Genomic DNA, 1128477 nt, shown 5'->3' with positions numbered 1-1128477 from the left:
AGATAGATAGATAGATAGATACTTTATTCATGTTGTTACACAAAAGTGTTTATACATACGTTACATAAAACAGTTACAAAAGAAAGTAAAAATGTGAAAATTACAGCGAATAACTAAGTTATTTAAAATCCATTACAATCAACACCATTTGTCAGACAATAAAAACATATTCAAACACAAATATGTATAGCTTTGTATACTTCATAAATACATAAATTCAGTTACTTGATTACAAATAGGGTATCGGATATGAAAAGTAATTGAAATACTCTTCAAAGGAGTAAAAACATTCCTCGATCAGAATACTCTTTACTTCCTTTTTGAAGTTGCTCAAACTCAACGTTTCGTTTTTCAGATTCTTAGGAAGAGCGTTAAAAAATTTTATCGATAGATACAGAGATGATTGTTTGATCTTAGTTGTTCTAGGCTTTGGCAGTCTTCTTCTTGTGAAATATTCATGTACCTGCTCATATTTGACGGTATCACCACGAATATTTTTATTTTTTATATAAATCAAACATTCATATATGAAACAAGAGGGAAGTGTAATTATCTTAATTTTTTTAAATAGTGGTTTGCAATGATCATTATAATCAACCCCTGCCATAATTCTTAGAACTCTTTTCTGCATGACAAAAATTTTGGCTGTATGACTTGATGCACCCCAAACAACTATAGCATACGTCATTGCTGCGTGAAATATTGAAAAGTAAGATACCCTGATGAATTCTTCAGTTAGCTTGCCCTTCAATTGTCTAATAATAAAAGTTGCCGTCGATAACCGTTTGGATAAATGGCTAATGTGTGACAAAAAATTTAAACTGACGTCTAGATGCACTCCTAATAACTTAATATCATTATTAGCTATCGTATTGTTCAGTGTGAAAGAGATTCTTTGTGTTTTGTCCAGGTTTAATGTCAGATAGTTGCTTTTGTTCCACATTTTCAGTAATTCTTCAGATTCCATTATATTTTGTTCGACAATACATTTGTCCCTGTTACAATGTATGATGGAGACATCGTCAGCATAACTAGTTACATGTATATTAGTTGGTTTGGACAAATTGAACATCATATCATTAACATAGATTATAAAAAGTAGAGGACCTAAAACAGAGCCCTGCGGAACTCCATGTTTCATTACAACAAAATCCGAGATATTGTCTTGCCACTTGACTCTTGATTTCCTATCCATAAGATAGGATTTGAATAATTCCAGTTCGTTTCCCCGCACTCCATAGTACTCCATTTTATTTATCAAAATTTTATGATTTACAGTATCAAATGCGCGGAAAGGTCATAGAGATTTGCCATACAACATTGTTGATTCTCGAATGAGTCTAATATTTTTTCATAGGCTTCGCACAAAGCAGTAATTGTCGATCTGTTTGACATATAACCGTGTTGGAATTTTGTTAGCAAGCTATTCGTTTCAAAATAATTTGTAAGTCTGTTTTTTAAAATTATTTCAAAAATTTTTGCTAATATTGAAATGATTGAGACTGATCTATAGCTGCTTGTGTCCTCAAAGTTTCCCTTTTTATGTATAGGTGTTATTCGAGAAAGTTTGAAAATTTCTGGAAATAAACCCTGTTCTATACTGGAATTCATCAGGTTTGTCAGTGGCTCGATCAGAAAATCCCTTATCAGATTTAATAATATGCTGTTCAAATTAAACATTGCTTTTGACTTTTTGAGGTTACTAATAATATCTCTAGTTTCACTGACAGTAACAGGAAATAGGAAAAAAGATCTTTGTGTGGATGGGGCAAACTTCAAGAAATTTTGAAAATCTTCATCATTTACACCAACGAAATCTGTTATACATGTATGTTATACATAGTGTGGAAATCATGATCGTTCTCCAAAAGGTGGCACGCATAGGTGGAATTGGTCTTCTTCAGTGCGAAACTTCTCTCATGTTCAAAAATTCTCGTTTCAAAATTTTTTGAAGTCCTTTCTACATACATGAGAAAGTAATTCATATGCTTAGGAATTGCAATTCAGTCGAAATTAAAGTTGAATGATCAAAATTTGCACATTTGTTCGATACAATTAATTCGAATTACTCGAAATAAAATTATTAGTTACTATATTCGTGAAAGAATATAGCTATGTCAATGAAAACTAGATGGAGCTGAATCCCACATGTGGATGGAAATAGTAGATTCTAATACGTTCAGATAATGTTATTTTTCCGGATAAAGAGTTGCGTCTGGTTTCTTTGTCGAGATTGTTTGTATTTTCGAAACTGCGGAGGGGTTTTCATGTCCGTGCAATAAGAAATTAATAAGTTCTGGGGATGTGTCAATATTTAAGGAATTCTACGTTCTAAATGGGAGAATAGAGACTTTTTGGCAGCAGAATTTTTGCCATTGACAGGAGAAATATGTGAAAGAACTCTTCGTCGGAAACGGATAGAGATAGTAATAATATATTCATTTCAAAAAACTGAAAAGTTATTCAAAATAGTAATCAATAAATCCCTCTGAGGAATAAACCTGATTTGTGCGTGGGATTTAGTTACCGAATTCATGTATATTGAAGGATCACGATCAAATTTCAGACAAAAATCATGGTTTAATGTGGGAGAGAATTTATTTATCCATCTTCATACAATGAAATGTGAAAATATTTCAAAGAAAAGAAGAAAGCAATCAGTTTCAAATAATTATCTCTATACGAAGATGTGTAGATCATGGAAAGAAGTAACGTTGACACTTGAATTGGAAGAAAAAGTCAAAACAATACTTTCATATATACATTTAGTTACACGGAATAAACTTTTTTACTACTGCTTCCTCATGAACACTAAATTATACAAAAATACTTCTCTCTATTCAGTTTGTATTACAAACATTCGTTTTGGAATTGAATCAGATATCATTCACAGGATTGCTACACAATACAGAAAATGAGAGAGGTGAAATTTCACTCACATGGAACACTGTCGCCTTAAGACACTTGCCTCATCAGTTCTTCCGTATCAAATCTGGATAACATTATTAGAAAAACCACTCAATTCATTCAATAAATTACGACTTCATCTCACGAATTACTTGAATCTACACATGTTTTCGATAACAGTACGTAATGACTGTCTTAATTTCGTAACTTTAACATATTTTGGTAGAAGAACAGAGGCAATTGCGGAATTTTTCAGAAAAAAAAAACAATGTGGAAGGTTATCTCATATCCTTTCCAATGCCAAAGACAAATTGGCCAAGATGAAGAAATTTGGACTTTATAAGCTTAAGAGTCCGAAGTGTGATAGTTTTTATGTAGACAATGTGGCTCAAAATGGTATGCTGAACATGAAAGATCCTTCAGACTAGTTGAAAATGATTCGACATTTTCTAACCATTCTTTGGGATGCAACCACAAGTTCCCGAATCTAAACGATACTGAAAGTTTGCACTATGCAGGCAAGGGTTGAAAACTCAATCATTTGGAATCTTTGGAAATTCATAAACATAAGCATGGCGGATGTAACCTACTGAATGACCAAATTGACCTGGTCTACTCGCCGGTTTTCATATTCGTGTTTGTCAGAGGTGAACAAAATTCAGTTAAAAATGCATTAAGAACAGTTTGTTATTACTAACAGTGGTTGCATATGTATATAAGGGTGTACATTAATTATTTCAGTTAATTGTATTCGTTTGAAAACGTTCTTGTAGGACGAAACTGCAATAATGTTAGTTACAAGTTACAAGTGTCGCACCTCTACGAACAAAAATCCTCAGAAGTCGAAATTTGTGCGAGCTAAGGACTAACGAGGTCTTATCTTTTAACGTGTGATTCCTAACATGGGTGTGAGTCGGTGGTTCATTTTCATTTTTGGTTTTATGTTGTTATGTTGTCTTATTGAACATTTTTTATTTGATCAGTTTGTTTGTTGTTCCTTAAAAAATTACAATTTTGAGTACCTGGCCCCACTGTGACTTTCATCCTGGCGACGCCCATACCGTAATCCTATGAAGTTCAGTGAAAAAAAAACATCTTAATATATCACAAAATATTTATTTCTAAGTATAAAAATTTAGGTTGATCAGTACCAGTGTCCATGACCATATCCTCCTTTGGACCCACCAGACGATATGGCTGCTCCAGCATGAGCAGCGTTCGACTGAGCAATTTGTGCAGATTCAGCTGCTCTCTGAGCAGATACCTCGGTCTCCTTCAAATCTTCCGATGCGCTTTGTAACTGGGACAGGATTTGGTTAACGCGTTGCTTAGCTTCGGTGATCATGGCGTGCTGAGCGGCGGCCGAGTTGGCCGCTTCAGCTGCAGCTTGAGAAGCGTGCTGGCTTCCACCTTGCGCAGCAGCGAGGGCAGCAGAAAGAGTGTTGACTTGAGCTTGTGCTTGGGCAGCAGCTTCCTCTGCAGCTTGAGCCGCGTTTTGGGTCTGTTGGTACTGAGCGATTTCGATTTGGACTTGGTTTTGGGCTTCGGTAAGTTGTGATTTGAGGTTTCCTACAAGAGCTTGTTTTCCAACTAGGGCTGCCTGGGCTGCTTGAGCGGCCTGTGGAGTAATTGGTGAAGTTTAACCATAGATGATTTTTTGACATATATTTTCATACACAAGTTTAACTCATCTTGACAATGACGATGAAATTGTGAAAAAACAGCATATAGAGCAAATTTTAGTTCAAATATGAAGCCATCATTCCTAAAATTCAAGTTCATCATTTTATTCCTGAGTAGATTTCAAGTGAGCGTGAAAACAGAAAACTCAAACCTCGATTATCCAAGTTCAACAAAGATTCCTACGATGATTTGTTGCAAAAACTTTAACATTAGCCATTAAATGAAAAAACGCTTTCAGACTTCACCTACAGCTTTTACTACATGGCAACTAAATTAAACCAGAAACTAAAATCAAAACATTCATGATGTGACACCAGATGTCTCTGTATTGACATGCCATACTTCTCATCAAGGGTGATAGGCTTAGCGCCGAATGCAATATTTGTTGAAAATTATGTTTATCATTGGGCTCGAGTTCAAAAACCGATAGCGACCCTATAAACTTATACCATGTGAACTGGATTTAACAAATTGCATGAATTGTTTGAACCTCTGGTAGGAAGTGAAGGAAAATATGCCACATTAGTTTCAATGTATCTGTTTCTGTAGAGTAAGGAGGGAGAGTGTAAGCCCACAGCACACATATGTCCCATTGTACATCGTCCCGAGGAGTTGTCCTCCTAGGTCATCGTCCATCCTGTCCTTACCAGGAAGGTGGACAGGTCACTGGGAGACATCATCTCCTTTATATCGGCAGGTGTAGGCCAATACTCACCGAACACAAACTCTCTTATTGACGATAACTTCAAGCACTCACATAGGACATGCCTGACAGTCTCATCTTCCTGTTCACACATCCTGCATAAAGGTGTGTCCATTAGCCCCATATTATGGTAGTGTTTCCTTAGTTGACAGTGGCCAGTCCCTACTGTTAAGCGTAGATTTTTCCTGGTCATCGCGAGATATTTCTTCGGCGCCAGCTTCTCAGGGTCGCCCAGAGTGATCCTGGCAAGATTGCATCTTTTCATTCCATCCCATTCCTTTAGGGATTGAATATGGGTGTGATATTTGGCTAGTTCCAGCAGCTTCCTTGGCTAAAGAGTCGGCAATGCGATTACCTTTACTCCTGTCTTGCTCTTTAACCTCAGGATAATGTTTTTATCTACCGAGGCTTTGGCTGAATCTTGGTGGCACTCTAGTACTAGCCTTGAGGTAACACGTTGTCTGTTCAAGGCTAATAGGGCTTGTCTACTATACGTGTAGATTGTTATGTTTTTGCCAGAAATTCCTTTCCTGGTTATTTCTTATGTGGCGATTGAGATACCAGCCAGTTCTGTTTGGACCACGCTGGTATTTTTTCCCATTCCCCACTTGATCCTTAGGCTTAGTGATCTGGAGTACACTCCACATCCTGAGCCTTCTTTGGTTTTTGAGCGGTCTGTATATAGTTTCAATGTAATTGCCAATGTAATTTTTTTTGGAAAATGAAAGTGTGTTTACTTCAAGTTTGCTTTGCTATCAAACTCAAAATTTAACGATAAAGATATATCTGTAGTAGAGAAATATATAACCAAAATTCCAAAGGTGATTCAACAAGCTACAGCATTTTTTGGTTTCCATATTACCTTCGGAATTCTTCATTTTTCGGTCTTAATTCTATATCTTTATCGGTCTTGATATGTCGATCTCGATAAATTTTTGTCTAACGATGAAGATATATCTAGAATAAGAAAATATAAGACGAAAATGTCAGAGGCGATCCAACAAGGTCACACCATTTTTGGTATTCTTTTTTTACTTTCTCCTACTAGTAGGATTGCAATCTGGTAAAATTTTTATATAGAGAACCTTTACTTTTCTTCAATAGTGTAGTTCATAATATATGCAGATGAACCCTAAATTGATTTTTCATGTCATGTGGATGTTTTCCAAAGTTGAAATATTCGTTAATGATCTTTCAAGAATAGATGTTACTTTGAAATCCACCCAATAATTTATCGTTCATTTTTGAAATCATATTCAGTTCACTACTGATTTCAATCGTTATTTTTTCTGTCGATTGTTTTGAAATTTCAATATATTTTTGAAGCGAAGTAGTACCAACACTAATTTTAGAAACTACTCACCCCGAAAGCAACACTGGCTAAATTACTCTTGACTCCGAATGCTGCTTGACTTCCAGCGGTGTGTTGGTTTTGGACGGCATTGTTGGCTTGGATTGCTGAGCTGTGGGCCAAACTAGAAAGTTCCGCTCCAGAGCTCCCTTTTCCACTTCCATGACCGCCAAAATCTGCCTTGAAGGAACTAAAGCTGTAGCTGCCTGAAGATTGTGGTTCATGAACTACGTTTTCTTGCTCATGCCTTGCGAAACCAGCAGAAGATAGGGCAACTGAAATTTAGGAAAAGGAGTTTGTTACCGAAATATATTTGTATAGATAACCTCACTTTCAGGTTTTTCTTGTGTTTAAATCTGTTTAAAAATATGTTTTTCCGTTAACCAGCTGTGGCACCCCTACGAACGACATCCCTCAGAAGTCGAAACTTGTGCGAGCTAAGGATTAACGAGGTCTCACCTTTTAACGTGTGATTCCTAACACGGAATGATACTCGATATAGAAACTTTTGTCAAATTACTAAGGCTTTTTCTGTTTGTTGTAATGAAATAGATAGATAACGACAGTGGAATTATTTGTTGTGGTACCTAATCAAACTGACTTCGAAGGAAAAATAGGTGTAATGATTTTGAAATAGTTATGCTTGTAGTAACAAATGTTTCGTTTGCGGCAGCCATTTTCAGTGATGAATGCATCGAAGTCGTTGCTGAGCCTTCAATATACTAGTTCGTTCTCACAGTCAATGGATATACCACTGAAGATATCTTCCACAGTAGCAAATCAGACATTTGGTAAAAGTTTCATTCTTGAAAGCCCGAGTTGATGTATACTCAAGTGAGAAATATGTCACTTGATTGGTGTAGTTGGCCATGTTATTGTTTTGAATATTTTTTATCAATAAGAGCATTTGCTTGTGAGTGGATTCTGATTTGTCTTCCATTAGAAAATATAGACTGTGGTTCGTACCTATTCCAATTCGAGGAAATAAATGCAGCTCCTAAACGAAGCCGATTCGTTTATTTGGTATGTATCTTCCAGCTTAGTTGGCGAGAGTGATATTCTAACAAATAATGAAAATCTGATTCGGTCTGGTAAGGGGCAGAGTATTTCCTTTGCTATGTCATCAGCTCTCCAACAGAAGTCAGGTCAAGTCTCTCTATATGATGACTCAGATGATAGTGAGCTATAAGTACCTCAGACAACTTTGGTTAATTCTGTTGAAATCTGACAATTGTTTGTATTCATACTTCGAAGAATGTTTAAACGTCTTTGGATTATTTTACCAGAAGTCTTACACTCCTTCCACAGTTCAGCTATTCAGTTTTTGTTTGGCAGAACCTGAAGTCATGCCATAACAAATAATGGTTCTATGAAACCGCTTGCTGTGGCATTTCTTGCAGAAAAGTCGGCAATTGTTTTTAGTGCTGAAATGTTTGGATGCTCTAGTGTAAAAATGAAATGAATAATTTGAAACTTTTTAGGACTATATACATGTTTTCGAACTGTTACTATAAGGAAACTATAGTTTTTGAAAAGTATGCAAAAGTTTGAATGAATCGTTTTTCAAACTGCCAACAATACTGGTGATAGAGTCAAATCATATTTTCATTGACTAGATCAGAATTTCAATTTTCTTTATTCTGCTGTTCAATTAAAATGGGACGGTAGCTGTTTGGGTCAATATAAATAGTTCGTTTTACTGATTCAATCGACCACTATGTGGACGGTGGTTGGAGCCCTACGGCCCGGCGATTGTTTTTCACGGGATATCACCAACCTGTGCTAGGAATCGCACCTCGTTAATCCTCAGCTTGTGCGCGTTTCGATTCCCGTGGGTTGTTTTTCGTGAGGGGGCTGGTAAACATGAGATATACTTCGAACAGATTTGGACAGCTTCTTCTTCTTCTCTTTTTTTGATGGTCTGAGAGGAGACATTATAAAAATTGATAGGTTTTCTAAAACTGGTTTGATAATAAGTAGAATAGAAAATAATTGACGAGTTCAAAACGAAGAAGCTCAAAAAGAAGTTGAAATTCATCTTGAGTAGATGTTTATAAAACACCACCTGCAAATACTGATGATTTTCGATGACGAAAATTCTCAGAAGTCAGAGTTAATGAGTAAGTGATAAGTAGACCCCATTTGTTTCGTTCTTAATTTTTTTTCACAAATCAGAATTTATTTTTGTAAAAGTATAAAAACTGAAGAAGCTAAAATCAAACGCCTTTTATATGAGTACTGAATGATCGACTAAATGATTGAAGTGGTGCTGCCCAATATTCTAACTATCTTTATTAGAATAACAATACAATGATATTTGTTCAATCAATAAAATCAGTAACTCAATACCAAGGTCTGATTTTTTTTTATTTTCGAATGGAATTTTTCAGGAACTACTAGTGATAAATTACTATTCGAAAGAGAATTAAAAGCCCTTTAGAATTTTGTGAAAGGTGACCCTGGTTTTCCTTCGACATTATTGGCTCAGAGCTACTTTTACCACGAAGGCTAACATATTACTTTGTTTTGCCAGTTTTTCATCTTATTTTCCAGAAAAAATATATTTATGGTGAGAAATGTTCAAATTAGCATACTCTATTGTGTCACACAGATTAGAACCACAATGAATCTACTGATGAATCTATCGAATAATTCACTTTCATATTGGTGGAAGATTAATTTATATTGAAAACTATTATTTTTTTCAAACTCATTCAAAGAAACTAGATTAAAATTAAATATATCCAAATATATACGTACCAGCAGAAGCAACTATAACGAAAAACTTGAACATTTTCACTGAAAAATAAAATTGAATCAGTAAATCGCAAAATAAATGTATTTCTTCACTTACGGCTAATCTCAGAGATCTTAACAAGTTCGAAGACTCAGTGGAAGTGTCTTAGTCTTGGACCGCCTTTCTTTTATACAGAAAAATTTGAATGAAAACTGAGAGGGGCCAGATTTAACTGTAACGAAATTCACGACGAACGATTATTATTTTGCGAATGTGAATGGTTCATTCAGGAAACATACAGAGGCGTGGTTGGTATTTTTTTTTCGACATTACTGACTTGTAATGTGTCTTGTGGCGTAATATTTTTATCTCAATAACGGATCGAAGATGAAAACAAAGAAAACATTCAGTTTTTGAATCAGTTGAAAAGATTAATATCATTACGACCAATACTTTTTTTCTCAGTAGATTAGGAGAAGATTGAAACAATTTCTCTACGAATCACTGTCACCTATAAATAATAATAATAATAATAATGTGTTCATTTTCTCATACACTGATATACATTACATGGGGTGCTATTGAAAATAAACAAGATAATCACAGAAGCCATAGAAATCTATAGCTTGTTCGTGATGAGACTATGTTGTGAATTAAGTGTATGAATACTTTTACATTTCATTAAAAAATAATGAGTGATCAATCAATCAATAAATACACCTAATAACAAAAGCAGTACTTTCAGACAGAATACATAGTTATTTTCATCTTCTCAATAATTGCTTATGTCAAATTGCTGTTTGGAATATTCTGATTGATGAAGTTCTTTCGGTATTCAGAATAAATTTCTTTACTGATAATATTTGATATAGGCGTGGTCCGAGATATGTTGCGTTTCTTTGTCCTATAGTTTTGACACATCGTGGTGCATTTAAAGAGTTTCCTTTTTTTCTACTATTGTAGAAGTGAGTGATTGGTTCTATTTGGATGTTTCCTTTTTTAACATTACCCAGTATGCTCATTCAAAAAAGTTGTCGAATATCACATACACTTGCTTCTTTAAATAAGGCCTCAGTTGGATGACTTTATTTTCTATTAAATACAATTTTCAGTATTCATTTCTGTATGACATTTAGATTCCTAAGATAATAATTATTCTCTCCTCCCCAACTTATTATACCACAGAATAGTTGTGATTGTGATGAAGCCCGAAAAAGATGAAAATATTTTATGAATTTATATTTTTGGAGTATTCACCGATAACTGGTATTTGGGAAATTTAGTATAAGATTGATTGACCAATGATCTGAATGAAAATGCGGACGTTATACTATGGCCTTGTTGTATCTCATAATGATAATTGATGATAACGTCGTATTTCATTGAGAATAATTCGAATGCCCTTCTGAAAATTGGTCAGACTAATTCAAAGATCTATAAGTACAACAAGATTCTTTCTTCTGATAAATTTTCTCGAGTTGACAATCAGTTTTAAAACACCTATATATTTGAAATTTTATATGTTTTTGTAACTAACGTTTCTACAGTTTCGTCCTCTAAAGACATTTTTCAATCTTATAAAGTAATGAATAATGTACAAATAAAAGTGGTAAAAAACATAGAAAGTTTCAATTCTATTTTTCATTATGATTTCCTACCACGTAGTAACGGCTACATCCAAAAAAAAATGTTGACAAAGTCTGTTACTGAAAAATATTTGATGTTGGTAAAATATTATATGAAAAATAGCAAATGGATTTTTTTTTGAAATATTGTGAATTATGTAATGATGGAAAGTAATAGAAATGAGAATTGGACGTGATTTATCTCTGAATTAGTAATTTGGTATGATTTGATTGATGGGTGACATCATATTGAGGCAGTTTCTTTTAGTTATTCGAATAAATGTCGGTATCTTAGGAAAAAAAAACATTTCATTGCTATCAGTACGTATTCGCACATCTCATACTGATCTCTAATGACATTATTACAAAAAAAATCAGAAATTGAAGTAGGTATATGAATCATTAAACGAAGGGGACATCAGATATTATCATGATATAATATCAAAAACCAATATTATTAAAATTGTTCCACAAAAATGTTCAAATCTAGGGATCCTTTGAAATTGAAATCAGAAAGAAATTGTAGGAAAAGTAATCATAGTGAAATACTATCAAATAGGTGGATTGGTCAGCATCTCTTGGGCATGCTTGCAATAAGATTAACAATATCTCTTCGGTCGGTGGCAAAGCTCTGAGAGACACCAAAGAAGTTGTATGAAATGCCCTTCGTTGACTCAGAAACCTTATTTTCATTGAATCCTATATATGTTCAACGAAAATTAGATCTGGAGACTACACTGGCCACGACAAAACAGCAATATGGTTGGTCGGTCCAGAACCGGCTCCGTGGTTTTTGTAGGGCCTGTATGTTGCTCTCCTTAATCTTTAGTCTCTCGCTATCTTTCCCACAATCGATCGACTACACTTGCTTCTATCATGAAAGCCTGCACAACAGACAAAACTCTGAATTTGGCCAGCTTTGAACATCACAACTGCTCTCCACATGTCAAATGTCGTAGCTGTATCGTTTCGATCAGTGACTGAATAAAACACTAAAACTATAAAAATTTCTTGTTTCTCATATCGAATTTTTTTCTCGAACTACTACCGTATATTGAGATAATAGTCGTAAACAATATCTATATCAATTCAAGAAATATACCAGGTATACAGAATATGAATTCTGTGATTTAAATGCTTCGTAATTTCAGACGTTTTATCACTCATGACCAGTTGACTATGATGTACTTTGCTCAGTCAAAATCTCGGTTGAGATATGGCAAGTCAATGATGTTTTCATCTCCCAAAAAAAAATAATTTGTTGTATTGCTGGTGTACAACCAGTTATAAGAATCACTTTAAAGAATTTAAAATCCTAACTCTGCTATGTCTGTTTATTTTTGAAGTATGTGTATTGTGGAATTGTGTTTCGTGGAATTGGCCGCGGTGGTAGTGCGCCCGACACGCGATCGGAAGATCGTGGATTCGATTCCCGCCTCGACCAGATAAGTGGGGATGATTCTGCAACCTTGTTAGGAATCACACGTTGAAAGGTAAGACCTCGTTAGTCCTTAGCTCGCACAAGTTTCTCAACTTCTAAGAGTTGTCGTTCGTATGGGGGCGACAGCTGATTAACGGAAAAACAGATTTTAAACAGATTTTTATATACTGCAATTTGAAACATTTCATATACCTATACCTACCTTTAAAAAAATGTACTTTTCGATTATCCATCTATAATTTAATAAATCACTATTAACTATGGAATTTATCCCTGAACTGAAATTATTCAAATTAGCATTGAAATAATTTTTTTTAATCAAGTTATTTATTCTGTAGATGAATATTTTTTGCACTTATTAAAGACATTACAGATATATGTATGTTCTTCTTTTGTGGCATGAATGTAGACTTAAATTTAGACTAGGTATCATTTTCACTTTTAGGACTGATCCTATACAAATTATTTTCTCATAAAGGAAATAAATTCTCACTTACTTACTTACTTATACCTAGCTTCATGAATTTCAATTGTTGTTCCCTAGACTTTTTTGATGTGTGTAGGTACATATTTGTGATTTTAAATTGATATTTGTTCGGTGAGTATCCAAATGAAAGAAGTAATGATTTACACTTTCTAACGGTGCCTTTAGGAAGTTTGTTTGACACAGAAGGAGTCTGTTACCGGTATTGTTATGTAATGAACTAAACAGGAATTTTGAAGTAAGATTACATATCTTTCATCTAAAGAACTCCAAGTCTGTGTAGTAAAGTCCGTGATAAATCTTTCTATTAGGATGAATATCATCCGTACCGGGATTCCAGATTAAACTACCGTACTCCAAACTGGAGCGTTCATATAAGCTAAAAAAAAGTTACACAGTCGTCTGGAGTTTGCTGCTAGATCGATTTGTCATTGGTCGTTAAAATCAAAAATTTACTGCCATACATAATCCTCAAATCTCTTATTTAATTAATTAATTATTAGTATTTAAGTAGTATTTAGTAGTATTAAGTAGTATTTAGTAATTAAGTAATTATAGAAGAAGATGGTATTTTTCACTTTGAAATACAATGTTGCATTCTGGAATGTTCAAATACAATTTGTGTCGCATGCATCAATATAAACCAAATCAATACCAGATTGCAAAAATAGTCAGTCTGAAATATAGTCAATTTTGCATACTACTCTGTTCGTGAATTTTAATTTTTTCGGAAAATATCTATTTCATGATCAATTTGTATATTATCTCTTTCAAAGTATTCCGCCTCAGATATATTACACTTGCGTTAGCGTTTTCTCCAATTCTTGAAGCAGCTCTGATATACAATTTTTTGTATGCTCTTGAACTTCTTCAGCGATTTTTTCTCCTCAATTATCGTAAAACGCCGTTCTTCCATGGGTTTTTCCAATTTTGGAAACAGGAAAAAGTCGCAAGAAGCCGAATCTGGTGAATACGGTGGCTGTGGAATGATTACGTGTTGTTTTATCAACTTCAAGATAATACTCCTAATTGGCCGTACGACCATGTGACAAGGATTTCTGATGCACTACGCCACGGTTATCGAAAAAAACATTGAGCAGAACGTCAACATTTTATCAATTTGGCGTGCTTTTGTTAGTCTTGGCTCTCCTGGCTCTTCTATTGGGACAATTGGACTTTAGCTCCGATGTCATAACCATATACAAATGATTTGCCAACCTTTGAAGCAACTCTGGATCACCATTGATGTCATTTCACGATTCTTGAGCAATACTCATGCGATGGTTGACCATTTTCATCGGTTGTTGATGCGACCGTCGTCATTTACACCTATTCGACCTTCTGTGAAGAGCGTGTACCACTTGTAAACATTTTTGTGACCCAGAGTACAATCACCGTATGCCACTGTCAATATTTCAAGTATTTTGAACACTTGAGCACATTGACCAAAATAATGTTAAGAATATTAAGAGTTATTGGCAACTATATAATGTATTATTTTTTTCTCTTCTCTATCATTGTTATGATAGTAAATAAGTATGTTGATAATTATTTTCTTTTACTCACTGTATAATTTTTGGGAGAGGTGGAAGACGGCCTTTGGCTAACCCTTTTCCTTTTATGTATAAACGTATTTTTATACATAATAAACGATATTATTATTATTATTGTAAAACACTTCTAACTGTTATGCCTCTCAACAACAAACTGAACATGCTATGAACATATCTCCCAGACGTGTGTATCAACATAAAAAAATCGGTAATCGAATATACGTAGCCCGCGAAATTTGAACAATTATCTTATGTTTTTACACATAAATGCATGTTTCTCCATATATATTTCAATCGGAATCGGGAATCGAACCCAGAGAAGGACTTGTTATAGTTGGCTTCTTCATAGACTTCTTAATAGCTGGCATTCTTTTTACCTGTCTTACAAATCTTCTTGTTGATTTTACTTTCGTTCAAATTGCTTATAGGAGTACTATTAAAATTATCTGCAAGGTATATGAAGTATAATTGTGGTGATGGCTGAATGACGTTCAAATTGAAATGAAACTTTGAATTTGTTGATTGCCAAAAATGCAAGAGTCATTGAACTTTATGCAATTCTGAAGACGAATGCAGACTTTAGCCCCTGAAATGTTGAGATGAGGGTCTGTATAACTTCTTCGCTATTTTTCATGCGCAAAATTATTAAATACAAAAAGTTAATGAGAAATTTAATATTTTTTCATAATAAATACTTTGAAGTTGCGCTGTGAACTATAATAATAATAGTAATAATAACGGCTTTATTATTTCCTCTTTCAGTACATTTAGATAAATATATTTCTCTGAAATATATACAGTTTTTAGTGAAAGCGGCAGTTTTCAACGTTAGTATGAGAAAATAATGAATAAAAACCTATTGATAAGTCATGAACAGAAGGTTATTGAATTGGGTTTCAAAAGTTTGGATACTTCCTATTCTGAAGATTAGTGGAATGAAATTATATATTTTGCAAATCTGGTAACTAAATGAACTCCTGAATAGTTCAGTTCTGAATGGAGGTGGAAACAATATTTTTCGATGTCTAATGTTGACATTATGAACGTCAGTGCAGAATGTTATTTTCTGATGGAGATGGGAGGTTCATCCGGCAAGGATTATTTTATAAAAGAGGTTTCCAGAATGTAGAAATCTTCTGTTTTCCATATTCGGGGTGTACTGAAAACTTCTCTATTACAATTTTTCAGATTGTAGAAGGCATAAAGAACCAAGAAAATCAATAAAAAATTGTTATTCCATTCCATTGGTTCAATATAAAGATATAGATATAAAATAATAAGATTAGTAGATCATTACATCAAAAAACTGCGTCCACGCCCATGAATTTATACCATGGGATCTTTAATTTCAATATTTTCAGATACCTACACTTCTTCATTACATTCACTTGAGATGTTAACGTTGATAAGGAAATTTGAAACTAATTAATTAGTTATCTAACTTCTGTTCAAAAGAAAGGATACGGTGTAAAGTAATAATTATACTTCGAAGAATAGCACGGTAAATCGAAAAATTCTCACTACATGAAGTGGACTGAATATAGGTGCATAATCTCATTTAGACTGTCGCCTTGAGAGTAAAGATATACTAATTAAAGTGACTAAATAGTACTCTGGATCTTGCAGATGAGATAGTCACGGATATTTTGTTATTGAGGAGCTGCGAATTTGATTCCCGTTTATGATCTAATACGTTATGAAACTCCGCAAACAAGTCAATTTATTATGAATGTGAATCGAAGAACTATGATTGAATATTTTATCAGATGATTTGAATAGATGGAGGAATAAGGTTCAGCTATACTTCTTATTGTTTTTTTGGATATACAACCTTCCACAACCAGAAAAAAAGCTGAATCAATAGAAAATCTGCTGAAGTGTAGTAAAGGGCAAACTGATAAGTTCACCCCTAAAAGTTACTACGTAATATAAACCACTGAAAAGTCGTAACTTGTCGTATTCATAAATTTTGCCTACAAGTTGAAATCATTAGAAAAAAATATATTCATACTAAGCTTTCATTTCCGTTTTCAAAACCAGAAATTCACTTCAAATTTTCTCCCCAAATAGTGAGTAGCTCATTAGAGAGTTATCTTCTGACATACGTCGAAAAAAATAAATACTCCATACGAGTAAAGTAAAATTATTATTATTATTATTATTATTATTATAAAATAAATATAGTTTGGAAAACTGAAAAACACGCTTTTATAGCATACGAAACTGAGAAAATGTAAAATAAATATAGTTTAAAAAACGCTTTTGAAGAACAACCAAAAAGTTAAAAATATTTTTTTTAAATAAGCTCAAAACAATAACGAATGAAAACTACTAGTATTTTTCGTTCGTTATTGTTTCAAGCTTATTTAAAAAAATATTTTTAACATTTTAGTTCGATGTTCTTTAAAAGTGTGTTTTTTAGTTTTTTAAACTATATTTATTAAACATATATGTTTCTATATCGTTTTTAATAAATTATTAGGAGAAAAATTTCAGTCGCAGTTGAACCTATCGATTGTACTCTATTATAGATTTGATTTTTCTCTTTAACCCTTTGTATTTCCTTGTCAGAAACAACCAAAGAAAACAAAATCAAAGTGAGCTGAATTGCATTTTGAATTGAGGATCTAAAAAAAGAATGAGTTCGTTGTAAATAAGAGCGTTTTCACAAACGATTAACTTTGCACATGTAATAGAGAAATAGAATATTTCTCTTTCTTATTTTCTCCAATCATGCATCAAAACTGATTATTTATTTGCCAAAAAGTAGACATCGTGTCTTTTGAATTTCTCGGTGAACATTTTATCACCTTTCCGCAAATAAATCAATGGCGACAATATAAAGTTTTAATTGTCATCTGTCTCGAGATATTTTCTAATGGCACGATTGATCGTGATGATTGAAAAACTTCATTCACTTCTACGGAACGAATTGTATTCAGTCGTTGTGCGTGACAACTGAGAGTTATCTGACCACATTCATCTTGTGTGATTCATTTCACTTGGGAGAGGAAAATAAAGACATCCCGTAGCAGTGTATAAAAATATTCCTATAAAACAGTTGTCATTGTAGTGTCAGCATGACGATTCGCAATCACGTACTTTGTTTTTCCGTCGATTGATTTCAGTCTTCCGCTTCTTCGAAAAGATTTCTCGAAATTCAATGCTTATACACCATTTCACTATATTTACAGAAAAAGTAATCCAAGAACGTTTGAGTTTTTCATGGATTCAACCTATTGAGCAGAATATATTTATTCGTTTGGAAATGCCCTGGTAGGACGAAACTGCAGTAACGATAGTTACAAGTGGTATAATAGTTATTCATTATACAAGGGAAAAAATATTAGATTTTAGCTCGAGGTTGTGTTGTCTCCCGACGCGAAGCGGAGGGAGACAAAAAACCGAGTATAAACACGAAATTTAATTCTGAGATTTGATTTAAAAATTGCGAACTTAGTGGTCAGTAGTTATTTTGAAAAATGTCTAATTCTGAGTTTTCTCTGACTCCACCGGTGTTAGTAGAAGCAGCGAAAGTAGAGTGACAAAAATTATTGCCAGCTAAATCGCGGAAAATTTATGAAACCGCGTATTCAAGATTCATGGAATGGAAGATGAAAAAGACATGCAGTTCTTTCTTGGAGACGGTGTTATTGGCTTAATTTTCGGAACTGGCACAACAACAAAAGCCATCAACAGTGTGGTCGAATTATTCAATGATTAAAAGTATGTTACAATTCGATAATAATGTAGACATTTCTACGCCCAAAAAAGCTGCGATATTTACGAGTACACTGTTTTATGCATATCGCAATGGAAAATGTATCAATCAGGTTGTGAGTACCTGAAGTAGTGACTAATTTTCTTCAACTTGAAAATGCCAATTCATATACAGGTCATCCATTTCGAAGATCGTCTGCTACACTTTTAGTTGAATCTGGAGGAGACTTGATGACACTAGCACACAGGACAGAAATAGCTAATAAAGTGTTTAGAACGTTTGGCAGTGCTGAAATAACACCCACACTCGATTTGTGACCAGATATACCATACCAGATGACCATACCAGAGGTATGGAGCTACAAAAATACATAACATCAAAATGGAGAAAACTTTCAAAGAAGCATAATACAAAGAAAAGACGTTCTACAATCATGTGGCAATGATACATCCTTGATGCGCTACAAATGTATTATGTGGACTCGTTAAAGGAATAGTGTCCAGATGACAGCTCCATAATCAATATCGTCGTTCAGTATTTTCTCATATTTTTTTATTATGAGGGTTTTCTAATGTGTGTTACCAAGTGTATTTTTCCATTAATCTTTGTGTTTTCCAACTAGTCCCGTACCAAATATCTTGACGCTCCTACAGTTGATTCAGAATCCATATATGGAGTTATTGATCCATGTTCATCCCTATACACCTATTCGTTTTTTCATAGACTGTGATCCCGAGTAAATTGAAATAACTATAAAGGCAATTCATTCCTGGAGTTGACCAAGGGAGTAGCTGTAATGTAAATTCCTCTTCGCATAGTAACATTTACTACATGGGCTGAGAGTCTCGGTCCCAACACGTAGATGGCACTAGTCTTATTGCATTCACCACTTTTTCAGTTAGTACTAACCTTCAAAAAAAAGCTGTAGAAATATCATGATATTCTACTCATAAGTTTGTGAGTAATTGTGCTAAGAGTGACACTACTTTTGTTATTTTCAAAACAATGGATCAAAACAGTTCCATGTTTTAATTTTACACTGCTTCTTGATGGGAAAAAATACTGTTCAAGCGAAGCAATGGCTTGAAAAGTGTTATAAGAATTCCGCTTCAACAGAAACAACAATTGAACGTTGGTTTGCTGACTTTAAACGTGGTCGTAGAGACACCGATGATGCGGAACGCAGTGGATGTTCAAATGAGGCAGTAACACCAGAAAAAAAAATCTACAAAATCGTTTAGAATGATCGAGAAGTGGAGTTACTTGAGAAAGCTGCCATTGTAAGAATATTAAAAGAACGTGTTGGCTTTATATTGCATGAGCATTTGACTATGAGAAAGCTTTGTTCAAAGCGAGCTTACTGGTGATTCTGATGATGATTCTGAACAGTGTTTGGACATGTTCAAACATAACAAACCGGAATTTTTACATAGATATGTGACAATAAATGAAACATGGATCCATCTCTTCACTCCAGAATCAAAACGATCATTTGAGTAGAGAAAAACTGAAGAACCTCGTCTAAAGCACCTGAAAGAACTACAATCGGCTGAAAAGGTTATGGCCTCGATATTTTGGGATGTGTGTGGTGTAATATTCATCGACTATGTCAAGAAAGGAAATACCATCAACAGTAAATATTATATAACGTTATTGGAGCGTTTGAATGCCTACATTGCAAAGAAGCATTCGCACATGACAAAGAAAAACGTTTTGTTTCATTAAGACAACGCAACGTGTAACAAGTCAATCAAAACATTGGCAAAACTACCAGAGTTGAACTTCGAATTGCTCCTACATCCACCTCATTCGACAGATTTGCTCCCAGTGACTGCTGGCTGTTCGCAGACCTAAAAAAATGCTCACGCTGCTCACCGGTGAGAATTTTCGTTCGTATGAAGAGGTTATTGCTGAAAGTGAGGCATTTTTCGAGGCAAAAGATACATCGTTTTACAAAAGTGCTTTTGAAATGTTAGAGCGGCGCTGATATGATTAGGTGGCTCTTGGTGGAGATTACGTTGATGAATAAAGCCAATAATCAATAGAAAACACGTTCTCTTTTTTAGGCCTGGGACTTCCCAGCCCATGTGTTAGCTCATGTCCCATATTCGCTTATCGAGCCGTCACTATAGACGATAATTGAAATAGAGAACTCAAACACAATTCATTTATATTCCAACACCGGTCAACGCTTTTTCGACTCGTCCTAGTTTTCATCAGTGGTGCTAGAATGAACCACAAATGCTTTGTTGGACTCCACTGTACTTGAAAACAAGCCTGAAAAAACACAGGCGACAACATCTCGCCTTACTATCTGTGAGATCGACAGACATTTCAAATGAGGCTCCCCAAAGGGGTCAGTTGCAAAGCCAAGCTTCGACATTGACCGTCGACGAGAGTTTGTCTTTTACTGCAGCTCAGTGTGGTTGCTAATGATGATACTGACTTTGTGAAAGCACTTCTGACAAATATTTTTGTCAAACCTTGTAGAGAACCTTTTGACTAGCCCACAAAGTGTACGAATATACACGGATAGGGACCTGCACGCACTATCTAACCACCATCCTAATCAAAACAGAGGAGTCATCTCCACTCTAACGGAACGAGCTCGAAGAATATGTGGACCAGAGCATCTAGAGGAATAACCGGAACAGCTTCAAGTGACCTTGAGAGCGAATGGATACAGTGTACCCAAGATCAACAAAGCCATGGAACTGAAGAGTCCTACGGCTCAAAACGGGGAGAAGGCTCAGATGGGTGCACGCGCGTATCTACTTTATATCCCTTAGGTCACTGACAGAATTGAAAAACTCTTGGAGAAACAAAACATTGAAACGGTTTTCAAACCTACCAAGGAGTTACAATAAAGCCTCAGGGGGGCTAAAAACAAAAGGGACCCACTATCAGCAGCAGGGGTTTATCGCGTACTGTGCATTTGTGGGAACCACCAAAAGATCCATGGGAACAAGTCTGGAGGAGCATGAAAGAAACTGATGACTAGGCCAAACGGACAAGTCGGCTGTGGCAGAACACGCACTCAGTGAAGAAAACCACAGGATTCTGGCTGAAAACACGGAATGCATTGTCATCGACCAGGGATACCATAGCCAACTGGTACGGAAGGCAATAGAAATTCATAAACACACGGATAATTTCAACAGAAAAAAAACTGTGAACCTCAACCAAATGTGGAATCCCATTCTGATAAGTTCAAAAAGAGCAAACAGCATGTCAGTAGATACATAAGGGTCAACGAATGTTATTGACAATTTACCAAATCCAGGTACAGGTACAGGGTTTTCTAATAGGTAGTTGACAACTTTGAATTTGATTTGTGAACGCACTATTTCACTGATCATCTAACTGTTACTTTCCTTTGTTTCAGTAAACACAACACTTTCATCATGGTAAAGTACATAAACGAACAACGTAAGCGAATTATAAAAATGTACTACTGAAATTCGGAGTCGTTGACCACAACTTTAAGAGCGTTGACTCCAATTTTCGGTCGTTATGCTCGCCCTAGTAGACAAGCAATAACAAGTTTAGTGTAAAAATTTGAGTCTACATATTCATTGTGTGATGCTGCCGTGCTAGTGAGACAACGGGTTGGTCGAAGTGACCAAAATATCGCTGCCGTTCAGGCATCCGTAGTAAACGATCCGAATCAGTCGATTCCGCGGCGTTCTCAAGAACTGGGCATCGCCAAAACCACTTTATGGCGAATTTTGCGTAAAGGTCTTGGTTTACACTCATACAAAATCAAACTGACTCAAGAATTGAAGCCGATGGACCATTTGACCCGACGTATGTTCTCTCATTGAGCTCTGGAGAAGGTGCGCCAAGATGACGGATTTGGTGAGCGTGTTCTCAAGAAATGGACCAGTCAATTGGCCACCTCGTTCGTGCGATTTAACGCCGGTAGACTTTTTTCTTTGGGGCTACGTCAAATCATTGGTCTATGCCAACAAGCCGACGACGTTGGAAGAACTCAGAGCCCACATTGAACGCGAAATAGCGGCCGTTGCGGCCGAAATGTGTGACCGAGTCATCGAAAATTGGGTCCAACGAATCGACCGCTGCCGACGTGCCCGTGGTGGCCATATGGACGAAGTCGAGTTCCATTCATAAATGTTTCAATTGTGTTTCAAGTCGATCATAAAGTTTTGGAAATATTTCAAATGGTTTAAGTTTTATTTAAAAAAAAAGTTGTCAAGTCCTTATTGGAAAACCCCTAATTATCACACAAGACTACCTGATTCAACACAAACACGCTTTACGTAATTTACATAAGCCAGGTAGAGGTATTAGCACACCAAACTATCTGAGGAGTCAATATAAATATGAGTTACGCAACCGTAATATCAAGTCATCGAAGATATTAACTCAGAATGTATAAACTTCTGCAGGAGCTAGCCACGGCCTTCAAACCCGAAAAATAGCGATACTGAAATACTGTATAACTGAGGTTATAGCAATGCCATCTCATTATATTCGAGATCATCTTCTGATTATGGTTGGAATTATTGATATAGGTACTGGAGAAATTGTTATCTTGAAATTCCACCTCAACAATTATGTTTCCACTTTCCATTTCTTTTTTCACTTGATGCTGAATTGTGGATTGTTCTAAAAAACACATCAATTGTATCTTTACTGATGTCATACATACCCTCATATTTTGTTGTATTTCATTAAACATTGGATCAAAACTGCCCTAAAGAAAATGATCAGATTTTTTTCGTCAACCACAAAAGTTTTTTATACTGTCTTCGCTATCCAGTTTATTGTATAGGTACTATACTGGTTTATAATATGATACATCTTTCGTCAGACTATATTTGTTTATTAAATATTTTTCAGATATCTATAAAGAAGGCGAATATTTTATGTATGATGACAATGAACAAGTAAACCTCAGGGAATCCCAGTTGTTAATTAATAAAATAATAATAACAAATTATAACATCCTACTATTGAACAAATCAAACCACCCGAAGTACATAAATTAAACCACACTACGAAAATGAACAAATTAAGCTCTCCGAAACTTATATTTCTTGCTTCATCATGTTTTTCTGATGCGGTTCGCTAGGCATATTATTAAAAGTGTATTATTCATATCCTAATTTCGGCACACTCTTCCGTTACCATCACTTACGATGTTCTAGTTGCATTTCTAATGTAATTATTTGTAATCTAATTTGAACGCGCCGTAATCTTCCTTGATCTTGAGATAGTTGCTGAACTGCATTTCACTTCTGTTTTATTCGTATTTTACGCGAACTCGCAGAAAGGATTATCGTTCGTATTGATCAGGAATAGATATACAGGGTGTAACAAAAAGGTAGGTCATAAATTTAACCACATATTCTGGCCTACAATTCAATGTTGCACAGAGCATTCTCACTGCCTTTGTCTGCAGACAATCTAGCTAGGGAAATTGAAATAATTACACAGATAGGTCATAATGATGGTTTCAACGTAGAAACTATCCGAAAGTTAGTAAAAAAACAAATCCGTAAATTTACAGATTAATATACTCTCAGGTCAAACAACCAGAAATCAAGAAATGGGTAACTCAGAAAAAACAATGTGGAAGTGGCATTCAGACCACATGCCAAGACAAGTTGGAGAAATCTGGAGTTTATAAGCTCAAGTGTCCGGAGTGTAATAGTGTTTAAGTGGGACAATGTGACCGAAATTTCTAAAAACAGTATGCTGAACATGAAAGGTCCTTCAGACTAGGAAAAAATAATTCGACGTTTTGAAACCATTCCTTGGTATGCAACCACAAGTTTCCGAATCTAAACGATACGGAAATTTTGTACTATGCAAGGAAGTGTTACAAACTCAATTATTTAGAATCCTTGGAAATTCACAAGCATAAACCCTTGGAAAGTATTAAATGAAATTCAATTTTCCCCAATATTTCATGAACTGTTCAACATTTTGTAATGGAAATGGATCCATGGTTTTCTTATCGTAAGAACATCTTTTTCATATAAAATCCACGAAATCTGTTCCGCCCATAAAAATTTTGGGGGAGTATTGAACTCCTAAACGGATACAAACGATGAGAATATTTTAGGATTTGACAAAGAAAACCCTGGACGCATTACGAGGGTAATATCTGCTCAATTAAAATGTTGGTCACATGATGGTTTAGAGAAGATTAGAGGAACAGCAGCTTCATACCTATCACTTGGCAACCGTTGAAGAATTACTAGATGAAGATTTTCCCAAAAGAAAGGGATATTGCATCTGGTTCTTTACGGAAAACAATCAAAATGCCAATTTCATTACACATACTACCTTCAACAGAAATGGCGTTACAAATCACCATAAAGTACACATATAGTCCGGAAATAAAATTACTCATCACCAAAATACTTACAAAATCAATGCTTGAGCAGGTATTGTAAATAATAATTCAATAGGATCAGTATTTCTTCCAAATAATTTGAATGGTGCCAATCACCTACAGTTCTTACAAAATGATTTACCAGAATACTTGGAAGAGGTTAGTTTAGGAATTAAATGGAGTACCAGCACATTTCGATACCAAAGGTTGGGAATATCTTCTTGGTCTGTATCCTGGACGTTGGATGCACCTATTTCGTGACCGGTCAAAAGTCCAGATTTTAACCCTATTGACTTTTTTGAGGTTTTATGAGAAAGAACGTGTATTCTGTTGAAATAATCGGCGAACAATAACTGAGACATTGAATCATTTGGAGTGAGAATCGATTTCATCAGAAACCTGTGATCTTTCAAAAAAATTAGTTTTCCTTTTCGACATGGTGTTGAATGTGTATTCAGGAAAATAGAGACCATTTTGAACATTCATTTTAGAAAATACCACACATTTCAATGTTTATTTTGTACCTGCAATTTAACATGGACACTCAGTTATTATAACTCTGTTTATGTTACTTAAAATTTCTGCCGCATCTTGGCAAAAAAAAAATTAAATTATGTAATAAACAATGGTGTCACGGATGACAGCAAAATGAACAATTTTTAAAGAATAATGGAAAAGAGCCCGCATCCCGATAAAAACTGCCTTTTCGAAAAAGTGCTACGGGACACAAAAATTTCAGAAATGATGTATTAAACCAATGTTGTCACAACACTGATTTAATTGTAACGCATATACACATTTGGGGGGTTTTAGGGTTTTCACTGAACATATTTTGTGGTTTGATATAAATTATGCTCTCACGATGAGAAAGTCGTGTATCCATTTTCATACAAACAGTTTTTGGAATATTGAAAAAAAATCATTTTGTACTTTCTAGCTTTTGTGTGAAAATTTGCATTGAGGTAAGTTATATCCATTCGAGCTGTTTTGGGCTCCACGATATGTGGGTCAATTTATGTACTACCTTTTCATTACCGCCAGTAAAGAAATAAAGTTATGAAAAGTTAGGATGATAGGCTAAATCTGAAAGAGAAAATTCAAAACTTAAATAAAAGATAAATGTGTATTAGTGTTGTGTATTCACTTTGATTAAGATTACCTGTCTGGAAGCATACATACAGACGGCTCAAAAACCAAAGGAGGCTCAGGATGTGGAGTGTACTCCAGATCACTAAGCCCATAGAATAAATGGGGAAGGGGAAAAAATACCAGTGTGGTTCATACAGAACTGGCTGGTATCTCAATCGCCACAAAAGAAATAACCAGGAAAGCAATTTCTGGCAAAAACATAACAATCTGAACTGACAGCAGACAAGCCCTATTAGCCTTGAACAGACAACGTGATACCTCAAGGCCACCAAGTGCCACCAAGATTTAGCCAAAGCTTCGGAAGATAATAATATTATCCTGAGGTGGGTTAAGGAGTAAAGGTAATCGCATTGCCGACTCATTAGCGGCTGGACTGAGAATTTTAGGACCCAGTGGCACCGACGACCATGACTTCGACACTTGCGAAACTAGTCACACCCATGCTCAATCCCTAAAGAGATGGGATGAAATCAAAGGAAGGATTCTTGCCAGGATCACCCTGGGCTAACCTGGGAAGCTGGCGCGGAAGAAATATCTGGCGATGACCAGGAAAAATCTAGGCTTAACAGTAGGATTTCTGACTGGCCACTGTCAACTTAGGAAACACCTCCACAATATGGGGCTAGTGGACACACCTCTATGCAGGATGTGTGAACAGGAAGATGAAACTATCAGGAATCTATGCGAATGTCCGGAGTTATCGTCAATAAGAGAGTGTGTGTTCGGCGAGTCTTCGCTTACACCTGCCGATATAAAAGAGAAGTCTCCCAGAAACCTGTCCACTTTCCTGGAAAGAACAGGATGGATGATGATCTAGAAGGACAACTCCTCGGGATGATGTACAATTGGTCATATGTGGCCTGCTGTGGGCTTACACTCACCCTCCCCACTCTGCAGATACAGATTGAGTGCATTATAATCAATTTTGTTGATTTGTATGAAATCTTTCTAGAAATATTCCAGAACAAAACAAGCAAATATCTAAAATATATTTTTCTGGACTATTTATGAAACTTTTCAAGTAAATTAATAATGAATTTTCGAGTCAATGGCATATATGAAGATTATTAGGTTACAACAGTTGAATGAAAGCGACTCGACTATGTTTCAGAAGTTAGTGGAAAATACTGTCGATTCAAGTAGAGAAGCGAAAAATATGTTTTCAATTGAATATGAGAAGTATTGAATAATTTTTAAATTGAAAGGGTATATTGTTAGGAGAGATCAATTTATGGGAAAGAAAGTTTTTGACCTCCTACTTCTCCATCTTGATACAAAAATGTGGTAATCTTCAAAAAAAGCAAGCAATCAATTTCAAGAATTAAATCTACACAAAGATGTGTAAATCATGCAAATAAGTAACTTTCAGACACAAACTGAAAGAAAAAGAATCGAATCAGATATCATTCACAGGATTCCTATACAATATAATTATTGGAAGAAGTGAAATTTCACTTACGTGGAACACTGTCATCCTCACTGCTAGATATCCGATGTTCCGGCGTAAAACACTTGCATTATCAGCTCTTCAGTAGCGAATACGGATATGGAAAAACACTCAATTCGTTCATAATTACGACTTCATGTCACGGAATGAGTTAAATCCACCCATAACATCGATGACAGTACGTAAATCCCAGCTATAGGAATCTTGTTAAAATTGATAGGGTATCTTTTTCAGGAGAGATTAATTTTTGGGAAAGAAAGTTTTTGGCCTACTTTTCCATCTTGATACAAAATGTAGAAATCTTCCAAAGAAAAGAAGGATATCTGATATCTGATTCGATTCCATACGAATGTATTTTCCTTTCGTATAATTCAATGTTTATCTGAAAATAGCTGTTTAGGAAGGTTTTTGTCTTCCAGTTTGTGTCTGAAAGTTACTTCTTAACATATCTACACATCTTTGTATAGAGTTAAATTTTGATATTGAATATCATTTCATAAACATAATGTCTTCATCAACATAAATATCTTAGTACATGGTATATCAGGAGATTTGTAAGGAAATGCCCCAACTCAAAACTTATATAATTCTGTTTGATAACAACAAAACCCGATTTAGTTACGAAAAATGAACAGTTGACCTCTATAATTGAGAATATGAAACACGCATTAAATTATTTTAATGTTAGTGGACATTCATAGCGGCTTGCTTATCCCATAAAAAAGTGTTGCGTTGTTCTCTAACAATAATTCTTTCCATGGAATTACTCAATCGAAATATTCAAGTATATGTTCCAAGTAGATAACAGTGTTACGAAAAAAATATGTGGTGTTCATGAACTGTTTCTGGACCAAGTGAAGTAATCATTTTTTAAAATGTTATAGTAAAAATTTTATGAAACAAGTGCGAATATATTGAAGTATAATCGTTGTTACTGTGTACAACAATATTTGTCAGCTTTTTTCATGAATTTTTTTAATGAACTTTCAGACGTTCAAAAACAGTCTTTTTTCATGAGCATATTGGAGGTATCTGTATGGAAAAATCAACTCACAAAAATGATAATAATAATAACCAAAGTCTTTATTATTCCTACTTATTTGATACTTTCATAATGTTTCAATCTAAATAGAATACAATATAAATGAAAATAAAAGGCGGAGTTCACTTTTTGTAGAAACTGCTTTTCAAAAAAAAACTGTTCTTGCACTCATCTTCAGTGAATTTTGAACAATTTTAATGGAAAAGTGAACTATGTTTTTAGTTAATACACAATATGATCTATAATATTAACTATAATCTTTCTTCAACTGTATCTTGAAGAATTCTGAAAGATTCTCGATAAAACTAGATCATATAGGACGATATTTCATCATTTTATTGAAAAGCAGATCTGTATCAGGATATCGATAATGAATTGAGAATAGGTATTGTTAAAATAACATATGAGTATTCCCAATATTTCTCAATACTGAAACCATAAGAATAGTTCAGTTACAAACCATAGTAGCTTTGAGACACTAGTCAATAGTTCATCAATTCAATTCTTCAAATTATATTTCAAAGCAAAATACATGCAAAAGGGTTTCTTTCGCTTCATCTTAAAACACCTTTAGATATTAATTTTTCACTCTACATTATCATATCATTCGTTCCATTATCAACAAATTTGCGAGTATTTACTATGTAAGTATTTAAAAAACACACTTTAATGTAAGATTTCCACTTGAAAGTTTATAAAACAGCGATGCTGTTTTTTGAAGATGCTAGCTTTTTCTTATTATAAAAATCAGTTCAGCTTAACTTTTCTATCTTTTTATTTTTTCCGTCATTATATTGTCTTACATCTCACATGTATAACAGAATGACAACTGACTTGCAACTAGAACTAAAGGTAAGTCCACAGATACACCATGACATCTGTGATAATGTGTGATTTGACACGTGTTTCGCTATACAATAGCATCTTCAGGCGTCACAATACTGTTTGTACAAATTCTGTGTTGTGCTTTCATAGGAATTTGAATCATGATGACTTATACTACCCGACAAATGTATACATGATAAATTCATTACCTAAACTATTCACCTATCGAAGACTGGACTCATAAGACTATTTATATTTTTCACCTGAGCCAGCATTTTACGTACTTTTAAGATTTGCCCTAATTACCAATTCACCGTCAGCGGCCATGGAGATCCTTCTAGATCTACCTCCACTCCATATTTTTCTGAAGAGAAAGGCCAGATGCACTGCATATAGACTTGTGCACATTGCCAATTGAACAAATCAATTTAATGCAGAGTGCAACAGACTGTTGGTTGAGACTGAAAGTCACAGCATTCAGGAAATGACCTCTGACTTTATGTCTCCAACTGTCAACTCCTGCCTTATAAAATACTGTTCCCAAGTAGTGAGGACTGTATCCTCCGGGAGAAGGGAAATATAAAGAGCAGATAGTTGTTAGTTCACAGATGGATCAAAAATATATTCCGGTTCTGGTGCAGGTGTTTTCAGTCGCAGACCCAGGACAGAGATATCACCCTGCCTAGGAACCTATGCGATTTTATTTCAAGCGGAAATTTACGCTATTGAATTGTGTGCGGAGAGATGAAGAATCCAACGTCATACACAAGTCAATAAAAATATTCTCGCACAGTCAAGCGGTCTGGATTCCTGGCCATACTGGCCTGGAAGGCAATGAGGCTGCTGACTCCCTTGCAAAGGAGGGTGCTGCAAACAGCTTCATCGGACTAGAACCTGTCACTGGAATCGCTTTAGGCTTGATGGATTGAACACCTAGATGACAAAAAGATTTATGGACTTCTGGCGGAATCTTCCAGGATTGGCTCACTTTAAGGCATTTATTCACCCTTCGAAGCTTGATGCCAAACAGTTGTTGGACTACAGTAGGGGTAAACTACGATGTCTAACAGGACTTCTTACAGGTTACTGTCATTAGAATGATCATATGCAGAGACTCAGACTGTCGGAAGACAGTGTGTATTGCCTCTGTTTGGAAAATGTTGAAACATCAGAGCACATACTTTGTGCCAGCCCCGCTGGGGACCGAATCAGTTTTTTGGAGTTTGGCAGAGGCGTACTCTTACCATCTAACCTGAAAGATCACTCACCATATAAACTAATCGGCTTCGTTAAAAAGCTGGGTTTATTTGATTGAGTGTTAATGAGTACCTATGAGCCACAATAACCTAACCTAACCTAACCTAACGTAACCTATTTACCAATTTCCTCGTTGCAAACTGAATTCAATGAGGGGAACAATTCAAATCTAAGGGATTACTGAGCAATGATCCCGAATTTTCACGTCTATTGATATCTAAACATTCCAAAAGGTTGAGTTTGAACCTTTCTCTTCCAAATGCAATACGTCAAAAAATAGTTCGCAAATGATGAATTCTTGTTTCCATTCATCTTATTGTTTTTAATGAATTCACTCGAATTATTATTTGTTCTGTAGGCTACGCTAAATCCTTTTTTATTTCAAAAATAAGCGATATTTTTAGTAGGATCACCAAAGTAAGTTAGAGCTACATAATGTATTGTATCACTCTTTGCAACTGGATAGACCTGGTTCAGAGCTTGTTTCTGCATTTCTTTAGAAATAATTGAGTCGATAATATCCACTTCGTGACCGTTGTTTCTAGCAATATATCCTATGAAAATCAGTCCTCTTTGAAAATTGCTTTCTGACTGTGTCCATTGAGTCCACAAAAAGTAGAGTTCAAATGAGGAGTTTATATGTAAACCAGATTGATAACAATATTTATCACATTTTGGAGGATACATTTTGAGTTATGACTTCTCCATTGTTCATTCTGAATAAATGGTGAAACTAGAACCTCTGACTTGGAATTAACCCAAAAGAAGCACTTCTCCAAAACACCAGAATTGTAATTCTCATGATTACTTGGGAAATATGAAAACAAAAATATGAGATGTAAAAAAATGTATTATTCTGAAAAGTATCACTGGGTTCTTAATGCAATTAAATAATGGTTCTACCACCCATGACCATAACCGCTGAAACCACCTTTCGATGCACTAGCTGCTACTGCAGCTCCAGCAGCTGCGGCATTCGACTGTGCGGAGTGAGCGGCTGCGGCTGCTTTTTGAGCCGATGCTTCGGTATCTTGCAATTCTCTCAAAGCGGACTGTAGTTGGGAAAGAACTTGATTCAAACGTTGCTTGGCTTCTGCAATCATAGCGTGCTGAGATGCAGCAGCATTGGCAGCCTCAGCTGCAGCCTGGGATGCATGTTGACTTCCTCCTTGAGCAGCAGCGAGGGCAGCTGAAAGAGTATTGACTTGGTTTTGCGCCTGAGCAGCGGCTTCTTCCGCAGCACGTACTGCGGCTTCAGTTTGTTGGTATTGAGCAATTTCGACTTGGAGTTGGCTCTGAGCTTCTGCAAGTTGGGCTTTCAGGTTTCCTACAAGGGCTTGTTTTCCCACTAAAGCTGCTTGAGCGGCTTGAGCTGCCTGAAATTTTTTTGAGGTGTTTTGTCAAGAAGATACACGATATAAAATAGGTACATATAACATATATGAGTTCATTACAAATGTTAAAATTCAGTCAAAAATTATTCGATTCAAATGTTTTTCTGCATTAAATTTACAATTCAAAGTTGCCAGTGAAATTATAAATAGTTTGATCTGAATAATTATTTAAAATATGCAATTATTTTATAGTTATTCGATTCTATTCACATCTAGCAAGTGTTTTTTTTCATTTTGTGAATGGTTTCTGGAGAATAATAAAAAAATAAAAAGAGAAAACGAAGAAGATATCATATCAGCAATCAAAATAAGTCGATTTTCAGTGACAAATGCGAGTAGAGGCACTGGAAAAGAAGTAGAACCACTTGGGATAGTTCTGACGTTAAGCTACAAAAGAACAACATTCTATTATTGTGAATACCGATTCCGATCTGCTGGATTCATATGTAACATCATCTGATCTTTTGGCGCTAGGACTCGAACGATATATACCCATCCGTTCTCGAAAATGAATATTTCAAGACTCAAAGTAAAATTTTCATCTCAGGTGTTCTTTAGAACTCCTACAAGTTTAACTGAAAAAATATTTCTGTTGGACTATCTGTTGGGAACAGAAAATGCTAGAAAACATAAGTAACTCAGTTGTAGAAGGAATTTCTCAAATTCGAAGTAATTAATGTAGTACATGTTAATCTTTAAAAAAATCGAAAGCTGAATATTGAGACCACCGAATTTCATTTTATTGAGGTGAAAATATATAGATAATTTTCTTTTGATAACTTAAAGAGGTATTCTGAGTTCTTTATCTTCAATTATCGTTTGATAGGATAGACATATTTGCCGCTCCGATACAATATAAAATACTCTTTGAAAACAATATACAAGCCTACCGCCATAATTCGTGATTAAATATTTCACTTGTATCAACCAAACGCTTTTGTGAATCTCATCTCCATTCATTCATCCAATATATCCCATCCATATCATTACATGTATTACTATCATACTCACACCAATTGCAACGCTTGCTAAATTGTTTTTGACTTCATGAGCAGCTTGACTTCCAGCAGTGTGCTGATTTTGAACGGCATTTTTTGCCTGTACTGCTGAACTGTGTGCCAAACTGGAAAGAACTGCTCCATTGCTACCTTTACCAATATCATATCCACCAAAATCTCCTTTTCCAAAGGAACTGCTGTAGCTGAAGCTTGCTGAAGGATGTGGATCAAGAACTACGTTTTCTTGCTCGAATCCTACCTTACCCGCAGAAGATATGGCAGCTGGAATGATGATAAGTCATTTGAGAGTGCACTTTTGAATATATACTTTCTTTGTATATTCTTCGATGAAAATTTGGTTTCCTCATCTCATAATTTTCTCGAATTAGCATGAGTAAATCATTTTATGTGTGGTAAATAACTCAACGTTCATGAGTTTTCCAAATATAGGTCAAACACCAAGGATATTTTTATAAAATCTTGATTTTGATTACACAACAATGTCCCCTGAAGAGATATCATCTTATATTCGTATTGGAACCACCAAACCATCAACAATTGGGGATGAAACCACACTGGAGGCTCTCATCCAAAAATTGGACAGAACTCGTTGACACATTCATCCTTTATTATGGAAATTTTTCTCTGATATGATTATGCTATAGAATCATTTCTGGCCTAAGTCCTAGCACAAAATATTTTTACTGGAGTTTTTTTCCAACACCAAACCATTATTTTAACACCTAGACGCGTGTTTCGATCACCAAGTGGTCATCTTTAAGAGGAAGATCGAACAAGAGGAAGATCAGTTTGATCTTCCTCTTGTTCGATCTCTTGAAGATGATCACTTGGTGATCGAAACACGTGTCGAGGTGTTAAAATAACGGTTTGGTGTTGGGAAAAAATATTCATTACTACACCAAGGGTTTTAAACAGTGCGTTACAAGTATAAAATGTTTTGAAACGAATTTTCCTGAGTTACCCAGGACTGATTCCAACCTATTCATGCTATGAACGTTTTTGAAGAGATGTTATGGAGCTGTTGATGATGAAAAGAGTAACAATGAAATGGTTTCCATAGCCTATGTATGAATTCATACAAATAGTTCATAAAAACGTATCATTGGCTTGAACATTACAGGGCGATCTTTAAGTCTTCGCCTACTTTTATATTTAACTCCCAGATGGTCAGTGAAATGATATTATATTCTGTAACATTATAGGAAAACAGTTTTTCTGAAGATAACAATTGAATGACCTTGGCATTGTATTCTACCAATATTATTGTACCGATAGTGAGAAATCTTCTTTTATAAACATTTTATATCAAACTCAAGTATCTGCTCTGAACAAAAATAGTGATTCAAGAGGAAGTTTATATGTATATAAGATGTATAATATAGTAGAGAAAAACTAATAATTTTTAGAGTTTTCTAATGTGATGTCGCAAAGAAGCTAACGCTGGCCAAACCCTAAGAGATAGATACAGTACTACAATACCGTACAGTACTGTACAGTAAAAAGGTCTACCAAAAAGTCTACAACAACTATTTTTTATCCTTTACTTTTCTACGAAGCGATTTCAAACAATGCAGCATTAATCCTTATTCAGTTGGGTACCTTACATACATTGTGCATTTAATATACATCAATATGACCCTTTACAGCATGTAATTTGAATGAATTTTTTTGAAGATATTGCACCCGTGCGGAGTCAGGGCGGATCGCTAGTTGCATTATAAGTGAAAATTTGTAGCTATCGAAAGGCACGGCATTGTGATTGGGTCCTTTTCAATTATTTTTGAAGAATGTTAACATCTTACGATTCACATTCTATTAATTTTCCAGAGAAAATTGTTGAATATTCTGTTGCTGTTAGGAGTTTTTAGTGACATGAATGAACTTTTCGCATATTGAACCCCCTTGTATCTACCATTGATAGCAGTTGGCGGATTTGTATGTAAAAAATGATATTGTTAGTTTTCAGGCAATCTAGAATTTTTAACTTCACCAAATTCAGTTTTAGAGGTAATTGGTGATTCATTGGGTCAACAACATTTAGCAATTTAATTTCCCATTGAAACATCTAAATTTTAGTTACACTGGCAGTTACAGTTCATGAGAAATTTGTATGAATTCATAAATATGATGTGTTGAACAAAGAGAGAAAAATTAGTTGTAAAGTTTTTCATTAGGAATTGAAACTATAATGATATTCATTTTCCATTCGACGCATAACATGTATGTACTGAAGTACCAAATGAAGTTATTTGATATTTCAATTCATTCACATTCACAAAACAAACATTTTTGAATATCCGGAATAATATTATCGCTTTCCATTGAAATTTTGTATTTTACGATGATGTTATTTTAGACTTGTTACAAAAAAACATAAAAGACATTGAATATTTTATTGTGTAATTTATGACGATTTCCACGGCAATATTAGGAAAATTAAAGGAAATTAATTTCCTTTCTTGGCGATATATTCAAAATATTTCCATTCATATTGAATTTTCGAACGTTTGACCTTATTTTGAAAATTATCAACCCATTTCGAAAATAGGGTAGAACAGAATAATTTTTCATATTATTTCTATTCACATGTGAAATGTAACTATGATATTGATTAAAATTAACACTCACCGACAGAAGCAACTATCACGAAAAACTTGAACATCTTCACTGAAACAGTAACATAATGTTTGAGATCACTGAAATGTATACAGCTTAAGTACTTACGATTGGCGCAAATCTACAGCTACTCAACTTCGGAAACTTGGTGGTAGTGATTCCTTCTTCGTTGTTCTAATATTTATATGATAAAGTTTGAAAGGGAGTCTCACTGATGGAGGGGTTTTGTGGAATTTGATTGTAACAGAATTTACGATCAATGACCAATGTATACTTTCGTCAGGCGTGACCGTTTGTAACAACCAGAGCCGTAGTTAAAAAAAAAGCCAAAATAAGCTTGACTCACAATGAAGGCAAACTTTCGCTTTGTTTTCATATTTTCTTCAGGAATAATTGGAATATATTTTAGATAAGGGGATAATACATGATATGGAAGAAATAAAAGCAAATATGTGAAATGAATTATGAATATCAATTTGATCTATTCGATTATATTTGCAATTTTTCGAAATAGCCTTTTCGACATTTCAATTCTCCAGTAAAAATGAGAATCTGAACAGTTATTCATGACAAAAGTTGAAAATATAAGTATGTATGGCACAAGACGTGATATTGAAAACATATCAAATGCAATAAACTCCATTACCACGAGTTGCCTAATATATTTTTCTATGTTCGTGATATAACAAAAAAACGTTCCATTTGGGTAGTAATGTATGTTCGAAAACAAAAATACTTCTGACTACAAACGTACTTCGGACGTGATTCAAAACGTACAAGAAATACTTGATACAAATACTTGAATGTGAATGAAAAAATAAAATACCCCAGGTATTTGTGATACACTGTTTGGAAACTTTGCTGTAGTAATGAATACTTTTCAACACCAAACCGTTATTTCAACACCTCGACACGTGTTTCGATCACCAAGTGATCATCTTCAAGGTATCACCATATAATTAGTTTTGCCTCTCTCCTCTTCCTAGATTTAGAATTGATATTTTCGAAATTTCTGCATGTTATTTCTATTATTTCATTAATAGAGATCGAGGTCGATAACCCGTTTCTTCGATGTCGATATTTCTCCATTTGAAAATGCGCTGAACTACTTTATGATTGTCAGACCTTTGAGCATCGTTGTGGTCATGTAGAAGTTGAGCTAGATTAAACAAATGAATATATTACATCCTGCCGATGATCATACGCTTGGGAAGGTTAAAAACGTTGAGATGAGGTTTTTGTAGCTAGCGTTGCTGACGCGAGGGCTTGGGAGTTTTTTGAGAGAGACAGAAAAAGTCGGTCACCGGAGCCCGTCGAGACGAGATCGGGGGTCTCATCCCTCAGCCTTCGAGGCTGAGAAAGGTGGTCTTAATAGGGGAGTTGTTTTGTCTAAGCGCGTGGTGCGAAATTTAAGGAAAATCGCTAGTGAAATCGTAAGCCGGTATTGGCTACAGGGAAGTTTGAAATAAAAGTGTTGGTGTTGGAGACACACCGGGTCAACGGAACCTACGGTTGACTATGAACTACCCAAAGAGGCGTCATGTGATTGTTTGTTTTTTTTTACTAACCAGTTGATATTGAGAGAGTATTCACAAATTATTTTGTCTGACTCCACTTTCTATTTGAAAAGAGGTTATACATTGTTGGGTTTCTAGTGCTGATTGTTTAGCCAAAGTTCAAAGTACAACTACAAAAAAGGGCAAAAATTTTAAGTTATACACTACTCTCCCTAAAGTAAACGTAAAACTAAAAGTATTTTGTACCAAGTTGTTGTATTTGTAGTTGTTCAACAGGTTGAATTGATAGTTAACAGCATGGTAAAATTGGCGGAATTTTCTTTGTTCTATTTTCTTTCATTTTATAGAATTTAACATTTTACACGTTGTTTTTTTATTATTTTGTCCATGGAGTCGTTTTTCTACTTATTATACTTTATATTTGAAACCTTGGAGTTTCATTTTGTCTTGGACTCAGAAAAAAAACAATCCTCGTAGAGTAAGATGAAGTTAAGAGAACAAAACCAAATAAAAGACTTTTCGTCAATCTATCGAGAATAGAATAGTGGATGGAAAACATTTTAATTGAGATTGAAATTCAGTTATGGAACCGCATAATGAGAGAGAATATAAGTAGGTATACCAAATGATCAGATTTCAAAAAGACCGGCATTCGTGCTATCGGCAAATTTTATTTAAATAAAACAAAAACGACAATAGCGAGAGGGTTACCAAGGATTGATAGACAGTTAAGTATTGTTTTTTATCAGTTCAGACTTCCATTGTCTAATATAATATAAATTGATTTGAAATCCCTGAAAAAAATTTAAAAGAATAACCGAAAATAACAATTTCATTAAACAAAAAACTGAAATTACAAAAAAATAACATGCAAGCAACAAAAAAAAGATAAAAAATTGAAATATTAATATAAGCTGAAAAATTAAAAAATCAAAAATATTATTATTGAAACAAAATGAAAATTAAAAATTGAAAGATTCCAAACCAAGTTACGTCACGACGTTTCGATTGTTAGTACCCACAATCGTCTTCGGGTGGTAACGTTATCACCCGAACTTGGTTTGGAATCATTTAATTTTTAATTTTCATTTTGTGTTAATAATAATATTTTTAATTCTTTAATTTTTCAGCTTGTATTAATATTTCTATTTTTTATTTTTTTGGTTGTTGCTTGTTATTCCTTTGTAATTTAAGTTTTTTGTTTAATGAAATTGTTATTTTTTTCGGTCCGAACTGATGAAATACACCACGAAACATTGTAAGCCTTCAAACAAACAGTTAAGTATTATTTAACCAGTGACAAATATATATATATATATATATATATATATATATATATATATATATATATATATATATATATATATATATATATTTGACTTTTCACCATTCTGACTTTTTAATTTTTATACGTTATTACACTGTCGACAGAAGAGGATTATACAGTATTTATTACAGTTCTAATATGTGGAGCTCCGTCCCTAACCATACCCTGAAGCTGCTGGATCCCATCCAGAGAAAAGCCATCCGCCTGATTGGAGACGCGAACATCACTTGCAATCTCAATGGTCTGGAACATCGAATTGTCTCTCTTCTATATCAACTATCACGGGAAGTTTCAAGTGACTTGACACATTTGATTCCATCAAGAGCGATACATATCCGAAATACGCGACGGACTGTGGCTGCTGATTCTTCTGAAGGTTCAACTCAGTGTACCTCGAACTCCACTGTTTAAGAACTCTTCCATTTGGAGAATTGCGTTTATGTGGAATAAACTTCCTGAGAAAGTTTTTCCAAATGAATTTAATCTCCAGCGATTCAAATGCAATGTGAATCACAACTTTCGCACAGGCACCGCTCTGAGAGCGCCTTAAGGATTTTTCTGTAGTGCTTGAGTTTTGTTCTTGAAGTTTTTCTTTTAAATTTAAAAAAACATATTTCGAAGATTCAACTGTGGGTTTACATCGAATTATTTCTGAGTTTTCCAATTCCGTAACACTGTCCTTCTTATTGATTCGAAAAAAAGAGTATTATCTTTATTAATTGACCGATTAACGATTCCTCATTCATTCTCATGGCATTTATCTTATGAAATATCCTATAAAATTTTATCTGATTCCGTAGATGGGTGAGAATTATTTTTGACGATATAACGGGAATATTCAGTGCATTGGTAACACTGCAAAACTGAACAAGATTATGTTCACATTTTTGTTATGGAACGAAAATCGATTCAAATTGAAAGGGTATATTTTTAGGAAAGATTAATTTTTGGGAAAGAACGGATTTTGTATCAAGATGGAGGAGTGCAGTGTTTCTTTTCGGAAAATCAATTTGTTAAGTTGAAATGAATATTTCTACGAATTGATGATGTTTGGGATTCGAATACAAAAATGCGACACTTTGTAGGTTTCATCATCTTTCGTTCATATCACTTATAAAACTAATTTTTTATCAGAGAAGTATTGTCACCAATATCAGCACTAATCGCTTTCGTTAAAAACCTGGATTCATTTGGGTAAGTTTAAAAAGGTGTGAGCCACAATAAAACTCCGCTAATTGCAGAGGAGGATCGAATGGACCTACCTATCTAACACTACCTATATACAATGCATTTCTTTAATGTCACCCCGCTTTCATTTTTTGAACAGGCCAACTCAAGAAAATTGAAATTTGAGATAATGAAATTAATTTATGAATACTTTATTTTGAAGTGAAATTGACAGATGAAAGTTTCAAGATGGCGACTGGGGGCAAACTGGGAAAAAAATTAAATGGAGAGGGGGGTCTTGTGACCAATCATTTTGAAAGTCCTGAAAAATGCTTCACAACCCTACAATATGAAGTCAATCTCTTCAACTACTACAAAATGGCGGAACTTTCAATAATTGCCTCAATATATTGACATTAACCTACTTAATATGAGGTAATGAGCTTGAGATCAGTCCAGAAGATGCTAGAAATAGTTGATTTGAACTTCTTGACATATGAACAGCCTATCCGGTATCTCACGACGAACATTTTTGAACACAGTATCGTTAATATCTCTACAAATATTTATTATTCTCTGCCGTATATCCAATATTGAAGCAGGATTAGTTTCGTACATCTTTTGCTTCAAATAGCCCCATGAAAAAGTCCAAAGGTGTCAAATCTGGCGAGCGGGCTGACCATGCTGTAGGACCTCGACGGCCAATCCAACGATCGGGAAAAGTAATACCTAAATAGTTTCTTAACTTGTCTGGGGTAATGTGGTGGTGTTCAATCTTGTTGGAATATAATATCCATATCGAATTCATTAGGATTCGCTTCAACGATTTCAGTGATGAGAGGGTCAACAGTAGTTTCCAGCATATTCAAATACAGTTCCCCTGTTGAATTTTGATCAATAAATAGAGGTCCTACAATATGGTTTCCCAATATTCCTGCCTACACGTTATTTTTTTCTGGATATTAGGTATGTGTTTTCCGGAAAACGTGAAGGTTGGTGTTACTGCAATAACGGCAGTTTTGTCTGTGAACATTGCCGTTTAAAAAATGTACATTCGCCACTTAAACAAATATTATGGAGATAGGAAGGATGCCTTGCAATGGTTTCCATCATGATTTCGCAGAATTCTGTTCTTTGGTCAGGGTCATCTTCAGTTAATTGGTGTACCATTTTAATTTTGTACATCTTCAGTTAACTGGTGTACCATTTAAATTTTGTATGGATGATACCTATTCCTCTTTAAGAGTCTCCACACAGCAGAAGGAGACACCTCACAAACATTCGCGACGGAATAAGTAGACTGTTCAGGATTTACTACCATCTCACCAATTATTTGCACTTGCTGTTCTTCCGGAATGGACGGATGACCTGGGGGCTTTTTGTTATATACACTACCGGTAGGTATGAATTTGGATACAAGTTCCTTCAAATACTTTCTACAGATAGAACGATTCGAAAAACGTTCATTGAAAATCCTTTCGGTCTCATAAAAGTTGCGCGTCGCACCGTTAATAGAAATTGCTTCAATTTTCTTTTCCAATGGACGAGAATTGACCATTTTAGAGATTTTTTGACGTGGTACCATTCTACTAGTAAAACCGAAAACTAAATGAGAATATTCTAACTGCACAATTATGTTCATTGTCGTACTGACATTTTTTGTTGTTTTTATAAACAAAAAATAACTTAACAAACCTTATCGGGTTGTTGGAATTGCCATATGGCAGATAAAAAGGAATACTTCTAGGAATATCGATATTGATGTGTTTGTCTTCAGTAAATTATTGAATGTTTCGCCATTTTAATTTAGGTGAAGATATTGACTTCATATTCTAGGGTTTTGAAGTATTTGTCAGGAGCTTCAAAATGAGACCCCCCTTTCCATTTAATTTTTTTCCCAGATGGCGCCCAGTCACCATCTGTCCGTTTCACTTCAAATTAACGTATTCAAGCATTAATTTCATTACCCCAATTTTTAATTTTTTGTGTTGACCTGTTCAAAAAATAAAAGGGGGGGACATTAAAGTAATCTCTCTCACTCAGAGGCAAATTTTTTGCCTTCGAGGTTTTTCCCAGAGTGGCCAAGAACCCACACCAGAGGCAATTTGTTGAATCTTCCTATTAAGGAGAGTTTCTTGAAAATGAACCATCAATTTTAACCTCACTCGATGAGAGTCAAAAACCTTTAGAGTTGCTAGTTATTCAATAATTTTTATTGACTCATGTTTGAAGTTGATTTTGGCAAAATATTCACACATATATCAATGGTCTAGATTTTCTCCTGAAATATGATCTCATAGGTTCTCAGGTGGGCTGAAATCTGTCCTTGTCTGCAACTACATACACCTTCCAAAACCTGGAGGTATTTTTGATCCATCTTTGAACCAACAGCTAACTGCTGTTAGGATACCATTTCTCTCTACTCTAGATCATGTATGTATAAGACAGGTCTCAGTTGACTGTTAAAGGTATTGAGTCGAAGGTCGTTCTCAGATAGCCATGACTTCGAGTATGACGACCAATGGTCTCTCTTCAGAAAGATGTGAAGAGAAGGTGGAAAGAGGAGGTGGATCTAGAAGGATCAAACTAGACAGTTCTGTACGTGGTCTGTCGAAATTGGTATGATAATACGTCTGTGTGGAACAGTCGTCCAATGAATTTGTTTGGGTACTGGGCCTCAAAATTTTCCACAGGTCCTTCGACAAGTCCATATGGATATATTGGCTTTGCGTGAAACGTTTTCCAAATCGAGTTGCCCGAAGCATTGTCATGAAGGATAAAAAACGTTATATTTCACTTATACTGGAAATGAATCAACCTCCTCACTATTTAATGAAACTGGAGTTGAACCATTCAGATTTCTCTTTTTGGTGAAGGAGACTATTACCGTTTTGCTTGTTATATTGAAATATTTTTCCCACACTGGAATGAAAATACTGTGTCTTGCATGATTTCAGCTAATGAAGTAAGCAGGACATCGAGCAAATTATCCAAAAGGAGTAGCCATAGAAGGAAAGATAGACCCTGAGGCAAAACCGAGTGACCTAGAACTCATAGCCTCATTTTAATGAAATCTATTTCATTACGTATCACATGCTATAAACCTAGTTTGAAAGAGTCAAACACTCGTATATGTATGTGTCTACTTGTCTATCAATATTCGTTCTCTGGTTGAAATTAAACCAAAATTTGTCATAAAATATTTTATTTTTGATGCAAAAATATTCATTCAGATTTGATGAATGAAATCACAGTAAAAAATATAAAACCTGCGAAACTACCACCCATGACCATAACTATCCACACCTCCATAGGCACTTTTTGAAGCACCAGCAACTACAGCCGCCCCCGCCGCCGCTGCATTGGACTGTGCAGAATGAGCAGCTGCGGCTGCTTTTTTGGCAGATGCCTTGGTTTCCTGTAAACCACTCAATGCGTTCTGGAGTTGGGAAAGGACTTGGTTCAAACGTTGCTTAGCTTCCAGAATCATGGCATGCTGAGATGCAGCTGCATTGGCAGCTTCAGCTGCAGCTTGAGATGCATGCTGGCTCCCACCTTGGGCAGCAGCAAGGGCGGCCGAAAGAGTGTTGACCTGATTTTGCGCCTGAGCAGCGGCTTCTTCTGCAGCACGAGCAGCGGACTCAGTTTGTTGGTATTGGGCAACTTCGACTTGGAGTTGGCTTTGGGCTTCTGCAAGTTGGGCTTTCAGGTTTCCTACAAGAGCTTGTTTCCCCACTAAAGCTGCTTGAGCGGCTTGAGCTGCCTGAAAATATTAAATGAGTTGATCAATTCTGCTCACAAGGTCACTTTACCAGATATTCTACGTCACATGTAAGAGAAATTTGGGAGATAAGACTAATATTTGGAAGTCCTCATATTCAATTTGCCGTACTTGAACATGCAGAATGAATTGTGAAACAAACATACAACATAATATTTTCAAGTTAAGTTCCTGGCAACGTAGTCAGGTCAAGTTATGTCCTTGGTCAAATGGTAAGAATGAGGTGGCTTTGATGTCATTAATTAAGAATACCGACGCTTTTTAGATTATGTCTGAGAGGCAATAAGAACGAATAAGATATTTCTTCTTCTTAAAAGAGAAAACACATAATCCATTCAAAGAATAACGACTTCATGTCACGGAATGAGTTTGACTTTCTTATGTCATCGATGACATCGTAATGACATCCATTCGCTCATTTGATCAAATCCTAGCCAAAGGAATCTTGTTCAAATTGAAAGGAAATTGCTAGAAATCAAAAAGATCCAAACCTTTAATTTTTTCTGCTGTTTTATATTCGAAAAGATGTACTTACGCCCAAAGCAACGCTAGCCAAGTTATTTTTGACTCCATAGGCAGCCTGGCTCCCAGCAGTGTGCTGATTTTGGGCCGCATTTTTAGCTTGAATGGCTGAACTGTGTGCCAGGCTGGATAATTCTGCTCCGCTGCTGCCTTTGCTACTAGTGTGCCCCCCAAAATCTGCCCCACCAAAGGAGCTAAAACTAAAGCTGGCTGAAGGAAAAGGTTCAAGAACTACATTTTCTTGCTCATGCCTTGTTTTACCAGCAGAGGATAAGACAGCTGAAACAGAGATACATATATTGGACAAATGATTTTTCGAAAAAACTATGTTATATTACTGTGAAGTGTAGAAAACACATTCGATCGAAGGACAATTCCAATGAAAATCAATTATGTTTTTGTCTGGGAAAGCAAGCACAATCTTTAAGTGATCAAGTTCATTTATTTTGCAAGGCACCTAGCCAGGAATCAACCCTGCAAAATGGCGTACTTTTGAATACCAAGGTTGAAGCTGAAAATCTATCAAAACTTTTTTTCCGTTGGCCAGCTGTACCAGCTATAACAAATTGTGTTTTGTTTGATAGCTGTATATGAAAGTGATTTATAATAATGAAGTCAACTCATTAATTTAGTAACCTCTAAATTTTCCTAATAAAATTCATTTTGAGATTTTCACGCAAGATTTGAAAATGTTCTTTTACAAAAATTCTTTCACAAAAATGAGTGGAAACACGTTTTGTTGATAATAGATCAGGAAATTCGCAAGAATTTGAAGGAGAAATGGATATTTCGATAGCCAGAAATCTCTTTTTCAACCTTGATGGGATATTCTACTGTTTTGAAATGAGAAATAAGAACAACTGATCTACTTTCCTATTTGTGTTCTTTTTTTATCCTTCACCTCCATAATTTGTTTTTCAGATATGGCAGTGAATGGGATTCTAATATTATGTAAATCTTAAATTTTGTGATCATTTTGAGAATTAAAACAGTATGTATCCCAAATATTGTTTTTTCTGGAAATTACCATATGTTTCTCAAGTTTCAAATCATTTATTTTCAACTTGGAAGAAAGAAACAATTGGTATATACTATATACTCAACTCAACTGAATTTATCAATAGTTTCTTGTAGTATCAGGAATGATATCGCTTGATGACATCGCTACAACGAACTTGATAGTTTGGAAAACATTGCCAGAATACGTTTTATATAGAAACTTGTATTTATTTGAAATACTACTTTTTGAAGATATACAGTAATGTACATACATTTTCTTGTTTGGAAGCGTTCATAGTGTCATCAAATCGAAAAAAAACTGTTTAATTTTTGCCAAATATCTGCTTTATTAAACTTATTTCAGTGTCCATTCATTTTTTTCTCCGAAATGCTTAATTATCTGTTTTCTTTATTACTGTGCAAAGTAGTTGAGTGAACAATACCTTCAAATGGTTAGATATGTGAAGTCTACAAAAGTAACGATCACGAGAAGTTGAGATATTTTGAAATTATTGATTTACATCTACATTGACATCTGGCAATTAGAACACTTATTCTATCAAAAATAATTAGATTGAGGAACTGAATTTTGTTCAATAGTGATTAATGAATTTAGTGATACTCACCAACAGAAGCAACTATCACGAAAAACTTGAACATATTTACTGAAACAATAATAACCAATTATTAGAGACTTGCAGAATTCACATTAATCTACTTACGTTTAGAACAAATTATTAGCTGCTCAACTTCGAAAGCTTGGTGGTAGTGATTAATTCTTCAATGCTCTATTATTTATATGATTAAGATTGAAAGGGTTTTGGAGGGGTTTTGTGGATTCGATAGTATCAGAATTCACAACAAACGAATACTTTCATCGGGCGTGACCTGTTGAATGGATGTCCCAGAGTCGTAGATTAAATCGATATGGTTGTAGAGCCACTTCATTAACTTTGGAAGATCAAGCTTCAATACCTCATTGAGGCTGAACTGAATGAAGATTAGGAAAAAATCCATGATAACTGTAAATAAAAAATTATGAATAGAAGGCGTAATCAACAGTTTCTTAATATAAAAAGTATTAAGTGTTCCAAAAATTTGAACGAAAATGTGTAATATATTGGGATATCAGGGATTTCAAATCAATTAAAATTATATACCAGTTATCACCTGAATGTTTCAATTTCTAGTTTTATTTCTTGTTAATAATATTTTTTAATTTTTAGCTTGTATTAACTTTTCAATTTTTTTATTTTTTTGGTTGTTGCTTGTATGGTATTTCTTTGTAATTTTCAGTTTTTTTGTTAAACAAAATTGTTATTTTTCGGTTTATCTTTTTAATTTCCTTCAGGGATTTCAAATCAATTTATATGTATTATATTAGACAATGGAAGTCCGAACCGATGAAATACACCACGAAACATTGTCAACCACTTTCAAACAAAAGTTTCTATGTTCTTCGGACCCCTCTCCTCTTCTTAATGGCGAAATATATATAATATTTAGACACTAATTTATTCACCTTTTTCCCATTCAGTGCTTTCTTTTTTGCGTAGTTCAGATGCAAATATTCCTGGACAATTTGGAACAAATTTTCTTTCTTCAAGTCACAATCCTTTATTAATGCGAGTAAATAAGTCATGGTACGATGATTGATCATTACATCAGATAATTTCACGCATATTTTGCATATAGTATGATTTCCAAATCGATTCATTTTTCAAACAAAGAATTTTGTTGGTTTTACTGGCCGTGCAATATTGTCTATTGCAGCAACACATGAGTTTTTTTAATGTTCTGATCTGTCAAAATACAATGATCACAGCCTCCTATGCTTGATGCTTGCTGACGCTGGTTATGAATTCCATACCATTAAAGCGCTCATAATCCATATTAATAAAAACTCAAAAAAACAATTTTCTACCACTTGTAGTTACTCAAAACATATGTGAAATTGAAGAATATACTATTTTCTGTCTTGAAATGATATTCCCATGCAACTACGATGAGTAGAAATTACCAATTTGGAGGCCTAAATAATTGCTGCCAAAATTTTAAAAACATGTGATTTTGCACCTCAATTCGGTGTGAAATTTTCTTACCGAATACACACAATGTCAAATTAATATCCGGAAATTTTTTTCGCTCATGAATATTTTTAGAAAGTTTTCCTCGTCTGGGACTCCGAAAATTTTCAAAATAATCATGAGCCCGAAAAAGTTTCCGGAAATAATTTGATCTCTAGTGGTATTACTAGTGAAAACACAATATTATCCAAAGATGTGCTGTACCTGAACTACTAATAACGATGAATAATCTAAAAAATAAATCATTTAGTGGATTGGTTAAAGCTCTGTAATATATCACCCCAACATTATCTTGCATTCTTGTGAAGGTTATAAATGAATTAATTTTACAGGGAGTTTTTGCTGAAGTCTGGAAAATTACAAAGCTTATGCCAATACATAATAAAAAAGGTTCCCAAGTAGATATTGACAACTATCGCTACATTTCATTATTATGTGCATAGTTGCAAATAAAACTGGTAGTAAATTTGAGTTCATTTTCAATACCAATGATGAAGAAAAGCATCTAGAATCAATTTTATTTGATCTAGCGGAAGTTTTTGACTCAGTTACTATGAAATTTGGATCAGTTAATTGTACAATATGGCTATCAGAGGATTCGTACTTGAATGGATCAAATCATTTATATCTGACAGAAAAATGGTTGTGACTCTGAGTGACACTGCATCATACACTCAAGATATTATGCTTGGGGTACCACAAGGGTAAATATTAGGGCCGCTTCTGTTTTCTATTATATAAATTATCTATCTGAATATATCAAACATGGTTACACCATTTTTGATAGTACCATACCAGTGTCTGGTAACACAATAGAAGACTTAGAATTCAATCAATCAGCTTGAGAAATGGTTCTGATACAGATTCTGGGAAACATGTTCTTCTTTACGAATCAGTAGACAGTTTTCCTGAAATTCTTGCGAAGGAAATTGGATGAGGAAAAACTTGCTACACGAATAGCATTTTGTAAGTGCTGTTCACGAAGAAGAATTTCAAGTACGTGGTTTTAACGATGAACGAGAACGAGAATGTTTCCTACTTATTCACCAAACTCGAACAATTGTTCATGCAGATGCATTTTCGTGAGAATGTGTCATCTTTTTCACCAAACGATTTCCTGAAGTCTTTGAAGTCCACTGGATACTCGTTAGGACAACAAGAGGATCGCTCCGAGTTCTTGGGGTTCTTGTTGAATACTCTTCGTGAGCAGAAAAATACCAGAATTAATACTCCTGTTGACCGCTCTGGATTGAATGATCCCGTACAGTGTCTTTCGTATTGTGTTTGAAGATCTTTTGCTCGAAAGATCCTCACTTGTTTACTTTGTAGTTAATGTTCAAGAGGTAGCAATAACGTACATGATATGACTGATAACCAGTCCGTGCAAAGCTTATTGTTAAATCATCTGAAAATGGAACTTTCAACGGGTGATGATCAACTGTATTGCCAAATATGAGCGAAATTAACTGACTATTATAAGAAAATAAGTATACTGATGCACCAGTCCACCTAATAATAACACTCTTCAAAGATGACTCAATCTCCGACGGAAGCACCAAACTCTTACGAAGGTTTGAAATAGATGAACATATCAATCTAGCAGACCACTATTATAATCTTCATGCAGTCATTGTTCACTGTGGTTCTGGTGTTGAATTTGGTCTTTATTGTGCATTGGTTAAAGACGAAACGGACTGGTTTAAGTTTGACGATAGTCGTGTCACTAAGTGTTCTGTCGATGTCTTGAATTTATTGGAGCCTCTGGAGGCACAGATGATGTGGTGCTGCAGGTTTTTTTGCGGATTTTACTTGAGGCTCGAAGCGCCAATTAATTTTTGTTGTTGTTTCATAATTTCATTATTTGTATCACTTTCTTCTCTGATATATTATATACTTTTGCAATTACAAGGAAAAACAACAATAAATAATTAGACACTGAGTTATTTTTTTTCAAGGAAAAAACACAAGCATTACAGGAAAATCATTAAGGTGCTCTCAGAGCGGTGTCTATGTGAAAGTAGCGATTTACGTTGGATTTGAATTATGGATGCTATGGTTTCTTGGTGTGACAGAAACCAACTGATACTGAATGCAAATATATACTCTCCTTGAGGAAGACATTGAATCTGAATAACGTCCAACTATCTGATACAGCCAAACTCCTAGGTATGTACTTAGATAACATTTTGTCTTAGAAGTCCCACATTGATCATGTGTGCAAAAAATTTAATGAAGCTATACTTGCAGTACGTCAGATCAAAGAGGTATTAGACTTAGATGGTATCAAGACAGTCTATTATTATTTGGCCTATTCTCACATGGCTCGAAATATACTACTGTGGGGTACTTCTGTTGGTGCAAGACGTGTATTTATTTTATAAAAAAGAATAATCAGGATCATATTTGACGAAGCACCGAGATAAATTTGTTGGGCTTTATTCTCGAAACATAAAATATAACTCTTTCCTGCATATATATTTATGAAGCTCTGTTTCATGTGGGATACAACATAGTGAGTCATAATCACGGGTCAGTCCCTCATAATTATGGAACACAAACTGAACATTCAACTATCCCAAAACACAAAACGTCGACTTTTAAGGAATCTCTTAGATATAACGGCACTATACTTTTTAATTCATTGACAGAGGATGTCAAGGACCTATACATGGTATCCTTCCAAAAATCAAAGAATTATTGACGAACGGGGAATATTACAGCTTAGATGAGTTTCTGCAAAAGCATGTCTTGATGTAACTTATTCTCACTGCATATTCTTTCCTGTTTATATGTTATACATTGAATTATATTATGTTGTTTATAATGATTTATCTATACTATCCTAAAATGTGCATCTGCATTCGTAGGCTTTGTATTACTTGGTAGGTATATATGTATTTTCATCTATATATCTATTTTTTTGACATGTCTAATATCATTATGATCTGAAAGATAAATAAATACTACAATTTCACTACAACGACAAGAACAACTACTACTACTACTACTACTACTACTACTACTACTACTACTACTACTACTGCTACTGCTACTGCTACTACTACTACTACTACTACTACTACTACTACTACTACTACTACTACTACTACTACTACTCCTACTACTACTACTACTACTACTCCTACTACTACTACTACTACTACTACTACTACTACTACTACTACTACACTTTTCTGAAAATGATTTTTTCACTATCCCATTTTTATAAGGCGTTTGATTGGACAATATCTTACTCATAGGTGTTATCTGAAATTATAAAAACAGTACAAACATTTTTAGCACATAGTTACCCCCTTTGGGTTATTTTTTTCAGTTTCTCAAGATTTTCACTTGCACTGAGCATTTTTTCCTTCAGAACTATGAGACTTATAGATTGTTGAGAGGTGCCGTACTAGAATTCACACGTTAAAAGGGAAGACCTCGTTAATCTGTAGCTCGCACAAGTTCATACTTCTGAAAGTTATCGTTTGTAGGGGGCGACAGCTAGTTAAAATTAATTAACGCAAAAAACAGATCAAATGATACTCTTAAAATTCAGCATGGGCTTTCGACATCAAGGCTATCTGAATTGATCTGATCTTTTTTTCAACCTAAATATTTTCTAACTGAACGAATTGAATGTGATTTAAATTTTGAATAATGAAAAACAAAAAAAATAATGTAACTCAACCCCTCAAGACACTCTTTCATAATATCGTATCTTTCAATGGCCTGGAAAAAACATTATTAATATGTTATATGACAATAATTCAGGAAAACCGGGCCTTCTTGGACATGACAAGAAAAGAGAATTATGTATAACAACTTTTATTCTATCCACTCAATTGTTTCGAAGGAAACTACTTTTGAATTGTAACAATCAATCATAATCAATGAATGAATGTTGATGATGGTGTTTTGGATATGGAAACGCGGGATCCAAAGTTATCGTGAATGTTCAATATTCCTCATAGTCATTAACTTATTTTCAATGAACAGTATCATCGTTTTCGAATACACTTCTTCATTACATTCGCCTAAGATATACGCGCTGATAAAAACTTTAAAAATAATTAATTGTCATCCAACTAGAGAGCAGCGAAGGGAAACGATTGATAATCTGGTAATCTATGGCGATCTCGAGACATCTGTTAGACTGTTACTTCTCTCAAATCCTCACTCTGCTTATTTGGTATTCACATTATTCATCCTAGCGTAACTATTTGATTTACTAACTCTTGATATCTTTGATATCTAAGGTACTTATAAAACATTTTCTGTCACGTATAGGTGAATGGTATAGAATAAAATTGGTGAATGTATGTTGTACTGAGAACTTTACAACTAGTCCTGAGAAATACTTGGAAATATTGATTTATGAGCTTCCACTCATTTTTCAATAATATATTGTTTCGAAAGCTGAAAAAATCAATGTACAAAACAAATAGTAAATCTTCAAAAGAAGTATGTAATTCATCCACAGAAAATTCATTTAATTTTTTCTAGAAATTTCATTTTTGCCATTGTGATAACTCATTCTATAATCGGATACAGAGATTTCCATTATGGCCAAAATCAATCAACTGAACTTTATTTCAATACATCGGGTATAGGGCGCTGACCGTCTGTTTTCCGTATTTTGGGAAATAATATAAGAATCATATCCTAAAAATCGGCAAGTATAGGTTTTTTAATATGCTTTATCGAATGAAAATAACGGCGATTTTCCAGCACTCTCGGTTATACCAGAAGTTGGTACCAACGTATTCAATTCGAATGTGACACCCTGTATATTTTCACATTTTTGAATACCTGGTATATTTATATTTATATTTATATATTCGGGATACAAACAGAAAAAAATCCACTACAGTATCCCCATAATTAAATTAATATTAAATTAGAGTAATATCTATACTACACATGTACACAGTGTCTAAAGTAAGAGATGAATTAAAATCAAATACAATAACAATAAAAACTTATTATTAGTTATTGACGAAATGTGTTAATTATAATTTATGAAAATAATCTTTCAATATTTTTTTGGCAGTAAGCAAAGAAGTAATAAAAATATCGAAGTAGTTTGCGAGAGAATTACCCCATTTAACGCATCGACATAGAGGAGAGTTCTGCGAACAGTTTGTTCTCTTGAAAGGTAAATTAAATAATTCATGTGCTCTCATTGTTCTATTTGGAACATTTAAGTAAATGATTGATAATAACGATGGACAATTTGTTATTATTTTTTGTAAAAATAAAATATCTGATATGTTACGCCTATGTTCCAACGATACTAACTGGAGGTCTCGTCTAATTCGCAAAGTATCACTGTTTTCAGTAATTCGAATACCTTGTTTGTAAGCAACGAGTTTTAAAAATCGATTTTGAATACGTTCTAATCGATCGATGTATATATTATACTGTGGACTCCAGATGGTTGATGCAAACATTAACTTACTTAATAGGTACAAAAGCATTATATAGATTTTGTATTGATTTTGTTTGATTGAAGAATTTACATTTTCTCTTGACATATCCCAGAGCTCTACTGCTCTTATTTATTACATAATCTATATGTTTATCGAAAATAAGTTTGGAGTCAAAAATAACTCCTAAATCTTTAAATGTATTAACTCGTGACAGCAAGATATTATTTATGTGATATGAATATGTAAGAATATTTTTGTTGCGGGTGAATGATATACAACTACATTTGGAAAAATTGAGATATAATTCGTTTTGTTTACAAAATTCAATGATTTTATTTGAAGATAAATTTTCAGATCATCAGCATACATTAGGAATTTGGCATTTTAAAAACATTGTTTAATGTTATTAATATAGATAATAAAGAATAAGGGCCCTAGATGGGACCCTTGTGGCACTTCAGAAGGTGTTGGATAAGGTTCAGATGAATAATCGTCTATAAAGATATATTGAGTTCTGTTTTTTAAATATGATTCGATCCATTTTAGCATCGCACCACTTACACCGACTTCAGCAAGTCTCCGAAGTAGTGTATTATGACTAATTTTGTCAAAGGCCTTGCTGAAATCTGTGTAAATAGTGTCAACTTGAATTTTATTATCCAAATTATCATGTAAAAATTCAGAGTAACAAAATAGGTTCGATTCAAGAGATCGATTTTTAAAAAAGCCATGTTGCTCAGGTATAATAATGTTTTTAATTGAATGAAATGATGAGTTTCAATGTGAGTTCATGCACTATACCCTAGACCAGGGGTTCCCAACCTTTTTGCACCTGCGTACCACTTGCATTTTTGAGAAATATTGGCGTACCACCAGATCTAAATATTTTAATAAACGTATAATATTTACTCTTCTAAAAGTGTTCAAAGGTTTTTTAACAGAATCCCTGAGAAAACTTAATATTTAATGGTTAGATATTTGTTTAGTTATAACATGCTTATAATAAAGGAGGAATGAAAAGATTAAAATGGTATTAATTTACAGTTTTATTTATTACCCATAGGTATAAAAGCATACAAATAAAAAATTATTGAAAAGTCAGCAAAAAATTAATCATCATACAAAATATACTTTTATAGTCTTTAGTGCGAAACTTGTTTGCCTGTGATTAAAATATCAACATTAGGAGAAATGGAACTTATCTTCACTCTTAAGTTCTTTTCAACACTTATTCTGCTTCTATATGTATTTTTCATGTACAAGAGTTCAGAAAATCCACTCTCACACAAGTAACTCGTAACAAATGGCATCAAAAATAGCAGAGCTTACCGGAAAAGCAAAGGGTACTCGGTTTTACATCCGATCCAGAAATTAGTTAAAGATTTCTATTTAAAATAATCTTTCATGGAACTATCTTCTATAAGATCGATAACACTTTCTTTCAGTTCCAATTCATTCGGTGAGGTTCCCGAAAGAAGATTTCTGATACAGTCCACTTTCGAATAATCATCAGAGAAATACTTCTTAGAGCTTTTTCGAAGGCCTCCCAAGTGAACAATGATATCTGTAACCACATCTGGCATTGGAGATATTTCATTTTCTTCAAAAAATGATGATTCTGCATTTGTGAACAAAACAGGACCAATTTTCTCTTGAAGGAGTTTATTTTGTCACTGACTGTGAAGGCTGTTGTGTTTGGTCCCTGAAGTCCCAAGTTCTGTGAGTTTATCAAAAATCTCGGCTCGCGAGATAACCACCTCACTTCTGTATGCAGGAGTGAAGATTTGAACTTGCCATCCATTTCTTCACACATCAAGGAGAATAGTCTTGTATTTAGAGCCCTTGCTTTTATGAAGTTGATAACTTTCACAGCATCTAATAGAACGGAGTTAAGATTTTCCGGCATATCTTTAGCAGCTAATGCTTCTCGACACAATGCGTATTTTTTCATTCAGGAGCAATTCCCCTCATTTTTGCTGCTAGCCCTGTCAATTTTCCTGATATAGTTTTTGCCTCATCTGTACACAGACCAATACACTTTGACCAGGGAATGTCTACTTTGAGTACATATTCATCAATTACCTTAAAAATGAGTCCTCTGTGGTATTTGATTCAAGTGGTTTGCAGAAAAAAACTCTTCTATCACCTCTTCATTATAATCAAATCGCACGAAAACAAATAGCTGCGCCATGTTTGTAACATCAGTGCTTTTGTTAACTTGAAGTGCAAAATAAGTGCATTCTTGAAGTTTTAAAGCCAGTTGTTCTTCAATATTATTTGACATATCATCAATTCGTCTGTGTTATTTGACAGCGGCCGGCAGTAAAAGCGTCTCACCTATTGTGTGAGACTTTCCATCTTTCGAAATTCTTAAACTAGCAAGGTATGACGCCTTTATCAAGTTAGTATCAGTATTGACAAACTTCGTCAAACATTGGGTTTCTTTCTTTAAAAAATTATATTTTTCAATGGGCTTACCAATCAAATTAGGGTGCTTAGTATTTTGGTGTCGGATTAGTAAAGATGGATTGGTTTGAAAGTGTTTCAAGACATACAACACATTGAGGAATAGGAATGTCACTGGTTTCAGTCCGTACCGTACTGTAAGAAGCTTTCATCGTATTTACGATTGACCGGTAATTTAGGTTTTTTAGAACAATCTTTTGAAGTAGAAGAGGACGTCAGAATTCGTTTCATACTTTTCTCATACGAAATCAGAATCATTAATTACAATACCCACAACGTCTAGGTCTAGGGCCTAGACTGAAAATGAACCGTTTTCAAAAAAAAAAATAAAGTATTCGGCTCTCGGGTGATTTCCCAATAAAAGTCGAAAGTTTGATAGAATACATATACTCGTATAATCTATTATTGATTCATCAAAATACTCCACCCTATTGTTTTGTAGGAGTAACAAATATGTTATACAAGGTGTTCGGAATCGATGACCAATTTTGAAGATAAAAAATGGATCGAAACTCAGTTCTTTCAAATGGAAAACCCTAAATTGTAGAATAGATTCAAAATTTCAAGATGATTTTGACTCATTCTCATGAAACATTCAAAAATCAACCGTTTACAAGATATTTCAGTTTTTCTTGAAAAAATAAATCATGCGCAGGCCACCACAAAACTACGGACAACAAAATCTCCATTTGGAAAAGTTGCAGAAAGTTTATTAGAGATATTAATTTGCCGTCATGATTTTTATTGAATACAGGATATCAGATGAATGAATAATAAATGAAAAATGTTTGTTCTAAATGTTTCACAAAAAAACTAAAATTCAAAAATATTGCATTGTTTATTCACACAAAATGTAAAAACAATTGAATAATATGTTCGAGAAATTTCCGTCAAATTCCAGGCATTTGATAACTTTCTTTATAAAATTTTTATCTACAACACGACAGATTTCATCGCCATCCAGAGTATTTGATGAAAATTTCTATTTATCGTTCATGAGAACTTCGAAGTTTATTACAAGAGGAATGCTATGGGAGCAAATAAAAATGAAGTTGTTGATTTAAGCTGCAGGATATTTGCCGAAAGGTATCAGAAAAAACTCAAACCGAAAAGGCTGTTGAAAAATTGTTTGCATCATGGATCATTTCTTCCAAAAGTAACCAAACGAAAGTTTGAGATGGATAATGAAGATCTGATAAAAGGAAAATTTGCTGCTCATCCGAATGCGTCTTTGAAAGATTGTGAGAAAAGCCTACAAATTTAAAAAAACACCGTTCAAATATCATTTTGTACACGTATCTGCATCGTCGAATTGAATTTAGTGAATAGTTGCTGATGAAAAGTCAGGAAGAGCCACACTTTCTTGAATAATAAAAATAATATTTGCATTTTATTGTTATTTGAGAATAGTGCATAAATGGTTCAAATAAAAAATACATTATAAATTGTAAATTATGGATGCATACATCGCTTACAATACAAATCATGATAAATTGATTGGAGGTGATTGATGATGTTTCGTGATGCATTTCATTAGTTTGTATTCAACAATGTGAAATATGTTCATATTTTCTGATATCATAAATCAGTCTTGCGCAGCTATTTTGCACTTTTTGTATTCTATCCTCATCGACTTCTGTCAGGCATGATCCATAAAGGAAATCACAATAGTTGAAGTGACTCAGAACAAGTGATTCACACAACGTTCGCTTCATTTTGAACCTGAGAATATGACGATTACTGTTAATAAGCTTCAGAGATGTGAAAGATTTACCAAAAAGACTTTTTATGTGCTGAGAAGAACGCATGTCTGTATCTAATAATCAACCAAGATTTCTGGCTGAATCACAGATTTCCAACAGAGTATTATCAATTTGAAGGTAAAAACTAATCTTCAAGAAGATTATATTTTTCTAACTAACTCAGAATCGAGTTTAAGTTGTGTTTTTCTGATGATGTCTGAATTTTATTCAATTCATTGTTCGTGATTTCTTCTGAAGTCACGAAATTTTCAGTACGAAAACTGAGATAAAGCTGTGTATCATCTGCAAAAGTTTGAATTTTACAGTGTTCTATTCCATTTAAAATATCTGCAGTATATATAATAAAAATTAATGGGCCCGGTATAGACCCTTGCGGGACACCTGAAAGAATTATCAAGTTTGGATGAGTACAAATTTTTAACCAATATTCTCTGAAAACGTCTGAGGAAATAATCCCATATTAAAAACGCTGATTTATCATCCAAGCTATAATATTTCAATTTGGCACAAAGCATTTCATAACTAATGGTATCGAAAGCTTTGGAAAAACCAAGTAACATTAAAACACTACTTGTACCTTGATCATTAGCTGTTAAAACATCAGTCGTTACAGTTGCTAAAAATGTTTCAGTATTTCTTCCAGGTCTAAAACCACATTGACAATCAGGAAGTGAATTGTTTTGAATGAAACAATCATAAACTTGAGAACAAAGAATTTTTTCCGAAATTTCAGATAGAGCCGGAAGTAAGCTTATAATTCTCAAATCTGCAAAATATTTGGGATTTTTTGTAAATAGGTATGCCATCACAGCTCTTTCATACAACAGAAAAATACGATTTTTCAATACAGCAATTTATTATATGGGCAATATATTTGTATATGAAAGGACTCCAATATTGCAGCATTTCCGCGTTTATAGTATTTGTTTCAAAAGCTTTAGTAAATATGGAGTGTTCTATTTGAGAAAACTGAGATTTGGCCCAGAATCAGTCATCGATTCCGAATACCATGTATAACATTTTAAAAATGTTATACCTGTAGGACGATGAAATGAAGTATTTTGATGAATTAATAATCAATAATAGCTAATAATAATAATAATTCATCTATTCTATCAAACTTTTTAATTTCATGGGAATCACTCGAGAGCTGAATTCCTAGTTTTTGTTAGTCAACAAATGAATATTTCGAGAACGGTTCATTTTTAGTATAGGATATATCACATAAAGTCACATTATGTCAGGTTTTCAAAAACGTGAAAATATTGAAAGAACGCCATTATTATCATTTGATGAAGAATATTCAAAAAAACCTTTATTTGCCGATTTTCAGGATATGAATTCTATCATTTCTCAAAATACAGCTAACCGACGGTCATCACGCTATACCCTGTATAAATAACAATATGATAAAAAAGAACATGCTGTTTCATTCACTAATTTGTTAACCGTGCATCGCACCGTGAGTCCTAAGTGGATTTCATAAAAACTTTCGTGAAATATTATCCGGTTTGCACCATTTTTGACCGTAATAGTACATTGACCACCATGCCATAGATGTAAGTAGACGTCACGTTTATATTCTTTATTAGTACAATGAAATTAAACTGAAAATACACACTGTAGCACTGGTCCTGATGTCCAAATTCTCTTTGAAGATTTTGTGTGGTTTCATTCAAATAGCTCACCATCAATTAAATTTGTAGATGTCAAGCTCTAGTTGAAGGTTAAATTTTTGTAAGCAGAAACACCAATTTTTTGCTGAGCGAAAACAGTGAATGCAATTTTCGTGAATTATTGATGGTAATGCCAGATACCCCCAATTACAACGAGAGAGCAAAGTTATCAGACAAGTTGGAGTTATTGAAAACAATGTAATGAGTATGTCATGAAAGAGAACATGAGCAATTGAAGGGCTCGGTGCAAGAACCTGCTAAAGGCCAAATTGTTCAAAAATCAGATTATGAAATGTTTTGGTCAATAAAATGCTACTGCATCGTTTGGTGCGATAGCTGGCTTCAAAAATTCATAGTAAATAGATTTTGTAAAAACAAAGTCGCCTTTTACCCCAAAAGAAATAGTTATTCGAAGCCATGTTTGAGTATGTTGGAGGCAAGAATGTGTCATGTACTTCACATAGCTGGTTTTTGCTTCAAACAAAACCTTAACCTAACCTTACAAATTTGCAAGTGATTGGAGCAGTTGTGCGTTCGTGTGTATCAATTATTTCATTTCAAAATATGAGAAAGTGAGGAAGATCCTTTTCATTGTTCAGATGATAGTGAAAATGGAAAATCAAAATATAGGCCAATATTACATATTGCCGCTGATGATATTATACCAAGTACTGATGAACAATTTGTGTTTTGATAGTTGTATTTTAAGCAATATCTACTTATTTTATTATAATATTATAGGCAATAATTTGACAGAAGAAACGCCGCTAGAACAAAGATGTAAAAAAGCAAAAATGCTCCATCAAATTGGAAGAGAATCCAAAGAAAACTGAATGAGAATCCGGGAAAAGAATACGTTAAAAGTGCAGAAAGAGTAGTTACAGCAAAAAGGCAGGGAGCCAGGTGCGAGTGCCATAAAAGATGTTATGATAAATTCACAGAGTTGGAAAGATATACAATTTTCGATCAGTATTATTAAATGGCTGACAAACATGTCCAAGATAGGTAATTAGGGTATTTGAATGTTGCAAAACAGGTGAAACGAAGGCGTTAAGAATCGGATGGTCTTAGAAAACAATATTCATACTACTATTACATCAAAGTTGGAACAAAAAGAGAAGACGTTTGTCGTACCGCTTTCTGTAATTTACACGCCATAGGTAGATCACACGTCATGAGAATAGCACAAGTTTTTGCTTCTGGGTGTTTTTTGAAAAAAGACAGCCGTGGCACCCACCGCAATCGACCAAATGAAATATCAGAAGCAACTGTCGAAACTGTCGCGGAACATATCAGAAGCTTCCCAACAAGAGATTCACATTATTCAAGAGGTGATAATAAGAAGAAATCTTTCCGCCGAACTGATTGTAAAAAAAAGCATGAACTTCACCTTCAGAAATATGAACCAGAAAGCTATAGACTTCTCAAAGACATCAGAAAATAAAACATAAAGTGCCATACGACTTCTACTATAGATATTTAATAGAAAACTTAATATTTCTTTCGGATATCCACGTAGTGATACGTGTTCCACATGTGACTTTCAAAATACAAATAGATTATACCGTCATCCCAGAAGAGAAGCAGTCCTTGATTCAACATAAGGGACTACATTTACGGAAAGTACAAGCGTTCTACGATGACCTGATAACTAAAACTGAGTTATCAAAGACGGGTGAAACAGTGAATGTTATTTGCTTTGATTATGAGCAAAATTTACCGTTTCCTATACTGACTACTGGACAAATTTTTTACCCTCGACAAATTTGGTTGTTCAACCAGTGCTTTCATTCCTGCTCTGACAATAAGTCTGTCAACTCTACGTTCGATGAAACAGTGGCCAAAAAAGGTTGCACTGAGACAGTCTCATTCTTTCATCATTTCACTGAGAAATATGTTAATAAAAATGTCACCACTTTAAATATTTTCATCGATAACTGCACTGGCCAAAATATAAATGCTGTTATGGGGTGCATCTTCTGATGACCTTAGTTTACAGCGGTCGATTTCTCAAGATGATTCATCACTTACCAGAACCCGGCCATAGTTTCTCACCGTGCGGTATTTTGGTAAATTAGAACAAAGAAAACGTAAAAAAGAGCTCTTGTATGTTCCTGAAGAATGGTATGATTTAGTACAGAACCGCGGTAAACATATTATTGTCGAGAGAGTTTCTCAAAGTATGATATTCAGCAGTTGTTAACAAGACGCCATTTACAATTTCCAAATACAGGGTATTGTTGTGCGATGTCTGTTGGATGCAACCATTCCACTGAATATCTGATGCCATATGTTTTATTGAAAGGTAAAGGTACTATTTCCGATTTAGAGAAAATATCCCCAGCATATCATGAGAAGTTACTTCTGAAGAAAAAAATTCGATTCCGAGTAGGCAGTAACTTCACACTCAAGTTTTGTTTCACTTCATACGTATAGGAGATTATGTTAATATCTTTAATGAAGTTTCATTTGGAAATTAATGTGAGTACTTCTGACGAATTTATAAAAAAAACTAGAATGAATTTTGAGTTGAAAACAAACAGTATAGATCACACGTTCATTCATAGTCTCATAACAGTCTGCAGTTTCCATTAAAAATCAAACTAACACCTCCTCCACGTTTTTGTCACTTTTCTCAAAATTATCTAATGTGAACATAGCAGGATCTTACACCGAGCCCTTCAATTGCTTCATCAACTGAAAATTCCAAAAGATTCCATCCAGTATAACTGAAAATTTAATTCGACACAATTACAACTAGACGTTCCAAAGTCGATTAAGCATATTTCTTATACTCTATGGACACTGGCCGTGTGGAAATTTGTTTACTCGTTCCTACACTCGTAAACTCGTTCGGTGGTCGAATATTGTCAGGTACTTGAACATAATCATGCACCCCTATTCAACTAGAAATGGAGAGGACGCTATATGGTGGGAAATAAATCAAGATGCACTGATCTCGACATTGAATTATTTTTTTTCAAATGTTCATAGTTTTTTTATTAACTGGATCAATTTTTGCTACATGGCGTTAACTTCATAGATCATTACAAACCAACGCGAGAAAAAATTGTTGGCGTTGAATAACAATAAGTATAGTTTTACTGTCGAAGTGTTGGATGACGAAAAGAAATAAGGACGCAATACCCCAAAGTGTATATATGATGGGAGAAAAATATGCTGTATCAAAGCATAATGATCCCTGCGAACAACGTGTTATTAGATTAGATTGTCGGTGAGCTAACCCATGGCCTGATTCACTGGGACTTTTTCAGATTTAGTGATGATCCTTTGTTGTTAGAGCTCATTATCTAGCTTGATCTCATAGCCTTGACATCTTATCTAGCTTGACTTCATAGCCTTGACACTGACCTCTTCGTATAGCTGGCCGCCTCTGGTTTCTCGTCCCTGCATCTCGTGTGTCTCGCTTCACATTCACAGAGCACATGCAGTGCGGTTTCTTCCTCTCCTTGACAGAACTTGCATTGAGTTCCTTCTGTCAGACCCATATTGCTCATTTGTTTCCTGAGTTGGCTATGCCCCGTTAGTAGACCCACCACTACCCTCACAACCTTACGGTTGTGGTTTAGGAATCTGGGCGATGGTTTCTTTATGAACTCTTTCGCCTGCCTCAATCCTGGGAGCTGATTCCACCAATCCATCGATTCGGCTTCATCCATAAATCTATGGATGTCTTTATTGATGCTTTCGCTACCCCGCAGAAGGGTTTTGGGCCGATCATAGCCTTGGATGCGCCTCCACGGGCTAGGACATTGGCCTTCTCATTACCCTTGTAACCCTCATGTCCGAGTACCCAAGCTAAAGTGACCCTATTTTGGGTAATTAGCTTCTAGAGAGCGCTCAGACAGCTTCCCACTAGTCTTGAGAGGACTTAAAATAAGCTTAGAGCCTCAATTGCCGCTTGGCTGTCTGAGAAAATGGCAATGGTTTTATTTTTGACCTTCTGCCTGTTTATTTTCCCTATGCAGTGTTCGATGGCAGCTACTTCTACCAGGAACATAGTTGCATTATGTCCGAGGCTGAGTGCGATTCTCGTCTTTGCTCCGCCTCCATATATATCGGCTCCCATTCCTTCTTGGGTTTTTGAACCATGTGTATACCAAGTTTCTTCCGCTGTTACCGATGGGCCGTTTTGCCAGTCCTCTCTACTTCGTATGATGATTTTGAAATCTTTTTGAAAGTTGTACTGCGGAACTGTGTTATCCACGGGCATTCCTAGTAGTTCATTGCACAGTTTCAAGTATTCTGCACGTAACGTAACTGGCTGATTGGGGTTTGCCCCTGCATTAGCCTGTGTGTCACCAGTCGAGCTTCTCTTTGTATGTATATGTGACCTCAAGTGCTGCATGCATATGTATCTGTATCTGTAGAGTAGGGTGAGTGTAGACTCACAGCACTTGGCCACATGTGACACTTTGTACATCCTGCCGAGGAGTTGTCCTCCTAAGTCATCGTCCATCCTGTCCTTTCCAGGAAGGTAGACAGGTCACTAGGAGACATCTAATTTATATATTGACAGGTGTAGGCCAAGACTCGCCGAACACACCTTTGGCAATTTTCAGGTGTATCACGGTGACCTCCGCGAAGGTTTTGGAAGGTGCAGCGATATAACTGTCGTTGCGCGGCTTCTTCAACCTTCTTGGAATTTCCTCCGTGGAGGTGCACAAGTGAGGGAGCTTTCCTGCAGGGGTGGCTGGTCCCTTGCCTTTCTTCAAGGCGGAGCTCTTGGCGCCCGTCGCAGGAAGTGCCCTTGCTGTTGGAGGTGATCTGCTATGTCCAGCCTCAGTCCAAGCGGTAGATTAGGGTGGACATTTCTGTTCATCCCCAGCCAGGTGAGCACTTATGTCCAGCTTCGGGATTGGTTTTTGTTGTTTCTATTTTTGTGTTGTTTCATTCATGTGTGTTTCCACGATTAGCAAGGAAAGAGTTGGTCACCTCTGGCAGAGCCCCGTATTACCAGAGGTAGGTTGATTATAATGTGGTTTCGCCCAGTTCCACAAGGGGATCGTTTGTGATCGCATATCACCCTGCGGCCATTCAGCTGTCGGCATGATTCCTCACACTTTAGCTTGAATTGGCTGGTCCACGGTGGGATGTTTTGCAAAGGCTTTTGGGGGGTTTTAGTTCACCTCACCCTACTTATTTCTGCCAATGACCAGGAGTCCGGCGACCCCGTCCGTAAGGCCACATTGGCTTCCCGGATAGGGCCTCCAGTCCCTTGACCGTTCCCCTATTCGCCACCAGGGGACGCGACCCATAGGTAGCCCAACCTACGGGATTTTCATATGTTAACGCGTCACTTTTACCTCCAGTGGAGGCTCCGTAATTCAAATATTTGGAAATCCTATTTTATTGAACATCTTCAAGATAAAACGAACCTGCATACCAAATTTCAGCCTCCGAAAATATACCGGTACGGAAAAACAGTTATGAAAAGGTAAATTCATTCTATGAACGCACCTTTCCCACGCGGCTGGCGCCCCAGTTGTGATATTTAAAAATCCTCTCTTATTGCACATCTACAATATAAAACAAACCTACATACGAAATTTCAGCCTCCAAAAATATAGAGGTATGGATAAACAGTGAGGAATAGGTAATTTTCATATGTAAACGCAAGTATTTTCTTTTCAAATTATAAGTACTGTATAACTAAAACAGATATCACGGTAGTTGAATGGAAAGTTTTGAATTTGAACTCAATTTTCAGCATTGTACGGGAATTTACGAATCATAAAGTTCTCTTGAAAAAATGGAAACTCATATATCCGGTGTATATCACCATTTTCGCAAGTTTGAGATTCAACAAAATAAATGAATTGAGTAACATTCTGGTTCACTGAAATTTCGATATTATCTTGTTTGTTATTCTCCCGCAATTGATCTCCCTCTGTAATTGCATTGATTGGTTACCATACAATTAAATTTGTGAATGGTGTCTTTATCCTCCATCTTGAGTAAGCAGTTATGCACTTACTCTGAATCGTGACCACCATTGATTGAAAAGAAATTAACCAAGATTTGTAAAAGGCGAAGATTCATTAAACTGGCCTGATACGGATACATTTTTATCTTTGTTGCTCTTGATTTTATTATTGAATGTTACTATCATTACTGCGATTTAATAGCTGTAGTTGGAATTGTTCCGAACAATTTCTTTGTCGTCTATTTTTTTTATTAACAAAAGCAAAAACCCTGTAAAATATATTTCCCCGTTGAGCTATAACTATCATTATCAAATGAATCAATCATTTCATTATCTTCACAAGGATACTCATCCGTGAAATGATAATAGAATTGAACAGAATTTAGTCTGAGATGAAAGGTGTGCATTAAAAACGGAATTAAAGATCAAACTGTTTTTGGAAAATGCTGATGAAAACTGGTACTTGGTTCATTTAAAAACACACACACATGAAGTAATCAATATATCTAACTTCTCCAAACTCACTGAGATTTCAGTTATTATTTTAACATATCAAACCAGTCAAAAATCAACGATAGGACGCTTATGAAGGCATTGCAAACATTCAACGGTAGATCAATTTCCACAGAGTTGCGATGCTGATCTTAAGATAAAAATTGAATTGGTTTCATGTTTCTACCACCGTCATTGGAGGGTTATTAAGATTCTGTAGTGTGCAGATTCGAAAAGGATAGACTTTTTTGTCACTGTTGACATCATATCACAATTGAATACTAACGAACAAGTGGATTTGAACTAAAACAATAATAACAATATTTTCTACATCTCTTTTCCTTACATTATAGAGATCACGCCTAGATTGGCCAGAATTTTCAAACCTTTTGAAAATATCAAAGTTGCAAATAAAACTGTTTCAACTATTGGATCTATCTTTACCAAAACAAAAAATAAAACTCCAATACTTCACCGTTTGGACCTTATTTATTGTATACCATGTTCCAACTGCAATGGATAATATATTGGACAAACAACAAGATTATTGAAAGATAGAATAACATCTCATACAAGTGATTGTAGATTAAGGCTAGAAAGATGTGCTTTGAGTAATCACGTAAATAATGAAGGTCATTGTTTAAACTTCAATTCAATTCAATTCAATCTCAACAGGCTGGAAAACAGAGTCAAAAGGATCCCTTCTAAGCACGAAACATAACTAGAAATTTTTTTATTGAGATTCAAATCTCTCCATTTCAGAAATGGCATTCAACTAACCCCTTTTGTGTATGTCTGAAGATGAATAATGCAGGCACTCATATTTTTTCGTGGACAAAAATAATTTGTTTTTTCATGCTTCAATCATATGCAGTTGATAAACGTTCGTAAGTACGTTATTCTTATTTGAATCATTATCTTCACTAGACGTTCAAAACAATGAAAGACAATAATTCAAATTTACTGCTTTGTTGCGGAACTGTAAAAAAACCTTCATTAAGTAATTCAACTTTTGAAAGGAATAATTTCGTCAAATGAGAATACAAAGCAATAAAAAATATATACCCTTTATGAATTTTGCGAATATTCGAAGTTTTGTTCATTTCAATGTATTTTTTGTTCATTACTAGTTGTTATGTTTTATTCGACAATTTTGAAGCCGGTTTAATTCTATGGATTTTAATTTTCAGGTATCTACACAAAATAATCAAGAGGCGGCAAATCTGGTGACAGTGAAGTCTATTCAAGACTACCTCTTCTTTCAATTCCGTGCCGTGAAACCAAACTAGACTGATATTGATTTCAATAATGAACTGAAAGTAACAAAATAAATTGAAATCTTGATTGGTTATGACACCAACCTAATTAATTGTTTACTTTCCAAGCCATAAAGGGCCGATTGTAAGAGACAAAGATGAAAATTACACAACAGTTACTTATTTGGGCTAAAATACTATAAAGATTTCGCACTCCCTACAAAATTAAGGCCTATAAAAGTAATAATAACGCAAGCATGCATATTTACAAGGACAAAATAGATCTGGAGGTTGTAAATTGTCGTGTGGATTATGTCCGATCTTTCACACAGATTAAACTGAAACAACAAATGGAGCACACATGAAGATTCCACAAAACTGTTTTCATAATGGTAGAATGAAGACAAACTATGTATATTATTCACCCTTTTTTACAGAAAGACAGAAATCTCTTCATTTTAAGAAGAAAACTTTCAAATTTAACTTCTGAAAAGTATGAACAAAAATGAATTCAAAAACTCCCAATATCTCATAAATTATAAAAATCGATTCAAATAACACTCCCCTTATAACTTTATTCTCATCAGTTGATCATATTCAGTACGTTTTTAGAATAATAGCTATGAAATGACCAATAACTTATTCAGTTGTTTTTACTGAGACGTAGGTAATGAATTGATGATTATATTTGATCTGTTCAGGTAAATGTTTTTATTTATAATGATTATATATAACGTATTCCAAAAACACTTTATTGTGAGATTTTCACTAAATTGTTTTACAAAAACGCAACACGTGTTTCGCCATACAATGGCTTCATCTGGCGTGTCTTTCAATCAATTCTACACATTTAATACTAAATATATATATAGTTTATGGAGTACCTGAAATCAAAGTACGTGTAAACGAAGTACCTGAATTTTAAGTAGCTGATATTTTACCTGAGTTTCTAACGAATTAAATTACCTGCACTTATGTTCCATTTTCCACATTTGAAAAAATATTCAGTAACGGAGAGTTATTGAGTTCTAATTGATCATTCAGTAAATTACCCGAATTCCTGAATCTATTGATTCTAGAAGATTAAGTTTCAAACTCTTCTCTTCTAAATGTAACACCTCTTACTCATGATTGAACTCATGTCCTTCTGCTAAAAGATGGTTTGCAAATGTGGAATTGGTCTTTCTATTTACAAAACTACTCCTATGTTCTTTAATTCGTTGGAAAAATGTTCTTCCTGTTTGGCCAATATATGATTTCAATGTAATATCTGTATACAATTTTTCTAGTGCCCTTTTTGTTCATACTGAAATAAACTTTATTTTTATATTTCATTCTTTATAATCTATTCAATATTAAAATGATTTAGCCTAGGCACAGGTTTATCCTTCTGTGGGAACTATATTTATTTGTCGTTAACTAAGATTGTTTTGTATTTCAAATTGAATGGCAAATAAATATTATTATATTATATATAATTGAATCTAGCATAGAGCTGATTATCTGAGTGACTGTGTAGTGGGTTATGTAGGTGAAATCATGCAGAAAAATATTTCAGTAGGTCATAGTCAACACACACTGAAAACCTTCGTAAAGGAACCGTCCGAGAAGAGAGCCGAAGAACTGTTTCAACAAAACATGGATTGGCTCAGAACTACAGAACTACACACTGGACACTTATTCAGTCTGTTTTGCCAAATCACCATGAACAGATATAATGTTCAACAACGCGTGCAAATAATAGAATTGTTTTATCAAAATGGGTGGTCTGTTTGGGCAACGTACCACGCGCTCTGCCCATTTTACGGTCGCCATAATCCTCCTACCGAGAGGATATTTGCAAGGTGGTGGATGAATTTGAGTCCACTGGTTCAGTAAATCGACCAACACCCGTACGTGTGACATTCATTGACACAAGATCTGCCGAAAACATAAACGCTGTCTGTGAGAGTGTGCAGGAGAATCCGAGATAATCGATTTCGCGTCGCTCACAAGAACTCACAACTTGGCAAAATTTGCGTCGTGACTTGAACCTGCACCCTTCCAAATTTTAACTGACCTAGGAACTGAAGGTAAACGACCATAGACAACGACGGGTGTTCGATGAATGGACTCTGGAGCAGTTGGCAAAGCAAGTCACTCTTTGGTGTGGATTTTGGGCTGGCGGCGTCATCGGACCATACTTCTTTGAGAACGACGTTGACCAGGCCATCACTACGAGCACTATAGATTGATGATTTCTTACTTCTTCTGACCTGAAATGTATGATCTGGATACCAAATACATGTGGTTTCAACAAGACGGCACTACGTGCTACACGACTCATAACACATTGGATATTCTGCACGAGCAATTTGAGGGCATGGTCGTCTCACGTGGAGGTGATGTGAACTGGCCACCAAGATCGCACGATTTGACCCCGTTAGACTTTTGTGGGTTTTTTTAAAGCCGCAGGTGTATTGTTATTTTGATACAGTTTCTAGAAGAGTTTGTAGCTAACGCTTCAATTGAGTAAACAAATTTAGGTATGAGCTCCTTTCAACTATAGATAATCTTTATTTTCTCTATTTTCATCAACATTTTCAATGCAACTATTCGTTATTTTCCGTGTAGTATACCTGAAAATTCGGCGAGAGTTTGTTCGCTGTCCTAATAATATATTCTGAATATCTGAATGTCAAAAAAGTATTATATTTCCATAACTGCTCTTTCTTGATAATTGTCGTATTTGTTCCACTGAAATCTCTGATTACTGATAATATGCTTTGTTGATATACCTACATTATAAATTTTAATATCTTGCAGTCATTATTCATGCTTTCAGAAATCATTTCGTACTTTCCACAGCGTGAAGCTATGTTTTCTTTCATGTTCTTTATTGTCCTGTGTATATGTTTGGTTTCAATTTTCATTTTATATCGTGGACATACCTATTTGAGGAAAATTCCCAAACCACAATGTAATTTCATATTAGGACACATACCGGACTTCATAGATCGAACAAGTGAGTTTATTTCAGAATTTTTCCATTTGTTTTACAAACCTATTTATATATAACTGAAGACAATTATTTTATTGATTTCAGTTTTGCTCTTCATTAGGACTGAATATCTCAACTGAATTGTTGATAATGGTTTTTCAATAAAAATAGTTGTAGACTAATATCCAAAGGAAAAAAAGTGTATCGGTTTTCGAATTTTCCGTTGATATATGAATATGAATATTAGTGAACTTCCAAATGGAGAAAAAAAATTGAATTTATCAATGAAAACATGTGTATCTCATGCACCCCAAAAATTACGTCAGCTACAAACTGGCAAATCTTCTATGAATAGTATATATAATTTTTCCACTTTCCATAAATTGATGAAAAGTATGAAGTCGAAATGTTTTTCGCAAGAATGAAATGAATAACTTGTAGATATCGAAAATATAATTTAAAATTTCCGTGAAATTATGAGAATTCATATATTTAATCAGAAGTTGCTTTGCATTTCCAATGTACACTGAAACATTCAATGCAATTTATATAATATTTCATACGAAACACCAATGTTTTCCAAAAAAGTGTGCAAACCGCGAACACGTGTTTCTGGCTGTGGCCTCGTCAGCGCGGTGGCGAGTTCAGTTTTGGCAGATTAATGAAAAATAAACCACTAACATTAGTATGCCATTTCAAAATACACATAATCAAAATGAACTGTACATGCGATACATCGCATCATCTACAAGAACAATTCGTTCAAGACGGTCTCAACTCCCTACATTGTAGGTTAATGGACTGACACCACTCAGAAAACAACTACTCCTCTGGTTGGTAACACGAAGGGCCTTGGATTATATCCAGCAGGTGTCACTGCAGGATTATACACAGGAAGTTATTCCTGCATATGCTGTTGGTGATCCAACGATACATATGCAGGAATAACTTCACTGATGAATCTTGGCTGACACCTGTCTGATATAATACAACGCACTTCGTGGTATTTGGACCTCGTTCACAGGCAGATGGGGCGATAACAAACATGTTGTTTGTCGTTAGCTTCAGCGTAGTTTAAGGAATGATACTCTAAGGGAATTCAATTTTCAATTATGGAAAATAATCGACTTTATTTTGATCACATACACTACCTTGCACTGACGAGTGGCCAAACACCCCGGTCTGCAAGTGTGTCCCAATAATTGAAAATCGATTCCGACAGTTGTATCGCCAACAGCAGGAATAACTTCAGTAAAGAATCCTGCATTGACACCTGTCGGATATAATACAACGCCCTTCGTGGTGTTAGCCAGGGGAGTAGTTGTTTACTGATTGGTGTCAGGCAATTAACCTACACTATAGATGAGTTGAGACTGGCCTGAATGAATTGTTATTGTAGATAATTCAATAAAAATGAGTATTGGCATAATATTGAGATTAAAAAACAGGATCAACAAAGTTTTTTATAGAAACGAAGTTTTTTTGTAATATTGTTAATATTCAAAAACAATTTGTTTTTCAGTTTTCAAAAATTTTATTCATAAAATTTTACAATTTTAGAAATTTTAATGTAATTAAAATTATTATTACCAAGGATATTAAAACAGAACAAAAAACAGATTTTTTGCGATTTCCTCTTGAAATTTGCATGAAAGTCATTCATTTTTATATTACCTAAAACTTTTCTTCAAAAACTTCTTCACCCAAGAGATCAAAACTTTGCCTAAATCCGTAAAAATCCATTCTCTACCCCTAAATACCACGCCATTTCATTTTTTCAATTCCCATCGAGTTTATTTGATGTTTTTTTTTTATTATTCATAACCAAAATCGAATCCTGGTCAGTTGAAAATTTTATTTTTCTGTGACGGGAAAAAAGTTTGACCTTTTATCTTTGATGACAGGTAACAAACAAACTGTCACTTTTCATGAAATTACTTGTGAGTACTTTTTTCACGGATATATACAGCTGTTTCAGCCTATTGGGCATCGTCAGTACTGGGCAGGCGGTTCTCGATTGAAGACAAAATGAGGAAAAACCAAGAAAGTACTTGATGAAAATAGCTGCGTAAACGCAAGCGAAACATAAGAGGAACCACCTATTGGTGTGACACCCAAGTCATCCAAGTTTTTATGTCAGTGTTGGTGGTTTGACCAATCAACCGACAACTGTGGTAGCAGAAATTTGGGAAACTAACCTGAAATGCCATCGGAAAACGAATCCACATGTTTCTAGAAATGATACGAAATCTAGAAAGGTTAATGCAGTTAAGCTGCTGGAAAATGATTCCATGAAAATCATAAAATAAATAGATAAGTAGTCTTTGATCATTGCCATATTGTATACCGGTGGCTCTTAAATTGAAATCAATATTTAACTAAAATTAAATTTGTACAAATTTAATTTTAGTTTTATATATTTTTTTTCTGCCATGGACACAACTGCCGTTGGGTGTGCAAATAGGGTGTGTGTGTTATTTCAGCACTGCCAAAATGCTTTATTAGCTATTTCTGTCCTGTGTGCTATCGATTCATCAACATACCCTTCAGCGACCGTTGATGACTTCCAACCGCCATGTTTCTTTGGTGTCATCAAGTTTTTCCCAGATTCAACTAAAAGTGTAGCAGACGATCTTCGAAATGAATGACCTGTATATGAATTGGCATTTTCAACTTGGAAAAAATCAGCCACTGCTTCAGATACCTTATGAAACTGATTGCTACCTACAACCTGATTGATACATTTTCCATTGCGATATGCATAAAACAGGCGGCGATCCTTTGCTACTGCTGGACGAAGGGATATGTACATTCGTTAAAATTTAATATATTCTTCTGTAACTACAAATCTCCTGTTTACATCATTCTTTGTTTGCTTGATTTTCACAATTAATAACGTTCCCGATTCTTCAATATCATCTAATGCTACCTGGCTGATTTCACAAATTCGACAAGCTCCTGCAGTCCCAAATACAACAACAACCTTGGCCATTAAATAAACTTCATCGTGAGCATTATTCAAAAAGTCACTAATATGTGTACTCGTAAATATCGCAGCTTTCTTGGGCGTGTAACCTTTTCCATTTATTTTCAGAAATGTAATTAGTTTGAAATATTTTGAAATATCTACATTATTATTGGATTGTAATATACTTTTAATCAATGAATAATTCGACCACACTGTTGATGGCTTCTGTTGTTGTGCCAGTTTCGAAAAATAAGCCATAACACCGTCTCCGAGAAAGAACTGTATGTCTTTTTCATCTTCCCTTCCATGAATCTTGAATACGCGGTTTCATAAATTTTCGCTGCTTCCACTAACTTTTGTGGAGTCACGAGAAAACTCGGAAGTAGACATTCGTCAAAATAAGTACTGACCACTAAGTTCGCAATTTTTAAATCATATCACAGAATTAAATTGACAAGATATTTGATTTTCTATCGATTGGTTTCCTAGTAACGCTATTAGTACAACAGTCTACCTGTTTAAAAATTCAAATTTCACATCGATAATTTTCTGACTTCAACATATTGTAATAATATGTTTTTTTTCAATATTAAATCGTCGTTTTTCCCGTCACAGAAAAAAATTGTGTATTATACACGGGAAAAATATTAGATTTTAGCCTCGAGCTAAAAACTAACACTTTTTTCCCTTGTTTAATAAATAACTATTTTTCTACCATAAAAATTTGGCTTCTGCACCATAGTAACCAATTTCTAATTACAGAAATTCTAGAAAAATTGACAAAATATTCCATCGAATGTGATGGACTAATGAGGATTTATTTTCCTCCAACAAAACCTGCCATTCTGATTGCAAACCCCAGAGACGTGCGAACCCTTTTATCTTCAGGGGCAGCTACAAAAAAATCCAAATTCTACGATTATATGAAAGTATGGTTAGGAGACGGACTCGTAACAAGAGACGGTAAGAAATTGAATATTATTTTACTATTCTGCTCGAGGCAGGTATGGATTTTCCACTAAACAGTTCAACAATTTTTATTTACAAACTATCTGCATTTGTTTATCATAAAAGCTTTTTCGAAAACTTCAAGAGCTTTCCTTAAAGCAAAGCTGGCATTTTGATAATTAGTAGGAAAGTTGTATGTAGTAAAGGATTTGTATACATACTTGTTAGCTTTAAAGCGAAATACTTTTATAGCTAGCAGAAAGATTCTTTCTTGGCTAGCCGCATTAAGAATTAACACATGGGCTGAAGAGTCCTGAACCTATGAAAAAAAACAAATTTATTTGTACGAAATTGAGCCACAGCGCTGCTCTAACATTTCAATACCACTTTTGCAAAAAGATTCATCTTTTGCCTCAAAATAAGCCTCAGTTTTAGCAATAACCTCTTTATTCAAGCGAAATTTTCCACCGATGATCATTTTTTGAGGTCTGCGAACAGCCAGTAGTCACTGGGAGCCATATCTGGCGAATACGATGGATGTGGAAGTTCCATTCATGTAGAAGAAGCCGACCTTCACGAATTAGGGATGAAAGGCAAATTAGTAATGTTTATAATGTGAATTTGCTTCCAGACGAATAACGCAGTACCAGCAGAAGATTTGAGTGGACGCGTGTGCTGAGGGATAGTCTTGCATCGTTACAGGAGTAGTTAGCTCGGACATACCGATAATTCATGATCTGTGGTGTTCGACACATTCGGAGCATGCCACATTCTCACCCAATACCTAAGGGATTATGTATCATGTCTTCGACAGCAGTATTATAAATTTTCTCTCCAGCCTGCTGAGAAAGTGGTGGAAGTAGCAGCTCTACTGTCGTGGTGGAAGTAGCAGCTCTACTGTCGTGGCTGTGAGGAGGCGCTTCCTCAAATCAGATCCTTGAAGCTACAACTGTTTCATTTAGATGCGTTGGTCAACGATATTCTTACAGAAGATTATGACATCCGCGAAGACGACACAGTCTTGTACAATTTCGTTCAGTCGTTTTGCGAATCGGTAGGAAGGAATGTTAGTCTTGCGGTTTGGTACACGAGATTGAATCTGAGTTAGCGAGAAAATACGCGTCTCGTAACCATTGTGTGATAGACTACAGAACTGCCAACAGGCCTTTAACTTTCGGTGTGTGTGACTAATACCACTGAACCATGACGTATCCCTCACACTTTGTAGCAAGGCATGCTGCTGTCACTAATTAGGCGAGCGAGAAGTATCGCGGAAAACTGCAGGTTCTGCGAGAAAGTTTCTCGCTAATTTTAAGAGACTTTGTGTGTTGTTGATAATCCGCCTAAAGGCCGAGAACACTTCTTCATACACCTCTCCGATCCGACTCCGGTTTGTTTTTGTCCCAAAAGCGGATCGGTGCAGGATCGCCAGTGGGTAATCACCCTTGTCATACATACTTCCGACTTTTTTCCGATTTACCGCTCCGGCTTCATACACTTGCCAATCTCGCCAGTGTCGATTCAAACAATATTTCGGAATGCCATCTAAGCAAAATGTTCAAGAATTTTAGCAGATGACAGTGACCTGTAAGAAGGCCAGTTAGACATCGTAATTCATCCCTACTGTAGTCCAACAACTGTTTGGTATCAAGCTTCTAAGGGTGAATAAACGCTTTGGAGTGAGCTTATCCTAGAAGTCCATACATTTTCTTGCCATCCAGGTGTTCAATATTTGTTTGGCAAAGCCTAAAGCGATACCAATGACAAGTTCTGGTCCGATGAAGCTGCTTATAGCTGTAACATGAATGTTTGATTTAATTTCAGAAGGGGAAACCTGGAGAACACGTAGAAAATTACTGAATCCATGTTTTGGTCGTCCCTCTCTCCTCAGACATTACACTGTACAATTCGAAGCACTAGGAGATATTCTTGTAGAAAAACTCTCCGAAAAACTGAACGACACAAGTTTTGACCTACTTCCATTCTTGAAGCATTTTTCCATGGATGTACTTTCCAGTAAGTTACACTTTGTACTATTGAAATTAAAACTCATGTAAGTCAGATACTATATCAAAGAAGTAAAAAAATCTTTCGCATATACTTACAGTGAAATACACTTACTTGGTCTGTGTGTTAAATTTGATATAGCATTCGGCTTGATCCTGAGATCTATAGGATGTTCCTTAATGATACTCGAATATTCAAGGGTGAAAATTTTCATGAAAAAATAAATTTTATAAGTAGTAATAGTTGATCAAAATTAATATTTTCAATTAAAAAATCATTTTCAACCTCAACAGTGGCATCGGTACGTAAATTGACTTCGATATAGAAAAAAATGTTCACATACAAAAACGCATTTGATTAGTTCGGACTTCCATTGTCTGATATGGAATGAATTGATTTGAAATCCCTGAAAAAATCTAAAAAAAAAATAAAAAGATTAGCTGAAAAATAACAATTATATTGTAAATGCGATTCTTGGAATCGCACTCCATCTGCTGTACAGTTCGTTAAGTCTATTGAATTGATTAGTGCTTACACTCATCATTTATAGATCTTTCTTGAAAAATTATTAGGAAAATAATTTTTTTGACGACTAAATCTTGTAGATGTATTTTTTAAAACAAGAACTGATAATTATTTTGTTGTTGTGTTGACTACCACAATTATGAAAAAAATACAGATCTCTATACAGTTGAAGATACTTTTGGAGACGACCCCGCAAGTTTGTGTATGTATGCATGCATAGAGACCTCGTATGAGTGAAAATGTTCTGTTGAAGAATTTACAACAATGAAAATGTATTCAAATAATGTTTGTGCAATCTGAAATATGGTTAGGAACTGGTCATTATTGTTTCAAGAAAGTATACCGCAACATTCGGATTTAAATGTATACGCAAGGAAATTTCAATAGCCTAATAATATTTTTAACATTTTTGCAGTTAAATACTTAATGATATCCTGTTTCTTTCAGAAACATCGTTAGGGGTAGATTTGAACTGCCAAAAAGAACCTCACAATGGTTATTTCGAAAGTGTCGACAACATGGGCAAAATCGTATTCGAACGTTCAATATCTCCTCTTCTGAAAAAGTATGATTTCACTTTTCGTTTCACTAAACAGTACCAAACACAAACAGCAGCTGTCGATACCATAAACAACTTCAACAGAAATATTATGAGGAATAAGATTCGTAGTTATAATTCTGGATCAGAAAAGGAGCCTTTGCCTACTTTTGTGGATACTTTAATTCATAAAATGGGTACGGAAGGAAAAGTCTCGGAAAAAGACGTATTGGATGAAGTCAACACCTTCGTATTTGGGGTGGGTATGAACGAATATATGTTGTTTCTGACTGAAATAGTAATTTTTTTAGGGACATGGCTCTACGGCTACTGGTTTAGCCTTCACCCTGTATGCATTGGCGCACCATCCAGAGTGTCAGGTAGGAAATTTCCCAAATGAGTTTCTGCTTTTCATTGTTCAATAAGATAGATAAATATTTTTCAGATACAATTTTTGAGAAGTTTAAAAGGTAGTATGTTCGTTTTTCAATGAAACGACCTTCTAACCTAACCTTGGTTCAACAAAAATTGCGAGCAAGCTGTTGCCTCCAGAATCTTGCCTACCGGCAGTAGCGCAAAAATCCCAGTGCCAAAAACCGAACTAGGTTTGTTAATGCTCACAACAGCTGCGAACTTTTTTGGTCCCTTGGGAGCTGTCTGATTTGTCCATCTAGTCCAAGTCTCCAGAAAACACTGCAGCCTCTTGGGCTTATTGCGTTTATTCTCCCATCTTCTCATGACACCTATTCCATCAATCTCGTTCCCTGTACTAGTTTGTACAGGTTCTGTATTGGATGTTCGTCATATTCTTCTGGACGTAATTTTGTACGTCCATATATTGCCTGCCTCCTGTGATTCAGTGCCTCACATTCGCATAAGATGTGTAGAGCTGTTTCTATCCCTTCGTTGCATAATCTGCAGCTGAGGTCTTCGTTGTACAGCCCCATTTCATTTAGATGTCCTCTAAGCCAACAATGACCGGTTAGTAACTCTGTAATTATTCTGATCCGATCCCTACTATATTGAAGTAGTTCTCCGATTCTTTTCTCGGACGGTTACCTAATGAAGGTTCTATTGTGATTGTTGCCAGGTACTTTTGTCCAGTACTCTGTGTGCTTCTTATTGGTCCATGTACTATTCTGGTTTCGTACCAATGATTTTGGTACTCCCAGAGCTGGTTCAGGACCTATATATGAAGTTGATGATCCGTGTCTAGCGCATTCCTGAGCTTTATCATTACCTGTGATTCCTGAATGCCCTGGCACCCAGTACAAAGTTAATTTATTTCTGTTTGCAAGTTCATTCAGTTCTTCATGGCATTCCCAGACTAAAAAACCTTCGAGTTTTTTAGAGCCCCTAGTGCGCTCTTGCTGTCTGTTTAAATATTGATCCGCTCATTTCTTTGAGGTCTCAATTTAATAAGCCTTGCACACTTCCGCTTGAAAGACGGATGTGTATAGTCCTAAGCTGCAAACTTAGGATAAATGAAAGCAAAAAACTTCACAATCAGAGAATTAGGGATAAACTGCTTGCCAATCCCAACAGGTCTAGATCCTTCTGGTCGGTAGCTGAGAATGTTAATCAGAATTTTACAAAATCCACAATTCCACCATTGACCCAAGCGGATGGTTCAATTGCAACAACAGCCATAGAAAAAGAAAATCTACTGGCTGAACAAGATGCGTCCCACTCCACAGTCGATTTTCTGGGAACGGCACCACCCACTATTCCCACGCTTGAATCTACAATGCCGGAAATTACTTTTCGACGAATTGTGAAACAGCTCAATATCAACAAGGCTTATGGCCCTGAAGAAATCAAATGAAATCACACCAGTATTTTGTAGAGTTTTCAACCTGTCTTACGAAAGGGGTTTTTCCTTCTTGTTGAAAGATTGCTCGCATTCAGCCTATTCCCAAAAAGGGCATGAGAAATCTTCCAAATAACTATAGACCAGTCGCTCTGTTATCAGTGTTTTGAGAAATCATGCAGAAAGTTAACCACCATATGTTCAAATATTTGGAAGGCTTCAACATTTTGAGCGATCATCAATATGGCTTCCGGAAACAAAGATCAACAGACGAACTTCTAGCGTATGTTACCTATATTTGGAATAACGCAATCGAGAAGTATGGAGAATCAAGATCTGTTGCGCTGGATATTTCTAAGGCTTTTGACCCTGTGTGGTATAAGGGTTTGCTGGCTCATGAAAACGGACAAAACTTTCGAAAGAACCTAATAAATAACACCAGCAGCATTCAATCTGAGATAATTTCAAATTTGGAGCATTTTCGGTATCAGAAGCAGGTTCAAGGTTCTTTTGCTTTTGAAGATTATTATCCTGCATCATATTCTATAGTCTATTTCAAAAGAGTGTAGAGTAATAAATCATGAAGTGTCATAAAATTTGCCTGAATTTCGTTGTCGTCCATGGGCGTAGGCAAATCTTAGGATTATTAAACTTAATAATTAAAGTAAATTAAAAATTACAGACATAGATAATAATAAAAGGCCATTTTTGGGAAGTAATTTGGTCTAAAACTAAGTACCTACATGTATTTAGGTAAGTAAAATTTCTTAAAAAAAGATTAAGATTGATTTTAGTGGTTCTTGTAAACTTATTTAATATGCAATTTGGGTTCATATACTTGAGCATGATTTCTCAAAAAAGGGTTAACACTTAGTTCCGAGGTGCCATGTCATTATAATAATCCCTTTTTGACCCTGCCCACCAATCATGCAATACCTATTAAACCCAGGCAATTAAGAAAAAGGGTTTAAATATATTGTAATGGTGTCTTAAACATTCGAGTTATAATAGTAATTGTTACTACACCAATTAAACGTACAGTGATATTGTGATATAGAAATAGTGAAAAAGTTATAAAATGGGGACATTTACTCCAAAGAAAAGAAGTGTAAAAAATTCTCCGCTATCTGTTTGCGAAAAAGTTATAATTTTAAATGTATATGATTGCATAAAACACGATCACCCTAGTTTGTCTGTGCAAGAAAGTGTTGAGCGATGTGCCCGAATGACTGGAATTGGACAGTCCACGATTTTTAAATTATTGCGAGAAAGACAGATATCAGGCCAGGTAAGTCCATGCAAGAGAAAATCAGGAAGACCAATAAAAATCTTAGATGAAGACACCAAATGTGACATTCGAAGAAAAGTTCATTCGTTTTATTTTAAAAAGGAAATACCCACTCTTGAAAAAATATTTATCAAGATAAGCCAAGATAACGATATTCCTTTGATATCCAGAAAACTTTTATGGAAAACTTTAAAAAGTATGAATTTTGCCTGGGAAAAGCACAATCGAAAGGCACTATTACTGGAAAGTGATGAAATTGTTTGCTGGAGACGAAAATATTTGACAACTATAAAGCAGTACCGCAGAGAGCAAAAGAAAATTTTTTATCTTGATGAGACGTGGATAAACGAAGGTTATATAGTCAAAAAAATGTAGCAAGATAAAAATATAACAAGTTCTCGCCAAGCTTTCATAGAAGGCCTTTCGACGGGTATTAAAGTGCCTTCGGGAAAAGGGAAGAGGCTTATAATTGCTCACATTGGAAGCGAAGACGGATTTTTAAAAGAAGGTTTGTTAAGCTTTGAGTCGTGCCGGACGGGAGATTATCATGAGGACATGAATTCGGATGTCTTCGAAGACTACTTCGGGGAAATGTTAAAATTTCTTTCAGCTGATTCGGTCGTGGTTATGGATAATGCAAGCTACCATTCAAGGCGCTTAGAGAAGGTACCAACTTCAGCTTGGAGAAAGCAAGAAATTATTAACTGGCTGTCAAATAAAGGTATTCAGTTTGAGACGAATTCAGTAAAGAAGGAACTACTAGCCATAGTAAAACAACATAAATCTCGCTTCATGAAATATGCCGTAGAAGATGTAGCAGAAAAGTATAAAGTAACTGTGCTGCGCCTACCGCCATATCATTGCGAATTAAATCCTATAGAACTTATATGGGCACAAGTTAAAGGATATGTTGCAAGGCACAATACCACATTTAAAATGAAAGATGTCAAGGTATTGTTTGATCAAGCCATTATGGAAATCACATCAGAAAACTGGCAAAAAGCAATCCAGCATGTTTTAAAAGAGGAAGATAAAATGTGGGAACTGGACAACTTGGTCGATCAGGTGGTTGACCCTATAATTATAACACCAGGGGATGATGACAGTTCTTCGGATGAAGACTATACTGATGTAGAATAATTTAATTGAATTGTAAATATACTGTAGCGGGATAAGCAATCTGGACAGAGACCAGTGTATCAGTGACAGTGACACTTTTGCTTAGGTTAGGGTTTAGAATTAAGGGTAGTCTCGGAAGGTTCTCGAAAATTGTACCTAGTAATCTCTAGAACATTCAATTAGGGTATAAATAGAGTGTTGTTAAACGTTAAGGGAAGTTCACAGTTTTAGTATTGTTCAAGTGTCAAATTGTAATAACGTATCCAGTAAAGTTCTTGTCGTTTTTGTGAATAAATTGATTTAAAGTCCCCACAAGTGTTTCAATACGTAAAGTTCGTTCGTGTGTGTTTGTGAGTATTTCCCGATTTCGGTTCGTATATATTTTATTGTTACATTTTATATTTTTTTAATAACACTGTTCTGCTGTATTAAATTTTTATTTCCTTTAATATAATTTTTATGAATGCATATTCTTTTGGCAATTATCCCACTAGCGCGCCTCTGGCTCAGTATTTATCCGTCGATAACAATGGACAAATCCCTTAAAACAGGGTGATACCTACCTGCTCTTTATGAAACGACATAATTTTGCAATGCGGACTAGGGAAGTGACAGAATTTATTGACGGATCACCCTGTAGCGCTTTTGAATACTTAATGAGATTTTATTACTCTACACTCTTTTGAAATAGACTATAGCTCCATTTCATTTAGTAATTAGTATCTATCTCACATATTTTTCAAAATGTTTGACATTTGTATAAAAAAAAACACATGACGAAAATTTTTACTTCTCACGAAGTAGTTCTCCACCAATTTGTGTTTTTTTTTTGTTTTTCTTATGTAACACCAGGAAAGGTATGAGCTGGATAAGTAACAGCCCAAAATATCAATTTTTTGAACAGGATGCTCATAAGAATTATTGCAAATTTATATTTTAAATTTCTGAAAATTCTCAACAAACACAGTTGAGACAGAAAAATGACTGTCATAGAGTACATTATGTGAATTATGAACTTCTACAGATGAAATAAAAAATAGATACTTAATCAACAAAGCTCTGTCCAGGAGAAAAATGGACAGCTTCAGGTTCTGAAGTTTTCGAAAAAAATCGTGGTGGCACACAATGATCATATAAAAAAACTATTCCCAAAAAATTACTGTATTTCTGGATAGATTTATCATTTATACTTATTCGAATTTAAACATTTTCATTTCAGGAAAAAATTCTTGAAGAGCAAAGACAAATATTTGGTCACCTCCATAATGAATTGACAGTGACCTACGATCATCTTCAAGAAATGAAATATTTAGAAAAGGTCATTAACGAAGCTCTCAGAATGTACCCGCCATTTCCTTTCATAGGCAGGAAATTAGTGAAAGACGTTGAACTAGGTGAGGCATTTTATTTCTGATACTAGTTGTTGCCTGCGGCTTCGCCCACGTAGAATTTGGTTTGCCACATTAAGTTTCATGACAGACCATTTCAAACAGATAGTTACAATATTTTTTTATCAACTCAAAACTTCAGCTTTCCAACTTCAAAACTGACGAAATGCAATACAATTTTCGAACCCTATTTTCCCCTTGAGAGTGAAAATCCCTGATTTCCTTTCTTGGTGCTTATTTACACTATACAAAGAACCTACCTGCATATTTGGAAATTCTAGGTTCAGTAGCTTCGGCTGTACGTTGATATAAGAGCGGGCTACTAATTTATATTTTTACTTCAAAAATACGGTAACTAATAAAATATGCCAACTCCACTAAGTAATGAATAGTTTCAAGAGTCGGATTATAAAGAAAATCGCAAAACTAACACAACCATCGAAGACGTCTGCCCTCACGGCCTGCCCGCGCGCGGGCAAACACGTGAGGGCAGACGAATTTTACGAATATCGTTATACCACATTTTAGTGACACCATCTAATACTCGTTTAAAAAAATTAAAAAGCAACCCTTGAAATGTCAACAAAATTCAAATGAGATTCATAGACGGCTGAGACATATAATTTTTCAAAACATAGGGGCAATTTCCAGTTGAACCCTCCTGCTCTTAACCCTCTTGCTCTTCAAATGATGGAGAAAATAGATTTTATTTTCTTGAACATTTCACTGTGACTATAAATATCGGAAAATTTTTGTACCAAAAAGCTGACGAATACTAAAGAGTCTTCCAACAGGAATTTCAGATTGTTGAAGCTACATCTGTCAAATTAGTTCAGTTTATTTTGTCAAATCACTATGGACGGATGTAGCATTCAACAGTATGTGCAAATAGTAAAATTGTTTTATCAAAATGGCTTTTCTGTTCGAGCGTCCAATGCGTCCCGTTAAAGTCACTGTTTGGTGTGGATTTTGGGCTGGCGGCGACATTGGTCCATATTTCTTTGAGAACGACGTTGACCAAGCCATCACTATCAACGGCAATCACTGAAGGTCGATGACTACCAACTTCTTTTGGCCTGAATAGAATGACCTGGAGACCAACGACATGTGGTTTCAGCAGGACAGCGCTACGTGCCACACAGCTCATGTCACGTTGGATATTCTGCACGAATGATTTGAGGGCATGGTAATCTCACTTGGAGGTGATGTGAACTGGCCACCAAGATCGTGCGATTTAACTCCGTTAGACTATTTTGTGGGGTTTTTTAAGCCCCAGATGTATACGAATGAGCACCAAATCACAGCGAACCTCAAAGCCAACATTACCAATCCCATGCCATCGGTCAAATTTAGCAAGATTTATGCGCCAGAGTCATGGAAACTTGAACGTTTCGAATGTGCTCCACCCAGAGAAGTTGTGGCGGACATTCGAACAAAATTTTGATCTCACACACTTTGTTTTATTCAAATTTCAAAATAGAAAGCGCTTGATGAACGACTCCAGTATAAAAACTGATAAGGTTTTCTCAAGTACATTAACTGTTAAAAAAAATCTGTTTAAAATCTGTTTTTCCGTTAACCAGCTGTCGCACCCCTACGAACGACAACCCTCAGAAGTCGAAACTTGTGCGAGCTAAGGACTAACGAGGTCTTACCCTTTAACGTGTGATTCCTAACACTGTTCATTGTTCTTGAACTAATGCTAACAATTTATTCACAAATCAATGAAAGTTCAGAAAGTTCAGAAAAGACAGATTCAAAACTTTGCCCCTCGATTCATGGGATCTTCCCATCAAGAAGCCCAGGAATTCCTTCGATTTATTTCAGAAGGTGTACATGAGGACCTCAATGGAATTACTAAGAAACCTAAACCGATCCTAACGGAGATTGACGAAAAATTGAGCGAAAGCGGAAAAGCGCAAGAGTCCTGGCTGAGATACTTGAACATGAACAACTCTAAGATTGTACACAATTTCGTTGGTCAATTAAAATCTACTATGAAGTGCACACACTGTGGATTCGCATCAAAAACTTTCGATCCTTTCTGGGATTTGTCTCTCCCTATAACACAAAGAAGTGGCCAATTGAGTTTTCACAATACTTAGATTTCTTCACAAGAGAGGAAACCCTGGATGGAAATGAAAAACCAATCTGTTCGAGGTGCAAGGAAAGAAGAAAATGCACAAAGTCCCTATCAATCCATAAGTTTCCCCGTATTTCAGTAATTCAATTAAAAAGATTCTCTCCAACGGAAAGATTCAGAGGAAAATTGAATGTTGCCATTGAATTCTCTTCTTTAGAAGGATTAGATATGAGCAATTATGCAGCAGACAATGTGGCTCCTTATCGTTACAGTCTATATGCACTTTCGAATCACAGTGGGACTACTTACAACGGCCATTACACAGCATATTGCATACACCCACGTGGTATAAATACAACAATTCACACGTGTCCCCAATTTCACCAAAATCGCTTGTAAATGAGGGGACATATGTCTTCTTTTATGAACAGGAGGGAACAAAGCAGCACTTTTGAGGTGTTTTTTTCCTCCTCTTTTTCAATAAGCTAAACTCTGTTAATTGATTTGTATTTCATGATTCTTCTGATGATGAACGTTAATTCTCATTCATCAAAAAAAAAGACTTGTAGATCCAATATAATTTAAAATTTTCTCTTGTAAGACTAAAATTCACTGTTTACTGAACAAAAAATCAGTTATATGAAAGACTTTGTTCTATTACAGAGGGAGGAATCGTGTTACCAAAGAACTTGAGTGTGGGAATTTTTGTTTATGGCTTACATCACAATCCGAAGTACTTTCCAGAACCGAAAAAATTTATTCCAGGAAGGTTTGACGGCAATATAGTTCCTTTTACTTTCCTACCGTTCGCCGCTGGACCAAGAACTTGTTTGGGTAAGAATTTTCTCCATTTATCACCTGAAATATAAAGTACGCAGTGATATACTGAAAGGAAAAAGTTTGATATGGTTGATACCTGAAATATGAATGGAACCGGTCGATATTTGATGAATATCTATATCGAAACTAACTAATATAGTTTGTGAATCACAATAAAGTATGTCAAGCTGAACTCGACAATAGGTTTCAATACTACTGCTTGAGATATGTTCCAAAAGTAACTAGAAATGTGATTTGGTGGTTCTGAAAACGGATGAACCAAACGTAAAAACTTGTTATGGTGGTAGTGGTAGATGATGAGTTTGTAACTTCCTGATCCAAATAGTTTTTTGATTTGAATAGTATAGTATATTTTACATATCTAGATGAGCTTAGATCATCATTTTCTAAAAAAAAATTGAAATTATCAAGAAAGACATAAAAAATCACTTCAGACTATAGCGTTTTCCAAGCTTTTCTTCACCTTATCATTTTCTTTGTAAGTACCAGATTTGTTACATTTTTTTTCCTTGCTAGTACCAGAATTGTTTCATGTTTTTGTAATGTAGTCACTCGACATAAGGATTTATTAATGTTTTGTATTGCACACTTCCCAAAATGTTTTGTAAAATTGTAAATTGTAATGTAGATATCAGACCTGAGCATTCAAAAATACTTTGTAGTTCCCCACACTTTGTTGAATATGTTTTTGTAAATTGGCTTTGCCGTTAAATAAATGAATAAATAGATAGATAAATAAATAAATACTTGAATAAATGAATAATTAAATGAACAAATCAATCAATAAATGAATAAATAAAAAAATCCAGTAAGCCTAGCACAAACCAATATTAAACGAAATTTCCGACTAGCTATATTAGGAGGAGACTCGTTTCCGTTTACTCAAACTGATTTTTTCATCCTCTTTAGCTAAGGTTTCATTCATCGCCCAAAATGGAACCAGGCATTTGACAATGAACGCACTGTTCAACGTTGGTTTGCAGAATTTAGTTCCGGAGATTTCAGCTTCGAAAATTAGCCCCAAAGTGGTCGACCCACAGTACTCGTGGACTTTGGTAAAGTATTTGAGGGTCCGTCTCAAACAGTGTGTGAGAAGGAGGAAGAAGTGGTCATTAGCTCCCATGCGATTTTTGATAGTTTAAAACGTATTGGAAAGGTCATAAAGCTCGACAGAGTTTCTCACGTGTCCAAATCTGTTCTGTTTGCTCTTGCACAACCAAAACAATCCACTACGTGTGATGAAACGTGGATCCTCTACAACCGATGAGCCACCCAGTCACTCCCTAAAGGAGAAAACCGACCAAAAAGAGACCATGGTTACTTAATGGTAGTCAGCGATTGGTCTGATTCACTCTAAGTTTCCGCAATAGGGTCAAATCATCACAGCAGAGTCCTATTATGAAGATATCGACAAAATGTACCAAAAATTGCGTAAGCAGCAGCCAGAACTGATCAACAAAAAGGCCGATGCTGCTTCACGACAACGCCCGTCCACACGTTTCACAAATCACCATTCGAAAATCAAATGAATTAAGCTGCAAAGTTGTGCCTCACACACCACAGACATCTCGCAAATCGAACACCATTTTCTCAAGCACTTCGATCATTTTTTCAACGGTAGAACCTTAGCCAATCAGAACCTGTCAAACCGGCCTTCGTTTAATTTTAGAACGGTGATTTGTGAAACGTGCGTTGTCGAGTTCCTCACAATAAAGCTCTGTTGTAATGGTTTGGCCCGGTTGTAGAAAGTTATAGTGAATCACACAGCCGGTGACCACCATAGAGTAACCCTGGTCTATTTTTGGTGGGTTTTTGCTTTTGAGAAGTGCCCGGGTGGCTCATTGGCGTCCAGCCATTATCCCGAACATCACCTGTTGTCGAAGAGTATTTTCTTCTCATCATACTCGACAATCTTATCAAAAAAAAATCGTTTCGTTGCACGAAAAGAAAATAGAACAGACCTCGAACATGACAGTTTCAGTCGATCGTTCAAATCGAGGGCCATCTACTTTTCGAGCTGTTTGACCATTCCAATACGTTTTGAACCATCCAAAACCACATGGAAACTGACGCCACCACGGTTTCCAAATCTTGGTTGTGGTCGACTACTTTGGGGCTTATTTTCGATACTAAAATCTTTGGAACGAAATTTTGCAAACCAACGTCGAACAATGTGTTCATTAACACTAACATTGCCAAATGCCTGGTCAGTTTTTCGAGCTCTTTCAGCTGCGTTTTGGATCAATTTGAATTCGGCATCAAAACTGACAAAACTTATGAAAAAACAATTAAAAAAAAATTTCATTGATTCACCCGTGTTTTTTTTCCAGGAAGGAAATTTTCGATGATTGAAATGAAGAGTACGATTTCGAAACTCATAAGGAATTTCCATCTTTTACCTCCAGGACCTACATTTCAGTTGGAACTAGTACCTGAAATGACTCTCACATCACGAAATGGAATAAAAATATCACTGGAGAAACGAAATTGACTCAACATAGACTAGCAACTAAATGAAATTGTATAACTTCTTCAATTGTATGTGCAAATATAAATTATGACTGTCTCAGTATATAAAATCATCATGGAATCGAAAAGAAATTCACAGGAATCGATACACAATCAATCGGTTTATTTCAATCATCATTAATCATTGTCTGCCATAACCACCATATCCCTAAATATTTGGAAGGCTTCAAAATCTTCAGCGATCATCAATATGGATTTCGGAAACAAATATTAACAGGCGACCTTCTATGGTATGTCACCCATATTTGGGTGATCTGTTGCTAAGGCCTTTGACCCTCTGTGGCATGATGGTTTGCTGGCCAAACTTCGATGCTATGACTTGTCGGATCATTTCTGAGGATGGCTCTTCAGCTTCCTGGAAGAACGTTTTCTATAATTGTGCCAAGACATATTGGACACCAATATGTCTTGGCACAATTATGTCGCTAGAATTGCAAAAGCTGCTTCTCAAAAGCTTGGAACACTATTCCAAACCAAAACTGTACACATCTCAGCAACTTTATAATGCTTTATATTGCTCAGATCAAACCTTCTTTGAAGTATTGTTCTCATGTATGGAGCTCTGCCCCTAAGCATACCCTGAAGCTGCTGGATTCCATCCAGATAAGTGGCATCTACCTGATTGGAGGCGCAAACATAACTTGCAACCTTGATAGTCTGGAACATCGAAGAAATATTGGAGATTTGTCTCTCTTCTATAAATACTTTCACGGGAAGTGTTCAAGTGACTTGGCACATTTGATACCACCATATCAGTAGCGACGGACTGTAACTGCTCATCGTTTTGAGGTTCAACTTCACTGTTCAAGAACTCTTTCGTCTAGAGAACTGCGTTCATGTGGAAAAAAACATCGTGAGAACGTTTTTCCAAATTAATTCAATCTCCAGCGATTCAAATTCAATATGAATCGCCACTTCCGCACAGGCACCGCTCTGAGAGCGCTTCAAGAATGTTCCTGTAGTGCTTGTGTTTGGTCTTTAAAAAAACGTGATCAAAATTTTTACTACTATTCGACATTCTCTTTCACATGTATAGAAATCAAGAAAAAGTATTTGCTTTTATTAATGAAATCAACCCAATATTGAGATATGACAAGAACATATGACAAGAACAACATAGTATCTAGGGTGAAACGTCTGAAACAACCTCTGGTATCTTGAGCGACATAATTTGTCTGTTAGGTCATTATTTTGTTTATTTTTCAAACATACATACTGCTTGCGGGAAACCAATTGGAAAGTATTATTTTACGATGAAAATTATAAATAAAACAACATCTAGTAATGAATCATATTCATTATTGCAATCTATGATGGGTTAAAATACAGATATATTATAAAAACAAAAACAAATATCATAAATTATTACATTTTAAACGAACACTACTTTCTACTTTTCCAGTTGTCAATAAACTTCTTATGCTTTCAACACCCTCTTCCTTGGTTCCAGTTTGATTCTGAATCCATCAGCCCTCTTCAAAATAATATCACCCTGCAGTTGGAAGTCCTTTTCTTCAACAGTGGAATAAATGCGGTAGTTTCTCAAAATCGTGGAGAGAAGGATTTTGAGTTTCAACATGGCGTATTTACGTCCTATAAACGAACAAAAATTTCAGTAAAAAAATCGTCAGTCAAGATTTTTAATTTCATTAATTTCTCCGGTTATCATCATTAGTATCTTGATAAAGATAAATACACTAATTGATTTCTTCAATTGTCAGCAACGAGAATTCTGTCAAGATAGTAGTATATTATTCAATGAACTTCCATTCAATTTCAAATTGAATGGAAATTTAGTGGAAAAAATGAAATTAATTGAAGGAGATGTAATTTGACACAAGATACAGTTCAAGACCAATGAAAAGAGGAGGTCTGACCCCTTTGTACTGATACTAATGACAGTCTCTTTGCATCTAGATATCTGGCATCAGCTTCTGATAAAGGAGAATTTTGAATTTGTACGGAAACATGGAGAAAATGGGGTGACTGTAACCTAATAGAATTTGAAGCAGAGGTAACCTAGTCATGGCACAATCACGTCACAGGTGTAGCTACCAGAGTCAGCTTTTCAGAAATTTGTAACATTATTCCGAACCAGAAATGTGTACAAACTGACAAATTATAATGCTTAATAAAACTCAAATTATATCCTCTAGTCACATATATAGAGTTATGCTCCTAAGTAAACCCTGAAAGTAGTTAGTTGAATACTCTTGATTGAAGACCGAAATATCATAACCTTCAGATGATAACAGAAAAGATTTGAAAAATAGCCACCCTTCTATGGATACATCCACAAGAAGCGTTTGACTGACTCAACCTGCTTTGTTCCACAGAGAGTGGTGAAATGTCAAAAATACAAAGAACATTTTCTTAAACATTCCAAGCCATATCTCAAGCCTCAATCAATGTCACATGTATATACGTTTAGGAATACATCAAAAGAGGTACTCGCGTCGCAAGAATCTATAACTTATCATCTCACAAGACTGAAGGGTCGGTCCAAACTGACTCTTACTTGCAAAAATTCTTTGAAATAATTTCACTATGACTGCCAGATCGAGAAAAAATCCGGAGTATTGAGATTTAGTTATTATACTTCCGAAGAAGAGAGACAATATGCTTTTCCTTGGATAGGAACATTGAAAATAATGCTAAGACAAGGGAAAAACTGAATATGTTTTGTCAAATATATATGAAGAGTTTCTAGGGTTTGAAGGTTTCAATCTGGGATTGATAATGAAACTTCATCTGAGAAATTATCGTTAGGGTTCTAGTCAGAACTGCTGGTAATGAGATTATGTCACCTAACCTCCAAAACATTGTCTTCGGAAATGTCAAACCCAATATGGATATATTTCTGTACAAATATATTGAATTGTTCACAACAAATATTTCTGGGTCATCAAAAAATTACATTCTGAAAGGAAACTTCTCAAGAATTCATTCTACTCACCCACACAACTTCTTGGTCCAGCTGAGAACGGAATGAAGGAATAGTAATGTCTGTTGGCACTACGTTCCGGTAAGAAGTTGTCGGGATCGAATTTATCAGGATTGGGGTAAACGTCCTCTTGGCGGTGAATCTTGAAGGTACCAATAACAATTGTTGCTCCAGCTGGAAGAGTGTAATCTCCGGACGCTGAAACGGAAAAACATTATTTCTCAATGTCTTTGAAACACAATATATTTCGTTTCAAATACTATTGGAATTTCCCCTTATTATCGAAACTTACCTAATTTAACATCTTGCCGAAGCTGCCTAGCAATAATCGGCACTGGTGGATACATGCGAAGCGTTTCCATCAAGCATCTCTCCAAGTATTTCATTTCCAAAGTATCTGCGAATGTAGCAGGTCTATCTGAGTCACCAAAGATTTCGTCAATCTCCTGTACAACTTTATCTTGAATATCTTGGTGAACACCTGAAAAGAGGGAATAATTTAATATGGTACTTCACATGTTGTGGCTATTAAGTGGTGTAGTGTTGAAATTGCTGATTTCTAGCAGAAATGATCGACTAAATAAAATAATTCGTCTCTAACAAGAGAAAGCTAGTATGAGACAGAAATGAATCTCTCCTAAGATAATTCAGGAAGTAATAGTGAATCTTCAAAAGTGTCACTTGTATAGAAATAATAAAATGCACTCACCCATCATGGAGAGGAAGAAGCTACTGCCAGCTGCTGTCGTATCGTGTCCTTCAAACATAATGGTATCTACTTGCTCCTTGATCTCTTCGTCATTGATGACTACTCCGTTTTGCGAAGCTTCGATCATCAAATCCAAGAAAGCCATCCTCTTCTTTTCTCCTACGTCATCGTCCACATCCAAGTCATCCTTCAGACCAGCTGCTTGACCGTAAGATAAACCTTCGACTACAGTCTTCGATGAAACATTTTTGTCAAAGTTCTTGGTTTTCAATTCTTCTGGTACTTCCGCTGTTGATCCTCTGATTCCTAAATAGAAGGAAAAAATACGGAAATTCCAACTCGATTCAAAATAATATTTATTTCTTTTATTACTTTGCAATTGATTGTTTATCTGTTTATCGTTTCTTTCTGAGCACGGCGAAAGATCTTACAATCTTGGATAATCTGTTTTTTAAAATATATGTATCGTTCTTCTATATTGAATATAAACAATCGGTTTCAATGTTCATTGAAATTAATGGAATTATTGTAAAAAATCTTTCGGTCTTATAATCAGATAATATTCTAATAGATGAGATTCTGATGCATTTGAAAATAACAGATAAAAAAATAAATGAAGTGAAGAAAAGTAGATTCCCTACAGCATTGGAAATCGTATGAAGATACGTGATACGTGTGATAAAAATGAAGAATTTTCAATGCACAAAGCAACGAATTGATTTTGAGTCAACAGTGAAAGACATCTTTTAAATCATTCAAATACACACTATAAATGACGTTTCAATTGTTTACAAATAGTAAGAAGTACAAAGTCGAATACTAGTAGGAAGACAAACGAGAATAAGTCATTAACAGAAGACAAAATTCAATTTTCAAAATGATTAATCGTTATTTGGGAACTCTCATCGATTCCAGTATATTCTAAACTCTCCGACTTCATTCTCAAAGCCAGAAGTTCCAAATATTTTGAGTTTAGAATTGAATGCAGTCATACCCAAGCTGTCATGATGATAGTGTGTGGCATTGCTGAAGCTTTCGAGAGAGGCATCCTTTCACCACCTTTCGAAAGCCTTCGTATGTATCTCACTCAGACTTTCAGTTAGAAAATTGGAAAATTGCACTATAGCAAGAGAGGTTAACCACTTGAACTGATAAAATTTCATTTGAAAAATAGAAAACAGGCCGGTCGAGTCAGATTTCTCTTCCATCTGGCGTGGATCCCACAGGGGTCTATAAGAGGTCCCTCGTATTTATCATTTATGCGAATTATCTTTTCCGTTATTTATAATTGTGTTATGTTATGTTCTTGAGTATCATTTTGATGATCTTCCATATTTTTCCTCTGAAGTATTTACACTGTTTTAGAATATTTATCTGACTTGTGAAAAGCACACCTAACTTGCTGAAACATGAATGAATAAAATACATTGAAATTGGCTTTGTTATACAATAGTTTCCAATCATCTAAAAAAACAATTCGTCCAGGCCAGTCTCAACTGCCTACACTGTAGGCTTATGGACTGACACCCATCAGAAAACAACTACTTCACTAACTTATACCACGAAGGGGGTTGGATTATATCCGAAAGGGGTCAGTGCAGGATTCTTCACTGAAATTATTCCTGCATATGCTGTTGGCGATACAACTGCCGCAATAGATTTTCAATTATTGGAACACACTTGCAGACCGCTTTCGGTCTGTTTGGCCACTCGTCAGTGCAATCATCATCAACATGAAGTCGATGATTTCTGATAATTGAAAATCGAGTTCCTTCAGAGTATCATTCCTCAAACTAAGCTGAAGCAGACAACAACAACAAGTTTGTCATCGCTCCATCTGGCTGTGAACGAGGTAACCAACTGCATATCCGAAATTTGCCCAATTTCTCGTATGAGAGAAGAAAACTTCTCGCATATAGTCAGTGGGCATACTTGAAGACTGGCTATAAATCAAGCAATAGTTTCTTTTACTACAGTTAACCTCAGTAACAGAGGGTGTGTCAATCAGATTCAGGAATTTTGCATACCTTTCTCGAAATCTGCTCTCTTCCTCTTGATTACCTTCCTGGTCAAACTGTGAATAATGCCTATAAGTCCCTCTTGCTTCTTAGCATAGTTGGTCAAATTGAAGATGAAATCGGGTCTCAGCCAGACCTTAGTATGACGCAGATGCAAAATGTCGCACATCTTCATGACAGCCATGGCGTAATCATACCCACTCTGATCTTGGGTCTTCTTACTGACTCCCATTGCAGTTTCCAATAGAATTTCCACAGTAGCTTCTGACATGTAATCGTGACAGTCAAACTCTTTGCCAACTTCTTTCTTCAGTTTTTGAACCACTTCTCTGGAATTAGCGTTGAACAGGTCGATGAAGGATTTGAGGACGTTCAAATGGAAAGTGGGTGCGATCAGTTTTCTGTGAGCCCTCCATTTCTGACCAGTGGAGATGAGAAGACCGTCTCCGAGCCAGGGCTGGAAGAATCGGTATTCGGAGGCTTTGTCGATATGGACGTGACTGCTCAGGATGATTTCTACGTCTCTTGGATCAACCAAGAATATGAGAAGTTTTGGTCCTATCCACACTTTGACAGTGTTTCCGTATTCGAATGATTTCGCGTACATTCTTTTGAAAATATCTGAAAAATTCAAATTATGTTTGTAATATTATTTATTTATTCAATTTGAATCAATTTATTGAAAACACTCAATCATCTGATGATGTTAACTTGATTAGCGAAACATTTTTTTTCTGACAGGAAAAAGTGTTTTCAATAGATTAATTTCAAAATTGTACTCATCAAGAATGTTCAAATCAACTTTATTTCTTTCAAAAAATTACATAGTTCATGACAAAGCCATTGCGTACAAATATACATATGAAAAATGTGACCTAATATAGTACAAAAATCAACAAAAAAATTAACCATCAGATTTAAATTGGATATCAACTATAAAAATGCTAGAATTCTGCTTTTACCATGAAATAATAATTGCAAATTCAATTAACCAATCAAAAATGTTTTTTAAATCAAGCCGTAAACGAAATTTAGTAAGAACGGTGACAGTTTTTTTGAAATATAGAGGGAAAATTACATGCAATGGGCTAAAAGAAACTGGAATTTCATTTTGAGATTGCGTGATTGAAGTCTGCTTGGTGAGAAATGAATTTTAAGAAAATTTCAAGTTTTTGAAAACGAATCGTCCGTGATGGTGAATCGGGAATTATTTTCTCTCCGGACAATGTACCCTTCTTGTTATGTCAAAATAATACTGTGATACATCAAAATAATACTGAAAAAAGTTATTTAGGAAGAAATTATGGCTCCATACAAAATTTCCGGAAGATTTGGCTACTTTTATTGAACAGACATGTTTTCAAGTTGAACATAATAAATTTCACTCACTTACAAATTCATCGCATAAAACACTGGAAGGTATTTTGAATGAATATATCATGAAAAAAAGCAAAGTGGTTGATTATTTCTCAAATCTTGTTTATAACCATAATTTCTCATTCTAAACAAATCTAATTTTGACATATCATGAACGAGACAATCATCAATTTCGAAAACAGAAAATATTCTTGAAATTCATTCATTACCATACCGAGTTCGATTCGACAATCACAAAATAAAATTCAAAAATCCCCTGTGTCACACTTTATGTATCAGCTTGAATACAGATAACTCAACGACGAAATAACAAATAATTGAAATACATTCTCAAACATGATGATAATTATTTCTGTTTTTCCCCATGAGCAAGCCTCAGAAGTCGTCAGCAGAAACTTACTTCTTATTATCGAAAGTTCTTTCATAAACTTGAATTCAACGATATAATAGTAGTAGGACGTATGTTTATTTGACGTGAACTCATCTAATGAAAACGCAACAGCACTGGAACATTGCTTCTTCACCTGCATTTCGCTAACCAAATAGCATCATTAGGAGAAGATTATTCATGTTTCAGTCATTTTCTGATGATACCAACTTGATTTGCGTAAAGCATGCCAAAAGACAAATATCCTAATTTTACATATTACGAAATGACTGCTGAAGAGGCATTAAGGCAATTGTCTTATTCCGAAACCTCGGATGTCCGCCATTGAGGATGACACTGTTCCATGTAAGTGAAATTTAACCTCTGTCATATATTAAATTGTGTAGCAATCCTGTATATGATGTCTGATTCAAATCCATAACGAATATTGGAGTGCAAACTGAATAGGAAAAAGTGATTTTTGTATAATGTAATGTTCATATTGAAGTAGAACGCCAAGACGTTTTCCAAAAATCGATGTCTCCTAAAAAAATTCAATTCAAACTTTGTTTTCATTTTTATCCTGTTTTACAGTTGAAACTTATTTCTATTGACCCAACTTTTTCTCGTAAAATAAATAGTATATATTACTAAACCACGCTACGTGCACTTTTGGGTTTACCTTCATTTCACACGATTGTAAAATGATTAGGTATAAAAGGTGAAAACACAAAAAATTTGCAATATTCAATTCATGACAGATATCAGTCACTTTATTTTGTTGTTATTCAAGAAGATAGTTGTGTTTCATAGATTATAATAAACTGCGAACTTCAACTTGGTTGATGGTGCGACACCTTTTTACCATTAAAGGAGAATGATGCCGCATAACCCCATTTCAGGTTTTTTATCTTTGTCGCAATACAGAATGACAGTACATGAGATAAACATTACATTTTATTGCGTATACTCTTATATAGTAGTCGACCTTAGACTATATTAGAAAAATAGTGATTGATCATTTGTGATGAAGTAACTTTTTTGTAAATTTTAAAATAACTCATAGCCTAGTTGGGCAAACAATTAATTATAAAACGTTACACACGATTCAGTTGAACAAAGAGTGGTTTTCGTTTTTCGCGAGAAAATTTTGCAGACATTCAAAATTTAAATCAGGTGTTTGAACTAAAATATTACTTTAACCCATTCAACTTGAATATTGAGAAAGAAAAAATTAGTTTTCGCTGAACATTAGAATGGAAAATATTTCAACAGCAAGTTTTTTGATGAAAGTTCGGATTTTTTCAAAACTTTTGAACCTATTTCTTGAAGGCTCTAGAATATTCGTGCTGTGAACATTTGAATTTGAATCATTTGAAAACTGATAAAAAATGATGAGAAATGAACAAAGTAAATGAAGCATTAATTTTTTTTTAAATATCATGATTGTCTTGTTTTTACTTGATAAAAACTACATGAATTGTTGAAAACAGTTGTGTTGTTCATGATATTTTTTCTAATTCTGACTATTAATGCAGAAAACGATTGAAAAAATTTATATTGCAACAGTTGTGTTGTTCATGATAATTTTTCTAATTCTGACTAATAATGCAGAAAACGATTGAAAAAAGTTATATTGCATAGAGAAAATATCGACATTCTTGAACCAGTTTCAAATAAAATAGTCATATCTACAGATCTATAGTTTACCGCAAAAACTTTTTTCAATTTTTTGTTACTTCATATATCATTTGGAAAAATCAAAAGAAAGATCGAGATTAAAAAAATCGCAAATCAATGTTTAATTGATATCTTCAAATCTCATGATAAGTGACGATAACGTTTCCCCTAATAGAAACACCATCTGTCAGATCGAACAAAAACCTCAACCCCAGTTATCAAAGATAAATGCAAGTATTCCCTTGTTTCTCTCAAAAACTAAGCCCTTCTTGAATTTCAAATTTGGTCCAAGTTTGATGTCCACTTTTTGCTTCAAAAAATTATTATACTGTAAGGATATTTATGAATGAAAAGTTGCAGACAAAATAGATAAAATTCTATCTTTTGATTCTATTATTTGATAAACACAAATGAACTTCTAACGAAATTTCATCATTTCATTACTTCTTGTTGTGATATATTTTAGGTAAGTTGTCACTTGGTTGTTCTTTTCCATTTTAGATTCTGCGGGTAGAATTTACCCCCCGTAGGGTGTTGAATTTCGAAATCTGAAAATTTTCTTCGAAACTTCGATATCAAAGACAATTTTCAAATTTATATCATGCAAAGTTGGGACAACGAAAATATATACATGCGTCATCACCAAAATATACGATGAAACACATGATTATATAGCACTCTTTTTTCTTTGAAAAAAAGAGAACAGTTGATGTTTACGTTGAATGAGAGAAAGAGAGCTCTTGTTTAGATGGTAGCTTGAACTCGGTACATCGAAGAGGGATCGCTATACAAACATGAGTCGTCGGCAATTTCTTATTTGAATTTGAATGCACTAATCACTTTCAAAAATGCATAATGATATAGGCTGGATGAAAATATTTTTTCAATTATAGGATTTTGTGTGAAACTAAGGGTGAATACGAGTAAGTCTAAGATAAACGTAGTCTAAGATATAGTCTAAGATGTTCGTAGGCCAACACACGGATGGCGCTATCAGAATTAAATCCTTGTGTTTTTTTATCAACTCTAACCTTCAAAAGACACATACAAATTTCACAGCAGTGGGACTATAAGTTTGTGGGATAGAACATTTTGAGTGAAGCAAACTTTGTTAGTTTAAAGAAAATGGATAAAGAGGAATTTCTTGTGCTCATAGAGCATTGCTTTTTGGCAAAAAAATACTATTGAAGCCAAGGTTTGGCTTGATAAACATTATTCAGAGCTTGCACCAGGAGGCTCAACCGTTGAGAAGTGTTAAAGAAGTTTAAATGAGAGGAAATGAGCACCGTGGACGATGCACGAGGTGGATGCCCCAAAGGACCTGTTACCGACGAACACATGGATGATCGTTAAGTGAAGTTGATAGAGATAGCTGAGGCTCTGAAGATATCGAAGAAACACATAGGACATGTCGTGCATGGATATTTAGGTATGTGAAAGCTCTGTCTTTCTATGTTAACTTATAAGCTTTTTTACCCAACTATATTGTCCTAATATTTCTGTTTTCGAATAAAATTGAAAACATGAGACCACGTATTTAAGTGAACTACATTGTGAGATTTTCTCTGACTAATTAACAAAACCCCAACACGTGTTTCGCTGAAAAAGCTGTGGTCTTCTCCGGAAGTGAGCCATACAGAGTATAGAAAACTGCAACACACGTTTTACTATAAAGTTTGAACACGACTGATTTGTTGGATATGTCATGGTTTTTCATCAAGTTCATATACCTGCTGAGGTTCCGACAAATTCGAGGGCACTTCCTAGAAGCGGGAGTCCTTCTGGGCCGGGAATTTTCGAGGCAAGTTCAACCATATGCCGCCTAGATATTTTCCAGTAAGCGTACCATAATACCAAAGCTGGTATAAGTAGGAAGTAGAATATGTTTTTTGGAGTTAATAAAGTAGTTGGATTCTCCAAATCCACACTCGCGGTAGCCGCGGACATGTTGATTTCTAGAAAAATAAAAAAATATGTCGTTGTTGGTTTGGCGAAATATATAAACATCAGGTGTACAGTAACGAAAAAAGTCGATGGACGATAAATACATTTGGGAGTGAACAAGAAAAATGAACACTCATAAGATACAATTGGTAATACATAAAAATACAGATAATTTTCCTGTGCTGTAATAGTGAAAAAAAATCATTCACTTAAAAATATAACGAACTTAGTCTGCAGCAAGAATCAGATGAAAGTTCAAATTGAGTTTTGAATTCAATAAAATTTTCGAAAAAAAATTCCAAAATATTTTGAAAATTCTACACTTCCTGCATAAACTACCTATTAACAATCGAATAAACAAAGTGACGATGATAATCTGATGTTCAAAAATTCTATTATATTAACTCTTTTATGATTTATCACTATATTTATGGATATATTGACAGTATTTATCGCATTTTTGATTATTATCAGTTTTTAAAAACAAAAAATGATGAGGACTGGAAATGAAAAGAAATACCAGTGTAAACGTTTAGAATTCAACCAAACATATAAGCAATTATAATGGAATACAACTTCAATTGAAAGTCATCCAGACACTCAACTCTTTTCACTTGTAATTCTTGTGAATCTATTCTCAATTCATCTTTCAATTTCATAGAATTATAAGGACATAGTTCATCAGATCAAGAAGAAATATGATATATAAATAACATGCACTCGCTTCTGTGAAGAATCTTTCGTAATGTATTGATTTCTGCTAAAAAATTTAAAATAAGAAATTTCGAATCGACTGAACAATTTCAAAAATTTTTATTCTTTAGAAAAATCACCAATTCATAAACATTCATCTAGTTTTTCAAAATTATTGTTCTATTAAAAAAAGTTTTGAAATATGTTTCTCCGTTAACCAGCTGTCGCACCCCTATGAAGGACAACTCTCAGAAGTCGAAACTTGTGCGAGCTATGGACTAACGAGGTATTACTTTTTAACGTGTGAGTCCAAACACGGGTTGGACAAAACCACGTGAAAATCTATCGTTCAGCCTGCGGCTTGAACCACCGACCAACACGGCGGTCGATTGAATGAGAGAACAAAGCAACCACGTCGAATCGACCGGCTACCGACTGGTTGGTGTCAATAACAAACCAACTTCTCAATATGAAAATATACGATATAAACCGATTTTTGAACATTCAACTCCCCTTTAAATTATTAATTTTGATTACAAAAAATATCTCAATCAATAACGAATATTTCACCTTGAATGTCCATTCCGTAAATACTCACTTGTGAGTTTTACATTTTTGTGTAACTTTTCGTAAAAAGCAAACAATATTATTTTGAAGTTGAAATTAATTCAGTTGAACCATTATCTGCCACACTATATTCCAACAGATTTATGAAAATATTGAATTATTACGAAGCCAAATTGGGAATATGAGTATATTTTGTGAAGCTGCATCAATTTGAACCGCCCTGGTAATATGTTATGATTTCAAGTGAACTATGAAAAATATTATGGAACCACACACTCATACAAAACACAATGAAGGAAGTAACTGTGGACTTTCAAAAAATGTATTGTAGAAAATTATGAACTATGTTACCACTTCTTGTACACAAAATCCCTTTTCGATACTTTAGAAAGTATATTGAACGAAAAACATGGAATTTTATACCAAAACAAAAACTTTTCTAAAAACAATCACTCAATCATATTTTTTACAAAATATTGCACTCACGATCACGATATTTCTATAGTTAGATCACCCACACTCCCTTGTGTAAATCACAAAAAAAAAATTATTGAGTACACTTGCTTGATCGTACCTAATTGTTAAAACACTGTCCGCTGAATCGACTCTGATTGAAAACAATCTACCTTTTATATGTCGATCTATAACTTGACGTTAAAACGGAGCAGGCTTTCTGGTTTATTCGATATTTACATAAATTGAATAAAAAACAATGGAAAGGGTCAGCGGGTATGTCCATTTTTAATTTCGGATATTGATCAGTACACAGTATTATCGAGTGATCGTTGGTTTTGACGTCCGTAATGAATTCATTCAAAAGATTTTTTTCGCAGTATTTTTCTAACCGAAATAATCCTATTCAAGAAACACTTCATTGTGATATTTTCACTAAACAGTTTTACAAAAACGCAACACGTGTTACGTTTTTGTAGTAAAACTGTACAATAACTTCTTTAGGCGTGTCCTCCATTGTCAAATCCTTATCGTAATTTTTGTTTTCAGAAAAAAGAAATAATTTTACTATCATTTCTCTGTGAAATATAATAAAATGATTGGATTCGTGACGTAGATGAATATGACACTCATGCGAAGTTGAATTCCGCAGTTATTCAAGTAACAATTCATTGTGAGATGTTCACTGAACAGTTTACAAAACCGCAACACGTGTTTCACTGATACAATAGCTTCATCAGGCATGTTCTCACAATGAACTGTTACTTGAATACGTCATCGATTTTTATCAAGTATCGGATAATTTTATTACATGACTCATTCAACAAATTCTATCATACGTACAGGAATATTTCGAAAAATTTTTAAAGTTGGAATAATGAAATCTATTTTTGAAGGGGGGTACAAAAGTAATGCAAACAATTATCGATCAATTACACTCATGTCAACATCAGCGAAAATAGTTGAGAAACTTTCAAAATCCACAATAGATAATTATCAAATGAAACATATTTTTTTATCCACCAAACAATTCGGGTTCAAGAAAATCATTCCTGAAGAAGATGCCATTGTCTATTTGACAAATAATATTTATGATTCGTTGAATAATGAAATTCCTTCGATCGGATATTTCTAGATCTAAAGTATTTGTTACTGTCAACTATGAGTTACTTTTGAGAATGATAGAATGAATTGCTTGAATATGGGGTTCCACAAAGTACCATTTTAGGACATTTACTATTCAACACTATTCATAAATGACATGGTTTCAGTGAAAACCAAAGTCAAAATTCACACTTTTTCTCATGATACGGTTATTTCATATACATCTGGAACATGGATTGAATTGAAAAGCATTATTCTAGATTAATATATGATCTTCTTTTTTGGAAGGGTTATATTTTAAGGAATAACTGATTTTTTTGGAAAAGAAAGTTTTTGGCTTTCTACTACTCCATCTTGATACAGAAAATTGTGGGAATCTTCCGAAGGAAAGAAGGGAGTAATCAATTTTGAAAGTAGCAATTTTATACATAGATGTGAAGATCATGCAAAGAAGTAGGTTAGGTTAGGTTATGTCTGAAGTGAGTAGCTTTATTCAACTCCCCACCGCAAGCCGCAAGGTTCATTGTGGCTCATACCTATTCACACTCGACGAAATAAGCCCAGCTTCTCAACGAAGCCGATTAGTTTGTATGGTGAGTGGTCTTTCAGGTCAGATGCACCTGCACCAGAACCAGAAGGTGTTTTTGATCCATCTTTGAACCAACAATTATCTGCTCTTAATATTTCCTTTTCCCGAAGGATCCAGCCCTCTCAACTCGGTAACAATACTTTATGAGGCAGTTCGTAGTTCACAGCTGCACCTGTACAAAGTTCAACTGACTCAAGAACTGAAGGTAAACGACCATAGTCAACGACGCCTGTTGGCTGAATGGGTTCTGGAGCAGTTGACAACGGATCCCTATTTTCTTCAAAAAAATCATCTTTAGCCTGATTTATGCGCCAGAGTCATGGAAAATTGGACGTTTCGAATGTGCTCCATCCAGAGAAGCCGTGGCGGATATTTGAACGATGTTATATTCCACACATACTAGCATCAATAGGTCTTTTAAAAGAATTAAAAAATGTCGATGGTATCTCACACACAGTTTGTTTTATTTAGGAAGCGTTCAATGGAAGATCCTGTACTATATTGTGTAGCAATCCTGTGAATGATATCTGATTCAATTCCATAACGTACGAGTATCTTTACACGAAAGTAGTTGTTTTGGGAGGGCTTTTTCTTTCAGTTTGTGTCTGTGTCTTCTTTGCATGATATACACATTTTCGTAAAGATTAATTGCTTTATCCTTTTCTCTAGAAGTTTTCAATATTTTTGTACAAAGAAGGAGAAGTAGAAAGCCCAAACCTTCATTTCCCAAAAATTACTCTCTCCTGAAAATGTTGTCAAAAAGATATTGCAATAAAAAGTTATACGGGGGAAGTAAGTAGAGATTCAACCAGAAAGTCTAGGGAACCAAATTCAAATCCCAACATTTTATTGATATAAAAAAATGATATCGTCCTACGCGCTATAGTTGATCCCTTCTAATTTCTGTTACCTGAACTGGTATCTATGATGGAACTGGACGATACTTGATGAAAATCCCTCATACCCCAAAGAAGTCGATGAAAAACACCGATTTCCTCCACAAAACTGTCTTTCGTTCAATATTTAAATAACATTTCATTCAAATAACAACACGCGTGAAGAAGCTATTTTATATAGTCAAACACGTGTCGCGTTTTGTAAACTGTCACGTTAAAATCTCGTAACGAAGTGAAATAATATCAAAACTGTTATCTGATTAAAAACGAATTGTATTCATATCAGATGACATACTTTTCATTTCCATGATTTGAAATCTATAAAGATGTTGCATTCATATTCACGCAGGAAAGTATATACACAAATTCTGAAACAGTTATTGATTCCGAAATTTTTTATGAAGTTGAGATCAACTACAGTTCGACGTATAATGTCAAAGGAAGCGTAACCTGTTTGAGGTTATTGAATAAAATTTAAAAAAAATTTTGAAACATCGGTAAGTGGCCAATATTTTTAATGCACATGCAGGTAGATATAAATGGAGTTTTGGTCAAGATGAAATCGGAAGGATCGTTTGGAAATACCCAAGTTCAAAAATCCCACAAACTATTGAAGAATGGTGAAGTGAATCCGTTATGCGTATACGTCATTGGATATGAAAACTAGGTATAAAAAGTTACCAACTGAACTGGTAAGTGAAGATCGGAAACAGTGTCAATTGCACACTTTTTACGTAGGAGCTAAAAACCCACACACAGAGTGTATTTTTGAAAATCGACAGTTCGAAAAGACTATTAGCCGCAGTTGACAGTCAACAGTACAGGCTGTCGATATAATCTGTGATCAATAGTACAAACTGTGGATTAGGGTGATCACAAGGTATAAGATGAAAATATATTTTTGTTGTAATGCCGACGGGACCCACCTAATATTTGCTATTTGTCCAGAAAATGAGATTTGGAAAGCTTCACCTCAGTACGATAATGATAACCCGTGCCTCGCCGAGATTAAATTTGAAAAAAAGATTTTTTCGCTAAAAATTGCCTCGTCATAAAATGAAAACTCTGTCCTGGAAATTTTATTACTATTTCATTTCATAGGAAATGTTGCTATCTTCAAGTTTAACGCCTACCACTTTTTTGATAAAACGTTTATATTTGAAGATAGCCTGTTATTTTAAAGACCGGACATGATTTTTAGAAAATAAGTGGAAAACGTCAAGAAAAATGCTTAGTTTAACCACTTTTGATCAATGTTTCGTTTCCTTTGAACATAAATGAACATAAAATGAACATTTTTGTCAACTTCATAAATGTTTTACGGATTGCAAGTTAGTGGTTACCTATCTGGTAAATAGTCATATCCCTCAAAAGGTTGGATTTGTTAGAAAAGAGGTATTGCTCAGGTGAAAGCTGTTTTTCCAGCAGTTGAACAGTGGGAGGCAATTGAGGAAATCCCACGATGAATACTGGTCGCCTCAACGGAACCTTTGTTTTGTTGAAGCAATTAGTAGAGAGAAATCTTCTTTATTTGACATGTCGCCACCATATTTCAGAAATCATTATCAAATCAGTTTTTGATTTGAAAATGGGCACAACTACTAGCCCCCACTTGAATATTTTCAAAAATTTTCAGACTGAATGATCGAAGCTAGACAAGACAAAATACATGACTGCTTGAAAAATGAGGAATGAAACTTTCTGTGTTTTTAACCACTTCCATTTGTTATAATATTGTATTTTATTGTATCAGTTTGAAAATAAATATCCATGTAGGACGAAACCGCTGTAACGATAGTTACAAATGGAAATGGTAAATAACATAGAAGTTTCATTATTCATGATGATATACCACGTAGTAACGGCTACATAATTCAATTTATTACAAAACTGATATTGAATATAAAAATATTAGACATAGGAAATTCAGATGAAATATTTTCTTGCAGAACAATTGAAAATTCAACAACCGAGGAATGATTAGAAAGAATGTATATAACTTTCGTTGATTGTTTCAGGACGCACAAAAGACACTTTTCTCAAAGAACCTAGTGCCATTCATCACGCTACATGGATGACAAAGGCTATTTATTGTATCAAAATATATCTTTTCAGAGATCCATTTATATACACTTTGAAAAAAAAGCTATCACTGACATTTGTTTATTTTTAATGAACATTCATGTAAAGGCGTGGTTCAACGCCCCCAAACCCACCAACTGAGACGATAAATTAAAAAAAAAGCATGGCTGTAAAAAGTCTACAATTATTTCCAATTGAAGAAAAACATGCGATGATAGGGATGTGAAAGCAAAAGGCAGTCTTCATCAAGTGCATAATTCATTGGACAAAGATATTGATTTTTTGTTTCTCATCAAATTACAAATTTTTTCAAAATATTTAAAATTGATAAAGAATTTTTAAATACGGTTTCAAGGTTGTCAATGACACAGCTGAAATAGGGGTGAAATGAATCCAAGACTTTAATTCCTGTTTGATGAAAAACGAAGAGCAACGACAGTTTCTGTTACAAGTTGTATCGGAATGTCGAAAAATTTGTCCTGACCCTTCATAAGTCACGTTATCTGAACCATTACCACCTCAATCTGATAATTATTTGCAAATGTTGATTATGATAATTGAATAGAACTGGCCGATACTTGATGAAAATCCATATTGAAACTCATTAATACCGTTTATTATATGATTTTCACTATAAAGGGTTTTACAAAAACTGCGACACGTGTTTCACTATACAATAGCATTCTCAAACGTAAAATTATTTTACGCTTCAGCGTAATATTTTATGTTATTTTTTTATTCTATTTTATAGCGAAATTCGTGTCGCGGTTTTTCTAAAACCCTTTGTAGTGAAAATCATACAATGAACGTTATCAATGAGTTTTAAATAATGATACTAACTCCTTTCTTTCATAATACTTTCTTTTTTATATATTAAATAATTAAATTTTTAACATTATTTCACGTTTTTTATACATTTTTGCTTTCATTTTCTCCTGAATTCATCATTTTCAATATGAATTGTGCTGTAGTTATTTACTTTGAAAACAGTTCCAACTACACCCTTTTTATGTGCCAATTGAGAAAATAAATAAAGCGAAATCTGGACAACAGATGTAATTGAATCTTGGAATATTATCGGGTATTTCATAAAAGAAAAACATTTTTCAAGAGTTGAAACTTCATCCTTGATGAGGCACCGGTTAATACAGTTGAGCTGAAACTTCACCAATTTGATTTCTTAGCCAATTGGCAACATTGATTTTTTGTGACCACCCTGTAATGTGGATTCTGGAAAAATAATCGACACCATGTGAAACAACTGAATTAACAAAAGTTTCAATGTAGAACAACTGGAAAATATACATACAGTGCATTTCTAATGTCCCCCCCTTTTATTTTTTGAATGGGTCGACTCAAAAAATTGAAATTTGGGATAATGAAATTAACGCATGAATACCTACTTTATTTTGTAGTGGAATTGACAGATGAAACTCTCAAAATGGCGACTGGGTGCCATCTTGACTGGCAATAATTGCCTGAATGCCTGGAGGCATTCTATTCCAAAGACAAGAAGAGAACAAACTGCGATTACACGTTTGAGAATAGGTCATACCAACTTAAAACTAACATATTCAACAACCAATATGCCAACAATGTAGGCAGAGGCTAACAGTGAAACATATCTTGCTAAATTGTGTCCAATATGATGAAACTAGACAATGATTTGAAACACCAAATTCTATGAAGGAATGTTTGAAAGATCATAATGAAAGTCTGGATAGAATTATAAAATTTATGAAAGCTATTGGGCTATACTCAAAAATTTGAACAAGAAAGCAAATGATAAACAAACTAATAGTAGAAGGCCAATGACCTCGTAGTCGACGCCTTCAAACTACAAAAAAAAGTACATTGACATTTAATTACATAATATGAGATAATATGCTTGAGGACAGTTCAGAAGATGCTCGAAATGATTGCCCTGCACTTTTCGACACATGAACAGTTTCGTACACCTTTTGCTTCAAATAGCCTCATAAAAAAAGTCCGAAGGTGTCAAATCTGACGAGCGGGCTGGCTATTCTGTAGGACCTCGACGGCCAATCCAACGACCGGAAAAAGTAGTATCAAAATAGTTTCTCACTTGTTTGCAGTAATGTGGTGGTGCTCCATCTTGTTGGAATACAATATCCATATCGAATTAGGATTCGCTTCGACGATTTCGGTGATGAGAGGGTCAACAGTGGTTTCCAGCATATTCAAATACAGTTCCCCTGTTGAATTTTGATCAATAAATAAAGGTCATACAATATGGTTTCCCAATAATCCAGCCCAAACGTTAACTTTTTCTGGATATTGGGTATGTGTTTCCCGGAAAAAGAGGGGGTTGGTGTCACTACAATAACGGCAAGTTTGTCTGTGAACATTGGCGTTTGAAAAAATGTTCATTTGTCACTAAAACGAATATTGTGGAGATAGGTAAGATGCCTTGCAAGGGTTCTGTCATGATTTCGCGGAATTCTGTTCTTCGATCAGGGTAATCTTCACTTAATTGGTGTACCATCTTAATTTTTTATGAATGATACCTATCCTCTTCAAAAGTCTCCACACAGAAGAAGGAGCCACCTCACAAACATTCGCGACGGAATAAGTAGACTGTTCAGGATTTACTACCACCTCACCAATTATTTGCACTTGCTGTTATTCCGGAATGGAAGGATGACCTGGGGGTTTTTTGTTATGTACACTACCGGTAGTTGTGAATTTGGATACAAGTTCCCTCAAATATAGGACGATTCGGATAACGTTCATTGAAAATCCTTTCGGTCTCGTGAAAGTTACGCGTCGCATCGTAAATAAAAATCGCTTCAATTTTTTCTTCCAATGGACGAGAATTGACCATTTTAGATTTTGTTGACGTGGTACCTTTCTACTAGTAAAACCGAAAACTAAATGAGAATATTCTAATTGAACAATGATATTCATTGTTGTACTGACATTTTTTGTCATTTTTATAAACAAAAAATACCTTAAACAAACCTTATCGGGTTGTCGGACATGCCATATGGCAGATAAAAAAGAATATTTCTAGAAATATCGATATTAATGTGTTTGTTTTCAGGAAATTAGTATATGTTTCGCCATTTTGTAGTAGGTGGAAATATTGACTTCATATCCTAGGGTTGTGAAGTATTCGTCAGTAGCTTCAAAATAATGTGTCACAAGACCCCCCTTTCCATTTAATTTTTTTCCAAGATTGCGCCCAGTCGCCATCTTGAAATCTTCATCTGTCAATTTCACTTCAAAATTAAGTATTCATGCATTAATTTCATTCTCCTAAATTTCAATTTTTTGAGTTGACATGTTCAGAAAATGAAAGGGGGACATTAAAGAACTGCACTGTATCAAAGAAAGAGATTTTTTTCATTCCGCGAAGTACTTACATAATCTGGTGATGAACCCATCAAGTCATAATAAGAAAAAAAAATTTGGTATATCATAACAGTGCCCAAATAATCCGAATTTCCTCCTTAGAAACGCATGGAATTGAGGTATATATTTTGTTTGTGTACTCTATTCGAGTACATAAAAAAATGGAAAAATGAATGTAAGGTTCACAAATTCCAAAATGTTTTAGACAATTTATGATATACGCAGTCTGTTCAAAAAATAAGATGAATTTTTATTTTTCTCAAAAAGTATTTATTTATTCATCAATTTTTATTTTGTCCCCTCCAATGTACTTCCCCTCAGATATCATACACTTGTACCAGCATTGTTTTCAATCCTCGAAGTAGTTCTGAAACGCACTTTTTGATATGTTCTTTAGCTTTCTCGGCGATTCTGTTTTTTAATCTCCTCAATTGTCGCAAAATGCCGTCCTTTCAATTTCTTTTCAATCTCAGGAACGAAGAACCAGTAAACAGGTTATTATTGATGACATTCGGGAAACCATAATAAGCGTAGAGTATTAAATGAACTTTGGTTAAATCGACTAATATCCATTCACACAAAAGATGACTTCTATCGATAGTTGAACGCAGTTCAAAATTTACATACAATCATCAGAATAGCATTACTGTGCAAATTTTGAAACGCCATCTTTTATTCAATACTTTCCAGTCATATATCCTGAATGTTGGAGAATATGAGTGTGGTATGATATCTCGGAAACGTAAAACGCATACGATTCATAATATAAAACCAGCAAAATAGGTAATGAAGGTGCAACGTTGTGGAGCTGCCCCACAGTATTGTGCCATATGCTATATGGGAGTAAAAGAGTGCGTAATAGGTATTCAATAGAACATTTCCACTCATCACCTTCCTCAGTTGTCTCATAATGAAGATCACACTAGACAATTTGGAGTAAATTGATTCAATATGTTTCGACCAATTTAGGATATCATCGAGCGTAACACCCAGAAGTTTGGCATATTCTCCCATGTGATTATAAAGTGCATTTCTTTAATTTCCCCCCCTTTATTTCTTGAACGGGTCAACTCAAAAAGTTGAAATTTGGGATAATAAAATGAATGCATGAATCTGGAAAAAAAATAAATTGAAAGGGGGACTTGTGGCACATCATTTTGAAGCTCCTGATGAATAATTCACAACCCTAGAATTTTAGGTGGATATCTTCACCTACTGTAAAATGGCGAAACATTTAATAATTTCCTGAAGACAAACACATTAATATCGATATTTCTATAAATATTTCTTTTTTATCTACCATATGGCAATTGCAACAACCCGATAAGGTTTTTTAAGTTAATTTTTGCTTATAAAAATGACAAAACATGTCAGAAAGACAATGAACATCATTGTTCAGTTCGAATACCCTCATTTAGTTTTCGGTTTTACTAGTAGAAAGGTACCACGTCAACAATAATAATAATAATAATAATAATAATCGTCTTTATTGTTACCCAGCTGTAGTTACATATAAATATTTAAATAATTTAGAGAGCTAGTTGCTGACATAACGAAAGGCGAAGTTCAACTTAGTTAGCACAAGTGCTACTGAGTTGTTCTTCCACTCAACCTCAAAAAGATTCTACCTAAGCTGAAACAAAAAAAGTAATGCATGAAATAAAATAAAAAAAAAAGATGGGATTGTTCCAATATCTATTTGGATGCTGGAGAGGACGTCCATTACTAAGACTTATTCTGGTCTCATAATGATGAAAAGTATATAGGGTTGGGCAGTTTATATTTAAAGTTGGCTTTCGAACAGAAGTAGTTTGAATCTTTTTCGTAAAACAGAAAGTTCTGAATTTCTTATTTCTTTTGGTAACAGGTTGATCACTTGGCAAATATTATAGCTAAAAGATCGCTTGAAAAATTCAGTTTTAAAACTAGGTGGGGTAAGAGTACCCTTGAATCTGATGTTCAGATTGTGAACATCAGTACGAAAAGTGATTTTTCTGAACAGATAAGGCGGCGTTTTTGGTTAAACATGGCCCATATAAAGTATCCGAGTAGTTGAAGCGCGATAAAACCAGTGCATCACAGAGAGTTGTTTTCGTCTGCTTCGTGAGTATGTGTCTGTGTCCATAAACAAGTTTCAACGAAGAATATGCCAGTTGTATTTGTTTGTTTATATGTTTCTCAAACCGAAAGTCAGAGTCGATTATAACTCCAAGATTTTTACATTCATTTGTGGGTTGTAAAGGAACATTATCAATCGTGATTGTTAGAGATTCACTTGTTTTCTGGCGATTCTTTTTTGATCCGAAAAGTATGATATTCGATTTAGTGGCATTTAGTAGTAGACAGTGCTCTCTTGCCAACTCAACAAATGACTCGAGATCATTGTTGATAAGCGTACATGCGTTTTCTACATCTTGAGGGAGAAAGCTGTAATAGAGTTGAGTGTCATCAGCATAAAGGTGAAATTTACAGTGTTCTAGACTACGCAACATGTTTGATGAATAAATTGTAAACAATAGTGGACCCAATATTGAACCCTGTGGCACACCTGACTTAAGTTTTAGATAGTTTGAATAGATTCCACCCTGGCACACTTTTTGTTCCCTGTTTTTGATGTAACATTCAAGAAGTCTGATAGCACTAGCCGATAATCCCATATAGTTTAAAATGGCGAGAAGTAGATCATAGTTTAAAGTGTCAAAAGCTCGACTAAAATCAAGAAGCACAAGTACAGAACAAAGACCCTCATCTGTAGCCCTAATAATGTCGTCCACGATGTGCAGCAGAGCAGTGGCGCAGCTATGACCTTTGCGAAACCCAGATTGTACTTCCAGAAGTAGAGAAAACCGAGAGAGATGATTTCTCAGCTGCTCTTCAACTGCTCGTTCAAAAATTTTTGATAAAGTGGGTAAGACACTAATTGCACGCAGATCCTTATATTCGGTTGGATTAGTTTTTTTTGGGCAATACTCTCACCACTGCTCTCCCCCACATCGCTGGAAATACACTATGGGTTAAACAAAAATTCACTATATGGGTGATATATTACACAATATGGGGACAACACATTTTAATTAATTTAATGTTTATATCATCACAACCTTTAGCATTCGATTTTATGTTACATATAATTTTATTTACGGATAATTCATTTATTTCCTGAAAAGCAAAATTCGGTTCAACTCGATGGTTTTCCTTGTAAAAATCTCTAAAATGGTCAATTATCGTCCACTGAAAGAAAAAATTGAAGCGATTTTTATTTACGGTGCGACGCGTAACTTTCACGAGACCGAAAGTATTTTCAATGAACGTTTTTCGAATCGTCCTATCTGTAGAAAATATTTGAGGGAACTTGTATCCAAATCTACAACTACCGGTAGTGTACATAAAAAAAGGCCCGCAGATCATCCGTCCATTCTGGAAGAACAGCAAATGCAAATAATTGGTGGGATGGTAGTAAATCCTGAACAGTCTACTTATTCCGTCGCGAATGTTTGTGAGGTGTCTGTTTCTACTGTGTGAAGACTTTTGAAGAGGAATAGGTATCATCCATACAAAATTAAAATGGTACACCAATTGACTGAAGATGACCCTGAACGAAGAATAGAAGTCTGTGAAATCATGACGGAAACCATTGCAAGGAATCCTACCTTTTTCCACAATATTTGTTTTAGTGACGAATGTTGATTTTTTAAACGGCAATGTTCACAGACAAAATTGCCGTTATTGGAGTGCCACCAACCTTCACGTTTTCCTGAAAACACATACCTAATATCCAGAAAAAATTAATGTTTGGGCAGGAATACTGGGAAACCGTATTGTAGGACATCTATTTATTCATCAAAATTCAACAGGGGAACTGTATTTGAATATGATGGAAACTACTGAATCACTGAAATCGTCGAAGCTAATCCTAATGAATTCGATATGGATATTGTATTCCAACAAGATGGATCACCACAAATTACTACAGACAAGCAAGAAACTATTTTGATACTACTTTTCCCGGATTTGCCGTCGATGTCTTACAGAATGGCCAGCCCGCTCGCTGAACTTTTTTTATGGGGCTATTTGAAGCAAAAGGTGTACGAAACTGAACCTGCTTCAATATTGGATATACGGCAGAGAATAATACATATTTGTAGAGATATTGACGTTACTGTGTTCGAAAATGTTCAGCATGAAATATCGGATAGACTGTTCATATGTCAAGAAGTTCAAGGCAACTATCTTCTGAACTGACCTCAAGCTTATTACCTCATATTATGTAGTTAAATGTCAATGTATCGAGGCAATTATTGAAAGTTCCGCCATTTTGTAGTAGTTGAAGATATTGACATTATATTCTAGGTTTGTGAAGCATTTGTCAGGAGCTTCAATAAAAAAATGTCATAAGACCCTCTTTTTCATTCAATTTTTTTCCCAGATGGCGCCCTGTCGTCATCTTGAAAGTATCATCTGTCAGTTTCACTTCAAAATAAAGTAATCATGCATTAATTTCATTATCACAAATTTAAATTTTTTGGGTTGACTCGTTCAAAAAATAAAAGGGGGGACATTAAAGAAATGCACTGTATATGGAGAAGTTCAGACAACTTGTTTTAGCCTCATTCAGCTTTGATTAATTTGTAGAGAACCAGTTTTTCCCTTTCCACCCTACTGTTGCGATGGAAACATTCAGGCACACATCTGAAGCACCTGCTCCACACAATATTCTGCAAGAGTGGTTCGCGATGTGGATGCCGGAAATCGGGGTTGCAGTACTAGCTTGTGGCTAGTGTAATGAGCAAGTTCGTCTCAATGCTTCACCATATCAGGGTTATGTCAATGAAAACTAAACTTTTGACCCGAAATCATGGAAGATGATAAAGAAGAGATCTTTGAAATACTACAGCGGTCGGAAGACGACGATGTAGAAAATAATGAGTTATAGTTCTTGTAACTTTGATACAATTTATCGATAATTAATAAACTTCATATGGCGTATTTTGGACCTGGAGTACCGGTTGACCATATATGATGCTCTAACCGCGCGCTCTCCGCCCTATATCTCGAAAACGATTCAACGTGAACCATATCAAAAGTTCTAGGGAATTGAATCCTCTACAATATTGATAATGAATACAAATAAAGAAAAACCCATAGAAAACGGGATATTCACAGAAAATGTGTGAACGAATTTTGCGACCTTTGACTTTAGAATAGTCGCGTACTCCATATGTAGGTTTTGATACAACTTTATACGAGTTTATAGCTGGATATTTCAAATTCCGAACTTACTAAGATGAATGGATAATATATCCGTTGAAATACTCTGATTTGGGTAAACTATAATCCGACAAGTTTTAAAATAGGAGGAAATGATTGAAAAAAAAAATTCCATGCGTGGGAGGTTGATACTGCCCGCCCCACCTACGGAGTCGCAGCTGACGGTCGCAAGGAAATAATTGACCTTGATACCGGAGAAAAATCGCCTGAGAAGGCTCTATCAACGAATTCTTTTCCCAGGAGACAAAATTGCGGCAAGCAGGATGGCCAATCAAGTCAAACAAGCCTTCATTGATCACCGAAATGAAAGATGGAAGTAGCTTTCGGAATCCCTGGAGCCTGGGAAGGACGAGCTTTGGCGAGTCACCCGCAAACCCAAAGGGAAGAAGACTGTTCCCTCATTCTTCATGGAGAGCGCGGAGTGTGCTACTCCTCCGCCGACAAAGCATTATCTTTTGCAGAGACGATGGAACGTCAGTTTCAACTTAACGTTGACGACAATGATGACATCAACCGCGATATTCTGCTGGAAGATCGGGATTACCATAGAAGACGACGACGATAACATCCGCCAGCTTCTGTGGAGGAACTGAAGGGTTACATCAACGCCGCAATGGCCAAAAAAGCTCCGGGGGTCGACTCAATAACCAATAAGTTATTGAAGAGGCTTCCGGACAACTGCGTCGAAAGTTCACTTCAGATCATAAACAGCTCGTTAGCCCTCATATACTTCCCCAGAAGGTGGAAACATGCGATCGTTGTCATGCTCCCAAAACAGGGTCAGAACCTGCTCTTCCCACAGAACTATCGCCCGATCAGTCTACTCTCGTCGGCGGCTAAGCTGGCTGAAAGAGTCGTTCTGCAAAGTCTCAGCGAAGAAGTTGACGACCCAAATGTTTTGCCTGACGAACAGTTCGGCTTCAGGAGAGAACACTCCACTGAGATACGGGCACTGAGACTGGTCGGAAACACCATCGCAGAGTTAAATCACAATCGAAAAGTTCATGTCGTCCTTTTAGACATCTCGAAGGCCTTCGACCGTGTATGGCACGAAGGTCTTCTGCATTAGCTAGTTGCGTTCGACCTGTCTTTCCTGAAAGACAGAACATTTCAGGTTAGAGTATAGGACTCTCTGACAACAGAGAGATACCCGCTAGAGTGCCACAGGGGGCTGTGCTCTCTCCCACGCTGTACTCACTTTACACCAGTGACTTCCTGAGGTCCGAGCGTGTGAAGATATCCCTCTACGTCGATAGCACGGCTCTCCTCTCATCTTCCACATGCAACGTGCATAGGACGAATTCGAGCGCTGGTACCTCGAATGGAAGATTCGAGTGAACCCGGAAAAGACTCAGGCGATAACCATTGGTGGAAAGAATGTTATCTTCTCCGGCCAGAAAAGTGAGGATCTCTGGAAGGGATATCGACTGGCAAGCGCGGGTAAAGTACCTCGGTCTTCTAATAGACCGTAGGCTCACGTGGAAACCTCACATCACAATCGTGAAAGCAAAGATCGAGGGTTAGCAAAGTCTGTACCCTCTGATCAATAGACGATTCTAACTAAGCCTAAAAAACAAAATTACGATCTATAAAATGATGTTCAAGCCTGTCATCATTTATGCTTCAGGGGTCTGGGGAAAAGCGGCTCCGTCTAATATCTCCATTCTGGAGAGATTACAAAATAAGCTAATAAGGATGATTATGAATGCTCCATGGTTCCTACGGAATGAGACCATCCGCAGAGATTTGCAGCTGCCTTCCTTCAAGCAGTACATTCAGACGAGGAATCGGCGAGTTTTTTATTGTGCTGAAACTTACGAAAACCCGTTAGTTAGGAAAGTTATTGATTATAGGATGTTCAAATGATACTGACTTGGACTTCCATAGGATATCCTTCATGGGCGTCCAATGGATATTTGATATGGATTTCCATAGGATGTTCGGGTGATACTGACTGGAACTTCCATAGGATATCCATCATGGATATCCATAGAACGTTCATTAAGGACGTCTGTTTGATATTTTCATAAAATAAAACGAAATTCCTATTAATTAAAACATGTATTTGTTAAAATAAATTTAAAACAACATAATACTGGTCACTCTCAAAACAAATTAAAATTAACTCAACATATTTGGTAACTTATGACAAAAACAAAATGAAATCAACCTCTAATGCAAGAATATAAAAAAATATATTTATTTTTCATTTGCTTCTGAAGTATGGCGTTTTTTGGCTCTTCTTAGCCATTTTTTCATTGCTTCCTCAACTTCTTTGTTACTAGTTGCGAGATTATTTCTTTATGATGCTTGAATTTCATTTTGATGTTTCATTAAGTAAAGTCACAATTGTAATTAATTTAGCTCTCTTGATGACAATTATAATTGGATTGCATATTTAATAGCAATCAATCGAAGAGCAATTCATATTTAATAAGATTTCCCGAGGTTGATAAATTGACAGTACGTTCATACTAAGCGTAGAATTGTTGTGGCACTACCCTAAATTGCATCCTTGATATCGGTTTGTAATTAACGATAATCGAACAGTGTGACAATGTTTATGAGAGAATTTAAGAGAATCCTGTGTAGCATTTCCTATTATATATTTACATGGTCTGTAGCAGCAGTATACAAACCAGAGATCACTAACACTGCATCGTATTTCGTTTTAACCAAACGAAAATATTTCTTCCCAATATTGACATCAACTTATTTTATTCTCTTTTCCATGTTTTCTTTCAACAGAATACGAATTTTCATCTATGCACTCAGCAATATCCGATTTGTGTTTTTGATGTGTACCACTTCTGAGCTGTTTACGCTTTTCCTAAATTTTTATGGACAAGTGAAGAATGGAAAGAAGTTTGTACGAATATTGAATGGAATGATAAAAATATGGAAAAGTGCTAGACATGGCTATCATCATGGAAATATTGCAGGTATGGTGATTAGAATCAATATTTCAAAATTCGATAGTAAAAAAGTATTAATTTTTGAAGAAACTGGATAGGTCAATTTCAAAGTCAGTGTTTGTATTCAAGTTATCACTGCAACACGCGTGGGTTTATTATGGCTCACACCAATACACACTCCACCAAATAAGTCCAGCATCTCCATCATTTTCCGAACAGAGACGACAGACACTGTCTTCCAACAGTCCAAATATCAGCTTATAATGATTCAGACGAAAGTTTTCCATAAGTAGGCCGATTTAGACAACTTAGTATATCTCCACTGTAGTCTAACAATTGTGTAGTGATAATTTTTTCGAAGAATGTATGAATGTATTGAAATGTGCCAAACGAAGTCATTACTTTATTGAAATGACGAATAAACACTGACACTTGTTTATGGTGCAACATATATATATATATATATATATATATATATATATATATATATATATATATATATATATATATATATATATATATATATATATATATATATATATATATAAAATCTAGCAAGGTTAATACTCTTTGATCATTCCCATATTGATTTCAATTTAAGAGCCACCGGTAGACAGCTGTTTCAGCCTATTGGGCATCGTCAGTACCGGGCAGGCGGTCTTTGATTGTAGACAAAATGAGAAAAACCAAGAAAGTACTTGATAAAAATAGCTGCGTAAACGCAAGCGAAACATAAGTGGAACCACCTATTGGTGTGACACCCAAGTCAACTTGCCCAATAGGCTGAAACAGCTGTCTACAGAGAGAGATAAAAGAGTTATCAATCAGACATAGCACTCAAGAAAGTGGCAAACCATAGATGGGCTTTTGGCCCATCATCAGTATGGTGCAGCCAAGTAAAAGGATGGGCAACACTTGGTTACCAGAAGAAAGAAATACAAATGCCACCAGCAGGAGCCAGCTGGTGGCTCACTTGGGCTTTTCCTTTGGAACGATTGGACTTTTGTTTCAATTTCATAACCATATACCTATGTTCCGTCACCAATTATGAACATTTCAAGCAGATCTGGATCGCCGTTGACGCCACTCAACAATTTTTTGTTCAAAATTCAGCAATTTTGGAACTAGCTTCGATGCCACACGTTTCATACCCAAAATTTCTGAAACAATTGTATGTTGATCTAATGAATAATTTATTTAGAGAAGGAATCTTTCATATTTTTTTTGAAGTCGATTGTGTTAACACTGCCAAAGGATGAAGTCATCAATGGTCCATCAAGTCTTCGTCCAATTTCTCTGATATCTGCAATGGCTAAATTGATAGAAAAATTAGTGAAAACAAGACTCCTTTGCCAGTTTCGTTTCATTTCTTCAAAATGTTTATTCCAATGTAAATGACGAAGAAACAGTGGCTACGGTCTTCTGTGATATAGCCAAAGCATTTGATTGCGTGAATCATGAAATTTTTCACGCAAACTCAGTAGATACGGTATAACTGGAATATGTCTTGAGTGGTTCAGGTGGTTTTACTTGCGGCGTCCCACAAGGTTCGGTTCTGGGCCCCACTTTTATTCTCAATGTACATTAATAACCTATCGTATATTAACATCCAAGGAAAATTAACTTTATTTACTGATGATACCACAGTTTTATGGCATGCCCCTAACAACCATACGTTGTATAGAGTTATTGAGAATGGCATCCCGAAAGTGAAAGACTGATTTGACTCAACTATCTTGAGTTTGAATTCATCAAAAACAAAAGTAGTGACCTATCGTTGCCAGGTTCCAGCTGTATATCTGAATATTCACATTGACAACGTACCAACTTCTAAATTCCTTGGCTTGTTCATTGACAATAATTTAAAGTTCAACAAACATGTAGATAGTTTGAGATCCAAGCTCTCCTCTGGATGTTATGCAATACTAGTAACTGCATAGGAGCTGCATTAGAGCATTACAGTAATTTTTCGAAAACGAACACTTTTTCGAAAACTCAAATGTTTTCGATATATTTGATAACTGCATTTGATTTGAATTTGCACCCTTTTATTCACTTATTCATATTCATACATAAAATTTACCCAAATTTCAATAAAACAAAACTTTGAAATATATTTCACTTCATTATTCAAAATTGAATTGAAAAAATTTCTCATTACAGATATATTTGTTCGAAGAAGATTCCACTTTTTTCACTTCTTGTTCATGGTGATAATTTCTGGGGTGTTGATTACTCAGGATATAATCAGAAGACAGTTCAAGGATATTCCGACCTACACTTTAGCCGAACTTCTGCTGTCGATGTCAATTTTAGAAAGAGTTAACGTACTACTCCTCTTCGAGGATATTCTGGGTGACTTACTTTCGGAACTGAAGAGAAATAATATAATATCAATTCAAAGGTTGTTCAGAAACTACGAACGGCTATCTAACTACGTCGTTGAGTTCACTAGGCTGCATTCTTGGTATTTACTAAGTTTGGTTACCAACACATTCTTATGGATTATGTACAACGTGTACAAGTTCATCATATTGCACTTCTTCGAATTCCGTAAATTTCCCACTACCAATTTCACCATGTCTTTCATTTTGTCTTGGACTTTCACCTCGTTGCAGATATTCCATCTAGCGATTCTCATTTGGGCTTTCGGGAGAGTAAAAAAGAAACAGAGAGACTTTAAATTCCATTTGAGCGGTTTTTTCTGCATGTTGAATCCTACAGATAAACTAATCTACTCAGATATGGTAAGTTAAAATTTCAAACATTAATAACTGAATCACCGGTTAGATTTTCATTGACTAGGGAAGCCTGATCTTTAGAGATCACTTTCAATTTTTTTCTACGTATTGTTACCTATTCAATTAACATACGCTGTCTGTTCCAAAAATATTTATTTATTCATCAATTTCTATTTTGTATCCTCCAAGGTAGTCTTTCTCGAATATCTCACACTCGTACCAGCGATTTTTTAAATCCTCCAAGCAGTTCTGACATGCACTTTTTGGTATGTCCTTGAGCTCTCTCGGTTTTTATCTCCTCAATCGCCGAAAAACGCCATCCTTTCATGGGTCTCTTCAATCCTGAGATCAGGAAAAAGTCGCAGGACACCAAATCTGGCGAATACGATGGCTGAGGCATGATGACTGTGTTGTTATTGGCCAAAAAATTACAAACACGCAATGACGAGTAAGTGATGCAAAATCTTTACATTTGATAGAACTTGGTGTGCTATTTTGGTCTTGGCTTCCCTAGGCTCTTCTCCATGATTTTTCATCAGTTATGACCCTTTAAAGCAAATCTGGATCGGCGTTGACGTCATTCAACAATTCCCGAGCAATGCTCATGCGGCGATTTTTTTGAACAAAATTCAATTTTGCTGCTACACGCCATAACAATTCTCTTCACTTTCTCAACATATTCATCGGTTGTTGATGTGCTGGGGCGTCCACGTCGAGCGTTATCATTTACATCTTATCTACTTCTTGTAAACATTTTTTGGACTCAGAGTACCACTCCGTTTGCCACTGTCAACATTTTCAGTGTTTTTGGGCACTCATTTCCATTTTCACACAAAATTTTAATCTACGTAGTCCGCGAAATTGGAACATATATTCAGTAAAGTGGTCTAGTGGAATATTCATCAGGTAATAATCTCATCGGATGCCTAAATTAGTCAGTTTTCACTACCTTTTCTGGGTTTAGAGCTTTTGACAATGCACTACCTAAATATATAGGATCGTCTCTGGCTAGGAAAGGTATAGAATCGACCATAACTGACTGGATATAGCCATGCTGGTAAACACAACTATGACTCTTCAAGTCGAGGCCATCAGGTCCAGAGTCACCAGAGGCTGTCCTCAAGAAAAATAGATCTGCAAGCTTATGCAGATGACCATGTCATCTTGGCAAGGTCCACGTCGGAAAGGATAGCTTGTGATATCCTCCAAAGCACGATGGACGTTGTTCACAGGCTGAAGGAGCAGATGTCTGTCAACCCCAGCAAAACTGTGATAATTCCCTTCACCAGGAGAAGAAAATTGGATGATCTAACGCCACTTCCCCTCAATGGTGAGATCATTCCATTTGGAACGGAGGTGAAATATCTTGGCATTGGAACGCTCACTTAGAAAAAGGTTTACACATTGACTTGTGCAATTGGCATATTGCCAATTGCACAAGTCAATTCAATGCAGAGTGCAACAGACTGTTGGGTAACACTGGAAGTCACAGCATTCTGGAAATGACCTCTGACTGTATGCCTCCAACTGCTAACTACGAACTGCCTTATAAAGTACTGTTCCCGAGTAGAGAGGACTGGATCATCTGGGAGAAGGAAAAATTGAGAGCAGATAGTTGTTGGTTCACAGATGGATCAAAAACACCTTCCGGTTCAGGTGCAGGTGTTTTCAGTCGCAGACCCAGGACAGAGATATCAACCTGCCTAGGAACCTATGCGAGTTTATTTCAAGCGGAAATTTACACTACTGAATTGTGTGAACACCTGGATGGCAAGAAGCTTCATTGACTTCTGGCAGAATCTTCTAGGATTGGCTCAGTCTAAGTCGCTTATTCACCCTTGGAAGCTTGATACCAAACAGTTGTTGGACTACAGTAGGGATGAACTACGATGTCTAACAGGCCTTCTCACATGTCACTGTCATTTGAATCATCATATGCAGAGACTCAAACTGTCGGAAGACAGTGTCTGTCGCATCTGTTTGGAAAATGATGAAACAGCAGAGCACATACTTACGGCAGAGCCGTACTCTTACCATCTGACCTGAAAGACCACTCACCATACAAATTAATCGGCTTCGTTAAGAAGCTGGGTTTATTTGGTTGAGTGTGAATAGGTGTGAGCCACAATAAACCCTTGCGGGTTGCAGTGGAGGGTCGAATAGACCCACTCACATTGGACCTAACCTAACCTCTTCTGGAAATTCTTGGTAGATGTGATAGAAACTTGAAAGGGAATCTTGATTGCTGACCAATGTAAGGAAAAGTTTAGTGAACCAGCTGAATCATTGTAGGAAAATTATTGGAGCTTGATAATTCAATTCCATTCCATTGTTCTTGTTTTTTACCATTTTCCCCAAAGTGTGACATGATTGAAAATTTTGAGATTTTTTCATAATTCTCTCAACATCGAATTCATTGATAACCAATGAAACAATTTCGACAAAATAAGCCCCATCCATTTTCTTATTCGTAATTTTTTGCCAAAAACAAAACCGTAATCATGCCTCAGCCACCATATTCACCAGATTTGCTCCCCTGCCACTTTTTCCAAGATTGGAAGACCCACGAAAGGAAGGCGTTTTGCGACGATTGAGAAGGACAAAATGGAAATTAATGAATAAATAAATATTTTTTGAGAAAACAGAATAGTATTTCAAGAGCTTTGGATTTTTGTCAGTCTCTTAGGAAGTAAATATCTATTCAACTTTTTTCCAGATTAAAACAATATACTCGAAACTTCTGGATGATAATCAAGATCGTAATGCAATTGTTTTCAACATAGACTCGCCTTTGCTGCTACACGTAAGTTGGTTCAGATTTCTCTGTAGTTCTGGTTATTTCTGACTTTTCGTTTCAGATGGTTGGAAATTGTGTAACTAATATTATGGTTCTAATAAGCTTTGAAGTGATGTATTGATTCAAATGGTGGAAGAGGGTCTATTCCAAAATGTTCCAAATTGTATTAAATTTAGAATGTTCATGAACAATCTATCTCAAATAAAACAACAAAATCGTAATAAAAATTTGTTAATAATTCATCACTTTCTTACAAAATATATAAAATTGTTACTTTTTTACCTTAATAGCTAAAACAATGAAAACAGTCTTACATATAACGGGAATTAAGGACCAAAACCATACGAATAATAGCACTGTATCGATAAAATCATTAGTACAAAATTATTAATTTTGCTCATGGTTTTCTTCTTTTTGTAGCTTCGACTGGCTTTCCTCCATCTGTTTCCTGATTTCTCTGCATTCGTCGCATTCCAAATCATCCAAACCTGAAAATTTTTATTTTCGATTAGATACAATATTTTCCCCTAAAAAATATATGAAAATGCAGTTTATTTGACCTATATATTTCGTAGAAATTCATACTAAATATAGGATTGAGAAAATACTTTTGTCTAATTTCTACTGAATTTATTATCAGTAGAAATCAGACAAAAGTATTTTCTTTATCCTATATTCAAATGCAATTCAGATGTGGTGCAGAGTAACTGGATTACTGATTCTTCTTTTAATTAGAATTAATTAGAATCTTCTTTAATTAGAAATACAATACATTATTCCAGTTATGATCACACTGTTGATCAAGTTTGAATTTCTGAAACATTTTGGAATATACTATCCATTAATGGTTTTTACAGGACTGGGAACAGAAAATAAAAATTTTTGTAATCATAGTGATAAAGTGAATCATTTGTTTTCACTTGCAGTAATTGAATAAATTGCTTCTCGTTTTATTCATAACATAAAATAAAACTTTGAGCATTGAACAACAAATCAAAAGGATTTGTTTTGAAGCCACAGATTTCACTTTTTTGATATTCATCAATTTGTCAGGACAGTTATCTTGTATACACTAGCTTTCTTTTTGAGGTTATGGAATATTCTAGAATACCGTGTGAATGAAATAAAAAATAAGACAAAGAGTGAAAAGAAAAAAGGGTAGTGGAATTTTAGAACACAAATGATGCACATTTGCTCAAAAGTCATTTTCCTCATGATTTTCTTTCTACTTGACCTTCTGAGTGCTTCCTTTTGTTTCTACTCTACATTTTACTTCATAATAAATACTACTTACTCAAACGATTACATGAGGTATCATTTTTGTGAATAAAATATAATTTTTCATGAAAAATACTCACCTTCATGACTATGACCACGATGAAGGTATTCATCAACCATGTGCATTACGTTTTCTTTAATAACGTTTGCCCTTTCCAATGCAGGTTGAACAAAGGGGTCCACTAAATTCCTTGCCTTCTCTACGGTTGGTTCCACGATGTTTTTGGCAGTTTGCAGGGCCGGATCGGTGTAGGAGCGTGCCGAGTCTACCACAGGACTAACATAGTTCTTGGTTGTGTTGTAGATCTGTTGAAGAATCTGCTTGAGGCGTCGTTAGATTTATTGATGATAGATGGTACAAGAGATGCGGGGACAGACGATGATGAAAAAAAAATGAGTTTCTTGTCAACAAATAATTTTGAAAAGGAACAGAAATCAAAAGATTAGATTTCACATTGCGGAGAGAGTGGTGAATATTTTTATAATAAAATAAAGAATGGAAAAATAGGAACACATAGTAACAATAATGATCAATATATTTTGAATACCCATTTTTTTGTGTTCCTTCAAAAAATTGTTCAATTTTTTTTTCAGTTGTACCTATTGTTTATATATTTTGTATCTTCAAATGTAACTTTCACTGTACAAAAAATCACGAGTGAAATACAGATACATCTAGGAAGTTATAGAATCAAAATATTATCAAGAAATGGTAAAATACTGAAGTAAAAATAATATATTGTGAATATAGAAATAAATACAAATCTAGAGGTGAAATCTAAGATACTTAGTAGAAAAAAAAAAAGAAAAATGAAGTGATGTAGCCGGCATGACTCGTATTTGTTGCCTGTTGCTTTTATCCAAATTTTTTATTTCACATGGAGAACATCGCTCAGTGTTGTCAACAAGTGGTGTCGCTAGTGAGCCTTCTCATCACAATCCACATCTAGCAGGTACGTTATTTGTGAATATTTTCATTATTTAAAAGTCTTTGAAATATTGTTATTCTATTTGGCAGTGAACATGGTACGGATCAAAGGGCTGGTGATAGAGTTTTGAGCTGTCCCGCATTGTGAGACATTGAAATTGCGGAACAAAAATACCATAGTACAAAAGTAAATCTAACATCAAGTTGTTGATCTAGCTTGTCCCATTTGCTATTTCTTCCACCATCTTCTTCGTTATTGAGCATAGGCTGCTATAATGATGAAAGCAGAGCTAGCAGCAGCAGCAGCGTTTGGTTAAATTTTTACTTCAAAACTAAGTTTGGTTTGAACTGGCAAGTGGTTTTGGTTTAGGCACACAACTCTGTTGAAACCATGTATCCGGATACAAATTGTTGTTTCCAATAAATATGTTGGTAACATCCATCAACATGATGCCACCATTTTGTTGGCCGGTCTGTACTTATCTTGATACTGACTATTCCAGTTCCTGTGATGTTGGTTCGTCCCAGAATTCCAGCTGGAATATTCCAGTTTTGTTCAACATTTGGAAACCAAATTAACTCCAGTCATGCTTAGTACTGCCGAGGCATCGGACTGATAAAATTTTAGGTACCAGTCTGCACCTGATTATTATTAGCAATAATTAAAATTGAAAACAATGAAAACTATTAGCCTGAATTATTCACGTTATATTTATTTCTATTCAGTTTTTCAAATCGATTCACTTTTTTGTACCAACCCAAAACAAATATTTCGGCCTTATGTTACTTTTACATGTTTTTGGAATATATGATACCTACTATTGAAAGAAACATTTGTTCCATCACAATAACAATTAATGAATTTCTGATGATTAAAAAAAATATTCTTGCTACTTCAGAAAATATGGAGCAGAATAAATTATGTTTTATTATTATTAAAACAGAAAAAAAAACTTAAAAAGTTCAATAATCAAAACTCAATTTGAAATGTTTCCATGTTATCATTACTGTATAATTGTTTTTTTTTATTTATTTCTCAACGTTACATTTATTTTGGAGTTTTTTAAAATATTTGTGGTATTCCTAATTTAAATCATTCAAATATTCTCCAAGCAGATTGTCAATAATCTTCCATTTTGATGTGACTCTTTCATTTTTGAAGTTTCTATAATATTTCAACAAATAGTTGTCCAAACTCCTACCATTCAAATAGGTACTTCCAAAAAATAAATTCTCACAATCGTCCTGTTAATTTACTCGAAATGATTCATTTAAATATGATGAAGCTAGGGGTGCAGAAACATTGATGATGAACTAAATTGATACTGACCTCTGAAGCAGGCAATTTCATAGCAGGAACCTTGCTTTCAACGTAGTCCAACCCTGTGCACAGGACATCATCTACCTTTTTAATGGGTCCTTCTAAGTTTTTGATCACGGGCGTGGCGATTGGTTTTCCTGCTTCTACCGCCATACACACTGTATTTTCTGCCGTGGAAAGAGTCCAGTTTGTAAGACTGTTGAAATCCTGCAAAAGCCAAGGTATTGACCTCAAATAACCTGACTTCAAACAACCGAAGCAATATAAAATCAGGGAAGATTCAAAACATGTGTATGTGTACCTACTGTTCAAAAAATAAGGTGAATGTTCAAATTTCACGAACATTCAGGAAATCATAATTGAAGAGGTACCTCAGGTATATACGAATTGTAGAGGTTTAGGTAATTTGATGGAGATAGTCCCAATTGAAGTTACCTGTGGTATATAAATATTAACATAAGAAGCAACTGTAGTATTCAAATCCCTGTTGAAGAAGCTACTGTGTTAGCGAAACATGTCGTGATATACTTTTTAAATAAACTTTGTGGAAATCGAGGTACCACGTATCACGTATCAATATTGGGGTTGCCAATCATTGAGGGGGCTAATTAAAGTTTACAAATATAAATATACAATTCGGGAAGGCCTGTATATATGAAAATACCAGTGAATGAAGTTTCAAGTTGGTTTATGTTACTGGAGAAGGTCTAAAAAATGTTTTTCCCAAAAATACTTTTTCAGCGAAATACTTTTTCAACGAAATACTTTTTTAAAATATTTCCATTACTCACTTTTACTTTCCCATAAATGTTCGTTGCGGTTTGGATTGTGGACTCAACAACTGGCAACTTGGCTATTCTGTTGACAGATTCCATACAAGTGGGGTGGGAAATTGCGAGGGGTCCTTGAACTTGATCTGCTGCCATTTCTGAATTCTGAAATCAACATGAATTGTGAGAATACTGAGAATTGAAAGAATATTTTGATATTTGTTACAAATTAATAAAATCCTTTGTTTTCCTGAAATCGAAGAAGTATTTTATACATTATTCCCTAACAATGATCAATGTTGATTTTAATGGTACTGAAGCTAACAAAAATAACCCTTTCAAATTAAACGAATTTGGCTGGGATTTAATCAAATAGGTGAATGAATGTCATTACGATGCCATCGATGCCATAAGAAGATCAAACTTATTACGTGACATATAAAATAGTAATTAAGGAATCTATATACACAGTTACTTCTTTCAAAATTGATTACTTCCTTCCTTTCTTTGGAAGATTCCCATATTTTTCAATATCAAGATAGAGAAGTAGAAAGCCAAAAACTTTCTCAAAAACTAACAAATATAGTTTAATAATAATGCTTTATTGATTACATTTGATTTGCTACAAAAATGTTATGAAATCGTGCCTGTCTTCATTCCCTATTTGTTTTAAGAATAATAAATGAGATATACTTGTATTCAATTCCTTATAGAGATATTGCTTGATTTTTCATGAATCCTAAAAATTATGAACTGAAACTAAAGAGATGTTCCAATAATAACCACATCCTAAACGCTAGTAAGGATTGCCGGAAAAATAATACTACCATAGGTAACTTTTAGCACCGTTTGCAAATTGTTAAGTGGAAAGATCAGCGTCGACTAGTTTTTTTGGAAAAAAGCTTTCGGTTTCATTTCTCAAAAGCCAGAAAATATACCTTTTCAATTTGACATCTAGTAGATATCTTGATACTGCAAACTTCAATCTCACTAAAGGCGGATTTCCACGGGCTCGCTTGTGACTAGTTTCGTTTTCAAAAACAGTAACAAAAAACTTGTTTCAGTTTCGAAAAAAAAAATTGTTTGTTTCGAAAACAAACCCGAATTCCACCAGACAAAACTAGTGCGAGTCGCGTGTTTTGCTGTGAAATATTTACTATCTTTTTCAATAAACGAATTATTTTTATCATGCCTTCTCTAGACGATGTTTTTATAATGGCAGCGATTTTTTCATGATCGAATCATTTTAGCGAAAGGAGCGATAGCAAAAAAAAACAAGATATTGGATGGGACCAATGTTAAGAAAACGAATACATTATGGCACGGATAAAATTCTGTCAGTTTTGATAAATGATGAATGAAACTGAGATCATGTTTCGGAATTTTTTAAGAATGCCTAAACACAAATAAAAATAAATTAAAAAAAACAATTTCAGAACATACTGTACCTATTCAAAAAAACACGTAAGGCTTACAAAATGATGACTGTAAATAAAAGAAGTAAAACATCATTTTTTTTTATAATATAAACCTTCATATCAGAAAAAAAAAATTATGGATGATAAGAAACTCACCTCGATATCAACAGGACAATAACCACAATTTCGAAAATAAGTGTGTCTAATCTATCTCACAGTTGAGGAGCAAGTGATATATTCCAATCGAAGGCTATACTAAATGAGTTTATAAAAACCTCTGATAAGAACAACCAATTTTTTCCTCTAGCATTGGAATGGCATTGACACTGAACATGTCTACAAATATTTGCTAGGCCGATAAAACAGATGGAGTTTTGTCAAAACTGAATATATATGGTTGAATTTATTACTGCGATTATTTTTGCAGGGAAAAACGTATAAACTACGATGTGATCATTAAAATATTTTTCTCTCTATTTAAAAGTTCCATTTCAACCATGAACAATGGAAAGACATTTCAAAGTCGTTTTATCCATCTACTTAATGAACAGACAGTTAAAAACAATATAAAAACCGCCATATGAAGGCGGGCCCAGCAGTCGATAGGGTCATTATTTACACATTATTTTCAAAATGGTACCATTTTCGGTTATAAAGTAGGTGTCATCTTGGTAATAGAACACTCAGTACGTTATTGCATTTTTAGTTCGTGGATCCTGCATCCAAGTATTCAGTTTTCAAAATGACGATGATTTGAAATATTGCCGTTGAATTGCCAAACATAGGTTAAGTTAGGTTAGGTCCAAAGTGAGTGGGTCTATTCGACCCTCTACCGCAACCCGCAAGGGTTCATTGTGGCTCACACCTATTCACACTCGACCAAATAAACCCAGCTTCTTAACGAAGCCGATTAGTTTGTACGGTGAGTGGTCTTTCAGGTCAGATGGTAAGAGTACGGCTCTGCCAAACTCTAAAAACCTGATTCGCTCCCCAGCGGCGCAGGCACACAGTATGTTCTCTGCTATTTCATTTTCCAAACAGAGGCTACAAACACTGTCTTCCGACAGTCCCGAGTCTCTGCATATGATGATTCAAATGACAGTGACCTGTAAGAAGGCCTGTTAGACATCGTAGTTCATCCCTACGATAGTTCAACAACTGTTTGGTACTAAGCTTCGAAGGCTGAATGAACGCCTTGGAATGAGCCAATCCTGGAAGATTCTGCCAGAAGTCCATAAATCTTCTTGCCATCTAGGTGTTCTATGTTTGTTTGGCAAAGCCTAAAGCGATGCCTATAACAGGTTCTGATCCGATGAACCTGCTTGCAGCACACTCCTCTGCAAGGGAATCAGCAGCATCATTGCCTTCCAGGCCAGTATGGCCAGGAATCCAGACCAGAGACAATCTGTTGAGTCTTCCTATCGAGGATAGTCATTTTTTGGCAATTTGCTACCAATTTAGACGTTGGTCGGTAGGAGCCAAGAGCTTCCAACGCCGCTTGACTGTCCGATAATATTTTTATTGACTTGTGTATTCGGTTGGATTTCCGCACACAATTCAATAGCGTAAATTTCCGCTTGAAATATAGTCGCATAGGTTCCTAGGCAGGTTAATATCTCTGTCCTGGGTCTGCGACTGAAAACAGCGGGGCAGGTGTTTTTTATCCATCTGTGAACCAACAACTATCTGCTTTTAATATTTCCTTCTCCCGGAGGATCCAGTCCTCTCTACTCGGAAACAGTACTTTATAGGTAGTTCGCAGTTGACAGTTGGAGGCATAATGTCAGAGGTCAGTCCCAGAATGCTGTGACTTCCAGTGTCAACCAACAGTCTGTTGCACTCTGCATTGAATTGATTTGTGCAATTGGCAATATGCACAAGTCTATATGCAGTCCATCTAGCCTCTCTCTCCCGAAAAATGTGGAGAGGAGGTAGCTCTAGAAGGATCTCCATGTCCGCTGACGGTGTGGTACTAATGGCACCACTGATAGCCAGGCAAGCCTGTCTCTGTAAGCCAGAGAGCTTCGCCTGGGCCGTTTTCTGTAAAGCATTCGGCCACCAGGCAATTGCACCAATTGCCAAACATACTCGTGAGTTTTAACGAGTATACTAAAACCACCTAAACGAGAAAATAATCAAAACGTAATGTACCTATCAAAAGTGATTCCAGACACTGAGAAGCATCCAGGAACTCAAAGACATACACAGGTTTCAGTATAATTTTAAATAATGTTCCTTTCAGTTATGTGCCCTAAGTTCCAAGAATAAGAAGCATTTCTGGGAAAGAAGGTTTTTGGCTTTCTACTACTCCATCTCGATACAAAAAAAGATGAGGGCATCTTCCAAAGAAAGGAAGGAAGTAATCAATTTGAAAATAAGTAACTCTATACATGGATGTGTAGATCATGCAAAGAAGTAACTTTCAGACACAAACTGAAAGAAAGTCCTCCTGAAACAGCTTTTTCCATATGAACATTGAATTACACGAAAGAAAAAAAATCTTTCGAAACAAATACTTCTATATGAACACTGAACTATACAGAAGATACTTTTCTTTAATCAGTTTGTATTTCAAACATTCGTTGTGGAATAAAATCAGATATCATTCACATGAGTTCTACTTTAAATGAATGGTAACAAATTGCACTTACATGGAACACTGTCATCCTCACTGGTATACATCGATGTTTCGCCGTAAGATACTTGCCCTAAGGCTCTTCAGTACCAAATTGGATAACATTATAGAAAAAACACACAATTCATTCTTGAATTACGATTTTTAATGTCACGGAATAAGCTTGATCTGCTTATGTCATCGATGACAGTGTTCCATGTGAGTACAATTTGTTACCATTCATTTAAAGTAGAACTCATGTGAATGATATCTGATTTTATTCCACAACGAAAGTTTGAAATACAAACTGAATAGAGAAAAGTATCTTCTGTATAATTCAGTGTTCATATAGAAGTATTTGTTTCGAAAGAATTTTATTCTTTCGTGTAATTCAATGTTTACATGAAAGTAGCTGTTTCAGGAGGACGTTCTTCCACTTTGTGTCTGAAAGTTACTTCTTTGCATGATCTACACATCCATGTATAGAATTACTTATTTTCAAATTGATTACTTCCTTCCTTTCTTTGAAAGACTCCCTCATATTTTTTTGTATCGAGATGGAGTAGTAGAAAGCCAAAAACTTTCTTTCCCAAAAATTAATCACTCCCAAAAATATAACCCCTTCAATTCAAAGAAGCATTTCATTTTCGAAATCAGCCTAATGAATTTCTTCCTCTTTTTGGAATTCACAATGAAAAAAATCATCATAAATAATTCAATGTTGTTCTAACTTTAACAGTGTTCAAAGTATCTATTTTTAAAGAAGTTACGTTTCAAAAATAAAAAAATGGTCGAGTATCTATGTTTTCAATTATGTAGTGAGGATACCCGCTAGGAACATGTTATTTAAACATGAAACTCCAATATATTTCATTTTAATTTCTTTGTAAAACTATCAGCTTTTATATAATTAACTCATTTTCATCATTTGTTGTGACATAACTTATAATGACATTTATTTTTAACGGGTCAATAGTTCAGACCACTTCACGATAAGGCGACAATAAATGTAATTTCAAACTATCAAGACTACAAAACTACGATTTCGTTTCGAGTAATTTATTTGAGGTCGTTCAATGTGACTGATAATCGATAAAGTATTGACAAACACAATAACAAAAATACGAATGTTATCACACATTTAACCAAGAAGTAATTGAGGTAATTAATGAAATATGATAATTTCATTTTTATGCTTACTCATTTGAATTTTAATGAACCGAAACCATAACAATTGTTACTCAAATATTTCAAATATAGTTGCCATAAAGTATCAAAAACTTCCACAACCATTATTTGTTTGTCAGTAATCAGAATTCCAAAAATTTCCGGCAATGGAATAATTTCAATTGTTCAATTCCAATGTACTTTCCAATATCATGAGTGGCACAACGAATGAAAATTCATAATTTCCTCAATAAGATATTACATATTATCCATATTCAGTAAACAGTAATTTGTTTTTCCACTAACCAGCTGCTGGCCCCTACGAACGATAAATCTCAGAAGCCTTTGAGCGTGTGAATCCTAGCATTAGTTTGTGTCTATTCCTACTAACAGACTTCCGAATATAAGGGATATATAGATATAGTAGATATATCCTTGACAGCTCTCACCATTGTCCTCAACAAAAAAAGTCGAAACTAAATTTTTTGTTCAGAAACTGGTTACTTTCCATCACGTTCTCCTTGGACAAACAAAGATTCTACATCGAGAAAATCTATCTAGGAAATATCTAAAAGTAACGGGTTCAATTTCAGAAGGTGTGCATTGTGTGCATTGGCTTCATTCCGACTTCTTCTCTATTGAGAATGACTATCTATGTCGCGAAGCTGCAAGGTCATCATTTACAAATTGTTTATACTTATGTTCATGTATGTCGGCTATTTCAAAGAGTTCTCTTTTTACTAAGTTATCTGGAGTGTTAGTTAGGTTAGGTCCAAAGTGAGTGGGTCTATTCGACCCTCCACCGGAACCCGCAAGGGTTTATCGTAGCTCACACCTATTCACACTCTGCCAAATAAACCCAGCTTCTGAACGAACCCGATTAGTTTGTATGGTGAGTGGTCTTTCAGGTCAGATAGTAAGAGTACGGCTCTGCCGAACTCTAAAGACCTGATTCGGTCCCCAGCGGGGCAAGCACAAAGTATATACTGTGAATAAGGTAGTCGGGTAGTCAAGTTGCAAGATTCCCACCTTCCCATATGAGGGTTTTTACACGTCAGCTACACCTAACGATGCCTTAGATTCAGCCGTGCACCACAGTGCACCAAAACCACAGGCTTTTTCGCCTGTGGTTTTGGTGAATCATCACCTGAGCGCAAATGTTTGCTAACCTGCTTATGGGGGGTTTGTTCCCCCACCTGAGACAGATTCTGCGTACGACACTCAAGAATTTGGTGCAAGGCGGTTTTATAAGGTCCTGCACTACCAAACCTTTTTTTCAAGGTCAGTTGGAGTCGTAAATTGATAGGTGTGAACATACCTTTTTGAGTGAACTTTATCAAAGGTCATTATTATCAGTTACCAGCTAATATGACAATAACAGAAAAAAATTAAGGTATTAATTAGTTTAGCGCTCTGTAAGCCCGGCCGTACACGGACCACATATCTGCAGTTGAGGCAACCACAACATTGTGGTCCTGTTGACTGCACTTCGCGATTGACCCAACCACATTTTTGTGGTCGACTTGCGGTCATACAAACCGCACTTGCAGTTGAGGCAACTGACATCTATATTTTGTGGTGTCAGAGTTTAGTGCCAGTTTAAATATGGATTTCGAAGAAGCACTACTACTTCCTATTTCGAGGAGAAGGAGAAGACGTAGGTAGGTAGGATCGTTTTGGGTACATCCACTTCTGGTTGCGCGACTGCAGGAAGAAAATTTTTATATTTTGTAATAATTGTAATGGAGAAACAATTTTATTATGCAAAAAACTGAAATTAGTTTACTACCGGTAAACTCTGGCAAGATGAAAAAAAATTTTTAATTACTTCAGAATGTTCATTAGTTTTTTTGATGGATTGATAAGAATTTTGAAATTAAAATTGAACGCTGCGTGAGACCAATATGAGAAAAAGTACACGTGTACCGTGTACACGTGTTAGGAACAGATTTTTAAACAGACAGACAGTGTACACGGTTGGGTACGTTACAGAGTTGCGGAATTCCGCTACTGTGGCGGAATTTACTCGACGGTAGCGGCATAGCGGATTTGAACATTAAGTAGCGGAATTTTCTACAAATAACCAATATTGAAAAAAATGGAAGAAGAGGCAGTGGACAGCACTTCCTCTCTTCTTGTATTGGCCTCAGCTACCAAGACTATCCGGCCAGTGGGTCGAAGCTGACAGTTGACACTTGAATAATTGAATGCACAGTCAATACGTTATAGTCTTAGTAGCTGAGATCATTACATGATGATCGAGAAAAAGAATATTTTTGGATATTTTCATTCATATCATGAACCATATAACCTCCAATATCTTGAAACCATAAGTCTCGACTGTCTCGAGTATTATAAATTATCTTTGCCTGGTTTGGTGATACAAAATATTTTCAAATGCGGTTTTTTCGATTGGTTGGGAAAGAGATCAAAAATATTCGTAGATAAAAAATTTAGTTTTATGCCAACGTTTCGATTTGGATTTAATAAAGCCCGAAACGTTGGCATAAAACTAAATTGTTTATCTAAGAATATTTTTGATCCCTTTCCCAACCAATCTAAAAAACCGCATTTGATTATAAATCATATGGAACAAATTACAGTGGAAATGAAAAATAGTTCATCTGATTGTAGCTTGAACGAAAGAGCTACCGCAGTTGAAATTAACGAAAACGAGACCTGTTCGAAAAATACTAAAAGTCTCACAAACAAACTTTGGTTGTCTGATTCCAATTCGAAAGGATGGATTAGATCTGTCGCTAATGATCGTTCAAGAGTGTGACTATACGTACGTGAACAAATTGATTTTTATTTTTACTTTTCAAAATCATCATTTCAAGCTAAGAAATATTCAGTCGAGACGACAACTTTCAAAAATTAACTACTGTAAATTTTGAAAATTAGGTACCATTTACTGAGTTGCGCGGTTGAAAATTAGCATAATCCTGATTCCTGATACTGATGACAGTTCAGTTTCGTGATATCTGACCGGTACACAAACTACAAACTGTAAGTTCTGTGGTGTTTGATTTTGGATAGGTCGCATGCACGAACTGATCCCGTCAGATACATAAGCGTAGCGGAATATGAAGCAGTGTAGCGGAATTTTGGTTCATTTATAGATCATCCAGTTGGCAACACACGACTGCAAGTTTGTGGTTAGTGTACGGCGGATGCCGCGATGACATCTCGGCGGAGATCAGCAGCAAGTTGACTGCAGACGCCCGTTTTGACTTTTGTGAACGCCCGTGTACGTGTAGTACAGTATTTCTTATGGGCGGCTTGAGTTCGCTGGAACGCGACTGCAATTGTGTGGTCGATCCGACCGCAAAATCTGGCTCGTGTACTGGCTTTCTAAGCTTTCAAATGACTGTCCTGTCGCAATTCAAATGATTTATAGATACGTGTCAGGAAGTAAGACTTTTCTGGTAGAGTTCAAAATGGTGTGAGCTACAACGAACCTGCGCGGTTTGCAATAGACTGTAGAATAGACCCATTTACATCAAACCTAACCTAACCTGCTAGAAACTAGAGCATAAAAACCACCACAATCCAACAAGATCTCATCAGGGATAATAGGGATGCGACGATCCCTAATGGAAAAGCCTGACAAGGTAAAGGCGACATCTCCCGGCTGTCTAATGAATCGATAGACCTCGAAACCGGTCTGTAGGTGATCTAATCGAATAATTTCAGGATGGTCCTGCTGCTGGATGAACGAGAAAAATCTGCGAGACTGCATAAATGTCTTGCATACATGCATAAATGTCTGTTGGATATAATTCAGCGTGGTATTAGCCGGGGAAGCAGTACCAGTTGGGAGAGATGAATATTTCGAGATTTCATTTCGAAATATTCATTTTCTAATGGATCCTCGAATATAAGAGTTATACGACAATCGCCAAGGCCACGAAAGTCAATCATATTCATGGATTGAGTCTCCTGTAGATACTATAAATCATCCACCGTCCTCACTCTAACCTAACCTATACCTATAACAAACCCACTATTCTGAAAGAATGGCCTGGTATTTTGTAAATTCAGTGCTTCAACGGCCTCGATTATTTCTTCTGAAAATGGCATAAATATGAGCGTAAATATACGTACCCGTGGTAAGAATTCTGTACTCTCAATTATTTTCAACTACAGTCAAACAAGGCTCATAAATTGTACCACAATAATGGTTTGTGTAGCATTCAAATTTTTGAGAAATTTTCGATATTATAAGTACTACATGGGCCGAAAAGTCTCGGACCTAACGCATAGATGGCATTAGTCTTATTACATTCACCACTTTTTCAGTTAGTACTAGCTTTCAACAGAAAACTGTTGAAATTTTATGATATTCTACTTATGATTTTGTGAGTTATTGTGCTAAGAGTTATTGTGCTAACTACTTTTGTTATGTTCAAAACAATAGATCAAATATCGTGTTTTACGCTGCTTCTAGATGGGAACAAATACCGATCAAGCGAAGCAATGCCTTGAAAAGTGTTATAAGGACTCCGCTTCATCAGAAGCAACAATTAAACGCTGAGTTGCTGACTTCAAACGTGGTGGTAGAGACACCGATGATGCAGAACGCAGTGGACGTCCAAATGATGACAGTAACACTAGAAAACATGACAAAATTTCACAAAATCTTTTTGAATGATCGAAAAGTGAAGTTGCGTGAGTTGGCTGACATTGTAAAGATTTCAAAAGAACGTATTGGCTTTATATTGCTTGAACATTTGACTACGAAAAAGCTCTGCTCAAAGTGAGTGCCACGCGAGCTCACTGATCAAAAACAAGAACGTCTTGATGATTCTGAGCAGAGTTTGGCCATGTTTAAACATAACAAGCCGGAATTTTTACATCGATATGTGACAATGAATAAAACATGGATCCATCTCTTCACTCCAGAATCAAAACGATCATTTGAGTAGAGAACAACTGGTGAACCTCGTCTAAAGCGTCCGATAGCACAACAATCGGCTGGAAAGGTTATGGCCTCGGTATTTTGAGATGTGCGTGGTGTAATATTCATCGACTATCTTGAGAAGAAGGGAAATTCCATCAACAGTGAATTTTATATAGCGTTACTGGAACATTTGAAGGCTGAAATTGCGGAAAAACATCCCTATTTGAAGAAAAGGAAAGTGCTGCTCCATCAAGACAATGCACAGTGTCACAAGTCAATGAAAACGTTGGCAAAATTGCGTGAATTTGGCTTCGAATCCTTCCGGTATCGGTATCGCACGTTAACAGGTACATGAGACTTCCTAAATCCTTAATGATTTACGACTTCTGAAGGTTGTCGTTGATATAAAGAAACGAAAGAAAGCATAGTAGAAACCTTCACTGAAAAAATTGCTTTCTAATCGTTTTGAAAGGTTCCGGAAAATTTTATTGAAGTCGGAAACTTGACTGTATTCTGAACCGATTCCCTAGCTTTCATGTGCCTCAGGGCAAAAATTCGTTACTATCAAATCAACCTTTTTACGTAGATACCTAATTACCCACTAAAACCACTTCTTTCGCCAGCCCTGAATTCAACCGGCTAGAAATATATCACCAACACGAACAATGCATACATGTATCACCTGACAAATTATAGTAACATTTATGGTTTTCAAAAAATTATATAGCTACAAGTCTAACCGTATTCGTTAGGTACTCCGATACAAGCAAACATTTATTTACACGTAAGTAAAATAAATATATTGTTTTCTCACCTGCCTATTTCACAATATTTAACCAAATTTCAGAGCGCACGTCAGTTGTAATCAACACTCCAATAAGTACTTGTGTTGTTCACGAATACTTTAGAATGCTGAAATTTACGTACACACGTTGTATTTATAGAAATAAACTTTTCCAGGCTCTGATAAGCGTTGTCTACTACATTAACTGGTCTTCAAAACCAAAACCTATGACACACACTCATCACGATACTTTGAATCATGATTCAACTGTACCGTGCGATCGGGTCCAAAGTTCTCCCCATTGAGTTGTTTCCCTTTGAGACAATGAAAGCCATAGCCGTGCGTTTGGGACTGTGGAAGGGCGCTATAGGGGCACGTTTAAGAACCCGCATACGTTCAAATGAAATAATAATAATGTTTATTGGTAAACAAACATTCAAAATACAATGGATAATACATTACAATAAACAACAGCAGGATGAAATCCAACCGTTTTGGTTGGGAATGGGCATGGGAGGGTTTCCGGATCTTGTATTCCTAACAGGTGTGATAGTAACAAGGGTATGAACATTAAAATCTAATTTACATTTATTATCAATTATTGAGTGAAAGCAATAGCTACATTTAAACATTATGGCTACGTAAAAAACCTAAAACATTATAACTACGTTGAAACATTCTAGATTGAAATATTTGAAATGGTAGGTAACTCTGCTATGATTCTAAATGGTAAGTAAGTTTGTTATTGTTATTGGCTGATGGCTACAATGAGTTTTTGAATATTCTTTCAATCATATTCAAGAAATAGTTCCAAGTAAGATGTGTTTCGAGTATTTCGGGTAAGTAATTGAATATTTTGGATGATAGATAAGTGTAGTTTCGTGTTATCGCATTTCTTTCAGTTTGTTTTGTTTGGACATGTTCATTTTCTTCATGCCTTGTTTCATATTTTCTAAATGCTCGATTATCAGGACTATCCATGAAATCAATCTATATTGGATTTGGATTTAAAATGTTTGGGAATGCTTTATGAAATTCAAATATTATTATACTAACGACACATAATATTATTTTTTCTTTATTCAATTCGAAAGCTTACATTACATTAATATATTTCGTTTCATTTATATGCAGTATTATTCCTTCCTATATTTTGTTGTCCGGTTTCTACTAAATATATGTTTGCAAATTATTGTTCGTTACATTGAAGACAACCAAGGCTATGATCGTCCCTTCTGCGTGGTAGCGAAAACATGTATAAAGACATCCGTATATTCATGGATGCAAGCCGAATCGAAAGATTGGTGGAATAAGCTCCCAGAAATGAGGCAGGCGAAAGAATTCGTGAAGAAATCATCGTCCAGATTCACTGGAACGAAAGACCTGCTAAACCACAACCGTAAGGTTGTAAGGGTAGTGGTGGGTCTAGTTCCGGGCATAGCCGACTCATGAAACATATGAGCAACATGGGTCTGACAGAAGAAACTCAATACAGGTTCTGTCAAGAAGAAGAAGAAACCGCGCTGCATGTGATCTGTGAATGCGAAGCGATAGCAAGGCTGAGACACACAAGATGCGGGAAGAGAAACCAGAGGCTGCCAGCTATATGAAGGGGTCAGTGTCATCAAGGCTATGGAGTCTCATCAAAGAGATCAAGCTAGACAATGAGCTCTAAGAACCAAAGAGCATCACAATAGATGTGAAAAGGTGGCAGTGAATTAGGCCATGGGATAGCTCCCCGACAATCTAATCTACATTGAAGATAATGCGGAAAATAAAAGACTTGAGCTCGAAAAATCGAAAAAAAAATATTTTTACACTAGAAACAATGGTAGCCTTAGTTTCCAAAACCCTCATTTGGAGACCCAAACAGGTGTGGGTCCACAAAATATTTTGTTTCTTCTAGTCAAGAGATAAAAGAAATCAGGGGTATTTTTGGAACTCGTACGAATGGTATTATTTGATCAAATGTGTGAAGAACACACGATTACTTTTGAAAATCGCTTCACTCGTTTAAAATATCTGGATTTTCAAAATTACGCAACTCTGATACTTCCAGGAAAGTGGAAAGCAACATTCAATTTTTTTCTGTTGGTAAACATTTCTTCAAATGTATCACTATTGTTCAGAAACCTTATGGATCGATAGTGATTTTGTACACTCTCTACTTTCTCTATATCTCAAACACATCTGTTCTTCGTCTCCATTTAGAATTTCTCCTTTAGTAAATGACTCCAAGCATTGGGATAAATTCACTCGGTCATTGCTTTGTGGAATAGTGAGAGATAAATTCCAGAATAGAACCGATGAGTGTATGTACTATATGTACATTTCGAAATGGATTTTCAGAAGAGCGACAAAATCGTCCACAATCTTGGAGTTGTTCGTCTTCAAATATCCCAATCAACTCTTGCAATGTTTTGCTGTCCGCTAATTTTTCCGCAAAAAACATGCATTAGCAATATTGTTTTAACCCAACAAGTCCAGGAGTTTTAAAAGAAGGATGTATTTATCTTTGTTGCCAGTTCCCAGATGAAGCTGTAGGTATACCGCTTTTTTTATTTTTTGTTCAAATATATGAAGGTTTTTTTCAGTTTCGATGAAAATAAATGAGTAATTTTAAAAATTGTCGTATTTTTTTAAGTTCAGCTTTAAGTTCAGTTTATATAGTTTCAGTCTTCATTTGGAACTTTTTTTTTTTTAAGTTGTCAAAGAATGAAAATCAATACAATTCAGGTCTTCTTTTAAAATGAAACTCAACGAATCCAACCCAGCCAATGAAATGTTCACAAAATATATAAAACAGTGAATGAAAATGTCATTTATTTTAACATCTGTCAATGACGAAATACAGAACACCAAGAACAGTCCATATCAGAAATACGCGACGGACTGTGGCTGCTCGTCGTATTGAGGTTTAAGAACTCTCTCATTTGGAGAACTGTGTTCCAATGTGAATTGCTACTTTCGCACAGGCACCGCTTTGAGAGCGCCTCAAGGATTTTCCTGTAGTACTTGTATTTTGTCCCTAAAAAAATACAATGATATCCATGATAAAAATTAATGATTATAAAATTTTACCAATTGGTTTTGTTAAGGACGCGTTTTCCTACACGGTAGTTTCATCAGTCAATTTATTCTATAATATACCAGTAGGTATTGATAAAACGTATAAGATAAACGTTTGAATCTGGTAAACCTGCTAGATTTTGAAAAAACAATTACAATACAATATTAGTTTTGGGAAAACAGGTAAAATTTGTGGCATTTTACGTCAAAACTTTATTAGAAAAATGATTTATTCCTTCAGAACTAAAAAGGTTCAGAAAGAACAATTGTTTTTCTACAAATCTACCTGATGCGTTTTGTCGTTACCTACTGTTATATAAAATACATTTTATAAGGTCTTTTATTCAGTGCTTCCTATCTTTAAATTTATATAAAACAAAGTATATGAGAGATTTCAACATTTTTCATTCGTTTTAAAGACATATTGATGTCATTATGTGTGGAGTATAACATCGTTCAAATGTCCACCACGGCCTCTCTCTACGCAGCGCATCCAAATCCTCCAGTTTTCCATGACTTTGGCGCATAAATTAAGCAGAATTTGACAGGTGGTTTGTGGCTCATTTGAAAACACCTGCGACTTAATAAAACCTCACAAAAAAAATTTAACGGTGTTAAATCACACGATCTTGGTGGTCAGATTACATCACCTCAACGTGATATGACCATGTCGCTTAAATCGCTCGTACAATTCAATGTGGCAAGAGCTGTGTGGCACGAAGCGCCGTTCTGTTTGAACAACATGTCCTTGGTGTCCAGATCATCCAATTCAAGCCAAAAGAAGAAGTGTTCGACCTATAATAATAGTGCACGCCGTTGACAGTGATGGCCTGGCCAACATCGTTCTCAAAGAAATATGGAGCGATGACGCCGCCAGCCCAAAATCCACACCAAACAGTGACTTTTTCGGGATGCATTGGACACTCTTGGATCTCATGTGCATTGGTGTCGTTCCAAATTTGAAAATTTTGTTTGTTCACGTACCCATTCATCCAGAAATGGGCCTCATCGCTGAAGATGATTTTTCAATGAAAACTGAAGTCAGTTGCCAACTGCTCCAGAGCCCATTCAGTTCACACACGTCATTGTCTATGGTCGTTCATCTTCAGTTCCTGGATCAGTTGGATTTTATACGGGTCAGGTCGAAGTCACGACACAAAATTCGCCAAGTTCTGGTCTGCTGAAGACTGAATTTTTGTGAGCGACGCCAAATCAACTGCCTCGGATTCTACTGCACACTCTCACAGACAGCTGCCATGTTTTCGGCAGTTATGGCATTTCGTCGACGTATGGGTGTTGATTGATCGTTTAATGAACCAGTGGGCTCAAATTTATCTGCAACATTGCAAATAGTCCTCTCAGCAGAACGATAATGGTGACCGTAAAATGGATGAAGCGTGTGGTATGTTGTTGACTAAATGACAACTGATTTGACAGATGTAGCTTCAAAACAAAATGACTGTTAATAATTGTCAAGATTCGAAAGTACATGTTGGAAGAACCTGTCCTTTAGAAGCTATTTCGAATGTACTTTGGAGTTGAAAATGTTTCAAAATATGAAGATGTTAAAAATAACTAATAATTTTCTACTAACAAAATATATTTTTCATCGTTTTCCACCCTGTGCTATTACTGAAAGTTTATTATGAAAGTTTATTATTTGTACATTATGCCCCAGAAATAGTGAATGTGTGATAGGGATCAATTAACGGGTTGTAGTATCCATGACATATAATAAAAGTTATAATAATGAAAGATGATTTTATTGCTACACCAGAACATACAATAGATATGGAAAAAATGAGATGATTGTATACATAAGTATAAAGTTGAGGTGTATGTGACGATCCTGGCTCGAAAAAGACAGCATTCGCTCTTCTTCAATACAATAAAAGTGAGACTGATTGTACAAAGCTAGTTCCTAACTGAAAAATCAACAAATCAATCTGATGAGTAACGTATTTTCATATTGTATTTTCACATTGCAGCTAGATGCAGATGTCAATTCGAATGAAGGATGATTGATCTGAGAATTGGTACACGTAGTGAATTAATTACGTTTGACAATTGGCAGAGATAGGCAGACAATAAATTGAAGTACGTTTAATCGAATTCAGAAGTTAATTTATGAGCTTATGGCCGTTCTTCGATTATGTTAAATAATTGTGAATTTTTTTGCTGTTTGGTATTTAATGGGTACACAACGGTGTAATATTTCTTGATTTCTCCTATTAAGCCAATCTATTTCGCCTATATAGTGAGAAGTGGGGTTTCGTCTTCTTATGTCGCAAATCAGTCGTGTAGGAATTCTGGAGATGTTTCTTGTCGAACAGTAACAGAGCTGTAGCATCCTTGACCTTTCCACAATGATCTGGGATACTCCAGGATATTACCGATCCTTCCAGACTTCTTTCCTGCATTCTGGTATCTTCCGAAATGTTCTGGAATATTTTCAAATACTCTCGAATGTTATACAGGGCAGAAATTCTATCCCTCATATCTTAAAAAATACGCCTTTCAGATAAAAATGAGACCCGTTTTTTAAAGCCCTTGTAACATAATCCATCAAACACTACTTGTATTTCAGTTGGTACTTTTCTTGAAAGCTAGCTTTCTTCCCTCTGCAGAGCAAGAATTAGATCTATTCTCAAAGTGAAATAAAATGTTTCTATATATTTGTCTCGATAACAATGGATTGTGAACATGTTTCTTTATAGTTTTCGAAAGTTGTTTCTGCTCTCACTTGTTGAACCTCTCCTAATTTTTTTTGCGAAATTTTTCCTATTGGAGTCAGTCACTTGCAAATATTATTGATCGCGATTTAAAAATTCAATCATGAAACTCATCCCAAACTAAAAAATTGTTTTTGCAGGTAAATGCGTTCTAACTGGATAATCTGATATTTATGAGAATTTGAATTGTTTTCTTATCGTAGAATTACTTGAACTTAGAATACTTACGTGACTTTGATGTCATTTAAGATAAATGAATACTCAATCGAAGAGTTTTGATTATTTGAGACCCAGTAACAGGTGGAAAAAATAGACTATTATATTATCGTTAATCAAGTTCGCTAGGTTTGTACTCTCAAATTGCAAGAATAAACCAAATTAGAAGTCGAACTGGACCTCATTTTCGAAGAAAAGTTCCAATGAAATAGTTCAACAAAAATATTGGTTAGCATCTCGTCCACTAGATGGAGTGACATTTTCTTGTTCGCTACAACTTAGGAAGAGGAATGAAATACTCTGAAAGAATTCCGATTTCCAATTATGGAATATCATTGACTATAGTCGATGATGGCCACTTTATTGCACTGATGAGTGGCTGATGAGCCCGAAACAGGTCTCCAAGTGTGCCCGTTCCAAAATTGAAGGTCGACTCTTTCAGTTGTATTGCCAATTGCATACACAGAAAATTTTCTGTGAAGATTCCTACACAGACGTCTGTCTGATATAATCCAACGCCCTCAGTGGTATTAGCCAGGGGATCAGTTGTTTTCTGATAGGCGTCAGTCCATTCAACCTACTGTGTAGGTATATTCGAGACTGGCTTGAACGTTTAAAGTTAATTTTTTTAGAGAAAAATTTGCATTTATCCAAAGCACTTTTACTTTCGAGTCATTCTTGTGAAGCTGATGATTGCCTTTGAACTAGACACTTCAACTAATTCTGATATGTATGCTTTGAATTCGTAATTTCGAATTTAAATAAAACGATAATTGAAAAGTATTTTTTTATCTACTAGGAAGCCGAGTATTGCAACAAAAATAGCTCACCCGAAAACAGCGAGACTCGTCTATATTTATATCAAGGGTGCTAAGTTATGGCATATACTGTGTTTTCTCGAATTCGTCTTTCTCTAGAACCGTACCATATTTTTTGAATAGGAACAGTGGTCAATACTTTGATTGAAAGGTGACCTCGAAAGGTAACGTCAAACAAAGGTGGCCTGGAACAATTAACACGTCTGTTTTCATTCGGAATAGTTCCATTCAATGTTGCAACTAATACCCTCAAACACAAATGAATTGATCTTGAAAAAGTCCGTGTTATTGAACGACACTCTGATAACTATATTTTTATCTTCAACGAATTCAGGCTTCAATTTTCAAGTGTCTAAACAAAGTCTGACAGCGCAGGACAAGGTAGTCTAATAAGTCCACTGACATAACCTATAAGGTTATGTCGATGAATAAGTTTTTCCACGGTGCCTCCTCTGCCGATTGATCGTCCAGAAAGCTCTTTGTTTAGGAATTGACGAATGGAAGCAGCATTGTGTTTAGGTGCCCCTATAAGGTTGTCATCTTGTCTAGTAGTTCAGTTATCCTGGAACCGATTCTACCACGCAAAAGTTATAAATACTCTTCACCATTCAGATTAGGATGAATAAAATAGTCCGATAATATGACCCCTGGAAGTACCAACCCACACATTGTTTTTTTGTGTGGTGCTAAGTAAGGAAATGATCTTTGACATATAGATTCCGTCATTTGGGGAACCAAGTGATTATTTCTTTGACGAGTTGAATGATTACAAGATTGAAGTTGGATCAAGTGGCATATAGAATAAAAATTTACGTCAATTTTCAAGTAATATAATAGGCTTATCTCTAATATTCCGCTGTTTGGATAAAGTTCATCAAATGTGTGATTATTTTCAAAAATCTATATTGTAATATTTCAAGAGGTTGGATATATATTCTGAGGGCACTACATTCTGAGGGCACTACGCCAAGCCAGTATATAGTACTGTAAATGCTTTTTAACTAATGAATGATAAACAATTTTCAGGCTATGGAAATTTTTTTCAGATATTCAATTTATATGGAAAATTTTGAAGTTTTTCATCAGTATATATGTTATATGTTCGTCCCATTCCATGTTAGAGTCTAGATAAAAAAATCGAAGATCAACACGACATATTTTCGTTCCACGGAAGCTCTTAAATACAAGGAAGCACTATGAATCACTTCATACTGAACTTTCGTAAATAACAATTTGTAGAACTTGGGGTTTATGTTCAGTGGCATTTGCAGTGAGATCCCGAATTGCAGCTTCAATAGCATCTTCCCACTCTTTTCGCTTCATTTTCTTCTCCTTCTTGTGTGATCTTCTTGGCATAGTAACCTGCAATAACGAAACAATTAGTAAAACAATACGAGTCTGTGATTATGAGGAGGCATACTGGACACTTCAAGAAGAACTTGACTCTCCCCTGTAACTTAAAAACGGACGTTGTACAAAAAATTTAAAAAAATCTCTCGGGGGTCCAATAGACTACTTGCATGTGTGTTCAGCTTCGCTGCTCGCAGAAATGTCCTTATGTTCATAATTTAGGAAAGATTAAGATTAATTTTTGAAAAGGGAAGGTTTTGGCTTTCTTCTCCATCTTGACACAAAAATGTGAGAATCTTCCAAAGAAAGGAAGAAAGCAATCAATTTCAAAAATTGACTCTATGCAAAAAAGTGTCTTTTAGGCACAAATTGGAAACGGCTATTATCATATAAATATTGAATTACACAAAAGAAAAATACTTTTGAAACAAATACTTTTATATGAACTCTGAATTATACAAGAAACAATCTTGCTATTCCGTTTGTATTCCAAACATTCGCAATGGAATTGAATCAGATATCTTTCACAGGATTCCTACACAATATAATTAATGCAATGTTTATATGGAAATAGCTGTTTCGAGAGGGTTTTTTTTAGTTTGGGCCTGAAAGTTACGTCTTTGCACACAAGAGAATAAAAATATTCTCGAGCAACGTCTAAATTGGTAGCAAATTGCCAAAAACGACTCTCCTCGATAGAAGACTTAACATATTTTCTCTGGTCTGGATTCCTGGCCATACTGGCCTGGAAGGCAATGAGGCTGCTGATTCCCTTGCAAAGGACGGTACTGGCTTAAGGCTTTGACAAACAAAGATTGAACACCTGGATGGCAAGAAGATTTATGGACTTCTGGCAGAATCTTCCAGGATTGGCTCACTCTAAGGCGTTTGTTCACCCTACGAAGCTTAATATCAAACAGTTGTTGGACTACAGTAGGATTGAACTACGATGTCTAACAGGCCTTCTTACAGGTCACTGTCATTTGAATCATCATATGTTTGGAAAATGATGAAACAGCAGAGCACATACTTTGTGCCTGCCCCGCTGGGGTTCGAATCAGGTTTTTAGAATTTGACAGAGCCATACTCTTGCCATCTGAACTAAAAGACCACTCACCATACAAACTAATTGGATTCGTTGAGAGGCTGGGTTTATTTGGTCGAGTGTGAATAGGTGTAAGCCACAATAAACCCTTGCGGGTTGCGGTGGAGGGTCGAGTAGACCCACTCACTTTGTACCTAACCTAACATAACCTACTTCTTTGCATGATCTAGACATATAGTTAATTTTTTTGAAATTAATTGCGTCCTTCTTTCCTTTGGAAGATTTCCACATTTTTTGTATCAAGATGGAGAATTAGAAAGCCACAACCTTTCTTTCCCAAAAAAGTTCAACAAATTTACCAAAATGCGTGTACAGAAGTATTTGGCGCCATAACTCGCTTGTGTGGTTATTCGTCTGTTGAGAACCCGGAAATACGGTTTTTCCCAGCTGTCGCCTCCCTACGAACGGCAACCCTCAAAAGTCAAAACTTGTGAGCTAACGATCAACGAGGTCTTACGTTTTAACGTGCGATCCTGAGCACGAGTTGTACGATATGCCGTAGAGTATACCACTCACGCCAACCCAACCAGCTACCGTCCCGCTCTTTTGAACTTTTTGTTGATGTATCAGCTATGAAGCAAAATGTCTTCATTCACCTGGCAACCATGTGCCGCAACCATTTGCATTCGTCTGTCAAACTGTCTACTAACGTAATGTCAGTTCTGAAGGAATCGCAAATGTTGATATCGATCGTTCTAATAGTGATTTTTTGAATGGGTTGTTTTATTATAAACTATAATGATGGTTGGAAAAAGATTCGTCAAAGCTCAGTCGGATAATCGGAGGTGAGTGCAATGGTGATGGCAGTTTGTTTCGTATATTTCATTATTTGCATCTGCGAAAATGTGGGGAGTCGAGTCAAAGCCAATATGTAATAAATGATAACACATGAATATATATAATTTTCCTGAGGATGAAATGTGTTAATGCAGAATGTATAGTCCTGATCGCGTATTGTTGCTTCCATATTCCTCATACCAATGAAATTTATGGACACAGTTAATGGATGAATAATGCTTCAGCTTCACGTCATTATTTTCAGTAAGAAAGCAATAAACTAATAACTCTTGGACCCATTTAATTTCTACTCCCCTGTCAGATTCAAGGAGCAATAGAAAAGGCTAACTGCAACATCAAAAAAACCCTAAGAAGTAATTTTCATTCAAGCAGCCACAATCCATAATAATGAATGATAAAATTAAAATTATGATTATCGATGTGAAATTAATTCTGAACATTCTTTTGCATTTCCATGTAACCCAGATTTATGCCAGCCAAGCAATTAACTTATTTCGCAGAACATTTTAGAGAAGAATGGGGGGTTACTATTTTTCCTAAAGTCTATTAAAATTTCAAGAAGCAATAAAAATATAATTGAGAAGGAAAGATTTATGGAAGAGGTTAGTTTTTCAGAAAAAAAACGGTTTTTGCCCAAAGAGTCTTGAATGTACAGGGAAAATACTTACAACACGTTTTATGAGTCTGTCAAAATATTATGTTTCTCCTCAGTTGCTTGCAGAAAAATCACAGCAGGCATGTATTCATTTTTTTTTATTTAGTGATGCAAAAATACTGGCGAAGAAATCACACCTTACGAAAGTTTATACCCAATTTACGAGTCTAAGTATTTGCTTGATATAATATGTGTTTATAGAAAAATCAATAATGGGCGTCATTTCTTTTCGAGTTTGAAAGCCGTGGATTTTTGGAATTTATTCCTGACGTTTCGCTGGCGCGAGTGGCTAGCTTCTTCAGAGGTTTAACCATCATGGATTGCTGTTCGATGACTACCTTTTCGGCTTCGTGAAGCCTCGTCAGGTAATCAGTTGTATTTGTACCTGTATTTGTACCTGAATTTGTACCTGTACTCGTTCCTGCACTTGAACTCGGAACATCAACAATCTCGCTGCCTGTTGTCCTGTTCGTTATTCTTGAATTCCTTAAAATGGGGTTCCATATTTGATTGAGGTGCACCACTTCTTCTTTTCGGTTGAAATTCTCCGTGTGTTTGTGGATCTCTATTGCCTCCCGTACCAGTTGGCTATGGTATCCCTGGTTGAAGGCAATTACTTCTGTGTTTTCAAACAAAATTCTGTGGTCTCCTTCACTAAGTGCGTGTTCTGCCACAGCTGACTTGTCCGTTTGGCCTAGTCTGCAGCTCCTTTCATGCTCTTTTAGTCTTGTTCCCATGGATCGTTTGGTGGTTCCGATATATACCTTTCCACAAGTACACGGTATGCGATAGACCCCTGCTGCTGATAATGGGTCTCTTTTATCTTTAGCGGACCTGAGGCTTTGTTGTATCTTCCTCGTGGGTTTGAAGACTGTTTCGATGTCGTGTTTGCCCAATAGTTTTCCAATTCTGTCCGTGACCCTAGGGATAAACGGTAGATATGCGCGTGCAACCATCTGATCCTTTTTCGCTTTCTGAACCGTGGTGCCCTTCGGTTTCATGGCTTTTCTGGTCTCGGAGGCACTGTATTCATTCGATCTCAAGGTCACTTCGAGGTGTTTCAGTTCCCTCTCCAGATGTTCTGGTTCACATATTCTCCGAGCCCGTTCCGTTAGAGTGGAGATGACTTCTCTCTTTTGGCTAGTATGGTGGTTCGATAGTGCGTGCAAGTATCTATCTGTGAGTGTGGGTTCTCGATACACTGTGGGTTAGTCTGGTACCACATCGTTCTACTATTACATCTAGTAGTAGGAGTACAGTGGGAGTACAGGTACAAATGTAAGTACAAATGCAGGTACAAATACAACTGATTACCTGACGAAGCATAAATACGCTTTACGAAGCCGAAAAGGTAGTCATCGGACAGCAATCCATGATGGTTAAACCTCTGAAGAAGCTAGCCACTCGCGCCAGCGAAACGTCAGGAAGAAATTCCAAAAATCCACGGCTTTCAAACTCGAAAAGAAATGACACTGAAAACCTCAGCCGTGAAAGTCTCAACCATTTTGTCAGAATCAATAATAATTTGATATGATACATAAAATGTAGTGGAGGTGGGAGCAAAAATTACCTGCCTCCTCATACATTCTTTCGAAACGCCAGAAAAATATCTCAAATACTGTTCTTACCACTGTTAGGACTTTCATTAGATCCTGCTGGAAAGCTAGTACATCCAAGTTAGGTGCATTTTCAGCGAATTTCCTGAAGTTGTCTGCTAGAGGTCCTCTGAGAGCTTGTAATTGTCTCCAAGAGTGAGCATATTGTCGACGCACCAATTCTATAATCGTCGAAGTTAAGGCCAAACCCACGAGGATGTACAGAGTGCAGAGAAGCATATACTTCGGTTGCTCTGGAAAAAGGGTAAAGAATGAGTCAATGGAGTACATGAGGGATAATTAAATTTGGGTTCACTACATGGGCTTGAAAGTCTCTGACCTGACACATAGATGGCACTAGTCTTACTGCTATAATCACTTTTTCAAGTTAGTACTAATCTTCATAATATTCTACTCATAACTATAAAATAGTTATTCTTTGAAGAGTTTTAAGAATGAATACTGATATACCGTGTAAATAATATTTCATCTAGAAATCTTCTTCAGGAGAGAAATGGGCTGTTTGTATGTTTCGTTATCTCCTTCTATTTGTCATTACGAAGATACAAGTTCACTTTCTTCTTCAAACAAAAATGTATATACTGCGAAATTCTTATTTGCAGTTGAACTACGGAAGCGTAGAAGGGCCAAAGATTATTTGTTGATTTGATTCACCATAATTTCGACTTAAAAGTCGAAATTTTGACTTCTATCTCGAAATTTCGACTTATATCTCGTAATTTCGACTCTTATCTCGTAATTTCGACTTTTATCTCGTAATTTCGACTTTTATCTCGTAATTTCGACTTTTATCTCATAATTTCGACTATATTCTCGAAATTTCGACTTTTTTTTCGTAATTTCAACTTTTGCCTCGTCATTTCGACTTTCATCTCGTAATTTCGATTTTCATCTGGAAATTTTAACTCAAAAGTAGAAATATGGTTCCTTGAGTGCATTATAATTTACTACGAGGTGATGTTAACAGGAGGTTCGTGAAATTGTTGTGTGATTGAAATTTCAATGGAAATATGTGGTTGAAAGTGGGATCAACCTCAAGCGACCCTAAGGTTAGAAATAATCATCACCTCTGAATCAATCAATAATTTCATCAATAATCATTTCGAACTGATGTTGAAACAAGAACAAATATTTCAGTTTAATGTACATTTTTGAAGATGCTCATGTCAATGATATTTCATTAAATTTCACCACACTATTTATTATTTCTCATCTTCACACTCGAAAAAATTTGTAATTTTGAAGATCATATCATCGTCACATTCGTCATGATCAAAACAATACAACTAAATAATACAAATTGATTTCTCTCTGATGTTCGTTTAGCTGCCGATTCAAATTTTTTCACATGAATTCAAAATTTCCCAGGTAATTGGAGGATATTTCTTAAGAAGAGAATGTCCCAGAACTTTACGAACCGATATGGGCACTGGAAATGAAGTAATGTAGAGGATACAAAAAGCCTTTCATGAAGTATTTACTGAATCAACAAATCGACCATGTTTTCTTGTATGGAAAATGCATGCACAATTGAAGGATAGAATCTTGGTGGTCTATATTACATAAACATAATGCACAATACTGGATGAATTTATTTCAAACCCTAATAGAAGACAATTTATTCGATGCATCATTTTCGGACAAGTCTCTAGTTCAATTCTGTTTCATACCATCAGTACAAGTAAGAGATAAGTTATTGTTAATGAAATTTTAATAATAATTTTTATTTTCGAGTGATCTTGATTAAGTATGTTTTGAATGGAGTATTCATAGAATACGAAAAACAAGAAATGCTATTGCTCCAGCAGGGAGACCAAGAATATTGTATGCGATGCCTTCCTTTTATGGAGTTACAGATCACCTCATCAAGATTCCATCATTCACTTTCAAACATTTTTCATCGAAGTGTACATATTCCCGGGCAGCCTGTGATGAAGATTTTTGGAAATTATGTTCAATTTTTATGAAAAAAATAATTACACAAGGTCCCTAGATCCTCATGCCACAATTGATTTATACATTAACTTGAGAAGTGAATTAATTATGTTATTTCAATAAATTTCAGATTTATAATTATGCATTAATATTATTCAGTACCTTTTTGAAAAAGTGAATGCTTTTCGCACGAGTAGGAGAAAGTCGACTTTGGCCAAAATATTAGTTTCTCATCATAGTAAATCAATCTGATCAGTAATATCCTTACTTCATTATCAAAACTTATCTAAAATTCAGTTTTTCACTACAACTGAAGAAATTTCTAGTAGAAATTTTTTGACATTTTGAAAGAATACTCATATCTTAAACGTCATGTAGAAACACATTTTGCAATGGCAACCAACAAATACTGTCGGTATGTTCTTCGAAGAGATACAATGTTCATTTCTTAGGTATTATGAATTTTCTCTCCTCGTTTCGAAAAATCATAGAGACCTGATGACTGAATATTCAATAAAATCGGTTTTTGTCATATTTATTCGTAAAAAAAACATACCACTATGAGGAAAAGTCACTTCGACAGTGCTCCAAAAGTCGAAATTTCGAGATAAAAGTCTAAGTTACGAAATAAAAGTCGAAATTACGAGATAAAAGTCGAAATTTCGACTTTTAAGTCGAAATTATGGGGGATCAAATAAATAAATAATCTTTGGCCCTTCTAAGCTTCCGTATTGAACAGAGTGTGTAACATCAAAATGCTTTCTCAGAGGTTGTTGACGTCACAAGTCGGCTACGTCGTTTTCAGTAAAATATGTAGCTGTTTTCATAAAATAGGTAAATGTTGCGGCAAACCTTCAAATCATATAAATTTTGTAATGTAACGAATTGATGGATATGAATTCTTTCAGGGAATGTTAAAAAAAATTCGTTTTGAAAATGTTGAACTTTTTTAGAATGATGGCTGGTTCAAATCTATCGTTTCCTTACCAACCTTCTAAAAATGTTTTCTTTAAATTTCAGCACCCTGTAGCACATGATAAAACATGGTAACGGAATTCTTATTGATATTCAGATTATTTTCATTACGGTTAACTAGTTAACAGGGGTGAAAATATTACAAAATTCAATTTGTAGAGAATGTATCTGATGAACTTGGAATGCTACTCAGTAACGACCAAATTGAAGTGGCCTTTCAAATGCAGATCAATATACTGAAGATCAAAAATATTCTATCCATTTTCTTTTTTTATCGAATATTCCAAGTCCTCCAATTTTTTTTAGACAATGAAAGACCAAATCTCAATATACACCGTATTTCCAGATCAAAAACATTTACACGTACAGTAGTGGATGAATTGTGATTCAATATCACTTCGCGTGGGTTTAAGAACTCTGTCTGGGTGAAGAAACTGACAATTACCGGGGAAGCCCTTTGCTCAGTTTTCCAAACAATTGAAACTCATGGCGCGTGAAATTCAACTGTTTTCATTCAATGATCTGCGAAATTCTTTTAACGCTCCCGTACATCCCGTACATAACGCCTGCAGAAAGCATTCTCTTTTTTACTTATTTTTTTTTATATATTATTTTATTATACCTCCTGGAGAGCTTGGAAAAAATAAGAGGAATTGAGTGTTTCCTTTCTGTAACTTTCAATCCCATTCGATTCGATGAATCTATCTGCAACTAAACTTGGATAGAGCAGAAGGGATCTTGAATGAGTCAGAAAAATATGAAATTGCATGTCACTCTACCTGCTTGCGTGACAAGTGCAACAGCTTCACATTTCATTTTCTTTTTGAGACATTCCAAATGGATTCACCTTCATTCAGATATTAGCGACATGATTTTGTGAAAAAACTTTTTCAGTAGCCAATATTGATTATTCAATTTGATAGATCAAAGTTGCAACTTGAATTAACTAACCAATACAATTTTATTTAATTTAGCAAATCTCTCTTCCAGTCTTCACCAGTAAATGTAGCCAGAAACATCGAAGTATTTCAAATAAACTTGGATGGAGCGGTAAAGACTATTTTGGAGTTAATGAACGGAATGAAGAAAAGGGCGCTCCAAAAGAAAACAAATGGTAAATCCGTCTATTTGTTCATCAATGAAGCGATTCATTGGGTTAGATCCAATGGATTATGAAACCAGGCTCGCATCAACTCATTCTATGAATGTTTTCGTATTAATTAATATTTTTTGCAAGGTACTTCTTGGAAGCAAAATTACTTCTGGGTAGCCTTGATAGATGCTTTAGGCATGAGATTAGGGTTTTTCCGGAACTCTAAGTCTATTGGAAATTATTGTTACTTCAATTTTTTTATTCCACTGCACATTCACCAGCTAAGACTCACGGCTAAGATGGCGAATCTATTTTATGGGGTGCGAAACTTGCAAAATCGCGAATGAAGCATCATATTTTCAAATACAATAGTTAGAGTTCAAAAAAGCGTTTAATGAACTGAAATTTAAGTACAGAAATCGCACACCCATGCTTTTATGTTGGCTTCTTTAGCCGTAGCTCCCGCGCATTGCGCATATGCCCATTTTCTGCAGAAACTACAGCAATACCAAGTTTCTGCCATGCCAACCTCGTCACAAATTATACAAATTTCTTCGGCTCCATCCAAATCAATTCCACCATCTTCGCTATCTAGTCGAACCTCGATGGACGAGTTCGAGGAGTCGTCCGCTAAAAATAGCTTGTTTTTAACTACTGAAGACTTCTCTTGCTTTCAATTTTCTTTTGACAATTTCGCAGCTTTCTGTTTTTTTATTTTCTCTGAACACTTCATTGCCCTCTCTACCTTTTTTCCTCTTTTTCCTCCTTTTCTTTTTACCTCTCCAGCAATGCGTCTTTTACCGGAGTGCTACTAAGATGTAGGCTAAGTAATTGTTTCTCTCCTTTCGTTTTTTTTCTTTCACTGGAGCCTTAGGTAACATAGAAACACCAGTCTTGGAGGAACTCGCTACTGGATGGCTCCTCAGCTCACCTAGAGAATCGGCTGAATGAGGCTGTTCAATAGGAGCTTGAGGTGGTATTGGTGAACAATACCAATAGCAATACCAGTAGCTGCACGTGGAGGATCACTATCAATTACAATAGAAGCTGCTGGTGCATCAATTTCAACAGGAACGGCTGGCTGATCCGTGACATCAGCTGCCTCACTATCACTATCTGGAAAGCTTTGTGAATCAAAGGGCACAATCCCTGTAACTAAGAAGCCTTATTGAGCTTTACTCACATTTGCAACTTTACCATAAGCGATTCCAAATAAATTTCCCATATTTTGCAAACCTATTGATTTGCCAGGATTTGCAGTTAAATAATCTTGACACGCTCTGCTGTAAGCTGTTTTAAACGGGCCATAAAATGCCACGTCAAGCGGTTGCATCCTATGACTAGTGTGTGGCTACGACAACTATGCCGTTATTTCGCCGAAACTCCACCACCACATAAGTGACGTGAGATGCGTGTTTGTCCATAAGTAGGAGGACTGGGTGGTCTTTTGAAGGCCTTACGTTAGCAGCCAAGTGTTGCGACCATTTTAACCACGTTTGAGTATTCATCCAGTCAGATTCTGGGTTAGCGACGCCAACAGTAGTTGTTTACAGCTGATTCTCGGCCTCCCCCCACCACTATGACGTATTAATTGCTTTTTTTATTGGTTGTTGTTTGGTGAAGTTTTTTTGTTGTGCAGTGAAGTCAAGGCATTGTGACCTTGAAGTGTCTGGTGCATGGATCGTTCAGATTTTTTTTTCATATGAGATTTTGTGTGTTTATGTGTGTGTGTAGGAGAATGCACGGTACAGGGTTTCATCATGTGCTTGTTTGTCTATGTACAAACATACGTCTGCATACTTCGAAGATCCTCCAAGTAATAAATGCTCCATCGGTGTTAGGGCACCAAGTTAGTAGTGGAGTGACGTCACAGCAATAACCGTTCAACGGCTAGAGAGCGACATGTTCACTCCACGACGTGTGGCAGAGTAATGCGTATTCATCGGTCTGCCCTCACCTCTCCTGAAGCGATGAAGGTTCGCTCTAGCCCCGCTATCGATGGTGACACAACGGCAGCCGAGGACTGTTTGCCTAGCGTCTACCCTCTCCGAGACCGCAACGACCACTGCTTGCTCGTACCGGCAACTGTTATCGCATCAAGTTGGGAGATGGGCTTGGCTGTGACGTCAGGCATCTCTAGTGGATAGCAACTAGCAATGTGAATCTTTCACGGTTTCATGGTGGGGGTGACTCACACTGTTTAATATAAAAGAAATGCCTGGCACACTATGAAATCAGTAGACGAATATATCTGCAGCAGTTAGCAATTGGTAGAGTGTTATTCAGTTCGTAATAGAAGGAAGACGGTGAGTGTATTTGTCTGTTGGAAATTGTTTATATTTTCATATATATTTTCATCATGTCCGTTTCAAAAGTAGACTTGAATAAAATTAATAATTTGATTGTACAGGAGGTTGAAATACTAGAGCAAAAGGCCTTATCATCATTGCCAATTGATGAAGTGTACATAATTAAAAATATGTCAACTTATTCTACACGATTTGGTAAATCAATTTTATTAACTTTGCAAGATGTGAGCAATGATAAATTATTTAAAACATGGCTACCAAAACGTATTTCGTTGCAATTCAGTGATGACGATATATCTTGTATCAACTCATCAGGTGGTAAATATACGATGATGTATTTAGGACAGAGCCAACAAAGTTTTGCTGGCATGAAAACGCGATCTCTAGTCAAATTCAATATGATTGAATAATAGTAATAATTTATAGTGAATTTCTTTAGGTCATAGCTTACAAAGTTTTTTTTGGTGTGAAAACGATAACTCTAGTCAAATTCAATATGATTGAATAATAATAGTAATTATAATGAATTTCTTATTGTTTTATTAATATTCATATATTAGATGATAATTATATGGAAATATAAACATTACTAACTTAGTTGAATACACTCACTTTGTAACTACAAGTAAAATGGGAATGTGAGTATTATATCACTGAAAAATTGGAGGTTGCTTATTGTTTTTTTTTTTGTTCGATTTCAGTTCCACCATTTAAAGATGTGGATGCAGTACGCAAGTCAAGATTGGGTCGATATTGTAGATCTCAAATCATCGGTTCAACATTTGTCGTCTAAATTGAAGGTGTTGGGTGATGGAGCCGAACATGCAAGCGTTTATGATATGAGTGTATGCTATGATGAAAAACAAATCGAATTATGCCTTCGTGATGCTGAGAACTATTGGAGTGGTGCAGAAGTTTGCAACAAATTTTTGGATAATGAATTGGAATTGTGGCAACTTTGTGAGGTTATGATTGAACTGAACCTAAGAAGATTCCTGTATAGCCTCCAACCATACTTGCCAGAATGGATTATTCATCACTTTGAATTGAATGATGAAAATCGAGAGGAAATTGAAGATGGTCGCGAAAATGATGATTATGAGGAAGAAGTTATTTTAGATAGTCTGTATGTTCCTGTGAATCATAAATAATGTCAAATAAAAAACTTTGTATTATTTTCATGTTTTATTTATTTAAATCTGATGAAATACAATAGAAAATGATTACAAAACAATAAATATGATATAAAATACAATACATGATATAAGTCAGTTACAAATAAAAAAAAAAAAGATCATAAAACAGTACATGATAGAGTGAAAAAAAAGTGTCAATATCTGCTATGAACTGAACCATCCAATGCATTGTATGTTAAAACTGTATCATGCAAAATTAATGCATATACTTTAGTGTTGTCTGGAAACTTGGTCTTCCTCGTCTCAAACTCAATCTTTATATCAATAGTTGATGATTTTGTTGCATTCGGTTGATGGGAACAATCGATGACGAATAGTGGATTCTCTCTAAATTGTCCAATGTCCATCAGAGGTTCACTCATATCTTTATCATAATAACTTCGCTGGAAACTCTCAAAAGCATAATAAGCAGGAGCATCAAGTTTTTTATCGAAATTCAAATTCCAACGCTCATATGGATAAACTTCAGAATTCAAGTATACTCGAATACTATTGATATCAGCAGTTGTGAATTTTGTAATATCTTGTGTTCTATCTTCAGATGTGGTAGTACTTTGGAATGCGATGATGACAAAACGAGGAGTTTCCAATGCGTTAGTTGTTTTGATGGCCCATATGTCTGAAGAAGTCCCACGTAATGATGGTAGTTCATAGAGGTCCCACATACGATACGCCAACTTGATTTTGGCATTCAGACCGCTTTTGTTTATTCTACTCAAAAGTTTGAGCTTGTGTTTATCATCTGGTACAATATGCCTTATTTTCCATTCGATTTTATTTATTTCCAAATCAGCATCAACCTCACCTATATATGAGTTTTTGAATGATCGAGCGATAATCAAAATCAATTCCTGTTTGGCATTCAAGATACTTTTGTTGTAATCTTCAGCAAAACCCATCAAATATTTCAGTGGTAGTTTTCCACTAAAAACATGACTGTTTGTATCCAAGATATCTTGCTTCAATTGTGAAAGTCCCCAACCAGATGTCAATAATGTGTTAGCATGAGATTGTCCAAATGATATCATGGTTTTCATTGTAGATGTTATCCCAGGTTTTCTAACAACAGCCACTTGTTCACCTCCCATTTCATAACGAATTTCGTCAAAGAGAAATGCAATTGCATTATTCGAGAGATAGCATGTTTTCGCTACATCTTTGGGGGTGAATTTACCTTCTATGTAAATGAAGCTCTCGGCAATATCTAGTATAACATCTTGATTATTGATTGCAATTCTGATTTCATCCGAATTCCTGAATAGCGGTGATCCATAGGGCTTATATGTGTGCTCATGTAAACTTATGAGAGAATGATCGAGCACTGGTTCATTGAATATATTCAACTTTTCATTGTTTGTTTCGAGCACCATTGTTATTTTCTCACTTTCAATCCAATCGATTTCAAAAATTTAAGATCACTCACAGACAGAGCGTTATGTGCTAACTGTTTAGCATACACTTGTGGAATGAGCTTCTTTTTATGCACACCTTTCTTTTTGATAGTGCAACTCGTTTGGGATTGTTCAATGCGATTTTGTCTATTATAAATGAAACCCATAACAACAGTTATTCGATTTTCTTCAATTCCAAAATAATGAAAATCTCTTCTTCACTTCCAAAATCGATAAGGTTATTTTTTTCATCCAAAATACGCACTGTAATGTTGTGAATCAATTGACGACCTTCTGGACTGACAGGCATATATATAATACTGTGTGGTTCTTTAGTAAGATTGTAGCCAGGTTCAACATCAATATCGAATGAGAAAAGAATGTGGGATTCTTCACCATTTATATATGAACCAGATATTATATTGCAATCTAAGCGGATAAGTCTCACAGTTGTAATGTTTATTGGTAATGATGATTCATGTATCTGATTTGGTGGAAATATTTCATGAGCGAACCCCATCATTTCTGCTATTGAATTTGGATGTGTCAGATCAATTTCATATTTGGATCGCATTTCACATTTGAATGTATTATTATTGGCGTGTAGATAGAAAATATCATCTGCAACGACATCATTTGGTTTTTTATCATGAAACAATCTGAACATGATATGTTTCTGTATGACGGCATTGATCTCTTCTATTTCATAAGCACCACATGGAATTTCAATTGTCAACTTTTGGGGTATCGATGAGTTGTCATTACTGATTCTAAAACTAACTAAGTTATTAGCTTCAGTTATATTATTGATTGTATTGCATCCATAGAATCCCAAAAGTCCTAATCCATAACGACTGTTCCTATCCAATTCAATTGGTGGAAAAAAATCCGCACTCAAGACACTTGTCCCGACAGCTTGTAGCTCGAACTTTCGTGACATGACTGATGAATATTTTGAAACACATTTCAATTTATTATTGTACACAGCAACAGCACATTTGAGACAATTTACACTTTTTGGAAGGTGTTGTATTGTAATAAGTATCATTTTTATTGATACCAATATTCACATCCTCTATATTACAAATACAACACATAGATTTCCGAGGTATAGGACCGTCATTAACATCCGATTCTGAATTTTGATCGTGGTGGTGGTGCTCATAACAATATCTATGTTTCATTATATCGATGTCATCTTGCAGATGCTTAGGCAACTTTTCCCAAACATATGCAATCTCATGTGCAACACATGCAAGTATCACTTCCTTAGGCATATTTGCAAGCATCACTTTATCCATTTTTTTCAAGGTACCATATTTTGAAAACATTCTAAGTGAAAACCCCATTCCCTTGATAGCCTCCCGATCCAGTTTTGGTGTTGAATCCATTTTTATTTGGAAAATTATTTAGAGAGAAACTGCAAGCACAAGTGACCACAGAGAACTGTATTAAATTTCTGTTGTCGATCATAGTTATATTTGATTTTTACATTCGAACATTTTCGAAAGAATCGAGTCAATTCCAATGGTGGGGGTAGATCTCCAAAACTATCGAAATATGTGACTTCTTTCCCACATTTTTTATATGCCACCCAATGTGTTCCTGGTCCACTTATTCCATCTAAATTAACAATAGCTGTCTCGTTTTGTTTTGGACCTGAAGATGGTAATCTATCACGCATAAAAACACCACGAAAATGTGGAATTTTCATTTTTTGTGCATAATAACTGAGATCGAGATCAGTAAGAGGCCTCTGAGGTAGGGGTTCAATTAGTTTTTTGTTTTGTTTGTGGCTTTGTATGGTTTTAAATATAGTCCTAAACCTTTACGGTATGGTTTGAGATATATTCCACTTCCGCGTTTGCCTAATGCTACAGCCTCCATGGTTTTATTGTGACGATTGGCTTCCATTAAAGCCGCTCTGCTGGCTTTTGCCGAATTCACGGCCTTGGTAATACCAGCAGCAGCTCCCGCCAAACTTCCTAGTGCGGATAGTCCAGCAAAAATTGGTATCAATGGTAAAAGTCCACCGATCTTGGGAACAGGAATTATGCGTGGTGTGCGGATTTTCTTCTTTCCACCGGCAGCTTTAAGGTATTTACGTGCCGCCTGCAATGCCACAGTGATAGCTTTTTTGCTATTATTCGTCACAAATTGATTCCCACCAGCTTTCTTCAATACATTTCGCACTTTATGGACTATCCCAGCACCAAATGCAACTTTTTTAATTTTATTTTTCTTCGTTTGTTTCCTCTTACATTTTTTCTTATTGGTACTACAACCCATGCCCATATGTCTTTTCGCTTTCATAATGTTGGTGACAAGTAATGCAGCTGCTCTTTCCCCAATACTCGCGTCCTTCGATTTAACCCTATCCCAAGCGCTGTATTCAAGTTCTTTGTCGGCTAAATGTCTTGCTGCAAGATCGGATGGATGCTTAGAATATTGAATATCGTGTTTTTTGCATTCAATATCTAATTTATTGATTCCAGGGTCGTTACGAGCTAAACGTTGTTTCAATTTTGTACCCGGTCCACAGTATTGATAACCTCCGGTAGATGTAATTCGAAAGGAAGTTTGTTTATTAAATCATTAACAAAACCACAACCTCTTTTAATTTTACGATCACTTTCAATACGTCCGTATCGTTTGATGGTACACATTGAAATGAATAAGCTAATAACATTTATATAGTCTCCAACCACGGCACGATGCGCATTGTAAAACAGAAAGAAAAGTTTGCTGTAGATAATCTAGATGAGAAATTTGGTTGTGGATTGAATGGACAAAGGGTATTCAGACATGGTCCACTACTTCCATCATCAGTTCGAGGACTCATTATAGGACCTTCAAATTGTGGAAAGACGAATGCAATGATATCACTATTAACACATCCACAAGGACTGAGATTTAGAAATGTGTATCTCTATTCGAAATCACTCAATCAACCTAAATATCAGTACTTGCGAAGTGTTTTGGAACCTATAAAAGGATTAGGTTTTTATACATTCAGCAATAATGCAGAAATAGTGGAACCCTCCGACGCTAAGCCTAATTCTGTTTTCATTTTCGATGATGTAATATGTGAAAAGCAAGATATTATTAGATCATATTTCTGTATGGGACGTCATAAGGATGTTGATTGTTTTTATCTAGCACAGACATATTCACGGGTACCCAAACAGTTAGTGCGTGACAATACCAATTTCATTATAATGTTCAAACAAGATGAGACGAATTTACATCACATTTATTCAGATCATGTTTCACCCGATGTAACATTCAAACAATTCCAATTGATGTGTGTTAAATGCTGGGAGGACCAATATGGATTTCTAGTCATTGATAAGGATAGAAAAATAGATGAAGGTAGATATCGCAAAGGATTCGATAGTTTTATATACCCATGATCTTGTTTTTGGAACTTATTCGATCACTGAATATTGTAGTGGTCACTTCACCAACGAATTAAGCTTTAATTCAAAAAAAAGGGCATTATGAATACAAAAAAAGATCCTGAAAATAAAAACAATGAAATAAATTTGAAACGTCAACTAGTAGAGACAACAGAAGCTGTCAGGCAGAAATTCAACTCTATCAAGAATGATAATATTGAAAATCGTACGACACTTGAAAGATTGTATGAGCCCATAATGAAACCATTGAATGTTTTATCATCAAACGCTACTTCTAAATCACCAGTGTTATCACCAAATCATGGAACTGTTCAATCTACTTCAAATTATCCCATGAGTACTCCAATAGGAAGAAAACAATCTTTTGGTAGTGTATCATCTGTGAATAGTGACACGAGCACACTTCAAGACGATATGAGAACAACTCTATTCGAAACACCATCATCGTCCCACATCGATTCCTCGGATCCTGACATCTCACCTGTTATGAATGAAAGTGGTGAAGATGTTTTGATGAAACATTTGAATAATATAAAATCTAGAAATCCAGCATATGATGGAACATTTGGCGTACGTATGGATCCAATTACACAAAAGCTGAAAATGGGAAGTCTAGTGGTAAATTTCAAAGATGGAAACATTTCATTTTGGGATGCTAATAAAGTGAAAAAATATGAATGCGCAGGTAGTCCAGAATTGTATGATATGATTTTTTTGAAGAATCCACAAGATGTTGATAATGAAGAAACTCGTCAAGTATATTCCAAAATATTGAAAATAACGAATGCTCCATATAAACAATATCATCTGAAGAATGGTTTTAAAAATACAAATTCTAAAAAATTTCGTGAAGTTATCAAACCTCTATTAGACTCACGACAATATCCAATAAGAAGTAGAAGTAAAATTGGTGGAGCACTCAAACGAGTGAAAATGGAGAAAATATATAATTCTAAACCTGTGAATTATGTGTACTGGAATTCACCGAAAGAGTTAGTTGCTCGCCTACGACTATTGGTAGCTTCAAAGTCAGCCGGACATACCGGACATGATAATGAAATAATTTCAATAATTGAAGAATTACGTGAAGAAGGTATAATATATTAACATATTCACATGTAATGATCACTGTCACATCATCATTCAATGCAGTAACATTATCACCTTTTCTCTTTAATCATATTGAAATAGAATGACTAATGAAATAAGTGATGTCAAACGACAAGTTGTTAATGAATTACATAAACCTGCAAGACGTAATTTTCGTAGAAGAATAACCACCATCAAAGGTTTTGCAGATCTATGGCAAATAGATTTAGCTGAACTGCAACCTTATGCAAAAAGTAATGAAGGATACCGATATATACTTGTAGTGATAGACTGTTACTCCAAATATCTGTGGACTGTAGCAGTTAAAGATAAAACAGGTAGTACAGTAACTAATGCAATGAAACATGTACTGAAAGAAGCCAAATACTCCCCCAAACACATACAAAGCGATCAAGGGAAAGAATTTTTCAATAAAAGCTTCTCATCTCTCATGCGAGAATATAATATCAATCATTATTCAACATTTAGCACAAAGAAGGCAGCTATAGCAGAAAGAGTGATTCGTACAATAAAGGCATGGCTCTACAAGGAATTTTCGATGAGAGGTCACCACAAATGGCTTGATATTCTTCCAATTATAACTAGTAGATATAATAATAAAGTTCATCGTACAATAGGTATGGCACCCATCAATGTTGATTCAACAACAAAATTAAAATTCAAGGGTATCAATGGAATTGGAGGAAGACAAAGTAAACCCAAATTCCAATTAAATGATATTGTACGTATAAGTAAATACAAACATATTTTTGAAAAGTCTTACACTGCGAATTTTACCACGGAGCTATTCAAGATTGTTAAAATTAATAAAACCATCCCAACGACTTATAATCTTGAAGATATGAATGAACAGCCGATTAGAGGATGTTTTTACGAAGAAGAGTTATTACGAACCGAGAATCCTGACGTATATCTGATTGAGAAGGTGTTGAAGAGAAGAAAAAATAAAGTATATGTAAAGTGGTTAGGCCTTCCTAGCGAACAAAATTCTTGGATTGATGAATCAAATATGGTTTAAATGTATATAATAGTGACTTTTATGAATAAAGTAATATTAAAGTTCATTATTGTTTTCATTTCAATTATAAGTATGTGAACTGAAAAATATTGCAGCGGTAAACATTGCCCCAGCCATTCGCAATGTTCTGTGTATACCAAACCAAATTAATTGTATACTCCATTCCCGCTTATATTTTTCAACTCACGATATTGAAAACACATTATCATTCCCAAAACTAATCGCCGTCACTTTGAAATGCAGTATCCAACTCTTTTTGCCAATTATCTCTCACTGATAATGCTGTCTCATAAAGCTTAGTCGACTCCTCAAGCTCAGCCTGAGCTTGCATTCTCGAACGTTGATGGAATTGCTTATCTTTACCAATTTTTGAACGGAGTTCATCAGCATCTTTAGACATTCTAGCCAATTCAACCTTCGCTAATGCAATCTTGGCATCTAATGCTTCAAGAGTTTCATTATTAGCATTAATAGCTCGCTCACTCTTTTCAAGTTCAGCAATAGTCATCTGTGCCTTTACAAGACGGCATTTTGCTTTCCTTTTCATTTCCCCAAACCGATGGAGGGGGCTGAAAGAAGATAGCGGTTCAGCTTTCAAATCACTCTTCATTTCTTTAGGAGTACCTTTTGGCTTCCTCTTCGATCTGTCACTTTTCGTTGCGGGTTTTTTCTGTCGCACAACACTTTTGGATTCTTTCTTTTCTTTAAAGTCAGTGACAATCGATGAAGATGCCTTAGTAACCTTCCTCTTGATTGTTCTAGATTTCTTATCAACACCAAGAGGAAGGGTAGATGAAGAGTGTTTGAGTGATGATAATTGCGAAACGATCGGATTTTCAATAATAATTTGCTCATTTGGTTCTGGCACATCTGCAAAGTTAACGAAGTCGTTAATATCAAAATCATTTATCGAATCTTGACTCGATAAATGTAATACTGGAATATTTTCAAAATCAGTCTGATCGATATCAACAAGTGGTGAACCATCTTCAGCAATCAATAGCGGCATAGAGCTCATGATTATTAAGGTCTGAGGAATGATATGTGATAGCAATAGAATGTGGATAGGAAAGGTGATGATGTTACTGAGACCTCACCATTTATAGAAGAAAATAAACTAGCGCATGCGCTCTTTCATCAACTGGCACATGCGCTCTCTCACTAAACTATTCACGCATGTAACAATCTTTGTCATTTAAGAGGAAAACTTTGTGTTGCATGCATGTATTTTTAAATGTTAGAAAATAATACAAATAAATTCAAAATATATATATATTTATTAATAATAGAGGACAATAACGATAATAAAAAATGAAAAATGTTAATATGTCTCTGTGGATGTGGAACGTTCTTTGACTCTATTCCTCAATAGTTGTTGCTCGTGCGTCAAACACCAACATTGAAAAAAATGGATTCTCCTATTGGGGTAGAGTTGACCAACCTTCTCACACAGATCCCAAGTACTTCTACATGCATTGCATACATGATTCCAACAATTCATGGAATATGTATCACAACGCAAACAACGTTGCAGTGGAGTTGGAACGGCAGCACAGATACCACAAATATTTCTACAGATACCTATATTGTTAAATATTATAGGTTCGGAACACTTCAGACACTGTAACTGTTGTTGACGATAATCCGATTTTGTTCGCTTCGGTGGATGAGAAGGAGGCGATAGTTGAATCCGCAACACGCAATCACTACACATACCAGTACATGGATTGATTGAATCCTTAGGTCTACTTATTTGACAAAAGTAGCACACAATAGCCCCTGCAATCATCATTGGGTAGACACACACTTTTGGTTTTTCATTCCACTCTTTTGGAAACGGCATTTTACTAATTCGATTAGAAATATAAAGAGATGACTTACAGAAACTCTGAATGCTCTCTCCTATACCTACGATCTCTATTTATACAAATCAACATCATGTGGAAGTATAGTGGGATAACTTCTCCTACTATTCCACTCTAAACGAGTCAAGTGGGAGTCGCATCACCTCCTATATAAGTTGACTTGCAAACCTAGAGTTCATTCATTCACTCTCTACAACTGTGAGCAAACAACAACAAGATGAATTCTGCAAAAATAAATGCTGCATTAAATAGAATAGCTGCTGTTGATGAAAACAATTGGATAGACGAATCAGATGATGAGGATGTCAATGTTCCGCTAGAGGAAGTAATAGTTGAAGCAGAAGATGTTGGAGTCGATGAAGATGAGATAGACGAAGTTGAAAACGAGGCCAACCAAAGCGACGAAGATGATGACGTGATGGAGTTTGAGAGGGTCATGGATGAAGAAGGAGATGATGAAGGGATAGAAGCTGACACAACTGAAGGTGATGGTGCTATGAGGATCGGTATGCGAACACTCAATGTCAGTGAGACACTGGAAGATCCCTTGGATTTGTATTGTGCATTGGATGCATACGTATTGATCAGCACAATAGATGGAGAGAACAAAAAACTATGTTGGTGCTGCTTTCGGTTTTATTCGCATAGAAACAATAATGGAGGGTGGTATGCCCATGTCAACACCCACAACACTGTCTCAATTATGGACAGAATTGGTGTGAAGCTTGCGAGAGGCCACTAACAAACTTCACCCGAGTATCTACATGTATTATATGTAATAATGTCCAACCTGTGGCACAATAACCGTGGACCTACTGGTCAAAAAAAAAACAACAGCCCTTTTCAGGGCTACATTATTCACACAAACAGTAGTTAGTTGTATTAGTATTCATAGATTATGTGACAAATGAATACTTTGATTAATAAAAGTCTAAGTTGGAAATTTGTTAGTCTTTGAATATCTATACATTATATGACAAATAAATTACTACTTTGACTGAAAAGTCGAAATTTGGAATTTGATAGTCATTGAATATCTATGCATATGATGAGTACTACTTTAAATGAAAGTTGAAGTTGGCATTTGTCAATCATTCATATGCATATAATGATGAATACTTTCACATACATATATTTCGTTTGAGATTATAATGTTAACATAATGTTAACAATGGTATGAATCTGTTTCTGTTTGAAAGTATAATGGTAGCTCTGAAAAGAGCTATTTTTTTTATTGTTTCAGTCTTTAATTGTAGCCCTGAAAAGGGCTGTTATTTTTTTATTAATCCATGCAATGATATGGACTAACGCTCCTCATCATCAGAAACAATAATTATGGTATCGTCATCTGAATCAGATGATATACTAATGATATCATCCTCATAGTAGTCATCTGAATCAGATGATATACTCATGATGTCGTCGTCGTCATAATCAGCTGAATCAGATGATATACTAATCACATCATCCGCATTATTATCGTCAACAGCATCTATGTCGTCCTGAATACCTTGTTCCACTCGTTCTGCGAAATCATCAGGAAGATCATAGATTCGCTGCAGAAATTGAGCGAAGGTTGTACTCAAATGATCAGACGTTGAATCTATTTCATGTACTTGGATGGGTCCTGTACTCGACATTGTGGAAGAATGATATAGAACTGGGATTGTTGCTATATTTATATTGGAAGAAATGAAATGGAGGGGGTGAAATGTAGAACAGTGTTTGAGATTCGAAAACATCAAGAATGAAACTCTGAGCGATTATTAGGAGAAATTCTAGTGATTATTATGGAAAAAAAACTAATAAGAGGGAGAGGAAGGGAGGAAGACACTGCCCCAGCCTCGCAGTGCCTCGTGTACACCAACCAAAAAGTGTGTACTCCGTGGAAGGAAAGGAAAGGAAATGATGGACGAGTAGATGATTATATGTCATCATCGGAATTGAGGACATCATCATCGATTAGGATTGGGGATGGCGGAGGACTATCCTCGATGAGGATAGGGGATGGTGGAGGACGTCTAACGTCAAGCTCGTCATCAGCATCATCACCAGAGTCGTCGTCGTCATCATCGTCGTCGTCGCTACTCATTGGGACAATGTCATCATAAGCAGGGTCCCACCATCCGTCAGGATCTGGATATTCCGAGTCATCCAAGTGTCCTTCGTCACTGCCAGTGACATGCTGAACTTGCATCCTGATGTCGTGATCCCGGTATTCGTATGGCGGACTGTGGGGTTCCGTGGTGGAAGAGACAACCTGTACCTGGCTGTTATCCCAGTAATTGAAGTTGTACCCCTGATCCGGGCAGCTATAGGGTTCGGAGGTTGAATCGGGTTCCATCTCGATGCTAGCTGATCAACTGAATGTTTCATCAGATGATTTCTACTTTTATACTTTCGAGAGGGAGTGGGAGAGGAGTGGAACATTGAGTAGGGGTAAATTGTAGTGTGACATAAGACATATTCAATGAGTAGGGGTAAATTGCAAAGTGACATAAGACATATTCAATGAAAGAGATACTTGAATGGATAAAATACAAATGAAATATACTTGTCGATTTCACTATGAAACATGTCTATTTTTTATTTTTTAAATTTTCTTCACATGAAATTATTTACAAGTGATTAGAGAACACAAAAATTGATGTGAGGTATTTGTCTAGAAGAACTTGGAATTGAAATAAAAAAAATAATAATAATAATAAGAGGAAGTGAAGAAAAATGCTCCAACCATCGCATTGTTCAATGTGTACCAAACCAAAAAACAGTGTACACCCTTTATTTCACTTCCTTTTCCTTTATTCAATATAAACTTAACAAATATAAACTTAAAACTACCATAATTAAATACTCCTAACTAACCTAAAACTAATCTTACATTTACACTTCATCTACAAAAAGAGTGTCCATAACTGTCACTATTTTTTTGTACAGCTTTATCGAAGAGGTCTCTGCTTTACACCTTTCCTGCAGAGATGCATAATTCCGATCTATTTCGGCCATTTCCTTTTGGATTTCCCTCCGTCGGTTATCCATTTCAGCCATTTGTCGCTTCATGGTAACCAACGCGGCCTCGCTAGATCGGGCAGCTCGTTCTGCTTTCTTGCATCTCTGCAGAAAAACACTCATCTTTTCACTAACCTCTCCGATAGGCTGTGGCACCAACACCTCAGGATCCGCCGGTGTCGCTGGCAGCGGTGGTAGTCGCGTCACCAACGGCGACAATATCACCAACTCCGGAGAAGGACTCCTCGGAATTTCCACTGCTGCTGGTGCTGCTGCTGGTGTGGAGGCCCTCTTACGAGAGGTCGAAAAACTACCTGCATAAGGATTAGTCCTATTGCAAGTAGCTCGGTACTTTGAAATAGGACCAACCTTTGCTGCAGGTCGTTGGCAAACCTTCTTCACAGCCCTGACTTCCTCCTCCTCCTCGAATAAGTCAGGGCTAGAAGATCTGCACCTAACTCGCGAACGCGAAGTGGTTGGCTGGTCAACCGTCACCGCTCTCGAAGATGCTGCCTCCTCCTGGTCAGCGGACACCGGCAGAATAGACGCCACAGTATTATTCACCTCCTGTGTATTGGTTGCCATTCTGAAAAAGAAGAAATAATACAAAGTTAGTTGATATAAAAAATAACATTCCTAATTTACTTACTCAAATATCAAGTTGGTCGTTGGAACGTACTGCCTTGTTGTGGAGTGGACTGCTCTCGATGAGATGACTTCTCGAACTGAATGTTGTGGAGTGCTCTCCGGAGGGTATCGACTTCGATGCGTGAGCGGTGGGAAAATGGTGGGAGCGCACATGCGCGATGAGGGTAGGGGTGTACATGCGCAAATGTTGGGAGTCGGGGGGCGGGGCTTCGGGGAGGGGAGGGGCGGGGCTTCGGAAAGGGGGCGGGGCTTCGGAAAGGGGCGGGGTATCCGAAAAGTTGGTGGCGACGGGGGGGGGGGGCGTGGCCCTAACGGGCCCCGCCCACTGCCTGGGCTCCGCCCAGGTGGGTGGGGCCTCCGGCCCCAGGTAGGCGGGACATCTGGAGAGACATCTACGCCCTCTTCGCGCGCGCGTTCGTAACATAATATGCAACCGAACACCTAACCTAACGTATTAACGTATTAACGTAACCTAACCTAGTACGCTAACCTACCGCTATGCAACCGAACACCTAACCTATCGTATGTATTAACGTAACCTAACCTAGTACGCTAACCTACCGCTATGCAACCGAACACCTAACCTAACCTAACCTAACCTAACCTAACCTAACCTAACCTAACCTAACCTAACCTACAGTAACTATTAACCTAACCTAACGAGGGAATACTAACCTAACACCTAACCTAACGTAAGTATGCAGCTAACCTAACGTAGCTATTAACCTAACCTAACGAGGGAATACATTCACCATGTTGGTTCCATTAATACATCATCAGTTGGTTTTGGTTTTGGTTGTATTATTCTATGATTTGGATTAATGTTCAGTCCTGGATATCCCAGTCCACCTGATGATGATGGCCTGACTTTATAGTTTCTCTCCAAAACTTCTTTATGGTTTTTCTCCAATACTTCAACTCTCTGTTCCAGTACATCATACTTTTTCATTGTAGTCCCTGTTATGTTTGACATAGCATCAAATTTTTTATTTGTAGACGCTGTTATGTCAGACATTTTTATGTCTACATCACTTGTAAGTTTGTCAAATTTACGAGTGAAAGTTATCCGAGCCTCTGCAATTTTATCGTTAAATGCTTGCCGGGCGTCCCGAGCAATATTGCCTATTGTGGATTGTATTGCAGCTTGTAGGGCTAGAAGTATAACTTCCTTTGCTCCATTAATTTCCCCCTCAAGATATGATACAGTTACACAATCACTCTTGTCAATTGGTTCACTTGTATTTTTCAATATTTTCCTTTGCATGTCATAATGACCATCTTTTGTTAATTTAAAACCATTCCCAGGAGGACCTCGAATGACATTACCACCCCATTTTCTTTTTCTACCAAACTTATCGATTGTTTTAGACATTGTGCACTCTACGATGATTCTCTTCAAACTGATATTTCTGTCATTTACATTATACTATATATTGCAGTAATTGATTAGGGAAATAGAAATAATACAAATAAAATTTTAATCATTTTATATTCATTACAGTAATACATATACATACATACATAATACATTAATATCACATTACTTCTATCATATATTATTAATTATAAATGGCTACATAAATATCAATATTGAATTTTCCGGTTTTGAAGATATTGAATGATATTTCAATCATTGATCTCGGCAGATAATAAATTAATCAATTGATCCAATGGAGTCTCCTGAGATTGTGATTGTTGAATAATATTACTTATCCAACGAATGTTCTCATTTGGATCGTTTTCATAAAATTCAATATCATTATGACCCCAAGGAAGAGTGTGGGTAGTATTCGGAATGATAAATCGTTTATCATCGTGATATGATAATGCAACTTTATTTTTTAATTCAGTATACATATCATGTAACACGCTTCTAAATGAATTCATCTTTCTGAATATCATACCACCTTGTTCGACGATTTTTTGATAATCTTCGCATGTCAATTCATTCTTTATTACAGATCGTTTAACCCCTTTGGCTTTCTTAAATTCACCATCAACAGATTTCACATAATATGCTTTAGCACCTGTACCATAAAAACTCATGATTGGATCATTTGGAAATTCATCTTTGAAGTTACCCAAGACTGAACTTGTTACTGGAATATTGAATTGGTTAACTATACTGTAATTGGATGTATCAAATCTACTTATGTTAGTTTTTATGAATTCATAAAAATTTTCTGTGTTTACTTTAAGAATGAGCGAGTCGGTATCTGTGTAAAGTAAAGAGACATTTTCATCAAAGTGTTGTTTGATGCATCCATAGAAAAAGTCATACATGACTGTTTTAGATAATTCTAATATGGAAAATCCCAAATATAATGGTTTATCGTAATGAACCTTCACTCTACCCAATTGAATGGCAACGAAATTATCAGTGAAAATTGAACAATTTTTGAAATTTGGTTTGGCTATGAGAGTGCTGGCACCTATATTTTTCTTTATATTTTCCCAATGTGTAACGAGTCTAACATCAATTCGATTATCTACATTCTCCATTGTCTTTCCATACACCGCATTATTCATTAGTTTATAGAAATCTTTAACAGATTTGTTGTTAGACCTATTACGCATTTCAGTATTAAGATCTATATAGGGTTTCATCCAGCATGATTGTTTGAATTTCAATACTCTATGTGTATTCATTACAATCAATCCATTTTTGACAGCTTGCTGTAGATTCCTATAATGAACAATATATTTTCTTTTATCATTCAAATTTGGAATTAATTTGGGAATTTTCGATTGTGTACGAGGTGGTATTATTTTTTCGACTAAAAATGGAAGGTCAGAATGTTTATCATGCAACTCTTGTGGATAATGAATGTCCACTTCAAATACATACCCATACGGACTATCAGTACTCACATCCATCACATCGAGATTAAGAATTTCATTTGGTGTCAACCATGTAAATTCACTTGTTGGTAGAGGTTGTGACATACTGTGACCGTATAGATTTGTTGCATCTAAATATGTAATGAATGTGGAAGGTTCGTTGGGATTATAATTGGGTAAAAATCTATTATTTGCTATATGTTTCCTCTCGCTACATTGACTAATTCCACCTCGTATACCTTTTTGAAAAAAGTGAATCATATCAATGTCAGTTAGTAATTCCAATTCAACATTAGTGAACTTCAACATGGCATCCCATGATAATCCAGGTGCAGTGTAATATTGTGCCGGATCTAAGTTATATATCTCTAAACTTGTGGTGCGGAAGTTTTCAAAAATATCACATAGTAGCAATACATCCGACTTCAAATACAAATCAGAGTATTCCCCCAAATTCTGACACTCGAATAAATTCCAAACTTTTCTAGCCCTATCATAATCAGTTTCCGATATATGTTCACAATTGAGTGTGTCATAAAACTGATTTTTTGTCGGAAGTAATGGATAATTCAATTTGTCAATGTCATCAACAAAACTATATGGAAATACACCTTTCTGTCTCATCAAATTGAATTTCTCAATTTGTGGGAAATGTTTGTGCATCTCCAAACATTGATCGGAGGTCAAGTTTGCACCCAACTTCTCCAACGAATTAGTCATAAATTTATAACTATCGATAAATCTCATTTTGAGATAATTCTTCCTAACCACACCATCTTTATCGGTATAGCTGTGTGTAAAGAGATGCTTCGTGAAAGATATATATTTCTCTTTAGTTTGCGGGATAACATCAACTTTCTCTTTATTCCTATACAATTCTTTTATGAATAAATGACAATCATAACCACTTAAATTATGAAAAATGATAGGTATGAAGTTTGGTATTTTGAAATTTAAATTACATTTCGAGTGAGCGGCATGTGATCTTTTCTTTCCTGTGACATGACAATGATCTCTTACTTTGACGTCACCATCAGTAAATGCTTTATTACATATACCACAAGTTCTGGCTGCAACAAACTGTTCTTCTTCTTCGACAGTTTGTGTATCCATTGGTTTAGGGTTTCTGAGATGATTTTCATGTATCTCTTTCAAATCATCTTCAATGCTACTCACAAATTTCTGAGCTGCATCTACACCCCTATATGTAACAAATTTTGTCAAATCATCATTATATGAACACTTTATCAAATAAGCAAATGAATATGGGGCATGTTTGAATGTTTTAATCGTGTATGAACTTCCAGGATTTGGCTCATTCACATGAATCGGTTTAAGCACTGATTCAAAATCAGCATACACTACAAATGGCACCCTCATTTGCCTCTCAAAGTTTTCAAACATTAGTTTATTTTCCGCAACCATTCTACCATATTTATTGATCTTTAAATTAGTAGTTGGTGTTGTGGTACTAATGTGATTACAATCATACATATTATGACGTAAAAGCAATCTCTCATCAGAAAAATATATCAAACATCCGTCACAAAAATATTTTTTCTGTCTATGAGCTGATAGTTGATTAGAAACTAATCTTGAAAGATCTTTGATCCAACAATAGTGACCATTACCGGAGTCATCAGTTATAAACAACAAATTGACATGTCTCCGGAGTCTTCTCTGTGAGTATCGCAATGGACCAATCACTTCATACTTCATTTTACCCTTCTCAAATGTACTCTCTAAACCGTAAACATTAATTGAAATATCATTCCTATCTTCGAATATTTCGATACTCTTATTATTAACTTTAACCGGAAAATCCATACCTGTGACATCTAAAACAGTGGAAAAATGTGGATATGACGTAAGTTCGGACACTCGACTATCTGCAGGATATAATGCTGATGTTATAGCCCAAGCAAAACAATATTGATCTTCATTACGAACATTCACAACAGCTTTCTTCCATTGAATACATTGAGGCAGCTTCACATATGAACGTCCTTCCAGTGGACTGTATTTATTAATGTTGACCTCGAGAAACAATATTTTTTCACAAGTCCAACCTGAATTATAAAAAAAAAAAATATTACTATTCAATCTTATTGAAATTTTTAAAAAATAAATACCTGAGTCACGATCCTGGAACTCAGTCGTTTGTGCCACAATTACATCACGGAATCCATCAAAAACAGCATTCAAATCTGAAGATTGGTCCACTATTTTATTTTGGGAATTAAATGACTTCGTGTCCCTCGAATCATCAGTCTGAAGAATATAATTCCCAAAAACTTCCATATTCACCTTGATGCTTTTATGGATCCTGATGGCTGATTCCAGTAATTCAATGACCTTCTGCCTAATCTTATTGAAAAATGACATGTAGTCACTGGTTACAATCGAACTCTCCACCCTGTATGTAGCAATGCGGCAATTGAATGCATTCGTTATAATTTGAACACCGTCAGACAATTGAACACATGCATTATTTTTATGACTCATGGTTCTTCGGTGAGAATTCACTTGGCTCATAGGAATTGTCACATTACAACAATTGCACGTATACATAGGTGTTGCATTATCCACTCTCACCCGTTTCACTGCAGGCCCTCCTTGGCAACTCTGGAGCTGATGCCGACGAAGATTATCACTACGAGTGAAAGATTTACCACAGTCACAGGAATACATTTTATATAATAGTTCTCACTAACTCACTTGATGTAAACTGACATAGCCAACACTCGTACGCTTCTTAAATACACTCTGATAGGACCCGTCAAGACGTCATAGCCAACCCCACTTCTCAACTACATGCGCCAAGATTACCTCCCAACTGAATGCGATAACAGATGTCGATATACGAGCAAGCAGTGGTCGTTGCGGTCTCGGAGAGGGTAGACGCTAGGCAAACAGTCCTCGGCTGCCGTTGTGTCACCATCGATAGCGGGGCTAGAGCGAACCTTCATCGCTTCAGGAGAGGTGAGGGCAGACCGATGAATACGCATTACTCTGCCACACGTCGTGGAGTGAACATGTCGCTCTCTAGCCGTTGAACGGTTATTGCTGTGACGTCACTCCACTACTAACTTGGTGCCCTAACACCGATGGAGCATTTATTACTTGGAGGATCTTCGAAGTATGCAGACGTATGTTTGTACATAGACAAACAAGCACATGATGAAACCCTGTACCGTGCATTCTCCTACACACACACATAAACACACAAAATCTCATATGAAAAAAAAATCTGAACGATCCATGCACCAGACACTTCAAGGTCACAATGCCTTGACTTCACTGCACAACAAAAAAACTTCACCAAACAACAACCAATAAAAAAAGCAATTAATACGTCATAGTGGTGGGGGGAGGCCGAGAATCAGCTGTAAACAACTACTGCCAACTGAGCCCGTTGGCGCTCCAAACAGAAAATGCCCAGCATCCTCGCTCTTGGGAATATAAATAGAGGTGGGACATAATGCCCGGTGGCACTAAAACAACAGGCGACGCTAACGTTGGTGCCCCTTTCTACTGACGAAACCCTACGCTTTCCAGTAGGAGAAATAACTCTTGAGGTTTTGGTGGGCACTGTGGAGCACCCCGTTTCGTCAACATTATAAATTTGTGACGGTTCGAAATTGTACTGTTTTAAAATTGCCTCTAAAAGCTCAAAAAAGGACGTGGTGCTGACTTTATTGAAGGCAGCCAGCCTGGCTGCAGATGTCAATTCTGGTTTACGTAGACTCAACTTAAATTAATGAAAAAAAAGGCGATGAAATCCTTCCCTGCTGTTTGTTTTTCCTGATTAAAGCGATGTGGCAACTTCATTGACTCAGCGTAGTTAAATACTATCCTTCCGAACTGTTCTTTTGTGTGGCCAAAAGCTCGCCTGTCAAGAGCTTCGACGTAGTCTTTCATTGAGAGGAGTTGGTCAGCCGTAAAAGTAGGTTTGAATCTTTGTGCATTTAAGGGTTGTCCTGCGGGATTTTTCAGGTACCTCCTTAATGTCGTCTCGGGTATACCGTACTGTTCAGCTGCAGAATTAACGCTGGTCCCTTTTTTAACAAATAGCTAATTTCACTTTTTCCGCGCCAAACGATTGATGCGTCGTTTTTCTTTTGTATTTTCCCATCTAAAATAAAAAAGAAGCTTTGCTATTGACATTTATAAAACAGGACTGTATAACATACCGGTGAAGATAGGAGGGTGAGATGGAGACGGTTAAGGATAAGAAGAAAAAAACCAATGATGCATAGAGGCCAAGTTGGCGAACTCGCCAACTTGGCCTTCGTCTCATCCGCCATCTTGACCTCCAACAATATTCAGTAAGAAACATTTTTCACAATTAGAATCAAAAAAAATATTATATTGCTAATAGCAAATACGTAAGAGCATAGCTATAGCTCAATGCAGAAAAAAAAATAAAAAAGATAACTCTTACTCGCCGTAATTAATAAAAAGTTTTTTGTTGGCGAAATATTGGAAGAGAATTGGCGTGCGCACGATCAGGCAACTTTTGAAACACTAAACAAAGGAGGAACGCATTTGGTGTTTACACATTGTGAAAATAGCATGTCATGTGATCATATGTCGCCCTCTCTGACTGCAGGTGCTGCCACCTGCAGTCAGAGAGGTGTTAATCGTGATTCGCCAGCTTAGCCTATTCGCCATCTTACCCTCCCTTCCCCTATCTGTCGTTTTTTTCAAGCGTTCAAAGGTATGGATTTAGCGAAGCACATTAAACCTCTAATCAGTTAGTTAAACTGGCCCGTGTGGAAACAGAATCCAAAATGTGTTAGATTTTCATTTAGATGTCATTTATGGAAAGCCAATGGAGCCATTACCATTATTAGAAACTGCCACGACAGCTCTTAAGTCAAACAGCTATAACACGTCCATGATCGTCTACAATAATTTACACCATCTATCAGAAGATCATGGATAAGAAGACTGAAAAACAAGTCTTGCCTGATTTCAGTTAACTTGCAATACAATTTTGCATGTACGAAAGAAAATTATCCGCGGCTACAGATACAAATGATAAAGCACAAAAGGTACTTATTGTTAAAGACGGAAATCCAAGCACTTTACCAGGAGAACTCAGATATATAGAAAAAAGGGCAAAATAAATTACGATATCTGTAATTATTGCAGAGGTAAAGGCCACTGCGTGAAATACTGTAGGAAATGGATGGCAAATATCCGACCAGCCAAGAGCAAAGAAGAAGATTTAAAAAGTGTTATAACAGCAGTAGCACTCATGTCGTTACGGAATGGAATGAATTCTAAGACAATTACGCCAGATACATGAATCGATAGTGCTGCCACAAAGCATGTTACGAATTGTTCAAATATAATATGTTTGTTCGTTTTGTATGGAAAGTCGCTGGGAAAGAAAGTTTCGAAGCAATTGGGAAATGTATCAGCATAGTTATACCAGACATTAATTTTCCATTTGGCAGCACATGATAGAGATCATATGAGTGTGTTCCGATTAACGCCTAGAAAAAGTGTGTTTGAGATTGATGCAGATACTGCAAGGTACACGAGACGTTAGTCGCACCTTGTAACAGATGACAATCAAGTCATACCAGAGTAAATGGCTTAAGTTTATATAACAAAGACAGATCATTATCTCCTTCAGCAGTATCGCGAGAGGGAGAACAAACGCAAAATGGTTTGGGTATAAATATAAAAGGAGATAGTCTTGCATTCACGGCAAAGATCAACGTTTTCCATTTGATTAAAGAAAGTCCAACACTAGGTGAACTGATTCCTTTCGTGTTCAAAGATAGTTGAAGGAAATTTAGTTTTGGTTAAATCATCAAGGTGAAATCAGAAGTTGAAAATGCTATGAAAGACATGATGATAAGTGCGAAGACAATAAGTTATATATTAAGGAATCATCAAATGCTAATGGTACCGAGATATATACTGAAGGAGTCATAAAGTTTACATGCAGCAATGGCATTACACTAAGAATCACAGCTTCTTATACACCAGAGCACAATTGACTAGTAGTAGCTATAGCTGTCAAGTATTCAAATTCAGGTCGAATTAGTGAATACTGCTATAGTAATATATTCATCATGAATAACCATATGTGAAAGGTTATCTAGTAGAATATTTGTGTCAAATGTTATTGGCTTATATTGCATGAGTCTGCTATGAGTTTATAAGAAGTATAAGAGTTACCAAGATGGCCGTGAAGATGTTGAAGGTAACGAAAGTCCCAGAAGACCCAGCGCAACATCAATCGATGGAAACGTGTTCAGAGTGAAAGAACTGGTTACAAAAGATCGCCAAATCACAATCTGAGAAGACGCTGATGATTTGCGTGGAGCGATCCACCCCCGTATTTGTGAGAAAACACTACTATAATGCACCTGCTCAGAACTCATTGCTTGTTTGTGAATTTTTAACGTTAGCTTCTTCAGAATTTGAAATTTTGGGACAAAAATAATGACTGTATTGTGCGTCACGAGTATAAATACTACCCAGTGTTTTTGAAATGCTATTTCTAACAAATCGTTCTTCGAAACGTTATTACCATTAAGATTATTGATGCTTCTGGTTTATTACGAACATAATACGTTGAGAGAATTGTAATAAATCAGGCACGGTGACGACCCAATTGGTTTTACAACCTAACATTCATTTGTAATCGAAATAGTATCGTTCAAAACTTTATTTACTACGTAATAATAGCATTATTGAACTATCGAGGAAAAAATATACGTTATGAATTCATTGACATCGTACGTGACCGTGTCGTGTTGTGATTCTATTAAATCTGGGGACTTTCCAGTAAATATGGTTAGGTACATGAAAACGTACCAAAAAGGATAACGGCTAATGGACGCAGTAAATCTTGATCTGAAAGAAAACTTGTGCGAACAACAGGAAAAGCTGAGTTACGAAAAGTAATCCAGGTTGTAACCAGAAAAATAGAGGGTAGTAATGTACCGAAAGGCAATAAGTAGAAATCTTTATGCGGTCAAGGAACATGTAAGTTCCATTATCTAGAGTGTACTGAAGAATAATTCAGAAACCACAATATGCTACATATCACATCGAACTGAATGGCAGAATATTGTTATTGGTACCTAGAATGAAACCAATAAGTGTAATTAAATATCTTAGAAAGGGTGATTGGGTAACAGGATTAATTTTTTTTATAAAAAAAATTGTTTTATTGTCGATGTTTCTAAATTTAATTAAATTCTTCTTCAGGGCTCTGTAATAATGAATTTCCATAAACATACCCCCCACAAAACTTAAACGATTATTATCGTTTCAATTTTACAAGAAATAATGAATTCCTGATTAAATTATTAAATTACTCACCGAAAAGACATACAGGGGAGAGTTGTATAAAAAAACCAGGCTTTGAAAGAGCCGATGTGATTTTCTACCACTTACCAAAATTTTTCCATAATTTGATTTTAATGTTTGTATGACAACACTGAATAGCTGTTATTCACAAACATTTAACAGTTCTGCGAAAACGAATGGCGTCGGTAGACCACGTCAAAGATTTCAGGACCAAAAAGTAATTGTTTTTGTGTTCACTCAATTTGTTTTACAAAGAACAGTACAACATGAGTTAATAAAATTGATATGTTGTATTGTTAGGCATATATTTAGCATTATTTCACAATAATAATGATGTTATAATGTTTACGCGAAATAGCTATATTTTGAGGTTACAACTTAAATGACAAATTGTTTTGAAAAAGCCACTTGTGGAGGCTTTGAAAAAGCCGGCTCCAAGATGCAGCACTGTTTCAGCTCCTCCTAAAATCATCGCTGAAAAAGGGTAAAAACGAATTGGACAAGTTCCTTCTACTAATATTTCCACCTCATCGTAGTCATAGACTCCAACCTCTGGATTTTGAGGTTTACGGGTCTTTCGAAACAAGATATTCAATAGTTATGAACGAATGGATTGTGCATTACAACTCATAAATAACTGATTTTCACAGAAATGAGCAATTTTACAGTTTGATAAGATTTATTCAACAGATAAAGTTTATTAAGTGATTTTTATTTGCTGAAAGAGTGTTTTTTTGTAAAGAGGAACCCGGCTCTTTCATAGCACATGCTCATCTCTTTCATACACATGTTGTTTTGAAAAAGCCGATAATTATTTACAAAAAGCAATTTTTGCTAATAACCATCACCTGACGTGAACTTTTTTTGATGTTTTTCAAAACTGGCTCTTTCTTACACAGTCTTCCATTATAGATACATAATGAAAAATAAAAAACATTGCAATAACCAAATTTTCGAGACAACACCAACACAAAACGATAAGAAACAAACGAACGGCTTCATCTGTGATTCTGATAAGGCAGTGTCTGTTTTTAAATCAATGACAGAAAAAAATTCAAAATAGGGAAATTATTTAGGTATTTTACTTATCAAATTGAAATATGCAGTATTGAGGCCATCCACATCCCTTCTAGTGTTATCACTATCGCATTTCAGGATATATATCATTTAGCTTAAAATTCTTTTGGGTAGATATGATTGAACATCTAGAATAGTTGGATGATCAAAATAAAAAATCTGTCCATATTCTTTTTCATGTTCAACGAGGGCTGTGAAGTTTTTTATATTTAGTATCTTATAGTCTCTCATGCGTTCAGAAACTCGTGTACCAAGATACCGTCTGGTTTGACCAACATGGCATTTGTGACAGCTTCCTTAGTCCAATTTGTACACTATATTGAAGTATGTCTTGTGTTGTTACATTTTGTTTTGAGAAAACATGCTTTTCAATTGTATTTTCATTTTTCACCGCTTTGTCAGTTAGTACTAACATTCAAAAGAAAGTTATTGAAATTTCATCATCTTTTACTCATAAGTTTGTGAGTTATTGTGCTAAGAGTGACACTATTTTTGTTTTTTTCAAAGCAATGGATCAAAAAAAAAATTTCGTGTTTTAATTTTACACTGCTTCTAGAAGAAAAAAAATACCGTTCAAACCAAGCAATGACTTGGAAATTGTGTCAAAAACTCGGCTCCATCAGAAATAACTATCAAACTCTGGTTTGCTGACTTCAAACGCGGTCTTCGATGCGCTATTTACAGGCACGCGTCACCGGCCCCCGCCGGTACCGCCGCAACCGCTATGTCCTTGCATTTTGAATCTGTAATATCTTCGAAAATATTAATTCGAATTACATGCTGTAATTTATGATTTATATCAAATGCATAATATATTTAAGATACTTAATTGGATAAGGATTAGGGCTGTATTGCTCGAAATCACTTCGTAAATAAGCCATTATTTCTCGAGGATGAAAAATCGTTATTGTGGGTTATGACTAAGACATAGACATATACCATCGCGGACTTTTTTGTAGACCTTTAAAAAGTGTGCAATACTGTAGTACATTATTTGCCAGTGTTTGCAATATGAGCGCAACAAAATATGTTTCTTTACGACGTCACATTAGAAACCTCTAAAATTTTCATTGTTTCTCTGATATATTATGCATGTTATATGCATAATATATTATCATTATATCTTGATTTATATCTTATTTAAAAAACCCGCATCAACATCCGTTGTGTAGTTTCAAAGATCTAAGCAAACATAGAGACAGATAGCGGGAAACGACTTTGTTATATACTGGTGATATTCGAAAATTGAGTTCTCTGTCGATCCTCTAGATGGCGTTATCGGAATTTCGACTTCAATTTCGAAATTTCAACTTTAACCTAGAGATTACGAATTTGATCAAGACATTTTAACTTTGAACCCGAAATTTCCAAGAAAAACATGTGGCTGTTCTGTAATTTTGGTAAAATTAAAACCCATTATTGTCAAGAATAATGAAATTTTCCTCCTCCAACTCTGTATACAGTAGCGTTTATCTAGAAGTATTTTAAATATGCATCCAAAGATGTAAACTACGAACAGGCATATATCATCAATATTCAAGTGCCAATCGTTTTCAGAAATTGAATTTTCTCAATTTGTTATGGAGCTCTTGCTGTATATAGATCTAATAAATGTGAGTTAATACTCCTGAGTGGGACAAGTGAATATTTTGTCTTCTGTCTCCTAGCTCTCATAAACCAACCCAATTCCAAATTTTATGTAGGAAATGTTCGGTGTCTGCGGACTTCCACAATATAAAAGTTTATTTTTTATCACGCACTCGGATTCCTTGGAATTTCTAATTCATATAATGGATCGTAACAAACACCCTAGAGATACAATTGGGTGGGATAGAGTGAGACATCAACAGGAATTGATGTCTCACTCTATGATGCCACATAATAAATGAAGAATTTTTTCATTTAGCCCACAGGATTGTGAAATGAAAACAATTGGTGAACGGTGGAAAAGGGCGAACAGAGGACGTAGGTTGATAAACAATATGGGATCTTCAAGAAAATTCGATTATGTAGTACAGTTCGAAGAGAAGAAAATGTAATTTCTTGCAATCGTGGCATTTTTATAAAATGGAACCACATGTCACCCCATGAGTTGAAGGTATCTTGGAAATTTAAGTTTTCATTTGAATCATTTTGGATGTACAGTACTGTACTGATCAATTGCTTAAAAAACATGGCGTTTGACAAAAAACGAGGCCTTGCCTTAATTTCTATAGTTTTAACTGTCAATTGCCGTTTTTCGTGTACTGTTGTCTCGTTACCAACTGGCCGGATAGCCTGAGTTGCTGATGCCATTGAATCGAAAGGAAGAAGAAGAAGAAGTGTACTGTTGTTAATGTTGGTGTATCACAATGAACATAAATTCTGCTGTTGTGTCGGCTTTGGAAAATTGTCGCAGTCAGCGCCAAACTGCAAGAAACATTGGTATGGTCTGCTAACTCAAAGACCTGGTTCAGGGCGAGGCAGGACTACAACAGCTACGGAGGACTACTTTTTCGTATCAAGTGCTTTGATAAACTAAACAGTTACCGCAGTTTCCCTTCAAAGACGACTCCGTACTGTTGGATTATCTTCTCGAACTAGAGCTACTCACCGCAGCTTTCACTGAAAGCCAGATTACAAGACTTAATTTTTCACGAGAACACTTGGCTTGGACAGTAGCGAATTGGAGGCGTGTATTTTATTTTCCATCACTTGAGAGCAAACTTTTGCTAACCTGCTCACGGGAGGTTTGATCCTCCACTTGAGACAGGTTCTGCGTACGCCGCTCAAGAATTTGGTGCAAGGCGGTTTCATAAGGTACCCCGCTCTTGAGGAGACGACTCAGTCGTTTCCTGGCTGCACCACCAAACCTTCTTTTTAGGTTCAGTTATTGGATCACGAATTGGAGAGTTTAGAACCTCTCGCTCCTGATCTAAATTTACAGAGTGGTCATTTGGAGTCATGAGCTCGACATCCATCTCCTCTGTAGACTTGGCGTCAGAAATAATTTTTGAGTTCACTCTGTACATGATAGTTCCACGAGTAGCTAGGGAAAGAAGGTCAATCACCGCAGAGCCCCGCATTACCGTGACAAGGGGTCGAGGAGTCAGGCACTAGGTCACTGACTCCAGGGGAATAGCCGAGGAGGTCAGACCAGCCTGTCGAGGACGCTTATCCCAAGACCGTTGTGCGCTATGAGGAATAGCACCCTGCACGAGGTGGCTCTGCATAGCAATGTACTCTCAATGCTCTGGCAGAGAGAGGGGATGTGAACCGAACACAACGGATCTAAACAAGGCACGTTGACAAAATCCCCCAAGTAAAGGTGTAAGTTACCGTGCTGAGGACTGAATGGCAGTAGGGTGAGCTGTCGAAAAACAGTACCTCTGAGACACCAGGTCGCATCTCAGAGTATCAAGACCTTACCGCGGCATGCGGAGCTCTGTCGCGGCGGACCAAGTTTCCCTAGCTACTCATGGGATTCATATGGATTAAAAAAAAGTAAAAAGTACACCAGTGCAGTACTGGTGGCTGAAGCCACTGGTGGCTGAAGCCACCAGTACTGCACTGGTGGCTTCAGTACAGTACAGTACAGTTCAGTTCAGTACAGTACAGTACAGTGCAGTACTGGTGGCTGAAGGTAGAAATTCCAATTGCACAAGAGGCAAAATACTTGGGAGTCATTTTTGACCACAAGTTAACAAGGAATCAACACCTTCAACTCTAGCATACATGAGGGCACACACAATTGACCTGCAAAGGTCGCAGTGTAGTGGCTGTCTAGCACAAAAGCCCTATATTAATCTAATCTAATCTACCGTGACAAGGAGATGCTACGATGAGAGGGCGCCCGGTATCTCGAAGGTTCCGTAGAGACAGCTGAAAGGCTCAGTGGCATTTATCCTCTCGGCACGGATACACACACCTCAAGATTAAGCCATCGTTGGGATGCCATTCAGTTAGAGAATAACAGAACCACAAGTGATTCTGTCATTCCCGTATCCATTGGAAGCAGGCATCCGATGGCCGGTTTGCTTAACCCCCACATCCCAAGCCAATGCACTCGCTAAAAACAGCATTCATAGTGGTTCAGGCAGTGAAACATATTGGTACCAGAATGAGAAAATCTTCCGCAGAATCTGATTCAAAGCATGCCTTCGTTTGCAAGCTATTGTCACCCCAAGAGAAGGAAACACTCGTTACATTTTTTTTTTCAACTAAATGCAGCCTACTGAAGTAAAATTGTTTTTTTTTCCAGGACTTGGTAAAATATGTGACGTCAGGATTCGAAAAAATCGAGAAAATTCAAAAAAAACTTCAATTTACGGAGTGCCCCTTATCTCATGCCCGGCAGTGTATTTGCTATAAAAAAGTCACTCAACTTCAACCCCTCAAATTGGCAGTCCCTCTTCCCCAAAGTCTTCAAATAGTCAATTGAATTCTCAGCGGTGTTTATTAACTTTGGTAAAGCTTTTGACAACATATCACAAGATATACTTTCACAAGAACTTCAATATAATGGTGTCCAATTATTCATCATGCAGAACTTATGAAGTAAAATTGGGTGAAACGTTGAGTTGAACTTTAAAAATCCAAATGGGTGTACACCTAAGAACAGTGCCGAGACCAGTACTCCTCTTTGTGTACATCAACAATCTATCTCTTACAAGAGAGACACCTATTTGTTATACCGATGATGCGGCAATTGAATTCATAAAAAAAGTGAAGAGTTATATCTCGTAGACTGAAATTTACATGAAGGAAATGTCGATATGGCTTTAAAACGGTCTACTCACTTTCAATATAGCCGAAACGCGCGTGGAAAGCAGGGTTTCACTTCTGATGTGACAAAAGTGTTTTCATCGGATTAATTTTACGCCAGATTTTTCCGTTCCACCTATCATACATCAAAAAAGGATGAGAAACTTGCAAAGAAGGAAAGAAAGACCTAACTGGTTTAACAGTCATTGAATTCATTTTATTGTTCCGATAAATCTGAGAGCAAACTTTTATCATAATTACCTCTTACCTCTGTTAGTGGAATTGAGTATAATGTGCTTTTTTCGTTTTATTGTCGGGAAGAAATAATAGTTATTGACTTGGGTCTTTCTGAGCATATATGATGGAAAATTTTCAATTTGAACATCTTTATTGATGTCACAAACCATTACTATGATGATGGATCCAGATTGACAGCGTATGTGCTGTCACTCTGTAACGTATGTGTAGAATTTTCAAATGCTTACAACGGATTCAAGTGTTGAAAACAGTAATTTTATGATGATTCGACAATTTAATATGAAGGTAAAACAATATGCAATTATTATATACTATCCTTACTTGGAACAATATCGCCAAATCCTATCGTGGTCATGGTGATGAAGCAGAAATAGAATCCTTCAAAGAAAGTCCAGTCTTCTTCCCAGATAACAAAAAGTCCAGCTCCAGCAGCTAGATAGATAAATAGGAAGCACACAGCTGAAAACGCATAGGAAGACGTTCTTCTTGCTGTCATAGCACTCCTGTTGACAATAATATTTCATCACAAAAAATTAAAGGTTCGTGGTGTGTGAGGATGGAATAAGGTGTCATAAGGTCATCAATTCATAATCTTATTGGTTAACATATATATGTATAAGAAATATGAAAATCTACATGAAAATATAAAATATATCAAATTTCACGATTCCACAGCTATTGACATTACAACCAACTGCTCAACTTCCTAATGGTAATTTTTTTTTCGACTCAGCTCACCAATATATCTACATCATCTGCATGCTTAGAGGAAATTTGTTATATACAACCATTATGGATGAAACAATGGGCTTGTTTCATGATTTTTGGTTTACAGTTCATTTGGTGGTAATTTCAAATGGAAAAATAGTGTACTTTGCTTCAACTCTCTAAATAGCTTTGTTTTACCGTAATTAATTATTAAAAATGGGATTTTTTAAGCTTGTGACGTCACGGGCCTAGTCCCGCTTCTCGTTCAATTGACCAATAGGAACAATACAAGCAATGAACGTTGCCAAATTGTAAAATTCACGGAGCGTATAAACAGTTTCTGATTCATTCGTGATTCAAAGTGAAATCACACTCACTTTCGACAACTAAATCTAAGATGAAAGTATAAGAAATGCATTGGAAGGGAGAATTAATTATACATGGGATCCAAATAACAAAAAAAGCAATAAAAAAGTTATTTTTGAAATATCTCCGCATTTTTGTTAAAATAATTGACACTTGGCAACACCTATGTAGACACGATCAATTTCATTGGTCAACAGACACGCGGACAATTTAAACTCTTGCTTCTTGAATTTTTCTTTTTTCTGCAAATATAAAGAGGCATTGGGACCGATTAAGCTCAATAAGTATAATATACCCCTAACTCGATCAGTCTACCTCTCTTATGGATATAATGCTTGGACCGTATTGGACATAAAGTACAGGGCTATGCAGATGACTCAGTCCTTCAGTCAAGAGAACTGAATAGATACATGGCGTTGATCATGAGAGTTTTTCGCAGGAAAAGACCCAAAAATAAGTAATATAATCAATGAAAAATTCTTATCTTTGACCAAATGTAATTATAGGATTACATGCATTTGTGTTGTGTTACATGAAAAATATTTTTCGGGATAATTTCTCCATCATCAAAAAAAAATATAGAAAACTTCCAAATATAGAAAATGATTACAATAAAATTTCTTTATGAATATATGTGAATGTATAAATACACATATAGAAACTGTCAACAGTGGCATACTACAACAGTGCCACTGCGAATTATTATAACCACCAGTAAACTAAACTTGTGAACTGTGAACATATGTTTGAGACGAGTGTATCAATATAAAAAATGAAAAACTCGCTAATCGAATGTACTGTAACGAATCTGAAGCCGTCCCTGACCGATATGTCGGCCAGCGAACAAACACATGACATCGCCGCAAAAGGAATGCAGTCGGCAACCGCCGATTAAACTCTAGTTGAGTACCAAAACGACTATAGAATTCTAGAACCGTCGTTTCCGATATATAAGGCTGGCTTCTTTTCACAAGAGGGCAGTTGAGTTCAGAAAGTGAATCGAGCGGTTAAACAAGGAATTCAAATAGTGGAAATAAATTAAGCGTTAGTTGCTAAGTGTTGTGAATAAATTAGTTTGTGATAGTGAAATATTACTAAAAATAAATTTTTTCGAGACAGTTAATTCTTTAATTTGTTACAGTACGTAGCCCTTATTTTTTGAACTGTCCACGTATGAAAGAATATTGATATAAAATGTCACCTACATGGAACACATCATCCTTAATGGTGTAGTTCAAAATTTCGAGGTAATCGACTTGTCTCGTCTCATCACCTCATTAGCAACTATTTCATAACATTGCGAATTTATGTCACGTTATGCGGTAGATATACACACATTCATACGGTTAGGTAATTCCAGTCACGGTAACTTCATTCAAATTGAAAAGGCAATATTTTCATGAGAAGAAAGAATAGTTTTTCGGCAAGTTTTCTCAGATACAAACTGATCTCTCCTAAAAATATTTTCTCTCCAAAAAAGCACTCGGAATTCATTTCTCTCTCTCTCTCTCTCTCTATATATATATATATATATATATATATATATATATATATATATATATATATATATATATATATAGAGAGAGAGAGAGAGAGAGTAGTAGATATATAGAGAGTAGTAGTAAACCTCTAAAACTTGAAATATAGGCTTCTCACTCATTTCCTCCGGTCACACTGGAAAATTGGAATCTGGTTCCAGTTTGTTACATTCGGCGATGTAGATTGCCAACTTCAATTTTGATATCGTTCCATTACTGATTTTTGAAAACAAGCAAACAATCCCCAACGATTCATCATTCGACACGTCTACAATTTAACAACATAGAGACCGGAAAATTTTGCAAGAAGATGGATGGATATTATGTTCGAAGATAAATCGGTTTGAACGAAGTATCCTAGAAGTAACCATATTCATACAAGTGCCCATTGGATGAATAAAATATATTCATCAATATAAAAAGAATACTGAATGTGCCAAAACTGTTCCGAAAATACTATGACCTGAATTTAATTTATTCCTATATATATTAGAGATCATTTCACATTCCTACTGAGTTAGACAGTCAGTCAACTTTGAAGAGAACAATAAGGAACTGTTTATAGTTTATACTCAACTCATAAATTATCAGGAGATGATCGCTGGCGATTACCTTTTCCCAGGATTAGCTCATTATTCTGTTTGATTCAATAAATATTTTGAAAAGTAACATATGTGAGTCGAACATTTCCTGTCAGCTAATCTTCAATAATTTCTTGCAGAAATAAACACTTTTCAATTGTCTTCTTTTGTTATTAGTTTATGTGCAGCATCGTTAGTAATATCCAACGATAAGTAATAAACATGCAATTATGAATTGTGTATTTTCCGTGGGCCATCAATTATTTAACATTACTGAAATTCTCTGTTGAAAAGAAAATTTATTTGATTTCAAGTATTTCATTATTTACCATACGAGCTGAAGAAATATCCTATGAAAATCAAATGATACAGATTCAAGAATTCATTTAAAAGCACTGTATCGTGAGATTTTTCATGTTATTAAAACACATCTAAGAAGTGGGGGCCCCCCTAATTTTTTCGCTATAAAAAAGAGTAGTTATTCTCTAATTACTCTTATGGATATATAAGAAAAAGGGAACACGGTGGGCCCTTCAATTTTTTTTAAAGTTGAATTATTCAACTTTTTGCTAAGAGAATTGCAAATTTTTAAAAAAGGGGGAATCGGTCGATAATCGATTCGTTCAATAGTTGTTCAACTCATGACTACAAATTGCAAATTATACATTAAGAAAGTATTGCCACTAAAATGCTCGATCAAATCAAGAATTTATAGTAAATAGAAACTTGCAATCATGAAGCCTTGTCCGAAGAATCCATTGTATGGCGACACACACGTTAGTTATGGATTTTCATCAGGTATCGGCCAATTCCATCATATATAAAAACGTAAAAGTTGCTGACCCGTAAAAATTTTATTTTTTTTATCTTTTTTGTGGGTCCCTTCTCCTGTAGAGGCCCCCAAGCAGTAGCCCCGCCTCCCCTCCCCTAAATCTGGCCCTGTGCGAGAGTTCAATTTTTCCTTCCAGCAGACATTGAAGCTGTTTTGAATGTTGTTTTCGTTCGATGTACTAGACACTAGACGGTTATTGTTCACAAAATTAGTTTGTTTTTGTTCACAATCACAATGAATATAACACATGGGGTATTCTCAACTCCGTTCTGGTAACTATGATATGGAAATTGTTGTATTGTATCAATGGTTTCATCATATTTTCTTGAAACGAATCAATCCGATGATAACCATCGCATTTCAAGGAATTTGCTTTCATAAATTTCAATTGAAGCAAACAAGAACCTCTGCAATTTATGGAAATATGATAAATCAGTTTTGAAAAATCGGTTGATATCTGTTTTTCTGTTAATCAGTTATCGCCCCCTAAGAACGACAAACCTCAGTGAATCATATTCGAAATAACTCACTGTGAGCATATTTAAAAAACAAATAATTACTTCTATGAATTTTAATTTCAGAATCTTTGAAAACAAGTAGTACCACTATACTGATTCGTGTTATTTTGCAAGCTCATGGTTTTGCAAACTTCATGAAATATTTTTCAATGATTTTCAATTCAAAGTTGGAGATTTGACCTTTGACCTTGTTGAAATGTGGATTCCTCCATATCAATAAAAATTTTTCATCTTTCTGTTATTTCAAAGAGTAGATCATTTTATGCAAAAATAATAGAATATTCAAGCTAATCTGGCAGAGAATTGTCATATAGCCATCGAAAAATTCATAGCTCAAAAACTACAAATCATTGCATAACATACAGTGTCACCATTAAAGTGCGCACCATATGGGAAACTTTTTTTTCGAAAAGTTTCAATGAAGTTTAACTTCGGCACTTGTTTGTGCTTTAAATTTAACTTAAAATGATGCGGCCAACTGCGACCCACTGACGTTCAGTGTTTGTCAAATTCAAGTTTTTTTTTGAAAAAAATTGAAAAAGTGCATTTCTAGATTGAATTTAACAAAAAGTTACTTGAAAAAGTAATTTTATATCCATATGCCAAATTTTATGCAACTAGGATAAAGTTAACGTTTTGCTTATTTTTGACAGATATTCCCCTTTATTTTAAAAAACAAGTATTTTAAAAAACAAGTTCGGTTAATTTTCATCAATTCATGTATACATACATAACAAACTCATCATGGAGTTTAACTTTTCTGATACAGTTTTACTTATACGGACATTTTTAGAGAGAAATTAAAAATGTGCTATAAAAATTTTAACATGACTTGTGCAAAGTTTCAATCACCTGGCTATTTTCTTAAACAAACCTTTGATTTCGAAGAAGCAACTTAAAAAAAATGCAAATAATTTTGATAGAACTATTATTATTATTATAAATTTCAAACAAAAATAATATTATAGAAAATACAAATGGGTACAAAAAATTACTTATTTATCTGAATGAGGTTGTCAAACACTTATAGCCTACATTTCAGTATGTCGTCCTCCACGTTCAATACAAATTATGGTTCTTCTACTGACATCTGTAACTGTATTTTTAATAAATCGGGGATTTATATTTCCACAGCACTCGCGAATGATATTTTCCAGATGTTTGTCAGTAAATGGTCTACTTCAGTACACTTTTTGTTTCAGGTAACCCCACAAGAAAAAGTTTAAAGGCGTCAAGTCGGGTGATCTAGGTGGCCAATAATGTTCCCAGTTACGGCAAATAACTTTGCCTCTGAACATTTGTTGGAGGGACTGTTTTACAGCAACCGTGTGATGTATTGCGCCATCAAGCTGATACGATAGGTCGTATTTAATATTTAAAGGCATATTATCTAAAACTTCACTAACCTCATTATTTAAAAGGTTGAGATACCCGACGGATGATGAATTTTCCCTAAAGAAAAATGGCCCAATTATTTGGTCGTTGAGTATCCCACACCATACATTAGTTTTAAAGGAATACTGATCACCACATTCAACTGTGAAATTGGGATTTTCTTGGGCCCATCATCGGCAATTTTGAGAACTTACCGTTCCATTTGAAGAGAACGTTGCCTCATCTGTCCATAAAATTTAAGTTGGGCTTCCTCATCATATTTACTTGGAGTGTGCTTTTTATTAAATTGAGTTGCTACGGATCCTGTTTCTGTGAATTTCGACATTATCCTTGACACAGTAGTATGTCGAACATTTTTTCCTGGATGCCGTTCATTAAAAATGTTATCTACTTGCCGGTATGGTGTATTCCCATCACATATTAAAACTATTTCTATTCTTTCCTGAAGAGACAACATTATTGCAACAATAACTGTTGAAAATTTTACAAGTAAATCGACAACTTGACACTACCATAGCATGCATTTTGTTTGTCAAGACCTACTCAAAAATTTAATTCAACGTGATTAAGCATCTTTACCGCCCTAGTTAGTGTTTATAAATAATCTGTAAATTCTGAATATTGAAATTTTAATATAATTTCAACTCTAATAATTTTAATAATAACTATTGCAGTTTTTGAGTTGTGTCTGCTTTTTCAAAATTGAAGGTACTGACGTTTATTTAAGAAAATAGCCAAGTGATTCAAACTTTGCACCAGTCATGTTAAAATTTTTATAGCACATTTTTAATTTCTCTCTAAAAATGTCCGTGTAAGTAAAAATTTATCAGAAAAGTTAAACTCCATGATGAGTTTGTTATGTATACATAACTTGATGACAATTAACCGAACTTGTTTTTTAAAATAAAAAGGAATATCTGTCAAAAATAAGCAAAACGTTAACTTTATCCTAGTTGCATGAAATTTGGCATATGGATATAAAATTGCCGTAGACACAACTTTTTCAAGTAACTTTTTGTTAAATTCGATCTAGAAACGCACTTTTTCAATTTTTTTCAAAAAAAAAGTTGAATTTGACAAACACTGAACGTCAGTGGGTCGCAGTTGGCCGCATCATTTTAAGTTAAATTTGAAGCACAAACAAGTGCCGAGGTCAAATTTCATTGAAACTTTTTGAAAAAAAAAAATCCCATATGGTGCGCACTTTAAATGGTGACAATGTATATATAGGAGTGATGTTGAGAGATTTTGACGTATCATATCCTGAATTTCGTCAATCAAAAGCAAATTCATCGATTCGATCGTAAACTACTCGTGACGTTATTGGACAGCTTTTTATGATCACTCCATAAACTCATCTCATGAATGAAGGAACAGCCCTATTTTTGATAATTGAGACCTTTTGAAATATACTGATGAAATGAGAAATATAAAATGAATCAGAATGTCTCATATATCATTTCAGTTCACCGAAACGACCACTGTCCAGAACATTATGACGTGACTTACCTGAATCTGACAGGAAGTGGAGGAATATGACGAAACACCGTGGAAACCGTAGTTGCAAACAATCGTCCCCAATCGGCGATAACAGTGAGGGTTAGGGGAATCCCCACGAGGGCAAAGACGATGCAGAAAGCGCGACCTTCGGTTGTCATTGGTACGATGTGGCCATAACCTAAGAAAAAGCGTTTCGATCAATAAATATAAGGCGATATTCGGAATCATATTTTAGTATTATCTTTTTCGGAAATACAAAAAACACGAACTGGGTTTTTATTGCTTTTACACGACGGTGGTCCCAAAATCACCCGGCCTGACCTACAGATAGCGGTAGTTGTTTGTAAAATGACTGTATAAGGAAGTACCTACACAATCTATAAAGCATATGTGTTAAGTTTGAAGACGCTGCATTGTTCAGTATTTGTTTGGAAGCCATTAAAAGCGAACGTTCTCGTTGAATTTGTGAAAATGGAGAAAATTGGACATAATAATAATAATAACGACTTCTAGTGATGGTTCCATACAATTACAACCAATCAAATGACAGGATTCAAAATCTGCGTATCATCGCAGAGACTGCTCTTCCATCTAACCGTAAGAACAAATAAAAACAGTATGCAATCAAGAACAGTGCAACAGCCCATACAACATCAGATATTCATGGAATATTCCGTCTATGTCATAAAATAAAGGTATATATTCCATATATTCGTAGAATATTCTTGGAATATATACATGCCTTTAAAATATTCATAGAATATGCTTGAATGAATATGGCAGGATTATTCTCGAAAGAATGTGCATAAAATGTCAATAAATGGATTATTCCCCCGTGAATATTCTAAGAATATTGTCGATCGAATATACCATATGGTATATTCTTAGAATATATCCCCACGGTATATTTTGGAATATTTTGTTGATGTATTACTGGAATTTTCAATTATCTTATGATAACGTATTAAAATAATTCAATATTCAGAAACAAAAATATTTTTAGATTTTAATCGAATGCCCAACCTAATGTATATAACCCTAATAGTGTTAACCAGTTTTTGAACTCAACGCGAAGATTCTGATGAATTGCTCCAACTGCAACTGTTGGAAACGACAAAAAAATTTGAATGGGCCAATAAATGAACCAATTGCATCAATAAATCGGTTTATTCTCATCTTATTTGTCTTTTTGTTTTTGAAATTATTCAATTTACAAAGCGACAAATTCTGACAACAGAGAAATGGGAAAGTGAAAAATTGGACTGAACGTTTCTCATTGGTCAATTGAAGTGTAGTGCGCGACAGACAACGCTTATCAGCTTTACGTTGAAATCCACATTTGATATAACTTGACGGTTGACATGGCAGGTTCCCGTATGTAATGCATGGTGTATTGGTGTTATTATCAAAGTATAATTCTCTCATGTTTAGTGTACCGTTTATAGTTTGGGGTTGTCCAATTTGTAGTACAGCGAATAGTTTGCTTTTGCATCTTCAAACAGTAGAGTTGCATATTCAGTCTTTGAGAAAAGTAAGTGAAATACAATAGTATCGATAGTAAAGTCATGGTGATTAACCTACTATACATCATTTTAGGCCCGAGGAGAGTTGGTGAGTGGGATTTGTTGGTTTGACTAAGTACATGTTTAAACGTTTCAGTTTTGTATCTTCAGTAGAGAAAAGTACGTGAATGACACATTCTTTTGTATCATTTGTTTTCATAACTTTTATCATTCTTTTTCAAGATAGTATCAATATGCCCAAAAGGAAGAAGAATGGAACCTGGCCAAGAAACTGAAACATTTCCAACAAGGAAATGCAAGTTGCTATCCAGGTCATAAGAAGTTGTAAATGTTCATGAGGCACCTATGAGAAAAATATCTATTTGATTTTTATTCCAATTTTGTTTTGTCACTTTCAAATAGTGATTATGAACGTTAATGTACATTTTGTTCCAGGTATCAATATTGAAACACTGGCTGATGCATTGTTGGACAAATATCAGGAAAACTCTTCTGGTGAGCAAAGTTTGGATAACTTTAAGTAAGTGAAATTCATTGAAGGGACCGTATCCTACCACTTATTTGAAATACTTCATTTTTGGGTTAATTTTTGAAGTGAGAAATCTATATTGATGTAATACATTTTCTTTTTTTCAATGAAATGATATATTTATTATTTCTTAATTAGTGCTGATGAATTCACAGAGTTGTTATTTTAATATATTTTTCGGTATACATTTTTTGAGAGTAGAAACATCCTAATTTGAATACATTTCTAAATTTTGTAACAAGACAATATTCAGGAATATTTTATTCAGTAAATAAATATTTTGAATTAGATTTATTAATTTTAATATTGGTAGAAACATCAAATATTTCATTGTATATTGTATTGTATATTCCAAGAATATGAATATTCTTGGAATATTCATATTCAAGAAATATTCTTAGAATATATCAATGGTTCGCCAGGACCACTTTCAGGGAATATTCTCCAGAAGATATAAATATCCATGGCATATCCATAGCATAATACAATATCCTCAAATGTTTATTCATGAAATATTCCTGGAATTGGAATTGTATTGGAATTGGAATTGCGATATTGAAATACAAAAAATATATATTTTTTGAGTTTGGAGAAAGGTTGATTAATTTCGACATGATTTGATTAGTTGGATCTATTTATTGTAGGAAGATATTTTTTATCTTTCGTTTGAAGCTTCCTAATGGCAGAGGTTTATATTCAATGGATATCCGATTATATGAAAGGTGAAAGATCCGCGATACGCGATCCTCGTACCCGTAATGAGCCTAATGCATGCATTCTGGAGCTTTTGGATTCTAAAACTGTCACTCTTCAAAATCCCCGGACCATTCACCACGTCTGCGCACTTGGCATGTGAAAGAACTAAAGCATTGCAGAGTATAATTTCACTTTTTCTATTCAGAAATGATCTGTTAGAATATATCAATTTCAAATTTGCATAACCCCGTTTCAGAATTTGCAAAATGAGTGTTTTCAAACGAAGTCTGTTGTCAAGATATAGGCCAAGTTTTTTGTAACTCCTTTTGAGGGATTTATGAGACCATAACAACGATTTCTTGCCGCTGTTCTACTGAAGATCATGCCATTAGATGCATTAACAGATAGGCAATATTTAGTTGACAAAGATTGAGATCGGTATTAACTTGCCATAGGCTTCGTCAATTGAATTCTCGTCGAATTCCATGTACAGCTGAGTATCGACGGCATAACAATGCATGGTTATAAATTGCAGTGACCTATGAAATTGAGATGTGTATCTACTAAACGAGCAAGAGAGGGTAAAATATTGAACCTTGAGGAACACCGTTTTCAATTTGTATTAAATCAGATTCTTCGTTATTATACACAACTCTTTGAAAACGATTTCAAAAGTTACTTTCTAGTAGTGCTACAGCATGTATTGAAAACCCTAGGTAGCCCAAAATAGCAAAGGGGAGCTCATGTTGTATGCAATCGAACGCCTTAGAATAGTCCCAATAATATCAGAAGACAGAGTTTGTTATTATCAATAGATCTGTGCACATCATCCATTATGTGGTACAATATTTTTATTCGATGTGCCTCAGCCCAACCAAAACAAAAGCTGTACTGGATTCTACTCTGGGTGAGTATGATCCTTCCTTTACAACAGTGAAATATTGGGTAGCAGAGTTTAAACGAGGCCGTACGAGAGGCGGACAGGGGAAAGCTGTGTGTAAGACGGGTGCCGCGTTTGCTCACATTCAATACAGCAAATACAGTGTCGTGAAGACACTGCATTTGCTGTAAAGCAGAATTCTTGCGTCGTTTCATAACCAAGGATGAAACACACTCAAAAGGAAAAACCGATTTCAAAGAAGGCGAAAACCGTTTCATTTGTAGGCAAGATCAGGGCATCGAATTTTTTGAATGCGCGTGTGATAATTTTCATTGACTATCTTAAAAAAGATAAAACTATCAACGGCGAGTATTACGCAAACTTATCGCATCGTTTGAGTGAAAAAACCAAGCAAAAATGGCCGCATTTGGCTAAGAAAAAGTGTTGTTTCATCAATACAATGCACCAGCTCACAAATCTGATATCGCAATGACCAAAATTATCAGAAAAAAGGTGGAATTGCCACCGGATTATGTTCTGTTCTCGAACTTGAAAAAATGGCTATGTGGTCAAAGATTTTCCAACAATAAAAAAGTGATGTAGTCAGTTAATGGCTATTTTGAGGAACAAAACAGTTCTCACTAAAAAAAGTGGTATCGAACTTATTGAATGTCGTTGGGAAAAGTGTACAGAACTGCAAGGAGATTATGTTGAAAAATAAATACATTTTTTTCCGAAATTCTAAATTCAAAAACACATATTGTGCATTTGATAAGGCCACAATTGTTACATCCATGATGCAATCATGTGCTGTTTCGATCTGCCATATATATCATCAGAAGTAATAAACGCGGTCACAGATGCAAAGTTTGAGATCTGCCGGAAACAAGTAGAGTGAAAATAATGTAACGACGCGCCTTACAACGACCCCAGATAGAATTCAACTGCATCTCAGGTACAAAGCAAAGCTTTGACGTCAAACTCGAAATGAATAATTGCTATTACAAATTACAAAAAAAACATAACCAGAATACAATAAAATAGGTATTCTTCGAACCAAAATTGAACAAACATAATTTTGACAGTGTCAATATAGCCAATACGAGTATATTTTTTTAATAGATATGGAAATCTTCATCAAATTGACTGCCATTAACAATCTCTTATGAAATTTCCCTGCGGTTACAACTATCTCACTGTAATTAATCTATTATTACCATGATAAGGCAAATTTATCGACCCAGACTCGTTTGACGAATTCAAATGTGAACTATATCATCTAAGATCGGTCACTCAAGACAGTTAAACGACAGTTAAAACTGTACTTGTGTGGCTATTTTGGTCACAGTTCAACTCCAACTTTTCAACTGTACAGTTCAACTCAGAGAAATGAAATTATTAATATTTTTTACTGAAATGACAAACTGAACTGAGTATGTGTGGCGGTTTGAACTGGTATTGTCCATACTTTTCAATTTAGTTTGTGTCGACAGCTCGGGTCAAACTTCCCCTGAACCCCACAACGCAAGACTAGGTGCCGTTTGTTTCTCAAAAATTCAAGTTGAATTTCTAATTTCAAGTAAATTCTTTGATTCAATTTGATTCCTTTGTAACAAAAGCAGTTTTCTCGTAAAAATGTTTTAATTTCTTTCATTAATTATAAATGCAACACTTTGCACAGGACTGCACATGTTTCTGGGATAATTTGTCTGAGTGCTTGAGAAGAGATTCTTGTACAAAATGTAAGACAAACATACGATCGTACTGTTGCTAAAAATCTCAAGATAGCAGTCGTGTGGACATATTGCTTTTCTCATGACGGTATCTTGCTTCTTAATCAAAACCGAAACCAACGAAAGTAATTTTTGGTACACTGCGTCATGCGCAAATAATTAAGAAAATCTAATGGCTCTTCCCTTAATTCTTTCAATGAATTTATGTGGGAAGATGCATTTCATTTTTGTAGCCACTTCTTGTACCATTGTTTACACTTTTTCTTTTTTCTTTTTAGTACTAATATTGCAAAAAGTAAAACGAGCGCGGCCATATCGTCGTCCCCGCTTGAATCCACGAAAAAACTGAAGGAATGAACAATTGAACTGTACTTCTATGTACATCTCAGTTACCCGTTAAAATTGTCGGTTTTAACTGTACAATTATTCAAGAGACGATAATGGCATATTATCTGAAATTATCTGGAATAACATGAATAATGAAAATATTTTTCAAAGTATTGATAATTTCTGAACTTCGTTCATCTTTCAATAATACATTGTCGGATCCACTTAGAGATTATCACCACCAAAATGTTTCCACCAAAATGTCTCGCATGTAATGATCCTAACATTTTTCCTCTGAGCTCATTTGCACAGTAAGCCTGTGTCCATAGAATAAGAGTTTATCAACTATATAAACGTCTTGTGTAGTTTATACGAAGTTAATCCGAACAGCTAAATAAAAGACTAATGTACCGGGGCTGATAAATTTACTAGTTGATACCATATAAAACCTCCCATATAAAAATAATGATTAGACCTCGTATAACGTTCACGCCGCACATACCATACAAAGAAACTATTTAGTTTTTATGCCATTCGAATTGACTTCGTATATACTATACCACCTGATGATATTTTTTCAATTCACCCCCGTATTTTTTATATTTTCAACCCGTTTCACAAAACTGTAACGAATTTTTAAAATCGGATCTTCCATAACATGTTTTCCGAATTAACGTTTTTCCCTCTCACACCTTGAATTTGAACATCATTCATTTTGAAAGCATCAGCAGGTTTCTAATTTGACAAATAATAATATTATATCAGAACGTCGCTACGTGGTCGATACACAGAAGAATGGAATGAGTATCGGAGAGATTCAGTTGAAAGATAGCAACGCAGTTGAATTATAAAAACAATGGTATTACTATAATAATGAATGAAAAATCTGAGTTGGATAAGAAAAAATTGCTGCCAACGTGAAAGAAAAAAACACAGCTGTCATCAGGATTCACAGGGTGTCTCAAAATACGTCATTTAAAAACATGACAGTTTAACGGGGCTCTATCGTTTCACCATGTGATTTTTCAATGTGTATAGGGTATCTCAGAATACGTTATTTAAGAAAAAACATGGCAGTTCAACGGGGCTATATTGTTTCAACGTGCGATTCTTCTATGTGTACAGGGTGTCTCAAAATACGTTATTTATAGTATATACCAAAAAAATGAAGTACCAACCTTGGAAATGATTTGGTATAAATTACTGGACTATCCCGATTACAATTACAAATCTTTAGAAACTTTACGAGGTGTCTTATTATCTTGTGGTTTCAAATATAAAAAATTTAACAATCGGATGGTCATAATGTAATCGACACGCATTGTTCAACTCCGACAAGAATATTTGAGGCGAATAAAAACTACCGAGAATCCAGCAGAGTTATAATCTACCTCGATGAAACTTGGTTTGACACCCATGATGTTGTCAAATATGGCTGGGTAGACGAAACCAAGTATTGTGCTTTGAACACACCTTCTTCAAGGGAAAAATGTGTTATAATTTTGCATGCCGGGAATGAAAGTGGTTTCGTACCTAACGCTTTGCTTCTGTCAGCCAAAAATATAAAAGATTCGTCTGCTGATTACCACGAAGATATGACTGCGACTTTATTCGAAACCTGGTTCAGTGAGCAGCTTTCCCAAATATTCCTACAAACTCGGTTATTGTTGTGGATAACGCTTTGTATCATTCTTGGTTATTGACTACAATGTCAAACAATAACACAAAAAAGCAGATATTGTTGATTTCATGTGAAATAATGACATGGAAATACCCGAAAAGATTTCAACGGAAAAGGTATTATTGGCGACCATAAAACAATGTAATTTCAAAAAAGAGTATATTATTGATTCGATGTGTGAAACACGTGGTCATATTCTTTTACGTTTGCCTCCATACTATTGTGTGTTCAATCCAATTGAAATGGTTTGGGCCACAATGAAAGAAAGCTTGCGGAAATGTAATCAGTCACCGACTTTGAATGCTGTAGTGCTTGACAATATAAGGCGAGTGGTGAATGAAGTAGGTGATAGTGATGTGTGAAAGAACTGTGTGGCCCAAGTTATAAAAGGAAAGAACAAATATTATGTGCAAAGTTCCATAAATCCGATCGTTATTCAATCCGATGATGATTCTACCTCATCCGAATATAGCGAAGAAGAATTTTGATTTTTCTAGCAATTTTGTTGGCTTCTATTATTTTGTAAATATATGTTTGACGAGAATTCGGTGTGATTATTTGTGTTTTCATTGTATTTTAGAGTTTTCGACTCGGAAATCAACTACCTTAAATTTCGAAGTTTTTCATAATTAGCCATGATGGAAAAATTCAGTTGAGATAACTATTTCATGGGGTGATCAATTGCTATGATTATAAGAATAAGTAACTGAAAAACTACCACTGAAAAATAATATGCCGACGCCTATGTCGAGGCGGGAATTCCTTCTCTGTGCTGTTCCAATTGGTATTGGAAATAATATACTTGGCTACTTATCGTTTTTTTTACTGTCTCATTCATTTAAGAAATGTTTATTGCATTGTGTATTATTTCTGATACTTGACTTATTTATTTATATACACACGCATTCTTAAATTGTTACAATTTTTACATTTCAATAATTTTTATAATATTTTGTATTTTGTCAATTTTTCTAAATGTTACATGCATATGTTTTTTGTGCATAATACCATTCATACATAATGTCAATTTTTATGGGAAACAAGTACTTTGCACTTATCCTAAAATCACTTTATTCATTCATTCTATACTGTAACTTTGTATCTGTATTTGTGTTTATTTTTTGTGAATAAAGTTATATTATTATTATTATTTTAATTCAAATCCAATTAAATCGCTACTTTCGCATAGGCACCGCTCTGAGAGTGCCTTGAGGATTTTCCTGTAGTGCTTGTGTTTTGTCCTTGAAAAAAAATTACCACGATACCATAATAGTTCAGACGTAAACCTTTGATTAGACAATCAACCAAGCTGAAATTTTCATTATTGATATATTTTTGGAAAATTATCATTAATAAATAACGTGGCAATCAACCCATTGTAATTAAATTCCATGTGTATGCATAGGAGCTAATTTACACGACAAATTGAACCATATAATTCCCTCAGCTCTCCGGAGATGTCACATTTTGATTAATTATTATAGAAGTGGATTTGGTGAGCTGAGGATTGTGTGAACAGGTATTTCATCAGAATAATTTAATTGAATAACCAAAGTTGTCTACAAATTCTCAGTATGGTATTGAATGTTTGTCCATTAATGCAATCTACAGACGTGAAATGGATGAATGAAGACTGATTTATATGATAACTCAAAGTTGTCTAAACTATGAGATTAAATTACTCGGACCCTATTGAATGTGCCAAGCCTCAATTTGGAATGACCTGAGAGTCAAATATGTTTCACAAAATAAGTTGCTTGAATTCAAAATGATGAAATGCTGATTGTGTGGATATGTTTTCTACCAAAGAGGAAATTTTATTCATCAACAGAGAATAAATATACTGAACAGTAATTATCGAATGAAAATATAATATTCATGCCACTTCTATTTGGCAGTCTTTGAAAATTGAAGGATTACTTCAAGATTTGGATCATTATGGCTGCCAACGAAACAGTCAATGGCTTTTTCCCGGGAATTTCGCCACATAGCACCGATGTTTTTAAAAAATTCAAAGAAAATCCTGTCACTTTGTACTTCATAGTCGACTAGTCCTGAAATTTGCTTTTACCCTGGTACAGAATGTCACTCTTCGGCAAAATGTTTTAATAAAAATGAGTACTGAAGTGAATAAACTGGCTAAACTGGTTGGTGAATAAACTGGCTTTCAACAGCTCCCCTTTATTAATATAGTTAGGGTGCTAACTAATTTCGTTATTCAATAATTATTTTTGAATATATAAGAATCACGATAGCTATATAATATAGCTATATAGATAGCTATATATATATATATATATATATATATATATATATATATATATATATATATATATACATATATATGGCTATTCAAATTCGTTTCTGTACATGGGAATCTCGTAAACGATAAGAGATAGAGTGTCAGTTGAATTGTGGAAAAGTTGTGTATTTTAGAGACCTATTCAATGATGTAAAGAAATCGAATATAGTTCATTCGATTCTGGAGATATACAGAAAAAACCAAAAAATCTCAAATAATTTTTTTCCTATATCTTCTTTATTCGCAGATTATAATTCATTATAATCATTCAAAATCCTCAATTTCGAGGCTTCCACATTCTCTATCTCTCTGCCAGCGTAAATCCTATTTTTCAATGTCCCCCATAGAAAATAGTCCAAAATAGTAAGGTCTGGTGATCTTGCAGACCATCTTATTATCCCATTATTTGTCTCGAAATGGAAGGACTCCAATTCGAACACTTATTGCACAATCAATTTTTTTGTGTATATAAATTACTTACTCCATTTCAATTTTCATTATAATTATAGTGTTCGTTTCGGATGTTATTATTGCTACCAATAATAGAGACCAATAAGTCTCTAAAATACGCAACTTTGCCATGATTTAACCGACACTCTATATCTTATCGTTTACGAGATCCCCATGTACAGAAACCAATTTGAATAGCCCTGTATATATAATTTAATATATATATATATATATATATATATATATATATATATATATATATATATATATATATATATATATATATATATATGGAAGTGTCCAATCTCCATATAGTCTTTGATAAAATTACTTTTTTAAATCCTTTCCTGCCAGTCATCTTCGGTAATATTAGATTCTTCTTCTTTAATCAGCTCTATTACCTTCTTATCAAATTTTGTTACAATTTTCCCCAAATCAACTCGATGGGATTGAAAATACAAAAATAGAGGGGAAGTCTCAGTATAGTGTGTCCATACTTTTCAGCAATACTCTCAAGGGCATACACTTTTTCACATGTTTTTGACTGTAAAACTTCAAGTAGTTGGTTTGTGGTATAGTAATCTTCAAAATACAAATTGTTATCCATCAAAAAACTTTTTATTTCATCTTTCCTCGAATTTTTATTCGGTACTTTGATGAGCTGTCGCGAATAATAAGAAGCGTTGTCACGAACTATTACACTATTTTACAAATTTGGGATCAATGTGTTTTTGGAACATTCTTCGAAAATATTAGCTTCCATGTTCTTATGATAGTCAACAAGTTTCTTTCCACATAATTTTAAAGAATTCGGAACCCATCCTTTACTTCCTCCGCAATGCACAATGCTTAGTCGCGATCCTTTGTTTGCAGGCATGTTAGGCGTACACATTCTCAAACCATGAGTCCACCCTTTCGTAACTGTGTGGTGAGTGTCATACCAAGTTTGGTCCAAATAGAAAATTTGCCGTTGTTCTTGTCTATTTTTAGTTATTTGTTATGAGTGTTTGTTACGCAATTCCATTATTCTTCTGCTTTCCATGACTGCTTGACGTTTGTGTATTATTCTAAATCTAAATCCCAGTTTCTTCATTCAATTCTGAATAGTTTTGTCACAGCAGCTCACGTTATGGTCAGTCCACGTGGACTTGTTCGCAGCCGGTTCATTTCTATGCATTGGTTTTTTTGCCCTTTGACAGTGCCGCCAACTTTAAATTTGCACAATATCGTTAACTTCGACTTTACTCCCGAGTGAGAGTGTCAATTTTTCACGATTCCGAATGGTTTTTGATGGCTTAATAATAGTAATTTATTCTCCATTTGACAACTAAACAGGCAAACTGAAAGCAGAATAAAAATAACTGAACACTAGGACCCAACAAACAAACATATAAACCGAGCAAGAGGACCGATATAGTTAAAAAATCAGTTTCGGAACAATTCATCTATAGGATAGAAACATTTGGTCACCAGAAATTCTTTTGAATAGTTTTCGAAGCTACAAATTGTTTTTAAACTTTTAATCTCTTCCGGTAGTAAATTAAACAGGTCGGAGTCAAATGGTGAGGACAACGGAAGTGTCGGAGCCATTGAATCTGGTGTACCACAGGATTCTGTGTTAGGACCTATTCTGTTTCTGTTATATATGAATGACATATCTATGATTAACATATCTGATAGTTTCCCTCTATTCGTGGATGATACTACAATATTGTGGAAAGAAAAAAACTCAATGGAGCTAAATAAAATAATATCATCCGATTTGAAGAAGGTGAAGAGCTGGTGCGATGCAAATTTACTCTCTCTCTCTCTCTCTCTCTCTCCCTGTCAATGCATCTAAAACGAATATATCACTCAAATGTTCGCTTGATGAAATTTCAATAGACGCTGCCATATTACAAAATAAATTAATCACAAAGTTTCTCGGTGTATTCATTGATAATAGGCTGAAATTTGATGAACACCTTAAACAACTGAAGAGTAAGATCTCCTCCGGATGTTATGCAGTTAGAGTGGTTTCAAATGAGTGGGGTTTCCATGTCGCAAAGACTGTTCAGCATGTCAGGAATTTGTTCACTGTCAATAAAATGTCATCGCACTTTTTATCTTAGAGACGGTTTGCCTTATATATAAACATAAATCGAAGTTCAACTTTGCTTCTACTCCTTATGCTACTTATAATAGCAATTATACCTTTAGACTTCCCATCCCAACTTCGAATTTAATCAAGGATTCCATATACTATAATAGTGAATTGTTCAATCATTCACCATTAGACATGAGATCTGAAAATTTAAGCAACATTCATTTCAAAAAGGCGGTGAAGAACCTACTTGTTGATAGACCCTATTATAGTTTGGAAGAGTATTTTAGCGAATCCTTTTAACAATATACTGGCAATTTTTTCTTTGTACTATCACTTTATACATGGTGGTATTTTATGTATACATTTTCAGAACTTTTTTATATCTGCATTTATACTTTTTCAGTATTTTTTCTATATTAACATTATATTTCTTGGACTTTGACAATAAGATGCAAATCTTCGGACAATAAAGTATATTTTGATTTGATTTGATTTGAGCCATAATTTCACATGAATCATAATGTAATCATTTATTACTGTGTGTCGAATCTATGGAAAGAACTAATTTTAGCGAAATCACTATTATTTTTATGTAAAAATAAACAGTGAAATGTCCACACAATGTTGAGATTCTGGTTACCCCTTGTTGATTGGATAATGCTTTCATAACTGTCACTTTTTGTTACCGTGCTAGTGAGAAATCATGTCATAATCATTCAAATAATCACAATTCTTTCCAAAAATCTTATTTTTGTTAACAAAACGTTCTTTCCAGGTCTATAATATCATGATAATCGGTATTCGATGAACTAATGAATAAAATGAAAATAAAGACAGACAAAACACACATTTGAAAAAGTAGTTTCAGATGATCCCATTTCCTATTGAGCTAGTCGATTCGTAACTTAGCTTAAATAACGTTTCCCTACAATAAAAGGTTTTTTTTGAGAGTAGATACATATGAAATACAAATAAATAACATAATTGAAAGGAATCAGAACTCGGAAATGTTAAATAATGAGCGGTTCTGATACAGATCAATGAGAACTTGTTATTCCGAACAAGAATGTGGAACAAAAGCAATTTCGTCTCAAGGATCACAGTAAAATAGGATTTCGAATTGAGAGCCGCACGTCTGTTGTTTTATTTAACTGTGTCTGGACATTGAAGGTTATATTATAGAAACGTACATTAAATTATTGTGAAGTTATCTATACTTTCCTAAATCCCTGCTTATATACAAAGTGTAACCTAAGTAGCATTGAATTCAGAGGGTAATTTCTTTTAATATTTCATGAAAATATTTCACATACATATTTTTACTATCCCAACTTGCTTGGAAACTGGAAATTAAGAAATAACTGGAATGGAGTCAATCAATTGGGATGAATAACTGAAAAATTTTTGAAGCTAATTGAACAGATTCATTGATGCATCTCCGCAAATGGGCAGATTTGACAGTAATGCCGACGAATTAGTAGACCACTCACTTTGAGACTGACAAGCTCTGGTCTGCAAAAGGATCAGTGTTGAATATGAAGAGAAATTTTTTATCGACCTTTTTTTTGGGTAATGGTTACCTTCCACAATCTGAAAAAATATAAAAATTATAATGGAGAACTTTATACAAGTGTAGAAGGGCAAACTTTTTAGTTTACCCCGATAAGTTACTGCGTGAAAATCAAAGTATTTTTCACAAAGAAAAATCTTCTATTTATCAGTAACTTGTCGTATTTCACAATTTTGCCTATCAAAAAAAAAAAATATTAAGAAATTATACTTATCTTTTACGTTTCGGAGGCCAAAATCTGCCTCCGTCTTCAGAAATGGATAAAAATTCGAATAAATATGCAGTTATTCCTTTTTTGAGAGCTTATTTCTTTACTTCTTCGACAGATGATAAACTGCATCATATATTGCATATATTGCAGAAACTTTCTAATATAAATGAAATTATTATTAAACAAACGTTTGCAATATTTTGTTCCTCTCTGTTACGATTCCGAATATGAAACGGTCGAAAACTATCCAATTACTTCTACTAAGTTCCTAAATGGAGGTACTTCTTCATTTTTAATAAGTTCAAAACTACGCTAAGTAATAATTCTTCGACCCAGATGTCTCTAATTTCGCGATAATGTAAGTGGAGTTTCGAGTTTTTGCGGTGGAATGGACGAAACAACTTAGCTCGACTAAGTTTGGTTTAAATTAATAAACTTCATTTTTGTAAGTTGCCAAGCTCAGAATATGTTTCTACGAATAGTTGCCGTAAATGGTTGGGACGTTTCGATTGCACGCGATGCCTTGCGGCATCAGTAATTTATTGAATCGGCGGTATTCATTGGAATGTCAGAAATAAATTGCATTACACTGGTGTTCGAGAAAATGCAAACTTTGTGAGTATGTTAATGAAGAGAATTGTGTATTTTGCACTGGTACCAAACTTGTCATTTCTTCCTGATTCTTTCTGGAAACTGTAAGTACTATTCATGAAATGTTTGAATGTTTATTACATAATTCTCAGGATCATTGTCAGGTTCATTTGAAAGCTGAAAGTTGAACAGAAAGTATAATTTTTTTATAGCCCAATACGTAGGCTGTTCAAAAAATAAGGTAATTGGGGGCTACGTACATTCGATTGGCGATTTAGAAGTTTTTGCGTCTTCGGCGATTTTTTACTATAGAAAAACACCAAATTTTGTGTTGAAAACCTAGACGAGACAGAATGAAGAAATCTGGAATATATAGAATATAATGTACTGAATGCTCTGCAGTATATACAGGCCAGACCGGTAGAAATTTCGAAATAAGACTCCGTGACCACGTCGGTGTAGACAAAAAATCTTCTTTGTATGAACATCTACAAGAAACAAACCACAAAATAAGTAAGGAAAACCTCGAAATCTTACATACATGTAGTAAAGGAATGAAAATGAATTTGTTGGAAGCCATGGAAATCAATAAATCAATTAAAAACTCAAAATATAGAACCCTCAACGAGCGAGCAGATTTGTGTAGGTCTCCACTTTTGAATTTATAAAGATGACAACGCAATTATTTGAAGGTGATTGACAATGTTTCATGATGAATTCTCTAGTTCGGACTTCCATTGTCTACTATATAAAATGATTTGAAATCCCTGAAACAACTAAAAAAGAAGAATTGAAAATGAATAGCTGACTGCGATTCCAAGAATTGTATTTATCGGATATCCTGTGAGTGCGGAAAATCCTATATTGGTGAAACTAAGAGGCCAGTGAATGTTCGCATTGCCGAGCACAAGAAACTCACACAGCGAGGGGAAACCAGCAAATCAGGAATAGCAGACCATGTTTGGACCCATCAACACAACATCGAGTGGTCCCAAGCTGAGATCTTGCACAGAGAGGCCAAAACGGTCATCTCCCACGGAACCAGTGAAGCGGAAAATGGAAAGCGGGGTTAAGTGAAAGTACTCGAACGACCTATAAATAGTCATCTCTCGAAAGTATTTTATTTCTATATCTATATCATTCAATTGAAGATGAATTTCCACAAAATAAATAAGTCATCAATATCACAAAAAATAAACTTAAAATGAAATTAACCGCTCAAAAACACTTGCTGACGGAGGCATACGGTGATTGTACTCTAAATCTGAAACGGGTGCCTACACTTCTTTTCGTGGACCGTATTGGGAGAATTTCAGAGGAACATGACGTGAAACCAATATTTAGGCCACCAAAAACGATCACACAAAATCTAAGTTCAGGTAAGAACCCCAGAAAACCACCCGAGGTCTACATTGGAAGTGTACGTACCCGTCTTTCTGAACACAACTATCCAAAATAGATAGAGGCAATAGAAATTCAAAAACCAATGGTCATTAGAGGAACAAAATTAAGTTCAGGTAATCCAATTGAGAGAAACCAAGCCAAGCCCACTAATAATAATATAAAACTACCAGCATCTTAGTTACAGCGTTCGGAATAACTGGAACAACTCGATCATCATTTCGGGCACTGCAAACATTACCATATCGCCTTTGATAATGACTACCGCAGTAATAGACGGAACGGCATAAAAATCTGACCCAAAAACCCCCCAAAAAATAGCTTTCATACAGTTTTAGTAAATATTTAGAAAGGATTCTAATTAATATATTATTTCGTTAGAATTTAGTAAGTATAAACCCTGGTGAAGTTATTGCATAGCGAAACAGGTGTTGCGGTTTTGTGAACTGTTCAGTGATAATCCCACAATAAATTAATGTTACTGAAATATAAATGTGTTTTGAGAATAAATAGTTCTCACATAATAATTTCGATGTGAAAGGTTAACTATGGATATGATTACAATAGAAACGATTGTATTTCAAACACGAGTATAAGCGAAATACTCGTAAGCACCCATTTACAGTGCACTTGAATTACTCGAAAGAAAAAACTGGGTGAAATGACCGATTGTCTTGGCTGGAAAAATATCCTTTCAATAAATGAGTGAATATATTCCGTAAAACAAAACCCATTGTTGATCCGCTTAAACATTATGTTAGCCGATTCATAGAAAACAAATTTATTGATTTGCCGATTTTCAAGGAAAGTCACTTACAAAGATTTGTTTTTTTTGGCCCTAAACTATACAATTCATTACCTTTATGTGTGAAAGAATTGAGAAGGGAAAAATTCTTCAAAACTAAAATAAAGGAGCTCATAGTGTCAGATGATATTAATGTTGATCTTTATTTATAATTTCAGAAAACAATCGAATACTTCAAATTGAATTCTGAAAATCATCTACTTTACTTTAAAACAAATAATAATAATAATAATAACTATTATGATGTCATTCTGAAAACAATGTTGAGCTGTTGATACTTGAAATTTTAACTATCAAATACTTGACTCGTATTCATTTCTGTACCTCTTCGCTTTACTCTAAAATCAGTGTTTACCGATCAATTGTCTGATTCATAAACTCTACCTATAAACTCTATGCATATTTTCTGGATGATCATTAAAAAGTGCAAAACACAAGCATTCTATGCTTACCTTGTATTCTTAATAATTTGCTACGCTGAATAATTAAACTTAACTTCATTCCACTTTAAATACAACAAACAGTTATACTGTAACGTCCACTTGACTGTCTCGATACGCTCGCAGCTAGCGTTTAAACATCGTAATCGAATACCGTAGAAATTTCGCCGAAGTTCCGTCAAAATCGGTAGCTTTATTCTCGCTGCTTCTCGAGCGGCAGGGAACATTGTTCCTTCCCGCGCTCTTAGCTACGTCACGTTTGGTTTATGGTTACCAGTGGCGTACGGCGTTACTTTCTTTCGGGCATGACATACAACAATACAATGATAGTTAGGTACATGGATTCGCGAATGAATGATATACACACGTAATGTAATAATGCCTAACGAACGTGTATTGTGTGATACCTTAATTAAATAAAGGATTTTTTCCGCATTTGAACTCAGCGACAGTACTTGTCATAAGTTAAAACACCTTAAGTAAAACATTTCTTAACGACTGAAGTTTGAGTTAACTTTTACGAATATTTCTCATTAGTTGCAAAATTACTAATTTCAGGAAAAAATTCAGGAAAGGTTGAACGTCCGTCATTGAAAACGTCATAAATCAGATGGTATCATGTTCAGTGTGAAAGCTTCAAATTTGAAAAATAAAGTTATTCACAGAATAAAATCAACACCAGTAGTTCAATTGTATCCACACTCATCATAGAATGTATATTCCTTAGGCGATTGACTCTTGCGGATCCTTGCCTCTAGTAGTATTTGCTAAACATCGTGAGAACCGAAATGGGGCTTATACGTAAAGTTTTTCTTAAATTCTCAAAGATTGTAGAACGTGAAAAAATATCACTTGTTTAAAGGTGGTTGACAATGTTTCGTGGTGTATTACATCAGTTCGGACTTCCATTGTATAATATAATATAAATTGATTTGAAATTCCTGAAGAAATATTAAAAAGATTAACCGAAAATAACAATTTTATTCGAACAATAAACTGAAATTACAAAAAAATAACATAAAACCACACAACAACCAAAAAAAAAAATTAGATATCATTATCACCCGAAGACGTTTGTGGATACCAACAATCGAAACGTCGTGGCATAACTTGATTTGAAATCTTTCAATTTTTATTAAAAACATTTTTGTTGAAAATAGTTTTTAATTTTCATCTTTTATTAATATTTCAATTTTTATTTTTTTGGTTGTTGTGTGGTTTTATGTTATATCTTTATAATTTCAGTTTTTTATTCAAATTAAATTGTTATTTTCTGTTAATCTTTTTAATATTTTCCAGGAATTTCAAATCAATTTATATTATATTAGACAATGGAAATCCGAACTGATGAAATATATCAAATTTCAGATTCGAACACGGAAGTAACGAATATTTTTTTGAAAATTGGCTGTTGTAAATGAATAAACGTTAACATTACTTTTATTCTAGTAATTATCAGGGCCATAATTTCAAAATTCATCTCATCTCTCAAACTTTTATCACTGTCAGAAGTATCGAGGAGAATGGAATTTCGAAATATTACATGAACGTTGGCATCAAAAACTTACAACAAAAATACTTATCTGGAATTTCACAGTTGGAGATGGCCCAAGTTGGATACTGAGCTCTATAAAAATTCAAGAAAAGAATGTTGGTAGCCCAATGATAGTCCCCGTCCCCTTGATGCAAAATTCTTTGCAAAATACTTTCGCTATTGTCATATACTCTGGTTGGGGAAAATAAAACGGTGACCGCTTTCTTTAAACATTTATTTCTGAATGGCCAGCAATATAACCTTGAATTGTATTCGGGTTTTTTATACTCTGGTATGCGTGTTTTTATTGTCATTAGAAAAACTCATGAATATATCACATTCTCCGACACCAATTGAAACCATTACAAAAAAAATAATATTCTCATTTACAATATAAGGATACAGTATCTAACGTACTCTATTATATTACAATAACTATATACATACAAAAAAACTGCTTCAAATCAAAAAATCTTTATTTCCGTAGACCTAGGGAAGGCATGGAAAAAGTCACATAACTCAATACAATTACAATGAGGTCACAATCATAAAACAACATAATTATAAGACATATTATATAACATTTAAACCATAAAAGGGATACAAAAATTAAAATTTGAAATTCCAAATCAGACTGAAAAAATTCATCAAGCGAATAAGGTCAAGGTCTAAGTACACGTGTTGAATTATTTGACTCAACATCATTAGAAATATCAGGAATAACAGATGGGCTACATGGTTGATATCTTAGTAATGGTGGAAACTCCTATGTTGGGCAAATGACTTTATATTTTAGTTTTTCTGATTTGATTCGTATGTCGTTTCCAAGTTTTATGAAGTTTAGGAATTTTAACGATGTATGTACATTTTCCTATAATTTTTTGTAGCACCCCTGATTTTCAAGTAAATTTATTCGCTTTGCGATAATCTTTCACAATAACCTTCTCTCCTATTTCAAACATGCCGCTCGCCCTGCCACCAAAATTTTTAATTTAATTTTCTTGCTTTTTTGTTACATTTTCTCGAACTCTATCCAAAATATCGGGTTTCAAAGTACTGAATGACAAGCAACATGACCTCAAATCACATTCGGGTTTTCTATACTCCGGTATGCGAGTTTTTATTGTCATTAGAAAAACTCGTGAATATATCACAATTATCTACCTGACATCATTATGGGTAAAGATTTTCCTCGAGAAAAAACTAGACATTTCACGAGAAAAGTAAATGGTAGTGAAGTATGACATACATTGAGTATAACAAAAATCTACTGCTTCCTAGAAATCAATTTTTCTTTCAGTTATCAAATATTTCACGCAAGCCATGAAAATCAAGTCAAGTTTGCCCTTGACTGCTCCATAAACGCGACAGGAGGGCAATAAATGCACGCGGATTGGATAGAATGCGGTTTTGGAAAATAAATATTTCATTAGATTCGCAGGATAAGGCCACTATTGCTTCCTCAGGAGTTTTCCGCATACTATTAATAATTTTCTTCGCGGCATGCAATAAGAGTTTTCACAATATTTCGTTTTAGTGGTTGACCTAGAAATTTCATAAACGATTGAATTGAAAAACAGAAATAACAAATTTGTGCTATTGAATGGATGGGTGGAAACTTCTGGTTAGTGGATGGATATTCATCACTGAATACGACGGTTTTTCAACATTAACTGATAATTTCTACAAAATCTTTAACAACTTATCTCACTCTTTAATTTTTGGGGTTTGTCAACTCCAACTGTGTAATTGATAAATAACGTAAACATTTACGGAAATATATTCATATAAGAAATTGGGAAACTGATGCGTGTAATATAAAAAAATACTAATGCTGGAAAATTGCTGAACTATATATTCACTTGCTGTCCATTACCGGCCTGACAATGACATAATTTTTCAAGTTATTCAAGAAACTAGGAAAAATATTCTACTTATTCAGGTGCCCTCACATTTCGGTTTTGACTTTCTACTTCCCCATCTGTATGAAAAAAAATGAAGGAATCCTCCAAAAAAAGAAATAAATCAATTAATGTCGCAATTTTATGAATGCATTTTGTGCTTCATCTTGTAATGGTTCCAGATTGGTGCTGAAGAGGCAATAAGATGAATGTCTCATTCCGAAACATCGGATGTCCACCATTGAGAATGACAATGTTCCATGTGAGTGAAATTGTACCTCTTTCATGTACTATATTGTGTAACAGTCCTGTGAATGATATCTGATTCAATTCAATCCATCAATTCAATTCAATTCAGATACATATTCTTGTCTGTAATGAATGTTACATATTTTTAATAATTATTACAATAAATAAAAAAAAATAATTAATGAATAACAATAAATGAGTGGTGATGTTAATTTATTGGGAAACGTCTAAGCAAAGCTTGTCTTTGTTGCGTATTTTCCTAGATCTGGACACAACGACGAATGTAAGTAATAAAAAAACAACTATTCGTTTCTTTCAGTAAAAAATGAAAATGTATAAGAATCAATAGAAATTAATTGAAATCAATGATCAACCCCCGAAGCATTGAACCAGACCATCAAGCAAAGGGAAGGCAGGTCTAAGTGAGATAAAACATCATTTGGGCATGATTCAGTAAATTGATTCAAATGTTTCTTTCAAGAAATCAAAGTTGTGATCAACCTAAAATTTAATTGTTTTCTTGCGTTTTATAATACTTTTATATTTCGAAGTTCCATGGGAATTTGTTTGGAAAATTTCGGTCAAAAGTTTTGGGTATATACATTTTTACAAAAAGGTACACTAATTGTTCTTTCTGATCTGGCTCGGGTATTGTGTATGTTTCTCAGGTATGTAAGAGGCGAGATCAATATCCATAATACACAACGATATGTGTATATTTTCCTGATATTGAATAAACTAGCCTCCTAATATAAGCTTTCAGTTGGATGTCTTCTATATTTTTTCAGTACTAGTTTAAGCAAGGTATTTTGTTTTACTTGAAGATTATGTAAGTGTGTTTTATTCAACCCACCCCAAACCATAATACAGTAGCTTATTACTGATTCTGTTGCCGCCAACCTCCAGGAGAGTGCTGAGATTCTTATGGAAACTCATTTCCCAGGTTCTGTCTTTCCTGGAATGATGAACTGGACGGATGTACCAACAACACCCTCACAATACGACTAGCTATCTGCTAGTGCAGTAATTGATGAGAACAAAATAAGATGGGCTATATCGGGCTTTTCTCCCTTCAAGTCACCAGGACCTGACGGTATAAGACCAGCCCTACTTCAGTGGGGACTGGACACTCTTATGCCGCACCTGGTTGGAATATTCAGAGCCTCTCTAGCTCTGAGGTATATTCCCAGTAAGTGGAGAGAAGTAAGAGTAGTATTTATACCCAAACCAGGTAGGATGGACTACACCCTACCAAAAGCATTCCGACCAATTAGTCTCACATCGTTTTTCTTAAAAACCATAGAGAGGCTATGTGAGCGGTACATAAGAGATGAAGTACTATTTCACAACCCACTTCATCCAAATCAGCATGCATATACTCCGGGAAGGTCTACTGATTCTGCCCTTCACCATGTGGTTGGCAGAATCGAGAGATCATTGGACAATAAAGAATCCACCCTGGGTATATTCATAGATATCGAGGGAGCGTTTGATAAAACAACCTTTCCAATAATTACCCAGCAACTACTCTCCAGGAATGTACCCCTGGTAGTAGGAGAATGGATACTCAAGATGCTCTCTAGTAGAGCAATAAGTATTAATGTAGAAGACATCACAGTGAAAGGACTGGTCATGAGGGGATGTCCACAGGGAGGAGTCTTATCACCCCTTCTCTGCAACATAGTTCTGGATACCCTGAATAATCACCTTAACAAAAATGGATTCAACACAATTGCATACGCAGATGACATACTTAGTTATCTTGCAGACCGGCAAATTTGTAAACACACTGTGCAATAGAGCGCAGGATGGGCTCAAATTAATAGAAACATGGTGTAAGGAACACTCACTGTCGATCAATCCCAAGAAGACGAGATGGTCCTTTTCACTAGGAAAAGAAGTTTAACGGGCTTAAAACCTCCCGAAATCTTTAAAAGCAAACTAAACTTCTCTGAAGAGGTAAAATACCTTGGTACTATCCTCGACAGAAAGCTAACATGGAACACTCATCTACAGAGTAGAGCAAAAAGAGCATACGTTGCTTATGAGCAATGTCGGAGGATAGTGGGACGCACATGGGGTCTTTCACCCCGTGTGGTCACCTGGATCTACACTGCAATAATAAGACCTATGTTAACGTATGGAGCCATTGCATGAGGACCGAAAGTTCTACAAGCAACGGCCATCCAAAAATTATACCAAATACAGCGAATGGCTTGTTTAAACATCACAGGAGCCATGAGAACTATACCAACCGCGGCAATGGAATTAATCATGGGCCTGACCCCTCTTGATCTGTACGTTACTGCGCAACCTCTGCTGCAGGCAACAAGCGATGCAACTTGAACCCAGGTTTGTGTTTAATAAACCCTACAAAATACAAATAAAGCAGAACATAGAGTCAGATGATATAAATGCAAAACGGATTTACACAGACGGCTCAAAAACCAAAGAAGGCTCAGGGTGTGGAGTGTATTCCAGATCACTAAGCCTAAGAATTAAGTGGAGAATGGGAAGAAATACCAGCGTGGTCCAAACAGAACTGGCTGGTATCTCAATCGCCACAAAATAATTAACCAAGAAAGGAATTTCTGGCAAAAACATAACAATCTGCAGTGATAGCAGACAAGCCCTATTAGCCTTGAACAGACAACGTATAACCTCAGGGCTAGTACTAGAGTGTCACCAAGATTTAGCCAAAGCCTCGGTAGATAATAACATTATCCTGAGGTAGGTTAAAGGGCACGATAGGAGTAAAGGTAATCGCATTGCCGACTTTTTAGCCAAGGAAGCGGCTGGACTAAGAATTTTAGGACCCAGTGGCACCTACGGCCTGATGACTTCGACAATTGCGGAACTAGTCAAATGTTACACCCATGCTCAATCCTTAAAGAGATGGGACGAAACCAAAGGATGTAATCTTGCCAGGATCACCTGGGGTAACCCTGGGAAGCTGGCGCCGAAGAAATATTTGACAATGACCAGGAAAAATCTACGCCTAACAGTAGGATTTCTGACTGGTCACTGTCAACTAAGGAAAAACCTCCATAATATGGGGCTAGTGGACACACCTCTATGCAGGATGTGTGAACAGGAAGATGAGACTGTCAGGCATGTCCTATGCGAATGTCCGGAGTTATCGTCAATAAGAGAGTGTGTGTTCGGCTAGTCTTGGCCTACACCTTCCGATATAAAGGAGATGTCTTCCAGTGATCTGTCCACCTTCCTGAAAAGGACAAGATGGACGATGACCTAGGAGGACAACTCCTCGGGAGGATGTACAATGGGTCACATGTGGCCTAAGTACTGTGGGCTTACACTCACCCTCCCTACTCTACAGATACAGATATTGATTCAGCTGATGCGTCCTATGTCACTAGTAATAAATGTTTGTTTCTGAGTTGGTGGAATTTAAAAATAAGTTTCCTCAGCCTTTTCACAAGAAAATCTACATGTTTGTCCCAGAGTAACTATTTGTCAAGCATCACACCCAGATATTTTATTGAATCAGTGTTTTATACGTAAACAGTAACAAATTATAGGAGTTTCGCAATTGGGGGTATGTATGAAAATTTTTTCTTCCAGTGGTTGGTCTCTTATTTTTTATGAGAACGTTAGAAATTTTGTTTTGTCGGTGTTTAGACTCAGGAGGCTAAAATTGTGCTTGTACTTTTGCATAGGCAATGTCCCATGTGTTACCATAGAAAAGCAATGCTGTATCATCAGTAAATGAAATATAATTGCCATCAATATTCTTCATATATCAGGAACAGAATTGGACCCATGACAGTGCCCTGGGGAATACCCATCGCGGCTGGTTGTGTCTGGCTATAAGTGTCGTTTATTTTGACCCTTTGGGTTCGGTCTTGTAAATAATCAGCTGATAGTTCTGAAGATTTTCCACTCACTACCACATTTCCTAACCTCTGTAGCAAAATATAATGATTGACAGTGTCGAAGGCTTTGGCCATATCTAAAAACACCGCTTGACATTTTTTCTCTTCATTAGCATTGTTCAGTATTTTATTAATTAGATCAAAATCGGTGTTTTTGGTTGACATATTTTCTCTAAATCCATTTTGGTAAGGTGATAGAATCTGATATTTTTTCAGAAAATTTACAAGTCTATACACTTTTCAAAAAATCTATAGTTTGTAGTAAGTTCTTTATTTCCGGATTTGAAAATAAGCGTTATGATGGTTTCTTTGAAATTATTTGAAATCGTGCCATCGGGGATCAATAAAGTATTGGAGACAGTTTTTTATTAAATAAACAGGCTGTGCTGTGCGGTCAATATTACTAAAAAATTTATTGAAATAATCAGTTTTTTTAATAATTGTATTGTGATTTCAAATATTGTATTTGAAACAGAACAAAATTTCCTAATGTATTCAATAAACTTTTTTGTCAACTATCTATATTTGAAACATATTAAACTACAAAGTTAAAAAAAACTGTGAAGTGACTATCGTTCTACCTGAACCATGTAATGAATTAGAGCACATTTCCTTGCCGCTACCCTTACAAACATTTTATCCGTAAAACTTTATTCAAGATTTCATTTACATAATCTCTGGGTGATCGCTATAGGATTGGGAACATTGTCGTCAACGATGGAGAATTTAATTTATTGGCCTCGCCAATGAAACAAGAAAATTGGGTTGCTAACGAAGTTATAAAACCCTACTCAACGGTGATGAGATTTCTGCAAAAAATATATTATCAGAAAACTTATTGCTGAGGATTGCGTCAAATGCAAATCAAAGCAATAAGAAGATAATAGGGTTAGATATAAAAAAAGCGATTTATTTCCAACATTAGTACCCAGTTACAGGAAATGCTATTATTACAAAGTATATATGAAGTAAATATTAAAAATAATGGAATATATATGAATATAATATGAAAAGTAAAATTTTTAAAAAAGCTTGGACACGTCGATTTCTAATTGAAGAGGGACACTTTTTAGACTAATCAGATTTTTTGTAGTACGCACCCCCTCGGAGGGGTGCGTCCGACGACCCTTATTTAGATAGGGAAAGTGGGTTGAGTGGCAACTTGTTTCGAAGGTCTTTCGAATACCTTCACATCTCTGTTAAAAGAAAATTTTTGTAACGATTAGTTTTCGAGATAATTTGAAGATTTAAAGGTATTTTTATTGAGTTCAACTATTTTTAAAATAAATCAAATTGTTTTTAAGGTACAATTCACGTTCAGAACTTTCAGAAAAAAAATACATTTTTGCTTTTTATGACAACCTGCTAATACGAGTCCATTTGATTTCGTAAAAAAGTAAGAATTTTTTGTGCATTACGAGGAGATTTTTTCGGGGGATGGGGTTGGTTACCACCCTTACATTTTAGGTAAATTGAGTGGCACCTCCTTATGAAGGTTGCCTTTTGACGTGGATATATTACGCTTCTGATAAAAAAGTGAATCATACTAAAAAACTTACCCACACAACGAATACAACCTGATTTCCTTGAATGCTGATGACACAGAAAAGTTTAAGAAACTGTTTTAGGGTTAATAAATCCCAATAATTGTTTTTAAAGCACACACAAAAAAAGTAACCCCTAATAAGGGTAACTCACATAGGAAATTTAGAGTAAATGTTCAAAATGTGCGCCATTTTGCTCCATGCAACAATAAAGATTTTGTTCGAATTTCACTCTTACATTATTCAACATCTCAGGAGCTATAGCTCGGCATTCATCAATAATTATACGACGTAATTCATCCAAATTGGCTGGCTGTGTAGCATAAACTTTAGACTTCAAATATTCCCACAAAAAGTAGTCCAGTGGTGTTAAATCTGGTGATCGTGCTGGCCATTCAATTGGACCTCTCCTGCCAATCCATTGTCCTTCAAAATGATTATTCAAAAAATTTCGAACCTGCTGGGCATAATGGGGTGGTGCACCGTCTTCTTGAAAATGGATAAATTCATCTTGACATCTTGGATCCTGTTCAATTATTTCAACTATACGAGGTTGTATTGCCTCTTCAAGAAGTTGTAAATGAGAATCACCGGTTAAATTTCCAAAAATGAAAAATGGACCTAAATATGATTGCCTAATATTCCGGCCCAGACATTCAACTTTTGGGGATGTTGGGTATGTATTTCTGCGTATTGTCTTGGGTTTTCATCCGACCAATAACGGCAATTGTGACGGTTCACCAACCATTTAAATAAAATGAGCTTTCGTCCGAAAAACAGATGTTATAAAGCAGCTCGGGATTTTGCATTAATCTCTCACTCATGCCCTCTCAAAACTCCTGTCTTCGGTCAAAATTATCCTCATTGAGTTCATGAACCAGTTTAATTTTGTAAGGATGGAATTTGTAGTTTTTAAGGATTCTCCATGCGCTCATATGGCTTATTCCGGCCATTGCTGATAAACCTCTGGTACATAACCTGGGATTGGCGATGACTTGACCAATCACTCCAATCGCATTATCGTCATTCACTACCCTTCTCTAAACATTTCTTTTCTTATTCAAAATCGAACCTGTCTCCCTGAATTTTGTGACCAAATCCAGAACGTGATTTCTGCTTAGGTGCTTACCAGGGTTTGGCTCGTTGAATAAAATTGATGTTCTATTAGCATTTTGGTCGTTGCCAAAAAATAAAGCAATAACTGAAACCCTTTCAGCTGTAGTGTAAGGCATTTTTGAACAAATAACAATATACGACCCGTTTAAACAAAACAATCGAACGATGTACTAATGAAAATTGGAAGAAGAGGAGTGGGTATTGATTTTGAAAATGGGATTTTATTTAACAAAAAACTGATAAGAAGAACTGCTCGAAATTTTTTTTATTTAGGCATACAAGTTACCGAGTGGTCTGTCTAATGTATTATTAACATGGCAATTTTTACTTCAAATTATCTCAAAAACTAATCGTTACAAAAATTTTCTTTTAACACAGTTGTGAAGGTATTCGGAAGACCTTTAAAACAAGGTGCCACTTGACCTACTTTCCCTATCTAAATAAGGGTCGTCGGACGCACCCCTACGAGGGGGTGCGTACTACAAAAATTCTGATTAGTCTGAAAGGTGTCCCCCTTCAATTAGAAATCCACGTGTGCAAGCTTTTTTAAAAAATCTTACTTTTTATATTCAAAAACGGCTCTGTTGAGTTTTCGTTGTAAAATATTCGTATACGTAGAATTTCGAAAGAGAAATGAAAAATTGATTATATAACACAAAAAGTTACAAATCATGCAATGTAGCAGTACTGACACAAATGTTATTTATCGTATTATTAAAAGTGATTGTGAATACATGATAGCTAGGTGTTCAGAGAGTCGAAATGAATATCGCAGTGTTCACAGATTTTATTGAAGCTACTGCACATAAAATTCAAATGTGATCGTAGCATGACATTTGTTCGTGATGCTTCGCAATAGAATTTCAGATGGTGTCGACCTTCACTTCTGGGTACTAAGAAATTGATCTCGGGTAAAAGAACCGTACTGTCAATATTGTTGTTTAGTAATTTATACAGGAATTTTATACCAGGGATAACTCTCCTATTTTCCAAAGATGTTATGTCAAATCGTGTCAAGAAAATGTTATGATCGATGCCTCTCGTGGGGTATTGACCATCAACTTTTAGACATAAGTATTTTGAGAACGTCCTTTGTACGCTCTCAATTGATGTTTTTTGGTAGTCGTAAACCGGATTCCATAACAAAGAGCCATACTCTAACTTAGATCTGGCATACGCAAAATATAGTAATTTTAAGGTGGCAATACTTTCGAAGTTTTTGCCATTTCTGTAAATGAATCCAAGCATCCTATTTGCATCAGCAGTCATATTCCTGATATCTGTTGTGAATGTTAATTTACTGTCGTATGTTATACCAACATTTTTTATCTCATGTACGCGGTTGATTGTAGTATTGTTGATTGAATAATCATACATTAAAGTTCGCTTTTTTGTTGTAAATAATATTATTTTACATTTGGATACGTTCAGTTGTAGACGATTATTATCACACCAAAGTTTGATTACATCTTATTCATTTTGTACACCTTGGCAGTCAGTAATATCGTCGATTTTATAATATAGTTTCAGGTCCTCTGCAAATAGTAGGCTAGGAATATTCAAAGAGGTTGCCAAGTCATTAATAAAAATTGAAAATAGAAGAGGTCCAAGATTAGAACCTTGTGGTACCCCAGATGTAACTACATACTGAGCCGATTTGAAAGATTCGTATTCAAAGAATTGTTTTCTGTTAACTAGATATAATTCAATTAGAGTAGGCAGTAAGTTAGAGAGTACCAATTTTGTCAATTTGCTGAGAAGAACGTAATGGTCTATTTGATCGAAGGCTTATTGAAAGTATAAATAAACAACATCGACTTGTTTTTGCTTGTACAGGTACGTACAGAAATATTGATTCAAACATGCAAAATTTGTCATACATGATTTTTGTTGTATGAAAGCATGCAGAGTAGGAGAAATAACTTTTTGAATATGGGAGTACATAACATTCTGCACACATATCTCGAAGAGTTTAGAAAAGTTTCATAAAATTGAAATTGCCCTGTAGTTTCTGATATCGCTAGAGTCGCCTTTTTTTAATATCGGACAAAGATAGATATGCAGATTACGTGTGATGCACTTTCTTCTATTATTTTTATGAAATCTGTACTTATCTTTGAAATAACAAGCTTGTTAGAGCTGACACAAAAAACCGATTCAATGATGTGTTGATTGAATTAGCATAAAAATTGAAATATTAAAAAAATACTATTTTGGACTTTCCACTGTCTAAAACACATTCGTTCTGTTAACATAATTGACAATTGAGAGTATTTGACGATTATACAATAATAGAAATCATTAATATTATTTCAAAACTAAAAATGTTTCGATCCCAGCAAAAACAAAATTTATGAAAAATGTATTTTCTATAAGAGTTTGTGTTTATGTTAACTAAATGTTGACGAACAATTAAAGTATTATGCAAAAGAGCACCACCCTAGTGGGACATAAAATAACTCACATTCATCATGCCGTTAATTTGGACATTTTCCATGACACTGAATTGGAAGAACCGACAACTCCGAATGGCCTCCACCGTTACCAAATTTGTGGCCTTTTGATTACTTACTATGAGAATACCGATATACCGATAGCAGTTTTTTTGCGGCATCAACTGCTAGGTTATTAGCCGCTTACTTGCTATTTGTTCTTCAGATTTCATCTATTATATTTGCGGCTTTCAAAAATGCCATGAGGTTGCTCAACGTTCGTCTTTCATCACATAGAATTTCTTTCATTGCCCCAGTTATGTTATGTTGTCTCCTGGTTTCCTCATATTCTGGACCTTCTACAAGTATATGTTGGTTAGTACTGTTTGGCATGTCATGCATAGAGGTTGTGATTCTCCTAGGAACAAGTAGAGGTGTCTCATTTTTGTATGACCGATTCGTAGACGTGCGTGAGAAGAAGTTGTTCTCTTCTGGTCAATTTTAATGGTGAGATTCGCTTATTCACACTTGGTTTTGAACATTTCAGCATCATTTTCATTACAAAGAGTCTGCCAGTCAGATTCTTCTTTGGTTTCATCATAATTCTCCAGATCTTCTAGGTAGAGCGGTACATCTTCATGTTCATTGGAGTTAGCAACCATTCTAGCTGCCTTATCCACGTCCTTGTTGTTCTTTATGCCACAATGACTAGGCACCCACATGAATCTGACAGTTCTACCGTTTTCCTTCATAATATGAATTCTGGCAAGAATAATCCTTACAAGAGGTCAAGAGTAAATTTATTTTGAAACGATCTTATGGAACTCAACGAGTCGGCACAAATTAGGAAATTACTTTCATTTTGTACAAATTCAAAGGATAGTAAAGATTGGTATATAGCGTATAATTATGCTGATCATTGAGTGCATCGACTAGCTATGGAGATGTCCATCTACAAGGAATACACCCAATACTCGGTCTTTGATCCATCAGTATATATTTTGCAGTAGTTAGGAAATTTGCTGATGTTATTGTAGTAGTTTAGTTTGTGTTGTTGTGAGTTCAATTCTGACTTTTTCATTTCATTTCCCGAAACATTGCAATGCATATCAGCTAGTTTCCATGGAGGGAACTCCGGGAAAGCGAGCGTGAAAACTTTCGACTATCGTGTATCTGTTGGTCTGGTTTCCGTTGGATTTTGTAGGAATAAATCATGGATTTTGTCATTGAAAAAGATATCATAATTCGGGTGGTTAGGTTGACAGTTTATTTTCACAGCATAGTTTGCAAAGAGTCTTGTTCCTCGAAGTTGAAGAGGAACGATAGTAGTTATTCTAGAACATAACCAGTGTCATTAGAATTAGATTAATTAGATTCACGCTATAAATTATACACTCTTCGAAAATGTTTGGGATTGAACGGGGGGGGAGGAACAAAATCTTTACTACTCCACGAACGCTTGTGTTCAACAGTTTAAACATCTAATCAACTGAGTTATAAGAAATAATTTGGAAAATATAGCAGAATTTCAAAATTAAAAGATTACGAAATATGCATATAACTTAATGGGTTTTCGAATACATTCAAATACTTTAGAGTGAATTACCCTCACATGTTGAGTAAATGATGGAGTACTGGAAGAGAATGTGTCCGTCCCTCTGTGATTTTATAAAACATTGACACGTTTCCTGATACCGACTGTTTTATTTTCGTTTGCTACCCTGTAGGTAATATTCGTCTTACGTCATCTCGCGTAAATTTCTTGCTTGGTTTATTCTAGTATTGAAACGATGTAAAATCGCTCCTATAACTTTTTAATGTTGCGCAATGGCTCTGATTCAAATATTTTGTAGTTTGAAATTGTTTTTAAAATACTCTTTGATGTGCCATATTCACTTTCACTGGTGTAATGAATTATTTACTCAAGTTTTGAGTGAGATTCCCCAGATATGAATAAATAAATTAATCACATTAGTAAGCCAAATTGGCTTTTGGTTAGACTACCATCTTGCTTAAGTGTTTATTTCATCATCACTAATAATTTATGTTGATTTTTGGTAAAAAACTTCATCATTACTTCGATAATAATAATCATTGTAATACCAATATGACTTTGAGATTTTCTGTCTAATGTTCTGGACTGGCTTCTGTAAGGCTGATGTCTTTCAAAGTACTTATTTGATGCCCAATTTCAACTCGATTTGTAGTGCGCCATGATCATATTATATGTATTCCTCAAAGTAGATATATCAACACCATTTTCAGAAGAGAACAAGTATTATTCAAATTATGACAGTTGTGCAATAAACAGTATTCGTCTAGTGGAAAAATCCATCAAGGCGATAAAGTGATTCTAATATCGCTATGAATTTTCAGAAAAACTAAGAAATATACAAGGCGATATTTGCTCATTCAAGATTTTGTAAATGATGCCATCATAGAGAAAAATGAAGAAAGACCGATATTTTCATTTTCTCATGATTTTTAGTGATAAAACAAATTCGGAAAAAAGTGTTACAAATGTTACTGTTACAAATGTAGCAGTAAATATTTTCATAGGTAGGTAGGTCTGAAATGCGTAGGTCTTCTCAACCCTTCACTGAAACCCACAAGAATTTACTGTTGCTCATATCTATTCGACCAAATGAATCGAGCTTCCCAACGAAGCCGATTCATTTATTTGATGAGTGATATTTCAGGTCAGCTGAACCAAACTTTGAAAACCTGATCCAGTGGTAGGCACAAACTACGTGCTCTGCTACCAGGGCATGAATTTTCTAGTGAAAAACTATCCCCCACAAGATTTCAGATCATGGTCCATTTTCCTAGGTGTTTTCAAGAGTTGGAGAACTGAGAAGCTTCCGCTCTTGAGCCGATTCTTACCGAGAAGATAGTTGGAGTCGTTTGATCAACCCCTATCTTCTCTCAACTCAGCTCAAAAGCTGAAGAATGGAGAAGCTTTTGATACAATAATACAGAGAGGATAGTAGGGTTGTTCAATCGACATCCATCTCCTATGTAAACTCAGGGCATTTACAGGACCTGTTCAAGTAGAAACTATTTCTCCTCCCCATGCATATACTGCTTCCATTACTTGAGAATTTGGTCCAGGGCAGATTTATAAATTATCCTATCCCTGAGGAAGCGATAAATCTTTTTCTGACTGCACCACCCAGCCATCTGTGTTTGATTAAGAATTGGAGAACGGAGAAGCTCCTATTCTGGATTGAAAGTTACAGAGAAGAAAATTGAGGTAGTTTGATCAACCTTCATTTCATCTGTAACCTCAGCTCAGCTGGGAAACTGAGAAGCTTTTTCTCTTGATGCTTCGTTACAGAAAGGACAGTTGGAGTCGTTGGTTGACATCCATCTCCTCTGTAAACTCAGGTCATTGAAAGGACCTGTTCAGGTGGAAACTGTTTCTTCTCACGAAGCAGATTCTGCTGATGTTGCTCAAAAATTTGGTGCAAGGCGGATTCATAAAATATCCTACTTCTGAGGAGGCGATAAATTGTTTCCTGACTGCACCACCCAGCCATCTATGTTTGTTCAAGAATTGAAGAACGGTCCGATGTCACAGGGAAAACAATTGGGGTCATTTGATCAACCTTCAATTCTTCTGCAAACTCAGCTCAAAAGCTTGAAAACTGAAAAGCTCATTTGGGTGAGATATTTTCTCGCTTGATGCAGATTCTGCTATTCAAGAATGGGGTGCAAGTCGGTCGTTTTCTGGCTGCATCATCTAGCCTTTTAAGTACCTTGGAGATTTGGAGAAGTGAGGTGCTCCTGCTCTTGAACAAATGTTTCAAAAAGGACGGTTGGGGTTTTTTGACTAACCTTCATCTCCTCTACAAACTGAAGTCAAAGTATCTATTGAAAATACTTTTCAGGTCACACCAGAACAAAATTACGGTTTCTCTGGTGTTGGGAAAGTGATTCAATAGGATTCAATAGATTCATTTTACTCCATAGGTTCCAGAACGAACTATCAAGCTGAATTCATAGGCCGGAGAATTGAGTAATTTTTCTTATTCCTCTGTTACAGGAGAAACAGTTAGGGTTGTTCGTCGACTTTCATCTCCTCTGTAGATTCAGGGTCGGTATTTTGGTTACTTCATGGTCCGTAAGGAGTCCCATGAGTAGCTAGAAAAAAAAGGTCAGAACCTTGCATTACTGTGATAAAGTGTTGTACGACAAGAGGACGCCCGGTGTCTCGAAAGTCCCGTTTGTGTTACTGAGTAGAGTCAGAGTTGTACATTCTCTCGACACGGATACACACAACTTAGGATGAATGCCATTTTGGAGGACTCTTCACGGGTAACACCTCACCCAGCAGATGCATTCTAGAACCCCCGCTGCAGGGGGCCAACATCTACATATTTACTAACGGAAACATGCACTGAACCTTATGACTTTATACTATCACAACAAAACCGTTTACGAAAGCAGTCCCTAGCATCTTCACTGATGATGATTCAATATTATCGATACAATTGAAAATTTGATGTCATCAAGAAACGGGGCTTTGGGGGATAACGCTTTGGGGGATAGGGCTTTTGGGGATAGGGCCTGACCAGCGCAACCTTAGGTTAAAAAAAATATAATGACAATAGAAAGTGCAAATACAGAAGTAACAATATAAATAAGATGAACTTCATGAAAAAAACCTGTTTGAGAATATTCTTTCACACATTTTCACTCACCTATCGTTGTCAAAACTGTGGAAGAGAAGAAAACAGCCTTCAGTGTTGTCCATTTTTCCAGATCATCTTCAGGAAATCTCAGAATGCCCGCTTCGAAGGAATCTTGCAGCAACTTTTCATATTCGAGTAGTTCATTGGAAATTAGATAATCTAAATTTGACGTCTTGGTATTATTTGTTATGAAATTTATTAAATACTGTCTTTTGTGGAGTACTGTCGAGTTGAAGTGCCTGATTCTAGATATTTCTGCGGGGTACTCCAGACGGCGAAATATCTGGAAAAAAAGAAAGTTGAGTGTAACTGAAACTGCAGTGTAATCTGTCACTGGGTTATCTTCTTTATGTACCTCGGTTGCAGTCAAGCAAAATTGGTAAAATATAAATTTACAAACCTAAATCAATGTGATGTGATGACTTTGAAAAACGTTATCTTCTCATGTGATCTCCAAATGGAAAAAAGTTTAGAAACCCTTTGAAAGGATCATTGAGCTCTTCTCAGAAAGACGAATAGATGAAAATTAGACTTATAGATAACTCATTGAAGAATAAATGGGTGTGAAAGTGTCATTTCTGTGCAAGGATATGACTTCTTGAATCATAATTTCTCCGATTCAATGTCGTGAAGGAAATTGAATTGGTTTCAACATACAGAGTTGTTGGTAGATGTATACTGAGGCTACAGATAAAATATCCAACTCATAAAAGTAGTTTTACGACTAGTTCTTATGTTAATACAGACTATACATCGAATACTGATTGAAATTAGAAAGTGACATTGATAAAAAATTAATTGATGAATTTAGAAGTCAGGTTATACAACTCTTGTAAACTACTACGAAAAGAGGCACGTTTCACCAACCAAGTTGGCGTCATCAGGTGATATATTATATTCAGTATACTTCATTTCCTAACAACGTAAGCTTGCCTGGTGAAACGTGCGTCGAAAAAAGTGTTATAGTTCTAGTGTGTGGGAGAATTATTTGTATCACAATAATTCAATCAGTTGTTTCATTACGTCAATCAGTTGTTTCATTGCGCTGTACCCAACATGAATTCAATGCTGTAACATGAAAAGCAGATATTTTTTCTACCCGCTTGTTTTCGAAAAACAAAAAACATGCCAATGAAAAAGTTATACGACTGCGTTGAGGAATAATAACTTTTATATAGTTCAGATAAAAGTGAAAAAGCGTATTAGTGATGAAAGGAAACACTTCTTCGGATGTTCGAAAATAAATTTTCATAAACTAAACAGTTTATAAAACCTTCACTACTGCCAAACCATTACAAAGAACATCCTAACACACTTAAATCTAATGGAAATGTTTATTTTATTTTCGGTGTTTTTGTGTATTATGTTGAGTTCGATTGATGAAACAGTGATTTGTAGAAGTGATTGTCAGGGAACATTTTTATAGAATACATCAAATAGAATACCGATCAAAGTTCAGCTGGAATAACACATGTAATATAATAAAAAAAAAATTTCAACTACTCTAGTGAAAGTATCAATTGTATCTTTCTATGAATAGGGGTTATAATAATTTTTTTTTCTCATGAGTTTATGAGATATTTGTAAGAAGTGAACTCACTATAGCTACGATTTCGGATTTCAACAGATCAACAACAGGTACATAAATGTCTTTTTTGAAAATAACACCAATGAATATACTTTAAGTATCAGAAATGTAGATTATCATGTTAGTTTTGCATAAAGTTACTATGATTATTATGCGTATTATTAGAAGAATATGAACCAGCATTAACCAAAATTTTGCTGCTGATGAAGTAGCTCTCATTGTATTCATGTTCTATAATTTGTTCTACAAGATAAGGGGATTTCCTTCACATTGAAATAATGCTTGAGTTCAACCTATACCCAAAAACGAGAAAATAAATCTGCAAAAACATCATAGACCAATTGCCTAGCTATCAGTAATTTTGGAAATTTAGGGGAAAGCTGTTCATCAGAAACTTTGGCTAAAGATGACAAAAATTTGATACTAATAAGTTTTTGCACAATCACGTTACACAAATAGTAAAGTTCAGCCTATCACTTACTTGGAAAACTAATTCGAACTGGAAACGCCTCAGTAACTTCTATTTATTAATTCGTGGCATTGCCCATTTTTTCAAAATAATCAACAAATTCACACAAACTATAACTATCAGCTAGATGCAAAAAAAATAAAAAGGCAAAAACAAGCCAATCAATTAAAATCTTTTCATGGTATTTTCAAATGATTAAAAAGAAAAATTAAAAACGTTTCAAATCCACATTCCAAGTGTTTGCAAGGCTCAAAAGTCTACCTGTACACTCATTCTGGCCATAATAATAATAATAATTAATTAATAATTGTTTTTTATTATTTCCTTGTTAAAAAGTACATTGTTATACGTACAGTGACAAGGAAAACGTCTGAGGGTAGGGCACGTTACAGAGTATAATGTTTGTAGTAATCAATAATCTAAAAATATGATACATATAGGTATATACATATAATTATTTGTTTGGCTTAGATTATGTAAAAAAATAACTATAAATAAATTTTATCACATAGTTGTGATATTTTGTCATTAAAATATAAAAAACAGTTTAAAATTCGTCAAGTGTGTAGCAATTTTTTTCAATAAGTGCCTTTTTCAGTCTTGATTTGAAAATGTTAAGATTTGGTGATATTTTAATTGATTCTTCTAATTTATTAAACATTTTTGGTCCAAGATAAAGAAAACTTTTCTGATAAAGAGTTGTTCTATGAATATTGGGCATCAGATTGCCTCTAGAACGAGTTGGATAATTATGTTGCTGGAAAGGTGTATTATGCTTGTTTCTATAAACATATATACACAATTCATAAATATAGAGACCAGCAACAGTTAGTATCTTGAAATTTTTAAAAGCATTTCTACATGATTCTCTCCAACCAATACCGGCAATGATTCTTACTGCATATTTTTGCAAAATAAATATTCTTTCAGCAGCAGATCCGGTACCCCAATTCAAAATTCCATATCTCAAGTGGCAGTTTATGGTCGCATAGTATAAGCTCAGTAAAATCTCTTTACTACAAAAATTAGCCATGAATCTCAGAGCATAGCAGTTTTTTCTCAATTTAATACAGAGGGTCTCAATATGAGGAGTCCATGTGAGTTTGTAGTCCAAGGTGACGCCTAACATTTTTGTAGAAGTACAAGATTCAATTGGCAGATCCCCATTTTCATGGATAACAAAATGTTCGGGCCACTTACTAATTGTGAACTTCATCATCACAGTTTTAGATGTATTGAGTGTTAAGTGATTTTTTTCTGCCCATATGTTTACTTGTTTATGTACATCCTGGGTTCTTTCCTGTAGGGTCGTTACATCAATTTCCTTCACTATGAAATTTGTGTCATCTGCATACGCTACTGTGTGAATAGTTGACAATCCTTGAAAATATTTCATCAGGTCATTTGCATATATCAAAAATAGTATAGGTCCAAGGATTGATCCCTGTGGGACACCCTGCCTAATGGTTGCCAACTGACTGAGAGTGTTTCCAACACTGACACGTTGCCCTCTATTTTCCAGGTAGGATTTCATTAAATCTAGGGCAACTCCTCTTACACCATATCTTTCCAATTTCCCTAATAGCAGGTCATGATTAACGCAATCGAAAGCTCTGGAGAAGTCTATGAACAATCCGCAAATATGGAATTTACCATCAAGTGCATTAACCACATGCTCATTGAATTCATAAAGTGCTGTTTCTGTACTTTTGTTCTTTGTGAAACCATGTTGGTTTTCTGAAAAAAGGTTATTTGTTGTGAAGAAAGACATTAATTGATTTTTTAAATTTAGTTCAAAAATCTTGGAAATACTTGAGAGTAAGCTAATTCCCCTGTAGTTTTCATAGAGGTTTCTATCCCCTTTTTTATAAATTGGTGTTACTTTTGCTAGTTTTAGACTATACGGAAAAATTCCATTTTCAGTAGACAAGTTTATGATATACGTCAATGGGCTGCAAAGTTCATAAGAACATTTTTTCAATAAATTGTTTGATATCTCATCGTAACCACTTGCGTTTGAATGCTTTAAGCTCTTTATCAATTCTATAATTTCGGGTTCCGTTAGTGGACGCAAAAACATTGATTTTTCGCATATTGAGATATTGCTATTCATGTAATCGAAGTCTACATTTCGCCGCTGTATGAAATTTGAGAACTCATTATTGAAGTTGTTGGCCATGTCTATGTTTGATACTTCAATACCATCTTGTTGAATTTTTATTTCATTTACCACGTATTCTTTTTTTTGAATAGTATGTACCATATGCCACATTGATTTGACTTTGTTGCTGGAAATAGACATTTTGTCATTTACGCACTGCTTATAACTGGCTTTTAGTTTTTCCCTATACGTTTGGGTCACTCTCTTATATATCTCCGTATAATTATTATCAACTTTAGCACATTCTGTATAGAGGTTTACTTGGTGTTTCAGTTCGTGAAGTTCCGGAGTGAAAATGTCAAAATTATGCTTTTTTGTCTGCTTTCGGAAGCGTTTCACCGGAAAAATCAATTCAATATAATATTGCACATTATTATTTGTGCACATTGCACATTATTATTTGCTTTTTTTATATCTTCTACTTGGATTTCAATGATTTGAGCATAATGATCAGACAGCCTGAAGTCTTCAACTTTTATTTGGTAATCAGAATCATCTCTGATAATGAAATTATCTAAACACGTACTTGATTTAGCCGTTACTCTGGTTGGTTCTTTGACAGTATATATCATGTTGAAACATGTCAGCTGATCACTGAAGAGATTGAGTTCTCTGCTTTCAACTCCAAAATTTATGTTATAATCCCCGCCTAGTATTATGTTTTCATATTTGTCACCTAATAATGTCAGTAACCCGTATAAACAATTTAGTTGGTATGATGAAAGGGCACACTGAAGTTCAACAAGTCCCGCAGCATTAATGCTACCGTTAATTATTTTGTGAATTAGTGTAAGATCTGATTCTTATCTTCTATGAGCCAGAGTATTCAAGTTGAAAATGCCCAATATGATTTCATGGGGTGAATACTACAACTAGACAACTACAAATCAGCTCTTTCGGGGTAAGGTTGGGTTAGGTTAGGTCCAAAATGAGTGGGTCTATTCGAACCTCCTCCGCAACTCGCAAGGGTTTATTGTGGCCCACACCTATTCACACTCTACCAAATAAGCCCAGCTTCTTAACGAAGCCGATTCATTTGTATGGTGAGTGGTCTTTCAGGTCAGATAGTAAGAGTACGGCTCTGCAGAACTCTAAAAACCTGACTCGGTTCTTAGCAAGGCAGGCACAAAGTATATGCTCTGCTGTTTCATAATTTTCCAAACAGAGGCGACACACACTGTCTTCCGGCAGTCCGAGTCTCTGCATAATATGATGATTCTAATGAAAGTGACCTGTAAGAAGGCCTGTTAGATATCGTACTTCATCCCTACTGTAGTCCAACAACTGTTTGGTATCATGCTTCGAAGGGTGAGTTAACGCTTTGGAGTGAGTCAATCCTGGAAGATTCTGCCAGAAATCAATAAATCTTCTTGCTATCCAGGTGTTTAATCTTTGTTTGGCAAAGCCTAAGTGATGCAAATAACAGGTTCTGGTCCTATGAAGCTGATAGCAGCACCCTCCTCTGCAAAAGAATCAGCAGGCTCATTGACTTCCAGACTAGTATGGCCAGTATTCCAAACCAGAGATAATCTGTTAAGTCTTCCATGTTTCGGGGTAAACTCAATTTGATGTTTTTTCCCGATTTTGCTACAATATGAAGGCTTCATTAAATATCATTTCACTGCCATTTCTAAATTTCATTTATTTAGCACTAAAAATATCTTTGATATCGATTTAGTGCTAAATTCTTTTATAAAATACTAGTTGTTGTCCGCGACTTCGCCTGCGTAGAATTTGGTAGTTGTAATACTAATTAGTACTATGTTGCTGTATCGCTGCTGTTCCAATGTTTTGACGGAATCAGAATCAACGAACTTAGGCGTGCGCAGCGTTAAAGAACAGTGCTTTCAAAAAATTGTTCTACAGCGGCATCTACTGGCGAGTTACAGAAAAATTGATAGTCTAAAAACCTTCTCTATTAAAAATTACTTATACATGTCAAGTTTCATTACGATCGGTTGAGCGATGTAGAAGTTTATCACTTAGCAACCAACCAACCAACCAACAAACATCCATTTTTATATATTAGATGATATTTTATAAAAGAACGATGTTTTTGTTAGTTTCATATTAAGTTTAGGAAATCAGGCTTGTAAATAAATTGTTTATTTGCAATCAATTATTGTATTGACAATAATACACTGCAAAAATTGTTTCATTTACCAAAAAAAATAAAATAACAAAATTGATTAAAAACAACGAATTCATATGTTGAACAACTAGATATGTGAATTTGCCTAGTTATAAAATTGATTTCTTCTCTGATGATTATACCTTATCTAGTTTTGAAAATTCTAAGTATCACCTGTAAACTGTCAGCAACAGTTACCTAGTTGTACACTTAACCAAATGGAATAATTTTTCTTTACAGTTATCCATATTTTGCAAAATTTGTAGTTAATTCCTAGTTGTAGTACTCACGGCGGGTTGGCTGTCCTTATTCATCTTTCTGAACCACTGTACATGCTGTTTTTGACGAGTGCATTGGCTTGGGATGTGGAGGTTGAGCAAACTGGCCATCGGATGCCTGCTTCCACGTGGCCCCGCTGGATACGGAAATGACAGAATCACTTGTGGTTCTGTTATTCCTTAACTGAATGGCATCCCAATGGCTTAATCCTAAGGTGTGTGTATCCGTGCCGAGAGGATGAATGACACTGAACCTAGCAGCTGTCTCTATGGAACCTTCGAGATACCCGGCGCCCTCTCGCCTTTTGTGGGCAGAGAAAACTCAACAATTCTTTCTGAAGCTGAGTCTACAGAGGAGATGGATGTCGAGTTTACGACTTCAACTGACCTCCCTGTAAATTTAATTCAGGAGCGAGTCTACAGAGGAGATGGATGTCAAGCTTACTCTACGGAACCTTCGAGATACCCGGCGCCCTCTCGCCTTTTGTGGGCAGAGAAAACTCAACAATTCTTTCTGAAGCTGAGTCTACAGAGGAGATGGATGTCGAGTTACGACTCCAACTGACCTCCCGGTAAATTTAGATCAGGAGCGAGAGCTTCTCAACACTCCAACTTCTGATCCAATAACTGAACCTAAAAAATAAGGTTTGATGGTGCAGCCAGGAAACGACTGAGTCGTCTCCTCGAGAGCGGGGTACCTTATGAAACCGCCTAGCACCAAATTCTTGAGCAGCAAACGCAGAATCTGTCTCAGGTGGAGAAACAAACCCCCCATGAGCGGGTTAGCAAACGTTTGCGCTCAAGTGATGATTCACCAAAACCAGAGGCGAAAAAGCCCTGCACGGTTGAATTTAAGACATCGTCAGTTGTAGCTGACGTGCAAAAACCCATATATGGGAAGGTTGTCGCGGGTATCATGGTGGCAATCTTGCACCTTGACTATCCGACTACCTCATTAACGATGCAACAGCAGAGCTGCCTAACCCGCTGGGGACCGAATCAGGTTTTTAGAGTTCGGCAGAGCCGTACTCTTACCATCTGACCTGAAAGACCACTCACCATACAAAATGATTGGCTTCGTTAAGAAGCTGGGTTTATTTGGTCGAGTGCGAACCCTTGCGGGTTGTGGTGGACCTAACCTAACCTAACCTAATAACTTACCCCACGATTTGATAGTTATATTCATCAATATCATCGTTTTTTGCCCTATATTCACTGAAATCAACCTTGAACAGATCATCCCTGCTAAACGTCATGGGGACAAGCTACAGAACGGAACCGGGTATTCATGATCCAGAAACGCATTATTCGATTAATATATAGCCTGGAATACCGTGAATCGTGTAGACCAACTTTTAAATCTCAAAAAATTCTTACCGTAACAGGTATATATTTATTCAAATTATTGATAGACACACATAGGAATATCATCAACCTACAAAAAAATTCAGATCTTCATCAATACTCTACGAGAAAACAGGAGAATATACATATCAGAAGCTTCAAGTACCTCTCGTATAAAAAATCACCAGAGTGGGCAGGAAGTTACTTTTATAACCTGCTGCCGAAGGAAATAAAAAATACCACCGTTAACAGATTCAAAAAGCTTGTAAAAACTCTACTGGCTGACAATCCGCTTTATAATATTCAAGAATTCGTAGATCTTCTAAATGTTAATAAATAGTAATTTTGCATTCAAATCTGGGTGAGAATACTTGTTTATTGTACTGTTTCTTTAACATTTTTATATGATTAATTCTACCTTTTTTTTATATTTTTTTTTCAATATAATGTTAGATTTTAAAGATTGTATCCGGTTGTATCCGATGATTGTAACTAACGAACCTACACTTATGTGGCTAATGAGGTAATAAAGTTATCTATCTATCTATATATCATATCCCAGTTTGTATGCAGAGTACATATTTCGAACACTTTCAAGCATATCAATATCCAAATATCCACATTATATAAAGGACACCAGATTATGGAGTTGTATTCGATCATTGAGCAATATATGAATTTGAAACTGCAGTAACGTTAGTTACAAATACGAGTGGTATGAACATCCATCAATTCATTCCATACATTGGTTTTCGAAATTGGCATGAAATACCCTACACCGACGAATAAAATCAGATCCCAATCTTCAGTAGAGCACAAAAGTATTGATGTTTTTAAATCAATTTTCTAAGCTTTGTAACGAAACGCCAGCACCATTAACAAAATTTGTGGCGCCACGTAATGTGGAACTCTGAAATTAATTGAACTTCGCGATTGTTCTCGTTTATCCAGGTCAGTGAAAAATAAAAAATACGAGATCTGAATTTTTATTTTTCATGAAAATAAGTAATATTTTACCACCGATGAAGCTACGGTGTTAGCAAAACTAGTCTAGATTTGAAAAATGTTTGTGAAAATTATTTAATATCATCATGGATAGTGTTATTAATTTTCATCAAGTAACGGGCCAGTCCATTCATAATTTGAATTTTTTCATCAATGTTCAGATTTACGCAGTTGGTAAAAAATTTTGGTTCAAAATATCCATTTTACGTAGTTTATGGGTCAGAGATTTTTTAGAGTTATAACACTTATTTGTCCAACCAAATATTTCAAATATGTAATTACTTTTCGACGGTTTCTTATTTTTAATTACTTTTTTTAAAAATTAGGAACAAAATTCAGTTTCGTTTATGACTATAGAAAAAATATATTTATAATTTAGTAACTCGAGATGAATTTTTGATGTTTTCAGCTAAGTTTTCCAAAAAAAGTTGTCAATAATAAAAACACTTCGAGAGAAATAATGACGAAATTATTTTTTCATTGAAATTTTTTTTCTGTCGCAAAAATAATTCAACTCACATAAAAATTCATGATAGTGTGACTTTCATTATGTTAAATAGCGATGAATTTCTTCAAAACTCAAAAACAAGTATTTGTCGAGATATTTTAGCTTGGAAAACGAGTCCCGAAGTGGTCGACCTACAGTGAACCAGAAAGGTTGAGAAACTGTCCTGTCCTGTTCAGGACAGTAGTTGGAGAATCTGCCAAAGTGTAATAACAGACAAACTAAAAATTTCACCCCAAAAATTTAATACGTAGATAGTACAAGTCATGAATAAATTTTGCCTACAAATTGAATATGCTTCACTTAGCTTCCTTTGGGTAGAAGTTTCGAAAAATAATCCATATTTCTTCTTTTCATTGATCCACTTTTAGGTTACAGTTTTTTGAACCTTTCTTTTTTAAGTATATAGTTCATTGCTGATCAACAATCCACTCTAAGGTTTTAAAAACTGTGTTATTGTAGTAAGGTGTCCGACTATTTATTTCTAATTTTTGTTGAAAAGTAACTCTCGACATTGCGGATAGTGGAAATAGTGGACAGTTTTTCATTTTGAAAATCAACGGTTGGGCCAATGACATAAAAGACTGAACAAATAAATTACACCCAACTTCAAATTTATCATTTGATACTAGTAATGCACTGTTTGGAACCTTTGGTATAGTAATTAATATTACTGGAGATGAAAATCTTCCTCTTGAAGATGATCACTTGGTGATCGAAACATGTGTCGAGATGTTGAAAATAACTGTTTGGTGTTGGGAAAAAACTACAGTGATATTCATATCATTTGATCCGCAGATGAAAAATGATACCAAGTATGTACCAACATGAAATATTCGCACTTCAAAAAATGCCTAATCATCTGCTAATCGAACGTAATATATTTTGTGAACTCTAACTTCAATGTGAGTTATAACGTTATAGCCTGCTATAAAAGCCTCCCCGTGTTCCTGCTACATGAGTAACTATAGTATTTGCCTACCTAATAACATGGTGACATGATTTATTTCGTGACCGAGATCACAGGGGCGTTCAGTTTAATTGAAAAATTGTTCGTTCGCATGTGAAATCAGCGAAAGTTATTCGATATCTTTTGAAAGCAAATCATTCGCATACAGGACGGATATTTTCCATATGCATACAACCACGGACAAGGTTACTTCCTGAAGAATCGGAAGTTGGAGAATAATTTTAATTTCGCCGTTAACCGCTAATTATTGATCACTACATGGCTCTGCTTACGTCAGAAAACATATAAGAAGTCTGAAGAATTTCTTATCAATTAATCTGAGAAATTTGTTTTTCCCGTGAATGAAAATGGGATCATAATGGAGAGACAAATACAGGGCAGGCCTTGAGAGTTCAGAGAAATGATGAAAGAAAGTAACTACAAAAATATAAAAAGCATGTATAGAATAGAATAGAATAGAATATTTATTTACCAATATTTGATACAATAGTGTATATTTGGCACGTCACTTAAATATCACACACAAATAAATATCACAAATGTCACAAATAAATGTAGAGTCATGTAACAAGATGAATAAAAACTGAATCATCACATTTTCACACATGAACATATTTACAAATATGATTGTATAATATAACTTATACTTGTCAATTTCACAAAAAAACAGGTGTATATGAGACAAAACAAAATATTTGTCAGGTGTATATGGGATAAAACAAAATACTTACACTACACAAAAAGTTTACACAATGAGGAAATAATTTAGATTCCTCATTCCTCCTATTTTCCCTTTGACAGGTCATTTATTTCTATTTAATAAACTCATCTATACTATAAAAAGCATTCAGCATCAAATATTTTTTTATTTCATTTTTAAATGAAGATAACGTCATTTCTTTCATAGGCTGAGGAACACAGTTATACAAAATAATACAGTTATAGTATAGAGAGTTTTTGAATGCAGCTGTTTTATGCCCAGGTATCGACAATAATTTTTTATGTCGTGTATCGTACATGTGCCTTTCCGCAGAGGTATTGAAAGAAAGTATATTAGTTTTCGCGTACACCAGACATTTATAGATGTAAATGCTAGGTACCGTAATAATATTATTATTTATAAAAGTTTCTTTACAGCTATCTAAGCGATTTATATTGAAAATCAGTCTCAGTAATCTTTTCTGAGCAACAAAGACGCGCTGTAAATGACTCGATCGTCCCCAGGTTAATATATTCAATGAAATATGTGAATAAGCTAATGCATAGTACACACTTACAAGACCCTGTTTGGCAATTGTGTCTTTAAGCTGTAAAATGGCAAAATAAGCTTCATTAAGCAGCTTGCAGACGTGGTCAATGTGTGGTTCCCATGTTAACTTGCTGTCTATAAAGGTGCCAAGGAACTTAGTTGTTTCAGATAGAGCAAAATTACAGCCAGGTGTTAATGGCCTCCTAAGGTTAAAGTTCATGAAAACCGTTTTCCCATGGTTTAAAATAAGTTTATTTCTTTGTCACCACGCATACACTTCGTCAAGCGTTACCTGAGTTTTGTGGTAAAGTTCCTCCTCAGTAACACCCGACACAGTAACAGTGGTATCGTCAGCATACAAAGTGGTGGCACCATATTGAATATGATTTGGTAAATCATCAACATAAATTAAAAAGAGTAGTGGGCCTAAAATAGAGCCTTGTGGAACACCGAGAGTTACGTCTTGCATGTCTGATTGGCATTCATTACATTTTACAATTAGTTTTCTATTTTCCATGTAGGAATTGATATAGCTTAGGAGACATCCTCTTATTCCGATATTATATAATACAGTATGTTCCTGTCCACTGAATCAAAAGCTTTCGATAGGTCAAAAAATAGAGTTAAAACATATTTGCCATCATCTAGCTCTTTATATACATTTTTGAAAAAATGTGCGGATGCTGTCTCTATTGATTTTGATGGCCTAAATCCATGTTGACAATCTGTAAAAATTTTGTTTCCTTCAATATATGCTAAAATGCGGCAGTAGAGAATTTTTTCTATAATTTTTGAAAATGCACTTAGCAAGGATATTTGTCTATAATTTTCTACTTCACCCATGCAGCCTTTTTTGAAAATAGGGATTATACAAGCTATTTTGAGAAGATCAGGAAACTCTCCGCTAAGAAATGACTGATTTATGAGGTGCAGCAGTGGGTCTATGATGTTATTGCAAATATTTTTTATGATGTGAGTAGTGAAACCGTCTAAACCAGCCGACTTTTTATTTTAAAGATTGCTTATAACAGTTGCTAATTCATTTTTACTCAATGGATAAAAAAATATGGAATTTATCCTATGTTCAGACAAAGTACAGGGCAAAGATAAGTTATATCCGAAATTTTCGGCGATATGATCAGGTACAACGCTAGAAAAATAGGAAGCAAAGCAATTTGACACTTCTTTCCCATCAGCAGTTAAATTGTTTTGAATATTCAGAGTAATATTTTTAAAACCAGTTTTTGACCTTTCAAGCTTCTTATTAACTAGAGCCCATGTCTCTTTGGATTTATTTTCAGCATTTATTATTTTATTATTGTAATAATTCAATTTGGCAGATTTTATGTTCTTTCTATATATTTTTTTCCTTTCCATGTAAAGAAATTTATTTTCAGGACAGTTTTTTATTTCATTGTATATTTTACGAATCTCTTTACCTTCTACGATTAATGCGTTTGACAGCCAACCTTTGTCATTTTTGTAAGACTGTGGTTTTTTTTAGTTAATATTAACGGACATGCAACATAAAGGTTCCATTCATATATACAGTGGAAGAAACAAACCCTTTCGGAGTAAATAAGTACCGTCACATTGACATTAAATGAAATAAACAGGGACAACCACTGAAGTGAAAATAAAAGTGAAATGTCTAATTCTCATGTACAAACTACTGAAAATTGAATAGTCATGATAAATAATGAATAATCCAAAAAATAAAAATATGATTTCAATCCACATACATTCCACTCCCATTTTGAAGGTAACTGAATCCTTTGCGCATACTCTCAACCTAGTCACTTACATTCTTCCTAATGGGTGAGATTCCATCATTAGGTTTCAAATGGTGAAGCTGTACCTCATTTTAAGTTCTCCACTTGCAGTCCCCGCTATATTGTTAAATCAGATATTTTTACGAAGTCAAAAGGTACTACTACTATGAATACAATAAATAAAATCAGTATAGAATAGTTTTTTATATTCAAAAGTTATCAAAACGTACTTATAGCTACTGTGAAATATTAGCATATAATTTTTCGTTCAATAATGTCAAACCTAGAACTATAAACTGCTCTTAATCTTACTATGTTGATGTTTTTTACAGTCTTTCTGCTCACTATCTTAGTATTTTCTATCTACTTCATCATCAGTGTGACTTCGTTTTCATTCTCTCGTGACCTCATCAAATTGCTGAGGAAGAAGAGTTTTCAACATTTTCACATTGGTCTTTATGTAAGAGCTTCAAAAACAGATTTAGCACATCGCATGTTAAGTTTTCTTATTTTGCATTAACTGTGATATTCCCACATTTAGTTCTATATCTCTTTGTTTTATATTGCCATTATTTTTTGAAATTGATAATATCAGTAAAAAGAGTATTCATAATGATAATAATGAAAATAAATAGATTGTTTACATATAGTCTGTGGGCATACTTGAAAACTGGCTATAAATCAAATAATCTGAAAACAACTACTCCACTGGCTAATACCACGAAAGGCATTGGATTATATTCGACAGGTCGACGGTTTCGGGCTGTTTGTCCCCTGGTCATTGCAAGGTATAAGGAAGGAGCGAATTGTTCCTTGAGATGATTTGATTTATAACCAGTCTTCAAGTATGCCCACTGACTATATGTGAAAAGTTTCCTTTCCTTATACGAGGAATGGGGCAAATTTCGGATATGCGGTTGGTTGCCTAGTTCACAGGCAGATGGGGTGATGACAAACCTGTTGTTTGTTGTCTGTTTCAGCCTAGTTCGAGGAATGATACTCTGAAAGAATTCGATTTACAATTTTCGGAAATCATCGACATTATTTTGATGATAGACACTACCTTGCACTGAAGAGTGGCAAGTGTGTTCCAATGATTGAAAATATATTGCGGCAGTTGTATCGCCAACAGCATATGCAAGAATAACTTCAGTGAAGAATCCTGCACTGACACCGGTCGTATATAATCCAACGCCCTTCGTGGTATTAGCCAGGGGAGTAGTTGTTTTCTGATAGGTGTCAGTCCAATAATTCACCGTATAGGAAAATAGAAACTGGCCTGAACGAATTGTTCCTTCAGATGATTTAATAAATAGATTTTATTGACAAAGAAAATTATGAACAAAAAATACAATGAAAATGTAGAGCACAAAAAGCTTCATAGTTATGTGTAAAATCGAAACACTGCATGCACACTTACTGCTTCAGGTGAAATGTCAAAATGGCGGAATTTGCAAGCCTTCATAAGGAATATAGCAGTGTTTGCAAGATAAAAGTAACAAAGTGACTTTGGCAACTTGAAATCAATCAGTTTTGAGTGCTTGATAGGTTCCCGCCATTTCTTGAATAGTTTCAAAATTTGAACCTCATGAGTTTTGCAGATGGACTTCTCATTTGAGAGTTTATAATGAATAGAGAAATGAAAATTTCTTGTTTTTTACCACTTTTAATTGTAACTAACGTTACTGCAGTTTCGTCCTATATGGACATTCTCAAACTAATACAATAAACTAAAACAGTAACGTTAGTTACAATTAAAAGTGGTAAAAAACATAGAACTTTTCATTTCCCTTTTCATTATGATCTCCTACCACGTAGTAACTAACGGCTACATTCATCAATTTATTGAAAGTTTATGAGTTTATCGATTTCCATTTTTAACACTTGAGATGGTAAATATTGAGGAAGAAAAATATAAAGAAAAATCTGCGTTTTCACTTTCAGGAATAATTTTTCACCGTGTGCATTTTTATCATATCATTTATATCATTTTATATTTCTACTAGTACTTGAAACTCGATATTTGTAGCAGAAAGTAATGAATAATTTTCGTTTATCCACATTTACTACCTCACAGCTTTTTGACTGTATTTCAATTGTTATTTTGAAAACGGTAGGTCTGCTAATATTACAGCAACATTATTTCAATGGCCAAAATTTGGATGTTGCATGTGATGGACATTGGTCGATACTTTGTGGAAATATATGATATCATATTGTAACATTTTATTGTGTGAGACTTGTGAACTGTGTTTATTTTTCCCTCGCAGAAAAAATATCGCATTGAGCCTAGTGCTTTGACTAAAATGAAGTTAGGGTTTGATGTAAAATCCAATGATATATGATACATAGTTTTATTATTTGATGATTTGGTTTTTTTTAAGTTGATTTCGAATTCATGTGTTTTCCGAACGATTCGCCTACTCAAAATATTTGACACTCATTTGAAGAAAATTTGTTACACTTCAACTCATAAATTTCGATATATGTACCTTATTTTCTACTCAATTAATAAATTGATTAAATAATGTACATGGAAATTTGGGTGCTATTAAAAATATATTTTCGTCTTCCTGACATTTAAATGACTAGGGTTTGGATAGTTGAATGGCAGAGGTCATTGATTTTTAACAAGATCGAAGAACATTTCAGAATGTTCAAAGTAATAATGGTATTTCTCAACGAAACTGATTTTGAATGAATAACAGTAGATGTTCATTAGTTCGGACTTCCATTGTCTAATATGATATAATATGATTTGAAATCTCTGAAATAACAAATAAAAATCAAAATTAAAAAGGGTAGCTGAAAATAACAATTATACTACGCAAAAAAACATGAAATGGAATTACACTAAAATAAAAATTGAGCAAAAAATTTAAAATTGAAAAGTTCATATATATATATATATATATATATATATATAGACGCGTGTTTCGGGCTTTTGGTCCATCATCAATATGGTGCAGTCAAGTGTAAGGATGGGCAACACTTGGTTACCAAAAGAAAGAAATACAAATGTAGGGAACCACCAGCTCCTGCGGTGGCTGAAAAGGCAATGAAGCAAGTATTCCGAAACTTGTAAGTGAAATTTTACCTATTCCATTAACTATATTCTGTAGCAATCCTTTCAATGATTTCTGATTCAATTCCACAAGGAATGTTTGGAGTACAAACTGAATAGTGAAAAGTGTTTTTGTATAATTTAATGTTCCTTTAAAAGAAGATTTTTCCAGAGTATTGTTTCTTTCGTATAATTAAATGTTTATATTAATGTAGTTGATTAGAGAATGCTTCTTCTTTCAGTTTGTTTCTGAAAGTTAATTCTCTGCACGTTCTACACATCTTTCTGAAAAGTTTATTGTGAAATGATTTGCTATCTTTGGGAAATTCCCACATTTTTTCGTATAAAGATGGAAAAGTAGAATGCCAAAACATTTGGTTCCCAAAAATCAACCTCTCCCAAAAAGACACCCCTTTCAATTCATATAATTTCCATACCGTTTTTTAATTTTTTTTTGTATCGTAATCCAAAATTTAAGGGTTAGAGAAGTAGATTTTTTAAGTCACCAACATCACACCACCTAATTGGACAAAGATTTTCTGTAACTCAAAACCCAATATTGAAATTGGCAATCGTTCTAGAAAATAAAAAACCTTTTCGAATATTTTGAAAATCCCACTCACCAGGCCTCCTATCAGTGTATAACACATGAGCGCCACCAGAAGTCCAATGTGTTGAAAAACAGTTTTCACTCTGAGTTTCTTCCACCAGTTCTTAACTCGCGATTTAAAGTCCATCGTGGAACTGATGTACACTCTAGTACGCGTTTGCACCAAATTCTCCATAATTTACCGGAGTGTGTTAAATATAGAAACACTTAAAATTAAACAAAACTTTGGAAACAAATTCCGCTGGGAATTCTTACGGATTCAGTTCCTTTTCCACATTGTTCAATAACAATTATCATTTATAGTCTCTATTTTTTTTAAATTAAAAATCCACCCTCACCAAGGAAAACATGAACAATTTAAGGGTTTCTCTTCACCAACATTGGAGAAGTGATGAAATCAATTTTTGGAAACTCGTCTGGAATATCATTAATAAGATTAATGTGATATATTTTTCACATTAGAAAAAACCTAAAATGTTGAAATCAAACTAGACATTCTATAACAATGACTACTCGACTGTGAGGATTTTAATATTAGTTGAAATGACACCCTGCACATGGGGTGAGACAAACATACTTTTTTAGTGTATAGGTCTTTATATGTTCAAACTCACACACCAATCGATATTTTCTTCAAATCGATATAACAGCAGGACCAATAACTCATGTCATGTTCCTCACAGGAAAAAAACAATAGGACAAAGAAGTCTAACTTATCTGGGACCAGTTAATGAGAATTCATTACCACAAAATATTTCAACTGCGGTATCTTTCAAAAAGTTCAAACTTTCGTTGGCAAACAGAACTACTGTGAAAAATGTGATCAATACAAAAATAATTGTGAAGTGCATATAATAACAGTGTAAATAAATATAATAAAAGTTATTTTTTATACATTTGACTTACTTTTTATAATTTTTACTTGCCACTATACTATTCATTTTCACCTTTTAAATAAAATGTGTCCTATTTTAACAAAAGAATTATTATAACTGTATTAATCAATGACTGTATATAGGGTGTAACTGAATAAATGTAAAACATTTAAGGAGGTGATTCATCATCGAAAAAAAGATTGGATCTTTCATATAAAGAAACTTCATTGGAGCATCTCTTAAAGGGGGTACATGAAATTTTAATAACAATTTTTTTACAAGCACTGAAAAAGTTACAATATTAAAATTAACCTGAGGTTTTGTACTACCAAAAAGACACTAAGCCAGTAATTTATTTAGTTTACCCCATGGTTGTAAGAGGTGGAAAACACAACCGCTAAAATGTATTTCCAATGTAACGTTTTGTCTTATTATTTGTTTACCATTTAAAAATTTATTTTCGATAGCCTCTTTCATTCTAAAGAAAAAATGTCTCTTGGGTTTTTTGCCCAAAATAAACCAGTTCGCAGCAAAAAATTATTTTACGAACAACTGCAGAGATGCGAACTGGATTTATTGTTATTTTGTAGTTAGTACCTGCATTAAACGATTAAAAGGTAATAAACAAAACTAATTTTTTAATAACAAAACACACAACATGTAGAAATCATAGTAAATGTTCAATATGTCCACCTTCATTACATTACGCTGCGTCTAATTGTCGGCGCATTGAGCCACGTATTCGCTCAAATATTCCTGGAGTCTCTCTGATTACTCTGCACGCATCGATGATGCGGTTTCTTAAGTCATCTACATCGCGAACAGGAGTACGATAAACCAAATGCTGTGAATGGCCCCAAATAGAGAAATCGAGAGGATTGATATCCGAGGATCGAGCGGGCCAGTTCTGTGGTCCTCCTCGACCTATCCACTGATTTGCATTTGTTTCAGTTGAATGCTGACGTGCTACTTGACTAAAATGGCCGGAAGCCCCATCATGCATAAAAACTGCTTTCCCTTCCAGTTTGTGTCTGAAAGTTACTTCTTTGCATGATCTACACATCCATGTATAGATTTACTTATTTTAAAATTGATTACTTCCTTCCTTTCTTTGGAAGATTCCCACATTTTTTGTAACGAGATGGAGTAGTAGAAAGCCAAAAACTTTCTTTCACAGATATAGCATAGTGCCGTGAATAAAATATTACTGAGTCATTATACATTTGTAGATTAGCAAATCATCAGACATAACTAGAAGATTATAATATATTTTTGAAGAAAGCTGGGGAGTAATTTTCAGAGAAGTTAACCAACCTTGTATGACTCGGAATGAATGGAGACATCAAAATGTCTTCTGAGAAGAAAGTAGCTATATCACACTTTTTTTCAAAAGCACTAGATATTCACGAAACTTTGAAAATTACCAACTAGCGACCCGCTCCGGTTCCGTACGGGTGCAATGCTGATACTTAATATAAATTCAGCTACCGGAAATTCAAGGGCATGGAAAAACAGTGATGAAAAAATACTTTTCTTTTCTGGGCGACCCTTTTCCCCCTCTGCTGACGCCTTAGTTGAAATATTTGAAAAATCCTTTCTTATTGCATATCTACGACATAAAACGAACCTACATACAAACTTTCAGCCTTCGAAAATATTTCCCGATGGAGGGGGCGGCAGTTGGAATATTTGAAAATCCTTCCTTAATGTGCATCCAAGACCTAAGAAGCATCTATATACCAAATTTTAGCTTCCTGGGACTTACCAGTAAAGAGTGACTTTCGCATTTATATTCTATATAACCAATGAAATGGAAGACTATCAAAAAAAAATTTGATAGCACTGATTTGGAGCACGAAAATATATTCACACATAACTTTCAAATAATTGCATAAGCAGACGATATGGTTATAGTGAAAACGAGAAACAATGTAATTAAAGTAATCAACAAACTAGAAAATGAAGCAAACGCTTGAACATGTGGACTGTATAAAAATGAAAAGAAGACAAAAATATAAAGGGGCATCTAAAAACCGACAACTTTGAATTATGAGAATTTTTATACTATCTTGGCGTGATAATGGAAAAAACTGAAAAAGAAATAGTGAGATGCTGAAAACAAAAAAGGCAAGATAAGGAACATAAAGATATATAAAGGTTATGCAACCTTTTGGTGCCATTCCGACTATAGTGTCAGTAGGCAAACTTGTTGTTGAAGTTCGGTCTTTTACCTCCAAACAAGCTTCATAGACGGAACTAAATCACCTGAAGCTTTGACACACATGGCAATAATTCTCATTATATGTTGTTTGCTGTATCTAATCAAAACATGTTTCCCACACTAGACCAGTGTTTTTGTTCTGTTGTACAGAAATTATTTTCATTAGATACAGCCAGACACATGATGAGAAACATTTTCATGAATATCAAAGATTCACGTAATTCAGTTTCACGTATGAAGCTAATATTTGAAGGTAAAACACCAAGACCAGAATGGCACCAAAAGGTTGCATAATTGCTGAATTATTTAGTGATTCCATCCATCATCTTGGCAACAATAAGTCACCCGGGAAATGTATGCCAGTTTCTGATGGAGCTGTTTTGCATTTGAATGCTTGGATTGTAGATGCCTCAGATAGAAACATCACGCATAAGTGACAACTTTCAGACAAGTCGATGCCTTCCGGAGATCGAGCTTACGAAAGCAAAGTATAACGAAATTAAAAACGGGTTTAGAGCCACTGGGTTTCAACAATAAGAACAATATGCGATTCTCGAGGTGAATGAGGTGAATGGTGAATTTGATTGTTGCCCTGAACCAAGAACTTTACAACTTCTGTCTCAGTCACAAAAAACATTTGCCAACGTATCCATGTAAGAGATTGGTTGACTACATTTCCTTCTTTTGAACTGCTACTGAAGATATTGTGGAAGAGCCAACAGCAACTGACATAAATATATATACGAATAAGGGTCACACTTTCATTCTACGATTCTCAACACGTTTGTATTTTGACAGATGCAAAAAAACTAGATCTTTCTGATGAAGAAGCTGCTCGCATAGACCAAGAGGCCCGATGCATACATATACTTATAGGTGCAAATGCCTTACTTTGCAACAATCAAAAGTACCAAGGCGGAGAGTATTTGATTATATTGGGCAAAAATAACCAAGTATTTTGTTGATGATACGAAAAGAGATCTAAACGCCAAAACACAGGCCAAAAACACTGAAAGACGAATGAATGACCAAAGAAACGAATATTATGGAGGAACAGAGAAAAAAAGGTTAAAATGAAAGAGGGTTAATGTAAAAAAGAAGCATAAAACCAGAATAAAATGGAGCTGAAAGTTGATATTGTCAAAAATTGTAAAGCCTAACGAGAAGCAGATATATATGTTACTCGTTGTTGTTGTTTTCTATGGTAACAAAAAACGACGTAGAGGAATTCTTATATCCAGAATGTGATCACGAGCTCATTAAGCTTCGGATTTTTCGAAGATCCTATTGATACCCATTGTGACCAAATATTTCTTCATTAGTTGAAGAACTACTTGATTTTACCAAAATTATTCACCTTGAGATTTTTGTTTTTTAGATAGGTTGATTTTGCTGAGCCTAGGATAGCCCACCGTGAAATTTAATACCAAAAAACTATTTCAACAGACTGATTACCTGAAAATCCCATATATTAGGTGAAGTTTCACATACTTTTTTTTTGTTCAGGTTGCATTTATAATTTACGTAATTAATTTCGGGCCATGATAAAAATCTGTGTTTTTAAAAAGGCCCACTTCAGAACTTTTAAAAAATAATTGTTTTCTTAAAGAAATGTTATCAAACATGTTGATGTGTATTTTGACTTTGTTCACAAATAAATGAGTAATATTGTGATGAAGTATATTTCCATAAATTATTTCAATAGTTTTTTATGTGGCAAAAACCCACGTACCTTATTTATATGTACAAATGCGGGTTTGCTAAATTTTCTTCCACAGGAGGTTCAAAAAAATTCACGAAATTTTGTTTTAGTCGCTTAGTACTAACAAGTGTTTCAGTCGAAAACATTTCATTTTGTGTTTGTTATCTCCAGTCAAAAAGAGAAAGAAATTGTATTACTCACATGTTAGAATTCGATTTGTTTCTTGTGAGTACCACAAGGTGTATGAATGTTATTTTCTGGTGAACAAAAATAAAGCATACAGAGTGTTTCAGATCCTCTACTTTACCATATAGACTCACACATGAATATTCGTAGAAGTGAAAATTTTTCTGATTCTGACAAGTGTTACATTCATGGCAATTTAGCAATTTTCCCAAATTACATTTTTTTCAAACGAATTATTTTAAGTTAATCTTGATAAAATAACTAATTTCTGAACACCGTTACACGTAATTTTCAGCGTCACCTCTCATACTGTTACATGAAACTTTCTTCGGCATTGCAAACTTTTCGTTCATAGTTATCATTCGCGCTTCCCGACACTAACTAGACGCATGGCGCCGCGATGCTCCTCTTGGAGTCGCCGAAGACAAGTGAATGGCGGAATGCGCGCCAAAGCCGTCTGCGACAGTATTCGTCCTCGATATGGTTTTGTTTTTATTTGGCCCTTTGCCTGCGGTGAGCAAGCAATTGTTTCCATTGATAAGTTTTTATTGAGCGTATTACACTTGGATGAAAGGCAAACATTTTCAGGTTGCTAAAGATTTTCGTGTGGTTCCGACTTCAAACAATGATAATTTTAGAGTTGAAATGAAAGTATACAGTTTGATTAAACTAGGAATCGCTCTTTAAAAGGTAAAACCTTGTTAATCCGCAGCTCGTACAAATTTCTACTTTTGAGGGTTGTCGTTCGACATCTGGTTAACGAAAAATATGATTTCAAAGAATTCGGTTAATTAAAACTAAATACACACAAATAGTAAGATGTTTATTATTGAAAATTTGAAAATATCCAACTTGTCAAACTATTAACAAGAAACAGAAACAATTGACTTACTAGTGCCTATTTGTCTATTTGACTGGATCGCCCTTTTGCAAATAATAAAACCTGTATTCTACTCTGTTCATAAAACAAGGTGAATTTTAGTTTTTTTTTTCTCTTCCAAAGTAGTCCCCCTCAGAAATAATACACTTGTGTCAGCGTTTTTCCAACCCTCTAAGCAGTTCTGATATGCACTTTTTTGTATGTCCTTGACTTCCCTCAGCGATTCGGTTTTTATCTCCTTAATCGTCGCCAAACAAGTTACAGGGGGTCAAATTTGGTGAATACGGTGGCTGAGGCATGATTACGGTGTTGTTTACGAACAAGCAATGACGAGTAACCAGGTGCATTATCGCGATACAGAAGCAGAATTGTTTCTCCACAATACCAGACTTTTTCTTCGTATTGTTTCTCGCAAGCGGCGTATAACTTCAAGATAATACTCTTTATTGACCGTACAATCATGTGACAAGAACTTCTGATGCCATACGCCACGGTAATCGAAGAAAACAGTGAGCAAAACCTTGACAGTTGATCGAACTTAGTGTGCTTTTGTTGTTTTTTTTTGGTATTGGATCTCCTTGGCTCTTTTATTTGGACGATTGGACTTTGGTTTCTATGTAACCCTTTTAAGAAAATCTGGATCGTCGTTGACGTCATTTCACAGTTTCTGAGCGATGCTCATGCGACAGTTTTTTTGGTCAAAACTCAGAAATTTTGGAACGACCTTCGCTGCCACACGCTTCATGCCCAAAAATATTGCGTGGCATAAGCCAACCGATATGCCGACATCCTCAGCAACTTACCTATAATAGTGATTAAACGATTCTCTATGAGAATTCTCTCAACATTTTCATCGTCCAGAGCGAGAGTCGTCATTCACATCTCACCGACCTTCTGTGAAAAGCTTCTACATTTTTCTGACTCAGAGTACAATCAACGTATGTCACTGTCAACATTTCGAGTGTTTTTGAAAACACAATTCAATTTTTGAAACAAAATTTGATGCAATTTCTTCAATCCATTTTTTTCGAAAGCAGAAAATCGCCGAACAAGCAAAATTCTTTTGACTTTTATGCCTCTCACCAACAAACCAAACATGGTAAACAGTTGAAAGTGTGGACATGTGTTCTAAGCGAATGTTCCAACATAAAAAATTACAAAATCGCTAAGAACAGCCCACGTATTTTTTTTCTGGTAAAACTTGATATTACAATTATAATATTATATAACAAATTATTCGGTGAAGTGTAAAATAATGACGTTATCTGAGTTGAACAGAACATCAACTCTATTGCTCGAAGTTGGAATGTATAACAAAATCGTTGATGTCGTCAAATTCAGCTATTATTCACCTGACCAAAGTTACAGCTTTTAATTCACATTTTTATCTCATTATTCACACGAACACACGGGAGCGGTACATGTTCCCAAACACTAGATTTGTAAAATTTTTCTTTTCTTCTTCATCAATCAACTTTGATCCTTACTTTATCGAAACTAATAAACATTTTTAGAAAAAAATAGCTATAAAATCATTGGCATAATTCGCAAATTGATCGTTAAAAGATAAGACCTCGTTAAACCTTAGCTCGCACAAGTTTCGACTTCTGAGGGTTGTCGTTCGTAGGGGTGTGACAGCTGGTTAACAGAAAAATAGATTTAAAGATTTAAACAGATTCAAAGCGCCTTGTAAGTAAATGCAAGCACAGTCCTCTTCATTGTCATGAGAAATATTTAAAAAATCTTCCTCCTCATCATTTTCTTCAAATAGTTTTTTTGTAGCTTTGCGTTTCTTCTTTGTTGGGGGAGGTTTGGGTGCATTTTTAGATTTTATTTCCAACATATTAGGAGTACAAGTCAATACCAACGAGCTCTGTCGAGTTTTTGGCTCGCGTTTCCCTTGGCACCTTTTTGGCACCGGAGAAAGCACTTCAATAGAAACAGCAAGAGCAGAACACGATGGAAGTTCATTGGTAGCACCAGTAGTTAAAACAACTTCTAGACCGGAGCTTGTTGTTGGAACCTGAGGAAATATATCAGAGTTCAACGGCCAGATGCCAGTGCTTTTAAATAAGTGACAAGCATTTTGCACCGTAGCTGCCTAGCCATATGTTTCGTTGAACCCTACGTAACAACACGTCCAAGATATGCCTTCAGCCATTCAGCAATTTCTCGGTTATAGGAGGTCTTCAAAGGTCCAAAAAAGGATACATCAAGAGGTTGCATACGATGAGTTTAATGCGGAGGCGGACAAATAACATGAATAGCGTTTTCTTTTGCATACTCCCAAGTTTCAATGCCTTCATGACTTGCATATCCATCGAGAATTAGAATCACTTTATCTTCAATTTTTGCTTTTACAAATCTTTGAAAATGTTTTATCCATTTCATAAATGTTTCGATTACCATATAGCCTGATTGTTGAGCTACACCTAAAGTTCCAGAAGTACGTTTCTCATATTTTTTCTAGGAAATATCATCATCGGCGGTATGAAAGTTCCAACATCATTAACACAACAAACAACAGTGGTGTTAGCACCACGCTCCACACAAGTTATAACTCCGACTTGTTTCCTTCCCGTGGTAGCAAAATCATTTCAGGTTTTTGCGCTGTAGATAGCCCAGATTCTTCAGCATTATAAATACGCTGCGGTATATAGCCGACAGATTCTAGTAAGCTTCCGTGCAACTGATAAAACATTTGGACAAGCGACTGATTAAAAGCGAGCTGTTGAAGTGGCATCTGGTTTGCGCAAAGATATATCTTTATTACGTCTTGAAAATCCATACAACCAGACTTGGCCTGCCTTTTGCTTTTGAATGTTAAATTCATGAGCGAAACCGTTTTTCTCAATCCATCTGAAAAGCTAATTATTGTACTGATACACTTGTCAATCCGAACAAACGACTTTCAAGGAATTTTATATGCTCAACTAATTGTCTTTCCACATCAGGTGGAAAGGTGGCTTTTCAACAACTAAGGCCTGTTGAATTTGACTTTAAAGTTTTATTAGGGCCTAAAAAATGCCTGCGAAGAGTTGCATGAGGAACTTTCAACAACTAAGGCCTTTTGAATTTGACTTTAAAGTTTTATTAGTGCCTAAAATGCCTGCGAAGAGTTGCATGAGGAACCAACACCAAATGTTTTTGAAACCACTAACCAACCCATTTTCTTATCTCCATCGCAACTGCCTCGATGGCTTTCTTCATTGACTCCGTACTTCAAGATTGCCGATCAGACGTTCGTTTATAATCGCGTAGCATTTTAGTATATGAAAAAAATACATACTTAGCTGCATATAACACAAAAGCTATGGACAAAATAACGTACCTATGCCATTTTCTTCGTTACTTATGCATGTCGTTTTGTCCGTCGAGCATTTTAAAACGATAAAATTTGTAAATAAATATACAAAGAGCTCTTTTTCTAAAAATAAGATTTTTAGAAAAAGATAAGTGTTAGGGAAATGAAACAAATGTTACATAAACAGATAAAATAGCAAAACAAAAACTTTGTCAGTATAAAAAAAGTCGTAACGTGTGAATACCTGTCCTCAGTCATAACATAAAGACGAATGAAAGGGGTGAGTTCAAAAATTTGACAAATTATAGAGTGCCGTTACGGCGACATGGTGTCACTGTCCGCCAAATTCAAAATAACCCGCCTATGTAATTTGTACTTATATGTCATTTTGTACGTATTTCCCCTACTACAGCGTTTCAACTTACCTTATAGGCGAATAATATTGTTCTTGCATTATGTAGTAATTCAGTTCATTTCAAAATAAAAACCAGATTATTCTGAATTACATATTTTCAACTGATGAAAACCCTCAGATTAAGTTCACCCGATCCCATTATTCAAACAATTTTGTCTACATTTCTTGACAAAAAAGGTGCACAACAGAAATGTAATAAAATAACCCACTCTCATTTCCATAATTAATCTTATCAAAAGTTTTAGCGCAGTTCTACTACAGAGGCCACTCACATTTCCATGACTGCGTGACTTGATACAGTTTTAGAAATGATTTTATCCTCCTCATCCATCAGTCCTGTGAGATCTTGATAGAAGTTAATTAGGAACCAATATTTTATTGTAAAAGACAAAAATGGGAATGGAACTGACTCATTGGGCAGGGCAGAATTGGGTTCCTTATCAAACAGGCATGTATCCCGTAGCAAACAGGCCCCATTCCTAATGCGCGAACTCATATGTTGCGTAAAGTTATCGCCAAAAATAGATCGCCCCGTAGTAGTTCAGACATTATCGTGATTGGCGCATACTTAACAATGCATATAAAATAAGTTTTTTAAGGACAAAACATAAGCACTACAGGACAATCCTTAAGGCGCCCTAAGAGCGGTGCCTGTGCGAAAGTAACGATTCACGGTGGATTTGAATCGCTGAAGATTAAATTCATTTGGAGAAACGTTCTCAGGAAGTTTATTCCACATAAACACAGTTCTCCGAATGAAAGAGTTCTTAAACAATGAAGTTCGAGGTATACTGAGTTGAACCTCAAAACGATGAGCAACTACAATCCGTCGCGTATTTCTGATATGTACTGCTCTTGGTGGAAGCAAATGTGCCAAGTCACTCGAACACTTCCCGTCAAAGTATATATCTATAGAAGAGAGATAAATCTCCAACCTTTCTTCGATGTTCCAGACCAGGGGTATCCAAACTTTGAAGCCTTCGGGCCATAATGATTTTTTCAGTTTGTTCCAAGGGCCAATTTCTGCCCTTAACTATATTTCTAGACTAGGATAGTCGCAAACTGCGTGACCTAAGCAAACTTACGCTTTTTTTGCATTTCAATTATTATTGTGTATTGTGACACTTAACGACATCTAGTGGCGAGTAGTAGTACTATGTATTATCTTTTTCAGTTACCCGCAAGGTGGCATTAGGCTTAATTAAATATTTGGAATTACCGCGTTGGTTCGAGAAAGTTCTGGTTCTAGCTAGTGAATTCCGATCACCTCGAGATGGCAGTAATAATTGCAAATGGAGGTAAAAATATGTATGGTAAAAATGAAGGAGTGGTTGCCCTTGTGTCAAAGGCTGTAGAAAATGATGGTGGTTCAAAACCATTAGTCTTACATTGTATCATTCATGGATATGTCTGAAGTTCTAAAACCAGTCATATCAGTTGTTAACTTCATCAGATCCAATGGGCTGAATCACCGACAATTCCGCAAGTTTATTCAACAGATTAGAGAAAATGATTTACCATATCATACTGCCGTACGCTAGCTTAGTTGCGGAAAAGTCCTTAAGCGCTTTTTTGAACTTCGAGCAGAGATCGAAATTTGTTTAAATGAGAAGCAGTGCCCTTTTGCCAATTTAGAAAATAGTGAATGGATGTGGAAGTTAGCCTTCTATGTCGATTTGACAAATCATATGAACGAACTGAATTTGAGATTGCAAAGAGAAAATCAGCTTCTCCCTGATTTATACACCAATATCAAATCCTTCAAGCAGAAAATAATACTATTTCAATCGCAATTACGTAAAAAATGTTTCACACATTTTGAAACATGTGAAATATTCAGCCACACTACAGAGACTGAATTTCCCGTCAATTTTGCAATCGAAACTTTGAGTGCTTTGAAGATAAATTTTGATACCTACTCGTTTTTCAGATTTTGATGTCATTGCGAATGAAATTAAGCTTTTTCGAAATCCTTTTGATGTTGACATTGAAACCCTGGCTCCGGAAGTCCAAATGGAAATTATTGATTTACGGTGCAGTGTATATGCTTAAGAACAAATATCAAAATTCATCTTTGTTGGAATTTTATATAAGAGTCTTCCACTGGAACAATTTGATAATTTGCATAAATTTGCTCGTGGATTGTTTTCTGTTTTTGGTACTACTTAGGTACTTGTGTGAGAAAACGTTTTCCAAGATGAAGTACACAAAGAATGTTTACAGATCTCAATTAACCGATGAGCATCTTAAATCTCTTTTGATAATTGGTACAAGTAAAATTGATCCACAACTACAAAGTATTTTCGGTGTAAAATCACAATTACATAAATCTCATTAGTGTTTTTGTTTCACTGTGATTCATTTCAATTATTTGTTAGTTATTAATATGCTTAAACTTAGATACTTAAGTTAAGTTTTCTTTGTCATCATTTCTGTCGTTAAGTTTTACCTTGCAAGTAAATAAAACCAAGTAATTATCATTCTGTTTTCTTCTTCAACTTATCACAGCAATAGTAACAACAATTAAGTAATCATTGGCTGTCGCGGGCCAGATTAATGACAGTAAATTATTGGCATTGACCCCTGTTACAGACTATCAAAGTTGCAAGTGATTTTCGTGTTTCCAATCAGACGAATGGCTCTTTTCTGGATGGAATCCAGCAGCTTCAATGTATCCTTAGGTGCGGAGATCCGTACATGAGAACAATACTCCAAAGAAGGTTTGATGTGAGCTTTATAAAGCATCAAAAGTTGCCGAAGTGTGTACAGTTTTATGTTTCGGGACAGTGTAACTAGCTTTTGAAAAGCAGCATTTGCAATTCCGCGACATGATTATGCCAAGACATATTGGTGTCCATTTTAACCCAAAACAAACTTATCGAAGCAGAAAGAGGAATTGTCTGTCCTGAAATTATTATATCTGGTTCGGAGTCATTCATCTTTTTGGAAAAAACCTATGCCTGGGTTTTTGTTGCAATGAATTGAACCTAGTTACTTTTACCCCAATACACCATCACCTTTATATCCCCATACATATGCAACCTCTTGCTGTTTTGCTGTGCTGTTGTCGGCAAAGCAATATAGGAATTGGATGCTTGCTTTTTTCTAATAAGTCATTGATACTCATATACAATGAAAAGAGGGTTGGAGATTGATAAACATGAAAGATTTTGACCTAATAAAGTTTGTTATCGAAAAAGACTTGATACCTATATATGAGTATTCAGATAGAACACATATGTCATTTATCAAAATGTCGTCTACGAAACGTGTGTGAGCTGAAGATGAATGGGGTCTAATTTTCAACCTGCGATTCTAAAAACAATACATAAAACTGGGTAGTAATTCAAATCTTAATTTTAGTAGGTAAGGACAAATTTATTGTAGTCGATTGATTAAGTATTCACAGAGATATTACAGTTCAAAGTAGACTCATAAAAACGGACGAAACTTTTGAAACAACCTAATATCTAAAAAGAGTATGTGCTTTGCGCAACGGCAGTGAAAAATGAAAAATTATTAGATTATCTTTCTGAAATGCTAATTAGGAAAATCTCTGAATGAGTTGTTTTCCAATATTTGGAATGACTTTTCAGATGAAAAGTTTGTTCAAACCGTTTTTTACAAAAATCTGTCAACATCAACAATCTTCATAAAATGGGGGTAATATATAGGGACAGTAAATGATAAGAGTTTAGACATAACTAAACAATATCCACTACACAAATACAAGCTCAGGGAAAGACAAAACAGTATATAAAACTGAAACAGTAATACTGAAGATAACAATCACGAAGTTGCCAAAATGCTGAGAAATACGGAGCGGAACTGTCGCTAAAACTGAAGTGTTAGGAATGGGATGAAAGCTTCAAAAATACCTCATATTGTTCACTGTTTATTTCAAATTTTTATTTGTAAAAATTCATCATACAACTTAATGAGACTTGGGGGTGTTCTTGGGGTTATCAGCTTCAGAGCCTTTTCGAAATGTCGGCTTTCCACGTGCTGGCACTCCAAACTCTCTTCTAATGCCGCCATAGCTGCTTCGTGGCATACTGCATTGACTTCAGCCCCTGAGTATTGCATGGTTTTCTCAACTAGTTCATCGATGCTCACATTCAATACCTGAAATTAGAAGAAAATTAATATTAACTTCATTCTAGTAACAGATTATTATTCCCTTTATCATTCAAGTTCATGATAAAGGGTTATCCATTTAGTGGTTTTAATACCGGCGGTCTGGCAAGGCCGTGAAGTGTTGAAAATCTATCATCTGAAGTGTCATATATTTAGAAACGTTTGCCATTTACTAACATGGATTGTTTAACAACCTAGGAATGGGTAAAAATAGTTAAAACTATTGGTTCAAAAATGGCCACTTTTCAAGCATAACGGGATCATTATGGTCGTCATATTTGACCTACTGTGAAAGGATTTGGCAAGATTATGAATATATTTGAATAGACTGAAAGCATGCATTATCATGTGTGTACTGCTCGCTGGAAGAGCCTTTACCGTCAATTCAAAGCATTACGACCATATGATAACAGACTCTTTTGGCCTGCAATTGAATATTTTGAACTGGACGAAATATGGTTTCAACAAGATGCAGATTGAGAAATATACTTTATTTATATCACAATGAAACCACAACAACGCAATCTTTTCTAATGACCAAAAGACTACTACTCAATCAGGAATGAGCTCCCAATCATTACATCTCGTGCTACCATCTATATGGAACAGAATGAAGTATTACAATACAAATGATAAATATATACAACTAATAAAACATGTGAAAGTGAGGGTGTTTTTATAAGTACATAATTGCTAACATCAACACATTCTTCATACCTACCGGCATTTTGGCAAACTTTATCCTGAAAATCTCCCTCCTGGTATTGGAATCAGGTAATGGAACATATACTATTCGGTCCAACCTTCCTGGTCTCATCAGAGCCTTATCAATTCTGTCAGGTCTGTTGGTAGCTGCCACAATTGTAACATCCCCCAATGAGGTAACCCCATCAAGTTCTGTCAATAGTTGCGCCAAGACCCTTCAATTGAAATGAAATTTAGCTTATGACAAAAATAGCTTAAGAAATTTACCTTTCTTGTACACTTGTACTCGAACCAGAGCTTCGCTCACCACCTAGAGCATCGATTTCGTCAAAGAATATTATAGAGGGGGCTACTTGACGAGCTTTTCGAAACACCTCCCTCACAGCTCGTTCTGATTCACCTACCCATTTGCTGAAAAGTTCTGGTCCTGAAATAAATATGGAATATTTGTGAAAAAAGTTGAAAGTTAATTTAGGACCATATAAAGGTGATAGTATATAGTTTGTTTGTATATATCGTAGTTTGTTTGTATATATGGTGAAAAAGCAGTATAAACTGTATTTATGCTGTATATATGTATATCTGTATATATGTGTATATATGTATATCTTTGGAACCAATGCTTTTCTCTATCTCCAGAACCTATGAATGAAGAATAAACCAGTTCTTAAGATGTTTTCAAACAAGCATATGATTCAGTTTACGTTTCCAAGTCAGTAACTATGTTTTGACATGAAACAGCAGCGCTGACACAACAAAAGAATACATATACATATCAATAAAATATGCGATAATTGATAACATACTATCGTTTTGACATATGACAGTTATTATAGAACTTTTACGATTTGAAGACTTTCATATTAAAAAACAGGCGTAGAGGCAAAAACCCACCAAAAAAACCATGGTTACTGTATGGTGGCCAGCGACTGGTGTGCTTCACTATGACTTTCTGCCTCCGGGCGCCGACCGAAGGGGCGTTCAAATCATGAATGCAAATACATAATTATAAATATTTATCACCTCTAGATGGTAGGAACAAATATCTGAGCAGTTATGCTCTCTTGATAAATGAAACAGCAGAGCACCAATTCCATTACATAGCTGAAATCATTATTAGGAGTACTCACCTTTAATTGATAAAAAATTCAAGCCACTCTCCGTTGCCAGAGCTTTCGCTATCATAGTTTTTGAGCAACCGGGTGGTCCAAACATCAACACACCTTTAGGAGGTGTGACTCCTAAACGAATGAAACTTTCAGAGTACTTGAGAGGCCATTCGACAGCTTGTCTCAAAATTAGTTTTAGGTTATCTTGGCCACCAATGTCTGACCATTTTACATTCGGGACCTGAAATTTCAAAATATCAGAATATCACAGTTGCAGATTATTATTATCATTAGTTTAACAAATCCCTTTGGAAACATCAAAAACTGATTTGCATAGGTACTTATTTCAGAAGGTAAATTTGTTTTGAACCAGCAAAGAAAACTCTCAACAAAAAATATGGAAATAGAAAGAGAATGGTAGCATAAAACTTGACCATAACACAATATTTTCCGTGTATGTTTTTTAAGAGGCACACTGTCTCTAAAATAAAAAGAAAGGCTAGTGGATATATCTGATGTAGATACTGAAAAAAGAAGTCTACAGGAATCTCATAATCTGCATTTGCACAAATATCTCACGGCCCTTTTTTAAAAGATGAAAATGGAATTTATTAATGTTTGGGAACTTACCCCAGAAACAAATTCCATAATGCAGTTGTGATTCACAAAGGGCAAATTAGGCATTCCTTGCTGAATGATATCCAACTGAGTTGCATATAGATCTAATGGCAAAGCAGCTCAACGATAGTTCAATACACAAATGGACGATATGCTATCAAAACTTTAATTTATGGTCAATATAAAGTCCTAAGAACTTATTCCCTTGTTTATAGTCAATGATTTGCTCACGAAGAAATATTTGATCTGAATGGTATTTGAAAAAAATTAAATTTGTTGTAGCAATAGTAGTTTTCCCATTGCTTCACTTTTCCTAAGTAATTTTCCATATTCGTTTGTAATGAATCAACATAACTGTTATGCCATATTTAACAAGAAAAAGGGATAGGGCATATAGAAATTTTAAAAATAGCTTAAACGTTCATGATAAAGAGTATAATTGGTTAGTATATAAAAGCTATAGAAATGAAGTAGTTAACTTATTGAAATCTAAAAAATCTGAATATTATAAACGAAATATTGATTAGTGTTCATCTGACTCTAAAAAAATGTGGCAAACTCTCAAATCCTTGATCAAACCCAACAATAGTCCCATTCCAGACGAAATAATATTTGATGCGCAAAAAGCAGTCACAAATCGAGATAAGGCCGAATTGTTCAATATTTTTTTCATTGGAAGTATACAAGACATCAGCTTAACTATTCCTAATTCCCAACCCTGGTCATGTATAGATCTCAAAGTAATCGAATGCAAACTATCTAAATTCAAAATGCTTACTATGAAAGAATTAAGAACAATCATATCTAGTTTAGATAACAAATGCAATGCTGATATTATCAACAATAAAGTTCTTAAGAGTATTTTTGAAGTTGTAGGTCATGTTATATTGAATTTTGTAAATACATCTTTGAAAAATGGTCAATTTCCTGAAAAGCTCAAATTAAGTACTAAAATTCCAGTACCTAAGGTTACAAATACTAATGAAGTCTGCAATTTCCGCCCAATAAACACTTTACCACCACTTGAAAAAGTATTAGAACTAGCTGTATATAACCAATTCAGTACATATATTGAAAATAACAATTTATTAATGGAATATCAATCAGGATTCAGATCAAAGCATTCATGTGAATCTGCCCTCCAACTTACTCTGTCCAAGTGGAAACTATTAATTGACGAAAATAAATTTATAGTGGCAGTATTTTTAGACTTCAAAAGAGCTTTTGAAACAATCGACATTTCAATCCTTCTCTCTAAATTAGAATACTATGGTATTTCTGGCAATGTATTACAATGGTTTAAAAGTTACTTAGTCAATAGATCCCAATGTACGAAAGTCAACAATGTATTTTCGAGTGAAAGAAATATTAATACTGGAGTACCGCAAGGTAGTGTATTAGGTCCCCTACTCTTCATACTATACCTAAATGATATTAACTATATTCCAGACTGTGAATTCATAAATTTGTTTGCAGACGATACACTACTCGCAGCAAGTGATGTTAATTTAGATAATGCTATTCGCAAACTAAATATGAGCTTACTTAATATTACAGTCTTTCTGAACAGAAATAAACTTAAATTAAATGTTAACAAAACGAAAGCCATGATATTAACAACTCCATTTAAATATAATTCAATTGATAAGAATACAATCAATATTAATATATATGGTGAATCTATTGATATTGTTGAAGAATATAAATATCTGGGTTTCATAGTTGATAACAATTTGAATCTGAAAAAACACTTTCAATACATCTACAACAAAATTTCTAAAAAAATGTTTTTCTTTACAAGGATAAGTCGTCAACTAACATTTCAATCCAACTTAACAGTTTACCGATCAATAATTCAACCGCATTTTGATTACTGTGCCAGTTTACTTTTTCTGCTTGACGGAAACTGCATATCAATGCTACAAAAACTACAAAACAGAGGTATGCGAATACTGTTAAAGTGCAACAAATATACTCCTATTGCAACAATGATTGACGCGTTGAACTGGTTGACAATAAAAGACAGATTATACTATTTTTCAATGATTTTCATCTTTAAAATACTTACTGGTCAAATAGCACCTTATTTCAATGAATTTATCAGTTTCAACCATCAAATTCATAACTATCCTACAAGAGGTAGCAGTGACCTGTGGGTTTCAAGAACTAGTCTCTCAAGAACAATGAACTCGTTATTTCATAAGGGATTATTGAATTATAATAAACTTCCTATCAACATTAAAAAAAGCAATTCACTCCAACAATTTAAACACTCCCTTATGGAATATATACGATCACAGAATTATTAGATTAAGATCTGCATCTATTGTTTTCTTTTCATTGTCCATTTTTCCACTAGTACATTTTCTTATTTTCGCATGTTATATCTAATACTATATCTAACATCTAATAATATTATATATTTCGTCTAAAATTTTATTTAATATTCACAATCATATTACCATTTGTATATTAGGATGTCTATTTTGAATAAAGATTATTATTATTGTATATAGACATATAGACGTGCCTTCAGCAAAGATTGTGAATTTACCTTTTAAAGAAATATCAGCAAGGTCCTCAATATACAACAAAAGAGCAGACGAGGACACATCTCTTAGGTACCCCACTTTCAATTTTCAACTTGTCCGATTTCATACTTTTGTATGGCGTAATAAGAAAATAATTATTTTAAAATTTAGTATTACCTCTATTTGAACTTCTCTCATAGCACTGGGTCGAACTATTTTCATTGCATATTCGAAATCCTTTTTATTCACTGAAGGTGACCCTCTCTTTGATGCATTCATATCAGCCCTTGAGCACAGTGATACCAGGTCAGCCCCCACATATCCATGTGTATTCATTGATATTGCCTGCATATCTTCCTCATTTAAATTATGAGGAATGGACTCCAGAAGTTTTTCCAAAATGGTTTTCCTGCTTTTTGGACTAGGAGTAGGAATTTCTATTTCCCTGTCTAGTCTTCCACATCTCCGAAAAGCTGAGTCTATACTGTCTGGTTTGTTAGATGTAGCTATGACAAAGACCTTAAGACTTTTCTTAGAGTTCAAATCTTCAAACAATGAAAGTAGAGTGGATGCAATTCGCTTTTCAGTGTCTGTTAATCTACTGCTTCTAGAGGGGCATAATGCGTCAATTTCATCAATGAGAATAATGCTGGGAGTACACTCAAAAGCATTTTTTATCAGATCCCTCAGGGAGTCTTCTGGTGTAATTGTGGAGTTGCAAAACAGATGGGTTGAACTGATATTTACCACATGAACTTCTGATTCTTTTGCTAAAGTTGTTGCAATAGTTGTTTTCCCTGTTCCAGAATTTCCAAACAACAGAACGGCATTGGTTCGTGCTGCACGGGCGGTATCTGATCTTTCTAGACATGATTTCATGAGAATACGAATTTCATCCATTTCTTCATCTACGCCTGCTAGCGAGGTTGAGGATTCATTCTCACTAACTTTTGTCATATATTCGTCATTGTCCCTATAATATTGATGACAATTCAACAAAAAATCAGTTTTCTGTATTTAAAATTAATTTGATTGAATTTTATAAGTGAAGAAGAAACTTTAAATAGCAAATAACATTTAACTCAACCATACTAATAACTCAAAAAATATTTGAATGCCCCAGTAAACCATCAATTGAAAGTGAATCAGACCAACACATTTTCAACTACTTATTTAGACTTGTGATCAGCTGATGAAAATACAAAAGTTACAATAAATTACAGATAACGAAAACTAAACAATTTGAAAGGGTTATGTTCTTTAAGAGAGATTAGTTTGTATCTGAAGGTAACTTCTATTCATTATTTACATGTCTTTCTAAAGAGTTCATTTTGAACTTGATTGTTTTTTTTTTTCTTCCTTCAGAAGTTTTCCACAATTTTTTGTATAAAGATGGAGAAGTGAAAGCCAAAAAGGTTTTTTTCTGAAAACAGAAAACTATCCAATTGTTCAACTGAAAAACAGAATACTATTAATAATCACCTGTATAGTACCCATTTGGTATCACTCCTCACTTCAGCAAATTCATAAATCTCCTCAATAGTCATCCTACTAAAATTATTGTACAAGTCATTACAATTTGTATTTTTTGCTTTAATAGATTCAACTTTGAATTTCAACTGTTTTCCATAAAACATCACATTTATTACATTACCAATTGTTATAAACCTGCCTTCATAAGATTTACTGATTCTGTTGTACAGTTCTGATGTTATTTCCATAGATTTTGGTCCATTCAAGGCAACAATTGTTATGGTATTTGCACTATTCAGGTGATTTGGCAATTTCGATACAGCTACTATTTGATTGATGCCAAAAGAGCTTACTTCAAGGCCTAAAAAAAAACAATTTTAATCTGCTCAATTGAAAATATCACTCAGCATCACACCATTTTTTGTAAACAACACAGAGGTGAGCGTCTTCTCAACTGTTGGCCAAACAATCCTGGCAACTGGAGGAAGATCCTTATTAACAGATCGAACGAGAACATATTCCCCTATAGCTAATGAGCACAGACGAATTACAGACTCACTGAGAAATACTAAATTATCTCTCTCCCTAGAACTCAAGTTTTTAATTTCCTCATTTGTTTTTAGGTCTACTGTTCCAAATAACACTCCTTCTTTGATAAAATTATATGTAATGTTCTCTAAATCAGGTGGACAATCAGTAGTATGAAAATTAGTATCTTTGTGTTGCAAAGATGTTAGACAACTTTCACACTGTGCCCAAGGCGACACAGTTTTCCTTGGTTTTTGTGGTGTCATTTTACATCTCGTTACACTTCGTAAACAATTACGGAATGGAGAATTAATAAAACTTAACCTCATTAACTTAACTTAACCAAGCTTTTTCTTCTTCTTTTCTTCATTTATTAGCCTCAGCAACTAAAGTTATCCGGCTAGTGGGTAACGGAAGTCATTCATCAAACCACATTCGAGTAAAAAATTAGTACTTCAATACTTATTCGATCTTAATTTCATTTTCGAATAAACTTCTCTTTTAGACTCCACTCCAAAAATCCGATATTCACGTGCCATCTTTGAAAATGGTCGTTATCGGCAAGACTGCCTCTGTCGCGATGGGAGAGGAAATCTTCATTTACGCTTTTTCTAATAGGACAAGTGACTAGGTAATAGTCAATTTGTTCCAGATCAGTTATTTCCGTCAAAAATTATTCACTTTCTCTTCTAGATCAATAAGGATGTGTTCTGATGACAACCAAATTGTATCATTCCTGCCAAAAGATATTATTTACATTACGTGCTTCGCATTAAATTCACACTTCACATTATAAAATTTATAATTTAATTTAATAATTAAAATAAACAATGTGTTTGTATCTAGTTCACACCATCGACACTAGGTAATGTATATTACTGGACTTCTATGCCTACACCAAACCGTTATTTTTAACACTTCGACAAGTGTTTCAATCACCAAGAGCTCATCTTCAAGAAGAAGAACCAATCATCCTCTTGAAGATGATCACTTGGTGATCCCCAGTTTTATTAATTAGAGAGAGAGAGAGAGTATGTGTTTATTACCCAAGGTACCCAAGACCTTATAGACAAACACTAGTAAAAAGAGAACATGTAAATAACTACATGCAAAGGTTCCAAACATTGCATCACAAGTACCAGGTAATGTATAGCTTATTTTGAATTCCCTATAACTTTTTTCTGTTCAATCAAAATTGAGATGTCATAAATACTGGTGAATGCTGGTACGCGCGTTTTTTTAAGGAATTCTTATAGACCAAGTAGAGTAGTTTTGACGTCGCCACAAGATGAAGTCGACAATGCGTATTTCCATCAATTCAGCCTTGAATGATGTTGGGAATTCTGATATATTTTTCTCAGAACTGGAGAAGTGAGTTATTGCCCGAAATATAGCCAATTGTGTTTCTTGTACCAATACTCTAAAATGCAAATAAAACCAGTAAAAACAGTCACTAATGAAGAAATTAGACGAACAAAAGGCGAGTTCATAAATTCATCGATGAGTCCACCAATGGATTCACCTATTGATGTTCGAAACATTAGCGCATTTCTAATTTCTATTAGTTGAAGCTATATATCAGAAGTTTCGTGTTGGTTCTGAACTTCGCTCAAACAAATACATGACGTCATTGGTAGAAGTCGGTTCTATTTCGTAACTCCACCAAAAAAACTCCAATTTTCCCGCGCATAGTAGTGACAATTCTGATTATTTGTTTTTCTGTTGCTTGTTTTCTGATCTGTCGTTGTCTGTGTTCTGTTCGGTTAATGGGAATTTTGGAGGTTTTACTTTTTTTATGAATAATCATAAATAAATTATTTGTATAAAATGGGAGACCAGGGCCAGTCGGAAAAACATATTTCAAGTGATGGTGAACCACAAGTTAATCAAGATGAACTCATATTAGCTCAACAACGCCAAATTGAAAAAGAAGTGAGTTGATAAAGAGTTTCAGGTTATATTTATGTCAAAAACCTTTCTAAGATTTCAGAGACCACAGCTATAGTAGGGGACTTGGAGCCGATTACATCCCTCAACAATGAATATTCTGCGGATGACGTATATCTAGATAAAGTTAAGGATTTGGCTTCAAAATACAAGCATATTCGCAGAACTAGGCCTGATGGAAATTGCTTCTTTAGAGCCTTCAGTTATGCAAATATTGAAAGACTGCTAGGGAAAAAAGAAGATTATAATGAGTTTTTTAAATTATCTGAAAATAGCAAAGATGCTCTAGTTTCCCTTGGATTTCAACAATTTACTGTTGAAGATTTTTTCGATACTGTAGGTAACAATAATATTGATACCATAATGTTGTGATAATTTTTTTTTCAAGTATATGGAGGTATTGAAACGTTTGAAAGCCATCGATGATGTAGAAGAAGCCCGAAAAGAACTACACACCTTGTTTAATGATCAAGGTTTTTCGGATTATATGGTGGTCTATCTGAGACTTCTTACTAGCGGTCAGCTCCAAAAAGATCAAGATTTTTATAGCTGTTTCATTGAAGGGGATCGGACTGTGAGTATTCTCAGTAGTTTATAATCGATGAGAAAATGGAAAGGTTTACAATTTTCAGGAGAGATTAGTTTTCGGAAAATAAAAGTTTTTTTGTTTTTTACTTCCTCATCTTTATATGTAAAAATGTGTAGCATTCCTATGAATCCTATCTGTTTCAATTCCATCACAAATGTTTTGAGTACAAACTGAATAGGAAAAAGTTATTTTCGTATTTTGTATAAAAACTGACTGGCGTTTTTGGTTCTGAAAAAAACCTAGAAAATTCTGATTTCTGTTTCAGGCTGTATTTTAATTCATAGAGATATTGAAAATATGCTGTATCTTTGTTGTGGGAGCTTTCAATTAGCTATCAGAATATGCTCATACAAATTTGAACAAGGTTTCAACTTGAGTCTTCCTTAACTTTGAAATTTTAAATATCATTCTGTACTTATTTTATATAGTAATTTTTTTATCAGATATGTGAGAGTCATTAATATTTTTACTTACAGCCATGATTATCATACAAATACAATTAATATGTCCTTTTATATACAACTGATTAAAAAAAAAGTAACACCTGAAAAATATTACTATCACAACAATCTTTTTTCAGTTTTGTTTTTTCAGGTCAAGAAGTTTGAAAAAACTTGAAATTTTTCATCCTTACCTTATTTTCGGTACCCCGGTATTGTATGATTACAGTAGGCTATGATCTTTAGCAGTAGTAAAATCAGTCCAAAGATACACTTTAAGATCGTTGAATAATGTGAAAAATATGAAACAGTGAAGTATAATTTCACTTCTCCAGTATCTCTTGAACTTTTATTGTTGTTTTTTGAGGAGTTATTCCGTTATTTTACAACATAGATTCTATACGTAGGTCATTATAATGTTATAATACTTTTTTAGGTATTCGAGTTCTCTCACGAACTTCAAGAGTTTTGAATTAGGAAGGTAACTCCATTTACAGGTTAAAGTCAACATCAGTAATTTTTTCTTAAACAATTTATATTTTTAATTACTGATTGGCTCCTGCAAAAGGTCATTGAATATTGCGAAATTAGAAATACAAGCGGGACATAAAACTGTTTTTTAAATTTCTCAAGGTTGTACGAATATTTTTGCACTCAACGCGCGTTTTGCCAACAAACTTAGCATCCTCAGGAGAAGAAAATTGATACCTAGTCTAGTCTGGTTAATCCTTATATACTAAAATTTCTTACCTGAGGTTGTATACCTGAAGTCCAATATGGAATTTCTCGGTAATTAACTACCTGCAAGTTCTTAGTAATTATTCTTTTCCTAACAGAAGATTAAAAAGCGGGCTAAACGGGATGTGTCCCTTATCGCCATTCATGCTGTTCTTACATTTTGCTATTTCTAGACTCACATGCATCGAGTAGCCTGGTGTCATGCACATGCTTAATCAGTTTCAGATTGTTTTCACCAATTCTGGGGTCATTGTCTAGAGCATGTTGGGCGACACTGGATTTTTCTAACCTTCCGTATTTCATGTGTGCACAACGCTCCTTGAAGCGGGTTTTAATCGCTCGTCGGCTCTGGCCGATGTATTTGCTGTTGCAATCGATGTATTTGCAATGGAAGGATAGAAAAATCCAGTGTCGCCCAACATGCTCTAGACATGGACCACAGAATTGGTGAAAACAATCTGAAACTGATTAAGCATGTGCATGACACCAGGCTACTCGATGCATCTGAGAGTCTAGAAATAGCAAAATGTAAGAACAGCATGAGCGATAAGGGACCCATCCCGTTTAGCCCGCTTTATAATCTTCTGTTAGGAAAAGAATAATTACTAAGAACTTGCAGGTAGTCAATTACCGAGAAATTCCATATTGGACTTCAGGTATACAACCTTAGGTAACAAATTTTAGTATGTTAGGATTAACCAGACTAGACTAGGTATCAATTTTCTTCTCCTGAGGATGCTAACTTTGTTGGCGAAACGCGCGTCGAGTGCAAAAATATCAGTTTGGTGTTAGGGCAATTGATCTCGAAAAAAGTTATTCAACTTTCATACCAAAGGTTCCAATCTCATCGTTATTCAGGTACTTGGTTATTCATACGACATTAAAGTCTAAATCATAATAATAATAGAAATATATGTTATAATACTGTTTAACTTCTCATTTTTTTTTCTAAATGTGGTATTATTTTGAAATTGTTTTCAAAAATTGATTTTTTTACTATTCGCTAATGTTGTCAGTGGTCAAAGCTTTTATCATAGTAAATTTATAAACATTTCTTTTTGCTCCAACATTCGAGAACAGATGTTCTCTTGTGACATGTATTTGAAATGGAAATTTTGAATCCTGTTTAATTGCAAACATGATTATCTTTGATCAGTTTTATTTTCAAAAACTATTGAATGCTGACACAAAACATATGACACAAATTCTCGTCTGTATTTTTGGAATTATCTGTGAGTCTACAAACATGAATCTGAACGGTAACATAAGTGTTATAGATATGCCAGAAACTGTCAATATTGCAAAAAAATACCGAAAGTATGAAAGAACTTGTTTAACTTGCAAGTGGATAAATGCGAGTATAGAGTACATAAATATATTCACTTATCAAGTGATAAAAAGAAAAGAAACGAGGGTCACAATATAATGGCAAATGTAAATAATATGATTATACCATGTTTATATTGACAACTACAATCTCCTTGATAAAGCATTGGAAATATTTGTATCATGGTTTAGTTAGGATGATAAATGCATATCTCACTGCATAACCTTCAAAAATTTTTGATGGAGTATTTTGAGTCAGCTGTTTCAAATGATTTTGTGAAAAGAAGTCTCAAGGTTTGAAGTTGCCAGTCCTCACATGACCACTTTCTCACGATTTCGAAAACAATTAATTAACTTATCGATTGGCTTGTTGTTGGTGTGTGTGGTTGATCAAAAGAATGATTTTATGAAAAAAAAAGTTTTGGTTTCCTACTTCTCCAACGTTAAACAAAAGATTGGGAAACTTTCAGTTCAAATCTGAAATGATCTTCTGTGTTTGCTCTACCTACATACCTGAATAAAGAGTTTTACTAATTTTCTTCCTTTGGAAGATTTCCACCACATTTTTTGTTTAATGATGGAGAAGTATTAAGTGAAACATCTTTTTTCCTGTAAACTAATCTCCCTTTCAAATATTCCATTTTCAATTTGAATAATTTTATCGTTTGAAAGTTCTGGTTAGAAATTTTCATTGGTATCTGTCGGAGAATGCTGGCTCTCAATTTTATTGTGGAATTGTAACTGACACGTACAGTTTCTTAGAGAATTTGACCCTGTACAGTTTTTTAGAGAATTTAACCCTAATGGTCGTCTCTTCCACAATTCACCTCTTCCACGATTCAGAGACATCACTGATCAATGTGACATTTTGAAAGGAAATGAAAATATCACAATTCAGTCCAAAAATATAAAATCTTGTATAAATATTTGTAGAATGTGGCAAAAATTTTATATTAGTAGCGTCACTGCATACTCGCAAATACATCTAAAATAGCTTTGAATCTAATATATAAAAATGGATGTTTGTTCGTTGGTTGGTTGGTTGGTAAGCGATAAACTTCTACATTGCTCAACCGATCGTGATGAAACTTGACATGTATAAGTAAATTTCCATAGAGAAGGTTTTTAGGCTATCAATTTTTCTGTAACTTGCCACTAGATGGTGCTGTAGAACAATTTTTTGAAAGTACTGTTCTATAACGCTGCGCACGCCTAAATTCGTTGATTCTGATTCTGTCAAAACATTAGAACAACAGAGATTCCCTCAACATAGTACTATTATAATATGAAACAGGTTGAAAAAACCAAAGAATACAGTTACTCCTGAATACTCTAGTTTGCCTTTGTACTAGAAATGGAAAACTCTTGGAGAAACACAACATAAACGATCAATTGACGTAGCCGTTACTACGTGGTAGGAAATCATAATGAAGAAAAGAAGAGAATTGAAACTTTCTGTTTTTAACAATTTATTTGTAACTAACGTCAATGCAGTTTTGTCCTATAAGGACATTTTCAAACTTATACATTAAAGTAATCAATCGTTGTTAGTTTAATGTATAAGTTTGAAAATGTCCTTATAAGATGAAACTACAGTTACTTTAGTTACAAATAAAAGTGGTAAAAATCATAGAAAGTTTCAATGCTCTCTTCTTCACAACATAAACGGTTTTTAAATCAAACAAGAAGATACAACAAAGCCTCAGTTCGGCTACAGACAAAAGAGACCCACTATCAGCAACAGGGGTATATCATCACACACTTGTGGGAAGGTATACATCAGAACCACCAAAAGATCCATGGAAACAAGGCTGCAAGTACATGAAAGAAACTGCAGACTAGGCCAAACGGACAGGTTGGCTGTGGCGGAACACACACTCAGTGAAGGAAATCACAGTATTCTGTTTGAAAACACGAAACTCATTGCTCCCAAACAGGTATACCATAGCCGACTGGTACCGGGGGCAAAGAAGTTCAAGAATAGCAAACAGCATGACGACAGGTAGAAAAGGGTCAACGACTGTTATTGACAATTTACCTAATCCAGAAACAGGTATTATCACATCAGACTACCTGTGTCAACATGTCAAGCATTAGGCAATTCACCAAATCCAGGTACAGGTATTAGCACACCAGACTACCTGAGTCAACATAAATACCCTTTACACAGAAAAATAGTGACACTGAAAACCTCGGCCGAGAAAACCTCAACCATTATATCATTATTAATTGAGTTATAGTTTTTTAAATTTATTATCTTTTTATAATACTTTCTATTTCTACTTTCTTTAGTAGCTAACCATGAATGTTTCAAAATCAAACTGACTTTTATGGAGGAATATCTGATTTTTTTCTCCATTTCTTCAAGGTTGTTGATTTCTGCCATCAAGAAGTGGAACCTATGTATAAAGAAAGTGACCACATTCATATAATTGCTGCCTGTGCAGCATTGCAAACAGGAGTTCGAGTTATCTATATGGATAGGGGTACAGGTAAATCTTGTACCCAACATGATTTGCCTGAGGGTTGTACTCCCACTGTTCATCTCCTTTACCGTCCAGGACATTATGATATTTTGTATCCTTAGAATGTAGATTTAAGATTTTTGTATTTTGTTTAACATTTCTTCAATAAAAATTTGGATTTTTGAAAATGTGATCTGTTTTTTATTTTGGGAGGCTTTACCGTGATACATTTTTGCAGAAAGATCTATCCAAAGGTAACCATAATATCAATATGTAATTTTTTAAAATAATTTTGCATTCTTCATAGCTGTTTACAGTCTTCAGAGAATACAAATAAGCTATCACTAACTTGCGATGGCCTTTTATCTAATTGGCATTGTGGTCGGGAGGAATATTTTTTCAGGCAGAACATTTCCTTCATAGTCTAACTTTAAATTGCAGTTGCTATTTCACATAAAATATTTTGCTATCTCTTTGGTAGTTATTTGTATTATTCCATATCATTAGAAACTGGGTGGGAAATAGAACTTGAAATTTTTGGATTCCTTCTTTAGATCCTAACAAATTCTTCAAAGGCATTCAAATTTTCTCCGCTATGCAGAATTTTGACAGATTCATTGAGCTCCCTGCACGGTATCCAACAAAACTACTCAAACATTCTCTGATGAAGACCCCCAGAAGTAATGTCTCCTAATTGAAATTGAGAGTTACCAGATAGTTATAGCTTGTTCATCTGGGTAAAAGTCATACTCGTACCAATGAACATTTGTTGAAGGAAGAAAAGATACGTTCTTTATACTTATACTGTACCAATGTCTGCCAAACATATCCTGAAAATACATTTCAATTCTCCTCCTTACCACTTGTGACAGTATCATAAGTTTTTCCAATCTTTTGCGACAAGAACATTACCCGTCTTGGGACAAAGAGAAAATCCGGAACTATCTCCATTGAAAACTCTCCTGGGATCTTCCATAATGCCTGATAAATGATTGCTTGCAGGTAGAATTGAAGATAATAGCCTCTTTCGTGACTAATGATTGTGAGCTCTGTTAATGCTCTCTGCTTTTCTGAGTGATATTCCTGCATGAAGTTTAGGGAAATATAATTTCTAACCAGACTGATGGTTTTTGGACATATGGAGTATTCCCGTATCCCTAGCAATTATGGTGACTATTCGAACTTGCCAGATGTGTTTTTTGTCCTTGAAAACACATTTGGCAAGATGTAACAGCCAGTTAGCAATTTTTTGCTTCCCTTATCATGTCATAATAGGGGGCGGTCAAGTTTTTTTTAAAAACGTTATCTGCAATTTTTTCTTTCAGTCTATCTTGGATGTGATTTGAGGCACCTATTCCAAACTAGCGACTCGCTTCCTCAACACTCTTATTATTTTCCCTTATTTCAATCAGTGCCTGTTTTATGCCTCATCAGAGTAACAAAATAATGTTTTCACATTCACCCTCTTTCGAGGTAGCTTACCTACTTTTTGATATTATTATCTTCCACCATTCAACTGAAAATAAAAATCAAGATAGGGACCAGTTTCAGATTTGTTGTAAAATAACCTTTTTTGGTCATCTAAATCATATGCTATCTTTATAAAAGGACGAAAAAACGGTATAACCTTTCCTATTTTCGGCCACCCGATTACTGTCTATTGTAATATCCCGCGTACATCCAAAAAAGTGGCCAAAAACGGGCAATTACTTCGTCAATGTGCTGAGAAACAATGTAAGAAAATGTCAATGTTATATTTGTCGTGACAGTGACATTATTTTTCAGTGTTTTTCCGGTTTTCAGCCACCCTGACCGAAAAAATGGTTTGTATATTATTTCTGTCTAGTTCACCCACCACTCAATGAAAATAATAGTCTGATAGATATAACATTTTTTCCGTTTTCAATAGAAGCTGAACCTGCATATATTCAACTTATATACAAAATTAGTTGTTAGTTCTAATAGCAAAAAGTTCACCCTCTATTTTCCTGCGAGGTCTTCACTACACATAGAACTTAATAACTTAATAACTGATATTTTTGACACTGTATTTTACTTATAATGTTTACCACTATATTAGTAAGTAAGACAACACAGTTGGCCACAACAGTTAATTAACAAAAAAACCCGTTTTGAAACTCATCCCATCTATTAGTGAATTAGGTACTCAGTAGAACTGAATCAACAGAGTATATTCTAAACAAATTTTCAAAATGAATTATCTACATCCACATTCCGTCGCAATAATGTTATCATAATTTTTAATGGCGATGTTATCGAACTTGTCAAAATACATTATTGGTTGAGAACGGTACTTTACTGGTACGCAACACAGCGACCTTTTTTGAAAAATATGGAGAAGTTTCACATGATTTTTATCCTCGAGTTTTGGCTTCAAACACTTCCCAGAGCAGTCGTTGGCCAGGAAGCTATCTGGAGTAATTATAAATTGGTCCCATCCTAGATTTCGAAAATTAACAACCCACTCTTTTCTCTGGCATTCAGCAGAGATCTCTGATGCATTAGTGGGAAATTGTTCTGTGACATCTGAAAGTGTACCTGTAAAAATATGTATTTAAATAGCGATAAATACCTATTCTGTATTGAAAAGGTAAGATATGGTTGAAACCAAGAATCTGCTAATGGGTTTTTAAGTACAAAAACTTGACTATTTCATTGAAAATTTGGTTAATTGACTAACAGTTTTAAAACGAAAAAAAAGAAGGCTGTATGATTAGGTTGGAATTTGGTGCCTTCGATATTAATATTTGACTATCAACAATAAGAAATTTCGAATTATAGACATCAAGATTTTTCAATAAATAACTTAAAATTCACTATTATGGTTTGGCTCTGGGATACGCATACTTCAAACATGTGATATGAAAAACTTACTGTTATTTTGAACTTTAATTGCAATAAAAGTTCTAAACATTCCCTCGTTCGAGTCCTTGAATATTTCTACCAATTTATTGTCATCGTAACTTGAAATGGTTAGGATAAGACCCAAATTTTCTTCTCCTGTAAGCCAATTGTCGATGGGTTTTTTCACTTTGAAAATCTAAAAATAATATACAGTTTTTAACTACCATATTTTTTAGAATTTTGTAGTTTTTAATATTTAACTATTTTAGATGATTTTGGATCCCAAAAGCGTTGCATTCATGCATGTTCCTAAAATATACAGCACTGTTTTTTTTCGGGCCAGGTTATGAATGCAACGTTTGAACCCAAAAGCATTCATGGCTCGGCCTAGTACCACTAATATGAGACTTATGGCAGCTCGTGACAGGCATATTTGTTTTCGAATCGTGGATGTTTTTGGGCTAAGTATTTTTGTATTTTCAAAGCACTCACTTTCGAAGCTTGGTTTAGCAACGGACCGCCGTTTTGGTCTTTGTTTATCTTTTTAAGGGGGTCGCTAGCACCACTTCATCTTTTACTAAGGACACCCCCTAAAAGTCATTTTCGAAAATTCACACTGTACATTTTTGGTACTTGGTATTTGAAAAAGTGTACCTACTTTTAGTACTGAACTTGGTACTGAATACGTGAGTTATGCTTGGTACTTGGTACTGTCACTCAAGTATCAACATTCGCATTCAAACAGCTCATCCGGGTTATTTTTATCAAAGACAAATCAGTTTAAACGTCGCCTGACCCTTACTAGTACCTCTGATGAAATTTGGCACATCGGAAATTTGTGTGTATATATTTCTTCTCTCATTATATTGTTGATGTTTTTTTTTTCATATTTAATGCATAAACTGTATTGGGAACAGAATAGTTGTTCTAAATTGGAAAGTAAGTAGTTTTGAAAAAATAATTCCAAAACTTACAGAAACCAAAATTCTCTACAAAAATGATCATGATTTATTAAAAATCATTCATGATGATGGATCAGGCTTTAGCCAGAAGACAGCAAGAGCTCCACAAGGAAGAGAAGCCACCACAACCAGTACGTATACTTCCCTACATCAGAGGATTGTCGGAAAGGATAAGAAGGATTGGGTCCAAGTATAACATCAGAATCTGTTTCAGATCTGGGAACACCATCCATAGCAGCCTCACGAAAACCAGGCCACCAAACGCGGACTGCAATTCCAAGATTTGCATTTACCGGAAACCCTGCGAGTGCGGAAAATCATACAGCGGTGAAACTAAGAGGCCAGTGAGAGTTCGCATTGCCGAGCACAAGAAACACAACACAGCGAGGAGAAACCAGTAAATCAGGAATAGCAGAGCATGTTTGGACACATCAAAATAACATCAAGTGGGCTCAAGCTGAAATCATCCACAAGGAGGACCACTGGTTTAGGAGAAAATTCAAAGAAGCCGCATATATGTTGTCCAACCACGCATTTAGCCAAGCTAGCGTAGAGATACGCGACATATGAAAACCTCTAATCAAGCAGAACACGACCAACTCCCGCCAAACGGTCAGCTTCCGCCAAAACCGATGAAGCGGTGAGAGGGAATAGATGAAAGCACTCGAATGGCCTATAAATAGTCAGATCTCGGAGGAATAAGTCCAGTTATCACCCGAAGACGATTGTAGATACTAACAATCGAAACGTCGTGAAGTAACTTGGTTTGGAATCCTTCAATTCAGTCATTCAGGGATTTCAAATCAATTTATATCGTATTAGACAATGGAAGTCCCAACTAATGAAAAAATAATTCAGTCATGATTTATGTTACAAATTTGGAGCTTGGTTCATGAGATGGAAGTGTTACTTATCGAAACAGATCCTGTCTCAGACGAAGGCTTCATATATTTAGTAGAGCATAGATGATGTCTGGATTATATTTATCTTTTACAGATGTGGACTAATACTCTGAAACCGGTCTCTGACCACTCGACTGATTTCAGTAAGATCCTGCTGCTGGACGAATGTCTGTCAAATATAATCCAATGTCCGTTGTGGTATTAGCAAAGAAATGAATTGTTTTCCAGCAGGCATTTGCCAGAGGAACATTGTGTGCACTTTGGAAGAGTTTGAATAAATGTAGAAATTCGAATCCCAGTTTATGTATCATAGTTTTTTTTAAATTCTTACCTGCCATCCTTTCTGCGCTTTGGAAACATATATGACATTGAAAAGTTTATGAACATCGGGATTCTGTATCGAATTAGTTTCGTTCAAGTCTTCATCGAACTGGCTTTCCAACTGATACAAGCGTAGCACCACGGATTCTCTGTGAATACTCGAAGTATTTTTTAATGGCCAGTAAAAATACAAATCCGCATCTAGAATGTTTTCGTTTGCATCCACGCTATCCAGATTGAAGAACAGAATACCGCTTGAACTATTTCTGTTTGTATTGAAAAGTATTCTCGTGTTGACGTTGGAAGACGTTTGTTCTTCACTTGCCCTTTCATAGAACTTTTGTATAAATTTTGGTAAATTATTTTTAGACTGGTTTTTGTGCTGGTAATTCCATTCTTCATCCAAATATTGTGGAAGGATCTGAAAAGACGTGTAACTGAATAACGGGAATACACGACAATTCATAAAAAATTTGGATATTCGAAGTTATGCAACAATGTACTGATATTTTAAACTGACTAAATGATTTTAACCGAAGGTGTGGCATACAAGGTATAAGGTTGTTTCAAAAGTTCTGTCCGTTTTAATGTTGTGTTTTTTTTGCACCTCCATATCTTAATAAATACGTATTCTACTGTGTCGTGGTATAGAGTGCATTCCATTTGAAAAGAGCCACCCTGAATAACTTTTGCTACAATGATTTTCAGGTATAATAAAAAACACGTCAACAATAGTATACAGGGGGACATATTTTGACATTCACATTTGATGTTACTTCCCTATCGCACCCCCATTGCATGTCTCCAATTTTTTTAAATGGATCACCCTATATTGTTTCGCATTATCAGATAATCCATGATAAGCAGATTTCAATAAAGTATAAAACATATGGTCTGAAGCTTATGGTTCGGGAGCTACAAACTATTTGAGTTGAAAACGAGCCAACCTGAATAACTTTTGAAACAATGATTTGCAGGAAAAATAAAAAAACAGGCCAACAATTATACAGGAGGCCACATTTTGAAATATTCGTTCTGGAGACAAATATAGAAGCTATAAATCAGAAAAAGATATTCATTATTAATTTTTGAATCAAAATCTGATGACTGGGCAATGAGAAGAAAACAATTTTCTATAATAAATATTCAAAAACGTTTCCATCAACTTCCATACAATGGTAAAAACGAGCTCCATTGCCGCCCTCACATGGTTGAGAATCTCGGAAGTTATTTCTCATGATATTATCTCTCAAATCTTCTAATGTTGTTGATTCTATCTCATACATATTAGACTTCAGATGACCCCATAGAAAGAAGTCTACAGGATTGAGATCCGGAGACCTTGGTGGCCATTCTTTAGGACCTCTTCTGCCAATCCAGCGACCAGCAAAATGATCATCCAAAAATTGTCGCAATTGCCCTATTGATGCACGGTGTTATTCGATTCTCCAACATTTATCACTAGTCAAATTATCATCGATAAAAAAAGGTCCAATGATGTGATCTCCTAAAATTCCTGCCCAAACATTCACTTTTTGAGGTCTTTGGGTATGAACTTGATGGTATAAATGAGGATCCGTATCACTCCAATATCAAAAATTTTGCCGATTCACCTCTCCATTCAAACCTAAAGTACATCCATCCGAAAAACAAATTTTATACAAGAATTTCTGATGCAAGTTGATCCGTTCAGCGAGACTTTCACAAAACTCGATACGTCTATCGAAATCATCTTCGTTCAATTCATGAACTAGTCTAATCTTATATGGATGAAATAATTTATACTTATGAAGGATCCTGAAAACAATTGTACGACTGATTCCGGATTCTCGAGATAACTTAGTATAACAATACTTTGTTGAAATCTTCTCATCATGGAGAATCTGATAATGCGAAACAATATAGGGTGATCTATTTAAAAAAATTGTTGACATGCGCTGGGGGTGCGATAGAGGAAGTAACATCAAACGTGAATATGTCAAAATGTGTCCCCCTGTTTACTATGATTGAAATCGTATTCACCGAGATATTATAGTTGAAAGTAGAATCATGAAAACGGAAAAAACTTTCGAAACAAGCCAATATACAAAGCACCCCCAGAAAGTTATCATGAAATCCAGACGAAATCTGCGAACAATGTTATTAGGGAGTAGTTTTTTTAATGTATCCGAGTTTTATGATGAATGATCGAAATTGATTGCTTTATTTCTTTCTTTGGAAGATTCCCATATTTTTTTTATATAAAGATGGAGAAGTAGAAAGCCGAAACCTTTGTTTCCCTTTCAATTCAAAGATATTTTTATTTAAAATAAATTTGTTATCGAATCACCGAAGTTGTTGAAGGGTACTCAAGAAAGTAAACAAAAAAGTACCACTTACCGTCGTTTTCTTTTCCTCAAAATTAAGAAAGTTCGTTGCGCCCCCGCGCCGATTAGGATATTCATAATCGGTTATATTATGGTTGAGATAATGAATTCTGTTATGCACTCTCACTTCACTATTGTTTTTACCCATTTTGAAGTAATATTTTCTTCCGGAGTTATTAGTAACATTCTGAAGCAGACTCAATTCGAAAATTGCGAATAAAATAAATGCTGCCTTCATGACTTCTGGGACAAATTCAATTCACTACGGCAAATCTTGTGAAACTGTTGAAATTATGTGCCTACTCGAGTAATTCTGGAGATTGGAGGATGTGTATGAAATGTTCTTGAATTGAGTGAATAATTTCCGTTTTAGTTATAAAAATTAGAAGTTGAGTAAGTCTCATACTTGCTTGAAAGGAGCGAGACGAGATTGAATATACAGAATGTATTCGTAGTGATGCCATTAATTTCAGATGGTGATTATTTATTATATTTTATGAAAAAAAGTTTATATGAATGTGTGTCCCAACTTGCTTCGTTTCCGAGTAACGGGGTGTCACAGTTTTACTAAAAATATTGTTCTTTTATTCACTCACAATTATTTTCATCGATGTTGATTAAACTATACGTGTGTTTATGAGTAACAAGGAGCTTCTTCTCATCAAATAAGATTTGGAATGTTAATTAATAATAATAAAAATAATAGTAATAATAATCGTCTTTATTATTTCCACATTCAAAAGAATACAATAAATATTAGAAATCAAGGTTCATATATAGAAATAAAGGGCGAAGTTTATTTTCTGTTGTGTAAATGCGACAGAAAATATTCTTCCACTGGCTTCTCAGAGGGTTATCAGAGGGTTACTTGATTCATGTATGGAAAGATATTGTCGAGCGATTACACTGACATCTGACACTAGCATAAACCTACATAATTCATCTTACTAGCAAAGGTACATCCTCTAACAGTTCTGGCAATGTGTCTTCTAGAAATTCTCCATACGTCACACCATCGAGTCAAGGAGAAAAAAAATGCGGCCCTATGAGATGATCACCAAAAATTCACGCTCAGACGTTTTAACGACATTTTCTGCTAAAACCCACTTTCTACAGTAGCATGTGGATTCTCGTAGGCCCAAGAGTGATTTTTATGAAAGTTTATGATTGCATTCCTTGAAAAACTTGCCCCATTAGTGAAATTCTGAGTTTGTACAATTCTTTGAAGGAACCGCTGAGAAAAATCCAATCATCTAGGAAAATCTAGCGGTAACACTGCCTTCGACCGTTACTTGTAGTATGGATACAGTAAAGTATGCAAAACCTTCTAAACACTTCGATGTAGATTCTGAAATTTAGAATTGAATAGGGTGTTGCATTCAACCGGTGTTGACGTAATTACCCGAAAGGTGTCTACCCTGTATATTGAAGTATTATTTTGAAAAGTCGTGAGTTATTATCAAGAATTTTCAATATTTTTCGTTTATCTCATAATGCATTTTTGCATTATTTCATGTACAAACTGTACAGAGAAAAATAATGACTATCTCTTTCGTATTAAATATTTTTATAAACGATAAGTTTATTCATTATTCACATTCGAATCTCGAACACTCAAGTAATTGAACACATAATTTGTATTACTAGTCTAATTCAGTTCTCACCCGAAGAAACAGAAACTGGTGATGTTACTCTTGCTTTATCACCTACAATGGAATGTCACTGTGAATCGTTGAAACAGGATATGTTATTTAATAAAAAATATCAACAAGAATATCGTTTTAGATTTTAAAAATATTCTAACTGTTCGACGACTCTGCAACAGTTTTTCGATAAGCCTTAAACGCTTCCTCTCTCAAATGTGTGGCCATCTGCGTTCCTGTCTGCTCCACCATTTTTGAGAAGTATCCCTCAGAATTCTGCAATAACTCATGTGGAGGTGCATATTCTACTGCCACTCCGGCGTCCATCACAAGAACTTTGTCAGAGTCCATTATGGTGTTTAATCTGTGAGCGATGGTTAGTACTGTGCAATTTTTGAATTTTTCCCGAATGGTCTTTTGGATGAGCGAATCCGTACTGTAAAAAAATACAGTTGGAGATGAACATGCATGGAAATGAATGGATATACTTACTAAATTATTACAAAAGGGTGTTTCTTTGAAGGTCAAACATACAATATACTCACTTAGGGTCAACGTTGGCTGTAGCTTCATCCATTACCAAAACCTTGTTATTTCTCAAAATGGCGCGAGCCAAGCAAATCAATTGCCTTTGACCTGCACTGAAATTTGAACCGCCTTCACTAACCTGTTGATTGAGACTTTCGATTGAGTTCTTCAGCTCAACCTTGAAGAGAAAAATTATCGATTATCAGAGTTTTTTTTTTTTAGAATTACTTACATCAGCTAGAGCTTGCCAGACATCTCCATCGCTTGCTTTATCGAATGGATCCAAATTATATCGTACAGTGGAGGAAAATAAAATGGGTTCTTGGGGGATAATCGAAATATTGGACCTGAGTTGTTCTAAACTGATATCAGCTGTATCAACATCGTCTATGGCGATTGTTCCTTCAATTGGTGCTAATCTAAATAACGAGGCAATTAGTGTTGATTTTCCTGCCCCAGTTCTGCCTACTATGCCAACTTTCTCTCCAGGCTCTATTGAGATATTCAAATCCTTCAATACTGGTAGCTCTTCTAAGGCATATCTTAAGTAAGTATTTGCAAAAACAATTTTACCCCTTGATGGCCAATCAGCTGGTTTTTTGGTTGGAGGTTTTTTCAAGTCATCTTCAGTTTTCAACTTGACATATTGAACCAGTCTTTCTACGCTTGTCATATTGGAAGCAACCTCAGCTGATTGTCTTACACCCACTTGGAGCATACCCGTTAAAATCAGACTACTTGAAATCACCAAACCTACTTCTGCGCTATTCACATTGCCTGGAAAAAGTTGTAATTCAGTTTTTGATCACAATATCATTCACTAAACAATCCTTAATATTTTCATTTCTCAGTTGAAATATATGAATAACAACGATTATGGTGAAACTATGGAGATTTGAAAAAACACTGTTTGTTCATTGATGTTTTCATAGCAGTTGTAGAAAGAAGTTCTTTTTCTGATACTGTTATACTTTTTGCTCATCATAAATGAACTCACCATTTCCTATGAGAAACTGAAAAGTAACGAGAGCCAAAAACGCAGTACTGATACAATCCAGATAAAACCCGAAAGCTTCACTACAAGCTTGGAACAGGTATGAACTACCAGTGTGCTGATCCTGTAGACTGTCAAATTCTTGAGTGACCATATCTTGAGCATTAGAAGATCTGATAGTGGGCATTCCATATAAAGTAGCAGAAATATGTGAGAACACAGGGGCTCGCGCTGTGGAAAATAATTTAATATGAATATTAGGCTGTATCATATTGTGTTTTTGTTGAGTGAAAACTGAGAGTCTTAACTTTTGATAACGCTTGAATTTTTTTTATTTTTCAAAAGTAATGAATGAAATAATGAAATTTTGTCGTTTCTATTTTGATCTGATGGTTTTTCCAATCTTCTATTTTATAATCACGCAAGTATATCCGCGTATATTATTTTTCACCAAATAAATTTCACCGATTAATCGTAAACCGGTCAAATGAAGTTTATTTAACAGCTTACGATGAACCCGATGAATATAATGATGAAAAAAAAGGAACAGTGAGCAGAGTTGACAAGTGACAGTATTCTATTATTGTCGAAACGAAACATTTTTTGCCATAAATGCTAATAAATTATTCATATTTTGAACCAAAACGCATCCATATCGCATTACTACATACAAAAATGAGTAATAAAACGTATGTTGCCGAAATAATTTTGAAAATTTCCAATTCAAAATTTGTTTTGATGTCTTAATAATTCAGCTAACAGGAATTTTTCAGATTCATCGGCCTTGGTTTCGATGTATTGATGGAATTAATCGATATACACCGATGACAAAAGAAGTTTGATGAAATCCATTGGTTTAAAGCCGATGAAAAAGAGAAAATACTGATTGAGTTTCTTTTACATCGATGAGTTAACCGGTGAAAAAAAGAGCACGAGTTATTGAAGAATAATTATTTATATTAGTCGAAATGTATTTTCCTAAGGAATGTTAATATTATACTTACTAGCGGCTTCAAGTCTCTTAACGTTTTGAGCAGTGGATAAGTAAACTACTCTCAAATAATAAAAGAGAGATCCAAGAACAACAGCAGGTATAATCATCCATGGGGTCACAATGAAGTTCAATGCTAGAATACCTCCCATAACCAGAAATACTTGCACAACATCATACATTGCGTTAGGCAAAATTTCATCTACTGCCCCGATGTCTTTTGAGAATCGATTCAATATTCTTCCTGAAAGAAGTTCCTTCATAATTAGTCAATAGAATCCAGAACAATAGTCAAATGAATGGTTCAAGAAAGTCACCCTTGCGATACTGCCAAACTAAAATCCATCAAATATTAATACTGTTAGCAGGTGTGATGTGAAGACTATCAAAAATTCTTCAGCAGTTTTTGAAATCCCCTCAGCTATAATCAAAGTATTATTTGAGAGATTTTAGACTTCGTCCGTAAAACTGAGTGGGCGAATGTATTTGGTAAATTATTCCATGTTACTGGAGTTGTTTCCCAACACCAAACCATTATTTTAACACCTCGACACGTGTATCGATCACCAAATGATCATCTTTAATAGTTAAACTCCAGTAATATTCATTACTATACCAAAGGTTAAAAACAGTGCATCACAAGTAAATTATTCCACTTGAGGAAAAGGCTTTGAAAATTTCCGTTTCGATGGAATAAAGAAAAATAGGTTGAAATTGCTTCGAGAGAAAACTGAGGAAAAACTTAAAAAGCGGTAGGATGAAGAGACTGCTAGAATCCAAATGAAAACTTTGGTTATATAGTTAAGCTCCAAGAAAGAACTCTGGCTTCAAAATACCACTCTGAATAATGTCATTTGTACAGTTTGGCTAAAATGTATTGCTGTAAAAGTAATGAGTACGTCTCCGTCCACTTTTGAAGGGATAGGTGTTTACCTATCTATTATCTTGGAAGAAATGGCGGATGAAACCAGAAGATTTGATAAATACCAATAGTTCGAAAAGCTTCCACCACTATATAAATTATGGCGAATTAAACTACAGAAGCGATAACAAACACGAGAGAACGGAGTAAGCCAGTGCAAAAATTGTATTACTGATAGAAATATAAGTAGGTATAATTATTTAAAATTTCTTATTTGCGGTTAATGAAGTATGCCATCTGTAAAAACCTTTTTTTTGTCTGTTTCTTCCAAGTCTGCAGAAGACTGCAGCATCTTGGGCTTCTTGGTTTTTCTTCCATATATTTATGACACCCTTTCTAAAAAACGTGTATCCTGAACTAATTTTTACAGCTTCTCATCATTTCAAATATTCGTCTGAACTTTCTCTCTGTCTATTTTTTACATTGTCTGCAATTAAAGGGTCACTTACACAATTTCATTCTGGAATAGCAGATCATGTTTTGGACCCATCAACATAACATCGAGTTGTCCCAAGCTGGGATCATACACAGAGAGGAACATTGGTTTAGGAGGAAATTCAAAGAAGCCGCATACATGTTGTCCAACAACGTATTCAGCCAAGCTAGTGTAGAGATAAGCAACTTATGGAAACCCATCATCAAGTGAAAAATTGCCAACTCCCGCCAAGTGGTCATCTCCCACTAACAAGTGAAGCGGAAAAAGGAAAGCGGGGATAAGTAAAAATACTCGAATGACCCATAAATAGTCATCTCTCGGAGGAATCAGTCCAGTCATCACCGTGTTAGGAATCACACGTTAAAAGGTAAGATCTCGTTAGTCCTTAGCTCGCACAAGTTTCTCAACTTCTGAGAGTTGTCATTCGCATGGGGTCGACAGCTGATTAACGGAAAAAACAGAAACAGAACAGATCATCCGAAGACGATTGTGGATACTAACAATCGAAACGTCGTGAAGTAACTTGGCTTGGAATTTCTTCCTTTTATTTTTTGTTCAATTGTTCTATTTTTACTTGTATTTTATTTGACTGTTATTTCATTTCAAGTTTTTTGCTTAATATAATTGTTTGATTCAGCTATTCATTTTTAATTCTTCTTTTTTATTTCTTTCATGGATTTCGAATCATTTTATATAATATCAGACAATGGAAGTCCGAAGTAATGCAATTCATCATGAAACGTTGTCAATCACCTTCAAACAAACGTTGAAAAAATGGTATTTTTCTCAGACGGCCTTTTTGTATAGTTTCATCTTGTGTATTCCCAATTCCCAGGAATACCAATACTCTTTAATATATCTTATTGATCCATTTCCTAATCTCGTTCCCAACCATGTATGAAGTTTATCTTTACTTAGCACACAGTTTTGTAATTCTGTCCTGGCACGTAGTATCAATCTGTATTTTTAACAGTTCTTCTTTTTCTGAATAAGAAGCAGGTTTTTTCAAAATGTAATAAACTGTGGCATCAAATTGAGGCAACTTAAATTCAACCAATATTTTAGTTAGATGAATTTATTTGTAATGTTTTGACAATTCCGATTCGTCACACTCTGCCTGAATGAAAAACATTCAACAGTTACTGACTGATCCAGCGTGGATTCTTGATAACTTCAACTACACTTTATCATTTTCACAATTATTTCAATTATTCACTGTTTGCTTTTCTTGCTTCCGAACTATAGTGATTTCGGAATTAATGTTCAAACTAGTTCAATTTCTTCGAACTTTCTAGTATTCGACTCTCACATGGAATTGAATAAATGAAAAACTATCAAATATGAAAGGAAAAGAAATGAAGAATGAAAACGTTCACCAACCTGAAGGATTAGTATCAAAGAATCTCATAGGGGCCTTCAAAACATTAGCAAACATCCTGTTGTGGAGTCCTTTGGAAGAGTTCATGCATACTTTGTAGAATACGATGGCTCTTGCTGTTGACAATACAATGGATCCGACTATGAAAATTGTATAAATAACTGCATAGCTCTCTGGTTTTGGTAAATCGTTTTGGGCATCAAATGTATTACTTTCATTTGTAATACTGAAAGAAAGTCCTTCGGTTGGAGTTGAAATCCCAGATGTCTCATTGTCATTAATCAAAAATTGGGCGATGTTAGTGAAATTATCAATGTTCGAAAATCTTATTTTCTCCATATTAGTCCTGAAATACAAATTTATTATTCCCAGGTTCAGTGTACTCAGTATAGAAGCTAAACATTTTTTTGGTTATACAAAGTTATTCACGAAAAGCTTCAATCAGAAATGTCTGAGATGCTCTTTAAAAATCCATCCTGAACTTTAAATCAAGTCCTCTCTGGAATCTTTATACAATAATAATAGCAGAGATGGATTCACACAAACAATGAGAAAGTAATAATCTTGACATTATTTAATGACATATTCAGACATACTGAAAATGACTATCAACTACGTTTTGTGGCAATAAACTCGTTTTTATAATTTTTAAGGCTATTCAGTCCTTTTGCCTGAATTTTTTACATCTACAAAAGGCATGCCGACGCCGGAATCATCATGAACTATTCCACATTACTTGAGGTGTGTGATTATTGAGTTCAAATTTGAATTGATTTCCATAATTAATTTTTATTCAAATTTGAATTAATTTTTATAAGAAGTTTTTGAATAGGTGATATATACGGGACATCTGCTGCCCATGATTAGCTTTGTAAATGTTGAAATCTTACCAGTGAGTGACCCACAAATCACAAAAATTGCAAAATGCTTGAGAAACAAATGAAAGAATAACCAAAAACAATAGAAAAGGTATGCCAGATCCACTTTTGAAGTATTCCAAGTACAAAGCACCAGATAAGCTTCCTTTCTCTAACAGTTCGTGGGTTTCTTCTGGTTCTTCTTCTTCAATTTCTTTTCCCGAGCTCTGTAAACCAAAGCAAATTTTTGATGAAACATATTTTTGAGGCACGGGAAAATAAAAGTTCAACGTATGTTCATTATTCAAATCATCTCAAGAAATTCATTTTACTCAGGGTTATTGAATGTAAATTCAGTGGAACAAAAAAAAACTGGAAACATTTGAAAGAAATGCTTGTGAACTTTCGAAAAATTATTTTCTACTTGAAAGAAAATGTTTTCAGTAAGATTCAAATGGTTTTTTATGACATTTAGATCAATGTGGGTATACATAACATAGAAGTTGAACGGGTCCAATAACTGATCCGTGTGGTACACGACTATTAACGTTTTTACTCATATTGGAAAAACTTACCGCGATGGAAACTATCGACTTGATTCTTTCTCTTTGATATTTTTCTTGTTCGTCTTTTTCATTATCATTCTTCGATTCTTGCCTCTCGAAATCTCTAAGTACACTTTCTGATATTTCAGAAAAAGTTCCTACTTTTTCGATCTTGCCCTGCAACCAAAAAATCATCAAACTTTTTTCCTTAAGAAAAATAATTTCATTTCCAGATGTCGAATCTCAGACCTTTTTTTTTTACATCAATTCAACTTACATTATTCATAAAGATAATCATATCTGCTTCCTTCAAGTATTGCAACTGGTGAGTAACTAGTATTCGAGTTTTTTTGCATAAGTAGTTTTTGATACATTTTTCGAAAAGATGTTTACTAACATGCGTATCAACGGCTGAAAGTGGGTCGTCAAAAAGGTAAATATCCGCTTCAGTGTATACCGCTCTGGCTAAATTGATCCTAGCCCTTTGTCCACCACTTAGAGAAACTCCTCTTTCACCCACCATTGTTTTATCGGCAAAGGGAAATTGTTTGAAATCTTTTTCAAGAGCGCACACATCTACCACTTCGTCATATCTGAAAAATATTGGTAATTCATTAAGATAACATGCCTATATTGAAATATACCAAGTGAGTTATACAAGGGTGAAGTTGTGTGACCCACAACTTCCACAATACTTTTAATGCACTGTTTGGAACCTTAATGCATATTTCTTGAGTTTTATCCCAACACCAAACCGTTATTTCAACACCTCGACCCGTGTTTCAATTGTAAAATTTGATTTTTTTTTTGGACTCTGTGAAGTACTAACTTCACATCAAATTTTTTTCTTGGATTAGTAGGCTATGTCCGAAAGAAAACATGAATTCGACCTTTTTCACGAAGAAAAGGTCTTAAGTAGATTTTTCTTAGAATTTTGAGAGTTCGCAGCTTTTGTTTTTCTTTTCTAGGAGGTTACGAAGTTGGAGTTTTGAAAGAAAACAACTCGACTTTGTAAATAAAATATTATATTGAATAATAAAAAATAAAACTGAGGAACAACAAAACAACAGAAAAATGTAATAATAAGAATCGGTGGATGATAAACAAACCGAAGGAAAACAAACTAAATTTCTGATATGCAAGACAATAAACAATAAAAAAAAAACTAAACCGTGTACTGAAGGTACTACTAGTTTTTCCTAACGTCAACATCTATTTTTGCGTGCCTTCGCCGACTATGCTATCGTATATGGAGAGTGATTGTAATACTCAGCTCGACCAGCTTATGACATTTTATTACTGGCTTGAGACTGTCAAAACACACGCCATTCCGTTGAAGATCATTTTTGATGATGTCTAGTTCCTTCTCGAGACCTTCCTTCGTATAACAGAGTTTCAGGTTTATTTTGGTTAATATAATTGTTATTTTCAGCTATTCATTTTCAATTCTTCTTTTTTAGTTGTTTCAGGGATTTCAAATAATTTTATATAGTAGACAATGGAAGTCCGAACTAGTGAAATTCATCATGAAACATTGTCAATCACCTTCAAACATAACTGAGATAATTATTATATATCATTAGTAGTATATAAGGGATCGCCAATTCAGACCCAACGGTCATTTATTACATTCAAAAGAAAGATCATACTAGTTTGATCTTCCTCTTGAAGTTGATCACTTGGTGATCGAAACACGTGTCGAGGTGTTAAAATAACGGTTTGGTGTTGGGAAAAAACTCCAGTAATAAATAAAATTAACTAGTGGTAATAAGACAAAAGTGTTTCCATTCATTTCATTAAAACACCTTTATAACTTGCCTGTTCTTCAGGTAGGGCTGTCCAAAAAGGATGTTGTTTCGCACATTGGAGACGAACAGCCACGGTTCTTGAGAAGCATATGACACGTGTCCTTTCACTTCTATGGACCCCTTCTTCAAAGGCATTTCTTTGAGAAGCAAGTGAAGCAAGGAACTCTTTCCGGATCCAACGTTCCCCACTACACAACACAGTGTCCCAGGAGGTATTTTCAAGTTTATATCTACCAAAGTATCGACGATTGGTTCGGACATCCAACTGGCATTGGCGTTTTTGATTTCTACCAGTCCTGGTTCCTTCACATCTTCGGTACTATCTGTCAATACGAGATTCCTCTCTTCGAGAAGCAAAAAGTTTTCTAGCCGCTTCACCGATACTTTAGCTTCGGAGTAGGCTGCTAGAGCGGCGGGAAAAAATATACACATATACAACTGGATGGTATTGATCAATTGAGCCATGGAGAAAACTACGTCGCTTGTAGGTAGCTTGCCTAAGAAGAGATTTACCACAACGATGAGGTAAAGAATGAACCGTTCTGTGAAAACTGCGAGTGCCGATGTGAATCCTTTTATGTAGGAAGTTTTCGTGATGTAATTTACTTCGTATCTGAAAAATAAATGTAAGTTGATACAAATTATGCATTCAATGATCAAGAACAACTCAGAATTGACAGAAAATTTTTCCACCACGTTTCAATTGGTAAGGTAATCTTTTGGGGTATTCAGTGACAACAAACTAGTACTCATTTTCATAAGAGACTTTCTACATGAATTTTGACTTCGGTATATCATTCGTTATCTGGCAAAAATGGCTTTTTTCGAACTGTATAATGAATATGGGCATTATTTTAGTCAATTTCGAAATAAAAGTCATTTGAAATGATTATACAACAAATTTTATCAATTTTGAACAGATTTTTTTTGTTATTTTTGACATGTACCTACTTTATACTGCTGTATGTACTGTACTTCAAAAAAATACACAACTCACAAAAGTTTTAGAATCAGTTAGTTCAAATTTATTCCTTCCTAGCTCAATATGGTTATCAAATGACAGACAAATGTAAATACTACTACTACCTAAGACCTTCCGAATTATTTTTTTAATTAACACGCTTTTATTAACTTCACCTGTATGTATGTATGTATGTATGTATGTGTGTTTGTTTGTAACTCCCAAAATCGGGATCTGTATTTGACATAATTATCGACATTATTGCTTGATCTATTCGCGGGCAGATAGATAGATAAAATAAATATAGTTTAAAAAAACTTTAAAAAAAACGCTTTTGTAGCATACAAAACTAAAAAATGAAAAATTAATATAGTTTAAAAACACGCTTTTAAAGATAATCGAACTAAAAAGTTGAAAATATTTTTTTTAATAAAAAAAATCTGTTTAAAATCGTGTTTTTCCTTTAACCAGCTGTCGCACCCCTACGAACGACAACCCTCAGAAGTCGAAACTTGTGCTAGCTAAGGATTAACGAGGTCTCACCTTTTAACGTGCGATTCCTAACACGGAATAAGCTTAAAACAATAACCAACAAAAAATACTAGTAGCATGGGCGCTTAGTGCCATATTTTTTTGTATATCCGGCGGCCGTCGGTTTTTTCACAATAATACTACTATTTTTCGTTCGTTAATGTTTTAGTCTTATTAAAAAAAATGTTTTCAATTTTTCAGTTCGATGTTCTTTAAAAGCGTGTTTTTTAGTTTTTCAAATTAAATTCATTTAGTATATTATATACATCATTATTGTCTTTTTTTAATAAAACCGTTCAACATAATTTTTTTGCTTTTTTTCTTTCATTATTTGGAATGTTATTTGAAACAAAATTAACGATTTTTTATTATATTTATTGAAACCCAACCTACTTTCTATGTTTTCATTTATTATTTCGGTCGGTAGTCAGGCGGTTCGACGTGGGTGCTTTGTTCACTCACTCGAATTGACTGCCGTGTTGGTCGGTAGTTCAAGCCTGAGTCTGAACGATCGATTTTCACTTGCTATCGTCCAACTCGTGTTAGGAATCACACGCTAAAAGGTAAAACCTCGTTAATCCTTAGCTCGCACAAGTTTTGACTTCTGAGGGTTGTCGTTCGTAGGGGTGCGACAGCTGGTTAACGGAAAACAGATTTGGAATATGATATGAAACTAAATTTACATCGAAGTCTGAAAACTTGCCTTGTTTCAAACAGTTTTATGGTTCATTATTATATTTATTGAGAAAAATCTAGTTTCTAATAAATATATTTTCCACTCCTACACTAATGAGGAAAGAATAACAAAAATAACAAGTGTTTTCCCAAGAAACATACATGTTTATAGTAGGGAAGAAAACAATAGATAATTCAAAACTTTAACATAACCTACAGAGCAACAAAAAAAATCAGAATTGAAAAAAAAATAGATGATCGAATATACTTTGAGTATCAAGTACATCAATATTGGGGATGAAATTCATAAGACTAGCAAGAATATAATTTCAGGAACCCCAATGAAAAAAAAAATGTGTCACTCTAGAAAAATGAATTGATTGCGGGGTTATATCACGTGCTGGGGACTTTAGAAATAGATGGAGTTCCATTGAAATTACTTTCAATTCAGAATGCAAATATTCTTTGAAGACTTCCACCTATTTTTTTGTATCAAGATGGAGAAGTAGAAAGCCAAAACCTTCCTTTCCCAAAAAATTAATCTCTCCTAAAAATATAAATATAAATTAAACAGTATTCCTTTGGCTGGAAAAGAATCAAATGAGCGAATGAATATCATTACGTACTGACATTGATGACATGAGAGATTCAACTCATTCCTGACATAAAGATGCAATTTTATAAATGAATTCAGTGCTTCATTTTGTAATGTTATCCAGATTAGTGCTGAAGAGGAAATGGGGCAAGTGTCTTATTCCGAAACATCGGATGGCCGCCATTGAGAATGACAGTATTCCCTGTAATCGAAATTTCACCTTTTTCATATATTACCTTGTGTAGCAATCCTGTGAATGATATCTGATTCAATTCCATAACGATTGTTTGTAGAACAAACCGAACAGGAATTTTTAAGAGGTGATGATCGACTGTATCGCCAAACATGCGCCAAACTAAGTAAATGTTATAAGAAAACAAGTATAGCTGAGGCACCAGTCAATCTAATAATAACAAGACAACCTCTGACGGAAGCACCAAACTTTTTCGAAGGTTCGAAATAGATGAACACTTTAATCTAGCAGACCACTATTATAATATTCATGCAGTCATTGTTCACTGTGGTTCTGGCGTTAAATTTGGTCATTATTACGCCTTGATTAAATATGAAACGGACTGGTTTAAGTTTGACGATAGTCGTGTCGTATTGGCGATGTATTGAATTTATTGAAGCCTCTGAAGACACCCTACATTTTGTTTTGTGAGAGAGAAGATATTGGCAGATCAAGATCTTCAGATGATGTGGTGCTGCAGGTTTTTCTGGATTTTCCTGCAGCTGAAAAAGCAAATGGGCCACTGGAATCAATGAAGTCACCCAATGGCGCCAATTAATTTTTATTGTTGTTTTATAAGTTTTCAAAAAATTAAAATTGTTTTTTGTATAATTCAATGTTTATATAAAATTAGTTGTTTCGAAAGTATTTTTTCTCTCATGTAATTCAATCTTTATATCAAAGTAGTTCTTCTCCAGTTTGTGTCTGAAAGTCACTTCTTTGCATTGCCTCCATATATTTGAAAAGAGTTTCATCCTTCCATTGGAAGATTGCCACATTTTTGTCAAAACCTTTATTTACCAAAAATTAATCTCTCCTTGAAATATTCCTCTTTCAATATTGAAAAATTAGCTTTTGTTACTTGAAAAAATAGTTAACGAATATTCGTCGAAGAAGAAACTTTTCCAAATGAGTTTTTTCCGAATTCGATAAAGGTGTCATTCTTGTTTTTTCTTTTTCGAGAAAACGTCATTTTTGACAGATAACGATTGTCAATGACAAGTGTCACGTTTTGTTGGATCTAATTCAAAACAAAAACGAATTTCATGTAACTCTGCCAATAAAAGACTCCCATACATCGGTGTTACTGTATACAATTTAATTCAAACGATCATTGCACTATTTGATTTCTTGAATCATATTCCTATTTTTGTATTCAACTCACCTCCTAGATAGTTCCACCAATTTTTCGAATGGCTTCTCCCATGCATACATTTTGATGACCTGAATGCCGGATACTATTTCACTCATCAATTTCACTCTGTAGTCGGTTTTTTGAGCTATTTTTAATCTCAATCTCCCTTGTAGCTTTGACAGATATCCTGCAATAATATGAACACTGATTTTACAGATTTTAATAAAGCTGATGAAGAATAAAACTGAATGCTTGATCCATGGACGTAGAAAAATTTTTCTACGTCCATAGCTTGATCATCAGACATTTTTTTTTTGTTCTCACATGTTTATTTACGTTCACCAATATCAAGATTCACTTTTCCGACTCACACGACTGTTTGAATGTTTAACGTTTCATTCCTACTTAAAAATATTCTTTTCCTCTTCCATACTCTGCATATGATACAGAATAATCACTGCCACTTGAATTACTAGCTATTATTTTCTTCTTGATGCCCTCGGCATTGATTTTACTTCCGTCTTCTTTTCCCAAATCAGGAGTAGCAGCATCATTTCATCTTGTAACTGCATAGAGCTGGATACATTTTTGTCCCACTCCTGAAGTCGCGAAGCAGAGTCTCGTTTATGTTTAAATTTCTTCGATTGAGCTTTCTTTCCATCCCATAGACAGTGTCTTTGTGAAAAAAGATTTCGTCGTCTTCACTTTCTCAGATTTGTCCTCCAAAAATAGTTGAGCCCAACAATGCATTTGTAGTTTATCCATGTGGTACACGAGTGCAGTAAACAATCGACCAACACAAAGCGAAAAGATCTGTCAAAAACATCGCGGCTGTCTGTGAGAGTATGCAGGAGAATCCGAGGGAGTCAATTTAGCGTCGCTCCTCACAAGAAATCGGCCTTCCGCAGACTACAACTTGGCAAATTTTGCGTGGTGACTTGAGTACACAATTCAACTGACTCAGGAACTGAAGCTGATCGACCATAAACAATGACGTGTATTCACTGAATTGGCTCTCGAGCAGGTGACAACTGATGAGGCGACGAGGCCCATTCCTGGATGAATGAGTACGTGAACAAACAAAATTGTCGAATTTGAGACGATACTGATCCACATGAGATCCAAGAAACCATATGGTACGTACCTTATTGGTGGGCGATTAATGTCGAACGTCGATTAAAGGGCACGACAGGAGTAAAGGTAATCGCATTGCCGACTCTTTAGCCAATAAAACGGCTGGACTAAGAATTTTAGGACCCAGTGGCACCTACGGCCTGATGACTTCGACAATTGCGGAACCAGCCAAACGTCACACCCATGCTCAGTCTCTAAAGAGATGGGATGAAATCAAAGGATGCAATTTTGCTAGGATCACCCTTGGCGACCCTGGGAAGCTGGCGCCGAAGAAATATCTGGCGATGATTAGGAAAAATCTACGCTTAATAGTAGGATTTCAGACTGGCCACTGTCAACTAAGGAAACACCTCCACAATATGGGGCTAATGGACACACCTCTATGCAGGATGTGTGAACAGGAAAATGAAACTGTCAGGCATGTTCTATGTAAGTGTCCGGAGTTATCGTCAATAAGAGAGTGTGTGTTCGGCGAGTCTTGGCCTACACCTGCCAATATAAAGGAGATGTCTCCCAGAGACCTGTCCATCATGTCCTTTCCAGGAAGGTGGAAAGGACATGACACCTTCCTGGAAAGGACATGATGGACAATGACCTAAGAGGACAACTCCTTGGGAGAATGTACAATGGGTCACATGTGGTCTAAGTGCTGAAGGTCTACATTCACCCTCTCTACTCTACAGATACAGACAGATGTCGAAGCATGGTTTTGTTAGAGATCGCCTTGGCAGTCTTGTTTATCTTTAATATTCGTTGATTGAGTTTTCTGTGAATCTCAAAGATGGCGTCTCTGTAAGTAGATATGTCATCGCCCTCACTAATTTCGTTGGTACTAGATATTTCTATAATAAATCTCAGATACTGAGAATACCAACACTGCTTGGCGCAGCAACCAATTTTTTTTTTCATCACTTACCTTGAAATGGAATAGCCTGTACTGCAATCACCACCATCGCAGCTATCGAAGCTAACCCCACGCTGTCTGTCATGATGTAAAAAGACACCACAAATGAAATCGGCATGATCCACAAGTAGTGCAACCATCTGGCAACTGTTTCAAATCGCTCCACGTCGTTTGACAGAAGATTCACTAATTGACCAGCAGCAGTTTTACCCAGTGAGGCGTGGTTCAGTTTGAGCATCTACAAATCAGTTATGTTTCTGATAGAGTATATCAACTGCAAGGTTAGATTTTAATTTTTCGATCTTCGAACAATGCAACCTTAGGGATGATGGTGTGACTAGTTTTATTAGGTTATGTCGAAAGTTTTGTACATTATAATATCACATGTCTTTGTAACTCTTTGTTGTCTATGTATTGACCCTGTTCAATTGTTCAGTTTATTACTTTATGAGTGATTTTCGGTCAATATTTCTCTATGACTTCAAACTGAACCAAAGCGCTGCAGAAACAGGCCAACATGTATTGCTATATTTTCTGAACATTTCCAATGAAAAAATCGCTACAAATAAGTTGAGTTTGGCCTAAATCTAAAGATACTCATATGAAAAGTGTATTCTTTCTATTAACAATTTAAGTTTACATATTATTTCAAACTTTTGGATGTTCCTGTGACATAGTATGAAATATTGTGTCTTGTACAAACAATCATATATTAGTTGATCAAAACCAGTACTCACTTTCCTGTAGATAACTGAGCAGCAAGCGACCCGAATCCTTATACCTATCCTTCTGCAGGAAAGATAAGCATAATGGATTATAACCACATACAAAAAAGATAAGAATATCACAAGTGTACCAAGAATCCACCCAGCTTCTTGATGATTCAGTTGCCATAGCCCCATGTCATAGATTTTATTTTTCTCTTCAAAATATGCTATATATTGGGCAAGTACTAAAGGCAGAAGAGACCTGTGACATAAAAAAGTTTCGTATTATCACTTTCAATGGGTCTCTTAGGCCATTCAATAGATTTTGCATATCGGCAGTATTATCTTACTTCAAAACAATTGCTTCAATGAACATAAACGCTCCATATATTGCATATGATCTCCAGAAAGCACAGTATATAGCTCGTTTTAGGCTTGGCGGTCTGTGATCGTTTTTAGCTTTCCTATGTTCATTTTCCCAAGCTCTGCAAATATAAAAAAATGCACACACTTAGCAGGTTTAACAGAAAATACTTACTTTTCCAAAAGATTACCCAGTGGCCCAGCCTTATCATCGTTCACAACATTGTAAATATCCTTTACCTCTAGATCTCTGTTGTAACCATATTTGAAAAAAGGCAAGATCCAGCTGAAAACAAAATAACTCCAATTTTGAAATAATTACTACCACCATTAAGGTATAATACGTGATCTGTAAACGTCTGATACAATCATGTATCACATTTCCAGATGAGTTGTTTCGTTTATTGGCGTGAAGTTATCCACAGATTTCTGGCCACACATGCCGACGTAGAGGAAAATAAAAATCTGTGGTTGGGATACAAAATTATTAGCACCCGTACTAATATCTGTAGCTGGAAATACCTATTCACTATAGGTTGAACGTGAAATTATTAAGACTATTTGGTGTTCAACATTTTTATAGAGTCTTGAGTAGATTAAGGCGTCGATAATCCTTTTCTCATCAACAATACAGATTCAGGGAAAAATAAAATTGAAAATATTAGACTTACTTTCCAATACCCTATATAGAAATGATATCCCATGATGTGCGTCAATCAAAATTACACAACTTCCATAGTTTCTTGAGAAGATCAACTTGGTGACAACAGTTTTCTTGTCATCTAAACAGATTTCGAAAAAGAAATTGTTGAAACAATCAGACTCATTTTTTGAGATTCCTTGTATTCATGAAAACCACACAACTCTTATAGAATCTTGAATAGATCAACACAGTGAAAACCGTTATCTTGTTACCCATACAGATTTCGGAAATAAAATTGTTGAAACGATCAGACCAACTTTTTAAACCCCTTGTAGAATTGAAACCAGATAATGTGCGTGCATAAAAATTGCATGAATCTTATGGAATCTTGGGTAGATTGACGTAGTGATAACAATTTTCTTGTCACCCGAACAGATTTCGAAAACAAAAATGTTGAAACAATCAGACTCATTTTTTGAGATTCCTTGTAGAACTGGAACCAGAAGATGTGCGTTCATGAAAATTACACAACTGTTGTAGAATTTTAGGTAGATCGATATAGTTAAAACCGTTTTCTTGTCACCCATACAGACTTCGAGAAAAAAATTGTTGCAATAATCAGACTCACTTTTTAAAACACCTTGTAGAATTGGAAATAGAAGATGTGCGTTCATGAAAATCACAGAACTGTTATAGAATCTTGGGTAGATCGAAAAAGTGAAAACTGTTTTCTTGTCACCCATACAGATTTCGGGAAAAAAATTGCTGCAATAATCAGACTCACTTTTTAAAACACCTTGTAGAATTGTAAATAGAAGATGTGCGTTCATGAAAATCACACAAATGTTATAGAATTTTGGGTAGATCGATGAAGTGAAAACTCTTTTCTTGTCACCCATACAGATTTCGAGAAAAAAATTGTTGCAACAATTAGAATCACTTTTTAAAGCACCTTGTAGAATTGGAAGCAAATGATGTGTGTTCATGAAAATCACACAACTGTTATAGAATTTCCGGTAGATCGATATAGTTTAAACCGTTTTCTTGTCACCCACACAGATTTCCAGGAAAAAATATTGAAACAATCAGACTCACTTTTTAATACACCTTGTAGAATTGAAGCTAGAAGATGTGCGTTCATGAAAATTACACAACTGTTATAGAATCTTTGGTAGATCGATATAGTGTAAACCGTTTTCTTGTCACCCATACAGATTTCCAGGAAAAAATAATGAAACAATCAGACTCACTTTTTAAAACACCTTGTAGAATTGGAACTAGATGATGTGCGTTCATGAAAATTACACAACTGTTATAAAATCTTAGGTAGATCGATATAATGAGAACTGTTTTCTTGTCACCCATACAGATTTCGATAAAATAATTGTTGCAACAAACAGACTCATTTTTTGAGATTCCTTGTAGAATTAGAACCAGAAGATGTGCGTTCATGGAAATCACATAACTGTTATAGAATCTTGGGTAGATCGATATAGTGTAAACCGTTTTCTTGTCACCCATACAGATTTCCAGGAAAAAATAATGAAACAATCAGACTCACTTTTTAAAACACCATGTAGAATTGGAACTAGATGATGTGCGTTCATGAAAATTACACAACTGTTATAGAATCTTAGGTAGATCGATATAGTGTAAACCGTTTTCTTGTCACCCATACAGATTTCCAGGAAAAAATAATGAAACAATCAGACTCACTTTTTAAAACACCTTGTAGAATTAGAACCAGAAGATGTGCGTTCATGGAAATCACATATCTGTTATAGAATCTTGGGTAGATCGATATACTGAAAACCGTTTTTTTGTCACCCATACAGATTTCCAGGAAAAAATATTGAAACAATCAGACTCACTTTTTTAAACACTTTGTAGAATTGGAACTAAAAGATATGCGTTAATGAAAATTACATAACTGTTATAGAATCTTAGGTAGATCGATATGGTGGGAACTGTTTTCTTGTCACCCATACAGATTTCGATAAAAAAATTGTTGCAATAGACTCATTTTTTGAGATTCCTTGTAGAATTGAAACCAGAAGATGTGCGTTCATGAAAATAACATAACTGTTATAGAATCTTGAGTAGATCGATAAAGTGAAAACTGTTTTCTTGTCACCCATACAGATTTCGATAAAAAAATTGTTGCAACAATCAGACTCACTTTTTAAAACACCTTGTAGAATTGAAGCTAGAAGATGTGCGTTCATGAAAATTACACAACTGTTATAGAATCTTGGGTAGATTGATATAGTGGAAACCGTTTTCTTGTCACCCATACAGATTTCGAGAGAAAAATTGTTGCAACAATCAGACTCACTTTTTAAAACACCTTGTAGAATTGGAACCAGAAGTTGTGCGTTCATGAAAATAACACAACTGTTATAGAATCTCAGGTAGATTGATAGAGTGAAAAATGTTTTTTTGTCACCCATACAGATTTTGAGAGAAAAATTGTTGCAACAATCAGACTCACTTTTTAAAACACCTTGTAGAATTGTAACCAGAAGATGTGCGTTCATGAAAATCACACAACTGTTATAGAATCTTGGGTAGATTGATAGTGTGAAAACTGTTTTCTTGTCACCCATACAGATTTCGAGAAATAAATTGTTGCAACAATCAGACTCACTTTTTGAAACACCTTGTAGAATTGGAACCATATGTTATGTGTTCATGAAAATAACACAGCTCTTATAGAATCTTGGGTGAATCGATATAGTGAAAATCGTTTTCTTGTTACCCACACAGATTTACAGACTCAAAATATGAGTCTGAGGCAACAATTTTTTTATCGAAATCTGTATGGGTGACAAGAAAACGGTTTCCACTATATTGATCTATTCAAAATTCTATAACAGTTGTGTAATTTTCATGAACGCACATCTTCTGGTTCCAATTCTACAAGGTGTTTTAAAAAGTGAGTCTGATTGTTGCAACAATTTTTCTCTCGAAATCTGTATGGGTGACAAGAGAACGGTTTTCACTATATTGATCTATTCAAAATTCTATAACAGTTGTGTAATTTTCATGAACGCACATCTTCTGGTTCCAATTCTACAAGGTGTTTTAAAAAGTGAGTCTGATTTTTGCAACAATCTTTATCTCGAAATCTGTATGGGTGACAAGAAAACAGTTTTCACTTTATCAATCAACTCTGAATTCTATAACAGTTGTGTAATTTTCATGAACGCACATCTCCTGGTTCCAATTCTACAAGATGTTTAAAAAGTGAGTCTGATTGTTGCAACAATTTTTCTCTCGAAATCTGTATGGGTGACAAGAGAACGGTTTTCACTATATTGATCTATTCAAAATTCTATAACAGTTGTGTAATTTTCATGAACGCACATCTTCTAGTTCCAATTTTACAAGGTGTTTTGAAAAGTGAGCCTGATCGTGTAAATATTTTTTCCTGGAAATCTGTATGGGTGACAAGAAAACGGTTTACACCATATCGATCTACCCAAGATTCTATAACAGTTGTGTAATTTTCATGAACGCACATCTTCTATTTACAATTCTACAAGGTGTTTTAAAAAGTGAGTCGATTGTTGCAACAATTTTTTTCTCGAAATCTGTATGGGTGACAAGAAAACGGTTTACACCATATCGATCTACCCAAGATTCTATAACAGTTGTGTAATTTTCATGAACGCACATCTTCTAGTTCCAATATTACAAGGTGTTTTGAAAAGTGAGTCTGACCGTGTCAATATTTTTTCCTGGAAATCTGTATGGGTGACAAGGAAACGGTTTACACTATATCGATCTACCCAAAATTCTATAACATTTGTGTAATTTTCATGAACGCACATCTTCTAGTTCCAATTTTACAAAATGTTTTAAAAAGTGAGCCTGATTGTTTCAAAATTTTTTCCTGGAAATCTGTATGGGTGACAAGAAAACGGTTCACACCATATTGATCTACCCGAGATTCTATAACAGTTGTGTAATTTTCATGAACGCACATCTTCTAGTTCCAATATTACAAGGTGTTTTGAAAAGTGAGTCTGATCGTGTCAATATTTTTTCCTGGAAATCTGTATGGGTGACAAGGAAACGGTTTACACTATATGGATCTACCCGAAATTCTATAACATTTGTGTAATTTTCATGAACGCACATCTTCTAGTTCCAATTTTACAAGGTGTTTTAAAAAGTGAGCCTAATTGTTTCAAAATTTTTTCCTGGAAATCTGTATGGGTGACAAGAAAACGGTTTATACCATATCGATCTACCCAAGATTCTATAACAGTTGCGTAATTTTCATGAACGCACATCTTCTATTTACAATTCTACAAGGTGTTTTAAAAAGTGAGTCGATTGTTGCAACAATTTTTTTCTCGAAATCTGTATGGGTGACAAGAAAACGGTTTACACCATATCGATCTTCCCAAGATTCTATAACAGTTGTGTAATTTTCATGAACGCACATCTCCTAGTTCCAATATTACAAGGTGTTTTGAAAAGTGAGTCTGACCGTGTCAATATTTTTTCCTGGAAATCTGTATGGGTGACAAGGAAACGGTTTACACTATATCGATCTACCCAAAATTCTATAACATTTGTGTAATTTTCATGAACGCACATCTTCTAGTTCCAATTTTACAAGGTGTTTTAAAAGTGAGCCTGATTGTTTCAAAATTTTTTCCTGGAAATCTGTATGGGTGACAAGAAAACGGTTTACACCATATCGATCTACCCAAGATTCTATAACAGTTGTGTAATTTTCATGAACGCACATCTTCTAGTTCCAATATTACAAGGTGTTTTGAAAAGTGAGTCTGATCGTGTCAATATTTTTTCCTGGAAATTTGTATGGGTGACAAGGAAACGGTTTACACTATATCGATGTACCCAAAATTCTATAACATTTGTGTAATTTTCATGAACGCACATCTTCTAGTTCCAATTTTACAAGGTGTTTTAAAAAGTGAGCCTGATTGTTTCAAAATTTTTTCCTGGAAATCTGTATGGGTGACAAGGAAACGGTTTACGCTATATCGATCGACCCAAGATTCTCTAACATTTATGTAATTTTCATGAACGCACATTTTCTAGTTCCAATTCTACAAGGTGCTTTAAAAAGTGAGCCTGATTGTTGCAACAATTTTTTTCTCGAAATCTGTATGGGTGACAAGAAAACGATTTTCACTATATCGATCTACCTAAGATTCTATAACAGTTGTGTAATTTTCATGAACGCACATCTTCTGGTTGTTTCAACATTTTTGTTTTCGAAATCTGTTCGGGTGACAAGAAAATTGTTATCACTACGTCAATCTACCCAAGATTCCATAAGACTCATGCGATTTTTATGCACGCACATTATCTGGTTTCAATTCTATAAGGGGTTTAAAAAGTTGGTCTGATCGTTTCAACAATTTTATTTTCGAAATCTGTATGGGTAACAAGATAACGGTTTTCACTGTGTTGATCTATTCAAGATTCTATAAGAGTTGTGTAGTTTTCATGAATACAAGGAATCTCAAAAAATGAGTCTGATTGTTTCAACAATTTCTTTTTCGAAATCTGTTTAGATGACAAGAAAACTGTTATCACCAAGTTGATCTTCCCAAGAAACTATGGAAGTTGTGTGATTTTGATTGACGCACATCATCGGATATCATTTCTATATAGGGTATTGGAAAGTAAGTCTAATATTTTCAATTTTATTTTTCTCTGAATCTGTATTGTTGATGAGAAAAGGATTATCAACGCCTTAATCTACTCAAGACTCTATAAAAATGTTGAACACCAAATAGTCTTAATAATTTCACGTTCAACCTATAGTGAATAGGTATTTCCAGCCACAGATATTAGTACGGGCGCTAATAATTTTGTATCCCAACCACAGATTTTTATTTTCCTCTACGTCGGCATGTGTGGCCAGAAATCTGTGGATAACTTCACGCCAATGTTTCGTTTTAGGATTTTAACCAACTCAAATTTTCTCTTAACAAATTATTAGCCGATTTCGGAATTAGCCGTGGTCTGGAACATTTTAGACCTGGTATTTTGTCTTCAAATATGGCAGACATTCTTAATAAAGGAGACGAGGCGATTGCGAAAGTGATATCTTTTGCTACGGTGCGCAAACTACTCAGCATTGCAGCTTAGATACTTGAAATTGAATCGGAGATAATGGAAAAAATCATTGAAAATCCTAGCATGAAAAATATGCTAATGAATCATGTACGAAAGGTGGAAATAATATCTAAAAATACGAAAGAAATAAACAACGAGTGGAAAATTCAAAAGTATATGGACTGCTCTGGCTTCTCTACGAAATTTCAAAATAGCGGCTCCTCTGTGAGCTTTTTTTCTACTGCTTGGGAGATATCATACTTGTTCATTTTCAACAAGCCTCCGGAAAACGCTCATGGGCTTCCTTCTTTTTCATGAAACACATTCCAACAGTCTTGTGCCTTGTACAAAGTCCTCTGCTGGATGTATATCATATTTTTCTACACATAATTTGGGTTGTCCATAAACTGTTTGCCTCCTATGATCCACTGCCACACATTTGCATAAAATATTTCAAGCCTGCAGCCGATCCTTGCTTTGTTAAAGCAGTTCATCATTTCTCTTCATGGACGGGCCCTTTATAGAGGTTACGCATGTGTGTTCCCTGGTATGTTTCTCCAATAATCTTTATGTTTCTTATAGATCCACTTTCCGATCTGGTTACGCACCAAAGACTTTGCTTCCCCCACAGTTGGTTCGGGGCCTATAAGTGGCGTTCATGATTCGTATCTGGCACTAATATGAGTTTTTTCATCACCTGTGATTCCCAATGGTCCTAGCATCCATTATATAGTCAATCTATTCGTGTCCGAGAGTTTTCTCGGTTCGCCACGGCATTCCTAGGTCATGATGTCACTTTCGAGTTCGTCAGTGTCTCAAGTGCAACGTCCATTTCGTTGAGGCATCAAATCAATGTTCCTTGCGAATTGGAAAATTGCATACACTTCAGTCTAGGCCTAGAATACTGTTGTGTACTGACCGAATAGGCACAAAATAAATTTCAGATCCCGTTCCATATTCGGTTTTCTACCCATCTGTATACCAGGTGTTCCTGCCAAGCATGTTTTCAGGATCACTTTTCATTCTCCACTCTTCGTGGTTCTTGATACTTGAGGACTGTTTTTCCATTTCAAATTTACTACTTTCTCCTCGCTTGTTAATACGGATTTGTTGCACTCACATGGTATCCGATATTCGCAATGCTTCAAATCATTGTTTGCGTTTGGTGGCTAGATATTCGTGAGACTATTACCAGGATCTGAAGGAGGTTTGCTAAGATCGTATCCTCTCTATCATTTATCTGGCGTGAGGAAAAATAGCACCAATTATAGGAGCTTCTCGTGTTTGTAGGTCTCTTCTATCAGCTATTAGATATATATCCAGTCCAGTTCTGGACTTGACAATAACAAAAGTTAACAACAAACATAATTTTTCAATTTATCGTAAACCGGCACATACCAGATATTATCATTCATAATTCGTCCACCCACCCGTATCAGCACTAGATAGCAGCTTTCAACAGTATGCTCCACAGACTGATAAATGTACCCTTGTCAGAGCCGAATTTCAATAAAGAACAGAATATAATAAAACAAATAGGCGTCAACAATGATTACGATAACAGTCTAATTCATTCTTTATTATCAAAAAAGTTATACAGTCAAGCCTTAAAAGAAGTTTACACAATTAGAAGAGAAGAGGATAAAAGTTATAGAACCTTAACCTACTTAGCCCAACCCACTATAAATATTTCAGATTTTCTTCGAAACAAAGGTGTAGGTAAATATTGCTTTCAAAACCAACAACAACTTTGGCATGCACATTAAGAATAACAAAGATAAAAGTTCAGTTTCAGAACAATCAAGAGTGTATAAATTATCATGTGGGTTATAACCGATGTTTTATATACGTCAAACTGGAAGAACGTTCAAAGCCCGCACAAAGGAACACAAGTATATAGTTTCCAGACTGGAAAAATAAATTCCACATATGCCACTCATTTAATCACAGAGAGACACGAGTTCAACCATGAATACTAGCACCACCATTTCCAGAATAAAGGTTTCAAAGTTAACCTGTTGAAGAGTATGGAAACTAACAAATTCAAAAACTCTCAATATGTTATGAACGATCAAACTGAATTGAATAATTCTCCATTATTGAATCTGTTAATTAGTTAAATAGCTAGGTATATTCATGGTACTTTCGAAAAATTTATTGATATACCCGCCCTTTTCAGGTAAATGCATTCATTCGAAATTAGAAATACGGGTAGGTAAAAGGTTAGAGTATAAAATGGTTGTAATTTAGAAGTACCTTTTAGTTTATGCTTGAAAAAGCTACTGTATAGCGAAACCAATTATTCATTCCGACCAATTAGTCTCACATCGTTTTTCTTAAAAACCATGGAGAGGCTATGTGAGCGGTACATAAGAGATAAAGTACTTGTTCACAACCCACTTCATCCAAATCAGTATGCATATACTCCGAGAAGGTCTACTGATTCGGCCCTTCACCATGTGTTTGGCAGAATCGAGAGATCAATGGACAACAAAGAATCCACCATGGGTATATTCATAGATATCGAGGGAGCGTTTGATAAAACAAACTTTCCAACAATTACCCAGCAACTACACTCCAGAAATGTACCCCTGGTAGTGGGAGAATGGATACTCCAGATGCCCTCTAGCAGAGCAATAAGTATTAATGTAGGAGACATCACAGTGAGAGGACTGGTCATGAGGGGATGTCCACAGGGAGGGGTCTTATTACCCCTTCTCTGGAACATAGTTCTGGATACCCTAATTAATCACCTTAACAAAAATGGATTCTACACAATTGCATACGCATATGACATACTTATCTTGGAGACCGGCAAATTTGTAAACACACTGTGCGATAGAGCGCAGGATGGGCTCAAATTAATAGAAACGTGGGGTAGAAACACGGGCTTAAAACCTCCCGAAATCTTCAAAAGCAAACTAAACTTCTCTGAAGAGGTGAAATACCTTGGTACTATCCTCGACAAGAAGCTAACATGGAACTCTCATCCACAGAGTAGAGCAAAAATAGCATACGTGGCTTATGAGCAATGTCGGAGGACAGTGGGACGCGCATGAGGTCTTTCACCCCGTGTGGTCGCCTGGATCTACACTGCAATAATAAGACCTATGTTAACGTATGGAGTCATTGCATGGGGACCGAAAGTTCTACAAGCAACGGCCATCCAAAAATTATATCAAATACAGCGAATGGCCTGTTTAAACATCACAGGAGCCATGAGAACAACACCAACCGCGGCAATGGAATTAATCACGAGTCTGGCCCCTCTGGATCTGTACGTTAAGGAGGTTGCGTTAATGGCCATGGTACGATTGCGCACGGCTGGTGTAAACCTCGAAGTAGGAATGGGTCAATTGAGGCTGAGCCTATGGCGGGAAGTGCTCACTGCGCAACCTCTGCTGCAGGCAACAAGTGATGCAATTGAACCCAAGTTTGTGTTTAATAAACCCTACAAAATACAACTTAATCAGAACACAGAGTCAGATGCTACAAATGCAATACGGATTTATACAGACGGCTCAAAAACCAAAGAAGGCTCAGGATGTGGAGTGTACTCCAGGTCACTAAGCCTAAGCATTAAGTGGGGAATGGGAAGAAATACCAGCGTGGTCCGAACAGAACTGGCTGGCATCTCAATCGCCACAAAAGAAATAACCAAGAAAGGAATTTCTGGCAAAAATATAACAATCTGCACTGATAGCAGACAAGCACTATTAGCCTTGAACAGACAGCGTGTTACCTCAGGGCTAGTACTAGAGTGCCACCAAGATTTAGCCAAAGCCTCGATAGATAATAACGTTATCCTGAGGTGGGTTAAAGGGCACGACAAGAGTAAAGGTAATCGCATTGCCGACTCTTTAGCCAAGGAAGCGGCTGGACTAAGAATTTTGGGACCCAGTGGCACCCACGGCCTGATGACTTCGACAATAGCGGAACTAGTCAAATGTTACACCCATGCTCAATCCTTAAAGAGATGGGATGAAATCAAAGGATGTAATCTTGCCAGGATCAACTTGGGCGACCCTGGGAAGCTGGCGCCGAAGAAATATCTGGCGATGACCAGGAAAAATCTACGCCTTGCAGTAGGATTTCTGACTGGCCACTGTCAACTAAGGAAACACCTCCATAATATGGGGCTAGTAGACACACCTCTATACAGGATGTGTGAACAGGAAGATGAGACTGTCAGGCATGTCCTGTGCGAGTGCTCGGAGTTATCGTTAATAAGAGAGTGTGTGTTCGGCGAGTCTTGGCCTACACCTGCCGAAATAAAGGAGATGTCTCCCAGCGACCTGTCCACCTTCCTGAAAAGGATAGGATGAACAATGACCTAGGAGGACAACTCCTCGGGAGGATGTACAATGGGTCACATGTGGCCTAAGTGCGTGGGCTTACACTCACCCTCCCTACTCTACAGATACAGAGAGATACTCCGGGAAAGTCTACTGATTCGGCCCTTCACCATGTGGTTGGCAGAATCGAGAGATCAATGGACAACAAAGAATCCACCCTGAGTATATTCCTAGATATCGAGAGAGCGTTTGATAAAACAACCTTTCCAACAATTACCCAGCAACTACACTCCAGAAATGTACCCCTGGTAGTGGGAGAATGGATACTCCAGATGCTCCAGTAGAGCAATAAGTATTAATGTAGAAGACATCACAGTGAAAGGACTGGTCATGAGGAGATGTCCACAGGGAGGGGTCTTGTCACCCCTTCTTTGGAACATAGTTCTGGATACCCTAATTAATCACCTTAACAAAAATAGATTCTAAACAATTGCATACGCAGATGACATAGTTATCTTGCAGACCGGCAAATTTGTAAATACACTGTGAATGAATGTAGATTGTAAATCTTACTCACCAAAAAAATATTTTCGATAAAACATTTGCTTTAATTTCTGGCGAGGGATTGACAAACTTTTTACTAGAATCCATTTTTAGGAAAGTAGTAGGTATTATATGATATATCACAAATTTACAAATATGTCATCTTCGCTAATGGACACAAATAACCCATTCACACTCATTCGAGAGCTTCACTGATTATACACATACATGTTGATTTTTGTTTCTGAAATAAATCTGAAATAAATAAACTCGTTATCTTCGATTCTGTTGAGAGCAAAAGATGACCGTGTACTATTTCGAGATCAAAGCCAATATTTGTTATCAATCACGATAAACTTGTGACAAAAAGGTGAACAAAAAGCTAAACACTTGAGATAGATGAAAATTTGCTTGGGGATCGTATTTTCATGGAAAGCAAAGAAATTACTTATCTCTAAAAGATGTTTGCAAAAATCAAGGTTATAACTTAGCTATTTTCAGTTTGTATTCCAAACATTCGTTATAGAACTAACATCACAGGATTACTACGAAATATAGTATAATATGAAAGAGATGAAATTTCACTGACAGCTTGCCAAATCTAGGAAGAGACTTGAGAATTCTCTCTCTTTCTCGCTCTCAGCCTTCTTTTAACGAGTGCACATCTAGTGGGCGGGGTCATAACGGAATTAAGAAAGTTCTTCCTACATTTGAAAAGTTGTACATTGAACAGTGCCGTCGTCAGTGGCGGTCATCCGATATTTTGGAATAAGACACTTGCTTCATTATTTTTTCAGCACCAATCTGGGTAACACTACAAGATGAAGCACACAAATCATTTACAAAATTATTACTTTATGTTACGAATGGGTTAAATCTACTCATGTCGTTTGATATCGCATATCCAACGTAATACACCGAACTCAAATTCTGGCATTTTTCATATAAGGTATGGTGGTTTGAGTTTCAGAAAAAAAATAGATACTAATAAGTTGTACTCTCTGGGAAAGAAAGTTTTTGGCTTTTTACTACTCCATCTTGATACAAAAAAAAAATGAGGGAATCTTCCAAAGAAAGGAAGGAAGTAATCAATTTGAAAATAAGTAACTCTATACATGGATGTGTAGATCATGCAAAGAAGTAACTTTCAGACACAAACTGAAAGAAAGTTCTCCTGAAACAGCTACTTTCATATAAACATTGAATTACACGAAAAAAAAATTATTTCGAAACAAATACTTCGAAAATCCCATCCCATCAGGCTGCAAAGCTTGCAATCAGGCTGCAAGCTTTGCAGCCTGATGGGATTCACAATCGAGCTTTGCAAGTTATGCATTATTCATTCCATATAGCTAATTTTTTTACTGCACTCAGTGGTAAAGTACTCCTGTCAGTTTCAGCTTGTCCGTCACTTTGACTATATGTCACCTCATTTTTGATCTGATTATTGAAATCTAAGTTCTGCAACGAATATCATAAAATGTTGAAGAAAACACATTCAGCTGAATCCTGGGAAATGCCTTGGAATGTCAAATGGAAGAAAAATAATACCTTAGTGGTTCCCCAGAGCGAGAGCGGAAGAAACGTTAATGAGACTTGTTTTTTACTCTGTTTCATATCAGTTCTCTGTTTGGTAAGATTTGCTAGGTTAATTCAAGTTCATATAATGAATGCAGTAATAGTTCTCGAACTAGGATTGAAGTAGTAACAATCAACTACCTCACCAATGAAATTTCTTGGTCATATACCCGGCCTTTTAAGACTTTCAATTCCTTTTTTTGAATGACGTCTCAGTAGAATCAAATTTGTTCCCATTCTCAAATCCTTTCACAAAACACTTAATGGTATGTACACAATCGTATTAGTATAAAATTCGTTTTAATGTCATGTGTTTTTGTAGCTTCATATCTCAATAAATATTTATTTCACTGTGTCGTGGTAGACACTAATCAATAGATAATTTTGTACTCTATACACCGATGAATATTACTGGAGTTTTTCCTAACACCAAACTGTTATTTTAACACCTCAACACGCATTTCCATCACCAAGTGATCTTCTTCAAGAGGAAGATTAAACTCAATCTTCCTCTTGGAGCTGATCACTCGGTGATCAAAACACGTGTAGAGGTGTTAAAATAACGGTTTGGTGTTCAAAACATGTGTCGAGATGTTAAAATAACGGTTTGGTATTGGGAAAAAAACTCCAGTAATATTCATTACTACATCTTTTACATTGGTGAGATTATATAATGATTCTATATGGATTATCAAAATGAACAATTCGTTCAGGCCAGTCACAACTCACCTACACTATAGGTTAATTGACTGATACTCATCAGAAAACTACTCCCCTGGCTTATACCACAAGAGTGTTGTATTATATTCGACAGGTGCCAGTGCAATATTCTTTACATAAGATATTCCTGCATATGTTGTTGGCGATACAACTGTCGGAATCGATTTTCAATTATTGAAATAGATTTTCAATCATCGGAACAGACACAATTGCAGACCGGTTTCGGGATATTTGACTTCTCCTCAGGGTATCATCAACATGAAGTCGAGGATTTTCCATAGTTGAATATCGAATTCCTTTCAGAGAATCATTTCTCGAAGTAGGCTGAAACGAACGACAAACAACATATTTGTTATCGCCCCATCTGTCCGTGAACGAGGTAACCAACTGCTCATCCGAATCGCCCAAATTCCTCGTATAAAGGACAAAAAATACTATACATATGTGAAAATGTTTATCCTTATACGAGGAATTTTGGCAGATGGGCGATGACAAATATGTTGTTTGTCGTTAGCTTCAGCTTAGTTCGAAGAATGATACTCTGAAAGGAATTTGAATTTAATTTATGGGAAATCATGTTGATGAGGGACACTACCTTGCATTGACGAGTGGCTAAATAGCCTGAAACCGGTCTGCAATTGTGTCTGCAATGTCAGTCCATTAACCTTTAGTCTTCGAGTATGCCCCCTTACTATATGTTTTTTTCAAGGAAGAACACAAGCACTACAGGAAAGTCCCTAAGGCGCTCTAAGGAAAGTCCTTGAGGCTTGTGCGAAAGTAGCGATTCACGTTGGATTTGAATCGCTGGATATTAAATTTTATATGGACTGAAACAATAATGTTTTTATTTTCACAAATGGCTCTCAGCAGTGTCCATATGCTTTTTTTAATTATCTGGGGATAGACCTCAGCAGCCTCTCATTTCGAAGAATTTTTAATAGTCCGTGTATGTCTGTTTGAATTGTATTGAAACTGTCAAAAAACCAATCCATGAAAGAACCCATGAATATTTTGTGAAATTTCCATTATTGGTTCTACATTCTTTTCCGGGATTGCTGATTGACCAGAGCTAGCAATCAGTCGATTTTTTGGGAAAGGCACCAACCACTATTCCCACACTAGAATCCACAATGCCAGCTGGAGCTGGAGTTCTACAATAACCCCATTTTGATATTCGAAGTAGACATTTGCAATATATTCCACAACATCTTTAGTCTTATTAAGTTATATCTTGATAAGTTCAAATGCTTTTGTTTTCATCAGTGACATTCAAAATCCTACTGACTGCGCCATGTAGTTATTCAATGATTTTTTTGGGTTATACAATACACAGTGATAAATATTTAAGAAAATAGTACTTCAAATATTCAATTTCACACCTTTCGAAACGATGTTTTTTATTTCTTTGGCGTGTTGAAACTTGAAAATTGTAATTGTCAATTTTCACAAGGTGAAAGTACATAAAAGACATCTGTTTAAGTACCTATTTTATAGAGTTCCAGTATGATTTTGATATGCCTATCGATCTGGTCCTTAGTGAGGAAATTCCCATATTTCTATTTGGTGGATATCAAGACGGACGTCCCATATTTCACTCTGCCGGCAGGCATTCTGGGTATCCCGACGAGCTACATAGCTGCTTCGATTCATAACAAAAAGAATATTTTTCGATTATTACTTCTGGTAAGTTGCACTTTTTTTCCAATAACAGACTTTTGCTTTAGTTAGTATGTGTTGCAGTAGTATTACGTAAACAGTCTAAAAGATCTCACTATTTTTGAAAGTTTTTGGAAGCACTATTTATCCCGTTAAAAACTGATATGAATATTCAGACCGAAAATAATCTAGGTTAAAATAAAAGTGACCGAGGTTCTGAATTCGGGAAATCATTACTTACCAAATTAATACTGTTCTCGGGGGCTACTATCATACTGCGTGGCCGCTCATTTTCTATTCGCTTCTGGTATGACGCAACGGGGCAAAATAAAAAAATAGAATAGCCACTAGTTCATATACTAGAGCGTTCTGTCACAGGAAAATAACTAAATAATGACAAAAATGAAGTTTGGCAGAATTAGTCCCTATGCACGAAAATAAATACAGCCCAATTCATTGCCAAAAAAACTTTCTACTAAGTACAGTGAAAACGACCATCTCATATATAGTGTTTTTTTCAAGCCTCAAAATGTTTCAAGGGTCAAAATTTATCATCCTATGATATTTGATACGACGTGTTACTTGATAATATTACATCACTAAAGGTTACTGTTGACTATGTGCTGTCCTTCAATGTTGACCGTAGTTCATATAAATATGAGGTTGCAAATGGGGTAGATTTTAAAATGAGGGAGGCGACATATCACGCTTCTCATAACCAAAGAAGGCTCAGGATGTGGAGTGTAATCTAGATCACTAAGCCTAAGGATTAAGTGGGGAATGGGAAAAAATACCAGCGTGGTCCAAACAGAACTGGCTGGTATCTCAATCGCCACAAAAGAAATAACCAGGAAAGGAATTTCTGGCAAAAACATAACAATATGCACTGACATCAGACAAGCCCTAAAAGCCTCGAACAGACAACGTGTAGCCTCAGGGCTAGTACTTAGAGTGTCACCAAGATATAGCCATAGACTCGGTAGATAATAACATTATCCTAAGGTGGATTAAAGAATTTTAGGACCCAGTGGCACCTACGGCCTGATGACTTCGACAATTGCGGAACTACCCACATCCATGCTCAATCCCTAAAGAGATGGTATGGAATCAAAGGATGCAATTTTGCCAGGATCACCTTGGGCGACCCTGGGAAGCTGGCGCCGAAGAAATATCTGGCGATGACCAGGAAAAATCTACGCTTAACAGTAGGATTTTTGACTGGCCACTGTCAACTAAGGAACCACCTCCATAATATGGGGCTAGTGGACACACCTCTATGCAGGATGTGTGAACAGGAAGATGAGACTGTCAGGCATGTCCTATGCGAGTGCCCGGAGTTATCATCAATACGAGAGTGTGTGTTCGGATAGTCTTGGCCTACACCTTCCGATATAAAGGAGATGTCTCCCACTGACCTGTCCACTTTCCTGGAAAGGACAGGATGGACGATGATCTTGGAGGACAACTCCTTGGGAGGATGTACAATGGGTTATGTGTGGCCTAAGTTCTGTGGGCTCACACTCACCCTCTCTACTCTATAGATACAGATTTTCATAATTCGTATTCCATATTCATATGACTACAGTGCAAACCATAAGCTCTTTTGCTGTGTGATGCAAAACCGCGAAATGCATACTCTGAGTCAATGGGTACAATAACGATCAGCGAAAAGTACTGAATTGATTGACGACGAATGCTAAAAGCTGGAAAAATAACCGGCAATGTAGGTCATGGGGATGAGTGAAAATACTTACTTCCGCAATCGTGAAAGTAAGTATTTATTATTATATTTGTGTATGTATCTCTGCTCGTGGTATATTCTTGACAAATAGTTTAATCTTTGTCATAAAGTTATTGAGATTTGATTCGCTTCTTAAATTTTCAGGAAGAAAACTGTAGAGTTCTGGTCCTAAATACCGGTAGGATTTCTGCCCAACTGATTTGAGCATGAGTATGACGATACTATGTAGCATATTTATGGTGATAAATAGTTAATTCTTTTTTGTTTTTATGCTCTACAGCAGTAATATTTATGAAAACAGCTGTGTGGGTGGGTAGGGTAGTCGTATCCTTTCCGTAGGATACATCTGATAAATCTCTCATGCATAACCTCAAGGGAATGTAGATGAGTTTTCGACACTCCACCCCAACCAATTATACCATATTTCAGATGGTGCTCTACTAAACTCTTATATAACATAATTTTCTGTTTTTCATTGAGTATGTTTTTCACTGTTTAGTGAAAACCACACAATCAAGTGTTTTTAGAATACGTTAGTTATGGATTTTCATCAAGTATCGGCCGATTCCATCATATATCCTCCCGAGGAGTTGTCCTCCTAGGTCATTGTCCATCCTGTCCTTTCCAGGAAGGTGAACAGGTCACTAGGAGATATCTCCTCCTCCTTTATATTGGCAGGTGTAGGCCAAGACTCGCCAAACATACACTCTCTTTGGCAACCTTGAGGTGTCTCACGGTGGCCTCCGCGAAGGTTTTGGAAGGTGCAGCGATATTACTGTCATCGCGCGGCTTCTTCAACCTTCTTGGGGTTCCCTCCGTGGAGGTGCACATGTGAGGGAGCTTTCCTGCAGGGGCAGCCGGTTACTTGCCTTTATTCAAGGCGGAGCTCTTGGTGGCCGCCGCAAAAAGTGCCCTTGCTGTTGGCGGTGATCTGCTATGTCCAGCCTCATTCCAAGAGGTAGATTGGGGTGGACATTTCTGTTCACCCCCAGCCACCGCCTTAGATTGAGTTGAGAACTTCTGTCCATCCTCGGGATTGGTTTTTGTTTTTTCTGTTTTTGTGTTGTTTCATTCATGTGTGTTTCCACGAGTAGCAAGGGAAGAGTTGGTCACCTCTGGCAGAGCCCCGCATTACCAGAGATAGGCTGATTACAATGAGGTTTCGCTCATTTCCCCAAGGGGATCGTTCGTGACCGCATATAATCCTGCGACCATTCAGCTATCGGCACGATTCCTTACACCTTAGCTTGGGAAGGCTGGTCCACGGTGGCATGTTTTGCAGAGGCTTTTGGGGGGTTTTAGTACTCCTCACCCTACTTATTTCTGCCACTGACCAGGAGTCCAGCGACCCCGTCCGTATGACCACATTGGCTTCCCAGACAAGGCCTCCAGTCCCCTGACCGTTCCCCTATCCGCCACCTGGGGACGCGCCCGATAGGTAGCCCGACCCACGGTTTTTTTTCGACTGTTAAAGAGATTTTTAATATATTTTTATTGCATTTCAGTTGATATTTTTGATCACACTTTCGACAATACTGCTCGTAACTGGTGCAATCCTAGGATTCATGTACAGTTTGAAAATTGATCTCAGCCCTTCAATATTGGTGAACAGTATAGAAAATGAACACCTGAACCAATCAGTCCATTCTTCTTTTTTGAAAATAAATGCCAGCATTTCCCACAAAAACGCTTGGGATAAGACCCAGCGGCAATTAGAATGTTGTGGAGTCAACAGCTACCTTGATTGGTCAAAACATGGTATGCAGTTACCCAATTCCTGTTGCAGTAATGTGAGTTATGTACATGTACAATATTTCAAACAAAATTTTTTCATTTGAACTATGGAAATTGTGAATGACCAATCCGTTGTGGTATCCGAAAGATTTCGAAAACATATTTAGCAGGTCGAAATCGGATTTTGCTCTCTGAAATGATAAGAAATCTTACATGTCATTGGTTTCAATAGCTTCTCTTGATATTGAAGTTTGAGAATTGCCGTTTCGTTTTATTTGTGATACCCCTTCATCGATTTTACATTATGTTTCAGGCCGTATGTACCTCAAACAACACTTTTTTCAAAGGATGTTTGGATGCCTTGAGTAGGGATCTTGTGTGGCACAGAAATATTTTAAAATCCCATGCTTATATCACGATATTATTACAGGTATGTGTGAAAAATCAGATAACTTAATAATTCTAAATCGCTTCTTCATTTTCAGCTGATATTGGTCGTACTCACAACACTGGCCTATATTTTGAAGATTAAAAAATAAGTTTTTTGATTATTTGAAACTTTGTTTGAATTTGAACTGTTTTGACTGTAATGAAAAGTGACCGATTATAAAACACATTACTTTTTACATAAATACCCTTTCATTTATGATGTTCCAACACGCACCAGACTCTTCTTGACCTGAGTTTTACCACTAGTTGGCGTCATCAGGACATGATGTGAAAAGTGTTATTCCTCTCATGTGATGCCTGCTTGCTTAGTAGAAGGCCTATCAAGATTTATAGGGTGGGCAAAAATGTTGTGGTTAGAACGCCAGATGTTAAAATTGTGTTTCATTATTTATATTGCCTAAAATTTTCCATTAATGAATGGGATTCAGTTCAATTTATTAATGGGGAATTTGCAGTATTCCAATTAGTTGTTTGAAATTTGTGTTTCTATCAACTCAATCATACCTCAATTTAATGTTATAATTTAGAAAACGTGTCTATGAAAGGTAATTCAATACTTGTGAGAGAAAGTGGTTGTTTAAAGTTGAGCTTCCTTCTGATTTGTATTAAAGGAAACTTTTGGCGATGATTCACACATTTCTGCAGGGATTTTATTTATAATTGGTGATTTTCTCCTTTATTTGGAAAATTAATAATTTTTTAAATTCTGATGCAAAAGTTGACAGGATAAAAAAGTAATGAAATTGTATTCGGTAATCAACATCAACATTTATTCAATAACGAAATAAAAATAACAAAAAATCACATGATTAATTGATTTCACTTATAACTAGCATACTTCCGATAAATCTCCATATCACTTGGCTTGGGTTGGAAACCACCGTTTTTTCCTACGCTTATATACTTTTTGTATATTTCAATCGAGTCCTGTGATACCGTTGGGGGAGTAACTTCAAAGCAACTATCTTTAGGGAATTCTCCCATAGCTTTCATTGGTCTAGATATGGGATTGAAAGCATTCATTGCAGAACCGCTAGCTTTTTTGCCAATCAGAACATACCTATAAAAAAATAGTTTTCAGAAATTATTCCTACCATAATTATTAAAAAAAACCCAAAAGTGAAGTAGATATTTAATAAATGAGTAAGTTTCTCAAGCATGGAGTGGGCAGGTCAATGCATGTTTTGGTGCTGAGAAATTCATACCGGTTTCTTCTTGATTTTAATGTGCTGAACCCAGAAATTATGTCATTTTTGCTCTATAAGCTATTTTTCGGAGATACTAATGCTACATAAGTCTTATTGAATTGAATGGTTAGGTGTTAACATGAATATAACAGAAATCGATTTCACTGAAGCTCCGTATGTAAAATTCCCGAACAAAAAACCTTTCCTGGCTGTCTCATTGCAAGTTCCAACAGTACCTTTCAGATTGTCAGGATAACGGTTCAAGTGACTATTCGAGTAATATATTTTCATACTCATATTGAAATCAAAATTTTTCAAGTTGATCAATGCTTTGTCACGAGAGAAAAACTGAAGTAATTCCTTTTCTCGTTTAGGACAAAATGTTTATTTTGTTCCAGAGGTAGGAAAACTTTTTTCTGCTAGCCGAGAAGCAGGTAACTCAAAAAATTCTCTAAAAAAATTCACGTGCCTCAAATAATAATGCATTTTCTATTGGTCAGATTGTTGAGGGATCATAGAAGAAGCAACATGAACATGAACACAGTCTTCGTCTGCTGTAATATCACCAATAAAAAATACATGTTCATCTTCAGAGAACTGCAGGAGTTCATGAAATGTTTGAATTGGTAGGTATTCTGATAGGGAAAGTGGGCGTATTACAGAAGGCAGATTTGTATGATTCAACTTATGCCGATATTTCCGGTTAAAACCAACAACAGAGACATGATATTAGTATGGACTGGCCGTGACGTCACCTTTAAATATATTCCACCTGCGGATCACACGTCTTGGCCACTGCGACACAGCATCATGTGACAAATCAAATTACAAAATTTTAACAATGGAAATATGTAACGTATAAAACATTGTGACTTCGCATCTGACGTTAACGTGACGTGTATGAGTGGCGTACATGCCTAGACGTTAATCTCTTCATCTTTTTTTATTTGGTGGAGTCAATGTTTTCTCTTTGATGCCCAGTCCATATTATGACTGAGAGCAGATAGTTGTTGGTTCACAGATGGATAAAAAACACCTTCTGGTTCTGGTGCAGGTGTTTTCAGTCGCAGGACAGAGATATCAACCTGCCTAGGAACCTATGAGACTGTATTTCAAGCGGAAATTTACGTTATTGAATTGTGTGCGGGGAGATTAGAAGAATCCAACCTCATACACAAGTCAATTAAAATATTATCTGACAGTCAAGCGGCGTTGGAAGCTCTTAGCTCCTACCGAGCAACGTCTAAATTGGTAGCAAATTACCAAAAACGACTCTCCTCGATAGGAAGACTTAAAGCGTATCGCTCACTTGTCCGGTACAGCACAGCACGGTCCGTCCAGTCAAAATACGGATAGGATTAGAAAAATGGCAATGAATGGACAACCGTCCACTAGCCCGGCACGGCACAGCCAAGAGCGTCCGTCGCCGGCCAGCGCTTGCCAGCATCAACTTGTCCAAAAGTGCCTGGGAAGTTTCAGTCTTTATGTTTTGCTATTCCATCAGTTGACAGCACAGTGTCAGACGCTACCTATGAAAATCGGCGAGGAAAAATTGAGTTGCTTGTTAAGGCTCTAGAATATCCAGAAGTTCTGAAAATTCACTTGGAGTCATTCGGAAATACTGGAAAAATTTCTCCTCGTCTTCTTTCAGATCGTTGAAAAGATGATGAAACTCTCCTAGATTTGTCCTCTTTTGATTAATGGAATAGACCCACAACATTCTTTTTTGTAACTATTGTAACTTCTACATTCAATAATGCGGCCACTATAATGACGACTTCTTCGTCAGAACTGCTAGTGATAGACATGTTCCTGTCACAGCTCGATTTCAAGTGAAATTTCTTTGTAGCTAGACAAGTGGGCGATGCTACTACCCGTTGCCATCAGGCGACGGACAGCGCCGTGCCGGACAAGTGAGCGACAAGCTTAACAGATTATCTCTGGTCTGGATTCCAGGCCAGTATGGCCTGGAAGGCAATGAGGCTGCTGACTCCCTTGCAAAGGAGGGTGCTGCAAGCAGCTTCATAGGACCAAAACCTGTCATTGGCATCGCTTTAGGCTTTGCCAAACAAAGATTGAACACCTGGATGGCAAGAAGATTTATGGACTTCTGGCAGAATCTCCAAAGCTCCACTTCGAAGCTTGATACCAAACAGTTGTTGGACTACAGTAGGGATGAACTACGATGTCTAACAGGCCTAACATCATATGCAGACTCGGACTGTCGTAAGACAGTGTTTGTCGCCTCTGTTTGGAAGATGATGAAACAGCAGAGCACATACTTTGTGCCTGCTCCGCTGGGGACCGAATCAGGTTTTTAGAGTTCGGCAGAGCCGTACTCTTACCATCTGACCTGAAAGACCACTCACCATACAAACTTTTTTTATTTGGTCGAGTGTGAATAGGTGTTAACCACAATAAACTCTTTCGGGTTGCGGTGGAGGGTCTATTCGACCCTCCACTGGGACGTCACTGGGACTGATTGTCATTGTCTTTTTTCACAGTTTTGGGTGATTTTTAAGGGGAACAACATATAAGTTGGTGACACTGTAGCCAACTGAAAACACCAGCTGTTATAAACATCCGTGGATTTGGAATCAGCACACCAAAATCCCTCTAAAACAGCTGTTACTTTGCCGCACAAGAATAATATTTTGTTGCTCTCTATTGTTAATCCAGCTTTATATATATTTGCACAGAATAGTTTTCATATCAAATAAGTAAACAGGGTGTGCTAGTGAATATGAAACAAGGACGATATCTTAAAGTTGGCATTAGGTAATTTTGAACTGGGTCTGTCAATTACACCCGGGGTGAGGGTCATTTATCAGTTATTTCAGTACCCTAGAATTAGGATTCAAGGTCTTTTCTTTAAATACAGTTGATTTTACGTTAACCCTCCCATAAACCAACTAATTTGCATGGCTAGAACAGATAAATAACCGCTTTTGATATAAAAAAAAAATAATAATTTCACCAAAACTACATATGAATTTATCACCTTTTAATATGGAGGTAATTTTTTTATGATTGTATGATGTTCGGTTAGGAAAGATCTCAGTTGTAATTAGTATCCGAATTAATGAAATCCATACAAGAACTGTTGTCAAATTACCACCCTATTTAGCTATCCGCTGGGACTATGCACATCCGTCTTTCAGGCAGAAGTGTATGCTATCTTTCAGTGTGCAAAGCTTATTAAATTGAGACCTCAAAGAAATGAGCGGATCAATATTTTTACAGACAGCAAAAGCGCACTAGGGGCTCTGAAAAACCCGAAGGTGACATCAAAACTGGTCTGGGAATGTCATGAAGAACTGAATGAACTTGCAAACAGGAACAAATTAATTTTGTACTGGGTGCCAGGGCATTCAGGAATCACAGGTAATGATAAAGCTGATGAATGCGCTAGACGCGGATCATCAACTTCATATATAGGTCCTGAACCAGCTCTGGGGGTACCAAAATCATTGGTACGAAACCAGATTAGTTCATGGACCAATAAGAAGCATACAGAGTATTGGACAAAAGTACCTGGCAACAAACACAGTACAACTTTCATTAGGGAACCGTCCGAGAAAAGAACCGAAGAAGTACTTCAATATAGTAGGGATCGGCTCAGAATAATTACAGAGTTACTAACTGGTCAGAGGACTCAGGCTGCAGATTATGCAACGAAGGGATAGAAACAGCTCTACACATCTTATGCGAATGTGAGAGACTGAATCACAGGAGGCAGGCAATATATGGACGTACAAAATTATGCCCAGAAGAATATGACGAACATCCAACACGGAACCTGTACAAACTAGTGCAGGGAACGAGACTGATGGAATGGGTGTCATGAGAAGATGGGAGAATATACGCAATAAGCCCAACAGGCTGCAGTGTTTTCTGGAGACTTGGACTAAATGGACAAGTCAGACAGCTCCCAAGGTACAAAAAAAAACCCCCCTACTTGGGTTATTGTTCACTTTTACAATATTTTTAAGTGTACCTCTCACCACTGAACCCTTTATTTTTTGAGAAGTATCATCCCCGTGAATGTCTCCCTGTGGTCTAAACTGCGGTCACTTTTAAGAATAATTGTTCATTGTGTAATTAACATGATGTTTATTAAGAATCGCTTTACTTATTTCTTTACCAATATGCTTGCAATAAGAACATCATCGATTATTGAAACTTTGCATTAAAAACAGTTGTGATGGATTCTTGACACTGACATACATTCCTGAACATAGAGGCCGTTATAATGAGAATGGCATGAAATTAGCTCAGAAAGCTCAGCTTAGGAGTCTTAGGGCTAAAAGTTGATGAGATTTCTCGATAATCCTGCATCAAATTTTGAAAATTAGGTAGTGTTAAAAATAAAAATTACCGGCCTTTCAAATGACTTATCCCTTAACCCCTGATCCCATTCAAAATTCAAGAGCTGTATCACACCCCGTCGAAGAGGAGTTAGAGACAAGGTTAAAAATATACTTGCAAGATTTTCTTCTCAACTATAAGTACTTGGCCTTGTTTCATATTCATTGGTACAACCTGTTTTTGCAAACAATAAAGTTTTCATTTTTGCAAAAAAAACATTTAATTTCAAAAATCACAATGAAAATAATTAATAATGAACAAAAATATTACATTGAACAATAGGCACATAAAGCAAATTTTTCAAATAATCGGTACTGAAACTTTTTGATTTGCAAAAAATTTCATATTTGAATTGTATTTTATCTATTTCAATTTGCCTATAATACCTTCTCTACACTCGCATCATCGTACACCTTTTTTTACATCACTTCTTGCATAAAAATGTGTACACAGAAACTTGAAAAAAAAATTGTATAAAACTTACTTTTTGTAAGTTAGAATATCTTCGGCACTCGGTTTCTTCAATTCTGTACCGTAAACCTCTTTCATGGTAGGAAAGAGGGACCTGAATGTGAACGGTTCTGGAGTACTCTCTTTAGAAGAAGTCATCTGAGATTCATTTGTATAAGAACTATCTTCGTCTTCGATGGAAGTTTCATTGTCGGAACTAGAACTGATTACAAAACGTATATGTTCTTAGAATACTCACTTTTTTACTAATATAAAATGACGAAAACTGACTATGAAATCATTTCCCAATAAATACATAAAATTAGTAATTTGTTGATACATCGAGTATATATGATGTCAATGTGGACATAAAAAAATAATAATTAATAAAATAATATATATGTGACATAGTTAGCTAAAACATATGGTCAGATGTTACCAGTAATAGACAGAAAGTCATTTTTGAAGGCATTGAGACGGCATTAGCCTCTCTCTAAGAGCAGGATTTTGAATTTATTTCAGAAGATTTCATTGGTTCTTGCTAGTTTCACTTCACTCGGCCGTTACAGTTACAGTTTATTACTATACAATGTCGTTTAGCAATTTTTGACCAATTTTTCTATACGAATTCTAATTGAATCAAAGCGCTGCCGAGACATCGCGAAAAATTACCCAAGCATTTGGCAATGATAGTGTTAAAGAACCTCTGTTCGACATTGGTTTGCAGAATGTCGTCCAGGAGGTTTCAGCTTCGAAGCTGAGCCCCGAAGTGGTCGACCTACAGTAATCCAGGACGAGGACTGAATCTCCCCTATTTACTCTTTTTAGTTCACATGTATGAATATAACTGAAAATTAATAAAAGGCATTTATTATCATTATTATTATTCACTCTAACTTCCTGCAACTGGGCCAAACCATTACAGCAGAATCCTATTGTGAGGACGTCCGATTCTGCTCAACGGCAACAGCGTCAGAAAATTAAACGAATTGAACATCAAAGTTCTGCTGCCTCACCTACAATATTCTCCAACCGACTACCATCTTTTCAAGCACTTTGATAACTTTCTCACCGGTAGAACCTTCGCCAATCAGGACCAGGCAAAAACGGCCTTTGTCGACTTCATCGGATCCCGAGCACTAAATTTTATGCTGACGGAATTAGTCGACTTGCCTTACGTTGGCAAAAGTTCATTGATTGAAATAGCGCTTATTTCGATTCAATTAAATAAGTATTTACCCAGATATTACAGTGTAAAAAGTAGACTCATAAAAGCGAAAAATACTTTTGAAACAATCTAATATCTGGAAAGCCTAATGGTACAATTTGTCAGTTGAGAATTAAATGCACTCTGTATCAAACAACTTTGATAAGTCGCCTTTGCTATCAATCTGCACCACATTAGTGTGTGTGCGCGCGCGTGTGCTCGTTTTGATGTCCACGTATGCGCGAGTGTGTGCGCGTATGAGCGTGCGTGTGGGTGCGTGCACTGACGCGTGTATGGATATCAGAAGCACTAACTAGCACTAGCAGTAACTAAATGAGAGATTCAGAAAAATAGTCATAATTGAAAAACATTTGCGTGAAGTTCGGAAAACGTTCAATTTACATCATTGCATGTATCCATTCTTATTTCAATGGAATAAACTACAAGACTTACCTGGTACTAGAAGCAGTTGAACAAGTGGAACTCTGGCCCGTAACAGAAGGATTTTTCATTGCATTTGTACCGGTTTTATTAGAATTTTCTTCACGCCTCCTCACTGGCCTGACTCTAAGTGTAAAAGGACTATAGTTAGTTGTGAAATTCGGCATGAAATCCCTGATAGAATTAGATATTTTTAGAGCAAAAACGTCTCCCAAAACACTCAGTTCGTAAGGTCTGTAGTAGTCAAGGTAGGAATCAATCATTTCTACATCACGGGAATGGACCTAGATATTGGAAAAATCTTGTTAGAATTTTTTAATAACCCGACAATGGAAATGAACTTATTAGAAAATTATATTACATCTATGTGAAGATTGTATGAAGGCTATTTTCCGGGATTTTTGGCTGTGGTTTGCAGATGTTTATGCCTGACTCGTAATATTTAAAGTCATTGTCCCATTAAATAGCCACTCCATCTACAGCTTAAGAAACGCATAGAAAAATTTCACGACCGGCGCCGCTCGTAATTTTAGCTTTAACATCGCCTTCTATTGGTATCCGTTAAGACTGAGATGCAATTGAAAACGGTGTTTGGCTATCTTCTAGCCAAAATCTATTCCACTATCACTTTGGAGTAGCTATTCCATTGAAGATATTTTTTGATGATGTCTAGTTCTTTCTCGAGACCCTTCTTCGTATTACAGAGACCAAAAGCACGATCCACTTAGTGTCAGTCTTCTTCACCAATACGTCTAAGAATGGCAATTTGTTGTGAACTTCCTTCTCCGTTGTGGAGGATGGAAGGTTTTACGCTGTTTATGTGCTTCAGAGAAGAGTCTAGTTCTGTATTCCCATGATTCCATACTATAAAGGTGTCGTCAACGTGTCTCAACCAGACTTAAGGCTTCTTGTGGGCTTCTTCAATGGCCAGAGTTTCAAACCACTCCATATATATGTTGGCTAAAACTGGCGAAAGTGGCGATCCCATTGGCAGTCCCCCATCTTGCGTAAATAATCCGTCTTTCAGTTAGAAATAGCAGTAAGTCCGTAAGTCCGTTTTATCTTCCATGTCCTCGTCTTCAGATAGCTTCCTCTTTATGTTGGTGTAAAGAAGACTTTCCACGTCGAAACTGATTAATTGATCTTGCTCCGCGACTTCCATCGCTACTAGTAATTCGACAAAATGCCTTGAATTCTTCACAAAAATTGAAGTTTCTCCTTGTAGTGGTTGTATAATTGGAGGTAAAAATCAGGACAAGTTTAGAGTAGCTGAATATCTGAAACTACTGATAGGACTGAGTAGTGCATACAGTCCATATATACTTGGTGTCTGGTAAGACTTCCTTTCAACTAATGCAGTAGGGTCCCGTACAATCTTCGGGTATTGCTCTTCTGAAGAACATCTTCGATCTTCTGTTTGTAGAGATCCGTTTCTATCACAATAGTGGCGTTTCCCGTATCTGCCAATTCCAACATTTAACATCGTTGATGTTAGATGTTGGAACTGGTTTTCGATCCAACTGTTCTCTGATTTTTATATATTTACCTCTTTGACAAATCTACAATATCCAGATAGACCCCTAGAAAATTATATCAATTGCAAGTACATCAGTTATATTTCTACCAACATTATTGCCAACCAATCCGAAAATCTACCAGGTTAAAAGTCTAACGCGTTTCAACTCTACTTAAAACCTACCTAAAACAACTCAACTGCATAATGACTATATCGGAATCAAATTATACCAATGATAAACATCACCTGAAGATATTGATATAATTTGATTCTGGTATAAAATAAATATAACTGATTTATATATGATTTATATATAAACCAATGGTGACGTAATAATAATCTTTATTTCAAAAATAAAGCTGTGTACAGCTTTTACACAGACAACATAGAATGAAATAATGTCAACAACAAAAAAAAAAAGAAAAAGACTGCATATACTCATAAATATATACATTTCTATAATTCGGTTTAGTCTAAATAGTCACTAACACTATATGGTTCTAAATCTATTAATATTTTTTTATTTCTTTCTTAGATTTCTTTTTGCTCCTCACATATTTGATTCGATTAGGCAATTTATTGTACAGCTTCATTGACATGTAATGAGGAGTTTTTTCTGTTATGGTTAATCTATGAATAGGGAGCACGAAATCATTTCTTCTTGTTCCATAGGAATGTTGATTAATATTGTTAAAGAACAGGTGCCTATTTTTTAATACAAACATTAAGTAAGCATTCATAAATATAAAGAGCTTATATCGTCATTATCCCGTTATTCTTGAAGACATTTCTACACGATTGATTACTTACTTACTTCATCACTTGATTACTTACGATACTTCAAATTACTCATCATTCTGATTGCTCTTTTCTGAATTACAAATATTTTATTTATATTACTATTGCTTCCCCAAAATATGATTCCATATCTAGCTACAGACTCAAAATTGGAAAAATATAAAATTTTCAGATATTGAGATATTTGTGAACCACCCTTAGTCCATACGAAATGTTGCTCAATTTGTTAGCTGTATAATCAATCTGTTTTTTCTGAATATTTTATAGTAATGTTTTCAATATTCAAATTTTGAGGTCGTTCTATCTGTGATTGATTAGCTCTAAAAAGTATAAGATTAGTTTTAGATTCATTCAAAATTAACCTATTCCTAGTGAACCATTTTTTTGTGTCATTAAACATTTCCATACCTGAATATTACTGGAGTTTTTTCCCAACACCAAATCGTCATTTTCAACACTTCGACACGTGTTTCGATCACCAAGTGATCATCTTCAAAGAGGAAGATTAAAACAGTTTTACTACTTCAGGGTATGTTTCACGGCCTATTAATAAATTAGTGTCATCAGCAAAGACTGTAATTGAATTATGTGTGTTTGAATGATAACATAAATCGTTTATGTAGATAATAAATAACAAGGGACCCGCAATGCTTCCTTGGGGTATTCCTACTTTCACTGCCGCATTCTCAGACTTGTATGTTCGACCATGTTTGTTAATAGTTACTATTTGTTGGCGATCTGTTAGGTAAGATTCAATCCATTTCAGTGAGTTTCCTCTTATACCATATAGTTCTAGTTTTTTTATAAGTATCTCATGATTCAAGCAGTCAAATGCCTTTGACAGATCTAAGAACATACCAAGTGCTAACTAAATATTTTCTTTCCATTAAATTTGTTATATTTTGAGTAAATTGAAATATTGCACTGTTTGTTGATCTCTCTCGTAAGTATTCGTATTGGTTATTGCTAATTATATTACATTTATATAGAAAATTTGTAATGCTATTACACATAGCTAGCTCAAATAATTTTACAAAACTTGGTAGAATATCTGTAGGTCAATGGTTTTCGCGCGCTAAGAGGGGCGAATGTACTATGATTCCCCGCCACTCTAGAAGCAGCGAGAAAAATGCTACCGATTTCGACGGAATTTCGACGAAATTTTCTAGCGCATTCGATTACGATATATAAAAACGACAGCCTCGAGCATATCGACACAGTCAGGTTACAGTGCGGTACGCGAAGTGATCCAGTAAGGCGATAGACATTCAAATAATAGTTGAAGTTTTGTTGAAACGTGAAATGAAGTGATTATTCAGTGTAGTCAATTATTAACCAACCCACGGGGAAAAACGTAATAATATTACTAAACAATTTGATATAAATAAATATGACACCTTGGGAACTCTTTAGACATACAGTCGTATTTTTAAATGAATTTGTAATTCATTGATTGGAATGACTAGAAACATTTTGAAAAAAATTAATGGTTGATGACCACATGTATTGAGCCCTTCCCAATAACTTCCTCATATAAAAGATAATTATGGATAACAATGTGCAAAATCGTGATAATTTCATGAAAGAACTCCAAATAATATCACGTATCACTGATGGAATACTAAGAAATAACAAAAGCATACCTGAATCAGTTCAGTACATGATTTGGTCAAATCGTTAAAAGCATAAGGTAGGCTCTTCACAACTCCAGAATCCCACCACTGTGTCAACGACTTCAAACTGGAAATAATGGGTTTATGATGAAAATAATAGTCGGTTGTATACTCCCAGATCTGAGGTTTGTACTCTTCAGGTTTGAACAGTCCCAAAAATAAGTTTATGGCGTTCTGTTTTTCAGCATCAGAAAAAGTGTTACTATAATATCTACTGAGAGTTTGCATAATGTCATTTCCCTGCGAAGTCCAGGGTGCCGTTTTACGATAGGTTTTTATACGATGAACAAGCTGAGAGCCACCATACTGAAGTGCAAGTGTGTCTCCATGGTCCTCGTACAGGGATTCGAGCATACGAACACAGTCTGTGTCAAATTCCAGATTAGGTGTGTCTAAAATCCCCAAAGCACAAAGCTGATAACCTGAAATGATTATTATAAATACAGAAACCATATGTTTTTGCTGTCAAGATAGTTTAATGAAATGTTGAAATCATTTATGAACTGAGAAACATAAAACTGGTCTCTCATTGGATAAGTGGTAGAGAAAATTTAGAATATGTACAATTTGTTTGGTAAGAACCTAGCAATCAAAAAAGAGGTGGTTGGTAGGAACCCTTCGAAAGTATGCAAGAAAAAGCCACTCAGGAATTTTTATTTCTTGTTCTTGTATGGGGCTGGAATAAATAACACAAACTTTCAGAAGTTCTGGATATAGGAAATAGACATGGGACTAGTTTATCAGAACCTTGAACCACAAAATTATATCCAAGTTAGATAAAATGACGGGAGCATTGGTCAGTTGAATGCAAAATGTCATTCTTGGTTCACTAGATTTACTCAGAGTGTTATATCCTCTGATTTCCTCATCATCACCCCTACCGTCATCTAAAAGTATAAATATAAATGAGCACGTAGCTAGTCTAGTGTACGTTACTGAGATTTCGAGATATATCCCTTCGTCCTCGAAGTAAACGTCCATACCACTGATGATTTCTGTAGTAGACGAAAAGTTTAGTATTTTAGGTTCCATTCGTCGACGGTCTACTAGCACGGATTTTGTTCTCTTCAATCGAGAATTCTGTCGTGAAATTCTATGTTTTTTATACGTAATATGTCTCAGCAAATGGATGTTTTAGAACTTCGGTCTGATCAATATATTTTAAGGAGAAACGATAGTATACATTTTGAACATTTTAATGAGACGTCGACAGTCACTTCAAGTCACTTCTGCCATCAAATAACAATTTTGCTTATATTTAAGTCAAAATGATGAAAGTCGTCTACCCTGTAACATACAAGTATATTCCGATACGTCAATTTTATTAACAAATTTTTTCTCTTATACTGTCATTACCAAACTCTCGGCTTCTCATGTGAGATCTACAATTTTGTATGATGGAATCGGCCGATGAAAATCCATAACTAACGTATTCTAAAAACACTTTATTGTGAGATTTTCACTAGACAGTTTTACAAAAACGCAACACGTGTTTCGCCACACAATGGCTTCCTCGGGCGTGTCAGTTAGTGAAGACGTGTGGCAGATACCCGAAGGAAAAACAACAGCTAACCCAGATAATGCCGCGCATAAAGCTGAAGTGAAACCATCACGCACCTGTGCAATATCTTCCGTTTGAAAGATTTGTCGCAAGTAACTTCCTGTATAAGAAAAGCTGAAATTAATTTCACTTTATCGGGATGACCACCGATAGACCAGTTTTGGAGTACCGGCTCCTCTTCAGTGCCGGGAGGGTCATTTTAAAGCGAGGGAACCGTCTGAATATCCCGAATAAACAAAATTAATTCCAACTAGTCATAAGCTCTGGCTGCAGTTGATTCAGTAGTATGTACCACTGCACTACAGGTAAACAAAGTCTGGAAGCAAGTCAGCAAACACATGCTCCGAGCGTAGATATGCCCAAGTTCCAATGAAAATACCAAACTCTTGGCCTACACGTGCGACCTTCAGTTTGATAGGTACGAGTGGCAGATACTAAACAGAAGAACAAAATATAGCAGACTATGCTATCATCTTCAAGGCTCTACTTAAACTAAACATTTTATCTCCTTGTTTATTCTTTTATACAGTTAGAACGCCTCAGTTCAGGTATTTGTCCTCTCCTATCATCCAGATATCTCGTTAAATTTGCCTGTATTTGCGTTACACCAGGTAATACCCTTGTGTTGAAGTTTCTCTAGTTTCATTGTTTTTAAGAATGTGTATTGTGTAGTATATTGAATGTTAGGTCTTGTTGTGTTATTCGATAAGTAAATTATGACTTTTGAATTTATGGATGTTTAGGGTGGACATCTGGGAAAACTAACTACTAACCTAAAACACATTTTCCAATAGCAAACTGGGCTGTATTCGTCCTGTCTAAGCAATCCACGCAGTTCGTCCTTACTATTCCTGTCTGTAAGCTGCCCAAAGTGTTATTATTTTGACCAACTACTGTTCCAGATTTTTGAGACTGATACTGTGGCTTGTTGTGAAATATTCCGACTTTCATAACAGCATTTCGTGCAATTTCAGCCAAGTGACCCATGACATTTGCTTTTCCTTTATTTTTCCTGGCCATATCAAATGTTTTATAAATGATCTGAAGAGGAAGGGAAAAATGAGAAATTAACCAACTTCATATACAGACTGAAACTTTTTCCACTGTTAGTATCAAGGAATTGTTTGTTGAACATTCATTGTTCATTACCGAACTTCAAGTTGTGCTTGTAAATGAAATTTAAGGAGGAGTCAAGAATTTATAAACTTTTCCTTATGTCATGAGTAGCAATCCAATCACTTTCCGATATGGAAAAAATACCAAAGATGCAATTTTCTCTTATTCATGAAATTTATTCAGATATGAATGGTGATGAAGTAAAATATAAATATTTTGATTTCTTCTCAAAACCTCTCATTGCATTATCCATGAAATATTGCTTAAGAAAGTCTGCTGATATGTTTTGTATCAAACCCTTCAGGATATATTCAAGTACTACAAAGAACAGATTTGAAAGAGCCATTGGAGATGGTACAGGGTTCAATGTTCTGTTTATGCTGTAAATATACTATAGTGTGTATAATAATTCACGGGCATCACTTGTGAAGAACTGTAATACTAATCACAAGAACTAGTAAATTATTGCAGTGATGGTCTTTCACTGAATACTTCAAAGACAAATCATATAGAATTTCTCCTGAAAAATGTAGACCCAGATAACAATTTATATCTAACAATCAAATCTAAAGAGAACAAAGAAAGTATGAAGTTTCTAGGAGTTGTACATGACATAAATCTCACGTGAAAATACCATATCCATTCAGTCTACTCTAAACTCGGGGATGAATGAATGTTTATCTATCTATCAAATATCTAATTGGGATTGATATATTTGGTATTCACTACAAACTATTAGAATGTAAAAAACTCAGTTAAGGTATATAAAATAGTATTATCCGACTTGAATGAAAAATGAAAACTTGTGTCTTGCTGGTTTATTGGCAATAAATGTTAAAACAAATCATTCAGTTGCTTGATTGATAATCTTTCCATAAATAATGACAGTTTAGAAAGTAAATCAAATCTTACTTGTAAATGTTATAGTATATACGAAGTCAATTCGAATGGCATAAAAACTAAATAGTTACCAAACGTTCGGCAGTTTCTTTGTTGGCATGGGCGGAGTGATATAATTTTTTTTTCAAAATTAATTTTATTCTTCATAAACCTACAGGGATTTTTTTTATTAGTAGTGAAGAGTACTGCCATCAGTCTTTCATTTAGCTGTTCGGATTGACTTCGTACAGACTATACCTACCTGATGCTCTACGGGTAAAAACTGATTCAAATACTTGACGGCCGAACTGAGCTCGTCACTCAGCAGTCGCTCTTGTTTCTTCCTCTCACGCTGTTTCACTAGGTTCAAGATTATGATGGGAGCACCATATCGTTTGAGAAGTTCATTGAAGTGTGCCCCTGCAGTCTCAGCAAATGGATCGTAGAAGTCAATAGTAATGGCCGGTTTTGCCACCATCTTACCCATTTCTTGTTTCCAGTGTCCTGAGAGTAAAGGAGAGAGTCATCAATTAGACGTGATAATTTTCTTATTGGAAAAATCTCTTCAATAACCTGGGATAATACGTGAGCAAAAAATTAAAATAAATTGTGAAGATTGAGAGACTCATTACTCGACGATTTTTTTTCAGAATTTTCCACCAGAGAGAGTTGTCAATGGCTATGTCTGGAATACCTACATCATCAATGCTGGTGCTCTTCTAGGATCCATATCATTAACAACCCTTTTCTCTTTCTCTATGTTACCTCAAAGGCCTGTTGAAAAATATCATTATTCAATATATGTAAGGACTGATGACATCACCCTTAGATTATGATTTCACTACATAGCATGAAACAAAGTTGCTTCCCGCTGTCTGTTCCTATGTATGCTTAGATCTTCAAAACTTCGCAACTGATTTTGATGCAGGTTTTTTATTAGAAGGAGTGATTCAAGAGGAAGGTTTTTAGGTACATAACATGCATAATATAGTAGAGAAACTCTGATAATTCTAGAGGTTTCTAATGTGAACAGACACATTTTTTGAGCTTACATTGTAAATGCAGGCTGAACCCTACAAGATAGATCAAAAAATGTACTACAGTACTGTGCACCTCAAAAAAGTCTACAAAAAAGTACGTGGTGGTATATGTCTATCTCTTAGGGATAACCCACAATATCCATTTTTTATCCTCAAGAAATAATTACTTATTTACGAAGCTATTTTAAGCAATACAGCATCAATCCTCATCCAACTGTATTTGATATAGATCAATATCGCCCTTTGCAGAATGTGATTTAAAAGAATATTTTCGAAGATATTACAGATTTAAAATGCATGGACACAACGGTTGCGGCGGTACCGGCCGGAGGGCCGGTGTGTCTCGGATATTTCTCTACCCTGTTTTTGTGTCTCTCTATTTTGCCATCTCTGCAAACGGATTAAATGAAACCTAGAGCAATTCAGCCATGTCATATAATTATCAACCTCCAATTATACGTATCAAGTGAAACTTCGAGCATTCCAGCCATATTTTGTATAGTTCTGCCTCTTTTTCCCCGTCTATCACTACGAATTGAGTGAAGCTTCAAGGCATTCCTGTCGTTGATCACATACCTCTTGACCCTGTCCTGGTCACTTAGTGCCCCTACCCTCAAATTTGATCACACCCCCTTTTACCCCCTTCTCATCACTCCTTGAGCGCTCAATGAAAGTACTGTAAGTACCGAGTCTTTCAACAATCCTGCATGCATTACCCAAGTGATTTTCTTATAGAACAATTTTGAACTTCCGTTGTTAATATACCGTGGTGTGGCGATTAATAGTTAGAAGACCGTCTTTTATTTCACTAGCCAGTAAGCAGGGTAAATCCGAAAGTGCCACATTAACCCTTCCATTCCGTGTTTTCACTGTTAGTGCACCGGAGCAAAAGTAGTAACAAAGTAACAAAAATCACAAAACAATGAGATTGACATTTTTCTTACCAGGTATAGATCCTCTCATTTGAACAAATGAAGTAACGTGGCTTTGAGTGAATGAAGATACTCCCGAATCATGAACCAGTTGTTCGGTTTCCACTTCATTTGCAACATCCCCTTGGAAATTAGCCCCACGCTTTAGGAATCTTGTACCAGCATACCTGATCATCAAATAATAATGATTAAGAGATGATATGTGATGATTTCCCTTTCAGAGTTTTATATTTTCTATAATTTTATATTACATGTAACCAAGTATGTAAGATACACATAATTTTACCTGCTAGATCTTCTCGCAATTAAAGTAACATAGATGGATCTTCCAAAAACATTTATGTTTGTTTGGCCCACAAAACCATGTGTTATGTAGATGATCCAGTCTGGATGAAGTTCCGCTCTAACAGAATCACTATAGACAGATAGAGATTATCATATAATAAAGACATAGATGTGTAACTTCGAGAGAATAACATAAGATGTACAACATAAAGAACAAAACAGTATGAACTGTGTTCCGACAAGCCGTTTCTCTCTCAAATACTCAATATTTGAGGTCATTTTCCTGCTTCAACCAGAGACAAAAATTTACATGACGAAGCCCTTGTTTTAATGCATAGCTGTCAACTCCCCAAGATTTTCTCCAATAACAAACGTAGATATTGAGTTTGCAAAGATAATTTTCATGATATCAATAAAAAAAATTAAGATTTTTAACAAAATCTATCCAGAAATACGAAAGTCAAATGGGAATTTGGAAAAATTAATGTTTCAAGGAATACTAATATCCTACCTTATTAAATGAGTATTCCACACAAATTTTCTATGAGGTTGAGTACGTATACCGAAATGCTGGGGCTCGCTTGTTTCAGAATTCGAATATTGGGAAACAACAGATGAAGAAAGGCTATCAGTATTGTCAACTTTGATATGACAATCAACTTCTTCAGGATCATTATTGGGAGCAAATCTTTTCGGATGTGTCAAGTTGTGTTGGAGGGTATGAGTAAGATCATAGCTGTAGCTACAAAATACAACCGAAATTTTATTGGGAGAATCAAATCCAGTTGAAAGTATTACTTCTTACCTGTAGTAAAAATTACTTGCCAAATCAATGTTTTGGAACATTTTCACATAACGAGGTTCATCTGGATGTAGCAGTCTGACACTTTCATGTGGAATGTACACCATTGTGGTATCTTCTATTTTATAGATTGTATGATGTCCGATAACACCTACTTTTCGACGCTTGGTAATGAGATTAATGTAATAACCCTCTAAAAACTTTATGAAACCTAAAGTGAAAAGGAAATGAGTTTTTTTCACCAATTTTTCATTTACGGTTCACTATATTTTTTCGTATTTCTGACGACAAAACATCAATACATCAAAATTCAACTGTAAATGGAAAAATTTCGGAATATGATATTCTGAATATGAAATCCAGCACTTGTAATTCAGAAACCATAAAACTAAATTCACCGAATTATTGAATCATGAATACATATTGAAGCTTGTCACTTCAAGATAGAAACTGTGAAGATTATTCTTTTTGTTCTGTAGAAAAGACTGGTTGTCATGGTATAGTCATGTCGTTTGAATCCAAAGGAAAAACAGCAGTTTCACCAGATCTGTTACCGAAATGTGCCTACTGATTATAGACTGGAATTCTTCACAGGGTGGAAGATATTGGAAATAGTGTATATATTTCAACAGGTTAGTCAGTTTTATATAATATGAATTAATTAACCTGTTGAGTTGAAATGAACAAATTTCAGAAAAGCAAGTTTATTGCACTAAAAAGTCTCAAAAACAAATATCAGTAACCTCATGTTTTTGGTAGGATATAGTAACTTTACAGACTACCTAGGAAGCATCATGACTAATCGTAGTCCCGTTAGTCTTGCGACCTAGTAAAATCAATTCACCTTCAACAAGTTGAATTATTTCAAGAGGAATATCTGCTCAAATTAGAATTCAAACTAAAGATCTGTTCATAAATTTATACAAACCTACTATTCCAAAAGCAGATATAACTTTTGAGAACCCCCCAGCCCCACCTCCTGCTCTTCTGTTTCCTGAGTCTATCATATTAATGAGATTATGTATTTCTTCTGCTGTATATTCGACTTTGTCATCATAAATTTCCAGTTCTTTGGCTTCCATTCGGTCAATTTTTAAAACACGAAACCGTGTCTGAGTATTGTTTGAGCCAACTAAATAATATTTCTGAGGGAAGGAAGGAACTATACCAATAATATAATGAAACTACAAACTGATATACTTACAGATTTGGTCTCATATAAAGCCATTTTCTGAATGGAACTTATAATGGGGTGAAAAATCACCCCTTTCTTACTATTATCCATGTCTCAAATTAAATAAAGTTATTATTTAAACGACATTGATTCAAATAACAAAATGAAAATTCACAATTTTGGGACTGAAACTCTTGAAGCAATTAGAAATGTTTTTATCAAATCTATGGTTTTCAGTTGCAAAATCAATGTTTACGTTTTACATTGTTTATTTATTAGATAAATGTCACAATTTGACATGACAATAGGTGACAGCTCGGATCGACATGAGCCATATTTTCTCGTTACGATAATTTTGATATTATCTCAATTATACTTTTGTATCAACGTCATTGAACATGGAATCGCAAAAATGTTTGCTTTTGAAAATATGTCATTATTATCTTGGATAGTTCTGTAACAGTTCTCACAAATGAAAAATCAATATAGAAAAATTCATAACTTAGTTGGGGCGTCATCTATTTTCTCTTAGTTGTACCATTTCTAACTGTAACAAAAAATATTGAAATTGAAGATGGAGTAAGAAATATGAATGAGATTATGTAAACAAAAGAAATTGCACATTTATACACAAATCAAATAAAAAATTTCATCAACCCCAATGTCAGCACTATTGATTACCATTCTGCAATAGTTCCGAATTGGAAACAAAATACAAAATAATCTAGGAAGAGAAATAGAAATGAACCAAAATAAAATTTTAGTATTTGCGCAAGACATAGTTGTACCAAATTCTGAACAAGAATAAACCTATCATAAAGGAATGTAGGCTTTCACGGCTGACGTCATTGTTTTTATTGGTTTCCGGGTTTTACCGTGGTCTTCTTTGATCAACTGTTTCAGTTGACTCGTCAAGAAGAGTACTTCGACAACGCCACTGAAGATGACTGCCGCAGTTGCAGTTGATACGTTTTATGATCATAAATAAAGATGACCACGGCAATGAATGCGTTTTCTGGCGCTCATGTATTTAAAACATATTCGTCTGTAATTCAAATACATTCGTTCGGGCTGTGGTTCGGGCGTTGTCATAATGACGTCACATCAACTATGATTTGAAAAGTATTCATGATTCAAAACTAGTCTTGCGCATTATAGTTCACAAGCGGGAGTGTTCATTTTAGTTCGCAGCTCTTAAACGAACTAGTTCGATCTTTCAGTTCGCTAGTTCACTACTTCAAGTCACGAAAGACCTACTTGTTGTCTTATTCGCTTGCGTTGATCAACAATTTATTTAGGTAAAAATAAACGACAATACCTGTTTGTAAATAATCATTTTTTAATCTTTGGAATTAGTACCTATCTAGTACACATTAATTTGTATTTATCTATCTGCTAATGATGACACAGAAAAACTGGTATGTTCTTACCCACTTAAAAATAAATTCAGACATTTTCTCATAAAAAACATTACAGTCTTGGTTTTATTTCAACAATAACGTCATATGCGTTGTGTTAAGAATTAAGAAACATTAGGGAATTATTGAACACCGGCTTTTAAGGTAATGCCTTAATAAAGTTAAGCCTTATTTGAATAAAGCAAAACCTTAAATGTCAGGGTAGAAATTGAGTTATTGGAAGTCATTCTTTAAATTGACAGTTCTTAGGACAGCGACATTTTTATATCTAACCTAAAAAAAACTACTTGTGTCTTTGCTGTTCAAATTTCAGTGATATTTTATTGTAATTTTGATAGCGGTTTAGAACAGTATGGAAAATATTTTGGAAGACGTAATTTTGGGCGGTGGGGCCGATGAAGATATTGAATTTGTTATAATGAATAATATTTTAATTAACAGAGATGAGGAAGGCCAAGGTCCCCCTTTCGAGGGGATTATTAAAGCATTCCACAATAATTTTAGAACTTTAATAATAATCGGATTCAAATTGTTTGATACAAATCAAATCTATTTTTTACTTTATTACAATATTTGCCTTTTTTAGCTTTATTCAGAAGTATAGTAGAACTGTAGTAGTACTATAGTAGCACTGTAGTAGGTAATTTAGGTATCTTTATTATTTTAGGCAATTCTTGCAAAGGGGGCAGCTATAAACAACTGCTGGGGATTCATTGATGGAACTGCCTGTGCAATGTGTCGTCCTTCCATTAACCAAGAAGAATACTATTCTGGACACAAAAAGTTTCATTGCCTCAAATATCAAAGTGTGCTTTGTCCAGATGGCATAATCACAAGTTTAATGGGAGCATTTCCTGGACGTAGGCGTGATGCAGGCATATTTAGGTATTGTTGGTACTATAAGTAATTTATTAGTCTGAACACTATATTTTTTTAGGGAGAGCAATTCGTACCAGCAACTGGAAGAGAAAGTAGTGTTTGGTGAAAACGATAAATTTGTTTTGTTTGGTGACCAGGGATATGGCCTTATGGAATTACTTATCACCCCTTTTCCAGGACAGCCAAATCTGTTGCCACCTCAACAATTACAATTTAATAATTCGATGAAAACTCTTCGAGTTGCAGTTGAATGGGGTTTTTCGAAAATTATACAACAATTTGCATTTATAGATTTTTAAAAAAATCAAAAACTATTAATGCAGGACTTGCAGTCCCTATATAAGGTCTCTGTATTATTAACAAATGCACACACATGTTTATACGGTGGTCAAACAGCAGACTACTTTAATCTGCAACCCCCAAATTTAGAGGAATATTTTGGATAGTTTTTTGTAATAATTGTTGAAATTAAAAAAAATATTATTTATTATATCAGTCTTTTATTGAAGTCAACAATTATATATTGGACAAAATTTTACAAAAGTAACATTCCTAAACCTACAAAAAACATAACATTGTTACAAAAGTCAGTCTTAGACAGTCAACAAAAATATATTAGACTCTAATTTATAATTATTAAATCGACAAAAGTAACATTCCTATTCTTACAAAAACCTAATATTTTTACAAAACTTTTTTTAAATCACATTTTTTTCAAATCACAACTTTATACTCTAAAAATATTAATCATTTTTGGTTTCAATCGAAGGAAGGTCAAAAAATATACAAAACCAACAGATATTATCTATCAAAATTATACCTTATTGCACTTTTGTGCAAGAGTATCTATCAGTTTTTGCAATATGTTAAAAGTAACTTTTTTTCTTTTTTTTCTCCATCCATTCGCTGTTTCCGTTCTTCATTTTCAAGTTCTAATTTTTGTTTTTCTAATTTTAGCTTTTCTTCATTAAGATTAATTTGTCTTTCTTGTAAAGCAATTTTTCGCTCTTCTAGTTCTAATTCTTTTTTTCTTACGGCATAGTCTCTCTCCTGTTTTTGAGATAAATATGTCAAGGCATTTCTTCTAATAGGCTGTCTTTTAATTCGCGTCCTCGAAGGGCCTAACATGTTGAGTTTACAATTTTTTTAGACTAAAATTGCGATTTTACAAACAATAAGGATGAGTTTAACAAACAAAATTATTATTTTGAAAACAAAAAATACAAATATACAATCTGTATTTTTGTATTTTATTGTGACCCCATGTGCACATTATAAAAGAATGAAACAATAGTCAAACTAGGTACTGCTTACCTAGTACACTACTTTTTTGGTCTGTAGACTGTGTTTTACGTATTGGAGTGGCAGTTGATTCCAGACACCCTCGAGTTTTTTTAGGACTTATGACCTCCAAGGTCCTTTTATCACAACTATTGTAACTCAAAGAATTTATCTCCAATGTATTTGTATTGTTAATTTGGTGACTTGGCGGCTCCAGCTCAATGTCAACACAGCTAGCTGAAATAAATAGAACAATAATAATCTAAGGTATTTGTCTTCTGGAGATTTTAGAAACGAAAATGAATTAATTTTCTTCTATTTGCCAAGAGGTATACAAACATGACTATTTTTGAATTTGAGTAACACTTACCACAATCATGATCATAAAAAAAGATTTCATTTTCTTCGTCACATGTTATAATTTCTTGTAAAACAAATTTGCCATTGTCTTGATTTTGGTTACATACTTGTTTGGTGGATGTGGAGGCATTTTCATTTCTATGTTCCACTTGATCCAGGTAACTGTTTCTCACTTTTTTGCCTAACTGCGATAATTGTAAGTCTCTTGGAGTTTTTTTCTTTTGCCTGTCTAGGCCTACAAAGTTAAATTCTTTGCATAATACACTAGCTTTTTGAAGTAGTAAGTCCCTTTCTGAACAATCCTCAATTCCTGATCTACAAAATATTAACGGATTTACTAACGTTAAATCTTGGTATAAATATTTAAATCCCTTGAGGGTTTAGGCGTAAGCAGAAAGATCACTGAAATCTGCCATTTTTTCCTTACCTAACTTTATCAACCTCATCTTTCTTGATCCATATTTCAATTATTAGTATCAGATGTTGTTTGATTGTTCTAATTGTGAAGGCCTTGCCAGTCGATATTTGCATGTTCTGCTTTATCACCTCCCATCCTTCGGGATTTGATAGGGGATTTTGTCCTACAAATTCTCTTAATAGAGCCAAACCATCATTATAAGTAAACCTTAATCTGTTTTTTTTTCGTGCTGTATTCTTGGCCAAGGCTTCGTATTGGCCCACTCATATTTTATAATTTAAACTTAAAGATTAAAAAAAAGTTGATATTGACAACCGTTTTTTGTGAGGTTAGGTTTGGCGAATAAGGAAAATAAGGAAACGTTAAATACTTACCGTATCTAGTCGTAAATAGGGGAAAGCAGTATTTTATTATGGTTTCCTTATTAAATTTTTTCTAGTGCGCATGCGTACCTCCCATTTTCGGAACGACCATAATAAGGCATTTACCTTATAGCGTTTCCAATAATTCCCTATTAAATAAAATAAATAAAACATGGATTTCTCTCGATGCTCTCGATTTCTCGCCTCAGTGCCGTCGAACTGACGAACTAAGGAGTGACGGGTCTGCGAACTAGTTCGTATAGTTCATTCATAAGATCGCTCTTCCGACCTAGTTCGTTTACAAACTACACAAAACTAGCGTGAAGTGGTTTTGAAACGGAATTTGAAGTTATATTATGTCAGTTTCTGCTTTATTTTGATCGTTATAATTTATAAAATGCTGAAAAAATTTTATCAAATACGTTGTAACATTGTACAAAATAAAGCTGGGAAATTATTACTTGCATGAATCCGATTCTAAATGAGATTAGAGAAAATTGAAATGTTTGTCTTTATTTATTTTGACATCTGACGTCACTACGAATCGTTTTTAAATAACATGCTTGAATGCTATAAACGCCAGAAAACATCTCTAAAGACAAGACATGACATGACACATGACACTATGGACAGTATCTACTACAGTAGTAGTAGATATTTTTTGTATTCATGTTTTCTAATATTTCTGTTACTTTTCCCTTAAAAAATGTTTGTCTTTGAAACATTTATTTCCGGTAAAGAAATATATTCGAAACATTTTTTCTCAAATTGGTGGTATGTATAGTTTTCAATTTTGCCCTTGGAGGTGGAAGAATATATATTGAAGTTCCATCTTTGAGCATGTTTGATTATGGCAATTTGTATGTACATTTTATTGAGAAAAATTGGGTACAATTACTGATTGATTTAATTTTTTCTAATCTAAATTTCAATAAGTAAAAAAATTTACAATTTTACGAAATATAAACTTTTAATATATATAAATAGATCTGCATACTGCGAACGAATATTTATTACAATCAACATTTTCCTTTGAAATCCTTGAGCTCTTTTTTGGGTCGCAAGTCATTACTGTGGCCACACTTTTTCTTTCTGCAATTCGTTGCTTTAGGGTGCAACCTAGCATAACACTTGCGACAGATTAATTTTTCACAATTATATTTCTCAGCTAACTTTCTCAGGGTAGGTTCTATAATTCCTGGCATTCCTCCTCCTCTTAATGGTAAAACAAGGTGTAGAGTTGACTCCTTCCGAATATTATAATCTGATAACCTGCGTCCATCTTCAAGTTGTTTGCCAGCAAATATCAACTCTTGCTGGCCTCGTAAAATATACTCCCTCTCCTCTATTTTAGCTTTACATGTTTCTATTTTATCTGTGGATTCAACTTCAAGAGTAATGGTTTCACCCGAAAGGGTTTTCACAAAAACTTGCATTGTGGCGGGGTCCTGAAAAAGATATGAAAAAAATGTTATTTTCGATAAAGTCGGAATTGTCTAAAATGTAACATGAATTTGCAGTTAGTAATATTGCACAATGTTGAAATTCCGTTAAGGATGAAAAGTATTCGTGATACATTCCTTATCTATTCTAGAATCATCTAGTGGCTATCAACACTCAATTGTTCTAACTACTAATCAGCATTGCTTTTCTAACAGCCAAGAAAATAAAAAAAATCTCCAAAAATATGTGGGTGATGAGTTCCTTTTGAAACTGAATTTTGGCCGTGACATTGTCGGAATCCTGTTGAAGTTTGTTTTCATTAAAAAATTATAATGAACTTTGAATTTAATCGCACGAAATTTTTCATTTTTCAGCAATTCCATGAAAACTTCTAAGACATATCTAGGAACACAATTGTAATCCAATTGGTAATTATATGGTATTTCTATCTCATCCTTCATCAAATTTCACTTTACAACGTGAATCCCTGTAGTTTTTTGTTATTAAATATTTCAATGAGGTGTTCTCTAATGGTAAAATACATATCTTATCTTTTTTTGCCAGTTGACAAAATAGTAAAGATGAAAACAGAATATTTTTAAAGGCGGCGATAATTTACCAAAATATTTTTTTCTTATAATGAAATAGGTAATAGGACCAAAATTATATCTACAATTTCATCGTCAGTAGATATTGTTTCACAATTCAACATAGCATTACAAAAATTTTCTTTCGGGAATGCCCAAAATACTTTCCAAATTCTAAGTCTTCGAAAGAAGTTGTACTTCAATGGAGAGGTTATAAATACCCAGTATTCCGTGCTAGTGATCGCAGTTCAAAGAGCTAGACCTCGTTATTGCTTAGCTCGCACAAGTTTCGACTCAAGATTATGAACTGTCATTGTTGTTGGTTACTTGTCAATAAAGAGTTGTATGGTTGGCTTCTCCATGCCAAAAAACACAGTTACTGACATGAAAAACCAGTTATGTGCACATTTATATACCAATGTTTGGAGGCATCTGCGGAGCCAGTCTTTCTATTCATCTTTCATTGGTTCCGGAGATACATCATACTCTAAAACACAGTATCTACTCCTTTTATGTATACTGTGATTTTGCATGGAGCTGCTGAACCGTTACCATTATTTTCTATGTGCCATATGAAATTGAAAAGGAAATCAAAAATATAACAAAATGATTTAGCGTTGAGTGCTTTAAAGTTTCGGAATGAACTTTTAATACAAGAGAAGGAGAACACAAAGAGTTCAAAGACTAATATCTAAGAGCAGAATCATGGAAATAAGTTATTGTGTACCTAGCATATCTACCTCATCCTTCAAAATAGATTTATTGAAACAGACTTTTCGTCTGATTCCCTACAGATTTTTGTTATTAAATATTAAAGTGATGTGCTGTCTAGAGGTTCGAACTAGATATCCAGTTTCGTTAACAAAATATTTAAAGCTGGACGTTGGATGTTTTAAAAGACAGCATTTGTTCATCAGTTTTTTTTCATAATGAAATAAATAATACATAGTGAATAAATAACATACAGGTTTGATCTTTGATGGATATTGTTGCACAATTTGAAATAACATATCTTTTTGTATTACAAAAATGCCCTTTCCGGTTGATGGACAGCATGTTTTTTTTACATCATTATATCTACAAAATTTGAAGGGAGTCATCAATTTCAAATAAAATTTCAATGGCAGTCTCTAACCCCCTTGCAAACATTACAATAACTTTAGAAACAACAAAAAACTGCAGGATGATGAACAGTTAAAAATGAAGAAGTAAAGCACCAGCTCTAGTCCTTTTAAACAACTGTTTTCATACTGTAGACAAATATTTGATTGATGAAATTGTACGGCATTTTTCTTTCAACTCATTACTTTTGTTGGTATAATGTACATTCGTAAAAAACTTGATAATAAAATATAAAAAAATGTCTTACCTTTGGAGCTTGTAGGTGAACTGTTTTCCTTGAAAATGATTTAAAAACTAACTTCTTACGGGGCGTTTTTGAATTTTATAGGCGGTAACCCCCTAATCCGCCGGGATATCCAAAAGTTCGTAAGCGCATGCTTAGAACGCGTTGAATATAATATTTCACAAGTTGCACATATTGTGCAAGATTTGTAAATATGCATTTTCAGAGTAAATATGGAAAATAATGAGATGATTGGATGAGAGCATGCAGTTCATTTTGTTCTCTCAGAATTTGTAAGCCGAAATTTGTTTTTTAACAAGCAAAGTTCAAATTTTATAAAAAAAAAATATAGATTTTTTTTATTTTCAAGAATTCGTGTTCATCGAACAATGTAATTATGTTAGAAAATGATGAAGAATCTGTTGTAGACAATCAGCTGAAGATATGGGTAAAGTGAAAATAATAAATACAAAAAGCATTCAACTTTATACAGCTAACTTCAGTGATTTATAGAAATTCCATTATGAGAAACGAAAAAATGTTCAAATAACACACAGTTTTCAATTTCCTCAAAATTACTCATTTAGCTTATTGAAAAATCATAAACCTTTCATCGATACAAATTGGAATATTTTGGAAACTAATAAACTGTATCAAAACCAGGATGAATTATATTTTGTTAGATGAAGATACCTCGTTTTGATCGTCATGAAATTTACCTCATGTTTTTTCGCCAAACTAACAAATTTTCCTAAAGAATCAGACCAGAAATATGAGAAATTCGGGAACTCATTATAGTGCGATATTCCGAAATCTCGTAATACCTTTAAAATCACGATTTTTTTCAGAAATAACGTTTCTAGAAAATGAAAAATGGGATACGGTACTTCTTTAGAGGGTTTTTCTAGTAATTTTTTAAAGAAATTACTTTTTTGTTCATTTCTCTAAGGAAGTAGCCATTTACCATTTTATTTATACCTATTTCATGCATATATTTTGAATCTGAAAAAGACTCAAATCAGAAGAAAGTATTTAGAAATAGCACCTATTCTCCTTTAACATACAAAGGAAATAAAGAAGTCTATATAAAATAACTATTTTCCTCGATAGATTTTTAATTAAAAAAATTGAAATGGACTTGAGTACGTATTTTCTCAGAATTCTCAATATTTTTTTAATTTCAATCTTTCCATTTCTTTCACAAAAGCCAAAAATCACTTTTTTTTCCCTAAATCAGTGTATAATTACTAAAATTATTCAGGTTTGCATATTATTGTACGGTGTTTCTAAGATTTTAAATATATCGATTCGGCAGCGCCATCTTGAAGTGAGTAGTAGAAAATTACGCAATTTGGTGTATGAACATTGTATGAGTTAGAGATTTCTATTCTGTTTTAAAGCATTATGCAACCGACTTATCCTGTCTCTTATATAGGGAGTTGCCGAATACTTTTTAGTAAAATATAGGCAAATAGTCCAAACAATCTTTGTGCAAAATTACCGTTTTTCCAAACAAAGGAAACTGGTTTCATAATGAAAAAAGGCGCAACACCTCACAATGCTTGGTACTTTTCCTCACTGATTAGCTTGGGCCTTTCTTTCACAGACTCTTACATCTTGACTGGATCTTCTATTGGCTAAGACTCTTCAGCTGGACCTTTAAGTGTCTGAAAATATTTCCTTGTTCACCAACAATCGAAAGAAGACGAATAAAATAATTGCATAAAATAATTTCTTACATAGGGCGGAAGTAAAAAGTTTCCCTTCTTTTGAATTGGGTAAGGACGGACAAAGTTAACAAAAAAAAATTGATTAATTTTTCACTATTTCTCAACAAAAGTAATAGTATGACATCACTCGTCGCTAAGAAGATGCTATCAACTGTCAACTCTTTTTCAATTGAGAGGGGAGTCTTGTGATGTGATATCTAGTTCAACACTTCTTTCAATTTTCTATCCAACAATGTTTTATGTTTGGAAATATACTAAGCCGTTCCTGAATAATTAGATGTTTTATATTCGTTTCAATAATCCGCAAAGTAACAAACAAAGCTCACCCCAGTTTATCCCAAGAAATGTTCAAATTAATCTGCTTCCTGGCAATAATGAAGTTTGTTTACAAATTCATTTCATACACTATCGAATGTTTTCCGGGGATAATTTTGGAGTTTCGGGAATGGACTGCGGCTGTGTAACGTATATTTAAGATTACATGAATCTTCGTAAAAAATGTAATGGGCGTCCTATCAGGTGATTCAGTAGGCCATACTAAGGAAACACATCTACCTATCCACCAGTTTAGATAATCGCCATCTAGCCGCATTCTCGATGTGTAACATTCGTTTTAATCCCATTTGGGTTCGTCAGTAATCCAAAGTAATAGACAGGTAGACTGGACCCCTTAGAATGTTATTCGAAGGCTCAGCAACGACTAACTATCGTTGAAGATATAAAGGCGCGTATACATCTGAATGCGAACGAGGCATATGAAAACGAAGGGAATGTGCAACCGCAGCATTCAGCCATGCGACGAATGTTCGGTGACTAGACTTACTTTATTCATAGACTTCAAAGAGATATCGCATATGATATACGTCGTGATGTAGACGTATATCCGACTCAAAAGAAGGTCTGATCTGAGCTTTATAAAGCATCAAAAGTTGCTGAGATGTGTACAGTTTTCTGGTTCGGAACAGTGTTCCAAGCTTTTGAGAAGCAGCCTTTGCAACTTGAGCGATAAGATTGTGCCAAGATATATTGGCTTCAGAAAGCTGAAGAGCTATACACAGAAATGATCCGACAAGCGAAAGCATCGAAGTTTGGCCAGCAAACCCTAATTGATACATCCTTCGAATTTACATATCTTTTCATGGGAGGAAGATAATAAACGTGAAAAGTTTTTAAAAAGACACCTCGTATAGCATTTTTCTTTGGTTTACATTCTGCCTCGTAAACTTGAAATTGAGTTAAGGCGTACTTATACGTTTCCCTCAAGAGACGATTATTTGTCATACTGAAGCTACTGAATTCAAATAAAGATTACGGAAAAATCCGGTTATTTGCAAACACTGTTCGACACTCAACATTAAGGTAGTTAGCAGGAGGCCATTCACCTTATATTGAGTAATATTAAATACCATATGCCACTAAGCTTCTTCTTGTTGGATTCCAATTTATTTATGCTGGGATGGCTGTAACATTTGGTAAGCGCGAGTGAATATATCTCGTTCCTTCATTAAGTGCTTAATGGATTCACAAAGAACTAGTGTTGTGACAAAAAATCAACATTGCCAAGTTTGCAAAATTCACAACATTGAGAAGAAAGAAAATTAAATTAACTGAATTTTATCGGACGAAGAAAAAGGATTCAGAAAAATGTTTGACACTTCTATGCGTTTCTGGCAGATGGAGTATATAAGTATTATGTTGCTAATTAACGCTATCAATCAATTAATCACATACAAAAAACCCAGAGGTAAAACAACGTCTTGGATTTCTCAACTTTATTTTCTACGAAGTCACCCCGAGAAAGTTTAAGTGCGCCCCTGACTGTCAAAAATGGATAAGAATGGCAATTAGTGTGAGAAATTGACTTGGCTGAAAAAAGTTGAGAAAGAAGTAAAATTCTGTTCGAATACAAAAATGTCTGTAGACTCGTTGACAAATTTGTCTTACTTGATTTCATTTACTTATGATGCACTGTTTGGAACCTTTGGTGTAGTAATGAATATTACTGGAGTTTTTTCCCAACACCAAATCGTTATTTTTAACACCTCGACACGTGTTTCGATCACCAAGTGAAGATTAAACCAGTTTAATCTTCCTCTTTGAAGATGATCACTTGGTGATCGAAACACGTGTTGAGGTGTTAAAAATAAGGATTTGGTGTTGGGAAAAAAACTCCAGTAATATTGATTTCATTTGTACTCGAAGATTTTCCAAAATTCAGTTAGATACCGATGATATTGCTTTTTATGCTACAATACAGTGTTGCGTATTTTACAACAAACGTTATATGACGGTCAGAGTATCAAGAGACTTCCTACTACCTGGAATAGCCTAATTTCCTGATGTCCGCCCCCCACCAAGACGTCCGGTGATGTTAATCACCCGAGGCCCCGCCCCCACCTTTCCACGTCAGTAGCACCCGCCGATATAAATACCAGCGAACACCCTTCGATACCTCAGTTCAATCGAAGGAGTAGGCAGATTGAGACCTGAGAGAGATCTCTTGAAGAGACCTGGGAAGTAGCCAGATTGAGGCCCCGGCGTCAAGTCACATCAATTCGGAGTCGAACACAAAACTCCAGACGCGGTTCAACCCGAACTCAACGACGACACAGATGGAAGCAGTGACGGCTCGTGCATTGGATAACAGGGGAGGCTAAAGTCATAAAGACTATCACACAGAAAAGCCCGCCGGAGGCGTGAAAATTTTTTGGGGTACCGACCGCACCTATTTAAAGCAAAATACGTAATATTTGCAAATTGCAAACAAAAATTGTATATTTTCGAAAGTTATACGTATAAAACTGACCATTAACAAAAACGAAAACAAGGAAAAAGGGTTGTCTTTGAGTTATTTAATATAAATGAACTCTTCTCAGTCAATAAATAATAATACTTTCTCTTCTAATATAACAGTTTTGTTAAAAATTGCTACAAATATTTTATGAGCACAAGTACTTACTTATTAGTCAGTGGGCTATGCTTGAAGACTGGCCGTAAACAAATGTAAAGTAAATGGAACTTCAAACGTTCAAGCCAGTCTCTATATACCTACACAGTAGGTTTAATGGACTGACACCTATCAGAAAACAACTACTCCCCTGGCTAATACCACGAAGGGCGTTGGATTATATCCGACAGGCGTCAGTGCAGGAATTTTCACAGAAAATGTCCTGCATATGCAATTGGCAATACAACTGTAAGAGTCGACCCTCAATTATGGAACGGGCACACTTGCAGACCGGTTTCCGGCTTATTAGCCACTCATCAGTGCAAGATAGTGACCATCATCGACATAAAGTCAATGATATTCCACAATTGAAAATCGAATTAAAAATATTACCAAAAAGCACTGCTATAATACAATACTGCCTGTTTTATACACAAATAACAAATATTATCAAGAAACACTAAAACGATTTACCAAAATATTTTTCTGTCCCGGTCCGTCATGGCATCCCGTCCGAATAATTAAATGAAATACAAACGCAGCCGTACGCTAACGGAGACCAAATTGGAGGCTAGCCTCCTCTAACGCTATAATTTCTGCAACTAAAAGTACAATTCGGGACGTATGTCGTTGGTTGGATCGGCCTCGCGAAGCTTGTGTTTTTTAAAACGGTCGGAGGCTTGGCTCCCTTGCAACGTATGGCATTTATTATTTCGGGTTGATGGTTTATTCGTTATTCGTTCATGGGCGGTGCGTTTGAGGTTTGTTGATGCAGGATACAGTGTGGTACGTACCATGTAGTGAGCGATAGTGTTTTTTCGGGCATATTATGTATTTATATTAAAAATTAAGCGTAAAGTAATGATACCCAAGCATTTTTAGAAAAAATAATCATAATTATTTGTCAATATCTTTTGATTTATTGCGATGAATAGCCTTAAATTCTATGGGGAGGCTAAGCCTCCCTTGCCTCCTCTGACGAGCCGCCGCTGCATGGAAGCATGCACGTAGAAAATGTATTTTTGAATGCTAGTTGGCCGAATTTTCGACCAAAGTTTGATTAATTTTTTTCCAAGAGAATCTAAGTCGCAGAAACGAATCTCCACCGGTTCAAACAAATTCCGTTTTGAACACCAAACTCCTAGAATTTTCATATTGTAAAATTAAAAAGTTTTTGTTTTGTGAAATAACATTTTTTGCTGCGCCTTGGAACATATACCTACTTAGCTCAGATTTTTTGCTTCAGACTCATAATTTCACTCGATAAAATGGATATAAATCCAATTCAATGTATTATTTTTTACTATCCGCTAATTTTGCTCTTCTCAGAGGAAAATCGAATCGATTCCACTTATTAAGTTACAATACTTTCGTGTATAGCCTGATGAATCCATACAAAATTTGTGGTCAGACTGAATATCAGACCGCATACTTGACTCGTCAACTTCCTTTCTTAACTTTCCATTGAGAGGAGAATCCTTTCAATGCCACATCCTGATTTAATTTTTCAGGGAAGTTTCAAAGAAGTCAATTGCGTTTATGGGGTATGTTTTAGTTTTCGAAACCTCAATATGTTCATCATGTTTTGATTGAAATAATTTGTTACAACCGTCAGGAGTGATGGAAATGTTTTTTCTAGAATCAAAATATATGATGGTCCATATAAGACAATACAGGTTCAATTCCATATTTAGGATCCTTGCTCCATTTTCATGCTGTAACAAATGAAATTTTGTTATCCAAAAAATAAAAAAATCAAAGTGCAACAAATAGAAAAAGTAGAAGAAAGAGTAATAGTAAAACATGGGCTGAAAAGACCGGCCCAAAGAAAGAAAACGCGTTTTTTTCTGTTGAAAATTGGCTTTAAATATCAACGTAATTATCATCAAGAGCCAAACAATCATTCCAGCACCGCTCTATCATTTCAATACCACTCTTGTAGAACGATTTATCTTTTGCCTCAAAATAGGCCTTAGTTTCACTAATAACCTCTTCATTCGAGCGGAATTTCTCACCAGTGAGCATTTTTTTTGACGTCTGCGAACAATCAGTAGTCGCTGGGAGTCAAATCTGGAGAATAAGGTGGATTTGGGAACAATTGATGTAGTTTTGCCATTGTTTTGATTTCGTTCGGACGGTAGCCGGTTGCTTCGACGTGGGTGCTTTGTTAACTCACTCAAATTGACAGCCGTGTTGGTCGCTGGTTCAAGCTAGGCTGAACGATCGATTTTCACTTGCTATCGTCCAACCCGTGTTAGGAATCACACGTTAAAAGGTAAGACCTCGTTAATCCCAAGCTTGCACAAGTTTCGACTTCGGAGGGTTGTCGTTCGTAGGAGTGCGACAGCTGGTTAACAGATTTCAAACAGTTTCTTCGCAACTTCGGCCTTGAAATTCTCCAAAAATGCTATATAATATTCACTGTTGATGGTATTTCCTTTCTCAAGATAGTCACATCCCAAAATACCGACGCCATAACCTTTCCTGTCGATTGTTGTGCTTTCAGGTCCTTTGGACGAGGTTCACCAGTTGCTCTCCACTAAGATGATGGTCGTTTTGATTCCGGAGTGAAGTGATGGATTCATCCATAAGTGATTGATCACATATCGACGAAAAATTCCGGTTTGTTATGTCTAAACATTGCCAGACACTGCTCAAAATCATTAAGACGTTCTTGTTCTTTACAATGTCAGCTAACCCATGCAACTTCACTTTTCGATCATTCAAAATGATTTGGGTCCACTGCGTTCTGCATCATCGGCCTCTCTACGACCACGTTTGAAGTCAGCAATCTAACGTTCAATTGTTGCTTCTGATGGAGCAGAGTCCTTATAACTATTTTCAAACCATTGCTTAGCTTTAACGGTATTTTTTCCATCAAGAAACAGTGTAAAATAAAAACACGAAATTGTTTTTGATCCATTGTTTCAAAAATAATCAAAGTAGTGTCACTCTTAGCACAACAACTAACAAACTCATGAGTAAAATATCATGCAATTTCAACAGCTTTCTTTTGGAAGTTAGTACCTACTAATTGAAAAGCGATGAATGCAATAAGACTACTACCATCTATGTGTTAGGCCCGATACTTTCCAGTCCAGGTAGTTTTGGAAAAATATTGTACGAACAGGTAATCTAAACATTTGGGCTGAAAAGTTCGTACGCTTACATAGGAAAAACATTTTTTTTTGATAACATTTGGTTTTATTATTCAATTGCCTTCAAGGGCGATACAACGACTGTAAATCTAAGTTTCATTCCAGCGCACTGTCTCTTGGGGTCTGAGAACAGAAAAAGTCGCTGAGAGTCAGATCTGGAGAATACGGTGGACGCGGAAGCAATGCGAAGCCCAATTCATTCAATTTTCATCATTTTCATTCATTTATGACACGGAGTGTTGTCTTGACTAAACAGCACTTTTTTTTTCAAATGGTGGCTGTTTGACTGTGATTTCGTCCTTCAAATGTTTGAATAGTCGCTGTTTTCTAGAGAAAAATTGAAACATACATTATAATGTTTGTTTGAAGGTTTGTTCGTTGTTTGTTTGAAGAATCATCACCCGAAGACGATTGTAGATACTAACAATCGAAACGTCGTGAACTAACTTGGCGTGGAATCTCTTAACTTTTTATTTTTATTTTAATTGTTATTCCTTTATTTTTTGTTCAATTGTTCTATTTTTACTTGTATTTTATTTCACTATTATTTCATTTCAGGTTTTTTTGCTTAATATAATTGTTATTTTCAGCTATTCATTTTTAATTCTTCCTTTTTTTAGTTGTTTTAGGGATTTCAAATCATTTTATATATTAAACAATGGAAGTCCGAACTAGTGAAATCCATTATAATACCAGACAGCTACATAAGTTTACATATCCTGTCATGAATGAATCAATTGCAAAAAAGATATGAATATTTATGATCCAAGTTATTCAATTTACTCTCAGATGATTTGAAAAATGAAAATAACAAGACGATTTAGAAAAAAACTGATATCTCACAAACATGACAAACCCTGAGAATCCATATAAGGTTTTTTCAAAAGTTTTGCCCGTTTTAATGTCATGTGTTTTTGAAGTTCCATATATCAATGAATATTAATTCTAGGTAATCATCTTCAGAAGGAAGATTGATCTTTGTTTAATCTTCCTCTTGAAGATGATCACTTGGTGGATGAAACATGTGTCGAGGTGTTGAAAATAACGGTTTGGTGTTGGGAGATAAAACTCCAGTAATAATTTTCATTACTTCAAAGGTTTCAAACTGTGCATTAGAAGTAAATGATGATGTTAATGAAAGAACTGTTCGACACGTTGGTTTGCTAAGTTTCGTTCCGGAGATTTTACCGTCGAAGATGAGCCCCGAAGTGGTCGTATCAATCCATTAGTTATCCATGGATTTAGTTTTTTAGTGATTTTGATATAATTATGATGGGTACATTTCTCCAGATGATGTAATCTTATATTGGGTGCAATGACGGAGGACAATGGAACGCGCATGGGGTCTTTCACCCCGTGTGGTCACCTGGACTCTGTAATAATAAGACCTATGTTAACGTACGGAGCCATTGCATGGGGACCGAAAGTTCTACAAGCAACGGACATCCAAAAATTGTATCAAATCAGCGATTGGCTTGTTTAAACATCACATGAACCATGAGAACAACACCAACCGCGGCAATGGAATTAATTACTGGTTTGATCCCTCTGGACCTGTGCGTTAAGGAGGTTGCGTTAATAGCCATGTTACGATTGCGCACGGCTGGTGTAAACCAAAACAAGCTCAGGATGTGGAGGGTACTCCAGATCACTAAGCCTAAGGTTTAAGTGGGGAATGAGAAAAATACCAGCGTGGTTCAAACAGAACTGGCTGGTATCTCAATCGCCACAAAAGAAATAACCAGGAAAGGAATTTTTGGTAAAAACATAACAATCTGCGCTGATAGCAGACAAGCCTTATTGGCCTTGAACAGACAACGTGTTACCTCAGGGCTAGTACTAGAGTGCCACCAAGATTTAGCCAAAGCCTCGGTAGATAAAAACATTATCCTGAGGTGGATCAAAGGGCACGACAGGAGTAAAGGTAATCGCATTGCCGATTCTTTAGTCAAGAAAGCGGTTGGACTAAGAGTCTTAGAGTGTGTGTTCGGCGAGTCCTGGCCTACACCTGCCGATATGAAGGAGTTATCTCCCAGAGACCTGTCCACCTTCCTGGAAAGGGCAGAATGGACGATGACCTAGGAGGACAACTTCTTGGGAGGATGTACAGTGGGTCACATGTGGTGTAAGTGCTGTGGGTCTACACTCACTCTCTCTACTCTACAGACAAAGACTGAGTGCATTATAATCAATTTTGGTGATTTGTATGAAATCATCAGATTCCTCCATTTTTTTTTTCTATTATATTTTTTGCGATGTTCACAAATATGCTTTAGTGCTCAGTAATTGAAAATAAATGATGTGTAATCTTTTGCATCTACAGAACGAATATTTGAGGTCCCTAGTGGAGACTGACCCATCACAAACGGCGTGTGGGATGGCGAAAAAACTGGGCGTCGGCTCTCGTGTGGTTTTCGATGGTTTAAAACGTATTGGAAAGTTCAAAATACTCGAAAAGTGGATGCCCCATGATTGGAACGATCGGCTGAAATTGTCATATTTCGAGGTTTGTTCTGCTTTGTTTTTGTGCAACCAAAAAGATCCTATTTTGGATCAGATCATGACGTGTGATGAAAAGAAGATCCTCTACGACAACAGGAACCGTTCAGGATAGTGGTTGGATACCGATGAGCCACCCAGGCACTTCCCAAAAGCGATAACCCACAAAAAAATACCATGGGTACTGGCTGGTGGTCAGCGACTGGTGTGAATCACTATAACTTTCTGCAACTGGGTCAAACCATTACAAATACCTCGATAACCGATTAAATTGAATAAGTATTCACTAAGATATAGTTTGAAAAAGAATCGTAAAAGCTGGCAGCTGTTTTTTTTAAATTGCTATATAATACCATTTCTATTTCACTTCTTTCAATTATATGTACCTAGTTTCAACTAGTTTTTAATTTTGAACAATACCATTATATTATTTACCTCATAAACATGCTTTATTGGGGGTCTCCTTTTGTTAATTTGTATAAATCTTCAAATTCATTTCATTGTTGAAATGTGAATTACCAAATCGTTACCTAAGAAGCTACTAAAGAAAACTAGATCCTGAAGCAATGGTTGTTAGCTTTTTTATGAGAACATTGGCGATGGTACATCGTCTCTATTGAGAACCAAATCTCAAAAATTCAAAACCTGGCACTAGATTAATTAAAAGTTGATGACGCCTGTGAAGAGATCCACTGACCTTACTGTAGTGCAGTTATCTTTCAAGCACCCCGTATACAACTTGTCGTTCCGCTAGCGCCAGAAATTTCTTCGGGCCATCACCATCACCAAAGTCCACCGTGTACATTCTAGTACGCAAGACTGAGGCATTTAAACCGTCTGTAGTATAGATTGAACCGGGTATATACGCTCTGACTGGGTTTTCAAAACATTCAAAGCTGTCTAGGCAAAGTGAAGCGTACAGCCATCGCTATTCAATCTAGTTGCATACGAAACGATTATCTAATAAAAAAACGATCGAAGATTACCGGAAGAGTGTTCGGCTCGTGTGAAGTGCAAGTGGTGAATTTTGTTTTGTTTCGTGTTTTGAGATCGATTTTTGTTTGGTTTTGGATTATATCTACTGTCATCAGCTGCATCAAAGGTGAGTAGGTGTGTGCTAATTAAGGTTCAGTTTCGTTTTGAGTGCAGTGAATGTTTTGAAAGGAGGGAAAAATATGCATTTCTTTTAGACGTCAAGGATGGCCTAAGTGCATTAGCATTACGGCAGCTATATATGCGACTTGAACTGAAATTAACATTGTCCTTAACTTAATGAATATCCGTGATTGATACTTAGATACATTTTCTAGTAAGTACATTTGTATCAAAAAATCACTAGGACATTTTTTTGCTTAAAAAGTGTACTCAATTTGTTATAGGCTGCGAATGAAAGTTTTTATTTATGAAAAATAGGGTGAGAAAATTCTTTATCTGAACATAACGAATTATTGAATTTTTGAGTTTATGGTTTTTGATTGGAAAGAGGCCATTTCTGGATAGAAAGTGACATTTGAAAGTTTCTGATAATCATAAAGGATGCTAAGAATGGTAATTTGCAATTATTCTTAAATGCCTATTTTTCTACCTAATATATACATTTGAAGTAGGTAGCATATATATTTTGATTAAGCACCTGAAATGAAATAGATCGAATATCTTCAAGATACATTTGTGGAAAAAATGTAGAAACACGCCGATTTTTTATTTGAGATGGACATATTTCTAGTATAACCTCAACTGTCATACCTCCTCACCCACCCTTTGGTGACCGTCACCCTCATAATTTGAATACTAAATGAAAGTCCCAAATGTAACACATCATTATACAGGTTATTTTATAAGGAATTCATCCATATGACTGTTCCATACATAACTTTTCATTTTGGCGTCCACTTGCGGGAAAAGCAATTGTTCCTCATTTCAAATTATGATACTTCATTTGAAAGATTATGAGAACAAGTCATACAAAGATAACGAAATTGCACCCAAGAAAAGAAAAACAGTGTATAATTTCAATAATTTCAAACTACATTACTGATGACATTGTTTTTCCCGCAAGATGGCGCCAAAAAGGAAAGTTACCTAGTGAACAGTCACTGGACGATTTAAGATGGTTTGTGAAAATTGATCAGTTATTATCATGGACAGTTTTAATGAATAAGTTTTAGGTTACTAGACACGACTTGACTACTTGATCAACTTTTTGTAAAAATCATCTTGTGAATCATCTTCTGCCCCCCTCCCCCCCTTTTCATCGAATGAAGAATTAATAATGTCGAATTTCTAAAAGTATAATTTATTTTCAAAATTATTCGAAAACACAATATCCATTTACTTATTTTGAAGAAACTTTATTCGTTTCAAAATGAAATTTTATAAACGTTAATATTTTCTCATTCTATTTCTGATTCCGTAAATATTTTTTGCAAACAGCAGAACTTGACCTTGTAAATAACGACCTGATGAAACCTTTAACTGAACATATCATTCCAACACATATCACCCAGGAAAGCAACAAAAAAACTTGAAAGATCATTGAAAACTGGAAATTCTCCAAATACAGGGGTGCGCAAAAGTCCGGAATTAAATTAAATATCTTTTTAACCAGTATTTTAGGAAAAAAAGCTAAAACACGTCAGTTGATTTCACGTTGTACGCATTTTTGGCGATAAAATGATTTTTTTTTTCAACCCCTTAGTTGCAACCCTCCCCAACTTTTTTTTTCAAATGCAAACCTATGTCGTGTATGGGCTCATTGGAAAGCTCGTAAAAAATGGATTCTGACCATACTTTTATTTTTTTTGTGGTTACAAGGAAATGAGAAAAAACTTTTGAAAAGTTACAAATACCTAACTTAGTGCTATCTACGGGTGAATTAACGTAACAGATGCTGAAATTGGCCTCAACCCTCTACTTGGCAGGCTCCTAGGCGTTGGTAAAACCCATCTACGGAATTCCGAATGGCCTCAGCCGGTATGTTATGTGATTCCACTCTAATTCTGCTTTTTAGATTTTCAATATTAGCCGGCCTATTTTGATAAACCTTGTCTTTCATATATCCCTAATAAAAATAATCTAACGGCGTTAAGTCTGGGGATCTTGGCGGCCATTCAATTGTACCACGTCGTCCAATCCAGCGTCCTGCAAATATGTCATCGAGATATTCTCTGACATCAATACCAAAAAGTGGGGGAGCGCCGTCCTGTTGGAACCAAAGTGTTTCAGTGGGGATATCTGGATCTGCTTCATTGGGAAACATAACAGCTAAAGCAGGGACTAATTCAAAACGTAAAAAGTCCAAGTAGCGTGCAGCTGTAAGGTTTCCCTCAAAAGAGTATGGCCCTAATATTCTGTTGTTGATGATGCCTGCCCATACATTTACTTTCTGAGGACGCTGCGTACGAGCTTCGCATATCCAGTGTGGGTTTTCCTGACTCCAGAATCGATAGTTGTGCCTGTTAACTACTCCATGTAAATAAAAAGTAGCTTCGTCCGAAAAGAGTATGTTGAGTGGAAACCCATTATTCTCGTCACATCGCCTCATCGCAATTTCCAATTTTTGATCTTCGTCTAAAACATGTGGCCGGCCACTTCTGGGCAAGTCCTTCACTGTACCACGTTCTTCAAATTTGTGTAAGATCTTACTCACAGTAGCCTGGGAAATGTGATTTTCCGGATATTTTGCATTAAAGTACACACCTCACTTTGACTCCGCATTCTATCCCCACATCCCAACAATATCAAGACTTCGATACGCTGCCTCTCTGACAATGCCATTTTTATTCAACAAATTAAAAAGGAACACTTTGAAGGTAAATAATTAATAAACTAAACATACATATTTTCAATTTCACCCAGAAATGCCACGATTTTAAAACTGAGTCAAGACAATAGTTCTTATCAGGGCATTCATTTTGGTACAAAAAATGCAACAACCTTTTTCTCTTTTTGAGGTACACTGGTCAACAATTGCTTGGGATGGAACTAATTTTATGTGTAAGTTTTTGATGAAAAAATAAAATCCACAGAATGTTGATGCTACATTACGTTATCAGTTTTACACAAAATCAATAAAATTTGTTGTGGTGCCTGGCCCGGTTGGTCTGTTCTCAAAATTTGTAAACTTTAAGAAAGTAGGTACTGGTGATCCTTAGCAATTGTTGAGCAATTTACATCATTACTACTTATTTGTTTTTTGCAATGTTCATTCAGCCGTAGATAGCACTAAGTAGGTATTTCTAACTTTTTTGGTTTTAAAAGAGTTTTTCTCATTTCGTGGTAACCGCATGAGTAAAAAAAAATAAAGGGTATGGTCAGATTCAATTTTTTACGAGCTTTTCAATGAGCCCATACACGACATAGGTTTGCATTTGAAAAAAAAAGTTGGGGAGGGTTGCAGCTAAGGGGTTGAAAAAAAATTTTCATTTTATTGCCAAAAAATGCGTACAACGTGAAATCAACTGACGTGTTTCAGCGTTTTTTTCCTAAAATACAGGTTAAAAAGATATTAATTTTATTCCAGACTTTTGCGCACCCCTGTATTGATAAATCTGTGTACCTACTCAGTTACATTAGTTACGAATCAAATTCATAAGACAATTCCCTACACGTTAAAGCGTAGTTTAGGGTATGTTTATCATCCGGCATTGAAAACTACCATGTATAGAAAACGAAATTGTTAGTTTTTAACAGGATATTCATTTTCCTTGAAATTGAAATGCTTTATTCAAATAGGATACATCCTAATATACAACAATGATAGTAATATTAATATTAATATACATATAAATACAATAATACAAAAAATATCTACTTATATTTGTTAATAAGTAGTCTTACCTACGATAATTGAAAATACAAAAAAAAATAAAAGATAAAAAATATCACATAATACCTTAATGGTCTCTTGAATGGTCTAATAATTTTTTTTAACAGAATAAGACTGTTAGAAGACTTTACATTTTCAGGTAGACTGTTATACTTAATAAATCCTTTGAACATTAATGTTTTAGTGTTGAATGTTTTTGTTTGATTATTTACATACAAATTATTTTTTATTCTAGTATTATACTGGTGGATTTGATTATTAAAAATTACAAATTTGTCAAAATATGAGGGTAGAAGGTTATGTAACATCTTGTAAATATAAATCATCGTTAAATATGTAAGCCTACTTTCTATAGACAACCATTCTAGAGTATTTAACATAAAAAATATATTGGTACTCTTGTCACATCTCAAAATAATTCTCATTGCGCGATTCTGTAGTTTTTGTAGTGTTCTCATTTTATTCAAATCACTTGTATATAGAAGAGTGGGACAATATTCCTTCATTAAGGTTATGCTTATGGCTTATTTATGCAATAAACCGGCACTAATAGTATAAGCACACTTTTATTATTGAGTGTTTTTATACAATTTTTGATGACTAAAAGTTTCATGTTGAAATAATAGGGTCTTCCTACAGGGACTTCCAAACTTTAATAATTGATCTGTCAAATTAGTTGTCATTTATTCAAGTATATTCGGCCAAATCACCATAGACGAATATACCATTCCACAACACACATGCAGATAATAAAATTGTTATATCAGAATGGGTATTCTGTTCGGGCAACATACCGCGCGCTTCGCCCATTTTACAGTGGCCATAATGGTCCCACCAAGAGGACTAATCGCAAGGTGGGACGAGACGCAAGATCTGCCGACAACATAACCACTGTTTGTGAGAGTGTGCAGGGAGAATCCGAGGCAGTCGATGTCGCGTCGGACACAAGACCGCAGAAGACAACCTGGCGAATTTTGGGTCGTGATTTGGGCTTGCACCCTTACAACATTCAGCTGACCCAGAAACTGAAGGTAAACCACCATAAACAACGACGTGTGTTAGCTGAATGGGCTCTGGAGCAGTTGGTAACTGACCCTAATTTTCATCGAAAAATCATCTTCAGCGATGCGGTCCATTTCTGGATGAATGGGTACGTGAACAAACGAAATTGTCGGATTTGGGACGATACCAAAGCGTCCACTGGTTGGTGTGGATTTTGGGCTGGCGACGTCATTGGTCTATATTTCTTTGAGAACGACATTGGCCAGGCTATTACTGTGAACGACGAGCACTATATATAGGTCAATAATTATCTACTTTTGGCCTGAATTGGATGATCTGGACATCAACGACATGTGGTTTCAACAGGACAGCGTTATGTGCCACACAGCTCATGCCACATTGGATATTCTGTACGATTCGACCCCGTTAGACTTTTTTTCGTGGGGTTTTCTCAAGTCGCAGGTGTATGCGAAAAAGCCACAAATCACAGCGGTCCTCGAAGCCAACATAACCTATACCATTGGTCAAATTCAACTTGATTTATGCGCCAGAGTCATGGAAAATTGGATGTTTCGGATGCATTCCATCCAGAGAAGCCGTGGCAGATATTTGAATACCGATATATAAGGCCGGCTTCTCGTCCCAAGAGGACAGTTGAGTTCAGACAGTGAATCGAGCGGTTAAACAAGGAATTCAAATAATGGAAATAAATTGTGCGTTAGTTGCTAAGTGTTGTAAATAAAATAGTTTGTGATAGTGAAATATTGTTGGAAATGAATTTATTTAAGACAGTAAACTCGTTAATTTGTCACACTGCATAAATTTTTTGTGTCCCAGAAAAAGGTTATGCTCAAATTAGATTACCGAGAGCCTTGAAAAAACATTTTATTGAAAATGGATTTACGTGTGTACTATGTATATATATTTACAAGTGCATACTATCCACAGGATCACTACTGAAACTCAAAAAAAAACACTCCGCCTTGCTTTATGAAAATTGTCCGTCTTTTGCAGATGCAAATTTTTTTAATAATCTTCCTCTAATGATACAAAGTGATTTTCAGTCAAACTGAAAGAGTTTTTAATTGACAGTTGTTTTTACAGTTCACATGCCAATAAAATTATATATGTGTTGTAAAAAAATTGGTCTGTGATAGTGAAACATTGTTAGAATGAAGACAGTTAATTCTTTAATTTGTTACAATATCCTACACACACCTTTCTTTGTTTTTTTGAAATTAAAGATAGGAAATGCTCAATGAAAGACATTCATGAAGGATGAGATGGATCTTTAGGGCAGAAAGTCAATGGGAGTCCAAAAAATTAATTAATAAATTGAATATAGGGAGGTTAAAGTGCAAGATAAAATAGATAGGTGACTTCATAAAAAAAAATGAAAATAAATTCATTTAACTCTCTCAAGTACATTCTACCCTAAAACCAACTTCTAGCAATCGGTTCCTGCAAACAATATCTATTAATAACTTCTTAAGGAAATTTTGCACCTATGCTCTTAAGCATAAAATAAATAAATAATTTTAGAAAATGTCCAATCGTTAAAACCAGATATATTTAATGTACTGCATCGAATACTATAATGATCGTCATTCATCTTACATTTTCCCAGAATTTTGACTGAATGGGATTGTGCGAAAGATCTAGTGAGTGTTCACATTCTTAGAAGTGCTCGCATATTTTGTAAGGTCACATTTTCATTCGGACGAAGAACCGCGTGAATTATGTTCTTTAATCGATTGCGAGTGAATGAATCATGTTATAGGAAATGATGTAAACGGTTCAGGTAATTATTCAGAAGAGCAGGTACGTGGAACTGGACTTCCTAAGTCAAATTAGAAACTTTTTTTATAAACTATACCGGACGATTTGATCTTCACAAACTTTGTTTTCTAAAATATATCATTCGCTATCACAGTAGCTCTGATCATGCAACAAAGAAAATTGTGCGGTTTTTGAAATCGAAAGGGGTGTCTTGAAATACTTTTTTATGAATCTCGAAAAATTGTGTGTTTTCTTTGCGAGTGAAATAAACAATTTCAGAAACTATGCAACTACTCTTACTGAATTCGGGTGAGTTGTTAAAAAAATTGTCTAATTTGAAAATATAATAATAATATCAAAGATCGACTATTCGGGTGGATAATTATCAACAAACAACCGGTGGGAGAATGTAATTTACAGCTGGCTAGATCGCAACAGAATGAAAGAAGGTTTGCAGATGTAATAGGAGCACACATGTTTCCTTTTTCTTGAGTGAATGAATTAAAAACAAATCGTAACGATAGTTTTACTTAGTAAGTAGTTGAATATGTTTTACAGTACATTTAGTATTGTCTGAGAGTGAAATAATTTCAAGAATGCAAACAAGCCGGTACATCAAAGAAAGCAACAGTCGTTTCAAGCAAGTGGTACTGCAAATCATCCACAAAGTCACTGAGATATTTCTACCCGCAATGCCCCTTGAGGACGCCGCTAACGAGCCATTAAAATAGTGACTTGCGACAAAGAACTTCAAAAGAGGCGGCCGACGCTGTTTATCATATTGCGTTAAAAGTAGTACTAATAAGCGTCGGACTGGGGGTATTAATATAAGTTTTCCAATGATATATTCTGTATGATGCGAAGATAATTGAAATATCGTGAAAACTAATTTTGTTTAAATATTTTATTTTGAAAAGGACAATTTATATTTGAAATAATTTTTCTATTTAGGATTGTTATCTTCTACAGATCTATAAAATAATCAGAATGTCAAATTTGAAAATAAATACAAATGTTTGGTGACATTTTGAAGAATATCTATTTTCTTTATACAACATATTTAAAATGAAAACATAATTTGAAGTTATAATTCGTCTGTCGATGTAAATCAATTTTATATTATTATTATCGACACTGATAATATCAGATTGATCGTAGGTTTGATAATGAAGATGTAAAACTTTGATATTAGTTTTACATACAGAAAAAAATATTTCCAAACGCCTTTTTCTTGAAATGGTTGAAATTAATAAGTCTTCTGATTGTATGAATAAGAAAACTGACATTGATAATCTCAGCAGTATATACAGCAACTTACTGGAACTACACCAAAAAACATAAAGGTAATAATGAAAATTGTATCAATCAACTCTCTCTTTATAGTCAAAGATTATCAAATCATCATGCCCATTGAAAAATTACATTTATGTGAAGATATGACATTTGTAAAACCAAAAAAATCCATGCATATTTAAATTTCTTTCGACAATTTACATGTTTAATTCATTGTTTTTCACTTATTTTCATTGTATGATTTGTAATGTTATTCAATGGCAAAAAATCCACCACTCAATAGGCCCTGAAGAAGCTTCCCATTAGAAGCGAAATCTTGGCAAAGTAGAGTAGCATTTGAAGATATGTAATTAAAGAGCTTCTGCAAAATACAGATAGTTATAAAGTAAAATGAAGTTATTTTAATCTTGTTTTCTAATGGAAAAATTGATGAAAGTAATAGACTCATAGATACATTCATCCTAATAACTAGAAAAAAAACACAAACTTTTGATACTTTGAGTAAAATTATTGTACTTTATTTTCGCAAGGATCTCTGATTTTTGCCAGTAAAAAACAGCCCATATTACTCGCTGATAATGTAGCTTTATCGAGAGCTTTATTAAGTTGAAATAATTTCTAATAATTAGAATAATTACCAAAAAATTCAAACCGATCAATATTTTGATTAGATGGATTTATCTAGCAATTTTAGTGCCACTTGAAAAATCAGATTTTTCTTGTAATATGTTGATTTCTTACCGGCTCCACATCGGAAGAGCGTAAATTCATTCCGTTGGTATATCAACGAATTTCTTGTTATAAATTCCATTGGAACGGTTGATTTGAACTCTCTATAGTACCCTCCACAGTGCGACCGTTGAAGATTCAAGGACGACTTCTTGAAATCTGTACGTTTAAGAGTCAAAAGACGGTTGGGAATTGTGAGGATGTAACCATTGACTGGAAGAATGATCGTTGAGATATAATTTTTAAATGGGCGATTGAAGATACAGAGTGTTTTGAAAATGACATATGAAAATAAATTTTATTGGCACTACTCATTATGAAAAAAACATGACTGAATCATAAGTCTGCTAGCACTTCTCTGAATTAAAAAAAAAGTATCAACTTTGGGAAAATAAAAAAATTAATGAAATACAATGCAAATTTGGTAATGTCAAATCAAACAAAACTACTACAGTACTGTATTAAATACTAACTATGAAAATTTATGAAACTTTATTTTTTTTAATTTCTTCATAGATCAACAGAAATCACCAGTTTTTGCCCATATTTTTGTAACCCGGCTGTTCACATCATTCATAAAGTATATGCATAATCTTAACCTCATTATTTTGATAATACACACAAATTTGTGACGGTGGATATTTTTTGATGAGCATTATATGGTGTTTGATGTGTTATTGTTGAATTTTAATTGTTTATTTCATAGTTATGCCCAATTCAACTGGACTCTGTAACTCAAGTGAATTTAAGTTCAGTCATTTTTTCCATAAAGTTGACTAAATCAAAACCATCAAAAAATATTGAAAAGTGTCATAATTTTTTCATTCTTTTCGTAACTCCACAATGATGTCCTTTGTTTAGTCAAATATTTAGTAAATTTAATTTTTTCTCTAATTGACTCGGCCGTTTCTTGATGATTTTTCTATATTTATTTAATTTATTTGAAATTGTAGAAATATCTAGGGTTGAATTTCTATATGTGAACCACTCGAAAGTGAGGTAGTTTTCATATATGAATGTTGTTGGTTAATATATTATTTAAGGTTGAACGTCCTTGCTCACCCCCTAGAACAGACGAAGGGTAGAAGTAAGTGAAGAATGCAATTTTACCTGCTTCATAGTGTGGTCAGTTCCACAACACCTGTTCTTTAGAGCATTTAATTATTCGGCATCCAATTTGTTGAGTATTGGCTTCTTGTTACATTCTTATGTAGGTAGTGAACGTGAAATCTGACTCTTATAAATTTTGTAAAAATATGTGAGGTGAAAATCCAAAAAAAGGGTTTCATTATGCCTTTTCATTGATACTGCTAAAAACAAGTCAAAAATTGATCCAGATTGAACCATTATCATTATTGGCTTCTGTGCTCGATCAAGCAACATATTTTGAGTTTTCTTGTTCCTCAAGGTTCCGTTCTTGGACCGATATTATCAGTCATGTACACATATCAATTTTCTACATACCTTAGGTCGTAAGAATCCATAAAGTTGACGGGACATACCTATACAAGTAGTTTCATGATACTTATCAACAAAATACTGATTGTTTGTGACTCCTTTAAAATTTTCACGACGCTTTCTTATCGGCTGTCTTCAAAGAAACGTAACTTGAATGGAATTGAAATGGCATTTTAGGCAGCAAACTAATAACCTGAGCCATGTGGACTGGTTAAATATGACTGCCTCAATTTTTTCCATGGATTTATTTTTCCAAAACACCTTCACCTTCAACGAAAATAAAATCTTGTGCCAATGTCCGTTAATACTTTTCAAAGCTTATAGAAAACAGGTGTCAAATCCTGCTATTCAAGAGGCTACCTACTGGTTCTTACGCAGATATACGCAGATACATAATAATAGAACTCTCATTATAATTGATTTCAAAAGCTTATCTCTGGATCTATTTGTAACTCATCAACATGCATTTTTTTTTTGGAATTTCACTTAACTAGGTGAAATCACCTAGTGAAATAAACACAACAAATGTGGTTTTCCTTAATTTCTTCCTATTTGGGTTCTATTGAAAGATGCATTTGTATGCGTATGTATGATAACCATCGTTCGCTTGCATGGACGTGCTTCTATATTTGGTTGAAAGAGTAAGCCACTTGTGACCTAGTCGGAAAAACAATTCTGCCTTTTAATAGGGTATTATACAATACTTTTCTTTAGGGTCCCCTCCCTTTTATTTTTTGAAAGGGTCAACTCAAAAAATTGAAATTTGGGATAATGAAATTAATGCATGACTACTTTATTTTGAAGTAAAATTGACAGATGAAACTTTCAAGATGGCGACAGGGCGCCATCTGGGGAAAAAATGAATGGAAAGGGGGGTCTTGTGACACATATTTTTGAAGCTCCTGACAAATGCTTCACAACCCCAGAATATAATGTCAATATCTTCAACTACTACAAAATGGCGGAACTTTCAATAATTGCCTGACTACATTGACATTTAACTACATAATATGAGGTAATGAGCTTGAGGTCAGTTCAGAAGATGCTCAAAATGATTGACTTGAACTTCTTGATATATGAACAGCCCATCCGATATTTCACGCCGAACATTTTCAAACACTGTAACGTCAATATCTCTACAAATATTTATTATTATCTGCCGTATATCTAATATTGAAGCAGGTTCCGTTTCGTACACTTTTTGCTTCAAACAGGCCCATAAAAAAAGTCCAAAGGTGTCAAGTCTGGCGAGCGGACTGGCCATTCTGTAGGCCCAACAAATCCCCTGATTTTGATCGATAAATAGAGGTCCTACAATATGGTTTCCCAATATTTCTGCTCAAAAGTTAATTTTTTCTGGATATTGGGTATGTTCATTGTCGTACTGACATTTTTTGTCATTTTTATAAACAAAAAATAGCTTAACAAACCTTATCTTGTTGTTGGAATTGCCATATGGCAGATAAAAAGGAATATTTCTAGAAATATCGATAATAATGTGTTTGTTTACAGGAAATTATTCAATGTTCCGCCATTTTGTAGTAGGTAAAGATATTCATATTCTAGGGTTGTGAAGTATTCGTCAGTATTCGTCACAAGACCCCCTTTCCATTCAATTTTTTTTCCAGATGGCGCCGAGTCGCCATCTTAAAAGTTTCATCTGTCAATTTCATTACAAAATAAAGTATTCACGCATAAATATCACTATCCCAAATTTCAATTTTTTGAGTTGACCCTTTCAAAAAATTAAAGGGGGAATATTGAAGAAATGCACTGTATGTACATGTATAAATATTAGTGTTTTCAATTTGTAAAAGTTGTCTCATTATTTGTTCATTAAAATCGTTACCGATATTTCATCAAACTAATACCAGAGCCAGTATGTGAGTTGGTAAGAGCATCGACAATAGCTCAGGTGGTTCTTAGTGAAAGTACCTAATTCTGTTTGTGAAATTGTGCGAAACGACTGTACCATGTAATATGTTAATTGGTGTTCATTTAATATGCGTCTGTTTTGGCTCGCTGCACTTCATCTGGTGTACATATAAAACAAGTGAAAGGCAAGTCTATGTATTGTGTAAATGCCTCAGATTTCCAGGAGACAATTTAAGAAACATTTGTCTCGTTTGCTAGACATAGAAGATGATATCTGCCGCAGTAGCAGACGAAACGTTTTATACTTCAGATTTCATTTCCCACGCCCTACTAATTTTGTTCTCTTTAATCGTGATTCGTACCGTGAAAGCCTATGTTCTTATGCCGATAATGTAGGTCCTGGACAAATCCAGTATGGATGGTAAAGGTATCTGAGACAGAGCAGTTGATGACTACTTAGAGAAACGATCTTTGAGAAAACTGGAAAGTCAAGAACAAAAAATTGCATCATTACAAAGATGGGTGGTGTACACAAAAAGGTTACCTGTGATTGTTTTTTGCATAAACAACATCGATGATTACTGAAGATTTTGAAGCATTCCTCCTGTTTGGGAATATGCTTATTCACAGCTTTCTCTATGATTTTTTTCATATAACGATAGTTGAGCTTCTGATCTATAGGATAAATAAAGAAGGTCGCTTTCATTGCTACGAATCGCACGTTCGAAGGCAAGACCTCGTTAATCCTTAGCTCACACACGTTTCGACTTCTGAGAGTTGTCGTTTGTAGGGGACGACAGCTGGTTGATGAAGAAACAGATTTTAACAGAGATTTAACAGATTGCTGAGAAATATCGCCAAACAGTTGAATGCCACAAATTAAACAGAGCGTTCACATTGAATGAAAATACTAAATGTTCTGAAATCTCTGAATATGTAACTCTATATTTAGTTTTCTTAACACAATTACGTTCTATCCCCACTAACTTGAAAAATATTTAGTTATTCTATTTGATAAAATATATAAGTATATAATTTTTTAGTTGAAAAAAGTGATTTGTGATGGACCGTTTGGAACCTTTGGTGTATTAAGAATGAACGAAATCTCGACTTTTGAAACGACAAAAACCAAGATAAATATATCTCAGTTCCATACCACCAATACACGAAGAATTTTGGAAAGATTTTCAAGGAACTGGGTACGAAGGTGGTTTTTAAAACAAGTCATACACTACAGATCCTTTTAGGAAGTCCAAAAGTCGAGAATTCGGAAAAGTCTGGAATTCACGAAATTAAATGTAAGGACTGCGATGCAAAATTTCATGGACAGATAAAAAGATCTATCAAAATATGATATAGGAACACTTGGCACGCTTAAAATATGGAAGACCTGAAAAATCAGCAGTTGCCCATCATAGTTTGCAACAAAACCATTCCATAGACTTTGGTTCATTAAGATTAGTTAGACAAGTTAATAACAACAGACATCTAGATGCCTATGAGAGTGTAGAAATAAGTAGACATAATAATATTATGAATAACGATGGTGGACCAATACCTAATAGTATACTATATACCTTGTTAAAATAATATTGAATATTGACAAAAGTAAAATTAGTTTTTTTATGTCCTCCTCATCGATAACTATGCTGATTTAGCCTTGTGTTCTCAGTAAGCTTTTCCTTATCTATCGTCCTGCCAGTCTTTCAACGTAATTCTCGTTACACTAGATGCATTTTCTCGAGTAAATATCTGCTGCAAGGTGGATTCGAACCCGGACCCGGCCTTCCGTTCGAGAGCCGGAAATACAAACACTGCAGCAGTTACTATTCAATAAATATTGAGCTTCCAGTTGAGGATATCTGATTTTACTAATACTCTCAAGTTTTACAAAAGAGAAAATGTGAATGTCTTAAAAAACATTAGGCTTCAAATATCAATTTTGTAGTAAAGGACCTTTTCTCTCTTACATCAATCAAGACCCAATTTTCATTCTCGAATTCGATATACATATCATTCATTACTATCATTTATTAGCTATCTCCTATATGGTTGATCTGCTACTTAAAAGTATTTATGGGTAGCGGTTTCTTTTTCGATTAGGAGAACATGGAATTGCAATTGTAATAAAAATCAATTGACGAGATACGTGGTCATAATGAAATACAGACCAGGAGATCTATGACGCCGTGAAGTCGGCTACCACTTTTATTATGTTGAGAGCTTTCATACTGTTTGAAAGGTTGTTGTAGACATTGAATGAGGATAATATTTTTCCTATTGAGGTGTCACTTCACAATAACACATGTTTTGTTTCTTTGTTCTTTGACATGTGGTAGTGTAGCTCAGTATATCGGATCCACTATTTGATGTCCATCATTTAAGATTTTTCGAATACCTTTCAGAAGGTTAAACAGGATGTGGTATTTTAGTATGGGTCAAACTTTGAATTTTCCCTCATAATCTAATAATTTCGAATTAGGAAATCCAGTTTTTATTGACAAACATGTAATATCACGTACTGTCATCAATTTCAAACAATCATCACCAGTTGAAAAAACACATCTCGCTGGAGATTAAATCCATTTGGAGAAACGTTCTCATGAAGTTTATTCCACATAAACGCAGTTCTCCAAATGAAAGAGTTTTTGAACAGTGAAGTTCGAGGTGTACTTACTTGAACCTCAAAACGATGAGTATCCACAGTCCGTCGCGTATTTCTGATGTGTACCTCTCTTGGTAGAATCAAATGTGCCACTTGAACACTTTCCATGCAAGTATCTATAGAAGAGAGACAAATCTCCAACCTTTCTTCGATGTTCCATGCTTGGGGACGGAGCTCCATACATGAGAACAATACTCCAAAGAAGGTCTGATCTGAATTTCATACATCATCAAAAGTTGTTTAGATGTGTAAAGTGTCTGGTTCGGAACAGTGTTCCAAGTTTTTGCATTTCCAGCCAAGACATATTGGTGTCCATTGTAACCCCCAACAAACTTATCACAGCAGAAAGTGGAATTGTCTGACCTTACATTGTTATATCCTGTTCGGAGACATTTATCTTTTTAAAGAAAACCGATGCCTGGGTTTTTGTGGCATTGAATTGAAACTGGTTATTTTCACCCCAATTCGAAATTACTTCTAGATCCTCATTAAATAAGTTACCTTCTGCTGCCGGTGAAGATATGCATTCGCCGCCGATGTCCTGGAATCTAAATAGAATGACGAAACAAGTGTGCTGTCATCAGCAAAGCAATATATTGGATTCCTGGTTTTTTCAATAAGCTGTTGATATGCAAAAGGAAGAGGGTTGGAGGCAATATAGATCCCTGAGGAACATCAGAGTTGATGGTAAAAGTATTCGGGAGATATCCGTCCACAGCAACTTGCGGGTAACGTTCTTTCAGGAAGCTGAAGAGCCATACACCAAAATGATTCGACATACCATAGCTTCGAAGTTTGGCTATCAAACCCTCATGCCACTCAAAGGCCTTAGAAATATCAAGCCCTATAGCCCTTGACTCTCCATGTTTCTCGATTGCATTATTCCAAATATGGGTGACATACGATAGAAGGTCGCCTGTTGATCTTTGTTTCCGGAAGCCACATTGATGATCGCTCAAGATGTTGAAGCTTTCCCGGCTGCAAGAAGTTATGATGAATAACACCAGTCGCTGACCACCATACAGTAACCATTGGTGGGTTTTCGCCTTTGAGAAGTGCCTGGGTGACTCATCGGTATCCTGAACCTCTCCTGTTGACGTAGACGGTCCATTTTTCATCACACCTGACGATTCGATCCAAAAAAGGATCTGTTTGGTTCCGCAAAACGAAGGAGAACAGACCTCGAAACGTGACCATTTCTGTTGACCGTTCAAATCGTGGGACATCCACTTCTCGACCTATTTGACCTTTCCAATATGTTTTGAACCATCAAAAACCACATAGGATTCACTGCCCAGTTCTTCCGCCATCCCACGCACCGTTTGTACTGGGTCAGTCTCCACCAGGCCCTCAAATCCTCATCCTGGATTCTTTTGATTGTTCAAATCGTGGAGCATCCACTTTTCGAGCAATTCGACCTGTCCAATATGTTTTGAACGATCAAAACCACATAGGAAATGCTACCCAGTTCTTTCACCATCTCACTCACCATTTGTACTGGGTCACTTTCCACCAGGCCCTCAATTCCTCATCCTGGATTCTGTTGATTGTTCAAATCGTAGGGCATCCACTTTTCGAGCTATTCGACCTCTACCATATGTATTGAACCACCAAAAACTACATGGGAAGTGCTGCTCAGTTCTTCCGCCATCTCACGCACCATTTGTACTGGGTCAGTCTCCACCGGGCCCTCAAATCCTCATCCTGGATTCTGTCGATCGTTCAAATCGTGAGGCATCCACTTTTCGAGCTATTCGACCTCTTCCATATGTATTGAACCACCAAAAACTACATGGCAAGTGCTGCCCTGTTCTTCCGCCATCTCACGCACCGTTTGTACTGGGTCAGTCTCCACCAGGCCCTCAAATCCTCATCCTGGATTCTTTTGCTTGTTCAAATCGTGAGGCATCCACTTTTCGAGCTATTCGATCTCTACCATATGTATTGAACCACCAAAAACCACATGGGAAGTGCTGTCCAGTTCTTCCGCCATCTCACGCACCATTTGTACTGGGTCAGTCTCCACCAGGCCCTCAAATCCTCATCCTGGATTCTGTTGATCGTTCAAATCGTGAGACATCCACTTTTTGAGCTCTGCGACCTCTCCCATATGTATTGAACCACCAAAAACCACATGGGAAACGCTGCCCTGTTCTTCCGCCATCTCACGCACCGTTTGTACTGGGTCAGTCTCCACCAGGCCCTCAAATCCTCGTCCTGGATTCTGTTGATTGTTCAAATCGTGAGATATCCACTTTTCGAGCTATTCGACCTCTCCAATATATTTTGAACCATAAAAACCACATGGGAAACGCTGCCCAGTTCTTTCGCCATAATACGCACCATGTAATGGGTCAGTCTCCACCAGGCACTCAAATTCTCATCCTGGATTGCTGTAGGTCGACCACTTCGAGGCTCATCTTGGAAGCTAAAATCGCTGGAACGAAAGTTCGCAAACCAATTTCGAATAGTGCGTTCGTAAAGACTACCATTACCAAATGCCTGGTTAATTTTTTGTGATCAAGTTGTCGAGAAAATTTTCGAAAACACTCAAGGTTTACAATGATAATGTCATTGCAATGGCCTCAGCATTTTTGCAATTATTCCAAAAATAACTGTTGACAATGTCGCTATGTAAATAACTATAGATCAGTCGCTTTGCTGTCAGTGATATCAAAAATCATGAAATCATGGAGAAAGTCGTAAACTACCATATTCAGGGCCAAACCATCGCAGCAGAGTTCTATTGTGAGAAAATCGACGAAATGTACCGAAAACTGCGTCAGCAGCAGCCGTCACTGGTCAACTTCATCGAATCCCGAGCACAAAATTTATGCTGGCGAAATTAATCGACTTGTGTTACGGTTACAAATGTGTACTGATTCAAACGGACAAAACTTTCGAACCGACCTAATAGTATACAGCTTATCACGATCATACGATCATCAAGAAATCTCGAACAACGCATCGTCTTTGATTATTCTCACCCAACCTACGTGTTGCTGCACTTCGCATTTTTGTCTCACAACAAACAATAAACAATGGAGTGAAAACGTTGCGTTTTTATCCACATGATTATTCTGAAACCATTATCTAATAAAGCATTAATGAAATTCATTGCATATGACATTTAAATTGATTGTGGGTTTGACTTTCGAATGGCGTGGGCGTCAATAGCAAATATTGTCATATATTATGCCATTGAGTGGATATCTAGGGTTATTGTAGTGGCGCCAAAGCAAATTAATTTTTTATAAATCCTTCTATCCCCATATCTTTGTTGTCTTTCTTTGTTCATTTTGCAGACTACATGAATTGGTATCAATTTTCTCTTCTTCAAAGGAATATGACACACGACTCCACAAACAGTATCGAACCTTCCCCTTCCATATAACTCCTATCATTTATATAACTAATTGAAAACAGAAACAAACCTGAATGATGCATCGCTGAAGTCCATCTGCCAAATAATTGTTCAACGTTTTTCATTTGGAAGATTCTTCGCAAGTAACTTGGAGAGTTATTCGTAATGATCTCCTGTCCTCTTATTTTTCCCGCATTCATGAAGAGCTAATTAGTGTTGCCAATAGAAATTGTACAAAATGCTCCAAAACTCGCAAATTAAAGAAAATCCTCACAAAATCTTTGCGCAGCTTACTCTGATCCAGTGACCTTAGAAAACTGCAATGGTAAATGATACAATTGATGATGAATGTATTCTCTATATTTTATCGAATAACGAAAGACATCCATATCTATCAAAATCAAAATTTCAGTGAGTGAAAATTCTGATAAAAACATCATAATTCATGTTGACATCACACTGAAATGAAATATATACTCTATATGAAATTTAAAAATATAGAAAAATAACTCATGTACAATTTTCACTAATTACAACAAAAATATAAAAAATAAAATGAATTGTTTGAACTGATAGAAATATTACTCGTGTTCTTCGTTTTGGTATGTGATGATGCTACATGAATCACATGATCTACATGAACAACATATTCTAAGCTCCAAACTTGAGAATAAATGAAAGCATAGAACTTCACAATCAGAGAATTAGGGATAAACTGCTTGCCAATCCTAATAGGTCTAGATCCTTCTGATGGGTAGCTAAAGCTGTCAATCAAAACTTTACAAACTCCACGACTCCACCACTAACACAAGCAGATAGGTCAATTGCAACAGCCATAGAAAAAGCAAATCTACTAGCTGAACAATTTGCATCCCACTCCACAGTCGATTTTCTGGGAAAGGCACCACCCACTATTCCCACACTAAAATCCACTATGCTGGAAATGACAACGTCTAGACAGACGAATTTTGATACAGCATCAACAAGGCGTCTGGTTCTGATAAAGTGCCCGTCATCGTACTTAAAAAGTGCGCAAATGAACTCGCGTCAGACTTTTCAACCTGTCTTGCAAGAAAGGGATTTTTCCTTCTTGTTGGAAGATTGCTCACATTCAGCCGATTCCCAAAAACTATGGACCAGTCGCTTTTCTATCAGTGTTATCAAAAATCATGAAGAAAGCCGTAAACCAACATATAAATATTTGGCTTCAACATCTTGAGCGATCACCAAAATGACTTTAGAAAACAAAGATCAACAGGAGACCTTCTATCGTATATCACCCATATTTGGAATAACGCTATCGAGGAAAGTCGAGACTAAAGAGCTGTTGCGTTTGATATTTCCAAGGCCTTTGACCGTGTGCGACATGGGGGTTTGCAGGCCAAACTTCGATGTCACGGCTTGTCAGATCATTTCTGTGTATGGCTCTCCGACTTCCTGATAGAACACAGGTGTTTCCCAAGGATCCATATTGTCTACAACCCTCTTTTCATTGTATATCAATGCCTTATTGGTAAAAAAAGAATCCAATATATTGCTTTGCTGACAACAGCACATTTGTCTCGTCATTCCATTTGGATTTCAGGACATCAGCTGGGGATGCACATCTTCACCGGCAGCAGGAGGTTGCATATCTTAATGAGGATCTAGGTTGAGTTAGATTTAAGATGTCTAAAAACCCTGGTGCATCTACTCATACCTGCAAAAGTTTGGGGTAAAATGAGGGATTTATGGCTAACTTGATTAGCAGAGAACAACGCCGTTTGCGCCGTTTCAGATGGCGCAAGCAGTCATTACAGTAAACTGTAATCATAAGACCACACAGGGTGTATTTGTTTTCATATTAAATTCCACATTCATTTTTCATTTTCATACCTACTGTGCTTAAAAAGTGAGTTAATGAATTTTTTGTGTTTTAAGTGTTATTGACGAATTGTCAGTATTAAATTGAAAGATAAGTGTCCAAGTTCTGGTGAATTATTAGTTGAAGTTTCAACCCAAGCAAAGTTTTGAAGAAATTTCGTGTAATTTCTTGATATTTCAACTCAAGAAATGTTGGCAGATGTTATTATGTAGTTGACATTGGTTGTTTATCGGAACGAATTCCGCAAAACAGGTGGTAAGTATTAAGATTATATACTTGAATACATGTTTTTAGTATGGTATTGGAATGGAAAAACAACTGAATAATTCACTAGATTACAAAGAAATATTCGCAGTGAATTCTTTGTCGAACTTTTCGATTACCTGTTAAGAGATCATTTTGATAAGCACCAACTTTCAACCGTTTTTTTTAATTAATAATAAAAAAGTTTCCTCATTGATGCATAAAATTTGGAATAAGAGGTTTATATACGAAGAACAATGTAATGAGTAGAAACACAGCTGTTTTCTAATAGATATTCAACCAAAATACATCTACTCATAGTGACTATGGATGTATGTTTATCACACCTAGCAGTTCTACTCATGAATCAGGACATTGATTTTCTTATACATACACATCTCGTTAAGTACACAAAATCACTCAAGAGAAATAGCACATGAACTCGTCATGCAAGCCTTTGGGTTCTGCAAATAACTTGAGAGAAATTACAAGGCAAAATTTATTAATTTACAATAGATGTAAGATGGTCAGTTACCTTCCGTTGATCATCAGATGTATTGAATAACTTCTTTGGTTCAGAAAGAATGTGAACTATTTATTGTTTGTATAAGTATATTGAAGTTTATAAGATTTCTGTATTTATAATTATTGAAATTTACAGTTCCAGCATAAATTGAACAAAGTTTAATTCAAATATCTTCCATTATTATTATTTTAATTTGATTTCATTGAGTCATATTTTTTGCTATGATTGCATGTGCAGGTCATCACTGATAGACCAATTTGACACTTGACCCCCATGCCAATTAAAATTTTGAAAAAAGTTGAAGTGCCTCCCCCAGCCATCTATCAAGCAATCACAGTGTTTTTTTTTTCAAAAAATAGTATCGGTAATAGCCCCCAAACGTTTTTTTCATGTTTCTACGTCAAACCGTTTAAAAGTTAAGTTAGTTTTTTATCAGTCTAAGGTGAAATTATATTTAATATCCTTACCAGTGGTAAATTACCTTCCAGTTTCCTTGTGATGGGATTTCTTTTATATTCAGGTTCCCACGAAAAGTAAAATACCGTTTGATTTGAAAGGGATATATTTTTAGGAGTGATTAATTTTTGGGAAAGAAAGTTTTTGGCTTTCTACTACTCCATCTGATACAAAAAAAATGGATGAGAGAATCTTCCAAAGAAAGGAAGGAAGTAATCAATTTGAAAATAAGTAACTCTATACATGGATGTGTAGATCATGCAAAGAAGTAACTTTCAGACACAAACTGAAAGAAAGTCCTCCTGAAACAGCTACTTTCATATAAACATTGAATTACACGAAAAAAAAAAATTCTTTCGAAACAAATACTTCTATATGAACACTGAATTATACAGAAGATACTTTTCTCTATTCAGTTTGTATATCGAACATTTGTTGAGGAATAAGAATCAGATATCATTCACATGAGTTCTACTTTGAATGAATGGTAATAAATTGTACTCACATGGAACACTGTCATTCTAACTGGTATACACGTGTTTCGCCTTAAGACACTTGCCTTAAGGCTCTTCAGTACCAAATTGGATAACATTAAAGAAAATACACACACTTCATTCATGAATTACGATTTTGAATGTCACGGAATAAGCTTGATCTGCTTATGTCATCGATGACATCGTAATGACATTCATTCACCTATTTGATTTAATCCCAGCCATGAGGAATCTTATTTGATTTGAAAGGGATATATTTTTAGGAGTGATTAATTTTTGGGAAAGAAAGTTTTTGGCTTTCTACTACTCCATCTGATTTGGAAGATTCTCTCATCCATTTTTTTTGTATCAGATGGAGTAGTAGAAAGCCAAAAACTTTCTTTCCCAAAAATTAATCACTCCTAAAAATATATCCCTTTCAAATCAAATAAGATTCCTCATGGCTGGGATTAAATCAAATAGGTGAATGAATGTCATTACGATGTCATCGATGACATAAGCAGATCAAGCTTATTCCGTGACATTCAAAATCGTAATTCATGAATGAAGTGTGTGTATTTTCTTTAATGTTATCCAATTTGGTACTGAAGAGCCTTAAGGCAAGTGTCTTAAGGCGAAACACGTGTATACCAGTTAGAATGACAGTGTTCCATGTGAGTACAATTTATTACCATTCATTCAAAGTAGAACTCATGTGAATGATATCTGATTCTTATTCCTCAACAAATGTTCGATATACAAACTGAATAGAGAAAAGTATCTTCTGTATAATTCAGTGTTCATATAGAAGTATTTGTTTCGAAAGAATTTTTTTTCGTGTAATTCAATGTTTATATGAAAGTAGCTGTTTCAGGAGGACTTTCTTTCAGTTTGTGTCTGAAAGTTACTTCTTTGCATGATCTACACATCCATGTATAGAGTTACTTATTTTCAAATTGATTACTTCCTTCCTTTCTTTGGAAGATTCTCTCATCCATTTTTTTTGTATCAGATGGAGTAGTAGAAAGCCAAAAACTTTCTTTCCTAAAATACCGTAATGTTCAGAGAACACCATGGTTGAATTTCTGCAGACTGCATGAAAGTAGTTTAGTGTCTTTTAGAATACAAATACAAAATGTCTTCTGATATACTTTAATTGCTTACTACAACCTTTTACATTGAGTGTGTAAAAGAGTTCTTTTTTCAAACAATGTGATCATCAATTATGATACTGGTAGTTTTTTGAAAATATTCAATCAAATTTTAAAAAAAAACATACAGCTGATGAGAGTATCACATCTCAACAGATATTTTCAGATTTTTCGAAATTTGACTCATAGAAAATTGTATTTTTTAAATTTTTATTTTCGAGGGCTCTTTCATTATGCTCTTTAGCACAGCAGATATTCAATCTAGAGATCAAATATGCCCTCAGTGCCTCTCTTGACAATTCTTCCTTGTGGTGTTCACAACCTACAATATTTTTGGGAGAAAAATTTGACAATTTGATTAAAATTACTGGAAAGCAATTTCTTTTAAGTTCCCTCTCAAAAACACCTGATATTGTGACTTCAACATCGTGAAGAAAGCTATTAATTTTTTGTGATGGTAATGTTAAAAATCCTCTGCTCTTGTTTCTTATGAGGGATTTGAATATTTCATTTCCCTTCCCCAATATCGAATCCACACATTCTCCACATTTGGTGTTGCCTTTAATTTTTTTTGCAACATATTCACAGAAATAAGCAAAAGCTTCATCAATACCTGAGAAGTCCTCTTCAATTTCGGAGATAGTTTCTTCTATTTCGATATAGAATATAAATTTTTGCTGTTTTTCTTTCAGATCTCCAATATGAAGAAGGGATTTCATCATTTCTCCTCCACTAACATTACTTTCCCTGGGCGTTTTTATCAGAGAATAGAGGGACATTAGGCGGAATATTTGTCCAACTTGAATTGACTCGGGATGAGTATTGCATCCACCTGCAGCTCTCATCATCCCAAAAATGCTGAAAATGATATCAACAAAGTTGATTGGAATTGTTATGGATATGTGTACATTATCACCTCCAAATGATCTTGGTTCAATCTGGATGTCATCAAGTATTTGAAACCAAAATGGGGTTAGGAATATTCTCTAGTTGAATACTGCTAGAATTTGCCAATGGATGTTTTGTGACAGAGTGTGAATCGGGTAGAATACTACAGGATGGACTAGGAAAAACGTTTAGTGGAAGTTCAGGAGCGGTTTCACTGAGAAATAAAAAATATCAAAATACCTATTTTTATTATAAAAATGACTATCACGTCACGTTCACAATAGAACTTGTCTAAAATCTAAATTTTTCATGATGATCTTCTACCACATAGTGCTATATATCCATCAATTTACTTGTCTAAAACATGTTTTACCCTTTAGATCAATAAATGTTATTTAATTAAATTAATAAAACTATATAAAGAATCACACAATCCTTATCAGATATTTGGCAGAAGCTTTATCAAATATTCTTTGAAAAAACTGATCACAGAACTAAATATAGGAATTCAAGTATTTCAGTTGTTCATGTTTCAAACGGAGTTTTTTCCACTGGATAATCCAACTGCAAACTGAAAAATAAAACCAGTTATAAAAAAATGAAAATCAATCTTTGAATCTGGGAAAATTTCAGCATCCTTCATCAACAATTTTCAATAGCTCATGTAGTATGATTTCATGACTGACTTCAATGTTTTGGTTGGTTTTCAGGTTTTGCTGTTGTCTTCTTTGGTAAACTCCAAACGTTTCAACTGCAACTACGACAGTCAGCGGCGTTGACGAAGTACTCCTCATAAGATATTCATTGAAACTAATTTCAGTATCAACTTTATTCTCTAAGATTACTTCATCAACGCAACTGAATATGATTGTCTCAGTTGCAGTCGAATATTTTTACTGAAAATGAACAGGACAAAGCCAGGAAAGTAACTATTACGAAATTATACAGGATGGGTTTATACATTCAGTTCGATTTTAGAAATATTTCATGCTGATTTCAGAATCGAAGTTACACTAAATCATTATTTTATCAATTCAAAATTATATCTGGTTTCATTGATTGTCCAGAAATTCTCTCCCTTATAACTTCCAACGTTCCACGGAGGTCCATGAGACAAATAAAGCTATTTATTACACCATATCACTTAACTAACTATTGGTATCATTCTCCTTTATCTGAAATGTTGAGACTTGAAAATAACTACTCTGATAAAATCAATTTCTTCTGTGATGATGAAAATATTTTTAAGAATCTCACTCTTTGCTCATGTAAATGTTTTTCATTACTTTGATTGTCCTTCATTCAACACACCTAAATGTGTCTATAATAATTATAGTAGTAGAAGTATAAGTGGTTACAGTACAATCTTTCTTTGTTATATAATTTATTGTAAACAAAAATTGGGGTTCACCTATATACAAATGAATAAATTGAGACTGAAATGGTATTTGTTAAAATTGGTTTTTCTGTTAACCAGCTGTCATTCTCCTACAAACGGCAGCCCTCAGAAGTCGAAACTTATGCGAACAGGGATTAACGAAATCTTACCTTTTAACGTTCGATTCTTAGCATGTATACCTTATAACCCTTTGTTCAATAACAACTTTTCCATTAATTTTTTTAATTCCTACTGGCATTTCATTATAACCGTCTCACAAGAAAGATTCTAAAAGATACACCTCTTTTTGATTATGTTCTCAGAAGAGGCTGTTTATAATAATGATATCGTATTTATTATTTCCATGTGTAAGCAGGACGCTTACACAGATATTGACAAATATGAAATATCAGGAAATACAGGGTGAAGTTAATGAAGTTAATTTTCTGTGAATCAGGCATTTGTAGAAAATGTTGTTCAACTTTACCCCTTTCTTCCACTATCACCTTTTATTATATTAGAACCTATTAGCCCGTATTGAATAATGATGTACTTTTATGAAAGGTATGAAGGGAAAATATGATGTAAAATATTGAACAAAACAGCAGCTGCGATCATTGAAATTAAAAATAATGTGAAATGTTATAACTAAACTCCACACATTCAGACAATTTGTGACATATCCCTTTTTCAACATGATTCAATTAAATAATTGTTACATAAATATCTCTTCTCATATTATGTTATCAATAACTTTCTTTAAAGTCCGTTATGAGCCTTATATGAAATTTGTAAAAGGACATTGATATGCTTGAGTTGAACCGAAAACAACAATCTTTTATCTTCAAGAGAAATGAATAGCATTGAGTGTTTGTTTCCAACTGCGAACTTCGGAGGGTCACCGTTAGAGAACAGCCGGTTGAAAATAACTTTTTTTTTTTCTAGATAGGTAAAGCTAGAAGGGGAAGAGCATACTGTTTGGTTGTTTGGAATTCTATATGCTAACAATTACTGCAAGTATATATTTAAGAGAACATTAGGTTTCTCATCAAACATGAGTAGTCTTTTAACCACCCAATAAATTTTTTTTATACAAGTCCACAGTACAACACCCTCGTGTTCTACAATAATTTTCCACAAGATTTCAAAAATATACAACATTCTGTTAGGCTTGGGAACTATTTGTTTGACATGGAGCCCTACTCAGTCAGTGATTTTCAAACTTAATCTATGATTTATTAATTGTTGATATAGATTTAATTTTTTATTTGTTTTAAATTTTATGCTGATATTAATATCATGATATTTTAAATGGATGTTAAATTTCATGTAACTGTAAACTTACTTACTTCTCATAATAATTCTGTAGAAATGCAATAAATCTATCTGCATACTGTAATATTCATCTGTAGGTATCTATGATTCTATGAGTAGACTTTTCTTGCAACTAGGTATTAAGTTGTATTTAAAAAAAGCATAAGTGAATGTTTATTTTCAATTTGATATTATGATTAAAAAAGTAATGATACTCTAGTAACAGAAGGTGTATTTGAAAGGGTGAAGGATTATTCAAAATATGAAGTTGGTTTTTGGTGTAGGCTGATACAAACTTAGTTTATCCGTGGTGGATTGACAGTAATTATAAAATGTTTCATTTACCTTTGGCACTGAATACAAATGATTACTCGAATTTTTACACTGTCCACACAAAATACAGAATTGTCCCATTTTACAAAAAGTATCCTTATACACTATATAAAACTATTCCTTATTACTACTGAAAAATGTAACCAAACTAAAATAACTGAGAACTAACGAACGAAAACTATAATAAAAAATGCGAAAAATGTAAAGATTGGGATGACAAAAAATATCAATTTCAAAATACCAAAAGTTGAAAATTCTTTTCGACAATGACAGATAATAATTAATTTGACTGACTCAGCGGGGACTCGAACAATTCAGAATAGCGCCATCTTGGGAAAACTCTCGTAAGTGTTGTTAAAAGCAACAGGTGGTTCCTTCAAAAAGTTCAAAACAAAATCTAAGCGTTACCAACACCAGGGTTTCTAGGAATCTTAGTTAGATTATTGTATCGAACTTTATTGGTCAGTAATACACGACATAGTGTTTTGACAAGTCATTGACTACACCTAATCCTAAAACTAAATAAAATTTGTTTGTGAATAAAATATACATATTGGATTTCACAATAATAATTATACATTTTCACGTCACTGTTTCTTTTTTGGATTCCAAATTTCAAAATTTATAATTTTTTTTTACATGTTTGTTAAAATGGGTTCAATAATGTTACACACAGTTTATCGACTAACATTGAGGAAATATACATTCAGAGATGTCATAATAGGCAGAGCATTGTGAGTGAGTTTTCAGTTTTGCTTTAAAAATGGCTACTGGAGCTTCTTTGATAAAGTCTGGTAGAGAGTTGAATAATCTGATACCAATAAATTTTTTATTCGTAGAAGTATATCTGTTATTTGTAATAGCGATATGGGATCTCATTCTAGTCAGATAATTGTGTGAATCTCCATTAAGTGTGTACAAATGCACGTACGTTTTTACGTGGATTAATTCATTGTTAATAATTGCTGACGGAAGTGTCAATATTTTAAACTTAATGAACCATGGTTTACAGCTTTCAGTTTGAGATATACCCGCCAGAGCTCTAATGGCTCTGGATAATAAATATCGACTGAGTGTAGCAAGATTGGTCCCAGTTAATTAGACCGTAAGTCATAATACAGTGAAATATTCCCTGGTAAGTTGAGATGGCTGCCTCCAAGTTCACTAGAGATTTCATCCGTCTAATTGCAAATATTGCTTTAGGTTAGTTTGGTCCAAACTGAGTGGGTCTATTTGACCCTCGACCGCAACCCGCAAGGGTTTATTGCGACTCACACCTATTCACACTCTACAAAATAAACCCAGCTTCTTAACGAAGCCGATTAGTTTGTATGGTGAGTGGTTTTTCAGGTCAGATGGTAAAAGTACGGCTCTGCCGAACTCTAAAAACCTGATTAGGTTCCTGGTGAGCCAGGCAAAAAGTATTTACTCTACTGTTTCATCATTTTCCGAAAAGAGGCGACACACACTGTCTTCCGATAGTCCAATTCTCTGCATTTGATGATTCAAATGACAGTGACCTGTAAGAAGGCCTGTTAGACATCGTAGTTCATTCCTACTGTACTCCAACAACTGTTTGGTATCAAGCTTCGAAAGGTGAAGTAACGCTTTGGAGTGAGCCAATCCTGGAAAATTCTGCCAGAAGTCCATAAATCTTCTTGCCATCCAGGTTTTCAATCTTTGTTTGGCAAAGCCTAAAGCGATGCTAATGACAGGTTCAGGTCCGATGAAGCTGCTTGTAGCACCCTCCTTTGCAGATGAGGATCTAGAAGTGATTTCGAATTAGGTTGAAAGTAACCAGGTTCAATTCAATGTCACAAAAACCCAAGCTCGGTTTTCTCCAAAAAGCTTAATGTTTCCGAACCAGATATAATAATGTCTGGACAGACAATTTCGCTTTCTGCTTCGATAAGATTGTTGGGGGTTAAAATGGAGACCAATAATTCTTGGCACAATCATGTCGCTGGAATTGCAAAAGCTGCTTCTCAAAATATTGAAACAGAAAGCATTACTGAGGCTAATTTTCAATCTAGATTACAGAACGTCATGTAAAGAGATTTTTCGTCAAAATAAAATACTAACTGTTGCAGATCGGAAGTCCATAATTATTGTACTAGGAATAACCATATGCTCATCACCCAAAAACACCATTACGCAAAGTATAAAAAGTCTCCTATGTTTGCTGGTATCCGTCTCTTTAATATACTGCCATGCGATATGAAGACACTGCCACCTCAAGTTTTTAAAATACAGTTTCTATCAGAAAAAGGTTTCTACACAGTAGATGAATTTGTACTTGAAGTTGGTAATGTCAGATAACTGTCATTGTGACGTATATATCGTAACACTTTGTTTATTTTTCTATTTTTTACATATATTTTGAAATGTATGTGTTTGTTTTACAATGTGTGTCACATTATTTTTATTCAAATGACATCTTATAATATCACACATTTATATTATACCTGAGAAAGATGACCTGTCCCATCTACATAATGTAACACAAAGGACTAATGAATCTATCTATCTATCTGTCACTGTTCCGAACAAGAAAACTGTAAACATCTCAGCAGTTTTGATGCTTCATAAAGCTCAGATCAGACTTTCTTTGGAGTATTGTTCTCCCGTGATAGGAATCACACGTTAAAAGGTAAGACTTCGTTAGTCCTTAGCTCGCACAATTTTCTCAACTTCTGAGAGTTATCGTTCGTATGGGGGCGACAGCTGATTGGAAAAACAGATTTCAAACAGTTTTTTTAAACAGACAGATGTATGGAGCCCTCCCTTTCATAGATATTTTCTACCAAGAGCGGTACATATCAGAAATACGCGACGGACTGTTTAAGAACTCTTTCGTTTGGAGAAAACACTTCCTGAGAACGTTTCTCCAAATGGATTTAATCACCAGCGATTCAAATCCAATGTGAATCGCCACTTCCGCACAGACACCGCTCTTAAAGCATCCCAAGGATTTTCCTGTAGTGCTTGTATTTCGTCCTTATGAAAATGCAAATTGTTCATTTAAAAAATTTCAGCTCGAATAACTCGATTTTAATTATATCGACTTCAGTTTGCCCTTAGCAGCAAGGTAGATAACTTCGACCATTGTCCGCATCGCCTATGATGATGTCTGCCGCAGTGGCAGACGAAACGTCAGGTATGAAAACTTGCACACTACGGCTAATACACCCGGAAACATCGAGGAACTTAGACATCGATCGTGAAAGCGAACTCACCATGATAACGGGGATATCTGTTGAAAGACCTCATCTTAGGTGAACAAGTATTGTACTACTTAATTTGCACTGTGTTGGGTATATTTACAGTTACCGATTTTTTTTTGAGATTTTTCCACCAGCTTCGGAATTGTAGTTCAAAGTAGTTAAATAAGGTAATCGAGATCGTATTTCTCTGCCACGAGCGGTGTGCATATTTTTCAGTTAAACAACTGTATAACGGTATGATTTCATGCGGGCAAATTATTTATTGTTGTATACTTACCCACGTTTAACAAAGGATAGCTTGTGAAACAATAAGAAAAGGAACAGTTTCTCACTACCGAGATCTGAGGAAAAATTAATGAATTTGATAGTACTGATAGTAAAATGTGTTATTTGTAGAGTACCCTAATTCACTGTTACATAAGAACCCACCATTTTTGTAGCCTAAATGTGAATGAAACTTTGACCTGCGGCATCAGCCAAATATTAACATTCTCATTTGCCATTTAAAAATTTCTCATTTCATACACTTAATACAAAAGTAACTATTTAATTTGTTTTTCTTGGTCGTCAACGACATTAGTCTCGCGTTTTCCGTAGGCAATATTAATAACTTCCCGAGCCACTCAGAGAGAATCATGGCTATTCTTAGTCCAACAACCATGTCAAGTTGCAGAATTATCGCAACTACAACCAGATGAATTCTCCCGAGAAAAATATTGTTGTAGATCATGTCCGAAAGAAAGTAACGCCGGCCGCCACTGGTAACCATAATCCAAACGTGACGTAGCTAAGAGCGCGGGAATGTACGATGATTCCCCGCCACTCGAGAAGCAGCGAGAATAATACTACCGACTTCGACAGAACTTTGGCGAAATTTCTAGTCTAGGTTGGGATCGAATTCACGACCTTCCGATCGTGAGTGTGACGCATTACCACCGCCCTAATTCCCGCTAATATTCTCTCTTATCACTATTACTGTTAAGTTGTCACATGACTCAGAAAAGGTAATGAGCATTTCAGCGCTATGATTAAAAACAAAAAACTGATTAAGTTTCGCCAGTGACCAAAGAGTAACAGTATTTTCCAAGGAAGATGAGGTGTTTCCTTTGAGAGACAATATTGATCGTAACTAGAACTTTCTTTGATTAAGTTTCGCCAGCTCCGGAATTGCAGAAACCATTAAAAGTTGTAGCGGAATATCGCAAAACTTGAAATGACTTATTCACAAAGAAAAAAGAATGCCGCTGCCTCAACAAAAGACAGTTAATATTGCATAGGGATGCATTATTGTAGATAGAAATAAATGTGGATAGATAGTTAATGAGAGATAATAATGAGTGTGGTAGGATGGGTTATCTTTAGAACATGAATTTCTCCATTGTTGTTTGGCTGAATTATGGAGATTATTATTAAAAGGTGGAAAGATCACCACAATATCCAATAAGGATTATGACACAAAATATCACATACTGCTTACTACTCAAATAACGGACTAACGGTAGTCTACGATCTCTTCGGAAGTTACCTTTCCAACAGAAAACAAAGAGTAAGAACGAAAGGTAACGTGAGTGAGGTAAAACCGATATCATTAATCACCTAGGATGTATCTCCACCAAATTATAACTCACAATTTTCACTGAGACCGTGGTGAAGTCTGGAAGAGAAATGAAATGTCTTGGTATCATATTTGATTGATGAAGCAGGTGATATCTACCTCATGTCATAATGGACTGATTTATAAAACTCAACTCGATGAACTCGAAGTTGTCTTAGAGTGGTCTATTGGGTGTATTTTTTCACAAAGAAGTTATGTCTATTTTCGTGGTTTCTTATGTAAAAAGACGCCGTGGAGATGTTATATTTCACACATAATGGTATCAATAGGTTTTTCAGAAGAATAAAAAGTTTCGATGATATTTCACACACACACACACACACACTCACACTTCGTTTAGTAATACAAAATAACACAATGCTGGTGTTCCTCAAGTATCAATACTGGCTTCAACTTTTTCTTATCGTAATTCAACGATTCATTGGAAAAAACACAAATACATTATTTTCTTTTAGTGACGACAGCATACTTGTTTCTTCTTTCCATTGGAAGCTCGACCATTAGCTGCTAATACACATCTTCTGCGAAAAGTTTTATATCTCAATGAGGATCTGGAACAGAATTCAAGTTGGGATGACAGAAATCATGTAGACATCAATGCATTAGTTATCTTTGAGAACCTGCTTATAGTGATGGAACTGGACATCATAATATCTGGGCACACAATTTCGTTAGCTCACAATTGCGTTACCCAGATAATGGGGAATGTTCCTCCTGACCAAAATCAAGTAGTTTTCATAAAAAAAAGCTCTAAAACATCGCATTTTAAACTTTTCATTTCAACCTTTTTCTTTAAAAAATTATTTAAATACTAAAAAAGAGGAATGAAATAATGCATTCAACATTTAAAGGGATTCGTTTCTATTTCACCATTTGGCAACATCGGTTATAGCTAATAAAGGACAATGAATCTGTTACCTGTATGAGACAAACAAATATGACATATTTCAGAGGCATGCTGTTCTGTTTACTTATGTTCCAAGTTCCGAGACATTCTGTGACATAAGACATTTTGTGCACCTAACTTATCGTCCTCTATATAAATAAATAATAAAACAACTGTTGTTTATGTGGCTTGTGGAAGTGGTATTGAACTATAATTTATATTTTGCCTTAATTGTTGATTTATAAAGATAATTTACCTTTTTTAAAGTAGAATATCTAGGTACGTATAAATTATTTCAACTTGATATAGGCGCTGTTGCCAATATGTGAATTAGAAACAAATCCCTTTAAAAATTAAAACCCAACATTTGAAACATCAATTTGAATACTTTTCGAAGTGAATTTGAAAAACTCATGAATTAAACTCAACTTTATTCTGTTCAAACTTCATTTGCTGTAATAACCCAAATTGGGGAACATTCCCCATTGAAACACTATTTCTATTTATGAAGTTGAACACAATTCATCAATAGAATCAGATTGTTTATGGAATAATTCTCACATATAGTATATGAACTTCTTGAACTCCTAACTCTGACAGAGTCAGAGGCTGGGGAAACTAATTCTATTCCAAAAATAATTATCATAAGCAACCCTGGGACTGGGATTTGTCTCTTTTCTATAGGTACTTCCACGTGAAGTGTCAATTTACTAAGCCTACTTTATGTCACCAGAATTACGCGCTTAAAGGCGTCCTTGCGTGGAACTACAGTGATTTATATCCAACGTGAATCGCTATTTTTGTACGGGCACCGCTCTGCGAGCCGTGCAGATTCTTTCGTAGTGCTTATGCTTATCTCGATAGAAAATCGAATGAGAACATACATATTTTTTGTATTGGAATGATCTTCAACATTACCAGTTTTCTTTTGGGCCATGGTCGAAGCAAGGAGGGGCAGCTCCCCCCTTAGAAGAGCGGCCATTCGCTGGCAAACTGTAATTCTGACGAGCTTCATAGCTTGCGACGCTTCTTATGAGACCTAAGAAATTAACAGGCTTCTGTGCTGGCTTGTGAAATCCAACAATACCGGATGTGATCTCAAATGTATCTTTTTTAACATCATTTCTTACTGTAAAAAATGTCACATATAACGACAAGGATAGTGTAGTTTCTTTGTTATAGAAAAATTAATCGCAAAACGTTTAGTGCAAACCCAAAATAATTAAAAATAAATTGTAAAAAACCCAAAGGAGTGGAGCTGGTGGGCGGGATGTGGTGCAGTACCGTAACCAGAAATATCCTTCGGGGGGTCCGGGGGTACCCCTCCGGTAAAATTTTTGAAAAACAGGGTACTTAATATAGGGTTTTGAACTAATTTCATCACTTTTTGTAATGGAAAAAACTAAATATTGCATAGAATTTTTTTTATTTCATGATTTTTCAATATTTTTATTTATTTTATGAGGAAGCAAAGTGTTTTATCCAAATAAACATTAATATAGAGTTGTAGTTTGTCCAGAGCTTCAAACTCTTTCAAATAGATGAGTAAGGCTAGAGAAACAACAGTGTAGAGCAATAGTAGAATATATTCATAACGTAACATTACATGAATGAATTCAACAAAATATTGCTTTAAGTTACAGTACTAATCTCCTATATCCACTAGCGGCTGGTGTACGAACTAAACTTACTGTGACAGGCTATATAGTCGAAATTCGGCCAGCTATACAAACACTGCCTTACACTAACCGAGTGACCGAGCTCAAACGTATCGTTTGATAATTTATGATTTAAACAAAAGGACAAACTAACAATGGTACGATGATTCAATGTTTGTAGACAAGAGTAATGATAACTTTTCTTTCTTTCACCTACTCCATGCTTAATTTATTTTTTAATATATCTTAACATTTCGGAGGGAGGGGGGTCCAGAACCGCCATTGCTATGCCACTGATGTGGGGTGACAGGGGAGGATCAGCCAATGGTGTCCGTCTTCATCGGTTACATTCATTCTCAGCGCTCCGCTAGGTCTGTCTGTCTTGTGCATCAAATTGTGAGTCTAGCATTGTTGTGCGTGTTTTTTTTTTGAAAATGGCTGTAAGAAAGTTTTTTAAAGGTAAGTACCTAATGAAATAATCAAGTAACAGGTATATTATATAAACTAGGTATATTTCAATTCTCATAATTTGATGTACCCGATTTATTTCAGATTAATTAAGATTTTTAACAGCGTAGGTATTTTTGTTTTAGGGACTTTGAAAAAGAAAAGAAGAAAGTAGTAGTGAAAGTGATGAAGAAAAGAAGATCGAAAGAAGTTTATCATAGATTTCATTGGCTGAAGCTGGTTTCTTAGGTCGAAAATATACCCGAAGATAAAGATGTTTGTGATATCGGCGACTTTCTTTAATTGATTGTCAAGTAGTAAAGCTATTTCTGATTTTTATATATTTTTTTCAATTACTACCTTCATAATATCATCGATGATTTTCTTTGTCTCCCACCCCCTATACAGGGTGTAACTAAATAAGTGTAAAACATTTACGAAGGTGATTCCTCATCAAAAAAAAGATAGGATCTTTAATATAAAGAAACTTCATTGGAGCATCCCTTGTTAAGATACAGTCCCTTAAAGGGAGTACATAAAATTTGTATATTTTTTTCATAAGCACTAAAAAAGTTACAATATTGAAATTAACCTGACGTTTTGTACTACCAAAAAGACACTCAGCCAGAAATTTATTTGATTCACCCCAAGGTTGTAAGGGGTGGAAAACGCAACCCCTAAAATTTATTTCCAATGTAACTTTTTGTCTTATCATTTGTGTACCTATTAAAATTTTATTTCCGATAGCCTGTTTCATTCTAAACACAAAATGTATCTTGGGTTTTTTGCCCAAAATAAACTAGTTCGCAGCAAAAAATTATTTTAGGAACAACTACAGAGATACATTGTCATAAATGCGAAAATACGAAACTAATTTCCTCATTTATGTATGCTATTTTAATAACAAGTGAATTATTAAAGTAACAAATTAAGAACAGAACAACAACACACAATTAGTATTAATTCAATTTCGAAAATTCACAAACTGACAGCGTCATACCAATTTAATTGTCACTATCGCTAATAGCGACCTACTAGATAGATTAGTTTCGTATTTTTGCATTTATGACAATGTATCTCTGTAGTTGTTCCTAAAATAATTTTTTGCTGCGAACTGGTTTATTTTGGGCAAAAAACCCAAGAGACATTTTTTGTTAAGAATGAAACAGGCTATCGGAAATAAATTTTTAAATGGAAATAAATTTTAGGGGTTGCGTTTTCCACCCCTTACAACCATGGAGTGAACCAAATAAATTACTGGCTAAGTGTCTTTTTGGTAGTACAAAACGTCAGGTTAATTTCAATATTGTAACTTTTTCAGTGCTTGTGAAAAAAATTGTTATACAAATTTTATGTACCCCCTTTAAGGGGCTGTATCTTAACAAGGGATGCTCCAATAAAGTTTCTTTATATGAAAGATCCTATCTTTTTTTCGATGAGGAATCACCTTCTTAAATGTTTTATACTTATTCAATTACACCCTGTATACAATCCAGGCTACGCCCTTGGTGTGGGCCATGACTTCTAGGCACCCTGTGTGTTTATTTCCGACTATTTATCACTTCAAACGAGGCGTTCCAACTTATTCTACAATTTATAAATACATATCATGAGTACAGTCGGTGATTTCTGCAAAATAACGGAAGCAACAACTACTGAACGTGAACCAGATCGAGTTGATTTGAGACACATTCATTAAACAGAATTTATGGACTGATTGGTATTTATTTTTAAACCTCAATACCAGCGTTGACCTACTCCGAGCGTTCTATTTTTAAAATATCAAAATGTGTTTTGATTAGTGCCATTCATACGTATCAAAATCCTTGTGGTAAACAAAGTTATGGAAAAATTCCTAAACACATTCCACTGCGAAATTCTCGAGAACTATTTTCCAATTAATTATGTTGTTGATCTCACGGACATTCGGTTCTATTCTCGAAATTCAGCAAGATTGCCTCTCTGTAAGTTCGAATCTGATAATGAAAATATCATTAAAAATTTTAGAAGTACTCATCAGCAAAAGATAATCCACCAGATTGTGCTGTAGTGAACAGCGGGAAAATTTTCAAGGCTCTCTGAGAGCGATGCCTACGAGTATATTGAATTTTATATTGTATGTTTTTGAAAAACATTTTTTTCAAATAAAAAAGTATGGGATTTGATGTATTGGGGTGAATTGCGAAAATATGAACTGCTCTAGTTCTTGGATGAATCAAATATATCAGTTGAATCCTTGTTGTTAAGGATTCTAGAAAAGCAACACATTCACAATCTTCTCGTGATGTTTAAGGCTGTTAACACTATATTGTGAAGTTGGGGTCTCCAGCAACTTCTTATTTGAATAAAATCTAGCGTCTTCAGGTTATGTTTTCAGAATTCTGATACCTAGGTTTCATTATAATCTATATCTACTTGGTTTCTGTCACCCGATAATAAAACCCAACACCTGGGCTTAAAAGTCCCAGCCCCAAGAAAAAAAATCTAAATTAGCCTCATCCATTAAGAGCCACACAATCATAGGCCTCAGTTTCAGCAGTAACCTCTCAATTTTTTACCGGTGAGCCTTTTTTTTGAGGTATGCCAGAAGACTCAGATGACGATCATTTTGATTCCGTAGTGAAGTGATAGATCCATGTTTCATCCATTGGCACATATCGACGCAAAAATTGCGGTTTGTTATGTTAGAACATGGCGAAACACTGCTCAGAATCATCAAGACGTTCTTGTTTTTGGTCCACAGTGAGCTCGCGCGACACCCACTTTGCTATCTCATAGTCAAATGCTCATGCAGTATAAAGCCAACACGTTATTTTGATACCTTCACAATGTCAGCTAACTCACAGTTCGATGATTCAAAACGATTTTGTGGATATTTTGAATGTTTTCTGGTGTTACTGCCTCATTTGGACATCCAATGCGTTCTGCATTATCGGTGTCTCTACGACCACGTTTGAAGTCAGCAAACCAACGTTCAATGGGGAATGTTCCTCTTGACGAAAATCAAGTAGTTTTCATAAAAGAGTTCTAAAACAACGCATGTTAAACTTATCATTTCGACCTTTTTCTTTAAAAAATTATTTAAATACTTGAAAAGACGAATGAAATAATGCATTCAACATTCAAAGGGAATCGTTTCTATTCCACCATTTGGCAACATTGGTTATTGCTAATGAAGGACAATGAATCTGTTACCTGTATGATTCAAACAAAGATGACATATTTCAGAGGCGTGCTGTTCTGTTTATTTATGTTCCGAGTTTAGCGACATTCTGTGACATATGACATTTTGTGCACCTAACCTATCTTCCTCTATATAAATAAATAATAAAACAACTGTTGTTTATGTGGCTTGTGGAGGTGGTATTAAACTATAACTTATATTTTGCCTTAATTGTTGATTTATAAGGATAATTTTCCTTTTTTAAAGTAGAATATCTAGGTACGTATAAATTATTTCAACTTGATATAGGCGCTGTTGCCAATATGTGAATTAGAAACAAATCCCTTCGAAAATTAAAACCCAACATTTGAAATATCATTATGAATACTTTTTGAAGTGAATTTGAAAAACTCATGAATTAAACTCAACTTTATTTTGTTCAAACTTGCATTTGCTGTAATAACCCAAATTGAGGAACATTCTCTGTTTGTTTCTGATGGATCAGAGTACTTATAACACCTTTCAAGCCATTGCTTCGTTTCAATGGTATTTTTTCCAATCAAGAAGCAGTGTAAAATTAAAACACCATTGTTTTGAAAATAACAAAAGCACAATTACTCACCAACTTATGAGTAGAATATCATGAAATTCCAACAGCTTTCTTTTGAAGGTTAGTACTAACTGAAAAAGCTGTGAATCCAATAAAACTAGCACCATCTATGTGTTAAGCGAGACTTTTCAGCCCATGTAGTATTCTCGATATCTGTTGAAATATGAATCTTGGTGTTGTTGACTAAATTTATAGATAAGATAAAAGTCAGTAAGATTATTAAAATTTACAGAGCTATGAAAAATATTTGCCATTTTATGATTAGGGTTTCATTCCAATTTTTTGGAACATTTCATTTAGCTGTTAAGATGTGCTGGAAAATTCAATTTCTTAGAATGAAATATTTGTGATAACTGTGTCCCTCTATTACTTCTGTGATTTTTTTAGAAATTGGTTCATTCGTTATAGAGAAATTAAATATTGAAAGTTTTATTCAAGAATAAATCGAGGATTCGGAGTCGTCCAATTTAATGAGGAAATCAACAACAAATAATATCAGTGGAAACAAAATCAACGGATAAATCGTTCAAAATATTCTTCACCTACTTGCATACAATAATACAGTCTACTCTCCAAAACGTTCAGTACATTATTCAAGATGTCCGGGGCCAGCACTCGGCATTAACGAACAATTATCTGTCGCAGGTCTTCTACATTTGTAGGCCTAGTAGAGTACACTTTCCACCTGCAGGTGTCCCCACAGAAAGAAATCTATCGGTGTGAGATCAGATGATCGAGCGGGTCACTCCACTGGACTCCTTCTGCCGATCCAACGCATTGAAAAACGTTCGTCCAAAAACTGTCTCACCCGAACATGTGTCGCCATTGAAATTACCTTCAATGAAGAATGGTCCATTAATATGATTACCAAGAATGTCGGCCTAAACATCCAATTTTCGTGGAGTTTGTGAATGTGTTTCCATCACCAAATGAAGATTCACATCGCTCCAGTAACGACAATTATGTCTATTCACTTCACCATCCAACATGAAAGAACTTCCTTCTGGAAAACATGTACTGTATAATAGATTTTGATTATTGGTCAGTTTCTCGCTGAACACCACACAAAACTGAAGTCGACGATCAGGATCATCTTCTTTAATTCCTGATCTAGCCTCATTTTAAAAGGATGGAATTTGTAGGATTTTAAAATCCGAACAACACTAGATTGTCGATTATCCATTTGTACATGTCCTAGAACTGCAACTTCAACTCCGTCATTTCTGACAGGACGGAATACTTCATGTTTCCTGTTGTGAACAGAACCTGAAGTTCGAAACTTATACATCAATTGTGTAACGTATTGATGGCTCACGTTGTGGTCTGGATGATTCGTATTATAAATTCTTGCAGCAGCTTTAGCACATTCATTATTTCGGTAATAGATTGCAACAATTTCTATTCTTTCTTCAGTAGAATGAATCATGTTGGAACACAGTGGACAAGGATGACTGAATAATAATTCGTGAAGAAGTGAGAGTGGCCAACTATCTACTTTTTGTCGGCGACAACTAGATTCGACAAAAGCTACGAGTGCCGGGAAAAACTAACAGTGTCGTCCATTTCGAAACGTTTACTACTAATCAAATAAATTCTACAAATCTAGTAGATCTGCGACAGAGAATTGTTCGGGAATGCCGATTTTTGAGTCCGGACATCTTCAATAATGTAAAGAACACTTTCGAAAGCAGACTGTATTATTGTATGGAACTAGATGGAGGTCATTTTGAACACTTTATTCGTTGAATGTGGTGCCATTGATATCACTTCTGTTGATTTCCTCATTGAAATGAGCGACAGCGAATTTTCTGTTTTTTCTTAAATGAAACGTTCAACATTTAATTTCCCAATAACAAATGAACCAATTTAGAAAAAAATCACAGAAGTAATAGAGGGACGAAAGACCTTTCATTTAAAAAAATAGGGGGGTAGTTGCTGACCGCAGGGGGATGAAGTTTCAGATATGATCTCCATATCAGAATTAGCCCCCTAGAAATCAAAATTGACGTGTTCTTTGCAATTTTCGATTACACGTCTGTTTCTGACTTACAGGGGGGTCAAGTTTTCGTTGGAACGCCCTGTATGTACATGTACATCTACAAGTACATACTATTCACACGATCACCACCGAAACTCTGAAATTCTTTCGTACTCAACGAAACATTTTGATTTTTTAAGGCTTCAAAAACACTCATCCTTGCTTTATGAAAATTGTCCGTCTGTTGCAGGTGCAAATTTTTTGAATAATATTTCTCTAATGATTAGAAGTGAAAAAATAGAATATTTTCAGTCAAACTAAAAAGAGTTTTTGATTAACGGTTACTTTTACAGTACAGCAGAATATTTGAGTTAACATCAGGACTCATAGTAGATGCCAATAAAATTTGTGATTTGTTATATTTATACAGGGTGTAACATAAGTACGTTAAAATATTCAAGTGACGTATTCCTGAGAAAATTTTCAGAAAAAAGTACATATGAACTTGTGTCCGAAAATGCTTTGTTTCGGAAATACGAGGTGTTGAAATTGAATTTTTTTGTTCGCTTTCTGAAAATAACTCTTGCAAAAAATAAGTTATTTGCACGAAATTTAGTACCCGGTTTTTTTTTGACGTGGTAAATCATAATTTTGTATTGATTTTCATGTAACATCTAGAGGGCGCTGCGTACGCTGTTATTATTTATTTCAAATTGATACTTTTTATGATAAAACCTGATTCCCACACCTTTTCCAAGTAAAAAAGGTACACCTCCTCATCAACAACGCTGGAAGTGACCGTTATCGAGATATTTACAATTTTCTACATCGATGCATATTACTTAGCTCCTAGGACGCTAAGTGGAGTTGCTGAGAACATTACAAAAACTAAGTATGTGCTGGATCTCGTCAAAATAAACAACTTTTTTATATAAAATGTTTAACGAAGAATGATTCATTTTCGAAATACAGATGTGGTTGTTATGGAAGTTCATGATACCATTTCTTGAAAAATTAGCCTCATCTGTGAAGAGTATTTTCGATAAAATTTGCGGATGTTGTTCAACCTTTCTTTGAAGTCATTGAGCAAATTCGATACATGGTTGGAAATCACGTAGCGTAAGTGCCTGGACACGCTAAATATGATAAGGATATAATTGCTGTTCCTTTAAAATTCTGTAAACTGTCATGCGACTCACATTTAAAGTTTGCCTAATTTTTCTTGTACTTGTCTCTAGATGTTCACTAATTTTTTCGAGAACCGCCTCCTCCATTTCTACAGTTCTTGTAGTCCATGGCCGTCTTACTGCAGAATTTGTTTCAAAGCTTCCAGATTCGGAAAGTCGCTGGAAAAGATTCGTAAATGTCGCTGCACAAGGAGTCACGCGTTGGGGATACCTTTCCTGATAGATGCGTCTGGCCTCGCTTGAATTTCCGTCAGCCAAGCCGTATGCAAAAACCATATCAGCCATTTCAGCACTCGTAAAGTCGGTCATGGTAGCAAAAAATCACTTTATAAACTCCGAACTGTCAATTTGTCAATTAATAGTTAAACATGTGACAGCGAACTTCTATTTTTATGAACAAACTTTCATAGCCTATTCGATTTAATTAACTTAATTTTCAAGCGGAGAGTGACAAAAATTTGGCTATAAAGTAATATGCATCGATATAGAAAATTGTAAATAAGTATATCGAAAACGATCACCTCCAGCGTTGTTGAGGAGGTGTACCTTTTTTTCTTGGAAAAGGTGTGGGAATTAGGTTTTTTAATGAAAAGTGCCAAAAATTTACTGTCAAAAAAGTTAGGGCAATTTGAAATAAATAATGACAGCGAACGCAACGCCCTCTAGGTGTTACATGAAAATAAATACGAAGTTATGATTTCCCACGTCAAGAAAAACCCTGGGTACCGAATGTCGTGCAAATAACTTATTTTTTGCAAGAGTTATTTTCAAAATGCGAACAAAAAAATTCAATTTCAACACCCCGTATCTCCGAAACGAAGCATTTTCGGACACAAGTTCATAAAGACTTTTTTTCTTGAAATTGTCTCAGGAATACGTCACTTGAATATTTTAACGTACTTATGTTACACTCTGTATATATGTATATTATATGCACCTATTTTATTTTATATGTGACGTATTCTACATCATTTTTTGTGATCCTGAAGGATTTAATAAAGAGTGTTTATTAATTCAATTCGCTGATATTTTGGTGTTCAATTCAATCAGAGAGAATTGTTGAAATTACACTCAAATATTCTTTACCGTTTAGATTTGTTCTTCAGAAAAATATTCATCTTTAACACCTAATCAAGTTAAATTTTAATCAAAAGGTTGGTTGCCAATATAAAAACAATGTTAATTCTGAATTTCTGTAAAAGATAACTCTATCCACTTCTTGAATGAATCTATGCAGGATACAAAAGTCACCAACAGAAAAGACTTCCTGTCGCAGAGTCCGAATCAATTTACAACTTGCCTGTAAGGCCCTTCACGACATAAAAGAACGGGGACCATAAATAACGGCTCGTATAATAGAGGGAATATCTCTTATATTTGTCTAAGCACTTTTGAAGTTGACATAAGAATTCACTACTCGGCCTGCTGAGAACAAACACTCTGGTTTGGAGAAATGCTTTGTTTTTCGAGCTGAAATGGGTTCGTATCCTCCAGTCAAACATTATTTGACATTGACAATGAAATAAAGGATTGGGCTCAGGATGTCCTTAATGATTTGGGAATGCAATCCACTATAGCAAAAGAAAGTCACTAACATTATGAAAACAGATGAGGTGAAATCGATTAGTGTGGCTAGATTCCGTCGTTATTTGTGTAAAATAATGCTTCTGATGTTAACTTCCTCAAATCGCTATTCAGTTCCTGAAAATTAATTTCAGGATAAATATCAATGACTACTTTTCAATATGAATGTAAGAGAGGTCGTTTGAATAGAAAAAAGTCAGTTTCAGTTAGTACCAGTTCCATAAATATAAGGTTGACTGTATTTTGGGATACTGTTAAAAAATATACAGGGTATAACATAAGTACGTTAAAATATCCAAGTGACGTATTTCTGAGACAACATTAAGAAAAAAAGTCCATATAAACTTGTGTCCGCAAATGTTTCGTTTCGGAGATACAGAGTGTTGAAATTGATGCAAAAAAGAAGTTATTTGAATGAAATTCGGTACCCGAGGTTTTTTCGTCGTTGGGAAGTATAATTTCGTATTAATCTACGTTTAATATCAAGGGGGCGCTGCGTTCGCTGACTTTATTTATTTCAAATTGCCCTAACTCATTTGTTTTTAAATTTTTGCTACTATTCATGAAACAACCTAATTCCCACATTTTTTCCAAGTAAAAAGGGTACACTGTTTTCGAGTAATTTTTGAAAAACGAACAAATAAAATTCAATTTCAACCAATAGACTTTTTTAAATTATCTCAGTATAATAAAAAGTAGCAATTTTTCCACAAAAATACACTGCCGGGTATAAAATTACGGTCACTCCATGAGTTGAAGTTGAAGTTGGAAATTTATGTTTTTATTTGAATTATTTTAGATGTACGTACTAATGAATTGCTTCAAATTCTTTGTTGTTGTTTCTGTGATAAGGGTTTGACAAAAAAAACGAGCCCTCGCCCTATTTCTTAAAAACCACTACCTATTAGTATACTTTTTTTATCTGTCAATTGCCTTTGTTTATATACTGTTGTCAATGTCGGTGTATCAGAATGAACATAAATTCTGTTATGGCCGCGGTCAGCGCCAAACTGTAAGAAACGTTGGTGTAACGTTGGAGCATTTGAAAGACGAAATCGCGGAAAATCGCCTCATTTGAAGAAAAAAGTGCTGGTTCATCAAGGCAATACATCATGTCACAAATCAATGAAATCGATGACAAAACTGCATGAGTTGGGCTTCGAAATGCTACTGCATCCACCGTATTCTCCAGATCTAGCCCCCAGCGACTTTTTCCTGTTCTCATACCTCAAGAGGATGCTCACTGGAAATAAATTTAGCGCATATGAAGAGGTAATCGTCGAAACTAAAGACAAATCGTAACATGAAAATTGTTTTGAAAATTGTTTGACCGCTATAATCGTTGTATTGGCCTTTGAATATAAAAATCAAATTCTATTGAAAACATTTCATTTCCAATGATAGCCTACGCACTTTTCAGTCCAACTTGTGTTTAGACTGTATATTTCAAATCGGAAATCAGTAATGAAGTGTTTGACAGAAGAAAACTTTTCGACGGCTTGTTCAAAATCATAATTTTCTACAGTAGTTTCTCAGTAATTTTCATCAAATCTATCATAGTACAATTCCACAATAGCAGGCACTAAATTCTCTGAAATATCATTGCATTGAAAGGAAAATATTGCTATCAAGATTATGTTTCTATATTGCTACGTTTTTTACCCGTAGGTTCACCAATAATTGACTACACTGTATAATAATCAAACTTAAATTTTTTTCATAACAAAACACTAACTAAAACTTCAACTTTTATTCAAATGTGTATCGCCTTATAAGAAGATCGCTTTGCACCACACTGTCCGCGAAACTTGACTATATCGATATGCTCGTAGGTAGCGTTTATGTGCAGCAAACGAACTATTCCGAAATCGGTAGAGAATTCCTCAGGAATCCATCGAAGTCGGTAGAATATTCGTCGGAATTCCATCGAAGTCGATACTAAGATCATAATAATCGCGGCTGCGCGCGGTCTTAACCACGTCACAGTTGATTTATGGCTACCAGCGGCGGCCAGCGATATTTTCTCAAGGGCATGATTTTCAACCATATATTTTATCATCATTTTTCATATTTTCAGTGTAATTTCCTTACGTCACTGCAAGAGACAGATTAAGGCAAAAACGTCATTTCTGAGAATTCAGTGAGTTATAGTATAGACTATTCCTGTCCACTTCTAGCAAGATGAAATTGGACCAGACAATCAATTTTTCATAGTTGCTGAAGAGTCAACAGTGTGATGGAACTTTCTAGATAAATATTCATAGCTTTGCTTTTTGCAGATCTAATTTTCAAAACACTTCTTTAGCACATGTTTTGAATAGGAGATTTTTCTAGGTTTCACTATCTACCAAACTTCCTTTATACAAAAACATGCATTTCCCTGTGGGGCGACTTAGAGTTGTGTGAAATATTTATTGGATTATATCTTAATAACTGACTCCTCAATTGCTTGTAAAAAGTGTTCTTGTCGCAATAATGTGCTAAATAAAAATTAGTGTCGACTGTAAATGACAAATGGCGATGAAATGCCAAATGGTTAATTCGTATTCTCATTCAAGAAACTGCTCATGTGGTGTCTTATGCTTTTGGAGGAAGATTGACCAATGTAAAATTTGAGATAGGAACCACAAGACAACTTATATACTCTCGATCTTTCCGACACTGGAGTTTAATTTCTACTGTTCAACAGTTACTGCTTCTAGCTGAATAAAATTTAATGTGTTGCTAGTTAGAACGATCCACCAGTCAAAATGCTGCTTTACTTTTTCAGGTAGTATACATGCTATTGAAATATTAGTACTCGTAATACCACTGAAAGCGGGGTCATGAAAAAATACATATTCAGTATATGCGTTCATAAATGTCACGTCAAAAAATTAAAACTTAGATGATTCATATTTCATTGTATCCAATCTTCGAGTACATTCATTTTCAGAATTTAAGAGAACTATAAATTTGATAAATTAACGATTTACCTATAAATTAGGGCATGTCGGACTAAATAGATTTACTTCAATCTCCTTTGAATGTTATGTTCATTCCCAAGATGGATATCGGACACTATTTTACAGTTATCCTCCTAATATCTACTTTACGTATTCTGCTGGAAAGATTTAACAACTCTTTCTATCGAGTTATATTTCCAAATTATTTCCTTTCAAGACAGGGCGTAGTGAAAGAGAAGAGTTATGGAAATAATGCAGTTATTAACGAACATAAAGCCGCATATCTTGGCATTCCTTCCAGTAAACGGTTCACAGAAGCACAGAGTATCTTGCCCGGCCACTTTCCTCTTTCAGGTTCCATGCTGAGAACAGTCAAGATTCGTGGTAATGGCTAGTAATACGACATCACGGAACATTTTATAAATCATCATTTCCACCATTAATCCGGTCAATCTAGACATTGGAAGGTACATAAATTCACAAAAAGCTGTAAACGCGTGTAATTGTTCAAAATATAGTTAAAAATAAGATTTTAAAATTCCGAATGATCGCGATGCCGGGAAAAAAATGTATTCGAGGTCAAAGGTCAAAAATCTCGTCGTATCTCAGAAACGGTGGCTCTAAGAGAATTTTATGATGTACAATTTTATTGTGAGGTTATTTTATGATAAAACTTACCGTTTTTCTGAAAATCGCGAGAAACCAATTTTTTTCGAGATTTTTGACCTTTGACCACGAATAAATTTGTTTCCAGGCATCGCAATCATTCGGAATTTTAAAATCTCATTGAATGAATCCCTGAAATTGCTCAGTTACTTTAGGTAATTCTTCATTATGATACAAACCGCAACATGTGTTTTTTTATTATACAGTAGGTTCTTCTGCAAATAGTATTGAACACGTCTGAAGTATAGTTGAGTTCTGTGAACTGTTTAGTTCTTTCTCACGAAGTGTTACTTAAAATAGTATTGTCATGGATTTTGACAAAGTATCAGCCAACACAGTTATATCAAAATCCAACTGGTTGATACTAACCTTATTGCGAATGAAATACTTGAAGCAAGTCCAACAGTATACGGTCAAAAAACATTATATGGAAAATAAGAGTGTGTTTTATGAATAAAAACTTAATAATGTTTTTGAAAGTGAAAATGAAGCAAACAAGGGCAAAAGAACATGAAATAGTTATTTGTTTACTAATTTAAACTGTGCATGCGTTTACCGAATATTACCTACTCAAAAAAAAAACGTTCATAGTTTTAATATCAGCTAAAGCAGTTCACGAATTGAATTCAAAAGAATAATTGTGATGTCTTTTCATATTGTATTGAAGTTTAATTATGGAAATCTTTTAACAAAAGTGGATCCAATACTAACCTCTACCGAATACCAACATGTTTGGAATCAATAATACATATATTGCTATAATATAAAACTATAATACATTTGTTACAAGTTGAAGTTCTGTCAAAAAGGTATATAGCATAGTCAGAAAATATTGAATCTTTTATATTATTTTCCAATTGAGACACGTAAACCAATGTCTAGGCATTGTTTTTTTCATTGCTTGAGAACCGTTCAACTCGTCTATTCCTAATTGAATAGAACTGGCCGATACATATTGAAAAACTAATCAGTACAGTTTATTGTATGATTTTCATAAGTTGCGTTTTTCCTACCAACTTCTCATGACTAGTATTCCAATAATTTTGATTTGTGTACTGGTTTATTGAACAGCTGGATGGCAAGAAAATTTATGGACTTCTGGCTGAATTTTCCAAAATTGGCTCACTCCAAGGCGTTTATTCACCCTTCGAAGCTTGATACCAAACAGTTCTTGGACTACAGTAGGGAGGAACTACGATGTCTAACAGACCTTCTCACAGGTCACTGCCATTTGAATCATAATATGCAGAGACTCGCACTGTTGGAACATAGTGTGTGTCGCCTCTGTTTGGAAAATGATGAAACAAGATAGTACATACTTTGTGCCTGCCCCGCTGCGGACCGAATCAGGATTTTAGAGTTCGGCAGAACACTGACCTGCAAGACCACTCACCATACAAAGTACTCGGCTCCGTTAAGAAGCCGGGTTTATTTGGTCGAGTGTGAATAGATGTGAGCTACAATAAACCCTCGCGGATTGCGATGTAGGGTCGAATAGACCCACTCACTTTGGACCTAACCTAACTGGTTTATTCAGATCCATTGTTGGATGTTTTTCATCAATGTCTTGAGTGTAGGTTGAATTGCACTGATCCGCTCATTCATCAACATTCCTTGAGCATTGCAAGATTGTACACACTTTCGCCTAGAAAGGACACCAAATACAATACTGCCGTTTTATATCAGGTTTACAACTCGTCTGTATGCCAAGCTTGTGTTTTCTTGTTCCAAAATTTCTTTTTTGTCCGATCCTTCGTAGTTGGGCCCACTCTCCACTTTCCCGTCATTTCAAAATGTAAAGCGGATTGATTCGAGAGTGTCTCCAATGCTGATATCTGTGCGGTTCTCTTTTATTTCTAAACAAGCAAGTTTTTTCGCCCTGTCTAGTTTATTGATGACCTTTGACCACTCACCATAGACGGTTTGGAGCACCTTTTTATCATATCTAAATGTTGCCTTCCGAAAGGAATATTTTGCAGGTTGAACATTTCACAACAATTCTATAACCTATTTTTTATGTGGATTAAAAACAAACAAATAAATTTTCTGCTCCGGCGTAGTAGTAGCCATACCCGTGGCCCTTCTGACAGTGAACTCTCGTTTGTTTTGTGTACTGGCTTATTGCATCACAGCTCACTACGAATTTTTGGATCTACTTTCGATTTTGTTTAATTTACTATAACTGTACCTTGAATATTTTTGAAGAAAGAAAGCGCAGATGATTTGGTTCTGCTCTTTGATTCATAATGAACTTGGTTACAAGTGATTTGCGCTGATCATTAGATGTGGGCGCTGTTATAGAAAATATCCTAAATTGTTTCGAATCCATTTTCTTCTAATTCCACCAAGACTACTTGATAATTGAATATACAGGGTGTTAATTAAGTATGTAACATAAATTCAACTGACGATTCTTTAGGTAATTTTAAGACGAAATGTTCATATAAACATGGATCCGCAAATCCTTCGTTCTCAAGATACAGGTTGTTGAAATAAAAATAAAAAAAAGTTATTCGTAAATATCTTAAATATCCTTTACCTAATTTTGTTGTAATTTGGCAATGGTATTTATAACATTAAGGAACTAATTTAGCCCGAACGTGATTCAATTTATTAAATCCAGTGGCGTCTCGAGCGGGATATGAACGAATATTTTTGACTTAAAAATGTACGCCACCAAAATTTGTGTAATTTTTATTATTTCTTTTGATTGAGTATTTAGAAATACAACTTTTTTGTCTCTTGAATTTTTTTCGTATCTTACTTAGTTTTTAAGAAAAAAAGGTCCACCTAATTGCATATCCCTGGACCCCACAAGGAATAATATGGAGAATTAAATGTTTCTTTTGGAAATTATTATTTTTACAATTTTTAATTACTAATTATGTAACAATAACAACAAATATTAAATAACCTTAACATCTGGACTGACGAATTGCACTAAATTAAGTGTTGGAAATGGCCTCCTTCGGCTTCAATACAACCGTCCAGCCGTCGCATCATTGAATTTCGCACTCTTCTGAAAATATGATAAATAATAATCAAGGGTTGCATTGGAAAACGATTGCAGCATTTAATAAACATTTTGACAGTTGTTATCAACTTTATAAGCTTTTAATTTATAATTGTTATAAAAAGTGTGTTTAGTGGTTATTTTTCGAACCATTTTTGTAAAACATGGTTCAATTTACTAACAATGAAATGGCAGAAATGCATTTCTGTTATGGAATGGCTCACGGAAACTCGAATGCTGCAAGACACATTTACCATGAAAGATTTCCTCAGCGTGTAGTGCCTAATAGAAGAACTTTTGTACGTCTCCATGCACGACTTTCTGAAACAGGCAGCTTCAAAAGATCGACGGTTGTCATTGAGAAACCTGTAACGGTACGAACAGTTCAAATTGAAGAAGCTGTTTGAATGAGATTGAAGTAAATTCTCATACCAGTACTCGGAAAATAGCTGAAGAACTGAATATTATCCATGTCACAGTGTGGCAGATTTTAAGAAGCCCAGCAGGCATAAATCCTGCAGACCACGGCCAAAAAAGCCGAAAACTAGCCTTCACACAAAGAGTTTTCCTTCAAATCTATTATTTTCAACATATTCTCTTTGTGATGCTCTCATCTCTTCTGCAAATTGATTGCTCATGAAGGTGATGGCTGTTTTATTTGAAAAAAATATCTGTCTTCTGTGAGCCATTTTTCTGCAATTTATGCATTGAGCCTCATCTAGCATACTTTCACGTTTATGTGATGGAATTTTGAGCCACAATGAAATATTTTAATTCTGAAATTCGTTAGAGAATCCCAACTTTAGAATAGATATATTGTTTTTCAGTAAACACTGTGAATAATTCATCCTAATATCTCATCTTTAACGGAAGGAATCAAATGACAATTCAATCGAAAGTAACGAAGAAAGAATGAATAATTCCTGATGGTTATGACTGAGTTTACCCTGTTCTGAATTGGGCGGATACATTATTTAGATGTTAGATTTGATAATCCAACTGTATTTTATTCAATTAATTATTCATTGATAAATCGATACGAAATTTGCGAATCAAAACAATTTGAGTTTTTGGGAAAAAAACCTTATTGATTTTTGCTTCTCATTGATAAATAACGAGCGATTAACTTTCAATGAAAGAAGTATTAATGAAAACTTTTATCTGCAGAAAGTCCAGTATTGCTCAACATGTCATGAAGAACGACCACAGAAAGAGTGAGGAATACCTGAAATTGTCGAGAATGGCACATGACAAGTTTTCAGTTGCCTTCGAAAGTTTGGAAATCGTGAAATGTAGAATGAGATCTGAGAAAGGTGATTGAGGTCCCATTACTAATAACCCATTGCTCTCAATCATACGTAGGAAAAGAGCAAAGATTAGGTGTAAATCAGGTAGTAAATAACAAGTAATTAATTTAATGGTCCTCTTTACACAGGATAAAGATTCGTCTTTATGCATAAAAAACATTGGCATAGTTTCTAAGAAGTAGTTTTAGCCATCTCCTGATGATGTTAACTTGGTTAGCGAAACGCGTGTCGAGAAACAGCTTTTTTGTTCTGGTTAAGGAAAAGTGTCTCCAATAGGAAGTTACGTCAACTTCATAATGACCATTCCTTCACAACACAACAAAGTTTTTGTTTCGGGGTTGAAATTAGATGATTTTAATGTATTTCCACGTGTTAAAACCGAAAGTGACCATAAAAATCATATATTAGCTCTTGTTTTCAAGATATAGTATCATTATATTATATATATGTATATTGAGTTTTCAACAAATGAAATATTTCATCACCAACAGTTGGTACACATGTTTGTTTACATAACACCTCTCTCATCAGCTGTTCTTAAGTAGTAAACATAACCTATGTGAGTTTGTCAATTGTACGCACGTGGTTGCTATTGAAATTATCGTGTGAAGTTGATTTTTGAATTAATTTAAGTGCTGATCTGAAATGCCTCGAAAGTGTGTGAATTCTGTCGATAGCTTTTGCTATATATGCGGTGAAATAATATTTAAGGCTCAGAAACGTAAAATGACACCTATCGTTAAGACAGCCTATGAACATTATTTTGGTGTGAAAGTTGGGGACCAAGATAAATCATGGGCTCCTCATATATGTTGTAATTCTTGTTCCGTCATATTACGAGAGTGGCTGAAAAATAAAAACCGGGCAATGGCTTTTGCAGTACCTATGGTTTGGCGTGAGCCTACCAATCATACAGACGACTGTTATTTCTGCTTAACTCCTCCCATTAAGCAAGGTTTATCTATGAAGAAAAGAGGAACGGTTAAATACCCTAATCTCCCATCTGCTCTTCAGCCTGTACCACACTCAGACAATTTGCCAGTCCCTTCTCCACCCCAAAACTATGAAATTTTAGAGGAAGGTGATGAAGACTGTTTAGAAGGAGCAACCCATCCTTCTTCATCCTATGACCCTGATTTTGAGGTATGCGATAGGTCTAGTGATCCGCACAGAATAAGTCAAGCAGAGTTGAGTGACCTTATAAGAGATCTTCGCTTGTCTAAGGAAAAGGCTGAGCTGTTAGGGTCAACACTACAACAGTGGAATCTTCTAAAACATGATGTGAAAATATCTCAGTACAGACAGCGTCAAAAAGATTTGCTTCCTTTTTTTGAGAAAAAAGAAAACCTCGTAGTTTGTTCTGATGTTAATGGTTTGATGGACTGCTTGAATTTGGATCACACTCCATCTGAATGGAGACTGTTTATAGACTCTTCAAAACTAAGCTTAAAAGCTGTACTTCTGCATAATGGAAATCAGCTACTCTCTATTCCTATAGGTCATGCAGTTCACATGAAGGAAACGTATATAAATATGAAAACACTTCTCCAATCAATCAAATATGAACAACACAAGTGGCACATCTGTGGTGATCTGAAAGTCATTGCTATACTCCTAGGAATGCAATTAGGGTTCACCAAGTACTGTTGTTTTTTGTGTCTGTGGGACAGTCGGGATAGAAAATCTCACTATAAAAAAATGAACTGGCCTACACGAGACCTAAACCCTAATGAGAAAAATGTAGTTTACGAGCCTCTTGTAGATCCTAAGGATGTTCTCCTTCCCCCATTACATATTAAGTTGGGACTAATGAAAAACTTTGTGAAGGCCATGGACCAGGAAGGACAAGCTTTTAAGTACTTGAGAGCAAAGTTTCCCAGGTTGAGTGATGCTAAAGTCAAGGAAGGCATCTTTATTGGGCCTCAAATCCGTGAAATCGTAAATGATCCTGCTTTTGACATGATTTTGACAGGAAATGAAAAAAGAGCCTGGGAAGCCTTTAAGGGGGTTGTACATGGGTTTTTAGGTAACAAAAGAGATGATAACTTCACAGCATTGGTTAAAGAGCTTCTTCAAGCTTACCACCAACTTGGATGCAACATGTCCTTAAAAATTCATTTTCTTCACTCTCATCTTAATTTCTTCCCACAAAACTGTGGAGCTGTGAGTGACGAACATGGAGAAAGATTCCATCAAGACATTGCCTTAATGGAACAGAGATATCAGGGCCTTTGGAATGAAGCAATGCTTGCAGACTACTGCTGGTCTGTGTGTAGGGATGCTCCAGAAGTGTTTTATAAAATACAAGCTAAACGACAGCGATCTTACAATGAATCGGATGGACTTAATTGAAATTTGGTGGTACAAACTTCTTTTATTTGTCAAAACACTAAGAATAATGTTTTTTTTTATTAATTTTGTACTTAAAATATTCTAAAAGAAACATAACAATATTGTTTTATGTACTTTCACTTTTCACGTATAGTATAACTACTCTTTAAGATTAAGTACTGTGTATCTCAAAAACCAGAGCTAATAAAAATTTTTCATTGTTATTTTCATTTTTATCACCCCAAAATTAGTAGAAATTGACTAATTTAGTGTAGGAAACATTCAAAAAATATTTTTTTGTTGTGTTGACTATAGTCATTGACCTAATATAACCTAATATAATCATCATAATAATTAGTTTCCCGTCATTTCCGTCTCCTATCTATAGTGAAATCTGCCACCTCAATCGAATAAACATTTCAATATCGCAAGCTTTGAGCAGATAATATCTAAGCAGACATTCCCACATCGAAATGAGAATGCAAATATACCTATTAAAGGTGTCATTCGGTACCACAAAAAATTGCATTGTTTGGGACCTGTTTTAACACCTACCTGTGTTGGGTTTTGGTATTTCATAATAAAGAAATTAAATCTGTAGCACTTAAGCGGAGAAATTGGGGTCAAGGACAAACAAACCAATCAAAATATTGTTGCATCAGGTAGGCGATAATAACATCTGAAAACTGACAGCGATAAATAATGATTATGAATAGTGTGTCGTGAACCGTGTAAATATGGACATTCGATATTACCTACTTCATGTGATGTGACGAAGAAAAATGGTGTGTCATTAAAATATTTATTGAATTTCATTAGTTCGGACTTCCATTGTCTACTGTGATATAAAATGATTTGAAATCTGGATTTAAAGAGATATCCGAATGAAGGGATATACCGTATACAAGAACAAACAAGAAGATAAAACGTTCAGTTTGAGTAGAGCCATCAAGATGATAGCACAACCTGCTATCGAAAGCGCTCGCTGTTGTCCGTGTTGAACTGCGTTTATAATTTTCATCTTTTCGACGTTTCGGCTCCTGCTTTAGAGCCATTTTCAAGAATCGCACTGGTCACTCTGTTGTTCGGGGCCCACATTTATATTGTTGTAGCAGGTATCCGGTCTGCCTGACTGGGTATCTGAGTTATTTTCAGGTATCTAGGAGTTAATTCTCCATAACTGATTGGAATATGAACCTATCAGTTGTGCACAAATAGTGTTTAAACATTTTTTTCATTGAACTAAATGAATTGATTTGGTAAATATATAGTTTGTATATATCTGGCAAAAAAAATTACAGGCTAGACATTCATAAGATCTTTGGTCTATTATTTTTTTAACCAGATTTGTTTGTACTGTATTTTGAGTTTTACTGCGGGTATCATAGCTGTGTTCTGTTTGTTGCAGAATATATTTATTTATTTCTGACCGGGATATTATAAGCTTATATCGTCATAGTTACGCTATCAATAAAGAGGGTCATAACTCCCTTGGGACATTATAGATTTTATAATTCCCTCTACCTTTCACAAGTAAAAATAAATAGAAATGAAAACTGAACCATATTTTATTTATTCACGTCACTACAAATAATAAATGTACAATTTTGAAATGTTCCCTGAAAATTACTTCCGCCACTGGAAACAATTTCTTCTTTTGTATGGCTGGAGCTTCTGTTCACTACAGTTGAGGTACCTGCCTCTTCTGATGACAAAGTAGACAACATACGCGCCGTTTTATTTCTCAATTCGATGCTATCCTTCAAATACCCCTCCGCCACCGTGGAACTTTTCCAACCTCCGTGTCTTTTTAAGTTAGTCATAGTTGCTCCTGCATTGGCTAGAGCAGTAGCAGAAGTGCGACGAAGGCAATGTCCCGTATAGGAAGATGAGTTTGGCAATCCTAAATACATTGCGATTTTGCTGGGGATTTTCCCAAACATGTTTTTTCCAGTTGGCTGAGATGTACATTTATTTTGTCGGAAGCTCAAAAAAAATCGTTCAATACCTTTAGGACGCAAAGACATATAAAGTCTTAATAAAGGCAAAGCGGAGAACTCTTTTTCATCCACAACTGTAAATTTCCTCGATACACCAGTTTTACTTTCCGGTACGTTCACTACCATAACGGAATCCCGGTCCTCTATATCCGATATCTTCATATTCAAAAGTTCCTGACTTCTGCATCCTCCAAAATAACCCATAATCAAAACAACCTATAACAAAAAAAAAGGAAATAAATACACACAAAAAGGAAAATAAGAAAAAAATTACCTTATGCAATAAATGAATATCATTAGGAGCGTCCTTTAGGAATCTGATAACATCTTTAGGAGATAAAACAGCAGACTTTTTCGGCTTATAACTCTTACTCTTCCGTTTCAAAAAAGCCTGTAGTTCATTGAACTTGGTGATATCTCGTTTCTCATGTATAGTCACCATCGATTTTAGCATTGACCATTTAGTCCATAAAGAATTCGGACTATACGTTTCTGACTGAAACGAATAAACACAATTACTACCAAATTCCTTACCAGTTCTTGAAAATATGCCAGAAATACAGTTTCAGTGACATCTTTTGGCATAACATTTTTCCGTGTCAGCCAGTCCAGATATATCTTGTATTCTTTTTGGTATACGGCTTCACTTTTCGATGGAATTAATGATTCTCTTGCTTGTTCAGCTTTTTTCAAAATATCCTCCATTATATTTGGGGTAGAAAACACGTTTTCACCGCAAACACAGCTTGATAACAAAGTTCTGTTTATAAACAAGTAACATAGCAACAACCTAGCAACAAGAAAACTCTACTATAATCAACGGTACCTGATTCAAATATACCGGGAAGGTAATGAATTGGTACATTTTTCCGTTTCAAAAATGAACAAAATTTTATTGAAATCGGTCAGAAATAAAATTATCTATGTACCACGGGAATTAATGAGCCTTAATAACCTGAGGCAATTGCTGTCCCTCGGGCCAGAGGTCCTCGGGACGCAAACTTTGCCATCGGTAATTAAGGCCCTCCTAATTCCCTTGATACATAAATAACTATTTTGTAAGTATATATGATTATATTATGCACATATTTTTTTCGAAGATCTGAAATTTTTGTTTCATTCAATAAATCATTTGTTGGATATGTATTTTTTTGTTATAAATTATTTTTAATATCTCCCTTCGAAGAACTTCTAGTTTTTTCAGATGTACAGATGCTACTGCGCACCAGGAAAGGATCCCATACTGTAAACGTGACTCAACCAGTGCATGATAAAGTATCTTCTGGTGAGTTATATCTAGAATTTTCTTCAGGTATTTGAATTCGTAATCATGTGTGAAACAACTTTTCTGATACAAAAAGAATTTTCAATGAAGTACCATTCCTCTCTTCTCGATAGGTAATACAACAAAGTCACCTACATTTATTTTATTTGGTAACTACGTTGAAAATAAAATATATATATACAAGGCTGATTTTCCGAAACGAAAATCCATAATGTACTTGACTAACCCTTGATGGGATAGAAATAACCAGTTTACAAATCCACTACAAAGTCAAGGCTTTCGCGGCCGAAGTTTTCGGGGTCACTATTTTATTCGGATTTGAATTAGAAACTTCTTCATAAAACGAGAAGACAATCGATGTCTCCAAGTTAACACCGATCTACATTACGTGGATGATACCTTCGTCATCTGGAAACATGGAAGGGACGCTCTAAACCTTGTCCTAGACCACTTGCACGCTCAAAACCCCAGCATCAAGTTCACCATGCAGACTGAATAGGACCAGCGGATAGCACTTCTAGATGTACTCATCGAACGCACTATCAAACCACCATTCTAGTCAAAAGAAAGGTGTCATCTCTACGCTAACTGAAGAATATGTGAACCAGAGCATCTAGAGGAAGAATTGGAACATCTTCTAGTAACCTCGAGATCGAATGGATACAGTGTACCCGAGGTCACGGTTCAAAACGGGTAAGAGCCTCAGATAGTTGCACGTGCGTATCTAACATATATTTCTAGGGTCACAGACAGAATTGGAAAACTCTTGGGGAAACACAACATTAAAACGGTTTTCAAACCCACCAAGAAGATACAACAAAGTCTCAGATCGGCTAAAGACAAAAAAGACCCACTATCAGCAGCGGGGGTGTATGGCATCTAGTGCACTTGTGGAAAGGCATACATCGGAACTACCAAAAGATTCATGGAAACAAGGCTGAAGTAGCAGGAAAGGAATTACTGACTAGGTCAAACGGACAAGTCGGATGTGACGGAATACGCACTCAGTGAAGGAAACCTCAGTATTCTGTTTGAAAACACGGAAAACTTTGCCCCCAACCAGGAACACCATAGCCGATTGGTAGGGGAGGCAATAGAGATCCACAAACACATGCATAATTTCAACAGAAAAAAAAAGCTGTGTACCTCAACCGAATTTGGAATCCCGCTGTAAGTAGTTCAAGAATAGCAAACAGCATGACGAAAGGTAGAAAAAGGTCGACAAATGTTATTGACAATTTACCTAATCCTGGTACAGGTATTAGCACACCAAACTACCTAAATCAATATAAATATGCTCCACGCACTGAAAATACATAATCTTGATGTAAAAGAGACACCGCTATTTTGTTAAAGGTTTTTTTATATTGGATTGGATATTCTCTTTTCCAGTCTGCATTCTTTCGAATGCCTGCAATTCTTCGAAAGTTACAGTAACGTCATCTACAATAATAGAAAAACCTTTGATTTTGGCTTCCAGTTCATAATATTTTTTTGTAATTTCTTCTTCTGGAAATCCTCGGAAATATAATCCAACCATATGAAGATGTCAGTTCCTAAGAACGTCGGCCTTATGTTTGTCGGCTATTATGAACTCAGTGGCAATATGATTTTGTTTGTAGTTTGGATTAGCAGTGTGTCTATGGACGTCTCGCAGATCTTTTCTTCGCAATTTATTTATAATTCTTGTGCAAATGAGTTGACGACTGCAGAAAATGGGTCTTCCCTTGGTATATTGTCAATAATCAAAGTATAACCTTTAATTTTTCTTTTCTACTGCCGATACTCTATCCCTGAGCGTTTCAAGTTCTTTTTTATGCGTTATTTCAACATCTACTGCTTTCTAATGAGCCTCAAAATATTCGGTAGAATACAACTTTGACAGATTCATTCTGGAGATCAATTCTCTAAAAAAATTCAGTTCGCTTCATTTTTGATTATGCCTCCCATCTACAAAATGAGTTGGACCAACAACGAGATATCAGGTTTCTGACCGAGTTGTGGCCACTATCATGATGCTTCATTTTCCCTTTCGAATGGTATTTGATTCTAAAAAGTACGACCCGTACTGAAATGTACATTCTTTGAGTACGAGCTGCAATACCTTTTTGTCGTAGAGACTTCGCCATTCATTTCATCTCAAAAACGCTGACTTTTTCATTAATTCCATCCTCGCTCCGTTTTATTAGAACAATATTTCGAAAAACTTTGTCGTGAAACATTCGAATAATGGATGTGTTTTATAAAGTCAGCCTTTGAGCCGTAGAAAGTTCCTGAATTAAAAGCGAAAAACGAAGAAGCAGGAATGAAAAACAGAAAACAGAAGGTGGTGTAGTCCAGTGAAAGTCGACATATACCTTTTCTAGGAAATTTACCATTCATTGAAGAGAGTATTCAGAACGTAGATGTATCAGGCAAATACGTATGAAATGTCCATTTGCCAACGATTTGGTGAATACATTCAACTCCTAAGCATCAACAATTTACCAACATAACATCTCTTCCTGCTCCGCAACATATAACAAATAGGGTTTAACCGTTCACTCTCTGTCAACCCTCAAATGTCTAGAGATAAAGATTGTTGAGGACCTACTTTTCAATTTACGTTTACTACCAAGGGTAAACACGTCCCAGAGCAGGGATCAAGCACTCATTCGCAAGGAGAGGACTGGATCCTCCGGGAGAGGGAAATATTGAGAACAAATAATTGTTGGTTCACAGATGGATCAAAAACACCTTCCGGTTCTGGTGCAGGTGTCTTCAGTCGCAGACCCTGGACAGCGATAACAACCTGCCTAGAAACCTATGCGACAGTATTTCAAGCGAACATTTACGCTATTGAATTGTGTGCGGAGAGATGGGAAGAATCCGTAACAATATTCTCAGACAGTCAAACGGCGTTGAAAGCCCTCAACCCCTACCGAGCAACGTCTAAATTGGTAGTAAATTACCAAAAACGATTCTCTTCGATAGAAAGACTAAACAGATTGTCATCTCCTTTATATCGGCAGGTGTAGGACAAGACTCACCGAACACACACTCTCTTATTGATGATAATTCCGGACATTTGCATATGACATGCCTGACAGTTTCATCTTCCTGTTCACACATCCTGCATAGAGGTGTGTCCACTAGCCCCATATTATGGAGGTGTTTCCTCAGTTGACAGTAGCCAGTCATCGCCAGATATTTTTTCGGCGCCAGCTTTCCAGGGTCGCCCAGGGTGATCTTGGCATCCATCCCATCCCATCTCTTTAGGGATTGACCATGGGTGTGACGTTTGGCTAGTTTCGCAATTGTCGAAGTCTTCAGGCCGTAGGTGCCACTGGGTCTTAAAATTCTTTTTCCAGCCGCTTCCTTGGCTTAAGAGTCGGCAATGCGATTACCTTTACTCCTGGCGTGCCCTTTAATCCACCTCAGAATGATGTTATCATCTACCAAGGCTTTGGCTAAATTTTGGTGGCACTCTAGTACTAGCCTGAGGAAACACGCTGATAGGGCTTGTCTGCTATCAGATTGTTATGTTTATGCAAAAAATTCCTTTCCTGGCGATTCAGATACCAGCCAGTTCTGTTTGAACCACGCTGGTATTTTTTCCATTCCCCACTAGATCCTTAGGCTTAGTGATCTGGAGTACACTCCACATTCTGAGCCTTCTTTGGTTTTTGAGCCGTCTGTATATATGCGTATTACATTTGTAGCATCTGACTCTGTGTTCTGTTTTATTTGTATTTTGTAGGGTTTAATAAACGCAAACCTGGGTTCAATTGCATCACTGGTGGCCTGCAGCAGAGGTTGCGCCTCAATTGACCCATTCCTAGTTCGAGGTTCACACCAGCCGTGCGCAATCGTAACATGACCATTAACGCAACCTCCTTAACGTACAGGTCCAAAGGCGTCAGACCAGTAAGTAATTCCATTGCCGCGGTTGGTGTTGTTCTCATGGCTCCTGTGATGTTTAAACAAGCCAGTCGCTGTATTTGATATAATTTTTGAATGGCCGTTGCTTGTAGAACTTTCGGTCCCCATGCAATGGGTCCGTACGTTAACATAGGTCTTATAATTGCAGTGTAGATCCAGGTGACAACACCGGTTGTGTGCGTCCCACTGTCCTCCAACATTGCTCATAAGCCCCATATGCTCTCTTTGCTCTTCTCTGTAGGTGATAGTTCCATGTTAACTTCCTGTCGAGGAAAGTACCAAAGTATATCACCTCTTCAGAGAAGATAAGTTTGCTTTTGAACATTTCGGGAGGTTTTAAGCCCGATAAACTTATTTTCCTGGTGAAAAGGACCATCTCAGTCTTCTTGGGACTGATCGGCAGTGAGTGTTCCTTACACCATGTTTCTAATAATTTGAGCCCATCCTGCGCTCTATTGCACAGTGTGTTCACAAATTTGCCTGTCTGTATGATAACTATGTCATCTGCATATGCAATTGTGTAGAATTATTGTTGAGGTGATTAAATTAGGGTATTCAAAACTATGTTCCAAAGTAGGCGTGATAAGATCCCTTTCTGTGGACATCCCCTCATGACCATTCCAAATGTCAAGTGTCAAGTGTCAAAATGACACTTCAATGTTTTGAAGTAGGCAATTGTCAAGGCTTACTTGCATTCAAAATGATTGAAACACAACTGTAGAATGATGAAGTTGCCCATCTTTGCCCCGAAGGGAGTGACTTATGAATCTGATCAACTGTGATTTGCCCAAAGATATGACGCATTTTTATAGTCATGAAAAAAGATTTCATGAACTGTGAACCTCTCACGTCAATAAGAAGAACTGAAATATCATTTATAGAAATATTCAAGGTTTCTCAGGTTTCTGGTTGAAATATAATACTTGTTTGAGTAACGATTGATTTTGACTATATTGACTGGGTTATTACCATTAAAACCCTGAAACTGATGAAGTGGAACGAGAAAGGCCGATTAATCAAGAAAAGAGCATTTTTCAAATTACATATTAGATTTTGTCCTTTATATTATTACAGAACTTCGAGTTTCTTTTTCCTGCGCTGCAGCTCGTTAAATTGGGAATTGAGGGAATTAAGAACGACAGTCCGGAGAACAGTTATTGAATTGTAACTTCATTGAGTAGGTTTAGATCTTTGTTATCTGAAGTCGCTGAGGAAAGCGAAGATAAAAAAGTTTATGATTTTGACATATTTCTCGAATTACTTGGCGATAAGTATATCCCATCAGTCAAAAACACCGACTTTTAAAATACCTATCGAAATTGAATTTTACGAAAGGTTTCCCAAAAATCGATCGTCCCCATACTAATGATGACTCTAAATTACTTTGATGATTCTGGTCAAAATCTGTTTTTGTGTCAACCATATAAAATACAGAAATGCAATGCGATAGTGAATGCGATAACACCTGCCTTTACTAAAATGTCATCCATGTTATGAACAGAAAACTCAATCCAAAAATATCAAAGATAAACGAGGCTCCCCACGGCGATCCGTTCCAAAACCAGGCTTTGAAATCAACCGCCGAAACAGATTTGTCCTATGTATATCACTGTCTATCATTTCAAGGCAACTCAATGAAATTCGAGGCAAACAACAAGGAATTCGTGATCCATCTGTTTCGACCTGTCAACGTTTCGTCAGTGGTACTAGGCTGAACGACGAATGTATTTTTGGACTATTTTTTAAAGACATTACTACATGAACATAAAGTTGAAAAGAACACGCCGATACTTGAAGCAAATCTGAACCAAAACTTAGGTAGTGATACAGTTTGTTTTGAGATTTTCACAATAAAAGGCTTAATGGACACCTCGACACTATATGCGAGTCCTATTTGTATATCAAAACACGTGTCGCGGTTTTAGTAAAATATTTTGTGAAGAAAAGATTAAGCAGGCTGTCTCAATTTCGAATCAGTCATTCCTCTCATTCCAAAATTATGCGTTTAATGGAAAGAGACATTCTCCACTCTTTTGTTGGTAACATTGGAAACGCGGTGAGCGCTTTTGCACCTTTGTTGCTGACAGATGTCAATTATTATTTCGCCGTAGTTTTTCATGTTCTTGATTTTTACCGTTTGGCTTCTGGACACACACTATTGGCGAAGCCTATTGGCTATGCACTACCTTACTGATAATACCTTTACTTTCAAGAGATGCTGGTTCCTGAGCCACTGCTGCTCGTTGCACATAAGGCACATTATAGGGTCTATGGAAGATGGATACTGCAATACAACATACAATACAACAGACGCTTCCAAATTTTCAACAGGCTCGGTATTTGATTCATCGAAAACTTTGGGAACTTTATAATCTCTCATCCAATTGCACGCTGTCTCCGGCTGGTGTTACCAAGGGATAAGTTAAGTGAAATTCAGACTAGAAGTTTGACAGTTAGAAATTTTGAAATCAGTGACAAGGTTTTTGTCAAAAGTCGTAAGAAAGGTATATTGAAATGGATTAGAGTTCGGGTGGTGAAGCAAATCAGTTCGGTCGTATACCTTGTGAATGAATCCATCAGAAAGGTGCACCTGAACCAGTTACGTAAAAGCGAACTTCCTGGTGCTAGCTATCCTCCAGCAAGGCAATGGTACCCTGAGTCAGTTCAAGGCTCTCAGGATCAAATTCTCCACAACAGTCAATTGTACAAAGAACTAGAGAACGGAGACTTCCAGTTCGGTAATCACGTTCAAGGTACCAATGATTTTACTATTTAAATGGAGTTCAGTCATACGTGAAAAATCTGTTTAGCCTTAATAAATTTCTCACCATGAGTATATATGCTAAACAAAATTGTAATCATTCATTTCACGTATTTTTTTTAAATAATATACCAATCTTTCAATATCAGTATAACTGAGGTTGTTATTATATTATTGTAAAGCCTACTACTGCTAGTGTCTTTGTATGTAGTTACTATGAGTATATGTATTACTGTTTGAGAATTGTTATGTTGGCAACATTGGAATCGCAATGAGCGCTTTTGCACCTTTGTTGCTGACAGATGTCAATTATTATTTGGTCCGTAGTTTTTCATGTTCTTGGTTTTTACCGATTTTTGTACATGTGATCATTGTGTGATTAATAAAACATGGTTCAATATGTTTTTAGGTTTATATTAAAACCATGTTGCAACCCGATACCGACATAACATTCACATGCAATTAAGAGAATCGTTTTGAAAAAAATCTACATTGGCGTACCACACACTAGAATTGAAAATAGTGTTAAAGTACTTTCTAGATATGGAATAAAAGGTGATTCAACCACTTCATGCAAAAATGTGTGTCTTGGGATACAAGCTTTTTTCCATAAAATAATTTGAATAACTGAAATACTAGGTTAATACAAAACACTCAGTATAATTAGAAATTTTTCTCACGACAACGTTCAATTACTTCATCAGTTAAAGTCACGGTTGAGAACCGCTGCAGTACTTACTAAATCAATTTACATAGTTAATTGGCATATCCAATAATTGTGTACTAATATATGGGCTTGTAATTCAATACTATCTATTGTTCAATAATTTCAATCTGAAATTAATATACCCAGGAGTTAATTGGGTCGCTGGCTCTTTGCTCTTGGTTTACTGATCTAACGTAAATCATTAGATAAATAAACATTCTTTGAAATGATGAATTATAAGCTAGATAAAAGAACATTGTGATACGTATAACGTTCTACACATGTAAGACAGGGTCTAAGAAAACAGGGAACTCGTTGTCCATACTCATAATTTTTTCCATGTCGTCAAGAACATATTATCATTCATGTTCTATAGGGTCTTTCATTAAGCGCTCCCATCTTTAAATTTTCCGAGTGGAGCGCAACCAAAACGCCTAATTTTCCATGACTATGGCGCAAAAATCAGGCTGAATTTGACCGATGCAACTTGAGAAAGTCCCACAAGAAAAAGTCTAACAGGGTCAAATCGTACGATCTTGGTGGCCGGTTCACATCACCTTCACGTGAGATGGCCATGCCTTCAAATCGCTCCTGCAGAATATCCAATGTATTATGAGATGTGTGGCACGTAGCGTCCTGTTGAAACTACATGTCGTTGGTGCCCAGATCATCCAATTCAGGCCAGAAGAAGTTGGTAATCATCAACCTATAGTGCTAGCCATTGACAGTGATGGCCTGGCCAACGTCGTTCTCAAAGAAATACGGACCGATGATGCCGGCAGTCAAAATCCACACTAAACCTTGACTTTTTCGGGATGCATTGAACGCTCTTGGATCTCATGAGAATTGGTGTCCCAAATTCGACAATTTTGTTTGTTCACATACCGATTCATCCAGAAAATTCGCCAAGTTGTGGTCTGCGAAAGGCCGAGATCTTGTGACGAGACGAGAAATCGACTGTCTCGACGTACGGTTGTTGGTCGATCGTTCACTGAACTATTGGACTCAAATTCATCCATCACATTGCAGAAAGTCCTCAAGGTAGGACCAATATGACGACTTTTTCATCTCTGATTTTGAAGATTACACCCAGATTCAAAATATAAAGAAACTTCCACGTCTACGACATAATTAAAATGAATATTACTACCAGGTATCATCAACCAGAACACTTTTTCCATTGCCTCATTGCCTTTTATATTGTCTGCCGCAGACGTAGGCAAAACGTCATACATAAAAACTTGCAACCAACCATCCCATTGCATTTTGTGTTTTGAACTCATTCACTACACTATGATATATAGTTTTATATGATAATGGTGAAACACATATCCTCAATATCTGTTACTTTAAATAATGCAAACCAACGTACAAATTGACAACTACTACTTCATCTCCATTAAATCCTATTTTTGTCCCACATTTTTCAAAACAAGACATTCAAAACATTATGAACAAATTAAGGAATGAAACTTTTCTGGGACATAGAAATTTCACTGAGGCTTCTGAAAATAATGAGTCCCTTTATTCAGGACCGCTAATGAATATCATTAACTTATCTGCAGAACAACGCTCTCTTCTAAAGTGGGTGGAAGTTTCTCTTGTTTTTCCTTCACATGAGAAATGCGACTTGGATATATATATATATATACCGTGTGACCCATTTTTAATAGAAACACCCCCCTAAAATTTGAAGTTGTAAACCGATTTTAATAATTTTTTTTTTGAAATGTCAAATACTAAAAGGTCTACCTTGGGACAAAATTTGAAATGTTTATTAAAGTTTCAGGGCATACTACGATATTTTTTCTTAGTCGAAAATCGGGATTTTTCATTTGAAAAAATCACTACGCCACTGGATTCAGAGTGCCTCTAAACAGGTGTGACCAAAATTTCATGAAAAAATATTCATTATTAACAAAGTTATGACAACTCAAAAATTCGAAAACTCACACAGCTAACAGTCACAAAAACATTCTATATCAACAGATATAGGCATGAGAATATTTTTTTTATGATTTCAACAATAAAGTGCCGCCAGATGAAAAAAAAAACAAATAGCGTAAATATTTTCAATGAAAATAACGGAATTACATTCAAGTTTTCACGCAAATTAACTAAAACTAAGACCTAATATTTCAACATCCAGATCGTCCTCATATTAGCTGCGGTACGGTAAATAAAATAAATGAAATATTCAATGAAACTGGTGCAGTATCAAAAATGATGTTAAAAGTAATCCTGTACAAAGACGAAACAGGAATGATCAAATCATTTTATATTATTTCGGAAATAATCCTAATGCCAGTATAAGGAATGCCACTTTAGATTTGAATATTCCACGAGAAACTATTCGGAGATGTCTCAAGGCGAAGAATATTAAACCTTTCAAGCCAAAATTTTTACACACACTTCAAGAAGGCGACGAAGCAAGACGCCTGGAATATCGTTTATGGGCCCAAGGGGAATATTTAAACAATAGAAATTTTCTAAAAAATATTTTATATACCGACGAAGCAACTTTCACTACAAATGGAGTAGTGTCATCACAGAATTGTCGCTATTAGGCAGCGGATAATCCTAACTGGGTAATAAACTGTAAAAGTCAGTATTCCCAAAAAATCAACGTCTGGTGTGGGATATTGAACGAACGAATTATTGGTCCTTTCTTTTTTGAGGAAAACATTAATGCGCAGAGGTTTCTAGAATTTTTAAACACAGAGTTTTGGGATGCTATTCACGAGCTGCCAATCAATGAACGATCAAATGTAATTGCCCAGTTAGATGGGTGTTCAGTTCATTATGCCAGAGCTGTGAGGCAATGGCTTAACGAACATTTTCCAAACCGATGGATAGGCCGTGGTAGTCCGTTTATAGAGTGGCCACCCAGATCTCCAGACCTCACAGTTTTGGACTTTTTTCTCTGGGGACTTCTCACACAAAAGGTTTACAAAAACCGCTCAAGAAATAGAAATGAACTTTGTGCAAGAATTCGACAGGTATGTGCAGATATTAGCCCTCAAGAACTAAGGAACGTAATCAGAAACATTCGTAAGCGCTACGACACATGTATCGAAATACGTGGTGGATTAGTAGAGGCTACTAGAATATGAGTTAGAATTAATTGTTGCACTGAATCGAAACATTTCAATAATTAGTTATTAGTTACGTTTATTAAAATCTTTTGCTTCATTGTTAGTTGAATTGTGTGAATGTAATTCCGTTATTTTCATTAAAAATATTTACGCTATTTGTTTTTTTTTTTCATCTGGCGGCACTTTATTGTTGAAATCATAAAAAAATTATATATTGTGACTGTTAGCTGTGTGAGTTTTCGAATTTTTGAATTGTCATAACTTTGTTGATAATGAATATTTTTTCATGAAATTTTGGTCACACCTATTTAGAGGCACTCTGAATCCAGTGGCGTAGTGATTTTTTTCAATAAAAAAATCGCTAATAAAAAATCCCGATTTTCGACTAAGAAAAAATATCGTAGTATGCCCTGAAACTTTAATAATAAACATTTCAAATTCTGTCCCAAGGTAAATCCTTTAGTACTTGACATTAAAAAAAAATTATTAAAATCGATCGATTTACAACTTCAAACATATATATATATATATATATATATATATATATATATATATATATATATATATATATATATATATATATATATAATTAGTTTTAGTTACTTTACATCTATATCTTTATATAATTTTCATTTATATCCCTTATAGTTTCATTAGATGTATATTTTATAATGTTTATTCAAGTATGTTTTGATATTTATATATTCACAACTGTTTTCCATACCACTTCTCAGCATAAATTAGTTTTTAAAGTAATGAAATAAGATGACCCATGCGCAACCGTATGTTTTTAAATGGGAGTTCTCTTTGTTTATTTACTAATTCACTAGATTAAGAAAAAAAAAAGAACAAATGTGAATAAACGTTAATATTATTATTATTATGATAGAAATACATTTTTGCTATTACCAAATTTCGCTTCATTTTAATATTCATGATTTTTACATCCACCTTTACGCTAATGCCAACTTTCTAGTCAATATCTTGATTCTTTCAGAAATCAGTATGTACTGAATCATCGCAATTCTCAAGTCTTTCGCTTTAAAAAACGAAAATAATTTCAATACAAGTTGATCAATCTTTTATTTGAAATCGAACACAAGTCAGTTCAGTTCTCCACCGACAGGTGTTGGAGCCCCCTCATCAATAAACTACCTTCGATTTCAATTTCCTTTTTAATCGAATGAAATCTCCATTTACCTGCAATGTTTCAAGGGGAACTTTCTCATCAAAAAGTATATTTTCCCTTTCGAAATTCACGTCTGATCGGGTTCATTAGTTGCATTACCTCAATTTTCCTTGGGTTCTGTCGATTCTCCTGATACTTGACGTGAAGAGGAAATTAACAGCAACCATCTGCACTGAAAACCGATGCAAAACAGGCACAGGGTAGGGTTTGTTCTACACGCAGATCGAAGTCCATGAAATTTGTTATTTAGTGCAGTGAAATACACACAATATCTGCCGTTATAGTGAGAAATTTAATGAGGTAAGAGCTCTCGTCACGCTAGAATGCTGAACAGAAATGGTCCGTACAACTGAATGTGAAACATATCTTTGTTCATTGTTTAGCGATGTGCTTTATTTTGGATTGTTTAACTAATTACGAATTTATGAGGGTAGCATTTTTGGTGCCACTATTACAGACGTGAAAAGTTCTGCTGCTGAACCTTGATCTGGAGGCATGGAAGAGTCAACCTGAATTGTTTCTCAGAGCATCTGATTCACAACATCTGAGAAAATGTGGTAGCCGTTTGATTTCTCCAGTGTTATGAAAACTCACTCACAAGGATCGATGTATCATGCCTGAACCTTGGCAAAAAAGGTGCCTGCAACTTCTCGAGACTAGAGTAATAGATCGAATAAAAATAATCTGGGTAGATACAACAAACAAATCATCCTTGTACTAACAATGTCGCGAAACTTCACATCTAACGGAGTATGTCGCATACCATGTTTGTGTGGAAAGGCATATACAGAGTGGTCCAACGAAAAGTATGCACCTTGTGTTTCTCCTCTTTTTGTAACTGAACGCAAAAATGCTCAGACAGGTCCATTTTGCTTTTGAGGGGGACACATTTTAGATGTATTTTTCTACCTGTGCCTTCAACCCCCTAGCGAGGGTGAGTAACAACCCTAAAATTTTAAATGGAAAGTGGGGTCGAGTGATATATTATTTGAAAGGGCACAAAATTCTCTTTCCAATGATACCAAATTTGTTTTATTTCATTCAAACACGTAGGTATTATGAAGAAAAACAACTACAACCCAGTACTTTGAAATGTGTTATTGACTTAGTAGAATCCTACTTCAGCAAGTGCTGAAAATGTGACCCATTTGCTTCCGTACAATAATATAGATTTTGTTCAAATCTATTCCTAACATTCTGTAGCATATCAGGTGTTATACTTCTGCGCTCTGCTGTAATTCGTTGGCGAAGATCTTCTATGGACTCGGGCTGCGCAGCAAAACATTTATTTTTTAAGTGCCCGAAGGAAAAACTCTAAAGGCGATAAATCAGGTGACCTGGCAGGCCATTCGTTGGGGCCTCTCCTTCCAATCCACCGTCCAGGAAACCGGTCATCTAAAAACTCTCTTACCGGAGCAACATATTGAGGAGGTGCTCCATCTTGCTGGAAATGAAGCCGATCATCATTTTCAATTATTTCTGTTATGAGAGAATCAATTGTATCTTCAAGCATGTTCAGGTAGACCTCACCAGTTAAATTCCCAGGAATAAAAAGTGGTCCTACGATATGACTACCTAATATGCCACACCAGACATTGATTTTTTGAGGGTACTGGGTATGGACCTCTCGGAATAAGTGTGGGTTACTGTCATCCCAGTAACGGCAATTATGCCTATTCACAGCTCCATTAAAAAAATGCACTCTCATCGGAAAAGCACGTATTGAATGGTAGGTGCGGATCATCAATTAGTAGCTGGCTCAGTTGTTCACAAAATTGCATCCTTCTATCAGGATCATCTTCATTGAGTTTCTGTACTAATTTAATTTTGTATGGATGAAATTTGTAGGCTTTTAATATCCGTATTATGGACGAACGGGAGACACCTGAGGCTGCAGCAAGCTGACGGGTACTTTGAGTATGATCCAATTCAACATGTCCCAAAACAGCGACTTCCACTGCTTCATTTCTGATCGGTTTCCGTGACTGGTGTTTCGCATTACAGACAGATCCGGTATCGACACCCGGGATGACTGTTATTAAAGAGGCGAGCAGTGAGTCTAGCACAACTATTATGTTGATAATAAAGTTTAACAATTTCAACTCGTTCAGGAATGGAATAAACCATTTTTACAGTAAAGTTGAAATAATTTCAAAAGCAACCGAACTGAATCAATGAACGTTTGCCTAAATTATTTTTGTACACTCATCTGCTGTTGTTATTTGAACCAAAAAATGCACGAGAGAAATTGAGGAATATAGTAGTGATAAAAATGCCGTTTTTTCCGCATTTTCATTAACACCAAAAATATCGAGTGAATGTTCTTGCTTTTTTTATAACTATTTAAGTAAATACAACAAATTAGGTATCATTGGAAAGATAATTTTGTTCCCTTTCAAAATATCACTTGACCCCACTTTCCATTCAAAATTTTAGGGTTGTTACTCACCCTCGCTAGGGGGTTGAAGGCACAAGTAGAAAAATACATCTAAAATGTGCCCCCCTCAAAAGAAAAATTGACCTGTCCGAGCATTTTTGCGTTAAGTTACAAAAATAGAAGAAAAGCAAGGTGCATACTTTTCGTTGGACCACTCGATATAGGAACCTCAAAGAGATCACCAAATATTTCAGCACTAGCAGAACTGGCGTTCATAGAGGACTATTCCTGAATCCTCTTTGGAGAAATTGAGCTACCAGTTTGTGTGGGAAGGCATACATGGGAACCTCTAAGAGATCAATGGTTATTAGGTTGAAGGGGCACCAAATATCTCAGCACTAGCAGAACTTGCGCTTATAGAGGTAGATTACTGAATCCTCTGTGGATAAATCGGGCTAACAGTTTATGTGGGAAGGCATATATAGAAACTTCAAAGAGATCCATGGTTATTAGGTTGAAGGAGCACCAAATATTTCAGCACTAGCAGAACTTGTTATTTTTTGATATATTAAAAGATGACTATATGTATGTATTGAATCATTTTTTTCAGTTTGAACGAATATTTGTTCAATTATATCACCTAAGATACACAGTCAATAAAAGTAGTCAAATGAAGAACTAAGTTATGGTCAATGCTTATCATAACTTTTCATTCTTAAACAGTTTTTGGGTTGATTCAGCACTGATTATTATAAAAAATATTGTGATTAAGGTCTTCATTATACAATTTCCGCGCCTATAACTGATGTATATTTTTCACAGAACTTGATACACTTGGAGGAGTGCTATTCAAAATTTGATCCCTCAAATTTGAGAAACCTCCATCAGATATACGCCTATCTTGTAAAAATTGTACAGTCGTCTCTATCTCCAGCATTGATCAGTATTGCATTTTCATAGATTTCCCAGAAGTAAAACCGCAGCATCGTCGTGCGATATTTGGAAAAACAAATTAGGAGCGGAATCATGCATGTATTCAAAGAATTCTTACAAAAAAATGTTCATCGCAATATCTCGAGTCTCGGAGGTACTTGGGAAATGAAAAGGTAGAGCTTTAGTAAATAAAATATGCAGCTCGACTGTAAAGCACTTTCTGAATGAAGACTTGATATATTTCATTTCCCTTTTCTGAAGAACATCATTTGAGAAGTTTCATTAACGCAATACTGTGTGATTTCTAACGAAATCGTTCTTTTAGTGCAGTTATTATGCATGAATATTATAATAGTGGTCTGCTAGATTGAATTGTTCATCTATTTCGAACCTTCGAAAGAGTTTCTTGCTTTCGTCAGAGGTTGAGTCTTGTTTGAAGATTATGAGTGTTATTATCCGATTGACTGGTGCCTCAGGTATACTTATTTTCTTATAACAGTCAGTTAGTTTGGCGCATGTTTGGTAATACAGTCGATCATCACCTGGTAAAAATTCCATTTTCAGTTGATTTAACAATATGCTTTACACAGACTGGTTATTAGTCATATTAGGAAACGCTAGATGAAGTTCCAGAAATTCACAAAAGTTTTCGCAACCTCTTGAACATTTACTACAAAGTAAACAAGTGAGGATTTTTCCAGCAAAAGATTTACAAACATAAGACGAGATTGACTGTACGGAATCATTCAATCCAGAGCGGTCAGGAGTATTGATTTTGCTATTTAGAAATAAAATCTTGTCCGCCCGGGGCTTTGTTCACGAGATGGAACTATTACTAGTTATAGTCTGTCCAGAAATGAGAGAAACTATAATTTTGAACTATATCTACATTTTATATATGTTGTATGTTGTTTTTTTCTATTTATCATTGTATTGGAGCTGCACTTATATGGCAATGTATTTTTAATAGCATATGTCGTTTATTTTTTTAACTAGAAATTTTTAATATTTTATTTTCAATTTTGAACGATACCTACATTTTGAGTTTTTTCATAATAATTTTCAATTTCTATACTGTCAGTAATATGTTTTATACAGTGCGGTCCATATGTATGGAATAATATCATTTTTAGCGTTATTATGTACTATGTGAAACAAACCTGAAACAGGTCGATTTTTATTTTTAAATTGACAATTTACAGGATGGAAATATTATCCCCCTCCAGCACCCCTTCTGAATTATAAGCACCCCTTCGAAAATTTTAAATAGCCAAGGGGATCGTGTGGCACCTTGTTGGAAAGGGATTTTACTCCTCTGTTCAGCAATATAAAGTTTTTTGAGTTTGGTGCAATCATAACTGAGAAAATTAATTTTTACAATTAAATTAAATGTTCAAAATGACCACCATTATTTACTTCTTGACAATAAACTGATCTATTAAACAGACCATCCCTGTAACACGCTCCTTACTAACCTTGAATCCTAGAAAATATCTTTGAAGGTACTAAAATATTAGACAAAAAGCCAAATAAACAATTGATATGAATCCAGTAGGCTGCTGTCATTTAGGCTAAAAGACCTCAGTATAATATTTGTGGTCGTATTAAATTTAATTATGGCTCATTTGTCCGAGACTCGAAGAATAGACATTTTAATTATGATTGGTAGTGGTAATAAAAAAAGAACTCAAAAGGAGGTTTGTGAAATTTGTAATAATAAATACCCTGGTTAACACGTGTCGCAGTGTACAGTTAGCAAAATTGAAAAAAAGTTTCGTGAAACTGGACATGTAAAAAATATTGGAAAACCAGGTAGAAATGTTCAATTTACTGATTAAAAAAAGTTAGATGTACTTCTCGAGAATGAGAAAAATCCGCATAAGACAACTCGAGAACTTGCCGCCGACAATGATGTAAGTAAATCATCTAATTTGAGAGTTTTGCATAAAGAAAAATACCACCTTTACAAAGTTCAGTTGGTTCAGGAGTTACATGAAGATGATCCTGATAGGAGAATTCTGTGAATTGATGATGGACAGAATGAACGCAGATTTGCAGTTCATAAACAAAATAGTGTTTTCTGATTAAGCGACGTTTCATTTAAACGGAACATTTAACAGATATAACTGTAGATATTGGAGCAGAGAAAATCTTCACTGGATGTGTGCGACTCACACTCAATGTCCTGAAAAAGTTAACGTTTGGGCTGGTTTCATTAACAATAAAATTATTGCCCCTTATTTTTTTGAGGGCACTGTTAATGGTGAGGTTTAGCTAGATTTTTTGATTAACTTTTTAGTGCCTACATTACAAATACATTTTCCTGATGTTAATCATCCAAATGAGATAGATCGAACTATTTACTACCAACAAGACGGAGCTCCACCGTATTTTGCACGAACAGTTAGAAATTATTTAAACGAGGTTTTTCCTAATAGGTGGATTGGAAGACGTGGAACGATCGAATGGCCGGCTAGATTTGACTCCTCTCGATTACTTCTCATGGGGTTATTTAAAATCTAAAGTATATTTTAATAGACAAAACAATATTGCTGATTTAAAAGTTAGGAAAACGAAAGAAATTAACAAAATAACCCCCGAGGTCATACAAAATGTTGTACGAGAATTCCAAAATCGCCTCGGTTATTGTCAAGAAGTTAATGGTGGTCATTTTGAACATTTAATTTAATTGTAAAGTACATTGAGAAATACATTCTAAATATTATGTGGCATTATTATCTTCATTCTACGTAAAGTTGATACATTATCAAAATTTTACATCCTAAAAATCAGTTTTCTCAGTTATGATTGCACCAAACTTAAAAAAACTTTATATTGCTGAACAGAGGACTAAAATCTCTTTCCAACAATGTGCCACACGACCCCCTTTGCTATTTAAAATTTTCGAGGGGGTGCTTATAATTCAGAAGGGGTGGTGGAGGGGGATAATATTTTCATACTGTAAATTGTCAATTCAAGAATAAAAATCGATCTGTTTCATGTTTTTTTCACATAGTACATAATAACGCTAAAAATGAATTTATTCCATACATATGGACCGCACTGTATAATAGTGTATATTAGGGTTACCTATTTCAATAAATATATTCTTCTTCTTCCTATAATCCTACTGCATTTTAGTTGAAGGGTTGAAGGGAATTGAAAAACATTGTTTTTTGAAGGTGTATAAATAGATATTTCTTCAACCGTCAACAGACACACTGCACCCATCAATAGGACCCACTTGGCTTTTTCCACAGAAAAGAAAATATTTCATTATTTCCTGTTGGGAGTTAAAGGCCATGGTAGAGGGCTTAGTCTTAATCTTAGTGATATTCTTCAGTTTTCTTCAAGAGCGCGTTGAAAAAAGCTGTACAACATGGAAGCTAGTTGTTCGGGAAGCGTCCGAAACTGCCAGCATTAAATACAAATGAAAAAACAATTGTTATGGATGTTTATAATTCTTTAAGAATACAATATCCGCCCGAAATAAAAATGCGCGAGTCAAACCGGTGTCAATAAATCTACAATTTTTAGAATTCTTGAGGAACTCAAAGAAAACAACAGCTTTTTGGAGCCGAAAGTATCCACTGACAGAACATATTTGGTTATCGACGAAGAAGTCAAAAATTCTATTAGGAGAACAGTACACTCTTTTTACATAAAAAACAATATACCTCCTTTAAACGAAGTTTTTTGTCAGTTGTTCGTGAATGCAGTTTTTTCCTCATATAAGAAGAAATAGATTATGGAAGACATTACAAATCAAAGATTATAGAATGGAGGAGATACTATTTGAGAGAAATGAAGAAATCCAGAACACTGTGAAAATCTATTTTTTATTTAGATGAAACATAGGTCATTGAGGGTCATACCGTTTCGAAAGTTAGGCAAGACCAGAACATCAAAAGTGGAAGACAAGCCTTCATGGAAGGTTGGTCCACTGGTTTTAAAATTACAGTTGGAAAAGGTCGTCGTCTGATCATCACTCACATAGGCACCGGTGAGGAATTCGTGAAAAATGGATTGATGCTGTTTGAATTGAAGAAAAATGGAGATGCCACAGTGTTAAAAGAATGGTTTTGAAGCATACTTGTAAAACTTTTGCTGATATCCGTAGTAGTAATGAATAACGCAAGTTACCACAGTGAACTACTCGAAAAGCTGCCGACATCGTATTGGAGGAAGGCTGATATTACTGAGTGGTTACAAATGAAAGGTATTCCTTTCGAATCAACCATGTTGAAAGAGGAGCTCCTCAACTTGGCTGGACGTCATAAGTCATCGAATGCAGTAATTTTTTGCCATTTCTACCTTTGTATATATTTTCATATGTGATATTCTGATTATTTTATAGATCTGTAGAAGATAACATGCATGTTAATCATAAACGTGACCTGATGCTGCTGCCAGGATCGGCTCCGTACGAGAGATCTTCTCAGCGGTAAATAGCAGGGACACGAAATTTTGTATACGCATTCGTTTATGATAGGCAGTTGATAGGCACAACATGAAATAGATGCCACATCCAGGGTTGGCTTCAATAAAAAAATATATTTCTAGAAAAAAAATTAAATCAAGCTTTTACCCTTAAATACCTACTTTCCGACCCTAAAAAGAAGACAATAAATGGTGTAGTAGGCTGTAAGAACCCATATTTATTTACATTGTGAAAAAATATTATTATCTACCACCCTCTAAGTCCCAGAGTAAGAGGGTCCATCACGCAATGTGAGCAACAGGCATAAGAGGCATACCATGAGTTGTGTAATCTGGTGAGATGAACGTCATTAGCATTGGTTCCTTAAGTTATTCTGCTGAAGAACTCTCCGTTTTATAGATGAACTTTCGTATTGATCGATAACTATCGATTGAAACTAAAAATTATAAAATAGTATAATGGTAAAAAACTTTTAAAACAAGCTTTTATTTAAGTGCCCTGAAAAGAACAAAATAAAATTTTAAATCACATTAACCACATTCATTTATGACTTTACAGAATTGAAATTATAATAAAAGCTTGTCGCGATGCCTAGAAGAAATCTCTACATATTCAGTCAGATGAAATTTAAATTAGGAAACATTCTGACAGGTCAACTAGGTACTGCAATAAATTTTAAACCCGAAAAATTCTATGTTTGCAAAAAAGTTATTCAGGGTTAAAGTTCCACATTTTGAGCATTCACAGCACTTTTATTTAATTACAAACATTATGAAATGCTTATAAGTTTAGTAGGTGCCTACCTAATTACAAAATTTAAATTACAAATTGAAATTATCGCGACAGGCTTTTATTATAATTTCAGTTCTGTAAAGTCATAAATGAATTTGGTTAATGTGATTCAAAATTTTATTTTGTCCTTTTTAGGCACTTAAATAAAAACTTGTTTTAAAAGTTTTTAATCATTATTTCATTTATAAGTATGTATATCTTCTCGATACAGCCTTCAGGTTTGTTTTGATTGCTGTCAAGAGTATTGGTACGTGGGATGTTTCTTCATCGCTTGGGGCTTTGTTCGCGAGATGGAGCTATTACTAGTTAACAATCTTCCTCTCAGACGACGGTTCCATACATGCAGTCGAGACGTGTTGAAATCAATCGATTTCCAGGCCGGATCATTCCTGCACTGACGAGAGGTGATATTTTGAAAACGATCTGTAGGTGAGGTACTCTAATAATTTCAGCATGGTCCTGCTGCTGGACGAATGAGAAACATCAGCATGACTAACCTCTATGAGGTTTCTTGCTTGAGTGTCTGTCGGATGTAATTCAATGTCCAGCGTAGTATTACCCAGGGAAGTAGTTGTTTTCTGCCAGGCATTTATTAGAACCTACTGTGTAGGTAACTTTTGTTTGGAAATATTATTTTTCTTATTAATATCAGAGGATGAAAAGTTCTCGTTGTAGTGAACTAGATTACAGTATTGGATTCACATGCACCTGCTGCTCGTGACAGAAACTGAGAGACTGAAATCAGGAATGATGGTGTTAAGTAAAAGTAAAGAATAGCGTGTAGGGCGAGGTCTAACCGCACCCTCCACCGGGCCAGTATCGATTTTGCAGGCCGAAACACAGCAGGAACGAAAATGACGGAATTCATACAATCATTTCGCGAAGCGGGCTCTGTACGATTGAGACTTCTGCACATAGGACGTTTTGAATTATTTAGATTGCAAAAGAGTCAATGTTCAGTTGACCTACTGAAATATTTCGAATATTATGAATGGACTGAATCGTTACTTGATGAAAATTAATAAAACTACTCATAATGATAATTAAATAGTTTTCACAAACAAATTTGTTTATAAATAAAATGTTTGTGGAAATTGTTCAATCATTACCATGGATAGTTTCGATCATTATCGACAAGAAGTTTCAATTGAAATTAGTATCATTAAAAATATATACTGCTTCCCAAAACTTACGAATGAATCATATTTTTTATTATTTTCAATAGCTGTGCCGTTCCTGATGAAAAATGTTTTTTTTTTTTGAAGACAGAACACAAGCACTACAGGAAAATCCTTAGGGTGTCTGTGCGAAAGTAGCGATTCACGTTGGATTTGAATTCCCATATAAATGCAGTTCGCCAAACGAAAGAGTTCTTGAACAGTGAAGTTTGAGGTGTACTGAGTTTAACTTCAAAATGATGAGCAGCCACAGTCCATCGCTTATTTCCGATATGTACCGCTCTTGGTGGGATCAAATATGCCAAGTCACTTGAACACCTCCTGTGAAAGTGTATATATAGTCTAATCAACAAGTTCGAAAACATGAAAAATAGAGATAAAGGTCCTAAAAATATGTGCGATACCTCATTGGATTCTAGAAAAAATTTTTTAAAGGATTTTAGTGCAGGTAAAAAATTGCAATTGTTATTAAGAAAATAAGATTAAAAAAAATGGTATTCAGTTTTTCGTTAATAACTCAAAAAATATTAATATTTAAGCAATTTTGAAAAAATTTCGTTGAAGAGGAGGAAATTTTCGATAAAAAAGTCTTGACTCCCGAAACTCTATCTCTATTATTTATAATTTTAATTTGACGTTGAAAATAGGGTTCCGTGCGGCTGTTATGGCATGCGTGCGCTGCCGCTAAAGAGAGTTTATCAAAAGAAATAATTTTTTTATACCTAAATATAAAATAATTGGCCTATAAATTTTAAACTTCGTGGAGCCTTTTTGATATATATACCTCATACGATGCTGCAATAAAAGTTCATAAAAATTCATTAATTTGTTAATTATGATTTTTTATAACTCTTGCAAAATGAAATATCTGAAAATTAATGATTTTTTTTTTCAATTGATATTTAGCTATGTCTGTTTTCACATTAAACAATGGCAGTTATTAACACAGGATATGCATTTTTTACGTAATTTGTTTATTAAATTGTTTTAAACAAATAGAGAAATTCAATATTTTTCAAAATTTTTTTTCCATTTTGTCGTCTAGAGATAATTATGATTAAAAAAAATTATAATTTTTTTTTCGAAAAATCATAATTATCTCTAGACAACAAAATAGCAAAAAAATGTTTCCAAAAATATTGAATTTCTCTATTTATTTGAAACAATTCAATAAACAAATTACGTAAAAAATTCATATCCTATGTTGATAACTGCCATTGTTTATTGTGAAAACAGACATAGCTAAATATCAATTGGAAAAAAAATTTATCATTAATTTTCAGATATTTCATTTTGCAATAGTTATAAAAAATCATAATTAACAAATTAATACATTTTTATGAACTTTTATCGCAGCATCGTATGAAGTATATGTATAAAAAAGGCTCCAAGAAGTTTAAAATTTATAGACCAATTATTTATACCTTTCATTCCATTATTTATGCCAACGGAGATTGGGAAAAATTTTGATAAATAACAAATGATAAACATTTTGAAAAATGGTGATAAAACTTTTTTTTCTACGGGACTTGATTCATTCAAGTGTTAAGAAGATATTAGATTCTTCTCAAATTTTTAAAATGACATTTTATATTACGAAAAAATTATTTCTTATGATAAACTCTCTTTAGCGACAGCGCACGCATGCCATAACAACCGCGCGGAACTCTATTTTCAACGTCAAATTAAAATTATAAATAATGGAGATAGAGTTTCGGGAGTCGGGACTTTTTTATCGGAAATTTCCTCTTCTTTAATGAAATTTTTTCAAAATTGCTTAATTATTAACGAAAAACTAAATACCAAAATAAATCTCATTTTGTTAATATCAATTGCAATTTTTTACCTGCACCAAAATCCTTCAAAAACATTTTTCTAGATGTGATTCCGAATCGAATGAGCTGTCGCTCATATTTTTAGGACCCTTATCTCTATTTTTCATGTTTTTGAACTTGTTGATTAGACTAATAAGAGAGAGACAAATCTCCAAACTTTCTTCGATGTTCCAGACTATCAAGGTTGCAGTGTTTCAAGCTTTTGAGAAGCAACCTTTGCGATTAAAGCGACATGATTGTGCCAAGTCATATTGTTGTCCATTTTAACCCTCAACAAACTTATCGAAGCAAAAAGCGGAATTGTCCTGACCTTTTTATATCCGGTTCGGAGACATTTATCATTTTGGATAAAACCGATGCCTGGGTTTCCCTGGCACTGAATTGAACCGGGTTTAACCTCTACATTAAGATATGCAATCTCTTGCTGCCGGTGAAGATGTGCATCTGCAGTCAATGTCCTGAATCCAAATGGAATAAATAACAAGACAAGTCTGTTGGATTCTTGGTTTTTTCCAATATGTCGTAAATCCCTTTCCCTATCCCTAGGGAATATTATAAATGCGAATGTAAGTTTGTTTTTTACAGTTTCACGCGAACACTACTCAATCGATTATAATGAAATTTTGTACACATGCTCTTGGAGGTATTAGAAGTAACATATGATACTTTTCATTGCATTGTATTTATGTAAGATAAAAAAATTTTGTCAAAAAAATCTCAGAATCTACCTACTTCAACGTCATCTAGCATTTGTGAGAGCCGCTTCAGATTAGGTTAGGTTAGGAAAAATCTATAACATAGGTAGTCTACAAAAACATCCTACATTAATAATCTTCATTGTATCTTTTTAAATTGTAAAAATTGAAAATTATTCATTTTTGTTACAGAGAAATATATTTTAACATTTGTTGTTGCAATTCAATAAAGCATAATACAAATGTTCGAAACTTCATCGTATGTAATGATTTTTAAAAATTGATAATTCGAGCCAAGCATTGAAATAGGTATAGTTCTCATATTGATATTGATATTGATATCGATATTTTATGGCATAAATGCGAGCGAAGCCGCGGGTAAAAGCTAATATACTATAAATAGAGAATATTACTGGAGTTTTTTCCCAACATCAAATCGTTATTTTTAACACCTCGACACGTGTTTCGATCACCAAGTGATCATTTTCAAAAAGGAAGATTAAAGTTTTAATCTTCCTTTTTGAAAATGATCACTTGGTGATCGAAACACGTGTCGAGGTGTTAAAAATAACGATTTGGTCTTGGGATAAAACTCCAGTAATATTCATTACTACACCAAAGGTTCCAAACGTGCATCATAAGTATAAATAGAGAGTTGGCTCTTTTCTGGATGGAATCCAGCACCTTCAGGGTATGCTTAGGGGCGGAGCTCCATACATGAGAACAATACTCTGATTTGAGCTTTATAAAGCATCAAAAGTTACTGAGGTGTGTACAGTTTTCTGGTTCGGACCAGTGTTCCAAATTTTTGAGAAGCGGCTTTTGCAATTCCAGCGAAATGGATGTGCCAAGACATATTGGTGCTCATTTTAACCCCCAACAAACTTATCGAAGCAGAAACTGGAATCGTCTGACCTGACTGTATTATATTCGGTTAAGAGACATTTATCTTTTCGGAGAAAACCGATGCTTGGGTTTTTGTGTTAGAATTGAACCTGGTTTCTTTCACCCCAATTCGAAATTACCTCTGGATCCTCATTAAGATATGCAACCTCCTGCTGCCAGTGAAGACGGTGCATCCGCAGCCGATGTCCTGGAATCCAAACGGAATGACGAAACAAGTGTGCTGTCGTCAGCGAAGCAATATATTGGTCGTTGATATACAACAGAAAGAGGGTTAGAGACAATATGGATCCCTGGGGAACACCAGCGTTGGTGGTAAAAGTATTCGAGAGATATCAATCGACAGCCACCTACGAAGAAAGTTCTTTCAGAAAGCTGGAGATCCATACACAAAAATGATCCGACAAGCCATAGCAGTGAGGTTTCGCCAACAAACCCTCACGCTACACACAGTCAAAGGCCTTAGAAATATCAAGCGTAACAGCTCTTGAATGGCAATGTGCCTCTTGTAATACTTTCGCTAATATATTTTCAATACTGAATACAACAGAATCAATTGAGTTTGCTAGTATCAGTTTATGTTTGAAGAACATGTTTTGAAAACTAACTCAAAGTAAGAAGCAAAGCTAGATGCTATCTTCGTTTCATTGAAAACAAGCATTTAATACATTAAAATATTTTATTCATTCTTTGTAAACAATTGAAAATGTTGACAGTGGCATATGGTGATTGTACTCTGTGGTACAAGGTTTTCACAAAAGGTTGAGATGTGAATGACACGGTCGCCCTGGACGCCCAAACACATCAACAACCGATGGAAATGTTATGAAAGTGAAGAAAATTGTTATGGAGAATCGTCGAATCACTATTAGAAAAGTTGCTGAGGATGTCAGCGTATCGGTTAGCTCATCCTATGCAGTTGCTTCGAAAATTTTGGGCATGAAGCGTGTGGCAGCAAAGTTCGTTCCATAATTGCTGATATTCGACCAAAAAACATGAGCCTCCGGTATTGTGAAATAACAATGTATAACTTTGGCATCACTATAATGCACCTGCTCACTAGCCATTGCTTGTTCATGATTTTCTGGCCAAAAACAACACCAAAGTGTTGAATCAGCCACGGTATTCACCAGATTTGCCTCCCTGCGACTTTTTATTGTTTCCAAATTTGAAGAGACTCATTAAAACCGAAACGCTGAGAGAGCTCAGAGACATACCAAAAAGTGCATATCAAAACTGCTTCGAAGGATTGGAAAAAACGCTGGTACCGGTGTATTATATCTGAGGGGGACTACTTTGGGAGGGCGTGGACAAAATAGAAATTGATGAATGAATGATTTTTTTTGAGAAAAATAAGGATTCACCTCAATTTTTTAAACATGCTTTGTATATATTATGATACAAACACATTGAGTTTACATAATACAGAGAGCTTATTACTAGAGAAAAATTAGCTTCTTGTTCAAATTTCCTGCGATATGTAGAGTAATATTTCTGCATGCAAGTAAATTTTCAGTTACTGAATTTTTGCATGTATTTTTCCATATTCACATTCGTCACTTTGATTTTGGAAATTGAGGATGTATCATAATGACTAAACTGTTATCAGATCATCTAAAAGAACAATTCGTTCAGGCCAGTCTCAACACCCTACACAGTAGGTTAATGGACTGACACCTATCAGAAAACAACTACTCCCCTGGCTAATACCACGAAGGGCGTTGGATTATATCCGACAGGTGTCAGTGCAGGATTCTTCACTGAAGTTATTCCTGCATATGCTGTTGGCGATACAACTGCCGCAATAGATTTTCAATTATTGGAACACACTTGCAGACCGGTTTCGGGCTGTTTGGCCACTCGTCAGTGCAAGGTAGTGTATATCATCAACATAAAGTCGATGATTTCCTATAATTGAAAATCGAATTCCGTCAGAGTATCATTCCTCGAACTAAGCTGAAGACTACAACAAACAACAGGTTTGTCGTCGCCCCATCTGCCTGTGAACGAGGTAACCAACTGCATATTCAAAATTTGCCCAATTCCTCGTATAAGGAAAGAAATCTTTCACGTATAGTCAGTGGGCATACTTGAAGACTGGCTATAAATCAGATCATCTAAAAGAACAATTCGTTCAAACTGTTTGTTTGATTTTTTCATAGATACTTTTAACTATGAGTTCATTCATATTACATAACTAGCGGTTTTACACTTCTAATACTATTTCAATAACACTCTGGACTCAACTGATACAATTATTCTAATTACATCCACTTTTTCAGTGTCTGGTAATCTTAGTACGTCTCTAAATTAATTTTCCTGGCACCTCCGGCATAAATTTCATAACCAGTTCATCGTGGATAGAAAAGTCTTCCGAATACATAATTTCTTTCAGTGGCGTCTAGAAAGACGATATGTTATCATAATGATTAGTGAGTATACAGGACCGTACTTGTATTACAAGATAGCCTTTCGACTTTTTGTTTGAAGTGGTATCAGCTAGGAAAGTAGTGGTTTATCGACATGCATTTGCCTAATGTTGTGTGTAGGAGAAGAGAGGGGCTGTATGTTTCTCCTCAATACAGTTGAAAATTTGATTCGCCACTGCTTCTTTATATACTGATCAGAATAATAATAATAATAATAATTATGATATTAGTCATTTATTTCCTTAAAACAGTTACAAACCACATGGAAGAAGTCAGTCGCTTACATTTAAAATACAATAATACTTACATTAAAAAATTGATTTTACCGCAAATTGCCACGACAAATATTCATCCAGTTGATAAAAACACTGTTCTGTCAAAAAGGATTTTAAATTATGTTTGAATGATTGTTTTGTCGAGCAGTTTTTCACATTTGAAGGAAGAGCATGTATATTCTAGGAGCCATATGACTGGGACATTGGTGAGTTATTTTGAATTTTCCAAATGGAATTGAAAAATTATTCTTTCGTCTTGTATTGAAACTATGATTTCGTTCATTCCTCACATAAATTTCATCATTATTGTCGAATATTAACATACTCAACTCTGATAGGACTAGACATGGTAATGTTAATATTTTCAGTTTCTTGAATATATCTTTGCATGAATCAGTCTGTGAATGATCGTAAAATTCGGTTTTCTGCCACGAAGATATCTTTTGCTAGGGTAGATAAACCCCAATATATCACACCGTATCGTAGCCTACTTTCAACTTATGCATAGTAGAGCTGTATCAATATATCAATATTGAGTAGATACATGCCGCAATTTTCCAAATTGAAAGGCAATCGAATTCAACTTTGATATTAGGTAATGGGAGTGAGCCTTCCTATTGAAATTTTCATCTATTCGTAATCCTAAGAAAATTGTTTGATCTGAACTAGTTGAGATCGATGGACCCGATTCGTTTGATTGGAATGACACCTCATTATATTTTTTTTTGGATATGGTGAAACCTCAATGCTTGCGTTTTCGAAGTATCTATTTAAAAACAAGTAATTTGCTGAAAACCGTGATAAATGCAACGAAGTCAACACTTCATTGCATTTATCACGCAAGGAAGGGTACATTTTTTCAGATATGATTAACGACGTATCATTAGCATACATTGCGAAGGATGCAGGTATAGAAAGTTTATCCAAAACATTAATATAGAACAGGAATTGAATTGGCCCCAATATGGACCCCTGAGGTACACCAATGTCTATATACACAAAAGATTCCAGCAGGGCAATTCTTCTGCCTCAATATATTCTATTATTTTTTGATAATAAGAATATATCGCAGTCTTCATAGATTTTTTGTTCAAATATCCATGTTGGTTTCTCGAAATTATATAATATTCGTGACAAAATGACATTAATCTACCTAGTACTCGAATACTCTGGTTTAATCCCACACCAATCAAGAGCCCCAGTATAAGGTAATTAACGCTTGTGACTTTATCTCCGAATGATTTTGAACAATCCGATTACATCTACGTACATTGATTAATCATTAGATAGCCGTCTAATTTGCCGGACCTCGTCAGGCAAATTGAACTGAGAACATTAATGAATGGCGCAGCTAGTAGAGATTCCATGTTGAATGGAGAAACTAGACTGTAGAATTACATAATATACAGGATACAAGGCGTTCGAGATAAAGGTAAAAGCTAATCCAACCGAGCTCTAACTATTATTAGTCCATTATCTTCTGGAATGAATGGATGATATCTAATTGCAATGGATGTAGTTTTGCAATTTCGGGTAATGTGTATCACATAAATATTTATTACAAATGATAGCGTGCTTGAAGTCACACCATAGGCGAAGACAGCCAGGTTTGAAAGGGGCTGACCAAAGGATAACTTTATCATAAAATATCATAAAAATATTGTTTTAATTTTCCCTACTTTCACACGTGAATTAACCCATACTTCCAAATATTTTCGTTAATCTATGTAACTGATAAGGCTTTTACCTTTATAATTGTTCACACATACTTGCCCTTAAAATTATTATCATGCACACGAATACACCTTTTTTTGTATGACCATAACATGGAACAACAAATAAAACAATAAAGTGAATAATAATGAGACTGTATTTTATAATAGTTTCAAGAAGTTTATAGTTTTCACGCAATATTTTCTTCAGATAACGAAGTGTAACTTTTTTTTCAATTTGTCGAATTCATAAACAATCTTGTTTGCGTCGATTCTGTCTGCTATTTCTTGATGAACATTCACGACTGCTAATGACACCATACGATCTTTTTTTTATAGTTGTTCTAGTCCAATTCTACTATCCAATAATATATAGAGAGACAATGGAAATTATGAAACACAGGGATAATTTCAATAGAAAAAGGAGGCAATGAACATTAATAAAATCTGGCTACCTGTCTTTAATTATACATAAATAAGTTCAGAGGATCCAATTAATGGAAACGAAGCCACGGTACATTTCGTTAATTTCCTCACGATAAGATTCTGTTGTGATGATTTAGCCCGGTTTAAAATATGTTTTTTCCGTTAACCAGCTATCGGACCCCTACGAACGAGAACCCTCAGAAGTCGAAACTTGTGCGATCTTACCTTTTAACGTGTGATTCGTAACACAGGTTGGACGATAGTAAGTGAAAATTGAGCGTTCAGCCTGGGGCTTGAACCATCGAACCATCGGCGTTTTGGTTGAATTTGAATTTGAAGAGGAAAATTGGCCGAAAATCCCTTGAAGACATAATATAGCTGAAAGAGACATAAAAAGTGAAAATTGGAAAAAAATACTATTAATGTATAGAGTATAGTCAAAGTAAACGATAGTGTGCACATTTAAAGCTGGAGACACTCTCAAAGGCCAAAAAAACCAATACATAGAAATGAACCGGCTGCGAACTAGTCCACGTGAACTGTAGAATTGGCGGTTTGTACTGGATAATTTTTACTAACCGTGTTTTATGATTGGCTGAAGAGTCATAAAATTAAATTTGAAATCATGTAACGATGACGAATAGAAATCGGGGAATGCGGGGATAGTTATCACCGTTGTGTTTAGTTCAGGAACTGATCGCGATTTGAGTGTTGAAATTCGATATTGGTGCAGTTATAATTACTTGAAACTTTTGGTATCTGTTTAAAATGTGGCGTCCTTTGACAAGTACTAATAGTAATAACGAGTGTGATAACAACGCATACTTTTTCCAGTGTACTGATTCCAGTAGCGATGGTGAACAATGGGAAAAAGAGATTCCAGTAAATAAGATTCGGATGTATTTGAGTATTGCAGAATGCAGAATAATAATGGAATTGCGTAACAAAAACTTAGAACAAATAACTAAATATAAACAAGAACAACGGCAAATTTTCTATTTGGACGAAACTTGGTATAACACTCACGACACAGTTACGAAAGGGTGGACTGATGATTCGAGAATGTGTACGCCTAACATGCTTGCAAACGAAGGTTCGCGACTAATCATTGTGCATTGGGGACTGAGTGAAGGATGAGTTTCGAATTCTTTGAAATTATGTGGAAAAAAAACTTGTATGCGAATAGTGTAATAGTTCTTGACAAAGCTTCCTATCATTCACGACAGCTCATCAAAGTACCGAATAAAAATTCGAGTAAAGATGAAATACAAAGTTTTTTAATGGATATCGATTTGTATTTTGAAGATTACTATACCAAAAACGAATTACTTGAAGTTTTACAGACAGAAACATTGGAAAAAGTGTATCCCCTTGAGAGTATCGATAAAAAGTATGGAGACACCATATAGTGAGACTTTCCCCTATTTTTGTGTTTTCAATTCCATCGAGTTGATTTGGGGAAAATTGGGAAAATTGAAACAAAGCATCAGGCGTAAAAATAATTTTCCAAAATTTGATAAGAAGAAGTATCTAATATTACCGAAGAAGAGTGACAGAAAAAGATTAAAAAAGTAATTCTAATAATATATATATATATATATATATATATATATATATATATATATATATATATATATATATATATATATATATATATATATATATAAATATATAGATATTATATATATATATATATATATATATATATATATATATATAGATATTATTATATATATTTTCATTATACGAATAGTGATTCTTATATAATCAGAAAGGATTATTGAATAACGAAATTAATTATCTCCCTAACTATATTATTAAACGGGAGCTATTGGAAGGTAGGTGGCACTATTTCGTGTACTTGAACTATACAAAATTCTCTATGAGATATGGAGCTACAAAAACACGTGATAATAAAACGGACAAAACTTTTGAAAATATCTAATAAAACTGGAGACGAAATGCAGCATTGTAGTTTCTAAGTTGAGAACAACTCTAGCACTTCGACCGTATTTGATGTCTACCACAGTGGTAGACGAATCGTCAAACATGAAAACCTGCAGACCATAGCCATAAAACTCGGAAAATAGCTTCGACACTTCAAAGCCTTCAAGACCTACTACGTAGGTCTGTCTACAGGTTGACCCACTACATTCAAACACTAACTGCGAAGGACCTACAGATAGTTATGAGATTATGATGTAACTTAGTTTCTTATTTGATATGTATCATAAGGATTGGAATTATCAAAAAAAAAACCTAATGTATTACAATGTAAATAAAGACTTGTTTTTAAAAATGGTTCCACAATTTATTCATAATCTACGTTATCCCATTGTTGTAGCCGACTGCAACTATAACCACTTTTATAGCATTTTAGTACAATAGCTCCACTGGTGTAGGAGACGCGACTATATTTTCAGTGTAGCATTCGAAAGTGCGAGCTTATTCCTGGAGCTTATTCCTGGGAAAACCAAAGCTGACAAACAGCGTCCTCTTGCAAAAGAGCTAGCGAATAACGATGGGAAATTTGTTGCCAGGTCAATTGCCGTCAAATTCGAACTGCGGTCTCGGCCAGAGATTGATTACTATTCGAGATACATTAGTTCGGACCTGGAAACGATCTGGGCAGTCCACCCGTCGGACTGTCCCAGGAATTTGAATTTTCATTATTCAGCACGGGGAGTTCAATCGGGGATTCTGAAGTTTATTGTCGTATAGAGAAATTTACGGGATTTGTTCACTTCAGAAGCTATGGAAAAGAAGACCATTCGAAGAAGTGAGGCATAAAGAAATCATTGAGCTGAATATACTTGAGGATTTTTAACCTTCGACAGTGTGAAAAATAAGCGAAGCTAAATTAATGGAGGAGCTACTGAAGTATAACAATGAAGGGCAGTATGAAAAGTCCAACTTGAAAAGTTACTGCATAATATAAAAAATAAAGACAATAATAATAATAATTACGGATATATGAGCAGAGAGGGTCGAAAAGAGTTGTCGCTGGATGTAAACAGAACCTGCTCATCGATAGATGTGTAACGCAGGACTCGGTACAATACAAGCGTAACCTCTCTATGGCCTGGATCGATTGCCGTAAGGCATTTGATACAATATCGCATGAGCTCATCTTGCATTTGCTCAGATGCCTTGCGGTACCCGACAAAATAGTGAGATGAATTGAATAACTGATACCACTTTGGCGAACTCGCTTCACCATAATATCTGGTCAAACCAGAGTCCAAACAGGGTGGGTCATTTTCAGAAGGGGTGTATTTCAGGACGATTCCCTCAGTCCCCTTCTCTTCTGCATCTCACTATTGCCATTATCCGTTGCGCTCAGAAATACTCGAAGGCATAACTGTGGCACCCCCGGAAACCGGAGGCACAAGGTCACCCATTTGTTTTATATGGATGATCTTAACTTTATGCCTCTGGAGAGAAGGATCTCCATCAGTCCTTGAGGGTGATGAAAGAGTACACGCATGCTATCGGTATGATATTCGGGATAGACTAATGTGCAATGGTCCATCTCAAAAGAGGACGATGCGGGGACTACGGAAAGGATGTGCAGTTTGTAGATGGAAGCATCCTACCGAATAGACGTATACATACCTCATGCTGGAACAATGCCACTCACAAAAGGTAACAGCAGTGAAGAACTCCCTCCGCGGCAAGTATCAGCACAAACTTCGACAGATCTGGTCATCGGAACTGTCGGGGAAGAACAAAGTTGCTGCAACAAATATGCTGACAACAGGGAGGCCGTGGACTTTTGAGTTTGGAGTGTCTATATGACAGAATGGTACTGGATATAGCCTATAAAGTTGTCAGGTGTTTGGATCCTCTTCTCTATATGGTCCGTGACCATGAGAGAGCTGGAATTGAAGCATGTCTCTTTAGGGCAGCTGCCCGAGCAGCTGATAAACTCGATTGAGGTTTCGACACTGAACGAGGTGACCACAACTCTGACACCGAATTGGACCCGTTCAGCAAAAATCTCATATAAAAGCCTCGGAGATCACCTCACTTCTGAGGAAACACAAGGATAAGCCAATGTATGGGGTTTTCTTCAATAACATTGAAGACCTTAGCTTATCAAAGCGTCTGACATTCGCTTTCCTCAGGGCTGAAGTCGGAAACTGAGGGGTTCATCATGGCTTGCCAGGATGGTGTGTTCAATACCTTAGTCTACCGCATTCGCATGTTGGGTATAGAGGTTCCTGACACAAGGTGCAGGACGCGAGACGTCCGAGACCCTAATGCCCTTGCGATCAGCATGTCCGAAAAGAGAAGGAAAAACGGATAAAATATCGAGATTTTCTCTTCGAACTCCGCAGAATCTATCCAGACCACTCTGTCGAAATGGTTGTTCTGATTATTGGAGTCCTTGGTGTTCAAAAACATAATCGCGGTCCATTTTCTTCTAGTGTTTTTAAGTTGAATATGTTTGATAAAATATTCTGGTCTGTGCCCCTAGCTGGATAGAATCCACTGCACTAGAAAAACATAAATTTCAAGCACTTACGCTAAACAGATTTTAATCGCTGGACGGAATTTTGATAAAATGAAGACTAAATTAAAGATGCATAGTCTACTCTACAACGGCGACGATAAAATGTGAGTTATATGAGTGTCACATGTAAGCCTAACACGACCCCTAAATCTTTAAAATTATAAGATGAAGTTTTTTGTAGAAAGACAGTACTTTGCATTTACCTACATTGAGTTGAAATCTGTTTTCACTATACCAGATTTGAACTTCATTAAGAGAGTCCTGTAAGTGATAGTAGCCATCTATAAATTTGATCACTCAATAAATCTTCATGAGTTTATGCTTGACGAAGCTATTGTATAGCGAAACACGTGTCGCGGTTTTCGTAAAACCCTTTTATAGTGAAAATCATACAATAAACTGTATTGATTAGTTTTTTTTTTAAATATATTCTGTTACACTCGCTAGGTTTGTTCCGATAGATCTTTTAGTCATGATTCCATGCTGATTTGGTGTTATAATCATTCCAATATCGTTTTATATTTGATCATAAATAATGCTTTCAAAGAGTTTTCCAAAATTGCATAATATAGCTACTGATGTGTTGTTCGATACGAATGATCGGTCGCCAGATAGCTTTCAGAAGTGACAACTAAGTTGAAAATATGTGAAAGTGGCTCTATCAACGCAAAAATATATTCCTCCAAGAGCTGCATTTGGCTAAGAAAAAAGTGAAGTTTGAATTGCTACCTCAAGCACTATAAGCACTATATTCGCCAGATTCAGCTCCGCCAGATTATTTTCTCAGCGTTTAAAGATTTTCCATCGAACTTATTGAACGTTGCTGGGAAAAGTGTATAGAGCTGCAAGGAGATTATGTTGAAAAATTAATGATGTTTGTCGAAAAAACATGTTTTCCTACTTAAGAACTCAAAAGATATCCCTCGTACACCGCTGCTCACCAGCTAGGCTGAATTCCTCCTGAGCGCGGGCGTATCTATCGACAAAGCAATCAACTAGGACATTCCGCACGGCAAAAGCGGGCAGACAATCCGTGGTGGCATTATGGATGCGATTTTTTTCTAAGTTTGTAAGCCGTCGATTTTCTAGACCGTATTTTGGTGCGGTAGCTCATTTTAATATCAACCCCAGGAGCTTTGAGAATATGTTTTCTTATGTTTGAGGCGAACTCCAATTTGCAAGGACAAAAACTGCTCAATGTGGATACGATAAATCAGAGGAACGGAACTTGAACAAAGGAGTAAACTTCCTGTGGCGGAAGACATTTTTTGAATGTTCAGCATATAAAAAGTATTTTACGTCAGTTTTCTTGAAGATACTCTGAACAAAATTCGAATTTCAAGTATGAAAAAATTACTGTAAACTTCACACTTGAGAGATTATATATTTATCGAAGAAAATATTATAATCAACCTCGAAAAGGATTTGTGAAAAATATTGGAATTTATCCATGGTTTGGGTAACATATGGATGCACAAGTCCAAGGTTGGGTCGATTTCTAACGATTGTTTTCTTCAATCCGATAAAACAATGAAAAAGTTGAAGGCTGGGTCACCAAAACTGAGTAACTTCCTTTCATTTCTTGTTCTTCTTCATCTAAATCCAATTCTTCTCAACACTTTTTTCGTAAAGTTCTTCACAGCCATTTTCATTTACAATTTTTTTATATATTCGCCGCAGCGTAGGGGTTTTTTTGGACATATGAAAGTTCTTATGATGCACTGTTTTGGAACATTTGGTATAGTAATGAATATTACTGGAGTTCTTTCCCAACACCAAATCGTTATGTTTAACACCTCGACACGTGTTTCGATCACCAAATGATCATTTTCAAGAGGAAGATTGAACTGGAAACTTTCCTAAGCTAACGCTATGTATGCTATACAGGTATACCTGAAACACGTCAGTTGATTTCACGTTGTACACATTTTATTTCAACCCCTTAGCTGCAACCCTTCCCAACTGTTTTTTTCAAATGCAATCCTATGTCGTGTATGGGCTCGTTGAAAAGCTCGTAAAAAATGGAATCTGACCATATCCTTCATTTTTTTCACTCATGTGGTTACTACGAAATGAAAAAAAAAATAAAACCAAAAAGTTAGAAATACCTACTTAGCTATCTACGGGTGAATTAACGCAAAAACCAAATAAATGGTGATGATGTACATTGCTCAACAATAGCTAAGGATCACCAGTACCTACTTTCTAAAAGTTTACAAATTTTAAGAACAGACCAACCGGGCCAGGCACCAATACAAATTTTATTGATTTATGTGTAAAACTGATAACGTAATGTAGCATCAATGTGGATTTTGTTTTTTCACCAAAAACTAACACATAAAATTGTTGTTGATTTTTTGTGCCAAAATGAATGTCTTCATGAGAATATTGTCCTGACTCAGTTTTGAAATTGTGGAATTTATGGGTGAAATTGAAATTGTATGTATGTTTAGTTTATTAATTGGGTACCTTCAAAGTGTTTTTTTTTCAATTTGCTAAACAAAAATGATATTGTCAAAGAGGCAGCATATTCAAGTATTGATATTGTTGGGATGTGGGGATAGTCAAAGTGAGGTGTGTACTTTATTTAATGCAAAATATCTGGAAAATCACATTTCCCAGGCTACTGTGAGTAAGATCTTACACACATTTGAAGAACATGGTACAGTGAAGGTCTTGCCCAGAAGTGGGCGGCCACATGTTTTAGACGAAGATAAAAAATTGGACATTGCCGTGTCTCTGCAGAAAGATCCACATTTGTCAACGGTTTCATTGGCCCAAAACAATTCTGCGTCTTGACGTACGATTGGGAGGTTTACCACACTAAATTAATTTTACAATTTGCCTTATCTATTATTTTACAATATGTCCTTATATAGTGTTTAAATATTATAGTTATATATAAAACAATTTTCAGCTATATGAAAATTAATTAATTAAAAATTAAATTAATTAACAAATAATTTTTAAATATAAAAATTAAATTATTTAACAATTAATTATTAATTAATTAATCAATTAATTAATTTTCATATAGCTGAAAATTGTTTTATATATAACTATAACATTTAAACACTACATAAGGACATATTGTAAATTAATTAACAATTAATTTTTAATTAAATTATCAATTAATTAATTTTTATATAGCTGAAAATTGTTTTATATATAACTATAACATTTAAACACTACATAAGGACATATTGTAAAATAATAGATAAGGCAAATTAATTAATCAATTAATTAAATAATTTTTATATAGCTGAAAATTGTTTTATATATAACTATAACATTTTAACACTACATAAGGACATATTGTAAAATAATAGATGAGGCAAATTGTAAACTTAATTTAGGGTGGTATACCTGTATGGTTTACCTGTATGGTTTACCTGTATGGTTTACCTGTATAGTATACCTGTACAGTATACCTGCATAAATAGCGTTAGCTTAGGAAAATTTCCAGTTTAATCTACCTCTTGAAGATGATCACTTGGTCATCGAAACACGTGTTGAGGTGTTGAAAATGACGATTTGGTGTTGGGAAAGAACTCCAGTAATATTCATATGAAAGTTGATGACATATCGACGAAAAAACTCCTAGTCAAAATCATCAAGAACGATTCTTGGAGATTCTGTTTCTTTTTTGTTTGGAGTAGAAAATGACTACTCACCATCTTCAATTCCTTCCATTTCACTATGTAATTTTTGAATGGTATTTAAACTTACACCCGTTGCTTTTGCACTAGATGCTTTTGAACTTTTAGTAATCTTAAGAAAGACCATTATTGGTTTCTCATTTCCTAACGTTTGCAACCTTTGAAATTCCTCCCTTGTTTGCCCCGATAGAAGTTTGTGTTTCAGTTTAAAAGTAATTTCAATACACAGATTTTTGTCCCAATCTGCACTGCCGACGTATACACTGATAGACTATTGCCCCTAAGCGGTCTCAGCGTCTTCTAACGCACATTCCTTCTTATATTTCACAAGCTTCCGCTGTGAATATGATTATGTATTGGCAGAGTTAATCACAAGTTGGACAGATGAATCCCAGAGATTGCTTTGATGATATTTGTGAATCACGTCGTGTTTGTGAATAAATGTATGAAGTGATCAACCCCAAAGAAATGCACTGATAATTTTCTGGATTGAGAGATGCTCATGTTTGAACTCAATTCACTTTGCCTGAGGATGTTTTGATAGGGAAAGATTTCGAAATTTTTAAAGGAAAAATCAAAGTTTTTACTTTTTCACGTGTAACAGCAGAAAAAAAGTGTTCTCCACAACTATTCTGTTGAATATATTCCAAATTGGTGATGAAGTTGCGATTGACAACCAAATCAAGTTGAAAAATAAACGGTTCGTTCTGCACTCTCTGACAGAATTAATTTTATTTTTCACTATTCTGAAATTTCTCATAGTTATAAACCATACAGATAAAGGGTTTCGGAGAACTGATGATACTGAAAGATTCATTGGGGAAATAATCCTATTGTACAGGTTTCCTGAACCCAAAATTCATTGACCATCCTATAGTCTGGGAAAGTATAACTTCGGAATGCAAGATTTATGATACACACCCCGCTTTGGTCAAAGTAACTCAATACTTTTTTGACAATTCTCATGATGATCTGTCGGAGTTTATGGTGTTCTGGTCTAATGTTAAGTCCTTCAGAACGATATCGCTTACCTTCTGATCGTATACTCTTACAGATGCAAATAATGAACGAACTGACACAAAATGAATTGTTTTCTCCATCCAAGTCGCGAGGCCGATCTTACACTGCGCTGAATCCATAGTCTATCTTATGATGAGTAGGTTCTTCTTTGTGGAAAGTATTATGAATTACAAATGCAATTGAAATAACAATTTTTCAATAAGAACGGTTATTACCTCGGCAAAAACCCTTTAAACTTCTCCGGGTGATGCAGTGAATTTTGCTCAGATTTTTTATTTAAACTTTTAAAATGTTCCTAGCTAATTGTAACAATTTCAGTTCAAGTCTAGAAATGAAATCCATTATCACTACACAGATGTTTGTCCAACGCTTTACTACCAATGTATGAACTTCGAAATTATTATTACAACTTAGTGCCCCACCGTCTTCTAACGCGCATCTAGTGGCCAGGATTATATAAAAATTTTGAAAGCTATTCCTATATTTGAAAAGCTGAAATATTTTTTTTTATTATACAGTTACAATCTTGAGTCTTGATTTATATTTATAATAATTTTGAAATAATACCTGTCCAAACCGGATATTGCAAAAATTACGATTTCATATTCTGGTATCCTAAGGTTTGTGTTCACCTCATTTTCCTCTGTTGATTTTTTTTTGACAAATAAAAAATACTATCATCTCTGAGTTTGAGGATTACCGACCTAACATCTACCGTTCCCATCCATTCAGCGATGACACTGAAGTTTGCGACTTGTACCCGAGCAAAACTTCTACACAGTGATGTTTCCCTGAGGTTATACAATTGTTGGATATAATGGTGAAACGTAATCGGAAACTTGGGAAATGCCAGTTGGCACTGTTAAAAAAATATCAATATCATGCCTACGGAACATATGTATGGTTATAATCGCTAGTTTTGTATAGGACGCATCTGAAAGGACTCATTTTCTTTGGTCAAATATCTATTCAAATTCAGGTTAAGTCCAAAAAGAATCATTCATCATAATTGTTGTGTTTCAATGTGAATGATTCTTTCAAACTATGTAATAACATAAATTTTGTTGTTCTAGGTACTATTCAGTTGAGCCGATAACAAAAACAAAATACGAGTTGAGTAAGTAAAAATATCAAACTTGTAATTTTAAAAAACTGTTTAAACAAATTCGTCAGAAAACACTAAAGACTAGGGAACTTGTATAAAAATATAATCACAAAAATTACATTGAGAATCAAAATATATCATCCTAATGAAGCCTTTATTACCAAAAAAAAAACTATTTTTAAATACAATTCCTTCTATTGAAACAATTAAAGTATAATAAAGATTTAAATTTGTCACGTGACCAAAAACGCTCAGCCATTGTATGTGACGTCATACTGTATTTCGCCAGTCACCATGCCATTCATGTTGAACTGTTTGTGTTTACTGGTTCGAAGTTTCTGTTGTTTATTGTGATACTTTTGTCCAAATATGTGGTTTTTACTGTATCTAGTTAATTTTCACAGTATTATTAACCATTAAGTCTGTAAATTCAAACAAACATGGCCGACTACGGAGCTACAAAACGTCAATCCGATAATCTGCCAGTTGTTGATATGTTTATGGTAGCTAAATTCATTAAAGAAGCTAAACGTGTTTCTCTTGGTGAAGTAAGCGGAGTTAAAATAGACAAGTAAGTACAATTATTATTTGTTGTAAGTTTAATTACTAAGTACAAGTTCTATATTTTAATTAACTGACTAAGTAGGTATCAACCACTACATGGTAATATCATCATAAAAGAAGATAATTATTTGATGACAAAACCTTACTTAATGAAATTTATATGAATAATTTGGGTTAAATTGTATCAGTTTGGTTAGTCTTGATTAGATTTACAATTGATATTAATTATATTATTTAATCAACTTCCAAATTTTCCAATATCCCTAGCCTGAACGCAATTATCTCACAAATCAGATAGATAATAAGTAAATACTTTCACTAAAATGGTTTTCACATACATAAAGAGCTTTGCTGTTATATGTATTATCATTTTTATTCTTTCTGCGTGTATTTAACAATTTTGTTCGACGATAACGATCATTTTAAGGTACTCTTATAAATATTTAATTGGGTGATTTAATGGAAGTATTTATATTTTTTGTGTTCCATTGACTTTGAAATTGAAAGTCCTTGTTAGATTTATGAATTTAATAACATACAAATGAAGCTGAATCAAGGTTAAACACAAATCTCGAAATTTTACAACTTAATAATACCAATCTGTTGAAAAAACAGTACCTCATCACATTGAACACAAAAGCTTTCCGCTGCAGCTGATTAAATAAGTATATTTAAACGGCAGTCACAGCCTGCGCCATATGCGTGCGCCTGGATTGATACAGTATGACGTCATGACAGTTCTTCACGCCTTTAAAAGCTTGTTTGAAGTGGTTTTTCAACGCAAGAAACTTTTATACTTTTTATGAACTGACTATTGATATTTCATTACCCATATTTTGCAGTAGTTAATAGTTATTATAACAGAACACATTTACGATATAATGAAAAATATGCAACTGAGGATACTCTACAAAAACAAACTTTTGTCTATTTTTCACTATATTTCTTTATTGTTGACCGGTTTCGGCTATTACACCATTTTCAAAACTAACTGATTACATTTGAATGAATGAAAGAAATTGAAATGATTCAAGTGAAAGTTTTGGCTAAAACTGCCTGTGTGTGATATTGATACCGACTTTCAGTTGTAAATAGAAAATTCAATTAGAAGTCTCCAAAATTATTCTCAACATCAATTGATTCCACTGAAACAAAAGTTAATTTTGAATTTTCACACATACACATTATTTTACCGCATTGAGCGTAATTTAAATGTTTTTCAACTATACACTCATCTCCAAATAATTTATATGCTCTTGCAATCCTCTCTGAATTTCGCCTAATAAAAATACAATACTCCCACTTGCTGCAGCCCCTGTTTGAAAAGAAATGTAAATCAAAGCCATTCAGTGAGTTTACTCTTGATAAAAACCAGCTTGTTTGCCAATTCCAATTGGACTTTTTTCCCAAATCCTTGTCTTACATTTAAGAGCAACTGATGCCGGTGAATATGCCGATTTGCATATTTCAATATTCAATTAGATGCAAATAAATCCCGTGAAATAAATATTTAGTGGCGAAGAACCCGTGCAGTGACGTTTTCATTTGGTAAAACTAACTGCTACACGTGAGCAGAAGAAGATTCCTTAATAAAGTAAGAAAAAAGACACTTCAATCATAGTGAAAATTTCTTTTGTTGAGCACATCGAAGAAATATCTATACTATTTATACTATATTATAAATGTGAAAGTTTGTCAGGATGGATGTATGTTTGTATGTATATTTATGATTCTATCACGCCTAAACGACTGAACGGATTCAGATGAAACTTTACATAAATACAGCTTATACATCAGAATAACATATAGGCTACAATTAACAAAGGTTTTGTGTAATTTCGGTCATAATATAACAATGAGTATTAAGTAAGTCGTAAAAATGCATGCTCCCTGAGAGCTATCTTGGCGTACGCTGCCTATAATGCATGTAATGATGTTACATCAAATTTCGAACCTGTTGAGCACGGTGTTCCACAAGTTTCAATACTTGGGCCCCTGCTCTTTATTATTTATGTTAATGACATATGTAATTTCATGTCACCCTATAAGTTCATTCTCTATGCAGATGACACAACTTTGATATATAGCGATCAATCATCATCAAACATTCTACAAGTGATAGAAGAAGCTGAAAATCAAGTCATCACTTGGTTTCAACCAAATAAATTGGAGTTTAATAGTGACAAAACTCAAAATCTTGAGTTCACCGCTGTAGGTTCAGTTAACAAAAGTGTAAAATTACTTCGCATTAGTCTCGACAGTACTTTATCTTGACATCAACATACAGATCTTCTCGCAAATAAACTATCTAGTGCAATATATTATCCTTCAACTGCAAAACATCACAAGCGGTGAGATTCTAAAAATAACGCATTTTCCATTATTCCACTCACACATCAGCTACGTTGTTGTTCTTTGGGGTAACTCTTCTGGTTCGATGTGAATTTTCAAACTACAGAAAAAAAACTGTGAGTGTCCGGGAGCACTGTAGACCATTATTCAAAAAATTACGTATCATGCCGTTGCCATCATTATATATTTATCAGACGCTACTGGAAATCAGAAAAAATGCTCAGTTGCTAGAGAAACACCAACACTTCACGAGAAATGCGGTAAGAAAAGGTAAGAACATGCCGTTATCGTTTGACGAGATCAAAAATGAATTTTGTTGATTGCAATATTTTCAACTCTCTGCCAAATGAGTTTGAAGAGCTTAGTATCACCAAATTCAAAAGAGCCATCAAGAAAATGCTACTCAACCAATGTTTTTACTCAGTTTCGGAATACTACGATCATTTTAGGACAGTTCACGTCAGCTATGTCTACTCGAGATGAAACATACTCACCGGTATCGATTTTATTGTGGTAGTTTGTAAATTTATTTATTTATTTATTTACGGCAGTACCTACTTTTTACAAAAAAATATATAAAATACAATAAAAAAAATCGTAAAAATAAGTTAATGAATTACAATCTTTTAAGATATTCTAAATCTACATTGTATGTATTTGCAAGTCTCAAAATTCAACCTACAGATTCATTCCGGCCATAGTTGATGCGACAAAAGAGTACTTTGAAGATTTCCGAATTTATTGTTCTCCTTGGATTCACATTTGAAGTTGATTGATTATTTTATGTATTAGTGTAAGGTCTGATTCTAATCTTCTATGAGCCAGAGTATTCAAGTTAAGAATGTCCAATATAATTTTATAGTCATATTCACCAATATGATATCCCAGTTTATATGCGGAGTACCTTAATAACTTATTTTGAACACTTTCAAGCATATCAATATCCACATGATATGAAGAGCACCAAATTGTGGAATTGTATTCGATTATTGATCTAACCATTGAATAATATATGATTTTTTATTGAAGTAAGAGATAATTCATTTGCAGATCTAAGAATGTAATCTAACATTTTAGTGCTTTAGAAGTAATATTTGCAATATGGGGTTTAAATGACATATTTGGGTCGAGAGTGATTCCTAAATCTCTGATTGTGTTTTTTGTTTTCAGTTCTGATTGATCGATTTTATATGGCCGGTTAATGGGATTTTTGTTTCGGAAAAAGTAAAATTTTGACATTTGTCTATATTCAATTACAGTAGATTCATATCACACCAGCGAACAAATCGTACTATAATAATTCTGTATCAGTTGAGTCATGAATAACTTTAAACATCTCCAGGTCATCAGCAAACATTATTATCATAGGTGAATATTTATTTGTTTATACAGGGCTATTCAAATTCGTTTCTGTATATGGGGATCTCGTAAACGATAAGAGATAGAGTATCGGTTAAATTATGGCAGAGTTGCGTATTTCAGAGACCTATTCAATGAGCAATCGAATATAGCTCTTTTGGTTCTGGAGATATACAAGAAAAACAAAAAAATCCCAAATTATTTTTTCGCCTATATCTTCTTTATTCGCAGACATATTGAAAATCTGTCCACATTTTGCTATTGGAACTTGATGTGGGCTCTCAGAATATATCCATGAATCTTTGATACAGGGCGTCGTCTGACTTGGGCTACCCCCATCTTTGAATTTTTAAATACGGACCTGTATTTTTTGTTGTAGTTTTTGGATCGTAGACGTTCACTTCATACTGAGAAATTAAATTCAATTTCATATTTCGAGATTTTTCGGTAATATTCGATTACAATTGTGTGAATTATTCCCTTTTAAATTACGACCCTGGAAATTGGTTGACTGAGTTGAAACCTTTTATGATTATCTGAAATATATCTACAACAAAAATATATTATATGTGTTTTGATGAGCAGAAAAAAAATGGTAGCAATAATAATATCCGAAACGAACACTATAAATATAATGAAAATTGAAATGAAGTAAGTAATGTATATACACAAAAAACACTAATTGTGCAATAAATGTTCGAATTGGAGTCCTTCCATTTCGAGACAAATAATGGGACAATAAGATGGTCTGCAAGATCACCAGATCTTACTATTTTGGACTATTTTCTATGGGGGCATAGGGAAATGGGGAAAAATAGGATTTACGCTGGCAGAGAGATAGAAAATGTGGAAGACTCGAGATTGAGGATTTTGAATGATTTCGCAACAATGTAGCAAATAAGTGTATTAAGGGCAATAAATTATATGAAAAACCGAGTTTAAAAATGTCCCGAAATGGAAGGACTCCAATTCGAACATTTATTGTGCCAATAATTTTTTTGGGTACCTATATAAATTACTTCATTTCAATTTTCATTACAATTATAGTATTCGTTTCGGATGTTATTGATATCATTTATTTTTCTGCTTATTAAAATATATATAATATATTTTTGATGTAAATATGTTTCAAATAATCATAAAAGGTTTTCTTATTCAAAGTTCATTGTAGAAAACGCTCAGAGCAATGGAAAAAATATGAATAGATACCTAAAAATGAAAAAAAAACTCTCGAAAAACTCTACGATACATAGAGAGACGTGAAAGTTGCTATTATGTTTTTATTCAACTCAGTCAACCAATTTCCAGGGCCGTAATTTAAAAGGGAATAATTCACACCATTATAATCGAATGTTACCGAAACATCCCGAAATATAAAATTGAATATAATTTCGCAGTATGAAGTGAACGTCTACGATCCAAAAACTACAACAAAAATACAGGTCCGTATTTAAAAATTCAAAGATGGGGGTGGCCCAAGTCAGATGACGCCCTGTATAAAAGATTCATGGATATATTCTGAGAGCACACATCAAGTTCCAAGAGCAAAATCTGTTTAAAAATCTGTTTAAAATCTGTTTTTCCGTTAATCAGCTGTCGCCCCCATACGAACGACAACACTCAAAAGTTGAGAACTTGTGCGAGCTAAGGACTAACGAGGTCTTACCTTTTAACGTGTGATTCCTAACACGGTTGCAGAATCATTCCAGCTTCAACCAGATAAATTCTCTCGAGAAAAATATCTGGTCGAGGCGGCAATCGAACCGACGATCTTCCGATCGTGAGTCGGGCGCACCACCACCATGGCCAATTCCACAACAAATGTGGACAGATTTTCAATATGTCTGCGAATAAAAAAGATATAGGCAAAAAAATAATTTGGGATTTTTTGGTTTTTCCTGTAGATCTCCAGAACCAAAAGAGCTATATTCGATTTCTTCACATCATTAAATAGGTCTCTAAAATACTCAACTTTGCCACAATCTAACCGGCACTCTATCTCTTATCGTTTACGAGATCCCATGTACAGAAACGAATTTGAATAGCCCTGTTTATGTACGTAGGCAAACCCTGCGTTGCTTAATATTTATACATTTTTACAATTTACTTCTTCGTTTTATATGTTTATTTAAGAATGCATATACACCTGACTTACTACAAACGTGAAAATGTAACGTAGTTAATAAACTATTCTATTATATTCTATTCTATTCAATTAGAGTTATTCTATTGAATGGAGTTACATGCAGATAATGTACCATTTAATTGTTCATCCTGAATAGTTCTAAAGAAAGTCCGTGATAGCCTATATCTACCTCTTATGTGTTAGCCACAATATGCAAAGTACTGAGCCATAAATACAGTTAAATTGCATACTTTAATTACAATGCACATTTTAGAATATCTGTCAAACTCTCATAAAAATTATTAAAATTGTCGTTTAAAGTATTCAATATAGATAAACTTTATCTTTTACACCAAGTAATTTAGACAAATCGTTCAAAAGTTATCATGATGAGATGAACTTGACGCAACGCAGAAAGCCAATACGCTGCGCGTCTATTGGGAGACGATGGCGGCCGATGCGCAGGGGTAGAGGGGCGGTCTAAGCAAAGAAACGCCATTGCCGATAACGCAGGCAGACGTGTGAGGGCAGACGTCGTTAAAAGTTTTGTTAGTTTTCGAAATGAATTCATAGGTAACATAATTCGATTATCGATAGCCGAAGCTGCTGAACCTAGAATCTTGAAATATGCAGGTAGGTTTTTTGCATAGCGTAAATAAGCATCAAGAAAGGGAATCATGAATTTCAACCCCCACGGGGAAAAATGGGTTCAAAGATTGTGGGAAATTTCAACCAGCAAATCGGTGTTAGGATATTTATGATATTTTATAAATATCGTTCTTTTAAACTTCAACGCCCTGTACCTGTAAGCAACTCCCGACATATGTTTATGAAAACTTTTTTTCTTGAAATGACCTAACGAATCACCCTCTAACGTTTTCCACCATAGTTAAAAAACACCCTGTATACATCTCTGGTCTGGCGGCTAAAGACAAAACAAGGTATCGCTAACAAAAAAATTAGGCTAGCATTGAAAATCACATCAACATTAACATTGCAGATGCTCTCGAATATGTCTCATGTAAATCTTTTTCACTAACAGAAGAAGTAAGAATGACCCAGCTCGGACTAGCTAGCCATAAGGAAAATTTTCGAATTCGTGGAAAAATTGAGATCAAACATAATTACAGATACGGTGACTGAAGTATATTCTCAACACAAACTTAACGGTTTAAGCCACAAATCCTGAAAAGTGGATGATGAACAGTATTCCACAAAACATGTTTGGCAGAAAGACCTGATGTCTAAAACTGAATGTCGGACAGAAGCTGGAGTATACTGACAGGATCTGCTTTCTAGCTTTCCGTTTAGTCAATACACAATCCAAGTGGAAAAATATACGAATCAGCAAGGGATAAAAATTTAACAAAAATTGTTCTGATGAGCAATGCAACACAGGCTGCAGTGTTAAAGACACTTGAAAGGAATGGACGGCTCTCAAGTAGTAGGAAAAATAAACCTCTTACGACAGATGGATTGCACCATTCAGATTTTGTGATGACGCTGTTAGAACAAAACTAGGACTATTTACTTGGCCCCTCATCTAAAAAAGTTCAGACAGGTTAACATTCACCAAGAAACAATTTCAACCATGTCCAAACTAACGTACATGTGTAGATATCTTGTAGTTGAGTTGTTTTAAAGTGCTTTCTTCTTCAACTTTTTTATAACGTGTTCAAATATGTTTTCTTTTAGGTGATTCTACCAAATGTTTTCTTCATGATATCATCTTTACAGTTTTCCCTCTGCTTCGAAACTTTTCAGCTTACCAAAGAATATTCAGTGGTGTTTCATTCCTACCTGGACTATTACTGTAACATTTACACAAAGTTGCAGCGACATTAAAATGCTATTGCACGCCATCCAAACATATATTCAAACCCAACCCAATAATTCAAATTGCGCTTCCAACAATAGGAGAATTTTTCGCCCAATTTCCCATATCCATATCGCGCTACTCATGATAGGTCCGCAATAAAAAATTCTCTCAGAACTTTTTCGATATTCCCGGAGTTTCAAACATGATTTTTGTGAAAAGTTAGTGGGTTTAAGGCGTATTACCGAAAGTTTATCTTGGAGAGGACGTGAGTCGGTTCCATAAACGGCACGGAGCCACAGACTCCAGCGGAAAGACGATGGTAATCCTTTTATTTTGGATTAAAACTTGGCCGTCGGACCAGTAAATAAAGTCCCGGAGACGTTATAGTTGGAGTGTCGTGATTTCGCGAAGGATTTGCTTGATGCAAGGAAATGTGCTTTAAAAAACCTTTCGAGTTTATTTACTGCTTCAAATGTGGGCGTATATATTCACTTTTTGGTCGGAACGAGCTAAAAAAGCTGTCAACAACCGATAATAAAAAAATGCTTAATGATGAAACTCGATCACTACGTTAACATGTTGGACAGTAAAGTTGGCTAAAGTAAGACCTTTACAAGTAGGGAAAGGCTTGGATGACACCAGGCAGGTATCTGATCTGCTGTCTTACAAAATTAGTCATTCAATGTTCAAAATCTGAAGGCTATTCAAATTGGCTATATCAGTGGACCAAGAAGACCAAAGTGGGAGACCTCTGCAACTCTATAGTGAAGGTTAAATGTACTAGATACCAGGCTGACTTGGAACCAACATCTAGAAAGACCAAGATGAACCAAGCTTCATAGAGCGCAAAATCTTTCATAGTTGGAAATAACGGGTGCAATGAAAACCACAGCAATATCAGTATTGGAGACGTTTTTGAACGAACATCAAACGTATTCATAGACCATGTATCAACGAAATACTCTTTCAATACGCACTTCAAGGTTGAAGTTACAACCCATGAGAAGTGGATGACGATCAGAACATGCTTTGCAGAAATAGCTGGTTGATACACGAGTCGATACCCGAACATGGATCGGTAGCTGGAATATAATGCACGAGAAGGAATCTATATTACATAGTTACCTCCTCTGCCAAATCACATACGTGTTCCAAGCGAAAGTGTATGCACTTTTACAATTCACAAGAGATGTTACGAGGGTGGTCCAAGAAGTACCCGGCCTGACCTGGAGATGGCGGTAGTTGTTTGAAAAATATCACTACATTAGAAAATACACAATCTATAAAGCATATGATTCAAGTTTGAAGACGCTGCGTTATTTAACATTTGTTTGACAGTCATCAATAGCGAACGTTTCCGGCGAGTTTTTGAAAATAGAGAAAATTAGTCAGTGTAATGTGGTACAGTACTTTTATTTGAAAGATATCAGCCCAACCAATTCAAAAGATGACCTGAGTGATTCTGCTCCTCTATTCACAGCAGTAAAATATTGGGTGGCAGAGTTTGCACGAGGCCGCCAAGGCGAGCATCGCAGTGGTCGACCAAATGAGTTGACCACTCCAGAAATGGTGAGGAAAATCCGCAAAGCAGTAATGAATGATTGTCGACTGAAAGTGCGCGAGCTGGCAGACTCAATAGGCATTTCGAGAGTGCGGTTCATCATATATTATCTGAAAATTTGGACATGAGACAGACAGTGTCGTGAAGATGTTTCAATTGAGTGTTTAGCGAAGTTTGACAGCAACAGAGCAGAATCCTTGCGTCATTTCATATCTCTCTCAAAAGAGAGAACCGGCTCCAAAGAAGGCGAAGACCATTTCACCTGCAGGCAAGGTCATGACATCGGTTTTTTGGGATACGCAGGGGATAATTTTCAATGACTATCTTAAAAAAGGTGAAATTATCAACGGCGAGTGTAATGCGAAATTATCGCAAAGTTTAAGTGAAGAAATCAAGCAAAAACCACCGCATTTGGCTAAGAAAAAAATGTTTTTCATCAAGACAATGCACAAGCTCATAAATCGATTATTGCAACGACCAAAATTAATGAATTTGAATTTGAATTGCTCCCTCATGCACCCTTTTTTCCAGATTCAGTCCCCTCGGATTCTGAGGAATAACCCTACAACTATATACCAGAAAAAAGTTAAGGAAATCCTTAAATCAATAGAATTGGTTATGAATGGAAAGGATAAATGTAGATCATTGATCATGAATCTACAACCACCGAAACTGTATTCTCTTAATAAATTACACAAAACCAATTTTCCGATTAGACCTGTGTTGTCGTTTGTAACGGCACCTACCGTAAAACGATCAGAAATCCTTATAAAATTGATTCAAACCTCATTTTGATTGTCAAGTTGGAGGGAATTCGGTCAAAATGTTGAAGAAAACCAATTTATAAATTGTCGACGTTTCAAAACTTTATTGTTTCATCTTCAGGACTCCGAAGTATAAGAATAAGACATACATATTAAAATGGAAAATTAACAAAGCAGTTCTGTTAGAAACAAAATTATGTAATATAACAATTAAAAACTTGATTTTTTCTGATAACACAAAACTAATATCGTTCGATGTCCGAAATTTATTTCCGAGTATTCCTGATTAACGGATTTTTTTATACAGATTCCGCCAATTGGACTGGTTGGGTGTCTTTTAGACAGAATCCACTGATGAAACAGGAAATTTTAGATTAACTTACTTATTGTCTATATCAAAATTATTTCCAGTTCAACGAAAAATTCTATTCATGCAGTGAAGGAGTAATAATGGGGAGCTCTTTGAGTCCCTTGCTGGCTGAAATTTTCATGGATAGCATTGAGTATGAAATCCATAATAATCAGTTAACTAACAGTTTCTAGTCAGATACGTAGATGATATCTTAGTCTATTTTACTGGTACAGATAGGCAATGAGGCAAGTTCATTGAATATGACAATTCCTTTCACCCGTCAATAAAATTCACCACTTAGAGGGAGGTGAATAATTCAATAAATTACCTTGACTTAACCATTACGACAAATAACAATAAACATAAATTTGCAACTTTCCACAAACCATCGTACACGGACATTATCATACATAATTCCTCCACAAGCCCTTACCAGCAAAAAGTTGCTGCATTCAATAGTATGCTTCACTGTCTAAGAGTAATTCCAGAGAGAGCTGAGTTTGATCAAACAAATCGCGGTCAACAACGGTTATAAGGTTGATGTTATAGACTCCATTCTTTCCAAAAAACTACAAAAGCAAGTCATGGACCTGGTCATCCCAAATTTGAAATGCAATAACGTCAGTTATTGGACATTGTCATATTTGGGTGAACCAACCAATAATATTGCCCGTTTTTTGAAGAAAGAATGCGTTAACGTAGCTTACAGAACGAATAATAGTCTGAGTAAATTTATTAAAAACAATAAAGGCAAAACTTCGGTGTCGGATAGATCAGGAGTATATAAGCTGACTTGTGGCTCTTGCCCAAAACTATATATATTGGCCAAACAGGGAGAATATTTTTCCAAAGAATTAAAGACCATAGAAGTCGTTTTGTAAATAGAAAGACCAATTCCACATTTGCAAACCACCTTTTAGCAGAATGATATGAGTTCAATCATGAATACGATGTGTTACATTTAGAAGAGAAGAGTTTGAGCTCAATCTTCCAGAATGTTTAGAAATCAGTAGATTGAGGAATTCGGGTAATTTACTGAATGATCAATTAGAATTGAATAACTGCCCGTTGCTAAATATTTTTTCAAATGTGGAAACTGGGACAAAAGCTCAGGTAATTTAATTAATTACAAACATAGGTAAAAATCAGATACTTGAAATGTAGGTACTTCAAATCGTAGAATAAGGTATATTTAGGATTGAATATGTAGAATAAGTTAGTAAAAATACGCCAGAAGAAGCCATTGTATGGCGGAACACGTGTTGCGTTTTTGTGAAATCGTTTAGTGAAAATCTTACAATAAAGTGTTTTTTGAATACGTTAGTTATGGATTTTCATCAAGGATCGGCCAATTCCATCATATACCCTCGGATCATTTTCTGTTTCGAAACTTGAAAAAAAATGATGCAGTGGTCAAAGATTTTCCAACGATGAAGAAGTGATGTCGGCAATTAATGGCTAATTTGAGAAGCAAGACAGTTCTTATTATAAAAATGGCATCGAACTCATTTGAACGTCGCTGGGAAAAGTGTATAGAGCTGCAAGGAGATTATGTTGAAAATTAATACTTTTTTCCAAAATGTGTGTGTTTTCTTTATTAAGCACGGTACTTCTGGTACTACCCTCGTAATTTGATACCTCAACGAAATGAACGGATCAGTACTCTTATAGAGAGCCAGGCTGCTCTCTTTTACATCGTATCATAGGTGGAGTTTGAATTTACTCCTTGTTCCTAACATAGCAGCATTACCAACTGACCAGAAAGTTCTCTAAATAGTTCACAATTTTTTGAAAAACAATTTAATGAGTTGGAATACTTTTGTCGCGCACCGTATAGTTCCAGACAAACATTCCATAACGAGGAAAATAAAGGTAAGTCCGTGGATAACAAGATGCTTTCTGGCAATGGTCCGCTATAAGTCGTCTTCCTGACTAGAAATCTGGACACTCTGGAGATAACCCGTCAGGATTGTTCGATAAGTTATGGTCTCTTGGGAAATCATAGCGACAACTTCTTTAGCGTCCATACCTGCACGCTGTCGTTGTGAGGGATTTAATTTTAACTCGCTAGTTTTAAACTTCTCTATAGTATCTTTGTTTTGTTGGGAGTTTGATGTTAGGAAACTCGGCACAAACTGCATTTACTACACAGAGACGTTGATGTTAACCTTGTAGAAGATGCCGTATCAAAGGATAATTCATTTTGTGTTTCCAGTTAATGGTATGAAAGCTTTCTCGAGTTTCGTGAAGATTTTATATAGGTTGGGAAACTTGAAATCAATAAAGAGATTGCACAAAGGGAACCATCTCCAAGATGGTTTGAAGGAAACGTCGTGAGCCGAAAAATGATCGGTTCTGATTTTCGTGTTGTTTGTGCCATCGATAAAAACTCGAATATAATAATAATTATACTTTATTTCCGTGAAGACAATATACAGTTGTACAGGAAATTGTCAACATAATAAAATGAAGATAATGAAAATTAATTATTAAATGAGGCGATAGTGAAGGAAGAACGGATCTAATGAGTATTAAAATCTCTGCTAATGTATAAAAACAATTTTTTAACCGATATGCTCTGTGTTTTTTTTAATTATACAATTACTTTGAAGCCTTCAGATATCTAGAAAGATTAGTGTGAATTTTTAGACCAATGTATTCTGACTCATGTGTCTAGCTGCAAAATTGTCGGGATTCTGTGAATATGCAATATCGTGTTTTTTGCATGCTGGTTGACACCCGGATCACATCTCGCCAATCTTTTCCGCAATTTGGTGCCAGGACCACAATACTGATAGCCAGGTAAATGTAATTCGAATGGTAAATTATTGATGTGGGAATTGATCAATCCTCTACCAGTTTTATTTGAATGCAATTTAATAGATCTGCATCGACTCATAACCCCCATTTGAATAAAGGAATCGATATGAAACCAGTCTCCAACTGTCATACAATGCGCATACTAAAGCAGAAACAGCAATTTTCCATCGATAATTTCGACCAAAAAGTGGGTGGTGGATCAAGAAGCGGTGTCAAACAGCGTCATGGATCTTTACTTCCACTATCCATTCGCAATCTGATTATTGGACCTTCTAACTGCGGCAAGACGAATGTTATGATTTCTCTGCTAACTCATCCTCTAGGATTACGATTTGCAAATGTTGCTGTTCGAAAGAAATTCAATTATATCAAAAGTAGTCGTCTAGGTGATCAATCAGCACTCGAGAGAATCTATGAGCCCATAATAACACCTTTGAAAGTAATATCAACCAATACTGGAGTAGCATCTCAAATAAATCAAGTGATGCAGAAAACACCTTTCACCGCCAAAACTACAATTAAAAGTGAGATGAAACCGAAATTTGAAGGGGCTTTTTCAAAGGATTTTCAAACATCCCAATTGACAACTTCAGATTCAGAATCACCTAATGCATATGATAATGGTGATCAGGTACAAAAACAGAATAGGTTAGTTCAGTTTAGGTCCAAAGTGAGTGGGTTTATCTGACGTTCCACCGCAACCCGTAAAGGTTTATTGTGACTCACACCTATTCACACTCGACCAAATAAATCCAGCTTCTCAACGAAGTCGATTAGATTGTATGGTGAGTGGTCTTTCAGATCAGATAGTGAGAGTACGGCTCTGCCGCATATTTGGCAATATGCTACCAATTTAGACGTTACTAGGTAGGAGCCAAGAACTTCCAACGCCACTTGACTGCCCGATGATATTTATTGACTTGTGTATGAGGTTGGATTCATCCATTTGTGAACCAACTACTATCTGCTCTTAATATTTCCTTCTCTCGGAGGATCCAGCCCTCTCTACTTGGGAACAGTACTTTATAAGGCACTTCGTAGTTGACAGTTGGAGTCAGAGGTGATTTCCAGAATGCTGTGACTTCCAGTGTCAACCAACAGAATAAGTCACTTTTAATTTCGCAATTGGCACATGGAACTGGTTTTTGATTTTCGTATCGTTGTGGTGAATACTCTTATTTGATGTAGAATTTGACTTATTTTCAAACACATATACACACATTTCTGATGCAAGAGTTGAAGTATTATACTTTTTAAAATACACTCTACACTTGGGAAATATTTGCCATGGATCGTATAATGCGCTTTTGTGTAACGAATACATTTTGTGCTGAAGTTGACCCTCCCCAGGGAGGGTCAATACCATGTAGCTGTGTAGCTACCGTGTAGCTGTGATTCGTTCTACATCGAAACCATGGAAAGAAGCGTTAAATCGCGTTTGAATGAGTATAAAAGAGGGCAGACATGACATTGCCTTGAAGCGCAAGATTTTCAACCAGAGGTTACTACCCAAGGCTATTCAGAGAGGCCAAAAATCACATAAACGAGAGCTTGTGAGAGAAATTATTTTCGTGTCAAAATCATCTATCAACATCGTTTCGTGATTGTGGAAAAGTGTGAAATTTTGTTGAAATGTCAACTAGTTCCAATGTACAATGAACTAGAACTAGAAGTTTATGTCACTCATAAAGTGAAATAACAGGGGTCACAATATTGATCCTTGAGGTACTTTTTGAAAATATAGAGTTATTTTCTGGTATGTTCTAAAAATAGGTAATCCACTTTTGAAAAATGACATTTGTTTTCATAGAAATATATTTTGAGGGGAAGTTTTTTGTAGAATAATAGATCGAGGTTCAGTAAAAAAGTTCAACACAGTGATACTGTCGCAGATATGGAGACTAATGTCTCGAAATGTCGACGGCATACGATGTTCAGTGAATTTATCTGATACAATGAATTAATTTCAGATCAGACTACACGGCCTCGAGCGTTCCACAGCTCCCGCGCACGGATCGATTGCTTTGTGACATCATTGAACAAGCTCTGACGTCAACGTCAATACGAATCAAATTCATTACATATCTAGGCTAGACACAGGCCTTTGGTTGACCCTAACCATATGTGGGTGCTTGGATTGTCGATATAAAACTTTCAGTATAATATCAGCAAACCATTGATCAATCTCTTCAGGTTCAGAAGGGCATTTAGACTTGGATAGGTTTATTGGAAATCCCTCATCGATAATGAAGTTATGTATGGCTTCAACGACCATAATTTATCATAATTGTTATGAGCTCCCTCGTCACTAATTCATTTCGGTTACAGTCCATTGGGCTTTCTGTTGGTAGGTCATCGTCAGTCAGTCATTTTTTCTTCTTTCGTTCAGAAGGAAGTTGAAATTAAAAAACAAATCCATATAATAGCGGAGAAATGAGAAATAAATTGAAATTCCAATGAACACTTCACAATTCGATATACGTGTAATTTGATTCCTTCATTCTCTGTATGAGATGAGACACGTGATGAGACAGAGAATATATTTTATTGCATTCGAAATTTGTTTATCAATCTTTATCAACCTTGCAGTGGATTACTCGTCAAAAGGAAATTCACTAGAACATTTTTTTCTACTCTCTCAATTTCAAAGTTATCATTACGCGTTTGACAACAGGTGGGTAATGACTCATTGAGAATACACGTGTATTCTAAATTAATGGCGGCCACTTCCGTAAGAAATTAAAAAAGAAATATGAGATGTAACATTTACTCTGTTAAATATGATCTCATGTATACATTCAATTGTCCAAAAGCTTCTCTTCAAATTCTCTGTAAAAAAATAACTTTATTTTCGAAGTTAAAATGAAAACAACAATAAAAATTAATTGTCGCTCCGGGGCGACTTCATTGATTCCAGTGGCGCATTTGCTTTTTCAGCTGCAGGAAAACCCGGAAAAACCTGCAGCACCACATCATCTGAAGATCTTGATCTGCCAATGTCCTCTCTCTCATAAAACCAAATGTAGGATGTCTCCAAAAGTTCCAATAGATTTAATACATCGCCAGAACACTTCGTGACACGACTTTCGTAAAATCTAAATAAATATCATACTTTCAGTAAATTCATTGTTCAACAGTTTGTAGCTTGGTAATGAATCTAGTTATATTCGTGAATCGACAACCACTTGTTTTAATTATAAGCTGTCATTAAGTATCTCGTAAAAACTCAAAATGAGTGATAACGATCAAAAAATGTGTGCTACCCTACCAGGTATAACCGAACAAGCAAATATTGTGATGAATAATTCGCTGCCAGCAAAATCAAGAGAAAAATACGAATATAATTTCAAAAATTGTGTTTCTCGTTTATTTCAAAGATTCAGCAAAAACTCCGAAACCATCGACATTATGGGCAATTTATTTCACGCGGAGTACCCTGAATATCAAAAAAAATTGTACATTAGCAAATATTCCAAATTACGTGCTTCTCTAAAACGCACATCTGATGGTTATAAACCGAAGAAATCGTTGACGCTCCCCAGTAAACACATAAATCAATTCATTAAGGAAGCTCCAGAGGAAAATATTTGTTTTCGAAGGTAACACCACTCCGTTTTTTCCTTCTATTAATTTCATAAAGGTTAAAACTGAATTATTCAACCTCACCAGCCAACAGCCAATCATTTACCAGACCCCTCTGAAGTAAAGCATACTTCCGTTAATTCTATGAACTATAACAGCCAAGCAACAGGAATTTGAAAATATTTTACAGACCAAAATATACCTGTTCGTACATTATCTGACATTATCATATTTTTCAAAAATCTTCAAATTCATTCATTCACTCACAAAGTAAATATCAATTGTGTTTACTATTCATATCACAATCAAATATCACATTGGTAATCGCCAAAGTAGCTCAGCAGTAACGCGTGTCAGTTCTGACTGAATGAGTTCATTATGGAAAGCCAAAATCTCAAACAAAAAAAATTGTTCATTCCTTTCTAAGGCCAGTCGTAAAAAAAGTATAGTACGCACCTCGAGGATACGGCCAATTACGTCCACTTGCGAGTTATCGCTGCCAACCGGATCAGGTATTTAGTGATTGGTAGAGTACCACTCTTGCCAGCACCCTCAAAAGATCACTCACCAAATGAAGTAGTCGGTTTAGTTGAGGAGCTGGATTCATTTTCCAGAGTTTGGATAGGTCTGAGCTACAATAAACGCAGGTTGTAATGGAACCCGCGAGGGTTTATTGTAGTTGTATGTCGAATTGACACACACAATTGAAAGTTACACTCCACCATATAACTTGTTGTCACTTTCTAGAGGAATTGTGTTCAAGGTTTGCTAGAAAAATTATTGAATCATCAGTTTGTTGTTTCTGAGTGAAACTTTACTAATTAGAAGTTATTAATATACAAATAACTTGTGACAAACTGAAATGGGAAAGTTTCACCCCAGCCCCTATAGTATTTAAACGGTATACACGAAGGAGAGATGAAAATAATGTATTCATATCTCAATTTTGGCAGGCCCGTGGTAAGTTTTTTGACGAAAGTTCAATTCTCCCTTCAACTTCTCGACAAAATAACTCATATATGTTTGAGTTGAGTGGAGTTGAAAGGACATTTCAAACGAAAATTTTCAGGTAACGAAAGAACTACGTTTTCAGTGTAACTTTCGATGCTTGCGGAACTACAAGCGATAGTAAGGTAAAAGGAAGATATCTTCTGTTTTCTTTTCGAAAGATTTACATTTTCACTTTTGAAGAAAGAGTAGTATGTTTATTTCGAAGAAAAAAGTCTTGAGTACCTCATTTAGTTGACTGAAGAGCGTTTTTTGCTAGTTGGGGGTCAACTAAACTGTCTCCGGAAAACAGTGATGACGCATTTTTCTTAACATTTTTTGATAGTAGCCATTCCAACGACCACGTGCCCCATTCTAGTTCGTACAATTGGTCCAGCATTGGATGTGTATCATATTCTTCTGGATATAATTTCAGATGCCCCCTGGTTTTCAGTGGCTTACATTCACATGAAATGACAAACTTGTTTTTCCCTTTGTTAAAAAAAATCTGATCTGTATCTGTTTTTCCGTTAATCAGCTGTCGGTCCCATACGAACGACAACTCTCAGAAGTTGAGAAACTTTTGCGAGCTAAGGACTAACGTGTGATTCCTAACACGGTTGCAGAACTATCCCAGCTTCAACCAGATAAAGTCTCTCGAGATAAATATCTGGTCGAAGCAGGAATCGAACCCACGATCTTCCGATCGTGAGTCGGGCGCACTACCACCGTCGCCAATTCCGCGGCCAATGCATTGCTTGTTTTTGTTACACAACTCTATTTTCTCTTTGAATCATTACAGTACTCTTTACGTTCTTCATTAACCCATTTCCTAATCTGCTCCCGTACCATATTATCGTATTTCGGAATTCTTGGATGTGTGGTTCATGTCCAATGTATGGAGTACTATAGTACAATTACATAATAGTAGGTAGGCATCAAATTTTCAGAAATATTATTGCATTAAAACGGCAAACCTTGGTTCAACAAAAATTGCGAGCAAGCTGTCGCTTTCAAAAATATCGCCTATCGGCAGTGGCGCAAAAATCCCAGTGCCGAAAACCGAACTAGGTTTGTTAATGCTCGCAACAGCCGCAAACTTAGGATAAATAAAAGCAAAAAACTTCACTTCTTGTTGAAAGATTGCTCGCGTTTAGCCTACTCCTAAAAAGGGCAACAAAAATCTTCCAAATTACTATACACGAGTCGCTTTGCTATCAGTGATATCAAAAATCATGGAGAAAGTCTTAAACCATTATATTTTCAAATATTTGTAAGGCTTCAACATCTTGAGAGATCATCAATATGACTTTCGGAAACAAAGATTAACATATTTGGAATAACGCAATCGAGAAACAAGGAGAATCAAGGGCTGTTGCGCTTAATATTTGTCATGTCAGCAACATTATTAGCCCCAATCAACATGGTTTCATGAAAGGACGTTCAACCACCACGAATCTTGTAACAATCACTCAATGTATCGCAGAGGGTATTGATTGTCAGTCTCAGACTGATGTCATCTACACTGATTTTTCTAAAGCGTTCGACAGACTTGACCATAGTCTCCTGCTCAACAAGCTTTCGACTTTTGGGTTATCCAATGAATTAATTACCCTCTTCAAATCGTATTTTCACAACCGTAGGCAGTACGTCCAACTCAATGGCCTCAAGTCTAGCGAATATATAGCCACATCTGGTGCACCACAAGGATCAAATCTAGGACCCCTACTATTTGATATGTTCATTAATGCTGAGCTGAGATTGATGTCAATTTCCTTTTATACGCAGATGACTTGAAACTCTATCACAGTATAACATGTTCTAATGATTGCGAACGTCTCGCCCTGAATTTAAATCGTGTTGCTACATGGTGTCGAAAGAATAATCTATCTCTCAACATATCCAAATGTAATGTAATGTCTTACTCACTGAAAACCTGAATTTACACAACTACGTCATAAACAATTAAGTTCTGGAGCGTCCTGACACACTCACTGATGTAGGTGTTACTTTTGATTCATCCCTCTCTTTCAATAAACATATTAACACTACTCTAACAGCAGCTTATCGCATGTATGGATTCTTAGTTAGAAATATAAAACACTTCGAAAAAGCTTCAACATTGAAATTACTTTATTTCACTTTTGTTCGCTCTAGGCTGGAATATGAATCTGTTGTGTGGAGTCCCTACTATCAAGTTCATATAAATCAACTAGAAGACCTATAGAGGCGCTTCCTAAAATATATGTCTTTTGAACTTAAAGGCACGTATCCTACTGTTTAGGAATAACCTATTATGAATTGCTTGTAACTCACAATTTTTGTAGTCTCGAGGTAAGGCGTAAATATTATTCATTTCTTTTTTTATTCAAGGTCATAAACAATAGCATCACTTGCTCTCAACTGTTACATATGTTGAATTTTTGGGTTCCTAGACTGTCATCTAGGAATAGTGTCACATTTAATCTCAACACTCCGCGTACGAATATAATGAAAAAGTCTCCAATTTATACAATGTGCGATACCTCTAATTCTGTTAGTCATGTCCAAGATATATTCAACTGCCAGATTATACAAATCAGAAGACATTTCTTAGCTAACTGATAGTTCTGTTTATATATAGATTCACAAATTATATCATGTAAATGCCACTGTTACTCCCTATTTTGTAATTGGGTTCATCCTATAGAATAGTGTATGAAATAAATGAATAAATAAATATTTCTAAGGCATTTAACCGTGTGTAGCATGAGGGTTTGCTGGCCAAACTTCGATGCTATGACTGAATGTCGGATCATTTCTGTGTATGGCTCTTCAGCTTCCTGAAAGAAGGTTCCCTGCAAGTGACCGTCGATGAATATCTCCACGGATCCATATTGTCTCCAACCTTTTTTTTTATTGTATATCAACGAGTTATTGGAAAAACCAATAATCCAATATATTGCTTTGCTGACGACAGCAGCATTCTCGTCATTCCATTTGGATTTCAGGACATCTTCACCGTCAGCAGGAGATTGCATATCTTAATGAGGTTCAGTTCAATGCCACAAGAACCCAAGCATCGATTTTCTCCAAGAAGTAAATATCTCCGAACCGGATATAATAATGTCAGATCCGCTTTCGGCTTCGATAAGTTTGTTGGGGGTTAAAATGGACACCAATATGTTTTGGCACAATCATGTCGCTGGAATTGCAAAGGCTGCTTCTCAAAGGCTTGGAACACTGTTCCGAATCAGAAAACTGTACATACCCCAGCAACTTTTAATGCTTTATAAAGCTCAGATCAGACCTTCTTTGGAGTATTGTTCTCATGTATGGAGCTTTGCCCCCAAACATACCATGAAGCTGCTGGATTCCATCCAGAAAAGAACCATCCGCCTGATTAGAGACGCGAACATCACGTGCAACCTTGATAGCAGGTCTTCTGTTCAACGTATTCATGGCTCACGTTGTGATCTGGATGATTCTATTACTAATTCTTGCAGCAGCTTTAGCACATTATTTCGACAATAAGTTGCAAACATTTCTATTCTTTCTTCAGTCGAATAAACCTTGTTGTAACATAGTGAACAAGGATGACTGAATAATAATTCGTGAAGAAGTGACAGTGGCTAACTATCTACTTTTTGTTCGGCGACAACTAGATTCAACAAAAACTACTAGCGCAGGAAAAAATAACAGTGTCGTCCATTTTGAAATGGACGAAATGGACGAAATTTAGAAGACCTGCAACGGAGAATTGTTCAGGCATGCCGATTTCTGACTCCGGACATCTTCAATAATGTAAGGAACGCTTTCGAAAGTAGACTGTATCATTGTATGGAACTAGATCGAGGTTATTTTGAACATTTTATCTTTCACGTATAGTCAGTGGGCATACTTGAAGAGCAGGCTATAAATCAAATCATCTAAGAGAACAATTCGTTCAGGCCAGTCTCAACACCCTACACAGTAGGTTAATGGACTGACACCTATCAGAAAACAACTACTCCTCTGGCTAATACCACGAAGGGCGTTGGATTATATCCGACAGGTGTCTGCAAGTGTTTTCCAATAATTGAAAATCTATTGCGGCAGTTGTATCGCCAACAGCATATGCAGGAATAACTTCTGTGAAGAATCCTGCACTGACACCTGTCGGATATAATCCAACGCCCTTCGTGGTATTAGCCAGGGGAGTAGTTGTTTTCTGATAGGTGTTAGTCCATTAACCTACTGTGTAGGGTGTTGAGACTGGCCTGAACGAATTGTTCTCTTAGATGATTTAACATTTCATCTGTTGATTGTGTTGCCATTGATATTACTTTTGTTGATTTCCGTAAAAAAATGAGCGATAGCGAATTTTCTGTTTTTTCTTAAATAAAACGTTCAACATTTAATTTCTCAGTAATAAATGAAAAAATTACGAAAAAAAAAGTTATAGAGGGACAAAATAGCTTTTAAATGACGTATTACTCGACCCCCATGCCATTAAAAAAATAGGGGTGTTAGTGGCTGACCGCAGGGGTGTTAAGTTTTGGGTATGATTTCCATATCAGAATGAGCCCCCTAGAAAGAAAAATTGACGTGTTCTTTGAAATGTTCGATTACACTGGGTGGGCCGTTTTCTTTGAAACGCCCTTTATATGCACACAAGCAATTTGATTTCATAACAGTTATTTTATCGTTTTGGAATTGTAGTAAATATACCATACTATAAATTAAAGTGACAAAATGGAAATGAAAACAAAATTGTGTTTGAATTCATTCAAATAATTTCATTAAAGCTACAGAAAACAGTTATAATATGAGCTTGAAATATTTTTATAAAGATTATACAAACCTTGCAGAAAAGTGTTATAAAACTGCTACAAAACAATTTACATTTATAGGAAAATATGTTTTTTCTACACCCGTACTCTAACAATACACTTATATATATGACCATAATCCGTTTCATAATGATATCCATTATGATACAGATTTTTCATAACGATACAGATTATCAACCAATAGAAACCCATAATTTTTCAATCAAGAATCCTGTTCTTTTGTTTGTCCTAGATTCTAACCTAAGTAACTAATTGCTTTATTTGTCAAAATCAGTTTTCATATTACCTACCTATATTATCAAAATATCTGAAAACAGCGATATAGAAGGAATACCATCGACTCCAATATTTTTAAAAGATCAGATTAATTACAGTTGTTATATTCAATGTAAATATAATTAGAATCTTTATAGTTTTCATATATCCATGATAATAATACCATTAAAAACGTTGCTCTTTTTTTAAAATATGAGTTAATTACTGTAAATGTGTTCAATACAAATATAACATTTATAGTTTTTCATTATTTATCGGGTTTAGAAAAAATAGCGTATGCAACTCTCATGTAATGGTTATTAATACACTCGCATATACCATACAAAACTCGCCTTCGGCTCGTTTCGTATCCCGGTTAATGCTCGTGTCTTAATAACCATCATTACATGATCGTTGCATAATATACTATTATAATCTAGTTCTTAAAACGTTTCTGTGATAATTTCGTGACCATTTCATAACGGTTTTTTAATTTGATTTTATAAACGTTTCTATGATGAATTTATAAAACTCTTTCACTGCCTACACCTATATTGTATTCACGGCTCGTCTAATATAATCAATTAGCATTTTGAAAGTAATTATAAAATACCAACAAAATAAAAATGTTGCAGCACCATGAAATTATAAAACAATTTCGCTGCTGGGGAGCTGAATGATTTGCAATGGTTTTAGGTCAAAAAATGCCCCTTTTACAAACATTCTGAATATGCTCTTTTCCTGATAGTTGGCTCACATTGTATATATAATAATTCAAAAATCCAGAATGAGATGCAGCTTGAAAATTGTAATTGATCAATCATTTGGTGATCAGGGGTTTAAATTCTGCAGATCCCATTCTTGACTTGTTTCAGAAAACCAAATTTTCAGGTTAATGTCATAACCATATCTTGAAACCTCTTCCGATATATCAAGCGAGGACATATTGTGAAACTTATAATTCTACTCGCACACACACTACATCCCATCTTTAATCCACCTCTGTCCGACGGCACCAAGGAAAACAACCCTTGTTCGGTCGGTGGCGAAAGAAAACGACGAAAACATGCCTTCCCCCTCATATGGGAGACAGACACTAACGGGTATCCACCTAGAATATTTTCAGTTGAATGTTTGAAATTCAGGAGCCGTTGTTAGAGCTCCGACCCTTTGGCCTTTAGGCATTTGCGTTCGGCTGAAAATAATTGGCTAGCCATTAGTATGCGTTTATATTTCAAATGCATTTCTGGAATAATCCCTCACATCCGGGCAATTGTGTTGTTATTGGCTGGAAGCATTTGTGTCTATAATTAACGAAACACTGGGATGGGAGACGTGCGTTTTCCGGATTTGGAAGAGAGGGCATTTCAGGGTTGCCATACTATGTTTCATTTTCGTACTGAAATTCAGGAAATTCGGTAAATGAGCTCAATGATTCTGTGATTCTCGTATGAGAACATGCTGAATATAACAATTTCAAATTTGCAAATGTTTGTATAGACTCTAAAACCACGTAACATAAAAACTAGCAAAAAATTTTGATTCATTAAAAATTTTATGGGACATTTGATTGTATTCGTTAAGGATTACATTGTGGTCGATCATATTTGTTAATCATGATTCCCGTCATAACTGTCAAACTCATTATCCAAAATGATACATATATTTGACATATTTGAATTATTTTCTCGATTTGAACTTCTAGTCAAAATAAAAACTAGGCCACCACTCAATCCTATTCGAAAATGGTCAACAGACATAGTTGAAACGATATGTTTCTGCATGAAGAAATATTCAAGTGACGTATTCCTGAGACAATTTTAAAAAAAATAGTCTATATGAACTTGTGTCCGAAAATTTTTCGTTTCGGAGATACGGGGTGTTGAAATTGAATTTTTTTGTTCGCTTTTTGAAAATAACTCTGGCAAAAAATAAGTTATCTGCATGAAATTCGGCACCCGGGGTTTTTTTGACGTGGGAAATCATAATTTCGTATTAATTTTCATGTAACATCTAGAGGGCGCTGTGTACGCTGTCATTATTTATTTCAAATTGCCCTAACTGTTTTGACAGCAAACTTTTGGTACTTTTCATGAAAAATCCCAATTCCCACACCTTTTCCAAGTAAAAAAGGTACATCTCCTCAACAACGCTAGAGGTGATCGTTTTAGAGATATTTCAAATTTTCTATATCGATGCATATTGCAGTTGCTGAGAACATTACAAAAACTAAGTATGTGGTGGATATCGTCAAAATAAACAACTTTTTCCTATAAAATGTTCAACGAAGAATGATTCGTTTTCGAAATACAGATTGTTGAATTTTTTCAAAACATGGTAGGTTTTTGTCACAACTTTTTTGGAATCTTAGTTATTTTCATCAAACTTTATACGCAGTATACCCGTACAGACTTCTTCTAAACTAAGCATTATCAAACTGTTTATTCAATGCAAATTAAAAAAAAATTGTCAGGTTTAATTATTCAATTAGAAAGTGTTACATTTCGGAGTTTGTAAAAAAAAAACAATTCGGAGAAGTACTATGTTATTTATTAAGAAAATAGAAATTGAACGAAACAACTATTACAACAACTGTTCAAAGTGACGACTCCCAACAGTGATACACGCTTCTGCTCTCCTCATCAAAGAATTCCGCACTCGTTGAAAAATGCCCGGAGTGTTTCTTATCGTTTCGCAGCAAGCTATGATGCGATCCCTCAACATTTCCTCGTTTTCAATGGGGCTAGCATAAACTAGTAATTTTAGGTGCCTCCTCTTCCTATCCATCGTTGGGGATATGCTACGTCTAAAAAATTTCTTGTCATCACACTAAAATGAGCAGGAGCTCCATCGTGCATAAACCAAGAGTGATTTCGGAGACCAATAGGAACATCTTCCATAAGTTGGGGAAGCTCGTGTTCCAAAAAATGTAGGTAAGCATCTCTATTCAAACGTAAGGGGAGAAAATAGGGCCCAATTAAATAATCCCCAATTATGCCTACCCATACATTAAAAGAGAATCTGTCTTGGAAATGAGTTTGCGTTATCGCATGTAGGTTATCTTCCGCCCAGATGTAGTTGTTATGGAAGTTCATGATAGCATTTGTTGAAAAATTAGCCTCGTCTGTGAAGAGGATTTTCGATAAAATTTGCGGATATTGTTCGACTTTTCTTTGAAGCCTTTGAGCAAATTCGATACGTGCGTAAGTGCCTGGACACGCTGAATATGTTAAGGATATAATTGCTGTTTCTTTAAAATTCTGTAAACTGTCATGTGACTCACATTTGAAGTTGACTAATTTCTTCGAGAACCGCCTCCTCCAATTCTACACTTCTTGTAGTCCGTGGCCGTCCTACTGCAGAATTTCAAAGTTTCCAGATTCGGAAAGTCGCCGGAAAAGATTCGCAAATGTCGCTGCACAAAGAGTCACGCGTTGGGGATACCTTTCCTGATAGATGCGTCTGGCCTCGCTTGAATTTCCGTCAGCCAAGCCGTATGCAAAAACCATATCAGCCATTTCAGCATTCGTAAAGTCGGGCATGGTACCAAAAAATCACTTTATAAACTCCGAACTGTGAATATGTCAATTAATAGTTAAAAATGTGACAGCGAACTTCTATTTTTATAAACAAACTTTCATAGCCTACTCGATTTAATGAACTCAATTTGCAAGCGGAGAGTGACGAACATTATTGAAATCAAATTTGGCTGTAAAGTAATATGCATCGATATAGAAAATTGTAAATATCTGGAAAACGATCACCTCCAGCGTTGTTGAGGAGGTGTACCTTTTTTTACTTAGAAAAGGCGTGGAAATTAGGTTTTTTCATGAAAAGTACCAAAAATTTACTGTCAAAAAATTTAAGGCAATTTGAAATAAATAATGACAGCGTACGCAGCGCCCTCTAGATGTTACATGAAAATTAATAAGAAATTATGATTTTCCACGTCAAAAAAATCCCGGGTACCGAATTTCGTGCAAATAACTTATTTTTTGCAAGAGTTATTTTCAAAAAGCGAACAAAAACATTCAATTTCAACACCCCGTATCTCCGAAACGCAGTATTTTCGGACACAATTTCATATAGACTTTTTTTCTTAAAATTGTCTAAGGAATACGTCACTTGAATATTTCAACGTACTTAAGTTACACCCTGTATATGATCGTCAGATAACTCAACTCACGAATAGTCAAAAATTCAATTCTAGCATAGTTTGAGTACATTATAATTAATGGACCGTCATAATATGAATATGGATAGACATTTGTTTGAATTGACATTACATTCGACAGGAAGGCCGGTTGCTAGTTTGTGTTTTGGTTGCTTTCCGGGTTTTTCCGGCATCAACGTGCCAACTCTTTCATATGACTGAAGATGACTGCCGCAGTTGCAGTTGAAACGTTTGTAGATTATAACCAAAGAAGGCTACGGCAAAACCCGGAAATCAATCAAAACATTGACGCCAGCCAGTTGAAAAGTTTAAGTAGTTCGTTCTGCTTATTCAATCGAAAGCTATATGGAACGTTGCTACGAGTTCAGTGTACGAACGAACGATTTTCAGTGTATATCGCCTAACTGGTGCTTAAAGTTACCAGATAACACGAAATCGCAGAATTCAATATTTATTCTTATCTCACAATCAAACAATACTACAATTCTCTCATTCAACTGATCCAGGGTTATTCGTCATCTGAATATTACGCATCTACATTCGACCATCCTGCAAAAGGCCTGTCCTCAGACCTCATCCTGATTTGAGAAAAAAAATTAGAATCAAACAATTCAACAGAGCAAAGTTTGTTCGATGGTAATTTTTACCAGAGGTAACCTTTACCGTTTCTTCTTTTGGAGCAACGCTTGTTCAATTATGACGTTCACCTTTCCTACTTACAGAGCAACATTTTCTCAATGTGACTTTCACCAAAGGTAACGTTTACTCTTTCTACTTAGAGAGCAACGTTTGCTCAACGGTGACGTTCACCAATTACATCATCTACCTTTTCTACGCACACAGCAACGTTTGCTCAATGATGACATTCACCAAAGGTAACGTTTACCTTTCCCACTCCTGACCAACGTTTTCTCAATGGTGACGTTCACCAATGACAACATTTACCTTTTCTACTCACAGAGCAACATTTGCTCAATGATGACGTTCACCAAAGGTAACGTTTACCTTACCCACTTACCGAGCAACGTTTTCTCAATGGTGACTTTCACCAAAGGTAACGTTCACCTTCTCTACTCACAGAGCAACGTTTGCTCAACAGTGACGTTCACCAATGACAACATTTACCTTTTCTACTCACAGAGCAACATTTGCTCAATGATGACGTTCACCAAAGGTAACGTTTACCTTTCCCACTTACCGAGCAACGTTTTCTCAATGGTGATTTTCACCAAAGGTAACGTTCACCTTCTCTACTTACAGAGCAACGTTTACTCAACGGCGACGTTCACCAAAGACATTTACCATTTCTACTCACAGAGAAACGTTTGCCCAATTGTAAAGTTCAACAAAGGTAACGTTTACCTGTTTCACTCAAAGAGCAACGTTTGCTCAAAGGTGACGTTCACCAAAGGTAATGTTTACCTTTCCTAATCAACGTTTTATCATCGGTGACTTTCACCAAAGGTAACGTTTACCTTTTCTACTCACATATCAACGTTTGTTCAATTGAATCGTTAAACAAAGGAAACGTTTACCTTTTTCACTCACAGGGCAACGTTTGCTCAAATGGGACGTTCACCAAAAGTAAAGTTTAGCTTGTTTTACTCGCGGAGCATCGTTTCGCAAAAAATTCGAAAACTGGCAGAAGTATAAGCTGTGTTATCTACGGGTAAATTAACGTAACAGATGCTGAAATTGGCATCCGCCCTCTACTTGGCAGGCTCCTACTCGTCAGTGAAAGGTAAAGTATCTCATCAACATAAAGTCGATGATTTCCGATAATTGAAAATCGAATTCCTTCAGAGTATCATTCCTAGAACTAGGCTGAAGTGAACGACAAACAACCAGTTTGGCATAACCCCATCTGTCTGTGAAAGAGGTAATCAACTGCATATCCAAAATTTGCCCAATTCCTTGTATGAGGAAGAAAACTTCACAAATTTAGTTGGCATACTTGGGCCCACTCAATTTGAAGTTTGTCGCTTCATAATTTTCAAAAAATCATTCTGTTTCTCTAGTACCAATAACGTAATAAAGATATCCAATAGTAATAGACTTATGACGAAAGTGATGAATGGGAACAACCCTGCCATTATTTCACTCCGCTTTTTTTTCAATGATCAGAAATTTTCCATAAAATTCAGCGGAGGGCGTTGATTATAACCTGGGATGAATTGAATAAGGGGATAAAGGGAACTAATTAAATACGAATTTCATGAAATATAATTACGAAAGCGCCTTCATCCATTAGATCGGGGTGAGATGAATATACAAGGTTTATTAATTTCCAAACTGCCCAGTCCAGATTTATTTATATTGAAGCTAAAATCCCCCACTGCGATTATTTTATGGCAGCAGAATCATGAATTGTTTATGCCTTTCATTTCAAATGTTAATGAATGAATCGTGATAATTTTTGATGAGTTTTTGAAGGGTGTGAGTGGTTTGAAGGGGTTGATAGGGACTGAAAACGTGATAACACGTGTAATATTTGTATGAAGATGCACACTTTCTAAAGAAAAAATCATTATGATCAACATTTGATGGTTATTCGAGTTGTAAATTCCTTTTTTTTATTTCACATTTTGGGCCTGCCAAACGTATGTCAAATATTTGACACCCGTTTGACAGTGCCATATATTCATTTATTTCTGACCGGGATATTATAAGCTTATATCGTCATAGTTACGCTATCAATAAAGAGGGTCATAACTCCCTTGGGACATTATAGATTTTATAATTCCCTCTACCTTTCACAAGTAAAAATAAATAGAAATGAAAACTGAACCATATTTTATTTATTCACGTCATTACAAATAATAAATGTACAATTTTGAAATGTTCCCTGAAAATTACTTCCGCCACTGGAAACAATTTCTTCTTTTGTATGGCTGGAGCTTCTGTTCACTACAGTCGAGGTACCTGCCTCTTCTGATGACAAAGTAGACAACATACGCGCCGTTTTATTTCTCAATTCGATGCTATCCTCCAAATACCCCTCCGCCACCGTGGAACTTTTCCAACCTCCGTGTCTTTTTAAGTTAGTCATAGTTGCTCCTGCATTGGCTAGAGCAGTAGCAGAAGTGCGACGAAGGCAATGTCCCGTATAGAAAGATGAGTTTGGCAATCCTAAATACATTGCGATTTTGCTGGGGATTTTCCCAAACATGTTTTTTCCAATTGGCTGAGATGTACATTTATTTTGTCGGAAGCTCAAAAAAAATCGTTCAATACCTTTAGGACGCAAAGACATATAAAGTCTTAATAAAGGCAAAGCGGAGAACTCTTTTTCATCCACAACTGTAAATTTCTACGATACACCAGTTTTACTTTCCGGTACGTTCACTACCATAACGGAATCCCGGTCCTCTATATCCGATATCTTCATATTCAAAAGTTCCTGACTTCTGCATCCTCCAAAATAACCCATAATCAAAACAACCTATAACAAAAAAAAGGAAATAAATACACACAAAAAGGAAAATAAGAAAAAAATTACCTTATGCAATAAATGAATATCATTAGGAGCGTCCTTTAGGAATCTGATAACATCTTTAGGAGATAAAACAGCAGACTTTTTCGGCTTATAACTCTTAGTCTTCCGTTTCAAAAAAGCCTGTAGTTCATTGAACTTGGTGATATCTCGTTTCTCATGTATAGTCACCATCGATTTTAGCATTGACCATTTAGTCCATAAAGAATTCGGACTATACGTTTCTGACTGAAACGAATAAACACAATTACTACCAAATCTACCGAAAAACATAGAAAATTCCTTACCAGTTCTTGAAAATATGCCAGAAATACAGTTTCAGTGACATCTTTTGGCATAACATTTTTCCGTCAGCCAGTCCAGATATATCTTGTATTCTTTTTGGTATACGGCTTCACTTTTCGATGGAATTAATGATTATCTTGCTTGTTCAGCTTTTTTCAAAATATCCTCCATTATATTTGGGGTAGAAAACACGTTTTCACCGCAAACACAGCTTGATAACAAAGTTCTGTTTATAAACAAGTAACATAGCAACAACCTAGCAACAAGAAAACTCTACTATAATCAACGGTACCTGATTCAAATATACCGGGAAGGTAATGAATTGGTACATTTTTCCGTTTCAAAAATGAACAAAATTTTATTGAAATCGGTCAGAAATAAAATTATCTATGTACCACGGGAATTAATGAGCCTTAATAACCTCAGGCAATTGCTGTCCCTCGGGCCAGAGGCCCTCGGGACGCAAACTTTGCCATCGGTAATTAAGGCCCTCCTAATTCCCTTGATACATAAATAACTATTCTTATACGGTTTGCCATTTACGTGACAGATTCCTGATGGCAAAATGACATCAGAGTGTTTGGAAAATGATGAAACAGCAGAGCACATACTTTGTGCCTGTCCCGCTGGGAACCGAATCAGGTTTTCATTAGAGTTCGACAGAGCCGTACTCTAACCATCTGACCTGAAAGACCACTCACCATACAAACTGATCGGCTTCGTTAAGAAGCTGATTTTACTTGGTCGAGTGTGAATTGGTGTGAGTCACAATAAATCCTTGCGGGTTGTGGGTCGAATAGACCTACTCACTTTGGACCTAACCTAACCTAACCTAACCAAACAACTTTAGCCATATCTTTAGAAACGATATACGTAAGCATTATTTAAATAAAACACGAAAATGTGTATGAAAAACTTAAGGGAGTGTTTAGATCGTATTCAAGCCACCAAAGTTATATTGTAAAAATTTAGCTTTTCGTGAACACTGTTAGTGGTCTAGGGACTAGGCCATCGTTTGTTGAAATTTCTTCCTGACGTTTCGCAGCCGCGAATGGCTGGCACCGGCGTCTAGCCTTGAGAAGAAAACACATCTGTAAAGAATCCAGCCACTAGCACAGGCCAAATGCCAGGAAGAAATTCCGACAGTTACGAGAGTTATATCGATGGAACATCAACAGCCCTGAGGGATCGGCGAAATGATCATGGTGGATAGATGAAGAATGAAAGACAGAAGGACAGCGAATAACGTTTTAAAATGAACTAGTGATCATGCAATTGAATGAAATGGGCAACATTTTTATATGGCTCAATAAATTTGAATTGTTTATTTTTTTTTTATTTTTGAAAAATGTGTTTCTAGATCACGCAAGCGCAGAAGGGTTACATATTTTCATTATTTCCGGAAATCCCGACTCTGAAACTCGAACATTCGATTTTTATTCCGAAATTTCGATTTTATTTCAAAATAACGACTTTGCAACTTGGATTTTCGGCTTTAATCTCAAAATTTCAACTTCAAACTTGAAATTTCAATTTGGAAATTTCGTCTTTCAATTGAAAATTTCAATTTCAAAATTTCGCCTTTCAATTGAAAATTTTGACTTTGAGATTAAAGTAAAAATTTCGAGTTAAAAATATTTTTTCGAAATTACGAGATTAAAGTCGTAATTTTGAAATTTCGAGATTAAAGTCGAAATTTTGAGTTTAAAGTCATAAATTCGATAGTAAAGTAGAAATTACGAGTTAAAAGTCGTAATTTTGGTATAAAAGTCGATATTTCAAAAATTAGGTCAAAATATTATGTTTTAAAGTTGTAATTTCCAAGAAATAAGTAATAAAAAAGAAATTTGTTGATATTTCAAGAAATAAGTTGAAATTTCGCGAAAGTTGTAACTTCCAACAAACAAATAATGAAAAATGAAATTTTCAGTTTGAAGTCGTAAATCCGGAATTATAGAGAAAATTTAGAGTTTAAAGTCGTAATTTTGAGATAAAAGTTGATATTTCGAGAATTAAGTCGAAATTTTGAGTTTCAAAATCATAATTTTCAAGAAACAGATGATAAAAAAATTAATTTTGAGTTTACAGTTGTTATTTCGATATTACAATAAAAATTTCAAGTTCGAACTCGTAATTTTGAGATAAAAGTCGATATTTCGAAAATGAAGTCGAAATTTACAATTTTGAAGTCGTAATTTCCAAGGAACAAATAATAAAATGTGTGGACTGCCTGTGCTTCCGTTTTAACGTCGTTGTCTACCCTACTTTAATAATCTACTTTTTGCTTCATTTCCTCAAATTCCCTGTTGAATAGTTATGAGAACGGAATATTTTATAATTTTACTTCTCCATTGGAAATGGCGAAAATCCATTTCAGTTAGTTCCGTCGATTGAAATTGGTTCAATTCCCACGTGCAAACCCGACTACAAATTAGTACGTACGTCCCGAACTACGCTAATGAATAAAAATGCGAAGGTCCAATTAACGTCCATATGAATCGGGTAAAATTATCACTGATTCTTTTTTCTTTCTGTCACACTGAATAGCTCTGCGGAACACAATGGTGCTGATAGTGAAAAGTTTTGTTTGAAATATGCATCCATCGAATTGAAACTGATAACATTTCGGGAAACCGGCATCCGCGAATACACGAGGGAAAAACGAACAAAGCTGTTATAAATGGAAATGAAATGCATCATTCTTTCGAATTAGCTCGCTTTGATTAATGATGCAACTATACAGGATGTCCCTGGACTTCCTCTTTTCCTCTCGGGAATGTATAGATGGGGTCAAAATATCACCAGTACTTCATATAACTTTTTTTCCTAAAATCCTTCGTTACCAAGTAACGGGCCCTCGAAGTTACAAAATGAAAAATGTTTTTCTTTGATAACTTTTCATGTGAATATTCAAAATCATCCAAATTTTGGTAATTGACTAAACAAATGAATTCCTTCGATGAACTTTCATGCAGGAGTCAGTTGTTTTGCTACAAAGTCAGGAATGGACTACCCCCGATGGTCCACACCCCAAAACTTTGAAATGACAAATATTTTTCAATATTTTTCAACAAAATAAGGTTACTTGGACAATTTTATGAATAAAAGTACTCGTGTGGAAAGTCGATCGGAGCAACGAGTCTTGATAAAAATGTAGTTCTACTCGACGACATCAAACCCGCTCGTCCACCATTATTTGAAATTAATAATTATCAAAGCAGAAATAATAATGATAACGTTAATTCAACAACATTTATAACAGGAATAATACAAAGTATGCTAAAATGAAGTCGTAAACAAAAAGTACAGTACCTATATGGAAGTTTAAGTCACAATTGTGATAGCAGATATTTTTTCAAAAGAAATATCAAGTTCTGTAGATTCGTGGTGTTTTTAAACTAACAAGCTACTCTACTATGAAATATCGAATTCATTCCATATTTTGTATGTACATAATACGTGTGGAATAATCACGTTTCGTGTTGATCAGTTATATGAATCTCATGAAACTCAACATTCGAATAGTTCAAATTCTTCTTCACAGCTAAACTGTTGAGGAGTTTCACTGATAATTATAATTTTATGGGAGAAATTCTTTAACACGAATCTAAATTCAGCTGAAAAAACACACATCGGAAAAAATATTTACTATACTAATAAAAAGCAAACGAATGAACTACAAAAACGGCTGCACATGATCAGGTGAAAAATATCCAGGGAATAATTATGTTCCATTTCTTTCACAGATGTTGACAAAAAATCTTTTAGAAAGTTTTGATAAAAAATGAGAAACTGGAATGCGATTTTGTTTTGTTGAGTGGTGCGTTGTCATATGACTATCATTGTATTGTCAATATTCTATAGGATATTTTGAATTTTTTTGATATGGCCGAACAGTTTACATTCAATGAATATGCAGATATGCATGTATTTTATGGACGAGCATTTTGTAATGCTGCAGAAGCTCGTCGTCTGTATTCCGAGCATTTTTCCAATCGAACGGTACCGTCAAGAGAAAAATTCGAGCGTGTCGATCGCAGCTTGAGGGAGACAGGTATGTAATAATTGATAATTAATTTGAGCACGTTGTTTTATTTCGATATTATTGTAGGTACAGTTTTGCCAAAACGAGGTGGTGAGGGCGCTCCTAGGACTGTACGTACCGTTGTATTGGAGGAAAATATTTTGGAAGCCGTCGCTGATGATCCTTCAATGAGCATCAGAAATCTATCAGAACAGTTCCATACATCCAAGTCCACTATTCATAGAATAATTAGGGAACAACTGCTCCACCCATTTCACAACCAGAAGGTACATGCCATGACACCTCAAGATTTTCCAGCACGACTGGAATATGCCAATTGGTTCATGGATAGGCAAAGAGAGGATATGACTTTTATTAATCGAGTTTTATTCACTGATGAAGCAGGTTTCAGTAGAGATGGAGTTATCAACTCTCATAATCTCCATATATGGGCCGAAGAAAATCCCCATGGGATATTGCAAACCAAACACCAACGGAAATTCAACGTGAATGTTTGGGCTGGTATCATAGGAAACCATCTTATAGGACCATTCGTTCTACAGGACCGATTGAATGGAGAACGTTATTTGGAGTTCATTCAGAACGATTTGAATGGACTTTTGGAACATGTTCCATTGCAAACCCGAAGAGATATGTGGTTCATGCATGATGGCACTCCTCCTCATTTTAGTTTGATTGTGCGTGACCATCTGAACCATATTTTCCACAATAGATGGATTGGTAGAGGTGGGCCATATTCATGGCCATCACGGTCTCCGGATTTAAATCCATTGGATTTCTTTCTGTGGGGGCATCTAAAAAGCCTTGTTTACGCTACACCTATTCACACAAGAGATGCATTGTTGAATAGAATAACATTACATTGTGAAGCCATACGAAACGACCCTGGAATGCTATTTCAGGTACAGAGAGGGTGTCTTCGCAGACTAAGAAAATGTATAGAGAGAGAAGGTGGTCATATCGAGCAGTTTCTGTAGCGGATTTTTCATTTCTGTTTGCTCTTGAGGCTCTTGAGTTTCGTTAGTTAAACGTGTTTGCATTATAAAAATTCGTTATGAACATTTTACCTATCATTTCCATTTTCCTTAAAAACTAATATTTTCGAATAATGGTAGACATCTCAGGATAAATGTTGTTGAATTAACGTTATCATTATTATTTCTGCTTTGATAATTATTCATTTCAAATAATGGTGGACGAGCGGGTTTGATGTCGTCGAGTGAAACTACATTTTTATCAAGACTCGTTGCTCCGATCGACTTTCCACACGAGTACTTTTATTCATAAAATTGTCCAAGTAACCTTAATTTGTTGAAAAATATTGAAAAATATCTGTCATTTCAAAGTTTTGGGGTGTGGACCATCGGGGGTAGTCCGTTCCTGACTTTGTAGCAAAACAACTGACTCCTGCATGAAAGCTCATCGAAGGAATTCATTTGTTTAGTCAATTACCAAAATTTGGATGATTTTGAATATTCACTTGAAAAGTTATCAAAGAAAAACATTTTTCATTTTGTAACTTCGAGGGCCCGTTACTTGGTAACGAAGGATTTTAGGAAAAAAAGTTATATGAAGTACTGGTGATATTTTGACCCCATCTATACATTCCCGAGAGGAAAAGAGGAAGTCCAGGGACACCCTATATATGCCTCTGTGATTTGTATAAAAATATTGGCGAAATGATAGCATTGAAATGATACCAGAGTTTTTTTTTTCATTGTGATTTATTGATCTCTTCGATATATAATATTCCTTCTGGGAAATATCATGAAACAAACCCTGTAGTACTAGTCATCCGCATGGGTGCAATTCTGATACTAAATATGAATTCACCCAGCGGAAATTCAAGGTCATGGAGAGACAGTGATGAAAAAGTAATTTTCATCCCTTTATCCCAAGGAGGGGTAGCCAGTTGCCGTATTTGAAAATCTTTTCTCATTGCACATTTACAACATAAAAAAAGCGCCCTTTTTATACTCGCGGGGGAGGCGCCAGTTGGAATATTTGAAAATCCTTTCTTAGTGATGCTCATCTAAGACCTAAGAAACACCTATATACCAAATTTTAGCTTTCTAGGACTTACCAGTATGGTATATAGGATGGTATATAGGATATTCGATTTTGTTAGTACAGTAAAACTGGTTAATTTTGTCAGTACGGTCAAATTAGACATTACTTTTATATTGTTGTGAATATTGATACAAATACCTGTTTGACGAGAAAACAGTAAAGAAGTCACTTGTAAAAAATGGAACTTTAAAGAGTTTTTTGTTCTGATGATAGTTTTTGTGAATTCTGTGCCATTATCATTATTTTCGGAGTATAAAATAATTATTTATGGAAGGAACGATTGTATTTACCAAAATGATAATATTTCACTTCAAATTTTTTTCAAAGCTAACTTGAATGACTGTTTGATATTTGAATATTTTTCAAAATTTCAATTCTAGAGACAAATGCCTGAACTTTCTTTTCGCAGCAATAGGTATCCACTCTTAATAACTAAAGTATAAGGGAAAAATCATATTGATGAATTTGAATGAATTTCATATTGATTTATTATTTGGTTCAAAATCTAGAGTTTTAGGTGATTTTCTGAAGGTAATTCAGACAGAGGGATGACTAGACAGATACGACGAAAAAATGTTTTCGATGTAAACATTTCGTTCGAAGTAATTGTACGTATACGACTCGGATTTATTGCACCTAAACAGCGCCAACAGAGCATTGTAAATATTCATTCGGACAGGTTTTTGGTCCGCAAACGCGGCACCCAACGCGCGGACAGCCTTTTCATGCCTAAATGTTGATTTAATATGTAACAAACACATTCTTTTGACATGTTCATAACCTCTTTCCTTGCTATCTCTTTAATTCGGAGCGGCGGTCATCGTCGGTGGTCGTCGTAAATTTGAACCACGTTCAAATTTAACTGCCAAAAACTTATATTACTGGAGTTTTTTCTTTTTTTCCCAACACCAAATCGTTATTTTTAACACCTCGACACGTGTTTCAATCACCAAGTGATCATCTTCAAAGATGAAGATTAAACTAGAAACTAACGCGAAGCTAACGCTATTTATGCTATATAGATATCCCATACAGGTAAACCATCCAGGTGTACCACCCATACAGGTATACTAACCTAAATTAATTTTACAATTTGGCCTTATCTATTATTTTACAATATATGTTTAACTGTTATAGCTGTATATAAAACAATTTTCAGCTAAGTATATAAAAATTAATTTCACAATATTGCCTATCTAAATTTATTTTTGCAATGTGTCCTTATGTAGTAATCAGTAGACCCAACAATATCATTCCAACAAGCTATATAGTATGCTCTTTGGTATAGGTCCGTCAGCGTTATTCATAATATTATTGTGTTCACTTATTTCTACACTCTCATAGGCATCTAGTTGCCTGTTGTTGTTAACTTGTTTAACTAATCTTAATGAACTGAAGTCTATGGAATGGTTTTGTTGCAAAATATGATGGGAGACTGCTGATTTTTCAGGTCTTCCATATTTTAAGTGTGCTATGTGTTCCTTATATCTTACTTTAATAGATCTTTTTGTCTGACCATAATATTTTGCATCGCAGTCCTTACATTCTATTTCGTAAATTCCAGACTTTTCCGAATTCTCGACTTTGTCTTTTGGACTTCCCAAAAGGCTCTGTACTGTATGACTTGTTATAAAAACCACCTTCATACCTAGTTCTTTGAAAATCTTTCCAAAGTTCTTCGTATATTGGTGGTATGGAAATGAGATGTATTTATCTTGGTTTTTGTCCTTTCTGAAAGTCGAGATTTGGTTCATTCTTAACCTAAACTTCTTCTTCCTTATTATGTCATCTACAATACCCCTCGAGAAACCGTTAGTGGCTGTTATTTCCTGTATTGTACGTCTTTCTTTTGTGAACCTATCATGTGTTATAGAGGAAAAGTCAAAAGACGATGCACTAAAAAATTCAACCCAGCACGTTTGTGCTGTCCACAGTGATGTGAACTGTCAGGAATATACCTGTACGTGCTTGTTTCTTTTCTAAATATATCGTATTCTAACCCTCCGTATTGGCTCCTCATTACCAAAACGTCAAGAATACTTGGACTTTTCTTTGGTTTCCATTTCATATCTGCTTATGAACAGGTCTGCCAGGTAGGGGTGAAGTAATTTCTTAGGATTTGGCTAAGGTATGTGAATGATATTTTCGCGATATTCGATACCAAAAAAACAAAAAATCGAATATTGAGGACTTTGTTTCCATTTTAAATAATAGATGTCCATCAATAAAATTCACGTATGAGTTAGAAAATAAGGGACAACTACCATTTCTTGACGTTTTGGTAATGAGGAGCAATATTGTGAAATTGATTTTATATACTTAGATGAAAATTGTTTCATATACAGCTATAACAGTTAAACATGTATTGTAAAATAATAGATAAGGCAAAATTGTAAAATTAATTTAGGTTGGTATAGCTGTATGGGTGGTACACCTGGATGGTTTATCTATATGGGATATCTATATGGCATAAATAGCGTTAGTTTCTAGTTTGATCTTCCTCTTTGAAGATGATCACTTGGTGATCGAAACATGTGTCGAGGTGTTAAAAATAACGATTTGGTGTTGGGAAAAAACTCCAGTAATATTCATTACTACACCAAAGGTTCCAAACAGTGCATCATAATGTCAAAAACTTCACACAGAATCCCTATATATAGAATCCAAGTCATTTTTTTTTGTGTCAGGGTATTGCCTTTCAAAAACAAATATTTCATGGAAGCTCGATACTCGATTTTGTCCATTTTCATATAAACAGTCACATCAACTCACTCGAACGACTGTTGCATAACAACATCGCGTCCAAAATGGCTGAAACTTCGGTGAGTAACTGTCAACAGATGAACAAGGAAATTCACTAGCTTTTATTTACAAATGCTGCTGTCTTCATGTTGAGGTCATGTTCAGATCACCCTCGTATTTCGTCGAATAAACAGTCTGCTTCAAGGACCGTATGGTACACCTCAAATTAGGACATTTTTCGTAGCATACTTATATTTAGTACTGGGATTGCGAATAACAGTCACTTGTCCGAAACTCATCTCCTCTGAACTGGGCCACCTCCCCCGGAGTATCCCTTGTTTCTGATCCAGTAACCCAGTGAAATCTTACGTCCACAGCAGAGGGCAACAATCAGAACGCCACTGTCAGCCCTACTCGCAAATTTTCGCAATTTCCCGCTCCCGTTCGGACCATTTGAGTATTCCGCGCCAATCCCGGTAGCCCCGATCAATATGACAGTATCTCAGAGGGCGTACAGCAAACTGGATAATGCTGGCGGTGCTCCGATGCCAAGAAGATTTTCCTTGTAAAAATTCTTGTTGCATCCAACGGGTCTGGGAGGATTGCAATAATTTATTTTAATAGTCGATTCGTGCCTTTATTTAGTCGGACCTAATCCAGTGACCCATGAGAGGGGTTGTTCGGACTCTAGTGCACGGTGCAGTCAAGTGCAGCTGATGTCAGTGTGAGAAATGCAAGAGGGTTCAAGAGTGGAGACGCGCATGGTAATTTTTTTTTACTGACTGACACATTTTTTTCAGGGGGACTTTTCAGGGTGTCGATATGTTAGTTGGAAGGTGTAGGGTGGTGGATTGTTCCTTTCTATTTTTTGGGCTGAACTAGGTTTGTTTGACACCATATTTTCTTTTGCCGATTCGTGAATTTTTGCAGTGTGGAACAGTAAAATTGAAAAAGTCAATCTTAAAACTACTCCTTATTAAATAAAATAATCAACCAATAATTTGATTTCCTCAGAGTGAGTGAAGAAACCTGATACATCATTCAAAAGATCACTGTCATTAAAGAAATTACTATTTTCAAACTTGATGATGAAACTAACAATTCAAAGAATATTCTGCATTCTGATTGAAATAACTCATTCATCCCATTCGACTGTTTCACAATCGATATTTGATGCTTCTATCAATAATTATTTTATTGCGATTCACATACATTTATCAAGTGAGACTATTGAATTGGGATCGTACATTGAATTTGTAATGGTAATAATGGTGGGAGCTAAACGACTTTGTCAAATTTCTGTATGCGCTCATATCGTATCCTCTTCTCATTACTGAGAGATGAATAATTTGCTCACCAGGTATGCAGTCACCATCTATATTACCACCTTCAACTCGTTCCCAAATGATACAGGTAATATTCTGAAGGATTGTCAAAGTAAGTGTCAAGATCACAGGAGATAATTCAGCTTTTCAGTACCTATTTTCCAGAACAATGGGGTATCACCTTCTCAAATAATATGAAAGGCAATGTACACCTTGATAATAACCATGGATAGGTCACCTAGCAATCACAGAACTTTACTTTGTGACTATTTTTCAATATAATATGTTATGCTGTACCTAGATGCTTTAGTAGGAGGTTTGAACAAATCAGATATCTCCGATATTGCTCTTCATACTACCATCAGTTTTTGTGAAATTATATCAGAAAGGACTCTTCATTGTCTGTAAGTTTTTGCTTCATTTTAAACCAGTCGAACAATGATATAAACAGAACGGACTCATAACAAATTCAGTGTTTCTGCCTGAAGCAGTATTGATTAATAACATGTCGGCGATGTTAATATAACATAACATCAAATGCTGAGATCATTTGCATGAAGGTAGGTCGCGACGAACCCTACATATGACGTTAGGAAACTCAAAATGAGGTTATGGTAGACCAAGGTATTGATAACAAAAACAATCAGAGTTATGGAGTTTCAAAATATGAAAATATCAACTACTTAGAAAAGTTCTTACTCAGAGAACAATTTTTTCAATTCAACTTAACTAAAAATAGAGCAGACCGATGTATTCGAAGAATATACATTAGCTGTTCCCATATCGTAAGCTTTGGCCTATTCCACATCATGGCTAAGTTTTCTGAGACCTGACAACCTTCTGCACTTGCCCAGCCAGCATATCTGCTGTATTACGGAAAGCTGAAGTATGAACTATTCGATCAGGGATTTCATTCAACAGAATGGTCTGAGTAGAGGCAGTGGAATGCAAAAAGTGAATCTCGTCTCATGCGGATAAAAAATTTGATAACTGCATCGAAGAGAAATGACACAGATCCAACCCTATCATGATCACGGATGCTACAAAGAAAGGGTTTCCAGCTCCTGATAACTTAGCAGACTAGAAACAGTACCATTTTGTTATGTAGACACCCCGGACACAAAAGTCCGCGATTTTACAATTGCCGTTGAATTATATTTATTGATCTGGCACTACGGCTGTACAAATATTAATTCAACTAGCGCAATATTTACTCAAAGATGATGAAGGTTTCATCGTTGATAAATTGCTCGATTCTTGAGAATACATTAAAGCTTTCTTCAAATTATGATAAAGAAACTTTGAGATTCGAACATGAAAATTCAATCACGGTTTCTGTAAACACTGTTAAATACCCACAGTTTCAGTTGCTAGGGAACTGGAATCTTGGTTAGCGAATCCCTAGTAACTGATCTGGGTTTAATTAAACTTCTGGTGAACTGCCACCAGTCCTCAAATATTATGTTACCAAAATAACTTTCAGAGCTTCTGTTTATGTTTTCTATTTTCAAGTGATAATCAGATAATATAATGAAGTTGGAATTTCTGTAGTAATTGGGATATGTAATATTTGAGCTGACTCATAAATGTGAGAGTGGAATTACCTGAGAATTTCAAGTTTCTACATGAAAGGTTCGCCTTTCCACAATAAATAACAAATGGAAATCTTAAAAAATCGACCAAACATTGTTCTGCTTAAGCAATGTTAGTACTTTTTTTAAGGAATGAAACTGGTCCGAATGAAGCTACCGACTTCTTTATCATTATAAGACGAAAGTGACATTCTTGTTTAAAACCATATAATATGACTGCAATTGATTCGCTTTCGTTCCTTAGCAAAATACATGACCTATTGAAAAGAAACATATCATCCAACTCTTTATATGACAGAGACCAAGGAAAAATGTTGCTGATTTTTTATATATGTTTGGAAAGGTTTCCGCGGTCAGCAATATGATAATCGGACGTCCCAGGTTTTTGTCGCTGGTCTCTATAAGGGTCTCAATCTGCCAAATCGACGCTTGGGAGTAGTCTTCCCTGCCGAAGAAGACTAATGATGATACAGAAAAGAAAGAAAGATTATCAGAATATTGAAGTAGAAATATCTTTTCTATTTGAAACCAGACAAAGGTAATGAGGTTGTTATATTGAAATTTGAAGTTTTTTTATCTCCTGAAGACGCCAACTTGGTTGGTGAAACGCGCGTTGATAAGAGGATAACCATTTAGCTATATCAATAGAAAAATTATCGAAATTTCATTCTCAGTTTCGCCAATCGTAAAACCGAAATAATGGCTGGTAAAACAAAACAAATGTTGTGTAGAGTGATCTGTTACAATCTTAAGTATTGCCAAATTTCATGAACAAAAAACAAGTGTGAGCAATAATAACGTTGAAGATATTGCGCTGGTTTGAAAAAAATGGTATTTGTATTGAACCAGTGAACCACAAGTATTTATACTGCTATATCGATGAGTTCTTAAAACCTTATCAAATTAAAAAAAACCTTGCTTCTCCACCGTTTTCCACCTCCAACTATTTCGCATGTTTGATAAACTCATCCAATAATAAAATTAAAACAATATGATCAATAGTAAACTCAAGACTAAACAGGAAAAAACAACAAACCGATTTTTCATTGAAACATCAGGATCAATTAATAACTGACGGCATTGAAGTTGCAAACATTTTTGGCAGATTTTTTGTTGGTATTGAATATCAGTTACAATCTCATTTTGGAAACAACCTATCTGAAATGTGTACAACTTCCAAACGCCTAGTAAGCAACTCATCTGATTTCAACCATTCTCCTCCACCGAAATAGAAGAGATTATAGCTGCAATGAAAAATAAAAAATCAACAGGCAAAGATGAGGTGCCGGTATGCCTTCTGAAAAAGTGCTCAGCTGATATTGTTCCCTTGTTGGCTGAGATACTAAGTATCTCATTTGAATTAGGTCATTTTCCTTCTGTAGTCTCACCTATACATAAGAAAGACGACCTGTTCTCAATGCTCAACTACAGACCCATCGTCTTACTCAGTTATTCTCAAAAGTATCAGAGAAGGGTATTTGAAAAAGAATCAATAGTCTTCTTATGAAATACAATATACTGAATCAAAACCAACACGGATTCAGGGAAAACTACTCAACCGAAACGGCAACAACTTCTTTTGTACAATTGGATGGATTAAAATGAATTTATTCTCGGACTGTTTTTTGATCTCTAGCGTGCCTTTGATAGCCTCAATTTTGATTTTACATTGTCAAAATTATCAGCAATAGGATTACGAGGTAATATACTTGTTTGGATTCAGTTATTCCTACATGGGCGAATACTCATTGTGAGGGTGAATAATGAAATTTCAAACGAGTACCTGGTTAATTCGGGAATACCTCAAGGAAGTGTGCTCGGTCCCCTACATAAGTTACGGCGAAATCTTCATGTATGCAGACGACACATCTATAATCGAATCTAGTATAAACGAAGGTGAAGTGATGTTTAAAACAAAATAGGTCCTCTACGAGTTCGATGAATGGGGTCACAAAAATCGCCTAATGATGAACCACTCAAAGACAACACTACTAAGATTCCACTGTCCCTGTGTAGATCCCATAATCGCCCAAAATATCACATTTAGACAATATAGTTACCTATTCAATTCCAAATGCAATTTTTTAGGCACAGTTCTAGATGAAAATCTCAGCTGGGACGAATACATTAACAGCATTTGTTCTAAACTAAATAAACAATACTTTACCATAAATAACCTGAAAAGCTGCCTGAACGAAGAAGGGCTAATCGCAGTCTACTATGCCCTCGTCTACTCGACCATTAGTTACAACATCTTAGCCTATGGGCTAGCAACTTCCAGTGACAGAATTTTTCTGGCACCAAAAAGAATAATCCGTGCTATGTTCAGACTAGACTATCGTGAGTCCTGCCGAGGAGTATTCAGAACAAAGCAATTATTAACTTTCACAGGTATTTATTTATATAAACTATTAACATATGTTTACAAGAATAAAAATAACTTTGAGCTTAATAGCGACATTCATGGCTACCAAACACGACAGACAAAAAAATCAATTCAGATCGCAAAAGGTGAAATACTCTAGTTATAAAAAATCACCAGACTACGCTGGTATGCAGTACTTCAACATTTCACCAAATGATTTGAAAACTATAACAAGCCTGGCCAGATTCAAACATAGTCTCGAGTCGTTTTTGATCACGAATACATTTTATAACATTCAGGAATTTTCCTCTCTCTGCAACATTATTATATTGTCAAAATTCATGCACTTTAAACATTTACTATTTATTATAATGCTAACCTGCATTTCTATGTTGTCCTATATGAAATATTATTACTGTTGCAATGTTATTTTTCAATTGTATTAAGTTTTATGACCTGTCAACCCGATGTAAATTGGTAATTTTATGATCAATTAAAATGTCTGTCTGTCTGTCCATCATATCATCACTATTGCTGAACATATGGATTCAGTTTGAGAAAGGTCAGACCCAAACAGCAGTATGCCCAAGACTCTTATCGCATTCACAGCTTTTTCAGTTAGTACTTATCTACAAAAGACAACTGTTGAGATTTCATGATATTCCACTCATGAGTTTGTGAGTTATTATGCAAAAAGCAACACTAGTTTTCAAAACAACGGATCAAAAACTATTTCGTGCTTTGATTTCACACTGCTTCTTGATGGAAAAAAATACGGTTCAAGCAAAGCAATGGCTTGAAAACTGTTATAGGGACTCCACTCCATCAGAAACAACAATTAAACGTTGGTTTGTTGACTTCAAACTTGGTCGTAGAGACACCGATGATGCAGAACGCAGTGGACGTCCTAATAATAATGAAAATAATAGCTTTATTGTCCAACAGTTACCCATTTACAGGACAATATAAAATGTTAATCACAATACTTAACTATAAACTAAAAATAAAATGAAGAAAAAAGAAAAACTGATTCTAATTACCTACTTCAAGTACATGTTAGCAATTCTAATAATGTTATGAAGGTTAGTGAAGAATAAATCACCATGGGCACAAATGATATTGAAATTTGTGAACATAACATATATTGGGGAATTAGTTTTAGTAATAATGTAATGTTTTAGTAATTAGAATTAGTAATGTTAGTTCTTGCTCTGAGAGGTCTAAAAATGTATTGAGATCGTGAAGCTGGCCGTGGTACATTAAAGTTAATTTTTTCAAGAATTTTAGGACAGTCGACTCTCTCATTCACTAACTTGAATAAAAATATGAGCAACGCACATTTTCTGTGATGCTCTAAAGTCTAAACTATAACAGTTCCAAACGTTCATATATGACATCATTACTGATAGCTCTCTCAGGGTAAGAACCATCTATTCTGAAAATTAGAAATTTACATAACTTTCTCTGAACTCTTTCAATGGCTATGTTATGAATCTCATAGAATGGACTCCAGACGATACTTACGTATTCTATTTTCGAACGCACGTAGGTGAAATACAACAGCTTCATGACTTTAATATTATGAAAGTTTCTGCAATTTCTAACAATGAAAGATTCTCTGAAAGATTCTGAAACTTTTTGTGAAATATATCTACCAAATGTTAATTTATGATCGAATATTACCTCTAGGTCTTTGATCTCATTACATCTCAGCAGATCTGAATCCTGTATTACATAAGGGAATGTATAAACCACCTTTTTTCGACTATAACTCACTACTTTACATTTCTCCACACTGAGTTTCAATTTATTATTGCTACACCAAGCAACAAGAAATTCTAATTGAGATTGAAGATTTACACAATCACCTACTTCCTTAAATTATAGAAAATAATTTCAAGTCATCGGCGAAGATTAACCGCTCACAAGCTAAACTTTCACATAAGTCATTAATAAACAATAAAAACAAAAGAGGACCTAGGTTGGAGCCCTGAGGCACACCAGAAGAAGCTATATATGTTTTAGATTTATAACCGTTATAGGACACAAATTGTTTTCTACATGTCAGATAGGATTGCATCAGCTGACAGGCAGTATTTGAAAAACCAAAACTCATCAGTTTATTGAGCAAGACACCATGATCAATTTTATCAAATGCTTTAGAGAAATCTAATGCCTCGGAAATAAATGGAGTAATAATGACTAGATTTGTAACAGTAGAACGCTTAGTAACAAATCCATGTTGATGTTGAGATAGTTGCCGTTGAACAGAAGCATATATGCGATTATATAAAATAATCTCAAAAATTTTAGAAATCATACATAAAATAGATATTGGTCTGTAATTCTCTATATATGATTTTTCACCACTTTTGTATACAGGACATACTTTAGCTAATTTCCAAATATCTGGGAATGTTCCAGATATCAGACATGAGTTAAAAATTGTCGTTAAAGGTTTTGCCAATGCTCCTGCACAATCCTTCAACAAAAATGATGGGATCATATCTGGGCCTGATGTCAGTTTGTCCTTTAGTTTTTTAGTTGCAGATACAACCACATTTTCTTGAATAGGGTAAAAATTAATATCAACATTATTATGTACCAACTTTGTTCAAAAGTGAGCCAGATTTTGAAGGAATTACATAGGTCTGATAGAAGAAACCCAATGTAGGTTCTGTCAAGAAGAGGAAGAAACCGCACTGCATGTGATCTGTAAATGCGAAGTGATAGCAAAGCTGAGACACGCAAGATGCGGGGAAGAGAAACCAAAGGCTGCCAGATATATGAAGGGGTCAGTATCAAGGCTATGGAGTCTCATCAAAGAGATCAAGCTAACAACCAAGGATCATCACAATGGATCTGAAAAGGAAGCAGTGAATTAGGCCATGAGCTAGCTCCCCAACAATCCAATCTAATCTATTGAGAAAGTTTTGTTCAAAATGGGTACACAGTAAAAATAAAAATCTCAAAGTGAAGAACATTATCTCGATTTAAAGAAATCTTGCTCTCCTATATTCATGAAGAAATATTTTTTTAAACTGAGATACATATTCTCTCAAGTTGAATTTGAATCATTATTTCAAATGGACTGCATAAACGCTTCTTTTAAGTAAAAAAAATATTCCACCAAGATTGTGCATACATTTCAATAGAAAGCTTAAGAGAAGTAAGTATGCATTCTTTAGTTTAAGCAAGATTAATCTCGAAGCAAAACAGTTTTGGGTTTTGAAAGAATGATATGTTTACTTGGAATATGAGAAATTAATTGTTTTCCTTTGAAGAGAAGCATTTTTCATTGAAACGCTTCTATTTGTATAAATCAAATAAACTCATTTACTTCATCAAAGATGAACTTATGCTTCTGTTTATAAACTGTCCCTCTCATTTAGATCTATTCAGTTACTTAAATCCAAAGTATCTCTATAATATGAACAGCTATAAGTGGTAAGGAAAGAAACTAAGTAATACATTACATATTATGATTGGTTTATTTGAAGCAATTGCAAATCATAAATATTATCCTGAAAAAGCATGTGTTAAAAAACAAAACGTAATATAGAACTAAATTTTCTTTGCTAATCTTTGCGTAAATATCATATTCCAACCGTATACTTTTGAGAGATCATACAGTTATATAAATAACAGAAATACACATTCAATAAGACAACATGTATAAAAAGGGGCATATTCTTGACAAATTGCAAATTAACAAATAAAATAAAATCGAAGCCTATAAACAACATTACAACTCAGACAGGAAAATAAATTAATTTATTAGTAATTTTACAAAAATGAAGGTTTTAAAACTAGATGCCATTCTGGTAAATAACATTGAAAAAATCACTATCGTCGATCAAGTTCTGCATTCTGCTTTTGTTTATCCATAATTGCCGGAATATCAGCACATCATTCTTAGCCACTATTTCAAATATATAGATAGCTAAAAATATGAAAACAGCTGCCATTTAATAAACAAAAAAATTTTTTTTTCATTAAAACACTGTCTAAGTGGGTTTATTCCGTTAACCAACCCAATTGTTGTTCGTATGCGAATGACAACCCTCAAAATTTCAAACTTGTCTGAGGTTTTATTATTTATATTTAACATACGATTCCTAGCATGTTAAAAGGTGCTTAAACATTATTTGATCAGAAATGAATAATCAATTCAAAAGACGTACCTCAAATCCCTTTGAAGTGGACAGAAGTCTATACAGAATAATTGCCTTTCAAAATAATAATTTTGGAACTGTTATAGGAATTCAAAGTGACGTGTGAATATTATTAGAGAATCAATGTAACTCATGATCGTACAAACATACTTACAGGAATATGATTCGCTATTTAAATAACAGCATTCACTGTTTTCACGTTTTTGAAAATTCATATTTCATCTCTATAGTGAGTTTGGTGATATTTCTACCTATTTCTTAAATTCCTAAAGGAAATCTATCAAATAATTTGAAGCTGAGTAGGGTATATTCAATTTGTTTCTAATGAATAACATAAAAATATTTCTGAAGTAATTACAGAAAGCAAATACGTATCGGAATTCAACAAATATTCACATGTTGAAATCGGGAAGTGGCTGTCACATATAGAAGCTTTTTATACATACTGGTTCCTGTTTTGGTATTTTTTGTTTTATAATTTATTGTCGAAACTATAAGTTCCTCTATCTTTCAATAAAAAATGAATTCGGTCTAAGAGAAAATCAAATTTTATTAAGAGAAAATGCTCTTATTTGAAACAAGATAAAATGTATGTTCAAAACAAGAGATTGGCAAATTTGAATCAACGTGGAGGATTTTTTTCAGTTAAAATTATTATACACTTGCAGAGCTCGGCAAATGTAATAATGCATGTGTGAAAAATTACGGAGCATTGGTATAATTTTCGCAAAATGAGGGCAAAATTAAGAGTTGCCGTCAAAGTCTTCGGTACTACGTATACAACGCGGTACTTACTGATATACCGGAGTTTTATCCAATTATAATACTTACCCATGAACATATCTTTCAACTGTGCAAGACCCCAAGGTATGGTAGATACCAAATAATCGGAAAGAAATTGCACTATCTACAGACACATACAACACTTCCTCCTCAAAATCGTAACACACCAACATCACTTTCCAACACATACTGGCGCGTTCGCGATGCTTACAACGGAATTCCCCGCTCCCCTCTCACTTAACAGGGTCATAGAAAGACCACAGCACCACAGTTTTTTTCAAACTGAAATGAATGAAATACTTCTTTTAAAGAAACCCTGTTCATTCTATACAAAATTCCTGTTATTTTCAGCCGATCATAATATAGTTTTGTATGTAGATTCATAAAACTCTTGTTATGAACGAATTGAGTTATTTGAAGGAATACAGTATTAAATACAAACAAACATTATGTGTTCAGATCAAGTTGATATTGCTCTCCATTTGAAACAGTTTATTTTTTCCTTCAAATAGGTGATAGATTTAGAGATGATATTATATTTTCTTGATTCAAAATAGTTCATCTTCGCAATGATATAATCAACGAATGATGTCGTTGAAAGGCCAAGAAATTTGATTTCTTTGTTGAAAAAAGTGTGAGTAATAGTTTTTTTCCACAAGAGATAAAAATTTCAAAGCAACCTATGATCTTCTTTTGAAGAAATACTTTCTACTGTGTACCGCGCGAGATCACTGTTGACTAAAAACAAGAGAGTCTTGATGATTCTGACCAGTGTTTGGCCATTTTTAAACATAACAATCTAAAATTTTTGTGACAATGGATGAAACATGGATCCATCACTTCACTCCAGATTTAGAACGATCGTCGTCTGAGTAGAGAGCAACTGGTGAACCTCGTCCAAAGGCCCAGAAAGCATAACAATCGGCTGGACAGGTTAAGACTTTGCTATTTTGGGATGTGCGTGGTGTAATATTCATCGACAATCTTGAGAAGGGAAATACCATCAACAGAGAATATTATATAGGATTACTGGAGCGTGCGAAGGCTTAAATTGCAAAGAAACGACCGCATGTGGCAAAGAAAAAAAATTGTTTCAGCAAGGCAACACACCGTGTCATAAGTCAATCAGAACCATGGCAAAACTACACGAATTTAATTTCAAATTGCTCCCACATCCACCGTATTCGCCAGATTTGACTCTCAGCAACTACTGGCTGTTCGCAGATCTCAAAAAAATGCTCACTGATAAGAAATTTCGCTTGAATGAAACTGAGGCCTAGTTAAAGGCAAAAAATAAATACTTCTACAAAAGTGGTACTAAAATATTGGGGCAGCGCTGGAGTGATGATGGAGATTACGTTGATGAATAATTCTTCTTTTGAACAAAAAACGCGTTTTCTTTCTCAGACCCAGAACTTTTCAGCCCATGTGTTAGAAATTTGATCCGATGCTTGAGTAGCAGAAATACAGACATTTGATTACACAGTTAACATTATAAAACAATTTTGTTCAAATAGTAGACTTTTGTTCATCCAAAATGAATTTTATTGCATTACTGTAGCATCAGAGTATTCAGAGATCTCTGAATGATTAAACTATCTAGAACAATTCTCAGACACTGTACTGAATATTCACATAATTCTCAACAAACGAGAATGGTGGCTATTTCCTCTGAAGCTGATGAGAGTAATGATTTACGCGTTGTGAAGTTTCCGCAGCGTTTCCTCTAAAGCTGTCACAGGAACTGACACTAATAAATAATGCCAAGATTGCACTAAATATTGTACATTTAGCGACTCGAAACGAGTGATGAAGAAGTTGAGTATTAACCTCATTTTGATTATAGGAGGCCTTGGTTTCCGTCAAGAACGATACGTATCATGTGACATCATTAACATCGGTTGTTTAATATTTCGATACTATATTCTTGGACCTTTGGGTCTGTTCTGTTCTGAAGTGTGTATTTTGATAAATTATTGAGAATTTCGTTCAGGTATTTAGATATTTTCCAATTTTCTTTTGCTTAATATGTCTGTTTGTGTGTCTGGTTGTCCTTTATTTTCCTTCTAGAGTTTGCGTTGAATGGTTTTGTTGATCTCCTTTCTATTTCTGCACTTCTGCTCAATCTTATTTCAGTACCAATTCCTGTTTGATAAAACTTGAAAGTTTCTCAGTCATTATTTTACACTCATTTTTCATTGTTTCACTCCACAGTGTTCTTCATTCTGAATCATGGATTTGTAGATACATTCTGAAAGTGAGGTCCAAACCTGAAAGGATGACTCTTTTCCCAGAAAAATGGCATTGCTATAATTCCAATTGAAAAGTGATAAAATTAACTGTCTTCTTTTTGAAAATCTGTAGATTTCTGTTCATATATTCACAAAGAATAATTGTTTGATTCAATTATATAACTTGCTCTTGCCACTTTGATTCTTCTACCGCTTCTTCATTTTCCGATTTTATGTAGACCAGATATTTGTTTATTTTTCTCCGCTCATTTATATTTCGTGCTTTCGTTCATCTCCCACCATTATCAGTGTTTTTGTCATCTCCCTAGTAATATTCATGTCATTGGTATACCACAATTTTGAAATTTGTATTCCATCTCAGATTTTTTTATCTTTCTCCTACTATTCTTCATCTTGGAATGCACACTTGTCTAACTTCCAGAAATGGTATACATTATGTGGAGCAAAAATGTACTTTTTGAATTTCCTTGAAGATTTTTCTTTTACTTTTCAGTTATCCATAATTCACAGTATTTCATTTTTCCTGAACTGTATTATATCATTCTATTCGTAAATCTCAATAGGATTTATCTGTACTGGAATCACTTTTGTTGCTGGTCATCTTTTTCTTAAACTTCATTAAATAGACCCTTCGAAAAGCAGCCCTTAATCTCTCCTTCATATTTTTCAGTGTGGTTGGAGAAATGTCGTAAACCTCATTTTTCAAATATCCCCATTGGAAAAAATCGAGGTCAGTCAAATCTGGTGATCTCGCTGGTCAATTTTGTGGTCAGTATCAATCCATTTATTCGGAAACCACATATTCAAAAACTGTCTGACACTGAATTTGAAATGTGCCGGAACTACATCCAATTGTAACCACATCCGTATGGTCCTATAACTTGTGTACATATAATATAATTTGGACGGTAGCCGGTCGGGTTGACGTGGGTGGTTTGCGTGGTTCGAGCCGCAAGACCCGGATGATCGATTTTCACTTCCTATCGTCCAGTCTGTGTTAGGAATCACACGTTAAAATGTAAGACCTCGTTGGTCCTTACCTCGCACAAGTTTCGACTCTTGAGAGTTGTCGCTCATAGGGAGGCGAAAGCTAGTTAACGGAAAAACATATTTTTGTTTATTCCTCTCCACACGTTAATATACCATCTATTCTGGTGATCCAGAGTGCGGAAAAAATGAGGATTCACTTCACTATAATAATGAAAGTTGTTTCTGTGCACTACGCCATTGTTATGAAAAGTAGGATCATCAGAAAATAAAATGGAATCCAAAAAATGTTCATCCTCACTCTCATTTTCAGTGATAGGTTTTGGTATGTTTGCCTTTTCGCAAGCTACACTTCCAGTCCTACGAAATTCGTTTGAAAACCAACTTGTTTGGATGATTCTGGTCTGGATATTTTTGGGCATACAAACTCGAACCTGCTCTTGAATGGAATAATTTCATTTTCAATGGTAATAATTCAGGGAATGTTTTGAATAACGTGTAACACGATAGCAGTTGATAATTTTTTTTTAACAAGTTGAATAAATGTCGTTTCAAAGCTGTCATGATTCAAAGAATGCATTGAAATAAGAACTACTATTTGGAAAAGCCAATTTCTAAAAAACTATTTAGATTAGGTATAGGAAACCCCCAAGTGAAAAAGTGATTTTTGAACATTCTGTATAGTATTGAGAAACGGGTTTCACCTAAACCAAAAGCCCGAACCCTCTTTCATGCTTGTTCAGAATTCGAAGGGATTATTTCTATACATTTCAATGTTATTAAGTTTTCAATTGTACCTAGCATTTTTATAAAAAAATCAATAATTCGAGAACGGTTATAGTTAGGTACGAAGAACTTTTCATGAAATCATATTATTTTTTCCCGACCTATACAAAATTGTAACGAAATACAGGTTGTTCCATTCAAAAAACACAACTTCGATATGTCACACTGTTTTGAGCCTTCCTGTAGACTACAAATTAATGCCCTTCTGCCTTAATCAATATACATATAATTAAATGGAGAAATTCTCGAAAAAATTATTGGTTTGGTTTACAGGGACCGTGTTGTATGGTATGCCCCACCCTGTATATCGGTACTATCTGTTTCGTTTAATCCCGATTGTTTTTCTAATATTTGTAATTTTCAGCTCGTTAACTATACGCTCTAATAGCGTTCATAGCTATGTTTCATGGTTATGTAATGTACTAATAAAACAAAGAATCCCTCGAAAGGCATCTTTATAATTTAATTTAGTGAACATGTGCACAATTTTTCATTCGGGTTCGTTCCGTAAGATGACTTTTCAACCAACAATGGCTTCATTTTACATTTAAAGCGAAATTATTCATAACCACTCATCATATGAAAGCATCACAACATCAAAACGCATTATGCAAATCATATTATCTCCTTCACAGGGAATCCAGTGCAACCCATTTGTTTGAAATAGGCTCACACAAAGCCGTTGGAATTGAAAAGCCACAAAACAAACCAATGTAAATCCCATTATCAAAGCTCAGTCACAATCTGCACTGATAGCACTAGTTAATTTAAAATAATGTTGAAAATGTGTCTGATTCATTCATAAAGAACAATATTTTGTTGTGTGTTCCGAACAGAAACTGAAACTGCTTTTTAGTATTGTTCATAGAGTAATCCATGTGCCTTAATGTATAAATTTTAACCTTCTACATAAAATGTCACCCCAAATTTGTTAACTAATTACTCAGTAGAGAAACCCGGATTCGATTCAGTTCATCAGAAGCGAATTAAGTATTTGTATTTTAGCTTGTATATCAAAAAGGTCATCTTTATAATGATTTCTCTAAAATTAGTAATACACAATTACATTATAATTCATGTAGAGCTGTGGCTCCTCGACTGTTTAATTCAGTACCGAGAGAGATGAAAGGTTCTGAAACAATTTACATTTTCAAAAAACATTTGAAAGAATTTTTGATGACCAAATGTTTCTTTTCCATAGTTGAATTTTTCCGATTCCGATTTTTTATCTACGTCGGTTCTCTTGCTAAATTCATTTGTTAATTCCTAGTGTTTGGCTAATTCAATTCTGCTTTTAGTTTGCCTCTATTCTATTCTTATATTCCTGTTTGTTTCCATATCACTTGAAGCAATAGTTAATTGAGGCGTATGTCGTCTTTCAAGCTCTATCTGGAAAAACATTGCTATATCTAAATAGATACCTACATTATCGAAACAATTTCTTCATTTCAGAATATCTGTCACATTTCACATTTTATCAAATTATTACTGATGCAAAAGTTGCCTATACAATTGTCAGTTGTCAAATAGTAAATAAATTATTGAAGTTTGTACACCTACACTGATTTGTATTTTTTTTTTCAGATTGTGAAGGTCGTTTCACATTGATTGTTTTTATCTGATTACATATTTTTAAATTGTCCTGATAATTTCAATTTTTTTGTAAGTGAATTGTCTGTATATCCATCAGCGACATTGGTAGACTTCCAGCCACCATATCTCTTCAAATTAGTGATGGTTTTCATTATCAGCAAATAAGGTCTCCGAAGTTTGACGAATACTATATGGCTTGTGTAATTTTTAGGACTGGGTAAATTGAAAAACTCTGCGATTCCTAACCCGAGATTCCAAAAAATGTGGATACCAATTTTTCTCAATTTGTGTTTTGTAATCTAGTATTTTCACAAGCAACATATCCTCCTTATCGTTTATTAGATCAATAGACATTTTTGTTGCTACTTTTATATTCTACAATCGTAATGTTTTGTTAAAATCACCTTTAGCGTGAGATATGTTGCATTATTTGCTCCCTAATGAATAAACAACATTCTTTCTTTTGAGAAATGCGATAACCTTTAAGAGAGTAGCTATGTTTACATTTTTCTCCGCTAAAATGGTACTTTTCTTCAAAGAGTAAATGCTCCACAAGGTACAGGATTTGACAGTTAAAAATTTTTGCGTCAATTAACTCATCCTCTGTAATAGTTTTGCATTTCTTCATTTCCATCCATTTCTCTAACGAATCATAAACTTTTTTGTACCTGGACATGTACTTTTCAGGCAATAATTGTACTGTAACAGCAGCTGCCACATTGGAAATGTCGTTAGGCACATTTTCGAACTTTCTTTCGTTGCTGCTTTCCATAGTTTATTGCGATAATTGCAAACAAAAACCATGCAGTTTTAAAAATCAAAATGTCAACTAATTTCATATCAAATAGCTGTTAGTCGTTATTTCACTGCTATGGTGATGATCAACTGCATTTATTAAAACCGTAGCTATTAATATTTTCATATTAACAATGACGAAAACGATGTCATTCTTTCCGGACTAGTTCGAGAAGTTCGTACTTCCCGAACTATGCCGGAAAAACGCTACTTTCTCGAAGAGAAAGCATCCGAGGAGTGGATACTTCTTGATCGGATGGCAAAAAAAGTATTTATGCGAATCTGACCAAAAAGTCTCATAGAATAATTGAAAAATTCATAACTCAAAAACTATGACACATGTGAAGGTGATTCGGATAGGTCTTATAGTTTCCTATCTGGAAAAAATGTTTAGATGTCTTCGTTTGGACCATCCTATATATTTGGTCAACCACTATTCTGTTTTTAGATTTCTGTTTGTCTTCATACCAGTTGAAGCAATAGATAATTTAGATGTGTTTTCTTTCAAGCTCTATCTGGAAAAACATTGCTCAAAAATCAATACATTTTCAAAACAATTCCTTCATTTCAGAATTTTTGTCATATCTCACATTACATCAAATTATTGCTGATGCGAAAGCTACCAATTCTATTCGATTACCAACTTCTCCCCAAGTTAAATATAATTATCAACTGAGATTCTTCTGGAAAACTTCAGTTGATCGCTACGAAAATGTCAAATGATCTATTTGATGGTTGGGGTTCAATCATCAAAAAACATGTCAAGGGTTGAATAAGTAATATCAACTAATTCAGCAGTCAAACAATCAATTTTTATATTGAAGAAGCCCACAGAAAACTCCGTGTCTGGTTGAGATACGTTGACGACACCTTCATGATATAGAACCATGGGAATACAGAACTAGACACCTTCCTGAAACACATCAACAACCTAAGACCTTCCATCACTTTCACAATGGAGAAGGAAGTCCACAACGAATTGCCATTTTTAGACGTATTAGTGAAGAGGACCGACATTAAGTGGGAAACATCTGTATACCGAAAACCCACTCACACGGGACAGTCTCTGAATCACGAATCCAACCATTATCAATCGACTAAAAGAGAAGAATCATCAAGACTCTATTAGACCGTGCTTTTGGGCTCTGTAATACGAAGGAAGGTCTCGAGAAGGAACTAGACATCATCAAAAATGATCTTCAACGGAATAGCTACTCCAAAGCGATGGTAGAAAATATTTTGGCTAAGCAAGGAGCCTAGCAAGGAAAAGAAGCCGTCACAACCAGTGCTTGCACTTCCCTACATCAGAGGATTATCGGAGAGGATAAGAAGAATTGGTTCCAAGTACAACATCAGAACCTGCTTCAGATCCGGTAACACTATCCGTAGTAGCCTCACGAAAACCAGGCCACCAAACGCGAACTGCGTTTCCAAGAATTGCATTTACCGGATACCCTGTGAGTGCGGAAAATCCTATATTGGTGAAACTAAGAGGCCATTGAATGTTCGCATTACCGAGCACAAGAAACACACACGGCGAGAAGAAACCAGCAAATCAGGAAAAGCAGAGCATGTTTGGGTCCATCAACATAACATCGAGTGGTCCCAAGCTGACGTCATACACAAGGAAGAACATTGGTTTAAGAGGAAATTCATGGAAGCCGCAACAATATATTCAGCCAAGCTAGCGTAGAGGTACGCAACATATGGAAACCTATAATCAAACGAAAAATGGCCAACTACCATCAAAACGTCATCTCCCACTAAGCTGGTGAAGCGGAAAAAGAAAAGCGGAGAGTATTCGAATGACCCATAAATAGTCATCTCTCGGAGGAATTAGTCCAGTCATCACCCGAAGACGATTGTAGATACTAACAATCGAAACGTCGTGAAGTAACTTGGCTTGGAGTCTCTTAATTTTTGTTTCTATTTTCTGTTCAGTTGTTCTATTTCAACTTGTATTTTATTTAACTTTTATTTTATTTCAGGTTCTTTTGCTCAATATAATTGTTACTTTCAGCTATTCTTTTTTAATTCTTCTTTTTAGTTTCTTCAAGGATTTCAAATCATTTTATATGATATTAGACAATGGGAGTTAGAACTAACGAAATTCATCATGAAACATTGTCAATCACCTTCAAACAAATCAATTTTTACTAATTTTATTGAGATTGACAGAACTCTTCAAACTGTAAAATGGAAGGTCAAGTAATCTCACAGTAATTATAGATAAAAATCGACAAAGATAAAGATCGTGCACATAGCTCGATCTCGGACAATTTTTATGAATCCATACCTCACAAATATTAGATTAACACTTCCATGTCTGACAGCAAATAGGTAATGTAAGACATAATCTTGCTGCAACCATTTTAGGACAAGTAAGTTATTCAGTCAAGTAGTCAAATAACATATTAGTCGATTTTGGGACCCCCTTCAATGCTTAATTCCACTCGATTAATCAGAGACAATCCAGGTGAACTCCAGTCAGCTGCTTTTCATTAAACTATCCAAGATTACTTGCTCCAGAACTCAATTAACATTTATGAGTTGGTAGAATATGAAATTTATTGCGAACAATGCCAAGAAAACTTTACCGCTGAAATAGTTTACAACCGATTGTTTTAGGGTAAACTCGAGTGAATTGGAAGATTACAGAATCGTAATTCGAATTTCAGAAGAACAGCATATCAGATAGAATCGAGGATAAAAGCAGAATTAACTAAACCGTCTCCCAACCGGGACCTCTCAACATTGACAATTGATAACGGCCATCTTGTTGAAGCTTCATATGTCATATTAATTGTCATACATTCAGTCCGTATTGCCAAATCACCATGGACGGATACAGCATTCAACATCACTGCAAATAATAAAAGTGTTTTATCAAAATGGGTGTTCTGTTCGAGCAGCATACCGCGCGCTTCACTCAGTTTTTTGTCTCCAGGATCTCCTACCGAGAGGGCTATTCGTAATGTGGTGGATAAATTTGAGCCCAATAGTTCAGTAAACGATCGAACAACTTCCGTATGTCGACGAAACGCAAGATCTGCCAAAAATAGAGACACTCAGTAGGTTGCGGCTGAGTCATACATCCTCTATTCTGGCACAGAAAACGTAATATCTTGAGCACGCAGAAACTATAGCATTGTAGTTGTTGTATTGCTGTTGTACAGCATTGTAGTTTCCGCTTTGAGAACAACCTAAGGACTCAGAAACTACATCAATGTAGCTTTGCACAGCATTGTAGTTGCTGTTGTTGTATTTGTAGTTGCTGTTGTACAGCATTGCAGTTTCTGAGTTGAGAACAACTCAATCACGCAGTAACGACAGCATTGTAGTTGTTGTTGTACATAATTGTAGTTCCTGAGTTGGGAACTACTCGAGCATGCAGAAACTACAGCATTGTAGAAGTTGTAGTTGCTGTTGTACAGCATCATAGTTTCTGCGTTCAGAACAACCTGTGGACGCAGAAACTCCATCATTGTATCTTTGTACAGCATTGTAGTTGCTGTTGTTGTATTTGTAGTTGATGTTGTACAGCATTGCAGTCTCTGAGTTGAGAACAACTCGAGCACGCAGAAACGACAGCATTGTAGTAGTTGTTGTAGTTGTAGTTCTTGTTGTACAGAATTGTAGTTCCTGAGTTGGGAACTACTCGAGCATGCAGAAACTACAGCATTGTAGAAGTTGTAGTTGCTGTTGTACAGCATCATAGTTTCTGCGTTCAGAACAACCTGTGGACGCAGAAACTCCATCATTGTATCTTTGTACAGCATTGTAGTTGCTGTTGTTGTATTTGTAGTTGATGTTGTACAGCATTGCAGTCTCTGAGTTGAGAACAACTCGAGCACGCAGAAACGACAGCATTGTAGTAGTTGTTGTAGTTGTAGTTCTTGTTGTACAGAATTGTAGTTCCTGATTTGGGAACTACTCGAGCATGCAGAAACTACAGCATTGTAGAAGTTGTAGTTGCTGTTGTACAGCATCATAGTTTCTGCGTTCAGAACAACCTGTGGACGCAGAAACTCCATCATTGTATCTTTGTACAGCATTGTAGTTGCTGTTGTTGTATTTGTAGTTGATGTTGTACAGCATTGCAGTCTCTGAGTTGAGAACAACTCGAGCACGCAGAAACGACAGCATTGTAGTAGTTGTTGTAGTTGTAGTTCTTGTTGTACAGAATTGTAGTTCCTGAGTTGGGAACTACTCGAGCATGCAGAAACTACAGCATTGTAGAAGTTGTAGTTGCTGTTGTACAGCATCATAGTTTCTGCGTTCAGAACAACCTGTGGACGCAGAAACTCCATCATTGTATCTTTGTACAGCATTGTAGTTGCTGTTGTTGTATTTGTAGTTGATGTTGTACAGCATTGCAGTCTCTGAGTTGAGAACAACTCGAGCACGCAGAAACGACAGCATTGTAGTAGTTGTTGTAGTTGTAGTTCTTGTTGTACAGAATTGTAGTTCCTGATTTGGGAACTACTCGAGCATGCAGAAACTACAGCATTGTAGAAGTTGTAGTTGCTGTTGTACAGCATCATAGTTTCTGCGTTCAGAACAACCTGTGGACGCAGAAACTCCATCATTGTATCTTTGTACAGCATTGTAGTTGCTATTGTTGTATTTGTAGTTGATGTTGTACAGCATTGCAGTCTCTGAGTTGAGAACAACTCGAGCACGCAGAAACGACAGCATTGTAGTAGTTGTTGTAGTTGTAGTTCTTGTTGTACAGAATTGTAGTTCCTGAGTTGGGAACTACTCGAGCATGCAGAAACTACAGCATTGTAGAAGTTGTAGTTGCTGTTGTACAGCATCATAGTTTCTGCGTTCAGAACAACCTGTGGACGCAGAAACTCCATCATTGTATCTTTGTACAGCATTGTAGTTGCTGTTGTTGTATTTGTAGTTGATGTTGTACAGCATTGCAGTCTCTGAGTTGAGAACAACTCGAGCACGCAGAAACGACAGCATTGTAGTAGTTGTTGTAGTTGTAGTTCTTGTTGTACAGAATTGTAGTTCCTGATTTGGGAACTACTCGAGCATGCAGAAACTACAGCATTGTAGAAGTTGTAGTTGCTGTTGTACAGCATCATAGTTTCTGCGTTGAGAACAACCTGTGGACGCAGAAACTCCATCGTTGTAGCTTTGTACAGCATTGTAGTTGCTGTTGTTGTTGTACTTGTAGTTGCTGTTGTAGATCATTGCAGTTTCTCAGTTGAGAACAACTCAAGCTCGCAGAAACTACAGCATTGTAGTTGTTGTAATTATAGTTGTAGTTGCTGTTGATCAGCTTTATAATTTCTGCGTCGAGAACAACCTGAGGAAGCAGAAACTATATCATTGTAGCATTGTACAGCATTGTAGTTTCTTATTGTTGTAATTGTTATAATGTCTACCGCAGTAGTAGACTAAACGTTAGGCATAAAAACCAGCAGAGCACGGCTGAAAAATGCAGATTATAGCTTTGACACAGTTGACATTTGTTAAAAACAAAAAATAATAGCAAAAGGAAGTGAACACTACCCACTACCCACCCTGTCGTATGAGTGTTTATCTCAAACACAAATCAGAATATATTACCAGCCTTTCTGCTTCCGTGATAAATCTGATAGTGATTTTCATCTGTCGTAGAATTTGAACTTCTTCAGAAATTCTGAATAAAAATTCGAAGATCGCAAAATATTCATATCCTTCCCAGAATTCCTCATGAATAGATACGGTAGTATTTGCCGCAAGAGTAAATTTGAATAGCGCAGTCGAGGCAACATTCGACATCGAGAGGTGCAAAGTGGAAGGAAGAATGAGAATGCAGCAGGAAACCGGACATGTCTTTCCGTCACAATCTAAGGATACCTTTCCTGAAAGTTCCTTTTGCGTCGATCCGAGTGAGGATAGAGGAAGTGGGAATTTAGTCGCAGTTCGAGTCGCTATCACGTAAACAAGTATTGTTTTCATTTTTGCTCGTTAATGGGTTTGTTATTCTTGCTATTCACCAACAGGTTATAGGGCACATGTTCAATGATAAATCGTTGATTATTTTTGTGTATTACATGTTATCATTGATCTACAGTCGTTGCTATGAGAAAGTGTGTTTGAAGAGTTTCAGAATAATACCAATTTTCATAGTTTAAAATCATCACGAAACTACTTGAACATTTTTTTGTGTCCAGAAAATACTACCTTACCAAATCGTATCACATAACCTATTGGAGCTACTAATGGGATAATTATTTCGAATTGAAATTCGAAATATTCACGTTTTTTCGCAGTAAAATTTAGCAAACGTCTATCTTAACATCACTTGCGGACACAAAGAAAACGCTAAAATATTGTGGCTTGTTTTCAGGCTCTGAGTATACGAGAATATATTGAAATACCGGACGAATTTCGTAAATAATTTGCTTTCCTCGAATGTAAGTAAGTAAGTAAGTAGCTTTATTCATCATTAAAACATATACACAATTCAGCCTGCTGGTGAACATATATATACTTATCAGACTAGTCAAAATCTTAAAACTAAGGCTAAAAATTCAAACGAATCCCAAATATAAATATAAAACATTATAAAAGAAGAAAACTCTACGATATATATATACACTTATACATACATATAATATATAGGTTACAATAATCATGCCGCCAGGTATTCAGAGAATAGAATACGCCGTTACAGAGAAATGAATGTAGCTCAGTCTTAAATTTACCCGTCTTGTTTGGTTCCGAGCATAACTCCAAGTTTTTCTTGTAGCATTTTATTTGTTGGTATTTATGAGATTTCTGTCCAATAGTCAATCTAGAAAGCGGTTGATAGATTTTGTTCATATTTCTTGTATAATAGTCGTGGATGTCTCGATTCTTGGGTATAGTGTGTTTGTTGTGTGAAATCTATAATTAGTTTGAATATGTAAAGACTGGGTAGGGTTAAGATTCTTGTTTTCCTGAACAATTCTTTACAGGATGCAGTAGGTGACGTTCCCATCATGCATCTCATTATTTTTTTCTGTATAATAAATGCATCATTCAGATTACTAGATGACCCCCAAAAAATGAGGCCATATGACAGTATGCTTTCTGCATGTGCAAAATATACCATTTTCAAGACATCAAAACTGACTGTGTTACGTAATTGCCTCATTAAGAAGCAGATACTGCTTAGTTTGGCTACTACATTATTAATATGTTCTTTCCAGGTCATCTTATGGTCCACTGTGACTCCTAGGAATTTTATCGATTCAGCTTTTTAAATTGTTTGGTGGTTCATTGTTATTGTTAGAGTATTATCAAAGCTGCCATTCTTGGGTAAGAATATCATAAAGTGAGTTTTTTCTGCATTAACAGATAATCCGTTATTGTGACAGTAATTATAAAATGCCTGTGCACTTACATCAGCTCTGGCAGAACACTCTTGAGCTGTTGAGTTCCTCAAGCAGAAGTTTGTGTCGTCTGCATATACAATTTCTAAATCTGCTTGTCTGACTGAGTGAGTCAGGTCATTCATAAACACTATGAACAACAGTGGGCCAAGTACTGAACCCTGTGGTACCCCCTGTGCGACAAATTGTTTATCAGATACATTATTATTCAGTACTACAGCTTGCCTTCTTCCGTCAAGATAGGAGCGCAGCCAGTCGTTGCCTATTCCTCTAATTCCCAGATACTCCAGTTTATCAAGGAGTAGTTTATGATCTACCATGTCGAACGCCCTACTTAAATCAAAATAGAGTCCAATAGGAGTTTCTTTTTCATTCCATGTGTCATAGATAAAAGAAGTGAGTTGAGCTATAACAGTAGTTGTAGATTTTTTCCTCCTGAACCCGTGTTGGAAGTTCTGTATCAGATCATTTGACTCAAGAAACTCTACTAGTCTGGAATAGTAGCATATATCAAATACTTTGGCTAGTTGACTTTGCAGACAGATGTTTCTATAGTTCTTTGTGTCATTTGTTGTTCCTTTATTTTTATAGATTGGTATTGATTTCGACAACTTCAGTATGCTGGGGTATTGTCCACATAAGAAAGATTCATTGACGAGATAAGTCAGTGGTTCACTGAGAGCATGAGCAGATGCACTCAGCACTTTTCCACAAATTTCATCAATTCCAGTGACTGGGAGAAAAAAGAAAGTTTTGTATTTACGAGGTGGAAGTTTGATGTTAGTATAATTTGGTTTGTTATCTGGAAAATTAGTGAAAGACTTGTTGATTGCATTTACAATGTTTGATATACCTGATATCTCCTGTCCATTGTAGATGATGGTATCAGGAACATTTATTTTCCCTGTCTTCTTTCCATGTTTCATTTCGCCAACTATCTTCCAACTTTCCTTCACAATGTTTGTGCTAGTGGCTAATCTGATATTATTGTATGTGTATTTCGTTTTATTTTTTAATTGATTATATATAATTTTTAGACTCTTATATCTTTTTTTGATTATAACATTATCAGTGGATTTTGCCAGCCGAGACATTTCACATAAGGTGTGTACCAAGACTTTTTCAGTTTTTGTTTTCATTTTTTTATGGGGAAATGCTCTATTGAAGTGAAACATGAGTATGTCATAGAATTCCTGAAACTTATTATCGAGACCTGAGGCTGTTTTAATATCCACCCATGTTTCTTTCCATAGCGCGTTAATGAATGATTGAATGTTATTATCATTGATGATTCGTTTGGATATTGGACTGTCTGTTGTATTTTGCTTAACATTACCAACTAGGATGCTACATACCTGAAATGTATGATCAGACATATAAGAATCTTTCACCCATACTTTCTCTGTATTTGCATCTGTGAACATAACATCTATTAGTGTTTGTGATGTGCTCTGTATTCTTGTTGGTTCTTTGATTACATTAACCATATTAAATTCTTTAAATAAGTTGTTTACCGGCTTGGAAATATTACTGTCAGATAACATATTTACATTTATGTCTCCACAGAAAAAATAGAAAGCATCATTTACATAGATTCTGTAAAGCAATTGTTGCAATTTTTCTATGAACACTATTTCATCACTTCCCGGTGATCTATATAAAACAATTATAAATAGTTTTACATTAGTTTCATTAATTTTAAGACAAGTAATATTAACCTCAAATATTTTTTCAATGGTTTCTTTATACTCTATAACTTTTGTATCAAACTTAGATTTGGCAAATATACAAACGCCTCCATGAGTGGCCGTTTTCCTACAGTAGCGGGATAAAAGTGAGTATCCTGTTAGATTAATGTAATTGAATTTATCTTCTGTTAACCAGTGTTAACAGCTTGTCGATTACTACAAGAGAAGTCGATAGAAGTCGAAATGAGAGAAATTTTCTCTTGAGTATTCTTGTCAAGACAAGACGAAACAAGTCTAAAGAAGGCTACGCTCACCGAGTCCTTCAAGAGAAGTCGATATAAGTTAAAATAAAAATGAAAATTTCTCTTGGGTATTCTTGCCAAGATAAGACGATACAAGACTAGAAAAGGCTACGCTTACCGATTGCTGCAAAGGAAGTCGATATAAGTCGAAATCAGAGAGACATTATACCTTGGGTATTCTTGTCAAGACGAAACAAGACTAGACAAGGCTACGCTTGTCGATTACTACAAGAGAAGTCGATAGAAGTCGAAATGAGAGAAATTTTCCCTTGGGTATTCTTGTCAAGACAAGACGAAACAAGACTAAAGAAGGCTACGCTCACCGAGTCCTTCAAGAGAAGTCGATAAAAGTGAAAATGAAAGAGAGGATTTCTCTTGGGTATTCTTGCCGATCGCTGCAAAGGAAGTCGATATAAGTCGAAATGAGAGAGACGTTTTACCTTGGGTATTCTTGTTAAGACGAGACAAGACTAGAGAAGTCTACGCTTACTGATTACTACTAGAGAAATCGATAGAAGTCGAAAAGAGAGAAATTTTCTCTTGGGTATTCTTGTCAAGACAAGAAGAAACAAGACTAAAGAAGTCTACGCTCACCGAGTACTCCAAAAGAAGTCGATAGAAGTCAAAATGAAAGAGAAGATTTCTCTTGGGTATTCGATACAAGACTAGAGAAGGCTACGCTTACCGATTGCTGCAAGGGAAGTCGATATAAGTCGAAATGAGAGAGACATTTCACCATGGTTATTCTTGTTAAGACGAGACAAGACTAGAGAAGTCTGTGCTTGCTGATTACTACAAGAGAAATCGATAGAAGTCGAAACAAGTCAACACAAAGCATTTTCTCGTCGAGAGAAATGATATTCTTGTCGAAACGGGAAGGAAAATTTTTTTTGGGTATTTTCGTCAAGACAAGAGGCAACACTATGAAAGGCATTGATGGTGAAAGGTATCAGGCATATCTACAAATTCACTTATGTAACTATGGTATGATTACTTGACGTGGGACTTCATACTGACAGTTCGAATAAGGTATTCTTCGTTACTAAAGTAACACACCGGCTTACGAAGCCGGTCTAGGCCAACAAGACATCACTACATTCTACATTCTCGTAATGTCTTGTGAACCGTCAAATCTAATTATCATCTTCGATACATATTCTATAAACTACTGAAATTTACTTTTGAGTATCATGTATTTGAATTCACATGCTGATATAGAGTTCACTATCTTCAACAGTTACCAGTGATATATTTGAGTCCACTATGTCACCTTCGTTTTTCAATTTAATGCTCACTTTACATTCACATATTTGTCATCTCATTAAACCCTTCTTCTCACCGCAACCATACCAACCTCATAATTGCGACTTATAATTGAAGCTCCGCCTGTAATTTATGTTCTAGGCAAACTGACAAAGTGTTGAACCACGTAACGCAAATAAAACGTCTAGCAAAAGTGATTTAGAGTTAGTTTTCGTTAAAAGGAGTGTTCTCGGTCGTATTTGCACCACCTTCTTGTCATTTCTTTGAGTCCGTAATTAGGATTTAGCGTTGACAGGTGACTAGGCGAAACCTAATGGAAAAAAGTTGCTCTCATCGTGTTATATGGTGCTGAACACTTTTTATTTCCGTGAAACCTCATTAAGGCACATAAATCATATGAGGCACGGTTTTCACGGAATTAACACACCGAACACGAGCCCAAAAATAACCTATATCTATCATAGAGACAAGGGGATATATAAAACAGTAACTTCAGACCAAAATGAAACATTGTGGTTACCAAGACACTTGACATGAGGGACAAAGACTGATGATTAGGATAACATTTTTTGTATTGGAAGGAACAAAAATATTCAAAATTATTTTTCACAACAAATACCTACTATTATAAAAAATGTTAACTCATTATGTTTCTGGATAAACAGGACCCTAACATCATCGATCAATTTATCCTAATAACTCTTGGTATACGTGTGATTGAAAAACCCAATTGGTTTCTTCTTGGTGCCCCATTATCTGATGATGCCTTAAAATTTTGTTTGGAAGAAAAATTACAATCAATTCATGTCATGTCAGGACGTTTATCTATTTTACCAACACATGTCGCATTCCATTTATTGAACAATTCATTAGTCATTCCAAATTTATCGTATATTTTGAGGTGCAGCCCTACTTGGCATGATGAACAGGGATTACAAAACATCGATGACGAATTAAGAAGGATACTGGAACTCATCACTAATAGCCGTATCGAAGACGAAACTTGGTTACAGGCGTCACTTCCTGTTTCTAGAGGAGGATTAGGAATTCGTTCAGCCACTTCACTCGCTGTGTCGTCATTTCATTCATCATTTTGCAGTGTTTCCAATCTGATAGAAATCATCTTACAATACCCAAAGCCAATATCTGATTGTGTTTTTGATCGGGGCAAATCTCTTTAGGAATCCAGAACTAGCCAAACAATGAAAATTGAAGACATGAAAAACCAGAGGGCATGAAATAAACTATTACTAGATCAAGCAACTAGTATTTTACTAAAGACAGCTTCTGACGCTTCAGAAAATAACGCTCGTCTTCTCGCAGTAACTGTGAAAGAATCTGGTGCTTGGTTAAATGCTGTTCCTGTAGCATCACTTGGGACTCTATTGGATGACGACTCTTTCAGACTTGCCATCGGATTTCGACTTGGTATACCACTGTGTGTTCAACACTTTTGTAAATGTGGTGCAATTGTGGATGAATCAGGTACTCATGGGTTGAGCTGCCGTTTTAGCGTTGTTTGTTTATCTCTTCATTGTGCAGTTAATGATCTAATCAAAAGGGGTTTACCTTCAGCAAAAAGTCCTGCCATTTTAGAACCCATAGGCACACATCGAGACGAAGGAAAACGGCCGGATGGTGTGACACTTGTTCCATGGAAAAATGGTAAATCGGTTGTTTGGGATTTTACTTGTGTAGATGCATAGAATAAACTGCTACGTCGCTCAGTCTGTGAAACAACTATATTAGTACTGTAATAAGTCATCTACTGGACTTATGAATCTAAATATTATTTCATTTCAGTGAAAGGCAACCTACTGATAGATGTTTTTTGTTTCAGAAAAACCGGCAATGAGGTCGAGTTAGCTAGGAGTATGGGACCGCCGGGATGGGCATGCGTACAAACCCAGGGGGCAAGTCTCGTCCATTGACTAACGCTACGGTACCGGTGCCTCAACAGTCTTTTGCCATATACACTATTCCCATTGCCTTATTGACATTTGTGTTTTTACAAACAGGTAAATACTGATGAATTTTCTTTCATATTTTCGTAACATGAATAGTTTGTATGTTTGGAATTAATCCTCGCAAAATATTACTTGATAGATAGATTTGAAACCTCTGGCTTGAAATGAATCTAATGAATACACTTTTTCCACACCAGAAATAGAGCATTATCTCCCGACGCGAGTTTTGTTAACCAGTTCAGCATCATCACGAGATGATTAAAACTAAATCTTTGAACTAATCACATGTCAGTGGGCATATTTGAAGACTGTCTATAAATCAAATCATCTAAAGGAACAATTCGTTCAAGCCAGTCTCAACTACCTACGCTGTAGGTTAATGGACTGACAAAAACCAGAAAACAACTACTTCCTGGCTAATACCACGATGGGTGTTGGATTATATCGGGCTGTTTGGTCACTCGTCTGTGCAAGATAGTGACTATGCTTAGCATGAGGTCGATGATTTCCGATAATTGAAAATTGAATTACTTCAGAATATCATTCCTCGAACTAAGCTGAAGCGGAACACAAATGACAGGTGTATCATCTGCCTGTGAAGGAGGTAACCAACCGCATATTCGAAATTTGCCCAATTCTTCGTAGAAGGAAAGAAAAGTTTTCACATATATAGTCATATGTAGTTGTTTTGAGATAGGTATCAGCCCATTAACCTGAATGAATTGTTCCTTTAGATGCTGTGAACTGAGTTTAGCCTTTTGTTATACATATATCATCACCTTTGGTAATGAGAGTCATTGAACGGGTTCCTATTATCATTCCTTGTTTTAGTTTATTATTGTACCTCAATTCTTGATTTATATGTCAATGACTTCTATGATTTGAAAATCTACAGAAGAAACAAAATGTATAAAAAGAAAGAAAGAGTATAAAAAATGTTTTGTATCTGAAAGCAGACAAGGGCAATGAGGTTGAGATATGAGACAGATCAGATCAGCGCAGGCTTTGAATAGAAGTCTACAGTTACTAAAATGTGCGGTCTACCAAAAATTCACAAGCCTGGCAAGTTGGTACGACTAATTGTTTCCGTCATAAGTTCCTTCACTTGCTGCATGACTAACCAGATAGTTTGAAACAATCTGAACCTTATAATTGGTGCGAGTATCATTTGATATATTCTCGTTGTTTCCAACTGTCTATAACATAAACTATCGAATATTTGAGTGATCGAAGACTAAATATAACTAACAAAAATCTGCATGGAACAGAATTTCTTTCAGTTCATCAACTATTTCTATAGACAACACGACAGTGAAAAACGCAATCTTGCTCTCCATACCTAATCTTGTAGATTTGAATTGGTAGCAAATGAGGAGTCGAATGATGTATTTGCGATTTTTGATAAAAAGAAATCTGAAGTAGAGGACTGCTAGATATGAATGGAGACAAGTTTTATAATTACGAATCAGTCTACTTCATTTCCTGGAACCGCGAATCTGGAAGAGTGTTGCAGCTCTGTTATTTTGGAACAGATTCATTCTACGATAGAGATTCCGGTTCTGCCTTTCATTACGTAAGAAAATGACAGCGTCTGTATGGAATGGGACTTTTATCATGTTTCGATTTCCAAACTATCGAAAGCCTCTAAATGCCTTATAGCAGTTTTGTAAGGTATATTGAGCAACACTACGTATGAGTATATTCGGTTTCATAGACCACAAAAGTGATGTCGCCGCAATTTCTACATTTTATGCAATATCCATCATTGGCCGGAGAGCTCTGAGTGGTTCAGTAAAATGGCACAATACCGCATCATTTTATACAAGTGCTTAATTACTTCGATGAAACATGGTAGACGCGAAACAATGGAACGGCTGGTAATTTCTCCCAGCAATCCAACAGAGTAACCGTATTAAAGAAATGAAAGCCAGAACAACTGATGAAATTCAGGAAATTACATCTGAAATAATATGAAATGCTCCACGAGATTTTCAGTATCGTCTTGAGTATTGTCAGGTGGAGAATGCCAGATATTTGAATATGAACATTTACAACCGTCATCAGATAATAACTGGCAATTGTTTTGTTTTTGAAAATGTTTACCACCCTGTATGAATTTAATACTCAGTAGTGGTGCAGCTCAAATATTTGAATATAAATTCAATTATAAAAGTTTAGAAACGAAATGAAGTTTGAGTACAAAATTCAGAAATATAAGAACGCTGAAATGAAAATTAATAAATAAATGACATGATAATTAATAATAATATTTATTAATTTCTTCAGGACATCCTAATATACATACATTATTTTAAAATGATATAAATAAATAACAAAATAACAAAAATCATGAATGATAGAAGAAAAAAAGAAACGCATTTTTCAATAATTCAATAATGGTTTCAACATGAGGATATCCATAACAAATATATTACAAAACAGAAAAAAGACAATCAGGGATGAGATTTTATATAGTCCATGAGTTTTTTTTCAATTGGAAAACATTTATTGAATCTTTCAATGAAAGTGGGAGTTTGTTGTACTCATTCAAACCTTTATGCAATAAAGACTTCATCGTACTAGTCAAATTAGTTCGAGAAAAGTGGAATTTTTGGGAGCTACTCGCTCTTGTTAAGTGGTTATGGATTTGAGATTTATATATAAAGAATTTTTCAAAATAAGTTGGAAGCAAGTTACGTGTTAGTTTGAAAATGCATATCATTGCTAACTCGTACAATCCCTGGGAAACAGACAGTCACTGCAATATACTTAACATGTTTGATATACTAGTAGGTATATCTATTCACTTGCAAAATAATCCTCATTCCACGATTCTGTAACTTTGTAAAGCCGATACCTTATTTTGGTCAAATGAGTATAAAAGACAAGCACAATAATCGAAATGCGGTTGGATTATACAATTATATAATGTAACTTTTGAGTACATTTGAAGCTGAGATGGAATTCTTGAGAAATAATATATTTTTTCAGTATTTTTTTTGTATATATAATCAAAATGAGCATGAAGGGATAAACGATTATCCACCATGCAACCTAAGTATTTGAATTCACTTACGAACTCTATTACATCACCTGCAATTTGTAATCTTATGTTGTGTTTGTTGATGAGTGATAGCTTATAACCAGTTGATAACCAGTTGATATAACCAGTTGATATTTGGTTTTGGAGGTGTTGAGTTTTAGTTTATTGTGATTCATGTACTTGAAAACATTTCTTAGTTACTTGGATATGATGAGAGGTTGCCTATCTTCACACTAGCCTGCTTAAATGCTTATTGTACAATAAGTAAGCAGCTTCTTCAAACTTTTTCCTGAACCAGTGTTTCTGAATGATTTCAGCTTCGGACTACTTGATGTAAGTGATAACAAGTGCAATGATGCTGTGTTATTTTCGATTTGCTGGTTTTTCATCACTGGATGTCTTTTTTTTTGGTGCCAATACGGAGTTCCAGCGACCTCTTGGTTTCGCGATTCTAGGAGGAGCTGTCCGCATTGTGTGGCTGGTGGTCCTGAATCTGAAGCAAATTTTAATGTTATTCAAACTCGTTTCTTACCCTCTTCGACATTTCTCCGCCGCAAGAAAAGGATAGCACTAGCTGTGACGTCTTATTTTTCTTGCGAGACTTTTGCTAGTCACCGTTTTCGAGTAACCATTCTGTTCAAGATCTTTCCTGATATATCCTAGTTCCTTGTCGACACTTCTCTTCGTATTATAGCGCCGAAATGCAGAATCAATTAGGGTTTCGACGATTCCTTATTGGATTGATGTTGGTTGGATTCGTAATTCAGATACTGTCTCATATGGGTTGATTTTCGGTATAGAGATATTTTCCACTTGTTGGTCCTCTTCACAATTACGTCTAAAAACGGCAATTCATTGTGTACTTCCCTCTCCATTGTAAGTGTTATAGAAAGTATCACTCACTTGAGGTGTTGCAAAAAAGTGTACAGTTCCATGGCTAATGTTATGTTTTTTTGGGTATCTTCAATAGCCAGCGTTTCAAATGTACATCTTGACTAAGGCAGGTGAAAGCAGAGATTCCATTGACAGTCTGTCGTCCTGTGCGAAGAACTTGTTCCTCAGAACTTATCATGTCCGGAACTGCTACTTTCACTTGATTCAAAACCATTATTGTTTCTCTTGTTATTGTTATTTTACATTCTTTTATCATTTATAATCATTATGTGTTCTGCCACAGCCGACTTGTTCGTTTGGCCTATTCTGCAGTTTTTTTCGTGCTCCTTCAGCCTTGTTTCCATGGATCTTTTGGTGGTTCCAATGTATACCTTCCCACAACTGCACAGTATGCTGCTGCTTCAGCCGATCTGAGGCTTTGTTGTATCTTCTTGGTTGGTTTGAAAATCATTCAATTTGAATATCTCTTTTTTAATTAACTCATCACGTTGAAATACCCTATATGGAAGTAGATTTGATGCTGATTATGGGCGATATCAATATAAATCTTATGTTTCCTAACCTAACAGAATGTGAAAAAGTTCATATTCTGTTAAATTATTTCAAACTAAACTAGATAGTGGTAGCACCAACACGAGTGACTGAAACTTCTCAATCGTTCATTGATGTGATAGGTGTAAGTGAAAATTTGAATGCGATAGTGCATGAAAATGAAGACTTCCCTGGATTTGCGAACCATGTGGTTGTTTTTTGTAATGTGTGTGTTGTAACTACTAATAAGAAGAAAAATATGTGAGTATCGAGTTTTCAGTGAAATTGGTAATCAATTTGCAAACATGCCCACATGACACAATATCGTTTTCACTGAAATTAGAACTGAAAACTCCGACTTCTCTATTTCAATTCTTCTTGACACACACGCGCCAATGAGGTTGATAACTAAGGTAGAAAAATTATTCTCATATCACCTATGATAAGGTCGTTTCATTAAAAAAGGAATATATGCATCCATGGATGATAGAATAACTTCCGTGTCTTCAGAAGTACAAGTTGATGAATCTTCAGAGCTAAAACGTACGTACATAAGATACACACATACTCTTTTATTTTTTTTTTTGACGTTGTATGTGCTGGCTAGTCCTTATCCCCCGAAGCCCCGATACATTCGGGAGGGCGCTATCAACCACCACTTCCCCGTGGGGTAAGTGATCATTGGGTCCGAGAATCATGTGCCCTGAGCAAGCGCAGTGAGCCATGAATGACAGCCTTCTGCATCTTCTATTATTATTGTTATTATCCAAATATTTCGGTCTGATTATTTTTAGAATTCTTCTATAGATATCAAACCTGTTAACACATTTTTAGATAGTGGAAGTCCAAACCTATACTAGCAAAATTCGTACTTTTCAATTTTCGTTTCATTGATCTTATCGATGCTTTAATAGGATAAGTCAACTCTTTGATCACTTCAATTTTCAAATGTTAACCATTAGAATGTAACCATTAGAATCAATTCGCTTTCCCATCTTTCTGTTTCTTTATTGTATTCCCGCGGTAAGCCAAACAATCCCTTAATGACCTACGAGATTAAGGAACAAGAAAGGGCACAGGATTCGCTTGACGGTAAATTGAAAAATGATGGTCTTTAAATTGCCCTCACGTCGATTTTACGAATAGGCTGCCGAAGGAGATTATTAAATTTTGGAAACCATACATTTAACTTTTCGAGACTTCCTCAGTTCTTTTTTTGTTGTTGAAACGCTTACGAAGCGTTTATGTGGAATAAACTTCCTGAGAACGTTTTTCCAAATGAATTTAATCATCAGCGATTCAAATCCAATGTGAATCGCTACTTTCGCATAGGTACCGCTTTCAGAACGCCCTAAATATTCTCCTGTAGTGCTTGTGTTTTGTTCTCAAATTAAATCGTACTTGATATTACCCCAAATTCAGATGGTAAAGCTTCGAATGACGAAACCATCGTTATTGTGAATTTTGGTTTGATCCCAACTCAGGAATCGTACGTTTATTTGTAAAACCTCGCTATTCTTGTGCTAGCACAAGTTGAAAACAGGTTTATGAACTTGAGAATCAGCTCAAAATCGTTATGAAATAATTATTCACTAGAATATCCACTACTTAAAAAATTATTCTTCTCAAGGAACACTGACAGTCGATAAATCAAATAAAAGCCATAAAGCAGGTTTGAAAACTATAGTCTTATTGCTGTTGCTTTCCGTAGAGCTGTCTTTGGACATTTGAGGTGTCGCTGTTGTCTAGAAAAACAATAATTACACGCGCTACAAGATCAATAAATCCAGTGCTGTTTATCTACCAACATAACTATTTAACAAATTATTTCTGGTACGTTGGCTTTCGCGACCGAGATTTTCAGTGTTACTATCTTCATTCAGGTTTGAAGGCCGTCCTATTTTGGAACTGCATCCCAACGTTTCGCCATTACGAATGGCTGGCTTCTTCAGAGGTTTATTCATCTTGATGATTCGCCGATGACAAGTAATTTCTAGTCCGTAGGTTGTATGGTTGTATTTATGTTGATTTAGGTAGTGCGGATCTCCTGTTGATGTGTTCCTATTGGTCGAAGTGTTACTATCTGTCCTGTATCTGTAGGGTAGGGAGGGTGAGTGTAGACTCACAGCACTTAGGCCACATGTGACCCATTGTACATCCTCTGGAGGAATTGTCCTCCTAGGTCATCGTCCATCCTGTCCTTTTCAGGAAGGTGGACAGGTCACTAGGAGACATCTTCTTTATATTGGTAGGTGTAGGTCAAGACTTGTTTTGAGGTGTCTCACGGTGGCCTCCGCGAAGGTTTTGGAAGGTGCAGCGACATTACTGTCGTACATTTATGTTCATCCCCAGCCACCGCCTTAGATTGAGGCGAGCACTTCTGTCCAGCCTCGGGATTGGTTTTTGTTTCTGTTGTTTTTGTTTTTGTGTTTGTTTCATTCATGTGTGTCCCCACGAGTAGCAAGGAAAGAGTTGGTCACCTCTGGCAGAGCCCCGTATTACCAGAGATAGGCTAATAACAATGAGGTTTCGCCCATTTCTCCAAGGGGATCGTTCGTGACTGCATATCACCCTGCGGCCACGCAGCTGTCGACACGATTCCTTATACCTTAGCTTGGGTAGGCTGGTCCACGGTGGCATGTTTTACAAAAGCTTTTGGGGAGTTTCAGTTCCCTTCACCCTACTCATTTCTGCCACTGGCCAGGAGTCCGGCGACCCTGTCTGTAAAGCCACATTGGCTTCCCGGACAGAGCCTCCAGTCCCCTGGCTGTTCCCCTATCCGCTACCTGGGGACGCGCCCGATAGGTAGCCCAACTCACGGGGTTACTACCTGTTAATGACGTATCTATTCCCGTCGTATCTGTTAACGGGTTGTTATTGGTTACGGTATTAATACTTGACTTATTATTGAGTGACCTGTCGTCTCTAAGAGCCGTAACATTGCATTGCGCTGTTGCCAGTTTAGCATTTTTGATTATGGGATTCCAAATCCGCTTAAGCGTTACCACCGCCTCATATTTTCTGTTATAGTTTTCCGTATGTTTATGGATTACTGTGGCTTCCCGTACAACCCGACTGTGGTTTCCATCTTCAAACAGTATCGTGTTATCTCCTTCGCTAAGTACGTGTTCCGCTACTGCCGATTTGTCTATTTGAGCTATTCTACAGTTTATCCGATGTTTATTCAGCCTTGTACCCACGGATCTTTTGGTGGTACCGATATGATCTTTTCCGCAGGTGTATAGTATACAATATACCCTCACAGCTGATAGTGGATCTCTTTTGTCTTTCGCAGATCTAAGGCTTTGTTGTATTCTCCTGGTGGGCCTGAACACTGTCTGTTTTATGCTTTCCTAAGATTTTTCCGATTATCTCTGTAACCCTAGGGATGTACGGTAGAAATGCACGTGCAACCGTTTGAGATTCCTTCCTATTTCTGATGCATGCTCATGCCTTTAATTTTTCTGAATAATATTATCCATCTTCAGTATTGATACGTTGAGTAACTCTTTGAAATATGTCATGGATGTAATGTTCTCTGAAACCATACCTATTATAAAAAAACTCACAAAAGCTATTCCCTTCTTTTCCACTTTAATTGATAATGACAATGAAAGAGTTCTGGATTTCTTGATTAACAACATTAGATTATCGCATTGCCAGCACTCACTTTTGTATATATTCCACCAAACATTCGTCAAACATAAATGTTCACACGTATTAGAAAGATACCATTTCAGATGTTTGACTTATACCTAAGTAATAGATGTAAACAGAGGAAATATATGAACTTTATTTCATGATTGAGACCTATTAATATTGAGAGTTCCCAATATGTATCAATCTTACCTACTGCGCCATTAAAATACTATCGGCTTTCACATTGTGAAGAAGTCGAGAAGGTTACTCCCTATAAGGTCTTCCAACTTGTTGAATGAATACTCTCGACCTCTGTAATTGAAATAATCAAAAACTATCGATATTCAAGGAGGGAATATGACCAAATATGAAACAACCAGAGCTATCAACTAGTCATGTCCGTATGGCTATTCGACATTATTATTCTGCGTTATAAACTTTATGACAAGCTCAAGCATCAAAAGCTAACGTGAATCATATAAAATGCAGCCCGCATTTCAGTTGATTAACACTGAATGTTTCGAGTTTGAAACTCTGACCCATGTCTTGTCACATCAGATGCATGTGTGTATACTAAAATCTGCTCTATCTGCTTTGGACATTTTATGTCGAATAACTCGCTTATGATGCATTAGGATCGGGCTAAATGCAATTTCCGACGTTGCAAGAGCTGACAGTCTGTTAATGTAGTTGTATCACGGAGGTGGATGTCGCAATGAGCGATGATCTATTGCAGGTCTAGTTATCTTCAGATGAGTGATGCGAAACGCGTTCCACTGTATTTATATTGTCTTCTACTTCTTCAATAACTCACCGAACTCATACGCTACATTTTAACTATTGTAAGAGCGCTGACGTTTTGGTGAAATATGACGTGGCCGTGACTTGAAGTGTTTACCTCGCAATGTGATATCCATAACTATCTCACACGATCAGATGATTTATTGAGAAAAATTCTGAGAAAACTCCTTGAATTGTAATTCATTTAACATTCACCAGTTGTTACAAGACGGCTGACTCATTGTATCTAAAGCCAAGCAAAAATTTCAAGTATTTCTATCGAGAAATTGCTTTTATTCAAAAAATGAATTCTTGAGCAAGAAATCCACAGATGAGGATTTGAAAAAAAAAAACACCTTCTCTTGTTCCTAGTGTACTTGTCATGGACTGTACTGGTCTTTAATTATTTCAATAAATAGTTTTCAAACTGGTTACCGAAATTCGATAAATTACACCCATAATTTATTGGCAATATACTCAAAACTTATTTCATATTGAGGTATTGGTAATAAGAAATTAATCAAAAACCAATGCAATGTTCTTTTTAGATGCTATCCTTTAGAAAACTCTAAATAATTTCCGTGGCAACGTTAGTTGAGAACGCCTTGTCAACTTGTTTTGTATGTTACAACATTAGTTGTCTGTATATTGGCTCAAGTTTAAAGTTCGTTAACTTCGAGTCTGACAAATGGTTAGATTAACGGAAATGCACAAAATAACAGTTTTACATATGATCGGTTACGGAGATAAAACCCGAACAAAACAGGAAGTACCTCGCCCATTTTATGAGAAATTTCCTAATTTACCACCCATATCTCAAGGAACATTAAGTAAAATAGAGAAACAGTTTCGCCAGCTTGGTCATCTGGGGCAGATAAAAAAGCAGTAGCTGCTAATGCAATGAGTGATGAACTCAAATTAGATGTGATGCTTAAGTTTGAGAAAAACCCATATACATCGAGTAGACAGGCATCCATTACATTCAATGTTAGCCATACATCGATAGTAAACATACTGAAAGATAATAAAATTCATCTCTATAAAGTGGAAGACGATTTTGATAGAAGAACTTATTTTTATGAGCAAATGATGGACAAGTTGGATAACAATATCATCCATTTCGAAGACGTTATGGTTTCTGATGAATACCCTCCAAAGGTTCATGTTTGGGTTTGTAGGAAACCATACCACTGATCCCTTTTTCATTGAGAGCAACTTGAATGGCGATAATTATTTGGCACTACTTCGAAATGATGACATTTCAAATTTAGTAAATTTATATCCTGATCCAGGGAACCCTCAAGTTCCAGTGATTACGATATGGTTTCAGCACCACGGCATTACCAAGTTAATGTCCGGCAATACTTCTATACAACATTTCCCAATCGGTGGATGGGGAGGCGAAGATCGATTGAATGGCCAGTGTGATCACCTGATCTTTCATCATTAGATTTCTTTTTTTTTGTATATGTAAAGAGCAATGTGTACAAAACGAAACCTTCAGATTTGAATGACTTAAAATAACGAATGACGCTTGCGATTAGGTCAGCCACGCCTGACATGTTGAATAATGTTGGAAGACAGTTTTATTTGAGATTGGGATATTGCCAAGTCGTTCTCGGTGAACATTTTGAACATCTACTTCGTTAACATCCATAGTTCTGTTTCGTATTCTACATTTCATTACGTTTTGCATTACATTTTAGTTTTTAAGTGTATTTTATCGAATTTCGGTAACCACATGATTTTAATTAATTTTATCTCAATTGTTGCAATAAACTTGAAAGCCATAACATTTTTGAATAGAGAATAAAGAGACCTTTCACGCGATATATCACAAACCTATAATTCCTATTCAAAAAATTGGGGGTTGTACCAGTCATTCGAAGGGGGTTGAAGGGGAGTGGTATTTTTACGTTGAAGAATGTCAAATTATAATTTACATTTGACGTGTTTCGAATTTTTTTAAATATGTACAGTAACCGAAATAATGAATTTATTCCATTTGGCTTTTACAAAACTGCACTGTATATGGCTACATATGTAGCCAAAATGATCTATACAATTTATACAGATAATCAACTAATTGCTTCATTCACTCCGGTTACAAAATTAAATATTGCTGTAAATTATCTCCTGAAAAAATAACGGAAGCCGGCGCTGGTCTTCTTCGATCAACTACGACTTAGTCAGTCCAACTTGCGTCTCTCTCAAAATTTCTAGAACGCCGCGTCTGTTCGAGGATCGTTTCTTCAGCTTCCAAAGAGTTCCTTAAGGTTGTAATATTGTTGAATTCATTCGTGAAGTGTGGTTAATTATTGTCAAACCTATGGGTAAAAACGTAACAATATGGTGGCAAGTACAGAGATGATAGTGGAAAGAAATAGATGTCCGGTATCGACATGTAAAATAGAAAAACTTGATAATTGACTCAGAGAATCTGAAACACCGATATTGAACCATTGTAACCTTTTTATTAAAAGTACCTGGCAAGAAACCTTCATTAGGAAACCGTCCGAGAAAAGAACCGAAGAACTACTTCAATATAGTAGAGATCGGCTCAGAATAATTACAGGGTTACTAACCGGTCATTGTCCGCTTAGAGGACACTTGAATAAAATGGGGCTGTACAACGGAGACCTCAGCTGCAGATAATGCAACGAATGTGAGGCACTGAATTATAGTAGGCAGGCAATATATGGACGTACGAAATAACGTCCAGCCTGATGGAATGGGTGTCATCAGAAGATGGGAGAATAAACGCAATGAGCCCAAGAGGCTGCAGTGTTTTCTGGAGACTTGGACTAAATGGATAAGACAACGGACAATTATTGCAAAATGACTGGGTACGTGAAATAAACGAAAACAGTGACGGGGGCTTATTAGGGAAGACTGGCAAATGTCAGTAGTTGGTGAGCGATACGCTCTGGATCTTTTTGGCAGTACCGAGGTAGGGAAATTTCTAGAGACGGATAGTCAACCTCAATAGGCTTCGAAGTAGTTGGGCTTATGGGCTGACCAAAATAGTTAACAAAATTGTATGTTCAGTAGTATCGAATGCGTTTGAATAGTCCAAGAGAACTTAGATTGTTACTTTATTCGCATCTTCAGTTTCAGTTACATTATGCACTGTTTCTAGTGGCGATGTATCATGGCTTCAACCACTCCTGGAACTGAGTAATATATTGTGTGGGTTGGAATAACTTCTAAGTTGATTATTTATTATCCTTCCTATATTCTGCGAAAAAGTCAGAAGAACGCTTATTGACCTCGAATATATTTTGTAGGTTAACATACATTCTCAGTTGATTATTTATTATTCTGCCAATATTCTATATTCTAAAGACCCATACACTGTGGACCAAACCTAACCTATATTCTGCAATGGAGTCAGAAGAAGATTGAAACTTTACAACTTTAAGAGTGAATTTCGATAAAAAAACTTTTTGACCTCTTTTCATCATTGAACAAAAAATATGGAAATTTAACTTCTAACATCAGTCAAGTCTTGTTGACCTTAGTCTCACCCATTCTTTATATTTCAGTTCACTGTATTCAAGAAGATGCAGTCCACATCACTGCAATACTCGGTGAGTCGGTGGTGTTCAATTGCCACGTGGAGTTCCCTGAGGGACACCCCGTGCCGTTCGTGTTGCAATGGGAGAAGAAGGTAGGCGACACGGTAGGATTTCACACCCTCTGCTCTCTTACTGTGACGGTGGTGGCCCCGGATATTAAGACAGGCTGGGCCCATACTGGCCCTAGGTTTGATCCTTGCGGAACCACTTTTACTTTTATGCTTGCACAAAGAACTGGTTACGAGGGTTTTTAAATACGGACAAAGTAGTCTGAATATGTCTTCAAGCGTTGATGTTTCATGAAAACTATTTCGTAACTAGTTTGTGGTTTCGCAAGGCTTAGAGGAGATGCATTGCATGGTACTACTATCGATAGATTTAAGTAAATATCGAAGCCCGTATGACAATCGTTAAAAGAATGGTAGCGACTTGATTACTTTTATCGAGTGGTAAGATGATTTTTCTGAAATATTTTCTGAATTTCACAACCTCATAAAATATTTATAAAAACTTTTTTATTACAAAGGGGGAGTAATTCAGTTATTTAGGTATATGAAAGATATTATGAGTGCATTCATGCTATTTTATGAAGATGGAAATAAGGTGAACTGAAATCTGAGAAACTTTCCTGGCGATTTTATTAAAAGATACAAAAATACATCATTTCGTTCAAAGCTACAATAGATAGGTATAGTTCAAGTAAACGATATAGTGCAACTTACCTTACAACAGCTCTCCTTTAATAATATAGTTAGGGAGCTAACTAAGATCATTATTCAATAATCATTTCTGCTTTCTTCGAAAGCACATTCTTCCACATTCTCTGTTTCATTATCACTGTCGTCATTTAAATCATGGAAGTATCCAATCTCCATATAGTCTTTTTCAACTAAAATTACTTTTTTTGATCCTTTTCTGCCAGTCTTCTTCGGTAATATTAGATACTTCTTCTTTAACTAGCTATATTACCTTCTCATCAAATTTTGGAAAATTATTTTTACGACTCATGATTTGTTTCAATTTTTTCCAAATCAACTCAAGGGGATTGAGAACCCAAAAAATAGGGAGGAAGTCTCAGTATGGTATGTCCATACTTTTCAGCAATACTCTCAAGGGCATACACTTTTTCAACTGTTTTTGTCTGTAAAATTTAAAGTATGTGCTTTTTGGTATAGTAATCTTCAAAATACAAATTTTCATTTATTAAAAAACTTTGTATTTCATCTTTCCTCGACCTTTTAATCGGTATTTTCATGAGCTGTCGCGAATGATAGGAAGCGTTGTCAAGAACTATTACACTATTCGCATCCAAATTTGGGATCAATGTGTTTTCAAACCATTCCTCGAAAATATTAGCTTCCATGTTCTTATGATAGCCAACATACTCGTAGTAGTCCTCAAGTTTTTTCACACATAATCTCAAAGAATTCGGAACCCATCCTTCACTTACTCCGCAATGCACAATGATTAGTCGCGATTTTTTGTTTGCAAGCATGTTAGGCGTACACATTCTCGAACCATCAGTCCACCCTTTCGAAACTGTGTCGTGAGTGACATACCAAGTTTCGTCCAAATAGAAAATTTGCCGTGGTACTTGTCTATATTTAGTTATTTCTTCTGAGTATTTCTTACACAATTCCACTTTTCTTCTGCTTTCCATAACTGCTTGACGTTTGTTTATTATTTTAAATGTAAATCCTAGTTTCTTTATCTAATTCTAAAGAGTTTTGTCACAGCAGCTCACGCTATGGCCGGAAGTATTCAATTTCTTACATATGATTTCAGTTGTAGAAATCTCATTGTATATTGTTTTTTCAATGTTTTTATTAGATGAACATCTGAAGGTTTTGGTTATCCTATATCACATCGCGTCTTGCGTTCATAAGGTTTATTTTTGACTATTTTCCATAGTTGAGAAAGGAATTTCGGTCAAATCTGAAGTTGCTTGTAATAGTTTGTTTCCCTCGAAACCAAACAATTTATCTATATTTCATCTAAATGTTCAAAGTCTCTCCAATAAAATAAATCAGTTAAATTGTTTTTTAGAAAATGTAAACTTTGAAGTGATCTGTTTATCTGAACATTGGTTACAAACAAACACTCTTACACTCGTTAATATTAATGATTATTCTTTGGCGTCTTATTTTTGTAGAAGTTCTAGGAACCACGGAGAAGTATCTATTTTCATTAAATCAAATTTGGGATATAGGGTTATTGATTGTGATGATTTCAATAGCGAAATGAATTCCGAATTTTGTGGTATTGAGATTATTTCTCTTAAATTATTAATAATCACTTGTTATAGATCAGGTAATGGGGATTATGAACAGTTTCTGTATAACTTGGAGAACCTATTGATGAAATATATATCCTCGTGTCAGAAAATTCTCTTCTGTGGAGATTTCAATGTGAATTTCAATTCGAAGTCAAGTGAACTACAGGAATTGATTTGTCTTCTAAATTCTTTCAATATTGAGGTCACCATAAGTAAATATACCAGAGTTTCTACACATTCTTCAACTTGTATAGATACTATTTTGACAGATCTTGAAAATGATTCCTTCAAAACAGGTATAATTGAATAATGCCTGTCAGATCACTATGGTCAATATATAAGTTTACTAGCCGATAGTGATGCATCTGAAAAAATATGGAGAAAACAAATTAATGATAAAAATATTACCAAATTCAAATCTAAATCTGTTTAAATCTGTTTAAAATCTCTTTTTCCGTTAATCAGCTGCCGCCTCCATACGAACGACAACTCTCAGACGTTGAGAAACTTGTGCGAACTAAAGACTAACGAGGTCTTACCTTTTAACGTGTATTCCAAAAACACTTTATTGTGAGATTTTCACTAAATTGTTTTTACAAAAAATGGAACATAAGTGCAGGTAATTTAATTCGTTAGAAACTCAGGTAAAATATCAGCTACTTAAAATTCAGGTACTTCGTTTACAGGTACTTTGATTTCAGGTACTCCATAAACTATATATATATTTAGTATTGAATGTGTAGAATTACTTGAAAGACACGCCAGATGAAGCCATTGTATGGCGAAACACGTGTTGCGTTTTTGTAAAACAATTTAGTGAAAATCTCACAATAAAGTGTTTTTGGAATACGTTAGTTATGGATTTTCATCAAGTATCGGCCGATTCCATCATATATCTTTTAACGTGTGATTCCTAACACGGAATGAATATAAATGGGAACAGTAGTATACAAAATTTAAAAGAGTTTGTAAACAATTTTTAGAAACTCTCTCACATTATGCCGACCAATGTTTTCCAATGAAACAAGTTTTTGGACAAGGGAAAACAAGAATAAAATGATTTAATGATGACTTGCGGCAAATGAGAGAAAATCTCAGTTACATTAAAACTATCTGTGATACCACCAAAAGCAAGGAATATCTTCTTGCATTCAAACTATTTCGTGAGCAATATAGAAAAAAACTTGAAAATGTAAAAAGAGAGTCATATAGTGATTTTGTTAGAAACTCTGATAATAAACAAAAAGGTACTTGGCAAGTTATAAATCATGAGTTGAATAGAAATCCTAGACAAAACCAAACTTGTGATATAAACGGGAATATTTTTATGAATTCTTCATTAATATAGCAGAAAATGTTATTTCAGAACTACCCGAAGTCTAATTCACTTCAAATGATTTACCTAATGGTGCTAAATCATCATGTTCTTCATTCTTTCTTGAACCTGTAACGCCATCAGAAATACCTAATTGATCCAGTGATATCCTTGAAAAATTCTTCTTGCTTAGTTGTTTACGGTATGAACAGTGCAATTATCAAGGGTATAATTGAAGCAATTGACATTTTTATTCAACTCGTGTATACAAAAAGGGTGTTTTCCAGACATGTTTGAATGTACAAAGGTATTGCCTCTTTTTAAAAAAGGAGACAGGTCTCTGGTTGTTAACTATAGACCAATATCAATCATTCTCGTTTTGGGAAGAATCTTTGAAATTATTTTGAAGAACAGACTCATGAACTTTTTTATTAATAACAAATTATTTAGTGAAGATCATTACGGATTCAGAGCGGGTAGATCAACAACAGATTCAATTCAAAAAACTGTGAGTCTGGTTATCGAGGGTCTTGAGAAAGGTGAACATGTGATATTAATCATGTGTGATCTCTCTAAAGCATTCGACTGCGTTTCGCACGATGTTCTGTTCAAAAAGTCAGAGTTTTATGGAGTGAGGGGGCTACCACTCAGTTTATTTCAGTCGTACTCATGTAACAGAACCCAATCTGTGTGTAGGAATGGAAACATGCCTGACAATAAAACTATCAAGAATGGTGTACCGCAGGGATCCGTTCTGGGACCATTACTATTCTTGATATATTTCAATGACTTCAGTTATTTTATGTCATCAGGTAAATGTGTTCTTTTCGCAGATGACACAACTCTAATAACGTCTCAGAAAAACATAATCAAATTACCATTAATTACTGATAATACTCTGAGACAGGCGTCTCTGTGGTTCACAACAAATCAGTTGAAATTAAATGAAAGCAAGACCCAGAAGGTCTTGTTTACGACATCAAATTCTGAAACCACTGAAAATGGCGATGATACTGCCAAACTACTGGGACTCACTTTCGACCGGAATTTATCATGGTATGCACACATTGCTGAACTGAGTAAGAAACTGTGTAAGAGTATATTTGCTTTTCAACAGCTAAATAGAGTTTTGTCTTTTGACGCCCTGAGAAGTTCATATTTGGCTTTGTTTCACTCACATATGAATTATGGCATTGTTTTGTGGGGTAATTCCTCTTACTCCACAAAACTGTAAGCCACTTTTCAAAAAAATTGGTGTACTACCACTACCATCGGTATTCATATATAGTCAATTACTTGAAATTCATTGAATATCACTCTCTACAATCATCTTCCTAATTCGTTCAAAGTGCTCAAACAAAGCTCCTTCAAAAACAGAGTCAGAACTATTTTCCTGGAAAACTGTTTTTATAGTACTCAGGATTATTTAAGTACTTCAATTATGCCGATTTAGATTTGATTTTATTTCATCTGATATGTGAAGCTCATGTTTATACATAATATTTGTTTGTTGACACTTTCAAAAATTTTAGACTGATTATTGTAATGTGTAATTATCTTTCATTTTATTCACAATTTATGATTCAATATTTTTAACTTGTGAATAGTTTTTTCTTCTTTTTCTATGTATATTTTACTGACTTGCAACAAACATTCAAGTGTAAAGTTGTCAAATAAATATATCTATCTATAAATAGATTGAGTTGCCGTCGAGGTTGTCACTCCACAATTTTTCTTTTTAAACTGATTAATAATTTAATTATTGACCCACATATTCTGCAAAAACTAAAACAACCTCTAGGGTGGTTAATTTTTTTCATCTGCCAACACAACAAATATTCTGAAACGTTCATCTCTACAAAACATGTGTCAAATGCAATTCTACAAGTTGTCAGCTAGACATTTTTTACTGTTCCATCTCTGAGATTAGGTCTTTTTATATTTGTTTACAAGCTCTGTCTGATAATGATATTTATATAAAAATAGACAGTTTGTCAATATTGTCAAGTATATACTTCAATTCATTGTATAAATATAGAGAGCATAGCGTTCAAATTCTGCGTTCTTTGTTTTCTTCGAGAACCATTTGGATTTGACGAACAGAAACTTCAGAAATAAAAGAAATGGCGCTTCTTTCCACTTTATTTGCAAAACTCTGAAGATACGATATAGAAGCATAAATTCCACTTCTATAAAAGAATATTGGATTCCTCTGAACATAAGAGTGATGATAATTTCGCATTCTCATAACGTTTTCGGATTTCTATTCCAAGCTTCATCTCCCTTTTATCCATTGCCAACTGCTCTTCACACACTACACGTCAGAAGCTAACTTCATTACGCCTATATTTTATTTTTCTGCTTTGGCCCCGGTATATCGACTCGCTTTTGTTCGATAGCTCACTTGATCGAGTTAAAAATTAATATCAGCCTTTATTATCAAGAGCTTTCAATGAAAACCCTTCGCGTTTTATCGATATTTTTCCATTATTCTCCTATCCGGAGTGCTCGTGTTTGGCTTTTATCTGTGGAAATTCATTCAAAATGATTATCAGACTGAAATGAGGATGAGAATGGAAGAGCTAGCATTATTAACGCCAGGAATGTCAGTTTGGTTTTAGCGAAACTATATTAAGTGAGGTGAAACGGAAATTGAACCGAAATGGGTGAATAATGTGTTCTTTCCATAATTATTCGAGGATTCTTCCAGAAATTTGTCTGCGTGTTACTGTCAAGATTCTCGATTGAAGAACTTTCAATCAACTCAATCACTGGTTAAAAATGTTTATAATTTGAAAAACTATTCGCCAATAACACCTAATGTAAACAGTATATATTGTGAGCGATGAATGTCTTTCAATTCTCTTCGAAAATATGAATTTTCTTTTTTTTTACTTCGATTTCTTTCATGTACTCTCTTGATGCTTGGAAAATGGCACGATTGATGTTATTTTGCTTCAAATTTCTGCCGGTGCTCCAATTTTCTCTTTGAATATTAGGTATCGTGGAAACATAACAATCTGCACTGATAGTAGAGTGCCACCAAGATTTAGCTGAAGCCTCGGTAGATAATAACATTATCCTGAGGTGGATTGAAGGGAACGACAGGACTAAAGGTAATCGCCTTGCCTAATCTTTACCCAAGGAAGCGACTGGACTAAGAATTTCAGGACCCAGTGGCACCTACGGCCTGATGACTTCGAAAATTGCGGAAGTAGCCAAACATCACACCCTTGCTCAATCCCTAAAAAGATGGGATGGAATCAAAGGATGCAGTCTTGCCAGGATCACCCTGGGCGACCCTGGGAAGCTTGGGCCGAAGAAATATCTGGCGATGACCAGGAAAAATCTACGCGTAACAAAATGATTTTGGACTAGCCACTGTCAACTAAGGAAACACCTCCACAATATGGGACTAGTGGACATACCTCTATGCAGGATGTGTGAACAGGAAGATGAAACAGTCAGGCATGTCTTATGCGAATGTGTGCGAGTGTGTGTTCGGCGGGTCTTGGTCTACACCGGCCGATATAAAGGACCTGTCCACAGGTCCACAGACCTGTCCACCTTCCTGGAAAGGACAGGATGGACGATGACCTAGGAGAACAACTCCTTGGGAGGATGTACAATGGGTAACACTTGGCCTAAGTGCTTTGGATCTACACTCACCCTTCCTAATCTACAGATACAGACTAGATATCGTGGAAGTGATCATCTTGGTAACAACTGTTGTTGACTGACCTTCTACCTGGCGAAGCATCTAGCCACGCAACTCCAGCCTCATGTAGGAAAGACAAACTCCTACGTCAAGGATTCGACGGACTTCGTTGGTAAAATTAAGGACTCAACGCTGGAGCCGACGGATATTCTGGTCAGCTTCGATGTTGTACCCTTGTTTACCAATCTCCCACTGGAAGACTCTTTGTCCACGTGTTTCCGAGTAATATCGTCGAACTCTTCAGAGCAGTCTCACGAGGAAGACTTCTATGAGCAACTAGATGGCGTGGCGATGGGAAGTCCACTCAGCTTACTTCATGGAACGTTTTAAGAGAAATCAATCGACACCTTTGAATAAAAACCGACCTTGTGGCTACGTTACGTGGATGACACCTTCGTCATCTGTAAACATGAAAGAGACGCTCTGAACCTTTTCCGAGACCAATAGAATGCTCAACACCCAAGCATCAAGTTCACCATTGAGACTGAACAAGATCAGCGGATTTCATGTGGTGCTACGCTAATCCACAAAGTGTACCGAAAACCCACGAACACGCACTATCGAACCACCATCCTAGCTAGAAGAGTGGAGTCACCTCCACTCTAACGGAACGGGCTCAAAGAATATGTGAACCAGAGCATCTAGAGGAAGAACTAGAACACTTTCGAGAGACCTTGGAATCGAATGAAGTACGAAACCATAATTTTCAGTCATCGGATAGTAATCCAGGATTTATAAACCTGTAAAAAAGCTAGCCACTCTTGTAAGGGAAATGTCAGGCAGAAATTCCAAAAATCCAAATCAGTGACAATGAAAACCATTTTGTCATTTGTAGATGTATTCATAATACAATCTCAATTCGATGCATCATTATTTCAAATAATATGATGAAATGATATAATTCATCCATAGTGCTATTAAGTATTGGAACTGAAACATTAAAACTCATCTATTCTTGAGAACGTTTGTCATACGTGCTGCTGAATGATCTAACCAAGGTAACTAATACCATGCAATAATCTGTTAACGTCGTTACGGTATTTACTTTTAAAATTAGAAATTACTGTTTTGATTTGGAGGTGTCAAAAGTTCCACAACCACTCAGACACCTCCCGTAATTGAATTGGTTTTTTTATTTGATTGTGATTGGCCACAGTGAATGCGAATTCACAGCTAACTGGGATACAGAGAGCAGATCGATAGAGTTGTGTTATCATTGTCAATCGATTGTTTTTCATCATCCCTTGTTACATTTGTGTGTTTTGTCGAGGGAATATCCAGTTTCGTTTTTGTTTGTCGAATATTGATATTGATGAACATTGATATTGATGCTTTTTGTTCTCTGTAATATCAGAACGTTGCTGGAAATACGTTTGAATTATACGAGGTCGAAAGAAATTTTTCATTGTATACAGTGGAATAAAAATTAGTTATAGACCATTGAAATAATTTTCATTTACACTCTCTACAAATTTTAGTAATAAGCAAGTTCTATTTCATACATTTACTACTTATTTATTAGATTCCGTTACGAATTTAAAATTATGTTCAGATTCCAAAATTTTAGGATCTATACGATTTAATGAGGTTTGGTATTCACAAATAAATTAATTTGCTTAGTGTTTGTATAGCTTTGAATTCATTGTTTTTTCAAATGCCACTCGTAATACTATTCCAGAATCAAATTGAAAATTTCAACTTCACCTATCACTGACAGGGGAAGATTGAGATGTCATAATTCTCGTTCATAAAGGAAATGTTTTTCTGAGCTGAACCCTTGTGAATTTGAAAGAGGTTCATTAGTTCAGACTTAAATTGTCTAATATGGTATGAATTGTTTTGAAATCCCTAAAAGAATCTGTAAAAAATTAAAAAAGGTCAGCTGCAAAAATAACAATTATATTAAACCAAAAAACTGAAATTACAATGAACTTAAATACAAGCAACAACCAAAAAATCAAAAAAATTGAACTATCAACACGAGATGAAAATTGAAAAATTACTAACAAGAAATGAAAATTAAAAAGATTTCAAACCAAGTTACTTCACGACGTTTCGAGTGTTAGTATCCACAATCGTCTTCGGGTGATAACTGGACTTATTCCTCAGAGATCTGACTCTCTATAGGTCATTCGAGTGCTTTCACCTATCCCCCCTTTCCGCTTCATCGGTTTTAGCGGAAGATGACCGTTTGGCGGAAGTTGGTCGTGTTCCGCTTGATTAGAGGTTTCCATATGTTGCGTATATCTACGCTAGATTGGCTGAATGCGTTGTTGGACAATATATATGCTGCTTCTTTGAATTTTCTCCTGAACCAGTGTTCCTCCATGTGGTAATTTCAGATTGAGTCCACTTGATGTTATGTTGATGAGTCCAAACATGTTCTGATATTCCTTATTTGCTGGTTTCTCCTCGAACTTTCAATGGCCTCTTAGTTTCACCGATGTATGATTCTCCGTACTCGCAGGGTATCCGGTAAATGCAATTCTTGGAGTCGCAGTCCACTTTTGGTGGCCTGGTTTTCGTGAGGCTGCTACGGATAGTCTTCCCAGGTCTGAAACAGGTTCTGATGTTATACTTGGACCCAATCCTTCTTATCCTTTCCGACAATCCTCTGATGTAGGGAAGTACAAGTACTGGTTGTGGCAGCTTCTCTTCCTTGTGGAACTCTTGCTGTCTTCCAGCTAAAGCCTGTTCCACCATAACTTTGGAGTAACCATTCCGTTGAAGGTCATTTTTGATGATGCCTAGTTCATTTTTGAGACATTCTTTTGTATTACACAGCTCGAAAGCACGGTCTAGTAGAGTCTTCACGATTCCTCTCTTAGTCGACTGATGGTTTTTGGTTGTTGCTTGTATTGTATTCCATTGTAATTTCAGTTTTTTGGCTTAATATAGTTGTTATTTCTTCAGCTGACCTTTTTTATTTTTCACAGATTCTTTCAGCGATTTCAATTCAATTCATATCATATTAGACAATGGAAGTCCGAACCAGTAAAATTCACCATGAAACATTGTCAACCACCTCCAAACAAAAATTGAAAGAGGCCATTTGAAAAATCAACGATAATCTTGCTGTACCTAGCCTACCCATAGTTTCATTATTCTACTGCTGTTGGAGGAGATGCATGCCTTTCATTCCATACTCGAAACACACAAGTGTACTCGTGATCATGATCTTTCTTGATTTTTCATTGGTCAATGTTGTACAGCAAGTCTAATACAGTGACATTTATCCGCACAATAAATTCAGATGTGTCTTAAACCAGCATCACGTGCTATACTTCACTGTACTATCGATCACAAAATTGAATCACTGGCGTAACAAAATAATTTTCTTGAGTGGGCTATAATATATGAGGTACTACAAACACTATAAGGAGTATGAATGATTAGAATGATGTAACAACAAATATTGTTCTATTCCCTATTTAAGTAAAGTTTCACAAGATATTTTAAATATTCTCAGACAGTACTGTAAAGATATTAATTTTTCTTTTCATACTATGGATCTTATTTGCAAATTGGTAGTCAATACTAAAGATAAAGTACCCATCTCCCATAAATCGCGTTTATATACTTTTCTGTTCACAACCAGTATATTGGACAAAGTGGTAGGAAAATAAAAACAAGAGTTTTTGAACTAATTGATAATTTCAGAAATTTACACTCAGATATTTATAACACAAAAAGTTCGTTCTCTAATCACATTCTAAATTACAACCATAGTTTTGATATTGATTCTGATTTAGATATTTGCCAAAAAGGCACTTTACTCAATTCACTTGAAATTTTTAAATCAACTCTGCTATTAATAACCCCAATGTTATCTCTCTTAATGAACAAGTACCTATAATTTTATTGCAAAAAGTTTTTTGATTCCCTTAATTTTAATAAAATTTCCCCTGCCTTGATCTTTCATAAACCCTTATTCTCTTCATTTTATTGGTATGGTTGTACAGTTGTTAAACAGCTCCAGCTGTTCAACACCTTTTCTTCATTCCATGTATGGGCAATAGATGTCTCGCATGGTGGTGCTGATCGGGACAATTGTTTTTCCAACCTTACTGATCTCACACTTACACTCATAGGATTACTTTTACGAATTATTGTAACAAGCTCTGAGCAAGCTCTGTAACAAGCTCTGAGCAAGCTCTGAGCAAACAGATCCCAAAAGGGATCTGTTTGCTCAGAACACGAGTTGACATGTATGTTGTGTTCTGTGTTTGCAGGTCTCATGTCACTGTTCCATGTCATCTCGATTTTATTTCTTTATATGTTTGACAGCTGATTCTCCTTTCTTACCCAGTTCAGTTAAGATATATTTAATTAGAATTCGTTTTAATGTGTTTTTTTTATTTTAATTAGTAGGTATATAATCTCTAAGCCTCCCATACTTCAGTCATTTATTGTTAGGATGTTATAAACCTCGTTCATATTCCTTAATATAAAAAGTTCATTACTATTAATGTCATTGTGACCAATTATTCATTGGTAACATGTGATACTTTTCTTTTCTCCATTATAAAATGTTCTTCTCCATTTAAGTTATTCTTCTTCACTATACTTTATTAAATTATGTGGTTTCTTGAAACGATGGTCCACAGAGCCAGATTTTTCAATGTTTTCAATGTCCTTCCCGCGGTATTAAAGTGAATATTTCTTCCTGGGTGCCGGTGATTGAAAATACAAGCATCATCTCGATTCATTAAATGCAAAAATTTACCCAAAACTAAAAATTTGTTTCAAAAGCCTACTAAAGGAAAATTTTATTTAGATTTGATCAGTACCTACCCACTATACTCTTCCCGACATGTCGCATTAGTCTTGTAATATTTAAAATCACGAAATTTTGTACCATGTTTGGTACAAATCCGAAAAAGACCGTTTTTTACTAATTTTTCAAGCACAAACTAATGCGAAGTCAAATATTCATTATATCTATTATTAAAATGAAATTCCATATGTCGCGAACTTTATGTGTGAAACTGTATAAATTTACATTTTTTTCACTGTTTTATATTATTATCTCTCACATCTTCTCGTTAAGTTGTAATACGAATATATTCTTAGGATGTGTGAGTTATTAATAATTCACTCCTCCATAGGTTCTGTCTCAGTGAGTATTTATTTATTCTAGAGTGCTATAATTTCCAACCCTATAATTTCAAAATTCATGTATGAATACACTTATTATTGGTACTGTTATTATATGTATTGTTGATTAGTTTGAACATCCAATGTTGTATTCTTACATAAAATATTGATTCTTGATCATTCTCTTCGATGACGTTTTCAATATAACCATAAAAAAGTTTGAGGTAATCTTATCAAAGTTACAAAGTACGGATTTTTGTTGATCATGGTTCCTTTAAGAACGAATGATTTAACGACCCTTACTTACTAAGCAACAGAGATGCAAAATACCTCGAAGTAGAATGAAACTTATTAATTTACGCCAGTGATTCGTTCCGTTCTGTGTATTACTTTCTCTGTTTCGGTAGTGGTTTTTAGCGTAGATTTCTATCTGTCTCTCTCTATCTCTCTGCGGTGGCAGCAGCTAATTGCTCTTCAGTACTTTCATGCACTCTCATTGACGTTAACACGTTAGTTAAGCTTTCGTTTCAGTATCGATCATAAACCGATTTCGAACCTCGTCGAAATCTTCTTCACTCTAACGACGCCATAACTGTCGTAAATTGTTGTACCTAAATCTTTCAAATCCCAGAAGTCCCATCTCCTCCAAGACCTCTGTCCTTAGTTCGACCTACTTATTGACCGGGCAGACCGAGCGATTAAAACTAATTCCGTTTGATTAAGATCCCAAGTTTGTTCGAAGTCGACAGCGATTTAAGGTCGTGGAAAAGAAAATCTAGTGCAGCGACGGAAGAAAATTTTCAATGAATGAGATTCGGGTTATCATTTCCGCAGAGTCTAAATTTCAGGAATTCTGAGTGTTTTTAAGCATCAATTTATCGATGACTAGTTTGAAAAACGTCAATTATGTTAATTTTTTTTGTTAGGTGAGTAGGTAATAATCTCATAACTCACACCTTTGAACCAATCACAATTGTCCAGATTCATAACTCACCATCTTCGAGGCCAATCACAGAGGAGCAAATTCAATTATTATGAATCGCAATCTGAACGTTAGAATTTACCTACTCCAAAATATGTTGGTGAATGTAAAACTCAATAATTGAACTTACAGTTTGTTTTAAAATTTATAGTTTCCAACGTCAAACAAGAATAAAAACACTGACTCGGAAAGTAAAACGTGAACCTCAACAGATATTAGTAATGCTGTGATCAACTTAAATAGTTTACGAGATATTTCGGGATTAGAGAACAAAAACAAATATTAATCATCGAAAATCACTTTATTGTTTTTCAAAATATTTCCCATAAAGATCTATACACTTATGCGTGCGGGAATTAAAAGAAGTCATTCGGTGCCAAGTCAGGACTATACGGCGGATGACTCATCAAATCGATGTTTTGGGTGCTCAAAAATGCAGTTTTTTAAGCCGATGTGTGAGAGCTCGCATTGTCGTGGTGAAGAGTGATCCGTCTTCTGCGGTTGGTTTTCCTGATCTCTTGGAAGACAACTGGCAAACAAATGTTTGTGTACCACTCAGAATTGACTGTTCTGCATTGTTCTAGTGGCTCGGTTGCGACATGTCCAGTTTTTCCGAAAAAACAGGCGACCATTTGCTTGGAAGTGCTTCGTGCGCGAACAACTTTTGTTGGATTTGGCTCTTTTTGAAACACCCATACAGTCGACTGCTGTTTAGTTTCGGGCTCATACGCGTAAATCCACGATTCATCACCTGTCACGATGTCATAGACGTGTTTCGAAGCACCGCGATCGTATTTTTTGAGCATTTTCTTCGACCAATCGACACGAGACTTGAGTGATTGACAAATTGTATGGGATCCAACGCGAACAACTTTTTTGACAGTCAAATGTTTAAGCAATATTGAATGTATGCTGGTTCCACTAATGCCTAAGGTTGTCTCAATTTCACGATAGATCACATGACGATCTTGCAATATCAGTACGCGCACAGCATCAATGGTTTTCGGAACAACAACTGATTTTGGACGACCTTCACGATATTCGTCTTGGAGTAAACTACGACCATGATTGAAATCACCATACCATCTGGTATGATCCTTGATGGAGCTTCATTGAATTAAGTGCATCCATGCACTGTTGCTGATTTAATTTACGTCAAAGTTGTTAAAAATAATCGCATGAAAATGTTCACGTTTTAATTCCATTTTTGGGCCAAGTAAATCTTTCAAGTTACTGTAAACAACACAAGTAGCGCGCGTATATAAAACGTTCTGAGTACGTATAAGCTCAAAAATGTCCAACTTTACGATAGAGCTGTCAGTTGCCAGATTGCAACACTAGTATTGCCAAATCCCGAAACATAAAAGGCAACTTATCGTAGTAATAATGTAGCAATTGTTGTGTGAATAAACCCCACACCCCACAACAATTTTTACACCAATTTCATTTAATTTTTGGAATAACTGTTCTGGTGAATCTCGGTGTAATCTCTCACCCATTTCATTCAATATTTCTAACCTACCTCGGCATCCAAATTTGTATGTTCGGTAGTATCACTAATAATGTGGCAATTTTTATGTGGATGAACTCCACAACTGACACCAACCTCAACACCTATTTCATTTCATATCTGGAATGAATGTTTTGGTGAAACTCGTTATAATCTCTCAAAGTCATTTATATTACCCATTTTACTCAATATTTCCAACCCACCTCGGCAACAATTCTTTAGTACAATTGAAACACCTAGTATTTCAATTGATTTTTCTTTTTTTTATTATTATGTTGTGTTCTTTTGAACTTGATGAATAGTATATTTACTTTTTCTGTGGGGATATTGATATAATTCATTTCAAGTTTGTTTTTTTTGACTTTCAAATATCATCAAGCTGAATGATAGTTCAGTAGTACAGAACATAAAATACGGTTATGAAATTGTCATTTTATAAGCGAATTTTTCATTCCATATTTCTCCTGGATAGTTTACAACCTATGTCGAAAGCAAATAAAATTATTTAATGATCAATCATTTCAGATAAATAGTAATTGTATAGTAATGTTTTATTTAAAAAGCATTGTATTAAAACAAATTGTATTTGGCTTTTATTATATTGGATGATGTTATATTCATGCGGTATCAAATCCCATCCTTCTTCCTCAATATTTCCCCAAGAGTCTGTTGTTATATATATGAGATACTGGGACGAAATTCGACTCTTTGCATTGATATGGTTGTGTATTCTGAACAAATTTTGCCTTGTCAACAAATTTACATCGCTTTTCATTGTGTTGTTCGAAAAGCTAATGCATTGTTTGTGCACAATACAGAGCCTGGAAAATTCCTCTGCTTGCTTGATATTGTTCTGTGTTAATTGGGGCCCTTTGTTATGCGCCTCGAAAATGACTTTAATCTCTTCTTCATAATAGATTGGCAAACTGAATGGGTAATTTTGGCTACGGTTACGTCACTCACTCTTCATTGGGTATTGGTGAGTAAAAACTAAAGCACTGAATCTCAAGTAGCATTGAAGCAATCGCAAGTACAGTACAGTTAGTTTTTTACTATATTCATGAGGCAGAGTCTTAAGTTTGAAATGATTACATTCGGGTTGAAGAAACTGAGAAAAGTGTTATTTCAGTTGGTGATGCAGGCCAACTACTATGGACATACCGGATTGCTTACTTTTGCGATTTTGTAAGGCACGTCACGTGATCTCATGACGTAACAGTGGTGACTCTGGATTGATTCGGTACTGCACTTTTAAATTAAAATAAACAAATTTCATGTAAATCCCTTATTGAAATATTATTTTTATATAGGATTAATTACTTAATATAAATGGATTAATACTAAGTAAAAAATTTTTCTTTTGTGAATGATAGGGCGAGCTATTTTGCCCTTTTTAAAAGTAAGAGGTTTCATCAGTTTTTTATTATTTTCGTGAAAACTGTAACTCCCACAAAAATTTTGTAATGAACTTTGTTTTAGATAATAATATTATCTAAAAAAATTGTTTTTATAACTTTTTGTGTCATCTTTTATAATAAACGCTTAATAATCAAAAATATAATAATAATAATGATAATAATAATAATAGGTATTTATTCCCATAATGATACAATAAATAAATGTGAACATTTACTGAAACGGGAAAGGCTGAAGATCAGTTGGTTGCATCAAAAGATGCAACCTCTGTTTTTCATCTTAGGCCATATATATAAGTAATAAATTGTTTATAGGTGTAACAACTTTTTTTATTTATCTGACAGAAAATACATGATACGGTTTTTATTTTTTATTGAGAAAATGAGAAATTAAGATAGAATGATTCAACTTAAACTTTGTTCCATAAATAATGAAATTGATAAATCTACAATTTAATATATTATAATACTACATTAGAGCAAAAAGGAACTACTTTATCTACTAAATTTATTTGAATTATTTTTTTTTGCATGAATGTAGAAAAATAAATTTAGAGGACTAATGTATTACTTTATTTAATTTTCGATTTTTTTTCTATTGTCAGAATTGTTTCTTCTTTTGAGTGACCTATTTTTGTCGGCCTGTAAGTTATTATATTTCATTCTAATAATTGTTTTCAGTTTGCGAAATTCAAAAATAATATTTAAAGGAAAATCTTCTCTTTTTCAGTTTTTTTTTAATTTACCAAGCAAAGACAAGCCTATAAAAAAACCATATTTATTTTAAGCAATAAATTACTAGAGTAAATTTTTACCTAACAATTAATTTCCAAAGTCTCGTTCATAATCATTTTCTGTAAAATGTTTGGAACATTCCAATCCATTTTTGAGAGTGAATTTATCCGCTCTTTTGCAGCGCCGAATCCATTCTTTTTGCAAAGTTGTGGAAACCATATCCTTAGCAATAGGAAAAGAGTGAAACATCGGTAACACCACTTTAAAGTCAACTTGCTTTTGCAAGTTGACACTGCACAAAAGCGACCAGGCATTTTAACTAAAAATTACAAGGTTATTTAATGGTTAGACAATTATTACTATTACTTACAAAAATATGGATATTTCCAATTTTTACCTTAATTTAATTTGAAAATTTCCAAAAAACAAAAAAATAAGTTCTACAATGGCAAAAAACAAACCTCAAAACGGAAGAAAATAACAGAGTCTTATATGGCGTCTACTCGTTACATCAGTTTAAAAAATGTCCAGAAGCACAAAAAAATACGAATTTCACAATAATAAACTCAATGTTTCCGAAACCTAATTGGTATATTTGAATAAAAATTTAATCAAAATAAACAAAAACAATGTAATACTGTCCGGAAATAATCCTCAAAAAATGTTAAAATAACACACATTCTTATGGCGGCTACTAAAAGTGTCACCAGTGTTACGTCACATCAGCTCGTCGCTTGTTTAACGTGGCGATATATGTAAGTAAGCAATCCTGTATGTCCATAATCGTTGGATACAGGCAGCTTTTCCGCAATCAAAAATTTTATATAGATTTGATGTGAATGTAGTCAGTTGAATGGTTATATGTTTTTTTAACAAGTTTGATATAATTTGGTTGGTATGATGTAAGATCATTTTAGAAAAAAAATCACACGGTTATTATATCCGAGAGTCTGAGACAACTTGTGTGTAGGAGTATCTATTCTGAAATGTTCCATAATGCAATTCGAAAACTATAGAAATATAACAGTGAACAGTGAGCTGATGAATATACGAGTATATTTCCTGAAATACCAAAAATGTTTCACCTTTTTTTTATAAAAAAAATACCACTTGTTATTTCAGCACTATTTTCAATTAGGTCCTTTCTGCAGCAGTAGTCCTTCATTTGTCAAGATAGCTTTGAGTGTGAAAGATTTCACCATGCAGATGGCACAGTGATATTTTGTAGATTTGCATTCGAAAAATGTTTCAGAAATTTGAACGGTCTTCAATATGGCTAATAAATGAGCTTCAAACCTGCTCAGACCTGCTCAAGAAGTAACAAATAACTGATGGTATCAAAGATGAAGAAGTCTCGAATGTGAAGAGTTTTTTCAAAGACAAAACACGAGCACTACGGAAAAATCCTTGCGGTACCTATACAAAAGTAGCGATTCACGTTGGATTTGAATCGCTGGAGATTAAAACCATTTGGAAAAACGTTCTCAGGAAGTTTATTCCACATAAAGGCAGTTCTCCAGATGAAAGAGTTTTCAAACAATGAAGTTCGAGGTGTACTGAGTTGAACCTCAAAACATTGAGCAGCCACAGACCTTCGCGTATTTCTGATATGTACCTCTATTGGTGGAATCAAATGTGCCAAGTCACTTGAACATTTTCCGGGAAATTATCTGTTGAAGAGAGAAAAATCACCAACCTTCCTTTGATGTTCCAGACTATCAAGGTTGCACGTGATATTCACGTCTCAAATCAGGCGGATGGCTCTTTTTTGGATAGAATCCAGCAACTTCAGGGTATTTTTGGGGGCAGATCTCCATACATGAAAACAATACTCCAAAGAGTGATTTTCAATATAGAAAACTCAAGTCAGATCCGCAGAATTCTGTTGTTTCAATATGAAATACATTGTCATCCAGATGTTATCGTTATCAACAGTGGTCCGGCACGCTTGAAACAAAACAGAATGAACAGAAATCCAATTGAGTGGAAAACTTTTATCGAATTCAATCAATAAGATCAAGCACAAGCTTGATTTTGCCATATTGCATTTTATCTAAACGTATTGTTTCAATTTTCGATAAACGGTACAGAAGGAGGAAGAGAAAAAATCAATAACGGCACAAAAATCGTTAGAAAATATTAAATAAGATAAAATTATTAATCAAAGTCGATCAAAGATACGGAAGATGAAATTGGATACATTTTTATGGTTTCATTAAAACTAGACAGGGTGTCTAGTTGGATACGAAAATTGTACAAAATATAGAGATCTACAACTTCAATGTGAAACCCTTTTCAACATAACCTGAAGTTTCACAAGAATAATAGAAAAAACTGGTTATGTTTTGAAAACTAGCCTTTTTGTGTTATCAATATCATTATTATCGTAACGTTTTATATCAATTCTAATTCTTTCAGTCTAAAATGTACTTCCATGTACTGAAAACAATTATTTTAAATGTGATTTTTTTCAGTTGAGTTATCTACTTTCATGGTGTGAAAAAAATTAACATTACTATGAAAATATTTGCCACAAAATGCGAATTACTGAAAAAAACATGATCAAAAAAACATTTGTTTTGTTTTACACATTTTATGGCAAGTTCTTTCTGATAATATTACTTCTTGAGCACCATCTGGAAGATGTTTCAATAAAAAAGACCACTCACTACATATTTTGAAAAAAAATATATTTATAGAAAATTGGTATCTATCTTAATGAAACAAAATAAAATCTCAAATATCCAGAATGATGAAATAAATTTTTGTCATACAAAAACATGGAATTGGTTGAAATTTCTTAAGAAATTAATAATATAGATGGCATTTAATTAAAACGAAAAAATATTTTCTCGAAAAATTTTCATCTTCAGGCTTCTAAACTGACTTGTAACCCCATATCGTAACAGAAATCTTCACACTTATTTCGATGGTATTCTATTAGTATGTATATTGAAGATTGGGGTTCTCTAAAATAAAGAATTAACAAAGACCAGAGGGTTTCAGTTATGTGTGCTCTACAAAAGATACACTTAGTCTGCCTTGCAAAACTTTTCGATGAACTGATTGGCATTCATTTTCACAATTAGTATCTATGTTGTTGTTTGGTTTCACTCCTTCTCTGAGTAATCATATCCACTCGTTTTTATTGTCCTCCCATACAAACGAAGTAGCGATGAAAGTGGAGGGGGCTATAAGAAATAATAAGAAACCTCCATGGGTACAATGTTAACCTAAACAAATCTGGTATATATTTTTTATTTTTGAAGGCTAACCGTGAAAGTAATTATAAACAAAATAAGATCCTGTAATTCTCTGGAATAGTCAGTAAGAGATATCGGTCTTATGAAACAAAAATAGGGTTGTGCAGGGTAGATAAGAACACATCATAAACAATAATTTTTAATGAAAATTCATTGTTGCAAAAAGCCAGGCAACGATAATTTTATCTTCACCTTGTTTTGACAGAAAATCTTGTTAAATTGAAACTAAATTTTATGTGTAAGATTGAAACAGCAAATGAACAAGTTGAAATTATAATTCGAAAAACCATGATTTTTCAAAATGCCTTACATCATATATCGACCTGATTTATTCGAATCAATTTCTGGAGTAATTATTTTGAAATGTTTTTGACTCGTGGCCAATGGATAAGTTATATCGCTAGATTTTCCGTATTTAGAGAACTTTACAAGTATTTACTAACAGTTTTAACTTTCCAGTTGTTACCAACTATTAGATTTTTGAAAAATAATTAATTGTTCTCAAATCTATACCGAATGAGAGTTTTTGAAGTTTGTAATGAACAATATTATCGTAATAATTCATAACCTCAGTATGACTCCCATTCGACTTGATCAATAGCGAATTATTGTTCAATATGAACTTTTGAATTGTGGTATGGCGTATATACATGCTTTCTCCCGGTTGGAAATTCCATACTCGATAAAAGTCTCTTGAATCAAATTCCTTTCGGGAACCTGAAACTTCTACTTTACGAAAAGTTTCATCTATGAAGAATTAAAGTCATTTTTTTGTTTTGTTCACTGATAGAAAGGCAGCGCCTTGATTGAGTACTTTTTAAAGGGACAGGACATACCCATTTATATCTGGTATGAAAGTTATCCGACCCACAGCGGGGAGGGGTACGAGGGAAGAGTGTCGAGGGTATCGCCGGACTCCCCTTACGGCGCAGCCTCGCTCAACCTTACCAACATCAAAGAATCGGACCAAGGATGGTAAGTCGATAATTTATTCAGATTTGAAGAGTTTTGAGTTGAAGTGGTTGTTTTTGTGCTATATTTACGAGGATGGTTTAAAAAGTTTCCGACCTCAACATGAAGATGGCAGCACTCGCAAACAAAAGCTAATGAATTTAGTTGCTAATCTGTTGACAGTTACTCACTAAAGTTTCAGCCATTTTGGACGCGCAGTTGTTATGTAACAGTCGTTTGAGTGACTTGCTCTGAGCGTTTTTATGAAAATGGGCAGAATCGAGTATCGAGCTGTCATTCAATATTTGTTTTTGAAAGACAATATGCCTACGCAAATCAGAGATGAGTTGGATACCGTGTATGGAGACTCTGCACCATTATTCATCACAGTGAAATTTTGAGCAGCTGAATTTGAACGTTATCTCGAGAGCTTGAGAGACGATGGACGTTTGCGACGTTCGAAAACTGCAACTATCGACGAAAACATCGCCAAAGTTCATCAAATGGTGCTGGACGACCGCCGAATTAAAGTGAGCGAGATAGCAGAGGTTATGCACATGTCAAAAGAACGTTTTTGTCACATATTAAATCAACATTTAATCAAAAGATAGCTGTCCACGCATTGGGTGCCGCGTTTGCTCACGTTAGGCCAAAAATAAGATCGAATGAACATTTCCAACTCTGTGTTGGCGCAGTTTAGACGCAATGAATCCGAGTTTTCGCACCGAATAATCACCGTAGATGAAATTTGGATACACCATTATGCGCCTGAAACAAAAATTCAGTCCAAGCAATGGATTGCAGAGGGGGAACCGGCTTCAAAAAAAATCAAAAACCATTTTTTCGGCTGGGAAAAGGGATGGCGACTTTTTTTTGGATAGTCGTGGAGTTGTTTTAATGGATTATCTTCAATACTTTGCATTATTTTTTGACAAGTTATAGGCAGAAACTCCGTCTCACACCTCAGCGGTTGCCATGGAAAAAATCCACGAATTACAGTTTGAACTGTTCGACTATCCCCCTTATTCACCAGATCCAGCCCCAAGCGACTTTTTTTCGTTTCCTCATCTGAATATTGCGATCGGAGGACAGAGATTTTCGTGAGACTGTGTTGAAAAATAAAAATAAAACATCTGGAATAATGTCTTGTACCTTTGTTAGGTCGGAAACTTCTGAAACACCCCTGGTTTTTTTTATTATGATAGACGAACGATCCTTATAATTTCACAGCGGCAAATCACACGGAATTGGCGACATCTATATTTGGTAGTATGAACCACTATGGTAGTGAACAACAAAGTGTTTTAATTCTCCTATATAAGGAGATGAAAGATCGGTCGAAATTCGTGAAAATGTCATTCTTGGTTTTTCGGCCCGAAGAGTTCAATATGTTTTTATTTAATTCTGACCGATATCTTTCAAGCTTTTGTTTGTCCTAGTTCTTAGTATTGATATTTGAAGAACAACTCAGTAGCACTTGTGCTGAGTTGAACTTCGCCTTTTGTTGTGTCAGCAAGTAGCTCTGTAATTTATTTAAATATTTGTATGTAACTATACAGCTGGGAAACAATAAAGACGATTGTTATTATTATTATACCTATTTCATTATGATTGTATTGAGGTTGAAATGAAATGAAATGCTTTATTCAAGTAGGGTACATTCTAATAATATACAGCAATGATAATGATGTTAACATTAATGTACATATAAACACAATAATAAAACAAATCTACTAATACAAGTACAACCTACAATAATTGAAAATACAAAAATATACATAATAATATTATCTTGATGGTCTCTCAAATAGTTCAGTAAATTCCTTTTAAACATAATAAGACTGGTAGAAGACTTTACATTTTTAGGTTACACTCAATAAATGTTTTGAAAATGAATGTTTTAGTGTTAAACGCTTTTGTTTGATTATTCACATAGAAATTATTGCTAATTGTAGTATTATCCTGGTGGATTTGATTATCAAAATATGAAGGTAGAAAGTTATGTTTCATTTTGTTAATATATATCATCGTAAAATATGTAAGCCTACTTTATATAGATAACCATTCTAGAATATTTAACATCAAAGATATAGGGATACTCGTATCACATATCAAAATAATCCTCATTGCGCGATTCTGTATTTTCTGTAGTGTTCTCATTTTATTTGAATTGATTGTGTATAGAAGAGTAGGACAATATTCGAATGGTGGTTGTATACTGGTCTTATATACTGTTATTCGTGATTGCATAGTTAAGTGTTGGCTTATTTTACCTGTTTGGGCTATCATAAATGTGTATTTTAAGTATCAGATAACTACAGAAATAACAATTGTAGCAAAAACGCGTCAAAACGAAATAAAGAGTCCAAAATCAAATGCAATACGAAGTAAAGATTTCAAAATTCAACCAATTGAATGAATAATTTCAGCTCCCATTTAAACAAAGTGTCCCTCATAATCCAATTGGTCACACTAACTAACGTAATTCGAAATATTGACCCAACCTTCAAGTCCAAATACCGTATGGACAGTTAGTTCTAAAAAGGAACCTCCTATACCCATATCACATACAGCGAGTCCAAGCTGTACTGCCTCGGGATTTTCATCCAAGATTGATGTTTTGCAGGTGGTTGATTCATACGATGGCACACGATAATCATTTTCTACCAAATATTTTATTTACGAACGAAGCAAATTTTTCATGAGATGCTATTATGAACTTTCACAATGACCATTTTTGGGTCGACGAAAATCCCTACGTTATTAGAGAAGGTTATTTTCACCAACAATTTTCGCTGAACGTTTGGGTAGGAATAATAAGTGACTACCTAATTGGTCCATTTTTTGCCAGCAAGATCAACAAGTGGATCCTAATCGGACTTTTTTGCGAGATCATTTACCCATTTTGTTAAAAGAAGTGCCGGTACTTGTAAGAGGCAACATGTAGTTTATGCACGACGGGGTTCCAGCTCATTCTTGCTCGTCAGCATCTCGATATCACACACCCTAATCGCTGGAATGGATGTGTAGAACCTCAAAATTGGTCAGCTCGCAGTCCTGATGTGATTCCTATAGATTTTCATTTAAGGGGTCATCTGAAGGCTCTTGTTTATACAACTCCTGTGCTAGATGTGAATTACTTGAGGAATCGAGTAATTGACAATTGCAATGTCATAGGGAATACTTCAGGTATTTTTGATAATCAGACAGTCAATGACAAATCGATTGCAGTCGTGTATTTTATCAGAAGAAGGTGGGCATTTCATTATTTACTCTTAATTTTTATTTTATGTTGTCCATGATAGTTTTCAGAAGTGATTTTAGTTGCTTGACCAAAAAAAAAATTAAAATCAACAAAAAATTCAGTGGCGTTCTTTTTTTCGCAATATTTTTGGCTGTGTTGTTTACTGAGACGCCACTGGACGCCAAACGAAGCAACTCCTGGTCATAAGAACTTTTTTCTTAAAACGACCCAACGAATCAACCTCTGAAGTTTCGTACCATAGTAACGAAACACCCTGTATATATAAAGTAACCTTTAGAATAGTATGTGTTCAAAATAATATAATTTGAACTATTTCTTCTTGTTGAATGGAAGAGCAAACTCTGGTTGATTTAAATTTTCATACTGCCATTGTTTAGGTTGTTGGGTCAGTAACCTCATCTGTCTGTAATATTTTTCGTGTATTAAATCACTCTTGATAAAATTATAAAAACAATGTGAAATGGCGAAGGTGTCGATATTTCACTATCTTACTATTTCAACTCAAAACAACTTTCTCTTCACTAAGCTATAATAATACCAACACATAACTCTCGATTTTTTCTATAGGTATGAGTGCAAAGTGGTGTTTCTCAATCGTCCCCCAAATCAACCCAAGAATGGTACCTGGTTCCACCTGGACGTGCACGCTCCCCCCAGGTTCGTAGTAACACCCGAAGACGTTATCTACGTCAACCTGGGGGACGCCATCATCCTCAATTGTCAAGCGGAGGGGACGCCCACCCCTGAAATACTCTGGTACAAGGATGCGAATCCCGTTGAGGCTTCATCGACGATTGGTATGTTATGACAATATAGAAAAATTTTGAACGAAGGAAATCAATTACTATTCCTCTTTCAAGTCCATATAGTGAGTGTTTCCGGCCTGTTCAAGTATGATATTGGAGAAGTTTCCTCTTCTCCCGAAGTATTATATTTTCTCAAAAATGAGAGCGTAATAAAAAAATTGTGTTCATATAACGATTCAATTGTATATCTTGATAACTCAAATACGCATGTTCTATCTCACTCCTGAAATATGAATTATTGAAAAATTACTCATTTAAAAAAAGAGAAACACTACAGTACAAACGTAACAAACTTGTTACTAACTGATTTCGCCAGCGGGACTGTATTTATAGGAAAATAAATGATTATATATTCTAAAAATGAAACAAAGAGAATAATGGTCCTTTGTGTCTTCGTTCAAGTTCTGCGTATCGCCGGATGTCGATTCAGCACAAGTCAGTATTAAACTTGATCTTGTTTATTCACATCATCTTCGGTATGAATAGAGAAGGTCGATGAAAAACATATAACAAGCATGATGATAGTAAGTAAAAATCACTATAATGATGGGCCTCATCGCTGAAGATGATTTTTCGATAAAAATTAAGGTCAGTTGCCAACTGCTCCATAGTTCATTTAGCGAACACACGTCGTTGTCTATAGTTGTTTACCTTCAGTTCCTGGGTCAATTGAATTTTGTATGGGTACAGACCCAAGTCACGGCGAAAGACGAAAGTTTGGAAGACCCTGTATAATACAACAGTATTAAGTACTTGATGATAGCTTTTTTTCTGATTTTCTACAAATCCAGATGAATATTTACGTCAGAGTTGTCTTCATAAAACTTGATAAAAGGCAGAACATTCTTGCTATTCCTTCATGGCTTCTACATTTCTATGTTAGTTGAAAGAGTTAAAATGGGGCTTCGTGAAATGAAATGTCATGAATAAACTTTACGGAAACATTTGACAGTTTAGACTTTTCAGGTTTTATTATTTCCTTTTCTACTCCCAATTTCAATATATCTCAGTCAGGATCGGTAGAATCAGTGAGATAATTCGTTTCTCTCAATTTGTTATATGAATCATTCGGTATTTCTGTCATATTCTTTAACCAATTCTACCCGCCAAACCTCAACAATAGCTGTTCTGTTCTGATTATTATAGTACAGATATCCGATTATTACTCATAAACGAGTGTGTTTGAGGCTGACATTTGGATCTCTAAAATTTATATCTACCAACAATCGTAGCATGGACGTTTACATGTGATATCAAATATGAATAAACTTAAAAAAAAAAATCTTGGAAAATTAATTATGTGAATATAAACATTTTTTAAATGAAGTCTACCTACATACTGCATGAGTTGAAAATATTATTTGCATCACCTTTCACTTTTTTCCTTTGATTTATAGGTGTCTTCAACGATGGAACGGAATTACGAATATCGAATATCAGGCACGAAGATATTGGTGATTATACCTGCATTGCTCGAAATGGTGAAGGTCAGATCTCTCATACCGCGAGAGTCATCATTGCTGGAGGAGCTGTGATAATGGTGAGTACACTGATTCATTCCATCATACAAAAGAGGTTCAGTCAGAGTGATCACTAACAGCCGTCCGGGTCCTTTTTTCAACCAAAGGGTCAATAAGCTGATTCTGGTCGATACATGATGAAAATCCATATCACAACTCACTAATACACTCCACTATAGGATTGTTGCTTTAAAGTTTATAACTGGAACCTCTAGCGTAGAATAAATCCAGAACAAGCTCTTTTCTTTCCAAGCACCTTAAATGCAACACTCTATTTGACGTACTGAAAACTTCAACTTAGTTGGTGAAACGCGCGATGAGAAAAGTATTACATTCCTGATGATTGTGAAATTAGCTTGTTTTGGATTTACAATAGCTTTCTCAAGTAGGACGAATATTGAAATAGCTCTACATCAACAAAGTTCTTGGTTCTTATGTCATTGTTCTGAAGAATGTACTAGTGTTCTGTAGGATCTTCAACTTATAAAAAATGGGGTGTATCATTCTGGTTGAAAAACTACTCGAGTGCGACCTTTACCCAAAAAGGCAAGAAAAAGTTATGGAACGGTTGCTTTATTATGACTTGTATCAAAAAGCATGTAGAAAGTTATAAATTGGCACATTGTTCAGTATTTAGAATTATTTATCATCTTGAGCGGTCATCAGTATGATATCCAGAAGCGAAAGCTAACACACAACCTTTCTACATAAGTTACCGACATTTGGAACAATCCCATCGAGACATGGGGAGTCACGATATCTCCAAAACCTTTGACAGTGTTTGGTATGCGGGTTTACCAATTGAACTTTTATCGTTCCTTACAAGTAGCCATCGATCCACAAGGATCCATATTATCTCCAACCGTTTTTATATTATACATCAACGATCTATCAGAAACAACAAAACAAATCCAATGTTTTGCTTTGCTGACCACAGCACATTCCTTTTTCAAAATTCGATGCCTGAACATCAACTACCACTGCAAATCTTTGGCGAAAGCAAGATATTTTATATTTCTTATACGTAAAATTTGGCAACTCCTCCGTAAACGAAGTGATGGACTTCTTTTGCGCACGTGAATTAAACAATCGGCAACTCAGTTGGACATTATTTTTGATGATGAATATCTGTAGAGATGACCATCTGGTAGAGATGGCGCCACTTCACGGTTAGGTATTTCACTATGTTCCACGAAGATCTGATAGATGGTTCTCAGGATTACTTGAAATACTTTTTACATTATGTCTGACTGACTGTTATTATTTAGACAATGCCTCGACCCAACGATCGGCTTACTCTATTCCCTAACGCTACCTATCAAATCGATTGATAATTCTGCAGTCCTGAAATGGTAGTTTTTGCTAACTTTGTGAATGGACTACGCAGGAAGCAAATAGGTAGCACCAGTATCTTAAATAAAAAGCGAAGATAAGGAGAACTAACCTAAAAACTGAGAAAATTAAAGAAATGTTTTCTACCGTCAAGCTCACCATGCTTAAGACCTCTAGACTGGTTGGCCACTGTCGTGTGATATGAAACCTTTCTATAGGTCTAGATCAAGCCCACTTGTGATATACCTGGATGGTCCCAGAAGAACCCGGCCTGACCTAGAGATTGCGGTAGTTGTGTTAGCAACGTTAAGTCTGCTCCTTCGTCTTCCAATGTTAAGTCTGCAATATTTTACTGCTCCAACAGTAAAATATTGGGTAGCAGAGTTTAAACGAGGCCTTACCAGCTGCCAAGACGAGCATCGCAGTGGTCGACCAAATGAGGTGACTTCTCCAGAAACGATAATAATAATAATTATGATAATGTTTATTTCATAAGACTGAATACATATACATATAAACAAGAAGAAATGCAGAAATAAACATGACAAGCCACTGAAGCTCATAGAGCTTGTGTATGACAAAAAAAAACTGAAAGAATAAACTAAGTTAAGACGTTTTGTGTGTGATGTCAGTTGAAAAGGAAAAATAAATGAAGATATCATGAACATGAATCAGTGAACAGACAATATTACAAACAAAACTATCGGTCATAACATTCATCATTCATACACCATATACGTAGAGTAATTCAAACTCATATGTCTTATATTTCAGTCAATGTTTTGTTCTTAATATGGTCCTTGATGACTGCACTTTTGTAGACTTGCTCCCTGTTCTTGCTATCTTGAAACCGGTATTTTCTGGAATATGGAGTATTATGAATTTGTTGCTCACCAGGAGGATACTCAAATACACCTTGAGTATCAGCAACAAAATAGTTGAAACCGATCGGCCGATTTTTATTTATTTTTTTTTCATTTTCCTCATTCTTGCTATCTTGAAACTGGTTTTCTTTGGAATGAAAAGTGTTTTAAAAGTGTTGCTTATCAGGAGGGTACTCAAATACATTCTGAAAAACAGCAACAAAATAGTTGGCCTTGATCGGCCGATTTTTAATATTTTCTTAAATTCTCTCTGTTCTTGCTATCTTGAAACCGGTTTTTTCTGGAATACAAAGTATTCTTGACTTGTTTCTCATTAGAAGAATATTCAAATACCCCTGGAGGATGAGCAACAAAATAGTTGAAACCGATCGGCCGATTTTTATTTTATTTTTTTTTTTTTCATTTTCCTCTTAATTGCTATCATGAAACTGGTTTTCCCTAGAATTAAAGATGTTCTAAATTTGTCGCCTACCAGGAGAATACTTGAATACACCTGAATAATCAGTAACAAAATAACTGAAACCGATCGGCTGATTTTTAAAATATTCAAAGTTAAACTTCTTTAGGCGTGACCAGGGATTAACTCTGATTTTTTTCTGATGGAAGTTACGCTAGTCAGCTCGTCGTCTTTTAAGGTAGTTTCGGCTATTCAAAAATAGTTGACTGTATTAGTCGTGAGTATTTGTAATGTACTCCGTGTCTCTTGATTTATAGGCGAATCAGGGGTAGAGATTATAATCAATCAAGGGATTATTTACTTTCTAAATACTTTAATTCAAGAGGAAGTCAGTTCCAAGATGACGAAAGCAGGAAATATTAAGAAACAAAATTGCAAAAATCAGCTCATCGGTTCCACTTCTTTTGTTGTTGGTTTGTCATGTATATCTTTAAGTACTATCAATTTGGCAAAAAATTTACAGCTCTTTTCATTCGAAAAAAAAAATCAGTTCGAAGATAGCAAAATTAGGAAAATTAAAGAAAAAATATTCGGACTATTTTGTTTATGATTCTCCAAGTGTATTTGAGAACTCTTCTGTTGAGCAACAAATTTAGAATACTCTGTATTCAAGGAAAAACCAGTTTCAAGTTCTTGCTGAACGAGGAAAATGAAAAAAAAACTTGAGAATCGGCCGATCGGTTTCAACTATTTTGTTGCTGATACTCAAAGTGTATTTGAGTATACTCCTGGAAAGCAACAAATTCAGAAAACACTGTATTCCAGAAAAAACAGTTTCAAGATAGCAAGAACAAGGAGAATATAAAAAAATATTAAAAATCAGCCGATCAAGACCAACTATTTTGTTGCTGATTCTCGGAGCGTATTTGAGTATCCTCCTGATGAACAACAAATTTACAACACTTTTCCTTCCCAGGAAAACCAGTTTCAAGATAGCAAGAACGAGGAAAATGAAAAAAAAAATAAAAATCGTCCAGTCGGTTTCAACTATTTTGTTGCTTATACTCAAGGTGTATTTGAGTATACTCCTAGTGAGCAACAAATTTAAAACACTTTTTATTCTAAGGAAAAACCAGTTTCAAGATAGCAAGATCAGAAAAAAAATTATAAAAAAAAATTTCGCTGTATCCAAGGTTTAGCAACTAAATCTTCTGTAAAGATCAAAAGAAAAGTATATAATTTATTGAGTTACCTTGCTACCTTTATATCACAATAGCATTATTTGCGATTTCTAGGGATCGACACGAGCAACAAAATCGTTGTTGAATTTCACTAGTTCGGACTTCCATTGTCTACTATATAAAATGATTTGAAATCCCTGAATCAACTAAAAAAGAAGAATTAAAAATGAATAACTGAAAATAAGAATTATATCAACCAAAATAAACCTGAAATGAAATAATAGTGAAATAAAATACAAGTAAAAATAGAAAGAAAATAAAAATAAAAAGTGGAGCGATTCCAAGTCACGTTATTTCACGACGTTTCGATTTTTAGTATCTACAATCGTCTTCGGGTGATGACTGGACTGATTCCTCCGAGAGATGACTATTTATAGGTCGTTCGAGTACTTTCACTTATCCCCGCTTTCCATTTTCCGCTTCACTGGTTCCGTGGGAGATGACCGTTTTGGCGGGAGTTGGCCATTTTTCGCTTGATGATGGGTTTCCATATGTTGCGTATTTCTACAATGGCTTGGCTGAATACGTTGTTGGACAACATGTATGCGGCTTCCTTGAATTTTCTCCTAAACCAATGTTCCTCTCTGTGCAAGATCTCAGCTTGGGACCACTCGATGTTGTGTTGATGGGTCCAAACATGGTCTGCTATTCCTGATTTGCTGGTTTCCCCTCGCTGTGTGTGTTTCTTGTGCTCGGCAATGCGAACATTCAACGGCCTCTTAGTTTCACCAATATAGGATTTTCCGCTCTCACAGGGTATCCGGTTAATGCAATTCTTGGAATCGCAGTCTGCGTTTGGTTTTTTATATAGTAGACAATGGAAGTCCGAACTAGTGAAATTCATCATGAAACATTGTCAATCACCTTCAAACAAACGTTAAAATCGTTGTTTTGGCAACTACTTAGCTAAAAATTGATGTATTTTTTGCAATTTTGCTGGATTCGCCATGCTAGCCTTATAGGGCTATATTTCATGTCGGTCGGTTACACCGGTCAAATAGTCAAATGAATATTATATTCTAAGTCTTCTTGTTTCAGGTACCTCCCACCAACCAAACCAAGCTGGAAGGTGAAAAAGTCCAGTTCAACTGCGAGGCTAAAGCGCAGCCCGGCAACGTAACGGTGAAATGGTTCCGAGAGGGCGCGCCAGTCAAGGAGCTGGCGTCTCTCGAAACGAGGGTCACCATCAGGCGGGACGGATCATTAGTCATAAATCCGGTCAGCTCCGACGATTCCGGACAATATCTGTGCGAAGTGAGCAACGGCATCGGCGAGCCGCAATCCGCTTGGGCTTATCTCAACGTAGAATGTGAGTGGAAATTCATTTTCGAATTGAATCTTTCGTTTCCTCATTTTTTAAGCAGATATGAAGCGGAAGTTTGAAAGAACAATTTATTAACGGCAGAGTAGTAGCTCAGGGACTGGAAAGAAGTTATAATAATGTATCACAAACTTTAACTAAAATATTATACAGGGTGTTTCTCAATAACATGCCAATATTTGAAGACGTTGGACCGCTTTGAGAAAAAAAATTATGTCCTAAAGATTTGTTTGGAAGTGTTTAATATTGTTTCATAGTGAATTTTACAAGTTTGGCTTCTATTAACTGATATGATTCGTAAACTATGAAAGGACATATAAAATTACAATGAATAGCTAAAATATTAATTATATATACTACACTACACTGCTGAGCAAGAACAAGAACGTCTTGATGATTCTGAGCAGTATTTGGCCACGTTTGAACATGACAAACCAAAATTTTTGCATCGATATGTGACAATGGATGAAACATGGATCCATCCCGTCATTCAGAAATCAAAACAATTATCATTTGAGGGGAGAGCAACTGGTGAACCTCGTCCAAAGCGCCTGAAAGCACAACATCGGCTAGAAACGTTATGGCCTCCTTATTTTGGGTTATGCGTGGTGTGATATTCATCGACTATCTTGAGAAGGAAAATAACCCCAACAGTGAATATTATATAGCGTTATTGGAGCGCTTGAAGGCCAAAATTGCAAAGAAACGACCGCATAGAGCAAAAAAATGTCAAGACAACGCATCGTGTCACAAGTCAATCAAAACAATGGCAACTACATGAACTGCGAACTGCTCCCACATCCACCGTATTCACCAGATTTGGATCACATCGAATGAAGAGAGTATTGCTGAAACTGTGAGGCCTATTTTGAGTCAAAAGATAACTCGTTCTACAAAAGTGATATTGACATGATTGTGTGGTTCTTCATGAAATTACGTTGATGAATAAAGCCAATTTTGAACAAAAAAAAACGCGTTTTTTCTCTTAGACCCGGGACTTTTCACCCGTGTGTTTACTATAAGTAATAAAAGATGAAATGATTACAATAAAATAAATGAAATGAAATAATCAAGAGAAAAGATGAAAATTACCACGGAGTGAAAATAATTAAAAAATCAAAATGAGCAAATAGCGAATGAAGCGAATATAAATATATAATAAGATAAAGTAAAAAAATTAACAGATTCACCTCCCGACGTTTCGATTCTTATTATCCACAATCGTCTTCGGGTGATGACTGGACTAAGGGCAAGCGCACATTACAGACTTTTTATCAAGCGATAGTTTAGTCTGGTTGGGCTGGGTGAGAGCACACTACTCAAACAAAACTGTTCGGTTCGGTGCGGGTGCGCAGACCACCAACTGAAAAGTCTGAAGAGTTGTTGATGTATATAATATATTAACGCGTTGTATCGAAAGTATTGAAGAATGTTATCGAGGAAAGCCATTATATTAACATCGAAATATTCTTTTAATGCTTCATTTTATAATGCAGGTCGCAACTTCCGCAATTGAATTTTCAACTGAACATTCGGCAATATTCGACATAATTATGAAAAAATAATATGTAATGAAAACGGAAATATATTCAAAGATAAAGTAGGTACTAGATAGTATTTTATATCAGATATCAATAATGGAATGTAGAGTGGGGAGTCTGCAGGCACCGACTGTTTAGTTGGTGAGTCTGCGCACTCTCATAAACAAACAGTCTGATTAGAATTCGGCCGATAGTTGTCCAAATTTGTAATTGAATCAGAATTGGGTAGCCTATCCAACTTGTTTCTGATTATTCAGTCGGCCGACTGGAATCGCTTAGATGTGCGGACTCACATTACGATTCTATACTAATAAGTATCCAACTAAACTATCGGCCGATTAATAATAATAATAATAATTCTTTATTTCCAGTAGGACAATAAAATTGTGTAGGAAGTGTCAATACAATACAAATTGAAAAAAAAAGGAAAGAGGAAGAGAGACTATGCATTATTCAAAGAATTCCCGCAAGGCATAAAAACCTTTTTCTGATAAATATTTTTTGAACAGAGAAAAACTATTCAAGGCTTTTTAATAATCTGGAAGGTGAATATATATCTTTGGATCTATGTATTCTGGTCTACATGATGTTACTTTGAATCTAGCTAATGGCAAATGAAAATGGTTTATGGTTCTAGTATCATGTTGTTAAAGTTAAAACGTTAAAACGCCGTACTCATTAAAAAGTGTCTTGCATGATTCTCTATTAGAAAAATTTGCTATGCACCTCAGAATTCGCTTTTCTGATATAAAAACATTTCCTGCTGTGGTGAAACTACCCCAGAAACAGATACCATACCTAGGTCTTGATTCTACTTGAGCATAATATATATTCAGCAGCTGACTCTTTGTTAAAATTGTTCGTAAATTGATGAAAAGACACTACAATGAATTAAGTTTTGATATTAATTGTTGACAGTGGCCTTTCCAATTGAGGAACTCATCTAAAATGATTCCCAAGAATCTTACATTGTGATCAGTATTTGTTAGGGTCACATTGTTTACCATGAAATGTACGTTTTCCACTCTGTTTTGCCAGTTGTGAATACGAATAACATCTGTTTTGTCTGCATTGAAAAATAAATCGTTGTTATTGAAATAATTTGATATCCGCCTTACTATTCTCGCACAATTGTTTTGAAATTCTTTTGTATCTGGTGCAGATATAACTAGCGAAAAGTCATCTGCATTAGCGGTATAATGACCTTCGGTAACTACTGATTCAATGTTATTTACATAGAGTACAAACAGTAAAGGACCCTTTATTGAACCCTGTGGCACTCCCATACTTAGATTCAAATATTCAGAATTGACTCTATAGATTTCATTTTCCCTCTCAACTTGAACTGACACATATTGTTTTCTATTTTCCAGAAATGATGTCAGCCAACTGGGAGAACCCCTCTTATTTTTTTTTATAATGAAAACATTGCTGTATTAATTGATTTTTCGGAACGAAATCCATGTTGCATTTGACTTAATATGAAATGTTTATTTAAAAATGAACAGAGGCGTGCAAGAAAAGCGTATTCAAAAACTTTAGACAATACAAAGGGAACTGTAGTAGGGCGATAATTTTCCATTAATGTTGGATCCTTTTTTTTGAAAATGGGTATAATTTTTCCAGTTTTTAAATGTTTTGGAAGAACACCTACTGTAAATGACATATTAATCAAATGTGTCAAAGACGCAATAATTACAGGAAGAACTCTTTTTAATATGAACATAGGTATTTCATCTGGACCTGATAATTTTTTATTTTTTAGTTTGTTATTTAATAGTATAAACAATTCGTCACCTGTTTATGGAATCAAATACATCGTGTGAGGATTGAAATCTACTAATTTTTCAAATTCACTGTTTGTAGAGCGTATTTGATTCACTTAGTAAGAGTGTTGATAAAAAAAGTATTAAACAAGGAAGAGATAGTTTCTGGGTCTTCTATCAGCTGGTCATCCAACCTAATATTTATGTCATTGTATGTTCTGTGTTTATTTGTTAATTCAGATACCACATTCCATGAGGCACGGCTCTTATTAGGGGCTTTATATATCTTATCTTCGTAATATTTTTTTCTTTTTTTCTTCAATTTAGGCATGGTGTTTTCTCTTTGCCTCTTTATAGACTGGTAAAAAAGTTGAATATGTATTTTTTAAAGTAAACAAGTCTCTCAATGATGTACCAGATTGTATGATTGAATCAACTACCCATCTCTTATTATTGTCGTTGAAATAAAATCTTTTTTCAGGAAAATTTGAATTAAAATGGTTGAGTAAAATTTCATAAAAATAGTTGAAAGCTTCATTAAAATCTGCAATTCTGTAAACATTTTCCCACTGTTCATAACTCAAGGAGTTTTCAAAATTTATGCTGTTACTTTCATTGAAGTTTCTCTTTATTTCACTTTTGACGTGACTGACTTTATCCTTATTCAAAGTATCCAGCTCTAAAAGTGCTATTCTATGATCAGAAATATTGTTGTCTAAAACACAGCAAGTAGCATCATTAGAAAAATTTATAAAAATCTGATCGATTATTGTTGATGTCGTATCCGTTACTTGGGTAGGCCATCCTATTAACGGAATTAAATTAAAACGAGATAAAACCGTACACAATGAATTAAAGTTTTCGTTTGTATTCATGTCAAAGTTAAAATCACCGCGGAGTATAAAATGGATTCTGGGTTTGTACATATAGTCTTACATCTCAGAAATCTTATCTAAAAATAAATTAGCATCTCCACTAGGAGCTTTATAACAGTTTAAAATAATATTTATGCCACGCTTTGTTTTAAAGGAAGCGGCACAAATTTCAAAATGTTGTTCGACACAAAATTTCGATACATCTATGGATTTCATTTCAAAACGTGGTGGGCCCACATGCTAACTCCTCCACAGCGCATAGTTGGTCTGCAGTAGATACTAATTGGTTTATAATTTTCAATATGTGTGCAATTTAATTGAATTAAAAGTCGGTAGTGTGCGCTTGTCCTAAGTGTGCTTCACCGGTTTAGCAGTGATGAGTGAGAAATAATATGGAAGAAGAAACATGTTCTACAAAATCAGATACTTGAAACTCCTGGAATGAATTATTATGTACATCTAATCGAAATAGTTTTTCGATTTCATCCAAAGTGAATATCTAGTAACTCAATATATTAGTTCGTAGTTGCAGTTTGTTAGTTGTAATCATCAATAATTTTTTCTAGATCCCGCCAAGGTAACTTTCACTCCCACTATACAGTACCTTCCCTTCCGATTGGCTGGAGTTGTACAGTGCTACATCAAAGCCAATCCCCCTCTACAGTATGTCACGTGGACTAAAGATAAGCGATTGTTGGAGCCTTACCAGACCAAAGATATAGTGATTATGAATAATGGCTCACTTTTGTTCACCAGAGTGAACGAAAATCACCAGGTCAGTTTAACTTTCACTACTTATAATTTTTGTATTATTATATAGTGTAGAAACATTCGAATCAATATTTAGAAATTATATTTTATTCTGTTATTCCTTCATTTCTATTTTAATATTCATGAAACAATTGATGTGCTTCAACTGTTTGATGGAATCGGCCGATAAGCAGAATATATAAATAATTTAACATTTTTTTCTTCAGGGTCGATATACCTGCACACCTTATAACGCACAAGGTACTCAAGGTAGTTCTGGACAGATGGAAGTGTTGGTGAGGAAGCCCCCAGTATTTACCATCGAACCTGAAGCAATGTACCAACGGAAAGTAGGGGAAACTGTCGAAATGCATTGCGACGCTCAGGAAGCTGAAGGCACCCAAAAACCTTCAATTCAGTGGCAAAGAAGGGATGGTGAGAAGACATTTTCTATTTCGTTTATTCTATTTGAAGTAGTTCTTCCTCACCAAGAGATACACTTGCCATTGGACGAACTGCTTCAGTTCACTACACAACTCTCAATATTACTTTTAACTCACTATTATTTTTGAAATCAGCCTTTGAGTTTTTTGTTCTTACGGTATGGTACTTTTTTCAGGAACACCCCTGCCAAAAAATCGTGTGAAAATACTGGGTGGGAACATAACAATAGAGTCTCTTAGGCGATCCGACTTCGGCTTCTACCAGTGCATTGCCACCAACGAAGTAGCAACGATTATCACGGCAACACAGCTAGTAGTCGAAGGTGAGAATCAACTTTTCTATTGTATGTGTCAGCTCGGGAAATTCTTCAGGTAAAATATTCCAAACTGACAGTTAATCTATGTTAATATGTAACAGTTGATGTCTAACCCCAATTTCAATTTTCATAACTGGCTAACAAAGTCATGAGAAACTTCAAAGTACATTTAGGTAGATTGATATCAGAGAAAAACTCAAATTTCTCAATGTGACATGTCATCACATCAAATTAAAATTATAATAAATACAAATTTTATTCACACAGACATAATGTTGTTGGTGTCTGTAATTTCTAACCTAGTTGTGATCAAACCATCAACTCAAGAACATTATTTTTCATTCTGCTGAGCAGAATAATGATAGCATAATAATACACTAGCAAACAGCATGACGGCAGGTAGAAAAGGGTCGATTTATGTTATCGAAATTTACCTAATCCAGGTACAGGTGGGTCGGTAGCCTAGTGGGTTGACGTTTGTGGTTTGTTTGACTCACTTAAACAACCGCTGTGCGAACCGGTGGTTCGAACTGCAGGGTCGGACGATCGATTTTCACTTCCTTCCGTCCAACCCGTGTTAGGAATCCCACGTTAAAAGGTTTGATCTCGTTAATCCTTAGCTCGCATAAGTTTCGACTTTTGAGAGGGAGGCCACCGCTGGTTAATGAAAAAACAGCTTCTAACAGGTATTAGCACACCTAACAACCCGAGACACCATAAATACGCTTTACACAGCCGTAATATCCCGTCATCGGATATTTTGGGATACCTCGCACTAGCGAAATGTCAGGAAGAAATTTATGTTATGGGGGAAATTCTGAACTCGTGATAATGGATCAAGTTGGAACCATGAGACCAGGAAATATAATTACTACTAGAAATGTCAAGCTTATTTTTCAAAGCGTGTTCAGCCACTGCAAGCTGTAGTCTAGCTAACCGGGTAACTCATTCCCGTGTCACAGTAGGTTCTTTTACCACGCGATCCGCCCGAGTTGCCGTTGACCTTCAACCGCTCTTAGGATGAGATTCTCATCCAACGCGTTCAGTGCTGTAGTATCAAAGGATTCGACGGTACACGAGCATTGGATTAGTTATAATGAACGGTCGGAAATTGATATTGTGTTTAGTTTATTCGCTGTTGTTATTGTTGTTTTTAGTTTTTGTAGTTGGTTATAAGTAACTTACCACAAAATCTTTTATAATATCTTTAATTTCGTTTTTATATGAGCGCACGTCTATGGTAAAAGAACAAAATTGGCTCCACACTTCGTTTCGAGGTCACCGAAAACTTTGTAAATGTATGAATGAAAGTAGTGGGAGTGGACTTCTTGGTTGATTTTTACTATTCCTGTGTCCTAGTAGTCGTTGGTGTATTGATTGTGACACTATGTTGGTACTATGAAGCAAAATATATCAATTCACTGGCAACAGTGTGCTGGATGAAGAGACGCCCTTGCCATTTAAATACCGTCAATTGGATCGAACTTACTTAATGGACGACTTCGTGAATGAGTCCTTTATATACTATAACAATGACCGAAAAAGGATTCGTCGAAGTTCAGTCAGAGATGGCGGATTTTTTTTTTTCGAATAATTCATTGTTTGCATCTGCGAAAATGCGAAGCGTTAAAGCCAAGAGGTAGAATTTTCCTGGGAATGAAATACGCAAGTGTATGTAATCTCGATAGCATCACAAAATTCTTCGACTCATAAAGGGTTATTTTCAGCCTTTCTCCAACTCCACATGGTAAAACGCAGACCTCATCTGTAATAGGATTGGTTCGAAAATAGGTGTAGAATGACAGAAAACCAATTTTATTCGATGTCTATTGAATTTTCTGCTGTCAGCTATCAGCGTTTTGTTGAATTAAACAACTAAATCCGTGAAAAACTGATTCAAAATACATTTAAACAATGAATAAGAGAACCAACAATAATTTTTTATGGTATCTGAAACTCCCCTAAAACCAGGCACACTTGTTCTGTCCGATCATTTAGTAAAAACTATTAAAATGATGAACGGTCAGGTAGAGGCATCTAGTCGTATACTTATCAACATTTCGAAGTAGAAACCACATGACCACATACAGGATGATTCTGCTCCACATCTTCCATGCAAATATGCCAAAAAATATGTACCTTTTATCTCCTGAGCCTCCAAAAGCTGCTATATTATAGGTAATTATATCAATATTGAATGGGGTGGTATCAAGTGTTTTCCTTTTTTTTTACTTTACGAAATTAGCTATCTCTGGTTGGGTTTTCTATTGAAATTTCATGCTCATAGAACCTTTCATATAATTCTGAAATGTTTCGAATCGTTAACATATTTGAATGTGTTCGCCGCAAAATGCTCTTTGAGGAGCAGAACCTTGTTGGTACATCTATGTGACTCAGTAGTTAGTACACGCTTGGTATGAGTTTGACCTTTCTGGAGTTCCTCGTAGAAAGGTCTGACAAATCTTCAATCAATTGTTGCCCTATGATGAGGAAAATTATTGTTCTATTTTGTAGCTTTGCTAGAAGCTATTATTTTCGAGCCACTTCTGTAGATTTGTAGCAAAATAGCTCAGCAGATCTGCCAAATTCGAGTAGGAGATGCTGTGTTTTCATCACTTGTTTGAAGAAAAAATTATTGTTCAATTCAAATGTATTCATTAATAAAAAAAACACTTGTACTTCGAATAATTCGTGTCTTTCATTCTTTTTTTTATCCAGGCACTCAACCCCATGCCCCATATAACCTCACTGGGACTTCTACTGAATTCGCGGTGACTCTCAGCTGGTTACCTGGCTACAGCGGAGGTCCTGACTACAAGCAAGATTACACCATATGGTACCGCGAAGCCGGTGTCTCCGATTGGTCGACAATCCCAGTCACGCCTTCCGGAAGTACCCAGGTTACCATCAATAGACTGGCTCCTGGTACGACCTACGAATTCCAGGTGGTCGGCAAAAACGCCTTAGGAGACGGTATGATGAGTAAGATCGTTACCGTTAGGACTCTAGGTGAGTTTTTATGACTGATTCAGATTCAGATTATGACTAGCTTCAATAGATTATCAAGGCTTCGTCACTTCTCAGAAGCAACACCCTTGTATTATTTGAGATTGAGTTGATATCTTTTATATGTACATTACTGAAAATTCCTAATCTCCACAATGAGTTTGTGAAGTAGGTTAGGTTACCTTAGATCGGAAGTGAAATTAGTTTGTATGGTGAGTGGTCTTTCAGGTCAGATGGTAAGAGTACGGCTCTGCCGAACTCTGAAAACCTGACGCGGTCCTCAGCGGGGCAGGAACAAAGTATGTTCTCTGCTGTTTCATCATTTTCCAAACGGAGGCGACACACACTGTCTTCCGACAGACCGAGTCTGCATATGATGATTCAAATGATAGAAGGCCTGTTAGACATCGTAGTTTATCCCTAGTATAGTCCAACAACTCTGGTATTAAGCTTCGAAGGTGAATAAACCCCTTGGAGTGAGCCAATCCTGGAAGATTCTACCAGAAGTCCATAAATCTTTTTGCCGTCCAGGCCTAAAGTGATGCCAATGACAGGTTCCGGTCCGATGAAGCAGTATTCCGAAATTACATAGAAACAATTCAAAATACAATGTTGCCAGATGCAAATTCAATTAATTTTCATTTCGGAAATTTTCAAGCTACTATAATATTTATTTTTTCCCTGGAGGTAAATGTTAACTATTTTTCAAGAAAGGGTTCGATATAAGTCAAGATATCACTCTGATAAGTTTTGAATTTTGTTAATTTTTTATACCAAACGCCATTATTTTAAAAGTTTATAAGTTTTCGAAGAAGAAAATGGGGATTATGAGGATATAAACAGAGTGAACTTGGTTTGTACGTATTTTACTGTATCGTTGGGTCGGCGAAAGAATACACGAAATTTACCACACAAATAGTTATTTCAACAACTAATGAACCAACTGTAGTTATGTCATATTCCACAGTAAGTACATTTTTCGTCATGATTTGGGAATCTTATGTTCCACATACTGGAATTTTTAAAAATATCAGATGCCGGAGTTGAAAAAAGAAATATAAAATGTTGTTAAAGAATAATTAATAAATTGCTGACGAATTCAATGAAATTGACTCCAAATCATCAAATGTCAAAAATAGAAATAATTCTTCTTTGACATTTGATGCACACATTATTGAAGCATATGTATATTTTCGTCAAAAATTCACCTTATTTTTTTACCAGACCTTGTACACCCTTTACTGTAACTGATACTCAAATCCATCTCGAATAGTACGGGTAGTGATCGAATTAAATCCTCTCCTCCTCTTGAATCAATTTGGTATTCCGAACGGATTACAACAAATGTAGTCCATCAAATCAACATACACTGATTGCCTTGAAAACTTGTGTGCCTAGGCTTGGTTGCCGGCTAAATCGGATCCAGCACAATGCAAATTTCACTAATATCATCTGATTAATCCAATTTTCGTCCATATACTAACGATGTTTGTTTGTTTGTTTGCTTTCTCAATGGAACAGAAGTTGGCTTACCGCACCAGATCAAAGTTACTCCTACTCCTTTTCTCACTCCGAATTCGGGTAAGAAATTTTCACAAAATTACACTTGTTGACTGTAGCTTACGATTATAGCAGATTGATAATACTTTTCAAGAATTTTTGTTTTCATTTGTGAAATTACAGTGACATTCATCGATGCACTTTCTTTTCTTCGTTCTTAAAGCTATCAATACTTTTGAGAGATTAATCTTTTACCTTAGAAACTTTAACTACACGCGTTGGTGTATAAGTATGCACCACTATTCGAAAATGGACCATAAGTTTTCACAAACTCTTTAGGCTGGAAACCTTACACTGGAGTGTCGTCCTCAATTATCTAAGAATTGCCGTTTGAGTAGTGTCGAGTAATTTGAATATTTGAGCCGCAAATCACTAAGAAGTATAGTGAACAGAATATACCACGCGTGTATGTCGTAACCATGTTTCGTTTCGTGACTTAGTGTTTGACATTATACTCATATTGATTGAATGAATATTATCATGATATTATCGAACATTTATTTTCAAAAAACGGTATTTATAAAGTGTGTAAAAGCCAAATGGAATAAATTAATTATTTCGGTTACGGTACATATTTCAACAAAATTCCGAAACACGTCAAATTCAAATTATAATTTGACATACTTCAACGGAAAAATGCTACCCCTCCTTTCAATCCCCGTCGAATGACAGGTACAACCCCCAATTTTTCAAATGGGGGGCTTGTGATATATCGTTTGAAAGGTCTCTTCATTCTTTATTTAAAAATATTATCGCTTTTAAGTGCATTGCAACAATTGAGATGGAATAAATTAAAATCATGTGGTTACCGAAATTAGATAAAATACACTCAAAACTTATTACATGTTGAGGTATTGATAATAAGAAAATAAGCAATAACCATAGCAATTTTCTTTTTAGATGTTACCTTTTAAAAAACTGTAAATAATTTTCGTGGCAACGTTACTTTAAAACGCCTTGTCAACTTGTTTTGTATGTTACAACGTTAGTTGTCAGTATTTTAATTTAAGTTTAAAGTTCGTCAACTTCAAGTCTGACAAATGGTTAGATTAACGGAAATGCATAAAATAACAGTTTTAACAAATGATTGGTTACGGAGATAAAACACGAACACAACAGGAAGTAGCTCGCGTATTTTATGAGAAATTTCCTAATTTACCGCCCATATCTCAAGGAAAAATAAGCAAAATAGAGAAGCAATTTCGCGAGCTTGGTCATGTGTGGCAGAATTGAAAATCAGCTGCCAATGCTGATGAACTCAAATTAGATGTGATGCTTGAGTTTGAGGAAAACCCACATACATCGAGTAGACAGACATCCACTACATTCAATGTCAGCCATACATCGATAGTAAACATATTAAAAGAAAATAAAATGCATCCCTATAAAATGATACCTACTCAGGAGCTCATGGAAGAAGATTTTGATAGAAGAACTTATTTTTGTGAGCAAATGATGGACATGTTGGATAACATTATCATCCAATTAGAAGACGTTATGTTTTCTGATAAGTGTACTTTGTCTCTTAACGAGCATGCTAATCAACAAAATCGCTGCTACTGGTCAACGGCAAAACCTCACTGGATGAGAGAAGATCACACGCAATACCCTTGAAAGGTTAATGTTTGGGCATGGATTGTAGAAAACCATGTCATTGGTCCCTTTTTCATTGAGAGCAACTTGAATGGCGATAATTATTTGGCACTTTTTAGCAAATTTATATCTTGATCCAGGAAACCCTTAAGTTCCAGTGAATATGATATGGTTTCAGCACGATGTAGCAACACCACATTACCAAGTTTATGTCCGGCAATACCTCAATACAATATTTCCCAATTGGTAGATATAAACGAAAAGCCAGTGACCAAATTTCAGTTGTTATTTCAAAAGTCATGAAAATTTACTGACTCAATGTTTAATATCTGCTCGATAATAGAAATTACTTCTGGCAGCCCCCAATGGCCGGGGTAAATTACCCTAAAATTTTAAAGAGGGTAGAAAATAATAATTATTTTAGTTGAAGTATCAGTCATGAAATTTATGCAGATTATTTTTAAAAGTATACTGAACGTATAAAAAATTCGCCAGAACATTTTCGTCCCTCCTAATTGTTGACAGAACGCTATAAATATTTATAAAAAATAGGTTGAGTTTTGTTATTTCATTAGTCTTCAAATTTTAACACAATGCAGAAAATATGTATAGAATATATATATATATATATATATATATATATATATATATATATATATATATATATTATCTGCCAGAGGGAAAAACGTTCCCGTGCGAGTGCGAGCGGGACAGCTCGCACTCGCACGGGAACGTTTATATATAAAAATATATTTTTCCTCGTACAGAAATATGCACAACAAGCATTTATGCTTAGGTAATTTCTTTACAGGATTATATTATATATTATATTATCTGTAACAACAATATCAATTGTAAAAATAACAATTATGGAATAGATGAATAAAGTTTTGATTGATTTGATTTTTGATTCCATTTGGCTTTTACACTCTATAAAACGCTATCCATTCTGAAAATCCACCGAAATACATACGTACCTATAACCCTTAGTCATGTCCTTGATAACATCATATCTCTCAGAAAGTGCAGAAATAGAAACTTCACCTTCCGATATCCAAATGTTCCTTTCAAAGTACAGAAAATCTGAGCCAGGCCCTGATGGAGAACCACCCGCGAAAATAAAAAGAAGGTGGTATTTTTTCGCATTATGTCACATTCATTCGCATTATGTCACATTATTTTGAGGGCAATACTCAATTTCGAATATATTTTCATTTGCAAAGTTTCAAGAAATTACTCCTTCAAGTTTAACATCATTTTTGAATTTTTTCTCATCGTTCTATATTTTTTAATTTTGTATTTGAAATAAATTGTTGAGACTGTATTGTAAAAATGAATCAGTATTCCCTTTCCCAATTGAGAAAAAAGTTGCTAACGTGCTCTCTCGGAGATTGACGTGTTTTTTCATCAAAAAGTATCTGAACTGATGCCTTCTCGTGTGATTTTTGTCCCACCTCAATATTTAGTCACGTCCAAAAGTTACGAGACGGGTGACTTTTTACGTCAAAATGTATACAACGTGTGTCAGAACTGTATATTTTGCATGTTGAAAATATTATGTTTTCTAACTCTGCGAGAATGGCTTTTGATATACTAATTCTCGTGATACCTTGACAATTCTGTTAAACATTGAGATTTCGTATTTCAGGTTTCGTACTTGATGACTTTGAAAAATCCAAGGGTACAGGTAATTAGAATACCTTTTTATAGATTCATAAATATAGGAAAAACCGCGTGTACCTACGCCCCCAGTATCAGGAAGAAAATGACAGCTTATTTCTCAAAATTTTGCTTTTTTATTTTTCGAAGTATCGTCTTTCATTTCTGTTGCATACCTCATTCATATGGATCGAATTTCAAGCCACATTTCAACCACCAATTTGTAACGTAAGGACGTCCATTGCTCGTCCTTGAACAATCCAATTCCATTATAAGTTTTAGGTGAAAGAATGACGTTATCAAAAAATTGTTTATAAAAATGTTTCAGATATCATTGAATTCAATTTTGAATTACAGTATAGGCTACCCAAAGTTGAGTTTCTTAATGAAAGTAAATAACTTCTTTTTCATTTTTGCGTTTCTTCAAAAGAGTACTTCAAATATGATAACATGGGTACATACCAAAAATAATATCCAAAAGTTGATCTATTCAACCGTCCGTTACAATGAAAAGTCGTTTTTTTTGGTATGAAGATATTTTGAAAAGTTTGACCACTAAATAATATAATATAATATTTCTTCGAAAGGCTTTAAAAATATCGGAAAATACAATATTTTCCAATTTGAACTTCTCCTGCAAAAACTTTGGCTATGAAATTCCAGAGTGCCATAAACTTGAGACAAACTAATAGATTTTCAGAGAATCAACCCTTTCGAAAATTTGAGAGGAAGATATTTGTGTGATGATAATTTGTTCAGGAGATTCGACATCTTGATAACGCACACAAAAACTCATGAAAATCATTGAAAACCCTCATAGAGAAATCATCTGCAAAAAGTTTACATCGCCAGGTTTATTCGGATCAATAATACCAAAAAATGTTCGACTCATTTCAGCCAGATTTCTATAAAATTACAATGTGGAATATATGAGGCCGCTTCCAAAGTTTTTTTCAAAAGTTTTGCCTGTTTAAATGAGTCTACTTTATATAGAATAAAGAAAATAACTTTTGTCTAATTTCTACTAAGTTTATTATTTGTTACGACCGGTTTCGGATTATTACTAGTTACTTGAAAATGGTCTAATACAGTAACTATTCACTTGAAAATGGTCTAATAAAGTAACTAGTTACTTGAAATGGTCTAATAAAGTAACTAGTCACTTGAAAATGGTCTAATGAAGTAACTAGTTACTTGAAAATGGTCTAATAAAGTAACTAGTCACTTGAAAATGGTCTAATAAAGTAAGTAGTTACTTGAAAATGGTCTAATAAACTGAAACCGGTCGTAACAAATAATAAACTCAGTAGAAATTAGACAAAAGTTATTTTCTTTATTTTAATTCAATATGAATTTCTACAAAATGAATAGGTCATCAATCGGACAAGTTTATTATATACTGTAATATATCAATGAATGCTCATTTAATTCAATTGAAGTAAGCATCATTTGAATCAGTGCAGAGGTGCTCTGCAATTCAGTCCATTCAGTGCTACAGTAAAATTGTCTTTTCGATTTATTCAATACAGGATAGGCTCAATTCTTATAGTATTAGATTGTTATGTCATTCTTTCAGGATGCAATTATAATTGACATTTTGTTTACTGTCGAGCCTCCCATAAATACTCTTTCCAGAACAGGATGATATGTATCACTCTGTATGCTGAAATTATTTTCGATAATGTCGAAAATTGAATTTTGAAATTGATCTGTCCGAGGATTTTTAAGAATGTACAACTTTCAGTTACAGGACTTGTAGGCCACTAATAATATTTTTCAAAATGTTATTTTGCTTTTTATCATATGCTAGAATCGATAAATAGTGGCCGTAACTAATGAAAAGAAAATGAGGTTTTTATATGGAAAAATGTTAGATTTAATATTTCTTCCACAAAATTAGAAGGTATTTAATGTGTTTCTATCGTATACGTGACTAGTTGAATAGTATAATTTTATCACTCTATTTCATTATTACCGTCGTTTTTTTACCCCGTCAAAATATCTGAAATATACGTAATAATCAGCCTTACATTATTATTACAACACATTTGAAATACCGAATAGGGTAAATTAAGAGTGATTATGCTCAAATCATGAAATAGATTTTCAGTGGTTTCGATTTATAAATACGGTAATTTCCATTAAGTCCATTAATGCTACGTATTTTCCTTTATGATCGCCGCAATCATTTCTATTTTCGAATCCTACAATGAGTATACCAGCTATTAATGATTTTATTTCACCTTGGAAGCATTTTTGTTGCTTGTACCTTTTCTTCTATCCCCTGCCGTCGCCACTTCACCCCGATCCAGTTATATTGCTCTATTCTTGTATTTTCTGGGTCACGGATATATCTGCATGTGCATGCTAGTAAATTTCGATGTTGTGTACCAAACGTAATATATTTATGCCTGCCTGTTTACGCTGGGTAGCTATAACATAGATTTGTTTTTCCTGTAACGAAAGAATCGTGAAAATATAAAATCATTTTGACTAGGTTCAGCGTTGAAGGAAGAAGAATATAAAATCCCTTCTGCAAATACGTTCTTAAGAAATCCGTTTCATATCACAGGAGTAAACGAAACATATTTGAAACAAGAAACATTTGTGTATTTCCTCCAGTTTAGAAATGGACTCGAATCAAGGATTCCAAAGAAAATCCTCCATACTATTTAAGACCATCGGATAGAACATGAAACTCTCTTTTCAGCGATATTCCACAAGTGTCCACATTTTTATTCACAACAGTTGTTTTTCGCAAATTGAATATAGCGGCATTATTTCTAACAACTAGCATTACTAAAATCAACGTTACAAAACCGACTTCATTCAGTCAATTGGTTGAAAACCAAAGCAAAACGCATTTATAATTCAACGCAGTCCAGTAACGCATTTGTTGCTGAACCACAAATGCGTTACTGGACTCGAATGTCTTTAAAGAACAAGCCTGAGTAAGTTATGGCAATGACATCTTCCCCTTACGAAAACGCCATCTATGAGATCGACAGAGAACTCAATTCCAAAATATTAATAATGAACTGTTATATTTGGAATAATATTATGATAACTCCACGAGAAAGCTAGGGGGCATCACGGCTACCCGCTTTTCGTCAGCTATGTAAAGCAGTAGCAGAATACAACTTCTCATATATAGTCAGTGGGAGTACTTGATTCATAGCCAGTCTTCAAGTATGCCCACTATATGTGAAAAGTTTTCTTTCCTTTTACGAGGAATTGGGCAAATTTCGGATATGCGGTTGGTTACGTCGTTCACAGGCAGATGGGGCGATGACAAACCTGTTGTTTGTTGTCCGCTTCAGCCTGTTGTTTGTTGTCCGGTTCAGCCTATTGTTTGTTGTCCGCTTCAGCCTAGTTCGAGGAATGATACTCTGGAGGAATTCGATTTTCAATTATCGGAAATCATCGACTTCATATTGATGATAGACACTACCTTGCTATGACAAGTGGCCAAACAGCCCGAAACCGGTCTGTAAGTGTGTTCCAATAATTGAAAATCTATTGCGGCAGTTGTTTCGTCCTACAAGGACATTCTCAAAGAAATACAATGAACTGACATAATGGTAACCCTTATATATCTCTAATAATAATAATAATAAAAACTCTATAGGAGTTTGCATCCCAAATCGTCCGTTCCACGGTTGTACTTCCCCCGACAACAGGGAGGCCGTGGACTTTGGAGTGTCTACATGACACAATGGTACTGGATACAGCCTGTAAAGTTGGCAGGAGTTCGGATCCCCTTCTCTGCATGGTCTGTGACCATGAGAGAGCAGGAATTGGAGCATTTCTCCTTAGAGCAGCTGCCCGAGCAGCCAATGAACTCGGTATAGTTTTCGACTCTGAACGAGTTGACCACAACTCTGTCACCGAGTTGGAACCCGTTCAGCAAAAAGCTCAGATAAAAACCGCAGAGATCACCTTACTTCTGCGGAGACACAAGGATAAGCCACTGCATGAGGTCTTTTTCAATAATATTGGAGACCTTGGCTATATTACCATCTACGGCACTCTTACGGTATTGACAAGACACCAGTGTTGCCTTACGCTCCGGGGGATATTGAATCCGTTGTGGGGAACGAGAAGTGCCGAATTTATTGGAACTATTCGTTCCCCACCCTCAGGCTCATACAAGCTAATAAGCCTGATGTAGTCCTTCTCGATCACCAGAGCAAAACGATATTTTTCGTGGAGTTTTCAGCTCCTGGCGAGACGAATATCGTCAGAAAAGAGGAGGAAAAACGGATAAAATATCGAGATTTTCTCTTCGAACTCCGCAGACTCTATCCAGATCACTCTATGGTTGTTCTGATTATTGGAGTCCTTGGTGGAATCTTGAAATCATACCGGCTTGCCGCACTAAGGCAGAAATCTTAGCCGCACAGATGCAGAAGGCTGTCATTCTTGGCTCACTGCGTTTGCTCAGGGCACATGATTCTCGGACCCAATGATCACATACCCCACGGTATGGGAAGTGGTCATTGGTGATAATGCTGGCGCGCCCTCCCGAATGTATCGGGGCTTCGGGGGATAGGGCCTGACCAGTGCACACTACGGTTAAAAAAAATAATAATAATAACATGTTATTCAAGATCCAAATACAAATACAAATGAGAAGTACAAATTGAAAGTTCAAATAAATAACGAGATGCTCGATAAGTAAGTGAATACTTGTTTCGAGATAGACATTTGGTGTGAATGGGTATATACATACATACATTGAAATAGTTAAACAAAAACATAGAATGAATAACATATAAAGGTATTCGACTACGAACATATTCAATCGTAAATGTAACCAAACATATACAGCTATTATAATTTGTTATTATACTCAAAATAAAATAAAATGAAAAAACTAACACTATAATACAATATAAAGACACAGTTCAAGATTATTCAGCTTTCAACCAGTTCTGTTCCTTATAGTGAGACATATGTCTTTAAAATGGTGTTCAATTTTCATTTTCCTTGAAATAAAAATATGAAAACAAATAGTATAATACAGTAACACAATTTTCAACTCAGCGAATATCAAACTTTTAAACAGTTCAGTTCAATACAATATATCAATAATCTATATATCTGTTTGCTAACAGTGATACATCGGTATTTAAAAGGTTTTCAATTTTCATTTTCCTTCGATTATTTCAGTGACTACTATTCTAGGCATTTTCAGAATGTATTTTTTAAATTCTTTCTTGAAAGTAAAAAAGTTTTAGATGTCGGTTATTAATTTGGGAATAGAATTATATACTTTAGGCGCAATGCATCTGTATGACCTTTAACCAAACGATTTAGCCATGTGAGGTACTATATGTTGATTTTTCTGGCGAGTTTCGTAATGGTGAGTAGGTAGCTGTGCCTGATTCCGCGAAGTATGATATTTCGAACCAGATTTCAGATAGTACAATTGCCTTGGATCAAGGATATAACTTTCACTAAAAAGCTGGTCTGACAGCATTATTCTCAGAAATATTTTTTGAATGGTTTCCAGAGGCTCAAGGTGCGTTCTCAGTGCGTCGCCCCATCCCAAAATACCATATCTCAAATGACTTTCTACCAAGGCGTGGTACAAGTTTTTCAGCTGTATATAGCTATACACCACTGTAGATAATAACAGGCGTTCGTTAATAAAGTTATTACCTGAATTTTGTTTACCTGTGACAATGTGGGTACGCTAATCTGAAAACCGGCGAGTAGATCAGGTCGATTTGGTCATTTAGTAGGTTATATCCGCAATGCCTATGCTTACGAATTTCCAAGGATTCCAAATAATGGAATTTTCAACCCCTGCCTGCATAGTACAGGTATCGTTTAGATTCGAGAACTTGTGGTTGCATTCCTAGGAATTATTTAATAACGTCGAATCATTTTTACCTAATCTCGAGGGCTTTCCATGTTCAGCATACCGTTTTGAGAAATTTCGGTCACATTTTTCAGGCAACGGTTGGAAACTCAATTATTTGGAATCCTAGAAAATTCATAAACATAAGCATTGCGGATGTAACCTACTAAATGACGTAATCTACCTGGTCGATTTCCAAATTAGCGTACCCACATTGTTACAGGTAAACAAACTTCAGGTAATAAAGGCATTAAGGACCTACAGTGGTGTATAGATATATAAGGGTTAATATTGTTTTTTCGAAAGAAAAATTGAGATACAGTTGTCAGAATTTACGTCAAAAACTAAGATAATTTTGTTTTTAGGTTGTCACTTCATCAAGTCGTTCTACAATAATTTCATATATGACGTCATAGTGCCGCCATACTGAATTTGGTAAAATATAGCTCCTACGATGCCAATTTGAATAGAAAAAGTCACTTCCATTATATCGTTGAAAACATAATTGCATGTTCTTTTGAATTGCTCAGATAAATAAACAGTTTTCACGTATCTGTAGCCTGTAGTATCTGTACGTTCTACAGTAATTTCGAAACGACATTTCCAAAATGATTTTATCAAACCATTTCGTGTTCAAATCTATTTTATTCATCACGTCTCTCAAATACGATGTCTTTCCTTTAATGAAATTTTCCCCTAATATAAAAGAATAATCAGGAACATCTCTGTATCGAAGAAAATGAAACCCTTATCTCATGAAAGACACAACTTCAATCGATTGATATTTGACCTTTTGCTGATTTTATGAGATAGAAAGTTCAAATGGCAGGCAGTGTTATTGCCCTTTCATTTCTGATGGAGATTGAGGGGAGAAGGATATAGTGAGATTGTAACAATATCACAAAGCAGTAGGGTGTTGATGAGTCTTTCTCGAAGAGGGAAATACGAATGAAACCAGCTTCACATCAGTGCCACTCGATTATCGATAGTAATATTGCTTCACTTTAAAGTGCAACAAAATTTGTGAGTGATCATAAAAAGCAGAATCCGTTCAAAAGATGAAGGGATTTATATTATCTTCCATTGTGTTTCTGTTTGCTTAATCAATACTGCATGGTATGGATATGACACTTTTTAATAAATGCTACAAGGTTTCCCAACGAAAACTGAAGAATAAAATTATCAAAAATAACCGAAATTCGTAAATGAAGGTTGCGACATTTGTACTTTCATCCTCGAGACGCCCACATTGTCCCCCTCAACCAATCAATCAATCAATTTATTCAATACAGATACATATTCTTGTCTATAATGGATGTTAGTGTATCTTCAATAATAATTACAGTGAGTAAAAAAATAAATAAATAATAAATAAGTGGTAATGTTCAGTTCTTGGGAAACGCCAAAGCAAAGCTTGTGTTGCGTATTTTCCCAGATATGAACACAACCATGAATGTAAGTGAGAAAAAAACTATTCATTCCTTTCAGTAAGAAATAAAAATTTATATTAAAATAAAATAATAATAGAAAGCAATGATCAACTCGAAGAAGGATTGAACCAGACAATCAGGCGAAGAGGAGGCAGGTCTAAGTGAGTTAAAAAAAATCAGACATGATTCAGTGAGTTGATTCAAATATTTCTTTTATGAAATCAAAGTTGTGATCAACGAAAGATCTAATTGTTTTCTTGCGTTCATTAATATTTTATATATTTCTTAGTTCAATGGGAACTTGATTGGCAAGTTTCTGTACAAAGTAAGTAACAAACCTTTGGGTATATAAATTTTTACAAAAAGGAACATTAATTGTTCTCTCATATTTGGCTCGGATGTCATGTATGTGTGCCAGATATGTGAGAGGTTGAGTGCATAATACACAGTGATAGGTGTATAATTTTCTGATATTGAACAAACTAGCCTCCTTATATAAGCTATCAGTTGGATGTCTTCTATCTTTCTTCAATAATATTTTAAGCAATGTGTTTCGTATCAGTTGAAGATTATGTAAGTGTGTTTTATTCAACCCACCCCAAACAATAATACAGTTCCTTATAACTGATTCAGCTAATGCATCGTATGTCATCAGTAATAAATGTTTATTCAGTATGTTTCTGAGTTGGTAGAATTTAAAAATGAGTTTTCTAAATCTTTTCACGAGAAAATCTTCATGTTTGTCCCAGCATACATTTTGGTCAAGCATCACACCCTGATATTTTATTGTATCCGTTTTCGTTATACGTGGACAAGAACAAATTATAGAAGTTTGGCAATTAGGGGTATGTATGAAAATGTTTCCCTCTAGTGTTTGATCTCTTATAGTTTGATGAGTATTTTTTTCGCCAAAGAGCAATGCCTAATCAACACAAGAAATTCCTTTTTATCAATTTTCTTCAAACTAATAAAAGTTGCTTCACTCGAAATGTTCTATCCCACAAACGAATACTCCGATAACTGTGAAATTTGTACACGTGTGCTTTGAAGGTAAGGAGTTAACTAAAAATCATATGGAATAAATACTAGCAGCGCCATCTGAATGTTAGCCTACAAACTTCTTAGTCAGCAATGAATATGTAACTGATCTGAAAACCAATGAAAATCTTTGTGATTCATAGTGATTCAGTAAATCACCAAATGATTCGTAGGGAACCAATTGTGATGTATACCGTTGCTGAAAGAGACAACGTTGTATACAAAAACCAAGAACTGTGTCAGATCTACCGCATGAGCATTCACTGATTTGGTAAAGAAATGGCCCGTCCGTAATAGAAAATAAAGGCTTATCAAATTATACAGTCATACAACCTATGAACAATTATCAGTTAGTTCCGGGAACCCTTATAAAACTGAATTGCTCAATGAAGATGATGACCACCGTGGGTGGGACGATAGCTTGGTGGGTTGACGTGTGTGGTTTGCTTCACTCACTCAATCGACCGCTGTGTGAACCGTTGGTTCGAACCGCACGGCCTGACGATCGATTTTCACTTCCTATCGTCCAACCTGTGTTAGGAATCACACGTTTAAAGGTAAGACCTCGTTAGTCCTTAGCTCGCACAAGTTTCGACTTTTGAGAGTTGTCGTTCGTAGGAGACGACAGCTGGATAACGGAAAAATGGATTATAACAATTTTTTCAATAGACCGTTGGGTACAATTTACTGAAAACAAACTATTGATGGAATAACCATTTGAATGCATTAATGAACATGGGTTTTTAGCCACGAGAATCCATTTTATCTAAATGGAGAAGTGAACAGAGACAAAACTATGAGTATTGGTACAATGAGATTTCTCCAGAATTCCTGGTTAAGATTCCTTTGTAACGCATAGGCTCCTTCTTCTTTGATGTGTTCTGAACAGTCAGAATCATCTCCAACTTTTGGAAAACAATATCAATTCGGCAATATTCATCTTGAAAACCGATGACAATTTCATTAAGGAAGGGAAATTCGGTAGAGATTTCTTCAAACATAGATAGGTAAGCGCGGTTCTATAGAGTTATCTGCCCGAACGCCCAAATCAAATTGGAAGGGCTTTTCAACTCCTCAATTAATTTCAATGTTGTAGATTGACTTCTGAAACATTCGATGTAGTGGAAAGTGTTCTCTGATATTAGTCTGTTGTAATTTCTCCACTATCCTTATCTTTCTTTGAGACGGTTAGCCAAGTAAGATCCATTTCTGTTGAGGTGTTTAACATACGCTTCTCTCTAGGTGAAATAATGTACGCAGATTCCTTGAGCTTAGATCTCTTAGAGTGAGGTTCACTCGTCTTGTTCCATTCGACTTGATGTTGACCGTCTGATTTCAAAATGTATTGTGACAATTTTGATCCTCTGAATTGTTTATTTCTGATCTAATCTCGATGTTCATTCTGGTGCACTTTCACTGGTTTTGAAATTTCATCAATATAACTTTGACCACAATAAGTAGGTGTCTTGTATATGCAACTTTTCGTTTTTTCTTCTGTGTTGTTGGATTTTGTTTGTATAAGTATAGATCTCAGGGTATTCGTCGTTTTGTGAGAAGTTTTGGCATCATATCTATTTTCAATTGTTATCTTTTCAGATAGTCCTGAATTATAAGGTATCACGTTATTTGTAAATAGAGTCGGTGGTTGTTGAATCGGTAATTGTTAAATTGGTGAGTCATTTGGTTTTTTATCGACGAGAAACAAAAGTCGATAAGAAACGCTAATTTGTTCCAGAGAAAAATTACTTTCATTCAATATCGTTAAGTGTGTTTATTGCTGCAAATGTTATAAATTATAATCAACAAAAACTATTTTCACAGGTATAGCACACGCCAAAAAATCTAACCTACTATTTTTTTGTCTTCCTCAAATTTCACAAAGATATTTCTGAAAAACCTTCAATATGAACTACGATTATTGCGTGTGTGGAGAAAAACGCCACCCCACCATTTCAATTTGTGCCTTTGGGATAATATAAAATTTTAGAAAAATATGTTACTTGAGAACTTTCAATACGAATCACACATGATATACAAAATTGCGGGGAGAATTGGACGCAGAGGTGGGCCTACGAATGTCGCATCGGTGAAGAAATCTTCAGTTAAGGGTTTCGATTATCTATCTAATCGCTTCTTAAATATTCAAGGTGGGAAACCCTACATGAATCCTTAATATATATTTATTTTATTTTTGCATCTTGGTGCATGTATGTGTTTTTTATTTCAGATATCTTAGATTATAGTAATGTTGTTTTACCTACTGACTCAACAGGATCTGCATTGATTCCACCTGTTTTCAAACGAAAAGGTACAGTTTTTCAAAGATTTTCCAAACCCTGTACTTATATCGTTTTGAAGTTTCAACTTATCTTGAAGAGTATTAAAATTATCTGTCGAATACCTTAAATGAATGTTTGAACTTTGAATCTTCTTATCGTTTCAAGAAGTTACTTTGTATTTACACATTTTCAGTAACAATCCTTAATAAATCCCAGTTCACAGAATTCAGAATGTCATATTTCTGACGAGAGTGAAAATTAGCATAAAACAGGATCATAGGCATATTTTCACTGCCTTGAGGTACCATAAACCACAGCTCAAGTTGTCACCCAAATCAATATATAGCATTTCAAACGGTAAACATTTTTATTACACTGTTGAGATTGTATCCGTACAAAGTTGATAACTCAGAAATATTTCTTTCAGACCGCTTCAGAACATTACAAAATATTGTCAGCTGTACTTTTCAATACATTCTGATGATTCTGAGCTATCAATAAATTAGTATCATCGGTATAACGTACTTATATGTACATACAATTTGATATTGATATAAAGATACCTCATAAGATATTTTCATAGAAAAAAGCCCTCAAGATTGAGCCCTCTGGGGTATCCTGAGGTATATTTGTAATATGTGATTATGATTGATTCAGTTCAACAACTTGCTTCCAATTGCGCTGGAAAGATTTTAAAAGGTACAGAGATAAACCCGTTAAAGCATAGAAAGAAGAAACTAGGCCTTCACATAAAAAAATTAAATCAATATCATTCGTTAGCTCTAAAAGAAAATGATTCGTTCATGAGGAAGTGACATGCACAGTCAGAACAGCAATAATGCAGGAAGAAGAAGAAAATCAAATTATACAATGTAAGTGACAGTGTTGCCAAATTCATATCAAATGTTAGAAGCACCATCGTTTTTACTTGGTTTTGAACATACTACTGAAGTAGTTGGTTTAAGCCGGAACTTCTCCCCACCACTTGAACTTGACCTTGAATGATGTCACACGACCTTGAGCTATGTGCACGTCATATGGCCTTGTAGAACTTAATTGAACCTTGAGCTATGGGCACCTCATATGATCTTGAGCACGGAGTTCGACCTATTTGGCTATTTAGAGTAGCAAAACAGTTCTTATTATAAAAACGCCATCGAACTTATTAAACATCACTGCGAAAATAGTTTCGTAATTCATCCTGAATGGGCAGCTGAATTCAATGGATTTTAACAAAATTTTAATCCTATCAGTTTGTTTGTATCATATTTTCGTTACCTATTTTTTGGGTTAGGTTGATATCATTTTGAATGTACTTGGTCCTTTTGTGTGCAATTTTGTATTTTATGACAACATAAATCTTATTATTATGATTATTCAACAGAGACTTAATTCATGGAATATATCCTAATGCCAGAGACAAGTAAATTTCTTGAAACGATAATAAGCAAAATACGCTTTTTTATGTTCGTTGCACGAGTATTGAACAATAAGTAAATGGGAAATAAGTATAAGTGAGCAATTCAAAAGCAAAAATATTTTGTTAGGACCAAAACCGGGCGTTCCTAGGAATCTAACCATAACGGAGATCAGCAACGGATTCCTGATCACGTGGATGCCTCCCGTAGAGCGGGCGGAAATAATTCAACAGTACGTCATTAAATACAGAACTGATGGGGACTGGAAATCTTTGAACAAAGCTCAAATCCGACCCGAAGATACCCAGTATTTAGGTAAGAAGGTATTGTGATAGTAGATATGTATTAAAATTGTCCTCTAGTGCTCATAGACACGACTACGCAGATGTTAACTGCTCCGAGTACAATATGCACTGCCAGTCATAAAATCAGGGTCACCCCAAGAGCTAAAGTTGTCTTGGAAAAATATGTTTCATTGGAATTACTTTGGATGTACCACACTACACGCGATAAGTGTTCGACAAAAAACTGTCTCCTTCATGAATTCCTAAAAACCACTATTACTTATATTTTTTTTGGTTAGTTTTATCTGTCAATTGCCCTTTATTTGTGTACTGTTGTTAATGTTGGTATATCGAAACGAACATAAATTCTGTTGTGGCGCCTTTGGAAAATAGCCGCAGTCAGCGCCAAACATTGGTGTAAGTCTCTCAAGTGTGCAACTAGTATGACGGCGGTACCACGAAACTGATTGGCTAACTCGAAGCCCTGGTTCAAGGCGAGGCAGGACTACAACAGCTAGGGATGACCTTTATTCCGTATCTAGTGCTTTGTGGAACCGAACAGTTACGGCCAGTTTTCCTTCAAAATCATCTGCAAAAAATCAGAAATATATACTTAAGTGACTGGTTAGTTAGGAGGCAAATCCGTGCTGCTGGATTATCTTCTAAAACTAGAATTACTGGACCGCCGCTTTCCCGTGATTACAAGATCGAATTTTCCACTAGAACACTTGGACAGTAGCGAATTGAAGGCGTGTATTGTTTTCCGTTGAATCGCTATTCTGCCTCACGGGCTCAGATAGACTTGTACCCGTCGGGAAGGCACATCGTTTGATGCTCGCACGGAGTTAGCATTCATCGAGAATGGGACATTGAATGCGCATGGGTACCTAATGGCGGTTCTACTAGACCATGTTTTATCATACATGACTTTTCTTAGAGACGACACAACATTTATGCATGATGATGCACTGCCCCTCACTGTCCGGGTCGTTACTCAGGATATTGACGAAGTTCAACTCACGCGATTTGTTTGAGCTGCGTACAGTCCGGATATAATTTCCATTGAATATGTTTAGGATGAGTTTAAGAAACGTTTACGGAAACATGTGCCTGCTCTTGGAAATCCTAGAGAGCTACGCGACCGGTACAAGAATAGGAAAATCTTCCTAGATTGTAATCCAAAATCTGATCCAAAGGTTGCCTCGTCGTTTGCAAGCTGTTTTCACTGCAAGAGGAGGAAACACTTGTTACTGAAGCCCTTACATTTTTTCCTTTTTCAACCAAAAGCATATCAGAGTAAAATTTTTAATTTCATTTCCTACCATATGTGACATCAGAAAGAGATCCGAAAAAAAAATCAAGATAATGTTAAATAACTTCAAATTACGGAGTAATCTAATTTTATGACCGGCAGTGTATTTCCCTTAAAAAAATTATTCTAAAAAACTACAAAACATTAAAAAAAACAGCATTTAAAAAAGGTCAATGTTTATCTGGTATATAACATATGAAAGAAAGTCGCTAAATCATGTTTAGTCACACCATTCATAACCCAACAGGGGTTGAACCGATTTTTATGACTTTTCATTTGTTGGATTTGTCTCCGCCTGGAATAGCAAAATAACTATCAAACATTTGAGAAATTTAGAAAAAATATAAAAGATTGAACAAATCGTCGACGTTTGTTATATTAACGAAGATCAAATCTTTCACAGCTAAGCTATAATACATTGAGACTCCGAAATATTACGAATCAATTCACGACAAATATTGCAAATGAATAAGATATGACACGAGATGAGCGTCGTGTTCAGTATTGCCAGGTCTACTGTTTTCACAGTGGCTCTCCAGCGTCTGTTCTAAACTGATGACTCATTTTACTTCAAATAATGGTCATTTTATTATTAAGGATTTTCATCAAGACAAATAAACTACGCTAATAATGCACTTGTCCACAAAGTGATATTTTTTTTGAATAATCTAATTGAATGGCTTTCAACTACAAATACTGGTTGATGGGTCGATAGAGTTCAATAAATGTTTGACGTTGACAGCTTGGTGGTGTTTGGAAACAAATTCATTCTCATGGGCGTTTATTGGTATCTTTAGCAGCTCATGTAAAATTGAGAGAAATTTGTGAAGAGGTCATGTATGAAGAGGCCATTTCCATGATTGTTATTATTATTAAGACATCAAGTGTACCCAATAACACAGTTGCTGTTAGTTTTACGTCAACCGCTTATGATAACAAACGCTAATCGAGAACGCCTATGGAAGTATATTTTATAATTTTACAAAATGAGTCTTCAGGAAGTTATATTTACGTTTCAATCAGTAACAGTGTATATCCACAGTCTTGAAAATTCTTAAGACAACGACAGAGACTAAGACTCACAATATGTAATATTAAAACTAACTTGGATAACCAGAAATATGTCATTGCTGTATTTTTAGACTTAAAAAGAGCTTTTGAGACAATTGATAGAGAAATTATGTTGTTGAAATTGGCTCAGTATGGGATTGACGGAAAGGTGTTAGAATGGTTCAGTGATTATTTAAACGATAGAAAACAGAAAGTCCGTTTTAAAGATGCACTATCAAATGAAAAAGACATTGATCTAGGTGTTCCCTAAGGTAGCGTTCTGGACCCACTTCTTTTTGATTTATATTTGAACGATATTGAACTTTTTATTGAATCTGTTCATAAACCTATTTGCTGATGATGCATTGCTTATGTGTAGCGATATGAATTTAGATAGAGCTATTCATAAAGTGGATAAGATTTTAGGAGCGGTAAATGAGTATTTATGCACTAACAAATTGAAGTTAAATGTAAGAAAAACAAAAGCAATGATATTCACCACGAAATATAAATACAGTTCTCTAGATATCAACGGTATAAACCTCAATATCAATAACGAAAAAATTGAAGTTGTGTCATCAGTCAAATACCTTGGTTTTCAACTGGATAATTTTTTGAATTTTGACTATCACTTTGAATATATACATAAGAAAATATCGAAAAAACTATATTTTTTCAGTAGAATAGCACAAAATTTGTCAATGAAGTCCAAAATAACAGTTTACAATACCATAATTCAACCGAACTTTGATTATTGTGCGTCATTATTATTTTTATTTAACCTCAATAAATGAAATATGCTACAAAATCGAGGAATGAGAGTAATCTTGAAAAAAAATCGCCGTACTCCCATAAAAAATATGCTTGATTGTTTGAATTGGTTATCAGTTGAAAGTGGACTCTACTATTTTACAATTCGGCATTCGGAAGTACCATGAATTCCTTAATTTTTAAAGGCTTCCACGAGTTCAATAAATTACCTGAAGAAATAAAAAAAATATCCATTTCAATAGATTTCAAAAGAGCACTTGAAGAATTTTAAAAAAAGTAATAGAATAAAAATTGTATAGTTATGTGGAATTATTTGGGACATTATTGGCTATCATTTATTGTTTTTTCATTTATTGTTTTTAATTGCTTTCAATTGTTCACTAGGGTATTTGTATCTGTGATGAAACCAAATATCACTGTTTTAATAATAATTTAATGTATATATGTACCTATATTTCATTAGCTATTTAAATTTTACTTAACATATAATACTGAAATCTTTATATGCAATGTTCACTGTCTGGCTACATGCTAGTTTAAATCTCGAATTGTTTAAATTTAAAAATTTTTACATATTTTTTTTTATATTTCATTGTGCTAGTGTTATTATTACACTCATAGATATGTATATTGGGTTTCCTATTTCAATAAAGATTATTATATATATTATTAAGAGTTAAATTGTTTTTAAAATGGCAAATTCAACAAAGACACTTGATGCATGGGAGAAAGATGAGACCTCAGTGCATGATTGACTCAATAGGAAAAACGCAAATGCATTAGATGTGTTACGGCGTAAGTTTATGATGAATTTATAAATTTTTGGTTTCATTTAAAAAAATGAATCAATAATGAATGAGACAGTCACTTTTTCTCGATTTTTCCTACAGAATATATTGTGGCATGAAGTTTCACATTATATAAGAAATATAAGTTCAATAGTTGTGACAGCTCATATTTCAAATTTACCAGTTTATATATGACACGTTGACAAAAATGGTATTCAGAAAAAAGTTTCATAAAGGTGGATAAATGTAGCTATACTCGATTTGTGAAAATACTTCAAAAGACTAGATGTTAGAACCTTTACACTTGAAAGCGTATAGCCGCTCGCGAACATTTCACAAGAACACCTTGTATATTGCATATGAAATTACTGTATTATTTTCACTCCTATTTTGAATTTTCAGTTAAAAACTTAGTAGGCGGCAGGACGTATTACTTCAGGATCCTCGCCTATTCGGCAAAGAGTTACGAAAGTAGCGAAGAGGTGAAGTTCTCGGTACCGGCCCGAGTGAAGCACAAGGCTATAACGGCCGGACTCGTGGGCGGAATTTTGTTTTTCATCGTCGCCATCATTCTATCCGTGTGCGCTGTCAAGCTGTGCAACAAGCGGAAGCGGCGGAAACAAGAGAAAGGTAAGTTAATGACAGCTGTGACATTTACTGCCAGCTAGAAAATTTAATTTGCAAATGAATTTTCAACATGCGATGGCACAATACATAGACGACATGTCTCTTATCTTGCTATCTTGAACCGTGTGTCTGTCTCATGCTCTGACCGTCTTTTTTTTCCACATAATTTTTTTTGTAAAATTCAGAATTTTGGATATATTTATTAAGAAGTCTCAATTTTTCTCGTTTCCATTTACTTCGACTCTCAATTAGAAATCTCTTATCCCCTATTCAAGCAGTTTAAGATGATGAAAGTATGGCAACCCACACACAAAACCATAGCCGTTCATGACCCTGTAAAAAAATAAAATATTTTCCGGCAGCTCTCGATTTTCATGCTGTGAACTTCTAGATATTCCTGTAGTCATAAAGAGCAGTTCTGCCTTTATTATTAGTTAAATGTGGCTATAATTGTTTTTCAAAGGAACAGAAAGAACCAGAATGAATAGACCGCAAGTAGCCCCCTCTAGTGAAAATCGTTGACAAGTCGAAACAATAACCCACGTGGTGGGTGTAATTTTCAAAAAGTTCTATATTAGTTTTATAAATTTATATATAAGTTACGACTGCGATATTTTCTAACCAAACACTTCACACAAAAATTGAACAGGAGAATAGGAGAATAAAGTGATCTTCATATGCAGAGGTGATATGTGATATCGTAAAATTAGTGTGTTATATGTTAAAAGCGGCCATTAATTTTACCATGTCGTAGTAGCATTAGTTGGTTTATGGGTCGATTCATAGTTCAAGAATAAATGACATTGAATTCTGAATCTAGGGTAGGAGGTTGATCTTATGTGTATCGTCTCATGAGCAGCTGATATTACAAAAGATGTAAAGAAATGTATCATCTTTGCATATACTAGTATAGTTTATCTAGTTATACCAATCAACTTGTCAAAAGTGTATCTTATTAAGCATATGTATATAGCTGTAAAAATGAGCAAGACACACGGAATAGGGTGTTCCACAAACCAGTAGATTATCAAACTTTCAAAGCTCTTGGACGGAAAATTTTGATAAGTTAATGCATAAATATAAGTCATCAAAATTTACTGGACATTATATTGTCTATGCGAATGTATTCGTTTTCTTCAAATGGAACACCCTAATATCTGAATTATGGTCAAAGAATTAAAGAATATTATAATGCATGGCAAGCTTTGAAACAACACACAGTGTCAATACTTTCACGATTATGCAGATTTCAGTCACCTTGAATCCGAATCTGTATTTTGCAACCTACACTTTCCTTCTCAATTCCTACCTAGGAACCATAAAATATCAAAGGTTTTGCGAAAAGTTAAAACTTTTGTTTTTGTATAATATGAATTTTGAATGAGATATGTTTCCTCCAGTAAATGAAAAAACAAAAATATCAATTGTGCAATTTTCTTTTCACATCTTCGACAATCAGTTTTTGTTAATTTTTTATCAAAAATAGAATTTTATTCAATACTGTGGAGCGTTTCAAATTTTAATCTAGATATCTCGTAAACTGTAGAAATCAAAAACTATTAAACAAAATTGAAACCTATTCAGTTCTCATGAATTCTTCAGGTAATTTATCAATAATAAATTTTATAGATCAGTTCAGATATATCAATTATACATTACCTAATACAAAAAGAATGAATTCTCATTCAAGACAATCAAAACCAATGAAGATGCTTTCGATGAACGTTTCAACTCAGTACAAAATACTTTCAGTTTCACTTTTACTTTAAGGAGAGTGGTGTATAACCTTAAATTTGTTCTCTTTTTTTAATTGAAATCTGAACTCTAGCTAAACAACCCACACTACGAACCCAACAATAAAAAACCTATTTGCAAATAGGAAGTGAACTCAGACAAAATAATATGTACACTCTCTCTCTCAATATCAACTGGTTGGTATATAAAAAAACAAGCACTTACATAACGCCTCTTTGGTGGTTAATGGTCAACCATAGGTTTCATTGACCTTGTGTGTCTTCAATACCAAAACTTTTATTTTCTACTTTCCTGTACTCAATACTGGCTCACAATTTTGCTACTGATTTTCCTCAAATTTCGCACAGCGCCCTATTCAGGCCCCTATCCTCAGCCTTGAAGACTGACGGATGACACCCTAGAACCCGACTTTACGGACTCTTGTGTCCGACCCCCTTCGTGGCTCTCGCACGATTCTCCCGAACCTTCTGTCTTCCCTGCCTTCTAAAAATCCAGGAAAAAATCACAGATTCCTCGTCCCCCCCGTTTCTCAAACCGTTCTACCAACCCGTCGTCCACGTGCGACGGAGGTCATCAGAAAACCTACTTCGCTGAATTGATAAAACTCACGATTCCAAGGCTGGGACAGTGATGGGCCTATATCTACTTCCTGAGCAGTTTTCAGCTACGTGACAAATATACAGTGTGTAACAACGAAAACTTAACAGAGCCGTTTTTGAATATAAAAAGTAAGATTTTTAAAAAAAAGCACGGACACGTCGATTTCTAATTAAAGGGGTACACCTTTCGAACTAATCAGATTTTTTGTAGTACGCACCCCCTCGGAGGGGTGCGTCCGACGACCCTTATTTAGATAGGAAAAGTAGGTCGAATGGCACCTTGTTTTAAAGGTCTTTCGAATACCTTTACATCTCTGTTAAAAGAAAATTTTTCTAACGATTAGTTTTCGAGATAATCTGAAGATTTAAATATATTTTTATTGAGTTCAACTCTTTTTAAAATAAATCAAATTGTTTTCAAGGTACAATGTACGTTCAGAACTTTCATAAAAAAATAAATCTTTGCTTTTTATGACAACCTGCTAATACGTGTCCATTTGATTTCGTAAAAAAGTAAGAATTATTTGTTTATTTCGAGGAGATTTTTTCGGGGGATCGGGTTGGTTACCACCCTAACATTTTAGTTAAATTAAGTGGAACTTCCTTATGAAGGTTGCCTTTTGACGTGTATATTTTATGCTTCTGATGAAAAAGTGAATCATAATTGAAACTTACCTAGACAACGAATACAACCTGCTGATTTCCTTGAATGTTGATGACATAGAAAAGTTTAAACAACTGTTTTAGGGTTAATAAATCCCAATAATTGTTTTCAAAGCACACACACTAAAATAACACCTAATAAGGGTAACTCCATAGGAAATTTATAGTAAATGTTCAAAATGTGCGCCATTTTGTTCCATGTAAGAATAAAGATTTTGTTCGAATTTTGCTCTTACATTATTCAACATCTCAGGAGTTATAGCTCGGCATTCATCAATAATTCTACGACGTAATTCATCCAAATTGGCTGGCTGTGTAGCATAAACTATAGACTTTAAATATCCCCACAAAAAGTAGTCCAATGGTGTTGAATCTGGTGAACGTGCTGGCCATTCAATTGGACCTCTTCTGCCAATCCATTGTCCTTCAAAATGATTAATAAAAAAAATTCGAACCTGCTGGGCATAATGGAGTGGTGTACCGTCTTGTTGAAAATGGATAAATTCATCTTGACATCTTGGATCCTGTTCAATTATTTCAACTATACGAGGTTGTATAGCCTCTTCAAGAAGTTGTTAATAAGAATCACCGGTTGAATTTCCATCAATGAAAAATGGACCTATAATATGATTCCCTAATATTCCGACCCAGACATTCAACTTTTGGGAATGTTGAGTATGTATTTCTGCGTATTGTCTTGGGCTTTCATCCGACCAATAACGGCAATTGTGACGGTTCACGCAACCATTTAAATAAAATGAGCTTTCGTCCGAAAAGCAGATGTTATAAAGCAGCTCGGGATTTTGCATTAATCTCTCACTCATGCCCTCACAAAATTCCTGTCTTCGGTCAAAATCATCCTCATTGAGTTCTTGAACAAGTTTAATTTTGTGAGGATGGAATTTGTGGTTTTTAAGGATTCTCCATGCGCTCATATGGTTTATTCCGGCCATTGCTGATAAACCTCTGGTACTTAACCTCGGATTGACGATGACTTGACCAATCACTCCAATCGCATTATCGTCATTCACTAACCTTCTCTGAACATTTCTTTTCTTATTTGAAACCGAACCTGTCTCCCTCAATTTTGTGACCAAATCCAGAACGTGATTTCTGCTTAGGTGTTTACCAGGGTTTTGCTCGTTAAATAAAATTGATGTTCTATTATCATTTTGGTCGTTGCCAAAAAATAAAACAATAACTGAAACCCTTTCAGCAGTAGTGAAAGGCATTTTTAAACAAATAACAAAACACGATCCGTTTAAACAAAACAATCGAACGATGTACTAATGAAAACTGGAAGAAGAGAAGTGGGTATTGATTTTAAAAAAGGGATTTTATTCAACAAAAAACTGATAAGAAAAACTGCTTGAAAATTTTTTTATTTAGGCATACAAGTTACCGAGTGGTCTGTCTAATGTATTATTAACGTGGCGATTTTAACTTCAAATTATCTCGAAAACTAATCGTTACAAAAATTTTCTTTCAACAGAGTTAACAGAGTTGTAAAGGTAGTCGAAAGACCTTTAAAACAAGTACCACTCGACCAACTTTCCCTATCTAAATAAAGGTCGTCGGACGCACCCCTCCGAGGGAGTGTGTACTACAAAAAACTGATTAGTCTGAAAGGTGTCCCCCTTCAATTAGAAATCGACGTGTCCGAGCTTTTTTTAAAAATCTCACTTTTCATATTCAAAAACAGCTCTGTTAAGTTTTCGTTGTTACACACTGTATCTGACTGCATATTTTCAAAACACGGTCTTATCATAATTTTACATTGTATGAGAGATCCGGCGTTTACAAAATTCTGAATTGAAGAATACATAGCTTTCGCTAGGTATTACAGAGCATCGCTTAGGATTTTATGAATGGCGTCAACGGCGACCCAGATTTGTTTAAAACGGTAATAACTGGTGATGATCCATTGGTATATGGTATTGACATCGAAACCAAGGGACAATCATCCCAATAGAAAAGCCCAGGAGAGCAAAAATGAAAGAAATTCACGCCAAGTTCGATCAAATGTCAAGGTTGTGCTTACTGTTTTTATCAATTACTGTGGCGTAGTACATCAGGAGTTCTCGCGACATGGTCGTATGGGTATTATCTTGAAGTTATGTGCCGCTTGCAAGTAACAAAACGAAGAAAATGTCCTGTATTGTGGAGAACAAGTCATGGGGTCTGTATTACAGTCATGTAGCTGCCCACTCGTCATTGCTTGTTCGTACTTCGTACCCAAAAACAACACCGTAGTCATGCCTCAGCCAGCGTATTCACCAGATTTGCCCCTCTGCGACTTTTTTCTGTTCCCAAGATTAAAGATAATGATGAAAGGACGACATTTTGGAACAATTGACGAGATAGAAACGGAATCGCTGGGAGAGCTTGAGGACGTACAAAAAATGCATATCAAACTGCTTCGAGGATTGGAAAAAACGCTCGCACGAGTGTATTATATCTGAGGTACACTACTTTGGAGGTGACACAATAGAAATTATTGAATAAGTAAACAGTTTTTGAGAAAAATGAAAATTTTCTTCTATAGCGAGGCTATAACAGCTATAAAACATGTAGAATCGAATGAATTAAATATTATTTGTTTTGTATTTATAATACAGAATTTCAAGTGGATTTTAATGAAAAATTTCATTACGTAATTAGTGTATTAATTTTGGGTGAATTCTTCAACCTTTCACCGAAACCAGTGGTTGGTATTTTCAGGCATACAAAGACGAATACACTGCACTCAGGTCGTTGAAGAAACTCACTCAAACAATATAATGTTCAACTCCAGAGGAGTATTCGATACTCTAATCACATTCAAAATATTTCTATTATCAGTCATCAAACATCATTCTCTTCTATATCCAACACTGAATTTATTTTCGTGACTGGAAGTAGTTGAAGCACAAGTTTGCATCAAAAGGTTAATGAGGAAGTATTCAATTGGAAGTAGAGTATTATAGACCGCAAATATACCCATCGACAGTTATGTTATCATTTGAACGACCTGAATATTAAAACCATATAATGGTGTGCATAAGCCTTGGCGGCAGGGGGCACATTACCCAATCACAGTAGATTTCTTTGCTGCGACCCAATCGTTTTTAATAAAGTCTATGTTTCTGGGGTAGCGTCAACCTGCTAACATCGCGGGGGATGTTCCCCACTGCTTCCCCTCGGCGGGGACGGGAGGGCGTGATGTCTGAACTAGAAGTCACTTTGCTACTCTACCTTTAAGGTAGACGTGTTTATGAAATGTAGACGTGTAAATAGTTCAGTTTAATAAAAAGGTTTTTGCTTTTGCTTTTTCTGAGGCTTTCTTTTCTCTGTGTTTTACCGTTTACGAGATATTCAAGAATATAATAAGAATTGAAATGCATCTCTGATAACTAAATTCCATCCCTCCCTATCCTAGATTAGCTATCATTAAAAAAAATAGTCCGATATAATAAATTGCTTACCAAAATCTTGATATGGAAATGCTTTTTTTATCTACTGCATGCGATTTCTTCTAAGCAAAATATTGTCATAAAATAATTTTGTATATTTCCACTATTGTAGCCCTGAAGAAAGCGAGAATCTTCGCCGAAAGTAATGTGTTGTAACTGTCCAATTGCTCGTGAGTTTACAAAAGTTATGAAAATTTCTTGACGGAAACAAATTACGTATTCTAATTATTGGTTTTATTTTTCAGCGTATAACATGGTGGCCTGTCGAATTACCGATACCAGAAATGGGGCTAACGCCACAGATAGTCAAGTGCCTTTGAAAAAGTGAGTATTGAATTTTTCCATAATTCAATCGTGATTTGAGATATCTAGTATTTGTCAGACTAACTTTCGGCCTAATCTTACGCCCGATCACGTAGAAATTTATCTGCCAATAGTTAACAAGTTTCGATGAGAGAGTTCTTCAGATTGAGAGATGTTCAATAAAAAAAAGATTGTCCTGCTCCACCCTGTTGATATTAGTTTGTTTCAGAAGTTTTGTCTGTTTTTATGAGTCTAATTCAAATTGTAATATGTCAGTGAATACTTATTCAATTTAATAGAAATAAGCGCCAATTGAATCATTGGACTTTTGCCAACGTAACACAAGTCGATTAATTTCATCAGCATTGATAGTGTTTGCTCGGGATTCGATGAAGTCAACGACGGCCGTTTCTGCCTGGTCTTGATTGGCGAAGATTATAGCGGTAAGTGCTTGAGAAGATGGTAGTCAATTGGCGAGAGTTCTGGGGAATATGGTGGGTGAAGCAGAACTTTGACGCTCAATTCGTTCAATTTTTGGTTTTTGAGAATAAATATTTATTGAGATATGGAGTCACAAAAACACATGACATTAAAACAGACAAAACTTTCAAAACCACCAAATAATTGGAAACTCCTCCAAAATATAACAGATGGGATTTTTTTACTGGCGCTATACGTTAAACATATTCTTCTGGGTGTAATACAGTATCACCCATAAAATTTACATCATATAGGGTTGTTTATTTCATTTTGTGAAATATATCTGATAGTTTTATGCTTGAGAAATGATTCCCAAGACATAAGAAAGGTGCAACGTCTGATTTCTTCGAATTTTCAATCATATGAGCTGGAAAAAATGATTTTTCAATGCTGAAGTCATTCTAGTCAACATTATGTATATTTTCTCCGAATTTCATCAACCCTGATGAATATTATTTTTGGTATATCATCGCACGATTGATATTGAGTAAGGTTCCTTCATTCCGAAGAACTATTCACTCAAATTCGCTCTTCATTCAACAGAAGTTCATCTACTTCTCAAAAATTCAGTAGAGAACGTATTTCTATTGAACTAAGAGTACATAATATAAATCTGAAGATGTGTGTGTGTGGTTTAAAATTTTTTGGCTTTGGGAGAACCAATTAGCCAGACTGTTTTAATGAAAAACTATTTGAAAGTAACATTGAGTAGTAGCTCAAACATAGATTTTTTCCATCGTTTTTTGATTTTTGAATTTTCATTTCTGTTTGTTTTTGTATTTTTTTTCTTTTCTTTTTGTTTTTGCATTTTGTTTTTTTTTTTTTTTTGTATTTTTATTTCCAAATAAGTGTTTTTTCTTGATTTGTTTTATATTTTTGGTTCCCTTATTATTATTTTTTTGTTAATATATTTTTTTTTTCATTTTATATAGATTTTTTTTTTTTCAATGCGTTTGTACATAATATGATTCAATTTCTGTTTACATTTGAATATATTGTTAGTAGTACTATAACTATATTTACAATCAATCATTCATACTTCAATTTTGCATCTTATTAGATGATTGTATAATAATTTGTATATATTTCTGTTGTTTGAAGTTAACATACAATTTAAGTTTATTGGAAAAAAGATATTATGAAATTTCAATTCAGAGTAAAGGGTATTTATACTGTGGATGTGGTGCGAACACTCCAACATGATGTGATTGAGATCGCCATAACGTCCACATGAGCATAGAGGATTATCTGTTAATCCAATTTTGAATTTGTAAGCTGGGCAGATAGCGTGATTTGATCGTAAACGGTTTATTGTATTTATGTATTTTCTGTCGCTCTCTTGTTCAAACCATCTCTTTCCAATAATCTTAGGGAAGAGCTGTTTGAAGTTTTTGCCTGTCCGAGATTCATTGAAATGATTTTGCCAAATTTCATTCAAATCTTTCTTGTAAATTCGATTCAAATCGGTATGTGGAATAAAGGTGTGAATGGACTCTACTCCTGTTTCAGTGGCTTGCTTTGCTAATCTATCTACTACCTCATTTCCTTTTATTCCGGAATGTCCTTTTATCCAAATTATAGATATCTTCCTATTTTGTAAGAGAATTGATTTATGGGCTCTGGCGATTTCTATTTCCAATTCAGAAAATAGATTAAGATTTCGGAAATTTTTCAACCGATCCACGGCACTCTTGCTATCAGTGAAAATTATTGAATGAATGCTGTTTTGTGTCAGAATATATTGCATTGCCAAAAGTATGGCTTTCAATTCTGCAGTGTAGATGGATGCTTCATTGGGAAGTATATACATTTCGAAATATTTGGTATTTGAATGATAGAATGCGAAGCCTGTTTTCTCTGATATTTTTGATCCATCTGTGTAGATATAATCTGCATTTGGCCACAGCCTCTTGATTGTTTCTGAAAACTCTCCCTCACAACTTATATTATTTCTTTCCAAATAATGTACTTTAAACTCGTGGGATATTATGTCGTAATCTTCTGTATAGTATGGAAGATTATAGGTTTTGTAGATCGTTTTGTCATAAGAAGACGATCTGGTGAAACTTTCTACCAACAAATTCGTTTTCTTTATCTGCCAGTATCGATGAGTGAGTGTGAAAATTGTAAGTTGAAGAAGTTTGGGAATCAAATTTGAAGATTTTGCTTTGATTCTTGTCACAAATTTGTTACTGAGCAGTTGTCTTCTTAAGTCTAATGGAGGTTCCTTAGCTTCGGCTTCCATAACTGATATTGGCGTTGACGGGAGATACCCCAGACATATTCTCAGACATTTATTTTTTATTACTTCCAATTTCTTCAAGTGAGTATCTGCAGAACTTCCATAAAAAATACTTCCGTAGTCTAATATTGAACGTATGAATGCTCTATAAAATATTAGGGCGATATTTGGATCTGCACCCCATTTTGTTCCACAAAAGGCTCTAAGGATATTAATACCCTTTTCTGCTTTCTGTCGAATTTGAGTTATATGGTGTTTCCATGTCAGAGATTTATCTAGGATAATGCCCAAGTATTTGACTGACGGTCGAATTGGTAGGACCCACGGTCCAGATTTTGTATGAGATGAAAATTGTATTCTTTTTCTGGTGAATATGCAAATCTCTGACTTTTTTTCCGCAATCATCAATCCGTTTTTGTCCATCCACTTATTTACATTTTCCATCTCTCTTGCCAAGTTTTCAAGTGACTTTTCAAAAGACAAATTTTGTGTGTATATGCAAATGTCATCTGCATATTGTATTATCTGAGAGTCTGTTTCAATACATTTTTCTAAATCTCTTGTATATAATATATACAGAAGAGGACTCAGAATGCTTCCTTGGGGTATTCCTAAAGATGTTTTACGAGGAATAGAAATAGTTTCGCCAATTTTCAAATATATTTGTCTTTCTGAAAACAACATAACCAGAAGGTAACATATATTTTTGGGGATTTTGGTTTCTACAAGTTTTTCAAAAAGTAATTTCAATTGAACATTATCATAGGCTGCTTGAATGTCTAAAAATGCTGCTGTAGTGGTTTTATTTTCCGTGAATCCTATATGAATATCCATAACGATCTGAGAAACTGCTTCCTGAGTAGATCTGCCTCGTCTAAATCCATATTGAGATGCAGGTAATATTGATGTTCGTTCTAACCAATGTTCCAATCTGTTCTTTATTATTCTTTCGAAAGTTTTCAATATACAAGAAGCAAGCGAGATGGGTCGATAAGAATTTTCATCATTTTTAGTTCTTCCTTGTTTATGAATCGGCAGAATCAAGTAGTCTTTCCATTCATGAGGAATAGGTATTTCATTATTCAATATTTGATTAAAAATGTCTAGAATGGATTTTTTATGTGGTTCTGTCAAGTGGAATAGCATGGAGTATGAAATATTGTCCTTGCCTGGGGCAGTGTTATGTGTGTGTTTCAAAGCCTTATTCAACTCCCACATTTCAATGTTTCTCGATAGATGGCTATGTTCATGATTACGTTGATCTACTTGAGTTGTAAGGAACATCTGATTAACTGAGTTGGGAGCTATTTTATTATGAAATTTGTCTAGCCATTCCTCTTCAGGATCTATTAGAGATACGTTACCCATTCTTCTATTCTTAAATCTGTTTACACGTTGCCAGATGTCTCTCATAGGTATTGTTCTATTGAGACCTTCACAATAAGCTTGCCAGCTACTTCTTTTGCTCTGTTTCAAAATTCGTTTCGAAATTGCATCTGCTTTTTTATACTCCAATAGATTCAACTGGTTAGGATTGTGTTTGAAGCGAATGTATGCTTCTCTCCTGTTAGTTATTGCTGCATCACATTCCTCATTCCACCATAGTTTTGGAGTATGTGGAGAGGTCTTTCTAGAAATTTTATTTTTTGGTATAGACTGCGAAGCGGCAAAATTAATAATTTCTATAAGCCGATGATAATAAGGAGCAGGTTCTATTGAATCAAGCGTATCTCGATATTGGGACCAATTGGCTTTTTTTAAATTCCATATTTTATGAATTTTTTCCTCAGATATATTATGTGAGTAGATACTCTCGATGATTATTGGAAGATGATCTGAGCCATGGGGATCATCAAGTGTCTCCCAACGAAATAAGTCACTTATGTCAGAGGAGCATATCGTCACATCTATGGCAATACATCTTCGACTTGTAGCAAGGGTCTTGGATCCATCATTTAAATAGATTAAATTACTACTTTCAATAGCATCTAGTAGATTTTTTCCATATGTGTCATCAAATTCATTACCCCATGCCACGTGATGTGCATTAAAATCTCCTGCTATGAAGCAAGGTTTTGGAATATCATTAAAAAATTTAACCCATTCTTGACTACTAATGTATGTTTGGGGTTTAACATAAAGTGAAACTAAATGAAGTTTGTTATGGTTGGGTAAAATGTTTGCTGACACAGCTATGGCTGATATATTATTGGAGTTATTTAGATTTATTTCTTTATATTTTATTTTTGTTTTAGTTAATATGGCTACTCCTCCTTTACCATCATTTCTGTCTTTCCGTATACAATTAAATCCCGCGAATTTATAGTATGTTTGTGGTTTGAACCATGTTTCTGAAAGTAAGGCAAATGAAATTTGGTTTTGAGCAAGAAGATATTCTAAATTTCCTTTATTTGCAATCGCAGAACGACAATTCCATTGGCAAATTTTGATATGATTCATTGGGGCTGCGAATTTGATGACACATTTACATTTAACTGCTTACTGATTATATTTACAAGGTCTGATTCGTGAATATCAAAATTATTCGAAGTTTTCATTATGTTTATTACATGGGTAACTAATTCTAAAATAATATTAGTAAGATTAGGAATTTCCTCAATGTTTGAGCTATTTTGATTTGTGTTTCGCAAATATGCAGGTTTTTTTAAAATTCCGCCTTCTTCATTGTGTGTTGATATAGGTTGTATTATATTTTTGTGTGCTTCGTATATAGGATCTGGACTGGATGGTCTTAAGCGTTTTGCAGGAGTTCCCTGTTCATGTAATTTGTGAGATTTATGCAAGTGAGGTGTTTGTTGAGCATTCTGAAATTGATTCGGAGTAAAGGATTGTTCAATAACTGATCTTTGATGTGATGTATTAGGTTGTAATGTGGAATTCACCTGTTGGTTTGGGTTATTCAATATGGTAGCATATGATGATTTTGGAACTTTTTGACATGCGTCATGGTAATTTATATTGAGGTTTGACATTGCTTGTTTGATTTGTTTTTGCCTTTTGAATTCCGGACATATTTTCATATTTGTACTTAAGTGAGATCCACCGCAGTTGAAACATTTTGGATCGGGATTAGAATTTTGACAGTCTGAAGAACTGTGCTGTTCGCCACATTGAATGCAGCGTGGTTTACTCTTACATTGTTTTCCTAAGTGCCCATATCGAAAACAGTTATAGCATAATAACACTTTTTGAATGTAGGGTTCAACTTCAATTCTCACTCTATTAATTGAAATATATTTTGGGAGTACCTGACTTCTAAAAGTAATTATACACAATTTTGTAGCAACATATTCTGTTTTATTGTCTTTTGTAATTTTTTTATTCATTCGTCTTACATTCTCGACCTGAAAATTGCAATGCATATCAAATGGTTTGATTTTGTTTTTAATATATTCTTCCGAAAAAACGGTATCTATATCCCTAATAACCCCTTGCCGTACGACAATGAATCTGGGAATATATAATTCCAAATTATTATTTTTCAAACTAGGTGATTTTTTTTGGTCAATAAGATAGTTTGCAGATTTGTAATCTTTCATTTTTATTCTGATTCTGTTTCTTCCTATCGAGTCTAAGCTAATAATCTTATTATCCACTTCAGGAAAATTTGAAAGAATTATATCACCTACCTTTACAGCATTGATTCTTCCACGAAAATCATCGCTATTATTCTCCACATAAATTTGATATGGTCCTGTATCCGACATACTGTACCTATCAATCAATTGTTTTGGTATGTTTTCATTACCTATTTTTTGTTGGTTTTCGTCGAGAGGTTCTAATCCGCTTTTTCTATTGACGTATTCTGCAATTTTTTCTGCTCTTTTCATATTAAAAATATTATTGTTACCTATTATTGGTGATACTGTATCCATATATGTTGACACATGAGGAGGGGTTGAATTAGGAGGTGGTTCGGGGGGTTTACCCCCATTTACACTAGACATCACTTTGTAGTTTCAAAGAACTCAATACACACGATATTATCTAAGTATAAGATTTGAAATAAACGAGCTGATACAAATGAATTTGTTTTAATAAGACACTCTGAGAAACACTTCCAACACGTACGAAGTCTATCACAGAACTGAACTGAAGATGAACGTAAAAATGGAGTTTGGACAGCTGAAAATTACTTCTTTCGGCTAATGAAAATTGATTTCAAACAGTCCAACGAAGAAAGAGCATTGAGTTAAATATTATCTTTCGAAAACGAAGATCAACAGGCCATCTTCTATCGTATGTCACCCATATTTGGAATAACGCAATCGAGAAACATGAAGAGTGTGTGTGGCATGAGTGTTTGCTGGCCAAACTTCGAAGCTATGGCTTGTCAGACCATTTTGTGTATAGATCTACAGCTTCCTGAAAGAACGTTTCCTGTATGTAACCGTCGACGAATATCTCTCGAATACTTTTATCCCAGAGATCTATATTGTCTCCAACCCTCTTTCTATTGTATATCAACGACTTATTGATTGAAAAAATCAAGAAAAAATCAATCACTGACGACAGCACACTTGTCTCGTCATTCTATTTGGATTTCAGGATATCGGCGACGGATGCACATCTTTACCGGCAGCAGGAGGTTGCATATCTTAATGAAGATCTACAAGTAATTTCGAATTGAAGTGAAAATAACCAGGTGCAATTCAATGCCACAAAAACCCCAAAAAGTTAAATGTCTCCGAACCGAATATAATGTTAGGTCAAACAATTCCAACCCCCAACAAGTTTGTTGGGGGTTGAAATGGAGACCAATATGTCTTGGCACAATCATGTCGTTGGAATTGCAAAAGCTGGTTCTCAAAAACTTGGAACACTGTTCCGAATCAAAAAACCATACACACCTCAGCAACCAAAATAAAAAATCATTTGCCAATAGGTCGAAAGAAAAACTGAGAAGTGAGTTTTACAGGATGATAAAAATCTATTCAAGCTCAAATTTATTAATAATCTAAAGGAACATAATTTCAGCATATAGTGTTCAGTATCAAAAACCCGTCTGTGAATAGTTGAGTAATATAAACTCACCAGAGAAAGTTAAGCTGTACAAATGGTGAAATATTTTTAAAATATGCGAGAAAAATCAATATAACTTGAAAATTTCCAGTGGTTTTCGGAAGAAAGCTGCATACACCTTCATTCCAGCAATAGCAAATTGATAAAATTAGGATATTTTCATCATATTTTGTATATCTGAAGACGTCACACCTTGAAAAATTCACATTTTCTTCCCGACTGACTATACTTGTATACTATAACAATTTTCAATTGAAGGTGATTCATTAGCAACGTCGCACTTGAAGTGACCAACGTATAATCCTCTTACCAACTATGCGGAGGCGTACCAAAATAATATTTTTATTTATTTAAACACATAGGTAAAATTACATAAAAATTGTTATAGTAGGTGGCGCTACCTGGTGTCAATGGTAAAACTGATTACATTTTCTTATTATGCCTAATACAGTACTTCAAAAAAACAGAAAAATTTACAAAATAATTATTATGTTCCTTTTACATAGAAAAAGAACTACAAAGCAAAGAAATAATTACCTATGTTATGCTTATGAAGTTTCAAAATCCATTGATTCATTTGAAGAGGAATCCCCAGTCACACTTGAATCTATTATTATTTGGTCGAAAACAGTGTCTACCATCCCGTCCAATCTCTACATTTTCTCTTCTTCCTTGATTACATGGTCTACAGCATTAGCCCAATCTTCTTTCCGTATCCTTTCCATTGCGAGTTCTAATAAACGTTGGACAACAGAAATTTTATATGTCACGTTTTCACGAGCTACGTAACCCTTTATTTGAACCCAGATTAATTCTATTGGGTTAAACTCGCAATGACAAGGAAGAAGTCTCAAAATGGTGATGCCTTAAGCACGAGCTATTGTATCCACCACGTGCTGGCGATATCTGTCACGATGCTGTTTAATGACACTCATAAGCTCGGCCTCAACCATGTCCTCGGAAAATGGAATTCCTTTTTGTCCTAACCAACTCTGCATGTCTGCTTTTCTGGTGGTCATAGTTGGCAGCTGTTCTACTAATCGGCTGTGATAAGAAGCGTTATCCATTACTATTACCGAATTTGGCTCGACTCGTGAAAGAAGGGATTCAAACCATCCTTGAAAGCGTTGGGCGTCCAGGTCTTCGTGATAATCCCCCATTTTTTTATGAAAAAATTAGTGCACTATCGTCTAGCTACCTATATGGGCGACAATTAGTCGTTGCCCTTTACCCGTTGGTCCGCGTAACTCTGTTGATAAACCGTACACAAATGCTTGACAATAACTAGTTACACTGGTATCTTGCCAGATCTTAGACACTGTGTGACCAGCATTCACCCACGTTTCATCCATATAATGAATCTTTTTGTGAGCAGAACGCATTTCTCTAATAGAGCGAAGATATCTCCGTCGCCACGAGACTATATCTTCTCTTTCTATTATTCTATTTGTCAGTTGTTTACTTACCTCAAAAACTATTTTAAAGTTGATGTATTGTGAGATTTTCACTAGAACAGATTAACAAATCCGCAACACATGTTTCGCTGCACAGTAGCGTTTTCAATTAATGACAGTTATACCTGAGTTTAATGAATATTTATACCTGAGTTTAATGACTAATTACCTCACAATAAAGTGTGAATGTGATGAAAATCTATGATAATGTATTTTGAAAAACAAGTATCGGCCAACTTTATCTTATATTTTGAAGTTAATAAATATAACAGTCTATTTAATAAATACAAAACAAAGTCACCTTCACCATAAACAGAACACACTACGCCTATGCAGATAAGGACGCTTGATAATGAAGAAATCGGATGACTAATTATGGCATTTTAAGGACGCAAATATAATAGACCTGCGAAGTGTTGATCAGTTTATCGATATTTAACGAACTGGTTCATCTATTCGCTCGTACATCCTATCGATATGCCGAAGCTATCTTGTTACAGGGGGCAAATTTTATGGAATCATCTTACTTTTCAATGATTTACAATGGCGATGCATAGACAATAAAAATGACCCCGGTAAGAATTTAGTTCTAACATTTAACATTTTTGCCGTTAGCTCTCAGTTCAATTTGTATATGAGTTACCTTCAATTGAAAATTGTTATACTATAGCTCACTCAATGAGTTTGAAATATGCAAAATATAATAAATTGTGTCATGAAATGTCACTGTATCAGCCTGGCTCCGAAAACCATCACTCTAGAACAAACACCTGAATGTGTCTTCTTGTAGGACGGTTGAAACCGAGTCCTACCGTGATTACGAGAGCGTTTTCATTATTCCTGGGACAAGTCTAGACACAAACCGTAAGCGTCAGGCTAGCAGATCTCGTTATAAATTGCGATCTATTCAATTTTTATGAGCCTATACAGAATTATTATTCACTTTTTTACCAATGTCGCATTCGGTATCGAGATCTTTTTTAGATACCTGTAGAGTAAGATGGAGTGACAAAAATTTTTTGTTCCATCCACCCTACTGAATGTGCTTAATTTGTTCCTGGAATGTTTGATTCGTATATAGGGATCTTTTCTGTGTAGGTGCATTGAAATTCGTTCACAATATTGTTGATGTTAGGATGATGGTATATTGACATAATTGACAGAACTGAAACATTTGCAATTTAATCGATTTTTTATGCAATGGGTCAAGTATACATGCCCAGACGGGTCATTGCTGTGGAGACCATTATGAGATGCTACAAAACAGGAATGTAACTAGTTGTTCAGTAAGGGGTTGTTTATTATTATCTCCTAATGATTTGGGAATACATTTATGGTGAAATGCTATCGTCAATCTTGGGAAAAATAATATTTTTTTGGATTTTTTCTTATTCACAATTACTGAAGCAAACTTGTATACATTTTTCTAATTGTAGCAATTTTCCTACAGTTCAATACTGTCTAGTCGATTTCAATGCTTGAACTGGACTTTCAATTGCATAGTGATAAATGTCATTCACAGACATCCTAATTGTCATTTTTAATTTTGGACAATTATAAATACCAAAAATGTCAATCCAATATTATGTCAACTACACCATCATTGTGAATGACATTCTAGATCTATAGATAATTCTACAACACACGACTTTTGCGTTTAGTTATTTTCGAGAATTCGTCATTGAACTCAATTGGAGTTTGACAAAGGATAATATAAACACTGATATTTTCAAAAACAAAAAAATTTCATCCCGAGTCGGCCCTAGCAAACACGGGGACTTGGGCTAATTTTGGATGCAGGGCCCACTTCCGTGTCTGCATGTTAAACAATCTGTCCGACACGAGGAGAAAGTTACACTTGTCAGAAAACTCACAGATAATTAAAAACAAACTCATAAAATTGCGATGTTAAAGATATAATATGTTACTTTTAAAACTGACTCTCCATTAGTTTTATTTCGATGTAAAAGTAAAATAAAAAATAAACCTAAATTAATTTTGTTGAACATACGGGGGCGGTCCGATAAGTATTACAAGTATGATAAGTACCTACAAAAGAAAAACCAAAAGTTTGGATTAGGCATACGGAGATAACCTCCTCATTCGACCCAGGGTTCTGCCCAGCGAGTAACTTCTTCAAGTTTGAAAACAAAAAGAAGTCGCGTGAGGCCAAATCTGGAGAATACGGTGGATGGGCACCAGTTCGTAGCCCAATTCGTTCAAACTGGCCGCAGCAACGGCGGAAGTGTGACCCGGTGCGATGTCTTGATGAAAGAGCACTTTGTTCTTCTCCAAATAAAGGTCACAGGGCATGGTAGACCCACCTTTCCGGCCGATAGGACAGTCATCGCCTTCTTCAAAGAACGTTCGCCAGGTGAAGTCCATTGTTTCTACTGTTTCTTGATCTCTGGTGTATACCATTGTATCCATGTTCCGAGGATAGTCACGAAACGAGGCTGAAACTCCTTCTGATGACGCTTAAACAGTGTCAAACACTGTTCTGAAGGGGTCTTACGCTTGTTCGGAGTGAGCAAACGCGACACCCGTCGCATTAACAGCTTTCTCATGTCCTAAATTTCATGCACCGACCAATGTTGCCCTTCTACAATGTTTATAAAATCCGCGGACCAGAGTACTTGCACCGCGGTCAAACCGAAAGATGAGTCCGATTCGACTGAAATTTTGACAGTAGCCGTCTACTGTCTAGTAGTCTACGTCTACATTTCTCTCGCGATAGTGGCGTCATCGGGTGGTGAGGGTAAATACTTATTGGACCGACCTCGTATGACCAAGTCAGAATGAAAGTACATTATTTTTAATATATTGTCAAATAGGTTGAATTGATCAGAAAATATAAACTGTATTAATTAACAAAAGCAACAATTATCATAGAAAAATAAAAAAATCTAAATGATATTAACTTTTCTTGATTGTAACAAATTTATAAGTCTAATAAATATAATATTTTCTACATTTCACTCTATTGAGGGAGTTGCTGATGAGAATGAGAGTCGTTCTTGAGAATACATTCTTAATTATGTCTTTATTAGTTTCATACGAGAAAAGCTCTGTTCAGAACTTGCGACATTAATTACGGTAGTTACTCAACAAAATATTACTGATATATTGCTTACTGACAAAACCAACAGAACAGTGAGTTAAACTTCAACTTCTTTTTTTCTCATGAAAACATTTATGTTGACTAATTGAAGGCCATGTGTTTATTCATATTTATATTTTCTCTGAATTTCGAGCCCTAGTGGCGCGGTTACACAGCTTAGCCCTGCCTAAGGCCCGCTCTGGTTTCAGCACTCAAATTTAAACAAACATGTACTATAATTATTGTCATTTATCCACAACAAGAACTTTTTACGATCACCAGACGGGCGTTTTACCAACCAAATTGGCGTCTTCAGGAGATGAAGAAAACTCAAAACAGTTTTCTCCGGAGACTAGCAGCATTCCCACAGTTTGTGTGGGTTTGTAAAGTCCTCCCTATGGGTGATGCTAAATTTTCGCGAAGTGTGGTATGAACTTTTATAATAACCACAGTACACATAGTATTGCAGCAGCAGCTTTCATATGGCCTCTTCTTTTCACCTATTCATCTACACAGCCAAACATATTCCCTGTTTCTTTTGTTTGAAGATATTCCACTAATTTTGAGAAATGAAATGTGAACAATAGTTACCGGGCCACTTCGGGGAATATCTACATCTAATTTAGCATTATATGTGGATAGGTTGGCTCATTTTTTCACAGACAAAGAAGAAAACATCCTTCTGTGAATTTTAAAATTTTGTTTGTTTTACGATTGACCAATTTTGTCAATTGAATTTGAGCCTTCATTCCGAAGATGTTGTTTATTTGAGTTTTACAAAAAAGTATCCATTTGGATTCTTTTCGAGAAGATGAATATTATAATAGCATTCTTGCACTGAAAATAAGTTGCTATTTCAGCACTAAAGAAGTTCATGCTGATAATCCCATAAATTCGGTAGAGAACATAAAATAGTCGATTTTTAATGACGAAATGTGTTTATTAATGAAACAATTGAATCGTTCATAGATTGGAACTGCATGGTTTAAATCATGAAGTGAGAATCCTTTGTCAAATTTCATGTCTGGCATGCGCCTCATCAAAATAACTGAACGCATCTTTCTTGCATTTACCTAGTTTCTGATCCCAATCGTGTGTTATTTGCCGCCACCTGGATCTGCGCAGGAGGAAAAAAGGTGAAGAACTCCTCGGATGTTGAAACTGCCAACTCGTCTGTTCGCACTGTCACATGTATTAGTTCTTTTTCTTTATGATTGCACTCTTCAATACTAACACGAATGTTTGTGACATAACGAGAGACACATAATAAGGCATTTGAAGTTATTACATTTATTGACTACCAAGTTTTTGAACTATTTCTAGCAGTCAATAAAATTTATAGAAAGAACGACTTTGTTTCACATTCACTACACGTGATACTTCATCTATTGTTTTTATACAAAACTAACACCGAAAAATATACCAACATACAACGGGGTCTTTCATTGGGCGCTTCCTATCTTCGCATACCCTGCGAAAATTCCACAAGAAAAAATCCACCGGGGTCAAATCGTACGATCTCGGTGGCCAGTTCACATCACCTCCACGTAAGATGGCCATGCCCTCAAATCGCTTGTGCAGAATATACAATGTGGAATAAGCTGTGTGTCACGTAGCGCCGCCGTCTTTTTGAAACCACACGTCGTTGGTGTCCAGATCATCCAATTTAGGCCAAAAGAAGTTGGTAATCATCGACCTATAGTTGCCAACTGCTCCAGAGCCCATTCGAATACTTGTCGTTGTCTATGGTCGTTTACCTTCAGTTCCTGGCTTGGTTGCATTTTGTACGGATGCAGGCCCAAGTTACGACGCAAAATTTGCAAAATCTGCGCGACACGAAATCGACTGCATCGGATTCTCCTGCGGTGATGTTTTCAGTACATCTTGCGTTTCGTCAACATACGGGTGTTGGTCGAGCGTTTACTGAACCAGTAAACTTTGCACTTTGCAGTAAACTTTGCACTTTGCATCCATGGTGATTCAGCAAAACAAACTGAATAAATGACAACTAATTTGACAGATGTAGCTTCAACAAGATGGCCGCTATCAATTGTTGAAATTCGGAAGTCCCTGTTGAAAGACCCTAAACAATATGATGGATCGATTTTGTGTTATTTCTAAATATCGAATCGTCAATATTTCTCTCGGTATAAAGCACCTGCCACAATCTGTCTGTATTATGTGTTTCTTATCAGAGATAGAAAGTCAATTTCCTGAGCTTATTTCCTGATTCCATTTCCTACTAATTTACTCCCAACGATTTTCTTTCCATTTCCGCAGGGACTTTCCTCGATTGAGCCAAATTGTGTCAGTTTGTTCGAACATTCTAACCATAAATACATCATGGAAAACAGGGTGTTCTAGGAACGTGATGATTCAAGTTTTCCATCATACTTTTCGTTTGTTAACAATACTTTCTTATGCTTTCATTTAAATTAGGTAAAAAGGTTGTTGTTCGCGTAGAAAATCTAATGGTAGTGATGTTCAGAACTTTTGAAATCATTTTTGACTAGTATAAAGAGTGTATTTTAAATGATGTTATTAATTTCAGGTGGTGATTACATGTCATATTTTATGAAAAACAGTTAATATGAACGCGTGTCCTAACTTGTTTCATTTTCGAGTAAAGGGGTTTCGAAATTTCGCCAAAAATATTTTTCTTTTATTGATAATTCAAACTTTTTGTGACGATTTCAATGAAACCAGGTGTGTTTATATTACAGATAATAATTCCAGTGGCGTCACAGAGGGTTACCTGATTCATATTTATGTTAACAATCATTGTACACCACTGTTTTTTTTCATGTTGGAAAACAAGCTTTTATACAAATGGGCTGAATTGAAAAAATTATTTCTGTAATTGTTTGACCTAGGTTATTCTGTAACATATTCAAAATATTTCAAAAGGGGCAAGCCTCATACTCACAGAATAACGTAGATCAACCAATGAAAAAAATTAGTTCTCCCTTTTTAGTGCATTTGTATAAAAGCTTCACTTCAAAAATGTTTTTTTATATATAATTTTCATTTTTAAACATTTTCGAATCGAAGTGAAAATGTGAAAAATGATTTAACCAGGAGACTGCTTATACGACATTTTTGATTTTTTCAAGATGATTCAGTGACTCTTATTCGATAAAGTTCAGCTCTTTCCAATAATATCAAAACCTCCCTGTTACTCATATCAAACGCACCTAGTTTAATGAAAATCGGCGAAAATAATTGTTAATTATCAATGAAAGAACAATATTTTCAATAAAACTGTGACACCTCCATACTCTGAAACGAAACAAGTTAAGACACACGATCACGTGGACTTTTTTTCATAAAATATGACAAGTAATCACCACCTGAAATCAAAGACATCAGTTTAGATGAACCTTATATAATCAAATATTTTAATTGTTTGTCTACTTCATGACACACTGTGGGCACTTGAAGTTCGCTTTAATAATTATTAATTTGGACCTATTTCTCAATTCTCTGTTAATTTATTTGTAGATAACAGTAAAAACTTGAATGGTTTGTTTCCCAGATGCTATGAGAAAGTTCCTTTCTATAATGAACTAGTACTATGTTGCTGTATCGCTGCTGTTCCAATGTTTTGACAGAATCAGAATCAACGAACTTAGGCGTGCGCAGCGTTATAGAACAGTGCTTTCAAAAAATTGTTCTACAGCGCCATCTATTGGCGAGTTACAGAAAAATTGATAGCCTAAAATCCTTCTCTATGAAAAATTACTTATACATGTCAAGTTTCATCACGATCGGTTAAGCGATGTAGAAGTTTATCTCTTACCAACCAACCAACCAACAAACATCCATTTTTATATATTAGATGAAACAATTTTTTCAGCAGATCAACAAAATATTCTAAAAGTACTTGATAAATCATTAAGATTGCAACTGGTCAGTGAGTTATTAACATTCGAAACGCTAATTCAGAATAATAATCCTCAGGCAGATACCATGCACAACTAATAATAAAACACAAATTAACACTATTTTTTCTTTTCTACGCATCTTTTGACTTGTTGCAATAGTTGTAGTGCATAATTTATACTTCTTGTTTCAACCAATTTCTATAAGCATATACAGGAAGGGCCAATAAAAACGAAATTAGACCGATTTCTAATAGTTACAAAGAATTTCTCATTTAGAATCGATTTTTATTTCGAGATCATTTTTTAAGCATATTTTCAGCCTAGTCTCTTTTCAACTCTATTCCAGCTTGCTTTTTAATGCCATCATGGATAGCGGATATAAATATGTATTTCCTGATGCAATTAGTTTAATGTTGAGTACGTAATTCGTTCATCAGTTCCTAGAAACCTCTGTAAGTTGAAAATCACGAACAAGTTTTGAAGTAATACACAATCTATGATGAACTACAATGTACCTACAATAAAAATCAATTACGCCAAAATTCATCCATATGCATGTCGATGTATTGTATAAACAAGCCGTTTTAAATCAATGTGTGTCATTAATCTTGTGATATATGTTTGTTATGTTATGTATTGTTTTGAATTGTTTATAGCATGATGTTTTTTAATGTTATGTTTGTTTGTTCACCAATTGTGATTTTTTTCCATTGAATCAAAAATTTGCAATTTTTTTCGATTTGTTTCGGTCAAATTGTACAAGAATACTCATAATATTGAAATATTAAAAATGCCTTATAATTTAATGAATTAAACGCCAATTCGAACTGAAGACAGAAAAAACATAAATGAGTGTACCTACGTATATGTTTATAAGGTCAGATTCTGAAACACAGCATTTGTGATCCTATATCAGACAGAGCTGTTTCGACCTGCCACAGGTCTCATCAGAGGTGATGAGCTGAACCATATGCATAGTTGAACCTATCTGCCTCAAAGCACAATCTTAAGAAAAATTATTATTACATATCATTCTATTGAAGCCGCTTTTTGGGATCGATAAAAAAACTCAATTCTTATATGAGTTGAGAAATTTCATTGCATAAAAAATAATTGTACCATGAATATATTGTCTTCAGATCGAGCCCGCTTCTTCTGCTTATTGCATGACGTTCATGGAAAAAATCACCTTTTTCATTGATACAATGCATTAATAAAATTTTTTCCCCAGACTTAGAAAAGGCCGAATACCAGGTTTAACCACTCTAGCATTTATCGCTAATTGGATATGGCCCCGGGACCGCTGTAGATCCGGAAGCCTGAGCAGTCTCACCTGGCACCCTGACTACCTCCATCCAGGCTCCCCTTCTAAATCTTTAGCCCGAATTTCCAGAGCAGCCGATGGTCGTTTCGTTTTGGTAGACTCCGTCCTCAGCTTGCGCGCCGATAGCTCTTCGAACATCTCCAGCAGTGACGATGGTGGTTTTTTACCAAAACGTGGCATAAGAAATAGAGCTTCGTGGCGTAGACCCCTTGTAGGATATCCCAGCGAGCTCAGTCTTAGATCCGACGCTTCCGGACAGTCTGCTTCAGGGCTGGCAGCTTTTTTCATGGGGCAGAGGTTTCAACAACCTGCACTGAAGCCTATTTCTACCATATATACTCCACAAACTCCCCAGGTTATGTCGAGTAGTCCTGCCACCTCTAGTGGGTTACTCTTATCTCCTTGGACACCTCTGTACTTCAGCGATTTAAGTTCCGTGAGGTACCCCAGCTCCGGAGAAAGATCATTCCCCACTCCTCCTGGCTTCACCCAGTTGAAATCCGTTCACGAGATGTATTCTCAAGAATTGCCACCTCTGAGAGCCATTCATGAGGAACACCAAGGCTTTATTCCTGTCCACCCAGTAAGAGACAGTCCGAAAGCAGTCCCGCAGCACAGGCTTGGTAGAAGTTCCAGGTTTCTACCACCCAGACATGCAAGAATAGCTAGAAGCGCCCCAGAGCTAGATCATCTCGATAGGTCACCAGAAAGTAGATCTAGCTCTAGTGGGTTCGGCAGTAAAAATACATCCCAGCAGAACCAGAGTTCTCACAGCGGCAGCACCTTCATAGGTTGGGTATTACCTCCATACAGACCACCTCCGCCGCCACCAGCTTCAGTTTTACCTCCACCACCACCTCCTCTTGTTGGCCATTGGTTAGAGCTCGCTAGCTCTTCCCCTTCAGCCTCTGACCACCTCCACAAGGCTGTGGATGTCGGAAGCGTGGACGGGCACTACGAATTCGATCCGAGCACCCCTACTCCCACCCCTTCCACGCCTACTGGATCAAGAGACGTAGATCTGGACACATCGGGGCCGGGTCCACCTCAAAGAAAAAGTTATGGGAGCATTCGTAGCAGATACGATAACATCGATGCTAGGGTTCAGGCTATGAAACAGGAATTCAACGAGTTTCGTAAAAGGCAAGCCAATAGAAAACGCAGCCACGAGTTGGAGAGTGTCTGTTGACTATTTTGTGTGAGTGCGCGACTTTTCCTTACGTACCTAACCCACTTTACTATCCTCGGACAAGAAATTTTCCTTCATTCTCAACTTCAGTGTGATATATCGTAACCACTAAAAGCAACACAAAACATGTTCTAAATATCGTAATAAATGAAAAAAAGAACCAAATGAGACATTTCAATATAAAATTAATGCTAAAATTCAAATACACTACATTCATTCATTAATTATACTGGGTACATCGTATTTCTAACGTATGTAGAAAAGTAAGCTGAGGCTCAATTCATAGATTAGATCTGAAAGTTAGAAATGAAATGTCCATTAAATGTTATTTGTTACATGTTAAAATGGTTCGATGAAGTCAATGAATTATAATATCTTAGGTTCGAACCATCGCCTTCTAAAACACCTAATGAATTTTATTGAAAGAATATACAGGGTGGCATCTGATTATATGAATTTTTATTATAATTTTTTGTTATTTTAGGGTATTTAGAATTTTTTGTTTCTTCCTTGAGTAAATGTAAAGTTATACCACCATGTATAGATCTTATATTTCTTAAAATTAAATTACTCAGATTCTCATTTGCCATAAACAAGTGGAATTTTGAATATAGAATTGGGAAAATTCTTGATTACCCCAATATTTTGAAATAAAAGATTGCACAATAAATAAAAAACAACTATTCTAGAAATAATATGGTATAAAATAATTAAGATAATTTTAATGTGCAATACCATACTTTTATGTTATATTTCTTCCTCGAATCATTTCTACATTAGATTTTTTTGCTTTAAAAGTCTTTCAGCTCTAATCTACATTCACACATCATATACGTTTGAAGAAAACGTTTGTTGTGTGCAAGGGCAAGCACAACTTTGTGGAAGTTTCAGTCATACATCGAGCTGGGAAATTCCGGAAAGATGTTGCATTTTTGCCTATCTAATAAATTCTAACGCTTTAGTGTGGTCTCATTGACCGCGACCAACTCATCAGCTTTGGTGTAACCATGAAAGGGTCTGGGGTGCAATATTCAGTGTTTATGGTTTTTTTTTTCATTCATGAGGTCGAATATTTCATATTGCAATGTTTCTACTAATAACTATCGAATTTATTTATCATGAAATTTCGGTTTTCCAAAATAGATTGGTTAGCTTTGACTCCATTACCTCAAGATAAATAATTGGTTGATTCCTCTAGCATACGAACCAAATAAACTATTAAGTTGCATGTCAGTTACTATCAAGGCCAAGATTTTGTAGCTAAGGACGAACATGTAGTTTATTAACATACTATAATGTTTTTAGAGGGTCCAATATTACATAAATGAACTTGTAACATATCTTAAATGCCTACTAGTTTAGAAAAAGGGGAGCTGATCATGAAACAAAAAACTAATGAATTTGTTGTTTGACTTTAACTTGAACCGTGCTAGGAATCGCACGTTGAAAGGTAAGACCTCGTTAATCCTTAGCCCACATAAGTGTTTACTTTTGAGGGTTGTCGTTCGTAGGGGGGAGCGACAGCTGGTTAACGAAAAGACAGATTTTAAAACAGAAAACTCCCGAAGTGTTTTCAATCTCATATAAAGTCATATGAATTGAGGACAGGCTGTACATAGTCTGTTCAAGTTTGTCTCCAGTTTCCACGTATTTACATTCAGGCATTCACTTAAAAATATGACAATTCAGAGATTATAATATGTTTTACAATTATCCTACTAAGAATTGATTAATGTTTACTCGAGTCAGTAAGTATTTGAAATAATATTTTGCTGCAACATTTTTTTATATCTAAAATATATTCCAAAACTATAGTTTCAGAGTATATATAATGGACGTAATCGAAACTCTTGGATTATATGTCAAAATTGATATCTTTTCCCCGTGCATCTGTGCTTTTGATTAGAAGTAATCGACCTCGATTTTTTTAAGTTTAACAATCGAATATTACTCTTTGATTTGAGAATGGATAATTGGTCCCCCAAAAGTCCTGACTTGTTTATGCCATGGTTCATAAGAGAGGCTGTATTATAATATTAGATGTTTAGGATTATATTGTATAAGATACTTGCCGCTCGTAAGAGCGGGTGCAAGGTCCTTACTTCTGGTGGGCCCAAGCAAATAAGTTTTTTCTCTTGTTTTTGTTATTTCACTTCTTGAGGGATTTACCAAACAAGCTTGAAGGTTGTAGGAATTAGTGCAATAATTCTAAGAGCATTACGAATGGATGGTGTTACTTTGGGTTTATGAAAAACTTTTATTTCAGTTGCTGGTGCCTGAAGTAAAGAAATTATTAAAATGTATATTTGAAAAAATGCTTTCCCTTAATACTGAATCATTTCGTATTGTTTTTATCTTGCCTTCAATTTCCTCCCAGTAAATTTTGATCTGTAGTGATAGGAGAACGAAAACCCTTTGAGAGTTTCAGTTGTATTTGAGGTGGAGGTGGATTAAAAATCAATTCCATGGGCGTCTCCTATGAATGTATCTAATTTTTCTAGAAGTCAAACTTATAGAGTCCAAGTTCTCTGACCTACCATGTAGTTAGTGGTTAATAGCGCAGTAGTAGAATGCCCAACTCACATTTTGAAAATGGTAAATTTGAATCCTCCTTAAATCAAGGATTGTTTCTACAAGGCCCCTTTACAGATATCCTCCTCCTGGTATTGAGAAACTATGATATATGATGGAACCATATATCATAGCATATCCTTAACACATTCAAGCAAACTTTTGTGGGATTTTTACTAAATTGTTTTACAAAAACGCCTGAAGAGGATATTGTATAGCGAAACTCGTGTTGCTTTTTCATAAAATAATTCAGTGAAAATCTCACAATGAAGTGTATGAATTGTAACATTTCATTACTTGCCTTTTACTTCTATTTAAATGGTGTCTCTTCAGAATATGAAAGGGATGCAAAGGGATGTGAATAGATGGGTCTAATCCTTGACATACCATATCAAAAAGTTTGCCATTGGACATACCTACTTTAAGGACAATGATCTGTAATAGCCACAATCTGTAATTAGATATAAAAAGATCGCTTGGGTTTATATTCAGTCTAGTCTTGATTCAGACTCATTTTCGAACTCAAAAAATTTACGAATGAGGCAATTCCAAAATTAATTCAGTATCAATTCTCAGAGGAGAGTCCTACACAAGCATGGGAAAAATGTTTCTGCTTCCTCATAATTTTCCTTGTGTTTAATAATCATCCAGAGACTTCTTTATCGATGGATAAGATAATTTATGGCAATTTCTTCATAGAACTGTGATAATTTAGAAATAGATGCCACATATTTATTAAAGACGAGAAAATAAAATGAACTTTCGAGACTGGAATTATAATTATTGTGTAGATTTTTATGATATTAGTTATTAAAAAAGAAAACCACTTCCTTGGTTTGTTTGGTAGATCAATTTTTTGTACCTATAGATTATAATAATTATGTTTGATTTGTTATATGCAGGATGTTTTAGATTAGGAGTCCAGATTGCGTAATATTTGCAAAAGTTTATAAAAATTTGGAATCTTAATTTCGAAGCACCTTGCATAGTGATATTATTTTATGATCTGACTTAGTACAATTCCTTATTTTATTCGATTTTTGTACTGAATTGACTGCAGGAGGTGCTCAATAATGCCGAGTGCACAAAGTTTTTTCAATTAAAATTTGTGACATTTTTATTCGAATGAATAGTTGAATTCTTGCCAATGATATTTATTACTGGTTTTAAGGACGGAAACACGTTTTTTAATATAAAATTTTGCATGTTTATTAGGCACTTCATCTTTTCTAAAAGTTGACCGAATATGAAACAAACTACTTATACTGTACATTGATTATATCATTTCACAAGCACACTGACCTAGCCATAGAATTTTTTAGTTTTAAGTGTTAAGTAGAAAATAACAGTTGTTACTATGTAACTATGCTGTATAAAGCATCACATCTGAATAAACTACAATAAAATGTTGCCAGATCTCATATATGTATGTTTATTTTCTCCAAAGTTGAATTTACGGTGGTACACCAGAAATGTTTTTAGATGTTGAAAATCTGAGTGGCATTCATAACCTATCTACTAGAGATGAACCAGTTTCTTCGAAACACATGAATCGAAAAAATCCAACTTTATTTCGTTACCAACAATTTCATTGAATTAAAATATTTTCAACACCTCAGCACTTTTGTTAACCTGTCTTTCTCATCAGGGCCAGTCTCCAATGGATTAAAAACTACGAAAATGACACAAAACAGAAGACAAAATTTTCACTCACAGTTATTTCCTAATTTTTCGGTCAAGTTCAGTGTCGGGGGTACTTGAAAAATGTGTCAACAGAAGATTTATTTCCTTCCTTAACAGAATGATTTTCTGATATAATAAACAATATGTGTTCAGAAATGGAAGTAGCATAACCAAAGCTGCTATTGATCTAATTATTGACATGTTACAATATATAGCTAGTGTGTTTGTGGCTCTCGACTCAAGGAGAGCCTTAAACACTGTAGAAAACTCATTATTATTAACTGGATGTTTGGATGAATGTATTGCCATGATTCAGAGACTATATACAAGAAAATGAATATTTCGAAATAAAATTTCCAAACATTCATCTCTACCAACTGCCTATTTTTGGAACAACCTTCGCTGCCACAAGCTTCATGCCCATCGATATGCCAATATCTTCAGCCACTTCTCTGATAGATAGATAGATACTTTTAATAATCTCCATAAATCATTAACATGACATGAGATAAGTCCAATGGTAGTCATAAAGATGAGATGAATATAATTTGAGTAGTCAGGTATTTATAACATAACATCAAGTAATTTTTGTTTGAAGGTGGTTGACAATGTTTCGTGATGTATTTCATCAGTTCGGACTTCCATCGTTTAATAATATAAATTGATTTGAAATCCCTGAAAATAATATAAAGATTAACCGAAAATAACAATTTTATTAAAACAAAAAACTGAAATTACTGTGAAATAACATACAAGCTACAAGCAGAAAATAAAAATTGAAATATTAATGAAAGCTGAAAATTAAAAAATATTATTAACAAAAATGAAAAATAAAAAGATTCCAAACCAAGTTACGTCACGACGTTTCGATTGTTAGTATCCACAATCGTCTTTGGGTGATAACTGGACTTATTTCTCCGAGATCTGACTATTTATAGGTCGTTCGGGTGCTTTCACCATCACCTATTTCCTCTTTCCGCTTCATTGGTTTTAGCAGGAGATGACCGTTTGGCGGGAGTTGGTCATTTTCTGCTAGATAAGAGGTTTCCATACGTTACGTATCTCTAGGCTAGCTTGAAGAAGCCCCAAGTCTGGTTGAGATACGTAGACGACACCTTCATAATATGGGACCATGGGAATGCAGAACTAGACATTTTTCTGAAACACATCAACAACGTAAGTCCTTCTATCACTTTCACAATGGAGAAGGAAGTCCACAACGAATTGCCTTTCCTAGACGTATTGGTGAAGAGGACCGACACTAAATTCGAAAGTATGCAGCCCGCGAAATTTGAACATTCACCTTATTTTTTTTTCAACAGTCCACATATATCCAACATTAAGGTAGCTGGAACATTTTATTCTGGTCATCTCCTGATGATGCTAACTTGGTTAGCAGAACGCGCTTCAAGAAACACTATTTTGTTCTGGTATGGGAAAAGTATTTCACGTACTTTCATTTTACGACATTCGTTCCAATTCTACCAGTAAAGCAACCTATTTCAATTTTATTTATTCATTTAGTATTTCGACTTTTGAAAAATAAAACACCCACTAGACTATAAGTAATTTTTATTAAATAAGTTTAAATATTTCAAATTGGTATGGAGGCTTGAACACCTTAGTTTAAAAGTAAAAAACCTAAAATCTAACACAATAACAGAGGTATATTTTTTTTGAAAAAACGTAGCATACTCGCAAAATTTATTTTTTCTATCTTATACTTAGCACTCTAAGGAAACAGACAAATGGATTTCATGAAGAATTCGTGGTGTCACCATTATCGTTTGCATAATTGTTTGAAGTACCGTTGACAGCAAATGAAGTTCCCAGTCCGTAAAGATGGCCAGAAAACTTGGAGTCATCGATGGTGTCTTCGAAAAACATCTGAAAAAATAGGATATGTTGAATCATGTTATTCTCTTTTGCTATTTTTACCATCAATATGGAAAATTATGAATACGATAGGAGTGGTTAGTTTTCAGGAAAAAAAAAACGTTTTTGGTTTCTACCTTCAATCAGTCACAAAAACACGAATAAATGATTAAATAACAAAAAACTTATTACAGCAGATGCCTTCTACAGGAAGGTGGTGTGGTTACAACAATTACTAAAACTTGGTATAATTTGTAAAATATCTGTTTTTTGTATCGTATACCTCTGATAAAAAATGTAGTGAAATGTTGAAACATTTCATACAAATGAAAAAATAACAGGGTGTTCCATTTGAAAAAGTTGAATTATGTCTGTTTGAAAATGAATGAAACTTGACCGGTTTTACAGAGCACCCTATATATTGTTTCCGAAAGTTGAGATTCCCAAAATTAACATCCACTTAATTGCTGTAGACATGCGGATGGTGAATTAAAAAAAAAATTTTCTGCAAAATAAGTTTTTCTGGAATAACTTGAAAATGCCGCAATGGAAATTCGAAAACAAAAACTCCTTAGAGAGCTAAAAAATTTGGAATCAAATGATGTATTCATATGCTGGGTGTTCCATTGAAAGATGTAACTTTGAATGGGCATGCTCGGCTGAATCACCCAGTATGTGAGAAAATAATTTTAAAATATAGCTGTTTAGAATATTAAATTTAGTCAGAAGTGTTTTGTGTGTTCGGCAATTTTCAGCTATCGAGAAAAATTGACCAAAGAATTTGCATCAAGTTTTCTACAACAAAATGAAATGGTGCTCAAAAACACTTGAAATGTTGACAGTGTTATATGGTGATTTCACTCTGACTGAAAAAAATTTTTACAAGTGGTACGAGCTTTTAACAAAAGGTCGAGACGATGTTAACAACGTCGCTCATCCTGGACGCCACAGCTTATCAACAACTGATGAAAATGATGAAAAAGTGAAGAAAACTAGAAATTATTTTGAAGATACTCATGATGTGAGGTTATTGTTTGTCCAGATGTATTTATAATCTCTAGAGAAGCTGTAAGATTTAGTTTTAGTCATCTACTGATGATGCCAACTTGGCTAGCGAAGTTCGCATTAAGAGTCAGTACCTTCATTCTAACGTGAGAAAAAAAGTTTCAAATAGAATGGTTTCACGACAGATGTTCCAATTCAACTTATAAGATCGGTTTGATTTGTCATGAGACAGTTGAAAAATATTCTCTCTGGAAGTTTTGAGAGTAGCGTATTTTGGTACGGTACAGTCAATGTTAATCTATAGACTCATCTTCTGGAGAACATCAACATATTTCAGTGAAGTATTCACTATACAAAACATAATTATTCTCAGATGCATGATGAGAGAATATAACTGTGTGTCCTGTAGATATATTTTTATTGAGTTAGGAATCATGTTATTGTCATTGCTCTATACTTTTATATTGAATGTTATATCTCATAACATGACTGGGGTGAAGAGAAAAACAGGTTGATAATTATTACGCTTCAAGTGGCAGTAGGCTTCAACCATCCTCATGTTTTGCTAGAGGACAGAACTCACACACATACCAATATGTGAAGTTTTATAAAAAATGTTTTGAGAGATACATAGGGAATAGAGCCGAATTGAAGAAAACTTAGATATTTTCAAGTAAATATCTAAAGCAAATTCAAATCCAAGATAGAGTGGATGTAAACATTGACCTGCCCTACGCACGTGATATTGAAAATCCCAAGAATTGGCCAGGGTCGTATTCAGAACCAACATCTTGTTGATCGCAAATGCTATATCATACTTAGGAAAACTTTTTTATAATAACGAGTGAAATGCACAAGTTTTGCAGTTTAACGGGAAAAATGCAGATAATATGTGTAATATGAAAAGATTCTCATTGGATTTTTCACAGCGCACTCAAGCATTAATGAAAAGAGACGTAATTATTTCTTTATTGATAATTTTTATTTTATGTAAAATCAAAAGGAATATTAATCAAAATTATTCAACTGGATGAATTTGTCTCTTCATCAGTAGTGTCATCCTCACCAATCTGAATTATCAGTGGCTCGATTTGTGCCTCTATAATGTTATCAAGCTTCCACATCTTTGTCTCGACTTCCGATATCACATGCAGAACACACTTCTCCCATTTCTCCGCTGTGACTCTTTTCAAAGCCTCATCAAAAAGTACTTTGAGATCTGCAAATTTGAACGTGGTGTTATGCTGAGCTACAAAATTCTTCACATCCGCCCATATTAACTCGATGGAATTGAGCTCGCAGTGGTATGGAGGCAGGGGAAGGACAATTTTGTTTTGGCCTGCTGCTATCTCATCGACTATATATTTTTGGTATTCAAGCTTGCGCTCCTTGACAATTTTTAGTAGCTGTACTCTTAGCATTGAGTCTTCAAAGCTAATATTCTTTGATGGCAGCCAATTTTGGATTTCAACCTTCTTTGAAGACGTTGTCGGAATCTTCTCTAATCGTCGTGAATAATATGGTGCATTGTCCATTACAATCACAGCATTATCCTCCAGATGGGGTAGAACTTTAGAAAACCACTGTTCGAAAGATTCACCGTTCATTTCTTCCTGATAATCTCCAGTTTTCTTCGACTCGAAACACCACAGCCCTTCAGCAACAAACCCATTCTCATTGCCGATGTGACAAATAATAAGCCGTTTTCTTTTACCTGAAATTATGAAGAGGTATGTAAGTAACTGAAACAAATACGAGGGTTACTTTTTATATATTGAGATTGAGGCAGGTCTCAATATAAATATAAGTTTACCTGATGGATTTGTTAATCCGGTGGATAGTCCATCTAAAAAGGCCCTCCTAGATGAGGTCACAGTTTCATCGACCCATACTTTAGGGGTAGTATGACCAGCATTAATCCAGGTTTCATCCATATAATAAATTGTTCTCTGTTGTTCCCTATAATATTTAAGTTTGGTCAAATACTCTCTTCTCCATAACACAATTTCCTCTCTATCCAATAATAAACTATTGCGCCCTCATTTTTTCCATACAAAATTCAAATGTTTCAATACTTTTTGGAATGTTGACCGCTTAAAACTTGGCAATAAAACATCTTCATTTATTTCTGTGAGTACTTTGTCTATCGTTGGTATTTCATTTCTGAAAAAGTACCCATGCACTTTCCTCCTGATTGCATGTTTATCAGCATCATCTATTGATTTTATAATAGTTTGACGATTCTGATTTGTATTCGGTTTGGAACATGTATGATTTTGTTAATATTCCCGTAAAACATTTTGAATCGAAGCGCAAAACACTCCAATTTTATCGGAAACTTTTGATACGACTTCGTCGTCAGTCGATGTCTCAATTTCTTCCATCTCTTTCTTAAACACATTTAAAATCACTTATTTCATCTCAACACTCAAATGTATTTTTTTGGATCGTTTCCTGGCTGGACTCAGAGGATAGCTCACAGTGTCATCAACAGTGTCTCTAATGGATATCTTGGAAAACAATTTTAAACAATATACTATAACGCACGCCACACAAACACGCAAACGACTGATTACAACCCTGTGCTGGTACCGAACTCGTACCAAGAAGGCGAATTCACCAATGAACGCTGCCCTTTCCATCTGACACTGGGCGATCACGTGAACATCACGCTTTGGTTTTGTTTTACTCTATCTTGGATTTGGATAGACTTTACTGTGTAAGGCCATATTCGTGTACATGAATGTGTTTTGCTTTTGATGTAGCAAATTTAATTTGTAACCTGATGTATGTTTGTGTTTATGTCAATTGACAGTATTGATGTAAATTATAAGAATTTCTAATCACTAGTTTAATAATCTTTTGAATATGTTATACTTTTTGTGTTACATGCAATAGAATAGATTGAATCCGCTCATGTCATCGATGACAGTACGTAAATAACATTCATTTGCTTGTTTTGATTGGCTTCCGAGTTTTGCCGTGGTTTTCTTAGGTTATAATCTCCAAACGATTCAACTGCAACAGTCATCTTCAGTGGTGTAGTCAAAGTACTCTTCTTGACGTGTCAACTGTTTCAGTTCCACGTGACACGTCGAGACGAGTACTTCAACCATGCCACTGAAGATGACTGTTGCAGTTGAAACGTTTGGAGATTATAACCAAAAAAGACCACGGCAAAACCCGGAAGCCAATCGAAACATTGACGCCAGCCGTGAAAGCCTACATTCCTATAAGCATTTGCTTATTTGATTAAATCCTAGCTATAGGAATCTTCTTTATTAGAGAGAAGTGTTTTTCGTATATTTCAGCATTCATGTAAAAGTATTTTTGTTTCTAAAGTATTTTTCTTTCGTGTAATTCAATGTTTATATGAAAATAGCTGTTTCGAAAGGGTTTTTTCTTCTAGTTTGTGTATGAAAGTTACTTCCTTGCATGATTTACACATCTTTGTATAGAGTTAACTGTTGAAACTGATTACTTCCTTCCTTTCTTTAGAAGATTGCCACATTTTTTTGTGTCAGGATGGAGAAGCAGAAGGCCAATACTTTCTTTCCCAAAAATTGAATCACTGTATTTTATGAAAGGAAATCATTTGATATAATTTCAAACATACACCTTTTTACATTCAAAAAAACGTATGTTGACTGAGCTATGACTTTGTGGAAAATCTTGTTTGGTCAAATATTGTCCAATTGTATGACTAACAACAAGTTCCATGGCCAGTTTTTCTATTGCAAAATTGCTAAATTCAAGATTTTGAGGCACCCCGTAGTTTTGTTAAAATTGAAAAGTGACATTCAACATAATTCAGATAAAATAAATATTCACAAAAAAGTATGTTACCTCCTTCATTTTGAAAAATGCCATTCCTGTTAGTAATGAATCCGAACCGGCCTGATGTTGTGGTCCAATTCTCTCAAGTTCTAGCTGTTCCGCAACCTCCTGTAGTCCTCCCTTCAGATTCTTGCAAGATTTCATGAGGTACTGATAACGTAAAAATAAAATACTGTTTTGAATGTTTGTAAACTTGGCATCAGTTTATAGTAACGAGTTTGAACTTCTTACCTTGACATCGTATATAGTTGGGAAATATAACTTCAATAAATCGAAAAATTCATTTTCATCTTGTGGCAAGTTGTTATCCGTTAATAGTTTTATAAGATATCCGAAATCATAGCCAGAATGAAAGGATAACCATTTTATGTTCTCCATCAAGACAATACCAGAAGACATTAGCAACTCGGCAAACTCGAGAGGCTCAATTCCTTCATCTTCGTGTTTTTTGAATTGAATGCCAGAATTCTGAAGCAGATCTATACTGTCCTGGGCATACATGTCTTCCCTAAAAAAAAAGGAAATGTTGATCTCCTCTAATACCAACAGCCTCTATTCTGTTTGAGTAGTTGTAACTTATGTGATGAAATGGAGTATGAGAACTTTGGGTTCCCTAACTCAGGAATACCACAAGTATCGAATCTAGCACCTTCATTATTTATATTATTTATTGATGACTTGACCAAAAGTATTGACTGTTCAAAACTGCTTCACGTTGACAATCTGGAGTTATATAAAATAAACAAACTATTGATAATTGCTCAGACCTACAGTAAGAAATTGACGGGTGCTTCAAAAATCATGATTCAAAATTTTTGAATGTCACTGTTATTTTTCTATACAACAATAATTATGATAGAATTCAATTATAAAATTAAGAACAAGAACAACCCAACTCTTCAAGCAGATGGAAGGAAAGATCTTGATATCATATCACATATTAGCCTAACAATTATATCAGCTAATCACATATGAGTCATACTAGAGAGTTTAAGAATATTGAGGCAATCATCAAACTTTTGTATGGTTATGTAAGATCTAACCTCGAATATAAGGTATCTGATTTATAATTTGTACACACAAGACATTGAAACTGTTCAAAGAAAATGTTTCAAATTTTTGTATTTTAAAGCATTGAACTTCTCAATCAATTCCCTATGATTCAATTTGATACAAGTATATTATTTACTATAAATTCTCTTTTATATAATATATTACACAATAATGTCGTATGTGCTTAGCTTCTGCAAAAATCAATTTTCATATTCCGCGCCTTAATTCCAGCTGTCAACTAGCTGCCTCCCCCTTCTGAATGGCAACACTCAGAAATCGAAGCTAGTGAGAGCTGAGGATTAACAAGATCTTACATTTTAAAGTGTGAGTGCTACCACAATAATGTGTAAAAATTTCAATATAATATGTGCGATGTGTGACACTAACGTGACTTCTCCCAAAAGCATTTTTAAATGTATTCTTCGAAGAACTTACAGTTTATAAATGAATGAAATGGATTTTTAGAGGAATCATTTTGATTTTTCTTTCATGTGAATTTTATATTTTTTGAATTGTTATTTTTTATATCAATTTTTTTTACATTTCTTATAACTGCTGGAAATAAGATACAGTTTATCTAGCTATATGTAATAATAATAAATTTTTAATGGTCACTATTTGAAATTACAAATTAATACAAGAAGATTTGTTTTTATCTGTTATTACAATAACTTTTTTGTTCAAGAGATATTTGTTTTCTAACACAACTGCATATTTTTCATAACTCTCTCTTATGATTGACTTTAGAAGAATTATTTCATTTTTCAAATGGTGAAACTCTTTGTATTCATAATTCCAGACCAAAAAAACACCATAGAAAGCCAATATAGAAAATTGAATTTTTTGATCCGAATCATTCTGCATATAACAGTAAAACTGGTTATATGCTATGCATGTGTTGCAGTAAAAAAAATTATAATTTGGCTACTATCACTCAAATATTGTTGAAGTAATTCATGAACTCTACCAATAATCTCAAATTCAAAATCCAGGAACCATAAATCTTATCAACTGCTTCAAAAAACCCCAGAAATGAAAAACCCTGAACTAGTGATTTTTTCTTAAAGCTTTTTAATGGGACGAAAAAGACTACAAAAAGGTCACAGGTTTTTCAGGAAATCTGAAATTTCAATGAGTTCTGTGATATTGTCAAAGTTGGAAATGAAATTCTTCCAATAATAATAATAATAATAGCTTTATTGCAGGGTACTAATTATATAATTTTGTATTCAATCATTGTAAAACAGGGGTTTCCCGTTTATACTGAATAAATGAACAGTTAGTTACCCATTTACAGAACAATATAAAATTTTATTCACAATACTTAACCATAAACGAAAAATAAAATGAACAAAAAAGAACATATACCTAAAGAACAATATTTTTTCTCAATTGTCATAATGGCTGATTTCTTTCCTTCACCCAGAAATAATTTAATTTCCATAAAGACACTTCTATTTGTAATATTTTCAATAATTTTTTGCAATCCATGTAAATCTAATGTATATACTATGGTGACATTTCACAAATCTTCATAGCCAAAAGTGAGTCCCTGGAAAATCTATTTTTGTTGGTTTCTTACTTTTGAATGAGAGTTGATACTTGTATATAAATTTGACTTCAGATTCTAATCAGCTGATAAGAATACGTAAGTAATGACAAAAATATATTCAAATTCAAAATGACTCCCCCTGCCCTATAATCAACATTTTATCAATACTAAACACGAAAAAAGCTAAAATATCTCTGCTTACTGTAAATTAAACTTGAAATTGAACTGCCAGGTGGTATATGATCCACCTGGTGTCTTTCCATTATCATCCAAGAATGTAAGTCCAAGTTGTATTATTCTGAGTAAATCCACATTACACCTCAACATCTGGTACTGATAATCTGCTGAACTACGGAACTCCCCAATCGGTCTCGCAACAACTCCAGGAAACTCTGTATCCATTGCTACGTATTGGTATTTTTGAACAATTTGTCTGATTGTTCGAAATTCATCTTCCAAATTGTGTGCCCAAACATCTCTTATCCCGCAATCTTCATTGTTTGGGTGTTGGAGGCTACTAAGAGTAGCTGCAGGCATGTTTCTTCCGTTTTCCGTGGTGATGCCAAAATCAAAAGTAGTTTTCAACAAAATCGGTTTCTACCCTGCCTTATCCTTTACCTGGAACGTCATATATATGGATTTGTTAGTTAATTACAAAAATATTAAGGAATTTTATAACTTCTTTATAAATTTGAAACATCATGGTACCTATCACATATATCTTGGAAATTTATTTTCCATGGCATGACTAAAGAAGATAATTAGACCAAAACTCACCTTGTTACGCATTATTTCAAATATTCTGCTCAATGCTCGTCAACTTTCATTTATTTACAACTCTACCATTTCAAATTAATTTTGACAAAAATACAAAAACTAGCATTAAAATATTTCCTGACAGTTGTCACTTGTCACATCAGAACTTCACCGTGCTCAATGTTGCCAGGTTACCTTTAAATATTTCTTCCAATCGAAGGGAAGTTTATTGAATTGATGAGACATCTATCGGAAATATTGTAACCCTAATAAAAATGGTAAACATTTAAAGGTTGTCGTGAACCGATAAGTGATATTCTGGACTGGACCAGTCCAACTCACAGACAAAGTGAGCCGAATTGTAAAGAGACGCGATAAAAGCACATTATTTTCTTTCAATTTGTTGGTTCAGGAATATTTCATCTAATTTTTGTATAGACAAATGAGTACCCAATACCGATGGGACATTACCTCCCTGAATTGTGATACTAATTCTTTGAATTGAAAATGAATAGGCTCTGTAATCATCGGTTGAGTTCAGCATCCTTTAACAAGATTTAAAGATTTAAAAACACCAAAGGTTTAAACTGCAACAGGGAAGAAACTTTAGAAACTTAACAAAGTTGAGTATTCCCGAAATTTTGATTTTTGTGCAGTCATAGCAGCTGCACCACCGGAATTGAATGTTGCAGCAAGATGTGAAGCTGCAACTGTGTCTACGCAGGTAAAGTTCCAAACCAGAGGTTTCCCAAATTTCCAAGGAGTTTGACTTATCCTGTCTAGATGCTTTCTATCATCTCGAGGGACACCAAAGGGTTCAAGAACTAAAGGAACTTCTGCAGCGGCTAGAGCTCTTTTTGATAGATCATTATTGGGATGATGTCTTGAAAATCTGCCATAACTGAATTTAGAGCTCAGGCCATGCTAACCATTTTTTTTCAGTGGATGTACCTACATTTGCATTTGTGACTAACACAAATTGAAGAACCCAAACGGAGACCTATTGAAATTCTAGAAGATGCATATTGAAACTTAGGACTGTGTGCGCATTAGGCAAAGCCGACCCTCAGATCTACACCGAGATATAATCATCAAGGTCCCTGAAAACACCGAATATAGATCAAAGGCGCCGCCTTAGAGTTCCATTTTTAATTGTTCTTTATTTTGTGTTGTAACTGTATATCTTTTGATGAGTTGGCGAATGAACAAAAATGTTCATTTTGCCTATTTAGACATCTTATGATGGACAAAAATTTATTGACAACGACCTGAAAAATATCATTTAGGTATAGTTTCAAAACTCATCCTGTAAAATACAAAATGCGTATACCTATACCCAACAGAGGTCAAGGCTCCCAACCGGCATTTCTAATTGGATATTTCATATCGTTACCTCCGAAGTCGATAACGTTTTATTAAACAGTTGCTTACTTTCCATACATTGAATATAGTGTTCAATTTCTGGCTTATGATAGCTGAAATATCTATGAAAGATCATGGGTTTGGATAGTCATTGTCTTGTGTGTTACTCTTCGATAGTGACAGGAATTGCGCTACTATACATATTTTTCGATGTAAATTATTTTCTGAGGTGCCTTTTTACCATAGGCTGGGGAAGACTGTTCCAGAAAAATAAAAAACCTGATGAAACGACTGAAGTTTATGGTAGGTACACTTTTCTTTGCTCTCATACACCGATAAAGACTTAGTTATCAATAGATTGCCCCAGAATTGAAAATTGCGATATTGTTAGAGAGCTAATTAAATTTTTACTTTTCAACTTTAACAAAAGAATCATCTAACGCAGAATTTTCATTTTGTTTATTGTTTGAAAACAATTCAATGTTTTACTCATCCATAATGCATATTCATTTAGTCGACTATTTTTGCAGTATTATTGACGTAACAGACATACCTTATATGACTTCGTTTGCAAAGTTAATTGCAATGTAGCAAGTTAGTACAGACGTAAAAAAAATAAAAGTACCTAACAAATAAAATAGGCATGAATCAGATTTCAAAATACGAAGTCAATAACATTATTAGACAACAGAACAACATGACTGAGAAATGAATGGTCATCATTAGTTCACGAAGTTGAACGAAATGAAATGCATGTTGCATTTTCAATAAGTTAACGCTTCAACGGTTTAATTATTTATTGATAAAAATACCAGGTTATCACAAAAAGTAGGTAGTTTTGTGAAAAAAAAATCAGTTGTTATTGAATTTTTTTTGGAAATGTTTCTATCGGTTTGGGAGGATGATACTTCAGATTTCGTGAGAGTATCTAATGAATGAAATCCTTCGATGAGCGAAACATCAGGCTATCACAAAAAATAGTTTTTTTTTTAATCAAGGAATCAAAATATGCTTATAAGTCGTAGGTCTACATGAGAGGCGAGGGATAAGGTGTTTTCACCTGATCCTGGAGCATATTTGTGAAGGATTTGTTACATTTAATTAATTTTTTTTTCAAATTCCACTTTCAAAAAAATTTGTAAATGAAAATTGTGAGTGGAAACTGTTTTGAAATCAGCCATATGAACATAAAATATTATCACGTAAAAACAAAAGTTTTTTTGAAATCATTTACATCTTTAATTCATTCGTGCCACTGCTAATGTAGGTATATCATTATGATAACGAAAGCATTCTTTGCATGCATATATTGAAATTTACATAGAACCTCAACGAGATTTGTGATTTTATCGTAAAGTGAATTGTTTAAGAATTTTTTGAGAAACTGCTCAAAATTGTTAATGACGACCTAATACTCCTAAAACTTTGTATATTATTTATTTCGTCATGGAGTTCTTAATGTCAGTTTAAGTCAGTTCAAGAAAAAAGAAAAAGATCCCTCTACGAACAAGGAAGTACTTTCAGCTATTTTCTTGGCTATTGAAGGCATTTTCGATAATAAGTCTTCAAAATCAATCATGGTAGCGTTGAGGACAAGAGAGATCGCCGTTACAAGCAGCAGCTAGATAGACTGCAACTGTTGGATCTTTGTAATGAAGAGTTACTTCGTCATTTGGACCATATTGGATATGAATTACTGGGTTGAGCAAATGATTTTTAGTCATTCTAGATCAAGGCAAACCCTGGTCCGGCAAAAAAGGGCTTAACATAAGCCTATCAAAATCGACCATACCAGTAGTAGTATCCACTGAGACGACTGAAAGAGAAAACTATAACTTTAATAACTCCAAAGTGAAGAGATACATGGAAGGTTCAATGCCTGGAAGCGAAACTAGATCCAAGAACTGACCTGAAACCGACACCTAGAGAAGATAAAAAGGAAGGCAGAAGCAGCACTAATGCTGACAGTCGAACTAATGAAAGGACGTGGGGGCTGAAATCAAATGAAGACCCATCATAAGGTGTGTGTGAATCATTGTCGGAATAATTTGTGAAACGAAGTCCGCTGTCACACTCGAGCTTTCGAGGTACAGGATCTCTCTTTTCACCGAGGAGGCAAAGTGGTATCTGTATCTGTATCTGTAGAGTAGGGGGGGGGGGTGAGTGTAGACCCACAGCACTCAGGCCACTTGTGACCCATTGTACATCCTCCCGAGGAGTTGTCCTCCTAGGTCATCGTCCATCCTGTCCTTTCCAGGCAGGTGGACAGGTCATTAGGACACATCTCCTTTATATTGGCAGGTGTAGGCCATAACTCGCCGAACACACACTCTCTTTGGCAACCTAGAGGTGTCTCACGGTGGCCTAAGCGAAGGTTTTGGAAGGTGCAGCGACATTACTGTCGTTGCGCGGCTTCTTCAACCTTCTTGGGGCTCCCTCCGTAGAGATGCACAAGTGAGGGAGCTTTTCTGCAGGGGCAGCCGGTTCCTTGCTTATTCAAGGCGGAGCTTTTGGCGCCCGCCGCAGGAAGTGCTCTTGCTGTTGGAGGTGGAGTGGAGGAGGAGGAGGGTGCACTTATAGCTGCTGCCACTCCCGCTTTCTTCACTCTCTTTCTCCGTTTGGCCTCGGCGCCGCAAATGCGCTTACGCATTGGCCTTTGTATTACATCACGAGGTGATCTGCTATGTCCAGCCTCATTCCAAGCGGTAGACTGGGGTGGATATTTCTCTTCATCCCCAGCCACTGCCTTAGATTAGGGTGAGCACTTCTGTCCAGCCTATGGATTGGTTTTTGTTTTTGTTGTTTCTGTTTTTGTGTTTCTTTCATTCATGTGTGTTCCCACGAGTAGCAAGGAAAGAGTTGGACACCTCTGGCAGAGCCAGAGGTAGGCTAATTACAATGAGGTTTCGCCCAGTTCCCCAAGGGGATCGTTCGTAACCGCAATCACCCTGTTGCCATTCAGCTCTCGGAACTTGGGTAGGCTGTTTCCCTCACCCTATTTATTTCTGCCACTGACCAGGAGTCCGGCGACCCCGTCTGTAAGGCCACATTGGCTTCCCGGACAGGGCCTCCAGTCCCCTGGCTGTTCCCCTATCCGCCACCTGGGGACGCGCCCGATAGGTAGTCCAACCCACGGGCAGACATGATGTATTTGTACTCAATGGTGGTTAGACCCATGGTGACCAGTGATGCTTTGTTTTGGTAGCCAAAGATGAAACAAGCTACTGCTATTGACAAATTGAGCAGGGTGCAAAGACTTGATCATTTAGGAATAACTGGAGCATTATTGGATACACTATTGAACCTTTCCCTTTATATTTTGTAATAACCGGGGAGGCAAGAGCGAGTCAGTTCAGACTGGAGAAAATTTACAAAGGGTCATTCTTTGTTTTTCGATAATCAATCCTGTAAAAGTTAACTTCAACCTCGAGTTCAAATCGCAATAGGAATTTCATGTTATAGCAGGGGAGCCCACGATGCAAAATGGGGATTTACTCGAGCGTCAATGAGACATATTAGGTTGCAAAGCTTAGATGATAAGAAGAAAAAAATGTTATATAATATATACCTTTTCATCAGTGGGGGAAGCGGCTATAGATTTTTAAATATGTAAAAAAATACTGTTTCATGGGCATACTCGAGCGCGTCAGATATTGTTAGCATCAATGTCCTACGTATTTGTAATAATATTGGTATGTTAATCTGATCGTTTGCATGATGTGGGTGGTTGTACGTAAGGGTTAAAAGTGAAAAGAAAAAAATTTAATTGAGCGCGTCAGATTTTCTAAGTGCAACAAAAAAGCTATCATTCAATAATCTGACGATTTCCATCTGACGCAAAAAAATTCGCCATTTTCAAATACTCACGCGCGTCAGATTAAGATATATATGGTTCATCTTTATGTTTTAGACGTGCTGTCTCATAATCTGACGATTATCTAGAGGGATTCGCTCAATCAGACATAAACAATATTTTTTTAATTTTTTTTTTTCAATTCATTGAACTTGATTGATTGAAAAGCTCAGGAAATAGCATGCAAATAAAGTAGTGTATGTTTTTTAAGTAGAATACTTGTATTTATAAGAAAATAATTTTTTTTTAAATGCTCAAAAAAATTTAATTTTTTTATTGAATAATTAATGAAGAAAAGAGAAATTAAACTTTCTATGTTTTTTACCACTTTTATTTGTAACTAACGTTACTGCAGTTTCGTCCTCTACGGACATTTTCAAACTTATACAATATATAAATAAGTTAGTTACAAATAAAAGTGGTAAAAAACAGAAAGTTTAATTTCTCTTTTCTTCATTATGATTTCCTACCACGTAGTAACGGCTATATCCATCAATTAATTGATTAATTAATCATCGTCTTCATCTTCTCTGTGATCAGCTGTGATGGCGTCATGGCAACAGAATTCAGAGTGGGGCCGGACGGGACGGAGTAATAGAGAAAAACTGAATAGAGAATAGAGGAATAGAAACTCGGAGATGGAATTATAGGTATCACACAGCTGCACGCAATCAACTTTATTGACGAAGTTTTGTTATTTCGGCTTGCGGAAATCGTCAGATTGTATATTTTTCGTTATCCTTGAATTATTTCCTTCAAAATAAAAAAAAAATCAGCTACGCTCGAGAATGTCGAAATGACGTTAAATTTTTACAACTTTGCTGCCCTCCCCTTTCTTTACGTCACTCTCAAATTGTCAGATTACTGGAATATACACTTTTTAACAGGTAATTAACTCACTCTAGCTTAATCTGACGCGCTCGAGAATTTCTGATAATCAATTTTTTTACTAATCTGATCCTTTATCCCTCACAGGCGGCTGGGGCCCATATTTGGTGGAGGTACTTAACCAGGTACAAGGTATCCCCCTGTATATTAATCTGCCGCGCTTTAATAATTCCTGAAATCCCCGCTTGGGCTCCCCCATCATTACTATGTTTTTCTTATCAATGCTTGTTTTATTCGAACAATAAAGTGCATAGACAGACACATAACTCAACATATTTTATTTCGACAAACACAATACATAACTCAAAAAAGTTCAGAAGAAACATCCACCGAAGGACCTGTAAAACTTAATACAAGGAACAATATTTCTATCGATATTACCTTAAGGTTGAGTTAGATTCGCAATTATTATTCAACTATTGCATGAAGCATATCAATAAGACATCAAACACAAATATTTATTGAAAGTGGAACAAGTAAACAAAATGTTCGTATTCTTTTTTATTGACGATATTTTTTTTAATCTACTTGGATTTTATTGTAGGCATCTGTACTTCTCAAGATTTGGACATCATGTTCAAGCACATGAACAATGCGAGATATGTTAGAGAGCTCGACTTCGCCAGGTTTCATTTTTATGATAGGACTGGATTGTACCAAGAGATAAAAAAGAATAAAGCCCATGTTCTGCAAACTGCGTCCAATGTTCGGTACAGGAGAACTATTCCACTATTCAACACTTATAAAATTACAACTAAGGTAAATGAAGAGAGTGATAAACAAAATTAAATTTGTTTACGAGTTTCAGAAAATGATGTTCGTCAACCGAAACACTGTATACGCTTCCACCACTACGTTATATTTATTGATTTTATTGATTATGTATGCATGAATGTTATTCCACATTAGAAAAAAAAGAACATTATTAACGATTCCCATTCAATGAAAATTTCATTAGTTCGGACTTCTATTGTCTGATATTATATAAAATGATTTGAAATCCCTGAAAGAACTAATGAAAAAGAAGAATTAGAAACATAGCTGAAAATAACATTTATATAATTTCATTAGTTCGGAAGTCCGAACTAATGAAATTCATCATGAAACATTATCAATCACCTTCAAACATACCATTCAATAACTTAACCGATCAATTAAGTACGTGCATATAACATCATTATGTTTTTTATTGATGATTTATGTAATAGTTGATTATTATACATATTACATCAGTTATTGGAAATGATCCGTGTTCCACAATCAAGTTTTTTATGTATTGTAGAGGTAGACTGTGATATACTTACCTGTTGTGGTATTTATCAGTACAGATATTTAATTTTGCGCAGATCATGTATTCTTAGTCTGTATTTCAATTTTACCAGAAGCGAATTGATCAGCAGATCTTACTTGATGTCTGGCTCTAAATCAACTTATCTAAAGGAACAATTTATTCAGACCAATCTTCTCTTACCTATACAGTAGGTATACAGTGAGGTATACAGTAAGTGCATGTATAATTCATACGCCTATATTTTACATTTCTTGATGGACGAGATAATGTCAGTAGTATAAATGGTGAACAATAAAGGTCCCAAAATGGAACTCTGTAAGACTCCTGATGGAATATCAAGAAGTAAGGAGTGATGACCATCAACAACAACTTTTTGAAATCGACCAAGTAAATAAGACCAGATGAGAAATAAGGCAGCACTATCAAAACCATAATATTTGAGTTTCATCCAAATCAGCTCATGATTGATGGTATCGAATGCTTTCGAAAAATCTAGTAGTACCAGAGTGCTAATCATTTCCTTATCAAATCACTCAACAATTGTGTGACAGTAGCAAGAGCTGTAACCGTGCAAAAACCCTGTCTAAAACCACATTCTGAATTCAACTTCAGTACCTGTGTTTATATTAACAAAAATTATACTATTATTGAATCAATATGTGTCATGCTTATGGTCCAAATCGGATTAGATGTTTTTTCGTCTATTCATTGCGCGTAAGAGGTCAGTTGAAAAAATTAAGAGAATTTTCATTCATTTTAAAATAGTTATTTATTCATCAACTTATATTTTGTCCCCTTTAAAGAAGTCCTCCTCAGATATAATGCAATTGTGCTAGCATTTTTCCAATCCTCCAAGCAGTTCTGATCTGCACTTTTTTATATGTCCTCGAGCTCTCCCAGCGATTTGATTTTTATCTCCTCAATCGTCGCAAAACGTCGTTCTTTCATGGAACTCTTCAATCTTGGGAATCCAAGTCGCAGGGTTTCAAATCTGGTGAGTACGGTTGCTTAGGCATGATTACGTTGTTGTTTTTGGACAAAAAAATTCGAAAAAGAAGTGAGCAGGTACATTGTCGTAATGTAAAAGCCATGAATTATTTTTCGGCAATACCAGACGTACCACAGCTTGTACCACTTTCAAACATTATTCTGACTCAGAGTACAATCACCTGATGCCACTATCAACATTTCAAGTGTTTTTGAGCCCTCGATTCCATTTTTCACACAAAATTTGATGCAAATTCTTTGATCCATTTTTTTCGATAGCAGAAACTCGCGGAAAACGCAAAATACTTGCGTGAACATTTGACCTCGTACCTATCTGATCTGTGTTTTCAACTGAAAATCATTTTTATTTTTAGATAGTATCTTGGGACGAGAAAACCCTTTTCCTAGAACAGCAGTTCATCACAACCCACGATGGATTCATTCGAGCTGTCGTTCTCAGTAAACAGACCACTCTCAATTTCAACGTAGCTGAAATTATGGCTAAGCTGACAGGAAAAGACGTTTCCTACAGACCTACCCCTCCCGAAGAGCTACAAGACTGGTTATCATCTATGGAGAAAAGCAGTAACCGAATGAGGAAAAGAGATTAAATGAATATGAATTTTATATTTGACTGAAATGTTATTCAGTGGTGTACATCATTTATAATATTTTGAGGGTATATTAGGCGGCAACGGCCATGAAAACTGTCAATTGTCAATTGTGTTGTTGTGTTGTTTGTTGTTTTCAATATTAATATTTTTCCACAAATATCGTTTATGTTTATTTATGTTAAGAAAACGAAAAAAGTTGAGTTTGATACCGATTAGACAGTCTTTAGAGAGTTCACAAATTTTACCTTGAAAGATCTGATGGAGAACGATAACTGGCCTTGAGAGAAACATAATATTTTCGTGACAACGTTTTATTAATATTCAATTCACCTTCAGGACACTAATATTTTTGTGTTTTAGTATTCAAACTATAAGTACTTCTACGGGAGAGTTATAACTCAAAATCTTCATATCATTATATTTTTGAACATTTACATATTTTGAATAGGACACTTCGTTTACTTTACTTTCATGATGGAAGTTCCTTAATTTCCTGTCGAATAATGTACCTATGTTTGAGTTTCCAATTTTCGAAGTTATTTTTTCCAATACCGCCCTATTCAGAGGTTCTCAATCGAGAGTAGGAGTATTAGATTACTTTCTCGGCACTGGTGCGGTATAATCGAGACACCAGTGTTGTCCTTCTCTCATGAGAATATTGAATCTTTTGTGGAGAATTATAACTATGTATTCTCCACTGTTGGCAGATTCAAGCTATAACAATAAGCATGATGTCGTCCTTCTCTACCATAAATATATAACAATAATAGTCGTGGAGTTTTCAGTTCCGAGTGAAGTGAAAATTGACCGAAATATCGAGATTCAATGTGCCAATATGTTGAAATGGTTGTTTGATTGTAGGAGTCTTAATGAAATGATGTCTTTCCTACTTTCGAATCCTAAAATTATACTAACTTGCCTTGAAACAGACAAATGCAGAAGGTTTTCAAGTTACGAAAACAGTTTCCAGTTTGATACTCTAGACATACAAAATCCATATTTCCGAAAAAAGACGTATAAAGTACATTCCTAAAATTCTGTTACCAAAGAAATACTGAAAGTATAAGCTTTCTACCTTCACAAAGTGAAGTTGAATTACCTGTTTGTTATTTAACCATGAAACAATCTGCAGAGGCTGAATTACATTGCATTGCTTCTCGTCTCTGAATTTCAATGCAGCTTGATTTTCATCTAGGAAAAATATGGGCAACAACAGTCATCAACAACAGGATACAAATTGAAAGGGGTATATTGTGTCATAGTGATACTGATGTATGGAGATCTAGCGGATTGTCTGGCTGCCAGTTTTGCTACTACGGACGCGAACTAGCTTTACACCCCAACAACAAATTAGCCAATAAAGAACTGCAAATCTACTTTGTAGTCATGCTTCTTAAACACGATAAACAACCTAAATACCTAGGGGTTACACTAGACAGAACGTTGAGTTTTAAAGAACATTTGTCGAAAACATCAGCTAAGATCAAAACGCGTAATAACATCCTCCAGAAACTATGCGGTACCTCTTGGGGTGCAGCATAGCTGAATACTGCGCCCGGGTATGGCTTAATAGCGTTCACGTTGGCCTGGTTGGTGTCCTGCTCAGCCACACAATGCGGATTATTACAGATACGATCAAACCAATACCTACTTTCTGGCACACCACGCTTAGCCAAATAGCCCCTGCTCACCTCCGTAGATAGCACGCGCTCTCATCAGGGATTTCATGATCATTAATAATCCTTAACTACCGATCCACTCCGATACCCTCGTCCTCGAAAGAAACCGACTCCGCTCCAGACTCCTCTCTCAGAACTAGTCTCTGCATGATGCTGGTTTTGACATAACTGCCCGCTGGCGAGAAGAATGGGAGGTTAATGCTCCACCTGCCTACCACAACATGCCTTGCATATCTAGCAAACCACATGGATTCGACGTACCCCGCAAAACATGGTCAATGGGGCATATTCGCTGACTCACTTTTTAAATCGGGTAAAAACCCTTCCCCCAGATGCGACTGTGGAGATGATATAAAAACGATCAGCCACATCGTTGAAGACTGCCTACTGAGAGCCTAAACCTGTGATACCTCGGACTTCCGGACAGCGACTAAGGATGCAATTATATATATATATACGTGACTAAGAGATGTAGAAATGGATCACACATGAAATAAAACAATCTAGTCAAATTTCAAAAGACCTTTTTAACCTACAAACATTTTGTCCCGAACTGAAAAACATTTATAAAGTCAGAAAAAAAAGTCACGATAATTTGATAACTAAAACAAAAAAAGGAACATTTTCAAAACAAAATAAAGAATTCAGACAATCCTTCTAGATCTGCATGGCAACTAGTGTCAGAGCTACCTAATAAATCGAAGGCTATTAAATCAGACATAACTATAAACGATAATAACACCATTGTTGACGATCCGAAAGACGTTGCTGAACTTTTCAATAAATTCTATACAGATGCGCCTAAAAAGATATTGAGCAATATAGTCTCCTGTGACAAGGACTTCAATCATTTTCTGCGTAACGTAACGTCACTTCCAAATTCTTTTTTCTGATGCCATATTTTCTTCGGGATCGGATGAGGTACCTATAATTCTATTGAAAAAGAACTTATTGTACCACTTACTTTTATGGTAAATCTCTCATTGTCTTCTGGCGGTTTTCCAGAATTGCTGAAATGTGGTAAAATAATACCTGTGTATAAAGAAACTATCGTCAGTGTCACAGTACCTTCAATTTTTTTCAAAGTATTCGAGTATTGTTTTTTAGAAAAATTAATGTCATTTTGTCATAAATATGATATAATTTCGAGAAACCAACATGGATATTTGAACAAAAAATCTACGAAGGCTGCGGTGTTTTCTTATTATCAAAAAATGAATATATTGAGGCAGAATAATGCCCTGTTGGAATCTTTTGTGACCTCAGCAGGGTATTTGACTGTATCAATCACGACATACTACTAGAAAAGCTGTATAAGTATGGTATTAGAGGCTGTCCTCTAGATTGGATAAAATCATTTATACTCAAACATACACAATATGTAGCCATCAACACTCATTTCTCACAGCAAACTGAAACAAACATTGGTGTCCCTCAGGGGTCCATATCAGGGCCAATTCTGTTTTATATTAATGATTTGGATAAACTCTCTGTAGCTGCATCCCTCACAATGTACGCTGATGATACGTCGTTAATCATATCTGAAAAAATGGACCCTTCCTTACGTGATGAATGCAATGAAGTGTTGACTCCTTTGAATGAATGGTTTTCAGCAAATTACTTGTTTTTAAATACTTCGAAAACGCAAGCACTGAGCATATCCAAATAGAATGTAATGAGTTGTCATTCCAATCAAACGAATTGAGTCCATCGATCTCAACTAGTTCAGATCAAACAATTTTCTTAGGATTACGAATAGATAAAAATCTCAATTGGAAGGCTCACTCACTCACTCTCATTACCTAATCTCAAAGTTGAATTGGATTGCCTTTCAATTTAGACATTTGCGGCATGTACTCAATATTGATCAATTGATACAGCTCTACTATGCACAAGTTGAAAGTAGGCTACAATACGGTGTGATATTTTGGGTTTTATCTACCCTAGCAAAATATATCTTCGTGGCACATAAACGAATGTTACGATCAATGACGGGGCTTTCACAGACTGATTCATGCAAAGATATATTCAAGAAACTGAAAATATTAACATTACCATGTCTAGTCATATCAGAGTTGAGTAAGCTAGTATTCGACAATAATGATGAAATTTATATGAGGAACAAACAAAATCATAGTTTCAATACAAGACAAAAGAATTATTTTTTAATTCCATTCGGAAAATTCAAAATAACTCACCAATCTCCCAGTCATATGGCTCCTAGAATATACAATGCTCTTCCTTCAAATGTGAGAAACTACATGACAAAACAATCATTCAAATATAATTCAAAATTCTTTTGGACAGAACAGTGTTTTTATAATTATATTAGTATTATTGTATTTTAAATGTAAACAAGTGACTTTTTCCATATGGTTTGTAACTGTCTTAAGGAAATAAATGACTATTATTATTATTGTTTGTAAACTTAATGTCCTGTGTCTTTTTATGCTTTCATACAATTATGTTTGTTATGTTAACTTTTGCGATGTGAATAAGCCATACGCTAAATAATTTAGGGAACGAAAAGCTTCCTTTTATAAAAAAGAAAAATAGTCACTCATGGTGATTGCGTTAACCAGAAATGGTGAATTAGGACGAATAATAAACATTCTATCAGCTCCTTACTGGGTATACACAGTTATGCCGAATGCGCTATGAGATCAGTTCGTTCAGACACCAATTCATAGATGGTGAAGTCGATTAGGAATGTACCTATTACTTACATGTTTTATCTTTATGAAACCGATTGAATTTGCTAGCTCATCAATGTGCTACCTATTCTTGTTTTATAAATCACTTTCCTTCAAATTCGAAAAGGTGAATTTAATGTTTTCATCATTTTATCGCTTCGATAGAAATAATCAATATAGCTTTGTTTTTTACCCTTTTTGGGTACCTGCCGATTGAAATAATATTGTTCAGCTGATAACCCTTCTCGATTGATGCTCAATAAATAGAAAAAACATTTTCATTATCAACCACAGAACAAATAAATCCCAGTAACATTTTCTTTGCTATGCGTATCCTTTCAAATATTTCACTCAAATCTTCTATCGAAATTCAAGACACTTTACTTTAGGTAGGGGATAATTTTAATAGATCACAAAAAAAAGAATGAATTCGTAAACTTTCTAATATTTTTATTTTCGCTTGGTAAACAAGTCTACGAAACATTTCATTTTTGATGTTTTATCTATTTTTAGGTTCTGTTGAGAAAAACAGATTCTATTAGAAAAAAATTGTTAACAATGTTTGTTTCTAATTTTGTTATATGAGACTTTCAAGTGATTTTCTTTCATTCTGAAATATCATGGACACAAATAAAAATGAAACACTAGTGAACACATCACTTATCAACGATGATCATAGATCGGAATAGCATCCAAGTAACTGGAAGAAAAAAGTTTATTTATTATTCGTAGAAGAAGGCCGTCCAAAATTATTGTCAACTTAAATTAAGGTCTCTCAGCCTCGAAGAAACTTGATAGTTTCATTATTTTACTTATTCATAAAATATTATTGGCGTTATGATGAGACACAAATACAAAAGTAATTCAATATATGTCGTGACATTGGTTAGAGAATTGAATGTTTTCTGAACGTAAAATAAACCTACTAAAGGGTTTAATTGAGATAGATTAACGAATTTGTATTATCAGTATTTGTTTCCTTATTGTACTTATTTCTTCATTTCATAGATATTTAGACTCTTTGGGTTATTAAAATGATTGAAAATTTTATGATACAAGGTGGACTTGATTAAATATTGCTAGTAGTCTGATATTTCACAGTTTTAGCATGTTGCTTCTTTCAACTTTAGATAATCTGGAATGAGAATTTCATTTAATTTTATTTTACGAGTAGAATAATTTGATAAAAGTAATAAAAAGTAAAAAATAAATAATTACACAGTCATGTCGACGAATGCACTTTTTCGGATTTTCTCACAATTAATAACAAAGGAAAATAAGAAAAACATCAGAAAACGCATTTGAAATTTTCTGATGTCAATATATATATATATATATATATATATATATATATATATATATATATATATATATATATATATATATATATAAAAAGTCATTGATTTCATAGATTTTATACTTCTGAAAATTTTTCAGTATAAACATTCAACCTGTTTTCTCTCCCTCTTTCCTCTCTCCTTCCTTTTTTTTCTTTTCTTTTTTTATGATTTTTCTCTAGTTTAGTTTTTTCCTCCAGTTTAGAACTAAGATCAACAGTACCCTTCCTAAACATGTTTTTTCTACCCTCATTTGTATTTTTTTTCAATTACTTTTTTAGATTGAATAATTATTGTGTTTATATGTAATAAGGAACCAGAAATAAATATTATTATTATTATTATTATTATCATCAGATAATTACATGCATTTTAGTCACCAGGAAAAAGGAATATAGAGGTAAAACTGTGCATGTCTTTGCTATCTATGCACAACTGTGAAAAGTAAGAACGAATATACAAAAAATTAAAATCTACAATGTACCTACATCTGAGGAATCTACTAGTCAAACAAGTGACAAGTTTGTTTACTCAAGTCCAATACCCATATCATAGTCCACTTTGTTTATTTATTCGGTCACGTTTATGTCTTCTTTCCCATGCATCCTTTCATGAAGTTCACTCAAATGTTCTAACCAAATTCAAGGCATTCCACAGGTAGGTGATAATTTTTAACCAAACAAATTAACGTCTAATAAAGTGACATGTCAGTAGCGTAGCAATTTCATTTAGGGGTGGAAAGATTAGAGAGTGTACTATTTCTTCTCTTGTTTTCATTCTGAACAACTATTCTGACGTTTAACTTCTGGTATATGGTATAACAAACTCCTTAACACAGAATGAATAGTCGTTTGTAAATTAATAAACCTGTAAAAATTATTTTTAGAAATGGAAATTTCACTACCTAAAAAAGTCCAAATTGAAAGGGGAGACACTTTTTAGGAGAAAAGTTTTTGGTAAAAAAGCTTTTTGGTTTTGTACTCATCCATCTTTCTTCCGAAGTTTCACACATTTATTTTTCATTTCGTGTAAAAATGTAGAAATAGAATGTCAAAACGACTTTTTCCCAGCAAAGTGTTGATAGATTTAGATGTTAACAAGTGGGAAATGAAAAATCAATGTATACATCATGGAATATATTAATATATTTCTCGATGCCGGTAATTTAATTTTTGTTTTTACTAAACTGAATGACATTTTACTCTTTTTAATTCAATTTGTATGAATGTGGAATTGATTTGGGTCTTTTTTAACCGGCTCTCGATCCCATAGCAGTTTATTAAATGAGTATTTATTATAAATGCGTCATCAATACCTGATACGATAAGACATTTATAATTTTATATAACTTCCTTTTCTCTATGAGTGAAAAGCCAAACAGTCAATTTTCGCGTTCAATTGAAGGGAATTTCTGTTTAGATGATAGCTTACATCCGATATATCGAAGAAAGAAAGCTATATAAACGTGAGTTGAATTCTAAATTTGGCAATTGATGACGCATAACTTTCGTTATAGTACAATTCCACAATAGTAGGCACTAAATTCACAGAAATATTATTGCATTAAAACGAAAACTTTGTTGACAAGGTTGTGATTCTAAATATTTGCCACATATTTTGCCAGGTCATTTGCATGATCAGCAAGAGATTTTGTGTCAGATAAATGATAGATTCATTCTAAAAACTCAGTCATTAGTAGATTTCAACTCCCAAACAGTAGAACAGTAGCTCAACAGTTGAACAAGGCGATCTACTGCAAAAACAGTAGACCTGGCAACACCGAACATTGTGCTCTTATCGTGCAATTTCAAATTCATTTGCAGTGGATTAATTCACAATATTTCACAGTCTAATTCGTCGCTTCGTTGTGAAATATTGAAGATTCTCGCTCGCGGGAATGCAAATAACACTGTGATTGATGTTGATATATTTGCTTCTTTCATGACATAACAATAATTCATGCGCGCACAATCACAAATGACATGTCCTCAATTGTCTTTGCTGCACGCACTATGACAACTGACATAACCTAAGAAAACGAACGTCGTCAATTTATTCAATCTTTAATCATAAATAATCGGTACAGCCGTTTTTGAGTTAGTTATAATATGAATGGTGTAACTAACGCAATTTTGCGATTTTCTTTTATCTATTAGATTCACTTAATAATTAGTGAAATGCTAACTAATTTTATGAAATTAGTCCAAAATGCTAACATGCGCTCACTTTTTAGTGAATTGTGTAGAAGAAGACGTTTTTTTCATTAACAGATTAGGTTTTTCGCAGCAGCAACCACTCCATTTCGATTTCATTACTTTGTCGACTTATACCGAATAAACAAATTGCTGATGCATATGTAAAGACACACAACTTTTGGTATTACCCATTTCTACCTCCATGTTACGCCGCTGCTGCCCGAATAACCGAGCGCTGTGGAGCGGTCGTTTTGAGTGGGACGTTCAAAACATGGAAGCGGATAATTCAAAAGTAAAAACAGTGCGAATTGAACCTCCGTAGAGGCTATCTGTTTGCTATTTTTAACGCTCAAGTTCGCGAAATGATTGTTTACAATCGATTTTTCTATTGAACACGGTTAGTGGGTGGACTTCGCGGAACCGGTCAAGTTATTCAAGAATCCGGAACCATGCGGTTGACAATCTAGTTTCCTAGAAACGGTTCTTTATCGAAGGTAAGAGATTGGATGTCGATTTTTGGATAGGGGGTCCAGGTTAAATTCTACTACTATTCACTATCACCTATTCACGTCACCGAAATGAAGAAAATAGTAATTGAGTCATTTTTATTACAGAGATATCTGTGAATGTTCTTGAGATGAAACACGCTTTCTTTTTTGTCGAATAGAAAATCAATAAAAGAAATTGAGTACAAATGCATAGCCCCAAGAAAAAATAGCTCATTTATTCCTATAATTAGGAAGAGAAACAAACAATCATTATTTATAAATATATGGAGGGTTAAACATGCCTTCTTGAATTCAAGATTTGTAATTTGAATTGAATTTTCACTTGTATGAATCAGAATACTTTAAAATTTCAACTGAATATGTGTGATATTTCAAATTTGAACTATCAAGGATATTTACCATACTTGGGTTGTTTCAATGTCCAAATTCGAAAGTGTAAAGTGTGCGCGTTTCAATTTCATTATATGTCGGATTTGGAATTTTTTTCGCTATAAAATTTTAATATTTTGTTTATATAGATGAGTGGGAAAGTAGGGATTCAAATAAAAGAGTGATGAGTGAAAATACTTCTGAATACTACTTACTCACACATAAATAGGGGTCAATGTTTTTCCAAACCATTCCTCAAAAATATTAGCTTCCATGTTCTTATGATAGTCAACATTGCAGTCCTCAAATTTTATTCCACATAATTTCAAAGAAACAAACTTCAGATGTAGATTCTTATGAAATATACTTTCTGTGTTTCAATATTCAAATGCATCTGAATCTTATTCACTGGCATCTCTTTTTCGCATTTTTCACCATCGCTTTTGGAAAGACTACACAGGAAAGAGTCTGCGTTGTTATCACACTCGTTATTACCTTTGATTATGGTTAAGTTATTGCTATTAGTACTTGTCCAAGGACGACACATTTTAAACAGATAACAAAAATTTCACGTAATTATAACTGTACCAATATCGAATTTCAACACTCAAATCGCGATCAGTTCCTGAACTGGATATTGACAACACGACAGCTCGCATTCTATTCGTCATCGTAACATGACTTCAAAATTTAATTTTATGACTCTTCAGCCAATCATAAAATCATAGTAAAAATCATTCAATACGAACAGCCAATTCTTCAGTCCATGTGGACTAGCTGGTAGCGGCTTCATCTCTTTGTATTGATTTTTTTGGCCTTTGAGGGCGTCGATAGCTTTAAGTGTTCACGATAAAGATTACTTCGACATACTCATAACAGGAAAAATAAATTAAGTTGATGCAAGTGGTACGGGGGATGAAATGTGGTAATTTTTAGTGGTAGAAATTCTTTTTTGTGATTCCCATTGAAACTAAATCTTCTACTGGGAAATATTGAATATAAAAGTTTTAGAAAATATAAAGATATACAACTTTTTTATGAACCATTTTTCGTCCACAAAAATCACTCTTTTTTTTCGATATTTGATTGAAACTTACTGTTTTGTATTTCAAATAAGCTGCAGTTTTATTTTCAAAAGGAATATTCAGTATAACATTTAATTTTGATGTTAAACCTAAACCAATAGTAAATTTTCAGATGAGTGAGTTCTGATGGTGTGTAAGTAATGTAGCATTGCCTTGAAAAAATTCTTTAGAAAATGGGAGTAACTAAAAAAACCACTTGAAGAAACATTTTTAATTTTCCTGCAAATTGTTTCATAGTACCTAATGTTAAGTACTTCTTGAACACCATATGGAAGATATTTCAATGAAAAGACCACCGCTAAAATTGAAAAAAAAAGATTCTAGAATTTTGATATTCTAGATAATACAGTTTTACATGAAAGATGAATAATTTTTGTAGCATGAAATTTGGAATGAATTTTTGAATGAATTTATTTTGTGTAAAAAGTATCACCTGAAGAAAGATCTACCTATTACATACTACTTTAAGAGATCCAGTTTCGGTGGAAATTGTGAAATCAACCAATATAGTGTGTGTTTTGATATAGTATATAAGAAGTCAATTCGAAAGGTATAAAATCTCAATAGTTACCGAACGTCGGCGGTTTCTTTGTATGGCATGGGCGGCGTAGTAAATTCATAAGAGGTCCAATAATTTTTTGTATGTGGGATGTTTTATATGGAATTAACTAGTAAATTGCTCAGCCCCGGTACATTAGATTTTTATTCAGCTGTTCGGATTGACTTCGCACAGACTATACACACAGGATGCTCTTACCTGCTTGGAGCTTAGTTCGCGAGATGGATCTGTTAACACTTCACGGTTGTAGAAACAGAGCCTATCTCCAACGAATGATTCGTATATGCGAATTTGACTGGGAAATATTTACGTTGGAGTCGGAATTGTTAACAGATTTGAAATCTTTGGATCAACAAATAAAATGAAGATATATTTTATGTTAAAATTATTTAACATAAAATATATCTTGTAAGATAAAATTGTAAGAACACTCATTTGTGAAGCAAACAAAATTATTGGGACCTCAAATGGAAAAACATTAATAAATGTGCCAGCAGTAAGTGAAATATCAACTATAAACAAACTAGTTGAAACTAAAATAGTCAAGATAAATGATGAAACATGCGAAAAAATTAAAATCAGGAATAAATTATACTCATTCAGGGAATCACTACTGTTATTTAAGATCTTGACGGAAACAGTATTATAACCCCCGAAAACTCTTATATGCTAACTTTAAACAATCAACATATCATTGCAGCACAAACAAGTAGTTTGAAAACACGTCTCCATATTTCAATATTTCATTTCCATCATTTTCTAAATGTTCTTTGAGTTTTCATATAGAAAAGGAATTCTCACTTCAAACAGACTGTCTGAATCTTTCGAAAATTTCAACACCCTAATTGTTTTATAAAATTATAAAAGATATTCTATGGATGAAAGTAAACTACCTCATATTGATTCAAAAATATGATATAATTTTTCATGTATATGCCTGAAAAAACTTTGTTGAATATATTTTGGAAAAATGTAATAATTCTATAATAGTTCACAAAGTTTCTCTTTGCATTGTTTCCTCATACCTCAAAAGTAATCATTACAAACGTTATATGAATTGCCCATTTTAGAATACAAAAGAATTAAGAGGGGTTAAAATTCACCAGAAATAAATTTACTGTTGGAAAGGTATACTGAAAAATCAATCCCAATCGTTACTTGTTCACTTCTCTATTTGTCCCTTTTCAAAGTGAGTTTTACAATACCCTTAATGAATGAATGAGGATACCGATAAACGCACCCCATCAACTATTCCAATATTCATATAACAAAACTTAATATCTGTTTATACCGGAACCTGCACGTTTTTCTCTTCATTTGTCTGTGTTTAGTTCACCATAATCCTCCATAAATCAAGTGATAACAATGGCTATGTCGCATGAATACCCATTCAAACATTTAGAAAAATTCTCACAGACACTATGAACATCAACAGTATTTCTCCAAGCAAATCCGTAATTTTTATTCAACGACGCACTTTCATTTCGAAACTATCCACCTCCTGCAGCCATTGAGATACATATTTCTTCCATTAGTTTACCAGAATTTAAAAGAGAGCCATCTTTTGAGTCGCAGTTGAATATTGTAAAAGTTACAAAAGTTTTTGTCGGTTTTAATGTCACTTGTTTGTGTATCGAAACAGCCCGAAAGATTATCCAGTCATTTTGCACTAATAGTGTTAATGAACGCACTGTTCAACATTGGTTTGCGAAATTCCGATCCAGAGATTTTAGCCTCGAAGATGAGTCCTGAAGTGATAGACCTACAGGAGGATCCTGGTGGAGATTGACCCATCACAAACGGTGCGTGCGATGGGGAAGAACTGGACGATAGCTCCCATGCGGTTTTTGATGGTTTAAAACCTATTGAAAAGTCCAATAAGCTCAAAAAGTGGGTGCTCCACGAATTGAACGATCGAAGACTGTTTTTCTTTGCTTTTGTGCAACCAAAACGATCTTTTTTTAATCGGATCCACGAAAAGTGGATCATCTACAAAAGCAGACGTTCGGGACACCGATAAGCCACCCAGGCACTTTCCAAAGGCGAAAACCGTTTTTGATATAGGATTCATATTCAAAATTTCAACCCTCACTCTTGCCATTTGTCCAAATGACATTTCTTCATATAGCAAGAGGGTTTTTTCCCAACGCCAAACCGTTATTTTAACACTTCGACACGTGAAGAGATGAAGATTGATCTTCCTCTTGAAGATGATCACTTGGTGATTGAAACACGGTTCGAGGTGTTGAAGAAACGGTTTGGGGTTGGGATTAAACTCCAGTAATATTCATTACTACACCAAAGGTTCCAAACAGTGCATCACTAGCAAGAGGGGTCGAGTGAAACATTAATTGTTTCTCTATTATTTACCTTTTGTTATTTTTGTTGTTTTTTGTTATTTTTTTTAAATTTGATTGATTTGTTACTGAGACGTTCTCAATTGAACCTTTATTCAAGAACAAACTTTACAGTTGCTCCCGTTTTTTCAATTCAGGAAATTTGACAACAAACAATAACAGTGGAACAAGACTACCAAACAATGTTCACCCTATATTAGTATTGAAGTTGTCAGGAATCAGCAGTTACCATTTTCATTCTCAGTTGCAGCTGGTAGTGAAAACGTTCTTAGGCATCTGAAAAATAATTAAAAGAATTACAACGGTGGTAAAGCAGGTGATTTAGCTGACTACCCAGGTAAACCGTTACTAATAATAATAATAATATCTAGATCAATCTGTCAAGATGGTTGTTCTGATTATTGGAGTCCTTGGTGGAATGATGCCCTTTCTACTCTCGAATCTTAAATCCATACCGGCTTCCCGCACTGAGACAGATGCAGAAGGCTGTCATTTTTGGCTCTCTGCGCTTACTCAGGGCACATGATTCTCAGATCCAATGATCGCTTACCCGGGAGTGGTCGTTGGTTGATAATGCTGGCGCGCCCTCCCGAATGTATCGGGGTTTCGGGGGATAGGGCCTGACCAGCGCATACTTCGGTGAAAAAAATAATAATATTTATTTTCCATTTGACTCAGATAACATGTATTGGAATCGTCAAAATACACATACAGCCATTACACAAAACTTACAGTGTGAGCAACACCATTGTTAAAACAACAACAAAATTAAAATAAAATAAAATACAGCACAGACACACTCACATATTAGGAATCGTAAAATTCTTGCAAATTATAAAAACATTTCTCAATCAAATAACTCGTTAACAAGTTACTGAATTCATTGAGATTTGTTATATCTTTTTGACACCTAGGGAGCTTATTGAAAATAGTTAGACCTACCACTGATGGACAATTTAATGTTGTTTTATATTGACGAAACGGAACATGGAGATCACGTTTTTTTCTAGTGTTCACATTATGAATACTTCCATTTGAAGCAAATCCATTCTTGTTTTTAAAAACATAGGTTGACAGTTCAAAAATCTACATACAGGATAGGGTTAAAATTCTGAATTTTCGAAATACATATATCCCTACAAGAAAATGTACTAGGAATTCCTGCTACTATACGAATATTTCTTTTCTGTACAATAAACACATCTGAAGCTAATGTAGAGTTACCCCATATACATATGCCATATCGCAACCTTGACGCAACTTGCGCGTGATATAATGATAATAGTTGTTGTTCTGTCAGAATGCTTCAGAGGTTTCTGAAAAGGTAACACAATGAATTCAATTTGTTCATCACGAGGGTGCAGTGTTTTTTCCACGCTGATCTCACGCTTGGATAAACTACTTCTTGTCATCATCGAAATGTGGAGGTGTACCATCCTACTTAAAGTTTACTTCGTTTCTCCACATGCGAAAGAATTCAACATTTCCTCTAATTTTCATTACATATTTTTGTGTACATTGATGTTAAATGTGGGAGTGATCAGAGAGTAATGTCTGATCACTCCTACTGTCAATTCCTATTCAATTAATGATTCATGTGGATTATGTAAAGCCCATGTTTCGATGTTTGTGTGAAATAATTTTTTAATAAACCTTTTCTCAAACGTGAAGTATCTAATTATATCAACTGATGAGCATTTATATCAACTGATGACCGTTGCATTTATTTTAATTTTGTCTAAGAAAAGTTTCACTACCGTTCCTGCAAATTCCTAAAGGTGCGTTCTACTCCGTGCGGCTCACATGACATTAGTCCAACGACAACAACGTTCTTGTGCTTTTTTGCTCGTAACGTCTGTGATTGGTTGGTTCCACAAGCTACGTGCATTCAGTTAAAGTGACATCGTCTTAGAGGAGTGTCATCGTGGTTTCGTTATTCGTATCGTTAAACTTGTGTGTGTTCATCGTATTCAATAATAAGTTTGACTTTGTGTAGACGTAGAAAATATTTAGTTAAATAATTATTATTGGAAGAGAGGGACGATGACGCAATACTTTGAAACATTTATGTCTGTAAATGAAAAACATGACACAACCTTCTCAAACCGAATAGACGTGATGATGATTCTGTTTGTCTGTAGAGTAGGGAGGGTAAGTGTAAGCCCACAGCACTTAGGCCACATGTGATCTATTGTACATTCTCCCGAGGAGTTGTCCTCCTAGGTCATCGTCCATCCTATCTTTTCCAGGAAGGTGGACAGGTCACTTGGAGACATTTCCTTTATATCGGCAGGTGTAGGCCAAGACTCGCCGAACACACACTCTCTTATTGACGATAACTCCCGGCACTCGCATAGGACATGCCTGACAGTCTCATCTTCCTGTTCACACATCCTGCATAGAGGTGTGTCCACTAGCCCCATATTATGGAGGTATTTCCTTAGTTGACAGTGGCCAGTCAGAAATCCTACTGTTAAGCGTAGATTTTTCCTGGTCATCGCCAGATATTTTTTCGGCGTCAGCTTCCCAGGGTCGTCCGGGGTAATCCTGGCAAGATTGCATCCTTTGGTTCCATTCCATCTCTTTAAGGATTGAGCATGGGTGTAACATTTGGCTAGTTCCGCAATTGTCGAAGTCATCAGGCCGTAGGTGCCACTGAGTCCTAAAATTCTTAGTCCAGCCGCTTCCTTGGCTGTAGAGTCGACAATGCGATTACCTTTACTCCTGTCGTGCTCTTTTACCCACCTCAGGATAATGTTATTATCTAGCGATGCTTTGGCTAAATCTGGGTGGCACTCTAGTACTAGCCCTGAGGTAACACGTTGTCTGTTCAAGGCTAATAGGGCTTGTCTGCTGCGATGACTATATTCACCATTTGCCCGTAGGGCTGTTGAAGATGAACAATTGGCGTTAACGAGAGAAGCGAAACACACTTCAAGTAAAACTGCTCAATATGAATTACAAAAAAAAAATAGTCAACGTGTAAACGTTGAACGATTAACGTGTGAGCTGCACCGATCAAAACGCACATTAAGAGCTGCGTCAGAGAATTGTTGGGGAATATCCATTGCTGACAGCATCAAAAATGTAAGGAGGGTTTGCAAAATCAGCTGAAATATTGTGGGAAGGTCATTTTTCGGTAATTTTATTCCATTGTTGTTGTTTGTTGTAAATTTTCTTCAGAAAAAACTAAAGGAAATGCTGAGTTTCTTCTTGGATAAAACGTTCAACATCCAATTCAACGATAACGAATGAATCAATTTAAAAAAATACAGAGATGATAGAAGGTCAAGAGAGTTTTCAAATAACGTATCAGTCGATCCCTCATGCCACTGAAAAAGATATAGGAGGAGCTTCTGCCCGAAAGTTTGGGATTATCGAATATTTCCATGTTGAGTTGGTCCTGTAAGTTTATTCTCAGTGTTTCCTGAAGCTGGAAAATGAATGTGCCATCCGAAGACTGTTAAGGTTCCTTGAATAGAAACAACAGCTGGAGATAGACTGGCTTTTAATTTCTTTTCACACATTTTCGTTATCACTTTCTACATACAAGTACAATCCATGGACAAAGCATCTAGGTACAGTAAGTAGCAGAAATAACTACATTCATGACAAAGACTACTCAATTTGTTTGTTTTTATTTTTATTATTTTCAATTAAAATATTTCTGTATTTTTCAATACAATATTGAAAAAATGATTTTTGTGAAATTGTTCACCAACATGATATTTCTTTTGTCAAATTTCAAGATAATAATAGTAGAATTGACTTGATTCATTAATTACCGACTTGCAAATATCAGGAAAAATATTCCACATTGGTTCCTTGTTATTTATGAATAGTTATCGAAGTCTAGCAAGGGCGAGAATATATTTTCCACTGTTTCATGATGTTTCCTTTGTCAAAGTTCAACATAATAATACCAGACCTGAATGACTTGATTCAATAGTTACAGACTTGCAAATATCACGAAAATTATTCCACTTATTTGTTCATTGTTATTTATAAATAGTTATCGAAGTCTTGCATGGGCGTGAATACATTTTCCACGGTTTCATCAACACCTCTTATAGGTGATTAAATAGCTAGTCAAATGAAAACATTATGATCTGCTACCTTAGTTGGCGGTTCACTGACTTACTTTCACGACACCCACAAGAAAACCAATTTTAAACCTTACATTACAACAACTTACAACAACTGTGACCAACCTTTTGTTCATCTTCCGCACTCTTGATCTGACACATTTAATCTCTGAGGTGATATCTAATTATATATATAATTTTTTGTTTTCGCCTAGAGTGGAGATAACCTAAATTTTTAACTCGACCCTACAAAATGCTCTTTCCTGAAAAATGTTTCAAAAACAATTTTATTTTCGTATATATCAAAACATCCACACCGTTTTTTTCTCTGATTGAAGAGGTAAGTAATATTTTATATAATCTACATTACTGTGGAAAATATAAAAAAAGACGACTCGTTTAAGGACTTTCAAAGCAATTTCGTTTGAACTGTGCTACACTGCACTCCTCAATAGCGAATTCGTTAGGGGCAAACTTTTTGTGTCAAATTTGGGTGAATATTCACCGGTCGATAGCCGATCGGTTCGACGTGGGTGCTTTATTCACTCACTCAAATCGACCGCCGTGTTGGTCGGTAGTTCAAGCCCCAGGCTGAAAGATCCATTTTCACTTGCTATCGTCCAATCCGTGTCAGGAGTCACACTTCAAAAGGTAGGACCTCATTAGTCCTTAGCTCACAAAAGTTTCGACTTCTGAGGGTTATCGTTCGTAGGGGTGCGACAGCTGGTTAACGGAAAAACAGAATCAAAACAGACAGATTTTTTAAACGAAGTAAAGACTTCGATAACATTTTGAATTGTTGTTTTAATCTTTGTTTGATAACTGAATTTGGATTCTGCCATTTCCAAGAATGTTTATAGAGGTTGATGGTCACCTTTGCCTTAGTTCGTTGGTACTTCACGTGCAAGTCAAATACCACCAGTCTGTATCCCCGAATGTGTCCTATATACAGATATACATCTACCGGACAGAGTCATGGCCGGTGGGAGAAATGACAGAGTCATGGCCGGTGAGAGAAATCGTATCTGCGTACAGTTTGGGTCGTAAAATTGCATATGTTTATGCAATTCACTTCACTCCATCACTAACGGAATACGGTGCATTTCTTTAATGACCCCACCCCTTTTTATTTTTTGAAATTTGGGATAATGAAATTAATGCATGAATACTTTATTTGAAAGTGAAACTGACAGATGACAGATGACAGCTTTCAAGATGGCGACTGGACGCTATCTGGGAAAAAAATTAAATGGAAAAGGGGCCTTGTGACATATCATTTTGAAGCTCCTGACGAATACTTCATAACCCTAGAATATGAAGTCAATATCGTCACCTAATACAAAATGGCGGAACATTTAATAATTGCCTGAATACATTGACATCTAATTACATAATATAAGGTAATAAGCTTGAGGTCAGTTCAGAAGATTCTCGAAATGGTTGCCTTGAACTTCTCAACATGTGAACAGCCTATCCGATATTTCACGCCGAACATTTTCGAACACAGTAACGTCAGTAATATTTATTATTCTCTGCCGTATATTCAATATTGAAGCAGGTTCAGTTTCGTACACCTTTTGCTTTGAATAGCCCCATAAAAAAGTCCAAAGGTGTCAAATCTGGCGAGCGGGCTGGCCATTCTGTAGAACCTCGACGGCCAATCTAAGTAGTATCCAAATAGTTTCTTACTTGTCTGGAGCAATGTGGTGGTGGTCTTGTTGAAATACAATATCCATATCGAAATCATTAGGATTCGCTTCGACGATTTCAGTGATGAGAGGGTCAACAGTAGTTTCCAGAATATTCAAATACAGTTCCCCTGTTAAATTTTGATCAATAAATAGTGGTTCTACAATATGGTTTTCCAATATTCTTGCCCAAACGTTAATTTTTTCTGGATATTGGGAAAACCGAAAACTAACTGAACAATGATGTTCATTGTCGTACTGACATTTTTTGTCGTTTTTATAAACAAAAAAGAACTTAACAAACCTTATAGGGTTGTTGGAATTACCATATGGCAGATAAAAAGGAATACTTCAAAGAATATCGATATTAATGTGTTTGTCTTCAGGAAATTATTGAATGTTCCGCAATTTTGTAGTAGGTCAAGATATTGACTTCATATTCTAATGTTGTGAAGTATTCGTCACTAGCTTCAAAATGTTGTGTCATAAGACCCCCCTTTCTTGGAAGTTTCATCTATCAATTTCACGTCAAAATAAAGTATTCATGTATTCATTTCATTATCCCTAATTACAATTTTTTGAGTTGACCCGTTCAAAAAATAAAGGGGGGGGGACATTAAAGAACTGCACTGTATAAATTACTTTTCACGTTGTTCTATTAATTGAACTTATTCAGGTTGTACCAACAAGTTTGTTGTTCCCCTTTGTCCCTTCGGTTTATTGCATAACAAACACACATCAACTATTTAATTGCAATAGATATCAATTTTGATTCTACTCGATTGGCATTTCCTTTCACAAGGGGAGAAGATTGGAGTTTCCACTGCTTTGGCTCATCAAACGCTATAAAGTTTGACATTTACCTCATTAAAAGTCAACGGGAATACTGAAGCATCTCAAAATATCTTCGCCTCTGACAAAGTACATTAAAATAATCGATTCATAGAATGAAGTCGTGAAAACATTCATTTTGAGTAGTGTGTTACATCATTCATGAAGGAAAATAGATAATTATTTATAAATAATGTTCATGTTTTCAATAAAGATTGCCCACGTGATTGTTGCAATTATGGAATCGACTTAGAAGTAATATTTTGATTTTGTATCTGATGAATACATTTTTAATAGATTTTAGTCGAAGTGTTTTATTATTTTTGCAACTTGGAAAAGAAAGGTTTTTAGCTTTCTACTTCTCCAATTATATTCAAAAAATGCCGGAAAATTTCGAAGGAATGAAGAAAGCTTACATGAAACATTATTATCCTCAATGGCGGACTTCGGAATTTCGGAATAAGTTACTTGTCTTATTACCTCATAATCACCGTTCTAGATGACATTTTACAAAATGAAGCACTCATTTCTTTCATAAAATTGCGACTTTATGTCACGAATAAGTTGAGTCCACTCATGTCACGAAGACATTACATAAAGACATTCAAAAGCCCATATGATTTAATCTCAGCCATATGCAACTTGTTTAAATTGAAGGGGGCTTTATTTTTGGGATATTTGAGAAAGAAACGATTTTGTCTCTCTACATCTCCATCTTTATACATAAAATGTGGAAATCTTCCGAAGAAAAGAAAAAAACAGTTGAGTTCCCAAAACCTGCTGTCTCCTAAAAAAATGGTCAGGCGATTGAATAATGAAGGTCGTGTAATAAAAATAAATGTTGCACACATTGGGTTTACTCAAGTTACCATCAGGATATTGATTGTGATGGTATAAAATCCTCCTGCTTTGTAGCGAGTTCGGGTGTCCCACAAGGGTCAAATCTTGGACCGTTATTATTCATAGTATTTATAAATGACATTGCCCATGATATCACTTTTCATAAATTGCTATTTGCAGATGACATGGAAATATATCGTGAAATCCAAGATAAAATCGACATAAATTATTTGAGTAATTGTGTATTCGTAATGAATTGTACTTTAACACAAATAAATGTAAAACAATGACATTCATTCGTAAAATATTACCGGTAACATTCAACTATGTACTAGATGGTGAAGGTTTAACGCGAATCACGGAATCAAACGATTTGCGGGTTTTGTTTGATCAAAAACTCACGTTTTCCTATCATTTTCAGAATGTAATATCAACATTAGTGAGAAGTCTGGGTTTCTTGTTACGCAACTGCAAGGAATTTAAGGCTTTTCATTCTTTGAAAACAGTTTACTTAACACTGATCAAGAGTAAATTAGAGTACTGCAGTGTCGTTTGGAATCCGTCCCATATGAAACATACATCTAGTTTAAAAAATGTCGAAAACATTTTTTTGAAATATGCATATTTCAAAAAACATGGTGCTTATCCCGAGAAAGGGTTATAGCTATGACTCATTGTTGGAAAAATTCCAAATGATATCTCTAAAAAAATTCAGGCAAAGCCGAGATATGTGTTTTGCATATAAAATAATACATGGACAAATAGATTGCTCGCCTCTATTGATTCTGTAGCACATTTCATATCCCGGTTTCTAATATACTGCATCATTTTCATTCTCCTATAACTAGAAGTGTTAATAATGTTCCTATTGTAAACATGTGTTTCTAACGTTCAAACACTTCAAAAAAAGAGATTCTTCGTTTCATTCAAAATTGATCTTACTAAATGCATAATTATCATATTTCTAATTGTATACACCTATAAATGGGATTTTGGGCCTGCTGGATGTATTGAATAAATAAATAAATAAATAAATAAATAAATAAATAAATAAATAAATAAATAAATATTCAAGATAAATTTGCAGGCTACCTTCCTCTTTCTTTTTAAAATTAGCGATATAGAATAGAGTTTGCCTTCCATGGCATGTCTGTATTTAGTGTTTCATGATAATATATACATCATTTATTGATCAATATTCTGAAAAAGTTAGGATTCCAAAATTGTATTATTTATTATTGTTCAATCAAAACACTTTTGAGCATTTAAAAAGTGGTCTTTGTTTCTCCACAGTGGAATCATTACAGGCACTATAGGTATATAGAATAAAATTTATTGATTATTTCTTTTTGTATTTTATGTCATTACACAGATAATGCAGATTTTGAAATAGATGACAGTAGGAGCTTTCATCAATCCAATTATAAATCTGATGCATTTGTCATTGTCGAAGTAATCTCCAAAGAAAAAAGCAGTGAAAAAATAGTTTTAGGCTAATGTGCTTAGAACTGGTTCAGCCAGAAGAAAAGTAAATGTATTTGTGTTCCAGCTTGCACATGATGTTTTGGAAGTAAATAATTCAGATATTGTCACCTCTATATAGCCATTTAAAGACACCAGAGGACGTTATACTAGTCCTCTTGAACCTTCCACCAAATTTCAGTCTTGAGCATTGAAATATCCCTTGAAATACATCAAAATAATTTTCTATGGTTGTGTAACATTATATCATCCCTATGTATGGATATTTATCCGATAGGATTTTCCAATTTTAGCCAATGTTAGACTGGGATTAATTTAACAATTAACTATTACTATTACTTTTTGTGTTACATTACTATGTTGGGTATGGGTAGTTTACGAAAACGAAATTTTCTTATCTTCATTCTAATTTAGAAAATATTTCAATATCGATATTTTTATCTGCTGTTTACAATGTTTGTATTATTATCGCTATCTTTTGTAGGTAGCCTATAGGTAGATAATGAAGAATGGTTTTCAGTTATTCAAATATTTACCTGGAGCAATATGGTCGAGATACTAAACATCATTTTTAGTCTTTACCTGCCGCTATTTATTGATATTCCATAAGTAGCTTCAAAAGCGAACTTAATCGAATCATAATGGAAAATAATGTAGCTGCCCTGAAAGCAAAAAACTGACAAACTCAAAATGTTGTCTAAGTTAATCGCTTAAAATTTCAAACTGAAAATGATAAAATTATAAAATGCAGTTTTTGTTTTCTCCTGTGCCTGGATTTTGATTACTCCTAATATCAAATTTTTCACTTCTTTCTGTATGAAATCGGCTTTAATCAAATTTTGTATTTCTTATGGAGTATATTGTTACTGTTAAATGTGGTTCATCATCAGTTTAAACTGCCTTTTTGAATTTAATATTTAGAGTTGTGGAAATAAAGGTCGGCGATTCTTATTACGAAAATAGTCTATAGTCCGTTCATAATTTGTCGATAGCACAAAATGAGGGCCCAAGTCATAAAACGGTCGTAAAACTCGTAAAATCATAGGCGGAGGTTCCTGAGGTGTTTATTCATTAAATATAAAGCTTCAGTTTATATTCGAAACTTGCCTTGAAAGGGTGAAGTTGTTACGAACGAAAATAATTTTTGGTTTAGTACATTTTTTAATCGCATTTAATTTACGGCTCGTTGGTGTTTCGGCGTCTACGGCAGTAATTAACGTCTCTAATATTTATTTTGCGAATTTTGTGCAGTGCGTGAGTAACTTTTTTTCATATTCCTACAAACATATACGTACCTTTCATTCCTGCTTGTTTTGTTTGATTGCTTGCGATGGCTTCGTAATCATCATCAACATCATTAAGTTTTACACCGGTACTGTTGCGTACAGTCAGTAAGTCTGTCTATTCACCAAGAGAGAAGACTATTGTTTTGAACGTTCACGATGCTCTGGTTTCTCAGAATCCCACAAACACTGTTCAGAACATAATCAAGAGTTGTGCCAACATGACGGGCGTAGGGGAGTCAACAATATATAGGTTCCTATCAGAAAGAAAAAAAAAAGGTATAGCTAACCCAAATACAAACGAATACTTAAAGAGGGGGAGAAAACCTATTGAAATTGATGAATTTGCCAAAAATGGTATTCGAAGGAAAATTCACGAATTTTTTTACAAAAAAGAAATACCCAACTTAAACAAAATTTTACAAGAAGTTAGAGACGACCCGGATTTGCCTCATGTCGGACGAACCAGGTTGTGGCAAGTTTTAAAAGAATTTAATTTCCGGTGGGAGAAATCAGACCGAAAATCACTTTTGATTGACCGGGAAGAGATAATATGTTGGAGAAGAAAGTATCTAAGATCTATACGAAAATTTCGGGCTGAAGGAAGGCCAAACGTGGGTGGGACGAAACGTGGGTAAACGCAGGTCATACTCTCACAAAAATTTGGACAGATAAAAATATATCAAGCTCTAGGCAAGCATTTATGGAAGGTTGGTCTACTGGTATTTCCCCACCCTCTGGTAAAGGCAGTAGATTAATAGTTTCTCACATTGGCAGTGAAAAAGGATTTGCTAAGCATGGTTTGTTGGAATTTGAATCCAAAAGCACAAAAGACTATCACGAGGAGATGACAGCTGATGTTTTCGAAGAGTATTTTGAGCAGATGATTGAACATATACCACCAAGCTCAATTATAGTATTAGATAATGCACCTTATCATTCACGACTAGTTGAAAGACTTCCAACGACTGCGTGGAAGAAACAGGATATCATTGACTGGCTGCGGAATAAGTCCCTGCCTTACGAAGATGGAATGGTTAAAGCAGAACTTTTGTCCGGCAACACAAATCTAAGTTCAAGAAATACGTAGTTGACAAAATGGCGTATATTTTGAATTTGAATAGTTTTGTAAGTAATCGTAGTTTATATCATTTAAAAATAGGTATTAATTAAATAAATGTATCTTTTACAAATTGCAAGTAACTTATTATTTTTGAATAAAATAAAGAAATTTTTTTAAAATAAAAATACAGTTTACAGTACCTACAGTTTAAGAAGATTAATATATTTATTTATTTAAAGTAACTAATGTTTTAATCATATACTCTACGACACTGGTCACTCATTTCCACTCAAAATACCTACATAATCGGATTAAAAGTTTTATAGCTTTATTGTATTTCTTCAGATACAAGGTGGGTTAGTCGAAAACATCTTAAACTGCCAGTTTTAGTTTGGTTTTTGTTATTATATCATATTAGCTGTCCTCTCTGTATTTCAGTTCTCTAATGAGGGTCAAACTTGCAGTGAGCTATCAACAAATTATGAACGGACTATAGAATGTTTCTTGACAAAAAATTGAGTCAACGTGATCATTATTGAAGATACCGTATATAGGTATTTCATCATTCACTACGACAAAACATTAATTGAACAAATAAACGTCACAAATGTTAATGGTTAGGTGTACCTATCAATTATATGTCATGTCTTCAAAAAATATTATTCTTCGAACAAAATGTTCCTTCAACTTTCTAAAAATAGTTAATGAAGCTATTTGATATTATTCAAAAGGTTTCATTATAATGTCAATGTGTTTATTGTACAGTGTATACGAGGATTGTTCAAAAAATAAACTGAATGTCCAAATTTCGCGGCCTTCGTACATTCGATTAGCGATTTGTTCATTTTTTTTATATGCATACACTAGTCTCAAATAAATGTTTGAAGTTTCAGCTATTTAGCATGTTTAGTTTGTTGGTGAGAGGCCTAAAAGTTAGAAGTTTGCGTGTTTTTCTGCAATTGAAAAATGGATCAAAGAATTTGCATCAAATTTTTTGTAAAAAATAGAATTGAGTGCTCAAAAACACTTGAAATGTTGACGGTGACGTATATTTGAAAACTTCCCACCTTCAATATTTACCTACTATAGAAAATTCAAGGAAAGAAATGCCACTTCGTTTACAAGAGACTGAAAATACTCAAGAAATTAAAAAGGTTGAAATTAAAAAAGATAAAATAATTTATCATAAACTACTAGATTTACCTATATATCTTCGATAACAAAGTATTTTGTGATAAAATATAATTCTTAACAAAATATTTGGTGATAGAATATAATTTTCAAAGAGTATCAATCTATGAAATATTGATGAAGTTCTAATATATTCAAAAACACTTTACGTCACATAAAAGGCAACGTTAGGTTGCTTTTATGTTTCGGGATTTGGCAACCCTAGTGTTGCAATATGGCAACTGACAGCTGTATCGTAAAGTTGGACATTTTTGAGCTTATACGTACTCAAAACTTTTAGACATACACACGCTATTTGTGTTGTTTACAGTAACTTAAAAGATTCATCTCGGCCCAAAAATGAAATTAAATCGTGAATATTTTCGTGCGATTATTTTTTACAACTTTCGACGTGGATTAACTCAGCAACAGTGCATGGATGAACTTAATTCAATTTTTGGCGATGAAGCTCCATCATGGACCAGTGTTTATCGATGGTATGGTGAATTCAATCATGGGCGTAGTTCACTCCTGGACGAATTTCGTGAAGGTCGTCCAAAATCAGTTGTTGTTCCATTGATGCTGTGCGCGAACTGATACTGCAAGATCGTCATGTGACCTATCGTGAGATTGAGACAACCTTAAGCACCAATGGTTCCAGCATACATTCAATATTGCATAAACATTTGACTGTCAAAAAATGTGTTCGCGTTGGATACCACACAATTCGTCAATCGCTCAAAAAAAGGCTCGTGTCGATTTGTCGAAGGATATGCTCAAAAAATACGATCGCGGTGCTCCGAAACACGTCTATGACACCGTGACAGGTGATGAACCGTGGATTTACGCGTATGAACCCGAAAGTAAACAGCAGGCGACTGTATGGGTGTTTCAAGAAGAGCCAAATCCAACAAAAGTTGTTCGTGTACGAAGCACTTCCAAGCAAATGGTAGCCTGTTTTTCCGGAAAAATTGGACATGTCGCAACCGTACCACTAGAACAACGCAGAACAGTCAATTCTGAGTGGTACACAACCATTTGTTTGCCAGTTGTCTTCCAAGAAATCAGGAAAACCAACCGCCGAAGACAGATCACTCTTCACCACGACAATGCGAGCTCACACACATCGTCTCAAACAACTGCATTTTTGAGCACCCAAAACATCGATTTGATGAGTCATCCCCCGTATATTTCTGACTTGGCACCGAATGACTTCTTTTTACTCCCGCACGTAAAAAACATACTGAAAGTCAACGTTTTTCGACACCTGAAGAAGCGGTTGTTGTATTCAGAAAGCATGTTTTGGAGATACCTCAATCAGAGTGGCAAAAGTGCTTCGACAATTGGTTCAAACGCATGCAAAAGTGTATAGATCTTCATGGGGAATATTTTGAAAAACAATAAGGTGATTTTCGATGATTCATATTTGTTTTTGTTCTCTAATCCCGAAATATAAAAGGCCGCGGTGGTCACCCGACTCACGATCGGAAGGCCGTGGGTTCGATTCCCGCCTCGATCAGATATTTTTCTCGAGAGAATTTATCTGGTTGAAGCTGGGATGATTCTGCAACCGTGTTAGGAATCACACGTTAAAAGGTAAAATCTCGTTAGTCCTTAGCTCGCACAAGTTTCTCAACTTCTGAGAATTGTCATTCATATGGGGGCGACAACTGATTAACGGAAAACAGATTTTTTCAAACTCTCGTTTTGTGAGATTTTCACTAAACGATTTTACAAAATGGCATACACAAATGAGGAAATGGCTGATATGGATTACGTTTACGGTTTGTCGCAGGGGAATGAGTTAGAAGCTTCTAGAAGATATGCTGAAATGTATCATCAACGGCAGCATCCTTCACATAGAATATTTGCTCGACTACATCAACGATTACGGGAATATGGTTCATTCGACAAAAGAACGCAGGATTGTGGTCGCCATCGAGAAGTACGAACACCACAGCTTGAGAAAGCAGTACTCAATTTGATTGAAGAACAACCTACTACCAGTACTAGAAATATTGCTTTCCAGCTAAATGTTGATCATATGACGGTATTTCGAATTTTAAAGGAACAACTCTTATACCCTTACCATCTGCAACGAGTACAGGCACTGTTACCGCGAGACTTACCGAACCGTCTTGAATTTTGCAATTGGGTGCTGGAAATGATTACAAAAAATTGTGACTTTCTGAAGAAGATAGAATTCACAGGCGAATGTAGTTTTTCTCGGGACAAGATTATTAATTTTCATAATTACCACATATGGGCTGATGAAAACCCTCACGTTATTGCCGAAACTAACCATCAAAAACAGTTTTTACGTTCAATTTTTAAGAGAAGTGCATCCAGTACTGCACTCAAAGGAAGTTGCTTTGGGCGTCAGAAGTGTTTTTTATGCATGATGAGGCTCCCGCCCATTTTAGTCAAGTAACACGTCAGCATTTAACTGAAACATATGCAAATCAGTGGATAGGTCGAGGGAGACTACAGAACTGGCCCGCTCGATTTCCGGATCTCAACCCTCTCGATTTCTCTATTTGGGGCCATTTACAGGATTTGGTTTATCATACTCCTGTTCGCGATGTAAAGGACTCAAAAAACCGCATCATCGATGCGTGCAAGGTAATCAGAGAGAGTCCAGGAATATTTGAGCGAATACGCCGACGTCTAGACGTATGCGTAATGTTTGAAGGTAGAAATATTGAACATTTACTATGATTTCTACATGTGTTATTAATACATTAGTTTTGTTTATTACCCTTCAATCGTTTAATGCAGTTACTAACTACAAAATAACAATAAATCCAGTTCGCATTTATGACGATGTATCTCTGTAGTTGTTCGTGAAATAATTTTTTGCTGCGAACTGGTTTATTTTGGGCAAAAAACCCAAGAGACATTTTTTGTTTAGAATGAAACAGGCTATCGGATATACATTTTTAAATGGTAAACAAATAAAAAGACAAAAAGTTACATTGGAAATAAATTTTAGGGGTTGCGTTTTCCACCCCTTACAACCATGGGGTAAACCAAATACATTTCTGGCTAAGTGTCTTTTTGGTAGTACAAAACGTCAGGTTGATTTCGATATTGTAACTTTTTTAGTGCTTGTGAAAAAAATTGTTATACAAATTTTATATACCCCCTTTAAGGGGCTGTATCTTAACAAGGGATGCTCCAATGAAATTTCTTTATATGAAAGATCCTATCTTTTTTTCGATGAGGAATAACCTCCTTAAATGTTTTACACTTATTCAGTTACACCCTGTATATTAATGAAGTTCATTCTCAAATTCATATTCAATTGTCCAAAAACTTCCACTCTAATTTCTCCACATCCTATTTCACCTCTACTATTTTTTGAAACCTTCTTGTTATGATTTATTCACAATAAATGTAGCACACCCAAATAAAAGAGTCAAATCGGATGATCATCGTGGTCATTCAGTTGCTTGGCTTTGACCTATCTTTGAATCCAGATAGGTTTCTTTCAGAAATGAATTTGAAATATTTTTATGTATTTTGAAATTTCTACAGAGACTGAAATATTCGGGACATTCGAATTTGAATTGTATTGACCGATCATTGTTATACCATTTCGTATATTTTTTATAATATTTTTTTTATTTAAGTTTTTTAGGTAATTTTACGAGTTATATTATATCTCTGCACCCAAAATAAATCTGATTCTACTCGACAGAGACATCCAAACTTGCTGATTCGACTTTATCAAAAGTCTAACTTTTATTCGATAAAAATTTGGGAAAGTGACTAATTGATTTAACATTTACTAAGCAAATATACATAAGAAACACATCAACTTTATCAAAAATTCTCTTGTGACTGACTGGTGGAACATTTTTCACCTACACCATGATTTATAATAAAATTTCCCCAAAACGTGATATATTACCTTTTGAAATTTATGGCTAGCCTCAGGTGGTGATTAAACTGTTTCTCATTGATATTGTGATCATAATCATGTAATGTGAAACGTTCAAATCATAAAGGTATGAAGATTTGGATCCACCTTCAACAGTAGATAAAATAAATAATTGAAACCAGTTCATCTAGTTGCCTTGCATTGAAGGCTTAGTCCGGGATCCCTCGCCCTTTTTCGTTATTTATTACTAATGAGCTGAATTTCCGTAACTAGCTTCATTTTGACGAGACGCCCAGTATTTGCCAGTACAAAAAATTCATAAGTGGTAGCTAACAGGGGGTAATAAGAACGTAATTTATTGACTTAGCGGTTGTCAAAAATTCATTGGAATACGAAAATAACTATTATTGTAGGACCTATATACCTGTTTTCTCGTAGGACATTGTTTCATTTTGATGAAAAACACACTAATCTATCACGTGATACCTTTGTCCTACGGTTACTAATAAAAAAAAATGGTCTTGTGGTATTGACAACTTTGGATTGTCGGACCAGAAAAACATACCACGCAATTTGTAGGACAATGTGGGTGTTAAATTATACAAATATCAACTAACTGACCAAATAAAATTCAGCTGGTTAGTAATTATATTTCATGTATTTGTAAATAGTACATGTTGCAAAAGGGGGACCTCTTTGATCAAATCGAGTATTTTGTGAGACAAATATTTATTTGGGTAATTCAGATAATTATTTTCAGAATTATATGAAAAAAAAACAGTTAGTAATGAATTTTTGACCACCTCCAAATCAACAAATTATGTTCTTATTACCCCTGTTAGTTACCACTTACGAAATTTTTGTACTGACAAATATTGGGCGTCTTGTCAAAATGAAGCTATTCACGGAAAATTAGCTTGTTAGTAATACATAACAAACAAGGGCGAGGGATCCCGGACTAGTTACAGTGAAAAACAGATGTCGAATCCGTTTGGCGGTCGATATAGAAGCTTGGCTTTACAAAGGACCGCCTCAGGGAGCCTCGTTTATCCTGATATTGGCGGATTGGGAATTATGACGATTTCATAATAATCGAAATTCGGATATTTATTTTTTTATCATGTTTTCATGATGGAAAATTCAAATCAATACCAAATCAATTCGCTTGGTCCAGCTACTATACGTGATTTCAATAGTTCACTATTGAAAAGTGAATTCATCCATTACATTTTATACCTCTGTTGTTTTCATTATATAAAAAAAATTGATTGTACTCTGACGGATATATTATTCTGCTCCCTTCCTCAGAATCACTCTGAGTTTGCAGCGGACAAAGTTGATGAAGACATACAAAAATTACTGAAACTATTCATAGCATATCATTTCAAACTGAATCCAAATGAATTCCATCCATCACTTTCACAATGGAGAAGGAAATCCACAATGAATTGCCATTCTTAGACGTTTTGGTGAAGAGGACCGACACTAAGTGGGAAACATCTGTATACCGAAAACCCACTCATACGGGACAGTATCTGAACCACGAATCCAACCACCATCAATCGACAAAAAGAGGAATCATCAAGACTCTATTAGACCGTGCTTTTGGGCTCTGTAATACAACGGAAGGTCTCGAGAAGGAAATAGACATCATCAAAAATGATCTTCAGCGGAATGGATACTCCAAAGCGATGGTAGAAAAGACTTTGGCTAAAAGACAGCAGGAGCCTCGCAAGGAAGAGAAGCCGTCACAACCAGTGCTTGCACTTCCCTACATCAGAGGATTATCGGAGAGGATAAGAAGAATTGGTTCCAAGTACAACATTAGAACCTGTTTCAGATCCGGTAACACTATCCGTAGCAGCCTCACGAAAAGCAGGCCCCCAAACGCGGACTGCAATTCCAAGAATTGCATTTACCGGATACCCTGTGAGTGCGGAAAATCCTATATTGGTGAAACTAAGAGGCCATTGAATGTTCGCATTGCCGAGCACAAGAAGCACACACAGCGAGGAGAAACCAGCAAATCAGAAATAGCAGACCATGTTTGGACCCATCAACACAACATCGAGTGGTCCCAAGCTGAGATCTTGCACAGAGAGGAACATTGGTTCAGGAGAAAATTTAAGGAAGCCGCATACATGTTGTCCAACAACTTATTCAGCCAGGCCAGCGTAGATATACGAAACATATGGAAACCCATCATCAAACAAAAAATGACCAACTCCCGCCAAAACGGTCATCTCTCACGGAATCAGTGAAGCGGAAAATGGAAAGTAGAGAAAGTGAAAGTATTTCAACGACCTATAAAATAGTCATCTCTCGGAGGAATCAGTCCAGTCATCACCCGAAGACGATTGTAGATACCAACAATCGAAACGTCGTGAACTAACGTGACTTGGAATCTCTACACTTTTTTATTTTTTTATTATTTCCTTTTTCATTCCTTCAATTTTTATTTATTCAATTATTATATTTTTACTTGTAGGTTATTTCACTATCATTTCATTTCGGGTTTATTGTTGCTTAATATAATTGTTACTTTCAACTATTCTTTCTAATTATTCTTTTTTACTTGTTTCAGGGATTTCAAATCATTTTATATAGTAGACAATGGAAGTCCGAACTAGTGAAATTCATCACGAAACATTGTCAATCACCTTCAAACAAACGTTGAATTCCATCTGTTGGTTTTTAGTCTAAAGAACAAAAAGTTTGGTATCAGACGAAGAATTCATTTGGTTGGGTACTGATTTGGAACTCCAAAACTATATCAACTCGTTTTGTAAATCCCCACTGTAAAGCCTTATAGGAACTCCATTGAAATAAAGATGTTTCAATAACGGAACATATAAAGAAAAACTTATAAATAGAGTTTATTATATGATTTTCACTATAAGGGTTTTACAAAAACCGCGACACGTGTTTCGCTATACAATAGCTTCTTCAAGCATAACTGTTATGCTACAATAGCTTCTTCAAGCATAACTGTTATGCTTGAAGAAGCTATTGTATAGCGAAACACGTGTCGCGATTTTTGTAAAAACCTTATAGTGAAAATCATAGAATAAACTCTATTAGCATAACTGTTATGCTACAATAGCTTCTTCAAGCATAACTGTTATGCTTGAAGAAGCTATTGTATAGCGAAACACGTGTCGCGGTTTTTGTAAAACCCTTATAGTGAAAATCATAGAATGAACTCTATTTATTAGTTTTTTAAATATGGATTTTTATCAAATATCGGCCAGTTCTAGTCAATTAACGAAACATATATTGAAACTCTGAGAAACCCTTGTTACATCTAAACTTAATGCTTGCTTTTTTATATTAAGGTTATTTGTAGTAAAACAGGGTCAGCTGAATTTAGCCAGTTTAGTTACCGATATTGTGAAACCTCGTTTTATAGGCTTCATATTATTTTAGAGAATCTGCAATTCTGGGTCAAGTATCCTTTGAATTTTCGATTTTTGTATTTTTCACAGTCAAAATTTCGTGAATATTCGTTACTAACAAATTTAAGAAATTCATGTCCACATTATTTAAATACGTGTGATAATCCCGCTGATCTCTTCGTTGGGATATCTTAGGTAAATTCTTTTTTTTTTTTCCATCTCGTTTGTTCATTTCGTTTGTTTCTTATTGTGTTTCAGTATGCGAGTATGCAAAAGGATACGTTTCCAAAATATTATTTTAAAAGAAGGCCGAAACTATTAGTTAGAAGTGATAGTTGAGCAATAGAAATAGAAAGTTAGTTTCTTCAATATTTATGATAATGTTTGAACATTTAACAATATATACCGTGGCTATAGAATGATACCCAACCATACAAGAAGGACCAATAAAAACGATTCAAGGTCTATTTTATAGACCCGTACATTTTCATTTTGAATGAGGAGAAACTTTTAAAAGATCATGAAATTATCGTAGCAATGCTCGTAGCAAAAAATAATAACGCAGTTTTTTGGTATCTTCTGACGAAGGTAGAAATGATGAATTATTAACATTCCATTTATTGGTATTCTTGATACTGATATTGATACTGACAGACATTCTGCACAATAGTAACTATTACATTCAAATACCATTTGCCAGTATTTGAATGAAATAATTTGAGAGATGTGGCCCGCAAGGTCACCCGATTTAGGACCGTAATTTATTTGTGGAGACTCCTTCGGACTTTTTTATGGGGCTATTTGAAGCAAAAGGTGTACAAAACTGAACCTGCTTCAATATTGGATATACAGCAGAGAATAATAAATATTTGTAGAGATATTGACGTTACTGTGTTCGAGAATATTCGGCGTGAAATATCGAGCATCCTTTGAACTGACCTCAAGCTTATTATTTCATATTATATAGTTAAATGTCAATGTATTCAGGCAATTAATTAAAGTTCCGCCATTTTGTAGTAGTTGAAGTTATTGACTTCATAGTCTAGGGTTGTGAAGCATTTGTCAGGAGCTTCAAAAAGATGTGTCACAAGATCCCCTTTCCATTTATTTTTTTTCCCAGATGGCGCCCAGTCGCCATTTCGAAAGTTTCATCTGTCAATTTCACTTCAAAATAAATTATTCATGCATTAATTTCATTATCCCAAATTTCAATTTTTTGAGTTGAACCGTTCAAAAAATAAAAGGGAGGGGCACATTAAAGAAATGCACTGTACCTATACTATACTCAAAATATTACAGTTATGCTCGGAAAAATTGACTTTTCCCCTAAAATGGCAACACAATAATTTCGGGTGAGAGTTATTAAAAACTTTTTTCATGTGGCTTGTAATACTAACTTATAATATCATTTATCGATATCCACTGAATCAAATTGGTTCGTTTTCATTCATGCCCATCCTGTATTATGTATAAAAAAAATATTGAATTCAAAAAAGATGTGAGAATGAACGTGCAGCTTTCAATTTAATACTTTATTGGGTTCTTCATGATTTTTTTTACCATCGACCAAACTTCTAAATACTGCTGCACCGATGACCTCCGGTAATTAATAGTAAGTAATCCGACTAAATATACACAAACGTAAAACAAATTTAGCACAATTGTAAATACAGACGTCGAAATTACAGCAAACAAAATGTGTCGGAAGCGGTCATACAAACAGGAATCACTTTACTGATTACTTTCAACACATAAATTTGAAGTGATATGAGCATTTTAAGTACTACCAAAAGGAATAAGTGACCTGCACTTGAAATAAAGTGCGTTCGTTTATTTTATCGGGGACGTTTTTTTATATGGATACAGGGTACATAAAAAGAAAATTACGACACGAGGCATAAACGATACATAACCCAATAAACTAGTAGAAATCACATACGATTTTTAAAATATTACCTACTTGTGGAATATTCATCTAGTATATATTTAATGCTAAACTTGTGTTTCAAACTCAAACTCTCTAGAATTTCAATTGAAACCTTAGGAAGAAATTTCCCGAATTCTGCAGAACTTCTTAGATCTTGCGAAAACTTTGAAAATGCCTGTTCAGTGAAAATTTCACAATTACTTTTTATTTGACTAAGACTGTCACAGCGATGATTGATCATACATATCGTTTTGAAAATTATAATAACGGAATTTCATTTGCAAATAAGGAATAGCAGAGCATGTTTGGACTCATCAACATAACATCAAGTGGGCTCAAGCTGAAATCATTCGCAAGGAGGAACACTAGTTTAGGAGAAAACTCACAGAAGCCGCATATATATGTTGTCCAACAACGCATTTAGCCAAGCTGGCGTAGAGATACGCAACATATGGAAATCTCTAATCAAGCGGAACACGACTAACTCCCGCCAAACGGTCAGCTCCCGCTAAAACCGATGAAGCGGAGAGAGGGAAGAGGGTATAGGTGAAACCACTCGAATGTCCTATAAATAGTCAGATCTCGGAGGAATAAGTCCAACCTCCAGGGAGGAGTGTCCGCTGAAGAGCTACAATGAGTTTCCTCCTCGTATCAAAGCCTTGATACGGGAGAGAAATCGCCTGAGAAGGCTCTATCAGCGAACCCTTTTCCCAGGAGACAAAATTGCGGCAAGCAGGATGGCCAACCAAGTTAAACAGGCCATCATTGATCACTGAAACGAAAGGTGGGACTAGCTCTTGGAATCCCTAGAGCCTGGGGAGGACGAGCTTTGGCGAGTCACCTGCAGACCTAGAGGGAAGAAGACTGCTCCCTCAGCCATTCACGGAGAGCGCGGAGTGTGCTACTCCCCCGCCGACACGATAGAACGTCAGTTTCAACTTAACGTTGACGACAATGACGACATCGATCGCGATATTCTGTTGGAAGATCGGGTTCACCGTATCCTTGGGGAAGATACCGACGATAACATCCGCCCGGCTTCTGTAGAAGAACTGAAGGGTTACATCAGGGCCGCAAATGCCAAGAAAGCTCCGGGGGTCGATTCAATAACCAATAAGTAGTTGAAGAGGCTCCCTGAAAACTGCGTTGAAAGCCTACTACTGATTATAAACAGTTCGTTGGCCCTCAGATACCACCCCAGGATGTGGAAGCCTACGATCGTTGTCATGATCCCAAAACAGGGTCAGAACCAGCTGTTCCCGCAGAACTATCGCCTGATTAGTCTGCTCTCATCGGTGGCTAAGCTGGCTGAAAGAGTCGTTCTACAAGAGTTCAAAGAAGAAGTCGCAGGAGAGAACACTGCACTGAGTTACGGGCTCTGAGACTGGTCGAAAACACCATCGTGGAACTGAACCAAAATCGAATCCATGTCGTTTTACTAGACATCTCAAAGGCCGAGGTCAGAGCGTGTGAAATCTCTGTACACCGATGACACGGCTCTCTTCTCATCTTCCATGGGTCGGGAGCTCAGCGTCGTCTACATGCAACGTGCATTGGACGACCTCGAGCGCTGGTACCTCGAATGGAAGATCCGAGTGAACCCGGAAAATACTCAGGCGAAGAATGGGAAGAATGCTATCTTCTCCGGCCAGAAAAGTTAGGGTCTCTGGAAGTGAGATCGACTGGCAAGCGCGACTAAAGTACTTCGGTCTTCTAATAGACTGAGGGCTCACCTGGAACCCGCACATCACAACCGTGAAGGCAAAGATCGAGGGTCGGATCAAAAGTATGTACCCTCTGATCAATAGTCGTTCCATACTAAGCCTAAAGAACAAAATTACGATCTATAAAACGATGTTCAAGCCTGTCATCATGTACGCTTCAGGCGTCTGGGGACAACCGGCTCCATCTAATATATCCATTCTGGAGAGATTGCTAAACAACTTAATAAGGATGATTGTGAGTGCTTCGTGGTTCGTACGGAACGAAGCCATCCGCAGAGAATTGCAGCTGTCTTCCATTCAGCAGTTCATTCAGTCGAGGAATCGGCAAGTCTTTGATTGCGCAGAAACCCACGATAATCCGTTAGTTAGGGAAGCTATAAATTATGCTGTAGATGACCCCTCCCGACATAGAAGGCACAGACACTATCGAATGAGGCCCTCATGTCCCCCGTTAAAAGATGAACAATATCTTCATCCCCCAGGCAGGGGTCCACCGTGAAGGGCAGTACCGATGTCTGAGGACATTCATGCCGCCATCCCATGATCAGTCTTGACCCGTTTGTCCTTCTGACAAACACCAGTCGAAAGGGTAATGGAACCAGGCTCCAACCTGATTAAACCAAGATGGCTGTCGGAATAAGTCCAGTTATCACCCGAAGACGAATGTGGATACTAACAATCGAAACGTCATGAAGTAACTTGACTTGGAATCTGGTGACGGTGCATCCGAAACGTCAAATTTTCCATGGCTCTGGCGCATAAATCGGGCTGAATTTGACCGATGTCATGGGTTATGTTGGCTTTGAGTACCACTGTGGTTTGTGGCTTATTCGCATACACCTGCGATGCAAGAAACCCCCATAAGAAAAAGAGTAACGGGGTCAAATCACACAATCTCGGTGGCCAGTTCACATGACCTCCACGTGAGATGACCATATCCTGAAATCGCTCGTGCAGGATATCCAACGTGGCATGAGCAGTGTGGTACGTAGCGTCGTCCTGTTGAAATCACATGTCGTTGGTGTCCAAATCATACATGTCGGGCCAAAAGAAGTTGGTGATCATCAGCGTTAACAGTGATGACCTGGCCAACGTTGTTCTCAAAGAATAATGGACCTATGGCGCCGCCAGCTCAAAATCCACCCGAAACAGTGACTTTTTCGAAATGCATTGGACGCTCTTGGATCTCATATGGATTGGTATCGTTCCAAATTCGACAGTTTTGTTTGTTCACGTACCCATTCATCCAGAAATGGGCTGCATCGCTGAAGATGATTTTTCGATGAAAATTAAAGTCTCTTGCCAACCGCTTCAGAGCCCATTTAGCGAACACACGTCGTTGTCTATGGTCGTTTACCTTCAGTTCCTGGATTAGTTGTATTTTGTATGGGTGCAGGCCCAAGTCACGACGCGAAATTCGCCTGGGCCCAGCGATGTTTTTGGCAGATCTTGCGTTTTTTCGACGTACAGGGGTTGGTTGATCATTTGTTTACTGAGTCAGTGTACTAAAATTTATCCACCACATTGCGAATAGTTCTCTCGGAAGGACGATTATGGCGACCGTAAAATGGGTGAAGTATGCGGTACGTTGCCCGAACAGAATACCTATTTCGATAAAACAATTTTATACTTTGCACATTTGACAAATGTAACTTCAACAACATGGCCGTTATTAATTTGTGAAAGTTTACTGAATGAATTCAATGAAAGGAAATGGAAGGGAGAAATAAATCATGGGACATGAAAGACAGTTGTGGACAGTTTATGTTCGAATTGTGTAGATGAATTATTCTGAAGAAATGAAGGTCAGATTCCGAGATAATTAGTAGGTTATGAAGTTTTTTCATAGTTTACAACTGGATATCACACAGAATAATTTAGTAGAACCAAACAGTGACGAATTTTAGATTTCGAATTATAAACTTCGTAGAAATTGTTATCATCGAATTCAACTATGTTGTATAAAATTCTGTTCTTTCACATAAGTGTTTTGATAAGTCATTCTGCTCATTAGTGCTCACAAAGTCTTTTAAAATTCGAGATAGAAAACATATCGTATTGGATTAGACACAGACAATCAATAATTCAAAAGAATATATTCACAGTTGAAATAGAAACATCCTACTTGAAAATGATCACTGGATGATTGAAACACGTGTCGAGGTGTTGGTGTTGGGATAAAACTGCAGTAATATTTAGTCTGTATTTTGATAAAAAATTGTGAGTTACACAAATACTGAACATTCCTTCAATGAAATACTTTCCTCACTTGTTTTACGTCATACTGTTTTCAATACTTCAAAATATGATATGATACAGTACTCCACACCTACTACGTTACCTTATTTTGTTTTCGATAGCGATCGCCCCGTATAGTAGCTATCAACATCACTATCCATCCAGATCAAATCTCTATTACTCATTCTTTCTCGCACAAGCCTACTTTTTGTTCGAGTGTGGTCATTGGTGTGCCAGTTTCCGCGATTTCTTGACTGTTTTCTCGGTCAAAGAACAGTGGTCACTTTGTGCGCGGCCTTACAGTTATGTGACACTTCATTGTTTCGACACTAATTGCTCCGGAAGAGAAATATGGCCGGAAAGACGTTCGTTTTGTTTGAACTGCGCTTGGGTTACCAGATAATGGTAAATACACTAATCAAAATAGGTTAGACAACACTTATAAATACCGAAGATCGGTGGAGATAAATTTTTTTTTGGCAAACATCTTTTAATTTTTCTCAAATAAAAAAGTAAGTTAGAAAACTGAAACTCGATTTCTGAAAAAAATGCGCTATAAAAAGTATGGAACAAAAAATGTTCTGATCAGAAATTGTAATATTTTCACGGCTGTCGTCAGTATTTTGGTTGGTTTCTGGGTTTTGCCGTGGCCTCCTTTGATTACAATCTCCAAACGTTTCACCTGCAACTGCGGCAGTCATCTTCAGTACGTGGTCGAAGTACTCTTCTTGATGTGTCAACTGAAGCTTTCGTCCAGTTCACCATGGAATTAGAAGAAAACCGCCAGATCCCATTCCTTGATGTTTTAGTCTTCAAAGAAGGTACTCAACTAGTCCGGTATACAGAAAGAAAACACACACTGATCGATATCCACATACTGGATCTAGCCATCATCCAAAACAGAAACAAACCGTCATCAACACTCTAATGAACAGAACTTTGATAATATGTAAAGAAAGTTACAGAGACGACGAAATAAAACTCCTAATTACTGTGTTACAAGCGAACGACTACGACAGAAACGACATAATCCGCCCTACGTGTCCGAGGGTCACCAACCAAATCGGGAAAATTCTAAAGAAGGAGAAAATCAACATCGTCTTCAAATCAACGAAGATAATATGGAGTATCTTGGATCAGCAAAAGACATCAGAGATCCACTCAAATCAGCGGGAGTTTCCAGGATTCCATGTTACTGTGGTAAAGTCTATATCGGTCAGATGAAAAGAAACTTTGGTACGTTTTCGTTTCGGAACGTAAATTCTGCGTACTCTGCTGTCAAATTCATACTATGACAGTCTGACAGTTATGATATCTTATATACAAAACTCAACATGACTTGTTGGTGCTTAGTGCAGTATGTTTTCTTACAAATTTTATACTGCTGATAAATGTAAATATAATAATATGTAATGGATCTTTGCTTTGAAAATATAAATATATACTTATACAATTTACTCACCTAAGTTTCATGAAATTGATATCACATGCCATTTGTGGTTGTCCCGCGAAACGAAAAAGTCTTTGCTAAAGATGACTGTATCGGTTAAACCAAGTTCTGATAATGATGGAAAATATGGAATGTTTTACAGTTTATGCGAATATAGATTAAAAAAAAGCTATGAATAAAAAATAAAAAATGAGCAAAGAGAAAGCACATTGCTTTTAAATTAGTATAATGCAAGATCTTCAATGTGTAGAGTACACATTTTTTATCGATCAGTATATAAAACGACACAGTATAAGAAATGGGTATAGAGCTACAAAAACACATGACATAACGGAGGAAACTTTTGAAATAACCCAATAGATTCAACCTATGAAAATGATTCCAACCACACGTTTTGAATATTTAATATGAAAGTATTATTCTTGTAAAGCGTGGTGAAATGTTCAAAAGACTTGGCCATGAAGGATGCCGTAAAACATCAAAAGGATTGTTCCGCGTCATAGGCGTTCACCTTTTTTGTAGAAAATGAAATTAACTAATTTTTTTTAATGGGTGAAACTCATTTAGCGGAAGTTTAATTGCACTGGGCTTGCAGCAAAATGCAGCAACAATTATAATGTTTTCTTCGATCAATATGAGCAATATGATGGTCGAAGTCCGGGTTGAACCGTGTTTTTAGTAGTTCGATGTTTTGGCTTCGACATTGGAGCAATTTTCAAGAAGCTATCACTACACTGAGGTTTCAGTATGCCTACTCCTCAAATAGTGACAGGCTGTAAAGGTTTTGTGACTTGATCCCAGGGTCTCAATCGGCATACTCCTCAGGTAGTGATACGCTGTAAGGATGTTGTGACTTGACGCCAGGGTCTCAATCTGCCTACTCTTCAGGTCTCATCGCTGGTCTCTACATAAGTCTCAATCTGCCTACCCCCAAGCGTCGACGCTCTAGATGTATACAGGATGGGGCAAGGTCCCTCTAAACCGAACCATATATCGATTAAGACTGCAAAAGGAAATTATTCTGGAGTCTACAGGGTGGCTCAAAAATGTGGCATCAAAGTAGTGTTGTTTTGAATGGAACATCCTATATTTCGTTACACTTTTGAACAAGTCAGGAAAAAATTACGATTTCATGCGAGGTACTATGTACCTAACTATAACCGTTCTCGAGTTATTGTTTTTTTTTTATGAAAATGCTAGGTACAATTGGAAACTGAATAATATCGAATGTTTTGAATAACGTAAAACACAATAGCTGTCAATAGGAATTCTTTCAACGAATTGAATAAATGTCATTTCAAAGCTATTTTGATTCAAAGAATGCATTGAAACGGGAACTACTATTCGAAAAAGCCAATATCTGAAAAAATGTTATGACAGGATAGGTATAGGGAACTCAATGAAAAGAAAATTTAATGTTATTATATTGTTCAGACCAAAAAAATACAAGATGTTTTATTTGAAATAACAAATTTATTTCATTAGTTCGGACTTCCATTGTCCATGATATAAATTGATTTGAAATCCCTGAAAGAAACTATAAAAATTATAAAGATCAGCTGAAAAATAACAATTATATCAAGCAAAAAAACTGAAATTACAATGAAATAAAATGCAAGCAACAATAAAAAAATGGAACAATTGACACGAGATGAAAAATAAAAATCATTAACAAGAATTGAAAAATTAAAAGATTCAAAGTCAAGTTATTCCACGACGTTTCGATTGTTAGAATCCACAATCATCTTCGGGTGATAACTGGACTTATTCCTCCGAGATCTGACTATTTATAGGTCATTCGAGTGCTTTCACCTATTCTTCTTTCCACTCCATCGGTTTTAGCGGGAGTTGGCCGTTTGGCGGGAGTTGGTCGAGTTCCGCTTAATTATAGGTTGCCATATGTTGCGTATCTCTACGCTAGCTTGGCTAGCGTATAGATACGCAACATATGAATTGTTGAGTTTATAGGCAAGTTACTGACTAATTGGACTATCAATTTTTTTACATTACGAAGTAACTTTTCGGGGTTAAATTTTCACTTTGCACTTATCGCATATTCTTCATCAATTTATATCGGTTTTTTTCAGATTGTGGAAGGTTAAATAGTAAAATGAAATAATATTATTTCAAATCGAATAATTCAAGGTTGCCTCTGCCGATAAACCATATTTTGTTTATTGAATAACGTCATTCTTCACAGGTCAAGTTAGTTTATCAAATAACGGTTGCAACTCGAACAAAGATGCCCCAAAAGTTATACCCGCTTTCCATGCATGGTGATGTGTAATGAATAAATTATGATAAACACAATTTTAGCAATTCACATTCATGACAGTTGAATGTTCTACGGTGGCAACTCGAATAGCCGTTGAGTCGTGTTTCATACATGATGTTTTTATTTTTCTACAACTGCCCGGCAAAAATCATTCATGAAATTAAAATTGCTGAAAGAGTCTACCTGTGTTTTCCATTCAATTTCGACTTCTCGAGTCCAGCATTTCGTTGAGGAAAAGCAACAATTTCTTGACTATCGTCGGATTCGAACTCGCGACAGCTAGTTGTCTCCAATGAACTCGTGCGATTTATAGTACGGTCAAAGGTAATACGTCAAAATTCCTCTCGAGAACAGTGACTCATTAAAAGGAATAGACGAGCAATCCGAATATTACACTCATAAAAAACAAAAAGTGAACAGAATTCTGTGTCGAGAAGAAAAAAACAAATATTTTGCTAAACAAGTATAGAGGAAACTTAATTATTTTCACTCGGCCTCTTTGGCGGTTACTAAATGAAATGGTAAATTTTCACTTCGGATTTTACTTCTTCTTTTTTTGTTTCAGGCTCTGAACTAGTACCCTGCCCTGTTGAAAATGTCTATGAGTGGATACACATGTATACGTTTAGTTTTTTGCTGGGTGAACGTCCTTTTTTGGGTGAGTACGATTTTCAAACTAAATATTTCTATCATGGTTCGATTTTTTACGAGAATAGGCGATCACGGCGAGAAAAATTCTCAAAATGTTCTAAAAGCAAGAAAATGGCGTTTTATGTAAAATTCAAATCCCTGTAGATGGGACTTTCTGCCACGTGGATGTCGTGGCCGGAGTACAGTCCAAAAGTTGTAAGCTCAAAATACGTTGTAATAAAAAATGAAGTCGTGTTTGAATAAATATTGAAGTTAAGTATGAGAGGTCTGGCGGCCCTCTACGCCAGTAACCAGGCTAGATGTCGACGGATTCGACGGGTTCATCAGTTCTATAAAATATATGAACATCCTGAGAAGGAGACGACCAGTAATATAATTGAAGAGTTTTTGTCAAAAAGAAAAGTGAATGAAAAAAATTAGGGTGGCAGCATTACCTGAAGAAAAACAGCTGCGCCTCTGGTCGAAGCTTCTGGTCACTATGAACAGGAGGAGCCTGGCCAAATGATAAGATAAGATAGGATAATTTATTTCACCACGTTACATAATAAAATGTTTGTAGCAAGTCAAAAAAATAGCATGAAAGTAATTTGTTAACAATCAAAATATTATAAAAACAAACAAGAAACACAAATAAAAAAATATAAGAACAAAATTGAGTATGTATGTTGACATTTCAAACATTTAAAATGATTCACGTATTCGTCGACAGAATAGAGCCAAAAATTCAACAGATAATTTTTCATTGTTTTTTTTAATTTGGACGTACTAAAAATCGGGAAGATAGTTGCAGAGGTTGAAATTCAGTGTGTTTTTCTGTGATTCACTCAAACGATAGCGGTTTGTCCGAAATTTGTTACATACAATGTTTCGTATTAAAGTCATGAAGGTCTGATTTCTTGATTGATGAAGTTGATTTTTCATGAATTTCTATGAGAACGTTGTACAAAAATAATGTGGGTAACGGCATTATTCTCAATTTCAAAAAAAGAGGTAGACAATGATCCCTATAACTAGAATTAGTAATTATTCTGAGACTTTCTTCTGCAAATTGAAATTTTTTACAGCCCCAATTGAGTTGCCCCAGAGTATAACACCATAGCTAATGTGAGAATGGAAAAGGGAGAAATATGTTATATGTGCCCGAATGAGAAGCAATGACTATAGAAATCAAAGAGAGATCCCTGTAGATTATATTCATGTTCAAACAATCTCGAAAAGTTCATTCCACTAGCTCGAATTGTAATCTCAATCTGCCAGTTCCCGCTTGGGAGTAGGCAGATTGAGACCACTGTTAAGACCAGTAACGAGACCTGGAAAATAGACAGCTTGGAATCCTGGAGTCACAAATCCTATGCTTTGCAGACCAGTTAAGATACAAATTTCGAAACTTTTTGGACGGCAGTAAGTGAGAAACGTGTACTCTTATATCACTGCAACAAAGTTTTTGAGATTTATTTATATAGGCCGTGTTTTATACAGTGTGTAACAACGAAAACTTAACAGATCCGTTTTTGAATATGAAAAGTAAGATTTTTTAAAAAAAGTTCGGACACGTCGATTTCTAATTAAAGGGGGACACCTTTCAGACTAATCAGATTTTTTGTAGTACGCACCCCCTCGGAGGGGTGCGTCCGACGACCCTTATTTAGATAGGGAAAGTAGGTCGCGTGGCACCTTGTTTTAAAGGTCTTTCGAATAACTTTACAAATCTGTTAAAAGAAAATTTTTGTAACGATTAGTTTTCGAGATAATTTGAAGTTAAAATTGCCATGTTAATAATGTATTAGACAGACCACTCGGTAACTTGTATGCCTAAATAAAAAAAAATTCTAGCAGTTCTTCTTATCAGTTTTTTGTTAAATGAAATCCCTTTTTTAAAATCAATACCCACTCCTCTTCTTCCAGTTTTTATTAGTACATCGTTCGACTGTTTTGTTTTTACGGGTCGTGTATTGTTATTTGTTAAAAAATGCCTTACACTACTGCTGAAAGGGTTTCAGTTATTGCTTTATTTTTTGGCAACGACCAAAATGCTAATAGAACATCAATTTTGTTTAACGAGCAAACCCTGGTAAACACCTAAGCAGAAATCACGTTCTGGATTTGGTCACAAAATTCAGGGAGACAGGTTCGGTTTTAAATAAGAAAAGAAATGTTCAGAAAAGGGTAGTGAATGACGATAATGCGATTGGAGTGATTGGTCAAGTCATTGCCAATCCCAGGTTAAGTACCGTGGTTTATCAGCAATGGCCGGAATAAGCCATATGAGTGCATGGAGAATCCTTAAAAACCACAAATTCCATCCTTACAAAATTAAACTTGTTCATGAACTCAATGAGGATAATTTTGACCGAAGACAGGAGTTTTGTGAGGGCATAAGTGAGAGATTAATGCAAAATCCTGAGCTGCTTTATAACATCTATTTTTCGGTCGAAAGCTCATTTTATTTAAATGGTTGCGTGAACCGTCACAATTGCCGTTATTGGTCGGATGAAAACCCAAGACAATACGCAGAAATACATACCCAACATCCCAGTTGAATGTCTGGGCCGGAATATTAGGCAATCATTATTCATTGATGGAAATTTCACCGGTGATTCTTATTTACAACTTCTTGAAGAGGCAATACAACCTCGTATAGATGAAATAATTGAACAGGATCCAAGATGTCAAGATGAATTTATCCATTTTCAACAAGACGGTACACCACCCCATTATGCCCAGCAGGTTCGAAATTTTTTGAATAATCATTTCGAAGGACAATGGATTGGCAGAAGAGGTCCAATTGAATGGCCAGCACGATCACCAGATTTAACACCACTGGACTACTTTTTGTGGGGATATTTAAAGTCTATGCTACACAGCCAGCCAATTTGGATGAATTACGTCGTAGAATTATTGATGAATGCCAAGCTATAACTCACTTTTTTATCAGAAGCATAAAATATCCACGTCAAAAGGCAACCTTCATAAGGAGGTGCCACTCAATTTACCTAAAATGTAAGGGTGGTAACCAACCCCATCCCCCGAAAAAATCTCTTGGTTTGTCATAAAAAGCAAAAATTAATTTTTTTTATGAAATTTCTGAATGTAAATTGTACTTTAAAAACAATTTGATTTATTTTAAAAAGCGTTGAACTCAATAAAAATACCTTTAAATCTTCAAATTATCTCGAAAACTAATCGTTACAAACATTTTCTTTTGACAGAGATGTAAAGGTATTCGAAAGACCTTTAAACAAGCTGCCACTCTACCTACTTTCCCTATCTAAATAAGGGTATTCAGACGCACCCCTCCGAGGGGGTAGGTACTACAAAAAATCTGATTAGTCTGAAAGGTGTCCCCCTTCAATTAGAAATCGACGTGTCTCAGCTTTTTTTAAAAATCTTACTTTTTATATTCAAAATCGGCTTTGTTAAGTTTTCGTTGTTACACACTGTATGTGATCACACTATTGCTATCTCGGAAACGGTAAGACCTGCAAGATCGCTTAAATTGAACGAAAATTTACTATTTTTGGGAACTATGATAATTTCTTTTTAGATCAAGAATTTCAGTGGTTGTTTTTAAAATATTCGTCAAAAACTGGAATTATCGGATTTGGTTTTTTGACTCGACCGCCTCCATTTTGAACGATATAAAAATTCAATTGGAATTTTCAATACTGTTCCATGTTTGTTATGATCGATATAAACCAATTTACAATGCGACGTTTCATTCATTAGATTTCATCATCAACTCAATGTTTTACACAACACATGTATTGCAACACAGCTGAATTTGTGATTAAAGTGCTCACAAAAATAGATGAAAAGACTAGAGATTCTCGTATATCACACCCGAAGTTTCAATGATACACAGATACAAAACCTGAGACTGGAATTCACAAGAAAAAATAGTTCTGATCAACGTATTCAACTTAATACCAGTAAGATCGAATATCTTCAAGGCACATTTGTCAAAGAGGACATCTTTCTATCATAAACTCAACTGTCATAACTCACCCCCCGCCACTTGGTAACCATCACCCTTGTAAGTTGAATATTGAATATACTCAGTGTGAAAATAATCTTATTATTATACATTCTCAGCATCAAATTGATCAATACTAGTTTTCAAATGAAATCCATATAAGTTTGCATTTTTTTTAAAGAAATCGAAAGACTGTCTCCCTTCTATTCCTGTTGGATTGGATGAAGAAAAATAGGGATGAAGGGATTTTAGGTTAAAACTTGTGTCCGTTCTGCAGCACTTTTTCAACGAGTCACCCTGTATAAGCCAGTTGATACTGGGTATATATTGGAATATGAAAATTTTGACAATGGGTTCCACTGTACGGTTCTGTATGTTCATAATTATGTAAACAAGAGTGTTAAATCGGGGAAAAATGTATTTTCATTTGTACGTTATTTCAATTTCTATTTTCTTACATGAGACAAACTCAACTTTCTGTCATTTTTTGTGATAACCTTCCTGCGGGTATTCAAGGTTTGGTTGTTATCTGTACAAATTTTCCTTGCTACGGAATGGTCAGCTGTTGGTGAAAATTATTCAAACATTACCGTGTATGAACAATTATAATGCTTTATTTTTATGTTGTTTTGAGGACCTTGAATACAAAATTACATCGTTAAATATAGGCTATCAAACCAACGATATTTTTGCCTTCATATCTCGAATTTATCAGAAACCCACTACACGCCGTAGTTAGAAGTTTTGCTATATGCATATCCAGGTATTCATTTCAAATTTTTAGATATCTATTCAATTTTATTTTTTTTTTGTTATAGTCTACTGCCTTAATGAATGTAAGGTAGATATGTGGATCTATTCGACCCTTTACTGCAACCTAAAAATTAGCTCAAACTGACTGATTCGATAAAGTTTTGCTATTTCAAATGATTTTAAACAGTGGCGTACACCGATTTTTATCATAAATATCAATCAAGTAACCCTCTGCGACGCCACTGGAATTGAAATTCCAAATCTGATTTCATGAAAAGAAGCCCCTTGTTACTGCTAACAAACACATCAAGTTTCATTAAAATCGGCGAAGAGACTTGTGTTATTAATAAAAAAACATATGAACCTTTCTCCATAAAATGACAAGTTATCACCGCCTGAAATTAATGGCATCATTAAAGATACACCTTGTATATTCTACGTCAAAGACAGATATAAATATTTCTGAGATATCTTGGGAGTTACAATTTTTTTCGTTGAATTTACGAAATCAATTGCGAAACGATATTTGATACAGGAAACATGGCAATGTTACCAACAGAGAATATTTGACGAATATGTAACAAATATTAATAACAATTGCCATGTTCCCATTTCCTACCATTGTTGTACGTGAATAAGTTGGGTAATTGTTTGAGTAGTGTATTAGTAACCTGCGTGGGATGGTTCCGTTCTCACGTATCGAGAGTAAATTAGAACTTCACGGTGTTTAACCAACATTAGCGCAACTGATTTTGTCATTCGGGTGAAAATCGTTAAAAATATCGGATAATGTCGGGACATTTCATTTAACATAGAACTCGGTTTAATTTATCATCTCTTCTCATTCTGATGGCAAATTTATGAGGCATTCTCCCTAACTCCTCAATAGTCCACAAGAAGAAATTAAAGAGTTTTGTGAATCACTTAGGTTAGGTTAGGTAAGGTCAAAAGTGAGTGGGTCTATTCAACCCTCCACTGCAACCCGCAAGGGTTTATTATGGCTCACGCCTATTCACACTCGACCAAATGAAGCCAGCTTCTTAACAAAGCCGATAAGTTTGTACGGTGAGTGGTCTTTCAGGTCAGATGTTAAGAGTACGGCTCTGCCGAACTCTAAAAACCTGATTGGGTCCCCAGCGGGGCAGGAGCAAAGTCTGTGCTCTGGTATTTCATCATTTACCGAACCGAGGCGACACTCACTGTCTTCCGACAGTCCGATTCTCTGCATATGATGATTCAAATGACAGTGACCCCTAAGAAGGACTGTTAGGCATCGTGATTCATCCCTACTGTAGTCCAACCACTGTTTGGTATCAAGCTTCGTAAGGTGAATAAACACCTTAGGGTGAGCCAATCCTGGAAGAATCTGCTAGAAGTCCATAAATCTTCTTGCCATCCAGATGTTCAATATTTGTTTGGCAAAGCCTACAGCAATGCCAATGACATGTTCTGGACCAATAAAGCTGCTTGCAGCACCCTCCTTTGCAAGGGAGTCAGCAACCTCCTTGCCTTCCAGGCCAGTATGGCCAGGAATCCAGAGCAGAGACAATCTATTAAAAAATTCCTATCGAGGAGAGTCGTTTTTGGCAATTTGTTACCAATTTGAACGTTGCTTGGCAGGAGCCAAGAGCTTCCAACGCCGCTTGACTGTCCGAGAATATTTTTATTAACTTGTGTATGAGGTTGGATTCTTCCAATCTCTCCGCACATAATTTAATAGTGTAAATTTCTGCTTGAAATACAGTTGCATAGGTTCCTAGACAGGTTAATATCTCTGTCCTGAGTCTGCGACTGAAAGCACCTGTTGGAGGCATAAAGTCAGAGGTCATTTCCAGAATAATGTGACTTCCAGTGTCAACTAACAGTTGCAATGTGCACAAGTCTATATGCAGTCCATCTAGCCTCTCTCTCTAGAAAAATGTGGAGAGGAGGTAGATCTAGAAGGATCTCCATGGCCGATGATAGTGTGGTACTGATGACCAAACAAGTCTCCGTAAGCCAGAGAGCTTCGCCTTAGCCATTTTCTGTAAAGCCTTCGGCCACCAAGAAATTGAGCACCATAAGAGATCATTGGGCTGACATCACATGAACCCAATGGATTTGTTTGGGACCTAATCTCAAGTTTCATCACAAATCCTTCGACATGACCATAGGGACAGTCTGTCTTTCTGTAATTACCAAATTCACCTAAAACACTCACTTGGAGAGTTTGGTAATTAGATTAGGTAAATTAGAACTTCATGGTATTTAACCAACATTAGCGCAACTGATTTTGTCATTCGGGTAAAAATCGTTCAAAATATCGGATATTGTCGGGACATTTCATTCAACATAGAACGCGGTTTGGTTTATCAACTCTTCTCATTCTGATGTCAAATTTATGAGGCATTCTCCCTAACTCCTCAATAATCCCCAAGAAAAAATTAAAGAGTTTGGTGAATTACTTAGTCTGAAGAAATAAAGATTAAATATCATGAGAGATGGAGTGTTGTCGTCTACGCTGATTCATCCTGTATACAAACCAGAAACCTGTATTCCATGTTCATTTTCAAATAATATTGTCATAAAAAATGTATCCATATTCTAAACAGTTCGTTTACAGAATGATTAAAATACGTACCACACGAATATATAAATCCAGTGTGTCATACGATCGGTCACACCTTTGAAATTATCATTCCGTCATTTCAAACAAACTCTTGGGAATCTGGAAAATACCTATCTGGTAAGATATAAGAATGTTAGATGAATTGAAGTAATGAAATTGTTATCATTGAAAAAATTTCATATCAAAAAACACATCAAACAATACAAATGTCTGTGTTAAACAAAAATCGTGTACAGATCAGACTTTGATGAATTTAAGTCAGTTTCTTTTGAGATTGAGGACCATCTACTAGAAATCGCACGTTAACCGGTGAGATCCTATTAATCCTTTGCACAATTTTCGACTATTGAGGGTGGCCGGTTGCAGGAAATGATGTTGATTTATAATTACACCTTCAAGCATATATTTAACTCGATTTGTCTTGGAATATACAAAATAGTAAGAGAGTTCAAAAATCGAAATTGAATAAGGTTGATCATTGTGACCATTTTATCAAAACGAAATGCCAAGGTCAATGAAGAGATGGCATCATGAATATTCAACCTTTAGGCAAGGATAATGTAAACATAGTTGATAGATGCTCACTGATCCCTATCAGAGAAAGAAGAGATACTTCAAAAAGGACACGAAGATTACATGAGATGCCACATCAACAGAAAGGAAGGTGTACAATACCTCGAAGAAACTTTTTTTTGAAATGAGAAGGGATCATCGCTGATACCGCTTCACATTCCCTTTGCCTCAAGAGTCTTGAGAAAAATGTCCTGCCCAAACCGATTATATCAGTTCTATGTTCTAGATATTCGGTCAGCCACAGCTTTTTGTTTCAAGTTATTCAGCCGCTGCAAGTGAAAACTTCCTCTTTCTTGAAGGATTCAAAACACTCAGGAGGAAGTCGAAGCTACAGAACAAGGTAAACCATAAAGTGTCAACGTAGAAAGCCTTTACACCTAATAAGATGTTCATATCGAGCACTTCAGATCATCCCGTTTCACCTTTGTTAGGTTGGCAAAGCTCATGAACAAATGGAAAGAGGGTGAAGATGGACTCACCATATGATACCCAAATGAGTGGGTGGATATGTGGACCTCATGGTGAAGTAGAGTACTGTCTGGATACAATTCGGTTACTTCAGATCAAAAAATGAGAAGTACCAATATTATGAAGAAAAAAAAACGATTCCGAACCTACAAAAAACCCAAATAGGAACGGAAAAGTCTCATTGAAAACAGAATTATTGTGTGGGTAGAGAAAAAATATGAAGTGATGACATTGATTATCAAACCGAAAGAAAGAGAAAACAGAATTAAGTAACTATAGGAAAGGCAGGTCTCTCACTGAAGTAATGCGCAAGCGGTTCCAATAATAACAACCATGAATTTCACTAGTTCGGACTTCCATTGTCTACTATATAAAATGATTTGAAATCCCTGAAACAAGTAAAAAAGAATAATTAAAAAAGAATAGTTGAAAATAACAATTATATTAAGCAACAATAAACCTGAAATGAAATGATAGTGAAATAACCTACAAGTAAAAATATAATAATTGAATAAATAAAAATTAAAGGAATGAAAAAAGAAAAATAATAAAAAAAAAATAAAAAGTGTAGAGATTCCAAGTCACGTTAGTTCACGACGTTTCGATTGTTGGTATCTACAATCGTCTTCGGATGATGACTGGACTGATTCCTCCGAGAGATGACTATTTTATAGGTCGTTGAAATACTTTCACTTTCTCTACTTTCCATTTTCCGCTTCACTGATTCCGTGAGAGATGACCGTTTTGGCGAGAGTTGGTCATTTTTCGTTTGATGATGGGTTTCCATATGTTTCGTATATCTACGCTGGCCTGGCTGAATACGTTGTTGGACAACATGTATGCTGCTTCCTTAAATTTTCTCCTGAACCAATGTTCCTCTCTGTGCAAGATCTCAGCTTGGGACCACTCGATGTTGTGTTGATGGGTCCAAACATGGTCTGCTATTCCTGATTTGCTGGTTTCTCCTCGCTGTGTGTGCTTCTTGTGCTCGGCAATGCGAACATTCAATGGCCTCTTAGTTTCACCAATATAGGATTTTCTGCACTCACAGGGTATCCGGTAAATGCAATTCTTGGAATCGCAGTCCGCGTTTGGGGCCTGGTTTTCGTGAGGCTGCTACGGATAGTGTTACCTGATCTGAAACAGGTTCTAATGTTGTACTTGGAACCAATTCTTCTTATCCTCTCCGATAATCCTCTGATGTAGGGAAGTGCAAGCACTGGTTGTGACGGCTTCTCTTCCTTGCGAGGCTCCTGCTGTCTTTTAGCCAAAGTCTTTTCTACCATCGCTTTGGAGTATCCATTCCGCTGAAGATCATTTTTGATGATGTCTAGTTCCTTTTCGAGACCTTCCTTTGTATTACAGAGCCCAAAAGCACGGTCTAATAGAGTCTTGATGATTCCTCTTTTTGTCGATTGATGGTAGTTGGATTCGTGATTCAGATACTGTCCCGTATGAGTGGGTTTTCGGTATACAGATGTTTCCCACTTAGTGTCGGTCCTCTTCACCAAAACGTCTAAGAATGGCAATTCATTGTGGATTTCCTTCTCCATTGTGAAAGTGATGGAGGGTCTCACGCTGTTGATGTGTTTCAGAAAGGCGTCTAGTTCAGTATTCCCATGGTTCCATATTATGAAGGTGTCGTCAACATATCTCAACCAGACTCGAGGTTTCTTGTGGGCTTCTTCAATAGCCAGAGTTTCAAACCACTCCATATATATGTTGGCTATGACTGGTGAAAGTGGCGATCTCATTGGCAGTCCCTCATCTTGTGTAAAGAATTCGTCCTTCAGTTGGAAATAACAGTTTCGTACACAGCATCCTAGTAATTCCATAATTACTTCTATAGGTAGATTCGTTCTCTCTTTCAGGTTCCCGTCTTCGGATAGCTTTCTCTGTATGATTTGGAGTGCTTCTTCGACCGGAACGTTGGTGTAAAGGCTTTCCACGTCGAAACTAATTAGTTGATCTTCCTGTGTAACCTCAATTGACCCTAGTAGTTCGACAAAATGCCTTGAATTCTTCACAAAAGACGATGTTTTTCCTTGTAATGGTTGTATTAAGGGAAGTAAAAATCTAGACAAGTTTTGAGTAGCCGAATCTCTGGAGCTGATGATCGGTCTAAGGAAGTCCGAACTAGTGAAATTCATCACGAAACATTGTCAATCACCTTCAAATAACAACCATGTAACCCTCAACACATTCACTATGGAGGACGAAATGGTTCCTGTATTCCAACGTTGTACTGTGGTTGTAAAATAACTACGAATATTATTGAATTATCTGTCTGTTTGAGAAAATTTGTTTAAATCTGTGTTTCCGTTAATCAGCTGTCGCCCCCATACGAACGACAACTCTCAGAAGTTGAGAAACTTGTGCGAGCTAACGACTAACGAGGTCTTACCATTTAACGAGTGATTCCTAACACGGTTGCAGAATCATTCCAGCTTCAACCAGTTAAATTCTCTTGAGAAAAATATCTGGTCGAGGCGGGAATCGAACCCACGGTCTTCCGATCGTGAGTCGGGCGCGCTACCACTGCGGCCAATTCCACAACATTATCGAATATATATGAATGTTTGTTATTCAATTTGTTCTCCCCCATATTGTGTTCATGTATGAACACACCTAAAGAAGTTGTTGTATAATGAAATACTTGTTAAGATTTTGTAAACTGTGATTAAATTTCCCAAATTTCTTTCTTATCGTAGTTGTGCTTCCATATTGGTTAACATATCGATCTGTAGCACGTCTCTCTCTAATCTCATAAATCTTATCCTGGATTTCAACTTGATGTATTTCATTTTCAGATCTCAGGATGTGGTCTACTCGGCGTGGGACTCTGGCTCAGGATAGCATACGAGGGATATGCATCGTTGCTTCCCCAGTATGCGCTGTTGAGTGTTGATTCCCTGGCCATAGCATTCGGAACGATAACATTTGTGTTCTCTTTTTTTGCATGCTGTGGTTCCTGGTTTCAAAACAGGTGCATGCTTATAACGGTAAGGAATTTGCAAAATTATATTAATCGAATTATCTGAAAGTTGGGGATATGGGAATACAACAAAGCCCTAAGGAAATGCAATAGAAACTAATGGAAGAGGCAAATAAGCGCTAGATTGTATAATAATGGAAGAGGCAAGTATGCGCTAGACTCTATAAGATGCTCTCAAAGGGCTACTAAAATGAGGAGGCCAGATATTACAAATCTAACACACATTAAAGAAATGAGTGAACTGTATTCAAAAATAGTTATTTTTGTATTGAGTGCGTAAAATGAGTGTTTTTTTAATGGCACATGAGAGTGTTAATTTTCAAAAATTCTCTTGAATATGCCATGAAGGTACGAATTTTATACACGAAATACAAACAACATTTTTTGTACAACTGTAAAAGTGAATTCACATAGTCTGAAATATATTAAAAATAAATACTTCCAATACATCTTGACGTGGTTTTGTGTCCCGATAAGTTATCGATTTTGCACGACTGTTTTCTTGAAAATATTTTTTAATGTTTTTAATGAAATCGCATTCAAAAATGTTTTCTATTTAAAAAAAATAAGTCCAAAATAACTAAATAATTCTTCTCTTTTCCATACATTTCATCCTTAACGTTATGAATACTTCCAATACAATTTCACAGCATGGTAGTGATATCACATGGTAGTGATACTGCACGGTAAAAAAAATAAACACTTATGTATCATTAGAGATGCAGAAATGTCAAGTTTTTTGACAGTTGTACAAAGAAGTCATTTTTGAATTTTCAGTTAATCATAGTCTGGCCAGGATTTTTCCAGCCAACACACTCGCGATGGGTAGGGGTCGATTCTATAATTCGGATCCTAGACTATTAGAAAAACTTTTAGAAAAACAAGCATATTGGGGATGTAGAACGGGCTTGAATACCACTGTATCGACACCAATATATGTACAGGTCAAGTATGACAACAAAAACGGATTTAAGTTAGATCTGACCAAGCTTATCCTCAGTTCAATCAGGTTGTGATTTCAGCTGATTTTCGTCAGAAAGACAAATAGGTCTATGACTAAGGTGGTGGCGGTATGAAAGTCCTCAGACATCAGTACCGCCCTTCACGGGGTACCCTTACCTGGCTGGGGTAGGATGGATTAAAAATGTGTGCTTGTCATGTTTCTAATGGATAGGCACTATTATTGCATGTTTGAGTAGAGTAGGGAATATACCTTTGACTAAGGAGGTATTAATGAGGTATAAGAGGGGTTCGATCAAATTTTCAACCACCTTGAACAAGAGGTTGCAAGGTACTTCATCCACGCCACTGGAAGTCTTAGAAGATATCGACTTCACTATCTCGGGTAGTTCTGTTTCATCCAGAGGATATAAAGAAAGTGAGTTGGAGTTTCACAGTTATTTACTAAAATAGGAGATGTTTCTTTGACTAATTTTTGGACAGAATTCAAGAAGTAATCGCTGAATGTTTGGGAGATATCAACACCCTCGTTTACATCATTTTCATCAATAACATATTTTGGCAAGAATTGGCTTTTTTATCACATGCGGTATACATGGTCGAAGGCCTTCGAGATGTCTAGTAAAACGACATGGACGTTTCGATTTTGATTCATTTTCGCGATGGTATTTTCGACCAGTCAGTGGAGTTAAGTCAGATTTCAGAAGAATCAGAATATATATACTCACAAGAACAGTAGAGGCACAGAGGCTATCCGCAGGGGGAGGGGGGATATAAACTAGTGAACTATGCAAATGGCGTTATTCTATAATATAATGACAAGATGGCTAGAGAAAAAAGGGTTCGCCATAAGCTCATTCAAATTCATCAATAAGCTCAAAATAGAAAGTGTAGGACCCCTACAACTTCGAAGTGAAGAGAGGGTGGTAAATATCTGTAGGCAGGCAATATTTAGGCAGGGGAAAAAAGGCGGATGAAGTATTGAGACGCATGTACGGAAGGATATGGGGGGCTGACACCAGGAAATATGTATTGGCTGCACTCAATGGTGGTTAAACTCATGATAATGTATGCTTGTTTGGCTACCAAATATGAAACACGGAATTGCTGTTGATAAAAAAGGCAGAGTGCAAAGAAGACTTGCTTGATTGGGAGTAAGTAACTGGAGCGATGAAAACCACAGCAGCTTTGAAGACTTTGTCGAGTTTACCTCTATACACCTTGTAATAACGAGGGGGGCAAGAGTGGGCCAATTCAGACTGAGAAATTCACCTGCACAGAAAATCAAAATTCAGGAACATGTGGAGAATATACTTGGTAGAAACACCTGGTATGCAAATGGACCAAAAATCAAAGGCGGAAAGGAAGTTGAAATGAACCGTGCAGGCAAAAATTTACGTTACCAACACCCGCTCGGTCAATAAACATTCGTCTTGAAGGCCAAAGTAGTAATTAGGGTTCATCACTAAAATTAATAAGTGTGTATTGTTTATATTTACCTAGAAATGTGCACTATTAGTATATCCGCTCGAAGACCGGCACAATGTTTATCGTTTCTGAATAAACTGCTATAAATAAAACGCAAACTTTTTCTTTTTTCCTTCAAAAGCGGTTTTTTATTCTTCTTGTTTACAAAAACTGTCATTCAACTATTTTTCAAAATGTCAAAACAAATACAAAGTGATTCTCATTCAAAATAAAACTCAACATGTATATCTAATGAAGATTAGCTCAACAGACTATTTATTGTAAGTAATACACTAAGAATCGAATAGGAAACTCTCACAAGAAATATTTCCGAAACTAGGGAATATACGGGTATTTAGATTCTGTAAACATTGATGTATTGACAAAAATATGGACTTTGACTTCACTTAAAAGTTGATTTTAATACTCCCTTATTGAATTCTGCTCAGTTTGTAAAAGTCGTTTTGAGATATATTCCAAAAATGTGTAGACCTGTGTAATTGTTTCTGAAGTACCAAATGATTTTTTGGACAGTGCGTTTGACACTTTTCAATGGAAATTGCTTGAATTGAAATTTTCAGCAACTAATTAAATCCGAAACATAGTCTCTGATTGGTTATATATCTCCTAGTACCTATATTACGATGAATTTCAAAAGTAATATAGACTTTTTGGAAATATTAAAATAAAGTCAGAATAGAAATGTAGATATTGAACAGTACATGAAAAGAATATTAAAAATATACGAATATTTATTTCTAGAACTCCATGATCATCGAAATTCTTTTGAAAATAAAAAAAATGGGTAACTCTTGTTTGTATCGAGAAGGAGTAAATACAAATATATAAATGAATGTTATGGGTTAGATATCTAATACGAATATGAAATGTCCCATACATCACAAAATATACTTGATTGATGGGGTGATTACCCCCTCAGTCAGAATTCAAATTTCTGGTAAGATTTCCGACGAATACTTTATACGATTAATTGAGCTATAAGCGGTGAGAACATTTTGCGCTGCCTAGAGAATTTCTACTTTGCTTTAATTTCAAAACAAGGGAAAATGTTAATATTTTTTATATTCAATATTTGTCTTTTGGGTTTGTATAATAATTTGTCCATATTGGAAATTCAATAACATTTTCATTTCGTTAGTTGGTTTTATTTATTGATTTTTTTCAGTATTTCACACTCGTGGTTTTGATGTTTCTGGCAGAATTCATCCTCGGATCCCTTGCGTTTGTTTTTAGAGACGGTTTGAGACACACGCTACGTGAGGAGCTCCAGAACGGTCTTATGCATCACTACAATATGACATCGAATGGCCCGAACAGTTTGGTGCAGATCTGGGATAATATCCAAATCAAGGTAACGTTTTTCTTTAGTGAAAAAAAATTAATATTTCTCGATTCGAGAGAGATATATACGTTTGATGTCAGAAGAAATACATCTTGTCGACAAACATTTTTATGCAAAAAAAAATAAATATAAATATTAATAAATTGTTAGGTAAATATATAAATGTACTAATATACACAAATGAGCACATACACAAACAATATCTTTGTTAAAGTGTAATCTTGTACATGAGTAAAACTATGATTTAGTAATTTTTGTATAAATGTATAAGTGAAAAACACTACAAATAGTATGTATGTATATATTCTCGCACAAGTTTGTCAACTTCTGAGAGTTGTCGTTAGTATGGGGTTTGTATATATATATATATATATATATATATATATATATATATATATATATATATATATATGATTTTTCCGGGTATTTGATCCGTGTATGTGATATTATCTTTAATTTCACCAACGTTTCGACAAAATCTCATTCGTCATTATCTAGGTGTGCTGTTACGTGTTCGGAAGTCAGTTGACCCTGCTCGGTTTACTAACATTTAGATTTAGAAGGTTATAATTTAACCATAGCCTTAAATCGCTTAATACCTTCTGTGAATCCTTGTATACATTTTCCCATGACTCCTCTGTAATAACAATAGCCGTGTCATCTGCATATGATGCAGATGCCCTTTGAAGTTTTGTATCGTACTCAAACTGTTTATATAAATAAGAAACATTGGTCCTAGTACTGTTCCTTGGGTAACTCCTATTTTAACTTCCGTAGAACTACTGAATTGGTTATCGATTTTCATTTTTTGTACTCTATTAGTTAAATAGTCTTTTAGTGAAAGTAGAGTTGGTCCCCGTATACCGTATGTGTATAATTTATTCAGAAGCTTGTAATATGCTACGGTATCGAAAGCTTTGGCAAAGTCCAGAAAAATCGTCAAACATTTTTGAGAGATATCCAACGCCATTACGATATTTTTAATAATATCTAATACAGCACTTTCAGTATTAGAGTTTGCGATGAAACCAAATTGACTTTGTGATATTACATGATTTTCACAAAAGAAATTCATTATTTTTTTTTAAGTGTAAATTCAAAAAGTTTCGCAAAATTATTTATATCAGAGATGGGCCTATAGGTTTCTACACAATCGTGTTTGCCGGCTTTATGTATAGGAGTCACCGATGGGTCTTTCCACTGATGTGGTAGTTTTCCTTGTCTATAAGTTAAGTTGATGATGTATACCAGTGGCTCTATCAGATATTTATGTATATTTTTATGTATAATGAGGATATGCCATCGGGGCCTGGTGAACAGCTGTTTTTGAGTTATATCATTTCAATTACTTCGTTTTGCGTTACTGGCTTTGAAAATATTGTTGATTGTATGGTTTGGTCTTTGAGGAACTTATCACGTAGAGATCCAACTCTGTCTATTTTTTTAGCCATATCAGAACCTATGCTGGCAAAGTAGTCACTGAGAATATTTAATTTTTGATCTAAGTTTGTTACTGACTCACCATTTTTGTTTCTTATTTGAATGTTGGAGATGGATTGCTTAATTTTTTTTTATTCGTTACATCTTTGATGAGTTCCCAGGTTTTTTGCAGTCTCCATTCAAAGAATCAAGTTTTTTTCTATAGAAGTCATTTTTGTCTTTTTGATTAGTGCGTTCAATTATTTCTATATAGGTTAAATTATTTTTTAAGCTCTACTGAAGGAGTGCGTGTCAAAGGTTAGGACTAACTTAAAAAGTGGTGAATGCAATAAGACTAGCGTGCAATAAGACTAGCGCTATCAACCCATGTAGTATATGAAAGAGTATCTATTGGTATAAATTTTCATTTACAATGAAATATTCCAATCTCTACGTGAATTTCTAAAAGTGTCGGGTAAAAACACAAGTTTGTAACTGAACATAAGTACCTTTTTAGATATTTGTGAAAAATCAATTATGTCCTTTTTGTATCTGAAAAACACTTCTGTCTATGATCATTGTGAAGAGTTATTATTGATCTATTTGTCTTTTTCTTCTCTTATCCGGCAGTTCCCACTTTGTACATAGGAATTGATAAATAGTCAAAGAGATTTTTCTTCCTTAAACTATAGTCCCACTTAATAAATATTTCCTTTTTTAATTAAGTTGTTTTTGTTGAATGAGATGGGGGTTGATTTGAGATTTCTCGTTAAAGACATTTTATTAGGGTCCCAAAAATAATTAATAATAGTAAGGAATGAACTACTTTTCTCTAAATTACCTCTTGCCTTCCCCACGTATAAACTACGGGGGGTGGGGAAGAGGTAATTTAACAAATCCAGATATTTCCGTCAAAGGATAGATTGAGATGGTTGGATATCAGGACTATACTCGTATTTATATATTTCACACAATCTTTGTCGTTTTCGGGATTTTCAAACAGGACTCTAATTTCAGTTCGGTTGTTGCGGTGTCAGAAACTATGAAGACTGGTACATGATTGATGCATGGCCGGACCACAAATGGGTTCCGGATTCTTGCTGTTTCCCGGCGAATTATGATCAGAATTGTGGGAAAGTTTGGGGTGCCGAAGTTTACACACAAGGTTGTTATGCCCAAATCAATAATTTCTTCATCAGGCGATTGGATATCATAGGATTCGTTGGTATCCTAGTGGCTTTTTTTCAGGTGAGCTTAAATTGACCTCAATTTTCATCCAAGCAAAGTACATAGTCAGGTATATCTGAAAAATATTGCGTTGTTGAAAATTTTTTGGATGAATAGAGCTTTCCAAAATCTTTTTTGCGAAGTTGTAGGTTTCATTCAGTCCTAGTTCTCTTAAAACGTCCACTTGAACTGGCTATTTTATTAAAACAACTTTTCATTTTATACAAAGTAGTGCATTAAATTTTTATGCTTATTTATCGTTTGTTATGGCTTCGACTCCAAAAATATGTGTTATCAATTTTTGGGACGACTCAGAATATAACGACATAGTGGTTTCTATAATATCCTAAAAACAGATTTTTTTTTTAATTTACAAGGAATTCATCAATTTAATTAATGATCCGAATTTACATAAATTATTTTTCATAACAACGAAAATCAGTAAAAGTGCATGATGTCACCTTCTTTCAAACATTGGGTATTATCGTTGTCAAAGGCTATACATTTATAGGTTAACAGTATGTAACAATGGTTTCTCACTCAGCAATTTCTGAGAATTCACTCATTAGTCTTATTTTGAAATGATTCTGAAAGTGGATGCATTCATCAATATTGAAATTTTCTGTAAATTGATTGTTTTAAGCTAGCCAAAATCATATTTGCGATTGACGGTAAGTCCTGGTCTTCTTAAATGTGAGGACCTCTGTGTAATGATAGAAAATAGTTGAGTTGAGTCAATGAACCTTTTTCCTGAAGTACGAAAAATCACTCACTAGCAGCGCTAGTAGTTCGGTAGGACAAACACTGCCTAATCCTCATATAAACATATTACAATTAAAGTACAATTAAAAAAGAATGTTTTAACAGAAGAAGATTTTCCTGGGGTAAAACAAAAATTTGCAACTGTAAAGGATAACACTGTTGTAACACTAAAACGTTGGCTTGCATGCCGTAATTTAAAAGTAACCGGAAAAAAGTTAATTGATAGACAGGTTGGTATACAAACTCTAGTAAAAGAGTAACGGTAGATTCAAACTGTAATAAATGAAATTAAAAATAATTATGAATTTCAGATTTATTTCCGAGTGAAATATGAATCAAATATAGATGGTAATGAAATAAATATAATTAAATATAATAAATGAATATGATTTAATAAACGATTGAGGTTATATGTCATTCTAATCAATGGTAATTAACTATGAAAAATTTTCTATTCATTTCATGTTTAGAGCATACATATGAATATTTATTTATTTTTTGCACTGTTATATCCACTCTCCTCGAAGCATGTATCCATTTATAAAACCTCATATTAATGAGGTTTTATAAAACCATTTTATACCATTTATAAAACCTCATTAATATGAGTTTTTATAAATGGTATAAAAAACACGTTTTCTTCTGGATATCAATTAACTGACGTACAATTCGCAAAACAGCAATGCTTTATTGGCATTCTACTAGTACAACATAATTTTTTATATCAAATTTATATTTTCAAATAGTAAATTAATATTACTTACGTAAATAACACTGTTTCACATCACATGTGAATAGTTTATGTTTGTCCCTACTGCTAGTGCTGCCTCGCGTGACACGTTCGCTGTACTATTCTCAGGAAAAAAGCTCATTAATGTGAATACAAATAAGATATCCTTTGTCTCTTGTGATTATTCTTGTCCATTATTATTATTATTATTATTATAAATTGATGGATGTAGCCGTTAATACATGGTACGTTAAAACGTTCCATGTTTTTATACCACTTTTATTTGTAATTAACGTTACTGCAGTTACGTCCTACAAACGAATACAATAAATTCTTCATTGTATTCGTTGTATTCCTACATTTTCAAACGAATACAACAAACTCTTTATTGTATTCGTTTGAAAATGTCTTTGTAGGACGAAACTTTAGTAACGTTACTTACAAATTCAAGTGGTAAAAAAACATAAGAAGTTTTATTTCCCATGTTTCATCATTATTATTGTAAGATTAATAGATTCAAATTGATATGTGTTTAATTTCATTCTAGACTCAGGATTTTAATTTTCATTTTTTGAAAAATAATGAATTTTGTCTATTTAAGTTACTTTCATTCCTGCAGACTGACTGAAATCACTTCTCATTTTTTGTACGTGGAACGGTAACAAATAACTTTTCATGTTTCAATTGTAGTAAGTATTTACACACCGAGTCACAGGAGCACCGCACAACACCAACTTTATCTGTGACAACACGTGAAAAAACTTTAGGTAGCCTTAATAGTTTATTACAGTTTGAATGATTCAGTTTGTGGCAGATGACAGATTCAATAATGAAAATAAACTTTTCAGTTTTGTCTAATCTCAATTAGAATCGGATTCGTGCATACAATAATCTTTTACATAAATATTACAAAATAGCTGCATTTTTAAAACTAGTGTATCAGAATTATTTTTTCTATTGAAAATATGGACCAACAAGTAACAATTTTGACAACTGACGTAACGTAACGTCAAATTCCGTTTAAATCATAATGAATACGTTTCAAATCATAGTTGATGTGACGTCATCGTTTCAACGCCAGAATGAATGTATTTGATTCACAGACGAATACGTTTTGAATACATGTGTCGTCATAGTGGTCACGTGCCAAATATTGGCATTGTGGAGCGAAATTTGAAACGGAATATAAATTACGTATATAGCTCAAAATCCACCAGAAGAGCCCGTATTCATGGTTTCAACCACTTTCTCAAAAATAAATAACATTTCTATTAGTGGTGACTTCTTATGAATCTTATAAAATATGTTTTTTTTTTCAGCTCTACGGACTGATATCGTCGATGATCCTTTTCTGTACAGTGAAGTATAAAAGAACATCAAGGACTTACAAATCTTATTCATAACGTTATATGAAATTCCTATAATACAATCCTCGCCAAATTGTTTCATAGTAGATGTAGATTCAATGAATGTAGTAGGTATTACACGGGTTTCGATAAACTAAAAATGAAGTTGACATTCACTGAAGTGAACCGCCTGGACGCTCTCGTCCCAAGATGAAATAATTATTTTGAAACACCGGTGTCCGTATAATTTGGTAACATTTATGTTAATTTTGATAAATTTCTGCCAAGCTTCTGATGTAGAAAATGGAATGAATGTACCTAAGTATGTATGAGGTGATTGCTACATCTACCATTTTGTTTAGTATTCATTTAGGACAATATCGTGAATTCCTGCAATACATTTTTTTATTAAAATAATCATGAAAAATGTGTAACAAAATATTTTATATTTCCTGTACTCCATAGAAATGACGTTTTAATGAGATTCCTTATCATAATGTCAACTGAAATATGGTAAAATATCATATATATTTTTTGAGTCACAGAAATTTTGTGAAAAATGTACTTGGCAGATTTCCACAAGTGATATTTCACACATGTAGTATGTACCTTGGAGAAAAGTGATATTATTAAATGTAGGAGAGAAGTGTATTTAATGTATTTATTTGATTCATACAACCGATCATGTCTTGATGTATTTCTAATTCATGAAACTGTGAAAATATATAGACGCATGTACACAATACCTCGGTTTTGTGAGGAATTGGCCATTTTTCTGACAAAAAAATACTTATCAATAAATAGTAAAATACGAAATTACTGTATAGGTGTACATTCATTTATAACTGAAGATGATCTGATTTGAAACTGTTTCTTATTAGTATCTAGGTATATTAAGTAATGTAAATAATCCAAATAAGAATTTATATTGATGTTGATCATGTTAATGTATAAACGAATAAAATTGTTTCAATTGTGTTTTATTTCTGACCTCATTGTTATCTAGAGACGATTTGGTATATGTTGAATATATTCGAAGTACTAGAAAAACAGTTTTTATTTATTTAAACGAGCAAATAGCCCCATCTTGTCAAAACGTACTGTCTGTGGTAGAACCAAGCTTCTAAATCGACAAATAGGAAATTGGTAAAGATTTTGGCTTTCTATATTTATACAAACTCATTAGTGACATAGATTCGTAATTGTATGAATGAATTAGGTGCTGCATCGCTGCATCTTGCAATGTTATCCGGAGTGGTGCTGAAGAGGCAATAAGGAAAGTGTCTTATTCCGAAACATCGGATATGTCCGTCATTGAGGATGACGTTGTTCCATGAAAGTGAAATCTTCCTCTTACATATACTATATTGTGTATCAATCCCCTGTGAATAATATCTGATTCAATTCCATAACGAGTGTTTGGTGTACAAACAAAACGTAATACATGAAAGAGTATTAATATAAAATGTAACTTTAAAGTGTACTTCGAAGTTTCGAGACAAGACAGTTATCACCTCATAAGTACCGTTTCATGTACTTCTCAATGATGGAAAAGTAGAAAGTCACAGACATTTTTTCTCAAAAGACTATTCTCTGGATTCCCAGGAATGAAGTTCAATTAGTAATCTCTCATGTGTAGTCTATACGAAATCAATTCGAAAAGCTAAATGAAAAAGTAATGTACCAAGTCTGATGAATTTACTAGTTAATACCATATAAAACCTCCCACATGAAAATTATGATTAGACCTATGATTAGACCTATATAAATTTCTTACCATACAAAGAAACTGCCGACGTTCGGTAACTATTTAGTTTTTATGCCATTCGAATTTACATATATATATATATATATATATATATATATATATATATATATATATATATATATATATATATATATAAATCAAAAAATGAAACAATTAGTGGACACAACACTCCAAAAGTGGGGCAAACCGCGGACACGTGTTTCTGGCTATTGGCCTCAACAGCGCGGTGCAGCCAAGTGTAAAGATGGGCAACACCCATCCGAAAGCAGGAAAAAACACATATGCACGGAGTCAACAACAGGAGCCAACCGCACATTTGTGGTTCCAGTTAGAAGACCTAGAATTCCCAGGCTACATCTAACATGACCACAAATGTGCGGTTGGCTCCTGTTGTTGACTTCGTGCATATGTGTTTTTTCCTGCTTTCGGCAAACAAGTGTTGCCCATCTTTACACTTGGCTGCACCGCGCTGATGAGGCCAATAGCCAGAAACACGTGTCCGCGGTTTGCCCCACTTTTGGAGTGTTGTGTCCACTAATTGTTTCATTTTTTGATTTTTATATCATACCCACTCGATAAAATTTCTCTTTGTATTTATATCCTGGACCCGGATGTCACGCAGGTAGCTATAGCTGCCTACGTGGTCATGTTAGATGTAGCCTGTTTTTTCAATTAAGTTTCAAGATTAGAGGCTTTTTCAATTGTTTATTTGAAATTTTATTTTTTATAACACATTGGATATTTGACTGGTTTCCTGAAATATAATACAATTTTTTGTATTACTGTTGTTTTTCTTTTGAATTGATTCATTTGTTGAATGTTTATAATTTTTTGTTTTGTACGTACTTTGCTTAAAATTATTGATAACTTTTCAAAATGTAATTAATGTTGAAGTGCTGTTGTTCTTCTTATTCAATGGTGATTATTAGTAAAGGTTCTGGTCATGTTTTCTTATGTTTTTGGTGTTTATTTTTTGGGAATCGGACTGAGCGTCGTTGTCTTAAAAATGGCAGGTGGAGGGATCTTCTGTGTGTGTCGTATCGGTGATTGAAGGAGATGAGGGCGGAAATGACGTGTTCATGTGTTGGGATTTGATTTGATATATATATATATATATATATATATATATATATATATATATATATATATATATATATATATATATATTATCAAAATATATATATATATATATATAATATCGTAGATCGTTGAGTAGAGCCTCAAACCGTTATATATATATATATATATATATATATATATATATATATATATATATATATATATATATATATATATATATATATACTCAACGATCTACGATATTATTTCGGTGTAATGAATAACTTCTAAAGTAACAGTGATTTTATTAAAACCAAAAAATTAAGAATCACTTATGGAAACTCTCATAATAGCATATTCGAAATTTTCTACAACAGTCAAATCATCTGGCTAATCCAACCAATTTCGAACCTGCAGTATTTAAAGAAGTGGTCACTTTCCTTCCAAATTCCTTCACGGCAGTAAATGGTAACTGAAAACAAAAAAGGAAATGAACTGACAAAATGAACCTCGATTTCAAAATAATAATTAATTTGTGATAAGTCAATTAGTTGTGAAACTGTCAAACATGCTAAATGCTAATAAAAATTCGTTGGCGTTCTGTCTACGCATTTGGAGTTAAAAGGAAATAATATTTTCAAAGAAATTCATGTCGGAGCTTTCAGCGAAAGTTCTGATCATCACGCCAATATCATCGATCTTTCAGATAGCTCCAATCTCTGCGAGAGAAATGAGTTGAACTTTCTAGTTATACATCAGCATATTCTGTGTTTCTATATTGACAATTTTTTCCGACAGTTCCGTGACTCAGGCGATAACCATAGGAAGATTGCTATCTTCTCTGGCCAGAAAAGTGAGAATCTCTGGAAGGGAGATTGACTGGCAAGCGCTGGTAAACTAGCTCGGCCTTCTAATAGACCGTAGGCTAACTTTGAATCCGCACATTATGTGCGTTAAGTCAAAGATCGAGGGTCGGATAGCAAGTATATGTACCCTCTGATCAACAGAAAATCTAAAATGAGTATGAAAAACAAGATTACCATCTACAATAACAATAAAATGTTCAAGCCTGTCATCATGTATGCGGCAGGCGTCTGGGGACAAGCGGCGAAATATAATATCTCCATTCTGGAGGTATTGCAAAATAAACTAATGAGGATGATTGTGAATGCTCCTCGGTTCGTGCGGAATGAAGCCATCCGCAGAGATTTGAAGCTGCCTTCCATTCGGCAGTCCATTCAGACGAGGAATCGGCGAGTTTTTGAAGGTGCGGAAATCCGTTAGCCAGGGAAGCTATAGATTATGCTGTAGACGACCCCTCCCGATATAGAAGGTCCCGACACTCTGTCGAATGAGGCCCTCATGTCCCCCGTTAAAAGATGAACAGATCTTTCATCTATCCCACCCCAGCCAGGTAGGGGTACCCCGTGAAGGGCGGCACTGATATCTGAGGACTTCATGCCGTCAATATCCCCTCAGTCATGAACCCATTTGTCCTTCTTCGACAAAGATCAGTCAAAAGGGTAAGGGAGCTGTGCTCCAACCTGAACAATCTTTAGACGACGTGCAGTTCCGTGACAAATACGACATTTTTCTCGTGACACACACATTGAAAGTTATGTCCTTGGTTACGTCTTTCAAACCGTATTGAATATTCCGGTAGAAACTGATCTTGATGTTGCAGACCATTTTTCTTCTCTTACAGATATCGAGGTCATACTTCTCTTCGATCTCTTTGAGAATTACTAATGTACCAATTTTTTTGGTGCAGGGAATATACCAGCGGCATTAATACAAATTGATTGGCATTAAAAATGTTTATAAAGATTTCGAAGAATTTTTTCAACTTTAAGCCTTAATAAGAGGCAATCACATGTATTTAATTTGCTATGTCAGCCTTATTATATTATCTTTCATTAAGCACATTCTATCTTTGAATTTAAATAAAACAAGGTGTGTGTGAGATGTCATCGAAAATTTTATTCGTTTGCAAGACCAGTTGATGCCACTCCAATTTTCCATGACTCTGGCGCTTAAATCAGGCTGATTTCGACCGATCGCATGGGTTTTATTGGCTTTTTGTGGCTTATTCGGATTCAACTGCGACTTGAAAAACCCCACAAGAAAAAATCTACCGGGTCAAATCGCACGATTTCGGTGGCCAGTTCACATCACCTTCACGTGAGATGATCATGCCCTCAAATCGCTCGTGCAGAATATTCAATGTGGCATGAGCTGTGTGGCACGAGGCATCTTCTTGTTGAAACTACATGTCATCGGGGTAAATTTTCGTTTTGAGGACACCCGTCGATTTTGAAAAAAATTTTGCGTGTACTTACGTATTTTGATGCGTAGATTACGAATCCGAAAAAAAAGCGGCGCTCTCCCTTATTTACAAAGTTACGGCCCTTCAAAGTTCTGAAAAGGGCAACTTTACAGCCTTCTTTTTCACAAAATAAAAACACAAGCGTCTACTCACTAGGTCACCTTTACACCTTATTTCTCCTTCTTTGACACTTTTCACTTCAATAATAAACATTTTTCTTATAAAAAATTTAATATAAAAACGAATGCTTCTCCTGGTGATATTATTCTATTTTTAGGTTAGTTACTAGTGACATTTTAGAAAAAAGCGGTTGGTATTTGCCGCCGCCTACTATTTCAAATCCGTAATACACCACCAAAAACCAATTTACGATCTAAAGATTGAAGGCAAAAAACATTTGAATTACTTTAGAAATATGGACTGCATCAGTCGTAACAACCCTGCCATTAACCCTAAAAACATAAAATATAGAGATATGTAACCAAATAGCAGCTCCGTACATTTTTTAACATTTTTATTGGAAAAATGTTGATTATTGAAGTGAAATGTGTCAAAGAAAGAGGAATAAAGTGTAAAGGTGACCTAGTTATTGAATGCTTGTGTTTTTAAATAGTTTATTTTGTGAAAAAGAAGGCTGAAAAGTTGCCCTTTTCAGAACTTTGAAGGGCCGTAACTCTGTGAATAAGAGAGAGCGCCGCTTTTTCCTTTCGGATTCGTAATCTACGCATCAAAATACGTAAGTACACGCAAACATTTTTTCAAAATCGCCGGGTGTCCTCAAAACGAAAATTTACTCCCGAGATCAATTTCTTAGTACCAAGAAGTGAAGGTCGACACAATCGGAAATTCCATTGCAAAGCATCGCGCACATATGTTATCCTACGATCACCATTGAATTTTTATGTGCAGTAGCTTCAATAAATTTTGTGAACACTGCGATATTAATTTCGACTCTCTGAACGCTTTGGTATCATGAATCCTTCACTTTAATGCTATAAATAAAATTTGTGTCAGTACTGCTACATTGCAAAACAGACTGAATAAATGACAACCAATTTGACAGATGTAGTTTCAACAAAATGGCCGCTGTAAATTGTCAAAGTTTGGAAGTCCTTGTTGGAAAACCCGTTGAAAACTTTCTATCGAGAACCATATAAATTTATCTTTCCTGAATTTCCCAAAAAATTATATTCACCTCGACTGCTGCATTAAGAACATTAGACAAGGCTTCGACTCCACCGACAAATGCTGTCCCAGCTGCTCGCAGCTTGCCCCCATCATTTCCGTACTTTTCATGCTCTTGAATAGTGTCCACAATTGGTTGCGGATTTGCGAAATTGGCAATAAATTCCTGAAGCCTGCCATATTTATCATCCAGCTTAATTGGAATTGTCTCCAGATACCTCTGCTCCTGAACAGCCATGGTTCTTCCAGAGTCCGGAAAGGGAGGAACAAAAGAAATGGTCTGAAATAAATATATTATAGAATTGAAAATTTTGAATCACCTTCAGTGAAGAAGCGGGATTTCTGGCACTGCTCTCGTCTGTTTAAAAAAGAAGTCGTATTTTGTATTTTTTTATATAGTACCAATTTTTCAATTTTTCAATTGTGAGATTCAATGAGTTAGTACCCTGCTGGTGATAAAAGTTTTATTCATACCTCAAAAAAAGGTTTCGAAAATTGTATGTTGAACATAGATAACGATCATTACTTTGCCTAGGTTCTTCATCATACTGTTATAAATCATACCCGAAAGAAAATAACGCAGGCCGCCACTGTTAGCCACAAACCAATCGTGATGTAGCTAAGAGCACGCGAATGTACGATATTCCCTGCCGCTCTAGAAGCAACGAGAATAATGCTACCGATTTCCGTAGAACTTTAGCGAAATCTTTACTGCATTCAATTATGATATATAAATGCTACCCACGAGCATATCGGGACAGTCAAGTGGAAGATAAGTGCGGTACACGAAGCGATCAAGTAAGGCGATACACATTCGAATAATAGTTGAAGTTTTAGTTGAAGAGATTGTTGTATTTAAAGTGAAATAAAGTTAAGTTTGATTATTCAGTGACAGGTAACAATACCTCAATTACACTAAAAACTTTGATAATTTTAGTGAAAAAGAATAACTCACCTTTGCTTTTGCCGCACTGCTTACAGCATTTCCCAAGTTTTCGTTCAAGTCACTTAGAGGGTTCAGTATGGTATTACCCTGTACAACTACGGAAGTTTCAACATTTTCATTTGGGTAGATGGGAGAAGCATAACTCATAGAAATTAATGAGCATACCAATAAAACCAGCCGAATGTCTTCTGAACTGAAATTAAAAAAAGTTTTGTCAGAAGAGGGTACCTACTGTAATTTACTGGTCTAGAAAGAAGTATTTTCCTGCATAAAAAATATTTTTTTTCCAACATTATTTCACAGTACACATTTTTTTCAGTTCAATTGACATATTCAATAAAGATTAGTTGAAGAAATAAATGGGAGTAAAAAAGTTTATTTGCCAGGTAATTGCATATGTACGAAGGCCATAAATTTTTTTAATTCGCTGAATTCCGAATTTGAAATTTGAATTTGACGAAATTCCAAGTTCGAAGGCGGAATTTAACAATATTTCGTGATTGAAGCCGGAATTTATTGAGAATTTTATCAAATTTCGACTTCAAATTCGGAACATTTATTTTGATACACTCTCGTATATATGTTTAACAACTACGGTTTTTAAAATATTGGACACCCCTTCGAATGATTCTAACATTTCATGACAAATTCTCTCATTCAACGATAACTTTGGATTACAAAAACTTTCAACACGGACGCAATAATTTATCAAGACAAATAACGTTCGCAAGGGCACTTATTGTTGTAACTGTTGGAGGTATGACAAAAACTCTTTTTTCATACTCACATAATTTTCATTTTTATGAAACTAGGAGACATGTTAATGCAGAACAAACTGGAACTATTCTGTCACCACAAATAATATACACCTATTAACTAACATATTGGCTATTAGCGGACTTGACCTCTTACTCAATCCATTTGGAAAGATGTCTGTAAATGAACTAACTAACTTAAAGAAACTTTCACCTGTTCATGTACATCGAGGATGAATACCTACCTAGACTGAAAGAATAATTCACTTTCACTTTCATTGGACTTTGTCAATAGGAGGGGAGAAAATATAATAATTCTCCATTTCATTCTTCTTCGACATATACGTCATTCCTGCAGCGAGGACGTTGAATACCACTACTAGGTAAGGGGTCACTTGTGGAGATACGAGCTCTCTTAAATGAAGGCCCCATCCTAAGGTGTGTGTGAATCATTGTCGAAATAATTTGTGAAACGGAGTCCGCTGTCACACTCGAGCTTTCGAGGTACAGGATCTCTCTTTTCACCGAGGAGGCTAAGTGGTATCTGTATCTGTAGAGTAGGGAGGGTGAGTGTAGGCCCACAGCACCTAGGCCACATGTGACCCATTGTACATCCTCCCGAGGAGTTGTTCCCTAGGTCATCGTCCATCCTGTCCTTTCCAGAAAGGTGGGCAGGTCGCTGGGAGACATCTTCTTTATATCGGCAGGTGTAGGTCAAGACTAGCCGAACACACACTCTCTTATTAACGTTAACTCCGGAACTCGCATAGGACATGCCTGAAGAGACTAAGTGGTGCAGCCAGGAAGACTTACCGCTTCATCAAGGCTAATATTTTTTGAATCTGCCTTGCACTAAATTCTGGAGTAGCAAGCACAATCTGCAACAGGAGAGAAACAAACTGCTCCTGAGCAAATCACCAAACGCTCATGTTGCAAAATTTTAAGCATTCATCAATATTTTATCTGGAAGCAAATACCAACAGGTGATATGTCACCCACCTCCAACATTTGATCGATAATTACTTAGACTTTTGGATCTCAAATTGTTGCGCTTCAGAATTCCAAGACACTTACGCGTGTCTGTAGGATACTTTACCATCAACGCGGGTGTTTTACAAGAAACCATATTGTTCACAACTCTTTCTAGTTCACAACAATCTATGGGGAAAGACCACAAAGCCAATATTTTACTTAACTGAGAACAGCAACAATTGTTCTTCTTTCTCTTTGGATGCCCAAATATCAGCTGGTAGGTGAATGTGATAGAATCTATCATCATAATTATGTTATTTGAACTCAATTTGTTGTGTTTCAAATTGGATACCAATTTATCTTGGTATAATCACATTACATTCAGTTTCTCCGAAACTTGGAAAACTATTTCGAGCTAGAAAGTTATATACATCTAAACAACTTTGATGCATGCTTTTATATTGCAAAAATTACACCTTCTTTGAAATATTGCAGGGGGATCGTTCCTAATAAGCATAACAAAAAAAACTACAAGGGTGCTTATTATTGGTTCGTTCGTTATTAAAGTGAAGCTAGGCAACGAGATTTTATATAGATAATTCTCGAATATGTGTGCCTGATTTTAGGGAAATATAATTCAGGAGGGTTTAAAGTAATACCCCACAAAGAACAAATAAAAAATTCACTTCTTGCTGTCCACAAATTCACTGTTCTATAAAAAAACTCTTCAACCATAATGCCACCTTTACTTTCAAAGTGATTTACTACGTAAAACAGAATCAATGCAATATTTTTAATTTGAAACTGTCGTATTCATTTGAGGCTCCTCATCATATCCATACTATTGAACTTTAAAATGGTTTAATAGGCTATCTTTAAAAGATATACATATGCTGTCGCGGACATTTTTGTAGAACCATGAGAAAAAAACGATATATAGTGAATTGTTTTGTTATATCTCAAAAGAATTGTAGGTAGTGATTTCTATGAACTCTCCGGCTTTGCCACCCCTTCATAAGGTAATATCCTCATATTTCAACCAATTCACAAATAAATTATACACATACACCGTTCATTGGTGTAAACAAGGCCGTAGCCAGAGGGAGATCAAGGAGGATTGATACCCACCGAAAGTTCTACAAGCAACGGCCATCCAAAAATTATATCAAATACAACGTTTGGCTTGTTTGAACATCACAGGAGCATGAGAATAAGACCAACCGCGGCAATGGAATTAATTACTGGTCTGTCTCCTCTGGACCTGTACGTTAAGGAGGTTGCGTTAGTGGCCATGTTACGATTGCACACGGCCGGTGTAAACCTTAAAGTAGGAATGGGTCAATTGAGGCTGAGCCTATGGCGAGAAGCACTTACTGCGCAACCTCTGCTGCAGGCAACCAGTGATGCAATTGTACACAGGTTTGTGTTTAATAAACCCTACAAAATACAAATAAAACAGAACACAGAGTCAGATGCTACAAATGCAATACACATATATACAGATGCAGAGAGTTGGTTGTCTCTGACAGATGGCTCAAAAACCAAAGAAGGCTCAGGATATGGAGTGTACTCCATATCACTGCAAAGAAAGCTAGAAAACTAAATTTGATTTTGTAAAAAGATGTTAATATTTGTATAATAGTTTTATAATTAATATATATGATCATGAAAGACAATTTTCTTTCTTTCGTTATTTTTATATTTCATGTTTTTCTACTGCTCCACCAAACCAACCCCCCCCCCCGAAATTGTTTTCTGGCTACGGCCTTGGGTGTAAACAATCTCTTAAGTAGTTTAGAGTTTATCGCGTAAGGACAGAGACGGCGGAGGAAACTTTGTTTTTTAATACATGGTAATTTGTTTCGATATTTTTAGACGAAAATATTTGGATTTTTTAGTTTAAATGAATGAATCGAAAACAAGCACTTTTCACGATCACCAGAAATGCAATACAATTTTACTTTCCTGAATTTCACTAGTTCGGACTTCCATTGTCTACTATATAAAATGATTTGAAATCCCCGAAACAACTAAAAAAGAATAATTAAAAATGAATAGCTGAAAATAACAATTATATTAAGCAAAATAAACCTGAAATGAAATAATAGTGAAATAAAATACAAGTAAAAATGGAACAATTGAATAAATAAAAATGAAGAAATGAAAAAGAAAAACTGGAGAGATTCCAAGTCACGTTAGTTCACGACTTTTCGATTGTTAGTATCTACAATCGTCTTCGGTTGATGACTAGACTGATTCCTCCGAGAGATGACTATTTATAGGTCGTTCGAGTACTTTCGTTTATCCCCGCTTTCCATTTTCCGCTTCACTGGTTCCGTGGGAGATGACCGTTTGGCGGGAGTTGGCCATTTTTCGCTTGATGATGGGTTTCCATATGTTGCGTATTTCTACGCTGGCTTGGCTGAATACATTGTTAGACAACATGTATGCGGCTTCCTTGAATTTTCTCCTAAACCAATGTTCCCCTTTGTGCAATATAGGATTTTCCGCACTCACAGGGTATCCGGTAAATGCAATTCTTGGAATCGCAGCCCGCGTTTGGTGGCCTGGTTTTCGTGAGGCTGCTACGGATAGTGTTCACAAACTACTTACTCTCTAGACGTTTCACGCAGATGATCAAGGTCAAAGTCGCTTTTGTAGTTCATTGTTAGTAGGTGGTTTGTGATAGTGTTACCGGATCTGAAGCAGGTTCTGATGTTGTTTTAGGGATGTCAAATCATTTTATATAGTAGACAATGGAATTCCGAACTAGTGAAATTCATTATGAAACATTGTCAATCACCTTCAAACAAATTTCACTTTCCGATACACACCTATGAATTTGGCGAAAAATTTTTCATGCAACCTAATTTTCTATTATATTATTTTCCACAGTCAAATTTATCAAAAGTTCAGGGCGATGAATACTCATTTAAATTAGTTCACTTTGAGTTTTTCGAAGTTGAGTACTTGAATAGATTCTATAAAACAGTAATTTTGCCCAAGTCTATTCAAAAAATATGTTATGAATATTTGTCTGTTGTGTGTATAGACTGGACAATTCACTTGTTTTTCAATAAAGTTTTTTAAAGATTTTTTATGTCTATTCGAAAGTAGTACATAATTATTATTCGAAAAATACTTTTGAAAGGAAAAAATAAAACAAATGGTTTCAAAAATATATTTTTATTTGAAATTATTATCTTTTATGTATTCATATATTATTAAAAAAAAATTTGAAGGGGAAAGATAAAACAAATAATCTCAAAAATGTATTTTTATTGGTTGTGGGGTATAATAAATTGACATTCACATTTCAGTCAATTAGAATTACCAGATATTGAATAATGACTCTAAATAAAAAACAAATAAATTTGAAGAGAAATGTAATGCCTGTTATAAATAGAATTACAATAGAAATATAGCAACTTATTGGATAGTTGACATTTCATGACATTTATCTAAGCACTGAATCTGATGAAATTTTTCAGATTATGTTTTCAACTTTAAGGGGGAAAATATTTACCAATTTTTACCTTACTTCACAATATATATATATATATATATATATATATATATATATATATATATATATGCTCCAGGTTCAGGTGATAACACCTCACCGCTTGCCTCTCATGTAGACCTACGATTTTATAGGTACGTGTGGCAGATACCCGACGGAAAAACAACAACTAACCCAGCTAATGCCGGTCAGAAAGTTGAAGTGAAACCCTCAGGCATCTGTGCAACGTCTTCGATTTGGAAGATTCGTTGCAAGTTATTTTCCACTATGAAAAGCGGAAATTAATATCATTTGGTCGATACAACCAACCGATAGACCGGTTTCGGGGTACTTGCCACATCATCAGTATGGTCTCTTTAGAACGGAGTGAACCGTCTTTGTTTGGTCGTGATACTCACTCCGTTCAGAAGATAACATATGTTACTGATGATGGGGCAAGTATCCCGAGACCGGTCTATCGGTTGGTCGTATCGACAAAATAAAATTAATTACTGCTTTTGATATATATCTTTTTCAAATTTTATACACTTACTTGTAATTTATGGAACAAATAAATAAATAAATAATGTTAAATTTGGAAATATTGATTATTTTCAGCACATATTTTCAATTGAATCCTATTTATATTCCTTTGAAGTCATATATCGAAACAGCATCATTTCTATTCAATGTAGAAATTCTTATTGCATTACTTCGTCAACTTCATTACAATATATATTAAAAATAGTCATTTTAGTAGAAGACAGTAACTACCAAACAATAAAAAAAGTAATGACGTTTCTGCCGCAGTTTCAAAAAATATGGCCAAAAGTGAGGAAACCTGCCAACTAATCAATTTAAATGAATAATTAGAATTTTGCTGAGTACTGTTCCATAAAAAAAGCAAATTATCAAAAGTTTGTTTTGTTTTGACAACTATAAAGATTGGTTCGTCATTCATGCTAACCTAACCTTCTACCTTTTTCTGGTTTTCAGTAGGACAACCTTTATCAAATTTGTCAAATGACAAATATCAAGAATTCTTCTTGTTTCCACAAAGAGCTTCTTTTGGAATTTTATCTGCTTTGTACAACTCAGTAAAAAAAATAAGAGCCTTCTTCAAGTCATAATGGCATTCTTCCAGACACCTGAAAAAAAATTAATTTATCATATTTTCAGTTATTACCTACAATACATAGGATTCAAAAGAGAGATGGATGAACTAAAAATGACTTGGTTTCAACATTTTTTTCTCCGATTGTGAGGTTAAAGGAATCAATACATTTTTACCAATTTCAACCAATTATATACCCAGGACCCAGGAAATTCATAAAACATGGTAATTTTCCATAGTATGAGTTATTCCTCGGACGAAAATTATTATATTGTTGCTATTTGAAGAATGATTGGTAATGAATGTTCCTTATATATTTCATATACACTATTTGACTAACATTGACTTATATTATGAGGGCCAACTCACGAAGTACAACTGGTTTCTCTTTCACAAATTTATATCAGCTCCAAACTATCATCAATAGTTACCTGTATTTGATTTTTTCATTTGAATGTTAGTATCAAATTGGATGATCATATATGATGTAATGTTTTTGTATTTCTTGCATTTTATCACCAACTGGAATTACCCGTTCATAAACACATAAATTAGTAAAATAAATAAAACATGGATACTTATTAGGACCACTTTCATTCAGAAGTCAGGGAAAATCGAACAAGATTTCGAACATTCCCACATAAGAGTGGGTAAAGAACAGTAATCCCGAGAATAAGCTTGTCACAAACACTGGGTATTCAGACAAATTAAAAACACGGGACCAAAAGTGGTATTGAGCAGTAGAAAATTACTTATGATGCACTGTTTGAAATCTTTGGTGTAGTAATGAATATTACTGGAGTTTTTTCCCAACACCAAATCGTTATTTTTAACACCTCGACATGTGTTTCGATCACCAAGTGATCATCTTCAAGGGAAGATTAAACTGGAACTTCCCTAAGCTAACGCTATTTAATATATAGGTATACCATACAGGTATACCAAACATACAGGTATACCACACTTAAATTAATTTTACAATTTGCCTTATCTATTATTTTACAATATGTCCTTATTTAATGTTTAAATGTCATAGCTATTTATAAAACAATTTTCAGCTATATAAAAAATTAATTTCACAAAATTGCTTATCTAAATTTATTTTTACAGTGTGTCCTTATGTAATAATCAGTAAATCTAATGTTATTTCAACAAGCTATATAGTATGTATGCTATTTGGTATTGGTCCGTCATCGTTTTTCATAATATTATTATGTTTACTTATTTCTACACTCTCATAGGCATCTAGTTGCCTATTGTTGTTAACTTGTCTAACTAATCTTAATGAACTGAAGTCTATGGAATGGTTTTGTTGCAAAATTTGATGGGCGACTGCTGATTTTTCAGGTCTTCCATATTTGAAGTGTGCTATGTGTTCCTTGTATCTTACTTTAATGAATCTTTTTGTCTGTCTATAATATTTTGCATCGAAGTACTTACATTCAATTTCGTAAATTCCAGACTTTTCCAAATTCTCGACTTTGTCTTTTGGACTTCCCAAAAGGCTCTGTAGTGTATGACTTGTTTTAAAAACCGCCTTCATACCTAGTTCCTTGAAAATCTTTCCAAAGTTCTTCGTATATTGGTGATATGGAACTGAGATGTATTTATCTTGGTTTTTGTCCTTTCTGAAAGTCGAGATTTTGTTCATTCTTAACCTAAACTTCTTCTTCCTTATTATGTTACCTACAATACCGCTCGAGAAATCGTTAGTTTAATCTTCCTCTTGAAGAAGATCACTTGGTGATCGAAACACGTGTCGAGGTGTTAAAAATAACGATTTGGTGTCGGGAAAAAATCCATTAATATTCGGTAAAAAATTAAATTACAACTATTCATTGCTCTTTCAGCTACCAGGCGTAGGTATATTTAATCTTGCAATGTGCAGAAATATTGATTTGAGGTGTAAACAAAATGAACAACTCAATATCCACAACTCAATATTCACGCACAAAAGTGACAGAGAGACGAATCTGAGAATTACATGAAGAACTGAAAGAACTAAAGGAGAGGCATATACTGACTCTAGGAGGTCTGTTCAAAAAAATAAGGTGAGTATTCAAATTTCGGGGGCTAAGTACATTTGATTATCGATTTTTTTTATGATGGTACACTCGTCTGGAACATATGTTCACAGTTTTAGCTGTTTAGCATGCTTAGTTTGTTGGTGAGAGGCATAAAAGTTAGAATTGTTTTGCATGTTCGGCGATTTTCTGCTATAGCAAAAATTGATCAAAAAATTTGCATCAAATTTGTGTAAAACGTGGAACTGAGTGCTCAAAAACACTTGAAATGTAGACAGTGGCATACGGTGATTGTACTCTGAGTCAGAAAAATGTTTACAAGTGGTACAAGGTTTTCACAGAAGGTCGAGAAGACATGAATGACGACTTTCTCCCTGGACCCCACCACATCAACAGCCAATGAAAATGTTGAGAAAGTGAAGAAAATTGTTATGGAGAATTATTGAATCACTATTAGAGAAGTTGCTGAGGATGTCGGCATGGCTCATGCCATGCGATTTTTTCAGAAATTTCGGGCACGAAGCATGTGGCAGTGAAGTTCGTTGCAAAATTGCTGAATTTCAACCAAAAAAAAACAGTCACATGAGCATATTTCTTGAGAAAAATTAGAATACATTTCATATTTTTAACAGACCACATATACCGAGAGCCAGAACACTCACAAACCACAAAAAATTGATCAATAAAATATAAAAATAATTCTTGAAACATGAATTCTGGAACACACCCAGGAAAACCCTATGAAGACAATATCAGAGAAAAAATCAGTATCATTAACAGATGTTAGGATAAACGCAATAAACCAATGAGCTGCAATGTTTCCCAGATATTTGTAAGAAATGAACAAGTCAGGAGAGCCCGAAGCACCAAAAAATGAAGGTACTGAAATATATCCATTTTAGTATCCTAGCAAAAGGTGAAATCTTTTCGAATTCATGGTTGGGTTCGCACACTGCCTTACCTCAGTTCACACAAAACTTATGGAGTGAAATTCCTTTCCATTGAAAGAAGCTGCCTGCGAAACACACTAGACTGAGTTCATAAAATGTTACAAATTTGGTAAAATCAACTTCACATAGTTTTTGGATAAGGTATTCTCTAAACTTCTGGACTAAAATCCGATCACTATAATCAGTCAAAAATGAAACAGCAAAGTTAGTAATTCGCCAACAACCCTCAATATTGAATACAGTAGGATACAGTTATGAATTGAATATGTGAAATATCTGATACACTGAAACTCATCTATAAATAATTCCACGAGAAAACATAATATTTATATTTTGATCCCTTTATCAAGGCCACAAAATTCCCTGTTTATTGTTTATATTATAGGACAGTAATTCAAAGCTACAATGAAAGAATATACCAACTTTTTTGACCAAGCTACATTCAAATTCGTGATGACTCTCAATGTATCAACAACCTGCTGTTGTTCTTTGTCTGTTTGTGGCAGTCTCATCTGGTTTGGTATGACAGTCTTTGACTGTTTGAAAGAGTTGACAATTTGAAAAGAAAAAGCATTGTGTATGTGCAGTTGTTCATTAACAATGTGGCACAGTCCATCACCGTTAACAATTTCCAGCACAAACGTTCTTCTGAATCCGTAGAATTTCTCTGAATCCAGTAAGGTCTCCGGAGATTCTTTAAATATACCAGTCACACCAATGATGGCACAACGATGCTGTAAAAGATAAAATGGAAACTTATTATTTACATCATTAATAACATTCATTTTAATAGATTTTTTGTGCTAAATATTTTCAATTCTTTCCACTAAAAACACATCTGGCCAGCTTCCCAGAGGGAAAAGGCCAAAGAAGATGAAACATCAGTTAGGTTGTAACAAAAATTTTCTTCAACTTCTTCTGTGAAGTTATTTGATGTCTTCTAGGGTAATGTGAACAGGTTTTCCTTATTTCTGATTATGACAAAAATAATTCAATTATATTCCTTCAACTCATTACTACCTAACACCACTAACATTGTTTTCAATATTATGCATTCTGACCAAAAACAAAAAGTTTTGAATTGAAATGATAAGCAAGACCATAATTCAATAAAGCCATGTTCTTTAATATACCTCTGAACTTGAAGTGTTGCAGATTTACATTAGTTTAAATTTTCTCACGGCAACTAGAAGAACATCTGAATTTTTTTTTATTGAATCCAGAAACTGTAGCATTCCGAACAAAATTAGTTTTTTGAGTTGTAATATATCACTTGGTGACTTTAACAAAAGTGTAACCTCACACAAATCAAACAAAATTTTGTATCGTATCAATTCAATAATATCACATAATTTTTCATAAGACAAGACTAAATATACATCAGTTGATAATAGTAGCCTACATCATTACTACCACCTAATATTTTTCTAAAATTATTCTATGATATACGTGTAAGTTTAATAAAATATATATACTCACAGTGTGGTACATCAAGTCAACACAAAATGAGAAAGGATCATGTTCTGTAGGTGCCAAACCGCATAATGTGTTTGTTATCATAATGTTGCCTTGAAATAAATATCTGCTATTATGAGAAAAATCTGCCATCTTGTGTAGGTTGCGAGAAATATTATTATATCTATATAACCTAAAAAAAAAGGATTGTTTTGAGGAAATTTGTTATGGATTTTTTTATTTTGATATGAGGTCTTTCAACTTTCCAAAATTCTCATATGAACAATACAAACTCAACCTGAAGATTTTTGGTAAATTGATGGATTTATTACTATTCAAGAAACACTTGGATTATTTTTGGGTTTTGCAACACATGTTTCCCTATACAATACTTTTTCAAGCGTGTCTATACCAAATTATTATAGTGAGGCTTGTCTATACTAAATTACATAGTATATACATGCCTGAAGTAGCTATTGTATAGCGTGACACGTGTGGTGTTTTTGTTAAAGTGTTTAGGGAAAATCTCAATATGCGTTTTAATTTGTCATCGTGTTAGAAATCACACGTTAAAAGGTAAGACCTCGTTAGTCCTTAGCTCGCACAAGTTTCTCAACTTCTGAGAGTTGTCGTTCGTATGGGGGGACAGCTGATTAACGAAAAAACAGATTAAAAAAAAAATTTAAACAGATCAAGTAACAGCTTATTCCATTATATACATTTACTGGTGAAACAGAACTTCACAAACACATAACTAAAACATGTATTATTTAAAATATTCATTAAAAAAATAAAAACCTTTCCTAACTAATAGTTTTATAATTTCAAATTTATGTGTAAACTGATGTTAATCTGTTTAAATCTGTTGATTCATGAGTAAAACACCCATTTCATTGCTTTTATAAAGCAAATTGGCCGAATTTATTGAGTTGTCTAAACAACTACTTTGAATAGTGAAACTGAATTTTCTTTCAAAACAGGGTAAGACCTCACTGCCTGTTTAACTTAATAAATAAAAATAGTTTGAAAAACTAAAAAACATGATTTTAAAGAACATCAAACTAAAAAGTTAAAAATATATTTTTTAAAATAATCTGCGAATACATCAAGCAATAATGTCGATATATCAAGAAGGTTACGTAAAGCGCCATCTGCCCGCGAATAGATCAAGCAATAATGTAGATATATCAAGGAAGTTACGTACAGCGCCATCTGCCCGCGAATAGATCAAGTAATAATTTCGATAATTCTGTCAAATACAGATCCCGACCTTGAGAGTTACAAACAAACATACATACATACATACAGGTGAAGCTAATTGAAGCATGTTAATTAAAAAGGCAAGTGATGGATGAAATTAAATGGGAAATGATTAAGGTTGATCAAATATTTTCCCATTCAGTATAACCTATGCAAAGAAACATTAAATTTCTGTTGTAACTTAAAATTCACCTTAAGATTAACTTCATTTTTTGATTCAGTATTACCTTGTTGTTGCAGAGGAAAACTGGCCATTGTAATAAAAACTATTGAGGGAGAACATTGCGTTCTTGTGATAAAGCTCTTGAAGCATCTTACGATTGTTGGAATCATAAACCATAAAGTAACGTTCCAAAAATTGATTGACAACATCTAACCCATCTGCATCGCAAAAATAATTTTTTTTGGGTGAAGGAAAACCAGCCAGCTTCACAGTGATTCCATCCTAAGAGAGGTTTGATAGGTTGAAAAATTTTAAATTTGACTTGGAATGCAAAAAAGTCAAGTTGATAATACATACCAATATTTCCAAGTGTTTACAGTAATTTTTTACCCCTTCAACATATTCTTCATATCCATATTTTTCACAAAGTGGATTGCCATCTAGATATAACTCCTTCAACTGGAATACTTTAAGGGGCTGCAAAATGTTCAAGTCCTCAATCTGGAAGGAAGACAAAGAATAATATTGAATTACGCAACATTTATATGTCCAATATTTTTCACAGAACTGTTTAAGTTCAACAAAAACTTTCCTCTGGTGATTTATTAGTTTTTCATACTTTTTTTAATACTACCAGTTTCAAGCTGAAACTTGCCACTTTGAACGAAATATTCTAACTCGGTTGAGAAATTTCAGACTTTTTCATAAACATCTTGTATTCTAAACTATTGAAGATGTTTGATTTTTTATCCTTTAAAGTAAAACAAACATTTCCTCAAGTATTGACTGAATAACGCAACAAACTTTTTCTTTGACTTTACCTTTTACTTTAAAAATAAGGATTAAAAATGATAAATTGGGTAGGGTGTTTTGACTTGAACATATTCTCTTATGATAGATATTATATATTATAAACTTGGGACAAGTCATTAGAAAGATTTGGAATGGCATTCAGATTCAAATGAGCAAGTTGGGAAAATATATTAGTTATTAGCAGAATGTCAATATCAAAAGAGAACAGGGTTATGTTACAAATAATAATGACCACACAGTCGGTTAACACATGCATATTTTTCAACTTCAAGGAATCCTTAAAGAAAAAATACCCACCCGTAGAAATTTCGTAAAAGAAAGAGTATAATGTATGAACATCCCCACTGATTTACAATGTAACAACTTTCTGAAAGTGAAACATGAAGTAAAAGTTTGCTGTATGAATCAGCCATTACAGGTAGGAAAAAGTTCATAAATTTTTTTTAGAACTCATAAAAAACAAAAAAAAAGAAATTTCATATTCCACTGAAGTGACATAATGCTTCACAATAGTTTGCATTAATTCAAATTAACTCACCAAATTATTCCTGAGATCCAAGCAAGTTACTGTTTTAACGATACCACTGAGTGCTTCCATAGGATTCAGGATTTTTATCCTGTTATCATTCATCAAATATTTTTCTGGAGGTGGTGTCAGATTTTTTGCTAGGTGTAACAAAAAGAACATAATTTTTGGTTGGGACATTGGGCAGAACTCCGTCAGTTCTGAAAATAATTTGAATTTTGTTACCCTTGGTGTGTTATGGTTTACGGTCCCATTGAAATACTTCCTAGGAAGTGGATATTAAAAGCTGATTATCATTACAAAGGATGTTATATGTTAGTGAAAACATGATCCATTGTACAACTTGTCATGAATGTTAATTTTACAAAATATCAAAGAACTCTAGTTTATTATTGATGTTAAGACAGACGTTTAGTTTATTATAATAAATATGTCACAAATATATCAATATCATACAAAACAGTTTATTTGTCACAAGTGATAGACCAATTATGGATATATTGAGACTATAAGACACGATATACTAACCAGGATCCTCATGTATTTTAACCATATTCAGAGTTCTATTAGTTACATCATATCGCCTCGTTAGACTATTAATTATATTTTTCTGAACATCTATTTTGAATTCCCCTGTGGTCGAAAATTTGAGGATGATGGATATTTTATACTGAAAATGAAGATGCTTTTCGGAGGAGGATAATTTTTTTCTATAAAACTTACTGGTCTTGAACTTCTGGGATTAGGTACAACTAAATTATCATTGCACAATTTTTGGATTGCTGGACCGCAATTTCTAGCTAAAAAATAGGATCCAAGGTTGTCAGTATAAAATGAGACTGGTATCAAATCCAAAGGGTGTACGTGGTCCAAAATCGCTCTCAAAACATTATTACGAGAACTATTCTCAGCATTGTTTATCTGTAAATGAATATTTCAAAACTTGGAGTATACTACCTCCGGTATCTATCTAATATGTGAAACTCACTATGAATTTATGCCAACAATTTATATTTGTGAGGAGGGCTTTATTCTTGAAAATAATTCCTGTAGGAAGATTAGTTGATGTTACCATAACAGAAGAACTATTGGGTTTCATAGATGCTACATTTATGTTGGGAGTATTTTGAGCCATGGTTTAAAAAATATTAAAACGTAGAAGTTTTCACTATTTTTTCATTAGGCGTTAACTCGAAGAAATTGATTCAATCCTAAACTCTAACTACACTTATTCCAATATTCCAAATCACCAATATTGAAAATAATAAACAAATAAATGAGTATAGTTTATCTGACAAGTGACAAAGTTCTTCTTCTTATTCCGATAAGCCAGGCGCAATTGAACAAGTTTGCTGTCCATAACAGTATCTATTGAGGGTTCAGTTGGTGCTCTATTCCAAAATCACGAAGTCTGTTAAAAAAAAGATGACTTTTCACTTTTCTCAAAAATATATTCATTTCATTAATCAATTTCTATTTTGTGCCCTTCAAAGTGGTCCCCCTAGCGTTTTTTTCCAATCGTCGAAGCAGTTCTGATGTTCACTTTTTGCTATGTCCTTAAGCTCTTTCAGCGATTCGGTTTTTAAATCCTCAATTATCGCAAAACGCCGTCCTTTCATGGGTATCTTCAATTTTGGGAACAGAAAAAAGTCGCGGGGGGGGCAGATTGGGGAATTCGGAGGCATATGATTACGGTGATGTTTTTGGCTAAAAAATTACGAACAAGAATTGACGAGTGAACAGGTGCTTTATCATCGTGATGCAAAAGCCATAAATTGGTTTTCCACAATACCGGACGTTGTCTTTGTATTGCTTCTCGCAAGTGGTGCATAACTTCAAGATAATAATCCTTATTGACCGTACGACCATGTGGCAATAACTCCATATGCACTACACCACGGTAATCGAAGAAAACAGTGAGCAAAACCTTGACATTTGATCCAACTTGGCGTGCTTTTTTTGGTCCTGGCTTTCCTAGACTTTTCCTTTGAGAAGATTGGACTTTGGTTCGCTGTTGACGTCATTCAACAATAATTCCTGAGCGATACTCAAGCGGCGTTTTTTTTTTGTTTTTTTGATCAAAATTCCGTAATTTCAGAATAAACTTCGCTACCACACGCTTCATAGCCAAAATTTTTGAAAAAATGCATGACATGAGCCAACCGACATGCCGACATCCTCAGCAACGTCTCTTATAGTGATTCGACGATTTCCCACAACAATTTTCTTCACTTTGCCAACATTACGATAGGTTGTTGATGTGCTGCGGCGTCCAGGGCAAACTTCGTCATTCACATCTTTTCGACCTTATGTGAAAAGCTTGTACCACTTATATACATTTTTATGACTCAGAGTACAATCACCGTATGCCACTGACAATATTTAAATTGTTTTTGTACACTTAATAGTTAATTTTTCACCTAAAGTTTGTCGCAAATTCTTTGATTAAATTTTTTTGATAGTAGAAAATCGGCCAACACGCAAAACCCGAGACGAGTTTACTAACATCTGAGAACATTTCCTACTTACTGTCGCGAGGATTAATAAAAAATCTGGTTCATATGAAGTATGAAACAGGTAAACATAAACAATATGAAAAGGTAGAACTTTCTTCGGTATATTTTAAAATCAAGAAAAAATTAAGAATAGGGGGCAATGTATATTTTTCTTTTTGATTTTTTAGAATAAATGTATAAATTTCACTGAGATTGTTGAGGTTCAATTTTTTATTTATCACTTGTTCCTCGTTATTCATCTTAGTGAATTTTAAAATATCACTTTCATCAACTTATATGTCATGCAAGTTTTTTTTTGTAATTTTTTTACCCAATGAAAAATGAATCATTTTAAGTTTTTTTTTTTTGATATATCAGCGTTCTATCATTGCTAATACATATGCAAGTTTTTCTGCTCTAAGATAGAGGATAAGGTAAAGTAAGGACAGATTTCTACATAATAGTTTTTTTTTATGTGTGGGATCTTTCCTCAAGTAATAAAGAGAAGAGAAAAGAGAAATAATCTCATTTTTGAGGTTATGTTTGTGTTTTAATCAATCTATCAACAGACAAGTTTAAACACATAAGCGAAAATTCGTATGTTTGAATTCAAAGTTTTCAATATTTTTTTGAGAAGATATGTCGGAAATTAAAGCACAGTACGAAAAATATGTTCAAGATCATAGAATACCATGTAAATACGGAGTTAAATGTTACCAAAAAAATCCTATCCATCATGAAAAATATAAGCACCCACCATTAAAGAAAAATGAAGTAAGTAGTGAATTTTCTACAATTTCTCTGATAAGAGTCTAATTGAGACCTTTTGCTAGTAATCAATCTTTTTTTATTGGTTTCTGATCAGTTGAAAATTTCTAACTTTGAATATTTCATTAGGATAAAAATCCAAACAGACATGCTACAAAAAAATTTAAAGCAGAGAATAAGGTCATAAGGAACACTGAGTCAGATTCAGATAACAAAGATAATGACGAAGTGAGTGACTCTAGTTCTACAAGTCAAAAGAATAAAACCAATGTGAATAATGATGTCTCTGATTCTGATCAGGGTAGTTCCTCAAAGGAAGGCCAGGATAACTCTGACAATGAATCTGATGATTGTGGAGATGAGAAATCTGCAAATGCTTCCTCTTCAAGCGAAATGGCGACTGAGGAGGAAACGAAGAAAAGCAAATGTAAAAATGACAGTGAAGATACCTGTGCAGATCAAGAAAAGGAAACTACTAAAGAGATGATAACTCACCATGCAACTGAAGAGGAATTACAGTGGTCAAAATTTATAAACGAAAAATTCTTGGTATCGATGCCAAAAGACTTTTATCAGTTTTGGATATTTTGCTCAAAATTGAAGCCAAACAATGGCTTGTTGGCCTTGAGGGATGTTGGATTAACACTAGTTGGGCCATTTGATGTACTTGCAGGCAAGAATTACTACAATATTTTTTAGGAGAAACTTGATTTGATTCATCGTAACAACTTTTTTTTGTATAAAGCTGTGGAGTAGGAAGCTAAAACCTCTCTTTCCCAAATACGTGATTCCATGGTAATTTTTCATCAACCAGGCATGAAGAAATTGCATTTTCTTTATTTTACATATTTTTGCTTGCTCATCATTAATCTGAAGTAAACATTTTTTTCATTTGCTATTTCAGGTTCCTTCTATTCTCGTAGAATAAAATAAAATCTTTTTGACTGCAGAAAAGTTTTGGTGATAGATATTTCGGAATCCGAGAAATATTTTTTCTGTAATTTTAAATAAGTAATTTATTCATGGACTGTATCATGAGTGCAGCAAGTTCAATTCGAAAAAATGTTTACAAATCTATAATTTTCCAAATAAATGTTGTTGAGCTAATGACTTCACTGTGATAATTTGATAAAATTCTAAAGTTGAAGGATTTTGCATGTACTTAGCTTGGTGTAAGAGGGATATCAGTTGAAATTATCTCAAAAAAAGGTAAACGATAATATAAACACAAAAACTCCAAAATTCAAATTTTAGGATTCAGGATCATTAATCCTGAAAATAATAATTACTTGTCAAAAATATCAGTGTTGACATCACCAGACAGGAGCGCCATTTTATGTTCATTTCAAACTATTAAATAGGTGTAGGATATTCAATGGCTTTGAAACTTTGGAAAAGCTATCTAGCCTTCAACTTCTTCAGTTTTTATACATTGCGGGAAATAGTCATAACAACATCCATAACAACATAAATTGAATATATTTATCTGCCTTTCTTGAAGATAATGATGAAATTCTAATAGAAATAGTTTGAATCTACATATTATTTCTCAAGTAGATCGAAACTGTCGAAATAAACAAAACCATTGTATCTCAACAAAAATGTCTGTTATAAGAGATTTATTATCTCATTCTTGAAAGTTGACATTTAAAAATTCAATTATGACATGTTAATGTATAAAAAAATTTGAAACTAAATAATGGCGTTGACATCTTCCCGTATGAAGACGCCATCTATGGGATTGACAGAGAACTAAATCCTTGGATGACAATGGTTAGTCTATATACAAAGTGACAATCCCAAGACTACTATAGTGATATAAGTACCAAAAATAAAATTGGAAACTCGAGCAAACAAAAAGAAGTAGATATAAGTTGAGTATATGATTGTATGAGAAAAGATACAGATGGTATAGACACTGTTATTCAACGTAGGAAATTCATTTTTTCAGTACATGCCATTTTTTGGAATTTTCGATTATAAATTGCTTGAGGGCATATTTGAGGGCATATTTTTTCATTGTTTTCAATTCTACTGGGAGTAGGTTGTACAGTTTTGGACCATAATAGAACACAAATCTTTGTGTATGGCTTTTCTTGTAGAGTGGCATTTTTTTATTTCAAATTCTCGACTGCTGTAGTTCTTACTGTTGTATGAGTTACACAGTTGTTAAAGTTCGAGAACATCCATATTACACATTGGTAACTAAATAATGATCTTACGTTAAATAAATTATTCTTTTGATATAGATGATAGTTAAAAAACGTCTATTTTTTTTAAAGATAATATTCAAAATTGAGTTCTGTTCTGTTTGTAAGCTATTAATGTGGTTGTTGAAAGTACCACCCCATGTATTATACAATATCTCATTATGAATTCAGCCAAAGACTGGTATATTGAAAATATTTTTTTTCCTAAATGTTCATGAAACTGTAAATCTACTTAAGTTATAATATAAAAGCTGATTTCTATTTATGCTTGCTTGTCTGGCAAGGAGTTGGAACTATCAAAACTGTCTGGATAATGAGGAAACATCCAAACAATTCGGAATTAACTGGTGACTATATGTTTTCTATACGCATTAAAAACCCCAGAAAACAGTCGTTCATATCTTCAATGTAAATAATTTTTGGAGTATATCGACTCAACTAATATTTCTCACATACCTATATTAGAAAAAATACACTGACTTTGATTATCGACACTGAAAAGTTCATAGTATGCCCCCAGACCCTGAATATTCTATGAGTCCATGAGCGTGGAGATATTATCGGCAAAGCTTCCGAACGGTAATTTCCGATCCTAAGTTTTTTCTAAAAACAGATAGAAATATCAAAAATTCTCTAGAGGAGGTACATTTTTCATCCACATAACATTTGTAGCTTCCTGTATTCTGCCAACTTTTCAAATGACACCCTATGATATTTTATTTGATAACACTGATGACGTCAGTCAACTACCTGTATTATTATTCTGAATCGAAAGATGGCAGCACTTCCATTAAATTAATATGAACTCAGGTGAACCATTTAAATCCTCTAGTGAAATATAGAAACGTCAAGATCATACTTCACAGGATCATTTCTGTAGTAGATCTTCGCATACTCTCTACTCAATTGTAGAGTTGTCGCAACCATGAGGATGAGTTGAAGTCTCATTTCTTGAGCGTGAGGCAGACAAATTGTGGAAAATTACATTTCTACTTTAGTCATCGATGATCGTTCACTCTTTGGATTTATCCCTAGAGAATAGAAATGAGACATTCTGAGTGGTTGCATTTTAAGAAAAGAAAAGAAAATTATTTCATTTGTTGTGTATTACATTTTTTGTAATTCTAAATACTCACAGAATATTGAAATGGTAACAGTGGCTGTAATTTTAGAAAATAAATTAAGCTATTCAGTAATTTTTGACATTTTCAGTCCATTAATTTGTTGAAACAGCATTTGACTGAAAATTCCGAGAGGAAAGAGAGTCAAAATGCTTCAGAAAATTGTGAAATCTTGGGTGTAATATCAGTAATAAAAGGTAATGAAGTGAAAAATGATTAATTGTCATATTTTTTTATTGATATTATGTTAATACATAATTAATATATTCAATATTAATGGAATCTGAACTGATAATGATAATTTTATTATTCTTTATAAACACTGTTTCAGACACGTCACTACAACTTCTAAAATAAGTTTGAGAGGATAAGATTCGTCAATACAGTTTCTAAAAAATGCTTGTAGATACATGAGATTTACAAAAAAATACAAGTTAATAAGATAAAATTCCAACCTTATAAAAATTTACTAAAACGTAATGTCATGAGTATTTTTCAAATTATAAATCATAACTGACATATTATATCTATTTAAAGTGAGTACAAGTTCAGGAGGAGACCACAAAAGTGCCGCTTTCTTCTTGAATAACTTCGAAAAATTGATAAATTCCATATAATGGATGTTTAGTTAATATTGTCTTCAATAAGATTTTGTATCCTCCGAATGGCAAGTTACGAAATTCGACAGATGAGCATTGTATAGCTTAATTCCATATTATCTGTTCTTTCAACCTATTAGCTGTAAGAACAAGGTTCGATTTATTTCTTGTATCATGTTCATTCACCAAGTTCTGATTAACAAGAGGCAGATTGTCATAAACAGTAACAGAATATAGGGTCATTATTTTAAGTTTACAAATATTGGTCGACATTTTTCATCATAATTGGCAGAGAAGCTTCTTACTGCAGATTTTTGAATGACAAGTATTTTATCAAGATGTACCTTTGATGTATTACTCTAATTGATTATGCCATACCTAAGGCCTGAATGAAAAAGTAAATGATATGATGCAAGTGCCGCACTTTAATTTACTGTTTTTTTTTTAATTCTTCTGTCTTACTGAGTTTACTACACATGTTATTTATATGGTCTATCCATTTCAGGTTGGAATCTATTTGTGCTCCCGAAAATTTTGTAGAATTTTGCTATCTCGATTTAAGCAAATTGTTTCAAAAGTTTGTGTTTCTGTTTTTTGGTCATGGAGAATCAAGTCATTTGGGTGAACCATGATAGAGCTTTCTCTAATATGTCAGTATGGATCATATGAGGATCATCCATTTTATATATTTTTTTACTCAAGGTGCCTGTATGACTACTGAGTCCACTGACTTGACTTTTTTATGTTGCATTTGATTTGTAAATAACCGAAAAGTGAGTTCGCAAGATACAATATTTAAACATCATCATTATAAATCTTGTTAGCTTTTTGAGTAATTTGATGGAGGCTAGACAAGACAAGACAATTTATTTTCCACTGAATGTTACAATACAAGTACCATACATTATGGGAATCGTCACTAATAAATAGGATATAATAATATTACAATTTCACTTTTTGGTCGTAAAATAAAATAAATTAATATAAATAAATAGGTACATGTACACACTTTAAAAATTAATAAATGAAATATAAGTTTATCAATACTAATTAGGATTATTCGGATTATTCGGGAGGGATATCCAACAACAGTAACTTTTTGTGAAGAGTCATATTTTCTGGTGATTCTGCTCCAAACTGAAATGAATATTGGATTGATTATATAATATTAACTGGATGATGTGGTGTCAAAACCAAAAACTGACGGGTACCTCATTATTTTTTTTCGTAATTCAGATGAGATTTTCTCACATTGATGTATAAGCTTTAAAAACAAGTACCTAATAATATTTTTTTTCTTCATCTTCTTTAGACGCCAAGGTGGTTGTTGAAAAGCGCGTTTAGAAGATTATTGCATTGGTGATTTCTTGTTTTGAAAATAACCTACTCCCCAATTCAACAGTTGAGAAAATGAACTATGAAATGTAAAAAGTTTGTTATATAATAAAAGAATAATATTTCTCCATTTTTTTTATTAGTATATATTTCGCATCACTATGTGGAAAAATAAATGTAAAAGCACTAATGTTATGTGGGTATTGCTTTCAGGCAGGTTTAAGAATGTATCCAAATCCGATGATGAGTATCTTATCCACTGGCGGTATTTTCGTGATCCACCTGAATTGCAGACAGTATTAAAAGGAGATGATCGTATCGGATATCATATAGGGTATTTTAGAGATACCCCTGAAGAAATGCCTGTATTTCTGGTTAGCAATTCAGCAAAAAAAGATGGAACTTTGACACCGATGGGTAGTAACATTTTTGCTGCTGTCAAGCAAGTATTTCATTTGATTGATTTTTAATTTCGAAGAACAGTTTTGCTGTAAATAATTTTTTAGGGATCAAGTGAAAATTTTTTCTGGTGAAATCTCACTATTTGGTTTTTATTGCAGTTTTTACCTGGATGATTTGAAAAAAACTGGTGACCCATTCAAAAAAATGCACATAGGAAGAATTCAAGCTGCTTTGAAGAAGGAAGTTGAAAAATTGAAAATTGACCTGTCAAAGAAGAATAAGAATATCATTGAGCGAGAGAAAAAAATTGTTGCTAGAACTCTGAATAAAATTGGACTTGTCGTTCCATACAATAAAAAGTGAGTATTATAGTTTACTTGATGAAGTTGACTAAAATTTCAGTTGTTGAGCTAAGAGCTCATCCCTCTGACTCATGTTCCAATATTGATGTAATAATTGATTGAAAATTTATTCCGTATTGCAGAACAGAGTTGGGGTACAGAGAACTAGCTCTGAATAACAAGGATTTGAACACATTATTTACAAAATTGGAAAACTCCAAATCTGATGTAGAAAAGCAGAAATTACTTTCGGACTTGCAGCCAGTTTTCACATTTTCCAGTATAGCAACAGATGAATGTGATTTTGGAACGGGAATCGAGCTTGGGTGGAACATTATAAGTCACGGAGTTGAAGACTTGAACCGAACTGCTGAAAGATCACTAGCCATAAATTACCGTCTGTTAAAAAGAGAAGCTTTCGCAAGAATCGCTGAAGCACATATGAAAAATCGGCGAAAGGGATGTGATTTGAGTATTTTATAAATCTTCATGAAAGTAAATTTTTTTATTTTGAATAAATATGACATTTTGTGAGAATTTATTATTTTTTTTATATTCTATTAAGAAACAAATTGAATGTTCATTTTCTTCTGTAGTAATTTAGGTCTGAAATGACTGACATTTTTACTAGGCTAGTTTATCAATTGCAAAAGTAAATACATAAAATTTGTCAACTCATTCAAATTCTTTGAATTCTTTTCGTTATGATTTTTGAAACTTGAAGCATACATTGAGAATCAAAATTTTGGAAAAAAGCTGATGTAAAAAATTAGCATTGTCTCCCAGATAAAATAGTATGAAATAGTAATACCAAAAATAGCAGTGAGGTTTAATTCAGACACTGTAGATAATGTTCATTTTCTTTATCATATCTCATCATGAAATGGGCTACTCCCTATTTCTGCTCAAATGCCAATAAAACTCTTCTCCATTTAAATCAAAGTTCAATTGATTATCATTTTGTGGTTTAATCATTTAATTTTACATCAGATGAAAACGTTTTCTGATTGGTTACAATACGCCACTATATTTGTAAACCTTTATTTTTCAAATTTCTTGACAGAAAATCAAAATTTGACAGCTTCAATTTATCCAATATCCAGTTACTGAAACTACTTCCTTAGAGAAACACCCAGAAGCAAGCACAATATTTCTTTTGAATACAAAAGTATAATTAGTAGAACCAGTATTGGCCTTATATTATTTTTGAAGTGGTACGATATGTGAATTTTTGGAAAATGGCGAACCTTACATACAGGGAACAAATTCGCTACACAATTCTCGAAATACTGTTATGAAGGTCGAAGTATCTTTTTATGAAACAAGTGTACTGAACAAATTGTGGTTGAGAATTTCAACAAAAGTGGATTTTAAATATGCCCATAAATTATTTTTACTTTTTGCACAATATTGTATTCAACACCCAAGTCAAATGCTTAATTTTTTTTCTAATATAAAATATTTCTCCACAGCTTACGCAAACTTGTAAAATCAGATTTTTTGAGAGGGAATTTTGCATGCCACTGTATTAATTACATTTTTTATTGATTTTTATTTCTTAGGTAGGAATTCCCTTGTCAATTGTCAACAATAATTCAGAGTAAAATGTTTCTTGTGCCCTCATATAATTTAATATTAAGTGAGTATTGATTAGCTTGATTGAAGATCTAATACTAAACCAAAAAGATATAATAATAAACTTGCGTTTCGCGGATATACATTATTTTTTTTGGTAGTCAAAATGATGTTGCAAGTAGAGCGGATATAATGTTGCAACTAAAGTGGGTAGCAAGCTGTTGTCTCCATTTGCCAAAATATTTGTATGAAGAAATACAACTTGCGAATTTTAGGAAGAGACTTGAAAAATCTATTTCTCTCACTCTCGCTGTCTTCTAACGAACGCAGATCTAGTGGGCGGGGCCATAACGGAATTCAGAAAGCTCTTCCTGCATTTGACAAGCTGTAAATAATTGAAGGTAGAAATTAAGTATAATATAAATTGAAATTTCACTTAGTTCTAATTACTTTTCTACAACCGTGTGTGATGAATCAATTGATAACACATAACACTGATGGCGGCAGTTGACTACCTGTATTATTATTCTGAATGTAAAGATGGCAGCACTTCCATCAAACTGAGATAAACCCAGGTGAACCATTCAAATTCTCTGGAAAATGTGGAAGTTTTAAGATCATACTTCACAGGATCATTTCTGTAGTAGATCTTCGCATACTCTCTACTCAAATGTAGAGTTGTCGCAACCATGAGGATGAGTTGAAGTCTCGTTTCTTGAGCGTGAGGCAGACAAATTGTAGAAGCTACTTTTCTACATTAGTCATCGATGATCGTTCACTCTTCGGAATTATCCGTTGAGAATAGAAACGAGACATTCTGAGTGGTTGCATTTTGAGAAATCAAACAAAATTATTCAATTTACTGTTTTCAACATTTTATAAATCAAATTAATTACTCACAGAATATTGGAAGCGTTATGTTTCTTCAAAAGAAATCTATAACTCGATATTCTATGATTTTGTAATATTTAATATGGAATAATTAAATACCTTGCAAATCTTGTATGATCTGGGTCACAAGATCCTTTTTTTGGGCACCGAAAATTATGATCCAGGGCTCATTCGATTCGGAATTACCTTCAGCAACTTTCTGAAAAATTTCAAGAGGGTCTCGAAAAAATTGCAAAAGTTATAAACAATTTAGTAAAAAAAGGAGGGTTTGGTTTTTTGCAAATATCTCGGAAAACATTAAGGATATCTGAAATTTGAAGAAAGATCCTTAAAGAAGGGGAAATTTGCTAAAAAAAATTGCAAAAGTTATAAACAATTTAGTAAAAAAAGAAGGGTTTGGTTTTTTGCAAATATCTCTGAAAACATTAAGGATATCCGAAATTTGAAGAAAGATCCTCAAAGAAGGGGAAATTTCCTAAAAAAAGTCTTGCCTTCCGGATCTCTATCATCAATATTTATAATTTTAATTCAAATGCGAAAATACCACTAAAAGCGGGTGATGCGCGTCTAGTACGCACCTTTGAAAAATAAAAAAATTAAAATTATTTTAACCCATTAAATATCATTATTAAGAAAGAAAATCACATACCTTCTAGACATTTGAATAAACGAAAATCCATGGAAATTTTTTTTCCCGTGATTGTTTTATTAGATATACTTTAGTTAATTGACTGATTTTTAAAAATTTCAAATTTACATAAAAACCCTGATAATTTTTAAACTAAAAACATCAAATTCTGTTCACTTCTTGGAGCCTTCAAAAGCCTTCAGAAAAGGTTACTGTTGGAAAATAAAATTTGGTTTTCCACCTTTGTTATTAATAATCAAAGACGTTAAAAAGTGAAAAAAACTGAAGCAATGAAAAACTTTTTTTTTCAGTATTCAAATTTATTCGTATTCTTATTATTTGAAGTTATATAAAAGTGGTTTTTCATAATATTTAGCTCTATTTGTTCAAATAAACAAATGTATTGTTTATAAGATATTTGAAATTTTTTTGCAGGGATTTTTATCAGTGATGAATATTATAAAAACAAAATTGTTTCTTAAAAAAAATATTGCTTAAAAACGCATTTGTTGGTTAACACTTTTTTTGATACTGAATTTTAATATTAAGGAACGATTATGTTTTGGACATAATTTCTATTTCTCTTCGATATTCTAAATTTTTTATTTATTTATATTTTCTTTATTTATTTATTGAACAATTATTCTTATTTGTGTATAACTACTTCATTTTTTCTTTCCAATATTTCGTTTACCTTACCTATTGTTATATTATTTGTGAAAATTTTATTAAAACAACGATAAAAATAAAATAAAAACAACAATAAAAATTAATTGGCGCTCCAGGGCGACTTCATTGATTCCAGTGGCGCATTTGCTTTTTCAGCTGCAGGAATACCCGAAAACCTGCAGCACCACATCATCTGAAGATCTTGATCTAACAATGTCCTCCTCTCTCTTATAAAACAAAATTGGTGTCTCCAGAGGCTCCAATAAATTCAATGCATCACCAGAACACTTCGTGACACGACTATCGTCAAACTTAAACCAGTCCGTTTCTTCTTTGACCAAGGCGTAATAATGACCAAATTCAACGCCAGAACCACAGTGAACAATGACTGCATGAATATTATAATAGTGGTCTGCTAGGTTGAAATGTTCATCTATCTCGAACCTTCCAAAGAGTTTCTTGCTTCCGTTAGAGGTTGAGTCTTGTTTGAACAATTTGTTTTGAGCAAATAAATTTTTATGATATATCATTTTGAATACTACAAAAAAAAAACAATCATGTGTCACTTTTTGTGTAAAAAAATTTATCTTTATTTTTCACAAGATTTTTTTAATATTTTGCTATTTCTGCGTTTGGCGTTGTTTTTGTTTTGTTTGGTAGTATTTAAAAAAATATATCGTTAAAATCACTTTGTTCAAAACAAATAAAGAATAAATGAAGAAAATATAAATTAAAAAATAGTTTTTTTCAGAATATCAAAGAGAAATAGAAATTATGATTTAAAAAAAATCGTTCCTAGTAGCAAAAAAATTGTTTATCAATAAATGCGTTTTTAAGCAATATTTTTTTTAAGAAACGATTTTGTTTTTGAAAATTATAATATTCATCACTGATAAAAATCCCCCCAAAAAAATCAGATATCTTATAAACAATACATTTGTTAATGAATTATATTTAAACAAATAGAGCTAAAAATTATGAAAAATAATTTTTATATAACTTTAAATAATAAGAATACGAATAAATTTGAATATTGAAAAAAATTTGTTTTCATTGCTTTCATTGAATTTTTCATTTCTTAACTTCTTTGATTAATAATAACAAATTATTTTTTTTTGATTTTTCCAACGGAAATCATCCTTGAAGGCTTTCAAGAATAGTTCCAAGAAGTAAAAAAAATTTGATGTTTTCAGTTTGAAAATTATCAGGGTTCTGTAAATAAAAAAAAAGTTCCATGGATTTTCGTTCATTATAGTTCCAAGAAGTAAAAAAAAATTGATGTTTTCAGTTTGAAAATTATCAGGGTTCTGTAAATAAAAAAAAAGTTCCATGGATTTTCGTTCATTCAAGTGTCTAGAAGGTATGTGAATTTTTTTCTCAATAATGATATTTAATTGGTTAAAATAATTTTTATTGTTCGAAGGTCCGTATCGGTCACATCGCCCGCATTTAGCGCTATTTTCGATATTGGCGATAGAGTTCCGGGGGTGGGACTTTTTTCAATAAATTTCCTAATCTTTGAGGATCTTTTTTCAATTTTCGGATATCTTCAATATTTCCCGAAATATTTACAAAAAACCAAACTCCCCTTTTTTACTAAATTGTTTATAACTACGGCAATTTTTTCGAGCCCCTCTTGAAATTTTTCAAAAATTTTCGGTGCCCTTGAACAGAAGTTTTAAAAAAGGTATTGTGACCCAGACTATGTATAGGTCCCAATTTTAAATGCTTTTTGTAACGTAACTAATATTTCTTATATACCTATTTTGGAAAAGTATACAGACTCTCATGAACGAAACTCAAAAGTTCATAGTGTGCCTCCCAAAGCCTGAAGATATTCTATGAGTCCATATGGACCATGTATTATTATTCTGAATCAAAAGATGGCAGCACATCCATTGAACTAAGACGAACTCAGGTGAACAATTTAAATACTCTGGTAAAATATAGAAACGTCAAGATCATACTTCACAGGATCATTTCTGTAGTAGATCTTCGCATACTCTCTACTCAAATGTAGAGTTGTCGCAACCATGAGGATGAGTTGAAGTCTCGTTTCTTGAGCGTGAGGCAGACAAATTGTGGAAACTACTTTTCTACTTAAGTCATCGATGATCATTCACTCTTCGGAATTATCCGTTGAGAATAGAAACGAGACATTCTGAGTGGTTGCATTTAAGAAAATAAACAAAATTGTTCAATTGGTTCTGTTTTTTACATTATGTAAATCAAATTATTCTGAGTATTGAAACCTGAGAACATCTTTCAGCTCGTGGACAATATTTTTTTTCGAAGGAGATCTATAATTCACATAGTTACTATATAATATTTAATACGAAATAATTTACATACTTGTTTGTCCACGAGCTGAAAGATGTTCTCAGCAAAGCTACCGAACGAAAATTTCGGATCCAAAGTTTTTTAGAAACACGTATAGTAGAGAATAGAAACAAATTTCTTACGTTTTTAGCCATTTCAAATACTTTTTATTTCAATCACAGGATAGAAATATCATTTTTGTTCTGAAAAACATTAGGTATTGCTATAAATTTGTTTTATGAAGCTTCGTTTAACTGAAAATCCCGAGTCAATGCTTCTGAAAATTTGTGAACTATTAGAAATATGAGTGTACTGAACATGTTAAATAAAACAATGAAAGTGATGTATGGGTCAGATATTCTGAGAATTGCCTCGTATAGGTATAGAGAAAACATAATTTCATTATATGGTAACATTGCTAGGTATATTCTAAACCGCATCAGGTATAGATGGGGAAAAGGTAACTATCCTTGGGAACAGTGAATAGTCAAAGAAAATTTACAGATATTTTCGCCATTCTCGAGTCATACAGAATGGAAAAGGAAAATTTAATTGTATTCGAAATGTACAATTTAGCAATGAATGTTTGATTAAACGTTTCGTGTCAACCCTTATTTTTTTCTCAAATACGTACCTGTCTCTTTTATTACAAACATTGAAAACCATAAAATTACAATACAGTGGTAGGTATATGTATATCTATCTTAGCCATTTCAAATAATTTCTTATTTTAATCACAGGATAGAAATATAATTTTTGTTCGGAAAAACATTACCATAGTAAATTTGTTTTTTGAAGCTTCGGTTCACTGAAAATCCCGAGTCAATGCTTCTGAAAATTTGTGAACTATCAGGAATATGAGTGTACTGAACATTTTAAATAATATCTTGTTCAACAATGAAAGTGATGGAAGGGTCAGATATTCTGAGAATTGCCTCGTATATAGAGAAAACATAATTTCATTATATGGTATCAATGCTAGGTATATTCTAAACCGCAATAGGTATAGATGGGGAAAAAGGTAACTATCCTTGGGAACCGTGCAATAGTCAAAAAAAATTAACAAATGTACTTATAACCATTTAGCAATGAACGTTGGATTAAACGCTTCGTGTCAACATGGACACCCTTCCTTTTTTTCAAATACGTACCTGTCTTTTTTATTGCAAATATTCAAAATCATAAAATTACAATACTTCTTAACTGAATAAAATTGCAGCAATCTCATTTTTTGATAAAATTGTACATAATGATTAAAAAAACAAATTCGAATTAGATTTTTCTTCGATTTTTTGCATTTTCTGAGAACATTTCCTATAGTAATGTATTTTTTTACACTATCAGAAAGTAGAGATTTCAAATAACAAAAAGCACACCGACTTTTTGAAAAAAGCTGAAATTTTGACGCGAGTATTTTCGCTTGGAAATTAGGGTGCTTTTTTGATATTAAGTCAAAATAAGGTGAAAAAAAAATATTTCAAAAGAAATAAATTACAGTGTATTTGGGACATAAAAACGTAAGTTTTCACCGAATTTCGTAGAATATTTTTTTTAGATAAAAATTAAAAAGCATAAACGTGGTTTTTTGAATTTATCATATAAATTTTGAGGTTGTGTGTAAAAAAGTAGTAGATCTTTTTATTACCTACAACTTTACCTTTTAACTTTTTTCTGTAGGACTTAAAAATCATTTTTATGTAACTTTAAATAATAAGAATACGAATAAATTTGAATATTGAAAAAAAATTGTTTTCATTGCTTCCATTGAATTTTAATTTTTTTAACTTCCTTGATTAATAACAACATATTGAATTTTTTTCATTTTTCCAACGGGAATCTTTCTTGAAGGCTTTCAAGAAAAGTTACAAGAAGTGAAAAAAATTTGAGGTTTTTAGTTTAAAAACTATCAGGGTTTTTATGTAAATTTGAAACTTGTAAAAATTGGTTAATTAACTAAAGTATATCAAATAAAACGATCACTAAAATAAATTTTTTTTCATGGATTTTCGGTCATTCAAGTGTCTAGAAGGTATGCGATTTTTTTTTATAATGATATTTAATGGGTTAAAATAATTTTTATTGTTCGAAGGTCCGTATCGGTCAGCGCGTGCCAGATCCTCTTTGAGGATCTTTTTTCAAATTTCGGATATCTTCAATATTTCTCGAAATATTTGCAAAGAAACCCAACCCCCCTTTTTTTACTAAATTGTTTATAACTTTGTCAATTTTTTCGAACCCATCTTGAAATTGTTCAAAAAGTTGCTAGATGGTCATTTCGAATCGAATGAGCCTTGGATCATAATTTTCGGTGCTCTTGAACAGAAGTTCCAAAAAAAGGTATTGTGACCCAGACTATGTATAGGTCTCAATGTAAATGGTTCTTTGGAGTATGTCAACCTAACTAATATTTCTTATATACCTATTTTGAAAAATATACAGACTCTCATGAACTACACTCAAAAGTTCATAGTGTGCCTCACAAAGCCTGAAGATATTATATGAGTCCACGAGCTTAGATTTTCCCAGCAAAGCTTTCGAACGAAAGGTTTTTTCTAAACAGGTATATAAAGTAATGTTGTAATATATTTTTACTGTAAAATAATTATCTATTTTTACTATAATTATGGATGTTATTAAAACAACGATAAAAATAAAATAAAAACAACAATAAAAATTAATTGGCGCTCCGGGGCGACTTCATTGATTCCTGTGGCGCATTTGCTTTTTCAGCTGCAGGAAAACCCGGAAAAACCTGCAGCACCACATCATCTGAAGATCTTGATCTAACAATGTCCTCTCTCTTATAAAACAAAATGTAGGGTGTCTCCAGAGGCTCCAATAAAGAAAAATGTGATGAATCATTTGATAAGACGTAACACCGATGACGTCAGTCGACTACCTGTGTTATTATTCTGAATCGAAAGATGGCAGCACTTCCATCAAACTAAGGTAAACCGAGGTGAACCATTTGAATTCACTGGAAAATATGGATACTTTAAGATCATACTTCACAGGATCATTTCTGTAGTAGATCTTCGCATACTCTCTACCTAATTGTAGAGTTGTCGCAACCATGAGGATGAGTTGAAGTCTCGTTTCTTGAGCGTGAGGCAGACATATTGTGGAAACTACTTTTCTACATTAGTCATCGATGATCGTTCACTCTTCGGAATTATCCGTTGAGAATAGAAACGGGACATTCTGAGTGGTTGCATTTTAAGAAAATAAACACAATTATTCAATTCGTTCTGTTTTTTACATTTTGTAAATCAAATTACTCAGTATTTCAACCGTTATTTTTCTCCGAAGGAGATCTATAACTCATATAGGTACTATATTTTGTAATAATTGATATGGAATAATTCACCTACTTGCCCACGAACTTAAAGATTTTCTCAGCAAAGCTTCCGAACGAAAATTTTGTATCCCAAGTTTTTTCGAAACACGTATAGTACAAATACTTATTTTATTTCAATCACAGGATAGTAATATCATTATTACATTTTATGAAGCTTCGTTTAACTGAAAATTCTGCTTCTGCTTCTGAAAATTTGTGAACTATTAGGAATATGAGTGTACTGAACATGTTAAATACCTAATATCTTGCTGAACAATGAAAGTGATGGAAGGGTCAGATATTCTAAGAATTGCCTCTAAACCGCAACAGGTATAGATGGGGAAAAAGGTAGCTATCCTTGGGAACAGTGCAATAGTCAAAGAAAATTTACAAATAATTTGGCAATTTTCGAGTCATACAGAGAATATCATAAATGGAAAAGGAAAGCTCATTGTAGATATTCGAAATGTACTTATAACCATTTAGCAATGATTGTTTGGTGACATTCCGAGTGGTTTGTAAAAAATAAACAAATATTAATATATTTAATATTTCTTACATTTTCAACCATTTCAAATAATTATTTATTTCAATCATAGGATAAAAATATAATTTTTGTTCGGAAAAACATTACCGTTGTAAATTTGTTTTTTGAAGCTTCGTTTCACTGAAAATCCCCAGTCAATGCTTCTGTAAATTTGTGAAATATTAGGAATATGAGTGTACTGAACATGTTAAATATCTTGCTTAACAATGAAAGTGATGGAAGGGTCAGATATTCTGAGAATTGCCTCGTATATAGAGAAAACATAATTTCATTATATGGTAACATTGCTAGGTATATTCTAAACCGCAACAGTTATAGATGGGGAAAAGGTAACTATCCTTGGGAATAGTGCAATAGTCAAAAAAAAATTGCAAACGTTGGATTAAACGCTTCATGTCAACATGGACACCCTTCCTTTTTTTCAAATACGTATCTGTCTTTTTTATTGCGAATATTCAAAATCATAAAATTACAATACCTCATAACTGAATAAAATTGCAGCAATCACATTTTTTGATGAAATTGTACTTAATGATAAAAAAACAAATTCGAATTAGACTTCTCTTCGATTTTTTGCATTATCTGAGAACATTTACTGTAGTAATGTATTTTTTTACACTATCAGAAAGTGGAGATTTCAAAGAACAAAAAGCACACCGACTTTTTGAAAAAAGCTGATATTTTGACGCGAGTGTTTTCGATTGGAAATTAGGTTGCTTTTTTGATATTAAGTCAAAATAAGGTGAAAAAAATTAATATTTTAAAAGGAATAAATTACAGTGTATTTGGGACATAAAAAGGTAAGTTTTCACCAAATTTCGTAGAATATTTTTTTATGAAAAAGATAAAAATTAAAAAGCATAAACGCGGTTTTTTGAATTTTTCATATAAATTTTGAGGTTGTGTGTAAAAAAGTAGTAGATCTTTTTCTTTTTATTACCTACAACTTTGCCTTTTAACTTTTTTCTGTAGGACTTGTAGTTTTGCCGAAAATCGAGATAAACCATTTTTTACCCCTGAAAACTCACCCCCTCCCACTACCCGAACTCATATCGCCCGTAATTTATTTTTCCTTTCATTTTTATCACATCCACCTCCTTTTCAAATGGGTTTCATCCTACTATTAGGTACTTTTGTTCACTTTTCACCATTTTTGAAGGCTTCAGCCATGGTCTAGTCAGATTATGGAATTCTTAAATGTTAGGGATTTTCATCTTAATCCGACGAAAGTAACTCTTGACAAGGAACGGCCTAATTCAACATTGAGTTTGAATATCAAAAGATCAGTTAATTGGTAATGACACGTATGATCACATATTGTTTTCAGTTCCCGAATCGAAAATAATTTAGAAATCGACACAGCTGTCCTGTTCCATAAGTAATCAACAATAAATATATTTTTCAGGTAACCGCTGTCAAAAATTCTCATTCTCAATCATAATTGTTTCAAATGAAACGCTTCGCCGTATCAGAATTTGACATTTTAAAAATTTTTAACTTTAAAATACCGTATATGTAGACACCACAAGCGTTAAAACGTAACTGACCACTCCGACACAGCCGATTGCAGTTAAATCTGATTGGCCAGCATAGGAAGGCTTGTTTATTTCACCCAATAGGTGATCGTGCTTTGATTACACATCTATCTTTTTCTGGGTTACTTTGCTTCTGAGATGGCTATAGTTTAGAGATGAATTCAAAATAATTACTTTATTTTTCAACTTTGTCAATTTTCTCAGGTTTTTTTCATGCATATAGAAAAAATTCATTGTCACTAGTGAAGTACCCATCGTAAGTTTTGTTTGAAACTTGAGTCGATTGAAGCAGAGAATGATAACAGAGGAAAATATATTTTATGCAGAGCTTCTGAACAAAAATTTCCGATCCTGAGTATTTTCTGCAGTAGGACAGAAATATTAGAAATCTCTCAGGGGGACACATTTTTCATCCACGCGACATTTGTTCACGTAGCTCCCCGTATGCCCCTAGCTCTTCCCTTAACATTTTCAAATGACAACATATCATGTGTGATAAATCGTTTGATAACAGTCATGTAGTATTGATGACGTCAGCCGAACACTTTTATTATCATTCTGAATAAAAAGAAGGCAGCACTTTCATTAATCTCGAATAAACTTAGGTGAAACATTTGAATACTCTGGAAAACTTGAGATTCTTAAGATCATACTTCACAGGATCATTTCTGTAGTAGATCTTCGCATACTCTCTACTGAAATGTAGAGTTGTCGCAACCATGAGGATGAGTTGAAGTCTCGCTTCTTGAGCGTGATGCAGACAAATTGCAGAAGCTACTTTTCTTCATTAGCCATCGATGGTCGTTCACTCTTCGGAATTATCCGTTGAGAATAGAAACGAGACATTCTGAGTGGTTGCATTTTGAGAAATCAAACAAAATTATGCAATTTGCTGTATTAGATAGATATACTTTAGTTAATCGACTAATTTTTACAAGTTTTAAATTTACATAGAAACCCTAATAATTTTTAAACTGAAAACATCAAATTCTGTTCACTACTTGTAGCCTACAAAACCCTTTAAAAAAGATTACTGTTGGAAAAATAAAAAAATTTTGGTTTTCCACTTTGTTATCAATAATCAAAGACGTTTAAAAGTGAAAAAAATTGAAGCAATGAAAAACTTTTTTTTTCAATATTCAAATTTATTCGTATTCTCATTATTTAAGGTACATAAAAGTGGTTTTTCATAATATTTAAATGTATTGTTTATAAGATATTTGAAATTTTTATCAGTGAAGAATATTATATTAAAAAACAAAATTGTTTCTTAAAAAAAAGTATATTGCTTAAACACGCATTTGTTGAATAACAATTTTATTTGCTACTGAATTTGAATATTAAGGAACGATTATGTTTTGGACATAATTTCTATTTCTCTTCAATATTCTAATTTTTTTTATTTATATTTTCTTTAATGAACAATTTGTTTCAAACAAATTAATTTTTACGATATATTTTTTTTAAACTACAAAAAAAGACAAAACAACCATGTGACACTTTTTGTGTAAACCATTTTTTATTTTTCACTTTTTTCTTCGATATTTTGCTATTTTTGCGTTTGGCGTTGTTTTTGTTTTGTTTGGTAAAAAAAAATATCCTCAACATTACTTTGTTCAAAACAAATTAAGAAAATACAAATTAAAAAATAGTTCTTTTCAGAATATCAAAGAGAAATAGAAATTATGATTAAAAAAAAATCGTTCCTCAATATTCATATTTCGTAGCAAAAAAATTGTTAATCAACAAATGCGTTTTCAATCAATACATTTTTTTTAAGAAACGATTTTGTTTTTATAAATTATAATATTCATCACTGATAGAAATCCCCCAATAACATTTAGATATCTTATAAACAATACATTTGTTTATAAATTATTTTCAAATAGAGCTAATAATTATGAAAAATCATTTTTATGTAACTTTGAATAATAAGAATACGAATAAATTTGAATATTGAAAAAAAAATTGTTTTCATTGCTCCCATTGAATTTTGCATTTTTTAACTTCCTTGATTAATAATAACAAATTGAATTTTTTTTATTTTTCCAACGGGAATCTTTCTTGAAGGCTTTCAAGAAAAGTTACAAGAAGTGTAAAATATTGAGGTTTTTAGTTTAAAAACTATCAGGGTTTTTAAGTAAATTTAAAACTTGTAAAAATTGGTTAATTAACTAAAGTATATCAAATAAAACGATCACTAAAAAAAATTTTTTCCATGGATTTTTGGTCATTCAAGTGTCTAGAAGGTATGTGAATTTTTTTTCTTAATAATGATATTTAATGGGTTAAAATAATTTTTATTGTTCGAAGGTTCGTATCGGTCAGCGCGTGCCAGATCCTCTTTGAGGATCTTTTTTAAAATTTCGGATATCTTCAATATTTCCTAAAATATTTGTAGTAAAACCAAACCCCCTTTTTTTTACTAAATTGTTTATAACTGTGGCAATTTTTTCGAACCCGTTTTGAAATTGTTCAAAAAGTTGCTAGGTGTCATTTCGAATCGAATGAGCCCTGGATCATAATTTTCGGTGCCCTTGAACAGAAGTTCCAGAAAAAGGTATTGTGACCCAGACTATGTATAGGTCTCAATGTAAATGGTTCTTTGGAGTATGTCAACCTAACTAATATTTCTTATATACCTATTTTGAAAAATATACATACTCTCATGAACTACACTCAAAAGTTCATAGTGTGCCTCCCAAAGCCTGAAGATATTCTATGAGTCCACGAGCTTAGATTTTCCCAGCAAAGCTTCTGAAAGAAAATTTCGGAACCCAAGTTTTTTTCGAAACAGGTATAGAAATATTAAAATTAAAAATGTGATGAATCATTTGATGAGACGTAACACAGATGACGTCAGTCGACTACCTGTGTTATTATTCTGAATCGAAAGATGGCAGCACTTCCATCAAACTAAGGTAAACCGAGGTGAACCATTTAAATTCACTGGAAATTATGAACACTTTAAGGTCATACTTCACAGGATCATTTCTGTAGTAGATCTTCGCATACTCTCTACTCAAATGTAGAGTTGTCGCAACCATGAGGATGAGTTAAAGTCTCGTTTCTTGAGCGTGAGGCAGGCAAATTGTGGAAGCTACTTTTCTACATTTGTCATCGATGATCGTTCACTCTACGGAAGTATCTGTCGAGAATAGAAACGTGACATTCTGAGTGGTTGCATTTTGAGGAATTAAGCAAATCATTCAATTTGCTGTTTGTTACACGTTTTATATTAGCTTCACCTGTATGTATATAACTCTCCTTTTCATTTCATATCGGGATCGTATTTGACAGAATTACCCACATAATTGCTTGATCTATTCGCGGGAAGATGGCGGTGTACGAAACCTCCTTGGCCTGCTGCCTTCCTTGGGTTTAGTAGCTGATTCTCAGGCTTCTTCATCGGAAAATGTCGATGGTCATTTTTCTGAACAATATACGGCTGATTGATCCCAAAGTTTAGATAAAATAAATATAGTTTGAAAAGTTTAAAAAACACGCTTTTATAGCATACGAAACTAAAAAATGAAAAATAAATATAAATAGCAGTAGGACTTAGGATGGGTTCATCTATTTGTGTTTCTCATACTTGTGTTTGCGGTAGTATAGTTGATGAGAAAGGTACACATGGTTTGAGTTGCAGGAGAAGTGCAGGGCGTATATCTCGACATCATCAAGTGAACGACATATTGAAACGAGCTATGTTGTCAGCGGATGTTCCTGTGATTCTGGAACCCTTAGGTACCAGTCGAGATGATGGTAAACGACCAGATGGCATGTCTCTCATACCATGGAAATACGGTAAACCTGTGGTATGGGACTTTACTTGCGTTGACACGGTCGCGGCTTCCCATCTAGCCGAAAGTTCCAAGTCTGCTGGAACTGCAGCATTGTCTGGCGAGAAATTGGAAAGGAAAAAATACCAAAATCTTGGAAACAACTATCTGTTTCATCCAGTAGCGGTTGAAACTTTTGGTGTTTATGGCCCGGAGTCTCTGTTATTCGTTCATGAACTCGGAAGGAGAATAGGCCAAGCAACGAAAGATCACCGTTCTACCTCTTTTTTGATAGAAAATACTCGTTAGGACAACAAGAGGATTGTTCCGAATTCTTGGGGTTCTTGTTGAATACTCTTCGTGAGCAAAACAATAGCAAAATCAATACTCCCAGCCGCTCTGGACTGAATGATTCCGTACAACCCATCTCGTCTTGTGTTTGTAAATCTTTTGCTGGAAAAATCCTCACTTGTTTACTTTGTGGTAAATGTTCAAGAAGTACTGAAAACTCATGTGAATTTCTGGAACTTCATCTAGCTTTTCCTAATACGAATAATTACCAGTCCGTGCAAAGCTTATTGTTAAATCATCTGAAAATGGAATTTTTAACAGGTGATGATCGACTGTATTGTCAAACATGCGCCAAACTAACTGACTGTTATAAGGAAACAAGTATAGCTGAGGCACCAGTCAATCTAATAATAACACTGATGATTTTCAAACAAGACTCAACCTCTAACGGAAGCAAGAAACTCTTTGGAAGGTTCGAAATAGATGAACATTTCAACCTAACAGACCACTGTTATAATATTCATGCAGTCATTGTTCACTGTGGTTCTGGCGTTTTTTTATTGAAGCCTCTGGAGACACCCTACATTTTGTTTTATGAGAGAGAGGACATTGTTGGATCAAGATCTTCAGATGATGTGGTGCTGCAGGTTTTTCCGGGTTTTCCTGCAGCTGAAAAAGCAAATGCGCCACTGGAATCAATGAAGTCGCCCCGGAGCGCCAATTAATTTTTGTTGTTGTATTTATTTTATTTTTATCGTTGTTTTAACATATTTAAAATATATATGTTTAATAAAACTAAAGAACACGCTTTCAAAGAACATCGAACTGAAAAGTTAAAAATATTTTTTAATAAGCTTAAAACAAATAACGTACGAAAAATACTAGTATTATTGTGAAAAAAGCGTGGGCGCTTTGTGCCATATTTTTTGTATATCAAGCGCCCGTCGCTTTTTTCACAATAATACTAGTATTTTTCGTTCGTTATTGTTTTAAGCTTATTAAAAAAATATTTTTAACCTTTTAGTTTGATGTTCTTTAAAATCGTGTTTTTTAGTTTTATTAAACTATATTTATTTACATTTTGTAAATCAAATTACTTACATAATGGAACTGTTATGTTTGTTCGAAGGAGCCGCTATAAATTTAACTCGAAATATAATACGTTATATTGAGTATATGGAATATTGAATACTAATGAATATAATTGGAAAATATTGAATATTTTTTTCAGGAATGCTACGAAGAAAAAAATATAATTTTTGTGTGTTTTACATGTGCCATATTGTGTTTTTAATGAGTGTAACGATGCCATTAGTTTGTTGATTTGAATGTTTTTTGACTACAACAATAACAAGGATACCTGTGGGTTGCAATTTAGATCAACCTGTACCTAAATGTCCATTTTTCTCACCGGGCCAGTTCTGCCCTGCAATCGGATGACCCTGGTGCCATATGACTGGACGCAATTGCCATATCTCTTAAGGAATCATTATTTCTTTCACGCATTATTCAGAATGAATAGTTAGTAAATCGAAGCTATTAAGTAATTCATTTGTAACTCATCAATTATGCATTTGCTGAAAATATCATTATCCTCCACACCTCAATTGGTCATTTGGCATGCGTAGTTAAAATTTATTGATTGTCTCAACTCTGGGACAACACATTTCTCTGAAATCAATGCCATTTCGTGTGTTACACATAGAAGTGGACCTCAAATTAACGAATGCAATAAACGTTAACTATTACTCAATGTTTTTCATGCCCGAACTTGGTGAACGAGTATAGTTCAATCACTCTCTATTCTCAAGTGTTTCACATTACTCGCTGAACGTGGGTATCTGAAAATGCAGAGTTATCAAATTCCACAATCTTGCATAGAGCTAGTAATTACTGGTGTTGCTTTGAGAAGGAATTATGTGAAAAGTGTGTGATAGCTTAAAAAATGGATCTGTGTCTGATTTTCTTAGGGTGCGTTCTTATTTTATTGGTGGTTTATATGGTGCTGGAGTTACATTATTATGCACGTTCATTAATCTGTTTGATAATGGCAAAACTCAAAAAGAGGGTTCATATTCTGGATGAGACTAGAATGTATGGTGAGTACTTTTTCACGAAAAATCCGAAAATATTGATAACGGTTTTGAATATTAAAAATCGAAAAAAAGGTATTTTCAATGAAGGTTGAAATAAGCCTGATTCTTTTAATTCGAAATTTGGAGAAAAAGACACAGATTCAAACCTTCATTTGACCACATCGTTTGTAGCAGGTCAATAAGTTTAAACTCCAATAAGTATGCTATATTTATAGGAGGAATATTAAAATTATATCTAAAGTGAATCCAAAAGTTAGACTAATGTAGATCATGAAGAACCTCCACTGAAAATTCAGGATTGAAGGTGATGAACTTATACGATATCACTTCATATAAAAAATTATATATTGTAATAAAATAAAAATAGGGGTGGAGTGCTGCAATAAATTTTCTTTCAAAGAAAATTTTTTGCAGCATATTTTTGCCCGCAAGGAAAGTATTGAGGGTAGAAAAGATCAAATTGACACCCTGTATATTACTTTCCTACCTAGATTGTTCGAAGTCTCAAATTCAGTTTTACAGAAGTACCCCCACGATACTAAATAATAAAAAAATAAAAACAAACTACTTTCATGAATATATTGGTCTGAGAATTAATTTTTCAAATGGGCTGTTACATTTGTTATCAAATGTTAGATACGTCATATGCCAAAGAAAATAATGAACAACTATTGAAATGTCATTATTAGGCACTTGAAAAAAATCCACTTGAACCTTTTATCTTCAGACTAATGACGAGTTGTTCAATTTTTGGTTATTGAATATAAAAATTACAACCTGCAAATGAAGTGGAATATGATCTATAAGATATTTTTAATACCAATAAAATATTGGTGAATTTATTCTCTATATATTTCCTAAATTTTTTTGCTATTCAGGTGTTTATTAAGTTACTTAGTGATTTATATCATTTCAAAAACTACACCTAAAGTTTGTGGATACCAAATCGTGAGGTGTAGTTTTGTTAAATATACGAATACTATTGGTATATTGAATTCAATATGCTGAATTCAAATTCGAATTTATTACTTGCAGAATCTAAAAATTGAGAAATAAACGGCAAACGGTCGTTCAAAAGTTGAAAATAAAAATAAATTGAATTCATGAAACTTTTTATCGAATCAAAACTGTTTTGTTCCACTTCTTTTTTTTTGCTTTGATAGTTTTTGTCTTTAGTTGTCATCGTTTAACTGATTCTTTTTTTTTTCTAATAATTAGTGTTCTGGTTGCAACTGAGGAAAGTTGTTTTTGACTTGGTTTGGAAGTAAAAAGAAATTAAGGAAAGACCCAGCAATTGGTTGATGGGTTGCCAGTAAAACTTTATCTCTTCAAGAATAGGTCTTAGCAGCCGTGCTGAGCTAATGTGAGTTATTGATGTAAATTCATGACTGTAGTATCTGATAACTCAATGTTTTCTTTGGTGAAAATTTTGGTATTTAGAGAAAATAGAGGAAATAGACATGCCGCTTTTTAATTTATATAGTTTTGCAAGGATTTTCCGTCAGGTACCTATTCATCTGGCTCAGAAAATCAAAGCGAGGGACTCATTCAAAGTGTCGTACGCTGAGGAAATTTTTTCTAGTCTAAACAACGTGAATGCCTTAGAACTTTAAAATTCTGAAGAATTCACACGTTCACGTGTTAGGAATCACACGTTGAAAGGTAAGACCTCGTTAGTCCTTAGCTCGCACAAGTTCACAACTTCTGAGAGTTGTCGTTCGTATGGGAGCGACAGCTGATTAACGGAAAAACAGATTTTTTTTAAACAGAACTTGAAGGGGCTGTAATCTGAAGTACCTGCATACATGAACGGCCAGAAAATTTTTGTGGGTTGTAGCCCAGTCAACTTGGTTGTCAAGCTGATTGTATCTTTATGTTGTTTCTGCGAGGATAATCATTACAGAAATGAAAGTTTTAAAACATGGTATTGCGCCTATTTGTGGAAGGACCAGTAGGTAAATGCCAAAATGGGCGTTTATGGAAGTATCATATCAATAAAATACATGTCAGATTTGATTGTGAGCAGTTAAGAGTCTACACATGTCTGAATAACCTATTGCATAGCGAAACACGTGTTTTTGTAAAACTGTTCAGAGAAAATGTCACAACAAAGTTTTTCTTGAATACAGCAGAGTACAGGTTGTCGCAATGAATTATATCAACAAAGTCCACTTGGTTCATTTGTGAAGACGATTTTAATTTGAGTTGAATTGTAGATAATAATTCTTTAACAATTGAACATATTTTTTCCTCAGTACTTGCAGGAAATAAAGCATAATTCAGTTGACAGTTTTCTACTCTTTTTACTGAATATGATAAGGCGATCTTCATTAATTAATTCAGGAGCTATTCCCAGTCACAACACTACCTGTAACCTAGTTTGGTTATGACTGAATAAGACAGTATACGTATACAGCCTTTCATTTTTCTGATACAGAGATCATTTCATCTCCATCTCTATGCACTCTGGACTATATATTTTTGAAGATTTTTTCACTTGGAGAAGGGCTTCCGTATGGAACGAACTTTCATACGGTAGTGTAGCAGCCGCGGTCTTTTGTGATCTTTCTAAGGCGTTTGATTGCTTTGATCATAAGATCTTGCTAAGAAAAATTCACCAATACGGCTGCAGAGAAATGATTCTAAAATGGTTTGAATCTTACCTTTCAGGAAGGAATGAAATGGTAAGAACAACAAGACTTTCAGAAAAAAAAGGGAAATTTTGTGTGGTGTTCCACAAGGATCAGTTTTGGGACCCATCTTATTATTGTTATATGTCAATGACATTGCAAATTCAAGCATTTCTAAAAATTTCACTATTTTCGCTGATGACACGACGATATTGTGGAACAACAAAAACTCAAATGATGAAATGTCTACTGATATGAAAATAATCAAGGAGTGGTGTGATGCTAATTTGCTATCCTTCAATATCACTAAAACAAATATTTTATCATTTAGATGTGCCCTTGATGACCTGTCATTCGATGATAACTTGGTGATCAGGAACGACACTCAATCTAAATTTCTAGGTATTCACATTGACAACAAGCTCAAATTTATTGAGCATATTAAACAACTTAAAAGTAAAATTTGTTCTGGATGTTATGCAGTGAGACTAACTTCAATAAATTTGGGAATCAAAACTGCCAAAACGGCAGTTTTGATTCCCCTCGTTGATCGCCCTCGTTGAATCCCACCTACGTTATGGAATACCGTTTTGGGGAGTAAGCGATTCATCAGCACTTCTGTCTGTATTAGTACTGCAGAAACGGGCTATCAGGTATATATGTAAAATCAAACCTCGTGGTTCATGCAGACACAAATTCGCTGAACGAAAGATTTTAACAGTAATTGTTTTGTTCATTTTGGAAACGGTTTGCCTCATTTACAAAAATATGTCCCTATTTGAGATATATATATATATATATATATATATATATATATATATATATATATATATATATATATATATATATATATATATATATATATATATATGTTGAGACAAAATTTTGATATTGAACTATAGTGTATGTTCTAATTTTGCTTTTTTGTAGGTGTTTTTATATTCACATTTTATATTTCTATATTTACATTTGTATGTACTTTTCACAAGCTTTGTCCACAAGAATTATTCTTAATGACAATAAAGTATATTATTATTATTATTATACACTCAATCCACTGAGCGAAAAAAATGATATCATTGATTTGTACACAAATCAACAAGTTGTAATGAAAGAAGTTTCATTACAACTTGTTCAATGAAATTTAATTACAATTTGTTCATTAAATAAAAAGATGTGACATGAGATTATCAGATTTAATCCCACTTGACTACATATATTTGAAGTTATTTACAAAATGAAGCCATTTGTGGCAGACAATTTAGAAGATCTATGAATTCGAAAATGGCAAATGGCTACCTCTACTTCATATGCTTTAGAGGCAAACATTTGATTCATCATCGATTACCTCTTTGATACGAAACCTTTTTCTGAACATACATTGCACCAGTGAACTATTGAGGGTTTTATCATGTACTTTCTTCTTCAGGAATTTGCCTTTCCACTGACGTTGACAACCTGTTGGACCACATGAACAATGCCAGATTTATAAGGGAGCTCGATTTTGCAAAAATCGATTTCAATGTGAGGACTGGACTTTATGGAAAAATAAGGCAGCATGGGGGGTCTGTTTTGTTAGCTGCAACTACTGTGAGATACAGGAGACTCATCAAAATCTTCCGACGATATTATATAACCACCAAAGTGAGTATACATATACCTACTGTTAAAAACCTTTTTCAGTTGTAATATTTGTTTCCTTTTTCCTGTTGGTTCTTGTATAGTGAAACTCAGTTTGATGAAACTATCAAGTTAATTTACCACTTCATTATTCACAAAACTCCATACTATAGAACACAACATTCAAACACAATACTGAACTAGACTCTTACCTTTCGCCCATTCCAAGACCTGCACTTCGACAATTAACAACTTCAAACTTCTTCATGTGTGAACGAATCGCTTTTTTATGTTGACGAATCAATTTCCAATTTTCTGAAGACAAATCTCCAAAAGGTGGTATTATAGATATTTTTTTGAAACAATCCAAAATCCAGGGCGCATATGATAGATGTATTCAGTTCGTCACTCATAGAGACTGCTGCAGTTTTACGTCCAAACTCCGTTGATGAAACTGTGGGCAAAAATCTATCAGGTGGAAATTTCAGGATAGTCCATTTTTACCAATCTTTTGATTTTCTTCAACTGAATTTGGTAGACTTACAACCATACCTGTTCTTCATAACTGAGACTACTGCTTCAAAACTTTGGTTCTACTAATCGGACTATTCTTCAGAACATTAATGTCATTTATTTTTCCACCCATTTTCCGAAGTGGCGATTTATCGGTCTTCAAAATTTGTAAGTTTCTGGATTAAACTTTTCCGTGGTGAACTTCATCGTCGTCAGCGATTCTACTAGATATCTTTGCAGCCCTCAAGGTACCCCTTCAAATGTTCTTTAAATCTCCTCGAAATTCATTTGTAGGAAGATCCAGCTTTCCCAATTTTTCAAGTTTCCTGGATCAATTCATGTAGGTATTCTTCTTTCAATCGATACAGAAATTTTCGGCCAAAAAAAACTGTTCAATTCAAGAAGACAAGAGCTTGAGTACGTTAAAATAAAAGCCAGAGTAAAAAAGAGTCATTGCAACGATAGGTTCAAAGTATTGATAGTATAAATACAGAAACAGTACGGAGCATTTCAGGGGCCGAAACGCATCACTCAATAAAGACTTTGAAAAACAACAGAAATATCATCATATCGAGCGAATAAATAGCGGAACACCTTAATTTTTCTTAGTACATTGTGTAGCAATCCTATGAATAACATCTGATTCAAATCCATAACGAATGTTTGGAATACAAACTGAATACAGAAAAGTGTTTTTTGTATAATTCAATATTCATATAAAGGTATTTGTTTTGAAAGTATTTTTCTTTCGTGTAATTCAATACTTACATGAAAGTAGCTAGAGGGCTTTTTTCCAGTTTGTGTCTTAAAGTTACTTCTTTGCATGATCTACACATCTTTGTATGCCGTTAATTTTTTTGGAATTGAAGTTTCCCACATTTTTGTATGAAGATGGAGACATAGAGAACCAAAACCTTTTATTCAAAAAATTAATCTCTCCTAAAATTATAACAGAATATTTTAGATTGGGAGAGAAAAGTTTCGGCTTTCTACTTCTCCATCTTCATACAGAAAAACGAGGAAGCAGTACCCCTTATTGGAAGTTATGAAGATGAAATACAAGTAGCTCAAACACAATGGGGAGACTAAATGAAAATCTTGGAGAACTTGAATACTCCAACTCCAGTCCAGACGATGTACCTTCTGCATATCTGATAGACATACTGGATGAGGCAAAAGTGATTCTTTTTTAGATGTTGATTTGAACCCAAAATAAAACCCCGTCATTCCCACGAAAAAATAAAACAAAAACCTTGTAAACCAAGGTGTATAGATTAGAAAAATCATTCATAAAAGACCTAAAGAAATAACCAACGAAGCCAATAACCAACATAGCGGTTTTAAAGGATAGGTCTTTATCCTCTTTAAATATTATAGTGGATCTGAAAACAGAAACTCATTTTTCATTTGCGAGCAAATGAAAAAAAAGTGGAATCAGTACAACGTCGTTTCCTAAAACTTCTCTCCTATAGATCAGACAATATCTATCCACCAATTGGATTTCCCCATGATGTATTGTTAACTAGACATGCTATGAATAGATCGAGTTGCCGTCGAGATTGTCACTCCACAATTTTTTTTTTGAACTGATTAATAATTCAATTATTGACCCACATATTCTGCAAAAACTTAATTTCACTGTTCCTAGACTAACCTCTGGAGTGGTTAATCCTTTTTATCTGCCAACACCACATACAAATATTCTGAAATGTTTACTTCTGCATAACATGTGTGTCAAATGCAATTCTGCAAGTTGTCAGCTCGACATTTTTTACTGTTCCATCTTTGAGGTTAGGTCTTTTAACTTCAGCTAATTCTATATGTATTGTTTTTATCTTATAACTTATTCCAATTGTATTGTATTGTGATTTGACTTATTTCCCTGTTCTGTAGTTGGGTATAAACTGTAGAACGTGTATAAATAAGTAAATAAATGAATAAATAAATAAATAAATGAATGAATAAATAAATAAAAAGTGTATAACTCACCGAAAAATATTAGTATCAATTTTGAAAAACATTGAAAAATGTTAAACTCAATATTTCGATTGAAAAATACAGAATATCAAGAAACTAAAATATCAGTTTTCAACAAATTTCGTGAAAAACAAATATTTTTTTTGTAAAAGAGAAAATGAAAATGAAAACACCGATTTTTACAATTTTCCTCAGAAAATTTCAGGTGATGTGGCAAAGTGATTCATACAAAAATTATACGATCTTTATATTCCATAGATACTTAATATTCAACTTTTTACAGTATGAGCTTTAGTTTCAGTGAAAATAGTAGTTTTTATGATGTTACTGATTTTTTTTCTCTTTTTATATTTCAAATAGGCTTCTGCACTGGTCTGATAATTATAATGCGCTAGTAAACTCATTAATGATTTGTGATTACTCAAATTCATTACGGAATGTGAATTATGTTAGTCCGTTGCTGGCGTAAAAAATTCCATAACATCAATAAAAATTACACCACAATATAACTATCAAGTGGTTTGATGATCTGCAGAAACCTGTTTTACGATTGAATGTAAACTTATTTCTCAATATTTTTCTCTTCGCGTTTATAGTCCACACTCGTGAAAGTTACGACAAGGACTTTTCATTGGAATTTCCTTCTTGAGCCATTTTTATGATTCAAAGAAGAGTTTGAGAGGCTTCCGAAAGGTATGTAGAAAGAAGTGAGTTATTCATTCATGGCAAAATCGGCACAATAATTCGTATTCATGTTTGAAACGAATTTAAAGTATAATATAAAGATAATATGTCAATTTCAATCGAAAACTTATACATATTTTCAGTTCAAAAAATAATTCATTCCGGAATACGTGGACTGTTAAAAAAATAAGGTGAATGTTCAGAATTCGTGGGCTACGTATATTCGATTAGAGATTTTTTAAATTTTTATGTTGGTACACTCGCCTAGGAATAGGCATGTGTAGTTTGTTGATGAGAGGTATGTAAGTTTGATGTGTTTTGCGGGTGAGGCGCTTTTCTGCTATCGAAAAAAATGTGTCCAAAAATTTGCGTGAAGTTTTGTGTAAATAAATATAGTTTGATAAACTAAAAAACACGCTTTTAAAGAACATCGAACTGAAAAGTTGAAATTTTTTTTTAATAAGCTTTAGACAATAACAAACGAAAAATACCAGTATTATTGTAAAATAAGCGGAGGGCGCTTGATATACAAAAAATAGGGCACAAAGCACCCACGCGTTTTTTCACAATAATACCAGTATTTTTCTTTCGTTATTGTTTTAAGCTCATTAAAAAAAATATTTTTAACTTTTTAGTTCGATGTTCTTTAAAAGCGTGTTTTTTAGTTTTTTAATATTTATTTCTCATTTTTTAGTTTCCTATGCTATGATACTTATTTATTATACAAGGGAAAAAAGTATCAGATTTTAACTCGAGGTTGTGTTGTCAAAAGACAAAAAACCGAGAGCTAAAATCTAATATTTTTCCCGTGTATAATACACAATTTTTTCTGTGACGGGAAAAACGACGATTTAATATTGAAAAAAACATATAATGGCAATGTGTTAAAGTTAGAAAATTATCGATGTGAAATTTGAATTTTTAAACAGGTAGGCTGTTGTACTTATAGCGTTGCTAGGAAACCAATCAATAGACAATCAAATATCTGTCAATTGAATTTTGTGATTTGATTTAAAAATTATATATTACGAGAAAAAATAAAATAAAAAATTAAATAAAAACAACAATAAAAATTATTTGGCGCTCCGGGGCGACTTCATTGATTCCAGTGGCGCATTTGCTTTTTCAGCTGCAGGAAAACCCGGAAAAACCTGCAGCACCACATCATCTGAAGATCTTGATCTAACAATGTCCTCTCTCTTATAAAACAAAATGTAGGGTGTCTCCAGAGGCTCCAATAAATTCAATGCATCACCAAAACACTTCGTGACACGACTATCGTCAAACTAAACCAGTCCGTTTCTTCTTTGACCAAGGCGTAATAATGACCAAATTCAACGCCAGAACCACAGTGAACCAATAACTGCATGAATATTATAATAGTGGTCTGCTAGGTTGAACTGTTCATCTATTTCGAACCTTCCAAAGAGTTTCTTGCTTCCGTTAGAGGTTGAGTCTTGTTTGAAAATCATCAGTGTTATTATTAGATTGACTGGAGCCTCAGCTATACTTGTTTCCTTATAAAAGCCAGTTAGTTTGGCGCATGTTTGACAATACAGTCGATCATCACCTGTTAAAAATTCCATTTTCAGATGATTTAACAATAAGCTTTGCACGGACTGGTTATTAGTCGTATTAGGAAAAGCTAGATGAAGTTCCAGAAATTCACATAAGTTTTCGGTACTTCTTGAACATTTACCACAAAGTAAACCAGTGAGGATTTTTCCAGCAAAAGATTGACAAACACAAGACGAGATGAGTTGTACGGAATCATTCAGTCCAGAGCGGTCAGGAGTATTGATTTTGCTATTGTTTTGCTCACGAAGAGTATTCAACATGAACCCCAAGAATTCGGAACAATCCTCTTGTTGTCCTAACGAGTATCTAGTGGACTTCAAAGACTCCAGGAAATCGGTTGGAGGGAAAGATAATACCTTCTTACGAAACTGCAGCTGCATGAACAGTTGTTTGAGTTTGATGAATAAGTAGGAAACATTCCCGTTCTCGTTCATCATTAAAACTTCGTTCTTGAAATTCTTCGTCATGAACAACACTTGTAAAATGCTATTCATGTAGCAAGTGTTTCCTAAATTATCCAATCCAATTTTCTTCTCTAGATTTTCAAGACAACTATCTACTGATTCTTAAGGAAGGACATGTTTCACAGAATCTCCATAAGAACCATTTCTTAAGCTGCGATCGATCCTTCCAAGTGATGAAGGGTTTCGTAAAGGGATCGATTCGGCTCTTGCTTCAAGAAGCTCTTCCACTGAAAGGGTACAAGTTTCACGAGGACTGCAGCTCATTTTTTGGGGGCAAAAATGACCTGAGTCCACTGACCGCACTGAAAAAGAAGAAGGTGGATCAATCACTTGTGAATTAACCTTGATAGGAGACTGATGAATATTCACATATCTCGGCTTGTTTCGAAGAGGTTTCAGTTCCGTACTGAAATTAGGGCAATGCATGATCTCATCAAAATTATGTGAAGGAGGAATAGTTTCAGGTACTGAAGCAGCATTGCCACGTTGAATAGCAATACTAATTCTTTCTATCAAAAAAGAGGTAGAACGGTGATCTTTGAAAATTGAGAACTTAGTGGTCAGTAGTTATTTTGAAAAATGTCTAATTGTGAGTTTTCTCTGACTCCAACGGAGTCAGAGAAAAATAGCGAAAATAGCGTCACAAAAATTATTGCCAGCTAAATCGCGGAAAATTTATGAAACCGCGTATTCAAGATCCATACAATGAAAGATGAAAAAGACATGCAGTTCTTTTTCGGAGACGGTGTTATTGGCTTAATTTTCGGTATTGACACAACAACCAAAGCCACCAACAGTGTGGTCGAATTATTCAATGATTAAAAGTATGTTAAAATCCAATAATAATGTAGACATTTCAAAATAATTCAAACTAATTACATTTCTGAAACAAAATGAGAAAGGTTACACGCCCAAGAAAGCTGCGATATTTACGAGTACACATATTAGTAACTTTTTAAATAATGCTCCCGATGAAGTTTATTTATTAGCCAAGGTTGTTGTTGTATTTGGGATTGCAGGAGCTTGTCAAATTTGTGAAACAGCCAGGTAACATTAGATGATATTGAAGATGCGGGAACGTTATCAATTGTGAAACTCAAGCAAACAGAGAATGATGTAAACAGGAGATTTGTAGTATCTGAAGAATATATTAAAATTTACCGAATGTACATAGCCCTTCGTCCAGCAGCAACAAAGGATCGTCGCCTGTTTTATGCATATCGCAATGAAAAATGTATCAATCAGGATATGGGTAGCAATCAGTTTTATAAGGTACCTGAAGCAGTGGCTAATTTTCTTCAACTTGAAAAAGCCAATTCATATACAGGTCATTCATTTCGAAGATCGTCTGCTACACTTTTAGTTGAATCTGGGGGAGACTTGATGACACTAAAGAAACATGGCGTTTGGAAGTCATCAACGGTCGCTGAAGGGTATGTTGATGAATCGGTAGCACACAGGATAAAAATAGCTAATAAAGTGTTTGGAACGTTTGGCAGTGCTGAAATAGCACCCACACCCGATTTGCGACCAGGTACATCAACGGCAATTCTGTCCATGGCAGAAAAAAATATAATTTCAACATAAGAAAATTCGACTGTAGTACCGAATAGTTCAAGGAACATATCATTCATGCAATGCACATTCAATAATTGTACTTTTGATATAAAGGAAATGTAAATATGAGAAAATATTCTAAAATTAAATTTCTACCGTTACTTATGTATACAGCGTGACTCATGGTCGATGGAAGGTTAGACGTTTCTGGAAAACGCAAAGCATGATTTTTCTGAAAATTTCACCTATCACATTTCCTCACCTGTTCTATCGATCTGAAATATTTTCAGCATTGCGGCATTGCCACTTCCATCAAAAAGTCCTAGCAATTTTATTTTTTTAAATGGAACACCCCGTATATTAATACATTTTTGGAATAGCTCTGGTATTTTATTACTTTTTTGTGAATAATGTCCTATACCTATCTCTATCTGTTTTCGAGATAAAAAATAAATGGTGCTAAATATGGTCCAAATTTGAAATTAAGTACATCAGTACTCTCCATTCATGAAAAGTTGATATTTTGATGATAGTTTGGACAAACTCGAAATATTCAAATAACACCAAGAAATCGACTCCATATCACACAGGGCGTGCTAAAATTACTATTATTTCCATTGTGCATAAAAGTAGTCAAAAGTTCATTTTTTCAAATGAAACATCCTGTATATATGATGATATATCATGTCCCTATACCTAAATCGTCAAGTTTTCTCAATAAAGTCGCTTCTTCTAGAAACATATTTTTTTTTAGAATTTGGATTTAGGTAGCAGTGGAATTATCAAGCTTATAGCAGTTCCGTTACTTTTATAAGTACTTTACAAAGAGTTATCGACGGTGTTTCGAATCATCTTCCAAAATGAATGCAAATATCGATTGTTCAAACGAAGTTCTTATGAAATTATTTATTATACACATGAACAAAGTGATCAAATCATTGTCAGAACGTGTAAAAAATTCAACCAAATGTATCCTGAATTAACACCAATTAACGAGAGGAAGTTTGTAAGGTTACAAAATAATTTCCTTAACTATGGCTCAAAGTTTCCAGGGAACAACTGTACCAAAAATCAGTCATTTCTAGGTAAAAAGTAAGATTTTGTGGGCTGAAACATGTGAAAGTACAGACAATAACAGAACAGGATGATTCAAAATAACAAAATTGTAAACAAAATATCACATTTTCACAATAAATGCTGAAAATGTTGTCCATTACATTCTAAACACTTTGAAATGTTTTTTTGTACGCGACTTGTGTTTGCTTTTTCAATTTCCTGGGGATCCAGATCTTCAATACTCCGCACTATTCGCCGTCGCAATTCTTCTTTGGTAGGCACTGGAGTACTGTATACCCTTTCTTTTAAAACATCCCATAAAAAAGTAAAGTGGCGTGAGATCGGGTGATCTCGGTGGCCAATCCCACGGCCCTAAACGCCTAAACCAACGATCGTCGAAGAGTTCGTCAAGTTTCCTGGAAACTTCCAGGGTGGAATGAGCTGGCGCTCCGTCCAGTTGAAACCACGAATTCCTATATTCCTCTAAAGGCAAATTTTCAAGAAAATCGGTTACAGTCGTCCTTAATACTTGGAGATATCTCTCTGCATTCAGTGTGTCTTCATAAATAAAAAAGCTAATTTTATTGTTTTTCAGAATACAGAAAACATTCAGGTCAAATTTTTTTTGAAAACCCATTTCTTTTGTAACATGAGGATTATGATCAGCCCAAAAATGTTTGTTCCTTCTATTGAAAATACCATCCCTCGTAAATTTTGATTCGACGCTCCAAATTATTTTTGACAAAAATTCCCGATCTTCCTGTGTATGAATCAAAAGGGATTCACAAAAATGCATTCTACGTTCGAAGTCTTCTGCTTTTAGAGCTTGAACTTTGGTAAATGTATACGGATGCATTCCGTGATTTTTCAAAATTCGTTGTACTGAAGCATGTGATACTCCTAAATCTTTTTCTGCACTGCGAATGGAAGCTTCTGGATTTGCATAAAAATATGCCAAAACGTTAACAGTATTGTTCTCATTTGAAGTAACAGGTTTTGATAATGTTGAAGGCGCTTTTAACATGGAGCCATAGTTCATTGGTGTTAATTCAGGATACATTTGGTTGAATTTTCTACAAGTTCTGGCAATGATTTGATCGCACTGTCCGTGTATAATAAATAATTTCATAAGAACTTCGTTTGAATAATCGCCAATTGCATTTGGCAATTTTTTGAAACACCGTCAATAACCATTTATCAATTACTTATAAAAGTCACCAAACTGTCATAAGCTTTATATTTCCACGGCTAACTAGAAATCAAATTCTTTGAAAATTATTTTTTGTACAACTGTTATTGAAAATCTCTTTGATAGAAACACTTCAATCAGAACACCTACCAAAAAATCATTTAGAAAAGTTCACACATACAGTTCGTGCTATTGGTAATATTAAAAGAAATGTGAGTGGTGGAATTTTCAGAAAAATCATTCTTTGCGTTTTCCAGACCGTGAGTCACGCTGTATATGTATCCGTGAAAAAAGAATCACTTGTCATCAGAGATAAAATGTCAAACTTTTTTCCCGTCACAGAAAAAATGCGTTTTTTTTTGGTCTTTTGGAACTATATTTTATCTAAACTTTGGGATCAATCAACCGTAGGTATATTGTTTGGAAAAATGACCATTGATATTTTCCGATTCCGGAGAGGGAGACTGAAAATCAGCTACCAAGCCCAAGGCAGCAGGCGCGCGTGTTGATAAAAAAATACTTTTTTCAAATGAAGAAACACATGTAAAGTGAGTTCGAGTTATATCAAGGAGGTTACGTACAGCGCCATCTGCCCGTGAATGGATCAAGCAATAATGTCGATAATTCTGGAGTTACAAACAAACATTCATACATACAAGTGAACCTAATAAAAACGTGTTAAAAAATGGAATTGTGTGCTCAAGAATACTTGAAATGTGGACAGTGTCATACGGTGATTGTACTCTGAGTCAGAAAAATGTTTATAAGTGGTACAAGCTTTTCACAGAATGTTGAGAAGATGGGAATGACGACGCTCGCCCTGGACGCTCCAGCACATCAACAGTCGATGGAAATGTTGAAAAAGTTAAGAAAATTGATATGGAGAATCGTCAAATCACTATTAGGGAAGTTGCTGAAGATATCAGCAAATCGGTCATGCAATTTTTTGAAAATTTTGGGCACGAAACGTGTGGCAGCGAAGTTCACTTCAAAATTGCTGGACATTGGATATAAATTGTTGGCGACCTAGATTTGCTCAAAAGGTTTATGTAACGAGTCATGGGTATATGGTTATAATATCGAAACCAAAGTTCAATCGTCGCAATGAAAGAACCCAGGAGAGCCAATACCAAAAAAGCACGCCAAGTTCTATCAAGTGTCAAGTTTTTACTCACTGTTTTCTTCGATTACCGTGGCAAAGTGCATCAGGAGTTGTTGCCACACAAATTCCGGTATTGTGGAAAAACAATTCATGAAGTGCGCATCACGATAATGCACCTGCTCACTCGTCGTTGCTTGTTCGTGATTTTTTGTCCAAAAACAACACTGTTATCATGCCTCAGTCACTGTATTCACCAGATTTCAACCCCTGTGACTTTTCCTGTTCCCAATATTGAAGAGACCCATGAAAGGACGGCGTTTTGCGACGATTGAGGAGATGAAAACTGAATTCTGTATTTCTGAAGGGGGAGTACTCTGGAGACGAAATAAAAATTTAGAAATATATGAATATTTTTTGAGAAAAATCAAAATTCACCATATTTTTGAACATACAGCGTACATGCAAATAATTCGTTCGTAGCTGAGACGCAGATACCACTGATGATGTCTGCCGCAGTAGCAGATGAAACGTTTGATACTCCGGGTTCCATTCGACCACGGCCTACTAGCATGCTTTTATTCTCTTCAATCGTGACTTCGGCCGTGAAAGCCTATGTTCTCACAAATGCAAATATTTTCAGGATATATTTATTTTTGAGATGAAACGATTAGGATTTTTCTATTTCACCGTTAATTCAACAGGAAAATCCTATTTTGTCTTATCTTCCTTTACTGTTTCATATGCTTCATACTTCGTACATTAACAGAGAAGTAGAAAGACAAAAAGGTGTTTCTATTGTTCATATGGTCTTTTCAATCTGACGAAGTTAACCAAGTTGCTCTCCACTCAGATTTCGACCGTTTTGATTCCGGGCTGAAGTGATGGATCCATGTTTTATACATTGTCATATATCGACGCAAAAATTCGGGTTTGTTATGTTCAAACATGGCCAAACACTGCTCAGAATCATCAAGACGTTCTTGTTTTGGGTCCACAGTGAGCTCGCGCGACACCCACTTTGCTGTCTCATAGTCAAATGCTCATGCAATTTAAAGCAAACAAGTTGTCAGCTAACTCAAGCAACTTCACTTTTCGATCATTCTGAACGATTTTGTGGATTTTTAAAAAGTTTTTTGGTGTGACTGCCTCATTTGGACGTCCACTGCGTTCTGCACCAATGGTGTCTCTATGACCACGTTTGAAGTCAGAAAACTAACGTTTAATTGTTGCTTCTGATGGAGCGGAGTCCTCATAACAATTTTCAAGCCATTGCTTTGCTTGAACAATATTTTTTTCCACCAAGAAGCAGTGTAAAATTAAAATACAAAATTGTTTTTGATACATTGTTTTGCAAATAACAAAAGTACAGCTTATCAAAAGAGAAAAAGATTTGAGAATTCTATCTCTCTCTCACACACACACTGCGAAACTAAAACATAGATTAACTCAAAATAAACCATGGCTAACAAAAGGTTTACTAATTTCCGGCAAAAATTTGAAGAATATATATACCCTAACTCTAACAGGAAATGAAAATTTCAAAGCCTATTATAAAAAATATAAGAAACTATACAAACATCTATTAAATGTAGCAAAAAAAAAGTATAATAATAGCCTGATTGCCAACTCTAAAAATAAAGCCAAAACTGCTTGGAATATAATAGGAACAAATAAAAATTCAAAGATAAGATCGAATGCCATTCAATTGAATATAGATAACAATATTGTTCAGGACACCCAGATAATAACAAATCATTTTGCTGAGAATTTTAATAGTATTCCAACAATACTTTCGAACAATATAAAAGAACCATTATATGAACTCACACTTAAAGATTTCAATGCTTTTACTTTTTCCTTCAAACCTGCTCTAGAAACAGACATAACACGTATAATAAGTAATCTAAAAACTACACATACTACTGGTAATGATGATATTAGCTCTAGTCTGTTAAAAAAGTGTTCAACATGTATTGTTAAACCATTAACTTGTGTGATTAACAGCTCTTTGGAGGAAGGAATCTACCATGAAATCCTGAAAGTCGGTAAAATAAAACCCATACATAAAACAGGTGATAAAACTCAGGTTGAAAATTTCAGGCCCATCACTGTTCCCAGTGTGTTTGCAAAAGTTTATGAGAAGTGTGTGGCACACATGGTAATTTCTTTTTTTGATCTTTATAAACTCTTAAATGCAAATCAATTTGGCTTTAGAAGAGGGCGGTCAACAACGCATGCCATAATAACATTTCTTAATGAACTATATAATAATCTAGATGAAGGAAAGAGAACCCTGGGTGTTTTCTTGTATCTTAGTAAGGCATTTGATTTGGTTAACCATAAAATCCTACTAGATAAATTAGAAAAGTATGGATTTAGGGGCATTCCATATAAATGGTTTGAAAGTTACCTGGGCAATAGAACACAATATGTTGAGATAGACAAGTTTAAGTCTATTCACCGTAATTATACCATGGGAGTGCCACAAGGTTCTATTCTGGGACCATTGCTTTATATAATATATGTCAATGATTTTGCAGGTGATGTTGTAATGTATGCAGTTGATACAACCTTACTGGTAAATGGACCAAACATCTCCGCTACAGTTGACTCTGCTCATATAGAAATATTGAAAGCACAGGATTGGTTCTCCAAAAATAAATTAGTTTGCAATGATAAAAAATCCTCTTTTGTAAGATTTAGTTATGCACCAAAAGGGTATGATCACAGCTTACTTTTAAAAGCATCAAATGGTTCGTTAAAACAAGTAACATCAGTTAAATTTTTGGGACTTAACCTCTCAGAAGATTGTAAGTGGAATCATCACATTCATGAAATGTGCAAAAAAATATCACCAATGTGCTATTGCCTGTATCAACTTAATAAAATTGTGGACAAATCTGTATTACTTATGTTTTATCATGCACATGTTCACTCTTTAATCTCATATAGCATATCAGCTTGGGGTTTATCTAGTGAAGCGCAAAGGGTGTTTATTTTACAAAAGAGAGCTGTCAGAAATATTCAAAGAGTAAGTAGACGCACGAGCTGTAAAGAACTATTCAAAATCCTAAAAATTTTAACCTTACCTTGCATTTATATTTACCAGATACTGATGTTTGTAAAATCAGACAGACAATTGTTTGCTCCATTGAATAGAAACAAATACAGTACAAGAAATTCAACTTTATTGGAAATACCAATTCACAGACTGGCCAGGACCGAATCAAGTCCTTTTTATATAGGTGTCAAATTATTTAATAAATTGTCAACTCATGTTAGAGAAATGTCGCTGAGAGAATTCAAACAGTATGTGAAACAACTTTTAATTGACAAAGCCTATTAATCTGTTGATGAGTTTTTGAAAGATCCTATGTAATGTATAATTGGTTAATGCCTTCATGGGTTGATTAGAATGCCAACACTATTACCAAATGTGTCTCAGTTCATAATTATATTTAATTTTGATGTACCTACGATTTCAATCATATAATCGACTGTTTCAATCAACGGGGGTTTCTATCTATATATTTAGATTTTATTTTATTTTATTTTATTTCATCTATCATATTTATTTTTTATTTTTATTATTGACTTGTTCTATGTCATCATGTTATGATCGTTATGAACGAATAAATATTATTATTATTATTATTATTATTGACGAACGCGCATCTTAGGGAAGGTCCGACACCAAGACTTTGAAGTCGCTTCCTAGATTTGACAACCTGTAGTGTTGCACTACACAATAACAATAACTCAAAACTTATGAGTAGAATATCATGAAATTTCAACAGATTTCCTTTGAAGGATAGTACTAGCTGAAAAAGTGGTGAATGCAAAAGACTAAGTGTAAGGCCCCATACTTTCCTTCAGACCATGTAGTACATAATATACATACATATAAACATATACATAGATTCCAAATTGGTAATTGACGTGATATAAAATTTATAAATAAAAATGTAAAGGTATGGGTGATTGTTAAAAAGTCACTTCGATGCTATTTATAAAAAAAACCTACAAAAAATCGATAATTTTTACCGATCCTTCACTTTACCACTTCAACAGAAGTTTCATTTGTCGTGGGGCAATGGTTAGGTTAGGTTAGGTCCAGAGTGAGCGGGTCTATTCGACCCTCCACTGTAACCCGCAAGGGTTTATTGTGGCTCACACCTATTCACACTCGACCAAATAAACTCAGCTTCTTAACGAAGCCAATCAGTTCGTATGGTGAGTGGTCTTTCAGGTCAGATGATGAGAGTACGGCTCTGCCGAACTCTAAAAACCTGATTCGTTCCCCAGCGGGTCAGGCACAAAGTATGTGCTCTGCTGTTCCATCATTTTTCAAACAGAGGCGACACACACTGTCTTCCGACAGTCCGAGTCTCTGCATATGATGAGAGTGACCTGTAAGAAGGCCTGTTAGACATCGTAGTTCATCCCTACTTCAATCCAACAACTGTTTGGTATCAAGCTTTGAAGGGTGAATGAACGCCTTGGAGGGAGCCAATCCTGGAAGATTCTGACAAAATTCCATAAATTTTCTTGCCATCCATGTGTTCAATCTTTGTTTGGCAAAGTCTAAAGCGATGCCAATGACAGGTTCTGGTCCGATGAAGCTGCTTATAGCACCCTCCTTTGCAAGGGAGTCAGCAGCCTCATCCAGGCTAGTATGGCCAGGAATCCAGACAGGAGACAATATCACACCATCGAGGGTGGGACAACGGTTTTTCTTTCCATTTATTCAAAAATTATCATATATAGAAACATACACTTCTGAAAATCTCAAAAATTGACAGGGTCATTTTCAATCGCCCATTGGAATGTACTCTGCTCCAATATAATCAAATTTTCAAGGATCACTGAATAATTAATTTTGATTGAATATACATGAATCGGTCTCCCACATTGAGCAGAAAATTTGCCTTGCTTCTATCCAATCTTTTCATGTATTTCACAGATATCATTAAGGGTTTGTGATCTAAAACCTATCAAATTGTGATTATTACTGAAACCTAGCGTAGAATGAATCCCAAACAGGCAATGCTTCAAAACACCAAAACTGCAACACTCTTTTCGACGCGCGTTCCTACCTACCAAGTTGTTGTCTTCTGGACATGAAGAACACTAATTCTTTACTTTAAAACTCGTCTGTTTATGTCTAACTGGATATTCCTTCACTCACTTACATATCAATACAGTGGGTACAAATTGTATGGAAATTTTCTCGTGAAAGTCCCCAATAATTTCAAACGCAATTTCACCCTACTGGTGAACAATGAGCTGTTTGGAATAGGACCTCAGCTGCTGTGCATAGTTCTCATGCCACATTTAGCTATTTCCAGATTTTCTGAAGCATCCAAAAGTCTAGTGTCATGTACAATTTCAGACAGAATCTGTTCACCCTTCGTTCTCCACTCTGGACTCTTCTGGTCCCCTGAATCAGATTTGTGCACCGTGTTCTTTGAAACGACTTTCATTAGTAGGTTCAGTAGGGCCGATATACTTTTTATCACAGTCCCCGTAGCTCACTCCATTTTCCAAAATCTTGTCGTTAGGGTTACCTAATATGTGTAGAGGTCAGCAAGCATTTTTGGAAGCTACTTTCACGCACGTCCCTTTTTTCAAAAATGCCTTTTCAATTCATTATTGTATCTTGATTCATATGGAAAAGTAATATTATTTTTGATTAATGGAAGATTTACGAAGAGTCACCGTAAATGTATGTTTCCTAATAAATTCATCTTCACAGGTATCACTCTATTCAAAATTAGTTGATCTTTCACGAAGAAATTAAATGCCATTTGTACCCAAGAATCAATGCTGTGTGTCTCAAAGTGGAAGTATATTCTAGCCAATTAGATACAATAGATACATGAAGTTAGGAATCTCCTGAAAACATCAACTTGATTGGTGGAACGTGAATCGGGGGAAGTGTTTCAGTTCTGGTATATGGGGGCACTATTTGATTTCAATTGTTAGTATTCCACTTTAATTTTCCACTGTTTTTTCACGCATTGAAATATTTTCATATTTCATTCACAATATCTATTTTTCAGATAATATACTGGGATGACCAGAATATCTACATGGAGCACCGTTTCGTCACTCCAGGTGACAACTTCATCAATGCTATTGTTATGTGTAAAGCAAGATTGACGAAGTGCAATGCGGAGGAAATAATGAAGGACCTTCTGGTCAAAAATCCAGATTGTGATGTTGAAATTGCTAAAAGGCAGAAGCCAGAGCTTCCATTGGAACTCGGGAAATGGATAGAGAGTAATGAAATTTCTAGTACAAAATTGAGGAGCAATGTTGTATAAAAATAGGTGTGTACTTTCGAATTCTGAATGATTGACTCAAATCTGAACTGATACAGATTTTTGCATTAGCATTCAATCATCAAATTCAAAAACTTGTTAACTTTCTAAAGTGCTAAAACTAAATTGAATGATACTTCGAGTCCAATATCTTCAACTTCTGGAACTGATTGCAGTTCATGATTTTTAAAATAATAGTTATCTGATTATATTTTTGTTTCTGGAGAACGAAATTGACACGAATTTTTGTGGATTGAGGAACAAATCATTATCATCACAGAATTTTTTGAGTCGCTTCAAATTCTCCGCTATCATCTGAACCCTTTACCATATGACAGATTTTCAAATCTCGGCATGAAGTAGAAATTTGCACTTATTGAAGCTACTAGAGATTTCGTTTATGTACATAATGTGTGCCATATTCTGCACAGCAGAATACCGTGAAAGGAGATGACGTGAATACATTTATGGCCACAATTTCTGTCCTGTTGTTCAAATAGGATCATATCCACCTTAGTTATTCACACCGACTTCAGCAAGTCTCTGTAATGAAGTTTGGTAACTGATCTTATCAAAGGCCTTCTTGAAGTCAGTGTAAACAACATTCACCTGAAACTGTTTATCCATCGAGTTATCGAGTTCAACAAAAAATTGGTGAATCCTATTAAATTAGTTTCTATCGACATAGGGGAGAAAAAACAATGTCGATCACTGATTATGATGTCCTTGACCCTATCAATAATTTTTTCAAAAAGTTTGAAATGATTTATTGTAGAGTGGAATTTTATAAATATCATTTTCTGGTTAATTTATAGGTCTTGAAAATATCACAAAATTTATTTGCAAGAAAATTTTTTTTGGCTTTTTACCTCTCCATCTTCATCATCATCTCCATCTTCAATCAATTTCAAAAATTAACTGTATACAAAGATGTGTAAATCATGCAAAATAGACGATTGTGGATACTAACAATCGAAATGTCGTGAAGTAACTTGGCTTGAAATCTTTTGACTTTTTGTTTTTATTTCATTTCGGTAGCCGGGCGGTTCGACGTGGGTGCTCAGTCAATCGGCCGATGTGTGAGTCGATGGTTCAAGCCCCAGGCTGAACGCTCGATTTTCACTTGCTATCGTCCAACCCGTGTTAGGAATCACACGTTAAAAGTTAAGACCTCGTTAGTCCTTAACTCGCACAAGTTTCGACTTCTGAGGGTTGTCGTTCGTAGGGGTGCGATAGCTGGTTAACGGAAAAAAACATAATGGGGAATGTTCCTCCTGACGAAAATCAAGTAGTTTTCATAAAAGAGCTCTAAAACAACGCATTTTTAACTTATCATTTCAACCTTTTTCTTTAAAAAATTATTCAAATATTTAAAAAAGAGGAATGAAATAATGCATTAAACATTATAAGGGAATCGTTTCTTTTTCACAATTTGGCAACATGACATATTTATTTCAGAGGCGTGCTGTTCTGTTTACTTATGTTCCGAGTTCCGAGACATTCTGTGACATATGACATTTTGTGCACCTAACCTATCTTCCTCTATATAAATAAATAACAAAACAACTGTTGTTTATGTGGCTTGTGGAGGTGGTATTGAACTATAATTTATATTTTGGCTCAATTGTTGATTTATAAAGATAATTTTCCTTTTTTGAAGTAGAATATCTAGGTACGTATAAATTATTCCAACTTGATATAGGCGCTGTTGCCAATATGTGAATTAGAAACAAATCCCTTTAAAAATTAAAACCCAACATTTGAAACATAAATTTGAATACTTTTCGAAGTGAATTTGATAAACTCATGAATTAAACTCAACTTTATTTTGTTCAAACTTGCATTTGCTGTAATAACCCAAATTGAAGAACATTCCCCATTGTTCAATTTTTAATTTTTTGCATAATTTTTATTTTATTGTAATTTCTTTTCATATTTTTTTTTGCTTAATATAATGGTTATTTTCAGCTATTCATTTTAATTTTCATTTTCATTTGATATTTCAGAGATTTCATATCATATTATATTAAAAAATGGAAATCCAAATGAAATTCATGAGTAAGAATATTGATATGCTATGCTAAGTTTGTGGTATTTCTGGTTTCGCAAAAATTCGAATTTTCAATAGAATACTCTATATATTTTTTTATTTTCGAATACGCAATACGGAGTATATTCAAAACTTGTGATGACCAAGTGTTTCTTCACTTTAAATCTTTACCAGCTTATGAGGAATCGAAAAAATCATCACAGTAGCATAATTGAACAAACGAATTTCTAACAATTCAGAGTAAAGCATTCCTTTGAAAAAATCGATTTGTGTACCCTGTATATTCAAAGGAAGTTATGTAGTAGTAAGTTACAAAGCAGATTAGTTGTACGATATGAAAATTATCGGATGGTTTGAATGGTGAAAATTTTTGGTATAAGTTCCAATTTTTCATATTGACAGTTATTTCATACATCATATGCAGAGACTTGGACTGTCGGAAGACATTGTGTGTCGTTTCTGTTTGGAAAATTATGGAGCAGCAGAGCACATAATTTGTGCCTGCCCCGCTGGGGACCGAATCAGGTAAAGCCGTACTCTGATCATCTGACCTGAAAGACCACTCACCAAACAAACTAATCGGCTTCGTTGGGAAGCTGGTTTTATTTGGTCGAGGTGTGAGCCACAATAAACCCTTACGGGTTGGGGTGGAGGGTCGAATAGACCCACTCACTTTAGACCTACCTACCTAACCTATTTCACAATTAGTTTTGTCATGGTCATAATACCAATCACCCAGACGACATATTCAATTACATTCACTTTTGACGTGAAATAAAAACACATCAATTCAGTTATTCATTCCCCATTCTTCAGTTTCAGTGAAAATATAGCTCTCCACCTTACTCAAACATCTGAATTTCTATTAATTTTTTTTGAATACTCTGTGACATATCGACTACGTGGAATATTTTTTCAGTACTAATTCACGTCAAGCAATATTTATCAACGTTGTAGCCCGATTTACACCACTTTATTTTCACAGGAAATATTGAAGCATCCAGCGGCTTGGGATATAACTCAAAGGTGGAAGAATCTGTGAGGGGATCTGAAATAAGCTGAGATCACTATCAAGGGTTCATTTAATTTATTTTGGTGTTGAATAAGCTATAATGAATATTTTCCGCAGTTTTGGACACATTTTGTATGTGATACTTACTACTTGATGATAGTTTATCTATTCTAATCAAATTATCTATCTTTATATATTGTTGATTGATATATAATTGTTATACTCAATGGCATATATTTTATTATCTGAAATAAATAGCCTTTAATGAAAATGATTGATTTTTCTCCAAACCCAATATTTTTGAGGAAATAAGGTCCCATCAGATAAGATCAGATAGCACGGTAATAACCCTCCAAGGTATCTTCAGTGGTGCCAGGCTAAACCATGAATGCATTGCTGTTGCTCAGCTATCACTAAAAAACAAAGGCAATGACATATTCCCTTACGAAGACGTCATTTATGAAATCGACAGAAGAATAAATTCACGAATATCAAAGATAAAAGAGGCTTCTCAATGCGGTCTATTGCAAAACCAAACTTTGATATCGACCGCCGAACTTCCATTGAAATGGAAACCGAAGCTGACAAACGAAGCTTACGTAATCGGTTCCAAGACCAGGCAACGCTCAAGGTCTCATCAGCGGTGCTAGACGGAACCACGAATGTATTGCCACGAATGTATTGGAGAGCCTCGAATATCTTCATGGATTGAATCTTCTGTCTATCCCATAGATGGCGTGATATACTCGTTGAAACATCTGCCAATATTGAAGACCGAAAACAGCAAAAATATTTTGGTAATAACATGCTTAAAATATACTTTAATCGTCTTTCATGTGACACTTGTGATGCACTGTTTGGAATCTTTGGTGTAGTAATGAATATTACTGGAGTTTTTTGCCAACACCAAACCGTTATTTCAACACCTCGACACGTGTTTCGACCATCAAATGATCATCTTCAAGAGCAAGATTAAATTGAATATAAGTATACAATTAGGAATTGGTCCACCATCGTAATTCATAATATTATTTATTATGTTTACTTATTTCTATACTCTCATAGGCATCTAGATGCCTGTTGTTGTTAACTTGTTTAACTAATTTTAATGAACTAGGTATGAAGTTGGGTTTTAAAACAAGTCATACACTACAGAGCCTTTCAGGAAATCCAAACAACGAAGTCGAGAATTTGAAGACGTCTGGAATTTACGAAATCAAATGTAAGGACTTCGATGCAAAATATTATGGATAGACAAAAATATTTGTTAAAATAAGATATACGGAACACTTAGCACATCTAAAATATGGAAGACCAGAAAAATCAGCAGTCGCTCAACATATTTTGCAACAAAACCATTCTATAGACTTTAGGACATGCTCAAATGTGAACAAATTCAGGAGATGTTCTGAATAGTAGAACTGACTCAGATCTACATGAGTCAATGCAAACACTGTGGGTAAAAAAAAGCAGTCAACATCGCTGAGCAAATCAAAATCTGTTTCTTTTTTGATTTTTTTTTTAATTCTGTGTCTTATTTATTTACCACAAGGAAACTGGTTAGTGAGTGAATTTTTTCTTGCCATCTCCATAACTGGCAGTCATGTTCGTTGAATACCTACGGGATTCATCACTATTTCATTTTCTGCACCATTGCATATATGTGCAGTCTCACTAAAAAGTTGAAGGTAAATGATATGATATGGTTTTCCGAAATTGGTTGAACAAAAGAATTGTAATAGAAGAAATGTCATTATCAAAACTACAGAATTCACGCCAGTATTTACCAGATCTTCCTGTAATTGAAGAAAATAGCCCTTCTACGAAGATAATAATAATAATGATAATAATTTTATTCCAGTCAGATCACAATTCAAATGATATCGGAACAGTTAAAAAAAGAGAACACAGCACATGTATATATAAAATCTTGAATAATAGTAAGATCACATAATTATCACCGGTCATATACCTAAGAGTATAAAATACATATTTAAAATACATTTAAAATGCATTCAGGCACCATAGTCACTCAATAAAAAATTCATCAACTTTATAGTAACATTCACTGATTAGAAGCTTTCTCAATTTGTTTTTGAATATTCTGTAATTCCTCTCTCTCTCTCGCAATATCCTCAGGCAGCTTATTGTATAGTTGAACCCCTGTAAAGAAAGGGGCATTTTCGAACAGGGTTGTTCTATGTTGTGGTATCTGCAAGCAAGTACCGTATCGTGTATTATAGTTGTGATTATCACCACTTATCGGGAGATTAGAGAGTTGTAATTATAATACCTGTATTCGATGCTTCAGCTGAAGAAGGTCATCCATCGGTGAATCGTTATCATGAAAATCAGAAATGTTTACTTGCAGAAGATATTTTGATATATCTTTCTTTGCAAGATTTACATCGTAATATACAGGGCTATTCAAATTCGTTTCTGTACATGGGGATCTCGTAAACGATAAGAGATAGAGTATCGGTTAAATCGTGGCAAAGTTGTGTATTTTAGAGACCTATTCAATGATGTAAAGAAATCGAATATAGCTCTTTTGGTTCTCCAGAACCAGAAGAGCTATATTCTGGAGACATAGAGGAAAAACAAAAAAATACCAAATAATTTTTTTTGGCTATATCTTCTTTATTCGCAGACATATTGAAAATCTGTCCACATTTGAATCTTTTATACAGGGTGTCATCTGACTTGGGACACCCCCATCTATGAATTTTTAAATACGGACCTGTATTTTTTGTTGTAGTTTTTGGATCGTAGACGTTCACTTCATACTGAGAAATTAAATTCAATTTTATATTTCGGGATTTTTCGGTAATATTCGATTATAATTGTGTGAATTATTCCCTTTTAAATTACGGCCCTGGAAATTGGTTGACTGAGTTGAATAAAAACATAATAACAACTTTTACGCCTCCCTATATATCGTAGAGTTTTCGAGAGTTTTTTCCATTTTTAGGTACCTATTCATATTTTTTCCATTGCTCAGAGCGGTTTCTACAATGAACTTCGAATACGAAAACATTTTATGATTATTTGAAACATATCTACATCAAAAATATATTATATGTGTTTCAATGAGCAAAAAAATAAATGATAGCAATACTATCTGAAACGAACACTATAATCATAATTTATATAGGTACCCAAAACTCGATTTTTCATATTATTTATTGCCCTTGATACACTTAATTGCTGCATTGTTGCGAAATCATTCAAAATCCTCAATCTCGAGTCTGCCACATTTTCTATCTCTCTGTCAGCATAAATCCTATTTTTTAATGTCACCCGTAGAAAATAGTCCAACATAGTAAGATCTGGTGATCTTGCAGACCATCTTATTGCCTCATTATCTGTCTCGAAACGGAAGGACTCCAATTCGAACATTTATTGTACAATTAATTTTTTTGTGTATATAAATTACTTACTTCATTTCAATTTTCATTATAATTATAGTGTTCGTTTCGGATGTTATCCTCATGCTCATCAAAACACATATAATATATTTTTGTTGTAGATATGTTTCAGATAATCATAAAAGGTTTTCTTATTCGAAGTTCATTGTAGAAAACGCTCATAGCAATGGAAAAAATATGAATAGATACCTAAAAATGAAAAAAAAACTCTCGAAAAACTCTACGGTACATAGGGAGACGTGAAAGTTGCTATTGTGTTTTTATTCAACTCAGTCAACCAATTTCCAGGGCCGTAATTCAAAAGGGAATAATTCACAAAATCATAATCGAATATTACCGAAAAATCCCGAAATATAAAATTGAAATTAATTTCTCAGTATGAAGTGAACGTCTACGATCCAAAAACTACGACAAAAAATACAGGTCTGTATTTAATAATTCAAATATAGGGTGGCCTAAGTCAGATGACACCCTGTATGAAAGATTCATGGATATATTGTAAGAACCCACATCAAGTGCCAATAGCAAAAGGTGGACAGATTTTCAATATGTCTGCGAATAAAGAAGATATAGCTAAAAAAATTATTTGGGATTTTTTGGTTTTTCCTGTATATCTCCAGAACCAAAAGAGCTATATTCGATTTCTTCACATCATTGAATAGGTCTTTATAATACGCAACTTTGCCATAATTTAACCGACACTCTATCTCTAATCGTTTACGAGATCCCCTGTACAGACATGAATTTGAATAGCCCTGTATATGATTGAACTAGTTGTTGCCCTCGGTTCGACTTTGGTTTGTCACATTGAGTTTCGTGACAGACCATTTTAAACAAATAGTTACAATAGTTTTTATCAATCCAAAACTTCAGGTGTCCAAAGTCAGAAGTGACGAAATTCAGTGCAATCTATGGGCAATCTTTCTTGATGCTTGTTTACTCAGTAGCTTCGGCTGTACGTTAATATAAGAGCGGACAACAGCTAGTAATTTATATTTTTGCTTCAAAAATACAATAACTAAAAAATATGCCAACTGAATAGCTTTGAGAATGGAATTATATTACCTATAAAGAAATTCGCGAAACTAACACAACCGCCAACGACGTGTGTCCTCAAGCGTCTGCCCGCGTTCCGGTCACGTTCTCGGAGATGGCGCTTCATTTCTTAGACCACCCCTCTATCCCCGCGCATCGTCACCCGTCGTCTTACAGTAGACGCAACTCGTAATGGCTTACTGCGTTTCGTCAAGTAAATCTTATCGTGATAACTTTTGAACGATTCCTCCAAACTATTCAGAGTAAAAGACAAAGTTTTTATTGAATACTCAAAACGACAATTGTATCAATTTCTATAATAATTTGACAAATATTCTGTAATGTGCTTTGTACAAAAAGTGTCCAATTTAATTGTATTTATGGCTAAGTATTTTTCATATAGTGGCTACCACATAGGAGGTAGATAAATGCTGTCTCAGATTTTCATTTAGAATTATACAAGATAAACAATCTTACGGTACTTTATCTGCAAGTAACTCCAACGGTATAGGCAGCGCACGCCAATGTAGATTTCCGGGAGCAAGAATTTTTCCGACTTACTCAATACTTACAAAATTACACAAAACCTTTGTAAATTGTAGCTTATATGTTATTCTGATGTAAGAGCTGAATTTATGTGAAGTTTCATCTAAATCCGTTCAGTCGTTTAGGCGTGAAAGAACCACAAAAATACATATATACATCCATCCTCACAAACTTTCACATTTATATTAGCATAGATTGGCCTCAAAATAGAAGCCAATCTTTCACATCACCTTCAAAGATGCAGGGCGCACTGACGAATCCCAAGTGACATCGAAACTGGTCGGAAAATGACGTGACGAACTGAAGAAGCTGACAAAAAGGAATAGATTGATTTCATACTGGGTGCTGGGTGCTGTGACATTCATGGGCAATAGAAAAGCTGACGAGTGGGCTAAATACGGATCCTCAATTCTATTTGAAGGCTGTGAACCAGTGCGTAACCAGATTGGATAACGGCTCTATAAGAAACATGAAGAACACCCAGGAGAAAAACTTTCATGAAGGGTCTATCTGGGAAAAACCGAAAAACTACTTCAACGGAGCAGGGATCGACTCAGAAGAATTACAGAGGAATTCTGAACAAAATAAGGCTTTACGACGAAAACCTTAACTGCCGGTAATGCAATAAAAGAACAGAGAGGCTGAGAATTTGAGGCTTTGGATGAAAAGAGACAAAAAATTTATGGGAAACCCGAATTGTGTTCGACAACAGTGTTGGAGGAAGTAATGAACAATGGCGGACACAGCTCCAGCCGGTGGTCGTGGCGGTTTCCGTGGTGGATTTGCTAGTGGTGGTAGAGGAGGTGGCCAAGGAAGATGAAATAATCGATTTCTTCATTGGGTCAGAACTGAATGTTGAGCTTTTGAAGATCATTCCTGTTCAGAAACAGGCTCGTGCTGGTCAACGTACTCGTTTTGAAGGCCACATTGGTTTGGGAGTGAAGTGCAGCAAGGAAGTTGCTACTGCTATCATCTTAGCCAAGCTTTCTGTCGTACCAGTCCGTAGAGATTACTGGGGTAACAAACCCAGCAACCCCACACAGTGTCTTGCAAAGTCACCGGAAAATGCGGGTCTGTAACTGTACGTCTCATCTCTTCGTGGTACTAGTATCGTTTCTGCCCCTGTTCCCAAGAAACTACTGCAGATGGCAGGTATTGAAGACTGCTATTCATCAGCCAAGGGTTTCACTGGTACGCTAAGTAATTTCGCCAAGGAAACTTATGGAGCAATTGCATACTTACCGCCAGATTTGTGGAAGGAGATGCCTCTTTCCAAGACAGCCTACCAGGAGTTTCCGGATTACCTGAACAAAAATCAACAACAGCAATGTTGTAATGAAGAATACGACATACGTCCAGCAAGAGGCCTATGCAGCTAGTACAGGGAACAATATTGATGTAATGAGTGTCATGAAAAATATGGAGACGAAACGCAATAAGACTTGGAACAAATGGATAATTAAGACGGCACCAGGAAGTGAAAAAAAAAATAGGGATAGAAAGTTGTCTGTGCAATTTTAGCTGTGAGAAATGAAACATCTACAATTGAATAAACATGAATCAACCAGCAGCATGAAGTTAATTCCGCCCTTCTGACAATCTATACCATATTTGAAAATCTATTTTCTTGGACAAGTTCAAATCACTCCCTTACTTTATGAAGGCAATATTGTGCTAATGCTTATGGGAAAATAATAAATAAGGGTTGCATTAGAAAATAACCGCGCAAAATAATAAGTCATTTGTCCACTCCTCCTTCTGAGAATAATAACCCTCATGGTAGTTGAACAGGGAGGTCTACAGATATTTTTCAAAATAGTTCCTTTTGAGTATTCTCCGGAAGGAAGGTAGGAAGTTTCCAGCACCCTGTATACCTAAAATTAAGTTCATGAAATGAGATTTATATGGACGGGTATAATTATTCTCAACCCAGCAATTGAATTTACTACAGATGAATGCATTATAAAAAGCCCCTGTATGCTCTCAACGTCGGCGTCGCGGGTTTCCACTGGAGACGCTTGCGCCGCGACGCCCTATTTCTCAATACTATCAGTCATGTCGGGATCGTAACGTGGTGACCATACCTCACGTAGACACAACCGAACAAAATTTTGCGTTGGGGTTTTCCAAACAATCTTTTGACTCCCAAACCACAAACCGTCGAAAAACATTATCGATCGAGCAGGAAATTCGAAAACGCGAAAATTTGCTTGTGCGAAAAATTGTGTTTTTGTAATTATTCTATAAATACTTCGAACTGAATGTAGGAGCGTGAAGCATTTCCGATAGATACAGTCTGATTCTGCCGATCATAGGGGAGCACGTGAAAATATGTCAAGTGGATATTTCTCGATCTGTTTGGAATACCCGCCTGGATAGAAGATTTTCCTCGGAACGTGTCATGCTCGCCTGGAGATTCTGATATGAACGAAAAATACATTTTGGAGAATGTTCTTCGTGCTGTCGATATTATGAAAGGTGAGAATTTTTGTGTCTTAGAATTGCACGTCTTTTGTTTCACACTCAGATCAGTGAGTGATATATTTTTCAACCTGAAAGCTTTTTTATCAACAAGTTTCATTATTGAATTACTGTTCCACAGATCAATTTCCTTATTTGTTCTCTGTTAATTTGAAAACTAGTAGTTGGAGTAGCAATACTGTAAAAATTCTTGGGTGTATATGTTGATGAACTCGTCTACTGAAAATCTCATTGTGAACAGTCAGTGTCAAAGTTAGGTAGCATAATATTTCTTTTTTGGAATTCGAAGGATACATTGGAACAAACCACTTGATTTTGTATCAATTTCAAGATGATTCTCAACTGAGGTATGGGTTGAGTTAATACTATCCATGCACGGGATGTTTTCATTAGCTAAGAAAAAAAATTGGGACTGATGACAGGAGTTTCTTACAATCATTCATGTAGAAATATTTTCCCTCCTTATGAAATTTCACATTCTTCAAGTTTGAATATCTTTGAAATATGCGTCTATACAGGGTGTTCCTTAAACACATGCTAATATTTAAGGAGGTAATTCTTAAACCCATTTTAAGGAAAAAACGTCCTATGGACGTATGTTCTAAATGTCTTAACTTTTGAGAAATGGAGCAAATGCATTACGTATATGGCCTTGCCGATGGTAATGCAACAGAAGCCAGGCGCATTTATCAGGAAAGATATCCTAATCGTGCCTTACCAGATAGCCGAACCTTTTCAAATATTCATCGTCGACTTGGGGAAAATAGTAGTTTCAAGAAAGGGACTCCGGAAGGTAGACCTCGTGTAGTAAGAACTCCTGAAATTGAGGAAGCGGTGCTGCAAGAAATTGAGGAACATCCTGAGACGAGTACGAGGAAGATCGCTAGAACTCTGGATATTTGTCATCAAATTGTTTGGCGTATTTTGGTTGATTTTTTGTTATACCCATACCATATTTCAAGAGTGCAGGCATTACTCCCCAGAGATTTTCCACAGCGTGTGAACTTCAGTCAGTGGTATCTACAAAGTATTGCACTAAATCCGCAGTTTGAGACACAAATTTTGTTCACAGACGAAGCAAATTTTTCTCGGAATGCCATTCAAAATTTCCATAACAATCATGTGTGGGCTGAAGAAAATCCCCATGCAATAACCGAAACCCATTTCCAACACCAATTTTCGGTTAATGTATGGGCAGGAATTATAGGTGATCATCTAATAGGCCCATGTTTTCTACCAGGACGCCTTGATGGTCCTTCTTATTTACACTTTCTCGAAGAAGACTTACCTGGGTTATTGGAAGATGTGCCACTTGCGTTAAGGAATCGAATATGGTACATGCACGATGGCGCCCCTGCTCATTTCAGTGTAATTGTCCGAAACCATTTAAATACATTTTATCCTAATCGTTGGATAGGTCGCGGAGGATCTCAGCAATGGCCAGCAAGATCCCCCGATCTCAACAGTTTAGATTTTTTATGGGGCCACCTTAAAACTCTTGTGTATAAAACTCCCGTTAATACTTTAGAAGATTCAAGAGTGCGAATAGTTGTCTCGTGTGAAACTATACGAAATACGCCGGGAATATTTGAACCGGTGCGTAATTCCATGTGTAGAAGGGCGGAAGCATGCATACTAGGTGCAGGTGGCCACTTCCAACAATTTTTATAATCAGTTTTGGTATTATTACTAATTAATAAATTTGTGCTATTCGTTTAGACTTACTGTCACAAAATAAAATAAAACTCGTTTTTGTGAAAAATTTATTTTTTTGCAGATTATGTTTTCAAATATTATTAGGGAATTGGTAATGCGTTATGAAGCAATTTTCAGATTCTCATTCATTTTAGAATTGATCTAATTTCTTAATTTGCTTTCTGTCGATTTTTATTTTTTTGAGTGAAAATCATGCGTCGGACAAAGACATACCAGGAGATCAAATTTTCTCAAAAATAAATGAGGATTTTAAAAATGATTTTATTTCGAAAAGAAAGCATTGGCGTAGTACTTTTTCCCCAAAAATATTCAATGCGAAACCCGTAGGGATGCCACTGTTTGAAAAAATACAAATTTGTGTACATCAGAAAATGCGCCTTGAGGCATGGAACATATGTACCAAATATGCCAAAGATGTCTACAAAATTATCTCAGTTATTATTAAAAAACTGATTATTTTTGAAAACTTTGCCACCCTGTATCTCAAAAGTTAAGGCGTTTAGGACATACGTCCATAGGAAGTTTTTTTCCTGAAATGGGTCTAAGAATCACCTCCTGAAATATTATCATGTGTTTAAGGAACACCCTGTATATTCAAAACTATCGATTTATTTGATGGAAATTCCAATATGTTATAAATTGAAGAGAAGTCAATAAATTATTTCCACGTCTCAATGTGACATCAAATGCTCCTAATTGTATAGACCTAGGATATACATTGTCACACATAAAATTCGCTACATATGGAAGTTTTTTATTATTAGATATAATGAAAATTTTTCTTCGCAGTTAGTTTGCGCTTGAAAATGGGAAAAACAGCCTCTTCTCTTTTGTCATGTGCTACTCTAAACCTGTCAATTTGACATTTTTTTCGATAATCCCCATAAAATCAGTTTGACAACAGTGTGATTGTTGGAGCAAATAAAAATTATCGAGCGAAAATAACGTTTCTTGAGTTAACTGAATAAATCTTATATTCTTCATTTCCACCATTAGATGTATAAATAACATTGAACCAAAATAACTAGACTCAAATTCACAACAAAACATCATAACATTCATTTATTTATCTTAAGAGTTTCATAAAGAACCCGAATTCATCATTCAGTATGCCGTCCTTTCCGTTCTATACAAATTATAGTCCTTTCATTCAGAGACTTTGTGGCATTTTTAATAATTAGGGGATTTATGGTATTCCTCCCGAATGGTATTCCCTAAATGTTCTTTGTTTGCAAATGGGCTGTGCTTGAACACTTTTTGTTTCGGGTAACCCCATAGAAAAATGTCAATCGGAGATGGGTCCGGCAAACTTGGTGGCCAATAATCTTCCCAATCTCGTCTTATCACTTTGCCCTGATCACTGATTGAGACACTGTTTCACTTCTACCACTGGATGAATCGGTGTTCCGTCAAGCTGATACCACAAATTTCGTCTAACACTTAGAATTTAGAGGCATATTATCTGAAACTTCAGATAACTGATTAATAATGACATTTCTGTATCTGTCAGCGTTCAACAAAAAATATGGTCCAATTACACAGGTCTGCGATGAAAAAATTGTAGGATATTTAAAAACAGTATTTTGTGTTCAGATTATGGAAAAAATAGTAAAAATATTCTATAACCTACAGAAGAATCATAAACTTCACCTGAAATTTTCTCATTAAATGGGTTTTTAGGTTCGGTATGCGTTCGATGTTTCTGACTTAGACTTAAAGAAAGACATATATTAGCCTCCGGTGTTTCATTTTCACGGTACCGATTTAGAGAAACGGAATTTGTCCCTTTTTTACACAGGAGGGTAACCTAGTTTTCTGCAACAATGTACCCGGCGTCATGGAAATGTTCAACATAACGTATGAACCAGAGAAATGGAGACTTTTCATCGATTCATCAAAAAGAAGTTTGAAAGCTGTACTTCCTCACAATGGGAACCAATATGCTTCTGTGCCTGTTGGACACTCAGCCCATTTGAAAAAATGCTACGAAAATCTTGAATTTGTTCTCAATAAGCTCAGCTACTCTGATCTTAGTGGACCATTTGTGGAGACTTGAAAGTTATTTCAATTTTACTAGGTCAAGTTTCCATGTTTCCTATGTGAATGGGATAGCCGTGACAGGAAACAACACTATGTCAAACAGCTGTGGCCAATAAGAAAGGATCTTATTCCTGGAGTTGAAAATGTTGAAAAACAAAGTTTAGTGGATCCTAAAAAAATCTTACTTCCACCACTCTGTATCAAATTAGGACTAATGAAACAGTTTGTGTAAGCATTAGACAAAGGAGGAGATTGTTTCAAGTATGTTTTTGAAAAGTTTTCGTTGGGCCTGACATAAGAAAACTTTCAAAAGATGAAAGCTTTGTCACTAAAATAGAAATGAAAGGAAAAATGCCTGGAATTTATTTAAACTTGTTATATATAACAAGCTTTCTTGGAAACAAAAAAGACCCAAACTACAAAACTTTGGTTGCTGAATTAATACAAAACTACAAAATGTTGGGCTGCAACATGAGTGTCAAAGTCCATTTCCTTCACTCACATCTGGACTACTTTCCCGAAAATCAAGGGGCTGTAGGTGAGGAACAAGGAGAACGGTTCCATCAAGACATGAAAGAAATGGAACGCAGATACCAAGGTCGGTGGAATGTTAACATGATGGCAGAGTACTGTTGGATGTTGAAAAGGGAAATTTCACAAGAACCCAGCCGAATACGTTCCAAAAGAAGCTTTGACAGAAAAAGAGAACGTTTTTACAAAGACTTATAATCACTTTGCAATCACTTGTGCTTAGTTTAGCACATTGACTTTTTTCTTTCACTTCATGTTAAAATAATAAAAATAAATCCACAATTCCTCGTTTTTTTGTACTTTTTCAATTATTTCATGCTCATTTTGTAGGCAAACCTCACGTGATAGATAAAAACAAATGTCATCTTTGAAATCAGCACAAAAAACTACATAATGTTCAGTTAACGAAATCCAAACAATTTTTTGAAAAGTTTTTTCTGAAGACCTGTGTTATTTGATTACTTTATTACCCACACCACACATTCGTCTTGAATAAATATTGGTCACGGCATTCTATTACAAATTTGGATTATTGTTGGACCACCAGCGACAATTTTGGAAACTAACTGTTCCGTTCGACGTGAAAGTTGCCTCGTCTATCCATCCAGTAGGGAAATGCGATATAATTTTCTCTCTCACCTTGGATCCAAAATGAAAATCCTACTAGAATATCGAAATCTCTTTCTTTAAGAATGTCTATAACCTTTGGCTTATAGGGATGGTTTCTCTGCCAATCCCTTTCGATATCCTTTTCATAGTACTAAAGTGAATATATCCCATGAGAAAACATGTTTTGTGGTTCAGCTAAACCAGCTAAGGCCGCGCAGAAAGCTGAAGTAAAACTATCAGACACCTGTGCAACATCTACAATTTGAAAGATTCATCGCAAGTAACTTACTGTATGCGAAAAGCTGAAATTAATTTCTCTTGGTCGGAATGACTGCCGACGGATTGGTTTCGGAGTACTAGTCCTTCGTCAGTGCCAGTTGGGTTGGGTTGGTCAGATGGAGTGAACCTTCTACTTCTGAGTCACACTGTACGCTTGAATTCAAGGCATCATGAGGCAGTACATATATTTTTTTGGCTGTTTCATTCAAACCATTCTAAATGGTTGAATTTTCAATTTTCATTTGCAAGAAATGAAAAATAATAATGAGCAATTTCACTCGCCTGAAACGAAGGTACCTACAATTTTACGTTTCAAAATTTACTTGCGAAGCAGAAATTTTCAGTCTGAATTCATGCAGTTGTTATAAAGTTAGTTGAGTAGACACTAATATTAACAAATCTCAATCAGATCAAAGCGACTGAAAATATTCGTTCGTTGATCGACGGCCAATTGGTATTTTCCAACAAATATATTCCAGATGATTTATGCCTTGTATTGAAGTTACCTCCGAACGGTATATATAAAAATGTCAGAAAAATGAGAACATGTTGCCAAGGGTAATAACGGTATTTTGTATCGATATATTTTCATAACGAGCAGGATGCTTTCAGAACTGAAAACTGACATTGACTTAAAAAAACGTATATGTACAATGTCAGGGGCCCAAAAAGAGCTGTTGTGACTCTAGTTCGAACTCTCATTGTCTAATATATAAAATGATTTGAAATCCCTGAAACAACTAAAAAAGAAGAATTGAGAATGAGTAGCTGAAAATAACAATTATATTAACCAAAATGAACCAGCAATGAAATAATAGTGAAATAAAATACAAGTAAAAATAGAACAATTCAATAAATAAAAATAAAGAAATGAAAAAAGAAAATAAAAATAAGCACCTTATCAGTGCTCGACTGGCGCGTTCCAATATGCGTTTAGGCCTCTCTCCTGGGATTGGCGATTTCAGCAAAAAACCTTTGGGTATGATGTTGTTGTCTCTCGCTCTGCACAGAAAACTGAGGTGAGTTTCTTCCTTTGTAAGCTTGACCATAGTCTTATCATCTTGACAATGTTTCATGATGAATTTCACTAGTTCGGACTTTCATTGTCTACTATATAAAATGATTTGAAATTCCTGAAACAACTTAAAAAGAAGAATTGAAAATGAGTAGCTGAAAATAACAATTATATTAACCAAAATGAACCAGCAATGAAATAATAGTGAAATAAAATACAAGTAAAAATAGAACAATTGAATAAATAAAAATAAAGAAATGAAAAAAGAAAATAAAAATAAAAAGTGGAGAGATTCCAAGTCACGTTAGTTCACGACGTTTCGATTGTTAGTATCTACAATCATCTTCGTGTGATGACTGGACTGATTCCTTGGAGAGATGACTATTTATAGGTCGTTGGAGTACTTTCACTTATCCCCGCTTTCCATTTTCCACTTCACTGGTTTCGTGGGAGATGACCGTTTTGACGGGAGTTGGCCATTTTTCGCTTGATGATGGGTTTCCATATGTTTCGTATTTCTTCGCTGGCTTGGGATTTTAAATCATTTTATATAGTAGACAATGGAAGTCCGAACTAGTGAAATTCATCATGAAATATTGTCAATCACCTTTAAACAAAGAGTTGTTGTGTTACCAAAATTATGAGTAGGCCACTAAATAAGGCAATAAAAATACTCGGTAGATATTTCTGATAGCAGGAAGCAGATCTTCGACTGAAAAAAATCAGCTCCGAATAAAAGAGCTACTAACTGACATCTGAACATAATTACGATAGTATACGTCAGATATAAATAATGCACGAAAGGAAAAAAAACACTTCTACATATCTTATACGAATGTTAAGCTCACATGAGTGAAAAAAAATGCAAAAATGCAGACCTATTCGACATAATTTTTAGGTCCGGCTTTTTTCCACCTTTCATTAAAGAGGCTGAAACGTGCAAGACAATATTTTGGCGGAAATATTTTCCATTATTTCGCAATCAAATCATCCTTGAACCATTAAGGAAATGAACCTCCATTCATAGTGATCATTGATTGTCCAATGACAGAAATTACGTTTCGATACGAAACTGTCGAAAGAATCACTTTTGATGTCGATACTAAAAAAAGGGCCTGGAACATATCTGCACCAGAACTGATTGATGAAGTTGTTGACACATTATTATAACATATCATGAGAGCCACATAATCCTAAAAAGAGAAAAGGAATACTTTATAATTTAGAGTATAACACCTTACGCTCAAAACCCTACAGTTATAGAAATTGAAAAATGATCTAGTAGTATGAACAAGAGGAATGACACGCAAAGATTACCACAACCACGGAGATCCATCTCATCACTCCACAAAATCAATCAGACCGCACAACCCCATAAACAAAATTAAGTACATGATAATTCATGTTCAATGATGAAGGCAGGCGAGACAGCACAGGTAACCAGGCCAAGTCAAGTAATCGGGCAGCAGCAATTGGGTCCAATACAGGTAAATGTTAGCATTCACCCCTATAAGTTGGGAAACAGAGTTTAAGTGAATCAGTCTAGTTCTAACTCCAAACGTCACCAGGAGATGCAAAGGAGACTATGCTTGTGAGGATCAAAAACACAGCATTCCCAGGCATCATCTAACATCACCACGTAGGCAGCTGCGTGACTTCCGGGTCCAGGATATAAATACATAGATATAGATTATTATCGAGTGTATATGATATACATCAAAAGGGGGAAATTCGTGGACAGAACACTCAAGAAATATGGAGGCAAACCGCGGACACGTGTTTCTGGCTATTGGCCTCATCAGCGCGGTGCAGCCAATTGCAAAGGTCAGTCGGTAGCCAAGCGGTTCGGCGTGGGTGATTTGTTCACTCACTCGAATTGACTGCCGTGTTGGTCGGTGGATCAAGCCCTAGTCTGAACGATCGATCTTCACTTGCTATCGTCCAACCCGTGTTAGGAATCACACGTTAAAAGGTAAGACCTCGTTAATCCTTAGCTCGCACAAGTTTCGACTTCTGAGGGTTGTCGTTCGTAGGGGTGCGACAGCTGGTTAACGGAAAAACAGATTTTAAACAGATTTAAACAGATATATATACATATATATATATATATATATATATATATATATATATATATATATATATATATATATATATATATATATATATATATATATATATATATATATATATATATATGAGAAAAACCTCAATTACAGAATGAATCAAGAAATGCATGGTGTTCTTTATTTTCAAATGAGCATAAAATAAATTTGACGTCATACAATTTACGATACAATTAACTTCGCTTTCGAAAGCAGATGCTAATTAAATGAATATTCAAAAATAGAACTCTTCGAAGGAAAGATCACCGTAACGTGACGTGAGTGGTAGCTTAGAAATAACATTGAATCCATTTCAAATTAAACGCCAAAAGAAGTATAACTTCAAATTTTGATTTTTGCGACCTCTGACCTTAGATATTAATAGTCGCGTACACCATACTACATCTAGGTTTTGCCTTTATAATTTCCGGTTCCTGACATTATTGATTTTCACTTTTGTCGTAAAGAAAATCAAAAAACTATCGTCGAGTATTACAGTTGTATTGTAAAATATGTCAAATTCGTTTGTTTACTCCAAAGTGATGTAATTTGTTCAGATTGACGTTGAAGGTATCATGGCGGCTTGCCATGATATTCTGTAGTTTTATTCTATCAAAATACTGTTATTAGTAGGGGAGCCCACGATGCAAAATAGGGATTTACTCGAGCGTCATAGAGATATATTAGGTTGCAAAGCTTAGAAGATAAGAAGAAAAAATGCGGGTGGTTGTACATAAGGGTTAAAAGTGAAAAGAAAAAAAATTTGATCGAGCGCGTCAGATTCTCTAAAGGGGTGTTAAGTGCAACAAAAAAAGCTCTCATTCAATGATCTGACGATTTCGATCTGACGCAAACTCGCGGCCATTATTAGATAGATAGATATCCTTCATTAGTTCTTTGTAATGAAAAACCTTTTCAGGTGTAGAACATGTCAATCACAGTAAACATTACAGAAATAGTAAAAAAGAATCATGAGGCAATATCATTATTATTGGTTAAGAATATAAATGGCTACAGATATATGAATAACAAGGTTATCACAGTCAATATACTTAATGTAATATTGTTATATTAGATACAGAACACGAACTTATACAAAAGAGACTAAAGAGACTAAACTACATCACAATGAAGAATGATACGACATGAAATATTCAACGCGAACAACACCAGTTTAAGTTTAAATTATCATTGAAGAATTCTTCCAGCGAATAATAAGCTTTGGAGAGAAGCAAAGTTTTCAATTTATTCTTCATGATCACAGAAGACAGAGTTCTGAGAGATTCAGGTACCTTGTTATAAATATTAATGATTGAAAAAGGTATATTTTGTTGAAGATAGGTCAAACGTGTCTTTATATTGAAAAGGTTTCGTGTGTTGTGGGTATGGTTCCTATCATGAGTCGCAAAAAGAGATATATTTTCTTTGACAAATACCACAGATTCATAAATATAGAGACCTGTTGATGTTAATATTTTTTTATCTACGAATATTTTTTTACAGCTTTCTCTCTGAGAAAGGTTGAATATTTTTCTGAGACGTTTTTGCCATATACAATTATAATGTGCAAATATTTTTTTGCACATTTTGCGCGTCAGATTAAGATATAAATCGTTCATCCTATCTCATCATCCTATGTTCTAGACGTGCTGTCTCATAATCTGACGATTATCTAGAGGGATTCGCCTAATCTGACAAAAAAATATTATTTTTTTGATTTTTTTTAAATCATTGAACTTGATTAATTGAAAAGCTCAGGAAAAAGCATGCAAATAAATAAGTGTATGTTTTTTAAGTAGAATACTTGTATTTATAAAAACATTCACTCTGAATTCTTTTGCCATGGCGTCATGGCAAAAGAATTTCGTTATCCTTGAATTATTTTCTTCAAAATAAAAAAAAAAGTAGCCACGCTCGAGAATGTCGAAATGACGTTATTTTTTCACATATTTGCTGCTCTCCCCTTCCTTTACGTCACTCTCAAATTGTCAGATTACTGGAATATACACTTTTTAGCACGTAATCAACTCACCCTACCTTAATCTGACGCTCTCGAGAATTTCTGATTATCATTTTTTTTTACCAATCTGATCCTTTATCCTTCAAGGGTTTCATATTTGGTGGAGGTCATTAACCGGGTACAAGGTGTCCCCATGTATATTAATCTGCTTTAGTAAATCCCGAAATCCACGCTTGGGCTCCCCTATTATAATCTCGTTCATGATAATAAAATAAATGCGTGTTTTGTAATCCAATATTGGGGTGTCATTGAATAAATACATAATTTTAGTGATTACTGTCATCTTGCCTATTCAACAAAGTTGCTCAACTGTTCTATTAGTTTTTGCACCTGTTAACTGAATCCATTTCTTGCATAGAATCGAGTTATTTATAAAAAGCCATTTCAAAATTTACGTGATCCGAGAAGAATTTTTGATTTGGATAGTAAAAACAAACATCATCAATGAAAATGGTTTGTTTGTGTACAAAAGAGACTAAAGAGACTAAACTACATCACAATGAAGAATGATACGACATGAAATATTCAACGCGAACAACACCAGTTTAAGTTTAAATTATCATTGAAGAATTCTTCCAGCGAATAATAAGCTTTGGAGAGAAGCAAAGTTTTCAATTTATTCTTCATGATCACAGAAGACAGAGTTCTGAGAGATTCAGGTACCTTGTTATAAATATTAATGATTGAAAAAGGTATATTTTGTTGAAGATAGGTCAAACGTGTCTTTATATTGAAAAGGTTTCGTGTGTTGTGGGTATGGTTCCTATCATGAGTCGCAAAAAGAGATATATTTTCTTTGACAAATACCACAGATTCATAAATATAGAGACCTGTTGATGTTAATATTTTTTTATCTACGAATATTTTTTTACAGCTTTCTCTCTGAGAAAGGTTGAATATTTTTCTGAGACGTTTTTGCCATATACAATTATAATGTGCAAATATTTTTTTGCACATTTTGCGCGTCAGATTAAGATATAAATCGTTCATCCTATCTCATCATCCTATGTTCTAGACGTGCTGTCTCATAATCTGACGATTATCTAGAGGGATTCGCCTAATCTGACAAAAAAATATTATTTTTTTGATTTTTTTTAAATCATTGAACTTGATTAATTGAAAAGCTCAGGAAAAAGCATGCAAATAAATAAGTGTATGTTTTTTAAGTAGAATACTTGTATTTATAAAAACATTCACTCTGAATTCTTTTGCCATGGCGTCATGGCAAAAGAATTTCGTTATCCTTGAATTATTTTCTTCAAAATAAAAAAAAAGTAGCCACGCTCGAGAATGTCGAAATGACGTTATTTTTTCACATATTTGCTGCTCTCCCCTTCCTTTACGTCACTCTCAAATTGTCAGATTACTGGAATATACACTTTTTAGCACGTAATCAACTCACCCTACCTTAATCTGACGCTCTCGAGAATTTCTGATTATCATTTTTTTTTACCAATCTGATCCTTTATCCTTCAAGGGTTTCATATTTGGTGGAGGTCATTAACCGGGTACAAGGTGTCCCCATGTATATTAATCTGCTTTAGTAAATCCCGAAATCCACGCTTGGGCTCCCCTATTATAATCTCGTTCATGATAATAAAATAAATGCGTGTTTTGTAATCCAATATTGGGGTGTCATTGAATAAATACATAATTTTAGTGATTACTGTCATCTTGCCTATTCAACAAAGTTGCTCAACTGTTCTATTAGTTTTTGCACCTGTTAACTGAATCCATTTCTTGCATAGAATCGAGTTATTTATAAAAAGCCATTTCAAAATTTACGTGATCCGAGAAGAATTTTTGATTTGGATAGTAAAAACAAACATCATCAATGAAAATGGTTTGTTTGTGTTTGAAAGTAGACGTGAATCACATTAATTTATTTTTGGTGGCATAATGTTTGAAATTCTTGCAAGAGATGTTAAGACCTGGTTATAAAAATGTTGATGGAAAGATACTGTTTAGTGCAAAAACATGTCTGTTTTATCAGTACTGTTTGATTTTTGCTAGTAATATATCGAGCGTTGGTTTTAGTTCATTGTGACTTATCTAAATATTCACTCGAGTTCAGAAACGAATATTTTTGATGATCTGATATTTTTCTTTGATTTCCAGAAGGAAATCATTTTGGTGCATGTTTCGGTTAGAAATACAGTGTGAACGGTTTTCAAAGATTTTTCTTAGGTTGGAATTTAATTCAGGAATCACGATTTTCCTTAAATAGGTAAAGAATTAGAGTAATTTTATATTTATTATCTAGAAATATAACAAATCAGCAAACTTTTTCGCTCATTATAAAACTGTGGTGAATAGCGAGAAAAAAGCCTCAAAGTTTGATTGTTTTGAAATGTATACCATATAAGTTTTTATTAAGCTCTATATATTCTATCTTGCTTGGAAACTTCTCTTGTTGCTATATGATATGAATATAAACATTTCTACATGCCAACATATTTTTTCAGATTGAATTACAAATGAATGCTACTGCATTCCACTTCATCCAATCAATTTTTTCTCTTTCTCTTACATTTCATTTTATTTCCTTCCCATCCAAAAACGTGTTGTCATGTATCGGTCTCAGCAACTTCAAGCATTTCTTACTTATTGTGTGGCCATTCTCCATGCTCTTTTTAACGATCTATTACAGTCCGGAAGGTTTGACCAACATATGTTTAATCGCAATTTTCACAGCTTATTTTGTAAATCCCGTAAGCCTTTTTTTCTGTAGACAAAACACAAGCACTATAGAAAAATCCTTAAGGTGCTCTGAGAGCGGTGTCTTTGCGAAAGGAGCGATTCACGTTGGATTTGAAACACAGTGGAAAAACGTTATCAGTTACTTCATTCCACATAAACGCAGTTCTCCAAATGAAGGAGTTCTTGAACAGTGAAGTTCGAAGTGTACTGAGTTGAACCTCAAAACGATGAGCAGCCACAATCCATCGCGTATTTCTGATATGTACCGCTTTTGGTCGACGGCCACTTGCAGGGAACGTACCATACACAAAAATGATCCTACAAGCCATAGCATCGAAGTTTGGGCAGCAGGCCTTAGAAATATCAAGCGCAACAGCTCTTGACTCTTCATGTTTCTCGAATGCGTTATTCCAAATATGGGTGACATACGATAGAAGGTCGCCTGTTGATCTTTGTTTCCGGGATATGGTAGTTTACAGTTCTCTCATGTGGAAGAATTATACATTTTGGGTATTCGTCAAGACTGTGTTGAGGAGAGTCATTACAAACTGTGAAGATGCCTAACGCCAGAAGGACAGAATATTGGAAATAAATATTTTTTCAATAGAAGGCTAATGTGTGGCTTCGATAAGAAGTCATTGGAGTTACCAGAAAAAAAACTGTTTTTATGTAACATTCTAGTTCAGGATATACTATGGAAAGACTGAATAACGAGTGTAAAGTAGATATTGATATAAATAAATAGGAAGTGCAGATATCGGAATCACCAATAGCAACGCTTTCGGCAGCAATAACATGTGTCAAACAACTAAAATTGGGTGTGATTGACAATGTTTCGTGATGAATTTCACTAGTTCGGACTTCCATTGTCTACTATATAAAATGATTTGAAATCCCTGAAACAAGTAAAAAAGGATAATTAAAAAAGAATAGTTGAAAATAACAATTATATCAAGCAACAATAAACCTGAAATGAAATGATAGTGAAATAACCTACAAGTAAAAATATAATAATTGAATAAATAAAAATTAAAGGAGTGGAAAAAGAAAATAATAAAAATAAAAAGTGTAGAGATTCCAAGTCACGTTAGTTCACGACGTTTCGATTGTTGGTATCTACAATCGTCTTCGGGTGATGACTGGACTGATTCCTCCGAGAGATGACTATTTTATAGGCCGTTGAAATACTTTCACTTTCTCTACTTTCCATTTTCCGTTTCACTGATTCCGTGAGAGATCACCGTTTTGGCGGGAGTTGGTCATTTTTCGTTTGATGATGGGTTTCCATATGTTTCGTATATCTACGCTGGCCTGGCTGAATACGTTGTTGGACAACATGTATGCGGCTTCCTTAAATTTTCTCCTGAACCAATGTTCCTCTCTGTGCAAGATCTCAGCTTGGGACCACTCGATGTTGTGTTGATGGGTCCAAACATGGTCTGCTATTCCTGATTTGCTGGTTTCTCCTCGCTGTGTGTGCTTCTTGTGCTCGGCAATGCGAACATTCAATGGCCTCTTAATTTCACCAATATAGGATTTTCCGCACTCACAGGGTATCCGGTAAATGCAATTCTTGGAATCGCAGTCCGCGTTTGGGGGCCTGGTTTTCGTGAGGCTGCTACGGATAGTGTTACCGGATCTGAAACAGGTTCTAATGTTGTACTTGGAACCAATTCTTCTTATCCTCTCCGATAATCCTCTGATGTAGGGAAGTGCAAGCACTGGTTGTGACGGCTTCTCTTCCTTGCGAGGCTCCTGCTGTCTTTTAGCCAAAGTCTTTTCTACCATCGCTTTGGAGTATCCATTCCGCTGAAGATCATTTTTGTAATACTTTTGTAATACAAAGGAAGGTCTCGAGAAGGAACTAGACATCATCAAAAATGATCTTCAACGGAATGGCTACTTCAAAGCGATGGTAGAAAAGACTTTGGCTTGAAGACAGCAGGAGCCTCGCAAGGAAGGGAAGCCGTCACAACCAGTGCTTGCACTTCCCTACATCAGAGGATTATCGGAGAGGATAAGGAGAATTGGTTTCAAGTACAACATCAGAACTTGCTTCAGATCCGGTAACACTATTCGTAGCAGCCTCGCGGAAACCAGGCCACCAAACGCGGGCTGCGATTCCAAGAATTGCATTTACCGGATACCCTGTGAGTGCAGAAAATCCTATATTGGTGAAACTAAGAGACCATTGAATGTTCGCTTTGCCGAGCACAAGAAACACATACAGCGAGGGGAAACCAGCAAATCAGGAATAGCAGACCATGTTTGGACCTATCAACACAACATCGAGTGGTCCCAAGCTGAGATCTTGCACAGAGAGGAACATTGGTTTAGGAGAATATTCAAGGAAGCCGCATACATGTTGTCCAACAACGTATTCAGCCAAGCCAGCGTAGAAATACGCAACATATGGAAACCCATCATCAAGCGAAAAATGGCCAGATCCCGCCAAAACGGTCATCTCCCACGGAACCAGTGAAGCGGAAAATGGAAAGTAGAGAAAGTGAAAGTATTTCAACGGCCTATAAAATAGTCATCTCTCGGAGGAATCAGTCCAGTCATCACCCGAAGACGATTGTAGATACCAACAATCGAAACGTCGTGAACTAACGTGACTTGGAATCTCTACACTTTTTATTTTTATTATTTTCTTTTTTCACTCCTTTAATTTTTATTTATTCAATTATTATATTTTTACTTGTAGGTTATTTCACTATCATTTCATTTCAGGTTTATTGTTGCTTAATATAATTGTTATTTTCAACTATTCTTTTTTAATTATCCTTTTTTACTTGTTTCAGGGATTTCAAATCATTTTATATAGTAGACAATGGAAGTCCGAACTAGTGAAATTCAACTAAAATTGAGGTTTACCTTACAAAAGATGGGGTAGAAGATTTTATTTTTTCATTTCGTTTTAATGGGTAAAATAGTGAAATATAAGAATTGTTACTGAATCTGGGCTCGGCACAACTTTTGGTAGTCGAAAAACCTCGGACATTTTTCGGTTATTTCGCAATATCTCGAAAAGGAGTGATTCTAGCGAAAAACAGTCCCTATACAAAGTTGTAGAGAACCAATAGGGAGCGAGCTACTGCACCTCAAAAATAGACCATTCCTCTCAAAATGGTAGGAAAGCCAAATAGCACCTTCTTTTGTGTGTGTTATTGTGACCCATGCATTCGTTGGTTGTATTTTTGAATTATATTTTGGTCCGATAAGGTTCTCCAGTGCGAAAGCTCGCCGAATAGGTTGAAGTGCTTTTTCTCACATTGCATTGGACTGTGTGGGTTTCGATATGCCTACTCATTCCTCATGAGATATCAAATTGGGGGGTGGGGGGGGGTTCGTGATGGGGAAGGTCTGGAGAACATTATCGGACCAAAATATATTTAGAAAATACAACCAAAGAATGCATGGGTCACAATAACACACGCAAAAGAAGGCGCTATTAGGCTTTTTCACCATTTTGAGATGTTGTAGCTCGCTTCCTATTGGTCGTAGAAAAAAAAAATATACATGAAATTTGTAGGGAATTTAATTCTCTACAACTTTATAATAAGACTGTTTTTCGCTAGAACCACTCCTTTTCGAGGTATTGCGAAAAATGTCCGAAAATTACGAGGTTTTTCGGCTACCAAAAGTTGTGCCGAGCCCAGATTTAGTGACATTTTTTATATTTCACTTTTTATACCCATTAAATCGAAATGAAAAAATAAAATCTTCTACCCTACCTTTTGTAAGGTGAAATCCTCTGGGAACTGGACTACTAGTCATCAAGATAAATTTTCATTGAACATTATAAAGAATAATTGGAATTAATAAAATAACTGAATTAACTTATGAATCAATAGGATCCGTCAGTATCAATGTTTGTTGATTCACTTGACGCACTTTCTAATATTGTTGTTACAATATATGAATTAGAGTTCGTAAATGACTACACTAGTAGACAGTATTTTCGAACAACAGAGTTCCATTGTTACAATATATCGTGCCCCACAAGAGACCGCAGAGCCGGTACCCAGGTCACCCCACTCAATTGACGCGTCTATACGTCGCGTATTCTTTTCGAATTCAATGAAATTGTTACCATTTGGAATGATGTTTCGATTCGAATTAAACATGTCCTATTACACCAATGAGTTTGGATTAGGATACTGATATTTCTGAATATCATATATTAAATGTTGGTATTCAAGATGGAGTTTGAGTTGAAGAATTGTTGTTTTATTTTCGTGTGGTTATGTGAATCAGTGAAGTGTAGCAATTCGTTTTTCATTTCGGTATATTGTATCTGTTCATAGTATTGGAGACTTTGATTTAATTCACATATTTATTTGAGTTGTATGTAAACTTTCACGGCGGAAGATAACTGTGTGAAAGCTATTTTCTGGGTTTTTTGGCCATGATATGCAGGTTTTTATGCCTGGCATTTCGTCTACTACTGCTGTAGACATTATCAAAGGCGATGTAGTAACGGTCGCAGTGCCCAGGTTAGTGCTCGAGTTGTTGTTTCCGTTCCAAACGCGGTAACTGCTATTTGTGTACCTGTAAGGACAGGTAGCCAGAATTTTTTATCACATATAGTCAGTGGGCATACTTGAAGACCGGCTATAAATCAAATCATCTAAAGGAACAATCTGTTCAAGCCAGTCTCATTTTCCTACACTGTAGGTTAATGAACTGACACCTATCAGAAAACAATTACTTTCCTGGCTAATACCACGAAGGGCGTTGGATTATATCTGACAGATGTCAGTGCAGGATTCTTCTCTGAAGTTATTTCTGTATATGCTGTTGGCGATACAACTGCCGTAATAGATTTTCAATTATTGGAACACACTTGCAGACCGGTTTCGGGCTGTTTCGCCACTCGTCAGTGCAAGGTATTGTCTATCAAAAATATATAGTCGATGATTCCCGATAATTCCGATGATTATTCGATAATTATCGATTTTATGTTGATAATAGACACTGCCTTGCACTGACGAGTAGCCAAACAGCCCGAAACCGGTCTGCAAGTGTGTTCCATTAATTGAAAATATATTGCGGCAGTTGTAACACCAACAGCATATGCAGGAAAAACTTCTGTGGGGAGTCCTGCACTGACACCTGTCGGATATAATGCACCGCCCTTTGTGGTAAAAGCCAGGGGAGTAGTGGTTTTTTGATTGGTGCCAGTCCATTTACCTACAGTGTAGGGAGTTTAGAATGACCAGAACAATATGTTCCTTTAGATGATTAGATTCCAGTTATGTCCATTGCCTCTCTTTTTTTATTGAAATTATCCCTGTGTTTTTGAATTTCCATAATATACTCTTGGAAAATAATTTTGAGTTTTACTGTGCCTGTGCGAGTCTTCTTTGTTGAGATCATGTTTGAATTGCCGCTTTCTCCGAGTCGACAAACGGGTACCTACCCTACACTTCTTTTCGTGGTTACAATCCAATATAGTCCAGGTGTTGCTGAAGATTCTCTGGGGTCCTAAGCAGATCTTCGATTTTGTTCGATAGTTTTTGTTGGTCTAAATATTGGTTTCACGTCATGCTTCTCTAAGATTCTCCCAATTCGGTTCTCTGGGGTTCTTGCCTAACCTTGGACTTCATCTGATTGTTAAGATTGAAACATTTTCAACATAGGGAAGGATAGCTTTTCTCTTGACCCGCTGGGGTTACTTCTCTTCTCCCTTCTGGATCGTAAGGCCCGCTCGAATTCTCTTTAGCTGTACCCATTTACGTTGAAGGCCTTGTTCAGGTGATTGAGTCCCTCAGGAAGACTCTTAGGTTCACAAATACGTCGTGCTCTTCCAACCAAAGTTTTAATTACCCCTCTCTTTTGTTGTGGCTGGTGGTTAAAATTTCTGTTCAGGTACCTGTCTGTGTATGTGTTAGTTTCCTTTTCTCCCTGTGGCCCAATGTACCCTCTTCACGTCTGGTCACAAGAACATCTAAGAAGGCTAGAGTCCCTTTTGGGTTTCTCATTCCATTGCGAATTTTATTTTTGGGTCCAGAGAATTTAGATATAATAGAAAATCGTTTAGTGTCTCTTAACTATCTTGTCATAACGCGAAGGTATCATCAACATAACGCAGCCAACGATATGGTGAAATATAGGAATGTAGGCTTTCACGGCCTGGTTGGTTTCCAGGTTTCGTTGTGGTCTCCAAACGTTTCAACTGCAACTAGAGCAGTCATCTTCAGTTCCGTAACCAATGAAGACCACGGCAAAACCCGCAAACCAACCAAAACAATGTGGTGAAACCTATAATGATGAACTAGAACTAGAGGGAACTTCAGAACGCAGCAAAGTGCAATAATGAACAATACCTGCATTGTTAGAAGACCCTCAAGTCTTCGAGGTAACAACTAGTTTTCTATGCTTGTGTATCTCATAATCAAGTGTTATTCTCACTTGCTCTTGGATACACTGCACTGACAAAGGAAATTGAGCCAGATACTTGTAACTGGGCTCCATAAAATCGAAAAGACAAGAAGAATAAAGAGAAGGAGAAAGAACTTTCGCCCAAGATCTTTACCTGGGTACGCTAATGAGGATTTTCCTTTCTCACCTTCTGCGTTCAAGATGACGGGACTGAAGTCGTATTTAGCTCGCACTCCAGACACAAAAGCAGGAGGCCCGATTCTCGGAGGAGCCGTAAGTTACAACTTCGCTGTTTATTTCATTCTTGTTCGGCCTCAGAGAAGTCTTTTATTATCGTTTTTGGCAGACTCGAGAGCGAAACGAATTACATTTTCATTGGCACGATTTTACATGGAAATCGGCCGGTTCGCGAGGATAATTTATTCGACAGTGGACTCGTGAAATTTGTAAGGCATTCGACATAATTCGAAATTTATTTTTGCGATGGTTGAACATAAAAAAAACAATTAATAGCCAAAGGTTATTTTGCAAGTGGAATGATATAATTTCACTCTTTTGACAATTAATATTTCTGGTCCTATAGTTTTGTATTTATTCTTCTTTGGTCCGAAGTTTCTGTGAGTAGATCCAGGGTGTGAGAAAACGTTAGCATCATACAGGGTATTTCTTTAATGTCCCCCCTTTCTATTTTTTGAACGGGTCAACCAAGAAAATTGAAATTTGGGGTAATGAAATTAATGCATGAATACTTCATTTTGAAGTGAAATTGACAGGTGAAACTTCCAATATTGCAATTGGGCGCTATCTGGGAAAAAATGTAATGAAAAGGGGGTCTTGTGACACATTTTGAAGCTCCTGACAAATACTTCACAACCCTAGAATATGAAGTCAATATCTGCATCTACTACAAAATGGCGAAACATTTAATAATTTCCTGAAGACAAACACAATAATATCGATATTTCTAGAAATATTTCTTTTTATCTGCCATATGGCAGTTCCAACAACCCGATAAGGTTTGTTAAGTTATTTTTTGTTTACAAAAACGACAAAAAATATCAGTACGACAATGAACACCATTATTCAGTTAGAATATTCTTATTTAGTTTTCGGTTTTACTAGTAGAAAGCTACCACGTCAACAAGAAAACATTGAAGCGATTTATATTTACGGTGCAACGCGTAACTTTCATGAGACCGAAAGGATTTTCAATGAATTTTTTCCGAATCGTCCTATCTGTAGAAAATATTTGAGGGAGCTTGTATCCAAATTCACAACTACCGGTAGTGTACATAACAAAAAGCCCCCAGGTCATCCGTTCTTTCCGGAAGAACAGCAAGTGCAAATAATTGGTGAGATGGTGGTAAATCCTGAACAATCTACTTATTCCGTCGTGAATGTTTGTGAGGTGTCTCCTTCTACTGTGTGGAGACTTTTGAAGAAGAATTTGTATCATCCATACAGATTTAAAATGGTACACCAATTAACTGAAGATGACCTGATAGAAGAACAGAATTCTGCGAAATCATGATGGAAACCATTGCAAGGCATCCTACCTATCTCCACAATATTTGTTTTAGTGACGAGTATGTATATTTTTTTCAAACAGCAATGTTCACAGACAAAATTGCCGTTATTGGAGTGACACCAACCCTCACGTTTTCCGGGAGACACATACCCAATATCCAGAAAAAATTAACGTTTGGGCAGGAATATTGGGAAACCATATTGTAGGACTACTATTTATCAACCAAAATTTAACAGGGGAACTGTATTTGAATATGCTGGAAACTACTGTTGACCCTCTCATCACTGAAATCGTCGAAGCGAATCCTAATGAATTCGACAAGTAATAAACTATTTGGATACTACTTTTTCCGGTCGTTGGATTGGCAGTCGAGGTCTTACAGAATGGCCAGCCCGCTCGCTAGATTTTAAACCTTTGGACTTTTTTCATAGGGCTGTTTGAAGCAAACGTTGTAGGAAACTGAACCTGCTCCAATATTGGATATACAGCAGAGAATAATAAATATTTGTTGAGATATTGACGCTACTGTGTTCGAAAATGTTCGGCGTGAAATATCGGATAGGCTGCTCATATGTTGAGAAGTTCAAGGCAACCATTTCAAGCATCTTCTAAACGAACCTCAAGCTTTTTATCTCATATTATGTAGTTAAATGTCAATGTATTCAGGCAATTATTGAAATTTCCGCCATTTCATAGTAGTTGAAGTTGGAGATACTGATATTATATTTTAGAGTTGTGAAGCATTTGTCAGGAGCTTCAAAAAGATGTGTCACAAGACCCCCCCTTTCCGTTTAAATTTTCTCCCTGATGACGCCCAGTCGCCATCTTGAAAGTTTCATCTGTCAATTTCACTTCAAACTGTAGTATTCATGCATTTATTTCATTATCCCAAATTTCAATTTTTTGAGTTGACCCGTTCAAAAAATATAAGGGGGGGGACATTAAAGAAATGCACTGTATACAGGGTGTAACATTGGTACGTTAAAATATTCAAGTAACGCATTACAGAAACAATTTTAGTAAAAAAAGTCTATATGAACTTGTGTCCGGAAATGCTCCGTTCTGGAGATACAGGGTGTTCAAATTGAATTTTTTGTTCGTTTTTTCAAAAATAACTGTTGCAAAAAATAAGATATTTGCACGAAAGTTGGTACCTGAGGTTTTTTGACGTAGAAAGTAATGATTTTGTATTAGTTTTCATGTAACATCTAGAGGGCGCTGCGTACGCTGTCATTATATAATTTAAATGGCCCTAACTTTTGATACTCCTCATCAAAAAACCTGATTTTCACACCTTTTTCAAGTGAAAAAGGCGATCTTCTTCGAAAACTACAGGTACCAGATACCAGATTATTTAGCTCCTAGGTATATAGTGCATGGATATCGTCAACAAAAACAACAAATGCTTATCGAAAAATTATTCGTTTTCGGGATAAAAATAACTGAAATTGCAAAAAACTAATGACAAAAACCAACCACGTTTTGAAAAATGTCAATAATTAATATCTCGAAAACAAATGATTTTTTCATAAAAATTTCATAGAAAAAAGTTGTTTATTTTGATGAGATCCACCACATACTTAGTTTTTGTAATTTTCTCAACAACTTCACTTAGCTAGGTAATATGCATCGATATAGATGCATACGAAAGGTACCAAAAGTTCACTGTCAATTTAAAATAAATAATAGCGCTCCCTAGATGTTACATAAAAATTAATAGAAAATAATGATTTTCCACATTGGAAAAACCTCGGGTACCAAATTTTGAGCAAATAACTTATTTTTTCTAAAAGTTATTTTGATATAATGAACAAAAAAATTCAATTTCAATACCCTGTATCTTCGAAACGAAGCATTTCGGAACTCAAGTTTATATAGAATTTCTTTTTTTAAATTGTCTCAGGAATACGTCACTTGAATATTTCAACGTACTTATGTTACACCCTGTATAGGTAAAAATCGAGTTTTTGTATAACTCTTTCCGTACCTACATCAAATGAGGAATATTAAACCTGTTGATTTTTTTTGAAATAAAAAGAATGAGGAATTGACCAAATTTTATTATAGAGCCCTTTATATATTTTCATCTTCCATTGTTCAATTTGGAAATTGAATGTAAAAATGAGTATATGATCCTTTAAATCAAATAATTTCATTAAATGGTCACATTTTGAAGTCAGAGTTATTGAAACACTCATTCTATACAGAGCGAAGGTAAATAGCCCCCCCCCCTACTCTTAACTTTTGAGCGAGACAAAACAATAAAGTCGTACAGAATTTACATAAAAATATATTATTTTCAGAACTTTTTGTAACAATAGTAACAAGAGAGCTCTACCACATTTTTTTCAATCTGATAGGTGTTCTCGTTTGATTTTTTCTCTATCCAACACTTTTTTATTTCGGAAAATCTGATTATTTTTTCCTGAGTATCTGAATTTTCGGGTCTAACGAAGCTCGATGTTTTCAAGTTTTAGGTATTAACTTATCTCTCGTCGCCGAAAATTCAGATTGAGGCATTGATTCCTAAACTCCTATAATCTCTTTCTACGACACTCGTTGGAAAGCATATAATTTTTCTGGAAACATTTTGGATATTCCAATTCTTTTTACGCAAAATGATATTTTTCTAATTTCTGACCCATATTTCCTGAACTATAGGAGGAACGCAAACATTGAAGTATTTTGTTCACTTCTTCTATAGGAAAAAATTGTTGAATGGTGTTTTTCGATATTTAGAGTTTTCAGTTGCAACATTTCTACACTTTGACGAGTTGAATAATTGGAATTGAGTGTAATAATTAGAACTCACAATTTCTTAAAAATGCCCCGAACTATTACAGTTATAAGAAATAAATTTCAATATTTTTTTGTGGTTGTCTCTGATTCGCCCAACATTTGTTAAGTAGAAAAATTAGATATTCACAGTAGTTTCGAAGTTACGGGCGAAATTAGATTTTGAAAAATCGTGGATATTTTCTACTACTATTGAGTTACAGAACCAGTTAGGTTGTTTGTGTCACCAAGAGTAATAAAAAAGTTGTTATCAAATTGTATATCACTCGAAGTATTAGAAAAAAATAATGGAAAAATGGCGAAAAAAAGCTTTTTTTATTCTTCAGAAACTAATGGGATCTGGAGGTCACGATTTCAATTTATTCTCAAGAAAATGAAAAAAGAAAATGACACGAAAACCCAATGAAAAATCTAATACATTTTTTATAATTTCAGGTGAATCTCGTACGTGATGGGTCAAGAGCCAAATGGCTCGCAAGAAAGAAATATCACCAATTCACCGACTGTGGCCAGCGCGACCACCACACCTGATCCCTATTATCAAACTTACGATGTTATGACCGGAGTGCGCATAGCTGCCACTCTGGGCAGTTTTTTTGGCCTAATGGTACTACTAGTACTTTACAAATCCAAGTCAAAGACTGAGAAGGCCATGGAAGACCCAAAGTTCACCGCTGCTGCTATAGCTGAGGTAAATAATTGACAAAATTCATTTTTCACGTTGAGAATATGTCGTTACTGAGTTCTATCAATATAATTTTCTAATGTCCACTTCCTGATTTTTTTTGTACTTCATGATTCTTTGGTGAAGGTGGTGATGAAGTAGTTTTTGCATACCTCATAGACTCTTTTAGATAAGTTGGTGGTTCCTAAGATGAAAAAGTCCTCGCATCGTCGAGAATGAACAGGTAAACTCTTTACTAAAGAGTATATTCGTAGCAGTGACACAAAATATCCCTCTTGATCTTGGTGTGACTAAATTTGAATATCGCTTCCTTTTTGAGAAGACAAAGTAGCTATGTTTGTCTGCTCATCAGTTGTATATTTTCTCCACAATACTGCGAATTCCTCCGCAGCTATGCTCCAAAATCACCCTTGATGAGAATGAAGTTCTAATTGGACTCCAAGTATATCGAAAAGCTTTTCTGTATTTTACTATTTTCTCAGTTCAGGAAGAGAACAATCCAGACGAGGGTTTGGTATATTAAAAGGTGATTTCTCTTTGATAGTATTTGCATAGTATCTTGGATTTTCGAGTCATTTTCGATACTGGCTCATTGGATTCGAGTTATCTTTGATTTTTCTCTTCAACTAGTTCTTGTCTTTCTCTTTCATGTTGTTCAGCAACTTTCTTTTGTTTTCCTCTTTAATATTATAGTCATTGATTTCTTCCCTCATCTTTTTTTGTATCGAGATGGAGTAGTAGAAAGCCAAAAACTTTCTTTCCCAAAAATTAATACTCCTAAAAATATAACCCCTTCAATTCAAATAAGGTGAAATCTATAACGTCTAGCAGGTTGCTAATATCGCACACTACCATATGATAGCCTAGACATGCGGCGAGCTCTAATATGATGATTTATCTTTGAGATGAATAGCCAAAGTTACAAATTCATCACGTCTCATATCTCACTCATGTAGATTACCACAAATTTTGATCTTGAAGCCAAATGCCATAATTGTATTTTGACATTATTTTACCAGGCTAAATCAATTCGATGTAGACTATAGAACACATCTTGTTGGACTACATTTCAGGTTGAAGCGGAAGAAAGGCAGCTGCAACTAGCTCTAGAAGTTACAGCTTACCAACAACTGAATCCTAGGAAGTCGAGGAGATCTCTAGATATTTCTAGTATGCCTGTGGGGTGGAGTAGGAACTCGATGAGGTTTTCTTCAGTTGGAGGTTATAGCAGCCTGCTGGATCCACCTACCAGGCCTCACTCCAGACTACCGAGCTTCATTGATGAAGATTCGCCTCCAGAAGAGGCAGGATCCTTATACGAAGATGTTTATTATAACAGGTGAGTACTTAATTTTCGGTTTAGACTGAAGTTCATCGTAGAATTCATATGTTTTACATTTGGGACGTTATTCCAAATTCCATGACATAACTTTCTTCAGACAGTTATAAAAAAGCTTTCCAACTGAAACTTTATCAGCCAAGTTGGCATCACCAGAACATTATAGTTACTAATTATTTAAAACTAGTCCCATCGTAAACCCTTACCTAGTCTCACCATAATTTACGAGTTTGTTATGTTTTTTGGTAGCATTATGAAAATTACGCTGAACTTACAAATTGTGTCGTTACCTTTTTTTTATCACGATTGCTCTATCTAGAGAGACAGATCTGCATGCAAGTCCTCTCAGGATCAGTTTCATTAATCTGTTCATGTTGGCATCAGAATTACACAGCCCATTCATAGCGGAATGAACTCCAACTTGCCAGTAACCGCTCTTCAGGTCTAGGTTGAAAAAATAGCATAGTTGAGCTAACCTTACGGATATCGATTAATAACTTTTATGCAGATTGTATTTTGACAGAGCCTCATCAAATCTTTTATTCACTTTGGCTTTTTCAGATTAAAGTAAAAGGAAAAGGTGAAAAATATGGACAAGTATGAGAAACTTAAACATTTTTATATTTAATATTTGTTATTGTTGGTTTTCAAATTTCATTAATAATGTTTGATGTAATGAATAAAACTATAAATGGTAAATGGAAGATTGAAATTTCTCATGCAAAAATCGCTTGTACACGTGCCTTTTTGCAGCCACCTTGAGGTGCCAAGGCGTCCTAGCAACATCACTTGCTCATCTTCAGGGAGTTCCTACTTGGAAAGAAGAGACTCGGCAGTAGCCCTAGGATTTCCTGCCTTACCTGCGCACAAATCCAAATCGTTCCGACGACAGTCGTCCCCTCTGCCAGAAACATACGATTTCTACTACCCCATAGACATAAGGGTGACACAGCCCACTCCAGGAGGCTCTCCTTGCGGTAGCGACAGGGCCCTATATGACAGGGTTGTAGATATTCCGAATTTGAAGCCGAAATTGGCCCCTTTGGCGTCTATTAGCAGCTGTAACAGTTCCTTGGGTAAGTACATGTGGAAAGGAAGGACTCTCAAATAATAATACACCCCATCCGCTTGAGGTTAGCCATGAAAACCGTCCGTCACTTTCAGAAAGTGATGAACTATCGGGAACATAGCCTGCTCTGGCTCACTTTATGGATATTTAGAAAAATTTAGTACCTTCCTAGTTCTCTGAGCTCTGGTAACCACTTCTACAAAACTTCACTATCCTCAATGGAATGTATAAATTGTTTTAGTGTTTTGAAGCTTCTAACCCATTCCCCTGCAACAGACCGTAAACGTAACGCATATCAGCCATTTCCTCATTTGTGTATGCCATTTTAATAACAAGTGAATTATTAAAGTAACAAATTAAAATCAGAACAACAACATACAATTAGTATTAATTCAATTTCGAAAATTCACAAACTGACAGCGTCATACCAATTTAATTGTCACTATCGCTAATAGCGACCTACTAGATAGATTAGTTTCGTATTTTCGCATTTATGACGATGTATCTCTGTAGTTGTTCCTAAAATAATTTTTTGCTGCGAACTGGTTTATTTTGGGCAAAAAAACCAGAAGACATTTTTTATTTAGAATGAAACAGGCTATCGGAAATAAATTTTTAAATGGTAAACAAATAATAAGACAAAAAGTTACATTGGAAATAAATTTTAGGAGTTGCGTTTTCCACCCCTTACAACCATGAGGTAAACCAAATAAATAAATTTCTGGCTAAGTGTCTTTTCGATAGTTCTAAACGTCAGGTTGATTTCAATATTTTAACTTTTTTAGTGCTTGTGAAAAAAATTGTTAAACAAATTTCATGTACCCCCTTTAAGGGGCTGTATCTTAACAAGGGATGCTCCAATGAAATTTCTTTATATGAAAGATCCTACCTTTTTTCGATCAGGAATCACCTCCTTAAATGTTTTACACTTATTTAGTTACACCCTGTATACGGTTATTTCAAAAGTTTTTATAAATTTACTTTGAACTGTAATATCCTGATGAATAGTTGTTCTATTTGATAAAAATAGGCGCTATTTCATTCAGTGCACTTTTGCCAACGTAATGAAACTCGAATAATTTCGTCAGCATTAAAATTGGGTGTTGGAAGTTCTGATTGGCAAAGGTTCTACTACTGAGAAACTTATTGAAGTGCTTGAATAGATGGTAGTGAGGTCTGGTGAGTATGATGGGTGAGGCAGAACTTCAATTTTCGGATGGTGATTTGTGAAACGTGCAGACAAGCGTAGTCGTGGAGCAGGATTGGACCTCTTCTGTTGACCAGTGCCGGCTGCTGCTGACGCAATTTTCGGTACATTTTATCGATTTCCTCCCAAGAGGACTCTGCTGTGGTGTTGGTTTAGCTTGGTTGCAGAAAGTTATAGTGAATCACACCAGTCACGACAACCATATAGTAACCATGGTTTTTTTTGGTGGGTTTCCGCTTTGGAAAGTGCCTGAATGGCTCATTGGGGTCAAACAGCTGTGCTAAATATCTCCTGTTAGCGTAGAGGATCCACTTTTCATCACATCTGACGATTTGATTACAAAAAGGATCGTTTAGGTTGCGCAAAAGCAAAGAGGAATAGAACTCGGAACATGACAATTTCTGTTGATCGTTCAAATTGTGGAGCACCCACTTTTCAACTATTTTGACTTTCCTTATACGTTTTAAACCATCAAAAACCGCATGGGAGCTGACGCTCAGTTTTTCCAGGCCGGTCTCTACCAGGGCCCTCGAATCCTCGTTCTTGACAAGTTAACAACTTGGGGGCACATCTTCGAGTCTGAAATCTAAAGAACGAAATTTCACAAACCAATGTCGAATCACAGTAGAATAATACCACCAGAAGGCTGCCTTACCACGTGATCCTCCTGAGTTGCCGGAAGCCTTCAACCGCTCTTAGGATGAGATTCTCATCCAAGGCGTTCAGTGCTGTAGTATCGAATGATTCAATCCGATTCGGTCATCGATCGGAAATTGATATCGTGTTTAGTTCATTCGATGTTGTTATCATTGTTTTCAGTTTTTGTAGTAGGTACGGAAAATGTAACTTGCCACAAAATCTTCTATAATATTCTCAAATTTCTTTTTTATATGATCGCATGTCTATGGTAAAAAAGCGAAATTGGCTTCGCTTCGAGGTCACCGGGAACTTTGTGAATTTATGAATGAAAGTAGTGGGAGTGGACTTACTGGTTGATTTTTACTGTATATATATATATATATATATATATATATATATATATATATATATATATATATATATATATATATATATATATATATATATATATATATATATATATATATATATATATATCACAACACATTAGAATAAATATTTATTGAGATATGAAGCTAAAGAAACGCATGACATTGAAGCGGACAAAACTTTTGAGACAGCCGAAATTTTTCAAAATCTTGTAGAACCATCCAAGTTTTTTGTTCTAGGTAATGACTACCCCGAATCCGAAGCACAGTCTGGAGCAAGCGACTCAGTGTTTCAAGAAGAAGAGGAGGCCACAGAAAACGAAATCGACGAGTTTAGTACAGACAGTGATGTTAACAGCGAAGAAGGCGCTTGCTATAGAGGCAGGCGGCATAGACTGAGTATTTCCATGGATTCCGCCACTCCGACCAGTGAAAGACCTCCATATAACCTTCCTGATTTGAGAAGATCGTCCAGGTCTTCCCTGACCATAGTAGGAAATGAAGATAGAGAACTTTCTCAACTGTCATTGCCTGACAGTATTCGTGTAGAGTTAGGGGAAAGGAAAGCTTGGCCTCAGGAAACGCTGTTCTGAAAGTTTTGTGAGAGTGGCCGTTCTGAATCAAGAAAATGTTTCTATTGAGAAAACGAAACATATCACTAGACAATGGAGCCAATTCGTGTAATTTTTACTTTCAGTTAGACTGGGGTACTTTCTCATTACTCAATATTTTATATTTTGATTGGTTACATTAATGATTTGAATTGGACTTCTTCTCAGTTATCTCAAATGAAATTTTTTCGAGTGGTCTAACTTAACTTTTTGGATGAATTGGAATACTGAGTATATTTGCCAATTTATCAGATGGTGTATTGTTTTTTGGCTGTTTTAGAGTTGTATTGAACATTTTATAAACCCAAATAATTTGAAAAACTTGTCATTACACCGGCGTAAGATTGGGAAATGTCTTATGATTCTGAGTGTATTTGTGTAAAAATGTAAATTTTTATGTTGTTACTTCAAAAGATTAAAAATGTTATTCGTCAGTTGAAGTAGCTACTACATTTGTTGAGTGTCATGGTCATAGTTCAAGACGAGATTCCACATGCATTGTTCATTCAGAATGTCACTGACTGTTTATTGTGGTTCTGGAAATCAAAAATATTTTCAACAGAAAAGTTCCAGTATAAAATTCTGCTGTTAGTAACAATGTGATATTGAAAACAAATTATATCAGATTGATGTGAAACTATTCAATGCTGTTGCTTCTGTTCTGACAATGGAATTAAATATCAAACTCAAAAATTCTCACAAATCAAAATACTGGGATTATTGATATTTTTATGGACATACTCAATGTTACTTCATTGTAAAATTTTCATACAATAATTTACAAAACCGCTACACAATTTCCATTAGAGAATAGTATACTATGTTGGAATATGTTATTTTACAACTATTCACTCAACTGTTCAGAATTAGAAGCAACTTCCATCATCACAGATTATTTTATATTTTAAAATTTTCAGTAATACTGTTTTTGAGACATCCCAGATTGGAAATATATAGATAATTATACTTCAATTTGATGTCACAAGATTAAGTGGCCACTAAAAATATAGTCATTATCAGGAAATGCATCAAAAATTGGGAAAAAAACAGAAAAGAGTCTTTTCCGGTATTTATGACTCCGTCACAGTTCAGCGAGTTCAAGAATCGATATAGAATGTTTTATTTATGAAATATTTCAATGGAGAAGGGTGTCAAAGTAATATATCCTTTTTAAAACAATTCAATTTCTCTTTGAATTGCAAGAAACCCTCATATTACATTTCAAAATTCAGATTTAAAAAGAAACTCATTCATACAGTTCATTGTATGATTTTCACTATAAAGGGTTTTACAATAAACTGTATTAATGAGTTTTAATATAGATTTCCGTCAAGTATCGGCCAGTTCATTTCAATCAGGTTTTTTCAATAGCTTATTTACTATACTTATCTCCGAACTTTATCTTACATTCTGAAGTCTTCCTACAGTGATTCTATGACATTCGTCAACAATTCTTTGGAGCAAATCTGTTTGTCATCACTTTTAAGGTATTCACACAAAGGGAAATCTAGGAGTGTAAAATCTGGTGACCGTGGAGCTTATTTTGTTCTGCTTTTTCCACGGACACTGTGCCACGGTCTGAGAAACACTCAAGAAACGATAACACAGTTCAATTGCAATTAGTTAAAAAAAAGAAAATATGAAAACAAATATTTACATTGCCATTTCATGAAAATGTGTTTTGCACTACATCCAAGATTACAAATTTCTACAAAAAATTGCAGAATACAGAATTTTTGCTTCCTAAAATCAGATATTTGTTAAAAATAAAACTTTAGAGATTACCTTGACTATTATAACCTTTAGATTGACATGTGGAAGTTAGGAAATGAATGTCCCAAAAATTGATGTCGATGCCCTTCATTTTTTTTAATATACTTTTTTTCATGAATTATTTTAGTGAGATTCATTGAAAACTCAAAGTTCTTTCACTTTACAAAAATTGCTCCAATTTGAGTAGTTTCTCTATAGCAACAGCAACAGCGGTCGCGTAAAGTAAATAATTTTTTTCCTTAAATTTGGCCTTTTCTTGGTGCTACAATTTGGTGGCATCTAAGGAGAAATTATTTTCGTGAATGCATGTAGAGTAGGTTACAAATAAAATATTACAAAAAATGTTCAACGTAGAATATTGAATTGCGCACTGACAGTCTGGCAATAGGTCTGAGATTCTTTCAAAATTTCTAAATTGATAATTCGGTGGATATACTTTGTTTCTCACGTAGGCCCATGAGAAAATCGAATTGCATTTGACTTGTCAGGTCATTTAGTTGCTCACCATCCCCTAAAAAAATAAACGAGTACTTGAAGAAGAAACCACTTCTCGAAATGTTCGCTGCTTTCCATACGAATATAAATCGGAAAGTGCAAAAATAGTTTTCTCTTGAGAAATTCACCAACTCGAAAAAACAAAATTCTTCTTCGCATTACCCATCTTATTTGAGGTTTTTGAGAGTGACAATCTATCATTAAATTAGGGCCGTAGTCATTAATGACTACAGCTAGTCATTAAAGCTGTATAAAAATTTATAAGTGTTCTAACGTAGTTATTGTGATTGTTGCATACCAATTGCATCAGTAAACAAAATGCTATTTTCAAATCATCCTCCAAAGGAGATACCTTCTAGAGTGTGGGAGTCTGAAACGTGTTCGTATACTGGGAATGATTTACATCAAAATTAGATGCATTTCTTGGTATCGATCAAAATGTTATATTTTTTGGCAAATTGCAGATATCTGTATATATTCTTCTGAATGTATTATCAAAAATATAATCAAATTAATATTTTTGACGAAAAACTAAATTTGAATTCTAATTGAAAACTCAATCTCAGAATGAATGAAATCAAATAATTTCACAATCAGATAATCAGGGATAAACTGCTTGCCAATCCCAACAGGTCTAGATCCTTCTGGTGAGTAGCTGAAGCTGTTATTCAAAAAATTTGGGAATTCAATATCCAAGACTGTTTTAATTCGACTATATGAATGTTTGGAAAAAATGTCTTCATTCTGTTGTGTTAACAATGGAAAATATCCACCTAATAACTACTTCAATTGACTGAACTATTTTATTTTGAAAGTGACCTATTTTAAATTAGTGTATGGAAAATTGATTCCAAAAAATAAGTGAAAATATCAAAAACTGACAAGTTCTCTGAACACTATTTAAAATCATATTATATCTTCCTAGTTTTGTTGTGCCAATATCTATCTCAGTATTTAAAGAAATATATTCAGAGGATCAAGTTGAGAAAATTTTTCATGAACAAAAAATACTGATATCTCTTTTGTGGAGGAGCAAATTTTTATACAATTAGTGATTTCCTTACCTTGAAAATTATAGGTACCACCGTGTGAATCACAAAAATGAAATAATCGGATAGAAACAGGGTGTTTGGAATATTCAGCTCATTTCGAATATGGAACACTAATTTAGAATAAGAATGATTCAATTTTTCTTTAATCAAATTCGGAACGAATACTCACAATAGAATAAAATATTCATAACCGCAAATGCTCTTTGAAAATATGCAAGAACATTTATTTTGTATAGAATATTTACAACTGTCTCGATAATTGTGAAGAATCGTTCAAAAAACATGAAACAAACTTCCAGTGAGTGTCATATTTTGGACTGCTTTCATATTGGACTATGTCGTTTCACCTGAAACTTTCGTGATCTACCTGAAAACTGCGCAAATCAAATGTTTTAGATTACTGGCATATTTTTTTATCCTCCTATAGTTTGATAAGCTCTTGTGATGAATGGGTATATAACTTCAATGATGGCTTTGAACATCAACACATGATAAAAATCAAATTTGACTACTGTATAATTTCAGGTCTCTCACCTCAAGGCATTTTCATTTCCTATATATGAATGTTGATTGACGATCTGAAGTTTCATATTCATACGTGAGTTGTTTCAATTTTCGAAAGTTTAAGTGAATACTCATCGAGGAAAAATATATTCATTTCATAAAGAAAATGAAAAATTATTATATGTTAATATGTAGCAAAGGCATGTGGATGTTTCTTGTACAAAAAAACTGTATAGAGAGTATGTTGATCAATGATTTCAAAGTGTGAAAATGCAATTTTCAATAAATGTTTTAACTGTTATATTTTATTCCTTCTAAAAACTTTTTCACGTGTTTATTATTTTGACATTGTTATTGACATTTTGTTCATCATGAAATGTATTGTTACGCTTTTACCCGTGGCTTGATCAATAATTGACTACACTGAATAATCAAACTTAACTTCATTTCACTTTAGTTACAACATCACTTCCACTAAAACTTCAACTATTATTTGAATGTCTGCCGCCTTACTAGATCACTTCGCGTACCGCACGGTAACGTTCACTTCACTGTGTACTTGAGTGTCACGATATGCCCGCCGCTAGCATTTAAATATCGTAATTGAACATCGTACAATTTTCGCCGAGGTTCTTAAGGCCGCCATACACTGCAATGTTGCCCGACAATTTTAACCGTTGCGAGTAAACAAAGCGTACCAGGAATTACGGACGAAAGTACAGCAGGTAGACCCGGATGCGATGAAGGAGACTGTTGAAAAGAAAATAGATTTCATGAAAGGATCAGTAAGAAAAGAAAGGAAGAAAGTAATAGATAGCAAAAAATCCGGCGTAGGAAGTGACGCAGTATATCAGCCACATTTGTGGTATTTCACTTATTTCCAGTTTTTAGAGGACCAAGAAGTTCCGCGTCAGAGCAAATCCAATATTGAGAGTGATCAGGAACTAGCAGAACAGGAACATTTACAACAGGTGATAATAAAAATATATGGGGTATTTTCTATGTAAGAAATTGTGGAAAGAAACCAAATATTTATTTGTTAATTGTAATACCAACAAATTGAACAGTTATTTGGGCTTTCACAGTTTGAACATGTTGGAGATAAAAAAAATATGTTAATATTTATGTTATAAAATTACACTCAGGAGGAGTTAACTGTGTTAACTTCTTTTTTCAGATTTTCAACACGAACTCGGTGAAATTGTTGCACATTTGAAATGGTTAAACTGAAAATAAGGTGATTTCAAAGAAGTATAATAACAAAATTGTTTTTATAAACAAAGAGCAAAGCTAAACAATGTGGTAACGTTGAAACTAAGAAAGTTTGAAGGTGCTTGACAAGGTTTCTGTATAAGAAGAAATATTCATGTATTCCATTGTCTTAAACGGAAAGGCATGAATTCTATGCTAGAACAGATAAAATTAAATTACTGTGAAATTATGAAGTGCTGAAAATGAAAACTGCTGAAACAGAAACAGAAACAACAATATTAGCTGAAAAATTCATATCCGACATTATCTTTGAAGCCCAGCTTGGTAATATAACGCGACAGTCAAAACTAAAAATTAACAACAGTTTTTATGCACTAATTACCAGCCTGATATGCAAGAGTCAGCAAGTCGCTACTACGCCACATTCTCGACATTCAATGACGTTACTTTTGAATAGTTGCTATTTAGTTATTATAAGATAGATATTGCATTTAGCGTGTTAACATTGTTACAAAATATGTCCTGTTGTGGCAATAAGTCTCATTTACCTTCAGAAATTCTTTCCTAAGGATACTGTATAACGCACCTATGAGTTTCAGGAATAATCCTACCTAACGCCTACCTAGCGCTGATATTACAGTTGTATACTTTAAGTCTTCATAAGTTCTTCCTGTGGCCAAGAACCTTAATGTAGCAACTACGTTCATGACAAGACACAGCTTCTCGTAGGTGGTTATCTCGTTTCTTAATTAGTGGAGATACAATTTGTAACAATTCCAAATAGGTGTCTTCATACATACGTACGTAATTAAACCAATCGTCTTTTTGTAACTTCAATTCAGTTAACAAATTAATATGTGAAAATTTCTGTCTTTTCAGCAGCCAGTCTTTGGACCACCTGCGACGTTTTTTACTATTTTGCCTTTTTATCACTAATGCCGCTGCCACTGCCAGTTTATGTGCTCGTTTCATCGTGTCGCTGTCCAAAGTACCTGCGAACTGGCTTTGCGACCTGACAATGTATGAACGCTTCGTCCCTACAATTTTGCATGCACAATTTTACTCGCCATGGTTAAAACTGTCGGGCAGCATTGCAGTGTATGGCGGCCTTTACTGCTTCTCGAGCAACAGGGAACATTCGGCATTCCCGCGCTCTTAGCTACGTCACGTTTGGTTTAAGGTTACCAGTGGTGGCCGGCGTTACTTTCTTTCGGGCATGATCTACAACAATATTGTCAATCAAACAAAAATTAAATATGATGGCTTGTCATTAATGACTAGATTTTCATCTGCCGATGAAACTTTGAACAAAATATCTTTTTCATAGTCTCAATTTCGATTGCTTCACGAATTATCCTGGCCTGAAGAATTTTCTCCGTAGCAACCGTCTTGGTGTTTTAGAAACTTATTGTGTGGCCTATTTCCTGGTGGTGTTTGGGAAGAGATGATGCTGGGTCAGATTTGCAAACAGCTAGTTCATATTTATAGGCTCTGTTGGAAATTCTTCTATTGGTCTGGCAGATGTATGTTCTGGGACCGTTCTTATATTCCCTGTGCTTCTTTGGGTGTTCTTAAAAAATTGGATAATTAGTTGTTAGCTGTAAATACTGTCTTTACGTTATGTTTTTTCAGAATTCGGCTCACTTTGTCAGCAACTCCATGGATGTAGGGAAGAAAAGATTTTGTCTGGTTAGTCTATTCCGCGGGTAACTCGTGGGGTGGGGTTTGTGTTTGCTGTCGTTGGCTGGGTCTTTGTATTTGGGAGACGGGATAGTCGTTTTGGTGAAGGGCGGCTTTGAATTCGTATAGTTTCCTGGATCTGTTGTGGTTGTCAGTGAGTCTTATAGAACGATGTATGAGAGAATTCGAAACGAAATTCAGCTGGGCAGGATGATGATGGGTAGGTTTTCGATAGACTGTGTATGAGAAGGAGTTGTTGGAATTTGTGATGAGAACGTCCAGGAATGGACGTTCGAACGAATGAACTTTAGGTCGGGGTGTGAGGAGTTGATATGGTTCAGAAATGCATCAAGATCTTCGGATCCATGGGGCCATATAACGAAGACGTCGTCCACGTAACGGAGCCAACACGTGGGTTTGAGATGAGACGTGTCAATGGCTCTGGTTTCAAAGTCCTTCATATAGAGGTTTGCAAGGACTGAAGAGAGAGGAGAACCCATTGTGGCGCCTTTCACTTTTTGGTAGAATTTGTCCTGGAAACAGAAATATGTGCTGGACATGCAGTGGCTGATGAGGTTGACCGTGTCTTGTGTAATTTGATGTTCCGTTTTGAGAAGGGAGGTGCGAAGAGGTTAGCAGATAACGATCACAGAGTGGAACACCATCGAGACAACTCTACGAAAGAGTTGAGGCACCGCTGTTTCGCCTCATCAAGATCACAACAGTGGTGCTAGACCAAAGCACAAATGCCTTTCTGGGCTCAACTGTTCTCAAAGAAAGAGCCTGAGGAAGTGAAGACAATGATGACATGACCCTTCCAGTGAAAGCTGCTATTAAAGACAGGTTGAATTTGGTTACTGGCCGATGTCGACGCTTGGCTTTGAACATGGAGAGTCTTGTTTATCTGTGATATTCGTAAACTGATTCTTCTGTTGATGCCAAAGATGGTGTTTTCGCGAGGAGAGACTTAATCGCCTTCATTTTCTCAGGTTTGGGATAGATGAGTCCAGCAGTTCATTCGTAGTTTTGCCTAGCAATACTAATGAGAAACAGCGCTTTTGTGGGCTCTGGTTCATACTTCAGCTGTAGGCAATGCAACGGAGGTTCAGAGACAGACAGCTCATTATATTTTATGTGAACGAAAGGTACTAAATCATTGGAGGCAAGAAATTCATGGAATCATGTGCAACGAAAGACCTCCAGAAATTAGTACAGAAACCAAAGAGTTGTTGAAATGGACCAAGTATTGGAAATTAGCCATTTTTACTTTGAGTTCTTGGGACTCTTCATTAATATCATCTGAAGCCAATCTCTATCTTATGGCATTGAATAAGTTTTGAACTGGCCGAGATTCTGTACAAAATTTTGTACCTGATATTTTAAAAATAATTTAATATACGAATAAAATACCTGCAAATATAAAAAGTTTATTTGAAAAACATGATATAAAAATGTTAATATCCAACAAACAAAAGTGATTTCAATTATAAAAACCGCGTTTTGAGATTAATACAAGCTATTCGTATGGCATAATTGGCAACGCAATTCTTAAGGAAAAAACCTTTAGTTTTTTGTCTGGAGTTTAAATGTCAGTAGTATCTAGAATAAATAATGCATGAATTATACAAATATCTGTGGGGACGACATGATTTGGAAAACTATCTTTCATTGTCAGTTTTGATTATGGCGTGGTTAATCTCATCTATGGAAAAAGTTGACCGGTAAAAGACAATTTTGTTGAAATGATGGAAGTTCTGCATTCCACACATGGATGGCAGACAGGAATGCAGTCGAGTTCGTCATCGTTTTCCTTGTTTCTTCCTAATAATGGTCAGAAAAAGGAGAGTGTCTAATTCCAAAGCTGTGGGCTGGAGAAATATCAATTTCAACCTGAAAAAAAAAACAATATTGATGCATCAAATGAAAATATGTGTGACTCAAAACTATCACTACTATTTGGATTGATTGATGATTCATTTTTTTTTTTAATATTGAAGTCAAAACCCTTTGGAAAATGGGATAAAATTGTATATCTGAATTATATATCTGTAATGATAAATGAATATTCAATAACGATAACTATGGCACCAAAGTTGAATTTATATTTGATGGATATAATAATTATGGAAATATTCAAGTAACAGTAAATCTTTTTTTTCTCAATAATGGGAAGAACTTGAAATGATTGTGTTTGGATTCATCTAACTTCTAGGTTTCAACAAAAAGGTGATTTATTGCTAGGGCTTTACATGGACTGACTTGAGACTGATTCGTTAGACAGGCAGACAAAAATCAAGTTACTTAGGTGCCAGGTCACAAGGGAATTGAAGAAAATGAAGAAGTTGATGATCTCGCAGAGAAGAAAACCAAACCTTCTTCTCTAAAATGGAACCTATCTCTGGACTATCGAAAGGCCACTTGAGAATATATTTCAAACAATGTAGACTTCATCAACAAAGATATCACAGAATGTCATGATAATGACAAGCGAAAATGGTGATTAGCTTATACCAAAAAAATACTGAATAGCTCCTAGGTTTGGATAAATGATGAGATGGGTAACAGGACTTTTTCTAGACACTGCCCTTCGGGCAGTTCCTTTGAAAGACTCAAGTACATTAAGAAACACCACTCATTTTCTCTGATATCAATGAGTTCTTTCCAAAAAGTCAAGTATTCTGGAGATTAAATTACAGTTTACAATATCCTATCGGATTTTCTTGAAGAATATGTTCTTACTTTCTTGGCAATCTGTCAGTGCTATGAGGTATGTATGGAATTTGGTATAACCCAATAACCTGTTGAGAACTTTATTAACGAAAATTAATGAATGTCTTGATGATATGATGAAATGGCATAATAAGAATGTTTTGTGAAAGAAGAAGAAGGTTTTTTCTTGAGGTTCAAACATTTGTTTCATACTCGTGACTGTATCTATTTTGAAGACAAAAATGTCGCTTTTCAACAGGTTGGAAGTTTCTGGTGAAGTTATTCATTTGCAGTTTTGATTTGAGTTAGTAGGGAATTAGGTATCTCAGTTTCTTACATCTGAAACATGATTAATTATTTATTATTTCGTTTCTTCGAACATCAATTCTATGAAGAGGAGGACAAAAAGTATATCTATTTCACTACTCTATAAGTGCCACTAATATCTACCAGTGAAGATGCTTTCAAAGATCTAAAAACATACAAATACCTGCATATTTTCCATCGACAAAAAAATGTTAGTTTCATATTTGAGTTAGAAGTAGGTTAGGTAGTCCTTAAAATAAAAGAGACGTTTTTTCTCTCCGAAGGCACGAATTCTGCGTGCCTAGATACGGGGAATGCCTTATGCCGAAAGAATGACTTGGAGCGTGTCTCAGATGACAGTTTACCTGGATAAAAATAGTCATTAATAGTTACAAATGTATACAGATAATGTTTACAGATAAATTCAAACACACGTTACTACAACTTCACCTTGATATCAAATGGTCTATCTAATTATATATACATTTCGAAGGTAGATTATCCATCTAAAAATAGAATGGTCGATATGATCTGAACTTTCATTTCGAGTATATAAATCTTATGACTTTGTACCTGCATGGAAGATATATCTGTTCGATTTGTAATGTTTGTGGATGGCGTTTCACAAATTCACGTTGATTCTGTTAGATCATCATGAATCTGAATCATCATGAATCTATCCACAGAAACACATGTTTGTGGCTTCTTGTACCTTTTACGTAGAACGCCCTCTATAAAACACTCCCTCACTTGTAGATTGAGCTCCGCCAATATGAATAAATATCATAGTGTTGTAAATCATGCCCTGAAGAAAATAACGCCGGCCGTCACTGGTAGCCATGAACCGATTGTGACGTGGCTAAGAGCACGCTCAGTTCGACTGACATTTCGTGGATATTCTACCGACTTCGATGGATTTCCGAGGAATTTTCCTGCGCCTTCGATTGCCAAATATAAGCGTCATTCACTCGCCCATCGGACAGTCAAGTGGAAGTGGCAGTGCGGTACGCGAAGCGATTCAGTACCGCGATAGACATTCGAATAATAACTGAAGTTTCATGAAGTGTTTGTTGTATTTAAAGTGGAATAAAATTGAGTTTCATTATTGTTCAGTTTAGTTAATTATTGGTAAACTCTCGGGAAAAAACGTAACGATAGATTAACTTTGTTTAATCACTTGGTTATATGACAGACGTAATAGAAGCTTTCTAGTTTTTGGAGTGTTTGTAGAATGTGATTACAGAGAGCTACATATGATTCTTATATATAGACCATTGACATATTAGGAGAGTTGAAGAGGTGATATTCTGTGGATAAACTCTTCAGAATGGATTGGATTGAGGATAGCCATAAGACTGATCCAGCATAAAGAACTGACAATGGAATTCATAGGAATAAGTTACGTCCTTGAAGATTTTGATTTGTAAAGAAGTCGTGATCGGACTACGACCAGACAACTTTGTGTACATGTGGGTAGGAGGAAAGTTACTAGAAAAAGTGCACTGTATAGTTCGTGAATGTGAAGTATCAAGTTTATGCAGGAAACATGACCTATCGGAGGAAGAAAACGATAGCGAATATTTGGAAATGAACAACTTTTTTGGCTACAATGGCACAATAGTATCAGTTAATGCCGCTTTAAAATGAAATTGTAACAATTGTGGTATGGAAAAAAATATCTAATTCATGATGCATTGCATCCGAATTCGAAAAATTTGATATTCAATATTGAAGTATAGTTCAGTTCAAATTGTAAATTACAGTTCGGACATTTAGTATTCCTCACCTTCTCTGGCGAGTACACCCCTGGTCCTGGAATATTGTCATTACTTGGAATATTCACTCTTCCACTGATAGTATAAGCAGGAGAATGAGTTTTATAATTTTCAGGATTCACTAAGTTGTATTGTCCTGGAGCAGGATTCTTCACACGTTCGTCAACTGGTTCCTTTGTCCTTCCCGAGATCGTATAGGCAGGGCCGGACTTTTCGCCAACGGCCGATGGAATGTTGTATACATTGGGGGCTGAAATGAATCAATTAGGAACAATAAAAAAATGAAAGCATGAAATCTTCCTGAACCAAAATTCAAAAAGAGTTGTGACTGACACAACCTCTGGTGAGATTTTCAAAAATATTTGTAAAATCTCAACTGTGAGTTTCAAAATAATTTAAATATTGCACGAAGCATTTTTTGTAAAAAATTGATTTGTATTTTGGTAAAGGGTGGTTCGAATTTCATTTTGAAGCGAATATGAAATCATCATAGATTTGAATGTAAAAAGAATGAATGATGTTAAGAAGGCATTGAGAATATTCGTTAGTTTAACAAGTATGAAAACCAACCGGGTGTTTCCAAAGGTTTTTCCACTTGGACCTTGGCTCCAAAGCTGAATTTTGGTGAGTTTTCGTGTAAAACCTTATCGGCTGTTGGAACATTGTAAACGTTGGGTGCTGTACATGTGTAAAAAGGGTGTGTAAATCGTGGTAAATGGGTGATGATGTGAAATTATTAAAATACAAGTCATGTACCAAAAACAGATGAAATATGAATAATGCCCTCTAGGGACCGAGACTCTTACATAACAACTATGCAATCACTAAGATAAAATTATTGCTTCACATTATCTAGGTTCTTATTCTTCAGTGGCTAAAGTGACTAAGGTGTGTCCTGTACACAAATCAGATGCCAAGAATCTGATTGATAATTATAGGCCAATATCTCTCTTGAATATTGAAGCCAAATTATTCGAGATAATTTTGTACAACCGCATCTACTTGTCAACGAGACATATAATTTCTGTTTATCAACATGGATTCATGAATTTTCGTTCGACAATTAGTAATCTATCGATATTCAGTCAATTTCTGTGCGAATCACTAGATAATAGGGGTCAGGTGAATGTGGTGTATACATATTTTTCGAAAGCTTTCGACAGAATAAATCGAACACTTCTATTACACAAGCTCTCGAACGTAGGTTTTCCCAAAATGTATATAGCACTTTTGGAATTATATTTAGTCAAACCGTAAACAGTTTGTTCAATACAATGGTTACAAATCGGAAGCGTATACGGCAACCAACGGTGTACCACAGGGATCTAATTTAGGCCCACTGTTGTTTTTGCTGTACATAAATGACCTGTGCACATCTCTCGAATGCAAGAGGCGTATGTTCGCCGATGATTTAAAATTATATGCGTCCGTCACTTCTTTAAATGATTGCAGTTATTTGCAGATCCAGTTGGATATTTTTCATAGGTGGTGTATCAAAACTAAACTCCCAGTGAATATATCCAAATGTAAAGCAATGACATTTACTAGGAAAAGTAATAGTCTTCACTATGCATACTCAATAGTTAATGAAGAACTGTAGCGTACTGACGAGATAAAAGATCTGGGAATTTATTTTGATGCGCAGCTCACCTTTAACATACACGTTAGTCGTACAGTAAATGCAGCATATCGTGCGTACGGCTTTATTGTAAGAAATTGTAGAAATTTCACAAATTTGTCTGCTCTAACAAAAATGTATTTCTGTTTTGTCCGATCAAAACTAGAATATGGATCTCTTATATGGAACCCCATATATGGACAATATATTTCTATCATGGAGAAGGCACAAAAAAAAAATTCTGAAATTTTTGGAGTATACCCACCTAGAGGCCAAAACTATGTTTCTTTATTACAAAGATTTGACTTTATATCCTTAGAAAAACGCAAGGCGCATGTTTCCTTAATATTTCTGTACAATCTTTTGAACAATAAAATTGATTCCTGTGAATTATTATCTTACATCAACATATTTGTACCCCGGCAAACATCTCGAAAAAGCTGCACTTTTATGTGTAAACGGGCGCAAACTAACCTTATGCTTAAGGCACCAATCTATGTAATGTGCACGAACTATAACAAAATTTGTGAATATTGTGATATTTTTTCCTGTTCTTTAATCGAATTAAAAAATAAGTCTAGAGCGTATATCGTATGATAACGCTGAGATCTCTATGTATTAGTGCTAGGAGTATACTTAATATATATTGTCATCTTAAATTGCTCTGTGAATGGTTGTTACTGTTGGGCAATAAATGCTTTATTATTATTATTATTATTATTATTCCTCAGCAACTGATGCATGATGAAAGAAATATCTGTGTTTTGAAATAATATTATTCGAGAATATGCATTTCTATAAAAAAATTGTCATTTTGATTTCAGCAGACTTGTGGCTTTTGTGTGTCCGAGTTTTGATATTTTTCGATTCCTCAAACTATTAATGGTCATTATTAACCTAGACTTGTCAGCTATTTTTCCAACATCATTTTAACCACAACAAATGTGAAAATATAAAGTTCCGTATGAAATAAAATTATATGAATAAAAAAATTGAATTGAATCATCTGTTCAGAAACTCTTTCATAAATCTGGGAAGAGTAATTGTATTTACAATTCTGTCACAACTATTTCTTTTTTAGACTCCAGTCCCTTTTGAAAATGTAAAAAGATATTAATCGCAACCCTCTATTTCCCTATACATTACGTATCTTCACAAAGACCTGGTTGATCACGTCGTTGTTCAACAACGCAGCCTCTTTGAACTCTCTTGAACCAGTGGATGATTGCCTCTTCAGACCACTTGATGTTATGTCGGTTAATCCAAATATGCTCACAAATATAATATCAAATGGTCCAAAGCTGAAATCATTCTAGAGAGGAGAAATGGGAGAGTGGAAAGGAGTGACAAAAATTAGCTAATACCCGAAGATGATTGTGGACACTAACAATCGGTTATTTTTTTGTTCTCGATATTTTTTTTTCCTTTCATTTCAGATTATTATTTTTTATTGCTTGTACATAATTGCCATTTCACTTTTTATTCACCTCATTCATTATTTCGTTTTAATTTCAGGTCGTAATAGTTTGTTCTCTATTTAGACAACGGAGGTTTGAATTTCTGTATCGTTCAACCCTATTCTTTAGTTAAACCATTTTTTGCAATAATCCTCCATTTACACTTGAAGTTGTTGAGTTGTAGGCTTGCGCTATATAATTATGACATAGATTTCATTTAACAGATAATCAAATAATGAGAATCCAATGAAACAAAATGATCTTATCAGAAATGTCTCCAAATACAAAGAAAAACAAGAAACAAAAAACTGAACTAACCAGGGGTGTCGAAGGATTTCACAAGGTCTGGTTTTACCCCAAAACTATATCTCGGTGATTTATCTAGCAATAGTTTATCTGCTTTTGGAACATCGTATACGTTTGGTGCTAAAATACAAAAAAAATGTGAAGAAAAGGCCCGATAGGTAGAAACAAAAAAATAACTCCGTACTATCAAAAACAATTATTCAAAATTCTTATCGATGAGTTAGTCAATATAATAAACATTCTCTCATGAAAAGAAAAGTATTATTTATATGAGGAAACATAATTCCTGTAAGTATGCTAAAAATCAGTGTTTATTGGTGTCAAACAATTTCTTTAAAAACCAGATCACTCTGAACATTTCTGAATAATTGGAAATTACTTTATATAAATGGAGACTAGTCTCCAGGGTTGTATTCAGAAACTAGTGTTTCATCTTTTGGAGTTTTCAACGGAGTTATCTTGTTGTGTTCCCAAATCCACATTCCACTACAGAAAAATCATAAAATAAAAAACTAACCAGGTGTATCGCAATTTCTAGGTGTTGGTGTCCGCCTCCCAAAAGAGTATCGGTGACTAGAAGTTCGGCTGAACGGTTTATAAGCATTAGGAGCTGTGTTAAAATTATTAATATTTTTAGTCTAAAAACCAAAATTGTGTTAAACTACTCATTATGTACTATGAGGGATTAATTCATTACAATTTTCTATGTCAGTTATATATTTGGAATATTTATGCACCATAAAATAGAGTAATGAATACTGGAGTCGTGTAATTTTTTCACACATACACAATTTCATTATTTTTTCAATTCCCCAACTATCTCGTTAAGACATACCTTGTAACGTACATTGAACACCACGTGAGGGTTTAAAAAATCTGTTAAAATATGTTTTTCCGTCAACCAGCTGTCGAAACTTGTGTGAGCTAAGAACTAACGAGGTCTTACCTTTTAACGTGTGATATGAATATTAGAATAAATTGAATATTCATTGATGATATTATCTTTTAACAAATAATTTATTTTTCAATACATTTATTTTTTATTATTGATGATAAGTTGGTTGTTTCAATCGTCTGCCTTGAACACATTGATAAAACGTATATTTATATTGTGAGAGAAAAAAAACAGAAAATAATTGTAATGTGGTAAAGCATTTTTTAACTTAAAAATAATTTCATTTTCGAAATCACAATTCAGTGAAGAGAAATCCATTAAAGAAAGATTTATTACTTTATACCGGAGGTCTGTCACTGAGAAGGTTTGTTTTATGCTATGATGTCATAACTATAACTGTTAAATAAAGATAAAAATCACTGCTTGTAAACAAATTACCTAGTTCTTCAAATATTTGAGAGTCTGAGAAATGAAATATTACACTTTGATGACTTGTAGAAAAGTTACATGTTTGTAGTTTCAAATATTCAATCCGTATTCATGAAAAAGATAAGTTTTATTATGAAGACACTGCCATTTATTAATATCATTATTCACATTCTACATGAGAATTATAGTTCATAAATATTCCAGAACCAGTTAGAAATTGGGTTACATGAAAAAAATTGTTGTTAACCAACCAGGAGTATCCAGCGGCTTTTCTAATGGGGTTTTTGATCCAAAACTGTATTTTGGGGTATCATGAGCAACTGTCTCCGGTATATTGTAAACGTTTGGTGCTAGTTTCAGAAAATTGTATCGATTAGCCTTCATTTTATTTTTTTCTGACAGTCCAACGATATAGATACAAGAAGATAGATAGAAGTCCTACAGAGTGATTCGTTCAAAACATTCTAAGTATTGTTGTGCTTCACGAAAATAGGCACGAATCCATTTATACGTGTTTGAGGTTGTTCAACTTTAAGTATGAGAAAATAATAATACCGGTTATGATGATTACCAATGATCGTATGTTAATTTCTAGAGGAGTATTATTTGATCAATTCTCTAGCAAAATATGTTCTTTACTCGAGACATCGAATTCATTTACTGAGATATGTTTTTTGAAAATTTCATTCACTACATTTACGGTAAATTATAAAATGATTATTATTGAATTTATTCGATCTGATGGATACTTTCAAAGCTTACTATGTTGCGTGTTAAACAAAAATACAAACTTGGACTAAGTCTAATCCCTAATGTAACTGTGAATGTGCAATTTTTCTATACATTTCCACTACTCTGAAAGGTTACTCATTTTCAATCGGATTGAACATGCTATGCATTTTTATATCGAAAAAGCATTCGTCGACATTTGGACTATATTTGTGAAAATATATCATTATAATTATTCGAATTGGACTGTCAAAAACAAAATATAACTAATACTCCTACCTATAAATATCAATCGTTTCTCACCTGGTGTACCTAAAGGCTTCTCAACATTGGTTTTCAAGCCAAAAGTATATTTTGGTGCGTTATCGTGAATTACTTTTTCAGCTTTGTCAGGATTGTAGTCTCCAGGAGCTGGGAAATTCTCGGGTTTGGGTTCCTTGGGTCTACCATGAAGGCTTAAAGCTGGTGGCGTATCTTTCCCTAAGAATAAAAAATATACATAATGTTTTTTGCGTTAAGGTATGATATAAAAATGAGTTGAATGTAGTATTTTTTTCGAATAATAGTCTTCTTCCACTTTTGTTTTCAACAAATATGAAACTCAATGCTGTTGTTCTCGATGTTAACGTTACATCTGAAGATCTCAGAAAATTCTTCAAAAAACTTCTTTCTTTGAACTATACGTTAAAAACTTAAATCAGTTTTTTCCGAACCATAGTTAATATCTGGTGAGTTACAAAAGAGAAACATCACTTCCCAAAATGATTAAATTTTTCTTTGGGAACAATAATTTCGAAAAGGTTTACTACAGCCTGGTTCTGATTTGAGTTCAAATTTTCATTCAATTATTATTGGAGCTTTTAGTGTGTTCCATCAACAAATTTGATCGATTAAGCAGAAATATTGAATCCATTCAAAGATTCCATAGTTGATACTTTTCAGCTTCTATATGAATTCATATATCCGGAATGTTGTGCAAACGTTAGATGAAACCCTTCTGGGTTTCCGTTCTATTTCAGTCTAACTCGAAACAACTGTATATATTTGAGATGTGTGTCTACGTTTATAAGGATAGAGAAATGTTTAGGGCAAACCTATCTTTTTTTTCAATGAAACCGATCAACATAAAACATTTTTTTCACTTATTGAATTTTCAAGTTTTTAGTTTCTAATTTTGTCACTCAATTCTTCTCATTCTGTTCATTTAGTGCCTCAGCATCACAAGGTTTATTTCCCCATAATTTCTTGCAATCTAACTCATCAATACATAAACCTTCCAAAGACTTCACTCGACTCAGGGCCACGTATGATTGTCCTTCTCCGAACAATTTCGAGCCTAAATACACATCTGTATGGTCTACAGTGCTGCCTTGCATTTTGTGGACAGTGGAAGCCCATGACAAAATTAAGGGCCGTCCTATAATTGAAATTTGATAAGAACTGCATGGCTTCAGGCTAGATAAGATGTATGTCGTCTATTCCAAAGTTGATCTCAATAGACGGTACATCTGTTTCGTACATTTGATATCGTCGAAAAAGAGGCCAAACAATTTCTTCAATACAGTCGATAGCGCCGTTTACCAATCCTTTCGATGCGTCAATATTAGACCCCAAGGTAGTTGTGGAATAATATGTAATCCGCCATTTTGTAGCTGCTGCCATCTTGAATTCGCATCTTCATCGAAGTGTCAAAAGGATCTATTCGATGCCTCACCATCAAAGTGTACTACTATTCTACTAGTCAAGGCCTGTCATTTGATACCCATACTGAGGTGGTTGTGAAAAAAATATGTAATCCGTCATTTTGTAGCTGCGGCCATATTGGATTTACAATGATACACAATTTATTAAATGGTATTGTCATCAAAACTGAATGTGTGTACCAAATATCAGATCAATCTGTTGAGTAAGGGGTCGAACTATTAAATTTGACCCAAATAAACAGGGCAAGCTGAATGAATCTTGAAAAAAATAAACATAATCAAGAGCTGATTAAATTGATAGTTGTCGACAAAGTTCTCAAAATAGTGAAGCAAGCGAAATCGAATTATTTGGATAGATGATTCATTAGAAATATACCTTTTGCACTCAATCCTGTAACATTATATTGACCTGGTCCTGGACCTATGCTTTCTAGTTTTCCATTATGCCTCGCTCCAAAACTGAAAGCTGGGGCTCTTTCCGTCTTAGATTCTGATGTTCTCTTTCCTAGTAAAACGATCAAATAATTATCAAATAGTGGAAAACTTGTGACAGAAATCACCTATGTATGAGGGTAGTGCTACACATGCCGGCCCTGGTCCTCTGAACTCTGCTGCAATGGGGCCTCGTCGTTTAGTAGGAGTCCATGGACGTTGAGTTATGCCTCCCATGATCTGAAATGGCAATATGATTTTTTGAAGATTCCGTAGTTGATTTTTTTCAGCTTCTAGATCAAGCCAAATACCCGGAAAAATTATTTTTTTGAACGTTACAACTTTTCTACTTCTCTGATTAATTTATGGATTCCAAACACTACTTTCAAAGAAAATAACGTACTGAATCCGAATAATCTGCAAACAAAAATTTAAACCAATACATTTTGAATATATAAGAAATGAATTGTTGTCTCATAGAGGATTCAGGTTACTAGTTACTGGTGGTAAACAAAAAGTAGCATTATTTTCACAAAAATTTGAATGATTTTTTTTTGAAAACCAGTATCTATAGATGTTTTTTTTCTATATCAATGAAATTGAAAATGAGAAGCATTGACATTGCCATACTGGGAAATCTATATATTGTTGTTAATCATGCTCTAAAGAAATTAACGCCGGCCGCCACTGGTAGCCATAAACCTATCATGATGTAGCTAAGAGCGCGCGAATGTATGATGTTCCCTGCCACTCTAGAAGCAGCGAGAATAATGTTACCGATTTCGATGGAACTTCGGCGAGATTTCTACTGCATTCGATTACGATATATGAATGCTAGCCACGAGCATATCGACACAGTCAAGTGGAAGATACAGTGCGGTACGTGAAGCGATCTAGTAAGGCGATAGACATTCGATTAATAGTTGAAGTGATTGCTGTATTTAAAGTGAAATAAAGTTGAGTTTGATTATTGAGTGTAGTCAATTATTGGTCAGCCCACGGGTAAAAACGTAACACTATGTATAGTTATAAATGCCAAAGTCACTCACTAATTCATCTTTGTTTCTCCTTACTGGTTTTTAGCTGATAGACCCTATTATAATTTGCAAAAGTACTATAATGATAAATTTACGTGACAAAATGTGCATATTTGACTTTAGGTTATATAAGATTTTTGTTTATATTCTTGTTTGGATATAAATGTTGGTTTGTCTGGTGCAATGGGTGTGTTTATTTATGTTATATTATATATAAGTATAAATATGTTTATAAGTATATTATATAAGTGTTGATAATACTTTTAAACAAGTCTGTACACAACCATGTTGAGACAAAAAATGTTGAACTGTGTGTATGTTCTAGCTTTACTTTTTTGTAGGTGTTTTTATATTCACATTTTATATTTCTAGACTTACATTTATATGTAATGAAAAGAGAAATGAAAATGTCTATGTTTTTTACCACTTTTATTCGTAACTAACGTTACTGTAGTTTCGTCCTATATGGACATTCTCAAACTTATACAATAAACAAAAATAGAGTTTATTGTATACGTTTGAGAATGTCCATATAGGACGAAACTGCAGTAACGTTAGTTACAAATAAAAGTGGTAAAAAATATAGTAATTTTCATATCTCTTTTCATTATGATCTCCTACCACGTAGTAACAGCTACATCCATCAATTTACATTTGCATGTATTTTTCACAAGCTTTGTCCACAAGTTTTATTCTTAATGACAATAAAGTATTATTAGTATTATTATTATTATTAAGTCTTAGGAAGCTAAAATTTAGTATATAGGTGCTTCTTATGTCTTCAATGCACGCTAAGAATGGATTTTCGAATATTCCAACTGGGGCGCACCCCGTGCGGGTAAAAGGGGCGCATTTATATATGACAATTACCTGGAGACACCCTACATTTTGTTTTATGAGAGAGAGGACATTGTTAGATCAAGATCTTCAGATGATGTGGTGCTGCAGGTTTTTCCGGGTTTTCCTGCAGCTGAAAAAGCAAATGCGCCACTGGAATCAATGAAGTCGCCCCGGAGCGCCAATTAATTTTTATTGTTGTATTTATTTTATTTTTATCGTTGTTTTAACACTTTGGAAAGGAAGAATGGTAAATTTTCTGGAAATTGGTAAATTATTACCTTTTCATCAATGTTTCTTCCTACCGCTATTTTTTTGAAATGAAATGTTGAAATGTGTATGTAGGTTCGTTTTATGTTATAGATGTGCAATAAAAAACTATTTTTAAATATTTCTAGTGAGACGCTTGATGACGGGAAAAGGCGCGCTTGTAAATTCATCTTTAATATATCCTCCATATCATATGTCCATTATGTGATCATTATGGCTCCTTACAGAATGTAACTAGATATTACAGATTTGAAGCGCATGGACATAGCGGTTGCGGCGGTACCGGGTCAGTTATATGTCGCTCTTTCATGAGTAACCTTTAAAAAAAGCTGTGAATCTTGTATATATAAAGACATTCTGTAGTATATTCAGTATCAGCGTTGCACCCATGCGGAACAGGGACGGGTCGCTAGTGAACAGATAAAAATTTTGCCCCCATTAACTTTTGTAGTAACCTCTATAATTCTTCAAATAACAACTCGAATTGATTCGTTATTTCGTGGTCCGGAATATAATGAATACATTTCTTGAAAATCAATCGTTTGAAATATTTCATTTGATAATTCAGATTCACAGCTACTAATATTCTAAATTTGAACATTATTTCATTCTGCAAATATCCATGATAACCTTGCTACATTCATTTGTTTCAATCAAGATAGATGAATCTCATAATTTCCCAAAATTATTCAATAAATCCTGGTTGAATGCATTGCTCCATTTTTGTGGTTATTACATACACGTGGGAAGGTAGAGTTTGCATCAATTTATCATAAACATTAGAACTTTTTAATGAAATTCTATTAAAAATATTCATCCAAATTGCCAACAACACTTGTAATTATAAATTTTGCCTTCAAAATGAAAATATTAATGTTAAATGAAACTCACTTCATTCAAAACAGGAATTGAGTTATTCAGAAATAAGTTATGGAAGTGGAAAATATCCGAAAAAAGTATATTGTGGAAAATGAGAATTTCCAGCAAGATCCACAGAGAAACTCTTATTTCCTCCACAAAAAATGGTAGATTCACAGGGAAACAATTATTTTCTCCACAAAAAATAGTGAAATATATATTTCTCCATTGTTATTGTTAAAAAATATTATTATGAATGATTAATGAAACACTCGGTATCTCTTGGAATTATTTGATTGTCGTATGACATCATTCCTAGTTAGACAAATATGAAGAAACTGGTTTACGAATTCTATTTAAGGAAGGTGAAAGATCTAACATAACAAATAAATCTTGTCTTGAGTCATGCTCTTGGGTAAATGGTAGTTTTTAGTGAATATATGAAGACGGATTTTATCGATTTTCAGCCATATGATGAATTCATGGCCATTCTAACTTCGTTTTCTAGTTTGTAATCGTCTTGTTCAAGGAATAAAAGACATCGCAAAAAAAATGTGAAAGACGCCGAACAAGATTGCGTGGCTTTCACGTATTGTTTCATATCTTTTCATACATCGGAAAAACCATAAGAGATGGACGCAGACATCACAGGAATTCAAACCAAAGGGTTACAAAAAAATTTCACTCATTGGTGAGTTTGGAAGTATTTTCATCTTTGAGTTTTCCAATCCAAGTGGTTTGAAAAATATATACAGAATTCTTATTGTATTTCCAAACGTTATAACTAAAAAAATAAGCTTCTGAATATTTTTGTGGTATCCACAATGTTGCTGTACTGCAATATAATTCAATTGCATTTATATGTATAGGAGTAATGAAAGTTTTTCTAAAAGTCCATGACACTGAAATTTTTCAGTTTGCTTCAACACAAAAAAAGGAATAGAGTAATTTAGAAATTCAATTCTTTTTGACATTACAGAGAGTTCGGAAATTGGTAAAATCAATGTCAAAAATGTTCCATAAATCAGCTGTGGTACAATAAAGGATCAGAGCACGGAATATCTAAAAAAAGTATAAATATCAAATGCACATTGTCTATCAAATAGTTGCCACAAAAACGTCCTGCATTGAAAATGTCAATTTAAAGGAAGTCCAAGTCGATATCCTATAAAAGATTATTCAGTGTGTAAAAGCCAAATGGAATAAATTCATTATTTCGGTTACGGTACATATTTTAACAAAATCCCGAAACACGTCAAATTAAAATTATAACTTGACATACTTCAAGGAAAAATGCTACCCCTACCTTCAATCCCCGGCGAATGACAGGTGCAACCCCCCATTTTTTAAATGGGAAGTATAAACTTGTGATATATCGTTTGAAAGGTATCTTCATTCTCTATTCAAAAATGTTATAGCCTTCAAGTTTATTGCAAAAATTAAGATAGAATAATTTGAAGTCATGTGGTTACCGAAATTCGATAAAATACACTCAAAACTTATTACAATATACTCAAAACTTATTTCATGTTGAGGTACTGATAATGAGAAAGTAAGCAAAAACCATAGCAATGTTCCTTTTAGATGGTCGTTGGATCCTTTGAAAAACTGTAAATAATTTCTGCGGCAACGTTAGTTCAAAACGCCTTGTGAACTTGTTTCATATATTACATTAGTTGTCAGTATTTCAATTCAAGTTTAAAGTTCGTTAACTTCAAGCCTGACAAATGGTTAGATTAAGGGAAATGCAGAAAATAAAACAGTTCTACAACTGATTGGTTACGGAGATGAAACCCGTGCACAACAGGAAGTAGCTGTCATGAGAAATTTCCTAATTTACCGCCCATATCTCAAGGAACAATGAGCAAAATAGAAAAGCAGTTTCGAGAACTTGGTCATATGGGACAGATGAAAAAAGCAGTTGCCAATGCAATGTGTGATGAACTCAAATTAGATGTGATGCTTGAGTTTGAGGAAAACCCACATACATCGGGTAAACAGGCATTCACTACATTCAATGTTAGTTATACATCGATAGTAAACATATTGAAAGAAAATAAAATGTATCCCTATAAAATGATACCTACTCAGTAGCTCATGAAAGACGATTTATACAGAAGAACTCATTTTTGTGTGCAAATGATGGACATGTTGGATAACAATAGTTATAAAATAAGACGTTATGTTTTCGGCAAAATTGTCGCTACTGGTCAACGGAAAATCCTCACTGGATGAGAGAAGAACACACGCAATACCCTCAAAAGGTTAATGTTTGGGCAGGGATTGTAGGAAACCATATCATTGGACCCTTTTTCAGTGAAGGCAACTTGAATGGCGATATTTATTTGGCACTTCTTGCAAGTTTAGCAAATTTATATCCTGATCCAGGAAACCCCCAAGTTCCAGTGAATACGATATGGTAGTAGCAGGATGGAGCACCACCACATTACCAAGTTAATGTCCGACAATACCTCAATACAACATTTCCCAATTGGTGGATGGGGAGGCGAGGATCGATTGAATGGCCAGCGCGATCACCTGATCTGTCATCATTATATTTCTTTTTATGGAGATATGTAAAGAGCAATGTGTACAAAACTGAATCTTCAGATTTGAATGACTCAATTGTTGCAATAAATTAGAAAGCAATAACATTTTGAAATAGAGAATGAAGATGCCTTTCAAACGATATATCACAAACCTATGCTTCCCATTTAGGAAATGGGAGGTTGTATCTGTCATTCGACGGAGGTTTAAGGTAGGGGTGGCTTTTCGTTGAAGTATGTCAAATTTGACGGGTTTCTGGATTTTCTTAAAATATGTACCGTAACCGAAATAATGAATTTATTCCATTTGGCTTTCACACACTGTATAGTCGATTCTTTAGTTTGTTCAGTAGTACCGTAAAACAGTCAAATTTGCTACAACTTCTTAAATATGAGTTATGCCCATATTATTTCTCGAATACAACAGTATCAGTCTGCTCAATCTGCTTAAAGTGAGATATTGATGATAAAAATAATTCACGAATATTTCGCCTATAAGGCTACCTTCTTCACATTCAACTACATTATATCAACAATATCAGTGCGGATTTTGGATTAGATTTCACGTATGTGGAGAGTGTCAAGGCCACCAGGTAAATCGTGATGTTATGAAACAGTGCTTCACGGTACAAATACTCTATTTTATAAACAATTAGTTCACTCTGAATAATAATCAAATAATCATTTGATTATTTGCATAAAAACACATTCACGTTTTTTATTATCTAGTTTAGATTATTGTCTGGAATATTTGTATTAATGAAAGGCAGGTTGTATCTTTTTCAGTGTCTGTAGTCATAATTTTATATGAATTACAACAAAAAAAAGGCCAACCTGGCTCTTTCTAGAGATCTGATCAACTATTAGTGAATACGCTATTATTATGCATGCTGCAAGGATGGTATTTTCAATTTTTCGTCACTTATTGCAGTAAAATTTTCTCTAACGGGGGTATTCATTTCACATTGGTTAATACAAAACTTTGGTTATGAACATAATAATCCTTCCTGACCATGAATTATACATTTCAGACATGTATGTAATCGATTACAACTAATTCATTATCTGAAACAAGTACAGCACTAATTTTCGATATCAAGCATATCGGTACTTCATTCCATCATTTCTAAAAATAGCTAACAATGCACATATCTATAAGGTTTTCATATGCCAAACGCAGAGATTCGAGTTTTGAACATATTATGGGTGGTCAAGGTGAACATAAAAGGTTAGGTCATCAAGTTTAATTAATATAAAAGCAATTTGTCACTCATCTTCGAGGGACACGAATTCAGAATGTTAGTAGATATCAGAAGATAAATAATAATAATAATAATAATATTCAATTCTTTGATTGAGAAGTACAGTTGAAAGAAAAAAAATCATTGCACAATAACAAAGAAAATGCCAAGTCCAAAAGTAAATATGAAAAACATATAAATGTAAATAACTACATATAATCGTATTTTAAAGGTCATTCACAATAACACAGACAGTCCAGAAGTATTAATAAACATTGGTAAAATAAGTATAAATGTAAATAGTTGTAGGCTATAAAAAAGTCAATACATAAACAACACACAATTCCTGGAGTAGTCGGTAATTCAAAGCAAAACACTTAAGAGGAAACACCAAAGCTGAAGTCCTTTGAAGTAGCATTTTTTTCAGCTGACTTTTGAATACATTAACATTTGGAGAATTTTTAATAGTTATTGGAAGCATATTGTATAATTTACAACCACTATACTCTACGCTTTTTTTCATACAAATAAGTTCTATGAGCATTTTGTAATATCAGATCCTTAGAACGAGTATTGTGGTTTTGTTTTGGGGGAGAGAACTGACAATTGTATTCATTTTTGTAAACGTATGCACTAGCCTCTAATACATAAGTGCTAGCAATCGTAAGAATTTTTAGCTGTTTAAAAGCATCTTCACATGAATCTCGGTACCCTAGCTCAGCTATTATTCTAACAGCATGTTTCTGGAGGAGATATATCCTTTCGACAAATGAACTTGTACCCCAATTGAGAATTCCATATCGAAGGTGTGAATGGACGTTAGCATAATACAATATTAAGAGTATATACTAGAGCTGCAGTGATTTGACATGAATCTAAAAGAATAGAATAGCAGCTTTTCTTGAGTTTATTACATAATGTATCAATATGTTGATTTCATATTAATTTTATTTTATTTAGAACGATTCCTAGCAGACCACGTCTGCTCAACACTATGATGTTAGTTTTAGATTTGTTGTGTATCCCCAGCAGTTTTTTGTAGTGCATCCATGTTGTCTTCAATAACAAAACTATTTGTCACTCATCAGTGATGATGAAAAATATTTGTATCGTCAGCATAACTTGTAACGAATGCCGAATGTTTTTCACTTATGAATGAAATTAGATTAGTAGCAAATAACAAGAAGAAAATGGGCCTGAATTTGAACCCTGGGTAACTCCCTGCATAATATCATAATCATCGCCCATGCATTGAGCAATTCTCACTTTTTGCCTCCTACTTATTAGATATCATGTGGTACCCCTCTCACACCTGATTTATAAAGCTTAGATAGTAACAATTCATGGTCCACACAATCAAAAGCACGTGAGAAATCTATAAAAAGACCCATGACACATTTTTTCTTGTCGAGAGTATCAGCAATTCTCGACTGAAATTCATATAGGGCTGATTCTGTAATAGGAAATAATAACAAATTTTGAATTATTTGTTAAGAAAGATAAGTTCTTGAAAAAAAAACTTTTTGGCATTCAATTCCCTATCTTCATACTGAAAATTGTGGGAAACTTCCAGAGGAAGGAAAAAACAATTGAGTGCAAAATAAACTATTCACATACCGTGGGTTGGGCTACCTATCGGGCGCGTCCTCAGGTGACGGATAGGGGAACGGCCAGGGGACTAGAGGCCCTGTCCGCGAAGCCAATGTGTCCTTAGGGACGGGGTCGCCGGACTCCTGGTCAGTGACTGGAATAAGTAGGGTGAGGGGAACTAAAACTCCTCAAAAGCCTTTGCAAAACATGCCACCTTGGACCATTCTACCCAAGCTAAGGTGTAACGAATGGCCACAGGGTTACGAACGATCCACTTGGGGAACTGGGCGAAACCTCATTCTAATCAGCCTACCTCTGGTATTGCGGGGCTCTGCCAGAGGTGACCAATTCTTCCCTTGCTACTCGTGGGAACACACATGAATGAAACACAAAAACAGAAACAACAAAAACAACAACCAATCCCAAGGCAGGACAGAAGTGCTCACCTTAATCTAAGGTGGTGGCTGGGAATTAACAGAAATGACCATCCATGTTCTCCAAAAGGAGAAAGAGAGCAAAGGAGACAGGAGTGGCAGCAACTGTAAGTGCACCCTCCTCCTCCCCCACTCCATCTCCACAGTAATGGCACTTCCTACGGCAGGCGCCAAGAGCCCGTCTTGAATAAAGGCAAGGAACAGGCTGCCCCTGCAGGAAAGCTCCCTCACTTGTACACCTTCACGGAGGGAAACCCAAGAAGGTTGAAAAAGCCGCGCAACGACAGGATTGTCGCTGTCCTGTCTCCTGTCATCCTGTCCTGTCCACCTTCCTGGAAAGGACAGGATGGACGATGACCTAGGAGGGAGGATGTACAATGAGTCACATGTGGCCTAAGTACTGTGGGTCTACACTCACTCTTCCTACTCTACAGATACATAGATACAGAAACTATTCACATACATGGGTAGATAATGCATAGAAGTTGCGTTTCGTACAGTCATCTTGACATGACTAAATTTTTCTCATCTGTGACATGAATGCTGCATGTGATATCATCCAGATTGGTGCTGATGTGGCAATAAGACAAGTGCCCTATTCCGAAACTTCGAAGTCCGCAATTGAGAATCACAGTGTTTCATGTAAGAGAAATTTCATATCGTAACTCTTCAATATACTTTATTATGTAGGGTTCCCATGAATGCTGTCTTATTCAATTCTATAGCAAATGTTTGGGGTGCAATCTGAATACAGTAAATGTTTATATAAAAGTTGTTTCGTGATACTTGTTCCTTCCAGTTTGTATGTGAAAGTAACTTCTATGCAAAATCCACACATCTTAATGAAGAATTTATTTTGAACGCAATGCTTTTCTTTCTTTCTTCAGGAATTCCTCACAATTTTTTGTGTAAATATGGAGAAGTAAATGCCATCCTCATTTTTATCTTCCTTGTTTTCCATTCCATCGAGCAGGTTACTGTTTAAACTCTACAGTAGTATCGATTAATCCTGGATATTCCCGGCAATGTCAATCAATATACAAGAGTCCTCCTACAAAACGTGAACTATTGGATATTTCAGGTTTTCGCCAGATTTGCCAATGAAGCAACAAGATGGGTACCTGGCACAGATACATTTCAGTTCTATTATTACCTAGGATCAAGATTAAACATCGATCTCTTTTCGAATGAGAAAAAATGGGTCAAGTCAATTTCCCTTTTGTCTTCTATATTGAAAAGTAATCGATATATTTCTAGGTGACAAGTATTCTCATATTTTGTTATGGAATTAGGTTTTGAATTTCAACATAATGGGGTAGTTGTATTTTTTCACGTTATGAAAAAAATGGACAGGAATAAAGGTTTTCGAATTTTTATGAGAATAGTAAGAAATGAAAAGAAATAATATTTCGTCGTACCTTCTTCTCAATTGAGGCCATTGAGATATAGAACAAATTCCAAAAGATTTAATATTCTATAAAATTATTGAAATACGAAAAGTTGTTTAAATTGTTCGTAGTAATACTTCACTGGTCACAGAAATAACAAAATATACGCAACAGAACTGCAGCACTTTCCTCAGTGCTCGTGTTATGATAGGTTGCCTTTTATGTTTCGGGATTTGGCAACCCTAGTTTTGCAATATGGCAACTGACAACTCTATCGTAAAGTTGGACATTTTTGAGCTTATACGTACTCAGAACATTTTGCCATATGCGCGCTATTTGTGTTGCTTTGTAACTTATCATCTCGGTCCAAAAATGGAATTAAATCGTGAACATTTGAGTGAGATTATTTTTTACAACTTTCGACGTGGATTAACTCAGCAACAGTGCATGGATGAACTTAATTCAATTTTTGGCGATGAAGCTCAATCAAGGACCAGTGTTCATCGATGGTATGCTGAATTCAATCGTGATCGTAGATCACTCCAAGACGAATTTCGTGAACGTCGTCCAAAATCAGTTGTTATTTCGAAAACCATTGATGCTGTGCGCGAACTGATATTGCAAGATCGTCATGTGACCTATCGTGAGATTGAGACAACCTTAGGCATTAGTGGGACCAGCATACATTCAATATTGCAACATTTGACTATCAAAAAAAATGTTCGCGTTGGATTCCAAACAATTTGTTAATCGCTCAAAAAAAGACTCGTGTCGATTGGTCGAAGGAAATGCTCAAAAAATACGATCGCGGTGCTTCGAAAAAAACGTCTATGACATCGTGACAGGTGATGAATCGTGGATATACGCGTATGAGCCCGAAAGTAAACAGCAGTCGACTGTATGGGTGTTTCAAGATGAGCCAAATCCAACAAAAGTTGTTCGCGCACGAAGCACTTCCAAGCAAATGGTCGCCTGTATTTTCGGAAAAACTGGACACGTCGCAACCGTATCACTAGAACGACGCAGAACAGTCAATTCTGAGTGGTACACAACCATTTGTTTGCTAGTTGTCTTCCAAAACATCAGAAAAACCAACCGCCGAAGATGAATCACTCTTCACCACGACAATGAGAGCTCTCACACATCGGCTCAAACAACTGCAAGCAACTGCAAACAACGCATGCAAAAGTGTATAGATCTACATGTGGAATATTTTGAAAAACAATAAAGTGATTTTCGATGATTAATATTTGTTTTTGTTCTCTAATCCCGAAATATAAAAGGCAACCCTCCCAGGATAGCATGTTGAGGTACTGAATAAAATTAAAAACTCACTGTAAGCTCACTTTTCTAACAAACTTTTCTAACAAAATAAAATCTCTCTGACTGGGCTTTTATACTGGGCTATTTGAGTTTTTCATCGATTACATTGAAGACATCTTCGTAAGAAAACTGGAAAAAGGAGCTCAACAACAAGAAAATTGAAAATATAAACTGTTTGTCGTTACCGCTAGTGCTTTTTCTAGGGCAGCATCAAGAGCGAAAGAAGAATCAAGTTTCCTTGTTGCTCACAACACCTAAACTCATTGAGAAAGAAAGGTTTTGTCTTCCCACTTCTCCATCTTCATACAATAAATGTGGGAATTTTCCAAAGAAAGGAAGAAAGCATTCAGTTTCAAAATATTCTTCATTTCCCAAAAATATTCTTTATCTAAAATATACCCCATTCAATTTTACATAAATTACTTTTTGAAAATCTGACAAAACTAATGGTAACAACAAAAAAGCTTTCGATCATTTCAAAATATATACCTACTAATGAATATACTGGCTGAATTGTGTTTGGGTTGGGTTTTGGATTTTGCCGTTATCTTCTTTGGTTACAATTTCCAAACGTTTCAACTGCAACTGCGGCAGTCATCTTCAGTGGTTGCAGTTGAAACGTTTGGAGATTGTAACCAGAGAAGACTACGGCAGAACCTGGAAACCAACCAGCCGTAAAAGCCTACATTCCAACATTTTTTCTTTTACTTGAAATTCCTCACAAGTTCAGTACGTACCTAAGAACCGAAAGCATTTTTCAAACGACCAGAGTCCAATTGCTTCATCGAAAATTATAAAGAAACTTTTAAAGACACATATTTTCAAATATATGGACTTATTTCAAGTGAAGCTCGACAGATGACCTCTGTTCATATGCCACTCACCTACAGTATAATATGATCATGAATGAGTATCTATCACGTCTTCAAAATTGATATGAGTTTCTAAACCTTGTGTGAAAAAAAAAAAAGTGATATCTTTATAATTTAATATCCTTAGGAGAGAGTAGTTGTTCAAGATAAGCTCGTACGGTTTGCATCTGTTTATAGTATATGCGGATTCTGCACATTCAGAAAAAGAGTCTTCAATAATGTTACCGATACTATATTTTGTGTAAACAAAAGGTTGTTCTCAATTCATTGGACCATTTTGTATAATATTTAAGCAGAAACAAGATCCCCCAGTCTGGATCCAAAAACGGTAATTTTATTGTTTTTGTCAACTCTCTTATTGTACCACTTACTTTTATGGTAAATCTCTCATTGTCTTCCGACGGTTTTCCAGAATTGCTGAAATGTGGTAAAATAATACCTGAATATAAAAAGAACTGTCGTCAGAGCCTTGAAAATTACAGACCAGTCACAGTACCTTCAACTTTTTCCAAAGTATTCGAGTATTGTTTTTTAGATAGATTAATGTCATTTTGTCATGAATTTGATATAATTTCGAGAAACCAACATGGATATTTGAACAAAAAAATATAATAGAATATATTGAGGCAGAAGAATGCCCTGTTGGAATCTTTTGTGACCTCAGCAGGGCATTTGACTGTATCAATCACGACATACTACTGGAAAAGCTGTATAAGTATGGTATCAGAAACTGTCCTCTAAATTGGATAAAATCATTTATACTCAAACGTACACAATATGTAGCCATCAACACTCATTTCTTACAGCAAACTGAAACAGACATTGGTGTCCCTCAGGGGTCCATATTGGGGCCAATTCTGTTCCTTTTCTATAATAATGATTTGGATAAACTTTCTGTACCTGCATCCTTCACAATGTACGCTGAAAAAATGGATCCTTCCTTGCGTGATAAATGCAATGAAGTGTTGACTTCTTAAACGCAAGCACTGAGATTTCACCATATCCAAAAAGAATGTAATGAGTTGTCATTCCAATCAAACGAATCGAGTCCATCGATCTCAACTAGTTCGGATCTAACAATTTTCTTAGGATTACGAATAGATGAAAATCTCACTTGGAAGGCTCACTCCTATTACCTAATCTCAAAATTGAATTCGATTGCCTTTCAATTTAGAAATTTGCGGCATGTACTCAATATTGATCAATTGATACAGCTCTACTATGCACAAGTTGAAAGTAGGCTACGATACGGTGTGATATTTTGGGGTTTATATACCCTAGCAAAAGATATCTTCGTGGCACAAAAACGAATTTTACGATCAATGACGAGGATTCACAGACTGATTCATGTAAAGATATATTCAAGAGACTGAAAATATCAACATTACCATGTGTAGTCATATCAGAGTTGAGTATGCTAGTTTTCGACAATAATGATGAAATTTATGTGAGGAACAAACAAAATCATAGTTTCAATACAACACAAAAGAATGATTTTTCAATTCCATTCAGAATATTCAAAAAAACTCACCAATCTCCCAGTCATATGGCTCCTAAAATATACAATGCTCTTCCTTCAAATGTGAGAAACTGCATGACAAAACAATCATTCAAATATAATTTAAAATCATTTTTGGCAGAACAGTGTTTTTATAAACTGGATGAATCTTTGTCGTTGCAATTTGCGGTGAAATCAATTTTTTAGTGATAGTATTAGTATTATTGTATTTTAAATGTAAACAAGTGACTTTTTCCATATGGTTTGTAACTGTCTTAAGGAAATAAATGATTATTATTATTATTATGTTTTCACCTCCAGATTTTATCAGATGGTGGATGGTGACAATACCCAAAGAAAGTCGATAAAAATGACTTTCGTTCAATAGTTTATTTCGTGAAATCCCAATCTAAAAATAACAGTGATCGAATGGCTTCCATTCTAGAAAATTCATTCATTCGAAAACAGTAAAACTATATCACCTTAATGTTTATTCAAAGCTTCATAAGTATACAATACAGCATAATTAAATAAACTGGCTTTGATTTGGTATTGACTGTAGATTGACCAGCAGGAAATTTATCAGATTATAATACCAAGGTAAGTAGGCTATCCCGGCAACAAAATATTTACAATAAAGAGACCTTGTTATCTTCCTACTCGAGTGCTTTCAACCGTTATCTGAGTACATGTCATGAATTACATCATGTTGTAATTTAGTAAGTACTCAAGTAACTGGAATATGGAAATGATGAACACGTGGAGGTTGGGCACATATTTCGTATAGATATTCTACGAAGAGTACGTTTATAGAATTATGTAAGGGTAGATCTTCTATGGCTTCGCTGCTCATCCCTCAAATAATGTTGACAAAAATTGTCTACATTATGCACGGTAGTTTTGAGTAAGGTATTATGTGAAGGAGTTTGGCATTGTGAAAATTCCGTTCACTACAGCCTTGCCGTAATTTACTGATCTAAAGTTTACTGGACATTCATTTCCATTGCAATAATTGCTCATGTAATATGTATAGGTATATCTACTCAGGAATATTTCAGTCATGGCGCAAGAATCTATATGTTACCAGGAGCCAAGCAGTATCGACATTTCTGAATGATCCTGGCAGGCCATGAATGATGAACCCCTCAGCGAAGTTCAGAGGTTTAGATAAGCGAAAGTCTTCAATGTTCTTGAAGAAGGGCTTATCCTTGTGTTGTTACAGAGGTGAAGTTATTTCTTTGGCTTCTAATTGTATGATGCTAAGCTATTCATCTCAGAGTGTTGATGTACTCTCTGAATATTGTACTCACGACCAAAATGTGTCGAATTAAAGAACTACTACTAGCACGGTAAAAAGTTGTATTTGCTGACTCGTTAAGATCTATATATTTCAGCATTTAACCTGGGTCCCTGCAAGACGAGAAAAATGATTGACTAACACAGGGAAATTGTTATACAGAAAGCAGTTTGAAGTTTAGGGAGGGAGGTGAATTATTGACAATACCAGTTAAATGCATTGGAACGTATTCATTCAACAGACAAATTATGTTTTAGTGTTCATTGTAGATAAGATACCTACTACTTGTGATGCACTGTTTGGAACCTTCGGTGTAGTAATGAATTTTACTGGAGGTTTTTCCCAACACTAAACCGTTATTCTAACACCTCGATACGTGTTTCGATCGCCAAGTGATCATCTTCAAGATGAAGATCAAATGTTCTTGAAGATATTTCTCTTGAAAATGGTCACTTGGTGATCGAAATACTTGTCAAGGTGTTGAAATAACGGTTTAGTTTTGGGATAAGGTGGATACACTCAATGCTCATGAGTAGATTTTGATGATATTTTTCAAGAGGAAGTTGAGGAAAACGATGAATGGTATACAATACTATAGTTTCAGTAGTGATTAGCTTAAATTCGAATAGTTGAGAAGAAGAATCAGAAACAGACTTATGATATGACATGATATGAGTCTAAGAAGTTGTACAAGTTGAAATTTGAAATATGTGTGTCACTTATAGACTAACGCGCTCTGTTTATGTAATCAATGTGGTGATAACCCACAGCGTAAGCCACGTTGTATATCTTCATTTGAGTGAATAAAAAAAATAATTTTATTGTTTTTAATGTTTGAATATATCGTGGACTGTATAATCGACCATCTTATCGACTACCCAAAAAATCATTAATTTCACAGCAGGCACCTCGCAGGGTTGCCGGTTAAAACAAAAGTAATAAGAATTGTTATTTAACATGAGTTTTAACAGTTATCAATATTCACTAAACAGCAAGTACGGATATCAAACAAACCAGGAACATTCTACGAACAGATAGTTTTTGGATAAGTTTCTACTGAAATATACGAAAGAAGTAATCTGATAGAAAAGGAAATATTTTTCAAGAGAAATTCGTTTTCGGAAAAACTTCTTAACTTTCTACGTCTCCACCATTATACGGAAAGTGGGAACATTCACACATCAATATTGATGTACTTAATAATTTTTTTCTTAGGTTTCCACTTTCTGTATGATAATGGAGAAGTAGAGAGCTAGACGTTTTTTTACAAAAATAAATAATCTCTTACACCCAGTGAGATATCACATCAATAAAGCTGATAGATTTGATAGAGTTATTTCTATTGTGCTGAAGAATAATTGCTCTCAATGGAAAACTAATAGTTTCAAGTGCCTAGTCTTTTGGTGATTAGTTTTGCTGAAATGATTTCATTTCAGTACTACACCACAACAGTTGTGGTGTTAGAATTCTACACTCCATTTGTTGCATTAACCTGAAAAATTGGAACTAAGGTTGTAAAAATAACAATAAATTGTTTTGTATTTATGTGCTGTCAGTTTTTTGAGGTTATTTGTCATTGTCAAAGTCCTACAGAGTAATGTCAAGGCATTCATTTGTGACAGTTTTGACTAAAGACCAAAAAGCACAGGATCTTTCACTTTTGATTGATATAAATATTTAATTTTTTCTTTCATTGCCTTCAATTCATGATGAAAACAAAAAGCATGGAGAATAATCTCACCATACGTTTGGTATCAGACTATATCATCTTTTTTTGATTCAGACACTCTTCTGAGTATTGTTTGGTATTTTGACAGACGTTAGATAACCATTATTATAATAACAATGATCAAATTGGAATTTTGTGACGAATTGAGATTTGACTGACATAATAAACGCAAATTGAATCAATAAACTTAGGATTATACAGCACTGGCTCCACGACCAGTAAACCGGTTTGATACCGGGACATCCTGCCACTTGAATATGAGTTCAGTTCGAAGCAAATGAAGTAAGCATTTATGGAGATGATGTAAATATGGTTTCGAAAGAGCTTGGCGCATACTAAATGCTGAAACACATCACACAAATAGCCGACAATGAAAAACTGAGAAAGTAATTACCTACTATAGATACCACGTGAATAATTTTGGTGGTATTTGAAAATCATTTCCATGAATCAATTGGGAATGACGTCAGATTTAACATTATTTTTTTAATCTCGCTCCACACATGACTTTATAGATTTTGTAATACTCAATAACAGCGAAAATCTAAAATTCAATCGTTCCCAAATTCTATAATTACCATACTATATCATGGATTTGTTTCTTCTAATTATTCAGAAATAAATTTGAATTTCAACATTTTAACAATAACTGCATCACCCTATAGATACTTACGAGCTGTCGTTGAAATCGGTATTCCAATTTCGATGCACGTTCACTCACAAACCTACCTCACAGGCGTTTTTCGTACACTGCTATACACAACACTTCGTCCTGCAATCCTGCTACGCGACTTTGCCCCTCCAACGGCTACGTCACTAATCAAAGGCAAACTTGTTGAATGTCCTGACCATTTATGATGACTCTGGACAGGTTTACTATTTTTGCATTGCCTACACAATAGGTCTTACTGAAAGAAAGTCTCACCGTTCAGTTTATGACACGTGTAGGTCTGTCCACTTTTCTGCGGGATTTTTGAAACAGCTCTAATGTCATGTTTCTGATATTTCGGACAGTGAATTCGTCTTTGGTGTTGGGCATGATCTGAAGATCAAGTGGGTCGAAGGAAACAGCTATTGTTTCATTGAGGATCGTTTCGTATTGTTTTTTAATGAACGTAGGTTCGAATTATTGAATTATTCGTTAGTCGGTTTGGCAGTCTGCTTGGTCAAAATTTCGATGAAGTTTGTCATCAACTCTCTGGTGGATACATCTCATAATGTACGAGAAAATTATTTTCATAAGAATATTCGGAAAATTTGAGAATAAAAAATATAATTTCTTCTCATCAAATTTCAATAGGGAAAATGCATCTTATATATTTATGGAACCTATATTTCTTCACTACAATAATTCATGATCTCAGCCGTATTTCCATTCGCTATAATAGCATATAATAGCATATATAGCATAATAATAATCAATCGACATAACGCGGCCCTAAGAGTGCTATATTACCATCTACGGCACTCTTACGGTATTGACGAAACACCGGTGTTGTCCTACGCTCCGGGGGATATTGAATTCGTTGTGGAGAACGAGTAGTGCCGAATTTATTGGAACTATTCGTTTCCCACCCTCAGGCTCATACAAGCTAATAAGCCTTGTGTAGACCTTCTCGACCACCAGAGCAAAACGATATTTGTCGTGGAGTTTTCAGCTCTTGGCGAGACGGATATCGTCAGAACAGAGGAGGAAAAACGAATGAAATATCGAGATTTTCTCTGCGAACTCCGCTGACAGTATCAAGATGGTTGTTCTGATTATTGGAGTCCTTGGTGGAATGATGCCCTCTCTACTCACGAATCTTCACAAATCTTAGCCGGACAGATGCAAAAGGCTGTCATTCTTAGCTCACTGCGCTTACTCGGGGCACATGATTCTCGGACCCAATGATCACTTACGCCACGGTGTGGGGAGTGGTCGTTGGTTGATAATGCTGGCGCGCTCGCGCCCTCCCGAATGTATCGGGGCTTTGGGGAATAGGGTCTGACCAGCGCATACTTCGGTAAAAAAAAATAAGGTTTATCCACAGTAAACAACATATACGTACATACAAAAATTCTTTTTAAATACACAGTTATTCATTCTGTATCTGTAGAGTAGGGAGGGTGAGTGTAAGCTCACGCACTTAGGCCACATGTGACCCATTGTACATCCTCCCGAGGAGTTGTCCTCCTAGGTCATTGTCCATCCTGTCCTTTCCAGGAAGGTGGACAGGTCGCTGGGAGACATCTTTATATCAGCAGGTGTAGGCCAAGACTCGCCGAAAACACACTCTCTTATTGACGATAACTCCGGGCACTCGCACAGGACATGCCTGACAGTCTCATCTTCCTGCTCACACATCCTGCATAGAGGTGTGTCTACTAGCCCCATATTATGGAGGTGTTTCCTTAGTTGACAGTGGCCAGTCAGAAATCCTACTGTAAGGCGTAGATTTTTCCTGGTCATCGCCAGATATTTCTTCGGCGCCAGCTTCCCAGGGTCGCCCAAGATAATCCTGGCAAGACTACATCCTTTGATTTCATCCCATCTCTTTAAGGATTGAGCATGGGTGTAACATTTGACTAGTTCCGCAATTGTCGAAGTCATCAGGCCGTGGGTGCCACTGGGTCCTAAAATCCTTAGTCCAGCCGCTTCCTTGGCTAAAGAGTCGGCAATGCGATTACCTTTACACCAGTCGTGCCCTTTAACCCACCTCAGGATAATGTTATTATCTACCGAGGCTTTGGCTAAATCTTGGTGGCACTCTAGTACTAGCCCTGAGGTAACACGCTGTCTGTTCAAGGCTAATAGTGCTTGTCTGCTATCAGTGCAGATTGTTATGTTTTTGCCAGAATTTCCTTTCTTGGTTATTTCTTTTGTGGCGATTGAGATACCAGCCAGTTCTGTTTCGACCACGCTGGTATTTCTTCCCATTCTCCACTTAATCCTTAGGCTTAGTGATCTGGAGTACACTCTGTGTTCTGCTTAATTTGTATTCTGTAGGGTTTATTAAACACAAACTTGGGTTCAATTGCATCACTTGTTGCCTGCAGCAGAGGTTGCGCAGTGAGCGCTTCCCTCCATAGGCCCAGCCTCAATTGACCCATTCCTACTTCGAGGTTTACACCAGCCGTGCGCAATCGTACCATGACCATTAATGCAACCTCCTTAACGTACAGATCCAGAGGGGTCAGACCCGTGATTAATTCCATTGCCGCGGTTGGTGTTGTTCTCATGGCTCCTGTGATGTTTAAACAAACCCGTCGCTGTATTTGATATAATCTTTGGATGACCGTTGCTTGTAGAACTTTCGGACTCTTTAGGGACTGAGCATGGGTGTGGCGTTTGGCTAGTTCCGCAATTGTCGAAGTCATCAGGCCGTAGGTGTCACTGGATCCTAAAATTCTTAGTCCAGCCGCTTTTTTATTTTCGTTCTGAATAACTTATGAACAGATATATTCTTCAGCTCATTTGGTTACAAACTATAGAGGTTATTTATTAAATATGCGGCAAAAATTCAAGGGACTATCTGTTGGACTTTTCTAAGGATATTTTGTCCTTTCTTGATTTTTGATAACGCGCTTTGTTTCGAAGATACGGAGCGAAAAAGAATTTTGACAGCACTTTTATTTATTAATGCCTTCTAAATTTGGACTGTCTTCACCTGTTCTGTTGTACCCATGACTTCGGTGCTTGACTTTGCCGACTCACCGATTTTGCACAGTTCCTCTGTTCGGTCCAATGTAACATTGTCCTCTTTCTCTGCAACATTGTGACAATAACATTGTCACAATTAAACTGTCCTGTAACGTTTCTAATTTACATTTATCTATTTGTTGTTTGAGATTGGTGATGAAATTTTTTGTTGACTGACCTGGTTCCTGTTTATAGCTGAAGTATTTGCAGCGCTGATACGCAATGTTTTCTTTTCCTTGAGATTCAAAATTCTGTGAAAGAACCGACAGTTTGTTTTCATCACTATCTGCTATTTTAAATGAAGAAAATATTTTGAGTCCCTCTTCTCCTATGTAGTGAAGTAATTGGACACATTGCGTTTCTTCGGGATTCTTGGAGACATCTCCAGAAATCAAGTAATTTTCGAAACGAGCTTTCCAAAGCCGCCATTTTTTCGCTACATTGCCTATATATATCATAGGTGCAACTCCTCGACTATCACCCACCTAGATTTATGAATTTGCTAAATATAATTAATTTTCTGGAGTACCTGACTGCGCCAATTAAAGTCGATGATAACTTTTTAAATATTTTTGAAAAAATGTTTAAAATATATTTTTTTACGTTAACCAACTATCGCAACCCTACGAACGACAACCCTCAAAAGTCGAAACTTGTGCGAGCTAAGGACTAACGAGGTCTTACCTTTTAACGTGTGATTCTTAACATGGCTTGGGCGATAGCAAGGGAAAATCGAGCGTTCAGCCTGCGGCTTGAACCATCAACTCACACATCGGCCGATTGACTGAGTGAACAAAGCACCCACGTCGAACCGACTGGCTACCGACCGACCAAAGATATCATTAACTACTAGGTTCGATTGTAATCATTTATTAACTATGCCCACTCTGACATCTGACATTACATATTTGACATCTGTCATTACATCTGACAGGAGATACCTGACACTACGTACATTCAATTACCTTTTTTTTTCTCACAGCTCATTTTTTAAGTTTAGTGCCGCTTGCGACAAGCAAAACAAAGAAAACGTCTGGTTTTGTGGAAAACAATTCATGGATTTTGCATCACGATGATGCTCCTGCTCACTCGTCATTGTTTCTTCGTGATTTTTTGTCCCAAAACAACACTGTTATCATGCCACCAGATTTATCCCCCTGAGACTTTTTTCTGTCCCAAGATTGAAGATACTCATGGGAGGATGGCGTTTTGCGACGATTGAGGAGATGAAAACCGAATCGATGAAAGAGCTCAAAGACATACCTTCCAAGAAAAAACGCTAGCACAAGTGCATAACAAATTAGGGGACTAATTTGGAGAAGAAAAATAGAAATTAATGAATAAATTAATATTTTTTTGAGACAAATCAAAATTCACACTTCATACTGCATAATATTGATTTCATATATAAATCTACACGTTTTCCTTCCGTTTTTGATATTATCTCCTTCAACAATCTCATCCGATCATTCTGTTCGTGGTATTTTCAATAATTCATTAGTTTTTTTCTATTACCATTTTCTAACATTGTCATTGTCAACCACATTCAAATAATGTGATTTCTAGCTAGTAGTTATGATCACAGTGTTATACTTAATAAATTTTCTGAACAGTGCCAAAACCTTGAGCAGTTCAATTCAATCATCCGACATGATACCAAATTAAATAATTGAACCGATTGGTAACATCGATTAAAGAGAAAATCGTATTTCATTGTCCATGGGGCTCCCGTATTTGGCTTTACATCTCGTCTAGGTCAAGCGGTAAATGACTCATATTACCATCCCACTTCTTTTTCGCCCACCGTCGCAAAATAAGCCGATGTGACCCAAATAAGATGCCCATATGGTTGCGTTAGAAAAAGATATTCAATTTTATTAGATGATTTGATTGTTCTGGATCGGCCCTTCTATTGCAAGGTAGAAATAACGTAAAAGCATAATTATCTTTGCTAGTCAATAAAATGTATGAACCAACTCTATTATAATAAAGTTAATAAGTTAGGTTATATACAATGTGATTCAAATAACGTGTTCGCCATCGGTTACTTTTAAAATAGCATATTTCTACCACCGATAAACCTGACAGAAGGAACAAAACAATTGGGAATCATGTTTTCAAGTTTTGAAGAAAAATATTGTTGAACGGATTCTAACTCGATGACAGAGCTACCCGATTGGGTAGCTACACTCAAAAGAAAAACTACAACTCTTCTCTTTCATGGTCGCAGATCATGGATAGAAAGGGATCCAAACTGCTGGTGACTCTACAGGCTTTATCCAGTAATTTTCTGTCATGCAGACAAAACTCAAAAGTTCACGGCTTCCTTGTTGTCAGGGGAAGTACGACCGTGGAACGAATGATTTTGGATGCAAACTCCTAAGATGAGGATACATCATTTTTTGGGTTTTTACGTTGAGTCGATATAGCTCCTTCTGAGTCCACTTCACTACTCCAAACGAGTAGAGTAAGATTGAAACGGCAAGCATATTTTTAGCAGCAACTCTGTTCTTCCCCGTCAGCTCCGATTACCAGATCTGATAATTTTGATAATTCAGTATCAGAGTTTTTGCTCACGAAACGAATCCAAAAGTAGATATTTGTGTATAAAGCTGTATTATGAGTTATTGTGATGCTGGATAAAATATATCCTTCATCACCAATACTAGACAAGTGATGGAAAGTAGAAGATAATTAAAATTTTAGGCAACATTTTTATTTGTCTTCAAGCAAATCTATTTCATTACGTGTGCCGCCATCTAGCAATGAGTAGCTTTTCTACTGCAAATTCACGTAAGTTTGAAACCAGAGCAATAGAGGACGGATCTGCTCTTCTTAATTGACCATATTCTTCGTTTGTAAAATACCATATTATGTCAAAAAATCGGAAACGTCAAGATGTATAAAATATTTCTGATGAACGCGATCACTTGAGCATTTCTGTCTTATGGAATATATTGTCAAAACTAATGGGGATATCGAATTTTAATGAATGTTGTTCACATTTGGAAATAAATTGATATTAAGTTACGGTTTTTTACATTATAATCCATGAATTGAATATCTGAACAAAGTACGCGAGATAGAGGCCTTAGTTTTCATCATCTATCAACATGCGAAAAAGTTTGGGTCAATGTAAGATGTATAGAAATCCTGGTGTTTTACCACCCGCTGTTGTTTTGTCAATAATTCTCAACGCGAGAAATGAGATTGGCCTAGTTTCGTACACATGTTGATAGATGGTGCAGGAACCGAAAGCAGTCGCGCGTATTTTGTAATATCTGATTTATGGGTCAGAATTTGAAAAAAAAACTTTCACCTACTTCCTACTATCAATTCATTTCTCAATAACATTAAAAATGGAAGTACAACTGTTTCTTGTCTGTTGTCAGTGGTTGTGTTCTTTTAATATTAAACACGTTTGTTGGAGTTCGAGAGTTGCAGCATCGTTTTTGATTTTATTACATGCTGTATATTTTATGTCAATTTGAGTTTGTTAGTTACAAGTTTGTTTACATATATGACAGGACAATTGTTTTTGAGATAGTAGAAATAAAACTGTAAAAGTCCAAAAAAATATCTCAGTTTTTCTATATAATCCTCCACACTCAACATAAAATGGCGACTGTGACAGGACAATACGTGGAGGATCCATCAAGGTTGAAGAAAAAACGAGGTATCTTGAGGAAAATGTTTAAAAAATTATAATTATAATTTTAATAATCAACGAGTTGGAACTGGAACTGAATGCTCAGCCGATAGCAAAGCCTAGTATACTGGCCCTCTTAACACAGATTGAAGATGAAGGTTCCAGATTATTCGTCATTGATGAGCAAATCCAAATGGTGACAACAGATGATGAAGAGTTCGAGAAAGAGTTTGAAGAGAATGAAAAGTTTCGTGAGAATTTGATAATGTATAGGTCGAAGTGCGAGTTTGCCCTAGTAAATATACCGAATCAAGATATAGGAAATGCCAGTACAATTGGAACATCAAATGTCAAGCGACATCTCAAATTGCCAAAAATAGAGTTGAAGAAATTTGATAGGGACGTTCGAAAATGGATTGGCTTCTGGGGGAAATTTCGAAAAATCCATAAAGACACTGAGCTTGATAATGAAGACAAATTCCAATATTTAGTGCTTTCCATGAAAGCCAGGTTTGCACGAGACGAATTTCTTATATAGGTTTACGTCAGGGAACTGTTGAATTTGGTATTGAAACAGGCCACCAATAATAAATCAGGTATGTCATTAGCTTCTTTATTCGACAAATTAGAGACACAATTGAGAGCTTTAGAGTGATTAGGAGTAACTAGTGATGAATATGCTGCTATGTTGTTTCCACTAGCCAAATCTGCCCTTCCAGAAGATGTTCTAAGAGCTTGGGAGAGACACAGGAGCAATATCAAAGCCAATAATTTGGGTTTTAGCACAGATAAATCTATTACTTATTTAAATACTTTATTAAATTTTCTCCGTTCCGAAGTGGAAAGTGAAGAGCGCATTAGTCTAGCCGAAACCAGTTTTGCTGTTGAAAAGGACACAAAGAATTGGACGAAAAGTAAGTCATGTACTGATAAGCCATGAACTGAGAAAAGTAAATACACCGGAGGTGAGCCTAGTCTTTTCACAGCTGCTACAAAATTTTTTCGACAGAAAAACATGGTAAGAAAGCTACAATTTGTTTATTTTGTGAAGGTAAATCTCATTGAAGCCAAGATTGCATCAAAGCTAGGTCATTTTCTGTTAAAGAAAGAAAAGAAATTGTTTCAAAAAAGAATGCTTGCTTTTGTTGTTTAAAACTCAACCACAGTGCAGAGCATGCCATTTTGAATTAGTGCAGTCTCTTTCAAATGAAGCTTTTCTACAGGCACTAAGACGATTTATTGCTAGGAGGGAGAGAGTATCAGTGATTTATTCCGATAACGGAACCAATTACGTGGGAGCCAATAACCAAATGAAAAACTCACATTGGAAAGAAATTTTGAAACACTCATCAGTTCAACGATTCACCTGGAAATTCAACGTCCGTTCAGCACCCTGGTGGGGTGGATGTGGGAGCCTATCGTGAGAATGACCAAGGAACTTTTGAGAAGAAATCTAGGAAAGAAAACCGTCGATTATGAAGAACTTCTGACACTGCTTTGTGACTGCGAATCGATTATAAATTCAAGGCCACTCACATATGTTTCGGACAATACAGATGAACTAATTCCCGTAACACCGTCATCTTTTCTACAGAGCATCCCAACCTCAGAAGTACCAGATATAGATCAAATTGGAAGAACAAGCATCAAGAAGAGATTCCGATATTTGCAGAAAATTCGAGAAAATCTTCGTGAGAGATTCAGGAATGAATATCTGGCAAATTTGGTACATTTAGGACAAAGAAAATGTAATAAGTTGGTTGTAGGTGATGTAGTTTTGATTGGATCTGACAATACCAAGAGAATTAGTTGACCAAAGGGAAGAATAATAGAAATTTACCCTGGAAAGGACAAGATTGCCAGAGTAGCTCGAATCAAATTAGCTACAGGTGAATTAATACGCCCGTTTCAACGAATCTACCCACTAAAAATTTCAAACTCTAATGGAGAACCAGAAATACTAGGCAAACTTGTAAAACGACCCATTTCAAATTCCAAAGTAACTCCGTATGAAGACGAAACAACCAAAGATCATCCAAATCAGGAAAGCAAACAATCTTCAACTACAGGAGAAGAAAGGGTTCCAGATAAAGCCGTCCCTGTGTGTACTAGGTCAGGACGATTGGTCAAGATTCCTGATCGATATATGAGTTAGCTGTTTTGCAATTCAACATTGAAAAAGGTGAAATAATGTTGGAGTTCGAGAGTTGCAGCATCGTTTGTGATTTTATTACATGCTATATATTTTATGTTAATTTGAGTTTGTTAGTTACAAGTTTGTTTACATATATGATAGGACAATTGTTTTTGAGATAGTGAAAATAAAAAACTGTGAAAGTCTAAAAAAATATCTCAGTTTTTCTATACAATTCTCCACACTCAACAACGTTTATAAATCACAATATAATTTTTTTTGTGTTTTGTTTATTATAAAGAACACATGGACTAAATAAGGTTTGTAGGCTACTCTTAGCAAATAACATCAAATGGCCAGCGACGTGGCCATTTGATGTCATCATCAAACATGAGTTGAAGAATGTGATTGAAAATGCTGGTTTGTATTGAAAAATTCAAATTTCAGGGTGGCTGGAGGAATATATTACCCAGTAAAACATTTCGTTAAGCATATTTCTACAGCACGATAGAAGTTGCAATGAGTTTTAAAAGGTTTTAGAAATCAATTCAGTTGAACCTTGTACTTGAATGAATGATATGTATAAAAGGAGATATCATAAGATCCCCTTCTATTTGAGAAAAATAATTTGGTAGCGGATTCTCACCGATGAGTGTTGCAACACTTTTTCAAAAAGTAATGAAAATGATGCATTTTTGAATGAATTTTGTCTGACCTTGATATCTTGTCCAGTTCAAAAGTTAAAGACTATTTACGTTCACATTATGTATATTGTTGATGAATTGGCTGCATTCAACTGTCGTTGAACCCTTTCATTTGGTGTCCAAATATGGAACATGCGACTACTATCAACTAGTGAAACCATTCGTTTGCAGTAATTACTAGTATATTGGAAGTGTCCGATACATGAAACAGTAATTTCTGCTAAGTGTTTAGCCCTTGAATTCTTCATATATACATCCCATCAGTGTTGTGTAATGGTACAATATGTCTCAGTAGTGGAAGTCTTACAAAAATTCAACTACTGCGAGAAAAAATTTACTTTTATTGAAATCAGAAAATAACAAATATATGAATGGAAGGGTAAAGAATAATCTTTGCATAACCAGCTAGATATATAGTTTTGGTAAAGACTATTTCATTTTGGCTGTATCGGAAACATCTTTCCGATCTGCTACTAAAACACCTTACTACAATCTCAATTAGCTGCTCTGCAAGTGAAACAACAAGCAGAAACAATAGAGTTGATATCTGCAATCTATAATCTCTCATCATCAATCTATAGAATATATTTCTCCCCCATTTCGCGTACTCCTGATATGTCATGAACTGTGATTTTCTGATCAACTAAGTCAGGGCAGCTGAACGCTTCCTTTTCCTCAGATGTTGTCTTTTTTATAATCCCAACAGTGTTTGAATTAAACTTGTTCGCGTATGTTTGTACAATCGGCAATATGTAAGAATTAATTTTTTGGAATAATTTCATTGAATACATGGAACTCACTCTATCCTGAAGTTATTTGAAGTCCTCCATCCGATCTATTTTCGTTCTGCCACAGTAACCCTTTCATTATTTCCCAGACCCTAAAATTTTCATTATCTAGAGCTTCTGTTGAAAAAACTGTTCAAATCTGTTTTCCCTTCAACTAGCTGTCACTTCCCTACGAAAAATACAAGTTGAAACTAGTACGAGTTGAGTATTATCGAGGCCTCATCTTTTAACGTTAGTTAGGGAAGCTATAGATTATGCTGTAGACGATCCCTCGCGATATAGAAGGATCCGACACTCTGTCGAATTAGGCCCTCATGTCCTCCGTTGAAGGACGAATAGATTTTTCATCCATCCCACCCCAGCCAGGTAGGGGTACCCCGTGAAGGGCGGTACTGATGTCTGAGCCAACCTGCTTAAACCGAAGACGACTTTCCTCACGTTTTAACGTGCCATATCTAGCACGGATCTTCAAGTTCAGATTTAACTTGTTGATCATCGTCACCAGGAACATATTATGAGTCGATGTCAAAATCTTCAAATGGTTCATTAGTATTTGAGGTGTCACGGAGGTTTTCAGCAATAACTAGGACAAGTAGTTCCACTTTCAAGTGGACAATCAATTTTTATAAAGCAAAAATTTGAGGTTATGATTGAGTAATGGGTGTTGCCTGAATTCGGGATGTTCGTGAATCATTGTAATTTACATGGATGGATGTTGCCTGAATTCGAGATGTTCGTAAATTACTGTAATTCACATGGATTAATCAGTGACTTTGAAATATGGATTGACTATTGAAGAGAGAACAATGACTCCAGTAACTAAACAGAGATGAAGAGATTCTTGTCTTGTCTCATTCACTTAACGTCAGATACAACGTCACTATGCTTCGCGTGTTGCATGCATACCTACATGTCCCACTGAAACTTGAACTGTACGGGAAATGAAGACTTGATTGTTTTAGAATGATGGAAGCGTTGAAAACCAAACCTACACTAGCAATAGAACACTCTTGAATCTACAACATTCACATCTTGTAATAACTGGGGTGATAAGGGTGCGCTTGTCACGAGAGTGGATGAAGAATATTAATTACGACAATATGTTTCGCAGAAACGCTTTGGCATACAGATAAATTGAATACAAAATCGAAGCTGATGAGTGTACTGATCACAAAATCGTTTAATAAGAAACAAAAAAGGTTCTGGGAAAACAAAGTGGAAGACAGGACAAGCTTTGAGAAGGGATAGTTTCAAAAAAGAACTGAAGAACTACTTCAGAGCAGGGATCTCCTCATAATAATTACAGGGCTACCCATTCAATCCTATTTAGGAGATACATGAACAATATAGGGCTGTATAATGAAAAACTTCAGGTGCAAGCAATAACCAAGGGACAAAACAACTATTTATACAAACTGCTGAAGGAAAATCGACCCATGATGGTTGAAGTTTTCCGGAGATTGGAATGTGATAATGCCATCGTTTACTGACATTAAATGTCTTTATCACTTCATCAGTTACTTTTTGAAATCTTCATTTAATGTTTTCGAACTTCCAAAACCACCCACAGACCAGACTAATCAGAGATACTTACAATATTTAACAATGCATAATCTTATAATTCCGAAAGACGTACATTTTTTCAATGATAACATTTTCAATTGTTCCAATGATTAGGTAAAGCGATTTGATTCACTGCATTAATTTCGTGGTACATATTGACTTGAAGAACAAGAATGGTGAGTTTTTATTTCAGTTGTGTTGACAAATTTTTCATTGTGTTGCTGGGATGAATTGTATCAAGAATTGTTCTACTTACTTATCTTAAATATAGTACTTTTCTTTCCATTATTCTACATTTACTATCTCACAATATTTTAATCACGACTATATATTATTTTTTTCATAATGATTCATTCAACTGCGAATCGATTATTGATAGTGGAACTCCATTATGGAAACAGTGGGTGTGCATAGTTATTCAATCTGAATAAGCATGTTATTAATCAAAAATGCGATACTGAACTTCAACCAAATTCAGAAGACATGATCGGTGGTCTGACGTTGAATATGTACAATTTTTGGGCATTCGAACTCATCCATTCAATTCTCATGAAATTCTTTTTATGTAGAAATTAAATGAAATGAAATAAACATCGACAGCAAATATTTGTAATTCCGCGAGTTTCACCTAAGGAACGCCTAATAAACAATCCGAATTTGTTGATCAGACCGTGGATCATCTATTCATAGTCATTTTCCAAATTTCATTTCATTTAGGTGATCATGAATTACCATAAAGTAAACAAGTCATCAATCACACATATGTAAAAACGGTAAAAAAAATCATTTACAGAAATTATATTTACTGAAAACGTATGAATAAAAGTACGAAAGATGTGTATTGAATTTGAATATTGAAAATTAAACATTTTTATTTTACTTCTCTTGATAATTTTAAGATCTGGTGATCTGATGACGGCACTTCTCGTAATTATTTGAGATGCCGATTAGTTGATACTGATCGATATGTTTGGATTTTACGAATTTTGAAATGGAATAAAATGATTCACTTAAGTACGTTGTTCTGACTATTGAAATAATTCGACAGGAAGCCTCTTTAGTTCAGCATACTTCGATTCTGGTATAAATTTTCGAAATTTAGTGATCGACGTTAATTGTAGAGCTTGATCTTCTTGCATCTCTCATAATTTTAATTCTCCAGATGCTTTTTGGAACAAAATTATATTGAAAATAAAAAACACCTAGAATTATGTTAATTTCAAATGGATTCAGAATATTTCAAGGCTTCAAATCTATTTTGGAATAACGTCAATATTTCTTCTATGATATTTAGACATAATTATTTTCATTATGCCTTCATTAAAAAGTCTGAAATAGCAGGGAAAATAAACAAAATCATATAAATACTGTTATACCTCAAAGTATATTTCAGGAAAGAATCCCTTTGTCTCTGTCCATAATATGTGATACGAACTTTTTCTTGTATGACCCATCAATTTTTTAGGCAAGAGTCGAAATAACCAGCAAAGAAAAAGTAAAGCTGGCCGCAGAACAAGACCCTGAAGATGTAATTCCAGGCCCTCCTGATGGTGGTTATGGATGGGTAGTAGTTTTGGCCTCGTTTCTATGTAACCTAATGGTGGGCGGTATTTCCTACTCTTTCGGAATATGTATATCGGATTTAGTGCAGTACTATGGCGAATCCAAAGGGACCACTGCATGGGTAGGATCTGCTCTCACTGGATGCACCATGTGTGCTGGACCCCTAGCAACCGCTTTCGCCAATAAATTCGGTTGTCGCACCGCATGCATGACAGGTACCATTAGTCTTTAACCAAACATAAGTTATTTTGAGTTCACTTTATTATCAAATCATCATATTGTCACGTTTTCCCCTTGGGTTTCCCAATAACTGACTACATTGTACAGTAATCAAACGCAATTTTATTTCACTGTCATTACAACCAAACACTTTAACTAAAACTTCAACTATCATTCAAATATCTATCGCCATATTAGATCACTCTGTACCGCACTGTCCCCTAAACTTGACATTCACGATCTCGGTGTGGGTCGCGCTTATATACGGCAAATGAACTATCCCGAAACCGGTAGAGAATTCCTCAGGAGTTCATCGAAGCGGGTAGAATGGTCGCGAGCGCTCGTCCAGGTGGGCGCGGTCTTCGTCACGTCACAATTGATTTATGATGACCAGCGGTGGCCGGTGTTATTTTTTTTAGAGGATGATTTTCAACACTATAATAACATTAGTTTCTACTTCTATTGGAAAAGGGATTTCCTAAAAACTACCAAACGGATGGAAAAAAAAGTCAACAAGATGCCTACAATATTTCTGAAGTCTTTTAGAAAAACCAATCAATATAGGAGTTGCAATGATCTATATATTTATTTGTAGAGTAGAGAAGGTGAGTGTAAGCCCACAGCACTTAGGCCACATGTGACCCATTGTACATCCTCCCGAGGAGTTGTCCTTCTAGGTCATCGTCCATCCTGTCCTTTCCAGGAAGGTGGACAGGTCACTTGGGGATATCTTCTTTATATCGGCAGGTATAGGCAAAGACTCGAACACACACTCTCTTATTGACGATAACTCTGGGTACTCGCATAGGGCATGCCTGACAGTCTCATCTTCCTGTTCACACATCCTGCATAGAGGTGTGTCTACTAGCCCAATATTATAGAGGTGTTTCCTTAGTTGACAGTGGCTAGTCAGAAATCCTACTGTTAAGCGTAGATTTTTCCTGGTCATCGCCAGATATTTCTTCGGCGCCAGTTTCTCAGGGAGATCCTGGCAAGATTGCATCCTTTGATTCCATCATATCTCTTTAGGGATTGAGCATGGGTGTAACATTTGGCTAGTTCCGCAATTGTCGAAGTCATCAGGCCGTAGGTGCCACTGGGTCTTAAAATTCTTAGTCCAGCCGCTTCCTTGGCTAAAAAGCCGGCAATGCGATTACCTTTACTTCTATCGTGCCCACCTCAGAATAATGTTATTATCTACCGAGGTTTTGGCTAAATCTTGGTGGCACTCTAGTACTAGCCCTGAGGTAACACGATGTCTGTTCAAGGCTAATAGGGCTTGCCTGCTGTTAGTGCAGATTGTTATGTTTTTGCCAGAAATTCCTTTCCTGGTTATTTCTTTTGTGACGATTGAGATACCAGCCGAGTTGCAATGATATATCTTATTCAAAAACAAAACGTGTGCTGACACCGACCTCAAAAAACTTGTAGGCACCTAGATCCTTGTTGGGATATGCTGCTGACTATAATATAAAATCAGTTTGCAAGATGAGGAGTTTATGTTGCTTTCAATAGGGTTGAAACGCTTGATGACATTACAATAGATGAGTTAGATTCCAACAGACATATGTAATATGTAATGACCTTTACGATATACTTACGAACATGCCAAAAATGCTGCATTCCGAGTCATGTAGCAACTCACTGCTGCAACTCCATCTAGCTCATTATTATTTCCATTCAGTGGACAATTTCTTGGATTCAACAGAAAAATTCATATGGATTGCTATAACCAATAGACATGTGCAATATTTTGAATGGACCAATAGAATCAATAGATGAATCCATCGAATCAGTCATCCATGAAAACGGATGCACTGGATTTCTCACAAATTTTTAGTTTTTTTGCTGAGTATTGGCATCGTGAGGCCAGTTTTGTTTCGGCCATTATGATTTTTTTCTCACTAGAATTGTAACAGGGTTTGTTCTTTGACTATACAACCGTAAGACTTATGTTCAAGCCAGGCTGTGACACCTTTACGAATTAGTCCACATGTCGAAAACTGTTGAACCAATTTTGATGAAATTTACATAAAAATAATGACCACAATTCTAGTAATGGTTTCGGAGAAATGCGTGGAATAAATATATACATATACCTATAATGTTTTCCCATATTTATTTGTATAATGTGTTTTTTTGCACGCTTTATTTCAGCTTCACCTGTATGTATGTGTGTTTGTTAGTAACTCTCCTTTTCATTTCATATCGGGATCTGTATTTGACAAAATTACTAACATTATTGCTTGATCTATTCGCGGGCAGATGGCGCTGTACGTAACCTTGATAAATCAACAATATTGCTTGATATATTCGCGGGCAGATGGCGCTGTACGTAACTCCTTGATATAATTCGAACTCACTTTACCTGTATTCCTTTATTTGAAAAAAGTATTTTTTTTAATTACCACGTGCGCCTGCTGCCTTGGGCTTGGTAGTTGATTTTCAGGCTCCCTCTCCGGAATCGGAAAATATCAATAGTAATTTTTCTAAACAGTATACGGCTGATTGGATCCCAAAGTTTAGATAAAATAAATATAGTTTAAAAAGACTTAAAACCACGCCTTTACAGCATACGGAACAAAAAAATGAAAAATAAATATAGTTTAAAAACTGAAAAACACTATTTTAAAAAAGAACTAAAAAGTTGAAAATATTTTTTTTAAAATAAATTTAAAACAATAACGAACGAAAAATACTAGTATTATTGTGAAAAAAGCGTGGGCGCTTTGTGCCATATTTTTTGTCTATCAAGCGCTATCAATAATACTGGTATTTTTCGTTCGTTATTGTTTCAGGCTTATTTAAAAAAAATATTTTTTTAGTTCGATGCTCTTTAAAAGCATGTTCTTTTTAGTTTTTCGAACTATATTTATTTGATAATCAATTCTATCCATTCGTTGTATGACCTTGTACTAGAAATAGGTTTTGAAATATCATTATGAGATGTATTTGGAAGTTATACACAGATGACCATCAGCAGTTGGAAAGTGTTTGGAAATTCTTATATATTATCAGGTTGTTTCAACAGTTTTGTCCGATTTTATGAGTCTACTTTAAACTGTAATGATTTGAACTGTAAATATTTATTCAATTTAATCGAAGTAAACAACATATGAATCAGTTCAGTGCCAACGTAACACAAGTCTATCAATTTAATCAGTATAAAAATTGTGTGCTTGGGTTTCGATGAAGTCGACGAAGGCTTTTTTTGCCCAGTCCTGATTGGCGAAGGTTCTACCGATGAGAAAGTTGTCGAAATGCTTGAAAACCTGGTAGTCGATTGGCCTGAATTACTGTAGGTCGACCACTACGGAGCTCCGCGACGAAATGTCGTGAACAAACGTTGAACAGTGCGTTCATTATCACTATCATTGTGAAATGCCTGGTTAATTTTTTTAACTGTTTCGGCAGGGCTTTGGTTCAATTTGAATTCGTAGAAAATCGCTCAACGACATCAAATAATAATGAGCTGAAAAGCGGAAAAAAAATAAAAATTTGGAAAAAATGAACAGCATCAACGTAAGAGTACAAAATTCTCTATCAATCAGTATATACCACGACATAGTAGAATGAATATTTATTGAATATGGAGCTACAGAAAACACATGACGAAACTTTTCAAACAATCCAGATAGCTAGAGTGAAGAGTTGTTACGGAAGCTAAACTACTGATTCAATATAAGCGGACAAATTAAAGCAGAGTTAAACGTCTGTAATGAAGAAAATCCAAAACTGTATTTACTTATATTTTTTTCTAGGTAGCATTATTGCAGCAGTAGCATTCGCTGCTTCAATTTTGTCTCCAACAATAACCACGTTGATGATAGTGTATGGTTTCATTGGTGGTATCGGCTGTAGTATGATATACTTGCCAGCTGTCGTATGCGTTGGATACTATTTCGAAACCAAACGATCTTTGGCTACTGGTATTTGTGTGTGTGGTTCAGGATTTGGATCCTTCGTGTTTCCTCCATTGACAACATATTTGATGAATAATTATGGCTGGAAAGGTAAGATTGATAACCATGCCTTAGTATCTGAATTCTGTCGATGGTTCAAATCGTGAGGCTCTCACTTTTCGAGCATCATCATAGAACAAGACATAATGTAACCAGTAATTGGGGTAGATTATGCTACATTGAACGGAAATGAGGAAAAAACGAAAATGAAATGAAATGAAGTCGCAAATAATATGTATATTTTGTGTGTATTTAAAAAAAATCATATACTCAGTGAGTTACACATGAAGGTATTCATTTTCTCACAATCGAATATGATCTGGTTAGGTACAGACCAAAGACAAAAACCTCACTCACACGCACACACACATGCATACGAAGGTAAATAAAAGCTTGTAAAATAAATGAAAAAAAATCTTGATTTCTCTTCAGGTACCAATTTATGTTTCGCTGGACTCATCTTGACTTGTACTATTTTTGGGGCGCTGATGAAACCTCTGGAATGGAAACCAACTAGGGTAACTACGACCATACAAAAAGTACCCTCCAAAATCACTCATTCTAGAAGAAACTTCAGAGAAGTAAGTGCAAAATATTTCCTGGGTATTCTTAGTGATTTGGCGGATCAACACATGTGTCAGATGAAGATAGTTTTCAGTAAACTGAAAGCAGCTGAAATCGCTATCAAGACTCACAAATGTATTATTTTTTTTCATGCAGAAATGCAGTTTTTAGGATATGTAGTTAACACAGAGGATGTCACGGCAGATCTAGAATATATTCAAGCAATATCAGATCATCAAAGATACATAACCTTTAAAAAGATTGAAACATTCTTGGGAATTTGTAATTATAATCGGTATTCCTTGAGTCTTTTTGAGGAAATAGTCGAACCGCTCACATGACTTTTGAAAACAGTTTGACATGGTAGTATTGACCAATAAAAGGAATTTGAAAGGATGAAGGAGGAATCGAAGGTTGCAACCTTGTTGTACCCTTCTGATATTTTGAAACATTGAGCACGCGTAAAGATAGCTGGTCCCTTATTTCGGGTGATGTTGAAAAAATTCATGTTGCTGGGTCAAGCCGTTTTCTATCGAAGAGAAAGGGAGACATTATCATGTGAATGTAAAGGAAGTTCTTGAATTTTATGGTATATTCGTCTTTGGCGAACATATTTGTTAACAAACGAAGTTTTCTTGTATACGGACAGTAAGAAGCCGATTCATTTGACAGATTGCTGTCACCCCAGAACACTTGCATTATAAGAATTTGAATTCCTTATTAAGTTTTGGTCAGAAGAACGTATTGTGTATTGTGTGGTCGATTTATTTTATATAACCAGGTTATGTATGAAAACGAAAGAAAAAAAAATTCCTCTGCATTCCGCAACCAATCGTTGAGAGTGTAGTTGGAGCTGTCCATGAAGTTCATGACCCTTTTGGTTCCAATGAAATTATTTTGGCATCAACGGATGAGTTGTTTTTCATCCATATGCAGCGGTCGATTAAGAGGATTGTTAAAAGCTTTGACATATGTCAGCTGATGGAAATTTCAAAATTATCAAAACTATGGCAATCTTCCACGGATGATCTGATTGCCACAGTTAATCTTTAATCACTTATCAGATCTAGAAGTGGGACTTCGTACCTACCAGTTTCTGATATTTAATGTGCTCACCAATCAAAACACATTATACCTGTTGAAAGGGTTCTCATGAGGATCACACTCAATGGACTACTTAGGGATTACTTTGTACCTAGAGTCGGGTTCTCCTCATTCTCTCCGACAATGACACCCAATTTTCACCTTCTATAAAAAATGTCTTCCACACTGTGGTATACAATCAACTTATTCATTTCACATTTATATTTGTTAAAAAGATGTATGCGTGAAATATGGCACATTTTGAGGACCTATTGTCATGAAAATCATACAATATCACTGTCTTTAGAATTCCTCTCCATCAAAATTGCACCTCCAGCCTTGGAAGCGATAACACAAACCTCTGAAAATGCCAGCCACTCGTCAGTAAGACATTCTAGTAGATGACGCCCCGACATCACAGAAAATCACAGAAGATGACCGTGAAAGGGTAAATTTCGCAGGTTATCGTATTTCATTCGAGTTAATATTCATTGCTCATGATTATAAGGGAATTCATGCAATGTCCTAAGCATTTTTTATTTAAAAAACTTATGTGAATAATGAAAACAAAATAGGTCCCATAGATGGCATCATAGTAGGGGAAGATGTCATCTTTTTAGAGTATATATTGGGTGGGTTTGCTCCACTGACTCATTTGACCGCTTTGTGAAACGGTAGTTCGAGACGAGAGGCCGGGCGAACGATTTTCATTGCCTGTCCAACCCGCACTGGAAATCACACGTCAAAAGGAAAGACCTCGTTAATCCTCAGCTCAGTTTCGATTGCCGTTTGTAGGGGGCGACAGCTGGTTGACGGAAGAATACATTTCAAAAGATTTTATTTAAATTTTACGGACAGAAAGCTGTGAGTCCCAAGCATCCAGATAATATTTACAATTTCTCTATCAACTGACAGGTCAAGTTACCAAAATCAATGATTTATGCACTACATCGGTAGATGACATTTTTTTATATTTTAGGATCCATCAGAAACGGAAACCATTTACAATTCCATCTTATCAGTAGATATGAAACACGATATCATTCCACCGTTAGGTAGAAAAGATATATTTTATTCAGGGTCACTCACGAATCTGAAAGAATTCCAATCACAAGGTTCCCTCAACCATTACAGGCAAAGTGTCATCATTAGTTCAAGATCAAGGTGTGAGTATACTGTGCTTCATATATTAATCAGTCCATCCAATAGAGGACAATTTAATTTGAAAGGGTTATATTTTTAGGAGTGATTAATTTTTTGAGAAAGAAAGTTTTTGGCTTTCTTATTTTCAAATTGATTAATCCTTCCTTTCTTTGGAAGATTCTCTCATCCATTTTTTTTGTATCAGATGGAGTAGTAGAAAGCCAAAAACTTTCTTTCCCAAAAAAAGGACGATTTACTTTCAAAAGTTCCAGTAGTTTTGAATTTTGGATTTGTTGTATAGGATAGTCAGTGATTGTTTCAAATGCGAAATGCACAATTCATTTCCTTCCGTACCCTCCGCTATCTAGAAAAAATCGCCACTTTTTTTCAGAATGACTCATATTATCTTTAGTCTTCAGGGTCATTTCAGCTGCCAAAGCTAGCACAGGATTCATAAAGAGCATAAAAATTGAAACTCGCCTTCCTACAGCTACACGACCCTATACCACCATTTGTGCATCTGCACGGGATGGTCTTGAAAAAGTTCGGGAAAAGCAGCGTGTTTACTCATCCTGATGGTTTTCTAGTCCTCGAGCTCTTCTCACTCGATCGAATCTTTGACAAATTCGATCCATTCCATAAACTGGATATGTGTTTTCAAGAAGTGGAAATATGCGGCATCAGCGGTTGGAGTTCAGCCTGATTTAACTTGGTGGTATTGGTCTCGAATTTGCTGTAACTTAGGAATCACAACAATTGTTGTCTATGCCACCATACAGAAACGAAAGGCAATCATGCTGCCAAAATTCGTTGTGGAGTGACAGCAGGTCTCCCGAACTTCTCCACCTGCCTCAGCAATCATACATCTTCCCTGAAAACTTTGTAGAATTAATTTTTTCCAAACCCAAAAGTGGTTGATGTGATGTCGCAGCTCGATGTGATTTTGCGCCGGAGTTGTTCTTGAATGAGAATGCGAAATAGATTGCCATGCACTGCAAGTTCAATGAAGCAAATGAATATTTCCATCGGTTGAGATGAACATGTTCCTTATGGGTTAATGAATTTCCAAGTATCATACTGATACTTGTTTCCCTGAAATAGGCTATAATTGAAGAAAAACTGTCTGAAGTTAACAGTCTGTCAAATTATCGAGAAGGGCGATTTAATTTTTTTTAATAGTGCCTATTTTTGTAAGTATTAGTCCCATAAAAAAACAAGAGGATGAATGTAGGAAACTCTTTCCTCTACAACCTCAAGTAGTACTTTCTTTAGTTGAAATGCACCAAGAAAAAGATATAAGTGAAAGTCTGAAAAATAGTGCTGATATTTTTAGGTTTTTCCCAGTTTGCATTGGCATTTGCAATTTAGAACGACCATTTGTGAATAATCTTCTTTTGGACTATATCTCAAATTCGATATCACAACGAAATCGCATATTTTCTATAATGAAGTTCGAATACTTTTTTAATTTTCTTATGGTAGTAGTAGCAGATTCTAAAGAAATATTTTTACAACAGTTTTTAGTTATTTCCAAAGCTTTAAATTCCTGAATTGTCAATTGATTGTGAGTTGAAAATTTTCAGAATGTTCATTATAAACGAATGATTTTCTGCAGTACAGTAATACATGTATCCTCTTCATGAGGTGGTATTCAGAATTAAATATCACCAGCTTAGAATATTCTGTAGATTTGATCTTTATTGAACGTTACTTTTTGTTTTCTACTGAGTGTTGTTTTAGAGTTCTGATGCTCTATGCTCTACTGGTGAAACTCTCTAGTTTTGGATACTTTTCATGAAATACATTATAGAGTTTCAACAACAGTAACAAGAATTTCCTCTGAGCCCAGTAAGTTCAAGCAACTGCAAAGTTATTCAATCCAGACTGACTTCATATTTTAGCAAGTTGAGTACTTATTTTGGATTAATATATGACTCCTGTTTCAAAATTATTTTTCTGGTTCACTGGATGTGGTTTGCAGATTTTTCACTCAGTATTGCTATTCAAACCTGAAACGCTACGATTTCAAGACCAGTTTCTGTAGTGTCCATAGAAAACAACATTTCTGTGCTACCACAGATTCCGCAAAGATTTTATATTGGACCATATGTACATTTCATAAGCTCTCACAACATGCTTTCAATATTGCAAAGTACTATTCTTTTTCTTGCATATCTAATATGACGTCAATTAGCCAGAAACACTTTTGCTTTCACCTTCTTAGTGTTATAATTGCGGATTCCTTCTTTCTGATTTAGATTAAACACGCTCGTAAACATGTTTCAGAGTATATGTACTGGGTTGTTTTTTGGGGAAGTAATTCTAAATAGTTTTGCTGCAATATTCATCGGTCCTTCAACCCTGAAAAATCAAACTTGGAACTATTAATAATTTTCCGAACTTTTTGCAGCTAAAAGTGTGTGTCTACCAAAAGGTATCAGCGATACCCTTCGGGCGTTACTGGACTTCAGTTTATTGAAAGATCCTGTATTTATGATGCAAGCAATTTCCACCAGTTTCACAATGATTGCATTTTACATACCGTTCGTCTATATAATAGAAAGTGCCGAAATTGAAGTGAGTAATATCAAGTATTGAAAAAAAATCCCTAAAACATTATTAATATATCACAGTCATATGCATATTGAATATGAGACTGATAAATATAAAATATAGTTCAAAAATGAAAACATTTCCACCCTCAATCTTCCTTATTCTGCCTCCGCAACAGAAATCTTCCTCATTCTGCCTTCGGCAGAAATCATTCTGTAATGACATCATTGTTGATAGGGTGACATTTATATCACTCCAGGAGCAGGCCATTGGGAATAGGTACGACTGTTTGGTTGAACCGCTTATTTCGTACTGCTTGTAACTCGACTTGGCTATGTGTACCAAACCCAGGAACCAAACTAAATTTGTCACAGTCAATAAAGGGTACAACTTGGATGCTGAAGGGAAATCAGTGAATAATTTATAAGTTTGCAACCAACCAAGGTTACCTACCTTACCACTGTAAACCAAAAGTATAATTTTGGGCCACAAGCTGTTGTGATTACCTCCACATCCATCTACATTGTCGAAAGAAATATATTACACAATTCTTAGTTGAAAATTCTTTTACTCAGCACCCCTCTCCGATGAGCTCCGGCATTCGAATCCCAACTTGGGTCATAAAGTCGTAATGTTATGTAGGAATTGTGATGTTATCCAGATGGGTGCTGGAGAGGCAGTGAGACAAGTGTCTTATTCCAAAATATCGATGTCCACCATTGAGGATGACACTGTTCCATGTAAGTCAAATTTTACCTGGAGAAGCATGGAGAAGTAAACAGCCAAAAGCTTTCTTCCCCAAAACACTCTCTTTCGTAAATGTAACTACAGAATTCGTGCATAAGACTCTTCACAGGCGTAAGGAGACGTGAGCATGTGTCTCAATACTTGGAACAACTCGGGTGGCTGAACATGGATGCTAGGCGCACACTGTATTCTGCTAGTTTATTCCATAGATAGATAGATAGATGTTTAGTTTACTACATTATGTACAAAGATACATTTATAGCAAGTCAGTTCCTTAGTACCAGGTTACAATAAAATATTTAAAAATATAAATACTAATCTAACATTCAGATTAGAAAAACAAGTATACTGGCATAAATTCAGCTATTTGTATAACATTACAAAACACAAAATTTACACATATACATTATATATATACGAATATGAAAGTTATTGAGTGTCTTGATATAGAAACAGAAGTTAATATCGGACATAGCACTCAAGAAAGTGGCAAACCATATATATATATATATATATATATATATATATATATATATATATATATAAATAAATGAGAGGGTTTGACCTTAATGTCTAGACTAGCTGGCTATACAGGGCTTTTCATGATGAGCGTTAATTAGCCGTTTCTGACAAACTATTCAACGGATCAACCTGAAAATTTCACAGTATGCATAAATCAATGTGACCTACATGCCTAAAATATTTTAGACGAAGCGGCGTTGTCGCTTCTACTATAAAGTAGCGGCTTCTTTGTTTTTTCAAATGTAACACCCCATATATAATATCATATTATGAGTCATTATCGCTTTGTCAACAAATTCATATAATATTTCCCCATGCCTATCTATTACCATTTAGAAGATATAAATTAATTTAAATATTTTTTTTACCAAACATGAACTTTTATAAATACTGATAATCTTGAACTCTCTTGCACTAAAACGATCAAATTTGAAATGGAGTGGAGTGATACTATGAGGATCTTCACTCTGAGTCATCTTTTCATTTGCCTCATACAGGGTCTTCAAAAAATGCAGATACTTTGATCTCATGAAAAAATGAGTGGAACTCAATTTTTTCAAATGTAACACCCTGTATATTTCGACATTTTTGAGCTCTACATCCAATTTTAGAATAACTTTGTTCAGATAATACTATTTCTATTTTGAACCGTTTTCGAGATAAACTGTTTCAAACGGAAACTGACGTGGTTTTCTTGCTCGTTTTTTTGAATTCATCACTTGTTTTGGATATTCAACATTTTTTTTTATACTTAGTAATATTTCTTTCTGATCCGGTTTTTTAACTGTCTCAGATCAGTCAATTCGAAATTGGTATATACCTACCTTAGAAAAAGTTACAATTTGTATACATTGAGGTATTGGTCTCTAACGTACAACAGTACACATTAATATTTTTTAATAGTGTGCTTTGGAAAAATAAATGAACCAATTATTTAACGTCAGACTTTCGTTGGTGGTTTTGACTGATTGTGATAGCTACCAATTATAATAGAATAATGTCAAGATAAGGTTACAGTAATGAAGATTTCTTGAATTTATTAATAATTTATGGTGAGTTCAATAGAATTGCAAGTAGAACATGCCGAGTATTTCATGAAAGATATCCACAACTTTCGAAGCCGAATAATAATGTGATAAATCGACTACTAAAAAACTGTAGGTTGAACGGAACCTTCCGTCCAAAAATCATTCGTAAGAAGACTAAAGTGGATGATGATGACAATGGTATAACAGTTTTGGGATACTTTCATGCATTTCCAAATGCTTCTCTGCACGATCTGAAATGGATCTGGAATGAAATTTATGCTTAATGAGCATAAATGGCATCCCTATAAATTCTACTGTGTCCAACATTTGAAGGAGACTGATTTATCTCGTAGTGTGGAATTCTTTGAATGGTTACTTGTTAAGACTCAAGAGGATGAACATTTCCTTGACAATATCATATGGACAGATGAGGCTAAGTTCACAAAAAATGAAGTTTTCAATAGACACAACAGTCATTATTGGGCGCCAGAAAATCCTATGTTGTCCGCCAAAGGGGTTTTCAAGAAAGATGGCAATTCAATGTATTTTGTGCCATAAAGAATGAGTCAATTTTTTATATCGAGTTTCATGATGATAATTTGAATGCATCGAAATATAAAGATTTACTGAGGAATGGAATTCAAATGATTTTAAATAATAGACCAGGAAGAGAACGTGTATGGTACCAAATGGATGGTGCTCCACCCCATAATTCTCATTCAGTCAGCGAAGCTTTAACCGAAATCTCCGAAGACAGATGGATTGATAATAATAGACCTTTTCGTTGGCCTTCTAGAACACCAGATGGCAATCCATTAGATTATTTCGTGTGGGGTTTCATTAAAAATATGGTTTACTCTACTCCAATAGCAACAATGGAAGATATAAGAGGCAAATGAAAATATGACTCAGAGTGAAGATCCTCATAGTATCACTCCACTCCATTTCAAATTTGATCGTTTTAGTGCAAGAGAGTTCAAGATTATCAGCATTTATAAAAGTTCATGTTTGGTAAAAAAAAATATTGAAATTAATTTATATCTTCTAAACGGTAATAGATAGTTATAGAGAAATAATATATGAATTTGTTGACAAAGTGACAAGTGTTCCATTTGAAAAATCAAAGAAGCCGCTACTTTATAGTAGAAGCGAAAACGCCGCTTCGTTTTAGGCGTGTAGGTCATATCGACATATGCATACTGTGGAATTTTCAGGTTGATCCGTTGAATAGTTTGCCAGAAACGGCTAATTAACGCTCATCATGAAAAGCCCTGTATAGAGTAATCATTAATCAAATATTCATCAACAGAGTAAACACCGTATTAGAAAAGAGATTTTTTTTATCGTAGATTAAATTTTTATCCTGTCAAGATTTCTTGTCTTCTCAGTCAATTTATTATAAAGTTTAATATTGGGAGAATTCCTAACCGATTTATCTAGACGATATCGAGGCTCAAGTAAAATGTCTTTTGTTCTTGTATTGTAAGTATGGAAATACGAACTGGTTGTGAATATGTCTTTATGTTTATGAATGTGAATATATATAGATATATAATAAAGGCACCGTCATGATACCATACCTGACAAATAGCGAACGGCAATGATCTCTGTATTCAGCATTAGCCATAACTCTCAGCGCTCTTTTCTGTATAATAAACACTTTACTGGCGTGCGTTGAATTTCCCCACAACATGACACCGTAATTCAGATGTAAAGTCATATCCACTGGGAAACCTGCCTACCTATTCACGAAACTGTCCTTTAGAACCGATGTACATAACCGAAATTTGAGATTTAAACATTTTTGACTGCACCTGAACAAAAATTTCTCTTTTTCGAGGATCTTTTTCTTATAACATAGCACGCTTATATAATCGGCTACCCATTGAATTGCAATCCCTACCACCACTTAGTTTCAAGCAAAATCTGAAGAGATTTATGCTACAATCCATTTCTCTTCTTTTATAACATTGATCAGTTGACACCTATACATAATATGTTTTTACCATTAATATGTAGAAATCATCAAATTTATGTTTGTGACATGGTTTTTTCACATATGAAAGATCAAATTCTCATTTATTCGATTTTTGCCTCTCTTTTCTGCTTTTCTTTCTTTTCTTTTGGTTCTCTCCCTTCTTTCCTTTTTTTTTTTTATTAAGTTCGATTGCAAATAATATGTATTAATATAAGTAATATCTTTTACTGTTTGGATGGAAGAGCAATTTCTGCCTTGATTTATCATGCGCAGACGTTGAATTCTGCCATTTGTTAGGTTAGATCAGTATCTCTTGTATTGAGTATGACCTTTCAATAAAAGCATTAATTATTATAATACCCTTTTCAATTCGATATTTTCACTCAAGGAAATACCTTGATAAACTTGGAGCTTTAGACAAGAAAATTGAAATATATATATATTCATAACTATAGAGAAATCGATACTGACGATTTTTTTTTTATTTCAAATAAATTTTGTTTATGAAACTGGAATTGATATTCGAGAAATACGAGAATGTATGGCATGAAAATATACAAAAAGAAATTTATAGCGGTTTTTTCATTAGAATATATCTGAAATGTTCCGATATTTTTTCCCACAAACATATTAAAAGTAGGTGTTGATTATTATCAGGAGAAAAATGTATCAGTTATCCAGTGAGAATAATTCAATCTGCATCGTGAAATTCTTCGATAATAGTTTTATTCAAAATTTGATTTTCCCCAATTTTTTGGCAAATTACACCACTGCTTCTGAAATACATTTGAACCCTGCATCATCTGAACCTACAACCAGACAATAAAGTTTTTGTCAAAATGATGGCTAAATATTTTACTGAACAATCTGCTCTCTTCACCCTTTCCCAGTATTTTGGATAAGAAAATATTTATTGCGATTATCAAATATTACCCAATATTTTTGAATTTTCGAAAATATTTTGAACTACTTACAGCTCACTCATTTCTTTGAATATTGTATAACAGTTTCCATTTTTTTACAGGGTATCGAAGCCAGTAATGCCTCTTTTCTGTTATCTCTAATAGGTATGGTGAATACAGCGGGTAGAATTGTTTTTGGATTTATAGCAGATTCACCAAAAGTAGACCCTTTTCTACTCTTTAACTTATGTATTAGCCTAACTGCAGTTTCAATCATCCTCATACCTTTTTGTCACAACTATGGAACCTATGTTATAGTTTCTATTGGCTTTGGTATTGGTGCATGTAAGTAATGTATAATTTTGCTATATTGTATAATTTCAGTCACAGTGAATCTCATCTATATTAATTCCGTATCATAAAATGATGATATATATGAAGTGTAGAACATGAGATCGAAAATCTAGGTTAATATCCACGTGCTCCAGGTTCAGCTGAAAAACATCTCATCTCTTGCTTCTCATGTAGACATACGATTTTGTAGGTAAGTGTGGCATATACCCGATGGAAAAACAACAACTAACCTAGCTAATGTCACGCAGAAAGCTGAAGTAAAACCATCAGTCACCTGATGGTCTTCGATTTGGAAGATTCGTCGCAAGTTATTTCCCACTATGAAAGGCAGTAATTAATTTCATTCGGTCGAAACGACCAACCATTAGACCGGTTTCAGAGTCTATCAGTACCGGGGGCCCCATCATCAGTACCGGGCATGATCTCTTCAGAACGGAGTGAACCGTCTGAGTATCACGACCACGCAAATATGATTCCATTCCAGCTCGCGACAGCCATCTTGGTTTTGGAAATGTTGGAGCCTGGCTCTCTTACCCTTTGAACTGATGCCATGCCAGCTCACACGATAGTCATCTTGAGTTCAGACAGGTTGGAGTCCAGCTCCCTTACCCTTTTAGCTGATTATTGTCGAAGAAGGACAAATGGGGTCATGACTGAGAGGATGTTAGCGGCATGAAGTCCTCAGACATCAGTGCCGCCCTTCACGGGATACTCCTATCTGGCTGGGGTGGGATGGATGAAAGATCTGTTCATCCTTCAACGGGGGACATGAGGGCCTCATTCGACAGTGTTGGGGCCTTCTATATCGGGAGGGGTCGTCTACAGCATAGTCTATAGCTTCCCTAACCAACGGATTCTCGTGAGTTTCCGCATCTTCAAAAACTCGCCGATTCCTCGACTGAATGGACTGCCGAATGGAAGGCAGCTGCAAATCTCTGCGGATGGCTTCATTCCGCACTAATCAAGGAGCATTCACAATCATCCTCATTAGCTTATTTTGCAATACCTCCAGAATGGATATATTATATTTCGCCGCTTGTCCCCAGACGCCTGAAGCATACATGATGAAAGGCTTGAACATCTTATTGTAGATGGTAATCTTGTTTTTCAAACTCATTTTAGATTTTCTGCTGATCAGAGGGTACAGACTTGCAATCCGACCCTCGATCTTTGATTTGACGTACATAATGTGCGGGTTCCAAGTGAGCCTATGGTCTATTAGAAGGCCGAGGTACTTTACCCGCGCTTGCCAGTCAATCTCCCTTTCAGCGATTCTCACTTTGCTGGCCGAAGAAGATAGCAATCTTCCCATGGTTATCGCCTGAGTCTTGTCCGGGTTCTATCGGATCTTCCAATTGAGGTACCAGCCCTCGAGGTCGTCCAATGCACATTGCATATAGACGACGCCGAGCTCTCGACTCATGGAAGACGAGAGAAAAGCCGTATCATCGGCGTATAGGGATATCTTTACACGCTCGGCCTCAGAAGGTCACTGATGTAAAGTGAATACAACTTCGGAGAGCGCACGGCTCCCTGTGGCACTCCAGCGAGAATCTCTCTGTTATCAGACAGGAAGACCTCTACTCTAACCTGAAATGTTCTGTCTTTCAGGAAAGACCCAATCCACCGGATCAGGCGCCGAGGCAGGTCGAAAGCGTTCAATTTGTGCAGAAGGCCGTCGTGCCAAACACGGTCGAAGGCCTTCGAGATGTCTAATAGCACAATGTACACTTTCTTATTGTTATTCAACTCTTGGATGGTGTTTTCGACCACCATTCCAGCTCACATATAATTCTAGCTAGTCATGAACTTTTTCTGCAGTCAATTCAGTGGTATGCCCACTGCGCCACCTGCAGACAGGTAACAACTAAGCAAACACATTCTCCGGAGTGGGAGTCGAAATAATGAATAATATTCCGGAGAGGTTCATATGACATACTCCAGGTTCATGTGAAAAACACCTTACCCTTGCCTTTCATGTAGACCCACGACTTTTCAGGTACGTGTGGAAGATACCCGACGGAAAAACAACAATTTTCCGTTCTTTGGTCGGGTATCTGCCACACGAACCTACAAAGTCGTAGATCTACATGATTGTCCAAAATGTTATGTAAGACAAACGGAACGTTACCTGAAAAACAGGTTGTCTGAACATGAAAGAGATACAAAACAGTTGAATATTGCCAATCCAACAGCCCTCGTCGAACACACAAGAGAAAACAACCATAGTTTTGAGTTTGCAAGCCCTAATATTTTATTTTAGATGTTCAACCTTTATTAGGTAAACGACTGTGAGATGATCTACACTTTCAAATAAAAAAGTGTTAACACTAGAAGAGACATAGAAGGACTGAATAGTACTTATTTCAATTTGATAAATCGGATTCCTCAACATTTCAGTACAGACAACTTTCCATCATTCTGTGTACTCTGATATCTATCTATCGTTTATAATTTTAAAAAATGATGAACGAAAACGTCCAATTCTAATCAGTTGTCTTCCTGTGATTGTATGAGTTTCATTTAGTTAGTCCCTTATTTTTAACGTTTTTTCAGCATGGATAAACTAATGTTTGGTGAGTCCACCTGTTTGTTTTTCTTTCACAAAATATGGGATCAGTAAAAACTATATAAATTTGCAATATGTATTGGCATGTTGACTGTTTCATTATGAAATTATTTTATTATACAGCCCCGATGATGGATTTAATAAAGTCAGAAACTTTGGCATAAAACTACGAAAACATTTTTCATCCCCTTCCCAACTAATAATAAAAAACAGCATAATATTATTCTTTTCATTTTTTTGTCTGTTTGTTTGTCTGAAAGGGCTCGAACTCATTAAGATATATTAATGTTTATTCTAGAAACATTTACTAGACTATTACTTTTAGAACTTCAATAAGAACAGAACTTTTGTGTACACAAAAATCGAATATTCAATCAGTATGTTGAGTTAAAAAATATATGTTTTAAGAATGAATGTATCAGGTTGGCTTCGATTAGAAAATATGTCTAGTATATCTCTTTTAACTAACCCGAATATAGTAATGCAAATAAAGATTTCCTGCTACCTCACTTCCACATTTCGAATAAACTTAAATAAACTTCTGATAATATCTAGATATAGTATCCACTTCGTATCTTCACCAATACCACAGATTAAGTACTCAATCTGTGCATATACTCCAATAAAATAATGCATACCAAGTCAAATCATGTACATTATCAAATTTCAAAAAAACGTCTTTAGTTCAGAATGAAACGATATTGTCATTCGATTGATGATATGGCACATTGTCAGGCACCAATCTAGGTTACTTTAATTATTTTCCACTTTCATTGTTATTAAGGTGAGTTGAAAAACAACTTAAGCAGAATCTACGCCTATTCTTCATGAAAAAATTTCATATTTTTTCTATTAATTTCAATTAGCTATGTAAATCACTCATTATTTGTTGAATAGAAAGGACTATTATTATTGTCAACATTTGGACATAACCTCAAACCTTGGCCGAATCTCTCATTTTAAATTATCAACTACAAACCCATTGTGATTAGACTTTTTTTTCAGCCGGCTATATGTCGTTGACTGCTGTTACTCTGGTGGAACTGCTCGGTTTGGATAAACTAACGAATGCATTTGGTTTGATCATTTTATTCCGTGGCACCGCTGCTCTTATCGGATCTCCAATGGGTGGCGCCCTGTACGATGCTACTCAATCCTACCATGTTTCATATTTTGTAGCAGGAGGTTTATTCGCTGTTGCAGCAGCTGTCAGTTTCTCTACGAAATGTTTTAGGACGAAAAAAACCTCGGATAAAAATGAAGTTCTCGTGTCTATCAACGCATGAAATGAATTGATTTTAGTTTTTTTTACACGTTCCAAAAATATATCTTTCATTTGGATTAGATGTTTTTTTTTCATATCATAGTTGAATTTTCCTATCATAATCGGTGTAGATCTCACCTTTCAGGACGTAATTGACGTAAATATATCGGTACTGAACGAATTTTTTCTTCAGAGGAGTTCATATCGTTACTATCTGAGAGGAGTACAATTGAAACTGGTGTACCACAGGGTTCAGTGTTGAACCCTGTGTTACGGTTCAACTTTATTTGACGTCGATATCACAGTATTCTGGATGGAAATCTCTGTGAGGTTATATAAATTAGAATTAGAGAAAAATTGGTGCAGTGCAATCGAATATTGCCTTGATAAACTTCGCATAATACAAAAGTCTTGGTGAGAGTGATATGAAAAAAGTTGGCTTTGGCACTGCGGAAAGTGCTTATTAATCAATTTCCAGTTTTATTACGTTATACCATCCTCTTTGAGATAATACTGCAATCTTTTCACGGCCTATTGAATTTAAAAAGTGTTTCTATTATTCATTCAAGAGTAAACAGGAGTTCACTTGGTACACTAAGATCGATTGGAGTTTTAGTTAGTCTGCAACTCTTGTACTTCTAAAAACAGTGAACACAGCTTCAGTCTATGTATCATAACCTTTTGTCTAGGGGAGAAAACTTCATTTCGCCATAAGAAAAAGTTGTTCAGGCTGTTCCCAAAAAAATCGGGTCTCCAGTGGCAATTTCTCAAATTTCACTGTTATTACTATTCACATCGACTGTATAAAAGAGATCTGCATAACCTCCGCGAGAATCCTCAAGCGGAAGGTCGACCTGAGAGAAACTCTGGACAGAGTCCGGAAAAGAGCAAACCTGCTAAAAGCACTGAGAGGCAAGCTCGGGAGGTGCGACAGTAAAACTCTCCTACACACTTATAAAACTTTCTTCAAACCAGTCCTTGACAACGGAGCGATGATATACTGTACGCTTCCCCGAGACTATCCCACCGTATCCTAACAACCGAGAGAAGAATCCTACGCAACATCCACAACCTCTTTTACCGCTACCCATCTCAAAAATTATATAACCTAGTAAATACTACACCAATCAACATACGATTTCAGGAACAAGGACGATATGCGACAAAAATGATGAGCAGTAATAACGCCGATGCCATCAACACGCTGACAAGACCTTGGACTCCCTGTGGAGGACCCAGAAGGATACCTACGAAGAAGCTCCCGTTTCCCCCAGCAAGACTCCTGGGAGCAATGGAAGATTTGCCGGAGCAGATCCAAGATATTCTAGAGGGATAGCCACTGGAAATTAGACAGTTACGTCCTGGAAGGGGCTGAAATTGGAAGTCATTTACCCTCGGCCTTACAACCTGTACCCATATTCCAATGACCACTGCAACTGACCCGGACCACTCTAATGGAACAACGGAAAAACAAGAAAAACAAGAGGAACACATGGCAACATAAGACAACATACAAACAATCCACTAACCCTGAAGATGCATAAGCCTATAGTAGGGCCCCACACAAAATACACTATCACAAATATTTTATAATTTTATCCAAAAGCTTGAATGAACATTTTTTTGACGTGACTTGACTTGATCTGCATAGATGTACTACTACAGATATTTGCCGGAGGCGAGATGACCTGAAGCAGCTGAGAGAGTTTCGAAGTGAAAATATAAAGATTCATCATCTTGATGAAACTTGACCTAACGAAGGACCGTTGGAAAATTCACGTCGAGCATTTTTAGAAGGGTTGGTATACCGAATTATAGTCGTCTCAAAAAAAAGCTACTGGTTATTCTCGACATTGGAAGTGTTGATGGTTTTGTTGAAGGTGGCTCATTGATGTTTGAGTCAAGGCATTCTGGTGATAACAACGAAAACATGAACGAATATGATGAATAATGCAATTCTAGACAATTTGAGAGGATACCAACTGATGCACCCATGCTCAATCCCTAAAGAGATGGGATGAAATCAAAGGATGCAATTTTGCCAGGATCACCCTCGGCGACCCTGGGAAGTTGGCGCCGAAGAAATATCTGGCGATGACCCGGAAAAATCTATGCTGTTAAGCGTAGGATTTCTGACTGGCCACTTATGGAAACACCTCCATAATATGGGGCTAGTGGATACACCTCTATGCAGGATGTGTGAACAGGAAGATGAAACTGTCAGGCATGTCCTATGCGAGTGTCCGAAGTTATCGTCAATAAGAGAGTGTGTAGTCAGCGAGTCTTGGCCTACACCTGCCGATATAAAGGAGATGTCTTCCAGTGGAAGGACAGGATGGACGACGACCTAGGAGGACAACTCCTCGGGAGGATGTACAATGGGTCACATGTGGCCCACACTCACTCTCCCTACTCTACAGATACAGAGATATAGATATCAACTGATGCATGAAAAAAGCAGATATCATCGAAGGGTTTCGACAAAAGACACGCCTTTTGATGAAAGGATGGTTTGAAAAGGAACTATTATCCATAGTATGCTCTAATATGTTCATTTCACGAAATATGTAATCGCCAATATGGTACGGAAACAAACTATTATTATTCTGTGTCTGACCCCTCATCATTGCGAACTCAATCCATTGAACTCGTTTGGGCTCAAGTAAAGGGTTTTGTTGCAAGAAGAAATACGATATTCAAAATAAAAAGGTCTTCAATTGCTTATTAAGATTCTTTGAAAACTATCGATTCCAAAAAATAGTGAAAATGTATTGAACATGCCATCCGACACAGCTAACTTTGATAGTATGGAATATCAGAAAACTATTGAGGATATTAGTACCTTTACTTGATTTAATGAGAGAGATATGTGTCAAAAGTATGAGTGAATCTACAGCTGTATATCGCTTCAAAGTTCAACTCAAAGTTCAACGATCTATATTTTTACAAGATTCACAAACTTGCAGTATACTATTACTCATCATCGATGAAACTTGGGAACTATATTTATAGTTGTACTAGAATATTAGATTCCAAAAGTGGTTTATTCTGTTTTATGGTTAAGTTCCATTCTTATAGTGGTAGTCTACTGGCATTGATAACTAGATCCATTATAATTAACTTTCCTTATCATTATCGGAAGGGGTATTTATACTCATTGAAATATGGATTCAATGTTTTGAGAATTTGCAAAAATTACCCAGGGAGGGATTCAGAGATACAATAATAGGTACCGATATTTACAAAACTCAACACTTTATGATCTTTTTGATTGCAGAAGATGAACATTCAAGGTTGTTTTTGTTTTTCAATGATAAGGTTTTCGATTGTCTCATTGATAACATAAAATGACTTAATTCACTCCACCAATTTTTCATTGGGTACATTAACTATCTAGAGTACAAAATGGTGAGTTTTGTTTTCAATTTCATTGAACTTCTTTTAGCGATATTTTGTTGATTTCATTCAAATATTATCAATAAAACTGGAAAAGAATGGAACTAGCCGATACTTGATGAAAGTCCATGTCGATTTTTTTCAATATAGTTTACCACTATAGTTCATTGTGATTTTCACTATAATAAGCAACAATAGCCGAGTAAGTGAAATCGTGAACTGATTGGAAAAGAATAATGAATGAGCTATGGAAGATCTGTATCGCTGTATCTGTAGAGTAGGGAGGGTGAGTGTACATCCACCGAACTTAGGGGGCACATGTGACCCATTGTACATCCTCCCGAGGAGTTGTCCCCCTAGGTTATCGTCCATTCTGTCCTTTCCAGGAAGGTGGACAGGTCACTAGGAGACATCTCCTTTATATCAACTGGTGAAGGCCAAGACTCGCCGAACACATACTCTTTTTGGCAACCTTGAAGTGTCTCACAGCGGCCTTCGTTTTTTACACAATGGTACAAAACTTATCAGACTAGTCAAAACATATTATAGTATTACAACTTATAAAAACATTATAAAGCTCACAAGAAAATATGAAAAACTCACAGATAGTGCATCAAATAGTGAGGTACTCCTCTATTGTATAAAATTGCTCTCTCAGCTGAGAGAAACCCCTCTCATACCACACATTTCTAATTTTAAAATAAGTTTTTCATTTTGGAAGATATGGAATGGGTCAGAGTATTCATAAAATTACCTATGTTTCAATCTATCCGTTCATCATCATATATAAAATGAACTTGTATAACCTAACAATTTTTTTCAGGTAAAAGCCGAAACTACCAGTAAAGAAAAAACTGTGCTCGGCATAGAACAAGATCCTGTAGATGTAATTCCTGGCCCTCCTGATGGTGGTTATGGATGGATAGTGGTTTTGGCTTCTTTCATGTGTAACTTAATGGTGGACGGTATTTCGTACTCTTTTGGGGTCTGTATATCCGATTTAGTACTGTACTACGGTGAATCCAAAGGAACTACCGCATGGGTTGGATCTATTCTCACTGGAAGCACTATGTGTGCTGGACCCCTAGCAAGTGCTTTCGCCAATAAATTCGGGTGTCGGACAGCTTGTATAACAGGTAGTGTTTGTCTTTAATCATGCATGAGTTAATGAGTCAACATTAGTATCAAATCATCAACCAATAACATAAATTAAACCACTATCGGAAAGAGTATACCGTGAAACGCTTTGTTCACGGACTGACAAACAAATGGAAAGGGATCTCAAGAAGTTAAAGATCTAAAATTATTCTAAATTGTAGAGTAGTTTCTCGAAGATACTTGTACTGGCCTCAGTAGAATTGTCAATTCGTTATATATGATTGATCAATGAAGAGAATACAGTAGTGTATCGGATGACTCCACCAAAAGTATATACTAATCCCACTATTGGTATTTCGGAAACGGTAAGACCTACAAGGTTGGTTGAAATTTACAGAAGTTTTCCATTTTGGAAAACTACAATAATATTTCTTCGAATTGGGAATAACAGCTGTTGTTTTTGAATTATTCACCAGAAACTAGATGGTCAAATGATATGAAAAAAGGCATATGAACTTTCAGTACTGTTTCATTTGTTATAATTCAATAAAAACCAATTTGCACTACGAAGTTTTGTCGTAGAACTCAACGCTATACACGATATCCAAATTTCGGAAGAACACGCAAAGTTGAAGGTCTCTTTCAACAATAAATTCTACGGGTGAGTATTCATTTACATCATTACATAAAACTGTTGGTAACCTTTTGCCACTAGGAGGGATTTCTCCTGAGTAGTACCTTCTACTTATTTTTTCGTGAAAATAAAACAAAATTCCACCATGGAGTGGTGGAATTTTGTATGATTTTGGGGTATGATTTTCCTCTAGGGAAGTAGTTTTCTTTACCATACCTTCTTTCCATTCGTCACTCAATGTCAACCGCTCATTGACATGACTTAGAAACATCCTATGAGAAATCACCAGTTAACAATGCTAATATCATTTCATGGTTGTTAAACCGATTTGGGAATTTTTTTAACCTTTTTGATCGATGTGTATACATCCTTTCAGGAAAGATGCTATTCCTCTCTGATGTCTGAATATGGTTATGTGAAGTAGGATATTTCAATCTCTCACGTCTGAATTAGAACTTCTAAAACAATGAAAGATTTGAAAATATCTTTCATTGTTAACTCATCGAATACCACGAATAACTGATAATTGTTCTTCTTTCAGGATCTCTATTACAAAATTCAATTTTCAAAATAGTGGATGCAGTTTTGATCTTCCAGAGCAATATGACAGTAAGCATGTAAACCAACATTGAAATTTTGTTCAAATCATCCTTGTAGTCATACCACAACTTAACAGGTTTTTTTTCTTGAAATCGAAGTTTCTATTCGATACGTTCTCGTTAAAGAATATTGTGGAATATCATGGGAGAAGAGAAGTCTTTAAATTCATTCGTGGATATTTTGGATTTCATATATAGAGTCTTTCATTAAGCACTTCCAATCTTCAAATTTAAATAAAACAAAGTGTGTGTGTGTGATATATAATTGAAATTTTTCATTCGTTTGAAAGAACTATTGATGCAATTCTATGTGGCATATGACATCGTTCAAATGTCCACCACGGCTTTTCTTCTCCGAAACGTACAATTTTCCATAACTCTGGCGCATAAAACAGGCTGAATTTGGTCGTTGGCATGGGTTATGTTGGTTTCGATGACCGCTCTGGTTTGTGGCTTATTCGCATACACCTGCGACTTGAGAAACCCCCACAGGAAAAAGTCTAATGGAGTCAAATCGCATAATCTCGGTGGCAAGTTCACATCAGCTACACGTGTGATGACCATGCCCTCGTATCGCAGAATATCCATTGTGACATGAACTGTGTGGTACCACATGTCATTGATGTCCAGATTATCCAAGTCAGGAAAGAAAATTGGTAATCGTCAACCTATAGTGCTCGCCGTTGACAGTGATGGCCTGACCAATGTAGTTCTCGAAGAAATGTGGACCGATGACGCCGCCAGCCCAAAGTTCACACCGAACAGTGAATTTCTCGGGATGCTTTGGACTCTTTCATCTCATATGGATTGGTATCGTCCCACATTCGACAATTTTGTTTGTTCACGTTCTCATTCATCCAGAAAGGGGCCTCATGGTTGAAGATGATTTTTCGATGAAAATTAGGGTCAGTTGCAACTTTTCAAGAACCCACATAGCGAACAGACGTAGTTGTCTATGGTAGTTTACCTTCAGTTCCTTGGTCAGTTGAATTTTGTACGGGTGCAGGTCCAACTCATGACACAAAGTTCAACAAATTGTAGTCTGCGAAAGGCCGATCGTTCACAGAACTAGTGGACTCAAATTTATCCACCACATTGCGATTTGTCTTCTCGGTAGGACGATTATGGCCACCGTAAAATGGCCTAAGCGCGCGGTACGTTGTCCGAACAGAACACCCATTTATATACAACAATTTTATTATTTGCACGTGTTGCTATATCTGTCCATGGTGATTTAGCGAAATGGACTGAATAAATGACAACTAATTTGACAGATGTAGCTCCAACAACATGACCGTTATCAATTCTCAAAATTCGGAAGTCCCTGTTGGAAGACCCCATATTAGTTGTCAAATAAAAGTCAGGTTGTCGATACTTCTTTTATTTCTTCAAAGATGAAGTTCAGTTTCGAATTTTTTGGCAATCTCAAAATAATAAAGGTTGAATATGTTACCGTTTCAATGATACATACCTACGTGTCAAATTGATAATCTTTTTTTTTACGGTAAAAAAGCAGTCAGACGTCTGTGATAAAGAAAATCCAAATTTGTATATACCTATTTTTTTTCTAGGTAGCATCATTGCAGCAGTAGCATTCGCTGTTTCAGTTTTGTGTCCAACAATAACCACGTTGATGATAGTTTACGGTTTCATTGGTGGTATTGGCTGCGGTATGATATACTTGCCAGCTGTCGTATGCGTTGGATATTATTTTGAAACCAAACGATCTTTGGCTACTGGTATTTGTGTGTGTGGTTCAGGATTTGGAGCTTTTGCTTTTCCTCCGTTGGCAACATATTTGATAAATAATTACGGTTGGAAAGGTGAGATATTAACCAAGACTTGTAAATATTTACAGAGAGTATAAACTAAGTGATAACGGCATTCATGAAGCTCCTGAAAATATTAGCGGTAGCTCATTGTATTCAGAATTACGTAAAGAAAATTACAATTTCTGCAGTACACAAAAAATTGCATTTGTTATCAACAAGTTAAGATGAAAAACAAGGAAGCCTTAGGTTTTTTGTTTGTAACTCAAAAACTATCGATACCAAAAAAATTAGAAATGAGTCAGAAAGAGGAAAAATTCACAATAACAAAGTCCCAACCCACAGAAATCTATCACCCTTATTTATAATTTTTGTGAAAAAGTGTTGGTTGGGTAACAGGATCAATTTTCTATTGAAAAAACAATTGTTTTCTTACCGACGTTTTGAATTTAATGAAATTCTTCTTCAGTGCTCGAAAAGCAGTTCTTTTCGTGTTGATAATATTACTATTTTGAAAACCATCAGACATATTAGATACATATTAAAAAAATAAAAAAAATTGCAAACAACTAATATTTTCGAGACAACCCCAACACAAAACGACATGAAACAAAAGTTTGTTTCTTCAAAACAACTTTATTCAGCCAAATTATGTTATAGTAAACATCTAACAGTATCTTACTCGGGTTCCGTTTAATAAATGTTCCAGTTTTTTGTCGCATCACTTTTGTAGATAATCCCAAAATATAATGTTGCAGCCAACTGCTCACCTTTATCTATTTATTTTTCACGATTTTCTTTCTCAAATGAGATATCACTCAGAAGAGGAATTCTACAGCTCATTCCTAATAGAAGACAGTTGAAATGTAATGTATATTTATTTCCGTTCTTGTGGAAGGACTGTTCAAACTTGCATTCGCCGCCAGTAGCATCTCTTAAGAGTGGATACTACCATACCTAGATAATACTGATGAATTCAATCGAAATAACGTTCTAGTACGGGATATCGCTTGATATCTGGTTGAATTGAACGAAAGCTGATAACGAAATAAATCGGTAGTTGAAAACTTTTTAAAAAACAAGTTTTCATTTACGTGTTCTTGAAAGAAGGAGATGAATTTCAATTGAATCAAACCCATGAATTCATTACATAACATGATTCATAGAAAAACGCTTATGTAAAAATCAAGTTACATATTGTATTGTTCATTTACACAGATACATTTTGTAACGAGCCTTTTGTCATATACATTGTTTAATGTAATATATTCAAGTATTTTTTTCATTCATTTTGTTTTTTCCATTTATTTTCTTCAGTTATCGTTAGACAAGGTTTCTACATTTGTTCGAACATCACCAAACTATCCCTAACCTCCACTGAGTTATAACTATTCGAAAAGCGTATGACGACCATTTTTTCTGCCATTTGGATTCATCTTGAATATGGTATATAAAATGAATGACGTCACGTAGCAAAATGCAAAATTTCAACTCAATTGGCTGACCTATATTATTATTATTATACTTCTTCAAAATTACGTTGCTAGGTTTCCCGTGTTAGGAATCACACATTAAAAGGTAAGACCTCGTTAATCCTTAGCTCGCACAAGTTTCGACTTCTGAGGGTTGTCGTTCGTAGGTGTGCGACAGCTGGTTAACGGAAAAACAGATTTTAAACAGATTTTTAAACATAAAATGGAAATACTGCAAATTGAATGAAACTTATGTTTGAACCAGCATTGAGAATATTAAGAATTTTATTTTCTCTTAAATTTTTCAAGGTACCAATTTATGTTTTGCTGGAATTATCTTGACTTGTGCTATTTTTGGGTCTCTGATGAAACCTTTAGAATTGAAACCTACCAACGTTACTACTACCATACAAAAAGTGCCCTCCAAAACAGCTCTTTCTTGGAAAAATTTCAGTGAAGTGAGTAAAAAATATTTCCTACATAAAATTCCAATAGTTTGTTATTATTCCTCATTCTATACCTACTATCTCTTGTTTTTATCGATGGAAAAAATGCTTCTCGAATTCAATTTTCATATCCATCCATTTCATTTTTTCAATTTCAAAATACTACGATATGTTTTTGATGAAATAGGGCTTTGTTTTTGAATTTTCAAGAAAAAGCAGCAATCTGCCAACAATCCTCACAATATTTTCAGTTTAGTTTTGTCAAGGTTACCACTAACGTTTTTTCCGTAGGAAAATGTTCTGGAGCAGAAAATTACAAGCTGATTTCACTTCTAAAGCATTCTCTCATTTGAAAAACACTATTGTGAGATTTTTACTGAAAAGTTTTTCAAAAACGGAACACGTGTCTCGCTATTCAATAGCTTCTTCAGAGGTGTTTATTCCCATTTCCAAGTCCTATAACTAAAATTCAACCAATGAACATTTTACGAGTACTTCTTGGAAATTTTCGTTCATTAGTCATACTTTTTCAAAAATGAATTTTTATACGATATATTTTTATTTGTCAGACTGTAAGATGAATTGAGATTTTAGATGACTTTTTGTACCTTCAGTCACCTTGGTTCCATCATCATAATATACAAATTTCATAATTCCAACTTATATCAAGATTGATGCAAGCGCACTAGAAAATTATTTGGTTTCGTGTTTTCTTTCTGATGAACTGTAGCTGTTCCAGTAAAATCATGTGTGATATCTTTAGTTTCGTGATCTTTGTTTTTGAGAACAAATTGAACTAGCCACTTCATTTAAAATCATTGGGACGCAAATTATATAAATTATATAGTGCTAGTTTCCTTAATCATATAGTGAAACTCTCAGTCACTCTCAGGTCTTATTATTTCCGTAGATTCCATAATCATGACATACTATTGGAGGAAATTCATCCGAAGTCTTTAGAATTATTAGCCAAAAAAGTTATGAGAATAATGACTGAAGCAAAATTAATGTATTTGAATTTCACTACTTCGGACTTCCATTGTCTACTATATAAAATGATTTGAAATCCCTGAAACAACTAAAAAAGAAGAATTGAAAATGAATTGCTGAAAATAACAATTATATTAACCAAAATAAACCTGAAATGAAACAATAGTGAAATAAAATACAAGTAAAAATCACTATTGTTTCATTTCAGGTTTATTTTGGTTAATATAATTGTTATTTTCAGCTATTCATTTTCAATTCTTCTTTTCTAGTTGTTTCAGAGATTTCAAATCATTTTATATAGTAGACAATGGAAGTCCGAACTAGTGAAATTCATCATGAAACATTGTCAATCACCTTCAAACAAAAATTAGTGTATTTATTTCACTCTTTTACATTTCATGAACAGAAAGCTCATCAACATAACCAAGCTATAAGACACGAGTAATGTAATTATTATTTGCAATTTCTCTATCAAATGACAGATCAAGTTATCAAATGGAATGATTGTTCGAATGTTACAAGTGGCTACATCAACTACGTCAAATCACAAGACTGTTATGTTTCAGGATCCGTCAGAAACGGAAACCGTATACAATTCGGTCTTATCGGTAGACATAAAAAACGATGTCATTCCACCCTTAGGCAGAAAAGACATATTTTACTCGGGGTCACTCACGAATCTGAAGGAATTCCAATCACAAGGATCGCTCAACAATTATAGGCAGAGCGTCATCAGCACTTCAAGATCAAAGTGTAAGTGTACTATACTACTTTGGTGAAACAAAAGTGAATTTTCATTTTTCTCGAAAAATATTTATTCATTCACCAATTTCTAGTTTGTTCCCTTCGAAGATGTCCACATCAGATATAATACACATTTCAAAATACACATACAGCATTTTTTCCAACTCTCGAAGCAGTTCTGATATGCAGAAAAAAGTCGCAGGGAGCTGAATCTGGTGAATACGGTGGATGAAGCATGATAACGATGCTGTTTTTGACAAAAAAATTACGAACAAGCAATGAGGTACCTTTTCGTGATGCAAAAGTCATGAAATGTTTTTTCAACATTACTGAAGACCATGTGGCAATAATTCCTGATACACTATTCTGCGGTAATCGGAAAAAAGAGTGAGCAAAACCATGATTTTTGACCGAGCTTGGCCTGATTTTTTTTCGGTCTTGGCTCTCCTGGGCTCTTCAGTTGGAACGAATGGACTTTGGTTTCAATGTCAACCATATACCCATGATTCGTCATCATTTATGACTGTTTCAAACAAATCTGAATCGCTATTAATGTCATTCAACAATTCCTGAGCGATGCTCATGCGACAATTTTCCTGTCAAAATTCAGCAATTTTGGAACGAACTTTGCTGCCACACGCTTCATTCCCAAAATTTTCGAAAAACTTGCATGCCATGAGCCAAATGATCTTATAAAAAAATCGCTAATCGAATGTACTCAGCCCAAAAAATTTGAACACTCACCCTATTTTTTTAACAGTACTCTCCAAATTTCAAATTTAAGTTCGAATAGATATTTATACTCTTGAGTATCTTTCAATCGGAGCACTGAATGAATCGGACATTCTACAAATTTCAATATTATTTTTATCAACTCTTACTACATGCTTCACTTATTGCAGAGCACTTTTTTTTCTTCATAGCTGCCATAACCTATGAATATTGGTACTTTGTCATTGTGCTATATTCAAAATAGAATATTTTTATATTATTAAGTACGAGTACCACTTTCTAACCTCACAGGAAATATCTCCAGTTGTAAAAAAATACTCTATTTGACGTTTTTTCCATCTCCTCAGATAGTATTTCCAGGACATGTACTGCCCTTGCTATTGCCATAAATCTAAGAAAAAGTTTTTCAGGCATCAGCACTCAGTAAAAAGAAAGACAAAAGACATTGAAATATGTTTTGTGGTAGTTGGCACTAATCAGTATAATGTAGCCGGTAGCCGATGATGCAAAATGAAGCACAAATACATGAAGTCATCAATAGGTAGCTGTAGCTGCCTCCGTAGTAGTGCTAGTAGTGATCTCGTGAACACAAATAAACTGTTATCCAAAATTATAAGTGTGTGTATCTTTTGCTGATTGCCTTGTGTATTCGTGCTTCTTTTGTTGCAAGTATTGTTTTTTATGCACTTGTCTACTTCATACTAGCCCGCAAACTTATGCTTATGGTTTGCTTTTTGTTGCTTCGATAACCTTCGCATTTGTATCATTTCTTGGACCTGGATGTTACGCAAATAAGTGTATTTACATAGATAATACTTTTCATTGTAAAGAACTTCTATCCGAAATCGTAGATGTGCGACTAACTTTTGTTGATGGCACCGTCGATGGCCAACTTATTCGAAACTGAAGTTTGCTTTTCCTTGAGTGCTAAGGTACGATAAAACTTTTGAATTTTCATGAAAACAACAGTGGAGTTCTTCCATTGTGAGTTCTTCGAAGATCAATGTTTGGCCATATTTGAGAATATTTTTGTTGAAAACTAACCCTGAAGCAATAAAAGAACCAGCTTATAATAATGATTCATTTTCCAAACTTTTTTCAGCTAAACAAGTATGTCTACCAAAAAGTATTGGCGATACCCTTAGCGAGTTACTGGATTTCAGTTTATTGAAGAATCCTGTATTTATGGTTCAAGGAATTTCCAGCATTTTTTGCATGATTGCATTCTACATACCGTTCGTCTATATAATAGAAAGTGCAAAAATTGAAGTGAGTAATATCAATTATCAATGAAATTTTACTTTTCAAAAAATTCTGAACAACTCACTCTCATATAAATACTAAATATATGGATTTGATGTTTAGCGACAAATAAAATAACAAAATCAATTTTCGCATTTTTTACATAAGTTATTGGAATACATTTGGGACGACGAAAGAATACACATGCCTCGTCGATAAAATACCAGTACTTTTATATAGCGTTCTCTTCTTCAACAAGTAAAAAAGGAAGAGAGAATTGTAAACGTGTTTCTTCCATTTTTCATTATATACTGTTTGCGAGACAATATGAATACAAAGACAATTTTTTTGTCAATTCCAACTTGCAGACTGTAACATACCAATTTTTTTTTTATACTCTCACAGATCCAAATAAATGCTGACACCCATTCACCTATTGTTTATTTTGATAATTTTCATTCATGTTATGATTAGGAACACAAATTGATGTCGACAGATATTATTTTTCTTCTGTTCAGTCATATACTTTATTTTCATAGCGAAGTGTAACGTAGAGTCAGAAGTGAGGTACAGAGAGAGATATGTACTCATAGAATTATCATACTCATATCGGTGGGCTTTGTGTACCTAATGTCTAATGTAACAGGCGGTAGAATTGCTTGAACTTTGAACCGATAACAATTCTATTTGTTTTCAAAAGGTATTTTCTGTGTCTGGCTTCGTATTTGGATACGATCATAAAAAGCGTAATAACCAATAAAAGTATAAGAACCACTAATAGCATAAAAACAGCAATAAATTGAACAAAAGGAAATTGTCTTGAACGTGTCTGGCTACACTGTAAAATATAGGTCTGAGATGGGTACTGCTGGAGTCCCAGATCTCAATAATCAGAGAAGTCTTTATTCAAAGGAGTGTGAAACAAAAGGCCTGAGTTTTCTTGATGGTTTCTGAAATTGTTGTAAGCTAAAGTGCATTAAACCCCACGGCAAGACCTTGTATTTTGTTATCATTTTTATTGAAGTCATCATTGGAAAGAGAAAAAAAATTAAGAATATGAACACTCTGATTCATTCATACACTGACCATTTATTTTAATACTGATTCATTATTTTCGTTCATTGATTCATTTCAAGGTTGGGGATGTAAAACCCTATTAAAACTGTGTAGATGGCGTCCAAATAAAACCGTTCAATTTGGTAACCCCTTTTCTTTGCAAATCAAGAGCTAGTCATTCCAACTTGGTACATGTACCACTTTCTTGTTCAAAATCAAGAAACGAGTGAGGTAACTTTATACTTCAATCAGAGATAACAAATATCACTTGTCGGCTATTTCTTAGATTCTGAGATCAAATGATGACATTACTATCGTTTGATAGTTCACATTGTCAACATGTTGTTTAATGAAAAGTTTCTACGATTTTGATGTTCTTATACACACTGGAAGCAGTTGTTTTCACAATTGATAAACTGAGGTGTTGTGTATTACATATATTTATATATTTGGTACACCCGTTACATCATTAGTCGAATTTATTATCAAGTTGTCAAATAAATGTCAATTAAAAAGATCATAAAGAGAACTCACATATTCATTATAAAGTGTTATTAATACATGAATTAAATCAAATACTACTCATTCACAACATGAGGGCATTTAATGTTTCATAGTGAATAAACTTTGTATCGCAATTACAGATTCCAATCTTGAAAAGGAATAGTTCGCTCTAATGTCCGCATTCTAGAATGTTCATATTGCCAGATATCGAAGTTGAAAAATTGAATGGAAAAAATAATTTTTCCCCCATGCCCCTCCCAGGTAGAGTGCCCCGAGTTGAAATCTTCTCCACACGGTTAATGTGGGCAGAACATCCCATCTCGTCCATCCACCCCCACCGAGCGTTCCTCAACTAACTGATGGGCACTTCAGCAAGATTGACATCTGACCTCTTTTGGTCAAAAGTCAGCCTCTAGGTGCTTTTACTTTCTGATCTGTTGTTTGTTTTATCTTGACTTTCCTAACTGAATTTTTGCATGGGGTTTCCAAAAACTAACCGGAGACTATTGTTTTGAAAAGAGATCGCGGTCGTGTGCTTCTCGTTGAACCTGAAAACGAAATGTTACTTATCAAAATTATACTTACCGAGTCTCGGGGGTGGTTTCTGGTTCTGCTTCGTTGGCTTCCTGTGTTTGTCCCTCTCTAGGAATCTGGGGTCATCCCTGTTCAGTGCATTGTGTAGATCGCTTAGCGTATACTATTTTCCGATAATAATTAATACACAAGTTAATACAAGTTAATACATTCGGATACCTTCTATAGGTAACTGAAATAACAAATGTTACCTGACGTATCCATACCAATTCTGCAACAATAACTATCTGTATCTGTATCTGTAGAGTAGGGAGGGTGAGTGTAAGCCCACGCACTTAGGCCACATGTGACCCATTGTACATCCTCCCGAGGAGTTGTCCTCCTAGGTCGTCGTCCATCCTGTCCTTTCCAGGAAGGTGGACAGGTCGCTGGGAGACATCTCCTTTATATCGGCAGGTGTAGGCCAAGACTCGCCGAACACACACTCTCTTATTGACGATAACTTCGGGCACTCGCACAGGACATGCCTGACAGTCTCATCTTCCTGTTCACACATCCTGCATAGAGGTGTGTCCACTAGCCCCATATTATGTAGGTGTTTCCTTAGCTGACAGTAGCCAGTCAGAAATCCTACTGTAAGGCGTAGATTTTTCCTGGTCATCGCCAGATATTTCTTCGGCGCCAGCTTCCCAGGGTCGCCCAAGGTGATCCTGGCAAGATTACATCCTTTGATTTCATCCCATCTCTTTAAAGATTGAGCATGGGTGTAACATTTGACTAGTTCCGCAATTGTCGAAGTCATCACTTGCCACTTGGTCCTAAAATTCTTAGTCCAGCCGCTTCCTTGGCTAAAGAGTCGGCAATGCGATTACCTTTACTCCTTTCGTGCCCTTTAACCCACCTCAGGATAATGTTATTATCTACCGAGGCTTTGGCTAAATCTTGGTGGCACTCTAGTGCTAGCCCTGAAGTAACACGGTGTCTGTTCAAGGCTAATAGTGCTTGTCTGCTATCAGTGCAGATTGTTATGTTTTTGTCAGAAATTCTTTTCTTGGTTATTTCTTTTGTGGCGATTGAGATACCAGCCAGTTCTGTTTGGACCACGCTGGTATTTCTTCCCATTCCCCATTTAATCCTTAGGCTTAGTGATCTGGAGTACACTCCACATCCTGAACCTTCTTTGGTTTTTGAGCCATCTGAGCAACAATGACTATTTATCTTCTATGATAATCAAGAGCACCAACTGTCGATCTCCAAAAACCTACCTGTGGATTTTTTCAGCTATTAGTGGATCCTAAACTAACATTGGTTATTTCAGGTTCCTATTGATGCCTGTATGATCTCATAGTTAAGGACTCGTTTTGACAAAATGTATCAGTTGCTTGAGGATATTTCAAACAATTTACAAAGTTTCTAATTTTTGTTACAGGGTATCGAAGCCAGTAATGCATCTTCTCTGTTATCTCTCATAGGTATAGTGAATACAGTGGGTAGAATTCTTTTTGGATTTATAGCAGATTCACCAAAAGTGGACTCTCTTCTACTCTTCAACTCATGCATTAGCCTGACTGCAGTTTCAACTGTCCTCATCCCTTTCTGTCACACTTATGTAACATATGTTATAGTTTCTATCAGTTTTGGTATCGGCATCTGTAAGTATAGCATACTTTTGTTTATTTCAGCTATATTATATAAAATCTATAATGAAATAATTCCGTATCGTAGAGTAAGGTGTCTTCAGGCAGAGCTGCAAACTATGTGACCTTCACAAAATTGAAGTTCACCAGTCTTAATACTATGTATTGGAAAAAGTTTACAGTGATCTGATTTCCAGCTGATACCTGGTTTCGAACTGAGCATTTTCAATAAAAAATAATTTACCCAGTTTGAATACGTTATTAGCAGGAAACATTGAAAGTAACTGATCTCTAAATTGTCTTTCTTATTTTCGCAGAAAGAAAACTTCATGAAAAGTGACATTCATCCAAATTCATCACAATGAAGAGCCCTAATTAATACTCATCTCTGCTTATCCTCAGAGGTCTCCTATTTGGATATCTCCTCCAAAATAATGTTTGAGAAAAGTTGGGAAAATTTGCGAAGGTTCATAGTTCATAGTTACTGACAGAGATACATGCTGCTTTTAAAGAAAAAAACTACATTTCAGGTCCTCGAGCGTCTGTGAAAGTTTCATTTAAACTTCAAGATGTCTCGAAGAGATTGCAATCATGACTCCTGAGGGTTCTTTCTGAAATTGAAAATAGTTAATTTTGAACCACTTCTTTGACATCTTGCAAACGAGAAGATCACTATTACCCCCACTAAGACTGAAAAAAGTTCACAAACGTTCCTACTGAGAAGTCGCTCTAGGAAATTTCGAAAGAATTTTCAAAATTCCAACGATTTACTATTGGTCTTCTGGATATGAAAATACACTTATAGTGGCTCAACTGAAATTAGTGGAGTTTATATGGAAGATACTAAAACCTGAAATGAAATTTGACCAGTATAAGATAAATAGATACTTGAAAGATTGATGCTCTTTTTCCCATTTTTGAAATCATTTATCGCATTTTAGCAAGCTATGTTTGAAATTTCAAAAGCTCGTCTTTCATTTTGAGGAAAACACCTCATATTTCAGTAAAATAGTACAGTGAAGACTAATTACAAGTGCACTGTGGTTTTTCATTTCTATTTTCAGCAGGATTCATGTCATTGACTTCCGTTACTCTGGTGGAGCTTCTCGGACTGGATAAACTAACGAATGCCTTTGGTTTAATTATTTTATTCCGTGGCTCTGCTGCTCTTATCGGATCTCCGATGGGTGGCGCCCTCTACGATGCTACTCAATCCTACCGTTTTTCATTTTTTGTAGCAGGAGGTTTATTTGCTGTTGCCGCAGCCATCAGTTTTGCTACGCCATTTTTCAAGACGAAGAAAACTGTAGATAAAGATGAAGCTCTCATGCCTATCAATGCATGAGATCAATTGATTATTTTTTTTACATTTCGCAATATATATTCCTTATTGAAGTTAGTCTAGTTTTTATTTCACAACTGTGATACAAAATTTTTCGTTTATGATTGTTTTCACCATTAAAACACGCCCTGAAAGTGCAATTGGAATTGTTATGACACAGGGTTCGATATTGGACACTGTTCTGTGTTGTATATATTTGAGCTGACAATATCATTCAAATGCTCGCTTGCTAAAATCTCATCACTCATCACAAATTGCACCGAATTCAGTTTATCACACATATATGTGATATGTGTCTTCCAATCTAGGTTTTGCTCGATATACATTTCAACAAAATTTGACAGAAATCTTTTGCCAGAATTACCATATTGTTCCATAGATTTACGTCTTTTCCATACTGGAACAGACTTTGTTTCTTCTCTATTCAATAGTAATTGGTTTCTAGCGAATCACCTCTGCGCTTCATTCAGCTGTTGCACAGAGCACATTTGTATTGATTTGCTCACTGTCAATGTAATGGACCTATTACGCTACCCTGAGGAATACCCACTGAGAGGGTACCTGTCTCTGGGAAGTACTCATTTCTATTCATGACTGTTCTTTGTTGATAAGATAAGACCGAATCCAATTCAGAGCTGGTCCTCTTATGACATATCTAGTTTTTCTAGCATGATAGCGTGTGACAAATCTAAAAATATACGCATATATATAGTAATATATTCATTTCCTGCAATAATCTTTCTATAGAGTGATAGACTGCAGTGTCTTTTTTAAAACCAATGCTGTGAGTGACTTAGCAATTCGTGTGTGTAGAAGAATCCAAGAAGTCGAGTGCACATGGCGTCACAAATATTTTCGAGAAGAGCAACAAATGACTACTTTGCGCTAGGTTTTTCTAGTGCCAGTTTTATACTGCTTGGAAATTGTCCATTGTATAGTGAGTTGTTCATCATATGCAAGAGATACAGAGCTAATTCATAGGCATAACACATCATTATATTATTGATTAATTTATCACTACTGCACCTATTCTATTTTTCAATTTGAGAATTGTTTCCAGGCTTTCAAGAATAGACTGAGATCTTCCGCTATAGTACAGTTTGCATGAAAACTTCGATTTTGGTAAATCTTTTAATAAATTTGTAGCTGTGTTGAGTATAAAATCATTGAAATCATTAATTATTCACCATGTCTGGCTGAACTGTAGTTTCAGATTCCATCTGTTTACTCCTCTATACATTAATTTGATCAACTATTCGTCACAAGCATTCTGATCTATTATCGCTGTTACATATTTGATTCTTGTAGTTATGTGTCCGCGTATCTATCAGCATTATTAACGTGTTCGGAATCACATATTAAAAGGTAAGACCTCGTTAGTCCTTAGCTCGCACAAGATTCGACTTCTGAGGGTTGTCGTTCGTAGGGGTGCGGAAAAACATATTTTAAACATTGAGTTGTATCTCTTATTGGTGTCTTCATATGCCTCATCATATCCCTCTTCAGTTTTGCTCGAGATTAATAATATATCGACGAGTTTCGCATTCAATTGTGTTGGGTACTGAACCTTTTTTTAGATCCACGTATTTTTACCAAACTCCCAGATATCATCAAACAGCATAAAATTGTGAGACATTTCAAGAGAGACTTCAAACATTTTTCATTGGAGAAATGTTTTTATTCGCTTTGCGAATTTTCAATTGAAAATTAATGTATACTATCTTATCCTAAATTCATATTTTATTTTTTAAAATGCTTTTAATAACCTTAGAATTAGGCTTGACAATTCCCATACATGTAACTGTCAACGGGAAATAAAGATTTATTATTATTTACTATTATTAATGAGCTCCCGTCAGTAGCTCCCGTCAATATAAATACCACCAAACACCTATCGATATCTCGGTTCAATCTAAGTCACATCAATTTCTTGAAAATGGCTTCAAAATATCGAAGCTCAAACATGAGATGTTTGTGCTTCGATGTTTGGCTAATCAATTTCCTGGATGTCTGTCCAACAAATTACAATCCCTACATCGAATTTTTATTTCACTGTATAATTTTGACATACCTAGTTCTTGCACTTGCTTTCATGATTTTTCAGAACATTATCAATATCGGGGTAATATCTTCAGAATTTGGTAAATAACTGAAAATGAGTTTGTTATTTGAATCACCTGGGAAATTGATTGAATAATTCTCTTGGGAATGGATTGATTGTTAATTATCCACATAGGTAGGTATTGAACCTTCACAGATATCTGGATACAATATATGACAAACTCTTGATAATAACAGTCTCATGTACTTCTTTGAAATCTTCCTCATGAGCATGATTTAGTTAGATTAAGAACGCGCTTCTATAGAATCACTGCCACTGATATAGATAAAGTCGTCTGTAACTATGCCAATGGAGTAATTACCCATAGAGTAGGTTAATCAGTGATTTGTATAATAATGCCGATATTTGTAATAGATATTGATATATTATCTTATTGATTTTGGAAGATGAAAGCTCTAAGGTTGTTGCCACTTGTATTTTGTGATAACAAATTCAATTGTTGCTATGATTAGAAATTAAATCACTTTACGTACATCAAGCGAAGTGTTACATTGTAGGACTCAGAATGGTGAGTTTTTCATTTTTCTTTTTCGTTTACAAATATTGCTTGATGGTAGGATTCTCATAAGTTTGATCTCTATAAATTATTTTTATTGAAATAGAGAAAATCTAGATTCCCTGTAATGAAAGAGAATAAATCTGGAAAAAAATTTATTGGATTTTATCACTAAATCTCTTTTTTATATAAAAGTTATTCGGGAGTTCCCCAAGGAACCGGGCTAGGTTTACTTCTTTTTTATCATTAGGATCACTAGTTTTTTTTGACGATACAAAGATATTTTGGATAATTGAAGATAATGACACATATGTTATGTTGTAATAATTAGACCAGATAAATAGAAGGATCTATGTATTTTCTTTGATGAAAAACTGACATTTTCTATCTTTATTGAAAACATTTTGGAAAAAGTAATTTTGGGCTTTGATATAATAAATCACGGAAAAATTCAATTGGGACTTCGCGTGTTGTATATTTTTCACTCGTACATAAGCTTAAATGCTGTATTCAAATCGGGAATCCTGATCAAGTCAATACGATGAATATTTCAGCCTAAAAAAGTTCTGAAATTAATTCATAATTGAAATTATGCAAAAATTTTCCATGATTACAATATACCTCTTGGGAAGCTCAAAATGTTTTTACAAAAGCTTATTCACTCATCGCTATTACTTTTTTGGATGATTTCAATATTTCTCCAATATTTGCGAGATTTAATATATAACTTTTTATATATTATATTATATATATTAATATATTTATATAAAATCTGGATCATATAAAAAGATATTTTGTCTTTCTCATCTCCATAATTATATCAGTTAGTGGTCACCCACGTGGTAATATTCTATAATCCGATAATTCGCTTTTGGTGTTTCGGATGTACGTATTGATAATAAATAAATGAACTTTTAGACGATACAAACTACCGTTTCTATCGCGATGATTTTTAACTTTCGAAATCGTGCAAATTTGATCAGTTTGAATTTTGAGTTGGCTATGGTTACGTTGAAGATAGTGATTCACGTAACATGTTCGAAAAATACTGTATTTTTGGACGAGTAGACTGAGTTCCTGGAGTTCCAAAATAACTGTTTTCAGGCGTATTGCGTATACTATTTTTTTGGCAACCGTGTAGAATAACAAATCAATGATACACATTTCTTCTTAACATTTCTTTGTAGAATGAAATTTCGAACACTTCAATTCTTATTTGAATTCAAACATTTATAATGATATTTATTCAAACATTCGAACAATTGCTGAAGGGATATAATTTGTTTGAAATACTTGATATATTTAGACATCTTTTGTTGCTGTCAGAACAAGAAGGTAATATTCTCGTTTCACAAGGATTGTTTCCATTTGATAATTTCTGAATGGTCTTAGCAATTTTGATTTTGTTTGCAAGTGAATTATCTTTACATCCTTCAGCGACATTGGTAAACTTCCAGTTACCGTGTATTTTCAAATATGTGATGATTCCACCATTATCAGCAAATAACGTCAGGGTTTGAACAATGTCCTGAATTAATTTTTTTTTTGTAATTCACGAATATTTTGTTATGTAGAGTATTGAATGACCGTTAAGTTGAATACTGCTTATACAACAGCAGGTTTTCTTGCCTAATTACAATAAAAGCTCTTTTGTCATTTATTAAATCGATTGACATTTTTTATAGTTCTTTTCGTCTACACGCATTGACTAACCAATTTTTGTTGCTATCTGAAAATTAGGCAAACTGAGTTGATACTTTTATATTCTGCAATCGAAATATTTCGTTGAAATTACCTTCAGCATTGGATATGTTTCATTATTTGCTTCCCTAATGAAATTGTTGATCTGCTTGCTGTTGAAGACTTCTGATTCCTTCACTCCATAACCAACATTCTTCCTTTGAAAAAAAAAGCTGTGTTTACATTTTTCTTCATAAAAATAGTTAGGTTAGGTTAGATCCAAAGTGAGTGGGTCTATTTGACCCTCCACAGCAACCCGCAAGGGTTTATTGTAGCTCTACTTGGGATCATAAAAATAGTACTTTCAAACATAAGTACGTGTTCCACAAGGAAACTGATTTGACACTTTCAGATTTCTGTGCTAAATAATACAAATCACATTCTCTTCAATAGTTTTGCATTTCCTCATATCCATACATTTCGAGTTCAAATCATAAACGTTTTCAGGCAGAAATTGTGCTGTAGTAGCAAATGTTGCATAGGAAATTTCGTAGGGCACATTTTCAAACTCACTATCGCTGCCTTTTTCCTTAGTTTATTGGGATAATTACGAGCAAAAACCTTTCAAACTCTCAAAAATCATGAGGTCAACTAATTTCATGCCAAATAGCTGTCAGTCTTCATTTTGCTGCTATGATAATGATCAACTGCATTTATTAAAACTGTACCTATCAATATTTCCATATTAACAATGACAACAATGATGTGATTCTTCCTGGCCTAGTCCGGAAAACAGAAACTTTCCAGACTAAGCCGGAAAAATGCTACTTTCTCAAAGAAAAAGCGTCCGGAAAGTGAGAAGTTCTTAGACTGTTGCCAAAAAACGTATTAAATCTATGAAACTGTCATAAATCATTGAAAAATGATTGATAATCATGCCAGAGCATTGGAATTATACAATTTCGGAATTTATGTTTGGAGAAATTTTGCCGCTCATCCAACGAAATGTAAGACAAGCTGTATTATAATCAGGATGCTCCAACATTTAGACCTAATAGATTTTTCACGATAATGAATTTGACATGTGAATTTGGATCAAGAAAACAATATTATATGGACATATGAAAGTTCACTTTACAAAAAATGCGGATGCAACTCTCGTTATTGGGGTCATTCAAGAATGCATTCCAAAATATAGAGCCTGAAGCATATCTACGATTCTTTTTAACACCTACTAAAGCTCATACCTTCAGCAAAGTCTATATAAATGATTTTGCACCATTTCCAAAACGGACATGACTGAAAATTTTCTGAAACAACTTCACGAAAACACCTTGTTTTTCCAAAACTAAATGAGTAGTAAAAATAAATAGATAGCAATCGGGAGTTTCTGTATCATTAGAACTTTGTAGGTTTTCAAATTTTCCTTCAAAGGCCCGTAGTGATAATTGAAAGTTGAAAAGCGGTGCCTGTGCATAGCAGCCTTATTGAAAAAATAATAATCAAAAACTATGTTACGGTTTTTAAATAGTATATAATTTGGTAGTTTCTATCAAATCAACATATTTAACATAAAATTCTCTCCATTGGATAGAAATAAATCAGGCAAAGCTCATGAAAGTCGTTATGAGTTCTGTGTTCTGGGCGACGACTTGTTCTCTTTGCAGCGAAATACAGAATACCAATAGATTATCTGTTTTTGACCATAAACATATAGATTTCAGTTTCTCCGATATTACGCAACGACGTAGATTAATGGATATTTTACAATGCAAAACTGGACCTTCTTGTCAATAATATTACAACTTACCCTCGTAGCAATCTGAAATGCTATTGCGAAAAAAATTATTACTTTGCTATTTGTTGATTCAATTTCTTTAAGTTGTATTTGAATTTTTGTATATTTTTTTGTGGTCGATCACTGCAAAACACAATTTCATGTAGAATATTGGTTCCAAATATTGAAAATGTAACCTCAACTGATATCTGGGTACGCAATAAGATTGTGTAGACATTTTGATTCACAATTACTTTTCGAGTTTTTCTTCAACTTAGTTCTGAAGCTCTTTTAATTGTCAATGCCTTTGTATTTCTTGGCGTTTTTTAATTGCTCTCTACCTAGATACATTACAAGTTGTGATTGCCAGTGTCAGTTTTTGACTATGATTGTCATTGAAAGGACTGGTCAAGAATAGAATAAATAAACTTCTAATAAATCAAAATAGAACTGCAAGTATGCAAGCAGAATGCAAAATAGTTGCAATGAAAAATATTATCAATCTCTCACCAACATTGTTTATCATGTAATTTGGTAATTTTTAATAGAATTCTGTATCAACATTAAACAAAGATTACGCCAGTATTGGATGATAAATTGGTCTGTATACCTATTACAACATAATAAGCCACGAATAATGAAGCAAACAGAAAAAATATAAAAATACTCTTTAGTGCTTGTGTCTTGTTACAATAAAAAATATATGTGTCCTCATGCATAATATTTTTATATCATGTGTTTTTCCTTTCCTACCCAAAAGAAGAAGTACAATTCTTGTTATATTTTTGTTTTGAACATCTTTATCGAATATCAATCAACTCGAGTATTATCATTAGTTTCATCCAAAAACAAATAATTTTTACCAGCATTTGTTTCATCACGGTAGTGTCAGAGCAGTTATCTGGCTTTGAAATTGTGTTTCTGTGGAATTTAACTGGTTGAAATGTATCTTCATATTTTTAGTTTGAAAAATAAATATGGTATTATGTTGAAGGAAATAAGTTCATTGTTTCGCACATTATCAATTCTTATCTGACATGTAATACATAATTCTCTGCTTCTGCTATAATATTAAAGTAAATCATTTCATATACAATACGTACATGGAGAGTGTCATTAACAAGATTGCAAAACATGCCAAAAACAATTTTTCTCAATTGAATAACCCCGGACCAGTCATATTTAACTCGCCAAACTTACTTCGCGACAATTTAATATTGCAAATTCTTTTAATGGCTATTTTCAAATAATAATGATGATATTACAACTCGTAGATGAAAGCATCCTACACCATTTGGCTACTGGAGTCACGTTTAGGTACTTCGTGGTGAAACAAAGTCATTCTGAAATATTAGCACAAATTCTTATAGATCTGGTCATCGGAATTGTCGGACAAGAACAAAGTTCCCATTCCGATCTTACTCTACTCGTTTGGAGTGGTGAAGTGGACTCGGGAGGAGCTGTATCCACTCGACGTTAAAGATCCGAAAGATGAGGCATCACCAATCGTCCGATCTACGGCTCTATCCAGGTTACTCTGCCAAGATGGTTGTTCTGAGTCATCGTCCATCCTGTCCCTTCCAGGAAGGTGGACAGGTCACTAGGAGACATCTCCTTTATATTGGCAGGTGTTGACCAAGACTCGCCGAAGACACACTCTCTTTGGCAACCTTGAGGTGTCTCACGGTGGCCTTCACGAAGGTTTTGGAAGGTGCAGCGTCATTACTGTCGTTGCGCGGCTTCTTCAACCTTCTTGGTGTTCCCTCCGTGGGGGAGCACAAGTGATAGAGCTTTCCTGCAGTGGCAGCCGGTTCCTTGCCTCTATTCAAGGCGGAGCTCTTGGCGCCCGCCGCAGGAAGTGCCCTTGCTGTTAGAGGTGAAGTGGGGGAGGAGGAAGATGTACTTATAGTTGCTGCCACTCCTGCCTCCTTTGCTCTCTTTGTCCTTTTGGCTTCGGCGCCGCAAATGCGCTTACGCTGTGGCCTTTCTATTACAACACGAGGTGATCTACTATGTCCAGCCTCATTCCAACCGGTAGATTGGGGTGTACATTTCTGTTCCTATCCAGGTGAGCACTTCTGTGTAGACTCAGCATTGGTTTTTATTTTTGTTCTTTCTGTTTTTGTGTTTGTTTCATTCATGTGTGTTCCGACGAGTAGCAAGGGAAGAGTTGGTCACCTCTGGTAGAGCCCCGCATTACTAGAGGTAGGCTGATTAGAATGAGGTTTCGCCCAATTCCCCAAGGGGATCATTCGTTACCGCATATCACCCTGTGGCTATTCAGCTGTCGGCACGATTCCTGAGTAAGCTGGTCCACGGTGGCATGTTTTGCAAAGGCTTTAAGGAAGTTTTAGTTCCCCTCACCCTACTTATTTCTACCATTGACCAGGAGTTCGGCGACCCCGTCCTTACGCCACATTGGCTTCCCAGACAAGGCCTCCAGTCCTCTGGACGTTCTCCTATCCGCCACCTGGGGACACGCCCGATAGGAAGCCAAACCCACGGGGTGCCCATTTCGTATTGTGCACTTTAAAAGTGAGATGACCATTTCCGAAATTTTCTGGTTTTAGAACTCACCAATGAGATTCATCATATTGTTTATTCTATATTATTGCATGAGTTTGACACTGTTTTACCTTTTCAGTGTGAGTCTGTCACCTGGCACATATCTGTATAATTTTATCTGCTTTCAACTTGAGCTCATTCTCCATAGACCATCGACATGCTAGCTGTAAAGAACTATCTGAGACGCATGTAGAGTTATCATCAACATAAAGATGTAGTTTCTTGTCAGGTTATAATACTAAAAGGAGATCTGCTGTTAATATCATGAAGAAGAGCGGTCCCATCACATGTCCCTGTGGAAGATCACCAAATGTTTGTATTTCATCAGATGATTCATTATATTATCTCAACCTGCTGAGTTCTCACAGTCTGAAAATTCGCAATCAGGAGTAGTGCATTTAAATGATTGTCATATTAATTGAGTTTTACTAGGAGGAACTTGAGGCACGTAACTTTCGCCTCGTCCATATTTTAAGTGAGATCATCAGTGCTTTGGTAATACTATGATTTTTTTTAAATCCCGACTGTACCTCTAATAAGATTTTTTTTATTAATGAAAGTTGAATTGGGTCTAGCTAGAGCAATGATCATTACCAAAATTTTATACAAAGTTAGAAGTATATTCATGAGCCATTACTCACTGACAATAATTTTTCTTCACTTTGTGCAGATGATGTAAGAGATTTGATGATGTCAAAAATCCAAATAGCATTGAATATATGACATTCAAATTCATGATCTCGATAAAAACACCTAGATTAAGTATTATCTCGACTCTTTCTGCATAGTAGAAACGAAATCAGAAGTAGGAATATTTTCTTGTTGAATGATATGACCTAATATTCAGAAATAACGAATAATGAATTGTTTCTCATAAAACAAACACAAAAATGTTATTTTGTAACCCCAAATAGCCATTCATACCCATTAAATATTTTGAGAGTGTTGGGGAAAAGGAGAAACCGATGTAAAACTTCTATATTTTCTATAATATTGTTACTCAGAAATAATCTAACCTAAACAAATCCTTTGCAGGCAAAAGCCAAAATCGCTCGCAAAGAAGAAGCCCAATTGGCAAAAGAACAACGTCCAGAAGATGATGGTGATATAGTTCCAGGTCCTCCAGATGGCGGATATGGCTGGGTCATAGTAGCAGCTTCTTTTATATGCAATATGGTAGTAGATGGCATTTCATACTGCTTTGGGATCTGCCTTTCCGAGCTAGTGCTTCATTACGGCGAAACGAAAGGAACCACCGCTTGGGTCGGATCTATTCTCACCGGGTGTACCATGTGCTTTGGGCCCATAGTTAGCGCAGTTGTTAATAAATTTGGATGTCGAATAACGTGCATCACAGGTAGTTATTTTTAGTTTGTATCTGTTCAGATGAATGAGCTCGGTGCTATTGAATATATCAAATTGATATATTTCATCAGTTCGGACTTCCATTGTCTAATATAATATAAACTGATTTGAAATCCCTGAAAAAAATTAAAGAGATTAACCGAAAATAACAATTTTTTTAAACAAAAACTGAAATTACAAAGAAATAACATACAAGCAACAACCAAAAAATATAAGAGAATTAAAATATTATTAAAAGCTGAAAATTAAAAAATTATACCAAAAAATGAAAAATAAAAATTAAAAGATTTAAAACCAAGTTACGTTACTACGTTTCGATTGTTAGTATCCACAATCGTCTTCGGGTGATAACTGGGCTTATTTCTCCGAGATCTGAATATTTATAGGTCATTCAAGTGCTTTCACCTATCTCCTCTTTCCTCTCTCCGCTTCATTGGTTTTAGCGGGTTTTATGTTACGTATCTCCACGCTAGCTTGGCTAAATGCGTTGCTGGACAACATATACACGGTTTCTTTGAATTTTCTCTTGAACCAGTGTTCCTCTTTGTGGATGATATCAGCTTGAACCCACTTAATATCATGATGAGTCCAAACATGCTCTGCTATTTCAGATTTCCTGGTTTCTCCTCGCTGTGTGTGTTTCTTGTGCTCAGCAATGCGGCAATGTCGGTTTATCTTTATTATTTTTTTCAGGGATTTCAAATCAATTTATATTATATTAGACAATGGAAGTCCGAACTGATGAAATATACCACGAAACTTTGTCAACCACCTTCAAACACAAAGCACAAAGTATGTGCTCTCCTGTTTTATCATTTTCCGAACAGAGGCAACATACACATTGTCTTCCGACAGACCGAGTCTCTGTATATGATGATTCAAATGACAGTGACCTGTAAGAAGACCTGTTAGACATCGTAGTTCATCCCTACTGTAGTCCAACAACTGTTTGGTATCAAGCTTCGAAGGGTGAATAAACGCCTTGGAGTGAGCCAATCCTGGAAGATTCTGCCAGGGGTCCATAAATCTTCTTGTCATCCAGGTGTTCAATCTTTGTTTGGCAAAGCCTAAAGTGATGCCAATGACAGGTTCTGGTCTGATGAAGCTGCTTGCAGCACCCTCCTTCGCAACGGATCAGCAGCCTCATTGCCTTCCTGGCCAGTATGGCCAAGAAGACAATGAAGGAACGAAGCTTCCAATGCCACTTGACTGTCCGGGAATATTTTTATTGACTCATGTATGAGGTTGGATTCTTCCAATCTCTCCGCACACAATTCAATTAGCATACATTTCCGCTTGAAATACAGTCGCATAGGTTTCTAGGCAGGTTGATATCTCTGAAGCCCAGTTCTTCCGCCATCTCACGCAATATTTGTGATGGGTCAGTCTCTGCCAGGGTCCTCAAAACCTCGATTACTGTAGGTCGACCGCTTCGGGGCTCAACTTCAATGCTGAAATCTCCGGCACGAAATTTTGCAAACGAATGTCGAAAAGTGCCTTTATCAACACTATAATTGCCAAATGTTAATTTTTCGAGCTGTTTCGGCAGCGGTTTGGTTCCATTTGAATTCGTAGGCCAAAAATCACTCAAAGACATCGAGATATGGAGCTACAAAAACGCATGACATCATCCATCAACTCGCAGAGAAAGCTACAGAGAAGAACCAAAAGTGATTTCGCATTCAATGGTCGATGTCAAATCTTGAATATGCCACGGGTACCCATTAGGACTACTTTCAAATTTGGATATTATTGCCTCAACTTTTCACATTCACAATAAATATTGAAAATAATTTTCAGTATATTCTGATGATACCAGCATAGGGGGCAAATATATTCCAGTTCTGTAACAATTTCTCTGCAATATCCATAAATTATTCATGAATGTCCAGGAAAAAGTTGAAAATGTCAGTAGAACGGGATTGAATTGGGTAAAAAAAAATATATGTCAATAACTCACTGGAAACAATGCACGTTGAGGATGTTTCAATCCTTTATTATTATCAGGTCAATCAACTTCGTCTGATTTATCTACTCATAACATAAAATGTTGATAAGATATTATTCTTATGACAAAAGTTATCAATAGAAGTGAGTTCGAATATAAATAAATATTATATAATATAATCTGTTCCCTAATGGGGAAAAGTATTAAATGCTCATTATTGCATTATGAATGCAAGACACTAACAGACTGGTCTAACAAAATTTTATTTCATTGTGATCTGCCCCAGCTTTCATAGATGGATTTATGAAACTTTACTGGGTTCACCCAATTTCTATATCACAAAAAGAGATTTTGTTGAAAATAAATTAATTAAATTCGAAACGTCGGCAAGAAAACAGTTGTTTTTTTTTAAGAAAAAATTGATTCTGTTACCCAACCTACTATTTTTTAGAATCATTTGAATAAAATTATCGGTAGACTCAAATACAGTGATGAGATATTTAAATAAAATCAGCACCAATGCTGTAGGCACTTAGTTTTGCCTTTTGCTTGTTGGAATATACCTATAGATTTTATTTGAAATTATGCCATTGAAATAAGTATATTTTCCTATCTCTGGAAACATGCCAAAATTAGACATTTAGAGAAGGGGTGGGACATGTAGAGAGAAGGGATGGGTATAGAGGTCACCCTAAGAAACATCCATTTTTTTTCACCCATTAACTTTCTTGAAACATTTTATAAATCCCTTCAACATTTAGTATGGTTACTTAAGCCTAATTCAAAAATAAAAACAACTAGATTTTCAAACTTATTTGCACAACATTTTGACAACCAATAGCTGTCAAAGTGGCCCCTTTATGCCACTAGGTAGGGCAAAGTGGCCACTGCCTAAATGGATTTTGGTAGTGTGGAAAAAATAAAACGCATTTAGTTCCAGAACTCAAAACGATTGTATTAAAATCTAAAAAAAATAGGCATTATTGAAAGTATGTGAAACTATGAAATTACTGGTATTGACATAAATCACAAATAAACTCATCGACCTTTTCTTCGGCTCCTGTGCAGGCTTCGTAGGCCCATTTTAGGCACCCAGAACATCTAATCCAGCCTTCGTTGTCCTTAGATTTCGAGTTACAATCACCACAGAATAAACAATCAACGTTGCTGACGTTGCCTTCATCATCATCATCATAGAGATCGTCATTATTTTTCTTAAACAATGCGCGTTTTCCTTAATTTTTCATTTTGGCCACCCTTTTCTTAGGAGCCTGCTGTTTCTTTTCAATTCCCCTTTCTCTTTTTGCTTCTAGTCTACGTTGTTTTGCATTATCTTCTTTTTCTTTCTCAATTGCCATGAGAGTGACCTTATTTGGACTGGATGTTAGAACTGTTATTGTTCCTTTCTTCCGCTTAGTTTCTCTTTTGATAATCCTATTGACCTTGGGTACAGGAACAATTTCACGTGGACTTACAGCAAATGAAGTGGACTTCTTGTTTGGTGTACTGTTCAAATTCGAAGTTGTTTCTAGGGCACCAGCTGATGAAGTGCTGGTAGGGATACCATTATGAAGGAGGTATTGGGGTTTTCAGAACCACCAATGAGTCCTGTTGAGCTACTGTTGTTGACAGTTTGAGATGAAGATGCAAAAACTTTTATGAAGGTGTTCTCTTCTCCTGGCGCAGGGTCTTCTTGTAGAGTTATTTCTGATGTTTCAGCAGCTGCATAATCCGGTTCTGTGAACACGTTTCTGTCGATTGGGGCGATTCCACATTTTCTAAAGCCTTTTATGGTGATGATTGGTGTAGTTGCCTTCAAAATCGTTTCATCAAGTAGCCGGAAAAATTGGAACTGAGTCACTGTCCGTTCTGGATTATTCCTTAAGAACTTTTCAATGCATTGTTCAAAATACGTATTGAAAGGTGCCATAAACGCAACGTCGGGTGGCTGCAGTTTATGACTGCAGTGGGGGGAATGCACAAAAAAGTGACATGATTGTCTCTGGCTTTTTCGATGAAGTCTGAGTTATTCGCGTGACTTGCATGACCAGTAGAATCGGGTCGTCTTTTGTTGAATTTGAAAATTTCAAGAAGTGGTCAAACCATGAGGTGAATATTTCCATTTGCATCCAACCAGTAGGATGACATGCAGATGTTATAAGTAGCCGACCTTTCAGGCAAAGACCTTGGACGACTTGGACTGGACTGTTAAGAGTCCAGTCTCATTAACATTGTACACCCTATGAGGTGGGAATACGTGATCTTTCTGGATGCCTTTCAAAATGTCAAAAAACTTCGATCATCAGTTTTGTTAAACGCTTGAGCCCGTGCAGCTGAAGTCGCCTCAGGCTTCCGTAATGCAATCATTGGGTGGCGTTTTCTAAATCCCTGTACCCAATCTTTCCCAGCAGCTTTTTTTTCATGACTGAAGTTATGAGGTATGCCATTTTTAACAGCGAGTTTGTAGGCAAGAGCCTGTAGCACCAAAAAAACGGACTTTCATGTCCAAGAGAAGGTTTCCTGCTCCTCAGTAAATATGGGCCGAAAGTGACCAAGAACCTTTTTTGTGTTTACTGAATGAACATTTTTGTCGAGTGCTCTGAGACTAGTCACGAATGATATTTTCAAATCGACTGACAAAGTAACTTTCACTTGCTCTACTATGCTTGACTAGAGTAAAGTATTCGACACTTTGGATCCATCCGTATTGTCTAAGAAACTGGAATGGGTGCGGTTTTACTGATGAAAAGCTATCTTTCTGAAATGATCCAAACTGTTCACCTTAATGGTAACCTCTCAAGCTCGATTTCGAAAAACTTCGGTGTACCACAAGGTTCTGTTCTCAGATCCCTCCTTTATGCAATTTATATCAGTGACTTTCATGAATTCATCTATCGTTCATTAAATGTCACAGACCTCACACAAGTTAATGATAATATTAATAAAAATCTTCAAATACTGTATGACGTATCTTGTTCACATAACTCAACCATTAACTCCAAAAAATGTCAGGTCATGTTATTTGGTTCTAGAATGCGGCTAGGTTGTATAATACCATTCCTAGGGAATACGAAGAAAGTCCACTGAAAAACTTCAAAAAAAGATTGAAAAGCTTGTTTCTCGCGCATAATGTTGTCTCACACGAACTATACGACTGTTTACTCAAAAAGCGTTAATTGCACTTGTTACATTAATAACTATTTTTCCTTTTTCTAGGGAGCATTATTGGATCAGCAGCATTCGCTCTCTCAGTTTTCTGTCCAACAGTATCAACGCTGATGATAGTGTACGGCTTCATTGGAGGTATCGGCTTTGGTTTAATATACCTACCAGCCGTCGTATGCGTTGGATACTATTTCGAATCGAAGCGATCCTTGGCCACTGGTATATCTGTGTGTGGATCAGGATTTGGGGCGTTCGCCTTCGCTCCTCTGGCAACGTTTTTGGTCAATAACTATGGATGGAAAGGTGAGATTATGATAATGTTCGAATGCAGGATATTTTTATTAATCAGGCTAATTATTAGTTAGTTAACTGAGAAAGTTTTTGAATTTGGGTATTAGTTCTGCATACGAGTCTGATAATTCAGTACTATCATACAACGGAGAGGTATTCGATGTCATATATTCGTATGATATTCAAAATTTCATTTTATGTTTTACCAGTTTCAGTGTTTGTTGTGGAATTCTGTGAAAAAAAAGTTTCGATAATATCTCTAATAGTGACTCTAAAACTATCAAAGTAATGATAAAGTAATTAATGCAATGGTTTTTATTATTTTTTTTTTAATTTTCTTCAAACTTCTTTCCTTCAAACCTCTCCCCTTAATGAGATTCTTTCGAGTTATTGGGTAAATGCCTGATCTCATTCTTCTCCAAATGCAAACATATGGTTCTAGAGTTTTTCTGACTAGGATGTTTAGTATTTAACGAAGGCTCAAAAGGTCATAACAAACTTTACTAACTGGTGGGATTTGTAGACGTCTCCATAGTCCAGGGCCAATATATTAATTTGTCGAGGCGACGTATGGAGAAGGCTCTGATGATGACAAAAAAAAACCAACGAAAAGCTTGACATTAAAGAAGAGCTCATTCAAATAGTATTCAATAAGACGTCTATGATGAAGGGACAGGGAGAAATATTTGTATAGAACTTTCGTCAATTCACAATACATAAAAACTGACTAACGCAAGACTAACGAGGTCTTACCTTTTAACGTGTGATTCCTAACACGAGTTGGACGATAACAAATGAGAATCAATCGTTCAGTAAGTGAACAAAGCACCCACGTCGAACCGACCGGCTACCGACCGACCATTCAGAAGAAGTGATTTGATTAATTTGTGACGTAAAGTTGAATTTCTTATCGAATTTGATGCCCAGATCTTTTAGTTTCTGTGCTTTGTTCTAATATGACATCATTTATTGCATAGTCAAACTCTATATTGTGTTTAAGGGTGTATTTCATGAATTTACATCATTGAATATTCAGTGAACGCGTGTTTAGAATGCATCATTCATGTATCGAATTGAGAATAAGACAGTCCTCTGTTGATTCAATGGATCTGAAAATATTCAAGTCGTCAACAAAGAGTGATATGTTACTACAGATTTTCGAAATAATATCATTCATAAACAAATAAAATAGAAGAGGAGCTAGATTACTTCCTTGAGGAGCACCACTAGTCGGAGTTAACTCAAGTGATTTGTGTCCTTTGTATTCCACAAATAGCGTACGATTGTGAAGATAAGACTGTAGCAAATTCAACAGTTGACTGTCGAGACCAACAAAAAAAAGTGTTTTTAGTATAATTTGATGGTTCAATTCAACCTTTGAGAAGTCCGTATAGATTGTATCCACTTGTAGATGTTAATTTAACGCAGTGCTGATGATTATGCTGCAAGGAGACGAAATAGAAAATTTAGGATATCCTAGTCAGAAACAAACGTCAAATATGTTCAAGAATCACATGACAGCTAATTATATTTACCACACAAACTATCTAACTACGAAGGGTCGATGATAAACAGACACCCCTAAAACAGCTAATTATATTTACCACACAAACTATCCAACTACGAAGGGTCGATGATAAACAGACACCCCTAACACATTGCTTGGCTAAAACACATGATATAAAAACGGGATTGGATAGAAATATACATTATGCATGTTAGCTCATGTGTCTTTTAACCTGACTATCTCTTTGGAATTAAAAAAAAATGTAGGGGTACCAAAATTATTTCAGAATTACCAAATCATTGGTAAGGAATTAGCAACGTGAAATATTCAAGAAATACAGACACCTCTATAAAAGGGCCTTCTGTAAAAAAATTGTAAAAACTGCTTCAAAACAAAATAATTTTGCTAAAGATCAGTAGATTTTTCAAATAGGAAAGAAAAAACGAAATGATCTCATGATGCTACAGTATTTCCCGATGATCTGAAAGATATGGACAAGTCATACGGTTCCCAAAGATAAATTCTCTTCAACATGAATTCTAAACTCTACATTTTCAAAGATATAATTGAATTGACAGGGGTATATTTTTAGAAAAGATTAATTTTTGTGAAAAAAGATTATGGTTTTCTACTTCTCCATCTCCATACAAAAAACTGTAGGAATCTTCCAGATAAAGAAAGGAAACATTTTGTTGTATGGAGATGGAGAAGTAGAAAGCCAAAACCTTTCTTTCCCAAAAAAAAAAGATATATATATATATATATATATATATATATATATATATATATATATATATATATATATATATATATATATATATATATATATATATATATATATATATAATATATATATATATATATATATATATATATAAATTCCCATATTGATTTCAATTTGAGAGCCACCAGTATACAGCTGTTTCAGCCTATTGGGCATCGTCAGTACCGGGCAGGCGGTCCTCGATTGAAGACAAAATGAGAAAAAACCAAGAAAGTACTTGATAAAAATAGCTGCGTAAACGCAAGCGAAACATAAGTGGAACCACCTATTGGTGTGACACCCAAGTCAACTTGCCAAGTTTTTATGTCAGTGTTGGTGGTTTGACCAATCAACCGACAACTGCGGTGGCAGAAATTTGGGAAGCTAACCTGAAATGCCATCGGAAAACGAATCCACATGTTTCTAGAATTGATATGAAATCTAGAAAGATTCATGCAGTCAAGCTGCTGGAAAACAATTCCATGAAAATCAAAAAATAAATAGATAAGTACTCTTTGATCATTCCCATATTGATTTCAATTTGAGAGCCACCGGTATACAGCTGTTTCAGCCTATTGGGCATCGTCAGGACCGGTGGTTCCACTTATGTTTCGCTTGCGTTTACGCAGCTATTTTTATCAAGTACTTTCTTGGTTTTTTCTCATTTTGTCTTCAGTCGAGGACCGCCTGCCCGGTCCTCGGGCAGGACCGCTGCCTTTTCCAGCAGCTTGACTGCATTAATCTTTCTAGATTTATATATATATATATATATATATATATATATATATATATATATAGACAGATAGATAGATAGATAGATAGACATTTATTGATCATACACCAATTTACATTGGATTGATAAGTCAAAACAGAACAATGTTAAAATAATAAAACAATAAAACACACCAAGCAACACTGAAAGTTACCTACTACACTGGTACACTGTACATTGACAGTCCGAAACGAATTCAGAAATACTATAAAATGCCCTAGAAAACAAATAACATTTCAATTCATTTCAATTTCAATTCAATATATATATATATATATATATATATATATATATATATATATATATATATATATATATATATATATAGAAGTATGTTCCGACTATTCTTTTTCAACCATCACATCAAATAATTTTCTTTCAGGTACTAATTTGTGTTTCGCTGGTATCATTCTGTGCTGTTCCATTTTCGGAGCTCTGATGAAACCATTAGAATTCGAAACTATTGAACCTGTCGAAGAAGTTACAACCCCCTCACGAAAATTATCGGTGAAAATCGGGATTCCGAGAAGTAATACCAGTGAGGTGAGTTTAATCGATGAAATTTTGATTTTTAATATGTATCTAGCACAAAACTGTGTGAAAATGTTAGAAATTGAATACGATTGAAGGGTTGTACGAATTTGTTATGTTTTTTGTTTCCGGCATATTTAGGTGAAGCTTTCATGTGAACGTAACATACTGAATATATCATGTTGACATATTCAATGCATGATCATACATTGTGTGATTCTTATAAAAAAAATATTGACAAAACAGGTAGGAGATAGGTTAAAGCCTGTATTTCCAGCGGAAATCTATGCTATTGATTTATGGGCGGAGAGATTGACAGAATCCAACCTCATACACAAGTCAATAAAAATATTCTCGGACAGTCAAGCGGCGTTGAAGGCTCCTGGCTCCTACCGAGCAACGTATGAATTGATAGCAAATTGCCAAAAACGACTCTCCCCAATAAGAAGATTTAACAAATTGTCTCTGGTCTGGATTCCTGACAATACTGATCTGGAAGGTAATTAGGCTGCTGACTCTCTTGCTAAGGAGGGTGCTGCAAACAGCTTTATTGGACCAGAACCTGCCATTGAAATCGCTTTAAGCTTTACCAAAGAAACATTGAACACCTGGATGGCAAGAAGATCAATAGACTTCTGGCAAAAATCTTTAAAGATTGGCTCACTCCGTCGCGTTTATTCACCCTTCGAAGCTTGATACCAAACACTTGTTGGACTATAGTGGGGGTGAACTACGATGTCTAACCGGCCTTCTCTAATGGCCACTGTCGTCTGAATTATCCTTTGTATTATATGTTTAGAGAATGATGAAACAGCAGAGCACATACTTTTTGCCTGCCCCGCTGCCGACCTAATCAAGTATTTTATTCATATGGTATTTGAAAAAGGGCGGAGATCAATAATGCAACAGTTTGCATTGCTGCTATTACACTTAACCCTTGGACAGGTGGGGTAGATAATATATGTAATAAATATAAACACGTGGAATGCGGAATATAGATATTTGGAATACCTACATACTAGGGTATTCACTTCTTATTCAATAATTTGAAGAAGAAAAATCAGCCACCTTCAGTGAATTTTATATATTCCATATAATGGATTCATCATATACACAAGCATGTTTTTTGTATGAATATTAGCTCTGCGCCTTCCACAAAACCCTACATTTCGCCACTGTAAACTAATATACAGTGCATTTCTTTAATATCTCCCCCCCCTTTTATTTTTTGAACGGGTCAATTCACAAATTTGAAATTTGGGATGATGAAATTAATGCATGAATACTTTATTTTTAAGTGAACTTGACAGATGAAACTTTCAAGATGGCTACTGGAAGACATCTGGAAAAAAAATAAATGGAAAGGGAGGGTGTTGTGACACATATTTTTGAAGCTCCTGACAAATGCTTCACAACCCTAGAATATGAAGTCAATATCTTCAACTACTACAAAATGGTGGAACTTTGAATTATTGCCTGAATACATTAATATTTAACTACATAATATGAGGTAATTAGCTTGAGGTGAGCTTTTTGACATATGAACAGCCTACCTGACATTTCATGCCGAACATTTTAGAACACAGTAACATCAATATCTCTACCAATATTTATTATTCTCTGCTGTATATCTAATATTGAAGTTCAGTTTCGTACACCTTTTGCTTCAAATAGCCCAATAAAAAAAGTCCAAAGGTGTCAAATCTCGCGAGCGGGCTGGCCATTCTGTAGGACCTCGACGGCCAATCCAACGACCGGAAAAAAGAGTATCCAAATAGTTTCTTACTCGTCTGGAGTAATGTGGTGGTGCTCCATCTTCTTGGAATACAATATCGATATCGAATTTATTAGGATTCGCTTCGACGATTTCAGTGATGAGAGGGTCAACAGTAGTTTCCAGCATACTCAAATACAGTTCCCCTGTTGAATTTTGATCAATAAATAGAGTTCCTGCAATACGGTTTCCCCATATTCCTGCTCAAACGTTAATTTTTTCTGGACATTGAGTAACGGCAATTTTGTCTGTGAACATTGCCGTTGAAAAAACTCGTCACTAAAACAAATATTCTGGAGATAGTTGGAATACCTTGCAATAAATCACGTCATGATTTCGCAGAATTCTGTTCTTCGATCAGGGTCATCTTCAGTTAATTGGTGTACAATTTTAATCAGAATTTACTACCATCTCACCAATTATTTGCACTTGCTGTTCTTCCGAAATGGACGGATGACCTGGGAACTTTTTGTTATGTATACTACCGGCAGTTGTGAATTGGAATACAAGTTCCTTCAAATATTTTTTACAGATAAGACGGTTTGGAAAACGTTCAATGAAAATCCTTTCGATCTCGTGAAAGTTACGCGTCGCACCGTAAAAAAAATCGCTTCAATTTTTTCTTCCAATGGACGAGAATTGACCATTTTAGAGATTGTTGATGTGGTTCTACTAGTAAAACTGAAAACTAAATGAGAATATTCTAACTGAAAAATAATGGTCATTGTAATACTAACATTTTTTGTCGTTTTCATAAACAAAAAATAACTTAACAAACCTTATCGAGTTGTTGGAGTTGCCATATGGCATATGAAAAGGAATATTTCTAGAAATATCGATATTAATGTGTTTCTCTTCAGGAAATTATTAAATGTTCCGCCATTTTGTAGTTGGTGGAGATATTGACTTCATATTCTAGAGTTGTGAAGTATTTGTCAGCAGCTTCAAAATGATGTGCCACAAGACCCCCCTTTTCATTTATTTTTTTTTCAGATGTCGCCCAGTCGCCATCTTGAAAATTTCAGCTGTCAATTTCACTTCAAAATAAAGTATTCATGTATTAATTTAATTATCCCAAATTTCAGTTTTTTCAGTTGACACGTTCAAAAAATGAACTGTATGCCAAATTCTTTCAGGATATGTGTCGAAAATATTTTGGTTTCGTCCATCATATGAAGGAAAACTGTTTTATTCAAACTAATAGTATAATAAACTAATAGTAACTAATAGATGTGGAATTGGCCGCGGCGGTAGTGCGCCCGACTCACGATCGGAAGACCGTGGGTGCGATTCCTGCCTCGACCAGATATTTTTCTCGAGAGAATTCATCTGGTTGAGGCTGGGATGATTCTGCAACCGTGTTAGGAATCACACGTTAAAAGGTAAGACCTCCTTAGTCCTTAGTTCGCACAAGTTTCTCAACTTCTGAGAGTTGTCGTTCGTATGGGGGCGACAGCTGACTAATGGAAAAACAGATTTTAAACAGGTTTAAACAGATTTTTGAACAGATATCTTTCAAACCACCTTCTCTTATGTGCAACTGTTTTTGTTTTAAGAAAGCCTTCCAGTTATTCTTGTATTCGAATCCTTTATTTTCAATATACTGTAATAGATTCTTCCAAACAATTTGGTGGCTTCTGGTTAATTTCAAAACTTTAATGAAGTCTGATTTTTTCATTCAGATTCATTCATTTGAATAGCTACAACATTGATACAGCATTGTTCTTTTCTTTGGTGTAATAGCCGAAAATTCATTGAAACTCAAACGATAATTTGGCCTATCAAACAAATACTCAAAATTTGTACTCCTACACTGAACATACGGAACATATTCTTTCAATATTCATACCTGCCACAGGTAGCTAAAGAAACGGTCAGTGTGTTATAGTTTGACCTAAGTATGAGTTTCTTGCCCAGTGAACATAATTCAACTACTTGTGATGCACTGTTTGGAACTATTGGTATAGTAATAAACATTACTGAAGTTTTATCCCAACACCAAACCGTAATTTTACCACCTGGAGCTTTCTCCCAACACCAAACCGTTATTTTAACACCTCGACACGTGTTTCGATCACCAAGTGATCATCTTCAAGAGAAAGATTAAACTTCCTCTTGAAACACGAGTTGTGGTGTTAAAATATTGGTTTGGTGTTGGAATAAATCTCCAGTAATATTCATAAGTCAATTACTTCACAATGATTGCTGTAATTCTACTTGTTTTCTCGTCGTTTATCTTGGAGCGATCTCGTTAGATGCTCACAATTTGATACGCTCACATTTATTTCAAATGTGCTATTTATATCTCATTACCAAAACATAGAACAGAAAAAAGCACCCTAAAAGTACCAGAACTCTACAGTTCTGCTTGTTCAAGTGAATGCAAGTAACCACTTGCACTCTAATTTATTTTTCATAAAATCATCAGGAGGAATTTTGAAATTTGAAAATAACTATAAGGCGAATCACAAGCACTTCTACACATCTTACTCGTAGTACTAGTTACAATCATTTAATCGACATAATATGTTTAGGGGCCGCTGGGAAAGAACTCCGTATACAATTCTACCTTATCGGTTGGCGTGAAAAACAATGTTATCCAGCCCTTAGCAAGAAAAGATATATTTTATTCAGGATCTGTCACGAATTTAAAGGAATTCCAGTCGCAAGCAACGCTCAACAGCTACAGGCAAAGCGTCCTCAATATTTCAAGGCCAAAATGTAAGTATCAACTTATGTCTCCTAATGTGGAATAACCTAAACCTAAGTAAGGTTATTATGTGACTTATAAATGGTTGAATGTTTTATTGAAGATTGATTTGCTGAGAGTATAAAACTTGAAAGCAGTGAACTGATATGAAAAACATAAATTGGTGTAAGATGTCCTTCTGAGGAACAAAATTGAAAAGCTTATGTAAATCATATCTCATCAATAAATAGAAAAAGAGCTGTTTCTTCAAATGAGGATTACGTATTTTTAACATCATGTTTCATTTTGGATACAAAGGTTCATTCCACGAATTTTCCAAAAAATTTTGAGTCATTCACTTTTCCTTAAAAAAGGACTATTCTAGAAAGTGAAAATTGAACATCATTTTTCACTGGCTTGAATGAAATCAGATGGAATGGAAACACGAAATAACTTTTTTTCAGCTTTCCTACAAGAAGGACTTAACGAATACCCATCGAAAAACAATCAATTGTTAATTGTTAGCATAATACTACTTCACGAAAAAAATTTTGCATATGTTTCGCGCTCTCCAGGATAAGAGACTCATTGAAATTATTAGAGCAATCATCTTGAAATCGGTTGCTCCTCATCGATACAGGACAGATCAGGACAGATCTTACCAATATAGCATTTCTATATATTTTCTCGAATGATTTCTTCAATACAAATTATTCGTTTTGAACGAAATCTTTCACCTACAAAAGAAAGGTGCTAGTTTTATCTTATTGAGAAAACATCGAACGAAAAAAGCAACCTAGAAGTACCAGACCTCTTCAGGTTTACTTCACCAAAGACATTTTAATTTTAAATGAGACTCAGTAGTTTATTTCACATTTTTCTGTGTTATAATCTTCTCAGTCTTCTTCTAATCCACCATGGTACCGAGTCAGTTAAGTTTTCATGACTGTTTTCATGGAATGTGTACTAGTTTTGAGTCAATAAAAATGATGAATCAAAGTGCCCTTTGCAGACACTGAGATGTATAACCAATTATTCTTAGGTTGATGGTGCTAAAAATATTGACTCCAATATTCAGTATATGCTAGTGGATTCCAAAAACTCGAAGTAGTGATCCAAGATCACTTTGGTATTTATGCAGCCTGGTTTGGAATTTAGCTTCGCTGACGGTCAACATAGATTAGTGAATACTTTTTTCTATCAGTATTTTATGAGGAAAAGTAAATCTCTCAGAAGGTTTTTATGTCAAATAAAATGCTTTCATCAAAGACTTTGACATTGACTTAGACTTTGGAATTTTAATGCAGACTGAAATTGCTGTCGAGAATCATCTAGCTTAACTGATAGTCTTTATTCTACTCGGCATCATCCACTATTCCAACATATTTATATAAAGCAGAATTGAAGAACTACTGGACCCTTCAAACTACCGCAAACTTAAACGGGACCCAAAACAATCAAGATTGAGGAAAATTGACAAAATAATTGAACCTTCTTCACTGCCGAAAACCGTACAGAGTTAATTGTATTAGTTTGAGAATGTCCATATAGGACGAAACTGCATTAACGTTAGTTTCAATAGAAAGTGGTGAAAAACATAGAAATTTTCATTTCTCTTTTCATTATGATCTCCTACCACGTAGTAACGGCTACATCCATTAATTTATCGTACAGAGAATCATTCTCAGAACAGTATCCGTTCTACCCAGGCTCTACGGACTTCCGAAGGTACATAAAACCAACTTGTCACTGAGACCGATAGTCCACCTGGCAAAGCATCCCGCATCGCTTCTCCAGTCTCATGTGAGAAAAACAAACTCCTACGTCGACGATTCAATATAATTTGTTGGTAAAATTAGTGACTTGACTCTGAAGCCGACAGATATTGTTTACATCCTTGTTTACCAATGTCCCACTGGAAAACTCTCTGAGGGGGCCAGCCTATTTGTTTCCGAGTAATATCGTCGGATTCTTCAGAGCATGTCTCACGGAGAGTTTATTTCAATGAAGGGGTAACTTGTATGAGCAACAAGATTGCGTGGCAATGGAAAGTCCAATCGACACCTTTGAATAAAAACCGACCTTGTGGCTACGTTACGTGAAAACATAAAAAGGACGCTCTTAACCTTTTTCTATACCACTTGAATACTCAACATCCCAGCACCAAATTCACCATAGAGACTGAACAGGACTAACGGATAGCATTCCTAGATGTTTGTTTGAAGGTGGTTGACAATGTTTCGTGGTGTATTTCATCAGTTCGGACTTCCACTGTCTAATATAATATAAATTGATTTGAAAACCCTGAAAAAAAAATTATAAAAATTGATAAGATTAACCGAAAATAACAATTTTATTAAACAAAAAACTAAAATTACAAAGAAATAATTTACAAGCAACAACCAAACTAATAAAAAATAAAAAAATTTAAATATTGATAAAAGTTGAAAAAAAAATAAAAACATTATTAACAAAAAATGAAAAATGAAAATTATAAGATTTCAAACCAAGTTATGTCACGACGTTTCGATTGTTAGTATCCACAATCGTCTTCGAGTGGTAACTGGACTTATTTCTCCGAGATCTGACTATTTATAGGTCATGCGAGTGCTTTCACCTATCCCCTCTTCACTCTACCCCCTTCATTGGTTTAGCGGGAGATGACCGTTTGGCGGGAATTGGTCGTTTTTTGCTTGATTAGAGGTTTCCATATGTCACGTATCTCTACGCTGGCTTGACTAAATGCGTTGTTGGACAACATATACGCGGCTTCTTTGAGTTTTCTACTGAACCAGTGTTCCTCTTTGTGGATGATATCAGCTTGAACCCACTTGATATCATGTTGATGAGTCCAAACATGCTCTGCTATTCCGGATTTGCTCGTTTCTCCCCGCTGTGTGTGTTTCTTGTGCTCAGCAATGCTAACTTTCAATGGCCTTTTAGTTTCACCGATGTATGATTCTCCGTACTCGCAGGGTATCGAGTGGATGCAGTTCTTGGAAACGCAGTCCGCGTTTGGTGGCCTGATTTTCGTGAAGCTGCCTCGGATAGTGTTCCCAGATCTGAAGCAGGTCCTGATGTTATACTTGGATCCAATCCTTCTTATCCTTTCCGATAATTCTCTGATGTACCAGTTCTTGTACTTCCCTACTCCAAGTGACCTTGAGATTGAATGGAAACAGTGTACCCGAGATCAACAAGGTCATGAAACTGAAAAGTTATACGGTTCAAAATAGAGAGAAGGCTCAGATGGTTGCACGTGCGTGTCTACCGTATATCCCTAGGGTCACAGACATAATTGGAAAACTTTAGGGGAAACACCATATTAAAACTGTTTTCAAACTCATCAAGAAGATACAACAAAGTCTCAAGTCGGCTTAAAACAAGAGAGACTCACTATCAGCAGCAGGAGTATTTGGCATACCGTGCACTTGTGTAAAGTTATACATGGGAACCACCAAAATATCCATGGAAACAAGGCTGAGAAAAACTACAGACTAGGCCAAACGGAAAATTCGGCTGTGGCTCTTCCTGTTTATGAATTTCTCAACAGAACAACTTGAAGATGTAGGAAAATAAGCTCATTTCCCTCAGGGTAAACCTTCACTCTGAGCAAATTCAACTGTAGCACGTCTTCTGTCGGAGTATTGTAATTAGTACATTCAACCCATAGGAGCTACTCTTGCTATGTCATGTTCCAAAGTCTCAATTTTTCTATTGGTTCAAGAAATATTCTCTATATTCTAATTTTCCCAATCACTTCCTGAATATTTCAACAGTATTAAGAGTGTTTCGTTGATTTTTTGCAGCTAAAAGTTCATGTCTACCAGAAAGTCTCAGCGATACTCTTAGCCAGCTATTGGACTTCAGTTTAGTAAAAGACCCTGTCTTTATGGTACTGGGAATATCCAACATTTTTGGTATGGGTGCACTATATATACCTTTTGTATACCTGGTGGAAAGTGCCAAAGCTGAAGTGAGTATAAAATATTCATTCATTGGCAGTACATATCAAGAAGATGAATTTGATAACCCCTTCAAATTGCGCTTAAATATTCTAATATATTTTTTCAGGGTATCGATGCTAGCAGTGCCTCTTTTCTAATATCCCTCATAGGAATTTTGAACACAGTTGGTAGGATAATTTTCGGATATATAGCTGATTCGCCAAAAGTTGATTCTTTCCTGGTCAATAACTTGTGTTTAATCATATGTGCGATTTCAGTAGCCCTAACTCCTTTTTGCCATACTTATGCAACTTATGTCATGGTCGCTGTAGGATTCGCTATTGGAATTTGTAAGTGAACTCATTTGTGATTACTGTTATTTAAGATTTGTTGAAAAAGTTTTTTGTAATGTACAATTCTATAATAGAAGGCACTAAATTCTCAAAAATATTATTGCATTAAAATGAAAACGTTGTCAAGGTTGTGATTCTATTTATTTCATCATTTTTTCCCATCTGGTTAGTACGCCACTGCAAGAGACAGATTAAAACAAAAACATCAGCCATTTCTGAGAATTCAGTGTCTACTATTTTGGAATTATAGTAGAGAGGAGTGCATTATTTGAGGGGGATATAGTGTTATGAACAAATAATATAATAAATGGATTTATAACACTGAATACAAAAATCTCACAATGGCTTTACAAACAAACATTTTGAGATCTGTGTTATCCAGCAGGTTCATATTTCAATATTCAGTTATTTCTCATCACTTCAAGGTGTAAAATAAAAGAAAATTGTTAATAACTCATAACACCTGATCGGGAAATCAGTAGATCTTGAAAACTCCAAGTACTGTATTGAGAATGATCTCCATCGGGTGATTATCGACCAAACTTAATAATAATCTTAATTAATCCCAACAACAAGAATATTTATAACACGGATGAAATTTGAAATAATGATTAAACAAATTATTTCAATACTAACACATCACCTTAACGTACAGCACATAAATACAAACACATATATACACATATACATGCATAGGTATATACATATACATATATAAATATATACATAATTAAATTATAGTGATATTTAAGAATAAAAAATGTAATATGGCGGTCAGAATTTTAATTAGAGGAAGAAAGCAGAAACTTTTTCAGTTCCGATTTGAATTTTGTTTTTTGGTTTATTTTTAGTTTCTCTGGAAACTCATTATATGTTTTAACTCCTAAATGGAATATTGATTTCTCCCCAAATTTTAAGCAATATGATTGAACTAGTAGTTTTTTTGCTTGTCTTAATCTTGTAATAATCATGGATGGTATTTATTTGATGAATGAAATTTATAATTGAAAAATGGACTGAATATCTAAAAGATCACGTGGTATATACAAAATTGACGTAGGTTCAAGATATGGTAATTTGAATATACATTTTATTATTTGATTTTGCAGTTTCTTGGGAGGATTTATCATTGATAAATTAGCTGTTTCCCAAATTAAAATAAATACTGAATATTTGGAAAAAATATTAGTTGGTATAAAGAATGTTAACTTTCACAACCGGAAATAACTGTGTGTTTTTTGGCCCTAATCTGCAGGTTTTTATGCCAAACGTTTCATTTACTACTGCGGTAGACATCATAGCAATGTGATCGCAATGCCCAAGTTGGTGCTTGGATTGTTTCCATTGTTCCACAGTAACTACGATAATGGTATTTGGCTCTGATTTTATATCATTATTAGTAGGCATGACTTGCTTTCTCTTAATTGGATACCTGAGAATTATCAAGTATGCCCTAGTCCCTAGTAAGTGGGCATACTGGAGATAGGCCAAATAACCTGAAACAGGTTCACAAGTGTGCCCGTTCCAATAACTGAAGATTGATTCCGGCAGTTGTATCGCCAAAGGCATATGCAGGAATTTCTTCTGTGCAGAATCTTGCACTGACATCAGTCGGATATAATGCAACGCCCTTCGTGGTAACCAAGAGGGTAGTTGTTTTCTGATAGGTGTCAGTCCAATAATCCACCGTTTAGTTAAGTAGAAATTGGCCTGAACGAATTATTCTTTCAGATGACTTGATTTATAGCCAGTAATTGAGTATACCCACTTAGGGTAGGGTTAGGTTGGGTCCAAAGAGAGTGAGCCACGATAAACACGCAAAGTTTTATTGTGGCCCACACCTATTCACACTCGACCAAATAATCCCAGTTTCTTAACTAAGCCGATTAGTTTGTATGGTGAGTGGTCTTTCAGGTCAAAAGGTAACTCTAAAAACCTGATTCGGTACCCGCGGGGCGAGCACAAAGTATGTGCTCTGCTGTTTCTTCATTTTCCAAACAGAGGTGACATACACCGTCTTTCGACAATCCGATTCTCTGCATGGGATGATTCAAATGACAGTGACCTGTGAGAAGGCCTGTTAAACATCGTTGTTCATCCGTACTGTAGTCCAACAACTGTTTGGTATCAAGCTTCGAAGGGTGAGTAAACGCCTTGGAGTGAGCCAGTCCTGGAAGATTCTGCCAGAAGTCAATAAATCTTCTTGCCATCCAGGTGTTCAATCTTTGTTTAGCAAAGCCTGAAGCGATGCCAATGGCAGGTTCTGGTCCAATGAAGCTGCTTGCAGCACCCTCCTTTGCAAGGAAGTCAGCAGCCTCATTGCCTTACAGGCCAGTATGGCCAGGAATCCAGACCAGAGAAGATCTGTTAAGTCTTCCTATCGAGGAGAGTCGTTTTTGTCAATTTGCTACCAATTTAGATGTTCCTCGATAGGAGCCAAGAGCTTCCAACGCCACTTAACTGTGGCGAGACTATTTTTATCGACTTGTGTATGAGGTTGGATTCTTCCAATCTCTCCGCACACAATTCAATAGTGTAAATTTCCGCTTGAATAACAGTCGCATAGGTTCCTAGGCAAGTCGATATCTCTGCCCTGGGTGTGCGACTGAAAACACCTGCACCAGAACCGGAAGGTGTTTTCGATCCATCTGTGAACTAGCCTTCTCTCGGAGGATGTGTGAAATATATTTCTTCATACGATGATTTGGGCCATTCGGATATACGGTTGGTGAGTACTCTGTCTATGGACAGATGAGACAATGACAGATATGCTGTTCGTTGTTCACTTCAGCTTTGTTCGAGGTATGATGCTCTGAAAGAATTTGATTTTCAATTATGGGAAGTTGATTATGGCAACTACCTTGTACTGTGAAGAGGTCAAATAGCCCAAAACCGGTCTGCAAGTGTGACCGTTTTAATAATTGAAGATCCATTTCGACAGTTGCATCGCCAAAAGCATATGCAGGCAGTTCTCATTGAAGAATCCTGCACTGATACCTGTCGGATATAATCCATCGCATTTCTTGGTTTTAGCCAGGGGATACGTGTCAGTCCATTAACCTACGGTGTACATCAGTAGAAACTGGCTAGAACGAATTGTTCCTTCAGATGATATCACAAATGGCATAAAAACATAGTAAGTTTCATTTCCCATTTTTTTTTATGATCTTTTACCACGTAGTAACGGCTACATCCATCAATTTAATGGTTTGATTTTACTTCAAGGGATTTTTCAATTCAGTCGATGCCACAACCAAATTCATATTCTAATTCGTTCGTCGTGATTATGGCAAGGAATTATATAGATAATTCAAAAACCTCTCTATTATTTCCAAAACGATTTTATGCACATTGTACTATAGATACCTACGAGGCGACAGTCTCAAAATCGAACCCGCTGTAAACATAGCAATATTTCCTCGTAGAAGCTGACTGGCTTTTTTTTTCAGCTGGATATATCTCTTTAACCTCCATAATTCTGGTTGAACTACTTGGTCTGGACAAGCTAACTAATGCCTTCGGATTGATCATTTTGTTCCGTGGCTTCGCCGCTTTTATTGGATCTCCATTGGGTGGAGCTCTGTATGATGCTACTCAATCGTACAATGTCCCATTTTTTGTAGCAGGCGCTTCGTTTGCTATTTCAGCAGCTATCAGCTTTGCTGCACCCTGTTTCAAGAAAAAGAAGACTGTAGATAATGATGAAGCTCTCACGCCTATGAATGCTTAATCAAATGTATTTTGTACACGTTTCTTTCAAAGAATAAATGTTATTTATTTCAATTGTTACATTCAATTTTCCAGCTTGTTAGCCAGTGGAGGATCATGGATGATCTTCAAAGGCCCAAGCTCAAAAAGAAAATGTTTTTCCGAAAAACTTTCTTTGTTTGAAAATCATACTACGAAAAAGTAATGGAAATTTTCGGAAATGATATACCAGAATATTTAAAAGAGGTTCATTCAGGAATAAGACAAAATATGTGAGCTGAGGCTCCAGCGCATTTATTGGCAATATTGGCAATGATCTCCTGATGATAGATGGTTTCAGAATATATAGGGCTGTTCGACGATCTAGGGGAGGGAGTTTATTAATCTACATTCAAAGTCAATTTTATGTTCTTAACGTGAACAACCTATATCAGATCATTCGCTGATTACCTGTAAACTTAAAGTACCTAGTAGAAATCGGACCCAAAAATTTTTCAAATATTTTAATGAAAGTGATTTTCAGAGAGATCTGTATAATATCCCCTTCTTTAGAATTTTTTATCAAGTAATATCGATTCAAAAACTTCTTTCTTAGTCAATAATCTAACAAACTTATTCGACAGGCATGCACCTTTCATAAGATCAAGGATGAGTAGACCCAGCGCACCGTGGATTACAGATACTGTAAAGGAAATGATATCTATTAGGAACAAAGCCTCTCGTAGGTTTAAACGGACGAAATCAGAAATTCATCTTCAATTCTATAAAGATTTGCGGAACTATGTGAATAAAGCCATCAAACCAGAAAAGCAGGCATTTTGCTCATTCAAATTCAATAATAGTACTTCCAAGTATATGTGGAAAACTCTAAAACTGTAAAATCAACCAGTTTTCCAGAAAATCTGAAAAACCCTAGGGAAACCAATGATTTCTTCATCAATTCAACACCACACTTGGAGCCGCCTGAAGAACTATTGAATTTTTACAGACACAACCGTCTCGTTAATACAGAATTTCACTTTAAAGAAGTTTCCGAAACTATCTTAAATAAAAAGACGAATGCAGCTGGTTGTGATGAAATAAATATCAGGCTAATCAAACTTTGTTGTCCACATATAATTGAGTATATCACCCATATTATAAACATTTGTCTCCTTGAGGGTGTTTTTCCGGCAACTTGGGGTAGAGCGCTAGTTGAAGTACTGTCAATAAATCAAACCCTGTTGAATATAAAGATCTTCGTGCTATCAGTATCCTACCTACTTTGTCAAAAATATTAAAGGGCGCGATGGTGAGGCAGTTAACAGAACATCTTTCGGAATTCAATATACTGCCACCTGTTCAATCGGGGTTCAGAAAAGGATACAGTTGCACAACCGCTCTCCTGCACGTTGTTGATGATATCATAAGAGCAACCGACGAAGGACAGTATACTATACTCATTTTGTTGGATTTCAGTAGGGCGTTTGATACCCTTAATCGCACACTTTTACTTGGTATTCTGAGATATATAGGGCTTTCGTGTACAGCTATTCGCTTATTAAAAAAATATTTGAGAAATAGATTCCAGAGAGTCTCTATTGACAAGAAGAGTCTAACTATCTTCCACTCATATCTGGAGTACCACAAGGCTCAATATTGGGTCCTGTGCTGTTTGCTCTTTACTCCGGCAATCTTCTTAGAAGTATTCAGCAATGCAACATTCATTGTTATGCGGATGATACCCAAATTCATTTGAATTTCCCGCCTCAAAAAACGAATGATGCATGCGAGATAATCAATAGGGAACTCGGTATATTCGTTAAAAATGCTATTGATCATTGTCTGATTATAAAACCCACGAAATCGAAGGTTATCTTATATGGACCCAATAATAAGCGAGTTGATGTTCTAAACTCAGTAGATATCAAAATTACTAATGAAAATATCGAAATAGTAGACGAAACCAGGGTTCTAGAAGTATTATTGGATTTCAACTTGAGGTTTGAAAAACATGTCAATGCATTAGTGCAAAGAGCATACTCATCCTTACGAGTTATATATGGTGTACGTCATTGTCTTCCCATTAGTTTGAAATCCTTACTCTGCGAGACTTTGGTTTTATCTAATTTCAATTATGCGAACTCCATTTATGGACCAAATTCAACCAACCAATATAAACAAAAAATTCTTGCCTTCGGTCAATATATGGAATAAGGAAGCGAAAAAGAATTTCCAACAAGATATGTGAAACGGGTTGGTTGAATATGGAAAACAGAAGATTTCTACATTCTGGAAATCTCTCTCATAAAATCATCCTTTCCGGAAGACCTATCTTCATCAGAAAATAACATTACGCACTGATGTTCATAATGTCAATATTAGACATCGAGGAATATTGTCCCCACCCCCATTCAGAACTGAACTCATCAGGAGATCGTTTAGTTATCAGATTTGCAAGATATTTAATCTCATTCCACCAAATTTCAACACAGGAAGTATCTAAACTTTCAAAATCCAACTTAAAAATCTTTTGTTCAGGACTTATCAGTAGGTTTTTATTCATTATTTTCACATAACAAGGTTGAAAACTGCCGCTTCCACCAAAAACTGTATAGACATTTTTTTAATATTTTTTTATACATTGTTCTTTTGTATCATTCAACAGGTACGCACAGGTATTTTTCAGGGTTAAGTGGAAGAACAACAGAGTAGCAATCTCCGCTGCCGAGTTGAACTTCGTCCTTTATTTTCTTTAATATATTTTGAAGGATTATTTTTATTTAAATGTATTAAAAGAGGAGATAATTAACACGTTATTATTATTATTATTATTTCGATAACAATAACGGTCTGTACCCTGGACGTTGGATTGGAAGGGGCCATGATGTAAACTATTTCTTGGCCAGCGAGATGCCCAGATTTTAACCCTATTGACTTTTGCTTATTCGAATTGGCTCTGGAATATCATCGATTGATCTCCAAACCCAATCTTCTGGATATCACGATATAAGTATTGATAATCAGAAGCAGATGTTGACATAACATGAGATACTGTGTCGTAGCCATTCATCAAGTTTTCCATGCCTGACGTTTCGTCTACTACTGCGGTAGATATATTCAACGACGGTGAGGTAACGATCGAAGTGCAGGAGTTGTTCTCAACGCTTTTTTTAAGGAGGGAACGTGTGTGTGAAAGTAGCGATTCACATTGGATTTGAATCCCTGGAGATAAATTCCATTTAAAAAAACGTTCACAGGAAGTTTATTCCACAAAAACGCAATTTTCCAAGCGGAAGAGTTCTGAAACAGTGAAGTTTGAGGTGTACTGAGTTGAACTTCAATGCGATGAGCAGCTACAGTCCGTTATGTACTTATTATATGTACCGCTCTTGGTGGAATCAAATGTGCCAAGTCACTTGAACACTTCCCGTGAAAGTAGTTATAGAAGAGAGACGGATCCCAACATTTCTTCGAGGTTCCAAACTATCAAGGTTGCAAGTGATATTCGCGGCTCTTTTCTGGATGGAATCAAGAAACCTCAGGATATGCTTACGGGCGGAGCTCCATACATGGTAACAATACTCCAAAGAAGGTCAGATCTGAGCTTTATGAAGCATCAAAAATTGCTGAGATGTATACAGTTTTCTGGTTCACAACAGTGTTCCAATCTTTTGGGAAGCAGCCTTTGCAATTTCAGCGACATGCTTGTTCCAAGACACATTGGTGTCCATTTTAACCCCCAATAAACTCCTTGATGCAGAAAGCGAAATTGTTTGTCCTGACATCATTATATCTGGTTTGGAGATATTTTTTTTGGAGAAAATCGATGCCTGGGTTTTTCTGGCATTGAATTGAATTTTTAGATCGTCATTGAGATATGCAACTTCCTGCTGCCGGTGACGTTGTGCATCCGCAGCTGATGTACTGGAATTCAAATAAAATGACGAGACAAGTGTGCTGTTATCAACAAAGCAATATATTGAATTCTTCGTTCTTGTCATCCCTGGGGAACACTAGCGTTGATGGTAAAACTATTCGAGAGAAAGCCATCGACGGCCACTCGCAGAACACGTTCTCTTAGGAAGCTGGAGAGCCATACACAAAAATGATCCGACATGCCATAGCATCGAAGTTTGGCCATCAAATCCTCATGCCACATACGGTCAAATGCCTTAGAAATATCAAGCGCAACAGCTCTTGAATCCTCATGTTTCTCGATTGCGTTATTCCAAATAGCAGGGGGGCCCACGATGCAAAATGGGGATTTACTCGAGCGTCATTGAGACATATCAGGTTGCAAAGCTCAGATGATAAGAAGAAAAAATTTTTATATAATATATACCTTTTCATCGGGGGGGGGCATACTCGAGTGCGTCAGATTTTGATAGCATCAATGTCCTACGTATTTTTAATAATGTTGGTATTTTAATCTGATCGTTTGCATGATGTGGGTGGTTGTACGTAAGGGTTAAAAGTGAAAAGAAATAAAATTCAATCGAGCGCGTCAGATTTTCTAAGGGGTTGTTGAGTGCAACAAAAAAAAAGCTCCCATTCAATAATCTGACACTTTCGATCTGACGCAAACTCGCAGTCATTATTAAAATATGCAAAAAAAATTCGACATTTTGAAATACTCAAGCGCGTCAGATTAAGATATATATGGTTCATCTTTATGTTTTAGACGTGCTGTCTCATAATCTGACGATTATCTAGAGGGATTCGCTTAATCTGAGAAAAACAATATTTCTTTTTAATTTTTTTCAATTCATTGAACTTAATTAATTGAAAAGATCAGGAAATAGCATGCACGTAGTAACGCGGCTACATCCATCGATTGATTGGTTAATTAATAATCGTCTTCATCACGAACGAGTCTCTGTGATCAGCTGTGATGGCGTCATGACAACAGAATTCAGAGTGGGGACGGAGTGAGAGAGTAATAGATAGAGAAAAAGTGAAAGAGAAATAGAAACTTGGAGAGAAAAATATAGGTATCGTACAGCTGCACGCATTAAACTTTATCGACGAATTTTTGTTATTTTGGCTTGCGGAAATCGTCAGATTATATATTTTTCGTTATCCTTGAATTATTTCCTTCAAAATAAAAAAAAAAAAAGCTACGCTCAAGAATGTCGAAATGAAGTTATTTTTTTACAACTTTGCTGCCCTGCCCTTTCTTTGGGTCACTCTCAAATTATCAGATTAATGGACCATACACTTTTCAGCATGTAATTAACTCACCCTACCTTAATCTGACGCGCTCGAGAATTTCTGATGATCGATTTCTTTCAAATCTGATCCTTTCTCCTTCACGGGCGGCCTTATACATGGGGCTCATATTTGGTGGAGGTACTTAACCGGGTACAAGGAATCCCCGTGTATATTAATCTGCCGCGCTTCTGACATACGACAGAAGGTCGCCTATTGATCTTTGTTTCCGAAAGTCATATTGAAGATCGCTCAAAATGTTTAAGCCTTCCAAATATTTGAGGATATGTGGTTTGCGGCTTTCTCTATGATTTTTGATATCACTAATAGCAAAGCGACTGATCTATAGTTTTTTGAAACATTTTCTTCACCCACAATGTTGGAGGTTATTTCTGGTTTAATTTCATCGCTGATGGCCGTGGCTTCGTTACATTTAATTGGATCAAATGACATGGTTAATATGCAATTGAGGACAGGAAACCTCATTTCACTGATGTTCATTCTCTCTTCCTTTCTATTGGAAATATCGATGGGTACCTATACTTCTTTTCGTTGTTTCAATGTAGACCGACCGTAGCTATAAGGAATTCGGTATATCCCGGATGTTGCTGAAGGTTCTCTGGGGAACTTAGCTGACCTTAGATTTTCTCTCGTTGGTCTAATAATTGGTTCCACGTCGTGTTTCTCTAAGATTCTCCCAACCCAGTATGTAACATTTTCAACATAGGCAAGGAAAGATTTTCCCTTGACCAGCTTACCTGCCTACCTGGGGTTACTTTGGGTCATATGACCCGCTCGAATTTTTCTTCACCGACCTGACATTTGGCTCTCTCTGATAGTTTACGGGTAGAAACTTTTATTGTTATTTATGTATCAAGGGAATTAGGAGGGCCTTAATTACCGATGGCAAAGTTTGCGTCCCGAGGGCCTCTGGCCCGAGGGACAGCAATTGCCTGAGGTTATTAAGGCTCATTAATTCCCGTGGTACATAGATAATTTTATTTTTGACCGATTTCAATAAAATTTTGTTCATTTTTGAAACGGAAAAATGTACCAATTCATTACCTTCCCGGTATATTTGAATCAGGTACCGTTGATTATAGTAGAGTTTTCTTGTTGCTAGGTTGTTGCTATGTTACTTGTTTATAAACAGAACTTTGTTATCAAGCTGTGTTTGCGGTGAAAACGTGTTTTCTACCCCAAATATAATGGAGGATATTTTGAAAAAAGCTGAACAAGCAAGAGAATCATTAATTCCATCGAAAAGTGAAGCCGTATACCAAAAAGAATACAAGATATATCTGGACTGGCTGACACGGAAAAATGTTATGCCAAAAGATATCACTGAAACTGTATTTCTGGCATATTTTCAAGAACTGGTAAGGAATTTTCTATGTTTTTCGGTAGATTTGGTAGCAATTGTGTTTATTCGTTTCAGTCAGAAACGTATAGTCCGAATTCTTTATGGACTAAATGGTCAATGCTAAAATCGATGGTGACTATACATGAGAAACGAGATATCACCAAGTTCAATGAACTACAGGCTTTTTTGAAACGGAAGAGTAAGAGTTATAAGCCGAAAAAGTCTGCTGTTTTATCTCCTAAAGATGTTATCAGATTCCTAAAGGACGCTCCTAATGATATTCATTTATTGCATAAGGTAATTTTTTTCTTATTTTCCTTTTTGTGTGTATTTATTTCCTTTTTTTTTTGTTATAGGTTGTTTTGATTATGGGTTATTTTGGAGGATGCAGAAGTCAGGAACTTTTGAATATGAAGATATCGGATAAAGAGGACCGGGATTTCGTTATGGTAGTGAACGTACCGGAAAGTAAAACTGGTGTATCGAAGAAATTTACAGTTGTGGATGAAAAAGAGTTCTCCGCTTTGCCTTTATTAAGACTTTATATGTCTTTGCGTCCTAAAGGTATTGAACGATTTTTTTGAGCTTCCGACAAAATAAATGTACATCTCAGCCAATTGGAAAAAACATGTTTGGGAAAATCCCCAGCAAAATCGCAATGTATTTAGGATTGCCAAACTCATCTTCCTATACGGGACATTGCCTTCGTCGCACTTCTGCTACTGCTCTAGCTAATGCAGGAGCAACTATGACTAACTTAAAAAGACATGGAGGTTGGAAAAGTTCCACGGTGGCGGAGGGGTATTTGGAGGATAGCATCGAATTGAGAAATAAAACGGCGCGTATGTTGTCTACTTTGTCATCAGAAGAGGCAGGTACCTCGACTGTAGTGAACAGAAGCTCCAGCCATACAAAAGAAGAAATTGTTTCAAGTGGCGGAAGTAATTTTCAGGGAACATTTCAAAATTGTACATTTATTATTTGTAATGACGTGAATAAATAAAATATGGTTCAGTTTTCATTTCTATTTATTTTCACTTGTGAAAGGTAGAGGGAATTATAAAATCTATAATGTCCCAAGGGAGTTATGACCCTCTTTATTGATAGCGTAACTATGACGATATAAGCTTATAATATCCCGGTCAGAAATAAATATATTTTTTTCAAACGGTATACTTGGACCTTCACAAATTTTCAGCTCTATGCCAATTCAATTGTTGTAAATCTTTTCCCTTTTTTCGACTGGTTTATTCATAAATAGATAACATTGTCACGAAATTGAACAAATGAATGAAGTAGGCACACTTGAACTTCGCTATTCTGATTACGAATGTCAATATTCAACCGTATAAGCCAAAACATACAAGGCGAAATTAAACATCGGATGGTGACCAACAACGTGTAAGTTCAACAATTTAAACACCAAGATACAGTTCTCTGGGCCCCTTCATTTTTCAGTCTATATGTTATTGTCATCTATCACGGTAGTCTGTCTGTACTGAACGGAAAATCTACTATAACAAACACAAGTGAATAAGCTAAAAACACAGTTCCATATGGAACGCCGTTTTACTTTTTATTGTCACAAATATTCATTCCTCAATTTATTCACCTAACAATTTATTTGTTTGAATTTAATTGATTCATGCATTTGTTCGACACATTAAAAACGATTGTTCGCAAAATTTGTTCTATTTTAAATGACACTTGATTCAAAATGTTACATGAATAAAATTGTTATTTGAATAAAAAAGACTAATGAAATAACTTGAAGCTTTTATTGATTCCGAAGAAAAATATTGTTTCAGAGTATTGGAAAATGGAACGACAATTCACTATATATTGTGCTGAAAAATAATCTATATACATATAGTTCAACTCAGCAGTGAATAAACATTTTTATTCAACAGTCAGTGGAATATAATAAAGATTATTATATTTCAATTTTATTGAAATTGTTGAATATTTCCAACATTCACTTTAATGCATTCAATTTAAAATTTGGTTACAACTTTTGTGCAAAACATTCTCAAGCAAGTATCATTTTATTTCATCAATCTTTTTGAAAAGCTAATTTCTGACAAAGAATTAAATTTTTTGATGATTTAAAAAGTTTGTTGTATATGAAAGATACATTTAAAACGATTGTTGATAATTTTAATTCGGTGCTGGTATCGAGCGGATTTATCAATAATTTCAAGTGTTACACGTGGCAACCTGATTATTTATAGTACGACAAAACGCCGTTCAATCGTGGCGCCGAATGAAAATTATCAACAATCAATTTAATGGAATAGAACTGGCCGATACTTGATGAAAATCCATATTAAAAAACTTCTTCAAGCATAAATGCTTGACGAAGCTATTGTATAGCGAAACACGTGTCGCGGTTTTTGTAAAACCCTTATAGTGAAAATCATACAATAAAATGTATTGATTAGTTTTTTTTTACAATCAATTTAATTCATGTATCACGGAAATTCAACAAACAAAATAATACAGCTCATTTCAAAGGAGTATTAATAATTGGTATTTTGTAAAAATTAACTGTTTTGAATGTTGCATTTAGGTGATACATGAATTAAATTGATTGTTGATAATTTTTATTCGTCGCTGCGGTCGAATGGATTATTACCGTACTATGACCAACGCCATACATATATGCAGTTGAGTAGTTCCACAAAAATACGCCCGACGTCAGCGCCGAATAAAAATTATCAAAAATCAATTTAATTGAATAGAACTGGCCGATACTTGATGAAAATCCATATTAAAAAACTTCTTCAAGCATAAATGCTTGACGGAGCTATTGTATAGCGAAACACGTGTCGCGGTTTTTGTAAAACCCTTATAGTGAAAATCATACAATAAACTGTATTGATTAGTTTTTTACAATCAATTTAATTCATGTATCACTGAAATTCAACAAATAATTCAATTCTTTTCAAAGGAATAATAATAAAAAGTAAAACGGCGTGCCACGCCGTTTTACTTTACCGTTGTATTTTGTGAAAATGAATTGTTTTGATTATTGCATTTAGGTGACACATGAATTAAATTGATTGTTGATAATTTTTATTCGGCGCTGCGGTCGGAAGGAATATTGTGTTACTATCACTAGACTATCATGTTGCCAGATTTAAAAATTCAGCTTCTGCAAGAATCCGCTCGACGCTAGCGCCGAATTGAAATTATCAACAATCGTTTTAATTCATGTAACTATAATTATCAACAAACAATTTTTTTCGTGTCTCACAGAAATTGTAGTAAATTATTCGATACTTACAAAAAAAATTATATATGACAAAAATTTACTTCCAAAAATTAATCACTCCTAAAAATATAACCCTTTCAAATCAAATTAATTCATGTAACATTTTAAATCGAATGTCATTTAAAATAGAACAAATTTTGCGAACAATCGTTTTAACTGTGTCGAACAAATGCATGAATCAATTAAATTCAAACAAATAAATTGTTAGTTGAATAAATTGAGGAATGAATATTTGTGACTACAAAAAGTAAAACGGCGTTCCATAATTCCACCTTCCAGAATTAATCTTTCCAGGCTGTTGATTTTTTCAACATTCCTCTTATAGCTTCTCGATGCAAAACTGTCATATTCGCATGTGTTTGTTTTGTTTTTTCCGTTAATCACACCCCTACGAACGACAACCCTCAGAAGTCGAAACTTGTGCGAGCTAAAGACTAACGTGGTCTCACCTTTTAACGTGTGATTCCTAAGATGCAGAGCATGACTGACTTTGACATTTAGCCCCATCTAAACTTGATCGTGTGCAGTACAACAGCGTTAACAGTACAGTTTCAGATTGTGTTTTACTACGGAAGCACATGAGGGCTACATATTTTTATGATTTAAAAACTTGAAAGACCGACTTCAATCTCGAAATTTCTACTTCAAATTCCAAAATCCAAAAATTGAACTCGATAAAAATCGAAATTTCAAGTTTAAAGTCGTAATTTCACGATATCGCAGAAGGATCACATATTTTTATTATTTGTTTCTTGGAAATTACCACTTATACACTCGAAAATTTGACTCTAATCTCAAAATTACAACTTCAAACTCGAAATTTTGAATTTGATTTCAAAATTACGACTTTGAACTCAAAATTTTAAAACACAAAATTTCCACTTCAATCTCGTAATTCCAAAGACCACATATTTTTATCATTTGTTTCTTGGAAATTACGACTTAAAATTTCGAAAATCTCACTGTAATCTCGAAATTTTCGCTTCATATTCGAAATTACGACTTTTACCACAAATATAAGACTTTAAACTTGATTAGAGTCGAAATTTCAAGTTCAAAGCCGTAATTTTACGACAGCGCGGGAGGATCACATATCTTTAGTATTTGAGTTTTGGAAATTACTCGATAATTGTATAGCTTTGTCTACGAGAGTTATGTTCTTCTGACAATAAAGCATATCTTGATTGATTGATTGAATTTGACTTTGATTTCAAAATAACGACTTTAAACTCAAAATTAAGATTTTAAAACTCGAAACTTACACTTCAATTTTGAAATTACGACTTCAAACACGAAATTACGACTACAAATTCGAAATTACGACTCTAAACTCTCTCAAAGTCGAAATTTCAAGAATGAATTCGGAATTTCGAGTTTTATGTCATTATTCCATGTAAGGGCAAAAAAGCCACATATTTTCATTATTTTTTTTCTTGGAAATTACGACTTGAAAACTCAACTTTGATCTTCAAATTTTCACTTCAAATTCGTAATTGCTACTTCAAATTCGAAATTATGACTTCAAACTGGGTTTGAGTCGAAATTTCAAGTTTAAAGTCGTAATTTTACGATAGCGCAGGAGGCTCGAATGTTTTTATCACTTTTTTCTTGAAAATTACGGCTCATTTACTCAAAAAATCGACTTTGATCACAATATTACAACTGCAAACCCGAAATTTCGACCCCAAATTATGACTTTAAATACGACATTACGACGCCAAATTCTTGAAATTACGACCTTAAACTCAAAATTAGGATTTTGAAATTTGCAACTTACACTTCAATCTCGACTTCAAACATGAAAGTTCTAGTCCAAGTTAGAAATTACGACTTTAAACTCGGTCGAAGTCGAAATTTTGAGTTAGAAGTCGAATTTCCGAGTTTATAGTCGACATTTCGAGATTGAAGTCGAAATTTCAAATTCAAAGTCGTAGTTTCGCGATAGTGAAGAAGGATCACATCTTTTTATTATTCGTTTCTTGGAAATTACGATTAAAAACTCGATATTTGGACTTTAATTTCGAAATTTCGGTGGTGGTGCGACGAAAATGGTGCAAACAATACTCAAATATGTTTAACATGAGTAGAAGAGTAGACCTGAATCTGAAGTCTCAACATCGGTGTCCAAAACATAATTTTGCGCAACACGCGCCACACAAATTCAGTCGGAGTCGCATGCCGTGTCATATGTCTGTTTCGTGCATTGATATGTGACAGTTTTGCATCACGGTGTATGGCTCGACATTCATTTTTATCAGTGACCTTCATGTGTTTTTTCATATCACTCGATTGAACATCGAATTACACGAAAACCACTTGTACATACAAATTGTAATACAAACATTCGTTATGATTTTGAAATATTTATCATTCATACGATCGCTACAAAATGATAGAGTAATGTTACTCACATAGAACACAATCATATTCAATGGTGTACTTCGAAGTTTCGGGATAAGGCGTCCATCCCCCTCATCAGCACCATTTTGACAGCATCACTTCCACAACATTACCCCTCTTTGAAGTTTTCCAATTTTTTTCTTCAATAGTAGGAATCCAAGAAGTTGTTAGTTCCAAAATATCACCATATTGAGTAGCGTAGAATATTTTCACTGAATCGTTGGATTAGGGGCGACTTAACGCTAGAATATGTTAATTCATGTCAAATGAAGTACTGTGTTATCGACCTTAATATCAATCAGTTCGTAACTTCGTACCATATTGTTGGAAAGTAGGGTACCTGACATATTTTTTGTCGCTTCATTTGGGATTCATCACAAATGCTCAATGCGTAATTCTCCGTTAAGATTTCGACTAATGTATCCACAGGTATAGTTGACTTACCAAAGCCCTCGTACGATGAAGTTGCTGCGGATATCAAGCTAGGAATTCTGCACCCCAACATCTGACATCGTCAGTATCGACTAACCAACTAACCAATTTCTTCAGTATGTCATCAGGGCTGCCATAGAAGATATTCCAGAAGGTGGTCTAAAGCCACGATTCCAGACCTGCACAATCTGGATGGATAGAGGTTAGCTGTTAGAATCGAGAGAGTATCTGCTGGTGCAGTGAGTTAATGCTGTCTTGGAAAAATAACAGCCTGAAATGTGACTCAGGGGATCATGTCCTCACTAGTAAGGAAAACATAAACCATGGTTTGTCAATTTTGGAGTGTGCTATCCTTTACTAAAAAATTTCGCTTCGCTTGGGACCGAATCAGGTTCATGGTGTTTGGTAAATTATCATTCTTGCATACTTGAAAGGTCGCTCATCGAATGAATTATTCAGTTTCGTTGAGATGCTGTACTTGTTCAGTCGAGCTTATATATGTGTAAGCCACAATAATCTACAAACTATAGTTTGTTTTACATCATTCTGAATTACTTCAGATCTTGCGGTACTGATGGCACCACTGATGGCCAAACAATCCTGCCTCTGTAAGCTAGAGAGCTTCGTCTGAACCGTTTTCTGTAAAGCCTTCGGCCGCCAGGCAATTGCTCCATGAGTTATCATTGGTCTGAGAATCATCATATAAATCCAATTGATTTGTTTGGGACGTAAACCCCAAGTTTGACCACAAATTCTTCGACATGTCCATAGAGACAGTCTGGCTTTGTGTAAAAATTTTTCCAAGTGAGCGTTTTAGGTGAGTTTTTCATCAAGGACAATGCCAAAATATTTTACCTCCGTTGCAAGTGGAATTACCCCACCATTGAGGGAAAGTGACGTTAAATCGTCCAATTTTCTCCTCCTGGTCAAGGAGATGATCACATTTTTACTGGGGTTGACACACATCTGAAGATCACATTTTTTCCGTCGAAGGCATCAAGCAAACTATCCATCAGGAGCGACCTTGAGGGCAGCCTCTGCTGACCCCGATCCTGATGGCCTCGCCTTGAAGAGTCTTAGGTGCAGTTCTGTTTACTATCATGGCATAGATCCAGCCAGTTATGGTCGATTCTATGCCTTTCCTAGCCAGGGATGATCCTATAAATTTACTTTCTTACCTAACCTAACCTATAGATTTAGGTAGTGCATTGTCAAATGCTACTTCAATATCGAGAAATACAGCAACCGCAATCTCCTCTTGTTGTCAAGGGATTTGTAAACTTTCTCGGCAAGGTTGTTTAATGCTAAATCTGTCGATTTGCCGGTTTGATATGCATACTGTTTTTTATTCAGAGGGGCTGCAGACTATCTTTTCATCAAAATATCGAGATTGAAGTTGTCATTTCGAGTTTGGAGTCGAAATTTTGAGGTCAAAATAGAAATTTTCAGTTTGAACTCGAAATTATTGAGATTAGGGAAGAATTATGAGATTAAAGTCGAAATTTCGGGATTGAAGTCAAAATTTCGAGTTTTCAAGGCGAAGTTCCCAGGAAAGGACCCTCCTGCGCTATCATAAAATTACGACTCTGAGAAAATTCGACTTCAATCGAGTTTAATGTCGTAATTTCGGTGTTTAGATTCGTGATTCGTGAAATTAAAGAGAAAATTTATTCCATAAGTCAAGGATATCCAAATTTGACAGTATTGTCTTCCTTTTTCTTGAGCTGCTTACAGTATTGTACTGTATGATTATATAACTGATGGATTGAGGCTCAGAAGAAATGATCGTTTATTGTCAAAGAACAATTGACTGGTCAAAGCTATTAATAAAATGGAGGTCATAAAATAAGAAAGGCAAATGGCTCGAAAATAATTGTTACTATACGATATGTTTCATTAACGAAAGTAGCTAATTTGAATTAAATACGAATTGAAATTATCATTTCATACATATTTTGCAAAATTCCAAACAAAACTAATTCGATGAATGTCTAACACATTTATAGAATTTTAAAGTAGATATATTTGGACGCAATTGTTGCACATTATTAATTGTCTGAAATGCTATTATTCAAAAGAGTGATGAAACTTTTAATTTACCCCAGGCAAAGAAGACAAGTGTCTTTCCTTGATAATAATCAAATTTGTCTGATTACAAATGATTGGATTACGAGTTGGTTTGACTCACTCGGTCAAACTGATGAAATATATGATGAAATAAATTCATCATTATCAATAATTTCTCTCAGCATTCCACTTCATGGATATTTTCCATACAGTGTGCCACATATTGGTACTCCATGCTATTTTCCTTATCAAAAAGATATATAAAATTGATTATATGGAAAATATTTTGGAACAATTTTGATTACAATCGACAACATGTTAGTCAATTTTCAATAATTTCAAATCCTATAAAAAATTTCAACCGTTATATTTAATGTTTCGATTTTCGGAACAATCATCAGTTTTGTTTTCTTCATACACACACCGTGCTGAATATTCAGCATAATGGAGAAAATTACTTTTTTGCTTAGCAGTAGTAGCAGTAATTCTGAAGAAAATAGAAACATTTTCATTTTTCGATGCATTGCAAACATTGCGGGGAAATATCTAACATTTTTTATTAGAATAATTCTATTGGCGATATAGACATCATCGCGTATTTTGTTGATGACAAATGTGCATTCTTTCATCATCCCAACTGTATAAATATATTATTCTTCTTTTATCCATCATACCTTTAAATGTGAGAAACTATATCATCAAGAATAACTGAAGTTGAACACATATTGCCAGCATATTGACAACTACCATTTCTACTTTTTTATTGATTACTAATTAAACGGTTTTATTCAACTTGCTCCGTTTGTTTTTTTTTGGTCAAATTTAGTATTTGAAGTTTGACCCCCTTCCTGTTGACCGATTGATCTGATATTTGGTACATATATTTAGTTCTGATGACAACTCAATTTATTGAATTCTGTATCATTGTACATCCAAGGTGCTACAGATACAAAATGGGGGATTACATAATGTTTCACAAGTAACTCAATATGGGTATCAAATGACAGGGCTCGACTAGTAGAATAGTGGTAGTTACATTTTGAAAAAGATGCAAATTCAAGATGACCGCAGCTACAAAATTTTGGATTACATATTACTAAATGAACGGAAGAGAATGAGAAGAATTGCGTAAAAAGATTAGAAACCAAAAATTTTAATTTTTTTATTGATTCGGCCGTTACTTGATCAAGATACATAGTAGTTTCATTAACAACACGATTTGATCTCCACAAACCTTTATTTGAGAAATATATCACGACATCTTTCACTAGCACAGTAGCTTCTTCAACAGTGATTTGAATAATACAAATTGCTTCTTACGCTAATTATTATATATCAAAGGTAACTACAATTGAAACAAATTACCTAAACATCTACAACTTTTATATACCTGAGGTACCTCTTCAATTATGATTACCTGAAACATATTACCTCACTTCTGCATCAATAATAATACTTCCTCAGTTTTTTTAAGAAAACAAGTTCAATAATAGTGATTTATTCAAATCAAGTTGGTCATTCATTAAAATGTTTCAATTTTTAAGTTTATTAATTTCCATTGCATCCAAATAATTCAGTTTTAAACCTTTATTTTCTATGTGTAAAATTTCGAACTATTCGTTGAAGATATGATTTTTTTCTAGAAGAGGATTTGAATATGTTGAACTTATTTTCTTATTTACATAGTTCATATGATGTTCCTGGATTCGATACCTATTTTCTGCCAGTTTGACCAATATATACCTTACGACACGTTCCACACTTCAATTTATATACTCCTAATTTCTCGAATGGGGATGTTTTGTTTTTATTATTTTTAGGAATCACACGTTAAAAGGTAGGATCTCGTTAATCCTTAGCTCGCACAATTTTCGACTTCTGAGGGTTGTTGTTCATATGGGTGTGATAGCTGGTCAACGGAAAAACATATTTTAAACAGATTTTTTTTCAAACTATCTCGTTTCCTGAAAATGAAGCCCTTTTTGCTGGCTTCATATCTCAAAAATGAAGCCAGAACTTTTTATGGCTTCATTTTTGAGGAAACAAGATAATTAATTTGAAAGGGTTATATTTTTAGGAGTGATTAATTTTTTGGGAAAGAAAGTTTTTGGCTTTCTACTACTCCATCTGATACAAAAAAATGGATGAGAGAATCTTCCAAAGAAAGGAAGGATTAATCAATTTGAAAATAAGTAACTCTATACATGGATGTGTAGATCATGCAAAGAAGTAACTTTCAGACACAAACTGAAAGAAAGTCCTCCTGAAACAGCTACTTTCATATAAACATTGAATTACACGAAAGAAAAAATTCTTTCGAAACAAATACTTCTATATGAACACTGAATTATACAGAAGATACTTTTCTCTATTCAGTTTGTATATCAAACATTCGTGGAGGAATAAGAATCAGATATCATTCACATGAGTTCTACTTTGAATGAATGGTAATAAATTGTACTCACATGGAACACTGTCACCCTAACTGGTATACACGTGTTTCGCCTTAAGACACTTGCCCTAAGGCTCTTCTGTGCCAAATTGGATAACATTATAGAAAATCGTAATTCATGAATGAAGTGTGTGTATTTTCTATAATGTTATCCAATTTGGTACTGAAGAGCCTTAGGGCAAGTGTCTTAAGGCGAAACACGTGTATACCAGTTAGGGTGACAGTGTTCCATGTGAGTACAATTTATTACCATTCATTCAAAGTAGAACTCATGTGAATGATATCTGATTCTTATTCCTCCACGAATGTTTGATATACAAACTGAATAGAGAAAAGTATCTTCTGTATAATTCAGTGTTCATATAGAAGTATTTGTTTCGAAAGAATTTTTTCTTTCGTGTAATTCAATGTTTATATGAAAGTAGCTGTTTCAGGAGGACTTTCTTTCAGTTTGTGTCTGAAAGTTACTTCTTTGCATGATCTACACATCCATGTATAGAGTTACTTATTTTCAAATTGATTAATCCTTCCTTTCTTTGGAAGATTCTCTCATCCATTTTTTTGTATCAGATGGAGTAGTAGAAAGCCAAAAACTTTCTTTCCCAAAAAAGATAATCAAATTGCATATAGAACAAATAATACGTTGGGAAAGTTAGTTGAAAATCATAAAGACAAAACATCCAAATTCGAAAATCTGGAGTATATAAATTGGCAGAACATTTAGGAATCGAATCCAGGAACATCATATGTGCTATGTAAATAAGAAAATTTCAACATATTCAAATATTCTTTCAGAAGAAAGTCATATCTTCAACGAAGAGTTCGAAATTTTACACATAGAAAATAAAGGTTTGAAACCTGGTCATTCTGATGAATGACCAAATGGATCTGAATAGATCACCATTATTGAACTTGTTTTCTTAAAAAAAAGCAGTTATTATTATTGATTAGAAGTGAGGTAATATGCTTCAGATAATCATAATTGAAGAGGTACCTCAGGTGTATAAAAGTTGTAGAGGTTTAGTTAATTTGATGGAGGTAGTCTCAACTGTAGTTACCTGTAGTATATAAATATCAGCGTGAGAAGTAACTTGTTGTATTCAAATCACTGTTGATAAAGCTACTGTGTTAGCGAAACATGTGATATATTTCTCAAATAAAGTTTGTGGAGATCAAAAGGACTGTGCTTGCATTTACTGTATCGACCTTTATTCAAGATCTAAGCCCGGAAAAGGCTGGTTGGGGTGCTTACAATGTTCGCTTTGGGCTCACGCTTCTCGCGCCAATATTCCAAGAAGAACTAAGCATTTTATTTGCGAATTATGCCAATGATTTTGTAGCTAATTATATGTATGTCATTTTGTCCATTAGCAATATGTCATTTTGTCCGAAGCATATGGAAAAAATGAATTATGATTGACCTCAGTTAAATGTATTTTATTTTTTTTTGGAGATTTTCTGCTAAAAATGTTAATTACTGGATTTTTCCCAACACCAACCCGTTATTTTAACACCTCGACACATGTTTCAATCACCAAGTGATAATCTGTTTAAAATCTGTTTAAAAATTCTGTTTAAAATGTATTTTTCTGTTAACCAGCTGTCGCACCCCTACGAACGTCAACCCTCAGAAGACGAAACTTGTGCGAGCTGTGGATTAAAGAGGTCTTACCTTTTAACGTGTGATTCCTAACACGGGTTGGACAATAGCAAGTTAAAATCGATAGCTCAGCCTGGGGTTTGAACCACCGACCAACAAGGAAAAAGTAAAAAATGTTTATTAGTGTCGATAATGTAAGGATCAAAGATGATTGATGTAAGCTATGGATGTGCTGTGAAATACCAATAAAAAATTATGATACAAAAACAAAACTATGTGTTATTTTGTACATACTTTCCCTAATATTTCGACATTCTCCGAGAATGTTGCTTATTTTCAAGGATTGATGGAAACAATGAAATCATCTAGTACATGGACACATTATTCAATAATGAAATCGTTGGTAAATTCCAACCATAGTATAGAAATTTCTAAATATAAAAAGGAACAAGCTTTATTAAAGCGAAAGTCCGAAGGATGTGTTGGAAAAAATCAAAAATATTTTCAGCTGAACAAATAAAAACGTTTATCGATGAAGCACCCGAAAAAAAGTTTTTATTTATAAAAGTAAGGATTCACCTAACATTGCATTTTTTAAAATTTTGTCATGTGTTACATTTTCCATTTGACTCATGCATGATATATTTCATTAATTTCCAGAAAACTCAGTAAATTACCTTACCTTGTCGAAGCAGGGGCTAAGGCGCTAGATTTGAACTAGACTACATTATGAGACGCGGTTTCAAAGCTGACCTAAGTCATCTTGCTTTTTACTACATTTTTTTCTATTTTCTATCATTTATTGTTGTATTTTTAATTTTTTTTTCAGGTAGCAATGATTTTCGGAATAATGAGAGCATGTTGAAGTTATAAACTACATGACCTGAAATGTGAAAATGTCAAAGATATGAATAGAATCTTCACTATCAATATGGTAGAAACTAAAACAAAAGTACAACGAACATTTACAATTATCGGCAAATAACAAAAAATTAGTGAAAAATAGATCAACTCACGGCCGAAATTTTGCCCCACTCTTTCTTTTTTCGTTTAATGGGAAATTCGAAACATTGGTATTAATAAATTTGATGATTCAGGGAAGCAAATAGCAACATAATTGAATATGCAACCATATTAGTAGATGCCGATGTTGATAATACTGCATTGAAACGTCATGGTGGTTGGAAATTCAATTCAGTGGCGGAAGGCTACATTGAAAATTTGGTTCAGGATGAAATCAGTATTTCTAAACACAATATCAAACTCTATTGAGATAAATATTTCATCCACTTCCAGATCAGTGGGACCTGGAATAAACTTCTCAAGCTGCACAATAAATAATCTTGAAATTATCAAGAAATCAGATCAATTACAATACTCGCCTCTCATCAGTCTCGATTATTTTTTTATTCTTGAGATAAGATAATAATAACAAGATTTTAGCAATTGAAACTTGTGTGAGATCAAATTTTATGGTGAGATTGAATTATAGATTTTATCTGGAATATTTATTTTGTCAGTAAACTTATTCTTCATTTTGTGCTTGTCATTCATTAGAATTGTTCAAACGAATGCAATCCTGAAACAATATTCTGATATTTGATAGTATAAGGAAAAAAAATCATGGGATTAACTAATTGATATCCTTCACAAAGGTATTGCGAATCTGTAAGATACATTTTACAAACCAAACAAAATAATAAATAAACCTGTAAAAATATATTACATAATTTATTCTTCGATATGTAAAAATTCGACCTATTTTGCAAGCAGAATAATATATAGTATCTATTGAGATATAAGATGAATGAGGAATAGGACTACTATAGGTACTCAATAGATGGCCTTACAGCGGAATGTGTTGGAATCACCCGTCTGGGCGAGGTTTCACCCATGGAAGCATGAAATTAAGAGCCACCCAAATGATTCATCATTCAAAAGTTTAGGTACCCGTATTGAGCACTCTGAACTCATTCGGAACCTTCGAGATACCACTTGCCTTTTCGAAAGCCTCATATAATGGTGATGCGAACCTGCTTCTCTCAGCTACTCATAGGTTCCTTTATGGAACATGGAGTAACCATGAGTCTGTAGATGAGATGAATCCCGAATAAATGACTCATCGCCTCACATCACCAAATTCTTGACTACCAAAGGCAGAATCGGTACCAGGAAGGAAAACTAACTCCACCTGAGCAGGTGAACGCTGAATCTGATGTAGGTATTGTCATATTTAGCTGAAACAGATATCTTCAGATTGGGAGGATATGCAGTCATTGATGAGAAAATATTCCACATCGAACATCCGACCAACAACTGGAATCTTCTCAGTATGCTCTTCTGGTTGCCGTAGAGAATATTTTAGAAGAGGATCCACAAGTTCGATTCGAAAGCTGCACATTTAGGCCTGAATGGCTGCAGGTTACCTGAAAGGAGACTTACCCCAAGTTACATAGTTGCTTTGCTAACCTACCTGAAGAAGGTGGTCGCAGATTGATCACTGATCAAGTGCTCACTAGATTGCTGAAAATATACCAGAATCTGTCAACCTTGATGTAGATCGAGCGATGGAAACCGATGATGCGATGGAGAACTAAGAGCGATGAACGGTCTACGACGAGACAACACCATCCAGATCCTACCTGCACATGATAGAAACCCTACTGTTGCGATGGATGCCGATCTCTATAAAGAGAAGATCGAAGATGTTTGGTATCCTACTGCATTAGTTGAAAAAAAACTGCACCAGACTTTGAAAAAATACGGGAAAGGAGATATCATCGCTAACACTGCACCACAGTGAGCCCCCTCACCTGTACGGACTGCCCAAAATCCACAAAAAAGTGTTCCGCTCAGATCGATCATTAGTTCCAGGAATTCAGCTACTCAAAAATTGTCCAGATTTCTACTTCCAATTATACAACCACAACAAGAAATTTGTTTCAACAGAGAGAGCTATTCGAAGAGGAGGACCTGGAAGATAGAAAGAACTTACCTATAAAAGTAATCATAAACTTACTGAGCACGGAACTGCTATTTCCAACTGAAGTACGAAAGATGAAGGACTGCCAATAGAATCGCCACTCTCACCAGTTATAGCTAAAATATATATGGAGTGGTTTGAAACTCTAATCATTGAAGAAGCCTCGAGTCTAATTGAGATACGTTGACGACACCTTCATAGTATAGAACCACGGGGTCTTCGAAGACGAGGACCTGGAAGATAGAAAGAACTTACTTATATAATTAATCATGGACTCACTAGGATGTTGTGTACGTAATTGCTATTTCCAACTGAAGGACGAAACTCTGACTATTGAAGAAGCCTTGAGTCTGATTGAGATACCTTGATAACACCTTCATAGGGGATATAGAACTAGACACCTTCCTGAAGCACATCAACAGAGTAAATCATCACCTCCACAATGGAGAAGGAAATTCACAACGAATTTCCATTCTTGGACGTTTTGGTGAAGAGGACCAACACTAAGTGGGAAACATCTGTATACCGAAAATCCACTCACATGGAACAGAATCTGAATCACGAATCTAACCACTATCAATCTACCAAAAGAGGAATCATAAAGACTCTAGTGGATCGTGCTTTCGAACTCTGTAATACGCTTCAGATCCGGAAACACCATCCGTGGCAGTTTCGTGAAAACTAATTGCATTTACCGGATATCCGGTAAGTGCGGAAAGTCCTATATCGGTGAAACTAAGCGGCCAGTGAAAGTCCTCATTGCTTGACGCAAGAGGGACACAACACAAGTGGTCCCAAGCTGTCATCATCCACAGGGAGGAATACTGGTTTCAGAGAAAGTTCAAACAAGCTGCATATCTCTTGTCCAACGACGCATTCAATCAAGCTAACGTAGAGATACTCAAATTATGGAAACCTTTGATTAAGCGAAAAACGGTCAACTCCCGCTGAACCGGTGAAACGGAGAGAGAAAAGAGGTGATAGGTAAACGCGTTCGAATATTTGAGATATTTGTAAAAAATAACACCACTGTGGGTATATGTATTCAACTCAATTATTAATAACTTTCAAACCATTCATCATCAAACCGTAAATTTCGAATTGAATGACAACTCAATTATAGTTTTCGACGAAGGCGAACCTGAATTATGTGAAATTTCTTGTCTCATTGTAATGGCGATCGAGTTGAATCAAAACCCGATTTTTTTTTAATATCTACTTTCCGTCATGAACACTGAGTAACAAAAATTTTCGCATTCACGAAGAATACTGAAGAACGTTATAAATGTGAAAGTTTTTCATTCCTTTCATATTGATGGAAAGTGATAAAACTGAAAGGTTTTTTGTCAGGTTGCATCAGCCAATACTTCCAACATAACTACCCTGTATTTACCCAAAACAATACAGTTTAGAATTTAGATCACTGATTACCTATCAACCAAAACAATACAGTTTAGAATTTAGATCACTGATTACCTATCAACACTGCCAAAAATATCTGTCGATTAGAAAATATTCCACAGTATGCTTATCAATTAGCCTATCTGATAACTCTTCAGCTATATAACAATTCGATTCCTTATTATCCATTCCAGTTTATTGTTTCATATTTCACAATTCAATTCTCCACAGGGGGAAAAAAACTTAATAACTTCAAAATATATTGGATTCATTTTTGAAATGTTACAGTGTAATATTAGCACCTTTGTCAATTGATGACCAAAAGTGAAGATTTGATTTTTATCAATAATCTCATTCCTCTACCACAGCGGTTTCTTGAAAGAAATGATTTTCACCCATTCCGAAATAGATAGAGAAAAAACATGGCCTCAAGTTCTGGCAATAATTGTATGTAAGTATCCACAGCTGTTTACTTTTTATCCACTGAAGTATTCTTCTGAAAAAATTCACCGAAAATTATGTAATTCATCTTACTTGGTTTTGTATACTTATATTGGACTAGTAAATTAGTTGTTCTTCTGCTCAAACTGAACTGTTATTCAATTCTCTTCCTGAACAAAAAATCCATTCGGTTCTTATATTTCTGAAGATTAAGGGTTATGTAACAGATGATGTCAATTTTTGAAGAAACACTATTTACTATTGTGGTAACCCCGCTCTGCTACCAAATTATGTTATTGAAACTAAAGTTTGAACCGCTTACGTTGTTCTATTAAGAAACTGGGCTGCTTATAGTTTCAAAAACTGATTTTTATTTCGTAAATGTTGTACAATTCTAAATTATTTGTTTGACAATTACGTGACGTTTTTCAATTATTTCAATAAACATTGGCGCAACAGAAAAACATTAAAAAAAGGAACAAAATAAATATTAATTTCTTCAGATTCTCAAACAAACAAACAAATCACAGAATCTAAATTACTTCAGGCCATAGAAATCCATTGAATCATTGTCTTTGAAAGCAAAAATTTCATTTTCCAGTTGCTGAAAATATGTTACTGGTGTCTATACGCTGTGAAATGGTTGAGAGTTGGTATCTCGAATAATCTTCAAAAGTATACTAGTATTCTAACGAATATACAGCCCTAAATCCACAGGATCTGGGTAATTTTCATCAGTGGAGGTCGAAACATCACTGTCTTATATTACTCATCATTCATTATCAAACTTTCTTCGACGTTGGTGTATTATCATTTGAGTTTTTCAGCATAGAATTGAGTAATATATTATGAGGAAGTTTCGACATGTCACTATCAATGAAAATTGAGTATTTCATCATTAAAAATGTAAAGCCAACTTGAATTACTATAGTGAACCAATTTACATAATTATAATTTTCGAATAATAATCAGAACAAACTCTATGAGAACGTCTTTGCCAAAAATTTAAAGTGAATAAAGAATCCCAGAATATATAAAAGAAATCTGAATAGATAAAATAGAAAAACAAAATATTACCATGTTTATAAAAGTACTTTTTTCATTATCCATCTTTTTCTTCATTCAAAAGTGTCAAAAATATATATGATCCTTCAAAACACCACGGTATGAAATTACTGTAGATTACTTACCATGGTATTGACCTAATTTCCACTGTCTGGTTTCCAGCTGACAATGAAAGCTGCAGAAAGAAATAGAAAACAATTTCCTCAAAGGCTCGTTGTTGAAACCCTGGATAATCGTTGATATTCTTGATTTAAATTTTTCCTTCAGATTGCATCTACTGAGGGGTTAGGTTAGGTTAGGTCCAAAGTGAGTGGGTCTATTCGACCCTCCATCGCAACCCGCAAAGGTTTATTGTGGCTCACACCTATGCACACTCGATCAAATGAACCAGCTTCTTAACGAAGCCGATTAGTTTGTATGGTGAGTGGTATTTCAAGTCAGATGGCAAGAGTACGGCTCTGCCGAACTCTAATAACCTGATTCAGTCCCCAGCGGGGCATGTACAAAGTATGTGATCTGCTGTTTCATCATTTTCCAAACAAAGGCGACACACACTGTGACAGTCCGAGTCTCTGCATATGATGATTCAAATGACAATGACCTGTGAGAAGGTCTGTTAGACATCGTAGTTCATCCCTACTGTAGTCCAACAACTGTTTGGTATCAAGCTTTGAAGGGTAAATGAACGCATTGGAGTGAGCCAATCCTTGTAAGATTCTGCCAGAAGTCCATAAATCTTCTTGCCATACAGGTGTTCAATCTTTGTTTTGCTAAACCTAATCGATGCCAATGACAGATTCTGGTCCGATCAAGCTGCTTGCATCTAGTGAGGGAAGTCGTAAAAACTATTTTCCGTCAGAATATCTGTTTCTAATGATTTTATAATCATAATAATTTCATTTGAGGGATTCAACTCACGAGAAAATGTTGTGTCTAGTATTTTTTCAATCATTAATACTAGTCTGGAACCAGAAACTAATTTATGTTTTTTTTCAGCATCAATTTTGGCAATTCCATTCGGAATGCTCTTCTCCTGGACTTCTCCTTTCATGGTTAAAATCACCAAAGATAAAATCAACTATAACATAACGGAAGGTGAGGCATCTGTATTTACCTTCATACCTCCCATTTTGATGATCTCCATGAGCCCTGTATTTTCCATATTATGCGATATTATCGGGAGAAAACGGACTCTGATTCTGATTGCTCTGCCACAAATCATAGCCTGGTTGCTGACTATAGCTTCTAACAATGTTTGGGTTCTATATTTATCTAGAGTATTTTCTGGTATTGGAGATGGGGGAATTTTGTCGGCTCTTCCAATGTACGTAGGAGAAATAGCTGTTCCCAAAATCAGGGGTACTTGGGGTAACATAATCAACGTGTTCATTTATTTTGGAATATTTTTGATAAATGTTATTGGAGCTTACTGTGATGTAAAACAAACTGCCTATATAAGTATTGGACTACCAATTTTCTACATCGCCATTATGTGTTTCATGCCAGAATCACCTTATTACTTTGTGAAGAAAAATGATGAGGAGAATGCGAAAAAATCTCTGAGATGGTTGAGGGGTAAAACAGATGTGGATGAGATTTACAAAAAGCTCAAGTCTGACATTGAAAGACAGATGTCAGAAGCAGGTACTTGGAAAGATCTTGTAGCGGTGAAAAGCAATCAAAGAGCTCTTGCAGCTGGTATCTTCCTCAGAGTGTCACAACAACTTGGAGGTTCAGCAGCGTTTAATGTCTACACTAAATTCATATTCGAAAAGTCTGGCACAAACATTTCCTCGAGTGTAGCCAGCATGATCTATACCGGATTGTGTTTTTCACTTTTATTCGTGACAGGGTTCATTATAGAACAGTTTGGAAGAAAAAAATCCTACATGGGTGCATTATCAACGTGTGGAATAGTTCTGTTGTCACAAGCAATATATCAGTTCATAGATCAGCACGTGCCCAGCATCGACGTTTCCTCAATAAAATGGTTTCCGGTAGCAGGAATGATCCTCTACGTCTTCTTCTGCTCCTTTGGTATACTGAATATACCTACTTTGATGTCTGGAGAACTGTTTTCAACTTCCATCAAAGCGAAGGGCATGAGTGTTTTAACTATCACATTTGGAGTGATGATTTTCGTGGCCAACAACATATTTTATTTACTCAACACTCACGTAGGATTGTATTGCCCCTTCTTATTTTTTGGTATCTGTAATATCATTTCTACTTTTTTGTGCATTTATATAATTCCAGAAACCAAAGGAAGGACCTTGGAAGAGATTCAGCAAGAGCTGAGATCTGGCAAACCTTCAAAAAGATCAAATAAAAATTCAGCGTGATGTGTAATGCATGATCAATGAACATGCATGATCAATGAATATGCATGATATATCTCCAAAGGATACTTCATAGATATCCAATAAATAATGTAGTATATCAATCAGAACGACAATTATATCCATGAGTTTTCTCGCTACAATACAGTTGTTTTAAATACTATAGAATCGATGAGACAACTGAAATATTTCTTCTCGTTTGTTAGTGACAGAATCATTTTTTCTACAGTGAAATAAATATTTTTATTTCTAATGAACATAGATGTATGAGTAAGGAATGCTATGTAGGAAATTCATGAAATAATATTGACGTAGTTTCATTACCGATGTTTCTTTTCCTTGGACTATATGCTTTTTTATATTATTCGATGAAAACGATGTGTTAACGAGTTATGAAAGTCTTAATTTATTGTACGATTGTTGATTGTTGATATTTTTACTTTTAGTTGATTGTCCTTGTAATTAATTAAAAAAACATATGAAAAGAGAAATCAAAATTTCTGTTTTTATCACTTTTATTTGTAACTAACGTTAATGCAGGTTTCGTCCTATATGGTCATTCTTAAACAAAAGTTTATTGTATGAGTTTGAAAATGATCATGACGAAACTGCAGTAACGCTAATTACAAATAAAAGTGGTAAAACACATAGAAATTTTCATTTCTCTTTTCATTATGATTTCCTACCACGTAGTAAGGGCTACACCCATCAATTTATTAGAAAACAAATGATATTATAGATTGCTGAAGATATTCAGCTCATCGGGAAAAAATTTGACTGACGTGCTTAGAAAATATGAATAAGGATTTGGCTCTACTGAATTGATAGGTTTCCTTAAATTGGACTACATGTACTTATGTCTCATATCCAACATTTTGTTATAAACTGGCGAAAAAACATTATACTCTGTGATTAATGCGAATTTGTTGCTGAACTAATGCCTAAATGTACGGCCAGAAAAACTTTCTGCATCTACAAACTGTAATGGTTTGATAATTTAGATGATACAATTGAAAAGTTCAATCCAATTTTCACCATTTTTTAATTGACAATTATATGTCTGTAATTTATGAGAGTGTTTGTATGTGTGAATATGTATATATTTTATACGTAGATTACTTTGTAGATCATTTTATTTAATGACTGTTTCTATCGCCTAACGTTTTCCTTGTCACTGTACATATGTTTCATTTCTAACTTTGTACTTTTTATCAGATAATAAAAAAATTGTGGCATTATCATTATTATTATTATCATTGTTATGCGATATGGAAGACCACTGTTCATTTTCACCTATTTCCTAGATTTGAATACCATTAAATAAACGTATTCAAAAAACACTCTATTGTGAGGATTCCACTATACAGTTTTACAAAATCGCAAATTCAAACTTGAATTTGCGTTTTTGTAAAACAAATTATTGGCATTTCCAGAGAGAAGAATAAGCGTTGTAATTAAACTATCCTTCAGGCACCCATTTCAAATCCTGTTTTTTCGAATCCATATTTTTTTAAGGACAAAACATGAGCACTACAATTCTCCAAATGGAAGAGTTCGGAAACAGTGAAGTTCGAGGTGTACTGAGTTGAACCTCAAAACGATGAGCAGCCACATTCCATCGCATATTTCTGATATGTGCCGCTATTAGTGTAATCAAATGTGCCAAGTCACTTGAACATTTCCCGTGAAAAAAGAGAGACAAATCCCCATCCCTTCTTCGATATTCCAGTCTATGAAGGTTGCAAGTGATGTTCCGTCTCCAATCAGGAAAATGGCTCTTTTCTGGATGGAATCCAGCATTTTCAGGGTATGCTTAGGGGCGGGGCTTCATACATGTCTGATTTAAGCTTTATAAAGCATCAAACGTTACTGAGGTGTGTACAGTTTTCTGGTTCGGAACAGTTTTCCAAGCTTTTGAGAAGCAACCTTTCAATTCCAGCGACATGACTGGGCCAAGACATATTGCCGAAGCAAAAAACGGAATCGCCTGTCCTGACATCATTATATCCGGTTCGGAAAAAATCGATGCCTGAGTTTTGAACCTGATTAGTTTCACCTCAATTCGAAATCACTTCTAGATCCTCATTAAGATATGCAATCTCCTGCTGCCGATGAAGATGTGCATAAAAATAATTCGCTGTTTCTCATATGAAGTTTGAAATGAGTCTATATGTTTATTTTATTGGAATATGTATATTTCAGTTTTCATATTTCTCATATTTATTACATTATTATAATAGTTCATTTCCGACACAAAAAATTTTTATCGAAACACAAAAATAGAGACTTATTTATGAATTTTGATGTATGGATAATAATCAAAACAGAGAGGCGATTCAAGATTCATAGAACTTTTACATAGTTTGAAGATTGAAAGGATCATTGCTATTCTCAAATGAATATAATGAATAATATATCATATTATATGCAACTAAAACTATATATCAAAGAATAAAGTAATATAAATCATGAAATTATCAAAACAACAAAAATTTATTGGTGCTCCGCTGTAGGAAAACCAGGAGAAACCTGCAGCACCACATCATCTGAAGATGTTGATCTGCCAATGTCCTCTCTTATATAAACAAAATGTAGGGTATCTCCAGAGGCTCCCATAAATTCAAGACATCGCCAGAATACTTAGTGACAGGACTATCGTCAAACCTAAACCAGTCCGTTTCGTCTTTGACCAACGACAGAACCATAGTGAACAATGACTGCATGAAGATTATAATAGTGCCCTGCTAGATTGAAGTGTTCATCATTTATTTCGTAAGAGTTTGGTGCTTCCGTCAAAAGTTGAGTCATGTTTGAAGATCATCAGTGCTAATATTAGATTGACTGGAGCCTCAGCTATACTTGTTTGCTTATAATAGTCAGTAAGTTTGGGGCATGTTTGGCAATACAGTTGATCATCATCTTTCAAAAGTTCCATTTTCAGATGATTTAATAACAAGCTTCGCACTGACTGGTTATCAGCCATATTAGAAAACGCTAGTTGGAGTTCCAGAAAATCATATTTACTTACCTTTCGAACATTTACTATAAAGTAAATAAGTGAGAATTTCAACAGCAAAAGATCTAAAAACACAAGACGAGATAGACTGTCTGCTATTTTTTTTTCTCACGAAACAAAATGTTATGATCGATGCCTCTCGTCGGGTATTGTCCATCAACTTTTCAACATAAGTATTTTAGGAACTTCCTCTGCACGCTTTCAATTGATGTTTCTTGGTAGTCGTAAACTGGATTCCATAACACAGAGCCATACTCTAACTTATATCTGACATACGCAAAATATAGTTTTTACCATTCCTGTAAATGAATCCAAGCATTCTATTTGCATTAACAGTCTTATTCCTCATATGTGTTGTAAATGTTAATCTACTGTCATATGTTATACCAAGATCTTTTATCTCCTGTACGCCGTTGATTGTAGTGTTGGTGATTGAATAATCGTACATTAAAGTTCGCTTTTTTGTTTTGAATGATATTATGTTACATTTGGAAACGTTCAGTTGTAGACGAGTATCGTTACACCAAAGTTTGATTACATCTAATTAATATTGTACACGTTGGCAGTCAGTAATGTCGTCGATTTTTTAATATAGTTTCAGGTCGTCTGCAAAAAGTAGGATGGGAATATTCAAAGAGGTTGCCAAATCATTAATAAAAATTAAAAAAGAAAGAGGTCCGCGATTAGAACCTTGTGGTACCCCAAACGTAACTACGTATTGAGCCGATTTGAAAGATTCATATCCGATGAATTGTTTTCTGTTAACTAAATATGATTCGATTAGAGTAAGCAGTTGGTTAGAGAGTCCCAATTTTGTGAATTTGCTGTGAAGTACATTGATCGAAGGCTTTTTGAAAGTCTAAATGAACATCGACTTGTTTTTGCTTGTCCAATTACGTACAGATATATTGATTCAAACATGCAAGAGTTGTCATACATGATCTTTGTTGTACGAAACCATGCTGAGTAGAAGAAATAACTTTTTGAATATGGGAGCACATAACATTTTGCACACATATTTCGAAGAGTTTAGAAAATTTACATAAAAATGAAATTGCCCTGTAGTTTGTGATATCGCTAGAGTCACCTTTTTCTAATATCGAAAAATCTGAGCCCTTTTCTACTGCCCAGGGAAAGCAGGAGTTCTTAAAATTAAGTTGAATATGCCTATTTAGAGGTATAGACAGAATGTCGATACAGTCCTTTATCACAAGACTAAGAACATTGTCAACGCCTGCGGCATGTTTAATGTATCTAAATCAGAATCATGAAAATTTTCACGAATCATATTCTCCTCGGAAACCAAGTATACACTTCTGAAGTACTCTGCGAATCCGTTACAATAATCACCGATTATATAGACGAAAGAAAAATTGAACAGTTTGACAATTCACTTTCTCAAAAAGAGATATCTTCAGCGGTTAATGAAATTGCATTCCACAAAAGACTGTTTATATATCACTGGTACCGGAAATCCCATCATTCATGTAATAAGTGCGTCATTTAGTCTTTTATATTCCAAGAGACATCGCCAAGGCTATGCGAAGCTCGAAATAAATTATATTAGAATATCCATGGAAGATGAGTTCGAGAAATGAAGCCGGAGGCGTTTTTGTTGGGTATCCCAAGCTTGATTAAGAATAATTGGTTGATCTCTAGAATTATTGAGTGATCAAAATTCAGTCAGGATGAATGAAAGAATGAGGTAGCGGCAGTATTGCCACAAGCTATCTTTTCATCGAGGTAGATTTTTGAAAGGGAGAGGGGTAGAACCGGGGTGGATCCACATTCACTTGATGACCAATTACAGTGATGCATTGATGTATACCTATGATTGTCGTTCTTTGTTCTATGATCAATTTGACGATCATAATCAAAAACATAAGTCACATGTCATCGAATCCAAATTTGGGATCAATGTGTTTCCAAACCATTCCTCGAAAATATTAGCTTCCATGGTCTTATGATAGTCAACATTGCAGTCCTCAAGTTTTTTTCCATATCACTTCAAAGAATTCGGACCCATCTTTTACTTCCTCCGCAATGAACAATGATTAATCGCGATCCTTTGTTTGCAGGCTTGTTAGGTGTACACATTTTCGAATCTTCACTCCACCCTTTCGTAACTGTGTCGTGAGTGTTATACCAAGTTTCGTCCAAAAAGAAAATTGGCCGTTGTTCTTGCCTATATTTAGTTATTTGTTTTGGGTATTTGTTACGCAATTCCGCTATTCTTCTGCTTCCCATAACTGTTTGACGTTTGTTTGTTTATTTTAAATCTGAATCCTAGTTTCTTTATCCAATTCTGAAGAGTTTTGTCACAGCAGCTCACGTTATGGCCGGAAGTATTCTATTTCTTCCTTATGATTTCTGTTGTAGGAATCTCATTGCTTTTGTAACAGTCGTATATTGTTTTTTTTAATGATTTTATTAGATGAACATCTAAAGGTTTTGGTAAACCTGTATCACATCGCGTCTGGCGTTCATTAGGTTTGTTTTTGACTATTTTACGTACAGTTGAGAAAGGAATTTCGGTCAAATCTGATGTTACTTGTAAAAGTTTCTTTCCCTCGAAACCAAACTTGAGATGTATATTCTTATAAACATTGAAACATACTCTCTGTGTTTTAATATTCAAATGCATCCGAATCTTATTCACTGGTATCTCTTTTTCGCATTGTTCACCATTGCTATTGGAATCACTACTCTGGAAAAAGTTTACGTTGTTATCACACTCGTTATTACTATTAGTACTAGTCTAAGGACGCCACATTTTGAACAGATAACAAAAATTTTAAGTAATTATAACTGCACCAACATCGAATTTCCACACTCAAATCGCGATCAGTTCCTGAACTGAACACGACGGCGATAACCAAAGGCCGCATTCCCAGATTTCTATTCGTCAGCGTAACATGACTTCTAATTTAATTTTATGACTCTTCAGCCAATCACAATACTCGGTTAGTAAAAATTATCCAATACGAACCGCCAAGTCTCTACAGTCCACGTGGACTAGTTTGCTGCCGGTTCAATTCTATGTGTTGGTTTTTTTGACCTTTGAGAGTGCCGACAACTTTAAGAGTGCACAATATCGGTTACTTCGACTATACATATTGCACATAATATAAACATTTTCATATTTACATTCTCAACTTTAACTAAAAATGTCGAATGTCATGTCACAAACATCAATATGAACAGAACATGATCACGGCACTCGGTATCATTGGAAGAGCAGAAGAGCATTGTAATGTAACTCAGTACTCTGTCACAGAATATCCGAACTATCGGTTTAAAAGTCTTACAGTAAGACACAACCCTAGGAACCACCGCCAGCGGTGGTTCCTAGGGTTGTGTCTTACTTACTTATATATATATATATATATATATATATTTATATATATATATATATATATATATATATATATATATATATACAAATCAAAAAATAAACAATTAATGGACATAACACTCCAAAAAGGGGGGCAAACCGCGGACACGTGTTTCTGGCTATTGGCCTCATCAGCGCGGTGCAGCCAAGTGTAAAGATGGGCAACACTTGTTTGCCGAAAGCAGGAAACAACACATATGCACGGAGTCAACAACAGGAGCCAACCGCACATTTGTGGTTCCAGTTAGAAGTCCTAGAATTCACAGGCTACATCTAACATGACCACGTAGGCAGCTATAGCTACCTGCGTGACATCCGGGTCCAGGATATAAATATAGACAAAGAAGATTTTATCGAGTGTGTATGATATACAAATCAAAAAATAAACAATCAATGGGCATAACACTCCAAAAAGGGGGGGCAAACCGCGGACACGTGTTTCTGGCTATTGGCCTCATCAGCGCGGTGCAGCTGATGATATATATATATATATATATATATATATATATATATATATATATATATATATATATATATATATATATATATATATATATATATATATATATATATGTTATATGGTGAGTAGGACGATCTCACCGGTATCAGATTACCAAGATAACGACTTCCAAGACTTTGAGTCAGCAGAGTCAGCAGAACGTGATACTTTTATTTTCCATCGTCTCCTGCTAACGCCGCTGTTTACACATTATAAATGGACCCTGCGAGGTCAAATCATTGTCAGAACTAATTTGGAGTTCGTTTACTATCAACTTAGATTCTGTTCCATTTTGTTCCATTTTTCATTGTAGTTTTTGTAACGATATTTTTTGTTGTTATTCGAAGAAAGTCTGTAATTGAAAATAAAGTGTTTTTTAAAAAGTCATATTCAAGAGAGTGAATATAACATATATATACATATATATATATATATATATATATATATATATATATATATATATATATATATATATATATATATATCGTTTACTTGAACTATACCTCCAGTTACGATCATTGAAGTAGCTGGCTTTTACAATAATAAAATTGATCTCAATCGAGTGGGAGAGAAGTGGGTGTAGTAGAAGATATCATTGAGGACAAATCTTTTAATACTCTGCTAAAATTCCTCCAGAAAATCTGGGATACTTACTGTTCGTAAGGATACAAGAGCTGAATAACAGAAAATAGTCATTTCATCTCAATTTTTCAACCCTCAATTCTCATCTTTGGCATCAGGTCTACGATTTGTAAAATACCTATTGTGTATTGTTGGTATGATCAATCGAATGTGGTTTGCTTATAGTTTGCAGCTAGATAGATTCATATGTATTGTTCTAAGTTTTTTTTACAGAATGATGTTGATGTAATATGATATACATGATCTGTTTTCAAATGTCATATTTCGATCAACAATGAGTAGATCCGACCCTGAGTTTAAAGCAGACATTGAGGAACCCAGATTCTTGGAAGTTTGCTGATGTATTATCATGGGAGAGTACGATGTAATCCATAATTTATTTTTGAAATTCTCTTTATTACTCGAACAATCGATCATTTTCGTGCTATTTTAGTAGTTAATAGAAAAGTCTCATGAAAAAACACGGGTTTATCGTTTCCAATAAAAACCATAGATTTATGTATTCTAGGAAATTTGAAACCACCGTGGAAATGATAATATATTGAAATATTATTTCGAATCACGAGAGAATATAGTCATGATAATTGCAATAGATCACATTGAAGAAATTGTGCGTAATTTTCCTGCAGTCAAAATCAAGTTTCTATATTTCATGTCAATCTAAACAATTAATACCATTTAATGAAGAACAATTAGCTGAGCAATTGTCAAAAATCGAAAAACTAGTGATAATTACCATCTTTATTTCAACTGAACAAAAAGCAGTATTTGATTGTCATATACTATTTTTCAAAATACGTAGAATTGTTTGGGAAAGAAAGTTTTTGGCTTTCTACTACTCCATCTGATACAAAATACAAACACATAGAATTGGTTTGCCTAAACACAAATACAACTGCTGTGAATGTATTAATACAGAAAAACTCTTGAAGCGCTCTCAGAGCGCTTCAAGAGTTTTTCTGTAGTGCTTGTGTTTTGTGCTTTAAAAAAAATCCAATTTCATTTTCGCTCGTAGCTTTTCATATAACGCTGCCAACTTTGAAGACCTTTCCAGTCAGTGTAGACACTATTCAATTTACAATTGAGAAAAAATATGGTAAATTTCTCATTCTCATTCGCTGATTATCTTATGTCGTAGTTTCGTGCAATTCTCTATAACAAATTACCCCTCTGTCTCATTTCATGAGACAGAGAGACATTAACTTTGTTCATATGACTTTTTATATATGAACGAACATGCAAAGTATCATTCAAAGTCAGCGTGAATAACCACGACATCTAGAAAAAACAAGGAATTCTCAATTGTGTGTTCATTTACTTGAAGCAAAAAATCACTCTGTGACCACTAATAATGGTCTGGATCTAGTGGTTTGAAAAGATGACGGCTTTCCTTTCGTTTCAACATTCTGCTTGAAATTCTTGAGGGCTTTGTATTTTTTTCACAAATACCGCAATAACCTCGAGATTATAAGCGGTGAAACTATAACAAATCAATTATATTTTATCAACAATATCAATTTTTATATGAAGCTGAAGAGTATGACCAAGTTCATTGTGTGTAGAGTGTTTTACTTCTTGATATGCCGAACATTCACAGATGAGAACACTCAGATTTGCGTGACAAATCGCAGCGAATGGATTCTTCCTTCTTGATGGAAAATTGTTTTGTGAACCTTGTTGAGGATAATCTGGTTTCTAGAAGAGAGCGTTTGGTAGTTATGGGTCTAGGTTGATTGATGTCTGCCATCTTTCAATCCAGCAGTTGAACGGAGGGCTTTGTGAGGAGCTTTTTGGTTGGTACTGCTGAGCGAGTTGATTAAATTGGGCCTCTTGAGTTATCCTGTCGGATTAACCGTGATTTCAGATTTCACTCAATCTCGACTCGTTCAGGATCATGGGCTATTTTGCTAGTTGGATCTTAGAGTAAGTGCGAGTGTTCAAGGTATTTTTATTGATCTACTTGAGATCTCATTAATGTCTTCATGTGGAGCCTAATATGAACATTAAATGTAAATCTTCTGGACAAAAATGTTTCTTCGCTAGAAGTTTCACAAAGAAATTCAGTAGTTCCCAAAAGTCTGAACTTAGTACCTGAATGCTATGACCCAAGGATGTTTCCAATTAGTAAGGTTTCTTTTCGGTCTCTGGTTTTGAACTTCATGCCAAGTTCCAGACTATCACGGTTGCTTCTGATATTTTCGTTCTATTCAATCCAGTAGATGGATTTTTTCCGAATCGAACCTCAAGGTATGAATAAAAGCTGAGCTTTTTATATGTGAGTAAATAAATAGGCACCAAGCATTACTGATTCGAAAGTTTGGCCTAGATATATTGGTATACAGTTTGATGGCTAACAAACTAATTGGCGCAGGTAATGAAAATGTGTTTACTGACATTCTTATGGCCGTTTCTGCCACACTCACCTCCATAAAGAAAGCTGACTGGTTTTTCACCATTAATTTCCACTTGATTACTGTCAGATCTTTGTTGAGATGAAAAGCTTTTCAGTTGTCGACAAAGATGTCCATTGACAGTGAATGTTCTGTAATGTAAATAGAAAAAAGGGGTAAATTTCCTGTCGCCATATACTGGATTTTTGTTTTATATAAATATTTCATGAATCTATGTACATTTTTTGTACAAAACAAAAAAGGGATAGAGATGATGTGCTTGTAAAGCATTTCAAATGTTTGAGAATATGTTAATTTATTGCTTTCTACATAGATATTATTGATACTGGAACAGCTGGTTCACACTTATTATTTTGCTGACGATCATCTTGGGCGATTTCGAAAAAAATAGGAAGAATAATATTTTCGAATCCACCGCAAGCTACGTGAACCCATCTCTGGCAGGAATTGCGCCGAATCCACTTTTCACCGGCCTTGCTGCTATCAAAATTGACATCGCACCCGCAATGGTTCATTGTGGCTCATACCTTTTCACACTCGACCAAATGAACTCAGCTTCTTAACGAAGCCAATTAGTTTGTATGGTGAGTGGTCTTTCAGGTCAGATGGTAAAAGTACGGCTCTGCCGAATTCTAAAAACCTAATTCGGTCCCCAGCTCAGTTGTTTCATCATTTTCCAAAGAGAGGCGACACACACTGTCTTCCGACAGTTGAAGTCTCTGCATATGATGATTCAAATGATAGTGACCTGTGAGAAGGCCTGTTGGACATCGTAGTTCATCCCTACTGTAGTCCAACAACTGTTCGGTTAATGAAAGCAGATAGAATTTTCTTCATCAGCACTAATTTCTTTGGTCATGTCTGAGTTATCGGTTTTGTTCTTGGCCTCATTCTTTCCTTCATCTGTAATCTTGTTTGATTCTTCATAAGTTTCCTTTTTGGTGAAACTACTTTTCTTTGGCTTGGATTGTTTCTTTATTGGTGATTTTTTTGTAGCTAGACCTTTTCCTTTCAATAATGACAATTCATCCTTATATGGCAGCTTTATCGCTGCTTGCAGTTTCCATATACCTTCTTGTTTCCGCTTATAGATATGTTCGAATAATTTCTAGTGAAACACTATCTTCCAGAATATTAATCAGAAGATCTTCGTCGTCACTGGAGAAGCTGTCATTTGACATAAATTTATCCACAGATTATTTGAAGCACCTGCCACGGGCTGCTGAAGTTGCTTCAGATGTCACGAAGCGGAATCGTATGTCCTGACATTATTATATCCGGTTCGGAGACATTTATCTTTTTGGACAAAACCGATACCTGTGTTTTCGTGGCATTGAATTGAAGCTGGTTACTTTCACCCCAATTCGAAATTACTTCTAGATCCTTCTGGTGACGGTGAAGATGTGCACCCTCAGCCGATGTCCTGGAATCCAAATGGAATGACGCGATGTATTGGATTCTTTTTTCTTAAGTCTTTGATATACAATAAAAAGAGGGTTGGAAACAATATGGATCCATGGGGAACACCAGGTACTGCAGAACAATTTGGTCCAAACTGCTGTATACAACTTATACACTAGCAGGTCAACTCAGGTCAATTGCACAACAGATAATGCTGCATGTACTACCAAACAATAGCAGTATCCTGTTTTACCACAGTATCTCATTTTGGGTAAACTTCCAACCTTAAAAATCACTCCATTAGGGCTAGGAACTTTTTTTATATCAAACTGTTTCAGAATTCGCCGAAAAGTATTACTCAGGATTGTTGATTGTGGAGCAAGAAATGCATTGGCTGCTTTTTCCTGCAAGTATTTCATTAATATTTTAAGGTTACTTGCTCAGGTTTACAAATTGGGTCACGTCATGTGAAAATCAACATTTTGAGGTTATTCTATATCGTGAATGGATTTTGATCTCTTGATGTAGAAATTTGATGAGGTTTTTTGCAACACTGACTGATATCAGGTGTAAAAATATGAGAACTATCTTGTGATAATTGTGGCTTTCACTATTGGAAAATGCACAAATTTGTAACTCAATGAAGGGCGGGGTTCATCCAATGTGAAATTCAATTTTCCAGTTTTCATTATCTTCAGGTTGTGACAAATAATCAGTTGCATACCCTCATCACAAAAAAACGATATTATTGGGAAAAATCTTGAACTATTTTTTCTATACCTCACAAATAAAGCTCAGCAACGAAGTCTTTGATGGTGCTTTCGTCGTTATCATCTTGTCTGGTCAGATGATAGAGGTGTTTCTCTCAGCACTCATTAACATAATGTTCTCATCTGCATTTTTCTACCACCACGCACAAGGATGATATCGTTGCAACTCCGATCCTGATATTTGAAATGCTGTCATATTTGGTTGAAGAAGTTGTTTGAAAATCCCCTGGTTTCCAAACGATTGTTCTTACCCAGTGCCCTTGGCAACAATACTTGGAATACTTATCGTATACCAATTATCATAAAACATAAATGAAAGAAATGTTGATATATCACGGTCTGGGAAATAAAGAAGGTAATTTTACGGAAAATTATGTGTAAACGGTTCTCTGATTGAAAAATATATAGTTTATCTTCTTTACGAACGATTGAAATCCCTCATATAAAAAAAAATTAATTTTGATGGTACTTTGGTATATTAGTTCTTGTATACTGTTTGAAAATCCTAAAATTAACTATATTGTACAGAATTTACTTTTCGAAAATAAATTCAGAGAATCTATTACTTTTTTGAATATATGTTGAATGAAAAATGACACAAATTTTCCATACAAAGAAAAAATATTTCATGGTATTTTCTATTGGAAACTGAACATACAATTTTCTCTTTATATTAAGAGAATGTAATCTTTCACGACCGGATATAACTGTGTGGAAGTTATTTTACATTTTTTGGCCGTGGTTTTCAGGTTTTTATGCCTGACTTTCCATCTACTACTGCAGAAGACGTTATCAACAGCGATGTGTTCACGGTCGCAGTTTTTTTTTGTACCTTGGGAGCTGTCTGACTTGTCCATTTAGTTCAAGTCTCAAGAAAACACTGCAGCCTCTTGGGCTTATTGCGTTTATTCTCGTTCCCTGTACTAGTTTGTACAGGATCCGTGTTGGATGTTCGTCATATTCTTCTGGGCGTAATTTTGTACGTCCATATATTGCCTGCCTCCTGTGATTCAGGGCCTCACATTCACATAAAATGTGTAGAGCTGTTTCTATCCCTTCGTTGCATAATCTGCAGCTGAGGTCTCCGTTGTACAGCCCCATTTTATTCAGGTGTTCTCTAAACGGACAATGACCGGTTAGTAACCCTGTAATTATTTTGAGCCGATCCCTACTATATTGAAGTAGTAGTTCGGTTCTTTTCTCGGGCGATTCCCTAATGAAGGTTCTACTGTGTTTGTTGCCAGGTACTTTTGTCCAGTACTCTGTGTGCTTCTTTTTGGTCCATGTCCTAATCTGGTTTCGTACCAATGATTTTGGTACCCCAGAGCTGGTTCAGGACCTATATATGAAGTTGATGATCCGCGCCTAGCGCATCCATCAGCTTTATCATTACCTGTGATTTCTGAATGCCCTGGCACCCAACGGAGTTGATGCTCGAGTTGTCGTTCCGAACACATTCACTCTGATGCTGATATCTGACACTGGTTTCATTATTGTTCATTGCTTTTTCTTTTTATTATCCTCGTGTTTTTGAATTTTTCTGCCTCTCTATATACTCCTGGGTTCTGGTGTAGGTGTTTTCAGTTGCAGACCCAGGACAGAAATATCAACCTGACTAGGAACCTATGCGACTGTATTTCAAGCGGAAATTCACGCTATTAAATTGTGTGCGGACAAATCGAAAGAATTCAACCTCATACACAAGTCAATAAAAATATTCTCGGGCAGTCAAGCGGCGTTGGATAGCTCTGATACGCCAGCAACGCAAAGTACGGGAATCGCATTCAGAAAATGCCAAAATTAGGTACGTTTTAGGTGCTTTTTTAGGTGTCGAAGTCAAAAATTAGGTGCTCTGTAACTTACACCGCAACTCAATACTCAGAAATAATAATAAAATAATGAATGTCAAGGGAACACTATTAGGTGCTAATTGAGTACTAAACGGTGAGGATCGTAAAATTTTCTAATTAATAAACAAAAGCTTCCAATTTCGCTAAACAACAGATCTAACAATCAGATCTCTAGAAAACGAGGACGAATGCTCTATCAGGTATAAACTAAGCGTGGTAATAAAGTGCTAATTAGGTGCTTGCAAGAATACGCGAATACGCGAAAAAAAAATTCGAGATACCCGATTTGAGAAAAAAAATTAACAATATGCAATAAAGTCTTGAGATACTCGTAAACTAATACATAGATAATCAAAATAAAGTGCTAATTGAGTGCTCACTAGATATTCATTGTAAAACTAGATTCAATGCCTATGGGGCTCATGGACCTAAAAACCACCATGACTGATGTACTGAGTTTTTATAGTACGTTATCAGATAAATAATAGTAAACCTAGATTCCAATTGCCTATGGGGCACTATGGAAAACCACTATGACTGATGGACTAAGTTTTTACAGTACGTTTCTCGATAAATAAGGGCATGAGAATAAAGTGATGAAGTGCTAATTAGATGCTCATTATATATTTATAGTAAATCCAGATTCCATAATTCATATGGGACTTATAGACCCGATAACCACCATGGACCCGAAAACCACCATTGAAAAAAATGTTTAAAATATGTTTCTTTCGTTAACCAGCTATCGCACCCCTACTAACGAGGTCTTACGTTTTAACGTGTGATTCACTCAGTCAATCGGCCGATATATGAGTCGATGGTTCAAGCCCCAGGCTGAACGCTCAATTTTCACTTGCTATCGTCCAACCCGTGTTAGGATTCACACGAGATAAGACCTCGTTAGTTCTTAGCCCGCACAAGTTTCGATTTCTGAGGGTTATCGTTCATAGAGGTGCGATAGCTGGTTAACGGAAAAAACATATTTTAAAAATTTTTTTTCAATGGCGGTTATCGAGTCCATGAAAGTTATCGGCTCTTGGCTCCTACCGAGCAACGTCTAAATTTGTAGCAAATTGCCAAAAAACGACTCTCCTCGATAGGAATACTTAACAGATTGTCTTTGGTCTGGATTCCTGGCTGCTGACTCCCTTGCAAATGAGGATGCTTCAAGCAGCTTCATCGGACCAGAGCCTGTCATTGGTATCGCTTTAGGATTTACCAAATACCATAACTTCCAACCTTGATAGTTTGGAATATCGAAGAAAGGTTGGAGATTTATCTCTCTTCCATAGATACTTTCATAGGAGGTGTTCAAGTGACTCGGCACTCTTGATTCCACCAAGAGCGGTACATATCAGGAATAAGCGACGGACTGTGGCTGCTCTTAGTTTTGAGGTTCAACTCAGTACACCTCAATTCTCACTGTTCAAAAAGTCTTTCATGTGGAATAAACTTCCTGAAAACGTTTTTTTGAATGAATTAAATCTCCAGCGATTCAAATCCAACGTGAATCACTGCTTTGGCATTCTCTCTCCTGGGTCGTATGGCTCGCTCGATTTCTCCTTTTCTAGACCCAAGGCATTTTTCAGGTGATTGAGTTTCTTAGGAAGACTCCCAACTTTACAGAAACGGCGTGCTTTCTCAACAAACGGTTTAATAAATCTTGTCTTCTGTTGTAGCTAGTGGTTAGAGTTTTTGTTCTGTTACCGGTTAATGTGTGTTGGTTTCCTGTACACTCAGTGGCCCAATGTACCCTCTTCATGTCTTTTCACAATAAAATCTACGAAGCGTAGAGTCCCTTGGGTTTCTCGTTCCATTGTGAATTGTAAGTTTCGGTTGTGAGAGTTTAGGTGTAATAGAAAATTGTTTGTGGCCATGCCACAAACGTGTCATGAAATAACCCAGCCAACAATATGGTTTCCCGTCCGTTTGCTATGAGGCCCGTTGTTCAAAATTTTCCATGAAAAAGTTTTTCACCGCTGGAAAAACTCTGCTAATTAGCCGTATCGTGTTCTTGATCGGAATCATTTTGTATGAAGTGACTACGTCGAAGTTCAGTAGTATGTCTCCAGGACCTAACGTCATATCTCTACTCTTTTCGATGTAGTGTCCCGAATCTTTAATAAATCTAATTTTCACCTCAACTCAATAGTACAACTATACGTATAAGATAATTCATTCTGAATGAGTAAATGACACTTAGCATACAAATGCCTGTATTGTACTTATTCACTCATTCATGAAAAATCTGAAGTGTAGAATAAACATTAATTTGACATTTAGAGATTAGTACACCCTAGTAGGAAATAGATGAATAGATGAATGCATAGAAAACATAGAAAGAAGTGATGTCGGGAAAAAAAGGAATGGTTTTTCGAAGCAGTGTTTGTGTATTGATTTCTTCTTCAAAAAAGATTAATTTTATTACTGGATTTTCAATAAGATATTGTTTTACGACAGTTTTGAATTTATTTATATTACTGATATTCTTCAGGTTTATTGAAAGCATATTGAATAGTTTTGGGGCAAAGAAAAAGACGAATCTCTGCGTAAGGCTTTTTCTGTAAATTGGTATTTGGATATTTGAGTTTTCTGAGAATCTTGTGAGTCTGGGTTAATGTCTGAGAACATCCATATTAAACACTGGTAGCTTACATTTAATAACTCAGTTTCCTTGTAAAGTGTTTTCGATGAGAATCGCCAATTTTTTTTTAATATTATTTTCAGTAGCAAGTTTTGTACCGATTGTAAGAGATGCAGCGTATTGTTGAAAGTACCACCCCATACTTTCGAATTATTGATTCTGATTCAAATTATGACTGTATTTCCTATAAATGGCTGCAGTAGGGTTGTCAAGTACTTGGCCAGCTCCTAAGTTGGTGAATCATTTACCATACCATTTACCATAGAATAAGTGGCACATTTTTTATGAGTTTTTGATAAGCCATATAGACGTGGCGGAAACGCTTTTTTCCAATTCTGAAGACGGAGGCAGATTTGAGCCTCCAGAACGTTGAGGTAAGTATTAGAAACGTGTTGGGAATCACACGTTAAAGAGTAAGACCTCGTCCTTAGCTCGCACAAGTTTCGACTTCTGAGGGTTGTCGTTCGTAGGGATGCGACAGCTGGTTAACGAACAAAAATATTCTAACAAATATGTAAACAACAAACAAACATATCTGTATGATTTCTCAGCTCTTTTTTCGAATGTCGATTATTGAATATTGATAAATAAATTATTTTTTCAAATACTTTGAGTTTACGCAGTAAACTTAGGGGGTAAACTTTAACGTTGACCCTTTCTAAACCTGTATGAAGATTTTCAGCTGTTATAATTCAAAAGTTATCTACATATTCGCACTGAAAAAGTGTTCAACCGGCAGGTATTGTTTTGTGGTCTCAACAATAAATATTATCAAATAGTGTTTTGTCTGAGTAAGCAACTGATTAACATTCAACATTATTGTTCCTGGAAAATATAGACGTCAGAGGAATCATCCCAAATGGGAAATAAGAAATAACACTTGAGTTTATGAGTCTTTGTTCAAATAATTATCATATCTCAGACATCATATGAAAATCTCCAACTGAAATTCTAAATGAACAAATTGAAACACCAAGAAGTGACAAATACTGGGGAAATACCACTAACTCATTCGAAACTCAATCAGTAATCTGGTGTTCGAGATTCAGTTGATGAATTTTCAACCACTGTTATATAACAGTACGGTGATCGATAATTATAGTACAATCAAATTAGCTAAAGAAGTTTTGAAATATATTTGTTGTGAAGAAGTCGTCAATTGTGCTTAATATTTTTGGAATATTTGGCTTTCCACAATCCGAAAAACTATTGCGCAGTCGCATGAATTCAAAATGGTTGCCTCATAGGCTTATATTACCCCATTTTTTCAGGACACAAATTTCAACAATGTTTTCCCTGTACCAGTTTCTACAAACCCTGTTGGATATTTCTGGATATGATTTGGATTGTTCATAAAATGTTTGCTTCCAATGATCCAGGCCTAACATTCTCATACACTGTGACGAACTGCCTGCAGCTCGGTATTTGATGAAGTTGACGAAGGCCGTTTTTGCCTGGTCCTGATTGGCTGAGGTTTTATCGGTGGGAAAGTTATCAAAGTGCTTGAAATGATGGTAGTCGACTGGCGAGAGGCCTAGGGAGTATGGTGGGTGAGGCAGATTTTCGACGCTCGTTTCGTTTAATTTTCGGACGGTAATTTTTGAAAAATGTGGACGGGAGTTGTCGTGGAGCAGGTTTGGACCTCTTCTGTTGACCAGTGCGGGCTGCTACTGACGCAATTTTTGGTACATTTCTTCGATTTCGTCATAATAGGACTCTGTTGTTGGATTGGCCAGGTTACACAAAATTATAATAGTGTATCACATCAGCCGCTGACCACCATACGGTAAACTTTTTTTACTAGGTTTTCGCTTTCGGAAAGGGTGGCTCATCAGCGTCCGACCTCTGTCCTGAACGTCTCTCGTTGTCATAGAGGATCCACTTTTCATAACACGTGACTATCTGAACAAAGAATAGATCGTTTTGGTTGCGCAAAAACAAAGATGAACGTGACAATTTCTGTCTATCGTTCAAATCGTGGGGCACCCTCTTTTCAAGCTTTTTGACCTCTGTAAGACGTTTTGAACCATCAAAATCTGCATAGTAACTGACGCTCAGTTCTTACGTCATCCCACAGACAGTTTGTGATGGGTCAGTCTCCACCAGGATTCTCAAATCTCCGTTCTGGATAACTGTAGGTCGGCCACTTCGGGGCAATCCAACGTCGAACAGTGCATTCATTTACACTATCATTGCCAAATGCCTAATTGATTTTTTGGAAGGTTTTGGCAGCTCTCTGGTTCAATTTGAATTCTTAGAGAAAAACTTATCGAAAATCGCTTACCGATATCATATTGTAATAAGCTGAAAAATGGGAAAGGATTCGGGACCACACGTTAAAATGTAAGACCTCGTTAATTCTTAGCTTGCACAAGTTTCGACTTCTGAGGGTTATTATTCGTAGGGGTGCGACAGCTGTTTAACGAAAAAAAAACATATTTTAACAAACATATAAACAACAAACAAACATATCTGTAAGATTTCTCAGCTTTTTTATCGATTGGCAAAATTATTGAATACGCCAAGTTATTGATAAATAAATTATTTTTTTTTAATACTTTGAATTTACGCAGTAAACTTACGGGGTAAACTTTAAAGTTTGCCCTTTCTAAACCTGTATGAAGATTTTCAGCTGTTATAATTCAAAAGTTATCTACATATCCGCACTGAACAAGTGTTCAGCCGGTAGGTATTGTTTTATGGTCTTGACAATAAATATTATCAAATAGTGTTTTGTCTGAGTTAACAGCTGATTAACATTCAACATTATTGTTCTTGGAAAATAGAGACGTCAGAGGAATCACCCCAAATGGGAAATAAGAAATAACACTTGAGTTTATGAGTCTTTGTTCAAATAATTATCATATCTCAGTCATCATATGAAAATCTTCAACTGAAATTCCAAATGAACAAATTGAAACACCAAGAAGTGACAAATACTGGGGAAATACCACTAACTCATTCGAAACTCAATCAGTAATCTGGTGTTCGAGTACGGTGATCAATAATTATAGTACAATCAAATTAGTTAAAAAAGTTTTGAAATATATTTGTTGTGGAGAAGTAGTCAATTGTGCTTGATATTTTTGGAATATTTTGCTTTCCACAATCCGAAAAACTATGGCGCAGTCACATGAATTCAAAATGGTTGCCTCATAGGCTTATTCTATCCCATTTTCTCAGAACACAAATTTCAACAATGTTTTCCCTGTACCAGTTTCTACAAACCCTGTTGGATAATTCTGTATATGGTTTGGATTGTTCATAAAATGTTTGCTTCCAATAATCCAGGCCTAACATTCTCATACACTATGACGAGCTGACTGCAGCTCGGTATTCGATGAAGATGACGAATGCCGTTTTTGCCTGATCCTGATTGGCTGAGGTTCTATCGGTGAGAAAGTTAATAAAGTGCTTGAAATTACTATAGTCGATTGGCGAGGGGCCTGGGGAGAATGGTGGGTGAGGCAGAATTTCGACGCTCGATTCTTTAATTTTCTAACGGTAATTTCTGAAACATGCGGACGGGAGTTGGCGTGTAGCAAGATCACACCGCTTTTGTTGACAAGTGCTGGCTGCTACTGACGCAATTATTGTTATATTTCGTCGATTTCCCCACAATAGGACTCTGCTGTTGGTTTTGCCCGGTTACAGAAAATTATAGTGAATCACATCAGCCGCTGACTACCATACAGTTAACTTTTTTTTTTGGTAGGTTTTCGCCTTTGAAAAGGGTGCATCATCGAGGTCCGACCACTATCCTCAACGTCTCTCGTTGTCATAGAGGATCCACTTTTCATCACACGTGATGATGCGTTCCAAAAAAGTATCGTTTTGGTTGCGCAAAAGCAAAGATGAACGTGACAATTTCGGTCTATCGTTCAAATCGTGGATTACCCACTTTTTGAGCTTTTTGACCTTTGCAATAGGTTTTGAATCATCAAAAACCGCATGGTAGTTGACGTTCAGTTCTTCCGCCATCTCACACACCGTTTATAATGGGTCAGTCTCCACCAGGATTCTCAAATCTCCGTTCTGGATTACTGTAAGTCGACCACTTCGAGTCTCATCTTCGGGGTTAAAATTTGCAAACCCACGTCGAAAAGTGCATTCATTAACACTATCATTGCCAAAGTGTGTAACGGTTCATTTATGAGATACTGGGACAACCTGTATATACATTTTGATAGTTCAATTGAAATGGCGTGCAGGTGGACAGAGGACAAATAAAGTGACGGTGCGAGGCTTCAGTGAACGAACATCGAGCAGAGAAAAGAGTCGGTGCTAAAAATTTCACACTTAGTGGACCTATTTAACTTCAAATGCCTAAAAAGAATCTAAGGTAAATAATTCAAGATATTACAATTTCTAGCTTTTTTGCTAGAGATTCAACCTCATCTGGAAAATTTGGCTTCCATCTATATCTTGATCGTTCACTGCCTGCTATGTCGTTGTTATTGTCTACCTTGAGAGCCGATGTCCATTTTATAAGAAATTCGATGCGAGATACGCCACTAACTAGCGTGATCAAGGACAATGTTCTTAAATAATTTCGGTCTGGTCGTGTCTACCATTTCAGAAAGACTCGTGGTATTTCACCCCTTCCGGATATATAAGTACGTGAAAATCTACTTCTTGAGACAGAGTGAGTACCTACATGTCTTCTCCTTCAATGTCAAGTGGACTATTGAAATAAAGAAGTTATGCGTGTTATTTATTATTGTTACCCAATGATTATTGATCGTTTGAACTTGTAAATGCTTTCCCTTCAATATTGTTCATGTATACCTATTTGTGATTTAATCGACAGCTATCAATAGGGATTGAACAATCCCTATTGATTAAAAGCATTGAGTTATAATTATTATGAAATTTTGATGTTCATATCATGTTCATCTCAGTGTTTCATGTGTATTTAGTTTCCTGCTACTACATCTAAATTTTTCAATCAGATCTCAATCAGATCTCGAATCCACACCTTGGTTGTGACGTAGATAAAATTGATGTTGAGAATTTTTTTAAAAGAAATTACATTTTTTAAGTAAGTACGCCACAAGGCCCGAAAGAATTTTGGGCTGTTGTGGCAACGCTTTGGTTCAATTTGAATTCTCAGAGAAAAAATTTGCTGAAAATCGCTTACCGATGTCATACAGTAATAAGCTGGAAAAAAAGAAAGGGTTTGGGAGAGTAGTTGCTGTATATAATTCATTGACATATTATATGAATTGGTTGAAATATGATCATGTTATTCGTACGAAGAGACGGTTTACAAAGCATTACAATTGTCTTTTAAATCATACTATATAGATAATTATCTTGGGAGTTATAGCGGAAACAAAATTATCGCGAATTATCGCGCGACAAAACTAATTCAAACGGTCTCACAAACAGATGCGTTACGATAGTGACAAAAATTGCAGTGGGGTTGTCACGTAGAGAATCGTTTTGAAGATTGTATTTTCTTTGGGTAGATAAATATTTACCTATTTTCAAATTCAAATTCATAGTTCTGAGCATACTTCTGTTCATTATTATCGAAGATCATCAATTAATACAAGTTACTGGCTGATGCGATACTGCAACAGAAAAAATGTAACTTGATAACGGAACACCTGAATACGTCTGATTTGGTCTTGACATCAACCATTCGTATTTGAGAAAAAACTGCTTCAATGCTTCATTCTGGAAAATTATTTGACTTTTCGAGGATCTTTTTGAAACCACTCAGTTCTTGTTATGAGGGTTGGCAAATACTTCTTTATCCGCCATGGCCAAAAGCAGTCTGCTAAATATTGAGCATATTTTTAGTGTTTTCGTGTAACTAAAACTGAACATACAGGCCGAAGTCAAGGTATCGATTAAAAAATCGTTGGGCGTGGGGGCTTCTTGATTTTAAGAATATAAAAATATGGAAAATGGGCAAGAGTTGTCGGTGTGTTCAGCTTCGATCATTATCAATAACACTTGTCCTCGTGGAGCTTGTTTTTTCAGCACAGCTTTCGAAGTAGTCTCAATCAATCGCAACAATCATTCCCAGCTGCACCCAAATGTGGTGTTGCTAGTTAGGTTAGTTCAGGTCCAAAGTGAGTGGACCTCACCTATTAGACCCTCCACCCCAACCCGTGAGGGTTTATTGTGGCTCACACCCATTCACACTCGACCAAATAAATCCAGCTTCTTAACAAAGCCGATTAGTTTGTATGGTGAGTGGTCTTTCAGATCATATGGTAAGAAAACGGTTCTGCCGAACTCTAAAAACCTGATTCGGTTCCCAGCAGGGCAGGGACATAGTATGTGCTCTGCTCTTTCATCATTTTCCAAACAGAGGCGACACACACTGTCTTCCGACAGTCCGAGTTTCTGCATATGATGATTCAAATGACAGTGACCTGTAAGAAGGCCTGTTGGACATCGTTTGACTCAAATGCGCGACCTAGGCATATTATTTGACCAAAAGATTCAATCCTCATATTCAAAGTACCGTGTCTTCAGCTAATAAAATGTTAGGCTTAATTTTAAGGAATGGTAGGGAATTTGCAGATCCAGCAACTCTGACATTACTATTCAACTGTTATGTGCGCAGCAAATTACAATATGGGGTATTAATATGGTATCCCCATCATGCAACCCAAATAAGTTCTGTAGAAGGAGTTCAAAGAAAATTTTTAAAATATTTATATTTGAAAAAATTTTGTATTTACCCAGACCGTAACATTGATTAGTCTATACTTCTCAATGAAAGCAATTTCATCTCACTGAATACTAGACGTATCATTCTAACAATAACGTTCCTTTATAATTTACTACATAATAACATAAGCTGTGAATTCCTGCTAGCAAAAATTCCGTTTACTGTACCTCGACTAAATAGTAAGCACGCAAAGGTATTTTACTGTGATCGTGCTAGAACAGACACATTAAAGACATCGCCTGTTTCAATCATTTGCAATAATTTCAATCTGATATGTGGTTCATGTGACATTAATATATCTCCATTATCTATCATAATAAATTGTATTATGACATTTACTTACAATTTGTAACATTTTTTTTCTCTTTTGTATCTAATCCTGCTAACACATGCATGTGAATGTACATTACTATCATATTTGAAACATTTTTTCTTCTTTAAATTTACATTTATCCAGTTTATACATTTCCTGTTATTGGGTGTACTTATACCTTTTGGACATAAAGAACTATCTATCTATCTATCTATCTATCTATCTATCGTAGTTCATACCTACTGTAGTCCAATAACTGTTTGGTATCAAGGTTCGTAGGGCAAATAAATGCCTTGGATTGAGCCAATCCTGGAAGATTCTGCCAAAAGTCCATAATACCTCTTGCCATCCAGGTGTTCAATCTTTGTTTGGCAAAGCCTAAAGCGATGCCAATGACAGGTTCTGGTCCGATGAAGCTGCTTGCAGCGCCCTCCTTTGCCAGGGAATCAGCAGCCTCATTGCCTTCTAAGCCAGTATAGCCAGGAATCCACACCAGAGACAATCTGTTGAGTCTTCCTATCGAGGAAAGTCTTTTTAGACAATTTACTACCAATTTAGATATTGGTCAGTAGGAGCCAAGAGCTTTCATCGCCGCTTGACTGCCCGAAAATATTTTTAATCACTTGTGTCCTGGGTCTGCAACTGAAATCACCCGCACCAGAACCGGAAGGTGTTTATGATCCATCTGTCCATCCTTCCTTCCTTCTCCCGGGGGATCCACTCCTCTCTTCTCGGAAACAGTACTTTATTCGTAGTTGACAGTTGGAGGCATGAAGTCAGAAGTCATTTCCAGAATGCTGAGACTTCCAGTGTCAACCAACAGTCTATTGCACTCTGCATTAAATTGATTTGTGCAATTGGCAATGTGCTCAAGTCTATATGCAGTCTATCTAGCTTCTCTCTCCAGAAAAATGTGGAGATGTGGTAGATCTAGAAGGATCTTCATGGCCGCTATCGGTGTGATTGCACCCCCAATGGCCAGACAAGCCTGTCTCTGCAAGCCTGGGCCGTTTTCTGTAAAGCCTTCGGCCACCAGGCAATTGCACCTTAAGTGATCATCGGTCTGACAATCATCACATAAATCCAATGGATTTGTTTGGGACCTAAAACCCAAGTTTTACCACAAATCCTTCGACATGTCCATAGAAACAGTCTGGCTTTGTGTAAAACTTTTTCCAAGTGAGCGTTCCAGGTGAGTTTTTCATCAAGGACAATGCCAAGATATTTAACCTCCGTTCCAAATGGAATGACCTTACCATTGAGGGAAAGTGGCGTTAGATCGTCCGATTTTCTCCTCCTGGTGAAGGAGATTATCACAGTTTTGCTAGGGTTGACAGAGATCTGCTCCCTCAGGCACCAACAATGTCCATCTTGCTTTGGAGGATATTACAAGCTATCCTTACCGGCGTGGACCTTGTCAAGATGACAAGGTCATCTGCATAAGCTTGCAGATCTACTTTTTTTCTGTCGAGGGCATCAAGCAGACTATCCATCAGGAACGACCACAGAAGGGAAGATAGTACCCCACCTTGAGGGCAGCCTCTGGTGACCCTGAACGGGATGGCCTCACCTTGAAGAGTCGTAGTTGCACTTCTGTTTACCAGCATGGCATAGATCCAGCTAGTTATGGTCGATTCGGTGTTGCCAGTAGGGCAGTTTTGATGATGATGACATTCAGAGATTAAAACGAAGATTAAGAAATTCGCTGGACGTGCAGTTGAATGTCAAGAATGCTGTCATTACAGTTCTATAATTCCAAAGTTGAACTTCATGAGCAGGAGTATGCGGCGAATGAAATAAGACAGGAGTATTGGATATCAATAGTTCAAGAATACACGGGGTAAACCAGCATTATCAGAGATGGTTCTGTGAGCCGGAATGCTTACTTAAGTTTTTTTCGTAATAGAAACCAAATATACCGATCAAATCATAGTTTCATCCAATTTGACAACTTTCTGTTATATTTCAAATTTTTACAACTTAATTCAACTATCCATAAAATTGTCATATGGAAATATACATGGTACAACAATTATTAGACTTAATTATATATTTTCCAACAGCAACACCAAGATTAGTCTGTCATCCAAGCCAACTACAAGTTCAACAGAACAGGACCTCTATACTCCTATAGAGGTACTTAAATTTATAACCGTATATTACTGAAATTATACAATATGAATAAGTTCAAAAATGTGCTGAAGAAATTATTACATCAACATGGTTTCTAAAAAAAAGAACAAATTGAGATTGATAACTAATCATCATATCCGAATGAACCAGGACCTAAAAACAAAGTATTCGTGATCTAATACCCAACAGTAATTTTTCAGTTGTGCTAAACCAACCAAGAATGCGTTGTTGGACTCAGCCCTGAGTCTAAGAAAACATGAACATCCTTTTAGTAGGTAGGTAGGTAGATCCAAAATGAGTCAACCTTCTACTGACAGCCATTCAAACATGGCCAAATAAATTCAGCTGCTCAACGAAGTTGATACGCTGAAACCCGGATTTTATGCGCAGCAGGCACATTTTGATAACAGACTCTGAATTACCTTGGGGAGAATAATCCTCTCTAAGGTGGACCTGATCGGTGATCAGTCAGCGGCGATTACCTTCATCAGGTAAGCAACATAAATATGTGTCTTGGGAAATGGCTTTTTTGTGACGCAATTTCGGGAAACATTCTCTCATGACTGAACCCACCAGCTCTGGTAGCCATCCAGGTCGCAATATGCAGCTCTAAAATCGTATCTGTGGACCATCTTCTGGAATATCCTCTGAAGAATAGTCGATATTGAGGTTGTCGGATAACCAATGTGCAAGATTCCTTCCTTCATGACCGAAGTAATTTTTCCATATGAGAGTATTTGATATCTGTGAGCCAGTTTCACCTGCGGGACTTTTTCGCTTTTGGTTTGAGTAAATCCTAGTTGTTTTGAGCAGAAGTGTTTGCTGATCTACGCAGGAGCTATTTGTTTCCAGTACTGCTGTAGATTCTGCTTGTAGTCCTCGAAAATTTGATGCAAGGCAGGTTGATAGAATATCACGGTCTGGAGAAGGCGATGAATCGCTTTGGTTGCTCCACCTGGCCTCATAGGCTTGTTAAGAGGATCAAAAGAGAACTCTTGCTCTTGATCTTAAATTACTGGGAGAATAGTTGGGGTTGTTTATTCAACTTCCATCTCCTCTGTAGACTCAAGGTTGAATTTTTTGGTTACTGCATGGTTTATAGAGTCTCACACATTACCGTGACAAAGCTTTCTACGACGAGAATGCGCCTAGTATTTTGAAGATTTAGTTAGTGACACCTAGTGGGGTCAGAGTCATACACTATTTTGTAATGGATATACACACTTCAGGATAATGCACCTCACCTCCACTCGACTGCGGTATTTTAACGACGACGCCATCTATCAACGAAGACTCAAACCACAGATATCAACCAACGAAAAAAATTTGCCTTTCGTCTTCCTTTGCAGTTTTCACAAAACAACTAGATGGAACCAGACAACCACTTCCTACCATAAAATCAGCAATAATGAATGGGATATGATGAACAATCTACATGAAAATTTCCTTTTCCTCGATTCTAATTTTAATTTCTACGGATAAATGCAACCATTCATTCATTGGCGTAGACAGAAAGATAAATTAATACCCTGACATAAAAAAATTGTCGTTATCTCCTCGTATATAATCAGCTGTAGCCTATTCAGCAAATTTTGATATGCATGTATAGGATCGACGATAAAAAACTTATTCGAGTATATTCCAACCTATAAGCAAAGCGAGAAAAGTGAGAAACGAAATAACTCGACATTGAGTGCTTTCAACTGACGAAAACTGAGTGCAAGTTTGTGATTTATCGTTTCTGCTGGAAATTCGAACCATGTCTTCACACGAAATGAAACCGCTCGTGGTAAGAACTTTTTATACATACTTGTAGTTCATATTTCACAAAATAAAGCTATGATACCAATAATCGAAAAGGTAGATATGGAATAGGTAAACTGATACGAAAAACAACAGTTTTAACTTTGAACGGATTTGAACTTGACAGTGAAATATTCAAAAAGGCTATTCATATAATATGAGTAGGTGAATTCAATACCAACAAAAACGCAAGAATTCGACAGCCATTTTTCTCATTCCTCTTTTTGCACAATATAAAAATGTCCTTATATTTTTATATGTGCAAATTCTCGAACTTTGCTTGATCAATTAAAAGATTTTTATCTTTTAATTTAAATTACCCGAACGATATCATTTACAACATTGTTTTAATGGGTTTATAAAACAGTTCAATCCACAAATTGTCTCCAAACACGTCAATTCGTGTGTACCTTCAAGAAATGATAGATATAGCGAAGCTGACGTTGTTTCTTCTTACATTATGAATGATAATGAATCAGTTCAAACCGTTCTGAGGGTTGTCTTTCTCACTCCTTGAGAAAGACAACCCTCAGAAGTGGAGAAATGTGCAAGATGGGGATTACCGAGATATTTGTTCTCAACGATTCGTAGATGGACGAAACGCACTGAGAATCGATCGACTGGCTGTCTGTTTTTTTTTATTTGAAAATAACCCTATGGTTATTAGCGGCGGAAAAGATATTTACAAGCAATAACTATATTGATTACAACATTATATTTTGTTAGATAAGTCCAGAGCACTTAAATAATTTAAAATCTTGCTAGCACTAAAATAACTCGAGGTTTCCTGCGATACCGTCGATATTTTGCACATTTCCCTTTCTAATTGAAACACTATGATGTGATGTATAGTTCACAAATGTGGCACTGTGGTTGATCTGCTAGAGATATCAAGTATTCGTGGGTTAGTTTGGTGTGTCCTAATCGAAGACGGGTGATCATAACGTGTTCCCTTCTTTTCAGTGTTCCATAGTTCCATGGTCCGACTTTGGGTTTCCATTCTCTCAGTTTGGATGGGGTACTCTGCCATTCAATGTTCCATTTACTCAACAATTCGCTTTTGAAGTATTGTTTCAAGTCGGTATGAGGGCTATACATTGTTGTTCCTTGGTTCGGATTATCAATCGCTTCACGAGCATAGAAGTCAGCACTCTCGTTTCCAACAATCCCCACATGTGAAGGAACCCAACATAAAATGTTTTTCTTCTTGAGCGATTGGAGTTCGAAAAATTGTTGTTTGATAAGTATTCCAATGGAGTGTTTGATATATATATATATATATATCCATTGAAGGAGTTGTAAGGCACTGAAAGAGTCTGAAATGATTGAAACAGTGTCCGATGTACTTGACTTAGCATACTGGAGAGCTTGAAGGATGGCGAATAATTCTCCAGTTAATATTGTTGCTGTTTCTGGAAGTTTAAAGGTCAATGCAGCATAGTCAGTCACTATTGCAGCTTCTACACCAAGATGAGTTTTGTATGAGTCTGTGTATATTTCTTCAAGGTGGTCGAATTGGTCCAGGATTTGTCGAAAATTTCGTTTGATGATGTTCTTATTGGTATCGTGTTTGGGAAACTGGGATAGGTGAGTGTTTATGTTAGGATTCTGTATGAGCCATGGTGGTGCAGATTTGATGTTTGTGGGATACGGGGTTGGAAATGACTCCATTTGTAAAAAACTTACTTGTCATCGGATCCTCTCGTAAAATGGAAGATCAGTTCTTGGCTGACAGTAACTTGTTGGAAATCGATTTGTTATTGTATTCCTGTAGGTGAGAATGTTTTTCATAGATGCAACTGCGGCAGCATATGACAAACTCAACTGGGTTCTGCGAAAACTCAGGGAAGGTTCTCCTATTTCACAGTAGAGGCTTTCCACTGGTGTGGTCCTATACGCTCCTGCGATTATGCGCAGAGCAGAATGATGTATTGAATCCAGTTGAGATTATGTTCTTCGTTTAGCAGAAGCATATGCAATACAACCATAATCTAATTCAGAGCGTATTAAAGATCGGTACAGCAGTATCAGTGTTGAACCTTCTGCACCCCATTGTTTATGAGCTAGGTGTTTGAGTAGGTTCGTTCCTTTTTGGCATGATAGCACTAGATGTTTGACATGTAGCTTCCAATTTAATTGTTGGTCGAATATCATCCCTAAGAATCTGTCTGATGTTTGTTACGAATGTTAATTTTGTGTTATTCATTTTCATTGTTGTGAGTTCTCGCATTTTTTCTTTTAGAATACAGTTCGTTTTTTCTGTAGAAAAATTGAATCCTGTGGTTTTGGACCATTTCTCTAGAGAACCTATGTGGAGCTGTAACAGTTTAGCTAGGTTATGGATATTCTTTCCTTTGACAAATAGTACCAAATCATTTGCGTATATTCTTGCCTGAAGGGGTTTTTTCAAGGAATGTAAGACGTCATTGAGTTCTATTTGAAATAGAGTGGGGCTTATTATCGACCCCTGAGGAATACCGTTTTCTTGAATCTTGCACTGTGATAATGTACCATTTACTCGAACTTGGAACTTTCTTTCCAAAAGGAAGTTCTGTACAAATGCTAATATATTCCCATCATAACCCCATTTTTTCAATTTGTCTAGAATATTAAAACGCCACGCAATTTCGAAAGCTTTGTTAATATCGAAATAGACTGCCATGCATTTCTGTTGGTTTTCAAAAGCCTCCAGGTTGATCTGTGAGATTTGAAACCCACATTAAACGTTTATTCACTATTTTTTCGAGTAATTTGCACTGTATAGGTGATGGATATTGGTCGATAGGATTTTGTTTCAAGGGCAGGCTGTCTGGTTTGAAGCATCGTTTCAACAAGTACGTTAAAATATTCAAGTTACGTATTTCTGAGACAATTTTTAAGAAAAAAAGTCTATATGAACTTGTATCCGGAAATGTTTCGTTTCGGAGATACAGCGTGTTGAAATTGAATTTTTGGTTCGTTTTTTAAAAATAACTTTTACAAGAAATAAGTTATTTGGACAAAATTTGGTACTGGGGTTTTTTGACGTGGAAAATCATAATTTTGTATTAATTTTCATGCAACATCTAGAGGGCGCTGCGTACGCTGTCATTATTTATTACGCTGTCATTATTTATTTCAAATTGCCACTTTTTTGACAGTAAACTTTTGGTACTTTTCATGAAAAAACCCACTCCTAGGGCGCTAATTGAAGTTGCTTAGGAACATTACAAAAACTAAGTATGTATGCAAACCACCAAAATTCAAAATGTCAACTTATTTCATGTCATAAAGTAAGTAGCATACTTGGATACTAACTATAAATCAAATTATCTACAAGAACAATTCGTTCAGGCCAGTCTCAACTTACCTTTCCTGTAGGTTAATGGACTGACACCTATCAGAAAACAACTACTTCCCTGACTAATACCACGAAGGGCGTTGGATTATATCCAACACGGGTCAGTGCAGGATTTTTCACTGAAGTTATTCCTGTATGCCGATACAGCTGCCGGAGTCGTTTTTCCATCATTGCAGATCGGTTTCGGGCTGTTTCTCCACTCGTCCGCATCATCAACATGAATTCGATGATTTTCGATAATAAAAAATCGAATTATTTCAGAGTATCATTCCTCGAACTAGGTTAGGGGCGATGACAAACAACATGTATGTCATCGCCCCATCTGCCTGTGAACGAGGTAACCGATAGGATATCCAAATTTGGCCAAATTCCTTAAATAAGGAAAGAATTCTTTACATAAAGTACGTAAGCATACTTGAGTTACTCCTGCATATACTGCATACGAGGATTTTGGACAAATTCGGATATGCTGTTGATTACCTCGTTCACATGCAGCTGGAGCGATGACAAACATGTTGTTTTGTCGTTCGCTTCATGTTGATGATAGACACTACCTTGCACTGACGAGTGGCCAAACAGCCCGGACTGCAAGAGTGTTCCAATAATTGAAAGTCGATTCCGACAGTTGTATCGCCAACAGCATATGCAGCAACATATGAAATAAGTATTTATGTTAATCAGTTATCGTTCTCATACAAACGACAACCCTCAAGAACTTGAACGGGTTCACGATTAACGAAGTCTTACTTACCAATGTGCGATTTTGAACTCGAAACCCATCTTCCCAGAGCTGGAATCCTGCCAACATTTAAATTATGGTGGTTTCATGAGTGCAACGAAACAAACGACCACCAATCTGACCATAAAATAAGCAATAAAACGTTTTACGAATGGTATATGAAAAATAATCAGCATAAAAATTAGCTTATCTCTTGGTCCAAATTTTAATGTTCCTCCATGTAAATGTAGGTGTTTATTGATGAAAATATGAAGGTAAAATGATATCATAAAAACATAAACGGCCTTTATCTCCTCGTTTATTATCAACTGTTCGACTCATTATGATGTAAGTGTACGGTATCAAATATAAAAATGTTATCAAACATAGCATTAATTTCGAGATATCATTTGCAGTGCAAAAAAATAATTTCATTCGTCAAAAACTGAGTGCAAGTTTGTGATTTACTATTTGTATTGGAAATTTGAATCATGTCTATACCCAAAAACACCCGCTCATAGTAGGAACTTTTCATGCATATCCAACTAGATTATAAATAGAGGAATATGAAAGTAAAATACTGCAAAAAGGCTAGTCATATCTCAACAAAACTTTCATTGAAATCCAAATCAGCTGAAATGAATACCAATAACGTTATTTCATCGTACGAGGTCTGTTCAAAAAATAAAATGAATTTCCATTTTTCTTGAAAAATATTTATTCATCAATTTCGATATTGACCCCTTCAAAGTAGCCCCTCTAAGATATAATAAACTTGTGCCAGCGTTTGTTCCAATCCTCAAAGCAGTTCTGGTATGCCCTTGATTCTGTTCAATATTGGGAACAGAAAAAAGTCTTTGGGGCCAAATCTGGTGAATTCGGTGGCTGAGGCATGATAACGGTGTTGTTTTTGGCCAAACAATTACGAACAAGAAATGACTAGTGAGCAGGTGCATTATCGTAATGCAGAAGCCATGAATTGTTTTTCCATAATACCGGATGTTTTCTTGTCGCATAACTTCAATACAATACTCCTTATTGACTGTACGACCATGTGGCAAGAACTCCTACGCTACGGTAATTGAAGAAAACCGACAGCCATCTTCAGTTCAATCAAGTTGGAGCCTAGCTCCCTTACCCTTTCAGCTGATTTTTGTCAGATGGACCAACATGTTCATGACTAAGTGGTGATGGCGGTATGAAAGTCCTCAGACATCAGTACCGCCCTTCACTGTGTACCTCTACCTGGCTGGGGTGGGATGGTTGAGGAAATTGTTCATCCATTAACGGCGGACGTGAGGGCCTCATTCGACAGAGTGTCAGGGCTTTCTATATCGGGAGGGGTCGTCTACAGCATAATCTGTAGCTTCCCTAACTAACGGATTTTCCTGAGTTTTCGCACAATTCCTCGACTGAATGGACTGCTGAATGGAAGGCAGCTGCAAACCTCTGCGGATGGCTTCGTTCCCCACGAACCACGGAGCATTCACAATCATCCGAATAAGCTTATTTTGTACTCTCTCCAGAATGGAGATGTTAGACGGAGCCTCTTGTCCCCATTCGCCTGAAGCATACATGATGACAGGCTTGAACATCGTGTTATAGATCCTACGCTCATTTTTAAGACTCAGTTTAGATCGTCTCTTGATCTTTGCCTTTACATTTGTGATGTGCGAGTTCCAGGTGAACCTACGGTCTATCAGAAGACCGAGGTACTTTACCCGCGCTTGTCAGTCAATCTCCCCTCCAGATATTTTCACTTTTATGGCCGGAGAAGATATCGCTCTTCCCATGGTTATCGCCTGAGTCTTGTCTGGGTTCACTCGGATCTTCCATTCGAAATACCAGCGCACGTTGCATGTAGACGCGAGCCGTGTCATCGGCGTATAGAGATATCTTCACACGCTCGGACCTTGGGAGGTCACTGGTGTAAAGGGAGTACAGCGTGGAATTGAAGAAAATAGTGAGCAAAACCTCAATATTTGATAAAACTTGGGGTGATTTCTTGGTATTGGCTCTCCTGGTAAAAATATGGTAAAACACTCTTGAAGTAGACATTTTGTAGGCTCATTTTCAACTGGATAACATCAACCCTCAAACTATTAGGTTAGGTTAAGTTAGGTCAGAAGTGAGTGGGACTATTCGACCCTCCACCGCAACCCGCAAGGGTCTATTGTGGCTGATACTTATTCACACTCGACCAAATAAACCCAGCTTCTCAACAAAGCCGATTTGTTTGAGTGCTCTTTCAGGTCAGATGGTGAGAGTACGGCTCTGCCGAACTCTAAAATCCTGATTCGGTCCCCAGCGGGGCAGGCACAAAGTATGTGCTCTGCTGATTCATCATTTTCCAAACAGAGGTGTCATATCCTGTCTTCCGACAACCTGAGTCTCTGCATATGATGATTCAAATGACAGTGGTCTATGAGAAGGCCTGGTAATCATCGTAGTTCATCCCTTCTGTAGTCCAACAACTGTTTGGTATCAAGCATCGAAGGGTGAATAAACGCCTTGGAGTGAGCCAATCCTAGAAGTTTCTGTCAGAAGTCCATAAATCTTTTTGCCATGACAGGCTCAGATGAAGCTGTTTGCAGCACTCTACTTTACAAGGGAGTCAGCAGTCTCATTGCCTTCCAGGCCAGTATGGCCAGGAATCTACACCAGAGACAATCTGATAAGTCCTCCGATCGAGGAAAGTTGTTTTTGGCCATTTGCTACCAATTTAGATGTTGCTGAGTAGGAGCCAAGAGCTTAGAACGCCGCTTGACTATCCGAGAATATTTTTATTGACTTGTGTATGAGGTTGGATTCTTCCAATCTCTCCGCACACAATTCAAAAGTGCAAATTGCCGCTTGAAACACCTGCACCAGAACCGAAAGGTGTTTTTGATCCATCTGTGAACCAACAACTATCTGCTCTTAATATTTCTTTCTCCCGAAGAATCCAGTCCTCTCTACTCGGCAGTTCGTAGTTGACAGTTACAGGCATAAAGTCAGAGGTCATTTTCAAAATGCTGTCACTTCCAGTGTCAACCAACCGTCTGTCCCCCTCAACCAATACTTGACCTTTCTGTTTATTACTTCCTGGAGAAATCAAGTAAAACAGTGAAGATTCTCGAGTGAATATCGTGTGTGTAGGTGATCTACTCGACTGATTTCAACATGGTCCTGCTGCTGCATTAACGTAAGGTATCTTGCATAAATATCTATCGGATATAATCCAATGTCCAGCATTAGAAAGTTTTTTTTTCGGGTAGGCAACTACCAGGACCTACGGTATAGGTACTTTGGGAGAGATGAATGTTTCGAAATATTCATTTTCTTATGAGTATCAATTGTTCCGCAATGAAACATGAAAATTCATTCAAAAATAGCCTGAAAATAGCCTACCAAATCTCGAGGCTGCATTTCATACACAATCGATTTCGGATACCTCCATACGAAGAAGTCTAAGAACAGGTGGCCATTCTACTGCTCCTCTTCTACCAATGTATCTAGCAGGTAATCTATCATTTAGCCACTGTTCAACTGTGAAAAAGTAATGTAGTGGAACTCAAAGACCCCAGTTTGAGAAATTTCAAAAAACGTTTGAAAGTTGTCCTCCGAACAAGGTAATGATGTTTTAACTGGCTGATAACTCTTGAAATGATTTTTGGCACATGTACAAACAGGCTTCATTTCTAACGATATGAAATGTTTCAATTATACAGCCATTTCAGTTATTAATTTTATTATCATTATGTTTTTTTTCACCTACTCCTTGTATCTATTATACTATACTTATACAGATATATTAAAATTGAATTTTTTGTGATCTTATAGATTGTGTCTACGTCCAAGGTTGGGTTTAAAAGCAGCCCGACCCATTCATCATTCTTGTTAGACATGCATTTATAAACAATTGAATATGATGAACAAAGGCGTCTTATTATTATTCTTATTATTATCTTTATTTATTCATCTTCCGAAGTATAAGACATTTTTTTAAATATTTCTATACACGAAACCGATCTATAGGTAATTATTTTTTTCCTCATTGATGTGTATAAAATTGATGGGATGATATTTTTCTCGTCTTGGGTATTTTTGCGAAAATTACCGAAAAAACACATTTTCAATTATCCAATTCAGTTCAAAATTTTATGGTGTATCTTCAACGTAAGTCTAACAAACCTTGTTAATCTCAAATCTATAATTCTTTTCTTCAACAGTTACCTTTGACCAATGTTTTTCGAATAACACATGGACAGATAGCAAAATAAATGATTTTACGCAAAATTTTATTTTGCAATTTTCGTCAAATAAAAAAGTTGGGTTCCCAGTATGAAAATTCAAATAATTTCCAATCAAAAGATACGGGTGTGCATACATGAAATGCATTTGAAACAGAAGAGTGAGTTGAAAGAAACTAAGATAGTATTTCAGAAAGTTGTTTTTTTATATCGCATCATTAAATGGTCAAATAACATTTACGCCTCGCCTAAATTCATTATGCTAGGTTTTCGATTTCCTAAGTATCGCTCTTGAAAACAAGATCATATGGTGTGAATAAAATAACAAAATTGACATGTAAATAGAATAAATTTCGCACGATATGTTATCTTACTTAGAGCCTCGCCATGAAATGATAGGCCAAGTTGAATTACTCACACATATAGTCAGTGGGTATACTTGAAGACTGGCTATAAATCAAATTATCTAAGAACAATTCGTTCAGGCCAGTCTCAACTCCCTACACAGTAGGTTAATGGACTGACACCTATCAGAAAACAACTACTCCCCTGGCTAATACCACGAAGGGCGTTGGATTATATCCGACAGGTGTCAGTGCAGGATTCTTCACAGAAGTTATTCCTGCATATGCTGTTGGCGATACAACTGCCGCAATAGATTTTCAATTATTGGAACACACTTGCAACTATCAGTCGGATATAATCTAACGCCCTTCGTGGTATTAGCCAGGGGAGTAGTCCATTAACCTACAGTGTAGGGAGTTGAGACTGGCCTGAACGAATTCTGTTTAAAAATCTGTCTGTTTAAAATCTGTTTTTCCGTTAACCAGCTGTCGCACCCCTACGAACGACAACCCTCAGAAGTCGAAACTTGTGCGAGCTAAGGATTAACGAGGTCTTACCTTTTAACGTGTGACTCCTAACACGGGAATTGTTCTTAGATAATTTGAATTACTTATTTAAAAAAAAAATAATAATCATCACGAATTCTATCAGTGTCATCAAAAATAGGATAAAACAATATATATTCAGTTTGCAGAGAAATAATGTACATGATTTCCTGAATTGTAAATGAGAAATATACATTAGATTTAAATTCGTGTTATCAAATAAAATCATCAATTAAGGTATACATATGTAAAAGGAATAATTATTTAATTGCCAACTGACATGGGAATTGCATTTTATGGCTATGATACATGTGTACTCACCGGATTCCCATGTACAACCTCGAGTTTCTGTGGGATTCATGTTTGTTTACTGTAGGTTTATTCTGTAAACTTCACCATATCCATGCACTTGGTAACTAAACATTATTAATAATTCTATAGTACTCTTTCAATTTAATGATCTATAATATGCTTTTAGTATTGTAATGATTTATATTTACTATTGTTATATTTTTATCTTGTTTTACAAATTTTACTGCATCAATTTTATCTATGTTAAAAATTTGCAACCTACATTGTATTTAATAATTTTAATTTAAAATACTTAAGGAATAAAATAACTATTAATAAACCACCCTCACCGCGGACAGCCAATGGCTATGCGGTTTCTCTCCTTGTTTATTTGTTCTATATAGTTTATAAGATATAATGTTGAATTTTATCCAAATAAACCTTATTATTATTATTATTATTATTATTTACGTAAGCTTGTTGATGATGATGGTGTTTCGACATGCCTTTCTGCATTTTCTGGTACTGCTTTCAGGAAAAAGGTCCATGTGGACGTTCAATTGGAAATTTCATGTCCTATTTAGGAAAACATTGTATATTTCGAACAAAATGATATACTACAATGTATGAAGGAAGAAAAATGTGACGAGAAGAATGTACATCCAACTCGAAAACTTCCATATATTTTCTTGCTGATTAGAGCTGGAAAAACGAAATTTTATATGCTGTTTCCGGAACAACTATAATCATCAAAATTATCTTTAGAACCATTTTGTTCATTGATTTAAGGTAAGGTATCCGTTTCGTCTACGATTGCTTGGGTTAGGTTAGGTCCAAAGTGAATGGGGTTTATTCGACCCTCCACTGCAACCCGCAAAGGTTCGTTGTGGCTCACACCTATTCACACTCGACCAAATAAACCCAGCTTCTTAACGAAGCCGATTAGTTTGTTTGTTGGGTGTTCCTTCAGGTCAGATGGTAAGAGTACGGCTCTGCCCAACTCTAAAAACCTGATTCGGTCCCCAGCGGGGCAGGCACAAAGTATATGCTCTGCGTAGGTAGTCACATAGTCAAGGTGCAACATTCCCACCTTGATACCCGCGACAACTTTCCCATATGAGGATTTTTGCACGTCAGCTACACCTGACGATGCCTTAGATTCAACCATGCAAGTCTATTTCGCCTCTGGTTTTGGTGAATCGTCACTTGAGCGCAAACGTTTGCTAACCTGCTCATGGGGAATTTGTTCCTCCACCTGAGACAGATTCTGCGTACCCGCTCAAGAATTTGGTGCAAGGCGGTTTCATAAGGTACCCCGCTCTTGAGGAGACGACTCGGTCGTTTCCTGGCTGCACCACCAAACCTTTCTTTTTGGGTTCAGTTATTGAATCAGGAGTTGGAGAGTTGAGAAGCTCTCGCTCCTAATCTAAATTTACAGGGAGGTCATTTGGAGTTGTAAGCTTGACATCCATCTCCTCTGTAGACTCAGCGTCAGTAAGAATTTTTGAGTTTACTCTGTCCATAAAAGTCCCACGAGTAGCTAGGGAAAGAAGGTCAATCACGGCAGAGCCCCGCATTACCGTGACAAGGCGATGCTACGACGGGAGGGCGCCCGGTATCTCGAAGGTCCGTAGAGACAGCTGATAGGCTCAGTGTCATTCATCCTCTCGGCACGGATTCACACACCTTAGGATCAAGCCATCGTTGAGATGCCATTCAGTTAGGGAATAACAGAACCACAAGTGATTCTGTCATTTCCGTATCCAGCGGGGCTACGTGGACGCAGGCATTCGAAGGCCTCAAAAATATTCAACAACAAAACGGGAAACATCTTCTCCATCTCTCCAGTGGTGAACACTATTGGTTAATAAAGGAATCTGAAAAAACTGCATCAATAAGCCTATAAGTCGAAACATAACAAGTTTTTTGACTAACCTCAAGTATTCGGAGATATATGCTCATCTCAAAAACGATCTGAAATGTCAATATATGCGAGTGCGTGGACTTTTCAGTTTGAAGTGTTTAATATGACAGAATGGTAGTGGTTGGAACCTGTGAAGTAATCATAAGTTCAGATCCTCTTCTTTGCAATGGTAAAGAAGCATTCTTAGGGCCGCTTTTTGGATATTGGCTGATACTGCATATGCTGGACATGCCAACAGCAAGGTCAGCAGCTTTGATAAGCCAATTTTTCAAAAGTTGTTGAAGAATATTCCATGCATCGGGTTATTCTTGTGTTGCTGCACGAGTGAAGTAGTCTGTCCGGCTTTTGAGTGGGCCTTTTGCTGAATGGGTTCTCAGTGACAAAATTATAGTCTAGACCGATTTCATTAACTGCTAGGGCAGCTACCTTAAAGAAAATGCTCCAATTCCTGCTCTCTCATGGTCGTGGACTATGCAGAGAAGAGAATCCGAACTCCAGATGACTTTACAGGCTCCATCCAGTTCCATCCTGTCATATAGACACCCCAAACTCAAAAGTCACGGACTCGCTATTGTCAGGAAAAGTACAAGTGTGGAACGTACGATTTTGGATGCAAACTTATATAGAGATGAATAATTTTTCAAGTTGTCACGTAATGTTGATACAGCTCCTTCAGAGTTCACTTCACTACTCCAAATGAATAGAATAAGAATAAGAAAACTTTATTAACTACATTGTGAATAACTTACACGAGTACCAGGTCAGTAACAGTACAAATATGAATGTGAAAATAATAAAAAAATATATATAAAAAGAAGGTGAATGTATAGCAATGGACTAGTGAACTGTGTAGTTCATGTATTCCTCTATTGAATAGAAGCAATGTCAAGGTTTTTTTAAATTTTTTTTCTAAAAAGATACATGCTGAGCTCTGTAAGGCCTTCATCAAGTTTATTGTAAAAATTCAAGATGGGAGAGTTGGAAGAAGACATTTTCAGTCTGAACCTGTTTAGCCTCACCTGACTATTATTTCGGGTGAGATAGTTGTAGAAGTCTGAGTTCAACTTCAGATTTCTCCTATTTCTGTGCAATTCAATAAGGGTTTGATATATATATAGATGCAAGGAAGTGGCATTATTCGATTTTTGATGAAAAGTGGTCGTAGCGCGTACCTTCAATTATTCTCAATGCCCTTTTTTGCAACTTGAATAGAGTAAAATCAAAATGGCAAGCATATTCGTAGCAGCACCTTTGTTCTCCTCTGACAGATCCGATGACCAGACCTGTCGGAGTTTGTCTTTATACTTCACTGTTCTCCGTTGCTGTAACCTTTTGTGAGTGGCGTTGTTCCACCCCGAGGTAACTTCACGTCTCTCTGACATCCAGATAGTCAGAACTCTTCCATCCTTCTACCCCTGATACATTCCGCAGGCACGTCAGCCCAATCAACCGATGACCACTCCTCATACCGATTGAAAATCATACTTGTTTTCTTTATGCCGGTGCTCATTAGGACTGACACTTCACATCATGCATAATATAGTGAAACATTGAATGGTATGGTAGTTACCAAGTTGTTGAAGTGTGAAAATAATCCTAGAAATAAAATATGTAAACAATTCCAATTTGTGAAACAACAAACGCGAATGTCAATAAACAAGGTCAGAAAATCATGGTGGACTATTGAGTTACAACTTAGATATAGTTGTGAGAAAAGCAGTCAGTCAACCCATGATTCAACAGGTCCGATTATTTTGAATTATATAATCAATTTATGCGTAGTTTAATTGGATGGGATATCCAAGGAATAACCACTTCTGGAAAGTCCGACAATATTACACGCAAAATATATTATTACTTCACAACGGCAATATTTTATTAACATTGTCGAGATTTTTTTTAATGTTTTGAAAAAAAGTCTGTTACTGCTTCTAGTCTGATACCTTACCTCTGTAGAGAGCTTCTAGGACTCTTCAAACAGCAGTAAATTGAATCAATTACTTTTCAGTAGATACTTCCTGGCGGTTTTCAATTGTGAATAACTATTAAGAACTATAACAAAATTGTAAACAACGGTCAGAAGACATGATATTATCATCAGCTGTTTTCTGAACTCATTTTCAAATTCACATTCGAAGTTGATCGAGAGGAGGTCTCCTGATTTGTGAACAACTGCAGATATGTGGGATTCGAAACGTTTTTCTTGAATTATCTGAAAGAACAATTCTTTCAGGTCAGTTTCATATTACCTACACTGCAGATTAATGAACTGACCCCTATCAGAAAACAACTACTCCTCTGGCTAATACCACGAAGAGCGTTGGATTATATCTGACAGGGGTCAGTGCAGAATTCTTCACTGAAGTTATTCCTGCATATGCTGTTGGTCATACAACTGCCTGAACGAATTGTTCTTTCAGGTAATTTGATTTATAGCCAGTATCCCAGTATGCCCACTCAATTTGTGAAGCTATCTTCCTTATATGAGGAATTGGGCAAATTCGGATATGCGATTGGTTACCTCGTTCACTGGCAGATGGGGCGATGACAAACCTGTTGTTTGTTGTATGCTTCAGCTTAGTCAGTGTGACACCGACAATATCGACGGTGATAATAGTATAGATAATCGACCCAAGTATACTGCTTTACAAACTCCGCAAGTGGCCTAACGTTCAGCTGAGGTTGATGCTCTTAGGTGCAACCTTTGTCCACATTCAAAAGATAATCTATGAACTACTGAAGCTTTGTTAATAGCAGTTCATGGTTAACCAAGCCAAAAGACTAGGAAGAAAACATTACAATAATCGATGTTCCCAGCTAATTACCTCGTGATTTCCATCAGATGGGTGTTCTTAAAACCAAATATACTATTTTTATAGTAGTAAATGAGTAGGAGAAGCGATGTTCATGTAATTCAGTGTTTATGTGCAAGTAGTTGTTTCAAAAGGGTTCAGTTTGTACTTATCTGAAAGAAACTTCTTTATATCTTCAAGAATAATTTTTATTTTCTTTCTTCGTTCTTTTTGGCAGTGTCCCACATTTTTTGTTTAATGATGCAGGACTAGAAAGAAGAAAGGGAGCGCTACACTTTGACGATTTTCAATGGAAAATATTGTGTGAGGCGAATTTTTTCAAGCCAAATCACAAAAAATCATTAAGACACTCTAAAAGCGGTTCCTGTACAAAAGTAGCGATTCACTTTGGATTTGAATCGTTGGAGATTATATTCATTTGGAAAAACGTTCTCAGGAAGTTCATTCCACATTAACGCAGTTCTCCAAACGAAAGAGTTTCTAAACAGTGTAGTTCGAGGTGTACTGAGTTGAACCTCAGAACGATGAGCAGCCACATTTTGTCGCATATTTCTCATATGTACCGCTCTTGGTGGAATCAAATGTGCCAAGTCACTTGAACACCTCCCGTGAATATATTTATAAAAGAGAGACAAATTTCCAATTTTTTTTCGATGTTCCACACTATCAAGGTTGCAAATGATTTTTGTGACTACACTCAGGCGGATGTCTTTTTTCTAAATGGAATCCAGCAGCTTGAGGGTATGCTTAGGAGCGGAGCTCCATACATGAGGACAATACTCCAAAGAAGATCTGAGCTTATCAAAAGCATCAAAAGTTACTGAGATGTGTACAGTTTTCTGGTTCGGAACAGTTTTCCAAGCTTTTAAGAAGCAGCTTTTGCAATTCCATTTCAACCCTCAACAAACTTATCGAAGCAGGAAGCGGAATTGCCTGTACTGACGTTATTGAATCCATTTCGGAGACATTTATCTCCTTGGAGATAACCGATGCCTGGAAGCCCTATCAGGCTAGCAAGGCGAATCCAGCAAAATCGCAAAAAAAATACATCAATTTGTAGCTAATTAGTTAATAATTAGTTGTCAAAACAACGATTTTGTTGCTCGTGCCGAACCCTACTAATCGCAAATAATGCTATCGTGATATCAAGGTAGCAAGGTAACTCAATAAAATATATACTTTCCATTTGATCTTTACAGAATATTTGATTGCTATTTACTTGCTAAACCTTGGATATAACGAAAAATTTTTAAATATTTTTTTAATTTTTTTATGATCTTGCTATCTTGAAACTGTTTTTTTCTGGAATTAAATGTGTTCTAAATTTGTTGCTCACCAAGAGTAAACTTAAATACACCTTGAGTAACAGCAACAGAATAGTTAAAACCGATCGGCCGATTTTCAATTTTTTTTTTTACGTTCTTGCTATCTTGAAACTGGTTTTCCTCAGAATAATAAGTGTTCCAAATTTGTTGCTCACCAGGAGTATACTCAAATACACCTTCAGTATCAGCAACAAATATTTGAAACCAATCGGCCGATTTCAATTTTTTTTTTCAGTTTCCTCATTCTTGCTACCTTGAAACTGCTTTTCGTTGAAATGAAAAGTATTTTAAATTTATTGCCCATCAGGAGGATACTCAATTACACCTTGAGTATCAGCAACAAAATAGGTGAAACGATCAGATGAAGTAATCACCAATAATTTTTGACCAGATAAATATTGAAGTTTTATTAAAACAACGATAAAAATAAAATAAAAACAACAATAAAATTTATTTGGCGCTCCGGGGCGACTTCATTGATTCCAGTGGCGCATTTGCTTTTTCAGCTGCACGAAACCCCGGAAAAATCTGCAGCACCACATCATCTGAAGCTCTTGATCTAACAATGTCCTCTTTCTTATAAAACAAAATGTAGGGTGTCGCCAGAGGCTCCAATAAATTCAATTCATCGCCGGAACACTTCGTGACACGACTATCCTCAAACTTAAACCAGTCCGTTTCTTCTTTGACCAAGGCGTAATAATGACCAAATTCAACGCCAGAACCACAGTGAACAATGACTGCATGAATATTATAACAGTGGTCTGCTAGGTTGAAATGTTCATCTATTTCGAACCATCCAAAGAGTTTCTTGCTTCCGTTAGAGGTTGAGTCTTGTTTGAAAATCATCAGTGTTATTATTAGATTGACTGGAGCCTCAGCTATACTTGTTTCCTTATAACAGTCAGTTAGTTTGGCGCATGTTTGACAATACAGGCGATCATCACCTGTTGGAAATTCCATTTTCAGATGATTTAACAATAAGCTTTGTACGGACTGGTTATTAGTCGTATTAGGAAAAGCTAGATGAAGTTCCAGAAATTCACATAAGTTTTCGGTACTTCTTGAACATTTACCACAAAGTAAACAAGTGAGGATTTTTCCAGCAAAAGATTCACAAACACAAGACTGTACCGAATCATTCAGTCCAGAGCGGTCAGGAGTATTGATTTTGCTATTGTTTTGCTCATGAAGAGTATTCAACAAGAACCCCAAGAATTCGGAACAATCCTCTTGTTGTCCTAACGAGTATCTAGTGGACTTCAAAGACTCCAGGAAATCGGTTGGAGGGAAAGATGATACCTTCTTACGAAACTGCAGCTGTATGAACAGTTGTTTGAGTTTGATGAATAAGTAGGAAACATTCCCGTTCTCGTTCATCATTAAAACTTCGTTCTTGAAATTCTTCGTCATGAACAACACTTGTAAAATGCTATTCATGTAGCAAGTGTTTCGTAAATTATCCAATCCAATTTTCTTCTCTAGATTTTCAGGACAACTATCTACTGATTTGTAAGGAAGAACATGTTTCACAGAATCTCCATAAGAACCATTTCTCAAGCTGCGATCGATCCTTCCAAGTGAAGAAGGGTTTCGTAGAGGTGTCGATTCGGCTCTTGCTTCAAGAAGCTCTTCCACTGAAAGGGTACCAGTTCTACGAGGACTGCAACTAATTTTTTGGGAGCAAGAATGACCTGAGTCCACTGACCGCACTGAAAAAAAAGAAGGTGGATCAATCACTTGTGAATTGACCTTGATAGGAGACTGATGAATATCCACATATCTCGGCTTGTTTCGAAGAGGTTTCAGTTCCGTACTGAAATTAGGGCAATGCATGATCTCATCAAAATTATGTGAAGAAGGAATAGTTCCAAGTACTGAAGCAGCATTGCCACGTTGAATAGCAATACTAATTCTTTCTATCAAAAAAGAGGTAGAACGGTGATCTTTCGTTGCTTGGCCTATTCTCCTTCCGAGTTCATGAACGAATAACAGAGACTCCGGGCCATAAACACCAAAAGTTTCAACCGCTACTGGATGAAACAGATAGTTAATAATATCTAATCAATATTTTATTCACTATGAGTTTATAGTATAAAAATTAATGTATGAAAAACAAAGAAATGTGTGGGGAGAAACTTAGACGAGATTGGTATTGTTTACGGTATCTGGTAAGACGGTATGTCTTGCAACAAGATGTTTCTACGGTACTTGCAAACGATGAACTGTATTTTGTGATACGCGGTAAGACGGTATGTCTTGTTACTAGTTGTTTCGGACGCAGACTAAATTGAATTTTCACTTGGTCCTATCCTCCAGAATATTCCTTTTGAGAGAAGGTAATTTATAAGGATAGGCTGGAATTATTGTCAAGTCACGTACTTTCCGAACATCTTTAAAAAGGGTCAAAATTCGGCAAATAGAGAAATTAGTAAAAATTGAAGATAATAGCTGCCATAATTTCAAAATGCTGGGAAAGCAGAAATATGTTACTTTTCATGGTTCTTAATATGGGCGTGAAATGACAAAGAGTAAACATCGTACGAAATACTAATAGCATAAAACAGAAATTAATTTGGCGTAAGTCACTCACGCTGGTCACATAAACCATAACAATAGAAGAGAAACGTGATTAAAATACTTTCCGTTCATTGAGGGATTATGTGCTGAAAGGGAATCCACATTTCCCCTTCCATATTCATATTGCAATATTGTTAGGAACCTTGATTATAAATATACCAGCAATACCGAGAATTTCGAAGAATAATTTTGAATTTTAATTATAATTCGTCTCACTCGTAAAAATTGATAAGTCCTTGTCTTTTTCTGAAACATTGACGCAATTCCTGTTAACTCACTGACTCTGTTCCGTTTTTGTTTTGCCACCCAGTATTGAAACAATTTATTGGTGCTGAAAAAATAGTAATACCTAGGTATCACTAAATGTGAACGTGATACTCAAAATTTACCAAATAGATAAAAAAATAGTAATACCTAGGTATCACTAAACATGAAAGTGATAACTCAAAATTTACCAAATAGATTTTCATACGGTTTGCATCAATGGTTTCAAGAAAAAGGTCAATGTGTATAATGCAAGAATATTTTGTGTAATATGAAGATACCATTCATAGTAAGTCGGGCTGGCAGTGATGCCTGGGCGAAGCCAAGGAGTTTCATCGAAAACTCCCTTTGAGATATTATATTCAAATCCAATTTTTCCAATTTTTGTAATATGACTTGCTACAAACGTAATTTACATGAACGTAGTCAAATAAAGTATGTATATGTCTATGTCTATGTCTATGTCTATTACGAAACAATAATTCACTACAATCCTCAGTGGAGTTCGTAATATACGTCTATGTTATATGTTGAAGGATGGCTCACAATACCCAAATTAATTTTTGTGTGACCACATGTGACCATGTGCGTGAAATTATTTAACGGTCTGTATAGTCACTATAGTATTTTTGGTACTTACCATGAATTAGAAACTTTCAGAATTTTAATACAACATATATTGGGATTCTTCATTATAGTTTTTTATTTACAGTATATTTTTCATCTCTAACATTTTCTTATTCTAACATTAGATAGCGAATGATACCGGTGTTTCCAGAATTGAAAAGATTTCTACATAGATGCATAACATACATAGATAATATACATAGTAATATATATAATAATATATATATACATAGATAAATAATATGCTCTGTAGTTTAAGGTGGCTTGATGTCTCTCAACGATTTTATTATCAAACTATGATGTTTATATTTAAAATAATAAATAAATTGCAACCAACATACTTAGTAAACCTTTTAATCACAAATAGTGAAGTACATCATCATGATACTAGATTGAACACCAATTTTCACATCCCAAGGACAAATTCACGTAGCAGTATGAACTCGTTATTTTTCAAAGGTCTGGACAGTTTCAATAAACTACCAAATAACATAAAAAACTCTCCGTCTATTCAAGAGGGACTTGGTAACATTCATAACGAAAAACCGAATTAAAGCTGATTTATATTTAAAATATAATAATAACTAAGACTTTGTTTTGAATAAATATATAACTACATATGTAAACGTGTATTCTATATAGAATATGTGCGATATAGTTTTTTTTTTCTTTTTTTGTGATTTTCTGTTATTTGGTTATAATAGACTAATTTATTTTGATTTTTATGTATTATATTTAGATAAAGTACATTTATTATGTTTATATTAGGCTTGCCTATCTGGAAATAAAGTTCTTCTCCTTCTAGATTAATTGCCATTTTGTCTTTTTTATGTTCTGCTAAACTTTGTGATTGAAACACGTGTTGAGATGTTGAAAAACCGGTTTGGTGTTAGGTAAAAACTCCTGTAATATTATTCAAAGTATATCTAATAAAATAATCACGAAAAAATTTGTTTCACGGATATTCGTTAATAATAATAATAATAATACATTTATTTTCCCAAAAATGATAAGACATATAGAAATAGTCACTTATAATCTAAAATCTAAAAAATAAAAAATTCATCCAATGTATAAAAAGCATTGTCGAGTAAATATTTCCTCAAGCGAGTTTTAAAAATAGAAATATTGGCGCAACTAGCTATTTCTTTAGGCAGTTTATTAAAAATCCTCAGACTCAAATATTCAGAAGATTTCGTAGATACAACATATTTACAGTAGTAGGGAATGTGGAAATCAGCGCAATTCCTCGTATTATAACCATGGACTTGTTGGATTTTAGTGAACTTATTTTTATTTGTGTATACGTATACACACATTTCTAAAATTAAAATACTCGTCATTGTTGAAATTTTTGTTGCCTTAAAAATCGGCCTACAGGATGCTTTGCTTGAGGTATCGCAAATAATTTTTAAAATGCGTTTTTGTACAATAAATACGTCTGGTGCTCGAGTGGACACACCCCAGAAACATATGCCATATCGTAATCGGGAGGCTACTTGTCCATGATATAATACGATCAATTGTTCACGTAACAAAATGTTTTTAATATTTCGGAACATAAAACATAATGAGTTCAATTTTGAGATCAAGTTGGTACAATGTTCTTTCCAGTTTAAACCAGAGTCTATAGTAATTCCACGAAATTCAAATGATAAAGTAGGCTCAATCAAGATTTCATCAGATTTTATTGTTTCAGTTTCACATTGTTTTTGGTAGTTGTGGAATCGTTTTATATTTGTCATATTACTATTGAAATAGAGACACTTCTGATCACACCATGAAATGAGGTTACCAACCGCAGTTGTACACTTTTGTTTCAGGGTATTTTCACATTTGTCAGAGACAAATATATTGGTGTCATCTGCATATCTAATAAAGCTGACAGAAGATTCGATATTATCCATGTCATTCGTGTAGAATAAAAATAAAATTGGCCCCAAAACAGAGCCTTGGGGAATGCCCATAGAGATATTTTGATATGCAAATTTAGTGAAAAATATACCAACAATTTGTTTTCTATGTGTTAAGAAACTCCGTATCCAATAGAGTAACACTCCACGAATATCATATTTGTACAATTTAGACAAGAGTAACTCATGCTGAACGCAGTCAAATGCCCTGCTGAGATCACAGAAGATCCCAACAGGGCACTCACCTGATTCGATTGCTTTGATCAATTTTTCATAAAATGACAACACCGCACTCTGAGTTGACCGTCCTGGCAGGAAACCATGTTGGTTAACTGAGAAGATGCTATGACTTAATGCAAAATTCATGAGTCTTTGGAGATAAGAATATTCAAAAACCTCGAAAAAGCAGATTGTGACAGTAATGGGCCTATAATTATAATTTGTAAGATTTCCTGGATTTTGCTTTTTGTATACTGGGATGACTTTGCCGATTTTCAATAAAGATGGAAAGCATCCACAAGTGAAAGAAAGATTAACTAGATAAATAGAGGCGAAATAATGTGACGTAACACCTTCTTCAAAATAAATGACGAAATCTCATCTTGCACCGACGAGGCTTTATTCTTCAATTTATTCGACATCAACTGTAATAATTCAGGTTCTGAAAAGGGCGTTAGAAACAGGAACTCATTGGACCCAATTATTTCAGTGCCTAGAAAGTATGTGATTTTTTTTCTCAATAATGATATTTAATGGGTTAAAATTATTTTTATTTTTCAAAGGTCCGTATCAGCCAGTGCGTGCGAGACGCTCGTCGCCCGCTTCTAGCGGTATTTTCGCCTCTAAATTCAAATTATTAATATTGGTGGTAGAGTTCCGAGAGGTAGAAGTTTCTTTAGAAATTTCTTTCTCTTTGAGGATCTTTTTTCAAATTTCGAATATCTTCAATATTTTTCAAGATTTTTGCAAGAAACAAAACCCCCCTTTTTTACTAAATTATTTATAACTTTAGCAATTTTTTCGAACACCTCTTGATATTTTTCAAAAAGTTGCTAGAGGTCATTCCGAATCGAATGAGCCCTGGATCATAATTTTCGGTGCCTTTGGACAGAAGTTCCAAAAAAGGATCTTGTGACCTAGACTATCAGCTCATATCGAATGTAAGATTTTTATGTGTGTGGGTATGTGCGCGTGCGTGCGTGCGTGTGAGCGTGCGTGCGTGTGTTTGTGAAAGAACAGTTTTCATTAATTATTTCGTAGAGGAGGTGAAAAAAAATCTAGAAGAATTGTATTTATCTGGACCTAATTTCAAAGCAAATTGCCATCATATACAGGGTCCTGCAACAGTGGCGCGGTGTTTCATATCTCTATTTAGGAAACAGATAGGAATCTAAATTTCTATAATATTACCTTATTGCACGAGCCTGACAAAATAAAAATATTGGCGGTCACACAGGGTGTTCAATTTTTTCAGGGCGGATCCCAACTGTATTTTTTAAAATGGCAACCTATATTTTTTATCGCTTTTTCGGTTTCTTCATAGAAAATAATAGACACTTTATGTATATCTTCACTCCGAAAATTTTGACGGTTTTCGAGATATCTAGCAAGACAGGATTTTTTTCCAATATTCGTCACTCAGAAAATTTGAAATTATAAAGTTGTGCCAAGTCAAATTGTATTTATTTTTTGGTCAAATGTTCTACAGTGGTAACTCTCTCAAACGATATATCTGAAGTCGACCTGTGATATACAGGGTATGAAAAACCGCTTGCCACATATTGTAAATAAAATTTTGCAGAATTTTCTTTATTTTAAATGGAACACCCTGTATATTATTGATCCATAAGGAGCGCCAATGAAACCTCTACAAATTTCATTAAGTATTCCCTATGCCTAGGTTCAATAGTTTTTCTTACAAAAATATCATTTTTTTCGAAAATTTCTATTTCTACGCCATAAACTTGATGAAAGACTTTTTTCAAAGCGAAATCCATTTGACAACTGATAAGAATGTACGAAAGATATCTTGTTTCAATTTTGTACATTATAGCGTGTCCAAACAAATATTTTTTTACGAAATAAATGTATGTACCTATCACATTTTTCTAAACGGAAAATTATTTTTTTTATTGGATACAGAATTTTTCCCATAAATCGTGCAATATCAAACCAAACAAGATTAAATGAAAAAACATTATGAATATTACAATTTTTTTTTCATGTTATGGTGTATATTCATGAATTCAGGGCTTAAGTTCTAGATATTTAAATTTGTCAACTGACAAACTACAAAACTAAAAAAGGAAGAGTTTAATGAAGGTTGATAATGAAACTTTTATAAAATATGTTCGACATGTCTTCCATTTCCTTGAATGCAGAGCTGAAGTCTATGTTTGAAAGACTGTTCTATCCTGCGCAAGACAGCTGGTGTAATGCTGCCAAAAGCATTCGTTATTCTAAGTCACATATTTTCGGAAGAAGCTGGCGGCTCGGTGGCTCGACGTAAACCATATTTTTTATGTATCCCCATAAGAAAAAATCCAGTTTTGTTAAATCTGGTGATCTAGCGGGCCATCCTACAGACCCATTCCTTCCTATACATTTATTGGGAAATACTTCATTTAGGTGATCTCTCACTTCTGCCGAATAGTGAGCCGGTGCACATACATTGTTCCATTCATATGTCCCTGATAAAAGTATGGACCAATTACATATTCTCCAATGATGCCTCCCCAGACATTTATCGACCACCTATATTGATAGTCCACCTTTCTCAATAAGTGGGGATTTTCTGTCGAATAATAATGGTAATTATGTCGATTCACAAATCCTTTTTTATGGAATGTCGATTCATCCGACCATAAAATGTTATTGAAAAAATAATCGTTTCGACGAATTTTTCCCATGGCCCATTTGCAAAATCTCACTCTTTTCTCCAAATCGGCATACAGTAGTATGAGATGGATGAAAGCGATCTTTCTTCAAAACTCGTTGCACTAATCTCTCACTTATATCCACTATTTCACCTATTTGTCGTTGACTCCTACTAGGATCTTCTTCAACAGCAAGAAGAACTTGCAATTCATTATCTTCATTAGTAGCTGGCTTGATGCGCTCATGTTTAGAATAATTGATACATCCGGTTTCAACAAATCGTTTAATTTCATTTTGTACGCTAAGGTTGTTTAGACCGAAAAAATATGGCACAAATTTCGAGATTATTGAAATTATTGTAATTATTCAAGAACGTAAATTTTACGGTGTAATTCAAAACTTGTTTATCTAGCAACAGGTAAATTTAGGCATGGGGCGATATTTTAAGGAAAAGCTTGGACAAAAACTATGCATCAAATGAAGAAATTGCACGGTGTTCTATTTAGGTAATAAATGTGTTATAAACATAACATATATCTCGATCACAGTCGTCACATATGGATTTCACAGTAAAAAAATCATTGATATTATGGCGATACAATAGAGAGTTGACATTTTTAGAAAAAAAAATAAGAAAAACTATAGGACACGCTATCGTGTAGAAAATTGAAACAAGATATCTTTCGTACATTCTTCAGTCGTCAAATGGATTCCACTTTAAAAAAAGTCGAGTTTATGGCGTAGAAATAGGAAGAACGACCATTTTTAGAAAAAATTGCTTTTTTAAGAAAAACTATTGAGCCTAGCCATAGGGAATACTCAATGAAATTTGTAGAGGTTTCGTTGGCGCTCCTTATGGATCAATAATTTACAGGATGTTCTATTCAAAATAAGGAAGATTCCGCAAATTTTTATTTACAATATGTGGCAAGGGGTTTTTCATACGTATATCACAGGTAGATTTCAGATATATCATTTGAGAGAGTTACCAATGTAGAATATTTGACCAAAAAAAAATTCAATTGGACTTGGCACAACTTTATAATTTCAAATATTCTGAGTGACGAATATTGGAAAAAAAAACCTGTCATGCTAGATATCTCGAAAACCGTCAATATTTTCGAAGTGAAGGTATATATAAAATGTCTTTTATTTTCTATGTAGAAACCGAAAAAACGATAAAAAATATAGGTTGCCATTTGAAAAAACACAGTTGGGATCCGCCCAGAAAAAATTGAACACCCTGTGTGATCGCCAATATTTTTATTTTGTCGAGCTCGAGTAATAAGGTAATATTATAGAAATTTAGATTCCTATCTGTTTCCTAAATAGAGATATGGAACACCGCGCCAATGTTGCAGGACCCTGTATAACTCGACCTTACTGAGGTGAAAGTGCTTCTTTTCCCATTAATATTTTCGTCCTACTTTTCAATATCAACTTTGTGCGAGGGAATTCCCCGTTCATGCGAACGAAATGAAATTAAAACAAATAAATTCAAACCAGTATATATGTTCTTAGAAAACGCTTGAAATAAATTCTGTGAAATAATCGACAGAAACGTTCCAGAAAAATACTCAGACAGGTTGGTTTTCATTTTAGCATTTCCATTCAATCATGTTATTTTCAATAATCCACCCCTTCAACATCGGTTACTGGCAACCCCAAAATTATAATGAAAATGACAAAGTACCCCTTGAAACGACTCAATTGATAAATTTTTAATACCTACTGAATACCAAACCAAATATTGTTTTATTAAAATTTGTTGAAAAATAACGATGTTTCTCAAACGTAATAAAAGAAATAGAAATAATAACATTCAGGTAGGTGATTTTTTCAAATAACTGAGAATTATTATATCAAATTGAATGTTGGAATCACTAACAAGTCCAGAAACTATATTTTTTGAAGTACCGACATGTGAAGCGATCTATGGAATATTGGTTTTCAAGCATCATTCAAAAAACTTATGATTGTTATCCAGTACATATCCAACTCACCATTGACTTCCATAATGGAGGATGAAATGAGTACATATCATACATATCAATATGAATTCCTTTATTCGTGCCACCATATCATTTTTCTCCGATCCTTAAAAATGACAGTTATAGAAAATGAATAACTTGGAGCTGATTCTCTATCTCTATTTTTATTGTTTTTATTCTATATTTTCCCAGATTTTTAGAATATCAATTTAATTTTTCAAATTGTTAACACCAAATGTCAATCACCTATTCTATCTACCCCATTCAATTAAATAAAACGACCAAATATAAAAAAAAAAATTAAAAATGAAAAACTGGGCGCAAAAATTAGGAAAATTATTTTCAACAGAAAAATTCTGTGCATTTCAAAGCCACCTTCCTAAATTGATTTTTTTTTAACCCGTTCTTTTTCTAATATTTTAATTATTTATAACTCACAATCGCATGGAATTTTTACTATTAAGAGAATCCACAAACTGAAATTTTCATTGGAATTCTTACCAAATTTTTCACAAAAAAACTAAAGGAAAAAAACTCAATCTCTCGATTTCATTTGAAAATTTCCATATGCAATAATTCAATTTATTAATTTTTCACCTTCCGGTGTTTACCGGAACAATTGAATGATACTGATACCATGAATGATAATTTCATTAACAATATTCCTAATTTCGAACCTGATGAGGATACTATTAAATATTATGAAAATATTCTGAAAAATTCAATATTCTCCTCTTTGGATTTTGACAAGTCAATGAGACAGAAATATTTAATACAATAAAAAATTTGAAAAGCAGAGCAACAGGTACGGATGGCATTAATATTTTAACGTTACATCTTTGTACTCCATTTTTACTGCCACACGTTATACATCTTGTAAATTACTGTCTGATAAATTCTAATTTTCCAAAAACGTGGAAACAAAAATTTTGGAGAATGTCATTGAAAACCAAATTCGAAAACATTTATCGAAAAACGATATTATTCAAAATAACCAATCTGGTTTTAGGCCAGGTCATAGCTGCACTTCGGCTCTTCTAAAAATTACTGATGATATAATTGAGGCTACGGATAAAGGAAAAGTATCTGTTTTGATATCACTAGATTATTCTTAGGCATTGAATACTCTTTGTAGGGATCAGCAGAAAAGCTACCAAACTTCGATCCTGCTATTCAAGCGATAGAACTCGGGCAGTACTATACGGTGGAAAAGTTTCGAAATTTTAAAAAATTGATAAAGGAGTACCACAAGGGTCAGTATTGGGTCCCCTACTCTTCAGTCTATATACTTGCAATGTTCCTAAGTCCTTCCGATCATGCACGCACCACTATTATGCTGATGATACACAATTATTTGCCATTCAAACCTGAAGTATACTCTCAAGCTATAAGTGCTTTGAATTTTGATCTATATAATCTTGAGCAATTTTTTAATAATCATTGCCTAAAACTGAATTGAAATAAAACTGTTGCAATCGTTTTTGGTAGAAAGAATTCCAGAAAAGAATTTATTGCAAACTACTTTGATAGCATTCAGATTGGAGGGGGGCCTTTAAAGCTTCCTAATAAAGTTAACAATCTGGGCTTGTAGATTGACGAAGATATGAGATTTTCTTATCATATTAATACAAGTATACAAAAAGCATTCTGTAATCTCAAACTGATTTATCAAAATTGACAGTTATTCAATAAAAGAATTAAAAGTTTACTATCTGACTCTATTGTTATCCAGGTTAAATTACTGCGATGTTATTTACGCTCCTTGTATAAACTCCATTGATATCAAACGAATCCAAAAGCTCCAAAATAGTTGCTTGAGGTTAATCTATGGCATCAAAAAATACGATCGGATTTCATACACATTGAAAACAAACAAATGGCTTAATATGAGTGATCGAAGGTTCCTTCACTCTGCCTGCTTCTTTCACAAAGTTTTAAAATACCGAAACCCTCCCCAATTTGTACATTAAGATAACATTTCGCTCAGATGTACATAATATTAACATTAGACGAAAAAGTTTGCTTTCTCCCCCAATGTTTTACACAGAATTTTACAGACGTTCATTTTCCTATCACATCACCAAATGTATGAATAAAACACCACCAGAGTTGAAAGAACTCGACTTTCCGGACGCGTATCATCAGATTTCTCGATAGATAGTAAGTTCTATTTTTTATTGTTTAAATTCTGTTCATTTTTCCCACTCTTCATCTTCAGCGCGATCTGAGAATTATCGATTAGTTCGATCTGAGAATTATTAATATGTCACTTACAATGTTTAAAAAATATTATGTATGTTTCTTTGACTAATCTTCAATCTTCAATTTGAACTGTGATTTATTTATTAATTTAGCGATGGCAATGTTTATATTCCTTGTAACGTAGGTGCATTTGAAAGTAATCACTGTTTTTTTTGTGTTTGTTCTGATTTGCCACTTAGTAGTCTGTTTTGGGTTAGGTGGAAGAACCTGTACCTTCTGGTGCCGATTGCCATACTGAATCTCACGCATTTACTTTTTTTTTTAGTTTACATGCATGAATATAACTGATACTTAATAAAATATCTTTATTATTATTATTATTTTTTTCCACCGTAGTGTGCGCTGGTCAGGCCCTATCCCCCGAAGCCCCGATACATTCGGGAGGGCACGCCAGCATTATCAACCAATGACCACTCCCCACACCGTGGGGTAAGTGATCATTGGGTCCGTGAATCATGTGCCCTGAGCAGGCGCAGTGAGCCAAGAATGACAGCCTTTTGCATCTGTGCGGCTAAGAGTTCTGCCGGCAAGCCGGTATGATTTTAAGATTCGAGAGTAGAGGAGACATCATTCCACCAAGGACTTCAATAATCAGAACAACCATCTTGACAGAGTGATCTGGATAGAGTCTGTGGAGTTCGAAGAGAAAATCTCGATATTTTATCCGTTTTTCCTCCTCTTTTCTAACGATATTCATCTCGCCAGGAGCTGAAAACTTCACGACAAATATCGTTTTGGTCTGGTGGTCGAGAAGGACTACATCAGGCTTATTAGCTTGTATGAGCCTGAGGGTGGGGAACGAATAGTTCCAATAAATTCGGCACTTCTCGTTCCCCACAACGGATTCAATATCCCCCGTAGCGTAGGGCAACACCGGTGTCTCGTCAATAACGTAAGAGTGCCGTAGATAGTAGTATAGTAGGGCCGTGTTTTGTCGATGGATATAGGCCGAGACCGCATATGCTGGACATGCTGCAAGTGCATTAGGGTCTCGGGCGCCTCGCGGCAGGCCCTGCACCTTGTGTCAGGAACCTCTATACCCATCACGCGACTGCGGTAGACTAAGGTGTTGAAGACACCATCCTGGCAAGCCATGATGAACCCCTCAGTTTCCGACTTCAGCCCACTCGACCTGAGAAAAGCGAAGGTCAGGCGCTTTGATAAGCCAAGGTCTCCAATGTTATTGAAGAAGAACCCATGCATTGGCTTATCCTTGTGTTTCCGCAGAAGTAAGGTGATCTCTGCGGCTTTTATCTGAGCTTTCTGCTGAACAGGTTCCAACTCGGTGACAGAGTTGTGGTCACCTCGTTATTATTATTATTATTATAAAAAAAAGAAACCTTTTTTGAATCTGTTTTCTTAGTTCAATATTACTGTTGATTTCGACAGACTAATTTATTTTTATCTTATGTAAAAAAATATCAATCGAGATATCACAAGAAATACCTTTGAAGTTGGAGTTATCAACCAATAAGCACGAAATACCTTCACTGAAAATCAAATCACTAATGGTAATCTGGCGTGGCGACGCATGTCGTGACGACGGGTCGTCATGCGCAAGCGACTGTGCTATTCACTTCCAACTGGTTCGGCGTTACTCTTTCTCTCTCTCTCTTTCTCTCTACACACTAAGCTCGGATACCTATAGTGTATACAGTTTTGTTTACTACAGTATACGTAACCTGTGTTTTATTAAATAATTAATAAAATGTGTCTGACAGTGACAATTTAGAAAGTTAAAGAAAGTCATCAGTAAGTTATAATTATTTTTATATTTTATAATTGAAGCGTGCATTTATCTATGCAGTGGACCCGCTTATATTTGGCCTCTCAAGGATCAGTAAATGTAAAATTTACTTCCTTGGTAGATTACAATTTACACAATTTTTATAACAGATAATAATTTTAAATTATCAATTAATTTTAATCTCATTCTTATAAAAATAATGCACTAAAACACTTACTTGAAGAATTAATTTCATAAAGACTGAAGAAAGTGTGTTTCAAAATCAGCTGATAACGAGAATCGCAGGAATATTTTTTTTATTTCTTATCAACAGGAACATCAAAAAATTTATCAATTAAATAATTTTCTAATGATGATAGAATTTATATTGAAACATTTATTATTGATATTTATAATTTAAGATAAATAATTACTAAGATTTTTAAGTTTACTAGTATATTAAAGCCACATTAATTGTTTTTCATGTATATTTCAATTACATATTTTTTATGAATTTTTTCTGAAATATTTTTTGACGATTTCATCCGACTCTTTTGTGAAGCACTGTATTCCTCAAAAAACCCGTTAAACAAAAAGAATATTCGAACTCTCTGCATAAATCGTCCAAAATATTTCTCTCGTGAAACCTGTTCTGCGTAATATCAGTTCGTTACCTTCATAGGTATAACTGCAAGAAAACAGGTAAGAATAAAATGAAATGAAATCGGGATGCTGCAATATTTATGGAACTACCTGTTACGTCTGATGTCCTCCCATGAACTCATTCGCGTAATTATTTCCTAATACTATCTGGTCGATAATGAATCTACCTAAGGTTTAGGGGATTTTTCACAATCTAGTCAGTCCGGAAAATACATGAATGCAACAATACCTGATTTAAATACGTTTACCTCTCGAGTTCATTTTCTTAGAAGAGTATATAAATAACTTCGTCCATCGACTTCAAATTTCAGGCAGTACTTGTAGCGTACCGGTAGCGTAGAGTGTTTCGTAGTACTGATGATTTTCGCGATTGATTCGTGTGATTTATGTGTGAAATCTGAAAATTGTTTTGGAAAATAACGTAAGTATTCGATTATTTCTCAAGTGAATTCATATTGATGAAGTTTTCCCCAAAAATTTAAGATTATACTCACGGTGAAGCTTTGTTCAATGATTCCAAAGCTCAGGATACACTCATAAGAATATACTGAACGGTTCAAAAACATATCTGAACAATTTTTTTCACAACTGTAATACTTCTAGGGAACCGGTGGAGTTGATCGACTTAAAAAAAATTCGATGATGAAAGACAAGTTGGAATTAACAACTGATGATATCAAAAAAATTCATAGACAAAATTCTCCATTATAGTTTTGGCGTGATTGCGACAGTTAAAATGTTGGTTTAAATTTGGAAAAATAATATTTTGTGTTGAAAGGGTTGAAAATGTATCTCTTTGAAGACATAAAAAAATCCTTTGAGGTTTTTCGTTGGTGAAATGAGAATTAACTGCTTCAAAATTTGTCATCTTGGAAAATTTAATCAAAGGAAAATAACTTTGGCTATAAACTGCGAGCAACCTTTCCTATCGTTCTTTATCGCTCCCAATATATAATAAAAAACTTTATTATAGTTGTGCAATAGTTCAACACTATTTGATTTTTCGTTGAGAAATGAGAAAAATAGGTAACTGAATAATTAAATAGAACTGGCCGGTACTTGATGAAAATCCATATTAAAAAACTAATTGTTACAGTTTATTGTATGATTTTCACTAAAAGTTCAGTTTCAGAAAAATCAATAGTGTATAAATTATCGTGTGGGTCATGTCCGATGTTTTATATAGGTCTAACTGGAAGAGCGTTCAAAGCCCGCATAATGGAACACAAATATAGTTTCCAGAATGGAAAAATAAATTCCACATATGCCACTCATTTAATCACAGAGGGATATGAGTTTAGCCATGGATACAAGCCCCTCCATTTCCAGAAGAAAGGTTTGAAACTTAACCTGTTGTAGGGTATGGAAATAAACAAATTCAAAAATCATCAATATCTTATGAGAGATCAAACTGAATTGAATAATTCGCCATCATTGAATGTGTTCATTTCCAGGTAAAAATAGTTAGGTATATTTACAGGTATACTTTCCAAAAATTTATTGATATAGTTAATGAATTCATACCTAACTTTTTCAGGTAGATTTATTCATTAGGCCAACGAGTAGAAAATAGGTTAGAGTATAAAATGGGTGTAATTTAGAAGTAACTTTCAGTTTATGCTTGTGAACGCTATTGTATAGCGAAACACGTGTCGCGGTTTTTGTAAAACCCTTTATGGTGAAAATTATACAATAAACTGTATCAATTGGTTTTTTTAAATAGGTAACTTAGAATTTTGTCAATCAGTGCACTTTTTCCAACGTAACACAAGTCGATTAAGTCCATCAGCATGAAAATTACGTGCTCGGGATTCGATGAAGTCGACTAAGGCCGTTTTTGCCTGGTCCTAATTGGCGAAGGTACTACCAGGGAGGAAGCTAAGTGCTTGAAAAGACGGCAGTCGGTTGGCGTGAGGTCTGGGGAGTTAGGTGGCTGAGGCAGAACTTCGACACTCAGTTCGTTAAATTTTCGGACGGTGACTTTCGAAACGTGCTGATAGACGTTGTTGTGGAGCAGTATCGGACCACTTCTATTGACCAGTGCCGAATGCTGCTGTTTAGGTCCAAAGTGAGTGGGTCTATTCGGCCCTCCACCACAACCCGCAAGGGTTTATTGTGGCTCACATCTACTCACACTCGTCGGCTCTGCCGAACTCTAAAAACCTGATTCGGTCCCCAGCTGGGCAGGCACAAAGTATATGCTCTGCTGTTTCATCGTTAATGAGGTAGTCGGAGAGTCAAGGTGCAAGATTCCCACCTTGATACCCGTGACAACCTGTCGATGCCTCAGACAGGTTGTCTGCAGGGCTTTTTCGCCTCTGGTTTTGGTGGATTATCACTTGAGCGCAAACTTTTGTTGACCTGCTCATGGGTGGTTTGTTCCTCCACCTGAGACAGATTTTGCGTACGCCGCTCAAGAATTTGGTGCAAGGCGGTTTTATAAAGTACCCCGCTCTTGAGGAGACGACTCAGTCGTTTCCTGGCTGCATCACCAAACCTTTTTTTTTAGGTTCAGTTATTGGATCAGGAGTTGGGGAGTTGAGAAGCTCTCGCTCCTGAACTAAATTTACAGGGAGGTCAGTTAGAGTCGTAAACTCGATATCCATCTCTTCTGTAGACTCGCTCCTGAACTAAATATACAGGAAGGTCAGTTGGATTCGTAAACTCGACATCCATCTCCTCTGTAGACTCGCTCCTGAACTAAATTTACAGGGAGGTCAATTGGAGTCGTAAACTCGACATCCATCTCCTCTGTAGACTCGCTCCTGAACTAAATTCACAGAAAGGTCAGTTGGAGTCGTAAACTCGACATCCATCTCTTCTGTAGACTCGCTCCTGAACTAAATTTACAGGGAGGTCAATTGGAGTCGTAAACTCGACATCCATCTCCTCTGTAGACTCGCTCCTGAAATAAATTTACAGAGAGGACAATTGGAGTCGTGAACTCGACATCCATCTCCTCTGTGGACTCGCTCCTGAACTGAATTTACAGGGAGGTCAATTGGAGTCGTAAACTCGACATCCATCTCCTCTGTAGACTCGCTCCTGAACTAAATTCACAGGGAGGTCAATTGGAGTCGTAAACTCGGCATCCTTCTCCTCTCTAGATTCACTCCTGAAATAAATGTACAGAGAGGTCAGTTGGAGTCATAAACTTGACATCCATCTCCCCTATAGACTCAGCGTCAGCGACTCAGCGACTTAAAAAAAGTTTACTCTGTCCATAAAAGTCCCACGAGTAGCTAGGGAAAGAAGGTCAATCACGGCAGAGCCCCGCATTACCGTGACAAGGCGATGCTATGACAATCAAAAACTTTCCTGGAGATATAATATCATACGCCGATTATACGGCTATTGTTTTTAACGGCAGTACATAGAAATATAATTAAACGATTAATAAGGTGCATTTTGTTAAAATAGGAACAACTCTCAACTTTTTAACGGGTCAGATATCAAGGTCCAACAAAATGTAGATACGTGAGTTTTTATACGTTTCGAAACTACGGATTGAAAAATCTGTTTAAAATCTGTTTTTCCGTTAACCAGCTATCGCACCCCTACGAACGACAACTCTCAGAAGTCGAAACTTGTACGAGCTAAGGATTAACGAGGTCTTACCTTTCAACGTGTGATTCCTAACACGGATGAAACGGATAAAACTCTTGGAACAACCTAATACTACTATTCGGACTCATGTTTGGTCGTACTATTTACATTCATACCTCTCAAAATATGATAGATCACCTTCTATTCAAAATGTTCGATACTTGATTCAGTGGTACCAATGTAGCGAATACTACCAAAGGTAGTATTCGCTACAAAACGCTATTCGTTTCAAAACTAGTACCGTTCACAACATTACTCCCAAACAACTTCCCCTCCTGATTCTGATGTAGACTTTAAATCCGAATTCAACATTTGAAATGACAAAGTTCTGGAAACAATAGACGTGCATGAACTCTAAAAGAAAATCAAAAAATTTTCATTGAAAATGAAGAATTAAAAATATACAAGCTGGAAAAATTATTATTCAGTAAATATCACACAATGTATATTCAAGATCCACTTAATATTGAGAGGACAAAATTAGGAAGCACAATATTCCTAAATCCTTGCAGGAAAAATCAAAATTGAAATAACATTCCGTTTTAACATGGAAATTCCAAATATTAATACTTGTAATAGATCCACGTACTAGTTCAGAGTTTCTCTACGATTCTATTAATATAAATCGGGTTTTTCGAAAATCGTCCATTGCGAGGAAAACACGCGAAATAAGAAATCACGATAGACTCACTCGCCTATCGAATAGCTCATTTCCCTGATTACATGAATTGATAATACATAAACAACTCGTCTATCGCCTAGGAGTTATAAACAGTACCTGTGTGGTACCATTCTCAGTTGTGCTTCCAATGTCCTGATGATTTTCGCGCTAATGTTTTGTGAAGTTATTGACTATTCTTGGAGGAAAACGTGAGTTAATATTTTTTCCAAACCCCTTAAATGAGTTTTTCAATATATTTATCAGAAGTTTCATAAATTTTCATTTTTTTGTTTTTTCACTTCCTTCACTTTTTGAAATTTTTCAAACAGGTTTTTGAAAATAATCGATACTGGGTGTTCCAACATAGATTACAAAAAACAAGTAGAGATAATTATTGAAAAAATAGTTTAAAATTTTTCATCTACTTGGATTGTTTGACCGGCATTGTCTGTCCATAAGTTTCTTGCGTTGAATTCTACTTATATTTTGATCATCTGATATATCATTAGTAGCTATGTTTGATAATGAAATATATTTTACCAAATTTGTAAAAAAAAATTCTTCAAACTAAAATAAAGATCCATATTCATTCAGAAAAATTTTGTATGGACAAATTCTTGGATGTTTTACATTAAAATTTTTAACGCCTCATAAATATGTAACTTCTAAGTGAAACACGCGTATTGAAAAAATGTTGTGTTTATTTTTAAGTAAGTATTGAAAAATTAATAATAATGGATGATATAATGGAATCGTTCAAAACCGAAAAATAATCAATGGTGATATAAATTTTACAATCATTTTGTATCGATCCACATGTGCTTTTGAGAACGTGCTTCAAACATACAAGAGGTTCCAACGAAAACTTGACCTCCCCTGTAAGTCTGAAACGGACATGTAATCGAAAATTTCAAAGAACACATCAATTTTTATTTCTAGGGGGACTAATTATATAAAAATCATACCCGAAACTTCACCCCCCTGCGGTCAGCAACTGCCTCCCCTGTTTTTTCAATGGCATGGGGGTCGAGTGATACATCATTTGAAAGAACTTTCGTCCCTCTATTACGTTTGTATTTTTATTCGAAATTGGTTTATTCGTTATTGAGAAATAAAATTTTGAATGAATTGAAGGGGTTATATTTTTAGGAGTGATTAATTTTTTGGGAAAGAAAGTTTTTGGCTTTCTACTACTCCATCTGATACAAAAAAAAGGGATGAGAGAATCTTCCAAAGAAAGGAAGGAAGTAATCAATTTGAAACTCTATACATGAATGTGTAGATCATGCAAAGAAGTAACTTTCAGACACAAATTGAAAGAAAGTCCTCCTGAAACAGCTACTTTCATATAAACATTGAATTACACGAAAGAAAATAATTCTTTCGAAACAAATACTTCTTTGGAAGATTCTCTCATCCCTTTTTTTTTGTATCAGATGGAGTAGTAGAAAGCCAAAAACTTTCTTTACCAAAAAATTTTGAATGTTTTATTTGAGAAAAACAGAAAATTCGCTGTCGCTCATTTTATTGAGGAAATCAACAAAAGTAATATCAGTGGAAACAAAAACAAAGAACAAATTGACCTCTACCTAGTTCCATACAATAATACAATCTACTTTCGAAAGCGTTCTTTACATTATTGAAGATGTCCGGAGTCAGAAATCGGCATTCCCGAACAATTCTCTGTCGTAGATCTTCTAGATTTGTAGGCTTAGTGGAGTGCACTTTCTACTTCAGGTGTGCCCACAGAAAGAAGTCCATCGGTTTGAGATCAAAAACTACCAATGGAGAAAAAAACTAACAGTGTTCTCCATTTCAAAACGTTCACTACTAATCAAATAAATTCTACAAATCTAGAAGGATCAGTTTTGGGGCCAATCCTTTTTATACTCTATATCAAGAGTTGCCATCTGTTTTGCAAAAGTCACTCACTTGTTTGTACGCTGATGATTCTTCCCTTCTATTCAAAGCAAAAGATTTGCCGGAATTACAACAAAATATAAATTCTTTGCAAAATTGGTTCAGTGAAAATTCATTATTTTTGAATGCCTCCAAAACGATAGCAGTAGCTTTTCATACTGCCCAAAATATTAACAGGGTAGACATTAATATTGGAATATACGATGTTGAAATAGAAAGGGTTGACAGTATAAAATGTTTAGGGCTTTTTCTAGACAGCAATCTCAATTTCCGTCAGCACTGCGATAATCTCACTAAAATACTCAATAAGTAGTGTTATGTGTTAAGAAACCTGAAAAGATTTCTAGACTACTCTGGTCTACTTTTATATTACCATGGACATATACAATCCAGAATTAACTATGGGGTTATTGTTTGGGGAAATTCTCCACCTAGTCTTCACTAGTCCAAATAGCGCCCTGTTTTGTGTGTGTTATTGGCACCCATGCATTCTTTGGTGCATTTTCGAATTATATTTTGGTCCGATAAGGTTCTCCAGACCCCCCATCACCCCCCCTCCCCACCACCACTCCCCAATTTGATAACTCATGAGGAATGAGTAGGCATATCGAAACCCTCACAGTCCAATGCAATGTGAGAAGAAGCACTTCAACCTATTCGCCGAGCTTTCGCATTGTTCTAAAGCTTCATCAGGGCCCAGTCAATACAGTGAAACAAAAGTATGGTGAATGAAATAAAAAGATTTTTCTTTCTACAAAATGGTGCTCAGCAGAAAATTCGAAATAGGCGTTATTGTTATGAAAATGAAGTAGAATGATCTAGAACTTTTCTGTGAGCCCCCCCATTGAAAAATTAATCACCATCTAAAGGAATGAAGGAGACAAGAGAGTGAGAAAACATTTGTATGAAAAAAACTTTTATTAAACAAGTGAAGTATTTAATTACAATTAAATCATTGAAAAATTGTCCAATGAAAAGAGAAGTTAACCTTTCACTTCACTTCCTTCGACGGACCTGGTTCCTCATTAACAGGTGCCATGATGGGTGGGTCCTCGTAGACCTCATCCATGATTGATAAGGTGAATCTTCCTCTTCCTCACCATCTGTGTCCAGATCGGAGGAGTACAGTGGTACATTGTTGCAGTCGGTGCCTCTGCCTTTCTTGCAGATGCTGGAGCATTTCAACCCGGCTTTGACGCACGAGCAGGCTCGCTAACATCCAGATCTGCAAGTACACGAGACACTTTCAAGTAGGCTTTTGGGTGCTGGCTCCTTCGTTGCATGATGTGGAATCAGGCCCTGTAGACTGCTGGTCTACAGCTATGTTTGGGGTTCAAGTGTGTGGCACCTAGCCAATTTTGAATGTGGTAAAACGATCTTAGTGGGTGTAGAGCAGCAGCATCAGAAGTGGGTGGCAACCGAGCAAGATTAACTTCACTTGCAGACACGGACTTTTTAAAAAGATCGTATCGCATATCGTCTAAGGTTTCGAGTCCACTGAACGTCCCTTGTTGATACAATGCTTTGAACACAAGCTCTCCAGCATCAATAATCGCATGCTTCATTTCTCCGGAAGATTTTTCCAGAACACTGCACAGCTTCATTTTTCCATGGACAAATATGGCAGATGTAGCGTCACACCCGGTGAAAGCATGTCTGATGAGGATGTATTGTGGATTGAATTTGTATGATGCTGTTGAGTAGCATACATCTTTTCACCACCTCTTCCAGGCTTCAAAGAGAACAAATTCTCGTACTGCTGCCCAAGCCCTGTCATGAGCATAAGGAGATCAACATCCTCTCCAACTAGCACCACAGCATCACATTTCTAGGCCTTGGCTATGGCGGTTTCCACCAAAATATAATTCGAAAATACAACCAAAGAATGCATGGGTCGCAATAACACATACGAAAGAAGTTGCTATTTGGCTTTTTTACCATTTTGAGAAAAATGGTCCATATTTGAGATGCTGTAGCTCGCTCCTTATTGGTTGTAGAAGAAAAAATCATATATGAAATTTGTAGGGAATTTGATGCTCTACAACTTTGTATGAAAATTGTTTTTCGCTAAAACTAGTCATTTTCGAGATATTGCGAAAAATCCGAAAAATGTCTGAAAATTTTGAGGTTTTTCGGCTACCAAGAGTTGTACCGAGCCCAGATTTAGTCACATTTTTCATTATATTTTACTCTTTGTACCCATTGAAACGGAATAAAAAAATAAAATCATCTACCCCACCTTTTGTAAGGTGTACGTCTTTTTTGGTCTCTGAGAACTGGACTAACCTGCACACAATGTTTTTGTAACGCAAAAGAGAATTATTAGAACCATTGTGAACGCATCACGAACATCATCGTGTAGAACATTACTTAAAAAAATGAAAATTTCGTCTCTACCTGCTCTCTACATTCTGAAAGTTTTGTTCTACATCTATAAAAATAAAGATTTTTTCAAACAAAACCAATCTTTCCATGAATATAATACCCGTATCAAAACATATTTTCACATACCCAAAACACGTTTATCTCTACGTCTGAACGCGTAAGAGATTTTGGGGCTGAGATTATATGATGCACTTCCAAAGTTTTTCAAAATTATAACCCAGGAACAAGTATTCAAACATAAAATAAAACAACTACTTTTTGAAATTAACCCCTATATAATCGATGAGTTTTTTTCTTTTCTACATTAGTAAAAATGTTTTGTATTATTTTTTATTTTTACTGCTTTGTTCAGTTGCTTCAATAACTCTTGTAATATGAATATGTCTGTTTTATAATTGTATTTTATATATGTATTGACTTGTCCAATTGCCTCTTTTAGGCTCATTCTAATGGATCAATAAAATATTATTATTATTTTGAAAATTTCAACCTTTGATTGTGTATCCATTGATATCACTTTTGTTGATTTCCTCAATAAAATGAGTGACAGCGAATTTTCTGTTTTTTTTTTAAATAAAACGTTCCAAATTCAATTTCTGAATAACAAATGAACCAATTTCAAAAAAAAATACAGAAGTAATAGGGGCACAAAAGACCTTTCAAATGATGTATCACTCGACCCCCCGTACTATTGAAAAAAAATAGAGGGGTAGTTGCTGGCCGCACGGGGGTGAAGTTTCGGGTATGGTTTCTATATCAGAATTAGTAAGTTTCCTCCGAAATGAAAAGTGACGTGTTCTTTGGAATTTTCGATTACACTTCCTGTTCTGAGTTACATGGGGGGCAAGTTTTCGTTGGAACGCCCTGTATATTAGTTACATCAAAAAAAAATTAATCATGAATAACACTATCCATGATAATAATTACACATTTTCCATATTATAAAATTCAATGAAGACAAAACTTACGGTTACTTTCAGTTATCTTCTAAAAAATACCAATAGATTCTGTACACAATTCTTGGCATAACCTAAGACACAGTATTGACTTGTACAAATTAAATCAGTTTTATTCATCTATATCTGTATTACATAACAAATATAAAAACTATGGTTTGATACCATTTCTGCTTTCGATAAATATAAATTTTATCAATTCTTCAAGTCACAAAAAGTTACACAACCTATATTACTTTCCAAATCCAACTGAGGATTATTTTTATGAACCTCTTCAGATTTATAAATCTGAATTACTATTTTATAAAATTTAAAGTGATGTCTGGTACCTATTTTAATCTATGGAGGGAATTTTTCAAAAAAAGATCCCAAGTTCAATAATGGATTATCTCGTCAAATCTCAATGGTATAATTGATATCATTATCATTACCAGGGTCATAGCTGAAGGCCAAGTTTGAATTATAGTAGGCTTAATGATTATAATTAAACCAATTTGACCCTTAAGTAGTAAAACCCGAATCAAATAAAGGGAAAAGAATTACAATATTAAACTACACTACACTACACTACAAGGGGATTAACCCTTGAGACCTTGATATACCTATTCATAAGAGATTTCTCATTTGAAAATTGTATTAGGAGTATTTATGGTTTAATCAGGAAGATTTTGGTCGAAAGATATCATGTTTCTCTCTACGAAACACTACAAATCCTAAACAACTAACTTTGCACCAAATATTTCAAGTGGAATTGATAAACTAATTTGTAAAAATAACTGTTCATATCACTTCTGAACAAATTTTTACATCAGTTTGTAACGTAATGTTATTCGTAACGTAATGTTACTCTGGTGCCTTTCAGGTCAAACTTTTATATCCGTTTTCGAAAAATTTGAATGCGATGTCAATCGATTCGAATTAGGTATAGCTATTCCTGACAGTTCACATCAATGTTGACAGCACAAACGTGCTGGGTTGAATTTTTAGTGTATCTTTTGAAGTTTCCTCTCACATATGAGAGGTTTACTGAAGAAAAAGTCACAATACGAGAAATAATAGTCGGTAACTGTTTCTCGAGGGGTATTGTAGATGATATTATGAGAAAGAATGAACTACATCTCAACTTTTAGAAACGACGAAAACCAAGATAAACATATTTCAGTTCCATACCCTTAATACACGAAGAACTTTGGAAAGATTTTCAAGGAACTAGATATGGAGGTGGTGTTAAAAACAAATCATACACTACAGAACCTTTTAGGAAATCCAAAGGACAAAGTCGAGAATTCGGAACAGTCTGGAATTTGCGAAATTAAATGTAAGGACTGCGATGCAAAATATTATTAACCGACAAAAAAAATTTATTAAAATTAGATATGAAGAACACTTAGTACACCTAAAATATGGAAGACCAGAAAAATCAGCAATCGCCCACCATGTTTTGCAAAAAAACTATTCCAAAGACTTTAATTCATTTAGATCAATTAGACAAGTTAACAACAACAAGAATCTAGATGCCTATGAGAGCTTGGAAATAAGTCAACACAATATTATTATGAATAACTATGGTGAACCAATACCCAATTATTTACTATACAGCTTATGGAAATAATATTTTCAGTTCAGATTCACCTGACTAGTAGATAAGGCATTTATTTTAAGACAATTAAGACACAGATCTCTAGCAGGGGTATCTATGGTATGAATAAGGACAACATTGTATGTAGATTTGGTTTAATCTTCCTCCTGAAGATGATAACTTGGTGACTGAAACACGTGTCGAGGTGTTAAAAATAACGGTTTGATGTTGAGATAGATCTTTAGTATTTATTATTCATATGCCTTTATGGATTGTTCACAATCTGGTTGACTTCGACAAATATTTGGTTCAATTGGTGTTTTCAATTATCGAAAGCGGGGTACCATAAATATGAAGAATCATTCGTCCACTTCTTCTGTTGTGGAAAATAGGAGCAAATTGTTCTCCGACGAAACAGTTCACATAACAATATTGTTGCAGAAAAACATAAAACGACCAAAAGAATGTGCGTGCTGAATTTTTGTGGTAGAAAACGACTTATTCACACAGTCGGTGACCTTTCTATGTAGGTAATCAGTAATCATACATCAACGTAGAATAATAATTGAGGGGGATTTTTTGCATGAGTCATCTTCACAGTCAATATGCATTTCTGGAAAACTTCGTGACTTTTGCAGTATTTTCTCTAATTGGAAATGCTAATCATCTTGGGTATCATTCCGACACACAGAACAAACAAATTTTAAACGAGTATATGATAGGTACTCACTCATATATCAAAGTAAATGAAAACAATGGGGATTCACAACAAATATTGTTCACTTGAACATTGTGTTGGCAGGTGTTTATTTCATGGAACTTGTATTGGGAAAATCTGCCGCAACTTCCAAGATGAATAATGCTTGTTGAGAAACTCGTTCAGTAGAAATTTGATCAACACATTTATATTGATGACATCTTTTTCACAACACTAAGATTCTATAACTTATTTATCATAACTACATACTATTTCTTATCGATGTAGATGATACTCTGAATATCAATATATCAATGAACTACTCGAAAATATATGACACACAAGATTATTCCACATCCAAGTTTCGATTTGTGAGGTTGCCGTTCATAGGAATGCGATAACTGGTTAACGGAAAAACTATATTTCAAACATATTTTTGAATATATCCGTAATGAAATATTTTCTCGATTGATTATATTTTATAATTTTAGGTGATGAAACATATTTACGGGGATATATTGAGAAATAACTACATTCATTTCTAAATTTATTAAACGCCTTTTTTACTAGCAACTTCTATTCATGATTTACACATATTTTTTTAAAGTTTATTTCAAACTTCATTGCTTTCTTTTTTCTTTCTGAAGTTTTTTCCCAACACCAAATCGTTATTTTTAACACCTCGACACGTGTTTCGATCACCAAGTGATCATCTTCAAAGAGGAAGATTAAAACTAGAAACTAATGCGAGCTAACCCTATTTATGCTATACAGATATCCCATACAGGGAAACTATTCAGGTGTACTACTCACGCTATACAGGTATCTCATACAGGTAAACTATCCAGGCGTACCACCCACGCCTGGATAGTTTACCTGTATGGGATACCTATAGGTATCCCATACAGGTAAACAGGGTTAGCTCGCATTAGTTTCTACTTTTAATCTTCCTCTTTGAAGATGATCACTTGGTGATCGAAACACGTATCGAGGTGTTAAAAATAACGATTTGGTGTTGGGAAAAAACTCCAGTAATATTCATTACTACACCAAAGGTTCCAAACAGTGCATCATAAGTATATAATCTCGAAATACGTCAATTTGAAATTTTAGACTGACACTGACTTGGAGTTTTTAATTCTCCCACCATCAATTTAAGGTTTTTCGATTTCTCTGAATTCTTTATTGAAAAACATTTGACATTTACCGACTTAGTGACATAGAAAACGTCATCTTCACTAAAATCCTCTTCTTTTCGGTGACAGGAGCACATAAATGTTATAGAGAAATCTCAAAACGTATTCAGACGCCTGAAGATGTTATTGTAAAGCGAAACACGTGTCGCGGTTTTGTAAACTTCCAAGTGAAAGTCTCACATTGGAGTGTGTTTTTAAATACGTTGAAAAAATTGAAGGCAACGTTGATTTCCAGTTCCTGAAAAAATCTGGCACCCGATATTGTGTTCGATCCAGCTGAGATTTTTGGCAAGGCAGCCAGACGCATTTCAATTGCACTGCACTGACAAAAACAAAATAATGTCAATACACGCCATAGAATAGACGTATTTAGTGTCAAGCAAAGTGCATAAACCAAGAAATGGTCGTAAGTAGCGACTACTCTGTTTCATATAATTATTTGTCTTCAATTTAGTTGTAATCTCTTTGTAAACTTGAAAATTGAGTGTACCTACTGATCGTATTTGCAATGTTACGAGGTTAACGAGCTAGCGTGATTTATATTTAGATCTATCCTGATATTGCAAATCGGGTACAGACAAAAATCACTTTCATGTTTCATCTTACTGAGTCACTACATAGTATAAAACAAAGTCGCTTCCCGCGGTCTGTTCCTATGTAAGCTTAGATCTTTAAAACTACGCAACGGATTTTGATGCGGGTTTTTCAATAGATAGAGTTATTCCAAAAAGAAGTTTTATATGTATATAACATGTATAATATAGTAGATGAACACTGATAATTTTAGAGATTTCTAATTTGTTGTCGTAAATGAACAAATTTTTTGGGCTTACATTGCAAACGCTGAATTAACCCTACGAGATAGATCAAAAAATATACCACAGTATTGTACGCCTTGAAAAGGTTTACAGAAAAGTCCTCGATGATATATTTCCATCTCTTAGGGATAACCCACAATAACCATTTTTTATCCTTTACTTCTTTACCAAGCGATTTTGAGCAATACAGCATCAATCCTTACCCAATAATTGAGTACCTTAAATACATACAAGTGCATTTTATAAGGGAGCTCTAATCATTCTTGTAATTTAAGAGAAATTTTGTCGGTTTTATTGTTTTTATTCTCGAATACATTTAAAAAATTTCACCCAGACTTGAACTGTTGGTGTTTGTCTAATCTGTGTCCATTCAATTAATATATGATGGGCTATCGCCATACCACTGAAACCTCATTAACTAATTAGTCTGTCATAAAGTAGTTATCAGCAATATTATTATATTTCGTACAACACAATTATTTTTTGAAAAAACAATTAAAATCAGTCTGGCAATATTCACCTGTACCTGAAGAGTTCAATACAATTTATGGCTAAAAAATCCTTATCAAAAAATCTCAACCGATTGGCATGTTTTTTTATTGGGTAGACATTAAAAAATCTACTAGAACACAAAAATTCCATTAGTGAGTTTTCGTTTTCAGGACCAAACTTAATTATTTTTCATTGTGAAAAAAACAAATTAATTAAAAAAAATGACCACGTTACCTAATGGAATGGTTTATTATGTCAAAATATATCGAAAATATTTCGTTATTGGAAATTATTTACCTCCCTATTTCAATTTTGGAATTCAGTGGTTTTTATGCTTTGGTTCATCACTATGCAGATTTCCATCCAAATCGGTTCATCATTGAAAAAACTATAACAACAAAAAAAATCCTACATTTCTTTTTTTTACTGGTGGAAAGATATAGAGGGTGATTCGTTAGGTCGTTTTGAGAAAAAAGTTTCCATGATCACACCATCCTTCGTTTCTGAGATACAGGGCATTGGAGTTTGAAAATACTGTATTTGGGAATTATGATAAACATCCTCAAACTGATTTGGTTTGGTTGTTTATTTTGGGTTTTTATTTTATGTTGTTCATAAATACTTTTTCTCGAAAACCAAATTACATGTGAAGAAAACACAGGAAACCAAAAAGTTGTATTTTCAGTGCTCGATCTAAAAAAAATAAAAATACAAAAAACAAGGCAGTGCTGTACTTCTTTCTCAGTATGATTGATTGTGGTTCCCACTGCGACGAAGCTGCACCTAATAATATACCGTTTTTAAAACGACCTAACGCATTACCCTCTGAAACACCCTGTATACCATGACCCAAAATTCTCTTGGTAACCCTTGTATTCCAAATTGAATAAACTTTCAATCAGATGTAACAATTTATTGAATAATTACTCGCTTACAGTAAGTTTATTATATTATTTAAGTATTTATATTACAATCCTATATATTGTGATGTAGTTGAAACAGGAATAATGATATTCTGAAAGCTCTCATGAAGTGAATATAGTTTTTTTGAAGTTCTCCCCTTACTAGATTGCATCCCTGAAGAAATTAAAAACTTTCGGGATCAAAGAGACACTGATCTCTGAAAGTTCCAGCATTTTTTACATTTATAAAAAACTGGATAAGCCTAAAACTTGATTACTCCAAACATGTTGTATTGACGGAGATAATTATCGTTGAAAATATTATTGTATAATAACAAAAAAACCTATCATTATTATGGTTTCCAGCTATAAAATAAATCCTCACAAATTACTAGTTTGGATTTTCACTCTATATTTATTCTATTATTGAAATAACACCAATGCCATTCATAATTGCGATTTTTATTATATATTCATTCTTGAAATATTGAACCCATTTTGAACAATGCTTTATCTATATATTTTCAATTATCACTGCATATCATAAAACAAAATCCCCCGCACTTTCTGTCTGTATGAATTCCATGAACTCAAAAACTACCGAACGAATTTTCATACCGAAGAACGGAGTGACTCAAGATAAATGTTTATGAATATAGTTTATTGCTTAAAACGATTTGAATATGAGAAATTGATGATTTCACAGCTTGACAAATCTAAAAAGAGACTTGAGAATTCTCTCTTCGTTTCTCTCTTCTTCAAACGAACGCACATATAGTGGGCGGAACCATAACGGAATTCAGAAAGCTCTTCCTGCATTTGGCAAGCTGTACCTAGCGGTGGTGCTCCCCGTTTGAATTCGGGGCGGCAGTGCTACCCGTGCGAAGCTGGGGAGTTTCCCTCGAAAACGCTTCCTAATCCCTTTGAGATATAACAAAACAATTTTTCAGATTTTTCATCTTTCATGGGTCTACAGAAAAGTCCGCGATGGCATATGTCTATCTTTTGAGGATACCCTACTAGAGGTACCTATTTTGAGGTTTAAAAATGGTCACATATAATGTGGTATTCGGAAAGTTATTTAGACGGATACGTTACTATTCTATATTGAATTAGAGTTAACCACTTAATATTTTCAAGTACATTTTTGTATCGCCTTCAGGTATATGGGCATATACTTACGTATTTTACAATTGAAATTGATAGATGTAAACATACTTTTGTTTGAGTGAATTTAGTCTCAATCATTGGACATCCAAACAAGACAGTGTTTCAAAACGCATTGATACTGTACTCAAGATTGACATTTCAAAAATAATCATATTGAACTGCAAAAACCGGTAACGTCAATATCGTATATAATACATCTCAGAAGGCATTTCATATAAATTAAGAGTTAAAATTTCATAGGAGTGTATTTCCACAGGAGTAATTAAATTATTTATAAATTTGAGAACTACACAAAAATCATAATCATCATTATTATTATTATGCGAAGCGTTGTATCGAAAACCAATGTTCTGAAGTTAATTTGTAGAACCTCATTTTGAGGAAGCACCTCCAATATTCTGTCAAGTCTGTGCTTTCGCGGTAAGATAATAGGGTCAGGAAAATTTCTCTCAAAAATGCATATGACTATGAAACGTTTGTACTCGCAGGAAATTAAAAAAAGTTGAGTGAATTAGTTTAGATGATTGCAAAAATATATCGATAACCCTGGAAAATATTCTCATAAACGCTGAAATCATGGTCATCATGATAAATATTTCCTTTTGTTCATAACGTCAAATTATTATTATTATTCAAAAGTCCAACATGAGGGAATAACACGTCCATTCGCACATTTCACAATCAACTGAAAAGTTTTTCGAAAAACAAGAATAACTCACTGTCTGAATATGGGATGCTATCATCATTAATTTGACGTAGATATATCAACGCTTCCTAATCAAGTCTCCTTGAAAACCAATTCCATAATTTCTGTTTGTTGTTTCAGTGCACGTGGTTTCTGTGGTGAAGTATTAACTCGTATTATTAATTAATCCTCCTTCCAGAACAGATCTTAATTGAAGGTTGTTCAAGGTTTGATTTTGTTATGATTGAGAATGGTTAAATAGAATGAAAAAAATATCAGAAATAGCTTGAGGTTTTTATACCCTCTTAGCCACCAATTCGCTCAAAATTTAGGTTTGTCTTACCTAATTTGTGTTTGAATGTATGTGTTCAAAAATAAATCAACTTTTACAACAAATCTGAAACTTCATCAACATGATACTAGTACCAAGAACCATTTTCATTTACCCTTAGCTAGATTTAAAGTAACATTATATGGACCGGAATACATTAGTCCAAAGATATATAACCACCTTGCAGATCATTTAAAGGCCCTGAATAGTTTTTCTGTGTTCAAAAAGTCATTGATGAATTATTTATAAGAAAAAATTTTTTATGCTTTGCAGGAATTCTTTGACGAACTCATATTCATCTTAGTTTGAGAGTATGAGCCTGTTTTTCCCTTTTCTTTCCTTTTTTGATTTGTATTTTGTATTGGCATTTCCTACACAATTATATTGGCTGATTGTGAATAAAGAATTATTATTATTAATTACACGAAAGAAAAAATACTTTCGAAAATACTAATTTCATATGAACATTAAATTATCAAAAAAAAAACTTTTTCCCTTTCAGTATGTACTCTAAACATTCGTTATGAAATTGAATCAGATATCATTCACAGGATTGCTACACAATATAGTACGAAAAAGGTAAAATTTCTCTTGCATAGAACACTATCATCCTAAATAAATTGAGTGCTTCACCTTGTAAAGTTATTCAGATTGGTGCTGAAGAGGCAATAAGGCAAGTGTCATATTCCGAAACATCGTATATCCGTCATTGATGAAGATTGATCTTCCTCTTGATGATGATCTTCCTCTTTGTAAGATTTCGTTTCTCTCTCTGATTTCCATCGAAAAAACAAATATTTCCGTGCCAGAAAAACCCCTACATTCCTCAAGAAACAAGACAACAAGATTATCTTTCTTGCCCCTATTTCAGTGAAAATTATGTATGTAGATGTAAATTATGCAAGTATTTCAGATACTGTTTACAAAAAAATAGTAAAAAATATTGAAACACATAGATTGGAAGACGAAGCTCAGTTAAATGACCCCCCAGATCTCCAGATTTAATAACACGGAATTTCTGTTTATGTGAAAATCTAAAAAATGTGCATGATACAACTCCTACGGTAGAAATGATCTCTTACTGAATAGCAAATTTCTCTAGAAGATTTACTATTGAAAAAAAAAGGACGAGATATTTTCTGGGAAAAATATCATAATGATAAAGAAGGAATAACTCCTTACTCATTTAATCGAATTGTAGACATATGCAGAGATATTTGAAACGTTCCGTATGAATTCAATGTGGCTTAGTAAAAAATTTAGTCAGACGAAATTTTATCAGCAGGATACTAACAAAATACTAAAAAACTAAATATATTTTCAAAAAATAAAATATAGTAATGGAGACAGGTTCAGAAAGAGCCAAATTTCAATTTACCCTCATGAATCACTACGAAAAATCATCGAATGTTACAATCAATCCGAAGGCGACGATATCAGATTTACATCGTCGAAGCGTTTAGATAAGTAAAAGTACCCTAAAAAAGTGTCATCTCTTTTTTTTTCGATGGGCAAAAGCATCAAATACAAGTTATTGAACAACAGAATTTTTTTTTGATTGATTGTAACTTTGCACTTTCTACAACTGCAGAAAGTTCATCAATTTTTCCAGATTATGAAAGGTGAAAAGTTCCATAAAAAGTCAATGAAAATAATCATTCCTCCATAAAAAATAAAAAGTATAATTTTTAGAACATGCGGCTAAATAGACGTTCATCGTTTTATTTTTTCTCATCGGCCACATATACATTCATTAACGAATAAAAAACAACGATATGCGTCACAATAACAGGTCAAATGAATGAATAATAAATGGCAAAATAATCAGTTTACACGCCAGCCGAATAATATCAAGTGCCCATAATTGCAAAGAAATTACCGCCAGAACGAGTAAATAACTAAATGTCCAGTGTTGCCAAATCATTGTTGCTATTTTTTACGAAACTTATGTCAAAAATCCTATCAAAAGGCTCGAAATGAATTCATAGAGAAATGAAGGTCCACTTGAATCATAACCTCATAATAGAACCTTGTACCTGAAATTTCACAAAATGTAATTCAATTTGAAGGCTTTCACAGCCATTATATTATTCATTAGACATGGTTTCAGGTTTTTGGTGATAACGCAAAGGAATTTGATATAATTTGTCGCAATTGCAGGCAAAATATCAAGCCCAAAAACCTGAAAACCACAACTAACAAACTCAAAAATAGCAAATAATCTTGATAACTAGAATTGAAACCTTTGATGTGAAGTGAATCTGTTGAAAGCACTCTTCCCACACCAGAAAAAATACTCTTCCACAACGAATTTCGTTAAAGAACCGAGAGAGAGAGTATTTTTTTCAGGTGTTAAAAAAGTTTTGTTCGATAGAGCGAAGTATCTGTTGGCTCAAATTATATTTTCCATGAATTGGTAATTGGTACATAGACCACAGAAGAGCTGAAAGGGTAGTTTGGTCAATCTGAACCACCCGTTCCACCAAAAATTCAACAGTGAATCATAATAGGCACTCTGAGATGAACCTGATATGTGAGACAAAGTGACGAGAGGTTATGAAATACGCAGAAAATCTGCAAAAACTAGGGAGCCCAATATTCGCCCAGATTCAGCATATTTTGTGTCTTATTGACAACACTGTATATGACTTATGTTCTTTCAAGACAGAAAAAGCTTATCGGCGATTTTTGCTTGTATTCGATAGCTGTTGGGGTTTGGGAATTACCATAGGTACAAATATTAAGAAACGATTAAAGAGTAAAGTTGGGAATTCCGTGGACGTATATCATATATGAAGAAAGTGTACGCCTCTGGCTACGCAAAACCCGAGGCAACAGCCAACTCAAAGCCAGAGGTTGGCTGTATGCATGCTGTATTTATATCTCGAACGAGTTGAATTCAAGAACTGCAGAACTGAATTTATATTTGTTTATCCTATAAACGGCTGTATCGAAACTATAATTTAGTTGATTGTGCCAAAAATGGTTTCTAATAACTTCAATGTCCAAGAGGAAAAGACATGGCCGCAAGTTCTGGCAATTGTAACATGTAAGTATTTTTATTTTTTTTGTTTTTAGTTAATTACTACCAAAAAAATCAGTGATGTGACTACTAGGTTAAAGAGAGAGAGAGAGAAAAAAAAATCATTTCATTCCTGCAAAATTCATATACTAATAGAAACAGAAAATGATATTCATAGTTTTAATATCAGTAAGTAAATGAATTCAGTTCGAAGATAATGAAATTTTTCATAATATTGCGTTTTTCTTTTCAATCTATAAAATATAAAACATATTTTCATTTTGGAAAATAATTTGAGTGGGCAGTAACTTTTCTGAAAACATGAAAAAAAAATAATACCATAATAATATGAGAAAAATAATACCATGAATGAAAAATGCTACAAAGCTGAAACCAAATTTTCATTCACTACTTATAATACTTTTTCCAAAAATCTTCTTACGCAGATGAATTTGAATATTATTATTTGCGATAACCATGGTATACGAGCGTTTTATTCATTACTGATGAACAAAAACTATTACTTTGACCTGAAAGATAGAAATGGAACCACTGGCGTAAAATAAATCCAAACCAAGCACTGGTCCAGAAAACCAAAACAGCAACTTTCTTTTCGGCGTGCATTTTATTAAATCATCTAAAAGAACAATTTGTTCAGGCCAGTCTCAACTCCCTACACTGTAAGTTAATGGACTGACACCTATCAGAACACAACTACTCCCTTGGCTAATATCATGAAGGGCGTTGGATAATATCCAACATGTGTCCGTTATATATAATATATAATTCAACGCCCTTCGTGGTATTAGCCAAGGGAGTAGTTGTTTTCTCATAGGTGTCAGTCCATTAACCTACAGTGTAGGGAGTTGAGACTGGCCTGAACGAATTGTTCTTTCAGATGATTTGATTTATAACCAGTCTTCAAATATGTCCACTGACTATATGTGAGAAGTGCGTTTTATTAACCAAGTTGACGTCTTCAAGGCATTCGACCGTGTGTGGCATGAGGGTTTTCATGCCAAACAACGATGCTATGGCTTGTCAGATCAGTTTTGTGTATGGTTCTTCAGCTTAGCTTCTTGAAAGAGCGTTTCCTGCAAGTGACCGTTGAATACGTTTACCATCAACGCTGGAGTACCCTGGGATCCATATTGTCTCCAACCCTCTTTTCACTGTATATCAACGACTTATTGGAAAAAAACAAGAATCCAATATTTTGCTTTGCTGACAGCACACTTGTCTCGTCATTCTGTTTGGATTCCAGGACATCGGCAGCGGATGCACTTCTTCACCGGCAGCAGGAGGTTGCATGTGTTAATGAGGATCTAGAGGTGATTTCGAATTGGGGTGAAAGTTACCACTTTCTGCTTCGATAAGTTTGTTGGGGGTTAAAATGGACACCAGTATGTTTTGGCACAATCATGTCGCTGGAACTGCAAATATTGCTTCTAAAATGCTTGGAACACTGTTCCGAACCAGAAAACTATACATACCTCAGCAACTTTTGATGCTTTATAAAGATCAGATCTCTGGAGTATTGTTCTTATGTATGGAGCTCCGCCCCCAAACATACCCTGAAGCTGCTGGATTCCATCCAGAAGAGAGCCATTCGTCTGATTGGCGACACGAACATATTTTTCAACCTTGATAGTCTGGAACATCGAAGAAAAGTTGAAGTCCATTTCATCTCTTGAAGAAGTCAACCTGATTGGTGAAACTCTCTTCAACAGTTTTGTATTTTTGACGTTTGGAAGAAGTGCTTGTTCACGACTCATTAGATTGTGATTGGTTCAAAATGAAAGACTTCCATTCAGCTTACAATGGACGTCACATTATCAATATACACTTTCAACAATTCGATACAGAGCCCAAGTCATTAACGTGTTCATCAAATCTAATATCAGCTGACGTATTCAAACTAGTTTTATTTCAAGTTGGAACCTAAATATTTTTCAAATGGAGATTAGAAATTGTCAATTACGACTTTGGTTTTCAATGCAGGTTTTTCGTTATCAAAAAAATAGTCGAAAAGTTCAACCAAAACCATAAAATATGTTTTAGACATGCGATAAGATTCCATTCCAGAAATTCAATGTTCCTTTTCTTGTTTCAGCATGCTTTTTGGGAATCCCGTTCGGTATGCTCTTCTCCTGGAGTTCTCCTTTCATCGTGAAAATCACCGAAGATAAAGTAAACTACAACATAACAGAAAACGAAGCATCCGTATTCACCACCATACCACCCATCATGATGATTCTTTTGTGTCCAGTTTTTTCCAAGTTATGCGATATCATCGGGAGAAAACGAACTCTCATGTTGATAGCTGTCCCTCAAATCATAGCCTGGTTACTGACTATCGTCTCCAACAATGTGTGGGTTCTGTATTTATCCAGATTTTTCTCTGGAATCGGCGATGGGGGGATCATGGCGTCCCTTCCAATGTACGTGGGAGAAGTAGCCGTTCCTAAGATCAGGGGAGCCTGGGGGAATATAATGAACGTATTTATTTACCTAGGAGTGTTTTTGATCAACGTAATTGGTTCTTACTGTGATGTGAAACAGACTGCTTACATTTGCATATCTCTACCAATTCTTTATCTTGCAATTATGAGATTTATGCCAGAATCGCCCTATTATTATATAAAGAAAGACGATCCCGCGAAAGCGAAAGAATCTTTGAGATGGCTGAGAGGTAAAACAGACGTCGACCAAATCTATGAAAAGCTTAAAATTGACATTGAAAAACAGATGTTGGAAACAGGCACTTGGAAAGATCTTGTATCTATAAGAAGCAATCGTAGAGCCCTACTGGCAGGCATATTCCTCAGAGTGTCTCAACAACTAGGAGGTGCAGCAGCGTTCAGTGTGTACACCAAATTCATTTTCAAAAAATCAGGATCGGATATATCTCCCGCGGTAGCAAGCATGATTTATACGGGTTTGTGTTTCGGATTACTCTTCGTATCAGGATTTGTAATAGAGAGATTCGGGCGGAAGAAGTCTTATATGGGCGCTTTGACGACTTGTGGCATTGTTCTGCTGTCACAAGCGATATATCTATTCATAGATCAACAAGTTCCCAGCATTGATCTTTCATCGATAAAATGGTTCCCGGTGGTCGGAATGATTCTTTACGTCATCTCCTGCTCCTTTGGGATATTCAACATACCCACCTTGATGTCTGGGGAACTCTTCTCAACTTCCATCAAAGCGAAGGGCTTGAGTGTATTGACTATTACATTTGGAGTGATGATTTTTGTGGCCAACAACATATTCTATTTGCTCAATACTTCGATTGGGCTATACTGCCCTTTCCTATTTTTTGGGGTCTGCAATATTATTTCTACCTTCTTATCCATTTATATTATCCCAGAAACTAAAGGAAAAACTTTGGAAGAGATTCAGGAAGATTTGAAGTCTGAAAAGGTACCCAAAAAAGTTAAAAGTCAAAGTCCAGCATGATTTCTAAAATATGATATGGAAATAGGAAAGGATTCTAGGACAAACATAGTGTGCCGAGAAAAGATCTTTAGAGTGATCGACCCAAGTATGAGAGAATTGCACCTATGATATAACCTGCTGATAAGTGAAGCTGTAAATTTATTTTCAAGATATACGATTTTTTTCATTGGCAGTGATTTATTATTTTGCATCATTTTCGACTGATAACTTCAGGAATAAATTGTCAAGAAAATACTAGTCAAATATATCTGTGAATTGCATTCAAAACGTTTCATTTCCCCACCAATGAAGTTGCATTTCCACAGCTTAATGGGTAAATTTAGATATTTGGTGATAATTTGCTTAGATTTTTCTTATTTTCTAATAATCACAGAGTGTCATCTTGAAAAGGTGAACCTTATATTATGCTATATTTCTATTGTGAAAGAGCTTTATTCTGGTAACCAATTTTTGAGGTGAAATAAACTGAGGATGTACCATAACAAAAATAATTGGAACTTCAAAATTTAACACCCTGTACAATTGATGCAAGTTAAAATTGAATTCGTGAGTGGAGAATGAATTATATGTGTATATGACTTGAATTTATCAAATAACAAAATACCAAATAATTCACTGAATGATTCATGGGGAATGATTTTGATAATGTCGGGAAAAATAATACAAATGATTGATACTATATACAGGGTGTAACTGAATAAATGTAAAACATTAAAGGAGGTGATTCCTCATCGAAAAAAAGATAGGATATTTCATATGAAGAAACGTCATTGGAGCATCCCTTGTTAAGATACAGCCCCTTGAAGGGGGTACATAAAATTTGTATAACCATTTTTTTCACAACCACTGAAAAAGTTACAATATTGAAATTAACCTGACGTTTTGTACTACCAAAAAGACACTTAGCCAGTAATTTATTTACTTTACCCCATGGTTGTGAGGGGTGGAAAACGCAACCCCTAAAATTTATTTCCAATATAACTTTTTGTTTTAATGAATGTTTACCATTTAAAAATGTATTTCCCATAGCCTGTTTCATTCTAAACAAAAAATGTCTCTTGGGTTTTGTGCCCAAAATAAACCAGTTCGCAGCAAAAATTATTTTAGGAACAACTATGGTTTGTCGGATCATATTTGTGTATGGCTCTCCAACTTCCTGAAAGGACGTCCCCTGCAAATAGCCGTCGATGGATATCTCCCCAGGAATCCAACCCTATTTTTATTTTATATCAATGACTTATTGGAATAAACCAAGAATCCAATATATTGCTTTGCTGATGACAGCACACTTGTCATGTCATTCCATTTGGATTCCAGGACATCGACTGCAGATGCACATCTTCACCGGAGGCAGGAGGTTACATATCTTAATGAGGATCTAGAGGTGATTTCTTATTGGGCATCGGTCTTCTCCAGAAAAATAAATGTTTCCGAACCGGATATAATAATGTCGGGACAGACAATTGCGCTTTCTGCTTCGATGAGTTTGTTGGGGGTTAAAATGCACAACAATATGTCTTGGCACAATCATGTCGCTGGAATTGCAAAGGCAGCTTGTCAGAATCTTGGAACACTGTTTCGAACCAGAAAACTGTACACATCTTAGCAACTTTTAATGCATTATAGAGCTCAGATCAGACCTTCTTTGGAGTATTGTTCTCATGTATGGAGCTCCGCCTCTAAGCATACCGTGAAGCTGCTGGATTCCATTAAGAGAAGAGCCATCCGCCTGATTGGAGACTCGAACATCACTTGCAACCTTGATAATCTGGAACATCGAAGAAAGGTTGGAATTTTTCTCCAACCTCTCAGGAGGTGTTCAAGTGACTTGGCTCATTTGATTCCATCAAGAGCGGTACATATCAGAAATACGCGACGGACTGTGGCTGCTCATCGTTTTGAGGTTCAACTCAGTACACCTCAAACTTCACTGCTTAATAATTCTTTTGCACAGGCACCGCTCTTAGAGCGCCTTAAGGATTTTCCTGTAGTGCTTGTGCCTGTAGAAATAATTTGAAAAGTACCCAACTTTTCTTCACTTCCTTCAAAATTTGTGGATTTGTCTCAATTAAAACGTTGAAACACTTCAAATATTTGAGTATCTGTTGATCCAAACACTTTTTCATGATTCTCGACCTCTACCGAGAATAGAAAAACTGATTAAGTTGTTGGGTCTGTTTTCCCGATCTGAAATTTTCTTACTTCATCAACCCCTGTTATTATAAAATCACAAAATGTAGAACAGTACATTCAACAGATTCACTTTTCGTCGTCTATGTCTGAATTTGGTATAAACAAAAACTATTCAAACGTAACAATCATATCTATAGGTTTCCATATATTTTTTTCGCATTAACTTTCCACTCACGAAAAACCAGCTTTATAAATTCGTTTTATATTTGCCCTGTGTGAGACATATTAAATTCCTGACCTCTCTCGGAATTTAATTGAAAAGTTCAAGAAATGGTTGATAGCAATGTGTTTATTACTATCATTTATGCAAATAAAATAAGATGAAACCAAAACAACGTAAAACACTCATTCGTTTCTGTGTCGTGTGTAGATATGAGTGAAGTATTATCGGAAAAGGTCTCTTGTTATTTTGTGATGTATCAGCAAACGTTATCAGATTTTCTGTTTGTTTCAGGACGGTACAAAGAGACGAATCAATTCAATAACGTCTTTAGAACACGAAGCAGTAACAGAAATGGGGCTGAAAGAAGGCGTGGAACAAGAAAAAGTCTGGGTGCAAGTTTTGGCAGATACAGTTGGTGAGTTGGCAGTAAATAACTTCATTTAGTTTTTCTAATACCACGAATAATAATAAACGAAGGACCAAACATTAAAAAAATGTTTGGTTCTTCGTTTTCTACTCGGTATGAGTAAAAATCGAAACGTATAGTTTTTTATAAACCATATTGAAAACGATATTATGACTGACTCATTGCTTTTGCTTCAGTTATCTCACAGAAAAAAATTACAAAAAACAACAATAATGAAACAAAATTACCTTGTGATAATCAACAACCTATTTTCCAAACCTCTCACATTATTCAAGTGGTGTGGTCGAATTTCTCTCACAATTCTCTGTCGCAGCTCATAGGGATATCAGTAGTGTAAAGTAGTCGAAACTCAGGTATCCTAAAATGAAATGCAACGGTAACAGCTCAGGTGATATAACTGGCAACTTTGCCGAACTACCGTTTGGGAATGCGTACACTCAAAAAGTAATGTGGAAACTCTGATCATAATATATTATGCCTCAATCATCTCTATCTTTTCGACCCCAAATGGGATGAATCCTGCAGAACAGCTTTTATAAATATTGATACATTAACAGTTCTACCTCATTACATCACTTCTAAAGATGTAACCGCTTCAATTCAAATAAATACAGCATAACGACTCCACAACGGTATAGTTATCATACAAGAAAATATGGATTATTCGTGTTAGGAATCCCACGTTGATAGATAAGACCTCGTTAGTCCTCAACTCGCACAAGTTTCGACTTCTGAGGGTTGTCGTTCGTAGGAGCGCGACAGCTGGTTAACGGAAAAACAAAAGTTAAACAGATTTTTCAAACAGAAGACTGAAACAATATTAAACTAGTTAATATGGAAAAAACCCCTCACATGGTGGATCAGTCGTTTACTTTCTTGTATAAAAAACAAAGAGAATTTCAACAAATTCAAGAAAGAACTAAAATATTTAAAAAATAGTGATACTTTTCGCAAGCTATTTGCAATATGTGCGACTCGATATTTTCCAAAACGTCTTTATATGTATCCCTCCTCACACATTCTATGTTTTAAGTATTTAAAGCATTCAAAATATCTTAGATAATAAGCTATGATCAGATGATTAAAACTCAGTATGTCGTTAAATTCAGATTATTGATGGACATTACCTTCAAATAACTCAATGAAACATTCTATTTGATACAGAATCCAAAATTAAGATAAAAAAACCTCGCCTAGAATCCTCGAAACTTAAAAATAAATTTCCTAATGGCAATTCATGATAGACAAACACTTTGATTCCTATTAAATTGCACAATTTAATCAACGCTTGACAAGATAGCGGATAAAACAAGACCATGATTTTCTAGCCCGTATACATGGTGTCCCAAGAAACAACACGAACCAAACTGAGAAACATGTACCCAAAAATGCGTTTCTATGAATGATATCTGATTCAGCTCCATTATGAATGTTTGGATTGTAAACTGAATGGAAAAAAATTCAATGTTCATATAGAAGTTGTTAATTTGAAAGTAGTTGTTTCAGGAGGTCGTTTCCTTTTAGTTTGTATCCGAGACTACCTTTTATGCACGATCTACAAATCTTTGTGGAAAGTTTATTTCGAGCTTAATTGCTTTCTTCTTTCCTTCGGAAGATACCCACATTTTTTGTATGGAGATGGAGAAATAGAACCCAAAAACCTGATCTTTTCCTAAAAATATGCCCCATTCGATAAAAAAATCCATACTATCTGAAATATTTTCATTATTAATTTTATTGGTTACAATGGTCATGTTTATGGTTGTCTTCGATTTCTACTAAGTGAAAGCACCCTGAACGGAGAATTTATTATCGAGACCCTCAGCTGCATCTTCAAATATAATATACAAAAAATCAAGTCACACATTGCCAACAGTGAAAACTAGCGATGTGATACTTTTTCTATTATTTTGTCTACATGTTTGAAGTGAATTTTCTGCTGTAAAAAACATTTTTCCTTTTTATATTTCAATATCTAAGCAAAGGCATCGAGGTTTTGCAATATGTATGATCCTTCTTTGACAAATGGAGGTTCCCGTCAGACCAATAAAAATGCTGGTACTGAAACGTAATTTCACCTCAAAAAAACTGTGAAATACAAATAATGTTCGTTTATGATTGAACCATGAGGCGCCTATCAGCCATTTTACTAGAATTTTACTTTGATAATATTTTTACTTCACCAATTTCTACCAGTGAAAAGCAAAAACTGAGATTTTCATACTTTTTTTGTTTTCACTTCATTCATTTTCTACAGGAGAACAGATCGGATTTTTCGAAAGCTGAAAATCATAAAAAAGACCCAATGTTGAGAAAACCAGGTATGTGTTGGAGAAAGTATGAAAAAAGATAGCATCGCCTTCTATTATTAGAGTTCCATGTAATGATTCACAGTTACTCTAGTTATAAACTATAAATAACGATATCTTTTCATCTCATTCATATATTTTCCATTGTCTTTCGAAAACTAACTAATTGATGATTTATCAATAACATCCAACAATAGGAAAATTATAGTATCAAAAACACGTGTAAATCATACCTGAGCCTGTGAAGTTTATTGTACTTTACCCACACATGTTTCAGATATCCAGCCTGTTATTTTCAAAGACCAAAAATTATATATCAAAAATACTTGTTGGCAAATTTTCGAAAACAAATATTTGATACCAAAGAGAACTTCTCACTGCTATAATGGAACAGGAAAAAAGGAAAAAAATACCGCTGTTTTTATAATTATAACATCATCGACTCATTTTAGTTTTAACCTCCACCATATTCATCGGAATCGAAAAGATATTCCTGTATCGAAATGTGAAGGTTCACAATGGAATAATTGATTTAATTTAATATTTACAAACAAAAGTTGGTTAAAACGAACGTGTTTCAGTAAAATGAAAAAGAATCTGTACCGCATTTCATTTGTGAATTAAATTTTTGTATTTTTTTCGACAGTTTGATGAGAAAGTTTAACTTCTATCGATGAAGTGAATTCGCCGAATTGTGTATGCAACAACGACAACGATTTTTTTTTAAAATATTATATATTTGAATTTATTTATTTATTTATTTATTTGACACTTTGGTACATTGAGTACATATGCTAAGTCATAATTAAAAAACAAAAATAAAACTACAGAAGTTGAACAATACAAAAACAATAAATATGGTTCACGTCCACAAACTTTCACAACATAGAAGTATTATATAAAAAATCGGAGAAGCTCTAGCAAATACTCTCAAAATGTCATGAAAAAGTGTCGTGCAAGAATTTCTCAAGACTGTAGTAACACTTCTGTAAGAGAAGTTTCTTCACCTCAATTTTAAAAAGTTTATCTGACTCGATTTTCCTAATAGATGCCGGCAAGTTATTTTAAGTTTGTTGTATTAAATAGTGGGGAGCATCTAAAGTGAGCCGTTTTGTATGAGGGGGTTCTTAACAGTTTCCCATGACGGGTGTCTCTACCATGTATATCCGCATTTGTGACAAATTCAGTTATATTGTTACGGGCAAAAGTGACACACTTCAAGATAAATAAAGAAGGTGCCGTCAATAGGCCCTCTCTTAAGAAAATTGATCTACAACTATCTTGAAAATCTATATTAAAAATTAGTCTCAGCAATCTTTTCTGAGCAACAAAAACTCGTGGAAATTCCCTTGCACATCCCCAAGAAATGATATTAAAGCTGATGTGAGAATAAGCCATAGAAAAATAGACATTCATCAATCCAAAATTATCTAGAGTGTTTTTCAATTGTTTGATTGAGTAATATGCGGAATTGAGTTTGTTGCAGACCTTCTGAATCCAGGTCAAATTTTCGTCTAAAGACGTTCCTAAAAACAAGACTTCGCTGGAAGATCGAATACCATTTATTGTGGAAGAGTCACTGCTGAAATTTTTCCTAATAAATGATTTCATTGAAACAGATTTAGATTTATTCAGAATAAGTTTGTTACGTTGACACCAAGCACTGACAACTCAACTTCGTTTTTGTCGGCCACAGTAATTGCAGTTCATTGATTGTATGCAGGAAGAGCCATTGACGTGTGACACATATTTAATTTTGTTTGAGAGGCGATTAGAAGAAAAAGCACATATCAAAAACGATGTTATTCTCTTCTAACATGTAGAATTTGTCTCAGCCCATGATCTCTATCTGAATCTGCAGAGTAGGGAGAGTGAGTGTAAGCCCATAGCACTTAGGCCACATGTGACCAATTGTACATCCTCCCGAGGAGTTGTCCTCCTGGGTCATCGTCCATCCTGTCCTTTCCAGGAAGGTGGACAGGTCACTGGGAGACATCTCCTTTATATCGGCAGGTGTAGGCCAAGACTCGCCGAGCATACACTCTCTTATTGACGATAACTCCAGACACTCGCAGACATACCTGACAGTTTCATCTTCCTATTCACACATCCTGCATAGAGGTGTGTCCACTAGCCCCATATTATGGAGGTGTTTTTTTAGTCGCTTCCTTGGCTGAAGAGTCGACAATGCGATTACCTTCACTCGTGTCGTGCCCTTCAACCCACCTCAGGATAATGTTATTATCTACCGAGGCTTTGGCTAAATCTTGGTGGCACATTAGTACTAGCCCTGAGGTAACACATTGTCTTTTCTACTATCAGTGCAGATTGTTATGTTTTTGCCAGAAATTCCTTTCCTGGTTAGTTTTTTGTGGCAATGATAATCAAAGGAGAAACAAGTGATCTCAAGATCTAACGCCTCTCGACTTTTTTCAAAATATTTGAGAAGTATATTTATTAACCTTCGGCCAATTAGCAGGCTGTCAATGATGAACAATCATGAGATATATTATTATGCCGGGCGTATACTTCTATAGTTGATATTGCCAATGCATTTGGATTAAATTATAACATTATTAATATGAAACTGCCACAAAACTCACTCATCACTTACTCTGCAAAACAGACAAATTCTTTAAATGAGTCGATAAATATTCCTCTTCTTCTATTTGATATTTCAATTGATACGATAGCAAAAACAAAAATGTTTGACACGCCAATTTTTTAAGATTCACCATTTAGTCATATATATTTTGTTCGTGTGAAATTTAGCCTATATCACCTGGGCTATAAAAACACGCACATTATTCATCAACACGTCATCGATCATCAAAATTGATTAATCAGTCATGTATATAGACTGCTAAAATTACAACCTTTTCTTTTAGCTTTGCCGTAGCCTAGACAAACATCGCCAATTTTTGTCGATCTGCTGATTCGCCTGGTAGTTAGAGAAACATTGAAATTATCTATATATTTCAGATGATAATACGAAGCCTGTTCAAAAAATAAAGTAAATGTTCAAACTTCTTGGCCTATGTACATTCGATTAGAGAGTTTTTTATTTTTTTATGTTGTTGCATACGATAATTGTATTATACATCAGAAAGGTGTATAGTATTTTCAATACCAATTGGAACAGCACAGAGAAGGAATTCCCGCCTCGACATAGGCGTCGGCATATTATTTTTCAGTAGTAATTTTTAATATACTTCCAATCTTAGCAATCTTACAATCATAGCAATTGATTACCTCATGAAAAAGTTATCTCAACTGAATTTTTCCACCATGGGTGATTATGAAAAACTTCGAAATTTAAGGTAGTTGACTTCCGAGTCGAAAACTCTAAAATACAATGAAAACACAAATAATCATTTACAAAATAATAGAGGCCAACAAAATTGCTAGAAAAATCAAAATTCTTCTTCGCTATATTCGGATGAGGTGGATTTATCATCGAGTTGAATAACGATCGGATTTATGGAACTTTGCACATAATATTTGTTCTCTTCTTTTATAACGTGGGCTACACAGTTCTCCCACACATCACTATTACCTACTTCATTCACCACTCGCTTTATATTGTCAAGCACTACAGCATTCAAAGTCGGTGACTGATTACATTTCCGCAAGCTTTCTTTCACTGTGGCCCAAACCATTTGGATTGAACACACAATAGTATGGATGCAAACGTAAGAGAATATGACCACGTGTTTCATACATCGAATCAATAATATACTCTTTTTTGAAATTACGTTGTTTTATGGTCGCCAGTAATACCTTTTTCGTTGGAATCTTTTCGGGTATTTCCATATCATGATTTCGCATGAAACCAACAATATCTGCTTTTTTGTCTTATTGTTTGGTATTGTAGTCAATAACCGAGAATGATACGAAGCGTTATCCATATCAATAACCGAGTTTGAAGGGATATTTGGGAGAAGCTGCTCACTGAACCAGGTTTCGAATAAAACCGCAGTCATATCTTCGTGGTAATCAGCAGACGAGTCTTTTATATTTTTGGCCGAAGCAAAGCGTTAGGGATGAAACCAATTTCATTCCCGGCATGCAAAATTATAACAAGTTTTCCCCTTGAAGAAGGTGTGTTTAAAGCACAATACTTGGTTTCGTCTAACCAGCCATATTTGACAACATCATGAGTGGCAAACCAAGTTTCGTCGAGGTAGGTTATATGTCTGCTGCATTCTCCAAAGCTTTTCATTCGCCTCAAATATTCTTGTCGGAGTTGAACAATGCGTGTTGATTCCATTATGACTATCCGATTGTTCAATTTTTTATATCTGAAACCACAAGACAATAAGACACTTCGAAGAGTTTCTAAAGATTTGTAATTGTAATCGGGATAGTCGAGTAATTTATACCAAATCATTTCCAAGGTTGGTACTTCAGTTTTTTGGCATATACCATAAATTGTTCGCCCAATCACTTTTTTTTTGCTCCATCAACGTTTGCGAATTTTTTATTCCTTTGGTTTTGTTTCATTGCATAGTCAATGGCATCCCCTATTTCAATGACTCGAAGAACTGTCGAACGAGATAGTTTCGTTAACTCGTGAAGTGCGACAGTTTTCCTTCTTCAACCACTACCTGCAAATTAATTTGTCCGCTTTTTAATCTATTGTTGTCTTTAGATTCAGTATCAATTTGCTTCTCCTGAAGATGCTAACCTTGTTAGCGAAACGCGCGTCGAGTGCAAAAATATCAGTAATTGATCTCTAGAAAAAGTTTTCAAAAATCGGTTTGCAAAAACACTCACTACCTCACCTAACCCCACGAATACACGGCACTGATAAATAAATTGTGAAACGGACAAAAAATTAGTATTCAGCCAGTCCAGCTATCCGAGTCTTTATTCCTCAACTACATTTGATAGCACGTTTACTAACTATCTGGGTGACTAGGGGCCACAGGCAAGAAATGTTTATGACTGTACTCTTATTTTTATTGCCGTTCCAATTGGGAATGGATAGAATATACAAGCTTTACAGATAAAATCGAAAAGATGTGAATGACGACGCTTGTCCTGGACATTCCAGTACATCAATAACCGATAAAAATGTTGATAAAGTGAAGAAAATTGTTTTGGAGAAACGTCAAATCACTATTAGAGAAGTTGCTGAGGATGTCTGTATATCGATTGGCCCATGACATACAATTTTTAATTGCGAGAAGCAATACGATAATGCACCTGCTCACTCGTAATTGCTTGTTCTTATTTTTTGGCCAAAAACATTACAGGTAGCTAGATTTAGCACCATGCGACTTTTTCCTGTTCCCACGATTGAAGAGACCCATGAAAGGATGACTTTTTTCGACGATTGAGGAGATAGAAACCGAATCGATGAGCTCAATGGCATACCAAATAGTTCATATCAGAACTGTTTCGAGAATTGTAAAAAACGCTAGCACAAGTGTATTATATCTGAGGAAAACTACTTTGAAGGGGACGAAATAGAAATTTATGAATAAATAAAAATTTGTAGATAAAAATTAAAGATTATCTTGTTTTTTTGAACAGACCTTGTATATTTAAAAAATAACCTCATTATTGTATTCGAAACAAAAGTGGAACGTATATTAAACAATGAAAAGATATAAATATCTGCTTAAGTTCCTCTATTAATTCAGTATTTTTATTCCAGCCTGCCTATCTGCAGTATCCGTGGGACTGTTGTTCTCGTGGACTTCTCCCTTCATAGTGAAGATAACCGGTGACAAAATCAACTACGACATCACCGATGATGAAGCTCTCTACCTCACAGTCATTCCCCCATAGCGATGGTCCTCTGCTGCCCAATTTTCTCCAAGCTGTGCGACATCATCGGCAGAAAACGTACCCTGATGCTGATCACCATCCCCCATCTGATGAGCTGGATCCTCACGATAGTTTCATCGAACATTTTCGTTCTGTACTTCTCAAGATTCTGGGCTGGTGCAGGTGACGGATGTCTCTTCGCGGCTCTTCCCATGTACGTTGGGGAGGTGTCCACGCCAAGGGTGCGAGGAATATGGGGAAATTTAGTAAACGTTTTCACGTATTTCGGGGTGTTCCTGATAAACGCCATAGGATCTCAGTTCAGCGTAGAAATGACTGCTTATATATGTATTCCCCTTCCTATAATCTTCTGTATTGCCATGAGTTACATGCCCGAATCTCCCTATTGGTTCATAATGAGAGGTGAGTTTTCCGTACTATTATTTATTGAAAAACTTGGAATTGTTCATCAATTCAAAAACAGGAGAAATTAAGTGAGCTTGGTTTCTCCTCTCAATTCAAAAACAGGAGAAATAAAGTGAGATTGGTTTCTCCTGATTGGTTCACCTGACCTCAGTTGTGTACCCAGGTACCCAGATATTATTATTGTTCATTGCCTCTTCTTTTCTATTGAAATTATTTATCCCTGTTTTTGAATTTCTGTTGCCTTCTTTGTTGGGAGCGTGTTTGGCTACAGCTGATTTGTCGGTTTCCCCGAGTCGACAATTTTTCTTGTGTTCAGAGAGACGTGTACCTAGACTTTTTTCGTGGTTCTACTGTAAACCGACTCACAGCTACGAGGAATTAGGTATACCCCGGGTCCTGAGCTGACTTAGACTTTGTCTGATGGTTTTGTTGGCCTAAATATTGGTTTTATGTCGTGTTTTTTAAGAAATAGTGTGGCTCTGAGAGAAAAACACGGCGTGCAAGCAATATTTAGGCCAACAAAAACTATCAGACGAAGTCTAAGGTCAGCTCAGGAACCCAGAGAACCTTTGCAATACCCGTGGTCAACCGGATTCCTTCTAGCTGCGAGTCGTTCTACATTGAAACTAGGAAAAGAAGTATAGGTACCCGTCTCCCTAAACACAAAAAAAATTGTCGACTTAGACAAACCGACAAATTAGCTGTGAACAAACATGAATGCTCTCAATAAAGAAGGCACTCAGATTTTCTCACGCGAAGATATAATAATACTCGATAAAACTGAAAATTACTATCCAGAGGCCATAGAAATTCAGAAACAAACGGATAATTCCAATAGAAAAAAAGAGTCAATGTATATTAATAATATCTGGCTACCTGTCCTCTAAGACACACAAAGAAGATCAGGTAATTCAACTATGAGAAATCAAGCTACGACCACTAATAATAATATCAGACCAGAGTCAAATACCAGTATGGCAGTTACCACGTTCGGAACGAGAACAACAACTCGAGTATCAACTCAAGCACTGTGACAGTTGCCACAACTCCTTTGCTAAAGTATATCGCAGTAGTAGACGAAACATCAGAAAATTGTTGTATGTTGTCATTCAGTGTATATTCTGCTTAGGAGTCGTCTAGGTTTATTATATTTTCAACCATTTTTTATGAGATCCATTGCAACAGTTTTGCACATGTCGAAGGATTTGTGGTAAAACTTGGGGTTTATGTTTCAAACAATTCCATTGAATTTATGTGATGATGTGCAATTGACTGGTGGCCAAAGACTTTACAGAAAAAGGCCCAGGCGAAGGTATCTGGCTTACAGAGACAGGCTTGTCTGGGCATCAGTGGTACCATCAGTACCACACCATCAGCGGCCATGGAGATCCTTCTAGATCTAACTCCTCCTGGAGAGAGAGGCTAGATGGACTACATACAGACTTGTTCACGTTGCCAATTGCACAACAAATCAATTGAATGCAGATTGCAACACACTATTGGTTGACACTGGAAGTCACAGCATTCTGGAAGTGACCTCTGACTTCATGCCTCCAACTGTCTTATAAAGTACTGTTCCCGAGTAGAGAGGACTGGATTCTCCGGAAGAATCAAATATTAAGAGCAGATAGTTGTTGGTTCACAGATGGATCAAACAAACCTTCAGATTCAGGTACAGGTGTTTTCAGTCGTAGACCCAGAACAGAGATATCAACCTGCCAAAAAACCTATGCGACTGTATTTCAAGCGGAAATGTACACTACTGAATTGTGTACGGAGAGATTGGAAGAATTTAACCGAATACACAAGTCAATAAAAATATTCTCGGACAGTGAAGCGGCGTTGGAAACTCTTAACTTCTACCGAGCAACGTCTAAATTGGTAGCAAATTGCCAAAAACGACTCTCCTCGATAGGAAGACTTAACACTCAACAATACAGTCAGTCAACTTATTGATGGATATAGATTGGACAGATCCATTGAGCGCTTTCAAAATATTCGTTACACAGTAAATACGAATTTGCCATTGAGCATGTATGGGATATTAGACTGTGAGCCATACAATTGTATCAATTCAAATTTATATTTATTTTTTTATTCATGTAATGACGCCTTGTAGGCCTATTTAGGCCTGCAGGTCTGGATTTCTGGCCATACTGGCCTGGAAGGCAATGGGGCTGCTGACTCCTTCACAAAGAAGGGTGCTGCAAACAGCTTCATCGGACCAGAACCTGTCATTGGCACCGCTTTAGGCTTTGTTAAATACAGATTGAACACCTGGATGGTATTGACTTTTGGCCGAATCTGCCAGGACTGGCTCACTCCAAGGCGATTATTCACCCTTCGAAGCTTGATACCAAACAGTTGTTGGACTATAGTAGGAATGAACTACGATGTCTAACAGGCCTGCTCACAGTGTCACTGTCATTCAAATCATCATATGCAGAGACTTGGACTGTCGGAATACAGTGTGTATCGCCTGTGTTTGGGAAATAATGGAGATGGGAGCAGAGCACAAACTTTGTGTCTGCTCTGCTGGGGACCGAATCAGGATTTTAGAGTTTGGCAGAGCCGAAATCGTACAATCTGACCTGAAAGACCTATCACCATACAAATTAATCGGCTTCGTTAAAAAGCTGGGTTTATTTGGTCGAGTGTGATTAGGTGTGAGCCACAATAAACCCTTGCGGGTTGTGGTGGTCGAATAGACCCACTCACTTTGGACCTGACCTAACCCTAACCCCCTGTACTAGTTTCTACAAGTTCGACTAGAGTCTGAAAGTATTTTCAGTTCTTCACAGCATTTCCAAATTGGTTATCTCGATCTGTCGGTGACTGTGAGTCCAAAGTCAGAATTCTCGAATGAACTAGTTATTTGGATCTTAACCTGTCTTGTAGTCCCACAGAACTGCATTCAAAGACATTGGGCAATAAGAAATGTCACTTTAGCTTCAAATGATCGGTGTTTCCATTGCATTTTGATTAAAAGTGACAAAACCTTCAACCTAAAATCACAAAGAAACCTGAGGTGATAACACAATTCTGACTAGTGTGAAATCTATTAAAATCACTCTGTACACCTCTTCAGCATCACGAATAAATCAAAAGAATCCCAAAAATGGTGAGTTTCTAGATGATGAGTGCCTATTACGAAGCAGTAAGTGCACTTGTGTAAAAAATGTATTAAGTATCCAATTAGCAAGTTATTTACTGTCGGGTTAAGTTGTTTTTCGCTTCGTAACAAACTCGGAAATGATCTGTTTATTTGAATGTAGTTCCTCACACTTTGTCAAATATGTTTTTGTAAATTGGCTTTGCCGTTGAATAAATAAATGAATGTTCAAATATTCTCAAATAATGTTCCAAACCTTGTTCAGAATAATAAATATAGATGATAGTGGCATAGACCTTGCGTGTGGTCCATTGATCAAACAGGTTCTATTAATATAATTTTATCTAAGATCAATATTTCATTTTCATCAAAATAGCACCATTTTCGGATTATTTGTCACCAGAGTTGGAAGTGATTTTTCTATTTGGTACTGTATTAAATCACAATCGATTCTAATGATATCAATAGCTATTATGTACTGACAATTTTCTTTTAATACGCAGATAACGTGAAACAAATCGTTTTAGGATTGACATGATTATGAAACTATTAATTGTTGATAGAAAACTCGAGAACTTCAATGAATAATAGCAGGCTATATTATAACCTCGGAAACTAATTAAAGTAAATTGAATAAGAAAATAATAATAAGAAAAATTATATAGTAACACCCATTCCATAATATTTACGTCCTAGAGGATGTAATGCAAATGACTGAATTGCAATGACTGAATGCAAATGACTGAATTTTTAGTTGTCATCAGGACAAATTCAAATGAACAAGATATCAGAATCATAATATGCTTAGGACAAAGTCAGTTGTAATCAATAAAAAGAATATACACTGTGTGAAAGCCAAATGGAATAAATTAATTATTTCGGTTACTGTACATATTTTAAAAAATCCAGAGACATGACAAATGTGAATTATAATTTAATATTCCTCAACTTGAAAATGCCACCCCTACCTTCAACCCCCGTCGAGTGACAGGTACAACCCCAAATTTTTTAAATGGGAAGTATAGGTTTGTGATATATCGTTTGAAAGGTCTCTTTATTCTCTATTCAAAAATATTATCGCTTTCAAATACATTGCAACAATTAAGATAAAATAAATTAAAATCATGTGAAGAAAAGAGAAATGAAACTTTGTATGTTTTTTACTACTTTTATTTGTAACTCACGTCCTAAACTGACATTTTCAAACTTATACATATATGAGTTTATTGTTTGAAAATGTCCATATAGGACGAAACTGCAGTAACGTGAGTTACAAATAAAAGTGGTAAAAAACATAGAAAGTTTCATTTCTCTTTTCTTCATTATGATTTCCTACAACGTAGTAACGGCTACATCCATCAATTTATTAAAATCATGTGGTTACCGAATCTCGATAAAATACACTCAAAAAGTAAAATGTAATACAAAACGTAATAAAATATAGAATACAAAAAATAACTATGGATGTTAACGAAGTAGATGTTCAAAATGTTCACCGCAAACATCTTGGCAACATCTTAATCTCAAATAAAACTGTATTCTAACATTATTCAACATGTCAGGCGTGGCTGACCTAATCGCAAGCAGTATTCGTTATTTTAAGTCATTCAAATCTGAAGGTTTAGTTTTGTACACATTGCTCTTTACATATCCCCATAAAAATAAATCTAATGATGAAAGATCAGGTGATCGCGCTGGTCATTCAATCGATCCTCGCTTCCCTATCCACCGATTGGGAAATGTTGTATCGAAGTATTGCCGGAAATCAACTTGGTAATGTGGTGGTGCTCCATCCTGCTGAAACCATATCGTAATCACTGGAACTTGAGTGTTTCCTGGATCAGGATATACATTTGCTAAACTTTGAATGACATTATTTTGGAGTAGTGCCAAATAATTATCGCCATTCAAGTTGCCCTCAATGAAAAAGGGACCAATGATATGGTTTCCTATAATCCCTGCCCAAACATTAACTTTTTGCCGATTAGCATGACCGTTAAGAGACAAAGTACACTCATCAGAAAACAACGTCTTTTAATTGGATGATATTGTTATCCAACATGTCCATCATTTGCTCACAAAAATAAGTTCTTCTATCAAAATCGTCTTCCATGAGTTCCTGAGTAGGTATCATTTTATAGAGATGCATTCTATTTTCTTTTAATATGTTTACTATCGATGTATGGTTAACATTGAATGTAGTGGATGCCTGTCTACTCGATGTATATGGGTTTTCCTCAAACTCAAGCATCACATCTAATTTGAGTTCATCACTCATTGCATTGGCAGCTGCTTTTTTATTTGCCCCGCATGACTAAGCTCGCGGAACTGCTTCTCTATTTTGCTTATTGTTCCTTGAGATATGGGCGGTAAATTAGAAAATTTCTCATGAAATAGGCGAGCTACTTCCTGTTGTGTTCGGGTATTATCTCCGTTATCAATCATTTGTAAAACTGCCATTTTATGCATTTCCGTTAATCTAACCATTTGTCAGACTTGAAGTTAACGAACTTCAAACTCAAATTTAAATATTGTCAACTAATGTTGTAACATACCAAACAAATGGAAAAGACGTTTTAAACTAACGTTGCCACGGAAATTATTTACATTTTTTTAAAGGATACCATCTAAAAAGAACATTGCTATGGTTTTTGCTTACTTTCTTATTATCAATAGCTCAACTTGAAATAAGTTCTGAGTGTATTTTATCGAATTTCGGTAACCACATGATTTTAATTTATTTTATCTCAATTGTTGCAAGAAACTTGAAAGCAATAACATTTTTGAATAGAGAATGAAGAGACCTTTCAAACGATATATATCATAAACTTATACTTCCCATTTAAAAAATTGTGGATTGTACACAGTCATTCGACGGGGGTTGAAGGTAGGGGTATTATTTTTCCGTTGAAGTATGTCAAATTATGATTTAAATTTGACGTGTTTCGGGATTTTGTTAAAATATGTACCGTAACCGAAATAATGAATTCATATTTAGCTTTTACACACTGTATAACAAATACTAAAACATAGATATAATAACTGATGTTACAGTTGTCCACATATGACTCTGTTCAAAAAAATGAGGTGAATTTTATTTTTCTCGAATGAGCAGGTGCCAATTAAGTATAGAAAAAAGTAACACCTTTTCATCTATTTCAGATAGGGAAGACGATGCCAAAGCTTCGCTTAGACGCCTGAGATCCAAAGAAAACGTTGACGACATCTACCTGCAGCTGAAATCAGACGTGGCCAGACAAATGTCAGAAAAAGGCACTTGGACGGACCTGTTCATGAACGAAACCAACAGAAAAGCCCTGATAGCAGGAATCTTCCTTAGAGTGTCTCAGCTACTTGGAGGAGTAACAGTATTCAGTGTATATACTCAATACATTTTTGAACAATCTGGTGCCGAGCTGAGCTCAGAAATACCAGCGATGATCTACACCGGTTTGTGCTTCGTCCTGATATTCATTGCAGGATTCGTAGTGGAAAAATTCGGGAGACGTAAAACGTTTATGAACTCCATACTTTTCTGCGGTATCGTGTTGTTGCTCGAGGGTATTTATTTCTATTTGGACACAGAAGTAGCGAGCGTGGATCTGTCTTCTATTAAATGGTTTCCTATAGTAGGAATGATCCTGTATATAATATTTTGCTCTTTCGGAATTATCCTCATCCCCACGCTCATGTTGGCGGAACTTTTTTCAGCCAGTGTCAAAGCCAAAGGTGTGAGCGTGTTGGTGATGACATTTGGTATTATGTTATTTGTTGCTAATAATCTATTCAATTTGCTCAAAGTCCATGTGGGGATGTACGCTCCATTTTTGTTCTTTGGTGTGAGTAATCTGATATCAACGTTCCTTACTTTATATTTTGTGCCAGAAACCAGTGGGAAAACTTTGGAAGAAATACAACAAAGTTTGAAAAAACAATCAGGAGTAGTATAGAAAATGTTTATTTATTTATTTAATTCTTTATTTTATTACGCTTGTAGCCTAATGTGAATAATTAGAATTAAGATTTTATGATAAGAAAGAAAAAGACTTATTTTAATATTAAAAATAAAAAATCAGTTATTGTTTTATTCGACTAGAATAGTTTGATTCCCTCGTTCAATTCCCTATTAATCGATTCGAATCAATTGATTTTGGCTATCAATGGTTCTTAAGACAAAAGTCGAAATGTTTGAAGGTGGTTGACAATGTTTCGTGGTGTATTTCATTAGTTCGGACTTCCATTGTCTAAAATGATTTAAATTGATTCGAAATCCCTTCAAGAATCGTTAAAAAATGAAAAGATTAGCTGAAAAATAACAATTATATTGAGCAAAAAAAACTGAAATTACAATGAAATAAAAAACTAACAACAATCAAAAATTGAACTATTAATACGAGCTGAAAATTAAGCCAAGTTACTTCACGACGTTTCGATTGTTAGTGACGGATGATGACTCCGAGATCTGACTATTTATAGGTCATTCGAGTGCTTTCACCTATCTCATCTTCCCTCTCTCTGCTTCATCGGTTTTAGCATGAGCTGACCGTTTGGCGTGTGAATTAATTTATTTTGGGGTTTTAAACCTACCATAATACTGGAAACTGGATCAATAGAGAACCTGCTCAAGTATGATATACGACAAACTGTCCCCAAGAAATTACTAGGCAACGTAGGTACATTTCTTCAAAAAAGTCTAAATAATGAATGAGAAAAGTGGAGCTATGGAAAGCTATCTTTTTTCGTTTTCAAAATATGATTTTTACGTTCGTTTGAAGGTGGTTGACAAAATGTTTCGTGGTGTATTTCATCAGTTCGGACTTCCATTGTCTAATATAATATAAATTGATTTGAAATCCCTGAAAAAATCAAAAGATTAACCGAAAATAACAATTTTATTAAACAAAAAACTGAAATTACAAGGAAGTAGCATACAAGCTACAACCAGAAAATAAAAATTGAAATATTAATAAAAGCTGAAAATTAAAAAATATCAACAAAAAAATCAAAAATAAAAATGAAAATTAAAAGATTCCAAACCAAGTTACGTCACGACGTTTCGATTTTTAGTATCCACAATCGTCTTCGGGTGATAACTGGACTCATTCCTCCGAGATCTGACTATTTAAAGGTCATTCGGGTGCTTTCACCTATCCCCTTTTTCCTCTTTCCGCTTCATTGGTTTTAGCGGGAGATGACCGTTTGGCGGGAGTTGGTCGTTTTTCGCTTGATTAGAGGTTTCCATATGTTACGTATCTCTACACTAGCTTGACTAAATGCGTTGTTGGACAACATATACGCGGCTTCCTTGAATTTTCTCCTAAACCAGTGTTCCTCTTTGTGGATGATTTCAGCTTGAGCCCATTCGATATTATGTTGATGAGTCCAAACAGGCTCTGCTATTCCGGATTTGCTGGTTTCTCCTCGCTGTGTGTGTTTCTTGTTCTCAGCAGTGCGAACTTTCAATGGCCTCTTAGTTTCTCCGATGTATGATTCTCCGCACTCGCAGGGTATGCAATTCTTGGAATCGCAGTCCGCGTTTGGTGGCCTGGTTTTTATGAAGCTGCTACGGATAGTGTTCCCAGATCTGAAGCAGGTCCTGATGTTATACTTGGACCCGAGCCTTCTCATCCTTTCCGATAATCCTCTGATGTAGGGAAGTACAAGTACTAGTTGTGGCGACTTCTCTTACTTGTGGAGCTCTTGCTGTCTTCTAGCTAAAGCCTGTTCTACCATCACTCTGAAGTAACGATTCTGTTGAAGGTCATTTTTGATGATGCCTATTTCTTTTTCGAGACCTTCCTTTGTATTACAGAGCTCGAAAGCACGGTCTAGTAGAGTCTTGATGATTTCTCTCTTAGTTGATTGATGGTGGTTGGATTTCTGGTTCAGATACTGTCCTGTGTGAGTGAGTTTTCGATATACAGATGTTTCCCATTCAGTGTCGGTCCTCTTCACCAGTACTTCTAAGAAAGGCAATTCGTTGTGGACTTCCTTCTCCATTGTGAAAGTGATGGAAGGACTTACGTTGTTGATGTGCTTCAGGAAAGTGTCTAGTTCTGCATTCCCATGGTTCCATATTATGAAGGTGTCGTCTACGTATCTCAACCAGACTCGGGGCTTCTTGTGGGCTTCTTCAATGGCCAGAATTTCAAATATTATATTTGACAATGGAAGTCGGAACTGATGAAATACGATTTTTACGTTGTGCTTGTTAGTCTATCACTCTATATATTTTTCTAGTTATCTATTTTCATCCATAACTTGTTTTTTGCATGAAATATACAATTATGGAAGTTGAATACTCATTTTTTGAATGTCAACTATATTTCGAGTTCCGACCTTGAAGTTCCATACAAATAAGTATTCCTAAAACAATATGCGAAGAGTAAAAAAACAAATCACAATTTATATATCATACTCAAAGTATTTCAAAGGCAGTAGGAGACATTGACGTAACTAGGATGAAAGTCTAGTAGGGGCTACAGCCCCCAATAGTCTAGGCGAGGCAACAGTTCCCAGTAGCCTAGAGAGAATAGAACTTCCCTTTTCTATTTCTATTGCAATCTATATCTATATTTGGCAATCGAAGGCACTGGAATATTCCTCGGAATTCCATCGAAGCCGGTAGAATTATTCTCGCTACATGTAGAATGGCAGCGAACATCGAATATTCGCGCGTTCTTAGCTACGTCACAATTGGTTTACAGTTACCAGTGGCGGCCGGCGTTATTTTCTTTAGGGCATGATTTACAATATCTTTCATTTTTCTAGAGGGCCGTTTCTCTAGGAGGGCTAAGCCCATCTTAGACCCCCTAGTTTCACCAATGATAGAAGGCTCTAATTTCGGAAATAACTGCACATATGCAAGATTCCGTTCGATCAGTACACAAATACAAACCAGTACACAACTCTCTAAAAAAATGAATGCTATTCATTTTTCAAACTAATATAGGTATTACCATTTGAAAATTTTCATTCTAGACGTGAAACAATCACATGTTACCTACTTGAAACGCTTTGAAACTCATTATTAGTAAAGCTCAACCAATCCAGTTCAGATTGTTCAACTTTTATTTGTTACAATACTGTAGCAGCAGAAAAGCTTCTGAAAAATTGATATCATGAAGATTTCGTGATTTCGTTTATCTTTGAAGGATAGCTTACCTACTATATTAATTCTAATGTTCAAAAAAATTGTCATATATAATATAGTATTTGAATTGTATATATATATATATATATATATATATATATATATATATATATATATATATATATATATAATTATAATATAATTATATAATTTATTTATTGAAAGTACCATTTTCAATTCTAAAAGCAATTTGTCTTTTTGAAAGTTTCTATATTCTTCTATATTATTTCAGTACAAAAATGTAGAGATATATGCTCTGCTACCCTTTCAAAGCCGGTATTAGCTATTATTCCAATAGCATTCTTTAAAAGCACATGAATGTACATGTTCCTAAATATAGCCTAGTCTTAATATTCATCAAGTCTCTGTGTTGTATTTTGAAAATTTGCCGTTAGTATGTATCTACTTTTTTGAATCTAGAACGCAAATCATATTCTTCAATTGAAAAAGAAAGCAGTTAAGATAAAATGCTTAACAAGATTTCTAAGAAACTCTTTAGAAATTACAGTCATAACAATCGAGGAATTACATCACATTATTCAATATTCGTATTCGTGTATCCAATAGTTACATTATGTAATTGTTGGATATTAGTTTTAATTGCTGTAGTATTTCAAGGTAAATCACTCTGATTTTTGATGACACGTTTGCTAGTATCTAACCAGAAACTAAAAAAATATGATTTATAAGAAATTGAAATAAATGTATTTCACATAACTATCAATAGAATTGATAGTGTCATTATAGAGCCTGACCAGTATTTAGCAAGATTACAGATTTGATTTCTTTCAAAATTGTTTAATTAATGGCGGAGTTTCTGGTTGTAAAACTATTGACAACAATTTATTTCTCTCAAGTCCCCTTTTCCTAGACAATCCGATCATAGAGATAGGTGTTTCGTGTTTCATAGTAGTCTCTTACCTATGAATCAAAATATGAAAATCCTAAATTGAGTACTCATCATTCTAAAAACAAAAGTACTTACAATTATCTTTCAATAAATTGATGGAAGTAGCCGTTAGTTACTACGTGGTAGGAAATCATAATGAAGAAAAGAGGTTTGAAACTTTCTGTTTTTTACCACTTTTATTTGTAACTAACATTACTGCAGTTTCGTCCTATAAGGACATTTTCAAACTTATAAATCAAACTGAAAATAATTGATTACATTAGGCCTTATATAACACCACTGTAGGTAATGATAGAGATAGTTAGCTTGATTGAGTAGGTACCTGAATTTTGTTTACTTGGACAATGTGGATATACTAATTTGAAAACCGGTGAGTAAACTGAATCGATTTGATCATTTAACAGGTTGCACCCGCAATGTTTATGCTTGTGAATTTCCAAGGATTCCAAATAATTGAGTTTGCAACCCTACTTTGCATAGTGCAAAATTTCCGTATCGTTTAGATTCGAGAACTTGTGGTTGCATGGCAAGAAATGGTTTGAAAATGTCGAATCATTTCTACCTAGTTTGAAGGACTAGTTAAAAATGTTTCGCCAGGAGCTGAAAACTCCACGACAAATATCGTCTTAGTCTGATGGTCGAGAAGGACTACATCAGGCTTATTAGCTTGAATGAGCCTGAGGGTGGGGAAAGAATAGTTCCAAAAAATTCGGCACTTCTCGTTACCCACAACGGATTCAATATCCCCCGGAACGTAGGACAACACCGGTATATCGTCAATACCGTAAGAATGCCGTAGATGATAATATAGCACTCTTAGGGCCGCGTTATGTCGATGGACATAGGCCGAGATCGCATATGCTGGACATGCTAATAGCTAATGTATTAGGGTCTCGGACGCCTAGCGGCAGGCCCTGCACCTTGTGTCAGGAACCTCTATAGCCATCATGCGACTGCGATAGACTAAGGTGTTGAAGACATGATGAACCCCTCAGTTTCCGATTTCAGCCCACTCGACCTGAGGAAAGCGAAAGTCAGACGCTTTAATAAGCCAAGGTCTTCAATGTTATTGAAAAAGACCCCATGCATTGGCTTATCCTTGTGTTTCCGCAGAAGTGAGGTGATCTCTGCGCCTTTTATATGAACTTTTTGCTGAACGGGTTCCAACTCGGTGACAGAGGTGTGATCATCTCGATCAGTGTCGAAAACTAAATCGAGTTCATCAGCTGCTCGGGCAGCTGCCCTAAAGAGAAATGCCATAATTCCTGATCTCTCATTGGCTTATCCTTGTGTTTCCGCAGAAGTGAGGTGATCTCTGCGCCTTTTATATAAACTTTTTGCTGAACGGGTTCCAACTCGGTGACAGAGGTGTGATCACCTCGTTCAGTGTCGAAAACTAAATCGAGTTCATCAGCTGCTCGGGCAGCTGCCCTAAAGAGAAATGCCATCATTCCTGATCACTCATGGTCGCGGACCATGCAGAGAAGAGGATCCGAACTCGTGACGACTTTACAGGAATTAATTCCTGTAGACACACCAAACTCAGAAGTTCACGGCCTCCCTGTTGTCGGGGGAAGTACAACTGTGGAACGGACGATTTGGGATGCAAACTCCTATAGAGATGCATCATTTTTCGGGTATTTACGTCGAGTTGCTTCTCCCGAGTCCACTTCACTACTCCAAACGAATAGAGTGAGATTGGAACAGCAAGCATATTTAATGCAGCAACTTTGTTCTTCCCCGACAGTTCCGATGACCAGATCTGTCGAAGTTTGCGCTGATACTTGCCGCGGAGAGAGTTCTTCACTGCTGTTACCTCTTATAAGTGGCGTTGTTCCACCTCGTGGTAAGTATACGTCTCTCCAAATGGTGTAGGATGCTTCCATCTACGAGGTGCACATCCTCACCGTAGTTCCCGCATCGTCATCTTTTGAGATGGACCATTTCACATTTGTCTGTCCCGACTTTCATACCGAAAGCATGCGTGTACTCTTCCACCACCCTCAAGGAATTATTATCATTATTATTATTATCATTTTTTACCGAAGTATGCGCTGGTCAGGCCCTATCCTCCCGAAGCCCCGATACTTTTGGGGCTTCGTGGAGGATATATTATTAATATATGTGATGGAATTGGCCGATACTTGACGAAAATCCATAACGAATTCAACAATTTACTGTGAGATTTTCACTTAACAGTTTACAAAACCTCAACACATGTTTCACTATACAATAACTTTCTCAATCGAGTCTATACTACCTATATTTATATACCCGTAAAGCACTAATTCTGTAGGACACACCTGAGAAAGCTATTTATTGTATAGTGAAATACGTGTTGCGGTTTTGTAAACTGTTCGGTAAAAATCTCTCAATAAAGTGTTACTTGAATATGTATCACTATCAATAATTTACTACACTGTACAATTAAACTCAACTTTATTTCACTGCTATACACTGACAATATAACCAAACATTTCAACTGAAACTTCAAACTAACATTCAAATGTCTATCGCCTTATTAGATTACTTCGTACGGCACTGTCAACTAGACTTCCCCGATATGCGTGTGGATAGTATTCAAATATGGTAATTGAAGGCTCTCGAAGCCAATAGGGAAGTATATCGAAGCGACCCGGCATCTAGAACAATCGCGAAGCGCAAATCAAGTTGAGCGCAATCTTCGCCAAGTCATAATCGATTTACGACGACCAGTGGCGGCCAGCATTATTTTTTTTCAAAGGATGATTTACAACAATATCATTATTACGCCAACTACTTGTTGGAGTTGTTGGCAGTTTCTCTTTTTTTCCAAGACGTCGGTAGTCATGTATCCGTTGTTTATGAATATACAAGGGTGGGGACAATACTGAAAAATAAATAAAACCTGCCTCTCGGCTGATGGGATCCATATACAGGAAGTAAAAAAATATTTATTTCACTAACAAATGCAAAATGTGTAATAAATTAAAATATAGTATACAATTAAATCATTCAGTTACACCAAGGATAGTCATCACTTTTATATGGAATCAACGGTAAATCATACATGAAAGGAAAAACACTTTTATTCTTTCTGTCTGAAGAATTCTTTATCTCGAAATATTCCTCATCAAAAAATTTTGGAAGAAATAGAACACCAGCTTCGTACGACCTTATATATACCCCATTATCCTTGGCAAACGGGCCGCCCCAGGCAGATTTTGACAGATTAGCACTGGTGATTAGATAGTATGCCAGTTTACTCAAGCAGGGAGACACACGACAGTAGGATTTGATGTGAGGCATAGCACGGGTTCGCCCAAAAGATTCTGCCTTCCACTGACTGAAAAAACAAAAAATATTCTTCATTGTATGATTGAGGGTTCAGAACCAATGTTTGAATTTGCAATTGATTTTATCGATATAATAGGTAGTTTCAAAAATTTTGTCCGTTTTAATGTCATATGTTTTTGTAGCTTCATACCTCAAAAAATTTTTATTCAACTATGTCGTGGTGTTACTGATCAATAGATGTATCTGTACTCTATGCACTGATGCTCTTTTCTGTGCAGTATCTGAACTACGAATCCAACCACAAGAAGAATTATCAAGACTCTATTAGACCGTGCATTCATGCTCTGTAATAAGAAGGAAGGTCTCGAGAAGGAACTAGACGGAATGGCTACTCCAAAGCGATGGTGGAACAGACTTTGGCTGAAAGACAGCAGGAGCCTCACAAGGAAGAGAAGCCGTCACAACCAGTGTTTGCACTTCCACACATCAGAGGATTATCGAAAAGGATAAGAAGAATTGGATCCAAGAACATCAGAACTTGCTTCAGATCCGGAAACACTATCCGTAGCAGCCTCACGAAAACCAAGCCACCAAACGCGGACTGCGATTCCAAGAATTGCATTTACCGGATACCCTGTGAGTGCGGAAAATCCTAAATCGGTGAAACTAAGAGGCCTTTCAATGTTCGCATTGCCGAGCACAAGAAACGAACACAGCGAGGGGAAACCAGCAAATCTGGAATAGCAGAGCATGTTTGGACCCATCAACATAACATCGAGTGGTCCCCACCTGAGATCATACACAGGGAGGAACAGGGAATGTTATATATGTGCCAAGTGCTGATGTCTTCTTTCTCAAAATGTTTATGTTTCGAAAATATCTTCAAATATATCCGAAATATTCAGGAGAACATATGGATTGCTAGGGATTTTGTACACTTTCTTCTCTCTCTAAATTTCGAACACGTCGGTTTTTCATCTCTATTCAGAGTTCCTTTTTTTGTAAAGGACTCTAAGCATTTTGACAAACTCAGTCGGACATTTTGTAACTATAGGGAGAGACAGATCCCAGCATAGATCAAAGATTAGCGGTGAATGTCATAATATGCACATTTAAAGACAGATTTCAAGATACTGATGAAACTGTTCACAATCCTGAGATGGTTTATCTTCTGATATTGGCTTTTTCGCTGTCCATACATTTTTCTCCAATTTCCGTCAAGATTGATTTAGGATCCTCACTGAATATAGTCATGTCTTGGTGCAAATCTTCCAAAAGATATAGAAGGAATTCCTGGGTATCTTGCAGCTCGTAATCCATTAATTGAAAGGCAAATCTTTGGACTGATGGTTCAGGGTACATTTTACCCTTTATGAGAGCAGTTAAAATTCTACTAAACTTACACAACATGAACATGCAACTTCACTGCTCAATTATATATTTTTAGAAATACATTATCTTCAAAACTAATCGATGACATGTGGCAGTGTTATCATTTTATATTTTTTGTTCTTTTTTTTTCAGATACAATAACGAAGTGAAAATCACAGAGAAAAGGTGGCAAGATCAAAGTAATTAGAGAAAAATAAGTTCGTACATCAATTTGCAATTCAATCAAACATCAAATGTAATAAGCAGAAATTTACTAACCTATGGTAATTTTTTTTCTACCACTTCATGTTTTATCTATTATTATTTCATCTCTTGGAATATAACCCAATTTAGTTCATGGTGATGAATTTGACATATAATGGTTGAGGATTTCAATGAGATCATTATTAATCAATCAATTTGAGGTATAAAACAGAAATATTGCCAAAAGTTTGTAAAAATACTGGATTAGAGCAGAGTAAACATTTAATGCCAGAAGTATTTTTGCAGTATGCACCTTTACTTGGCTTTTGAGATTCAACTCAATATTTTTTTTTTGAAAAATGTAATCTTTGAAAAAAATTTCATCAATAAATTACAGGTTGAAGATTGATGAGAATTATTTTCTGTCTCTTGTATATTTAGTTAAATCATTATTAGCAGAATGGCGATAAAGCTTACCTACAAAATATAATAAGTAGAAATTTGTATTTGCTGTACAATTTCACAAAAATGTCATGATGGTAGTGACATACATTCTTGAAATTAGTTGAAATTGAGTCACTCACTGTAAATATTTCTGCAGCCAACGCTGTTTTTCATTCGTAGCTTTGGAATAAGGCAAACATCCTCCGCTCTCGTGTCCAAAATATCCCGTCATTACATTGTCCACGGAGGGGTATATAATGCTTAGCGTACAATTAGAATTCATCGGCATGGGACTCTTTGCGTGGCTGGCCAGAGCTCTAAGTACAGACCCTCTCAGCCACTCGGCAGGTGATTTACCTGAATAAATGAAAATGGTAGATAAAATAGGGTAAAGAGCAGGTATTTCAAATATTATATGTACAGCAAAGTAACTGAAAAACTCTTAAAATTTAGGAGGAATGATCAAATGCAATTCATTTTTGTTCCAATGACACCACTTCTAAATAGTAGAAGTTATTTGTCTCCTTAAGAGCACTAACTTCATGAAGCATTCATAAATACTGATTTACAGCTCATCTGACATCATTAGGATTGTTGAAATTAACATAAAACAAACACAAAAATACAATCCACGCAAATGGAAGACAATACGAGTTAACCCCAATGAAGCTATAATAATGATGACGAGTATTTAATATCATTTGGAAATATTGACTCTCAAATTGGGAATTATAAAAATTTCATACCATTTTACTCATTTCAGTTGACTGTATGTTCATTGTGAACATGACTGAACAAGGGTATAAATATATATCTACCAGTTTATTTTTGAAAGAAATATTTTTTCAACAGTTTCATTTTGACTTGACGAGTGGAGTCTGGAACCTCTGGTGTGGAAAGGATCTATTGAAAACACTTTTTCCTCACAGTCTTAATCATCTCCTGATGATGATAACTTAGTTGGCAAAACGCGCATCAAGAGACAGCAATTATGTTCTGGTGAGGAAAAAAGTCTTTCAAACAAGTTTCATTTCGATTTATTCTTTCTATCTTGGACTTCTAATCAAAATTGATTATTTAAAATATATTTGAGGATGAACAAAAGTCATTTTTGTGGAGAAAAATCAGAGTTTTTCATTGACTTTTTTAGGGATTTTCACCTTCCACAATCTGAAAAAAAATTTAAAAATTATGGAGAACTTCATTCGGGTGTAGGAAGGTCAAATCTTTATTTCACCCTGATAAGTTACTGCATAAACGTATTAAAATCTATTTTTCCGTACCAGCTGTCGCACCCCTACGAACGACAACCCTCAGAAGTCGAAACTTGTGCGAGCTAAGGATTAACGAGGTTTTACCTTTAAACGTGTGATTCCTAACATGGGTTGGACGAGAGCAAGTGAATTTCGATCGTTCAGACTAGGGCTTGAACCACCGACCAATACGGCAGTCAATTCGAGTGAGTGAACAAAGTACCCACGCCGAACCGCTTGGCTACCGACCGATTAGTAACGTATCAATCAGTAACTTGTCATATTTAATAAATTTGCCTATCAAAAAGACAGCTTAGAAATTATTCAGAGACTTATATTAACGTTTTCGGGTCATATTTCATATTCAAAAATTTCATTGACATTTGTCAAGCGAACCAAAGAAAAAACTGTGAATTTCTTTACTTATAGACTATTCTAATAACAGTCGGTATAAATCTGAAACCCTAGCAACTTTGGTGAACAAACCATGGTCATGCATCTTTAGCAAGGACAATTCTGAGTAAGAAGTTATCATGATGACTCCTGTGAGAAGACGCCATCTAGGAAATTAACAGACAACTCATTTATCATGATCCAATGAACAAGAGTCCTTGAAAGCAAAATCAACGTTTTCCATGCATGAAGTATGCCATAATGGAGTGCAAAAACGAGTGTTAGGATTCTAGGTGATCTTGGCTTTTGAGATTCATATAGAAATGTTTTCAAATCCTTCATAGCATTCATTTTGACATGTGTTGCTTATGTTTGTGTGTGCGTGTATATATATATATATATATATATATATATATATATATATATATATATATATATATATATATACAGTAAATCTATTAGTTTGAACCATGTAGAAACGTTATCACCACATTATTATTGCTATGTTATTATTACAAAACGTTTTAAAAAACAGAAAACTGTCAGTCACATTAATAAAACTACTTAATACTCCATATTGTATGATTTTCACTATAAAGGCTTTTACATAAACCGCGACACGTGTTTCATTATACAATAACTTTCTCAAGCATAAACTAAAAGTTAATTCTGAATTACAACTATTTTATTCCTACCTACATATTACCTACTTGTATGCCTACTTTCCAATGAATGAATCTACCTGAAAGGGTCAGGTATGAATTCATTAACTATGTGAATGGATATTAATTTTTTTTCTTACCTGGAAATAAACAGATTCAATAATGATGAATTATTCAGTTCAGTTTGATCGTTCATAGGATATTGAGAGATGTTGAATTTGTTTATTTCCAAATTCTCCAACAGGTTAAGTTTCTAACCTTTCTTCTGCAAATGGAGGGACTTGAATTCATGGTTGAACTCATGTCCATATGTGACTAAATGAGTGGTATATGTGGAATTTATTTTTCCATTCTGGAAAATATTTTTGTGTTTCTTTATGCGGGCTTTGAACGTTCTTCCACTTTGACCTGCATATAACATCGGACATGACCCGCATGATAATTCACTCACTCTCGATTTATCTGAAACTGAACTGAATAATTCGCCATTACTGAATCTGTTTATTTCCAGGTAAAAAAAAAAGTTAAGTATTTTCGAAAAAAAAAAAATCACATAGATAATGAATTCATACCTGACCTTTTCAGGTAGATTCATTCATTAGATAGTAGACATACAAGTAGGTAATATGTTAGAGTATAAAATAGTTGTAATTTAGAAGTAACTTTTAGTTTCCGCTTGAGAAAGCTATTGTATAGTGAAACACGTGTCGAGGTTTTTGTAAAACCCTCTATAGTAAAAATCATACAATAAACTGTATCAATTAGTTTTAATAAGGATTTTCATCAAGTATCGGCCAGTTCTTTTCAGTCAAATTAATTTTCAACAATGAAAATAACAATAAAAACAATGAGAATAATTTTAACAGTGAAGTTGTATTCGAAATTTGTTTTCTTACTTTCTAAAGTATAACTCACTCGAACCGCTAGCTGTATTAATTCCGTGCTAGGGATCGTACCCTAAAAAGTGGGACCTCGTTTATCCTTACCTCGCACAAGTTTTTACTTTTGGGGTTATCGTTTGTGGGGAGGCGATATTTGGTTAACGGAAAAACATATTTTTAGAAAGCGATTTTTACAAACAAGTCAAATGCAGAATAAAATATAGAAAAAATTATTCCATAGTTTTTAGTCACATTGCATTCGATAACGAAAAAATCACTTTTCAAAATATCTTCATAACAAAACAGACTTATCAGATGAGTTTTCATTGAAAATGAGACAGGGATATTATTTTTGGAACAGTTCGGTATACACACACGGTATACAATACAATATTTTTCAAAAGTACTTTTCAAACGGAACCTAAATGATGAAAGCAATATACGTCATTCTATATTTGAAAGACCTAACTTTGATCGCCACTTCTACTGGGTACCCTGTACAATGAAAAATATTTCAGAAAAGGTATTTTTTGATAAATTCACTCTTTCATCTCAAACTTCTAATGGGAGCTCACGTTCATCAACGTGAGATAACGTGGTATTTTTTTTTCAAGGATAAAACACAAGCACTACAGAAAAATCCTTGAGGCTCTCTAAGAGTGGTGCCTGTGCGAAAGTAGCGATTCACATTGGATTTGAATCGCTGGAGATTAAATTCATTTGGAAAAAAGTTCTCAGGAAGTTTATTCCACATAAACGCAGTTCTTCAAATGAAAGAGTTCTTAATCAGTGAAGTTCGAGGTGTACTGAGTTGAACCTCAAAACGATGAGCAGCCACAGTATGTCGCGGGTTTCTGATATGTATCGCTTTTGATGAAATCAAATGTGCCAAGTCACTTGAATACCTCCCATGAAAGTATCTATAAAAGAGGGAAAGAATATGAAATTTTTGCAAAGCTTTTTTGCCCTATTATCATTTGAAGAAAGAGGAGTCGTCAAATAATTTTCTCAAATAAATTTGTAAAAATATTGCTGATATTTTTATCAGCCAACAGCTTGGCAGATATTCATTTTCTCATTCTTGTATTTTTACATGGATTGAGTAAGCTGGTAAATTTCATACGATATAAAAAATAAGATACATTTGCTCAATATCAAATCCATGGACATGGGAGAGTTGATATATAGTATGAAAAAGTAAAATAATGGGAGTTTAGACAAATATGAATTTAAAACACTGTGAAAATTATCATTGAGTTTTCAATGTAACTAAAACATAAAAATGAGTTATTTACATGTCTTACATAAATATATATATTACCCATGGAGCCGATGCTTGAAGCTTGTGCAATTATTCCCCAGGAAAGCGGACCTTCACTTTCTGGAGTTGTTTTAACTGGTAAGATGCAGTGGTTTGATAAGAGATTTCCTACTCGATGTAGATGACTGCCGTTAGATTTAGGATAATATTTTCCGGGAGCAGAGTAAACAAAAAATACCCTGTAAAAATAATTTCATATAATACACTTCTATATTGTATAAATGTAGTGAAAAAATATTATTTGATTGTTGCTGTAAAAATACAATTTTAATTAAAAATGGAAAAAAAAATTCTGTTTCTGATACCATGCAGGAATGTTAGCTTTTAATAGTTTGAACAAAAATATTAAAGAATGTAGCACTCTTGCATTATTCAAAAGAAAGCTGAATAGTCATCTATTGGGTGAATGAACTAGTCTTTATATAATATAAATTTCGACTGTATAAACTTTTTTTTTGTATTCTATATTTGTATTTTGTTTGTGTTTTATATTGACTAACAACTGTGATATTTTATGTAGATGTTGTATATTTATTGTAGTACTCATACTTTGAAATTTTATTCCTGAGTTTAGTTGACTAACACATTGTGGTGTCGTATTTGATTATAGATGTATTGTATTAGCAGTTTCATTGCTAAATAAAGGATTTATATAGAACTTAGGGCGTACTTAGGCAGAACTTATTTCTCACAAAAAAAAAACAATGAGGATCATTACCTTACCAATCCAAAATCGGCTCGTTTAACATATTCGATAAATTGTTTGAGAAGAGGTTCATTATAGGTTTTCAGATAATTCAATAATTCCTTTTTGAATCCCGTTGGAGAATCCCCGTCGGTATCAGGACTGGAATCCGGAAGTCTTGGGCAAGAAGGACTCAACCATAACCTGAAAGTGAGTCAAAATGCTTGATACTCTATAATTCCATATCTAGCTACTCACCCTTGGTTATAATGGTTCCAATCTTCATAATACAAATTAGCTGTTGAAACAACAACTCGAATTGAATTATCATCATAGACATAAATGCCAATTTTGCTGTAAGTATTAGAGAATTATTTTCATCTTCATTGTAACAATGAAGTGGTGAAATTTCAATAAAACAAGTATCACTTACGAATGATGTACTCCAAAAGGATCTTTCATCTTTATTAGTTTATAACTGACATTAGGACAAAATTTATCTATAAATTTTGCCATATCCGGCCAGTCATCTCCATAAAGTATAGTTAATGGTTTCAAACTAAAATTAGATCTCTGGATAAAAGCGACTTCAATACTTTGAGAAAATATCACCTTTGTTTTCTTGCTTGATATTGCTTCAATAACCAATCAATGTCAATCATAAAATTGATTTGTAAGGAACATTTTAGCTCTCCTAAACTTGGGCACAGTAAATCTAAAATTCAATCAATTACTCAGTTATTATACCATACATATTGGGTTTATGGTGTGATGACAATTAAAGAAAACATGATCTAAAACCTTGGCATGTAATAATGAAATCTCTCAATAATCATACTACCGCTAACTTATCAAGAGACAAGTTTCAAATATTCTCAATATGTTTTTTTTTCAGGGCAAAACACAAGCACTACAGGAAGACTGTAGACACAGAAGAATAGACACAAAAGAATGTGAGGATTTCCTCACAAACAGAAAATTTAAAATCTGGAATGGCATCCAATTAGTCTGTGTGAGATCTGGCTCTATTGAACAGTTTAAAACCCCGACTAGATTCATAACTGTATGCTCTGTGATATCACTATGATCATTGTTAGATTGTTTCAGACATTATATTATCATCAGAAAGACTTATATTCGTAATACACATTTTTATACTGTTGCTAGCCTCATAGAAGTTAAATTATAAACTGAAATTACAGAAATTATATTATTATATTAATGTATCAGTTGCTAAAATGAGTATTATATGCAAAGATTATGAGCTATGTAATTCTTCATACATGTAAAATCAGCTCTGGAGCTACTGACATATAAAATAAAATTACACATTATTTGGCTACAGAGTTCTTCGGCATTATTGATACGAAGTTCCTAAGTATTTGACCTGCTTGGTTTTCAATGAATTTCTTGAGGTCTACAAAATATATTTCAAAAAATGAGTTTTTGTGGGTAGATGTGGGATCTAACGTCATATATTACTGTGAGATCGAAGATTATTTTTTCAACCCTTAATATAAATTCAGATATTTTATAGTAGAAAAATGAAGTGGGATCTACCAGCATATCACTATATGTTTAAACATCAATAATTTTACCAGTCTTATTAGATATTTTTACCAGAAACTTATGTTGGTTGGAGCTATTAGCGCTAATTTTGATGTTTTATTGTCTTTTTCTTACTATTATTAATTAAACGTATTATGCAAAAATATTTTGATTGATATGTCTATTTCAATTTGTTGCATTTTGACAAGCCATCATTAAAATTATTTGGAATGAAGAAGCCTGTACTGTCCTTTCCACCCAGCCACTAACTCTGGTCGCCAGATTCATCTTCATTTTGTTTATTAATCGCTTCGATCTCGAGAATTGAAACAATTTCTAACATTGTTCAACCATGTTCTTGAAGAAATCTTCTTTTCTACCTAATCAAAACTAATGAGATAAACAAAACCATAGTGATTTTCAATCTTGTTCTTACCAGTGAAAGTAATTGAATTAGACTGTTTCAACGTTTCAGATGCTTTGATGATTGTAGTAAAAAACAAATTATAGGGAGAAGCTCTTTCCAATTTTTCCATCATTGTTCCCTTTCCGAAATTGGGAGCTCCTGGCTTTGTTTCATTTGACAATTTATGTGAAGTTGAAGAGGAGGAAGTACTGGGTACATTATTTCCTGAGGAAGTAGCTTTATTAGAAGTGGTTTGTTGTTTTGATGAGGCACTGATTTGCCTCAATATTTCCAACTGTTCTACATAGACATTTTTAGGCTGAGGCAGACCATCTGGTATAATAGCAGAATCACCCATTTTCATGAATTCATTTACTGTAAAAAATACTTTACACAAAAAAAAAAATTCGCATTTTATTGGTGATAACCTACAATGAGGATGATCATATTGTTTGAAGTGGTGTGGATTTTTACGGTAACAATTGTCAAAATGTGGACAAATTTCTTTCTTGTTTTTTTTCAGTTCCTTATCTGAAAATAACAAATATTTGAATTTTTTGAAAAATGAAGAAAGTTATTTAATGACCTGCTGAGTCACAATTTTTTCGTTTTAAAAAGCTCTCCATATTATAATTGGCCAATTTTCAATTTTGAATAATGCTGGCCATATGGTTAGAAAATTTTGAAACATTAAAAATTGATAACATAAACATAACCCTCTCAATCTCCAACCGCTTCTTCTGTTAATTTCTTTGGGATTGATAACTAAATTATTATCCAGTTCCAACGAATTTCACAAAAAGATTGCCGATTCCGACTATTTAGGCTCATTAATAATAACAATAATTTCAATATATATCTGCAATTTTGTCTAAAGTGCAAAATGACCATGGTTTATCTACAGTCAGCTTTCATTTTTTTGCAATAATAAAAACCGAAAGTAAAATAGTGTTTTATGTTTTATTTACGATTATGAATGATAATAATAATGATAATAATAATCACTCCTAAAAATAAAACCCCTTCAATTCGAATGGAAACGGTTTTTAGGCGAGTATGTAATATTGAAAGACTCTACCAATCAAGGCCCCATCATTAGCAACAATATATTGTCAAATTGAATGCGAGAATACTCGATAGTGAACTTGATATAAAATCATTCAGTCAACAGTGTTCTAACTGTAAACATAAACTTTCGAGAGTTACTCTGTAACTTTTCCTAAATTTAGGACGATTGCTAAAGCCATTGCTGAAGCTAATGCAAATAAAATATAATATTTGCAAATGTTCGTATGTTACATGTTTTGTCCGATCCGCAATAAAGTTCAGATATTTCATTTCCTCTTCTGCATTGCTGGTAAATATTTTCTCGGCAAAATTTTTGCAAAATTTTCAAAATGCAAATAGATTCAATAGACAATAAATTGATGGATGTAGCCGTTAGTACGTGGTAGGAAATCATAATGAAGAAAAGAGAAATGAAACTTTCTATGTTTTTTACCACTTTCATTTGTAACTAACGTTACTGCAGTTTCGTTCTATATGTATAAGTTTGAAAATGTCCGTATAGGACGAAACTGCAGTAACGTTAGTTATACAAATGAAAGTGGTAAAAAACATAGAAAGTTTCATTTCTCTTATCTTCATTATGATTTCCTACCACGTAGTAACGACTACATCCATCAATTTATTGTCTATTGAATCTATGCGAACCCTGTACTCCCCTTATCTGCATCTCATATGTTGCTCTGTTCGAATCGTTTTATTGGTTGAAGCAATCCGTCAGAAATTTTCTGTTGCTTTCAATAACTAAAAGCTCTCTTCGTTAACCCATCGTTGAACTTCTTTGACATCACACTGAATGGCAATGTCATTGTCATAATTCAATCATTGTCAGTTTTGGCAAACTAACAAAATTTTATGTTATGAAATGAACCTGCAAATAAACCCGATTTTCACTAGTAGTAATAGTTTTTTTCTACTATACGGCAAAATTAATGAATGAATCCGCCATATCAATAAAGTTTGGTGTATATATCTTGAAAACGTGAGGCTGTCTGGGAGAAAATAAAAGTCAAGATGGTGATCAAGTTCAGAAAATGAGAAGATAAAAAAATCAGTTAACATGCATTTCAAAAGAAATCTTTTAGATAAAAGATGTTAGAAGAACAACAAATGGGATCACAAACGTTAGAAATTTTAAGGCAAGGCGTTTGGGCTTCACTCACTGGGGGGTGGTTTTATGATCCCCATCAAGATGTCTTTTGTAATACATTTCACCTATATATTTGGTTATTTCTGTTATGCCTTCCTCTTACCATATATGTGGTGAGTTGTTTGAATATGTCATTTATTGTCTAATTTTCTGTTCATAAAATACTTAACTGTTTTGATTGACCTCATTGCAATGTTTTGATTGACCTAATTGCATTGTTTTGAGGTCATGGACATTGATATTATTAATTGCCAGAAAGTAAGATTTATTTAATTTAAAACATATTTTCTCATTAATATCTAAAGAGGATTTCCAAATATTAAGATTTGAATTAATGCCATTTTCAAATTTTGAAGATGATTAATAATTTGGTTCAAAATATGAAATAATATTCATGAGAATCTTCAGTATGTACACTGAAAAAAATTATAATTGAAGATCAGGGCATGTATAAAAAATAAATGTTATCTACACATATAAAATAGAGTTGGTTCAGTCTTTTGGTAAATTCAAGTCTCAACTCTGGAGGACTCACATTATGAGCATTTTTTTCAAGCTTATCATCAAATGTTTATATTTAGAAACATGACATTGGTAGAGGGGTCACTCCCCCTCTAGCACTTTGTAGAGGTGCACTTTAGGATTATTACAAATGGTTGACATTCAGTGTATATTGTCGATTTAAGTTGCTGTTAAAATTTGGATTTGCTCATCAAGCCAGTTCTTATGTTACGATTTTTCATAACGTTTTGTCATAGAAAATTGTGGCAGTTCATTATTTTTTGTTACATAAACTAATCTAGCTGTATGTTCTTTTCTTTCAAGACCCCTGAAAAGAACCGAGCAAAATGAACTCTATCTGCAAAGGTGATATATTCTTGTACAGCTTTCTTGAAATTAGTTTTTTATACCTAAAAAGAACATTCTTTGGGTATCATTACTTTTAGATACCTACCCTATTGTGAAAATGGTTCATTTTAGCTGCCTTGACAACCTTTATATATTGTAAAATTTTCGAAAGGAAATATTTCTGGTAAAAATAATGAAATCAGCGGTTTGGATACCTTTTACTATCCATTTTTTTTTCCATTATTTTTTTAATTAAGATTTGCCGTAGAATAATGCTTTAACTCTGTTGAGTAAAGTTAATTCATTTTATTTATTTATTTTTTCAGTAAAGAAATGTAGTTGATTTGTTTTTTGCAGATATACCAGATATATAAACTATTTCTTCAATTTTGTTGTGTGTTTATTGTATCTCAGAGGATATTTAAATCTTGAGTTGAACAATAATAATTTTTAAGAATTTAGTTTCCATCCAAAGTAAATCTATGAATAATCACAATATCCGAAATCTACTATCCACATGTTGTTTTATATTATATTACAATGTTTGCATTTTTCCAGTATTTTCCACCAACATGGTATGTTTGGTATTTCTATTGTGGATCAGTGACTTTGGGCCTTACCATCCTGAAACTAGCAAATTATGGCCTTCACCACATGTATGATACTACAGAGTGCATACAAGAAGAAGTTGAAGAAGATTGGAGACAACAACGAAAGTATGTTATTAATTGTGTATTAGAGATCGCAATTAACACATTTGTGATGTATGTAAATGTAGAGTGATGGTGCTAAAATGGATCCTTGTGGTACCCCGAACGTAACAAATTAACTTTTTGAAGCTTTTGAATTTACTAGTTGTAGCTATCTCGACTGATGAATCTGTTCTAGAATTATGTTAAAGATAAATTGAAAGGGGGATATTTTTCAGAAGAGATCATATTTGGGAAAAACAGCATTTTGGCTCTCTACTTCTTTATGCATAAAATGTGTAAATCTTCTGAAGGAAGAAAGAAGATGTTAAATTCAAAATGAGATCTTTTCAAAATTTTGTAGGTCATGCATAGAAATTGCATTCAGATACAAACTGCGTTTCAAGGAATGTAAAAAGTGATTTTTTCATATAATTCAATGCTCATATGAAAGTAGTCGTTTTCGAAATTACTTTTCCTTCAGTTTAATTCAATGTGCATAATGCACAGGATACCCCATAATTGTTTTATGCAAAAATTATAACTTCAGAAACTGACTTACCTACACATGAGAGGCCAGTGTTTGGTATACCCTTCAAAACTTGGGCATATCATATACACCTCTCCGGAAAATGGTTACTATTCTGATTCCCACCTCAGAGTATGTGTTTGTAGAGTTGCTTCAGGACTTTATCTGCAGGTGGCGCAATGGTACAACCTAATGAAGCAACTGCAAAAAGAGCTTATGACTAGTTGGAATTAATTTTGTTCATTCGGGATATTCAGACGGTTCACTCCGTCTTAAATAATCCATCTGGCACTGACAAGAAGCTAGTACTTCAAAACCAGTCTGTCTGTGGTCATTCTGACCAAATGAAATTATTTCAGCATTTAGAATTAGAATTTATTTGTTCATCACTGAAGAATTTACATATACATACGAGAGATTACATAGATACATGCAAAAAACTTATCGGACTAGTCACAAGCAAAGAAAAAAAATTCATAAGTATACAATTTAAAATATGAAAAGTATACATACAATTGGATTAAAATTCTCTACAATGTGGCCTCTAAAAACTCTTCAATGGAGTAAAAGGATTGATTCATCAGATAACGAGTCAGATTATCCTTTTTTGTTGTAAATATCATGAAGAATGTTTTTGATAGGTTAACTAATAGTCCATTGAACGATTATGAAAAGCATTGCCACAAATGCTTTCTCTGGGAACAGTTTTTTTTTTCAAATTTTTTTCTGATATGAGGATATTAGTGTCATCAGCATAGATGATACATGACAATTTTTCGAGCATTGGGACATGAGTTCACCATTTCATTGATAATAATAATAATAGGTCTTTATTCCCATAATGATACAATAAATGAACGGGAAAGGCTGTCAGTTGGTTGCACCAAAAGATGCAACCTCTGTTTTTCATCTTGATAAAAATTATAAAGAGAACAGGTCTCAAGATTGAGCCTTGAGGGACACCAGTATTTACAGTTTTTTCTGTTTTCATACATCTGTCTGTCTGTTTAATCTCTGTTCAAAATCTGTTTTTCCGTTAATCAGCTGTCGCCCCCATACGAACGACAACTCTCAGAAATTGAGAAACTTGTGCGAGCTAAGGACTAACGAGGTCTTGCCTTTTAACGTGTGATTCCTAACACTTCCTAGGGGGGAAGTTACTTGCGACGAATTTTCCAAATGGAAGACGTTGCACAGGTACCTGATGGTTTTACTTCAGCTTTCTGTGTTGCATTATCTGGTTTAGCTGTTGTTTTTATGTCGGGTATCCGACATGAGAGGCAAGGGTTTGGTACCTTGAATATGTTATGGATTTTCATTGAATACTGGCCAATTCCATCACATATAAGTTTTTTTATTTGTAAACAAAGTGTCTGAGTATTGAAGTCAGATGATAGAAAAATATGAATAAATTGTATTTTTCATTTAATAACTTTTTATATATAAATAGTACCTGGATCAACAGTAACTATTTTTTGACTATAACATGAAACAAATTAATGAGTAAAGATAAATGTCATTTATTGGTGAATATCAAAGTGATTTTTACATATGCTTACATTATAGAATTGAGGTACATTAGATTTGTGAAAGGAAAAGAGTTGTGAGAATGATTTGATGTTTTCCCAAATAGTTTTTCCGGGTATTTGAATTTGATTGGTTGTCCTTAAGCTCTTTCCTTGCATAATGCCTGCTGGGTCTCCAAGTTACTTTCATTTTTTGCAAAGCGGTTTCCTAAGTTTGACAGTCCCTTCTTCATAGGTGTGAATCAAATATTAAATGTTACATTGAATGATATGACAGCATAAATCACAAGCACTACAAATCAAGAAATTTATAACTTTAATACTTCATTAATTCTCGACTTCTATAGATTGACCTCCCAACTTTCTTTTAAAATCATTACCATCAACATTTTCTCAGGGTAGAGGAAGGAATTGAAATGCAAATATTACCGTCAGGATCAAACAAATCCTCCAATCAGCCTGGCCACTCGGGTATGAGAGCAGTTGCTTTCTTTCCTGAGATTGAAGGAGGACCTTCACACAGTACTGATGCCGAAAGTTTGGAATCTACAGATTTTCAACAGCTTGATGCTGCCGAAGGAGGACCAATAGGAAAACCTAGTGGTACCATTGGTAAGTGTCTCATAACATTTGCTTCTAGCTTTGCATTTTAACAGGTGGTGTGGGGAAATTTTCAATTCAATCTTAGTTATATTCAGTTTCATTTGTCAATGTATCGACAATACGAGTGGTTGACATATCTAGAATTGTAAGGGTGGTCCCAGGAGTACCCAGCCTGACCTAGAGATGGCGGTAGTTGTTTGCATTAGAAAATACATAATCTATAAAGCACATGTTTCAAGTTTGAAGACGCTGCCTTGTTTAGAATTTGTTTGGAAGCCATCAATAGCAAACCTTTGCGGTGAATTTGTGAAAATGGAGAAAATTGGTCATCGTTATGTGCTACAATACTTTAATTTGAAAGGCCTCAGCCCAGCCAATATGAAAGCTAAACTGGATTATATTCTGGGTGAGCCTATTTCTTCGTTCATAACAGTAAAATATTGGATAACAGAGTTTCAACAAGGCCGTACGAGTTGCCGAGACGAACATCGTGGTGGTCGATCAAATGAGGTGACGACTCCAGGAACAGTAAAAAAAATCAACAAAGAGGTACTGAAAGATTGTCGACTGTGTACAAGATGGGTGCCGCGTTTGCTCACGCATGAGCAAAAGCAGCGTCTGAAGATGTTTCAATTGAATGTTTAGCGAACTTTCACAACAACAAAGCAGAATTCTTGCGTCGTTTCATAATCATGGATGAAACATGGGTTCATCACTTTTTGCCTGAGACAAAAGAACAAACAAAACAGTCGACTCGAAAAGGGAGATCCGGCTCTAAAGAAGGTGAAGACCGTTTCATCTACAGGCAAGGTCATGGCGTCGGTTTTTTGGGATTCGCGTGGGATAACTTTCACTGACTATTTAATAAAAGGTAAAACTATTAACGGTGAGTATTACGCGACTTATTGTAACATTTTAGTTAAGAAATCAAGCAAAAACGGTTAAGAAAAATTGTTGTTTCATCAAGACAATTCACCGACTCACAAATCAAATATCGCAATAACCAAAATTAAAGAATTAAGGTTTGAATTCCAACCTCATGCACACTATTCGCCAGATTTAGCCCCTCGGATCATTTTCTGTTCCCAAACTTGATAAAATGGCTCAATGGTCAAAGATTTTCCAACAATGAGGAAGTGATGTCGGCATTAATGGCTATTTTGAGTAGCAAGACAGTTCTTATTATAGAACTGTATCAAACTTATTGAACGTCGCTGGCAAAAGTGTATAGAGCTGCAAGGAGATTGTGTTGAAAAATCTGTAATCAGAATAAAGTCAAGTGATCCAAGTTGAGGACAACGTTATTAATGAAAAAAACACTATGTTTCAGAAATGAATTTTAAAAGCAATTGAAATCCAGTAGAAATTATTTTCAGGCTTAGATATACAAGTAATTTTTTTTTATTTTATTATACATAGTGCTTATTAATATTTTTTCAAATTATAAAAAAATTTTTTCAAAACAGTTATCTCCATCTTAGGAGGTTTTAACACCTTAGCCTCATCTGTCATTCGGCTCTAATTTTATCTAGATATTTCTCTCTTGTAAATAGTCTAGTCTGAGCAGTATTATATTATAGTTGAGTATTTTTATCTTGGGTATTGAAATTATTTTCAATTTCAAATTTGTTACATTTTTTTTTAAATAAACATACTCAATATATGTACTACTCATAGTCAGTTCATTAATTATTTTAAATTTGACTCTGTGTTACTCTCTGAAGTTCAGACTAATTCAAATTCTAGCTTTCAATTGCAAAATAAAAACTTTTTCAACTAGATTGTTTTTTCCTTTTTTGTTGATAGCCAATGTGTACCAATTTCTTCAGATCATTTGAATTTTCGCAGAGATATTTTGTCAGTTCCATTGAATAAAGAAAATTAATGTGTTCACAGATCTCAAAGCCGAAGTTCATCGTAAGAACTCTTCGGAAAGTAGTGAAGAGTTTCCATGTACTTCCATAATAGAAACCGTATCTCATCGAGCTGATTCTTCAGAACCTCGTAAAATGAAACGTTTATCTGATCGGCGTAAACAGCGCTTGAAGTCAGACGGATTGGTCACGTTCTCCGTTAAGGATGAGAAGTCATCACACAAACTACAACTTGAAGATTCTCCAGAAATGAGACAAAGACCTTCTTTAACTAGTGTTGAATGCGAGCCAGGAGGATCATCGTCTCATTTCGCCATGGTAGAAAGTGGTGGAAGACGGCATTCAAATTTCACAAGTATGGGATTTTTAACGTCTTCTGTTCAAGTCGATATTAAGCCAACAGGTGAGTTACATAAATCATATGTAATTATTGAATTCATTTTTAAGTGAAAATATATAAAAGAGGGTAGCTTTTTAAAGAAATGTACATATCATAGTAATAGTCATAATTTTCACAAATTTACATTTTTTATTTTTTGCTGTCTTCAGGTTCTTTGGAACTTGGCTACATAGACAAAAATCCAAATCAATCACTTACTTCTGAGGGGTTTTATTTCAAGCCAAATGTTATTCGAGCTCCTACTGCTATGGGTGTTCGTCGTATCCGGTCCACTGTTTTAGAAACCTGTTGTCCCGCGCCTTCCCTAGCCCCGCACCCAAATAGTTTGGAGGTCATCGGAGGTAGTAAGGTAATTATATTGTTACTACACTTTTATTCTATTTAATAATAGAACATATTTCTTCATAATATAGTTTATATTTTAACAGTAGAAAGCCTACCTATAACACTAGAGAAATAATGAAAAACAGTTAATTCCCAAAAATATTCTCATTTACATACTATATGAAAATAGGGATAAAGCATGTGGAAATTTTTAAAATAGTTCTGTTTCAAGTTGTTAACATGCTTAACGTGAAAGCTTAAAATTGATAACTGTTCACGTGACTGAAAAAATGGGGAAAACCCTCAAAACATTAATTATATCTAATAATGCTCCGTTTCCTGAAGTAGTTGTGTTTGTGATGCAAAAAGTGGAGTCAAATTGAGACAGGGCGGAATTATTCAACAATGTTTTGATGAGAAGTAATAATAATAATAAATGTCTTACAATGAAGAGACCCTTTGAGTAACTTCCATAATCTAATTTCGCAAAAATCCAGTTGTGCAATTACCATTCAAAATTCAAAGAACAAAAATGTAAAGCCTTGGATTATGAAAGCTCTCCGAAAAATATACTAGCGCTGTATTCATATAGTACATGTCAATCACACCTGATTTGCCTTCTCAAACCTACACTAGCACTTATACAAAATGAACGTCGGGCGAAAACAGAGCGAAAAGAGATTTAGAAATAATGTAAAAGAATATCTTGTTGGCCTATTATAGTGTGTATGAATTCTACCAAGGTACCTTTCATTAAAAATAGACTAGCCGAATTCTACAATAATTTTAACTAATTACAACTAACTGTAATAGTTATGGAAGTTTATTTAAATGACTATGTTTTTATATAATTTCGACTTAAAAAATGATTGTATTGTTATATTTCTCCTACAATTATTAATTTCATCTGTATGTATTATCCTACATGTATATTTTTTATTTATATTTTCCGCAATACTGTCAATAGGAACACATTCTTGAGACAATAAAGTATATTTTAAATAGAATTAAATTGGCGTAATTCACGCAAAGTTTCAGTTCTCCTTAGGATATATGTTAATATTTTTATAAAATGTTTGTGTCAACATCTAATATTCAACAAGAAAAATTGTTAACTAAATGACACATCCTTCTGAAGACTTCAACAGTAATGAAGTTGACATTTTAAGTCAACTTTGAGATACATTTTTCATTCAAGGTAGAAAGACCAAAACATTATTATTGAAGCTATAAAGTTCAAAATCTTCATTTATGAGGAAAATATAGATCTTTGGAAATTGATTTTGTGTAATAATACAAGTTTCATGGCTTCCACTTTTTCAACCATAAAATGTGAAATAAAATCATTATTATCTCTGACAAGGCCTCTACCAGGAACCCACTGCCCCCACCTAGTACTAGCTTAACAAGAAATCAGCATTTGAATCTGTGTCCTTACTATGGATCAGAAATTGTGTATCCTATAGCTGAACAATCCGATGAACATCAAACTTCGCATGGACCTGACACTGATATGGAGAGTTTAGCGCGAGGATCAGACTCTGAGTTTGAAGATAACGGTCAGGGCAAGTAATTTTTTCATAATCCCTCTCACAAGTTGAAATAAAATGCTACAAGAAAGACAATTATCATAGTTTCAATTGTAGGTAGTCACAGTCCCCTGATTTACATGAAACTCAATAAAATGAAAAGTGTGCCTTATCCAACTAGCGCTACTAATGTAAAATATCAACACCATCTCCCGAAAACACCGATTGAAAAACAGCTCATGATGCCGTATCCCCTTCACATCAGTCAAGATGATCAAGAACGTACCAACTCAAAGGACCACCTTATTGATCATGAGTGAGTATTATTTTCATTGAAATTATCAGATCAGGTCACTGGATAGAAACATCAGAGATAGTAAACAAAAGGTTGACACTTTTAATTGTAACTGAAGTTACTGCAGTTTCGTCCTGTAAGAACATTTTCAAACTTATACTTATATCACTTATATATATATATATATATATATATATATATATATATATATATATATATATATATTATATATATATATATATATATATATATATATATATATATATATATATATGATGAGCTGTTTTCTCGGGTTTCGCTCCGTGTTCTGTGTATTTTCTCCCCATAAGGATTATTTTCACAACGTTTTGGCAAAGTCTCATTTGCCATCTTCTGGCAAATGAGACTTTGCCGAAACGTTGTGAAAATAATCCTTATGGGGAGAAAATACACAGAACACGGAGCGAAACCCGAGAAAACAGCTCATCATACTTTATCCGTGAGAATCTTCGAGTTAACATATATATATATATATATATATATATATATATATATATATATATATATATATATATATATATATATATATATATATATATATACTTATATTAATGTATACTTATACATTCGTCCTATAAGAATATTTTCGAACTTATACATTACTGTACCTTCTGTATAAGGACATTTTCAAACTTATACTTATATTACTTATATATACTTATATTAATGTTTACATTAATATACACTTATACATTACTATATTGTATAAGGACATTTTCATACTTATACATATGTATAAGTTTCAAAATGTCCTTATAGGACAAAACTGTAGTAACTTCAGTTACAAATAAAAGTAGTAAAAAACAGAAATTATTTATCTATTTATTTATTTATTTATTCACGGGTAACTCCCATTTAATATAAGTTATACAAATATCAGATTGTTAACACAAATCTTATCTAATTTAATTATAAGTAATAACAATTTAAACAGTTATAGTAGAGAATCGAAATGAAGCGAGAATAAAAGTAAATGACAGATACAAGCAATTTAAGAATAAGTATATCTTAACTTATTTCTAAGAATATCCTCGGAAATATGAAAGAGATCGAATTTTGTATTATTCCCGTTTATGACTATTCTTGATAAAGGAGAATGCATTCCATAGTTACACCTATGGTAATCTATTGCAAAGGTTAGATTATTTCGTGTTTTTCTAGAGGGAACATGAAGATTTACTTGGGCAAGAAGAGTTGAGCAATTAATTCTAAAATTAAGCAATTTATGAAGGAATATAATATCTATATGTTCTCTGCGTAAACTAAGTTTCAGTAAACCAGTTACAGACTGAATTTCTGAAAAAGAGTGATCACTGAGAGGTATAGACAACTTAAAGGCAATATATTTTATAAATTTGTTTTGTACTTTTCTATAGTGTACTTATGAATTTCATAAGTTGGTGACCAAACACAGCTACAATATTCTGTAATCGATCTAACCAAAGCGAAATACAATAACTTGATAGAATTAATGTTGGTGAAGTCTTTTGTAGTCCTGCATAGAAAGCCTAACATTTTCATTGCTTTGCAAGAGATCTGTTCATACTGCAGGTGAAAATCCATTTTGACATCCACCACTACACCAAGATCTCGTATGGATTTCACCGATTTTAATAGTTTGCCTGCTATAGTATACATATTGTTGTAATGAGTAAGTGATCTAGAAAAAGACATACTTTTGCATTTAGACACATTCACGTCCATATCATTGTCTACACACCATTCAGTAAAAGATGTAATGTCATTCTGAATATGTTCGTAGTCAACTGTGGATACAATGGTTTTGAATATTTTCAAGTCATCAGCAAACATTAATACTTCAGAATGACTAATTTTGGTTTTGATATCGTTGACAAAGATATTAAATAGGAATGGCCCTAAATGGCTTCCTTGTGGAACTCCTGAGCTAACCGAGATTTGTTGAGATGTAAATCCTTATGAAACAGATATTATGTTATTATGTCAAAAATTTATTTCACAGTAAATATTTCCATTTCTGTGAAAGAGGATGTATCAAAAGGAACCAGACTGATCGTGTTGATACAAAAGGTACAGGGAAGTGAAACACTTTGATCCCGACAGAAAATGAAAAATGTTTATCAGATTTCTTGTGGATTGTTAATTTTTTCATTCGATGCATTTGTAAGAGTAATAGGTTTGTTTCCAGGTGTTCTTCTTTTATTTACCAATCTATTATTCATTATTTCCTGAACTTGTTTAGTTTTGTTACTAGAGTTCCTATTTTTTTAAACGTAATAGTTACTTTCTTCTTTTCAATTTGTGTTCTTTCATTTTTTCGTTATAAATCTGCATAGCTTGAGGGTAGAAATTAACCATAACATTTCTCTTAAAACTTTGCTCTCATCAATTGATGATTCATCTGAAATCCACGAGTTTGATTGATTTTTCTTAGACCTAATTCTCATAATCATTATTATTATGTTCATAATAATAATGAATATATTATAATTTTAATCATCATAATTAAGTTTTTTACAGGGAATTCAATTCATTATCAAAGTTTTTTCCCTTCAGCAACAACTCTAACTCGAGTGCAACGCCGGATATGCACGACGCAAGAGCAGAGTTTTACATCACTGATAACGATGTCAGCGATAGAAACCTATCCTGCAGCAATACTAGCATGGAGTGTGAAGAAAAGTCAACTGAAAAACGTCTATCAGATAAAAAACGACAAATGAGAAAACATGGTGAGGAGGTGGAAGAACGCGGACCTATGATCATTAGAAAGAAACAAGTAAAGAAGAATAGAAGAAGAGGTAAGGGCGAGAGAAGCAAAGTTATAGGAGAAGAATGTCGTCGACAGGGAAACTTTTCAAGCTTGATGGAGCTAGATCTGGATTGGTTGTTTGAGGACGAAGGGCATCATCTGCAACATAGGAAAGGTAAAGTATTTGCTACTTTCATTTCAAGGATCACTCTGTAACTATGGAAATGGTTCAGAATTGAAAGTAGTTGTCTTGAATTAGGCAAACTTCTATATGAAGAACGAATTTTTTCGTTCATCTGGAAATACTTTATGGTATGAGTACTACATTCTTTATTGAACTTTCAATAAATCAGTACCAAATGAGAATTTTTCCAGTTTTTCAAATAGCCATTGTTTGAAGGTTGCAAGTGATGACCATATGTTTAAGTCTTTCGCGGTCGAGGTTTTCAGTGTCACTATTTTCCGGGTTTGAAGGCTGTGGATTTTTGACTAGTCAGCTGTGGCAGGCCACACACTCAGTGATGGAAACCACAAGATTCTGTTGGAAAAGACGGAACTTTTTGCCCCTGACCAGAGATACCATAGCCGACTGGTACGGGAGGCAATTGAAATCCACAAACACACGGATAATTTCAACAGAAACGAAGAAGCTGTAAACGTCAATTGAATATGGAATCCCATTCTTAGAAGTTCAAAAATAGCAAACAGCATGACGGCAGGTAGAGAGGGTCAAGGAATGTTATTGACAAATCCAGGTACAGGTACTATCACAGCAAACTACCTGAAACAATATAAACATGCTTTACGTAATTTACCTGAGCCAGATACAGGTAATAGCACACCAAACTATCTGAAAAGTCAACATAAATATGCGTTACGCAGCCTTAATCTCTTGTCATCGGAGACATCAACTCTGGATGTATAAATCTCTGAAGAAGTTAGCCACTCGCGCCAATGAAACGTCAGGTAGAAATTCCAAAAATCCACGACCTTCGAACCTGGAAAATAGTGACAGTTACAAGTAATATTAAGAATTTTTCTCAACAGTTTCAATTTGTTCACAAGCGACTTCAAAGTATTCAGCATGTTTGTTTCACCAATTATCAGCACAATATTGGAGTAGCCGTATTGTCAGCAAAGCTACTTATATTACCTTCATAACCAATTTTGGACATACATTTTAAATAATCTGATTCATGTTCATTTATTTAATAATTTTGACACGGTGCATTCATTTAGTTAGATAACTCTAACTTTGTGTTCGTGAAACAGAGTACGTGGCGTGATAAAGTAGGATACACATAATATGAAATTGTTTATTGTAAATGATTAGAAAGTAATAGAAAAAAATAATAATGATTGGCAGAAGACGAAACGTCGGATAGTAAATCTGAACATGAAAAGGTGTAGCTGAAAAAAAGTATCAATGAAAATGTGTTTTTGGTTTTGAGCTATGTTGTCAAAAACGATAGTAAAAAATAAAATTTCGATTTTCAGATATTTCCGGAAATACTCGAAATTTTCCAAGTTTCAAAACAGTATTTTGTTGAGAACAAAAAACGCAACTTTGTCCCAATTTAAGCTTTGACGTGTCTCCTGCAGTTTAGGATATCCCAATGGTGTGGGTCGAATTTGAATTACCCTGTATTGTATCAGAGGATATTGTTTTAAGATATAGTTTTAATAACACCGATATAGAAAATGATTGACTGATGCACTTATGTATAATAATAATCGTTTATTAGCACATTACTTATTCACAGTAAAAATGCAATTACATAAGATAATTGAAACATAATTTTTATTCAGTACATTTATGAAAAAAATTCACAATAGGTGAAAAAAAGAACGAAAAAAAAAAGAAAACTCCTGGTTGAAAAGCCTCAATGGCTTGAATTGAAAGGGGTATATTTTTAGGAGAGATGAATTTTTGGGAAAGAAAATTTTTGGTTTTCTATATCTCCATTTTTATATATAAAACATTTTTGAATCTTCCAAAGGAAGGAAGAAAGCAAATAATTCCAAAATAAACTCTTTACAAAGATGTCTAGATCATACAAAGAAGTAACTTTCAGACACAAACTGTAGGAATAAGCCCTCATCAAACAACTACTTTCATATAAACATTGAATTACATGAAAGAAAAACGCCTTTGAAACAACTACTTTCATATGAACATTGAATTATACAATAACACTTTTTTCTATTCAGTTTATATTCCAAAAATTCGTTATGGAACTGAATCATATATCATATATCGTGAAAGTTGGGCTGAAGTTTATACAGCAAATACCTTTGACGAAAGATTCTCCTCATTTTATGATACATTTTTATATCATTACAATTGCGCATTTCCAATCAGAAAAACAAAAACAAAACCAACCAAAAAACGGTCAAAATTCCCCAAAATATGTTGATGTAAAATGTTTCAATAAGATGAAAAATCTAATAGATATGAGCGGTAGCAAGTCAGCAGTTAGGACTAGAATATCAACATATCTCAGCGATAAAGCTTTCTATAGCGTAGAAGAGTTTCTGGGCTCCTGATTATATTTTAAAATTATAATTGTACAAACCTCAACTAAATTCGTTGTGTAATTGTTATAATTGTACATTCTTATTATACTCTTTTTTATGCAGTTGTACCATATTCCCACTTTATAATCCCTTTGTCCGTCCCTATTTTTTATTTTATATATATATAACACTAGATATTGTATTGTCTATATTTTATCAATTTTAGTCAATCTACTTTATATACAAATTTTTTTTTTTGACTAGTCCGATAAGTTACATATTCTGTAGTTTTCACCACACAATGTGTATTCTTTTGTGATGAATAAAATGATTCTGATTCTGATTCACAGGATCGCTATACAATATAGTATATGACAGGTAAAATTTTATTTACATGGAACACCGTCTCCTCAATGGTGGATATCAATGTTTCAAAATAAGACACTTGTCTTTTTGCCTCTTAAGTAACAATCTGGACGAACATTAAAACTGTTTCATCTTGTTGTTTTACTCATTGTTAGAATGTTCTACTAAAATCAATATTCTCGTTCAATAAAGTATTTCTGATTGTGATGTTTTGACTGTTCTTGTAGAACCCTTGAAACGAGACACTGAATGGTCCAGTGCCACAACGGTATCCTTAGAACATGATGTGAGTAAGGTGCTCCAAGAAACGGTTCCGTCCACCCGTAGTCTGGGAGCCATTCCTAAGAGAAATCGTGCCACCTCCGTAGATCAGCCAATACCATCAGGAATGCTGAAACCTCCGAAAAGTGAATCTGAAAAATGCAGCGTCTGTAGGTGCAAACCAATTTCCAAATCTGAAGACGGGAAGGATGGAAGATTAACAAAAGAAAATAAGTTAACCCAGACACAAACGCGACAGTCTGAGAGTCCAAGCCCCGTGGAAGGATTGGAATGTGTTGTTTATTCCCAAGCTGCTTCTAAGATGGCCCGAACCGGATCATCAAAAAAGGGTGAGCTTCATTTGATTGACATTTCGTTTTATAATTCGAATGTTGAGCTCTGGAAAAATATTGATTACTGCCACAAGAAACCGTAGTCACTCACACACATTCAAATAGTAGTTGTTTCATTTATTTTTGTATTGATATTTTTGGGAATTTTCATCTCCACAGTCCGTCAAAAAAAACTGTAATGAAGAACTTTTAACAGGTTTAGAAACGAAGAAAACTATGGTGTTCATAAGTAGTTTATATTTGATAATTTTGTCTATTAGAAAAAGAGCGAGCTAAAAATGTTGTAGATATTGTTAATTTTTTCCCGTGGGTTCAATAATCGACTACACTGTGCAATTGAACTCAACTTTACAGGTACACTGATAGTACAACACAAAAACTTAACTGTATTTCATACTAATAATCGAATGTCTATTGCCTTGTTAGCTCACTTCGTACCGCACTTTCAACTAAACTTGCTTCATCTGCCTGTTGGTAGTGTATATATGTCGTAATGGAAGTCTCTGGAAGCCGATAGGAAAGTTTCTGGAAGCCTCTCGAAGCGACGCAACGTCTAAAACGATCGAGAATCGCAACTCGATTGACGGCGGACGGCGTTATTTTGTTTCAGGGGATAATTTACACTAATTTAATTCGGACGAAAATCTGCCGTAGTCTTCAGAATTGAAAAATCAACTGTATCTTGTAGTTTTCAATGTGTTTGCCAATAATATATCTTTCTTAGACTGTAAAGTACAGTGATTGAGTGATTGGTAAATTTCCTTCCCAAATTCGTCCCATTTACAAACTTGATTTACTTGATCAAATCATCGTCGACATAAGAACGGTTAAAGAGTGGTGTGATTCCAATCTCTTATCATTGAACATCGATAAAACAAAGGTGATCACGTTTAGATGTAACATAGGGGAAGTACACTTGGAAAATGTAAAAATTGAAAATTTGGAGAAAAACAAATTTTTAGGGCTCTTCATTGATGAAAATCTAAAATTTGATTTCCATGTCGACTACTTATGTAAAAGACTAGCAGCAGGATGTCATGCAGTGAGAGTTGTTGCAAGAGAGTTGGACACTACTATCACAAGATCAGTTTATTTTGCACAAATTGAATCCTATTTACGTTATGGAATTTGTTTCTGGGGAAATTGTGCAAAATTTCGTTTCAATATGGTATTCTCTCTACAAAAAAGAGCCATCAGATATTTATGCAAGGCTAGCTACAGGGATTCATGCCGCCCATTATTTGTGAAGCAAAAAATTCTGACCTTAGTATGTCTTTTTATTTTGGAAACAGTGTGTCTTATCCACAAAAAATATAAAAATCAATTTGGGAACACCGCAACTTATAGTACACGTCAGACTTACTCCGTTTCCCTTCCCACACCTTCTCTAGCCCTTACACAAAATTCTATTATTTTCAATAGCAAGAAGTTATTTAACAACTTTTCCATTAATTTAAGGCGAATATATAATGGAAAGAAATTCAGAAAGAAAGTGAAAGAATACCTTGTTGGAAGGCCCTATTATAGTGTGGACGAATTCTACCAAGGCTCTATCGAATAATTGACATGTAGCTTTGTGTAAACAAGTTATTGAAACCAACACAAAATGGCTATCAATGTTCATTATGTAGAATTATATATTTACGTTTACTTAATATTCATACATTCATGTACTTATATTTGTAGCTGTTCAGCTGGACTTAATATTGTTCTGTCCATATACTCTGCTCCGGTGTTTAAGCATTATTTTATAGTTTATATTTGTTAATTGTCCCTTATATATGTTTTACTTTACTAGACTTTGCCAATAAGATGTTTATATCTTGGGTAATAAAGCATATTTTGATTTGATTTGATTTGCTCGAAATATGTCAGTGGAGACTTGAAATACATTGATTGACTTTTGAAATATCTGATGTAGTATTAGATGTTTTTGTCTATTCCAATTCTGCCACTTTCTATACCTTCAAGATGGGTATCCAAAAGCGATGCAGTTTTTTGAGCAGTTTGAAATGCATTTCACCCCAGCACCGCACTATTTAGACTTATCAGTAGCAGCAATTGGTTTATTTGAGGCATATTTACTTGGACGGAAACAAAAGGTGTGTATTGACAACTATAAACCTTAAATCCGGTGTCCCACAAGGCTGTATATTAGGACCACTTCTGTTGACTTTTTATACCTAAACAATTCTGAAATCTTTTGAACATTGCATTGCTCACTGCTATGTCAATGATAAACAAATTTATTACAGTTTTTATCCAGGGGATGTGGAAATGTTCTGTAATTTCATTAATGAAGATCTTCACAACTTCATACAAAAAGCATTAGACCATTGTCTCGTGATACATTCTGGTAAATCTAACATAATGTTATTTGGTCCAGAAAACAATTTTCCGTTTTCTTGATATATCAAATCTACTATTGATAATGACCCAATTAGCTCTTGTAGAAGACACAAAAAACCTTGGAGTGGAGATGGATTGTAATTTGAGATTCGAAAAACACATAAATAAACTTGTTCATAGATTTTATCTATCCCTGGAAACATTATATAAAGCCAGGCATTTTTTAAAGACGGATATAAAACTACTTCTGCGTGAATTGTTAGTATTGTGTATTTTTAGTTTTGCCAACTGCGTTTACGGCCTTAATATGTATCATGAGTCGTGTTCAAAAGTACAAAACGTTCAAAACTTTTGCCTGAGACTTAAATAAGGTGTTCGAAGATGCAAAAGAATTTCAAATAAACTAATTACTGCTGGATGGTTGCTAATGAAGAAGAGAAGACTTTCAACTGAATTTTTCAAATATTGTTCGTCACATCAAATATGCACGATATAAACTCTTTACCTTTGGAACCCAAATGTCTATAGTTCACAAAATTCAAATTTAAATACAGGAAATATCTTTTTGATCAATATAAACTTTTTTTTTCTGGAGTAGAATAAATCCAAAACAAGCACTTTTCCCAATCAGCAGAAATGCAATACTCTTCTTGTCACACGTTTCATCAACCTACAGCTATGGGGAGACGTCTACCTGAAATTACCTCAAGCCACGCATTTGTGTTGCTCACAAAGGTAGTCACACTTAACGCCAATTAGATCCTCATTAGATTGAGGAAAATGTATCATGGTCTGTCAACCTGCCCAGTTTTTCAGCTTTTTGCTGTCCCACTCTTGCTAGCTAACCTGAAAGGTTTCTCACCAAATAAAGTAATTGACTTGGTTGACAAGCTGGAATTTTTTGGGTGAGTTTGAATAGTTGTGCGCCACAATAAATCCTCCCGGATTGTAGTGGATGGTCGAATAGACCCATTCAATTTAGACCTACCTAACATCTATATAATTCATAGCTCGCTAATTTATTATAGACAAAATTATCAAACATCTGGTTAACAGCACATTTTTCTTTTCAAAAAATACATCGAATTCATGTCAAAATATGAATGTGGATCGCTGGTTAAAAATTATTGATATATTGATATAGGTTCCAGCAACAACTCCAAAAATGATCCTCAGATCAAAAACGAAGAGGCTTCATCAAGCGGATCCAACAATGAATTGAGTACACTCTTACCACCTGCTCCTCTTCTTTCTGCCTTCTTGAATTCAAGACGGGAATGTCCTGTGGCAGTGTACCCGACAATTGCTGGGACGGAAATTCGCTTAGATCGACCAAATCAAAACCGTATGAGACTGAAGAGGGTGAGCAGGGTTAATAGAAGAAGGTAAGATGAAATTATCTTTCTGATTTTTTCAAATCATATTGTACTTGAAAGAGAACAAATGACCCAAATATATTAACAGAAGACAGCCCAACAGATTGTGTTATGTACTTATTTATTTATAGCATTGCATATTTTTTACAAAATAGTTAACAAATTCTCAAATATATACTGTAAAAATAATTTTTCTACACCCGTACTCTAACAATACACTTATATGACCATAATCCGTTTCATAATGATATCCATTATGATACAGATTTTTCATAGCGATACAGATTATCAACCAATAGAAACACATAATTTTTCAATCAAGAATCCTGTTCCTTTGTTTGTCCTAGATTCTAACCTAAGTAACTAATTGCTATATTTGTCAAAATCAGTTTTCATATTACCTACCTATATTATCAAAATGTCTGAAAACAGCGATATAGAAGGAATACCATCGACTCCAATATTTTTAAAAGATCAGATTAATTATAGTTGTTATATTCAATATAAATATAATTAGAATCTTTATAGTTTTCATATATCCATGATAATACCATTAAGTTTGTGTTTTTTAAAAAAAATATGAGTAAATTACTGTAAATGTGTTCAATACAAATATAATATTCATAGTTTTTCATTATTTATCGGATTTAGAAAAAATAGCGTATGAAACTCTTATGTAATGGTTATTAATACACTCGCATATACCATACAAAACTCGCCTTCGGCTCGTTTCATATCCCGGTTAATGCTCGTGTCTTAATAACCATCATTACATGATCATTGCATAATATACTATTATAACTATCCGTTAAATGTAAGGAAAATTTATATAAAAGAGGCAAAAATAAACCAATCAGTTACCAAATTACCATATTATCAGTCTTTTTAAATGATAAAAAAATAATAATAAAAAAGTTCGAAATCTACATTGTATGTGTTTGCAAGTCTCAAAATTTGACCTATAGACTCACTATGGCCATAGTTGTTATAATAGAGTACTTTGAAAATTTCTGCATTCCTTGTTCTCTTTGGATTCATATTTAAAGTTATAAGTTCAACAAGTTCCGGTGAAATGATTGTTTTATGAATTAGTGTAAGATCTGTTTCTAATCTATGAGCCAGAGTATTCAAGTTGAGAATGTCCAATATAATTTTATATTTATATTCACCAAATGAAATAACTGTTTTTTGCAGAGTACCTACCTCATAAACTCTTATTGAACACTGTTCATATAAGGTGGATATTGATATGGACTAAATTGTGGAGTTGTTTTCGATTGTTGATATAACAATTGAATAATATATAATTCAGTTCTGATCGCTTGTTTTTATAAGTACGATTTGAGGCATTTTTGTTTAAGAAAAAAGTAAATTTATGACATTTGTCTATATTCAATAGCAATAAGTTTATATCACACCAGGGTACAAAGTTAGATAAATCGTACACTGTAATAATTCAGTATCAGATGAGTCATGAATAACTTGAAACAGAAGAATATCACTATAGATATCAATGACATTCAAGTCATTTACAAATAGGTTGAAAAATAATAGTCAAATGAGATCCCTGTGGTACACCAGATGGAACTGCGATTGAGAAAGATACTGAGTTACCATATTTTACAAATTGGAGTCTGCAGACAAGATACATTTCAATTCATTTCAGAATGTTTTTCTGAATACGCAAAGCGTTTAGTTTATGTAACAACAAATTGTGATTCACCCTGATATCTATTTTCGATGGCGTTTATTAGATAGATAAATATTACTGGAGTTTTTCCCAACACCAAACTGTTATTTTAACACCTCGACATGTGTTTCGATCAACAAGTGATCATTTTCAAAAGGAAGATCAAACTGACCTTCCTCTTTCGCGTGTTGAGGTGTTAAAATAATTTGGTGTTGGAAAAAACTCAAGTAATAATCATGATTTATTAATCATGTTATGTACACAAAATACATTTTTGACAAGTAACAGTTAAAAAATGGTGAAACAATAGTTCAAGAATAGTAAAAAGTTTTTTTATTAAATATGTGTAAATAAATCAATAACCTAAGTGGAATAATACATGGACATCACAAACACAGATTTGTACAGGGCAAATTAGATTGTTTGCAACCTACCCGATAATTTTCAAGTTCATTTTGTGATCCACTTTTATAAATTGGTTTTAAAAACCATTTTTCCAATCGAGAAAGATGGAAGATATCAAAGATATGCTGAATATCATGTAAAAGGGTTTAGCCAGGGTAAAAATTCATTTTTTAGTCAAGAATAACGGTATTCCATCGGGACCTGTAGACAACTTTCAGTGTAATGACATGACTAATTTCTTTAACATCAACGCTATAACTGCATGTATCAACTGTCTTACTAAATTTATGTTCTGGGATTTAGTTAACTGTTTCATCACTTAGATAGATGAGAAATAGTTTTGCAAAAAGATTCACATCATTGCTATTTTTGCTGACAATATAATCATAATACAATTAGGATAGTAGGTAGTGTGATTTTTTTTGTTATTTTTTATATATGTGTGGTGGCAAGTGTTTCTCAAAGTATTGCATTTATCTGTCAGATAAAATTCTTCATATTCATAAACATTTTCAATGTTGTATTCTCTGTGAACTGATTTCTTTCTCAAAACTGATTTTCTCAACTCAGAATTGAACCATACTGAATAAGTTGAGGTTTTATATTTTTTTAGGGGAACATAGTGGTCCATAGCTGTCCGTAGAAGTTCAGAAAGTAATCCAAAAACATTAAATATTCAGATATATACATAAACTTCAGCTTCATTCCAAAGAAACATTGGCTCGATTACTAAAAGTGTCATTTAAAGTGATGCATATATACTTATAAAATATTTTCCAGGACTGTTCAGATGGCAAGGAAGGAAAGTGCCATAGCTGGTTCTCTGTCTGCTGGCTTTGGTACCCACGGCGCAAAAAATTTTAATGATACTAGTGACGGGTCTGTCCACTGCTTTTTAGATGAGATGGGGAATTGGGTTACATATACTTTTGATGAAAGGGGTGTCGGTAAGTTTGTGATTTACATTAATACTGCAAATAATGATAATAGAATTTATTCCAACAAAAGTGTTTAATGTTTGCTTATTCTGAAGTAACCATTCTGGTTATAAGGTTAGGGGGTATACTCTACCAAACAGAAGTTTCTAATAAAAATTATAATTGAAATTATCGCTAAAGTAATATTGATATACTGGAAAGTTAACTTCTTAATGAGGCTTGGTTAGATACTGTCAATGCTGTTGAGAAAAATATAGAGAATTTCACAACCCTTTTTCATATAAGGCTTTTGAGATGTGCTTATACAACAGAATCTTTCCTGATGTTAAGAATTTGATTTCACCATGTGACCTTATTACTACTACTGTATTACTGCTGAATTATGTTTTTTTTCAATTACTCTGCTAGATTGCTGCACACAAGTTTTTCACCTAATTTTTGCTTTTTTGCTTAACTCTCCTAAATGTTTCCTTTATTTTGTTTTTTGTTTACTCTCTTCAGGTGTTTCTAATTGATAAACTAGTATTGTATTCATGTATATGTGTATGTATGTATGTATATATATATATATATATATATATATATATATATATGATGTGTTGTTCTTCCGGGTGTTCATCCGTTGGGTACTATTCGATAGTCGACGTTTCGCCATCATCTCAGATGGCATTATCAAGACAAGTTACTGCTTCGCTTCGAGAGGTTACACCTTTCAAAGCGAAGCAGTAACTCGTCTTGATAATGCCATCTGACATGATGGCGAAACGTCGACTATCGAATAGTACCCAACGGATGAACACCCGGAAGAACAACACATCATATATATATATATATATATATATATATATATATATATATATATATATATATATATATATATATATATATATATATATATTCATATACAAATAGCCAGAAACACGTGTCCGCGGTTTGCCCCCCTTTTTGGAGTGTTATGTCCACTAATTGTTTCTTTTTTGATTTGTATATCATCACACTCGATAAAATCTTCTTTGTCTATATATATATATATATATATATATATATATATATATATATATATATATATATATATATATATATATATACATTAAACATTTTTTTTATATAAGTACAACATAAATTTCACTATCCACAATAATAATCATAAACATTTAAAAGACTGGATGACCTTTGTAAGGAAGATTAAATACAAGAAAATAAAAAGTGAACAATGAATACAAAACAAAGTAAACTAAACTTTTTATACCAATAGAAAACGTCCCTCAGGTAGTTTTAGTTATATCATGACTCTGGTAGATATAGAAGGCAGAAAAAAGCAAAACTACACATCTGCTTTTGATTACTAACATGAATGAAAGATTGAAAACTCTCATAAAAATATCTCGCACGGAAAGGATTCTGAAACTTTTTTGAATTCAGTTACAAAGGCAGCATCTGCTAATTCAATGTACTTTAAACCTATTACACCAGATGATGTAAGAATAGTAATGAATTCATAAAAAATCCAAATGCACATAATGTTATGGCATGATTGTGTTTATAATAATAATTATAATAATAGCCGGACATATGCAGAAGGCTGTTATTCTTGGCTCACTGCGCTTGCTCAGGGCACATGATTATCGGACCCAATGATCACTTCCCCACGGTGTAAGGAGTGGTCGTTGATTGATAATGCTAGCGCGCCCTTCCGAATGTATCGGGGCTACTGGGGATAGGGCCTGACCAGCACACACTACGGTAAAAAAAAATAGCCGTTATTACCCAACAGTTTAAAACCATTTACAGGGTTAACTAAGTATGTTAAAAAAGTAATATAGATCCTTATAATTACAAAGTTACAATTCGAAAAAATGAATAACAAAATTATAATAAACTAAAAAAAAAAAAAAACTATACCAGAAAATTACAAATTCTCCATGAAATACTGAGATGCAGTGGTAACAATATATTCTAGGGCATCAAAATTGATATCACACAAATTTGAAATTATTGCAATTGCTGAATATAGGTGACTTAAGATACAAATTGGTTCTGGCCAGTCAGCTGTAAAAACTTTTTGTACTTCTAGATCTAAAATGAGGCACACAGAAATTTATAAAAGATAACACCTCCATTATTCTAGCGAGTTTTCTGCGCAATTGAAGACTTTCAATATAGAATGTTATGGTAAGAGATTCATATGGAATACCTCTATCAGGATAGGTACCATAAGATTTGAATTAAATAAACTTGAGGAAACGACGTTGAACTTTTTCAATTAACGTATTATAGCAATTGTAGAATGTCTGTAGAATGGGGACCATAAATCAGAGCTATATTCTAATTTTGACCTTACGTAGGCTACGTAAAGAGTAAATGTCGTTGAGAAATGTTTTGAATAAATGAGTGAAGTGATAGCAAAAATCAAAAATAATTGTTTTACTCATTTTTTTCAAAACTAAAACGAGCGATAGTTCTTCCAATTCACAAAAAAGGTGAGGCCTATTAATTTCAGATAAATATTGATCTCACCTGGAAGTAGCGAATAATGTCACTGATTTTTTGGTATTACTCAAAGCTTTAAGTACACATAACTTTAGATTTGGAAAAGGTGTGTCAACATCAGACTTTAGTTTAATTAATTTATTAACAGAGGTAACACCTGCATTTTACTGTATTGATCATGAAGCAAACTTACATAAAATGAGTATATGTGAGTATTGAGCTATTTGGATCATACCTCAATAGTTGTACACAAATAGTTCAAAAATAAAAATGTTAGAAGCCAACAGCTGCTTGTTTGAAGAAATTTACTACAGTGACCTATTTTGGGGCCTTTACTCTTCTTGTACAAGGTCAATGAAATGCCCGTGAACATAACCGATAAAAATACAACCTCAGTTCTATTTGCTATTGGATACAACAATTGGTGTATGAATTCACAAAGGAAAAAAACTGAAGCGATATGTGAAAGAGTTCTGAATGGGGCAAAATCTTGAGTTAAAACAATGACGTGTTCCTTAATGAGAGTAAAACCATATCTTTGAACTTTAACACTATCAACACACCTGAAGAATCTATTGTACAGTGAAATATTGCCTTGAATATGAAACATTGGCATCAAACAGCGGCTCGATATTTATTCTTCTTAATTGTGGAAGAATGAGATACACCAAACTCGTTTGCGAGGGCTGCATTTGATTCACTAGTTTCTATTCGGTGTAATATTGCACTTTTTTTTCAATTGTATTGGTATTGGTGCGTAGGTTGTGTAAACAAAACGCGAGACGTTTTAACTGGAAATATCATAAAAAATGGTCGCTAAAAGCAGTTGGTCGCTTGAACCGGAGTCGCACTAAACAGTTATATTTTCTCAATACCTAAGTATGAAATTCAAGTTGAGTAAACATTATCGTCGCTAAAAATGGTTAGTCGTTAGACTGTTACTGTAGATTTATTCTGATTTCAGACTCATTAAAAGTCATTAGTTACAAGCCATAGGACGTATTATCGATGTTGAACACAATCTCAAATTATTTTCAAATTATTTTTCATTTTGTGTTGCTAATAAACCTTGTGTTTCGTCCTTATAAAAAAAGAGAGTGTTTTTTCAGTTTTTCAAACTGATATTTATTTCAAAATATGTTCAGGACACAATAAATATTATGTTTGATTTAATGTCATTGTTTTCTACCAACAGGAACAGCGAATACATTTTTGGAACCTGCTGTAGATGGCAGTAACTCCTTTCTCGTCCACGTGCCTGTAGAAAAATCCTCTTTTTGTCTACGTCAAAGTGATCCGATCACTGCAACATCTTCTACAAGTCGCACCACCCACCCTGTCATAGATCTATGGGACAGCACCGAGTCTGTTTGCAATCGCGCCAACCCTATTATCTTGGACAGTATTGGTCGGAAGTCGCACCATAATATCCCCGTAGCACCCGAACAACTCACTCGACTCAAACGAACATTCCATCGCAACAGAATGCTGCTAGAGGTTGAAAGTGAAGCAAAATTCAAATGTATAGCTTCGGACATAGGGAGTAAAGCGAATTACAGAAGGACGAGGACTTATTATAAATTTAGAGTGACACCGTGGACGTATGTGAAAGTGACTTTGGATCGGTTGAAGCTGCTCGCGTTGCTGGATAGAAATCTAACCTTGAAGGAAACAGTTCTGTCCATCTTTTTGGGAAGTTTAGTGGGAGTACTTGGTTCTATGATACTATTCATGGGGTTCTATACAGACTTGCTGTCTTTTATATTTTGCTTTGTTATGGCGAGCTGCCAATACTCTTTGTTGAAAAGTGTGCAACCTGATGCGGCATCTCCAACACATGGATTTAACAGGGTAATTGCTTACTCGCGTCCTGTATACTTCTGCATCTTTTCATTGTTGATACTTATTGTTGATTCTTGTATTCTCTATGAGACTAAAGAGAACGGGTACAACTTGAATGCTTTCTCATTGACTCCTCAGCAAATGTTACTGATCTTCCGTGATTTTCTTGTGATCTTCATATTGCTGTTTCCCGTACTTTTCTCTTTGGGCCTATTTCCCCAAATCAACACGTTTGTTATGTATATTTTAGAACAAGTTGATATGCACCTCTTCGGTGGCAATGCAATGTCGAGTTTGTTAGGTTCTTTCTATTGCGTTTTTCGTTCGATTTTAGCTGTGATAGTACTTGTAGGATTCGCCTATGGAGGGTTGAGTGAGAGTAAAGGGGCACAACACATTCTGTTTTCAATATTTTGCGCGTGTCTTGTGGCCTGTTGTTATCATCTGAGCAGAAGTGCTAGCGATCCATCACACATTTGGAATCTGATGAAGAGCCATCTTTGGTTACCTGATGTTTATAGGGAGCAGCAGGTGAAGGAATGTGCGAGAGAGAAGAGTGGACTAGAAAGCGAGACAGGTGATAAGGTAAGTTCCATTTCAAAGCGTAAAATTTTTATCAAGTAATTTTTTTTTTGTACCTTGGGAGCTGTCTGACTTGTCCATTTAGTCCAAGTCTCCAGAAAACACTGCAGCCTCTTGGGCTTATAGCGTTTATTCTCCCCATCATCTCATGACACCCATTTCATCAGTCTCGTTCCCTGTACTAGTTTGTACAGGTTCCGTTTTGGATGTTCGTCATATTCTTCTGGGCGTAATTATGTACGTCCATATATTGCCTGCCTCCTGGGATTCAGTGCCTTACATTCACATAAAATGTGTAGAGCTGTTTCTATCCCTTCATCGCATAATCTGCAGCTGAAGTCTCCGTTGTACAGGCCCATTTTATTCAGATGTCCTCTAAGCGGCCAATGACCGGTTAGTAACCCTATAATTTTTTCTGACCGATCCCTACTATATTGAAGTAGTTCTTCGGTTCTTTTCTCGGACGGTTCCCTAATGAAGGTTCTACTGTGTTTATTGCCAGGTACTTTTGTCCTGCACTCTGTGTGCTTTTTATTGGTCCATGTCCTAATCTGGTTTCGAACCAATGATTTTGGTACCCCCAGAACTGGTACCCCCTATATATGATCCGCTGATGATCCGCGTCTAGCGCATTCATCAGCTTTATAATTACCTGTGATTCCTGAATGCCCTGGCACCCAGTACAAAGTTAATTTGTTCCTGTTTGCGAGTTTATTCAGTTCTTCGTGGCATTCCCAGACCAGTTTTGATGTCACCTTCGGGTTTGTCAGAGCCGCTAGTGCGCTCTTGCTGTCTGTAAAAATATTGATCTGCTCATTTCTTTGAGGTCTCAATTTAATAAGCCTTGCACACTGCAAGACGGATGTGTATAGTCCTAGCGGATAGCTTTTCTCAAGTAATAGACAAAAGTCGAACAAAAACCAAATTTTCATGAACTGGAAACAGAGTTTTCCTCAATTCAATTCAACACCACTATTTTTTTTTGCTTTGTTACTAGTAGGATAAGTTTTCTGCATGTATATATGTATTCTCTCATATGTATATGTAGATTCTTCAATGATGAATAAATGAATTCTAAATTCTAAATGTATGAACTTATAATGTTATCTAATGCATGCAGACTTCATTATGTACTTGTTATGAATAAATTCACACAATGTTACTGTGGATCCGAATTTAAATTACTGTACGACTGAATATTGTTAATGCTCTCATCTTTTATACATTTGTTGTGATGGAATTTCACTGAAACAGATTTGGATGAGTTTAAAAGTTCCAAGTTCCAAACTGCTCTATAACAATTTTCTCTTTTGCAACCTCTTTTCATTGCCTGATACTCATATTATAGTATGGTCCGCAAACATTACAATGTCTCCATTAATTAGGTACAAGGCAAGTCATTAGAAATAGCAATGATCCAAGTACCAACCTTCGGGGAACACCTAGCGTCACCAAGTATGAGTCAGAGGACGTTATTGCATTTTACTTTCATAGCCCTATCCTTTCAGCCATTCCATACTTCTCTCATTTGAGAGCAAGAACTCTGCCAGTATCGAAGGCCTTTAATAAATCAAAAAGAATGATGACATATTGACCACAATTAATTTCTTTCAGAATAAATATAAACAAGTGATATGAAGCTGCTTCTATTCACCTTTTTCGTCAAAATCTATGCTACATGTCTCAAAGTGAGTTATTATTCTCAAGATAATTTGTCATTCTGATTGCCACAATTTTATTAAATAATTTGGATTTTGGGAATAATAAACAGGTATTGTTTTTTCATGAAAAGCAAATGAATAAATTTAATTTTTTTATGCCAAAACTGTACTCCAAATTGCACGGAAATGATTAAGGATTTCACAAATTATTTTTAGAATAAGAATAAGCAGTGGCATATCACTTTCCTCTTTAAAATGATTCAGGCAAATGCCACACGGACTCCACTGGCAAGAATAAAAGTTGATGTTGTACAGCAGAAAATACCGTCTGATGCACAGAACATCCCCAAAAATATCTAAGGTCGTATGACAGTTATCATGGATTTTTTTAAACGTTACCAGCCTGTAGTTCAAATGATGGCGGTTTAGGACATATGCTTGTATGAAGTTATCTAACACAAAAATAACCTCAATTATTAGCATATTATCAAGAAATACCCTCTATAACAGAGCAGTGATCATTTGATAATGTTAAATTACTTTGTCCCAACAGGAAAAACCCCAAGAAACTCATCCAAATGAAATCACCAAGTCTCCAGAAGCTAAAGAAAAATCTGTAAAATTTCCTTGCAACCAAGATTCTGCATCAGATTCCAATCAAGAGGATCAGAGTGATCCGTTGCCACGTCAATTGCAAAAGGTTGCCAATGCACGCCTGAAAAACGACGTTATTCTCTGCAGTCTAATCGCTATTTTAGTGTTTGGAATCCATTCCAGCACTGTCTTCACTGCTCTGCAACCTGAACTGAGTCCCGTACTGTGGTGCGTAGCAGTTATTTTGGGGTTTATCCTGCACTATGTCATTCCCCAGATGCGAAAACAGCTTCCTTGGTTGTGCATAGCAAGGCCGATATTGAGATCACAAGAACACGAATTGTACCAAATAAGGGGGCCTGCAAAGATAATGTGGTTTGAAAAAGTGAGTACACTTTTGTCTGTTTCATTATACACATATATTTTTTAATATATTTATTTCTCAAAATTTATCTTCTGTATTTTTTGCAGGTTTACGTGTACTTTTCCTTTTTGGAACGTAATATTCTTTATCCTCTCTTATTTCTATCTGTTATTACTGAAGACTCGCCTCGGATAATGGCGGACTATGGTGCCTTCGCAGGCTCCTTCATCATTGTGATATGTGGAATCAAGTGTCTGAGGAGCAGTTATTCTAATCAAAGTTCCCAATATTTGATTCTCATTTTTACTGCCTTATGTTTCAAATACGATTACGTGGATGTACTGAATTCATTTCTGGTCAGTTACTTCTTTTTGAGCATAATCTATCACAAAGTGTACGAGTTATTACTGAAGGTGAGCAGTTTTATCCTATGTTTGAACTACGAAGACCGTTCAAAAAGTATGATAGATAGATAGATAGATAAATAGACATATACTTCATTGTCCAAGAAAATACAATCTTTGTCAATAAGATTGTTAAAAATCTGGTATATATAGCACTTCAAAGAATAGAAGAATCAATTCAAATACACAAATAACTAGAAACACAATTTGAGCAAAACTAAGTTCACATATCTAATAGATAAAATATAACAATAGAAAATAAAATTTGACAAAGTATATTCCCTCTCAAAAAATGTAAATGACAAATATACACAATTTGAACATGAGTTCACATGTCATGGCAATAAAATAAGATATATCCCAATATAAAATATAATTTGAAGTATAGGTAGGTATAAACAATCACCTTTATTAAATCACACCAAAGTTCCATTGTTAATATTCATCAAGATTGTAGTACGTTTTAGATGCAAGGGCTTCTTTTACAAGATTTCTGAACTTTTTATAGTTTTTTCCTTCCTAATTTCGTAAGGTATGGGATTATACAGCTTTTTAATTTCATAAATTAAGGAATACTTTGTCTGGCTTGTTTTTGGAACAGGAAGATGTATTTTATTTACTGTTACTTGCCGGGTTATGTAATTTATATGTCCCGGAGTTCCAACCATATTATGTTTTTTGTAAATCAGGCAAACAGTTTCAAGTATGAAAATACAAGTAACAGTGACAATTTTTTCTCTCAAAAATAATGGTCTGCATGACTCACACACTCCCACCTTGCATAAGTATCTGACCGCTCGCTTTTGCAAAACAAACACTGAATGAAAAAGTTGTTTACTGCAAAATCCCCAGAAGGCAACACCATATCTCATGCTCTATAGAGAAGCATTTTTATTCAACATTACAAATTACTCTCTCTATTTTTAAAGCTATAGTTTCTGCTTTGCATATTTTTCCCACCTTTCCTGCTACTTTCAAAACATGAGCTCTTGTTTCTCAAGCTATTTCTGTAAAGTGCCTCTACAGTTTTCACAACTCTGTGATTGGTAATGACTGAGGTTCCCAAAAAAGGCAGAGAACAAATCTTTTTCGGCAGCTTGGCTTTGCAACGGATTGCCTTGTTTATCATAGTTATTTGTGGTTTGAGTATTCTATCGACCCCATGAGATGTCATTGTCTTTCCCTCCGTAGGTTTGTCCTTTAATGACAGTTGAATCCAACAATGCACTGCTGATGAGACCTATGATAGGTCCATAACAGCTCTGCCTGGTGTTGAATCGCAAATTCTTTATTTTTGAGCTCTGGTTTGAACAACCTGCAGAGAAATAGTATGAATCTTATTCGGCAGTCGATGAAAAGCTTGCTTTTGCAACTGATCACTATTAGGAGATCAGCGATGATTTTTATTTTCAGAATGATAAATGGCATGCTGCCATCCTACTTTGAGGAAATTATAATATATAGGCATTCTACACGTGTATTTTTTGTTCTTTCTTAGTTTCACCAACAATTCCGCTTAGCAGCGTTTCTCTAAATTATTATCAAAGCTGAAAATGTTGAGCAAATGTTCAACACTTGTTAGCAAATTGTAACATGCATTTGCTTAACAATAGGTGGGCTACACGATAATATGCAGAAATGCCAGCCTTCTCCACATTTACCACATAGAACAATATCATTACTTCTTGAACAGGCTTCATAGATACAAAAAATTGAATAGAATAAGTGTTGCTGTAAAAATAATTCTTTTCCAGCTCCAATTTGTTGTAACATACATAGCACCCTGGCAAATTACGTGGGGTTCCGCATTCCATGCTTTTGCCCAGCCCTTTTCAGTACCTCACTCTGCCATGTTATTTCTTCAAGCACTAGTCTCTGCCATCCTCTCCACACCCCTCAATCCTTTCCTAGGCAGTGCCATTTTCCTTACTTCCTATGTTCGACCTGTTAAGTTCTGGGAGCGTGACTATAATACTAGAAGAGTGGATCATTCCAACACGCCACTGTCGTCTCATTTGGATCGTAACCTGGGAGCAGATGACAATAATCTGAATTCTCTGTTTTATGAGCATTTAACTAGGTAAGGGTATAAGAAACACAAGATTACATTTTTACTTGCAAAATATACTATATTTTCAATTACTTAATGCATAATTTATTTATTTATTTATTTATTCAATGGGTAGTCCCAATTACAATTTGTTATAAAAAAAGGGAATTTGTATAATCTTAACTAAATCAAAGAAAGTAAATAAATGATGATAATGAGGATACAAGAAGTACTTCTTGACATAATAAATAAAACAGAGTAAAATAAAACAAGTAACACAAGTAACAACAGCCTAAAGAATCTCAAATGAACTTCTTTCAGTTTCATATACTTTTTTCAACGTCTAGTAATGAAAAAATCTTTCAAATTCATATTTTTTCGACACTTGATTGATCTCAATAGAAATCCGCTGAAGTGTGCTTTTTTGAAAATAACTAAACAAAAAGTTTTCCACAAGCATCCTGAGAAACTAAGACCTTCATTTTGCCAGCAAATGGAACTGAATTCTTTGGGACCTAATCTCCCCTTTTAATACTTCCACACAGTGTCTTCTCGTATTTAAAATCTTTCAAATTCATATTTGTTCGACACCTAATTGACCTCGATAGAAATCCGCTGAAGTGTGCTTTTTTGAAAATAACTAAACAAAAAGTTTTCCACAAGCATCTTGAGAAACTAAGACCTCCATTTTGCCAGCAAATGGAACTGAATTCTTTGGGACCTAATCTCCCCTTTTAATACTTCCACACAGTGTCTTCTCGTATTCAAAATCTTTCAAATTCATATTTTTTCGACACCTAATTGACCTCAATAGAAATCCGCTGAAGTGTGCTTTTTTGAAAATAAGTAAGCAAAAAGTTTTCCACAAGCATCCTGAGAAACTAAGACTTTCATGTTGCCAGCAAATGGGACTGAATTCTACTCCCCTTTCATACTTCCACACAGTGTCTTCTCGTATCCAAATTTTCTTTCAATATGAGATGTTCGGCATTTTTTAAAATACCTTTTGTATCTCTGTTCACCTTGGTCAACTTTTATTCAGTGCATTTTGTGCTTTGTCTTCATTTCTGGTTTATTTATTTGCTAGATGGCCGGTTTCGGTATCTTGTAGAAGGTGGTCTACGAGATACCGTAACCAAATACTTTTGCTAAATATTTTGTTGTTCTGAGTGAAGAAACAAACTTTCTCAGAGTAGAATCTAATTCTATTTCGTTTTTCAAATGAAATTATTGTATATAGTTCATAATTTATTCATTTATGTCTAATATGCAAATGAGTTGATGCTAACTATAAAGTTGTTTCAAAAGATTTGTCCGTTTTTATGAGTCTACTCCAAACTGTAATATCACAGTGAATACTTATTCAATTCTATTGAAATGAGGGTCCTCAAATCCTAGTCCTGGATTACTGTAGGTCAACCACTTCGGGGCTCATCTTCGAGCCTAAAATCTCCGGAACAAAATTTCACAAACCAACGTCAAACAATGCGTTCGTTCATTAACGCTACCATTGCCAAATGCCTTTTCAATTTTTCGGGCTGTTTCGGCAGCGCTTTGGTTTAATAAATATTTATTTATTCAGATATGGGGCTGCAAAAACATCTGACATCAAATGGGCAAAACTTTTGAAACATCCTAATAAAATCAAGGTGATGACATTCATGTTTTGAGTTTTGTGTCAACAGATCACTACAACAATCGCTCTGCGGTGATTTAAAATTAGGGCGTTGGGGTCCTGTCAACCAGGGAGACTGCTTTGTTCTGGCCTCAGATTACCTGAATTGTCTTGTGCATATAATCGAGATGGGTAACAATCTGGTAACATTTCAAATGAGAGGTCTAGAGTTTAGGGGTACTTACTGCCAACAGCGAGAAGTTGAAGCCATCACAGAGGGTGTGGAAGAAAATGATGGTGAGTCATTCGCTTTTGTCACTAGTTTCTATATATACAGTTTCCGTGAACATCTGTTTTGTAATCATTACTGTTTTTATAATATTGAGTAATATATTGTTGTGTCAGGGTCTTTAATTCGTGAAAGACCTTATTAAATCATCAAATATTCTCCTTTTGTTAAAGTATTTTATTGATTTGATATTTATATTCATGCTTTTATATAACCTATTATTCTTTACTCAGTCATGACCATAGCGGATACAAGTTTATAAGAATACTATCAGAACAATAACACTTAGAAATAATATAATAATAATAATAATAATAATAATATTTCAATCCCTGAATGCTCTAGAATGAACAGTATTTTTTGTAAGTCCATGTTTTGCTAACACAAACAAGCTGAAAGGTTTGCCAACTCGAGAGCATGCCACGTATAATTGTCCGTGTGAAAAACATGGTGTGCTCAAATCCAAATAACGAACGGACATTGTTTGGCCTTGGAACCCTTTAATAGTAATTGCAAATGCCAATCTAATTGGAAATTGCACACGTTCAAAATGAATTGGCACATCTGTAGGTATAATAGTGATTCGTGATATTGATATATTTTCACCTCGAAACTTGAATTAAAAATTCCGGCTTCGACAACGTTTTTCATTAACCTCTTAATGACTAATCGCGTGCCGTTGCACAGCCGTGGCGGATTCAAATTAGGGAGCGATTCAACCTTCAGTTGTAAATTATGCGGTAGCAATTCCAATAATAATTCACAGCTTTGGTGGCATCACAAACTGTATCAACGCTTGATGGATAAACAATAATAGTGACCGAAAACTGTGTAGGGAGTGAGAGAAAGCTTATTGTGTAAGCTCCGTGCTGTTTACTGAGTGAAAAGTGATACCGATAGATGCCTGGCGGCAATAACTGGTCTATGACCATGATTAACAATGATTAAGTTACTAAAAAGGCTATTCAAAATAGGGGTTGGAGGAGTATGGCAACTAACACTGTTACACTTGAATTTTATGTAATAGATTTTGAATCGACGGATGAACATAAACAGATAAATACATACTGTTTCGAGTTGGTCTTTTTTGAGTTATTGTGTAGGTTATGTATTTTAATGCTCCATTGTACACATTATATGATTACTGCTGTTCATCTTCACTACCATGGTTTCACAGGAACCCCGTATAGTTGCATGGAATTATATCTCAGTAGCCTAGTAAAGTAGTGAGAATATTTTCTTTCAATAAACAATCCGTCACCTAGGTGTGTCTCAATGGTAAATATTGGGACCTCTCAATATCTGTATTAACAATACAGAAAGGGACCACAGTGTTTGCTCGTGAAATTAATGTTGAGAAAAAAATATCATAATTGATACAGATATCTAAACATTGAAAATATGGTCTGGCAATACCACTGTCTCTTTGTAAATATATCTAAAGCAATATTCAGGTGTATAGTCTAGACGAAGTCAATCCGAACAGCTAAATAAAATACTATGTACTCTTCACTATTGATAAAAAAATCGTGTAGGTTAATGAAAAATAAAATTAATTTGAAGAAAATTATACAACAAACTGCCGACGTGTTCAGTAACTAATTAGTTTTTACGCCATTCGAATTGACTTCCTATATACCATAATAGCTCCTACTTTTTTGTAATATTTCTTGGAGTATTCATTAAAAACAAATTTTTTGATTTCATGACATCATCAGCTGCCATGTTTACATCATCGATTTATAACAATTTATGTATGTTTAGTTATATTTTTTGTGTATATAGTTGGAGCTATATAGTTTCTTTTATACCCGTTTATCAAATATTTTTTGGAAGGTTTTCATCGAATCTGGGAAAAATTAAAATTGTAATGGTCGGTAAAAAACTCTGATTTCCTTCACAAAAATGATAATTATTCAGTATATTTTCGTAAATAATTGACAAAGAAGTGTTCTTCATCAAATCAAATGTACATCGAGTATTTTACTTGTCAGGTTGTTGTTGCTGTGATGCTGGTCATTTACCAAATATGTTGAGCGTCAATGCCGCCTTCAGCCAACGTTGGTTAGCTTGGGAAGTGACAGCTGCCAAATACATTCTTGAGGGTTACAGTATATCTGACAATAGTGCAGTATCCATGCTGCAGGTTTTTGAATTCAGAAAAGTTCTAGTGTCTTACTATGTTAAGGTAAGTTGACTTTGAAATATTAACTGAATGAACGAAGAAACATCTCAATCGCTGTTTTTGAACAAGATAATAATTTTACCATCAACGCTGGTGTTCCCCAGGGATCCACATTGTCCCCAACTCTTTTTATTATTGTACATCAACGATTCATTGAAAAAAAAACAAGAATTCAATATATTGCTTTGCTGAAGACAGCACACTTGTCTCGTCATTCCTTTTGGATTCCACAACATATTCACCAGCAGCAGGAGGTTGCATATCTTAATGAGGATCTAGAAGTGATTTCGAATTGAGGAGAAAGTAACCAGGTTCAATTCAATGCCACGAAAACACAGACATCGGTTTTCTCCAAAAAGATAAATGTCTCCAAATCGCATATAATAATGTCAGGACAGACAATTCCGCTTTCTGCTTCGAAGAGTTTGTTGGGGGTTAAAATGGACACCAATGTATCTTGTCACAATCATGTCGCTGAAATTGCAAAGGCTTCTTATCAAAAGCTTGGAACACTGTTCTGAACCAGAAAACTGTACACACCTCAGCAACTTTTAATGCTTTATAAAGCTCAGATCAGATCAGACCTTTGGAGTATTGTTCTCATGAATGGAGCTCCGCCCCAGAAAAGATCCATCCGCCTGATTGCAGAAACGAACATTCCTTGTAACTTTGATAGTCTGGAACATCGAAAAAAGGTTGGAGATTTGTCTCTCTTTTATAGTTACTTTCACGAGAGGTGTTCAAATGACTTGGCACATTTAATTCCACCAAGAGTGGTACATATCAAAAATACATGACGGACTGTGGCTGCTCATCGTGTTCAGGTTCAACTCAGTACACCTCGAACTTCAGTGTTTAAGAACTCTTTCATTTGAAGAACTGCGTTTATGTGGAATGAACTTCCTGATAACGTTTTCTCAAATGGATTTAATCTCTTGCGATTCAAATCCAATGTGAATCACTACTTTCGCATAGGAACCGATCTCAGAGCGCCATGACGATTTTACTGTAGTGCTTGTGTTTTGTCCTTAAAAATAATCAATTAAAATGATCAACCTTGAATAAGTCATTTGATATTGAGACTGTAATAATATCTTGAACGTCAACTTCAGTTTTATAGGTGACAAGTTTATTTATTCTTGAAAATCAAGCCCTTGCCTACCACTCCTTTGAACAAAAAGGAGAACATAAGGAGATTAAGACGCCATTTGGTTGATGAAACGCGCGTCGAGAAAAGTGTTGCATTTCTGGTGTTCGGGAAAAGTGTTTTTGTTTTGGATCCATTCTATGCCAGAGGTTAAAGTTTTATATTTTATCAAAATAAGAATGAATTTTGTGTCTCTTTCGAAACTTAAGTTGACGTGTTTTATGATTTTTTTTTGTCAATATCAGTTGACTTCTGTATCTGTGGAGTTGGGAGGGTGAGTGTAGATCCACGGCACTGGACCACATGTGACCCATTGTACATCCTCCCGAGGAGTTGTCCTCCTAGGTCATCGTCCATCCTGTCCTTTCCAGGAAGGTGGACAGGTCACTAGAAGATGTCTTTTATATCGGCAGGTGAAGGCCAAAACTCGCCTTGGCAACCTTGAGGTGTCTCACGGCGGCCTTCGTGAAGGTTTTGGAAGGTGCAGCGAAATTACTGTTGTTGCGCGGCTTCTTCAACATTCTTGGGGTTCCCTCCGTGGAGGTGCTCAAGTAAGGGCGCTTTCCTGCAGGGGCAGCCGGCTCCTTGCCTTTATTCAAGGCGGAGCTCTTGGCGCCCACCACAGGAAGTGCCCTTGCTATTGGAGGTGGAGTGGGGGAGGAGGAGGGTACACTTATAGTTGCTGCCACTCCTGTCTCCTTCGCTATCTTTGTCGTTTTGGCCTCGGCGCCGCAAATGCGCTTACGCTTTGGCTTTTGTGTTATATCACGAGGTGATCTGCCATGTCCACCCTGTTCCGAGCGGTAGATTGGAGTGGACATTTCTGTTCATCCCTAGCCACCGCCATAGATTGAGGTGAGCATTTCTGTCCAGCCTCGGGATTGGTGTCCAGCGACCCCGTTTGTAAGGCCACATTGGCTTCCCGGACAGGTAGCCCATTCATTTTCACATTGGTTATGGGATTGTTCTTTGGGGAAACTCACCTGGTTCTCTCAATATCTTTAGCTTACAAAAACGAGCCATTCGAATATTGGCAGATGTAGGTTTTCAGGAACCGTGTCAGCCAATTTTCAAAAAACTAGGTATCATGCCTGTACCAACGTTATTCATTTTTCATGTTTTGCTAGAAATCCACAGAATTGCCAGTACCTTACCTAAACATTCTAATATTCATCAGTACCGTACGAGAAACGCTGAAAAGATCTGTACAAATCGATATCGCCTAGCTAAATCACAAAAAAATTCTTTGGATTACAACTTATATAACTGTTTACCAGTCAAGCTGAAAGATCTTAGTATGAATAAATTCAAACAATCCATTAAACAACTACTATTGGAGGGCTGCTTTTACTCTGTCTCTGATTACCTGGGGTATTTTAAAAATCGCTCCTAAGTCTCAACATACAAGCAACATACTCATCTGACTACTGTAAATATGCTATATCATGTTGTTCTTTCATGTTTTTAATGTTAATCTTTAGGTTGCTCTACTTTTTATCTTGAATTATATTTTATACTCATCCGATCTGAAATTACTTTTGGTGTGCGTAAGCATATGTAACAAATTTTGTCATGACTTGCTACAAACATGTAAAGTGTAATGTGGTTAAATAAACTTCTATTCTATTCTATTCATCTCACGGGATATAAAAAAAAAATCAGTTGACTTATTTCAACTGGAATGCACTTTCTAATTTGCCCAGCAGTTGGACTTTTCCACAATATGTCAATAATCTTGAATTATTTTATTCAGTATATCAATAATATTTCCAACTTAAATCTTTACAGAAGACTTTTTTTCAGAGCATAATATTTTATGTTATTCGATCTCCAAAACTTGAAGAGTGGCTTTGCAACCAGACCATTCTGAAAGCCTTGCAACCCATGGAACATAGTGATTTCGTTGATTTGGATCCGGTGTTCAATTACAATATAGACGAAGATTTCGACATGCAGAATAGTGGAATGACACATAATAGATTCATGCAGATTCATGGGGAATGGATAACATATTGTGTTGAAAGAGGAGAAAAGAACATTGATTCAGGCATCAATTCGTCTCTGGTGTTGCTGTGTTTTGCATTGAGTCTCTTAGGTGAGATATGTTGTAAATTCCATTCAAGAGATCGTATATTGACAAAAAAGCTCCAATGAATGACTTTTTTGTCTGATTTCTGCCTGATTAATATGTTGTTTCTTTTTTGTTGTGACGTAAACTGTTTGAGGATCAGTTAAAGAGATAAAAGTTTTATTAATATGAATTTTAGGAAGAAGAACCTTGGGTACTGCCTCACACAACACCGTATCTGGTGTAGAATTTTTTCTTTACGGTCTCCACGCCCTCTTCAAGGGTGACTTCCGCATATCTTGTGCTAGAGACGAATGGGTTTTCACTGATATGGATCTCCTAAAAACTGTTGTCGCACCAGGGGTGAGAATGTCTCTAAAACTACATCAGGATCATTTCATGTCTCCAGACGAATATGAAGAGTTAGCTACCCTGTACGATGCCATTTGTAAACATGAAGAAGAGCTGGTTATTTCACACGAAGGCGATCCAGCTTGGCGAAGAGGGGTGCTTAGTGGAACGCCAAGTTTGTTGGCATTGAGGTAGTATGACCACAAGTTATGTATGTAATATATTACTTGACGTTTTATTTTTTAGACATGTTCTCGATGAAGGCAATGAGGAATATAAAATAATTATGCTGAACAAAAGATACCTGAACTTTAGAGTGATAAAAATCAATAAAGAATGCGTTAGAGGACTGTGGGCGGGGCAACAACAAGAACTGGTGTATCTCAGGAACAGGAATCCTGAGAGAGGGAGCATACAGAACGCCAAACAGGCTCTCAGGAATATCATCAATTCGTCTTGTGATCAGCCAATTGGTTATCCTATCTATGTGTCTCCATTGACGACAAGTTATGCGGAAACAAACCAGCAATTCTGCAGCTTAGTGGGAGGCTCTATAACGTTTCAGAAGATAAAAAATTATGTGATGAATCTATTTAGGAGGTGAGTCGAAGATATTACTGTAATGATAATAATTAAATTCTTTATTTCCCATTTTGATAATCACTGATGGTATAGGAATGGTTAGCAGAAATTACGGTATATAGAAAATACATTAAATACCTAGTACATGTACATTAAAAAAATAATGATTAGACTAAAAACAATGTGGGAAAGAATTTCAATTTCATTCTAACCTTTCAGTAGCCACACCAAATTTTTTGACTTTACCAATGACACACCATTGTATGGCAAAACATGTATTGCGTTTTTGTAAAATTGTTTAGTGAAAAATCTCACAATAAAGTGTTTTTTGAATAAGTTAGTTATGGATTTTCATCAAGTATCGGTTAATTTCATCATATATCAAATTGAATAAGTATTCATAAGTATTCATTGAGCTATTACAGTTTAAAGTAGACTCATAAAAACGGACAAAATTTTGAAACAACTTAATATTTTGGCTGTACCGATAATTCGAGTGAACATTTAAAATGTGCATTATCATGTGATGGTCGATATTTGATGAACATTTATGAGTTTCAAAGAAAGCTGTAGCCGACAGCTGAAAAACCTTGTGTGATAATTGCAGTCATTTCTATTATTTAGAGGCTTTGAAAATTAATATTTGCAATTTTTATTGTTTTCATCTAAATTTTTGTTACATTTACGAATGGTTTGTTTGAGTTTAGGCATCTTCAATTTCCAAAAATAAAGAAATATATGGTCGAAATGTAAATTGTTTGTAGTGAAGCAAATACATTGAATTTTACATTGGTTCATAATCATCATAATCTTTATTTCATCCTGCAAGAAATATATCGGACTAGTCAGCTACATAAAAAAGTAATACAAAAGGCAAATGTAAAGTTTTGTCATAACACATTAAAATGTATAGAATGTGTAAAGTAAGTAAAATGTATACCACAGCCATTATATTAATGTGTAATCATCTTAGAATTTAAAGAATTCATCCACTGTGTAGAACATATTGCTGCAGAGAAACGAATATTTGAACCAATAACTTGAATATTTTATGAAGAGTTTGAAATGTAAAATGGTTTCAAGTCTTTTCTTAAAAGTTTTTGTTTTTACCTGTCCATCATTTTCAGGATAAGAAAGCGATGTGGTGAAGGATGTTCAAGTGGATCGGCCAATAGGGAGGAAATATGTATGGGTCACGAAGGCATTTATGCTATGACACCTGTCTCCACCTTGGCACATCATACCAGCAGTCAGTCAACTGACGGATCACATTTAGGAGGTAGCATTGGAAGAGGTTCAAGCCTGAGCAGAACATCTTTAGGTATTTTCCTGAATAACATTTTCATTTTTGTTAGTACTCGTATCATTTTCAGGTGGTAACAGGGGGAGTTTGGTATCGGTTGGCAAACCAACCAGTTCTACGTTAGCCAGTTTAGCAGGGCTGTTCAAGGAAAGGGATGAAAGGGCAGTACCACAAGCTATAGAATCTCATGCTCGTGTAGATGAGAAGTTAGGAGACACTTATGATATGTCTGAGAAAGAAAGTGTCGCACCCAGAGTTAGAGTGAGTATACAAAGAGATTTGATATGACCATATAGCTTCAAATAACTAAAATATGTTTTCAATCAATCGTATATTTCGTTCCGAGACCCTATTGGGTATAGAACACAATCATAATGAACAATAAAGAAGTTCTTATCCTAAAAAGGAAACCTATAGTTTTATAATCAATATGCACAATCACAAATATATAAAAACCAACACTAATTCACTATTGTTTCATATTAAAATACTCAGTGAAGTCGTAAAACAAATTAATTTGTAAATATTTTTTCATGGCGCTTCGGAATCTGGATAGTGTGATCTCATTTCTATTTCCTGGCAACTTATTGTAAGCCTTTATACCCATAGAAATTGGTCCCTTGGACACCAGATCAAGATTGTCAAGTCTGGGATAGATACTGCTGCTAGCTCTAGTTTGATATGGGTGTACATCATTATATCTCGGAAGTGTATTTCTGGTTCTGTAGATATAACATACCACCTCCAGTAGATACAAGCAGAGATTATTCACAAAATATTATGAGACGTGATAGTGAGACTGAGCCTCTCCTTTCCTAGTAGCTTAAAAAAAAACAATACTGTGAGTTTTGTGACACCCTAAGATGCTATTGTATAAATATATATGAATACACGTGTCTCGGTTTTATAAACTTTCAAGTGGAAATGGAAGACCAAAAAAAGTACGCCAAGTTCTATCAAATGTCATGGTTTTGCTCATTGTTTTCTTCGATTACCGTGGCATAGTGCATCAGGAGTTCTTGTTACATGGTCATATGGTCAACAATTCATGGCTTTTGCATCACGATTCACCTGCTCACTCTTCATTGCTGGTTCGTGGTTCTTATCAAAAACAACACCGTAATCATGCCTCACCCATCGTATTCACCAGATTTGGCAGCCTGAGAGTTTTTTCTATTCATATGATTAAAGAGACCCATGAAAGTACGGCATTTTGTGACGATTGAAGAGATAAAAATGGAATCTCTGAGAGAGCTTTAGGACATACCATAAATTGCATATCAGAAATGCTTGGAGGATTGGAAAAAATGCAGGCACAAGTGTGATATATCTGAGAAGGATTTTTTTGATGGGACAAAATAGAAATTCATAAATAAATAAGTATTTTTTGAGAAAAATTAAAGTTCGCCTAATTTTTAACTGACCTCGTATGTATATGAGATGGCTTATACTATTAAAAGGATCATTATTACTACTGAAAATAATGATAACATTTCTCAATGTTTCTCTTCTAAAGTATGGTGAATGATAATATTTGCCATTTTTGTAAATTCTCAAAAACATTTTGGCTTCATTTATTGTCTATGATTTTTCCCATTTGAATTTTGTCCAGTCTTTAAATATATTTCTTGGTTTAGGAGATAATGGAATGAATCATTTGTCGGTAAATTGCCAGCAAAACAGCATTCAAAGTTCGGAGTTTTGCTCATATTTTAACCATCAGTCAATTGGTCACAGACAAATTCTAGAAGAAATAATATTTTAAGTCATTATCTCTCTGTTCAGTCATTCTCATTTGACATTTATTCTTGTGACAGAATTTCGCAAAAAAAATATTTATGGGAGGATCATAGTGTACCAGTTCCCTTCTATAGATTATAATATACACTTGAATGGGATGATTTATCATAGAAATCGTTTTATTCTAGATTGTTGACCCAAATTTGGTATATGATGCCATAAATCTTGGAAGGAGGATAGACGTGATGTGGCCAACAGAATATATGAGGATAAGAGGCGGTCGATCAAATTGGAAGGATTGGGTGCCTGAAGCAGGAATGGAAGGGCCAGTAAGTTATCTAAAAATATAATTTTCCATCTCTCATCAATTTCTTTTTTTTTACTGTACTATGGCACATCTCTTCTTGTAGATCGTACATAAATGGACTCCTTGCCATAAGGACCCCAACAAAAGATCTCATGTTGATCGAACAATTTTACTAGTCCAGATCGAAGACAGGTATGTTCCTATAGCCGAAAGCGGAGTCCAAGATTTGAGTCAGGAGGCATAGCGTTTGAGGTCTCCTCTCTTTCTTCGCTTCAGTTTACTCCCTTTGTTATTGACTTTGTAGAATACTTAAGTTCAAAACAAAGAGGTTACAAAGACTAATTCTGCGATATTTTTATTATTTTTAAATTTGTTTCGTCTTAGTTCACTGAAGAGTTAGTAAAGATTTTAATTGAGAAAAAAAATGTTTGATGAAAAGTGGGACGGCCTTAAATGACATTTGTTTGTTTTATCCATTTTAAGATTGTTTTCAAGTTTAATTCCCTTGTTAAAATTTTTAATGTAAATGCTTTTGATGATCCATCTAATTATTTTAAATAATTTTAATCTGAAAATAGAACACTATAATTTATTAGGGAGAAATAAATACAGAAAGTTCAAAATTTTCAATGTCTTGGTATTCTCTGGAAGGTAATGGGCTTGTATTTATCATAAGCTAGTCAACTGTACTATATGTCCTTGGCCTGATTGGGCCGCGATCATTTTACATTTGCAGAACAAAATAATTCAAACAATTATTTGAATATACTGCCAATAAGTTAGTTGTGTCAGAAAGAAGATATAATGGTGAAAGAAAAAATATTTATTTATCTCTTATTACAAGTTTTGGACTAGTCTACATAGTACTAGCACACGCATACAAGTATAAGATTTTATCATTTTTCTTGAAGCAATATACAATACAATATCTTTATTCCTTAAAATGATCACTTCACAATGATATAGGAGTTGTCAATGGTAAAAAACATGAAATGTATATAAACATTAGTACAAAATACATAAATTTAACACATGAGAGTGCTTATTTGAAATAAACAATTAAAAGTGTTTATACATGTACATAATAGCTGAAATAGGTAATGCCGGAATTATATTAATTGTTGATTAGCGAATGTGGATATTCCAAATATTCGTTAATATTGTAAAAACAACCATCTACAAGATAGTCTCTGATTCTCTGTTTGAATACCAGAATTGATGCTACAACCGACCTTTTCAGGCCGGAAGGTAGACAATTGAAAAATTTGGAACCTGCTTGAGATGGCGTCTTTTCGAATAATTTTATACGATGTTGTTGTAGTTTGATTAAATTCCCGTTCCTTGTTGATTAATTATGACATTGGGAGTTAGTTTCTAATTCGAGCTCGCGTTTTTTCACAAAGAGCAGACAGTTATAAATATAGAGAGAAGGTACTGTCAATATCTTCCTTTGCTTGAAAACAGGTCTACATGAATCAGTATGACGTAGATTGTGAAGCATACGAATTATTCGTTTCTGAGCAACAAAGACCCTGTTAATATTTGTTGCATCTCCCCATAAGACCACATTATAAGATAGAACAGAATTAACAAGAGCATAGAAAACATCTAACAGTTGTTCTTCACTCAAGATTTTTTTAAGCTGCATTAAGGCATAGAAACTGATATTGAGTCTTTTACTCACGTAGTCGACTTGAAATTGCCAATTCAATGAGTGGTTCATGTGAACTCCTAAAAACTTTGTGGATTCTGAAGGGTATACGTGTTATTTATAATAACACGTATGGGATGTTCCAAATCCCATACGTGGATGTAATTGATTTTAAAAATAATATTTCAAAATGGGTTTTCGAATCGAATAAAATACTTTTTCCACTCGAATATTTGTACAGGGTATATTTAAAACCGTCATATTTGAAACGTCTACAGTATCATTTTGAATAGTAGTAAAGTGATTGTAGCATTCAATATCTTTGTACAAATTTTTGCTCAATGGCTAATCTTCTGGTGTTCAAATTATGTACTTCTACTTCTCAATAATACATTTCCCCTTTTGTCAATATTAATGGTGATTAAATATATATACAAAGAGTGAACTTGATTATACCTAGGTATGAGAACAATGGCCTACAACATGACCCAACATGTGCCCCGAGCATATTTCTAATATTTTTTTTCTATTTTGAACACCTGCTCAATATGACTTAAGCTACCCAAACCATAGTTAAGCCTTGTTTATTAAAACTCATAGTTTTCAGTTCCCATTGATACTGTGTTCTTCAACTGCCTAAGAACAAACTATACTTAATTTATTCTTTCAAAGCCAACCTCAGATTGTTTTCAGGTCTGTTTTTACATCATCGTGAATTTTCTCGAAGTTATTCGAAGATTATATAATTGTTGAAATAAGCTGTTCAATAATCTTTTAGAATTATTCATATAGAAAGATGGTTGGAAATTTGGAGTTAGTTTATTTTCTTGAAGCCAACCTGAAATTGTTTTCATGCTTGTTTTTTCATCAGCGTGAATTTTGTCAAAGTTATCCGAAGAAGTAAATTTGTTAATGTACTTAAACTTGAACCACACTGCAAATTCGATAGAAGATTGTGATTCTCAAAATATTTACTGAGACTTGCATCATATATTACATCAAATATTTTGATATCTGGCTTTGCGTGCCAACATTTCTGTAATTATTGATCCTCTCTTTTTATAGATAGGTTATGACTTGACGATGTTCAATGATGTTGGGTAGTGACCTGTCATTAATGACTCTTTAATTATGTGCACCAGTGGTTTACCAATAATTTTTTTACATTTTACAAAGGTTTTCAGATATTTCATTGATAACGGAACAAAATAAAAAAAAAAATAAATTCAAAATCACTTTTTATTTTTTTCTGGTCATTTTCAATATGTATTCTTCAATTTTGTATGAGATAGTGGGACATAGGGAGAAAGTGTCTATATCTGTGAATTGAGTGTTAAAAAGATCACTGTCTGTTCTGCTTGATGAATCTCCAACTGTCTTTCTTTTTGCTTGGTGCTTTTTTCAGTCTGTTGCCATTATAATTGTATTTTGCCTTTTCAACTTCCTCCTCGTTTATCTTCAGCTTCTTATACCTATTTTTGATTGTTTCATTCGATCTTACATTATTCTGTGGAGTTTTTCCAGCCAGAAAGTGTACCATTGATTTTAATTTTTCGTATTCAAGTAACAATTTATTGCGATATTTTCACTGAACAGTTTACAAAACCGCAACACGTGTTTCGCTATACAATAACTTCCTCGGGCTTGTTCATACATATATCATATATTTTAATTTTTTGACAGAGTCGAAAGATTCCCATTGTTGTGTTCTGTTGGTGTCCAATTTGGCAACTGTTTCGAAAGCCTGCTGTTGCTGTTGAGGTTCAGATACTTCCCCATTAGTGGGATTTCGTATCTCCTTTTTCCTCATCAATTGTTCCAATTCCCCCAAAACTGACTTTTGAG

At 35.0% G+C, this 1128477-nt stretch overlaps 36 protein-coding genes, 4 long non-coding RNA genes, 6 other non-coding genes and 1 pseudogene across 106 annotated transcripts; 25 read left to right on the top strand and 22 right to left on the bottom strand.

Annotated features, from left to right (window-relative positions):
* Positions 1 to 4007: 4007 nt before the first annotated feature.
* Positions 4008 to 9616, bottom strand: LOC111502986 (uncharacterized). The gene is made up of 4 exons (XM_023157181.2): positions 9499 to 9616; positions 9405 to 9443; positions 6657 to 6919; positions 4008 to 4525 (listed from the first exon to the last, which is right to left on the bottom strand). Exons 2-4 carry the CDS (start codon positions 9436 to 9438, stop codon positions 4052 to 4054), a joined length of 771 nt encoding a protein of 256 aa, XP_023012949.1. The 5' UTR covers positions 9439 to 9443; positions 9499 to 9616; the 3' UTR covers positions 4008 to 4051.
* Positions 9617 to 31113: 21497 nt separating this feature from the next.
* On the bottom strand, positions 31114 to 35504 carry LOC111502974 (uncharacterized). The gene is made up of 4 exons (XM_023157170.2): positions 35427 to 35504; positions 35331 to 35369; positions 32695 to 32963; positions 31114 to 31665 (listed from the first exon to the last, which is right to left on the bottom strand). The coding sequence occupies exons 2-4, from the start codon at positions 35362 to 35364 to the stop codon at positions 31189 to 31191; spliced, it is 780 nt and encodes a 259-aa protein (XP_023012938.1). The 5' UTR covers positions 35365 to 35369; positions 35427 to 35504; the 3' UTR covers positions 31114 to 31188.
* A 7019-nt stretch (positions 35505 to 42523) lies between these two features.
* LOC111502963 (uncharacterized) lies at positions 42524 to 45449 on the bottom strand. The gene is made up of 4 exons (XM_023157164.2): positions 45354 to 45449; positions 45258 to 45296; positions 43646 to 43911; positions 42524 to 43092 (listed from the first exon to the last, which is right to left on the bottom strand). Exons 2-4 carry the CDS (start codon positions 45289 to 45291, stop codon positions 42607 to 42609), a joined length of 786 nt encoding a protein of 261 aa, XP_023012932.1. The 5' UTR covers positions 45292 to 45296; positions 45354 to 45449; the 3' UTR covers positions 42524 to 42606.
* Positions 45450 to 57813: 12364 nt separating this feature from the next.
* On the top strand, positions 57814 to 86813 carry LOC111502951 (cytochrome P450 4d2). Of its 2 annotated transcripts, XM_074183292.1 has the most exons (9): positions 57814 to 57938; positions 65685 to 68754; positions 72461 to 72661; positions 74471 to 74662; positions 75626 to 75975; positions 76028 to 76096; positions 81153 to 81327; positions 84068 to 84238; positions 86575 to 86813. In XM_074183292.1, exons 2-9 carry the CDS (start codon positions 68565 to 68567, stop codon positions 86733 to 86735), a joined length of 1509 nt encoding a protein of 502 aa, XP_074039393.1. In that variant the 5' UTR covers positions 57814 to 57938; positions 65685 to 68564; the 3' UTR covers positions 86736 to 86813. The 2 variants fall into 2 exon arrangements, with proteins under 2 accessions (XP_074039393.1, XP_074039394.1); XM_074183293.1 differs by lacking the exon at positions 65685 to 68754.
* Positions 86814 to 88052: 1239 nt separating this feature from the next.
* Cyp4g15 (Cytochrome P450 4g15) lies at positions 88053 to 99766 on the bottom strand. 3 transcript variants are annotated; one of them, XM_023157289.2, is made up of 7 exons: positions 99647 to 99766; positions 97599 to 97823; positions 92454 to 93065; positions 90427 to 90732; positions 90010 to 90198; positions 89730 to 89915; positions 88053 to 88366 (listed from the first exon to the last, which is right to left on the bottom strand). In XM_023157289.2, exons 2-7 carry the CDS (start codon positions 97813 to 97815, stop codon positions 88191 to 88193), a joined length of 1686 nt encoding a protein of 561 aa, XP_023013057.2. In that variant the 5' UTR covers positions 97816 to 97823; positions 99647 to 99766; the 3' UTR covers positions 88053 to 88190. The 3 variants fall into 3 exon arrangements, with proteins under 3 accessions (XP_023013057.2, XP_023013049.2, XP_074039392.1); XM_023157281.2 differs by having other exon boundaries at positions 99559 to 99712; XM_074183291.1 differs by lacking the exon at positions 88053 to 88366 and having other exon boundaries at positions 89722 to 89915; positions 99559 to 99713.
* A 21741-nt stretch (positions 99767 to 121507) lies between these two features.
* Positions 121508 to 136766, bottom strand: LOC111503049 (perilipin-5). Of its 4 annotated transcripts, none has more exons than XM_023157268.2 (5): positions 136506 to 136766; positions 125611 to 125754; positions 124829 to 125026; positions 122651 to 122876; positions 121508 to 121780 (listed from the first exon to the last, which is right to left on the bottom strand). In XM_023157268.2, exons 2-5 carry the CDS (start codon positions 125743 to 125745, stop codon positions 121680 to 121682), a joined length of 660 nt encoding a protein of 219 aa, XP_023013036.2. In that variant the 5' UTR covers positions 125746 to 125754; positions 136506 to 136766; the 3' UTR covers positions 121508 to 121679. The 4 variants fall into 4 exon arrangements, with proteins under 4 accessions (XP_023013036.2, XP_023013020.2, XP_074039399.1 ...); XM_023157252.2 differs by having other exon boundaries at positions 122651 to 122888; positions 136506 to 136707; XM_074183298.1 differs by lacking the exon at positions 136506 to 136766 and adding an exon at positions 134896 to 135025 and having other exon boundaries at positions 122651 to 122888.
* Positions 136767 to 143867: 7101 nt separating this feature from the next.
* LOC111503038 (TWiK family of potassium channels protein 7) lies at positions 143868 to 244445 on the bottom strand. 2 transcript variants are annotated; one of them, XM_023157241.2, is made up of 6 exons: positions 244248 to 244445; positions 227098 to 227371; positions 192507 to 192675; positions 185381 to 185562; positions 148847 to 149067; positions 143868 to 144672 (listed from the first exon to the last, which is right to left on the bottom strand). In XM_023157241.2, exons 1-6 carry the CDS (start codon positions 244407 to 244409, stop codon positions 144517 to 144519), a joined length of 1164 nt encoding a protein of 387 aa, XP_023013009.1. In that variant the 5' UTR covers positions 244410 to 244445; the 3' UTR covers positions 143868 to 144516. The 2 variants fall into 2 exon arrangements, with proteins under 2 accessions (XP_023013009.1, XP_074039397.1); XM_074183296.1 differs by lacking the exons at positions 227098 to 227371; positions 244248 to 244445 and adding an exon at positions 211291 to 211595.
* Positions 244446 to 257699: 13254 nt separating this feature from the next.
* Positions 257700 to 265252, bottom strand: LOC111503030 (ATPase family gene 2 protein homolog A). The gene is made up of 7 exons (XM_023157231.2): positions 264806 to 265252; positions 264400 to 264751; positions 263095 to 263890; positions 259790 to 260009; positions 258927 to 259086; positions 258676 to 258874; positions 257700 to 257942 (listed from the first exon to the last, which is right to left on the bottom strand). The coding sequence occupies exons 1-7, from the start codon at positions 265245 to 265247 to the stop codon at positions 257718 to 257720; spliced, it is 2394 nt and encodes a 797-aa protein (XP_023012999.2). The 5' UTR covers positions 265248 to 265252; the 3' UTR covers positions 257700 to 257717.
* A 1389-nt stretch (positions 265253 to 266641) lies between these two features.
* On the top strand, positions 266642 to 272616 carry LOC111503022 (ubiquitin thioesterase otubain-like). Its single transcript, XM_023157221.2, has 4 exons — positions 266642 to 266850; positions 266902 to 267201; positions 267254 to 267439; positions 272327 to 272616. Exons 1-4 carry the CDS (start codon positions 266746 to 266748, stop codon positions 272543 to 272545), a joined length of 810 nt encoding a protein of 269 aa, XP_023012989.1. The 5' UTR covers positions 266642 to 266745; the 3' UTR covers positions 272546 to 272616.
* Positions 272617 to 274516: 1900 nt separating this feature from the next.
* On the bottom strand, positions 274517 to 280192 carry LOC111503013 (derriere protein). Its single transcript, XM_023157213.2, has 4 exons — positions 279853 to 280192; positions 277484 to 277894; positions 275319 to 275484; positions 274517 to 274982 (listed from the first exon to the last, which is right to left on the bottom strand). The coding sequence occupies exons 1-4, from the start codon at positions 280075 to 280077 to the stop codon at positions 274642 to 274644; spliced, it is 1143 nt and encodes a 380-aa protein (XP_023012981.2). The 5' UTR covers positions 280078 to 280192; the 3' UTR covers positions 274517 to 274641.
* Positions 280193 to 280544: 352 nt separating this feature from the next.
* On the bottom strand, positions 280545 to 309159 carry LOC111503007 (ATP-binding cassette sub-family C member 4). The gene is made up of 16 exons (XM_074183295.1): positions 308799 to 309159; positions 297354 to 297464; positions 297166 to 297300; positions 296846 to 297077; positions 296121 to 296346; positions 294101 to 294257; positions 289952 to 290554; positions 288411 to 288726; positions 288164 to 288310; positions 287622 to 287815; positions 286734 to 287077; positions 284009 to 284239; positions 283008 to 283235; positions 282243 to 282787; positions 282028 to 282188; positions 280545 to 281918 (listed from the first exon to the last, which is right to left on the bottom strand). The coding sequence occupies exons 1-16, from the start codon at positions 308870 to 308872 to the stop codon at positions 281639 to 281641; spliced, it is 3984 nt and encodes a 1327-aa protein (XP_074039396.1). The 5' UTR covers positions 308873 to 309159; the 3' UTR covers positions 280545 to 281638.
* A 999-nt stretch (positions 309160 to 310158) lies between these two features.
* Positions 310159 to 316819, top strand: LOC111510316 (tetraspanin-6). Its single transcript, XM_023166220.2, has 5 exons — positions 310159 to 310397; positions 312557 to 312745; positions 315965 to 316249; positions 316507 to 316623; positions 316679 to 316819. Exons 1-5 carry the CDS (start codon positions 310245 to 310247, stop codon positions 316730 to 316732), a joined length of 798 nt encoding a protein of 265 aa, XP_023021988.1. The 5' UTR covers positions 310159 to 310244; the 3' UTR covers positions 316733 to 316819.
* A 572-nt stretch (positions 316820 to 317391) lies between these two features.
* Positions 317392 to 336364, bottom strand: FIG4 (polyphosphoinositide phosphatase FIG4). Of its 3 annotated transcripts, none has more exons than XM_074183345.1 (12): positions 336103 to 336364; positions 335827 to 336060; positions 334902 to 335109; positions 334608 to 334838; positions 334098 to 334226; positions 333824 to 333978; positions 332102 to 332343; positions 330618 to 330885; positions 328254 to 328705; positions 324309 to 324580; positions 322683 to 322871; positions 317392 to 317703 (listed from the first exon to the last, which is right to left on the bottom strand). In XM_074183345.1, the coding sequence occupies exons 2-12, from the start codon at positions 335978 to 335980 to the stop codon at positions 317463 to 317465; spliced, it is 2541 nt and encodes an 846-aa protein (XP_074039446.1). In that variant the 5' UTR covers positions 335981 to 336060; positions 336103 to 336364; the 3' UTR covers positions 317392 to 317462. The 3 variants fall into 3 exon arrangements, with proteins under 3 accessions (XP_074039446.1, XP_023021991.1, XP_023021992.1); XM_023166223.2 differs by having other exon boundaries at positions 335827 to 336043; XM_023166224.2 differs by lacking the exon at positions 335827 to 336060 and having other exon boundaries at positions 336103 to 336363.
* Positions 336365 to 337598: 1234 nt separating this feature from the next.
* LOC141485803 (uncharacterized) lies at positions 337599 to 338859 on the top strand. The gene is made up of 2 exons (XR_012467472.1): positions 337599 to 338375; positions 338428 to 338859. It is a non-coding gene; the product is annotated as an uncharacterized lncRNA (long non-coding RNA).
* On the bottom strand, positions 338850 to 341441 carry LOC111518300 (uncharacterized). The gene is made up of 5 exons (XM_074183346.1): positions 340803 to 341441; positions 340438 to 340591; positions 340021 to 340325; positions 339684 to 339887; positions 338850 to 339490 (listed from the first exon to the last, which is right to left on the bottom strand). Exons 2-5 carry the CDS (start codon positions 340539 to 340541, stop codon positions 339219 to 339221), a joined length of 885 nt encoding a protein of 294 aa, XP_074039447.1. The 5' UTR covers positions 340542 to 340591; positions 340803 to 341441; the 3' UTR covers positions 338850 to 339218.
* A 238-nt stretch (positions 341442 to 341679) lies between these two features.
* LOC111510318 (ubiquitin-ribosomal protein eL40 fusion protein) lies at positions 341680 to 344335 on the bottom strand. Its single transcript, XM_023166222.2, has 2 exons — positions 344190 to 344335; positions 341680 to 342238 (listed from the first exon to the last, which is right to left on the bottom strand). The coding sequence occupies exon 2, from the start codon at positions 342224 to 342226 to the stop codon at positions 341810 to 341812; it is 417 nt and encodes a 138-aa protein (XP_023021990.2). The 5' UTR covers positions 342227 to 342238; positions 344190 to 344335; the 3' UTR covers positions 341680 to 341809.
* Positions 344336 to 355371: 11036 nt separating this feature from the next.
* On the top strand, positions 355372 to 634348 carry LOC111502284 (immunoglobulin superfamily member turtle). Of its 28 annotated transcripts, none has more exons than XR_012467467.1 (20): positions 514858 to 515218; positions 521268 to 521445; positions 533827 to 533963; positions 554960 to 555144; positions 558953 to 559182; positions 560589 to 560731; positions 565604 to 565874; positions 570635 to 570843; positions 571046 to 571253; positions 571438 to 571584; positions 574297 to 574587; positions 576106 to 576165; positions 579386 to 579424; positions 589958 to 590038; positions 591557 to 591742; positions 596035 to 596262; positions 602841 to 602898; positions 602974 to 603052; positions 616428 to 616541; positions 620466 to 620549. XR_012467467.1 is itself a non-coding variant. In XM_074183327.1 (20 exons), exons 2-20 carry the CDS (start codon positions 521316 to 521318, stop codon positions 620492 to 620494), a joined length of 2793 nt encoding a protein of 930 aa, XP_074039428.1. In that variant the 5' UTR covers positions 514858 to 515218; positions 521268 to 521315; the 3' UTR covers positions 620495 to 620634. The 28 variants fall into 28 exon arrangements, 23 of the variants coding, with proteins under 23 accessions (XP_074039411.1, XP_074039409.1, XP_023012083.2 ...); XM_074183327.1 differs by lacking the exon at positions 602841 to 602898 and adding an exon at positions 613041 to 613114 and having other exon boundaries at positions 616476 to 616541; positions 620466 to 620634; XM_074183310.1 differs by lacking the exons at positions 514858 to 515218; positions 602841 to 602898; positions 616428 to 616541 and adding exons at positions 355372 to 355601; positions 451954 to 451997 and having other exon boundaries at positions 620466 to 625741.
* Positions 410283 to 411678, bottom strand: LOC141485789 (uncharacterized). Its single transcript, XR_012467456.1, has 2 exons — positions 411267 to 411678; positions 410283 to 411228 (listed from the first exon to the last, which is right to left on the bottom strand). It is a non-coding gene; the product is annotated as an uncharacterized lncRNA (long non-coding RNA).
* Positions 482287 to 483798, bottom strand: LOC141485788 (uncharacterized). The gene is made up of 3 exons (XM_074183280.1): positions 483291 to 483798; positions 483010 to 483231; positions 482287 to 482952 (listed from the first exon to the last, which is right to left on the bottom strand). Exons 1-3 carry the CDS (start codon positions 483339 to 483341, stop codon positions 482821 to 482823), a joined length of 405 nt encoding a protein of 134 aa, XP_074039381.1. The 5' UTR covers positions 483342 to 483798; the 3' UTR covers positions 482287 to 482820.
* On the bottom strand, positions 627557 to 636258 carry Pop2 (CCR4-NOT transcription complex subunit Pop2). The gene is made up of 5 exons (XM_023156337.2): positions 636101 to 636258; positions 635526 to 635941; positions 632950 to 633226; positions 632728 to 632868; positions 627557 to 627888 (listed from the first exon to the last, which is right to left on the bottom strand). Exons 2-5 carry the CDS (start codon positions 635858 to 635860, stop codon positions 627757 to 627759), a joined length of 885 nt encoding a protein of 294 aa, XP_023012105.1. The 5' UTR covers positions 635861 to 635941; positions 636101 to 636258; the 3' UTR covers positions 627557 to 627756.
* Positions 629835 to 632721, bottom strand: LOC141485798 (uncharacterized). The gene is made up of 2 exons (XM_074183330.1): positions 630695 to 632721; positions 629835 to 630595 (listed from the first exon to the last, which is right to left on the bottom strand). Exons 1-2 carry the CDS (start codon positions 630813 to 630815, stop codon positions 629904 to 629906), a joined length of 813 nt encoding a protein of 270 aa, XP_074039431.1. The 5' UTR covers positions 630816 to 632721; the 3' UTR covers positions 629835 to 629903.
* A 1209-nt stretch (positions 636259 to 637467) lies between the features above and the next one.
* LOC111502288 (protein THEM6) lies at positions 637468 to 645231 on the top strand. Its single transcript, XM_023156338.2, has 3 exons — positions 637468 to 637744; positions 642727 to 642941; positions 644835 to 645231. Exons 1-3 carry the CDS (start codon positions 637576 to 637578, stop codon positions 645069 to 645071), a joined length of 621 nt encoding a protein of 206 aa, XP_023012106.1. The 5' UTR covers positions 637468 to 637575; the 3' UTR covers positions 645072 to 645231.
* Positions 645232 to 649881: 4650 nt separating this feature from the next.
* Positions 649882 to 651458, bottom strand: LOC141485797 (uncharacterized). Its single transcript, XR_012467463.1, has 2 exons — positions 651272 to 651458; positions 649882 to 650146 (listed from the first exon to the last, which is right to left on the bottom strand). It is a non-coding gene; the product is annotated as an uncharacterized lncRNA (long non-coding RNA).
* Positions 651459 to 653266: 1808 nt separating this feature from the next.
* Positions 653267 to 709455, top strand: Tsp5D (Tetraspanin 5D). Of its 2 annotated transcripts, none has more exons than XM_023156310.2 (6): positions 653267 to 653472; positions 687757 to 687849; positions 699028 to 699219; positions 702826 to 703011; positions 705439 to 705669; positions 708460 to 709455. In XM_023156310.2, the coding sequence occupies exons 2-6, from the start codon at positions 687787 to 687789 to the stop codon at positions 708541 to 708543; spliced, it is 756 nt and encodes a 251-aa protein (XP_023012078.1). In that variant the 5' UTR covers positions 653267 to 653472; positions 687757 to 687786; the 3' UTR covers positions 708544 to 709455. The 2 variants fall into 2 exon arrangements, with proteins under 2 accessions (XP_023012078.1, XP_023012079.1); XM_023156311.2 differs by lacking the exon at positions 653267 to 653472 and adding an exon at positions 687265 to 687515.
* Positions 709456 to 711607: 2152 nt separating this feature from the next.
* On the bottom strand, positions 711608 to 716750 carry LOC111502281 (uncharacterized). Its single transcript, XM_023156309.2, has 4 exons — positions 716558 to 716750; positions 715780 to 715963; positions 714835 to 715104; positions 711608 to 711785 (listed from the first exon to the last, which is right to left on the bottom strand). The coding sequence occupies exons 1-4, from the start codon at positions 716587 to 716589 to the stop codon at positions 711696 to 711698; spliced, it is 576 nt and encodes a 191-aa protein (XP_023012077.2). The 5' UTR covers positions 716590 to 716750; the 3' UTR covers positions 711608 to 711695.
* Positions 716751 to 720759: 4009 nt separating this feature from the next.
* LOC111512202 (nuclear RNA export factor 1) lies at positions 720760 to 730606 on the bottom strand. The gene is made up of 9 exons (XM_023168307.2): positions 730293 to 730606; positions 730028 to 730225; positions 729833 to 729974; positions 729317 to 729504; positions 728323 to 728466; positions 728030 to 728247; positions 726567 to 726735; positions 725511 to 725821; positions 720760 to 722147 (listed from the first exon to the last, which is right to left on the bottom strand). Exons 1-9 carry the CDS (start codon positions 730437 to 730439, stop codon positions 722033 to 722035), a joined length of 1632 nt encoding a protein of 543 aa, XP_023024075.2. The 5' UTR covers positions 730440 to 730606; the 3' UTR covers positions 720760 to 722032.
* A 1586-nt stretch (positions 730607 to 732192) lies between these two features.
* Hpf1 (Histone PARylation factor 1) lies at positions 732193 to 739112 on the top strand. Of its 2 annotated transcripts, none has more exons than XM_023168306.2 (5): positions 732193 to 732573; positions 732868 to 733240; positions 738046 to 738274; positions 738393 to 738593; positions 738719 to 739112. In XM_023168306.2, exons 1-5 carry the CDS (start codon positions 732439 to 732441, stop codon positions 739056 to 739058), a joined length of 1278 nt encoding a protein of 425 aa, XP_023024074.2. In that variant the 5' UTR covers positions 732193 to 732438; the 3' UTR covers positions 739059 to 739112. The 2 variants fall into 2 exon arrangements, with proteins under 2 accessions (XP_023024074.2, XP_023024072.2); XM_023168304.2 differs by having other exon boundaries at positions 732196 to 732573; positions 732697 to 733240.
* LOC111512205 (small nucleolar RNA U3) lies at positions 735627 to 735840 on the top strand. Its single transcript, XR_002723036.2, has one exon. It is a non-coding gene; the product is annotated as a small nucleolar RNA U3 (small nucleolar RNA).
* A 1651-nt stretch (positions 739113 to 740763) lies between the features above and the next one.
* LOC111512209 (small nucleolar RNA U3) lies at positions 740764 to 740976 on the top strand. The gene has a single exon (XR_002723040.2). It is a non-coding gene; the product is annotated as a small nucleolar RNA U3 (small nucleolar RNA).
* A 3319-nt stretch (positions 740977 to 744295) lies between these two features.
* On the top strand, positions 744296 to 744508 carry LOC111512207 (small nucleolar RNA U3). Its single transcript, XR_002723038.2, has one exon. It is a non-coding gene; the product is annotated as a small nucleolar RNA U3 (small nucleolar RNA).
* A 3146-nt stretch (positions 744509 to 747654) lies between these two features.
* LOC111512206 (small nucleolar RNA U3) lies at positions 747655 to 747867 on the top strand. The gene has a single exon (XR_002723037.2). It is a non-coding gene; the product is annotated as a small nucleolar RNA U3 (small nucleolar RNA).
* A 2852-nt stretch (positions 747868 to 750719) lies between these two features.
* Positions 750720 to 750932, top strand: LOC141485830 (small nucleolar RNA U3). Its single transcript, XR_012467491.1, has one exon. It is a non-coding gene; the product is annotated as a small nucleolar RNA U3 (small nucleolar RNA).
* Positions 750933 to 753045: 2113 nt separating this feature from the next.
* Positions 753046 to 753258, top strand: LOC141485832 (small nucleolar RNA U3). Its single transcript, XR_012467493.1, has one exon. It is a non-coding gene; the product is annotated as a small nucleolar RNA U3 (small nucleolar RNA).
* Positions 753259 to 755787: 2529 nt separating this feature from the next.
* LOC111512204 (protein THEM6) lies at positions 755788 to 780249 on the top strand. Its single transcript, XM_023168308.2, has 4 exons — positions 755788 to 756248; positions 760305 to 760519; positions 776678 to 776947; positions 779974 to 780249. The coding sequence occupies exons 1-3, from the start codon at positions 756095 to 756097 to the stop codon at positions 776939 to 776941; spliced, it is 633 nt and encodes a 210-aa protein (XP_023024076.1). The 5' UTR covers positions 755788 to 756094; the 3' UTR covers positions 776942 to 776947; positions 779974 to 780249.
* A 5493-nt stretch (positions 780250 to 785742) lies between these two features.
* On the top strand, positions 785743 to 786628 carry LOC111512203 (small ribosomal subunit protein uS5-like; annotated as a pseudogene).
* A 424-nt stretch (positions 786629 to 787052) lies between these two features.
* On the top strand, positions 787053 to 818342 carry LOC111518022 (uncharacterized). 5 transcript variants are annotated; one of them, XM_074183253.1, is made up of 5 exons: positions 787053 to 787487; positions 811649 to 811904; positions 812972 to 813237; positions 813991 to 814313; positions 816761 to 818342. In XM_074183253.1, exons 2-5 carry the CDS (start codon positions 811665 to 811667, stop codon positions 817111 to 817113), a joined length of 1182 nt encoding a protein of 393 aa, XP_074039354.1. In that variant the 5' UTR covers positions 787053 to 787487; positions 811649 to 811664; the 3' UTR covers positions 817114 to 818342. The 5 variants fall into 5 exon arrangements, with proteins under 5 accessions (XP_074039354.1, XP_023030136.2, XP_023030128.2 ...); XM_023174368.2 differs by lacking the exon at positions 787053 to 787487 and adding an exon at positions 799857 to 800029; XM_023174360.2 differs by lacking the exon at positions 787053 to 787487 and adding an exon at positions 811125 to 811211.
* Positions 818343 to 825262: 6920 nt separating this feature from the next.
* Positions 825263 to 853960, bottom strand: LOC111517987 (ciliary microtubule associated protein 1A). 12 transcript variants are annotated; one of them, XM_074183254.1, is made up of 11 exons: positions 853800 to 853960; positions 836335 to 836446; positions 836151 to 836279; positions 834375 to 834551; positions 833594 to 833692; positions 832536 to 832628; positions 832031 to 832138; positions 829208 to 829315; positions 828649 to 828887; positions 827047 to 827227; positions 825263 to 825737 (listed from the first exon to the last, which is right to left on the bottom strand). In XM_074183254.1, the coding sequence occupies exons 2-10, from the start codon at positions 836441 to 836443 to the stop codon at positions 827114 to 827116; spliced, it is 1176 nt and encodes a 391-aa protein (XP_074039355.1). In that variant the 5' UTR covers positions 836444 to 836446; positions 853800 to 853960; the 3' UTR covers positions 825263 to 825737; positions 827047 to 827113. The 12 variants fall into 12 exon arrangements, with proteins under 12 accessions (XP_074039355.1, XP_074039356.1, XP_023030066.1 ...); XM_074183255.1 differs by lacking the exon at positions 853800 to 853960 and adding an exon at positions 848974 to 848992; XM_023174298.2 differs by lacking the exon at positions 827047 to 827227.
* A 5430-nt stretch (positions 853961 to 859390) lies between these two features.
* LOC111517972 (monocarboxylate transporter 14) lies at positions 859391 to 886174 on the top strand. 4 transcript variants are annotated; one of them, XM_074183252.1, is made up of 8 exons: positions 859391 to 859601; positions 867112 to 867424; positions 871190 to 871441; positions 871823 to 871971; positions 874017 to 874203; positions 876591 to 876757; positions 882033 to 882255; positions 885839 to 886174. In XM_074183252.1, exons 2-8 carry the CDS (start codon positions 867244 to 867246, stop codon positions 886117 to 886119), a joined length of 1440 nt encoding a protein of 479 aa, XP_074039353.1. In that variant the 5' UTR covers positions 859391 to 859601; positions 867112 to 867243; the 3' UTR covers positions 886120 to 886174. The 4 variants fall into 4 exon arrangements, with proteins under 4 accessions (XP_074039353.1, XP_074039352.1, XP_023030041.2 ...); XM_074183251.1 differs by lacking the exon at positions 859391 to 859601 and adding an exon at positions 860324 to 861053; XM_023174273.2 differs by lacking the exon at positions 859391 to 859601 and adding an exon at positions 865665 to 865822.
* A 3220-nt stretch (positions 886175 to 889394) lies between these two features.
* LOC111517956 (monocarboxylate transporter 14) lies at positions 889395 to 904349 on the top strand. Of its 2 annotated transcripts, none has more exons than XM_023174262.2 (8): positions 889395 to 889505; positions 890317 to 890629; positions 893396 to 893647; positions 895375 to 895523; positions 897068 to 897254; positions 899080 to 899246; positions 902743 to 902965; positions 904015 to 904349. In XM_023174262.2, exons 1-8 carry the CDS (start codon positions 889503 to 889505, stop codon positions 904293 to 904295), a joined length of 1575 nt encoding a protein of 524 aa, XP_023030030.2. In that variant the 5' UTR covers positions 889395 to 889502; the 3' UTR covers positions 904296 to 904349. The 2 variants fall into 2 exon arrangements, with proteins under 2 accessions (XP_023030030.2, XP_023030024.2); XM_023174256.2 differs by lacking the exon at positions 889395 to 889505 and adding an exon at positions 889625 to 889779.
* Positions 904350 to 906771: 2422 nt separating this feature from the next.
* LOC111517944 (monocarboxylate transporter 14) lies at positions 906772 to 935820 on the top strand. The gene is made up of 8 exons (XM_023174248.2): positions 906772 to 906922; positions 913968 to 914289; positions 919462 to 919713; positions 923126 to 923286; positions 927583 to 927769; positions 931547 to 931713; positions 931812 to 932034; positions 935487 to 935820. Exons 1-8 carry the CDS (start codon positions 906920 to 906922, stop codon positions 935765 to 935767), a joined length of 1596 nt encoding a protein of 531 aa, XP_023030016.1. The 5' UTR covers positions 906772 to 906919; the 3' UTR covers positions 935768 to 935820.
* A 5988-nt stretch (positions 935821 to 941808) lies between these two features.
* On the top strand, positions 941809 to 943319 carry LOC141485790 (uncharacterized). The gene is made up of 3 exons (XM_074183282.1): positions 941809 to 942314; positions 942374 to 942595; positions 942655 to 943319. Exons 1-3 carry the CDS (start codon positions 942144 to 942146, stop codon positions 942880 to 942882), a joined length of 621 nt encoding a protein of 206 aa, XP_074039383.1. The 5' UTR covers positions 941809 to 942143; the 3' UTR covers positions 942883 to 943319.
* Positions 943320 to 959089: 15770 nt separating this feature from the next.
* LOC111517934 (facilitated trehalose transporter Tret1) lies at positions 959090 to 963993 on the top strand. The gene is made up of 2 exons (XM_023174239.2): positions 959090 to 959358; positions 961410 to 963993. Exons 1-2 carry the CDS (start codon positions 959292 to 959294, stop codon positions 962753 to 962755), a joined length of 1413 nt encoding a protein of 470 aa, XP_023030007.1. The 5' UTR covers positions 959090 to 959291; the 3' UTR covers positions 962756 to 963993.
* LOC141485758 (uncharacterized) lies at positions 959151 to 959797 on the bottom strand. Its single transcript, XR_012467427.1, has 2 exons — positions 959456 to 959797; positions 959151 to 959403 (listed from the first exon to the last, which is right to left on the bottom strand). It is a non-coding gene; the product is annotated as an uncharacterized lncRNA (long non-coding RNA).
* A 26111-nt stretch (positions 963994 to 990104) lies between the features above and the next one.
* Positions 990105 to 1063117, top strand: LOC111517895 (facilitated trehalose transporter Tret1). The gene is given in 5 exon segments (XM_023174182.2): positions 990105 to 990305; positions 1047285 to 1047408; positions 1055392 to 1055525; positions 1055528 to 1055927; positions 1062205 to 1063117. Coding segments are annotated over 5 exon segments (1476 nt in total). The 5' UTR covers positions 990105 to 990275; the 3' UTR covers positions 1062993 to 1063117.
* Positions 1040855 to 1044897, top strand: LOC111517925 (facilitated trehalose transporter Tret1). Its single transcript, XM_023174228.2, has 2 exons — positions 1040855 to 1041202; positions 1043289 to 1044897. The coding sequence occupies exons 1-2, from the start codon at positions 1041136 to 1041138 to the stop codon at positions 1044635 to 1044637; spliced, it is 1416 nt and encodes a 471-aa protein (XP_023029996.2). The 5' UTR covers positions 1040855 to 1041135; the 3' UTR covers positions 1044638 to 1044897.
* A 6895-nt stretch (positions 1063118 to 1070012) lies between the features above and the next one.
* Positions 1070013 to 1080371, bottom strand: gkt (tyrosyl-DNA phosphodiesterase glaikit). Its single transcript, XM_023174172.2, has 10 exons — positions 1080136 to 1080371; positions 1079982 to 1080080; positions 1079580 to 1079924; positions 1078208 to 1078310; positions 1078029 to 1078154; positions 1077854 to 1077949; positions 1077629 to 1077799; positions 1076911 to 1077089; positions 1072541 to 1072757; positions 1070013 to 1070430 (listed from the first exon to the last, which is right to left on the bottom strand). The coding sequence occupies exons 1-10, from the start codon at positions 1080173 to 1080175 to the stop codon at positions 1070100 to 1070102; spliced, it is 1707 nt and encodes a 568-aa protein (XP_023029940.2). The 5' UTR covers positions 1080176 to 1080371; the 3' UTR covers positions 1070013 to 1070099.
* A 1002-nt stretch (positions 1080372 to 1081373) lies between these two features.
* pcx (pecanex) lies at positions 1081374 to 1128250 on the top strand. 4 transcript variants are annotated; one of them, XM_074183225.1, is made up of 24 exons: positions 1081374 to 1081877; positions 1083172 to 1083329; positions 1085755 to 1085969; positions 1087857 to 1088237; positions 1088384 to 1088583; positions 1089922 to 1090117; positions 1090205 to 1090403; positions 1092921 to 1093327; positions 1096263 to 1096646; positions 1100143 to 1100383; positions 1103250 to 1103416; positions 1107093 to 1108324; positions 1110536 to 1110961; positions 1111048 to 1111353; positions 1113099 to 1113424; positions 1115080 to 1115306; positions 1117293 to 1117486; positions 1120434 to 1120725; positions 1120898 to 1121240; positions 1121296 to 1121649; positions 1122759 to 1122952; positions 1123005 to 1123195; positions 1124863 to 1125003; positions 1125085 to 1128250. In XM_074183225.1, the coding sequence occupies exons 1-24, from the start codon at positions 1081707 to 1081709 to the stop codon at positions 1125223 to 1125225; spliced, it is 7086 nt and encodes a 2361-aa protein (XP_074039326.1). In that variant the 5' UTR covers positions 1081374 to 1081706; the 3' UTR covers positions 1125226 to 1128250. The 4 variants fall into 4 exon arrangements, with proteins under 4 accessions (XP_074039326.1, XP_074039325.1, XP_023029914.2 ...); XM_074183224.1 differs by having other exon boundaries at positions 1089922 to 1090127; positions 1090209 to 1090403; XM_023174146.2 differs by having other exon boundaries at positions 1081375 to 1081877; positions 1089922 to 1090123.
* The last annotated feature ends 227 nt before the right edge of the window (positions 1128251 to 1128477 follow it).

This window comes from Leptinotarsa decemlineata, unplaced genomic scaffold, assembly GCF_025532065.1.
Source record: "Leptinotarsa decemlineata unplaced genomic scaffold, Ldec_3_MD MMD2_tig00026336_RagTag_RagTag, whole genome shotgun sequence".
NCBI lineage: Eukaryota > Metazoa > Arthropoda > Insecta > Coleoptera > Chrysomelidae > Leptinotarsa > Leptinotarsa decemlineata.
The sequence above is the reverse complement of the archived record's forward strand: the minus strand, read 5'-3'. Positions and strand labels throughout refer to the sequence as shown.

What these genes read in the sequence shown, in the direction of transcription:
- LOC111502963 (XM_023157164.2), bottom strand. Translation starts at nt 45,291, where the DNA reads ATGTTCAAGTTTTTCGTGATAGTTGCTTCTGTTG. An exon ending in CGTGATAGTTGCTTCTGTTG is followed by an intron (nt 43,912 to 45,257) that starts GTGAGTATCACT and finishes TCTCTGTTTCAG; the next exon opens with CTGTCTTATCCTCTGCTGGT. An exon ending in TGGCTAGCGTTGCTTTGGGC is followed by an intron (nt 43,093 to 43,645) that starts GTAAGTACATCT and finishes TAATATTTTCAG; the next exon opens with GCAGCTCAAGCCGCTCAAGC.
- LOC111517987 (XM_074183254.1), bottom strand. Translation starts at nt 836,443, where the DNA reads ATGGGAGGCATAACTCAACGTCCATGGACTCCTACTAAACGACGAGGC. An exon ending in AAAGCCGCTGGATACTCCTG is followed by an intron (nt 832,629 to 833,593) that starts GTTGGTTAACAA and finishes ATTTTAACACAG; the next exon opens with CTCCTAATGCTTATAAACCG. An exon ending in GAAATCCTTCGACACCCCTG is followed by an intron (nt 829,316 to 832,030) that starts GTTAGTTCAGTT and finishes ACACATGTACAG; the next exon opens with CACCCAACGTTTACAATGTT.
- Pop2 (XM_023156337.2), bottom strand. Translation starts at nt 635,860, where the DNA reads ATGCCTGCAGCTACTCTTAGTAGCCTCCAACACCCAAACAATGAAGAT. An exon ending in AATTTCAAGTTTAATTTACA is followed by an intron (nt 633,227 to 635,525) that starts GTAAGCAGAGAT and finishes CTTTTTTTTTAG; the next exon opens with GGAAGACATGTATGCCCAGG. An exon ending in CAACTATATACGATGTCAAG is followed by an intron (nt 632,869 to 632,949) that starts GTAAGAAGTTCA and finishes TTACGTTATCAG; the next exon opens with TACCTCATGAAATCTTGCAA.
- LOC111503013 (XM_023157213.2), bottom strand. Translation starts at nt 280,077, where the DNA reads ATGAAGGCAGCATTTATTTTATTCGCAATTTTCGAATTGAGTCTGCTT. An exon ending in TTGAGGAAAAGAAAACGACG is followed by an intron (nt 277,895 to 279,852) that starts GTAAGTGGTACT and finishes ACGTCTTTTCAG; the next exon opens with ATCCTTCCACAATATTTGGA. An exon ending in AAGCGCAGAAAGGATGGCAG is followed by an intron (nt 275,485 to 277,483) that starts GTAAGAATTTAA and finishes TATTATTTTTAG; the next exon opens with ATTTTCAAAGTGAAAAAACC.
- LOC141485788 (XM_074183280.1), bottom strand. Translation starts at nt 483,341, where the DNA reads ATGCCAAAAGATGTCACTGAAACTGTATTTCTGGCATATTTTCAAGAA. An exon ending in TGGCATATTTTCAAGAACTG is followed by an intron (nt 483,232 to 483,290) that starts GTAAGGAATTTT and finishes TATTCGTTTCAG; the next exon opens with TCAGAAACGTATAGTCCGAA. An exon ending in ATATTCATTTATTGCATAAG is followed by an intron (nt 482,953 to 483,009) that starts GTAATTTTTTTC and finishes TTTTTGTTATAG; the next exon opens with GTTGTTTTGATTATGGGTTA.
- LOC111502281 (XM_023156309.2), bottom strand. Translation starts at nt 716,589, where the DNA reads ATGTCTCCTAGTTTCATAAAAATGAAAATTAT. An exon ending in GCAGTGCGGCAAAAGCAAAG is followed by an intron (nt 715,105 to 715,779) that starts GTGAGTTATTCT and finishes TATTTATTTCAG; the next exon opens with ACCATTTCTTTTGTTCCTCC. An exon ending in TTCTTAATGCAGCAGTCGAG is followed by an intron (nt 711,786 to 714,834) that starts GTGAATATAATT and finishes TTTTGTTTTCAG; the next exon opens with TTACCATTTACTGCCGTGAA.
- Tsp5D (XM_023156310.2), top strand. Translation starts at nt 687,787, where the DNA reads ATGTCTATGAGTGGATACACATGTATACGTTTAGTTTTTTGCTGGGTG. An exon ending in GGGATAATATCCAAATCAAG is followed by an intron (nt 703,012 to 705,438) that starts GTAACGTTTTTC and finishes CTCTAATTTCAG; the next exon opens with TTCGGTTGTTGCGGTGTCAG. An exon ending in TCCTAGTGGCTTTTTTTCAG is followed by an intron (nt 705,670 to 708,459) that starts GTGAGCTTAAAT and finishes TTTTTTTTTCAG; the next exon opens with CTCTACGGACTGATATCGTC.
- pcx (XM_074183224.1), top strand. Translation starts at nt 1,081,707, where the DNA reads ATGTTAGAAGAACAACAAATGGGATCACAAACGTTAGAAATTTTAAGG. An exon ending in GATTGGAGACAACAACGAAA is followed by an intron (nt 1,083,330 to 1,085,754) that starts GTATGTTATTAA and finishes ACATTTTCTCAG; the next exon opens with GGTAGAGGAAGGAATTGAAA. An exon ending in AAGCAGGAATGGAAGGGCCA is followed by an intron (nt 1,125,004 to 1,125,084) that starts GTAAGTTATCTA and finishes CTCTTCTTGTAG; the next exon opens with ATCGTACATAAATGGACTCC.
- LOC111502288 (XM_023156338.2), top strand. Translation starts at nt 637,576, where the DNA reads ATGGGTTTGGATAGTCATTGTCTTGTGTGTTACTCTTCGATAGTGACA. An exon ending in TGAAACGACTGAAGTTTATG is followed by an intron (nt 637,745 to 642,726) that starts GTAGGTACACTT and finishes ATTTTATTGTAG; the next exon opens with GCATCTGTACTTCTCAAGAT. An exon ending in CTTATAAAATTACAACTAAG is followed by an intron (nt 642,942 to 644,834) that starts GTAAATGAAGAG and finishes TTTTATTTTTAG; the next exon opens with ATAGTATCTTGGGACGAGAA.
- LOC111518022 (XM_074183253.1), top strand. Translation starts at nt 811,665, where the DNA reads ATGGGTCAAGAGCCAAATGGCTCGCAAGAAAGAAATATCACCAATTCA. An exon ending in CCGCTGCTGCTATAGCTGAG is followed by an intron (nt 811,905 to 812,971) that starts GTAAATAATTGA and finishes ACTACATTTCAG; the next exon opens with GTTGAAGCGGAAGAAAGGCA. An exon ending in CAGCTGTAACAGTTCCTTGG is followed by an intron (nt 814,314 to 816,760) that starts GTAAGTACATGT and finishes TTTTTGTTCTAG; the next exon opens with GTAATGACTACCCCGAATCC.
- LOC111512204 (XM_023168308.2), top strand. Translation starts at nt 756,095, where the DNA reads ATGGATCTGTGTCTGATTTTCTTAGGGTGCGTTCTTATTTTATTGGTG. An exon ending in GGATGAGACTAGAATGTATG is followed by an intron (nt 756,249 to 760,304) that starts GTGAGTACTTTT and finishes TTTCTTCTTCAG; the next exon opens with GAATTTGCCTTTCCACTGAC. An exon ending in GATATTATATAACCACCAAA is followed by an intron (nt 760,520 to 776,677) that starts GTGAGTATACAT and finishes TCTATTTTTCAG; the next exon opens with ATAATATACTGGGATGACCA.
- LOC111503007 (XM_074183295.1), bottom strand. Translation starts at nt 308,872, where the DNA reads ATGGATTCTAGTAAAAAGTTTGTCAATCCCTCGCCAGAAATTAAAGCA. An exon ending in CTGGGTAATCTTTTGGAAAA is followed by an intron (nt 297,301 to 297,353) that starts GTAAGTATTTTC and finishes TTATATTTGCAG; the next exon opens with AGCTTGGGAAAATGAACATA. An exon ending in TCAGTTTCTCATAGGAAATG is followed by an intron (nt 282,788 to 283,007) that starts GTGAGTTCATTT and finishes AACTTTTTCCAG; the next exon opens with GCAATGTGAATAGCGCAGAA.
- LOC111517944 (XM_023174248.2), top strand. An exon ending in TCGAATAACGTGCATCACAG is followed by an intron (nt 914,290 to 919,461) that starts GTAGTTATTTTT and finishes TCCTTTTTCTAG; the next exon opens with GGAGCATTATTGGATCAGCA. An exon ending in CAATAACTATGGATGGAAAG is followed by an intron (nt 919,714 to 923,125) that starts GTGAGATTATGA and finishes ATTTTCTTTCAG; the next exon opens with GTACTAATTTGTGTTTCGCT.
- LOC111512202 (XM_023168307.2), bottom strand. Translation starts at nt 730,439, where the DNA reads ATGGCTCAAAATACTCCCAACATAAATGTAGCATCTATGAAACCCAAT. An exon ending in TAAAATACATGAGGATCCTG is followed by an intron (nt 729,505 to 729,832) that starts GTTAGTATATCG and finishes AATTATTTTCAG; the next exon opens with AACTGACGGAGTTCTGCCCA. An exon ending in TGGATCTCAGGAATAATTTG is followed by an intron (nt 728,467 to 729,316) that starts GTGAGTTAATTT and finishes TCTTCCTTCCAG; the next exon opens with ATTGAGGACTTGAACATTTT.
- LOC111517925 (XM_023174228.2), top strand. Translation starts at nt 1,041,136, where the DNA reads ATGGTTTCTAATAACTTCAATGTCCAAGAGGAAAAGACATGGCCGCAA. An exon ending in AGTTCTGGCAATTGTAACAT is followed by an intron (nt 1,041,203 to 1,043,288) that starts GTAAGTATTTTT and finishes TTCTTGTTTCAG; the next exon opens with CATGCTTTTTGGGAATCCCG.
- FIG4 (XM_023166223.2), bottom strand. Translation starts at nt 336,183, where the DNA reads ATGGATAATAGTAAGAAAGGGGTGATTTTTCACCCCATTATAAGTTCC. An exon ending in TGGAATACTCATTTAATAAG is followed by an intron (nt 334,227 to 334,607) that starts GTAGGATATTAG and finishes ATCTGTCTATAG; the next exon opens with TGATTCTGTTAGAGCGGAAC. An exon ending in TTTTACCCGTAGAGCATCAG is followed by an intron (nt 330,886 to 332,101) that starts GTAGGTATAGTC and finishes CTTCCTCTTCAG; the next exon opens with ATCATTTATAAAACATTTGA.
- LOC141485790 (XM_074183282.1), top strand. Translation starts at nt 942,144, where the DNA reads ATGGAGGATATTTTGAAAAAAGCTGAACAAGCAAGAGAATCATTAATT. An exon ending in TGGCATATTTTCAAGAACTG is followed by an intron (nt 942,315 to 942,373) that starts GTAAGGAATTTT and finishes TATTCGTTTCAG; the next exon opens with TCAGAAACGTATAGTCCGAA. An exon ending in ATATTCATTTATTGCATAAG is followed by an intron (nt 942,596 to 942,654) that starts GTAATTTTTTTC and finishes TTTTTGTTATAG; the next exon opens with GTTGTTTTGATTATGGGTTA.
- LOC141485798 (XM_074183330.1), bottom strand. Translation starts at nt 630,815, where the DNA reads ATGGATGAAACCTGGATTAATGCTGGTCATACTACCCCTAAAGTATGG. An exon ending in CGGATTAACAAATCCATCAG is followed by an intron (nt 630,596 to 630,694) that starts GTAAACTTATAT and finishes TCATAATTTCAG; the next exon opens with GTAAAAGAAAACGGCTTATT.
- LOC111517972 (XM_023174273.2), top strand. An exon ending in TCGCACCGCATGCATGACAG is followed by an intron (nt 867,425 to 871,189) that starts GTACCATTAGTC and finishes ATTTTTTTCTAG; the next exon opens with GTAGCATTATTGCAGCAGTA. An exon ending in CTAGAAGAAACTTCAGAGAA is followed by an intron (nt 871,972 to 874,016) that starts GTAAGTGCAAAA and finishes TTTATATTTTAG; the next exon opens with GATCCATCAGAAACGGAAAC.
- LOC111502974 (XM_023157170.2), bottom strand. Translation starts at nt 35,364, where the DNA reads ATGTTCAAGTTTTTCGTGATAGTTGCTTCTGTCG. An exon ending in CGTGATAGTTGCTTCTGTCG is followed by an intron (nt 32,964 to 35,330) that starts GTGAGTGTTAAT and finishes TCATCATTCCAG; the next exon opens with CTGCCATATCTTCTGCGGGT. An exon ending in TAGCAAGCGTTGCAATTGGT is followed by an intron (nt 31,666 to 32,694) that starts GTGAGTATGATA and finishes AAAAAATTTCAG; the next exon opens with GCAGCTCAAGCCGCTCAAGC.
- LOC111502284 (XM_074183308.1), top strand. Translation starts at nt 521,316, where the DNA reads ATGGGCATGCGTACAAACCCAGGGGGCAAGTCTCGTCCATTGACTAAC. An exon ending in CGTTACCGTTAGGACTCTAG is followed by an intron (nt 574,588 to 576,105) that starts GTGAGTTTTTAT and finishes TCAATGGAACAG; the next exon opens with AAGTTGGCTTACCGCACCAG. An exon ending in GCGGCGGAAACAAGAGAAAG is followed by an intron (nt 596,263 to 602,973) that starts GTAAGTTAATGA and finishes TTTATTTTTCAG; the next exon opens with CGTATAACATGGTGGCCTGT.
- LOC111503049 (XM_023157252.2), bottom strand. Translation starts at nt 125,745, where the DNA reads ATGGCAGCAGATCAAGTTCAAGGACCCCTCGCAATTTCCCACCCCACT. An exon ending in ACATTTATGGGAAAGTAAAA is followed by an intron (nt 125,027 to 125,610) that starts GTGAGTAATGGA and finishes TGGCTTTTGCAG; the next exon opens with GATTTCAACAGTCTTACAAA. An exon ending in TCGTGGTCATAGTCATGAAG is followed by an intron (nt 121,781 to 122,650) that starts GTGAGTATTTTT and finishes AAAAATTTTCAG; the next exon opens with GTTTGGATGATTTGGAATGC.
- gkt (XM_023174172.2), bottom strand. Translation starts at nt 1,080,175, where the DNA reads ATGGAGAGCTTTTTAAAACGAAAAAATTGTGACTCAGCAG. An exon ending in TGGAACCATTATAACCAAGG is followed by an intron (nt 1,077,800 to 1,077,853) that starts GTGAGTAGCTAG and finishes ACTCACTTTCAG; the next exon opens with GTTATGGTTGAGTCCTTCTT. An exon ending in GCCGATTTTGGATTGGTAAG is followed by an intron (nt 1,077,090 to 1,077,628) that starts GTAATGATCCTC and finishes TTATTTTTACAG; the next exon opens with GGTATTTTTTGTTTACTCTG.
- LOC111503030 (XM_023157231.2), bottom strand. Translation starts at nt 265,247, where the DNA reads ATGAGGTTAAGTTTTATTAATTCTCCATTCCGTAATTGTTTACGAAGT. An exon ending in GAATTTTTTATCAATTAAAG is followed by an intron (nt 259,087 to 259,789) that starts GTGAGTACTCCT and finishes TATTTATTTCAG; the next exon opens with GACCAGAACTTTTCAGCAAA. An exon ending in TAAAGTTTGCCAAAATGCCG is followed by an intron (nt 257,943 to 258,675) that starts GTAGGTATGAAG and finishes TTCTAATTTCAG; the next exon opens with GTATTGAATGTGAGCATCGA.
- LOC111510316 (XM_023166220.2), top strand. Translation starts at nt 310,245, where the DNA reads ATGTTGAAGAAAACACATTCAGCTGAATCCTGGGAAATGCCTTGGAAT. An exon ending in TCATATCAGTTCTCTGTTTG is followed by an intron (nt 310,398 to 312,556) that starts GTAAGATTTGCT and finishes CCTATTTTATAG; the next exon opens with AGTTCCAGTATGATTTTGAT. An exon ending in CCAATTCCTGTTGCAGTAAT is followed by an intron (nt 316,250 to 316,506) that starts GTGAGTTATGTA and finishes ATTATGTTTCAG; the next exon opens with GCCGTATGTACCTCAAACAA.
- LOC111517934 (XM_023174239.2), top strand. Translation starts at nt 959,292, where the DNA reads ATGATTTTCACCCATTCCGAAATAGATAGAGAAAAAACATGGCCTCAA. An exon ending in AGTTCTGGCAATAATTGTAT is followed by an intron (nt 959,359 to 961,409) that starts GTAAGTATCCAC and finishes GTTTTTTTTCAG; the next exon opens with CATCAATTTTGGCAATTCCA.
- Cyp4g15 (XM_023157289.2), bottom strand. Translation starts at nt 97,815, where the DNA reads ATGTCCGCGGCTACCGCGAGTGTGGATTTGGAGAATCCAACTACTTTA. An exon ending in GAGAGCAGATTTCGAGAAAG is followed by an intron (nt 90,733 to 92,453) that starts GTATGCAAAATT and finishes CCTTCTATTTAG; the next exon opens with GAATCAGAGGATCAACAGCG. An exon ending in CTTCTTCCTCTCCATGATGG is followed by an intron (nt 90,199 to 90,426) that starts GTGAGTGCATTT and finishes CCCTCTTTTCAG; the next exon opens with GTGTTCACCAAGATATTCAA.
- LOC111503022 (XM_023157221.2), top strand. Translation starts at nt 266,746, where the DNA reads ATGGGAGACCAGGGCCAGTCGGAAAAACATATTTCAAGTGATGGTGAA. An exon ending in AACGCCAAATTGAAAAAGAA is followed by an intron (nt 266,851 to 266,901) that starts GTGAGTTGATAA and finishes AACCTTTCTAAG; the next exon opens with ATTTCAGAGACCACAGCTAT. An exon ending in TCATTGAAGGGGATCGGACT is followed by an intron (nt 267,440 to 272,326) that starts GTGAGTATTCTC and finishes CATTTCTTCAAG; the next exon opens with GTTGTTGATTTCTGCCATCA.
- LOC111517956 (XM_023174256.2), top strand. Translation starts at nt 889,741, where the DNA reads ATGGAAGATCTGTATCGCTGTATCTGTAGAGTAGGGAGG. An exon ending in CAGCACTTCAAGATCAAAGT is followed by an intron (nt 897,255 to 899,079) that starts GTAAGTGTACTA and finishes AACTTTTTTCAG; the next exon opens with CTAAACAAGTATGTCTACCA. An exon ending in CAGTTTTGGTATCGGCATCT is followed by an intron (nt 902,966 to 904,014) that starts GTAAGTATAGCA and finishes TTCTATTTTCAG; the next exon opens with CAGGATTCATGTCATTGACT.
- LOC111518300 (XM_074183346.1), bottom strand. Translation starts at nt 340,541, where the DNA reads ATGCAAATATCGACTGGCAAGGCCTTCACAATTAGAACAATCAAACAA. An exon ending in GATGAGGTTGATAAAGTTAG is followed by an intron (nt 340,326 to 340,437) that starts GTAAGGAAAAAA and finishes AATATTTTGTAG; the next exon opens with ATCAGGAATTGAGGATTGTT. An exon ending in CCAAAAAAGTAGTGTACTAG is followed by an intron (nt 339,491 to 339,683) that starts GTAAGCAGTACC and finishes TCAACATGTTAG; the next exon opens with GCCCTTCGAGGACGCGAATT.
- LOC111502986 (XM_023157181.2), bottom strand. Translation starts at nt 9,438, where the DNA reads ATGTTCAAGTTTTTCGTTATAGTTGCTTCTGCTG. An exon ending in CGTTATAGTTGCTTCTGCTG is followed by an intron (nt 6,920 to 9,404) that starts GTACGTATATAT and finishes CCTAAATTTCAG; the next exon opens with TTGCCCTATCTTCTGCTGGT. An exon ending in TAGCCAGTGTTGCTTTCGGG is followed by an intron (nt 4,526 to 6,656) that starts GTGAGTAGTTTC and finishes ATTACTCCACAG; the next exon opens with GCCGCTCAAGCAGCCCAGGC.
- LOC111502951 (XM_074183292.1), top strand. Translation starts at nt 68,565, where the DNA reads ATGCTTTCAGAAATCATTTCGTACTTTCCACAGCGTGAAGCTATGTTT. An exon ending in CGGACTCGTAACAAGAGACG is followed by an intron (nt 72,662 to 74,470) that starts GTAAGAAATTGA and finishes ATTTAATTTCAG; the next exon opens with AAGGGGAAACCTGGAGAACA. An exon ending in CGCACCATCCAGAGTGTCAG is followed by an intron (nt 76,097 to 81,152) that starts GTAGGAAATTTC and finishes TTTTCATTTCAG; the next exon opens with GAAAAAATTCTTGAAGAGCA.
- LOC111510318 (XM_023166222.2), bottom strand. Translation starts at nt 342,226, where the DNA reads ATGCAAGTTTTTGTGAAAACCCTTTCGGGTGAAACCATTACTCTTGAA.
- LOC111503038 (XM_023157241.2), bottom strand. Translation starts at nt 244,409, where the DNA reads ATGGAGAATTTGGTGCAAACGCGTACTAGAGTGTACATCAGTTCCACG. An exon ending in ATTTGGCGATATTGTTCCAA is followed by an intron (nt 149,068 to 185,380) that starts GTAAGGATAGTA and finishes CCCTTTTTCCAG; the next exon opens with AGCAACCGAAGTATATGCTT. An exon ending in TAATGAAAGTCCTAACAGTG is followed by an intron (nt 144,673 to 148,846) that starts GTAAGAACAGTA and finishes TCGTTATTGCAG; the next exon opens with GTTACTATGCCAAGAAGATC.
- Hpf1 (XM_023168304.2), top strand. Translation starts at nt 732,439, where the DNA reads ATGTCGGAAATTAAAGCACAGTACGAAAAATATGTTCAAGATCATAGA. An exon ending in CACCATTAAAGAAAAATGAA is followed by an intron (nt 732,574 to 732,696) that starts GTAAGTAGTGAA and finishes ATATTTCATTAG; the next exon opens with GATAAAAATCCAAACAGACA. An exon ending in GTCGTTCCATACAATAAAAA is followed by an intron (nt 738,594 to 738,718) that starts GTGAGTATTATA and finishes TCCGTATTGCAG; the next exon opens with AACAGAGTTGGGGTACAGAG.